Source organism: Melozone crissalis, unplaced genomic scaffold (genome assembly GCF_028551555.1).
Source record: "Melozone crissalis strain CALT ecotype California unplaced genomic scaffold, PUWL_Pcris_2 ptg000111l_1, whole genome shotgun sequence".
In the NCBI taxonomy this organism is placed as follows: domain Eukaryota; kingdom Metazoa; phylum Chordata; class Aves; order Passeriformes; family Passerellidae; genus Melozone; species Melozone crissalis.
Genome location: NW_026535888.1, coordinates 3,371,786 through 4,510,682, shown reverse-complemented (window position 1 = coordinate 4,510,682; position 1,138,897 = coordinate 3,371,786).

The following is a 1,138,897-nucleotide window of genomic DNA, read 5'->3' as shown; positions in this document are numbered from 1 at the left end:
TTTTCTGTGCTGGCACAGTTTCTCCTTGCCAGACAGAGTGGAAAAGCTTTTTGCTGAGACGTAGACGAGAAGAGAGGCCAAAGACGAAGGTACGGTGCTCTCCGGAGCTAAGCCCCGCTCCCGGGCGTCTTTCGGCAAAAGCCGCACATCTTAGAGCACTGTGAGCGGCAGAATCGTCTTTGCGCGAAGAAGCCGCTTCTTGGCCTCCGGGAGCCGGAGAGACCGGCAGCTTGGCAAAGGTGAAGAAGCAAGTTGTACAACACTGCGATTGTGTGTGCAGCTTGCCAAATGAGAGAAAACAGTACCTGACCACTCTCCTGCCTTTTCTATTCACATGAACATTCGATTGGAAGCTGTTTTGGACAACTTTCTTTCTCTTCTTGCAAAACACTCGGCAGACCTCCGTGCAAGCTCTAGAACACGATGGGAGATGTTTTCTGTGCTGGCACAGTTTCTCCTTGCCAGACAGAGTGGAAAAGCTTTTTGCTACGATTTAGTCGAGAAGGGAGTCTAAAGACGAAGGTACGGTGCTCTGCAGAGCTAAGCCCCGCTCCCGGGCGTCTTTCGGCAGAAGCCGCACACGTTAGAGCACTGTGAGCAGCAGAATCGTCTTTGCGCGAAGAAGCCGCTTCTTCGCCTCCGGGAGCCGGAGAGAGCGGCAATTTCGCAAAGGTGATGAAACAAGCTGTACAACACTGCGATTGTGTGCGCAGCTTGCCAAGGGAGAGAAAACAGTACCTGACCACTCTCCTGCCTTTTCTTTTCACATGAACATTCGATTGGAAGCTGTTTTGGACAACTTTCTTCCTCTTCTTGCAAAACACTCGGCAGACCTCCGTGCATCTTCTAGAACACGATGGGAGATGTTTTCTGTGCTGGCACAGTTTCTCCTTGCCAGAGAGAGTGGAAAAGCTTTTTCCTAAGATGTAGACGAGAAGAGACGCGACAGACGAAGGTACGGTGCTCTGCGGAGCTAAGCTCCGCTCCCGGGCGTCTTTCGGCAGAAGCGGCACACCGCAGAGCACTGTGAGCGGCAGAATCGTCTTTGCGCGAAGAAGCCTCTTCTTCGCCTCCGGGAGCCAGAGAGAGCGGCAGCTTGGCAAAGGTGAAGAAGCAAGCTGTACAACACTGCGATTGTGTGCGCAGCTTGCCAACTGAGAGAAAACAGTACCTGACCGCTCTCCTGCCTTTTCTTTTCACATGAACATTCGATTGCAAGCTGTTTTGGACAACTTTCTTCCTCTTCTTGCAAAACACTCTGCAGACCTCCGTGACACTTCTAGAACACGATGGGAGATGGTTTCTGTGCTGGCACAGTTTCTCCTTGCCAGACAGAGTGGAAAAGCTTTTTGCTAAGATGTAGACGAATAGAGACGCTAAAGAGTGGATGAAAGCAAATGACACCTATCTTCAAAGAAGGCAATTTGGTGTGCTCGCAAGAGTCCGAACCAGCCAGCCTGTTTTTTATCTCCAGGAATTTTATTGAGCAGCTATTCCTGGAAAGCCTTGCCCGGCACATGAAGTACGGCAAACTCAGGTCATCAGCATGGATTTTCCGGGGGAATTTTGTGCTGAACATCTTTTTAAACTCCTCTGATGAATCGACTGGTCGATGAACGGAATTTTGACTGCCTGGGCCTCAGGGAGGTTTTTGGCATTTCTCTGCATGGCAGCACACATACATACTGGAAGCAATAATGCTAAGGGGAGGGATCCAGTGTCTTTTCAGTGATGCTGAGTGAAAAGACAAGAGGCAGTGGGCACACTCTGAAATACCGGAGATTGCCTTTGAACATCACCAAAAGATTTTTTAATGTGAGGGTGACTGAACCATGGCACAGACTGCCCAGAAAGACTGTGGAGCCTGGATCTTTGAAGACATTAAAAGTACACCCAGATAGAATCCTGGGCAAGAGGCTCTAGGTATCCTGGTTTAGCAGAGGGGTTGGATCTGGTTAGCCCCACCAAGCCCTTCCACTCTCAGTCGTTCTGTGCTAGTGAATTCTCTTGGAGATGCACTTCAAGCACTGGCATGACCAAGTTCTGTGCAGACAGAGATCCAAATGGACATGGGATCTAAGTTCCTTAAGCAGTGTTCAAGAAGAATATAAAACTCTGGGACAAGTATCTCTTCCCTAACTGAATCCCTTTCAGGGGAAAATTCCCAGCTATAGAAAGATCTTCTGATACGCGTGCATTAGACTGACACTGGCTGAGCAAATTTCTCCCTATGTGTATCTAAGACCAGTTAGGATCTTCACCCAAAGTGTTGTCAACATAGTCACAGAATGTCTACTGTTAAGAAGTGACAACTGACATCAGAATGGCAAATATTGGTCCACAAAATGGATGAATGGAAGGGAATCATCTACTTGGGTTAAAAACAAAAATACAGAGTTGGTCTTTATTTCTCAATTTCATTGCAATATTGATAAGGGAAGAAAAAGACCTAAGTCCTTGACTTTCTTAACTGGAGGAAAGATTTTAAAAATTCCTTGTAAAAATGTATTATCACTATCAGACTATTGAAACCATTTGAGTTGGGAAAAAAGATCCAAATTTGTCTAGATAGTGGCAAAGAAGCCAAGAAAATAGGAAAGAAACAAAAAGAGAGCAAAAGAGTCAGCTTCAGCGGACAAGCTCGTTCTGGAAGTAGTCTGCGGGGAAAAGGAACCCCCAGTTGAATTTCCAGTGTATTCCTGCACTGGTTTCACTAACTGCTCAATGGAAAAACCAATCCTTTTGTACAACTTCTCCCAGCAAGAAAAACTCCAACAGGTTGACACCACCATCATGCCTGTTCCAGACATATTGAAAAGAGAAAGGATGATTTTCTTGAAAACCTACTTGCATAAAAGTCGCAAGACACTGGAGGGATTCCCACATTCTCCTTCCTCCATCTGGCTTGAAAGTATGTTTGATCAAATATGCAACAAAGCACATGATTTATAAGGTAGAGTCAAATGGATGGTTTGGGAATTGATCTCTTGTTGATAGTAAACTTCATATCCACTCTGTGGGACCTTTCTAAAACAAAATGTGGAGCGGAGGCATGAATCTGCCACAACAAGGGTTAAGCAAACCTACACACTCCCGTTCACATGCCCCCCCTTCCACACACACCTAGGCACACAAAGAGGTCAGCATAGCAGATCATGAACACCTTGGAAAAGACTGAAATGCTAAATGCCTCTCTTTATGGGCAAAGGAGCTGGTGCAATAGTTCAAATGCCTGGTACAAAAATTCTGTTGAACATTTAGCTCCTGTTTAAAAGACAGCTTTTCATTTCATTCCATTTACAAATCATTTTCATTTCATTTGTTTCTTTTCAATTACTTAGTTCTCATGTCTTGTATGTCTAGGAATATTTTCTTTGAAAAATAGAAAAAAATAGGTGAGATCTTTTCAGCACAAAACATTGCTTGATAGAATTTTAAACCATCGTGATATGGAAGAATTGTTCTGTCCCTCTCTAAGGTGGAAGAAGTATTTGGATCACAGATCATCTACAATGAAATACTTGACATGTTTAAGATGCTTTCAATCCATTTTGATCCTCAATTGCTTATGCGTCGTAAACAGTAATTTTTCAGTGAAGGGAAAGTGTGTGTGGTATATCTACATGATGTTCAAACCCAATTCCTACTGATGGCCAGGCTGAACTCCAGTCAGTAATGTCGCAAATGATATTTTGCCGCCTTCTTTGGCACTTCATGAAATCTTACCATGATGAGGTGCTGAAAGACAGAGATTTTCTCTTAGAGAGTGTCTCATGCTGTAACCCATCCCATGGATTTTATGCTGTAATTCTTATCTCTTTTAAAATTTGCTATCTTCTGTACAGTTTTCATGAAGCTTTCTGTTCCAGTAGTGAACATCACAGATAAATGTCATTTTGTACAACTTTGAATTGACCCCAAGAGCTGAGAGAAAACTTGCTCCTATCCTTCAAGCCCAGTTTCTTCTATAGTCCAACTTTGTTTCTCTACCATCAAGATTCTCCTTTGTTGCTGCTCCAAGCCCCGTCCAAGCTGACCTTGAGTACTTTCAGGGATGGGACAGCCACAACTTCTCTGGGCAACCTGTTCCAGTGTTCCAGCACTCCCACAGTAAAAAAGGCCTTCCTTTCATCTCATATGTGTAGGAAATCTTCAATCTAGGCATAGAAACTTGGAGTGCAAATTTGACATTCTTTTGATTTGAAGCACATTTTAGATGAATACTGACTTACAGATGACTAAAAGATGTTGATGGGCATTTGAGCTGACAAGTTTTGAAAAAGTGCATGGAATTTAAAATTGAAACCAGTAACATGAAAAACTTCCTGCCATTTTCTTTTTCCTCTCCTATTCAAAATTGCATCTGTCAGATATCAGTGCTTCATGCAAACCTCTCAGATGCTCTCAGAGAAAAAGCTTTTCTTTCAGACTTAGTTGCGTTTGACGTAGAGCACTGGTAGTAGTGGAAGTTTTTCTGGGCATCGGGGCAACACCTTCTCCTTGGATTTGTGTGCAGAGTGCATTTCATCCAAAGTGGAAAATTGATCCCGGCTCTGTTCTATTCATCATTCTTACTGCATCAGGCCTGAAGATTCTGTGAAAAGTAGCCTGTGGACCTTGAAGATAGCTGATGTGAAAGAGATGAGAGGTGCTGGAGAAGCTGAGGGAGAGAATAAAGAGCATATGGCCCAGTAAGGAAACCAGAAAGTATTTCTTCATGTGATCCATAGCCTGAAAAATTGTTTAGCACCCTTTCAAGGTGGTGTTTGACAAAGAGGGCTGAAGCAGATCTTCAAAAGATCCAGGAGATCAAAATCCATGGAAGCAAATTCTCGTGGCCAGTCACCTTGCTGCTGCTGCTAATTCACCCTCCATACCAGCTGATGTTTTCTGTGCTGGCACAGTTTCTCCTTGCCAGACAGAGTGGAAAAGCTTTTTGCTGAGACGTAGACGAGAAGAGAGGCCAAAGACGAAGGTACGGTGCTCTCCGGAGCTAAGCCCCGCTCCCGGGCGTCTTTCGGCAAAAGCCGCACATCTTAGAGCACTGTGAGCGGCAGAATCGTCTTTGCGCGAAGAAGCCGCTTCTTGGCCTCCGGGAGCCGGAGAGACCGGCAGCTTGGCAAAGGTGAAGAAGCAAGTTGTACAACACTGCGATTGTGTGTGCAGCTTGCCAAATGAGAGAAAACAGTACCTGACCACTCTCCTGCCTTTTCTATTCACATGAACATTCGATTGGAAGCTGTTTTGGACAACTTTCTTTCTCTTCTTGCAAAACACTCGGCAGACCTCCGTGCAAGCTCTAGAACACGATGGGAGATGTTTTCTGTGCTGGCACAGTTTCTCCTTGCCAGACAGAGTGGAAAAGCTTTTTGCTACGATTTAGTCGAGAAGGGAGTCTAAAGACGAAGGTACGGTGCTCTGCAGAGCTAAGCCCCGCTCCCGGGCGTCTTTCGGCAGAAGCCGCACACGTTAGAGCACTGTGAGCAGCAGAATCGTCTTTGCGCGAAGAAGCCGCTTCTTCGCCTCCGGGAGCCGGAGAGAGCGGCAATTTCGCAAAGGTGATGAAACAAGCTGTACAACATTGCGATTGTGTGCGCAGCTTGCCAAGGGAGAGAAAACAGTACCTGACCACTCTCCTGCCTTTTCTTTTCACATGAACATTCGATTGGAAGCTGTTTTGGACAACTTTCTTTCTCTTCTTGCAAAACACTCGGCAGACCTCCGTGCATCTTCTAGAACACGATGGGAGATGTTTTCTGTGCTGGCACAGTTTCTCCTTGCCAGAGAGAGTGGAAAAGCTTTTTCCTAAGATGTAGACGAGAAGAGACGCGACAGACGAAGGTACGGTGCTCTGCGGAGCTAAGCTCCGCTCCCGGGCGTCTTTCGGCAGAAGCGGCACACCGCAGAGCACTGTGAGCGGCAGAATCGTCTTTGCGCGAAGAAGCCTCTTCTTCGCCTCCGGGAGCCAGAGAGAGCGGCAGCTTGGCAAAGGTGAAGAAGCAAGCTGTACAACACTGCGATTGTGTGCGCAGCTTGCCAACTGAGAGAAAACAGTACCTGACCGCTCTCCTGCCTTTTCTTTTCACATGAACATTCGATTGCAAGCTGTTTTGGACAACTTTCTTCCTCTTCTTGCAAAACACTCTGCAGACCTCCGTGACACTTCTAGAACACGATGGGAGATGGTTTCTGTGCTGGCACAGTTTCTCCTTGCCAGACAGAGTGGAAAAGCTTTTTGCTACTATTTAGTCGAGAAGGGACGCTACAGACGAAGGTACGGTGCTCTCCGGAGCTAAGCTCTGCTCCCGGGCCTCTTTCGGCAGAAGCCGCACACCGCAGAGCACTGTGAGCGGCACAATAGTCTTTGCGCGAAGAAGCCGCTTCTTCGCCTCCCTGAGCCGGAGAGAGCGGCAACTTCGCAAAGGTGATGAAACAAGCTGTAGAACACGGGATTGTGTCCGCAGCTTGCCAACTGAGAGAAAACAGTACCTGACCACTCTCCTGCCTTTTTTATTCTCATGAACAATCGATCGCAAGCTGTTTTGGACAACTTTCTTTCTCTTCTTTCAAAACGCTCGGCAGACCTCTGTGACACTTCTAGAAAACGATGGGAGATGTTTTCTGTGCTGGCACAGTTTCTCCTTGCCAGACATAGTGGAAAAGCTTTTTGCTGAGATGTAGACGAGAAGACAGGCCAAAGACAAATGTACGGTGCTCTCCGGAGCTAAGCTCTGCTCCCGGGCCTCTTTCGGCAGAAGCCGCACACCGGAGAGCACAGTGAGCGGCACAATCGTCTTTGCGCGAAGAAGCCGCTTCTTCGCCTCCGGGAGCCGGAGAGAGCGGCAACTTCGCAAAGGTGATGAAACAAGCTGTCGAACACTGTGATTGTGTGCGCAGCTTGCCAACTGAGAGAAAACAGTACCTGACCACTCTCCTGCCTTTTCTATTCACATGAACATTCGATTGCAAGATGTTTTGGACAACTTTCTTTCTCTTCTTGCAAAACACTCGGCAGGCCTTTGCGCAACATCTAGAACACGGTGGGAGATGTTTTCTGTGCTGGCACAGTTTCTCCTTGCCAGACAGAGTGGAAAAGCTTTTTGCTACGATTTAGTCGAGAAGGGAGTCTAAAGACGAAGGTACGGTGCTCTGCAGAGCTAAGCCCCGCTCCCGGGCGTCTTTCGGCAGAAGCCGCACACCGCAGAGCACTGTGAGCGGCAGAATCGTCTTTGCGCGAAGAAGCCGATTTTTCGCCTCCGGGAGCCGGAGAGAGCGGCAACTTCGCAAAGGTGATGAAACAAGCTGTACAACACTGCGATTGTGTGCGCAGCTTGCCGACTGAGAGGAAACAGTACCTGACCACTCTCCTGCCTTTTCTATTCACATGAAGAATCGATTGCAAGCTGTTTTGGACAACTTTCTTTCTCTTCTTGCCAAACACTCGGCAGACATCCGTGGAGCCTCTAGAACACGATGGGAGATGTTTTCTGTGCTGGCACAGTTTCTCCTTGCCAGACAGATTGGAAAAGCTTTTTGCAACGATTTAGTCGAGAACGGAGTCTAAGACGAAGGTACGGTGCTCTGCAGAGCTAATCTCTGCTCTCGGGCGTCTTTCGGCAGAAGCCGAACTCCGCAGAGCACTGTGAGCGTCAGAATCATCTTTGCGCGAAGAAGCCGCTTCTTCGCCTCCGGGAGCCGGAGAGAGCGGCAACTTCGCAAAGGTGATGAAACAAGCTGTACAACACTGGATTGTGTGCGCAGCTTGCCAACTGAGAGGTAACAGTACCTGACCACTCTCCTGCCTTTACTAATCACATGAAATTTCGATTGCAAGCTGTTTTGGACAACTTTCTTTCTCTTCTTGCAAAACACTCGGCAGACCTCTGTGACACTTCTAGAAAACGATGGGAGATATTTTCTGTGCTGGCACAGTTTCTCCTTGCCAGACACAGTGGAAAAGCTTTTTGCTGAGATGTAGACGAGAAGAGAGGCCAAAGACGAAGGCACGGTGCTCTCCGGAGATAAGCTCTGCTCCCGGGCGTCTTTCGGCAGAAGCCGCACACCGCAGAGCACTGTGAGCGGCAGAATCATCTTTGCGCGAAAAAGCCGCTTCTTCGCCTCCGGGAGCCTGAGAGAGCGGCAACTTCGCAAAGGTGATGAAACAAGCTGTACAACACTGCGATTGTGTGCGCAGCTTGCCAACTGAGAGAAAACAGTACCTGACCACTCTCCTGCCTTTTCTATTCACATGAACATTCGATTGCAAGATGTTTTGGACAACTTTCTTTCTCTACTTGCAAAACACTCAGCAGACCTCTGTGCAACTTCTAGAACACGATGGGAGACGCTTTCACTGCTGGCACAGTATCTCCTTGCCAGACATAGTTGAAAGGCTTTTTGCTAAGATGTAGACGAGAAGAGAGGCGAAAGACGACGGTACGGTGCTCTGCGGAGCTGAGCACCGCTCCCGGGCCTCTTTCGGCAGAAGCCGCACACCGCAGAGCACTGTGAGTGGCAGAATCGTCTTTGCGCGAAAAAGCCGCTTCTTCGCCTCCGGGAGCCTGAGAGAGCGGCAACTTCGCAAAGGTGATGAAACAAGCTGTACAACACTGCGATTGTGTGCGCAGCTTGCCAACTGAGAGAAAACAGTACCTGACCACTCTCCTGCCTTTTCTATTCACATGAACATTCGATTGCAAGATGTTTTGGACAACTTTCTTTCTCTACTTGCAAAACACTCAGCAGACCTCTGTGCAACTTCTAAAACACGATGGGAGACGTTTTCACTGCTGGCACAGTATCTCCTTGCCAGACATAGTTGAAAGGCTTTTTGCTAAGATGTAGACGAGAAGAGAGGCGAAAGACGACGGTACGGTGCTCTGCGGAGCTGAGCACCGCTCCCGGGCCTCTTTCGGCAGAAGCCGCACACCGCAGAGCACTGTGAGCGGCAGAATCATCTTTGCGCGAAAAAGCCGCTTCTTCGCCTCCGGGAGCCTGAGAGTGCGGCAACTTCGCAAAGGTGATGAAACAAGCTGTACAACACTGGATTGTGTGCGCAGCTTGCCAACTGAGAGGTAACAGTACCTGACCACTCTCCTGCCTTTTCTAATCACATGAAATTTCGATTGCAAGGTGTTTTGGACAACTTTCTTTATGTTCTTGCAAAACACTCCGGCAGATCTCTGTGACACTTCTAGAAAACGATGGGAGATGGTTTCTGTGCTGGCACAGTTTCTCTTTGCCAGACAGAGTGGAAAAGCTTTTTGCTGAGATGTAGACGAGAAGAGAGGCCAAAGACGAAGGTACGGTGCTCTCCGGAGCTAAGCCCTGCTCCCGGGCGTCTTTCGGCAGAAGCCGCACACCTTAGAGCACTGTGAGCGGCAGAATCGTCTTTGCGCGAAGAAGCCGCTTCTTGGCCTCCGGGAGCCGGAGAGAGCGGCAACTTCACAAAGGTGATGAAACAAGCTGTACAACACTGGATTGTGTGCGCAGCTTGCCAACTGAGAGGTAACAGTACCTGACCACTCTCCTGCCTTTACTAATCACATGAAATTTCGATTGCAAGCTGTTTTGGACAACTTTCTTTCTCTTCTTGCAAAACACTCGGCAGACCTCTGTGACACTTCTAGAAAACGATGGGAGATGTTTTCTGTGCTGGCACAGTTTCTCCTTGCCAGACACAGTGGAAAAGCTTTTTGCTGAGATGTAGACGAGAAGAGAGGCCAAAGACGAAGGCACGGTGCTCTCCGGAGCTAAGCTCTGCTCCCGGGCGTCTTTCGGCAGAAGCCGCACACCGCAGAGCACTGTGAGCGGCAGAATCGTCTTTGCGCGAAAAAGCCGCTTCTTCGCCTCCGGGAGCCTGAGAGAGCGGCAACTTCGCAAAGGTGATGAAACAAGCTGTACAACACTGCGATTGTGTGCGCAGCTTGCCAACTGAGAGAAAACAGTACCTGACCACTCTCCTGCCTTTTCTATTCACATGAACATTCCATTGCGAGATGTTTTGGACAACTTTCTTTCTCTACTTGCAAAACACTCAGCAGACCTCTGTGCAACTTCTAGAACACGATGGGAGACGTTTTCTGTGCTGGCACAGTATCTCCTTGCCAGACATAGTTGAAAGGCTTTTTGCTAAGATGTAGACGAGAAGAGACGCTACAGACGAAGGTACCGTGCTCTCCGGAGCAAAGCTCTTCTCCCGGGCGTCTTTCGGCAGAAAACGAAATCCGCAGAGCACTGTGAGCGGCAGAATCGTCTTTGCGCGAAGAAGCCGCTTCTTGGCCTCCGGGAGCCGGAGAGAGCGGCAGCTTGGCAAAGGTGAAGAAGCAAGCTGTACAACACTGCGATTGTGTGCGCAGCTTGCCAACTGAGAGAAAACAGTACCTGACCACTCTCCTGCCTTTTCTAATCACATGAACATTCGATTGGAAGCTGTTTTGGACAACTTTCTTTCTCTTCTTGCAAAACACTCGGCAGACCTCCGTGAACCTTCTAGAACACGATGGGAGATGTTTTCTGTGCTGGCACAGTTTCTCCATGCCAGACAGAGTGGAAAATCTTTTTGCTGAGATGTAGACGAGAAGAGAGGCCAAAGACCAAGGTACGGTGCTCTGCGGAGCTAAGCTCTGCTCCCGGGCGTTTTTCGGCAGAAGCCGCACACCTTAGAGCACTGTGAACGTCTGAATCGTCTTTGCGCGAAGAAGCCGCTTCTTCGCCTCCCTGAGCCGGAGAGAGCGGCAACTTCGCAAAGGTGATGAAACAAGCTGTACAACACTGTGATTGTGTGCGCAGCTTGCCAACTGAGAGAAAACAGTACCTGACCACTCTCCTGCCTTTTCTATTCACATGAACATTCGATTGGAAGCTGTTTTGGACAACTTTCTTTCTCTTCTTGTAAAAAACTCGGCAGACCACCGTGCAACTTCTGGAACACGATGGGAGATGGTTTATGTGCTGACACAATTTCTCCTTTCCAGACAGAGTGGAAAAGCTTTTTCCTAAGATGTAGACGAGAAGAGACGCTACAGACGAAGGTACGGTGCTCTGCGGAGATTAGCTCTGCTCCCGGGCGTCTTTCGGCAGAAGCCGCACACCGCAGAGCACTGTGAGCGTCAGAATCGTCTTTGTGCGAAGAAGCCGCTTCTTCGCCTCCGGGAGCCGGAGAGAGCGGCAGCTTGGCAAAGGTGAAGAAGCAAGCTGTACAACACTGCAATTGTGTGCGCAGCTTGCCAACTGAGAGAAAACAGTACCTGACCACTCTCCTGCCTTTTCTATTCACATGAACATTCGATTGCAAGCTATGTTGGACAACTTTCTTTCTCTTCTTGCAAAATACTCGGCAGACTTAATGCAAGCTCTAGAACACGATGGGAGATGTTTTCTGTGCTGGCACAGTTTCTCCTTGCCAGACAGAGTGGAAAAGCTTTTTGCTGAGATGTAGACTAGAAGAGAGGCCAAAGACGAAGGTACGGTGCTCTCCGGAGCTAAGCTCTGCTACCGGGCGTCTTTCGGCAGAAGCCGCACACCTTAGAGCACTGTGCGCGTCAGAATCGTCTTTGCGCGAAGAAGCCGCTTCTTGGCCTCCGGGAGCCGGAGAGAGCGGCAACTTCGCAAAGGTGATGAAACAAGCTGTACAACACTGCGATTGCGTGCGCAGCTTGCCAACTGAGAGAAAACAGTACCGGACCACTCTCCTGCCTTTTCTATTCACATGAACATTCCATTGCAAGATGTTTTGGACAACTTTCTTTCTCTTCTTGCAAAACACTCGGCAGACCTCCGTGCAGCTTCTAGAACACGATTGGAGACGGTTTCTGTGCTGGCACAGTTTCTCCTTGCCAGACAGAGTGGAAAGGCTTTTTGCTAAGATGTAGACGAGAAGAGACGCTAAAGACGAAGGTACGGTGCTCTGCGGAGATAAGCTCTGCTCCCGGGCGTCTTTCGGCAGAAGCCGCACACCGCAGAGCACTGTGAGCGGCAGAATCGTCTTTGCGCGAAGAAGCCGCTTCTTCGCCTCCGGGAGCCGGAGAGAGCGGCAGCTTGGCAAAGGTGAAGAAGCAAGCTGTAAAACACTGCGATTGTGCGCGCAGCTTGCCAAATGAGAGAAAACAGTACCTGACAACTCTCCTGCCTTTTCTAATCACATGAACATTCGATTGCAAGCTGTGTTGGACAACTTTCTTTCTCTTCTTGCAAAACACTCCGTAGACCTCCGTGCAAGCTCTAGAACACGATGGGAGATGTTTTCTGTGCTGGCACAGTTTCTCCTTGCCAGACAGAGTGGAAAAGCTTTTTGCTGAGATGTAGACGAGAAGAGAGGCCAAAGACGAAGGTACGGTGCTCTCCGGAGCTAAGCTCTGCTCCCGGGCGTCTTTCGGCAGAAGCCGCACACCGCAGAGCAGTGTGAGCGGCACAATCGTCTTTGCGCGAAGAAGCCGCTTCTTCGCCTCCAGGAGCCGGAGAGAGCGGCAGCTTGGCAAAGGTGAAGAAGCAAGCTGTACAACACTGCGATTGTGTGCGCAGCTTGCCAACTGAGAGAAAACAGTACCTGACCACTCTCCTGCCTTTTCTATTCACATGAACATTCGATTGGAAGCTGTTTTGGACAACTTTCTTTGTCTTCTTGCAAAACACTCGGCAGACCTCCGTGAAGCTTCTAGAACACGTTGGAGATGTTTTCTGTGCTGGCACAGTTTCTCCTTGCCAGACAGAGTGGAAAAGCTTTTTCCTAAGATGTAGACGAGAAGAGACTCTACAGACGAAGGTACGGTGCTCTGCGGAGATAAGCTCTGCTCCCGGGCGTCTTTCGGCAGATGCCGCACACCTTAGCGCCCATTGAGCGGCAGAATCGTCTTTGCGCGAAGAAGCCGCTTCTTCGCCTCCGGGAGCCGGAGAGAGCGGCAACTTCGGAAAGGTGATGAAACAAGCTGTACAACACTGGATTGTGTGCGCAGCTTGCCAACTGAGAGAAAACAGTACCGGACCACTCTCCTGCCTTTTCTATTCACATGAACATTCGATTGCAAGATGTTTTAGACAACTTTCTTTCTCTACTTGAAAAACACTCGGCAGACCGCCGTGCAGCCTCTAGAACACGATGGGAGATGTTTTCTGTGCTGGCACAGTTTCTCCTTGCCAGACAGAGTGGAAAAGCTTTTTGCTAAGATGTAGACGAGAAGAGACGCTATAGACGAAGGTACGGTGCACTGCGGAGCTAAGCTCTGCTCCCGGGCGTCTTTCGGCAGAAGCCGCACACCGCAGAGCACTGTGAGCGGCAGAATCGTCTTTGCGCGAAGAAGCCGCTTCTTGGCCTCCGGGAGCCGGAGAGAGCGGCAGCTTGGCCAAGGTGAAGAAGCAAGCTGTACAACACTGCGATTGTGTGCGCAGCTTGCCAACTGAGAGAAAACAGTACCTGACCACTCTCCTGCCTTTTCTATTCACGTGAACATTCGATTGCAAGCTGTTTTGGGCAACTTTCTTTCTCTTCTTGCAAAACACTCGGCAGACCTCCGTGCAACTTCTAGAAAACGATGGGGACGTTTTCTGTGCTGGCACAGTTTCTCCTTGCCAGTCAGAGTGGAAAAGCTTTTTGCAACGATTTAGTCGAGAAGGGAGTCTAAAGACGAATGTACGGTGCTCTGCAGAGCTAAGCTCTGCTCCCGGGCGTCTTTCGGCAGAAGCCGAACTCCGCAGAGCACTGTGACCGTCAGAGTCATCTTTGCGCGAAGAAGCCGCTTCTTCGCCTCCGGGAGCCTGAGAGTGCGGCAACTTCGCAAAGGTGATGAAACAAGCTGTACAACACTGGATTGTGTGCGCAGCTTGCCAACTGAGAGGTAACAGTACCTGACCACTCTCCTGCCTTTTCTAATCACATGAAATTTCGATTGCAAGGTGTTTTGGACAACTTTCTTTATGTTCTTGCAAAACACTCCGGCAGATCTCTGTGACACTTCTAGAAAACGATGGGAGATGGTTTCTGTGCTGGCACAGTTTCTCTTTGCCAGACAGAGTGGAAAAGTTTTTTGCTGAGATGTAGACGAGAAGAGAGGCCAAAGACGAAGGTACGGTGCTCTCCGGAGCTAAGCCCTGCTCCCGGGCGTCTTTCGGCAGAAGCCGCACACCTTAGAGCACTGTGAGCGGCAGAATCGTCTTTGCGCGAAGAAGCCGCTTCTTGGCCTCCGGGAGCCGGAGAGAGCGGCAACTTCACAAAGGTGATGAAACAAGCTGTACAACACTGGATTGTGTGCGCAGCTTGCCAACTGAGAGGTAACAGTACCTGACCACTCTCCTGCCTTTACTAATCACATGAAATTTCGATTGCAAGCTGTTTTGGACAACTTTCTTTCTCTTCTTGCAAAACACTCGGCAGACCACTGTGACACTTCTAGAAAACGATGGGAGATGTTTTCTGTGCTGGCACAGTTTCTCCTTGCCAGACACAGTGGAAAAGCTTTTTGCTGAGATGTAGACGAGAAGAGAGGCCAAAGACGAAGGCACGGTGCTCTCCGGAGCTAAGCTCTGCTCCCGGGCGTCTTTCGGCAGAAGCCGCACACCGCAGAGCACTGTGAGCGGCAGAATCGTCTTTGCGCGAAAAAGCCGCTTCTTCGCCTCCGGGAGCCTGAGAGAGCGGCAACTTCGCAAAGGTGATGAAACAAGCTGTACAACACTGCGATTGTGTGCGCAGGTTGCCAACTGAGAGAAAACAGTACCTGACCACTCTCCTGCCTTTTCTATTCACATGAACATTCGATTGCGAGATGTTTTGGACAACTTTCTTTCTCTACTTGCAAAACACTCAGCAGACCTCTGTGCAACTTCTAGAACACGATGGGAGACGTTTTCTGTGCTGGCACAGTATCTCCTTGCCAGACATAGTTGAAAGGCTTTTTGCTAAGATGTAGACGAGAAGAGACGCTACAGACGAAGGTACCGTGCTCTCCGGAGCAAAGCTCTTCTCCCGGGCGTCTTTCGGCAGAAAACGAAATCCGCAGAGCACTGTGAGCGGCAGAATCGTCTTTGCGCGAAGAAGCCGCTTCTTGGCCTCCGGGAGCCGGAGAGAGCGGCAGCTTGGCAAAGGTGAAGAAGCAAGCTGTACAACACTGCGATTGTGTGCGCAGCTTGCCAACTGAGAGAAAACAGTACCTGACCACTCTCCTGCCTTTTCTAATCACATGAACATTCGATTGGAAGCTGTTTTGGACAACTTTCTTTCTCTTCTTGCAAAACACTCGGCAGACCTCCGTGAACCTTCTAGAACACGATGGGAGATGTTTTCTGTGCTGGCACAGTTTCTCCTTGCCAGACAGAGTGGAAAAGCTTTTTGCTGAGATGTAGACTAGAAGAGAGGCCAAAGACGAAGGTACGGTGCTCTCCGGAGCTAAGCTCTGCTACCGGGCGTCTTTCGGCAGAAGCCGCACACCTTAGAGCACTGTGCGCGTCAGAATCGTCTTTGCGCGAAGAAGCCGCTTCTTGGCCTCCGGGAGCCGGAGAGAGCGGCAACTTCGCAAAGGTGATGAAACAAGCTGTACAACACTGCGATTGTGTGCGCAGCTTGCCAACTGAGAGAAAACAGTACCGGACCACTCTCCTGCCTTTTCTATTCACATGAACATTCCATTGCAAGATGTTTTGGACAACTTTCTTTCTCTTCTTGCAAAACACTCGGCAGACCTCCGTGCAGCTTCTAGAACACGATTGGAGACGGTTTCTGTGCTGGCACAGTTTCTCCTTGCCAGACAGAGTGGAAAGGCTTTTTGCTAAGATGTAGACGAGAAGAGACGCTAAAGACGAAGGTACGGTGCTCTGCGGAGATAAGCTCTGCTCCCGGGCGTCTTTCGGCAGAAGCCGCACACCGCAGAGCACTGTGAGCGGCAGAATCGTCTTTGCGCGAAGAAGCCGCTTCTTCGCCTCCGGGAGCCGGAGAGAGCGGCAGCTTGGCAAAGGTGAAGAAGCAAGCTGTAAAACACTGCGATTGTGCGCGCAGCTTGCCAAATGAGAGAAAACAGTACCTGACAACTCTCCTGCCTTTTCTAATCACATGAACATTCGATTGCAAGCTGTGTTGGACAACTTTCTTTCTCTTCTTGCAAAACACTCCGTAGACCTCCGTGCAAGCTCTAGAACACGATGGGAGATGTTTTCTGTGCTGGCACAGTTTCTCCTTGCCAGACAGAGTGGAAAAGGTTTTGCTGAGATGTAGACGAGAAGAGAGGCCAAAGACGAAGGTACGGTGCTCTCCGGAGCTAAGCTCTGCTCCCGGGCGTCTTTCGGCAGAAGCCGCACACCGCAGAGCAGTGTGAGCGGCACAATCGTCTTTGCGCGAAGAAGCCGCTTCTTCGCCTCCAGGAGCCGGAGAGAGCGGCAGCTTGGCAAAGGTGAAGAAGCAAGCTGTACAACACTGCGATTGTGTGCGCAGCTTGCCAACTGAGAGAAAACAGTACCTGACCACTCTCCTGCCTTTTCTATTCACATGAACATTCGATTGGAAGCTGTTTTGGACAACTTTCTTTGTCTTCTTGCAAAACACTCGGCAGACCTCCGTGAAGCTTCTAGAACACGATGGGAGATGTTTTCTGTGCTGGCACAGTTTCTCCTTGCCAGACAGAGTGGAAAAGCTTTTTCCTAAGATGTAGACGAGAAGAGACTCTACAGACGAAGGTACGGTGCTCTGCGGAGATAAGCTCTGCTCCCGGGCGTCTTTCGGCAGATGCCGCACACCTTAGCGCCCATTGAGCGGCAGAATCGTCTTTGCGCGAAGAAGCCGCTTCTTCGCCTCCGGGAGCCGGAGAGAGCGGCAACTTCGGAAAGGTGATGAAACAAGCTGTACAACACTGGATTGTGTGCGCAGCTTGCCAACTGAGAGAAAACAGTACCGGACCACTCTCCTGCCTTTTCTATTCACATGAACATTCGATTGCAAGATGTTTTAGACAACTTTCTTTCTCTACTTGAAAAACACTCGGCAGACCGCCGTGCAGCCTCTAGAACACGATGGGAGATGTTTTCTGTGCTGGCACAGTTTCTCCTTGCCAGACATAGTGGAAAAGCTTTTTGCTAAGATGTAGACGAGAAGAGACGCTATAGACGAAGGTACGGTGCGCTGCGGAGATAAGCTCTGCTCCCGGGCGTCTTTCGGCAGAAGCCGCACACCGCAGAGCACTGTGAGCGGCAGAATCGTCTTTGCGCGAAGAAGCCGCTTCTTGGCCTCCGGGAGCCGGAGAGAGCGGCAGCTTGGCAAAGGTGAAGAAGCAAGCTGTACAACACTGCGATTGTGTGCGCAGCTTGCCAACTGAGAGAAAACAGTACCTGACCACTCTCCTGCCTTTTCTAATCACATGAACATTCGATTGGAAGCTGTTTTGGACAACTTTCTTTCTCTTCTTGCAAAACACTCGGCAGACCTCCGTGAACCTTCTAGAACACGATGGGAGATGTTTTCTGTGCTGGCACAGTTTCTCCATGCCAGACAGAGTGGAAATCTTTTTGCTGAGATGTAGACGAGAAGAGAGGACAAAGACGAAGGTACGGTGCTCTGCAGAGCTAAGCTCTGCTCCCGGGCGTCTTTCGGCAGAAGCCGCACACCTTAGAGCACTGTGAACGTCTGAATCGTCTTTGCGCGAAGAAGCCGCTTCTTCGCCTCAGGGAGCCGGAGAGAGCGGCAACTTCGCAAAGGTGATGAAACAAGCTGTACAACACTGGATTGTGTGCACAGCTTGCCAACTGAGAGAAAACAGTACCTGACCACTCTCCTGCCTTTTCTATTCACATGAACATTCGATTGGAAGCTGTTTTGGACAACTTTCTTTCTCTTCTTGTAAAAAACTCGGCAGACCAACGTGCAACTTCTGGAACACGATGGGAGATGGTTTATGTGCTGGCACAATTTCTCCTTTCCAGACAGAGTGGAAAAGCTTTTTCCTAAGATGTAGACGAGAAGAGACGCTACAGACGAAGGTACGGTGCTCTGCGGAGATAAGCTCTGCTCCCGGGCGTCTTTCGGCAGAAGCCGCACACCGCAGAGCACTGTGAGCGGCAGAATCGTCTTTGTGCGAAGAAGCCGCTTCTTCGCCTCCGGGAGCCGGAGAGAGCGGCAGCTTGGCAAAGGTGAAGAAGCAAGCTGTACAACACTGCAATTGTGTGCGCAGCTTGCCAACTGAGAGAAAACAGTACCTGACCACTCTCCTGCCTTTTCTATTCACATGAACATTCGATTGCAAGCTATGTTGGACAACTTTCTTTCTCTTCTTGCAAAACACTCGGCAGACTTAATGCAAGCTCTAGAACACGATGGGAGATGTTTTCTGTGCTGGCACAGTTTCTCCTTGCCAGACAGAGTGGAAAAGCTTTTTGCTGAGATGTAGACTAGAAGAGAGGCCAAAGACGAAGGTACGGTGCTCTCCGGAGCTAAGCTCTGCTCCCGGGCGTCTTTCGGCAGAAGCCGCACACCTTACAGCACTGTGCGCGTCAGAATCGTCTTTGCGCGAAGAAGCCGCTTCTTGGCCTCCGGGAGCCGGAGAGAGCGGCAACTTCGCAAAGGTGATGAAACAAGCTGTACAACACTGCGATTGTGTGCGCAGCTTGCCAACTGAGAGAAAACAGTACCGGACCACTCTCCTGCCTTTTCTATTCACATGAACATTCGATTCTAAGCTGTTTTGGACAACTTTCTTCCTCTTCTTGCAAAACACTCGGCAGACCTCCGTGCAGCCTCTAGAACACGATGGGAGACAGTTTCTGTGCTGGCACAGTTTCTCCTTGCCAGACAGAGTTGAAAGGCTTTTTGCTAAGATGTAGACGAGAAGAGACGCTAAAGACGAAGGTACGGTGCTCTGCGGAGATAAGCTCTGCTCCCGGGCGTCTTTCGGCTGAAGCCGCACACCGCAGAGCACTGTGAGCGGCAGAATCATCTTTGCGCGAAGAAGCCGCTTCTTCGCCTCCGGGAGCCGGAGAGAGCGGCAGCTTGGCAAAGGTGAAGAAGCAAGCTGTACAACACTGCGATTGTTTGCGCAGCTTGCCAACTGAGAGAAAACAGTACCTGACCACTCTCCTGCCTTTTCTAATCACATGAACATTCGATTGCAAGCTGTTTTGGACAACTTTCTTTCTCTTCTTGCCAAACACTCGGTAGACCTCCGTGCAAGCTCTAGAACACAATGGGAGATGTTTTCTGTGCTGGCACAGTTTCTCCTTGCCAGACAGAGTGGAAAAGCTTTTTGCTAAGATGTAGACAAGAAGAGACGCTACAGACGAAGGTACGGTGCTCTGCAGAGATAAGCTCTGCAAACGGGCGTCTTTCGGCAGAAGCCGCACACCGCAGAGCACTGTAAGCGGCAGAATCGTCTTTGCGCGAAGAAGCCGCTTCTTCGCCTCCGGGAGCCGGAGAGAGCGGCAGCTTGGCAAAGGTGAAGAAGCAAGCTATAGAACATTGCGTTTGTGTGCGCAGCTTGCCAACTGAGAGAAAACAGTACCTGACCACTCTCCTGCCTTTTCTAATCACATGAACATTCGATTGGAAACTCTTTTGGACAACTTTCTTTCTCTTCTTGCAAAAGACTCGGCAGACCTGATGCAAGCTCTAGAACAAGATGGGAGATGTTTTCTGTGCTGGCACAGTTTCTCCTTGCCAGACAGAGTGGAAAAGCTTTTTGCTAAGATGTAGACGAGAAGAGAGGCCAAAGACGAAGGTACGGTGCTCTCCGGAGCTAAGGTCTGCTCCCGGGCGTCTTTCGGCAGAAGCCGCACACCTTAGAGCACTGTGAGCGTCAGAATCGTCTTTGCGCGAAGAAGCCGCTTCTTCGCCTCCGGGAGCCGGAGAGAGAGGCAACTTCGCAAAGGTGATGAAACAAGCTGTACAACACTGGATTGTGCGCGCAGCTTGCCAACTGAGAGAAAACAGTACCTGACCACTCTCCTGCCTTTTCTATTCACATGAACATTCGATTGCAAGAAGTTTTAGACAGCTTTCTTTCTCTACTTGCAAAACACTCGGCAGACCGCCTTGCAGCCTCTAGAACACGATGGGAGATGTTTTCTGTGCTGGCACAATTTCTCCTTGCCAGACAGAGTGGAAAGGCTTTTTGCTAAGATGTAGACGAGAAGAGACGCTAAAGACGAAGGTACGGTGCTCTGCGGAGCTAAGCCCCGCTCCCGGGCGTCTTTCGGCAGAAGCCGCACACCGCAGAGCACTGTGAGCGGCAGAATCGTCTTTGCGCGAAGAAGCCGCTTCTTGGCCTCCGGGAGCCGGAGAGAGCGGCAACTTCGCAAAGGTGATGAAACAAGCTTTACAACACTGTGATTGTGTGTGCAGCTTGCCAACTGAGAGAAAACAGTACCTGACCACTCTCCTGCATTTTCTAATCACATGAACATTCGATTGCAAGCTGTTTTGGACAACTTTCTTTCTCTTCTTGCAAAACACTCGGCAGACCTCCGTGCGGCTTCTAGAACACGATGGGAGATGTTTTCTGTGCTGGCACAGTTTCTCCTTGCCGGACACTGTGGAAAAGCTTTTTGCTAAGATGTAGACGAGAAGAGACTCTAAAGACGAAGGTACGGTGCTCTCCGGAGATAAGATCTGCTCCCAGGCGTCTTTCGGCTGAAGCCGCACACCGCAGAGCACTGTGAGCGGCAGAATCGTCTTTGCGCGAAGAAGCCGCTTCTTCTCCTCCGGCAGCCTGAGAGAGTGGCAACTTCGCAAAGGTGATGAAACAAGCTGTACAACACTGTGATTGTGTGCGCTGCTTGCCAACTGAGAGAAAACAGTACCTGACCACTCTCCTGCCTTTTCTAATCACATGAACATTCGATTGCAAGCTGTTTTGGACAACTTTCTTTCTCTTCTTGCAAAACACTCGGCAGACCTCCGTGCAGCTTCTAGAACACGATGGGAGATGTTTTCTGTGCTGGCACAGTTTCTCCTTACCAGACACAGTGGAAAAGCTTTTTCTAAGATGTAGACGAGAAGAGACGCGACAGACGAAGGTACGGTGCTCTCCGGAGATAAGCTCTGCTCCCGGGCGTCTTTCGGCTGAAGCCGCACACCGCAGATCACTGTGAGAGGCAGAACCGTCTTTGCGCGAAGAAGCCGCTTCTTGGCCTCCGGGAGCCGGAGAGAGCGGCAGCTTGGCAAAGGTGAAGAAGCAAGCTGTACAACACTGCGATTGTGTGCGCAGCTTGCCAACTGAGAGAAAACAGTACCTGACCACTCTCCTGCCTTTTGTAATCACATGAACATTCGATTGCAAGCTGTTTTGGACAACTTTCTTTCTCTTCTTGCAAAACACTCGGCAGACCTCCGTGCAAGCTCTTCAAAACGATGGGAGATGTTTTCTGTGCTGGCACAGTTTCTCCTTGCCAGACACAGTGGAAAAGCTTTTTCCTAAGATGTAGACGAGAAGAGACGCTATAGAGGAAGGTACGGTGCACTGCGGAGATAAGCTCTGCTCCCGGGCGTCTTTCGGCAGAAGCCGCACACCGCAGAGCACTGTGAGCGGCAGAATCGTCTTTGCGCGAAGAAGCCGCTTCTTCGCCTCCGGGAGCCGGAGAGAGCGGCAGCTTGGCAAAGGTTAAGAAGCAAGCTGTACAACACTGCGATTGTGTGCGCAGCTTGCCAACTGAGAGAAAACAGTACCTGACCACTCTCCTGCCTTTTCTAATCACATGAACATTCGATTGGAAACTGTTTTGGACAACTTTCTTTCTCTTCTTGCAAAACACTCGGCAGACCTGATGCAAGCTCTAGAACACGATGGGAGATGTTTTCTGTGCTGGCACAGTTTCTCCTTGCCAGACACAGTGGAAATCTTTTTGCTGAGATGTAGACGAGAAGAGAGGCCAAAGACGAAGGTATGGTGCTCTCCCGAGCTAAGCTCTGCTCCCGGGCGTCTTTCGGCAGAAGCCGCACACCTTAGAGCACTGTGAGCGTCAGAATCGTCTTTGCGCGAAGAAGCCGCTTCTTCGCCTCCCTGAGCCGGAGTGAGCGGCAACTTCGGAAAGGTGATGAAACAAGCTATACAACACTGCATTGTGTGCGCAGCTTGCCAACTGAGAGAAAACAGTACCGGACCACTCTCCTGACTTTTCTATTCACATGAACATTCGATTGCAAGAAGTTTTAGACAACTTTCTTTCTCTACTTGCAAAACACTCGGCAGACCGCCGTGCAACTTCTGGAACACGATGGGAGATGTTTTCTGTGCTGGCACAGTTTCTCCTTGCCAGACAGAGTGGAAAAGATTTTTCCTAAGATGTAGACGAGAAGAGACGCTACAGACGAAGGGACGGTGCTCTGCGGAGATAAGCTCTGATCCCGGGTGTCTTTCGGCAGAAGCCGCGCACGTTAGAGCACTGTGAGCGGCAGAATCGTCTTTGCGCGAAGAAGCCGCTTCTTCGCCTCCGAGAACCTGAGAGAGCGGCAACTTCGCAAAGGTGATGAAACAAGCTCTACAACACTGCGATTGTGTGCGCAGCTTGCCAAATGAGAGAAAACATTACCTGACCACTCTCCTGCCTTTTCTAATCACATGAACATTCGATTGCAAGCTGTTTTGGACAACTTTCTTTCTCTTCTTGCCAAACACTCGGCAGACCGCCGTGCAAGCTCTAGAACACGATGGGAGATGTTTTCTGTGCTGGCACAGTTTCTCCTTGCCAGACAGAGTGGAAAAGCTTCTTCCTAAGATGTAGACGAGAAGAGACGCTACAGACGTAGGTACGGTGCACTGCGAAGATAAGCTCTGCTCCCGGGCGTGTTTCGGCAGAAGCCGCACACAGCAGAGCACTGTGAGCGGCAGAATCGTCTTTGCGCGAAGAAGCCGCTTCTTCGCCTCCGGGAGCCGGAGAGAGCGGCAGCTTGGCAAAGGTGAAGAAGCAAGCTGTACAACACTGCGATTGTGTGCGCAGCTTGCCAACTGAGAGAAAACAGTACCTGACCACTCTCCTGCCTTTTCTAATCACATGAACATTCGATTGGAAACTCTTTTGGACAACTTTCTTTCTCTTCTTGCAAAAGACTCGGCAGACCTGATGCAAGCTCTAGAACACGATGGGAGATGTTTTCTGTGCTGGCACAGTTTCTCCTTGCCAGACAGAGTGGACAAGCTTTTTGCTGAGATGTAGACGAGAAGAGAGGCCAAAGACGAAGGTACGGTGCTCTCCGGAGATAAGCTCTGCTACCGGGCGTCTTTCGGCAGAAGCCGCACACCGCAGAGCACTGTGAGCGGCAGAATCGTCTTTGGGCGAATAAGCCGCTTCTTCGCCTCCGGGAGCCGGAGAGAGCGGCAACTTCGCAAAGGTGATGAAACAAGCTGTACAACACTGCGATTGTGTGCGCAGCTTGCCAACTGAGAGAAAACAGTACCTGACCACTCTCCTGCCTTTTCTATTCACATGAACATTCGATTGCAAGCTGTTTTTGACAACTTTCTTTCTCTTCTTGCAAAACACTCGGCAGACCTGATGCAAGCTCTAGAACACGATGGGAGATGTTTTCTGTGCTGGCACAGTTTCTCCTTGCTAGACAGAGTGGAAATCTTTTTGCTCAGATGTAGACGAGAAGAGAGGCCAAAGACGAAGGTACGGTGCTCTCCGGAGCTAAGCTCTGCTCCCGGGCGTCTTTTGGCAGAAGCCGCTCACCTTAGGGCACTGTGAGCGTCAGAATCGTCTTTGCGCGAAGAAGCCGCTTCTCCGCCTCCGGGAGCCGGAGAGAGCGGCAACTTCGCAAAGGTGATGAAACAAGCTGTACAACACTGCGATTGTGTGCGCAGCTTGCCAACTGAGATAAAACAGTACCTGACCACTCTCCTGCCTTTTCTATTCACATGAACATTCGATTGCAAGATGTTTTAGACAACTTTCTTTCTCTTCTTGCAAAACACTCGGCAGACCTCCGTGCAGCCTCTAGAACACGATGGGAGATGTTTTCTGTGCTGGCACAGTTTCTCCTTGCCAGACACAGTGGAAAATCTTTTTGCTGAGATGTAGACGAGAAGAGAGGGCAAAGACCAAGGTACGGTTCTCTCCGGAGCTAAGCTCTGCTCCCGGGCGTCTTTCGGCAGAAGCCGCACACCGCAGAGCACTGTGAGCGTCAGAATCGTCTTTGCGCGAAGAAGCCGCTTCTTCGCCTCCCTGAGCCGGAGAGAGCGGCAACTTCGCAAAGGTGTTGAAACAAGCTGTACAACACAGCGATTGTGTGCGCAGCTTGCCAACTGAGAGAAAACAGTACCTGACCACTCTCCTGCCTTTTCTATTCACATGAACATTCGATTGCAAGATGTTTTAGACAACTTTCTTTCTCTTCTTGCAAAACACCCGGCAGACCTCCGTGCAGCCTCTAGAACACGATGGGAGATGTTTTCTGTGCTGGCACAGTTTCTCCTTGCCAGACACAGTGGAAAAGCTTTTTGCTAAGATGTAGACGAGAAGAGACGCTAAAGACGAAGGTACGGTGCTCTGCGGAGATAAGCTCTGCTCCCGGGCGTCTTTCGGCTTAAGCCGCACACCGCAGAGCACTGTGAGCGGCAGAATCGTCTTTGCGCGAAGAAGCCGCTTCTTCGCCTCCGGGAGCCGGAGAGAGCGGCAGCTTCGCAAAGGTGTTGAAACAAGCTGTACAACACTGCGATTGTGTGCGCAGCTTGCAAACTGAGAGAAAACAGTACCTGACCACTCTCCTGCCTTTTCTAATCACATGAACATTCGATTGCCAGCTGTTTTGGACAACTTTCTTTCTCTTCTTGTAAAACACTCGGCAGACCTCCGTGCAGCATCTAGAACACGATGGGAGATGTTTTCTGTGCTGGCACAGTTTCTCCTTGCCAGACAGAGTGGAAAAGCTTTTTGCTAAGAAGTAGACGAGAAGAGACTCTACAGACGAAGGTACGGTGCTCTGTGGAGCTAAGCCCCGCTCCCGGGCGTATTTCGGCAGAAGCCGCCCACCTTAGAGCACTGTGAGCGGCAGAATCGTCTTTGCGCGAAGAAGCCGCTTCTTGGCCTCCGGGAGCCGGAGAGAGCGGCAACTTCGCAAAGGTGATGAAACAAGCTGTACAACACTGCGATTGTGTGCGCAGCTTGCCAACTGAGAGAAAACAGTACCTGACCACTCTCCTGCCTTTTCTATTCACATGAACATTCGATTGGATGCTGTTTTGGACAACTTTCTTTCTCTTCTTGCAAAACACTCGCCAGACAACCGTGCAAGCTCTAGAACACGATGGGAGATGTTTTCTGTGCTGGCACAGTTTCTCCTTGCCCGACAGAGTGGAAAGGCTTTTTGCTAAGATGTAGACGAGAAGAGACGCTAAAGACGAAGGTACGGTGCTCTGCGGAGGTAAGCTCTGCTACCGGGCGTCTTTCGGCAGAAGCCGCACACCTTAGAGCACTGTGAGCGGCAGAATCGTCTTTGCGCGAAGAAGCCGCTTCTTGGCCTCCGGGAGCCGGAGAGAGCGGCAACTTCGCAAAGGTGATGAAACAAGCTGTACAACACTGCGATTGTGTGCGCAGCTTGCCAACTGAGAGAAAACAGTACCTGACCACTCTCCTGCCTTTTCTAATCACATGAACATTCGATTGCAAGCTGTTTTTGACAACTTTCTTTCTCTTCTTGAAAAACACTCGGCAGACCTCCGTGCAACTTCTAGAACACGATGGGAGATGTTTTCTGTGCTGGCACAGTTTCTCCTTGCCAGACAGAGTGGAAAAGCTTTTTCCTAAGATGTAGACGAGAAGACACGCTAAAGACGAAGGTGCGGTGCTCTGCGGAGCTAAGCTCTGCTCCCGGGCGTCTTTCAGCAGAAGCCGCACACCGCAGAGCACTGTGAGCGTCAGAATCGTCTTTGCGCGAAGAAGCCGCTTCTTCGCCTCCCTGAGCCGGAGAGAGCGGCGGCTTGGCATAGGTGAAGAAGCAAGCTGTACAACACTGCGATTGTGTGCGCAGCTTGCCAAGTGAGAGAAAACAGTACCTGACCACTCTCCTGCCTTTTCTAATCACATGAACATTCGATTGGAAACTGTTTTGGACAACTTTCTTTCTCTTCTTGCAAAACACTCGGCAGACCTCCGTGCAGCCTCTAGAACACGATGGGAGATGTTTTCTGTGCTGGCACAGTTTCTCCTTGCCAGACAGAGTGGAAAGGCTTTTTGCTAAGGTGTAGTCGAGAAGAGACGCTACAGACGAAGGTACGGTGCTCTGTGGAGCTAAGCCCCGCTCACGGGCGTATTTCGGCAGAAGCCACACACCTTAGAGCACTGTGAGCGTCAGAATCGTCTTTGCGAGAAGAAGCCGCTTCTTGGCCTCCGGGAGCCGGAGAGAGCGGCAACTTCGCAAAGGTGATGAAACAAGCTGTACAACACTGCGATTGTGTGCGCAGCTTGCCAACTGAGAGAAAACAGTACCTGACCACTCTCCTGCCTTTTCTATTCACATGAACATTCGATTGCAAGCTGTTTTGGACAACTTTCTTTCTCTTCTTGCAAAACACTCGGCAGACCTCCGTGCAGCTTCTAGAACACGATGGGAAATGTTTTCTGTTCTGGCACAGTTTCTCCTTGCCAGACAGAGTGGAAAAGCTTTTTGCTAAGATGTAGACGAGAAGAGACGCTAAAGACGAAGGTACGGTGCTCTGCGGTGATAATCTCTGCTCCCGGGCGTATTTCGGCTGAAGCCGCACACCGCAGAGCACTGTGAGCAGCAGAATCGTCTTTGCGCGAAGAAGCCGCTTATTCGCCTCCGGGAGCCGGAGAGAGCGGCAGCTTGGCAAAGGTGAAGAAGCAAGCTGTACAACACTGCGATTGTGTGCGCAGCTTGCCAACTGAGAGAAAACCGTACCTGACCACTCTCCTGCCTTTTCTATTCACATGAACATTCCATTGGAAGCTGTTTTGGACAACTTTCTTTCTCTTCTTGCCAAACACTCGGTAGACCTCCGTGCAAGCTCTAGAACACGATGGGAGATGTTTTCTGTGCTGGCACAGTTTCTCCTTGCCAGACAGATTGGAAAATCTTTTTGCTGAGATGTAGACGAGAAGAGAGGCCAAAGACGAAGGTACGGTGCTCTCCGGAGCTAAGCTCTGCTCCCGGGCGTCTTTCGGCAGAAGCCGCACACCGCAGAGCACTGTGAGCGTCAGAATCGTCTTTGCGTGAAGAAGTCGCTTCTTCGCCTCCCTGAGCCGGATAGAGCGGCAACTTCGCAAAGGTGATGAAACAAGCTGTACAACACTGCGATTGTGTGCGCAGCTTGCCAACTGAGAGAAAACCGTACCTGACCACTCTCCTGCCTTTTCTAATCACATGAACATTCGATTGCAAGCTGTGTTGGACAACTTTCTTTCTCTTATTGCCAAACACTCGGCAGACCTCCGTGCAGCCTCCAGAACACGATGGGAGATGGTTTCTGTGCTGGCACAGTTTCTCCTTGCCAGAAAGAGTGGAAATCTTTTTGCTAAGATGTAGTCGAGAAGAGACGCTACAGACGAAGTTACGGTGCTCTGTGGAGCTAAGCCCCGCTCCCGGGCGTATTTCGGCAGAAGCCGCACCCCTTCGAGCACTGTGAGCGGCAGAATCGTCTTTGCGCGAAGAAGCCGCTTCTTCGCCTCCGGGAGCCGGAGAGAGCGGCAACTTCGCAAAGGTGATGAAACAAGCTGTACAACACTGCGATTATGTGCGCAGCTTGCCAACTGAGAGAAAACAGTACCTGACCACTCTCCTGCCTTTTCTATTCACATGAACATTCGATTGCAAGCTGTTTTGGACAACTTTCTTTCTCTTCTTGCAAAACACCCGGCAGACCTCCGTGCAGCTTCTAGAACACGATGGGAGATGTTTTCTGTGCTGGCAGAGTTTCTCCTTGCCAGACAGATTGGAAAAGCTTTTTGCTAAGATGTATACGAGAAGAGACGCTAAAGACGAAGGTACGGTGCTCTGCCTAGATAAGCTCTGCTCCCGGGCGTCTTTCGGCTTAAGCCGCACACCGCAGAGCACTGTGAGCGGCAGAATCGTCTTTGCGCGAAGAAGCCGCTTCTTCGCCTCCGGGAGCCTGAGAGAGCGGCAGCTTGGCAAAGGTGAAGAAGCAAGCTGTACAACACTGCGATTGTGTGCGCAGCTTGCCAAATGAGAGAAAACAGTACCTGACCACTCTCCTGCCTTTTCTTTTCACATGAACATTCGATTGCAAGCTGTTTTTGACAACTTTCTTTCTCTTCTTGCAAAACACTCGGCAGACATCCGTGCAAGCTCTAGAACACCATGGGAGATGGTTTCTGTGCTGGCACAGTTTCTCCTTGCCAGACAGAATGGAAAAGCTTTTTGCTAAGATTTAGACGACAAGAGAGGCCAAAGACGAAGGTACTGTGCTATGCAGAGCTAAGCACCGCTTCCGCGCGTCCTTCGGCAGAAGCCGCACACCTTAGAGCACTGTGAGCGTCAGAATCGTCTTTGCGCGAAGAAGCCGCTTCTTCGCCACCCTGAGCCGGAGAGAGCGGCAACTTCGCAAAGGTGATGAAACAAGCTGTACAACATTGCGATTGTGTGCGCAGCTTGCCAACTGAGAGAAAACAGTACCGGACCACTCTCCTTCCTTTTCTATTCACATGAACATTCGATTGCAACATGTTTTGGACAACTTTCTTTCTCTACTGGCAATACACTCGGTAGACATCCGTGCAACTTCTAGAACATGATGGGAGATGTTTTCTGTGCTGGCACAGTTTCTCCTTGCCAGACGGAGTGGAAAAGGTTTTTGCTAAGATGTAGACGAGAAGAGACGCTACAGACGAAGGTACGGAGCTCTCCGGATCTAAGCTCTGCTCCCGGGCGTTTTTCGGCAGAAGCCGAACTCCGCAGAGCACTGTGAGCGGCAGAATCGTCTTTGCGCGAAGAAGCCGCTTCTTCGCCTCCGGGAGCCTGAGAGAGCGGCAACTTCGCAAAGGTGATGAAACAAGCTGTACAACACTGCGATTGTGTGCGCAGCTTGCCAACTGAGAGAAAACAGTACCTGACCACTCTCCTGCCTTTTCTAATCACATGAACTATCGATTGCAAGCTGTTTTGGACAACTTTCTTTCTCTTCTTGCAAAACACTCGGCAGACCTCCGTGCAGCCTCTAGAACACGATGGGAGATGTTTTCTGTGCTGGCACAGTTTCTCCTTGCTAGACAGAGTGGAAAAGCTTTTTCCTAAGATGTAGACGAGAAGAGACGCTAAAGACGAAGGTACGGTGCTCTGCGGAGATAAGCTCTGCTCCCGGGCGTCTTTCGGCAGAAGCCGCACACCGCAGAGCACTGTGAGCGGCAGAATCGTCTTTGCGCGAAGAAGCCGCTTCTTCGCCTCCGGGAGCCTGAGAGAGCGGCAACTTCGCAAAGGTGATGAAACAAGCTGTACAACACTGCGATTGTGTGCGCAGCTTGCCAACTGAGAGAAAACAGTACCTGACCACTCTCCTGCCTTTTCTTTTCACATGAACATTCGATTGCAAGCTGTTTTGGACAACTTTCTTTCTCTTCTTGCAAAACACTCGGCAGACATCCGTGCAAGCTCTAGAACACGATGGGAGATGGTTTCTGTGCTGGCACAGTTTCTCCTTGCCAGACAGAATGGAAAAGCTTTTTGCTAAGATATAGACGACAAGAGAGGCCAAAGACGAAGGTACAGTGCTATGCAGAGCTAAGCACCGCTCCCGGGCGTCCTTCGGCAGAAGCCGCACACCTTAGAGCACTGTGAGCGTCAGAATCGTCTTTGCGCGAAGAAGCCGATTCTTCGCCTCCGGGAGCCGGAGAGAGCGGCAACTTCGCAAAGGTGATGAAACAAGCTGTACAACATTGCGATTGTGTGCGCAGCTTGCCAACTGAGAGAAAACAGTACCGGACCACTCTCCTTCCTTTTCTATTCACATGAACATTCGATTGCAACATATTTTGGACAACTTTCTTTCTCTACTTGCAATACACTTGGTAGACATCCGTGCAACTTCTAGAACATGATGGGAGATGTTTTCTGTGCTGGCACAGTTTCTCCTTGCCGGACGGAGTGGAAAAGGTTTTTGCTAAGATGTAGACGAGAAGAGACGCTACAGACGAAGGTACGGAGCTCTCCGGATCTAAGCTCTGCTCCCGGGCGTTTTTCGGCAGAAGCCGAACTCCGCAGAGCACTGTGAGCGGCAGAATCGTCTTTGCGCGAAGAAGCCGCTTCTTCGCCTCCGGGAGCCGGAGAGAGCGGCAGCTTGGCAAAGGTGAAGAAGCAAGCTGTACAACACTGCGATTGTGTGCGCAGCTTGCCAACTGAGAGAAAACAGTACCTGACCACTCTCCTGCCTTTTCTAATCACATGAACATTCGATTGCAAGCTGTTTTGGACAACTTTCTTTCTCTTCTTGCAAAACACTCGGCAGACCTCCGTGCAAGCTCTAGAACACGATGGGAGATGTTTTCTGTGCTGGCACAGTTTCTCCTTGCCAGACAGAGTGGAAAAGCTTTTTCCTAAGATGTAGACGAGAAGAGACGCTAAAGACGAAGGTACGGTGCTCTCCGGAGGTAAGCTCTGGTCCCGGGCGTCTTTCGGCAGAAGCCACACACCGCAGAGCACTGTGAGTGGCAGAATCGTCTTTGCGTGAAGAAGCCGCTTCTTCGCCTCCGGGAGCCTGAGAGAGCGGCAACTTCGCAAAGGTGATGAAACAAGCTGTACAACACTGCGATTGTGTGCGCAGCTTGCCAAATGAGAGAAAACAGTACCTGACCTCTCTCCTGCCTTTTCTTTTCACATGAACATTCGATTGCAAGCTGTTTTTGACAACTTTCTTTCTCTTCTTGCAAAACACTCGGCAGACATCCGTGCAAGCTCTAGAACACGATGGGAGATGGTTTCTGTGCTGGCACAGTTTCTCCTTGCCAGACAGAATGGAAAAGCTTTTTGCTAAGATGTAGACGACAAGAGAGGCCAAAGACGAAGGTACTGTGCTATGCAGAGCTAAGCACCGCTCCCGGGCGCCCTTCGGCAGAAGCCGCACACCTTAGAGCACTGTGAGCGGCAGAATCGTCTTTGCGAGAAGAAGCCGCTTCTTCGCCTCCCTGAGCCGGAGAGAGCGGCAACTTCGCAAAGGTGATGAAACAAGCTGTACAACATTGCGATTGTGTGCGCAGCTTGCCAACTGAGAGAAAACAGTACCGGACCACTCTCCTTCCTTTTCTATTCACATGAACATTCGATTGCAACATGTTTTGGACAACTTTCTTTCTCTACTTGCAATACACTCGGTAGACATCCGTGCAACTTCTAGAACATGATGGGAGATGTTTTCTGTGCTGGCACAGTTTCTCCTTGCCAGACGGAGTGGAAAAGCTTTTTGCTAATATGTAGACGAGAAGAGACGCTACAGACGAAGGTACGGAGCTCTCCGGATCTAAGCTCTGCTCCCGGGCGTTTTTCGGCAGAAGCCGAACTCCGCAGAGCACTGTGAGCGGCAGAATCGTCTTTGCGCGAAGAAGCCGCTTCTTCGCCTCCGGGAGCCGGAGAGAGCGGCAACTTCGCAAAGGTGATGAAACAAGCTGTACAACACTGCGATTGTGTGCGCAGCTTGCCAACTGAGAGAAAACAGTACCTGACCACTCTCCTGCCTTTTCTAATCACATGAACTATCGATTGCAAGCTGTTTTGGACAACTTTCTTTCTCTTCTTGCAAAACACTCGGCAGACCTCCGTGCAGCCTCTAGAACACGATGGGAGATGTTTTCTGTGCTGGCACAGTTTCTCCTTGCTAGACAGAGTGGAAAAGCTTTTTCCTAAGATGTAGACGAGAAGAGACGCTAAAGACGAAGGTACGGTGCTCTGCGGAGATAAGCTCTGCTCCCGGGCGTCTTTCGGCAGAAGCCGCCCACCTTAGAGCACTGTGAGCGGCAGAATCGTCTTTGCGCGAAGAAGCCGCTTCTTCGCCTCCGGGAGCCTGAGAGAGCGGCAACTTCGCAAAGGTGATGAAACAAGCTGTACAACACTGCGATTGTGTGCGCAGCTTGCCAACTGAGAGAAAACAGTACCTGACCACTCTCCTGCCTTTTCTTTTCACATGAACATTCGATTGCAAGCTGTTTTGGACAACTTTCTTTCTCTTCTTGCAAAACACTCGGCAGACATCCGTGCAAGCTCTAGAACACGATGGGAGATGGTTTCTGTGCTGGCACAGTTTCTCCTTGCCAGACAGAATGGAAAAGCTTTTTGCTAAGATATAGACGACAAGAGAGGCCAAAGACGAAGGTACAGTGCTATGCAGAGCTAAGCACCGCTCCCGGGCGTCCTTCGGCAGAAGCCGCACACCTTAGAGCACTGTGAGCGTCAGAATCGTCTTTGCGCGAAGAAGCCGATTCTTCGCCTCCGGGAGCCGGAGAGAGCGGCAACTTCGCAAAGGTGATGAAACAAGCTGTACAACATTGCGATTGTGTGCGCAGCTTGCCAACTGAGAGAAAACAGTACCGGACCACTCTCCTTCCTTTTCTATTCACATGAACATTCGATTGCAACATATTTTGGACAACTTTCTTTCTCTACTTGCAATACACTCGGTAGACATCCGTGCAACTTCTAGAACATGATGGGAGATGTTTTCTGTGCTGGCACAGTTTCTCCTTGCCGGACGGAGTGGAAAAGGTTTTTGCTAAGATGTAGACGAGAAGAGACGCTACAGACGAAGGTACGGAGCTCTCCGGATCTAAGCTCTGCTCCCGGGCGTTTTTCGGCAGAAGCCGAACTCCGCAGAGCACTGTGAGCGGCAGAATCGTCTTTGCGCGAAGAAGCCGCTTCTTCGCCTCCGGGAGCCGGAGAGAGCGGCAGCTTGGCAAAGGTGAAGAAGCAAGCTGTACAACACTGCGATTGTGTGCGCAGCTTGCCAACTGAGAGAAAACAGTACCTGACCACTCTCCTGCCTTTTCTAATCACATGAACATTCGATTGCAATCTGTTTTGGACAACTTTCTTTCTCTTCTTGCAAAACACTCGGCAGACCTCCGTGCAAGCTCTAGAACACGATGGGAGATGTTTTCTGTGCTGGCACAGTTTCTCCTTGCCAGACAGAGTGGAAAAGCTTTTTCCTAAGATGTAGACGAGAAGAGACGCTAAAGACGAAGGTACGGTGCTCTCCGGAGGTAAGCTCTGGTCCCGGGCGTCTTTCGGCAGAAGCCACACACCGCAGAGCACTGTGAGCGGCAGAATCGTCTTTGCGTGAAGAAGCCGCTTCTTCGCCTCCGGGAGCCTGAGAGAGCGGCAACTTCGCAAAGGTGATGAAACAAGCTGTACAACACTGCGATTGTGTGCGCAGCTTGCCAAATGAGAGAAAACAGTACCTGACCTCTCTCCTGCCTTTTCTTTTCACATGAACATTCGATTGCAAGCTGTTTTTGACAACTTTCTTTCTCTTCTTGCCAAACACTCGGCAGACATCCGTGCAAGCTCTAGAACACGATGGGAGATGGTTTCTGTGCTGGCACAGTTTCTCCTTGCCAGACAGAATGGAAAAGCTTTTTGCTAAGATGTAGACGACAAGAGAGGCCAAAGACGAAGGTACTGTGCTATGCAGAGCTAAGCACCGCTCCCGGGCGCCCTTCGGCAGAAGCCGCACACCTTAGAGCACTGTGAGCGGCAGAATCGTCTTTGCGCGAAGAAGCCGCTTCTTCGCCTCCCTGAGCCGGAGAGAGCGGCAACTTCGCAAAGGTGATGAAACAAGCTGTACAACATTGCGATTGTGTGCGCAGCTTGCCAACTGAGAGAAAACAGTACCGGACCACTCTCCTTCCTTTTCTATTCACATGAACATTCGATTGCAACATGTTTTGGACAACTTTCTTTCTCTACTTGCAATACACTCGGTAGACATCCGTGCAACTTCTAGAACATGATGGGAGATGTTTTCTGTGCTGGCACAGTTTCTCCTTGCCAGACGGAGTGGAAAAGCTTTTTGCTAATATGTAGACGAGAAGAGACGCTACAGACGAAGGTACGGAGCTCTCCGGATCTAAGCTCTGCTCCCGGGCGTTTTTCGGCAGAAGCCGAACTCCGCAGAGCACTGTGAGCGGCAGAATCGTCTTTGCGCGAAGAAGCCGCTTCTTCGCCTCCGGGAGCCTGAGAGAGCGGCAACTTCGCAAAGGTGATGAACCATGCTGTACAACACTGCGATTGTGTGCGCAGCTTGCCAACTGAGAGAAAACAGTACCTAAACACTCTCCTGCCTTTTCTAATCACATGAACTATCGATTGCAAGCTGTTTTGGACAACTTTCTTTCTCTTCTTGCAAAACACTCGGCAGACCTCCGTGCAGCCTCTAGAACACGATGGGAGATGTTTTCTGTGCTGGCACAGTTTCTCCTTGCCAGACAGAGTGGAAAGGTTTTTTGCTAAAATGTAGACGAGAAGAGACTCTACAGACGAACGTACGGTGCTCTGTGGAGCGAAGCCCCGCTCCCGGGCGTCTTTCGGCAGAAGCCGCACACCTTAGAGCACTGTGAGCGGCAGAATCGTCTTTGCGCGAAGAAGCCGCTTCTTCGCCTCCGGGAGCCAGAGAGAGCGGCAACTTCGAAAAGGTGATGAAACAAGCTGTACAAGACTGCGATTTTGTGCGCAGCTTGCCAACTGAGAGAAAACAGTACCTGACCACTCTCCTGCCTTTTCTATTCACATGAACATTCGATTGCAAGCTGTTTTGGACAACTTTCTTTCTCTTCTTGCCAAACACTCGGCAGACCTCCGTGCAAGCTCTGGAACACGATGGGAGACTTTTTCTGTGCTGGCACAGTTTCTCCTTGCCAGACGGAGTGGAAAAGCTTTTTGCTGAGATGTAGACGAGAAGAGAGGCCAAAGACGAAGGTACGGTGCTCACCGGAGCTAAGCTCTGGTCCCGGGCGTCTCTCGGCAGAAGCCCCACACCTTAGAGCACTGTGAGCGGCAGAATCGTCTTTGCGCGAAGAAGCCGCTTCTTCGCCTCCGGGAGCCGGAGAGAGCGGCAGCTTGGCAAAGGTGAAGAAGCAAGCTGTACAACACTGCGATTGTGTTCGCAGCTTGCCAACTGAGAGAAAACAGTACCGGACCACTCTCCTGCCTTTTCTATTCACATGAACATTCGATTGCAAGATGTTTTGGGCAACTTTCTTTCTCTACTAGCAAAACACTCGGCAGACCTCTGTGCAACTTCTAGAACACGATGGGAGATGTTTTCTGTGCTGGCACAGTTTCTCCTTGCCAGACGGATTGGAAAAGATTTTTACTCAAATGTAAACGAGAACAGACGCTACAGACGATTATACGGTGCTCTCCGGAGCTAAGCTCTGCTCCCGGGCCTCTTTCGGCAGAAGCCGAACTCCGCAGAGCACTGTGAGCGTCAGAATCATCTTTGCGCGAAGAAGCCGCTTCCTCTCCTCAGGGACCCTGAGAGAGCGGCAGCTTGGCAAAGGTGATGAAACAAGCTGTACAACACTGCGATTGTGTGCGCAGCTTGCCAACTGAGAGAAAACAGTACCTGACCACTCTCCTGCCTTTTCTATTCACATGAACATACGATTGCAAGCAGTTTTGGACAACTTTCTTTCTCTTCTTGCCAAACACTCGGCAGACATCCGTGCAAGCTCTAGAACACGATGGGAGATGTTTTCTGTGCTGGCACAGTTTCTCCTTGCCAGACAGAGTGGAAAAGCTTTTTGGTACGATTTAGTCGAGAAGGGACTCAACAGACGAAGGTACGGTGCTCTCCGGAGCTAAGCACTATCCCGGGCGTCTTTCGGCAGAAGCCCCACACCTTAGAGAAACGTGAGCGTCAGAATCGTCTTTGCGCGAAGAAGCCGCTTCTTGGCCTCCGGGAGCCGGAGAGCGCGTCAGCTTGGCAAAGGTGAAGAAGCAAGCTGTACAACACTGCGATTGTGTGCGCAGCTTGCCAACTGAGAGAAAACAGTACCTGACCACTCTCCTGCCTTTTCTAATCACATGAACATTCGATTGCAAGCTGTTTTGGACAACTTTCTTTCTCTTCTTGCCAAACACTCGGTAGACCTCCGTGCAACCTCTAGAACACGATGGGAGATGTTTTCTGTGCTGGCACAGTTTCTCCTTGCCAGACAGAGTGGAAAGGCTTTTTGCTAAGATGTAGACGAGAAGAGAGGCTAAAGATGAAGGTACGGTGCTCTGCGGAGCTAAGCCCCGCACCCGGGCGTCTTTCGGCAGAAGCCGCACACCGCAGAGCACTGTGAGCAGCAAAATCGTCTTTGCGCGAAGAAGCCGATTCTTCGCCTCCGGGAGCCGGAGAGAGGGGCAACTTCGCAAATGTGATGAAACAAGCTGTACAACACTGCGATTGTGTGCGCAGTTTGCCAACTGAGAGAAAACAGTACCTGACCACTCACCTGCCTTTTCTTTTCACATGAACATTCGATTGCAAGCTGTTTTGGACAACTTTCTTTCTCTTCTTGCAAAACACTCGGCAGACCTCCGTGCAAGCTCTAGAACACGATGGGAGATGTTTTCTGTGCTGGCAGAGTTTCACCTTGCCAGACACAGTGGAAAAGCTTTTTGCTAAGATGTAGACGAGAAGAGAGGCCCAAGACGAAGGTACGGTCCTCTCCGGAGCTAAGCTCTGCTCCCGGGCGTCTTTCGGCAGAAGCCGCACACCGCAGAGCACTGTGAGCGTCAGAATCGTCTTTGCGCGAAGAAGCCGCTTCTTCGCCTCCGGGAGCCGGAGAGAGCGGCAGCTTGGCCAAGGTGAAGAAGCAAGCTGTACAACACTGCGATTGTGTGCGCAGCTTGCCAACTGAGAGAAAACAGTACCTGACCACTCTCCTGCCTTTTCTATTCACGTGAACATTCGATTGCAAGCTGTTTTGGGCAACTTTCTTTCTCTTCTTGCAAAACACTCGGCAGACCTCCGTGCAACTTCTAGAACACGATGGGAGATGTTTTCTGTGCTGGCACAGTTTCTCCTTGCCAGACAGAGTGGACAAGCTTTTTACTGAGATGCAGACGAGAAGAGAGGCCAAAGACGAAGGTACGGTGCTCTCGGGAGCTAAGCTCTGCTCCCGGGCGTCTTTCGGCAGAAGCCGCACACCGCAGAGCACTGTGAGCGTCAGAATCGTCTTTGCGCGAAGAAGCCGCTTCTTTGCCTCCGGGAGCCGGAGAGAGCGGCAGCTTGGCAAAGGTGAAGAAGCAAGCTGTACAACACTGCGATTGTGTGCGCAGCTTGCCAACTGAGAGAAAACAGTACCTGACCACTCTCCTGCCTTTTGTATTCACATGAACATTCGATTGCAAGATGTTTTGGACAACTTTCTTTCTCTACTTGCAAAACACTCGGCAGACTTCCGTGCAACTTCTAGAACACGATGGGAGATGTTTTCTGTGCTGGCACATTTTCTCCTTGCCAGACGGATTGGTAAAGATATTTGCTAAGATGTAGACGACAACAGACGCTACAGAGGAAGGTACGGTGCTCTCCGGAGCTAAGGTCTGCTCCCGGGCCTCTTTCGGCAGACGCCGCACACCGCAGAGCACGGTGAGCGGCACAATTGTCTTTGCACGAAGAAGCCGCTTCTTCGCCTCCGGGAGCCGGAGAGAGCGGCAAATTCGCAAAGGTGATGAAACAAGCTGTATAACACTGCGATTGTGTGCGCAGCTTGCCAACTGAGAGAAAACAGTACCTGACCACTCTCCTGCCTTTTCTATTCACATGAACATTCGATTGCAAGCTGTTTTGGACAACTTTCTTTCTCTTCTTGCCAAACACTCGGCAGACATCCGTGCAAGCTCTAGAACCCGATGGGAGATGATTTCTGTGCTGGCACAGTTTCTCCTTGCCAGACAGAATGGAAAAGTTTTTTGCTAAAATGTAGACGAGAAGAGAGGCCAACGACGAAGGTACTGTGCTATGCAGAGCTAAGCACCGCTCCCGGGCGTCTTTCGGCAGAAGCCGCACACCGCAGAGCACTGTGAGCGGCAGAATCGTCTGTGCGCGAAGCCCCTTCTTCGCACCCGGGAGCCGGAGAGAGCGGCAACTTTGCAAAGGTGATGAAACAAGCTGTACAACACTGCGATTGTGTGCGCAGCTTGCCAACTGAGAGAAAACAGTACCTGACCACTCTCCTGCCTTTTCTAATCACATGAACATTCGATTGGAAGCTGTTTTGGACAACTTTCTTTCTCTTCTTGCAAAACACTCAACAGACCTCTGTGCTGCTTCTAGAACACGATGGCATTTGTTTTCTGTGCTGGCAGAATTTCTCCTTGCCAGACACAGTGGAAAAGATTTTTGCTACGATTTAGTCGAGAAGGGACACTACAGAAGAAGGTACGGTGCTCTCGGGAGCTAAGCTCTGCTCCCGGGCGTCTTTCGGCAGAAGCCGCACACCTTAGAGCACTGTGAGCGGCAGAATCGTCTTTGCGCGAAGAAGCCGCTTCTTCGCCTCCGGGAGCCGTAGAGAGCGGCAGCTTGGCAAAGGTGAAGAAGCAAGCTGTACAACACTGCGATTGTGTGCGCAGCTTGCAAACTGAGAGAAAACCGTACCTGACCACTCTCCTGCCTTTTCTATTCACATGAACATTCGATTGGAAGCTGATTTGGACAACATTCTTTCTCTTCTTGCAAAACACTCAGCAGACATCCGTGCAAGCTCTAGAACACGATGGGAGATGGTTTCTGTGCTGGCACAGTTTCTCCTTGCCAGACAGAAGTGAAAAGTTTTTTCCTAAGATGTAGACGAGAAGAGAGGCCAAAGACGAAGGTACTGTGCTATGCAGAGCTAAGAACCGCTCCCGGGCGTCTTTCGGCAGAAGCCGCACACCTTAGAGCACTGTGAGCGGCAGAATCGTCTGTGCTCGAAGCCCCTTCTTCGCCTCCGGGAGCCGGAGAGTACGGCAACTTCGCAAAGGTGATGAAACAAGCTGTACAACACTGCGATTGTGTGCGCAGCTTGCCAACTGAGAGAAAACAGTACCTGACCACTCTCCTGTCTTTTCTAATCCCATGAACATTCGATTGCATGCTGTTTTGGACAACATTCTTTCTCTTCTTGCAAAACACTCGGCAGACCTCCGTGCAAGCTCTAGAACACGATGGGAGATGTTTTCTGTGCTGTCACAGTTTCTCCTTGCCAGACATAGTGGAAAAGCTTTTTGCGAAAATGTAGACGAGAACAGACGCTAAAGACGAAGGTACGGTGCTCTGTGAAGCTCAGCCACGCTCCCGGGCGTCCTTCGGCAGAAACCGCACACCGCAGAGCACTGTGAGCGGCAGAATCGTCTTTGCGCGAAGAAGCCGCTTCTTCGCCTCCGGGAGCCGGAGAGAGCGGCAGCTTGGCAAAGGTGAAGAAGCAAGCTGTACAACACTGCGATTGTGTGCGCAGCTTGCCAAATGAGAGAAAACAGTACCTGACCACTCTCCTGCCTTTTCTTTTCACATGAACATTCGATTGCAAGCTGTTTTGGAAAACTTCCTTTCTCTTCTTGCTAAACACTCGGCAGACCTCCGTGCAAGCTCTAGAACACGATGGGAGATGTTTTCTGTGCTGGCACAGTTTCTCCTTGCCAGACAGAGTGGAAAAGATTTTTGCTACGATTTGGTCGAGAAGGGACTCTACAGACGAAGGCTCGGTGTTCTGCGGAGCTAAGCTCTGTTCCCGGGTGTCTTTCGGCAGAAGCCGCACACCTTACAGCACTGTGAGCGGCAGAATAGTCTTTGCGCGAAGAAGCCGCTTCTTCGCCTCCGAGAGCCAGAGAGAGCGGCAACTACGTAAAGGTGATGAAACAAGCTGTACAACACTGCGATTGTGTGCGCAGCTTGCCAACTGAGAGAAAACAGTACCTGACCACTCTCCTGCCTTTTCTATTCACATGAACATTCGATTGGAAGCTGTTTTGGACAACTTTCTTTCTTTTCTTGCCAAACATTCGGCAGACCTCCGTGCAGCTTCTAGAACACGATGGGAGATGTTTTCTGTGCTGGCACAGTTTCTCCTTGCCAGACAGAGTGGAAAAGCTTTTTGCTACGATTTAGTCGAGAAGGGACGCTACAGACGAAGGTACGGTGCTCTCCGGAGCTAAGCTATGTCCCAAGCGTCTTTCGGCAGAAGCCCCACACCTTAGAGCACTGTGAGCGGCAGAATCGTCTTTGCGCGAAGAAGCCGCTCCTTCGCCTCCGGGAGCCGGAGAGAGCGGCAGCTTGGCAAAGGTGAAGAAGCAAGCCGTACAACATTGCGATTGTGTGCGCAGCTTGCCAAGTGAGAGAAAACAGTACCTGACCACTCTCCTGGCTTTTCTATTCACATGAACATTCGACTGCAAGCTGTTTTGGACAACTTTCTTTCTCTTCTTGCCAAACACTCGGTAGACCTCTGTGCAAGCTCTAGAACACGATGGGAGATGTTTTCTGTGCTGGCACAGTTTCTCCTTGCCAGACAGAGTGGAAAGACTTTTTGCTAAGATGTAGACGAGAAGAGACGCTAAAGACGAAGGTACGGTGCTCTGCGGAGCTAAGCCCCGCTCCCGGGCGTCTTTCGGCAGAAGCCGCACACCGCAGAGCACTGTGAGCGGCAGAATCGTCTTTGCGCGAAGAAGCCGCTTCTTCGCCTCCGGGAGCCGGAGAGAGCGGCAACTTCGCAAAGGTGATGAAACAAGCTGTACAACACTGCGATTGTGTGCGCAGATTGCCAACTGAGAGAAAACAGTACCTGACCACTCTCCTGCCTTTTCTAATCACATGAACATTCGATAGCAAGCTGTTTTGGACAACTTTCTTTCTCTTCTTGCCAAACACTCGGCAGACCTCCGTGCCACTTCTAGAACACGATGGGAGATATTTTGTGTGCTGGCACAGTTTCTCCTTGCCAGACAGAGTGGAAAAGCTTTTTGCTAAGTTGTAGACGAGAAGAGAGGCCAAAGACGAAGGTACTGTGCTAGGCAGAGCTAAGCACCGCTCCCGGGCGTCTTTCGGCAGAAGCCGCACACCTTAGAGCACTGTGAGCGGCAGAATCGTCTTTGCGCGAAGAAGCCGCTTCTTCGCCTCCGGGAGCCGGAGAGAGCGGCAACTTCGCAAAGGTGATGAAACAAGCTGTAGAACACTGCGATTGTGTGCGCAGCTTGCCAACTGAGAGAAAACAGTACCTGACCACTCTCCTGCCTTTTCTATTCACATGAACATTCGATTGGAAGCTGTTTAGGACGACTTTCTTTCTTTTCTTGCCAAACACTCGGCAGACCTCCGTGCAGCTTCTAGAACACGATGGGAGATGTTTTCTGTGCTGGCACAGTTTCTCCTTGCCAGACAGAGTGGAAAAGCTTTTTGCTACGATTTAGTCGAGAAGGGACGCTACAGACGAAGGTACGGTGCTCTCCGGAGCTAAGCTATGTCCCAAGCGTCTTTCGGCAGAAGCCCCAAACCTTAGAGCACTGTGAGCAGCAGAATCGTCTTTGCGCGAAGAAGCCGCTCCTTCGCCTCCAGGAGCCGGAGAGAGCGGCAACTTCGCAAAGGTGATGAAACAAGCTGTAGAACACTGCGATTGTGTGCGCAGCTTGCCAACTGAGAGAAAACAGTACCTGACCACTCTCTTGAGTTTTCTATTCACATGAACATTCGATTGCAAGCTGTTTTGGACAACTTCCTTTCTCTTCTTGCTAAACACTCGGCACACCTCCGTGGAAGCTCTAGAACACGATGGGAGATGTTTTGTGTGCTGGCACAGTTTCTCCTTGCCAGACAGAGTGGAAAAGATTTTTGCTACGATTTAGTCGAGAAGGGACTCTACAGACGAAGGCACGGTGTTCTGCGGAGCTAAGCTCTGCTCCCGGGCGTCTTTCGGCAGAAGCCGCACACCTTACAGCACTGTGAGCGGCAGAATCGTCTTTGCGCGAAGAAGCCGCTTCATCGCCTCCGGGAGCCGGAGTGAGCGGCAACTTCGCAAAGGTGATGAAACAAGCTGTACAACACTGCGATTGTGTGCGCAGCTTGCCAACTGAGAGAAAACAGTATCTGACCACTCTCCTGCCTTTTCTTTTCACATGAACATTCGATTGCAAGCTGTTTTGGACAACTTTCTTTCTCTTCTTGCAAAACACTCGGCAGACCTCCGTGCAAGCTCTAGAACACGATGGGAGATGTTTTCTGTGCTGGCACAGTTTCTCCTTGCCAGACAGAGTGGAAAAGCTTTTTGCTAATATGTAGACGAGAACAGACGCTAAAGACGAAGGTACGGTGCTCTGTGAAGCTCAGCCAAGATCCCGGGCGTCCTTCGGCATTAGCCGCACACCGCAGAGCACTGTGAGCGGCAGAATCGTCTTTGCGCGAAGAAGCCGCTTCTTCGCCTCCGGGAGCCGGAGAGAACGGCAGCTTGGCAAAGGTGAAGAAGCAAGCTGTACAACACTGCGATTGTGTGCGCAGCTTGCCAACTGAGAGAAAACAGTACCTGACCACTCTCCTGCCTTTTCTTTTCACATGAACATTCGATTGCAAGCTGTTTTGGACAACTTTCTTTCTCTTCTAGAAAAACACTCGGCAGACCTCTGTGACACTTCTAGAACACGAAAGGAGATGTTTTCAGTGCTGGCACAGTTTCTCCTTGCCAGACAGAGTGGAAAAGCTTTTTGCTAAGATGTAGACGAGAACAGACGCTAAAGACGAAGGTACGGTGCTCTGCGGAGCTAAGCTCTGGTCCCGGGCGTGTTTCGGCAGAAGCCGCACACCGCAGAGCACTGTGAGCGGCAGAATCGTCTTTGCGCGAAGAAGCCGCTTCTTAGCCTCCGGGAGCCAGAGAGAGCGGCAACTTCGCAAAGGTGATGAAGCAAGCTGTACAACACTGCGATTGTGTGCGCAGCTTGCCAACTGAGAGAAAACAGTACCTGACCACTCTCCTGCCTTTTCTATTCACATGAACATTCGATTGCAAGCTGTTTTGGACAACTTTCTTTCTCTTCTTGCAAAACACTCGGCAGACCTCCGTGCAAGCTCTAGAACACGATGGGAGATGTTTTTTGTGCTGGCACAGTTTCTCCTTGCCAGACAGAGTGGAAAAGCATTTTGCTAAGTTGTAGACGAGAAGAGACGCTAAAGACGAAGGTACGGTGCTCTGTGGAGCCTAGACCCGCTCCGATCGTCTTTCGGCAGAAGCCGCACAAGGCAGAGCACTGTCAGCGGCAGAATCGTCTTTGCGCGAAGAAGCAGCTTCTTCGCCTGCGGGAGCCGGAGAGAGCGGCAACTTCGCAAAGGTGATGAAACAAGCTGTACAACACAGCGATTGTGTGCGCAGCTTGCCAACTGAGAGAAAACAGTACCTGACCACTCTCCTGCCTTTTCTAATCACATGAACATTCGATTGCAAGCTGTGTTGGACAACTTTCTTTCTCTTCTTGCAAAACACTCGGCAGACCTCCGTGCAAGCTCTAGAACACGATGGGAGATGTTTTTTGTGCTGGCACAGTTTCTCCTTGCCAGACAGATTGGAAAAGCTTTTTGCTGAGATGTAGACGAGAAGAGACGCTAAAGACGAAGTTACGGTGCTCTGCGGAGCTAAGCTCTGCTCCCGGGCGTCTTTCGGCAGAAGCCGCAAACCTTAGAGCACTGTGAGCGTCAGAATCGTCTTTGCACGAAGAAGCCGCTTCTTCGCCTCCGGGAGCCGGAGAGAGCGGCAACTTCGCAAAGGTGATGAAACAAGCTGTACAACACTGCGATTGTGTGCGCAACTTGCCAACTGAGAGAAAACAGTACCTGACCACTCTCCTGCCTTTTCTATACACATGAACATTCGATTGGAAGCTGTTTTTGACAACTTTCTTTCTGTTCTTGCAAAACACTCTGCAGACCTCCGTGCAAGCTCTAGAACAGGATGGGAGATGTTTTCTGTGCTGGCACAGTTTCTCCTTGCCAGACACAGTGGAGAAGCTTTTTGCTGAGATGTAGACGAGAAGAGACGCTAAAGACGAAGGTACGGTGCTCTGCGGAGCTAAGCTCTGCTCCCGGGCCTCTTTCGGCAGAAGCTGCAAACCTTAGAGCACTGTGAGCGGCAGAATCTTCTTTGCGCGAAGTAGCCGCTTCTTCTCCTTGGGGAGCCGGAGAGAGCGGCAGTTTGGCAAAGGTGAAGAAGCAGCTGTACAACACTGCGATTGTGTGCGCAGCTTGCCATCTGAGAGAAAACAGTACCTGACCACTCTCCTGCCTTTTCTAATCACATGAACATTCGATTGGAAGCTGTTTTGGACAACTTTCTTTCTCTTCTTGCAAAACAGTCGGCAGTCCTCCGTGCAAGCTCTAGAACACGATGGGAGATGTTTTCTGTGCTGGCACAGTTTCTCCTTGCCAGACAAAGTGGAAAAGCTTTTTGCTACGATTTAGTCGAGAAGGGAGTCTAAAGACGAAGGTACGGTGCTCCGCGGAGCTAAGCTCTGGTCCCGGGCGTCTTTCGGCAGAAGCCGCACACCGCAACCCTGTGAGCGGCAGAATCGTCTTTGCGCGAAGAAGCCGCTTGTTCGCCTCCGGGAGCCGGAGAGAGCGGCAACTTCGCAAAGGTGATGAAACAAGCTGTACAACACTGCGATTGTGTGCGCAGCTTGCCAAGTGAGAGAAAACAGTACCTGACCACTCTCCTGCCTTTTCTAATCACATGAAAACTCGATTACAAGCTGTTTTGGACAACTTTCTTTCTCTTCTTGCCAAACACTCGGCAGACCTCCGTGCAGCTTCTAGAACACAATGGGAGATGTTTTCTGTGCTGGCACAGTTTCTCCTTGCCAGACGGATTGGAAAAGCTTTTTGCTATGATGTAGACGACAAGAGACGCTACAGACGAAGGTACGTTGCTCTCCGGAGCTAAGCTCTGCTCCCGGGCGTCTTTCGGCAGAAGCCGCACACCGCAGAACACTGTGAGCGGCAGAATCGTCTTTGCGCGAAGGATCCGCTTCTTCGCCTCCGGGAGCCGGAGAGAGCGGCAACTTCGCAAAGGTGATGAAACAAGCTGTACAACACTGCGATTGTGTGCGCAGCTTGCCAACTGAGAGAAAACAGTACCTGACCACTCTCCTGCCTTTTCTAATCACATGAACATTCGATTGCAAGCTGTTTTGGACAACTTTCTTTCTCTTCTTGCAAAACAATCGGCTGACCTCCGTGTAGCTTCTAGAACACGATGGGATATGTTTTCTGTGCTGGCACAGTTTCTCCTTGCCAGACAGAGTGGAAAAGCTTTTTCCTAAGATGTAGACGAGAAGAGACGCGACAGAAGAAGGTTCGGTGCTCTGCGGAGCTAAGCTCTTCTCCCGGGCATCTTTCGGCTGAAGCCGCACACCGCAGAGCACTGGAAGCGTCAGAATCGTCTTTGCGCGAAGTAGCCGCTTCTTCGCCTCCGGGAGCCGGAGAGAGCGGCAACTTCGCAAAGGTGATGAAACAAGCTGTACAACACTGCGATTGTGTGCGCAGCTTGCCAACTGAGAGACAACAGTACCTGACCACTCTCCTGCCTTTTCTATTCACATGAACATTCGATTGCAAGCTGTTTTGGACAACTTTCTTTCTCTTCTTGCAAAACACTCGGCAGACCTCCGTGCAGATTCTAGAACACGATGGGAGATGTTTTCTGTGCTGGCACAGTTTCTCCTTGCCAGACAGAGTGGAAAAGCTTTTTGCTACGATTTAGTCGAGAAGGGACGCTACAGACGAAGGTACGGTGCTCTGCGGAGCTAAGCTCTGCTCCGGGGCGTGTTTCGGCAGAAGCCGCACAACGCAGAGCACTGTGAGCAGCAGAATCGTCTTTGCGCGAAGAAGCAGCTTCTTCGCCTCCGGGAGCCGGAGAGAGCGGCAACTTCACAAAGGTGATGAAACAAGCTGTACAACACTGCGATTGTGTGCGCAGCTTGCCAAGTGAGAGAAAACAGTACCTGACCACTCTCCTGCCTTTTCTTTTCACATGAACATTCGATTGGAAGCTGTTTTGGACAACTTTCTTTCTCTTCTTGCAAAACACTCGGCAGTCCTCCGTGCAAGCTCTAGAACACGATGGGAGATGTTTTCTGTGCTGGCACAGTTTCTCCTTGCCAGACAGAGTGGAAAAGCTTTTTCCTAAGATGTAGACGAGAAGAGACTCTACAGACGAAGGTACCGTGCTCTGCGGAGATAATCTCTGCTCCCGGGCGTCTTTTGGAATAAGCCGCACACCGCAGAGCACTGTGAGCGGCAGAATCCTCTTTGCGCGAAGTAGCCGCTTCTTCGCCTCCGGGAGCCGGAGAGAGCAGCAGCTTGGCAAAGGTGAAGAAGCAAGCTGTACAACACTGCGATTGTGTGCGCAGCTTGCCAACTGAGAGAAAACAGTACCTGACCACTCTCCTGCCTTTTGTATTCACATGAACATTCGATTGCAAGCTGTTTTGGACAACTTTCTTTCTCTTCTTGCAAAACACTCGGCAGACATCCGTGCAGCTTCTAGAACACGATGGGATATGTTTTCTGTGCTGGCACAGTTTCTCCTTGCCAGACAGAGTGGAAAAGCTTTTTCCTAAGATGTAGACGAGAAGAGACGCGACAGAAGAAGGTACGGTGCTCTGCGGAGCTAAGCTCTTCTCCCGGGCATCTTTCGGCTGAAGCCGCACACCGCAGAGCACTGGAAGCGTCAGAATCGTCTTTGCGCGAAGTAGCCGCTTCTTCGCCTCCGGGAGCCGGAGAGAGCGGCAACTTCGCAAAGGTGATGAAACAAGCTGTACAACACTGCGATTGTGTGCGCAGCTTGCCAACTGAGAGAAAACAGTACCTGACCACTCTCCTGCCTTTTCTATTCACATGAACATTCGATTGCAAGCTGTTTTGGACAACTTTCTTTCTCTTCTTGCAAAACACTCGGCAGACCTCCGTGCAGCTTCTAGAACACGATGGGAGATGTTTTCTGTGCTGGCACAGTTTCTCCTTGCCAGACAGAGTGGAAAAGCTTTTTGCTACGATTTAGTCGAGAAGGGACGCTACAGACGAAGGTACGGTGCTCTGCGGAGCTAAGCTCTGCTCCGGGGCGTGTTTCGGCAGAAGCCGCACAACGCAGAGCACTGTGAGCGGCAGAATCCTCTTTGCGCGAAGTAGCCGTTTCTTCGCCTCCGGGAGCCGGAGAGAGCGGCAGCTTGGCAAAGGTGAAGAAGGAAGCTGTACAACACTGCGATTGTGTGCGCAGCTTGCCAACTGAGAGAAAACAGTACCTGACCACTCTCCTGCCTTTTCTTTTCACATGAACATTCGATTGCAAGCTGTTTTGGACAACTTTCTTTCTCTTCTTGCAAAACACTCGGCAGACCTCCGTGCATCTTCTAGAACACGATGGGAGATGTTTCCTGTGCTGGCACAGTTTCTCCTTGCCAGACACAGTGGAAAGGCTTCTTGCTAAGATGTAGACGAGAAGAGACGCTTAAGACTAAGGTACTGTGCTCTGTGGAACTAAGCCCCGCACCCGGGCCTCTTTCGGCAGAAGGCGCACACCGCAGAGCACTGTGAGCGGCAGAATCGTCTTTGCGCGAAGAAGCCGCTTCTTGGCCTCCGGGAGCCGGAGAGAGCGGCAACTTCGCAAAGGTGATGAAACAAGCTGTACAATACTGCGATTGTGTGCGCAGCTTGCCAACTGAGAGAAAAGAGTACCTGACTACTCTCCTGCCTTTTCTATTCACATGAACATTCGATTGCAAGCTGTTTTTGTAAACTTTCATTCTCTTCTTTCAAAACACTCGGCAGACCTCCGTGCAGCTTCTAGAACACGATGGGAGATGTGTTCTGTGTTGGCACAGTTTCTCCTTGCCAGACACAGTGGAAAAGCTTTTTGCTAAGATGTAGACGAGAAGAGACGCTAAAAACGAAGGTACGGTGCTCTGCGGAGCTAAGATCTGGTCCCGGGCGATTTTCGACAGAAGCCGCACAACTTAGAGCACTGTGAGCGGCAGAATCGTCTTTGCGTGAAGCCGCTTCTTCGCCTCCGGGAGCCAGAGAGAGCGGCAAATTCGCAAAAGTGATTAAAAATGCTGTACAACACTGCGATTGTGTGCGCAGCTTGCCAACTGTGAGAAAACAGTACCTGACCACTCTCCTGCCTTTTCTATTCACATGAACATTCGATTGGAAGCTGTTTTGGACAACTTTCTTTCTCTTCTTGCAAAACACTCGGCAGACATCCGTGCAAGCTCTAGAACACGATGGGAGATGTGTTCTGTGCTGGCACAGTTTCTCCTTGCCAGACACAGTGGAAAAGCTTTTTGCTACGATTTAGTCGAGTAGGGAGTCTAAAGACGAAGGTACGGTGCTCTGCAGAGCTAAGCACCGCTCCCGGGCCTCTTTCGGCAGAAGGCGCACACCGAAGAGCACTGTGAGCGGCAGAATCGTCTTTGCGCGAAGAAGCCGCTTCTTCGCCTCCGGGAGCCAGAGAGAGCGGCAGCTTGGCAAAGGTGAAGAAGCAAGCTGTACAACACTGCGATTGTGTGCGCAGCTTGCCAACTGAGAGAAAACAGTACCTGACCACTCTCCTGCCTTTTCTAATCACATGAACATTCGATTGCAAGCTGTTTTGGACAACTTTCTTTCTCTTCTTGCAAAACACTCGGCTGACCTCCGTGCAGCCTCTAGAACACGATGGGATATGTTTTCTGTGCTGGCACAATTTCTCCTTGCCAGACACAGTGGAAAAGCTTTTTCCTAAGATGTAGACGAGAAGAGACGCGACAGAAGAAGGTACGGTGCTCTGCGGAGCTAAGCTCTTCTCCCGGGCCTCTTTCGGCAGAAGCCCCACATCTTAGAGCACTGTGATTGGCAGAACCGTCTTTGCGCGAAGAAGCCGCTTCTTCGCCTCCGGGAGCCGGAGAGAGCGGCAACTTCGCAAAGGTGATGAAACAAGCTGTACAACACTGGATGATATGAGCAGCTTGCAAACTGAGAGAAAACAGTACCTGACCACTCTCCTGCCTTTTCTATTCACATGAACATTCGATTGGAAGCTGTTTTGGACAACTTTCTTTTTCTCCTTGCCAAACACTCGGCAGACCTCCGTGCAAGCTCTAGAACACGATGGGAGATGTTTTCTGTACTGGCACTGTTTCTCCTTGCCAGACGGAGTGGAAAAGATTTTTGCTGAGATGTAGACGAGAAGAGAGGCCATAGACGAAGGTACGGTGCTCTCCGGAGCAAAGCTCTGCTCCCGGGCCTCTTTCGGCAGAAGCCGCACACCGCAGACCACTGTGAGCGGCACAATCGTCTTTGCGCGAAGAAGCCACTTCTTCGCCCCCGGGAGCCGGAGAGAGCGGCAGCTTGGCAAAGGTGAAGAAGCAAGCTGTACAACACTGCGATTGTGTGCGCAGCTTGCCAACTGAGAGAGAACAGTACCTGACCACTCTCCTGCCATTTCTAATCACATGGACATTCGATTGCAAGCTGTTTTGGACAACTTTCTTTCTCTTCTTGCAAAACATTCGGCAGACATCCGTGCAAGGTCTAGAACACGATGGGAGATGTTTTCTGTGCTGGCACAGTTTCTCCTTGCCAGACAGAGTGGAAAAGATTTTTGCTACGATTTAGTCGAGAAGGGAGTCTAAAGACGAAGGTACGGTGCTCTGCAGAGCTAAGCAGCGCTCCCGGGCCTCTTTCGGCAGAAGGCGCACACCGCAGAGCACTGTGAGCGTCAGAATCGTCTTTACGCGAAGAAGCCGCTTCTTCGCCTCCCTGAACCGGAGAGAGCGGCAACTTCGCTATGGTGATGAAACAAGCTGTACAACACTGCGATTGTGTGCGCAGCCTGCCAACTGGGAGAAAACAGTACCTGACCACTCTCCTGCCTTTTCTATTCACATGAATATTCGATTGCAAGCTGTTTTGGACAACTTTCTTTCTCTTCATGCAAAACACTCGGCAGACCTCCGTGCAAGCTCTAGAACACGATGGCATTTGTTATCTCTGCTGGCACAGTTTCTCCTTGCCAGACAAAGTGGAAATGATTTTTGCTAGGATTTAGTGCAGAAGGGAGTCTTAATACGAAGGTACGGTGATCTACAGAGCTAAGCACCGCTCCCGGGTGTCTTTCGGCAGAAGCCGCACACCGCAGAGCACTGTGAGCGGCAGAATCGTCTTTGCACGAAGAAGCCGTTTTTCGCCTCCGGGAGCCTGAGAGAGCGGCAACTTCGCAAAGGTGATGAAACAAGCTGTACAACACTGCGATTGTGTGCGCAGCTTGCCAACTGAGAGAAAACAGTACCTGACCACTCTCCTGCCTTTTCTATTCACATGAACATTCGATTGCAAGCTGTTTTGGACAACTTTCTTTCTCTTCTTGCAAAACACTCGGCAGACATCAGTGCAGATTGTAGAACACGATGGCATTTGTTTTCTGTGCTGGCACAGTTTCTCTTTGCCAGACAGAGTGGAAAATGTTTTTGCTAAGATGTAGACGAGAAGAGACGCTACAGACGAAGGTACGGTGCTCTCCGGAGCTAAGCTCTGCTCCCGGGCTTCTTTCGGCTGAAGCCGCACACCTTAGAGCACTGTGAGCGTCAGAATGGTCTTTGCACGAAGAAGCCGCTTTTTCGCCTCCGGGAGCCGGAGAGAGCGGCAGCTTGGCAAAGGTGATGAAACAAGCTGTACAACACTGCGATTGTGTGCGCAGCTTGCCAACTGAGAGAAAACAGTACCTGATCACTCTCCTGCCTTTTCTAATCACATGAACATTCGATTGCAAGCTGTTTTTGTCAACGTTCTTTCTCTTCTAGCAAAACACTCGGCAGACCTCCGTGCAAGCTCTAGAACACGATGGGAGATGTCTTCTGTGCTGGCACAGTTTCTCCTTGCCAGACACAGTGGAAAAGCTTTTTGCTACGATTTAGTCGAGAAGGGACGCTGCAGACGAAGGTACGGTGCTCTCCGGAGCTAAGCTCCGCTCCCGGGCGTCTTTCGGCAGAAGCCGCACACCGCAGAGCACTGTGAGCGGCAGAATCGTCTTTGCGCGAAGAAGCCGCTTCTTCGCCTCCGGGTGCCGGAGAGAGCGGCAACTTCGCAAAGGTGATGAAACAAGCTGTACAACACTGCGATTGTGTGCGCAGCTTGCCAACTGAGAGAAAACAGTACCTGACCACTCTCCTGCCTTTTCTAATCACATGAACATTCGATTGGAAGCTGTTTTGGACAACTTTCTTTCTCTTCTTGCAAAACACTCGGCTGACCTCGGTGCAGCTTCTAGAACACGATGGGAGATGTTTTCTGTGCTGGCACAGTTTCTCCTTGCCAGACAGAGTGGAAAAACTTTTTCCTAAGATGTAGACGAGAACAGACGCTAAAGAGGAAGGTACGGTGCTCTGCGGAGCTAAGCTCTGCTCCCGGGCCTCTTTCGGAAGAAGCCGCACACCTTAGAGCACTGTGAGCGGCAGAATCGTCTTTGCGCGAAGAAGCCGCTTCTTCGCCTCCGGGAGCCGGAGAGAGCGGCAGCTTGGCAAAGCTGAAGAAGCAAGCTGTACAACACTGCCATTGTGGGCGCAGCTTGCCAACTGAGAGAAAACAGTACCTGACCTCTCTCCTGCCTTTTCTAATCACATGAACATTCTATTGCAAGCTGTTTTGGACAACTTTCTTTCTCTTCTTGCAAAACACTCGGCAGACCTCCGTGCATCTTCTTGAACACGATGGGAGATGTTTTCTGTGCTGGCACAGTTTCTCCTTGCCAGACACAGTGGAAAGGCTTCTTGCTAAGATGTAGACGAGAAGAGACGCTTAAGACTAAGGTACTGTGCTCTGTGGAGCAAAGCCCCGCACCCGGGCCTCTTTCGGCAGAAGCCGCACACCTTAGAGCACTGTGAGCGGCAGAATCGTCTTTGCGCGAAGAAGACGCTTCTTGGCCTCCGGGAGCCGGAGAGAGCGGCAACTTCGCAAAGGTGATGAAACAAGCTGTACAATACTGCGATTGTGTGCGCAGCTTGCCAACTGAGAGAAAACAGTACCTGACTACTCTCCTGACTTTTCTATTCACATGAACATTCGATTGCAAGCTGTTTTTATAAACTTTCATTCTCTTCTTTCAAAACACTCGGCAGACCTCCGTGCAGCTTCTAGAACACGATGGGAGATGTTTTCTGTGTTGCCACAGTTTCTCCTTGCCAGACACAGTGGAAAAGCTTTTTGCTAAGATGTAGACGAGAAGAGACGCTAAAAACGAAGGTACGGTGCTCTGCGGAGCTAAGATCTGGTCCCGGGCGTTTTTCGGCAGAAGCCGCACAACTTAGAGCACTGTGAGCGGCAGAATCGTCTTTGCGTGAAGCCGATTCTTCGCCTCCAGGTGCCAGAGAGAGCGGCAAATTCGCAAAGGTGATTAAACATGCTGTACAACACTGCGATTGTGTGCGCAGCTTGCCAACTGAGAGAAAACAGTACCTGACCACTCTCCTGCCTTTTCTATTCACATGAACATTCGATTGGAAGCTGTTTTGGACAACTTTCTTTCTCTCCTTGCCAAACACTCGGCAGACCTCTGTGCAAGCTCTAGAACACGATGGGAGATGTTTTCTGTACTGGCACTGTTTCTCCTTGCCAGACAGAGTGGAAAAGATTTTTGCTGAGATGTAGACGAGAAGAGAGGCCATAGACGAAGGTACGGTTCTCTCCGGAGCAAAGCTCTGCTCCCGGGCCTCTTTCGGCAGAAGCCGCACACCGCAGAGCACTGTGAGCGGCAGAATCGTCTTTACGCGAAGAAGCCGCTTCTTCGCCTCCCTGAACCGGAGAGAGCGGCAACTTCGCTAAGGTGATGAAACAAGCTGTACAACACTGCGATTGTGTGCGCAGCCTGCCAACTGAGAGAAAACAGTACCTGACCACTCTCCTGCCTTTTCTATTCACATGAATATTCGATTGCAAGCTGTTTTGGACAACATTCTTTCTCTTCTTGCAAAACACTCGGCAGACCTCCGTGCATGCTCTAGAACACGATGGCATTTGTTTTCTGTGCTGGCACAGTTTCTCCTTGCCAGACAAAGTGGAAATGTTTTTGCTAGGATTTAGTCCAGAAGGGAGTCTAAATACGAATGTACGGTGATCTGTAGAGCTAAGCACCGCTCCCGGGCGTCTTTCGGCAGAAGCCGCACACCGCAGAGCACTGAGAGCGGCAGAATCGTCTTTGCACGAAGAAGCTGCTTTTTCGTCTCCGGGAGCCTGAGAGAGCGGCAACTTCGCAAAGGTGATGAAACAAGCTGTACAACACTGCGAATGTGTGCGCAGCTTGCCAACTGAGAGAAAACAGTACCTGACCACTCTCCTGCCTTTTCTAATCACATGAACATTCGATTGGAAGCTGTTTTGGACAACTTTCTTTCTCTTCTTGCAAAACACTCGGCAGACCTCCGTGCAAGCTCTAGAACACGATGGGAGATGTGTTCCGTGCTGGCACAGTTTCTCCTTGCCAGACAGAGTGGAAAAGCTTTTTGCTACGATTTAGTCGAGAAGGGACGCTACAGACGAAGGTACGGTGCTCTCCGGAGCTAAGCTCTGCTCCCGAACGTCTTTCGGCAGAAGCCGCACACCGAAGAGCACTGTGAGCGGCAGAATCATCTTTGCGCGAAAAAGCCGCTTCTTCGCCTCCGGGAGCCGGAGAGAGCGGCAGCTTGGCAAAGGTGAAGAAGCAAGCTGTACCACACTGCGATTGTGTGCGCAGCTTGCCAACTGAGAGAAAACAGTACCTGACCACTCTCCTGCCTTTTCTAATCGCATGAACATTCGATTGCAAGCTGTTTTGGACAACTTTTTTCTCTTCTTGCAAAACACTCGGCTGACCTCCTTGCAGCTTCTAGAACACGATGGGATATGTTTTCTGTGCTGGCACAGTTACTCCTTGCCAGACGGAGTGGAAAAGATTTTTGCTGAGATGTAGACGAGAAGAGAGGCCATAGACGAAGGTAAGGTGCTCTGCGGAGCTAAGCTCTGCTCCGGGCCTCTTTCGGCAGAAGCCGCACACCGCAGAGCACTGTGAGCGGCAGAATCGTCTTTGCACGAAGAAGCCACTTCTTCGCCTCCGGGAGCCGGAGAGAGCGGCAGCTTGGCAAAGGTGAAGAAGCAAGCTGTACAACACTGCGATTGTGTGCGCAGCTTGCCAACTGAGAGAAAACAGTACCTGACCAAACTCCTGCCATTTCTAATCACATGAACATTCGATTGCAAGCTGTTTTGGACAACTTTCTTTCTCTACTTGCAAAACACTAGGCAGACCTCTGTGCAACTTCTAGAACACGATGGGAGTTGTTTTCTGTGCTGGCACAGTTTCTCCTTGCCAGACAGAGTGGAAAAGCTTTTTGCTAAGATGTAGACGAGAAGAGAGGCCGAAGACGAAGGTAGGGGGCTCTGCAGAGCTAAGCACCGCTCACGGGCCTCTTTCGGCAGAAGCCGCACACCTTAGAGCACTGTGAGCTTCGGAATCCTCTTTGCGCGAAGAAGCCGCTTCTTCGCCTCCGGGAGCCGGACGGAGCGGCAGCTTCGCAAAGGTGATGAAACAAGCTGTACAACACTGCGATTGTGTGCGCAGCTTGCCAACTGAGAGAAAACAGTACCTGACCACTCTCCTGCTTTTTCTATTCACATGACCATTCGATTGCAAGCTGTTTTGGACAACTTTCTTTCTCTTCTTGCAAAACACTCGGCAGACATCCGTGCAAGCTCTAGAACACGATGGGAGATGTGTTCTGTGCTGGCACAGTTTCTCCTTGCCAGACAGAGTGGAAAAGCTTTTTGCTACGATTTAGTCGAGAAGGGAGTCTAAAGACGAAGGTACGGTGCTCTGCAGAGCTAAGCACCGCTGCCGGGCCTCTTTCGGCAGAAGCCGCACACCGCAGAGCACTGTGAGCGTCAGAATCGTCTTTACGCGAAGAAGCCGCTTTTTCGCCTCCGGGAGCCTGAGAGAGCGGCAACTTCGCAAAGGTGATGAAACAAGCTGTACAACACTGCGATTGTGTGCGCAGCTTGCCAACTGAGAGAAAACAGTACCTGACCACTCTCCTGCCTTTTCTAATCACATGAACATTCGATTGCAAGCTGTTTTTGACAACTTTCTTTCTCTTCTAGCAAAACACTCGGCAGACCTCCGTGCAACCTCTAGAACACGATGGGAGATGTTTTCTGGGCTGGCACACTTTCTCCTTGCCAGACACAGTGGAAAAGCTTTTTGCTAAGATGTAGACGTGAAAAGAGGCCAAATACGAAGGTACTGTGCTCTCCGGAGCTAAGCTCTTCTCCCGGGCGTCTTTCGGCAGAAGCCGCACTCCGCAGAGCACTGTGAGCGGCAGAATCGTCTTTGCGCGAAGAAGCCGCTTCTTCGCCTCCGGGAGCCGGAGAGAGCGGCAGCTTGGCAAAGGTGAAGAAGCAAGCTGTACAACACTGCCATTGTGGGCGCAGCTTGCCAACTGAGAGAAAACAGTACCTGACCTCTCTCCTGCCTTTTCTAATCACATGAACATTCGATTGCAAGCTGTTTTGGACAACTTTCTTTCTCTACTTGCAAAACACTCGGCAGACCTCCGTGCAACTTCTAGAACACGATGGGAGATGTTTTTTGTGCTGGCACAGTTTCTCCTTGCCAGACACAGTGGAAAAGCTTTTTGCTACGATTTAGTCTAGAAGGGAGTCTAAAGACGAAGGTATGGTGCTCTGCAGAGCTAAGAACCGCTCCCGGGCCTCTTTCTGCAGAAGCCGCACACCGCAGAACCCTGTGAGCGGCAGAATCGTCTTTGCGCGAAGAAGCCGCTTCTTCGCCTCCGGGAGCCGGAGAGAGCGGCAACTTCGCAAAGGTGAAGAAGCAAGCTGTACAACACTGCGATTGTGTGCGCAGCTTGCCACCTGAGAGAAAACAGTACCTGACCACTCTCCTGCCTTTTCTTTTCACATGAACATTCGATTGCAAGCTGTTTTGGACAACTTTCTTTCTCTTCTTGCATAACACTCGCCAGACCTCCGTGCACGCTCTAGAACACGATGGGAGATGTTTTCTGTGCTGGCACAGTTTCTCCTTGCCAGACAGAGTGGAAAAGCTTTTTGCTACGATTTAGTCAAGAAGGGACGCTACAGACGAAGGTACGGTGCTCTCCGGAGCTAAGCTCTGCTCCTGGATGTTTCGGCAGAAGCCGCACACCGCAGAGCACTGTGAGCGGCAGAATCGTCTTTGCGCGAAGAAGCCGCTTCTTCGCCTACGGGAGCCGGAGAGAGCGGCAACTTCGCTAAGGTGATGAAACAAGCTGTACAACACTGCGATTGTGTGCGCAACTTGCCAACTGAGAGAAAACAGTACCTGACCACTCTCCTGCCTTTTCTAATCACATGAACATTCGATTGGAAGCTGTTTTGGACAACTTTCTTTCTCTTCTTGCAAAACACTAGGCAGACCTCCGTGCAGCTTCCAGAACACGATGGGAGATGTTTTCTGTGCTGTCACAGTTTCTCCTTGCCAGACAGAGTGGAAAAGCTTTTTGCTAAGATGTAGACGAGAAAAGAGGCTAAAGACGAAGGTAGGGTGCTCTGCAAGCTAAGCGCCGCTCCCGGGCGTCTTTCGGCAGAAGCCGCACACCGCAGAGCACTGTGAGCGGCAGAATCGTCTTTGCACGAAGAAGCCGCTTGTTCGCCTCCGGGAGCCTGACAGAGCGGCAACTTCGCAAAGGTGATGAAACAAGCTGTACAACACTGCGATTGTGTGCGCAGCTTGCCAACTGAGAGAAAACAGTACCTGACCACGCTCCTGCCTTTTCTTTTCACATGAACATTCGATTGGAAGCTGTTTTGGTCAACTTTGTTTCTCTTCTTGCAAAACACTCGACAGACATCCGTGCAAGCTCTAGAACACGAAGGGAGATGGTTTCTGTGCTGGCACAGTTTCTCCTTGCCAGACGGAGTGGAAAAGCTTTTTGCTAGATGTAGACGAGAAGAGAGGCCAAAGACGAAGGTACGGTGCTCTCCGGAGCTAAGCTCTGCTCCCGGGCGTCTTTCGGCAGAAGCCCCACACCTTAGAGCACTGTGATCGGCAGAACCGTCTTTGCGCGAAGAAGCCGCTTCTTCGCCTCCGGGAGCCGGAGAGAGCGGCAACTTCGCAAAGGTGGTGAAACAAGCTGTACAACACTGCGATTGTGTGCGCAGCTTCCCAACTGAGAGAAAACAGTACCTGACCACTCTCCTGCATTTTCTAATCACATGAACATTCGATTGCAAGCTGTTTTGGACAACTTTCTTTCTCTTCTTGCAAAACACTCGGCAGACCTCCGTGCAAGCTCTAGAACACGATGGGAGATGTGTTCTGTGCTGGCACAGTTTCTCCTTGCCAGACAGAGTGGAAAAGATTTTTGCTACGATTTAGTCGAGAAGGGACGCTACAGACGAAGGTACGGTGCTCTCCGGATCTAAGCTCTGCTCCCGGGCGTCTTTCGGCAAAAGCCGCACACCGCAGAGCACTGTGAGCGGCAGAATCGGCTTTGCGCGAAGAAGCCGCTTCTTCGCCTCCGGGAGCCGGAGAGAGCGGCAACTTCGCAAAGGTGATGAAACAAGCTGTACAACACTGGATGGTGTGCGCAGCTTGCAAACTGAGAGAAAACAGTACCTGACCACTCTCCTGCCTTTTCTATTCACATGAACATTCGATTGCAAGCTGTTTTGGACAACTTTCTTTCTCTCCTTGCCAAACACTCGGCAGACCTCCGTGCAAGCTCTAGAACACGATGGGAGATGTTTTCTGTGCTGGCACAGTTTCTCCTTGCCAGACGGAGTGGAAAAGATTTTTGCTGAGATGTAGACGAGAAGAGAGGCCATAGACGACGGTACGGTGCTCTGCGGAGCTAAGCTCTGCTCCAGGGCCTCTTTCGGCAGAAGCCACAAACCTTAGAGCACTGTGAGCGGCAGAATCGTCTTTGCGCGAAGAAGCCGCTTCTTCGCCTCCGGGAGCCGGAGAGAGCGGCAGCTTGGCAAAGGTGAAGAAGCAAGCTGTACAACACTGCGATTGTGGGCGCAGCTTGCCAACTGAGAGAAAACAGTACCTGACCTCTCTCCTGCCTTTTCTTTTCACATGAACATTCGATTGCAAGCTGTTTTGAACAACTTTCTTTCTCTTCTTGCAAAATACTCGGCAGACCTCCGTGCAGTCTCTAGAACACGATGGGAGATGTTTTTTGTGCTGGCACAGTTTCTCCTTGCCAGACAGAGTGGAAAAGCTTTTTGCTAAGATGTAGACGACAAGAGAGGCTAAAGACGAAGGTACGGTGCTCTGCAGAGCTAAGCTCTGCTCCCGGGCCTCTTTCGGCAGAAGCCGCACACCGCAGAGCACTGTGACCGGCAGAATCGCCTTTGCGCGAAGAAGCCGCTTCTTCGCCTCCGGGAGCCGGAGAGAGCGGCAACTTCGCAAAGGTGATGAAACAAGCTGTACAACACTGCGATTGTGTGCGCAGCTTGCCAAGTGAGAGAAAACAGTACCTGACCAGTCTCCTGCCTTTTCTTTTCACATGAACATTCGATTGCAAGCTGTTTTGGACAACTTTCTTTCTCTTCTTGCAAAACACTCAGCAGACCTCCGTGCAAGCTCTAGAACACGATGGGAGATGTGTTCTGTGCTGGCACAGTTTCTCCTTGCCAGACACAGTGGAAAAGCTTTTTGCTACGATTTAGTCGAGAAGGGACGCTACAGACGAAGGTACGGTGCTCTCCGGAGCTAAGATCTGCTCACGGGCGTCTTTCGGCAAAAGCCGCACACCGCAGAGCAATGTGAGCGGCAGAATCGTCTTTGCGCGAAGAAGCCACTTCTTCGCCTCCGGGAGCCGGAGAGAGCGGCAACTTCGCAAAGGTGATGAAACAAGCTGTACAACACTGCGATTGTGTGCGCAGCTTGCCACCTGAGAGAAAACAGTACCTGACCACTCTCCAGCCTTTTCTTTTCACATGAACATTCGATTGCAAGCTGTTTTGGACAACTTTCTTTCTCTTCTTGCATAACACTCGCCAGACATCCGTGCACGCTCTAGAACACGATGGGAGATGTTTTCTGTGTTGCCACAGTTTCTCCTTGCAAGACAGAGTGGAAAAGCTTTTTGCTACGACTTAGTCAAGAAGGGACGCTACAGACGATGGTACGGTGCTCTCCGGAGCTAAGCTCTGCTCCTGGATGTTTCGGCAGAAGCCGCACACCGCAGAGCACTGTGAGCGGCAGAATCGTCTTTGCGCGAAGAAGCCGCTTCTTCGCCTACGGGAGCCGGAGAGAGCGGCAACTTCGCAAAGGTGATGAAACAAGCTGTACAACACTGCGATTGTGTGCGCAGCTTGCCAACTGAGAGAAAACAGTACCTGACCACTCTCCTGCCTTTTCTAATCACATGAACATTCGATTGGAAGCTGTTTTGGACAACTTTTTTCTCTTCTTGCAAAACACTCGGCAGACCTCCGTGCAGCTTCTAGAACACGATGGGAGATGTTTTCTGTGCTGGCACAGTTTTTCCTTGCCAGACAGAAGGGAAAAGCTTTTTTCTAAGATGTAGACGAGAAGAGAGGCCAAAGACGAAGGTACGGTGCTCTGCAGAGCTAAGACCCGATCCCGGACCTCTTTCGGCAGAAGCCGCACACCGCAGAGCACTGTGAGCGGCAGAATCGTCTTTGCACGAAGAAGCCGCTTGTTCGCCTCCGGGAGCCTGACAGAGCGGCAACTTCGCAAAGGTGATGAAACAAGCTGTACAACACTGCGATTGTGTGCGCAGCTTGCCAACTGAGAGAAAACAGTACCTGACAACGCTCCTGCCTTTTCTTTTCACATGAACATTCGATTGGAAGCTGTTTTGGACAACTTTGTTTCTCTTCTTGCAAAACACTCGACAGACATCCGTGCAAGCTCTAGAACACGAAGGGAGATGGTTTCTGTGCTGGCACAGTTTCTCCTTGCCAGACGGAGTGGAAAAGCTTTTTGCTGAGATGTAGACGAGAAGAGAGGCCAAAGACGAAGGTACGGTGCTCTCCGGAGCTAAGCTCTGCTCCCGGGCGTCTTTCGGCAGAAGCCCCACACCTTAGAGCACTGTGATCGGCAGAACCGTCTTTGCGCGAAGAAGCCGCTTCTTCGCCTCCGGGAGCCGGAGAGAGCGGCAACTTCGCAAAGGTGATGAAACAAGCTGTACAACACTGGATGGTGTGCGCAGCTTTCAAACTGAGAGAAAACAGTACCTGACCACTCTCCTGCCTTTTCTATTCACATGAACATTCGATTGCAAGCTGTTTTGGACAACTTTCTTTCTCTCCTTGCCAAACACTCGGCAGACCTCCGTGCAGCCTCTAGAACACGATGGGAGATGTTTTCTGTGCTGGCACAGTTTCTCCTTGCCAGACGGAGTGGAAAAGATTTTTGCTGAGATGTAGACGAGAAGAGAGGCCATAGACGACGGTACGGTGCTCTGCGAAGCTAAGCTCTGCTCCAGGGCCTCTTTCGGCAGAAGCCGCAAACCTTAGAGAACTGTGAGCGGCAGAATCGTCTTTGCGCGAAGAAGCCGCTTCTTCGCCTCCGGGAGCCGGAGAGAGCGGCAGCTTGGCAAAGGTGAAGAAGGAAGCTGTACAACACTGCGATTGTGGGCGCAGCTTGCCAACTGAGAGAAAACAGTACCTGACCTCTCTCCTGCCTTTTCTAATCACATGAACATTCGATTGCAAGCTGTTTTGGACAACTTTCTTTCTCTACTTGCAAAACACTCGGCAGACCTCCGTGCAACTTCTAGAACACGATGGGAGATGTTTTCTGTGTTGGCACAGTTTCTCCTTGCCAGAAAAAGTGGAAATGCTTTTTGCTAGGATTTAGTCCAGAAGGGAGTCTAAATACGAAGGTACGGTGCTCTGCGGAGATAATCTCTGCTCCCAGGCGTCTTTCGGCAGAAGCCGCACACCGCAGAGCACTGTGAGCGGCAGAATCGTCTTTGCACGAAGAAGCCTCTTTTTCGCCTCCGGGAGCCTGAGAGAGCGGCAACTTCGCAAAGGTGATGAAACAAGCTGTACAACACTGCGATTGTGTGCGCAGCTTGCCAACTGAGAGAAAACAGTACCTGACCACTCTCCTGCCTTTTCTAATCACATGAACATTCGATTGGATTCTGTTTTGGACAACTTTCTTTCTCTTCTTGCAAAACACTCGGCAGACATCAGTGCAGATTCTAGAACACGATGGCATTTGTTTCCTGTGCTGGCACAGTTTCTCCTTGCCAGACAGAGTGGAAAAGCTTTTTGCTAAGATGTAGACGAGAAGGGACGCTACAGACGAAGGTACGGTGCTCTCCGGAGCTAAGCTCTGCTCCCGGGCGTCTTTCGGCAGAAGCCGCACACCGCAGAGCACTGTGAGCGTCAGAATCGTCTTTGCACGAAGAAGCCGCTTTTTCGCCTCCGGGAGCCGGAGCGAGCGGCAGCTTGGCAAAGGTGATGAAACAAGCTGTACAACACTGCGATTGTGTGCGCAGCTTGCCAACTGAGAGAAAACAGTACCTGACCACTCTCCTGCCTTTTCTAATCACATGAACATTCGATTGCAAGCTGTTTTGGACAACTTTCTTTCTCTTCTTGCAAAACACTCGGCAGACCTCCGTGCAAGCTCTAGAACACGATGGGAGATGTTTTCTGTGCTGGCACAGTTTCTCCTTGCCAGACAGAGTGGAAAAGCTTTTTGCTACGATTTAGTCGAGAAGGGACGCTACAGACGAAGGTACGGTGCTCTCCGGAGCTAAGCTCTGCTCCCGGGCGTCTTTCGGCAGAAGCCGCACACCGCAGAGCAATGTGAGCGGCAGAATCGTCTTTGCGCGAAGAAGCCGCTTCTTCGCCTCCGGGAGCCGGAGAGAGCGGCAACTTCGCAAAGGTGATGAAACAAGCTGTACAACACTGCGATTGTGTGCGCAGCTTGCCAACTGAGAGAAAACAGTACCTGACCATACTCCTGCCTTTTCTAATCACATGAACATTCGATTGCAAGCTGTTTTGGACAACTTTCTTTCTCTTCTTGCAAAACACTCGGCTGACCTCCGTGCAGCTTCTAGAACACGATGGGATATGTTTTCCGTGCTGGAACAGTTTCTCCTTGCCAGACAGAGTGGAAAAGCTTTTTGCTAAGATGTAGACGAGAAGAGACGCGACAGAAGAAGGTACGGTGCTCTGCGGAGCTAAGCTCTTCTCCCGGGCCTCTTTCGGCAGAAGCCGCACACCGCAGACCACTGGAAGCGTCAGAATCGTCTTTGCGCGAAGTAGCCCCTTCTTCGCCTCCGGGAGCCGGAGAGAGCGGCAACTTGGCAAAGGTGATGAAACAAGCTGTACAACACTGCGATTGTGTGCGCAGCTTGCCAACTGAGAGACAACAGTACCGGACCACTCTCCTGCCTTTTCTATTCACATGAACCTTCGATTGCAAGCTGTTTTGGACAACTTTCTTTCTCTTCTTGCAAAACACTCGGCAGACCTCCGTGCAACTTCTAGAACACGATGGGAGATGTTTTCTGTGCTGGCACAGTTTCTCCTTGCCAGACAGAGTGGAAAAGCTTTTTGCTACGATTTAGTCGAGAAGGGACGCTACAGACGAAGGTAAGGTGCTCTACGGAGCTAAGCTCTGCTCCCGGGCCTCTTTCGGCAGAAGGCGCACACCGCAGAGCACTGTGAGCAGCAGAATCGTCTTTGCGCGAAGAAGCCGCTTGTTCACCTCCGGGAGCCGGAGAGAGCGGCAACTTCGCAAAGGTGATGAAACAAGCTGTACAACACTGCGATTGTGTGCGCAGCTTGCCAAGTGAGAGAAAACAGTACCTGACCACTCTCCTGCCTTTTCTAATAACATGAAAACTCGATTATAAGCTGTTTTGGACAACTTTCTTTCTCTTCTTGCAAAACACTCGGCAGACCTCCGTGCAGCCTCTAGAACACGATGGGAGATGATTTCTGTGCTGGCACAGTTTCTCCTAGCCAGACAGAGTGGAAAAGCTTTTTGCTAAGATGTAGACGACAAGAGAGGCTAAAGACGTAGGTACGGTGCTTTGCAGAGCTAAGCGCCGCCCCCGGGTCTCTTTCGGCAGAAGCCGCACCCCTTTGAGCACTGTGAGGGGCAGAATCGTCTTTCCGCGAAGAAGGCGCTCCTTCGCCTCCGGGAGCCGGAGAGAGCGGCAACTTCGCAAAGGTGATGAAACAAGCTGTACAACACTGCGATTGTGTGCGCAACTTGCCAACAGAGAGAAAACAGTACCTGACCACTCTCCTGCCTTTTCTAATCACATGAACATTCGATTGGAAGCTGTTTTGGACAACTTTCTTTCTCTTCTTGCAAAACAGTCGGCAGACCTCCGTGCAGCTTCCAGAACACGATGGGAGATGTTTTCTGTGCTGGCACAGTTTCTCCTTGCTAGACGGAGTGGAAAAGCTTTTTGCTAAGATGTAGACGAGAAGAGAGGCTAAAGACGAAGGTACGGTGCTCTGCAAGCTAAGCTCCGCTCCCGGGCCTCTTTCGGCAGAAGCCGCACACCGCAGAGCACTGTGAGCGGCAGAATCGTCTTTGCGTGAACCGCTTCTTCGCCTCCGGGAGCCGCAGAGAGCGGCAACTTCGCAAAGGTGATGAAACAAGCTGTACAACACTGCGATTGTGTCCGCAGCTTGCCAACTGAGAGAAAACAGTACCTGACCACTCTCCTGCCTTTTCTATTCACATGAATATTCGATTGCAAGCTGTTTTGGACAACTTTCTTTCTCTTCTTGCAAAACACTCGGCAGACCTCCGTGCAAGCTCTAGAACACGATGGCATTTGTTTTCTGTGCTGGCACAGTTTCTCCTTGCCAGACAAAGTGGAAATGCTTTTTGCTACGATTTAGTCCAGAAGGGAGTCTAAATACGAAGGTACGGTGATCTGCAGAGCTAAGCACCGCTCCCGGGCGTCTTTCGGCAGAAGCCGCACACCGCAGAGCACTGTGAGCGGCAGAATCGTCTTTGCACGAAGAAGCCGCTTTTTCGCCTCCGGGAGCCGGAGAGAGCGGCAACTTCGCAAAGGTGATGAAGCAAGCTGTACAACACTGCGATTGTGTGCGCAGCTTGCCAACTGAGAGAAAACAGTACCTGACCTCTCTCCTGCCTTTTCTTATTACATGAACTTTCGATTGCAATCTGTTTTGGACAACTTTCTTTCTCTTCTTGCAAAACACTCGGCAGACCTCCGTGCAAGCTCTAGAACACGATGGCATTTGTTTTCTGTGCTGGCACAGTTTCTCCTTGCCAGACAAAGTGGAAATGCTTTTTGCTAGGATTTAGTCCAGAAGGGAGTCTAAAGACGAAGGTACGGTGCTCTCCGGAGCTAAGCTCTGCTCCCGGGCGTCTTTCGGCAGAAGCCGCACACCGCAGAAACCTGTGAGCGGCAGAATCGTCTTTGCACGAAGAAGCCGCTTCTTCGCCTCCGGGAGCCGGAGAGAGCGGCAACTTCGCAAAGGTGATGAAACAAGCTGTACAACACTGCGATTGTGTGCGCAGCTTGCCAACTGAGAGAAAACAGTACCTGACCACTCTCCTGCCTTTTCTATTCACATGAACATTCGATTGGAAGCTGTTTTTGTAAACTTTTTTCTCTTCTTGCATAACACTCGGCAGACCTCCGTGCAGCTTCTAGAACACGATGGGAGATGTTTTCTGTGTTGGCACAGTTTCTCCTTGCCAGAAAAAGTGGAAATGCTTTTTGCTAGGATTTAGTCCAGAAGGGAGTCTAAATACGAAGGTACGGTGCTCTGCGGAGATAATCTCTGCTCCCAGGCGTCTTTCGGCAGAAGCCGCACACCGCAGAGCACTGTGAGCGGCAGAATCGTCTTTGCACGAAGAAGCCTCTTTTTCGCCTCCGGGAGCCTGAGAGAGCGGCAACTTCGCAAAGGTGATGAAACAAGCTGTACAACACTGCGATTGTGTGCGCAGCTTGCCAACTGAGAGAAAACAGTACCTGACCACTCTCCTGCCTTTTCTAATCACATGAACATTCGATTGGATTCTGTTTTGGACAACTTTCTTTCTCTTCTTGCAAAACACTCGGCAGACATCAGTGCAGATTCTAGAACACGATGGCATTTGTTTCCTGTGCTGGCACAGTTTCTCCTTGCCAGACAGAGTGGAAAAGATTTTTGCTAAGATGTAGACGAGAAGGGACGCTACAGACGAAGGTACGGTGCTCTGCGGAGCTAAGCTCTGCTCCCGGGCGTCTTTCGGCAGAAGCCGCACACCGCAGAGCACTGTGAGCGTCAGAATCGTCTTTGCACGAAGAAGCCGCTTCTTCGCCTCCGGGAGCCGGAGAGAGCGGCAGCTTGGCAAAGGTGATGAAACAAGCTGTACAACACTGCGATTGTGTGCGCAGCTTGCCAACTGAGAGAAAACAGTACCTGACCACTCTCCTGCCTTTTCTAATCACATGAACATTCGATTGCAAGCTGTTTTGGACAACTTTCTTTCTCTTCTTGCAAAACACTCGGCAGACCTCCGTGCAAGCTCTAGAACACGAAAGGAGGTGTGATCTGTGCTGGCTAAGTTTCTCCTTGCCAGACAGAGTGGAAAAGCTTTTTGCTACGATGTAGTCGAGAAGGGATGCTACAGACGAAGGTACTGTGCTCTCCGGAGCTAAGCTCTGCTCCCGGGCGTGTTTCGGCAGAAGCCGCACACCGCAGAGCACTGTGAGCGGCAGAATCGTCTTTGCGCGAAGAAGCCGCTTCTTCGCCTCCGGGAGCCGGAGAGATCGGCAACTTCGCAAAGGTGATGAAACAAGCTGTACAACACTGCGATTGTGTGTGCAGCTTGCCAACTGAGAGAAAACAGTACCTGACCACTCTCCTGCCTTTTCTTTTCACATGAACATTCGATTGCAAGCAGTTTTGGACAACTTTCTTTCTCTTCTTGCAAAACACTCGGCTGACCTCCGTGCAGATTCTAGAACACGATGGGAGATGTTTTCTGTGCTGGCACAGTTTCTCCTGGCCAGACAGAGTGGAAAAGCTTTTTCCTAAGATGTAGATGAGAAGAGACGCGACAGAAGAAGGTACGGTGCTCTGCGGAGCTAAGCTCTTCTCCCGGGCCTCTTTCGGCTGAATCCGCACACCGCAGAGCACTGGAAGCGTCAGAATCGTCTTTGCGCGAAGTAGCCTCTTCTTCGCCTCCGGGAGCAGGAGAGAGCGGCAGCTTGGCAAAGGTGATTAAACAAGCTGTACAACACTGCGATTGTGTGCGCAGCTTGCCAACTGAGAGAAAACAGTACCTGACCACTCTCCTGCCTTTTCTAATCACATGAACATTCGATTGGAAGCTGTTTTGGACAACTTTCTTTCTCTTCTTGCAAAACACTCGGCAGACCTCATGCAAGCTCTAGAACACGATGGGAGATGTTTTCTGTGCTGGCACAGTTTCTCCTTGCCAGACACAGTGGAAAATGTTTTTGCTAAGATGTTGACGAGAAGAGACGCTATAGACGAAGGTACGTTGCTCTGCGGAGCTAAGCTCTGCTCCCGGGCCTCTTTCGGCTGAAGCCGCACACATTAGAACCCTGTGAGCGGCAGAATCGTCTTTGCGCGAAGAAGCCGCTTCTTCGCCTCCGGGAGCCGGAGAGAGCGGCAGCTTGGCAAAGGTGAAGAAGCAAGCTCTACAACACTGCGATTGTGGGCGCAGCTTGCCAACTGATAGAAAACAGTACCTGACCACTCTCCTGCCTTTTCTAATCACATGAACATTCGATTGCAAGCTGTTTTGGACAACGTTCTTTCTCTTCTTGCAAAACACTCGGCAGACCTCCGTGCAAGCTCTAGAACACGAAAGGAGATGTGTTCTGTGCTGGCACAGTTTCTCCTTGCCAGACACAGTGGAAAAGCTTTTTGCTACGATTTAGTCTAGAAGGGAGTCTAAAGACGAAGGTATGGTGCTCTGCAGAGCTAAGAACCGCTCCCGGGCCTCTTTCTGCAGAAGCCGCACACCGCAGAACCCTGTGAGCGGCATAATCGTCTTTGCGCGAAGAAGCCGCTTGTTCGCCTCCGGGAGCCTGACATAGCGGCAAGTTCGCAAAGGTGATGAAACAAGCTGTATAACACTGCGATTGTGTGCGCAGCTTGCCAACTGAGAGAAAACAGTACCTGACAACTCTCCTGCCTTTTCTTTTCACATGAACATTCGATTGCAAGCTGTTTTTGTCAACTTTCTTTCTCTTCTTGCACAAAACTTGGCAGACCACCGTGCAGCTCCTAGAACAGGATGGGAGATGTTTTCTGTGCTGGCACAGTTTCTCCTTGCCAGACACAATGGAAAAGCTTTTTGCTATGATGTAGACGAGAAGAGACGCTACAGACGAAGCTACGGTGCTCTCCGGAGCTAAGCTCTGCTCCCGGGCGTCTTTCGGCAGAAGCCCCACACCTTAGAGCACTGTGATCGGCAGAACCGTCTTTGCGCGAAGATGCCGCTTCTTCGCCTCCGGGAGCCGGAGAGAGCGGCAAATTCGCAAAGGTGATGAAACAAGCTGTACAACACTGCGATTGTGTGCGCAGCTTGCCAACTGAGAGAAAACAGTACCTGACCACTCTCCTGCCTTTTCTAATCACATGAACATTCGATTGCAAGCTGTTTTGGACAACTTTCTTTCTCTTCTTGCAAAACACTCGGCAGACATCAGTGCAGATTCTAGAACACGATGGGAGATGTTTTCTGTGCTGGCACAGTTTCTCCTTGCCAGACACAGTGGAAAAGATTTTTGCTAAGATGTAGACGAGAAGAGACGCTACAGACGAAGCTACGGTGCTCTCCGGAGCTAAGCTCTGCTCCCGGGCGTCTTTCGGCAGAAGCCGCACACCGCAGAGCACTGTGAGCGTCAGAATCGTCTTTGCACGAAGAAGATGCTTTTTCGCCTCCGGGAGCCGGAGAGAGCGGCAGCTTGGCAAAGGTGATGAAACAAGCTGTACAACACTGCGATTGTGTGCGCAGCTTGCCAACTGAGAGAAAACAGTACCTGACCACTCTCCTGCCTTTTCTAATCACATGAACATTCGATTGCAAGCTGTTTTGGACAACTTTCTTTCTCTTCTAGCATAACACTCGGCAGACCTCCGTGCAGCTTCTAGAACATGATTGGCGATGTTTTCTGTGCTGGCACAGTTTCTCCTTGCCAGACACAGTGGAAAAGCTTTTTGCTAAGATGTAGACGTCAAAAGAGGCCAAATATGAAGGTACGGTGCTCTCCGTAGCTAAGCACCGCTCACGGGCTTCTTTCGGCAGAAGCCGCACACCGCACAGCACTGTGAGTGGCATAATCTCCTTGCCAGACAGAGTGGAAAAGCTTTTTGCTAAAATGTAGACAAAAACAGACGCTAAAGACGAAGGTACGGTGCTCTCCGGAGCTAAGCTCTGCTCCCGGCCGTCTTTCGGCAGAAGCCGGAAACTGCAGAGCACTGTGAGCGGCAGAATCGTCTTTGCGCGAAGAAGCCGCTTCTTCGCCTCCCGGAGCCAGAGAGAGCGGCAACTTCGCAAAGGTGATGAAACAAGCTGTACAACACTGCGATTGTGTGCGCAGCTTGCCAAGGGAGAGAAAACAGTACCTGACCACTCTCCTGCCTTTTCTATTCAAAAGAACATTCGATTGCAAGCTGTTTTGGACAACTTTTTTGTCTTCTTGCAAAACACTCGGCAGACCTCCGTGCAGCTTCTAGAACACGATGGGAGATGTTTTCTGTGCTGGCAAAGTTTCTCCTTGCCAGACACAGTGGAAAAGCTTTTTGCTAAGATGTAGACGTGAAAAGAGGCCAAATACGAAGGTACGGTGCTCTCCGGAGCTAAGCTCTTCTCGCGGGCGTCTTTCGGCAGAAGCCGCACTCCGCAGAGCACTGTGAGCGTCAGAATCATCTTTGCGCGAAGAAGCCGCTTCTTCGCCTCCGGGAGCCGGAGAGAGCGGCAGCTTGGCAAAGGTGAAGAAGCAAGCTGTACAACACTGCGATTGTGGGCGCAGCTTGCCAACTGAGAGAAAACAGTACCTGACAACTCTCCTGCCTTTTCTATTCACATGAACATTCGATTGCAAGCTGTTTTGGACAACTTTCTTTCTCTTCTTGCAAAACACTCGGCAGACCTCCGTGCAGCCTCTAGAACACGATGGGAGATGTTTTCTGTGCTGGCACAGTTTCTCCTTGCCAGACAGAGTGGAAAAGCTTTTTTCTAAGATGTAGCCGAGAAGAGAGGCTAAAGACGAAGGTACGGTGCTCTGCAGAGCTAAGCACCGCTCCCGGGCCTCTTTCGGCAGAAGACACACACCGTAGAGCACTGTGAGCGGCAGAATCGTCTTTGCGCGAAGAAGCAGCTTCTTCGTCTCCCGGAGCCGGAGAGAGCGGCAACTACGCAAAGGTGATGAAACAAGCTGTACAACACTGCGATTGTGTGCGCAGCTTGCCAACTGAGAGAAAACAGTACCTGACCACTCTCCTGCCTTTTCTAATCGCATGAACATTCGATTGCAAGCTTTTTTGGACAACTTTCTTTCTCTTCTTGCAAAACACTCGGCAGACATCCGTGCAACCTCTAGAACACGATGGGAGATGTTTTTTGTGCTGCCACATTTTCCCCCTTGCCAGACAGAGTGGAAAAGTTTTTGCTACGATTTAGTCGAGAAGGGACGCTACAGACGAAGGTACGGTGCTCTCTGGAGGTAAGCTCTTCTCCCGGGCCTCCTTCGGCTGAAGCCGCACACCTTAGAGCCCTGTGAGCGTCAGAATCGTCTTTGCGCGAAGAAGCCGCTTCTTCTCCTCCGGGAGCCGGAGAGAGCGGCAGCTTGGCAAAGGTGAAGAAGCAAGCTGTACAACACTGCGATTGTGTGCGCAGCTTGCCAACTGAGAGAAAACAGTACCTGACCACTCTCCTGCTTTTTCTATTCACATGAACATTCGATTGGAAGCTGTTCTGCACAACTTTCTTTCTCTTCTTGCAAAACACTCGGCAGACCTCATGCAAGCTCTAGAACACGATGGGAGATGTTTTCTGTGCTGGCACAGTTTCTCCTTGCCAGACAGAGTGGAAAAGCTTTTTGCTAAGATGTAGACGAGAAGAGACGCAAAAGACGAAGGTACGGTGCTCTGCGGAGCTAAGGTCTGCTCCCGGACCTCTTTCGGCAGAAGCCGCACACCTTAGAGCACTGTGAGCGGCACAATCGTCTTTGCGCGAACCCGCTTCTTCGCCTACTGGAGCCAGAGAGAGCGGCAACTTCGCAAAGGTGATGAAACAAGCTGTACAACACTGCGATTGTGTGCGCAGCTTGCCAACTGAGAGAAAACAGTACCTGACCACTCTCCTGCCTTTTCTATTCACATGAACATTCGATTGGAAGCTCTTTTGGACAACTTTATTTCTGTTCTTGCAAAACACTCTGCAGACCTCTGTGACACTTCTAGAACACGATGGGAGATGTTTTTTGTGCTGGCACAGTTTCTCCTTGCCAGACATAGTGGAAAAGCTTTTTGCAAAGATGTAGACTAGAAGAGACACGAAAGACGAAGGTACGGTGCTCTGTGGAGCAAAGACCCGCTCCCGGGCGTCCTTCGGCAGAAGCCGCACACCGCAGAGCACTGTGAGCGGCACAATTGTCTTTGTGCGAAGAAGCCGCTTCTTCGCCTCCGGGAGCCGGAGAAGGCGGCAGCTTGGCAAAGGTGAAGAAGCAAGCCGTACAACACTGCGATTGTGTGCGCAGCTTGCCAACTGAGAGAAAACAGTACCTGACCACTCTCCTGCCTTTTCTATTCACATGAACATTCGATTGGAAGCTGTTTTGGACAACTTTCTTTCTCTTCTTGCAAAACACTCGGCAGACCTCCGTGCAAGCTCTAGAACACGATGGGAGATGGTTTCTGTGCTGGCACAGTTTCTCCTTGCCAGACAGAGTGGAAAAGCTTTTTGCTGAGATGTAGACGAGAAGAGACGCTAAAGACGAAGGTACGGTGCTCTGCGGAGCTAAGCTCTGCTCCCGGGCCTCTTTCGGCAGAAGCCGCAAACCTTAGAGCACTGTGAGCGGCAGAATCGTCTGTGCGCGAAGAAGCCGCTTCTTCGCCTCCGGGAGCCGGAGAGAGCGGCAGCTTGGCAAAGGTGAAGAAGCAAGCTGTACAACACTGCGATTGTGTGCGCAGCTTGCCAACTGAGAGAAAACAGTACCTGACCTCTCTCCTGCCTTTTCTATTCACATGAACATTCGATTGCAAGCTGTTTTGGACAACTTTCTTTCTCTTCTTGCAAAACACTCGGCAGACCTCCGTGCAAGCTCCAGAACACGATGGGAGATGTTTTTTGTGCTGGCACAGTTTCTCCTTGCCAGACAAAGTGGAAAAGCTTTTTGCTACGATTTAGTCGAGAAGGGAGTCTAAAGACGAAGGTACGGTGCTCTGCGGAGCTAAGCTCTGCTCCCGGGCGTCTTTCGGCAGAAGCCGCACACCGCAGAACCCTGTGAGCGGCAGAATCGTCTTTGCGCGAAGAAGCCGCTTCTTCGCCTCCGGGAGCCGGAGAGAGCGGCAAGTTCGCAAAGGTGATGAAACAAGCGGTACAATACTGCGATTGTGTGCTCAGCTTGCCAAGTGAGAGAAAACAGTACCTGACCACTCTCCTGCCTTTTCTATTCACATGAACATTCGATTGCAAGCTGTTTTTGTAAACTTTCATTCTCTTCTTGCAAAACACTCGGCAGACCTCCGTGCAGCTTCTAGAACACGATGGGAGATGTTTTCTGTGTTGGCACAGTTTCTCCTTGCCAGACACAGTGGAAAAGCTTTTTGCTAAGATGTAGACGAGAAGAGACGCTAAAAACGATGGTACGGTGCTCTGCGGAGCTAAGCTCTGCTACCGGGCGTCTTTCGGCAGAAGCCGCACAACTTAGAGCACTGTGAGCGGCAGTATAGTCTTTGCGTGAAGCCGCTTCTTCGCCTCCGGGAGCCAGAGAGAGCGGCAACTTCGCAAAGGTGATGAAACAAGCTGTACAACACTGCGATTGTATGCGCAGCTTGCCAACTGAGAGAAAACAGTACCTGACCACTCTCCTGCCTTTTCTATTCACATGAATATTCGATTGGAAGCTGTTTTGGACAACTTTCTTTCTCTTCTTGCAAAACACTCGGCAGACCACCGTGCGAGCTCTAGAACACGATGGCATTTTTTTTCTGTGCTGGCACAGTTTCTCCTTGCCAGACAGAGTGGAAAAGCTTTTTGCTAAGATGTAGATGAGTAGAGAGGCTAAAGACGAAGGTACGGTGCTCTGCGGAGCTAAGCTCTGCTCCCGGGCCTCTTTCGGCAGAAGCCGCACACCTTACAGCACTGTGAGCGGCAGAATCGTCTTTGCGCGAAGAAGCCGCTACTTCGCCTCCCTGAGCCGGAGAGAGCGGCAGCTTGGCAAAGGTGAAGAAGCAAGCTGTACAACACTGCGATTGTGGGCGCAGCTTGCCAACTGAGAGAAAACAGTACCTGACCACTCTCCTGCCTTTTCTATTCACATGACCATTAGATTGGAAGCTGTTTTGGACAACTTTCTTTCTCTTCTTGCAAAACATTAGGCAGACCTCTGTGCAACTTATAGGACACGATGGGAGATGTTTTCTGTGCTGGCACAGTTTCTCCTTGCCAGACAGAGTGGAAAAGCTTTTTGCTAAGATGTAGACGAGAAGAGAGGCCAAAGACGAAGGTACGGTGCTCTGTGGAGCTAAGCACCGCTCCCGGGCGTCTTTCGGCAGAAGCCGCACACCGCAGAGCACTGTGAGCGTCGGAATCGTCTCTGCGCGAAGTAGCCGCTTCTTCGCCTCCGGGAGCCGGAGAGAGCGGCAGCTTTGCAAAGGTGAAGAAGCAAGCTTTACAACACAGCGATTGTGTGCGCAGCTTGCCAACTGAGAGAAAACAGTACCTGACCACTCTCCTGCCTTTTCTAATCACATGAACATTCGATTGCAAGCTGTGTTGGACAACTTTCTTTCTCTTCTTGCAAAACACTCGGCAGACCTCATGCCAGCTCTAGAACACGATGGGAGATGTTTTCTGTGCTGGCACAGTTTCTCCTTGCCAGACAGAGTGGAAAAGCTTTTTGCTAAGATGTAGACGAGAAGAGACGCTAAAGACGAAGGTACGGTGCTCTCCGGAGGTAAGCTCTACTCCCGGGCCTCTTTCGGCTGAAGCCGCACACATTAGAACCCTGTGAGCGTCAGAATCGTCTTTGCGCGAAGAAGCCGCTTCTTCGCCTCCGGGAGCCGGAGAGAGCGGCAGCTTGGCAAAGGTGAAGAAGCAAGCTGTACAACACTGCGATTGTGTGCGCAGCTTGCCAACTGAGAGAAAACAGTACCTGACCACGCTCCTGCCTTTTCTATTCACATGAACATTCGATTGCAAGCTGTTTTGGACAACTTTCTTTCTCTTCTTGCAAAACACTTGGCAGACCTCATGCAAGCTCTAGAACACGATGGGAGATGTTTTCTGTGCTGGCACAGTTTCTCCTTGCCAGACAGAGTGGAAAAGCTTTTTGCTAAGATGTAGACGAGAACAGACGCTAAAGACGAAGGTACGGTGCTCTCCGGAGGTAAGCTCTGCTCCCGGGCCTCCTTCGGCTGAAACCGCACACCTTAGAGCCCTGTGAGCGTCAGAATCGTCTTTGCGCGAAGAAGCCGCTTCTTCGCCTCCGGGAGCCGGAGAGAGCGGCAACTTCGCAAAGGTGATGAAGCAAGCTGTACAACACTGCGATTGTGTGCGCAGCTTGCCAACTGAGAGAAAACAGTACCTGACCACTCTCCTGCCTTTTCTAATCGCATGAATATTCGATTGCAAGCTGCTTTTGACAACTTTCTTTCTCTTCTTGCAAAACACTCGGCAGACCTCTGTGCAGCTTCTAGAACACGATGGGAGATGTTTTCTGTGCTGGCACAGTTTCTCCTTGCCAGACAGAGTGGAAAAGTTTTTGCTAAGATGTAGACGAGAAGAGACGCAAAAGACGAAGGTACGGTGCTCTGCGGAGCTAAGCACCGCTCACGGGCCTCTTTCGGCAGAAGCCGCGCACCTCAGATCACTGTGAGCAGCAGAATCGTCTTTGCACGAAGAAGCCGCATCTTGGTCTCCGGGAGTCGGAGAGAGCGGCAACTTCGCAAAAGAGGTGAAACAAGGTGTACAACACTGCGATTGTGTGCGCAGCTTGCCAACTGAGAGAAAACAGTACCTGACCACTCTCCTGCCTTTTCTATTCACATGAACATTCGATTGCAAGCTGTTTGGGACAATTTTCTTTCTCTTCTTGCAAAACACTCGGCAGACATCCGTGCAGCTTCTAGAACAGGATGGGAGATGTTTTCTGTGCTGGCACAGTTTCTCCTTGCCAGACAGAGTGGAAAAGCTTTTTGCTAAGATGTAGACGAGAAGAGAGGCCAAAGACGAAGGTACGGTGTTCTGCAGAGATAAGCTCTGCTCCCGGGCGTCTTTTGGCAGAAGACGCACACCGTAGAGCACTGTGAGCGGCAGAATCGTTTTTGCGCGAAAAAGCAGCTTCTTCGTCTCCGGGAGCCGGAGAGAGCGGCAGCTTTGCCAAGGTGAAGACGCAAGCTGTGCAACACTGCGATTGTGTGCGCAGCTTGCCAACTGAGAGAAAACCGTACCTGACCACTCTCCTGCCTTTTCTATTCTCATGAACATTCGATTGCAAGCTGTTTTGGACAACTTTCTTTCTCTTCTTGCAAAACACTCGGCAGACCTCCGTGCAGCTTCTAGAACACGATTGGCGATGTTTTCTATGCTGGCACAGTTTCTCCTTGCAGACAGAGTGGAAAAGATTTTTGCTAAGATGTAGACGAGAACAGACGCTAAAGACGAAGGTACGGTGCTCTGCAGAGCTAAGCACCGCTCACGGGCTTCTTTCGGCAGAAGGCGCACACCGCAGAGCACTGTGAGCGGCAGAATCGTCTTTGCGCGAAGAATCAGCTTCTTCGCCTCCGGGAGCCGGAGAGAGCGGCAGCTTGGCAAAGGTGAAGAAGCAAGCTGTACAACACTGCGATTGTGTGCGCAGCTTGCCAACTGAGAGAAAACAGTACCTGACCTCTCTCCTGCCTTTTCTAATCGCATGAACATTCGATTGCAAGCTGTTTTGGACAACTTTCTTTCTCTTCTGGCAAAACACTCGGCAGACCTCCGTGCAAGCTCCAGAACACGATGGGAGATGTTTTTTGTGCTGGCACAGTTTCTCCTTGCCAGACAAAGTGGAAAAGCTTTTTGCTACGATTTAGTCGAGAAGGGAGTCTAAAGACGAAGGTACGGTGCTCTGCGGAGCTAAGCTCTGCTCCCGGGCGTCTTTCGGCAGAAGCCGCACACCGCAGAACCCTGTGAGCGGCAGAATCGTCTTTGCGCGAAGAAGCCGCTTCTTCGCCTCCGGGAGCCGGAGAGAGCGGCAAGTTCGCAAAGGTGATGAAACAAGCGGTACAATACTGCGATTGTGTGCTCAGCTTGCCAAGTGAGAGAAAACAGTACCTGACCACTCTCCTGCCTTTTCTATTCACATGAATATTCGATTGCAAGCTGTTTTTGTAAACTTTCATTCTCTTCTTGCAAAACACTCGGCAGACCTCCGTGCAGCTTCTAGAACACGATGGGAGATGTTTTCTGTGTTGGCACAGTTTCTCCTTGCCAGACACAGTGGAAAAGCTTTTTGCTAAGATGTAGACGAGAAGAGACGCTAAAAACGATGGTACGGTGCTCTGCGGAGCTAAGCTCTGCTACCGGGCGTCTTTCGGCAGAAGCCGCACAACTTAGAGCACTGTGAGCGGCAGTATAGTCTTTGCGTGAAGCCGCTTCTTCGCCTCCGGGAGCCAGAGAGAGCGGCAACTTCGCAAAGGTGATGAAACAAGCTGTACAACACTGCGATTGTATGCGCAGCTTGCCAACTGAGAGAAAACAGTACCTGACCACTCTCCTGCCTTTTCAATTCACATGAATATTCGATTGGAAGCTGTTTTGGACAACTTTCTTTCTATTCTTGCAAAACACTCGGCAGACCACCGTGCGAGCTCTAGAACACGATGGCATTTTTTTTCTGTGCTGGCACAGTTTCTCCTTGCCAGACAGAGTGGAAAAGCTTTTTGCTAAGATGTAGATGAGTAGAGAGGCTAAAGACGAAGGTACGGTGCTCTGCGGAGCTAAGCTCTGCTCCCGGGCCTCTTTCGGCAGAAGCCGCACACCTTACAGCACTGTGAGCGGCAGAATCGTCTTTGCGCGAAGAAGCCGCTACTTCGCCTCCCTGAGCCGGAGAGAGCGGCAGCTTGGCAAAGGTGAAGAAGCAAGCTGTACAACACTGCGATTGTGGGCGCAGCTTGCCAACTGAGAGAAAACAGTACCTGACCACTCTCCTGCCTTTTCTATTCACATGACCATTAGATTGGAAGCTGTTTTGGACAACTTTCTTTCTCTTCTTGCAAAACATTAGGCAGACCTCTGTGCAACTTATAGGACACGATGGGAGATGTTTTCTGTGCTGGCACAGTTTCTCCTTGCCAGACAGAGTGGAAAAGCTTTTTGCTAAGATGTAGACGAGAAGAGAGGCCAAAGACGAAGGTACGGTGCTCTGTGGAGCTAAGCACCGCTCCCGGGCGTCTTTCGGCAGAAGCCGCACACCGCAGAGCACTGTGAGCGTCGGAATCGTCTCTGCGCGAAGTAGCCGCTTCTTCGCCTCCGGGAGCCGGAGAGAGCGGCAGCTTTGCAAAGGTGAAGAAGCAAGCTTTACAACACAGCGATTGTGTGCGCAGCTTGCCAACTGAGAGAAAACAGTACCTGACCACTCTCCTGCCTTTTCTAATCACATGAACATTCGATTGCAAGCTGTGTTGGACAACTTTCTTTCTCTTCTTGCAAAACACTCGGCAGACCTCATGCCAGCTCTAGAACACGATGGGAGATGTTTTCTGTGCTGGCACAGTTTCTCCTTGCCAGACAGAGTGGAAAAGCTTTTTGCTAAGATATAGACGAGAAGAGACGCTAAAGACGAAGGTACGGTGCTCTCCGGAGGTAAGCTCTACTCCCGGGCCTCTTTCGGCTGAAGCCGCACACATTAGAACCCTGTGAGCGTCAGAATCGTCTTTGCGCGAAGAAGCCGCTTCTTCGCCTCCGGGAGCCGGAGAGAGCGGCAGCTTGGCAAAGGTGAAGAAGCAAGCTGTACAACACTGCGATTGTGTGCGCAGCTTGCCAACTGAGAGAAAACAGTACCTGACCACGCTCCTGCCTTTTCTATTCACATGAACATTCGATTGCAAGCTGTTTTGGACAACTTTCTTTCTCTTCTTGCAAAACACTCGGCAGACCTCATGCAAGCTCTAGAACACGATGGGAGATGTTTTCTGTGCTGGCACAGTTTCTCCTTGCCAGACAGAGTGGAAAAGCTTTTTGCTAAGATGTAGACGAGAACAGACGCTAAAGACGAAGGTACGGTGCTCTCCGGAGGTAAGCTCTGCTCCCGGGCCTCCTTCGGCTGAAACCGCACACCTTAGAGCCCTGTGAGCGTCAGAATCGTCTTTGCGCGAAGAAGCCGCTTCTTCGCCTCCGGGAGCCGGAGAGAGCGGCAACTTCGCAAAGGTGATGAAGCAAGCTGTACAACACTGCGATTGTGTGCGCAGCTTGCCAACTGAGAGAAAACAGTACCTGACCATACTCCTGCCTTTTCCAATCGCATGAACATTCGATTGCAAGCTGCTTTTGACAACTTTCTTTCTCTTCTTGCAAAACACTCGGCAGACCTCTGTGCAGCTTCTAGAACACGATGGGAGATGTTTTCTGTGCTGGCACAGTTTCTCCTTGCCAGACAGAGTGGAAAAGCTTTTTGCTAAGATGTAGACGAGAAGAGACGCAAAAGACGAAGGTACGGTGCTCTGCGGAGCTAAGCACCGCTCACGGGCCTCTTTCGGCAGAAGCCGCGCACCTCAGATCACTGTGAGCAGCAGAATCGTCTTTGCACGAAGAAGCCGCATCTTGGTCTCCGGGAGTCGGAGAGAGCGGCAACTTCGCAAAAGAGGTGAAACAAGGTGTACAACACTGCGATTGTGTGCGCAGCTTGCCAACTGAGAGAAAACAGTACCTGACCACTCTCCTGCCTTTTCTATTCACATGAACATTCGATTGCAAGCTGTTTGGGACAATTTTCTTTCTCTTCTTGCAAAACACTCGGCAGACATCCGTGCAGCTTCTAGAACAGGATGGGAGATGTTTTCTGTGCTGGCACAGTTTCTCCTTGCCAGACAGAGTGGAAAAGCTTTTTGCTAAGATGTAGACGAGAAGAGAGGCCAAAGACGAAGGTACGGTGTTCTGCAGAGATAAGCTCTGCTCCCGGGCGTCTTTTGGCAGAAGACGCACACCGTAGAGCACTGTGAGCGGCAGAATCTTTTTTGCGCGAAGAAGCAGCTTCTTCGTCTCCGGGAGCCGGAGAGAGCGGCAGCTTTGCCAAGGTGAAGACGCAAGCTGTGCAACACTGCGATTGTGTGCGCAGCTTGCCAACTGAGAGAAAACCGTACCTGACCACTCTCCTGCCTTTTCTATTCTCATGAACATTCGATTGCAAGCTGTTTTGGACAACTTTCTTTCTCTTCTTGCAAAACACTCGGCAGACCTCCGTGCAGCTTCTAGAACACGATTGGCGATGTTTTCTATGCTGGCACAGTTTCTCCTTGCAGACAGAGTGGAAAAGATTTTTGCTAAGATGTAGACGAGAACAGACGCTAAAGACGAAGGTACGGTGCTCTGCAGAGCTAAGCACCGCTCACGGGCTTCTTTCGGCAGAAGGCGCACACCGCAGAGCACTGTGAGCGGCAGAATCGTCTTTGCGCGAAGAATCAGCTTCTTCGCCTCCGGGAGCCGGAGAGAGCGGCAGCTTGGCAAAGGTGAAGAAGCAAGCTGTACAACACTGCGATTGTGTGCGCAGCTTGCCAAGTGAAAGAAAACAGTACCTGACCACTCTCCTGCCTTTTCTAATCGCATGAATATTCGATTGCAAGCTGTTTTGGACAACTTTCTTTCTCTTCTGGCAAAACACTCGGCAGACCTCCGTGCAGCTTCTAGAACATGATTGGTGATGTTTTCTGTGCTGGCACAGTTTCTCCTTGCCAGACAGAGTGGAAAAGCTTTTTGCTAAGTTGTAGACGTCAAAAGAGGCCAAATATGAAGGTACGGTGCTCTCCGTAGCTAAGCACCGCTCACGGGCTTCTTTCGGCAGAAGCCGCACATCGCAGAGCACTGTGAGTGGCAGAATCTCCTTGCCAGACAGAGTGGAAAAGCTTTTTGCTAAGATGTAGACGAGAAGAGAGGCTAAAGACGAAGGTACGGTGCTCTGAGGGGCTAAGCTCTGCTCCCGGGCGTCTTTTGGCAGAAGCCGCACACCGCAGAGCACTGTGAGCGGCAGAATCGTCTTTGCGCGAAGAAGCAGCTTTTTCGCCTCCGGGAGCCGGAGAGAGCGGCAGCTTTGCCAAGTTGAAGACGCAAGCTGTACAACACTGCGATTGTGTGCGCAGCTTGCCAAGTGAGAGAAAACAGTACCTGACCACTCTCCTGCCTTTTCTATTCACATGAACATTCGATTGCAAGCTGTTTTGGACAACTTTCTTTCTCTTCTTGCAAAACACTCGGCAGACCTCTGTGCAGCTTCTAGAACACGATGGGAGATGTTTTCTGTGCTGGCACAGTTTCTCCTTGCCAGAAACAGTGGAAAATCTTTTTGCTAAGATGTAGACGAGAAGAGAGGCTAAAGACGAAGGTACGGTGCTCTGCAGAGCTAAGCACCGCTCACGGGCCTCTTTCGGCAGAAGCCGCACACCTCAGATCACTGTGAGCAGCAGAATCGTCTTTGCGCGAAGAATCCGCTTCTTCGCCTCCGTGAGCCCGAGAGAACGGCAACTTGGCAAAGGTGATGAAACAAGCTGTACAACACTCCGATTGTGTGCGCAGCTTCCAACTGAGAGAAAACAGTACCTGACCACTCTCCTGACTTTTCTTTTCAAATGAACATTCGATTGCAAGCTGTTTTGGACAATTTTCTTTCTCTTCTTGCAAAACACTCGGCAGACCTCCGTGCAGCTTCTAGAACACGATGGGAGATGTTTTCTGTGCTGGCACAGTTTCTCCTTGCCAGACAGAAGGGAAAAGCTTTTTTCTAAGATGTAGACGAGAAGAGAGGCTAAAGACGAAGGTACGGTGCTCTGCAGAGCTAAGACCCGATCCCGGACCTCTTTCGGCAGAAGCCGCACACCGCAGAGCACTGTGAGCGGCAGAATCGTCTTTGCGCGAAGCCGCTTCTTCGCCTACGGGAGCCGGAGAGAGCGGCAACTTCGCAAAGGTGATGAAACAAGCTGTACAACACTGCGATTGTGTGCGCAGCTTGCCAACTGAGAGAAAACAGTACCTGACCACTCTCCTGCCTTTTCTATTCACATGAACATTCGATTGGAAGCTGTTTTGGACAACTTTCTTTCTCTTCTTGCAAAACACTCTGCAGACCTCTGTGACACTTCTAGAACACGATGGGAGATGTTTTTTGTGCTGGCACAGTTTCTCCTTGCCAGACACAGTGGAAAAGCTTTTTGCTAAGATGTAGACGAGAAGAGACGCGAAAGACGAAGGTACGGTGCTCTGTGGAGCAAAGACCCGCTCCCGGGCAACCTTCGGCAGGAGCCGCACACCGCAGAGCACTGTGAGCGGCACAATTGTCTTTGTGCGAAGAAGCCGCTTCTTCACCTCCGGGAGCCGGAGAAGGCGGCAGCTTGGCAAAGGTGAAGAAGCAAGCCGTACAACACTGCGATTGTGTGCGCAGCTTGCCAACTGAGAGAAAACAGTACCTGACCACTCTCCTGCCTTTTCTATTCACATGAACATTCGATTGCAAGCTGTTTTGGACAACTTTCTTTCTCTTCTTGCAAAACACTCAGCAGACCTCCGTGCAGCCTCTAGAACACGATGGTAGATGTTTTCTGTGCTGGCACAGTTTCTCCTTGCCAGACAGAGTGGAAAAGCTTTTTTCTAAGATGTAGCCGAGAAGAGAGGCTAAAGACGAAGGTACGGTGCTCTGCAGAGCTAAGCACCGCTCCCGGGCCTCTTTCGGCAGAAGACACACACCGCAGAGCACTGTGAGCGGCAGAATCGTCTTTGCGCGAAGAAGCAGCTTCTTCGTCTCTGGGAGCCGGAGAGAGCGGCAACTACGCAAAGGTGATGAAACAAGCTGTACAACACTGCGATTGTGTGCGCAGCTTGCCAACTGAGAGAAAACAGTACCTGACCACTCTCCTGCCTTTTCTAATCACATGAACATTCGATTGCAAGCTGTTTTGGACAACTTTCTTTCTCTTCTTGCAAAACACTCGGCAGACCTCCGTGCAGCCTCTAGAACACGATGTGAGATGTTTTTTGTGCTGGCACGGTTTCTCCATGCCAGACGTAGTGGAAAACCTTTTTGCTAAGATGTAGACGAGAAGAGACGCTAAAGACGAAGGTACGGTGCTCTCCGGAGGTAAGCTCTGCTCCCGGGCCCCCTTCGGCTGAAGCCGCACACCTTAGAGCCCTGTGAGCGTCAGAATCGTCTTTGCGCGAAGAAGCCGCTTCTTCGCCTCCGGGAGCCGGAGAGAACGGCTGCTTGGCAAAGGTGAAGAAGCAAGCTGTACAACACTGCGATTGTGTGCGCAGCTTGCCAACTGAGAGAAAACAGTACCTGACCACTCTCCTGCTTTTTCTATTCACATGAACATTCGATTGGAAGCTGTTCTGGACAACTTTCTTTCTCTTCTTGCAAAACACTCGGCAGACCTCCGTGCAAGCTCTAGAACACGATGGGAGATGTTTTCTGTGCTGGCACAGTTTCTCATTGCCAGACACAGTGGAAAAGCTTTTTTGCTAAAATGTAGACAAGAAGAGAGGTCAAAGACGAAGGTACGGTGCTCTGCAGATCTAAGCACCGCTCCCGGGCGTCTTTTGGCAGAAGCCGCACACCTTTGAGCACTGTGAGGGGCAGAATCGTCTTTGCGCGCAGTAGCCGCTTCTTCGCCTCCGGGAGCCGGAGAGAGCGGCAGCTTTGCAAAGGTGAAGAAGCAAGCTGTACAACACTGCGATTGTGTGAGCAGCTTGCCAACTGAGAGAAAACAGTACCTGACCACGCTCCTGCCTTTTCTATTCACATGAACATTCGATTGGAAGCTGTTTTGGACAACTTTCTTTCTCTTCTTGCAAAACACTCGGCAGACCTCATGCAAGCTCTAGAACACGATGGGAGATGTTTTCTGTGCTGGCACAGTTTCTCCTTGCCAGACAGATTGGAAAAGTTTTTTGCTAAGATGTAGACGAGAACAGACGCTAAAGATGAAGGTACGGTGCTCTCCGGAGGTAAGCTCTGCTCCCGGGCCTCCTTCGGCTGAAGCCGCACACCTTAGAGCCCTGTGAGCGTAAGAATCGTCTTTGCGCGAAGAAGCCGCTTCTTCGCCTCCGGGAGCCGGAGAGAGCGGCAGCTTGGCAAAGGTGAAGAAGCAAGCTGTACAACACTGCGATTGTGTGCGCAGCTTGCCAACTGAGAGAAAACAGTACCTGACCACTCTCCTGCTTTTTCTATTCACATGAACATTCGATTGGAAGCTGTTTTGGACAACTTTATTTCTCTTCTTGCAAAACACTCGGCAGACCTCCGTGCAAGCTCTAGAACACGATGGGAGATGTTTTCTGTGCTGGCACAGTTTCTCCTTGCCAGACAGAGTGGAAAAGCTTTTTGCTAAGATGTAGACGAGAACAGACGCTAAAGACGAAGGTACGGTGCACTGCGGAGCTAAGGTATGCTCCCGGGCCTCTTTCGGCAGAAGCCGCACACCGCAGAGCACTGTGAGCGGCACAATCGTCTTTGCGCGAAGCCGCTTCTTCGCCTACGGGAGCCGGAGAGAGCGGCAACTTCGCAAAGGTGATGAAACAAGCTGTACAACACTGCGATTGTGTGCGCAGCTTGCCAACTGAGAGAAAACAGTACCTGACCACTCTCCTGCCTTTTCTATTCACATGAACATTCGATTGGAAGCTGTTTTGGACAACTTTCTTTCTCTTCTTGCAAAACACTCTGCAGACCTCTGTGACACTTCTAGAACACGATGGGAGATGTTTTTTGTGCTGGCACAGTTTCTCCTTGCCAGACACAGTGGAAAAGCTTTTTGCTAAGATGTAGACGAGAAGAGACGCGAAAGACGAAGGTACGGTGCTCTGTGGAGCAAAGACCCGCTCCCGGGCAACCTTCGGCAGGAGCCGCACACCGCAGAGCACTGTGAGCGGCACAATTGTCTTTGTGCGAAGAAGCCGCTTCTTCACCTCCGGGAGCCGGAGAAGGCGGCAGCTTGGCAAAGGTGAAGAAGCAAACCGTACAACACTGCGATTGTGTGCGCAGCTTGCCAACTGAGAGAAAACAGTACCTGACCACTCTCCTGCCTTTTCTATTCACATGAAAATTCGATTGGAAGCTGTATTGGACAACTTTCTTTCTCTTCTTGCAAAACACTCGGCAGACCTCCGTGCAAACTCTAGAACACGATGGGAGATGTTTTTTGTGCTGGCACAGTTTCTCCTTGCCAGACACAGTGGAAAAGATTTTGCTGAGATGTAGACGAGAAGAGACGCTAAAGACGAAGGTACGGTGCTCTGCGGCGCTAAGCTCCGCTCCCGGGCCTCTTTCGGCAGAAGCCGCAAAACTTAGAGCCCTGTGAGCGTCAGAATCGTCTTTGCGCGAAGAAGCCGCTTCTTCGCCTCCGGGAGCCGGAGAGAGCGGCAGCTTGGCAAATGTGAAGAAGCAAGCTGTACAACACTGCGATTGTGTGCGCAGCTTGCCAACTGAGAGAAAACAGTACCTGACCACTCTCCTGCTTTTTCTATTCACATGAACATTCGATTGGAAGCTGTTCTGGACAACTTTCTTTCTCTTCTTGCAAAACACTCGGCAGACCTCATGCAAGCTCTAGAACACGATGGGAGATGTTTTCTGTGCTGGCACAGTTTCTCCTTGCCAGACAGAGTGGGAAAGCTTTTTACTAAGATGTAGACGAGAACAGACGCTAAAGACGAAGGTACGGTGCTCTGCGGAGCTAAGGTCTACTCCCGGACCCCTTTCGGCAGAAGCCGCACACATTAGAGCACTGTGAGCGGCACAATCTTCTTTGCGCGAAGCCGCTTCTTCGCCTACGGGAGCCGGAGAGAGCGGCAACTTCGCAAAGGTGATGAAACAAGCTGTACAACACTGCGATTGTGTGCGCAGCTTGCCAACTGAGAGAAAACAGTACCTGACCACTCTCCTGCCTTTTCTATTCAAAAGAACATTCGATTGCAAGCTGTTTTGGACAACTTTCTTTCTCTTCTTGCAAAACACTCGGCAGACCCCCGTGCAGCTTCTAGAACACGATGGGAGATGTTTTCTGTGCTGGCACAGTTTCTCCTTGCCAGACAGAGTGGAAAAGCTTTTTGCTAAGATGTAGACGAGAAGAGAGGCTAAAGACGAAGGTACGGTGCTCTGCGGGGCTAAGCCCTGCTCCCGGGCCTCTTTTGGCAGAAGCCGCACACCTTTGAGCACTGTGAGGGGCAGAATCGTCTTTGCGCGCAGTAGCCGCTTCTTCGCCTCCGGGAGCCGGAGAGAGCGGCAGCTTTGCAAAGGTGAAGAAGCAAGCTGTACAACACTGCGATTGTGTGAGCAGCTTGCCAACTGAGAGAAAACAGTACCTGACCACGCTCCTGCCTTTTCTATTCACATGAACATTCGATTGGAAGCTGTTTTGGACAACTTTCTTTCTCTTCTTGCAAAACACTCGGCAGACCTCATGCAAGCTCTAGAACACGATGGGAGATGTTTTCTGTGCTGGCACAGTTTCTCCTTGCCAGACAGATTGGAAAAGTTTTTTGCTAAGATGTAGACGAGAACAGACGCTAAAGATGAAGGTACGGTGCTCTCCGGAGGTAAGCTCTGCTCCCGGGCCTCCTTCGGCTGAAGCCGCACACCTTAGAGCCCTGTGAGCGTAAGAATCGTCTTTGCGCGAAGAAGCCGCTTCTTCGCCTCCGGGAGCCGGAGAGAGCGGCAGCTTGGCAAAGGTGAAGAAGCAAGCTGTACAACACTGCGATTGTGTGCGCAGCTTGCCAACTGAGAGAAAACAGTACCTGACCACTCTCCTGCTTTTTCTATTCACATGAACATTCGATTGGAAGCTGTTTTGGACAACTTTATTTCTCTTCTTGCAAAACACTCGGCAGACCTCCGTGCAAGCTCTAGAACACGATGGGAGATGTTTTCTGTGCTGGCACAGTTTCTCCTTGCCAGACAGAGTGGAAAAGCTTTTTGCTAAGATGTAGACGAGAACAGACGCTAAAGACGAAGGTACGGTGCACTGCGGAGCTAAGGTATGCTCCCGGGCCTCTTTCGGCAGAAGCCGCACACCGCAGAGCACTGTGAGCGGCACAATCGTCTTTGCGCGAAGCCGCTTCTTCGCCTACGGGAGCCGGAGAGAGCGGCAACTTCGCAAAGGTGATGAAACAAGCTGTACAACACTGCGATTGTGTGCGCAGCTTGCCAACTGAGAGAAAACAGTACCTGACCACTCTCCTGCCTTTTCTATTCACATGAACATTCGATTGGAAGCTGTTTTGGACAACTTTCTTTCTCTTCTTGCAAAACACTCTGCAGACCTCTGTGACACTTCTAGAACACGATGGGAGATGTTTTTTGTGCTGGCACAGTTTCTCCTTGCCAGACACAGTGGAAAAGCTTTTTGCTAAGATGTAGACGAGAAGAGACGCGAAAGACGAAGGTACGGTGCTCTGTGGAGCAAAGACCCGCTCCCGGGCAACCTTCGGCAGGAGCCGCACACCGCAGAGCACTGTGAGCGGCACAATTGTCTTTGTGCGAAGAAGCCGCTTCTTCACCTCCGGGAGCCGGAGAAGGCGGCAGCTTGGCAAAGGTGAAGAAGCAAACCGTACAACACTGCGATTGTGTGCGCAGCTTGCCAACTGAGAGAAAACAGTACCTGACCACTCTCCTGCCTTTTCTATTCACATGAAAATTCGATTGGAAGCTGTATTGGACAACTTTCTTTCTCTTCTTGCAAAACACTCGGCAGACCTCCGTGCAAACTCTAGAACACGATGGGAGATGTTTTTTGTGCTGGCACAGTTTCTCCTTGCCAGACACAGTGGAAAAGATTTTGCTGAGATGTAGACGAGAAGAGACGCTAAAGACGAAGGTACGGTGCTCTGCGGCGCTAAGCTCCGCTCCCGGGCCTCTTTCGGCAGAAGCCGCAAAACTTAGAGCCCTGTGAGCGTCAGAATCGTCTTTGCGCGAAGAAGCCGCTTCTTCGCCTCCGGGAGCCGGAGAGAGCGGCAGCTTGGCAAATGTGAAGAAGCAAGCTGTACAACACTGCGATTGTGTGCGCAGCTTGCCAACTGAGAGAAAACAGTACCTGACCACTCTCCTGCTTTTTCTATTCACATGAACATTCGATTGCAAGCTGTTCTGGACAACTTTCTTTCTCTTCTTGCAAAACACTCGGCAGACCTCATGCAAGCTCTAGAACACGATGGGAGATGTTTTCTGTGCTGGCACAGTTTCTCCTTGCCAGACAGAGTGGGAAAGCTTTTTACTAAGATGTAGACGAGAACAGACGCTAAAGACGAAGGTACGGTGCTCTGCGGAGCTAAGGTCTACTCCCGGACCCCTTTCGGCAGAAGCCGCACACATTAGAGCACTGTGAGCGGCACAATCTTCTTTGCGCGAAGCCGCTTCTTCGCCTACGGGAGCCGGAGAGAGCGGCAACTTCGCAAAGGTGATGAAACAAGCTGTACAACACTGCGATTGTGTGCGCAGCTTGCCAACTGAGAGAAAACAGTACCTGACCACTCTCCTGCCTTTTCTATTCAAAAGAACATTCGATTGCAAGCTGTTTTGGACAACTTTCTTTCTCTTCTTGCAAAACACTCGGCAGACCCCCGTGCAGCTTCTAGAACACGATGGGAGATGTTTTCTGTGCTGGCACAGTTTCTCCTTGCCAGACAGAGTGGAAAAGCTTTTTGCTAAGATGTAGACGAGAAGAGAGGCTAAAGACGAAGGTACGGTGCTCTGCGGGGCTAAGCCCTGCTCCCGGGCCTCTTTTGGCAGAAGCCGCACACCGCAGAGCACTGTGAGCGGCAGAATCGTCTTTGCGCGAAGAAGCAGCTTTTTCGCCTCCGGGAGCCGGAGAGAGCGGCAGCTTTGCCAAGTTGAAGACGCAAGCTGTACAACACTGCGATTGTGTGCGCAGCTTGCCAAGTGAGAGAAAACAGTACCTGACCACTCTCCTGCCTTTTCTATTCACATGAACATTCGATTGCAAGCTGTTTTGGACAACTTTCTTTCTCTTCTTGCAAAACACTCGGCAGACCTCTGTGCAGCTTCTAGAACACGATGGGAGATGTTTTCTGTGCTGGCACAGTTTCTCCTTGCCAGAAACTGTGGAAAAGCTTTTTGCTAAGATGTAGACGAGAAGAGACGCTAAAGACGAAGGTACGGTGCTCTGCAGAGCTAAGCACCGCTCACGGGCCTCTTTCGGCAGAAGCCGCACACCTTAGATCACTGTGAGCAGCAGAATCGTCTTTGCGCGAAGAATCCGCTTCTTCGCCTCCGTGAGCCTGAGAGAACGGCAACTTGGCAAAGGTGATGAAACAAGCTGTACAACACTCCGATTGTGTGCGCAGCTTCCAACTGAGAGAAAACAGTACCTGACCACTCTCCTGACTTTTCTTTTCAAATGAACATTCGATTGGAAGCTGTTTTGGACAATTTTCTTTCTCTTCTTGCAAAACACTCGGCAGACCTCCGTGCAGCTTCTAGAACACGATGGGAGATGTTTTCTGTGCTGGCACAGTTTTTCCTTGCCAGACAGAAGGGAAAAGCTTTTTTCTAAGATGTAGACGAGAAGAGAGGCCAAAGACGAAGGTACGGTGCTCTGCAGAGCTAAGACCCGATCCCGGACCTCTTTCGGCAGAAGCCGCACACCGCAGAGCACTGTGAGCGGCAGAATCGTCTTTGCGCGAAGAAGCAGCTTCTTCGTCTCCGGGAGTCGGAGAGAGCGGCAACTTCGCAAAGGTGATGAAACAAGACGTACAACACTGCGATTGTGTGCGCAGCTTGCCAACTGAGAGGAAACAGTACCTGACCACTCTCCTGCCTTTTCTAATCACATGAACATTCGATTGGAAGCTGTTTTGGACAATTTTCTGTCTCTTCTTGCAAAACACTCGGCAGGCCTCCGTGCAACCTCTAGAACACGATGGGAGATGTTTTCCGGGCTGGCACAGTTTCTCCTTGCCAGACACAGTGGAAAAGCTTTTTGCTAAGATGTAGACGTGAAAAGAGGCCAAATACGAAGGTACTGTGCTCTCCGGAGCTAAGCTCTTCTCCCGGGCGTCTTTCGGCAGAAGCCGCACTCCGCAGAGCACTGTGAGCGGCAGAATCGTCTTTGCGCGAAGAAGCCGCTTCTTCGCCTCCGGGAGCTGGAGAGAGCGGCAGCTTGGCAAAGGTGAAGAAGCAAGCTGTACAACACTGCGATTGTGTGCGCAGCTTGCCAACTGAGAGAAAACAGTACCTGACCACTCTCCTGCCTTTTCTATTCACATGAACATTCGATTGCAAGCTGTTTTGGACAACTTTCTTTCTCTTCTTGCAAAACACTCGGCAGACCTCCGTGCAGCCTCTAGAACACGATGGTAGATGTTTTCTGTGCTGGCACAGTTTCTCCTTGCCAGACAGAGTGGAAAAGCTTTTTTCTAAGATGTAGCCGAGAAGAGAGGCTAAAGACGAAGGTACGGTGCTCTGCAGAGCTAAGCACCGCTCCCGGGCCTCTTTCGGCAGAAGACACACACCGCAGAGCACTGTGAGCGGCAGAATCGTCTTTGCGCGAAGAAGCAGCTTCTTCGTCTCCGGGAGCCGGAGAGAGCGGCAACTACGCAAAGGTGATGAAACAAGCTGTACAACACTGCGATTGTGTGCGCAGCTTGCCAACTGAGAGAAAACTGTACCTGACCACTCTCCTGCCTTTTCTAATCACATGAACATTCGATTGCAAGCTGTTTTGGACAACTTTCTTTCTCTTCTTGCAAAACACTCGGCAGACCTCCGTGCAGCCTCTAGAACACGATGTGAGATGTTTTTTGTGCTGGCACGGTTTCTCCATGCCAGACGTAGTGGAAAACCTTTTTGCTAAGATGTAGACGAGAAGAGACGCTAAAGACGAAGGTACGGTGCTCTCCGGAGGTAAGCTCTGCTCCCGGGCCCCCTTCGGCTGAAGCCGCACACCTTAGAGCCCTGTGAGCGTCAGAATCGTCTTTGCGCGAAGAAGCCGCTTCTTCGCCTCTGGGAGCCGGAGAGAACGGCAGCTTGGCAAAGGTGAAGAAGCAAGCTGTACAACACTGCGATTGTGTGCGCAGCTTGCCAACTGAGAGAAAACAGTACCTGACCACTCTCCTGCTTTTTCTATTCACATGAACATTCGATTGGAAGCTGTTCTGGACAACTTTCTTTCTCTTCTTGCAAAACACTCGGCAGACCTCCGTGCAAGCTCTAGAACACGATGGGAGATGTTTTCTGTGCTGGCACAGTTTCTCATTGCCAGACACAGTGGAAAAGCTTTTTGCTAAAATGTAGACGAGTAGAGAGGCTAAAGACGAAGGTACGGTGCTCTGCGGAGCTAAGCTCTGCTCCCGGGCCTCTTTCGGCAGAAGCCGCACACCTTAGAGCACTGTGAGCGGCAGAATCCTCTTTGCGCGAAGAAGCCGCTACTTCGCCTCCCTGAGCCGGAGAGAGCGGCAGCTTGGCAGAGGTGAAGAAGCAAGCTGTACAACACTGCGATTGTGGGCGCAGCTTGCCAACTGAGAGAAAACAGTACCTGACCACTCTCCCGCTTTTTCTATTCACATGAACATTCGATTGGATGCTGTGTTGGACAACTTTCTTTCTCTTCTTGCAAAACATTAGGCAGACCTCTGTGCAACTTCTATAACACGATGGGAGATGTTTTCTGTGCTGGCACAGTTTCTCCTTGCCAGACAGAGTGGAAAAGCTTTTTGCTGAGATGTAGACAAGAAGAGAGGTCAAAGACGAAGGTACGGTGCTCTGCAGATCTAAGCACGGCTCCCGGGCGTCTTTTGGCAGAAGCCGCACACCTTTGAGCACTGTGAGGGGCAGAATCGTCTTTGCGCGAAGTAGCCGCTTCTTCGCCTCCGGGAGCCGGAGAGAGCAGCAGCTTTGCAAAGGTGAAGAAGCAAGCTGTACAACACTGCGATTGTGTGAGCAGCTTGCCAACTGAGAGAAAACAGTACCTGACCACGCTCCTGCCTTTTCTATTCACATGAACATTCGATTGGAAGCTGTTTTGGACAACTTTCTTTCTCTTCTTGCAAAACACTCGGCAGACCTCATGCAAGCTCTAGAACACGATGGGAGATGTTTTCTGTGCTGGCACAGTTTCTCCTTGCCAGACAGATTGGAAAAGTTTTTTGCTAAGATGTAGACGAGAAGAGACGCTAAAGACGAAGGTACGGTGCTCTCCGGAGGTAAGCTCTGCTCCCGGGCCTCCTTCGGCTGAAGCCGCACACCTTAGAGCCCTGTGAGCGTAAGAATCGTCTTTGCGCGAAGAAGCCGCTTCTTCGCCTCCGGGAGCCGGAGAGAGCGGCAGCTTGGCAAAGGTGAAGAAGCAAGCTGTACAACACTGCGATTGTGTGCGCAGCTTGCCAACTGAGAGAAAACAGTACCTGACCACTCTCCTGCTTTTTCTATTCACATGAACATTCGATTGGAAGCTGTTTTGGACAACTTTATTTCTCTTCTTGCAAAACACTCGGCAGACCTCCGTGCAAGCTCTAGAACACGATGGGAGATGTTTTCTGTGCTGGCACAGTTTCTCCTTGCCAGACAGAGTGGAAAAGCTTTTTGCTAAGATGTAGACGAGAACAGACGCTAAAGACGAAGGTACGGTGCACTGCGGAGCTAAGGTATGCTCCCGGGCCTCTTTCGGCAGAAGCCGCACACCGCAGAGCACTGTGAGCGGCACAATCGTCTTTGCGCGAAGCCGCTTCTTCGCCTACGGGAGCCGGAGAGAGCGGCAACTTCGCAAAGGTGATGAAACAAGCTGTACAACACTGCGATTGTGTGCGCAGCTTGCCAACTGAGAGAAAACAGTACCTGACCACTCTCCTGCCTTTTCTATTCACATGAACATTCGATTGGAAGCTGTTTTGGACAACTTTCTTTCTCTTCTTGCAAAACACTCTGCAGACCTCTGTGACACTTCTAGAACACGATGGGAGATGTTTTTTGTGCTGGCACAGTTTCTCCTTGCCAGACACAGTGGAAAAGCTTTTTGCTAAGATGTAGACGAGAAGAGACGCGAAAGACGAAGGTACGGTGCTCTGTGGAGCAAAGACCCGCTCCCGGGCAACCTTCGGCAGGAGCCGCACACCGCAGAGCACTGTGAGCGGCACAATTGTCTTTGTGCGAAGAAGCCGCTTCTTCACCTCCGGGAGCCGGAGAATGCGGCAGCTTGGCAAAGGTGAAGAAGCAAGCCGTACAACACTGCGATTGTGTGCGCAGCTTGCCAACTGAGAGAAAACAGTACCTGACCACTCTCCTGCCTTTTCTATTCACATGAAAATTCGATTGGAAGCTGTTTTGGACAACTTTCTTTCTCTTCTTGCAAAACACTCGGCAGACCTCCGTGCAAACTCTAGAACACGATGGGAGATGTTTTTTGTGCTGGCACAGTTTCTCCTTGCCAGACACAGTGGAAAAGATTTTGCTGAGATGTAGACGAGAAGAGACGCTAAAGACGAAGGTACGGTGCTCTGCGGCGCTAAGCTCCGCTCCCGGGCCTCTTTCTGCAGAAGCCGCAAAACTTAGAGCCCTGTGAGCGTCAGAATCGTCTTTGCGCGAAGAAGCCGCTTCTTCGCCTCCGGGAGCCGGAGAGAGCGGCAGCTTGGCAAATGTGAAGAAGCAAGCTGTACAACACTGCGATTGTGTGCGCAGCTTGCCAACTGAGAGAAAACAGTACCTGACCACTCTCCTGCTTTTTCTATTCACATGAATATTCGATTGGAAGCTGTTCTGGACAACTTTCTTTCTCTTCTTGCAAAACACTCGGCAGACCTCATGCAAGCTCTAGAACACGATGGGAGATGTTTTCTGTGCTGGCACAGTTTCTCCTTGCCAGACAGAGTGGGAAAGCTTTTTACTAAGATGTAGACGAGAAGAGAGGCTAAAGACGAAGGTACGGTGCTCTGCGGAGCTAAGGTCTACTCCCGGACCCCATTCGGCAGAAGCCGCACACATTAGAGCACTGTGAGCGGCACAATCGTCTTTGCGCGAAGCCGCTTCTTCGCCTACGGGAGCCGGAGAGAGCGGCAACTTCGCAAAGGTGATGAAACAAGCTGTACAACACTGCGATTGTGTGCGCAGCTTGCCAACTGAGAGAAAACAGTACCTGACCACTCTCCTGCCTTTTCTATTCACATGAACATTCGATTGGAAGCTGTTTTGGACAACTTTCATTCTCTACTTGCAAAACACTCTGCAGACCTCTGTGACACTTCTAGAACACGATGGGAGATGTTTTTTGTGCTGGCACAGTTTCTCCTTGCCAGACATAGTGGAAAAGCTTTTTGCTAAGATGTGGACGAGAAGAGACGCGAAAGACGAAGTTACGGTGCTCTGTGGAGCAAAGACCCGCTCCCGGGCGTCCTTCGGCAGAAGCCGCACACCGCAGAGCACTGTGAGCGGCACAATTGTCTTTGTGGGAAGAAGCCGCTTCTTCGCCTCCGCGAGCCGGAGAAGGCGGCAGCTTGGCACAGGTGAAGAAGCAAGCCGTACAACACTGCGATTGTGTGCGCAGCTTGCCAAGTGGGAGAAAACAGTACCTGACCACTCTCCTGCCTTTTCTATTCACATGAACATTCGATTGGAAGCTGTTTTGGACAACTTTCTTTCTCTTCTTGCAAAACACTCGGCAGACCTCCGTGCAAGCTCTAGAACACGATGGGAGATGTTTTTTGTGCTGGCACAGTTTCTCCTTGCCAGACACAGTGGAAAAGCTTTTTGCTGAGATGTAGACGAGAAGAGACGCTAAAGCCGAAGGTACGGTGCTCTGCAGAGCTAAGCTCTGCTCCCGGGCCTCTTTCGGCAGAAACCGCAAACCTTAGAGCACTGTGAGCGGCAGAATCGTCTGTGCGCGAAGAAGCCGCTTCTTCGCCTCCGGGAGCCGGAGAGAGCGGCAGCTTGGCAAAGGTGAAGAAGCAAGCTGTACAACACTGCGATTGTGTGCGCAGCTTGCCAACTGAGAGAAAACAGTACCTGACCTCTCTCCTGCTTTTTCTATTCACATGAACATTCGATTCCAAGCTGTTTTGGACAACTTTCTTTCTCTTCTTGCAAAACACTCGGCAGACCTCCGTGCAAGCTCCAGAACACGATGGGAGATGTTTTTTGTGCTGGCACAGTTTCTCCTTGCCAGACAAAGTGGAAAAGCTTTTTGCTACGATTTAGTCGAGAAGGGAGTCTAAAGACGAAGGTACGGTGCTCTGCGGAGCTAAGCTCTGCTCCCGGGCGTCTTTCGGCAGAAGCCGCACACCGCAGAACCCTGTGAGCGGCAGAATCGTCTTTGCGCGAAGAAGCCGCTTCTTCGCCTCCGGGAGCCGGAGAGAGCGGCAACTTCGCAAAGGTGATGAAACAAGCGGTACAATACTGCGATTGTGTGCGCAGCTTGCCAAGAGAGAGAAAACAGTACCTGACCACTCTCCTGCCTTTTCTATTCACATGAACATTCGATTGCAAGCTGTTTTTGTAAACTTTCATTCTCTTCTTGCAAAACACTCGGCAGACCTCCGTGCAGCTTCTAGAACACGATGGGAGATGTTTTCTGTGTTGGCACAGTTTCTCCTTGTCAGACAGAGTGGAAAAGATTTTTGCTGAGATGTAGACGAGAAGAGAGGCCAAAGACGAAGGTACGGTGCTCTGCAGAGCTAAGCACCGCTCCCGGGCGTCTTTCGGCAGAAGCCGCACACCGCAGAGCACTGTGAGTGGTAGAATCGTCTTTGCGCGAAGTAGCCGCTTCTTCGCCTCCGGGAGCTGGAGAGAGCGGCAGCTTTGCAAAGGTGAAGAAGCAAGCTGTACAACACAGCGATTGTGTGCGCCACTTGCCAACTGAGAGAAAACAGTACCTGACCACTCTCCTGCCTTTTCTAATCACATGAACAATCGATTGCAAGCTGTGTTGGACAACTTTCTTTCTCTTCTTGCAAAACACTCGGCAGACCTCATGCCAGCTCTAGAACACGATGGGAGATGTTTTCTGTGCTGGCACAGTTTCTCCTTGCCAGACAGAGTGGAAAAGCATTTTGCTAAGATGTAGACGAGAAGAGACGCTAAAGACGAAGGTACGGTGCTCTGTGTAGCTTGGACCCGCTCCAATCGTCTTTCGGCAGAAGCCGCACAAGGCAGAGCACTGTGAGCGGCAGAATCGTCTTTGCATGAAGAAGCAGCTTCTTCGGCTCCGGGAGCCGGAGAGAGCGGCAACTTCGCAAAGGTGATGAAACAAGCTGTACAACACTGCGATTGTGTGCGCAGCTTGCCAACTGAGAGAAAACAGTACCTGACCACTCTCCTGCCTTTTCTATTCACATGAACATTCGATTCCAAGCTGTTTTGGACAACTTTATTTCTCTTCTTGCAAAACACTGGGCAGACTTCCGTGCAAGCTCTAGAACACGATGGGAGATGTTTTCTGTGCTGGCACAGTTTCTCCTTGCCAGACAGAGTGGAAAAGCTTTTTGCTAAGATGTAGACGAGAAGAGACTCTACAGACGAAGGTACGGTGCTCTGCGGAGATAATCTCTGCTCCAGGGCGTCTTTCGGCAGAAGCCGCACACCTTTGAGCACTGTGAGCGGCAGAATCGTCTTTGCGCGAAGTAGCCGCTTCTTCGCCTCCGGGAGCCGGAGAGAGCGGCAGCTTTGCAAAGGTGAAGAAGCAAGCTGTACAACACTGCGATTGTGTGCGCAGCTTGCCAAGTGAGAGAAAACAGTACCTGACCACTCTCCTGCCTTTTCTATTCACATGAACATTCGATTGGAAGCTGTTTTGGACAACTTTCTTTCTCTTCTTGCAAAACACTCGGCAGACCTCCGTTCAAGCTCTAGAACACGATGGGAGATGTTTTCTGTGCTGGCACAGTTTCTCCTTGCCAGACAGAGGGGAAAAGCTTTTTGCTGAGATGTAGACGAGAAGAGACGCTAAAGACGAAGGTACGGTGCTCTCCGGAGCTAAGCTCTGCTCCCGGGCGTCTTTCGGCAGAAGCCGCACACCTTTGAGCACTGTGAGCGTCAGAATCGTCTTTGCGCGAAGAAGCCGCTTCTTCGCCTCCGGGAGCCGGAGAGAGCGGCAACTTCGCAAAGGTGATGAAACAAGCTGTACAACACTGCGATTGTGTGCGCAGCTTGCCAACTGAGAGAAAACAGTACCTGACCACTCTACTGGCTTTTCCTTTCACATGAACATTCGATTGCAAGCTGTTTTTGTAAACTTTCTTTCTCTACTTGCAAAACACTCGGCAGACCTCCGTGCAAGCTCTAGAACACGAAGGGAGATGTTTTCTTTGCTGGCAGAGTTTCTCCTTGCCAGACACAGTGGAAAAGCTTTTTGCTAAGATGTAGACGAGAAGAGACGCTAAAAACGAAGGTACGGTGCTCTCCAGAGGTAAGCTCTGCTCCCGGGCCTCTTTCGGCTGAAGCCGCACATCTTACAGCACTGTGAGAGACAGAATCGTCTTTGCGCGAAGAAGGCGCTCCTTCACCTCCTGGAGCCGGAGAGAGCGGCAGTTTGGCAAAGGTGAAGAAGCATGCTGTACAACACTGCGATTGTGTGCGCAGCTTGCCAACTGGGAGAAAACAGTACGTGACCACTCTCCTGCCTTTTCTATTCACATGAACATTCAATTGCAAGCTGTTTTGGACAACTTTGTTTCTCTTCTTGCAAAACACTCGGCAGACCTCATGCGAGCTCTAGAACACGATGGGAGATGTGTTCTGTGCTGGCACAGTTTCTCCTTGCCAGACAGAGTGGAAAAGCTTTTTGCTAAGATGTAGACGAGAACAGACGCTACAGACGAAGGTACGGTGCACTGCGGAGCTAAGCTCTGCTCCCGGGCGTCTTTCGGCAGAAGCCGCACATCGCAGAGCCCTGTGAGCGGCAGAATCGTCTTTGCGTGAAGCCGCTTCTTCGCCTCCGGGAGCCGGAGAGAGCGGCAACTTTGCAAAGGTGATGAAGCAAGATGTACAACCCTGCGATTGTGTGCGCAGCTTGCCAACTGAGAGAAAACAGTACCTGACCACTCTCCTGCCTTTTCTATTCACATGAACATTCGATTGGAAGCTGTTTTGGACAACTTTCTTTCTCTTCTTGCAAAACACTCGGCAGACCTCAGTGCAGCCTCTAGAACACGATGGGAGATGTTTTCTGTGCTGGCACAGTTTCTCCTTTCCAGACAGAGTGGAAAAGATTTTTGCTAAGATGTAGACGAGAACAGACGCTACAGACGAAGGTACGGTGCTCTCCGGAGGTAAGCTCTGCTCCCGGGGGTCTTTCGGCTGAAGCCGCACACCTTACAGCACTGTGAGCCTCAGAATCGTCTTTGCGCGAAGAAGGCGCTCCTTCGTCTCCGGGAGCCGGAGAGAGCGGCAGCTTGGCAAAGGTGAAGAAGCAAGCTGTACAACACTGCGATTGTGTGCGCAGCTTGCCAACTGAGAGAAAACAGTACCTGACCAATCTCCTGCCTTTTCTAATCACATGAACATTCGATTGCAAGCTGTTTTGGACAACTTTCTTTCTCTTCTTGCAAAACACTCGTCAGACCTCCGTGCAAGCTCTAGAACACGATGGGAGATGTTTTCTGTGCTGGCACAGTTTCTCCTTGCCAGACAGAGTGGAAAAGCTTTTTGCTAAGATGTAGACGAGAAGAGAGGCTAAAGACGAAGGTACGGTGCTCTGCGGAGCTAAGCTCTGCTCCTGGGCCTCTTTCGGCAGAAGCCGCACACCTTAGAGCACTGTGAGCGGCACAATCGTTTTTGTGCGAAGCCGCTTCTTCGTCTCCGGGAGCCGGAGAGAGCGGCAACTTCGCAAAGGTTATGAAACAAGCTGTACAACACTGCGATTGTGTGCGCAGCTTGCCAACTGAGAGAAAACAGTACCTGACCATACTCCTGCCTTTTCCAATCGCATGAACATTCGATTGCAAGCTGTTTTGGACAACTTTCTTTCTCTTCTTGCAAAACACTCGGCAGACCTCTGTGACACTTCTAGAACACGATGGGAGATGTTTTCTGTGCTGGCACAGTTTCTCCTTGCCAGACAGAGTGGACAAGCTTTTTGCTGAGATGTAGACGAGAAGAGAGGCCAAAGACGAAGGTACGGTGCTCTCCGGAGCTAAGCGCCGCTCCCGGGCGTCTTTCGGCAGAAGCCGCACACCGCAGACCACTGTGAGGGGCACAATCGTCTTTGCGCGAAGAAGCCGCTTCTTCGCCTCCGGGAGCCGGAGAGAGCGGCAGCTTGGCAAAGGTGAAGAAGCAAGCTGTACAACACTGCGATTGTGTGCGCAGCATGCCAACTGAGAGAAAACAGTACCTGACCATACTCCTGCCTTTTCTAATCACATGAACATTCGATTGCAAGCTGTTTTGGACAACTTTCTTTCTCTACTTGCAAAACACTAGGCAGACCTCTGTGCAGCTTCTAGAACACGATGGGAGATGTTTTCTGTGCTGGCACAGTTTCTCATTGCCAGACAGAGTGGAAAAGTTTTTGCTTAGATGTAGACGAGAAGAGACGCTAAAGACGATGGTACGGTGCTTTGCAGAGATAAGCACCGCTCCCGGGCCTCTTTCGGCAGAAGCCGCACACCGGAGAGCACTGTGAGCGGCTGAATCGTCTTTGCGCGAAGAGGCCGCTTCTTCGCCTCCGGGAGCCGGAGAGTGCGGCAACTTCGCAAAGGTGATGAAACAAGCTGTACAACACTGCGATTGTGTGCGCAACTTGCCAACTGAGAGAAAACAGTACCTGACCACTCTCCTGCCTTTTCTAATAACATGACGACTCGATTGCAAGCTGTTTTGGACAACTTTCTTTCTCTTCTTGCAAAACACTCGGCAGACCTCCGTGCAACTTCTAGAAAACGATGGGAGATGTTTTCGCTGCTGGCGCAGTTTCTGCTTGCCAGACAGAGTGGAAAAGATTTTTGCTAAGATGTAGACGAGAAGAGACGCTAAAGACGAAGGTACGGTGCTATGCAGAGCTAAGCTCTGCTCCGGGGCGTCTTTCGGCAGAAGCCGCACACCTTTGAGCACTGTGAGCGTCAGAATCGTCTTTGCGCGAAGAAGCCGCTTCTTCGCCTCCGGGAGCCGGAGAGAGCGGCAACTTCGCAAAGGTGATGAAACAAGCTGTACAACACTGCGATTGTGCGCGCAGCTTGCCAACTGAGAGAAAACAGTACCTGACCACTCTCCTGCCTTTTCTAATCACATGAACAATCGATTGCAAGCTCTTTTGGAAAACTTTCTTTCTCTTTCTTGCGAAACACTAGGATGACACCCGTGCAAGCTCTAGAACACGATGGGAGATGTTTTCTGTGCTGGCACAGTTTCTCCTTGCCTGACAGAGGGGAAAAGCTTTTTGCTAAGATGTAGACGAGAAGAGACGCTAAAGACGAAGGTACGGTGCTCTGCAGAGCTAAGCTCTGCTCCCGGGGGTCTTTGGGCAGAAGCCGCACACCGCACAGCACTTTGAGCGGCAGAATCGTCTTTGCGCGAAGAAGCAGCTTCTTGGTCTCCGGGAGCCCGAGAGAGCGGCAGCTTTGCCAAGGTGAAGACGCAAGCTGTGCAACACTGCGATTGTGTGCGCAACTTGCCAACTGAGAGAAAACAGTACCTGACCACTCTCCTGCCTTTTCTTTTCACATGAACATTCGATTGGAAGCTGTTTTGGACAACTTTCTTTCTCTTCTTGCAAAACACTCGGCAGACCTCCGTGCACCTTCTAGAACACGATTGGCGATGTTTTCTGTGCTGGCACATTTTCTCCTTGCAGACAGAGTGGAAAAGCTTTTTGCTAAGATGTAGACGTCAAAAGAGGCCAAATATGAAGGTACGGTGCTCTCCGTAGCTATGCACCGCTCACGGGCTTCTTTCGGCTGAAGCCGCACACCGCAGAGCACTGTGAGTGGCAGAATCTCCTTGCCAGACAGAGTGGAAAAGCTTTTTTCTAAGATGTAGACAAAAACAGACGCTAAAGACGAGGGTACGGTGCTCTCCGGCGCTAAGCTCTGCTCCCGGCCGTCTTTCGGCAGATGCCGCACACAGCAGAGCACTGTGAGCGGCAGAATCGTCTTTGCGCGAAGAAGCCGCTTCTTCGCCTCCCGGAGCCAGAGAGAGCGGCAACTTCGCAAAGGTAATGAAACAAGCTGTACAACACTGCGATTGTGTGCGCAGCTTGCCAAGGGAGAGAAAACAGTACCTGACCACTCTCCTGCATTTTCTATTCAAAAGAACATTCGATTGCAAGCTGTTTTGGACAACTTTCTTTCTTTTCTTGCAAATCACTCGGCAGACCTCCGTGCAGCTTCTAGAACACGATGGGAGATGTTTTCTGTGCTGGCAGAGTTTCTCCTTGCCAGACACAGTGGAAAAGCTTTTTGCTAAGATGTAGACGAGAAGACACGCTAAAGACGAAGGTACAGTGCTCTCCGGAGCTAAGCTCTGCTCCCGGGCGTCTTTTGGCAGAAGCCGCACACCGCAGAGCACTGTGAGCGGCAGAATCGTCTTTGCGCGAAGAAGCAGCTTTTTCGCCTCCGGGAGCCGGAGAGAGCGGCAGCTTTGCCAAGTTGAAGACGCAAGCTGTACAACACTGCGATTGTGTGCGCAGCTTGCCAAGTGAGAGAAAACAGTACCTGACCACTCTCCTGCCTTTTCTATTCACATGAACATTCGATTGCAAGCTGTTTTGGACAACTTTCTTTCTCTTCTTGCAAAACACTCGGCAGACCTCTGTGCAGCTTCTAGAACACGATGGGAGATGTTTTCTGTGCTGGCACAGTTTCTCCTTGCCAGAAACAGTGGAAAAGCTTTTTGCTAAGATGTAGACGAGAAGAGACGCTAAAGACGAAGGTACGGTGCTCTGCAGAGCTAAGCACTGCTCACGGGCCTCTTTCGGCAGAAGCCGCACACCTCAGATCACTGTGAGCAGCAGAATCGTATTTGCGCAAAGAAGCCGCTTCTTCGCCTCCGTGAGCCTGAGAGAGCGGCAACTTGGCAAAGGTGATGAAACAAGCTGTAAAACACTCCGATTGTGTGCGCAGCTTGCCAAGTGAGAGAAAACAGTACCTGACCACTCTCCTGCCTTTTCTTTTCAAATGAACATTCAATTGGAAGCTGTTTTGGACAATTTGCTTTCTCTTCTTGCAAAACACTCGGCAGACCTCCGTGCAGCTTCTAGAACACGATGGGAGATGTTTTCTGTGCTGGCACAGTTTCTCCTTGCCAGACAGAGTGGAAAAGCTTTTTTCTAAGATGTAGACGAGAAGAGAGGCCAAAGACGAAGGTACGGTGCTCTGCAGAGCTAAGCCCCGATCCCGGACCTCTTCCGGCAGAAGCCGCACACCGCACAGAACTGTGAGCGGCAGAATCGTCTTTGCGCGAAGAAGCAGCTTCTTGGTCTCCGGGAGTCGGAGAGAGCGGCAACTTCGCAAAGGTGATGAAACAAGCCGTACAACACTGCGATTGTGTGCGCAGCTTGCCAACTGAGAGAAAACAGTACCTGACCACTCTCCTGCCTTTTCTAATCACATGAACATTCGATTGCAAGCTCTTTTGGACAATTTTCTGTCTCTTCTTGCAAAACACTCGGCAGACCTCCGTGCAGCTTCTAGAACACGATGGGAGATGTTTTCTGTGCTGGCACAGTTTCTCCTTGCCAGACAGAGTGGAAAAGCTTTTTGCTAAGATGTAGACGTGAAAAGAGGCCAAATACGAAGGTACTGTGCTCTCGGAGCTAAGCTCTTCTCCCGGGCGTCTTTCGGCATAAGCCGCACACCTTTGAGCACTGTGAGCGGCAGAATCGTCTTTGCGCGAAGAAGCCGCTTCTTCGCCTCCGGGAGCCGGAGAGAGCGGCAGCTTGGCAAAGGTGAAGAAGCAAGCTGTACAACACTGCGATTGTGTGCGCAGCTTGCCAACTGAGAGAAAACAGTACCTGACCACTCTCCTGCCTTTTCTATTCACATGAACATTCGATTGCAAGCTGTTTTGGACAACTTTCTTTCTCTTCTTGCAAAACACTCGGCAGACCTCCGTGCAGCCTCTAGAACACGATGGGAGATGTTTTCTGTGCTGGCACAGTTTCTCCTTTCCAGACAGAGTGGAAAAGCTTTTTGCTAAGATGTAGACGAGAAGAGAGGCTAAAGACGAAGGTACGGTGCTCTGCAGAGCTAAGCACCGCTCCCGGGCCTCTTTCGGCAGAAGACACACACCGCAGAGCACTGTGAGCGGCAGAATCGTCTTTGCGCGAAGAAGCAGCTTCTTCGTCTCCCGGAGCCGGAGAGAGCGGCAACTTCGCAAAGGGGATGAAACAAGCTGTACAAGACTGCGATTGTGTGCGCAGCTTGCCAACTGAGAGAAAACAGTACCTGACCACTCTCCTGCCTTTTCTAATCACATGAACATTCGATTGCAAGCTGTTTTGGACAACTTTCTTTCTCTTCTTGCAAAACACTCGGCAGACCTCCGTGCAGCCTCTAGAACACGATGGGAGATGTTTTCTGTGCTGGCACAGTTTGTCCTTGCCAGACAAGGTGGAAAAGCTTTTTGCTAAGATGTAGCCGAGAAGAGAGGCTAAAGACGAAGGTACGGTGCTCTGCAGAGCTAAGCACCGCTCCCGGGCCTCTTTCGGCAGAAGACACACACCGCAGAGCACTGTGAGCGGCAGAATCGTCTTTGCGCGAAGAAGCAGCTTCTTCGTCTCCCGGAGCCGGAGAGAGCGGCAACTTCGCAAAGGGGATGAAACAAGCTGTACAAGACTGCGATTGTGTGCGCAGCTTGCCAACTGAGAGAAAACAGTACCTGACCACTCTCCTGCCTTTTCTAATCACATGAACATTCGATTGCAAGCTGTTTTGGACAACTTTCTTTCTCTTCTTGCAAAACACTCGGCAGACCTCCGTGCAGCCTCTAGAACACGATGGGAGATGTTTTCTGTGCTGGCACAGTTTGTCCTTGCCAGACAAGGTGGAAAAGCTTTTTGCTAAGATGTAGCCGAGAAGAGAGGCTAAAGACGAAGGTACGGTGCTCTTCAGAGCTAAGCACCGCTCCCGGGCCTCTTTCGGCAGAAGCCGCACAAGGCAGAGCACTGTGAGCGGCAGAATCGTCTTTGCGCGAAGAAGCAGCTTCTTGGTCTCCTGGAGCCGGAGAGAGCGGCAACTTCGCAAAGGTGATGAAACAAGCTGTATAACACTGCGATTGTGTGCGCAGCTTGCCAAGTGAGAGAAAACAGTACCTGACCACTCTCCTGCCTTTTCTATTCACATGAACGTTCGATTGCAAGCTGTTTTGGACAAATTTCTTTTTCTTCTTGCAAAACACTCGGCAGACCTCCGTGCAGCCTCTAGAACACGATGGGAGATGTTTTCTGTGCTGGCACAGTTTCTCCTTGCCAGAGAGAGTGGAAAAGCTTTTTGCTAAGATGTAGACGAGAAGAGAGGCCAGAGACGAAGGTACGGTGCTGTGCAGAGCTAAGCACCGCTCCCGGGCCTCTTTCGGCAGAAGGCGCACACCGCAGAGCACTGTGAGCGGCAGAATCGTCTTTGCGCGAAGAAGCCGCTTCTTGGTCTCCGGGAGCCGGAGAGAGCGGCAACTTGGTAAAGGTGATGAAACAAGCTGTACAACACTGCGATTGTGTGCGCAGCTTGCCACCTGAGAGAAAACCGTACCTGACCACTCTCCTGCCTTTTCTATTCACATGAACATTCGATTGCAAGCTGTTTTGGACAACTTTCTTTCTCTTCTAGCAAAACACTCGGCAGACCTCCGTGCAGCTTCTAGAACATGATGGGAGATGTTTTCTGTGCTGGCACAGTTTCTCCTTGCCAGAGAGGGTGGAAAAGCTTTTTGCTAAGATGTAGACGTGAAAAGAGGCCAAATACGAAGGTACTGTGCTCTCCGGAGCTAAGCTCTGCTCCCGGGCGTCTTTCGGCAGAAGCCGCACTCCGCAGAGCACTGTGAGCGGCAGAATCTCCTTGCCAGACAGAGTGGAAAAGCTTTTTGCTAAGATGTAGACGAGTGGAGACGCTAAAGACTGGATGAAAGCAAATGTCACCTATCTTCAAAGAAGGCTATTAGGTGTGCTCGCAAGACTCCGAACCAGCCAGCCTGTTTTTTATCTCCAGGAAGTTTATGGAGCAGCTATTCCTGGAAAGCCTTGCCCGGCACATGAAGTACGGCAAACTCAGGTCGTCAGCATGGATTTTCCGGGGGAATTTTGTGCTGAACATCTTTTTAAACTCCTCTGATGAATCGACTGGTCGATGAATGGAATTTTGACTGCCTGGGCCTCAGGGAGGTTTTTGGCATTTCTCTGCATGGCAGCACACATACATACTGGAAGCAATAATGCTAAGGGGAGGGAACCAGTGTCTTTTCAGTGATGCTGAGTGAAAAGACAAGAGGCAGTGGGCACACTCTGAAATACCGGAGATTGCCTTTGAACATCACCAAAAGATTTTTTAATGTGAGGGTGACTGAACCATGGCACAGACTGCCCAGAAAGACTGTGGAGCCTGGATCTTTGAAGACATTAAAAGTACACCCAGATAGAATCCTGGGCAAGAGGCTCTAGGTATCCTGGTTTAGCAGGGGGGTTGGATCTGGTTAGCCCCACCAACCCCTTCCACTCTCAGTCGTTCTGTGCTAGTGAATTCTCTTGGAGATGCACTTCAAGCACTGGCATGACAAAGTTCTGTGCAGACACAGATCCAAATGGACATGGGATCTAACTTCCTTAAGCAGTGTTCAAGAAGAATATAAAACTCTGGGACAAGTATCTCTTCCCTAACTGAATCCCTTTCAGGGGAAAATTCCCAGCTATAGAAAGATCTTCTGATACGCGTGCATTAGACTGACACTGGCTGAGCAAATTTCTCCCTGTGTGTATCTAAGACCAGTTAGGATCTTCACCCAAAGTGTTGTCAACATAGTCACAGAATGTCTACTGTTAAGAAGTGACAACTGACATCAGAATGGCAAATATTGGTCCACAAAATGGATGAATGGAAGGGAATCATCTACTTGGGTTAAAAACAAAAATACAGAGTTGGTCTTTATTTCTCAATTTCATTGCAATATTGATAAGGGAAGAAAAAGACCTAAGTCCTTGACTTTCTTAACTGGAGGAAAGATTTTAAAAATTCCTTGTAAAAATGTATTATCACTATCAGACTATTGAAACCATTTGAGTTGGGAAAAAAGATCCAAATTTGTCTAGATAGTGGCAAAGAAGCCAAGAAAATAGGAAAGAAACAAAAAGAGAGCAAAAGAGTCAGCTTCAGCGGACAAGCTCGTTCTGGAAGTAGTCTGCGGGGAAAAGGAACCCCCAGTTGAATTTCCAGTGTATTCCTGCGCTGGTTTCACTAACTGCTCAATGGAAAAACCAATCCTTTTGTACAACTTCTCCCAGCAAGAAAAACTCCAACAGGTTGACACCACCATCATGCCTGTTCCAGACATATTGAAAAGAGAAAGGATGATTTTCTTGAAAACCTACTTGCATAAAAGTCGCAAGACACTGGAGGGATTCCCACATTCTCCTTCCTCCATCTGGCTTGAAAGTATGTTTGATCAAATATGCAACAAAGCACATGATTGATAAGGTAGAGTCAAATGGATGGTTTGGGAATTGATCTCTTGTTGATAGTAAACTTCATATCCACTCTGTGTGACCTTTCTAAAACAAAATGTGGAGCGGAGGCATGAATCTGCCACAACAAGAGTTAAGCAAACCTACACACTCCCGTTCACATGCCCCCCCTTCCACACACACCTAGGCACACACAGAGATCAGCATAGCAGATCATGAACACCTTGGAAAAGACTGAAATGCTAAATGCCTCTCTTTATGGGCAAAGGAGCTGGTGCAATAGTTCAAATGCCTGGTACAAAAATTCTGTTGAACATTTAGCTCCTATTTAAAAGACAGCTTTTCATTTCATTCCATTTACAAATCATTTTCATTTCATTTGTTTCTTTTCAATTACTTAGTTCTCATGTCTTGTATGTCTAGGAATATTTTCTTTGAAAAATAGAAAAAAATAGGTGAGATCTTTTCAGCACAAAACATTGCTTGATAGAATTTTAAACCATCGTGATATGGAAGAATTGTTCTGTCCCTCTCTAAGGTGGAAGAAGTATTTGGATCACAGATCATCTACAATGAAATACTTGACATGTTTAAGATGCTTTCAATCCATTTTGATCCTCAATTGCTTATGCGTCGTAAACAGTAATTTTTCAGTGAAGGGAAAGTGTGTGTGGTATATCTACCTGATGTTCAAACCCAATTCCTACTGATGGCCAGGCTGAACTCCAGTCAGTAATGTCGCAAATGATATTTTGCCGCCTTCTTTGGCACTTCATGAAATCTTACCATGATGAGGTGCTGAAAGACCGAGATTTTCTCTTAGAGAGTGTCTCATGCTGTAACCCATCCCATGGATTTTATGCTGTAATTCTTATCTCTTTTAAAATTTTCTATCTTCTGTACAGTTTTCATGAAGCTTTCTGTTCCAGTAGTGAACATCACAGATAAATGTCATTTTGTACAACTTTGAATTGACCCCAAGAGCTGAGAGAAAACTTGCTCCTATCCTTCAAGCCCAGTTTCTTCTATAGTCCAACTTTGTTTCTCTACCATCAAGATTCTCCTTTGTTGCTGCTCCAAGCCCCGTCCAAGCTGACCTTGAGTACTTTCAGGCATGGGACAGCCACAACTTCTCTGGGCAACCTGTTCCAGTGTTCCAGCACTCCCACAGTAAAAAAGGCCTTCCTTTCATCTCATATGTGTAGGAAATCATCAATCTAGGCATAGAAACTTGGAGTGCAAATTTGACATTCTTTTGATTTGAAGCACATTTTAGATGAATACTGACTTACAGATGACTAAAAGATGTTGATGGGCATTTGAGCTGACAAGTTTTGAAAAAGTGCATGGAATTTAAAATTGAAACCAGTAACATGAAAAACTTCCTGCCATTTTCTTTTTCCTCTCCTATTCAAAATTGCATCTGTCAGATATCAGTGCTTCATGCAAACCTCTCAGATGCTCTCAGAGAAAAAGCTTTTCTTTCAGACTTAGTTACGGTTGACGTAGAGCACTGGTAGTAGTGGAAGTTTTTCTGGGCATCGGGGCAACACCTTCTCCTTGGATTTGTGTGCAGAGTGCACTTCATCCAAAGTGGAAAATTGATCCCGGCTCTGTTTTATTCATCATTCTTACTGCATCAGGCCTGAAGATTCTGTGAAAAGTGGCCTGTGGACCTTGAAGATAGCTGATGTGAAAGAGATGAGAGGTGCTGGAGAAGCTGAGGGAGAGAATAAAGAGCATATGGCCCAGTAGGGACACCAGAAAGTATTTCTTCATGTGATCCATAGCCTGAACAATTGTTTAGCACCCTTTCAAGGTGGTGTTTGACAAAGAGGGCTGAAGCAGATTTACAAAAGATCCAGGAGATCAAAATCCATTGAAGCAAATTCTCCTGGCCACTCACCTTGCTGCTGCTGTTAATTCACCCTCCATACCAGCTGATGTTTTCTGAGCTGGCACAGTTTCTCCTTGCCAGACAGAGTGGAAAAGCTTTTTGCTAAGATGTAGACGAGAACAGACGCTAAAGACGAAGGTACGGTGCTCTCCGGAGCTAAGCCCCGCTCCCGGGCGTCTTTCGGCAGAAGCCGCACACCGCACAGCACTGTGAGCGGCAGAATCGTCTTTGCGCGAAGAAGCCGCTTCTTCGCCTCAGGGAGCCGGAGAGAGCGGCAACTTCGCAAAGGTGATGAAACAAGCTGTACAACACTGCGATTGTGTGCGCAGCTTGCCAAATGAGAGAAAACAGTACCTGACCACTCTCCTGCCTTTTCTATTCACATGAACATTCGATTGCAAGCTGTTTTGGACAATTTTTTTTTCTTCTTGCAAAACACTCGGCAGACCTCCGTGCAGCCTCTAGAACACGATGGGAGATGTTTTCTGTGCTGGCACAGTTTCTCCATGCCAGACACAGTGGAAAAGCTTTTTGCTAAGATGTAGACCAGAAGAGAGGCTAAAGACGAAGGTACGGTGCTCTGCAGAGCTAAGCACCGATCCCGGGCCTCTTTCGGCAGAAGGCGCACACCGCAGAGCACTGTGAGCGGCAGAATTGTCTTTGCGTGAAGTAGCCGCTTCTTCGCCTCAGGGAGCCGGAGAGAGCGGCAGCTTGGCAAAGGAGAAGAAGCAAGCTGTACAACACTGCGATTGTGGGCGCAGCTTGCCAACTGAGAGAAAACAGTACCTGACCACTCTCCTGCCTTTTCTCTTCACATGAATATTCGATTGGAAGCTGTTTTGGACAACTTTTTTCTCTAATTGCAAAACACTCGGCAGACCTCCGTGCAACTTCTAGAACACGATGGGAGATGTTTTTTGTGCTGGCACAGTTTCTCCTTGCCAGACGCAGTGGAAAAGCTTTTTGCTAATATGTAGACGAGAAGAGAGGCTAAAGACGAAGGTACGGTGCTCTGCAAGCTAAGCGCCGCTCCCGGGCGTCTTTCGGCAGAAGCCGCACACCTTAGAGCACTGTGAGCGTCAGAATCGTCTTTGCACGAAGAAGCCGCTTCTTCGCCTCCGGGAGCCGGAGAGAGCGGCAACTTCGCAAAGGTGATGAAACAAGCTGTACAACACTGCGATTGTGTGCGCAGCTTGCCAACTGAGAGAAAACAGTACCTGACCACTCTCCTGCCTTTTCTAATCGCATGAACATTCGATTGCAAGCTGTTTTTGTCAACTTTCTTTCTCTTCTTGCAAAACACTCGGCAGACCACCGTGCAGCCTCTAGAACACGATGGGAGATGTTTTCTGTGCTGGCACAGTTTCTCCTTGCCAGACACAGTAGAAAAGCTTTTTGCTATGATGTAGACGAGAAGAGACGCTAAAGACGAAGGTACGGTGCTCTGCGGAGCTAAGCTCTGCTCCCGGGCCTCTTTCGGCAGAAGCCGCACACCGCAGAGCACTGTGAGCGGCAGAATCGTCTTTGCGTGAAGCCGCTTTTTCGCCTCCGGGAGCCGGAGAGAGCGGCAACTTCGCTAAGGTGATGAAGCAAGCTGTACAACACTGCGATTGTGTGCGCAGCTTGCCAACTGAGAGAAAACAGTACCTGACCACTCTCCAGCCTTTTCTTTTCACATGAACATTCGATTGGAAGCTGTTTTGGACAACTTTCTTTCTCTTCTTGCAAAACACTCGGCAGACCTCCGTGCAACATCTAGAACACGATGGGAGATGTTTTCTGTGCTGGCACAGTTTCTCCTTGCCAGACAGAGTGGAAAAGCTTTTTGCTAAGATGTAGATGACAAGAGAGGCTAAAGACGAAGGTACGGTGCTTTGCAGAGCTAAGCGCCGCCCCCGGGCCTCTTTCGGCAGAAGGCGCACACCGCAGAGCACTGGGAGCGGCAGAATCGTCTTTGCGCGAAGAAGCCGCTTCTTGGCCTCCGGGAGCCGGAGAGAGCGGCAACTTCGCAAAGGTGATGAAACAAGCTGTACAACACTGTGAATGTGTGCGCAGCTTGCCAACTGAGAGAAAACAGTACCTGACCACTCTGCTGTCTTTTCTAATCGCATGAACATTCGATTGCAAGCTGTTTTGGACAACTTTCTTTCTCTTCTTGCAAAACACTCGGCAGACCACCGTGCAGCTTCTTGAACAGGATGGGAGATGTTTTCTGTGCTGGCACAGTTTCTCCTAGCCAGACAGAGTGGAAAAGCTTTTTGCTATGATGTAGACGAGAAGAGACGCTAAAGACGAAGGTACGGTGCTCTCCGGAGCTAAGCTCTGCTCCCGGGCCTCTTTCGGCAGAAGGCGCACAACTTTGAGCACTGTGAGCGGCAGAATCATCTTTGCGTGAAGCCGCTTTTTCGCCTCCGGGAGCCGGAGAGAGCGGTAACTTCGCAAAGGTGATGAAGCAAGCTGTACAACACTGCGATTGTGTGCGCAGCTTGCCAACTGAGAGAAAACACTACCTGACCACTCTCCTGCATTTTCTTTTCACATGAACATTCGATTGGAAGCTGTTTTGGACAACTTTCTTTCTCTTCTTGCAATACACTCGGCAGACCTCCGTGCAAGCTCTAGAACACGAAGGGAGATGGTTTCTGTGCTGGCACAGTTTCTCCTTGCCAGACACAGTGGAAAAGCTTTTTGCTGAGATGTAGACGAGAAGAGAGGCCAAAGACGAAGGTACGGTGCTCTCCGGAGCTAAGCTCAGCTCCCGGGCGTCTTTCGGCAGAAGCCGCACACCTTAGAGCACTGTGATCGGCAGAATCGTCTTTAAGCGAAGAAGCCGCTTCTTCGTCTCGGGGAGCCGGAGAGAGCGGCAACTTCGCAAAGGTGATGAAGCAAGTTGTACAACACTGCGATTGTGTGCGCAGCTTGCCAACTGAGAGAAAACAGTACCTGACCATACTCCTGCCTTTTCCAATCGCATGAACATTCGATTGCAAGCTGTTTTTGTCAACTTTCTTTCTTTTCTTGCAAAACACTCGGCAGACCACGGTGCAGCTTCTAGAACAGGATGGGAGATGTTTTCTGTGCTGGCACAGTTTCTCCTTGCCAGACACAGTGGAAAAGCTTTTTGCTAAGATGTAGACTAGAAGAGACGCTAAAAACTAAGGAACGGTGCTCTGCGGAGCTAAGCTCTGCTCCCGGGCCTCTTTCTGCAGAAGCCGCACACCGCAGAGCACTGTGAACGGCAGAATCGTCTTTGCACGAAGAAGCCGCTTTTTCGCCTCCGGGAGCCAGAGAGAGCAGCAACTTGGCAAAGGTGATGAAACAAGCTGTACAACATTGCGATTGTGTGCGCAGCTTGCCAACTGAGAGAAAACAGTACCTGACCACTCTCCTGCCTTTTCTATTCACATGAACATTCGATTGCAAGCTGTTTTGGACAACTTTCTTTCTCTTCTTGCAAAACACTCGGCAGACCTCATGCAAGCTCTAGAACACGATGGGAGATGTTTTCTGTGCTGGCACAGTTTCTCCTTTCCAGACAGAGTGGAAAAGCTTTTTGCTAAGATGTAGACGAGAACAGACGCTAAAGACGAAGGTACGGTGCTCTCCGGAGCTAAGCTCTGCTCCCGAGCCTCTTTCGGCAGAAGCCGCACACCTTAGAGCACTGTGAGCGGCACAATCGTCTTTGCGCGAAGCCGCTTCATCGCCTCCGGGAGCCGGAGAGAGCGGCAGCTTGGCAAAGGTGATGAAACAAGCTGTACAACACTGCGATTGTGTGCGCAGCTTGCCAACTGAGAGAAAACAGTACCTGACCACTCTCCTGCCTTTTCTATTCACATGAACATTCGATTGGAAGCTGTTTTGGACAACTTTCTTTCTGTTCTTTCAAAACACTCTGCAGACCTCTGTGACACTTCTAGAACACGATGGGAGATGTTTTCTGTGCTGGCAGAGATTCTCCTTCCCAGACATAGTGGAAAAGCTTTTTGCTAAGATGTAGACGAGAAGAGAGGCTAAAGACAAAGGTACGGTGCTCTGTGGACCAAAGACCCGCTCCCGAGCGTCCTTCGGCAGAAGCCGCACACCTTAGAGCACTGTGAGCGTCAGAATCGTCTTTGCGCGAAGAAGCCGCTTCTTTGCCTCCGGGAGCCGGAGAGAGCGCCAACTTCGCAAAGGTGATGAAACAAGCTGTACAACACTGCGATTGTGTGCGCAGCTTGCCAACTGAGAGAAAACAGTACCTGACCACTCTCCTGCCTTTTCAAATCGCATGAACATTCGATTGCAAGCTGTTTTTGTCAACTTTCTTCCTCTTCTTGCAAAACACTCGGCAGACCACCGTGCAGCTTCTAGAACAGGATGCGAGATGTTTTCTGTGCTGGCACAGTTTCTCCTTGCCAGAAACAGTGGAAAAGCTTTTTGCTAAGATGTAGACGAGAAGAGACGCTAAAAACGAAGGTACGGTGCTCTGCGGAGCTAAGCCCCGCTCCCGGGCCTCTTTCTGCAGAAGCCGCACACATTAGAGCACTGTGAGCGTCAGAATCGTCTTTGCACGAAGAAGCCGATTTTTCGCCTCCGGGAGCCGGAGAGAGCGGCAACTTCGCAAAGGTGATGAAACAAGCTGTACAACACTGCGATTGTGTGCGCAGCTTGCCAACTGAGAGAAAACAGTACCTGACCACTCTCCTGCCTTTTCTATTCACATGAACTTTCGATTGGAAGCTGTTTTGGGCAACTTTCTTTCTGTTCTTGCAAAACACTCGGCAGACCTCCGTGCAGCTTCTAGAACACGATGGGAGATGTTTTCTGTGCTGGCACAGTTTCTCCTTGCCAGACACAGTGGAAAAGCTTTTTGCTAAGATGTAGACAAGAAGAGACGCTAAAAACGAAGGTACGGTGCTCTGCGGAGCGAAGCTCTGGTCCCGGGCGTTTTTCGGTAGAAGCCGCACAACTTAGAGCACTGTGAGCGGCAGAATCGTCTTTCCGTGAAGCCGCTTCTTCGCCTCCGGGAGCCAGAGAGAGCGGCAACTTCGCAAAGGTGATGAAGCAAGCTGTACAACATTGCGATTGTGTGCGCAGCTTGCCAACTGAGAGAAAACAGTACCTGACCACTCTCCTGCCTTTTCTATTCACATGAACATTCGATTGCAAGCTGTTTTTGTAAACTTTCATTCTCTTCTTTCAAAACACTCGGCAGACCTCCGTGCAGCTTCTAGAACACGATGGGAGATGTTTTCTGTGTTGGCAAAGTTTCTCCTTGCCAGACAGAGTGGAAAAGCTTTTTGCTAAGATGTAGACGAGTAGAGAGGCTAAAGACGAAGGTACGGTGCTCTGCGGAGCTAAGCTCTGCTCCCGGGCCTCTTTCGGCAGAAGCCGCACATGGCAGAGCACTGTGAGCGGCAGAATCGTCTTTGCGCGAAGAAGCCGCTTCTTCGCCTCAGGGAGCCGGAGAGAGCGGCAGCTTGGCAAAGGTGAAGAAGCAAGCTGTACAACACTGCGATTGTGGGCGCAGCTTGCCAAGTGAGAGAAAACAGTACCTGACCTCTCTCCTGCCTTTTCTCTTCACATGAACATTCGATTGCAAGCTGTTTTGGACAACTTTCTTTCTCTACTTGCAAAACACTCGGCAGACCTCCGTGCAACTTCTAGAACACGATGGGAGATGTTTTTTCTGCTGACACAGTTTCTCCTTGCCAGAGGCATTGGAAAAGCTTTTTGCCAAGATGTAGACGAGAAGAGACGCTAAAGACGAAGGTACGGTGCTCTGCAAGCTAAGCGCCGCTCCCGGGCGCCTTTCGGCAGAAGCCGCACACCTTAGAGCACTGTGAGCGTCAGAATCGTCTTTGCACCAAGAAGCCGCTTGTTCGCCTCCGGGAGCCGGAGAGAGCGGCAACTTCGCAAAGGTGATGAAGCAAGCTGTACAACACTGCGATTGTGTGCGCAGCTTGCCAACTGAGAGAAAACAGTACCTGACCACTCTCCTGCCCTTTCTAATCGCATGAACATTCGATTGCAAGCTGTTTTTGTCAACTTTCTTTCTCTTCTTGCAAAACACACGGCAGACCACCGTGCAGCCTCTAGAACACGATGGGAGATGTTTTCTGTGCTGGCACAGTTTCTCCTTGCCAGACACAGTGGAAAAGTTTTTTGCTGAGATGTAGACGAGAAGAGACGCTAAAGACGAAGGTACGGTGCTCTGCGGAGCTAAGCTCTGCTCCCGGGCCACTTTCGGCAGAAGCCGCACACCGCAGAGCACTGTGAACGGCAGAATCGTCTTTGCACGAAGAAGCCGCTTTTTCGCCTCCGCGAGCCGGAGAGAGCAGCAACTTGGCAAAGGTGATGAAACAAGCTGTACAACACTGCGATTGTTTGCGCAGCTTGCCAACTGAGAGAAAACAGTACCTGACCACTCTCCTGCCTTTTCTATTCACATGAAAATTCGATTGCAAGCTGTATTGGTCAACTTTCTTTCTCTTCTTGCAAAACACTCGGCAGACCTCCGTGCAGCTTCTAGAACAGGATGGGAGATGTTTTCTGTGTTGGCACAGTTTCTCCTTGCCAGACACAGTTGAAAAGCTTTTTGCTAAGATGTAGACGAGAAGAGACGCTAAAGACGAAGGTACGGTGCTCTGCGGAGATAATCTCTGCTCCCGGGCCTCTTTCGGCAGAAGCCGCACACCGCAGAGCACTGTGAGCGGCAGAATCGTCTTTGCACGAAGAAGCCGCTTCTTCGCCTCCGGGAGCCGGAGAGAGCGGCAACTTCGCAAAGGTGATGAAACAAGCTGTACAACACTGCGATTGTGTGCGCAGCTTGCCAACTGAGAGAAAACAGTACCTGACCACTCTCCTGTCTTTTCTATTCACATGAACTTTCGATTGGAAGCTGTTTTGGACAACTTTCTTTCTGTTCTTGCAAAACACTCGGCAGACCTCCGTGCAGCTTCTAGAACACGATGGGAGATGTTTTCTGTGTTGGCACAGTTTCTCCTTGCCAGACACTGTGGAAAAGGTTTTTGCTAAGATGTAGACGAGTAGAGAGGCTAAAGACGAAGGTACGGTGCTCTGTGGAGCTTAGACCCGCTCCGATCGTCTTTCGGCAGAAGCCGCACAAGCCACAGCACTGTGAGCGGCAGAATCGTCTGTGCGCGAAGAAGCAGCTTCTTCGCCTCCGGGAGCCGGAGAGAGCGGCAACTTCGCAAAGGTGATGAAACAAGCTGTACAACACTGCGATTGTGTGCGCGGCTTGCCAACTGAGAGAAAACAGTACCTGACCACTCTCCTGCCTTTTCTAATCACATGAACATTCGATTGCAAGCTGTTTTGGACAACTTTCTTTCTCTTCTTGCAAAACACTCGGCAGTCCTCCGTGCAAGCTCTAGAACACGATGGGAGATGTTTTCTGTGCTGGCACAGTTTCTCCTTGCCAGACAAAGTGGAAAAGCTTTTTGCTACGATTTAGTCGAGAAGGGAGTCTAAAGACGAAGGTACGGTGCTCTGCAGAGCTAAGCTCTGCTCCCGGGCGTCTTTCGGCAGAAGCCGCACACCGCAACCCTGTGAGCGGCAGAATCGTCTTTGCGCGATGAAGCCGCTTGTTCGCCTCCGGGAGCCGGAGAGAGCGGCAACTTCGCAAAGGTGATGAAACAAGCTGTACAACACTGCGATTGTGTGAGCAGCTTGCCAACTGAGAGAAAACAGTACCTGACCACTCTCCTGCCTTTTCTAATCACATGAACATTCGATTGCAAGCTGTTTTGGACAACTTTCTTTCTCTTCTTGCAAAACACTCGGCTGACCTCCGTGCAGCTTCTAGAACACGATGGGATATGTTTTCTGTGCTGGCACAGTTTCTCCTTGCCATACAGAGTGGAAAAGCTTTTTCCTAAGATGTAGACGAGAAGAGACGCGAGAGAAGAATGTACGGTTGTCTCCGGAGCTAAGCTCCGCTCCCGGGCGTCTTTCGGCAGAAGCCGCACACCGGAGAGGACTGGGAGCGGCAGAATCGTCTTTGCGCGAAGAAGCCGCTTCTTCGCCTCCGGGAGCCTGAGAGAGCGGCAGCTTTGCAAAGGTGAAGAAGCAAGCTGTACAACACTGCGATTGTGTGCGCAGCTTGCCAACTGAGAGAAAACAGTACCTGACCACTCTCCTGTCTTTTCTAATCGCATGAACATTCGATTGCAAGCTGTTTTTGTCAACTTTCTTTCTCTTCTTGCAAAACACTCGGCAGACCTCCGTGCAAGCTCTAGAACACGATGGGAGATGTTTTCTGTGCTGGCACAGTTTCTCCTTGCCAGACAGAGTGGAAAAGCTTTTTCTAAGATGTAGACGAGAACAGACGCTAAAGACGAAGGTACGGTGCTCTCCGAAGCTAAGCTCTGGTCCCGGGCGTTTTTCGGCAGAAGCCGCACACCTTAGAGCACTGTGCGCGGCACAATCGTCTTTGCGCGAAGCCGCTTCTTCGCCTACGGGAGCCGGAGAGAGCGGCAACTTCACAAAGGTGATGAAACAAGCTGTACAACACTGCGATTGTGTGCGCAGCTTGCCAACTGAGAGAAAACAGTACCTGACCACTCTCCTTCCTTTTCTATTCACATGAATATTCGATTGGAAGCTCTTTTGGACAACTTTCTTTCTGTTCTTGCAAAACACTCGGCAGACCTCTGTGACACTTCTAGAACACGAAAGAAGATGTTTTCTGTGCTGGCAATGTTTCTCCTTGCCAGACATAGAGGAAAAGCTTTTTGTTAAGATGTAGACGAGAACAGACGCTAAAGACGAAGGTACGGTGCTCTGTGGAGCTAAGACCCGCTCCCGGGCGTCCTTCGGCAGAAGCCTCACACCGCAGAGCACTGTGAGCGGTACAATTGTCTTTGCGCGAAGAAGCCGCTTCTTCGCCTCCGGGAGCCGGAGAAGGCGGCAGCTTGGAAAAGGTGAAGAAGCAAGCTGCACAACACTGCGATTGTGTGCGCAGCTTGCCAACTGAGAGAAAACAGTACCTGACCACTCTCCTGCCTTTTCTATTCACATGAACATTCGATTGGAAGCTGTTTTGGACAACTTTCTTTCTCTTCTTGCCAAACACTCGGCAGACCTCCGTGCAAGCTCTAGAACACGATGGGAGATGTTTTTGGTGCTGGCACAGTTTCTCCTTGCCAGACAGAGTGGAAAAGCTTTTTGCTAAGATGTAGACGAGAAGAGAGGCTAAAGACGAAGGTACGGTGCTCTGCGGAGGTAAGCTCTGCTCCCGGGCCTCTTTCGGCAGAAGCCGCACACCGCAGAGCACTGTGAGCGGCACAATCGTCTTTGCGCGAAGAAGCCGCTTCTTCGCCTCCGGGAGCCGGAGAGAGCGGCAACTTCGCTAAGGTGATGAAGCAAGCTGTACAACACTGCGATTGTGTGCGCAGCTTGCCAACTGAGAGAAAACAGTACCTGACCACTCTCCTGCCTTTTCTTTTCACATGAACATTCGATTGGAAGCTGTTTTTGACAACCTTCTTTCTCTTCTTGCAAAACACTCGACAGACATCCATGCAAGCTCTAGAACACGAAGGGAGATGGTTTCTGTGCTGGCACAGTTTCTCCTTGCCAGACGGAGTGGAAAAGCTTTTTGCTGAGATGTAGACGAGAAGAGAGGCCAAAGACGAAGGTACGGTGCTCTCCGGAGCTAAGCTCTGCTCCCGGGCGTCTTTCGGCAGAAGCCCCACACCGTAGAGCACTGTTATCGGCAGAATCGTCTTTGCGCGAAGAAGCCGCTTCTTCGCCTCCGGGAGCCGGAGAGAGCGGCAACTTCGCAAAGGTGATGAAACAAGCTGTAAAACACTGGATGGTGTGCGCAGTTTGCAAACTGAGAGAAAACAGTACCTGACCACTCTCCTGCCTTTTCTATTCACATGAACATTCGATTGGAAGCTGTTTTGGACAACTTTCTTTCTCTTCTTGCAAAACACACGGCAGACCTCCGTGCAAGCTCTAGAACACGATGGGAGATGGTTTCTGTGCTGGCACAGTTTCTCCTTGCCAGAGAGATTATAAGGCTTTTTGCTAAGATGTAGACGAGAAGAGACGCTATAGACGAAGGTACGGTGCTCTGCAAGGCTAAGTCCCGCTCCCGGGCTTCTTTCGGCCGAAGCCGCACACCGCAGAGCACTGTGAGCGGCAGAATCTTCTTTGCGCGAAGAAGCAGCTTCTTCGCCTCCGGGAGCCAGAGAGCGGCAACTTCGCAAAGGTGATGAAACAAGCTGTTGAACACTGCGATTGTGTGCGCAGCTTGCCACCTGAGAGAAAACAGTACCTGACCACTCTCCTGCCTTTTCTATTCACATGAACATTCGATTGCAAGCTGTTTTGGACAACTTTCTTTCTCTTCTTGCAAAACACTCGGCAGACCTCATGCAAGCTCTAGAACACGATGGGAGATGTTTTCTGTGCTGGCACAGTTTCTCCTTTCCAGACAGAGTGGAAAAGCTTTTTGCTAAGATGTAGACGAGAACAGACGCTAAAGACGAAGGTACGGTGCTCTCCGGAGCTAAGCTCTGCTCCCGAGCCTCTTTCGGCAGAAGCCGCACACCTTAGAGCACTGTGAGCGGCACAATCGTCTTTGCGCGAAGCCGCTTCATCGCCTCCGGGAGCCGGAGAGAGCGGCAGCTTGGCAAAGGTGATGAAACAAGCTGTACAACACTGCGATTGTGTGCGCAGCTTGCCAACTGAGAGAAAACAGTACCTGACCACTCTCCTGCCTTTTCTATTCACATGAACATTCGATTGGAAGCTGTTTTGGACAACTTTCTTTCTGTTCTTTCAAAACACTCTGCAGACCTCTGTGACACTTCTAGAACACGATGGGAGATGTTTTCTGTGCTGGCAGAGATTCTCCTTCCCAGACATAGTGGAAAAGCTTTTTGCTAAGATGTAGACGAGAAGAGAGGCTAAAGACAAAGGTACGGTGCTCTGTGGACCAAAGACCCGCTCCCGAGCGTCCTTCGGCAGAAGCCGCACACCTTAGAGCACTGTGAGCGTCAGAATCGTCTTTGCGCGAAGAAGCCGCTTCTTTGCCTCCGGGAGCCGGAGAGAGCGCCAACTTCGCAAAGGTGATGAAACAAGCTGTACAACACTGCGATTGTGTGCGCAGCTTGCCAACTGAGAGAAAACAGTACCTGACCACTCTCCTGCCTTTTCAAATCGCATGAACATTCGATTGCAAGCTGTTTTTGTCAACTTTCTTCCTCTTCTTGCAAAACACTCGGCAGACCACCGTGCAGCTTCTAGAACAGGATGCGAGATGTTTTCTGTGCTGGCACAGTTTCTCCTTGCCAGAAACAGTGGAAAAGCTTTTTGCTAAGATGTAGACGAGAAGAGACGCTAAAAACGAAGGTACGGTGCTCTGCGGAGCTAAGCCCCGCTCCCGGGCCTCTTTCTGCAGAAGCCGCACACATTAGAGCACTGTGAGCGTCAGAATCGTCTTTGCACGAAGAAGCCGATTTTTCGCCTCCGGGAGCCGGAGAGAGCGGCAACTTCGCAAAGGTGATGAAACAAGCTGTACAACACTGCGATTGTGTGCGCAGCTTGCCAACTGAGAGAAAACAGTACCTGACCACTCTCCTGCCTTTTCTATTCACATGAACTTTCGATTGGAAGCTGTTTTGGGCAACTTTCTTTCTGTTCTTGCAAAACACTCGGCAGACCTCCGTGCAGCTTCTAGAACACGATGGGAGATGTTTTCTGTGCTGGCACAGTTTCTCCTTGCCAGACACAGTGGAAAAGCTTTTTGCTAAGATGTAGACAAGAAGAGACGCTAAAAACGAAGGTACGGTGCTCTGCGGAGCGAAGCTCTGGTCCCGGGCGTTTTTCGGTAGAAGCCGCACAACTTAGAGCACTGTGAGCGGCAGAATCGTCTTTCCGTGAAGCCGCTTCTTCGCCTCCGGGAGCCAGAGAGAGCGGCAACTTCGCAAAGGTGATGAAGCAAGCTGTACAACATTGCGATTGTGTGCGCAGCTTGCCAACTGAGAGAAAACAGTACCTGACCACTCTCCTGCCTTTTCTATTCACATGAACATTCGATTGCAAGCTGTTTTTGTAAACTTTCATTCTCTTCTTTCAAAACACTCGGCAGACCTCCGTGCAGCTTCTAGAACACGATGGGAGATGTTTTCTGTGTTGGCAAAGTTTCTCCTTGCCAGACAGAGTGGAAAAGCTTTTTGCTAAGATGTAGACGAGTAGAGAGGCTAAAGACGAAGGTACGGTGCTCTGCGGAGCTAAGCTCTGCTCCCGGGCCTCTTTCGGCAGAAGCCGCACATGGCAGAGCACTGTGAGCGGCAGAATCGTCTTTGCGCGAAGAAGCCGCTTCTTCGCCTCAGGGAGCCGGAGAGAGCGGCAGCTTGGCAAAGGTGAAGAAGCAAGCTGTACAACACTGCGATTGTGGGCGCAGCTTGCCAAGTGAGAGAAAACAGTACCTGACCTCTCTCCTGCCTTTTCTCTTCACATGAACATTCGATTGCAAGCTGTTTTGGACAACTTTCTTTCTCTACTTGCAAAACACTCGGCAGACCTCCGTGCAACTTCTAGAACACGATGGGAGATGTTTTTTCTGCTGACACAGTTTCTCCTTGCCAGAGGCATTGGAAAAGCTTTTTGCCAAGATGTAGACGAGAAGAGACGCTAAAGACGAAGGTACGGTGCTCTGCAAGCTAAGCGCCGCTCCCGGGCGCCTTTCGGCAGAAGCCGCACACCTTAGAGCACTGTGAGCGTCAGAATCGTCTTTGCACCAAGAAGCCGCTTGTTCGCCTCCGGGAGCCGGAGAGAGCGGCAACTTCGCAAAGGTGATGAAGCAAGCTGTACAACACTGCGATTGTGTGCGCAGCTTGCCAACTGAGAGAAAACAGTACCTGACCACTCTCCTGCCCTTTCTAATCGCATGAACATTCGATTGCAAGCTGTTTTTGTCAACTTTCTTTCTCTTCTTGCAAAACACACGGCAGACCACCGTGCAGCCTCTAGAACACGATGGGAGATGTTTTCTGTGCTGGCACAGTTTCTCCTTGCCAGACACAGTGGAAAAGTTTTTTGCTGAGATGTAGACGAGAAGAGACGCTAAAGACGAAGGTACGGTGCTCTGCGGAGCTAAGCTCTGCTCCCGGGCCACTTTCGGCAGAAGCCGCACACCGCAGAGCACTGTGAACGGCAGAATCGTCTTTGCACGAAGAAGCCGCTTTTTCGCCTCCGCGAGCCGGAGAGAGCAGCAACTTGGCAAAGGTGATGAAACAAGCTGTACAACACTGCGATTGTTTGCGCAGCTTGCCAACTGAGAGAAAACAGTACCTGACCACTCTCCTGCCTTTTCTATTCACATGAAAATTCGATTGCAAGCTGTATTGGTCAACTTTCTTTCTCTTCTTGCAAAACACTCGGCAGACCTCCGTGCAGCTTCTAGAACAGGATGGGAGATGTTTTCTGTGTTGGCACAGTTTCTCCTTGCCAGACACAGTTGAAAAGCTTTTTGCTAAGATGTAGACGAGAAGAGACGCTAAAGACGAAGGTACGGTGCTCTGCGGAGATAATCTCTGCTCCCGGGCCTCTTTCGGCAGAAGCCGCACACCGCAGAGCACTGTGAGCGGCAGAATCGTCTTTGCACGAAGAAGCCGCTTCTTCGCCTCCGGGAGCCGGAGAGAGCGGCAACTTCGCAAAGGTGATGAAACAAGCTGTACAACACTGCGATTGTGTGCGCAGCTTGCCAACTGAGAGAAAACAGTACCTGACCACTCTCCTGTCTTTTCTATTCACATGAACTTTCGATTGGAAGCTGTTTTGGACAACTTTCTTTCTGTTCTTGCAAAACACTCGGCAGACCTCCGTGCAGCTTCTAGAACACGATGGGAGATGTTTTCTGTGTTGGCACAGTTTCTCCTTGCCAGACACTGTGGAAAAGGTTTTTGCTAAGATGTAGACGAGTAGAGAGGCTAAAGACGAAGGTACGGTGCTCTGTGGAGCTTAGACCCGCTCCGATCGTCTTTCGGCAGAAGCCGCACAAGCCAGAGCACTGTGAGCGGCAGAATCGTCTGTGCGCGAAGAAGCAGCTTCTTCGCCTCCGGGAGCCGGAGAGAGCGGCAACTTCGCAAAGGTGATGAAACAAGCTGTACAACACTGCGATTGTGTGCGCGGCTTGCCAACTGAGAGAAAACAGTACCTGACCACTCTCCTGCCTTTTCTAATCACATGAACATTCGATTGCAAGCTGTTTTGGACAACTTTCTTTCTCTTCTTGCAAAACACTCGGCAGTCCTCCGTGCAAGCTCTAGAACACGATGGGAGATGTTTTCTGTGCTGGCACAGTTTCTCCTTGCCAGACAAAGTGGAAAAGCTTTTTGCTACGATTTAGTCGAGAAGGGAGTCTAAAGACGAAGGTACGGTGCTCTGCAGAGCTAAGCTCTGCTCCCGGGCGTCTTTCGGCAGAAGCCGCACACCGCAACCCTGTGAGCGGCAGAATCGTCTTTGCGCGATGAAGCCGCTTGTTCGCCTCCGGGAGCCGGAGAGAGCGGCAACTTCGCAAAGGTGATGAAACAAGCTGTACAACACTGCGATTGTGTGAGCAGCTTGCCAACTGAGAGAAAACAGTACCTGACCACTCTCCTGCCTTTTCTAATCACATGAACATTCGATTGCAAGCTGTTTTGGACAACTTTCTTTCTCTTCTTGCAAAACACTCGGCTGACCTCCGTGCAGCTTCTAGAACACGATGGGATATGTTTTCTGTGCTGGCACAGTTTCTCCTTGCCATACAGAGTGGAAAAGCTTTTTCCTAAGATGTAGACGAGAAGAGACGCGAGAGAAGAATGTACGGTTGTCTCCGGAGCTAAGCTCCGCTCCCGGGCGTCTTTCGGCAGAAGCCGCACACCGGAGAGGACTGGGAGCGGCAGAATCGTCTTTGCGCGAAGAAGCCGCTTCTTCGCCTCCGGGAGCCTGAGAGAGCGGCAGCTTTGCAAAGGTGAAGAAGCAAGCTGTACAACACTGCGATTGTGTGCGCAGCTTGCCAACTGAGAGAAAACAGTACCTGACCACTCTCCTGTCTTTTCTAATCGCATGAACATTCGATTGCAAGCTGTTTTTGTCAACTTTCTTTCTCTTCTTGCAAAACACTCGGCAGACCTCCGTGCAAGCTCTAGAACACGATGGGAGATGTTTTCTGTGCTGGCACAGTTTCTCCTTGCCAGACAGAGTGGAAAAGCTTTTTCTAAGATGTAGACGAGAACAGACGCTAAAGACGAAGGTACGGTGCTCTCCGAAGCTAAGCTCTGGTCCCGGGCGTTTTTCGGCAGAAGCCGCACACCTTAGAGCACTGTGCGCGGCACAATCGTCTTTGCGCGAAGCCGCTTCTTCGCCTACGGGAGCCGGAGAGAGCGGCAACTTCACAAAGGTGATGAAACAAGCTGTACAACACTGCGATTGTGTGCGCAGCTTGCCAACTGAGAGAAAACAGTACCTGACCACTCTCCTTCCTTTTCTATTCACATGAATATTCGATTGGAAGCTCTTTTGGACAACTTTCTTTCTGTTCTTGCAAAACACTCGGCAGACCTCTGTGACACTTCTAGAACACGAAAGAAGATGTTTTCTGTGCTGGCAATGTTTCTCCTTGCCAGACATAGAGGAAAAGCTTTTTGTTAAGATGTAGACGAGAACAGACGCTAAAGACGAAGGTACGGTGCTCTGTGGAGCTAAGACCCGCTCCCGGGCGTCCTTCGGCAGAAGCCTCACACCGCAGAGCACTGTGAGCGGCACAATTGTCTTTGCGCGAAGAAGCCGCTTCTTCGCCTCCGGGAGCCGGAGAAGGCGGCAGCTTGGAAAAGGTGAAGAAGCAAGCTGCACAACACTGCGATTGTGTGCGCAGCTTGCCAACTGAGAGAAAACAGTACCTGACCACTCTCCTGCCTTTTCTATTCACATGAACATTCGATTGGAAGCTGTTTTGGACAACTTTCTTTCTCTTCTTGCCAAACACTCGGCAGACCTCCGTGCAAGCTCTAGAACACGATGGGATATTTTTTTGGTGCTGGCACAGTTTCTCCTTGCCAGACAGAGTGGAAAAGCTTTTTGCTAAGATGTAGACGAGAAGAGAGGCTAAAGACGAAGGTACGGTGCTCTGCGGAGGTAAGCTCTGCTCCCGGGCCTCTTTCGGCAGAAGCCGCACACCGCAGAGCACTGTGAGCGGCACAATCGTCTTTGCGCGAAGAAGCCGCTTCTTCGCCTCCGGGAGCCGGAGAGAGCGGCAACTTCGCTAAGGTGATGAAGCAAGCTGTACAACACTGCGATTGTGTGCGCAGCTTGCCAACTGAGAGAAAACAGTACCTGACCACTCTCCTGCCTTTTCTTTTCACATGAACATTCGATTGGAAGCTGTTTTTGACAACCTTCTTTCTCTTCTTGCAAAACACTCGACAGACATCCATGCAAGCTCTAGAACACGAAGGGAGATGGTTTCTGTGCTGGCACAGTTTCTCCTTGCCAGACGGAGTGGAAAAGCTTTTTGCTGAGATGTAGACGAGAAGAGAGGCCAAAGACGAAGGTACGGTGCTCTCCGGAGCTAAGCTCTGCTCCCGGGCGTCTTTCGGCAGAAGCCCCACACCGTAGAGCACTGTTATCGGCAGAATCGTCTTTGCGCGAAGAAGCCGCTTCTTCGCCTCCGGGAGCCGGAGAGAGCGGCAACTTCGCAAAGGTGATGAAACAAGCTGTAAAACACTGGATGGTGTGCGCAGTTTGCAAACTGAGAGAAAACAGTACCTGACCACTCTCCTGCCTTTTCTATTCACATGAACATTCGATTGGAAGCTGTTTTGGACAACTTTCTTTCTCTTCTTGCAAAACACACGGCAGACCTCCGTGCAAGCTCTAGAACACGATGGGAGATGGTTTCTGTGCTGGCACAGTTTCTCCTTGCCAGAGAGATTATAAGGCTTTTTGCTAAGATGTAGACGAGAAGAGACGCTATAGACGAAGGTACGGTGCTCTGCAAGGCTAAGTCCCGCTCCCGGGCTTCTTTCGGCCGAAGCCGCACACCGCAGAGCACTGTGAGCGGCAGAATCTTCTTTGCGCGAAGAAGCAGCTTCTTCGCCTCCGGGAGCCAGAGAGCGGCAACTTCGCAAAGGTGATGAAACAAGCTGTTGAACACTGCGATTGTGTGCGCAGCTTGCCACCTGAGAGAAAACAGTACCTGACCACTCTCCTGCCTTTTCTATTCACATGAACATTCGATTGCAAGCTGTTTTGGACAACTTTCTTTCTCTTCTTGCAAAACACTCGGCAGACCTCATGCAAGCTCTAGAACACGATGGGAGATGTTTTCTGTGCTGGCACAGTTTCTCCTTTCCAGACAGAGTGGAAAAGCTTTTTGCTAAGATGTAGACGAGAACAGACGCTAAAGACGAAGGTACGGTGCTCTCCGGAGCTAAGCTCTGCTCCCGAGCCTCTTTCGGCAGAAGCCGCACACCTTAGAGCACTGTGAGCGGCACAATCGTCTTTGCGCGAAGCCGCTTCATCGCCTCCGGGAGCCGGAGAGAGCGGCAGCTTGGCAAAGGTGATGAAACAAGCTGTACAACACTGCGATTGTGTGCGCAGCTTGCCAACTGAGAGAAAACAGTACCTGACCACTCTCCTGCCTTTTCTATTCACATGAACATTCGATTGGAAGCTGTTTTGGACAACTTTCTTTCTGTTCTTTCAAAACACTCTGCAGACCTCTGTGACACTTCTAGAACACGATGGGAGATGTTTTCTGTGCTGGCAGAGATTCTCCTTCCCAGACATAGTGGAAAAGCTTTTTGCTAAGATGTAGACGAGAAGAGAGGCTAAAGACAAAGGTACGGTGCTCTGTGGACCAAAGACCCGCTCCCGAGCGTCCTTCGGCAGAAGCCGCACACCTTAGAGCACTGTGAGCGTCAGAATCGTCTTTGCGCGAAGAAGCCGCTTCTTTGCCTCCGGGAGCCGGAGAGAGCGCCAACTTCGCAAAGGTGATGAAACAAGCTGTACAACACTGCGATTGTGTGCGCAGCTTGCCAACTGAGAGAAAACAGTACCTGACCACTCTCCTGCCTTTTCAAATCGCATGAACATTCGATTGCAAGCTGTTTTTGTCAACTTTCTTCCTCTTCTTGCAAAACACTCGGCAGACCACCGTGCAGCTTCTAGAACAGGATGCGAGATGTTTTCTGTGCTGGCACAGTTTCTCCTTGCCAGAAACAGTGGAAAAGCTTTTTGCTAAGATGTAGACGAGAAGAGACGCTAAAAACGAAGGTACGGTGCTCTGCGGAGCTAAGCCCCGCTCCCGGGCCTCTTTCTGCAGAAGCCGCACACCTTAGAGCACTGTGAGCGTCAGAATCGTCTTTGCACGAAGAAGCCGATTTTTCGCCTCCGGGAGCCGGAGAGAGCGGCAACTTCGCAAAGGTGATGAAACAAGCTGTACAACACTGCGATTGTGTGCGCAGCTTGCCAACTGAGAGAAAACAGTACCTGACCACTCTCCTGCCTTTTCTATTCACATGAACTTTCGATTGGAAGCTGTTTTGGGCAACTTTCTTTCTGTTCTTGCAAAACACTCGGCAGACCTCCGTGCAGCTTCTAGAACACGATGGGAGATGTTTTCTGTGCTGGCACAGTTTCTCCTTGCCAGACACAGTGGAAAAGCTTTTTGCTAAGATGTAGACAAGAAGAGACGCTAAAAACGAAGGTACGGTGCTCTGCGGAGCGAAGCTCTGGTCCCGGGCGTTTTTCGGTAGAAGCCGCACAACTTAGAGCACTGTGAGCGGCAGAATCGTCTTTCCGTGAAGCCGCTTCTTCGCCTCCGGGAGCCAGAGAGAGCGGCAACTTCGCAAAGGTGATGAAGCAAGCTGTACAACATTGCGATTGTGTGCGCAGCTTGCCAACTGAGAGAAAACAGTACCTGACCACTCTCCTGCCTTTTCTATTCACATGAACATTCGATTGCAAGCTGTTTTTGTAAACTTTCATTCTCTTCTTTCAAAACACTCGGCAGACCTCCGTGCAGCTTCTAGAACACGATGGGAGATGTTTTCTGTGTTGGCAAAGTTTCTCCTTGCCAGACAGAGTGGAAAAGCTTTTTGCTAAGATGTAGACGAGTAGAGAGGCTAAAGACGAAGGTACGGTGCTCTGCGGAGCTAAGCTCTGCTCCCGGGCCTCTTTCGGCAGAAGCCGCACATGGCAGAGCACTGTGAGCGGCAGAATCGTCTTTGCGCGAAGAAGCCGCTTCTTCGCCTCAGGGAGCCGGAGAGAGCGGCAGCTTGGCAAAGGTGAAGAAGCAAGGTGTACAACACTGCGATTGTGGGCGCAGCTTGCCAAGTGAGAGAAAACAGTACCTGACCTCTCTCCTGCCTTTTCTCTTCACATGAACATTCGATTGCAAGCTGTTTTGGACAACTTTCTTTCTCTACTTGCAAAACACTCGGCAGACCTCCGTGCAACTTCTAGAACACGATGGGAGATGTTTTTTCTGCTGACACAGTTTCTCCTTGCCAGAGGCATTGGAAAAGCTTTTTGCCAAGATGTAGACGAGAAGAGACGCTAAAGACGAAGGTACGGTGCTCTGCAAGCTAAGCGCCGCTCCCGGGCGCCTTTCGGCAGAAGCCGCACACCTTAGAGCACTGTGAGCGTCAGAATCGTCTTTGCACCAAGAAGCCGCTTGTTCGCCTCCGGGAGCCGGAGAGAGCGGCAACTTCGCAAAGGTGATGAAGCAAGCTGTACAACACTGCGATTGTGTGCGCAGCTTGCCAACTGAGAGAAAACAGTACCTGACCACTCTCCTGCCCTTTCTAATCGCATGAACATTCGATTGCAAGCTGTTTTTGTCAACTTTCTTTCTCTTCTTGCAAAACACACGGCAGACCACCGTGCAGCCTCTAGAACACGATGGGAGATGTTTTCTGTGCTGGCACAGTTTCTCCTTGCCAGACACAGTGGAAAAGTTTTTTGCTGAGATGTAGACGAGAAGAGACGCTAAAGACGAAGGTACGGTGCTCTGCGGAGCTAAGCTCTGCTCCCGGGCCACTTTCGGCAGAAGCCGCACACCGCAGAGCACTGTGAACGGCAGAATCGTCTTTGCACGAAGAAGCCGCTTTTTCGCCTCCGCGAGCCGGAGAGAGCAGCAACTTGGCAAAGGTGATGAAACAAGCTGTACAACACTGCGATTGTTTGCGCAGCTTGCCAACTGAGAGAAAACAGTACCTGACCACTCTCCTGCCTTTTCTATTCACATGAAAATTCGATTGCAAGCTGTATTGGTCAACTTTCTTTCTCTTCTTGCAAAACACTCGGCAGACCTCCGTGCAGCTTCTAGAACAGGATGGGAGATGTTTTCTGTGTTGGCACAGTTTCTCCTTGCCAGACACAGTTGAAAAGCTTTTTGCTAAGATGTAGACGAGAAGAGACGCTAAAGACGAAGGTACGGTGCTCTGCGGAGATAATCTCTGCTCCCGGGCCTCTTTCGGCAGAAGCCGCACACCGCAGAGCACTGTGAGCGGCAGAATCGTCTTTGCACGAAGAAGCCGCTTCTTCGCCTCCGGGAGCCGGAGAGAGCGGCAACTTCGCAAAGGTGATGAAACAAGCTGTACAACACTGCGATTGTGTGCGCAGCTTGCCAACTGAGAGAAAACAGTACCTGACCACTCTCCTGTCTTTTCTATTCACATGAACTTTCGATTGGAAGCTGTTTTGGACAACTTTCTTTCTGTTCTTGCAAAACACTCGGCAGACCTCCGTGCAGCTTCTAGAACACGATGGGAGATGTTTTCTGTGTTGGCACAGTTTCTCCTTGCCAGACACTGTGGAAAAGGTTTTTGCTAAGATGTAGACGAGTAGAGAGGCTAAAGACGAAGGTACGGTGCTCTGTGGAGCTTAGACCCGCTCCGATCGTCTTTCGGCAGAAGCCGCACAAGCCAGAGCACTGTGAGCGGCACAATCGTCTGTGCGCGAAGAAGCAGCTTCTTCGCCTCCGGGAGCCGGAGAGAGCGGCAACTTCGCAAAGGTGATGAAACAAGCTGTACAACACTGCGATTGTGTGCGCGGCTTGCCAACTGAGAGAAAACAGTACCTGACCACTCTCCTGCCTTTTCTAATCACATGAACATTCGATTGCAAGCTGTTTTGGACAACTTTCTTTCTCTTCTTGCAAAACACTCGGCAGTCCTCCGTGCAAGCTCTAGAACACGATGGGAGATGTTTTCTGTGCTGGCACAGTTTCTCCTTGCCAGACAAAGTGGAAAAGCTTTTTGCTACGATTTAGTCGAGAAGGGAGTCTAAAGACGAAGGTACGGTGCTCTGCAGAGCTAAGCTCTGCTCCCGGGCGTCTTTCGGCAGAAGCCGCACACCGCAACCCTGTGAGCGGCAGAATCGTCTTTGCGCGATGAAGCCGCTTGTTCGCCTCCGGGAGCCGGAGAGAGCGGCAACTTCGCAAAGGTGATGAAACAAGCTGTACAACACTGCGATTGTGTGAGCAGCTTGCCAACTGAGAGAAAACAGTACCTGACCACTCTCCTGCCTTTTCTAATCACATGAACATTCGATTGCAAGCTGTTTTGGACAACTTTCTTTCTCTTCTTGCAAAACACTCGGCTGACCTCTGTGACACTTCTAGAACACGAAAGAAGATGTTTTCTGTGCTGGCAATGTTTCTCCTTGCCAGACATAGAGGAAAAGCTTTTTGTTAAGATGTAGACGAGAACAGACGCTAAAGACGAAGGTACGGTGCTCTGTGGAGCTAAGACCCGCTCCCGGGCGTCCTTCGGCAGAAGCCTCACACCGCAGAGCACTGTGAGCGGCACAATTGTCTTTGCGCGAAGAAGCCGCTTCTTCGCCTCCGGGAGCCGGAGAAGGCGGCAGCTTGGAAAAGGTGAAGAAGCAAGCTGCACAACACTGCGATTGTGTGCGCAGCTTGCCAACTGAGAGAAAACAGTACCTGACCACTCTCCTGCCTTTTCTATTCACATGAACATTCGATTGGAAGCTGTTTTGGACAACTTTCTTTCTCTTCTTGCCAAACACTCGGCAGACCTCCGTGCAAGCTCTAGAACACGATGGGAGATGTTTTTGGTGCTGGCACAGTTTCTCCTTGCCAGACAGAGTGGAAAAGCTTTTTGCTAAGATGTAGACGAGAAGAGAGGCTAAAGACGAAGGTACGGTGCTCTGCGGAGGTAAGCTCTGCTCCCGGGCCTCTTTCGGCAGAAGCCGCACACCGCAGAGCACTGTGAGCGGCACAATCGTCTTTGCGCGAAGAAGCCGCTTCTTCGCCTCCGGGAGCCGGAGAGAGCGGCAACTTCGCTAAGGTGATGAAGCAAGCTGTACAACACTGCGATTGTGTGCGCAGCTTGCCAACTGAGAGAAAACAGTACCTGACCACTCTCCTGCCTTTTCTTTTCACATGAACATTCGATTGGAAGCTGTTTTTGACAACCTTCTTTCTCTTCTTGCAAAACACTCGACAGACATCCATGCAAGCTCTAGAACACGAAGGGAGATGGTTTCTGTGCTGGCACAGTTTCTCCTTGCCAGACGGAGTGGAAAAGCTTTTTGCTGAGATGTAGACGAGAAGAGAGGCCAAAGACGAAGGTACGGTGCTCTCCGGAGCTAAGCTCTGCTCCCGGGCGTCTTTCGGCAGAAGCCCCACACCGTAGAGCACTGTTATCGGCAGAATCGTCTTTGCGCGAAGAAGCCGCTTCTTCGCCTCCGGGAGCCGGAGAGAGCGGCAACTTCGCAAAGGTGATGAAACAAGCTGTAAAACACTGGATGGTGTGCGCAGTTTGCAAACTGAGAGAAAACAGTACCTGACCACTCTCCTGCCTTTTCTATTCACATGAACATTCGATTGGAAGCTGTTTTGGACAACTTTCTTTCTCTTCTTGCAAAACACACGGCAGACCTCCGTGCAAGCTCTAGAACACGATGGGAGATGGTTTCTGTGCTGGCACAGTTTCTCCTTGCCAGAGAGATTATAAGGCTTTTTGCTAAGATGTAGACGAGAAGAGACGCTATAGACGAAGGTACGGTGCTCTGCAAGGCTAAGTCCCGCTCCCGGGCTTCTTTCGGCCGAAGCCGCACACCGCAGAGCACTGTGAGCGGCAGAATCTTCTTTGCGCGAAGAAGCAGCTTCTTCGCCTCCGGGAGCCAGAGAGCGGCAACTTCGCAAAGGTGATGAAACAAGCTGTTGAACACTGCGATTGTGTGCGCAGCTTGCCACCTGAGAGAAAACAGTACCTGACCACTCTCCTGCCTTTTCTATTCATATGAACATTCGATTGGAAGCTGTTTTGGACAACTTTCTTTCTCTACTTGCCAAACACTCGGCAGACCTCCGTGCAAGCTCTAGAACACGATGGAAGGTGTTTTCTGTGCTGGCACAGTTTCTCCTTGCCAGGCGGAGTGGAAAAGATTTTTGCTGAGATATAGACGAGAAGAGAGGCCATAGACGAAGGTACGGTGCTCTCCGGAGCTAAGCTCTGCTCCCGGGCGTCTTTCGGCAGAAGCCGCACACCGCAGAGCCCTCTGAGCGGCAGAATCGTCTTTGCGCGAAGAAGCCGCTTCTTCGCCTCCGGGAGCAGGATAGAGCGGCAGCTTGGCAAAGGTGAAGAAGCAAGCTGTACAACACTGCGATTGTGTGCGCAGCTTGCCAACTGAGAGAAAACAGTACCTGACCACTCTCCTGCCTTTTCTATTCACATGAACATTCGATTGCAAGCTGTTTTGGACAACTTTGTTTCTCTACTTGCAAAACACTCGGCAGACCTCCGTGCAGCTTCTAGAACACGATGGGAGATGTTTTCTGTGCTGGCACAGTTTCTCCTTGCCAGACAGAGTGGAAAAGCTTTTTGCTACGATTTAGTCGGGAAGGGACGCTACAGACGAAGGTACGGTGCTCTGCAGAGCTAAGCTCTGCTCCCGGGCCTCTTTCGGCAGAAGCCGCACACCTTAGATCACTGTGAGCGTCAGAATCGTCTTTGCGCGAAGAAGCCGCTTCTTCGCCTCCGGGAGCCGGAGAGAGCGGCAACTTCGCAAAGGTGATGAAACAAGCTGTACAACACTGCGATTGTGTGCGCAGCTTGCCAACTGAGAGAAAACAGTACCTGACCACTCTCCTGCCTTTTCTTTTCACATGAACATTCGATTGGAACCAGTTTTGGACAACTTTCTTTCTCTTCTTGCAAAACACTCGACAGACATCCGTGCAAGCTCTAGAACACGAAGGGAGATGTTTTCTGTGCTGGCACAGTTTCTCCTTGCCAGACGGAGTGGAAAAGATTTTTGCTGGGATGTAGACGAGAAGAGAGGCCATAGACGAAGGTACGGTGCTCTCCGGAGCTAAGCTCTGCTCCCGGGCGTCTTTCGGCAGAAGCCGCACACCGCAGATCCCTCTGAGCGGCAGAATCGTCTTTGCGCGAAGAAGCCGCTTCTTCGCCTCCGGGAGCAGGATAGAGCGGCAGCTTGGCAAAGGTGAAGAAGCAAGCTGTACAACACTGCGATTGTGTGCGCAGCTTGCCAACTGAGAGAAAACAGTACCTGACAACTCTCCTGCCTTTTCTATTCACATGAACATTCGATTGCAAGCTGTGTTGGACAACTTTCTTTCTCTACTTGCAAAACACTCGGCAGACCTCCGTGCAACTTCTAGAACACGATGGGAGATGTTTTCTGTGCTGGCACAGTTTCTCCTTGCCAGACAGAGTGGAAAAGCTTTTTGCTACGATTTAGTCGAGAAGGGACGCTACAGACGAAGGTACGGTCCTCTGCAGAGCTAAGCTCTGCTCCCGGGCCACTTTCGGCAGAAGCCGCACACCTTAGATCACTGTGAGCGTCAGAATCGTCTTTGCGCGAAGAAGCCGCTTCTTCGCCTCCGGGAGCCGGAGAGAGCGGCAACTTCGCAAAGGTGATGAAACAAGCTGTACAACACTGCGATTGTGTGCGCAGCTTTCCAACTGAGAGAAAACAGTACCTGACCACTCTCCTGCCTTTTCTATTCACATGAACATTCGATTGGAAGCTGTTTTGGACAACTTTTTTTCTCTTCTTGCAAAACACTCGGCAGACCTCCGTGCATCTTCTAGAACACGATGGGAGATGTTTTCTGTGCTGGCAGAGTTTCTCCTTGCCAGACCGAGTGGAAAGGCTTCTTGCTAAGATGTAGACAAGAGGAGACGCTTAAGACTAAGGTACGGTGCTCTGTTGAGCTTAGCCCCGCCCCCGGGCCTCTTTCAGCAGAAGCCGCACACCGGAGAGGACTGGGAGCGGCAGAATCGTCTTTGCGCGAAGAAGCCGCTTCTTCGCCTCCGGGAGCCGGAGAGAGCGGCAGCTTTGCAAAGGTGAAGAAGCAAGCTGTACAACACTGCGATTGTGTGCGCAGCTTGCCAACTGAGAGAAAACAGTACCTGACCACTCTCCTGCCTTTTCTATTCACATGAACATTCGATTGGAAGCTGTTTTGGACAACTTTCTTTCTCTTCTTGCAAAACACTCGGCAGACCTCCGTGCAGCCTCTAGAACACGATGCGAGATGTTTTCTGTGCTGGCACAGTTTCTCCTTGCCAGACAGAGTGGAAAAGCTTTTTTCTAAGATGTAGACGAGAAGAGACGCTAACAACGAACGTACGGTGCTCTCCGGAGCTAAGCTCTGATCCGGGGTGTCTTTCGGCAGAAGCCGCACGCCTTAGAGCACTGTGAGCGTCAGAATCGTCTTTGCGCGAAGAAGCCGCTTCTTCGCCTCCGGGAGCCGGAGAGAGCGGCAACTTCGCAAAGGTGATGAAACAAGCTGTACAACACTGCGATTGTGTGCGCAGCTTGCCAACTGAGAGACAACAGTACCTGACCACTCTCCTGTCTTTTCTAATCGCATGAACATTCGATTGCAAGCTGTTTTTGTCAACTTTCTTTCTCTTCTTGCAAAACACTCGGCAGACCACCGTGCAGCTTCTAGAACAGGATGGGAGATGTTTTCTGTGCTGGCACAGTTTCTCCTTGCCAGACACAGTGGAAAAGCTTTTTGCTAAGATGTAGACGAGAAGAGACGCTAAAGACGAAGGTACGGTGCTCTCCGGAGGTAAGCTCTGCTCCCGGGCCTCTTTCGGCAGAAGCCGCACACCTTACAGCACTGTGAGCGGCAGAATCGTCTTTGCGTGAAGCCGCTTTTTCGCCTCCGGGAGCCGGAGAGAGCGGCAACTTCGCAAAGGTGATGAAACAAGCTGTACAACACTGCGATTGTGTGCGCAGCTTGCCAACTGAGAGAAAACAGTACCTGACCACTCTCCTGCCTTTTCTTTTCACATGAACATTCGATTGGAAGCTGTTTTGGACAACTTTCTTTCTCTTCTTGCAAAACACTCGACAGACATCCGTGCAAGCTCTAGAACACGAAGGGAGATGGTTTCTGTGCTGGCACAGTTTCTCCTTGCCAGACGGAGTGGAAAAGCTTTTTGCTGAGATGTAGACGAGAAGAGAGGCCATATACGAAGGTACGGTTCTCTCCGGAGGTAAGCTCTGCTCCCGGGCGTCTTTCGGCAGAAGCCGCACACCTTAGAGCCCTGTGAGCGTCAGAATCGTCTTTGCGCGAAGAAGCCGCTTGTTCGCCTCCGGGAGCCGGAGAGAGCGGCAGCTTGGCAAAGGTGAAGAAGCAAGCTGTACAAGACTGCGATTGTGTGCGCAGCTTGCCAACTGAGAGAAAACAGTACCTGACCACTCTCCTGCCTTTTCTATTCACATGAACATTCGATTGCAAGCTGTTTTGGACAACTTTCTTTCTCTACTTGCAAAACACTCGGCAGACCTCCGTGCAAGCTCTAGAACACGATGGGAGATGTTTTCTGTGCTGGCACAGTTTCTCCTTTCCAGACAGAGTGGAAAAGCTTTTTGCTAAGATGTAAACGAGAACAGACGCTAAAGACGAAGGTACGGTGATCTGCGGAGCAGAGCTCTGCTCCCGGGCCTCTTTCGGCAGAAGCTGCACACCTTAGAGCACTGTGAGCGGCACAATCGTCTTTGCGCGAAGCCGCTTCTTCGCCTCCGGGAGCCGGAGAGAGCGGCAACTTGGCAAAGGTGATGAAACAAGCTGTACAACACTGCGATTGTGTGCGCAGCTTGCCAACTGAGAGAAAACAGTACCTGACCACTCTCCTGCCTTTTCTATTCACATGAAAATTCGATTGCAAGCTGTTTTGGACAACTTTCTTTCTCTACTTGCAAAACACTCGGCAGACCTCCGTGCAAGCTCTAGAACACGATGGGAGATGTTTTCTGTGCTGGCACAGTTTCTCCTTTCCAGACATAGAGGAAAAGCTTTTTGCTAAGATGTAGACGAGAACAGACGCTAAAGACGAAGGTACGGTACTCTGTGGAGCAAAGACCCGCTCCCGGGCGTCCTTCGGCAGAAGCCGCACACCGCAGAGCATTGTGAGCGGCACAATCATCTTTGCGCGAAGAAGCCGCTTCTTCGCCTCCGGGAGCCGGAGAAGGCGGCACCTTGGGAATGGTGAAGAAGCAAGCTGTCCAACACTGCGATTGTGTGCGCAGCTTGCCAACTGAGAGAAAACAGTACCTGACCACTCTCCTGCCTTTTCTATTCACATGAAAATTCGATTAGAATCAGTTTTCGACATCTTTCTTTCTCTTCTTGCCAAACACTCGGCAGACCTCCATGCAAGCTCTAGAACACGATGGGAGATGTTTTCTGTGCTGGCACAGTTTCTCCTTGCCAGACACAGTGGAAAAGCTTTTTGCTAAGATGTAGACGAGAAGAGACGCTAAAGACGAAGGTACGGTGCTCTGCGGAGGTAAGCTCTGCTCCCGGGCCTCTTTCGGCAGAAGCCGCACACCTTACAGCACTGTGAGCGGCAGAATCGTCTTTGCGTGAAGCCGCTTTTTCGCCTCCGGGAGCCGGAGAGAGCGGCAACTTCGCAAAGGTGATGAAACAAGCTGTACAACACTGCGATTGTGTGCGCAGCTTGCCAACTGAGAGAAAACAGTACCTGACCACTCTCCTGCCTTTTCTTTTCACATGAACATTCGATTGGAAGCTGTTTTGGACAACTTTCTTTCTCTTCTTGCAAAACACTCGACAGACATCCGTGCAAGCTCTAGAACACGAAGGGAGATGGTTTCTGTGCTGGCACAGTTTCTCCTTGCCAGACGGAGTGGAAAAGCTTTTTGCTGAGATGTAGACGAGAAGAGAGGCCATATACGAAGGTACGGTTCTCTCCGGAGGTAAGCTCTGCTCCCGGGCGTCTTTCGGCAGAAGCCGCACACCTTAGAGCCCTGTGAGCGTCAGAATCGTCTTTGCGCGAAGAAGCCGCTTGTTCGCCTTCGGGAGCCGGAGAGAGCGGCAGCTTGGCAAAGGTGAAGAAGCAAGCTGTACAAGACTGCGATTGTGTGCGCAGCTTGCCAACTGAGAGAAAACAGTACCTGACCACTCTCCTGCCTTTTCTATTCACATGAACATTCGATTGCAAGCTGTTTTGGACAACTTTCTTTCTCTACTTGCAAAACACTCGGCAGACCTCCGTGCAAGCTCTAGAACACGATGGGAGATGTTTTCTGTGCTGGCACAGTTTCTCCTTTCCAGACAGAGTGGAAAAGCTTTTTGCTAAGATGTAAACGAGAACAGACGCTAAAGACGAAGGTACGGTGATCTGCGGAGCAGAGCTCTGCTCCCGGGCCTCTTTCGGCAGAAGCTGCACACCTTAGAGCACTGTGAGCGGCACAATCGTCTTTGCGCGAAGCCGCTTCTTCGCCTCCGGGAGCCGGAGAGAGCGGCAACTTGGCAAAGGTGATGAAACAAGCTGTACAACACTGCGATTGTGTGCGCAGCTTGCCAACTGAGAGAAAACAGTACCTGACCACTCTCCTGCCTTTTCTATTCACATGAAAATTCGATTGCAAGCTGTTTTGGACAACTTTCTTTCTCTACTTGCAAAACACTCGGCAGACCTCCGTGCAAGCTCTAGAACACGATGGGAGATGTTTTCTGTGCTGGCACAGTTTCTCCTTTCCAGACATAGAGGAAAAGCTTTTTGCTAAGATGTAGACGAGAACAGACGCTAAAGACGAAGGTACGGTACTCTGTGGAGCAAAGACCCGCTCCCGGGCGTCCTTCGGCAGAAGCCGCACACCGCAGAGCATTGTGGGCGGCACAATCATCTTTGCGCGAAGAAGCCGCTTCTTCGCCTCCGGGAGCCGGAGAAGGCGGCACCTTGGGAATGGTGAAGAAGCAAGCTGTCCAACACTGCGATTGTGTGCGCAGCTTGCCAACTGAGAGAAAACAGTACCTGACCACTCTCCTGCCTTTTCTATTCACATGAAAATTCGATTAGAATCTGTTTTCGACATCTTTCTTTCTCTTCTTGCCAAACACTCGGCAGACCTCCATGCAAGCTCTAGAACACGATGGGAGATGTTTTTTGTGCTGGCACAGTTTCTCCTTGCCAGACACAGTGGAAAAGCTTTTTGCTGAGATGTAGACGAGAAGAGAGGCTAAAGACAAAGGTACGGTGCTCTGCGGAGCTAAGCTCTGGTCCCGGGCGTTTTTCGGCAGAAGCCGCACAACTTAGAACACTGTGAGCGGCAGAATCGTCTTTGCGCGAAGAAGCCGTTTCTTCGCCTCCGAGAGCCGGAGAGAGCGGCAGCTTGGCAAAGGTGAAGAAGCAAGCTGTACAACACTGCGATTGTGTGCGCAGCTTGCCAACTGAGAGAAAACAGTACCTGACCACTCTCCTGCCTTTTCTATTCACATGAACATTCGATTGCAAGCTGTTTTTGTAAACTTTCATTCTCTTCTTGCAAAACACTCGGCAGACCTCCGTGCAGCTTCTAGAACACGATGGGAGATGTTTTCTGTGTTGGCACAGTTTCTCCTTGCCAGACAGAGTGGAAAAGATTTTTGCTAAGATGTAGACGAGAAGAGACGCAAAAGACGAAGGTACGGTGCTCTCCGGAGCTAAGCTCTGCTCCCGGGCGTCTTTCGGCTGAAGCCGCACACCTTAGAGCCCTGTGAGCGTCAGAATCGTCTTTGCGCGAAAATGCCGCTTCTTCGCCTCCGGGAGCCGGAGAGAGCGGCAGCTTGGCAAAGGTGAAGAAGCAAGCTCTACAACACAGCGATTGTGTGCGCAGCTTGCCAACTGAGAGAAAACAGTACCTGACCACTCTCCTGCCTTTTCTATTCACATGAACATTCGATTGGAAGCTGTTTTTGTCAACTTTCTTTCTCTTCTTGCAAAACACTCGGCAGACCTCCGTGCAAGCTCTAGAACACGATGGGAGATGTTTTCTGTGCTGGCACAGTTTCTCCTTGCCAGACACAGTGGAAAAGCTTTTTCCTGAGATGCAGACGAGAAGAGAGGCCAAAGACCAAGGTACGGTGCTCTCCGGAGCTAAGCTCTGCTCCGGGGCGTCTTTCGGCAGAAGCGGCACACCTTAGAGCACTGTGAGCCTCAGAATGGTCTTTGCGCGAAGAAGCCGCTTCTTCGCCTCCGGGAGCCGGAGAGAGCGGCAACTTCGCAAAGGTGATGAAACAAGCTGTACAACACTGCGATTGTGTGCGCAGCTTGTCAACTGAGAGAAAACAGTACCTGACCACTCTCCTGCCTTTTCTAATCGCATGAACATTCGATTGCAAGCTGTTTTTGTCAACTTTCTTTCTCTTCTTGCAAAACACTCGGCAGACCACCGTGCAGCTTCTAGAACAGGATGGGAGATGTTTTCTGTGCTGGAAGTTTCTCCTTGCCAGACACAGTGGAAAAGTTTTTGCTAAGATGTAGACGAGAAGAGACGCTAAAAACGAAGGTACGGTGCTCTGCGGAGCTAAGCTCTGCTCCCGGGCCTCTTTCGGCAGAAGCCGCACAACTTAGAGCACTGTGAGCGGCAGAATCGTCTTTGCGTGAAGCCGGTTCTTAGCCTCCGGGAGCCAGAGAGAGCGGCAACTTCGCAAAGGTGATGAAACAAGCTGTACAACACTGCGATTGTGTGCGCAGCTTGCCAACTGAGAGAAAACAGTACCTGACCACACTCCTGCCTTTTCTATTCACATGAACATTCGATTGGAAGCTGTTTAGGACAACTTTCTTTCTCTTCTTGCAAAACACTCGGCAGACATCCGTGCAAGCTCTAGAACACGATGGGAGATGTTTTTTGTGCTGGCACAGTTTCTCCTTGCCAGACAGAGTGGAAAAGCATTTTGCTAAGATGTAGACGAGAAGAGACGCTAAAGACGAAGGTACGGTGCTCTGTGGAGCTTAGACCCGCTCCGATCGTCTTTCGGAAGAAGCCGCACAAGGCAGAGCACTGTGAGCGGCAGAATCTTCTTTGCGCGAAGAAGCAGCTTCTTCGCCTCCGGGAGCTGGAGAGAGCGGCAACTTCGCAAAGGTGATGAAACAAGCTGTACAACACTGCGATTGTGTGCGCAGCTTGTCAACTGAGAGAAAACAGTACCTGACCACTCTCCTGCCTTTTCTATTCACATGAACATTCGATTGCAAGCTGTTTTGGGCAACTTTCTTTCTCTTCTTGCAAAACACTCGGCAGACCTCCGTGCAAGCTCTAGAACACGATGGGAGATGTTTTCTGTGCTGGCACAGTTTCTCCTTGCCAGACAGAGTGGAAAAGCTTTTTGCTAAGATGTAGACGAGAAGAGACTCTTCAGACGAAGGTACGGTGCTCTGCGGAGATAATCTCTGCTCCCGGGCGTCTTTCGGCAGAAGCCGCACACCGCAGAGCACTGTGAGCGGCAGAATAGTCTTTGCGTGAAGTAGCCGCTTATTCGCCTCCGCGAGCCGGAGAGAGCGGCAGCTTGGCAAAGGTGAAGAAGCAAGCTGTACAACACAGCGATTGTGTGCGCAGCTTGCCAACTGTGAGAAAACAGTACCTGACCACTCTCCTGCCTTTTCTAATCACATGAACATTCGATTGCAAGCTGTGTTGGACAACTTTCTTTCTCTTCTTGCGAAACACACGGCAGACTTCCGTGCAAGCTCTAGAACACGATGGGAGATGTTTTTTGTGCTGGCACAGTTTCTCCTTGCCGGACAGAGTGGAAAAGCTTTTTGCTAAAATGTAGACGAGAAGAGACGCTAAAGACGAAGGTACGGTGCTCTGGGGAGCTAAGCTCTGCTCCCGGGCCTCTTTCGGCAGAAGCCGCAAACCTTAGAGCACTGTGAGCGTCAGAATCGTCATTGCGCGAAGAAGCCGCTTCTTCGCCTCCGGGAGCCGGAGAGAGCGGCAGCTTTGCAAAGGTGATGAAACAAGCTGTACAACACTGCGATTGTGTGCGCGGCTTGCCAACTGAGAGAAAACAGTACCTGACCACTCTCCTGCCTTTTCTAATCGCATGAACATTCGATTGCAAGCTGTTTTGGACAACTTTCTTTCTCTTCTTGCAAAACACTCGGCAGACCACCGTGCAGATTCTAGAACAGGATGGGAGATGTTTTCTGTGCTGGCACAGTTTCTCCTTGCCAGACACAGTGGAAAAGCTTTTTGCTAAGATGTAGACGAGAAGAGACGCCAAAAACGAAGGTACGGTGCTCTGCGGAGCTAAGCTCTGCTCCCGGGCCTCTTTCTGCAGAAGCCGCACACCTTACAGCACTGTGAGCGGCAGAATCGTCTTTGCACGAAGAAGCCGCTTTTTCGCCTCCGGGAGCCGGAGAGAGCGGCAACTTCGCAAAGGTGATGAAACAAGATGTACAACACTGCGATTGTGTGCGCAGCTTGCCAACTGAGAGAAAACAGTACCTGACCACTCTCCTGCCTTTTCTATTCACATGAAAATTCGATTGCAAGCTGTTTTTGACAACTTTCTTTCTGTTCTTGCAAAACACTCTGCAGACCACCGTGCAAGCTCTAGAACAGGATGGGAGATGTTTTTTGTGCTGGCACAGTTTCTCCTTGCCAGACACAGTGGAAAAGTTTTTGCTGAGATGTAGACGAGAAGAGACGCTAAAGACGATGGTACGGTGCTCTGCGGAGCTAAGCTCTGCTCCCGGGCCTCTTTCGGCAGAAGCCGCAAACCTTAGAGCACTGTGAGCGGCAGAATCGTCTTTGCGCGAAGTAGCCGCTTCTTCTCCTCCGGGAGCCGGAGAGAGCGGCAGTTTGGCAAAGGTGATGATGCAAGCTGTACAACACTGCGATTGTGTGCGCAGCTTGCCAACTGAGAGAAAACAGTACCTGACCACTCTCCTGCCTTTTCTATTCACATGAACATTCGATTGCAAGCTGTTTTGGACAACTTTCTTTCTCTTCTTGCAAAACACTCGGCAGTCCTCCGTGCAAGCTCTAGAACACGATGGGAGATGTTTTTGTGCTGGCACAGTTTCTCCTTGCCAGACAAAGTGGAAAAGCTTTTTGCTACGATTTAGTCGAGAAGGGAGTCTAAAGACGAAGGTACGGTGCTCTGCGGAGCTAAGCTCTGCTCCCGGGCCTCTTTCGGCAGAAGCCGCACACCGCAACCCTGTGAGCGGCAGAATCGTCTTTGCGCGAAGAACCCGCTTGTTCGCCTCCGGGAGCCAGAGAGAGCGGCAACTTCGCAAAGGTGATGAAACAAGCTGTACAACACTGCGATTGTGTGCGCAGCTTGCCAACTGAGAGAAAACATTACCTGACCACTCTCCTGCCTTTTCTAATAACATGAAGACTCGATTACAAGCTGTTTTGGACAACTTTCTTTCTCTTCTTGCAAAACACTCGGCAGACATCCGTGCAGCTTCTAGAACACGATGGGAGATGTTTTCTGTGCTGGCACAGTTTCTCCTTGCCAGACGGAGTGGAAAAGCTTTTTGCTATGATGTAGATGAGAAGAGACGCTACAGACGAAGCTACGGTGCTCTCCGGAGCTAAGCTCTGCTCCCGGGCGTCTTTCGGCAGAAGCCGCACACCGCAGAGCACTGTGAGCGGCAGAATCGTCGTTGCGTGAAGAAGCCGCTTCTTCGCCCCCGGGAGCCGGAGAGAGCGGCAACTTCGCAAAGGTGATGAAACAAGCTGTACAACACTGCGATTGTGTGCGCAGCTTGCCAACTGAGAGAAAACAGTACCTGACCACTCTCCTGCCTTTTCTATTCACATGAACATTCGATTGCAAGCTGTTTTGGACAACTTTCTTTCTCTTCTTGCAAAACACTCGGCAGACCTCCGTGCAGCTTCTAGAACACGATGGGATATGTTTTCTGTGCTGGCACAGTTTCTCCTTGCCAGACAGAGTGGAAAAGCTTTTTCCTAAGATGTAGACGAGAAGAGACGCGACAGAAGAAGGTACGGTGCTCTGCGGAGCTAAGCTCTTCTCCCGGGCATCTTTCGGCTGAAGCCGCACACCGCAGAGCACTGGAAGCGTCAGAATCGTCTTTGCGCGAAGTAGCCGCTTCTTCGCCTCCGGGAGGCGGAGAGAGCGGCAACTTCGCAAAGGTGATGAAACAAGCTGTACAACACTGCGATTGTGTGCGCAGCTTGCCAACTGAGAGACAACAGTACCTGACCACTCTCCTGCCTTTTCTTTTCACATGAACATTCGATTGCAAGCTGTTTTGGACAACTTTCTTTCTCTTCTTGCAAAACACTCGGGAGACCTCCGTCCAAGCTCTAGAACACGATGGGAGATGTGTTCTGTGCTGGCACAGTTTCTCCTTGCCAGACAGAGTGGAAAAGCTTTTTGCTAAGATGTAGACGAGAAGAGACTCTACAGACGAAGGTATGGTGCTCTGCGGAGATAATCTCTGCTCCCGGGCGTCTTTCGGCAGAAGCCGCACACCGCAGAGCACTGTGAGCGGCAGAATCGTCTTTGCGCGAAGTAGCCGCTTCTTCGCCTCCGCTAGCCGGAGAGAGCGGCAGCTTGGCAAAGGTGAAGAAGCAAGCTGTACAACACTGCGATTGTGTGCGCAGCTTGCCAACTGAGAGAAAACAGTACCTGATCATACTCCTGCCTTTTCTATTCATATGAATATTCGATTGCAAGCTGTTTTTGTAAACTTGCATTCTCTTCTTTCAAAACACTCGGCAGACCTCCGTGCAGCTTCTAGAACACGATGGGAGATGTTTTCTGTGTTGGCACAGTTTCTCCTTGCCAGACACAGTGGAAAAGCTTTTTGCTAAGATGTAGACGAGAAGAGACGCTAAAAACGAAGGTACGGTGCTCTGCGGAGCTAAGCTCTGGTCCCGGGCGTTTTTCGGCAGAAGCCGCACAAGGCAGAGCACTGTGAGGGGCAGAATCGTCTTTCCGCGAAGAAGCCGCTTCTTCGCCTCCGGGAGCCGGAGAGAGCGGCAACTTCGCAAAGGTGATGAAACAAGCTGTACAACACTGCGATTGTGTGCGCAACTTGCCAACAGAGAGAAAACAGTACCTGACCACTCTCCTGCCTTTTCTAATCACATGAACATTCGATTGGAAGCTGTTTTGGACAACTTTCTTTCTCTTCTTGCAAAACAGTCGGCAGACCTCCGTGCAGCTTCTAGAACACGATGGGAGATGTTTTCTGTGCTGGCACAGTTTCTCCTTGCTAGACGGAGTGGAAAAGCTTTTTGCTAAGATGTAGACGAGAAGAGACGCTAAAGACGAAGGTACGGTGCTCTGCAAGCTAAGCGCCGCTCCCGGGCCTCTTTCGGCAGAAGCCGCACACCGCAGAGCACTGTGAGCGGCAGAATCGTCTTTGCGTGAACCGCTTCTTCGCCTCCGGGAGCCGCAGAGAGCGGCAACTTCGCAAAGGTGATGAAACAAGCTGTACAACACTGCGATTGTGTCCGCAGCTTGCCAACTGAGAGAAAACAGTACCTGACCACTCTCCTGCCTTTTGTATTCACATGAACATTCGATTCCAAGCTGTTTTGGACAACTTTCTTTCTCTTCTTGCAAAACACTCGGCAGACATCCGTGCAAGCTCTAGAACACGATGGGAGATGTGTTCTGTGCTGGCACAGTTTCTCCTTGCCAGACACAGTGGAAAAGCTTTTTGCTACGATTTAGTCGAGAAGGGAGTCTAAAGACGAAGGTACGGTGCTCTGCAGAGCTAAGCACCGCTCCCGGGCCTCTTTCGGCAGAAGGCGCACACCGCAGAGCACTGTGAGCGTCAGAATCGTCTTTACGCGAAGAAGCCGCTTCTTTGCCTCCCTGAACCGGAGAGAGCGGCAACTTCGCTAAGGTGATGAAACAAGCTGTACAACACTGCGATTGTGTGCGCAGCCTGCCAACTGGGAGAAAACAGTACCTGACCACTCTCCTGCCTTTTCTATTCACATGAATATTCGATTGCAAGCTGTTTTGGACAACTTTCTTTCTCTTCTTGCAAAACACTCGGCAGACATCCGTGCATGCTCTTGAACACGATGGCATTTGTTTTCTGTGCTGGCACAGTTTCTCCTTGCCAGACAAAGTGGAAATGCTTTTTGCTAGGATTTAGTCCAGAAGGGAGTCTAAATACGAAGGTACGGTGATCTGCAGAGCTAAGCACCGCTCCCGGGCCTCTTTCGGCAGAAGCCGCACACCGCAGAGCACTGTGAGCGGCAGAATCGTCTTTGCACGAAGAAGCCGCTTCTTCGCCTCCGGGAGCCGGAGAGAGCGGCAACTTCGCAAAGGTGATGAAACAAGCTGTACAACACTGCGATTGTGTGCGCAGCTTGCCAACTGAGAGAAAACAGTACCTGACCACTCTCCTGCCTTTTCTAATCACATGAACATTCGATTGCAATCTGTTTTGGACAACTTTCTTTCTCTTCTTGCAAAACACTCGGCAGACATCAGTGCAGATTCTAGAACACGACGGCATTTGTTTTCTGTGCTGGCACAGTTTCTCCTTGCCAGACACAGTGGAAAAGATTTTTGCAAAGATGTAGACGAGAAGAGACGCGACAGACGAAGGTACGGTGCTCTCCGGAGCTAAGCTCTGCTCCCGAACGTCTTTCGGCAGAAGCCGCACACCGAAGAGCACTGTGAGCGGCAGAATCATCTTTGCGCGAACAAGCCGCTTCTTCGCCTCCGGGAGCCGGAGAGAGCGGCAGCTTGGCAAAGGTGAAGAAGCAAGCTGTACAACACTGCGATTGTGTGCGCAGCTTGCCAACTGAGAGAAAACAGTACCTGACCACTCTCCTGCCTTTTCTAATCACATGAACATTCGATTGCAAGCTGTTTTGGACAACTTTCATTCTCTTCTTGCAAAACACTCGGGAGACCTCCGTGCAGCCTCTAGAACACGATGGGATATGTTTTCTGTGCTGGCAGAGTTTCTCCTTGCCAGACAGAGTGGACAAGCTTTTTCCTAAGATGTAGTCGAGAAGAGACGCGACAGAAGAAGGTACGGTGCTCTGCGGAGCTAAGCTCTTCTCCCGGGCCTCTTTCGGCAGAAGCCCCACACCTTAGAGCACTGTGATCGGCAGAACCGTCCTTGCGCGAAGAAGCCGCTTCTTCGCCTCCGGGAGCCGGAGAGAGCGGCAACTTCGCAAAAGTGATGAAACAAGCTGTACAACACTGGATGATGTGCGCAGCTTGCCAACTGAGAGAAAACAGTACCTGACCACTCTCCTGCCTTTTCTATGCACATGAACATTCGATTGCAAGCTGTTTTGGACAACTTTCTTTCTCTCCTTGCCAAACACTCGGCAGACCTCCGTGCAAGCTCTAGAACACGATGGGAGATGTTTTCTGTGCTGGCACTGTTTCTCCTTGCCAGACGGAGTGGAAAAGATTTTTGCTGAGATGTAGACGAGAAGAGAGGCCATAGACGAAGGTACGGTGCTCTCCGGAGCTAAGCTCTGCTCCCGGGCCTCTTTCGGCAGAAGCCACACACCGCAGACCACTGTGAGCGGCACAATCGTCTTTGCGCGAAGAAGCCACGTCTTCGCCTCCGGGAGCCGGAGAGAGCGGCAGCTTGGCAAAGGTGAAGAAGCAAGCTGTACAACACTGCGATTGTGTGCGCAGCTTGCCAACTGAGAGAAAACAGTACCTGACCACTCTCCTGCCTTTTCTATTCACATGAACATTCGATTGGAAGCTGTTTTGGACAACTTTCTTTCTCTTCTTGCAAAACACTCGGCAGACATCCGTGCAAGCTCTAGAACACGATGGGAGATGTTTTTTGTGCTGGCACAGTTTCTCCTTGCCAGACAGAGTGGAAAAGCATTTTGCTAAGATGTAGACGAGAAGAGACGCTAATGACGAAGGTACGGTGCTCTCTGGAGCTTAGACCCGCTCCGATCGTGTTTCGGCAGAAGCCTCACAAGGCAGAGCACTGTGAGCGGCAGAATCGTCTTTGCGCGAAGAAGCAGCTTCTTCGCCTCCGGGAGCCGGAGAGAGCGGCAACTTCGCAAAGGTGATGAAACAAGCTGTACAACACTGCGATTGTGTGCGCAGCTTGCCAACTGAGAGAAAACAGTACCTGACCACTCTCCTGCCTTTTCTATTCACATGAACATTCGATTGCAAGCTGTTTTGGGCAACTTTCTTTCTCTTCTTGCAAAACACTCGGCAGACTTCCGTGCATGCTCTAGAACACGATGGGAGATGTTTTCTGTGCTGGCACAGTTTCTCCTTGCAAGACAGAGTGGAAAAGCTTTTTGCTAAGATGTAGACGAGAAGAGACTCTTCAGACGAAGGTACGGTGCTCTGCGGAGATAATCTCTGCTCCCGGGCGTCTTTCGGCAGAAGCCGCACACCGCAGAGCACTGTGAGGGGCAGAATAGTCTTTGCGCGAAGTAGCCGCTTCTTCGCCTCCGGGAGCCGGAGAGAGCGGCAGCTTGGCAAAGGTGAAGAAGCAAGCTGTACAACACAGCGATTGTGTGCGCAGCTTGCCAACTGAGAGAAAACAGTACCTGACCACTCTCCTGCCTTTTCTAATCACATGAACATTCGATTGCAAGCTGTGTTGGACAACTTTTTTTCTCTTCTTGCGAAACACTCGGCAGACCTCCGTGCAAGCTCTAGAACACGATGGGAGATGTTTTTTGTGCTGGCACAGTTTCTCCTTGCCAGACAGAGTGGAAAAGCTTTTTGCTGAGATGTAGACGAGAAGAGACGCTAAAGACGAAGGTACCGTGCTCTGCGGAGCTAAGCTCTGCTCCCGGGCCTCTTTCGGCAGAAGCCGCAAACCTTAGAGCACTGTGAGCGTCAGAATCGTCGTTGCGCGAAGAAGCCGCTTCTTCGCCTCCGGGAGCCGGAGAGAGCGGCAACTTTGCAAAGGTGATGAAACAAGCTGTACAACACTGCGATTGTGTGCGCGGCTTGCCAACTGAGAGAAAACAGTACCTGACCACTCTCCTGCCTTTTCTAATCGCATGAACATTCGATTGCAAGCTGTTTTGGACAACTTTCTTTCTCTTCTTGCAAAACACTCGGCAGACCACCGTGCAGATTCTAGAACAGGATGGGAGATGTTTTCTGTGCTGGCACAGTTTCTCCTTGCCAGACAGAGTGGAAAAGCTTTTTCCTGAGATGTAGACGAGAAGAGAGGCCAAAGACCAAGGTACGGTGCTCTCCGGAGCTAAGCTCTGCTCCGGGGCGTCTTTCGGCAGAAGCGGCACACCTTAGAGCACTGTGAGCGTCAGAATCGTCTTTGCGCGAAGAAGCCGCTTCTTCGCCTCCGGGAGCCGGAGAGAGCGGCAACTTCGCAAAGGTGATGAAACAAGCTGTACAACACTGCGATTGTGTGCGCAGCTTGTCAACTGAGAGAAAACAGTACCTGACCACTCTCCTGCCTTTTCTAATCGCATGAACATTCGATTGCAAGCTGTTTTTGTCAACTTTCTTTCTCTTCTTGCAAAACACTCGGCAGACCACCGTGCAGCTTCTAGAACAGGATGGGAGATGTTTTCTGTACTGGATGTTTCTCCTTGCCAGACACAGTGGAAAAGTTTTTGCTAAGATGTAGACGAGAAGAGACGCTAAAAACGAAGGTACGGTGCTCTGCGGAGCTAAGCTCTGCTCCCGGGCCTCTTTCGGCAGAAGCCGCACACCTTAGAGCACTGTGAGCGGCAGAATCGTCTTTGCGTGAAGCCGCTTCTTAGCCTCCGGGAGCCAGAGAGAGCGGCAACTTCGCAAAGGTGATTAAACAAGCTGTACAACACTGCGATTGTGTGCGCAGCTTGCCAACTGAGAGAAAACAGTACCTGACCACTCTCCTGCCTTTTCTAATCACATGAACATTCGATTGCAAGCTGTGTTGGACAACTTTCTTTCTCTTCTTGCGAAACACTCGGCAGACTTCCGTGCAAGCTCTAGAACACGATGGGAGATGTTTTTTGTGCTGGCACAGTTTCTCCTTGCCAGACAGAGTGGAAAAGCATTTTGCTAAGATGTAGACGAGAAGAGACGCTAAAGACGAAGGTACGGTGCTCTGTGGAGCTTAGACCCGCTCCGATCGTCTTTCGGAAGAAGCCGCACAAGGCAGAGCACTGTGAGCGGCAGAATCGTCTTTGCACGAAGAAGCAGCTTCTTCGCCTCCGGGAGCCGGAGAGAGCGGCAACTTCGCAAAGGTGATGAAACAAGCTGTACAACACTGCGATTGTGTGCGCAGCTTGCCAACTGAGAGAAAACAGTACCTGACCACTCTCCTGCCTTTTCTAATCACATGAACATTCGATTGCAAGCTGTGTTGGACAACTTTCTTTCTCTTCTTGCGAAACACTCGGCAGACTTCCGTGCAAGCTCTAGAACACGATGGGAGATGTTTTTTGTGCTGGCACAGTTTCTCCTTGCCAGACAGAGTGGAAAAGCTTTTTGCTAAAATGTAGACGAGAAGAGACGCTAAAGACGAAGGTACGGTGCTCTGCGGAGCTAAGCTCTGCTCCCGGGCCTCTTTCGGCAGAAGCCGCAAACCTTAGAACACTGTGAGCGTCAGAATCGTCGTTGCGCGAAGAAGCCGCTTCTTCGCCTCCGGGAGCCGGAGAGAGCGGCAGCTTTGCAAAGGTGATGAAACAAGCTGTACAACACTGCGATTGTGTGCGCGGCTTGCCAACTGAGAGAAAACAGTACCTGACCACTCTCCTGCCTTTTCTAATCACATGAACATTCGATTGCAAGCTGTTTTGGACAACTTTCTTTCTCTTCTTGCAAAACACTCGGCAGACCACCGTGCAGATTCTAGAACAGGATGGGAGATGTTTTCTGTGCTGGCACAGTTTCTCCTTGCCAGACAGAGTGGAAAAGCTTTTTGCTAAGATGTAGACGAGAAGAGACGCCAAAAACGAAGGTACGGTGCTCTGCGGAGCTAAGCTCTGCTCCCGGGCCTCTTTCTGCAGAAGCCGCACACCTTACAGCACTGTGAGCGGCAGAATCGTCTTTGCACGAAGAAGCCGCTTTTTCGCCTCCGGGAGCCGGAGAGAGCGGCAACTTCGCAAAGGTGATGAAACAAGCTGTACAACACTGCGATTGTGTGCGCAGCTTGCCAACTGAGAGAAAACAGTACCTGACCACTCTCCTGCCTTTTCTATTCACATGAAAATTCGATTGGAAGCTGTTTTTGACAACTTTCTTTCTGTTCTTGCAAAACACTCTGCAGACCACCGTGCAAGCTCTAGAACAGGATGGGAGATGTTTTTTGTGCTGGCACAGTTTCTCCTTGCCAGACACAGTGGAAAAGTTTTTGCTGAGATGTAGACGAGAAGAGACGCTAAAGACGATGGTACGGTGCTCTGCGGAGCTAAGCCCTGCTCCCGGGCCTCTTTCGGCAGAAGCCGCAAACCTTAGAGCACTGTGAGCGGCAGAATCGTCTTTGCGCGAAGTAGCCGCTTCTTCTCCTCCGGGAGCCGGAGAGAGCGGCAGTTTGGCAATGGTGATGATGCAAGCTGTACAACACTGCGATTGTGTGCGCAGCTTGCCAACTGAGAGAAAACAGTACCTGACCACTCTCCTGCCTTTTCTATTCACATGAACATTCGATTGCAAGCTGTTTTGGACAACTTTCTTTCTCTTCTTGCAAAACACTCGGCAGTCCTCCGTGCAAGCTCTAGAACACGATGGGAGATGTTTTTGTGCTGGCACAGTTTCTCCTTGCCAGACAAAGTGGAAAAGCTTTTTGCTACGATTTAGTCGAGAAGGGAGTCTAAAGACGAAGGTACGGTGCTCTGCGGAGCTAAGCTCTGCTCCCGGGCCTCTTTCGGCAGAAGCCGCACACCGCAACCCTGTGAGCGGCAGAATCGTCTTTGCGCGAAGAAGCCGCTTGTTCGCCTCCGGGAGCCGGAGAGAGCGGCAACTTCGCAAAGGTGATGAAACAAGCTGTACAACACTGCGATTGTGTGCGCAGCTTGCCAACTGAGAGAAAACAGTACCTGACCACTCTCCTGCCTTTTCTATTCACATGAACATTCGATTGCAAGCTCTTTTGGACAACTTTCTTTCTCTTCTTGCAAAACACTTGGCAGACCTCCGTGCAGCTTCTAGAACACGATGGGATATGTTTTCTGTGCTGGCACAGTTTCTCCTTGCCAGACAGAGTGGAAAAGCTTTTTCCTAAGATGTAGACGAGAAGAGACGCGACAGAAGAAGGTACGGTGCTCTGCGGAGCTAAGCTCTTCTCCCGGGCATCTTTCGGCTGAAGCCGCACACCGAAGAGCACTGGAAGCGTCAGAATCGTCTTTGCGCGAAGTAGCCGCTTCTTCGCCTCCGGGAGCCGGAGAGAGCGGCAACTTCGCAAAGGTGATGAAACAAGCTGTACAACACTGCGATTGTGTGCGCAGCTTGCCAACTGAGAGACAACAGTACCTGACCACTCTCCTGCCTTTTCTATTCACATGAACATTCGATTGCAAGCTGTTTTGGACAACTTTCTTTCTCTTCTTGCAAAACACTCGGCAGACCTCCGTGCAGCTTCTAGAACACGATGGGAGATGTTTTCTGTGCTGGCACAGTTTCTCCTTGCCAGACAGGGTGGAAAAGCTTTTTGCTACGATTTAGTCGAGAAGGGACGCTACAGACGAAGGTACGTTGCTCTGCGGAGCTAAGCTCTGCTCCGGGGCGTTCTTCGGCAGAAGCCGCACAACGCAGAGCACTGTGAGCAGCAGAATCGTCTTTGCGCGAAGAAGTCGCTTCTTCGCCTCGGGGAGCCGGAGAGAGTGGTAACTTCGCAAAGGTGATGAAACAAGCTGTACAACACTGCGATTGTGTGCGCAGCTTGCCAACTGAGAGAAAACAGTACCTGACCACTCTCCTGCCTTTTCTTTTCACATGAACATTCGATTGCAAGCTGTTTTGGACAACTTTCTTTCTCTTCTTGCAAAACACTCGGCAGACCTCCGTGCAAGCTCTAGAACACGATGGGAGATGTGTTCTGTGCTGGCACAGTTTCTCCTTGCCAGACAGAGTGGAAAAGCTTTTTGCTAAGATGTAGACGAGAAGAGACTCTACAGACGAAGGTATGGTGCTCTGCGGAGCTAAGCTCTGGTCCCGGGCGTTTTTCGGCAGAAGCCGCACAACTTAGAGCACTGTGAGCGGCAGAATCGTCTTTGCGCGAAGAAGCCGTTTCTTCGCCTCCGGGAGCCGGAGAGAGCGGCAGCTTGGCAAAGGTGAAGAAGCAAGCTGTACAACACTGCGATTGTGTGCGCAGCTTGCCAACTGAGAGAAAACAGTACCTGATCATACTCCTGCCTTTTCTATTCACATGAATATTCGATTGCAAGCTGTTTTTGTAAACTTGCATTCTCTTCTTTCAAAACACTCGGCAGACTTCCGTGCAGCTTCTAGAACACGATGGGAGATGTTTTCTGTGTTGGCACAGTTTCTCCTTGCCAGACACAGTGGAAAAGCTTTTTGCTAAGATGTAGACGAGAAGAGACGCTAAAAACGATGGTACGGTGCTCTGCGGAGCTAAGCTCTGGTCCCGGGCGTTTTTCGGCAGAAGCCGCACAAGGCAGAGCACTGTGAGCGGCAGAATCGTCTTTGCGTGAAGCCGCTTCTTCGCCTCCGGGAGCCAGAGAGAGCAGCAAATTCGCAAAGGTGATTAAACATGCTGTACAACACTGCGATTGTGTGCGCAGCTTGCCAACTGAGAGAAAACAGTACCTGACCACTCTCCTGCCTTTTCTATTCACATGAACATTCGATTACAAGCTGTTTTGGACAACTTTCTTTCTCTTCTTGCAAAACACTCGGCAGACATCCGTGCAAGCTCTAGAACACGATGGGAGATGTGTTCTGTGCTGGCACAGTTTCTCCTTGCCAGACACAGTGGAAAAGCTTTTTGCTACGATTTAGTCGAGAAGGGAGTCTAAAGACGAAGGTACGGTGCTCTGCAGAGCTAAGCACCACTCCCGGGCCTCTTTCGGCAGAAGCCGCACACCGCAGAGCACTGTGAGCGTCAGAATCGTCTTTACGCGAAGAAGCCGCTTCTTTGCCTTCCTGAACCGGAGAGAGCGGCAACTTCGGTAAGGTGATGAAACAAGCTGTACAACACTGCGATTGTGTGCGCAGCCTGCCAACTGGGAGAAAACAGTACCTGACCACTCTCCTGCCTTTTCTATTCACATGAATATTCGATTGCAAGCTGTTTTGGACAACTTTCTTTCTCTTCTTGCAAAACACTCGGCAGACATCCGTGCATTCTCTGGAACACGATGGCATTTGTTTTCTGTGCTGGCACAGTTTCTCCTTGCCAGACAAAGTGGAAATGCTTTTTGCTAGGATTTAGTCCAGAAGGGAGTCTAAATACGAAGGTACGGTGATCTGCAGAGCTAAGCACCGCTCCCGGGCCTCTTTCGGCAGAAGCCACACACCGCAGAGCACTGTGAGCGGCAGAATCGTCTTTGCACGAAGAAGCCGCTTCTTCGCCTCCGGGAGCCTGAGAGAGCGGCAACTTCGCAAAGGTGATGAAACAAGCTGTACAACACTGCGATTGTGTGCGCAGCTTGCCAACTGAGAGAAAACAGTACCTGACCACTCTCCTGCCTTTTCTATTCACATGAACATTCGATTGCAAGCTGTTTTGGACAACTTTCTTTCTCTCCTTGCCAAACACTCGGCAGACCTCCGTGCAAGCTCTAGAACACCATGGGAGATGTTTTCTGTGCTGGCACTGTTTCTCCTTGCCAGACGGAGTGGAAAAGATTTTTGCTGAGATGTAGACGAGAAGAGAGGCCATAGACGAAGGTACGGTGCTCTGCGGAGCTAAGCTCTGCTCCCGGGCCTCTTTCGGCAGAAGCCGCAAACCTTAGAGCACTGTGAGCGTCAGAATCGTCGTTGCGCGAAGAAGCCGCTTCTTCGCCTCCGGGAGCCGGAGAGAGCGGCAACTTTGCAAAGGTGATGAAACAAGCTGTACAACACTGCGATTGTGTGCGCAGCTTGCCAACTGAGAGAAAACAGTACCTTACCACTCTCCTGCCTTTTCTAATCACATGAACTTTCGATTGCAATCTGTTTTGGACAACTTTCTTTCTCTTCTTGCAAAACACTCGGCAGACATCAGTGCAGATTCTAGAACACGATGGCATTTGTTTTCTGTGCTGGCACAGTTTCTCCTTGCCAGACACAGTGGAAAAGATTTTTGCAAAGATGTAGACGAGAAGAGACGCTACAGACGAAGGTACGGTGCTCTCCGGAGCTAAGCTCTGCTCCCGAACGTCTTTCGGCAGAAGCCGCACACCGAAGAGCACTGTGAGCGGCAGAATCATCTTTGCGCGAACAAGCCGCTTCTTCGCCTCCGGGAGCCGGAGAGAGCGGCAACTTCGCAAAAGTGATGAAACAAGCTGTACAACACTGGATGATGTGCGCAGCTTGCCAACTGAGAGAAAACAGTACCTGACCACTCTCCTGCCTTTTCTATGCACATGAACATTCGATTGCAAGCTGTTTTGGACAACTTTCTTTCTCTTCTTGCAAAACACTCTGCAGACCTCCGTGCAAGCTCTAGAACACGATGGGAGATGTGTTTTGTGCTGGCACAGTTTCTCCTTGCCAGACACAGTGGAAAAGATTTGCTGAGATGTAGACGAGAAGAGACGCTAAAGACGATGGTACGGTGCTCTGCAGAGCTAAGCTCTGCTCCCGGGCCTCTTTCGGCAGAAGCCGCAAACCTTAGAGCACTGTGAGCGGCAGAATCGTCTTTGCGCGAAGTAGCCGCTTGTTCGCCTCCGGGAGCCGGAGAGAGCGGCAACTTCGCAAAGGTGATGAAACAAGCTGTACAACACTGCGATTGTGTGCGCAGCTTGCCAACTGAGAGAAAACATTACCTGACCACTCTCCTGCCTTTTCTAATAACATGAAGACTCGATTACAAGCTGTTTTGGACAAGTTTCTTTCTCTTCTTGCAAAACACTCGGCAGACCTCCGTGCAGCTTCTAGAACATGATGGGAGATGTTTTCTGTGCTGGCACAGTTTCTCCTTGCCAGACGGAGTGGAAAAGCTTTTTGCTATGATGTAGACGAGAAGAGACGCTACAGACGAAGCTACGGTGCTCTCCTTAGCAAAGCTCTGCTCCCGGGCGTCTTTCGGCAGAAGCCGCACACCGCAGAGCACTGTGAGCGGCAGAATCGTCTTTGCGCGAAGAAGCCGCTTCTTCGCCTCCGGGAGCCGGAGAGAGCGGCAGCTTGGCAAAGGTGATGAAACAAGCTGTACAACACTGCGATTGTGTGCGCAGCTTGCCAACTGAGAGAAAACAGTACCTGACCACTCTCCTGCCTTTTCTATTAACATGAACATTCGATTGTAAGCTGTTTTGGACAACTTTCTTTCTCTTCTTGCAAAACACTCGGCAGACCTCCGTGCAGCTTCTAGAACACGATGGGATATGTTTTCTGTGCTGGCACAATTTCTCCTTGCCAGACAGAGTGGAAAAGCTTTTTCCTAAGATGTAGATGAGAAGAGACGCGACAGAAGAAGGTACGGTGCTCTGCGGAGCTAAGCTCTTCTCCCGGGCATCTTTCGGCTGAAGCCGCACACCGCAGAGCACTGGAAGCGTCAGAATCGTCTTTGCGCGAAGTAGCCGCTTCTTCGCCTCCGGGAGGCTGAGAGAGCGGCAACTTCGCAAAGGTGATGAAACAAGCTGTACAACACTGCGATTGTGTGCGCAGCTTGCCAACTGAGAGACAACAGTACCTGACCACTCTCCTGCCTTTTCTAATCACATGAACATTCGATTGGAAGCTGTTTTGGACAACTTTCTTTCTCTTCTTGCAAAACACTCGGCAGACCTCCGTGCAGCTTCTAGAACACGATGGGAGATGTTTTCTGTGCTGGCACAGTTTCTCCTTGCCAGACAGTGTGGAAAAGCTTTTTGCTACGATTTAATCGAGAAGGGACGCTGCAGACGAAGGTACGGTGCTCTGCGGAGCTAAGCTCTGCTCCGGGGCGTTCTTCGGCAGAAGCCGCACAACGCAGAGCACTGTGAGCAGCAGAATCGTCTTTGCGCGAAGAAGCCGCTTCTTCGCCTCCGGGAGCCGGAGAGAGCGGCAACTTCGCAAAGGTGATGAAACAAGCTGTACAACACTGCGATTGTGTGCGCAGCTTGCCAACTGAGAGAAAACAGTACCTGATCACTCTCCTGCCTTTTCTTTTCACATGAACATTCGATTGCAAGCTGTTTTGGACAACTTTCTTTCTCTTCTTGCAAAACACTCGGCAGACCTCCGTGCAAGCTCTAGAACACGATGGGAGATGTTTTCTGTGCTGGCACAGTTTCTCCTTGCCAGACAGAGTGGAAAAGCTTTTTGCTAAGATGTAGACGAGAAGAGACACTACAGACGAAGGTACGGTGCTCTGCGGAGATAATCTCTGCTCCCGGGCGTCTTTCGGCAGAAGCCGCACACCGCAGAGCACTGTGAGCGGCAGAATCGTCTTTGCGCGAAGTAGCCGCTTCTTCGCCTCCGCTAGCCGGAGAGAGCGGCAGCTTGGCAAAGGTGAAGAAGCAAGCTGTACAACACTGCGATTGTGTGCGCAGCTTGCCAACTGAGAGAAAAGAGTACCTGATCATACTCCTGCCTTTTCTATTCACATGAATATTCGATTGCAACTGTTTTTGTAAACTTTCATTCTCTTCTTTCAAAGCACTCGGCAGACCTCCGTGCAGCTTCTAGAACACGATGGGAGATGTTTTCTGTGTTGGCACAGTTTCTCCTTGCCAGACACAGTGGAAAAGCTTTTTGCTATGATGTAGACGAGAAGAGACGCTAAAAACGAAGGTACGGTGCTCTGCGGAGCTAAGCTCTGGTCCCGGGCGTTTTTCGGCAGAAGCCGCAAAAGGCAGAGCACTGTGAGCGGCAGAATCGTCTTTGCGTGAAGCCGCTTCTTCGCCTCCGGGAGCCAGAGAGAGCAGCAAATTCGCAAAGGTGATTAAACATGCTGTACAACACTGCGATTGTGTGCGCAGCTTGCCAACTGAGAGAAAACAGTACCTGACCACTCTCCTGCCTTTTCTATTCACATGAATATTCGATTGCAAGCTGTTTTGGACAACTTTCTTTCTCTTCTTGCAAAACACTCGGCAGACATCCGTGCAAGCTCTAGAACACGATGGGAGATGTGTTCTGTGCTGGCACAGTTTCTCCTTGCCAGACACATTGGAAAAGCTTTTTGCTACGATTTAGTCGAGAAGGGAGTCTAAAGACGAAGGTACGGTGCTCTGCAGAGCTAAGCACCGCTCCCGGGCCTCTTTCGGCAGAAGCCGCACACCGCAGAGCACTGTGAGCGTCAGAATCGTCTTTACGCGAAGAAGCCGCTTCTTTGCCTTCCTGAACCGGTGAGAGCGGCAACTTCGCTAAGGTGATGAAACAAGCTGTACAACACTGCGATTGTGTGCGCAGCCTGCCAACTGGGAGAAAACAGTACCTGACCACTCTCCTGCCTTTTCTATTCACATGAATATTCGATTGCAAGCTGTTTTGGACAACTTTCTTTCTCTTCTTGCAAAACACTCGGCAGACCTCCGTGCAAGCTCTAGAACACGATGGCATTTGTTTTCTGTGCTGGCACAGTTTCTCCTTGCCAGACAAAGTGGAAATGCTTTTTGCTAGGATTTAGTCCAGAAGGGAGTCTAAATACGAAGGTACGGTGATCTGCAGAGCTAAGCACCGCTCCCGGGCGTCTTTCGGCAGAAGCCGCACACCTTAGAGCACTGTGAGCGTCAGAATGGTCTTTGCACGAAGAAGCCGCTTTTTCGCCTCCGGGAGCCGGAGAGAGCGGCAGCTTGGCAAAGGTGATGAAACAAGCTGTATAACACTGCGATTGTGTGCGCAGCTTGCCAACTGAGAGAAAACAGTACCTGATCACTCTCCTGCCTTTTCTAATCACATGAACATTCGATTGCAAGCTGTTTTTGTCAACTTTCTTTCTCTTCTAGCAAAACACTCGGCAGACATCCGTGCAAGCTCTAGAACACGATGGGAGATGTGTTCTGTGCTGGCACAGTTTCTCCTTGCCAGACAGAGTGGAAAAGCTTTCTGCTACGATTTAGTCTAGAAGGGAGTCTAAAGACGAAGGTATGGTGCTCTGCAGAGCTAAGAACCGCTCCCGGGCCTCTTTCTGCAGAAGCCGCACACCGCAGAACCCTGTGAGCGGCAGAATCGTCTTTGCACGAAGAAGCCGCTTCTTCGCCTCCGGGAGCCGCAGAGAGCGGCAACTTCGCAAAGGTGATGAAACAAGCTGTACAACACTGCGATTGTGTGCGCAGCTTGCCAACTGAGAGAGAACAGTACCTGACCACTCTCCTGCCTTTTCTAATCACATGAACATTCGATTGGAAGCTGTTTTGGACAACTTTCTTTCTCTTCTTGCAAAACACTCGGCAGACATCAATGCAGATTCTAGAACAAGATGGCATTTGTTTTCTGTGCTGGCACAGTTTCTCCTTGCCAGACACAGTGGAAAAGGTTTTTGCTAAGATGTAGACGAGAAGAGACGCTACAGACGAAGGTACGGTGCTCTCCGGAGCTAAGCTCTGCTCCTGGATGTTTCGGCAGAAGCCGCACACCGCAGAGCACTGTGAGCGGCAGAATCGTCTTTGCGCGAAGAAGCCGCTTCTTCGCCTCCGGGAGCCGGAGAGAGCGGCAACTTCGCAAAGGTGATGAAACAAGCTGTACAACACTGCGATTGTGTGCGCAACTTGCCAACTGAGAGAAAACAGTACCTGACCACTCTCCTGCCTTTTCTATTCACATGAACATTCGATTGCAAGCTCTTTTGGACAACTTTCTTTCTCTCCTTGCCAAACACTCGGCAGACCTCCGTGCAAGCTCTAGAACACGATGGGAGATGTTTTCTGTGCTGGCACAGTTTCTCCTTGCCAGACAGAGTGGAAAAGCTTTTTGCTAAGATGTAGACGAGAACAGACGCTAAAGAGGAAGGTACGGAGCTCTGCGGAGCTAAGCTCTGTTCCCGGGCCTCTTTCGGCAGAAGCCGCAAACCTTAGAGCACTGTGAGCGGCAGAATCGTCTTTGCGCGAAGAAGCCGCTTCTTCGCCTCCGGGAGCCGGAGAGAGCGGCAGCTTGGCAAAGGTGAAGAAGCAAGCTGTACAACACAGCCATTGTGGGCGCAGCTTGCCAACTGAGAGAAAACAGTACCTGACCTCTCTCCTGCCTTTTCTAATCACATGAACATTCGATTGCAAGCTGTTTTGGACAACTTTCTTTCTCTACTTGCAAAACACTCGGTAGACATCCGTGCAACTTCTAGAACACGATGGGAGATGTTTTTTGTGCTGGCACAGTTTCTCCTTGCCAGACACAGTTGAAAAGCTTTTTGCTACGATTTAGTCTAGAAGGGAGTCTAAAGAGGAAGGTATGGTGCTCTGCAGAGCTAAGAAACGCTCCCGGGCCTCTTTCTGCAGAAGCCGCACACCGCAGAACCCTGTGAGCGTCAGAATCGTCTTTGCACGAAGAAGCCGCTTCTTCGCCTCCGGGAGCCGGAGAGAGCGGCAACTTCGCAAAGGTGAAGAAGCAAGCTGTACAACACTGCGATTGTGTGCGCAGCTTGCCAACTGAGAGAAAACAGTACCTGACCACTCTCCTGCCTTTTCTTTTCACATGAACATTCGATTGCAAGCTGTTTTGGACAACTTTCTTTCTCTTCTTGCATAACACTCGCCAGACCTCCGTGCACGCTCTAGAACACGATGGGAGATGTTTTCTGTGCTGGCACAGTTTCTCCTTGCCAGACAGAGTGGAAAAGGTTTTTGCTACGATTTAGTCAAGAAGGGACGCTACAGACGAAGGTACGGTGCTCTCCGGAGCTAAGCTCTGCTCCTGGATGTTTCGGCAGAAGCCGCACACCGCAGAGCACTGTGAGCGGCAGAATCCTCTTTGCACGAAGAAGCCGCTTGTTCGCCTCCGGGAGCCTGAGAGAGCGGCAACTTCGCAAAGGTGATGAAACAAGCTGTACAACACTGCGATTGTGTGCGCAACTTGCCAACTGAGAGAAAACAGTACCTGACCACTCTCCTGCCTTTTCTATTCACATGAAAATTCGATTGGAAGCTGTTTTTGACAACTTTCTTTCTCTCCTTGCCAAAACACTCGGTAGACATCCGTGCAAGCTCTAGAACACGATGGGAGATGTTTTTTGTGCTGGCACAGTTTCTCCTTGCCAGACAAAGTGGAAAAGCTTTTTGCTACGATTATTCGAGAAGGGAGTCTAAAGACGAAGGTACGGTGCTCTGCGGAGCTAAGCTCTGCTCCCGGGCCTCTTTCGGCAGAAGCCGCAAACCTTAGAGCACTGTGAGCGGCAGAATCGTCTTTGCGCGAAGAAGCCGCTTCTTCGCCTCCGGGAGCCGGAGAGAGCGGCAGCTTGGCAAAGGTGAAGAAGCAAGCTGTACAACACTGCGATTGTGGGCGCAGCTTGCCAACTGAGAGAAAACAGTACCTGACCACTCTCCTGCCTTTTCTAATCACATGAACATTCGATTGCAAGCTGTTTTGGACAACTTTCTTTCTCTTCTTGAAAAACACTCGGCAGTCCTCCGTGCAAGCTCTAGAACACGATGGGAGTTGTTTTTTGTGCTGGCACAGTTTCTCCTTGCCAGACAAAGTGGAAAAGCTTTTTGCTACGATTTAGTCGAGAAGGGAGTCTAAAGACGAAGGTACGGTGCTCTGCGGAGCTAAGCTCTGCTCCCGGGCCTCTTTCGGCAGAAGCCGCACACCGCAACCCTGTGAGCGGCAGAATCGTCTTTGCGCGAAGAAGCCGCTTCTTCGCCTCCGGGAGCCGGAGAGAGCGGCAGCTTGGCAAAGGTGATGAAACAAGCTGTACAACACTGCGATTGTGTGCGCAGCTTGCCAACTGAGAGAAAACAGTACCTGACCACTCTCCTGCCTTTTCTATTCACATGAACATTCGATTGCAAGCTGTTTTGGACAACTTTCTTTCTCTTCTTGCAAAACACTCGGCAGACCTCCGTGCAGCTTCTAGAACACGATGGGATATGTTTTCTGTGCTGGCACAGTTTCTCCTTGCCAGACAGAGTGGAAAAGCTTTTTCCTAAGATGTAGACGAGAAGAGACGCGACAGAAGAAGATACGGTGCTCTGCGGAGCTAAGCTCTTCTCCCGGGCATCTTTCGGCTGAAGCCGCACACCGCAGAGCACTGGAAGCGTCAGGATCGTCTTTGCGCGAAGTAGCCGCTTCTTCGCCTCCGGGAGGCGGAGAGAGCGGCAACTTCGCAAAGGTGATGAAACAAGCTGTACAACACTGCGATTGTGTGCGCAGCTTGCCAACTGAGAGACAACAGTACCTGACCACTCTCCTGCCTTTTCTAATCACATGAACATTCGATTGGAAGCTGTTTTGGACAACTTTCTTTCTCTTCTTGCAAAACACTCGGCAGACCTCCGTGCAGCTTCTAGAACACGATGGGAGATGTTTTCTGTGCTGGCACAGTTTCTCCTTGCCAGACAGGGTGGAAAAGCTTTTTGCTACGATTTAGTCGAGAACGGACGCTACAGACGAAGGTACGGTGCTCTGCGGAGCTAAGCTCTGCTCCGGGGCGTTCTTCGGCAGAAGCCGCACAACGCAGAGCACTGTGAGCAGCAGAATCGTCTTTGCCCGAAGAAGCTTCTTCTTCGCCTCCGGGAGCCGGAGAGAGCGGCAACTTCGCAAAGGTGATGAAACAAGCTGTACAACACTGCGATTGTGTGCGCAGCTTGCCAACTGAGAGAAAACAGTACCTGACCACTCTCCTGCCTTTTCTTTTCACATGAACATTCGATTGCAAGCTGTTTTGGACAACTTTCTTTCTCTTCTTGCAAAACACTCGGCAGACCTCCGTGCAAGCTCTAGAACACGATGGGAGATGTTTTCTGTGCTGGCACAGTTTCTCCTTGCCAGACACAGTGGAAAAGCTTTTTGCTAAGATGTAGACGAGAAGAGACTCTACAAACGAAGGTACGGTGCTCTGCGGAGATAATCTCTGCTCCCGGGCGTCTTTCGGCAGAAGCCGCACACCGCAGAGCACTGGGAGCGGCAGAATCGTCTTTGCGCGAAGTAGCCGCTTCTTCGCCTCCGCTAGCCGGAGAGAGCGGCAGCTTGGCAAAGGTGAAGAAGCAAGCTGTACAACACTGCGATTGTGTGCGCAGCTTGCCAACTGAGAGAAAAGAGTACCTGATCATACTCCTGCCTTTTCTATTCACATGAATATTCGATTGCAAGCTGTTTTTTTAAACTTTCATTCTCTTCTTTCAAAACACTCGGCAGACCTCCGTGCAGCTTCTAGAACACGATGGGAGATGTTTTCTGTGTTGGCACAGTTTCTCCTTGCCAGACACAGTGGAAAAGCTTTTTGCTATGATGTAGACGAGAAGAGACGCTAAAAACGAAGGTACGGTGCTCTGCGGAGCTAAGCTCTGGTCCCGGGCGTTTTTCGGCAGAAGCCGCACAAGGCAGAGCACTGTGAGCGGCAGAATCGTCTTTGCGTGAAGCCGCTTCTTCGCCTCCGGGAGCCAGAGAGAGCAGCAAATTCGCAAAGGTGATTAAACATGCTGTACAACACTGCGATTGTGTGCGCAGCTTGCCAACTGAGAGAAAACAGTACCTGACCACTCTCCTGCCTTTTCTATTCACATGAACATTCGATTGCAAGCTGTTTTGGACAACTTTCTTTCTCTTCTTGCAAAACACTCGGCAGACATCCGTGCAAGCTCTAGAACACGATGGGAGATGTGTTCTGTGCTGGCACAGTTTCTCCTTGCCAGACACAGTGGAAAAGGTTTTTGCTACGATTTAGTCGAGAAGGGAGTCTAAAGACGAAGGTACGGTGCTCTGCAGAGCTAAGCACCGCTCCCGGGCCTCTTTCGGCAGAAGCCGCACACCGCAGAGCACTGTGAGCGTCAGAATCGTCTTTACGCGAAGAAGCCGCTTCTTTGCCTTCCTGAACCGGAGAGAGCGGCAACTTCGCTAAGGTGATGAAACAAGCTGTACAACACTGCGATTGTGTGCGCAGCCTGCCAACTGGGAGAAAACAGTACCTGACCACTCTCCTGCCTTTTCTATTCACATGAATATTCGATTGCAAGCTGTTTTGGACAACTTTCTTTCTCTTCTTGCAAAACACTCGGCAGACATCCGTGCATGCTCTGGAACACGATGGCATTTGTTTTCTGTGCTGGCACAGTTTCTCCTTGCCAGACAAAGTGGAAATGCTTTTTGCTAGGATTTAGTCCAGAAGGGAGTCTAAATACGAAGGTACGGTGATCTGCAGAGCTAAGCACCGCTCCCGGGCGTCTTTCGGCAGAAGCCGCACAACGCAGAGCACTGTGAGCGGCAGAATCGTCTTTGCACGAAGAAGCCGCTTTTTCGCCTCCGGGAGCCTGAGAGAGCGGCAACTTCGCAAAGGTGATGAAACAAGCTGTACAACACTGCGATTGTGTGCGCAGCTTGGCAACTGAGAGAAAACAGTACCTGACCACTCTCCTGCCTTTTCTAATCACATGAACATTCGATTGCAAGCTGTTTTGGACAACTTTCTTTATCTTTATGCAAAACACTCGGCAGACATCAGTGCAGATTCTAGAACACGATGGGAGATGTTTTCTGTGCTGGCACAGTTTCTCCTTGCCAGACACAGTGGAAAAGATTTTTGCAAAGATGTAGACGAGAAGAGACGCTACAGACGAAGGTACGGTGCTCTCCGGAGCTAAGCTCTGCTCCCGAACGTCTTTCGGCAGAAGCCGCACACCGAAGAGCACTGTGAGCGGCAGAATCATCTTTGCGCGAACAAGCCGCTTCTTCGCCTCCGGGAGCCGGAGAGAGCGGCAGCTTGGCAAAGGTGAAGAAGCAAGCTGTACAACACAGCGATTGTGTGCGCAGCTTACCAACTGAGAGAAAACAGTACCTGACCACTCTCCTGCCTTTTCTAATCACATGAACATTCGATTGCAAGCTGTTTTGGACAACTTTCTTTCTCTTCTTGCAAAACACTCTGCAGAACTCCGTGCAGCCTCTAGAACACGATGGGATATGTTTTCTGTGCTGGCAGAGTTTCTCCTTGCCAGACAGAGTGGAAAAGCTTTTTCCTAAGATGTAGACGAGAAGAGACGCGACAGAAGAAGGTACGGTGCTCTGCGGAGCTAAGCTCTTCTCCCGGGCCTCTTTCGGCAGAAGCCCCACACCTTAGAGCACTGTGATCGGCAGAACCGTCTTTGCGCGAAGAAGCCGCTTCTTCGCCTCCGGGAGCCGGAGAGAGCGGCAACTTCGCAAAGGTGATGAAACAAGCTGTACAAAACTGGATGATGTGCGCAGCTTGCAAACTGAGAGAAAACAGTACCTGACCACTCTCCTGCCTTTTCTATTCACATGAACATTCGATTGCAAGCTGTTTTGGACAACTTTCTTTCTCTCCTTGCCAAACACTCGGCAGACCTCCGTGCAAGCTCTAGAACACCATGGGAGATGTTTTCTGTGCTGGCACTGTTTCTCCTTGCCAGACGGAGTGGAAAAGATTTTTGCTGAGATGTAGACGAGAAGAGAGGCCATAGACGAAGGTACGGTGCTCTCCGGAGCTAAGCTCTGCTCCCGGGTGTCTTTCGGCAGAAGCCGCACACCGCAGACCACTGTGAGCGGCACAATCGTCTTTGCGCGAAGAAGCCACGTCTTCGCCTCCGGGGACCGGAGAGAGCGGCAGCTTGGCAAAGGTGATGAAGCAAGCTGTACAACACTGCGATTGTGTGCGCAGCTTGCCAACTGAGAGAAAACAGTACCTGACCACTCTCCTGCCTTTTCTTTTCACATGAATATTCGATTGCAAGCTGTTTTGGACAATTTTCTTTCTCTACTTGCAAAACACTCGGCAGACCTCTGTGCAACTTCTAGAACACGATGGGAGATGTTTTCTGTGCTGGCACAGTTTCTCCTTGCCAGACAGAGTGGAAAAGCTTTTTGCTAAGATGTAGACGAGAAGAGACGCTAATGACGAAGGTACGGTGCTCTGCAGAGCTAAGCAGCACTCCCGGGCCTCTTTCGGCAGAAGCCGCACACCGCAGAGCACTGTGAGCGTCAGAATCGTCTTTACGCGAAGAAGCCGCTTCTTCGCCTCCCTGAACCGGAGAGAGCGGCAACTTCGCAAAGGTGATGAAACAAGCTGTACAACACTGCGATTGTGTGCGCAGCTTGCCAACTGAGAGAAAACAGTACCTGACCACTCTCCTGCCATTTCTAATCACATGAACACTCGATTGCAAGCTGTTTTGGACAACTTTCTTTCTCTTCTTGCAAAACACTCGGCAGACATCAGTGCAGATTCTAGAACACGATGGCATTTGTTTTCTGTGCTGGCACAGTTTCTCTTAACCAGACAGAGTGGAAAAGGTTTTTGCTAAGATGTAGACGAGAAGAGACGCTACAGACGAAGGTACGGTGCTCTCCGGAGCTAAGCTCTGCTCCCGGGCGTCTTTCGGCAGAAGCCGCACACCGCAGAGCACTGTGAGCGTCAGAATGGTCTTTGCACGAAGAAGCCGCTTTTTCGCCTCCGGGAGCCGGAGAGGACGGCAGCTTGGCAAAGGTGATGAAACAAGCTCTATAACACTGCGATCGTGAGCGCAGCTTGCCAACTGAGAGAAAACAGTACCTGATCACTCTCCTGCCTTTTCTAATCACATGAACATTCGATTGCAAGCTGTTTTTGTCAACTTTCTTTCTCTTCTAGCAAAACACTCGGCAGACATCCGTGCAAGCTCTAGAACACGATGGGAGATGTGTTCTGTGCTGGCACAGTTTCTCCTTGCCAGACAGAGTGGAAAAGCTTTCTGCTACGATTTAGTCTAGAAGGGAGTCTAAAGACGAAGTTATGGTGCTCTGCAGAGCTAAGAACCGCTCCCGGGCCTCTTTCTGCAGAAGCCGCACACAGCAGAACCCTGTGAGCGGCAGAATCGTCTTTGCACGAAGAAGCCGCTTCTTCGCCTCCGGGAGCCGCAGAGAGCGGCAACTTCGCAAAGGTGATGAAACAAGCTGTACAACACTGCGATTGTGTGCGCAACTTGCCAACTGAAAGAGAACAGTACCTGACCACTCTCCTGCCTTTTCTAATCACATGAACATTCGATTGCAAGCTGTTTTGGACAACTTTCTTTCTCTTCTTGCAAAACAGTCGGCAGACCGCCGTGCAGCTTCTAGAACACGATGGGAGATGTGTTCTGTGCTGGCACAGTTTCTCCTTGCCAGACACAGTGGAAAAACTTTTTGCTACGATTTAGTCGAGAAGGGAGTCTAAAGACGAAGGTACGGTGCTCTGCGGAGCTAAGCTCTTCTCCCGGGCCTCTTTCGGCAGAAGCCGCACACCGCAGAACACTGTGAGCAGCAGAATCGTCTTTGCGCGAAGAAGCCGCTTCTTCGCCTCCGGGAGCCGGAGAGAGCAGCAACTTCGCAAAGGTGATGAAACAAGCTGTACAATACTGCGATTGTGTGCGCAGCTTGCCAACTGAGAGAAAGCAGTACCTGACCACTCTCCTGCCTTTTCTATTCACATGAACATTCGATTGCAAGCTGTTTTTGACAACTTTCTTTCTCTTCTTGCTAAACACTCGGCAGACATCCGTGCAAGCTCTAGAACACGATGGGAGATGTGTTCTGTGCTGGCACAGTTTCTCCTTGCCAGACAGAGTGGAAAAGCTTTTTGCTACGATTTAGTCGAGAAGGGAGTCTAAAGACGAAGGTACGGTGCTCTGCAGAGCTAAGCACCGCTCCCGGGCCTCTTTCGGCAGAAGCCGCACACCGCAGAGCACTGTGAGCGGCAGAATCGTCTTTGCACGAAGAAGCCGCTTTTTCGCCTCCGGGAGCCAGAGAGAGCGGCAACTTCGCAAAGGTGATGAAACAAGCTGTACAACACTGCGAATGTGTGCGCAGCTTGCCAACTGAGAGAAAACAGTACCTGACCACTCTCCTGCCTTTTCTAATCACATGAACATTCGATTGCAAGCTGTTTTGGACAACTTTCTTTCTCTTCTTGCAAAACACTAGGCAGACATCAGTGCAGATTCTAGAACACGATGGCATTTGTTTTCTGTGCTAGCACAGTTTCTCCTTGCCAGACACAGTGGAAAAGATTTTTGCTACGATTTAGTCGAGAAGAGACGCTACAGACGAAGGTACGGTGCTCTCCGGAGCTAAGCTCTGCTCCCGAACGTCTTTCGGCAGAAGCCGCACACCGAAGAGCACTGTGAGCGGCAGAATCATCTTTGCGCGAACAAGCCGCTTCTTCGCCTCCGGGAGCCGTAGAGAGCGGCAGCTTGGCAAAGGTGAAGAAGCAAGCTGTACAACACTGCGATTGTGTGCGCAGCTTGCCAACTGAGAGAAAACAGTACCTGACCACTCTCCTGCCTTTTCTAATCACATGAACATTCGATTGCAAGCTGTTTTGGACAACTTTCTTTCTCTTCTTGCAAAACACTCGGCAGACATCCGTGCAGCTTCTAAAACACGATGGGATATGTTTTCTGTGCTGGCACAGTTTCTCCTTGCCAGACAGAGTGGAAAAGCTTTTTCATGATATGTAGACGAGAAGAGACGCGACAGAAGAAGGTACGGTGCTCTGCGGAGCTAAGCTCTTCTCCCGGGCCTCTTTCGGTAGAAGCCCCACACCTTAGAGCACTGTGTTCGGCAGAACCGTCTTTACGCGAAGAAGCCGCTTCTTCGCCTCCGGGAGCCGGAGAGAGCGGCAACTTCGCAAAGGTGATGAAACAAGCTGTACAACACTGGATGATGTGCGCAGCTTGCAAACTGAGAGAAAACAGTACCTGACCACTCTCCTGCCTTTTCTATTCACATGAACATTCGATTGCAAGCTGTTTTGGACAACTTTCTTTCTCTCCTTGCCAAACACTCGGCAGACATCCGTGCAAGCTCTAGAACAAGATGGGAGATGTTTTCTGTGCTGGCACTGTTTCTCCTTGCCAGACGGAGTGGAAAAGATTTTTGTGAGATGTAGACGAGAAGAGAGGCCATAGACGAAGGTAAGGTGCTCTCCGGAGCTAAGCTCTGCTCCCGGGCCTCTTTCGGCAGAAGCCGCACACCGCAGACCACTGTGAGCGGCACAATCGTCTTTGCGCGAAGAAGCCACTTCTTCACCTCCGGGAGCCGGAGAGAGCCGCAGCTTGGCAAAGGTGAAGAAGCAAGCTGTACAACAATGCGAGTGTGTGCGCAGCTTGCCAACTGAGAGAAAACAGTACCTGACCATACTCCTGCCATTTCTAATCACATGAACATTCGATTGCAAGCTGTTTTGGACAACTTTCTTTCTCTACTTGCAAAATACTCGGCAGACCTCTGTGCAACTTGTAGAACACGATGGGAGATGTTTTCTGTGCTGGCACAGTTTCTCCTTGCCAGACAAAGTGGAAATGCTTTTTGCTAGGATTTAGTCCAGAAGGGAGTCTAAATACGAAGGTACGGTGATCTGCAGAGCTAAGCACCGCTCCCGGGCGTCTTTCGGCAGAAGCCGCACACCGCAGAGCACTGTGAGCGGCAGAATCGTCTTTGCACGAAGAAGCCGCTTTTTCGCCTCCGGGAGCCTGAGAGAGCGGCAACTTCGCAAAGGTGATGAAACAAGCTGTACAACACTGCGATTGTGTGCGCAGCTTGCCAACTGAGAGAAAACAGTACCTGACCACTCTCCTGCCTTTTCTAATTACATGAACATTCGATTGCAAGCTGTTTTGGACAACTTTCTTTCTCTTCTTGCAAAACACTCGGCAGACATCAATGCAGATTCTAGAACAAGATGGCATTTGTTTTCTGTGCTGGCACAGTTTCTCCTTGCCAGACACAGTGGAAAAGGTTTTTGCTAAGATGTAGACGAGAAGAGACGCTACAGACGAAGGTACGGTGCTCTCCGGAGCTAAGCTCTGCTCCCGGGCGTCTTTCGGCAGAAGCCGCACACCGCAGAGCACTGTGAGCGGCAGAATGGTCTTTGCACGAAGAAGCCGCTTTTTCGCCTCCGGGAGCCGGAGAGAGCGGCAGCTTGGCAAAGGTGATGAAACAAGCTGTACAACACTGCGATTGTGTGCGCAGCTTGCCAACTGAGAGAAAACAGTACCTGATCACTCTCCTGCCTTTTCTAATCACATGAACATTCGATTGCAAGCTGTTTTTGTCAACTTTCTTTCTCTTCTAGCAAAACACTCGGCAGACCTCCGTGCAGCTTCTAGAACACGATGGGAGATGTTTTCTGTGCTGGCATAGTTTCTCCTTGCCAGAGAGTGTGGAAAAGCTTTTTGCTAAGATGTAGACGAGAACAGACGCTAAAGAGGAAGGTACGGAGCTCTGCGGAGCTAAGCTCTGCTCCCGGGCCTCTTTCGGCAGAAGCCGCAAACCTTAGAGCACTGTGAGCGGCTGAATCGTCTTTGCACGAAGAATCCGCTTCTTCGCCTCCGGGAGCCGGAGAGAGCGGCAACTTCGCAAAGGTGAAGAAGCAAGCTGTACAACACTGCGATTGTGTGCGCAGCTTGCCAACTGAGAGAAAACAGTACCTGACCACTCTCCTGCCTTTTCTTTTCACATGAACATTCGATTGCAAGCTGTTTTGGACAACTTTCTTTCTCTTCTTGCATAACACTCGCCAGACCTCCGTGCACGCTCTAGAACACGATGGGAGATGTTTTCTGTGCTGGCACAGTTTCTCCTTGCCAGACAGAGTGGAAAAGGATTTTGCTACGATTTAGTCAAGAAGGGACGCTACAGACGAAGGTACGGTGCTCTCCGGAGCTAAGCTCTGCTCCTGGATGTTTCGGCAGAAGCCGCACACCGCAGAGCACTGTGAGCGGCAGAATCCTCTTTGCACGAAGAAGCCGCTTGTTCGCCTCCGGGAGCCTGAGAGAGCGGCAACTTCGCAAAGGTGATGAAACAAGCTGTACAACACTGCGATTGTGTGCGCAACTTGCCAACTGAGAGAAAACAGTACCTGACCACTCTCCTGCCTTTTCTATTCACATGAAAATTCGATTGGAAGCTGTTTTGGACAACTTTCTTTCTCTCCTTGCCAAAACACTCGGTAGACCTCTGTGCAAGCTCTAGAACACGATGGGAGATGTTTTTTGTGCTGGCACAGTTTCTCCTTGCCAGACGGTGTGGAAAAGATTTTTGCTGAGATGTAGACGAGAAGAGAGGCCATAGACGACGGTACGGTGCTCTGCGGAGCTAAGCTCTGCTCCCGGGCCTCTTTCGGCAGAAGCCGCAAACCTTAGAGCACTGTGAGCGGCAGAATCGTCTTTGCACGAAGAAGCCGCTTTTTCGCCCTCCGGGAGCCTGAGAGAGCGGCAACTTTGCAAAGGTGATGAAACAAGCTGTACAACACTGCGATTGTGTGCGCAGCTTGCCAACTGAGAGAACACAGTACCTGACCACTCTCCTGCCTTTTCTATTCACATGAACATTCGATTGGAAGCTTTTTTGGACAACTTTCTTTCTCTCCTTGCCAAACACTCGGTAGACATCCGTGAAAGCTCTAGAACACGATGGGAGATGTTTTTTGTGCTGGCACAGTTTCTCCTTGCCAGACAAAGTGGAAAAGCTTTTTGCTACGATTATTCGAGAAGGGAGTCTAAAGACGAAGGTACGGTGCTCTGCGGAGCTAAGCTCTGCTCCCGGGCCTCTTTCGGCAGAAGCCGCAAACCTTAGAGCACTGTGAGCGGCAGAATCGTCTTTGCGCGAAGAAGCCGCTTCTTCGCCTCCGGGAGCCGGAGAGAGCGGCAGCTTGGCAAAGGTGAAGAAGCAAGCTGTACAACACTGCGATTGTGTGCGCAGCTTGCCAACTGAGAGAAAACAGTACCTGACCTCTCTCCTGCCTTTTCTTTTCACATGAACATTCGATTGAAAGCTGTTTTGGACAACTTTCTTTCTCTTCTAGCAAAACACTCGGCAGACCTCCGTGCAAGTTCTAGAACACGATGGGAGATGTTTTCTGTGCTGGCACAGTTTCTCCTTGCCAGACACAGTGGAAAAGATTTTTGCTAAGATGTAGACGAGAAGAGACGCTACAGACGAATGTACGGTGCTGTCCGGAGCTAAGCTCTGCTCCCGGGCGTCTTTCGGCAGAAGCCGCACACCGCAGAGCACTGTGAGCGTCAGAATCGTCTTTGCACGAAGAAGCCGCTTTTTCGCCTCCGGGAGCAGGAGAGAGCGGCAGCTGGCAAAGGTGATGAAACAAGCTGTACAACACTGCGATTGTGTGCGCAGCTTGCCAACTGAGAGAAAACAGTACCTGACCACTCTCCTGCCTTTTCTATTCACATGAACATTCGATTGCAAGCTGTTTTGGACAACTTTCTTTCTCTTCTAGCAAAACACTCGGCAGACCTCCGTGCAAGCTCTAGAACACGAAAGGAGATGTTTTCTGTGCTGGCACAGTTTCTCCTTGCCAGAAACCGTGGAAAAGCTTTTTGCTACGATGTACTCGAGAAGGGACGCTACAGACGAAGGTACGGTGCTCTCCGGAGCTATGCTCTGCTCCCGGGCGTCTTTCGGCAGAAGCCGCACACCGCAGAGCACTGTGAGCGGCAGAATCGTCTTTGCGCGAAGAAGCCGCTTCTTCGCCTCCGGGAGCCGGAGAGAGCGGCAACTTCGCAAAGGTGATGAAACAAGCTGTACAACACTGCGATTGTGTGCGCAGCTTGCCAACTGAGAGAAAACAGTACCTGACCACTCTCCTGCCTTTTCTTTTCACATGAACATTCGATTGCAAGCTGTTTTGGACAACTTTCTTTCTCTTCTTGCAAAACACTCGGCTGACCTCCGTGCAGATTCTAGAACACGATGGGAGATGTTTTCTGTGCTGGCACAGTTTCTCCTTGCCAGACAGAGTGGAAAAGCTTTTTCCTAAGATGTAGATGAGAAGAGACGCGACAGAAGAGGGTACGGTGCTCTGCGGAGCTAAGCTCTTCTCCCGGGCCTCTTTCGGCTGAAGCCGCACACCGCAGAGCACTGGAAGCGTAAGAATCGTCTTTGCGCGAAGTAGCCGCTTTTTCGCCTCCGGGAGCAGGAGAGAGCGGCAGCTTTGCAAAGGTGAAGAAGCAAGCTGTACAACACTGCGATTGTGTGCGCAGCTTGCCAACTGAGAGAAAACAGTACCTGACCACTCTCCTGCCTTTTCTTTTCACATGAACATGCGATTGGAAGCTGTTTTGGACAACTTTCTTTCTCTTCTTGCAAAACACTCGGCAGACCTCATGCAAGCTCTAGAACACGATGGGAGATGTTTTCTGTGCTGGCACAGTTTCTCCTTGCCAGACAGAGTGGAAAAGCTTTTTGCTAAGATGTAGACGAGAAGAGACGCTACAGACGAAGGTACGGTGCTCTCCGGAGCTAAGCTCTGCTCCCGGGCGTCTTTCGGCAGAAGACGCACACCGCAGAGCACTGTGAGCGTCAGAATCGTCTTTGCACGAAGAAGCCGCTTCTTCGCCTCCGGGAGCCGGAGAGAGCGGCAACTTCGCAAAGGTGATGAAACAAGCTGTACAACACTGCGATTGTGTGCGCAGCTTGCCAACTGAGAGAAAACAGTACCTGAACACTCTCCTGCCTTTTCTATTCACAATAACATTCGATTGGAAGCTGTTTTGGACAACTTTCTTTCTCTCCTTGCCAAACACTCGGCAGACCTCCGTGCAAGCTCTAGAACACGATGGAAGATGTTTTCTGTGCTGGCACTGTTTCTCCTTGCCAGACGGAGTGGAAAAGATTTTTGCTAAGATGTAGACGAGAAGAGACGCTAAAGACGAAGGTACGGTGCTCTGCAAGCTAAGCGCCGCTCCCGGGCGTCTTTCGGCAGAAGCCGCACACCGCAGAGCACTGTGAGCGGCAGAATCGTCTTTGCGCGAAGAAGCCGCTTTTTCGCCTCCGGGAGCCGGAGAGAGCGCCAACTTCGCAAAGGTGATGAAACAAGCTGTACAACACTGCGATTGTGTGCGCAGCTTGCCAACTGAGAGAAAACAGTACCTAACCACTCTGCTGTCTTTTCTAATCGCATGAACATTCGATTGCAAGCTGTTTTTGTCAACTTTCTTTCTCTTCTTGCAAAACACTTGGCAGACCACCGTGCAGCTTCTAGAACAGGATTGGAGATGTTTTCTGTGCTGGCACAGTTTCTCCTTGCCAGACACAGTGGAAAAGCTTTTTGCTATGATGTAGACGAGAAGAGACGCTAAAGACGAAGGTACGGTGCTCTGCGGAGCTAAGCTCTGCTCCCGGGCCTCTTTCGGCAGAAGCCGCACACCTTAGAGCACTGTGAGCGGCAGAATCGTCTTTGCGTGAAGCCGCTTTTTCGCCTCCAGGAGCCGGAGAGAGCGGCAACTTCGCAAAGGTGATGAAGAAAGCTCTACAACACTGGATGGTGTGCGCAGCTTGCAAACTGAGAGAAAACAGTACCTGACCACTCTCCTGCCTTTTCTATTCACATGAACATTCGATTGGAAGCTGTTTTGGACAACTTTCTTTCTCTCCTTGCCAAACACTCGGCAGACATCCGTGCAAGCTCTAGAACACGATGGAAGACGTTTTCTGTGCTGGCACTGTTTCTCCTTGCCAGACGGAGTGGAAAAGTTTTTTGCTGAGATGTACACGAGAAGAGAGGCTAATGACGAAGGTACGGTGCTCTGCGGAGCTAAGCTCTGCTCCCGGGCCTCTTTCGTCAGAAGCCGCACACCGCAGAGCCTTGTGAGCGGCAGAATCGCTATTGCGCGAAGAAGCCGCTTCTTCGCCTCCGGGAGCAGGAGAGAGCGGCAGCTTGGCAAAGGTGAAGAAGCAAGCTGTACAACACTGCGATTGTGTGCGCAGCTTGCCAAGGGAGAGAAAACAGTACCTGACCACTCTCCTGCCTTTTCTATTCACATGAACATTCGATTGCAAGCTGTGTTGGAAAACTTTCTTTCTCTACTTGCAAAACACTCGGCAGACCTCCGTGCAGCTTCTAGAACACGATGGGAGATGTTTTCTGTGATGGCACAGTTTCTCCTTGCCAGACAGAGTGGAAAAGCTTTTTGCTAAGATGTAGACGAGAAGAGAGGCTAAAGACGAAGGTACGGTGCTCTGCAGAGCTAAGCTCTGCTCCCGGGCCTCTTTCGGCAGAAGCCGCACAAGGCAGAGCACTGTGAGCGGCAGAATCGTCTTTGCGCGAAGAAGCCGCTTCTTCGCCTCCGGGAGCCGGAGAGAGCGGCAACTTCGCAAAGGTGATGAAACAAGCTGTACAACACTGCGATTGTGTGCGCAGCCAGCCAACTGGGAGAAAACAGTACCTGACCACTCTCCTGCCTTTTCTATTCACATGAATATTCGATTGCAAGCTGTTTTGGACAACTTTCTTTCTCTTCTTGCAAAACACTCGGCGGACCTGCGTGCAAGCTCTAGAACACGATGGGAGATGTGTTCTGTGCTGGCACAGTTTCTCCTTGCCAGACACAGTGGAAAAGCTTTTTGCTACGATTTAGACGAGAAGGGACGCTACAGACGAAGTTACGGTGCTCTCCGGAGCTAAGCTCTGCTCCCGGGCGTCTTTCGGCAGAAGCCGCACACCGCAGAGCACTGTGAGCGGCAGAATCGTCTTTGCGCGAAGAAGCTGCTTCTTCGCCTCCGGGAGCCAGAGAGAGCGGCAACTTCGCAAAGGTGATGAATCAAGCTGTACAACACTGCGATTGTGTGCGCAGCTTGCCAACTGAGAGAAAACAGTACCTGACCACTCTCCTGCCTTTTCTATTCACATGAACATTCGATTGCAAGCTGTTTTGGACAACATTCTTTCTCTTCTTGCAAAACACTCGGCAGACCTCCGTGCAAGCTCTAGAACACGATGGGAGATGTTTTCTGTGCTGGCACAGTTTCTCCTTGCCAGACACAGTGGAAAAGATTTTTGCTAAGATGTAGACGAGAAGAGACGCTAAAGACGAAGGTACGGTGCTCTGTGGAGCTTAGACCCGCTCCGATCGTCTTTCGGCAGAAGCCGCACAAGGCAGAGCACTGTGAGCGGCAGAATCGTCTTTGCGCGAAGAAGCAGCTTCTTCACCTCCGGGAGGCTGAGAGAGCGGCAACTTCGCAAAGGTGATGAAACAATCTGTACAACACTGCGATTGTGTGCGCAGCTTGCCAACTGAGAGAAAACAGTACCTGACCACTCTCCTGCCTTTTCTTTTCACATGAACATTCGATTGGAAGCTGTTTTGGACAACTTTCTTTCTCTTCTTGCAAAACACTCGGCAGACCTCCGTGCAAGCTCTAGAACACGATGGGAGATGTGTTCTGTGCTGGCACAGTTTCTCCTTGCCAGACAGAGTGGAAAAGCTTTTTGCTACGATTTAGTCGAGAAGGGAGTCTAAAGACGAAGGTACGGTGCTCTGCAGAGCTAAGCACCGCTCCCGGGCCTCTTTCGGCAGAAGCCGCACACCGCAGAGCACTGTGAGCGGCAGAATCGTCTTTACGCGAAGAAGCCGCTTCTTCGCCTCCCTTAACCGGAGAGAGCGGCAACTTCGCTAAGGTGATGAAACAAGCTGTACAACACTGCGATTGTGTGCGCAGCCTGCCAACTGGGAGAAAACAGTACCTGACCACTCTCCTGCCTTTTCTATTCACATGAATATTCGATTGCAAGCTGTTTTGGACAACTTTCTTTCTCTTCTTGCAAAACACTCGGCGGACCTGCGTGCAAGCTCTAGAACACGATGGCATTTGTTTTCTGTGCTGGCACAGTTTCTCCTTGCCAGACAAAGTGGAAATGCTTTTTGCTAGGATTTAGTCCAGAAGGGAGTCTAAATACGAAGGTACGGTGATCTGCAGAGCTAAGCACCGCTCCCGGGCGTCTTTCGGCAGAAGCCGCACACCGCAGAGCACTGTGAGCGGCAGAATCGTCTTTGCACGAAGAAGCCGCTTTTTCGCCTCCGGGAGCCTGAGAGAGCGGCAACTTCGCAAAGGTGATGAAACAAGCTGTACAACACTGCGATTGTGTGCGCAGCTTGCCAACTGAGAGAAAACAGTACCTGACCACTCTCCTGCCTTTTCTATTCACATGAACATTCGATTGGAAGCTGTTTTGGACAACTTTCTTTCTCTCCTTGCCAAACGCTCGGTAGATATCCGTGCAAGCTCTAGAACACGATGGGAGATGGTTTTTGTGCTGGCACAGTTTCTCCTTGCCAGACAAAGTGGAAAAGCTTTTTGCTACGATTAAGTCGAGAAGGGAGTCTAAAGACGAAGGTACGGTGCTCTGTGGAGCTTAGACCCGCTCCGATCGTCTTTCGGCAGAACCCGCACAAGGCAGAGCACTGTGAGCGGCAGAATCGTCTTTGCGCGAAGAAGCAGCTTCTTCGCCTCCGGGAGCCGGAGAGAGCGGCAACTTCGCAAAGGTGATGAAACAAGCTGTACAACACTGCGATTGTGTGCGCAGCTTGCCAAATGAGAGAAAACAGTACCTGACCACTCTCCTGCCTTTTCTTTTCACATGAACATTCGATTGGAAGCTGTTTTGGACAACTTTCATTCTCTTCTTGCAAAACACTCGGCAGACCTCCGTGCAAGCTCTAGAACACGATGGGAGATGTGTTCTGTGCTGGCACAGTTTCTCCTTGCCAGACACAGTGGAAAAGCTTTTTGCTACGATTTAGTCGAGAAGGGAGTCTAAAGACGAAGGTACGGTGCTCTGCAGAGCTAAGCACCGCTCCCGGGCCTCTTTCGGCTGAAGCCGCACACCGCAGAGCACTGTGAGCGTCAGAATCGTCTTTACGCGAACAAGCCGCTTCTTCGCCTCCCTTAACCGGAGAGAGCGGCAACTTCGCTAAGGTGATGAAACAAGCTGTACAACACTGCGATTGTGTGCGCAGCCTGCCAACTGGGAGAAAACAGTACCTGACCACTCTCCTGCCTTTTCTATTCACATGAACATTCGATTGCAAGCTGTGTTGAAAAACTTTCTTTCTCTACTTGCAAAACACTCGGCAGACCTCCGTGCAGCTTCTAGAAAACAATGGGAGATGTTTTCTGTGATGGCACAGTTTCTCCTTGCAGACAGAGTGGAAAAGCTTTTCGCGAAGATGTAGACGAGAAGAGAGGCTAAAGACGAAGGTACGGTGCTCTGCAGAGCTAAGCTCTGCTCCCGGGCCTCTTTCAGCAGAAGCCGCACAAGGCAGAGCACTGTGAGCGGCAGAATCGTCTTTGCGCGAAGAAGCCGCTTCTTCGCCTCCGGGAGCCGCAGAGAGCGGCAACTTCGCAAAGGTGATGAAACAAGCTGTACAACACTGCGATTGTGTGCGCAGCCTGCCAACTGGGAGAAAACAGTACCTGACCACTCTCCTGCCTTTTCTATTCACATGAATATTCGATTGCAAGCTGTTTTGGACAACTTTCTTTCTCTTCTTGCAAAACACTCGGCGGACATCCGTGCAAGCTCTAGAACACGATGGGAGATGTGTTCTGTGCTGGCACAGTTTCTCCTTGCCAGACACAGTGGAAAAGCTTTTTGCTACGATTATTCGAGAAGGGACGCTACAGACGAAGTTACGGTGCTCTCCGGAGCTAAGCTCTGCTCCCGGGCGTCTTTCGGCAGAAGCCGCACACCGCAGAGCACTGTGAGCGGCAGAATCGTCTTTGCGCGAAGTAGCTGCTTCTTCGCCTCCGGGAGCCAGAGAGGGCGGCAACTTCGCAAAGGTGATGAATCAAGATGTACAACACTGCGATTGTGTGCGCAGCTTGCCAACTGAGAGAAAACAGTACCTGACCACTCTCCTGCCTTTTCTATTCACATGAACATTCGATTGCAAGCTGTTTTGGACAACATTCTTTCTCTTCTTGCAAAACACTCGGCAGACCTCCGTGCAAGCTCTAGAACACGATGGGAGATGTTTTTTGTGCTGGCACAGTTTCTCCTTGCCAGACAGAGTGGAAAAGCTTTTTGCTAAGATGTAGACGAGAAGAGACGCTAAAGACGAAGGTACGGTGCTCTGTGGAGCTTAGACCCGCTCCGATCGTCTTTCGGCAGAAGCCGCACAAGGCAAAGCACTGTGAGCGGCAATTCGTCTTTGCGCGAAGAAGCCGCTTCTTTGCCTCCGGGAGCCGGAGAGAGCGGCAACTTCGCAAAGGTGATGAAACAAGCTGTACAACACTGCGATTGTGTGCGCAGCTTGCCAACTGAGAGAAAACAGTACCTGACCACTCTCCTGCCTTTTCTAATCGCATGAACATTCGATTGCAAGCTGTTTTTGTCAATTTTCTTTCTCTTCTTTCAAAACACTCGGCAGACCTCCGTGCAGCTTCTAGAACAGGATGGGAGATGTTTTCTGTGCTGGCACAGTTTCTCCTTGCCAGACACAGTGGAAAAGCTTTTTGCTAAGATGTAGACTAAAAGAGACGCTATAAACGAAGGTACGGTGCTCTGCGGAGCTAAGCTCTGCTCCCGGGCCTCTTTCTGCAGAAGCCGCACACCGCAGAGCACTGTGAACGGCAGAATCGTCTTTGCACGAAGAAGCCGCTTTTTCGCCTCCGGGAGCCGGAGAGAGCAGCAACTTGGCAAAGGTGATGAAACAAGCTGTACAACACTGCGATTGGTGCGCAGATTGCCAACTGAGAGAAAACAGTACCTGACCACTCTCCTGCCTTTTCTAATCGCATGAACATTCGATTGCAAGCTGTTTTGGTCAATTTTCTTTCTCTTCTTGCAAAACACTCGGCAGACCTCCGTGCAGCTTCTAGAACACGATGGGAGATGTTTTTTGTGCTGGCACAGTTTCTCCTTGCCAGACAGAGTGGAAAAGCTTTTTGCTACGATTTAGTCGAGAAGGGAGTCTAAAGACGAAGGTACGGTGCTCTGCAGAGCTAAGCACCGCTCCCGGGCCTCTTTCGGCAGAAGCCGCACACCGCAGAGCACTGTGAGCGGCAGAATCGTCTTTACGCGAAGAAGCCGCTTCTTCGCCTCCCTGAACCGGAGAGAGCGGCAACTTCGCTAAGGTGATGAAACAAGCTGTACAACACTGCGATTGTGTGCGCAGCCTGCCAACTGGGAGAAAACAGTACCTGACCACTCTCCTGCCTTTTCTATTCACATGAATATTCGATTGCAAGCTGTTTTGGACAACTTTCTTTCTCTTCTTGCAAAACACTCGGCGGACCTGCGTGCAACCTCTAGAACACGATGGCATTTGTTTTCTGTGCTGGCACAGTTTCTCCTTGCCAGACAAAGTGGAAATGCTTTTTGCTAGGATTTAGTCCAGAATGGAGTCTAAATACGAAGGTACGGTGATCTGCAGAGCTAAGCACCGCTCCCGGGCGTCTTTCGGCAGAAGCCGCACACCGCAGATCACTGTGAGCGGCAGAATCATCTTTGCACGAAGAAGCCTCTTTTTCGCCTCCGGGAGCCGCAGAGAGCGGCAACTTCGCAAAGGTGATGAAACAAGCTGTACAACACTGCGATTGTGTGCGCAGCTTGCCAACTGAGAGAAAACAGTACCTGATCACTCTCCTGCCTTTTCTATTCACATGAACATTCGATTGCAAGCTGTTTTGGACAACTTTCTTTCTCTTCTTGCAAAACACTCGGCAGACATCCGTGCAAGCTCTAGAACACGATGGGAGATGTGTTCTGTGCTGGCACAGTTTCTCCTTGCCAGACACAGTGGAAAAGCTTTTTGCTACGATTTAGTCGAGAAGGGAGTCTAAAGACGAAGGTACGGTGCTCTGCAGAGCTAAGCACCGCTCCCGGGCCTCTTTCGGCAAAAGCCGCACACCGCAGAGCACTGTGAGCGGCAGAATCGTCTTTACGCGAAGAAGCCGCTTCTTCGCCTCCGGGAGCCGGACAGAGCGGCAGCTTCGCAAAGGTGATGAAACAAGCTGTACAACACTGCGATTGTGTGCGCAGCTTACCAACTGAGAGAAAACAGTACCTGACCACTCTCCTGCCTTTTCTATTCACATGAACATTCGATTGCAAGCTGTTTTGGACAACTTTCTTTCTCTTCTTGCAAAACACTCGGCAGACATCCGTGCAAGCTCTAGAACACGATGGGAGATGTGTTCTGTGCTGGCACAGTTTCTCCTTGCCAGACAGAGTGGAAAAGCTTTTTGCTACGATTTAGTCGAGAAGGGAGTCTAAAGACGAAGGTACGGTGCTCTGCAGAGCTAAGCACCTCTCCCGGGCCTCTTTAGGCAGAAGCCGCACACCGCAGAGCACTGTGAGTGTCAGAATCGTCTTTACGCGAAGAAGCCGCTTCTTCGCCTCCCTGAACCGGAGAGAGCGGCAACTTCGCAAAGGTGATGAAACAAGCTGTACAACACTGCGATTGTGTGCGCAGCCTGCCAACTGGGAGAAAACAGTACCTGACCACTCTCCTGCCTTTTCTATTCACATGAATATTCGATTGCAAGCTGTTTTGGACAACTTTCTTTCTCTTCTTGCAAAACACTCGGCAGACCTCTGTGCAAGCTCTAGAACACGATGGCATTTGTTTTCTCTGCTGGCACAGTTTCTCCTTGCCAGACAAAATGGAAATGCTTTTTGCTAGGATTTAGTCGAGAAGGGAGTCTAAATACGAAGGTACGGTGATCTGCAGAGCTAAGCAGCGCTCCCGGGCGTCTTTCGGCAGAAGCCGCACACTGCAGAGCACTGTGAGCGGCAGAATCGTCTTTGCACGAAGAAGCCTCTTTTTCGCCTCCGGGCGCCGCAGAGAGCGGCAACTTCGCAAAGGTGATGAAACAAGCTGTACAACACTGCGATTGTGTGCGCAGCTTGTCAACTGAGAGAAAACAGTACCTGATCACTCTCCTGCCTATTCTATTCACATGAACATTCGATTGCAATCTGTTTTGGACAACTTTCTTTCTCTTCTTGCAAAACACTCGGCAGACATCCGTGCAAGCTCTAGAACACGATGGGAGATGTGTTCTGTGCTGGCACAGTTTCTCCTTGCCAGACACAGTGGAAAAGCTTTTTGCTACGATTTAGTCGAGAAGGGAGTCTAAAGACGAAGGTACGGTGATCTGCAGAGCTAAGCACCGCTCCCGGGCCTCTTTCGGCAAAAGCCGCACACTGCAGAGCACTGTGAGTGGCAGAATCGTCTTTACGCGAAGAAGCCGCTTCTTCGCCTCCGGGAACCGGAGAGAGCGGCAACTTCGCTAAGGTGATGAAACAAGCTGTACAACACTGCGATTGTGTGCGCAGCCTGCCAACTGGGAGAAAACAGTACCTGACCACTCTCCTGCCTTTTCTATTCACATGAAAATTCGATTGCAAGCTGTTTTGGACAACTTTCTTTCTCTTCTTGCAAAACACTCGGCAGACCTCCTTGCAAGCTCTAGAACACGATGGCATTTGTTTTCTCAGCTGGCACAGTTTCTCCTTGCCAGACAAAGTGGAAATGCTTTTTGCTAGGATTTAGTCCAGAAGGGAGTCTAAATACGAAGGTACGGTGCTCTGCGGAGATAATCTCTGCTCCCGGGCGTCTTTCGGCAGAAGCCGCACACCGCAGAGCACTGTGAGCGGCAGAATCGTCTTTGCACGAAGAAGCCGCTTTTTCGCCTCCGGGAGCCTGAGAGAGCGGCAACTACGCAAAGGTGATGAAACAAGCTGTACAACACTGCGATTGTGTGCGCAGCTTGCCAACTGAGAGAAAACAGTACCTGACCACTCTCCTGCCTTTTCTATTCACATGAAAATTCGATTGGAAGCTGTTTTGGACAACTTTCTTTCTCACCTTCCCAAACACACGGTAGACATCCGTGCAAGCTCTAGAACACGATGGGAGATGTTTTTTGTGCTGGCACAGTTTCTCCTTGCCAGACAGAGTGGAAAAGCTTTTTGCTAAGATGTAGACGAGAAGAGAGGCCAAAGACGAAGGTACGGTGCTCTGCAGAGCTAAGCACCGCTCCCGGGCCTCTTTCGGCAGAAGCCGCACACCGCAGAGCACTGTGAGCGTCGGAATCCTCTTTGCGCGAAGTAGCCGCTTCTTCGCCTCCGGGAGCCGGACAGAGCGGCAGCTTCGCAAAGGTGATGAAACAAGCTGTACAACACTGCGATTGTGTGCGCAGCTTGCCAACTGAGAGAAAACAGTACCTGACCACTCTCCTGCCTTTTCTATTCACATGAACATTCGATTGGAAGCTGTTTTTGACAACTTTCTTTCTCTTCTTGCAAAACACTCGGCAGACCTCCGTGCAGCTTCTAGAACACGATGGGAGATGTTTTCTGTGCTGGCACAGTTTCTCCTTGCCAGACGGAGTGGAAAAGCTTTTTGCTAAGATGTAGACGACAAGAGAGGCTAAAGACGAAGGTACGGTGCTCTGCAAGCTAAGCGCCGCTCCCGGGCATCTTTCGGCAGAAGCCGCACACCGCAGAGCACTGTGAGCGGCAGAATCGTCTTTGCACGAAGAAGCCGCTTGTTCGCCTCCGGGATCCGGAGAGAGCGGCAACTTCGCAAAGGTGATGAAACAAGCTGTACAACACTGCGATTGTGTGCGCAGCTTGCCAACTGAGAGAAAACAGTACCTGACCACTCTCCTGCCTTTTCTATTCACATGAAAATTCGATTGGAAGCTGTTTTGGACAACTTTCTTTCTCTCCTTGCCAAACACTCGGTAGACATCCGTGCAAGCTCTAGAACACGATGGGAGATGTTTTTTGTGCTGGCACAGTTTCTCCTTGCCAGACAAAGTGGAAAAGCTTTTTGCTACGATTATTCAAGAAGGGAGTCTAAAGACGAAGGTACGGTGCTCTGCGGAGCTAAGCTCTGCTCCCGGGCCTCTTTCGGCAGAAGCCGCACACCTTAGAGCACTGTGAGCGGCAGAATCGTCTTTGCGCGAAGAAGCAGCTTCTTCGCCTCCGGGAGCCGGAGAGAGCGGCAGCTTGGCAAAGGTGAAGAAGCAAGCTGTACAACACTGCGATTGTGTGCGCAGCTTGTCAACTGAGAGAAAAGAGTACCTGACCATACTGCTGCCATTTCTAATCACATGAACATTCGATTGCAAGCTGTTTTGGACAACTTTCTTTCTCTACTTGCAAAACACTAGGCAGACCTCTGTGCAACTTCTAGAACACGATGGGAGATGTTTTCTGTGCTGGCACAGTTTGTCCTTTCCAGACAGAGTGGAAAAGCTTTTTGCTAAGATGTAGACGAGAAGAGAGGCCAAAGACGAAGGTACGGTGTTCTGCAGAGCTAAGCACCGCTCCCGGGCCTCTTTTGGCAGAAGCCGCACACCGCAGAGCACTGTGAGCGTCGGAATCCTCTTTGCGCGAAGTAGCCGCTTCTTCGCCTCCGGGAGCCGGACAGAGCGGCTGCTTCGCAAAAGTGATGAAACAAGCTGTACAACACTGCGATTGTGTGCGCAGCTTGCCAACTGAGAGAAAACAGTACCTGACCACTCTCCTGCCTTTTCTAATCACATGAACATTCGATTGCAAGCTGTTTTTGACAACTTTCTTTATCTTCTTGCAAAACACTCGGCAGACATCAGTGCAGACTCTAGAACAAGATGGCATTTGTTTTCTGTGCTGGCACAGTTTCTCCTTGCCAGACAGAGTGGAAAAGTTTTTTGCTAAGATGTAGACGAGAAGAGACGCTACAGACGAAGGTACGGTGCTCTCCGGAGCTAAGCTCTGCTCCCGGGCGTCTTTCGGCAGAAGCCGCACACCTTAGAGCACTGTGAGCGTCAGAATGGTCTTTGCACGAAGAAGCCTCTTTTTCGCCTCCGGGAGCCGGAGAGAGCGGCAGCTTGGCAAAGGTGATGAAACAAGCTGTACAACACTGCGATTGTGTGCGCAGCTTGCCAACTGAGAGAAAACAGTACCTGACCACTCTCCTGCCTTTTCTATTCACATGAATATTCGATTGCAAGCTGTTTTGGACAACTTTTTTTCTCTTCTTGCAAAACACTCGGCTGACCTCGGTGCAGCTTCTAGAACACGATGGGAGATGTGTTCTGTGCTGGCACAGTTTCTCCTTCCCAGACAGAGTGGAAAAGCTTTTTGCTACGATTTAGTCGAGAAGGGACGCTACAGACGAAGGTACGGTGGTCTCCAGAGCTAAGCTCCGCTCCCGGGCCTCTTTCGGCAGAAGCCGCACACCGCAGAGCACTGTGAGCGGCAGAATCGTCTTTGCGCGAAGAAGCCGCTTCTTCGCCTCCGGGAGCCGGAGAGAGCAGCAACTTCGCAAAGGTGATGAAACAAGCTGTACAACACTGCGATTGTGTGCGCAGCTTGCCAACTGAGAGAAAACAGTACCTGACCACTCTCCTGCCTTTTCTTTTCACATGAACATTCGATTGCAAGCTGTTTTGGACAACTTTCTTTCTCTTCTTGCAAAACACTCGGCTGACCTCGGTGCAGCTTCTAGAACACGATGGGAGATGTTTTTTGTGCTGGCACAGTTTCTCCTTGCCAGACACAGTGGAAAAGCTTTTTGCTACGATTTAGTCTAGAAGGGAGTCTAAAGACGAAGGTATGGTGCTCTGCAAAGCTAAGAACCGCTCCCGGGCATCTTTCTGCAGAAGCCGCACACCGCAGAACCCTGTGAGCGGCAGAATCGTCTTTGCACGAAGAAGCCGCTTCTTCGCCTCCGGGAGCCGGAGAGAGCGGCAACTTCGCAAAGGTGATGAAACAAGCTGTACAACACTGCGATTGTGTGCGCAGCTTGCCAACTGAGAGAAAACAGTACCTGACCACTCTCCTGCCTTTTCTTTTCACATGAACATTCGATTGCAAGCTGTTTTGGACAACTTTGTTTCTCTTCTTGCATAACACTCGGCAGACCTCCGTGCACGCTCTAGAACACGATGGGAGATGTTTTCTGTGCTGGCACAGTTTCTCCTTGCCAGACAGTGTGGAAAAGCTTTTTGCTACGATTTAGTCGAGAAGGGACGCTACAGACGAAGGTACGGTGCTCTCCGGAGCTTAGTTCTGCTCCTGGATGTTTCGGCAGAAGCCGCACACCGCAGAGCACTGTGAGCGGCAGAATCGTCTTTGCACGAAGAAGCCGCTTCTTCGCCTCCGGGAGCCGGAGAGAGCGGCAACTTGGCAAAGGTGATGAAACAAGCTGTACAACACTGCGATTGTGTGCGCAACTTGCCAACTGGGAGAAAACAGTACCTGACCACTCTCCTGCCATTTCTAATCACATGAACATTCGATTGGAAGCTGTTTTGGACAACTTTCTTTCTCTTCTTGCAAAACACTCGGCAGACCTCCGTGCAGCTTCTAGAACACGATGGGAGATGTTTTCTGTGCTGGCACAGTTTCTCCTTGCCAGACGGAGTGGAAAAGCTTTTTGCTAAGATGTAGACTACAAGAGAGGCTAAAGACGAAGGTACGGTGCTCTGCAAGCTAAGCGCCGCTCCCGGGCGTCTTTCGGCAGAAGCCGCACACCGCAGAGCACTGTGAGCGGCAGAATCGTCTTTGCACGAAGAAGCCGCTTGTTCGCCTCCGGGAGCCGGAGAGAGCGGCAACTTCGCAGAGGTGATGAAACAAGCTGTACAACACTGCGAATGTGTGCGCAGCCTGCCAACTGAGAGAAAACAGTACCTGACCACTCTCCTGCCTTTTCTATTCACATGAATATTCGATTGCAAGCTGTTTTGGACAACTTTGTTTCTATTCTTGCAAAACACTCGGCAGACCTCCGTGCAAGCTCTAGAACACGATGGCATTTGTTTTCTGTGCTGGCACAGTTTCTCCTTCCCAGACAAAGTGGAAAAGCTTTTTGCTAGGATTTAGTCCAGAAGGGAGTCTAAATACGAAGGTACGGTGATCTGCAGAGCTAAGCACCGCTCCCGGGCGTCTTTCGGCAGAAGCCGCACACCGCAGAGCCTGTGAGCGGCAGAATCGTCTTTGCACGAAGAAGCCGCTTTTTCGCCTCCGGGAGCCTGAGAGAGCGGCAACTTCGCAAAGGTGATGAAAAAAGCTGTACAACACTGCGATTGTGTGCGCAGCTTGTCAACTGAGAGAAAACAGTACCTGAGCTCTCTCCTGCCTTTTCTATTCACATGAACATTCGATTGCAAGCTGTTTTGGACAACTTTCTTTCTCTACTTGCAAAACACTCGGCAGACATCCGTGCAAGCTCTAGAACACGATGGGAGATGTGTTCTGTGCTGGCACAGTTTCTCCTTGCCAGACAAAGTGGAAATCCTTTTTGCTAGGATTTAGTCCAGAAGGGAGTCTAAATACGAAGGTACGGTGCTCTGCGGAGATAATCTCTGCTCCCGGGCGTCTTTCGGCAGAAGCCGCACACCGCAGAGCACTGTGAGCGGCAGAATCGTCTTTGCACGAAGAAGCCGCTTTTTCGCCTCCGGGAGCCTGAGAGAGCGGCAACTTCGCAAAAGTGATGAAACAAGCTGTACAACACTGCGATTGTGTGCGCAGCTTGCCAACTGAGAGAAAACAGTACCTGACCACTCTCCTGCCTTTTCTATTCACATGAAAATTCGATTGGAAGCTGTTTTGGACAACTTTCTTTCTCTCCTTGCCAAACACTCGGTAGACATCCGTGCAAGCTCTAGAACACGATGGGAGATGTTTTTTGTGCTGGCACAGTTTCTCATTGCTTGACGGAGTGGAAAAGCTTTTTGCTACGATTATTCGAGAAGGGAGTCTAAAGACGAAGGTACGGTGCTCTGCGGAGCTAAGCTCTGCTCCCGGGCCTCTTTCGGCAGAAGCCGCAAACCTTAGAGCACTGTGAGCGGCAGAATCGTCTTTGCGCGAAGAAGCAGCTTCTTCGCCTCCGGGAGCCGGAGAGAGCGGCAACTTCGCAAAGGTGAAGAAGCAAGCTGTACAACACTGCGATTGTGTGCGCAGCTTGCAAACTGAGAGAAAACAGTACCTGACCACTCTCCTGCCTTTTCTATTCACATGAACATTCGATTGGAAGCTGTTTTGGACAACTTTCTTTCTCTCCTTGCCAAACACTCTTCAGACCTCCGTGCAAGCTATAGAACACGATGGGAGATGTTTTCTGTGCTGGCACAGTTTCTCCTTGCCAGACGGATTGGAAAAGATTTTTGCTGAGATGTAGACGAGAAGAGAGGCCATAGACGAAGGTAAGGTGCTCTCCGGAGCTAAGCTCTGCTCCCGGGCCTCTTTCGGCCGAAGCCGCACACCGCAGACCACTGTGAGCGGCACAATTGTCTTTGCGCGAAGAAGCCACTTCTTCGCCTCCGGGAGCCGGAGAGAGCGGCAGCTTGGCAAAGGTGAAGAAGCAAGCTGTACAACACTGCGATTGTGTGCGCAGCTTGCCAACTGAGAGAAAACAGTACCTGACCATACTCCTGCCATTTCTAATCACATGAATATTCGATTGCAAGCTGTTTTGGACAACTTTCTTTCTCTACTTGCAAAACACTAGGCAGACCTCTGTGCAACTTCTAGAACACGATGGGAGATGTTTTCTGTGCTGGCACAGTTTCTCCTTGCCAGACACAGTGGAAAAGCTTTTTGCTAAGATGTAGATGAGAAGAGAGGCCAAAGACGAAGGTACGGTGCTCTGCAGAGCTAAGCACCGCTCCCGGGCCTCTTTCGGCAGAAGCCGCACACCGCAGAGCACTGTGAGCGTCGGAATCCTCTTTGCGCGAAGTAGCCGCTTCTTCGCCTCCGGGAGCCGGACAGAGCGGCAGCTTCGCAAAGGTGATGAAACAAGCTGTACAACACTGCGATTGTGTGCGCAGCTTGCCAACTGAGAGAAAACAGTACCTGACCACTCTCCTGCCTTTTCTATTCACATGAACATTCGATTGGAAGCTGTTTTGGACAACTTTCTTTCTCTTCTTGCAAAACACTCGGCAGACATCCGTGCAAGCTCTAGAACACGATGGGAGATGTGTTCTGTGCTGGCACAATTTCTCCTTGCCAGACAGAGTGGAAAAGCTTTTTGCTACGATTTAGTCGAGAAGGGAGTCTAAAGACGAAGGTACGGTGCTCTGCAGAGCTAAGCAGCGCTCCCGGGCGTCTTTCGGCAGAAGCCGCACACCTTAGAGCACTGTGAGCGTCAGAATCGTCTTTACGCGAAGAAGCCGCTTCTTCGCCTCCCTGAACCGGAGAGAGCGGCAACTTCGCTAAGGTGATGAAACAAGCTGTACAACACTGCGATTGTGTGCGCAGCCTGCCAACTGGGAGAAAACAGTACCTGACCACTCTCCTGCCTTTTCTATTCACATGAATATTCGATTGCAAGCTGTTTTGGACAACTTTCTTTCTCTTCTTGCAAAACACTCGGCAGACCTCCGTGCAAGCTCTAGAACACGATGGCATTTGTTTTCTCTGCTGGCACAGTTTCTCCTTGCCAGACAAAGTGGAAATGCTTTTTGCTAGGATTTAGTCCAGAAGGGAGTCTAAATACGAAGGTACGGTGATCTGCAGAGCTAGAGCACCGCTGCCGGGCGTCTTTCGGCAGAAGCCGCACACCGCAGAGCACTGTGAGCGTCAGAATCGTCTTTGCACGAAGAAGCCGCTTTTTCGCCTCCGGGAGCCTGAGAGAGCGGCAACTTCGCAAAGGTGATGAAACAAGCTGTACAACACTGCGATTGTGTGCGCAGCTTGCCAACTGAGAGAAAACAGTACCTGACCACTCTCCTGCCTTTTCTAATCACATGAACATTCGATTGCAAGCTGTTTTGGACAACTTTCTTTCTCTTCTTGCAAAACACTCGGCAGACCTCCGTGCAGCTTCTAGAACACGATGGGAGATGTTTTCTGTGCTGGCAAAGTTTCTCCTTGCCAGACGGAGTGGAAAAGATTTTTGCTAAGATGTAGACGACAAGAGAGGCTAAAGACGAAGGTACGGTGCTCTGCAAGATAAGCGCCGCTCCCGGGCGTCTTTCGGCAGAAGCCGCATACCGCAGAGCACTGTGAGCGGCAGAATCGTCTTTGCACGAAGAAGCCGCTTTTTCGCCTCCGGGATCCGGAGAGAGCGGCAACTTCGCAAAGGTGATGAAACAAGCTGTACAACACTGCGAATGTGTGCGCAGCCTGCCAACTGGGAGAAAACAGTACCTGACCACTCTCCTGCCTTTTCTATTCACATGAACATTCGATTGCAAGCTGTTTTGGACAACTTTCTTTCTGTTCTTGCAAAACACTCGGCAGACATCCGTTCAAGCTCTAGAACACTATGGGAGATGTGTTCTGTGCTGGCACAGTTTCTCCTTGCCAGACACAGTGGAAAAGCTTTTTGCTACGATTTAGTCGAGAAGGGAGTCTAAAGACGAAGGTACGGTGCTCTGCAGAGCTAAGCACCGCTCCCGGGCCTCTTTCGGCAGAAGCCGCACACCGCAGATCACTGTGAGCGTCAGAATCGTCTTTCCGCGAAGAAGCCGCTACTTCGCCTCCCTGAACCGGAGAGAGCGGCAACTTCGCTAAGGTGATGAAACAAGCTGTACAACACTGCGATTGTGTTCGCAGCCTGCCAACTGGGAGAAAACAGTACCTGACCACTCACCTGCCTTTTCTTTTCACATGAATATTCGATTGCAAGCTGTTTTGGACAACTTTCTTTCTCTTCTTGCAAAACACTCGGCAGACCTCCGTGCACGCTCTAGAACACGATTGCATTTGTTTTCTCTGCTGGCACAGTTTCTCCTTGCCAGACAAAGTGGAAGTGCTTTCTGCTAGTATTTAGTCCAGAAGGGAGTCTAAATACGAAGGTACGGTGCTCTGCGGAGATAATCTCTGCTCCCGGGCGTCTTTCGGCAGAAGCCGCACACCGCAGAGCACTGTGAGCGGCAGAATCGTCTTTGCACGAAGAAGCCGCTTTTTCGCCTCCGGGAGCCTGAGAGAGCGGCAACTTCGCAAAGGTGATGAAACAAGCTGTACAACACTGCGATTGTGTGCGCAGCTTGCCAACTGAGAGAAAACAGTACCTGACCACTCTCCTGCCTTTTCTATTCACATGAAAATTCGATTGGAAGCTGTTTTGGACAACTTTCTTTCTCTCCTTGCCAAACACTCGGTAGACATCCGTGCAAGTTCTAGAACACAATGGGAGATGTTTTCTGTGCTGCCACAGTTTCTCCTTGCCAGACAGTGTGGAAAAGCTTTTCGCTAAGATGTAGACGAGAAGAGACGCTAAAGACGAAGGTACGGTGGTGTCCGGAGCTAAGCGCCGCTCCCGGGCCTCTTTCGGCAGAAGACGCACACCGCAGAGCAATGTGAGCGGCAGAATCGTCTTTGCGCGAAGAAGCAGCTTCTTCGCCTCCGGGAGCCGGAGAGAGCGGCAGCTTGGCAAAGGTGAAGAAGCAAGCTGTACAACACTGCGATTGTGTGCGCAGCTTATCAACTGAGAGAAAACAGTACCTGACCATACTGCTGCCATTTCTAATCACATGAACATTCGATTGCAAGCTGTTTTGGACAACTTTTTTTCTCTTCTTGCAAAACACTCGGCTGACCTCGGTGCAGCTTCTAGAACACGATGGGAGATGTGTTCTGTGCTGGCACAGTTTCTCCTTCCCAGACAGAATGGAAAAGCTTTTTGCTACGATTTAGTCGAGAAGGGACGCTACAGACGAAGGTACGGTGGTCTCCGGAGCTAAGCTCCGCTCCCGGGCGTCTTTCGGCAGAAGCCGCACACCGCAGAGCACTGTGAGCGGCAGAATCGTCTTTGCGCGAAGAAGCCGCTTCTTCGCCTCCGGGAGCCGGAGAGAGCGGCAACTTCGCAAAGGTGATGAAACAAGCTGTACAACACTGCGATTGTGTGCGCAGCTTGCCAACTGAGAGAAAACAGTACCTGACCACTCTCCTGCCTTTTCTTTTCACATGAACATTCGATTGCAAGCTGTTTTGGACAACTTTCTTTCTCTTCTTGCAAAACCCTCGGCTGACCTCGGTGCAGCTTCTAGAACACGATGGGAGATGTTTTTTGTGCTGGCACAGTTTCTCCTTGCCAGACACAGTGGAAAAGCTTTTTGCTACGATTTAGTCTAGAAGGGAGTCTAAAGACGAAGGTATGGTGCTCTGCAAATCTTAGAACCGATCCCGGGCGTCTTTCTGCAGAAGCCGCACACCGCAGAACCCTGTGAGCGGCAGAATCGTCTTTGCAAGAAGAAGCCGCTTCTTCGCCTCCGGGAGCCGGAGAGAGCGGCAACTTCGCAAAGGTGATGAAACAAGCTGTACAACACTGCGATTGTGTGCGCAGCTTGCCAACTGAGAGAAAACAGTACCTGACAACTCTCCTGCCTTTTCTTTTCACATGAACATTCGATTGCAAGCTGTTTTGGACAACTTTCTTTCTCTTCTTGCATAACACTCGCCAGACCTCCGTGCACGCTCTAGAACACGATGGGAGATGTTTTCTGTGTTGGCACAGTTTCTCCTTGCCAGACAGTGTGGAAAAGCTTTTTGCTACGATTTAGTCGAGAAGGGACGCTACAGACGAAGGTACGGTGCTCTCCGGAGCTTAGCTCTGCTCCTGGATGTTTCGGCAGAAGCCGCACACCGCAGAGCACTGTGAGCGGCAGAATCGTCTTTGCACGAAGAAGCCGCTTCTTCGCCTCCGGGAGCCGGATAGAGCGGCAACTTCGCAAAGGTGATGAAACAAGCTGTACAACACTGCGATTGTGTGCGCAACTTGCCAACTGAGAGAAAACAGTACCTGACCACTCTCCTGCCTTTTCTAATCACATGAACATTCGATTGGAAGCTGTTTTGGACAACTTTCTTTCTCTTCTTGCAAAACACTCGGCAGACCTCCGTGCAGCTTCTAGAACACGATGGGAGATGTTTTCTGTGCTGGCACAGTTTCTCCTTGCCAGACAAAGTGGAAAAGCTTTTTGCTAGGATTTAGTCCAGAAGGGAGTCTAAATACGAAGGTACGGTGATCTGCAGAGCTAAGCACCGCTCCCGGGCGTCTTTCGGCAGAAGCCGCACACCGCAGAGCACTGTGAGCGGCAGAATCGTCTTTGCACGAAGAAGCCGCTTTTTCGCCTCCGGGAGCCTGAGTGAGCGGCAACTTCGCAAAGGTGATGAAACAAGCTGTACAACACTGCGATTGTGTGCGCAGCTTGTCAACTGAGAGAAAACAGTACCTGATCACTCTCCTGCCTTTTCTATGCACATGAACATTCGATTGCAAGCTGTTTTGGACAACTTTCTTTCTCTTCTTGCAAAACACTCGGCAGACATCCGTGCAAGCTCTAGAACACGATGGGAGATGTGTTCTGTGCTGGCACAGTTTCTCCTTGCCAGACACAGTGGAAAAGGTTTTTGCTACGATTTAGTCGAGAAGGGAGTCTAAAGACGAAGGTACGGTGCTCTGCAGAGCTAAGCACCGCTCCCGGGCCTCTTTCGGCAGAAGCCGCACACCGCAGAGCACTGTGAGCGTCAGAATAGTCTTTACGCAAAGAAGCCGCTACTTCGCCTCCCTGAACCGGAGAGAGCGGCAACTTCGCTAAGGTGATGAAACAAGCTGTACAACACTGCGATTGTGTGCGCAGCCTGCCAACTGGGAGAAAACAGTACCTGACCACTCTCCTGCCTTTTCTATTCACATGAACATTCGATTGCAAGCTGTTTTGGACAACTTTCTTTCTCTTCTTGCAAAACACTCGGCAGACCTCCGTGCAAGCTCTAGAACACGATGGCATTTGTTTTCTGTGCTGGCACAGTTTCTCCTTGCCAGACAAAGTGGAAATCCTTTTTGCTAGGATTTAGTCCAGAAGGGAGTCTAAATACGAAGGTACGGTGCTCTGCGGATATAATCTCTGCTCCCGGGCGTCTTTCGGCAGAAGCCGCACACCGCAGAGCACTGTGAGCGGCAGAATCGTCTTTGCACGAAGAAGCCGCTTTTTCGCCTCCGGGAGCCTGAGATAGCGGCAACTTCGCAAAAGTGATGAAACAAGCTGTACAACACTGCGATTGTGTGCGCAGCTTGCCAACTGAGAGAAAACAGTACCTGACCACTCTCCTGCCTTTTCTATTCACATGAAAATTCGATTGGAAGCTGTTTTGGACAACTTTCTTTCTCTCCTTGCCAAACACTCGGTAGACATCCGTGCAAGCTCTAGAACACGATGGGAGATGTTTTTTGTGCTGGCACAGATTCTCCTTGCTTGACGGAGTGGAAAAGCTTTTTGCTACGATTATTCGAGAAGGGAGTCTAAAGACGAAGGTACGGTGCTCTGCGGAGCTAAGCTCTGCTCCCGGGCCTCTTTCGGCAGAAGCCGCAAACCTTAGAGCACTGTGAGCGGCAGAATCGTCTTTGCGCGAAGAAGCCGCTTCTTCGCCTCCGGGAGCCGGAGAGAGCGGCAACTTCGCAAAGGTGAAGAAGCAAGCTGTACAGCACTGCGATTGTGTGCGCAGCTTGCAAACTGAGAGAAAACAGTACCTGACCACTCTCCTGCCTTTTCTATTCACATGAACATTCGATTGGAAGCTGTTTTGGACAACTTTCTTTCTCTCCTTGCCAAACACTCGGCAGACCTCCGTGCAAGCTCTAGAACACGATGGGAGATGTTTTCTGGGCTGGCACAGTTTCTCCTTGCCAGACGGAGTAGAAAAGTTTTTTGCTGAGATGTAGACGAGAAGAGAGGCCATAGACGAAGGTAAGGTGCTCTCCGGAGCTAAGCTCTGCTCCCGGGCCTCTTTCGGCCGAAGCCGCACACCTCAGACCACTGTGAGCGGCACAATTGTCTTTGCGCGAAGAAGCCACTTCTTCGCCTCCGGGAGCCGGAGAGAGCGGCAGCTTGGCAAAGGTGAAGAAGCAAGCTGTACAACACTGCGATTGTGTGCGCAGCTTGCCAACTGAGAGAAAACAGTACCTGACCATACTCCTGCCATTTCTAATCACATGAACATTCGATTGCAAGCTGTTTTGGACAACTTTCTTTCTCTACTTGCAAAACACTAGGCAGACCTCTGTGCAACTTCTAGAACACGATGGGAGATGTTTTCTGTGCTGGCACAGTTTCTCCTTGCCAGACAGAGTGGAAAAGCTTTTTGCTAAGATGTAGACGAGAAGAGAGGCCAAAGACGAAGGTACGGTGCTCTGCAGAGCTAAGCACCGCTCCCGGGCCTCTTTCGGCAGAAGCCGCACACCGCAGAGCACTGTGAGCGTCGGAATCCTCTTTGCGCGAAGTAGCCGCTTCTTCGCCTCCGGGAGCCGGACAGAGCGGCAGCTTCGCAAAGGTGATGAAACAAGCTGTACAACACTGCAATTGTGTGCGCAGCCTGCCAACTGGGAGAAAACAGTACCTGACCACTCTCCTGCCTTTTCTATTCACATGAATATTCGATTGCAAGCTGTTTTGGACAACTTTCTTTCTCTTCTTGCAAAACACTCGGCAGACATCAGTGCAGATTCTAGAACAAGATGGCATTTGTTTTCTGTGCTGGCACAGTTTCTCCTTGCCAGACAGAGTGGAAAAGGTTTTTGCTAAGATGTAGACGAGAAGAGACGCTACAGACGAAGGTATGGTGCTCTCCGGAGCTAAGCTCTGCTCCCGGGCGTCTTTCGGCAGAAGCCGCACACCTTAGAGCACTGTGAGCGTCAGAATAGTCTTTGCACGAAGAAGCCGCTTTTTCGCCTCCGGGAGCCGGAGAGAGCGGCAGCTTGGCAAAGGTGATGAAACAAGCTGTACAACACTACGATTGTGTGCGCAGCTTGCCAACTGAGAGAAAACAGTACCTGATCACTCTCCTGCCTTTTCTAATCACATGAACATTCGATTGCAAGCTGTTTTTGTCAACTTTCTTTCTCTTCTAGCAAAACACTCGGCTGACCTCGGTGCAGCTTCTAGAACACGAAAGGAGATGTTTTCTGTGCTGGCACAGTTTCTCCTTGCCAGACAGAGTGGAAAAGCTTTTTGCTAAGATGTAGACGAGAACAGACGCTAAAGAGGAAGGTACGGTGCTCTGCGGAGCTAAGCTCTGCTCCCGGGCCTCTTTCGGCAGAAGCCGCACACCGCAGAACCCTGTGAGCGGCAGAATCGTCTTTGCGCGAAGAAGCCTCTTCTTCGCCTCCGGGAGCCGGAGAGAGCGGCAACTTCGCAAAGGTGATGAAACAAGCTGTACAACACTGCGATTGTGTGCGCAGCTTGCCAACTGAGAGAAAACAGTACCTGACCACTCTCCTGCCTTTTCTTTTCACATGAACATTCGATTGCAAGCTGTTTTGGACAACTTTCTTTCTCTTCTTGCATAACACTCGCCAGACCTCCGTGCACGCTCTAGAACACGATGGGAGATGTTTTCTGTGCTGGCACAGTTTCTCCTTGCCAGACAGAGTGGAAAAGCTTTTTGCTACGATTTAGTCGAGAAGGGACGCTACAGACGAAGGTACGGTGCTCTCCGGAGCTAAGCTCTGCTCCTGGATGTTTCGGCAGAAGCCGCACACCGCAGAGCACTGTGAGAGGCAGAATCGTCTTTGCGCAAAGAAGCCGCTTGTTCGCCTCCGGGATCCGGAGAGAGCGGCAACTTCGCAAAGGTGATGAAACAAGCTGTACAACACTGCGATTGTGTGCGCAACTTGCCAACTGAGAGAAAACAGTACCTGACCACTCTCCTGCCTTTTCTAATCACATGAACATTCGATTGCAATCTGTTTTGGACAACTTTCTTTCTCTTCTTGCAAAACACTCGGCAGACCTCCGTGCAGCTTCTAGAACACGATGGGAGATGTGTTCTGTGCTGGCACAGTTTCTCCTTGCCAGACACAGTGGAAAAGCTTTTTGCTACGATTTAGTCGAGAAGGGAGTCTAAAGACGAAGGTACGGTGCTCTGCAGAGCTAAGCACCGCTCCCGGGCCTCTTTCGGCAGAAGCCGCACACCGCAGAGCACTGTGAGCGTCAGAATCGTCTTTACGCGAAGAAGCCGCTACTTCGCCTCCCTGAACCGGAGAGAGCGGCAACTTCGCTAAGGTGATGAAACAAGCTGTACAACACTGCGATTGTGTGCGCAGCCTGCCAACTGGGAGAAAACAGTACCTGACCACTCTCCTGCCTTTTCTATTCACATGAACATTCGATTGCAAGCTGTTTTGGACAACTTTCTTTCTCTTCTTGCAAAACACTCGGCAGACCTCCGTGCAAGCTCTAGAACACGATGGCATTTGTTTTCTGTGCTGGCACAGTTTCTCCTTGCCAGACAAAGTGGAAATGCTTTTTGCTAGGATTTAGTCCAGAAGGGAGTCTAAATACGAAGGTACGGTGCTCTGCGGAGATAATCTCTGCTCCCGGGGGTCTTTCGGCAGAAGCCGCACACCGCAGAGCACTGTGAGCGGCAGAATAGTCTTTGCACGAAGAAGCCGCTTTTTCGCCTCCGGGAGCCTGAGAGAGCGGCAACTTCGCAAAGGTGATGAAACAAGTTGTACAACACTGCGATTGTGTGCGCAGCTTGCCAACTGAGAGAAAACAGTACCTGACCACTCTCCTGCCTTTTCTAATCACATGAACATTCGATTGCAAGCTGTTTTGGACAACTTTCTTTCTCTTCTTGCAAAACACTCGGCAGACATCAGTGCAGATTCTAGAACAAGATGGCATTTGTTTTCTGTGCTGGCACAGTTTCTCCTTGCCAGACAGAGTGGAAAAGCTTTTTGCTAAGATGTAGACGAGAAGAGACGCTACAGACGAAGGTATGGTGCTCTCCGGAGCTAAGCTCTGCTCCCGGGCGTCTTTCGGCAGAAGACGCACACCTTAGAGCACTGTGAGCGTCAGAATGGTCTTTGCACGAAGAAGCCGCTTTTTCGCCTCCGGGAGCCGGAGAGAGCGGCAGCTTGGCAAAGGTGATGAAACAAGCTGTACAACACTGCGATTGTGTGCGCAGCTTGCCAACTGAGAGAAAACAGTACCTGATCACTCTCCTGCCTTTTCTAATCACATGAACATTCGATTACAAGCTGTTTTTGTCAACTTTCTTTCTCTTCTAGCAAAACACTCGGCAGACCTCCGTGCAAGCTCTAGAACACGATGGGAGATGTGTTCTGTGCTGGCACAGTTTCTCCTTGCCAGACACAGTGGAAAAGGTTTTTGCTACGATTTAGTCGAGAAGGGACGCTACAGACGAAGGTACGGTGGTCTCCGGAGCTAAGCTCCGCTCCCGGGCGTCTTTCGGCAGAAGCCGCACACCGCAGAGCACTGTGAGCGGCAGAATCGTCTTTCCGCGAAGAAGCCGCTTCTTCGCCTCCGGGAGCCGGAGAGAGCGGCAACTTCGCAAAGGTGATGAAACAAGCTGTACAACACTGCGATTGTGTGCGCAGCTTGCCAACTGAGAGAAAACAGTACCTGACCATTCTCCTGCCTTTTCTTTTAACATGAACATTCGATTGCAAGCTGTTTTGGACAACTTTCTTTCTCTTCTTGCAAAACACTCGGCTGACCTCGGTGCAGCTTCTAGAACACGAAAGGAGATGTTTTCTGTGCTGGCACAGTTTCTCCTTGCCAGACACAGTGGAAAAGCTTTTTGCTAAGATGTAGACGAGAACAGACGCTAAAGAGGAAGGTACGGTGCTCTGCGGAGCTAAGCTCTGCTCCCGGGCCTCTTTCGGCAGAAGCCGCACACCTTAGAGCACTGTGAGCGGCAGAATCGTCTTTGCGCGAAGAAGCCGCTTCTTCGCCTCCGGGAGCCGGAGAGAGCGGCAACTTCGCAAAGGTGATGAAACAAGCTGTACAACACTGCGATTGTGTGCGCAGCTTGCCAACTGAGAGAAAACAGTACCTGACCACTCTCCTGCCTTTTCTTTTCACATGAACATTCGATTGCAAGCTGTTTTGGACAACTTTCTTTCTCTTCTTGCATAACACTCGCCAGACCTCCGTGCACGCTCTAGAACACGATGGGAGATGTGTTCTGTGCTGGCACAGTTTCTCCTTGCCAGACAGAGTGGAAAAGCTTTTTGCTACGATTTAGTCGAGAAGGGACGCTGCAGACGAAGGTACGGTGCTCTCCGGAGCTAAGCTCTGCTCCCGGGCCTCTTTCGGCAGAAGCCGCACACCGCAGAGCACTGTGAGCGGCAGAATCGTCTTTGCGCGAAGAAGCCGCTTCTTCGCCTCCGGGAGCCGGAGAGAGCGGCAACTTCGCAAAGGTGATGAAACAAGCTGTACAACACTGGATGGTGTGCGCAGCTTGCAAACTGAGAGAAAACAGTACCAGACCACTCTCCTGCCTTTTCTATTCACATGAACATTCGATTGCAAGCTGTTTTGGACAACTTTCTTTCTCTCCTTGCCAAACACTCGGCAGACCTCCGTGCAAGCTCTAGAACACGATGGGAGATGTTTTCTGTGCTGGCACAGTTTCTCCTTGCCAGACAAAGTGGAAAAGCTTTTTGCTAAGGTGTAGACGACAAGAGAGGCTAAAGACGAAGGTACGGTGCTCTGCAGAGCTAAGCTCTGCTCCCGGGCCTCTTTCGGTAGAAGCCGCACACCGCAGAGCACTGTGAGCGTCAGAATGGTCTTTGCGCGAAGAAGCCACTTCTTCGCCTCCGGGAGCCGGAGAGAGCGGCAACTTCGCAAAGGTGATGAAACAAGCTGTACAACACTGCGATTGTGTGCGCAGCTTGCCAAGTGAGAGAAAACAGTACCTGACCACTCTCCTGCCTTTTCTCATCACATGAACATTCGATTGCAAGCTGTTTTGGACAACTTTCTTTCTCTTCTTGCAAAACACTCGGCTGACCTCCGTGCAGCTTCTAGAACACGATGGGATATGTTTTCTGTGCTGGAACAGTTTCTCCTTGCCAGACAGAGTGGAAAAGCTTTTTCCTAAGATGTAGACGAGAAGAGACGCGAGAGAAGAAGGTACTGTGCTCTGCGGAGCTAAGCTCTTCTCCCGGGCCTCTTTCGGCTGAAGCCGCACACCGCAGAGCACTGGAAGCGTCAGAATAGTCTTTGCGCGAAGAAGCAGCTTCTTCGTCTCCGGGAGCCGGAGAGAGCGGCAACTTGGCAAAGGTGATGAAACAAGCTGTACAACACTGCGATTGTGTGCGCAGATTGCCAACTGAGAGACAACAGTACCTGACCACTCTCCTGCCTTTTCTATTCACATGAACATTCGATTGCAAGCTGTTTTGGACAACTTTCTTTCTCTTCTTGCAAAACACTCGGCAGACCTCCATGCAAGCTCTAGAACACAATGGGAGATGTTTTCTGTGCTGGCACAGTTTCTCCTTGCCAGACAGATTGGAAAAGCTTTTTGCTAAGATGTAGACGAGAAGAGAGGCTAAAGACGAAGGTACGGTGCATTGCAGAGATAAGCGCCGCCCCCGGGCCTCTTTCGGCAGAAGCCGCACACCTTTGAGCACTGTGAGCGGCAGAATCGTCTTTCCGCGAAGAAGCCGCTTCTTCGTCTCTGGGAGCCGGAGAGAGCGGCAACTTGGCAAAGGTGATGAAACAAGCTGTACAACACTGCGATTGTGTGCGCAACTTGCCAACTGAGAGAAAACAGTACCTGACCACTCTCCTGCCTTTTCTAATCACATGAACATTCGATTGCAAGCTGTTTTGGACAACTTTCTTTCTCTTCTTGCAAAACAGTCGGCAGACCTCCGTGCAGCTTCTAGAACACGATGGGAGATATTTTCTGTGCTGGCACAGTTTTTCCTTGCTAGACGGAGTGGAAAAGCTTTTTGCGAAAATGTAGACGAGAAGAGACGCTAAAGACGAAGGTACGGTGCTCTGCAAGCTAAGCGCCGCTCCCGGGCCTCTTTCGGCAGAAACCGCACACCGCAGAGCACTGTGAGCGGCAGAATCGTCTTTGCGTGAAGCCGCTTGTTCGCCTCCCTGAACCGGAGAGAGCGGAACTTCGCAAAGGTGATGAAACAAGCTGTACAACACTGCGATTGTGTGCGCAGCTTGCCAACTGAGAGAAAACAGTACCTGACCACTCTCCTGCCTTTTGTACTCACATGAACATTCGATTGCAAGCTGTTTTGGACAACTTTCTTTCTCTTCTTGCAAAACACTCGGCAGACCTCCGTGCAAGCTCTAGAACACGATGGGAGATGTGTTCTGTGCTGGCACAGTTTCTCATTGCCAGACACAGTGGAAAAGCTTTTTGCTACGATTTAGTCGAGAAGGGAGTCTAAAGACGAAGGTACGGTGCTCTGCAGAGCTAAGCACCGCTCCCGGGCCTCTTTCGGCAGAAGCCGCACACCGCAGAGCACTGTGAGCGTCAGAATCGTCTTTACGCGAAGAAGCCGCTTCTTCGCCTCCCTGAACCGGAGAGAGCGGCAACTTCGCAAAGGTGATGAAACAAGCTGTACAACACTGCGATTGTGTGCGCAGCCTGCCAACTGGGAGAAAACAGTACCTGACCACTCTCCTGCCTTTTCTATTCACAAGAATATTCGATTGCAAGCTGTTTTGGACAACTTTCTTTCTCTTCTTGCAAAACACTCGGCAGACCTCCGTGCAAGCTCTAGAACACGATGGGAGATGTGTTTTGTGCTGGCACAGTTTCTCCTTGCCAGACACAGTGGAAAAGCTTTTTGCTACGATTTAGTCGAGAAGGAAGTCTAAGGACGAAGGTACGGTGCTCTGCAGAGCTAAGCACCGCTCCCGGGCCTCTTTCGGCAGAAGCCGCACACCGCAGAGCACTGTGAGCGTCAGAATCGTCTTTACGCGAAGAAGCCGCTACTTCGCCTCCCTGAACCGGAGAGAGCGGCAACTTCGCTAAGGTGATGAAACAAGCTGTACAACACTGCGATTGTGTGCGCAGCTTGCCAACTGGGAGAAAACAGTACCTGACCACTCTCCTGCCTTTTCTATTCACATGAAAATTCGATTGGAAGCTGTTTTGGACAACTTTCTTTCTCTCCTTGCCAAACACTCGGTAGACATCCGTGCAAGCTCTAGAACACGATGGGAGATGTTTTTTGAGCTGGCACAGTTTCTCCTTGCCAGACAAAGTGGAAAAGCTTTTTGCTACGATTATTCGAGAAGGGAGTCTAAAGACGAAGGTACGGTGCTCTGCGGAGCTAAGCTCTGCTCCCGGGCCTCTTTCGGCAGAAGCCGCAAACCTTAGAGCACTGTGAGCGGCAGAATCGTCTTCGCACGAAGAAGCCGCTTCTTCGCCTCCGGGAGCCGGAGAGAGCGGCAGCTTGGCAAAGGTGAAGAAGCAAGCTGTACAACACTGTGATTGTGTGCGCAGCTTACCAACTGGGAGAAAACAGTACCTGACCTCTCTCCTGCCTTTTCTAATCACATGAACATTCGATTGCAAGCTGTTTTGGACAACTTTCTTTCTCTTCTTGCAAAACACTCGGCAGACATCCGTGCAAGCTCTAGAACACGATGGGAGATGTGTTCTGTGCTGGCACAGTTTCTCCTTGCCAGACTGAGTGGAAAAGCTTTTTGCTACGATTTACTCGAGAAGGGACGCTACAGACGAAGGTACGGTGCTCTCCGGAGCTAAGCTCTGCTCCCGGGCGTCTTTCGGCAGAAGCCGCACACCGCAGAGCACTGTGAGCGGCAGAATCGTCTTTGCGCGAAGAAGCCGCTTCTTCGCCTCCGGGAGCCGGAGAGAGCGGCAACTTCGCAAAGGTGATGAAACAAGCTGTACAACACTGCGATTGTGTGCGCAGCTTGTCAACTGAGAGAAAACAGTACCTGACCACTCTCCTGCCTTTTGTATTCACATGAACATTCGATTGCAAGCTGTTTTGGACAACTTTCTTTCTCTTCTTGCAAAACACTCGGCTGACTTCCGTGCAGCTTCTAGAACACGATGGGATATGTTTTCTGTGCTGGAACAGTTTCTCCTTGCCAGACAGAGCGGAAAAGCTTTTTCCTAAGATGTAGACGAGAAGAGACGCGACAGAAGAAGGTACGGTGCTCTGCGGAGCTAAGCTCTTCTCCCGGGCCTCTTTCGGCTGAAGCCGCACACCGCAGAGCACTGGAAGCGTCACAATCGTCTTTGCGCGAAGAAGCAGCTTCTTCGTCTCCAGGACCGGAGAGAGCGGCAACTTGGCAAAGGTGATGAAACAAGCTGTACAACACTGCGATTGTGTGCGCAGCTTGCCAACTGAGAGACAACAGTACCTGACCACTCTCCTGCCTTTTCTATTCACATGAACATTCGATTGCAAGCTGTTTTGGACAACTTTCTTTCTCTTCTTGCAAAACACTCGGCAGACCTCCGTGCAAGCTCTAGAACACGATGGGAGATGTTTTCTTTGCTGGCACAGTTTCTCCCTGCCAGACAGAGTGGAAAAGCTTTTTGCTACGATTTAGTCGAGAAGGGACGCTACAGACGAAGGTACGGTGCTCTACGTAGCTAAGCTCTGCTCCCGGGCGTCTTTCGGCAGAAGCCGCACACCGGAGAGCACTGGGAGCGGCAGAATCGTCTTTGCGCGAAGAAGCCGCTTTTTCGCCTCCGGGAGCCGGAGAGAGCGGCAACTTCGCAAAGGTGATGAAACAAGCTGTACAACACTGCGATTGTGTGCGCAGCTTGCCAAGTGAGAGAAAACAGTACCTGACCACTCTCCTGCCTTTTCAAATAACACGGATACTCGATTACAAGCTGTTTTGGACAACTTTCTTTCTCTTCTTGCAAAACACTCGGCAGACCTCCGTGCAGCCTCTAGAACACGATGGGAGATGTTTTCTGTGCTGGCACAGTTTCTCCTTGCCAGACAAAGTGGAAATGCTTTTTGCTAGGATTTAGTCCAGAAGGGAGTCTAAATACGAAGGTACGGTAATCTGCAGAGCTAAGCACCGCTCCCGGGCGTCTTTCGGCAGAAGCCGCACACCGCAGAGCACTGTGAGCGGCAGAATCGTCTTTGCACGAAGAAGCCGCTTTTTCGCCTCCGGGAGCCTGAGAGAGCGGCAACTTCGCAAAGGTGATGAAACAAGCTGTACAACACTGCGATTGTGTGCGCAGCTTGTCAACTGAGAGAAAACAGTACCTGATCACTCTCCTGCCTTTTCTATTCACATGAACATTCGATTGCAAGCTGTTTTGGACAACTTTCTTTCTCTTCTTGCAAAACACTCGGCAGACATCCGTGCAAGCTCTAGAACACGATGGGAGATGTGTTCTGTGCTGGCACAGTTTCTCCTTGCCAGACACAGTGGAAAGGCTTTTTGCTACGATTTAGTCGAGAAGGGAGTCTAAAGACGAAGGTACGGTGCTCTGCAGAGCTAAGCTCTACTCCCGGGCGTCTTTCGGCAGAATCCGCACACCGCAGAGCACTGTGAGCTGCACAATCGTCTTTGCGCGAAGAAGCCACTTCTTCGCCTCCGGGAGCCGGAGAGAGCCGCAGCTTGGCAAAGGTGAAGAAGCAAGCTGTACAACACTGCGATTGTGTGCGCAGCTTGCCAACTGAGAGAAAACAGTACCTGACCATACTGCTGCCATTTCTAATCACATGAACATTCGATTGCAAGCTGTTTTGGACAACTTTCTTTCTCTACTTGCAAAACACTAGGCAGACCTCTGTGCAACTTCTAGAACACGATGGGAGATGTTTTTTGTGCTGGCACAGTTTCTCCTTGCCAGACAGAGTGGAAAAGGTTTTTGCTAAGATGTAGACGAGAAGAGAGGCCAAAGACGAATGTACGGTGCTCTGCAGAGCTAAGCACCGCTCCCGGGCCTCTTTCGGCAGAAGCCGCACACCTTAGAGCACTGTGAGCATCGGAATCGTCTTTGCGCGAAGTAGTCGCTTCTTCGCCTCCGGGAGCCGGACAGAGCGGCAGCTTCGCAAAGGTGATGAAACAAGCTGTACAACACTGCGATTGTGTGCGCAGCTTGTCAACAGATAGAAAACAGTACCTGACCACTCTCCTGCCTTTTCTATTCACATGAAAATTCGATTGCAAGCTGTTTTGGACAACTTTCTTTCTCTTCTTGCAAAACACTCGGCAGACCTCCGTGCAAGCTCTAGAACACGATGGCATTTGTTTTCTGTGCTGGCACAGTTTCTCCTTGCCAAACAAAGTGGAAAAGCTTTTTGCTAGGATTTAGTCCAGAAGGGAGTCTAAATACGAAGGTACGGTGATCTGCAGAGCTAAGCACCGCTCCCGGGCGTCTTTCGGCAGAAGCCGCACACCGCAGAGCACTGTGAGCGGCAGAATCGTCTTTGCACGAAGAATCCGCTTTTTCGCCGCCGGGAGCCTGAGAGAGCGGCAACTTCGCAAAGGTGATGAAACAAGCTGTACAACACTGCGAGTGTGTGCGCAGCTTGTCAACTGAGAGAAAACAGTACCTGATCACTCTCCTGCCTTTTCTATGTACATGAACATTCGATTGCAAGCTGTTTTGGACAACTTTCTTTCTCTACTTGCAAAACACTCGGCAGACCTCCGTGCAAGCTCTAGATCACGATGGCATTTGTTTTCTCTGCTGGCACAGTTTCTCCTTGCCAGACAAAGTGGAAATGCTTTTTGCTAGGATTTACCAGAAGGGAGTCTAAATACGAAGGTACGGTGCTCTGCGGAGATAATCTCTGCTCCCGGGCGTCTTTCGGCAGAAGCCGCACACCGCAGAGCACTGTGAGCGGCAGAATCGTCTTTGCACGAAGAAGCCGCTTTTTCGCCTCCGGGAGCCTGAGAGAGCGGCAACTTCGCAAAGGTGATGAAACAAGCTGTACAACACTGCGATTGTGTGCGCAGCTTGCCAACTGAGAGAAAACAGTACCTGACCACTCTCCTGCCTTTTCTATTCACATGAATATTCGATTGCAAGCTGTTTTGGATAACTTTCTTTCTCTCCTTGCCAAACACTCGGTAGACATCCGTGCAAGCTCTAGAACACGATGGGAGATGTTTTTTGTGCTGGCACAGTTTCTCCTTGCCAGACAAAGTGGAAAAGCTTTTTGCTACCTTTATTCGAGAAGGGAGTCTAAAGACGAAGGTACGGTGCTCTGCGGAGCTAAGCTCTGCTCCCGGGCCTCTTTCGGCAGAAGCCGCAAACCTTAGAGCACTGTGAGCGGCAGAATCGTCTTTGCGCGAAGAAGCCGCTTCTTCGCCTCCGGGAGCCGGAGAGAGCGGCAGCTTGGCAAAGGTGAAGAAGCAAGCTGTACAACACTGCGATTGTGTGCGCAGCTTGCCAACTGAGAGAAAACAGTACCTGACCTCTCTCCTGCCTTTTCTTTTCACATGAACATTCGATTGCAAGCTGTTTTGGACAACTTTCTTTCTCTTCTTGCAAAACACTCGGCAGACCTCCGTGCAAGCTCTAGAACACGATGGGAGATGTTTTTTGTGCTGGCACAGTTTCTCCTTGCCAGACAAAGTGGAAAAGCTTTTTGCTACGATTAAGTAGAGAAGGGAGTCTAAAGACGAAGGTACGGTGCTCTGCAGAGCTAAGCTCTGCTCCCGGGCGTCTTTCGGCAGAAGCCGCACACCGCAGAACCCTGTGAGCGGCAGAATCGTCCTTGCGCGAAGAAGCCGCTTCTTCGCCTCCGGGAGCCGGAGAGAGCGGCAACTTCGCAAAGGTGATGAAACAAGCTGTACAACACTGCGATTGTGTGCGCAGCTTGCCAACTGGGAGAAAACAGTACCTGACCACTCTCCTGCCTTTTCTATTCACATGAACATTCGATTGCAAGCTGTTTTTGTAAACTTTCTTTCTCTTCTTGCAAAACACTCGGCAGACCTCCGTGCAGCTTCTAGAACACGATGGGAGATGTTTTCTGTGTTGGCACAGTTTCTCCTTGCCAGACAAAGTGGAAATGCTTTTTGCTAGGATTTAGTCCAGAAGGGAGTCTAAATACGAAGGTACGGTGCTCTGCGGAGATAATCTCTGCTCCAAGGCGTCTTTCGGCAGAAGCCGCACACCGCAGAGCACTGTGAGCGGCAGAATCGTCTTTGCACGAAGAAGCCGCTTCTTCGCCTCCGGGAGCCTGAGAGAGCAGCAACTTCGCAAAGGTGATCAAACAAGCTGTACAACACTGCGATTGTGTGCGCAGCTTGCCAACTGAGAGAAAACAGTACCTGACCACTCTCCTGCCTTTTCTAATCGCATGAACATTCGATTGAAAGCTGTTTTGGACAACTTTATTTCTCTTCTTGCAAAACACTCGGCAGACATCAGTGCAGATTCTAGAACACGATGGCATTTGTTTTCTGTGCTGGCACAGTTTCTCCTTGCCAGACACAGTGGAAAAGATTTTTGCTAATATGTAGACGAGAAGAGACGCTACAGACGAAGGTACGGTGCTCTCCGGAGCTAAGCTAAGCTCCCGGGCGTCTTTCGGCAGAAGCCGCACACCGCAGAGCACTGTGAGCGTCAGAATCGTCTTTGCACGAAGAAGCCGCTTTTTCGCCTCCGGGAGCCGGAGAGAGCGGCAGCTTGGCAAAGGTGATGAAACAAGCAGTACAACACTGCGATTGTGTGCGCAGCTTGCCAACTGAGAGAAAACAGTACCTGATCACTCTCCTGCCTTTTCTGATCACATGAACATTCGATTGCAAGCTGTTTTTGTCACCTTTCTTTCTCTTCTTGCAAAACACTCGGCAGACCTCCGTGCAAGCTCTAGAACACGATGGGAGATGTGTTCTGTGCTGGCACAGTTTCTCCTTGCCAGACACTGTGGAAAAGCTTTTTGCTATGATTTAGTCGAGAAGGGACGCTACAGACGAAGGTACGGTGGTCTCCGGAGCTAAGCTCCGCTCCCGGGCCTCTTTCGGCAGAAGCCGCACACCGCAGAGCACTGTGAGCGGCAGAATCGTCTTTGCGCGAAGAAGCCGCTTCTTCGCCTCCGGGAGCCGGAGAGAGCGGCAACTTCGCAAAGGTGATGAAACAAGCTGTACAACACTGCGATTGTGTGCGCAGCTTGCCAACTGAGAGAAAACAGTACCTGACCACTCTCCTGACTTTTCTTTTCACATGAACATTCGATTGCAAGCTGTGTTGGAGAACTTTCTTTCTCTTCTTGCAAAACACTCGGCTGACCTCGGTGCAGCTTCTAGAACACGATGGGAGATGTTTTCTGTGCTGGCACAGTTTCTCCTTGCCAGACAGAGTGGAAAAGCTTTTTGTAAGATGTAGACCAGAACAGACGCTAAAGAGGAAGGTACGGTGCTCTGCGGAGCTAAGCTCTGCTCCCGGGCCTCTTTCGGCAGAAGCCGCACACCTTAGAGCACTGTGAGCGGCAGAATCGTCTTTGCGCGAAGAAGCCGCTTCTTCGCCTCCGGGAGCCGGAGAGAGCGGCAGCATGGCAAAGGTTAAGAAGCAAGCTGTACAACACTGCCATTGTGGGCGCAGCTTGCCAACTGAGAGAAAACAGTACCTGACCATACTCCTGCCATTTCTAATCACATGAACATTCGATTGCAAGCTGTTTTGGACAACTTTCTTTCTCTACTTGCAAAACACTAGGCAGACCTCTGTGCAAATTCTAGAACACGATGGGAGATGTTTTCTGTGCTGGCACAGTTTCTCCTTGCCAGACACAGTGGAAAAGCTTTTTGCTAAGATGTAGACAAGAAGAGAGGCCAAAGACGAAGGTACGGTGCTCTGCAGAGCTAAGCACCGCTCCCGGGCCTCTTTCGGCAGAAGCCGCACATCTTAGAGCACTGTGAGCGTCGGAATCGTCTTTGCGCGAAGTAGTCGCTTCTTCGCCTCCGGGAGCCGGACAGAGCGGCAGCTTCGCTAAGGTGATGAAACAAGCTGTACAACACTGCGATTGTGTGCGCAGCTTGTCAACTGAGAGAAAACAGTACCTGACCACTCTCCTGCCTTTTCTATTCACATGAACATTCGATTGCAATCTGTTTTGGACAACTTTGTTTCTCTTCTTGCAAAACACTCGGCAGACATCCGTGCAAGCTCTAGAAAACGATGGGAGATGTGTTCTGTGCTGGCACAGTTTCTCCTTGCCAGACACAGTGGAAAAGCTTTTTGCTACGATTTAGTCGAGAAGGGAGTCTAAAGACGAAGGTACGGTGCTCTGCAGAGCTAAGCACCGCTCCCGGGCCTCTTTCGGCAGAAGCCGCACACCGCAGAGCACTGTGAGCGGCAGAATCGTCTTTACGCGAAGAAGCCGCTTCTTCGCCTCCCTGAACCGGAGAGAGCGCAACTTCGCTAAGGTGATGAAACAAGCTGTACAACACTGCGATTGTGTGCGCAGCCTGCCAACTGGGAGAAAACAGTACCTGACCACTCTCCTGCCTTTTCTATTCACATGAAAATTCGATTGCAAGCTGTTTTGGACAACTTTCTTTCCCTTCTTGCAAAACACTCGGCAGACCTCCGTGCAAGCTCTAGAACACGATGGCATTTGTTTTCTGTGCTGGCACAGTTTCTCCTTGCCAGACGGATTGGAAAAGCTTTTTGCTATGATGTAGACGAGAAGAGACGCTAAAGACGAAGGTACGGTGCTCTGCGGAGCTAAGCCCTGCTCCCGGACATCTTTCGGCAGAAGCTGCACAATTTAGAGCACTGTGAGCGGCAGAATCGTCTTTGCGTGAAGCCGCTTTTTCGCCTCCGGGAGCCGGAGAGAGCGGCAACTTCGCAAAGGTGATGAAGCAAGCTGTACAACACTGCGATTGTGTGCGCAGCTTGCCAACTGAGAGAAAACAGTACCTGACCACGCTCCTGCCTTTTCTTTTCACATGAACATTCGATTGCAAGCTGTTTTGGACAACTTTCTTTCTCTTCTTGCAAAACACTCGACAGACATCCGTGCAAGCTCTCGAATACGAAGGGAGATGGTTTCTGTGCTGGCACAGTTTCTCCTTGCCAGACACAGTGGAAAAGCTTTTTGCTGAGATGTAGACGAGAAGAGAGGCCAGAGACAAAGGTACGGTGCTCTCCGGAGCTAAGCTCTGCTCCCGGGCGTCTTTCGGCAGAAGCCCCACACCTTAGAGCACTGTGATCGGCAGAACCGTCTTTGCGCGAAAAAGCCGCTTCTTCGCCTCCGGGAGCCGGAGAGAGCGGCAACTTCGCAAAGGTGATGAAACAAGCTGTACAACACTGCGATTGTGTGCGCAACTTGCCAACTGAGAGAAAACAGTACCTGACCACTCTCCTGCCTTTTCTAATCACATGAACATTCGATTGCAAGCTGTTTTTGTAAACTTTCTTTCTCTTCTTGCAAAACACTCGGCAGACCTCCGTGCAAGCTCTAGAACACGATGGGAGATGTTTTCTGTGCTGGCACAGTTTCTCCTTGCCAGACAGAGTGGAAAAGCTTTTTGCTACGATTTAGTCGAGAAGGGACGCTACAGACGAAGGTACGGTGCTCTCCGGAGCTAAGCTCTCCTCCCGGGCGTCTTTCGGCAGAAGCCGCACACCGCAGAGCACTGTGAGCGGCAGAATCGTCTTTGCGCGAAGAAGCCGCTTCTTCGCCTCCGGGAGCCGGAGAGAGCGGCAACTTCGCAAAGGTGATGAAACAAGCTGTACAACACTGGATGGTGTGCGCAGCTTGCAAACTGAGAGAAAACAGTACCTGACCACTCTCCTGCCTTTTCTATTCACATGAACATTCGATTGCAAGCTGTTTTGGACAACTTTCTTTCTCTCCTTGCCAAACACTCGGCAGACCTCCGTGCAAGCTCTAGAACACGATGGGAAATGTTTTCTGTGCTGGCACAGTTTCTCCTTGCCAGACAAAGTGGAAAAGCTTTTTGCTAAGTTGTAGACGACAAGAGAGGCTAAAGACGAAGGTACGGTGCTCTGCAGAGCTAAGCTCTGCTCCCGGGCCTCTTTCGGCAGAAGCCGCACACCGCAGAGCACTGTGAGCGTCAGAATCGTCTTTGCGCGAAGAAGCCGCTTCTTCGCATCCGGGAGCCGGAGAGAGCGGCAACTTCGCAAAGGTGATGAAACAAGCTGTACAACACTGCGATTGTGTGCGCAGCTTGCCAACTGAGAGACAACAGTACCTGACCACTCTCCTGCCTTTTCTATTCACATGAACATTCGATTGCAAGCTGTTTTGGACAACTTTCTTTCTCTTCTTGCAAAACACTCGGCAGACCTCCGTGCAAGCTCTAGAACACGATGGGAGATGTTTTCTGTGCTGGCACAGTTTCTCCTTGCCAGACAGAGTGGAAATGCTTTTTGCTACGATTTAGTCGAGAAGGGACGCTACAGACGAAGGTACGGTGCTCTACGTAGCTAAGCTCTGCTCCCGGGCCTCTTTCGGCAGAAGCCGCACACCGGAGAGCACTGGGAGCGGCAGAATCGTCTTTGCGCGAAGAAGCCGCTTTTTCGCCTCCGGGAGCCGGAGAGAGCGGCAACTTCGCAAAGGTGATGAAACAAGCTGTACAACACTGCGATTGTGTGCGCAGCTTGCCAAGTGAGAGAAAACAGTACCTGACCACTCTCCTGCCTTTTCAAATAACATGGATACTCGATTACAAGCTGTTTTGGACAACTTTCTTTCTCTTCTTGCAAAACACTCGGCAGACCTCCGTGCAGCCTCTAGAACACGATGGGAGATGTTTTCTGTGCTGGCAGAGTTTCTCCTTGCCAGACAGAGTGGAAAAGCTTTTTGCTAAGATGTAGACGACAAGAGAGGCTAAAGACGAAGGTACGGTGCATTGCAGAGCTAAGCGCCGCCCCCGGGCCTCTTTCGGCAGAAGCCGCACACCTTTGAGCACTGTGAGCGGCAGAACCGTCTTTCCGCGAAGAAGCCGCTTCTTCGCCTCCGGGAGCCGGAGAGAGCGGCAACTTCGCAAAGGTGATGAAACAAGCTGTACAACACTGCGATTGTGTGCGCAACTTGCCAACTGAGAGAAAACAGTACCTGACCACTCTCCTGCCTTTTCTAATCACATGAACATTCGATTGCAAGCTGTTTTTGTAAACTTTCTTTCTCTTCTGGCAAAACACTCGGCAGACCTCCGTGCAAGCTCTAGAACACGATGGGAGATGTGTTCTGTGCTGGCACAGTTTCTCCTTGCCAGACAGAGTGGAAAAGCTTTTTGCTACGATTTAGTCGAGAAGGGACGCTACAGATGAAGGTACGGTGCTCTCCGGAGCTAAGCTCTCCTCCCGGGCGTCTTTCGGCAGAAGCCGCACACCGCAGAGCACTGTGAGCGTCAGAATCGTCTTTGCGCGAAGAAGCCGCTTCTTCGCCTCCGGGAGCCGGAGAGAGCGGCAACTTCGCAAAGGTGATGAAAAAAGCTGTACAACACTGGATGGTGTGCGCAGCTTTCAAACTGAGAGAAAACAGTACCTGACCACTCTCCTGCCTTTTCTATTCACATGAACATTCGATTGCAAGCTGTTTTGGACAACTTTCTTTCTCTCCTTGCCAAACACTCGGCAGACCTCCGTGCAAGCTCTAGAACACGATGGGAAATGTTTTCTCTGCTGGCACAGTTTCTCCTTGCCAGACAAAGTGGAAAAGCTTTTTGCTAAGATGTAGACGACAAGAGAGGCTAAAGACGAAGGTACGGTGCTCTGCAGAGCTAAGCTCTGCTCCCGGGCCTCTTTCGGCAGAAGCCGCACACCGCAGAGCACTGTGAGCGACAGAATCGTCTTTGCGCAAAGAAGCCGCTTCTTCGCCTCCGGGAGCCGGAGAGAGCGGCAACTTCGCAAAGGTGATGAAACAAGCTGTACAACACTGCGATTGTGTGCGCAGCTTGCCAACTGAGAGAAAACAGTACCTGACCACTCTCCTGCCTTTTCTATTCACATGAACATTCGATTGCAAGCTGTTTTGGACAACTTTCTTTCTCTTCTTGCAAAACACTCGGCAGACCTCCGTGCAAGCTCTAGAACACGATGGGAGATGTGTTCTGTGCTGGCACAGTTTCTCCTTGCCAGACAGAGTGGAAAAGCTTTTTACTATGATTTAGTCGAGAAGGGACGCTACAGACGAAGGTACGGTGCTCTCCGGAGCTAAGCTCTCCTCCCGGGCCTCTTTCGACAGAAGCCGCACACCGCAGAGCACTGGAAGCTTCAGAATCGTCTTTGCGCGAAGAAGCAGCTTCTTCGTCTCCGGGAGCCGGAGAGAGCGGCAACTTGGCAAAGGTGATGAAACAAGCTGTACAACACTGCGATTGTGTGCGCAGCTTGCCAACTGAGAGACAACAGTACCTGACAACTCTCCTGCATTTTCTATTCACATGAACTTTCGATTGCAAGCTGTTTTGGACAACTTTCTTTCTCTTCTTGCAAAACACTCGGCAGACCTCCGTGCAAACTCTAGAACACGATGGGAGATGTTTTCTGTGCTGGCACAGTTTCTCCTTGCCAGACAGAGTGGAAATGCTTTTTGCTACGATTTAGTCGAGAAGGGACGCTACAGACGAAGGTGCGGTGCTCTACGTAGCTAAGCTCTGCTCCCGGGCCTCTTTCGGCAGAAGCCGCACACCGGAGAGCACTGGGAGCGGCAGAATCGTCTTTGCGCGAAGAAGCCGCTTTTTCGCCTCCGGGAGCTGGAGAGAGCGGCAACTTCGCAAAGGTGATGAAACAAGCTGTACAACACTGCGATTGTGTGCGCAGCTTGCCAAGTGAGAGAAAACAGTACCTGACCACTCTCCTGCCTTTTCAAATCACATGGATACTCGATTACAAGCTGTTTTGGACAACTTTCTTTCTCTTCTTGCAAAACACTCGGCAGACCTCCGTGCAGCCTCTAGAACACGATTGGAGATGTTTTCTGTGCTGGCACAGTTTCTCCTTGCCAGACAGAGTGGAAAAGCTTTTTGCTAAGATGTAGACGACAAGAGAGGCTAAAGACGAAGGTACGGTGCATTGCAGAGTTATGCGCCGCCCCCGGGCCTCTTTCGGCAGAAGCCGCACACCTTTGAGCACTGTGAGCGGCAGAATCGTCTTTCCGCGAAGAAGCCGCTTCTTCGCCTCCGGGAGCCGGAGAGAGCGGCAACTTCGCAAAGGTGATGAAACAAGCTGTACAACACTGCGATTGTGTGCGCAGCTTGCCAACTGAGAGAAAACAGTACCTGACCACTCTCCTGCCTTTTCTATTCACATGAACATTCGATTGCAATCTGTTTTGGACAACTTTCTTTCTCTTCTTGCAAAACACTCGGCAGACATCCGTGCAAGCTCTAGAACACGATGGGAGATGTGTTCTGTGCTGGCACAGTTTCTCCTTGCCAGACACAGTGGAAAAGCTTTTTGCTACGATTTAGTCGAGAAGGGAGTCTAAAGACGAAGGTACGGTGCTCTGCAGAGCTAAGCACCGCTCCCGGGCCTCTTTCGGCAGAAGCCGCACACCGCAGAGCACTGTGAGCGGCAGAATGGTCTTTGCACGAAGAAGCCGCTTCTTCGCCTCCGGGAGCCGGAGAGAGCGGCAACTTCGCAAAGGTGATGAAACAAGCTGTACAACACTGCGATTGTGTGCGCAGCCTGCCAACTGGGAGAAAACAGTACCTGACCACTCTCCTGCCTTTTCTATTCACATGAATATTCGATTGCAAGCTGTTTTGGACAACTTTCTTTCTCTTCTTGCAAAACACTCGGCAGACCTCCGTGCAAGCTCTAGAACACGATGGGAGATGTGTTCTGTGCTGGCACAGTTTCTCCTTGCCAGACACAGTGGAAAAGGTTTTTTCTACGATTTAGTCGAGAAGGGATGCTACAGACGAAGGTACGGTGGTGTTATGGTTTAGGCCTGGCAAAGCCAAGGCCCCCATAAATATACCTTTTACCTGATATCTGCTGTGAGATGTGGCCAGGAAATAAGCAAAGCAGGCTCCAACTTAAACATAAAGAGAAGTTTATTAACTAAACTACACACACAATTACTAAACTACACACACAATTACTAACCTACACACACACAGGGAAAAAAACAAGGAGAATGAGAACTACACAGAAACACTTCCTTATCCTCCTCCCACCAAATTCCCAAACACATTTACATTTCCCAAAAAATTATCCACACTCGGTCTGGCACCACCCTTTGAAAAAAAAAAATCAAATCTTCAGCTCATAAGGGATAGACGGAGTCCTTCCTTGTGCCACGGACTTCTTGTCACAATCAGCAATCCGCCCGGTATCTTGCTACCTCGTGACATCTCCTTTCCATGCCGAGGTGCTCTCACCACCAGGCATGGGATGGGGCAGGGGCCTGCCTTCAGGGCCTTTTAAGAATGCCTCGTCTCGTTCCAAGCAGAGTACAGTCACAATCCTGGGACCTCTGTCCCCCCCATGTCTTCTATACCCCCTGGGGCCGAGGGGTCTCAAAACCAAACTCTCTTGACGCCGAGCCTCCGCTTCCCCCTGCAATACAGCCTCTGCCTCACCAGGAAACAGTCCATGGAAATACAACAAAAAAGAGTCCAGCAAAAACTGCCACTCCATCTTCCTCCATTCCTTCAACATCTCTCTTCTCCCTTTGCCAGACCCTCCTTACTGGCCTAATTTTCTTCCTTCATCTTCCACTCCTGTCCCTTTCCCAGGAAAGGCAATGTTCTGCGAAGCCTTCATTCCCCAAAGGGTTAAAGCTCTGCCAGGCGGCCGGACTGCCCGCTGCCCCCCCCCCTTTCTCCTCCCAGCCGTGCTGCCTGCCGGCACATGATATCAAGTTTCAAGATATACAGTTCGAGCACGGGCTGCATTCTCTGGGGGGGGGGAATAAACTAGTCGCTCAAGGGTCTGCCACCCTTCCTCCGAACCCGGGCCTACCGTAGATGGCCCACGTGGCTTTCCCCTCCCCCAGCCCAGCCAGAAACTGGGCCGGGGGAGAGACTTCTTCACGCCGGAAATCCCAAGAGGGCTCCGAAGGCCAAGAGCCCTGCTTTTAACCCCTTGAGTTCGTAGTCTCAAGAGGCGGATCCAAATGTCCCACTGGTCAAACTAAGTGCCCATCTTAAATTCCAATTACCCATTGGTAATCACAGCAAAACAAAATATCCCAGATGTCCCATTTCCGGTCAAACCACGACAGGTGGTCTCCGGAGCTAAGCTCCGCTCCCGGGCGTCTTTCGGCAGAAGCCGCACACCGCAGAGCACTGTGAGCGGCAGAATCGTCTTTGCGCGAAGAAGCCGCTTCTTCGCCTCCGGGAGCCGGAGAGAGCGGCAACTTCGCAAAGGTGATGAAACAAGCTGTACAACACTGCGATTGTGTGCGCAGCTTGCCAACTGAGAGAAAACAGTACCTGACCACTCTCCTGCCTTTTCTTTTCACATGAACATTCGATTGTAAGCTGTTTTGGACAACTTTCTTTCTCTTCTTGCAAAACACTCGGCTGACCTCGGTGCAGCTTCTAGAACACGAAAGGAGATGTTTTCTGTGCTGGCAATGTTTCTCCTTTCCAGAGAGAATGGAAAAGCTTTTTCCTAAGATGTAGACGAGAACAGACGCTAAAGAGGAAGGTACGGTGCTCTGCGGAGATAAGCTCTTCTCCCGGGCCTCTTTCGGCAGAAGCCGCACACCTTAGAGCACTGTGAGCGGCAGAATCGTCTTTACGCGAAGAAGCCGCTTCTTTGCCTTCCTGAACCGGAGAGAGCGGCAACTTCGCAAAGGTGAAGAAGCAAGCTGTACAACACTGCGATTGTGGGCGCAGCTTGCCAACTGAGAGAAAACAGTACCTGAACTCTCTCCTGCCTTTTCTATTCACATGAACATTCGATTCGAAGTTGTTTTGGACAACTTTCTTTCTCTTCTTGCAAAACACTCGGCAGACCTCCGTGCCGCTTCTAGAACACGATGGGGGATGTTTTCTGTGCTGGCACAGTTTCTCCTTGCCAGACAGAGTGGAAAAGCTTTTTGCTACAATTTAGTCGAGAAGGGACGCTACAGACGAAGGTACGGTGCTCTACGTAGCTAAGCTCTGCTCCCGGGCCTCTTTCGGCAGAAGCCGCACACCGGAGAGCACTGGGAGCGGCAGAAACGTCTTTGCGCGAAGAAGCCGCTTTTTCGCCTCCGGGAGCCGGAGAGAGCGGCAACTTCGCAAAGGTGATGAAACAAGCTGTACAACACTGCGATTGTGTGCGCAGCTTGCCAAGTGAGAGAAAACAGTACCTGACCACTCTCCTGCCTTTTCAAATAACATGGATACTCGATTACAAGCTGTTTTGGACAACTTTCTTTCTCTTCTTGCAAAACACTCGGCAGACCTCCGTGCAGCCTCTAGAACACGATGGGAGATGTTTTCTGTGCTGGCACAGTTTCTCCTTGCCAGACAGAGTGGAAAAGCTTTTTGCTAAGATGTAGACGACAAGAGAGGCTAAAGACGAAGGTACGGTGCATTGCAGAGCTAAGCGCCGCCCCCGGGCCTCTTTCGGCAGAAGCCGCACACCTTTGAGCACTGTGAGCGGCAGAATCGTCTTTCCGCGAAGAAGCCGCTTCTTCGCCTCCGGGAGCCGGAGAGAGCGGCAACTTCGCAAAGGTGATGAAACAAGCTGTACAACACTGCGATTGTGTGCGCAACTTGCCAACTGAGAGAAAAGAGTACCTGACCACTCTCCTGCCTTTTCTAATCACATGAACATTCGATTGTAAGCTGTTTTGGACAACTTTCTTTCTCTTCTTGCAAAAGAGTCGGCAGACCTCCGTGCAGCTTCTAGAACACGATGGGAGATGTTTTCTGTGCTGGCACAGTTTTTCCTTGCTAGACGGAGTGGAAAAGCTTTTTGCTAAGATGTAGACGAGAAGAGACACTAAAGACGAAGGTACGGTGCTCTGCAAGCTAAGCGCCGCTCCCGGGCCTCTTTCGGCAGAAGCCGCACACCTTTGAGCACTGTGAGCGGCAGAATCGTCTTTGCGTGAAGCCGCTTCTTCGCCTCCGGGAGCCGGAGAGAGCGGCAACTTCGCTAAGGTGATGAAACAAGCTGTACAACACTGCGATTGTGTGCGCAGCTTGCCAACTGAGAGAAAACAGTACCTGACCACTCTCCTGCCTTTCGTATCCACATGAACATTCGATTCCAAGCTGTTTTGGACAACTTTCTTTCTCTTCTTGCAAAACACTCGGCAGAACTCCGTGCAAGCTCTAGAACACGATGGGAGATGTGTTCTGTGCTGGCACAGTTTCTCCTTGCCAGACACAGTGGAAAAGCTTTTTGCTACGATTTAGTCGAGAAGGGAGTCTAAAGACGAAGGTACGGTGCTCTGCAGAGCTAAGCACCGCTCCCGGGCCTCTTTCGGCAGAAGGCGCACACCGCAGAGCACTGTGAGCGGCAGAATCGTCTTTACGCGAAGAAGCCGCTTCTTCTCCTCCCTGAACCGGAGAGAGCGGCAGCTTGGCAAAGGTGATGAAACAAGCTGTACAACACTGCGATTGTGTGCGCAGCCTGCCAACTGGGAGAAAACAGTACCTGACCACTCTCCTGCCTTTTCTATTCACATGAATATTCGATTGCAAGCTGTTTTGGACAACTTTCTTTCTCTTCTTGCAAAACACTCGGCAGACCTCCGTGCAAGCTCTAGAACACGATGGCATTTGTTTTCTCTGCTGGCACAGTTTCTCCTTGCCAGACAAATTGGAAATGCTTTTTGCTAGGATTTAGTCTAGAAGGGAGTCTAAATACGAAGGTACGGTGATCTGCAGAGCTAAGCACCGCTCCCGGGCGTCTTTCGGCAGAAGCCGCACACCGCAGAGCACTGTGAGCGGCAGAATCGTCTTTGCACGAAGAAGCCGCTTTTTCGCCTCCGGGAGCCTGAGAGAGCGGCAACTTCGCAAAGGTGATGAAACAAGCTGTACAACACTGCGATTGTGTGCGCAGCTTGCCAACTGAGAGAAAACAGTACCTGACCACTCTCCTGCCTTTTCTATTCACATGAAAATTCGATTGCAAGCTGTTTTGGACAACTTTTTTCTCTCCTTGCCAAACACTCGGTAGACATCCGTGCAAGCTCTAGAACACGATGGGAGATGTTTTTTGTGCTGGCACAGTTTCTCCTTGCCAGACAAAGTGGAAAAGCTTTTTGCTACGATTATTCGAGAAAGGAGTCTAAAGACGAAGGTACGGTGCTCTGCGGAGCTAAGCTCTGCTCCGGGGCCTCTTTCGGCAGAAGCCGCAAACCTTAGAACACTGTGAGCGGCAGAAACGTCTTTGCGCGAAGAAGCCGCTTCTTCGCCTCCGGGAGCCGGAGAGAGCGGCAGCTTGGCAAAGGTGAAGAAGCAAGCTGTACAACACTGCGATTGTGTGCGCAGCTTGCCAACTGAGAGAAAACAGTACCTGACCTCTCTCCTGCCTTTTCTTTTCACATGAACATTCGATTGCAAGCTGTTTTGGACAACTTTCTTTCTCTTCTTGCAAAACACTCGGCAGACCTCCGTGCAAGCTCTAGAACACGATGGGAGATGTTTTTTGTGCTGGCACAGTTTCTCCTTGCCAGACAAACTGGAAAAGCTTTTTGCTACGATTAAGTAGAGAAGGGAGTCTAAATACGAAGGTACGGTGCTCTGCAGAGCTAAGCTCTGCTCCCGGGCGTCTTTCGGCAGAAGCCGCACACCGCAGAACCCTGTGAGCGGCAGAATCGTCCTTGCGCGAAGAAGCCGCTTCTTCGCCTCCGGGAGCCGGAGAGAGCGGCAACTTCGCAAAGGTGATGAAACAAGCTGTACAACACTGCGATTGTGTGCGCAGCTTGCCAACTGAGAGAAAAGAGTACCTGACCACTCTCCTGCCTTTTCTATTCACATGAACATTCGATTGCAAGCTGTTTTTGTAAACTTTCTTTCTCTTCTTGCAAAACACTCGGCAGACCTCCGTGCAGCTTCTAGAACACGATGGGAGATATTTTCTGTGCTGGCACAGTTTCTCCTTGCCAGACAAAGTGGAAATGATTTTTGCTAGGATTTATTCCAGAAGGGAGTCTAAATACGAAGGTACGGTGCTCTGCGGAGATAATCTCTGCTCCCAGGCGTCTTTCGGCAGAAGCCGCACACCGGAGAGCACTGGGAGCGGCAGAATCGTCTTTGCGCGAAGAAGCCGCTTTTTCGCCTCTGGGAGCCGGAGAGAGCGGCAACTTCGCAAAGGTGATGAAACAAGCTGTACAACACTGCGATTGTGTGCGCAGCTTGCCAAGTGAGAGAAAACAGTACCTGACCACTCTCCTGCCTTTTCAAATAACATGGATACTCGATTACAAGCTGTTTTGGACAACTTTCTTTCTCTTCTTACAAAACACTCGGCAGACCTCCGTGCAGCCTCTAGAACACGATGGGAGATGTTTTCTGTGCTGGCAGAGTTTCTCCTTGCCAGACAGAGTGGAAAAGATTTTTGCTAAGATGTAGACGACAAGAGAGGCTAAAGACGAAGGTACGGTGCATTGCAGAGCTAAGCGCCGCCCCCGGGCCTCTTTCGGCAGAAGCCGCACACCTTTGAGCACTGTGAGCGGCAGAACCGTCTTTCCGCGAAGAAGCCGCTTCTTCGCCTCCGGGAGCCGGAGAGAGCGGCAACTTCGCAAAGGTGATGAAACAAGCTGTACAACACTGCGATTGTGTGCGCAACTTGCCAACTGAGAGAAAACAGTACCTGACCACTCTCCTGCCTTTTCTAATCACATGAACATTCGATTGCAAGCTGTTTTTGTAAACTTTCTTTCTCTTCTTGCAAAACACTCGGCAGACCTCCGTGCAAGCTCTAGAACACGATGGGAGATGTGTTCTGTGCTGGCACAGTTTCTCCTTGCCAGACACAGTGGAAAAGCTTTTTGCTACGATTTAGTCGAGAAGGGACGCTACAGACGAAGGTACGGTGCTCTCCGGAGCTAAGCTCTCCTCCCGGGCGTCTTTCGGCAGAAGCCGCACACCGCAGAGCACTGTGAGCGTCAGAATCGTCTTTGCGCGAAGAAGCCGCTTCTTCGCCTCCGGGAGCCAGAGAGAGCGGCAACTTCGCAAAGGTGATGAAAAAAGCTGTACAACACTGGATGGTGTGCGCAGCTTTCAAACTGAGAGAAAACAGTACCTGACCACTCTCCTGCCTTTTCTATTCACATGAACATTCGATTGCAAGCTGTTTTGGACAACTTTCTTTCTCTCCTTGCCAAACACTCGGCAGACCTCCGTGCAAGCTCTAGAACACGATGGGAAATGTTTTCTCTGCTGGCACAGTTTCTCCTTGCCAGACAAAGTGGAAAAGCTTTTTGCTAAGATGTAGACGACAAGAGAGGCTAAAGACGAAGGTACGGTGCTCTGCAGAGCTAAGCTCTGCTCCCGGGCCTCTTTCGGCAGAAGCCGCACACCGCAGAGCACTGTGAGCGACAGAATCGTCTTTGCGCAAAGAAGCCGCTTCTTCGCCTCCGGGAGCCGGAGAGAGCGGCAACTTCGCAAAGGTGATGAAACAAGCTGTACAACACTGCGATTGTGTGCGCAGCTTGCCAACTGAGAGAAAACAGTACCTGACCACTCTCCTGCCTTTTCTATTCACATGAACATTCGATTGCAAGCTGTTTTGGACAACTTTCTTTCTCTTCTTGCAAAACACTCGGCAGACCTCCGTGCAAGCTCTAGAACACGATGGGAGATGTGTTCTGTGCTGGCACAGTTTCTCCTTGCCAGACAGAGTGGAAAAGCTTTTTACTATGATTTAGTCGAGAAGGGACGCTACAGACGAAGGTACGGTGCTCTCCGGAGCTAAGCTCTGCTCCCGGGCCTCTTTCGACAGAAGCCGCACACCGCAGAGCACAGGAAACTTCAGAATCGTCTTTGCGCGAAGAAGCAGCTTCTTCGTCTCCGGGAGCCGGAGAGAGCGGCAACTTGGCAAAGGTGATGAAACAAGCTGTACAACACTGCGATTGTGTGCGCAGCTTGCCAACTGAGAGACAACAGTACCTGACAACTCTCCTGCATTTTCTATTCACATGAACTTTCGATTGCAAGCTGTTTTGGACAACTTTCTTTCTCTTCTTGCAAAACACTCGGCAGACCTCCGTGCAAACTCTAGAACACGATGGGAGATGTTTTCTGTGCTGGCACAGTTTCTCCTTGCCAGACAGAATGGAAATGCTTTTTGCTACGATTTAGTCGAGAAGGGACGCTACAGACGAAGGTGCGGTGCTCTACGTAGCTAAGCTCTGCTCCCGGGCCTCTTTCGGCAGAAGCCGCACACCGGAGAGCACTGGGAGCGGCAGAATCGTCTTTGCGCGAAGAAGCCGCTTTTTCGCCTCCGGGAGCTGGAGAGAGCGGCAACTTCGCAAAGGTGATGAAACAAGCTGTACAACACTGCGATTGTGTGCGCAGCTTGCCAAGTGAGAGAAAACAGTACCTGACCACTCTCCTGCCTTTTCAAATCACATGGATACTCGATTACAAGCTGTTTTGGACAACTTTCTTTCTCTTCTTGCAAAACACTCGGCAGACCTCCGTGCAGCCTCTAGAACACGATTGGAGATGTTTTCTGTGCTGGCACAGTTTCTCCTTGCCAGACAGAGTGGAAAAGCTTTTTGCTAAGATGTAGACGACAAGAGAGGCTAAAGACGAAGGTACGGTGCATTGCAGAGTTATGCGCCGCCCCCGGGCCTCTTTCGGCAGAAGCCGCACACCTTTGAGCACTGTGAGCGGCAGAATCGTCTTTCCGCGAAGAAGCCGCTTCTTCGCCTCCGGGAGCCGGAGAGAGCGGCAACTTCGCAAAGGTGATGAAACAAGCTGTACAACACTGCGATTGTGTGCGCAGCTTGTCAACTGAGAGAAAACAGTACCTGACCACTCTCCTGCCTTTTCTATTCACATGAACATTCGATTGCAAGCTGTTTTGGACAACTTTCTTTCTCTTCTTGCAAAACAATCGGCAGACATCCGTGCAAGCTCTAGAACACGATGGGAGATGTGTTCTGTGCTGGCACAGTTTCTCCTTGCCAGACACAGTGGAAAAGCTTTTTGCTACGATTTAGTCGAGAAGGGAGTCTAAAGACGAAGATACGGTGCTCTGCAGAGCTAAGCACCGCTCCCGGGCCTCTTTCGGCAGAAGCCGCACACCGCAGAGCACTGTGAGCGGCAGAATGGTCTTTGCACGAAGAAGCCGCTTCTTCGCCTCCGGGAGCCGGAGAGAGCGGCAACTTCGCAAAGGTGATGAAACAAGCTGTACAACACTGCGATTGTGTGCGCAGCCTGCCAACTGGGAGAAAACAGTACCTGACCACTCTCCTGCCTTTTCTATTCACATGAATATTCGATTGCAAGCTGTTTTGGACAACTTTCTTTCTCTTCTTGCAAAACACTCGGCAGACCTCCGTGCAAGCTCTAGAACACGATGGCATTTGTTTTCTCTGCTGGCACAGTTTCTCCTTGCCAGACAAAGTGGAAATGCTTTTTGCTACGATTTAGTCCAGAAGGGAGTCTAAATCTGAAGGTACGGTGATCTGCAGAGCTAAGCACCGCTCCCGGGCGTCTTTCGGCAGAAGCCGCACACCGCAGAGCACTGTGAGCGTCAGAATCGTCTTTGCACGAAGAAGCCGCTTTTTCGCCTCCGGGAGCCTGAGAGAGCGGCAACTTCACAAAGGTGATGAAACAAGCTGTACAACACTGCGATTGTGTGCGCAGCTTGCCAACTGAGAGAAAACAGTACCTGACCACTCTCCTGCCTTTTCTAATCACATGAACATTCGATTGCAAGCTGTTTTGGACAACATTATTTCTCTTCTTGCAAAACACTCGGCAGACATCAGTGCAGATTCTAGAAAAAGATGGCATTTGTTTTCTGTGCTGGCACAGTTTCTCCTTGCCAGACAGAGTTGAAAAGGTTTTGCTAAGATGTAGACGAGAAGAGACGCTACAGACGAAGGTATGGTGCTCTCAGGAGCTAAGCTTTGCTCCCGGGCGTCTTTCGGCAGAAGCCGCACACCTTAGAGCACTGTGAGCGTCAGAATGGTCTTTGTACGAAGAAGCCGCTTTTTCGCCTCCGGGAGCCGGAGAGAGCGGCAGCTTGGCAAAGGTGATGAAACAAGCTGTACAACACTGCGATTGTGTGCGCAGCTTGCCAACTGAGAGAAAACAGTACCTGATCACTCTCCTGCCTTTTCTAATCACATGAACATTCGATTGCAAGCTGTTTTGGACAACTTCCTTTCTCTTCTTGCTAAACACTCGGCAGACCTCCGTGCAAGCTCTAGAACACGATGGGAGATGTGTTCTGTGCTGGCACAGTTTCTCCTTGCCAGACACAGTGGAAAAGCTTTTTGCTACGATTTAGTCGAGAAGGGATGCTACAGACGAAGGTACGGTGGTCTCCGGAGCTAAGCTCCGCTCCCGGGCGTCTTTCGGCAGAAGCCGCACACCGCAGAGCACTGTGAGCGGCAGAATCGTCTTTGCGCGAAGAAGCCGCTTCTTCGCCTCCGGGAGCCGGAGAGAGCGGCAACTTCGCAAAGGTGATGAAACAAGCTGTACAACACTGCGATTGTGTGCGCAGCTTGCCAACTGAGAGAAAACAGTACCTGACCACTCTCCTGCCTTTTCTTTTCACATGAACATTCGATTGTAAGCTGTTTTGGACAACTTTCTTTCTCTTCTTGCAAAACACTCGGCTGACCTCGGTGCAGCTTCTAGAACACGAAAGGAGATGTTTTCTGTGCTGGCACAGTTTCTCCTTTCCAGAGAGAATGGAAAAGCTTTTTCCTAAGATGTAGACGAGAACAGACGCTAAAGAGGAAGGTACGGTGCTCTGCGGAGATAAGCTCTTCTCCCGGGCCTCTTTCGGCAGAAGCCGCACACCTTAGAGCACTGTGAGCGGCAGAATCGTCTTTACGCGAAGAAGCCGCTTCTTTGCCTTCCTGAACCGGAGAGAGCGGCAACTTCGCAAAGGTGAAGAAGCAAGCTGTACAACACTGCGATTGTGGGCGCAGCTTGCCAACTGAGAGAAAACAGTACCTGAACTCTCTCCTGCCTTTTCTATTCACATGAACATTCGATTCGAAGTTGTTTTGGACAACTTTCTTTCTCTTCTTGCAAAACACTCGGCAGACCTCCGTGCCGCTTCTAGAACACGATGGGGGATGTTTTCTGTGCTGGCACAGTTTCTCCTTGCCAGACAAACTGGAAAAGCTTTTTGCTACAATTTAGTCGAGAAGGGACGCTACAGACGAAGGTACGGTGCTCTACGTAGCTAAGCACTGCTCCCGGGCCTCTTTCGGCAGAAGCCGCACACCGGAGAGCACTGGGAGCGGCAGAAACGTCTTTGCGCGAAGAAGCCGCTTTTTCGCCTCCGGGAGCCGGAGAGAGCGGCAACTTCGCAAAGGTGATGAAACAAGCTGTACAACACTGCGATTGTGTGCGCAGCTTGCCAACTGAGAGAAAACAGTACCTGACCACTCTCCTGCCTTTTCAAATAACATGGATACTCGATTACAAGCTGTTTTGGACAACTTTTTTCTCTTCTTGCAAAACACTCGGCAGACCTCCGTGCAGCCTCTAGAACACGATGGGAGATGTTTTCTGTGCTGGCACAGTTTCTCCTTGCCAGACAGAGTGGAAAAGCTTTTTGCTAAGATGTAGACGACAAGAGAGGCTAAAGACGAAGGTACGGTGCATTGCAGAGCTAAGCGCCGCCCCCGGGCCTCTTTCGGCAGAAGCCGCACACCTTTGAGCACTGTGAGCGGCAGAATCGTCTTTCCGCGAAGAAGCCGCTTCTTCGCCTCCGGGAGCCGGAGAGAGCGGCAACTTCGCAAAGGTGATGAAACAAGCTGTACAACACTGCGATTGTGTGCGCAACTTGCCAACTGAGAGAAAAGAGTACCTGACCACTCTCCTGCCTTTTCTAATCACATGAACATTCGATTGTAAGCTGTTTTGGACAACTTTCTTTCTCTTCTTGCAAAAGAGTCGGCAGACCTCCGTGCAGCTTCTAGAACACGATGGGAGATGTTTTCTGTGCTGGCACAGTTTTTCCTTGCTAGACGGAGTGGAAAAGCTTTTTGCTAAGATGTAGACGAGAAGAGACACTAAAGACGAAGGTACGGTGCTCTGCAAGCTAAGCGCCGCTCCCGGGCCTCTTTCGGCAGAAGCCGCACACCTTTGAGCACTGTGAGCGGCAGAATCGTCTTTGCGTGAAGCCGCTTCTTCGCCTCCGGGAGCCGGAGAGAGCGGCAACTTCGCTAAGGTGATGAAACAAGCTGTACAACACTGCGATTGTGTGCGCAGCTTGCCAACTGAGAGAAAACAGTACCTGACCACTCTCCTGCCTTTCGTATCCACATGAACATTCGATTCCAAGCTGTTTTGGACAACTTTCTTTCTCTTCTTGCAAAACACTCGGCAGAACTCCGTGCAAGCTCTAGAACACGATGGGAGATGTGTTCTGTGCTGGCACAGTTTCTCCTTGCCAGACACAGTGGAAAAGCTTTTTGCTACGATTTAGTCGAGAAGGGAGTCTAAAGACGAAGGTACGGTGCTCTGCAGAGCTAAGCACCGCTCCCGGGCCTCTTTCGGCAGAAGGCGCACACCGCAGAGCACTGTGAGCGGCAGAATCGTCTTTACGCGAAGAAGCCGCTTCTTCTCCTCCCTGAACCGGAGAGAGCGGCAGCTTGGCAAAGGTGATGAAACAAGCTGTACAACACTGCGATTGTGTGCGCAGCCTGCCAACTGGGAGAAAACAGTACCTGACCACTCTCCTGCCTTTTCTATTCACATGAATATTCGATTGCAAGCTGTTTTGGACAACTTTCTTTCTCTTCTTGCAAAACACTCGGCAGACCTCCGTGCAAGCTCTAGAACACGATGGCATTTGTTTTCTCTGCTGGCACAGTTTCTCCTTGCCAGACAAATTGGAAATGCTTTTTGCTAGGATTTAGTCTAGAAGGGAGTCTAAATACGAAGGTACGGTGATCTGCAGAGCTAAGCACCGCTCCCGGGCGTCTTTCGGCAGAAGCCGCACACCGCAGAGCACTGTGAGCGGCAGAATCGTCTTTGCACGAAGAAGCCGCTTTTTCGCCTCCGGGAGCCTGAGAGAGCTGCAACTTCGCAAAGGTGATGAAACAAGCTGTACAACACTGCGATTGTGTGCGCAGCTTGCCAACTGAGAGAAAACAGTACCTGACCACTCTCCTGCCTTTTCTATTCACATGAAAATTCGATTGCAAGCTGTTTTGGACAACTTTTTTCTCTCCTTGCCAAACACTCGGTAGACATCCGTGCAAGCTCTAGAACACGATGGGAGATGTTTTTTGTGCTGGCACAGTTTCTCCTTGCCAGACAAAGTGGAAAGGCTTTTTGCTACGATTATTCGAGAAAGGAGTCTAAAGACGAAGGTACGGTGCTCTGCGGAGCTAAGCTCTGCTCCGGGGCCTCTTTCGGCAGAAGCCGCAAACCTTAGAACACTGTGAGCGGCAGAAAAGTCTTTGCGCGAAGAAGCCGCTTCTTCGCCTCCGGGAGCCGGAGAGAGCGGCAGCTTGGCAAAGGTGAAGAAGCAAGCTGTACAACACTGCGATTGTGTGCGCAGCTTGCCAACTGAGAGAAAACAGTACCTGACCTCTCTCCTGCCTTTTCTTTTCACATGAACATTCGATTGCAAGCTGTTTTGGACAACTTTCTTTCTCTTCTTGCAAAACACTCGGCAGACCTCCGTGCAAGCTCTAGAACACGATGGGAGATGTTTTTTGTGCTGGCACAGTTTCTCCTTGCCAGACAAACTGGAAAAGCTTTTTGCTACGATTAAGTAGAGAAGGGAGTCTAAATACGAAGGTACGGTGCTCTGCAGAGCTAAGCTCTGCTCCCGGGCGTCTTTCGGCAGAAGCCGCACACCGCAGAACCCTGTGAGCGGCAGAATCGTCCTTGCGCGAAGAAGCCGCTTCTTCGCCTCCGGGAGCCGGAGAGAGCGGCAACTTCGCAAAGGTGATGAAACAAGCTGTACAACACTGCGATTGTGTGCGCAGCTTGCCAACTGAGAGAAAAGAGTACCTGACCACTCTCCTGCCTTTTCTATTCACATGAACATTCGATTGCAAGCTGTTTTTGTAAACTTTCTTTCTCTTCTTGCAAAACACTCGGCAGACCTCCGTGCAGCTTCTAGAACACGATGGGAGATATTTTCTGTGCTGGCACAGTTTCTCCTTGCCAGACAAAGTGGAAATGATTTTTGCTAGGATTTATTCCAGAAGGGAGTCTAAATACGAAGGTACGGTGCTCTGCGGAGATAATCTCTGCTCCCAGGCGTCTTTCGGCAGAAGCCGCACACCGCAGAGCACTGTGAGTGGCAGAATCGTCTTTGCACGAAGAAGCCGCTTTTTCGCCTCCGGGAGCCGGAGAGAGCGGCAACTTCGCAAAGGTGATGAAACAAGCTGTACAACACTGCGATTGTGTGCGCAGCCTGCCAACTGGGAGAAAACAGTACCTGACCACTCTCCTGCCTTTTCTAATCACATGAACATTCGATTGCAAGCTGTTTTGGACAACTTTCTTTCTCTTCTTGCAAAACACTCGGCAGACATCAGTGCAGATTCTAGAACACGATGGCATTTGTTTTCTGTGCTGGCACAGTTTCTCCTTGCCAGACACAGTGGAAAAGATTTTTGCTAAGATGTAGACGAGAAGAGACGCTACAGACGAAGGTACGGTGCTCTCCGGAGCTAAGCTCTGCTCCCGGGCGTCTTTCGGCAGAAGCCGCACACCGCAGAGCACTGTGAGCGTCAGAATGGTCTTTGCACGAAGAAGCCGCTTTTTCGCCTCCGGGAGCCGGAGAGAGCGGCAGCTTGGCAAAGGTGATGAAACAAGCTGTACAACACTGCGATTGTGTGCGCAGCTTGCCAACTGAGAGAAAACAGTACCTGATCACTCTCCTGCCTTTTCTAATCACAAGAACATTCGATTGCAAGCTGTTTTTGTCAACTTTCTTTCTCTTCTTGCAAAACACTCGGCAGACCTCCGTGCAAGCTCTAGAACACGATGGGAGATGTGTTCTGTGCTGGCACAGTTTCTCCTTGCCAGACACAGTGGAAAAGCTTTTTGCTACGATTTAGTCGAGAAGGGACGCTACAGACGAAGGTACGGTGGTCTCCGGAGCTAAGCTCCGCTCCCGGGCGTCTTTCGGCAGAAGCCGCACACCGCAGAGCACTGTGAGCGGCAGAATCGTCTTTCCGCGAAGAAGCCGCTTCTTCGCCTCCGGGAGCCGGAGAGAGCGGCAACTTCGCAAAGGTGATGAAACAAGCTGTACAACACTGCGATTGTGTGCGCAGCCTGCCAACTGGGAGAAAACAGTACCTGACCACTCTCCTGCCTTTTCTATTCACATGAAAATTCGATTGCAAGCTGTTTTGGACAACTTTCTTTCTGTTCTTGCAAAACACTCGGCAGACCTCCGTGCAAGCTCTAGAACACGATGGCATTTGTATTTTGTGCTGGCACAGTTTCTCCTTGCCAGACAAAGTGGAAAAGCTTTTTGCTAGGATTTAGTCCACAAGGGAGTCTAAATACGAAGGTACGGTCATCTGCAGAGCTAAGCACCGCTCCCGGGCGTCTTTCGGCAGAAGCCGCACACCGCAGAGCACTGTGAGCGGCAGAATCGTCTTTGCACGAAGAAGCCGCTTTTTCGCCTCCGGGAGCCTGAGAGAGCGGCAACTTCGCAAAGGTGATGAAACAAGCTGTACAACACTGCGATTGTGTGCGCAGCTTGTCAACTGAGAGAAAACAGCACCTGATCACTCTCCTGCCTTTTCTATTCACATGAACATTCGATTGCAAGCTGTTTTGGACAACTTTCTTTCTCTTCTTGCAAAACACTCGGCAGACCTCCGTGCAAGCTCTAGAACACGATGGCATTTGTTTTCTGTGCTGGCACAGTTTCTCCTTGCCAGACAAACTGGAAATGCTTTTTGCTAGGATTTACCAGAAGGGAGTCTAAATACGAAGGTACGGTGCTCTGCGGAGATAATCTCTGCTCCCGGGCGTCTTTCGGCAGAAGCCGCACACCGCAGAGCACTGTGAGCGGCAGAATCGTCTTTGCACGAGGAAGCCGCTTTTTCGCCTCCGGGAGCCTGAGAGAGCGGCAACTTCGCAAAGGTGATGAAACAAGCTGTACAACACTGCGATTGTGTGCGCAGCTTGCCAACTGAGAGAAAACAGTACCTGACCACTCTCCTGCCTTTTCTATTCACATGAAAATTCGATTGGAAGATGTTTTGGACAACTTTGTTTCTCTCCTTGCCAAACACTCGGTAGACATCCGTGCAAGCTCTAGAACACGATGGGAGATGTGTTCTGTGCTGGCACAATTTCTCCTTGCCAGACACAGTGGAAAAGCTTTTTGCTACGATTTACTCGAGAAGGGACGCTACAGACGAAGGTACGGTGGTCTCCGGAGCTAAGCTCCGCTCCCGGGCGTCTTTCGGCAGAAGCCGCACACCGCAGAGCACTGTGAGCGGCAGAATCGTCTTTACGCAAAGTAGCCGCTTCTTCGCCTCCGGGAGCCGGAGAGAGCGGCAACTTCGCAAAGGTGATGAAACAAGCTGTACAACACTGCGATTGTGTGCGCAGCTTGCCAACTGAGAGAAAAAAGTACCTGACCACTCTCCTGCCTTTTCTTTTCACATGAATATTCGATTGCAAGCTGTTTTGGACAACTTTCTTTCTCTTCTTGCAAAACACTCGGCTGACCTCGGCGCAGCTTCTAGAACACGATGGGAGATGTTTTCTGTGCTGGCACAGTTTTTCCTTGCTAGATGGATTGGAAAAGCTTTTTGCTAAGATGTAGACGAGAAGAGACGCTAAAGACGAAGGTACGGTGCTCTGCAAGCTAAGCGCCGCTCCCGGGCCTCTTTCGGCAGAAGCCGCACACCGCAGAGCACTGTGAGCGGCAGAATCGTCTTTGCGTGAAGCCGCTTCTTCGCCTCCGGGAGCCGGAGAGAGCGGCAACTTCTCAAAGGTGATGAAACAAGCTGTACAACACTGCGATTGTGTGCGCAGCTTGCCAACTGGGAGAAAACAGTACCTGACCACTCTCCTGCCTTTTGTATTCACATGAACATTCGATTCCAAACTGTTTTGGACAACTTTCTTTCTCTTCTTGCAAAACACTCGGCAGACATCCGTGCAAGCTCTAGAACACGATGGGAGATGTGTTCTGTGCTGGCAGAGTTTCTCCTTGCCAGACAAAGTGGAAAAGCTTTTTGCTGCGATTTAGTCGAGATGGGAGTCTAAAGACGAAGGTACGGTGCTCTGCAGAGCTAAGCACCGCTCCCGGGCCTATTTCGGCAGAAGCCGCACACCGCAGAGCACTGTGAGCGTCAGAATCGTCTTTACGCGAAGAAGCCGCTTCTTCGCCTCCCTGAACCGGAGAGAGCGGCAACTTCGCAAAGGTGATGAAACAAGCTGTACAACACTGCGATTGTGTGCGCAGCCTGCCAACTGGGAGAAAACAGTACCTGACCACTCTCCTGCCTTTTCTATTCACAAGAACATTCGATTGCAAGCTGTTTTGGACAACTTTCTTTCTCTTCTTGCAAAACACTCGGCAGACCTCCGTGCAAGCTCTAGAACACGATGGCATTTGTTTTCTGTGCTGGCACAGTTTCTCCTTGCCAGACAAAGTGGACATGCTTTTTGCTAGGATTTAGTCGAGAAGGGAGTCTAAATACGAAGGTACGGTGCTCTGCAGAGCTAAGCACCGCTCCCGGGCCTCTTTCGGCAGAAGCCGCACACCTTAGAGCACTGTGAGCGTCGGAATCGTCTTTGCGCGAAGTAGTCGCTTCTTCGCCTCCGGGAGCCGGACAGAGCGGCAGCTTCGCAAAGGTGATGAAACAAGCTGTACAACACTGCGATTGTGTGCTCAGCTTGTCAACTGAGAGAAAACAGTACCTGACCACTCTCCTGCCTTTTCTATTCACATGAACATTCGATTGCAAGCTGTTTTGGACAACTTTCTTTCTCTTCTTGCAAAACACTCGGCAGACCTCCGTGCAAGCTCTAGAACACGATGGGAGATGTGTTCTGTGCTGGCACAGTTTCTCCTTGCCAGACACAGTGGAAAAGCTTTTTGCTACGATTTAGTCGAGAAGGGAGTCTAAAGACGAAGGTACGGTGCTCTGCAGAGCTAAGCACCGCTCCCGGGCGTCTTTCGGCAGAAGCCGCACACCGCAGAGCACTGTGAGCGTCAGAATCGTCTTTGCACGAAGAAGCCGCTTGTTCGCCTCCGGGAGCCGGAGAGAGCGGCCACTTCGCTAAGGTGATGAAACAAGCTGTACAACACTGCGATTGTGTGCGCAGCCTGCCAACTGGGAGAAAACAGTACCTGACCACTCTCCTGCCTTTTCTATTCACATGAAAATTCGATTGCAAGCTGTTTTGGACAACTTTCTTTCTCTTCTTGTAACACACTCGGCAGACCTCCGTGCAAGCTCTAGAACACGATGGCATTTGTTTTCTGTGCTGGCACAGTTTCTCCTTGCCAGACAAAGTGGAAATGCTTTTTGCTAGGATTTAGTCCAGAAGGGAGTCTAAATACGAAGGTACGGTGATCTGCAGAGCTAAGCACCGCTCCCGGGCGTCTTTCGGCAGAAGCCGCACACCGCAGAGCACTGTGAGCGGCAGAATCGTCTTTGCACGAAGAAGCCTCTTGTTCGCCTCCGGGAGCCTGAGAGAGCGGCAACTTCGCAAAGGTGATGAAACAAGCTGTACAACACTGCGATTGTGTGCGCAGCTTGTCAACTGAGAGAAAACAGTACCTGATCACTCTCCTGCCTTTTCTATTCACATGAACATTCGATTGCAAGCTGTTTTGGACAACTTTCTTTCTCTTCTTGCAAAACACTCGGCAGACCTCCGTGCAAGCTCTAGAACACGATGGCATTTGTTTTCTGTGCTGGCACAGTTTCTCCTTGCCAGACAAAGTGGAAATGCTTTTTGCTAGGATTTACCAGAAGGGAGTCTAAATACGAAGGTACGGTGCTCAGCGGAGATAATCTCTGCTCCCGGGCGTCTTTCGGCAGAAGCCGCACACCGCAGAGCACTGTGAGCGGCAGAATCGTCTTTGCACGAAGAAGCCGCTTTTTCGCCTCCGGGAGCCTGAGAGAGCGGCAACTTCGCAAAGGTGATGAAACAAGCTGTACAACACTGCGATTGTGTGCGCAGCTTGCCAACTGAGAGAAAACAGTACCTGACCACTCTCCTGCCTTTTCTATCCACATGAAAATTCGATTGGAAGCTGTTTTGTACAACTTTCTTTCTCTCCTTGCCAAACACTCGGTAGACATCCGTGCAGGCTCTAGAACACGATGGGAGATGTTTTTTGTGCTGGCACAGTTTCTCCTTGCCAGACAAAGTGGAAAAGATTTTTGCTACGATTATTCGAGAAGGGAGTCTAAAGACGAAGGTACGGTGCTCTGCGGAGCTAAGCACCGCTCCCGGGCCTCTTTCGGCAGAAGCCGCAAACCTTAGAGCACTGTGAGCGGCAGAATCGTCTTTGCGCGAAGAAGCCGCTTCTTCGCCTCCGGGAGCCGGAGAGAGCGGCAGCTTGGCAAAGGTGAAGAAGCAAGCTGTACAACACTGCGATTGTGTGCGCAGCTAGGCAACTGAGAGAAAACAGTACCTGACCTCTCTCCTGCCTTTTGTTTTCACATGAACATTCGATTGCAAGCTGTTTTGGACAACTTTCTTTCTCTTCTTGCAAAACACTCGGCAGACCTCCGTGCAAGCTCTAGAACACGATGGGAGATGTTTTTTGTGCTGGCACAGTTTCTCCTTGCCAGACAAAGTGGAAAAGATTTTTGCTACGCTTAAGTAGAGAAGGGACGCTACAGACGAAGGTACGGTGGTCTCCGGAGCTAAGCTCCGCTCCCGGGCGTCTTTCGGCAGAAGCCGCACACCGCAGAGCACTGTGAGCGTCACAATCGTCTTTGCGCGAAGAAGCCGCTTCTTCGCCTCCCTGAACCGGAGAGAGCGGCAACTTCGCAAAGGTGATGAAACAAGCTGTACAACACTGCGATTGTGTGCGCAGCTTGCCAACTGAGAGAAAACAGTACCTGACCACTCTCCTGCCTTTTCTTTTCACATGAACATTCGATTGCAAGCTGTTTTGGACAACTTTCTTTCTCTTCTTGCAAAACACTCGGCTGACCTCGGTGCGGCTTCTAGAACACGATGGGAGGTGTTTTCTGTGCTGGCACAGTTTTTCCTTGCTAGACGGATTGGAAAAGCTTTTTGCTAAGATGTAGACGAGAAGAGACGCTAAAGACGAAGGTACGGTGCTCTGCAAGCTAAGCGCCGCTCCCGGGCCTCTTTCGGCAGAAGCCGCACACCGCAGAGCACTGTGAGCGGCAGAATCGTCTTTGCGTGAAGCCGCTTGTTCGCCTCCGGGAGCCGGAGAGAGCGGCAACTTCGCTAAGGTGATGAAACAAGCTGTACAACACTGCGATTGTGTGCGCAGCTTGCCAACTGAGAGAAAACAGTACCTGACCACTCTCCTGCCTTTTCTATTCACATGAACATTCGATTGCAAGCTGTTTTGGACAACTTTCTTTCTCTTCTTGCAAAACACTCGGCAGACCTCCGTGCAAGCTCTAGAACACGATGGCATTTGTTTTCTGTGCTGGCACAGTTTCTCCTTGCCAGACAAAGTGGAAATGCTTTTTGCTAGGATTTAGTCCAGAATGGAGTCTAAATACGAAGGTACGGTGCTCTGCAGAGCTAAGCACCGCTCCCGGGCCTCTTTCGGCAGAAGGCGCACACCGCAGAGCACTGTGAGCGTCAGAATCGTCTTTACGCGAAGAACCCGCTCCTTCGCCTCCCTGAATCGGAGAGAGCGGCAACTTCGCAAAGGTGATGAAACAAGCTGTACAACACTGCGATTGTGTGCGCAGCTTGTCAACTGGGAGAAAACAGTACCTGACCACTCTCCTGCCTTTTCTATTCTCATGAACATTCGATTGCAAGCTGTTTTGGACAACTTTCTTTCTCTTCTTGCAAAACACTCGGCAGACCTCCGTGCAAGCTCTAGAACACGATGGCATTTGTTTTCTGTGCTGGCACAGTTTCTCCTTGCCAGACAAAGTGGAAATGCTTTTTGCTAGGATTTAGTCCAGAATGGATTCTAAATACGAAGGTACGGTGCTCTGCAGAGCTAAGCACCGCTCCCGGGCCTCTTTCGGCAGAAGCCGCACACCTTAGAGCACTGTGAGCGTCGGAATCGTCTTTGCGCGAAGTAGTCGCTTCTTCGCCTCCGGGAGCCGGACAGAGCGGCAGCTTCGCAAAGGTGATGAAACAAGCTGTACAATACTGCGATTGTGTGCGCAGCTTGTCAACTGAGAGAAAACAGTACCTGACCACTCTCCTGCCTTTTCTATTCACATGAAAATTCGATTGGAAGCTGTTTTGGACAACTTTCTTTCTCTCCTTGCCAAACACTCGGTAGACATCCGTGCAAGCTCTAGAACACGATGGGAGATGTTTTTTGTGCTGGCACAGTTTCTCCTTGCCAGACAAAGTGGAAAAGCTTTTTGCTACGATTATTCGAGAAGGGAGTCTAAAGACGAAGGTACGGTGCTCTGCGGAGCTAAGCTCTGCTCCCGGGCCTCTTTCGGCAGAAGCCGCACACCGCAGAGCACTGTGAGCGGCAGAATCGTCTTTGCGCGAAGAAGCCGCTTCTTCGCCTCCGGGAGCCGGAGAGAGCGGCAGCTTGGCAAAGGTGAAGAAGCAAGCTGTACAACACTGCGATTGTGTGCGCAGCTTGCCAACTGAGAGAAAACAGTACCTGACCTCTCTCCTGCCTTTTCTTTTCACATGAACATTCGATTGCAAGCTGTTTTGGACAACTTTCTTTCTCTTCTTGCAAAACACTCGGCAGACCTCCGTGCAAGCTCTAGAACACGATGGGAGATGATTTTTGTGCTGGCACAGTTTCTCCTTGCCAGACAAACTGGAAAAGCTTTTTGCTACGATTAAGTAGAGAAGGGAGTCTAAATACGAAGGTACGGTGCTCTGCAGAGCTAAGCTCTGCTCCCGGGCGTCTTTCGGCAGAAGCCGCACACCGCAGAACCCTGTGAGCGGCAGAATCGTCCTTGCGCGAAGAAGCCGCTTCTTCGCCTCCGGGAGCCGGAGAGAGCGGCAACTTCGCAAAGGTGATGAAACAAGCTGTACAACACTGCGATTGTGTGCGCAGCTTGCCAACTGAGAGAAAAGAGTACCTGACCACTCTCCTGCCTTTTCTATTCACATGAACATTCGATTGCAAGCTGTTTTTGTAAACTTTCTTTCTCTTCTTGCAAAACACTCGGCAGACCTCCGTGCAGCTTCTAGAACACGATGGGAGATATTTTCTGTGCTGGCACAGTTTCTCCTTGCCAGACAAAGTGGAAATGATTTTTGCTAGGATTTATTCCAGAAGGGAGTCTAAATACGAAGGTACGGTGCTCTGCGGAGATAATCTCTGCTCCCAGGCGTCTTTCGGCAGAAGCCGCACACCGCAGAGCACTGTGAGCGGCAGAATCGTCTTTGCACGAAGAAGCCGCTTTTTCGCCTCCGGGAGCCGGAGAGAGCGGCAACTTCGCAAAGGTGATGAAACAAGCTGTACAACACTGCGATTGTGTGCGCAGCCTGCCAACTGGGAGAAAACAGTACCTGACCACTCTCCTGCCTTTTCTAATCACATGAACATTCGATTGCAAGCTGTTTTGGACAACTTTCTTTCTCTTCTTGCAAAACACTCGGCAGACATCAGTGCAGATTCTAGAACACGATGGCATTTGTTTTCTGTGCTGGCACAGTTTCTCCTTGCCAGACACAGTGGAAAAGATTTTTGCTAAGATGTAGACGAGAAGAGACGCTACAGACGAAGGTACGGTGCTCTCCGGAGCTAAGCTCTGCTCCCGGGCGTCTTTCGGCAGAAGCCGCACACCGCAGAGCACTGTGAGCGTCAGAATGGTCTTTGCACGAAGAAGCCGCTTTTTCGCCTCCGGGAGCCGGAGAGAGCGGCAGCTTGGCAAAGGTGATGAAACAAGCTGTACAACACTGCGATTGTGTGCGCAGCTTGCCAACTGAGAGAAAACAGTACCTGATCACTCTCCTGCCTTTTCTAATCACAAGAACATTCGATTGCAAGCTGTTTTTGTCAACTTTCTTTCTCTTCTTGCAAAACACTCGGCAGACCTCCGTGCAAGCTCTAGAACACGATGGGAGATGTGTTCTGTGCTGGCACAGTTTCTCCTTGCCAGACACAGTGGAAAAGCTTTTTGCTACGATTTAGTCGAGAAGGGACGCTACAGACGAAGGTACGGTGGTCTCCGGAGCTAAGCTCCGCTCCCGGGCGTCTTTCGGCAGAAGCCGCACACCGCAGAGCACTGTGAGCGGCAGAATCGTCTTTCCGCGAAGAAGCCGCTTCTTCGCCTCCGGGAGCCGGAGAGAGCGGCAACTTCGCAAAGGTGATGAAACAAGCTGTACAACACTGCGATTGTGTGCGCAGCCTGCCAACTGGGAGAAAACAGTACCTGACCACTCTCCTGCCTTTTCTATTCACATGAAAATTCGATTGCAAGCTGTTTTGGACAACTTTCTTTCTGTTCTTGCAAAACACTCGGCAGACCTCCGTGCAAGCTCTAGAACACGATGGCATTTGTTTTTTGTGCTGGCACAGTTTCTCCTTGCCAGACAAAGTGGAAAAGCTTTTTGCTAGGATTTAGTCCACAAGGGAGTCTAAATACGAAGGTACGGTCATCTGCAGAGCTAAGCACCGCTCCCGGGCGTCTTTCGGCAGAAGCCGCACACCGCAGAGCACTGTGAGCGGCAGAATCGTCTTTGCACGAAGAAGCCGCTTTTTCGCCTCCGGGAGCCTGAGAGAGCGGCAACTTCGCAAAGGTGATGAAACAAGCTGTACAACACTGCGATTGTGTGCGCAGCTTGTCAACTGAGAGAAAACAGCACCTGATCACTCTCCTGCCTTTTCTATTCACATGAACATTCGATTGCAAGCTGTTTTGGACAACTTTCTTTCTCTTCTTGCAAAACACTCGGCAGACCTCCGTGCAAGCTCTAGAACACGATGGCATTTGTTTTCTGTGCTGGCACAGTTTCTCCTTGCCAGACAAACTGGAAATGCTTTTTGCTAGGATTTACCAGAAGGGAGTCTAAATACGAAGGTACGGTGCTCTGCGGAGATAATCTCTGCTCCCGGGCGTCTTTCGGCAGAAGCCGCACACCGCAGAGCACTGTGAGCGGCAGAATCGTCTTTGCACGAGGAAGCCGCTTTTTCGCCTCCGGGAGCCTGAGAGAGCGGCAACTTCGCAAAGGTGATGAAACAAGCTGTACAACACTGCGATTGTGTGCGCAGCTTGCCAACTGAGAGAAAACAGTACCTGACCACTCTCCTGCCTTTTCTATTCACATGAAAATTCGATTGGAAGATGTTTTGGACAACTTTGTTTCTCTCCTTGCCAAACACTCGGTAGACATCCGTGCAAGCTCTAGAACACGATGGGAGATGTGTTCTGTGCTGGCACAATTTCTCCTTGCCAGACACAGTGGAAAAGCTTTTTGCTACGATTTACTCGAGAAGGGACGCTACAGACGAAGGTACGGTGGTCTCCGGAGCTAAGCTCCGCTCCCGGGCGTCTTTCGGCAGAAGCCGCACACCGCAGAGCACTGTGAGCGGCAGAATCGTCTTTACGCAAAGTAGCCGCTTCTTCGCCTCCGGGAGCCGGAGAGAGCGGCAACTTCGCAAAGGTGATGAAACAAGCTGTACAACACTGCGATTGTGTGCGCAGCTTGCCAACTGAGAGAAAAAAGTACCTGACCACTCTCCTGCCTTTTCTTTTCACATGAACATTCGATTGCAAGCTGTTTTGGACAACTTTCTTTCTCTTCTTGCAAAACACTCGGCTGACCTCGGCGCAGCTTCTAGAACACGATGGGAGATGTTTTCTGTGCTGGCACAGTTTTTCCTTGCTAGATGGATTGGAAAAGCTTTTTGCTAAGATGTAGACGAGAAGAGACGCTAAAGACGAAGGTACGGTGCTCTGCAAGCTAAGCGCCGCTCCCGGGCCTCTTTCGGCAGAAGCCGCACACCGCAGAGCACTGTGAGCGGCAGAATCGTCTTTGCGTGAAGCCGCTTCTTCGCCTCCGGGAGCCGGAGAGAGCGGCAACTTCTCAAAGGTGATGAAACAAGCTGTACAACACTGCGATTGTGTGCGCAGCTTGCCAACTGGGAGAAAACAGTACCTGACCACTCTCCTGCCTTTTGTATTCACATGAACATTCGATTCCAAACTGTTTTGGACAACTTTCTTTCTCTTCTTGCAAAACACTCGGCAGACATCCGTGCAAGCTCTAGAACACGATGGGAGATGTGTTCTGTGCTGGCAGAGTTTCTCCTTGCCAGACAAAGTGGAAAAGCTTTTTGCTGCGATTTAGTCGAGATGGGAGTCTAAAGACGAAGGTACGGTGCTCTGCAGAGCTAAGCACCGCTCCCGGGCCTATTTCGGCAGAAGCCGCACACCGCAGAGCACTGTGAGCGTCAGAATCGTCTTTACGCGAAGAAGCCGCTTCTTCGCCTCCCTGAACCGGAGAGAGCGGCAACTTCGCAAAGGTGATGAAACAAGCTGTACAACACTGCGATTGTGTGCGCAGCCTGCCAACTGGGAGAAAACAGTACCTGACCACTCTCCTGCCTTTTCTATTCACAAGAACATTCGATTGCAAGCTGTTTTGGACAACTTTCTTTCTCTTCTTGCAAAACACTCGGCAGACCTCCGTGCAAGCTCTAGAACACGATGGCATTTGTTTTCTGTGCTGGCACAGTTTCTCCTTGCCAGACAAAGTGGACATGCTTTTTGCTAGGATTTAGTCCAGAAGGGAGTCTAAATACGAAGGTACGGTGCTCTGCAGAGCTAAGCACCGCTCCCGGGCCTCTTTCGGCAGAAGCCGCACACCTTAGAGCACTGTGAGCGTCGGAATCGTCTTTGCGCGAAGTAGTCGCTTCTTCGCCTCCGGGAGCCGGACAGAGCGGCAGCTTCGCAAAGGTGATGAAACAAGCTGTACAACACTGCGATTGTGTGCTCAGCTTGTCAACTGAGAGAAAACAGTACCTGACCACTCTCCTGCCTTTTCTATTCACATGAACATTCGATTGCAAGCTGTTTTGGACAACTTTCTTTCTCTTCTTGCAAAACACTCGGCAGACCTCCGTGCAAGCTCTAGAACACGATGGGAGATGTGTTCTGTGCTGGCACAGTTTCTCCTTGCCAGACACAGTGGAAAAGCTTTTTGCTACGATTTAGTCGAGAAGGGAGTCTAAAGACGAAGGTACGGTGCTCTGCAGAGCTAAGCACCGCTCCCGGGCGTCTTTCGGCAGAAGCCGCACACCGCAGAGCACTGTGAGCGTCAGAATCGTCTTTGCACGAAGAAGCCGCTTGTTCGCCTCCGGGAGCCGGAGAGAGCGGCCACTTCGCTAAGGTGATGAAACAAGCTGTACAACACTGCGATTGTGTGCGCAGCCTGCCAACTGGGAGAAAACAGTACCTGACCACTCTCCTGCCTTTTCTATTCACATGAAAATTCGATTGCAAGCTGTTTTGGACAACTTTCTTTCTCTTCTTGTAACACACTCGGCAGACCTCCGTGCAAGCTCTAGAACACGATGGCATTTGTTTTCTGTGCTGGCACAGTTTCTCCTTGCCAGACAAAGTGGAAATGCTTTTTGCTAGGATTTAGTCCAGAAGGGAGTCTAAATACGAAGGTACGGTGATCTGCAGAGCTAAGCACCGCTCCCGGGCGTCTTTCGGCAGAAGCCGCACACCGCAGATCACTGTGAGCGGCAGAATCGTCTTTGCACGAAGAAGCCTCTTGTTCGCCTCCGGGAGCCTGAGAGAGCGGCAACTTCGCAAAGGTGATGAAACAAGCTGTACAACACTGCGATTGTGTGCGCAGCTTGTCAACTGAGAGAAAACAGTACCTGATCACTCTCCTGCCTTTTCTATTCACATGAACATTCGATTGCAAGCTGTTTTGGACAACTTTCTTTCTCTTCTTGCAAAACACTCGGCAGACCTCCGTGCAAGCTCTAGAACACGATGGCATTTGTTTTCTGTGCTGGCACAGTTTCTCCTTGCCAGACAAAGTGGAAATGCTTTTTGCTAGGATTTACCAGAAGGGAGTCTAAATACGAAGGTACGGTGCTCAGCGGAGATAATCTCTGCTCCCGGGCGTCTTTCGGCAGAAGCCGCACACCGCAGAGCACTGTGAGCGGCAGAATCGTCTTTGCACGAAGAAGCCGCTTTTTCGCCTCCGGGAGCCTGAGAGAGCGGCAACTTCGCAAAGGTGATGAAACAAGCTGTACAACACTGCGATTGTGTGCGCAGCTTGCCAACTGAGAGAAAACAGTACCTGACCACTCTCCTGCCTTTTCTATCCACATGAAAATTCGATTGGAAGCTGTTTTGTACAACTTTCTTTCTCTCCATGCCAAACACTCGGTAGACATCCGTGCAGGCTCTAGAACACGATGGGAGATGTTTTTTGTGCTGGCACAGTTTCTCCTTGCCAGACAAAGTGGAAAAGATTTTTGCTACGATTATTCGAGAAGGGAGTCTAAAGACGAAGGTACGGTGCTCTGCGGAGCTAAGCACCGCTCCCGGGCCTCTTTCGGCAGAAGCCGCAAACCTTAGAGCACTGTGAGCGGCAGAATCGTCTTTGCGCGAAGAAGCCGCTTCTTCGCCTCCGGGAGCCGGAGAGAGCGGCAGCTTGGCAAAGGTGAAGAAGCAAGCTGTACAACACTGCGATTGTGTGCGCAGCTAGGCAACTGAGAGAAAACAGTACCTGACCTCTCTCCTGCCTTTTGTTTTCACATGAACATTCGATTGCAAGCTGTTTTGGACAACTTTCTTTCTCTTCTTGCAAAACACTCGGCAGACCTCCGTGCAAGCTCTAGAACACGATGGGAGATGTTTTTTGTGCTGGCACAGTTTCTCCTTGCCAGACAAAGTGGAAAAGATTTTTGCTACGCTTAAGTAGAGAAGGGACGCTACAGACGAAGGTACGGTGGTCTCCGGAGCTAAGCTCCGCTCCCGGGCGTCTTTCGGCAGAAGCCGCACACCGCAGAGCACTGTGAGCGTCACAATCGTCTTTGCGCGAAGAAGCCGCTTCTTCGCCTCCCTGAACCGGAGAGAGCGGCAACTTCGCAAAGGTGATGAAACAAGCTGTACAACACTGCGATTGTGTGCGCAGCTTGCCAACTGAGAGAAAACAGTACCTGACCACTCTCCTGCCTTTTCTTTTCACATGAACATTTGATTGCAAGCTGTTTTGGACAACTTTCTTTCTCTTCTTGCAAAACACTCGGCTGACCTCGGTGCGGCTTCTAGAACACGATGGGAGGTGTTTTCTGTGCTGGCACAGTTTTTCCTTGCTAGACGGATTGGAAAAGCTTTTTGCTAAGATGTAGACGAGAAGAGACGCTAAAGACGAAGGTACGGTGCTCTGCAAGCTAAGCGCCGCTCCCGGGCCTCTTTCGGCAGAAGCCGCACACCGCAGAGCACTGTGAGCGGCAGAATCGTCTTTGCGTGAAGCCGCTTGTTCGCCTCCGGGAGCCGGAGAGAGCGGCAACTTCGCAAAGGTGATGAAACAAGCTGTACAACACTGCGATTGTGTGCGCAGCTTGCCAACTGAGAGAAAACAGTACCTGACCACTCTCCTGCCTTTTCTATTCACATGAACATTCGATTGCAAGCTGTTTTGGACAACTTTCTTTCTCTTCTTGCAAAACACTCGGCAGACCTCCGTGCAAGCTCTAGAACACGATGGCATTTGTTTTCTGTGCTGGCACAGTTTCTCCTTGCCAGACAAAGTGGAAATGCTTTTTGCTAGGATTTAGTCCAGAATGGAGTCTAAATACGAAGGTACGGTGCTCTGCAGAGCTAAGCACCGCTCCCGGGCCTCTTTCGGCAGAAGGCGCACACCGCAGAGCACTGTGAGCGTCAGAATGGTCTTTACGCGAAGAAGCCGCTCCTTCGCCTCCCTGAATCGGAGAGAGCGGCAACTTCGCAAAGGTGATGAAACAAGCTGTACAACACTGCGATTGTGTGCGCAGCTTGTCAACTGGGAGAAAACAGTACCTGACCACTCTCCTGCCTTTTCTATTCTCATGAACATTCGATTGCAAGCTGTTTTGGACAACTTTCTTTCTCTTCTTGCAAAACACTCGGCAGACCTCCGTGCAAGCTCTAGAACACGATGGCATTTGTTTTCTGTGCTGGCACAGTTTCTCCTTGCCAGACAAAGTGGAAATGCTTTTTGCTAGGATTTAGTCCAGAAGGGAGTCTAAAGACGAAGGTACGGTGCTCTGCAGAGCTAAGCACCGCTCCCGGGCCTCTTTCGGCAGAAGCCGCACACCTTAGAGCACTGTGAGCGTCGGAATCGTCTTTGCGCGAAGTAGTCGCTTCTTCGCCTCCGGGAGCCGGACAGAGCGGCAGCTTCGCAAAGGTGATGAAACAAGCTGTACAATACTGCGATTGTGTGCGCAGCTTGTCAACTGAGAGAAAACAGTACCTGACCACTCTCCTGCCTTTTCTATTCACATGAAAATTCGATTGGAAGCTGTTTTGGACAACTTTCTTTCTCTCCTTGCCAAACACTCGGTAGACATCCGTGCAAGCTCTAGAACACGATGGGAGATGTTTTTTGTGCTGGCACAGTTTCTCCTTGCCAGACAAAGTGGAAAAGCTTTTTGCTACGATTATTCGAGAAGGGAGTCTAAAGACGAAGGTACGGTGCTCTGCGGAGCTAAGCTCTGCTCCCGGGCCTCTTTCGGCAGAAGCCGCACACCGCAGAGCACTGTGAGCGGCAGAATCGTCTTTGCACGAAGAAGCCGCTTTTTCGCCTCCGGGAGCCGGACAGAGCGGCAGCTTGGCAAAGTGATGAAACAAGCTGTACAACACTGCGATTGTGTGCGCAGCTTGCCAACTGAGAGAAAACAGTACCTGATCACTCTCCTGCCTTTTCTAATCACATGAACATTCGATTGCAAGCTGTTTTTGTCAACTTTCTTTCTCTTCTAGCAAAACACTCGGCAGGCCTCCGTGCATGCTCTAGAACACGATGGGAGATGGGTTCTGTGCTGGCACAGTTTCTCCTTGCCAGACACAGTGGAAAAGCTTTTTGCTACGATTTAGTCGAGAAGGGACGCTACAGACGAAGGTACGGTGGTCTCCGGAGCTAAGCTCCGCTCCCGGGCGTCTTTCGGCAGAAGGCGCGCACCGCAGAGCACTGTGAGCGGCAGAATCGTCTTTACGCAAAGTAGCCGCTTCTTCGCCTCCGGGAGCCGGAGAGAGCGGCAACTTCGCAAAGGTGATGAAACAAGCTGTACAACACTGCGATTGTGTGCGCAGCTTGCCAACTGAGAGAAAACAGTACCTGACCACTCTCCTGCCTTTTCTTTTCACATGAACATTCGATTGCAAGCTGTTTTGGACAACTTTCTTTCTCTTCTTGCAAAACACTCGGCTGACCTCGGCGCAGCTTCTAGAACACGATGGGAGATGTGTTCTGTGCTGGCACAGTTTCTCCTTGCCAGACACAGTGGAAAAGCTTTTTGCTACGATTTAGTCGAGAAGGGAGTCTAAAGACGAAGGTACGGTGCTCTGCATAGCTAAGCACCGCTCCCGGGCCTCTTTCGGCAGAAGCCGCACACCGCAGAGCACTGTGAGCGTCAGAATCGTCTTCACGCGAAGAAGCCGCTTCTTCGCCTCCCTGAACCGGAGAGAGCGGCAACTTCGCAAAGGTGATGAAACAAGCTGTACAACACTGCGATTGTGTGCGCAGCCTGCCAACTGGGAGAAAACAGTACCTGACCACTCTCCTGCCTTTTCTATTCACATGAAAATTCGATTGCAAGCTGTTTTGGACAACTTTCTTTCTCTTCTTGCAAAACACTCGGCAGACCTCCGTGCAAGCTCTGGAACACGATGGGAGATGTTTTTTGTGCTGGCACAGTTTCTCCTTGCCAGACAAAGTGGAAAAGATTTTTGCTACGATTAAGTAGAGAAGGGAGTCTAAAGACGAAGGTACGGTGCTCTGCAGAGCTAAGCTCTGCTCCCGGGCGTCTTTCGGCAGAAGGCGCACACCGCAGAACCCTGTGAGCGGCAGAATCGTCCTTGCGCGAAGAAGCCGCTTCTTCGCCTCCGGGAGCAGAAGAGAGCGGCAACTTCGCAAAGGTGATGAAACAAGCTGTACAACACTGCGATTGTGTGCGCAGCTTGCCAACTGAGAGAAAACAGTACCTGACCACTCTCCTGCCTTTTCTATTCACATGAACATTCGATTGCAAGCTGTTTTTGTAAACTTTCTTTCTCTTCTTGCAAAACACTCGGCAGACCTCCGTGCAGCTTCTAGAACAGGATGGGAGATGTTTTCTGTGTTGGCACAGTTTCTCTTTGCCAGACAAAGTGGAAATGCTTTTTGCTAGGATTTAGTCCAGAAGGGAGTCTAAATACGAAGGTACGGTGCTCTGCGGAGATAATCTCTGCTCCCAGGCGTCTTTCGGCAGAAGCCGCACACCGCAGAGCACTGTGAGCGGCAGAATCGTCTTTGCACGAAGAAGCCGCTTTTTCGCATCCGGGAGCCTGAGAGAGCGGCAACTTCGCAAAGGTGATGAAACAAGCTGTACAACACTGCGATTGTGTGCGCAGCTTGCCAACTGAGAGAAAACAGTACCTGACCACTCTCCTGCCTTTTCTTTTCACATGAACATTCGATTGCAAGCTGTTTTGGACAACTTTCTTTCTCTTCTTGCAAAACACTCGGCAGACATCAGTGCAGATTCTAGAACACGATGGCATATGTTTTCTGTGCTGGCACAGTTTCTCCTTGCCAGACACAGTGGAAAAGCTTTTTGCTAAGATGTAGACGAGAAGAGACGCTACAGACGAAGGTACGGTGCTCTCCGGAGCTAAGCTAAGCTCCCGGGCGTCTTTCGGCAGAAGCCGCACACCGCAGAGCACTGTGAGCGTCAGAATCGTCTTTGCACGAAGAAGCCGCTTTTTCGCCTCCGGGAGCCGTAGAGAGCGGCAGCTTGGCAAAGGTGATGAAACAAGCTGTACAACACTGCGATTGTGTGCGCAGCTTGTCAACTGAGAGAAAACAGTACCTGACCACTCTCCTGCCTTTTCTATTCACATGAACATTCGATTGCAAGCTGTTTTGGACAACATTCTTTCTCTACTTGCAAAACACTCGGCAGACCTCCGTGCAAGCTCTAGAACACGATGGCATTTGTTTTCTGTGCTGGCACAGTTTCTCCTTGCCAGACAAAGTGGAAATGCTTTTTGCTAGGATTTAGTCCAGAAGGGAGTCTAAATAGGAAGGTACGGTGCTCTGCGGAGATAATCTCTGCTCCCGGGCGTCTTTCGGCAGAAGCCGCACACCGCAGAGCACTGTGAGCGGCAGAATCGTCTTTGCACGAAGAAGCCGCTTTTTCGCCTCCGGGAGCCTGAGAGAGCGGCAACTTCGCAAAGGTGATGAAACAAGCTGTACAACACTGCGATTGTGTGCGCAGCTTGTCAACTGAGAGAAAACAGTACCTGACCACTCTCCTGCCTTTTCAATTCACATGAAAATTCGATTGGAAGCTGTTTTGGACAACTTTCTTTCTCTCCTTGCCAAACACTCGGTAGACATCCGTGCAAGCTCTAGAACACGATGGGAGATGTTTTTTGTGCTGGCACAGTTTCTCCTTGCCCGACTAAGTGGAAAAGCTTTTTGCTACGATTATTCGAGAAGGGAGTCTAAAGACGAAGGTACGGTGCTCTGCGGAGCTAAGCTCTGCTCCCGGGCCTCTTTCGGCAGAAGCCGCAAACCTTAGAGCACTGTGAGCGGCAGAATGGTCTTTGCGCGAAGAAGCCGCTTCTTCGCCTCCGGGAGCCGGAGAGAGCGGCAGCTTGGCAAAGGGTAAGAAGCAAGCTGTACAACACTGCGATTGTGTGCGCAGCTTGCCAACTGAGAGAAAACAGTACCTGACCTCTCTCCTGCCTTTTCTTTTCACATGAACATTCGATTGCAAGCTGTTTTGGACAACTTTCTTTCTCTTCTTGCAAAACACTCGGCAGACATCCGTGCAAGCTCTAGAACACGATGGGAGATGTTTTCTGTGCTGGCACAGTTTCTCCTTGCCAGACAAAGTGGAAATGCTTTTTGCTAGGATTTAGTCCAGAAGGGAGTCTAAAGACGAAGGTACGGTGCTCTGCAGAGCTAAGCTCTGCTCCCGGGCGTCTTTCGGCAGAAGCCGCACACCGCAGAGCACTGTGAGCGGCACAATAGTCTTTGCGCGAAGAAGCCACTTCTTCGCCTCCGGGAGCCGGAGAGAGCGGCAGCTTGGCAAAGGTGAAGAAGCAAGCTGTACAACACTGCGATTGTGTGCGCAGCTTGCCAACTGAGAGAAAACAGTACCTGACCATACTCCTGCCATTTCTAATCACATGAACATTCGATTGCAAGCTGTTTTGGACAACTTTCTTTGTCTTCTAGCAAAACACTCGGCAGACCTCCGTGCAAGCTCTAGAACACGATGGGAGATGTGTTCTCTGCTGGCACAGTTTCTCCTTGCCAGACACAGTGGAAAAGCTTTTTGCTACGATTTATTCGAGAAGGGACGCTACAGACGAAGGTACGGTGGTCTCCGGAGCTAAGCTCCGCTCCCGGGCGTCTTTCGGCAGAAGCCGCACACCGCAGAGCGCTGTGAGCGGCAGAATCGTCTTTGCGCGAAGAAGCCGCTTCTTCGCCTCCGGGAGCCGGAGAGAGCGGCAACTTCGCAAAGGTGATGAAACAAGCTGTACAACACTGCGATTGCGTGCGCAGCTTGCCAACTGAGAGAAAACAGTACCTGACCACTCTCCTGCCTTTTCTTTTCACATGAACATTCGATTGCAAGCTGTTTTGGACAACTTTCTTTCTCTTCTTGCAAAACACTCGGCTGACCTCGGTGCAGCTTCTAGAACACGATGGGAGATGTTTTCTGTGCTGGCACAGTTTTTCCTTGCTAGACGGATTGGAAAAGCTTTTTGCTAAGATGTAGACGAGAAGAGACGCTAAAGACGAAGGTACGGTGCTCTGCAAGCTAAGCGCCGCTCCCGGGCCTCTTTCGGCAGAAGCCGCACACCGCAGAGCACTGTGAGCGGCAGAATCGTCTTTGCACGAAGAAGCCGCTTCTTCGCCTCCGGGAGCCGGAGAGAGCGGCAACTTCGCTAAGGTGATGAAACAAGCTGTACAACACTGCGATTGTGTGCGCAGCTTGCCAACTGAGAGAAAACAGTACCTGACCACTCTCCTGCCTTTTGTATTCACATGAACATTCGATTCCAAGCTGTTTTGGACAACTTTCTTTCTCTTCATGCAAAACACTCGGCAGACATCCGTGCAAGCTCTAGAACACGATGGGAGATGTGTTCTGTGCTGGCACAGTTTCTCCTTGCCAGACACAGTGGAAAAGCTTTTTGCTACGATTTAGTCGAGAAGGGAGTCTAAAGACGAAGGTACGGTGCTCTGCAGAGCTAAGCACCGCTCCCGGGCCTCTTTCGGCAGAAGCCGCACACCGCAGAGCACTGTGAGCGTCAGAATCGTCTTTGCACGAAGAAGCCGCTTCTTCGCCTCCCTGAACCGGAGAGAGCGGCAACTTCGCAAAGGTGATGAAACAAGCTGTACAACACTGCGATTGTGTGCGCAGCCTGCCAACTGGGAGAAAACAGTACCTGACCACTCTCCTGCCTTTTCTATTCACATGAAAATTCGATTGCAAGCTGTTTTGGACAACTTTCTTTCTCTTCTTGCAAAACACTCGGCAGACCTCCGTGCAAGCTCTAGAACACGATGGCATTTGTTTTCTGTGCTGGCACAGTTTCTCCTTGCCAGACAAAGTGGAAATGCTTTCTGCTAGGATTTAGTCCAGAAGGGAGTCTAAAGACGAAGGTACGGTGCTCTGCGGAGATAATCTCTGCTCCCGGGCGTCTTTCGGCAGAAGCCGCACACCGCAGAGCACTGTGAGCGGCAGAATCGTCTTTGCACGAAGAAGCCGCTTTTTCGCCTCCGGGAGCCGGAGAGAGCGGCAACTTCGCAAAGGTGATGAAACAAGCTCTACAACACTGCGATTGTGTGCGCAGCCTGCCAACTGGGAGAAAACAGTACCTGACCACTCTCCTGCCTTTTCTATTCACATGAACATTCGATTGCAAGCTGTTTTTGTAAACTTTCTTTCTCTTCTTGCAAAACACTCGGCAGACCTCCGTGCAAGCTCTAGAACACGATGGCATTTGTTTTCTGTGCTGGCACAGTTTCTCCTTGCCAGACAAAGTGGAAATGCTTTTTGCTAGGATTTACCAGAAGGGAGTCTAAAGACGAAGGTACGGTGCTCTGCGGAGCTAAGCTCTGCTCCCGGGCCTCTTTCGGCAGAAGCCGCAAACCTTAGAGCACTGTGAGCGGCAGAATCGTCTTTGCGCGAAGAAGCCGCTTCTTCGCCTCCGGGAGCCGGAGAGAGCGGCAACTTCGCAAAGGTGAAGAAGCAAGCTGTACAACACTGCGATTGTGTGCGCAGCTTGCCAACTGAGAGAAAACAGTACCTGACCTCTCTCCTGCCTTTTCTTTTCACATGAACATTCGATTGCAAGCTGTTTTGGACAACTTTCTTTCTCTTCTTGCAAAACACTCGGCAGACCTCCGTGCAAGCTCTAGAACACGATGGGAGATGTTTTTTGTGCTGGCACAGTTTCTCCTTGCCAGACAAATTGGAAAAGCTTTTTGCTACGATTAAGTAGAGAAGGGAGTCTAAAGACGATGGTACGGTGCTCTGCAGAGCTAAGATCTGCTCCCGGGCGTCTTTCGGCAGAAGCCGCACACCGTAGAACCCTGTGAGCGGCAGAATCGTCCTTGCGCGAAGAAGCCGCTTCTTCGCCTCCGGGAGCCGGAGAGAGCGGCAACTTCGCAAAGGTGATGAAACAAGCTGTACAACACTGCGATTGTGTGCGCAGCTTGCCAAGTGAGAGAAAACAGTACCTGACCACTCTCCTGCCTTTTCTATTCACATGAACATTCGATTGCAAGCTGTTTTTGTAAACTTTCTTTCTCTTCTTGCAAAACACTCGGCAGACCTCCGTGCAGCCTCTAGAACACGATGGGAGATGTTTTCTGTGTTGGCACAGTTTCTCCTTGCCAGACAAATTGGAAATGCTTTTTGCTAGTATTTAGTCCAGAAGGGAGTCTAAATACGAAGGTACGGTGCTCTGCGGAGATAATCTCTGCTCCCAGGCGTCTTTCGGCAGAAGCCGCACACCGCAGAGCACTGTGAGCGGCAGAATCGTCTTTGCACGAAGAAGCCGCTTTTTCGCCTCCGGGAGCCTGAGAGAGCGGCAACTTGGCAAAGGTGATGAAACAAGCTGTACAACACTGCGATTGTGTGCGCAGCTTGCCAACTGAGAGAAAACAGTACCTGACCACTCTCCTGCCTTTTCTTTTCACATGAACATTCGATTGGAAGCTGTTTTGGACAACTTTCTTTCTCTTCTTGCAAAACACTCGGCAGACATCAGTGCAGATTCTAGAACACGATGGCATTTGTTTTCTGTGCTGGCACAGTTTCTCCTTGCCAGACACAGTGGAAAAGCTTTTTGCTACGATTTAGTCGAGAAGGGAGTCTAAAGACGAAGGTACGGTGCTCTGCAGAGCTAAGCACCGCTCCCGGGCCTCTTTCGGCAGAAGCCGCACACCGCAGAGCACTGTGAGCGTCAGAATTGTCTTTACGCGAAGAAGCCGCTTCTTCGCCTCCGGGAGCCGGAGAGAGCGGCAACTTCGCAAAGGTGATGAAACAAGCTGTACAACACTGCGATTGTGTGCGCAGCCTGCCAACTGGGAGAAAACAGTACCTGACCACTCTCCTGCCTTTTCTATTCACATGAAAATTCGATTGCAAGCTGTTTTGGACAACTTTCTTTCTGTTCTTGCAAAACACTCGGCAGACCTCTGTGCAAGCTCTAGAACACGATGGCATTTGTTTTCTGTGCTGGCACAGTTTCTCCTTGCCAGACAAAGTGGAAATGCTTTTTGCTAGGATTTAGTCCAGAAGGGAGTCTAAATACGAAGGTACGGTGCTCTGCGGAGATAATCTCTGCTCCCGGGCGTCTTTCGGCAGAAGCCGCACACCGCAGAGCACTGTGAGCGGCAGAATCGTCTTTGCAAGAAGAAGCCGCTTTTTCGCCTCCGGGAGCCTGAGAGAGCGGCAACTTCGCAAAGGTGATGAAACAAGCTGTACAACACTGCGATTGTGTGCGCAGCTTGTCAACTGAGAGAAAACAGTACCTGACCACTCTCCTGCCTATTCTATTCACATGAAAATTCGATTGGAAGCTGTTTTGGACAACTTTCTTTCTCTACTTGCAAAACACTAGGAAGACCTCCGTGCAGCTTCTAGAACACGATGGGAGATGTTTTCTGTGCTGGCACAGTTTCTCCTTGCCAGACAGAGTGGAAAAGCTTTTTGCTAAGATGTAGACGAGAAGAGAGGCCAAAGACGAAGGTACGGTGCTCTGCAGAGCTAAGCACCGCTCCCGGGCCTCTTTCGGCAGAAGCCGCACACCTTAGAGCACTGTGAGCGTCGGAATCGTCTTTGCGCGAAGTAGCCGCTTCTTCGCCTCCGGGAGCCGGACAGAGCGGCAGCTTGGCAAAGGTGATGAAACAAGCTGTACAACACTGCGATTGTGTGCGCAGCTTGTCAACTGAGAGAAAACAGTACCTGACCACTCTCCTGCCTTTTCTATTCACAAGAACATTCGATTGCAAGCTGTTTTGGACAACTTTCTTTCTCTTCTTGCAAAACACTCGGCAGACATCCGTGCAAGCTCTAGAACACGATGGGAGATGTGTTCTGTGCTGGCACAGTTTCTCCTTGCCAGACACAGTGGAAAAGCTTTTTGCTACGATTTAGTCGAGAAGGGAGTCTAAAGACGATGGTACGGTGCTCTGCAGAGCTAAGCACCGCTCCCGGGCCTCTTTCGGCAGAAGCCGCACACCGCAGAGCACTGTGAGCGTCAGAATCGTCTTTACGCGAAGAAGCCGCTTCTTCGCCTCCCTGAACCGGAGAGAGCGGCAACTTCGCAAAGGTGATGAAACAAGCTGTACAACACTGCGATTGTGTGCGCAGCCTGCCAACTGGGAGAAAACAGTACCTGACCACTCTCCTGCCTTTTCTATTCACATGAATATTCGATTGCAAGCTGTTTTGGAACACTTTCTTTCTCTACTTGCAAAACACTCGGCTGACCTCCGTGCAAGCTCTAGAACACGATGGCATTTGTTTTCTCTGCTGGCACAGTTTCTCCTTGCCAGACAAAGTGGAAATGCTTTTTGCTAGGATTTAGTCCAGAAGGGAGTCTAAATACGAAGGTACGGTGATCTGCAGAGCTAAGCTCTGCTCCCGGGCGTCTTTCGGCAGAAGCCGCACACCGCAGAGCACTGTGAGCGGCAGAATCGTCTTTGCACGAAGAAGCCGCTTTTTCGCCTCCGGGAGCCGGAGAGAGCGGCAACTTCGCAAAGGTGATGAAACAAGCTGTACAACACTGCGATTGTGTGCGCAGCTTGTCAACTGAGAGAAAACAGTACCTGATCACTCTCCTGCCTTTTCTATTCACATGAAAATTCGATTGCAAGCTGTTTTGGACAACTTTCTTTCTCTTCTTGCAAAACACTCGGCAGACATCCGTGCAAGCTCTAGAACACGATGGGAGATGTGTTCTGTGCTGGCACAGTTTCTCCTTGCCAGACACAGTGGAAAAGCTTTTTGCTACGATTAAGTCGAGAAGGGAGTCTAAAGACGAAGGTACGGTGCTCTGCAGAGCTAAGCACCGCTCCCGGGCCTCTTTCGGCAGAAGCCGCACACCGCAGAGCACTGTGAGCGGCAGAATCGTCTTTGCGCGAAGAAGCCGCTTCTTCGCCTCCGGGAGCCGGACAGAGCGGCAGCTTGGCAAAGGTGAAGAAGCAAGCTGTACAACACTGCCATTGTGGGCGCAGCTTGCCAACTGAGAGAAAACAGTACCTGACCTCTCTCCTGCCTTTTCTTTTCACATGAAAATTCGATAGCAAGCTGTTTTGGACAACTTTCTTTCTCTACTTGCAAAACACTAGGCAGACCTCTTTGCAAATTCTAGAACACGATGGGAGATGTTTTCTGTGCTGGCACAGTTTCTCCTTGCCAGACAGAGTGGAAAATCTTTTTGCTAAGATGTAGACGAGAAGAGAGGCCAAAGACGAAGGTACGGTGCTCTGCAGAGCTAAGCACCGCTCCCGGGCCTCTTTCGGCAGAAGCCGCACACCTTAGAGCACTGTGAGCGTCGGAATCGTCTTTGCGCGAAGTAGCCGCTTCTTCGCCTCCGGGAGCCGGACAGAGCGGCAGTTTCGCAAAGCTGATGAAACAAGCTGTACAACACTGCGATTGTGTGCGCAGCCTGCCAACTGAGAGAAAACAGTACCTGACCACTCTCCTGCCTTTTCTATTCACATGAAAATTCGATTGCAAGCTGTTTTGGACAACTTTCTTTCTCTTCTTGCAAAACACTCGGCAGACATCCGTGCAAGCTCTAGAACACGATGGGAGATGTGTTCTGTGCTGGCACAGTTTCTCCTTGCCAGACACAGTGGAAAAGCTTTTTGCTACGATTTAGTCGAGAAGGGAGTCTAAAGACGAAGGTACGGTGCTCTGCAGAGCTAAGCACCGCTCCCGGGCGTCTTTCGGCTGAAGCCGCACACCGCAGAGCACTGTGAGCGTCGGAATCGTCTTTACGCGAAGAAGCCGCTTCTTCGCCTCCCTGAACCGGAGAGAGCGGCAACTTCGCAAAGGTGATGAAACAAGCTGTACAACACTGCGATTGTGTGCGCAGCCTGCCAACTGAGAGAAAACAGTACCTGACCACTCTCCTGCCTTTTCTATTCACATGAAAATTCGATTGCAAGCTGTTTTGGACAACTTTCTTTCTGTTCTTGCAAAACACTCGGCAGACCTCCGTGCAAGCTCTAGAACACGATGGCATTTGTTTTCTGTGCTGGCACAGTTTCTCCTTGCCAGACAGAGTGGAAATGCTTTTTGCTAGGATTTAGTCCAGAAGGGAGTCTAAATACGAAGGTACGGTGCTCTGCGGAGATAATCTCTGCTCCCGGGCGTCTTTCGGCAGAAGCCGCACAACGCAGAGCGCTGTGAGCGGCAGAATCGTCTTTGCACGAAGAAGCCGCTTTTTCGCCTCCGGGAGCCTGAGAGAGCGGCAACTTCGTAAAGGTGATGAAACAAGCTGTACAACACTGCGATTGTGTGCGCAGCTTGCCAACTGAGAGAAAACAGTACCTGACCACTCTCCTGCCTTTTCTATTCACATGAAAATTCGATTGGAAGCTGTTTTGAACAACTTTCTTTCTCTCCTTGCCAAACACTCGGTAGACATCCGTGCAAGCTCTAGAACACGATGGGAGATGTTTTTTGTGCTGGCACAGTTTCTCCTTGCCAGACAAAGTGGAAAAGCTTTTTGCTACGATTATTCGAGAAGGGAGTCTAAAGACGAAGGTACGGTGCTCGGCGGAGCTAAGCTTTGCTCCCGGGCCTCTTTCGGCAGAAGTCGCAAACCTTAGACCACTGTGAGCGGCAGAATCGTCTTTGAGCGAAGAAGCCGCTTCTTCGCCTCCGGGAGCCGGAGAGAGCGGCAGCTTGGCAAATGTGAAGAAGCAAGCTGTACAACACTGCGATTGTGTGCGCAGCTTGCCAACTGAGAGAAAACAGTACCTGACCTCTCTCCTGCCTTTTCTTATTACATGAACATTCGATTGCAAGCTGTTTTGGACAACTTTCTTTCTCTTCTTGCAAAACACTCGGCAGGCCTCCGTGCAAGCTCTAGAACACGATGGGAGATGTTTTTTGTGCTGGCACAGTTTCTCCTTTCCAGACAGAGTGGAAAAGCTTTTTGCTACGATTAAGTCGAGAAGGGAGGCTAAAGACGAAGGTACGGTGCTCTGCAGAGCTAAGCTCTGCTCCCGGGCGTCTTTCGGCAGAAGCCGCACACCGCAGAACCCTGTGAGCGGCAGAATCGTCCTTGCGCGAAGAAGCCGCTTTTTCGCCTCCGGGAGCCGGAGAGAGCGGCAACTTCGCAAAGGTGATGAAACAAGCTGTACAACACTGCGATTGTGTGCGCAGCTTGCCAACTGAGAGAAAACAGTACCTGACCACGCTCCTGCCTTTTCTATTCACATGAACATTCGATTGCAAGCTGTTTTTGTAAACTTTCTTTCTCTTCTTGCAAAACACTCGGCAGACCTCCGTGCAGCTTCTAGAACACGATGGGAGATGTTTTCTGTGTTGGCACAGTTTCTCCTTGCCAGACAAATTGGAAATGCTTTTTGCTAGGATTTAGTCCAGAAGGGAGTCTAAATACGAAGGTACGGTGCTCTGCGGAGATAATCTCTGCTCCCAGGCGTCTTTCGGCAGAAGCCGCACACCGCAGAGCACTGTGAGCGGCAGAATCGTCTTTGCACGAAGAAGCCGCTTTTTCGCCTCCGGGAGCCGGAGAGAGCGGCAACTTCGCAAAGGTGATGAAACAAGCTGTACAACACTGCGATTGTGTGCGCAGCTTGCCAACTGAGAGAAAACAGTACCTGACCACTCTCCTGCCTTTTCTATTCACATGAACATTCGATTGCAAGCTGTTTTGGACAACTTTCTTTCTCTTCTAGCAAAACACTCGGCAGACCTCCGTGCAAGCTCTAGAACACGAAAGGAGATGTTTTCTGTGCTGGCACAGTTTCTCCTTGCCAGACACAGTGGAAAAGCTTTTTGCTACGATTTAGTCGAGAAGGGAGTCTAAAGACGAAGGTACGGTGCTCTGCAGAGCTAAGCACCGCTCCCGGGTCTCTTTCGGCAGAAGCCGCACACCGCAGAGCACTGTGAGCGTCAGAATCGTCTTTGCACGAAGAAGCCGCTTCTTCGCCTCCCTGAATCGGAGAGAGCGGCAACTTCGCTAAGGTGATGAAACAAGCTGTACAACACTGCGATTGTGTGCGCAGCCTCCCAACTGGGAGAAAACAGTACCTGACCACTCTCCTGCCTTTTCTATTCACATGAAAATTCGATTGCAAGCTGTTTTGGACAACTTTCTTTCTCTTCTTGCAAAACACTCGGCAGACATCCGTGCAAGCTCTAGAACACGATGGGAGATGTGTTCTGTGCTGGCACAGTTTCTCCTTGCCAGACACAGTGGAAAAGCTTTTTGCTACGATTTAGTCGAGAAGGGAGTCTAAAGACGATGATACGGTGCTCTGCAGAGCTAAGCACCGCTCCCGGGCGTCTTTCGGCAGAAGCCGCACACCGCAGAGCACTGTGAGCGTCAGAATCGTCTTTACGCGAAGAAGCCGCTTCTTCGCCTCCCTGAACCGGAGAGAGCGGCAACTTCGCAAAGGTGATGAAACAAGCTGTACAACACTGCGATTGTGTGCGCAGCCTGCCAACTGGGAGAAAACAGTACCTGACCACTCTCCTGCCTTTTCTATTCACATGAAAATTCGATTGCAAGCTGTTTTGGACAACTTTCTTTCTCTTCTTGCAAAACACTCGGCAGACCTCCGTGCAAGCTCTAGAACACGATGGGAGATGTGTTCTGTGCTGGCACAGTTTCTCCTTGCCAGACACAGTGGAAAAGCTTTTTCTTAGGATTTAGTCCAGAAGGGAGTCTAAATACGAAGGTACGGTGATCTGCAGAGCTAAGCACCGCTCCCGGGCGTCTATCGGCAGAAGCGGCACACCGCAGAGCACTGTGAGCGGCAGAATCGTCTTTGCACGAAGAAGCCGCTTTTTCGCCTCCGGGAGCCGGAGAGAGCGGCAACTTCGCAAAGGTGATGAAACAAGCTGTACAACACTGCGATTGTGTGCGCAGCTTGTCAACTGAGAGAAAACAGTACCTGATCACTCTCCTGCCTTTTCTATTCACATGAACATTCGATTGCAAGCTGTTTTGGACAACTTTCTTTCTGTTCTTGCAAAACACTCGGCAGACCTCCGTGCAAGCTCTAGAACACGATGGCATTTGTTTTCTGTGCTGGCACAGTTTCTCCTTGCCAGACAAAGTGGAAATGCTTTTTGCTAGGATTTAGTCCAGAAGGGAGTCTAAATACGAAGGTACGGTGCTCTGCGGAGATAATCTCTGCTCCCGGGCGTCTTTCGGCAGAAGCCGCACACTGCAGAGCACTGTGAGCGGCAGAATCGTCTTTGCGCGAAGTAGCCGCTTCTTCGCCTCCGGGAGCCGGACAGAGCGGCAGTTTCGCAAAGCTGATGAAACCAGCTGTACAACACTGCGATTGTGTGCGCAGCTTGTCAACTGAGAGAAAACAGTACCTGACCACTCTCCTGCCTTTTCTATTCACAAGAACATTCGATTGCAAGCTGTTTTGGACAACTTTCTTTCTCTTCTTGCAAAACACTCGGCAGACATCCGTGCAAGCTCTAGAACAGGATGGGAGATGTGTTCTGTGCTGGCACAGTTTCTCCTTGCCAGACACAGTGGAAAAGCTTTTTGCTACGATTTAGTCGAGAAGGGAGTCTAAAGACGAAGGTACGGTGCTCTGCAGAGCTAAGCACCGCTCCCGGGCCTCTTTCGGCAGAAGCCGCACACCGCAGAGCACTGTGAGCGTCAGAATCGTCTTTACGCGAAGAAGCCGCTTCTTCGCCTCCCTGAACCGGAGAGAGCGGCAACTTCGCAAAGGTGATGAAACAAGCTGTACAACACTGCGATTGTGTGCGCAGCCTGCCAACTGAGAGAAAACAGTACCTGACCACTCTCCTGCCTTTTCTATTCACATGAAAATTCGATTGCAAGCTGTTTTGGACAACTTTCTTTCTCTTCTTGCAAAACACTCGGCAGACCTCCGTGCAAGCTCTAGAACACGATGGCATTTGTTTTCTGTGCTGGCACAGTTTCTCCTTGCCATACAAATTGGAAAAGCTTTTTGCTAGGATTTAGTCCAGAAGGGAGTCTAAATACGAAGGTACGGTGATCTGCAGAGCTAAGCACCGCTCCCGGGCGTCTTTCGGCAGAAGGCGCACACCGCAGAGCACTGTGAGCGGCAGAATCGTCTTTGCACGAAGAAGCCGCTTTTTCGCCTCCGGGAGCCGGAGAGAGCGGCAACTTCGCAAAGGTGATGAAACAAGCTGTACAACACTGCGATTGTGTGCGCAGCTTGTCAACTGAGAGAAAACAGTACCTGATCACTCTCCTGCCTTTTCTATTCACATGAACATTCGATTGCAAGCTGTTTTGGACAACTTTCTTTCTGTTCTTGCAAAACACTCGGCAGACCTCCGTGCAAGCTCTAGAACACGATGGCATTTGTTTTCTGTGCTGGCACAGTTTCTCCTCGCCAGACAAAGTGGAAATGCTTTTTGCTAGGATTTAGTCCAGAAGGGAGTCTAAATACGAAGGTACGGTGCTCTGCGGAGATAATCTCTGCTCCCGGGCGTCTTTCGGCAGAAGCCGCACACTGCAGAGCACTGTGAGCGGCAGAATCGTCTTTGCACGAAGAAGCCGCTTTTTCGCCTCCGGGAGCCCTGAGAGAGCGGCAACTTCGCAAAGGTGATGAAACAAGCTGTACAACACTGCGATTGTGTGCGCAGCTTGCCAACTGAGAGAAAACAGTACCTGACCACTCTCCTGCCTTTTCTATTCACATGAATATTCGATTGGAAGCTGTTTTGGACAACTTTCTTTCTCTCCTTGCCAAACACTCGGTAGACATCCGTGCAAGCTCTAGAACACGATGGGAGATGTTTTTTGTGCTGGCACAGTTTCTCCTTGCCAGACAAAGTGGAAAAGCTTTTCGCTACGATTATTCGAGAAGGGAGTCTAAAGACGAAGGTACGGTGCTCTGCGGAGCTAAGCACCGCTCCCGGGCCTCTTTCGGCAGAAGCCGCACACCTTAGAGCACTGTGAGCGTCGGAATCGTCTTTGCGCGAAGTAGCCGCTTCTTCGCCTCCGGGAGCCGGAAAGAGCGGCAGCTTCGCAAAGGTGATGAAACAAACTGTACAACACTGCGATTGTGTGCGCAGCTTGCCAACTGAGAGAAAACAGTACCTGACCACTCTCCTGCCTTTTCTATTCACATGAAAATTCGATTGGAAGCTGTTTTGGACAACTTTCTTTCTCTCCTTGCCAAACACTCGGTAGACATCCGTGCATGCTCTAGAACACGATGGGAGATGTTTTTTGTGCTGGCACAGTTTCTCCTTGCCAGACAAAGTGGAAAAGCTTTTTGCTACGATTTAGTCGAGAAGGGAGTCTAAAGACGAAGGTACGGTGCTCTGCAGAGCTAAGCTCTGCTCCCGGGCGTCTTTCGGCAGAAGCCGCACACCGCAGAACCCTGTGAGCGTCAGAATCGTCTTTGCGCGAAGAAGCCTCTTCTTCGCCTCCGGGAGCCGGAGAGAGCGGCAGCTTGGCAAAGGTGAAGAAGCAAGCTGTACAACACTGCGATTGTGTGAGCAGCTTGCCAACTGAGAGAAAACAGTACCTGACCATACTCCTGCCATTTCTAATCACATGAACATTCGATTGCAAGCTGTTTTGGACAACTTTCTTTCTCTACTTGCAAAACACTAGGCAGACCTCTTTGCAAATTCTAGAACACGATGGGAGATGTTTTTTGTGCTGGCACAGTTTCTCCTTGCCAGACAGAGTGGAAAATCTTTTTGCTAAGATGTAGAGGAGAAGAGAGGCCAAAGACGAAGGTACGGTGCTCTGCAGAGCTAAGCACCGCTCCCGGACCTCTTTCGGCAGAAGCCGCACACCTTAGAGCACTGTGAGCGTCGGAATCGTCTTTGCGCGAAGTAGCCGCTTCTTCGCCTCCGGGAGCCGGACAGAGCGGCAGTTTCGCAAAGCTGATGAAACAAGCTGTACAACACTGCGATTGTGTGCGCAGCTTGTCAACTGAGAGAAAACAGTACCTGACCACTCTCCTGCCTTGTCTATTCACAAGAACATTCGATTGCAAGCTGTTTTGGACAACTTTCTTTCTCTTCTTGCAAAACACTCGGCAGACATCCGTGCAAGCTCTAGAACACGATGGGAGATGTGTTCTGTGCTGGCACAGTTTCTCCTTGCCAGACAAAGTGGAAAAGCTTTTTGCTACGATTTAGTCGAGAAGGGAGTCTAAAGACGAAGGTACGGTGCTCTGCAGAGCTAAGCACCGCTCCCGGGCCTCTTTCGGCAGAAGCCGCACACCGCAGAGCACTGTGAGCGTCAGAATCGTCTTTACGCGAAGAAGCCGCTTCTTCGCCTCCCTGAACCGGAGAGAGCGGCAACTTCGCAAAGGTGATGAAACAAGCTGTACAACACTGCGATTGTGTGCGCAGCCTGCCAACTGAGAGAAAACAGTACCTGACCACTCTCCTGCCTTTTCTATTCACATGAAAATTCGATTGCAAGCTGTTTTGGACAACTTTCTTTCTGTTCTTGCAAAACACTCGGCAGACCTCCGTGCAAGCTCTAGAACACGATGGCATTTGTTTTCTGTGCTGGCACAGTTTCTCCTCGCCAGACAAAGTGGAAATGCTTTTTGCTAGGATTTAGTCCAGAAGGGAGTCTAAATACGAAGGTACGGTGCTCTGCGGAGATAATCTCTGCTCCCGGGCGTCTTTCGGCAGAAGCCGCACACTGCAGAGCACTGTGAGCGGCAGAATCGTCTTTGCACGAAGAAGCCGCTTTTTCGCCTCCGGGAGCCTGAGAGAGCGGCAACTTCGCAAAGGTGATGAAACAAGCTGTACAACACTGCGATTGTGTGCGCAGCTTGCCAACTGAGAGAAAACAGTACCTGACCACTCTCCTGCCTTTTCTATTCACATGAAAATTCGATTGGAAGCTGTTTTGGACAACTTTCTATCTCTCCTTGCCAAACACTCGGTAGACATCCGTGCAAGCTCTAGAACACGATGGGAGATGTTTTTTGTGCTGGCACAGTTTCTCCTTGCCAGACAAAGTGGAAAAGCTTTTCGCTACGATTATTCGAGAAGGGAGTCTAAAGACGAAGGTACGGTGCTCTGCGGAGCTAAGCACCGCTCCCGGGCCTCTTTCGGCAGAAGCCGCACACCGCAGAGCACTGTGAGCGTCAGAATCTTCTTTGCACGAAGAAGCCGCTTCTTCGCCTCCCTGAATCGGAGAGAGCGGCAACTTCGCTAAGGTGATGAAACAAGCTGTACAACACTGCGATTGTGTGCGCAGCTTCCCAACTGAGAGAAAACAGAACCTGACCACTCTCCTGCCTTTTCTATTCACATGAAAATTCGATTGCAAGCTGTTTTGGACAACTTTCTTTCTCTTCTTGCAAAACACTCGGCAGACATCCGTGCAAGCTCTAGAACACAATGGGAGATGTGTTCTGTGCTGGCACAGTTTCTCCTTGCCAGACACAGTGGAAAAGCTTTTTGCTACGATTTAGTCGAGAAGGGAGTCTAAAGACGATGGTACGGTGCTCTGCAGAGCTAAGCACCGCTCCCGAGCCTCTTTCGGCAGAAGCCGCACACCGCAGAGCACTGTGAGCGTCAGAATCGTCTTTACGTGAAGAAGCCGCTTCTTCGCCTCCCTGAACCGGAGAGAGCGGCAACTTCGCAAAGGTGATGAAACAAGCTGTACAACACTGCGATTGTGTGCGCAGCCTGCCAACTGGGAGAAAACAGTACCTGACCACTCTCCTGCCTTTTCTATTCACATGAAAATTCGATTGCAAGCTGTTTTGGACAACTTTCTTTCTCTTCTTGCAAAACACTCGGCAGACCTCCATGCAAGCTCTAGAACACGATGGGAGATGTGTTCTGTGCTGGCACATTTTCTCCTTGCCAGACAAAGTGGAAAAGCTTTTTCTTAGGATTTAGTCCAGAAGGGAGTCTAAATACGAAGGTACGGTGATCTGCAGAGCTAAGCACCGCTCCCGGGCGTCTTTCGGCAGAAGCCGCACACCGCAGAGCACTGTGAGCGGCAGAATCGTCTTTGCACGAAGAAGCCGCTTTTTCGCCTCCGGGAGCCGGAGAGAGCGGCAACTTCGCAAAGGTGATGAAACAAGCTGTACAACACTGCGATTGTGTGCGCAGCTTGTCAAGTGAGAGAAAACAGTACCTGATCACTCTCCTGCCTTTTCTATTCACATGAACATTCGATTGCAAGCTGTTTTGGACAACTTTCTTTCTCTTCTTGCAAAACACTCGGCAGACCTCCGTGCAAGCTCTAGAACACGATGGCATTTGTTTTCTGTGCTGGCACAGTTTCTCCTCGCCAGACAAAGTGGAAATGCTTTTTGCTAGGATTTAGTCCAGAAGGGAGTCTAAATACGAAGGTACGGTGCTCTGCGGAGATAATCTCTGCTCCCGGGCGTCTTTCGGCAGAAGCCGCACACCGCAGAGCACTGTGAGCGGCAGAATCGTCTTTGCACGAAGAAGCCGCTTTTTCTCCTCCGGGAGCCTGAGAGAGCGGCAACTTCGCAAAGGTGATGAAACAAACTGTACAACACTGCGATTGTGTGCGCAGCTTGCCAACTGAGAGAAAACAGTACCTGACCACTCTCCTGCCTTTTCTATTCACATGAAAATTCGATTGGAAGCTGTTTTGGACAACTTTCTTTCTCTCCTTGCCAAACACTCGGTAGACATCCGTGCAAGCTCTAGAACACGATGGCATTTGTTTTCTGTGCTGGCACAGTTTCTCCTCGCCAGACAAAGTGGAAATGCTTTTTGCTAGGATTTAGTCCAGAAGGGAGTCTAAATACGAAGGTACGGTGCTCTGCGGAGATAATCTCTGCTCCCGGGCGTCTTTCGGCAGAAGCCGCACACTGCAGAGCACTGTGAGCGGCAGAATCGTCTTTGCACGAAGAAGCCGCTTTTTCGCCTCCGGGAGCCTGAGAGAGCGGCAACTTCGCAAAGGTGATGAAACAAGCTGTACAACACTGCGATTGTGTGCGCAGCTTGCCAACTGAGAGAAAACAGTACCTGACCACTCTCCTGCCTTTTCTATTCACATGAAAATTCGATTGGAAGCTGTTTTGGACAACTTTCTATCTCTCCTTGCCAAACACTCGGTAGACATCCGTGCAAGCTCTAGAACACGATGGGAGATGTTTTTTGTGCTGGCACAGTTTCTCCTTGCCAGACAAAGTGGAAAAGCTTTTCGCTACGATTATTCGAGAAGGGAGTCTAAAGACGAAGGTACGGTGCTCTGCGGAGCTAAGCACCGCTCCCGGGCCTCTTTCGGCAGAAGCCGCACACCGCAGAGCACTGTGAGCGTCAGAATCTTCTTTGCACGAAGAAGCCGCTTCTTCGCCTCCCTGAATCGGAGAGAGCGGCAACTTCGCTAAGGTGATGAAACAAGCTGTACAACACTGCGATTGTGTGCGCAGCTTCCCAACTGAGAGAAAACAGAACCTGACCACTCTCCTGCCTTTTCTATTCACATGAAAATTCGATTGCAAGCTGTTTTGGACAACTTTCTTTCTCTTCTTGCAAAACACTCGGCAGACATCCGTGCAAGCTCTAGAACACAATGGGAGATGTGTTCTGTGCTGGCACAGTTTCTCCTTGCCAGACACAGTGGAAAAGCTTTTTGCTACGATTTAGTCGAGAAGGGAGTCTAAAGACGATGGTACGGTGCTCTGCAGAGCTAAGCACCGCTCCCGAGCCTCTTTCGGCAGAAGCCGCACACCGCAGAGCACTGTGAGCGTCAGAATCGTCTTTACGTGAAGAAGCCGCTTCTTCGCCTCCCTGAACCGGAGAGAGCGGCAACTTCGCAAAGGTGATGAAACAAGCTGTACAACACTGCGATTGTGTGCGCAGCCTGCCAACTGGGAGAAAACAGTACCTGACCACTCTCCTGCCTTTTCTATTCACATGAAAATTCGATTGCAAGCTGTTTTGGACAACTTTCTTTCTCTTCTTGCAAAACACTCGGCAGACCTCCATGCAAGCTCTAGAACACGATGGGAGATGTGTTCTGTGCTGGCACATTTTCTCCTTGCCAGACAAAGTGGAAAAGCTTTTTCTTAGGATTTAGTCCAGAAGGGAGTCTAAATACGAAGGTACGGTGATCTGCAGAGCTAAGCACCGCTCCCGGGCGTCTTTCGGCAGAAGCCGCACACCGCAGAGCACTGTGAGCGGCAGAATCGTCTTTGCACGAAGAAGCCGCTTTTTCGCCTCCGGGAGCCGGAGAGAGCGGCAACTTCGCAAAGGTGATGAAACAAGCTGTACAACACTGCGATTGTGTGCGCAGCTTGTCAAGTGAGAGAAAACAGTACCTGATCACTCTCCTGCCTTTTCTATTCACATGAACATTCGATTGCAAGCTGTTTTGGACAACTTTCTTTCTCTTCTTGCAAAACACTCGGCAGACCTCCGTGCAAGCTCTAGAACACGATGGCATTTGTTTTCTGTGCTGGCACAGTTTCTCCTCGCCAGACAAAGTGGAAATGCTTTTTGCTAGGATTTAGTCCAGAAGGGAGTCTAAATACGAAGGTACGGTGCTCTGCGGAGATAATCTCTGCTCCCGGGCGTCTTTCGGCAGAAGCCGCACACCGCAGAGCACTGTGAGCGGCAGAATCGTCTTTGCACGAAGAAGCCGCTTTTTCTCCTCCGGGAGCCTGAGAGAGCGGCAACTTCGCAAAGGTGATGAAACAAACTGTACAACACTGCGATTGTGTGCGCAGCTTGCCAACTGAGAGAAAACAGTACCTGACCACTCTCCTGCCTTTTCTATTCACATGAAAATTCGATTGGAAGCTGTTTTGGACAACTTTCTTTCTCTCCTTGCCAAACACTCGGTAGACATCCGTGCAAGCTCTAGAACACGATGGGAGATGTTTTCTGTGCTGGCACAGTTTCTCCTTGCCAGACAAAGTGGAAAAGCTTTTTGCTACGATTTAGTCGAGAAGGGAGTCTAAAGACGAAGGTACGGTGCTCTGCAGAGCTAAGCTCTGCTCCCGGGCGTCTTTCGGAAGAAGCCGCACACCGCAGAACCCTGTGAGCGGCAGAATCGTCTTTGCGCGAAGAAGCCTCTTCTTCGCCTCCGGGAGCCGGAGAGAGCGGCAGCTTGGCAAAGGTGAAGAAGCAAGCTGTACAACACTGCGATTGTGTGCGCAGCTTGCCAACTGAGAGAAAACAGTACCTGACCATACTCCTGCCATTTCTAATCACATGAACATTCGATTGCAAGCTGTTTTGGACAACTTTCTTTCTCTTCTTGCAAAACACTCGGCAGACCTCTTTGCAAATTCGAGAACACGATGGGAGATGTTTTCTGTGCTGGCACAGTTTCTCCTTGCCAGACAGAGTGGAAAAGCTTTTTGCTAAGATGTAGACGAGAAGAGAGGCCAAAGACGAAGGTACGGTGCTCTGCAGAGCTAAGCACCGCTCCCGGGCGTCTTTCGGCAGAAGCCGCACACCGCAGAGCACTGTGAGCGTCGGAATCGTCTTTGCGCGAAGTAGCCGCTTCTTCGCCTCCGGGAGCCGGACAGAGCGGCAGTTGCACAAAGCTGATGAAACAAGCTGTACAACACTGCGATTGTGTGCGCAGCCTGCCAACTGAGAGAAAACAGTACCTGACCACTCTCCTGCCTTTTCTATTCACATGAAAATTCGATTGCAAGCTGTTTTGGACAACTTTCTTTCTCTTCTTGCAAAACACTCGGCAGACCTCCGTGCAAGCTCTAGAACACGATGGCATTTGTTTTCTCTGCTGGCACAGTTTCTCCTTGCCATACAAATTGGAAAAGCTTTTTGCTAGGATTTAGTCCACAAGGGAGTCTAAAGACGAAGGTACGGTGCTCTGCAGAGCTAAGCACCGCTCCCGGGCCTATTTCGGCAGAAGCCGCACACCGCAGAGCACTGTGAGCGTCAGAATCACCTTTACGCGAAGAAGCTGCTTCTTCGCCTCCCTGAACCGGAGAGAGCGGCAACTTCGCTAAGGTGATGAAACAAGCTGTACAACACTGCGATTGTGTGCGCAGCCTGCCAACTGGGAGAAAACAGTACCTGACCACTCTCCTGCCTTTTCTATTTACATGAACATTGGATTGCAAGCTGTTTTGGACAACTTTCTTTCTATTCTTGCAAAACACTCGGCAGACCTCCGTGCAAGCTCTAGAACACGATGGCATTTGTTTTCTGTGCTGGCACAGTTTCTCCTTGCCAGACAGAGTGGAAATGCTTTTTGCTAGGATTTAGTCCAGAAGGGAGTCTAAATACGAAGGTACGGTGCTCTGCGGAGATAATCTCTGCTCCCGGGCGTCTTTCGGCAGAAGCCGCACAACGCAGAGCACTGTGAGCGGCAGAATCGTCTTTGCACGAAGAAGCCGCTTTTTCGCCTCCGGGAGCCTGAGAGAGCGGCAACTTCGCAAAGGTGATGAAACAAGCTGTACAACACTGCGATTGTGTGCGCAGCTTGCCAACTGAGAGAAAACAGTACCTGACCACTCTCCTGCCTTTTCTATTCACATGAAAATTTGATTGGAAGCTGTTTTGGACAACTTTCTTTCTCTCCTTGCCAAACACTCGGTAGACATCCGTGCAAGCTCTAGAACACGATGGGAGATGTTTTTTGTGCCGGCACAGTTTCTCCTTGCCAGACAAAGTGGAAAAGCTTTTTGCTACGATTATTCGAGAAGGGAGTCTAAAGACGAAGGTACGGTGCTCTGCGGAGCTAAGCTTTGCTCCCGGGCCTCTTTCGGCAGAAGTCGCAAACCTTAGAGCACTGTGAGCGGCAGAATCGTCTTTGCGCGAAGAAGCCGCTTCTTCGCCTCCGGGAGCCGGAGAGAGCGGCAGCTTGGCAAAGGTGAAGAAGCAAGCTGTACAACACTGCGATTGTGTGCGCAGCTTGCCAACTGAGAGAAAACAGTACCTGACCTCTCTCCTGCCTTTTCTTATTACATGAACCTTCGATTGCAAGCTGTTTAGGACAACTTTCTTTCTCTTCTTGCAAAACACTCGGCAGGCCTCCGTGCAAGCTCTAGAACACGATGGGAGATGTTTTTTGTGCTGGCACAGTTTCTCCTTGCCAGACAAAGTGGAAAAGCTTTTTGCTACGATTAAGTCGAGAAGGGAGGCTAAAGACGAAGGTACGGTGCTCTGCAGGGCTAAGCTCTGCTCCCGGGCGTCTTTCGGCAGAAGGCGCACACCGCAGAACCCTGTGAGCGGCAGAATCGTCCTTGCGCGAAGAAGCCGCTTTTTCGCCTCCGGGAGCCGGAGAGAGCGGCAACTTCGCAAAGGTGATGAAACAAGCTGTACAACACTGCGATTGTGTGCGCAGCTTGCCAACTGAGAGAAAACAGTACCTGACCACGCTCCTGCCTTTTGTATTCACATGAACATTCGATTGCAAGCTGTTTTTGTAAACTTTCTTTCTCTTCTTGCAAAACACTCGGCAGACCTCCGTGCAGCTTCTAGAACACGATGGGAGATGTTTTCTGTGTTGGCACAGTTTCTCCTTGCCAGACAAAGTGGAAATGCTTTTTGCTAGGATTTAGTCCAGAAGGGAGTCTAAATACGAAGGTACGGTGCTCTGCGGAGATAATCTCTGCTCCCAGGCGTCTTTCGGCAGAAGCCGCACACCGCAGAGCACTGTGAGCGGCAGAATCGTCTTTGCACGAAGAAGCCACTTTTTCGCCTCCGGGAGCCGGAGAGAGCGGCAACTTCGCAAAGGTGATGAAACAAGCTGTACAACACTGCGATTGTGTGCGCAGCTTGCCAACTGAGAGAAAACAGTACCTGACCACTCTCCTGCCTTTTGTAATCACATGAACATTCGATTGCAAGCTGTTTTGGACAACTTTCTTTCTCTTCTAGCAAAACACTCGGCAGACCTCCGTGCAAGCTCTAGAACACGAAAGGAGATGTTTTCTGTGCTGGCACAGTTTCTCCTTGCCAGACACAGTGGAAAAACTTTTTGCTACGATTTAGTCGAGAAGGGAGTCTAAAGACGAAGGTACGGTGCTCTGCAGAGCTAAGCACCGCTCCCGGGCCTCTTTCGGCAGAAGGCGCACACCGCAGAGCACTGTGAGCGTCAGAATCGTCTTTACGCGAAGAAGCCGCTTCTTCGCCTCCCTGAACCGGAGAGAGCGGCAACTTCGCAAAGGTGATGAAACAAGCTGTACAACACTGCGATTGTGTGCGCAGCCTGCCAACTGGGAGAAAACAGTACCTGACCACTCTCCTGCCTTTTCTATTCACATGAAAATTCGATTGCAAGCTGTTTTGGACAACTTTCTTTCTCTTCTTGCAAAACACTCGGCAGACCTCCGTGCAAGCTCTAGAACACGATGGCATTTGTTTTCTGTGCTGGCACAGTTTCTCCTTGCCAGACAAAGTGGAAAAGCTTTTTGCTAGGATTTAGTCCAGAAGGGAGTCTAAATACGAAGGTACGGTGCTCTGCAGAGCTAAGCACCGCTCCCGGGCGTCTTTCGGCAGAAGCCGCACACCGCAGAGCACTGTGAGCGGCAGAATCGTCTTTGCACGAAGAAGCCGCTTTTTCGCCTCCGGGAGCCTGAGAGAGCGGCAACTTCGCAAAGGTGATGAAACAAGCTGTACAACACTGCGATTGTGTGCGCAGCTTGTCAACTGAGAGAAAAAAGTACCTGATAACTCTCCTGCCTTTTCTATTCACATGAACATTCGATTGCAAGCTGTTTTGGACAACTTTCTTTCTCTTCTTGCAAAACACTCGGCAGACCTCCGTGCAAGCTCTAGAACACGATGGCATTTGTTTTCTCTGCTGGCACAGTTTCTCCATGCCAGACAAAATGGAAATGCTTTTTGCTAGGATTTAGTCCAGAAGGGAGTCTAAATACGAAGGTACGGTGCTCTGCGGAGATAATCTCTGCTCCCGGGCGTCTTTCGGCAGAAGCCGCACACCGCAGAGCACTGTGAGCGTCAGAATCGTCTTTACGCGAAGAAGCCGCTTCTTCGCCTCCCTGAACCGGAGAGAGCGGCAACTTCGCAAAGGTGATGAAACAAGCTGTACAACACTGCGATTGTGTGCGCAGCCTGCCAACTGAGAGAAAACAGTACCTGACCACTCTCCTGCCTTTTCTATTCACATGAAAATTCGATTGCAAGCTGTTTTGGACAACTTTCTTTCTCTTCTTGCAAAACACTCGGCAGACCTCCGTGCAAGCTCTAGAACACGATGGCATTTGTTTTCTGTGCTGGCACAGTTTCTCCTTGCCATACAAATTGGAAAAGCTTTTTGCTAGGATTTAGTCCACAAGGGAGTCTAAAGACGAAGGTACGGTGCTCTGCAGAGCTAAGCACCGCTCCCGGGCCTATTTCGGCAGAAGCCGCACACCGCAGAGCACTGTGAGCGTCAGAATCACCTTTACGCGAAGAAGCTGCTTCTTCGCCTCCCTGAACCGGAGAGAGCGGCAACTTCGCTAAGGTGATGAAACAAGCTGTACAACACTGCGATTGTGTGCGCAGCCTGCCAACTGGGAGAAAACAGTACCTGACCACTCTCCTGCCTTTTCTATTCACATGAACATTGGATTGCAAGCTGTTTTGGACAACTTTCTTTCTATTCTTGCAAAACACTCGGCAGACCTCCGTGCAAGCTCTAGAACACGATGGCATTTGTTTTCTGTGCTGGCACAGTTTCTCCTTGCCAGACAAAGTGGAAATGCTTTTTGCTAGGATTTAGTCCAGAAGGGAGTCTAAATACGAAGGTACGGTGCTCTGCGGAGATAATCTCTGCTGCCGGGCGTCTTTCGGCAGAAGCCGCACACCGCAGAGCACTGTGAGCAGCAGAATCGTCTTTGCACGAAGAAGCCGCTTTTTCGCCTCCGGGAGCCTGAGAGAGCGGCAACTTCGCAAAGGTGATGAAACAAGCTGTACAACACTGCGATTGTGTGCGCAGCTTGCCAACTGAGAGAAAACAGTACCTGACCACTCTCCTGCCTTTTCTATTCACATGAACATTCGATTGCAAGCTGTTTTGGACAACTTTCTTTCTCTTCTAGCAAAACACTCGGCAGACCTCCGTGCAAGCTCTAGAACACGAAAGGAGATGTTTTCTGTGCTGGCACAGTTTCTCCTTGCCAGACACAGTGGAAAAGCTTTTTGCTACGATTTAGTCGAGAAGGGAGTCTAAAGACGAAGGTACGGTGCTCTGCAGAGCTAAGCACCGCTCCCGGGCCTCTTTCGGCAGAAGGCGCACACCGCAGAGCACTGTGAGCGTCAGAATCGTCTTTACGCGAAGAAGCCGCTTCTTCGCCTCCCTGAACCGGAGAGAGCGGCAACTTCGCAAAGGTGATGAAACAAGCTGTACAACACTGCGATTGTGTGCGCAGCCTGCCAACTGGGAGAAAACAGTACCTGACCACTCTCCTGCCTTTTCTATTCACATGAAAATTCGATTGCAAGCTGTTTTGGACAACTTTCTTTCTCTTCTTGCAAAACACTCGGCAGACCTCCGTGCAAGCTCTAGAACACGATGGCATTTGTTTTCTGTGCTGGCACAGTTTCTCCTTGCCAGACAAAGTGGAAAAGTTTTTGCTAGGATTTAGTCCAGAAGGGAGTCTAAATACGAAGGTACGGTGCTCTGCAGAGCTAAGCACCGCTCCCGGGCGTCTTTCGGCAGAAGCCGCACACCGCAGAGCACTGTGAGCGGCAGAATCGTCTTTGCACGAAGAAGCCGCTTTTTCGCCTCCGGGAGCCTGAGAGAGCGGCAACTTCGCAAAGGTGATGAAACAAGCTGTACAACACTGCGATTGTGTGCGCAGCTTGTCAACTGAGAGAAAAAAGTACCTGATAACTCTCCTGCCTTTTCTATTCACATGAACATTCGATTGCAAGCTGTTTTGGACAACTTTCTTTCTCTTCTTGCAAAACACTCGGCAGACCTCCGTGCAAGCTCTAGAACACGATGGCATTTGTTTTCTCTGCTGGCACAGTTTCTCCATGCCAGACAAAATGGAAATGCTTTTTGCTAGGATTTAGTCCAGAAGGGAGTCTAAATACGAAGGTACTGTGCTCTGCGGAGATAATCTCTGCTCCCGGGCGTCTTTCGGCAGAAGCCGCACACCGCAGAGCACTGTGAGCGGCAGAATCGTCTTTGCACGAAGAAGCCGCTTTTTCGCCTCCGGGAGCCTGAGAGAGCGGCAACTTCGCAAAGGTGATGAAACAAGCTGTACAACACTGCGATTGTGTGCGCAGCTTGCCAACTGAGAGAAAACAGTACCTGACCACTCTCCCGCCTTTTCTATTCACATGAAAATTCGATTGGAAGCTGTTTTGGACAACTTTCTTTCTCTCCTTGCCAAACACTCGGTTGACATCCGTGCAAGCTCTAGAACACAATGGGAGATGTTTTTTGTGCTGGCACAGTTCCTCCTTGCCAGACAAAGTGGAAAAGCTTTTTGCTACGATTATTCTAGAAGGGAGTCTGAAGACGAAGGTACGGTGCTCTGCGGAGATAAGGTCTGCTCCCGGGCCTCTTTCGGCAGAAGCCGCAAACCTTAGAGCACTGTGAGCGGCAGAATCGTCTTTGCCGAAGAAGCCGCTTCTTCGCCTCCGGGAGCCGGAGAGAGCGGCAGCTTGGCAAAGGTGAAGAAGCAAGCTGTACAACACTGCGATTGTGTGCGCAGCTTGGCAACTGAGAGAAAACAGTACCTGACCTCTCTCCTGCCTTTTCTTTTCACATGAACATTCGATTGCAAGCTGTTTTGGACAACTTTCTTTCTCTTCTTGCAAAACACTCGGCAGACCTCCGTGCAAGCTCTAGAACACGATGGGAGATGTTTTTTGTGCTGGCACAGTTTCTCCTTGCCAGACAAAGTGGAAAAGCTTTTTGCTACGATTAAGTCGAGAAGGGAGTCTAAAGACGAAGGTACGGTGCTCTGCAGAGCTAAGCTCTGCTCCCGGGCGTCTTTCGGCAGAAGCCGCACACCGCAGAATCCTGTGAGCGGCAGAATCGTCCTTGCGCGAAGAAGCCGCTTCTTCGCCTCCGGGAGCCGGAGAGAGCGGCAACTTCGCAAAGGTGATGAAACAAGCTGTACAACATTGCGATTGTGTGCGCAGCTTGCCAACTGAGAGAAAACAGTACCTGACCACTCTCCTGCCTTTTCTATTCACATGAACATTCGATTGCAAGCTGTTTTTGTAAACTTTCTTTCTCTTCTTGCAAAACACTCGGCAGACCTCCGTGCAGCTTCTAGAACACGATGGGAGATGTTTTCTGTGTTGGCACAGTTTCTCCTTGCCAGACAAAGTGGAAATGCTTTTTGCTAGGATTTAGTCCAGAAGGGAGTCTAAATACGAAGGTACGGTGCTCTGCGGAGATAATCTCTGCTCCCAGGCGTCTTTCGGCAGAAGCCGCACACCGCAGAGCACTGTGAGCAGCAGAATCGTCTTTGCACGAAGAAGCCGCTTTTTCGCCTCCGGGAGCCTGAGAGAGCGGCAACTTCGCAAAGGTGATGAAACAAGCTGTACAACACTGCGATTGTGTGCGCAGCTTGCCAACTGAGAGAAAACAGTACCTGACCACTCTCCTGCCTTTTCTAATCACATGAACATTCGATTGCAAGCTGTTTTGGACAACTTTCTTTCTCGTCTTGCAAAACACTCGGCAGACATCAGTGCAGATTCTAGAACACGATGGCATTTGTTTTCTGTGCTGGCACAGTTTCTCCTTGCCAGACAGAGTGGAAAAGATTTTTGCTAAGATGTAGACGAGAAGAGACGCTACAGACGAAGGTACGGTGCTCTCCGGAGCTAAGCTCTGCTCCCGGGCGTCTTTCGGCAGAAGCCGCACACCGCAGAGCCCTGTGAGCGGCAGAATCGTCTTTGCGCGAAGAAGCCGCTTCTTCGCCTCCGGGAGCCGGAGAGAGCGGCAGCTTCGCAAAGGTGATGAAACAAGCTGTACAACACTGCGATTGTGTGCGCAGCTTGCCAACTGAGAGAAAACAGTACCTGACCACTCTCCTGCCTTTTCTTTTCACATGAACATTCGATTGCAAGCTGTTTTGGACAACTTTCTTTCTCTTCTTGCAATACACTCGGCTGACATCCGTGCAGATTCTAGAACACGATGGGAGATGTTTTCTGTGCTGGCACAGTTTCTCCTTGCCAGACAGAGTGGAAAAGCTTTTTCCTAAGATGTAGATGAGAAGAGACGCGACAGAAGAAGGTACGGTGCTCTGCGGAGCTAAGCTCTTCTCCCGGGCCTCTTTCGGCTGAAGCCGCACACCGCAGAGCACTGTGAGCGTCAGAATCGTCTTTACGCGAAGAAGCCGCTTCTTCGCCTCCCTGAACCGGAGAGAGCGGCAACTTCGCAAAGGTGATGAAACAAGCTGTACAACACTGCGATTGTGTGCGCAGCCTGCCAACTGGGAGAAAACAGTACCTGACCACTCTCCTGCCTTTTCTATTCACATGAAAATTCGATTGCAAGCTGTTTTGGACAACTTTCTTTCTCTTCTTGCAAAACACTCGGCAGACCTCCGTGCAAGCTCTAGAACACGATGGGAGATGTGTTCTGTGCTGGCACAGTTTCTCCTTGCCAGACACAGTGGAAAAGCTTTTTCTTAGGATTTAGTCCAGAAGGGAGTCTAAATACGAAGGTACGGTGATCTGCAGAGCTAAGCACCGCTCCCGGGCGTCTATCGGCAGAAGCGGCACACCGCAGAGCACTGTGAGCGGCAGAATCGTCTTTGCACGAAGAAGCCGCTTTTTCGCCTCCGGGAGCCGGAGAGAGCGGCAACTTCGCAAAGGTGATGAAACAAGCTGTACAACACTGCGATTGTGTGCGCAGCTTGTCAACTGAGAGAAAACAGTACCTGATCACTCTCCTGCCTTTTCTATTCACATGAACATTCGATTGCAAGCTGTTTTGGACAACTTTCTTTCTGTTCTTGCAAAACACTCGGCAGACCTCCGTGCAAGCTCTAGAACACGATGGCATTTGTTTTCTGTGCTGGCACAGTTTCTCCTTGCCAGACAAAGTGGAAATGCTTTTTGCTAGGATTTAGTCCAGAAGGGAGTCTAAATACGAAGGTACGGTGCTCTGCGGAGATAATCTCTGCTCCCGGGCGTCTTTCGGCAGAAGCCGCACACTGCAGAGCACTGTGAGCGGCAGAATCGTCTTTGCGCGAAGTAGCCGCTTCTTCGCCTCCGGGAGCCGGACAGAGCGGCAGTTTCGCAAAGCTGATGAAACCAGCTGTACAACACTGCGATTGTGTGCGCAGCTTGTCAACTGAGAGAAAACAGTACCTGACCACTCTCCTGCCTTTTCTATTCACAAGAACATTCGATTGCAAGCTGTTTTGGACAACTTTCTTTCTCTTCTTGCAAAACACTCGGCAGACATCCGTGCAAGCTCTAGAACAGGATGGGAGATGTGTTCTGTGCTGGCACAGTTTCTCCTTGCCAGACACAGTGGAAAAGCTTTTTGCTACGATTTAGTCGAGAAGGGAGTCTAAAGACGAAGGTACGGTGCTCTGCAGAGCTAAGCACCGCTCCCGGGCCTCTTTCGGCAGAAGCCGCACACCGCAGAGCACTGTGAGCGTCAGAATCGTCTTTACGCGAAGAAGCCGCTTCTTCGCCTCCCTGAACCGGAGAGAGCGGCAACTTCGCAAAGGTGATGAAACAAGCTGTACAACACTGCGATTGTGTGCGCAGCCTGCCAACTGAGAGAAAACAGTACCTGACCACTCTCCTGCCTTTTCTATTCACATGAAAATTCGATTGCAAGCTGTTTTGGACAACTTTCTTTCTCTTCTTGCAAAACACTCGGCAGACCTCCGTGCAAGCTCTAGAACACGATGGCATTTGTTTTCTGTGCTGGCACAGTTTCTCCTTGCCATACAAATTGGAAAAGCTTTTTGCTAGGATTTAGTCCAGAAGGGAGTCTAAATACGAAGGTACGGTGATCTGCAGAGCTAAGCACCGCTCCCGGGCGTCTTTCGGCAGAAGGCGCACACCGCAGAGCACTGTGAGCGGCAGAATCGTCTTTGCACGAAGAAGCCGCTTTTTCGCCTCCGGGAGCCGGAGAGAGCGGCAACTTCGCAAAGGTGATGAAACAAGCTGTACAACACTGCGATTGTGTGCGCAGCTTGTCAACTGAGAGAAAACAGTACCTGATCACTCTCCTGCCTTTTCTATTCACATGAACATTCGATTGCAAGCTGTTTTGGACAACTTTCTTTCTGTTCTTGCAAAACACTCGGCAGACCTCCGTGCAAGCTCTAGAACACGATGGCATTTGTTTTCTGTGCTGGCACAGTTTCTCCTCGCCAGACAAAGTGGAAATGCTTTTTGCTAGGATTTAGTCCAGAAGGGAGTCTAAATACGAAGGTACGGTGCTCTGCGGAGATAATCTCTGCTCCCGGGCGTCTTTCGGCAGAAGCCGCACACTGCAGAGCACTGTGAGCGGCAGAATCGTCTTTGCACGAAGAAGCCGCTTTTTCGCCTCCGGGAGCCCTGAGAGAGCGGCAACTTCGCAAAGGTGATGAAACAAGCTGTACAACACTGCGATTGTGTGCGCAGCTTGCCAACTGAGAGAAAACAGTACCTGACCACTCTCCTGCCTTTTCTATTCACATGAATATTCGATTGGAAGCTGTTTTGGACAACTTTCTTTCTCTCCTTGCCAAACACTCGGTAGACATCCGTGCAAGCTCTAGAACACGATGGGAGATGTTTTTTGTGCTGGCACAGTTTCTCCTTGCCAGACAAAGTGGAAAAGCTTTTCGCTACGATTATTCGAGAAGGGAGTCTAAAGACGAAGGTACGGTGCTCTGCGGAGCTAAGCACCGCTCCCGGGCCTCTTTCGGCAGAAGCCGCACACCTTAGAGCACTGTGAGCGTCGGAATCGTCTTTGCGCGAAGTAGCCGCTTCTTCGCCTCCGGGAGCCGGAAAGAGCGGCAGCTTCGCAAAGGTGATGAAACAAACTGTACAACACTGCGATTGTGTGCGCAGCTTGCCAACTGAGAGAAAACAGTACCTGACCACTCTCCTGCCTTTTCTATTCACATGAAAATTCGATTGGAAGCTGTTTTGGACAACTTTCTTTCTCTCCTTGCCAAACACTCGGTAGACATCCGTGCATGCTCTAGAACACGATGGGAGATGTTTTTTGTGCTGGCACAGTTTCTCCTTGCCAGACAAAGTGGAAAAGCTTTTTGCTACGATTTAGTCGAGAAGGGAGTCTAAAGACGAAGGTACGGTGCTCTGCAGAGCTAAGCTCTGCTCCCGGGCGTCTTTCGGCAGAAGCCGCACACCGCAGAACCCTGTGAGCGGCAGAATCGTCTTTGCGCGAAGAAGCCTCTTCTTCGCCTCCGGGAGCCGGAGAGAGCGGCAGCTTGGCAAAGGTGAAGAAGCAAGCTGTACAACACTGCGATTGTGTGAGCAGCTTGCCAACTGAGAGAAAACAGTACCTGACCATACTCCTGCCATTTCTAATCACATGAACATTCGATTGCAAGCTGTTTTGGACAACTTTCTTTCTCTACTTGCAAAACACTAGGCAGACCTCTTTGCAAATTCTAGAACACGATGGGAGATGTTTTTTGTGCTGGCACAGTTTCTCCTTGCCAGACAGAGTGGAAAATCTTTTTGCTAAGATGTAGAGGAGAAGAGAGGCCAAAGACGAAGGTACGGTGCTCTGCAGAGCTAAGCACCGCTCCCGGACCTCTTTCGGCAGAAGCCGCACACCTTAGAGCACTGTGAGCGTCGGAATCGTCTTTGCGCGAAGTAGCCGCTTCTTCGCCTCCGGGAGCCGGACAGAGCGGCAGTTTCGCAAAGCTGATGAAACAAGCTGTACAACACTGCGATTGTGTGCGCAGCTTGTCAACTGAGAGAAAACAGTACCTGACCACTCTCCTGCCTTGTCTATTCACAAGAACATTCGATTGCAAGCTGTTTTGGACAACTTTCTTTCTCTTCTTGCAAAACACTCGGCAGACATCCGTGCAAGCTCTAGAACACGATGGGAGATGTGTTCTGTGCTGGCACAGTTTCTCCTTGCCAGACAAAGTGGAAAAGCTTTTTGCTACGATTTAGTCGAGAAGGGAGTCTAAAGACGAAGGTACGGTGCTCTGCAGAGCTAAGCACCGCTCCCGGGCCTCTTTCGGCAGAAGCCGCACACCGCAGAGCACTGTGAGCGTCAGAATCGTCTTTACGCGAAGAAGCCGCTTCTTCGCCTCCCTGAACCGGAGAGAGCGGCAACTTCGCAAAGGTGATGAAACAAGCTGTACAACACTGCGATTGTGTGCGCAGCCTGCCAACTGAGAGAAAACAGTACCTGACCACTCTCCTGCCTTTTCTATTCACATGAAAATTCGATTGCAAGCTGTTTTGGACAACTTTCTTTCTGTTCTTGCAAAACACTCGGCAGACCTCCGTGCAAGCTCTAGAACACGATGGCATTTGTTTTCTGTGCTGGCACAGTTTCTCCTCGCCAGACAAAGTGGAAATGCTTTTTGCTAGGATTTAGTCCAGAAGGGAGTCTAAATACGAAGGTACGGTGCTCTGCGGAGATAATCTCTGCTCCCGGGCGTCTTTCGGCAGAAGCCGCACACTGCAGAGCACTGTGAGCGGCAGAATCGTCTTTGCACGAAGAAGCCGCTTTTTCGCCTCCGGGAGCCTGAGAGAGCGGCAACTTCGCAAAGGTGATGAAACAAGCTGTACAACACTGCGATTGTGTGCGCAGCTTGCCAACTGAGAGAAAACAGTACCTGACCACTCTCCTGCCTTTTCTATTCACATGAAAATTCGATTGGAAGCTGTTTTGGACAACTTTCTATCTCTCCTTGCCAAACACTCGGTAGACATCCGTGCAAGCTCTAGAACACGATGGGAGATGTTTTTTGTGCTGGCACAGTTTCTCCTTGCCAGACAAAGTGGAAAAGCTTTTCGCTACGATTATTCGAGAAGGGAGTCTAAAGACGAAGGTACGGTGCTCTGCGGAGCTAAGCACCGCTCCCGGGCCTCTTTCGGCAGAAGCCGCACACCGCAGAGCACTGTGAGCGTCAGAATCTTCTTTGCACGAAGAAGCCGCTTCTTCGCCTCCCTGAATCGGAGAGAGCGGCAACTTCGCTAAGGTGATGAAACAAGCTGTACAACACTGCGATTGTGTGCGCAGCTTCCCAACTGAGAGAAAACAGAACCTGACCACTCTCCTGCCTTTTCTATTCACATGAAAATTCGATTGCAAGCTGTTTTGGACAACTTTCTTTCTCTTCTTGCAAAACACTCGGCAGACATCCGTGCAAGCTCTAGAACACAATGGGAGATGTGTTCTGTGCTGGCACAGTTTCTCCTTGCCAGACACAGTGGAAAAGCTTTTTGCTACGATTTAGTCGAGAAGGGAGTCTAAAGACGATGGTACGGTGCTCTGCAGAGCTAAGCACCGCTCCCGAGCCTCTTTCGGCAGAAGCCGCACACCGCAGAGCACTGTGAGCGTCAGAATCGTCTTTACGTGAAGAAGCCGCTTCTTCGCCTCCCTGAACCGGAGAGAGCGGCAACTTCGCAAAGGTGATGAAACAAGCTGTACAACACTGCGATTGTGTGCGCAGCCTGCCAACTGGGAGAAAACAGTACCTGACCACTCTCCTGCCTTTTCTATTCACATGAAAATTCGATTGCAAGCTGTTTTGGACAACTTTCTTTCTCTTCTTGCAAAACACTCGGCAGACCTCCATGCAAGCTCTAGAACACGATGGGAGATGTGTTCTGTGCTGGCACATTTTCTCCTTGCCAGACAAAGTGGAAAAGCTTTTTCTTAGGATTTAGTCCAGAAGGGAGTCTAAATACGAAGGTACGGTGATCTGCAGAGCTAAGCACCGCTCCCGGGCGTCTTTCGGCAGAAGCCGCACACCGCAGAGCACTGTGAGCGGCAGAATCGTCTTTGCACGAAGAAGCCGCTTTTTCGCCTCCGGGAGCCGGAGAGAGCGGCAACTTCGCAAAGGTGATGAAACAAGCTGTACAACACTGCGATTGTGTGCGCAGCTTGTCAAGTGAGAGAAAACAGTACCTGATCACTCTCCTGCCTTTTCTATTCACATGAACATTCGATTGCAAGCTGTTTTGGACAACTTTCTTTCTCTTCTTGCAAAACACTCGGCAGACCTCCGTGCAAGCTCTAGAACACGATGGCATTTGTTTTCTGTGCTGGCACAGTTTCTCCTCGCCAGACAAAGTGGAAATGCTTTTTGCTAGGATTTAGTCCAGAAGGGAGTCTAAATACGAAGGTACGGTGCTCTGCGGAGATAATCTCTGCTCCCGGGCGTCTTTCGGCAGAAGCCGCACACCGCAGAGCACTGTGAGCGGCAGAATCGTCTTTGCACGAAGAAGCCGCTTTTTCTCCTCCGGGAGCCTGAGAGAGCGGCAACTTCGCAAAGGTGATGAAACAAACTGTACAACACTGCGATTGTGTGCGCAGCTTGCCAACTGAGAGAAAACAGTACCTGACCACTCTCCTGCCTTTTCTATTCACATGAAAATTCGATTGGAAGCTGTTTTGGACAACTTTCTTTCTCTCCTTGCCAAACACTCGGTAGACATCCGTGCAAGCTCTAGAACACGATGGCATTTGTTTTCTGTGCTGGCACAGTTTCTCCTCGCCAGACAAAGTGGAAATGCTTTTTGCTAGGATTTAGTCCAGAAGGGAGTCTAAATACGAAGGTACGGTGCTCTGCGGAGATAATCTCTGCTCCCGGGCGTCTTTCGGCAGAAGCCGCACACTGCAGAGCACTGTGAGCGGCAGAATCGTCTTTGCACGAAGAAGCCGCTTTTTCGCCTCCGGGAGCCTGAGAGAGCGGCAACTTCGCAAAGGTGATGAAACAAGCTGTACAACACTGCGATTGTGTGCGCAGCTTGCCAACTGAGAGAAAACAGTACCTGACCACTCTCCTGCCTTTTCTATTCACATGAAAATTCGATTGGAAGCTGTTTTGGACAACTTTCTATCTCTCCTTGCCAAACACTCGGTAGACATCCGTGCAAGCTCTAGAACACGATGGGAGATGTTTTTTGTGCTGGCACAGTTTCTCCTTGCCAGACAAAGTGGAAAAGCTTTTCGCTACGATTATTCGAGAAGGGAGTCTAAAGACGAAGGTACGGTGCTCTGCGGAGCTAAGCACCGCTCCCGGGCCTCTTTCGGCAGAAGCCGCACACCGCAGAGCACTGTGAGCGTCAGAATCTTCTTTGCACGAAGAAGCCGCTTCTTCGCCTCCCTGAATCGGAGAGAGCGGCAACTTCGCTAAGGTGATGAAACAAGCTGTACAACACTGCGATTGTGTGCGCAGCTTCCCAACTGAGAGAAAACAGAACCTGACCACTCTCCTGCCTTTTCTATTCACATGAAAATTCGATTGCAAGCTGTTTTGGACAACTTTCTTTCTCTTCTTGCAAAACACTCGGCAGACATCCGTGCAAGCTCTAGAACACAATGGGAGATGTGTTCTGTGCTGGCACAGTTTCTCCTTGCCAGACACAGTGGAAAAGCTTTTTGCTACGATTTAGTCGAGAAGGGAGTCTAAAGACGATGGTACGGTGCTCTGCAGAGCTAAGCACCGCTCCCGAGCCTCTTTCGGCAGAAGCCGCACACCGCAGAGCACTGTGAGCGTCAGAATCGTCTTTACGTGAAGAAGCCGCTTCTTCGCCTCCCTGAACCGGAGAGAGCGGCAACTTCGCAAAGGTGATGAAACAAGCTGTACAACACTGCGATTGTGTGCGCAGCCTGCCAACTGGGAGAAAACAGTACCTGACCACTCTCCTGCCTTTTCTATTCACATGAAAATTCGATTGCAAGCTGTTTTGGACAACTTTCTTTCTCTTCTTGCAAAACACTCGGCAGACCTCCATGCAAGCTCTAGAACACGATGGGAGATGTGTTCTGTGCTGGCACATTTTCTCCTTGCCAGACAAAGTGGAAAAGCTTTTTCTTAGGATTTAGTCCAGAAGGGAGTCTAAATACGAAGGTACGGTGATCTGCAGAGCTAAGCACCGCTCCCGGGCGTCTTTCGGCAGAAGCCGCACACCGCAGAGCACTGTGAGCGGCAGAATCGTCTTTGCACGAAGAAGCCGCTTTTTCGCCTCCGGGAGCCGGAGAGAGCGGCAACTTCGCAAAGGTGATGAAACAAGCTGTACAACACTGCGATTGTGTGCGCAGCTTGTCAAGTGAGAGAAAACAGTACCTGATCACTCTCCTGCCTTTTCTATTCACATGAACATTCGATTGCAAGCTGTTTTGGACAACTTTCTTTCTCTTCTTGCAAAACACTCGGCAGACCTCCGTGCAAGCTCTAGAACACGATGGCATTTGTTTTCTGTGCTGGCACAGTTTCTCCTCGCCAGACAAAGTGGAAATGCTTTTTGCTAGGATTTAGTCCAGAAGGGAGTCTAAATACGAAGGTACGGTGCTCTGCGGAGATAATCTCTGCTCCCGGGCGTCTTTCGGCAGAAGCCGCACACCGCAGAGCACTGTGAGCGGCAGAATCGTCTTTGCACGAAGAAGCCGCTTTTTCTCCTCCGGGAGCCTGAGAGAGCGGCAACTTCGCAAAGGTGATGAAACAAACTGTACAACACTGCGATTGTGTGCGCAGCTTGCCAACTGAGAGAAAACAGTACCTGACCACTCTCCTGCCTTTTCTATTCACATGAAAATTCGATTGGAAGCTGTTTTGGACAACTTTCTTTCTCTCCTTGCCAAACACTCGGTAGACATCCGTGCAAGCTCTAGAACACGATGGGAGATGTTTTCTGTGCTGGCACAGTTTCTCCTTGCCAGACAAAGTGGAAAAGCTTTTTGCTACGATTTAGTCGAGAAGGGAGTCTAAAGACGAAGGTACGGTGCTCTGCAGAGCTAAGCTCTGCTCCCGGGCGTCTTTCGGAAGAAGCCGCACACCGCAGAACCCTGTGAGCGGCAGAATCGTCTTTGCGCGAAGAAGCCTCTTCTTCGCCTCCGGGAGCCGGAGAGAGCGGCAGCTTGGCAAAGGTGAAGAAGCAAGCTGTACAACACTGCGATTGTGTGCGCAGCTTGCCAACTGAGAGAAAACAGTACCTGACCATACTCCTGCCATTTCTAATCACATGAACATTCGATTGCAAGCTGTTTTGGACAACTTTCTTTCTCTTCTTGCAAAACACTCGGCAGACCTCTTTGCAAATTCGAGAACACGATGGGAGATGTTTTCTGTGCTGGCACAGTTTCTCCTTGCCAGACAGAGTGGAAAAGCTTTTTGCTAAGATGTAGACGAGAAGAGAGGCCAAAGACGAAGGTACGGTGCTCTGCAGAGCTAAGCACCGCTCCCGGGCGTCTTTCGGCAGAAGCCGCACACCGCAGAGCACTGTGAGCGTCGGAATCGTCTTTGCGCGAAGTAGCCGCTTCTTCGCCTCCGGGAGCCGGACAGAGCGGCAGTTGCACAAAGCTGATGAAACAAGCTGTACAACACTGCGATTGTGTGCGCAGCCTGCCAACTGAGAGAAAACAGTACCTGACCACTCTCCTGCCTTTTCTATTCACATGAAAATTCGATTGCAAGCTGTTTTGGACAACTTTCTTTCTCTTCTTGCAAAACACTCGGCAGACCTCCGTGCAAGCTCTAGAACACGATGGCATTTGTTTTCTCTGCTGGCACAGTTTCTCCTTGCCATACAAATTGGAAAAGCTTTTTGCTAGGATTTAGTCCACAAGGGAGTCTAAAGACGAAGGTACGGTGCTCTGCAGAGCTAAGCACCGCTCCCGGGCCTATTTCGGCAGAAGCCGCACACCGCAGAGCACTGTGAGCGTCAGAATCACCTTTACGCGAAGAAGCTGCTTCTTCGCCTCCCTGAACCGGAGAGAGCGGCAACTTCGCTAAGGTGATGAAACAAGCTGTACAACACTGCGATTGTGTGCGCAGCCTGCCAACTGGGAGAAAACAGTACCTGACCACTCTCCTGCCTTTTCTATTTACATGAACATTGGATTGCAAGCTGTTTTGGACAACTTTCTTTCTATTCTTGCAAAACACTCGGCAGACCTCCGTGCAAGCTCTAGAACACGATGGCATTTGTTTTCTGTGCTGGCACAGTTTCTCCTTGCCAGACAGAGTGGAAATGCTTTTTGCTAGGATTTAGTCCAGAAGGGAGTCTAAATACGAAGGTACGGTGCTCTGCGGAGATAATCTCTGCTCCCGGGCGTCTTTCGGCAGAAGCCGCACAACGCAGAGCACTGTGAGCGGCAGAATCGTCTTTGCACGAAGAAGCCGCTTTTTCGCCTCCGGGAGCCTGAGAGAGCGGCAACTTCGCAAAGGTGATGAAACAAGCTGTACAACACTGCGATTGTGTGCGCAGCTTGCCAACTGAGAGAAAACAGTACCTGACCACTCTCCTGCCTTTTCTATTCACATGAAAATTTGATTGGAAGCTGTTTTGGACAACTTTCTTTCTCTCCTTGCCAAACACTCGGTAGACATCCGTGCAAGCTCTAGAACACGATGGGAGATGTTTTTTGTGCCGGCACAGTTTCTCCTTGCCAGACAAAGTGGAAAAGCTTTTTGCTACGATTATTCGAGAAGGGAGTCTAAAGACGAAGGTACGGTGCTCTGCGGAGCTAAGCTTTGCTCCCGGGCCTCTTTCGGCAGAAGTCGCAAACCTTAGAGCACTGTGAGCGGCAGAATCGTCTTTGCGCGAAGAAGCCGCTTCTTCGCCTCCGGGAGCCGGAGAGAGCGGCAGCTTGGCAAAGGTGAAGAAGCAAGCTGTACAACACTGCGATTGTGTGCGCAGCTTGCCAACTGAGAGAAAACAGTACCTGACCTCTCTCCTGCCTTTTCTTATTACATGAACCTTCGATTGCAAGCTGTTTAGGACAACTTTCTTTCTCTTCTTGCAAAACACTCGGCAGGCCTCCGTGCAAGCTCTAGAACACGATGGGAGATGTTTTTTGTGCTGGCACAGTTTCTCCTTGCCAGACAAAGTGGAAAAGCTTTTTGCTACGATTAAGTCGAGAAGGGAGGCTAAAGACGAAGGTACGGTGCTCTGCAGGGCTAAGCTCTGCTCCCGGGCGTCTTTCGGCAGAAGGCGCACACCGCAGAACCCTGTGAGCGGCAGAATCGTCCTTGCGCGAAGAAGCCGCTTTTTCGCCTCCGGGAGCCGGAGAGAGCGGCAACTTCGCAAAGGTGATGAAACAAGCTGTACAACACTGCGATTGTGTGCGCAGCTTGCCAACTGAGAGAAAACAGTACCTGACCACGCTCCTGCCTTTTGTATTCACATGAACATTCGATTGCAAGCTGTTTTTGTAAACTTTCTTTCTCTTCTTGCAAAACACTCGGCAGACCTCCGTGCAGCTTCTAGAACACGATGGGAGATGTTTTCTGTGTTGGCACAGTTTCTCCTTGCCAGACAAAGTGGAAATGCTTTTTGCTAGGATTTAGTCCAGAAGGGAGTCTAAATACGAAGGTACGGTGCTCTGCGGAGATAATCTCTGCTCCCAGGCGTCTTTCGGCAGAAGCCGCACACCGCAGAGCACTGTGAGCGGCAGAATCGTCTTTGCACGAAGAAGCCACTTTTTCGCCTCCGGGAGCCGGAGAGAGCGGCAACTTCGCAAAGGTGATGAAACAAGCTGTACAACACTGCGATTGTGTGCGCAGCTTGCCAACTGAGAGAAAACAGTACCTGACCACTCTCCTGCCTTTTGTAATCACATGAACATTCGATTGCAAGCTGTTTTGGACAACTTTCTTTCTCTTCTAGCAAAACACTCGGCAGACCTCCGTGCAAGCTCTAGAACACGAAAGGAGATGTTTTCTGTGCTGGCACAGTTTCTCCTTGCCAGACACAGTGGAAAAACTTTTTGCTACGATTTAGTCGAGAAGGGAGTCTAAAGACGAAGGTACGGTGCTCTGCAGAGCTAAGCACCGCTCCCGGGCCTCTTTCGGCAGAAGGCGCACACCGCAGAGCACTGTGAGCGTCAGAATCGTCTTTACGCGAAGAAGCCGCTTCTTCGCCTCCCTGAACCGGAGAGAGCGGCAACTTCGCAAAGGTGATGAAACAAGCTGTACAACACTGCGATTGTGTGCGCAGCCTGCCAACTGGGAGAAAACAGTACCTGACCACTCTCCTGCCTTTTCTATTCACATGAAAATTCGATTGCAAGCTGTTTTGGACAACTTTCTTTCTCTTCTTGCAAAACACTCGGCAGACCTCCGTGCAAGCTCTAGAACACGATGGCATTTGTTTTCTGTGCTGGCACAGTTTCTCCTTGCCAGACAAAGTGGAAAAGCTTTTTGCTAGGATTTAGTCCAGAAGGGAGTCTAAATACGAAGGTACGGTGCTCTGCAGAGCTAAGCACCGCTCCCGGGCGTCTTTCGGCAGAAGCCGCACACCGCAGAGCACTGTGAGCGGCAGAATCGTCTTTGCACGAAGAAGCCGCTTTTTCGCCTCCGGGAGCCTGAGAGAGCGGCAACTTCGCAAAGGTGATGAAACAAGCTGTACAACACTGCGATTGTGTGCGCAGCTTGTCAACTGAGAGAAAAAAGTACCTGATAACTCTCCTGCCTTTTCTATTCACATGAACATTCGATTGCAAGCTGTTTTGGACAACTTTCTTTCTCTTCTTGCAAAACACTCGGCAGACCTCCGTGCAAGCTCTAGAACACGATGGCATTTGTTTTCTCTGCTGGCACAGTTTCTCCATGCCAGACAAAATGGAAATGCTTTTTGCTAGGATTTAGTCCAGAAGGGAGTCTAAATACGAAGGTACGGTGCTCTGCGGAGATAATCTCTGCTCCCGGGCGTCTTTCGGCAGAAGCCGCACACCGCAGAGCACTGTGAGCGTCAGAATCGTCTTTACGCGAAGAAGCCGCTTCTTCGCCTCCCTGAACCGGAGAGAGCGGCAACTTCGCAAAGGTGATGAAACAAGCTGTACAACACTGCGATTGTGTGCGCAGCCTGCCAACTGAGAGAAAACAGTACCTGACCACTCTCCTGCCTTTTCTATTCACATGAAAATTCGATTGCAAGCTGTTTTGGACAACTTTCTTTCTCTTCTTGCAAAACACTCGGCAGACCTCCGTGCAAGCTCTAGAACACGATGGCATTTGTTTTCTGTGCTGGCACAGTTTCTCCTTGCCATACAAATTGGAAAAGCTTTTTGCTAGGATTTAGTCCACAAGGGAGTCTAAAGACGAAGGTACGGTGCTCTGCAGAGCTAAGCACCGCTCCCGGGCCTATTTCGGCAGAAGCCGCACACCGCAGAGCACTGTGAGCGTCAGAATCACCTTTACGCGAAGAAGCTGCTTCTTCGCCTCCCTGAACCGGAGAGAGCGGCAACTTCGCTAAGGTGATGAAACAAGCTGTACAACACTGCGATTGTTGTGCGCAGCCTGCCAACTGGAGGAAACAGTACCTGACCACTCTCCTGCCTTTTCTATTCACATGAACATTGGATTGCAAGCTGTTTTGGACAACTTTCTTTCTATTCTTGCAAAACACTCGGCAGACCTCCGTGCAAGCTCTAGAACACGATGGCATTTGTTTTCTGTGCTGGCACAGTTTCTCCTTGCCAGACAAAGTGGAAATGCTTTTTGCTAGGATTTAGTCCAGAAGGGAGTCTAAATACGAAGGTACGGTGCTCTGCGGAGATAATCTCTGCTGCCGGGCGTCTTTCGGCAGAAGCCGCACACCGCAGAGCACTGTGAGCAGCAGAATCGTCTTTGCACGAAGAAGCCGCTTTTTCGCCTCCGGGAGCCTGAGAGAGCGGCAACTTCGCAAAGGTGATGAAACAAGCTGTACAACACTGCGATTGTGTGCGCAGCTTGCCAACTGAGAGAAAACAGTACCTGACCACTCTCCTGCCTTTTCTATTCACATGAACATTCGATTGCAAGCTGTTTTGGACAACTTTCTTTCTCTTCTAGCAAAACACTCGGCAGACCTCCGTGCAAGCTCTAGAACACGAAAGGAGATGTTTTCTGTGCTGGCACAGTTTCTCCTTGCCAGACACAGTGGAAAAGCTTTTTGCTACGATTTAGTCGAGAAGGGAGTCTAAAGACGAAGGTACGGTGCTCTGCAGAGCTAAGCACCGCTCCCGGGCCTCTTTCGGCAGAAGGCGCACACCGCAGAGCACTGTGAGCGTCAGAATCGTCTTTACGCGAAGAAGCCGCTTCTTCGCCTCCCTGAACCGGAGAGAGCGGCAACTTCGCAAAGGTGATGAAACAAGCTGTACAACACTGCGATTGTGTGCGCAGCCTGCCAACTGGGAGAAAACAGTACCTGACCACTCTCCTGCCTTTTCTATTCACATGAAAATTCGATTGCAAGCTGTTTTGGACAACTTTCTTTCTCTTCTTGCAAAACACTCGGCAGACCTCCGTGCAAGCTCTAGAACACGATGGCATTTGTTTTCTGTGCTGGCACAGTTTCTCCTTGCCAGACAAAGTGGAAAAGTTTTTGCTAGGATTTAGTCCAGAAGGGAGTCTAAATACGAAGGTACGGTGCTCTGCAGAGCTAAGCACCGCTCCCGGGCGTCTTTCGGCAGAAGCCGCACACCGCAGAGCACTGTGAGCGGCAGAATCGTCTTTGCACGAAGAAGCCGCTTTTTCGCCTCCGGGAGCCTGAGAGAGCGGCAACTTCGCAAAGGTGATGAAACAAGCTGTACAACACTGCGATTGTGTGCGCAGCTTGTCAACTGAGAGAAAAAAGTACCTGATAACTCTCCTGCCTTTTCTATTCACATGAACATTCGATTGCAAGCTGTTTTGGACAACTTTCTTTCTCTTCTTGCAAAACACTCGGCAGACCTCCGTGCAAGCTCTAGAACACGATGGCATTTGTTTTCTCTGCTGGCACAGTTTCTCCATGCCAGACAAAATGGAAATGCTTTTTGCTAGGATTTAGTCCAGAAGGGAGTCTAAATACGAAGGTACTGTGCTCTGCGGAGATAATCTCTGCTCCCGGGCGTCTTTCGGCAGAAGCCGCACACCGCAGAGCACTGTGAGCGGCAGAATCGTCTTTGCACGAAGAAGCCGCTTTTTCGCCTCCGGGAGCCTGAGAGAGCGGCAACTTCGCAAAGGTGATGAAACAAGCTGTACAACACTGCGATTGTGTGCGCAGCTTGCCAACTGAGAGAAAACAGTACCTGACCACTCTCCCGCCTTTTCTATTCACATGAAAATTCGATTGGAAGCTGTTTTGGACAACTTTCTTTCTCTCCTTGCCAAACACTCGGTTGACATCCGTGCAAGCTCTAGAACACAATGGGAGATGTTTTTTGTGCTGGCACAGTTCCTCCTTGCCAGACAAAGTGGAAAAGCTTTTTGCTACGATTATTCTAGAAGGGAGTCTGAAGACGAAGGTACGGTGCTCTGCGGAGATAAGGTCTGCTCCCGGGCCTCTTTCGGCAGAAGCCGCAAACCTTAGAGCACTGTGAGCGGCAGAATCGTCTTTGCCGAAGAAGCCGCTTCTTCGCCTCCGGGAGCCGGAGAGAGCGGCAGCTTGGCAAAGGTGAAGAAGCAAGCTGTACAACACTGCGATTGTGTGCGCAGCTTGGCAACTGAGAGAAAACAGTACCTGACCTCTCTCCTGCCTTTTCTTTTCACATGAACATTCGATTGCAAGCTGTTTTGGACAACTTTCTTTCTCTTCTTGCAAAACACTCGGCAGACCTCCGTGCAAGCTCTAGAACACGATGGGAGATGTTTTTTGTGCTGGCACAGTTTCTCCTTGCCAGACAAAGTGGAAAAGCTTTTTGCTACGATTAAGTCGAGAAGGGAGTCTAAAGACGAAGGTACGGTGCTCTGCAGAGCTAAGCTCTGCTCCCGGGCGTCTTTCGGCAGAAGCCGCACACCGCAGAATCCTGTGAGCGGCAGAATCGTCCTTGCGCGAAGAAGCCGCTTCTTCGCCTCCGGGAGCCGGAGAGAGCGGCAACTTCGCAAAGGTGATGAAACAAGCTGTACAACATTGCGATTGTGTGCGCAGCTTGCCAACTGAGAGAAAACAGTACCTGACCACTCTCCTGCCTTTTCTATTCACATGAACATTCGATTGCAAGCTGTTTTTGTAAACTTTCTTTCTCTTCTTGCAAAACACTCGGCAGACCTCCGTGCAGCTTCTAGAACACGATGGGAGATGTTTTCTGTGTTGGCACAGTTTCTCCTTGCCAGACAAAGTGGAAATGCTTTTTGCTAGGATTTAGTCCAGAAGGGAGTCTAAATACGAAGGTACGGTGCTCTGCGGAGATAATCTCTGCTCCCAGGCGTCTTTCGGCAGAAGCCGCACACCGCAGAGCACTGTGAGCAGCAGAATCGTCTTTGCACGAAGAAGCCGCTTTTTCGCCTCCGGGAGCCTGAGAGAGCGGCAACTTCGCAAAGGTGATGAAACAAGCTGTACAACACTGCGATTGTGTGCGCAGCTTGCCAACTGAGAGAAAACAGTACCTGACCACTCTCCTGCCTTTTCTAATCACATGAACATTCGATTGCAAGCTGTTTTGGACAACTTTCTTTCTCGTCTTGCAAAACACTCGGCAGACATCAGTGCAGATTCTAGAACACGATGGCATTTGTTTTCTGTGCTGGCACAGTTTCTCCTTGCCAGACAGAGTGGAAAAGATTTTTGCTAAGATGTAGACGAGAAGAGACGCTACAGACGAAGGTACGGTGCTCTCCGGAGCTAAGCTCTGCTCCCGGGCGTCTTTCGGCAGAAGCCGCACACCGCAGAGCCCTGTGAGCGGCAGAATCGTCTTTGCGCGAAGAAGCCGCTTCTTCGCCTCCGGGAGCCGGAGAGAGCGGCAGCTTCGCAAAGGTGATGAAACAAGCTGTACAACACTGCGATTGTGTGCGCAGCTTGCCAACTGAGAGAAAACAGTACCTGACCACTCTCCTGCCTTTTCTTTTCACATGAACATTCGATTGCAAGCTGTTTTGGACAACTTTCTTTCTCTTCTTGCAATACACTCGGCTGACATCCGTGCAGATTCTAGAACACGATGGGAGATGTTTTCTGTGCTGGCACAGTTTCTCCTTGCCAGACAGAGTGGAAAAGCTTTTTCCTAAGATGTAGATGAGAAGAGACGCGACAGAAGAAGGTACGGTGCTCTGCGGAGCTAAGCTCTTCTCCCGGGCCTCTTTCGGCTGAAGCCGCACACCGCAGAGCACTGTGAGCGGCAGAATCGTCTTTGCGCGAAGTAGCCGCTTTTTCGCCTCCAGGAGCCGGAGAGAGCGGCAACTTCGCAAAGGTGATGAAGCAAGCTCTACAACACTGCGATTGTGTGCGCAGCTTGCCAACTGAGACAAAACAGTACCTGACTACTCTCCTGCCTTTTCTTTTCACATGAACATTCGATTGGAAGCTGTTTTGGACAACTTTCTTTCTCTTCTTGCAATACACTCGACAGACATCCGTGCAAGCTCTAGAACACGATGGGAGATGTTTTTTGTGCTGGCACAGTTTCTCCTTGCCAGACAAAGTGGAAAAGCTTTTTGCTACGATTATTCGAGAAGGGACTCTAAAGACGAAGGTACGGTGCTCTCCGGAGCTAAGCTCTGATCCTGGATGTTTTGGCAGAAGCCGCACACCGCAGAGCACTGTGAGCGGCAGAATCGTCTTTGCACGAAGAAGCCGCTTCTTCGCCTCAGGGAGCCGGAGAGAGCGGCAGCTTGGCAAAGTTGAAGAAGCAAGCTGTACAACACTGCGATTGTGTGCGCAGCTTGCCAACTGAGAGAAAACAGTACCTAACCACTCTGCTGTCTTTTCTAATCGCATGAACATTCGATTGCAAGCTGTTTTTGTCAACTTTCTTTCTGTTCTTTCACAACACTTGGCAGACCACCGTGCAGCTTCTAGAACAGGATGGGAGATGTTTTCTGTGCTGGCACAGTTTCTCCTTGCCAGACAGAGTGGAAAAGCATTTTGCTATGATGTAGACGAGAAGAGACGCTAAAGACGAAGGTACGGTGCTCTGCGGAGCTAAGCTCTGCTCCCGGACCTCTTTCGGCAGAAGCTGCACAACTTAGAGCACTGTGAGCGGCAGAATCGGCTTTGCGTGAAGCCGCTTCTTCGCCTCCGGAAGCCGGAGAGAGCGGCAACTTCGCAAAGGTTATGAAGCAAGCTGTACAACACTGCGATTGTGTGCGCAGCTTGCCAACTGAGAGAAAACAGTACCTGACCACGCTCCTGCCTTTTCTTTTCACATGAACATTCGATTGGAAGCTGTTTTGGACAACTTTCTTTCTCTTCTTGCAAAACACTCGGCAGACATCCGTGCAAGCTCTCGAACACGAAGGGAGATGGTTTCTGTGCTGGCACAGTTTCTCCTTGCCAGACACAGTGGAAAAGCTTATTCCTGAGATGTAGACGAGAAGAGAGGCCAGAGACAAAGGTACGGTGCTCTCCGGAGCTAAGCTCTTCTCCCGGGCGTCTTTCGGCAGAAGCCCCACACCTTAGAGCACTGTGAGCGGCAGAACCGTCTTTGCGCGAAGAAGCCGCTTCTTCGCCTCCGGGAGCCGGAGAGAGCGGCAACTTCGCAAAGGTGATGAAACAAGCTGTACAACACTGCAATTGTGTGCGCAACTTGCCAACTGAGAGAAAACAGTACCTGACCACTCTCCTGCCTTTTCTAATCACATGAAAATTCGATTGCAAGCTGTTTTGGACAACTTTATTTCTCTCCTTGCCAAACACTCGGCAGACCTCCGTGCAAGCTCTAGAACACGATGGGAGATGTTTTCTGTGCTGGCACAGTTTCTCCTTGCCAGACGGAGTGGAAAAGATTTTTGCTGAGATGTAGACGAGAAGAGAGGCCACAGACGACGGTACGGTGCTCTGCGGAGCTAAGCTCTGCTCCCGGGCCTCTTTCGGCAGAAGCCGCACACCGCAGAGCACTGTGAGCGGCAGAATCGTCTTTGCGCGAAGAAGCAGCTTCTTCGCCTCCGGGAGCCGGAGAGAGCGGCAACTTCGCAAAGGTGATGAAACAAGCTGTACAACACTGCGATTGTGTGCGCAGCTTGTCAACTGAGAGAAAACAGTACCTGACCACTCTCCTGCCTTTTGTATTCACATGAACATTCGATTGCAAGCTGTTTTGGACAACTTTCTTTCTCTTCTTGCAAAACACTCGGCAGACCTCCGTGCAAGCTCTAGAACACGATGGGAGATGTTTTCTGTGCTGGCACAGTTTCTCCTTGCCAGACACAGTAGAAAAGCTTTTTGCTACGATTTAGTCGAGAAGGGACGCTACAGACGAAGGTACGGTGCTCTCCGGAGCTAAGCTCTGCTCCCGGGCGTCTTTCGGCAGAAGCCGCACACCGCAGAGCACTGTGAGCGGCAGAATCGTCTTTGCGCGAAGAAGCCGCTTCTTCGCCTCTGGGAGCCGGAGAGAGCGGCAACTTCGCAAAGGTGATGAAACAAGCTGTACAACACTGCGATTGTGTGCGCAACTTGCCAACTGAGAGAAAACAGTACCTGACCACTCTCCTGCCTTTTGTAATCACATGAACATTCGATTGCAAGCTGTTTTGGACAACTTTCTTTCTCTTCTTGCAAAACACTCGGCTGACCTCCGTGCAGCTTCTAGAACACGATGGGATATGTTTTCCGTGCTGGAACAGTTTCTCCTTGCCAGACAGAGTGGAAAAGCTTTTTCCTAAGATGTAGACGAGAAGAGACGCGACAGAAGAAGGTACGGTGCTCTGCGGAGCTAAGCTCTTCTCCCGGGCCTCTTTCGGCAGAAGCCGCACACCGCAGAGCACTGTGAGCGGCAGAATCGTCTTTGCGCGAAGAAGCAGCTTCTTCGTCTCCGGGAGCCGGAGAGAGCGGCAACTTGGCAAAGGTGATGAAACAAGCTGTACAACACTGCGATTGTGTGCGCAGCTTGCCAACTGAGAGACAACAGTACCTGACCACTCTCCTGCCTTTTCAAATAACATGGATACTCGATTACAAGCTGTTTCGGACAACTTTTTTTCTCTTCTTGCAAAACACTCGGCAGACCTCCGTGCAGCCTCGAGAACACGATGGGAGATGTTTTCTGTGCTGGCACAGTTTCTCCTTGCCAGACACAGTGGAAAAGCTTTTTGCTATCATGTAGACGACAAGAGACGCTAAAGACGAAGGTACGGTGCTCTGCGGAGCTAAGCTCTGCTCCCGGTCCTCTTTCGGCAGAAGCCGCACACCGCAGAGCACTGTGAGCGGCAGAATCGTCTTTGCGTGAAGCCGCTTTTTCGCCTCCAGGAGCCGGAGAGATCGGCAAATTCGCAAAGGTGATGAAGCAAGCTCTACAACACTGCGATTGTGTGCGCAGCTTGCCAACTGAGACAAAACAGTACCTGACCACTCTCCTGCCTTTTCTTTTCACATGAACATTCGATTGGAAGCTGTTTTGGACAACTTTCTTTCTCTTCTTGCAATACACTCGACAGACATCCGTGCAAGCTCTAGAACACGATGGGAGATGTTTTTTGTGCTGGCACAGTTTCTCCTTGCCAGACAAAGTGGAAATGCTTTTTGCTAGGATTTAGTCCAGAAGGGAGTCTAAATACGAAGGTACGGTGATCTGCAGAGCTAAGCACCGCTCCCGGGCGTCTTTCGGCAGAAGCCGCACACCGCAGAGCACTGGGAGCGGCAGAATCGTCTTTGCATGAAGAAGCCGCTTTTTCGCCTCCGGGAGCCTGAGAGAGCGGCAACTTCGCAAAGGTGATGAAACAAGCTGTACAACACTGCGATTGTGTGCGCAGCTTGCCAACTGAGAGAAAACAGTACCTGACAACTCTCCTGCCTTTTATATCCACATGAAAATTCGATTGGAAGCTGTTTTGGACAACTTTCTTTCTCTTCTTGCAAAACACTCGGCAGACCGCCGTGCAAGCTCTAGAACACGATGGGATATGTTTTTAGTGCTGGCACAGTTTCTCCTTACCAGACAATGTGGAAAAGATTTTGCTACGATTAAGTCGAGAAGGGAGTCTAAAGACGAAGGTACGGTGCTCTGCAGAGCTAAGCTCTGCTCCCGGGCGTCTTTCGGCAGAAGGCGCACACCGCAGAGCACTGTGAGCGGCAGAATCGTCTTTGCGCGAAGAAGCCACTTCTTCGCCTCCGGGAGCCGGAGAGAGCGGCAGCTTGGCAAAGGTGAAGAAGCAAGCTGTACAAAACTGCGATTGTGTGCGCAGCTTGCCAACTGAGAGAAAACAGTACCTGACCATACTCCTGCCATTTCTAATCACATGAACATTCGATTGCAAGCTGTTTTGCACAACTTTCTTTCTCTACTTGCAAAACACTAGGCAGACCTCCGTGCAAGCTCTAGAACACGATGGGAGATGTTTTCTGTGCTGGCACAGTTTCTCCTTGCCAGACAGAGTGGAAAAGCTTTTTGCTAAGATGTAGACGAGAAGAGAGGCCAAAGACGAAGGTACGGTGCTCTGCAGAGCTAAGCACCGCTCCCGGGCGTCTTTCGGCAGAAGCCGCACACCGCAGAGCACTGTGAGCGGCAGAATCGTCTTTGCACGAAGAAGCCGCTTTTTCGCCTCCGGGAGCCTGAGAGAGCGGCAACTTCGCAAAGGTGATGAAACAAGCTGTACAACACTGCGATTGTGTGCGCAGCTTGTCAACTGGGAGAAAACAGTACCTGATCACTGTCCTGCCTTTTGTATTCACATGAATATTCGATTGCAAGCTGTTTTGGACCACTTTCTTTCTCTTCTTGCAAAACACTCGGCAGACCTCCGTGCAAGCTCTAGAACACGATGGGAGATGTGTTCTGTGCTGGCACAGTTTCTCCTTGCCAGACACAGTGGAAAAGCTTTTTGCTACGATTTAGTCGAGAAGGGAGTCTAAAGACGAAGGTACGGTGCTCTGCAGAGCTAAGCACCGCTCCCGGGCCTCTTTCGGCAGAAGCCGCACACCGCAGAGCACTGTGAGCGTCAGAATCGTCTTTACGCGAAGAAGCCGCTACTTCGCCTCCCTGAACCGGAGAGAGCGGCAACTTCGCTAAGGTGATGAAACAAGCTGTACAACACTGCGATTGTGTTCGCAGCCTGCCAACTGGGAGAAAACAGTACCTGACCACTCTCCTGCCTTTTCTATTCACATGAAAATTCGATTGCAAGCTGTTTTGGACAACTTTCTTTCTCTTCTTGCAAAACACTCGGCGGACCTCCGTGCAAGCTCTAGAACACGATGGAAGATGTTTTCTGTGCTGGCACAGTTTCTCCTTGCCAGACAAAGTGGAAATGCTTTTTGCTAGGATTTAGTCCAGAAGGGAGTCTAAAGACGAAGGTACGGTGCTCTGCGGAGCTAAGCTCTGCTCCCGGGCCTCTTTCGGCAGAAGCCGCACACCGCAGAGCACTGTGAGCGGCAGAATCGTCTTTGCGCGAAGAAGCCGCTTCTTCGCCTCCGGGAGCCGGAGAGAGCGGCAGCTTGGCAAAGGTGAAGAAGCAAGCTGTACAACACTGCGTTTGTGTGCGCAGCTTGCCAACTGAGAGAAAACAGTACCTGATCACTCTCCTGCCTTTTCTTTTCACATGAACATTCGATTGCAAGCTGTTTTGGACAACTTTCTTTCTCTTCTTGCAAAACACTCGGCAGACCTCCGTGCAAGCTCTAGAACACGATGGGAGATGTTTTCTGTGCTGGCACAGTTTCTCCTTGCCAAACGGAGTGGAAAAGATTTTTGCTGAGATGTAGTCGAGAAGAGAGGCCATAGACGAAGGTACGGTGCTCTCCGGAGCTAAGCTCTGCTCCCGGGCCTCTTTCGGCAGAAGCCGCACACCGCAGACCACTGTGAGCGGCAGAATCGTCTTTGCGCGAAGAAGCCACTTCTTCGTCTCCGGGAGCCGGACAGAGCGGCAGCTTCGCAAAGGTGATGAAACAAGCTGTACAACACTGCGATTGTGTGCGCAGCTTGCCAACTGAGAGAAAACAGTACCTGACCACTCTCCTGCCTTTTCTTTTCACATGAACATTCGATTGCAAGCTCTTTTGGACAACTTTTTTTCTCTTCTTGCAAAACACTCGGCAGACATCCGTGCAAGCTCTAGAACACGATGGGAGATGTGTTCTGTGCTGGCACAGTTTCTCCTTGCCAGACAGAGTGGAAATCTTTTTGCTACGATTTAGTCTAGAAGGGAGTCTAAAGACGAAGGTACGGTGCTCTGCAGAGCTAAGCACCGCTCTCGGGCCTCTTTCGGCAGAAGCCGCACACCGCAGAGCACTGTGAGCGTCAGAATCGTCTTTACGCGAAGAAGCCGCTTCTTCTCCTCCCTGAACCGGAGAGAGCGGCAACTTCGCTAATGAGATGAAACAAGCTGTACAACACTGCGATTGTGTGCGCAGCTTGCCAACTGGGAGAAAACAGTACCTGACCACTCTCCTGCCTTTTCTATTCACATGAATATTTGATTGCAATCTGTTTTGGACAACTTTCTTTCTCTTCTTGCAAAACACTCGGCAGACCTCCGTGCAAGCTCTAGAACACGATGGCATTTGTTTTCTCTGCTGGCACAGTTTCTCCTTGCCAGACAAAGTGGAAATGCTTTTTGCTAGGATTTAGTCGAGAAGGGAGTCTAAAGACGAAGGTACGGTGCTCTGCAGAACTAAGCACCGCTCCCGGGCGTCTTTCGGCAGAAGCCGCACACCGCAGAGCACTGTGAGCGGCAGAATCGTCTTTGCACGAAGAAGCCGCTTTTTCGCCTCCGGGAGCCTGAGAGAGCGGCAACTTCGCAAAGGTGATGAAACAAGCTGTACAACACTGCGATTGTGTGCGCAGCTTGCCAACTGAGAGAAAACAGTACCTGACCACTCTCCTGCCTTTTCTAATCACATGAAAATTCGATTGCAAGCTGTTTTGGACAACTTTCTTTCTCTTCTTGCAAAACACTCGGCAGACATCAGTGCAGATTCTAGAACAAGATGGCATTTGTTTTCTGTGCTGGCACAGTTTCTCCTTGCCAGACAGAGTGGAAAGGCTTTTTGCTAAGATGTAGACGAGAAGAGACGCTACAGACGAAGGTACGGTGCTCTCCGGAGCTAAGCTCTGCTACCGGGCGTCTTTCGGCAAAAGCCGCACACCGCAGAGCACTGTGAGCGGCAGAATCGGCTTTGCGCGAAGAAGCCGCTTCTTCGCCTCCGGGAGCCGGAGAGAGCGGCAGCTTTGCAAAGGTGAAGAAGCAAGCTGTACAACACTGCGATTGTGTGCGCAGCTTGCCAACTGAGAGAAAACAGTACCTGATCACTCTCCTGCCTTTTCTAATCACATGAACTTTCGATTGCAAGCTGTTTTTGTCAACTTTTTTCTCTTCTAGCAAAACACTCGGCAGACCTCCGTGCAAGCTCTAGAACACGATGGGAGATGTGTTCTGTGCTGGCACAGTTTCTCTTTGCCAGACAAAGTGGAAAAGCTTTTTGCTACGATTTAGTCGAGAAGGGACGCTACAGACGAAGGTACGGTGGTCTCCGGAGCTAAGCTCCGCTCCCGGGCGTCTTTCGGCAGAAGCCGCACACCGCAGAGCACTGTGAGCGGCAGAATCGTCTTTGCGCGAAGAAGCCGCTTCTTCGCCTCCGGGAGCCGGAGAGAGCGGCAACTTCGCAAAGGTGATGAAACAAGCTGTACAACACTGCGATTGTGTGCGCAGCTTGCCAACTGAGAGAAAACAGTACCTGACCACTCTCCTGCCTTTTCTTTTCACATGAACATTCGATTGCAAGCTGTTTTGGACAACTTTCTTTCTCTTCTTGCAAAACACTCGGCTGACCTCGGTGCAGCTTCTAGAACACGATGGGAGATGTTTTCTGTGCTGGCACAGTTTCTCCTTGCCAGACAGAGTGGAAAAGCTTTTTGCTAAGATGTAGACGAGAACAGACGCTAAAGAGGAAGGTACGGTGCTTTGCGGAGCTAAGCTCTGCTCCCCGGCCTCTTTCGGCAGAACCGCACACCTTAGAGCACTGTGAGCGGCAGAATCGTCTTTGCGCGAAGAAGCCGCTTCTTCGCCTCCGGGAGCCGGAGAGAGCGTCAACTTCGGAAAGGTGATGAAACAAGCTGTACAACACTGCGATTGTGTGCGCAGCTTGCCATCTGAGAGAAAACAGTACCTGACCACTCTCCTGCCTTTTCTTTTCACATGAACATTTGATTGCAAGCTTTTTTGGACAACTTTCTTTCTCTTCTTGCATAACACTCGCCAGACCTTCGTGCACGCTCTAGAACACGATGGGAGATGTTTTCTGTGCTGGCACAGTTTCTCCTTGCCAGACAGAGTGGAAAAGCTTTTTGCTACGATTTAGTCGAGAAGGGACGCTACAGACGAAGGTACGGTGCTCTCCGGAGCTAAGCTCTGATCCTGGATGTTTCGGCAGAAGCCGCACACCGCAGAGAACTGTGAGCGGCAGAATCGTCTTTGCACGAAGAAGCCGCTTCTTCGCCTCCGGGAGCCGGAGAGAGCGGCAGCTTGGCAAAGGTGAAGAAGCAAGCTGTACAACACTGCGATTGTGTGCGCAGCTTGCCAACTGAGAGAAAACAGTACCTGACCACTCTCCTGCCTTTTCTAATCACATGAACATTCGATTGCAAGCTGTTTTGGACAACTTTCTTTCTCTTCTTGCAAAACACTCGGCAGTCCTCCGTGCAAGCTCTAGAACACGATGGGAGATGTGTTCTGTGCTGGCACAGTTTCTCCTTGCCAGACAAAGTGGAAAAGCTTTTTGCTACGATTTAGTCGAGAAGGGAGTCTAAAGACGAAGGTACGGTGCTCTGCAGAGCTAAGCACCGCTCCCTGGCCTCTTTCGGCAGAAGCCGCACACCGCAGAGCACTGTGAGCGTCAGAATCGTCTTTACGCGAAGAAGCCGCTACTTTGCCTCCCTGAACCGGAGAGAGCGGCAACTTCGCTAAGGTGATGAAACAAGCTGTACAACACTGCGATTGTGTGCGCAGCCTGCCAACTGGGAGATAACAGTACCTGACCACTCTCCTGCCTTTTCTATTCACATGAAAATTCGATTGCAAGCTCTATTGGACAACTTTCTTTCTCTTCTTGCAAAACACTCGGCAGACCTCCGTGCAAGCTCTAGAACACGATGGCATTTGTTTTCTGTGCTGGCACAGTTTCTCCTTGCCAGACAAATTGGAAATGCTTTTTGCTAGGATTTAGTCCAGAAGGGAGTCTAAATACGAAGGTACGGTGCTCTGCGGAGATAAACTCTTCTCCCGGGCGTCTTTCGGCAGAAGCCGCACACCGCAGAGCACTGTGAGCGGCAGAATCGTCTTTGCACGAAGAAGCCGCTTTTTCGCCTCCGGGAGCCTGAGAGAGCGGCAACTTCGCAAAGGTGATGAAACAAGCTGTACAACACTGCGAATGTGTGCGCAGCTTGCCAACTGAGAGAAAACAGTACCTAACCACTCTGCTGTCTTTTCTAATCGCATGAACATTCGATTGCAAGCTGTTTTTGTCAACTTTCTTTCTGTTCTTTCACAACACTTGGCAGACCACCGTGCAGCTTCTAGAACAGCATGGGAGATGTTTTCTGTGCTGGCACAGTTTCTCCTTGCCAGACACAGTGGAAAAGCTTTTTGCTATGATGTAGACGAGAAGAGAGGCTAAAGACGAAGGTACGGTGCTCTGTGGAGCTAAGCTCTGCTCCCGGGCCTCTTGCGGCAGAAGCTGCACAATTTAGAGCACTCTGAGCGGCAGAATCGTCTTTGCGTGAAGCCGCTTTTTCGCCTCCGGGAGCCGGAGAGAGCGGCAGCTTCGCAAAGGTGATGAAACAAGCTGTACAACACTGCGATTGTGTGCGCAGCTTGCCAACTGAGAGAAAACAGTACCTGACCACGCTCCTGCCTTTTCTTTTCACATGAACATTCGATTGGAAGCTGTTTTGGACAACTTTCTTTCTCTTCTTGCAAAACACTCGGCAGACATCCGTGCAAGCTCTCGAACACGAAGGGAGATGGTTTCTCTGCTGGCACAGTTTCTCCTTGCCAGACACAGTGGAAAAGCTTTTTGCTGAGATGTAGACGAGAAGAGAGGCCAGAGACAAAGGTACGGTGCTCTCCGGAGCTAAGCTCTGCTCCCGGGCCTCTTTCGGCAGAAGCCCCACACCTTAGAGCACTGTGATCGGCAGAACCGTCTTTGCGCGAAGAAGCCGCTTCTTCGCCTCCGGGAACCGGAGAGAGCGGCAACTTCGCAAAAATGATGAAACAAGCTGTACAACACTGCGATTGTGTGCGCAACTTGCCAACTGAGAGAAAACAGTACCTGACCACTCTCCTGCCTTTTCTAATCACATGAACATTCGATTGGAAGCTGTTTTGGACAACTTTCTTTCTCTTCTTGCAAAACACTCGGCAGACCTCCGTGCAAGCTCTAGAACACGATGGGAGATGTTTTCTGTGCTGGCACAGTTTCTCCTTGCCAGACGGAGTGGAAAAGATTTTTGCTGAGATGTAGACGAGAAGAGAGGCCATAGACGACGGTACGGTGCTCTGCGGAGCTAAGCTCTGCTCTCGGTCCTCTTTCGGCAGAAGCCGCAAACCTTAGAGCACTGTTAGCGGCAGAATCGTCTTTGAGCGAAGAAGCCGCTTCTTCGCCTCCGGGAGCCGGAGAGAGCGGCAGCTTGGCAAAGGTGAAGAAGCAAGCTGTACAACACTGCGATTGTGGGCGCAGCTTGCCAACTGAGAGAAAACAGTACCTGACCTCTCTCCTGCCTTTTCTAATCACATGAACATTCGATTGCAAGCTGTTTTGGTCAACTTTCTTTCTCTACTTGCAAAACACTCGGCAGACCTCCGTGCAACTTCTGGAACACGATGGGAGATGTTTTTTGTGCTGGCACAGTTTCTCCTTGCCAGACAAAGTGGAAAAGTTTTTGCTAAGATGTAGACGACAAGAGAGTCTAAAGACGAAGGTACGGTGCTCTGCAGAGCTAAGCTCTGCTCCCGGGCCTCTTTCGGCAGAAGCCGCACACCGCAGAGCACTGTGAGCGGCAGAATCGTCTTTGCGAGAAGAAGCCGCTTCTTCGCCTCCGGGAGCCGGAGAGAGCGGCAACTTCGCAAAGGTGAAGAAGCAAGCTGTACAACACTGCGATTGTGTGCGCAGCTTGCCAACTGAGAGAAAACAGTACCTGACCACTCTCCTGCCTTTTCTATTCACATGAACATTCGATTGCAAGCTGTTTTGGACAACTTTCTTTCTCTTCTTGCAAAACACTCGGCAGACCTCCGTGCAAGCTCTAGAACACGATGGGAGATGTGTTCTGTGCTGGCACAGTTTCTCCTTGCCAGACAGAGTGGAAAAGCTTTTTGCTACGATTTAGTCGAGAAGGGACGCTACAGACGAAGGTACGGTGCTCTCCGGAGCTAAGCTCTGCTCCCGGGCGTCTTTCGGCAGAAGCCGCATACCGCAGAGCACTGTGAGCGGGAGAATCGTCTTTGCGCGAAGAAGCCGCTTCTTCGCCTCTGGGAGCCGGAGAGAGCGGCAACTTCGCAAAGGTGATGAAACAAGCTGTACAACACTGCGATTGTGTGCGCAGCTTGCCAACTGAGAGAAAACAGTACCTGACCACTCTCCTGCCTTTTCAAATAACATGGATACTCGACTACAAGCTGTTTTGGACAACTTTCTTTCTCTTCTTGCAAAACACTCGGCAGACCTCCGTGCAGCCTCTAGAACACGATGGGAGATGTTTTCTGTGCTGGCACAGTTTTTCCTTGCTAGACGGAGTGGAAAAGCTTTTTGCTAAGATGTAGACGAGAAGAGACGCTAAAGACGAAGGTACGGTGCTCTGCAAGCTAAGCGCCGCTCCCGGGCGTCTTTCGGCAGAAGCCGCACACCGCAGAGCACTGTGAGCGGCAGAATCGTCTTTGCGTAAAGCCGCTTCTTCGCCTCCCTGAACCGGAGAGAGCGGCAACTTCGCTAAGGTGATGAAACAAGCTGTACAACACTGCGATTGTGTGCGCAGCCTGCCAACTGGGAGAAAACAGTACCTGACCACTCTCCTGCCTTTTCTATTCACATGAATATTCGATTGCAAGCTGTTTTGGACAACTTTCTTTCTCTTCTTGCAAAACACTCGGCAGACTTCCGTGCAAGCTCTAGAACACGATGGGAGATGTGTTCTGTGCTGGCACAGTTTCTCCTTGCCAGACAAAGTGGAAATGCTTTTTGCTAGGATTTAGGCCAGAAGGGAGTCTAAAGACGAAGGTACGGTGATCTGCAGAGCTAAGCACCGCTCCCGGGCGTCTTTCGGCAGAAGCCGCACACCTTTGAGCACTGTGAGCGTCAGAATCGTCTTTGCACGAAGAAGCCGCTTTTTCGCCTCCGGGAGCCGGAGAGAGCGGCAGGTTGGCAAAGGTGAAGAAGCAAGCTGTACAACACTGCGATTGTGTGCGCAGCTTGCCAACTGAGAGAAAACAGTACCTGACCACTCTCCTGCCTTTTCTAATCACATGAACATTCGATTGGAAGCTGTTTTGGACAACTTTCTTTCTCTTCTTGCAAAACACTCGGCAGACCTCCGTGCAGCTTCTAGAACACGATGGGAGATGTTTTCTGTGCTGGCACAGTTTCTCCTTGCCAGACGGAGTGGAAAAGTTTTTGCTAAGATGTAGACGACAAGAGAGGCTAAAGACGAAGGTACGGTGCTCTGCAAGCTAAGCGCCGCTCCCGGGCGTCTTTCAACAGAAGCCGCACACCGCAGAGCACTGTGAGCGGCAGAATCGTCTTTGCACGAAGAAGCCGCTTCTTCGCCTCCGGGAGCCGGAGAGAGCGGCAACTTCGCAAAGGTGATGAAACAAGCTGTACAACACTGCGAATGTGTGCGCAGCTTGCCAACTGAGAGAAAACAGTACCTAACCACTCTGCTGTCTTTTCTAATCGCATGAACATTCGATTGCAAGCTGTTTTTGTCAACTTTCTTTCTCTTCTTTCACAGCACTTGGCCGACCACCGTGCAGCTTCTAGAACAGTATGGGTGATGTTTTTTGTGCTGGCACAGTTTCTCCTTGCCAGACACAGTAGAAAAGCTTTTTGCTATGATGTAGACGAGAAGAGACGCTAAAGACGAAGGTACGGTGCTCTGCGGAGCTAAGCTCTGCTCCCGGGCCTCTTTCGGCAGAAGCTGCACAACTTAGAGCACTGTGAGCGGCAGAATCGTCTTTGCGTGAAGCCGCTTTTTCGCCTCCGGGAGCCGGAGAGAGCGGCAACTTCGCAAAGGTGATGAAGCAAGCTGTACAACACTGCGATTGTGTGCGCAGCTTGACAACTGAGAGAAAACAGTACCTGACCACGCTCCTGCCTTTTCTTTTCACATGAACATTCGATTGGAAGCTGTTTTGGACCACTTTCTTTCTCTTCTTGCAAAACACTCGACAGACATCCGTGCAAGCTCTAGAACACGAAGGGAGATGGTTTCTGTGCTGGCACAGTTTCTCCTTCCCAGACACAGTGGAAAAGCTTATTGCTGAGATGTATACGAGAAGAGAGGCCAGAGACAAAGGTACGGTGCTCTCCGGAGCTAAGCTCTGCTCCAGGGCGTCTTTCGGCAGAAGCACCACAACTTAGAGCACTGTGATCGGCAGAACCGTCTTTGCGCGAAGAAGCCGCTTCTTCGCCTCCGGGAGGCGGAGAGAGCGGCAACTTCGCAAAGGTGATGAAACAAGCTGTACAACACTGCGATTGTGTGCGCAGCCTGCCAACTGGGAGAAAACAGTACCTGACCACTCTCCTGCCTTTTGTAATCACATGAACATTCGATTGGAAGCTGTTTTGGACAACTTTCTTTCTCTTCTTGCAAAACACTCGGCAGACCTCCGTGCAAGCTCTAGAACACGATGGCATTTGTTTTCTCTGCTGGCACAGTTTCTCCTTGCCAGACAAAGTGGAAATGCTTTTTGCTAGGATTTAGTCCAGAAGGGAGTCTAAATACGAAGGTACGGTGATCTGCAGAGCTAAGCACCGCTCCCGGGCGTCTTTCGGCAGAAGCCGCACACCGCAGAGCACTGGGAGCGGCAGAATCTTCTTTGCATGAAGAAGCCGCTTTTTCGCCTCCGGGAGCCTGAGAGAGCGGCAACTTCGCAAAGGTGATGAAACAAGCTGTACAACACTGCGATTGTGTGCGCAGCTTGCCAACTGAGAGAAAACAGTACCTGACAACTCTCCTGCCTTTTATATCCACATGAAAATTCGATTGGAAGCTGTTTTGGACAACTTTCTTTCTCTCCTTGCCAAACACTCGGTAGACATCCGTGCAAGCTCTAGAACACGATGGGAGATGTTTTTTGTGCTGGCACAGTTTCTCCTTGCCAGACAGAGTGGAAAAGCTTTTTGCTACGATTATTCGAGAAGGGAGTCTAAAGACGAAGGTACGGTGCTCTGCGGAGCTAAGCTCTGCTCCCGGGCGTCTTTCGGCAGAAGCCGCAAACCTTAGAGCACTGTGAGCGGCAGAATCGTCTTTGCGCGAAGAAGCCGCTTCTTCGCCTCCGGGAGCCGGAGAGAGCGGCAGCTTGGCAAAGGTGACGAAGCAAGCTGTACAACACTGCGATTGTGTGCGCAGCTTGCCAACTGAGAGAAAACAGTACCTGACCTCTCTCCTGCCTTTTCTTTTAACTAGAACATTCGATTGCAAGCTGTTTTGGACAACTTTCTTTCTCTTCTTGCAAAACACTCGGCAGACGTCCGTGCAAGCTCTAGAACACGATGGGAGATGTTTTTTGTGCTGGCACAGTTTCTCCTTGCCAGACAAAGTGGAAAAGCTTTTTGCTACGATTAAGTAGAGAAGGGAGTCTAAAGACGAAGGTACGGTGCTCTGCAGAGCTAAGCTCTGCTCCCGGGCGTCTTTCGGCAGAAGCCGCACACCGCAGAACCCTGTGAGCGGTAGAATCGTCCTTGCGCGAAGAAGCCGCTTCTTCGCCTCCGGGAGCCGGAGAGAGCAGCAACTTCGCAAAGGTGATGAAACAAGCTGTACAACACTGCGATTGTGTGCGCAGCTTGTCAACTGAGAGAAAACAGTACCTGATCACTCTCCTGCCTTTTCTATTCACATGAACATTCGATTGCAAGCTGTTTTGGACAACTTTCTTTCTCTTCTTGCAAAACACTCGGCAGACCTCCGTGCAAGCTCTAGAACACGATGGCATTTGTTTTCTGTGCTGGCACAGTTTCTCCTTGCCAGACAAAGTGGAAATTCTTTTTGCTAGGATTTACCAGAAGGGAGTCTAAATACGAAGGTACGGTGCTCTGCGGAGATAATCTCTGCTCCCGGGCGTCTTTCGGCAGAAGCCGCACACCGCAGAGCACTGTGAGCGGCAGAATCGTCTTTGCACGAAGAAGCCGCTTTTTCGCCTCCGGGAGCCTGAGAGAGCGGCAGCTTCGCAAAGGTGATGAAACAAGCTGTACAACACTGCGATTGTGTGCGCAGCTTGCCAACTGAGAGAAAACAGTACCTGACCACTCTCCTGCCTTTTCTATTCACATGAACATTCGATTGGAAGCTGTTTTGGACAACTTTCTTTCTCTCCTTGCCAAACACTCGGTAGACATCCGTGCAAGCTCTAGAACACGATGGGAGATGTTTTTTGTGCTGGCACAGTTTCTCCTTGCCAGACAAAGTGGAAAAGTTTTTGCTACGATTATTCGAGAAGGGAGTCTAAAGACGAAGGTACGGTGCTCTGCGGAGCTAAGCTCTGCTCCCGGGCCTCTTTCGGCAGATGCCGCAAACCTTAGAGCACTGTGAGCGGCAGAATCGTCTTTGCGCGAAGAAGCCGCTTGTTCGCCTCGGGGAGCCTGAGAGAACGGCAGCTTGGCAAAGGTGAAGAAGCAAGCTGTACAACACTGCGATTGTGTGCGCAGCTTGCCAACTGAGAGAAAACAGTACCTGACCACTCTCCTGCCTTTTCTTTTCACATGAAAATTCGATTGCAAGCTGTTTTGGACAACTTTCTTTCTCTTCTTGCAAAACACTCCGCAGACGTCCGTGCAAGCTCTAGAACACGATGGGAGATGTTTTTTGTGCTGGCACAGTTTCTCCTTGCCAGACAGAGTGGAAAAGCTTTTTGCTACGATTTAGTCGAGAAGGGACGCTACAGACGAAGGTACGGTGCTCTGCAGAGCTAAGCTCTGCTCCCGGGACGCTTTCGGCAGATGCCGCACACCGCAGAACCCTGTGAGCGGCAGAATCGTCCTTGCGCGAAGAAGCCGCTTCTTCGCCTCCGGGAGCCGGAGAGAGCGGCAACTTCGCTAAGGTGATGAAACAAGCTGTACAACACTGCGATTGTGTGCGCAGCTTGCCAACTGAGAGAAAACAGTACCTGACCACTCTCCTGCCTTTTCTATTCACATGAACATTCGATTGCAAGCTGTTTTTGTAAACTTTTTTCTCTTCTTGCAAAACACTCGGCAGACCTCCGTGCAAGCTTCTAGAACACGATGGGAGATGTTTTCTGTGTTGGCACAGTTTCTCCTTGCCAGACAGAGTGGAAATGATTTTTGCTAGTATTTAGTCCAGAAGGGAGTCTAAATACGAAGGTACGGTGCTCTGCGGAGATAATCTCTGCTCCCAGGCGTCTTTCGGCAGAAGCCGCACACCGCAGAGCACTGTGAGCGGCAGAATCGTCTTTGCACGAAGAAGCCGCTTTTTCGCCTCCGGGAACCTGAGAGAGCGGCAACTTCGCAAAGGTGATGAAACAAGCTGTACAACACTGCGATTGTGTGCGCAGCTTGCCAACTGAGAGAAAACAGTACCTGACCACTCTCCTGCCTTTTCTAATCACATGAACATTCGATTGGAAGCTGTTTTGGACAACTTTCTTTCTCTTCTTGCAAAACACTCGGCAGACATCAGTGCAGATTCTAGAACACGATGGCATTTTTTTTCTGTGCTGGCACAGTTTCTCCTTGCCAGACACAGTGGAAAAGATTTTTGCTAAGATGTAGACGAGAAGAGACGCTACAGACGAAGGTACGGTGCTCTCCGGAGCTAAGCTCTGCTCCCGGGCCTCTTTCGGCAGAAGCCGCACACCGCAGAGCACTGTGAGCGGCAGAATCGTCTTTGCGCGAGGAAGCAGCTTCTTCGCCTCCGGGAGCCGGAGAGAGCGGCAGCTTGGCAAAGGTGATGAAACAAGCTGTACAACACTGCGATTGTGTGCGCAGCTTGCCAACTGAGAGAAAACAGTACCTGATCACTCTCCTGCCTTTTCTAATCACATGAATATTCGATTGCAAGCTGTTTTTGTCAACTTTCTTTCTCTTCTAGCAAAACACTCGGCAGACCACCGTGCAGCTTCTAGAACAGGATGGGAGATGTTTTCTGTGCTGGCACAGTTTCTCCTTGCCAGACACAGTGGAAAAGCTTTTTGCTATGATGTAGACGAGAAGAGACGCTAAAGACGAAGGTACGGTGCTCTGTGGAGCTAAGCTCTGCTCCCGGGCGTCTTTCGGCAGAAGCCGCACACCGCAGAGCACTGTGAGCGGCAGAATCGTCTTTGCGCGAAGAAGCCGCTTCTTCGCCTCCGGGAGCCGGAGAGAGCGGCAACTTCGCAAAGGAGATGAAACAAGCTGTACAACACTGGATGGTGTGCGCAGCTTGCAAACTGAGAGAAAACAGTACCTGACCACTCTCCTGCCTTTTCTATTCACATGAACATTCGATTGCAAGCTGTTTTGGACAACTTTCTTTCTCTCCTTGCCAAACACTCGGCAGACATCCGTGCAAGCTCTAGAACACGATGGGAGATGTTTTCTGTGCTGGCACAGTTTCTCCTTTCCAGACGGAGTGGAAAAGGTTTTTGCTGAGATGTAGACGAGAAGAGAGGCCATAGACGACGGTACGGTGCTCTGGGGAGCTAAGTTCTGCTCCCGGTCCTGTTTCGGCAGAAGCCGCAAACCTTAGAGCACTGTGAGCGGCAGAATCGTCTTTGCGCGAAGAAGCCGCTTCTTCGCCTCCGGGAGCCGGAGAGAGCGGCAGCTTGGCAAAGGTGAAGAAGCAAGCTGTACAACACTGCGATTGTGGGCGCAGCTTGCCAACTGAGAGAAAACAGTACCTGACCTCTCTCCTGCCTTTTCTAATCACATGAACATTCGATTGCAAGCTGTTTTGGACAACTTTCTTTCTCTACTTGCAAAACACTCGGCAGACCTCCGTGCAACTTCTAGAACACGATGGGAGATGTTTTTTGTGCTGGCAAAGTTTCTCCTTGCCAGACAAAGTGGAAAAGCTTTTTGCTAAGATGTAGACGACAAGAGAGGCTAAAGACGAAGGTACGGTTCTCTGCAGAGCTAAGCTCTGATCCCGGGCCTCTTTCGGCAGAAGCCGCACACCGCAGAGCACTGTGAGCGTCAGAATCGTCTTTGCACGAAGAAGCCGCTTCTTCGCCTCCGGGAGCCGGAGAGAGCGGCAACTTCGCAAAGGTGATGAAACAAGCTGTACAACACTGCGATTGTGTGCGCAGCTTGCCAACTGAGAGAAAACAGTACCTGACCACTCTCCTGCCTTTTCTATTCACATGAACATTCGATTGCATGCTGTTTTGGACAACTTTCTTTCTCTTCTTGCAAAACACTCGGCAGACATCAGTGCAGATTCTAGAACACGATGGCATTTGTTTTCTGTGCTGGCACAGTTTCTCCTTGCCAGACAGAGTGGAAAAGCTTTTTGCTACGATTTAGTCGAGAAGGGACGCTACAGACGAAGGTACGGTGCTCTCCGGAGCTAAGCTCTGCTCCCGGGCGTCTTTCGGCAGAAGCCGCGCACCGCAGAGCACTGTGAGCGGCAGAATCGTCTTTGCGCGAAGAAGCCGCTTCTTCGCCTCCGGGAGCCGGAGAGAGCGGCAACTTCGCAAAGGTGATGAAACAAGCTGTACAACACTGCGATTGTGTGCGCAGCTTGCCAACTGAGAGAAAACAGTACCTGACCACTCTCCTGCCTTTTCTAATCACATGAACATTCGATTGCAAGCTGTTTTGGACAACTTTCTTTCTCTTCTTGCAAAACACTCGGCTGACCTCCGTGCAGCTTCTAGAACACGATGGGATATGTTTTCCGTGCTGGAACAGTTTCTCCTTGCCAGACAGAGTGGAAAAGCTTTTTGCTAAGATGTAGACGAGAAGAGATGCGACAGAAGAAGGTACGGTGCTCTGCGGAGCTAAGCTCTTCTCCCGGGCCTCTTTCGGCTGAAGCCGCACACTGCAGAGCACTGGAAGCGTCAGAATCGTCTTTGCGCGAAGAAGCAGCTTCTTCGTCTCCGGGAGCCGGAGAGAGCGGCACCTTCGCAAAGGTGATGAAACAAGCTGTACAACACTGCGATTGTGTGCGCAGCTTGCCAACTGAGAGAAAACAGTACCTGACCACTCTCCTGCCTTTTCTATTCACATGAACATTCGATTGCAAGCTGTTTTGGACAACTTTCTTTCTCTTCTTGCAAAACACTCGGCAGACCTCCGTGCAGCCTCTAGAACACGATGGGAGATGTTTTCTCTGCTAGCACAGTTTCTCCTTGCCAGACAGAGTGGAAAAGCTTTTTGCTACGATTTAGTCGAGAAGGGACGCTACAGACGAAGGTACGGCGCTCTACGTAGCTATGCTCTGCTCCCGGGCCTCTTTCGGCAGAAGCCACACACCGGAGAGCACTGGGAGCGGCAGAATCGTCTTTGCGCGAAGAAGCCGCTTTTTCGCCTCCGGGAGCCGGAGAGAGCGGCAACTTCGCAAAGGTGATGAAACAAGCTGTACAACACTGCGATTGTGTGCGCAGCTTGCCAAGTGAGAGAAAACAGTACCTGACCACTCTCCTGCCTTTTCAAATAACATGGATACTCGATTACAAGCTGTTTTGGACAACTTTATTTCTCTTCTTGCAAAACACTCGGCAGACCTCCGTGCAGCCTCTAGAAGACGATGGGAGATGTTTTCTGTGCTGGCACAGTTTCTCCTTGCCAGACAGAGTGGAAAAGCTTTTTGCTAAGATGTAGACGACAAGAGAGGCTAAAGACCAAGGTACGGTGCATTACAGAGCTAAGCGCCGCCCCCGGGCCTCTTTCGGCAGAAGCCGCACACCTTTGAGCACTGTGAGCGGCAGAATCGTCTTTTCGCGAAGAAGCCGCTTCTTCGCCTCCGGGAGCCGGAGAGAGCGTCAACTTCGCAAAGGTGATGAAACAAGCTGTACAACAGTGCGATTGTGTGCGCAACTTGCCAAATGAGAGAAAACAGTACCTGACCACTCTCCTGCCTTTTCTAATCACATGAACATTCGATTGGAAGCTGTTTTGGACAACTTTCTTTCTCTTCTTGCAAAACAGTCGGCAGACCTCCGTGCAGCTTCTAGAACACGATGGGAGATGTTTTCTGTGCTGGCACAGTTTTTCCTTGCTAGACGGAGTGGAAAAGCTTTTTGCTAAGATGTAGACGAGAAGAGACGCTAAAGACGAAGGTACGGTGCTCTGCAAGCTAAGCGCCGCTCCCGGGCGTCTTTCGGCAGAAGCCGCACACCGCAGAGCACTGTGAGCGGCAGAATCGTCTTTGCGTAAAGCCGCTTCTTCGCCTCCCTGAACCGGAGAGAGCGGCAACTTCGCTAAGGTGATGAAACAAGCTGTACAACACTGCGATTGTGTGCGCAGCCTGCCAACTGGGAGAAAACAGTACCTGACCACTCTCCTGCCTTTTCTATTCACATGAATATTCGATTGCAAGCTGTTTTGGACAACTTTCTTTCTCTTCTTGCAAAACACTCGGCAGACTTCCGTGCAAGCTCTAGAACACGATGGGAGATGTGTTCTGTGCTGGCACAGTTTCTCCTTGCCAGACAATGTGGAAATGCTTTTTGCTAGGATTTAGGCCAGAAGGGAGTCTAAAGACGAAGGTACGGTGATCTGCAGAGCTAAGCACCGCTCCCGGGCGTCTTTCGGCAGAAGCCGCACACCTTTGAGCACTGTGAGCGTCAGAATCGTCTTTGCACGAAGAAGCCGCTTTTTCGCCTCCGGGAGCCGGAGAGAGCGGCAGGTTGGCAAAGGTGAAGAAGCAAGCTGTACAACACTGCGATTGTGTGCGCAGCTTGCCAACTGAGAGAAAACAGTACCTGACCACTCTCCTGCCTTTTCTATTCACATGAAAATTCGATTGGAAGCTGTTTTGGACAACTTTCATTCTCTTCTTGCCAAACACTCGGCAGACCTCCGTGCAAGCTCTAGAACACGATGGGAGATGTTTTCTGTGCTGGCACAGTTTCTCCTTGCCAGACAAAGTGGAAAAGCTTTTTGCTACGATTAAGTCGAGAAGGGAGTCTAAAGACGAAGGTACGGTGATCTGCAGAGCTAAGCACCGCTGCCGGGCGTCTTGCGGCAGAAGCCGCAAACCTTAGAGCACTCTGAGCTGCACAATCGTCTTTGCGCGAAGAAGCCACTTCTTCGCCTCCGGGAGCCGGAGAGAGCGGCAGCTTGGCAAAGGTGAAGAAACAAGCTGTACAACACTGCGATTGTGTGCGCAGCTTGTCAACTGAGAGAAAACAGTACCTGACCATACTCCTGCCATTTCTAATCACATGAACATTCGATTGGAAGGTGTTTTGGACAACTTTGTTTCTCTACTTGCAAAACACTAGGCAGACCTCTGTGCAACTTCTAGAACACGATGGGAGATGTTTTCTGTGCTGGCACAGTTTCTCCTTGCCAGACGGAGTGGAAAAGCTTTTTGCTAAGATGTAGACGAGAAGAGAGGCCAAAGACGAAGGTACGGTGCTCTGCAGAGCTAAGCACCGCTCCCGGGCCTCTTTCGGCAGAAGCCGCACACCTTAGATCACTGTGAGCGTTGGAATCGTCTTTGCGCGAAGTAGTCGCTTCTTCGCCTCCGGGAGCCGGACAGAGCGGCAGCTTCGCAAAGGTGATGAAACAAGCTGTACAACACTGCGATTGTGTGCGCAGCTTGCCAACTGAGAGAAAACAGTACCTGACCACTCTCCTGCCTTTTCTATTCACATGAACATTCGATTGCATGCTGTTTTGGACAACTTTCTTTCTCTTCTTGCAAAACACTCGGCAGACATCAGTGCAGATTCTAGAACACGATGGCATTTGTTTTCTGTGCTGGCACAGTTTCTCCTTGCCAGACACAGTGGAAAAGCTTTTTGCTACGATTTAGTCGAGAAGGGACGCTACAGACGAAGGTACGGTGCTCTCCGGAGCTAAGCTCTACTCCTGGATGTTTTGGCAGAAGCCGCACACCGCAGAGCACTGTGAGCGGCAGAATCGTCTTTGCGCGAAGAAGCCGCTTCTTCGCCTCCGGGAGCCGGAGAGAGCGGCAACTTCGCAAAGGTGATGAAACAAGCTGTACAACACTGCGATTGTGTGCGCAGCTTGCCAACTGAGAGAAAACAGTACCTGACCACTCTCCTGCCTTTTCTAATCACATGAACATTCGATTGGAAGCTGTTTTGGACAACTTTCTTTCTCTTCTTGCAAAACACTCGGCAGACCTCCGTGCAGCTTCTAGAACACGATGGGAGATGTTTTCTGTGCTGGCACAGTTTCTCCTTGCCAGACGGAGTGGAAAAGCTTTTTGCTAAGATGTAGACGACAAGAGAGGCTAAAGACGAAGGTACGGTGCTCTGCAAGCTAAGCGCCGCTCCCGGGCGTCTTTCGGCAGAAGCCGCACACCGCAGAGCACTGTGAGCGGCAGAATCGTCTTTGCACGAAGAAGCCGCTTCTTCGCCTCCGGGAGCCGGAGAGAGCGGCAACTTCGCAAAGGTGATGAAACAAGCTGTACAACACTGCGAATGTGTGCGCAGCTTGCCAACTGAGAGAAAACAGTACCTAACCACTCTGCTGTCTTTTCTAATCGCATGAACATTCGATTGCAAGCTGTTTTTGTCAACTTTCTTTCTCTTCTTTCACAGCACTTGGCCGACCACCGTGCAGCTTCTAGAACAGTATGGGTGATGTTTTTTGTGCTGGCACAGTTTCTCCTTGCCAGACACAGTAGAAAAGCTTTTTGCTATGATGTAGACGAGAAGAGACGCTAAAGACGAAGGTACGGTGCTCTGCGGAGCTAAGCTCTGCTCCCGGGCCTCTTTCGGCAGAAGCTGCACAACTTAGAGCACTGTGAGCGGCAGAATCGTCTTTGCGTGAAGCCGCTTTTTCGCCTCCGGGAGCCGGAGAGAGCGGCAACTTCGCAAAGGTGATGAAGCAAGCTGTACAACACTGCGATTGTGTGCGCAGCTTGACAACTGAGAGAAAACAGTACCTGACCACGCTCCTGCCTTTTCTTTTCACATGAACATTCGATTGGAAGCTGTTTTGGACCACTTTCTTTCTCTTCTTGCAAAACACTCGACAGACATCCGTGCAAGCTCTAGAACACGAAGGGAGATGGTTTCTGTGCTGGCAAAGTTTCTCCTTGCCAGACACAGTGGAAAAGCTTATTGCTGAGATGTATACGAGAAGAGAGGCCAGAGACAAAGGTACGGTGCTCTCCGGAGCTAAGCTCTGCTCCAGGGCGTATTTCGGCAGAAGCCCCACAACTTAGAGCACTGTGATCGGCAGAACCGTCTTTGCGCGAAGAAGCCGCTTCTTCGCCTCCGGGAGGCGGAGAGAGCGGCAACTTCGCAAAGGTGATGAAACAAGCTGTACAACACTGCGATTGTGTGCGCAGCCTGCCAACTGGGAGAAAACAGTACCTGACCACTCTCCTGCCTTTTGTAATCACATGAACATTCGATTGGAAGCTGTTTTGGACAACTTTCTTTCTCTTCTTGCAAAACACTCGGCAGACCTCCGTGCAAGCTCTAGAACACGATGGCATTTGTTTTCTCTGCTGGCACAGTTTCTCCTTGCCAGACAAAGTGGAAATGCTTTTTGCTAGGATTTAGTCCAGAAGGGAGTCTAAATACGAAGGTACGGTGATCTGCAGAGCTAAGCACCGCTCCCGGGCGTCTTTCGGCAGAAGCCGCACACCGCAGAGCACTGGGAGCGGCAGAATCGTCTTTGCATGAAGAAGCCGCTTTTTCGCCTCCGGGAGCCTGAGAGAGCGGCAACTTCGCAAAGGTGATGAAACAAGCTGTACAACACTGCGATTGTGTGCGCAGCTTGCCAACTGAGAGAAAACAGTACCTGACCACTCTCCTGCCTTTTATATCCACATGAAAATTCGATTGGAAGCTGTTTTGGACAACTTTCTTTCTCTCCTTGCCAAACACTCGGTAGACATCCGTGCAAGCTCTAGAACACGATGGGAGATGTTTTTTGTGCTGGCACAGTTTCTCCTTGCCAGACAAAGTGGAAAAGCTTTTTGCTACGATTATTCGAGAAGGGAGTCTAAAGACGAAGGTACGGTGCTCAGCAGAGCTAAGCTCTGCTCCCGGGCGTCTTTCGGCAGAAGCCGCAATCCTTAGAGCACTGTGAGCGGCAGAATCGTCTTTGCGCGAAGAAGCCGCTTCTTCGCCTCCGGGAGCCGGAGAGAGCGGCAGCTTGGCAAAGGTGACGAAGCAAGCTGTACAACACTGCGATTGTGTGCGCAGCTTGCCAACTGAGAGAAAACAGTACCTGACCTCTCTCCTGCCTTTTCTTTTAACTAGAACATTCGATTGCAAGCTGTTTTGGACAACTTTCTTTCTCTTCTTGCAAAACACTCGGCAGACGTCCGTGCAAGCTCTAGAACACGATGGGAGATGTTTTTTGTGCTGGCACAGTTTCTCCTTGCCAGACAAAGTGGAAAAGCTTTTTGCTACGATTAAGTAGAGAAGGGAGTCTAAAGACGAAGGTACGGTGCTCTGCAGAGCTAAGCTCTGCTCCCGGGCGTCTTTCGGCAGAAGCCGCACACCGCAGAACCCTGTGAGCGGTAGAATCGTCCTTGCGCGAAGAAGCCGCTTCTTCGCCTCCGGGAGCCGGAGAGAGCAGCAACTTCGCAAAGGTGATGAAACAAGCTGTACAACACTGCGATTGTGTGCGCAGCTTGTCAACTGAGAGAAAACAGTACCTGATCACTCTCCTGCCTTTTCTATTCACATGAACATTCGATTGCAAGCTGTTTTGGACAACTTTCTTTCTCTTCTTGCAAAACACTCGGCAGACCTCCGTGCAAGCTCTAGAACACGATGGCATTTGTTTTCTGTGCTGGCACAGTTTCTCCTTGCCAGACAAAGTGGAAATGCTTTTTGCTAGGATTTACCAGAAGGGAGTCTAAATACGAAGGTACGGTGCTCTGCGGAGATAATCTCTGCTCCCGGGCGTCTTTCGGCAGAAGCCGCACACCGCAGAGCACTGTGAGCGGCAGAATCGTCTTTGCACGAAGAAGCCGCTTTTTCGCCTCCGGGAGCCTGAGAGAGCGGCAGCTTCGCAAAGGTGATGAAACAAGCTGTACAACACTGCGATTGTGTGCGCAGCTTGCCAACTGAGAGAAAACAGTACCTGACCACTCTCCTGCCTTTTCTATTCACATGAACATTCGATTGGAAGCTGTTTTGGACAACTTTCTTTCTCTCCTTGCCAAACACTCGGTAGACATCCGTGCAAGCTCTAGAACACGATGGGAGATGTTTTTTGTGCTGGCACAGTTTCTCCTTGCCAGACAAAGTGGAAAAGTTTTTGCTACGATTATTCGAGAAGGGAGTCTAAAGACGAAGGTACGGTGCTCTGCGGAGCTAAGCTCTGCTCCCGGGCCTCTTTCGGCAGATGCCGCAAACCTTAGAGCACTGTGAGCGGCAGAATCGTCTTTGCGCGAAGAAGCCGCTTGTTCGCCTCGGGGAGCCTGAGAGAACGGCAGCTTGGCAAAGGTGAAGAAGCAAGCTGTACAACACTGCGATTGTGTGCGCAGCTTGCCAACTGAGAGAAAACAGTACCTGACCACTCTCCTGCCTTTTCTTTTCACATGAAAATTCGATTGCAAGCTGTTTTGGACAACTTTCTTTCTCTTCTTGCAAAACACTCGGCAGACCTCCGTGCAAGCTCTAGAACACGATGGGAGATGTTTTTTGTGCTGGCACAGTTTCTCCTTGCCAGACAGAGTGGAAAAGCTTTTTGCTACGATTTAGTCGAGAAGGGAGTCTAAAGACGAAGGTACGGTTCTCTGCAGAGCTAAGCTCTGCTCCCGGGACTCTTTCGGCAGATGCCGCACACCGCAGAACCCTGTGAGCGGCAGAATCGTCCTTGCGCGAAGAAGCCGCTTCTTCGCCTCCGGGAGCCGGAGAGAGTGGCAACTTCGCAAAGGTGATGAAACAAGCTGTACAACACTGCGATTGTGTGCGCAGCTTGCCAACTGAGAGAAAACAGTACCTGACCACTCTCCTGCCTTTTCTATTCACATGAACATTCGATTGCAAGCTGTTTTTGTAAACTTTTTTCTCTTCTTGCAAAACACTCGGCAGACCTCCGTGCAAGCTTCTAGAACACGATGGGAGATGTTTTCTGTGTTGGCACAGTTTCTCCTTGCCAGACAGAGTGGAAAAGATTTTTGCTAGTATTTAGTCCAGAAGGGAGTCTAAATACGAAGGTACGGTGCTCTGCGGAGATAATCTCTGCTCCCAGGCGTCTTTCGGCAGAAGCCGCACACCGCAGAGCACTGTGAGCGGCAGAATCGTCTTTGCACGAAGAAGCCGCTTTTTCGCCTCCGGGAACCTGAGAGAGCGGCAACTTCGCAAAGGTGATGAAACAAGCTGTACAACACTGCGATTGTGTGCGCAGCTTGCCAACTGAGAGAAAACAGTACCTGACCACTCTCCTGCCTTTTCTAATCACATGAACATTCGATTGGAAGCTGTTTTGGACAACTTTCTTTCTCTTCTTGCAAAACACTCGGCAGACATCAGTGCAGATTCTAGAACACGATGGCATTTTTTTTCTGTGCTGGCACAGTTTCTCCTTGCCAGACACAGTGGAAAAGATTTTTGCTAAGATGTAGACGAGAAGAGACGCTACAGACGAAGGTACGGTGCTCTCCGGAGGTAAGCTCTGCTCCCGGGCCTCTTTCGGCAGAAGCCGCACACCGCAGAGCACTGTGAGCGGCAGAATCGTCTTTGCGCGAGGAAGCAGCTTCTTCGCCTCCGGGAGCCGGAGAGAGCGGCAGCTTGGCAAAGGTGATGAAACAAGCTGTACAACACTGCGATTGTGTGCGCAGCTTGCCAACTGAGAGAAAACAGTACCTGATCACTCTCCTGCCTTTTCTAATCACATGAATATTCGATTGCAAGCTGTTTTTGTCAACTTTCTTTCTCTTCTAGCAAAACACTCGGCAGACCACCGTGCAGCTTCTAGAACAGGATGGGAGATGTTTTCTGTGCTGGCACAGTTTCTCCTTGCCAGACACAGTGGAAAAGCTTTTTGCTATGATGTAGACGAGAAGAGACGCTAAAGACGAAGGTACGGTGCTCTGTGGAGCTAAGCTCTGCTCCCGGGCGTCTTTCGGCAGAAGCCGCACACCGCAGAGCACTGTGAGCGGCAGAATCGTCTTTGCGCGAAGAAGCCGCTTCTTCGCCTCCGGGAGCCGGAGAGAGCTGCAACTTCGCAAAGGAGATGAAACAAGCTGTACAACACTGGATGGTGTGCGCTGCTTGCAAACTGAGAGAAAACAGTACCTGACCACTCTCCTGCCTTTTCTATTCACATGAACATTCGATTGCAAGCTGTTTTGGACAACTTTCTTTCTCTCCTTGCCAAACACTCGGCAGACATCCGTGCAAGCTCTAGAACACGATGGGAGATGTTTTCTGTGCTGGCACAGTTTCTCCTTGCCAGACGGAGTGGAAAAGGTTTTTGCTGAGATGTAGACGAGAAGAGAGGCCATAGACGACGGTACGGTGCTCTGGGGAGCTAAGTTCTGCTCCCGGTCCTGTTTCGGCAGAAGCCGCAAACCTTAGAGCACTGTGAGCGGCAGAATCGTCTTTGCGCGAAGAAGCCGCTTCTTCGCCTCCGGGAGCCGGAGAGAGCGGCAGCTTGGCAAAGGTGAAGAAGCAAGCTGTACAACACTGCGATTGTGGGCGCAGCTTGCCAACTGAGAGAAAACAGTACCTGACCTCTCTCCTGCCTTTTCTAATCACATGAACATTCGATTGCAAGCTGTTTTGGACAACTTTCTTTCTCTACTTGCAAAACACTCGGCAGACCTCCGTGCAACTTCTAGAACACGATGGGAGATGTTTTTTGTGCTGGCACAGTTTCTCCTTGCCAGACAAAGTGGAAAAGCTTTTTGCTAAGATGTAGACGACAAGAGAGGCTAAAGACGAAGGTACGGTTCTCTGCAGAGCTAAGCTCTGATCCCGGGCCTCTTTCGGCAGAAGCCGCACACCGCAGAGCACTGTGAGCGTCAGAATCGTCTTTGCGCGAAGAAGCCGCTTCTTCGCCTCCGGGAGCCGGAGAGAGCGGCAACTTCGCAAAGGTGATGAAACAAGCTGTACAACACTGCGATTGTGTGCGCAGCTTGCCAACTGAGAGAAAACAGTACCTGATCACTCTCCTGCCTTTTCTATTCACATGAACATTCGATTGGAAGCTGTTTTGGACAACTTTCTTTCTCTTCTTGCAAAACACTCGGCAGACCTCCGTGCAAGCTCTAGAACACGATGGGAGATGTGTTCTGTGCTGGCACAGTTTCTCCTTGCGAGACAGAGTGGAAAAGGTTTTTGCTACGATTTAGTCGAGAAGGGACGCTACAGACGAAGGTACGGTGCTCTCCGGAGCTAAGCTCTGCTCCCGGGCGTCTTTCGGCAGAAGCCGCGCACCGCAGAGCACTGTGAGGGGCAGAATCGTCTTTGCGCGAAGAAGCCGCTTCTTCGCCTCCGGGAGCCGGAGAGAGCGGCAACTTCGCAAAGGTGATGAAACAAGCTGTACAACACTGCGATTGTGTGCGCAGCTTGCCAACTGAGAGAAAACAGTACCTGACCACTCTCCTGCCTTTTCTAATCACATGAACATTCGATTGCAAGCTGTTTTGGACAACGTTCTTTCTCTTCTTGCAAAACACTCGGCTGACTTCCGTGCAGCTTCTAGAACACGATGGGATATGTTTTCCGTGCTGGAACAGTTTCTCCTTGCCAGACAGAGTGGAAAAGCTTTTTGCTAAGATGTAGACGAGAAGAGATGCGACAGAAGAAGGTACGGTGCTCTGCGGAGCTAAGCTCTTCTCCCGGGCCTCTTTCGGCTGAAGCCGCACACTGCAGAGCACTGGAAGCGTCAGAATCCTCTTTGCGCGAAGAAGCAGCTTCTTCGTCTCCGGGAGCCGGAGAGAGCGGCACCTTCGCAAAGGTGATGAAACAAGCTGTACAACACTGCGATTGTGTGCGCAGCTTGCCAACTGAGAGAAAACAGTACCTGACCAGTCTCCTGCCTTTTCTATTCACATGAACATTCGATTGCAAGCTGTTTTGGACAACTTTCTTTCTCTTCTTGCAAAACACTCGGCAGACCTCCGTGCAGCCTCTAGAACACGATGGGAGATGTTTTCTCTGCTAGCACAGTTTCTCCTTGCCAGACAGAGTGGAAAAGCTTTTTGCTACGATTTAGTCGAGAAGGGACGCTACAGACGAAGGTACGGCGCTCTACGTAGCTATGCTCTGCTCCCGGGCCTCTTTCGGCAGAAGCCACACACCGCAGAGCACTGTGAGCGGCAGAATCGTCTTTGCACGAAGAAGCCGCTTTTTCGCCTCCGGGAGCCTGAGAGAGCGGCAACTTCGCAAAGGTGATGAAACAAGCTGTACAACACTGCGATTGTGTGCGCAGCTTGTCAACTGAGATAAAACAGTACCTGACCACTCTCCTGCCTTTTCTAATCACATGAACATTCGATTGCAAGCTGTTTTGGACAACTTTCTTTCTCTTCTTGCAAAACAGTCGGCAGACCTCCGTGCAACTTCTAGAACACGATGGGAGATATTTTCTGTGGTGGCACAGTTTTTCATTGCTAGACGGAGTGGAAAAGCTTTTTGCTAAGATGTAGACGAGAAGAGACGCTAAAGACGAAGCTACGGTGCTCTGCAAGCTAAGCGCCGCTCCCGGGCCTCTTTCGGCAGAAGCCGCACACCGCAGAGCACTGTGAGCGGCAGAATCTTCTTTGCGTGAAGCCGCTTGTTCGCCTCCGGGAGCCGGAGAGAGCGGCAACTTCGCAAACGTGATGAAACAAGCTGTACAACACTGCGATTGTGTGCGCAGCTTGCCAACTGAGAGAAAACAGTACCTGACCACTCTCCTGCCTTTTCTTTTCACATGAACATTCGATTCCAAGCTGTTTTGGACAACTTTCTTTCTCTTCTTGCAAAACACTCGGCAGACATCCGTGCAAGCTCTAGAACACGATGGGAGATGTGTTCTGTGCTGGCACAGTTTCTCCTTGCCAGACACAGTGGAAAAGATTTTGCTACGATTTAGTCGAGAAGGGAGTCTAAAGACGAAGGTACGGTGCTCTGCAGAGCTAAGCACCGCTCCCGGGCCTCTTTCAGCAGAAGGCGCACACCGCAGAGCACTGTGAGCGTCAGAATCGTCTTTACGCGAAGAAGCCCCTTCTTCGCCTCCCTGAACCGGAGAGAGCGGCAACTTCGCTAAGGTGATGAAACAAGCTGTACAACACTGCGATTGTGTTCGCAGCCTGCCAACTGGGAGAAAACAGTACCTGACCACTCTCCTGCCTTATCTATTCACATGAATATTCGATTGGAAGCTGTTTTGGACAACTTTCTTTCTCTTCTTGCAAAACACTCGGCAGACCTCCACACAAGCTCTAGAACACGATGGCATTTGTTTTCTCTGCTGGCACAGTTTCTCCTTGCCAGACAAAATGGAAATGCTTTTTGCTAGGATTTAGTCGAGAAGGGAGTCTAAATACGAAGGTACGGTGATCTGCAGAGCTAAGCACCGCTCCCGGGCGTCTTTCGGCAGAAGCCGCACACCGCAGAGCACTGTGAGCGGCAGAATCGTCTTTGCACAAAGAAGCCGCTTTTTCGCCTCCGGGAGCCTGAGAGAGCGGCAACTTCGCAAAGGTGATGAAACAAGCTGTACAACACTGCGATTGTGTGCGCAGCTTGTCAACTGAGAGAAAACAGTACCTGATCACTCTCCTGCTTTTTCTATTCACATGAATATTCGATTGCAAGCTGTTTTGGAAAACTTTCTTTCTCTTCTTGCAAAACACTCGGCAGACATCCGTGCAAGCTCTAGAACACGATGGGAGATGTGTTCTGTGCTGGCAGAGTTTCTCCTTGCCAGACAAAGTGGAAAAGCTTTTTGCTACGATTTAGTCGAGAAGGGAGTCTAAAGACGAAGGTACGGTGCTCTGCAGAACTAAGCACCGCTCCCGGGCCTCTTTCGGCAGAAGCCGCACACCGCAGAGCACTGTGAGCGTCAGAATCGTCTTTACGCGAAGAAGCCGCTTCTTCGCCTCCCTGAACCGGAGAGAGCGGCAACTTCGCTAAGGTGATGAAACAAGCTGTACAACACTGCGATTGTGTGCGCAGCTTGCCAACTGGGAGAAAACAGTACCTGACCACTCTCCTGCCTTTTGTAATCACATGAAAATTCGATTGGAAGCTGTTTTGGACAACTTTCTTTCTCTTCTTGCAAAACACTCGGCAGACCTCCGTGCAAGCTCTAGAACACGATGGCATTTGTTTTCTCTGCTGGCACAGTTTCTCCTTGCCAGACAAAGTGGAAATGCTTTTTGCTATGATTTAGTCCAGAAGGGACTCTAAATACGAAGGTACGGTGATCTGCAGAGCTAAGCACCGCTCCCGGGCGTCTTTCGGCAGAAGCCGCACACCGCAGAGCACTGTGAGCGGCAGAATCGTCTTTGCACGAAGAAGCAGCTTCTTCGCCTCCGGGAGCCGGAGAGAGCGGCACCTTCGCAAAGGTGATGAAACAAGCTGTACAACACTGCGATTGTGTGCGCAGCTTGCCAACTGAGAGAAAACAGTACCTGACCACTCTCCTGCCTTTTCTATTCACATGAACATTCGATTGCAAGCTGTTTTGGACAACTTTCTTTCTCTTCTTGCAAAACACTCGGCAGACCTCCGTGCAGCCTCTAGAACACGATGGGAGATGTTTTCTCTGCTAGCACAGTTTCTCCTTGCCAGACAGAGTGGAAAAGCTTTTTGCTACGATTTAGTCGAGAAGGGACGCTACAGACGAAGGTACGGTGCTCTACGTAGCTATGCTCTGCTCCCGGGCCTCTTTCGGCAGAAGCCGCAAACCGCAGAGCACTGTGAGCGGCAGAATCGTCTTTGCGCGAAGAAGCCGCTTCTTCGCCTCCGGGAGCCGGAGAGAGCGGCAGCTTGGCAAAGGTGACGAAGCAAGCTGTACAACACTGCGATTGTGTGCGCAGCTTGCCAACTGAGAGAAAACAGTACCTGACCACTCTCCTGCCTTTTCTATTCACATGAACATTCGATTGGAAGCTGTTTTGGACAACTTTCTTTGTTTTCTTGCAAAGCACTCGGCAGACCTCCGTGCAAGCTCTAGAACACGATGGCATTTGTTTTCTCTGCTGGCACAGTTTCTCCTCGCCAGACAAAGTGGAAATGCTTTTTGCTAGGATTTAGGCCAGAAGGGAGTCTAAATACGAAGGTACGGTGCTCTGCGGAGATAATCTCTGCTCCCGGGCGTCTTTCGGCAGAAGCCGAACACCGCAGAGCACTGTGAGCGGCAGAATCGTCTTTGCACAAAGAAGCCGCTTTTTCGCCTCCGAGAGCCTGAGAGAGCGGCAACTTCGCAAAGGTGTTGAAACAAGCTGTACAACACTGCGATTGTGTGCGCAGCTTGTCAACTGAGAGAAAACAGTACCTGATCACTCTCCTGCCTTTTCTATTCACATGAACATTCGATTGCAAGCTGTTTTGGACAACTTTCTTTCTCTACTTGCAAAACACTCGGCAGACCTCCGTGCAACTTCTGGAACACGATGGGAGATGTTTTTTGTGCTGGCACCGTTTCTCCTTGCCAGACAAATTGGAAAAGCTTTTTGCTAAGATGTAGACGACAAGAGAGTCTAAAGACGAAGGTACGGTGCTCTGCAGAGCTAAGCTCTGCTCCCGGGCCTCTTTCGGCAGAAGCCGCACACCGCAGAGCACTGTGAGCGTCAGAATCGTCTTTCCGAGAAGAAGCCGCTTCTTCGCCTCCGGGAGCCGGAGAGAGCGGCAACTTCGCAAAGGTGATGAAACAAGCTGTACAACACTGCGATTGTGTGCGCAGCTTGTCAACTGAGAGAAAACAGTACCTGACCACTCTCCTGCCTTTTGTATTCACATGAACATTCGAATGCAAGCTGTTTTGGACAACTTTCTTTCTCTTCTTGCAAAACACTCGGCAGACCTCCGTGCAAGCTCTAGAACACGATGGGAGATGTGTTCTGTGCTGGCACAGTTTCTCCTTGCCAGACAGAGTGGAAAAGCTTTTTGCTACGATTTAGTCGAGAAGGGACGCTACAGACGAAGGTACGGTGCTCTCCGGAGCTAAGCTCTGCTCCCGGGCGTCTTTCGGCAGAAGCCGCACACCGCAGAGCACTGTGAGCGGCAGAATCGTCTTTGCGCGAAGAAGCCGCTTCTTCGCCTCTGGGAGCCGGAGAGAGCGGCAACTTCGCAAAGGTGATGAAACAAGCTGTACAACACTGCGATTGTGTGCGCAGCTTGCCAACTGAGAGAAAACAGTACCTGACCACTCTCCTGCCTTTTCAAATAACATGGATACTCGATTACAAGCTGTTTTGGACAACTTTCTTTCTCTTCTTGCAAAACACTCGGCAGACCTCCGTGCAGCCTCTAGAACACGATGGGAGATGTTTTCTGTGCTGGCACAGTTTCTCCTTGCCAGACAGAGTGGAAAAGCTTTTTGCTAAGATGTAGACGACAAGAGAGGCTAAAGACGAAGGTACGGTGCATTACAGAGCTAAGCGCCGCCCCCGGGCCTCTTTCGGCAGAAGCCGCACACCTTTGAGCACTGTGAGCGGCAGAATCGTCTTTTCGCGAAGAAGCCGCTTCTTCGCCTCCGGGAGCCGGAGAGAGCGTCAACTTCGCAAAGGTGATGAAACAAGCTGTACAACACTGCGATTGTGTGCGCAACTTGCCAAATGAGAGAAAACAGTACCTGACCACTCTCCTGCCTTTTCTAATCACATGAAAATTCGATTGGAAGCTGTTTTGGACAACTTTCTTTCTCTTCTTGCAAAACAGTCGGCAGACCTCCGTGCAGCTTCTAGAACACGATGGGAGATGTTTTCTGTGCTGGCACAGTTTTTCCTTGCTAGACGGAGTGGAAAAGCTTTTTGCTAAGATGTAGACGAGAAGAGACGCTAAAGACGAAGGTACGGTGCTCTGCAAGCTAAGCGTCGCTCCCGGGCGTCTTTCGGCAGAAGCCGCACACCGCAGAGCACTGTGAGCGGCAGAATCGTCTTTGCGTAAAGCCGCTTCTTCGCCTCCCTGAACCGGAGAGAGCGGCAACTTCGCTAAGGTGATGAAACAAGCTGTACAACACTGCGATTGTGTGCGCAGCCTGCCAACTGGGAGAAAACAGTACCTGACCACTCTCCTGCCTTTTCTATTCACATGAATATTCGATTGCAAGCTGTTTTGGACAACTTTCTTTCTCTTCTTGCAAAACACTCGGCAGACCTCCGTGCAAGCTCTAGAACACGATGGGAGATGTTTTCTGTGCTGGCACAGTTTCTCCTTGCCAGACAAAGTGGAAAAGCTTTTTGCTACGATTAAGTCGAGAAGGGAGTCTAAAGACGAAGGTACGGTGATCTGCAGAGCTAAGCACCGCTGCCGGGCGTCTTGCGGCAGAAGCCGCAAACCTTAGAGCACTCTGTGCTGCACAATCGTCTTTGCGCGAAGAAGCCACTTCTTCGCCTCCGGGAGCCGGAGAGAGCGGCAGCTTGGCAAAGGTGAAGAAACAAGCTGTACAACACTGCGATTGTGTGCGCAGCTTGTCAACTGAGAGAAAACAGTACCTGACCATACTCCTGCCATTTCTAATCACATGAACATTCGATTGGAAGGTGTTTTGGACAACTTTGTTTCTCTACTTGCAAAACACTAGGCAGACCTCTGTGCAACTTCTAGAACACGATGGGAGATGTTTTCTGTGCTGGCACAGTTTCTCCTTGCCAGACGGAGTGGAAAAGCTTTTTGCTAAGATGTAGACGAGAAGAGAGGCCAAAGACGAAGGTACGGTGCTCTGCAGAGCTAAGCACCGCTCCCGGGCCTCTTTCGGCAGAAGCCGCACACCTTAGATCACTGTGAGCGTTGGAATCGTCTTTGCGCGAAGTAGTCGCTTCTTCGCCTCCGGGAGCCGGACAGAGCGGCAGCTTCGCAAAGGTGATGAAACAAGCTGTACAACACTGCGATTGTGTGCGCAGCTTGCCAACTGAGAGAAAACAGTACCTGACCACTCTCCTGCCTTTTCTATTCACATGAACATTCGATTGCAAGCTGTTTTGGACAACTTTCTTTCTCTTCTTGCAAAACACTCGGCAGACATCAGTGCAGATTCTAGAACACGATGGCATTTGTTTTCTGTGCTGGCACAGTTTCTCCTTGCCAGACACAGTGGAAAAGCTTTTTGCTACGATTTAGTCGAGAAGGGACGCTACAGACGAAGGTACGGTGCTCTCCGGAGCTAAGCTCTACTCCTGGATGTTTCGGCAGAAGCCGCACACCGCAGAGCACTGTGAGCGGCAGAATCGTCTTTGCGCGAAGAAGCCGCTTCTTCGCCTCCGGGAGCCGGAGAGAGCGGCAACTTCGCAAAGGTGATGAAACAAGCTGTACAACACTGCGATTGTGTGCGCAGCTTGCCAACTGAGAGAAAAAAGCACCTGACCACTCTCCTGCCTTTTCTAATCACATGAACATTCGATTGGAAGCTGTTTTGGACAACTTTCTTTCTCTTCTTGCAAAACACTCGGCAGACCTCCGTGCAGCTTCTAGAACACGATGGGAGATGTTTTCTGTGCTGGCACAGTTTCTCCTTGCCAGACGGAGTGGAAAAGCTTTTTGCTAAGATGTAGACGACAAGAGAGGCTAAAGACGAAGGTACGGTGCTCTGCAAGCTAAGCGCCGTTCCCGGGCGTCTTTCGGCAGAAGCTGCACAACTTAGAGCACTGTGAGCGGCAGAATCGTCTTTGCGTGAAGCCGCTTTTTCGCCTCCGGGAGCCGGAGAGAGCGGCAACTTCGCAAAGGTGATGAAGCAAGCTGTACAACACTGCGATTGTGTGCGCAGCTTGACAACTGAGAGAAAACAGTACCTGACCACGCTCCTGCCTTTTCTTTTCACATGAACATTCGATTGGAAGCTGTTTTGGACCACTTTCTTTCTCTTCTTGCAAAACACTCGACAGACATCCGTGCAAGCTCTAGAACACGAAGGGAGATGGTTTCTGTGCTGGCAAAGTTTCTCCTTGCCAGACACAGTGGAAAAGCTTATTGCTGAGATGTATACGAGAAGAGAGGCCAGAGACAAAGGTACGGTGCTCTCCGGAGCTAAGCTCTGCTCCAGGGCGTCTTTCGGCAGAAGCCCCACAACTTAGAGCACTGTGATCGGCAGAACCGTCTTTGCGCGAAGAAGCCGCTTCTTCGCCTCCGGGAGGCGGAGAGAGCGGCAACTTCGCAAAGGTGATGAAACAAGCTGTACAACACTGCGATTGTGTGCGCAGCCTGCCAACTGGGAGAAAACAGTACCTGACCACTCTCCTGCCTTTTGTAATCACATGAACATTCGATTGGAAGCTGTTTTGGACAACTTTCTTTCTCTTCTTGCAAAACACTCGGCAGACCTCCGTGCAAGCTCTAGAACACGATGGCATTTGTTTTCTCTGCTGGCACAGTTTCTCCTTGCCAGACAAAGTGGAAATGCTTTTTGCTAGGATTTAGTCCAGAAGGGAGTCTAAATACGAAGGTACGGTGATCTGCAGAGCTAAGCACCGCTCCCGGGCGTCTTTCGGCAGAAGCCGCACACCGCAGAGCACTGGGAGCGGCAGAATCGTCTTTGCATGAAGAAGCCGCTTTTTCGCCTCCGGGAGCCTGAGAGAGCGGCAACTTCGCAAAGGTGATGAAACAAGCTGTACAACACTGCGATTGTGTGCGCAGCTTGCCAACTGAGAGAAAACAGTACCTGACAACTCTCCTGCCTTTTATATCCACATGAAAATTCGATTGGAAGCTGTTTTGGACAACTTTCTTTCTCTCCTTGCCAAACACTCGGTAGACATCCGTGCAAGCTCTAGAACACGATGGGAGATGTTTTTTGTGCTGGCACAGTTTCTCCTTGCCAGACAAAGTGGAAAAGCTTTTTGCTACGATTATTCGAGAAGGGAGTCTAAAGACGAAGGTACGGTGCTCTGCGGAGCTAAGCTCTGCTCCCGGGCGTCTTTCGGCAGAAGCCGCAAACCTTAGAGCACTGTGAGCGGCAGAATAGTCTTTGCGCGAAGAAGCCGCTTCTTCGCCTCCGGGAGCCGGAGAGAGCGGCAGCTTGGCAAAGGTGACGAAGCAAGCTGTACAACACTGCGATTGTGTGCGCAGCTTGCCAACTGAGAGAAAACAGTACCTGACCTCTCTCCTGCCTTTTCTTTTAACTCGAACATTCGATTGCAAGCTGTTTTGGACAACTTTCTTTCTCTTCTTGCAAAACACTCGGCAGACGTCCGTGCAAGCTCTAGAACACGATGGGAGATGTTTTTTGTGCTGGCACAGTTTCTCCTTGCCAGACAAAGTGGAAAAGCTTTTTGCTACGATTAAGTAGAGAAGGGAGTCTAAAGACGAAGGTACGGTGCTCTGCAGAGCTAAGCTCTGCTCCCGGGCGTCTTTCGGCAGAAGCCGCACACCGCAGAACCCTGTGAGCGGTAGAATCATCCTTGCGCGAAGAAGCCGCTTCTTCGCCTCCGGGAGCCGGAGAGAGCAGCAACTTCGCAAAGGTGATGAAACAAGCTGTACAACACTGCGATTGTGTGCGCAGCTTGTCAACTGAGAGAAAACAGTACCTGATCACTCTCCTGCCTTTTCTATTCACATGAACATTCGATTGCAAGCTGTTTTGGACAACTTTCTTTCTCTTCTTGCAAAACACTCGGCAGACCTCCGTGCAAGCTCTAGAACACGATGGCATTTGTTTTCTGTGCTGGCACAGTTTCTCCTTGCCAGACAAAGTGGAAATGCTTTTTGCTAGGATTTACCAGAAGGGAGTCTAAATACGAAGGTACGGTGCTCTGCGGAGATAATCTCTGCTCCCGGGCGTCTTTCGGCAGAAGCCGCACACCGCAGAGCACTGTGAGCGGCAGAATCGTCTTTGCACGAAGAAGCCGCTTTTTCGCCTCCGGGAGCCTGAGAGAGCGGCAGCTTCGCAAAGGTGATGAAACAAGCTGTACAACACTGCGATTGTGTGCGCAGCTTGCCAACTGGGAGAAAACAGTACCTGACCACTCTCCTGCCTTTTCTATTCACATGAACATTCGATTGGAAGCTGTTTTGGACAACTTTCTTTCTCTCCTTGCCAAACACTCGGTAGACATCCGTGCAAGCTCTAGAACACGATGGGAGATGTTTTTTGTGCTGGCACAGTTTCTCCTTGCCAGACAAAGTGGAAAAGTTTTTGCTACGATTATTCGAGAAGGGAGTCTAAAGACGAAGGTACGGTGCTCTGCGGAGCTAAGCTCTGCTCCCGGGCCTCTTTCGGCAGATGCCGCAAACCTTAGAGCACTGTGAGCGGCAGAATCGTCTTTGCGCGAAGAAGCCGCTTGTTCGCCTCGGGGAGCCTGAGAGAACGGCAGCTTGGCAAAGGTGAAGAAGCAAGCTGTACAACACTGCGATTGTGTGCGCAGCTTGCCAACTGAGAGAAAACAGTACCTGACCACTCTCCTGCCTTTTCTTTTCACATGAAAATTCGATTGCAAGCTGTTTTGGACAACTTTCTTTCTCTTCTTGCAAAACACTCGACAGACCTCCGTGCAAGCTCTAGAACACGATGGGAGATGTTTTTTGTGCTGGCACAGTTTCTCCTTGCCAGACAGAGTCGAAAAGCTTTTTGCTACGATTTAGTCGAGAAGGGAGTCTAAAGACGAAGGTACGGTTCTCTGCAGAGCTAAGCTCTGCTCCCGGGACTCTTTCGGCAGATGCCGCACACCGCAGAACCCTGTGAGCGGCAGAATCGTCCTTGCGCGAAGAAGCCGCTTCTTCGCCTCCGGGAGCCGGAGAGAGCGGCAACTTCGCAAAGGTGATGAAACAAGCTGTACAACACTGCGATTGTGTGCGCAGCTTGCCAACTGAGAGAAAACAGTACCTGACCACTCTCCTGCCTTTTCTATTCACATGAACATTCGATTGCAAGCTGTTTTTGTAAACATTTTTCTCTTCTTGCAAAACACTCGGCAGACCTCCGTGCAAGCTTCTAGAACACGATGGGAGATGTTTTCTGTGTTGGCACAGTTTCTCCTTGCCAGACAGAGTGGAAATGATTTTTGCTAGTATTTAGTCCAGAAGGGAGTCTAAATACGAAGGTACGGTGCTCTGCGGAGATAATCTCTGCTCCCAGGCGTCTTTCGGCAGAAGCCGCACACCGCAGAGCACTGTGAGCGGCAGAATCGTCTTTGCATGAAGAAGCCGCTTTTTCGCCTCCGGGAACCTGAGAGAGCGGCAACTTCGCAAAGGTGATGAAACAAGCTGTACAACACTGCGATTGTGTGCGCAGCTTGCCAACTGAGAGAAAACAGTACCTGACCACTCTCCTGCCTTTTCTAATCACATCAACATTCGATTGGAAGCTGTTTTGGACAACTTTCTTTCTCTTCTTGCAAAACACTCGGCAGACATCAGTGCAGATTGTAGAACACGATGGCATTTTTTTTCTGTGCTGGCACAGTTTCTCCTTGCCAGACACAGTGGAAAAGATTTTTGCTAAGATGTAGACGAGAAGAGACGCTACAGACGAAGGTACGGTGCTCTCCGGAGCTAAGCTCTGCTCCCGGGCCTCTTTCGGCAGAAGCCGCACACCGCAGAGCACTGTGAGCGGCAGAATCGTCTTTGCGCGAGGAAGCAGCTTCTTCGCCTCCGGGAGCCGGAGAGAGCGGCAAATTCGCAAAGGTGATGAAACAAGCTGTACAACACTGCGATTGTGTGCGCAGCTTGCCAACTGAGAGAAAACAGTACCTGATCACTCTCCTGCCTTTTCTAATCACATGAATATTCGATTGCAAGCTGTTTTTGTCAACTTTCTTTCTCTTCTAGCAAAACACTCGGCAGACCACCGTGCAGCTTCTAGAACAGGATGGGAGATGTTTTCTGTGCTGGCACAGTTTCTCCTTGCCAGACACAGTGGAAAAGCTTTTTGCTATGATGTAGACGAGAAGAGACGCTAAAGACGAAGGTACGGTGCTCTGTGGAGCTAAGCTCTGCTCCCGGGCGTCTTTCGGCAGAAGCCGCACACCGAAGAGCACTGTGAGCGGCAGAATCGTCTTTGCGCGAAGAAGCCGCTTCTTCGCCTCCGGGAGCCGGAGAGAGCGGCAACTTCGCAAAGGAGATGAAACAAGCTGTACAACACTGGATGGTGTGCGCAGCTTGCAAACTGAGAGAAAACAGTACCTGACCACTCTCCTGCCTTTTCTATTCACATGAACATTCGATTGCAAGCTGTTTTGGACAACTTTCTTTCTCTCCTTGCCAAACACTCGGCAGACATCCGTGCAAGCTCTAGAACACGATGGGAGATGTTTTCTGTGCTGGCACAGTTTCTCCTTGCCAGACGGAGTGGAAAAGGTTTTTGCTGAGATGTAGACGAGAAGAGAGGCCATAGACGACGGTACGGTGCTCTGCGGAGCTAAGTTCTGCTCCCGGTCCTGTTTCGGCAGAAGCCGCAAACCTTAGAGCACTGTGAGCGGCAGAATCGTCTTTGCGCGAAGAAGCCGCTTCTTCGCCTCCGGGAGCCGGAGAGAGCGGCAGCTTGGCAAAGGTGAAGAAGCAAGCTGTACAACACTGCGATTGTGGGCGCAGCTTGCCAACTGAGAGAAAACAGTACCTGACCTCTCTCCTGCCTTTTCTAATCACATGAACATTCGATTGCAAGCTCTTTTGGACAACTTTCTTTCTCTACTTGCAAAACACTCGGCAGACCTCCGTGCAACTTCTAGAACACGATGGGAGATGTTTTTTGTGCTGGCACAATTTCTCCTTGCCAGACAAAGTGGAAAAGCTTTTTGCTAAGGTGTAGACGACAAGAGAGGCTAAAGACGAAGGTACGGTTCTCTGCAGAGCTAAGCTCTGATCCCGGGCCTCTTTCGGCAGAAGCCGCACACCGCAGAGCACTGTGAGCGTCAGAATCGTCTTTGCGCGAAGAAGCCGCTTCTTCGCCTCCGGGAGCCGGAGAGAGCGGCAACTTCGCAAAGGTGATGAAACAAGCTGTACAACACTGCGATTGTGTGCGCAGCTTGCCAACTGAGAGAAAACAGTACCTGATCACTCTCCTGCCTTTTCTATTCACATGAACATTCGATTGGAAGCTGTTTTGGACAACTTTCTTTCTCTTCTTGCAAAACACTCGGCAGACCTCCGTGCAAGCTCTAGAACACGATGGGAGATGTGTTCTGTGCTGGCACAGTTTCTCCTTGCCAGACAGAGTGGAAAAGCTTTTTGCTACGATTTAGTCGAGAAGGGACGCTACAGACGAAGGTACGGTGCTCTCCGGAGCTAAGCTCTGCTCCCGGGCGTCTTTCGGCAGAAGCCGCGCACCGCAGAGCACTGTGAGCGGCAGAATCGTCTTTGCGCGAAGAAGCCGCTTCTTCGCCTCCGGGAGCCGGAGAGAGCGGCAACTTCGCAAAGGTGATGAAACAAGCTGTACAACACTGCGATTGTGTGCGCAGCTTGCCAACTGAGAGAAAACAGTACCTGACCACTCTCCTGCCTTTTCTAATCACATGAACATTCGATTGCAAGCTGTTTTGGACAACTTTCTTTCTCTTCTTGCAAAACACTCGGCTGACTTCCGTGCAGCTTCTAGAACACGATGGGATATGTTTTCCGTGCTGGAACAGTTTCTCCTTGCCAGACAGAGTGGAAAAGCTTTTTGCTAAGATGTAGACGAGAAGAGATGCGACAGAAGAAGGTACGGTGCTCTGCGGAGCTAAGCTCTTCTCCCGGGCCTCTTTCGGCTGAAGCCGCACACTGCAGAGCACTGGAAGCGTCAGAATCGTCTTTGCGCGAAGAAGCAGCTTCTTCGTCTCCGGGAGCCGGAGAGAGCGGCACCTTCGCAAAGGTGATGAAACAAGCTGTACAACACTGCGATTGTGTGCGCAGCTTGCCAACTGAGAGAAAACAGTACCTGACCACTCTCCTGCCTTTTCTATTCACATGAACATTCGATTGCAAGCTGTTTTGGACAACTTTCTTTCTCTTCTTGCAAAACACTCGGCAGACCTCCGTGCAGCCTCTAGAACACGATGGGAGATGTTTTCTCTGCTAGCACAGTTTCTCCTTGCCAGACAGAGTGGAAAAGCTTTTTGCTACGATTTAGTCGAGAAGGGACGCTACAGACGAAGGTACGGCGCTCTACGTAGCTATGCTCTGCTCCCGGGCCTCTTTCGGCAGAAGCCACACACCGGAGAGCACTGGGAGCGGCAGAATCGTCTTTGCGCGAAGAAGCCGCTTTTTCGCCTCCGGGAGCCGGAGAGAGCGGCAACTTCGCAAAGGTGATGAAACAAGCTGTACAACACTGCGATTGTGTGCGCAGCTTGCCAAGTGAGAGAAAACAGTACCTGACCACTCTCCTGCCTTTTCAAATAACATGGATACTCGATTACAAGCTGTTTTGGACAAATTTATTTCTCTTCTTGCAAAACACTCGGCAGACCTCCGTGCAGCCTCTAGAAGACGATGGGAGATGTTTTCTGTGCTGGCACAGTTTCTCCTTGCCAGACAGAGTGGAAAAGCTTTTTGCTAAGATGTAGACGACAAGAGAGGCTAAAGACGAAGGTACGGTGCATTGCAGAGCTAAGCGCCGCCCCCGGGCCTCTTTCGGCAGAAGACACACACCGCAGAGCACTGTGAGCGGCAGAATCGTCTTTCCGCGAAGAAGCCGCTTTTTCGCCTCCGGGAGCCTGAGAGAGCGGCAACTTCGCAAAGGTGATGAAACAAGCTGTACAACACTGCGATTGTGTGCGCAGCTTGTCAACTGAGAGAAAACAGTACCTGACCACTCTCCTGCCTTTTCTAATCACATGAACATTCGATTGCAAGCTGTTTTGGACAACTTTCTTTCTCTTCTTGCAAAACAGTCGGCAGGCCTCCGTGCAGCTTCTAGAACACGATGGGAGATATTTTCTGTGGTGGCACAGTTTTTCCTTGCTAGACGGAGTGGTAAAGCTTTTTGCTAAGATGTAGACGAGAAGAGACGCTAAAGTGGAAGCTACGGTGCTCTGCAAGCTAAGCGCCGCTCCCGGGCCTCTTTCGGCAGAAGCCGCACACCGCAGAGCACTGTGAGCGGCAGAATCTTCTTTGCGTGAAGCCGCTTGTTCGCCTCCGGGAGCCGGAGAGAGCGGCAACTTCGCAAAGGTGATGAAACAAGCTGTACAACACTGCGATTGTGTGCGCAGCTTGCCAACTGAGAGAAAACAGTACCTGACCACTCTCCTGCCTTTTCTTTTCACATGAACATTCGATTCCAAGCTGTTTTGGACAACTTTCTTTCTCTTCTTGCAAAACACTCGGCAGACATCCGTGCAAGCTCTAGAACACGATGGGAGATGTGTTCTGTGCTGGCACAGTTTCTCCTTGCCAGACACAGTGGAAAAGATTTTGCTACGATTTAGTCGAGAAGGGAGTCTAAAGACGAAGGTACGGTGCTCTGCAGAGCTAAGAACCGCTCCCGGGCCTCTTTCGGCAGAAGGCGCACACCGCAGAGCACTGTGAGCGTCAGAATCGTCTTTACGCGAAGAAGCCGCTTCTTCGCCTCCCTGAACCGGAGAGAGCGGCAACTTCGCTAAGGTGATGAAACAAGCTGTACAACACTGCGATTGTGTGCGCAGCCTGCCAACTGGGAGAAAACAGTACCTGACCACTCTCCTGCCTTTTCTATTCACATGAATATTCGATTGCAAGCTGTTTTGGACAACTTTCTTTCTCTTCTTGCAAAACACTCGGCAGACCTCCGTGCAAGCTCTAGAACACGATGGCATTTGTTTTCTCTGCTGGCACAGTTTCTCCTTGCCAGACAAAATGGAAATGCTTTTTGCTAGGATTTAGTCGAGAAGGGAGTCTAAATACGAAGGTACGGTGATCTGCAGAGCTAAGCACCGCTCCCGGGCGTCTTTCGGCAGAAGCCGAACACCGCAGAGCACTGTGAGCGGCAGAATCGTCTTTGCACAAAGAAGCCGCTTTTTCGCCTCCGGGAGCCTGAGAGAGCGGCAACTTCGCAAAGGTGATGAAACAAGCTGTACAACACTGCGATTGTGTGCGCAGCTTGTCAACTGAGAGAAAACAGTACCTGATCACTCTCCTGCTTTTTCTATTCACATGAATATTCGATTGCAAGCTGTTTTGGACAACTTTCTTTCTCTTCTTGCAAAACAGTCGGCAGACATCCGTGCAAGCTCTAGAACACGATGGGAGATGTGTTCTGTGCTGGCAGAGTTTCTCCTTGCCAGACAAAGTGGAAAAGCTTTTTGCTACGATTTAGTCGAGAAGGGAGTCTAAAGACGAAGGTACGGTGCTCTGCAGAACTAAGCACCGCTCCCGGGCCTCTTTGGGCAGAAGCCGCACACCGCAGAGCACTGTGAGCGTCAGAATCGTCTTTACGCGAAGAAGCCGCTTCTTCGCCTCCCTGAACCGGAGAGAGCGGCAACTTCGCTAAGGTGATGAAACAAGCTGTACAACACTGCGATTGTGTGCGCAGCTTGCCAACTGGGAGAAAACAGTACCTGACCACTCTCCTGCCTTTTGTAATCACATGAAAATTCGATTGGAAGCTGTTTTGGACAACTTTCTTTCTCTTCTTGCAAAACACTCGGCAGACCTCCGTGCAAGCTCTAGAACATGATGGCATTTGTTTTCTCTGCTGGCACAGTTTCTCCTTGCCAGACAAAGTGGAAATGCTTTTTGCTATGATTTAGTCCAGAAGGGAGTCTAAATACGAAGGTACGGTGATCTGCAGAGCTAAGCACCGCTCCCGGGCGTCTTTCGGCAGAAGCCGCACACCGCAGAGCACTGTGAGCGGCAGAATCGTCTTTGCGCGAAGAAGCCGCTTCTTCGCCTCGGGGAGCCGGAGAGAGCGGCAGCTTGGCAAAGGTGAAGAAGCAAGCTGTACAACACTGCGATTGTGTGCGCAGCTTGCCAAGTGAGAGAAAACAGTACCTGACCACTCTCCTGCCTTTTCTATTCACATGAACATTCGATTGCAAGCTGTTTTGGACAACTTTCTTTCTCTTCTTGCAAAACACTCGGCAGACCTCCGTGCAAGCTCTAGAACACGATGGGAGATGTTTTTTGTGCTGGCACAGTTTCTCCTTGCCAGACAGAGTGGAAAAGCTTTTTGCTACGATTTAGTCGAGAAGGGAGTCTAAAGACGAAGGTACGGTGCTCTGCAGAGCTAAGCTCTGCTCCCGGGCGTCTTTCGGCAGAAGCCGCACACCGCAGAACCCTGTGAGCGGCAGAATCGTCCTTGCGCGAAGAAGCCGCTTCTTCGCCTCCGGGAGCCGGAGAGAGCGGCAACTTCGCAAAGGTGATGAAACAAGCTGTACAACACTGCGATTGTGTGCGCAGCTTGTCAACTGAGAGAAAACAGTACCTGACCACTCTCCTGCCTTTTCTATTCACATGAACATTCGATTGCAATCTGTTTTGGACAACTTTATTTCTCTTCTTGCAAAACACTCGGCAGACATCCGTGCAAGCTCTAGAACACGATGGGAGATGTGTTCTGTGCTGGCACAGTTTCTCCTTGCCAGACACAGTGGAAAAGATTTTTGCTACGATTTAGTCGAGAAGGGAGTCTAAAGACGAAGGTACGGTGCTCTGCAGAGCTAAGCACCGCTCCCGGGCCTCTTTCGGCAGAAGCTGCACACCGCAGAGCACTGTGAGCGTCAGAATCGTCTTTACGCGAAGAAGCCGCTTCTTCGCCTCCCTGAACCGGAGAGTGCGGCAACTTCGCTAAGGTGATGAAACAAGCTGTACAACACTGCGATTTTGTGCGCAGCCTGCCAACTGGGAGAAAAGAGTACCTGACCACTCTCCTGCCTTTTCTATTCACATGAAAATTCGATTGCAAGCTGTTTTGGACAACTTTCTTTCTCTTCTTGCAAAACACTCGGCAGACCTCCGTGCAAGCTCTAGAACACGATGGCATTTGTTTTCTGTGCTGGCCCAGTTTCTCCTCGCCAGACAAAGTGGAAATGCTTTTTGCTAGGATTTAGGCCAGAAGGGAGTCTAAATACGAAGGTACGGTGCTCTGCGGAGATAATCTCTGCTCCCGGGCGTCTTTCGGCAGAAGCCGCACACCGCAGAGCACTGTGAGCGGCAGAATCGTCTTTGCACGAAGAAGCCGCTTTTTCGCCTCCGGGAGCCTGAGAGAGCGGCAACTTCGCAAAGGTGATGAAACAAGCTGTACAACACTGCGATTGTGTGCGCAGCTTGTCAACTGAGAGAAAACAGTACCTGATCACTCTCCTGCCTTTTGTATTCACATGAACATTCGATTGCAAGCTGTTTTGGACCACTTTCTTTCTCTTCTTGCAAAACACTCGGCAGACCTCCGTGCAAGCTCTAGAACACGATGGGAGATGTGTTCTGTGCTGGCACAGTTTCTCCTTGCCAGACACAGTGGAAAAGCTTTTTGCTACGATTTAGTCGAGAAGGGAGTCTAAAGACGAAGGTACGGTGCTCTGCAGAGCTAAGCACCGCTCCCGGGCCTCTTTCGGCAGAAGCCGCACACCGCAGAGCACTGTGAGCGTCAGAATCGTCTTTACGCGAAGAAGCCGCTACTTCGCCTCCCTGAACCGGAGAGAGCGGCAACTTCGCTAAGGTGATGAAACAAGCTGTACAACACTGCGATTGTGTTCGCAGCCTGCCAACTGGGAGAAAACAGTACCTGACCACTCTCCTGCCTTTTCTATTCACATGAAAATTCGATTGCAAGCTGTTTTGGACAACTTTCTTTCTCTTCTTGCAAAACACTCGGCGGACCTCCGTGCAAGCTCTAGAACACGATGGAAGATGTTTTCTGTGCTGGCACAGTTTCTCCTTGCCAGACAAAGTGGAAATGCTTTTTGCTAGGATTTAGTCCAGAAGGGAGTCTAAAGACGAAGGTACGGTGCTCTGCGGAGCTAAGCTCTGCTCCCGGGCCTCTTTCGGCAGAAGCCGCACACCGCAGAGCACTGTGAGCGTCAGAATCGTCTTTGCGCGAAGAAGCCGCTTCTTCGCCTCCGGGAGCCGGAGAGAGCGGCAGCTTGGCAAAGGTGAAGAAGCAAGCTGTACAACACTGCGATTGTGTGCGCAGCTTGCCAACTGAGAGAAAACAGTACCTGATCACTCTCCTGCCTTTTCCTTTCACATGAACATTCGATTGCAAGCTGTTTTGGACAACTTTCTTTCTCTTCTTGCAAAACACTCGGCAGACCTCCGTGCAAGCTCTAGAACACGATGGGAGATGTTTTCTGTGCTGGCACAGTTTCTCCTTGCCAAACGGAGTGGAAAAGATTTTTGCTGAGATGTAGTCGAGAAGAGAGGCCATAGACGAAGGTACGGTGCTCTCCGGAGCTAACCTCTGCTCCCGGGCCTCTTTCGGCAGAAGCCGCACACCGCAGACCACTGTGAGCGGCAGAATCGTCTTTGCGCGAAGAAGCCACTTCTTCGTCTCCGGGAGCCGGACAGAGCGGCAGCTTCGCAAAGGTGATGAAACAAGCTGTACAACACTGCGATTGTGTGCGCAGCTTGCCAACTGAGAGAAAACAGTACCTGACCACTCTCCTGCCTTTTCTTTTCACATGAACATTCGATTGCAAGCTGTTTTGGACAACTTTCTTTCTCTTCTTGCAAAACACTCGGCAGACATCCGTGCAAGCTCTAGAACACGATGGGAGATGTGTTCTGTGCTGGCACAGTTTCTCCTTGCCAGACAGAGTGGAAATCTTTTTGCTACGATTTAGTCTAGAAGGGAGTCTAAAGACGAAGGTACGGTGCTCTGCAGAGCTAAGCACCGCTCCCGGGCCTCTTTCGGCAGAAGCCGCACACCGCAGAGCACTGTGAGCGTCAGAATCGTCTTTACGCGAAGAAGCCGCTTCTTCGCCTCCCTGAACCGGAGAGAGCGGCAACTTCGCTAATGAGATGAAACAAGCTGTACAACACTGCGATTGTGTGCGCAGCTTGCCAACTGGGAGAAAACAGTACCTGACCACTCTCCTGCCTTTTCTATTCACATGAATATTCGATTGCAAGCTGTTTTGGACAACTTTCTTTCTCTTCTTGCAAAACACTCGGCAGACCTCCGTGCAAGCTCTAGAACACGATGGCATTTGTTTTCTCTGCTGGCACAGTTTCTCCTTGCCAGACCAAGTGGAAATGCTTTTTGCTAGGATTTAGTCCAGAAGGGAGTCTAAATACGAAGGTACGGTGATCTGCAGAGCTAAGCACCGCTCCCGGGCGTCTTTCGGCAGAAGCCGCACACCGCAGAGCACTGTGAGCGGCAGAATCGTCTTTGCACGAAGAAGCCGCTTTTTCGCCTCCGGGAGCCGGAGAGAGCGGCAACTTCGCAAAGGTGATGAAACAAGCTGTACAACACTGCGATTGTGTGCGCAGCTTGCCAACTGAGAGAAAACAGTACCTGACCACTCTCCTGCCTTTTCTAATCACATGAAAATTCGATTGCAAGCTGTTTTTTACAACTTTCTTTCTCTTCTTGCAAAACACTCGGCAGACATCAGTGCAGATTCTAGAACAAGATGGCATTTGTTTTCTGTGCTGGCACAGTTTCTCCTTGCCAGACAGAGTGGAAAGGCTTTTTGCTAAGATGTAGACGAGAAGAGACGCTACAGACGAAGGTACGGTGCTCTCCGGAGCTAAGCTCTGCTACCGGGCGTCTTTCGGCAGAAGCCGCACACCTTAGAGCACTGTGAGCGTCAGAATGGTCTTTGCACGAAGAATCCGCTTTTTCGCCTCCGGGAGCCGGAGAGAGCGGCAGCTTTGCAAAGGTGAAGAAGCAAGCTGTACAACACTGCGTTTGTGTGCGCAGCTTGCCAACTGAGAGAAAACAGTACCTGATCACTCTCCTGCCTTTTCTAATCACATGAACATTCGATTGCAAGCTGTTTTTGTCAACTTTTTTCTCTTCTAGCAAAACACTCGGCAGACCTCCGTGCAAGCTCTAGAACACGATGGGAGATGTGTTCTGTGCTGGCACAGTTTCTCCTTGCCAGACAAAGTGGAAAAGCTTTTTGCTACGATTTAGTCGAGAAGGGACGCTACAGACGAAGGTACGGTGGTCTCCGGAGCTAAGCTCCGCTCCCGGGCGTCTTTCGGCAGAAGCCGCACACCGCAGAGCACTGTGAGCGGCAGAATCGTCTTTGCGCGAAGAAGCCGCTTCTTCGCCTCCGGGAGCCGGAGAGAGCGGCAACTTCGCAAAGGTGATGAAACAAGCTGTACAACACTGCGATTGTGTGCGCAGCTTGCCAACTGAGAGAAAACAGTACCTGACCACTCTCCTGCCTTTTCTTTTCACATGAACATTCGATTGCAAGCTGTTTTGGACAACTTTCTTTCTCTTCTTGCAAAACACTCGGCTGACCTCGGTGCAGCTTCTAGAACACGATGGGAGATGTTTTCTGTGCTGGCACAGTTTCTCCTTGCCAGACAGAGTGGAAAAGCTTTTTGCTAAGATGTAGACGAGAACAGACGCTAAAGAGGAAGGTACGGTGCTCTGCGGAGCTAAGCTCTGCTCCCGGGCCTCTTTCGGCAGAACCGCACACCTTAGAGCACTGTGAGCGGCAGAATCGTCTTTGCGCGAAGAAGCCGCTTCTTCGCCTCCGGGAGCCGGAGAGAGCGTCAACTTCGGAAAGGTGATGAAACAAGCTGTACAACACTGCGATTGTGTGCGCAGCTTGCCAACTGAGAGAAAACAGTACCTGACCACTCTCCTGCCTTTTCTTTTCACATGAACATTCGATTGCAAGCTGTTTTGGACAACTTTCTTTCTCTTCTTGCAAAACACTCGCCAGACCTCCGTGCACGCTCTAGAACACGATGGGAGATGTTTTCTGTGCTGGCACAGTTTCTCCTTGCCAGACAGAGTGGAAAAGCTTTTTGCTACGATTTAGTCGAGAAGGGACGCTACAGACGAAGGTACGGTGCTCTCCGGAGCTAAGCTCTAATCCTGGATGTGTCGGCAGAAGCCGCACACCGCAGAGAACTGTGAGCGGCAGAATCGTCTATGCACGAAGAAGCCGCTTCTTCGCCTCCGGGAGCCGGAGAGAGCGGCAGCTTGGCAAAGGTGAAGAAGCAAGCTGTACAACACTGCGATTGTGTGCGCAGCTTGCCAACTGAGAGAAAACAGTACCTGACCACTCTCCTGCCTTTTCTAATCACATGAACATTCGATTGCAAGCTGTTTTGGACAACTTTCTTTCTCTTCTTGCAAAACACTCGGCAGACATCCGTGCAAGCTCTAGAACACGATGGGAGATGTGTTCTGTGCTGGCACAGTTTCTCCTTGCCAGACAAAGTGGAAAAGCTTTTTGCTACGATTTAGTCGAGAAGGGAGTCTAAAGACGAAGGTACGGTGCTCTGCAGAGCTAAGCACCGCTCCCTGGCCTCTTTCGGCAGAAGCCGCACACCGCAGAGCACTGTGAGCGTCAGAATCGTCTTTACGCGAAGAAGCCGCTACTTTGCCTCCCTGAACCGGAGAGAGCGGCAACTTCGCTAAGGTGATGAAACAAGCTGTACAACACTGCGATTGTGTGCGCAGCCTGCCAACTGGGAGAAAACAGTACCTGACCACTCTCCTGCCTTTTCTATTCACATGAAAATTCGATTGCAAGCTGTATTGGACAACTTTCTTTCTCTTCTTGCAAAACACTCGGCAGACCTCCGTGCAAGCTCTAGAACACGATGGCATTTGTTTTCTGTGCTGGCACAGTTTCTCCTTGCCAGACAAATTGGAAATGCTTTTTGCTAGGATTTAGTCCAGAAGGGAGTCTAAATACGAAGGTACGGTGCTCTGCGGAGATAAACTCTTCTCCCGGGCGTCTTTCGGCAGAAGCCGCACACCGCAGAGCACTGTGAGCGGCAGAATCGTCTTTGCACGAAGAAGCCGCTTTTTCGCCTCCGGGAGCCTGAGAGAGAGGCAACTTCGCAAAGGTGATGAAACAAGCTGTACAACACTGCGAATGTGTGCGCAGCTTGCCAACTGAGAGAAAACAGTACCTAACCACTCTGCTGTCTTTTCTAATCGCATGAACATTCGATTGCAAGCTGTTTTTGTCAACTTTCTTTCTGTTCTTTCACAACACTTGGCAGACCTCCGTGCAGCTTCTAGAACAGCATGGGAGATGTTTTTTGTGCTGGCACAGTTTCTCCTTGCCAGACACAGTGGAAAAGCTTTTTGCTATGATGTAGACGAGAAGAGAGGCTAAAGACGAAGGTACGGTGCTCTGTGGAGCTAAGCTCTGCTCCCGGGCCTCTTTCGGCAGAAGCTGCACAATTTAGAGCACTCTGAGCGGCAGAATCGTCTTTGCGTGAAGCCGCTTTTTCGCCTCCGGGAGCCGGAGAGAGCGGCAGCTTCGCAAAGGTGATGAAACAAGCTGTACAACACTGCGATTGTGTGCGCAGCTTGCCAACTGAGAGAAAACAGTACCTGACCACGCTCCTGCCTTTTCTTTTCACATGAACATTCGATTGGAAGCTGTTTTGGACAACTTTCTTTCTCTTCTTGCAAAACACTCGGCAGACATCCGTGCAAGCTCTCGAACACGAAGGGAGATGGTTTCTCTGCTGGCACAGTTTCTCCTTGCCAGACGGAGTGGAAAAGCTTTTTGCTGAGATGTAGACGAGAAGAGAGGCCAGAGACAAAGGTACGGTGCTCTCCGGAGCTAAGCTCGACTCCCGGGCCTCTTTCGGCAGAAGCCCCACACCTTAGAGCACTGTGATCGGCAGAACCGTGTTTGCGCGAAGAAGCCGCTTCTTCGCCTCCGGGAGCCGGAGAGAGCGGCAACTTCGCAAAAATGATGAAACAAGCTGTACAACACTGCGATTGTGTGCGCAACTTGCCAACTGAGAGAAAACAGTACCTGACCACTCTCCTGCCTTTTCTAATCACATGAACATTCGATTGGAAGCTGTTTTGGACAACTTTCTTTCTCTTCTTGCAAAACACTCGGCAGACCTCCGTGCAAGCTCTAGAACACGATGGGAGATGTTTTCTGTGCTGGCACAGTTTCTCCTTGCCAGACAGAGTGGAAAAGCTTTTTGCTACGATTTAGTCGAGAAGGGACGCTACAGACGAAGGTAGGGTGCTCTCCGGAGCTAAGCTCTGCTCCCGGGCGTCTTTCGGCAGAAGCCGCACACCGCAGAGCACTGTGAGCGGCAGAATCGTCTTTACGCGAAGAAGCCGCTTCTTCGCCTCCGGGAGCCGGAGAGAGCGGCAACTTCGCAAAGGTGATGAAACAAGCTGTACAACACTGGATGGTGTGCGCAGCTTGCAAACTGAGAGAAAACAGTACCTGACCACTCTCCTGCCTTTTCTATTCACATGAACATTCGATTGCAAGCTGTTTGGGACAACTTTCTTTCTCTCCTTGCCAAACACTCGGCAGACCTCCGTGCAAGCTCTAGAACACGATGGGAGATGTTTTCTGTGCTGGCACAGTTTCTCCTTGCCAGACGGAGTGGAAAAGATTTTTGCTGAGATGTAGACGAGAAGAGAGGCCATAGACGACGGTACGGTGCTCTGCGGAGCTAAGCTCTGCTCTCGGTCCTCTTTCGGCAGAAGCCGCAAACCTTAGAGCACTGTTAGCGGCAGAATCGTCTTTGAGCGAAGAAGCCGCTTCTTCGCCTCCGGGAGCCGGAGAGAGCGGCAGCTTGGCAAAGGTGAAGAAGCAAGCTGTACAACACTGCGATTGTGGGCGCAGCTTGCCAACTGAGAGAAAACAGTACCTGACCTCTCTCCTGCCTTTTCTAATCACATGAACATTCGATTGCAAGCTGTTTTGGACAACTTTCTTTCTCTACTTGCAAAACACTCGGCAGACCTCCGTGCAACTTCTGGAACACGATGGGAGATGTTTTTTGTGCTGGCACAGTTTCTCCTTGCCAGACAAAGTGGAAAAGCTTTTTGCTAAGATGTAGACGACAAGAGAGTCTAAAGACGAAGGTACGGTGCTCTGCAGAGCTAAGCTCTGCTCCCGGGCCTCTTTCGGCAGAAGCCGCACACCGCAGAGCACTGTGAGCGGCAGAATCGTCTTTGCGAGAAGAAGCCGCTTCTTCGCCTCCGGGAGCCGGAGAGAGCGGCAACTTCGCAAAGGTGATGAAACAAGCTGTACAACACTGCGATTGTGTGCGCAGCTTGTCAACTGAGAGAAAACAGTACCTGACCACTCTCCTGCCTTTTGTATTCACATGAACATTCGAATGCAAGCTGTTTTGGACAACTTTCTTTCTCTTCTTGCAAAACACTCGGCAGACCTCCGTGCAAGCTCTAGCACACGATGGGAGATGTGTTCTGTGCTGGCACAGTTTCTCCTTGCCAGACAGAGTGGAAAAGCTTTTTGCTACGATTTAGTCGAGAAGGGACGCTACAGACGAAGGTACGGTGCTCTCCGGAGCTAAGCTCTGCTCCCGGGCGTCTTTCGGCAGAAGCCGCACACCGCAGATCACTGTGAGCGGCAGAATCGTCTTTGCGCGAAGAAGCCGCTTCTTCGCCTCTGGGAACCGGAGAGAGCGGCAACTTCGCAAAGGTGATGAAACATGCTGTACAACACTGCGATTGTGTGCGCAGCTTGCCACCTGAGAGAAAACAGTACCTGACCACTCTCCTGCCTTTTCAAATAACATGGATACTCGATTACAAGCTGTTTTGGACAACTTTCTTTCTCTTCTTGCAAAACACTCGGCAGACCTCCGTGCAGCATCTAGAACACGATGGGAGATGTTTTCTGTGCTGGCACAGTTTCTCCTTGCCAGACAGAGTGGAAAAGCTTTTTGCTAAGATGTAGACGACAAGAGAGGCTAAAGACGAAGGTACGGTGCATTACAGAGCTAAGTGCCGCCCCCGGGCCTCTTTCGGCAGAAGCAGCACACCTTTGAGCACTGTGAGCGGCAGAATCGTCTTTTCGCGAAGAAGCCGCTTCTTCGCCTCCGGGAGCCGGAGAGAGCGTCAACTTCGCAAAGGTGATGAAACAAGCTGTACAACACTGCGATTGTGTGCGCAACTTGCCAAATGAGAGAAAACAGTACCTGACCACTCTCCTGCCTTTTCTAATCACATGAACATTCGATTGGAAGCTGTTTTGGACAACTTTCTTTCTCTTCTTGCAAAACAGTCGGCAGACCTCCGTGCAGCTTCTAGAACACGATGGGAGATGTTTTCTGTGCTGGCACAGTTTTTCCTTGCAAGACGGAGTGGAAAAGTATTTTGCTAAGATGTAGACGACAAGAGACGCTAAAGACGAAGGTACGGTGCTCTGCAAGCTAAGCGCCGCTCCCGGGCGTCTTTCGGCAGAAGCCGCACACCGCAGAGCACTGTGAGCGGCAGAATCGTCTTTGCGTAACGCCGCTTCTTCGCCTCCCTGAACCGGAGAGAGCGGCAACTTCGCTAAGGTGATGAAACAAGCTGTACAACACTGCGATTGTGTGCGCAGCCTGCCAACTGGGAGAAAACAGTACCTGACCACTCTCCTGCCTTTTCTATTCACATGAATATTCGATTGCAAGCTGTTTTGGACAACTTTCTTTCTCTTCTTGCAAAACACTCGGCAGACTTCCGTGCAAGCTCTAGAACACGATGGGAGATGTGTTCTGTGCTGGCACAGTTTCTCCTTGCCAGACAAAGTGGAAATGCTTTTTGCTAGGATTTAGGCCAGAAGGGAGTCCAAAGACGAAGGTACGGTGATCTGCAGAGCTAAGCACCGCTCCCGGGCGTCTTTCGGCAGAAGCCGCACACCTTTGAGCACTGTGAGCGTCAGAATCGTCTTTGCACGAAGAAGCCGCTTTTTCGCCTCCGGGAGCCGGAGAGAGCGGCAGGTTGGCAAAGGTGAAGAAGCAAGCTGTACAACACTGCGATTGTGTGCGCAGCTTGCCAACTGAGAGAAAACAGTACCTGACCACTCTCCTGCCTTTTCTATTCACATGAAAATTCGATTGGAAGCTGTTTTGGACAACTTTCTTTCTCTTCTTGCCAAACACTCGGCAGACCTCCGTGCAAGCTCTAGAACACGATGGGAGATGTTTTCTGTGCTGGCACAGTTTCTCCTTGCCAGACAAAGTGGAAAAGATTTTTGCTACGATTAAGTCGAGAAGGGAGTCTAAAGACGAAGGTACGGTGATCTGCAGAGCTAAGCACCGCTGCCGGGCGTCTTGCGGCAGAAGCCGCAAACCTTAGAGCACTCTGAGCTGCACAATCGTCTTTGCGCGAAGAAGCCACTTCTTCGCCTCCGGGAGCCGGAGAGAGCGGCAGCTTGGCAAAGGTGAAGAAACAAGCTGTACAACACTGCGATTGTGTGCGCAGCTTGTCAACTGAGAGAAAACAGTACCTGACCATACTCCTGCCATTTCTAATCACATGAACATTCGATTGGAAGGTGTTTTGGACAACTTTGTTTCTCTACTTGCAAAACACTAGGCAGACCTCTGTGCAACTTCTAGAACACGATGGGAGATGTTTTCTGTGCTGGCACAGTTTCTCCTTGCCAGACGGAGTGGAAAAGCTTTTTGCTAAGATGTAGACGAGAAGAGAGGCCAAAGACGAAGGTACGGTGCTCTGCAGAGCTAAGCACCGCTCCCGGGCCTCTTTCGGCAGAAGCCGCACACCTTAGATCACTGTGAGCGTTGGAATCGTCTTTGCGCGAAGTAGTCGCTTCTTCGCCTCCGGGAGCCGGACAGAGCGGCAGCTTCGCAAAGGTGATGAAACAAGCTGTACAACACTGCGATTGTGTGCGCAGCTTGCCAACTGAGAGAAAACAGTACCTGACCACTCTCCTGCCTTTTCTATTCACATGAACATTCGATTGCAAGCTGTTTTGGACAACTTTCTTTCTCTTCTTGCAAAACACTCGGCAGACATCAGTGCAGATTCTAGAAAACGATGGCATTTGTTTTCTGTGCTGGCACAGTTTCTCCTTGCCAGACACAGTGGAAAAGCTTTTTGCTACGATTTAGTCGAGAAGGGACGCTACAGACGAAGGTACGGTGCTCTCCGGAGCTAAGCTCTACTCCTGGATGTTTCGGCAGAAGCCGCACACCGCAGAGCACTGTGAGCGGCAGAATCGTCTTTGCGCGAAGAAGCCGCTTCTTCGCCTCCGGGAGCCGGAGAGAGCGGCAACTTCGCAAAGGTGATGAAACAAGCTGTACAACACTGCGAATGTGTGCGCAGCTTGCCAACTGAGAGAAAACAGTACCTAACCACTCTGCTGTCTTTTCTAATCGCATGAACATTCGATTGCAAGCTGTTTTTGTCAACTTTCTTTCTCTTCTTTCACAGCACTTGGCCGACCACCGTGCAGCTTCTAGAACAGTATGGGAGATGTTTTTTGTGCTGGCACAGTTTCTCCTTGCCAGACACAGTAGAAAAGCTTTTTGCTATGATGTAGACGAGAAGAGACGCTAAAGACGAAGGTACGGTGCTCTGCGGAGCTAAGCTCTGCTCCCGGGCCTCTTTCGGCAGAAGCTGCACAACTTAGAGCACTGTGAGCGGCAGAATCGTCTTTGCGTGAAGCCGCTTTTTCGCCTCCGGGAGCCGGAGAGAGCGGCAACTTCGCAAAGGTGATGAAGCAAGCTGTACAACACTGCGATTGTGTGCGCAGCTTGACAACTGAGAGAAAACAGTACCTGACCACGCTCCTGCCTTTTCTTTTCACATGAACATTCGATTGGAAGCTGTTTTTGGACAACTTTCTTTCTCTTCTTGCAAAACACTCGACAGACATCCGTGCAAGCTCTAGAACACGAAGGGAGATGGTTTCTGTGCTGGCAAAGTTTCTCCTTGCCAGACACAGTGGAAAAGCTTATTGCTGAGATGTATACGAGAAGAGAGGCCAGAGACAAAGGTACGGTGCTCTCCGGAGCTAAGCTCTGCTCCAGGGCGTCTTTCGGCAGAAGCCCCACAACTTAGAGCACTGTGATCGGCAGAACCGTCTTTGCGCGAAGAAGCCGCTTCTTCGCCTCCGGGAGGCGGAGAGAGCGGCAACTTCGCAAAGGTGATGAAACAAGCTGTACAACACTGCGATTGTGTGCGCAGCTTGCCAACTGAGAGAAAACAGTACCTGACAACTCTCCTGCCTTTTATATCCACATGAAAATTCGATTGGAAGCTGTTTTGGACAACTTTCTTTCTCTCCTTGCCAAACACTCGGTAGACATCCGTGCAAGCTCTAGAACACGATGGGAGATGTTTTTTGTGCTGGCACAGTTTCTCCTTGCCAGACAAAGTGGAAATGCTTTTTGCTAGGATTTACCAGAAGGGAGTCTAAATACGAAGGTACGGTGCTCTGCGGAGATAATCTCTGCTCCCGGGCGTCTTTCGGCAGAAGCCGCACACCGCAGAGCACTGTGAGCGGCAGAATCGTCTTTGCACGAAGAAGCCGCTTTTTCGCCTCCGGGAGCCTGAGAGAGCGGCAGCTTCGCAAAGGTGATGAAACAAGCTGTACAACACTGCGATTGTGTGCGCAGCTTGCCAACTGAGAGAAAACAGTACCTGACCACTCTCCTGCCTTTTCTATTCACATGAACATTCGATTGGAAGCTGTTTTGGACAACTTTCTTTCTCTCCTTGCCAAACACTCGGTAGACATCCGTGCAAGCTCTAGAACACGATGGGAGATGTTTTTTGTGCTGGCACAGTTTCTCCTTGCCAGACAAAGTGGAAAAGTTTTTGCTACGATTATTCGAGAAGGGAGTCTAAAGACGAAGGTACGGTGCTCTGCGGAGGTAAGCTCTGCTCCCGGGCCTCTTTCGGCAGATGCCGCAAACCTTAGAGCACTGTGAGCGGCAGAATCGTCTTTGCGCGAAGAAGCCGCTTGTTCGCCTCGGGGGGCCTGAGAGAACGGCAGCTTGGCAAAGGTGAAGAAGCAAGCTGTACAACACTGCGATTGTGTGCGCAGCTTGCCAACTGAGAGAAAACAGTACCTGACCACTCTCCTGCCTTTTCTAATCACATGAACATTCGATTGGAAGCTGTTTTGGACAACTTTCTTTCTCTTCTTGCAAAACACTCGGCAGACCTCCGTGCAAGCTCTAGAACACGATGGGAGATGTTTTTTGTGCTGGCACAGTTTCTCCTTGCCAGACAGAGTGGAAAAGCTTTTTGCTACGATTTAGTCGAGAAGGGAGTCTAAAGACGAAGGTACGGTTCTCTGCAGAGCTAAGCTCTGCTCCCGGGACTCTTTCGGCAGATGCCGCACACCGCAGAACCCTGTGAGCGGCAGAATCGTCCTTGCGCGAAGAAGCCGCTTCTTCGCCTCCGGGAGCCGGAGAGAGCGGCAACTTCGCAAAGGTGATGAAACAAGCTGTACAACACTGCGATTGTGTGCGCAGCTTGCCAACTGAGAGAAAACAGTACCTGACCACTCTCCTGCCTTTTCTATTCACATGAACATTCGATTGCAAGCTGTTTTTGTAAACTTTTTTCTCTTCTTGCAAAACACTCGGCAGACCTCCGTGCAAGCTTCTAGAACACGATGGGAGATGTTTTCTGTGTTGGCACAGTTTCTCCTTGCCAGACAGAGTGGAAATGATTTTTGCTAGTATTTAGTCCAGAAGGGAGTCTAAATACGAAGGTACGGTGCTCTGCGGAGATAATCTCTGCTCCCAGGCGTCTTTCAGCAGAAGCCGCACACCGCAGAGCACTGTGAGCGGCAGAATCGTCTTTGCACGAAGATGCCGCTTTTTCGCCTCCGGGAACCTGAGAGAGCGGCAACTTCGCAAAGGTGATGAAACAAGCTGTACAACACTGCGATTGTGTGCGCAGCTTGCCAACTGAGAGAAAACAGTACCTGACCACTCTCCTGCCTTTTCTAATCACATGAACATTCGATTGGAAGCTGTTTTGGACAACTTTCTTTCTCTTCTTGCAAAACACTCGGCAGACATCAGTGCAGATTCTAGAACACGATGGCATTTTTTTTCTGTGCTGGCACAGTTTCTCCTTGCCAGACACAGTGGAAAAGATTTTTGCTAAGATGTAGACGAGAAGAGACGCTACAGACGAAGGTACGGTGCTCTCCGGAGCTAAGCTCTGCTCCCGGGCCTCTTTCGGCAGAAGCCGCACACCGCAGAGCACTGTGAGCGGCAGAATCGTCTTTGCGCGAGGAAGCAGCTTCTTCGCCTCCGGGAGCCGGAGAGAGCGGCAGCTTGGCAAAGGTGATGAAACAAGCTGTACAACACTGCGATTGTGTGCGCAGCTTGCCAACTGAGAGAAAACAGTACCTGATCACTCTCCTGCCTTTTCTAATCACATGAATATTCGATTGCAAGCTGTTTTTGTCAACTTTCTTTCTCTTCTAGCAAAACACTCGGCAGACCACCGTGCAGCTTCTAGAACACGATGGGAGATGTTTTTTGTGCTGGCACAGTTTCTCCTTGCCAGACACAGTGGAAAAGCTTTTTGCTATGATGTAGACGAGAAGAGACGCTAAAGACGAAGGTACGGTGCTCTGTGGAGCTAAGCTCTTCTCCCGGGCGTCTTTCGGCAGAAGCCGCACACCGCAGAGCACTGTGAGCGGCAGAATCGTCTTTGCGCGAAGAAGCCGCTTCTTCGCCTCCGGGAGCCGGAGAGAGCGGCAACTTCGCAAAGGAGATGAAACAAGCTGTACAACACTGGATGGTGTGCGCAGCTTGCCAACTGAGAGAAAACAGTACCTGACCACTCTCCTGCCTTTTCTATTCACATGAACATTCGATTGCAAGCTGTTTTGGACAACTTTCTTTCTCTCCTTGCCAAACACTCGGCAGACATCCGTGCAAGCTCTAGAACACGATGGGAGATGTTTTCTGTGCTGGCACAGTTTCTCCTTGCCAGACGGAGTGGAAAAGGTTTTTGCTAAGATGTAGACGAGAAGAGAGGCCATAGACGACGGTACGGTGCTCTGCGGAGCTAAGTTCTGCTCCCGGTCCTGTTTCGGCAGAAGCCGCAAACCTTAGAGCACTGTGAGCGGCAGAATCGTCTTTGCGCGAAGAAGCCGCTTCTTCGCCTCCGGGAGCCGGAGAGAGCGGCAGCTTGGCAAATGTGAAGAAGCAAGCTGTACAACACTGCGATTGTGGGCGCAGCTTGCCAACTGAGAGAAAACAGTACCTGACCTCTCTCCTGCCTTTTCTAATCACATGAACATTCGATTGCAAGCTGTTTTGGACAACTTTCTTTCTCTACTTGCAAAACACTCGGCAGACCTCCGTGCAACTTCTAGAACACGATGGGAGATGTTTTTTGTGCTGGCACAGTTTCTCCTTGCCAGACAAAGTGGAAAAGCTTTTTGCTAAGATGTAGACGACAAGAGAGGCTAAAGACGAAGGTACGGTTCTCTGCAGAGCTAAGCTCTGATCCCGGGCCTCTTTCGGCAGAAGCCGCACACCGCAGAGCACTGTGAGCGTCAGAATCGTCTTTGCGCGAAGAAGCCGCTTCTTCGCCTCCGGGAGCCGGAGAGAGCGGCAACTTCGCAAAGGTGATGAAACAAGCTGTACAACACTGCGATTGTGTGCGCAGCTTGCCAACTGAGAGAAAACAGTACCTGATCACTCTCCTGCCTTTTCTATTCACATGAACATTCGATTGGAAGCTGTTTTGGACAACTTTCTTTCTCTTCTTGCAAAGCACTCGGCAGACCTCCGTGCAGCTTCTAGAACACGATGGGAGATGTGTTCTGTGCTGGCACAGTTTCTCCTTGCCAGACAGAGTGGAAAAGCTTTTTGCTACGATTTAGTCGAGAAGGGACGCTACAGACGAAGGTACGGTGCTCTCCGGAGCTAAGCTCTGCTCCCGGGCGTCTTTCGGCAGAAGCCGCGCACCGCAGAGCACTGTGAGCGGCAGAATCGTCTTTGCGCGAAGAAGCCGCTTCTTCGCCTCCGGGAGCCGGAGAGAGCGGCAACTTCGCAAAGGTGATGAAACAAGCTGTACAACACTGCGATTGTGTGCGCAGCTTGCCAACTGAGAGAAAACAGTACCTGACCACTCTCCTGACTTTTCTAATCACATGAACATTCGATTGCAAGCTGTTTTGGACAACTTTCTTTCTCTTCTTGCAAAACACTCGGCTGACCTCCGTGCAGCTTCTAGAACACGATGGGATATGTTTTCCGTGCTGGAACAGTTTCTCCTTGCCAGACAGAGTGGAAAAGCTTTTTGCTAAGATGTAGACGAGAAGAGATGCGACAGAAGAAGGTACGGTGCTCTGCGGAGCTAAGCTCTTCTCCCGGGCCTCTTTCGGCTGAAGCCGCACACTGCAGAGCACTGGAAGCGTCAGAATCGTCTTTGCGCGAAGAAGCAGCTTCTTCGTCTCCGGGAGCCGGAGAGAGCGGCACCTTCGCAAAGGTGATGAAACAAGCTGTACAACACTGCGATTGTGTGCGCAGCTTGCCAACTGAGAGAAAACAGTACCTGACCACTCTCCTGCCTTTTCTATTCACATGAACATTCGATTGCAAGCTGTTTTGGACAACTTTCTTTCTCTTCTTGCAAAACACTCGGCAGACCTCCGTGCAGCCTCTAGAACACGATGGGAGATGTTTTCTCTGCTAACACAGTTTCTCCTTGCCAGACAGAGTGGAAAAGCTTTTTGCTACGATTTAGTCGAGAAGGGACGCTACAGACGAAGGTACGGTGCTCTACGTAGCTATGCTCTGCTCCCGGGCCTCTTTCGGCAGAAGCCACACACCGGAGAGCACTGGGAGCGGCAGAATCGTCTTTGCGCGAAGAAGCCGCTTTTTCGCCTCCGGGAGCCGGAGAGAGCGGCAACTTCGCAAAGGTGATGAAACAAGCTGTACAACACTGCGATTGTGTGCGCAGCTTGCCAAGTGAGAGAAAACAGTACCTGACCACTCTCCTGCCTTTTCAAATAACATGGATACTCGATTACAAGCTGTTTTGGACAACTTTATTTCTCTTCTTGCAAAACACTCGGCAGACCTCCGTGCAGCCTCTAGAAGACGATGGGAGATGTTTTCTGTGCTGGCACAGTTTCTCCTTGCCAGACACAGTGGAAAAGCTTTTTGCTAAGATGTAGACGACAAGAGAGGCTAAAGACGAAGGTACGGTGCATTGCAGAGCTAAGCGCCGCCCCCGGGCCTCTTTCGGCAGAAGACACACACCGCAGAGCACTGTGAGCGGCAGAATCGTCTTTCCGCGAAGAAGCCGCTTCTTCGCCTCCGGGAGCCGGAGAGAGCGGCAACTTCGCAAAGGTGATGAAACAAGCTGTACAACACTGCGATTGTGTGCGCAGCTTGCCAACTGAGACAAAACAGTACCTGACCACTCTCCTGCCTTTTCTAATCACATGAACATTCGATTGGAAGCTGTTTTGGACAACTTTCTTTCTCTTCTTGCAAAACACTCGGCAGACATCCGTGCAGCTTCTAGAACACGATGGGAGATATTTTCTGTGGTGGCACAGTTTTTCCTTGCTAGACGGAGTGGAAAAGCTTTTTGCTAAGATGTAGACGAGAAGAGACGCTAAAGACGAAGCTACGGTGCTCTGCAAGCTAAGCGCCGCTCCCGGGCCTCTTTCGGCAGAAGCCGCACACCGCAGAGCACTGTGAGCGGCAGAATCTTCTTTGCGTGAAGCCGCTTGTTCGCCTCCGGGAGCCGGAGAGAGCGGCAACTTCGCAAAGGTGATGAAACAAGCTGTACAACACTGCGATTGTGTGCGCAGCTTGCCAACTGAGAGAAAACAGTACCTGACCACTCTCCTGCCTTTTCTTTTCACATGAACATTCGATTCCAAGCTGTTTTGGACAACTTTCTTTCTCTTCTTGCAAAACACTCGGCAGACATCCGTGCAAGCTCTAGAACACGATGGGAGATGTGTTCTGTGCTGGCACAGTTTCTCCTTGCCAGACAGGGTGGAAAAGCTTTTTGCTACGATTTAGTCGAGAAGGGAGTCTAAAGACGAAGGTACGGTGCTCTGCAGAGCTAAGCACCGCTCCCGGGCCTCTTTCGGCAGAAGGCGCACACCGCAGAGCACTGTGAGCGTCAGAATCGTCTTTACGCGAAGAAGCCGCTTCTTCGCCTCCCTGAACCGGAGAGAGCGGCAACTTCGCTAAGGTGATGAAACAAGCTGTACAACACTGCGATTGTGTGCGCAGCCTGCCAACTGGGAGAAAACAGTACCTGACCACTCTCCTGCCTTTTCTATTCACATGAATATTCGATTGCAAGCTGTTTTGGACAACTTTCTTTCTCTTCTTGCAAAACACTCGGCAGACCTCCGTGCAAGCTCTAGAACACGATGGCATTTGTTTTCTCTGCTGGCACAGTTTCTCCTTGCCAGACAAAATGGAAATGCTTTTTGCTAGGATTTAGTCGAGAAGGGAGTCTAAATACGAAGGTACGGTGATCTGCAGAGCTAAGCACCGCTCCCGGGCGTCTTTCGGCAGAAGCCGAACACCGCAGAGCACTGTGAGCGGCAGAATCGTCTTTGCACAAAGAAGCCGCTTTTTCGCCTCCTGGAGCCTGAGAGAGCGGCAACTTCGCAAAGGTGATGAAACAAGCTGTACAACACTGCGATTGTGTGCGCAGCTTGTCAACTGAGAGAAAACAGTACCTGATCACTCTCCTGCTTTTTCTATTCACATGAACATTCGATTGCAAGCTGTTTTGGACAACTTTCTTTCTCTTCTTGCAAAACACTCGGCAGACATCCGTGCAAGCTCTAGAACACGATGGGAGATGTGTTCTGTGCTGGCAGAGGTTCTCCTTGCCAGACAAAGTGGAAAAGCTTTTTGCTACGATTTAGTCGAGAAGGGAGTCTAAAGACGAAGGTACGGTGCTCTGCAGAACTAAGCACCGCTCCCGGGCCTCTTTCGGCAGAAGCCGCACACCGCAGAGCACTGTGAGCGTCAGAATCGTCTTTACGCGAAGAAGCCGCTTCTTCGCCTCCCTGAACCGGAGAGAGCGGCAACTTCGCTAAGGTGATGAAACAAGCTGTACAACACTGCGATTGTGTGCGCAGCTTGCCAACTGGGAGAAAACAGTACCTGACCACTCTCCTGCCTTTTGTAATCACATGAAAATTCGATTGGAAGCTGTTTTGGACAACTTTCTTTCTCTTCTTGCAAAACACTCGGCAGACCTCCGTGCAAGCTCTAGAACACGATGGCATTTGTTTTCTCTGCTGGCACAGTTTCTCCTTGCCAGACAAAGTGGAAATGCTTTTTGCTATGATTTAGTCCAGAAGGGAGTCTAAATACGAAGGTACGGTGATCTGCAGAGCTAAGCACCGCTCCCGGGCGTCTTTCGGCAGAAGCCGCACACCGCAGAGCACTGTGAGCGGCAGAATCGTCTTTGCACGAAGAAGCAGCTTCTTCGCCTCCGGGAGCCGGAGAGAGCGGCACCTTCGCAAAGGTGATGAAACAAGCTGTACAACACTGCGATTGTGTGCGCAGCTTGCCAACTGAGAGAAAACAGTACCTGACCACTCTCCTGCCTTTTCTATTCACATGAACATTCGATTGCAAGCTGTTTTGGACAACTTTCTTTCTCTTCTTGCAAAACACTCGGCAGACCTCCGTGCAGCCTCTAGAACACGATGGGAGATGTTTTCTCTGCTAGCACAGTTTCTCCTTGCCAGACAGAGTGGAAAAGCTTTTTGCTACGATTTAGTCGAGAAGGGACGCTACAGACGAAGGTACGGTGCTCTACGTAGCTATGCTCTGCTCCCGAGCCTCTTTCGGCAGAAGCCGCAAACCGCAGAGCACTGTGAGCGGCAGAATCGTCTTTGCGCGAAGAAGCCGCTTCTTCGCCTCCGGGAGCCGGAGAGAGCGGCAGCTTGGCAAAGGTGACGAAGCAAGCTGTACAACACTGCGATTGTGTGCGCAGCTTGCCAACTGAGAGAAAACAGTACCTGACCACTCTCCTGCCTTTTCTTTTAACTAGAACATTCGATTGCAAGCTGTTTTGGACAACTTTCTTTCTCTTCTTGCAAAACACTCGGCAGACCTCCGTGCAAGCTCTAGAACACGATGGCATTTGTTTTCTCTGCTGGCACAGTTTCTCCTCGCCAGACAAAGTGGAAATGCTTTTTGCTAGGATTTAGGCCAGAAGGGAGTCTAAATACGAAGGTACGGTGATCTGCAGAGCTAAGCACCGCTCCCGGGCGTCTTTCGGCAGAAGCCGCACACCGCAGAGCACTGTGAGCGGCAGAATCGTCTTTGCACGAAGAAGCAGCTTCTTCGCCTCCGGGAGCCGGAGAGAGCGGCACCTTCGCAAAGGTGATGAAACAAGCTGTACAACACTGCGATTGTGTGCGCAGCTTGCCAACTGAGAGAAAACAGTACCTGACCACTCTCCTGCCTTTTCTATTCACATGAACATTCGATTGGAAGCTGTTTTGGACAACTTTCTTTCTCTCCTTGCCAAACACTCGGTAGACATCCGTGCAAGCTCTAGAACACGATGGGAGATGTTTTTTGTGCTGGCACAGTTTCTCCTTGCCAGACAAAGTGGAAAAGTTTTTGCTACGATTATTCGAGAAGGGAGTCTAAAGACGAAGGTACGGTGCTCTGCGGAGGTAAGCTCTGCTCCCGGGCCTCTTTCGGCAGATGCCGCAAACCTTAGAGCACTGTGAGCGGCAGAATCGTCTTTGCGCGAAGAAGCCGCTTGTTCGCCTCGGGGGGCCTGAGAGAACGGCAGCTTGGCAAAGGTGAAGAAGCAAGCTGTACAACACTGCGATTGTGTGCGCAGCTTGCCAACTGAGAGAAAACAGTACCTGACCACTCTCCTGCCTTTTCTAATCACATGAACATTCGATTGGAAGCTGTTTTGGACAACTTTCTTTCTCTTCTTGCAAAACACTCGGCAGACCTCCGTGCAAGCTCTAGAACACGATGGGAGATGTTTTTTGTGCTGGCACAGTTTCTCCTTGCCAGACAGAGTGGAAAAGCTTTTTGCTACGATTTAGTCGAGAAGGGAGTCTAAAGACGAAGGTACGGTTCTCTGCAGAGCTAAGCTCTGCTCCCGGGACTCTTTCGGCAGATGCCGCACACCGCAGAACCCTGTGAGCGGCAGAATCGTCCTTGCGCGAAGAAGCCGCTTCTTCGCCTCCGGGAGCCGGAGAGAGCGGCAACTTCGCAAAGGTGATGAAACAAGCTGTACAACACTGCGATTGTGTGCGCAGCTTGCCAACTGAGAGAAAACAGTACCTGACCACTCTCCTGCCTTTTCTATTCACATGAACATTCGATTGCAAGCTGTTTTTGTAAACTTTTTTCTCTTCTTGCAAAACACTCGGCAGACCTCCGTGCAAGCTTCTAGAACACGATGGGAGATGTTTTCTGTGTTGGCACAGTTTCTCCTTGCCAGACAGAGTGGAAATGATTTTTGCTAGTATTTAGTCCAGAAGGGAGTCTAAATACGAAGGTACGGTGCTCTGCGGAGATAATCTCTGCTCCCAGGCGTCTTTCAGCAGAAGCCGCACACCGCAGAGCACTGTGAGCGGCAGAATCGTCTTTGCACGAAGATGCCGCTTTTTCGCCTCCGGGAACCTGAGAGAGCGGCAACTTCGCAAAGGTGATGAAACAAGCTGTACAACACTGCGATTGTGTGCGCAGCTTGCCAACTGAGAGAAAACAGTACCTGACCACTCTCCTGCCTTTTCTAATCACATGAACATTCGATTGGAAGCTGTTTTGGACAACTTTCTTTCTCTTCTTGCAAAACACTCGGCAGACATCAGTGCAGATTCTAGAACACGATGGCATTTTTTTTCTGTGCTGGCACAGTTTCTCCTTGCCAGACACAGTGGAAAAGATTTTTGCTAAGATGTAGACGAGAAGAGACGCTACAGACGAAGGTACGGTGCTCTCCGGAGCTAAGCTCTGCTCCCGGGCCTCTTTCGGCAGAAGCCGCACACCGCAGAGCACTGTGAGCGGCAGAATCGTCTTTGCGCGAGGAAGCAGCTTCTTCGCCTCCGGGAGCCGGAGAGAGCGGCAGCTTGGCAAAGGTGATGAAACAAGCTGTACAACACTGCGATTGTGTGCGCAGCTTGCCAACTGAGAGAAAACAGTACCTGATCACTCTCCTGCCTTTTCTAATCACATGAATATTCGATTGCAAGCTGTTTTTGTCAACTTTCTTTCTCTTCTAGCAAAACACTCGGCAGACCACCGTGCAGCTTCTAGAACACGATGGGAGATGTTTTCTGTGCTGGCACAGTTTCTCCTTGCCAGACACAGTGGAAAAGCTTTTTGCTATGATGTAGACGAGAAGAGACGCTAAAGACGAAGGTACGGTGCTCTGTGGAGCTAAGCTCTTCTCCCGGGCGTCTTTCGGCAGAAGCCGCACACCGCAGAGCACTGTGAGCGGCAGAATCGTCTTTGCGCGAAGAAGCCGCTTCTTCGCCTCCGGGAGCCGGAGAGAGCGGCAACTTCGCAAAGGAGATGAAACAAGCTGTACAACACTGGATGGTGTGCGCAGCTTGCAAACTGAGAGAAAACAGTACCTGACCACTCTCCTGCCTTTTCTATTCACATGAACATTCGATTGCAAGCTGTTTTGGACAACTTTCTTTCTCTCCTTGCCAAACACTCGGCAGACATCCGTGCAAGCTCTAGAACACGATGGGAGATGTTTTCTGTGCTGGCACAGTTTCTCCTTGCCAGACGGAGTGGAAAAGGTTTTTGCTAAGATGTAGACGAGAAGAGAGGCCATAGACGACGGTACGGTGCTCTGCGGAGCTAAGTTCTGCTCCCGGTCCTGTTTCGGCAGAAGCCGCAAACCTTAGAGCACTGTGAGCGGCAGAATCGTCTTTGCGCGAAGAAGCCGCTTCTTCGCCTCCGGGAGCCGGAGAGAGCGGCAGCTTGGCAAATGTGAAGAAGCAAGCTGTACAACACTGCGATTGTGGGCGCAGCTTGCCAACTGAGAGAAAACAGTACCTGACCTCTCTCCTGCCTTTTCTAATCACATGAACATTCGATTGCAAGCTGTTTTGGACAACTTTCTTTCTCTACTTGCAAAACACTCGGCAGACCTCCGTGCAACTTCTAGAACACGATGGGAGATGTTTTTTGTGCTGGCACAGTTTCTCCTTGCCAGACAAAGTGGAAAAGCTTTTTGCTAAGATGTAGACGACAAGAGAGGCTAAAGACGAAGGTACGGTTCTCTGCAGAGCTAAGCTCTGATCCCGGGCCTCTTTCGGCAGAAGCCGCACACCGCAGAGCACTGTGAGCGTCAGAATCGTCTTTGCGCGAAGAAGCCGCTTCTTCGCCTCCGGGAGCCGGAGAGAGCGGCAACTTCGCAAAGGTGATGAAACAAGCTGTACAACACTGCGATTGTGTGCGCAGCTTGCCAACTGAGAGAAAACAGTACCTGATCACTCTCCTGCCTTTTCTATTCACATGAACATTCGATTGGAAGCTGTTTTGGACAACTTTCTTTCTCTTCTTGCAAAGCACTCGGCAGACCTCCGTGCAGCTTCTAGAACACGATGGGAGATGTGTTCTGTGCTGGCACAGTTTCTCCTTGCCAGACAGAGTGGAAAAGCTTTTTGCTACGATTTAGTCGAGAAGGGACGCTACAGACGAAGGTACGGTGCTCTCCGGAGCTAAGCTCTGCTCCCGGGCGTCTTTCGGCAGAAGCCGCGCACCGCAGAGCACTGTGAGCGGCAGAATCGTCTTTGCGCGAAGAAGCCGCTTCTTCGCCTCCGGGAGCCGGAGAGAGCGGCAACTTCGCAAAGGTGATGAAACAAGCTGTACAACACTGCGATTGTGTGCGCAGCTTGCCAACTGAGAGAAAACAGTACCTGACCACTCTCCTGCCTTTTCTATTCACATGAACATTCGATTGCAAGCTGTTTTGGACAACTTTCTTTCTCTTCTTGCAAAACACTCGGCAGACCTCCGTGCAGCCTCTAGAACACGATGGGAGATGTTTTCTCTGCTAACACAGTTTCTCCTTGCCAGACAGAGTGGAAAAGCTTTTTGCTACGATTTAGTCGAGAAGGGACGCTACAGACGAAGGTACGGTGCTCTACGTAGCTATGCTCTGCTCCCGGGCCTCTTTCGGCAGAAGCCACACACCGGAGAGCACTGGGAGCGGCAGAATCGTCTTTGCGCGAAGAAGCCGCTTTTTCGCCTCCGGGAGCCGGAGAGAGCGGCAACTTCGCAAAGGTGATGAAACAAGCTGTACAACACTGCGATTGTGTGCGCAGCTTGCCAAGTGAGAGAAAACAGTACCTGACCACTCTCCTGCCTTTTCAAATAACATGGATACTCGATTACAAGCTGTTTTGGACAACTTTATTTCTCTTCTTGCAAAACACTCGGCAGACCTCCGTGCAGCCTCTAGAAGACGATGGGAGATGTTTTCTGTGCTGGCACAGTTTCTCCTTGCCAGACACAGTGGAAAAGCTTTTTGCTAAGATGTAGACGACAAGAGAGGCTAAAGACGAAGGTACGGTGCATTGCAGAGCTAAGCGCCGCCCCCGGGCCTCTTTCGGCAGAAGACACACACCGCAGAGCACTGTGAGCGGCAGAATCGTCTTTCCGCGAAGAAGCCGCTTCTTCGCCTCCGGGAGCCGGAGAGAGCGGCAACTTCGCAAAGGTGATGAAACAAGCTGTACAACACTGCGATTGTGTGCGCAGCTTGCCAACTGAGACAAAACAGTACCTGACCACTCTCCTGCCTTTTCTAATCACATGAACATTCGATTGGAAGCTGTTTTGGACAACTTTCTTTCTCTTCTTGCAAAACACTCGGCAGACATCCGTGCAGCTTCTAGAACACGATGGGAGATATTTTCTGTGGTGGCACAGTTTTTCCTTGCTAGACGGAGTGGAAAAGCTTTTTGCTAAGATGTAGACGAGAAGAGACGCTAAAGACGAAGCTACGGTGCTCTGCAAGCTAAGCGCCGCTCCCGGGCCTCTTTCGGCAGAAGCCGCACACCGCAGAGCACTGTGAGCGGCAGAATCTTCTTTGCGTGAAGCCGCTTGTTCGCCTCCGGGAGCCGGAGAGAGCGGCAACTTCGCAAACGTGATGAAACAAGCTGTACAACACTGCGATTGTGTGCGCAGCTTGCCAACTGAGAGAAAACAGTACCTGACCACTCTCCTGCCTTTTCTTTTCACATGAACATTCGATTCCAAGCTGTTTTGGACAACTTTCTTTCTCTTCTTGCAAAACACTCGGCAGACATCCGTGCAAGCTCTAGAACACGATGGGAGATGTGTTCTGTGCTGGCACAGTTTCTCCTTGCCAGACAGGGTGGAAAAGCTTTTTGCTACGATTTAGTCGAGAAGGGAGTCTAAAGACGAAGGTACGGTGCTCTGCAGAGCTAAGCACCGCTCCCGGGCCTCTTTCGGCAGAAGGCGCACACCGCAGAGCACTGTGAGCGTCAGAATCGTCTTTACGCGAAGAAGCCGCTTCTTCGCCTCCCTGAACCGGAGAGAGCGGCAACTTCGCTAAGGTGATGAAACAAGCTGTACAACACTGCGATTGTGTGCGCAGCCTGCCAACTGGGAGAAAACAGTACCTGACCACTCTCCTGCCTTTTCTATTCACATGAATATTCGATTGCAAGCTGTTTTGGACAACTTTCTTTCTCTTCTTGCAAAACACTCGGCAGACCTCCGTGCAAGCTCTAGAACACGATGGCATTTGTTTTCTCTGCTGGCACAGTTTCTCCTTGCCAGACAAAATGGAAATGCTTTTTGCTAGGATTTAGTCGAGAAGGGAGTCTAAATACGAAGGTACGGTGATCTGCAGAGCTAAGCACCGCTCCCGGGCGTCTTTCGGCAGAAGCCGAACACCGCAGAGCACTGTGAGCGGCAGAATCGTCTTTGCACAAAGAAGCCGCTTTTTCGCCTCCTGGAGCCTGAGAGAGCGGCAACTTCGCAAAGGTGATGAAACAAGCTGTACAACACTGCGATTGTGTGCGCAGCTTGTCAACTGAGAGAAAACAGTACCTGATCACTCTCCTGCTTTTTCTATTCACATGAACATTCGATTGCAAGCTGTTTTGGACAACTTTCTTTCTCTTCTTGCAAAACACTCGGCAGACATCCGTGCAAGCTCTAGAACACGATGGGAGATGTGTTCTGTGCTGGCAGAGGTTCTCCTTGCCAGACAAAGTGGAAAAGCTTTTTGCTACGATTTAGTCGAGAAGGGAGTCTAAAGACGAAGGTACGGTGCTCTGCAGAACTAAGCACCGCTCCCGGGCCTCTTTCGGCAGAAGCCGCACACCGCAGAGCACTGTGAGCGTCAGAATCGTCTTTACGCGAAGAAGCCGCTTCTTCGCCTCCCTGAACCGGAGAGAGCGGCAACTTCGCTAAGGTGATGAAACAAGCTGTACAACACTGCGATTGTGTGCGCAGCTTGCCAACTGGGAGAAAACAGTACCTGACCACTCTCCTGCCTTTTGTAATCACATGAAAATTCGATTGGAAGCTGTTTTGGACAACTTTCTTTCTCTTCTTGCAAAACACTCGGCAGACCTCCGTGCAAGCTCTAGAACACGATGGCATTTGTTTTCTCTGCTGGCACAGTTTCTCCTTGCCAGACAAAGTGGAAATGCTTTTTGCTATGATTTAGTCCAGAAGGGAGTCTAAATACGAAGGTACGGTGATCTGCAGAGCTAAGCACCGCTCCCGGGCGTCTTTCGGCAGAAGCCGCACACCGCAGAGCACTGTGAGCGGCAGAATCGTCTTTGCACGAAGAAGCAGCTTCTTCGCCTCCGGGAGCCGGAGAGAGCGGCACCTTCGCAAAGGTGATGAAACAAGCTGTACAACACTGCGATTGTGTGCGCAGCTTGCCAACTGAGAGAAAACAGTACCTGACCACTCTCCTGCCTTTTCTATTCACATGAACATTCGATTGCAAGCTGTTTTGGACAACTTTCTTTCTCTTCTTGCAAAACACTCGGCAGACCTCCGTGCAGCCTCTAGAACACGATGGGAGATGTTTTCTCTGCTAGCACAGTTTCTCCTTGCCAGACAGAGTGGAAAAGCTTTTTGCTACGATTTAGTCGAGAAGGGACGCTACAGACGAAGGTACGGTGCTCTACGTAGCTATGCTCTGCTCCCGAGCCTCTTTCGGCAGAAGCCGCAAACCGCAGAGCACTGTGAGCGGCAGAATCGTCTTTGCGCGAAGAAGCCGCTTCTTCGCCTCCGGGAGCCGGAGAGAGCGGCAGCTTGGCAAAGGTGACGAAGCAAGCTGTACAACACTGCGATTGTGTGCGCAGCTTGCCAACTGAGAGAAAACAGTACCTGACCACTCTCCTGCCTTTTCTTTTAACTAGAACATTCGATTGCAAGCTGTTTTGGACAACTTTCTTTCTCTTCTTGCAAAACACTCGGCAGACCTCCGTGCAAGCTCTAGAACACGATGGCATTTGTTTTCTCTGCTGGCACAGTTTCTCCTCGCCAGACAAAGTGGAAATGCTTTTTGCTAGGATTTAGGCCAGAAGGGAGTCTAAATACGAAGGTACGGTGCTCTGCGGAGATAATCTCTGCTCCCGGGCGTCTTTCGGCAGAAGCCGCACACCGCAGAGCACTGTGAGCGGCATAAACGTCTTTGCACAAAGAAGCCGCTTTTTCGCCTCCGGGAGCCTGAGAGAGCGGTAACTTCGCAAAGGTGTTGAAACAAGCTGTACAACACTGCGATTGTGTGCGCAGCTTGTCAACTGAGAGAAAACAGTACCTGATCACTCTCCTGCCTTTTCTATTCACATGAAAATTCGATTGCAAGCTGTTTTGGACAACTTTCTTTCTCTTCTTGCAAAACACTCGGCAGACATCCGTGCAAGCTCTAGAACACGATGGGAGATGTGTTCTGTGCTGGCACAGTTTCTCCTTGCCAGACACAGTGGAAAAGCTTTTTGCTACGATTTAGTCGAGAAGGGAGTCTAAAGACGAAGGTACGGTGCTCTGCAGAGCTAAGCACCGCTCCCGGGCCTCTTTCGGCAGAAGCCGCACACCGCAGAGCACTGTGAGCGTCAGAATCGTCTTTACGCGAAGAAGCCGCTTCTTCGCCTCCCTGAACCGGAGAGAGCGGCAACTTCGCTAAGGTGATGAAACAAGCTGTACAACACTGCGATTGTGTGCGCAGCTTGCCAACTGGGAGAAAACAGTACCTGACCACTCTCCTGCCTTTTCTATTCACATGAACATGGGATTGCAAGCTGTTTTGGACAACTTTCTTTCTCTTCTTGCAAAACACTCGGCAGACCTCCGTGCAAGCTCTGGAACACGATGGGAGATGTTTTTTGTGCTGGCACAGTTTCTCCTTGCCAGACAGAGTGGAAAAGCTTTTTGCTACGATTTAGTCGAGAAGGGAGTCTAAAGACGAAGGTACGGTGCTCTGCAGAGCTAAGCTCTGCTCCCGGGCGTCTTTCGGCAGAAGCCGCACACCGCAGAACCCTGTGAGCGGCAGAATCGTCCTTGCGCGAAGAAGCCGCTTCTTCGCCTCCGGGAGCCGGAGAGAGCGGCAACTTCGCAAAGGTGATGAAACAAGCTGTACAACACTGCGATTGTGTGCGCAGCTTGCCAACTGAGAGAAAACAGTACCTGACCACTCTCCTGCCTTTTCTATTCACATGAACATTCGATTGCAAGCTGTTTTGGACAACTTTCTTTCTCTTCTTGCAAAACACTCGGCAGACATCAGTGCAGATTCTAGAACACGATGGCATTTGTTTTCTGTGCTGGCACAGTTTCTCCTTGCCAGACACAGCGGAAAAGATTTTTGCTAAGATGTAGACGAGAAGAGACGCTACAGAGGAAGGTACGGTGCTCTCCGGAGCTAAGATCTGCTCCCGGGCGTCTTTCGGCAGAAGCCGCACACCGCAGAGCACTGTGAGCGTCAGAATCGTCTTTGCACGAAGAAGCCGCTTTTTCGCCTCCGGGAGCCGGAGAGAGCGGCAGCTAGGCAATGGTGATGAAACAAGCTGTACAACACTGCGATTGTGTGCGCAGCTTGCCAGCTGAGAGAAAACAGTACCTGATAACTCTCCTGCCTTTTCTAATCACATGAACATTCGATTGCAAGCTGTTTTTGTCAACTTTCTTTCTCTTCTAGCAAAACACTCGGCAGACCTCGGTGCAAGCTCTAGAACACGATGGGAGATGTGTTCTGTGCTGGCACAGTTTCTCCTTGCCAGACACAATGGAAAAGCTTTTTGCTACGATTTAGTCGAGATGGGACGCTACAGACGAAGGTACGGTGGTCTCCGGAGCTAAGCTCCGCTCCCGGGCGTCTTTCGGCAGAAGCCGCACACCGCAGAGCACTGTGAGCGGCAGAATCGTCTTTGCGCGAAGAAGCCGCTTGTTCGCCTCCGGGAGCCGGAGAGAGCGGCAACTTCGCAAAGGTGATGAAACAAGCTGTACAACACTGCGATTGTGTGCGCAGCTTGCCAACTGAGAGAAAACAGTACCTGACCACTCTCCTGCCTTTTCTTTTCACATGAACATTCGATTCCAAGCTGTTTTGGACAACTTTCTTTCTCTTCTTGCAAAACACTCGGCAGACCTCCGTGCAAGCTCTAGAACACGATGGGAGATGTTTTTTGTGCTGGCACAGTTTCTCCTTGCCAGACAAAGTGGAAATGCTTTTTGCTAGGGTTTAGTCCAGAAGGGAGTGTAAATACGAAGGTACGGTGCTCTGCGGAGATAATCTCTGCTCCCAGGCGTCTTTCGGCAGAAGCCGCACACCGCAGAGCACTGTGAGCGGCAGAATCGTCTTTGCACGAAGAAGCCGCTTTTTCGCCTCCGGGAGCCGGAGAGAGCGGCAACTTCGCAAAGGTGATGAAACAAGCTGTACAACACTGCGATTGTGTGCGCAACTTGCCAACTGAGAGAAAACAGTACCTGACCACTCTCCTGCCTTTTCTAATCACATGAACATTCGATTGCAAGCTGTTTTTGACAACTTTCTTTCTCTTCTTGCAAAACACTCGGCAGACCTCCGTGCAAGCTCTAGAACACGATGAGAGATGTGTTCTGTGCTGGCACAGTTTCTCCTTGCCAGACACAGTGGAAAAGCTTTTTGCTACGATTTAGTCGAGAAGGGACGCAACAGACGAAGGTACGGTGCTCTGCAGAGCTAAGCTCTGCTCCCGGTCCTCTTTCGGCAGAAGCCGCAAACCTTAGAGCACTGTGAGCGGCAGAATCGTCTTTGCGCGAAGAAGCCGCTTCTTCGCCTCCGGGAGCCGGAGAGAGCGGCAGCTTGGCAAAGGTGAAGAAGCAAGCTGTACAACACTGCGATTGTGGGCGCAGCTTGCCAACTGAGAGAAAACAGTACCTGACCTCTCTCCTGCCTTTTCTAATCACATGAACATTCGATTGCAAGCTGTTTTGGACAACTTTCTTTCTCTACTTGCAAAACACTCGGCAGACCTCCGTGCAACTTCTAGAACACGATGGGAGATGTTTTTTGTGCTGGCAGAGTTTCTCCTTGCCAGACAAATTGGAAAAGCTTTTTGCTAAGATGTAGACGACAAGAGAGGCTAAAGACGAAGGTACGGTTCTCTGCAGAGCTAAGCTCTGCTCCCGGGCCTCTTTCGGCAGAAGCCGCACACCGCAGAGCACTGTGAGCGTCAGAATCGTCTTTGCGCGAAGAAGCCGCTTCTTCGCCTCCGGGAGCCGGAGAGAGCGGCAACTTCGCAAAGGTGATGAAACAAGCTGTACAACACTGCGATTGTGTGCGCAGCTTGCCAACTGAGAGAAAACAGTACCTGACCACTCTCCTGCCTTTTCTATTCACATGAACATTCGATTGCAAGCTGTTTTGGACAACTTTCTTTCTCTTCTTGCAAAACACTCGGCAGACCTCCGTGCAAGCTCTAGAACACGATGGGAGATGTGTTCTGTACTGGCACAGTTTCTCCTTGCCAGACAGATTGGAAAAGCTTTTTGCTACGATTTACTCGAGAAGGGACGCTACAGACGAAGGTACGGTGCTCTCCGGAGCTAAGCTCTGCTCCCGGGCGTCTTTCGGCAGAAGCCGCACACCGCAGAGCACTGTGAGCGGCAGAATCGTCTTTGCGCGAAGAAGCCGCTTCTTCGCCTCCGGGAGCCGGAGAGAGCGGCAACTTCGCAAAGGTGATGAAACAAGCTGTACAACACTGCGATTGTGTGCGCAGCTTGCCAACTGAGAGAAAACAGTACCTGACCACTCTCCTGCCTTTTCTAATCACATGAACATTCGATTGCAAGCTGTTTTGGACAACTTTCTTTCTCTTCTTGCAAAACACTCGGCTGACCTCCGTGCAGCTTCTAGAACACGATGGGATATGTTTTCCGTGCTGGAACAGTTTCTCCTTGCCAGACAGAGTGGAAAAGCTTTTTCCTAAGATGTAGACGAGAAGAGACGCGACAGAAGAAGGTACGGTGCTCTGCGGAGCTAAGATCTTCTCCCGGGCCTCTTTCGGCTGAAGCCGCACACCGCAGAGCACTGGAAGCGTCAGAATCGTCTTTGCGCGAAGAAGCAGCTTCTTCGCCTCCGGGAGCCGGAGAGAGCGGCAACTTGGCAAAGGTGATGAAACAAGCTGTACAACACTGCGATTGTGTGCGCAGCTTGCCAACTGAGAGACAACAGTACCTGATCACTCTCCTGCCTTTTCTATTCACATGAACATTCGATTGCAAGCTGTTTTGGACAACTTTCTTTCTCTTCTTGCAAAACACTCGGCAGACCTCCGTGCAAGCTCTAGAACACGATGGGAGATGTTTTCAGTGCTGGCACAGTTTCTCCTTGCCAGACAGAGTGGAAAAGCTTTTTGCTACGATTTAGTCGAGAAGGGATGCTACAGACGAAGGTACGGTGCTCTACGTAGCTAAGCTCTGCTCCCGGGCCTCTTTCGGCAGAAGCCGCACACCGAAGAACCCTGTGAGCGGCAGAATCGTCCTTGCGCGAAGAAGCCGCTTCTTCGCCTCCGGGAGCCGGAGAGAGCGGCAACTTCGCAAAGGTGATGAAACAAGCTGTACAACACTGCGATTGTGTGCGCAGCTTGCCAAGTGAGAGAAAACAGTACCTGACCACTCTCCTGCCTTTTCAAATAACATGCATACTCGATTACAAGCTGTTTTGGACAACTTTCTTTCTCTTCTTGCAAAACACTCGGCAGACCTCCGTGTAGCCTCTAGAACACGATGGGAGATGTTTTCTGTGCTGGCACAGTTTCTCCTTGCCAGACAGAGTGGAAAAGGTTTTTGCTAAGATGTAGACGACAAGAGAGGCTAATGACGAAGGTACGGTGCATTGCAGAGCTAAGCGCCGCCCCCGGGCCTCTTTCGGCAGAAGCCGCACACCTTTGGGCATTGTGAGCGGCAGAATCATCTTTGCGCGAAGAAGCCGCTTCTTCGCCTCCGGGAGCCGGAGAGAGCGGCAACTTCGCAAAGGTGATGAAACAAGCTGTACAACACTGCGATTGTGTGCGCAACTTGCCAACTGAGAGAAAACAGTACCTGACCACTCTCCTGCCTTTTCTAATCACATGAACATTCGATTGGAAGCTGTTTTGGACAACTTTCTTTCTCTTCTTGCAAAACACTAGGCAGACCTCCGTGCAGCCTCTAGAACACGATGGGAGATGTTTTCTGTGCTGGCACAGTTTTTCCTTGCTTGACGGAGTGGAAAAGCTTTTTGCTAAGATGTAGACGAGAAGAGACGCTAAAGACGAAGGTACGGTGCTCTGCAAGCTAAGCGCCGCTCCCGGGCCTCTTTCGGCAGAAGCCGCACACCGCAGAGCACTGTGAGCGGCAGAATCGTCTTTGCGTGAAGCCGCTTGTTCGCCTCCGGGAGCCGGAGAGAGCGTCAGCTTGGCAAAGGTGAAGAAGCAAGCTGTACAACACTGCGATTGTGTGCGCAGCTTGCCAACTGAGAGAAAACAGTACCTGACCTCTCTCCTGCCTTTTCTTTTCACATGAACATTCGATTGGAAGCTGTTTTGGACAACTTTCTTTCTCTTCTTGCAAAACACTCGGCAGACCTCCGTGCAAGCTCTAGAACACGATGGGAGATGTTTTCTGTGCTGGCACAGTTTCTCCTTGCCAGACAAAGTGGAAAAGCTTTATGCTACGATTAAGTCGAGAAGGGAGTCTAAAGACGAAGGTACGGTGCTCTGCAGAGCTAAGCTCTGCTCCCGGGCGTCTTTCGGCAGAAGCCGCACACCGCAGAGCACTGTGAGCTACACAATTGTCTTTGCGCGAAGAAGCCACTTCTTCGCCTCCGGGAGCCGGAGAGGGCGGCAGCTTGGCAAAGGTGAAGAAGCAAGCTGTACAACACTGCGATTGTGTGCGCAGCTTGCCAACTAAGAGAAAACAGTACCTGACCATACTCCTGCCATTTCTAATCACATGAACATTCGATTGCAATCTGTTTTGGACAACTTTCTTTCTCTACTTGCAAAACACTAGGCAGACCTCTGTGCAACTTCTAGAACACGATGGGAGATATTTTCTGTGCTGGCACAGTTTCTCCTTGCCAGACAGAGTGGAAAAGCTTTTTCCTAAGATGTAGATGAGAAGAGAGGCCAAAGACGAAGGTACGGTGCTCTGCAGAGCTAAGCACCGCTCCCGGGCCTCTTTCGGCAGAAGCCGCACACCTTAGAGCACTGTGAGCGTCGGAATCGTCTTTGCGCGAAGTAGTCGCTTCTTCGCCTGCGTGAGCCGGACAGAGCGGCAGCTTCGCAAAGGTGATGAAACAAGCTGTACAACACTGCGATTGTGTGCGCAGCTTGTCAACTGAGAGAAAACAGTACCTGACCACTCTCCTGCCTTTTCTATTCACATGAACATTCGATTGCAAGCTGTTTTGGACAACTTTCTTTCTCTTCTTGCAAAACACTCGGCAGACATCCGTGCAAGCTCTGGAACACGATGGGAGATGTGTTCTGTGCTGGCACAGTTTCTCCTTGCCAGACACAGTGGAAAAGCTTTTTGCTACGATTTAGTCCAGAAGGGAGTCTAAAGACGAAGGTACGGTGTTCTGCAGAGCTAAGCACCGCTCCCGGGCCTCTTTCGGCAGAAGGCGCACACCGTAGAGCACTGTGAGCGTCAGAATCGTCTTTACGCGAAGAAGCCGCTTCTTCGCCTCCCTGAACCGGAGAGAGCGGCAACTTCGCTAAGGTGATGAGACAAGCTGTACAACACTGCGATTGTGTGGGCAGCTTGTCAACCGAGAGAAAACAGTACCTGATCACTCTCCTGCCTTTTCTATTCACATGAACATTCGATTGCAAGCTGTTTTGGACAACTTTCTTTCTCTTCTTGCAAAACACTCGGCAGACATCCGTGCAAGCTCTAGAACACGATGGGAGATGTGTTCTGTGCTGGCACAGTTTCTCCTTGCCAGACACAGTGGAAAAGCTTTTTGCTACGATTTAGTCGAGAAGGGAGTCTAAAGACGAAGGTACGGTGCTCTGCAGAGCTAAGCACCGCTCCCGGGCGTCTCTCGGCAGAAGCCGCACACCGCAGAGCACTGTGAGCGTCAGAATCGTCTTTACGCGAAGAAGCCGCTTCTTCGCCTCCCTGAACCGGAGAGAGCGGCAACTTCGCTAAGGTGATGAAACAAGCTGTACAACACTGCGATTGTGTGCGCAGCCTGCCAACTGGGAGAAAACAGTACCTGACCACTCTCCTGCCTTTTCTATTCACATGAAAATTCGATTGCAAGCTGTTTTTGACAACTTTCTTTCTCTTCTTGCAAAACACTCCGCAGACCTCCGTGCAAGCTCTAGAACACGATGGGAGATGTTTTCTCTGCTGGCACAGTTTCTCCTTGCCAGACAAAATGGAAATGCTTTTTGCTAGGATTTAGTCGAGAAGGGAGTCTAAAGACGAAGGTACGGTGCTCTGCAGAGCTAAGCACCGCTCCCGGGCGTCTCTCGGCAGAAGCCGCACACCGCAGAGCACTGTGAGCGTCAGAATCGTCTTTACGCGAAGAAGCCGCTTCTTCGCCTCCCTGAACCGGAGAGAGCGGCAACTTCGCTAAGGTGATGAAACAAGCTGTACAACACTGCGATTGTGTGCGCAGCCTGCCAACTGGGAGAAAACAGTACCTGACCACTCTCCTGCCTTTTCTATTCACATGAAAATTCGATTGCAAGCTGTTTTTGACAACTTTCTTTCTCTTCTTGCAAAACACTCCGCAGACCTCCGTGCAAGCTCTAGAACACGATGGGAGATGTTTTCTCTGCTGGCACAGTTTCTCCTTGCCAGACAAAATGGAAATGCTTTTTGCTAGGATTTAGTCGAGAAGGGAGTCTAAATACGAAGGTACGGTGATCTGCAGAGCTAAGCACCGCTCCCGGGCGTCTCTCGGCAGAAGCCGCACACCGCAGAGCACTGTGAGCGGCAGAATCGTCTTTACGCGAAGAAGCCGCTTCTTCGCCTCCGGGAGCCTGAGAGAGCGGCAACTTCGCAAAGGTGATGAAACAAGCTGTACAACACTGCGATTGTGTGCGTAGCTTGTCAACTGAGAGAAAACAGTACCTGATCACTCTCCTGCCTTTTCTTTTCACATGAACATTCGATTGCAAGCTGTTTTGGACAACTTTCTTTCTCTTCTTGCAAAACACTCGGCAGACCTCCGTGCAAGCTCTAGAACACGATGGCATTTGTTTCCTGTGCTGGCACAGTTTCTCCTTGCCAGACAAAGTGGAAATGCTTTTTGCTAGGATTTACCAGAAGGGAGTCTAAATACGAAGGTACGGTGCTCTGCGGAGATAATCTCTGCTCCCGGGCGTCTTTCGGCAGAAGCCGCACACCGCAGAGCACTGTGAGCGGCAGAATCGTCTTTGCACGAAGAAGCCGCTTTTTCGCCTCCGGGAGCCTGAGAGAGCGGCAACTTCGCAAAGGTGATGAAACAAGCTGTACAACACTGCGATTGTGTGCGCAGCTTGCCAACTGAGAGAAAACAGTACCTGACCACTCTCCTGCCTTTTCTATTCACATGAAAATTCGATTGGAAGCTGTTTTGGACAACTTTCTTTCTCTCCTTGCCAAACACTCGGTAGACATCCGTGCAAGCTCTAGAACACGATGGGAGATGTTTTTTGTGCTGGCACAGTTTCTCCTTGCCAGACAAAGTGGAAAAGCTTTTTGCTACGATTATTCGAGAAGGGAGTCTAAAGACGAAGGTACGGTGCTCTGCAGAGCAAAGCTCTGCTCCCGGGCCTCTTTCGCCAGAAGCCGCAAACCTTAGAGCACTGTGAGCGGTAGAATCGTCTTTGCACGAAGAAGCCGCTTCTTCGCCTCCGGTAGCCGGAGAGAGCGGCAGCTTGGCAAAGGTGAAGAAGCAAGCTGTACAACACTGCGATTGTGTGCGCAGCTTGCCAACTGAGAGAAAACAGTACCTGACCTCTCTCCTGCCTTTTCTTTTCACATGAACATTCGATTGCAAGCTGTTTTGGACAACTTTCTTTCTCTTCTTGCAAAACACTCGGCAGACCTCCGTGCAAGCTCTAGAACACAATGGGAGATGTTTTTTGTGCTGGCACAGTTTCTCCTTGCCAGACAAAGTGGAAAAGCTTTTTGCTACGATTAAGTAGAGAAGGGAGTCTAAATACGAAGGTACGGTGCTCTGCAGAGCTAAGCTCTGCTCCCGGGCGTCTTTCGGCAGAAGCCGCACACCGCAGAACCCTGTGAGCGGCAGAATCGTCCTTGCACGAAGAAGCCGCTTCTTCGCCTCCGGGAGCCGGAGAGAGCGGCAACTTTGCAAAGGTGATGAAACAAGCTGTACAACACTGCGATTGTGTGCGCAGCTTGCCAACTGAGAGAAAACAGTACCTGACCACTCTCCTGCCTTTTCTATTCACATGAACATTCGATTGCAAGCTGTTTTTGCAAACTTTTTTCTCTACTTGCAAAACACTCGGCAGACCTCCGTGCAGCTTCTAGAACACGATGGGAGATGTTTTCTGTGTTGGCACAGTTTCTCCTTGCCAGACAAAGTGGAAATGCTTTTTGCTAGGATTTAGTCCAGAAGGGAGTCTAAATACGAAGGTACGGTGCTCTGCGGAGATAATCTCTGCTCCCAGGCGTCTTTCGGCAGAAGCCGCACACCGCAGAGCACTCTGAGCGGCAGAATCGTCTTTGCACGAAGAAGCCGCTTTTTCGCCTCCGGGAGCCGGAGAGAGCGGCAACTTCGCAAAGGTGATGAAACAAGCTGTACAACACTGCGATTGTGTGCGCAGCTTGCCAACTGAGAGAAAACAGTACCTGACCACTCTCCTGCCTTTTCTAATCACATGAACATTCGATTGCAAGCTGTTTTGGACAACTTTCTTTCTCTTCTTGCAAAGCACTCGGCAGACATCAGTGCAGATTCTAGAACACGATGGCATTTGTTTTCTGTGCTGGCACAGTTTCTCCTTGCCAGACACAGTGGAAAAGATTTTTGCTAAGATGTAGACGAGAAGAGACGCTGCAGAGGAAGGTACGGTGCTCTCCGGAGCTAAGCTCTGCTCCCGGGCGTCTTTCGGCAGAAGCCGCACACCGCAGAGCACTGTGAGCGTCAGAATCGTCTTTGCACGAAGAAGCCGCTTTTTCGCCTCCGGGAGCCGGAGAGAACGGCAGCTTGGCAAAGGTGATGAAACAAGCTGTACAACACTGCGATTGTGTGCGCAGCTTGCCAACTGAGAGAAAACAGTACCTGACCACTCTCCTGCCTTTTCTAATCACATGAACATTCGATTGCAAGCTGTTTTGGACAACTTTCTTTCTCTTCTAGCAAAACACTCGGCAGACCTTCGTGCAAGCTCTAGAACACGAAAGGAGATGTGTTCTGTGCTGGCACAGTTTCTCCTTGCCAGACACAGTGGAAAAGCTTTTTGCCACGATTTAGTCGAGAAGGGACGCTACAGACGAAGGTACGGTGCTCTCCGGAGCTAAGCTCTGCTCCCGGGCCTCTTTCGGCAGAAGCCGCACACCGCAGAGCACTGGGAGCGGCAGAATCGTCTTTGCGCGAAGAAGCCGCTTCTTCGCCTCCGGGTGCAGGAGAGAGCGGCAGCTTGGCAAAGGTGAAGAAGCAAGCTGTACAACACTGCGATTGTGTGCGCAGCTTGCCAACTGAGAGAAAACAGTACCTGACCACTCTCCTGCCTTTTCTAATCACATGAACATTCGATTGGAAGCTGTTTTGGACAACTTTAATTCTCTTCTTGCAAAACACTCGGCAGACCTCATGCAAGCTCTAGAACACGATGGGAGATGTTTTCTGTGCTGGCACAGTTTCTCCTTGCCAGACACAGTGGAAAAGGTTTTTGCTAAGATGTTGACCAGAAGAGACGCTACAGACGAAGGTACGGTGCTCTCCGGAGCTAAGCTCTGCTACCGGGCCTCTTTCGGCAGAAGCCGCACACCTTAGAGCACTGTGAGCGTCAGAATCGTCTTTGCGCGAAGAAGCCGCTTCTTCGCCTCCGGGAGCCGGAGAGAGCGGCAAATTCGCAAAGGTGATGAAACAAGCTGTACAACACTGCGATTGTGTGCGCAGCTTGCCAACTGAGAGAAAACAGTACCTGACCACTCTCCTGCCTTTTCTAATCACATGAACATTCGATTGGAAGCTGTTTTGGACAACTTTCTTTCTCTCCATGCCAAACACTCGGCAGACCTCCGTGCAAGCTCTAGAACACGATGGAAGATGTTTTCTGTACTGGCACTGTTTCTCCTTGCCAGACGGAGTGGAAAAGATTTTTGCTGAGATGTAGACGAGAAGAGAGGCTAAAGACGAAGGTACGGTGCTCTGCAAGCTAAGCGCCACTCCCGGGCGTCTTTCGGCAGAAGCCGCACACCACAGAGCACTGTGAGCGGCAGAATCGTCTTTGCGCGAAGAAGCCGCTTTTTCGCCTCCGGGAGCCGGAGAGAGCGGCAACTTCGCAAAGGTGATGAAACAAGCTCTACAACACTGCCATTGTGGGCGCAGCTTGCCAACTGAGAGAAAACAGTACCTAACCACTCTGCTGCCTTTCTAATCGCATGAACATTCGATTGCAAGCTGTTTTTGTCAACTTTCTTTCTCTTCTTGCAAAACACTTGGCAGACCACCGTGCAGCTTCTAGAACAGGATGGGAGATGTTTTCTGTGCTGCACAGTTTCTCCTTGCCAGACACTGTGGAAAAGCTTTTTGCTATGATGTAGACGAGACGAGACGCTAAAGACGAAGGTACGGTGCTCTGCGGAGCTAAGCTCTGCTCCCGGGCCTCTTTCGGCAGAAGCCGCACACCTTAGAGCACTGTGAGCGGCAGAATCGTCTTTGCGTGAAGCCGCTTTTTCGCCTGCAGGAGCCGGAGAGAGCGGCAACTTCGCAAAGGTGATGAAGCAAGCTGTACAACACTGCGATTGTGTGCGCAGCTTGCCAACTGAGAGAAAACAGTACCTGACCACTCTCCTGCCTTTTCTATTCACATGAACATTCGATTGCAAGCTGTTTTGGACAACTTTCTTTCTCTTCTTGCAAAACACTCGACAGACATCCGTGCAAGCTCTAGAACACGAAGGGAGATGGTTTCTGTGCTGGCACAGTTTCTCCTTGCCAGACGGAGTGGAAAAGATTTTTGCTGAGATGTAGACGAGAAGAGAGGGCAAAGACGAAGGTACGGTGCTCTCCGGAGCTAAGCTCAGCTCCCGGACGTCTTTCGGCAGAAGCCCCTCACATAGAGCACTGTGATCGGCAGAATCGTCTTTGCGCGAAGAAGCCGCTTCTTCGCCTCCGGGAGCCGGAGAGAGCGGCAACTTCGCAAAGGTGATGAAACAAGCTGTACAACACTGGATGGTGTGCGCAGCTTGCAAACTGAGAGAAAACAGTACCTGACCACTCTCCTGCCTTTTCTATTCACATGAACATTCGATTGGAAGCTGTTTTGGACGACTTTCTTTCTCTCCTTGCCAAACACTCGGTAGACCTCCGTGCAAGCTCTAGAACACGATGGAAGATGTTTTCTGTGCTGGCACAGTTTCTCCTTGCCAGACGGAGTAGAAAAGTTTTTTGATGAGATGTACACGAGAAGAGTGGCCATCGACGAAGGTACGGTGCCCTGCGGAGCTAAGCTCTGCTCCCGGACCTCTTTCGGCAGAAGCCCCAAACCGCAGAGCCCTGTGAGCGGCAGAATCGTTATTGCGCGAAGAAGCCGCTTCTTCGCCTCCAGGAGCAGGAGAGAGCGGCAGCTTGGCAAAGGTGAAGAAGCAAGCTGTACAACACTGCGATTGTGTGCGCAGCTTGCCAACTGAGAGAAAACAGTACCTGACCTCTCTCCTGCCTTTTCTATTCACATGAACATTCGATTGCAAGCTGTGTTGGACAACTTTCTTTCTCTACTTGCAAAACACTCGGCAGACATCCGTGCAAGCTCTAGAACACGATGGGAGATGTGTTCTGTGCTGGCACAGTTTCTCCTTGCCAGACACAGTGGAAAAGCTTTTTGCTACGATTTAGTCGAGAAGAGAGGCTAAAGACGAAGGTACGGTGCTCTGCAGAGCTAAGCTCTGCTCCCGGGCCTCTTTCGGCAGAAGCCGCACAAGGCAGAGCACTGTGAGCTGCAGAATCGTCTTTGCGCGAAGAAGCAGCTTCTTCGCCTCCGGGAGCCGGAGAGAGCGGCAGCTTGGCAAAGGTGAAGAAGCAAGCTGTACAACACTGCGATTGTGTGCGCAGCTTGCCAACTGAGAGAAAACAGTACCTGACCATACTCCTGCCATTTCTAATCACATGAACATTCGATTGCAAGATGTTTTGGACAACTTTCTTTCTCTGCTTGCAAAACACCAGGCAGACCTCTGTGCAACTTCTAGAACACGATGGGAGATGTTTTTTGAGCTGCCCAGTTTCTCCTTGCCAGACACAGTGGAAAAGCTTTTTGCTAAGATGTAGACGAGAAGAGAGGCCAAAGACGAAGGTACGGTGCTCTGCAGAGCTAAGCACCGCTCCCGGGCCTCTTTCGGCAGAAGCCGCACACCTTAGAGCACTGTGAGCGTCGGAATCGTCTTTGCGCGAAGTAGCCGCTTCTTCGCCTCCGGGAGCCGGACAGAGCGGCAGCTTCGCAAAGGTGATGAAACAAGCTGTACAACACTGCGATTGTGTGCGCAGCTTGTCAACTGAGAGAAAACAGTACCTGATCACTCTCCTGCCTTTTCTATTCACATGAACATTCGATTGCAAGCTGTTTTGGACAACTTTCTTTCTCTTCTTGCAAAACACTCGGCAGACCTCCGTGCAAGCTCTAGAACACGATGGGAGATGTGTTCTGTGCTGGCACAGTTTCTCCTTGCCAGACACAGTGGAAAAGCTTTTTGCTACGATTTAGTCGAGAAGGGAGTCTAAAGACGAAGGTACGGTGCTCTGCAAAGCTAAGCACTGCTCCCGGGCCTCTTACGGCAGAAGCCGCACACCGCAGAGCACTGTGAGCGTCAGAATCGTCTTTGCTCGAAGAAGCCGCTACTTCGCCTCCCTGAACCGGAGAGAGCGGCAACTTCGCTAAGGTGATGAAACAAGCTGTACAACACTGCGATTGTGTGCGCAGCCTGCCAACTGGGAGAAAACAGTACCTGACCACTCTCCTGCCTTTTCTATTCACAGGAAAATTCGATTGGAAGCTGTTTTGGACAACTTTCTTTCTCTTCTTGCAAAACACTCGGCAGACCTGCGTGCAAGCTCTAGAAAACGATGGCATTTGTTTTCTGTGCTGGCACAGTTTCTCCTTGCCAGACCAAGTGGAAATGATTTTTGCTAGGATTTAGTCCAGAAGGGAGTCTAAATAGGAAGGTACGGTGCTCTGCGGAGATAATCTCTGCTCCCGGGCGTCTTTCGGCAGAAGCCGCACACCGCAGAGCACTGTGAGCGGCAGAATCGTCTTTGCACGAAGAAGCCGCTTTTTCGCCTCCGGGAGCCTGAGAGAGCGGCAACTTCGCAAAGGTGATGAAACAAGCTGTACAACACTGCGATTGTGTGCGCAGCTTGCCAACTGAGAGAAAACAGTACCTGACCACTCTCCTGCCTTTTCTATTCACATGAAAATTCGATTGGAAGCTGTTTTGGACAACTTTCTTTCTCTCCTTGCCAAACACTCGGTAGACATCCGTGCAAGCTCTAGAACACGATGGAAGATGTTTTTTGTGCTGGCACAGTTTCTCCTTGCCAGACAAAGTGGAAAAGCTTTTTGCTACGATTATTCGAGAAGGGAGTCTAAAGACGAAGGTACGGTGCTCTGCGGAGCTAAGCTCTGCTCCCGGGCCTCTTTCGGCAGAAGCCGCAAACCTTAGAGCACTGTGAGCGGCAGAATCGTCTTTGCGCGAAGAAGCAGCTTCTTCGCCTCCGGGAGCCGGAGAGAGCGGCAGCTTGGCAAAGGTGAAGAAGCAAGCTGTACAACACTGCGATTGTGTGCGCAGCTGGCCAACTGAGAGAAAACAGTACCTGACCTCTCTCCTGCCTTTTCTTTTCACATGAACATTCGATTGCAAGCTGTTTTGGACAACTTTCTTTCTCTTCTTGCAAAACACTCGGCAGACCACCGTGCAAGCTCTAGAACACGATGGGAGATGTTTTTTGTGCTGGCACAGTTTCTCCTTGCCAGACAAAGTGGAAAAGCTTTTTGCTACGATTAAGTCGAGAAGGGAGTCTAAAGACGAAGGTACGGTGCTCTGCAGAGCTAAGCTCTGCTCCCGGGCGTCTTTCGGCAGAAGCCGCACACCGCAGAGCACTGTGAGCGGCACAATCGTCTTTGCGCGAAGAAGCCACTTCTTCGCCTCCGGGAGCCTGAGAGAGCGGCAGCTTGGCAAAGGTGAAGAAGCAAGCTGTACAACACTGCGATTGTGTGCGCAGCTTGCCAACTGAGAGAAAACAGTACCTGACCACTCTCCTGCCATTTCTAATCACATGAACATTCGATTGCAAGCTGTTTTGGACAACTTTCTTTCTCTACTTGCAAAACACTAGGCAGACCTCTGTGCAACTTCTAGAACACGATGGGAGATGTTTTTTGTGCTGGCACAGTTTCTCCTTGCAAGACACAGTGGAAAAGCTTTTTGCTAAGATGTAGACGAGAAGAGAGGCCAAAGACGAAGTTACGGTGCTCTGCAGAGCTAAGCACCGCTCCCGGGCCTCTTTCGGCAGAAGCCGCACACCTTAGAGCACTGTGAGCGTCGGAATCGTCTTTGCACGAAGTAGCCGCTTCTTCGCCTCCGGGAGCCGGACAGAGCGGCAGCTTCGCAAAGGTGATGAAACAAGCTGTACAACACTGCGATTGTGTGCGCAGCTTGTCAACAGAGAGTAAACAGTACCTGACCACTCTCCTGCCTTTTCTATTCACATGAACATTCGATTGCAAGCTGTTTTGGACAACTTTCTTTCTCTTCTTGCAAAACACTCGGCAGACATCCGTGCAAGCTCTAGAACACGATGGGAGATGTGTTCTGTGCTGGCACAGTTTCTCCTTGCCAGACACAGTGGAAAAGCTTTTCGCTAGGATTTAGTCCAGAAGGGAGTCTAAATAAGAAGGTACGGTGATCTGCAGAGCTAAGCACCGCTCCCGGGCGTCTTTCGGCAGAAGCCGCACACCGCAGAGCACTGTGAGCGGCAGAATCGTCTTTGCGCGAAGAAGCAGCTTCTTCGCCTCCGGGAGCCGGAGAGAGCGGCAGCTTGGCAAAGGTGAAGAAGCAAGCTGTACAACACTGCGATTGTGTGCGCAGCTTGCCAACTGAGAGAAAACAGTACCTGACCTCTCTCCTGCCTTTTCTTTTCACATGAACATTCGATTGCAAGCTGTTTTGGACAACTTTCTTTCTCTTCTTGCAAAACACTCGGCAGACCTCCGTGCAAGCTCTAGAACACGATGGGAGATGTTTTTTGTGCTGGCACAGCTTCTCCTTGCCAGACAAAGTGGAAAAGCTTTTTGCTAAGATGTAGACGACAAGAGAGGCTAAAGACGAAGGTACGGTTCTCTGCAGAGCTAAGCTCTGCTCCCGGTCGTCTTTCGGTAGAAGCCGCACACCGCAGAACCCTGTGATCGGCAGAATCGTCCTTGCGCGAAGAAGCCGCTTCTTCGCCTCCGGGAGCCGGAGAGAGCGGCAACTTCGCAAAGGTGATGAAACAAGCTGTACAACACTGCGATTGTGTGCGCAGCTTGCCAACTGAGAGAAAACAGTACCTGACCATTCTCCTGCCTTTTCTATTCACATGAACATTCGATTGCAAGCTGTTTTGGACAACTTTCTTTCTCTTCTTGCAAAACACTCGGCAGACCTCCGTGCAAGCTCTAGAACACGATGGGAGATGTGTTCTGTGCTGGCACAGTTTCTCCTTGCCAGACACAGTGGAAAAGCTTTTTGCTAAGATGTAGACGAGAAGAGAGGCTAAAGACGAAGGTACGGTGCTCTGCAGAGCTAAGCACCGCTCCCGAGCCTCTTTCGGCAGGAGGCGCACACCGCAGAGCACTGTGAGCGTCAGAATCGTCTTTACGCGAAGAAGCCGCTTCTTCGCCTCCCTGAACCGGAGAGAGCGGCAGCTTGGCAAATGTGAAGAAGCAAACTGTAAAACACTGCGATTGTGTGCGCAGCTTGCCAACTGAGAGAAAACAGTACCTCACCTCTCTCCTGCCTTTTCTTTTCACATGAACATTCGATTGCAAGCTGTTTTGGACAACTTTCTTTCTCTTCTTGCAAAACACTCGGCAGAACTTTGTGCAACTTCTAAAACACGATGGGAGATGTTTTCTGTGCTGGCACAGTTTCTCCTTGCCAGACAGAGTGGAAAAGCTTTTTGCTAAGATGTAGACGAGAAGAGAGGCCAAAGACGAAGGTACGGTGCTCTGCAGAGGTAAGCACCGCTCCCGGGCCTCTTTCGGCAGAAGCTGCACACCTTAGAGCACTGTGAGCTTCGGAATCGTCTTTGCGCGAAGTAGCCGCTTCTTCGCCTCCGGGAGCCGGACAGAGCGGCAGCTTCGCAAAGGTGATGAAACAAGCTGTACAACACTGCGATTGTGTGCGCAGCCTGCCAACTGGGAGAAAACAGTACCTGACCACTCTCCTGCCTTTTCTATTCACATGAACATTCGATTGCAAGCTGTTTTGGACAACTTTCTTTCTCTTCTTGCAAAACACTCGGCAGACCTCCGTGCAAGCTCTAGAACACGATGGCATTTGTTTTCTGTGCTGGCACAGTTTCTCCTTGCCAGACAAAGTGGAAAAGCTTCTTGCCAGGATTTAGTCCAGAAGGGAGTCTAAATACGAAGGTGCGGTGATCTGCAGAGCTAAGCACCGCTCCCGGGCGTCTTTCGTCAGAAGTCGCACACCGCAGAGCACTGTGAGCGGCAGAATCGTCTTTGCACGAAGAAGCCGCTTTTTCGCCTCCGGGAGCCGGAGAGAGCGGCAACTTCGCAAAGGTGATGAAACAAGCTGTACAACACTGCGATTGTGTGCGCAGCTTGTCAACTGAGAGAAAACAGTACCTGCTCACTCTCCTGCCTTTTCTATTCACATGAAAATTCGATTGCAAGCTGTTTTGGACAACTTTCTTTCTGTTCTTGCAAAACACTCGGCAGACCTCCGTGCAAGCTCTAGAAAACGATGGCATTTGTTTTCTGTGCTGGCACAGTTTCTCCTTGCCAGACAAAGTGGAAATGCTTTTTGCTAGGATTTAGTCCAGTAGGGAGTCTAAATACGAAGGTACGGTGCTCTGCGGAGATAATCTCTGCTCCCGGGCGTCTTTCGGCAGAAGCCGCACACCGCAGAGCACTGTGAGCGGCAGAATCGTCTTTGCACGAAGAAGCCACTTTTTCGCCTCCGGGAGCCTGAGAGAGCGGCAACTTCGCAAAGGTGATGAAACAAGCTGTACAACACTGCGATTGTGTGCGCAGCTTGCCAACTGAGAGAAAACAGTACCTGACCACTCTCCTGCCTTTTCTATTCACATGAAAATTCGATTGGAAGCTGTTTTGGACAACTTTCTTTCTCTCCTTGCCAAACACTCGGTAGACATCCGTGCAAGCTCTAGAACACGATGGGAGATGTTTTTTGTGCTGGCACAGTTTCTCCTTGCCAGACAAAGTGGAAAAGCTTTTTGCTACGATTATTCGAGAAGGGAGTCTAAAGACGAAGGTACGGTGCTCTGCGGAGCTAAGCTCTGCTCCCGGGCCTCTTTCGGCAGAAGCCGCAAACCTTAGAGCACTGTGAGCGGCGGAATCGTCTTTGCGCGAAGAAGCCGCTTCTTCGCCTCCGGGAGCCGGAGAGAGCGGCAACTTCGCAAAGGTGATGAAACAAGCTGTACAACACTGCGATTGTGTGCGCAGCTTGCCAACTGAGAGAAAACAGTACCTGACCACTCTCCTGCCTTTTCTAATCACATGAACATTCGATTGGAAGCTGTCTTGGACAACTTTCTTTCTCTTCTTGCAAAACACTCGGCAGACCTCCGTGCAGCTTCTAGAACACGATGGGAGATGTTTTCTGTGCTGGCACAGTTTTTCCTTGCTAGACGGAGTGGAAAAGCTTTTTGCTAAGTTGTAGACGAGAAGAGACGCAAAAGACGAAGGTACGGTGCTCTGCAAACTAAGCGCCGCTCCCGGGCCTCTTTCGGCAGAAGCCGCACACCGCAGAGCACTGTGAGCGGCAGAATCGTCTTTACGCGAAGAAGCCGCTTCTTCGCCTCCCTGAACCTGAGAGAGCGGCAACTTCGCTAAGGTGATGAAACAAGCTGTACAACACTGCGATTGTGTGCGCAGCCTGCCAACTGGGAGAAAACAGTACCTGACCACTCTCCTGCCTTTTCTATTCACATGAATATTCGATTGGAAGCTGTTTTGGACAACTTTCTTTCTCTTTTTGCAAAACACTCGGCTGACCTCCGTGCAAGCTCTAGAACACGATGGGATTTGTTTTCTGTGCTGGCACAGTTTCTCCTTGCCAGACAAAGTGGAAAAGCTTTTTGCTAAGATGTAGATGAGAAGAGAGGCCAAAGACGAAGGTACGGTGCTCTGCAGAGCTAAGCACCGCTCCCGGACCTCTTTCGGCAGAAGCCGCACACCTTACAGCACTGTGAGCGTCGGAATCGTCTTTGCGCGAAGTAGCCGCTTCTTCGCCTCCGGGAGCCGGAGAGAGCGGCAGCTTGGCAAAGGTGATGAAACAAGCTGTACAACACTGCGATTGTGTGCGCAGCTTGTCAACTGAGAGAAAACAGTACCTGACCACTCTCCTGCCTTTTCTAATCACATGAAAATTCGATTGCAAGCTGTTTTGGACAACTTTCTTTCTCTTCTTGCAAAACACTCGGCAGACCTCCGTGCAAGCTCTAGAACACGATGGCAGATGTGTTCTGTGCTGGCACAGTTTCTCCTTGCCAGACACAGTGGAAAAGCTTTTTGCTACGATTTAGTCGAGAAGGGAGTCTAAAGACGAAGGTACGGTGCTCTGCAGAGCTAAGCACCGCTCCCGGGCCTCTTTCGGCAGAAGCCGCACACCGCAGAGCACTGTGAGCGGCACAATCGTCTTTGCGCGAAGAAGCCACTTCTTCGCCTCCGGGAGCCGGAGAGAGCGGCAGCTTGGCAAAGGTGAAGAAGCAAGCTGTACAACACTGCGATTGTGTGCGCAGCCTACCAACTGGGAGAAAACAGTACCTGACCACTCTCCTGCCTTTTCTATTCACATGAAAATTCGATTGCAAGCTGTTTTGGACAACTTTCTTTCTCTTCTTGCAAAACACTCGGCAGACCTCCGTGCAAGCTCTAGAAAACGATGGCATTTGTTTTCTGTGCTGGCCCAGTTTCTCCTTGCCAGACAAAGTGGAAAAGCTTTTTGCTAGGATTTAGTCCAGAAGGGAGTCTAAATACGAAGGTACGGTGCTCTGCAGAGCTAAGCACCGCTCCCGGGCGTCTTTCGGCAGAAGCCGCACACCGCAGAGCACTGTGAGCGGCAGAATCGTCTTTGCACGAAGAAGCCGCTTTTTCGCCTCCGGGAGCCGGAGAGAGCGGCAACTTCGCAAAGGTGATGACACAAGCTGTACAACACTGCGATTGTGTGCGCAGCTTGTCAACTGAGAGAAAACAGTACCTGATCACTCTCCTGCCTTTTCTATTCACATGAACATTCGATTGCAAGCTGTTTTGGACAACTTTCTTTCTCTTCTTGCAAAACACTCGGCAGACCTCCGCGCAAGCTCTAGAACACGATGGGAGATGTGTTCTGTGCTGGCACAGTTTCTCCTTGCCAGACACAGTGGAAAAGATTTTTGCTACGATTTAGTCGAGAAGGGAGTCTTAAGACGAAGGTACGGTGCTCTGCAGAGCTAAGCACCGCTCCCGGGCCTCTTTCGGCAGAAGCCGCACACCGCAGAGCACTGTGAGCGTCAGAATCGTCTTTACGCGAAGAAGCCGCTACTTCGCCTCCCTGACCGGAGAGAGCGGCAACTTCGCTAAGGTGATGAAACAAGCTGTACAACACTGCGATTGTGTTCGCAGCCTGCCAACTGGGAGAAAACAGTACCTGACCACTCTCCTGCCTTTTCTATTCACATGAAAATTCGATTGCAAGCTGTTTTGGACATCTTTCTTTCTCTTCTTGCAAAACACTCGGCAGACCTCCGTGCAAGCTCTAGAACACGATGGCATTTGTTTTCTCTGCTGGCACAGTTTCTCCTTGCCAGACAAAGTGGAAATGCTTTTTGCTATGATTTAGTCCAGAAGGGAGTCTAAATACGAAGGTACGGTGATCTGCAGAGCTAAGCACCGCTCCCGGGCGTCTTTCGGCAGAAGCCGCACACCGCAGAGCACTGTGAGCGGCAGAATCGTCTTTGCACGAAGAAGCCGCTTTTTCGCCTCCGGGAGCCTGAGAGAGCGGCAACTTCGCAAAGGTGATGAAACAAGCTGTACAACACTGCGATTGTGTGCGCAGCTTGGCAACTGAGAGAAAACAGTACCTGACCACTCTCCTGCCTTTTCTAATCACATGAACATTCGATTGCAAGCTGTTTTGGACAACTTTCTTTCTCTTCTTGCAAAAAACTCGGCAGACATCAGTGCAGATTCTAGAACAAGATGGCATTTGTTTTCTGTGCTGGCACAGTTTCTCCTTGCCAGACAGAGTGGAAAAGCTTTTTGCTAAGATGTAGACGAGAAGAGACGCTACAGAAGAAGGTACGGTGCTCTCCGGAGCTAAGCTCTGCTCCCGGGCGTCTTTCGGCAGAAGCCGAAACCTTAGAGCACTGTGAGCGTCAGAATGGTCTTTGCACGAAGAAGCCGCTTTTTCGCCTCCGGGAGCCGGAGAGAGCGGCAGCTTGGCAAAGGTGATGAAACAAGCTGTACAACACTGCGATTGTGTGCGCAGCTTGCCAACAGAGAGAAAACAGTACCTGATCACTCTCCTGCCTTTTCTAATCACATGAACATTCGATTGCAAGCTGTTTTTGTCAACTTTCTTTCTCTTCTAGCAAAACACTCGGCAGACCTCCGTGCAAGCTCTAGAACTAGATGGGAGATGTGTTCTGTGCTGGCACAGTTTCTCCTTGCCAGACAGAGTGGAAAAGCTTTTTGCTACGATTTAGTCGAGAAGGGACGCTACAGACGAAGGTACGGTGGTCTCCGGAGCTAAGCTCCGCTCCCGGGCGTCTTTCGGCAGAAGCCGCACACCGCAGAGCACTGTGAGCGGCAGAATCGTCTTTGCGCGAAGAAGCCGCTTCTTCGCCTCCGGGAGCCGGAGAGAGCGGCAACTTCGCAAAGGTGATGAAACAAGCTGTACAACACTGCGATTGTGTGCGCAGCTTGCCAACTGAGAGAAAACAGTACCTGACCACTCTCCTGCCTTTTCTTTTCACATGAACATTCGATTGCAAGCTGTTTTGGACAACTTTCTTTCTCTACTTGCAAAACACTCGGCAGACCTCCGTGCAGCTTCTAGAACACGATGGGAGATGTTTTCTGTGTTGGCACAGTTTCTCCTTGCCAGACAAAGTGGAAATTCTTTTTGCTAGGATTTAGTCCAGAAGGGGGTCTAAATACGAAGGTACGGTGCTCTGCGGAGATAATCTCTGCTCCCAGGCATCTTTCGGCAGAAGCCGCACACCTTAGAGCACTGTGAGCGGCAGAATCGTCTTTGCACGAAGAAGCCGCTTTTTCGCCTCCGGGAGCCTGAGAGAGCGGCAAATTCGCAAAGGTGATGAAACAAGCTGTACAACACTGCGATTGTGTGCGCAGCTTGCAAACTGAGAGAAAACAGTACCTGACCACTCTCCTGCCTTTTCTATTCACATGAACATTCGATTGCAAGCTGTTTTGGACAACTTTCTTTCTCTTCTTGCAAAACACTCGGCAGACATCAGTGCAGATTCTAAAACACGATGGCATTTGTTTTCTGTGCTGGCACAGTTTCTCCTTGCCAGACAGAGTGGAAAAGCTTTTTGCTAAGATGTAGACGAGAAGAGAGGCCAAAGACGAAGGTACGGTGCTCTGCAGAGCGAAGCACCGCTCCCGGGCGTCTTTCGGCAGAAGCCGCACACCGCAGAGCACTGTGAGCGGCAGAATCGTCTTTGGACGAAGAAGCCGCTTTTTCGCCTCCGGGAGCCGGAGAGAGCGGCAACTTCGCAAAGGAGATGAAACAAGCTGTACAACACTGCGATTGTGTGCGCAGCTTGTCAACACAGAGAAAACAGTACCTGATCACTCTCCTGCCTTTTCTATTCACATGAACATTCGATTGCAAGCTGTTTTGGACAACTTTTTTCTCTTCTTGCAAAACACTCGGCAGACCTCCGTGCAAGCTCTAGAACACGATGGGAGATGTGTTCTGTGCTGGCACAGTTTCTCCTTGCCAGACACAGTGGAAAAGATTTTTGCTACGATTTAGTCGAGAAGGGAGTCTAAAGACGAAGGTACGGTGCTCTGCAGAGCTAAGCACCGCTCCCGGGCCTCTTTCGGCAGAAGCCGCACACCGCAGAGCACTGTGAGCGGCAGAATCGTCTTTACGCGAAGAAGCCGCTTCTTCGCCTCCCTGGACCGGAGAGAGCGGCAACTTCGCTAAGGTGATGAAACAAGCTGTACAACACTGCGATTGTGTGCGCAGCCTGCCAACTGGGAGAAAACAGTACCTGACCACTCTCCTGCCTTTTCTAATCACATGAACATTCGATTGCAAGCTGTTTTGGACAACTTTATTTCTCTTCTTGCAAAACTCTCGGCAGACCTCCCTGCAAGCTCTAGAACACGATGGCATTTGTTTTCTGTGCTGGCACAGTTTCTCCTTGCCAGACAAAGTGGAAAAGCTTTTTGCTAGGATTTAGTCCAGAAGGGAGTCTAAATACGAAGGTACGGTGCTCTGCAGAGCTAAGCACCGCTCCCGGGGGTCTTTCGGCAGAAGCCGCACTCCGCAGAACACTGTGAGCGGCAGAATCGTCTTTGCACGAAGAAGCCGCTTCTTCGCCTCCGGGAGCCTGAGAGAGCGGCAACTTCGCAAAGGTGATGAAACAAGCTGTACAACACTGCGATTGTGTGCGCAGCTTGTCAACTGAGAGAAAACAGTACCTGATCACTCTCCTGCCTTTTCTATTCACATGAACATTCGATTGCAAGCTGTTTTGGACAACTTTCTTTCTCTTCTTGCAAAACACTCGGCAGACCTCCGTGCAAGCTCTAGAACACGATGGCATTTGTTTTCTCTGCTGGCACAGTTTCTCCTTGCCAGACAAAGTGGAAATGCTTTTTGCTAGGATTTAGTCCAGAAGGGAGTCTAAATACGAAGGTACGGTGCTCTGCGGAGATAATCTCTGCTCCCGGGCGTCTTTCGGCAGAAGCCGCACACCGCAGAGCACTGTGAGCGGCAGAATCGTCTTTGCACGAAGAAGCCGCTTTTTCGCCTCCGGGAGCCTGAGAGAGCGGCAACATCGCAAAGGTGATGAAACAAGCTGTACAACACTGCGATTGTGTGCGCAGCTTGCCAACTGAGAGAAAACAGTACCTGACCACTCTCCTGCCTTTTCTATTCACATGAAAATTCGATTGGAAGCTGTTTTGGACAACCTTCTTTCTCTCCTTGCCAAACACTCGGTAGACATCCGTGCAAGCTCTAGAACACGATGGGAGATGTTTTTTGTGCTGGCACAGTTTCTCCTTGCCAGACAAAGTGGAAATGCTTTTTGCTATGATTATTCGAGAAGGTAGTCTAAAGACGAATGTACGGTGCTCTGCGGAGCTAAGCTCTGGTCCCGGGCCTCTTTCGGCAGAAGCCGCAAACCTTAGAGCACTGTGAGCGGCAGAATCGTCTTTGCGTGAAGAAGCCGCTTCTTCGCCTCCGGGAGCCGGAGAGACCGGCAACTTAGCAAAGGTGATGAAACAAGCTGTACAACACTGCGATTGTGTGCGCAGCTTGCCAACTGAGAGAAAACAGTACCTGACCACTCTCCTGCCTTTTCTATTCACATGAACATTCGATTGCAAGCTGCCTTGGACAACTTTCTTTCTCTTCTTGCAAAACACTCGGCAGACCTCCGTGCAGCTTCTAGAACACGATGGGAGATATTTTCTGTGTTGGCACAGTTTCTCCTTGCCAGACAAAGTGGAAATGCTTTTTGCTAGGATTTAGTCCAGAAGGGAGTCTAAATACGAAGGTACGGTGCTCTGCGGAGATAAACTCTGCTCCCAGGCGTCTTTCGGCAGAAGCCGCACACCGCAGAGCACTGTGAGCGGCAGAATCGTCTTTGCACGAAGAAGCCGCTTTTTCGCCTCCGGGAGCCGGAGAGAGCGGCAGCTTGGCAAAGGTGATGAAACAAGCTGTACAACACTGCGATTGTGTGCGCAGCTTGCAAACTGAGAGAAAACAGTACCTGACCACTCTCCTGCCTTTTCTAATCACATGAACATTCGATTGCAAGCTGTTTTGGACAACTTTCTTTCTCTTCTAGCAAAACACTCGGCAGACATCCGTGCAAGCTCTAGAACACGAAAGGAGATGTTTTCTGTGCTGGCACAGTTTCTCCTTGCCAGACACAGTGGAAAAGCTTTTTGCTACGATTTAGTCGAGAAGGGAGTCTAAAGACGAAGGTACGGTGCTCTGCAGAGCTAAGCACCGCTCCCGGGCCTCTTTCGGCAGAAGCCGCACACCGCAGAGCACTGTGAGCGGCAGAATCGTCTTTACGCGAAGAAGCCGCTTCTTCGCCTCCCTGAACCGGAGAGAGCGGCAACTTCGCTAAGGTGATGAAACAAGCTGTACAACACTGCGATTGTGTGCGCAGCCTGCCAACTGGGAGAAAACAGTACCTGACCACTCTCCTGCCTTTTCTATTCACATGAACATTCGATTGCAAGCTGTTTTGGACAACTTTATTTCTCTTCTTGCAAAACACTCGGCAGACCTCCCTGCAAGCTGTAGAACACGATGGAATTTGTTTTCTGTGCTGGCACAGTTTCTCCTTGCCAGACAAAGTGGAAAAGCTTTTTGCTAGGATTTAGTCCAGAAGGGAGTCTAAATACGAAGGTACGGTGCTCTGCAGAGCTAAGCACCGCTCCCGGGCGTCTTTCGGCAGAAGCCGCACACCGCAGAACACTGTGAGCGTCAGAATCGTCTTTGCACGAAGAAGCCGCTTCTTCGCCTCCGGGAGCCTGAGAGAGCGGCAACTTCGCAAAGGTGATGAAACAAGCTGTACAACACTGCGATTGTGTGCGCAGCTTGTCAACTGAGAGAAAACAGTACCTGATCACTCTCCTGCCTTTTTTATTCACATGAACATTCGATTGCAAGCTGTTTTGGACAACTTTCTTTCTCTTCTTGCAAAACACTCGGCAGACCTCCGTGCAAGCTCTAGAACACGATGGCATTTGTTTTCTCTGCTGGCACAGTTTCTCCTTGCCAGACAAAGTGGAAATGCTTTTTGCTAGGATTTAGTCCAGAAGGGAGTCTAAATACGAAGGTACGGTGCTCTGCGGAGATAATCTCTGCTCCCGGGCGTCTTTCGGCAGAAGCCGCACACCGCAGAGCACTGTGAGCGGCAGAATCGTCTTTGCACGAAGAAGCCGCTTTTTCGCCTCCGGGAGCCTGAGAGAGCGGCAACTTCGCAAAGGTGATGAAACAAGCTGTACAACACTGCGATTGTGTGCGCAGCTTGCCAACTGAGAGAAAAGAGTACCTGACCACTCTCCTGCCTTTTCTATTCACATGAAAATTCGATTGGAAGCTGTTTTGGACAACTTTCTTTCTCTCCTTGCCAAACACTCGGTAGACATCCGTGCAAGCTCTAGAACACGATGGGAGATGTTTTTTGTGCTGGCACAGTTTCTCCTTGCCAGACAAAGTGGAAAAGCTTTTTGCTACGAGTATTCGAGAAGGTAGTCTAAAGACGAATGTACGGTGCTCTGCGGAGCTAAGCTCTGGTCCCGGGCCTCTTTCGGCAGAAGCCGCAAACCTTAGAGCACTGTGAGCGGCAGAATCGTCTTTCCGTGAAGAAGCCGCTTCTTCGCCTCCGGGAACCTGAGAGAGCGGCAGCTTGGCAAAGGTGAAGAAGCAAGCTGTACAACACTGCGATTGTGTGCGCAGCTTGCCAACTGAGAGAAAACAGTACCTGACCTCTCTCCTGCCTTTTCTTTTCACATGATCATTCGATTGCAAGCTGTTTTGGACAACTTTCTTTCTCTTCTTGCAAAACACTCGGCAGACCTCCGTGCAAGCTCTAGAACACGATGGGAGATGTTTTATGTGCTGGCACAGTTTCTCCTTGCCAGACAAAGTGGAAAAGCTTTTTGCTACGATTAAGTCGAGAAGGGAGTCTAAAGACGAAGGTACGGTGTACTGCAGAGCTAAGCTCTGCTCCCGGGCGTCTTTCGGCAGAAGCCGCACACCGCAGAATCCTGTGAGCGGCAGAATCGTCCTTGCGCGAAGAAGCCGCTTCTTCGCCACCGGGAGCCGGAGAGAGCGGCAACTTCGCAAAGGTGATGAAACAAGCTGTACAACACTGCGATTGTGTGCGCAGCTTGCCAACTGAGAGAAAACAGTACCTGACCACTCTCCTGCCTTTTCTAATCACATGAACATTCGATTGCACGCTGTTTTGGACAACTTTCTTTCTCTTCTTGCAAAACACTCGGCAGACATCAGTGCAGATTCTAGAACACGATGGCATTTGTTTTCAGTGCTGGCACAGTTTCTCCTTGCCAGACAGAGTGGAAAAGCTTTTTGCTAAGATGTAGATGAGAAGAGAGGCCAAAGACGAAGGTACGGTGCTCTGCAGAGCTAAGCACCGCTCCCGGACCTCTTTCGGCAGAAGCCGCACACCTTACAGCACTGTGAGCGTCGGAATCGTCTTTGCGCGAAGTAGCCGCTTCTTCGCCTCCGGGAGCCGGAGAGAGCGGCAGCTTGGCAAAGGTGATGAAACAAGCTGTACAACACTGCGATTGTGTGCGCAGCTTGTCAACTGAGAGAAAACAGTACCTGACCACTCTCCTGCCTTTTCTAATCACATGAAAATTCGATTGCAAGCTGTTTTGGACAACTTTCTTTCTCTTCTTGCAAAACACTCGGCAGACATCCGTGCAAGCTCTAGAACACGATGGGAGATGTGTTCTGTGCTGGCACAGTTTCTCCTTGCCAGACACAGTGGAAAAGCTTTTTGCTACGATTTAGTCGAGAAGGGAGTCTAAAGACGAAGGTACGGTGCTCTGCAGAGCTAAGCACCGCTCCCGGGCCTCTTTCGGCAGAAGCCGCACACCGCAGAGCACTGTGAGCGGCACAATCGTCTTTGCGCGAAGAAGCCACTTCTTCGCCTCCGGGAGCCGGAGAGAGCGGCAGCTTGGCAAAGGTGAAGAAGCAAGCTGTACAACACTGCGATTGTGTGCGCAGCCTACCAACTGGGAGAAAACAGTACCTGACCACTCTCCTGCCTTTTCTATTCACATGAAAATTCGATTGCAAGCTGTTTTGGACAACTTTCTTTCTCTTCTTGCAAAACACTCGGCAGACCTCCGTGCAAGCTCTAGAACACGATGGCATTTGTTTTCTGTGCTGGCCCAGTTTCTCCTTGCCAGACAAAGTGGAAAAGCTTTTTGCTAGGATTTAGTCCAGAAGGGAGTCTAAATACGAAGGTACGGTGCTCTGCAGAGCTAAGCACCGCTCCCGGGCGTCTTTCGGCAGAAGCCGCACACCGCAGAGCACTGTGAGCGGCAGAATCGTCTTTGCACGAAGAAGCCGCTTTTTCGCCTCCGGGAGCCGGAGAGAGCGGCAACTTCGCAAAGGTGATGACACAAGCTGTACAACACTGCGATTGTGTGCGCAGCTTGTCAACTGAGAGAAAACAGTACCTGATCACTCTCCTGCCTTTTCTATTCACATGAACATTCGATTGCAAGCTGTTTTGGACAACTTTCTTTCTCTTCTTGCAAAACACTCGGCAGACCTCCGCGCAAGCTCTAGAACACGATGGGAGATGTTTTCTGTGCTGGCACAGTTTCTCCTTGCCAGACACAGTGGAAAAGATTTTTGCTACGATTTAGTCGAGAAGGGAGTCTTAAGACGAAGGTACGGTGCTCTGCAGAGCTAAGCACCGCTCCCGGGCCTCTTTCGGCAGAAGCCGCACACCGCAGAGCACTGTGAGCGTCAGAATCGTCTTTACGCGAAGAAGCCGCTACTTCGCCTCCCTGACCGGAGAGAGCGGCAACTTCGCTAAGGTGATGAAACAAGCTGTACAACACTGCGATTGTGTTCGCAGCCTGCCAACTGGGAGAAAACAGTACCTGACCACTCTCCTGCCTTTTCTATTCACATGAAAATTCGATTGCAAGCTGTTTTGGACATCTTTCTTTCTCTTCTTGCAAAACACTCGGCAGACCTCCGTGCAAGCTCTAGAACACGATGGCATTTGTTTTCTCTGCTGGCACAGTTTCTCCTTGCCAGACAAAGTGGAAATGCTTTTTGCTATGATTTAGTCCAGAAGGGAGTCTAAATACGAAGGTACGGTGATCTGCAGAGCTAAGCACCGCTCCCGGGCGTCTTTCGGCAGAAGCCGCACACCGCAGAGCACTGTGAGCGGCAGAATCGTCTTTGCACGAAGAAGCCGCTTTTTCGCCTCCGGGAGCCTGAGAGAGCGGCAACTTCGCAAAGGTGATGAAACAAGCTGTACAACACTGCGATTGTGTGCGCAGCTTGCCAACTGAGAGAAAACAGTACCTGACCACTCTCCTGCCTTTTCTAATCACATGAACATTCGATTGCAAGCTGTTTTGGACAACTTTCTTTCTCTTCTTGCAAAAAACTCGGCAGACATCAGTGCAGATTCTAGAACAAGATGGCATTTGTTTTCTGTGCTGGCACAGTTTCTCCTTGCCAGACAGAGTGGAAAAGCTTTTTGCTAAGATGTAGACGAGAAGAGACGCTACAGAGGAAGGTACGGTGCTCTACGGAGCTAAGCTCTGCTCCCGGGCGTCTTTCGGCAGAAGCCGAAACCTTAGAGCACTGTGAGCGTCAGAATGGTCTTTGCACGAAGAAGCCGCTTTTTCGCCTCCGGGAGCCGGAGAGAGCGGCAGCTTGGCAAAGGTGATGAAACAAGCTGTACAACACTGCGATTGTGTGCGCAGCTTGCCAACAGAGAGAAAACAGTACCTGATCACTCTCCTGCCTTTTCTAATCACATGAACATTCGATTGCAAGCTGTTTTTGTCAACTTTCTTTCTCTTCTAGCAAAACACTCGGCAGACATCCGTGCAAGCTCTAGAACACGAAAGGAGATGTTTTCTGTTCTGGCACAGTTTCTCCTTGCCAGACACAGTGGAAAAGCTTTTTGCTACGATTTAGTCGAGAAGGGACGCTACAGACGAAGGTACGGTGGTCTCCGGAGCTAAGCTCCGCTCCCGGGCGTCTTTCGGCAGAAGCCGCACACCGCAGAGCACTGTGAGCGGCAGAATCGTCTTTGCGCGAAGAAGCCGCTTCTTCGCCTCCGGGAGCCGGAGAGAGCGGCAACTTCGCAAAGGTGATGAAACAAGCTGTACAACACTGCGATTGTGTGCGCAGCTTGCCAACTGAGAGAAAACAGTACCTGACCACTCTCCTGCCTTTTCTTTTCACATGAACATTCGATTGCAAGCTGTTTTGGACAACTTTCTTTCTCTACTTGCAAAACACTCGGCAGACCTCCGTGCAGCTTCTAGAACACGATGGGAGATGTTTTCTGTGTTGGCACAGTTTCTCCTTGCCAGACAAAGTGGAAATTCTTTTTGCTAGGATTTAGTCCAGAAGGGGGTCTAAATACGAAGGTACGGTGCTCTGCGGAGATAATCTCTGCTCCCAGGCATCTTTCGGCAGAAGCCGCACACCTTAGAGCACTGTGAGCGGCAGAATCGTCTTTGCACGAAGAAGCCGCTTTTTCGCCTCCGGGAGCCTGAGAGAGCGGCAAATTCGCAAAGGTGATGAAACAAGCTGTACAACACTGCGATTGTGTGCGCAGCTTGCAAACTGAGAGAAAACAGTACCTGACCACTCTCCTGCCTTTTCTATTCACATGAACATTCGATTGCAAGCTGTTTTGGACAACTTTCTTTCTCTTCTTGCAAAACACTCGGCAGACATCAGTGCAGATTCTAAAACACGATGGCATTTGTTTTCTGTGCTGGCACAGTTTCTCCTTGCCAGACAGAGTGGAAAAGCTTTTTGCTAAGATGTAGACGAGAAGAGAGGCCAAAGACGAAGGTACGGTGCTCTGCAGAGCTAAGCACCGCTCCCGGGCGTCTTTCGGCAGAAGCCGCACACCGCAGAGCACTGTGAGCGGCAGAATCGTCTTTGGACGAAGAAGCCGCTTTTTCGCCTCCGGGAGCCGGAGAGAGCGGCAACTTCGCAAAGGAGATGAAACAAGCTGTACAACACTGCGATTGTGTGCGCAGCTTGTCAACACAGAGAAAACAGTACCTGATCACTCTCCTGCCTTTTCTATTCACATGAACATTCGATTGCAAGCTGTTTTGGACAACTTTTTTCTCTTCTTGCAAAACACTCGGCAGACCTCCGTGCAAGCTCTAGAACACGATGGGAGATGTGTTCTGTGCTGGCACAGTTTCTCCTTGCCAGACACAGTGGAAAAGATTTTTGCTACGATTTAGTCGAGAAGGGAGTCTAAAGACGAAGGTACGGTGCTCTGCAGAGCTAAGCACCGCTCCCGGGCCTCTTTCGGCAGAAGCCGCACACCGCAGAGCACTGTGAGCGGCAGAATCGTCTTTACGCGAAGAAGCCGCTACTTCGCCTCCCTGACCGGAGAGAGCGGCAAATTCGCTAAGGTGATGAAACAAGCTGTACAACACTGCGATTGTGTTCGCAGCCTGCCAACTGGGAGAAAACAGTACCTGACCACTCTCCTGCCTTTTCTATTCACATGAAAATTCGATTGCAAGCTGTTTTGGACATCTTTCTTTCTCTTCTTGCAAAACACTCGGCAGACCTCCGTGCAAGCTCTAGAACACGATGGCATTTGTTTTCTCTGCTGGCACAGTTTCTCCTTGCCAGACAAAGTGGAAATGCTTTTTGCTATGATTTAGTCCAGAAGGGAGTCTAAATACGAAGGTACGGTGATCTGCAGAGCTAAGCACCGCTCCCGGGCGTCTTTCGGCAGAAGCCGCACACCGCAGAGCACTGTGAGCGGCAGAATCGTCTTTGCGTGAAGAAGCCGCTTCTTCGCCTCCGGGAGCCGGAGAGACCGGCAACTTCGCAAAGGTGATGACACAAGCTGTACAACACTGCGATTGTGTGCGCAGCTTGTCAACTGAGAGAAAACAGTACCTGATCACTCTCCTGCCTTTTCTATTCACATGAACATTCGATTGCAAGCTGTTTTGGACAACTTTCTTTCTCTTCTTGCAAAACACTCGGCAGACCTCCGCGCAAGCTCTAGAACACGATGGGAGATGTGTTCTGTGCTGGCACAGTTTCTCCTTGCCAGACACAGTGGAAAAGATTTTTGCTACGATTTAGTCGAGAAGGGAGTCTTAAGACGAAGGTACGGTGCTCTGCAGAGCTAAGCACCGCTCCCGGGCCTCTTTCGGCAGAAGCCGCACACCGCAGAGCACTGTGAGCGTCAGAATCGTCTTTACGCGAAGAAGCCGCTACTTCGCCTCCCTGACCGGAGAGAGCGGCAACTTCGCTAAGGTGATGAAACAAGCTGTACAACACTGCGATTGTGTTCGCAGCCTGCCAACTGAGAGAAAACAGTACCTGACCACTCTCCTGCCTTTTCTATTCACATGAAAATTCGATTGCAAGCTGTTTTGGACATCTTTCTTTCTCTTCTTGCAAAACACTCGGCAGACCTCCGTGCAAGCTCTAGAACACGATGGCATTTGTTTTCTCTGCTGGCACAGTTTCTCCTTGCCAGACAAAGTGGAAATGCTTTTTGCTATGATTTAGTCCAGAAGGGAGTCTAAATACGAAGGTACGGTGATCTGCAGAGCTAAGCACCGCTCCCGGGCGTCTTTCGGCAGAAGCCGCACACCGCAGAGCACTGTGAGCGGCAGAATCGTCTTTGCACGAAGAAGCCGCTTTTTCGCCTCCGGGAGCCTGAGAGAGCGGCAACTTCGCAAAGGTGATGAAACAAGCTGTACAACACTGCGATTGTGTGCGCAGCTTGCCAACTGAGAGAAAACAGTACCTGACCACTCTCCTGCCTTTTCTAATCACATGAACATTCGATTGCAAGCTGTTTTGGACAACTTTCTTTCTCTTCTTGCAAAAAACTCGGCAGACATCAGTGCAGATTCTAGAACAAGATGGCATTTGTTTTCTGTGCTGGCACAGTTTCTCCTTGCCAGACAGAGTGGAAAAGCTTTTTGCTAAGATGTAGACGAGAAGAGACGCTACAGAGGAAGGTACGGTGCTCTCCGGAGCTAAGCTCTGCTCCCGGGCGTCTTTCGGCAGAAGCCGAAACCTTAGAGCACTGTGAGCGTCAGAATGGTCTTTGCACGAAGAAGCCGCTTTTTCGCCTCCGGGAGCCGGAGAGAGCGGCAGCTTGGCAAAGGTGATGAAACAAGCTGTACAACACTGCGATTGTGTGCGCAGCTTGCCAACAGAGAGAAAACAGTACCTGATCACTCTCCTGCCTTTTCTAATCACATGAACATTCGATTGCAAGCTGTTTTTGTCAACTTTCTTTCTCTTCTAGCAAAACACTCGGCAGACCTCCGTGCAAGCTCTAGAACTAGATGGGAGATGTGTTCTGTGCTGGCACAGTTTCTCCTTGCCAGACACAGTGGAAAAGCTTTTTGCTACGATTTAGTCGAGAAGGGACGCTACAGACGAAGGTACGGTGGTCTCCGGAGCTAAGCTCCGCTCCCGGGCGTCTTTCGGCAGAAGCCGCACACCGCAGAGCACTGTGAGCGGCAGAATCGTCTTTGCGCGAAGAAGCCGCTTCTTCGCCTCCGGGAGCCGGAGAGAGCGGCAACTTGGCAAAGGTGATGAAACAAGCTGTACAACACTGCGATTGTGTGCGCAGCTTGCCAACTGAGAGAAAACAGTACCTGACCACTCTCCTGCCTTTTCTTTTCACATGAACATTCGATTGCAAGCTGTTTTGGACAACTTTCTTTCTCTACTTGCAAAACACTCGGCAGACCTCCGTGCAGCTTCTAGAACACGATGGGAGATGTTTTCTGTGTTGGCACAGTTTCTCCTTGCCAGACAAAGTGGAAATTCTTTTTGCTAGGATTTAGTCCAGAAGGGGGTCTAAATACGAAGGTACGGTGCTCTGCGGAGATAATCTCTGCTCCCAGGCATCTTTCGGCAGAAGCCGCACACCTTAGAGCACTGTGAGCGGCAGAATCGTCTTTGCACGAAGAAGCCGCTTTTTCGCCTCCGGGAGCCTGAGAGAGCGGCAAATTCGCAAAGGTGATGAAACAAGCTGTACAACACTGCGATTGTGTGCGCAGCTTGCAAACTGAGAGAAAACAGTACCTGACCACTCTCCTGCCTTTTCTATTCACATGAACATTCGATTGCAAGCTGTTTTGGACAACTTTCTTTCTCTTCTTGCAAAACACTCGGCAGACATCAGTGCAGATTCTAAAACACGATGGCATTTGTTTTCTGTGCTGGCACACTTTCTTCTTGCCAGACAGAGTGGAAAAGCTTTTTGCTAAGATGTAGACGAGAAGAGAGGCCAAAGACGAAGGTACGGTGCTCTGCAGAGCTAAGAACCGCTCCCGGGCGTCTTTCGGCAGAAGCCGCACACCGCAGAGCACTGTGAGCGGCAGAATCGTCTTTGGACGAAGAAGCCGCTTTTTCGCCTCCGGGAGCCGGAGAGAGCGGCAACTTCGCAAAGGAGATGAAACAAGCTGTACAACACTGCGATTGTGTGCGCAGCTTGTCAACACAGAGAAAACAGTACCTGATCACTCTCCTGCCTTTTCTATTCACATGAACATTCGATTGCAAGCTGTTTTGGACAACTTTTTTCTCTTCTTGCAAAACACTCGGCAGACCTCCGTGCAAGCTCTAGAACACGATGGGAGATGTGTTCTGTGCTGGCACAGTTTCTCCTTGCCAGACACAGTGGAAAAGATTTTTGCTACGATTTAGTCGAGAAGGGAGTCTAAAGACGAAGGTACGGTGCTCTGCAGAGCTAAGCACCGCTCCCGGGCCTCTTTCGGCAGAAGCCGCACACCGCAGAGCACTGTGAGCGGCAGAATCGTCTTTACGCGAAGAAGCCGCTACTTCGCCTCCCTGACCGGAGAGAGCGGCAAATTCGCTAAGGTGATGAAACAAGCTGTACAACACTGCGATTGTGTTCGCAGCCTGCCAACTGGGAGAAAACAGTACCTGACCACTCTCCTGCCTTTTCTATTCACATGAAAATTCGATTGCAAGCTGTTTTGGACATCTTTCTTTCTCTTCTTGCAAAACACTCGGCAGACCTCCGTGCAAGCTCTAGAACACGATGGCATTTGTTTTCTCTGCTGGCACAGTTTCTCCTTGCCAGACAATGTGGAAATGCTTTTTGCTATGATTTAGTCCAGAAGGGAGTCTAAATACGAAGGTACGGTGATCTGCAGAGCTAAGCACCGCTCCCGGGCGTCTTTCGGCAGAAGCCGCACACCGCAGAGCACTGTGAGCGGCAGAATCGTCTTTGCGTGAAGAAGCCGCTTCTTCGCCTCCGGGAGCCGGAGAGACCGGCAACTTCGCAAAGGTGATGAAACAAGCTGTACAACACTGCGATTGTGTGCGCAGCTTGCCAACTGAGAGAAAACAGTACCTGACCACTCTCCTGCCTTTTCTAATCACATGAACATTCGATTGCAAGCTGTTTTGGACAACTTTCTTTCTCTTCTTGCAAAACACTCGGCAGACATCAGTGCAGATTCTAGAACACGATGGCATTTGTTTTCTGTGCTGGCACAGTTTCTCCTTGCCAGACAGAGTGGAAAAGCTTTTTGCTAAGATGTAGACGAGAAGAGAGGCCAAAGACGAAGGTACGGTGCTCTGCAGAGCTAAGCACCGCTCCCGGGCCTCTTTCGGCAGAAGCCGCACACCTTAGAGCACTGTGAGCGTCGGAATCGTCTTTGCGCGAAGTAGCCGCTTCTTCGCCTCCGGGAGCCGGAGAGAGCGGCAGCTTGGCAAAGGTGATGAAACAAGCTGTACAACACTGCGATTGTGTGCGCAGCTTGTCAACTGAAAGAAAACAGTACCTGACCACTCTCCTGCCTTTTCTATTCACATGAACATTGGATTGCAAGCTGTTTTGGACAACTTTCTTTCTCTTCTTGCAAAACACTCGGCAGACATCCGTGCAAGCTCTAGAACACGATGGGAGATGTGTTCTGTGCTGGCACAGTTTCTCCTTGCCAGACACAGTGGAAAAGATTTTGCTACGATTTAGTCGAGAAGGGAGTCTAAAGACGAAGGTACGGTGCTCTGCAGAGCTAAGCTCTGCTCCCGGGCCTCTTTCGGCAGAAGGCGCACACCGCAGAGCACTGTGAGCGGCACAATCGTCTTTGCGCGAAGAAGCCACTTCTTCGCCTCCGGGAGCCGGAGAGAGCGGCAGCTTGGCAAAGGTGAAGAAGCAAGCTGTACAACACTGCGATTGTGTGCGCAGCCTGCCAACTGGGAGAAAACAGTACCTGACCACTCTCCTGCCTTTTCTATTCACATGAAAATTCGATTGCAAGCTGTTTTGGACAACTTTCTTTCTCTTCTTGCAAAACACTCGGCAGACCTCCGTGCAAGCTCTAGAACACGATGGCATTTGTTTTCTCTGCTGGCACAGTTTCTCCTCGCCAGACAAAGTGGAAAAGCTTTTTGCTAGGATTTAGTCCAGAAGGGAGTCTAAATACGAAGGTACGGTGCTCTGCAGAGCTAAGCACCGCTCCCGGGCGTCTTTCGGCAGAAGCCGCACACCGCAGAGCACTGTGAGCGGCAGAATCGTCTTTGCACGAAGAAGCCGCTTTTTCGCCTCCGGGAGCCGGAGAGAGCGGCAACTTCGCAAAGGAGATGAAACAAGCTGTACAACACTGCGATTGTGTGCGCAGCTTGTCAACTGGGAGAAAACAGTACCTGATCACTCTCCTGCCTTTTCTATTCACATGAACATTCGATTGCAAGCTGTTTTGGACAACTTTCTTTCTCTTCTTGCAAAACACTCGGCAGACCTCCGTGCAAGCTCTAGAACACGATGGGAGATGTGTTCTGTGCTGGCACAGTTTATCCTTGCCAGACACAGTGGAAAAGATTTTTGCTACGATTTAGTCGAGAAGGGAGTCTAAAGACGAAGGTACGGTGCTCTGCAGAGCTAAGCACCGCTCCCGGGCCTCTTTCGGCAGAAGCCGCACACCGCAGAGCACTGTGAGCGTCAGAATCGTCTTTACGCGAAGAAGCCGCTACTTCGCCTCCCTGACCGGAGAGAGCGGCAGCTTGGCAAAGGTGATGAAACAAGCTGTACAACACTGCGATTGTGTGCTCAGCCTGCCAACTGGGAGAAAACAGTACCTGACCACTCTCCTGCCTTTTCTATTCACATGAAAATTCGATTGCAAGCTGTTTTGGACAACTTTCTTTCTCTTCTTGCAAAACACTCGGCAGACCTCCGTGCAAGCTCTAGAACACGATGGCATTTGATTTCTGTGCTGGCACAGTTTCTCCTTGCCAGACAAAGTGGAAATGCTTTTTGCTAGGATTTAGTCCAGCAGGGAGTCTAAATACGAAGGTACGGTGATCTGCAGAGCTAAGCACCGCTCCCGGGCGTCTTTCGGCAGAAGCCGCACACCGCAGAGCACTGTGAGCGTCAGAATCGTCTTTGCACGAAGAAGCCGCTTTTTCGCCTCCGGGAGCCTGAGAGAGCGGCAACTTCGCAAAGGTGATGAAACAAGCTGTACAACACTGCGATTGTGTGCGCAGCTTGCCAACTGAGATAAAACAGTACCTGACCTCTCTCCTGCCATTTCTAATCACATGAACATTCGATTGCAAGCTGTTTTGGACAACTTTCTTTCTCTTCTTGCAAAACACTCGGCAGACATCAGTGCAGATTCTAGAACAAGATGGCATTTGTTTTCTGTGCTGGCACAGTTTCTCCTTGCCAGACAGAGTGGAAAAGGTTTTTGCTAAGATGTAGACGAGAAGAGACGCTACAGAGTAAGGTACGGTGCTCTCCGGAGCAAAGCTCTGCTCCCGGGCGTCTTTCGGCAGAAGCCGAAACCTTAGAGCACTGTGAGCGTCAGAATGGTCTTTGTACGAAGAAGCCGCTTTTTCGCCTCCGGGAGCCAGAGAGAGCGGCAGCTTGGCAAAGGTGATGAAACAAGCTGTACAACACTGCGATTGTGTGTGCAGCTTGCCAACGCAGAGAAAACAGTACCTGATCACTCTCCTGCCTTTTCTAATCACATGAACATTCGATTGCAAGCTGTTTTTGTCAACTTTCTTTCTCTTCTAGCAAAACACTCGGCAGACCTCCGTGCAAGCTCTAGAACACGATGGGAGATGTGTTCTGTGCTGGCACAGTTTCTCCTTGCCAGACAGAATGGAAAAGCTTTTTGCTACGATTTAGTCGAGAAGGGACGCTACAGACGAAGGTACGGTGGTCTCCGGAGCTAAGCTCCGCTCCCGGGCGTCTTTCGGCAGAAGCCGCACACCGCAGAGCTCTGTGAGCGGCAGAATCGTCTTTGCGCGAAGAAGCCGCTTCTTCGCCTCCGGGAGCCGGAGAGAGCGGCAACTTCGCAAAGGTGATGAAACAAGCTGTACAACACTGCGATTGTGTGCGCAGCTTGCCAACTGAGAGAAAACAGTACCTGACCACTCTCCTGCCTTTTCTTTTCACATGAACATTCGATTGCAAGCTGTTTTGGACAACTTTCTTTCTCTTCTTGCAAAACACTCGGCTGACCTCGGTGCAGCTTCTAGAACACGATGGGAGATGTTTTCTGTGCTGGCACAGTTTCTCCTTGCCAGACAGAGTGGAAAAGCTTTTTGCTAAGATGTAGACGAGAACAGACGCTAAAGAGGAAGGTACGGTGCTCTGCGGAGCTAAGCTCTGCTCCCGGGCCTCTTTCGGCAGAAGCCGCACACCTTAGAGCACTGTGAGCGGCAGAATCGTCTTTGCGCGAAGAAGCCGCTTCTTCGCCTCCGGGAGCCGGAGAGAGCGGCAGCTTGGCAAAGGTGAAGAAGCAAGCTGTACAACACTGCCATTGTGGGCGCAGCTTGCCAACTGAGAGAAAACAGTACCTGACCACTCTCCTGCCTTTTCTAATCACATGAACATTCGATTGCAAGCTGTTTTGGACAACTTTCTTTCTCTACTTGCAAAACACTCGGCAGACCTCCGTGCAACTTCTAGAACACGATGGGAGATGTTTTTTGTTCTGGCACAGTTTCTCCTTGCCAGACACAGTGGAAAAGCTTTTTGCTACGATTTAGTCTAGAAGGGAGTCTAAAGACGAAGGTATGGTGCTCTGCAGAGCTAAGAACTGCTCCCGGGCCTCTTTATGCAGAAGCCGCACACCGCAGAACCCCGTGAGCGGCAGAATCGTCTTTGCGCGAAGAAGCCGCTTCTTCGCCTCCGGGAGCCGGAGAGAGCGGCAACTTGGGAAAGGTGATGAAACAAGCTGTACAACACTGCGATTGTGTGCGCAGCTTGCCAACTGAGAGAAAACAGTACCTGACCACTCTCCTGCCTTTTCTTTTCACATGAATATTCGATTGCAAGCTGTTTTGGACAACTTTCTTTCTCTTCTTGCATAACACTCGCCAGACCTCCGTGCACGCTCTAGAACACGATGGGAGATGTTTTCAGTGCTGGCACAGTTTCTCCTTGCCAGACAGAGTGGAAAAGCTTTTTGCTACGATTTAGTCGAGAAGGGACGCTACAGACGAAGGTACGGTGCTCTCCGGAGCTAAGCTCTGATCCTGGATGTTTCGGCAGAAGCCGCACACCGCAGAGCACTGTGAGCGGCAGAATCGTCTTTGCACGATGAAGCCGCTTCTTCGCCTCCGGGAGCCGGAGAGAGCGGCAGCTTGGCAAAGGTGAAGAAGCAAGCTGTACAACACTGCGATTGTGTGCGAAGCTTGCCAACTGAGAGAAAACAGTACCTGACCACGCCCCTGCCTTTTCTATTCACATGAACATTCGATTGGAAGCTGTTTTGGACAAGTTTCTTTCTCTTCTTGCAAAACACTCGGCAGACCTCCGTGCAGCTTCTAGAACACGATGGGAGATGTTTTCTGTGCTGGCACAGTTTCTCCTTGCCAGACGGAGTGGAAAAGCTTTTTGCTAAGATGTAGACGACAAGAGACGTTAAAGACGAAGGTACGGTGCTCTGCAAGCTAAGCGCCGCTCCCGGGCGTCTTTCGGCAGAAGCCGCACACCGCAGAGCACTGTGAGCGGCAGAATCGTCTTTGCACGAAGAAGCCGCTTCTTCGCGTCCGGGAGCCGGAGAGAGCGGCAACTTCGCAAAGGTGATGAAACAAGCTGTACAACACTGCGAATGTGTGCGCAGCCTGCCAACTGGGAGAAAACAGTACCTGACCACTCTCCTGCCTTTTCTATTCACATGAAAATTCGATTGCAAGCTGTTTTGGACAACTTTGTTTCTCTACTTGCAAAACACTCGGCAGACCTCCGTGCAAGCTCTAGAACACGATGGCATTTGTTTTCTGTGCTGGCACAGTTTCTCCTTGCCAGACAAAGTGGAAAAGCTTTTTGCTAGGATTTAGTCCAGAAGGGAGTCTAAATACGAAGGTACGGTGATCTGCAGAGCTAAGCACCGCTCCCGGGCGTCTTTCGGCAGAAGCCGCACACCGCAGAGCACTGTGAGCGGCAGAATCGTCTTTGCACGAAGAAGCCGCTTTTTCGCCTCCGGGAGCCGGAGAGAGCGGCAGCTTCGCAAAGGTGATGAAACAAGATGTACAACACTGCGATTGTGTGCGCAGCTTGTCAACTGAGAGAAAACAGTACCTGATCACTCTCCTGCCTTTTCTATTCACATGAACATTCGATTGCAAGCTGTTTTGGACAACTTTCTTTCTCTTCTTGCAAAACACTCGGCAGACATCTGTGCAAGCTCTAGAACACGATGGGAGATGTGTTCTGTGCTGGCACAGTTTCTCCTTGCCAGACAGAGTGGAAAAGCATTTGCTACGATTTAGTCGAGAAGGGAGTCTAAAGACGAAGGTACGGTGCTCTGCAGAGCTAAGCACCGCTCCCGGACCTCTTTCGGCAGAAGCCGCACACCGCAGAGCACTGTGAGCGTCAGAATCGTCTTTACGCGAAGAGGCCGCTACTTCGCCTCCCTGAACCGGAGAGAGCGGCAACTTCGCAAAGGTGATGAAACAAGCTGTACAACACTGCGATTGTGTGCGCAGCCTGCCAACTGGGAGAAAACAGTACCTGACCACTCTCCTGCCTTTTCTATTCACATGAAAATTCGATTGCAAGCTGTTTTGGACAACTTTCTTTCTCTTCTTGCAAAACAGTCGGCAGAACTCCGTGCAAGCTCTAGAACACGATCGCATTTGTTTTCTGTGCTGGCACAGTTTCTCCTTGCCAGACAAAGTGGAAATGCTTTTGGCTAGGATTTAGTCCAGAAGGGAGTCTAAATACGAAGGTACGGTGCTCTGCGGAGATAATCTCTGCTCCCGGGCGTCTTTCGGCAGAAGCCGCACACCGCAGAGCACTGTGAGCGGCAGAATCGTCTTTGCACGAAGAAGCCGCTTGTTCGCCTCCGGGAGCCGGAGAGAGCGGCAACTTCGCAAAGGTGATGAAACAAGCTGTACAACACTGCGATTGTGTGCGCAGCTTGCCAACTGAGAGAAAACAGTACCTAATCACTCTGCTGTCTTCTCTAATCGCATGAACATTCGATTGCAAGCTGTTTTTGTCAACTTTCTTTCTGTTCTTTCACAACACTTGGCACACCACCGTGCAGCTTCTAGAACAGGATGGGAGATGTTTTCTGTGCTGGCACAGTTTCTCCTTGCCAGACACAGTGGAAAAGCTTTTTGCTATGATGTAGACGAGAAGAGACGCTAAAGAGGAAGGTACGGTGCTCTGCGGAGCTAAGCTCTGCTCCCGGGCCTCTTTCGGCAGAATCTGCACAACTTAGAGCACTGTGAGCGGCAGAATCGTCTTTGCGTGAAGCCGCTTTTTCGCCTCCGGGAGCCGGAGAGAGCGGCAACTTCGCAAAGGTGATGAAGCACGCTGTACAACATTGCGATTGTGTGCGCAGCTTGCCAACTGAGAGAAAACAGTACCTGACCACGCTCCTCCCTTTTCTTTTCACATGAACATTCGATTGCAAGCTGTTTTGGACAACTTTCTTTCTCTTCTTGCAAAACACTCGGCAGACATCCGTGCAAGCTCTCGAACACTAAGGGAGATGGTTTCTGTGCTGGCACAGTTTCTCCTTGCCAGACACAGTGGAAAAGCTTTTTGCTGAGATGTAGACGAGAAGAGAGGCCAGAGACAAAGGTACGGTGCTCTCCGGAGCTAAGCTCTGCTCCCGGGCGTCTTTCGGCAGAAGCCGCACACCGCAGAGCACAGTGAGCGGCAGAATCGTCTTTGCGCGAAGAAGCCGCTTCTTCGCCTCCGGGAGCCGGAGAGAGCGGCAACTTCGCAAAGGTGATGAAACAAGCTGTACAACACTGGATGGTGTGCGCAGCTTGCCAACTGAGAGAAAACAGTACCTGACCACTCTCCTGCCTTTTCTATTCACATGAACATTGGATTGCAAGCTGTTTTGGACAACTTTCCTTCTCTCCTTGCCAAACATTCTGCAGACCTCCGTGCAAGCTCTAGAACACGATGGGAGATGTTTTCTGTGCTGGCACAGTTTCTCCTTGCCAGACGGAGTGGAAAAGATTTTTGCTGAGATGTAGACGAGAAGAGAGGCCATAGACGACGGTACGGTGCTCTGCGGAGCTAAGCTCTGCTATCGGTCCTCTTTCGGCAGAAGCCGCAAACCTTAGAGCACTGTGAGCGGCAGAATCGTCTTTGAGCGAAGAAGCCGCTTCTTCGCCTCCGGGAGCCGGAGAGAGCGGCAGCTTGGCAAAGGTGAAGAAGAAAGCTGTACAACACTGCGATTGTGTGCGCAGCTTGCCAACTGAGAGAAAACAGTACCTGACCTCTCTCCTGCCTTTTCTAATCACATGAACATTCGATTGCAAGCTGTTTTGGACAACTTTCTTTCTCTACTTGCAAAACACTCGGCAGACCTCCGTGCAACTTCTAGAACACGATGGGAGATGTTTTTTGTGCTGGCACAGTTTCTCCTTGCCAGACATATTGGAAAAGCTTTTTGCTAAGATGTAGACGAGAAGAGAGGCTAAAGACGAAGGTACGGTGCTCTGCAGAGCTAAGCTCTGCTCCCGGGCGTCTTTCGGCAGAAGCCGCACACCGCAGAGCACTGTGAGCGTCAGAATCGTCTTTGCGCGAAGAAGCCGCTTCTTCGCATCCGGGAGCCGGAGAGAGCGGCAACTTCGCAAAGGTGATGAAACAAGCTGTACAACACTGCGATTGTGTGCGCAGCTTGTCAACTGAGAGAAAACAGTACCTGACCACTCTCCTGCCTTTTGTATTCACATGAACATTCGATTGCAAGCTGTTTTGGACAACTTTCTTTCTCTTCTTGCAAAACACTCGGCAGACCTCCGTGCAAGCTCTAGAACACGATGGGAGATGTGTTCTGTGCTGGCACAGTTTCTCCTTGCCAGACAGAGTGGAAAAGCTTTTTGCTACGATTTAGTCGAGAAGGGAGTCTAAAGACGAAGGTACGGTGCTCTGCAGAGCTAAGCACCGCTCCCGGGCCTCTTTCGGCAGAAGGCGCACACCGCAGAGCACTGTGAGCGTCAGAATCGTCTTTACGCGAAGAAGCCGCTTCTTCGCCTCCCTGAACCGGAGAGAGCGGCAACTTCGCTAAGGTGATGAAACAAGCTGTACAACACTGCGATTGTGTGCGCAGCCTGCCAACTGGGAGAAAACAGTACCTGACCACTCTCCTGCCTTTTCTATTCACATGAATATTCGATTGCAAGCTGTTTTGGACAACTTTCTTTCTCTTCTTGCAAAACACTCGGCAGACCTCCGTGCAAGCTCTAGAACACGATGGCAGTTGTTTTCTCTGCTGGCACAGTTTCTCCTTGCCAGACAAAGTGGAAATGCTTTTTGCTAGGATTTAGTCCAGAAGGGAGTCTAAATACGAAGGTACGGTGATCTGCAGAGCTAAGCTCTGCTCCCGGGCCTCTTTCGGAAGAAGCCACACACCGCAGAGCACTGTGAGCTGCACAATCGTCTTTGCGCGAAGAAGCCACTTCTTCGCCTCCGGGAGCCGGAGAGAGCGGCAGCTTGGCAAAGGTGAAGAAGCAAGCTGTACAACACTGCGATTGTGTGCGCAGCTTGCCAACTGAGAGAAAACAGTACCTGACCACTCTCCTGCCATTTCTAATCACATGAACATTCGATTGCAAGCTGTTTTGGACAACTTTCTTTCTCTACTTGCAAAACACTCGGCAGACCTCCGTGCAGCTTCTAGAACACGGTGGGAGATGTTTTCTGTGTTGGCACAGTTTCTCCTTGCCAGACAAAGTGGAAATGCTTTTTGCTAGGATTTAGTCCAGAAGGGAGTCTAAATACGAAGGTACGGTGCTCAGCGGAGATAATCTCTGCTCCCAGGCGTCTTTCGGCAGAAGCCGCACACCGCAGAGCACTGTGAGCGGCAGAATCGTCTTTGCACGAAGAAGCCGCTTTTTCGCCTCCGGGAGCCTGAGAGAGCGGCAACTTCGCAAAGGTGATGAAACAAGCTGTACAACACTGCGATTGTGTGCGCAGCTTGCCAACTGAGAGAAAACAGTACCTGACCACTCTCCTGACTTTTCAAATAACATGGATACTCGATTACAAGCTGTTTTGGACAACTTTCTTTCTCTTCTTGCAAAACACTCGGCAGAACTCCGTGCAGCCTCTAGAACACGATGGGAGATGTTTTCTGTGCTGGCACAGTTTCTCCTTGCCAGACAGAGTGGAAAAGCTTTTTGCTAAGATGTAGACGACAAGAGAGGCTAAAGACGAAGGTACGGTGATCTGCAGAGCTAAGCACCGCTCCCGGGCGTCTTTCGGCAGAAGCCGCACACCGCAGAGCACTGTGAGCGTCAGAATCGTCTTTCCGCGAAGAAGCCGCTTTTTCGCCTCCGGGAGCCGGAGAGAGCGGCAACTTCGCAAAGGTGATGAAACAAGCTGTACAACACTGCGATTGTGTGCGCAGCTTGCCAACTGAGAGAAAACAGTACCTGACCACTCTCCTGCCTTTTCTATTCACATGAACATTCGATTGCAAGCTGTTTTGGACAACTTTCTTTCTCTTCTTGCCAAACACTCGGTAGACATCCGTGCAAGCTCTAGAACACGATGGGAGATGTTTTTTGTGCTGGCACAGTTTCTCCTTGCCAGACAAAGTGGAAAAGCTTTTTGCTACGATTTAGTCGAGAAGGGAGTCAAAAGACGAAGGTACGGTGCTCTGCGGAGCTAAGATCTGCTCCCGGGCGTCTTTCGGCAGAAGCCGCACACCGCAGAACCCTGTGAGCGGCAGAATCGTCCTTGCGCGAAGAAGCCGCTTCTACGCCTCGGGGAGCCGGAGAGAGCGGCAACTTCGCAAAGGTGAAGAAGCAAGCTGTACAACACTGCGATTGTGTGCGCAGCTTGTCAACTGAGAGAAAACAGTACCTGATCTCTCTCCTGCCTTTTCTATTCACATGAACATTTGATTGCAAGCTGTTTTGGACAACTTTCTTTCTCTTCTTGCAAAACACTCGGCAGACCTCCGTGCAAGCTCTAGAACACGATGGCATTTGTTTTCTCTGCTGGCACAGTTTCTCCTTGCCAGACAAAGTGGAAATGCTTTTTGCTAGGATTTACCAGAAGGGAGTCTAAATACGATGGTACGGTGCTCTGCGGAGCTAATCTCTGCTCCCGGGCGTCTTTCGGCAGAAGCCGCACACCGCAGAGCACTGTGAGCGGCAGAATCGTCTTTGCACGAAGAAGCCGCTTTTTCGCCTCCGGGAGCCGGAGAGAGCGGCAACTTCGCAAAGGTGATGAAACAAGCTGTACAACACTGCGATTGTGTGCGCAGCTTGCCAACTGAGAGAAAACAGTACCTGACCACTCTCCTGCCTTTTCTATTCACATGAAAATTCGATTGCAAGCTGTTTTGGACAACTTTCTTTCTCTCCTTGCCAAACACTCGGTAGACATCCGTGCAAGCTCTAGAACACGATGGGAGATGTTTTTTGTGCTGGCACAGTTTTTCCTTGCCAGACAAAGTGGAAAAGGTTTTTGCTACGATTATTCGAGAAGGGAGTCTAAAGACGAAGGTACGGTGCTCTGCGGAGCTAAGCTCTGCTCCCGGGCCTCTTTCGGCAGATGCCGCACACCTTTGAGCACTGTGAGCGGCAGAATCGTCTTTGCACGAAGAAGCCGCTTCTTCGCCTCGGGGAGCCGGAGAGAGCGGCAGCTTGGCAAAGGTGAAGAAGCAAGCTGTACAACACTGCGATTGTGTGCGCAGCTTGCCAAGTGAGAGAAAACAGTACCTGACCACTCTCCTGCCTTTTCTTTTCACATGAACATTCGATTGCAAGCTGTTTTGGACAACTTTCTTTCTCTTCTAGCAAAACACTCGGCAGACCTCCTTGCAAGCTCTAGAACACGATGGGAGATGTTTTTTCTGCTGGCACAGTTTCTCCTTGCCAGACAGAGTGGAAAAGCTTTTTGCCACGATTTAGTCGAGAAGCGAGTCTAAAGACGAAGGTACGGTGCTCTGCAGAGCTAAGCTCTGCTCCCGGGCGTCTTTCGGCAGAAGCCGCACACCGCAGAACCCTGTGAGCGGCAGAATCGTCCTTGCACGAAGAAGCCGCTTCTTCGCCTCCGGGAGCCTGAGAGAGCGGCAACTTCGCAAAGGTGATGAAACAAGCTGTACAACACTGCGATTGTGTGCGCAGCTTGCCAACTGAGAGAAAACAGTACCTGACCACTCTCCTGCCTTTTCTATTCACATGAACATTCGATTGCAAGCTGTTTTGGACAACTTTCTTTCTCTTCTTGCAAAACACTCGGCAGACCTCCGTGCAGCTTCTAGAACACGGTGGGAGATGTTTTCTGTGTTGGCACAGTTTCTCCTTGCCAGACAAAGTGGAAATGCTTTTTGCTAGGATTTAGTCCAGAAGGGAGTCTAAATACGAAGGTACGGTGCTCAGCGGAGATAATCTCTGCTCCCAGGCGTCTTTCGGCAGAAGCCGCACACCGCAGAGCACTGTGAGCGGCAGAATCGTCTTTGCACGAAGAAGCCGCTTTTTCGCCTCCGGGAGCCTGAGAGAGCGGCAACTTCGCAAAGGTGATGAAACAAGCTGTACAACACTGCGATTGTGTGCGCAGCCTGCCAACTGAGAGAAAACAGTACCTGACCACTCTCCTGCCTTTTCTAATCACATGAACATTCGATTGCAAGCTGTTTTGGACAACTTTCTTTCTCTTCTTGCAAAACACTCGGCAGACATCAGTGCAGATTCTAGAACACGATGGCATTTGTTTTCTGTGCTGGCACAGTTTCTCCTTGCCAGACAGAGTGGAAAAGATTTTTGCTAAGATGTAGACGAGAAGAGACGCTACAGACGAATGTACGGTGCTCTCCGGAGCTAAGCTCTGCTCCCGGGCGTCTTTCGGCAGAAGCCGCACACCGCAGAGCACTGTGAGCGTCAGAATCGTCTTTGCGCGAAGTAGTCGCTTCTTCGCCTCCGGGAGCCGGACAGAGCGGCAGCTTAGCAAAGGTGATGAAACAAGCTGTACAACACTGCGATTGTGTGCGCAGCTTGCCAACTGAGAGAAAACAGTACCTGACCACTCTCCTGACTTTTCAAATAACATGGATACTCGATTACAAGCTGTTTTGGACAACTTTCTTTCTCTTCTTGCAAAACACTCGGCAGAACTCCGTGCAGCCTCTAGAACACGATGGGAGATGTTTTCTGTGCTGGCACAGTTTCTCCTTGCCAGAATTTGTGGAAAAGCTTTTTGCTAAGATGTAGACGACAAGAGAGGCTAAAGACGAAGGTACGGTGATCTGCAGAGCTAAGCACCGCTCCCGGGCGTCTTTCGGCAGAAGCCGCACACCGCAGAGCACTGTGAGCGTCAGAATCGTCTTTCCGCGAAGAAGCCGCTTTTTCGCCTCCGGGAGCCGGAGAGAGCGGCAACTTCGCAAAGGTGATGAAACAAGCTGTACAACACTGCGATTGTGTGCGCAGCTTGCCAACTGAGAGAAAACAGTACCTGACCACTCTCCTGCCTTTTCTATTCACATGAACATTCGATTGGAAGCTGTTTTGGACAACTTTCTTTCTCTCCTTGCCAAACACTCGGTAGACATCCGTGCAGCCTCTAGAACACGATGGGAGATGTTTTCTCTGCTGGCACAGTTTCTCCTTGCCAGACAAAGTGGAAATGCTTTTTGCTAGGATTTACCAGAAGGGAGTCTAAATACGATGGTACGGTGCTCTGCGGAGCTAATCTCTGCTCCCGGGCGTCTTTCGGCAGAAGCCGCACACCGCAGAGCACTGTGAGCGGCAGAATCGTCTTTGCACGAAGAAGCCGCTTTTTCGCCTCCGGGAGCCGGAGAGAGCGGCAACTTCGCAAAGGTGATGAAACAAGCTGTACAACACTGCGATTGTGTGCGCAGCTTGCCAACTGAGAGAAAACAGTACCTGACCACTCTCCTGCCTTTTCTATTCACATGAAAATTCGATTGGAACCTGTTTTGGACAACTTTCTTTCTCTCCTTGCCAAACACTCGGTAGATATCCGTGCAAGCTCTAGAACACGATGGGAGATGTTTTTTGTGCTGGCACAGTTTTTCCTTGCCAGACAAAGTGGAAAAGGTTTTTGCTACGATTATTCGAGAAGGGAGTCTAAAGACGAAGGTACGGTGCTCTGCGGAGCTAAGCTCTGCTCCCGGGCCTCTTTCGGCAGATGCCGCACACCTTTGAGCACTGTGAGCGGCAGAATCGTCTTTGCACGAAGAAGCCGCTTCTTCTCCTCGGGGAGCCGGAGAGAGCGGCAGCTTGGCAAAGGTGAAGAAGCAAGCTGTACAACACTGCGATTGTGTGCGCAGCTTGCCAAGTGAGAGAAAACAGTACCTGACCACTCTCCTGCCTTTTCTTTCCACATGAACATTCGATTGCAAGCTGTTTTGGACAACTTTCTTTCTCTTCTAGCAAAACACTCGGCAGACCTCCTTGCAAGCTCTAGAACACGATGGGAGATGTTTTTTCTGCTGGCACAGTTTCTCCTTGCCAGACAGAATGGAAAAGCTTTTTGCCACGATTTAGTCGAGAAGCGAGTCTAAAGACGAAGGTACGGTGCTCTGCAGAGCTAAGCTCTGCTCCCGGGCGTCTTTCGGCAGAAGCCGCACACCGCAGAACCCTGTGAGCGGCAGAATCGTCCTTGCACGAAGAAGCCGCTTCTTCGCCTCCGGGAGCCTGAGAGAGCGGCAACTTCGCAAAGGTGATGAAACAAGCTGTACAACACTGCGATTGTGTGCGCAGCTTGCCAACTGAGAGAAAACAGTACCTGACCACTCTCCTGCCTTTTCTATTCACATGAACATTCGATTGCAAGCTGTTTTTGTAAACTTTCTTTCTCTTCTTGCAAAACACTCGGCAGACCTCCGTGCAGCTTCTAGAACACGGTGGGAGATGTTTTCTGTGTTGGCACAGTTTCTCCTTGCCAGACAAAGTGGAAATGCTTTTTGCTAGGATTTAGTCCAGAAGGGAGTCTAAATACGAAGGTACGGTGCTCAGCGGAGATAATCTCTGCTCCCAGGCGTCTTTCGGCAGAAGCCGCACACCGCAGAGCACTGTGAGCGGCAGAATCGTCTTTGCACGAAGAAGCCGCTTTTTCGCCTCCGGGAGCCTGAGAGAGCGGCAACTTCGCAAAGGTGATGAAACAAGCTGTACAACACTGCGATTGTGTGCGCAGCTTGCCAACTGAGAGAAAACAGTACCTGACCACTCTCCTGCCTTTTCTAATCACATGAACATTCGATTGCAAGCTGTTTTGGACAACTTTCTTTCTCTTCTTGCAAAACACTCGGCAGACATCAGTGCAGATTCTAGAACACGATGGCATTTGTTTTCTGTGCTGGCACAGTTTCTCCTTGCCAGACAGAGTGGAAAAGATTTTTGCTAAGATGTAGACGAGAAGAGACGCTACAGACGAATGTACGGTGCTCTCCGGAGCTAAGCTCTGCTCCCGGGCGTCTTTCGGCAGAAGCCGCACACCGCAGAGCACTGTGAGCGTCAGAATCGTCTTTGCGCGAAGTAGTCGCTTCTTCGCCTCCGGGAGCCGGACAGAGCGGCAGCTTAGCAAAGGTGATGAAACAAGCTGTACAACACTGCGATTGTGTGCGCAGCTTGCCAAGTGAGAGAAAACAGTACCTGACCACTCTCCTGACTTTTCAAATAACATGGATACTCGATTACAAGCTGTTTTGGACAACTTTATTTCTCTTCTTGCAAAACACTCGGCAGAAATCCGTGCAGCCTCTAGAACACGATGGGAGATGTTTTCTGTGCTGGCACAGTTTCTCCTTGCCAGACAGAGTGGAAAAGCTTTTTGCTAAGATGTAGACGACAAGAGAGGCTAAAGACGAAGGTACGGTGATCTGCAGAGCTAAGCACCGCTCCCGGGCGTCTTTCGGCAGAAGCCGCACACCGCAGAGCACTGTGAGCGGCAGAATCGTCTTTCCGCGAAGAAGCCGCTTTTTCGCCTCCGGGAGCCGGAGAGAGCGGCAACTTCGCAAAGGTGATGAAACAAGCTGTACAACACTGCGATTGTGTGCGCAGCTTGCCAACTGAGAGAAAACAGTACCTGACCACTCTCCTGCCTTTTCTATTCACATGAACATTCGATTGGAAGCTGTTTTGGACAACTTTCTTTCTCTTCTTGCCAAACACTCGGTAGACATCCGTGCAAGCTCTAGAACACGATGGGAGATGTTTTTTGTGCTGGCACAGTTTCTCCTGGCCAGACAAAGTGGAAAAGCTTTTTGCTACGATTTAGTCGAGAAGGGAGTCTAAAGACGAAGGTACGGTGCTCTGCGGAGCTAAGCTCTGCTCCCGGGCCTCTTTCGGCAGAAGCCGCAAACCTTAGAGCACTGTGAGCAGCAGAATGGTCTTTGCGCGAAGAAGCCGCTTCTTCGCCTCCGGGAGCCGGAGAGAGCGGCAGCTTGGCAAAGGTGAAGAAGCAAGCTGTACAACACTGCGATTGTGTGCGCAGCTTGCCAACTGAGAGAAAACAGTACCTGACCTCTCTCCTGCCTTTTCTTTTCACATGAACATTCGATTGCAAGCTGTTTTGGACAACTTTCTTTCTCTTCTTGCAAAACACTCGGCAGACCTCCGTGCAAGCTCTAGAACACGATGGGAGATGTTTTTTTGCTGGCACAGTTTCTCCTTGCCAGACAAAGTGGAAAAGCTTTTTGCTACGATTAAGTAGAGAAGGGAGTCTAAAGATGAAGGTACGGTGCTCTGCAGAGCTAAGCTCTGCTCCCGGGCGTCTTTCGGCAGAAGCCGCACACCGCAGAACCCTGTGAGCGGCAGAATCGTCCTTGCGCGAAGAAGCCGCTTCTTCGCCTCCGGGAGCCGGAGAGAGTGGCAACCTCACAAAGGTGATGAAACAAGCTGTACAACACTGCGATTGTGTGCGCAGCTTGCCAACTGAGAGAAAACAGTACCTGATCACTCTCCTGCCTTTTCTATTCACATGAACATTCGATTGCAAGCTGTTTTGGACAACTTTCTTTCTCTTCTTGCAAAACACTCGGCAGACCTCCTTGCAAGCTCTAGAACACGATGGCATTTGTTTTCTCTGCTGGCACAGTTTCTCCTTGGCAGACAAAGTGGAAATGCTTTTTGCTAGGATTTACAAGAAGGGAGTCTAAATACGAAGGTACGGTGCTCTGCGGAGATAATCTCTGCTCCCGGCCGTCTTTCGGCAGAAGCCGCACACCGCAGAGCACTGTGAGCGGCAGAATCGTCTTTGCACCAAGAAGCCGCTTTTTCGCCTCCGGGAGCCGGAGAGAGCGGCAACTTCGCAAAGGTGATGAAACAAGCTGTACAAAACTGCGATTGTGTGCGCAGCTTGCCAACTGAGAGAAAACAGTACCTGACCACTCTCCTGCCTTTTCTAATCACATGAAAATTCGATTGGAATCTGTTTTGGACAACTTTCTTTCTCTCCTTGCCAAACACTCGGTAGACATCCGTGCAAGCTCTAGAAAACGATGGGAGATGTTTTTTGTGCTGGCACAGTTTCTCCTTGCCAGACAAAGTGGAAAAGCTTTTTGCTACGATTATTCGAGAAGGGAGTCTAAAGACGAAGGTACGGTGCTCTGCGGAGCTAAGCTCTGCTCCCGGGCCTCTTTCGGCAGATGCCGCAAACCTTAGAGCACTGTGAGCGGCAGAATCGTCTTTGCGCGAAGAATCAGCTTCTTCGCCTCGGGGAGCCGGAGAGAGCGGCAGCTTGGCAAAGGTGAAGAAGCAAGCTGTACAACACTGCGATTGTGTGCGCAGCTTGCCAACTGAGTGAAAACAGTACCTGACCACTCTCCTGCCTTTTCTATTCACATGAACATTCGATTGCAAGCTGTTTTGGACAACTTTCTTTCTCTTCTTGCAAAACACTCGGCAGACCTCCGTGCAAGCTCTAGAACACGATGGGAGATGTTTTTTGTGCTGGCACAGTTTCTCCTTGCCAGACAGAGTGGAAAAGCTTTTTGCTACGATTTAGTCGAGAAGTGAGTCTAAAGACGAAGGTACGGTGCTCTGCAGAGCTAAGCTCTGCTCCTGGGCGTCTTTCGGCAGAAGCCGCACACCGCAGAACCCTGTGAGCGGCCGAATCGTCCTTGCGCGAAGAAGCCGCTTCTTCGCCTCCGGGAGCCGGAGAGAGCGGCAACTTCGCAAAGGTGATGAAACAAGCTGTAAAACACTGCGATTGTGTGCGCAGCTTACCAACTGAGAGAAAACAGTACCTGACCACTCTCCTGCCTTTTCTATTCACATGAACATTCGATTGCAAGCTGTTTTTGTAAACTTTCTTTCTCTTCTTGCAAAACACTCGGCAGACCTCCGTGCAGCTTCTAGAACACGATGGGAGATGTTTTCTGTGTTGGCACAGTTTCTCCTTGCCAGACAAAGTGGAAATGCTTTTTGCTAGGATTTAGTCCAGAAGGGAGTCTAAATACGAAGGTACGGTGCTCTGCGGAGATAATCTCTGCTCCCAGGCGTCTTTCGGCAGAAGCCGCACACCGCAGAGCACTGTGAGCGGCAGAATCGTCTTTGCAAGAAGAAGCCGCTTTTTCGCCTCCGGGAGCCTGAGAGAGCGGCAACTTCGCAAAGGTGATGAAACAAGCTGTACAACACTGCGATTGTGTGCGCAGCTTGCCAACCGAGAGAAAACAGTACCTGACCACTCTCCTGCCTTTTCTAATCACATGAACATTCGATTGCAAGCTGTTTTGGACAACTTACTTTCTCTTCTTGCAAAACACTCGGCAGACATCAGTGCAGATTCTGGAACACGATGGCATGTTTTTTCTGTGCTGGCACAGTTTTTCCTTGCCAGACACAGTGGAAAAGATTTTTGCTAATATGCAGACGAGAAGAGACGCTACAGACGAAGGTACGGTGCTCTCCGGAGCTAAGCTCTGCTCCCGGGCGTCTTTCGGCTGAAGCCGCACACCGCAGAGCACTGTGAGCGTCAGAATCGTCTTTGCACGAAGAAGCCGCTTTTTCGCCTCCGGGAGCTGGAGAGAGCGGCAGCTTGGCAAAGGTGATGAAACAAGCTGTACAACACAGCGATTGTGTGCGCAGCTTGCCAACTGAGAGAAAACAGTACCTGATCACTCTCCTGCCTTTTCTAATCACATGAACATTCGATTGCAAGCTGTTTTTGTCAACTTTCTTTCTCTTCTAGCAAAACACTCGGCAGACCTCCGTGCAAGCTCTAGAACACGATGGGAGATGTGTTCTGTGCTGGCACAGTTTCTCCTTGCCAGACACAGTGGAAAAGCTTTTTGCTACGATTTAGTCGAGAAGGGACGCTAGAGACCAAGGTACGGTGGTCTCCGGAGCTAAGCTCCGCTCCCGGGCGTCTTTCGGCAGAAGCCGAACACCGCAGAGCACTGTGAGCGGCAGAATCGTCTTTGCACGAAGAAGCAGCTTCTTCGCCTCCAGGAGCCGCAGAGAGCGGCAACTTCGCAAAGGTGATGAAACAAGCTGTACAACACTGCGATTGTGTGCGCAGCTTGCCAACTGAGAGAAAACAGTACCTGACCACTCTCCTGCCTTTTGTATTCACATGCACATTCGATTGCAAGCTGTTTTGGACAACTTTCTTTCTCTTCTTGCAAAACACTCGGCTGACCTCGGTGCAGCTTCTAGAACACGATGGGAGATGTTTTCTGTGCTGGCACAGTTTCTCCTTGCCAGACAGAGTGGAAAAGCTTTTTGCTAAGATGTAGACGAGAACAGACGCGAAAGAGGAAGGTACGGTGCTCTGCGGAGCTAAGCTCTGCTACCGGCCCTCTTTCGGCAGAAGCCGCACACCTTAGAGCACAGTGAGCGGCAGAATAGTCTTTGCGCGAAGAAGCAGCTTCTTCGCCTCCGGGAGCCGGAGAGAGCGGCAGCTTGGCAAAGGTGAAGAAGCAAGCTGTACAACACTGCCATTGTGTGCGCAGCTTGCCAACTGAGAGAAAACAGTACCTGACCTCTCTCCTGCCTTTTCTAATCACATGAACATTCTATTGCAAGCTGTTTTGGACAACTTTCTTTCTCTACTTGCAAAACACTCGGCAGACCTCCGTGCAACTTCTAGAACACGATGGGAGATGTTTTTTGTGCTGGCATGGTTTCTCCTTGCCAGACACAGTGGAAAAGCTTTTTGCTACGATTTAGTCTAGAAGGGAGTCTAAAGACGAAGGTATGGTACTCTGCAGAGCTAAGAACCGCTCCCGGGCCTCTTTCTGCAGAAGCCGCACACCGCAGAACCCTGTGAGCGGCAGAATCGTCTTTGCGCGAAGAAGCCGCTTTTTCGCCTCCGGGAGCCTGAGAGAGCGGCAACTTCGCAAAGGTGATGAAACAAGCTGTACAACACTGCGATTGTGTGCGCAGCTTGCCAACTGAGAGAAAACAGAACCTGACCACTCTCCTGCCTTTTCTTTTCACATGAACATTCGATTGCAAGCTGTTTTGGACAACTTTCTTTCTCTTCTTGCAAAACACTCGGCAGACCTCCGTGCAGCTTCTAGAACACAATGGGAGATGTTTTCTGTGCTGGCAAAGTTTCTCCTTGCCAGACGGAGTGGAAAAGCTTTTTGCTAAGATGTAGACGACAAGAGAGGCTAAAGACGAATGTACGGTGCTCTGCAAGCTAAGCGCCGCTCCCGGGCGTCTTTCGGGAGAAGCCGCACACCGCAGAGCATCGTGAGCGGCAGAATCGTCTTTGCACGAAGAAGCCGCTTCTTCGCCTCCGGGAGCCGGAGAGAGCGGCAACTTCGCAAAGGTGATGAAACAAGCTGTACAACACTGCGAATGTGTGCGCAGCTTGCCAACTGAGAGAAAACAGTACCTGACCACTCTGCTGTCTTTTCTAATCGCATGAACATTCGATTGCAAGCTGTTTTTGTCAACTTTCTTTCTCTTCTTTCACAACACTTGGCAGACCACCGTGCAGCTTCTAGAACAGGATGGGAGATGTTTTCTGTGCTGGCACAGTTTCTCCTAGCCAGACAGAGTGGAAAAGCTTTTTGCTATGATGTAGACGAGAAGAGACGCTAAAGACGAAGGTACGGTGCTCTGCGGAGCTAAGCTCTGCTCCCGGGCCTCTTTCGGCAGAAGCTGCAAAACTTAGAGCACTGTGAGCGGCAGAATCGTCTTTGCGCGAAGAATCAGCTTCTTCGCCTCGGGGAGCCGGAGAGAGCGGCAGCTTGGCAAAGGTGAAGAAGCAAGCTGTACAACACTGCGATTGTGTGCGCAGCTTGCCAACTGAGAGAAAACAGTACCTGACCACTCTCCTGCCTTTTCTATTCACATGAACATTCGATTGCAAGCTGTTTTGGACAACTTTCTTTCTCTTCTTGCAAAACACTCGGCAGACCTCCGTGCAAGCTCTAGAACACGATGGGAGATGTTTTTTGTGCTGGCACAGTTTCTCCTTGCCAGACAGAGTGGAAAAGCTTTTTGCTACGATTTAGTCGAGAAGTGAGTCTAAAGACGAAGGTACGGTGCTCTGCAGAGCTAAGCTCTGCTCCCGGGCGTCTTTCGGCAGAAGCCGCACACCGCAGAACCCTGTGAGCGGCCGAATCGTCCTTGCGCGAAGAAGCCGCTTCTTCGCCTCCGGGAGCCGGAGAGAGCGGCAACTTCGCAAAGGTGATGAAACAAGCTGTAAAACACTGCGATTGTGTGCGCAGCTTACCAACTGAGAGAAAACAGTACCTGACCACTCTCCTGCCTTTTCTATTCACATGAACATTCGATTGCAAGCTGTTTTTGTAAACTTTCTTTCTCTTCTTGCAAAACACTCGGCAGACCTCCGTGCAGCTTCTAGAACACGATGGGAGATGTTTTCTGTGTTGGCACAGTTTCTCCTTGCCAGACAAAGTGGAAATGCTTTTTGCTAGGATTTAGTCCAGAAGGGAGTCTAAATACGAAGGTACGGTGCTCTGCGGAGATAATCTCTGCTCCCAGGCGTCTTTCGGCAGAAGCCGCACACCGCAGAGCACTGTGAGCGGCAGAATCGTCTTTGCAAGAAGAAGCCGCTTTTTCGCCTCCGGGAGCCTGAGAGAGCGGCAACTTCGCAAAGGTGATGAAACAAGCTGTACAACACTGCGATTGTGTGCGCAGCTTGCCAACCGAGAGAAAACAGTACCTGACCACTCTCCTGCCTTTTCTAATCACATGAACATTCGATTGCAAGCTGTTTTGGACAACTTACTTTCTCTTCTTGCAAAACACTCGGCAGACATCAGTGCAGATTCTGGAACACGATGGCATGTTTTTTCTGTGCTGGCACAGTTTTTCCTTGCCAGACACAGTGGAAAAGATTTTTGCTAATATGCAGACGAGAAGAGACGCTACAGACGAAGGTACGGTGCTCTCCGGAGCTAAGCTCTGCTCCCGGGCGTCTTTCGGCAGAAGCCGCACACCGCAGAGCACTGTGAGCGTCAGAATCGTCTTTGCACGAAGAAGCCGCTTTTTCGCCTCCGGGAGCTGGAGAGAGCGGCAGCTTGGCAAAGGTGATGAAACAAGCTGTACAACACAGCGATTGTGTGCGCAGCTTGCCAACTGAGAGAAAACAGTACCTGATCACTCTCCTGCCTTTTCTAATCACATGAACATTCGATTGCAAGCTGTTTTTGTCAACTTTCTTTCTCTTCTAGCAAAACACTCGGCAGACCTCCGTGCAAGCTCTAGAACACGATGGGAGATGTGTTCTGTGCTGGCACAGTTTCTCCTTGCCAGACACAGTGGAAAAGCTTTTTGCTACGATTTAGTCGAGAAGGGACGCTAGAGACCAAGGTACGGTGGTCTCCGGAGCTAAGCTCCGCTCCCGGGCGTCTTTCGGCAGAAGCCGAACACCGCAGAGCACTGTGAGCGGCAGAATCGTCTTTGCACGAAGAAGCAGCTTCTTCGCCTCCGGGAGCCGGAGAGAGCGGCAACTTCGCAAAGGTGATGAAACAAGCTGTACAACACTGCGATTGTGTGCGCAGCTTGCCAACTGAGAGAAAACAGTACCTGACCACTCTCCTGCCTTTTGTATTCACATGCACATTCGATTGCAAGCTGTTTTGGACAACTTTCTTTCTCTTCTTGCAAAACACTCGGCTGACCTCGGTGCAGCTTCTAGAACACGATGGGAGATGTTTTCTGTGCTGGCACAGTTTCTCCTTGCCAGACAGAGTGGAAAAGCTTTTTGCTAAGATGTAGACGAGAACAGACGCGAAAGAGGAAGGTACGGTGGTCTGCGGAGCTAAGCTCTGCTACCGGCCCTCTTTCGGCAGAAGCCGCACACCTTAGAGCACAGTGAGCGGCAGAATCGTCTTTGCGCGAAGAAGCCGCTTCTTCGCCTCCGGGAGCCGGAGAGAGCGGCAGCTTGGCAAAGGTGAAGAAGCAAGCTGTACAACACTGCCATTGTGTGCGCAGCTTGCCAACTGAGAGAAAACAGTACCTGACCTCTCTCCTGCCTTTTCTAATCACATGAACATTCTATTGCAAGCTGTTTTGGACAACTTTCTTTCTCTACTTGCAAAACACTCGGCAGACCTCCGTGCAACTTCTAGAACACGATGGGAGATGTTTTTTGTGCTGGCATGGTTTCTCCTTGCCAGACACAGTGGAAAAGCTTTTTGCTACGATTTAGTCTAGAAGGGAGTCTAAAGACGAAGGTATGGTGCTCTGCAGAGCTAAGAACCGCTCCCGGGCCTCTTTCTGCAGAAGCCGCACACCGCAGAACCCTGTGAGCGGCAGAATCGTCTTTGCGAGAAGAAGCCGCTTTTTCGCCTCCGGGAGCCTGAGAGAGCGGCAACTTCGCAAAGGTGATGAAACAAGCTGTACAACACTGCGATTGTGTGCGCAGCTTGCCAACTGAGAGAAAACAGAACCTGACCACTCTCCTGCCTTTTCTTTTCACATGAACATTCGATTGCAAGCTGTTTTGGACAACTTTCTTTCTCTTCTTGCAAAACACTCGGCAGACCTCCGTGCAGCTTCTAGAACACAATGGGAGATGTTTTCTGTGCTGGCAAAGTTTCTCCTTGCCAGACGGAGTGGAAAAGCTTTTTGCTAAGATGTAGACGACAAGAGAGGCTAAAGACGAATGTACGGTGCTCTGCAAGCTAAGCGCCGCTCCCGGGCGTCTTTCGGGAGAAGCCGCACACCGCAGAGCATCGTGAGCGGCAGAATCGTCTTTGCACGAAGAAGCCGCTTCTTCGCCTCCGGGAGCCGGAGAGAGCGGCAACTTCGCAAAGGTGATGAAACAAGCTGTACAACACTGCGAATGTGTGCGCAGCTTGCCAACTGAGAGAAAACAGTACCTGACCACTCTGCTGTCTTTTCTAATCGCATGAACATTCGATTGCAAGCTGTTTTTGTCAACTTTCTTTCTCTTCTTTCACAACACTTGGCAGACCACCGTGCAGCTTCTAGAACAGGATGGGAGATGTTTTCTGTGCTGGCACAGTTTCTCCTAGCCAGACAGAGTGGAAAAGCTTTTTGCTATGATGTAGACGAGAAGAGACGCTAAAGACGAAGGTACGGTGCTCTGCGGAGCTAAGCTCTGCTCCCGGGCCTCTTTCGGCAGAAGCTGCAAAACTTAGAGCACTGTGAGCGGCAGAATGGTCTTTGCGTGAAGCCGCTTTTTCGCCTCCGGGAGCCGGAGAGAGCGGCAACTTCGCAAAGGTGATGAAACAAGCTGTACAACACTGCGATTGTGTGCGCAGCTTGCCAACTGAGAGAAAACAGTACCTGACCACTCTCCTGCCATTTCTAATCACATGAACATTCGATTGGAAGCTGTTTTGGACAACTTTCTTTCTCTACTTGCCAAACACTCGGCAGACCTCCGTGCAACTTCTAGAACACGATGGGAGATGTTTTTTGTGCTGGCACAGTTTCTCCTTGCCAGACAGATTGGAAAAGCTTTTTGCTACGATTTAGTCGAGAAGGGACGCTACAGACGAAGGTACGGTGCTCTACGTAGCTAAGCTCTGCTCCCGGGCCTCTTTCGGCAGAAGCCGCACACCGGAGAGCACTGGGAGCGGCAGAATTGTCTTTGCGCTAAGAAGCCGCTTTTTCGCCTCCGGGAGCCGGAGTGAGCGGCAACTTCGCAAAGGTGATGAAACAAGCTGTACAAGACTGCGATTGTGTGCGCAGCTTGCCAACTGAGAGAAAACAGTACCTGACAACTCTCCTGCCTTTTTTATTCACATGAACATTCGATTGGAAGCTGTTTTGGACAACTTTCTTTGTTTTCTTGCAAAACACTCCGCAGACCTCCGTGCAGCCTCTAGAACACGATGGGAGATGTTTTCTGTGCTGGCACAGTTTCTCCTTGCCAGACAGAGTGGAAAAGCTTTTTGCTAAGATGTAGACGAGAAGAGAGGCTAAAGACGAAGGTACGGTGCTCTGCAGAGCTAAGCACCGCTCCCTGGGCTCTATCGGCAGAAGGCGCACACCGCAGAGCACTGTGAGCGGCAGAATCGTCTTTGCGCGAAGAAGCAGCTTCTTCGTCTCCGGGAGCCGGAGAGAGCGGCAACTTCGCAAAGGTGATGAAACAAGCTGTACAACACTGCGATTGTGTGCGCAGCTTGTCAACTGAGAGAAAACAGTACCTGACCACTCTCCTGCCTTTTCTATTCACATGAACATTCGATTGGAAGCTGTTTTGGACAACTTTCTTTGTTTTCTTGCAAAACACTCCGCAGACCTCCGTGCAGCCTGTAGAACACGATGGGAGATGTTTTCTGTGCTGGCACAGTTTCTCCTTGCCAGACAGAGTGGAAAAGCTTTTTGCTAAGATGTAGACGAGAAGAGAGGCTAAAGACGAAGGTACGGTGCTCTGCAGAGCTAAGCACCGCTCCCTGGGCTCTATCGGCAGAACGCGCACACCGCAGAGCACTGTGAGCGGCAGAATCGTCTTTGCGCGAAGAAGCAGCTTCTTCGTCTCCGGGAGCCGGAGAGAGCGGCAACTTCGCTAAGGTGATGAAACTAGCTGTACAACACTGCGATTGTGTGCGCAGCTTGTCAACTGAGAGAAAACAGTACCTGACCACTCTCCTGCCTTTTCTATTCACATGAACATTCGATTGCAAGCTGTTTTGGACAACTTTCTTTCTCTTCTTGCAAAACACTCGGCAGACCTCCGTGCAGCCTCTAGAACACGATGGGAGATGTTTTCTGTGCTGGCACAGTTTCTCCTTGCCAGACAGAGTGGAAAAGCTTTTTGCTAAGATGTAGACGAGAAGAGAGGCTAAAGACGAAGGTACGGTGCTCTGCAGAGCTAAGCACCGCTCCCGGACCTCTTTCGGCAGAAGGCGCACACCGCAGAGCACTGTGAGCGGCAGAATCGTCTTTGCGCGAAGAAGGAGCTTCTTCGCCTCCGGGAGCCGGAGAGAGCGGCAACTTCGCAAAGGTGATGAAACAAGCTGTACAAGACTGCGATTGTGTGCGCAGCTTGCCAACTGAGAGAAAACAGAACCTGACCACTCTCCTGCCTTTTCTATTCACATGAACATTCGATTGCAAGCTGTTTTGGACAACTTTCTTTCTCTTCTTGCAAAACACTCGGCAGACCTCCGTGCAGCCTCTAGAACACGATGGGAGATGTTTTCTGTGCTGGCACAGTTTCTCCTTGCCAGACAGAGTGGAAAAGCTTTTTGCTAAGATGTAGACGAGAAGAGAGGCTAAAGACGAAGTTACGGTGCTCTGCAGAGCTATGCACCGCTCCCTGGTGTCTTTCGGCAGAAGACACACAGTGCAGAGCACTATGAGCGGCAGAATCGTCTTTGCGCGAAGAAGCAGCTTCTTCGTCTCCAGGAGCCGGAGAGAGCGGCAGCTTCGCAAAGGTGATGAAACAAGCTGTACAACACTGCGATTGTGTGCGCAGCTTGCCAAGTGAGAGAAAACAGTACCTGACCACTCTCCTGCCTTTTCTATTCACATGAACATTCGATTGCAAGCTGTTTTGGACAACTTTCTTTCTCTTATGCAAAACACTCGGCAGACCTCCGTGCAGCCTCTAGAACACGATGGGAGATGTTTTCTGTGCTGGCACAATTTCTCCTTGCCAGACAGAGTGGAAAAGCTTTTTGCTAAGATGTAGACGAGAAGAGAGGCTAAAGACGAAGGTACGGTGTTCTGCAGAGCTAAGCACCGCTCCCGGACCTCTTTCGGCAGAAGGCGCACACCGCAGAGCACTGTGAGCGGCAGAATCGTCTTTGCGCGAAGAAGCAGCTTCTTCGTCTCCGGGAGCCGGAGAGAGCGGCAACTTCGCAAAGGTGATGAAACAAGCTGTACAAGAGTGCGATCGTGTGCGCAGCTTGCCAACTGAGAGAAAACAGTACCTGACCATTCTCCTGCCTTTTCTATTCACATGAACATTCGATTGCAAGCTGTTTTGGACAACTTTCTTTCTCTTCTAGCAAAACACTCGGCAGACCTCCGTGCAGCCTCTAGAACACGATGGGAGATGTTTTCTGTGCTGGCAAAGTTTCTCCTTGCCAGACAGAGTGGAAAAGCTTTTTGCTAAGATGTAGACGAGAAGAGAGGCTAAAGACGAAGGTAAGGTGCTCTGCAGAGCTAAGCACCGCTCCCGGACCTCTTTCGGCAGAAGGCGCACACCGCAGAGCACTGTGAGCAGCAGAATCGTCTTTGCGCGAAGAAGCAGCTTCTTCGTCTCCGGGAGCCGGAGAGAGCTGCAGCTTCGCAAAGGTGATGAAACAAGCTGTACAAGACTGCGATTGTGTGCGCAGCTTGCCAACTGAGAGAAAACAGTACCTGACCACTCTCCTGCCTTTTCTATTCACATGAACATTCGATTGGAAGCTGTTTTGGACAACTTTCTTTGTTTTCTTGCAAAACACTCCGCAGACCTCCGTGCAGCCTCTAGAACACGATGGGAGATGTTTTCTGTGCTGGCACAGTTTCTCCTTGCCAGACAGAGTGGAAAAGCTTTTTGCTAAGATGTAGACGAGAAGAGAGGCTAAAGACGAAGGTACGGTGCTCTGCAGAGCTAAGCACCGCTCCCTGGGCTCTATCGGCAGAAGGCGCACACCGCAGAGCACTGTGAGCGGCAGAATCGTCTTTGCGCGAAGAAGCAGCTTCTTCGTCTCCGGGAGCTGGAGAGAGCGGCAACTTGGCAAAGGTGATGAAACAAGCTGTACAACACTGCGATTGTGTGCGCAGCTTGCCACCTGAGAGAAAACAGTACCTGATCACTCTCCTGCCTTTTCTAATCACATGAACATTCGATTGCAAGCTGTTTTGGACAACTTTCTTTCTCTTCTTGCAAAACACTCGGCAGACCTCCGTGCAGCCTCTAGAACACGATGGGAGATGTTTTCTGTGCTGGCAAAGTTTCTCCTTGCCAGACAGAGTGGAAAAGCTTTTTGCTAAGATGTAGACGAGAAGAGAGGCTAAAGACGAACGTACGGTGCTCTGCAGAGCTAAGCACCGCTCCCTGGTCTCTTTCGGCAGAAGACACACACCGCAGAGCACTGTGAGCAGCAGAATCGTCTTTGCGCGAAGAAGCAGCTTCTTCGCCTCCGGGAGCCGGAGAGAGCGGCAACTTCGCAAAGGTGATGAAACAAGCTGTACAAGACTGCGATTGTGTGCGCAGCTTGCCAACTGAGAGAAAACAGTACCTGACCACTCTCCTGCCTTTTCTATTCACATGAACATTCGATTGCAAGCTGTTTTGGTCAACTTTCTTTCTCTTCTTGCAAAACACTCGGCAGACCTCCGTGCAGCCTCTAGAACACGATGGGAGATGTTTTCTGTGCTGGAACAGTTTCTCCTTGCCAGACAGAGTGGAAAAGCTTTTTGCTAAGATGTAGACGAGAAGAGAGGCTAAAGACGAAGGTACGGTGCTCTGCAGAGCTAAGCACCGCTCCCGGACCTCTTTCGGCAGAAGGCGCACACCGCAGAGCACTGTGAGCGGCAGAATCGTCTTTGCGCGAAGAAGCAGCTTCTTCGTCTCCGGGAGCCGGAGAGAGCGGCAGCTTCGCAAAGGTGATGAAACAAGCTGTACAACACTGCGATTGTGTGCGCAGTTTCCCAACTGAGAGAAAAGAGTACCTGACCACTCTCCTGCCTTTTCTATTCACATGAACATTCGATTGCAAGCTGTTTTGGACAACTTTCTTTCTCTTCTTGCAAAACACTCGGCAGACCTCCGTGCAGCCTCTAGAACACGATGGGAGATGTTTTCTGTGCTGGCACAGTTTCTCCTTGCCAGACAGAGTGGAAAAGCTTTTTGCTAAGATGTAGACGAGAAGAGAGGCTAAAGACGAAGGTACGGTGCTCTGCAGAGCTAAGCACCGCTCCCGGACCTCTTTCGGCAGAAGACGCACACCGCAGAGCACTGTGAGCGGCAGAATCGTCTTTGCGCGAAGAAGGAGCTTCTTCGCCTCCGGGAGCCGGAGAGAGCGGCAACTTCGCAAAGGTGATGAAACAAGCTGTACAAGACTGCGATTGTGTGCGCAGCTTGCCAACTGAGAGAAAACAGAACCTGACCACTCTCCTGCCTTTTCTATTCACATGAACATTCGATTGCAAGCTGTTTTGGACAACTTTCTTTCTCTTCTTGCAAAACACTCGGCAGACCTCCGTGCAGCCTCTAGAACACGATGGGAGATGTTTTCTGTGCTGGCACAGTTTCTCCTTGCCAGACAGAGTGGAAAAGCTTTTTGCTAAGATGTAGACGAGAAGAGAGGCTAAAGACGAAGGTACGGTGCTCTGCAGAGCTAAGCACCGCTCCCTGGGCTCTATCGGCAGAAGGCGCACACCGCAGAGCACTGTGAGCGGCAGAATCGTCTTTGCGCGAAGAAGCAGCTTCTTCGTCTCCGGGAGCCGGAGAGAGCGGCAACTTCGCAAAGGTGATGAAACAAGCTGTACAACACTGCGATTGTGTGCGCAGCTTGCCACCTGAGAGAAAACAGTACCTGACCACTCTCCTGACTTTTCTAATCACATGAACATTCGATTGCAAGCTGTTTTGGACAACTTTCTTTCTCTTCTTGCAAAACACTCGGCAGACCTCCGTGCAGCCTCTAGAACACGATGGGAGATGTTTTCTGGGCTGGCAAAGTTTCTCCATGCCAGACAGAGTGGAAAAGCTTTTTGCTAAGATGTAGACGAGAAGAGAGGCTAAAGACGAACGTACGGTGCTCTGCAGAGCTAAGCACCGCTCCCTGGTCTCTTTCGGCAGAAGACACACACCGCAGAGCACTGTGAGCAGCAGAATCGTCTTTGGGCGAAGAAGCAGCTTCTTCGTCTCCGGGAGCCGGAGAGAGCGGCAACTTGGCAAAGGTGATGAAACAAGCTGTACAACACTGCGATTGTGTGCGCAGCTTGCCACCTGAGAGAAAACAGTACCTGACCACTCTCCTGCCTTTTCTAATCACATGAATATTCGATTGCAAGCTGTTTTGGACAACTTTCTTTCTCTTCTTGCAAAACACTCGGCAGTCCTCCGTGCAGCCTCTAGAACACGATGGGAGATATTTTCTGTGCTGGCACAGTTTCTCATTGCCAGACAGAGTGGAAAAGCTTTTTGCTAAGATGTAGACGAGAAGAGAGGCTAAAGACGAAGGTAAGGTGCTCTGCAGAGCTAAGCACCGCTCCCGGACCTCTTTCGGCAGAAGGCGCACACCGCAGAGCACTATGAGCGGCAGAATCGTCTTTGCGCGAAGAAGCAGCTTCTTCGTCTCCGGGAGCCGGAGAGAGCGGCAACTTGGCAAAGGTGATGAAACAAGCTGTACAACACTGCGATTGTGTGCGCAGCTTGCCACCTGAGAGAAAACAGTACCTGACCACTCTCCTGCCTTTTCTAATCACATGAACATTCGATTGCAAGCTGTTTTGGACAACTTTCTTTCTCTTCTTGCAAAACACTCGGCAGACCTCCGTGCAGCCTCTAGAACACGATGGGAGATGTTTTCTGTGCTGGCACAGTTTCTCCTTGCCAGACAGAGTGGAAAAGCTTTTTGCTAAGATGTAGACGAGAAGAGAGGCTAAAGACGAAGGTAAGGTGCTCTGCAGAGCTAAGCACCGCTCCCGGACCTCTTTCGGCAGAAGGCGCACACCGCAGAGCACTATGAGCGGCAGAATCGTCTTTGCGCGAAGAAGCAGCTTCTTCGTCTCCCGGAGCCGGAGAGAGCGGCAACTTCGCAAAGGTGATGAAACAAGCTGTACAACACTGCGATTGTGTGCGCAGCTTGCCAACTGAGAGAAAACAGTACCTGACCACTCTCCTGCCTTTTCTATTCACATGAACATTCGATTGCAAGCTGTTTTGGACAACTTTCTTTCTCTTCTTGCAAAACACTCGGCAGACCTCCGTGCAGCCTCTAGAACACGATGGGAGATGTTTTCTGTGCTGGCAAAGTTTCTCATTGCCAGACAGAGTGGAAAAGCTTTTTGCTAAGATGTAGACGAGAAGAGAGGCTAAAGACGAACGTACGGTGCTCTGCAGAGCTAAGCACCGCTCCCTGGTCTCTTTCGGCAGAAGACACACACCGCAGAGCACTGTGAGCAGCAGAATCGTCTTTGCGCGAAGAAGCAGCTTCTTCGTCTCCGGGAGCCGGAGAGAGCGGCAGCTTCGCAAAGGTGATGAAACAAGCTGTACAAGACTGCGATTGTGTGCGCAGCTTGCCAACTGAGAGAAAACAGTACCTGACCACTCTCCTGCCTTTTCTATTCACATGAACATTCGATTGGAAGCTGTTTTGGACAACTTTCTTTGTTTTCTTGCAAAACACTCGGCAGACCTCCGTGCAGCCTCTAGAACACGATGGGAGATGTTTTCTGTGCTGGCACAGTTTCTCCTTGCCAGACAGAGTGGAAAAGCTTTTTGCTAAGATGTAGACGAGAAGAGAGGCTAAAGACGAAGGTACGGTGCTCTGCAGAGCTAAGCACCGCTCCCTGGGCTCTATCGTCAGAAGGCGCACACCGCAGAGCACTGTGAGCGGCAGAATCGTCTTTGCGCGAAGAAGCAGCTTCTTCGTCTCCAGGAGCCGGAGAGAGCGGCAACTTGGCAAAGGTGATGAAACAAGCTGTACAACACTGCGATTGTGTGCGCAGCTTGCCACCTGAGAGAAAACAGTACCTGACCACTCTCCTGCCTTTTCTAATCACATGAACATTCGATTGCAAGCTGTTTTGGACAACTTTCTTTCTCTTCTTGCAAAACACTCGGCAGACCTCCGTGCAGCCTCTAGAACACGATGGGAGATGTTTTCTGTGCTGGCAAAGTTTCTCCATGCCAGACAGAGTGGAAAAGCTTTTTGCTAAGATGTAGACGAGAAGAGAGGCTAAAGACGAACGTACGGTGCTCTGCAGAGCTAAGCACCGCTCCCTGGTCTCTTTCGGCAGAAGACACACACCGCAGAGCACTGTGAGCAGCAGAATCGTCTTTGCGCGAAGAAGCAGCTTCTTCGTCTCCGGGAGCCGGAGAGAGCGGCAGCTTCGCAAAGGTGATGAAACAAGCTGTACAAGACTGCGATTGTGTGCGCAGCTTGCCAACTGAGAGAAAACAGTACCTGACCATTCTCCTGCCTTTTCTATTCACATGAACATTCGATTGCAAGCTGTTTTGGACAACTTTCTTTCTCTTCTTGCAAAACACTCGGCAGACCTCCGTGCAGCCTCTAGAACACGATGGGAGATGTTTTCTGTGCTGGCACAGTTTCTCCTTGCCAGACAGAGTGGAAAAGCTTTTTGCTAAGATGTAGACGAGAAGAGAGGCTAAAGACGACGGTACGGTGCTCCGCAGAGCTAAGCACCGCTCCCGGGCCTCTTTCGGCAGAAGGCGCACACCGCAGAGCACTGTGAGCGGCAGAATGGTCTTTGCGCGAAGAAGCAGCTTCTTCGTCTCCGGGAGCCGAGGAGAGCGGCAGCTTCGCAAAGGTGATGAAACAAGCTGTACAACACTGCGATTGTGTGCGCAGCTTCCCAACTGAGAGAAAACAGAACCTGACCACTCTCCTGCCTTTTCTATTCACATGAACATTCGATTGCAAGCTGTTTTGGACAACTTTCTTTCTCTTCTTGCAAAACACTCGGCAGACCTCCGTGCAGCCTCTAGAACACGATGGGAGATGTTTTCTGTGCTGGCAAAGTTTCTCCTTGCCAGACAGAGTGGAAAAGCTTTTTGCTAAGATGTAGACGAGAAGAGAGGCTAAAGACGAAGGTACGGTGCTCTGCAGAGCTAAGCACCGCTCCCGGACCTCTTTCGGCAGAAGACGCACACCGCAGAGCACTGTGAGCGGCAGAATCGTCTTTGCGCGAAGAAGGAGCTTCTTCGCCTCCGGGAGCCGGAGAGAGCGGCAACTTCGCAAAGGTGATGAAACAAGCTGTACAAGACTTCGATTGTGTGCGCAGCTTGCCAACTGAGAGAAAACAGAACCTGACCACTCTCCTGCCTTTTCTATTCACATGAACATTCGATTGCAAGCTGCTTTGGACAACTTTCTTTCTCTTCTTGCAAAACACTCGGCAGACCTCCGTGCAGCCTCTAGAACACGATGGGAGATGTTTTCTGTGCTGGCACAGTTTCTCCTTGCCAGACAGAGTGGAAAAGCTTTTTGCTAAGATGTAGACGAGAAGAGAGGCTAAAGACGAAGGTACGGTGCTCTGCAGAGCTATGCACCGCTCCCTGGTGTCTTTCGGCAGAAGACACACAGTGCAGAGCACTATGAGCGGCAGAATCGTCTTTGCGCGAAGAAGCAGCTTCTTCTTCTCCCGGAGCCGGAGAGAGCGGCAGCTTCGCAAAGGTGATGAAACAAGCTGTACAACACTGCGATTGTGTGCGCAGCTTGCCAACTGAGAGAAAACAGTACCTGACCACTCTCCTGCCTTTTCTAATCACATGAACATTCGATTGCAAGCTGTTTTGGACAACTTTCTTTCTCTTCTTGCAAAACACTCGGCAGACCTCCGTGCAGCCTCTAGAACACGATGGGAGATGTTTTCTGTGCTGGCAAAGTTTCTCCTTGCCAGACAGAGTGGAAAAGCTTTTTGCTAAGATGTAGACGAGAAGAGAGGCTAAAGACGAACGTACGGTGCTCTGCAGAGCTAAGCACCGCTCCCGGACCTCTTTCGGCACAAGGCGCACACCGCAGAGCACTGTGAGCGGCAGAATCGTCTTTGCGCGAAGAAGCAGCTTCTTCGTCTCCGGGAGCCGGAGAGAGCGGCAGCTTAGCAAAGATTATGAAACAAGCTGTACAACACTGCGATTGTGTGCGCAGCTTGCCAACTGAGAGAAAACAGTACCTGACCACTCTCCTGCCTTTTCTAATCACATGAACATTCGATTGCAAGCTGTTTTGGACAACTTTCTTTCTCTTCTTGCAAAACACTCGGCAGACCTCCGTGCAGCCTCTAGAACACGATGGGAGATGTTTTCTGTGCTGGCACAGTTTCTCCTTGCCAGACAGAGTGGAAAAGCTTTTTGCTAAGATGTAGACGAGAAGAGAGGCTAAAGACGAAGGTAAGGTGCTCTGCAGAGCTAAGCACCGCTCCCGGACCTCTTTCGGCAGAAGGCGCACACCGCAGAGCACTATGAGCGGCAGAATCGTCTTTGCGCGAAGAAGCAGCTTCTTCTTCTCCCGGAGCCGGAGAGAGCGGCAACTTCGCAAAGGTGATGAAACAAGCTGTACAACACTGCGATTGTGTGCGCAGCTTGCCAACTGAGAGAAAACAGTACCTGACCACTCTCCTGCCTTTTCTAATCACATGAACATTCGATTGCAAGCTGTTTTGGACAACTTTCTTTCTCTTCTTGCAAAACACTCGGCAGACCTCCGTGCAGCCTCTAGAACACGATGGGAGATGTTTTCTGTGCTGGCAAAGTTTCTCCTTGCCAGACAGAGTGGAAAAGCTTTTTGCTAAGATGTAGACGAGAAGAGAGGCTAAAGACGAAGGTACGGTGCTCTGCAGAGCTAAGCACCGCTCCCGGACCTCTTCGGCAGAAGGCGCACACCGCAGAGCACTGTGAGCGGCAGAATCGTCTTTGCGCGAAGAAGCAGCTTCTTCGTCTCCGGGAGCCGGAGAGAGCGGCAGCTTCGCAAAGGTGATGAAACAAGCTGTACAACACTGCGATTGTGTGCGCAGTTTCCCAACTGAGAGAAAACAGAACCTGACCACTCTCCTGCCTTTTCTATTCACATGAACATTCGATTGCAAGCTGTTTTGGACAACTTTCTTTCTCTTCTTGCAAAACACTCGGCAGACCTCCGTGCAGCCTCTAGAACACGATGGGAGATGTTTTCTGTGCTGGCACAGTTTCTCCTTGCCAGACAGAGTGGAAAAGCTTTTTGCTAAGATGTAGACGAGAAGAGAGGCTAAAGACGAAGGTACGGTGCTCTGCAGAGCTAAGCACCGCTCCCGGACCTCTTTCGGCAGAAGACGCACACCGCAGAGCACTGTGAGCGGCAGAATCGTCTTTGCGCGAAGAAGGTGCTTCTTCGTCTCCGGGAGCCGGAGAGAGCGGCAACTTCGCAAAGGTGATGAAACAAGCTGTACAAGACTGCGATTGTGTGCGCAGCTTGCCAACTGAGAGAAAACAGAACCTGACCACTCTCCTGCCTTTTCTATTCACATGAACATTCGATTGCAAGCTGTTTTGGACAACTTTCTTTCTCTTCTTGCAAAACACTCGGCAGACCTCCGTGCAGCCTCTAGAACACGATGGGAGATGTTTTCTGTGCTGGCACAGTTTCTCCTTGCCAGACAGAGTGGAAAAGCTTTTTGCTAAGATGTAGACGAGAAGAGAGGCTAAAGACGAAGGTACGGTGCTCTGCAGAGCTATGCACCGCTCCCTGGTGTCTTTCGGCAGAAGACACACAGTGCAGAGCACTATGAGCGGCAGAATCGTCTTTGCGCGAAGAAGCAGCTTCTTCGTCTCCGGGAGCCGGAGAGAGCGGCAGCTTCGCAAAGGTGATGAAACAAGCTGTACAACACTGCGATTGTGTGCGCAGCTTGCCAAGTGAGAGAAAACAGTACCTGACCACTCTCCTGCCTTTTCTATTCACATGAACATTCGATTGCAAGCTGTTTTGGACAACTTTCTTTCTCATGCAAAACACTCGGCAGACCTCCGTGCAGCCTCTAGAACACGATGGGAGATGTTTTCTGTGCTGGCAAAGTTTCTCCTTGCCAGACAGAGTGGAAAAGCTTTTTGCTAAGATGTAGACGAGAAGAGAGGCTAAAGACGAAGGTAAGGTGCTCTGCAGAGCTAAGCACCGCTCCCTGGTCTCTTTCGGCAGAAGGCGCACACCGCAGAGCACTATGAGCGGCAGAATCGTCTTTGCGCGAAGAAGCAGCTTCTTCTTCTCCCGGAGCCGGAGAGAGCGGCAGCTTCGCAAAGGTGATGAAACAAGCTGTACAACACTGCGATTGTGTGCGCAGCTTGCCAACTGAGAGAAAACAGTACCTGACCACTCTCCTGCCTTTTCTATTCACATGAACATTCGATTGCAAGCTGTTTTGGACAACTTTCTTTCTCTTCTTGCAAAACACTCGGCAGACCTCCGTGCAGCCTCTAGAACACGATGGGAGATGTTTTCTGTGCTGGCAAAGTTTCTCCTTGCCAGACAGAGTGGAAAAGCTTTTTGCTAAGATGTAGACGAGAAGAGAGGCTAAAGACGAAGGTACGGTGCTCTGCAGAGCTAAGCACCGCTCCGTGGTCTCTTTCGGCAGAAGACACAAACCGCAGAGCACTGTGAGCAGCAGAATCGTCTTTGCGCGAAGAAGCAGCTTCTTCGTCTCCGGGAGCCGGAGAGAGCGGCAGCTTCGCAAAGGTGATGAAACAAGCTGTACAAGACTGCGATTGTGTGCGCAGCTTGCCAACTGAGAGAAAACAGTACCTGACCACTCTCCTGCCTTTTCTATTCACATGAACATTCGATTGGAAGCTGTTTTGGACAACTTTCTTTGTTTTCTTGCAAAACACTCCGCAGACCTCCGTGCAGCCTCTAGAACACGATGGGAGATGTTTTCTGTGCTGGCACAGTTTCTCCTTGCCAGACAGAGTGGAAAAGCTTTTTGCTAAGATGTAGACGAGATGAGAGGCTAAAGACGAAGGTACGGTGCTCTGCAGAGCTAAGCACCGCTCCCTGGGCTCTATCGGCAGAAGCCGCACACCGCAGAGCACTGTGAGCGGCAGAATCGTCTTTGCGCGAAGAAGCAGCTTCTTCGTCTCCGGGAGCCGGAGAGAGCGGCAACTTGGCAAAGGTGATGAAACAAGCTGTACAACACTGCGATTGTGTGCGCAGCTTGCCACCTGAGAGAAAACAGTACCTGACCACTCTCCTGCCTTTTCTATTCACATGAACATTCGATTGCAAGCTGTTTTGGACAACTTTCTTTCTCTTCTTGCAAAACACTCGGCAGACCTCCGTGCAGCCTCTAGAACACGATGGGAGATGTTTTCTGTGCTGGCAAAGTTTCTCCTTGCCAGACAGAGTGGAAAAGCTTTTTGCTAAGATGTAGACGAGAAGAGAGGCTAAAGACGAACGTACGGTGCTCTGCAGAGCTAAGCACCGCTCCCTGGTCTCTTTCGGCAGAAGACACACACCGCAGAGCACTGTGAGCAGCAGAATCGTCTTTGCGCGAAGAAGCAGCTTCTTCGCCTCCGGGAGCCGGAGAGAGCGGCAGCTTCGCAAAGGTGATGAAACAAGCTGTACAAGACTGCGATTGTGTGCGCAGCTTTCCAACTGAGAGAAAACAGTACCTGACCACTCTCCTGCCTTTTCTATTCACATGAACATTCGATTGGAAGCTGTTTTGGACAACTTTCTTTGTTTTCTTGCAAAACACTCCGCAGACCTCCGTGCAGCCTCTAGAACACGATGGGAGATGTTTTCTGTGCTGGCACAGTTTCTCCTTGCCAGACAGAGTGGAAAAGCTTTTTGCTAAGATGTAGACGAGAAGAGAGGCTAAAGACGAAGGTACGGTGCTCTGCAGAGCTAAGCACCGCTCCCTGGGCTCTATCGGCAGAAGGCGCACACCGCAGAGCACTGTGAGCGGCAGAATCGTCTTTGCGCGAAGAAGCAGCTTCTTCGTCTCCGGGAGCCGGAAAGAGCGGCAATTTGGCAAAGGTGATGAAACAAGCTGTACAACACTGCGATTGTGTGCGCAGCTTGCCACCTGAGAGAAAACAGTACCTGACCACTCTCCTGCCTTTTCTAATCACATGAACATTCGATTGCAAGCTGTTTTGGACAACTTTCTTTCTCTTCTTGCAAAACACTCGGCAGACCTCCGTGCAGCCTCTAGAACACGATGGGAGATGTTTTCTGTGCTGGAACAGTTTCTCCTTGCCAGACAGAGTGGAAAAGCTTTTTGCTAAGATGTAGACGAGAAGAGAGGCTAAAGACGAAGGTACGGTGCTCTGCAGAGCTAAGCACCGCTCCCGGACCTCTTCGGCAGAAGGCGCACACCGCAGAGCACTGTGAGCGGCAGAATCGTCTTTGCGCGAAGAAGCAGCTTCTTCGTCTCCGGGAGCCGGAGAGAGCGGCAGCTTCGCAAAGGTGATGAAACAAGCTGTACAACACTGCGATTGTGTGCGCAGTTTCCCAACTGAGAGAAAACAGAACCTGACCACTCTCCTGCCTTTTCTATTCACATGAACATTCGATTGCAAGCTGTTTTGGACAACTTTCTTTCTCTTCTTGCAAAACACTCGGCAGACCTCCGTGCAGCCTCTAGAACACGATGGGAGATGTTTTCTGTGCTGGCACAGTTTCTCCTTGCCAGACAGAGTGGAAAAGCTTTTTGCTAAGATGGAGACGAGAAGAGAGGCTAAAGACGAAGGTACGGTGCTCTGCAGAGCTAAGCACCGCTCCCGGACCTCTTTCGGCAGAAGACGCACACCGCAGAGCACTGTGAGCGGCAGAATCGTCTTTGCGCGAAGAAGCCGCTTCTTCGCCTCCGGGAGCCGGAGAGAGCGGCAACTTCGCAAAGGTGATGAAACAAGCTGTACAAGACTGCGATTGTGTGCGCAGCTTGCCAACTGAGAGAAAACAGAACCTGACCACTCTCCTGCCTTTTCTATTCACATGAACATTCGATTGCAAGCTGTTTTGGACAACTTTCTTTCTCTTCTTGCAAAACACTCGGCAGACCTCCGTGCAGCCTCTAGAACACGATGGGAGATGTTTTCTGTGCTGGCACAGTTTCTCCTTGCCAGACAGAGTGGAAAAGCTTTTTGCTAAGATGTAGACGAGAAGAGAGGCTAAAGACGAAGGTACGGTGCTCTGCAGAGCTATGCACCGCTCCCTGGTGTCTTTCGGCAGAAGACACACAGTGCAGAGCACTATGAGCGGCAGAATCGTCTTTGCGCGAAGAAGCAGCTTCTTCGTCTCCCGGAGCCGGAGAGAGCGGCAGCTTCGCAAAGGTGATGAAACAAGCTGTACAACACTGCGATTGTGTGCGCAGCTTGCCAAGTGAGACAAAACAGTACCTGACCACTCTCCTGCCTTTTCTATTCACATGAACATTCGATTGCAAGCTTTTTTGGACAACTTCCTTTCTCTTATGCAAAACACTCGGCAGACCTCCGTGCAGCCTCTAGAACACGATGGGAGATGTTTTCTGTGCTGGCACAGTTTCTCCTTGCCAGACAGAGTGGAAAAGCTTTTTGCTAAGATGTAGACGAGAAGAGAGGCTAAAGACGAAGGTAAGGTGCTCTGCAGAGCTAAGCACCGCTCCCGGACCTCTTTCGGCAGAAGGCGCACACCGCAGGGCACTATGAGCGGCAGAATCGTCTTTGCGCGAAGAAGCAGCTTCTTCTTCTCCCGGAGCCGGAGAGAGCGGCAACTTCGCAAAGGTGATGAAACAAGCTGTACAACACTGCGATTGTGTGCGCAGCTTGCCAACTGAGAGAAAACAGTACCTGACCACTCTCCTGCCTTTTCTAATCACATGAACATTCGATTGCAAGCTGTTTTGGACAACTTTCTTTCTCTTCTTGCAAAACACTCGGCAGACCTCCGTGCAGCCTCTAGAACACGATGGGAGATGTTTTCTGTGCTGGCAAAGTTTCTCCTTGCCAGACAGAGTGGAAAAGCTTTTTGCTAAGATGTAGACGAGAAGAGAGGCTAAAGACGAAGGTACGGTGCTCTGCAGAGCTAAGCACCGCTCCGTGGTCTCTTTCGGCACAAGACACACACCGCAGAGCACTGTGAGCAGCAGAATAGTCTTTGCGCGAAGAAGCAGCTTCTTCGTCTCCGGGAGCGGAGGAGAGCGGCAGCTTCGCAAAGGTGATGAAACAAGCTGTACAACACTGCGATTGTGTGCGCAGCTTCCCAACTGAGAGAAAACAGAACCTGACCACTCTCCTGCCTTTTCTATTCACATGAACATTCGATTGCAAGCTGTTTTGGACAACTTTCTTTCTCTTCTTGCAAAACACTCGGCAGACCTCCGTGCAGCCTCTAGAACACGATGGGAGATGTTTTCTGTGCTGGCACAGTTTCTCCTTGCCAGACAGAGTGGAAAAGCTTTTTGCTAAGATGTAGACGAGAAGAGAGGCTAAAGACGAAGGTAAGGTGCTCTGCAGAGCTAAGCACCGCTCCCGGACCTCTTTCGGCAGAAGGCGCACACCGCAGAGCACTATGAGCGGCAGAATCGTCTTTGCGCGAATAAGCAGCTTCTTCTTCTCCCGGAGCCGGAGAGAGCGGCAACTTCGCAAAGGTGATGAAACAAGCTGTACAACACTGCGATTGTGTGCGCAGCTTGCCAACTGAGAGAAAACAGTACCTGACCACTCTCCTGCCTTTTCTAATCACATGAACATTCGATTGCAAGCTGTTTTGGACAACTTTCTTTCTCTTCTTGCAAAACACTCGGCAGACCTCCGTGCAGCCTCTAGAACACGATGGGAGATGTTTTCTGTGCTGGCAAAGTTTCTCCTTGCCAGACAGAGTGGAAAAGCTTTTTGCTAAGATGTAGACGAGAAGAGAGGCTAAAGACGAACGTACGGTGCTCTGCAGAGCTAAGCACCGCTCCCTGGTCTCTTTCGGCAGAAGACACACAGTGCAGAGCACTATGAGCGGCAGAATCGTCTTTGCGCGAAGAAGGAGCTTCTTCACCTCCGGGAGCCGGAGAGAGCGGCAACTTCGCAAAGGTGATGAAACAAGCTGTACAAGACTGCGATTGTGTGCGCAGCTTGCCAACTGAGAGAAAACAGTACCTGACCACTCTCCTGCCTTTTCTATTCACATGAACATTCGATTGCAAGCTGTTTTGGACAACTTTCTTTCTCTTCTTGCAAAACACTCGGCAGACCTCCGTGCAGCCTCTAGAACACGATGGGAGATGTTTTCTGTGCTGGAACAGTTTCTCCTGGCCAGACAGAGTGGAAAAGCTTTTTGCTAAGATGTAGACGAGAAGAGAGGCTAAAGACGAAGGTACGGTGCTCTGCAGAGCTAAGCACCGCTCCCGGACCTCTTTCGGCAGAAGGCGCACACCGCAGAGCACTGTGAGCGGCAGAATCGTCTTTGCGCGAAGAAGCAGCTTCTTCGTCTCCGGGAGCCGGAGAGAGCGGCAGCTTCGCAAAGGTGATGAAACAAGCTGTACAACACTGCGATTGTGTGCGCAGTTTCCCAACTGAGAGAAAACAGAACCTGACCACTCTCCTGCCTTTTCTATTCACATGAACATTCGATTGCAAGCTGTTTTGGACAACTTTCTTTCTCTTCTTGCAAAACACTCGGCAGACCTCCGTGCAGCCTCTAGAACACGATGGGAGATGTTTTCTGTGCTGGCACAGTTTCTCCTTGCCAGACAGAGTGGAAAAGCTTTTTGCTAAGATGTAGACGAGAAGAGAGGCTAAAGACGAAGGTACGGTGCTCTGCAGAGCTAAGCACCGCTCCCGGACCTCTTTCGGCAGAAGGCGCACACCGCAGAGCACTGTGAGCGGCAGAATCGTCTTTGCGCGAAGAAGGAGCTTCTTCGCCTCCGGGAGCCGAGGAGAGCGGCAACTTCGCAAAGGTGATGAAACAAGCTGTACAAGACTGCGATTGTGTGCGCAGCTTCCCAACTGAGAGAAAACAGTACCTGACCACTCTCCTGCCTTTTCTATTCACATGAACATTCGATTGCAAGCTGTTTTGGACAACTTTCTTTCTCTTCTTGCAAAACACTCGGCAGACCTCCGTGCAGCCTCTAGAACACGATGGGAGATGTTTTCTGTGCTGGCACAGTTTCTCCTTGCCAGACAGAGTGGAAAAGCTTTTTGCTAAGATGTAGACGAGAAGAGAGGCTAAAGACGAAGGTACGGTGCTCTGCAGAGCTAAGCACCGCTCCCGGACCTCTTTCGGCAGAAGGCGCACACCGCAGAGCACTGTGAGCGGCAGAATCGTCTTTGCGCGAAGAAGGAGCTTCTTCGCCTCCGGGAGCCGGAGAGAGCGGCAACTTCGCAAAGGTGATGAAACAAGCTGTACAAGACTGCGATTGTGTGCGCAGCTTGCCAACTGAGAGAAAACAGAACCTGACCACTCTCCTGCCTTTTCTATTCACATGAACATTCGATTGCAAGCTGTTTTGGACAACTTTCTTTCTCTTCTTGCAAAACACTCGGCAGACCTCCGTGCAGCCTCTAGAACACGATGGGAGATGTTTTCTGTGCTGGCACAGTTTCTCCTTGCCAGACAGAGTGGAAAAGCTTTTTGCTAAGATGTAGACGAGAAGAGAGGCTAAAGACGAAGGTACGGTGCTCTGCAGAGCTAAGCACCGCTCCCGGACCTCTTTCGGCAGAAGGCGCACACCGCAGAGCACTGTGAGCGGCAGAATCGTCTTTGCGCGAAGAAGGAGCTTCTTCGCCTCCGGGAGCCGGAGAGAGCGGCAACTTCGCAAAGGTGATGAAACAAGCTGTACAAGACTGCGATTGTGTGCGCAGCTTGCCAACTGAGAGAAAACAGAACCTGACCACTCTCCTGCCTTTTCTATTCACATGAACATTCGATTGCAAGCTGTTTTGGACAACTTTCTTTCTCTTCTTGCAAAACACTCGGCAGACCTCCGTGCAGCCTCTAGAACACGATGGGAGATGTTTTCTGTGCTGGCACAGTTTCTCCTTGCCAGACAGAGTGGAAAAGCTTTTTGCTAAGATGTAGACGAGAAGAGAGGCTAAAGACGAAGGTAAGGTGCTCTGCAGAGCTAAGCACCGCTCCCGGACCTCTTTCGGCAGAAGGAGCACACCGCAGAGCACTATGAGCGGCAGAATCGTCTTTGCGCGAAGAAGCAGCTTCTTCTTCTCCCGGAGCCGGAGAGAGCGGCAACTTCGCAAAGGTGATGAAACAAGCTGTACAACACTGCGATTGTGTGCGCAGCTTGCCAACTGAGAGAAAACAGAACCTGACCACTCTCCTGCCTTTTCTATTCACATGAACATTCGATTGCAAGCTGTTTTGGACAACTTTCTTTCTCTTCTTGCAAAACACTCGGCAGACCTCCGTGCAGCCTCTAGAACACGATGGGAGATGTTTTCTGTGCTGGCAGAGTTTCTCCTTGCCAGACAGAGTGGAAAAGCTTTTTGCTAAGATGTAGACGAGAAGAGAGGCTAAAGACGAAGGTACGGTGCTCTGCAGAGCTAAGCACCGCTCCCGGACCTCTTTCGGCAGAAGACGCACACCGCAGAGCACTGTGAGCGGCAGAATCGTCTTTGCGCGAAGAAGGAGCTTCTTCGCCTCCGGGAGCCGGAGAGAGCGGCAACTTCGCAAAGGTGATGAAACAAGCTGTACAACACTGCGATTGTGTGCGCAGCTTGCCAACTGAGAGAAAACAGAACCTGACCACTCTCCTGCCTTTTCTATTCACATGAACATTCGATTGCAAGCTGTTTTGGACAACTTTCTTTCTCTTCTTGCAAAACACTCGGCAGAGCTCCGTGCAGCCTCTAGAACACGATGGGAGATGTTTTCTGTGCTGGCACAGTTTCTCCTTGCCAGACAGAGTGGAAAAGCTTTTTGCTAAGATGTAGACGAGAAGAGAGGCTAAAGACGAAGGTACGGTGCTCTGCAGAGCTATGCACCGCTCCCTGGTGTCTTTCGGCAAAAGACACACAGTGCAGAGCACTATGAGCGGCAGAATCGTCTTTGCGCGAAGAAGCAGCTTCTTCGTCTCCAGGAGCCGGAGAGAGCGGCAGCTTCGCAAAGGTGATGAAACAAGCTGTACAACACTGCGATTGTGTGCGCAGCTTGCCAAGTGAGAGAAAACAGTACCTGACCACTCTCCTGCCTTTTCTATTCACATGAACATTCGATTGCAAGCTGTTTTAGACAACTTTCTTTCTCTTATGCAAAACACTCGGCAGACCTCCGTGCAGCCTCTAGAACACGATGGGAGATGTTTTCTGTGCTGGCACAGTTTCTCCTTGCCAGACAGAGTGGAAAAGCTTTTTGCTAAGATGTAGACGAGAAGAGAGGCTAAAGACGAAGGTAAGGTGCTCTGCAGAGCTAAGCACCGCTCCCGGGCGTCTTTCGGCAGAAGCCGCACACCGCAGAGCACTGTGAGCAGCAGAATCGTCTTTGCGCGAAGAAGCAGCTTCTTCGTCTCCGGGAGCCGGAGAGAGCGGCAGCTTCGCAAAGGTGATGAAACAAGCTGTACAAGACTGCGATTGTGTGCGCAGCTTGCCAACTGAGAGAAAACAGTACCTGACCACTCTCCTGCCTTTTCTATTCACATGAACATTCGATTGCAAGCTGTTTTGGACAACTTTCTTTCTCTTCTTGCAAAACACTCCGCAGACCTCCGTGCAGCCTCTAGAACACGAAGGGAGATGTTTTCTGTGCTGGCACAGTTTCTCCTTGCCAGACAGAGTGGAAAAGCTTTTTGCTAAGATGTAGACGAGAAGAGAGGCTAAAGACGAAGGTACGGTGCTCTGCAGAGCTAAGCACCACTCCCTGGGCTCTATCGGCAGAAGGCGCAAACCGCAGGGCACTGTGAGCGGCAGAATCGTCTTTGCGCGAAGAAGCAGCTTCTTCGTCTCCGGGAGCCGGAGAGAGCGGCAACTTCGCAAAGGTGATGAAACAAGCTGTACAACACTGCGATTGTGTGCGCAGCTTGCCACCTGAGAGAAAACAGTACCTGACCACTCTCCTGCCTTTTCTAATCACATGAACATTCGATTGCAAGCTGTTTTGGACAACTTTCTTTCTCTTCTTGCAAAACACTCGGCAGACCTCCGTGCAGCCTCTAGAACACGATGGGAGATGTTTTCTGTGCTGGCAAAGTTTCTCCATGCCAGACAGAGTGGAAAAGCTTTTTGCTAAGATGTAGACGAGAAGAGAGGCTAAAGACGAACGTACGGTGCTCTGCAGAGCTAAGCACCGCTCCCTGGTCTCTTTCGGCAGAAGACACACACCGCAGAGCACTGTGAGCAGCAGAATCGTCTTTGCGCGAAGAAGCAGCTTCTTCGTCTCCGGGAGCCGGAGAGAGCGGCAGCTTCGCAAAGGTGATGAAACAAGCTGTACAACACTGCGATTGTGTGCGCAGCTTGCCAACTGAGAGAAAAAAGTACCTGACCACTCTCCTGCCTTTTCTATTCACATGAACATTCGATTGCAAGCTGTTTTGGACAACTTTCTTTGTTTTCTTGCAAAACACTCCGCAGATATCCGTGCAGCCTCTAGAACACGATGGGAGATGTTTTCTGTGCTGGCACAGTTTGCCTTGCCAGACAGAGTGGAAAAGCTTTTTGCTAAGATGTAGACGAGAAGAGAGGCTAAAGACGAAGGTACGGTGTTCTGCAGAGCTAAGCACCGCTCCCGGACCTCTTTCGGCAGAAGGCGCACACCGCAGAGCACTGTGAGCGGCAGAATCGTCTTTGCGCGAAGAAGCAGCTTCTTCGTCTCCGGGAGCCGGAGAGAGCGGCAACTTGGCAAAGGTGATGAAACAAGCTGTACAACACTGCGATTGTGTGCGCAGCTTGCCAACTGAGAGAAAACAGAACCTGACCACTCTCCTGCCTTTTCTATTCACATGAACATTCGATTGCAAGCTGTTTTGGACAACTTTCTTTCTCTTCTTGCAAAACACTCGGCAGACCTCCGTGCAGCCTCTAGAACACGATGGGAGATGTTTTCTGTGCTGGCACAGTTTCTCCTTGCCAGACAGAGTGGAAAAGCTTTTTGCTAAGATGTAGACGAGAAGAGAGGCTAAAGACGAAGGTAAGGTGCTCTGCAGAGCTAAGCACCGCTCCCGGACCTCTTTCGGCAGAAGGAGCACACCGCAGAGCACTATGAGCGGCAGAATCGTCTTTGCGCGAAGAAGCAGCTTCTTCTTCTCCCGGAGCCGGAGAGAGCGGCAACTTCGCAAAGGTGATGAAACAAGCTGTACAAGACTGCGATTGTGTGCGCAGCTTGCCAACTGAGAGAAAACAGAACCTGACCACTCTCCTGCCTTTTCTATTCACATGAACATTCGATTGCAAGCTGTTTTGGACAACTTTCTTTCTCTTCTTGCAAAACACTCGGCAGACCTCCGTGCAGCCTCTAGAACACGATGGGAGATGTTTTCTGTGCTGGCAGAGTTTCTCCTTGCCAGACAGAGTGGAAAAGCTTTTTGCTAAGATGTAGACGAGAAGAGAGGCTAAAGACGAAGGTACGGTGCTCTGCAGAGCTAAGCACCGCTCCCGGACCTCTTTCGGCAGAAGACGCACACCGCAGAGCACTGTGAGCGGCAGAATCGTCTTTGCGCGAACAAGCAGCTTCTTCGCCTCCGGGAGCCGGAGAGAGCGGCAACTTCGCAAAGGTGATGAAACAAGCTGTACAACACTGCGATTGTGTGCGCAGCTTGCCAACTGAGAGAAAACAGAACCTGACCACTCTCCTGCCTTTTCTATTCACATGAACATTCGATTGCAAGCTGTTTTGGACAACTTTCTTTCTCTTCTTGCAAAACACTCGGCAGAGCTCCGTGCAGCCTCTAGAACACGATGGGAGATGTTTTCTGTGCTGGCACAGTTTCTCCTTGCCAGACAGAGTGGAAAAGCTTTTTGCTAAGATGTAGACGAGAAGAGAGGCTAAAGACGAAGGTACGGTGCTCTGCAGAGCTATGCACCGCTCCCTGGTGTCTTTCGGCAAAAGACACACAGTGCAGAGCACTATGAGCGGCAGAATCGTCTTTGCGCGAAGAAGCAGCTTCTTCGTCTCCAGGAGCCGGAGAGAGCGGCAGCTTCGCAAAGGTGATGAAACAAGCTGTACAACACTGCGATTGTGTGCGCAGCTTGCCAAGTGAGAGAAAACAGTACCTGACCACTCTCCTGCCTTTTCTATTCACATGAACATTCGATTGCAAGCTGTTTTGGACAACTTTCTTTCTCTTATGCAAAACACTCGGCAGACCTCCGTGCAGCCTCTAGAACACGATGGGAGATGTTTTCTGTGCTGGCACAGTTTCTCCTTGCCAGAGAGAGTGGAAAAGCTTTTTGCTAAGATGTAGACGAGAAGAGAGGCTAAAGACGAAGGTAAGGTGCTCTGCAGAGCTAAGCACCGCTCCCGGACCTCTTTCGGCAGAAGGCGCACACCGCAGAGCACTGTGAGCAGCAGAATCGTCTTTGCGCGAAGAAGCAGCTTCTTCGTCTCCGGGAGCCGGAGAGAGCGGCAGCTTCGCAAAGGTGATGAAACAAGCTGTACAAGACTGCGATTGTGTGCGCAGCTTGCCAACTGAGAGAAAACAGTACCTGACCACTCTCCTGCCTTTTCTATTCACATGAACATTCGATTGGAAGCTGTTTTGGACAACTTTCTTTCTCTTCTTGCAAAACACTCCGCAGACCTCCGTGCAGCCTCTAGAACACGATGGGAGATGTTTTCTGTGCTGGCACAGTTTCTCCTTGCCAGACAGAGTGGAAAAGCTTTTTGCTAAGATGTAGACGAGAAGAGAGGCTAAAGACGAAGGTACGGTGCTCTGCAGAGCTAAGCACCACTCCCTGGGCTCTATCGGCAGAAGGCGCAATCCGCAGGGCACTGTGAGCGGCAGAATCGTCTTTGCGCGAAGAAGCAGCTTCTTCGTCTCCGGGAGCCGGAGAGAGCGGCAACTTCGCAAAGGTGATGAAACAAGCTGTACAACACTGCGATTGTGTGCGCAGCTTGCCACCTGAGAGAAAACAGTACCTGACCACTCTCCTGCCTTTTCTAATCACATGAACATTCGATTGCAAGCTGTTTTGGACAACTTTCTTTCTCTTCTTGCAAAACACTCGGCAGACCTCCGTGCAGCCTCTAGAACACGATGGGAGATGTTTTCTGTGCTGGCAAAGTTTCTCCATGCCAGACAGAGTGGAAAAGCTTTTTGCTAAGATGTAGACGAGAAGAGAGGCTAAAGACGAACGTACGGTGCTCTGCAGAGCTAAGCACCGCTCCCTGGTCTCTTTCGGCAGAAGACACACACCGCAGAGCACTGTGAGCAGCAGAATCGTCTTTGCGCGAAGAAGCAGCTTCTTCGTCTCCGGGAGCCGGAGAGAGCGGCAGCTTCGCAAAGGTGATGAAACAAGCTGTACAAGACTGCGATTGTGTGCGCAGCTTGCCAACTGAGAGAAAAAAGTACCTGACCACTCTCCTGCCTTTTCTATTCACATGAACATTCGATTGCAAGCTGTTTTGGACAACTTTCTTTGTTTTCTTGCAAAACACTCCGCAGATATCCGTGCAGCCTCTAGAACACGATGGGAGATGTTTTCTGTGCTGGCACAGTTTCTCCTTGCCAGACAGAGTGGAAAAGCTTTTTGCTAAGATGTAGACGAGAAGAGAGGCTAAAGACGAAGGTACGGTGTTCTGCAGAGCTAAGCACCGCTCCCGGACCTCTTTCGGCAGAAGGCGCACACCGCAGAGCACTGTGAGCGGCAGAATCGTCTTTGCGCGAAGAAGCAGCTTCTTCGTCTCCGGGAGCCGGAGAGAGCGGCAACTTGGCAAAGGTGATGAAACAAGCTGTACAACACTGCGATTGTGTGCGCAGCTTGCCACCTGAGAGAAAACAGTACCTGACCACTCTCCTGCCTTTTCTATTCACATGAACATTCGATTGCAAGCTGTTTTGGACAACTTTCTTTCTCTTCTTGCAAAACACTCGGCAGACCTCCGTGCAGCCTCTAGAACACGATGGGAGATGTTTTCTGTGCTGGCAAAGTTTCTCCTTGCCAGACAGAGTGGAAAAGCTTTTTGCTAAGATGTAGACGAGAAGAGAGGCTAAAGACGAACGTACGGTGCTCTGCAGAGCTAAGCACCGCTCCCTGGGCTCTATCGGCAGAAGGCGCACACCGCAGAGCACTGTGAGCAGCAGAATCGTCTTTGCGCGAAGAAGCATCTTCTTCGTCTCCGGGAGCCGGAGAGAGCGGCAACTTGGCAAAGGTGATGAAACAAGCTGTACAACACTGCGATTGTGTGCGCAGCTTGCCAACTGAGAGAAAACAGTACCTGACCACTCTCCTGCCTTTTCTATTCACATGAACATTCGATTGGAAGCTGTTTTGGACAACTTTCTTTGTTTTCTTGCAAAACACTCGGCAGACCTCCGTGCAGCCTCTAGAACACGATGGGAGATGTTTTCTGTGCTGGCAAAGTTTCTCCATGCCAGACAGAGTGGAAAAGCTTTTTGCTAAGATGTAGACGAGAAGAGAGGCTAAAGACGAACGTACTGTGCTCTGCAGAGCTAAGCACCGCTCCCTGGTCTCTTTCGGCAGAAGACACACACCGCAGAGCACTGTGAGCAGCAGAATCGTCTTTGCGCGAAGAAGCAGCTTCTTCGTCTCCGGGAGCCGGAGAGAGCGGCAGCTTCGCAAAGGTGATGAAACAAGCTGTACAAGACTGCGATTGTGTGCGCAGCTTGCCAACTGAGAGAAAACAGTACCTGACCACTCTCCTGCCTTTTCTATTCACATGAACATTCGATTGGAAGCTGTTTTGGACAACTTTCTTTGTTTTCTTGCAAAACACTCCGCAGACATCCGTGCAGCCTCTAGAACACGATGGGAGATGTTTTCTGTGCTGGCACAGTTTCTCCTTGCCAGACAGAGTGGAAAAGCTTTTTGCTAAGATGTAGACGAGAAGAGAGGCTAAAGACGAAGGTACGGTGCTCTGCAGAGCTAAGCACCGCTCCCGGACCTCTTTCGGCAGAAGGCGCACACCGCAGAGCACTGTGAGCGGCAGAATCGTCTTTGCGCGAAGAAGCAGCTTCTTCGTCTCCGGGAGCCTGAGAGAGCGGCAACTTCGCAAAGGTGATGAAACAAGCTGTACAACACTGCGATTGTGTGCGCAGCTTGCCACCTGAGAGAAAACAGTACCTGACCACTCTCCTGCCTTTTCTATTCACATGAACATTCGATTGCAAGCTGTTTTGGACAACTTTCTTTCTCTTCTTGCAAAACACTCGGCAGACCTCCGTGCAGCCTCTAGAACACGATGGGAGATGTTTTCTGTGCTGGCAAAGTTTCTCCTTGCCAGACAGAGTGGAAAAGCTTTTTGCTAAGATGTAGACGAGAAGAGAGGCTAAAGACGAAGGGAAGGTGCTCTGCAGAGCTATGCACCGGTCCCTGGTGTCTTTCGGCAGAAGACACACACCGCAGAGCACTGTGAGCAGCAGAATCGTCTTTGCGCGAAGAAGCAGCTTCTTCGCCTCCGGGAGCCGGAGAGAGCGGCAGCTTCGCAAAGGTGATTAAACAAGCTGTACAAGACTGCGATTGTGTGCGCAGCTTGCCAACTGAGAGAAAACAGTACCTGACCACTCTCCTGCCTTTTCTATTCACATGAACATTCGATTGCAAGCTGTTTTGGACAACTTTCTTTGTTTTCTTGCAAAACACTCGGCAGACCTCCGTGCAGCCTCTAGAACACGATGGGAGATGTTTTCTGTGCTGGCACAGTTTCTCCTTGCCAGACAGAGTGGAAAAGCTTTTTGCTAAGATGTAGACGAGAAGAGAGGCTAAAGACGAAGGTACGGTGCTCTGCAGAGCTAAGCACCGCTCCCGGACCTCTTTCGGCAGAAGGCGCACACCGCAGAGCACTGTGAGCGGCAGAATCGTCTTTGCGCGAAGAAGCAGCTTCTTCGTCTCCGGGAGCCGGAGAGAGCGGCAACTTCGCAAAGGTGATGAAAAAAGCTGTACAAGACTGCGATTGTGTGCGCAGCTTGCCAACTGAGAGAAAACAGTACCTGACCACTCTCCTGCCTTTTCTATTCACGTGAATATTCGATTGCAAGCTGTTTTGGACAACTTTCTTTCTCTTCTTGCAAAACACTCGGCAGACCTCCGTGCAGCCTCTAGAACACGATGGGAGATGTTTTCTGTGCTGGCACAGTTTCTCCTTGCCAGACAGAGTGGAAAAGCTTTTTGCTAAGATGTAGACGAGAAGAGAGTCTAAAGACGAACGTACGGTGCTCTGCAGAGCTAAGCACCACTCCCTGGTCTCTTTCGGCAGAAGACACTCAACGCAGAGCACTGTGAGCGGCAGAATCGTCTTTGCGCAAAGAAGCAGCTTCTTCGTCTCCGGGAGCCGGAGAGAGCGGCAACTTCGCAAAGGTGATGAAACAAGCTGTACAAGACTGCGATTGTGTGCGCAGCTTGCCAACTGAGAGAAAACAGTACCAGACCACTCTCCTGCCTTTTCTATTCACATGAACATTCGATTGCAAGCTGTTTTGGACAACTTTCTTTCTCTTCTTGCAAAACACTCGGCAGACCTCCGTGCAGCCTCTAGAACACGATGGAAGATGTTTTCTGTGCTGGCAAAGTTTCTCCTTGCCAGACAGAGTGGAAAAGCTTTTTGCTAAGATGTAGACGAGAAGAGAGGCTAAAGACGAAGGTACGGTGCAGTGCAGAGCTAAGCACCGCTCCCGGATCTCTTTCGGCAGAAGGCGCACACCGCAGAGCACTGTGAGCGGCAGAATCGTCTTTGCGCGAAGAAGCAGCTTCCTTGTCTCCGGGAGCCGGAGAGAGCGGCAACTTGGCAAAGGTGATGAAACAAGCTGTACAACACTGCGATTGTGTGCGCAGCTTGCCAACTGAGAGAAAACAGTACCTGACCACTCTCCTGCCTTTTCTATTCACATGAACATTCGATTGCAAGCTGTTTTGGACAACTTTCTTTCTCTTCTTGCAAAACAATCGGCAGACCTCCGTGCAGCCTCTAGAACACGATGGGAGATGTTTTCTGTGCTGGCACAGTTTCTCCTTGCCAGACAGAGTGGAAAAGCTTTTTGCTAAGATGTAGACGAGAAGAGAGGCTAAAGACGAACGTACGGTGCTCTGCAGAGCTAAGCACCGCTCCCGGACCTCTTTCGGCTGAAGGCGCACACCGCAGAGCACTGTGAGCGGCAGAATCGTCTTTGCGCGAAGATGCAGCTTCTTTGTCTCCGGGAGCCGGAGAGAGCGGCAGCTTCGCAAAGGTGATGAAAGAAGCTGTACAACACTGCGATTGTGTGCGCAGCTTGCCAAGTGAGAGAAAACAGTACCTGACCACTCTCCTGCCTTTTCTATTCACATGAATATTCGATTGCAAGCTGTTTTGGACAACTTTCTTTCTCTTCTTGCAAAACACTCGGCAGACCTCCGTGCAGCCTCTAGAACACGATGGGAGAGGTTTTTTTGTGCTGGCACAGTTTCTCCTTGCCAGACAGAGTGGAAAAGCTTTTTGCTAAGATGTAGACGAGAAGAGAGGCTAAAGACGAACGTACGGTGCTCTGCAGAGCTAAGCACCGCTCCCGGACCTCTTTCGGCAGAAGGCGCACACCGCAGAGCACTGTGAGCGGCAGAATCGTCTTTGCGCGAAGAAGCAGCTTCTTCGTCTCCGGGAGCCGGAGAGAGCGGCAACTTCGCAAAGGTGATGAAACAAGCTGTACAACACTGCGATTGTGTGCGCAGCTTGCCAACTGAGAGAAAACAGTACCTGACCACTCTCCTGCCTTTTCTATTCACATGAACATTCGATTGCAAGCTGTTTTGGACAACTTTCTTTCTCTTCTTGCAAAACACTCGGCAGACCTCCGTGCAGCCTCTAGAACACGATGGGAGATGTTTTCTGTGCTGGCAAAGTTTCTCCTTGCCAGACAGAGTGGAAAAGCTTTTTGCTAAGATGTAGACGAGAAGAGAGGCTAAAGACGAAGGTACGGTGCTCTGCAGAGCTAAGCACCGCTCCCGGACCTCTTTCGGCAGAAGGCGCACACCGCAGAGCACTGTGAGCGGCAGAATCGTCTTTGCGCGAAGAAGCAGCTTCTTCGTCTCCGGGAGCCGGAGAGAGCGGCAACTTGGCAAAGGTGATGAAACAAGCTGTACAACACTGCGATTGTGTGCGCAGCTTGCCAACTGAGAGAAAACAGTACCTGACCACTCTCCTGACTTTTCTAATCACATGAACATTCGATTGCAAGCTGTTTTGGACAACTTTCTTTCTCTTCTTGCAAAACACTCGGCAGACCTCCGTGCAGCCTCTAGAACACGATGGGAGATGTTTTCTGTGCTGGCACAGTTTCTCCTTGCCAGACAGAGTGGAAAAGCTTTTTGCTAAGATGTAGACGAGAAGAGAGGCTAAAGACGAAGGTACGGTGCTCTGCAGAGCTAAGCACCGCTCCCGGGCCTTTTTCGGCAGAAGACACACAGTGCAGAACACTAGGAGCGGCAGAATCGTCTTTGCGCGAAGAAGCATCTTCTTCGTCTCCGTGAGCCGGAGAGAGCGGCAGCTTCGCAAAGGTGATGAAACAAGCTGTACAACACTGCGATTGTGTGCGCAGCTTGCCACCTGAGAGAAAACAGTACCTGACCACTCTCCTGCCTTTTCTATTCACATGAACATTCGATTGCAAGCTGTTTTGGACAACTTTCTTTCTCTTCTTGCAAAACACTCGGCAGACCTCCGTGCAGCCTCTAGAACACGATGGGAGATGTTTTCTGTGCTGGCACAGTTTCTCCTTGCCAGACAGAGTGGAAAAGCTTTTTGCTAAGATGTAGACGAGAAGAGAGGCTAAAGACGAAGGTACGGTGCAGTGCAGAGCTAAGCACCGCTCCCTGGCCTCTTTCGGCAGAAGGCGCACACCGCAGAGCACTGTGAGCGGCAGAATCGTCTTTGCGCGAAGAAGCAGCTTCTTCGTCTCCGGGAGCCGGAGAGAGCGGCAACTTCGCAAAGGTGATGAAACAAGCTGTACAAGACTGCGATTGTGTGCGCAGCTTGCCAACTGAGAGAAAACAGTACCTGACCCCTCTCCTGCCTTTTCTATTCACATGAACATTCGATTGCAAGCTGTTTTGGACAACTTTCTTTCTCTTCTTGCAAAACACTCGGCAGACCTCCGTGCAGCCTCTAGAACACGATGGGAGATGTTTTCTGTGCTGGCACAGTTTCTCCTTGCCAGACAGAGTGGAAAAGCTTTTTGCTAAGATGTAGACGAGAAGAGAGGCTAAAGACGAAGGTACGGTGCTCTGCAGAGCTAAGCACCGCTCCCGGATCTCTTTCGGCAGAAGCCGCACACCGCAGAGCACTGTGAGCGGCAGAATCGTCTTTGCGCGAAGAAGCAGCTTCTTCGTCTCCGGGAGCCGGAGAGAGCGGCAACTTCGCAAAGGTGATGAAACAAGCTGTATAACACTGCGATTGTGTGCGCAGCTTGCCACCTGAGAGAAAACAGTACCTGACCCCTCTCCTGCCTTTTCTATTCACATGAACATTCGATTGCAAGCTGTTTTGGACAACTTTCTTTCTCTTCTTGCAAAACACTCGGCAGACCTCCGTGCAGTCTCTAGAACACGATGGGAGATTTTTTCTGTGCTGGAACAGTTTCTCCTTGCCAGACAGAGTGGAAAAGCTTTTTGCTAAGATGTAGACGAGAAGAGAGGCTAAAGACGAAGGTACGGTGCTCTGCAGAGCTAAGCACCGCTCCCGGATCTCTTTCGGCAGAAGGCGCACACCGCAGAGCACTGTGAGCGGCAGAATCGTCTTTGCGCGAAGAAGCAGCTTCTTCGTCTCCGGGAGCCGGAGAGAGCGGCAACTTCGCAAAGGTGATGAAACAAGCTGTACAAGACTGCGATTGTGTGCGCAGCTTGCCACCTGAGAGAAAACAGTACCTGACCACTCTCCTGCCTTTTCTATTCACATGAACATTCGATTGCAAGCTGTTTTGGACAACTTTCTTTCTCTTCTTGCAAAACACTCGGCAGACCTCCGTGCAGCCTCTAGAACACGATGGGAGATGTTTTCTGTGCTGGCACAGTTTCTCCTTGCCAGACAGAGTGGAAAAGCTTTTTGCTAAGATGTAGACGAGAAGAGAGGCTAAAGACGAAGGTAAGGTGCTCTGCAGAGCAATGCACCGCTCCCTGCTGTCTTTCGGCAGAAGACACACAGTGCAGAACACTGTGAGCCGCAGAATCGTCTTTGCGCGAAGAAGCAGCTTCTTGGTCTCCAGGAGCCGGAGAGAGCGGCAACTTGGCAAAGGTGATGAAACAAGCTGTACAACACTGCGATTGTGTGCGCAGCTTGCCACCTGAGAGAAAACAGTACCTGACCACTCTCCTGCCTTTTCTATTCACATGAACATTCGATTGCAAGCTGTTTTGGACAACTTTCTTTCTCTTCTTGCAAAACACTCGGCAGACCTCTGTGCAGCCTCTAGAACACGATGGGAGATGTTTTCTGTGCTGGAACAGTTTCTCCTTGCCAGACAGAGTGGAAAAGCTTTTTGCTAAGATGTAGACGAGAAGAGAGGCTAAAGACGAACGTACGGTGCTCTGCAGAGCTAAGCACCGCTCCCGGACCTCTTTCGGCAGAAGGCGCACACCGCAGAGCACTGTGAGCGGCAGAATCGTCTTTGCGCGAAGAAGCCGCTTCTTCGTCTCCGGGAGCCGGAGAGAGCGGCAACTTCGCAAAGGTGATGAAACAAGCTGTACAACACTGCGATTGTGTGCGCAGCTTGCCAAGTGAGAGAAAACAGTACCTGACCACTCTCCTGCCTTTTCTAATCACATGAACATTCGATTGCAAGCTGTTTTGGACAACTTTCTTTCTCTTCTTGCAAAACACTCGGCAGACCTCCGTGCAGCCTCTAGAAAACGATGGGAGATGTTTTATGTGCTGGCACAGTTTCTCCTTGCCAGACAGAGTGGAAAAGCTTTTTGCTAAAATGTAGACGAGAAGAGAGGCTAAAGACGAAGGTAAGGTGCTCTGCAGAGCTAAGCACCGCTGCCGGACCTCTTTCGGCAGAAGACACACAGTGCAGAGCACTATGAGCGGCAGAATCGTCTTTGCGCGAAGAAGCAGCTTCTTCGTCTCCGGGAGCCGGAGAGAGCGGCAGCTTCGCAAAGGTGATGAAACAAGCTGTACAACACTGCGATTGTGTGCGCAGCTTGCCAACTGAGAGAAAACAGTACCTGACCACTCTCCTGCCTTTTCTATTCACATGAACATTCGATTGCAAGCTGTTTTGGACAACTTTCTTTCTCTTCTTGCAAAACACTCGGCAGACCTCCGTGCAGCCTCTAGAACACGATGGGAGATGTTTTCTGTGCTGGCACAGTTTCTCCTTGCCAGACAGAGTGGAAAAGCTTTTTGCTAAGATGGAGACGAGAAGAGAGGCTAAAGACGAAGGTACGGTGCTCTGCAGAGCTAAGCACCGCTCCCGGACCTCTTTCGGCAGAAGGCGCACACCGCAGAGCACTGTGAGCGGCAGAATCGTCTTTGCGCGAAGAAGGAGCTTCTTCGTCTCCGGGAGCCGGAGAGAGCGGCAACTTCGCAAAGGTGATGAAACAAGCTGTACAACACTGCGATTGTGTGCGCAGCTTGCCAACTGAGAGAAAACAGTACCTGACCACTCTCCTGCCTTTTCTATTCACATGAACATTCGATTGCAAGCTGTTTTGGACAACTTTCTTTCTCTTCTTGCAAAACACTCGGCAGACCTCCGTGCAGCCTCTAGAACACGATGGGAGATGTTTTCTGTGCTGGCACAGTTTCTCCTTGCCAGACAGAGTGGAAAAGCTTTTTGCTAAGATGGAGACGAGAAGAGAGGCTAAAGACGAAGGTACGGTGCTCTGCAGAGCTAAGCACCGCTCCCGGACCTCTTTCGGCAGAAGGCGCACACCGCAGAGCACTGTGAGCGGCAGAATCGTCTTTGCGCGAAGAAGCAGCTTCTTCGTCTCCGGGAGCCGGAGAGAGCGGCAACTTCGCAAAGGTGATGAAACAAGCTGTACAACACTGCGATTGTGTGCGCAGCTTGCCAACTGAGAGAAAACAGTACCTGACCACTCTCCTGCCTTTTCTATTCACATGAACATTCGATTGCAAGCTGTTTTGGACAACTTTCTTTCTCTTCTTGCAAAACACTCGGCAGACCTCCGTGCAGCCTCTAGAACACGATGGGAGATGTTTTCTGTGCTGGCACAGTTTCTCCTTGCCAGACAGAGTGGAAAAGCTTTTTGCTAAGATGTAGACGAGAAGAGAGGCTAAAGACGAAGGTACGGTGCAGTGCAGAGATAAGCACCGCTCCCGGACCTCTTTCGGCAGAAGGCGCACACCGCAGAGCACTGTGAGCGGCAGAATCGTCTTTGCGCGAAGAAGCAGCTTCCTTGTCTCCGGGAGCCGGAGAGAGCGGCAACTTGGCAAAGGTGATGAAACAAGCTGTACAACACTGCGATTGTGTGCGCAGCTTGCCAACTGAGAGAAAACAGTACCTGACCACTCTCCTGCCTTTTCTATTCACATGAACATTCGATTGCAAGCTGTTTTGGACAACTTTCTTTCTCTTCTTGCAAAACACTCGGCAGACCTCCGTGCAGCCCCTAGAACACGATGGGAGATGTTTTCTGTGCTGGCACAGTTTCTCCTTGCCAGACAGAGTGGAAAAGCTTTTTGCTAAGATGTAGACGAGAAGAGAGGCTAAAGACGAACGTACGGTGCTCTGCAGAGCTAAGCACCGCTGCCGGACCTCTTTCGGCAGAAGGCGCACACCGCAGAGCACTGTGAGCGGCAGAATCGTCTTTGCGCGAAGATGCAGCTTCTTTGTCTCCGGGAGCCGGAGAGAGCGGCAGCTTCGCAAAGGTGATGAAAGAAGCTGTACAACACTGCGATTGTGTGCGCAGCTTGCCAAGTGAGAGAAAACAGTACCTGACCACTCTCCTGCCTTTTCTATTCACATGAATATTCGATTGCAATCTGTTTTGGACAACTTTCTTTCTCTTCTTGCAAAACACTCGGCAGACCTCCGTGCAGCCTCTAGAACACGATGGGAGATGTTTTTTTGTGCTGGCACAGTTTCTCCTTGCCAGACAGAGTGGAAAAGCTTTTTGCTAAGATGTAGACGAGAAGAGAGGCTAAAGACGAACGTACGGTGCTCTGCAGAGCTAAGCACCGCTCCCGGGCGTCTTTCGGCAGAAGGCGCACACCGCAGAGCACTGTGAGCGGCAGAATCGTCTTTGCGCGAAGAAGCAGCTTCTTGGTCTGCAGGAGCCGGAGAGAGCGGCAACTTCGCAAAGGTGATGAAACAAGCTGTACAACACTGCGATTGTGTGCGCAGCTTGCCACCTGAGAGAAAACAGTACCTGACCACTCTCCTGCCTTTTCTATTCACATGAACATTCGATTGCAAGCTGTTTTGGACAACTTTCTTTCTCTTCTTGCAAAACACTCGGCAGACCTCCGTGCAGCCTCTAGAACACGATGGGAGATGTTTTCTGTGCTGGAACAGTTTCTCCTTGCCAGACAGAGTGGAAAAGCTTTTTGCTAAGATGTAGACGAGAAGAGAGGCTAAAGACGAAGGTACGGTGCTCTGCAGAGCTAAGCACCGCTCCCGGACCTCTTTCGGCAGAAGGCGCACACCGCAGAGCACTGTGAGCGGCAGAATCGTCTTTGCGCGAAGAAGCAGCTTCTTCGTCTCCGGGAGCCGGAGAGAGCGGCAAATTCGCAAAGGTGAAGAAACAAGCTGTACAACACTGCGATTGTGTGCGCAGCTTGCCAACTGAGAGAAAACAGTACCTGACCACTCTCCTGCCTTTTCTAATCACATGAACATTCGATTGCAAGCTGTTTTGGACAACTTTCTTTCTCTTCTTGCAAAACACTCGGCAGACCTCCGTGCAGCCTCTAGAACACGATGGGAGATGTTTTCTGTGCTGGCACAGTTTCTCCTTGCCAGACAGAGTGGAAAAGCTTTTTGCTAAGATGTAGACGAGAAGAGAGGCTAAAGACGAACGTACGGTGCTCTGCAGAGCTAAGCACCGCTCCCGGGCCTATTTCGGCAGAAGACACACAGTGCAGAACACTACGAGCGGCAGAATCGTCTTTGCGCGAAGAAGCAGCTTCTTCGTCTCCGGGAGCCGGAGAGAGCGGCAGCTTCGCAAAGGTGATGAAACAAGCTGTACAACACTGCGATTGTGTGTGCAGCTTGCCAACTGAGAGAAAACAGTACCTCACCACTCTCCTGCCTTTTCTATTCACATGAACATTCGATTGCAAGCTGTTTTGGACAACTTTCTTTCTCTTCTTGCAAAACACTCGGCAGACATCCGTGCAGCCTCTAGAACACGATGGGAGATGTTTTCTGTGCTGGCACAGTTTCTCCTTGCCAGACAGAGTGGAAAAGCTTTTTGCTAAGATGTAGACGAGAAGAGAGGCTAAAGACGAAGGTACGGTGCAGTGCAGAGCTAAGCACCGCTCCCTGGCCTCTTTCGGCAGAAGGCGCACACCGCAGAGCACTGTGAGCGGCAGAATCGTCTTTGCGCGAAGAAGCAGCTTCTTCGTCTCCGGGAGCCGGAGAGAGCGGCAACTTCGCAAAGGTGATGAAACAAGCTGTACAAGACTGCGATTGTGTGCGCAGCTTGCCAACTGAGAGAAAACAGTACCTGACCCCTCTCCTGCCTTTTCTATTCTCATGAACATTCGATTGCAAGCTGTTTTGGACAACTTTCTTTCTCTTCTTGCAAAACACTCGGCAGACCTCCGTGCAGCCTCTAGAACACGATGGGAGATGTTTTTTGTGCTGGCACAGTTTCTCCTTGCCAGACATAGTGGAAAAGCTTTTTGCTAAGATGTAGACGAGAAGAGAGGCTAAAGACGAAGGTACGGTGCTCTGCAGAGCTAAGCACCGCTCCCGGATCTCTTTCGGCAGAAGCCGCACACCGCAGAGCACTGTGAGCGGCAGAATCGTCTTTGCGCGAAGAAGCAGCTTCTTCGTCTCCTGGAGCCGGAGAGAGCGGCAACTTCGCAAAGGTGATGAAACAAGCTGTATAACACTGCGATTGTGTGCGCAGCTTGCCACCTGAGAGAAAACAGTACCTGACAACTCTCCTGCCTTTTCTATTCACATGAACATTCGATTGCAAGCTGTTTTGGACAACTTTCTTTCTCTTCTTGCAAAACACTCGGCAGACCTCCGTGCAGTCTCTAGAACACGATGGGAGATGTTTTCTGTGCTGGCACAGTTTCTCCTTGCCAGACAGAGTGGAAAAGCTTTTTGCTAAGATGGAGACGAGAAGAGAGGCTAAAGACGAAGGTACGGTGCTCCGCAGAGCTAAGCACCGCTCCCGGATCTCTTTCGGCAGAAGGCGCACACCGCAGAGAACTGTGAGCGGCAGAATCGTCTTTGCGCGAAGAAGCAGCTTCTTCGTCTCCGGGAGCCGGAGAGAGCGGCAACTTCGCAAAGGTGATGAAACAAGCTGTACAAGACTGCGATTGTGTGCGCAGCTTGCCAACTGAGAGAAAACAGTACCTGACCACTCTCCTGCCTTTTCTATTCACATGAACATTCGATTGCAAGCTGTTTTGGACAACTTTCTTTCTCTTCTTGCAAAACACTCGGCAGACCTCCGTGCAGCCTCTAGAACACGATGGGAGATGTTTTCTGTGCTGGCACAGTTTCTCCTTGCCAGACAGAGTGGAAAAGCTTTTTGCTAAGATGTAGACGAGAAGAGACGCTAAAGACGAAGGTAAGGTGCTCTGCAGAGCAATGCACCGCTCCCTGGTGTCTTTCGGCAGAAGACACACAGTGCAGAACACTGTGAGCGGCAGAATCGTCTTTGCGCGAAGAAGCAGCTTCTTGGTCTCCAGGAGCCGGAGAGAGCGGCAACTTGGCAAAGGTGATGAAACAAGCTGTACAACACTGCGATTGTGTGCGCAGCTTGCCACCTGAGAGAAAACAGTACCTGACCACTCTCCTGCCTTTTCTATTCACATGAACATTCGATTGCAAGCTGTTTTGGACAACTTTCTTTCTCTTCTTGCAAAACACTCGGCAGACCTCCGTGCAGCCTCTAGAACACGATGGGAGATGTTTTCTGTGCTGGAACAATTTCTCCTTGCCAGACAGAGTGGAAAAGCTTTTTGCTAAAATGTAGACGAGAAGAGAGGCTAAAGACGAAGGTACGGTGCTCTGCAGAGCTAAGCACCGCTCCCGGACCTCTTTCGGCAGAAGGCGCACACCGCAGAGCACTGTGAGCGGCAGAATCGTCTTTGCGCGAAGAAGCAGCTTCTTCGTCTCCGGGAGCCGGAGAGAGCGGCAACTTCGCAAAGGTGATGAAACAAGCTGTACAACACTGCGATTGTGTGCGCAGCTTGCCAAGTGAGAGAAAACAGTACCTGACGACTCTCCTGCCTTTTCTAATCACATGAACATTCGATTGCTAGCTGTTTTGGACAACTTTCTTTCTCTTCTTGCAAAACACTCGGCAGACCTCCGTGCAGCCTCTAGAACACGATGGGAGATGTTTTATGTGCTGGCACAGTTTCTCCTTGCCAGACAGAGTGGAAAAGCTTTTTGCTAAAATGTAGACGAGAAGAGAGGCTAAAGACGAAGGTAAGGTGCTCTGCAGAGCTAAGCACCGCTGCCGGACCTCTTTCGGCAGAAGACACACAGTGCAGAGCACTATGAGCGGCAGAATCGTCTTTGCGCGAAGAAGCAGCTTCTTCGTCTCCGGGAGCCGGAGAGAGCGGCAGCTTCGCAAAGGTGATGAAACAAGCTGTACAACACTGCGATTGTGTGCGCAGCTTGCCAAGTGAGAGAAAACAGTACCTGACCACTCTCCTGCCTTTTCTATTCACATGAACATTCGATTGCAAGCTGTTTTGGACAACTTTCTTTCTCTTCTTGCAAAACACTCGGCAGACCTCCGTGCAGCCTCTAGAACACGATGGGAGATGTTTTATGTGCTGGCACAGTTTCTCCTTGCCAGACAGAGTGGAAAAGCTTTTTGCTAAAATGTAGACGAGAAGAGAGGCTAAAGACGAAGGTAAGGTGCTCTGCAGAGCTAAGCACCGCTGCCGGACCTCTTTCGGCAGAAGACACACAGTGCAGAGCACTATGAGCGGCAGAATCGTCTTTGCGCGAAGAAGCAGCTTCTTCGTCTCCGGGAGCCGGAGAGAGCGGCAGCTTCGCAAAGGTGATGAAACAAGCTGTACAACACTGCGATTGTGTGCGCAGCTTGCCAACTGAGAGAAAACAGTACCTGACCACTCTCCTGCCTTTTCTATTCACATGAACATTCGATTGCAAGCTGTTTTGGACAACTTTCTTTCTCTTCTTGCAAAACACTCGGCAGACCTCCGTGCAGCCTCTAGAACACGATGGGAGATGTTTTCTGTGCTGGCACAGTTTCTCCTTGCCAGACAGAGTGGAAAAGCTTTTTGCTAAGATGTAGACGAGAAGAGAGGCTAAAGACGAAGGTACGGTGCAGTGCAGAGCTAAGCACCGCTCCCGGACCTCTTTCGGCAGAAGGCGCACACCGCAGAGCACTGTGAGCGGCAGAATCGTCTTTGCGCGAAGAAGCAGCTTCTTCGTCTCCGGGAGCCGGAGAGAGCGGCAACTTCGCAAAGGTGATGAAACAAGCTGTACAACACTGCGATTGTGTGCGCAGCTTGCCAACTGAGAGAAAACAGTACCTGACCACTCTCCTGCCTTTTCTATTGACATGAACATTCGATTGCAAGCTGTTTTGGACAACTTTCTTTCTCTTCTTGCAAAACACTCGGCAGACCTCCGTGCAGCCTCTAGAACACGATGGGAGATGTTTTCTGTGCTGGCACAGTTTCTCCTTGCCAGACAGAGTGGAAAAGCTTTTTGCTAAGATGTAGACGAGAAGAGAGGCTAAAGAGGAAGGTACGGTGCTCTGCAGAGCTAAGCACCGCTCCCGGACCTCTTTCGGCAGAAGGCGCACACCGCAGAGCACTGTGAGCGGCAGAATCGTCTTTGCGCGAAGAAGCAGCTTCTTCGTCTCCGGGAGCCGGAGAGAGCGGCAACTTCGCAAAGGTGATGAAACAAGCTGTACAACACTGCGATTGTGTGCGCAGCTTGCCAACTGAGAGAAAACAGTACCTGACCCCTCTCCTGCCTTTTCTATTCACATGAACATTCGATTGCAAGCTGTTTTGGACAACTTTCTTTCTCTTCTTGCAAAACACTCGGCAGACCTCCGTGCAGCCTCTAGAACACGATGGGAGATGTTTTTTGTGCTGGCACAGTTTCTCCTTGCCAGACAGAGTGGAAAAGCTTTTTGCTAAGATGTAGACGAGAAGAGAGGCTAAAGACGAAGGTACGGTGCTCTGCAGAGCTAAGCACCGCTCCCGGATCTCTTTCGGCAGAAGCCGCACACCGCAGAGCACTGTGAGCGGCAGAATCGTCTTTGCGCGAAGAAGCAGCTTCTTCGTCTCCTGGAGCCGGAGAGAGCGGCAACTTCGCAAAGGTGATGAAACAAGCTGTATAACATTGCGATTGTGAGCGCAGCTTGCCACCTGAGAGAAAACAGTACCTGACCACTCTCCTGCCTTTTCTATTCACATGAACATTCGATTGCAAGCTGTTTTGGACAACTTTCTTTCTCTTCTTGCAAAACACTCGGCAGACCTCCGTGCAGTCTCTAGAACACGATGGGAGATGTTTTCTGTGCTGGAACAGTTTCTCCTTGCCAGACAGAGTGGAAAAGCTTTTTGCTAAGATGTAGACGAGAAGAGAGGCTAAAGACGAAGGTACGGTGCTCCGCAGAGCTAAGCACCGCTCCCGGATCTCTTTCGGCAGAAGGCGCACACCGCAGAGAACTGTGAGCGGCAGAATCGTCTTTGCGCGAAGAAGCAGCTTCTTCGTCTCCGGGAGCCGGAGAGAGCGGCAGCTTCGCAAAGGTGATGAAACAAGCTGTACAACACTGCGATTGTGTGCGCAGCTTGCCAACTGAGAGAAAACAGTACCTGACCACTCTCCTGCCTTTTCTATTCACATGAACATTCGATTGCAAGCTGTTTTGGACAACTTTCTTTCTCTTCTTGCAAAACACTCGGCAGACCTCCGTGCAGCCTCTAGAACACGATGGGAGATGTTTTCTGTGCTGGCACAGTTTCTCCTTGCCAGACAGAGTGGAAAAGCTTTTTGCTAAGATGTAGACGAGAAGAGAGGCTAAAGACGAAGGTACGGTGCAGTGCAGAGCTAAGCACCGCTCCCGGACCTCTTTCGGCAGAAGGCGCACACCGCAGAGCACTGTGAGCGGCAGAATCGTCTTTGCGCGAAGAAGCAGCTTCTTCGTCTCCGGGAGCCGGAGAGAGCGGCAACTTCGCAAAGGTGATGAAACAAGCTGTACAACACTGCGATTGTGTGCGCAGCTTGCCAACTGAGAGAAAACAGTACCTGACCACTCTCCTGCCTTTTCTATTGACATGAACATTCGATTGCAAGCTGTTTTGGACAACTTTCTTTCTCTTCTTGCAAAACACTCGGCAGACCTCCGTGCAGCCTCTAGAACACGATGGGAGATGTTTTCTGTGCTGGCACAGTTTCTCCTTGCCAGACAGAGTGGAAAAGCTTTTTGCTAAGATGTAGACGAGAAGAGAGGCTAAAGACGAAGGTACGGTGCTCTGCAGAGCTAAGCACCGCTCCCGGACCTCTTTCGGCAGAAGGCGCACACCGCAGAGCACTGTGAGCGGCAGAATCGTCTTTGCGCGAAGAAGCAGCTTCTTCGTCTCCGGGAGCCGGAGAGAGCGGCAACTTCGCAAAGGTGATGAAACAAGCTGTACAACACTGCGATTGTGTGCGCAGCTTGCCAACTGAGAGAAAACAGTACCTGACCCCTCTCCTGCCTTTTCTATTCACATGAACATTCGATTGCAAGCTGTTTTGGACAACTTTCTTTCTCTTCTTGCAAAACACTCGGCAGACCTCCGTGCAGCCTCTAGAACACGATGGGAGATGTTTTTTGTGCTGGCACAGTTTCTCCTTGCCAGACAGAGTGGAAAAGCTTTTTGCTAAGATGTAGACGAGAAGAGAGGCTAAAGACGAAGGTACGGTGCTCTGCAGAGCTAAGCACCGCTCCCGGATCTCTTTCGGCAGAAGCCGCACACCGCAGAGCACTGTGAGCGGCAGAATCGTCTTTGCGCGAAGAAGCAGCTTCTTCGTCTCCTGGAGCCGGAGAGAGCGGCAACTTCGCAAAGGTGATGAAACAAGCTGTATAACATTGCGATTGTGAGCGCAGCTTGCCACCTGAGAGAAAACAGTACCTGACCACTCTCCTGCCTTTTCTATTCACATGAACATTCGATTGCAAGCTGTTTTGGACAACTTTCTTTCTCTTCTTGCAAAACACTCGGCAGACCTCCGTGCAGTCTCTAGAACACGATGGGAGATGTTTTCTGTGCTGGAACAGTTTCTCCTTGCCAGACAGAGTGGAAAAGCTTTTTGCTAAGATGTAGACGAGAAGAGAGGCTAAAGACGAAGGTACGGTGCTCCGCAGAGCTAAGCACCGCTCCCGGATCTCTTTCGGCAGAAGGCGCACACCGCAGAGAACTGTGAGCGGCAGAATCGTCTTTGCGCGAAGAAGCAGCTTCTTCGTCTCCGGGAGCCGGAGAGAGCGGCAACTTGGCAAAGGTGATGAAACAAGCTGTACAACACTGCGATTGTGTGCGCAGCTTGCCACCTGAGAGAAAACAGTACCTGACCACTCTCCTGCCTTTTCTATTCACATGAACATTCGATTGCAAGCTGTTTTGGACAACTTTCTTTCTCTTCTTGCAAAACACTCGGCAGACCTCCGTGCAGCCTCTAGAACACGATGGGAGATGTTTTCTGTGCTGGAACAGTTTCTCCTTGCCAGACAGAGTGGAAAAGCTTTTTGCTAAGATGTAGACGAGAAGAGAGGCTAAAGACGAAGGTACGGTGCTCTGCAGAGCTAAGCACCGCTCCCGGACCTCTTTCGGCAGAAGGCGCACACCGCAGAGCACTGTGAGCGGCAGAATCGTCTTTGCGCGAAGAAGCAGCTTCTTCGTCTCCGGGAGCCGGAGAGAGCGGCAACTTCGCAAAGGTGATGAAACAAGCTGTACAACACTGCGATTGTGTGCGCAGCTTGCCAAGTGAGAGAAAACAGTACCTGACGACTCTCCTGCCTTTTCTAATCACATGAACATTCGATTGCAAGCTGTTTTGGACAACTTTCTTTCTCTTCTTGCAAAACACTCGGCAGACCTCCGTGCAGCCTCTAGAACACGATGGGAGATGTTTTATGTGCTGGCACAGTTTCTCCTTGCCAGACAGAGTGGAAAAGCTTTTTGCTAAAATGTAGACGAGAAGAGAGGCTAAAGACGAAGGTAAGGTGCTCTGCAGAGCTAAGCACCGCTGCCGGACCTCTTTCGGCAGAAGACACACAGTGCAGAGCACTATGAGCGGCAGAATCGTCTTTGCGCGAAGAAGCAGCTTCTTCGTCTCCGGGAGCCGGAGAGAGCGGCAGCTTCGCAAAGGTGATGAAACAAGCTGTACAACACTGCGATTGTGTGCGCAGCTTGCCAACTGAGAGAAAACAGTACCTGACCACTCTCCTGCCTTTTCTATTCACATGAACTTTCGATTGCAAGCTGTTTTGGACAACTTTCTTTCTCTTCTTGCAAAACACTCGGCAGACCTCCGTGCAGCCTCTAGAACACGATGGGAGATGTTTTCTGTGCTGGCACAGTTTCTCCTTGCCAGACAGAGTGGAAAAGCTTTTTGCTAAGATGTAGACGAGAAGAGAGGCTAAAGACGAAGGTACGGTGCTCTGCAGAGCTAAGCACCGCTCCCGGACCTCTTTCGGCAGAAGGCGCACACCGCAGAGCACTGTGAGCGGCAGAATCGTCTTTGCGCGAAGAAGCAGCTTCTTCGTCTCCGGGAGCCGGAGAGAGCGGCAACTTCGCAAAGGTGATGAAACAAGCTGTACAACACTGCGATTGTGTGCGCAGCTTGCCAACTGAGAGAAAACAGTACCTGACCACTCTCCTGCCTTTTCTATTCACATGAACATTCGATTGCAAGCTGTTTTGGACAACTTTCTTTCTCTTCTTGCAAAACACTCGGCAGACCTCCGTGCAGCCTCTAGAACACGATGGGAGATGTTTTCTGTGCTGGCACAGTTTCTCCTTGCCAGACAGAGTGGAAAAGCTTTTTGCTAAGATGGAGACGAGAAGAGAGGCTAAAGACGAAGGTACGGTGCTCTGCAGAGCTAAGCACCGCTCCCGGACCTCTTTCGGCAGAAGGCGCACACCGCAGAGCACTGTGAGCGGCAGAATCGTCTTTGCGCGAAGAAGCAGCTTCTTCGTCTCCGGGAGCCGGAGAGAGCGGCAACTTCGCAAAGGTGATGAAACAAGCTGTACAACACTGCGATTGTGTGCGCAGCTTGCCAACTGAGAGAAAACAGTACCTGACCACTCTCCTTCCTTTTCTATTCACATGAACATTCGATTGCAAGCTGTTTTGGACAACTTTCTTTCTCTTCTTGCAAAACACTCGGCAGACCTCCGTGCAGCCTCTAGAACACGATGGGAGATGTTTTCTGTGCTGGCAAAGTTTCTCCTTGCCAGACAGAGTGGAAAAGCTTTTTGCTAAGATGTAGACGAGAAGAGAGGCTAATGACGAAGGTACGGTGCTCTGCAGAGCTTAGCACCGCTCCCGGGCCTCTTTCGGCAGAAGAGACATACCGCAGAGCACTGTGAGCGGCAGAAACGTCTTTGCGCGAAGAAGCAGCTTCTTCGTCTCCGGGAGCCGGAGAGAGCGGCAACTTCGCAAAGGTGATGAAACAAGCTGTACAACACTGCGATTGTGTGCGCAGCTTGCCACCTGAGAGAAAACAGTACCTGACCACTCTCCTGCCTTTTCTATTCACATGAACATTCGATTGCAAGCTGTTTTGGACAACTTTCTTTCTCTTCTTGCAAAACACTCGGCAGACCTCCGTGCAGCCTCTAGAACACGATGGGAGATGTTTTCTGTGCTGGCAAAGTTTCTCCTTGCCAGACAGAGTGGAAAAGCTTTTTGCTAAGATGTAGACGAGAAGAGAGGCTAAAGACGAAGGTACGGTGCTCCGCAGAGCTAAGCACCGCTCCCGGACTTCTTTCGGCAGAAGGCGCACACCGCAGAGCACTGTGAGCGGCAGAATCGTCTTTGCGCGAAGAAGCAGCTTCCTTGTCTCCAGGAGCCGGAGAGAGCGGCAACTTGGCAAAGGTGATGAAACAAGCAGTACAACACTGCGATTGTGTGCGCAGCTTGCCAACTGAGAGAAAACAGTACCTGACCACTCTCCTGCCTTTTCTATTCACATGAACATTCGATTGCAAGCTGTTTTGGACAACTTTCTTTCTCTTCTTGCAAAACACTCGGCAGACCTCCGTGCAGCCTCTAGAACACGATGGGAGATGTTTTCTGTGCTGGCAAAGTTTCTCCTTGCCAGACAGAGTGGAAAAGCTTTTGGCTAAGATGTAGACGAGAAGAGAGGCTAAAGACGAAGGTACGGTGCTCTGCAGAGCTAAGCACCGCTGCCGGACCTCTTTCGGCAGAAGGCGCACACCGAAGAGCACTATGAGCGGCAGAATCGTCTTTGCGCGAAGAAGCAGCTTCTTTGTCTCCGGGAGCCGGAGAGAGCGGCAGCTTCGCAAAGGTGATGAAACAAGCTGTACAACACTGCGATTGTGTGCGCAGCTTGCCAACTGAGAGAAAACAGTACCTGACCACTCTCCTGCCTTTTCTATTCACGTGAACATTCGATTGCAAGCTGTTTTGGACAACTTTCTTTCTCTTCTTGCAAAACACTCGGCAGACCTCCGTGCAGCCTCTAGAACACGATGGGAGATGTCTTCTGTGCTGGCACAGTTTCTCCTTGCCAGAGAGAGTGGAAAAGCTTTTTGCTAAGATGGAGACGAGAAGAGAGGCTAAAGACGAAGGTACGGTGCTCAGCAGAGCTAAGCACCGCTCCCGGACCTCTTTCGGCAGAAGAGACATACCGCAGAGCACTGTGAGCGGCAGAATCGTCTTTGCGCGAAGAAGCAGCTTCTTCGTCTCCGGGAGCCGGAGAGAGCGGCAGCTTCGCAAAGGTGATGAAAGAAGCTGTACAACACTGCGATTGTGTGCGCAGCTTGCCAACTGAGAGAAAACAGTACCTGACCACTCTCCTGCCTTTTCTATTCACATGAATATTCGATTGCAAGCTGTTTTGGACAACTTTCTTTCTCTTCTTGCAAAACACTCGGCAGACCTCCGTGCAGCCTCTAGAACACGATGGGAGATGTTTTTTTGTGCTGGCACAGATTCTCCTTGCCAGACAGAGTGGAAAAGCTTTTTGCTAAGATGTAGACGAGAAGAGAGGCTAAAGACGAAGGTACGGTGCTCTGCAGAGCTAAGCACCGCTCCCGGACCTCTTTCGGCAGAAGGCGCACACCGCAGAGCACTGTGAGCGGCAGAATCGTCTTTGCGCGAAGAAGCAGCTTCTTAGTCTGCAGGAGCCGGAGAGAGCGGCAACTTCGCAAAGGTGATGAAACAAGCTGTACAACACTGCGATTGTGTGCGCAGCTTGCCACCTGAGAGAAAACAGTACCTGAGCACTCTCCTGCCTTTTCTATTCACATGAACATTCGATTGCAAGCTGTTTTGGACAACTTTCTTTCTCTTCTTGCAAAACACTCGGCAGACCTCCGTGCAGCCTCTAGAACACGATGGGAGATGTTTTCTGTGCTGGCACAGTTTCTCCTTGCCAGACAGAGTGGAAAAGCTTTTTGCTAAGATGTAGACGAGAAGAGAGGCTAAAGACGAAGGTACGGTGCTCTGCAGAGCTAAGCACCGCTCCCGGACCTCTTTCGGCAGAAGGCGCATACCGCAGAGCACTGTGAGCGGCAGAATCGTCTTTGCGCGAAGAAGCAGCTTCTTCGTCTCCGGGAGCCGGAGAGAGCAGCAACTTGGCAAAGGTGATGAAACAAGCTGTACAACACTGCGATTGTGTGCGCAGCTTGCCAACTGAGAGAAAACAGTACCTGACCACTCTCCTGCCTTTTCTATTCACATGAACATTCGATTGCAAGCTGTTTTGGACAACTTTCTTTCTCTTCTTGCAAAACACTCGGCAGACCTCCGTGCAGCCTCTAGAACACGATGGGAGATGTTTTCTGTGCTGGAACAGTTTCTCCTTGCCAGACAGAGTGGAAAAGCTTTTTGCTAAGATGTAGACGAGAAGAGAGGCTAAAGACGAAGGTACGGTGCTCTGCAGAGCTAAGCACCGCTCCCGGACCTCTTTCGGCAGAAGGCGCACACCGCAGAGCACTGTGAGCGGCAGAATCGTCTTTGCGCGAAGAAGCCGCTTCTTCGTCTCCGGGAGCCGGAGAGAGCGGCAACTTCGCAAAGGTGATGAAACAAGCTGTACAACACTGCGATTGTGTGCGCAGCTTGCCAAGTGAGAGAAAACAGTACCTGACCACTTTCCTGCCTTTTCTAATCACATGAACATTCGATTGCAAGCTGTTTTGGACAACTTTCTTTCTCTTCTTGCAAAACACTCGGCAGACCTCCGTGCAGCCTCTAGAACACGATGGGAGATGTTTTATGTGCTGGCACAGTTTCTCCTTGCCAGACAGAGTGGAAAAGCTTTTTGCTAAGATGTAGACGAGAAGAGAGGCTAAAGACGAAGGTAAGGTGCTCTGCAGAGCTAAGCACCACAGCCGGACCTCTTTCGGCAGAAGACACACAGTGCAGAGCACTGTGAGCGGCAGAATCGTCTTTGCGCGAAGAAGCAGCTTCTTCGTCTCCGGGAGCCGGAGAGAGCGGCAGCTTCGCAAAGGTGATGAAACAAGCTGTACAACACTGCGATTGTGTGCGCAGCTTGCCAACTGAGAGAAAACAGTACCTGACCACTCTCCTGCCTTTTCTACTCACATGAACATTCGATTGCAAGCTGTTTTGGACAACTTTCTTTCTCTTCTTGCAAAACACTCGGCAGACCTCCGTGCAGCCTCTAGAACACGATGGGAGATGTTTTCTGTGCTGGAACAGTTTCTCCTTGCCAGACAGAGTGGAAAAGCTTTTTGCTAAGATGTAGACGAGAAGAGAGGCTAAAGACGAAGGTACGGTGCAGTGCAGAGCTAAGCACCGCTCCCTGGCCTCTTTCGGCAGAAGGCGCACACCGCAGAGCACTGTGAGCGGCAGAATCGTCTTTGCGCGAAGAAGCAGCTTCTTCGTCTCCGGGAGCCGGAGAGAGCGGCAACTTGGCAAAGGTGATGAAACAAGCTGTACAACACTGCGATTGTGTGCGCAGCTTGCCAACTGAGAGAAAACAGTACCTGACCACTCTCCTGCCTTTTCTATTCACATGAACATTCGATTGCAAGCTGTTTTGGACAACTTTCTTTCTCTTCTTGCAAAACACTCGGCAGACCACCGTGCAGCCTCTAGAACACGATGGGAGATGTTTTCTGTGCTGGCACAGTTTCTCCTTGCCAGACAGAGTGGAAAAGCTTTTTGCTAAGATGTAGATGAGAAGAGAGGCTAAAGACGAAGGTACGGTGCTCTGCAGGGCTAAGCACCTCTCCCGGGCCTCTTTCTGCAGAAGACACATACCGCAGAGCACTGTGAGCGGCAGAATCGTCTTTGCGCGAAGAAGCAGCTTCTTCGTCTCCGGGAGCCGGAGAGAGCGGCAAATTCGCAAAGGTGATGAAACAAGCTGTACAACACTGCGATTGTGTGCGCAGCTTGCCAACTGAGAGAAAACAGTGCCTGACCACTCTCCTGCCTTTTCTATTCACATGAACATTCGATTGCAAGCTGTTTTGGACAACTTTCTTTCTCTTCTTGCAAAACACTCGGCAGACCTCCGTGCAGCCTCTAGAACACGATGGGAGATGTTTTCTGTGCTGGCACAGTTTCTCCTTGCCAGACAGAGTGGAAAAGCTTTTTGCTAAGATGTAGACGAGAAGAGAGGCTAAAGACGAAGGTAAGGTGCTCTGCAGAGCAATGCACCGCTCCCTGGTGTCTTTCGGCAGAAGACACACAGTGCAGAACACTGTGAGCGGCAGAATCGTCTTTGCGCGAAGAAGCAGCTTCTTCGCCTCCGGGAGCCGGAGAGAGCGGCAACTTGGCAAAGGTGATGAAACAAGCTGTACAACACTGCGATTGTGTGCGCAGCTTGCCACCTGAGAGAAAACAGTACCTGACCACTCTCCTGCCTTTTCTATTCACATGAACATTCGATTGCAAGCTGTTTTGGACAACTTTCTTTCTCTTCTTGCAAAACACTCGGCAGACCTCCGTGCAGCCTCTAGAACACGATGGGAGATGTTTTCTGTGCTGGAACAGTTTCTCCTTGCCAGACAGAGTGGAAAAGCTTTTTGCTAAGATGTAGACGAGAAGAGAGGCTAAAGACGAAGGTACGGTGCTCTGCAGAGCTAAGCACCGCTCCCGGACCTCTTTCGGCAGAAGGCGCACACCGCAGAGCACTGTGAGCGGCAGAATCGTCTTTGCGCGAAGAAGCCGCTTCTTCGTCTCCGGGAGCCGGAGAGAGCGGCAACTTCGCAAAGGTGATGAAACAAGCTGTACAACACTGCGATTGTGTGCGCAGCTTGCCAAGTGAGAGAAAACAGTACCTGACCACTCTCCTGCCTTTTCTAATCACATGAACATTCGATTGCAAGCTGTTTTGGACAACTTTCTTTCTCTTCTTGCAAAACACTCGGCAGACCTCCGTGCAGCCTCTAGAACACGATGGGAGATGTTTTATGTGCTGGCACAGTTTCTCCTTGCCAGACAGAGTGGAAAAGCTTTTTGCTAAGATGTAGACGAGAAGAGAGGCTAAAGACGAAGGTAAGGTGCTCTGCAGAGCTAAGCACCACAGCCGGACCTCTTTCGGCAGAAGACACACAGTGCAGAGCACTATGAGCGGCAGAATCGTCTTTGCGCGAAGAAGCAGCTTCTTCGTCTCCGGGAGCCGGAGAGAGCGGCAGCTTCGCAAAGGTGATGAAACAAGCTGTACAACACTGCGATTGTGTGCGCAGCTTGCCAACTGAGAGAAAACAGTACCTGACCACTCTCCTGCCTTTTCTACTCACATGAACATTCGATTGCAAGCTGTTTTGGACAACTTTCTTTCTCTTCTTGCAAAACACTCGGCAGACCTCCGTGCAGCCTCTAGAACACGATGGGAGATGTTTTCTGTGCTGGCACAGTTTCTCCTTGCCAGACAGAGTGGAAAAGCTTTTTGCTAAGATGGAGACGAGAAGAGAGGCTAAAGACGAAGGTACGGTGCTCTGCAGAGCTAAGCACCGCTCCCGGACCTCTTTCGGCAGAAGGCGCACACCGCAGAGCACTGTGAGCGGCAGAATCGTCTTTGCGCGAAGAAGCAGCTTCTTGGTCACCAGGAGCCGGAGAGAGCGGCAACTTCGCAAAGGTGATGAAACAAGCTGTACAACACTGCGATTGTGTGCGCAGCTTGCCAACTGAGAGAAAACAGTACCTGACCACTCTCCTGCCTTTTCTATTCACATGAACATTCGATTGCAAGCTGTTTTGGACAACTTTCTTTCTCTTCTTGCAAAACACTCGGCAGACCTCCGTGCAGCCTCTAGAACACGATGGGAGATGTTTTCTGTGCTGGCACAGTTTCTCCTTGCCAGACAGAGTGGAAAAGCTTTTTGCTAAGATGGAGACGAGAAGAGAGGCTAAAGACGAAGGTACGGTGCTCTGCAGAGCTAAGCACCGCTCCCGGACCTCTTTCGGCAGAAGGCGAACACCGCAGAGCACTGTGAGCGGCAGAATCGTCTTTGCGCGAAGAAGCAGCTTCTTCGTCTCCGGGAGCCGGAGAGAGCGGCAACTTCGCAAAGGTGATGAAACAAGCTGTACAACACTGCGATTGTGTGCGCAGCTTGCCAACTGAGAGAAAACAGTACCTGACCACTCTCCTGCCTTTTCTATTCACATGAACATTCGATTGCAAGCTGTTTTGGACAACTTTCTTTCTCTTCTTGCAAAACACTCGGCAGACCTCTGTGCAGCCTCTAGAACACGATGGGAGATGTTTTCTGTGCTGGCAAAGTTTCTCCTTGCCAGACAGAGTGGAAAAGCTTTTTGCTAAGATGTAGACGAGAAGAGAGGCTAATGACGAAGGTAGGGTGCTCTGCAGAGCTAAGCACCGCTCCCGGCCCTCTTTCGGCAGAAGAGACATACCGCAGAGCACTGTGAGCGGCAGAATCGTCTTTGCGCGAAGAAGCAGCTTCTTCGTCTCCGGGAGCCGGAGAGAGCGGCAACTTCGCAAAGGTGATGAAACAAGCTGTACAAGACTGCGATTGTGTGCGCAGCTTGCCACCTGAGAGAAAACAGTACCTGAGCACTCTCCTGCCTTTTCTATTCACATGAACATTCGATTGCAAGCTGTTTTGGACAACTTTCTTTCTCTTCTTGCAAAACACTCGGCAGACCTCCGTGCAGCCTCTAGAACACGATGGGAGATGTTTTCTGTGCTGGCACAGTTTCTCCTTGCCAGACAGAGTGGAAAAGCTTTTTGCTAAGATGGAGACGAGAAGAGAGGCTAAAGACGAAGGTACGGTGCTCTGCTGAGCTAAGCACCGCTCCCGGACCTCTTTCGGCAGAAGGCGCACACCGCAGAGCACTGTGAGCGGCAGAATCGTCTTTGCGCGAAGAAGCAGCTTCCTTGTCTCCGGGAGCCGGAGAGAGCGGCAACTTGGCAAAGGTGATGAAACAAGCTGTACAACACTGCGATTGTGTGCGCAGCTTGCCAACTGAGAGAAAACAGTACCTGACCACTCTCCTGCCTTTTCTATTCACATGAACATTCGATTGCAAGCTGTTTTGGACAACTTTCTTTCTCTTCTTGCAAAACACTCGGCAGACCTCCGTGCAGCCTCTAGAACACGATGGGAGATGTTTTCTGTGCTGGCAAAGTTTCTCCTTGCCAGACAGAGTGGAAAAGCTTTTGGCTAAGATGTAGACGAGAAGAGAGGCTAAAGACGAACGTACGGTGCTCTGCAGAGCTAAGCACCGCTGCCGGACCTCTTTAGGCAGAAGGCGCACACCGAAGACCACTGTGAGCGGCAGAATCGTCTTTGCGCGAAGAAGCAGCTTCTTTGTCTCCGGGAGCCGGAGAGAGCGGCAGCTTCGCAAAGGTGATGAAACAAGCTGTACAACACTGCGATTGTGTGCGCAGCTTGCCAACGGAGAGAAAACAGTACCTGAGCACTCTCCTGCCTTTTCTATTCACATGAACATTCGATTGCAAGCTGTTTTGGACAACTTTCTTTCTCTTCTTGCAAAACACTCGGCAGACCTCCGTGCAGCCTCTAGAACACGATGGGAGATGTTTTTTGTGCTGGCACAGTTTCTCCTTGCCAGACATAGTGGAAAAGCTTTTTGCTAAGATGTAGACGAGAAGAGAGGCTAAAGACGAAGGTACGGTGCTCTGCAGAGCTAAGCACCGCTCCCGGATCTCTTTCGGCAGAAGCCGCACACCGCAGAGCACTGTGAGCGGCAGAATCGTCTTTGCGCGAAGAAGCAGCTTCTTCGTCTCCGGGAGCCGGAGAGAGCGGCAACTTCGCAAAGGTGATGAAACAAGCTGTACAAGACTGCGATTGTGTGCGCAGCTTGCCAACTGAGAGAAAACAGTACCCGACCACTCTCCTGCCTTTTCTATTCACATGAACATTCGATTGCAAGCTGTTTTGGACAACTTTCTTTCTCTTCTTGCAAAACACTCGGCAGACCTCCGTGCAGCCTCTAGAACACGATGGGAGATGTTTTCTCTCCTGGCAAAGTTTCTCCTTGCCAGACAGAGTGGAAAAGCTTTTTGCTAAGATGTAGACGAGAAGAGACGCTGAAAACGAAGGTACGGTGCTCTGCAGAGCTAAGCACCTCTCCCGGGCCTCTTTCTGCAGAAGACACATACCGCAGAGCAGTGTGAGCGGCAGAATCGTCTTTGCGCGAAGAAGCAGCTTCTTCGTCTCCGGGAGCCGGAGAGAGCGGCAACTTGGCAAAGGTGATGAAACAAGCTGTACAACACTGCGATTGTGTGCGCAGCTTGCCAACTGAGAGAAAACAGTGCCTGACCACTCTCCTGCCTTTTCTATTCACATGAACATTCGATTGCAAGCTGTTTTGGACAACTTTCTTTCTCTTCTTGCAAAACACTCGGCAGACCTCCGTGCAGCCTCTAGAACACGATGGGAGATGTTTTCTGTGCTGGCACAGTTTCTCCTTGCCAGACAGAGTGGAAAAGCTTTTTGCTAAGATGTAGACGAGAAGAGAGGCTAAAGACGAAGGTAAGGTGCTCTGCAGAGCAATGCACCGCTCCCTGGTGTCTTTCGGCAGAAGACACAGAGTGCAGAACACTGTGAGCGGCAGAATCGTCTTTGCGCGAAGAAGCAGCTTCTTGGTCTCCAGGAGCCGGAGAGAGCGGCAACTTGGCAAAGGTGATGAAACAAGCTGTACAACACTGCGATTGTGTGCGCAGCTTGCCACCTGAGAGAAAACAGTACCTGACCACTCTCCTGCCTTTTCTATTCACATGAACATTCGATTGCAAGCTGTTTTGGACAACTTTCTTTCTCTTCTTGCAAAACACTCGGCAGACCTCCGTGCAGCCTCTAGAACACGATGGGAGATGTTTTCTGTGCTGGAACAGTTTCTCCTTGCCAGACAGAGTGGAAAAGCTTTTTGCTAAGATGGAGACGAGAAGAGAGGCTAAAGACGAAGGTACGGTGCTCTGCAGAGCTAAGCACCGCTCCCGGACCTCTTTCGGCAGAAGGCGCACACCGCAGAGCACTGTGAGCGTCAGAATCGTCTTTGCGCGAAGAAGCCGCTTCTTCGTCTCCGGGAGCCGGAGAGAGCGGCAACTTCGCAAAGGTGATGAAACAAGCTGTACAACACTGCGATTGTGTGCGCAGCTTGCCAAGTGAGAGAAAACAGTACCTGACCACTCTCCTGCCTTTTCTAATCACATGAACATTCGATTGCAAGCTGTTTTGGACAACTTTCTTTCTCTTCTTGCAAAACACTCGGCAGACCTCCGTGCAGTCTCTAGAACACGATGGGAGATGTTTTATGTGCTGGCACAGTTTCTCCTTGCCAGACAGAGTGGAAAAGCTTTTTGCTAAGATGTAGACGAGAAGAGAGGCTAAAGACGAAGGTAAGGTGCTCTGCAGAGCTAAGCACCACAGCCGGATCTCTTTCGGCAGAAGACACACAGTGCAGAGCACTATGAGCGGCAGAATCGTCTTTGCGCGAAGAAGCAGCTTCTTCGTCTCCGGGAGCCGGAGAGAGCGGCAGCTTCGCAAAGGTGATGAAACAAGCTGTACAACACTGCGATTGTGTGCGCAGCTTGCCAACTGAGAGAAAACAGTACCTGACCACTCTCCTGCCTTTTCTACTCACATGAACATTCGATTGCAAGCTGTTTTGGACAACTTTCTTTCTCTTCTTGCAAAACACTCGGCAGACCTCCGTGCAGCCTCTAGAACACGATGGGAGATGTTTTCTGTGCTGGCACAGTTTCTCCTTGCCAGACAGAGTGGAAAAGCTTTTTGCTAAGATGGAGACGAGAAGAGAGGCTAAAGACGAAGGTACGGTGCTCTGCAGAGCTAAGCACCGCTCCCGGACCTCTTTCGGCAGAAGGCGCACACCGCAGAGCACTGTGAGCGGCAGAATCGTCTTTGCGCGAAGAAGCAGCTTCTTGGTCTCCAGGAGCCGGAGAGAGCGGCAACTTCGCAAAGGTGATGAAACAAGCTGTACAACACTGCGATTGTGTGCGCAGCTTGCCAACTGAGAGAAAACAGTACCTGACCACTCTCCTGCCTTTTCTATTCACATGAACATTCGATTGCAAGCTGTTTTGGACAACTTTCTTTCTCTTCTTGCAAAACACTCGGCAGACCTCCGTGCAGCCTCTAGAACACGATGGGAGATGTTTTCTGTGCTGGCACAGTTTCTCCTTGCCAGACAGAGTGGAAAAGCTTTTTGCTAAGATGGAGACGAGAAGAGAGGCTAAAGACGAAGGTACGGTGCTCTGCAGAGCTAAGCACCGCTCCCGGACCTCTTTCGGCAGAAGGCGCACACCGCAGAGCACTGTGAGCGGCAGAATCGTCTTTGCGCGAAGAAGCAGCTTCTTCGTCTCCGGGAGCCGGAGAGAGCGGCAACTTCGCAAAGGTGATGAAACAAGCTGTACAACACTGCGATTGTGTGCGCAGCTTGCCAACTGAGAGAAAACAGTACCTGACAACTCTCCTGCCTTTTCTATTCACATGAACATTCGATTGCAAGCTGTTTTGGACAACTTTCTTTCTCTTCTTGCACAACACTCGGCAGACCTCTGTGCAGCCTCTAGAACACGATGGGAGATGTTTTCTGTGCTGGCAAAGTTTCTCCTTGCCAGACAGAGTGGAAAAGCTTTTTGCTAAGATGTAGACGAGAAGAGAGGCTAATGACGAAGGTAGGGTGCTCTGCAGAGCTAAGCACCGCTCCCGGGCGTCTTTCGGCAGAAGAGACATACCGCAGAGCACTGTGAGCGGCAGAATCGTCTTTGCGCGAAGAAGCAGCTTCTTCGTCTCCGGGAGCCGGAGAGAGCGGCAACTTCGCAAAGGTGATGAAACAAGCTGTACAAGACTGCGATTGTGTGCGCAGCTTGCCACCTGAGAGAAAACAGTACCTGAGCACTCTCCTGCCTTTTCTATTCACATGAATATTCGATTGCAAGCTGTTTTGGACAACTTTCTTTCTCTTCTTGCAAAACACTCGGCAGACCTCTGTGCAGCCTCTAGAACACGATGGGAGATGTTTTCTGTGCTGGCAAAGTTTCTCCTTGCCAGACAGAGTGGAAAAGCTTTTTGCTAAGATGTAGACGAGAAGAGAGGCTAATGACGAAGGTAGGGTGCTCTGCAGAGCTAAGCACCGCTCCCGGGCCTCTTTCGGCAGAAGAGACATACCGCAGAGCACTGTGAGCGGCAGAATCGTCTTTGCGCGAAGAAGCAGCTTCTTCGTCTCCGGGAGCCGGAGAGAGCGGCAACTTCGCAAAGGTGATGAAACAAGCTGTACAAGACTGCGATTGTGTGCGCAGCTTGCCACCTGAGAGAAAACAGTACCTGAGCACTCTCCTGCCTTTTCTATTCACATGAACATTCGATTGCAAGCTGTTTTGGACAACTTTCTTTCTCTTCTTGCAAAACACTCGGCAGACCTCCGTGCAGCCTCTAGAACACGATGGGAGATGTTTTCTGTGCTGGCAAAGTTTCTCCTTGCCAGACAGAGTGGAAAAGCTTTTTGCTAAGATGTAGACGAGAAGAGAGGCTAAAGACGAAGGTACGGTGCTCCGCAGAGCTAAGCACCGCTCCCGGACCTCTTTCGGCAGAAGGCGCACACCGCAGAGCACTGTGAGCGGCAGAATCGTCTTTGCGCGAAGAAGCAGCTTCCTTATCTCCGGGAGCCGGAGAGAGCGGCAACTTGGCAAAGGTGATGAAACAAGCTGTACAACACTGCGATTGTGTGCGCAGCTTGCCAACTGAGAGAAAACAGTACCTGACCAGTCTCCTGCCTTTTCTATTCACATGAACATTCGATTGCAAGCTGTTTTGGACAACTTTCTTTCTCTTCTTGCAAAACACTCGGCAGACCTCCGTGCAGCCTCTAGAACACGATGGGAGATGTTTTCTGTGCTGGCAAAGTTTCTCCTTGCCAGACAGAGTGGAAAAGCTTTTGGCTAAGATGTAGACGAGAAGAGAGGCTAAAGACGAACGTACGGTGCTCTGCAGAGCTAAGCACCGCTCCCGGACCTCTTTCGGCAGAAGGCGCACACCGAAGAGCACTGTGAGCGGCAGAATCGTCTTTGCGCGAAGAAGCAGCTTCTTTGTCTCCGGGAGCCGGAGAGAGCGGCAGCTTCGCAAAGGTGATGAAACAAGCTGTACAACACTGCGATTGTGTGCGCAGCTTGCCAAGTGAGAGAAAACAGTACCTGACCACTCTCCTGCCTTTTCTATTCACATGAACATTCAGTTGCAAGCTGTTTTGGACAACTTTCTTTCTCTTCTTGCAAAACACTCGGCAGACCTCCGTGGAAGTTCTAGAACACGATGGGAGATGTTTTCTGTGCTGGCACAGTTTCTCCTTGCCAGACAGAGTGGAAAAGCTTTTTGCCAAGATGGAGACGAGAAGAGAGGCTAAAGACGAAGGTACGGTGCTCTGCAGAGCTAAGCACCGCTGCCGGACCTCTTTCGGCAGAAGGCGCACACCGAAGAGCACTGTGAGCGGCAGAATCGTCTTTGCGCGAAGAAGCAGCTTCTTCGTCTCCGGGAGCCGGAGAGAGCGGCAACTTCGCAAAGGTGATGAAACAAGCTGTACAACACTGCGATTGTGTGCGCAGCTTGCCAACTGAGAGAAAACAGTACCTGACCACTCTCCTGCCTTTTCTATTCACATGAACATTCGATTGCAAGCTGTTTTGGACAACTTTCTTTCTCTTCTTGCAAAACACTCGGCAGACCTCCGTGCAGCCTCTAGAACACGATGGGAGATGTTTTCTGTGCTGGCAAAGTTTCTCCTTGCCAGACAGAGTGGAAAAGCTTTTTGCTAAGATGTAGACGAGAAGAGAGGCTAATGACGAAGGTACGGTGCTCTGCAGAGCTAAGCACCGCTCCCGGGCCTCTTTCGGCAGAAGAGACATACCGCAGAGCACTGTGAGCGGCAGAATCGTCTTTGCGCGAAGAAGCAGCTTCTTCGTCTCCGGGAGCCGGAGAGAGCGGCAACTTCGCAAAGGTGATGAAACAAGCTGTACAACACTGCGATTGTGTGCGCAGCTTGCCACCTGAGAGAAAACAGTACCTGACCACTCTCCTGCCTTTTCTATTCACATGAACATTCGATTGCAAGCTGTTTTGGACAACTTTCTTTCTCTTATTGCAAAACACTCGGCAGACCTCCGTGCAGCCTCTAGAACACGATGGGAGATGTTTTCTGTGCTGGCACAGTTTCTCCTTGCCAGACAGAGTGGAAAAGTTTTTGCTAAGATGTAGACGAGAAGAGAGGCTAAAGACGAAGGTACGGTGCTCCGCAGAGCTAAGCACCGCTCCCGGACCTCTTTCGGCAGAAGGCGCACACCGCAGAGCACTGTGAGCGGCAGAATCGTCTTTGCGCGAAGAAGCAGCTTCCTTGTCTCCGGGAGCCGGAGAGAGCGGCAACTTGGCAAAGGTGATGAAACAAGCTGTACAACACTGCGATTGTGTGCGCAGCTTGCCAACTGAGAGAAAACAGTACCTGACCACTCTCCTGCCTTTTCTATTCACATGAACATTCGATTGCAAGCTGTTTTGGACAACTTTCTTTCTCTTCTTGCAAAACACTCGGCAGACCTCCGTGCAGCCTCTAGAACACGATGGGAGATGTTTTCTGTGCTGGCAAAGTTTCTCCTTGCCAGACAGAGTGGAAAAGCTTTTGGCTAAGATGTAGACGAGAAGAGAGGCTAAAGACGAACGTACGGTGCTCTGCAGAGCTAAGCACCGCTGCCGGACCTCTTTCGGCAGAAGGCGCACACCGAAGAGCACTGTGAGCGGCAGAATCGTCTTTGCGCGAAGAAGCAGCTTCTTTGTCTCCGGGAGCCGGAGAGAGCGGCAGCTTCGCAAAGGTGATGAAACAAGCTGTACAACACTGCGATTGTGTGCGCAGCTTGCCAAGTGAGAGAAAACAGTACCTGACCACTCTCCTGCCTTTTCTATTCACATGAACATTCGATTGCAAGCTGTTTTGGACAACTTTCTTTCTCTTCTTGCAAAACACTCGGCAGACCTCCGTGCAGCCTCTAGAACACGATGGGAGATGTTTTTTTGTGCTGGCACAGTTTCTCCTTGCCAGACAGAGTGGAAAAGCTTTTTGCTAAGATGTAGACGAGAAGAGAGGCTAAAGACGAACGTACGGTGCTCTGCAGAGCTAAGCATCGCTCCCGGACCTCTTTCGGCAGAAGGCGCACACCGCAGAGCACTGTGAGCGGCAGAATCGTCTTTGCGCGAAGAAGCAGCTTCTTGGTCTCCAGGAGCCGGAGAGAGCGGCAACTTGGCAAAGGTGATGAAACAAGCTGTACAACACTGCGATTGTGTGCGCAGCTTGCCACCTGAGAGAAAACAGTACCTGACCACTCTCCTGCCTTTTCTATTCACATGAACATTCGATTGCAAGCTGTTTTGGACAACTTTCTTTCTCTTCTTGCAAAACACTCGGCAGACCTCCGTGCAGCCTCTAGAACACGATGGGAGATGTTTTCTGTGCTGGCAAAGTTTCTCCTTGCCAGACAGAGTGGAAAAACTTTTTGCTAAGATGTAGACGAGAAGAGAGGCTAAAGACGAAGGTACGGTGCTCTGCAGAGCTAAGCACCGCTCCCGGACCTCTTTCGGCAGAAGGCGCACACCGCAGAGCACTGTGAGCGGCAGAATCGTCTTTGCGCCAAGAAGCAGCTTCTTCGTCTCCGGGAGCCGGAGAGAGCGGCAACTTGGCAAAGGTGATGAAAAAAGCTGTACAACACTGCGATTGTGTGCGCAGTTTGTCAACTGAGAGAAAACAGTACCTGACCACTCTCCTGCCTTTTCTATTCACATGAACATTCGATTGCAAGCTGTTTTGGACAACTTTCTTTCTCTTCTTGCAAAACAATCGGCAGACCTCCGTGCAGCCTCTAGAACACGATGGGAGATGTTTTCTGTTCTGGCACAGTTTCTCCTTGCCAGACAGAGTGGAAAAGGTTTTTGCTGAGATGTAGACGAGAAGAGAGGCTAAAGACGAAGGTACGGTGCTCTGCAGAGCTAAGCACCGCTCCCGGGCCTCTTTCGGCAGAAGACACACAGCGCAGAGCACTATGAGCGGCAGAATCGTCTTTGCGCGAAGAAGCAGCTTCTTCGTCTCCGGGAGCCGGAGAGAGCGGCAGCTTCGCAAAGGTGATGAAACAAGCTGCACAACACTGCGATTGTGTGCGCAGCTTGCCAAGTGAGAGAAAACAGTACCTGACAACTCTCCTGCCTTTTCTATTCACGTGAACATTCGATTGCAAGCTGTTTTGGACAACTTTCTTTCTCTTCTTGCAAAACACTCGGCAGACCTCCGTGCAGCCTCTAGAACACGATGGGAGATGTTTTCTGTGCTGGCACAGTTTCTCCTTGCCAGACAGAGTGGAAAAGCTTTTTGCTAAGATGTAGACGAGAAGAGAGGCTAAAGACGAAGGTAAGGTGCTCTGCAGAGCTAAGCACCGCTCCCGGGCCTCTTTCGGCAGAAGACACACAGCGCAGAGCACTATGAGCGGCAGAATCGTCTTTGCGCGAAGAAGCAGCTTCTTCGTCTCCGGGAGCCGGAGAGAGCGGCAGCTTCGCAAAGGTGATGAAACAAGCTGTACAACACTGCGATTGTGTGCGCAGCTTGCCAAGTGAGAGAAAACAGTACCTGACCACTCTCCTGCCTTTTCTATTCACATGAACATTCGATTGCAAGCTGTTTTGGACAACTTTCTTTCTCTTCTTGCAAAACACTCGGCAGACCTCCGTGCAGCCTCTAGAACACGATGGGAGATGTTTTCTGTGCTGGCAAAGTTTCTCCTTGCCAGACAGAGTGGAAAAGCTTTTTGCTAAGATGTAGACGAGAAGAGAGGCTAAAGACGAAGGTAAGGTGCTCTGCAGAGCTATGCACCGCTCCCTGGTGTCTTTCGGCAGAAGACACACAGTGCAGAGCACTGTGAGCGGCAGAATCTTCTTTGCGCGAAGAAGCAGCTTCTTGGTCTCCAGGAGCCGGAGAGAGCGGCAACTTCGCAGGGTGATGAAACAAGCTGTACAAGACTGCGATTGTGTGCGCAGCTTGCCAACTGAGAGAAAACAGTACCTGACCACTTTCCTGCCTTTTCTATTCACATGAACATTCGATTGCAAGCTGTTTTGGACAACTTTCTTTCTCTTCTTGCAAAACACTCGGCAGGCCTCCGTGCAGCCTCTAGAAGACGATGGGAGATGTTTTCTGTGCTGGCACAGTTTCTCCTTGCCAGACAGAGTGGAAAAGCTTTTTGCTAAGATGTAGACGAGAAGAGAGTCTAAAGACGAAGGTACGGTGCTCTGCAGAGCTATGCACCGCTCCCTGGTGTCTTTCGGCAGAAGACACACAGTGCAGAGCACTGTGAGCGGCAGAATCGTCTTTGCGCGAAGAAGCAGCTTCTTCGTCTGCGGGAGCCGGAGAGAGCGGCAGCTTCGCAGAGGTGATGAAACAAGCTGTACAACACTGCGATTGTGTGCGCAGCTTGCCAAGTGAGAGAAAACAGTACCTGACCACTCTCCTGCCTTTTCTATTCACATGAACATTCGATTGCAAGTTGTTTTGGACAACTTTCTTTCTCTTCTTGCAAAACACTCGGCAGACCTCCGTGCAGCCTCTAGAACACGATGGGAGATGTTTTCTGTGCTGGCACAGTTTCTCCTTGCCAGACAGAGTGGAAAAGCTTTTTGCTAAGATGTAGACGAGAAGAGAGGCTAAAGACGAAGGTACGGTGCTCTGCAGAGCTAAGCACCGCTCCCGGACCTCTTTCGGCAGAAGGCGCACACCGCAGAGCACTGTGAGCGGCAGAATCGTCTTTGCGCGAAGAAGCCGCTTCTTCGTCTCCGGGAGCCGGAGAGAGCGGCAACTTCGCAAAGTTGATGAAACAAGCTGTACAACACTGCGATTGTGTGCGCAGCTTGCCAAGTGAGAGAAAACAGTACCTGACCACTCTCCTGCCTTTTCTAATCACATGAATATTCGATTGCAAGCTGTTTTGGACAACTTTCTTTCTCTTCTTGCAAAACACTCGGCAGACCTCCGTGCAGCCTCTAGAACACGATGGGAGATGTTTTCTGTGCTGGCAAAGTTTCTCCTTGCCAGACAGAGTGGAAAAGCTTTTTGCTAAGATGTAGACGAGAAGAGAGGCTAATGACGAAGGTACGGTGCTCTGCAGAGCTAAGCACCGCTCCCGGGCCTCTTTCGGCAGAAGAGACATACCGCAGAGCACTGTGAGCGGCAGAATCGTCTTTGCGCGAAGAAGCAGCTTCTTCGTCTCCGGGAGCCGGAGAGAGCGGCAACTTCGCAAAGGTGATGAAACAAGCTGTACAACACTGCGATTGTGTGCGCAGCTTGCCAACTGAGAGAAAACAGTACCTGACCACTCTCCTGCCTTTTCTATTCACATGAACATTCGATTGCAAGCTGTTTTGGACAACTTTCTTTCTCTTCTTGCAAAACACTCGGCAGACCTCCGTGCAGCCTCTAGAACACGATGGGAGATGTTTTCTGTGCTGGCAAAGTTTCTCCTTGCCAGACAGAGTGGAAAAGCTTTTTGCTAAGATGTAGACGAGAAGAGAGGCTAATGACGAAGGTACGGTGCTCTGCAGAGCTAAGCACCGCTCCCGGGCCTCTTTCGGCAGAAGAGACATACCGCAGAGCACTGTGAGCGGCAGAATCGTCTTTGCGCGAAGAAGCAGCTTCTTCGTCTCCGGGAGCCGGAGAGAGCGGCAACTTCGCAAAGGTGATGAAACAAGCTGTACAAGACTGCGATTGTGTGCGCAGCTTGCCACCTGAGAGAAAACAGTACCTGACCACTCTCCTGCCTTTTCTATTCACATGAACATTCGATTGCAAGCTGTTTTGGACAACTTTCTTTCTCTTATTGCAAAACACTCGGCAGACCTCCGTGCAGCCTCTAGAACACGATGGGAGATGTTTTCTGTGCTGGCACAGTTTCTCCTTGCCAGACAGAGTGGAAAAGCTTTTTGCTAAGATGTAGACGAGAAGAGAGGCTAAAGACGAAGGTACGGTGCTCCGCAGAGCTAAGCACCGCTCCCGGACCTCTTTCGGCAGAAGGCGCACACCGCAGAGCACTGTGAGCGGCAGAATCGTCTTTGCGCGAAGAAGCAGCTTCCTTGTCTCCGGGAGCCGGAGAGAGCGGCAACTTGGCAAAGGTGATGAAACAAGCTGTACAACACTGCGATTGTGTGCGCAGCTTGCCAACTGAGAGAAAACAGTACCTGACCACTCTCCTGCCTTTTCTATTCACATGAACATTCGATTGCAAGCTGTTTTGGACAACTTTCTTTCTCTTCTTGCAAAACACTCGGCAGACCTCCGTGCAGCCTCTAGAACACGATGGGAGATGTTTTCTGTGCTGGCAAAGTTTCTCCTTGCCAGACAGAGTGGAAAAGCTTTTGGCTAAGATGTAGACGAGAAGAGAGGCTAAAGACGAACGTACGGTGCTCTGCAGAGCTAAGCACCGCTCCCGGACCTCTTTCGGCAGAAGGCGCACACCGAAGAGCACTGTGAGCGGCAGAATCGTCTTTGCGCGAAGAAGCCGCTTCTTTGTCTCCGGGAGCCGGAGAGAGCGGCAGCTTCGCAAAGGTGATGAAACAAGCTGTACAACACTGCGATTGTGTGCGCAGCTTGCCAAGTGAGAGAAAACAGTACCTGACCACTCTCCTGCCTTTTCTATTCACATGAACATTCGATTGCAAGCTGTTTTGGACAACTTTCTTTCTCTTCTTGCAAAACACTCGGCAGACCTCCGTGCAGCCTCTAGAACACGATGGGAGATGTTTTTTTGTGCTGGCACAGTTTCTCCTTCCCAGACAGAGTGGAAAAGCTTTTTGCTAAGATGTAGACGAGAAGAGAGGCTAAAGACGAACGTACGGTGCTCTGCAGAGCTAAGCATCGCTCCCGGACCTCTTTCGGCAGAACGCGCACACCGCAGAGCACTGTGAGCGGCAGAATCGTCTTTGCGCGAAGAAGCAGCTTCTTGGTCTCCAGGAGCCGGAGAGAGCGGCAACTTGGCAAAGGTGATGAAACAAGCTGTACAACACTGCGATTGTGTGCGCAGCTTGCCACCTGAGAGAAAACAGTACCTGACCACTCTCCTGCCTTTTCAATTCACATGAACATTCGATTGCAAGCTGTTTTGGACAACTTTCTTTCTCTTCTTGCAAAACACTCGGCAGACCTCCGTGCAGCCTCTAGAACACGATGGGAGATGTTTTCTGTGCTGGCAAAGTTTCTCCTTGCCAGACAGAGTGGAAAAACTTTTTGCTAAGATGTAGACGAGAAGAGAGGCTAAAGACGAAGGTACGGTGCTCTGCAGAGCTAAGCACCGCTCCCGGACCTCTTTCGGCAGAAGGCGCACACCGCAGAGCACTGTGAGCGGCAGAATCGTCTTTGCGCCAAGAAGCAGCTTCTTCGTCTCCGGGAGCCGGAGAGAGCGGCAACTTCGCAAAGGTGATGAAAAAAGCTGTACAACACTGCGATTGTGTGCGCAGTTTGTCAACTGAGAGAAAACAGTACCTGACCACTCTCCTGCCTTTTCTATTCACATGAACATTCGATTGCAAGCTGTTTTGGACAACTTTCTTTCTCTTCTTGCAAAACACTCGGCAGACCTCCGTGCAGCCTCTAGAACACGATGGGAGATGTTTTCTGTGCTGGCACAGTTTCTCCTTGCCAGACAGAGTGGAAAAGGTTTTTGCTGAGATGTAGACGAGAAGAGAGGCTAAAGACGAAGGTAAGGTGCTCTGCAGAGCTAAGCACCGCTCCCGGGCCTCTTTCGGCAGAAGACACACAGCGCAGAGCACTATGAGCGGCAGAATCGTCTTTGCGCGAAGAAGCAGCTTCTTCGTCTCCGGGAGCCGGAGAGAGCGGCAGCTTCGCAAAGGTGATGAAACAAGCTGTACAACACTGCGATTGTGTGCGCAGCTTGCCAAGTGAGAGAAAACAGTACCTGACCACTCTCCTGCCTTTTCTATTCACATGAACATTCGATTGCAAGCTGTTTGGACAACTTTCTTTCTCTTCTTGCAAAACACTCGGCAGACCTCCGTGCAGCTTCTAGAACACGATGGGAGATGATTTCTGTGCTGGCAAAGTTTCTCCTTGCCAGACAGAGTGGAAAAGCTTTTTGCTAAGATGTAGACGAGAAGAGAGGCTAAAGACGAAGGTACGGTGCTCTGCAGAGCTAAGCACCGCTCCCGGACCTCTTTCGGCAGAAGACGCACACCGCAGAGCACTGTGAGCGGCAGAATCGTCTTTGCGCGAAGAAGCAGCTTCTTCGTCTCCGGGAGCCGGAGAGAGCGGCAACTTCGCAAAAGTGATGAAACAAGCTGTACAACTCTGCGATTGTGTGCGCAGTTTGTCAACTGAGAGAAAACAGTACCCGACCACTCTCCTGCCTTTTCTATTCACATGAACATTCGATTGCAAGCTGTTTTGGACAACTTTCTTTCTCTTCTTGCAAAACACTCGGCAGACCTCCGTGCAGCCTCTAGAACACGATGGGAGATGTTTTCTGTGCTGGCAAAGTTTCTCCTTGCCAGACAGAGTGGAAAAGCTTTTTGCTAAGATGTAGACGAGAAGAGAGGCTAAAGACGAAGGTAAGGTGCTCTGCAGAGCTATGCACCGCTCCCTGGTGTCTTTCGGCAGAAGACACACAGTGCAGAGCACTGTGAGCGGCAGAATCTTCTTTGCGCGAAGAAGCAGCTTCTTGGTCTCCAGGAGCCGGAGAGAGCGGCAACTTCGCAGGGTGATGAAACAAGCTGTACAAGACTGCGATTGTGTGCGCAGCTTGCCAACTGAGAGAAAACAGTACCTGACCACTTTCCTGCCTTTTCTATTCACATGAACATTCGATTGCAAGCTGTTTTGGACAACTTTCTTTCTCTTCTTGCAAAACACTCGGCAGGCCTCCGTGCAGCCTCTAGAAGACGATGGGAGATGTTTTCTGTGCTGGCACAGTTTCTCCTTGCCAGACAGAGTGGAAAAGCTTTTTGCTAAGATGTAGACGAGAAGAGAGGCTAAAGACGAAGGTACGGTGCTCTGCAGAGCTATGCACCGCTCCCTGGTGTCTTTCGGCAGAAGACACACAGTGCAGAGCACTGTGAGCGGCAGAATCGTCTTTGCGCGAAGAAGCAGCTTCTTCGTCTGCGGGAGCCGGAGAGAGCGGCAGCTTCGCAGAGGTGATGAAACAAGCTGTACAACACTGCGATTGTGTGCGCAGCTTGCCAAGTGAGAGAAAACAGTACCTGACCACTCTCCTGCCTTTTCTATTCACATGAACATTCGATTGCAAGTTGTTTTGGACAACTTTCTTTCTCTTCTTGCAAAACACTCGGCAGACCTCCGTGCAGCCTCTAGAACACGATGGGAGATGTTTTCTGTGCTGGCACAGTTTCTCCTTGCCAGACAGAGTGGAAAAGCTTTTTGCTAAGATGTAGACGAGAAGAGAGGCTAAAGACGAAGGTACGGTGCTCTGCAGAGCTAAGCACCGCTCCCGGACCTCTTTCGGCAGAAGGCGCACACCGCAGAGCACTGTGAGCGGCAGAATCGTCTTTGCGCGAAGAAGCCGCTTCTTCGTCTCCGGGAGCCGGAGAGAGCGGCAACTTCGCAAAGTTGATGAAACAAGCTGTACAACACTGCGATTGTGTGCGCAGCTTGCCAAGTGAGAGAAAACAGTACCTGACCACTCTCCTGCCTTTTCTAATCACATGAATATTCGATTGCAAGCTGTTTTGGACAACTTTCTTTCTCTTCTTGCAAAACACTCGGCAGACCTCCGTGCAGCCTCTAGAACACGATGGGAGATGTTTTATGTGCTGGCACAGTTTCTCCTTGCCAGACAGAGTGGAAAAGCTTTTTGCTAAGATGTAGACGAGAAGAGAGGCTAAAGACGAAGGTAAGGTGCTCTGCAGAGCTAAGCACCGCTGCCGGACCTCTTTCGGCAGAAGACACACAGTGCAGAGCACTATGAGCGGCAGAATCGTCTTTGCGCGAAGAAGCAGCTTCTTCGTCTCCGGGAGCCGGAGAGAGCGGCAACTTCGCAAAGGTGATGAAACAAGCTGTACAACACTGCGATTGTGTGCGCAGCTTGCCAACTGAGAGAAAACAGTACCTGACCACTCTCCTGCCTTTTCTATTCACATGAACATTCGATTGCAAGCTGTTTTGGACAACTTTCTTTCTCTTCTTGCAAAACACTCGGCAGACCTCCGTGCAGCCTCTAGAACACGATGGGAGATGTTTTCTGTGCTGGCACAGTTTCTCCTTGCCAGACAGAGTGGAAAAGCTTTTTGCTAAGATGGAGACGAGAAGAGAGGCTAAAGACGAAGGTACGGTGCTCTGCAGAGCTAAGCACCGCTCCCGGACCTCTTTCGGCAGAAGGCGCACACCGCAGAGCACTGTGAGCGGCAGAATCGTCTTTGCGCGAAGAAGCAGCTTCTTCGTCTCCGGGAGCCGGAAAGAGCGGCAGCTTCGCAAAGGTGATGAAACAAGCTGTACAACACTGCGATTGTGTGCGCAGCTTGCCAACTGAGAGAAAACAGTACCTGACCACTCTCCTGCCTTTTCTATTCACATGAACATTCGATTGCAAGCTGTTTTGGACAACTTTCTTTCTCTTCTTGCAAAACACTCGGCAGACCTCCGTGCAGCCTCTAGAACACGATGGGAGATGTTTTCTGTGCTGGCACAGTTTCTCCTTGCCAGACAGAGTGGAAAAGCTTTTTGCTAAGATGTAGACGAGAAGAGAGGCTAAAGACGAAGGTACGGTGCTCTGCAGAGCTAAGCACCGCTCCCGGCCCTCTTTCGGCAGAAGGCGCACACCGCAGGGCACTCTGAGCGGCAGAATCGTCTTTACGCGAAGAAGCAGCTTCTTCGTCTCCGGGAGCCGGAGAGAGCGGCAGCTTCGCAGAGGTGATGAAACAAGCTGTACAACACTGCGATTGTGTGCGCAGCTTGCCAACTGAGAGAAAACAGTACCTGACCACTCTCCTGCCTTTTCTATTCACATGAACATTCGATTGCAAGTTGTTTTGGACAACTTTCTTTCTCTTCTTGCAAAACACTCGGCAGACCTCCGTGCAGCCTCTAGAACACGATGGGAGATGTTTTCTGTGCTGGCAAAGTTTCTCCTTGCCAGACAGAGTGGAAAAGCTTTTTGCTAAGATGTAGACAAGAAGAGAGGCTAAAGACGAAGGTACGGTGCTCTGCAGAGCTAAGCACCGCTCCCGGACCTCTTTCGGCAGAAGGCGCACACCGCAGAGCACTGTGAGCGGCAGAATCGTCTTTGCGCGAAGAAGCAGCTTCTTCGTCTCCGGGAGCCGGAGAGAGCGGCAGCTTCGCAAAGGTGATGAAACAAGCTGTAAAACACTGCGATTGTGTGCGCAGCTTGCCAACTGAGAGAAAACAGTACCTGACCACTCTCCTGCCTTTTCTATTCACATGAACATTCGATTGCAAGCTGTTTTGGACAACTTTCTTTCTCTTCTTGCAAAACACTCGGCAGACCTCCGTGCAGCCTCTAGAACACGATGGGAGATGTTTTCTGTGCTGGCACAGTTTCTCCTTGCCAGACAGAGTGGAAAAGCTTTTTGCTAAGATGTAGACAAGAAGAGAGGCTAAAGACGAAGGTACGGTGCTCTGCAGAGCTAAGCACCGCTCCCGGGCCTCTTTCGGCAGAAGACACACAGCGCAGAGCACTATGAGCGGCAGAATCGTCTTTGCGCGAAGAAGCAGCTTCTTCGTCTCCGGGAGCCGGAGAGAGCGGCAGCTTCGCAAAGGTGATTAAACAAGCTGTACAACACTGCGATTGTGTGCGCAGCTTGCCAAGTGAGAGAAAACAGTACCTGACCACTCTCCTGCCTTTTCTAATCACATGAACATTCGATTGCAAGCTGTTTGGACAACTTTCTTTCTCTTCTTGCAAAACACTCGGCAGACCTCCGTGCAGCCTCTAGAACACGATGGGAGATGTTTTCTGTGCTGGCAAAGTTTCTACTTGCCAGACAGAGTGGAAAAGCTTTTTGCTAAGATGTAGACGAGAAGAGAGGCTAAAGACGAAGGTACGGTGCTCTGCAGAGCTAAGCACCGCTCCCGGACCTCTTTCGGCAGAAGACGCACACCGCAGAGCACTATGAGCGGCAGAATCGTCTTTGCGCGAAGAAGCAGCTTCTTCGTCTCCGGGAGCCGGAGAGAGCGTCAACTTCGCAAAGGTGATGAAACAAGCTGTACAAGACTGCGATTGTGTGCGCAGCTTGCCAACTGAGAGAAAACAGTACCTGACCACTTTCCTGCCTTTTCTATTCACATGAACATTCGATTGCAAGCTGTTTTGGACAACTTTCTTTCTCTTCTTGCAAAACACTCGGCAGACCTCCGTGCAGCCTCTAGAACACGATGGGAGATGTTTTCTGTGCTGGCACAGTTTCTCCTTGCCAGACAGAGTGGAAAAGCTTTTTGCTAAGATGGAGACGAGAAGAGAGGCTAAAGACGAAGGTACGGTGCTCTGCAGAGCTAAGCACCGCTCCCGGCCCTCTTTCGGCAGAAGGCGCACACCGCAGAGCACTGTGAGCGGCAGAATCGTCTTTGCGTGAAGAAGCAGCTTCTTCGTCTCCGGGAGCCGGAGAGAGCGGCAGCTTCGCAGAGGTGATGAAACAAGCTGTACAACACTGGGATTGTGTGCGCAGCTTGCCACCTGAGAGAAAACAGTACCTGACCACTCTCCTGCCTTTTCTAATCACATGAACATTCGATTGCAAGCTGTTTTGGACAACTTTCTTTCTCTTCTTGCAAAACACTCGGCAGACCTCCGTGCAGCCTCTAGAACACGATGGGAGATGTTTTCTGTGCTGGCACAGTTTCTCCTTGCCAGACAGATTGGAAAAGCTTTTTGCTAAGATGGAGACGAGAAGAGAGGCTAAAGACGAAGGTACGGTGCTCTGCTGAGCTAAGCACCGCTCCCGGACCTCTTTCGGCAGAAGGCGCACACCGCAGAGCACTGTGAGCGGCAGAATCGTCTTTGCGCGAAGAAGCAGCTTCTTCGTCTCCGGGAGCCGGAGAGCGGCAGCTTCGCAGAGGTGATGAAACAAGCTGTACAACACTGCGATTGTGTGCGCAGCTTGCCAACTGAGAGAAAACAGTACCTGACCACTCTCCTGCCTTTTCTATTCACATGAATATTCGATTGCAAGTTGTTATGGACAACTTTCTTTCTCTTCTTGCAAAACACTCGGCAGACCTCCGTGCAGCCTCTAGAACACGATGGGAGATGTTTTCTGTGCTGGAACAGTTTCTCCTTGCCAGACAGAGTGGAAAAGCTTTTTGCTAAGATGTAGACGAGAAGAGAGGCTAAAGACGAAGGTACGGTGCACTGCAGAGCTAAGCACCGCTCCCGGACCTCTTTCGGCAGAAGGCGCACACCGCAGAGCACTGTGAGCGGCAGAATCGTCTTTGCGCGAAGAAGCCGCTTCTTCGTCTCCGGGAGCCGGAGAGAGCGGCAACTTCGCAAAGGTGATGAAACAAGCTGTACAACACTGCGATTGTGTGCGCAGCTTGCCAAGTGAGAGAAAACAGTACCTGACCACTCTCCTGCCTTTTCTAATCACATGAACATTCGATTGCAAGCTGTTTTGGACAACTTCCTTTCTCTTCTTGCAAAACACTCGGCAGACCTCCGTGCAGCCTCTAGAACACGATGGGAGATGTTTTATGTGCTGGCACAGTTTCTCCTTGCCAGACAGAGTGGAAAAGCTTTTTGCTAAGATGTAGACGAGAAGAGAGACTAAAGATGAAGGTAAGGTGCTCTGCAGAGCTAAGCACCGCTGCCGGACCTCTTTCGGCAGAAGACACACAGTGCAGAGCACTATGAGCGGCAGAATCGTCTTTGCGCGAAGAAGCAGCTTCTTCGTCTCCGGGAGCCGGAGAGAGCGGCAACTTCGCAAAGGTGATGAAACAAGCTGTACAACACTGCGATTGTGTGCGCAGCTTGCCAACTGAGAGAAAACAGTACCTGACCACTCTCCTGCCTTTTCTATTCACATGAACATTCGATTGCAAGCTGTTTTGGACAACTTTCTTTCTCTTCTTGCAAAACACTCGGCAGACCTCCGTGCAGCCTCTAGAACACGATGGGAGATGTTTTCTGTGCTGGCACAGTTTCTCCTTGCCAGACAGAGTGGAAAAGCTTTTTGCTAAGATGTAGACGAGAAGAGAGGCTAAAGACGAAGGTACGGTGCTCTGCAGAGCTAAGCACCGCTCCCGGACCTTTTTCGGCAGAAGACGCACACCGCAGAGCACTGTGAGCGGCAGAATCGTCTTTGCGCGAAGAAGCAGCTTCTTCGTCTCCGGGAGCCGGAGAGTGCGGCAACTTCGCAAAGGTGATGAAACAAGCTGTACAACACTGCGATTGTGTGCGCAGTTTGTCAACTTAGAGAAAACAGTACCCGACCACTCTCCTGCCTTTTCTATTCACATGAACATTCGATTGCAAGCTGTTTTGGACAACTTTCTTTCTCTTCTTGCAAAACACTCGGCAGACCTCCGTGCAGCCTCTAGAACACGATGGGAGATGTTTTTTGTGCTGGCACAGTTTCTCCTTGCCAGACAGAGTGGAAAAGCTTTTTGCTAAGATGTAGACGAGAAGAGAGGCTAAAGACGAACGTACGGTGCTCTGCAGAGCTAAGCACCGCTCCCGGACCTCTTTCGGCAGAAGGCGCACACCGCAGAGCACTGTGAGCGGCAGAATCGTCTTTGCGCGAAGAAGCAGCTTCTTGGTCTCCAGGAGCCGGAGAGAGCGGCAACTTGGCAAAGGTGATGAAACAAGCTGTACAACACTGCGATTGTGTGCGCAGCTTGCCAAGTGAGAGAAAACAGTACCTGACCACTCTCCTGCCTTTTCTATTCACATGAACATTCGATTGCAAGCTGTTTTGGACAACTTTCTTTCTCTTCTTGCAAAACACTCGGCAGACCTCCGTGCAGCCTCTAGAACACGATGGGAGATGTTTTCTGTGCTGGCACAGTTTCTCCTTGCCAGACAGAGTGGAAAAGCTTTTTGCTAAGATGTAGACGAGAAGAGAGGCTAAAGACGAAGGTACGGTGCTCTGCAGAGCTAAGCACCGCTCCCGGACCTCTTTCGGCAGAAGGCGCACACCGCAGAGCACTGTGAGCGGCAGAATCGTCTTTGCGCGAAGAAGCAGCTTCTTCGTCTCCGGGAGCCGGAGAGAGCGGCAGCTTCGCAGAGGTGATGAAACAAGCTGTACAACACTGCGATTGTGTGCGCAGCTTGCCAACTGAGAGAAAACAGTACCTGACCACTCTCCTGCCTTTTCTATTCACATGAATATTCGATTGCAAGTTGTTTTGGACAACTTTCTTTCTCTTCTTGCAAAACACTCGGCAGACCTCCGTGCAGCCTCTAGAACACGATGGGAGATGTTTTCTGTGCTGGAACAGTTTCTCCTTGCCAGACAGAGTGGAAAAGCTTTTTGCTAAGATGTAGACAAGAAGAGAGGCTAAAGACGAAGGTACGGTGCTCTGCAGAGCTAAGCACCGCTCCCGGACCTCTTTCGGCAGAAGGCGCACACCGCAGAGCACTGTGAGCGGCAGAATCGTCTTTGCGCGAAGAAGCCGCTTCTTCGTCTCCGGGAGCCGGAGAGAGCGGCAACTTCGCAAAGGTGATGAAACAAGCTGTACAACACTGCGATTGTGTGCGCAGCTTGCCAAGTGAGAGAAAACAGTACCTGACCACTCTCCTGCCTTTTCTAATCACATGAACATTCGATTGCAAGCTGTTTTGGACAACTTCCTTTCTCTTCTTGCAAAACACTCGGCAGACCTCCGTGCAGCCTCTAGAACACGATGGGAGATGTTTTATGTGCTGGCACAGTTTCTCCTTGCCAGACAGAGTGGAAAAGCTTTTTGCTAAGATGTAGACGAGAAGAGAGACTAAAGATGAAGGTAAGGTGCTCTGCAGAGCTAAGCACCGCTGCCGGACCTCTTTCGGCAGAAGACACACAGTGCAGAGCACTATGAGCGGCAGAATCGTCTTTGCGCGAAGAAGCAGCTTCTTCGTCTCCGGGAGCCGGAGAGAGCGGCAACTTCGCAAAGGTGATGAAACAAGCTGTACAACACTGGGATTGTGTGCGCAGCTTGCCAACTGAGAGAAAACAGTACCTGACCACTCTCCTGCCTTTTCTATTCACATGAACATTCGATTGCAAGCTGTTTTGGACAACTTTCTTTCTCTTCTTGCAAAACACTCGGCAGACCTCCGTGCAGCCTCTAGAACACGATGGGAGATGTTTTCTGTGCTGGCACAGTTTCTCCTTGCCAGACAGAGTGGAAAAGCTTTTTGCTAAGATGTAGACGAGAAGAGAGGCTAAAGACGAAGGTACGGTGCTCTGCAGAGCTAAGCACCGCTCCCGGGCCTCTTTCGGCAGAAGACACACAGCGCAGAGCACTATGAGCGGCAGAATCGTCTTTGCGCGAAGAAGCAGCTTCTTCGTCTCCGGGAGCCGGAGAGAGCGGCAGCTTCGCAAAGGTGATGAAACAAGCTCTACAACACTGCGATTGTGTGCGCAGCTTGCCAAGTGAGAGAAAACAGTACCTGACCACTCTCCTGCCTTTTCTATTCACATGAACATTCGATTGAAAGCTGTTTGGACAACTTTCTTTCTCTTCTTGCAAAACACTCGGCAGACCTCCGTGCAGCCTCTAGAACACGATGGGAGATGTTTTCTGTGCTGGCAAAGTTTCTCCTTGCCAGACAGAGTGGAAAAGCTTTTTGCTAAGATGTAGACGAGAAGAGAGGCTAAAGACGAAGGTACGGTGCTCTGCAGAGCTAAGCACCGCTCCCGGACCTCTTTCGGCAGAAGGCGCACACCGCAGAGCACTGTGAGCGGCAGAATCGTCTTTGCGCGAAGAAGCCGCTTCTTCGTCTCCGGGAGCCGGAGAGAGCGGCAACTTCGCAAAGGTGATGAAACAAGCTGTACAACACTGCGATTGTGTGCGCAGCTTGCCAAGTGAGAGAAAACAGTACCTGACCACTCTCCTGCCTTTTCTAATCACATGAACATTCGATTGCAAGCTGTTTTGGACAACTTTCTTTCTCTTCTTGCAAAACACTCGGCAGACCTCCGTGCAACCTCTAGAACACGATGGGAGATGTTTTATGTGCTGGCACAGTTTCTCCTTGCCAGACAGAGTGGAAAAGCTTTTTGCTAAGATGTAGACGAGAAGAGAGGCTAAAGACGAAGTTAAGGTGCTCTGCAGAGCTAAGCACCGCTGCCGGACCTCTTTCGGCAGAAGACACACAGCGCAGAGCACTATGAGCGGCAGAATCGTCTTTGCGCGAAGAAGCAGCTTCTTCGTCTCCGGGAGCCGGAGAGAGCGGCAACTTGGCAAAGGTGATGAAACAAGCTGTACAACACTGCGATTGTGTGCGCAGCTTGCCAACTGAGAGAAAACAGTACCTGACCACTCTCCTGCCTTTTCTATTCACATGAACATTCAATTGCAAGCTGTTTTGGACAACTTTCTTTCTCTTCTTGCAAAACACTCGGCAGACCTCCGTGCAGCCTCTAGAACACGATGGGAGATGTTTTCTGTGCTGGCACAGTTTCTCCTTGCCAGACAGAGTGGAAAAGCTTTTTGCTAAGATGTAGACGAGAAGAGAGGCTAAAGACGAAGGTACGGTGCTCTGCAGAGCTAAGCACCGCTCCCGGACCTCTTTCGGCAGAAGGCGCACACCGCAGAGCACTGTGAGCGGCAGAATCGTCTTTGCGCGAAGAAGCAGCTTCTTCGTCTCCGGGAGCCGGAAAGAGCGGCAACTTCGCAAAGGTGATGAAACAAGCTGTACAACACTGCGATTGTGTGCGCAGCTTGTCAACTGAGAGAAAACAGTACCTGACCACTCTCCTGCCTTTTCTATTCACATGAACATTCGATTGCAAGCTGTTTTGGACAACTTTCTTTCTCTTCTTGCAAAACACTCGGCAGACCTCCGTGCAGCCTCTAGAACACGATGGGAGATGTTTTCTGTGCTGGCACAGTTTCTCCTTGCCAGACAGAGTGGAAAAGCTTTTTGCTAAGATGTAGACGAGAAGAGAGGCTAAAGACGAAGGTACGGTGCTCTGCAGAGCTAAGCACCGCTCCCGGACCTCTTTCGGCAGAAGACGCACACCGCAGAGCACTGTGAGCGGCAGAATCGTCTTTGCGCGAAGAAGCAGCTTCTTCGCCTCCGGGAGCCGGAGAGAGCGGCAACTTCGCAAAGGTGATGAAACAAGCTGTACAACACTGCGATTGTGTGCACAGTTTGTCAACTGAGAGAAAACAGTACCCGACAACTCTCCTGCCTTTTCTATTCACATGAACATTCGATTGCAAGCTGTTTTGGACAACTTTCTTTCTCTTCTTGCAAAACACTCGGCAGACCTCCGTGCAGCCTCTAGAACACGATGGGAGATGTTTTCTGTGCTGGCAAAGTTTCTCCTTGCCAGACAGAGTGGAAAAGGTTTTTGCTAAGATGTAGACGAGAAGAGAGGCTAAAGACGAAGGTAAGGTGCTCTGCAGAGCTATGCACCGCTCCCTGGTGTTTTTCGGCAGAAGACACACAGTGCAGAGCACTATGAGCGGCAGAATCGTCTTTGCGCGAAGAAACAGCTTCTTCGTCTCCGGGAGCCGGAGAGAGCGGCAGCTTCGCAAAGGTGATGAAACAAGATGTACAAGACTGCGATTGTGTGCGCAGCTTGCCAACTGAGAGAAAACAGTACCTGACCACTCTCCTGCCTTTTCTATTCACATGAACATTCGATTGCAAGATGTTTTGGACAACTTTCTTTCTCTTCTTGCAAAACAATCGGCAGACCTCCGTGCAGCCTCTAGAACACGATGGGAGATATTTTCTGTGCTGGCAAAGTTTCTCCTTGCCAGACAGAGTGGAAAAGCTTTTTGCTAAGATGGAGACGAGAAGAGAGGCTAAAGACGAAGGTACGGTGCTCTGCAGAGCTAAGCACCGCTCCCGGACCTCTTTCGGCAGAAGGCGCACACCGCAGAGCACTGTGAGCGGCAGAATCGTCTTTGCGCGAAGAAGCAGCTTCTTAGTCTCCGGGAGCCGGAGATAGCGGCAACTTCGCAAAGGTGATGAAACAAGCTGTACAACACTGCGATTGTGTGCGCAGCTTGCCAACTGAGAGAAAACAGTACCTGACCACTCTCCTGCCTTTTCTATTCACATGAACATTCGATTGCAAGCTGTTTTGGACAACTTTCTTTCTCTTCTTGCAAAACACTCGGCAGACCTCCGTGCAGTCTCTAGAACACGATGGGAGATGTTTTCTGTGGTGGAACAGTTTCTCCTTGCCAGACAGAGTGGAAAAGCTTTTTGCTAAGATGTAGACGAGAAGAGAGGCTAAAGACGAAGGTACGGTGCTCTGCAGAGCTAAGCACCGCTCCCGGGCCTCTTTCGGCTGAAGACACACAGCGCAGAGCACTATGAGCGGCAGAATCGTCTTTGCGCGAAGAAGCAGCTTCTTCGTCTCCGGGAGCCGGAGAGAGCGGCAGCTTCGCAAAGGTGATGAAACAAGGTGTACAACACTGCGATTGTGTGCGCAGCTTGCCAAGTGAGAGAAAACAGTACCTGACAACTCTCCTGCCTTTTCTATTCACATGAATATTCGATTGCAAGCTGTTTGGACAACTTTCTTTCTCTTCTTGCAAAACACTCGGCAGACCTCCGTGCAGCCTCTAGAACACGATGGGAGATGTTTTCTGTGCTGGCAAAGTTTCTACTTGCCAGACAGAGTGGAAAAGCTTTTTGCTAAGATGTAGACGAGAAGAGAGGCTAAAGACGAAGGTACGGTGCTCTGCAGAGCTAAGCACCGCTTCCGGACCTCTTTCGGCAGAAGACGCACACCGCAGAGCACTGTGAGCGGCAGAATCGTCTTTGCGCGAAGAAGCAGCTTCTTCGTCTCCGGGAGCCGGAGAGAGCGGCAACTTCGCAAAGGTGATGAAGCAAGCTGTACAAGACTGCGATTGCGTGCACAGCTTGCCAACTGAGAGAAAACAGTACCTGACCACTTTCCTGCCTTTTCTATTCACATGAACATTCGATTGCAAGCTGTTTTGGACAACTTTCTTTCTCTTCTTGCAAAACACTCGGCAGGCCTCGGTGCAGCCTCTAGAAGACGATGGGAGATGTTTTCTGTGCTGGCACAGTTTCTCCTTGCCAGACAGAGTGGAAAAGCTTTTTGCTAAGATGTAGACGAGAAGAGAGGCTAAAGACGAAGGTACGGTGCTCTGCAGAGCTAAGCACCGCTCCCGGCCCTCTTTCGGCAGAAGGCGCACACCGCAGAGCACTGTGAGCGGCAGAATCGTCTTTGCGCGAAGAAGCAGCTTCTTCGTCTCCGGGAGCCGGAGAGAGCGGCAGCTTCGCAAAGGTGATGAAACAAGCTGTACAACACTGGGATTGTGTGCGCAGCTTGCCACCTGAGAGAAAACAGTACCTGACCACTCTCCTGCCTTTTCTAATCACATGAACATTCGATTGCAAGCTGTTTTGGACAACTTTCTTTCTCTTCTTGCAAAACACTCGGCAGACCTCCGTGCAGCCTCTAGAACACGATGGGAGATGTTTTCTGTGCTGGCACAGTTTCTCCTTGCCAGACAGAGTGGAAAAGCTTTTTGCTAAGATGGAGACGAGAAGAGAGGCTAAAGACGAAGATACGGTGCTCTGCTGAGCTAAGCACCGCTCCCGGACCTCTTTCGGCAGAAGGCGCACACCGCAGAGCACTGTGAGCGGCAGAATCGTCTTTGCGCGAAGAAGCAGCTTCTTGGCCTCCGGGAGCCGGAGAGAGCGGCAGCTTCGCAGAGGTGATGAAACAAGCTGTACAACACTGCGATTGTGTGCGCAGCTTGCCAACTGAGAGAAAACAGTACCTGACCACTCTCCTGCCTTTTCTATTCACATGAACATTCGATTGCAAGTTGTTTTGGACAACTTTCTTTCTCTTCTTGCAAAACACTCGGCAGACCTCCGTGCAGCCTCTAGAACACGATGGGAGATGTTTTCTGTGCTGGAACAGTTTCTCCTTGCCAGACAGAGTGGAAAAGCTTTTTGCTAAGATGTAGACGAGAAGAGTGACTAAAGATGATGGTAAGGTGCTCTGCAGAGCTAAGCACCGCTGCCGGACCTCTTTCGGCAGAAGACACACAGTGCAGAGCACTATGAGCGGCAGAATCGTCTTTGCGCGAAGAAGCAGCTTCTTCGTCTCCGGGAGCCGGAGAGAGCGGCAACTTCGCAAAGGTGATGAAACAAGCTGTACAACACTGCGATTGTGTGCGCAGCTTGCCAACTGAGAGAAAACAGTACCTGACCACTCTCCTGCCTTTTCTATTCACATGAACATTCGATTGCAAGCTGTTTTGGACAACTTTCTTTCTCTTCTTGCAAAACACTCGGCAGACCTCCGTGCAGCCTCTAGAACACGATGGGAGATGTTTTCTGTGCTGGCACAGTTTCTCCTTGCCAGACAGAGTGGAAAAGCTTTTTGCTAAGATGTAGACGAGAAGAGAGGCTAAAGACGAAGGTACGGTGCTCTGCAGAGCTAAGCACTGCTCCCGGACCTCTTTCGGCAGAAGGCGCACACCGCAGAGCACTGTGAGCGGCAGAATCGTCTTTGCGCGAAGAAGCAGCTTCTTCGTCTCCGGGAGCCGGAGAGAGCGGCAACTTCGCAAAGGTGATGAAAAAAGCTGTACAACACTGCGATTGTGTGCGCAGCTTGCCAACTGAGAGAAAACAGTACCTGACCACTCTCCTGCCTTTTCTATTCACGTGAACATTCGATTGCAAGCTGTTTTGGACAACTTTCTTTCTCTTCTTGCAAAACACTCGGCAGACCTCCGTGCAGCCTCTAGAACACGATGGGAGATATTTTCTGTGCTGGCAAAGTTTCTCCTTGCCAGACAGAGTGGAAAAGCTTTTTGCTAAGATGTAGACGAGAAGAGAGGCTAAAGACGAAGGTACGGTGCTCTGCAGAGCTAAGCACCGCTCCCGGCCCTCTTTCGGCAGAAGGCGCACACCGCAGAGCACTGTGACCGGCAGAATCGTCTTTGCGCGAAGAAGCAGCTTCTTGGTCTCCAGGAGCCGGAGAGAGCGGCAACTTGGCAAAGGTGATGAAACAAGCTGTACAACACTGCGATTGTGTGCGCAGCTTGCCACCTGAGAGAAAACAGTACCCGACCACTCTCCTGCCTTTTCTATTCACATGAACATTCGATTGCAAGCTGTTTTGGACAACTTTCTTTCTCTTCTTGCAAAACACTCGGCAGACCTCCGTGCAGCCTCTAGAACACGATGGGAGATGTTTTCTGTGCTGGAACAGTTTCTCCTTGCCAGACAGAGTGGAAAAGCTTTTTGCTAAGATGTAGACGAGAAGAGAGGCTAAAGACGAAGGTACGGTGCTCTGCAGAGCTAAGCACCGCTCCCGGACCTCTTTCGGCAGAAGGCGCACACCGCAGAGCACTGTGAGCGGCAGAATCGTCTTTGCGCGAAGAAGCCGCTTCTTCGTCTCCGGGAGCCGGAGAGAGCGGCAACTTCGCAAAGGTGATGAAACAAGCTGTACAACACTGCGATTGTGTGCGCAGCTTGCCAAGTGAGAGAAAACAGTACCTGACCACTCTCCTGCCTTTTCTAATCACATGAACATTCGATTGCAAGCTGTTTTGGACAACTTTCTTTCTCTTCTTGCAAAACACTCGGCAGACCTCCGTGCAACCTCTAGAACACCATGGGAGATGTTTTATGTGCTGGCACAGTTTCTCCTTGCCAGACAGAGTGGAAAAGCTTTTTGCTAAGATGTAGACGAGAAGAGAGGCTAAAGACGAAGGTAAGGTGCTCTGCAGAGCTAAGCACCGCTGCCGGACCTCTTTCGGCAGAAGACACACAGTGCAGAGCACTATGAGCGGCAGAATCGTCTTTGCGCGAAGAAGCAGCTTCTTCGTCTCCGGGAGCCGGAGAGAGCGGCAACTTCGCAAAGGTGATGAAACAAGCTGTACAACACTGCGATTGTGTGCGCAGCTTGCCAACTGAGAGAAAACAGTACCTGACCCCTCTCCTGCCTTTTCTATTCACATGAACATTCAATTGCAAGCTGTTTTGGACAACTTTCTTTCTCTTCTTGCAAAACACTCGGCAGACCTCCGTGCAGCCTCTAGAACACGATGGGAGATGTTTTCTGTGCTGGCACAGTTTCTCCTTGCCAGACAGAGTGGAAAAGCTTTTTGCTAAGATGGAGACGAGAAGAGAGGCTAAAGACGAAGGTACGGTGCTCTGCAGAGCTAAGCACCGCTCCCGGACCTCTTTCGGCAGAAGGCGCACACCGCAGAGCACTGTGAGCGGCAGAATCGTCTTTGCGCGAAGAAGCAGCTTCTTCGTCTCCGGGAGCCGGAAAGAGCGGCAACTTCGCAAAGGTGATGAAACAAGCTGTACAACACTGCGATTGTGTGCGCAGCTTGCCAACTGAGAGAAAACAGTACCTGACCACTCTCCTGCCTTTTCTATTCACATGAACATTCGATTGCAAGCTGTTTTGGACAACTTTCTTTCTCTTCTTGCAAAACACTCGGCAGACCTCCGTGCAGCCTCTAGAACACGATGGGAGATGTTTTCTGTGCTGGCACAGTTTCTCCTTGCCAGACACAGTGGAAAAGCTTTTTGCTAAGATGTAGACGAGAAGAGAGGCTAAAGACGAAGGTACGGTGCTCTGCAGAGCTAAGCACCGCTCCCGGACCTCTTTCGGCAGAAGACGCACACCGCAGATCACTGTGAGCGGCAGAATCGTCTTTGCGCGAAGAAGCAGCTTCTTCGCCTCCGGGAGCCGGAGAGAGCGGCAACTTCGCAAAGGTGATGAAACAAGCTGTACAACACTGTGATTGTGTGCACAGTTTGTCAACTGAGAGAAAACAGTACCCGACCACTCTCCTGCCTTTTCTATTCACATGAACATTCGATTGCAAGCTGTTTTGGACAACTTTCTTTCTCTTCTTGCAAAACACTCGGCAGACCTCCGTGCAGCCTCTAGAACACGATGGGAGATGTTTTCTGTGCTGGCAAAGTTTCTCCTTGCCAGACAGATTGGAAAAGGTTTTTGCTAAGATGTAGACGAGAAGAGAGGCTAAAGACGAAGGTAAGGTGCTCTGCAGAGCTATGCACCGCTCCCTGGTGTTTTTCGGCAGAAGACACACAGTGCAGAGCACTATGAGCGGCAGAATCGTCTTTGCACGAAGAAGCAGCTTCTTCGTCTCCGGGAGCCGGAGAGAGCGGCAGCTTCGCAAAGGTGATGAAACAAGCTGTACAAGACTGCGATTGTGTGCGCAGCTTGCCAACTGAGAGAAAACAGTACCTGACCACTCTCCTGCCTTTTCTATTCACATGAACATTCGATTGCAAGCTGTTTTGGACAACTTTCTTTCTCTTCTTGCAAAACACTCGGCAGACCTCCGTGCAGTCTCTAGAACACGATGGGAGATGTTTTCTGTGGTGGAACAGTTTCTCCTTGCCAGACAGAGTGGAAAAGCTTTTTGCTAAGATGTAGACGAGAAGAGAGGCTAAAGACGAAGGTACGGTGCTCTGCAGAGCTAAGCACCGCTCCCGGGCCTCTTTCGGCAGAAGACACACAGCGCAGAGCACTATGAGCGGCAGAATCGTCTTTGCGCGAAGAAGCAGCTTCTTCGTCTCCGGGAGCCGGAGAGAGCGGCAGCTTCGCAAAGGTGATGAAACAAGCTGTACAACACTGCGATTGTGTGCGCAGCTTGCCAAGTGAGAGAAAACAGTACCTGACCACTCTCCTGCCTTTTCTATTCACATGAACATTCGATTGCAAGCTGTTTTGGACAACTTTCTTTCTCTTCTTGCAAAACACTCGGCAGACCTCCGTGCAGCCTCTAGAACACGATGGGAGATGTTTTCTGTGCTGGCAAAGTTTCTACTTGCCAGACAGAGTGGAAAAGCTTTTTGCTATGATGGAGAAGAGAAGAGAGGCTAAAGACGAAGGTACGGTGCTCTGCAGAGCTAAGCACCGCTCCCGGACCTCTTTCGGCAGAAGACGCACACCGCAGAGCACTGTGAGCGGCAGAATCGTCTTTGCGCTAAGAAGCAGCTTCTTCGTCTCCGGGAGCCGGAGAGAGCGGCAACTTCGCAAAGGTGATGAAGCAAGCTGTACAAGACTGCGATTGTGTGCGCAGCTTGCCAACTGAGAGAAAACAGTACCTGACCACTTTCCTGCCTTTTCTATTCACATGAACATTCGATTGCAAGCTGTTTTGGACAACTTTCTTTCTCTTCTTGCAAAACACTCGGCAGGCCTAGGTGCAGCCTCTAGAAGACGATGGGAGATGTTTTCTGTGCTGGCACAGTTTCTCCTTGCCAGACAGAGTGGAAAAGCTTTTTGCTAAGATGTAGACGAGAAGAGAGGCTAAAGACGAAGGTACGGTGCTCTGCAGAGCTAAGCACCGCTCCCGGCCCTCTTTCGGCAGAAGGCGCACACCGCAGAGCACTGTGAGCGGCAGAATCGTCTTTGCGCGAAGAAGCAGCTTCTTCGTCTCCGGGAGCCGGAGAGAGCGGCAGCTTCGCAGAGGTAATGAAACAAGCTGTACAACACTGGGATTGTGTGCGCAGCTTGCCACCTGAGAGAAAACAGTACCTGACCACTCTCCTGCCTTTTCTAATCACATGAACATTCGATTGCAAGCTGTTTTGGACAACTTTCTTTCTCTTCTTGCAAAACACTCGGCAGACCTCCGTGCAGCCTCTAGAACACGATGGGAGATGTTTTCTGTGCTGGCAAAGTTTCTCCTTGCCAGACAGATTGGAAAAGGTTTTTGCTAAGATGTAGACGAGAAGAGAGGCTAAAGACGAAGGTAAGGTGCTCTGCAGAGCTATGCACCGCTCCCTGGTGTTTTTCGGCAGAAGACACACAGTGCAGAGCACTATGAGCGGCAGAATCGTCTTTGCACGAAGAAGCAGCTTCTTCGTCTCCGGGAGCCGGAGAGAGCGGCAGCTTCGCAAAGGTGATGAAACAAGCTGTACAAGACTGCGATTGTGTGCGCAGCTTGCCAACTGAGAGAAAACAGTACCTGACCACTCTCCTGCCTTTTCTATTCACATGAACATTCGATTGCAAGCTGTTTTGGACAACTTTCTTTCTCTTCTTGCAAAACACTCGGCAGACCTCCGTGCAGTCTCTAGAACACGATGGGAGATGTTTTCTGTGGTGGAACAGTTTCTCCTTGCCAGACAGAGTGGAAAAGCTTTTTGCTAAGATGTAGACGAGAAGAGAGGCTAAAGACGAAGGTACGGTGCTCTGCAGAGCTAAGCACCGCTCCCGGGCCTCTTTCGGCAGAAGACACACAGCGCAGAGCACTATGAGCGGCAGAATCGTCTTTGCGCGAAGAAGCAGCTTCTTCGTCTCCGGGAGCCGGAGAGAGCGGCAGCTTCGCAAAGGTGATGAAACAAGCTGTACAACACTGCGATTGTGTGCGCAGCTTGCCAAGTGAGAGAAAACAGTACCTGACCACTCTCCTGCCTTTTCTATTCACATGAACATTCGATTGCAAGCTGTTTTGGACAACTTTCTTTCTCTTCTTGCAAAACACTCGGCAGACCTCCGTGCAGCCTCTAGAACACGATGGGAGATGTTTTCTGTGCTGGCAAAGTTTCTACTTGCCAGACAGAGTGGAAAAGCTTTTTGCTATGATGGAGACGAGAAGAGAGGCTAAAGACGAAGGTACGGTGCTCTGCAGAGCTAAGCACCGCTCCCGGACCTCTTTCGGCAGAAGACGCACACCGCAGAGCACTGTGAGCGGCAGAATCGTCTTTGCGCTAAGAAGCAGCTTCTTCGTCTCCGGGAGCCGGAGAGAGCGGCAACTTCGCAAAGGTGATGAAGCAAGCTGTACAAGACTGCGATTGTGTGCGCAGCTTGCCAACTGAGAGAAAACAGTACCTGACCACTTTCCTGCCTTTTCTATTCACATGAACATTCGATTGCAAGCTGTTTTGGACAACTTTCTTTCTCTTCTTGCAAAACACTCGGCAGGCCTAGGTGCAGCCTCTAGAAGACGATGGGAGATGTTTTCTGTGCTGGCACAGTTTCTCCTTGCCAGACAGAGTGGAAAAGCTTTTTGCTAAGATGTAGACGAGAAGAGAGGCTAAAGACGAAGGTACGGTGCTCTGCAGAGCTAAGCACCGCTCCCGGCCCTCTTTCGGCAGAAGGCGCACACCGCAGAGCACTGTGAGCGGCAGAATCGTCTTTGCGCGAAGAAGCAGCTTCTTCGTCTCCGGGAGCCGGAGAGAGCGGCAGCTTCGCAGAGGTAATGAAACAAGCTGTACAACACTGGGATTGTGTGCGCAGCTTGCCACCTGAGAGAAAACAGTACCTGACCACTCTCCTGCCTTTTCTAATCACATGAACATTCGATTGCAAGCTGTTTTGGACAACTTTCTTTCTCTTCTTGCAAAACACTCGGCAGACCTCCGTGCAGCCTCTAGAACACGATGGGAGATATTTTCTGTGCTGGCAAAGTTTCTCCTTGCCAGACAGAGTGGAAAAGCTTTTTGCTAAGATGTAGACGAGAAGAGAGGCTAAAGACGAAGGTACGGTGCTCTGCAGAGCTAAGCACCGCTCCCGGCCCTCTTTCGGCAGAAGGCGCACACCGCAGAGCACTGTGAGCGGCAGAATCGTCTTTGCGCGAAGAAGCAGCTTCTTGGTCTCCAGGAGCCGGAGAGAGCGGCAACTTGGCAAAGGTGATGAAACAAGCTGTACAACACTGCGATTGTGTGCGCAGCTTGCCACCTGAGAGAAAACAGTACCTGACCACTCTCCTGCCTTTTCTATTCACATGAACATTCGATTGCAAGCTGTTTTGGACAACTTTCTTTCTCTTCTTGCAAAACACTCGGCAGACCTCCGTGCAGCCTCTAGAACACGATGGGAGATGTTTTCTGTGCTGGAACAGTTTCTCCTTGCCAGACAGAGTGGAAAAGCTTTTTGCTAAGATGTAGACGAGAAGAGAGGCTAAAGACGAAGGTACGGTGCTCTGCAGAGCTAAGCACCGCTCCCGGACCTCTTTCGGCAGAAGGCGCACACCGCAGAGCACTGTGAGCGGCAGAATCGTCTTTGCGCGAAGAAGCCGCTTCTTCGTCTCCGGGAGCCGGAGAGAGCGGCAACTTCGCAAAGGTGATGAAACAAGCTGTACAACACTGCGATTGTGTGCGCAGCTTGCCAAGTGAGAGAAAACAGTACCTGACCACTCTCCTGCCTTTTCTAATCACATGAACATTCGATTGCAAGCTGTTTTGGACAACTTTCTTTCTCTTCTTGCAAAACACTCGGCAGACCTCCGTGCAACCTCTAGAACACGATGGGAGATGTTTTATGTGCTGGCACAGTTTCTCCTTGCCAGACAGAGTGGAAAAGCTTTTTGCTAAGATGTAGACGAGAAGAGAGGCTAAAGACGAAGGTAAGGTGCTCTGCAGAGCTAAGCACCGCTGCCGGACCTCTTTCGGCAGAAGACACACAGTGCAGAGCACTATGAGCGGCAGAATCGTCTTTGCGCGAAGAAGCAGCTTCTTCGTCTCCGGGAGCCGGAGAGAGCGGCAACTTGGCAAAGGTGATGAAACAAGCTGTACAACACTGCGATTGTGTGCGCAGCTTGCCAACTGAGAGAAAACAGTACCTGACCACTCTCCTGCCTTTTCTATTCACATGAACATTCAATTGCAAGCTGTTTTGGACAACTTTCTTTCTCTTCTTGCAAAACACTCGGCAGACCTCCGTGCAGCCTCTAGAACACGATGGGAGATGTTTTCTGTGCTGGCACAGTTTCTCCTTGCCAGACAGAGTGGAAAAGCTTTTTGCTAAGATGGAGACGAGAAGAGAGGCTAAAGACGAAGGTACGGTGCTCTGCAGAGCTAAGCACCGCTCCCGGACCTCTTTCGGCAGAAGGCGCACACCGCAGAGCACTGTGAGCGGCAGAATCGTCTTTGCGCGAAGAAGCAGCTTCTTCGTCTCCGGGAGCCGGAAAGAGCGGCAACTTCGCAAAGGTGATGAAACAAGCTGTACAACACTGCGATTGTGTGCGCAGCTTGCCAACTGAGAGAAAACAGTACCTGACCACTCTCCTGCCTTTTCTATTCACATGAACATTCGATTGCAAGCTGTTTTGGACAACTTTCTTTCTCTTCTTGCAAAACACTCGGCAGACCTCCGTGCAGCCTCTAGAACACGATGGGAGATGTTTTCTGTGCTGGCACAGTTTCTCCTTGCCAGACAGAGTGGAAAAGCTTTTTGCTAAGATGTAGACGAGAAGAGAGGCTAAAGACGAAGGTACGGTGCTCTGCAGAGCTAAGCACCGCTCCCGGACCTCTTTCGGCAGAAGACGCACACCGCAGATCACTGTGAGCGGCAGAATCGTCTTTGCGCGAAGAAGCAGCTTCTTCGCCTCCGGGAGCCGGAGAGAGCGGCAACTTCGCAAAGGTGATGAAACAAGCTGTACAACACTGTGATTGTGTGCACAGTTTGTCAACTGAGAGAAAACAGTACCGACCACTCTCCTGCCTTTTCTATTCACATGAACATTCGATTGCAAGCTGTTTTGGACAACTTTCTTTCTCTTCTTGCAAAACACTCGGCAGACCTCCGTGCAGCCTCTAGAACACGATGGGAGATGTTTTCTGTGCTGGCAAAGTTTCTCCTTGCCAGACAGATTGGAAAAGGTTTTTGCTAAGATGTAGACGAGAAGAGAGGCTAAAGACGAAGGTAAGGTGCTCTGCAGAGCTATGCACCGCTCCCTGGTGTTTTTCGGCAGAAGACACACAGTGCAGAGCACTGTGAGCGGCAGAATCGTCTTTGCGCGAAGAAGCAGCTTCTTCGTCTCCGGGAGCCGGAGAGAGCGGCAGCTTCGCAAAGGTGATGAAACAAGCTGTACAAGACTGCGATTGTGTGCGCAGCTTGCCAACTGAGAGAAAACAGTACCTGACCACTCTCCTGCCTTTTCTATTCACATGAACATTCGATTGCAAGCTGTTTTGGACAACTTTCTTTCTCTTCTTGCAAAACACTCGGCAGACCTCCGTGCAGCCTCTAGAAAACGACTGGAGATGTTTTCTGTGCTGGCACAGTTTCTCCTTGCCAGACAGAGTGGAAAAGCTTTTTGCTAAGATGTAGACGAGAAGAGAGGCTAAAGACGAAGGTACGGTGCTCTGCAGAGCTAAGCACCGCTCCCGGACCTCTTTCGGCAGAAGGCGCACACCGCAGAGCACTGTGAGCGGCAGAATCGTCTTTGCGCGAAGAAGCAGCTTCTTAGTCTCCGGGAGCCGGAGATAGCGGCAACTTCGCAAAGGTGTTGAAACAAGCTGTACAACACTGCGATTGTGTGCGCAGCTTGCTAACTGAGAGAAAACAGTACCTGACCACTCTCCTGCCTTTTCTATTCACATGAACATTCGATTGCAAGCTGTTTTGGACAACTTTCTTTCTCTTCTTGCAAAACACTCGGCAGACCTCCGTGCAGTCTCTAGAACACGATGGGAGATGTTTTCTGTGGTGGAACAGTTTCTCCTTGCCAGACAGAGTGGAAAAGCTTTTTGCTAAGATGTAGACGAGAAGAGAGGCTAAAGACGAAGGTACGGTGCTCTGCAGAGCTAAGCACCGCTCCCGGGCCTCTTTCGGCAGAAGACACACAGCGCAGAGCACTATGAGCGGCAGAATCGTCTTTGCGCGAAGAAGCAGCTTCTTCGTCTCCGGGAGCCGGAGAGAGCGGCAGCTTCGCAAAGGTGATGAAACAAGCTGTACAACACTGCGATTGTGTGCGCAGCTTGCCAAGTGAGACAAAACAGTACCTGACCACTCTCCTGCCTTTTCTATTCACATGAACATTCGATTGCAAGCTGTTTGGACAACTTTCTTTCTCTTCTTGCAAAACACTCGGCAGACCTCCGTGCAGCCTCTAGAACACGATGGGAGATGTTTTCTGTGCTGGCAAAGTTTCTACTTGCCAGACAGAGTGGAAAAGCTTTTTGCTAAGATGTAGACGAGAAGAGAGGCTAAAGACAAAGGTACGGTGCTCTGCAGAGCTAAGCACCGCTCCCGGACCTCTTTCGGCAGAAGCCGCACACCGCAGAGCACTGTGAGCGGCAGAATCGTCTTTGCGCTAAGAAGCAGCTTCTTCGTCTCCGGGAGCCGGAGAGAGCGGCAACTTCGCAAAGGTGATGAAGCAAGCTGTACAAGACTGCGATTGTGTGCGCAGCTTGCCAACTGAGAGAAAACAGTACCTGACCACTTTCCTGCCTTTTCTATTCACATGAACATTCGATTGCAAGCTGTTTTGGACAACTTTCTTTCTCTTCTTGCAAAACACTCGGCAGGCCTAGGTGCAGCCTCTAGAAGACGATGGGAGATGTTTTCTGTGCTGGCACAGTTTCTCCTTGCCAGACAGAGTGGAAAAGCTTTTTGCTAAGATGTAGACGAGAAGAGAGGCTAAAGACGAAGGTACGGTGCTCTGCAGAGCTAAGCACCGCTCCCGGCCCTCTTTCGGCAGAAGGCGCACACCGCAGAGCACTGTGAGCGGCAGAATCGTCTTTGCGCGAAGAAGCAGCTTCTTCGTCTCCGGGAGCCGGAGAGAGCGGCAGCTTCGCAGAGGTGATGAAACAAGCTGTACAACACTGGGATTGTGTGCGCAGCTTGCCACCTGAGAGAAAACAGTACCTGACCACTCTCCTGCCTTTTCTAATCACATGAACATTCGATTGCAAGCTGTTTTGGACAACTTTCTTTCTCTTCTTGCAAAACACTCGGCAGACCTCCGTGCAGCCTCTAGAACACGATGGGAGATGTTTTCTGTGCTGGCACAGTTTCTCCTTGCCAGACAGAGTGGAAAAGCTTTTTGCTAAGATGGAGACGAGAAGAGAGGCTAAAGACGAAGGTACGGTGCTCTGCTGAGCTAAGCACCGCTCCCGGACCTCTTTCGGCAGAAGGCGCACACCGCAGAGCACTGTGAGCGGCAGAATCGTCTTTGCGCGAAGAAGCAGCTTCTTCGTCTCCGGGAGCCGGAGAGAGCGGCAGCTTCGCAGAGGTGATGAAACAAGCTGTACAACACTGCGATTGTGTGCGCAGCTTGCCAACTGAGAGAAAACAGTACCTGACCACTCTCCTGCCTTTTCTATTCACATGAACATTCGATTGCAAGTTGTTTTGGACAACTTTCTTTCTCTTCTTGCAAAACACTCGGCAGACCTCCGTGCAGCCTCTAGAACACGATGGGAGATGTTTTCTGTGCTGGAACAGTTTCTCCTTGCCAGACAGATTGGAAAAGCTTTTTGCTAAGATGTAGACGAGAAGAGAGGCTAAAGACGAAGGTACGGTGCACTGCAGAGCTAAGCACCGCTCCCGGAACTCTTTCGGCAGAAGGCGCACACCGCAGAGCACTGTGAGCGGCAGAATCGTCTTTGCGCGAAGAAGATGCTTTTTCGTCTCCGGGAGCCGGAGAGAGCGGCAGCTTCGCAAAGGTGATGAAACAAGCTGTACAACACTGCGATTGTGTGCGCAGCTTGCCAAGTGAGAGAAAACAGTACCTGACCACTCTCCTGCCTTTTCTATTCACATGAACATTCGATTGCAAGCTGTTTGGACAACTTTCTTTCTCTTCTTGCAAAACACTCGGCAGACCTCCGTGCAGCCTCTAGAACACGATGGGAGATGTTTTCTGTGCTGGCAAAGTTTCTCCTTGCCAGACAGAGTGGAAAAGCTTTTTGCTAAGATGTAGACGAGAAGAGACGCTAAAGACGAAGGTACGGTGCTCTGCAGAGCTAAGCACCGCTCCCGGACCTCTTTCGGCAGAAGACGCACACCGCAGAGCACTGTGAGCGGCAGAATCGTCTTTGCGCGAAGAAGCATCTTCTTCGTCTCCGGGAGCCGGAGAGAGCGGCAACTTCGCAAAGGTGATGAAACAAGCTGTACAACACTGCGATTGTGTGCGCAGTGTGTCAACTTAGAGAAAACAGTACCCGACCACTCTCCTGCCTTTTCTATTCACATGAACATTCGATTGCAAGCTGTTTTGGACAACTTTCTTTCTCTTCTTGCAAAACACTCGGCAGACCTCCGTGCAGCCTCTAGAACACGATGGGAGATGTTTTCTGTGCTGGCAAAATTTCTCCTTGCCAGACAGAGTGGAAAAGCTTTTGGCTAAGATGTAGACGAGAAGAGAGGCTAAAGACGAACGTACGGTGCTCTGCAGAGCTAAGCACCGCTGCCGGACCTCTTTCGGCAGAAGGCGCACACCGAAGAGCACTGTGAGCGGCAGAATCGTCTTTGCGCGTAGATGCAGCTTCTTTGTCTCCGGGAGCCGGAGAGAGCGGCAGCTTCGCAAAGGTGATGAAAGAAGCTGTACAACACTGCGATTGTGTGCGCAGCTTGCCACCTGAGAGAAAACAGTACCTGACCACTCTCCTGCCTTTTCTAATCACATGAACATTCGATTGCAAGCTGTTTTGGACAACTTTCTTTCTCTTCTTGCAAAACACTCGGCAGACCTCCGTGCAGCCTCTAGAACACGATGGGAGATGTTTTCTGTGCTGGCACAGTTTCTCCTTGCCAGACAGAGTGGAAAAGCTTTTTGCTAAGATGTAGACGAGAAGAGAGGCTAAAGACGAACGTACGGTGCTCTGCAGAGCTAAGCACCGCTCCCGGACCTCTTTCGGCAGAAGGCGCACACCGCAGAGCACTGTGAGCGGCAGAATCGTCTTTGCGCGAAGAAGCAGCTTCTTCGTCTCCAGGAGCCGGAGAGAGCGGCAACTTGGCAAAGGTGATGAAACAAGCTGTACAACACTGCGATTGTGTGCGCAGCTTGCCAAGTGAGAGAAAACAGTACCTGACCACTCTCCTGCCTTTTCTATTCACATGAACATTCGATTGCAAGCTGTTTTGGACAACTTTCTTTCTCTTCTTGCAAAACACTCGGCAGACCTCCGTGCAGCCTCTAGAACACGATGGGAGATGTTTTCTGTGCTGGCACAGTTTCTCCTTGCCAGACAGAGTGGAAAAGCTTTTTGCTAAGATGTAGACGAGAAGAGAGGCTAAAGACGAAGGTACGGTGCTCTGCAGAGCTAAGCACCGCTCCCGGACCTCTTTCGGCAGAAGGCGCACACCGCAGAGCACTGTGAGCGGCAGAATCGTCTTTGCGCGAAGAAGCAGCTTCTTCGTCTCCGGGAGCCGGAGAGAGCGGCAACTTCGCAAAGGTGATGAAAAAAGCTGTACAACACTGCGATTGTGTGCGCAGCTTGCCAAGTGAGAGAAAACAGTACCTGACCACTCTCCTGCATTTTCTATTCACGTGAACATTCGATTGCAAGCTGTTTTGGACAACTTTCTTTCTCTTCTTGCAAAACACTCGGCAGACCTCCGTGCAGCCTCTAGAACACGATGGGAGATATTTTCTGTGCTGGCAAAGTTTCTCCTTGCCAGACAGAGTGGAAAAGCTTTTTGCTAAGATGTAGACGAGAAGAGAGGCTAAAGACGAAGGTAAGGTGCTCTGCAGAGCTATGCACCGCTCCCTGGTGTCTTTCGGCAGAAGACACACAGTGCAGAGCACTGTGAGCGGCAGAATCGTCTTTGCGCGAAGAAGCAGCTTCTTGGTCTCCAGGAGCCGGAGAGAGCGGCAACTTGGCAAAGGTGATGAAACAAGCTGTACAACACTGCGATTGTGTGCGCAGCTTGCCACCTGAGAGAAAACAGTACCTGACCACTCTCCTGCCTTTTCTATTCACATGAACATTTGTTTGCAAGCTGTTTTGGACAACTTTCTTTCTCTTCTTGCAAAACACTCGGCAGACCTCCGTGCAGCCTCTAGAACACGATGGGAGATGTTTTCTGTGCTGGCACAGTTTCTCCTTGCCAGACAGAGTGGAAAAGCTTTTTGCTAAGATGTAGACGAGAAGAGAGGCTAAAGACGAAGGTACGGTGCTCTGCAGAGCTAAGCACCGCTCCCGGACCTCTTTCGGCAGAAGGCGCACACCGCAGAGCACTGTGAGCGGCAGAATCGTCTTTGCGCGAAGAAGCCGCTTCTTCGTCTCCGGGAGCCGGAGAGAGCGGCAACTTCGCAAAGGTGATGAAACAAGCTGTACAACACTGCGATTGTGTGCGCAGCTTGCCAACTGAGAGAAAACAGTACCTGACCACTCTCCTGCCTTTTCTAATCACATGAACATTCGATTGCAAGCTGTTTTGGACAACTTTCTTTCTCTTCTTGCAAAACACTCGGCAGACCTCCGTGCAACCTCTAGAACACGATGGGAGATGTTTTATGTGCTGGCACAGTTTCTCCTTGCCAGACAGAGTGGAAAAGCTTTTTGCTAAGATGTAGACGAGAAGAGAGGCTAAAGACGAAGGTAAGGTGCTCTGCAGAGCTAAGCACCGCTGCCGGACCTCTTTCGGCAGAAGACACACAGTGCAGAGCACTATGAGCGGCAGAATCGTCTTTGCGCGAAGAAGCAGCTTCTTCGTCTCCGGGAGCCGGAGAGAGCGGCAACTTGGCAAAGGTGATGAAACAAGCTCTACAACACTGCGATTGTGTGCGCAGCTTGCCAACTGAGAGAAAACAGTACCTGACCACTCTCCTGCCTTTTCTATTCACATGAACATTCGATTGCAAGCTGTTTTGGACAACTTTCTTTCTCTTCTTGCAAAACACTCGGCAGACCTCCGTGCAGCCTCTAGAACACGATGGGAGATGTTTTCTGTGCTGGCACAGTTTCTCCTTGCCAGACAGAGTGGAAAAGCTTTTTGCTAAGATGTAGACGAGAAGAGAGGCTAAAGACGAAGGTACGGTGCTCTGCAGAGCTAAGCACCGCTCCCGGACCTCTTTCGGCAGAAGGCGCACACCGCAGAGCACTGTGAGCGGCAGAATCGTCTTTGCGCGAAGAAGCAGCTTCTTCGCCTCCGGGAGCCGGAGAGAGCGGCAACTTCGCAAAGGTGATGAAACAAGCTGTACAACACTGCGATTGTGTGCACAGTTTGTCAACTGAGAGAAAACAGTACCCGACCACTCTCCTGCCTTTTCTATTCACATGAACATTCGATTGCAAGCTGTTTTGGACAACTTTCTTTCTCTTCTTGCAAAACACTCGGCAGACCTCCGTGCAGCCTCTAGAACACGATGGGAGATGTTTTCTGTGCTGGAACAGTTTCTCCTTGCCAGACAGAGTGGAAAAGGTTTTTGCTAAGATGTAGACGAGAAGAGAGGCTAAAGACGAAGGTAAGGTGCTCTGCAGAGCTATGCACCGCTCCGTGGTGTTTTTCGGCAGAAGACACACAGTGCAGAGCACTATGAGCGGCAGAATCGTCTTTGCGCGAAGAAGCAGCTTCTTCGTCTCCGGGAGCCGGAGAGAGCGGCAGCTTCGCAAAGGTGATGAAACAAGATGTACAAGACTGCGATTGTGTGCGCAGCTTGCCAACTGAGAGAAAACAGTACCTGACCACTCTCCTGCCTTTTCTATTCACATGAACATTCGATTGCAAGCTGTTTTGGACAACTTTCTTTCTCTTCTTGCAAAACACTCGGCAGACCTCCGTGCAGCCTCTAGAACACGATGGGAGATGTTTTCTGTGCTGGCACAGTTTCTCCTTGCCAGACAGAGTGGAAAAGCTTTTTGCTAAGATGGAGACGAGAAGAGAGGCTAAAGACGAAGGTACGGTGCTCTGCAGAGCTAAGCACCGCTCCCGGACCTCTTTCGGCAGAAGGCGCACACCGCAGAGCACTGTGAGCGGCAGAATCGTCTTTGCGCGAAGAAGCAGCTTCTTAGTCTCCGGGAGCCGGAGATAGCGGCAACTTCGCAAAGGTGATGAAACAAGCTGTACAACACTGCGATTGTGTGCGCAGCTTGCCAACTGAGAGAAAACAGTACCTGACCACTCTCCTGCCTTTTCTATTCACATGAACATTCGATTGCAAGCTGTTTTGGACAACTTTCTTTCTCTTCTTGCAAAACACTCGGCAGACCTCCGTGCAGCCTCTGGAACACGATGGGAGATGTTTTCTGTGCTGGCACAGTTTCTCCTTGCCAGACAGAGTGGAAAAGGTTTTTGCTAAGATGGAGACGAGAAGAGAGGCTAAAGACGAAGGTAAGGTGCTCTGCAGAGCTAAGCACCGCTCCCGGGCCTCTTTCGGCAGAAGGCACACAGCGCAGAGCACTATGAGCGGCAGAATCGTCTTTGCGCGAAGAAGCAGCTTCTTCGTCTCCGGGAGCCGGAGAGAGCGGCAGCTTCGCAAAGGTGATGAAACAAGCTGTAAAACACTGCGATTGTGTGCGCAGCTTGCCAAGTGAGAGAAAACAGTACCTGACCACTCTCCTGCCTTTTCTATTCACATGAACATTCGATTGCAAGCTGTTTGGACAACTTTCTTTCTCTTCTTGCAAAACACTCTGCAGACCTCCGTGCAGCCTCTAGAACACGCTGGGAGATGTTTTCTGTGCTGGCACAGTTTCTCCTTGCCAGACAGAGTGGAAAAGCTTTTTGCTAAGATGTAGACGAGAAGAGAGGCTAAAGACGAAGGTACGGTGCTCTGCAGAGCTAAGCACCGCTCCCAGACCTCTTTCGGCAGAAGGCGCACACCGCAGAGCACTGTGAGCGGCAGAATCGTCTTTGCGCGAAGAAGCAGCTTCTTCGTCTCCGGGAGCCGGAGAGAGCGGCAACTTCGCAAAGGTGATGAAACAAGCTGTACAACACTGCGATTGTGTGCGCAGCTTGCCAAGTGAGAGAAAACAGAACCTGACCACTCTCCTGCCTTTTCTATTCACATGAACATTCGATTGCAAGCTGTTTTGGACAACTTTCTTTCTCTTCTTGCAAAACACTCGGCAGACCTCCGTGCAGCCTCTAGAACACGATTGGAGATGTTTTCTGTGCTGGCACAGTTTCTCCTTGCCAGACAGAGTGGAAAAGTTTTTGCTAAGATGTAGACGAGAAGAGAGGCTAAAGACGAAGGTACGGTGCTCTGCAGAGCTAAGCACCGCTCCCGGACCTCTTTCGGCAGAAGGCGCACACCGCAGAGCACTGTGAGCGGCAGAATCGTCTTTGCGCGAAGAAGCCGCTTTTTCGTCTCCGGGAGCCGGAGAGAGCGGCAACTTCGCAAAGGTGATGAAACAAGCTGTACAAGACTGCGATTGTGTGCGCAGTTTGCCAACTGAGAGAAAACAGTACCTGACCACTCTCCTGCCTTTTCTAATCACATGAACATTCCATTGCAAGCTGTTTTGGACAACTTTCTTTCTCTTCTTGCAAAACACTCGGCAGACCTCCGTGCAACCTCTAGAACACGATGGGAGATGTTTTATGTGCTGGCACAGTTTCTCCTTGCCAGACAGAGTGGAAAAGCTTTTTGCTAAGATGTAGACGAGAAGAGAGGCTAAAGACGAAGGTAAGGTGCTCTGCAGAGCTAAGCACCGCTGCCGGACCTCTTTCGGCAGAAGACACACAGTGCAGAGCACTATGAGCGGCAGAATCGTCTTTGCGCGAAGAAGCAGCTTCTTCGTCTCCGGGAGCCGGAGAGAGCGGCAGCTTCGCAAAGGTGATGAAACAAGCTGTACAACACTGCGATTGTGTGCGCAGCTTGCCAACTGAGAGAAAACAGTACCTGACCACTCTCCTGCCTTTTCTATTCACATGAACATTCGATTGCAAGCTGTTTTGCACAACTTTCTTTCTCTTCTTGCAAAACACTCGGCAGACCTCCGTGCAGCCTCTAGAACATGATGGGATATGTTTTCTGTGCTGGCACAGTTTCTCCTTGCCAGACAGAGTGGAAAAGCTTTTTGCTAAGATGTAGACGAGAAGAGAGGCTAAAGACGAAGGTACGGTGCTCTGCAGAGCTAAGCACCGCTCCCGGACCTCTTTCGGCAGAAGGCGCACACCGCAGAGCACTGTGAGCGAGCACTGTGAGCGGCAGACTCGTCTTTGCGCGAAGAAGCAGCTTCTTCGTCTCCGGGAGCCGGAGAGAGCGGCAACTTCGCAAAGGTGATGAAACAAGCTGTACAACACTGCGATTGTGTGCGCAGCTTGCCACCTGAGAGAAAACAGTACCTGACCACTCTCCTGCCTTTTCTATTCACATGAACATTCGATTGCAAGCTGTTTTGGACAACTTTCTTTCTCTTCTTGCAAAACACTCGGCAGACCTCCGTGCAGCCTCTAGAACACGATGGGAGATGTTTTCTGTGCTGGCACAGTTTCTCCTTGCCAGACAGAGTGGAAAAGGTTTTTGCTAAGATGTAGACGAGAAGAGAGGCTAAAGACGAAGGTAAGGTGCTCTGCAGAGCTATACACCGTTTCCTGGTGTCTTTCGGCAGAAGGCGCACACCGCAGAGCACTGTGAGCGGCAGAATCGTCTTTGCGCGAAGAAGCAGCTTCCTTGTCTCCGGGAGCCGGAGAGAGCGGCAACTTGGCAAAGGTGATGAAACAAGCTGTACAACACTGCGATTGTGTGCGCAGCTTGCCAACTGAGAGAAAACAGTACCTGACCACTCTCCTGCCTTTTCTATTCACATGAACATTCGATTGCAAGCTGTTTTGGACAACTTTCTTTCTCTTCTTGCAAAACACTCGGCAGACATCCGTGCAGCCTCTAGAACACTATGGGAGATGATTTCTGTGCTGGCACAGTTTCTCCTTGCCAGACAGAGTGGAAAAGCTTTTTGCTAAGATGTAGACGAGAAGAGAGGCTAAAGACGAACGTACGGTGCTCTGCAGAGCTAAGCACCGCTGCCGGACCTCTTTCGGCAGAAGGCGCACACCGCAGAGCACTGTGAGCGGCAGAATCGTCTTTGTGCGAAGATGCAGCTTCTTTGTCTCCGGGAGCCGGAGAGAGCGGCAGCTTCGCAAAAGTGATGAAAGAAGCTGTACAACACTGCGATTGTGTGCGCAGTTTGCCAAGTGAGGGAAAAAAGTACCTGACCACTCTCCTGCCTTTACTATTCACATGAATATTCGATTGCAAGCTGTTTTGGACAACTTTCTTTCTCTTCTTGCAAAACACTCGGCAGACCTCCGTGCAGCCTCTAGAACACGATGGGAGATGTTTTTTTTTGCTGGCATAGTTTCTCCTTGCCAGACAGAGTGGAAATTTTTTGCTAAGATGTGGACGAGAAGAGAGGCTAAAGACGAACGTACGGTGCTCTGCAGAGCTAAGCACCGCTGCCGGACCTCTTTCGGCAGAAGGCGCACACCGCAGAGCACTGTGAGCGGCAGAATCGTCTTTGCGCGAAGAAGCAGCTTCTTCGTCTCCAGGAGCCGGAGAGAGCGGCAACTTGGCAAAGGTGATGAAACAAGCTGTACAACACTGCGATTGTGTGCGCAGCTTGCCACCTGAGAGAAAACAGTACCTGACCACTCTCCTGCCTTTTCTATTCACATGAACATTCGATTGCAAGCTGTTTTGGACAACTTTCTTTCTCTTCTTGCAAAACACTCGGCAGACTTCCGTGCAGCCTCTAGAACACGATGGGAGATGTTTTCTGTGCTGGCACAGTTTCTCCTTGCCAGACAGAGTGGAAAAGCTTTTTGCTAAGATGTAGACGAGAAGAGAGGCTAAAGACGAAGGTACGGTGCAGTGCAGAGCTAAGCACCGCTCCCTGGCCTCTTTCGGCAGAAGGCGCACACCGCAGAGCACTGTGAGCGGCAGAATCGTCTTTGCGCGAAGAAGCCGCTTCTTGGTCTCCGGGAGCCGGAGAGAGCGGCAACTTCGCAAAGGTGATGAAACAAGCTGTACAACACTGCGATTGTGTGCGCAGTTTGCCAAGTGAGGGAAAAAAGTACCTGACCACTCTCCTGCCTTTACTATTCACATGAATATTCGATTGCAAGCTGTTTTGGACAACTTTCTTTCTCTTCTTGCAAAACACTCGGCAGACCTCCGTGCAGCCTCTAGAACACGATGGGAGATGTTTTTTTTTGCTGGCATAGTTTCTCCTTGCCAGACAGAGTGGAAATTTTTTGCTAAGATGTGGACGAGAAGAGAGGCTAAAGACGAACGTACGGTGCTCTGCAGAGCTAAGCACCGCTGCCGGACCTCTTTCGGCAGAAGGCGCACACCGCAGAGCACTGTGAGCGGCAGAATCGTCTTTGCGCGAAGAAGCATCTTCTTGGTCTCCAGGAGCCGGAGAGAGCGGCAACTTGGCAAAGGTGATGAAACAAGCTGTACAACACTGCGATTGTGTGCGCAGCTTGCCACCTGAGAGAAAACAGTACCTGACCACTCTCCTGCCTTTTCTATTCACATGAACATTCGATTGCAAGCTGTTTTGGACAACTTTCTTTCTCTTCTTGCAAAACACTCGGCAGACTTCCGTGCAGCCTCTAGAACACGATGGGAGATGTTTTCTGTGCTGGCACAGTTTCTCCTTGCCAGACAGAGTGGAAAAGCTTTTTGCTAAGATGTAGACGAGAAGAGAGGCTAAAGACGAAGGTACGGTGCAGTGCAGAGCTAAGCACCGCTCCCTGGCCTCTTTCGGCAGAAGGCGCACACCGCAGAGCACTGTGAGCGGCAGAATCGTCTTTGCGCGAAGAAGCCGCTTCTTGGTCTCCGGGAGCCGGAGAGAGCGGCAACTTCGCAAAGGTGATGAAACAAGCTGTACAACACTGCGATTGTGTGCGCAGCTTGCCAACTGAGAGAAAACAGTACCTGACCACTCTCCTGCCTTTTCTATTCACATGAAAATTCGATTGCAAGCTGTTTTGGACAACTTTCTTTCTCTTCTTGCAAAACACTCGGCAGACCTCCGTGCAGCCTCTAGAACACGATGGGAGATGTTTTTTGTGCTGGCACAGTTTATCCTTGCCAGACAGAGTGGAAAAGATTTTTGCTAAGATGTAGACGAGAAGAGAGGCTAAAGACGAAGGTACGGTGCTCTGCAGAGCTTAGCACCGCTCCCGGATCTCTTTCGGCAGAAGGCGCACACCGCAGAGCACTGTGAGCGGCAGAATCGTCTTTGCGCGAAGAAGCAGCTTCTTGGTCTCCGGGAGCCGGAGAGAGCGGCAACTTCGCAAAGGTGATGAAACAAGCTGTATAACACTGCGATTGTGTGCGCAGCTTGCCACCTGAGAGAAAACAGTACCTGACCTCTCTCCTGCCTTTTCCATTCACATGAACATTCGATTGGAAGCTGTTTTGGACAACTTTCTTTCTCTTCTTGCAAAACACTCGGCTGACCTCCGTGCAGTCTCTAGAACACGATGGGAGATGTTTTCTGTGCTGGAACAGTTTCTCCTTGCCAGACAGAGTGGAAAAGCTTTTTGCTAAGATGTAGACGAGAAGAGAGGCTAAAGACGAAGGTACGGTGCTCTGCAGAGCTAAGCACCGCTCCCGGATCTCTTTCGGCAGAAGCCGCACACCGCAGAGCACTGTGAGCGGCAGAATCGTCTTTGCGCGAAGAGGCAGCTTCTTCGTCTCCGGGAGCCGGAGAGAGCGGCAACTTCGCAATGGTGATGAAACAAGCTGTACAACACTGCGATTGTGTGCGCAGCTTGCCAACTGAGAGAAAACAGTACCTGACCACTCTCCTGCCTTTTCTATTCACATGAACATTCGAATGCAAGCTGTTTTGGACAACTTTCTTTCTCTTCTTGCAAAACACTCGGCAGACCTCCGTGCAGCCTCTAGAACACGATGGGAGATGTTTTCTGTGCTGGCACAGTTTCTCCTTGCCAGACAGAGTGGAAAAGCTTTTTGCTAAGATGGAGACGAGAAGAGAGGGTAAAGACGAAGGTACGGTGCTCAGCAGAGCTAAGCACCGCTCCCGGACCTCTTTCGGCAGAAGGCGCACACCGCAGAGCACTGTGAGTGGCAGAATCGTCTTTGCGCGAAGAAGCAGCTTCTTCGTCTCCGGGAGCCGGAGAGAGCGGCAACTTCGCAAAGGTGATGAAACAAGCTGTACAACACTGCGATTGTGTGCGCAGCTTGCCAACTGAGAGAAAACAGAACCTGACCACTCTCCTGCCTTTTCTATTCTCATGAACATTCGATTGCAAGCTGTTTTGGACAACTTTCTTTCTCTTCTTGCAAAACACTCGGCAGACCTCCGTGCAGCCTCTAGAACACGATGGGAGATGTTTTCTGTGCTGGCAAAGTTTCTCCTTGCCAGACAGAGTGGAAAAGCTTTTTGCTAAGATGTAGACGAGAAGAGAGGCTAAAGACGAAGGTACGGTGCTCTGCAGAGCTAAGCACCGCTCCCGGACCTCTTTCGGCAGAAGGCGCACACCGCAGAGCACTGTGAGCGGCAGAATCGTCTTTGCGCGAAGAAGCAGCTTCTTCGCCTCCGGGAGCCGGAGAGAGCGGCAACTTCGCAAAGGTGATGAAACAAGCTGTACAACACTGCGATTGTGTGCACAGTTTGTCAACTGAGAGAAAACAGTACCCGACCACTCTCCTGCCTTTTCTATTCACATGAACATTCGATTGCAAGCTGTTTTGGACAACTTTCTTTCTCTTCTTGCAAAACACTCGGCAGACCTCCGTGCAGCCTCTAGAACACGATGGGAGATGTTTTCTGTGCTGGCACAGTTTCTCCTTGCCAGACAGAGTGGAAAAGCTTTTTGCTAAGATGTAGACGAGAAGAGAGGCTAAAGACGAAGGTAAGGTGCTCTGCAGAGCTATACACCGCTTCCTGGTGTCTTTCGGCAGAAGGCGCACACCGCAGAGCACTGTGAGCGGCAGAATCGTCTTTGCGCGAAGAAGCAGCTTCCTTGTCTCCGGGAGCCGGAGAGAGCGGCAACTTGGCAAAGGTGATGAAACAAGCTGTACAACACTGCGATTGTGTGCGCAGCTTGCCAAGTGAGAGAAAACAGTACCTGACCACTCTCCTGCCTTTTCTATTCACATGAACATTCGATTGCAAGCTGTTTTGGACAACTTTCTTTCTCTTCTTGCAAAACACTCGGCAGACATCCGTGCAGCCTCTAGAACACTATGGGAGATGATTTCTGTGCTGGCACAGTTTCTCCTTGCCAGACAGAGTGGAAAAGCTTTTTGCTAAGATGTAGACGAGAAGAGAGGCTAAAGACTAACGTACGGTGCTCTGCAGAGCTAAGCACCGCTGCCGGACCTCTTTCGGCAGAAGGCGCACACCGCAGAGCACTGTGAGCGGCAGAATCGTCTTTGTGCGAAGATGCAGCTTCTTTGTCTCCGGGAGCCGGAGAGAGCGGCAGCTTCGCAAAGGTGATGAAAGAAGCTGTACAACACTGCGATTGTGTGCGCAGTTTGCCAAGTGAGGGAAAACAGTACCTGACCACTCTCCTGACTTTACTATTCACATGAACATTCGATTGCAAGCTGTTTTGGACAACTTTCTTTCTCTTCTTGCAAAACACTCGGCAGACCTCCGTGCAGCCTCTAGAACACGATGGGAGATGTTTTTTTTTGCTGGCACAGTTTCTCCTTGCCAGACAGAGTGGAAAAGCTTTTTGCTAAGATGTGGACGAGAAGAGAGGCTAAAGACGAACGTACGGTGCTCTGCAGAGCTATGCACCGCTGCCGGACCTCTTTCGGCAGAAGGCGCACACCGCAGAGCACTGTGAGCGGCAGAATCGTCTTTGCGCGAAGAAGCAGCTTCTTCGTCTCCAGGAGCCGGAGAGAGCGGCAACTTGGCAAAGGTGATGAAACAAGCTGTACAAGACTGCGATTGTGTGCGCAGCTTGCCACCTGAGAGAAAACAGTACCTGACCACTCTCCTGCCTTTTCTATTCACATGAACATTCGATTGCAAGCTGTTTTGGACAACTTTCTTTCTCTTCTTGCAAAACACTCGGCAGACCTCCGTGCAGCCTCTAGAACACGATGGGAGATGTTTTCTGTGCTGGCAAAGTTTCTCCTTGCCAGACAGAGTGGAAAAGCTTTTTGCTAAGATGTAGACGAGAAGAGAGGCTAAAGACGAAGGTACGGTGCTCTGCAGAGCTAAGCACCGCTCCCGGACCTCTTTCGGCACAAGGCGCACACCGCAGAGCACTGTGAGCGGCAGAATCGTCTTTGCGCGAAGAAGCCGCTTCTTGGTCTCCGGGAGCCGGAGAGAGCGGCAACTTCGCAAAGGTGATGAAACAAGCTGTACAACACTGCGATTGTGTGCGCAGCTTGCCAACTGAGAGAAAACAGTACCTGACCACTCTCCTGCCTTTTCTATTCACATGAAAATTCGATTGCAAGCTGTTTTGGACAACTTTCTTTCTCTTCTTGCAAAACACTCGGCAGACCTCCGTGCAGCCTCTAGAACACGATGGGAGATGTTTTTTGTGCTGGCACAGTTTCTCCTTGCCAGACAGAGTGGAAAAGATTTTTGCTAAGATGTAGACGAGAAGAGAGGCTAAAGACGAAGGTACGGTGCTCTGCAGAGCTAAGCACCGCTCCCGGATCTCTTTCGGCAGAAGGCGCACACCGCAGAGCACTGTGAGCGGCAGAATCGTCTTTGCGCGAAGAAGCAGCTTCTTCGTCTCCGGGAGCCGGAGAGAGCGGCAACTTCGCAAAGGTGATGAAACAAGCTGTATAACACTGCGATTGTGTGCGCAGCTTGCCACCTGAGAGAAAACAGTACCTGACCACTCTCCTGCCTTTTCTATTCACATGAACATTCGAATGCAAGCTGTTTTGGACAACTTTGTTTCTCTTCTTGCAAAACACTCGGCAGACCTCCGTGCAGCCTCTAGAACACGATGGGAGATGTTTTCTGTGCTGGCACAGTTTCTCCTTGCCAGACAGAGTTGGTAAGGTTTTTGCTAAGATGTAGACGAGAAGAGAGGCTAAAGACGAAGGTACGGTGCTCTGCAGAGCTAAGCACCGCTCCCGGGCCTCTTTCTGCAGAAGACACATACCGCAGAGCACTGTGAGCAGCAGAATCGTCTTTGCGCGAAGAAGCAGCTTCTTCGTCTCCGGGAGCCGGAGAGAGCGGCAACTTCGCAAAGGTGATGAAACAAGCTGTACAACACTGCGATTGTGTGCGCAGCTTGGCAACTGAGAGAAAACAGTGCCTGACCACTCTCCTGCCTTTTCTAATCACATGAACATTCAATTGCAAGCTGTTTTGGACAACTTTCTTTCTCTTCTTGCAAAACACTCGGCAGACCTCCGTGCAGCCTCTAGAACACGATGGGAGATGTTTTCTGTGCTGGCACAGTTTCTCCTTGCCAGACAGAGTGGAAAAGCTTTTTGCTAAGATGTAGACGAGAAGAGAGGCTAAAGACGAAGGTACGGTGCAGTGCAGAGCTAAGCACCGCTCCCTGGCCTCTTTCGGCAGAAGGCGCACACCGCAGAGCACTGTGAGCGGCAGAATCGTCTTTGCGCGAAGAAGCAGCTTCTTCGTCTCCAGGAGCCGGAGAGAGCGGCAACTTGGCAAAGGTGATGAAACAAGCTGTACAACACTGCGATTGTGTGCGCAGCTTGCCACCTGAGAGAAAACAGTACCTGACCACTCTCCTGCCTTTTCTAATCACATGAACATTCGATTGCAAGCTATTATGGACAACTTTCTTTCTCTTCTTGCAAAACACTCGGCAGACCTCCGTGCAGCCTCTAGAACACGATGGGAGATGTTTTCTGTGCTGGCAAAGTTTCTCCTTGCCAGACAGAGTGGAAAAGCTTTTTGCTAAGATGTAGACGAGAAGAGAGGCTAAAGACGAAGGTACGGTGCTCTGCCGAGCTAAACACCGCTCCCGGACCTCTTTCGGCAGAAGGCGCACACCGCAGAGCACTGTGAGCGTCAGAATCGTCTTTGCGCGAAGAAGCAGCTTCTTCGTCTCCGGGAGCCGGAGAGAGCGGCAAATTCGCAAAGGTGATGAAACAAGCTGTACAACACTGCGATTGTGTGCGCAGCTTGCCAACTGAGAGAATACAGTACCTGACCACTCTCCTGCCTTTTCTAATCACATGATCATTCGATTGCAAGCTGTTTTGGACAACTTTCTTTCTCTTCTTGCAAAACACTCGGCAGACCTCCGTGCAGCCTCTAGAACACGATGGGAGATGTTTTCTGTGCTGGCACAGTTTCTCCTTGCCAGACAGAGTGGAAAAGCTTTTTGCTAAGATGTAGACGAGAAGAGAGGCTAAAGACGACGGTACGGTGCTCTGCAGAGCTAAGCACCGCTCCCGGGCCTCTTTCGGCAGAAGACACACAGTGCAGAGCACTATGAGCGGCAGAATCGTCTTTGCGCGAAGAAGCAGCTTCTTCGTCTCCGGGAGCCGGAGAGAGCGGCAGCTTCGCAAAGGTGATGAAACAAGCTGTACAACACTGCGATTGTGTGCGCAGCTTGCCAACTGAGAGAAAACAGTACCTGACCACTCTCCTGCCTTTTCTATTCACATGAACATTCGATTGCAAGCTGTTTTGGACAACTTTCTTTCTCTTCTTGCAAAACACTCCGCAGACCTCCGTGCAGCCTCTAGAACACGATGGGAGATGTTTTCTGTGCTGGCACAGTTTCTCCTTGCCAGACAGAGTGGAAAAGCTTTTTGCTAAGATGTAGACGAGAAGAGAGGCTAAAGACGAACGTACGGTGCTCTGCAGAGCTAAGCACCGCTCCCTGGCCTCTTTCGGCAGAAGGCGCACACCGCAGAGCACTGTGAGCGGCAGAATCGTCTTTGCGCGAAGAAGCAGCTTCTTCGTCTCCGGGAGCCGGAGAGAGCGGCAACTTCGCAAAGGTGATGAAACAAGCTGTACAACACTGCGATTGTGTGCGCAGCTTGCCAAGTGAGAGAAAACAGTACCTGACCACTCTCCTGCCTTTTCTATTCACATGAACATTCGATTGCAAGCTGTTTTGGACAACTTTCTTTCTCTTCTTGCAAAACACTCGGTAGACCTCCGTGCAGCCTCTAGAACACGATGGGAGATGTTTTCTGTGCTGGCACAGTTTCTCCTTGCCAGACACAGTGGAAAAGCTTTTTGCTAAGATGTAGACGAGAAGAGAGGCTAAAGACGAAGGTACGGTGCTCTGCAGAGCTAAGCACCGCTCCCGGATCTCTTTCGGCAGAAGGCGCACACCGCTGAGCACTGTGAGCGGCAGAATCGTCTTTGCGCGAAGAAGCAGCTTCTTCGTCTCCGGGAGCCGGAGAGAGCGGCAACTTCGCAAAGGTGATGAAACAAGCTGTACAACACTGCGATTGTGTGCGCAGCTTGCCAACTGAGAGAAAACAGTACCTGACCACTCTCCTGCCTTTTCTATTCACATGAACATTCGATTGCAAGCTGTTTTGGACAACTTTCTTTCTCTTCTTGCAAAACACTCGGCAGACCTCCGTGCAGCCTCTAGAACACGATGGGAGATGTTTTCTGTGCTGGCAAAGTTTCTCCTTGCCAGACAGAGTGGAAAAGCTTTTTGCTAAGATGTAGACGAGAAGAGAGGCTAAAGACGAAGGTAAGGTGCTCTGCAGAGCTAAGCACCGCTCCCGGACCTCTTTCGGCAGAAGACACACACCGCAGAGCACTGTGAGCAGCAGAATCGTCTTTGCGCGAAGAAGCAGCTTCTTCGTCTCCGGGAGCCGGAGAGAGCGGCAGCTTCGCAAAGGTGATGAAACAAGCTGTACTACACTGCGATTGTGTGCGCAGCTTGCCACCTGAGAGAAAACAGTACCTGACAACTCTCCTGCCTTTTCTATTCACATGAACATTCGATTGCAAGCTGTTTTGGACAACTTTCTTTCTCTTCTTGCAAAACACTCGGCAGACCTCCGTGCAGTCTCTAGAACACGATGGGAGATGTTTTCTGTGCTGGAACAGTTTCTCCTAGCCAGACAGAGTGGAAAAGCTTTTTGCTAAGATGTAGACGAGAAGAGAGGCTAAAGACGAAGGTACGGTGCTCTGCAGAGCTAAGCACCACTCCCGGATCTCTTTCGGCAGAAGGCGCACACCGCAGAGCACTGTGAGCGGCAGAATCGTCTTTGCGCGAAGAAGCAGCTTCTTCGTCTCCGGGAGCCGGAGAGAGCGGCAACTTCGCAAAGGTGATGAAACAAGCTGTAAAACACTGCGATTGTGTGCGCAGCTTGCCAACTGAGAGAAAACAGTACCTGACCATTCTCCTGCCTTTTCTATTCACATGAACATTCGATTGCAAGCTGTTTTGGACAACTTTCTTTCTCTTCTTGCAAAACACTCGGCAGACCTCCGTGCAGCCTCTAGAACACGATGGGAGATGTTTTCTGTGCTGGCAAAGTTTGTCCTTGCCAGACAGAGTGGAAAAGCTTTTTGCTAAGATGTAGACGAGAAGAGAGGCTAAAGACGAAGGTACGGTGCTCTGTAGAGCTAAGCACCGCTCCCTGGTCTCTTTCGGCAGAAGACACACACCGCAGAGCACTGTGAGCAGCAGAATCGTCTTTGCGCGAAGAAGCAGCTTCTTTGTCTCCGGGAGCCGGAGAGAGCGGCAGCTTCGCAAAGGTGATGAAACAAGCTGTACAACACTGCGATTGTGTGCGCAGCTTGCCAACTGAGAGAAAACAGTACCTGACCACTCTCCTGCCTTTTCTATTCACATGAACATTCGATTGCAAGCTGTTTTGGACAACTTTCTTTCTCTTCTTGCAAAACACTCGGCAGACCTCCGTGCAGCCTTAAGAACACGAAGGGAGATGTTTTCTGTGCTGGCACAGTTTCTCCTTGCCAGACAGAGTGGAAAAGCTTTTTGCTAAGATGTAGACGAGAAGAGAGGCTAAAGACGAAGGTACGGTGCTCTGCAGAGCTAAGCACCGCTCCCGGGCCTCTTTCGGCAGAAGACACATACCGCAGAGCACTGTGAGCGGCAGAATCGTCTTTGCGCGAAGAAGCAGCTTCTTCGTCTCCGGGAGCCGGAGAGAGCGGCAACTTCGCAAAGGTGATGAAACAAGCTGCACAAGACTGCGATTGTGTGCGCAGCTTACCAACCGAGAGAAAACAGTACCTGACCCCTCTCCTGCCTTTTCTATTCACATGAACATTCGATTGCAAGCTGTTTTGGACAACTTTCTTTCTCTTCTTGCAAAACACTCGGCAGACCTCCGTGCAGCCTCTAGAACACGATGGGAGATGTTTTCTGTGCTGGCAAAGTTTCTCCTTGCCAGACAGAGTGGAAAAGCTTTTTGCTAAGATGCAGACGAGAAGAGAGGCTAAAGACGAAGGTACAGTGCTCTGCAGAGCAAAGCACAGCTCCCGGGCGTCTTTCGGCAGAAGGCGCACACCGCAGAGCACTGTGAGCGGCAGAATCGTCTTTGCGCGAAGAAGCAGCTTCTTCGTCTCCGGGAGCCGGAGAGAGCGGCAGCTTCACAAAGGTGATGAAACAAGCTGTACAACACTGCGATTGTGTGCGCAGCTTGCCAACTGAGAGAAAACAGTACCTGACCACTCTCCTGCCTTTTCTATTCACATGAACATTTGATTGCAAGCTGTTTCGGACAACTTTCTTACTCTTCATGAAAAACACTCGGCAGACGTCCGTGCAGCCTCTAGAACACGATGGGAGATGTTTTTTGTGCTGGCAGAGTTTCTCCTTGCCAGACAGAGTGGAAAAGCTTTTTGCTAAGATGTAGACGAGAAGAGAGGCTAAAGACGAAGGTACGGTGCTCAGCAGAGCTAAGCACAGATCCCGGGCCTCTTTCGGCAGAAGACACACACTGCAGAGTACTGTGAGCGGCAGAATCGTCTTTGCGCGAAGAAGCAGCTTCTTCGTCTCCGGGAGCCGGAGAGAGCGGCAACTTCGCAAAGGTGATGAAACAAGCTGTACAACACTGCGATTGTGTGCGCAGCTTGCCAACTGAGAGAAAACAGTACCTGACCACTCTCCTTCCTTTTCTATTCACATGAACATTCGATTGCAAGCTGTTTTGGACAACTTTCTTTCTCTTCTTGCAAAACACTCGGCAGACCTCCGTGCAGTCTCTAGAACACGATGGGAGATGTTTTCTGTGCTGGAACAGTTTCTCCTTGCCAGACAGAGTGGAAAAGCTTTTTGCTAAGATGTAGACGAGAAGAGAGGCTAAAGACGAAGGTACGGTGCTCTGCAGAGCTAAGCACCGCTCCCGGATCTCTTTCGGCAGAAGGCGCACACCGCAGAGCACTGTGAGCGGCAGAATCGTCTTTGCACGAAGAAGCAGCTTCTTCGTCTCCGGGAGCCGGAGAGAGCGGCAGCTTCGCAAAGGTGATGAAACAAGCTGTACAACACTGCGATTGTGTGCGCAGCTTGCCAAGTGAGAGAAAACAGTACCTGACCACTCTCCTGCCTTTTCTATTCACATGAACATTCGATTGCAAGCTGTTTTGGACAACTTTCTTTCTCTTCTTGCAAAACACTCGGCAGACCTCCGTGCAGCCTCTAGAACACGATGGGAGATGTTTTCTGTGCTGGCACAGTTTCTCCTTGCCAGACAGAGTGGAAAAGCTATTTGCTAAGATGCAGACGAGAAGAGAGGCTAAAGACGAACGTACGGTGCTCTGCAGAGCTAAGCACCGCTCTCGGACCTCTTTAGGCAGAAGGCGCACACCGCAGAGCACTGTGAGCGGCAGAATCGTCTTTGCGCGAAGAAGCCGCTTCTTCGTCTCCGGGAGCCGGCGAGAGCGGCAACTTCGCAAAGGTGATGAAACAAGCTGTACAACACTGCGATTGTGTGCGCAGCTTGCCACCTGAGAGAAAACAGTACCTGACCACTCTCCTTCCTTTTCTATTCACATGAACATTCGATTGCAATCTGTTTTGGACAACTTTCTTTCTCTTCTTGCAAAACACTCGGCAGACCTCCGTGCAGCCTCTAGAACACGATGGGAGATGTTTTATGTTCTGGCAAATTTTCTCCTTGCCAGACAGAGTGGAAAAGGTTTTTGCTAAGATGTAGACGAGAAGAGAGGCTAAAGACGAAGGTACGGTGCTCTGCAGAGCTAAGCACCGCTCCCGGATCTCTTTCGGCAGAAGGCGCACACCGCAGAGCACTGTGAGCGGCAGAATCGTCTTTGCGCGAACAAGCAGCTTCTTCGTCTCCGGGAGCCGGAGAGAGCGGCAACTTCGCAAAGGTGATGAAACAAGCTGTACAACACTGCGATTGTGTGCGCAGCTTGCCAACTGAGAGAAAACAGTACCTGACCACTCTCCTGCCTTTTCTATTCACATGAACGTTCGATTGCAAGCTGTTTTGGACAATTTTCTTTCTCTTCTTGCAAAACACTCGGCAGACCTCCGTGCGGCCTCTAGAACACGATGGGAGATGTTTTCTGTGCTGGCAAAGTTTCTCCTTGCCAGACAGAGTGGAAAAGCTTTTTGCTAAGATGTAGACGAGAAGAGAGGCTAAAGACGACGGTACGGTGCTCCGCAGAGCAAAGCACCGCTCCCGGGCGTCTTTCGGCAGAAGGCGCACACCGCAGAGCACTGTGAGCGGCAGAATCGTCTTTGCACGAAGAAGCAGCTTCTTCGTCTCCGGGAGCCGGAGAGAGCGGCAACTTCCCAAAGGTGATGAAAAAAGCTGTACAACACTGCGATTGTGTGCGCAGCTTGCCAACTGAGAGAAAACAGTACCTGAGCACTCTCCTGCCTTTTCTATTCACATGAACATTCGATTGCAAGCTGTTTTGGACAACTTTCTTTCTCTTCTTGCAAAACACTCGGTAGACCTCCGTGCAGTCTCTAGAACACGATGGGAGATGTTTTCTGTGCTGGCACAGTTTCTCCTTGTCAGACAGAGTGGAAAAGCTTTTTGCTAAGATGTAGACGAGAAGAGAGGCTAAAGACGAAGGTACGGTGCTCTGCAGAGCTAAGCACCGCTCCCGGATCTCTTTCGGCAGAAGGCGCACACCGCAGAGCACTGTGAGCGGCAGAATCGTCTTTGCGCGAACAAGCAGCTTCTTCGTCTCCGGGAGCCGGAGAGAGCGGCAACTTCGCAAAGGTGATGAAACAAGCTGTACAACACTGCGATTGTGTGCGCAGCTTGCCAACTGAGAGAAAACAGTACCTGACCACTCTCCTGCCTTTTCTATTCACATGAACATTCGATTGCAAGCTGTTTTGGACAACTTTCTTTCTCTTCTTGCAAAACACTCGGCAGACCTCCGTGCAGCCTCTAGAACACGATGGGAGATGTTTTCTGTGCTGGCAAAGTTTCTCCTTGCCAGACAGAGTGGAAAAGCTTTTTGCTAAGATGTAGACGAGAAGAGAGGCTAAAGACGAAGGTACGGTGCTCTGCAGAGCAAAGCACAGCTCCCGGGCCTCTTTCGGCAGAAGGCGCACACCGCAGAGCACTGTGAGCGGCAGAATCGTCTTTGCGCGAAGAAGCAGCTTCTTCGTCTCCGGGAGCCAGAGAGAGCGGCAACTTCGCAAAGGTGATGAAAAAAGCTGTACAACACTGCGATTGTGTGCGCAGCTTGCCAACTGAGAGAAAACAGTACCTGACCACTCTCCTGCCTTTTCTATTCACATGAACATTCGATTGCAAGCTGTTTTGGACAACTTTCTTTCTCTTCTTGCAAAACACTCGGCAGACCTCCGTGCAGTCTCTAGAACACGATGGGAGATGTTTTCTGTGCTGGCACAGTTTCTCCTTGCCAGACAGAGTGGAAAAGCTTTTTGCTAAGATGTAGACGAGAAGAGAGGCTAAAGACGAACGTACGGTGCTCTGCAGAGCTAAGCACCGCTCCCGGATCTCTTTCGGCAGAAGGCGCACACCGCAGAGCACTGTGAGCGGCAGAATCGTCTTTGCGCGAACAAGCAGCTTCTTCGTCTCCGGGAGCCGGAGAGAGCGGCAACTTCGCAAAGGTGATGAAACAAGCTGTACAACACTGCGATTGTGTGCGCAGCTTGCCAACTGAGAGAAAACAGTACCTGACCACTCTCCTGCCTTTTCTATTCACATGAACATTCGATTGCAAGCTGTTTTGGACAACTTTCTTTCTCTTCTTGCAAAACACTCGGCAGACCTCCGTGCAGCCTCTAGAACACGCTGGGAGATGTTTTCTGTGCTGGCAAAGTTTCTCCTTGCCAGACAGAGTGGATAAGGTTTTTGCTAAGATGTAGACGAGAAGAGAGGCTAAAGACGAAGGTACGGTGCTCTGCAGAGCTAAGCACCGCTCCCGGGCCTCTTTCGGCAGAAGACACATACCGCAGAGCACTGTGAGCGGCAGAATCGTCTTTGCGCGAAGAAGCAGCTTCTTCGTCTCCGGGAGCCGGAGAGAGCGGCAACTTCGCAAAGGTGATGAAACAAGCTGTACAAGACTGCGATTGTGTGCGCAGCTTGCCAACTGAGAGAAAACAGTACCTGACCACTCTCCTGCCTTTTCTATTCACATGAACATTCGATTGCAAGCTGTTTTGGACAACTTTCTTTCTCTTCTTGCAAAACACTCGGCAGACCTCGGTGCAGCCTCTAGAACACGATGGGAGATGTTTTCTGTGCTGGCAAAATTTCTCCTTGCCAGACAGAGTGGAAAAGCTTTTTGCTAAGATGGAGACGAGAAGAGAGGCTAAAGACGACGGTACGGTGCTCCGCAGAGCTAAGCACCGCTCCCGGACCTCTTTCGGCAGAAGGCGCACACCGCAGAGCACTGTGAGCGGCAGAATCGTCTTTGCGCGAAGAAGCAGCTTCTTCGTCTCCGGGAGCCGGAGAGAGCGGCAACTTCGCAAAGGTGATGAAACAAGCTGTACAACACTGCGATTGTGTGCGCAGCTTGCCAACTGAGAGAAAACAGTACCTGACCACTCTCCTGCCTTTTCTATTCACATGAACATTCGATTGCAAGCTGTTTTGGACAACTTTCTTTCTCTTCTTGCAAAACACTCGGCAGACCTCCGTGCAGTCTCTAGAACACGATGGGAGATGTTTTCTGTGGTGGAACAATTTCTCCTTGCCAGACAGAGTGGAAAAGCTTTTTGCTAAGATGTAGACGAGAAGAGAGGCTAAAGACGAAGGTACGGTGCTCTGCAGAGCTAAGCACCGCTCCCGGATCTCTTTCGGCAGAAGGCGCACACCGCAGAGCACTGTGAGCGGCAGAATCGTCTTTGCGCGAAGAAGCAGCTTCTTCGTCTCCGGGAGCCGGAGAGAGCGGCAGCTTCGCAAAGGTGATGAAAAAAGCTGTACAACACTGCGATTGTGTGCGCAGCTTGCCAACTGAGAGAAAACAGTACCTGACCACTCTCCTGCCTTTTCTATTCACATGAACATTCGATTGCAAGCTGTTTTGGACAACTTTCTTTCTCTTCTTGCAAAACACTCGGCAGACCTCCGTGCAGCCTCTAGAACACGATGGGAGATGTTTTCTGTGCTGGCACAGTTTCTCCTTGCCAGACAGAGTGGAAAAGCTTTTTGCTAAGATGCAGACGAGAAGAGAGGCTAAAGACGAACGTACGGTGCTCTGCAGAGCTAAGCACCGCTCTCGGACCTCTTTAGGCAGAAGGCGCACACCGCAGAGCACTGTGAGCGGCAGAATCGTCTTTGCGCGAAGAAGCAGCTTCTTCGTCTCCGGGAGCCGGCGAGAGCGGCAACTTCGCAAAGGTGATGAAACAAGCTGTACAAGACTGCGATTGTGTGCGCAGCTTGCCACCTGAGAGAAAACAGTACCTGACCACTCTCCTTCCTTTTCTATTCACATGAACATTCGATTGCAAGCTGTTTTGGACAACTTTCTTTCTCTTCTTGCAAAACACTCGGCAGACCTCCGTGCAGCCTCTAGAACACGATGGGAGATGTTTTATGTGCTGGCAAAGTTTCTCCTTGCCAGACAGAGTGGAAAAGCTTTTTGCTAAGATGTAGACGAGAAGAGAGGCTGAAGACGAAGGTACGGTGCTCTGCAGAGCTAAGCACCGCTCCCGGATCTCTTTCGGCAGAAGGCGCACACCGCAGAGCACTGTGAGCGGCAGAATCGTCTTTGCGCGAAGAAGCAGCTTCTTCGTCTCCGGGAGCCGGAGAGAGCGGCAACTTCGCAAAGGTGATGAAACAAGCTGTACAACACTGCGATTGTGTGCGCAGCTTGCCAACTGAGAGAAAACAGTACCTGACCACTCTCCTGCCTTTTCTATTCACATGAACGTTCGATTACAAGCTGTTTTGGACAATTTTCTTTCTCTTCTTGCAAAACACTCGGCAGACCTCCGTGCGGCCTCTAGAACACGATGGGAGATGTTTTCTGTGCTGGCAAAGTTTCTCCTTGCCAGACAGAGTGGAAAGGCTTTTTGCTAAGATGTAGACGAGAAGAGAGGCTAAAGACGAAGGTACGGTGCTCTGCAGAGCTAAGCACCGCTCCCGGACCTCTTTCGGCAGAAGGCGCACACCGCAGAGCACTGTGAGCGGCAGAATCGTCTTTGCGCGAAGAAGCAGCTTCTTCGTCTCCGGGAGCCGGAGAGAGCGGCAACTTCGCAAAGGTGATGAAACAAGCTGTACAAGACTGCGATTGTGTGCGCAGCTTGCCACCTGAGAGAAAACAGTACCTGACCACTCTCCTGCCTTTTCTATTCACATGAAAATTCGATTGCAAGCTGTTTTGGACAACTTTCTTTCTCTTCTTGCAAAACACTCGGCAGACCTCCGTGCAGCCTCTAGAACACGATGGGAGATGTTTTCTGTGCTGGCAAAGTTTGTCCTTGCCAGACAGAGTGGAAAAGCTTTTTGCTAAGATGTAGATGAGAAGAGAGGCAAAAGACGAAGGTACGGTGCTCTGTAGATCTAAGCACCGCTCCCTGGTCTCTTTCGGCAGAAGACACACACCGCAGAGCACTGTGAGCAGCAGAATCGTCTTTGCGCGAAGAAGCAGCTTCTTGGCCTCCAGGAGCCGGAGAGAGCGGCAACTTCGCAAAGGTGATGAAACAAGCTGTACAACACTGCGATTGTGTGCGCAGCTTGCCAACTGAGAGAAAACAGTACCTGACCACTCTCCTGCCTTTTCTATTCACATGAACATTCGATTGCAAGCTGTTTTGGACAACTTTCTTTCTCTTCTTGCAAAACACTCGGCAGACCTCCGTGCAGGCTCTAGAACCCGAAGGGAGATGTTTTCTGTGCTGGCACAGTTTCTCCTTGCCAGACAGAGTGGAAAAGCTTTTTGCTAAGATGTAGACGAGAAGAGAGGCTAAAGACGACGGTACGGTGCAGTGCAGAGCTAAGCACCCCTCCCTGGCCTCTTTCGGCAGAAGGCGCACACCGCAGAGCACTGTGAGCGGCAGAATCGTCTTTGTGCGAAGAAGCAGCTTCTTCGTCTCCAGGAGCCGGAGAGAGCGGCAGCTTCGCAAAGGTGATGAAACAAGCTGTATAACACTGCGATTGTGTGCGCAGCTTGCCAACTGAGAGAAAACAGTACCTGACCACTCTCCTGCCTTTTCTATTCACATGAACATTCGATTGCAAGCTGTTTTGGACAACTTTCTTTCTCTTCTTGCAAAACACTCGGCAGACCTCCGTGCAGCCTCTAGAACACGATGGGAGATGTCTTCTGTGCTGGCAAAGTTTCTCCTTGCCAGACAGAGTGGAAAAGCTTTTTGCTAAGATGTAGACGAGAAGAGACCTAAAGACGAAGGTACGGTGCTCTGCAGAGCTAAGCACCGTTCCCTGGCCTCTTTGGCAGAAGGCGCACAAAGCAGAGCACAGTGAGCGGCAGAATCGTCTTTGCGCGAAGAAGCAGCTTCTTCGTCTCCGGGAGCCGGAGAGAGCGGCAACTTCGCAAAGGTGATGAAACAAGCTGTACAACACTGCGATTGTGTGCGCAGCTTGCCAACTGAGAGAAAACAGTACCCGACCACTCTCCTGCCTTTTCTAATCACATGAACATTCGATTGCAAGCTGTTTTGGACAACTTTCTTTCTCTTCTTGCAAAACACTCGGCAGACCTCCGTGCAGCCTCTAGAACACGATGGGAGATGTTTTCTGTGCTGGCAAAGTTTCTCCTTGCCAGACAGAGTGGAAAAGTTTTTTGCTAAGATGTAGATGAGAAGAGAGGCTAAAGACGAAGGTACGGTGCTCTGCAGAGCTAAGCACCGCTCCCGGGCCTCTTTCGACAGAAGGCGCACACCGCAGAGCACTGTGAGCGGCAGAATCGTCTTTGCGCGAAGAAGCAGCTTCTTCGTCTCCGGGAGCCGGAGAGAGCGGCAACTTGGCAAAGGTGATGTAACAAGCTGTACAACACTGCGATTGTGTGCGCAGCTTGCCAACTGAGAGAAAACAGTACCTGACCACTCTCCTGCCTTTTCTATTCACATGAACATTCGATTGCAAGCTGTTTGGACAACTTTCTTTCTCTTCTTGCAAAACACTGGGCAGACCTCCGTGCAGCCTCTAGAACACGATGGGAGATGTTTTCTGTGCTGGCAAAGTTTCTCCTTGCCAGACAGAGTGGAAAAGCTTTTTGCTAAGATGTAGACGAGAAGAGAGGCTAAAGACGAAGGTACGGTGCTCTGTAGAGCTAAGCACCGCTCCCTGGTCTCTTTCGGCAGAAGACACACACCGCAGAGCACTGTGAGCAGCAGAATCGTCTTTGCGCGAACAAGCAGCTTCTTCGTCTCCGGGAGCCGGAAAGAGCGGCAACTTGGCAAAGGTGATGAAACAAGCTGTACAACACTGCGATTGTGTGCGCAGCTTGCCAACTGAGAGAAAACAGTACCTGACCACTCTCCTGCCTTTTCTATTCACATGAACATTCGATTGCAAGCTGTTTTGGACAACTTTCTTTCTCTTCTTGCAAAACACTCGGCAGACCTCGGTGCAGCCTTTAGAACACGATGGGAGATGTTTTCTGTGCTGGCAAAGTTTCTCATTGCCAGACAGAGTGGAAAAGCTTTTTGCTAAGATGTAGACGAGAAGAGAGGCTAAAGACGAAGGGAAGGTGCTCTGCAGAGCTAAGCACCGCTCCCTGGTGTCTTTCGGCAGAAGACACACAGTGCAGAGCACTATGAGCGGCAGAATCGTCTTTGCGCGAAGAAGCCGCTTCTTCGTCTCCGGGAGCCGGAGAGAGCGGCAGCTTCGCAAAGGTGATGAAACAAGCTGTACAACACTGCGATTGTGTGCGCAGCTTGCCAACTGAGAGAAAACAGTACCTGACCACTCTCCTGCCTTTTCTATTCACATGAACATTTGATACAAGCTGTTTTGGACAACTTTCTTTCTCTTCTTGCAAAACACTCGGCAGACCTCCGTGCAGCCTCTAGAACACGATGGGAGATGTTTTCTGTGCTGGCACAGTTTCTCCTTGCCAGACAGAGTGGAAAAGCTTTTTGCTAAGATGTAGACGAGAAGAGAGGCTAAAGACGAAGGTACGGTGCTCTGCAGAGCTAAGCACCGCTCCCGGACCTCTTTCGGCAGAAGTCGCACACCGCAGAGCACTGTGATCGGCAGAATCGTCTTTGCGCGAAGAAGCAGCTTCTTCGTCTCCGGGAGCCGGAGAGAGCGGCAACTTCGCAAAGGTGATGAAACAAGCTGTACAAGACTGCGATTGTGTGCGCAGCTTGCCAACTGAGAGAAAACAGTACCTGACCACTCTCCTGCCTTTTCTATTCACATGAACATTCGATTGCAAGCTGTTTTGGACAACTTTCTTTCTCTTCTTGCAAAACACTCGGCAGACCTCCGTGCAGCCTCTAGAACACGATGGGAGATGTTTTCTGTGCTGGCAAAGTTTCTCCTTGCCAGACAGAGTGGAAAAGCTTTTTGCTAAGATGTAGACGAGAAGAGAGGCTAAAGACGACGGTACGGTGCTCTGCAGAGCTAAGCACCGCTCCCGGGCCTCTTTCGGCAGAAGGCGCACACCGCAGAGCACTGTGAGCGGCAGAATCGTCTTTGCGCGAAGAAGCAGCTTCTTCGTCTCCGGGAGCCGGAGAGAGCGGCAGCTTCGCAAAGGTGATGAAACAAGCTGTAAAACACTGCGATTGTGTGCGCAGCTTGCCAACTGAGAGAAAACAGTACCTGACCTCTCTCCTGCCTTTTCTATTCACATGAACATTCGATTGCAAGCTGTTTTGGACAACTTTCTTTCTCTTCTTGCATAACACTCGGCAGACCTCCGTGCAGTCTCTAGAACACGATGGGAGATGTTTTCTGTGCTGGCACAGTTTCTCCTTGCCAGACAGAGTGGAAAAGCTTTTTGCTAAGATGTAGACGAGAAGAGAGGCTAAAGACGAAGGTACGGTGCTCTGCAGAGCTAAGCACCGCTCCCGGACCTCTTTCGGCAGAAGGCGCACACCGCAGAGCACTGTGAGCGGCAGAATCGTCTTTGCGCGAAGAAGCAGCTTCCTTGTCTCCGGGAGCCGGAGAGAGCGGCAACTTCGCAAAGGTGATGAAACAAGCTGTACAACACTGCGATTGTGTGCGCAGCTTGCCACCTGAGAGAAAACAGTACCTGACCACTCTCCTGCCTTTTCTATTCACATGAACATTCGATTGCAAGCTATTTTGGACAACTTTTTTCTCTTCTTGCAAAACACTCGGCAGACCTCCGTGCAGCCTCTAGAACACGATGGGAGATGTTTTCTGTGCTGGCAAAGTTTCTCCTTGCCAGACAGAGTGGAAAAGCTTTTTGCTAAGATGTAGACGAGAAGAGAGGCTAAAGACGAAGGTACGGTGCTCTGCAGAGCTAAGCACCGCTCCCGGATCTCTTTCGGCAGAAGGCGCACACCGCAGAGCACTGTGAGCGGCAGAATCGTCTTTGCGCGAAGAAGCAGCTTCTTCGTCTCCCGGAGCCGGAGAGAGCGGCAACTTCGCAAAGGTGATGAAACAAGCTGTACAACACTGCGATTGTGTGCGCAGCTTGCCAACTGAGAGAAAACAGTACCCGACCACTCTCCTGCCTTTTCTAATCACATGAACATTCGATTGCAAGCTGTTTTGGACAACTTTCTTTCTCTTCTTGCAAAACACTCGGCAGACCTCCGTGCAGCCTCTAGAACACCATGGGAGATGTTTTCTGTGCTGGCAAAGTTTCTCCTTGCCAGACAGAGTGGAAAAGTTTTTTGCTAAGATGTAGATGAGAAGAGAGGCTAAAGACGAAGGTACGGTGCTCTGCAGAGCTAAGCACCGCTCCCGGGCCTCTTTCGACAGAAGGCGCACACCGCAGAGCACTGTGAGCGGCAGAATCGTCTTTGCGCGAAGAAGCAGCTTCTTCGTCTCCGGGAGCCGGAGAGAGCGGCAACTTGGCAAAGGTGATGAAACAAGCTGTACAACACTGCGATTGTGTGCGCAGCTTGCCAACTGAGAGAAAACAGTACCTGACCACTCTCCTGCCTTTTCTATTCACATGAACATTCGATTGCAAGCTGTTTTGGACAACTTTCTTTCTCTTCTTGCAAAACACTCGGCAGACCTCCGTGCAGCCTCTAGAACACGATGGGAGATGTTTTCTGTGCTGGCAAAGTTTCTCCTTGCCAGACAGAGTGGAAAAGCTTTTTGCTAAGATGTAGACGAGAAGAGAGGCTAAAGACGAAGGTACGGTGCTCTGTAGAGCTAAGCACCGCTCCCTGGTCTCTTTCGGCAGAAGACACACACCGCAGAGCACTGTGAGCAGCAGAATCGTCTTTGCGCGAACAAGCAGCTTCTTCGTCTCCGGGAGCCGGAAAGAGCGGCAGCTTCGCAAAGGTGATGAAACAAGCTGTACAACACTGCGATTGTGTGCGCAGCTTGCCACCTGAGAGAAAACAGTACCTGACCACTCTCCTGCCTTTTCTATTCACATGAACATTCGATTGCAAGCTGTTTTGGACAACTTTCTTTCTCTTCTTGCAAAACACTCCGCAGACCTCCGTGCAGCCTTTAGAACACGATGGGAGATGTTTTCTGTGCTGGCAAAGTTTCTCCTTGCCAGACAGAGTGGAAAAGCTTTTTGCTAAGATGTAGACGAGAAGAGAGGCTAAAGACGAAGGGAAGGTGCTCTGCAGAGCTAAGCACCGCTCCCTGGTGTCTTTCGGCAGAAGACACACAGTGCAGAGCACTATGAGCGGCAGAATCGTCTTTGCGCGAAGAAGCCGCTTCTTCGTCTCCGGGAGCCGGAGAGAGCGGCAGCTTCGCAAAGGTGATGAAACAAGCTGTACAAGACTGCGATTGTGTGCGCAGCTTGCCAACTGAGAGAAAACAGTACCTGACCACTCTCCTGCCTTTTCTATTCACATGAACATTTGATACAAGCTGTTTTGGACAACTTTCTTTCTCTTCTTGCAAAACACTCGGCAGACCTCCGTGCAGCCTCTAGAACACGATGGGAGATGTTTTCTGTGCTGGCAAAGTTTCTCCTTGCCAGACAGAGTGGAAAAGCTTTTTGCTAAGATGTAGACGAGAAGAGAGGCTAAAGACGAAGGTACGGTGCTCTGCAGAGCTAAGCACCGCTCCCGGACCTCTTTCGGCAGAAGGCGCACACCGCAGAGCACTGTGAGCGGCAGAATCGTCTTTGCGCGAAGAAGCAGCTTCTTCGTCTCCGGGAGCCGGAGAGAGCGGCAACTTCGCAAAGGTGATGAAACAAGCTGTACAAGACTGCGATTGTGTGCGCAGCTTGCCAACTGAGAGAAAACAGTACCTGACCACTCTCCTGCCTTTTCTATTCACATGAACATTCGATTGCAAGCTGTTTTGGACAACTTTCTTTCTCTTCTTGCAAAACACTCGGCAGACCTCCGTGCAGCCTCTAGAACACGATGGGAGATGTTTTCTGTGCTGGCAAAGTTTCTCCTTGCCAGACAGAGTGGAAAAGCTTTTTGCTAAGATGTAGACGAGAAGAGAGGCTAAAGACGAAGGTAAGGTGCTCTGCAGAGCTATGCACCGCTCCCTGGTGTCTTTCGGCAGAAGACACACAGTGCAGAGCACTGTGAGCGGCAGAATCGTCTTTGCGCGAAGAAGCAGCTTCTTCGTCTCCAGGAGCCGGAGAGAGCGGCAACTTCGCAAAGGTGATGAAACAAGCTGTACAACACTGCGATTGTGTGCGCAGCTTGCCAACTGAGAGAAAACAGTACCTGACCACTCTCCTGCCTTGACTAATCACATGAACATTCGATTGCAAGCTATTTTGGACAACTTTCTTTCTCTTCTTGCAAAACACTCGGCAGACCTCCGTGCAGCCTCTAGAACACGATGGGAGATGTTTTCTGTGCTGGCAAAGTTTCTCCTTGCCAGACAGAGTGGAAAAGCTTTTTGCTAAGATGTAGACGAGAAGAGAGGCTAAAGACGAAGGTACGGTGCTCTGCAGAGCTAAGCACCGCTCCCGGATCTCTTTCGGCAGAAGGCGCACACCGCAGAGCACTGTGAGCGGCAGAATCGTCTTTGCGCGAAGAAGCAGCTTCTTCGTCTCCCGGAGCCGGAGAGAGCGGCAACTTCGCAAAGGTGATGAAACAAGCTGTACAACACTGCGATTGTGTGCGCAGCTTGCCAACTGAGAGAAAACAGTACCCGACCACTCTCCTGCCTTTTCTATTCACATGAACATTCGATTGCAAGCTGTTTTGGACAACTTTCTTTCTCTTCTTCCAAAACATTCGGCAGACCTCCGTGCAGCCTCTAGAACACGATGGGAGATGTTTTCTGTGCTGGCAAAGTTTCTCCTTGCCAGACAGAGTGGAAAAGCTTTTTGCTAAGATGTAGACGAGAAGAGAGGCTAAAGACGAAGGTACGGTGCTCTGCAGAGCTAAGCACCGCTCCCGGACCTCTTTCGTCAGAAGGCGCACACCGCAGAGCACTGTGAGCGGCAGAATCGTCTTTGCGCGAAGAAGCAGCTTCTTCGCCTCCGGGAGCCGGAGAGAGCGGCAACTTGGCAAAGGTGATGAAACAAGCTGTACAACACTGCGATTGTGTGCGCAGCTTGCCAACTGAGAGAAAACAGTACCTGACCACTCTCCTGCCTTTTCTATTCACATGAACATTCGATTGCAAGCTGTTTTAGACAACTTCCTTTCTCTTCTTGCAAAACACTCGGCAGACCTCCGTGCAGCCTCTAGAACACGATGGGAGATGTTTTCTGTGCTGGCACAGTTTCTCCTTGCCAGACAGAGTGGAAAAGCTTTTTGCTAAGATGTAGACGAGAAGAGAGGCTAAAGACAAAGGTACGGTGCTCTGCAGAGCTAAGCACCGCTCCCTGGCCACTTTCGGCAGAAAGCGCACACCGCAGAGCACTGTGAGCGGCAGAATCGTCTTTGCGCGAAGAAGCAGCTTCTTCGTCTCCGTGAGCCGGAGAGAGCGGTAACTTGGGAAAGGTGATGAAACAAGCTGTACAAGACTGCGATTGTGTGCGCAGCTTGCCACCTGAGAGAAAACAGTACCTGACCACTCTCCTGCTTTTTCTATTCACATGAAAATTCGATTGCAAGCTGTTTTGGACAACTTTCTTTCTCTTCTTGCAAAACACTCGGCAGACCTCCGTGCAGCCTCTAGAACACGATGGGAGATGTTTTCTGTGCTGGCAAAGTTTGTCCTTGCCAGACAGAGTGGAAAAGCTTTTTGCTAAGATGTAGATGAGAAGAGAGGCTAAAGACGAAGGTACGGTGCTCTGTAGATCTAAGCACCGCTCCCTGGTCTCTTTCGGCAGAAGACACACACCGCAGAGCACTGTGAGCAGCAGAATCGTCTTTGCGCGAAGAAGCAGCTTCTTGGCCTCCAGGAGCCGGAGAGAGCGGCAACTTCGCAAAGGTGATGAAACAAGCTGTACAACACTGCGATTGTGTGCGCAGCTTGCCAACTGAGAGAAAACAGTACCTGACCACTCTCCTGCCTTTTCTATTCACATGAACATTCGATTGCAAGCTTTTTTGGACAACTTTCTTTCTCTTCTTGCAAAACACGCGGCAGACCTCCGTGCAGCCTCTAGAACCCGAAGGGAGATGTTTTCTGTGCTGGCACAGTTTCTCCTTGCCAGACAGAGTGGAAAAGGTTTTTGCTAAGATGTAGACGAGAAGAGAGGCTAAAGACGACGGTACGGTGCAGTGCAGAGCTAAGCACCCCTCCCTGGCCTCTTTCGGCAGAAGGCGCACACCGCAGAGCACTGTGAGCGGCAGAATCGTCTTTGTGCGAAGAAGCAGCTTCTTCGTCTCCAGGAGCCGGAGAGAGCGGCAGCTTCGCAAAGGTGATGAAACAAGCTGTATAACACTGCGATTGTGTGCGCAGCTTGCCAACTGAGAGAAAACAGTACCTGACCACTCTCCTGCCTTTTCTATTCACATGAACATTCGATTGCAAGCTGTTTTGGACAACTTTCTTTCTCTTCTTGCAAAACACTCGGCAGACCTCCGTGCAGCCTCTAGAACACGATGGGAGATGTTTTCTGTGCTGGCAAAGTTTCTCCTTGCCAGACAGAGTGGAAAAGGTTTTTGCTAAGATGTAGACGAGAAGAGACCTAAAGACGAAGGTACGGTGCTCTGCAGAGCTAAGCACCGTTCCCTGGCCTCTTTGGCAGAAGGCGCACAAAGCAGAGCACAGTGAGCGGCAGAATCGTCTTTGCGCGAAGAAGCAGCTTCTTCGTCTCCGGGAGCCGGAGAGAGCGGCAACTTCGCAAAGGTGATGAAACAAGCTGTACAACACTGAGATTGTGTGCGCAGCTTGCCAAGTGAGAGAAAACAGTACCTAACAACTCTCCTGCCTTTTCTATTCACATGAACATTCGATTGCAAGCTGTTTTGGACAACTTTCTTTCTCTTCTTGCAAAACACTCGGCAGACCTCCGTGCAGCCTCTAGAACACGATGGGAGATGTTTTCTGTGCTGGCAAAGTTTCTCCTTGCCAGACAGAGTGGAAAAGCTTTTTGCTAAGATGTAGACGAGAAGAGAGGCTAAAGACGAAGGTACGGTGCTCTGTAGAGCTAAGCACCGCTCCCTGGTCTCTTTCGGCAGAAGACACACACCGCAGAGCACTGTGAGCAGCAGAATCGTCTTTGCGCGAACAAGCAGCTTCTTCGTCTCCGGGAGCCGGAAAGAGCGGCAGCTTCGCAAAGGTGATGAAACAAGCTGTACAACACTGCGATTGTGTGCGCAGCTTGCCACCTGAGAGAAAACAGTACCTGACCACTCTCCTGCCTTTTCTATTCACATGAACATTCGATTGCAAGCTGTTTTGGACAACTTTCTTTCTCTTCTTGCAAAACACTCGGCAGACCTCGGTGCAGCCTTTAGAACACGATGGGAGATGTTTTCTGTGCTGGCAAAGTTTCTCATTGCCAGACAGAGTGGAAAAGCTTTTTGCTAAGATGTAGACGAGAAGAGAGGCTAAAGACGAAGGGAAGGTGCTCTGCAGAGCTAAGCACCGCTCCCTGGTGTCTTTCGGCAGAAGACACACAGTGCAGAGCACTATGAGCGGCAGAATCGTCTTTGCGCGAAGAAGCCGCTTCTTCGTCTCCGGGAGCCGGAGAGAGCGGCAGCTTCGCAAAGGTGATGAAACAAGCTGTACAACACTGCGATTGTGTGCGCAGCTTGCCAACTGAGAGAAAACAGTACCTGACCACTCTCCTGCCTTTTCTATTCACATGAACATTTGATACAAGCTGTTTTGGACAACTTTCTTTCTCTTCTTGCAAAACACTCGGCAGACCTCCGTGCAGCCTCTAGAACACGATGGGAGATGTTTTCTGTGCTGGCACAGTTTCTCCTTGCCAGACAGAGTGGAAAAGCTTTTTGCTAAGATGTAGACGAGAAGAGAGGCTAAAGACGAAGGTACGGTGCTCTGCAGAGCTAAGCACCGCTCCCGGACCTCTTTCGGCAGAAGGCGCACACCGCAGAGCACTGTGAGCGGCAGAATCGTCTTTGCGCGAAGAAGCAGCTTCTTCGTCTCCGGGAGCCGGAGAGAGCGGCAACTTCGCAAAGGTGATGAAACAAGCTGTACAAGACTGCGATTGTGTGCGCAGCTTGCCAACTGAGAGAAAACAGTACCTGACCACTCTCCTGCCTTTTCTATTCACATGAACATTCGATTGCAAGCTGTTTTGGACAACTTTCTTTCTCTTCTTGCAAAACACTCGGCAGACCTCCGTGCAGCCTCTAGAACACGATGGGAGATGTTTTCTGTGCTGGCAAAGTTTCTCCTTGCCAGACAGAGTGGAAAAGCTTTTTGCTAAGATGTAGACGAGAAGAGAGGCTAAAGACGACGGTACGGTGCTCTGCAGAGCTAAGCACCGCTCCCGGGCCTCTTTCGGCAGAAGGCGCACACCGCAGAGCACTGTGAGCGGCAGAATCGTCTTTGCGCGAAGAAGCAGCTTCTTCGTCTCCGGGAGCCGGAGAGAGCGGCAGCTTCGCAAAGGTGATGAAACAAGCTGTAAAACACTGCGATTGTGTGCGCAGCTTGCCAACTGAGAGAAAACAGTACCTGACCTCTCTCCTGCCTTTTCTATTCACATGAACATTCGATTGCAAGCTGTTTTGGACAACTTTCTTTCTCTTCTTGCATAACACTCGGCAGACCTCCGTGCAGTCTCTAGAACACGATGGGAGATGTTTTCTGTGCTGGCACAGTTTCTCCTTGCCAGACAGAGTGGAAAAGCTTTTTGCTAAGATGTAGACGAGAAGAGAGGCTAAAGACGAAGGTACGGTGCTCTGCAGAGCTAAGCACCGCTCCCGGACCTCTTTCGGCAGAAGGCGCACACCGCAGAGCACTGTGAGCGGCAGAATCGTCTTTGCGCGAAGAAGCAGCTTCCTTGTCTCCGGGAGCCGGAGAGAGCGGCAACTTCGCAAAGGTGATGAAACAAGCTGTACAACACTGCGATTGTGTGCGCAGCTTGCCACCTGAGAGAAAACAGTACCTGACCACTCTCCTGCCTTTTCTATTCACATGAACATTCGATTGCAAGCTATTTTGGACAACTTTCTTTCTCTTCTTGCAAAACACTCGGCAGACCTCCGTGCAGCCTCTAGAACACGATGGGAGATGTTTTCTGTGCTGGCAAAGTTTCTCCTTGCCAGACAGAGTGGAAAAGCTTTTTGCTAAGATGTAGACGAGAAGAGAGGCTAAAGACGAAGGTACGGTGCTCTGCAGAGCTAAGCACCGCTCCCGGATCTCTTTCGGCAGAAGGCGCACACCGCAGAGCACTGTGAGCGGCAGAATCGTCTTTGCGCGAAGAAGCAGCTTCTTCGTCTCCCGGAGCCGGAGAGAGCGGCAACTTCGCAAAGGTGATGAAACAAGCTGTACAACACTGCGATTGTGTGCGCAGCTTGCCAACTGAGAGAAAACAGTACCCGACCACTCTCCTGACTTTTCTAATCACATGAACATTCGATTGCAAGCTGTTTTGGACAACTTTCTTTCTCTTCTTGCAAAACACTCGGCAGACCTCCGTGCAGCCTCTAGAACACGATGGGAGATGTTTTCTGTGCTGGCAAAGTTTCTCCTTGCCAGACAGAGTGGAAAAGTTTTTTGCTAAGATGTAGATGAGAAGAGAGTCTAAAGACGAAGGTACGGTGCTCTGCAGAGCTAAGCACCGCTCCCGGGCCTCTTTCGACAGAAGGCGCACACCGCAGAGCACTGTGAGCGGCAGAATCGTCTTTGCGCGAAGAAGCAGCTTCTTCGTCTCCGGGAGCCGGAGAGAGCGGCAACTTGGCAAAGGTGATGAAACAAGCTGTACAACACTGCGATTGTGTGCGCAGCTTGCCAACTGAGAGAAAACAGTACCTGACCACTCTCCTGCCTTTTCTATTCACATGAACATTCGATTGCAAGCTGTTTTGGACAACTTTCTTTCTCTTCTTGCAAAACACTGGGCAGACCGCCGTGCAGCCTCTAGAACACGATGGGAGATGTTTTCTGTGCTGGCAAAGTTTCTCCTTGCCAGACAGAGTGGAAAAGCTTTTTGCTAAGATGTAGACGAGAAGAGAGGCTAAAGACGAAGGTACGGTGCTCTGTAGAGCTAAGCACCGCTCCCTGGTCTCTTTCGGCAGAAGACACACACCGAAGAGCACTGTGAGCAGCAGAATCGTCTTTGCGCGAACAAGCAGCTTCTTCGTCTCCGGGAGCCGGAAAGAGCGGCAGCTTCGCAAAGGTGATGAAACAAGCTGTACAACACTGCGATTGTGTGCGCAGCTTGCCACCTGAGAGAAAACAGTACCTGACCACTCTCCTGCCTTTTCTATTCACATGAACATTCGATTGCAAGCTGTTTTGGACAACTTTCTTTCTCTTCTTGCAAAACACTCGGCAGACCTCGGTGCAGCCTTTAGAACACGATGGGAGATGTTTTCTGTGCTGGCAAAGTTTCTCCTTGCCAGACAGAGTGGAAAAGCTTTTTGCTAAGATGTAGACGAGAAGAGAGGCTAAAGACGAAGGGAAGGTGCTCTGCAGAGCTAAGCACCGCTCCCTGGTGTCTTTCGGCAGAAGACACACAGTGCAGAGCACTATGAGCGGCAGAATCGTCTTTGCGCGAAGAAGCCGCTTCTTCGTCTCCGGTAGCCGGAGAGAGCGGCAGCTTCGCAAAGGTGATGAAACAAGCTGTACAACACTGCGATTGTGTGCGCAGCTTGCCAACTGAGAGAAAACAGTACCTGACCACTCTCCTGCCTTTTCTATTCACATGAATATTTGATACAAGCTGTTTTGGACAACTTTCTTTCTCTTCTTGCAAAACACTCGGCAGACCTCCGTGCAGCCTCTAGAACACGATGGGAGATGTTTTCTGTGCTGGCAAAGTTTCTCCTTGCCAGACAGAGTGGAAAAGCTTTTTGCTAAGATGTAGACGAGAAGAGAGGCTAAAGACGAAGGTACGGTGCTCTGCAGAGCTAAGCACCGCTCCCGGATCTCTTTCGGCAGAAGGCGCACACCGCAGAGCACTGTGAGCGGCAGAATCGTCTTTGCGCGAAGAAGCAGCTTCTTCGTCTCCCGGAGCCGGAGAGAGCGGCAACTTCGCAAAGGTGATGAAACAAGCTGTACAACACTGCGATTGTGTGCGCAGCTTGCCAACTGAGAGAAAACAGTACCCGACCACTCTCCTGCCTTTTCTATTCACATGAACATTCGATTGCAAGCTGTTTTGGACAACTTTCTTTCTCTTCTTGCAAAACACTCGGCAGACCTCCGTGCAGCCTCTAGAACACGATGGGAGATGTTTTCTGTGCTGGCAAAGTTTCTCCTTGCCAGACAGAGTGGAAAAGCTTTTTGCTAAGATGTAGACGAGAAGAGAGGCTAAAGACGAAGGTACGGTGCTCTGCAGAGCTAAGCACCGCTCCCGGACCTCTTTCGGCAGAAGGCGCACACCGCAGAGCACTGTGAGCGGCAGAATCGTCTTTGCGCGAAGAAGCAGCTTCTTCGCCTCCGGGAGCCGGAGAGAGCGGCAACTTGGCAAAGGTGATGAAACAAGCTGTACAACACTGCGATTGTGTGCGCAGCTTGCCAACTGAGAGAAAACAGTACCTGACCACTCTCCTGCCTTTTCTATTCACATGAACATTCGATTGCAAGCTGTTTTGGACAACTTTCTTTCTCTTCTTGCAAAACACTCGGCAGACATCCGTGCAGCCTCTAGAACACGATGGGAGATGTTTTCTGTGCTGGCACAGTTTCTCCTTGCCAGACAGAGTGGAAAAGCTTTTTGCTAAGATGTAGACGAGAAGAGAGGCTAAAGACGAAGGTACGGTGCTCTGCAGAGCTAAGCACCGCTCCGTGGTCTCTTTCGGCAGAAGACACACACCGCAGAGCACTGTGAGCAGCAGAATCGTCTTTGCGCGAAGGAGCAGCTTCTTCGTCTCCGGGAGCCGGAGAGAGCGGCAGCTTCGCAAAGGTGATGAAACCAGCTGTACAACACTGCGATTGTGTGCGCAGCTTGCCAACTGAGAGAAAACAGTACCTGACCACTCTCCTGCCTTTTCTATTCACATGAACATTCGATTGCAAGCTGTTTTAGACAACTTCCTTTCTCTTCTTGCAAAACACTCGGCAGACCTCCGTGCAGCCTCTAGAACACGATGGGAGATGTTTTCTGTGCTGGCACAGTTTCTCCTTGCCAGACAGAGTGGAAAAGCTTTTTGCTATGATGTAGACGAGAAGAGAGGCTAAAGACAAAGGTACGGTGCTCTGCAGAGCTAAGCACCGCTCCCTGGCCACTTTCGGCAGAAAGCGCACACCGCAGAGCACTGTGAGCGGCAGAATCGTCTTTGCGCGAAGAAGCAGCTTCTTCGTCTCCGGGAGCCGGAGAGAGCGGCAACTTCGCAAAGGTGATGAAACAAGCTGTACAACACTGCGATTGTGTGCGCAGCTTGCCAACTGAGAGAAAACAGTACCTGACCATTCTCCTGCCTTTTCTATTCACTTGAACATTCGATTGCAAGCTGTTTTGGACAACTTTCTTTCTCTTCTTGCAAAACACTCGGCAGACCTCCGTGCAGCCTCTAGAACACGATGGGAGATGTTTTCTGTGCTGGCAAAGTTTCTCCTTGCCAGACAGAGTGGAAAAGCTTTTTGCTAAGATGTAGACGAGAAGAGAGGCTAAAGACGACGGTACGGTGCTCCGCAGAGCTAAGCACCGCTCCCGGGCCTCTTTCGGCAGAAGACACATACCGCAGAGCACTGTGAGCGGCAGAATCGTCTTTGCGCGAAGAAGCAGCTTCTTCGTCTCCGGGAGCCGAGGAGAGCGGCAGCTTCGCAAAGGTGATTAAACAAGCTGTCCAACACTGCGATTGTGTGCGCAGCTTCCCAACTGAGAGAAAACAGAACCTGACCACTCTCCTGCCTTTTCTATTCACATGAACATTCAATTGCAAGCTGTTTTGGACAACTTTCTTTCTCTTCTTGCAAAACGCTTGGCAGACCTCCGTGCAGCCTCTAGAACACGATGGGAGATGTTTTCTGTGCTGGCACAGTTTCTCCTTGCCAGACAGAGTGGAAAAGCGTTTTGCTAAAATGGAGACGAGAAGAGAGGCTAAAGACGAAGGTACGGTGCTCTGCAGAGCTAAGCACCGCTCCCGGACCTCTTTCGGCAGAAGGCGCACACCGCAGAGCACTGTGAGCGGCAGAATCGTCTTTGCGCGAAGAAGCAGCTTCTTCGTCTCCGGGAGCCGGAGAGAGCGGCAACTTCGCAAAGGTGATGAAACAAGCTGTACAACACTGCGATTGTGTGCGCAGCTTCCCAACTGAGAGAAAACAGAACCTGACCACTCTCCTGCCTTTTGTATTCACATGAACATTCGATTGCAAGCTGTTTTGGACAACTTTCTTTCTCTTCTTGCAAAACACTCGGCAGACCTCCGTGCAGCCTCTAGAACACGATGGGAGATGTTTTCTGTGCTGGCAAAGTTTCTCCTTGCCAGACAGAGTGGAAAAGGTTTTTGCTAAGATGTAGACGAGAAGAGAGGCTAAAGACGAAGGTAAGGTGCTCTGCAGAGCTATGCAAGGCTCCCTGGTGTCTTTCGGCAGAAGACACACAGTGCAGAGCACTGTGAGCGGCAGAATAGTCTTTGCGCGAAGAAGCAGCTTCTTCGTCTCCAGGAGCCGGAGAGAGCGGCAACTTCGCAAAGGTGATGAAACAAGCTGTACAACACTGCGATTGTGTGCGCAGCTTGCCACCTGAGAGAAAACAGTACCTGACCACTCTCCTGCCTTTTCTAATCACATGAATATTCGATTGCAAGCTATTTTGGACAACTTTCTTTCTCTTCTTGCAAAACACTCGGCAGACCTCCGTGCAGCCTCTAGAACACGATGGGAGATGTTTTCTGTGCTGGCAAAGTTTCTCCTTGCCAGACAGAGTGGAAAAGCTTTTTGCTAAGATGTAGACGAGAAGAGAGGCTAAAGACGAAGGTACGGTGCTCTGCAGAGCTAAGCACCGCTCCCGGACCTCTTTCGGCAGAAGGCGCACACCGCAGAGCACTGTGAGCGTCAGAATCGTCTTTGCGCGAAGAAGCAGCTTCTTCGTCTCCGGGAGCCGGAGAGAGCGGCAGCTTCGCCAAGGTGATGAAACAAGCTGTACAACACTGCGATTGTGTGCGCAGCTTGCCAACTGAGAGAAAACAGTACCTGACCACTCTCCTTCCTTTTCTATTCACATGAACATTTGATACAAGCTGTTTTGGACAACTTTCTTTCTCTTCTTGCAAAACACTCGGCAGACCTCCGTGCAGCCTCTAGAACACGATGGGAGATGTTTTCTGTGCTGGCAAAGTTTCTCCTTGCCAGACAGAGTGGAAAAGCTTTTTGCTAAGATGTAGAAGAGAAGAGAGGCTAAAGACGAAGGTACGGTGCTCTGCAGAGCTAAGCACCGCTCCCGGACCTCTTTCGGCAGAAGGCGCACAACGCAGAGCACTGTGAGCGGCAGAATCGTCTTTGCGCGAAGAAGCAGCTTCTTCGTCTCCGGGAGCCGGAGAGAGCGGCAACTTCGCAAAGGTGATGAAACAAGCTGTACAAGACTGCGATTGTGTGCGCAGCTTGCCAACTGAGAGAAAACAATACCTGACCACTCTCCTGCCTTTTCTATTCACATTAACATTCGATTGCAAGCTGTTTTGGACAACTTTCTTTCTCTTCTTGCAAAACACTCGGCAGACCTCCGTGCAGCCTCTAGAACACGATGGGAGATGTTTTCTGTGCTGGCAAAATTTGTCCTTGCCAGACAGAGTGGAAAAGTTTTTGCTAAGATGTAGACGAGAAGAGAGGCTAAAGATGAAGGTACGGTGCTCTGAAGAGCTAAGCACCGCTCCCGGATCTCTTTCGGCAGAAGACACATACCGCAGAGCACTGTGAGCGGCAGAATCGTCTTTGCGCGAAGAAGCAGCTTCTTCGTCTCCGGGAGCCGGAGAGAGCGGCAACTTCGCAAAGGTGATGAAACAAGCTGTACAACACTGCGATTGTGTGCGCAGCTTGCCAACTGAGAGAAAACAGTACCTGACCATTCTCCTGCCTTTTCTATTCACTTGAACATTCGATTGCAAGCTGTTTTGGACAACTTTCTTTCTCTTCTTGCAAAACACTCGGCAGACCTCCGTGCAGCCTCTAGAACACGATGGGAGATGTTTTCTGTGCTGGCAAAGTTTCTCCTTGCCAGACAGAGTGGAAAAGCTTTTTGCTAAGATGTAGACGAGAAGAGAGGCTAAAGACGACGGTACGGTGCTCCGCAGAGCTAAGCACCGCTCCCGGGCCTCTTTCGGCAGAAGACACATACCGCAGAGCACTGTGAGCGGCAGAATCGTCTTTGCGCGAAGAAGCAGCTTCTTCGTCTCCGGGAGCCGAGGAGAGCGGCAGCTTCGCAAAGGTGATTAAACAAGCTGTCCAACACTGCGATTGTGTGCGCAGCTTCCCAACTGAGAGAAAACAGAACCTGACCACTCTCCTGCCTTTTCTATTCACATGAACATTCAATTGCAAGCTGTTTTGGACAACTTTCTTTCTCTTCTTGCAAAACGCTTGGCAGACCTCCGTGCAGCCTCTAGAACACGATGGGAGATGTTTTCTGTGCTGGCACAGTTTCTCCTTGCCAGACAGAGTGGAAAAGCGTTTTGCTAAAATGGAGACGAGAAGAGAGGCTAAAGACGAAGGTACGGTGCTCTGCAGAGCTAAGCACCGCTCCCGGACCTCTTTCGGCAGAAGGCGCACACCGCAGAGCACTGTGAGCGGCAGAATCGTCTTTGCGCGAAGAAGCAGCTTCTTCGTCTCCGGGAGCCGGAGAGAGCGGCAACTTCGCAAAGGTGATGAAACAAGCTGTACAACACTGCGATTGTGTGCGCAGCTTCCCAACTGAGAGAAAACAGAACCTGACCACTCTCCTGCCTTTTGTATTCACATGAACATTCGATTGCAAGCTGTTTTGGACAACTTTCTTTCTCTTCTTGCAAAACACTCGGCAGACCTCCGTGCAGCCTCTAGAACACGATGGGAGATGTTTTCTGTGCTGGCAAAGTTTCTCCTTGCCAGACAGAGTGGAAAAGGTTTTTGCTAAGATGTAGACGAGAAGAGAGGCTAAAGACGAAGGTAAGGTGCTCTGCAGAGCTATGCAAGGCTCCCTGGTGTCTTTCGGCAGAAGACACACAGTGCAGAGCACTGTGAGCGGCAGAATAGTCTTTGCGCGAAGAAGCAGCTTCTTCGTCTCCAGGAGCCGGAGAGAGCGGCAACTTCGCAAAGGTGATGAAACAAGCTGTACAACACTGCGATTGTGTGCGCAGCTTGCCACCTGAGAGAAAACAGTACCTGACCACTCTCCTGCCTTTTCTAATCACATGAACATTCGATTGCAAGCTATTTTGGACAACTTTCTTTCTCTTCTTGCAAAACACTCGGCAGACCTCCGTGCAGCCTCTAGAACACGATGGGAGATGTTTTCTGTGCTGGCAAAGTTTCTCCTTGCCAGACAGAGTGGAAAAGCTTTTTGCTAAGATGTAGACGAGAAGAGAGGCTAAAGACGAAGGTACGGTGCTCTGCAGAGCTAAGCACCGCTCCCGGACCTCTTTCGGCAGAAGGCGCACACCGCAGAGCACTGTGAGCGTCAGAATCGTCTTTGCGCGAAGAAGCAGCTTCTTCGTCTCCGGGAGCCGGAGAGAGCGGCAAATTCGCAAAGGTGATGAAACAAGCTGTACAACACTGCGATTGTGTGCGCAGCTTGCCAACTGAGAGAAAACAGTACCTGACCACTCTCCTGCCTTTTCTAATCACATGAACATTCGATTGCAAGCTGTTTTGGACAACTTTCTTTCTCTTCTTGCAAAACACTCGGCAGACCTCCGTGCAGCCTCTAGAACACGATGGGAGATGTTTTCTGTGCTGGCACAGTTTCTCCTTGCCAGACAGAGTGGAAAAGCTTTTTGCTAAGATGTAGACGAGAAGAGAGGCTAAAGACGAAGGTACGGTGCTCTGCAGAGCTAAGCACCGCTCCCTGGCCTCTTTCGGCAGAAGGCGCACACCGCAGAGCACTGTGAGCGGCAGAATCATCTTTGCGCGAAGAAGCAGCTTCTTCGTCTCCGGGAGCCGGAGAGAGCGGCAACTTCGCAAAGGTGATGAAACAAGCTGTACAACACTGCGATTGTGTGCGCAGCTTGCCAACTGAGAGAAAACAGTACCTGACCACTCTCCTGCCTTTTCTATTCACATGAACATTCGATTGCAAGCTGTTTTGGACAACTTTCTTTCTCTTCTTGCAAAACACTCGGCAGACCTCCGTGCAGCCTCTAGAACACGATGGGAGATGTTTTCTGTGCTGGCACAGTTTCTCCTTGCCAGACAGAGTGGAAAAGCTTTTTGCTAAGATGTAGACGAGAAGAGAGGCTAAAGACGAAGGTACGGTGCTCTGCAGAGCTAAGCACCGCTCCCGGATCTCTTTCGGCAGAAGGCGAACACCGCTGAGCACTGTGAGCGGCAGAATCGTCTTTGCGCGAAGAAGCAGCTTCTTCGTCTCCGGGAGCCGGAGAGAGCGGCAACTTCGCAAAGGTGATGAAACAAGCTGTACAAGACTGCGATTGTGTGCGCAGCTTGCCAACTGAGAGAAAACAGTACCTGACCACTCTCCTGCCTTTTCTATTCACATGAACATTCGATTGCAAGCTGTTTTGGACAACTTTCTTTCTCTTCTTGCAAAACACTCGGCAGACCTCCGTGCAGCCTCTAGAACACGATGGGAGATGTTTTCTGTGCTGGCAAAGTTTCTCCTTGCCAGACAGAGTGGAAAAGCTTTTTGCTAAGATGTAGACGAGAAGAGAGGCTAAAGACGACGGTACGGTGCTCTGCAGAGCTAAGCACCGCTCCTGGGCCTCTTTCGGCAGAAGGCGCACACCGCAGAGCACTGTGAGCGGCAGAATCGTCTTTGCGCGAAGAAGCAGCTTCTTCGTCTCCGGGAGCCGGAGAGAGCGGCAGCTTCGCAAAGGTGATGAAACAAGCTGTAAAACACTGCGATTGTGTGCGTAGCTTGCCACCTGAGAGAAAACAGTACCTGACCTCTCTCCTGCCTTTTCTATTCACATGAACATTCGATTGCAAGCTGTTTTGGACAACTTTCTTTCTCTTCTTGCATAACACTCGGCAGACCTCCGTGCAGTCTCTAGAACACGATGGGAGATGTTTTCTGTGCTGGCACAGTTTCTCCTTGCCAGACAGAGTGGAAAAGCTTTTTGCTAAGATGTAGACGAGAAGAGAGGCTAAAGACGAAGGTACGGTGCTCTGCAGAGCTAAGCACCGCTCCCGGACCTCTTTCGGCAGAAGGCGCACACCGCAGAGCACTGTGAGCGGCAGAATCGTCTTTGCGCGAAGAAGCAGCTTCCTTGTCTCCGGGAGCCGGAGAGAGCGGCAACTTCGCAAAGGTGATGAAACAAGCTGTACAACACTGCGATTGTGTGCGCAGCTTGCCACCTGAGAGAAAACAGTACCTGACCACTCTCCTGCCTTTTCTATTCACATGAACATTCGATTGCAAGCTGTTTTGGACAACTTTCTTTCTCTTCTTGCAAAACACTCGGCAGACCTCCGTGCAGCCTCTAGAACACGATGGGAGATGTTTTCTGTGCTGGCAAAGTTTCTCCTTGCCAGACAGAGTGGAAAAGCTTTTTGCTAAGATGTAGACGAGAAGAGAGGCTAAAGACGAAGGTACGGTGCTCTGCAGAGCTAAGCACCGCTCCCGGATCTCTTTCGGCAGAAGGCGCACACCGCAGAGCACTGTGAGCGGCAGAATCGTCTTTGCGCGAAGAAGCAGCTTCTTCGTCTCCCGGAGCCGGAGAGAGCGGCAACTTCGCAAAGGTGATGAAACAAGCTGTACAACACTGCGATTGTGTGCGCAGCTTGCCAACTGAGAGAAAACAGTACCCGACCACTCTCCTGCCTTTTCTAATCACATGAACATTCGATTGCAAGCTGTTTTGGACAACTTTCTTTCTCTTCTTGCAAAACACTCGGCAGACCTCCGTGCAGCCTCTAGAACACGATGGGAGATGTTTTCTGTGCTGGCAAAGTTTCTCCTTGCCAGACAGAGTGGAAAAGCTTTTTGCTAAGATGTAGACGAGAAGAGAGGCTAAAGACGAAGGGAAGGTGCTCTGCAGAGCTAAGCACCGCTCCCTGGTGTCTTTCGGCAGAAGACACACAGTGCAGAGCACTATGAGCGGCAGAATCGTCTTTGCGCGAAGAAGCCGCTTCTTCGTCTCCGGGAGCCGGAGAGAGCGGCAGCTTCGCAAAGGTGATGAAACAAGCTGTACAACACTGCGATTGTGTGCGCAGCTTGCCAACTGAGAGAAAACAGTACCTGACCACTCTCCTGCCTTTTCTATTCACATGAACATTTGATACAAGCTGTTTTGGACAACTTTCTTTCTCTTCTTGCAAAACACTCGGCAGACCTCCGTGCAGCCTCTAGAACACGATGGGAGATGTTTTCTGTGCTGGCAAAGTTTCTCCTTGCCAGACAGAGTGGAAAAGCTTTTTGCTAAGATGTAGACGAGAAGAGAGGCTAAAGACGAAGGTACGGTGCTCTGCAGAGCTAAGCACCGCTCCCGGACCTCTTTCGGCAGAAGGCGCACACCGCAGAGCACTGTGAGCGGCAGAATCGTCTTTGCGCGAAGAAGCAGCTTCTTCGTCTCCGGGAGCCGGAGAGAGCGGCAACTTCGCAAAGGTGATGAAACAAGCTGTACAAGACTGCGATTGTGTGCGCAGCTTGCCAACTGAGAGAAAACAGTACCTGACCACTCTCCTGCCTTTTCTATTCACATGAACATTCGATTGCAAGCTGTTTTGGACAACTTTCTTTCTCTTCTTGCAAAACACTCGGCAGACCTCCGTGCAGCCTCTAGAACATGATGGGAGATGTTTTCTGTGCTGGCAAAGTTTCTCCTTGCCAGACAGAGTGGAAAAGCTTTTTGCTAAGATGTAGACGAGAAGAGAGGCTAAAGACGAAGGTAAGGTGCTCTGCAGAGCTATGCACCGCTCCCTGGTGTCTTTCGGCAGAAGACACACAGTGCAGAGCACTGTGAGCGGCAGAATCGTCTTTGCGCGAAGAAGCAGCTTCTTCGTCTCCAGGAGCCGGAGAGAGCGGCAACTTCGCAAAGGTGATGAAACAAGCTGTACAACACTGCGATTGTGTGCGCAGCTTGCCACCTGAGAGAAAACAGTACCTGACCACTCTCCTGCCTTGACTAATCACATGAACATTCGATTGCAAGCTATTTTGGACAACTTTCTTTCTCTTCTTGCAAAACACTCGGCAGACCTCCGTGCAGCCTCTAGAACACGATGGGAGATGTTTTCTGTGCTGGCACAGTTTCTCCTTGCCAGACAGAGTGGAAAAGCTTTTTGCTAAGATGTAGACGAGAAGAGAGGCTAAAGACGAAGGTACGGTGCTCTGCAGAGCTAAGCACCGCTCCCGGATCTCTTTCGGCAGAAGGCGCACACCGCAGAGCACTGTGAGCGGCAGAATCGTCTTTGCGCGAAGAAGCAGCTTCTTCGTCTCCCGGAGCCGGAGAGAGCGGCAACTTCGCAAAGGTGATGAAACAAGCTGTACAACACTGCGATTGTGTGCGCAGCTTGCCAACTGAGAGAAAACAGTACCCGACCACTCTCCTGCCTTTTCTATTCACATGAACATTCGATTGCAAGCTGTTTTGGACAACTTTCTTTCTCTTCTTGCAAAACACTCGGCAGACCTCCGTGCAGCCTCTAGAACACGATGGGAGATGTTTTCTGTGCTGGCAAAGTTTCTCCTTGCCAGACAGAGTGGAAAAGCTTTTTGCTAAGATGTAGACGAGAAGAGAGGCTAAAGACGAAGGTACGGTGCTCTGCAGAGCTAAGCACCGCTCCCGGACCTCTTTCGGCAGAAGGCGCACACCGCAGAGCACTGTGAGCGGCAGAATCGTCTTTGCGCGAAGAAGCAGCTTCTTCGCCTCCGGGAGCCGGAGAGAGCGGCAACTTGGCAAAGGTGATGAAACAAGCTGTACAACACTGCGATTGTGTGCGCAGCTTGCCAACTGAGAGAAAACAGTACCTGACCACTCTCCTGCCTTTTCTATTCACATGAACATTCGATTGCAAGCTGTTTTGGACAACTTTCTTTCTCTTCTTGCAAAACACTCGGCAGACATCCGTGCAGCCTCTAGAACACGATGGGAGATGTTTTCTGTGCTGGCACAGTTTCTCCTTGCCAGACAGAGTGGAAAAGCTTTTTGCTAAGATGTAGACGAGAAGAGAGGCTAAAGACGAAGGTACGGTGCTCTGCAGAGCTAAGCACCGCTCCGTGGTCTCTTTCGGCAGAAGACACACACCGCAGAGCACTGTGAGCAGCAGAATCGTCTTTGCGCGAAGGAGCAGCTTCTTCGTCTCCGGGAGCCGGAGAGAGCGGCAGCTTCGCAAAGGTGATGAAACAAGCTGTACAACACTGCGATTGTGTGCGCAGCTTGCCAACTGAGAGAAAACAGTACCTGACCACTCTCCTGCCTTTTCTATTCACATGAACATTCGATTACAAGCTGTTTTAGACAACTTCCTTTCTCTTCTTGCAAAACACTCGGCAGACCTCCGTGCAGCCTCTAGAACACGATGGGAGATGTTTTCTGTGCTGGCACAGTTTCTCCTTGACAGACAGAGTGGAAAAGGTTTTTGCTAAGATGTAGACGAGAAGAGAGGCTAAAGACAAAGGTACGGTGCTCTGCAGAGCTAAGCACCGCTCCCTGGCCACTTTCGGCAGAAAGCGCACACCGCAGAGCACTGTGAGCGGCAGAATCGTCTTTGCGCGAAGAAGCAGCTTCTTCGTCTCCCGGAGCCGGAGAGAGCGGCAACTTCGCAAAGGTGATGAAACAAGCTGTACAAGACTGCGATTGTGTGCGCAGCTTGCCAACTGAGAGAAAACAGAACCTGACCACTCTCCTGCCTTTTCTATTCACATGAACATTCGATTGCAAGCTGTTTTGGACAACTTTCTTTCTCTTCTTGCAAAACACTCGGCAGACCTCGGTGCAGCCTCTAGAACACGATGGGAGATGTTTTCTGTGCTGGCAAAGTTTCTCCTTGCCAGACAGAGTGGAAAAGCTTTTTGCTAAGATGTAGACGAGAAGAGAGGCTAAAGACGAAGGTACGGTGCTCTGCAGAGCTAAGCACCGCTCCCGGACCTCTTTCGGCAGAAGGCGCACACCGCAGAGCACTGTGAGCGGCAGAATCGTCTTTGCGCGAAGAAGCAGCTTCTTCGTCTCCGGGAGCCGGAGAGAGCGGCAACTTCGCAAAGGTGATGAAACAAGCTGTACAAGACTGCGATTGTGTGCGCAGCTTGCCAACTGAGAGAAAACAATACCTGACCACTCTCCTGCCTTTTCTATTCACATTAACATTCGATTGCAAGCTGTTTTGGACAACTTTCTTTCTCTTCTTGCAAAACACTCGGCAGACCTCCGTGCAGCCTCTAGAACACGATGGGAGATGTTTTCTGTGCTGGCAAAGTTTGTCCTTGCCAGACAGAGTGGAAAAGTTTTTGCTAAGATGTAGACGAGAAGAGAGGCTAAAGATGAAGGTACGGTGCTCTGAAGAGCTAAGCACCGCTCCCGGATCTCTTTCGGCAGAAGACACATACCGCAGAGCACTGTGAGCGGCAGAATCGTCTTTGCGCGAAGAAGCAGCTTCTTCGTCTCCGGGAGCCGGAGAGAGCGGCAACTTCGCAAAGGTGATGAAACAAGCTGTACAACACTGCGATTGTGTGCGCAGCTTGCCAACTGAGAGAAAACAGTACCTGACCATTCTCCTGCCTTTTCTATTCACTTGAACATTCGATTGCAAGCTGTTTTGGACAACTTTCTTTCTCTTCTTGCAAAACACTCGGCAGACCTCCGTGCAGCCTCTAGAACACGATGGGAGATGTTTTCTGTGCTGGCAAAGTTTCTCCTTGCCAGACAGAGTGGAAAAGCTTTTTGCTAAGATGTAGACGAGAAGAGAGGCTAAAGACGACGGTACGGTGCTCCGCAGAGCTAAGCACCGCTCCCGGGCCTCTTTCGGCAGAAGACACATACCGCAGAGCACTGTGAGCGGCAGAATCGTCTTTGCGCGAAGAAGCAGCTTCTTCGTCTCCGGGAGCCGAGGAGAGCGGCAGCTTCGCAAAGGTGATTAAACAAGCTGTCCAACACTGCGATTGTGTGCGCAGCTTCCCAACTGAGAGAAAACAGAACCTGACCACTCTCCTGCCTTTTCTATTCACATGAACATTCGATTGCAAGCTGTTTTGGACAACTTTCTTTCTCTTCTTGCAAAACGCTTGGCAGACCTCCGTGCAGCCTCTAGAACACGATGGGAGATGTTTTCTGTGCTGGCACAGTTTCTCCTTGCCAGACAGAGTGGAAAAGCGTTTTGCTAAAATGGAGACGAGAAGAGAGGCTAAAGACGAAGGTACGGTGCTCTGCAGAGCTAAGCACCGCTCCCGGACCTCTTTCGGCAGAAGCCGCACACCGCAGAGCACTGTGAGCGGCAGAATCGTCTTTGCGCGAAGAAGCAGCTTCTTGGTCTCCGGGAGCCGGAGAGAGCGGCAACTTCGCAAAGGTGATGAAACAAGCTGTACAACACTGCGATTGTGTGCGCAGCTTCCCAACTGAGAGAAAACAGAACCTGACCACTCTCCTGCCTTTTGTATTCACATGAACATTCGATTGCAAGCTGTTTTGGACAACTTTCTTTCTCTTCTTGCAAAACACTCGGCAGACCTCCGTGCAGCCTCTAGAACACGATGGGAGATGTTTTCTGTGCTGGCAAAGTTTCTCCTTGCCAGACAGAGTGGAAAAGCTTTTTGCTAAGATGTAGACGAGAAGAGAGGCTAAAGACGAAGGTAAGGTGCTCTGCAGAGCTATGCAAGGCTCCCTGGTGTCTTTCGGCAGAAGACACACAGTGCAGAGCACTGTGAGCGGCAGAATAGTCTTTGCGCGAAGAAGCAGCTTCTTCGTCTCCGGGAGCCGGAGAGAGCGGCAACTTCGCAAAGGTGATGAAACAAGCTGTACAACACTGCGATTGTGTGCGCAGCTTGCCACCTGAGAGAAAACAGTACCTGACCACTCTCCTGCCTTTTCTAATCACATGAACATTCGATTGCAAGCTATTTTGGACAACTTTCTTTCTCTTCTTGCAAAACACTCGGCAGACCTCCGTGCAGCCTCTAGAACACGATGGGAGATGTTTTCTGTGCTGGCAAAGTTTCTCCTTGCCAGACAGAGTGGAAAAGCTTTTTGCTAAGATGTAGACGAGAAGAGAGGCTAAAGACGAAGGTACGGTGCTCTGCCGAGCTAAGCACCGCTCCCGGACCTCTTTCGGCAGAAGGCGCACACCGCAGAGCACTGTGAGCGTCAGAATCGTCTTTGCGCGAAGAAGCAGCTTCTTCGTCTCCGGGAGCCGGAGAGAGCGGCAAATTCGCAAAGGTGATGAAACAAGCTGTACAACACTGCGATTGTGTGCGCAGCTTGCCAACTGAGAGAAAACAGTACCTGACCACTCTCCTGCCTTTTCTAATCACATGAACATTCGATTGCAAGCTGTTTTGGACAACTTTCTTTCTCTTCTTGCAAAACGCTTGGCAGACCTCCGTGCAGCCTCTAGAACACGATGGGAGATGTTTTCTGTGCTGGCACAGTTTCTCCTTGCCAGACAGAGTGGAAAAGCGTTTTGCTAAAATGTAGACGAGAAGAGAGGCTAAAGACGAAGGTACGGTGCTCTGCAGAGCTAAGCACCGCTCCCGGACCTCTTTCGGCAGAAGGCGCACACCGCAGAGCACTGTGAGCGGCAGAATCGTCTTTGCGCGAAGAAGCAGCTTCTTGGTCTCCGGGAGCCGGAGAGAGCGGCAACTTCGCAAAGGTGATGAAACAAGCTGTACAACACTGCGATTGTGTGCGCAGCTTCCCAACTGAGAGAAAACAGAACCTGACCACTCTCCTGCCTTTTGTATTCACATGAACATTCGATTGCAAGCTGTTTTGGACAACTTTCTTTCTCTTCTTGCAAAACACTCGGCAGACCTCCGTGCAGCCTCTAGAACACGATGGGAGATGTTTTCTGTGCTGGCAAAGTTTCTCCTTGCCAGACAGAGTGGAAAAGCTTTTTGCTAAGATGTAGACGAGAAGAGAGGCTAAAGACGAAGGTAAGGTGCTCTGCAGAGCTATGCAAGGCTCCCTGGTGTCTTTCGGCAGAAGACACACAGTGCAGAGCACTGTGAGCGGCAGAATAGTCTTTGCGCGAAGAAGCAGCTTCTTCGTCTCCGGGAGCCGGAGAGAGCGGCAACTTCGCAAAGGTGATGAAACAAGCTGTACAACACTGCGATTGTGTGCGCAGCTTGCCACCTGAGAGAAAACAGTACCTGACCACTCTCCTGCCTTTTCTAATCACATGAACATTCGATTGCAAGCTATTTTGGACAACTTTCTTTCTCTTCTTGCAAAACACTCGGCAGACCTCCGTGCAGCCTCTAGAACACGATGGGAGATGTTTTCTGTGCTGGCAAAGTTTCTCCTTGCCAGACAGAGTGGAAAAGCTTTTTGCTAAGATGTAGACGAGAAGAGAGGCTAAAGACGAAGTTACGGTGCTCTGCCGAGCTAAGCACCGCTCCCGGACCTCTTTCGGCAGAAGGCGCACACCGCAGAGCACTGTGAGCGTCAGAATCGTCTTTGCGCGAAGAAGCAGCTTCTTCGTCTCCGGGAGCCGGAGAGAGCGGCAAATTCGCAAAGGTGATGAAACAAGCTGTACAACACTGCGATTGTGTGCGCAGCTTGCCAACTGAGAGAAAACAGTACCTGACCTCTCTCCTGCCTTTTCTAATCACATGAACATTCGATTGCAAGCTGTTTTGGACAACTTTCTTTCTCTTCTTGCAAAACACTCGGCAGACCTCCGTGCAGCCTCTAGAACACGATGGGAGATGTTTTCTGTGCTGGCACAGTTTCTCCTTGCCAGACAGAGTGGAAAAGCTTTTTGCTAAGATGTAGACGAGAAGAGAGGCTAAAGACAAACGTACGGTGCTCTGCAGAGCTAAGCACCGCTCCCTGGCCTCTTTCGGCAGAAGGCGCACACCGCAGAGCACTGTGAGCGGCAGAATCATCTTTGCGCGAAGAAGCAGCTTCTTCGTCTCCGGGAGCCGGAGAGAGCGGCAACTTCGCAAAGGTGATGAAACAAGCTGTACAACACTGCGATTGTGTGCGCAGCTTGCCAACTGAGAGAAAACAGTACCTGACCACTCTCCTGCCTTTTCTATTCACATGAACATTCGATTGCAAGCTGTTTTGGACAACTTTCTTTCTCTTCTTGCAAAACACTCGGCAGACCTCCGTGCAGCCTCTAGAACACGATGGGAGATGTTTTCTGTGCTGGCACAGTTTCTCCTTGCCAGACAGAGTGGAAAAGCTTTTTGCTAAGATGTAGACGAGAAGAGAGGCTAAAGACGAAGGTACGGTGCTCTGCAGAGCTAAGCACCGCTCCCGGATCTCTTTCGGCAGAAGGCGCACACCGCTGAGCACTGTGAGCGGCAGAATCGTCTTTGCGCGAAGAAGCAGCTTCTTCGTCTCCGGGAGCCGGAGAGAGCGGCAACTTCGCAAAGGTGATGAAACAAGCTGTACAACACTGCGATTGTGTGCGCAGCTTGTCAACTGAGAGAAAACAGTACCTGACCACTCTCCTGCCTTTTCTATTCACATGAACATTCGATTGCAAGCTGTTTTGGACAACTTTCTTTCTCTTCTTGCAAAACACTCGGCAGACCTCCGTGCAGCCTCTAGAACACGATGGGAGATGTTTTCTGTGCTGGCAAAGTTTGTCCTTGCCAGACAGAGTGGAAAAGCTTTTTGCTAAGATGTAGACGAGAAGAGAGGCTAAAGACGAAGGTACGGTGCTCTGTAGAGCTAAGCACCGCTCCCTGGTCTCTTTCGGCAGAAGACACACACCGCAGAGCACTGTGAGCAGCAGAATCGTCTTTGCGCGAAGAAGCAGCTTCTTCGTCTCCGGGAGCCGGAGAGAGCGGCAGCTTCGCAAAGGTGATGAAACAAGCTGTACAACACTGCGATTGTGTGCGCAGCTTGCCAACTGAGAGAAAATAGTACCTGACCACTCTCCTGCCTTTTCTATTCACATGAACATTCGATTGCAAGCTGTTTTGGACAACTTTCTTTCTCTTCTTGCAAAACACTCGGCAGACCTCCGTGCAGCTTAAGAACACGAAGGGAGATGTTTTCTGTGCTGGCACAGTTTCTCCTTGCCAGACAGAGTGGAAAAGCTTTTTGCTAAGATGTAGACGAGAAGAGAGGCTAAAGACGAAGGTACGGTGCTCTGCAGAGCTAATCACCACTCCCGGATCTCTTTCGGCATAAGGCGCACACCGCAGAGCACTGTGAGCGGCAGAATCGTCTTTGCGCGAAGAAGCAGCTTCCTTGTCTCCGGGAGCCGGAGAGAGCGGCAACTTCGCAAAGGTGATGAAACAAGCTGTACAACACTGCGATTGTGTGCGCAGCTTGCCACCTGAGAGAAAACAGTACCTGACCACTCTCCTGCCTTTTCTATTCACATGAACATTCGATTGCAAGCTATTTTGGACAACTTTCTTTCTCTTCTTGCAAAACACTCGGCAGACCTCCGTGCAGCCTCTAGAACACGATGGGAGATGTTTTCTGTGCTGGCAAAGTTTCTCCTTGCCAGACAGAGTGGAAAAGCTTTTTGCTAAGATGTAGACGAGAAGAGAGGCTAAAGACGAAGGTACGGTGCTCTGCAGAGCTAAGCACCGCTCCCGGATCTCTTTCGGCAGAAGGCGCACACCGCAGAGCACTGTGAGCGGCAGAATCGTCTTTGCGCGAAGAAGCAGCTTCTTCGTCTCCCGGAGCCGGAGAGAGCGGCAACTTCGCAAAGGTGATGAAACAAGCTGTACAACACTGCGATTGTGTGCGCAGCTTGCCAACTGAGAGAAAACAGTACCCGACCACTCTCCTGCCTTTTCTAATCACATGAACATTCGATTGCAAGCTGTTTTGGACAACTTTCTTTCTCTTCTTGCAAAACACTCGGCAGACCTCCGTGCAGCCTCTAGAACACGATGGGAGATGTTTTCTGTGCTGGCAAAGTTTCTCCTTGCCAGACAGAGTGGAAAAGTTTTTTGCTAAGATTTAGATGAGAAGAGAGGCTAAAGACGAAGGTACGGTGCTCTGCAGAGCTAAGCACCGCTCCCGGGCCTCTTTCGACAGAAGGCGCACACCGCAGAGCACTGTGAGCGGCAGAATCGTCTTTGCGCGAAGAAGCAGCTTCTTCGTCTCCGGGAGCCGGAGAGAGCGGCAACTTGGCAAAGGTGATGAAACAAGCTGTACAACACTGCGATTGTGTGCGCAGCTTGCCAACTGAGAGAAAACAGTACCTGACCACTCTCCTGCCTTTTCTATTCACATGAACATTCGATTGCAAGCTGTTTTGGACAACTTTCTTTCTCTTCTTGCAAAACACTGGGCAGACCTCCGTGCAGCCTCTAGAACACGATGGGAGATGTTTTCTGTGCTGGCAAAGTTTCTCCTTGCCAGACAGAGTGGAAAAGCTTTTTGCTAAGATGTAGACGAGAAGAGAGGCTAAAGACGAAGGTACGGTGCTCTGTAGAGCTAAGCACCGCTCCCTGGTCTCTTTCGGCAGAAGACACACACCGCAGAGCACTGTGAGCAGCAGAATCGTCTTTGCGCGAACAAGCAGCTTCTTCGTCTCCGGGAGCCGGAAAGAGCGGCAGCTTCGCAAAGGTGATGAAACAAGCTGTACAACACTGCGATTGTGTGCGCAGCTTGCCACCTGAGAGAAAACAGTACCTGACCACTCTCCTGCCTTTTCTATTCACATGAACATTCGATTGCAAGCTGTTTTGGACAACTTTCTTTCTCTTCTTGCAAAACACTCGGCAGACCTCGGTGCAGCCTTTAGAACACGATGGGAGATGTTTTCTGTGCTGGCAAAGTTTCTCCTTGCCAGACAGAGTGGAAAAGCTTTTTGCTAAGATGTAGACGAGAAGAGAGGCTAAAGACGAAGGGAAGGTGCTCTGCAGAGCTAAGCACCGCTCCCTGGTGTCTTTCGGCAGAAGACACACAGTGCAGAGCACTATGAGCGGCAGAATCGTCTTTGCGCGAAGAAGCCGCTTCTTCGTCTCCGGGAGCCGGAGAGAGCGGCAGCTTCGCAAAGGTGATGAAACAAGCTGTACAACACTGCGATTGTGTGCGCAGCTTGCCAACTGAGAGAAAACAGTACCTGACCACTCTCCTGCCTTTTCTATTCACATGAACATTTGATACAAGCTGTTTTGGACAACTTTCTTTCTCTTCTTGCAAAACACTCGGCAGACCTCCGTGCAGCCTCTAGAACACGATGGGAGATGTTTTCTGTGCTGGCAAAGTTTCTCCTTGCCAGACAGAGTGGAAAAGCTTTTTGCTAAGATGTAGACGAGAAGAGAGGCTAAAGACGAAGGTACGGTGCTCTGCAGAGCTAAGCACCGCTCCCGGACCTCTTTCGGCAGAAGGCGCACACCGCAGAGCACTGTGAGCGGCAGAATCGTCTTTGCGCGAAGAAGCAGCTTCTTCGTCTCCGGGAGCCGGAGAGAGCGGCAACTTCGCAAAGGTGATGAAACAAGCTGTACAAGACTGCGATTGTGTGCGCAGCTTGCCAACTGAGAGAAAACAGTACCTGACCACTCTCCTGCCTTTTCTATTCACATGAACATTCGATTGCAAGCTGTTTTGGACAACTTTCTTTCTCTTCTTGCAAAACACTCGGCAGACCTCCGTGCAGCCTCTATAACACGATGGGAGATGTTTTCTGTGCTGGCAAAGTTTCTCCTTGCCAGACAGAGTGGAAAAGCTTTTTGCTAAGATGTAGACGAGAAGAGAGGCTAAAGACGAAGGTAAGGTGCTCTGCAGAGCTATGCACCGCTCCCTGGTGTCTTTCGGCAGAAGACACACAGTGCAGAGCACTGTGAGCGGCAGAATCGTCTTTGCGCGAAGAAGCAGCTTCTTCGTCTCCAAGAGCCGGAGAGAGCGGCAACTTCGCAAAGGTGATGAAACAAGCTGTACAACACTGCGATTGTGTGCGCAGCTTGCCACCTGAGAGAAAACAGTACCTGACCACTCTCCTGCCTTGACTAATCACATGAACATTCGATTGCAAGCTATTTTGGACAACTTTCTTTCTCTTCTTGCAAAACACTCGGCAGACCTCCGTGCAGCCTCTAGAACACGATGGGAGATGTTTTCTGTGCTGGCAAAGTTTCTCCTTGCCAGACAGAGTGGAAAAGCTTTTTGCTAAGATGTAGACGAGAAGAGAGGCTAAAGACGAAGGTACGGTGCTCTGCAGAGCTAAGCACCGCTCCCGGATCTCTTTCGGCAGAAGGCGCACACCGCAGAGCACTGTGAGCGGCAGAATCGTCTTTGCGCGAAGAAGCAGCTTCTTCGTCTCCCGGAGCCGGAGAGAGCGGCAACTTCGTAAAGGTGATGAAACAAGCTGTACAACACTGCGATTGTGTGCGCAGCTTGCCAACTGAGAGAAAACAGTACCCGACCACTCTCCTGCCTTTTCTATTCACATGAACATTCGATTGCAAGCTATTTTGGACAACTTTCTTTCTCTTCTTGCAAAACACTCGGCAGACCTCCGTGCAGCCTCTAGAACACGATGGGAGATGTTTTCTGTGCTGGCAAAGTTTCTCCTTGCCAGACAGAGTGGAAAAGCTTTTTGCTAAGATGTAGACGAGAAGAGAGGCTAAAGACGAAGGTACGGTGCTCTGCAGAGCTAAGCACCGCTCCCGGACCTCTTTCGGCAGAAGGCGCACACCGCAGAGCACTGTGAGCGGCAGAATCGTCTTTGCGCGAAGAAGCAGCTTCTTCGCCTCCGGGAGCCGGAGAGAGCGGCAACTTCGCAAAGGTGATGAAACAAGCTGTACAACACTGCGATTGTGTGCGCAGCTTGCCAACTGAGAGAAAACAGTACCTGACCACTCTCCTGCCTTTTCTATTCACATGAACATTCGATTGCAAGCTGTTTTGGACAACTTTCTTTCTCTTCTTGCAAAACACTCGGCAGACCTCCGTGCAGCCTCTAGAACACGATGGGAGATGTTTTCTGTGCTGGCACAGTTTCTCCTTGCCAGACAGAGTGGTAAAGCTTTTTGCTAAGATGTAGACGAGAAGAGAGGCTAAAGACGAAGGTACGGTGCTCTGCAGAGCTAAGCACCGCTCCGTGGTCTCTTTCGGCAGAAGACACACACCGCAGAGCACTGTGAGCAGCAGAATCGTCTTTGCGCGAAGGAGCAGCTTCTTCGTCTCCGGGAGCCGGAGAGAGCGGCAGCTTCGCAAAGGTGATGAAACAAGCTGTACAACACTGCGATTGTGTGCGCAGCTTGCCACCTGAGAGAAAACAGTACCTGACCACTCTCCTGCCTTTTCTAATCACATGAACATTCGATTGCAAGCTATTTTGGACAACTTTCTTTCTCTTCTTGCAAAACACTCGGCAGACCTCCGTGCAGCCTCTAGAACACGATGGGAGATGTTTTCTGTGCTGGCAAAGTTTCTCCTTGCCAGACAGAGTGGAAAAGCTTTTTGCTAAGATGTAGACGAGAAGAGAGGCTAAAGACGAAGGTACGGTGCTCTGCAGAGCTAAGCACCGCTCCCGGACCTCTTTCGGCAGAAGGCGCACACCGCAGAGCACTGTGAGCGTCAGAATCGTCTTTGCGCGAAGAAGCAGCTTCTTCGTCTCCGGGAGCCGGAGAGAGCGGCAAATTCGCAAAGGTGATGAAACAAGCTGTACAACACTGCGATTGTGTGCGCAGCTTGCCAACTGAGAGAAAACAGTACCTGACCACTCTCCTGCCTTTTCTAATCACATGAACATTCGATTGCAAGCTGTTTTGGACAACTTTCTTTCTCTTCTTGCAAAACACTCGGCAGACCTCCGTGCAGCCTCTAGAACACGATGGGAGATGTTTTCTGTGCTGGCACAGTTTCTCCTTGCCAGACAGAGTGGAAAAGCTTTTTGCTAAGATGTAGACGAGAAGAGAGGCTAAAGACGAAGGTACGGTGCTCTGCAGAGCTAAGCACCGCTCCCTGGCCTCTTTCGGCAGAAGGCGCACACCGCAGAGCACTGTGAGCGGCAGAATCATCTTTGCGCGAAGAAGCAGCTTCTTCGTCTCCGGGAGCCGGAGAGAGCGGCAACTTCGCAAAGGTGATGAAACAAGCTGTACAACACTGCGATTGTGTGCGCAGCTTGCCAACTGAGAGAAAAGAGTACCTGACCACTCTCCTGCCTTTTCTATTCACATGAACATTCGATTGCAAGCTGTTTTGGACAACTTTCTTTCTCTTCTTGCAAAACACTCGGCAGACCTCCGTGCAGCCTCTAGAACACGATGGGAGATGTTTTCTGTGCTGGCACAGTTTCTCCTTGCCAGACAGAGTGGAAAAGCTTTTTGCTAAGATGTAGACGAGAAGAGAGGCTAAAGACGAAGGTACGGTGCTCTGCAGAGCTAAGCACCGCTCCCGGATCTCTTTCGGCAGAAGGCGAACACCGCTGAGCACTGTGAGCGGCAGAATCGTCTTTGCGCGAAGAAGCAGCTTCTTCGTCTCCGGGAGCCGGAGAGAGCGGCAACTTCGCAAAGGTGATGAAACAAGCTGTACAACACTGCGATTGTGTGCGCAGCTTGCCAACTGAGAGAAAACAGTACCTGACCACTCTCCTGCCTTTTCTATTCACATGAACATTCGATTGCAAGCTGTTTTGGACAACTTTCTTTCTCTTCTTGCAAAACACTCGGCAGACCTCCGTGCAGCCTCTAGAACACGATGGGAGATGTTTTCTGTGCTGGCAAAGTTTCTCCTTGCCAGACAGAGTGGAAAAGCTTTTTGCTAAGATGTAGACGAGAAGAGAGGCTAAAGACGACGGTACGGTGCTCCGCAGAGCTAAGCACCGCTCCCGGGCCTCTTTCGGCAGAAGGCGCACACCGCAGAGCACTGTGAGCGGCAGAATCGTCTTTGCGCGAAGAAGCAGCTTCTTCGTCTCCGGGAGCCGGAGAGAGCGGCAGCTTCGCAAAGGTGATGAAACAAGCTGTAAAACACTGCGATTGTGTGCGTAGCTTGCCACCTGAGAGAAAACAGTACCTGACCTCTCTCCTGCCTTTTCTATTCACATGAACATTCGATTGCAAGCTGTTTTGGACAACTTTCTTTCTCTTCTTGCATAACACTCGGCAGACCTCCGTGCAGTCTCTAGAACACGATGGGAGATGTTTTCTGTGCTGGCACAGTTTCTCCTTGCCAGACAGAGTGGAAAAGCTTTTTGCTAAGATGTAGACGAGAAGAGAGGCTAAAGACGAAGGTACGGTGCTCTGCAGAGCTAAGCACCGCTCCCGGACCTCTTTCGGCAGAAGGCGCACACCGCAGAGCACTGTGAGCGGCAGAATCGTCTTTGCGCGAAGAAGCAGCTTCCTTGTCTCCGGGAGCCGGAGAGAGCGGCAACTTCGCAAAGGTGATGAAACAAGCTGTACAACACTGCGATTGTGTGCGCAGCTTGCCACCTGAGAGAAAACAGTACCTGACCACTCTCCTGCCTTTTCTATTCACATGAACATTCGATTGCAAGCTGTTTTGGACAACTTTCTTTCTCTTCTTGCAAAACACTCGGCAGACCTCCGTGCAGCCTCTAGAACACGATGGGAGATGTTTTCTGTGCTGGCAAAGTTTCTCCTTGCCAGACAGAGTGGAAAAGCTTTTTGCTAAGATGTAGACGAGAAGAGAGGCTAAAGACGAAGGTACGGTGCTCTGCAGAGCTAAGCACCGCTCCCGGATCTCTTTCGGCAGAAGGCGCACACCGCAGAGCACTGTGAGCGGCAGAATCGTCTTTGCGCGAAGAAGCAGCTTCTTCGTCTCCCGGAGCCGGAGAGAGCGGCAACTTCGCAAAGGTGATGAAACAAGCTGTACAACACTGCGATTGTGTGCGCAGCTTGCCAACTGAGAGAAAACAGTACCCGACCACTCTCCTGCCTTTTCTAATCTCATGAACATTCGATTGCAAGCTGTTTTGGACAACTTTCTTTCTCTTCTTGCAAAACACTCGGCAGACCTCCGTGCAGCCTCTAGAACACGATGGGAGATGTTTTCTGTGCTGGCAAAGTTTCTCCTTGCCAGACAGAGTGGAAAAGTTTTTTGCTAAGATGTAGATGAGAAGAGAGGCTAAAGACGAAGGTACGGTGCTCTGCAGAGCTAAGCACCGCTCCCGGGCCTCTTTCGACAGAAGGCGCACACCGCAGAGCACTGTGAGCGGCAGAATCGTCTTTGCGCGAAGAAGCAGCTTCTTCGTCTCCGGGAGCCGGAGAGAGCGGCAACTTGGCAAAGGTGATGAAACAAGCTGTACAACACTGCGATTGTGTGCGCAGCTTGCCAACTGAGAGAAAACAGTACCTGACCACTCTCCTGCCTTTTCTATTCACATGAACATTCGATTGCAAGCTGTTTTGGACAACTTTCTTTCTCTTCTTGCAAAACACTGGGCAGACCTCCGTGCAGCCTCTAGAACACGATGGGAGATGTTTTCTGTGCTGGCAAAGTTTCTCCTTGCCAGACAGAGTGGAAAAGCTTTTTGCTAAGATGTAGACGAGAAGAGAGGCTAAAGACGAAGGGAAGGTGCTCTGTAGAGCTAAGCACCGCTCCCTGGTCTCTTTCGGCAGAAGACACACACCGCAGAGCACTGTGAGCAGCAGAATCGTCTTTGCGCGAACAAGCAGCTTCTTCGTCTCCGGGAGCCGGAAAGAGCGGCAGCTTCGCAAAGGTGATGAAACAAGCTGTACAACACTGCGATTGTGTGCGCAGCTTGCCACCTGAGAGAAAACAGTACCTGACCACTCTCCTGCCTTTTCTATTCACATGAACATTCGATTGCAAGCTGTTTTGGACAACTTTCTTTCTCTTCTTGCAAAACACTCGGCAGACCACGGTGCAGCCTTTAGAACACGATGGGAGATGTTTTCTGTGCTGGCAAAGTTTCTCCTTGCCAGACAGAGTGGAAAAGCTTTTTGCTAAGATGTAGACGAGAAGAGAGGCTAAAGACGAAGGTACGGTGCTCTGCAGAGCTAAGCACCGCTCCCGGACCTCTTTCGGCAGAAGGCGCACACCGCAGAGCACTGTGAGCGGCAGAATCGTCTTTGCGCGAAGAAGCAGCTTCTTCGTCTCCGGGAGCCGGAGAGAGCGGCAACTTCGCAAAGGTGATGAAACAAGCTGTACAAGACTGCGATTGTGTGCGCAGCTTGCCAACTGAGAGAAAACAGTACCTGACCACTCTCCTGCCTTTTCTATTCACATGAACATTCGATTGCAAGCTGTTTTGGACAACTTTCTTTCTCTTCTTGCAAAACACTCGGCAGACCTCCGTGCAGCCTCTAGAACATGATGGGAGATGTTTTCTGTGCTGGCAAAGTTTCTCCTTGCCAGACAGAGTGGAAAAGCTTTTTGCTAAGATGTAGACGAGAAGAGAGGCTAAAGACGAAGGTAAGGTGCTCTGCAGAGCTATGCACCGCTCCCTGGTGTCTTTCGGCAGAAGACACACAGTGCAGAGCACTGTGAGCGGCAGAATCGTCTTTGCGCGAAGAAGCAGCTTCTTCGTCTCCAGGAGCCGGAGAGAGCGGCAACTTCGCAAAGGTGATGAAACAAGCTGTACAACACTGCGATTGTGTGCGCAGCTTGCCACCTGAGAGAAAACAGTACCTGACCACTCTCCTGCCTTGACTAATCACATGAACATTCGATTGCAAGCTATTTTGGACAACTTTCTTTCTCTTCTTGCAAAACACTCGGCAGACCTCCGTGCAGCCTCTAGAACACGATGGGAGATGTTTTCTGTGCTGGCACAGTTTCTCCTTGCCAGACAGAGTGGAAAAGCTTTTTGCTAAGATGTAGACGAGAAGAGAGGCTAAAGACGAAGGTACGGTGCTCTGCAGAGCTAAGCACCGCTCCCGGATCTCTTTCGGCAGAAGGCGCACACCGCAGAGCACTGTGAGCGGCAGAATCGTCTTTGCGCGAAGAAGCAGCTTCTTCGTCTCCCGGAGCCGGAGAGAGCGGCAACTTCGCAAAGGTGATGAAACAAGCTGTACAACACTGCGATTGTGTGCGCAGCTTGCCAACTGAGAGAAAACAGTACCCGACCACTCTCCTGCCTTTTCTATTCACATGAACATTCGATTGCAAGCTGTTTTGGACAACTTTCTTTCTCTTCTTGCAAAACACTCGGCAGACCTCCGTGCAGCCTCTAGAACACGATGGGAGATGTTTTCTGTGCTGGCAAAGTTTCTCCTTGCCAGACAGAGTGGAAAAGCTTTTTGCTAAGATGTAGACGAGAAGAGAGGCTAAAGACGAAGGTACGGTGCTCTGCAGAGCTAAGCACCGCTCCCGGACCTCTTTCGGCAGAAGGCGCACACCGCAGAGCACTGTGAGCAGCAGAATCGTCTTTGCGCGAAGGAGCAGCTTCTTCGTCTCCGGGAGCCGGAGAGAGCGGCAGCTTCGCAAAGGTGATGAAACAAGCTGTACAACACTGCGATTGTGTGCGCAGCTTGCCAACTGAGAGAAAACAGTACCTGACCACTCTCCTGCCTTTTCTATTCACATGAACATTCGATTGCAAGCTGTTTTAGACAACTTCCTTTCTCTTCTTGCAAAACACTCGGCAGACCTCCGTGCAGCCTCTAGAACACGATGGGAGATGTTTTCTGTGCTGGCACAGTTTCTCCTTGACAGAGAGAGTGGAAAAGGTTTTTGCTAAGATGTAGACGAGAAGAGAGGCTAAAGACAAAGGTACGGTGCTCTGCAGAGCTAAGCACCGCTCCCTGGCCACTTTCGGCAGAAAGCGCACACCGCAGAGCACTGTGAGCGGCAGAATCGTCTTTGCGCGAAGAAGCAGCTTCTTCGTCTCCCGGAGCCGGAGAGAGCGGCAACTTCGCAAAGGTGATGAAACAAGCTGTACAAGACTGCGATTGTGTGCGCAGCTTGCCAACTGAGAGAAAACAGAACCTGACCACTCTCCTGCCTTTTCTATTCACATGAACATTCGATTGCAAGCTGTTTTGGACAACTTTCTTTCTCTTCTTGCAAAACACTCGGCAGACCTCGGTGCAGCCTCTAGAACACGATGGGAGATGTTTTCTGTGCTGGCAAAGTTTCTCCTTGCCAGACAGAGTGGAAAAGCTTTTTGCTAAGATGTAGACGAGAAGAGAGGCTAAAGACGAAGGTAAGGTGCTCTGCAGAGCTATGCAAGGCTCCCTGGTGTCTTTCGGCAGAAGACACACAGTGCAGAGCACTGTGAGCGGCAGAATAGTCTTTGCGCGAAGAAGCAGCTTCTTCGTCTCCGGGAGCCGGAGAGAGCGGCAACTTCGCAAAGGTGATGAAACAAGCTGTACAACACTGCGATTGTGTGCGCAGCTTGCCACCTGAGAGAAAACAGTACCTGACCACTCTCCTGCCTTTTCTAATCACATGAACATTCGATTGCAAGCTATTTTGGACAACTTTCTTTCTCTTCTTGCAAAACACTCGGCAGACCTCCGTGCAGCCTCTAGAACACGATGGGAGATGTTTTCTGTGCTGGCAAAGTTTCTCCTTGCCAGACAGAGTGGAAAAGCTTTTTGCTAAGATGTAGACGAGAAGAGAGGCTAAAGACGAAGGTACGGTGCTCTGCCGAGCTAAGCACCGCTCCCGGACCTCTTTCGGCAGAAGGCGCACACCGCAGAGCACTGTGAGCGTCAGAATCGTCTTTGCGCGAAGAAGCAGCTTCTTCGTCTCCGGGAGCCGGAGAGAGCGGCAAATTCGCAAAGGTGATGAAACAAGCTGTACAACACTGCGATTGTGTGCGCAGCTTGCCAACTGAGAGAAAACAGTACCTGACCACTCTCCTGCCTTTTCTAATCACATGAACATTCGATTGCAAGCTGTTTTGGACAACTTTCTTTCTCTTCTTGCAAAACGCTTGGCAGACCTCCGTGCAGCCTCTAGAACACGATGGGAGATGTTTTCTGTGCTGGCACAGTTTCTCCTTGCCAGACAGAGTGGAAAAGCGTTTTGCTAAAATGTAGACGAGAAGAGAGGCTAAAGACGAAGGTACGGTGCTCTGCAGAGCTAAGCACCGCTCCCGGACCTCTTTCGGCAGAAGGCGCACACCGCAGAGCACTGTGAGCGGCAGAATCGTCTTTGCGCGAAGAAGCAGCTTCTTGGTCTCCGGGAGCCGGAGAGAGCGGCAACTTCGCAAAGGTGATGAAACAAGCTGTACAACACTGCGATTGTGTGCGCAGCTTCCCAACTGAGAGAAAACAGAACCTGACCACTCTCCTGCCTTTTGTATTCACATGAACATTCGATTGCAAGCTGTTTTGGACAACTTTCTTTCTCTTCTTGCAAAACACTCGGCAGACCTCCGTGCAGCCTCTAGAACACGATGGGAGATGTTTTCTGTGCTGGCAAAGTTTCTCCTTGCCAGACAGAGTGGAAAAGCTTTTTGCTAAGATGTAGACGAGAAGAGAGGCTAAAGACGAAGGTAAGGTGCTCTGCAGAGCTATGCAAGGCTCCCTGGTGTCTTTCGGCAGAAGACACACAGTGCAGAGCACTGTGAGCGGCAGAATAGTCTTTGCGCGAAGAAGCAGCTTCTTCGTCTCCGGGAGCCGGAGAGAGCGGCAACTTCGCAAAGGTGATGAAACAAGCTGTACAACACTGCGATTGTGTGCGCAGCTTGCCACCTGAGAGAAAACAGTACCTGACCACTCTCCTGCCTTTTCTAATCACATGAACATTCGATTGCAAGCTATTTTGGACAACTTTCTTTCTCTTCTTGCAAAACACTCGGCAGACCTCCGTGCAGCCTCTAGAACACGATGGGAGATGTTTTCTGTGCTGGCAAAGTTTCTCCTTGCCAGACAGAGTGGAAAAGCTTTTTGCTAAGATGTAGACGAGAAGAGAGGCTAAAGACGAAGTTACGGTGCTCTGCCGAGCTAAGCACCGCTCCCGGACCTCTTTCGGCGGAAGGCGCACACCGCAGAGCACTGTGAGCGTCAGAATCGTCTTTGCGCGAAGAAGCAGCTTCTTCGTCTCCGGGAGCCGGAGAGAGCGGCAAATTCGCAAAGGTGATGAAACAAGCTGTACAACACTGCGATTGTGTGCGCAGCTTGCCAACTGAGAGAAAACAGTACCTGACCTCTCTCCTGCCTTTTCTAATCACATGAACATTCGATTGCAAGCTGTTTTGGACAACTTTCTTTCTCTTCTTGCAAAACACTCGGCAGACCTCCGTGCAGCCTCTAGAACACGATGGGAGATGTTTTCTGTGCTGGCACAGTTTCTCCTTGCCAGACAGAGTGGAAAAGCTTTTTGCTAAGATGTAGACGAGAAGAGAGGCTAAAGACAAACGTACGGTGCTCTGCAGAGCTAAGCACCGCTCCCTGGCCTCTTTCGGCAGAAGGCGCACACCGCAGAGCACTGTGAGCGGCAGAATCATCTTTGCGCGAAGAAGCAGCTTCTTCGTCTCCGGGAGCCGGAGAGAGCGGCAACTTCGCAAAGGTGATGAAACAAGCTGTACAACACTGCGATTGTGTGCGCAGCTTGCCAACTGAGAGAAAACAGTACCTGACCACTCTCCTGCCTTTTCTATTCACATGAACATTCGATTGCAAGCTGTTTTGGACAACTTTCTTTCTCTTCTTGCAAAACACTCGGCAGACCTCCGTGCAGCCTCTAGAACACGATGGGAGATGTTTTCTGTGCTGGCACAGTTTCTCCTTGCCAGACAGAGTGGAAAAGCTTTTTGCTAAGATGTAGACGAGAAGAGAGGCTAAAGACGAAGGTACGGTGCTCTGCAGAGCTAAGCACCGCTCCCGGATCTCTTTCGGCAGAAGGCGCACACCGCTGAGCACTGTGAGCGGCAGAATCGTCTTTGCGCGAAGAAGCAGCTTCTTCGTCTCCGGGAGCCGGAGAGAGCGGCAACTTCGCAAAGGTGATGAAACAAGCTGTACAACACTGCGATTGTGTGCGCAGCTTGTCAACTGAGAGAAAACAGTACCTGACCACTCTCCTGCCTTTTCTATTCACATGAACATTCGATTGCAAGCTGTTTTGGACAACTTTCTTTCTCTTCTTGCAAAACACTCGGCAGACCTCCGTGCAGCCTCTAGAACACGATGGGAGATGTTTTCTGTGCTGGCAAAGTTTGTCCTTGCCAGACAGAGTGGAAAAGCTTTTTGCTAAGATGTAGACGAGAAGAGAGGCTAAAGACGAAGGTACGGTGCTCTGTAGAGCTAAGCACCGCTCCCTAGTCTCTTTCGGCAGAAGACACACACCGCAGAGCACTGTGAGCAGCAGAATCGTCTTTGCGCGAAGAAGCAGCTTCTTCGTCTCCCGGAGCCGGAGAGAGCGGCAGCTTCGCAAAGGTGATGAAACAAGCTGTACAACACTGCGATTGTGTGCGCAGCTTGCCAACTGAGAGAAAATAGTACCTGACCACTCTCCTGCCTTTTCTATTCACATGAACATTCGATTGCAAGCTGTTTTGGACAACTTTCTTTCTCTTCTTGCAAAACACTCGGCAGACCTCCGTGCAGCTTAAGAACACGAAGGGAGATGTTTTCTGTGCTGGCACAGTTTCTCCTTGCCAGACAGAGTGGAAAAGCTTTTTGCTAAGATGTAGACGAGAAGAGAGGCTAAAGACGAAGGTACGGTGCTCTGCAGAGCTAATCACCACTCCCGGATCTCTTTCGGCATAAGGCGCACACCGCAGAGCACTGTGAGCGGCAGAATCGTCTTTGCGCGAAGAAGCAGCTTCCTTGTCTCCGGGAGCCGGAGAGAGCGGCAACTTCGCAAAGGTGATGAAACAAGCTGTACAACACTGCGATTGTGTGCGCAGCTTGCCACCTGAGAGAAAACAGTACCTGACCACTCTCCTGCCTTTTCTATTCACATGAACATTCGATTGCAAGCTATTTTGGACAACTTTCTTTCTCTTCTTGCAAAACACTCGGCAGACCTCCGTGCAGCCTCTAGAACACGATGGGAGATGTTTTCTGTGCTGGCAAAGTTTCTCCCTGCCAGACAGAGTGGAAAAGCTTTTTGCTAAGATGTAGACGAGAAGAGAGGCTAAAGACGAAGGTACGGTGCTCTGCAGAGCTAAGCACCGCTCCCGGATCTCTTTCGGCAGAAGGCGCACACCGCAGAGCACTGTGAGCGGCAGAATCGTCTTTGCGCGAAGAAGCAGCTTCTTCGTCTCCCGGAGCCGGAGAGAGCGGCAACTTCGCAAAGGTGATGAAACAAGCTGTACAACACTGCGATTGTGTGCGCAGCTTGCCAACTGAGAGAAAACAGTACCCGACCACTCTCCTGCCTTTTCTAATCACATGAACATTCGATTGCAAGCTGTTTTGGACAACTTTCTTTCTCTTCTTGCAAAACACTCGGCAGACCTCCGTGCAGCCTCTAGAACACGATGGGAGATGTTTTCTGTGCTGGCAAAGTTTCTCCTTGCCAGACAGAGTGGAAAAGTTTTTTGCTAAGATTTAGATGAGAAGAGAGGCTAAAGACGAAGGTACGGTGCTCTGCAGAGCTAAGCACCGCTCCCGGGCCTCTTTCGACAGAAGGCGCACACCGCAGAGCACTGTGAGCGGCAGAATCGTCTTTGCGCGAAGAAGCAGCTTCTTCGTCTCCGGGAGCCGGAGAGAGCGGCAACTTGGCAAAGGTGATGAAACAAGCTGTACAACACTGCGATTGTGTGCGCAGCTTGCCAACTGAGAGAAAACAGTACCTGACCACTCTCCTGCCTTTTCTATTCACATGAACATTCGATTGCAAGCTGTTTTGGACAACTTTCTTTCTCTTCTTGCAAAACACTGGGCAGACCTCCGTGCAGCCTCTAGAACACGATGGGAGATGTTTTCTGTGCTGGCAAAGTTTCTCCTTGCCAGACAGAGTGGAAAAGCTTTTTGCTAAGATGTAGACGAGAAGAGAGGCTAAAGACGAAGGTACGGTGCTCTGTAGAGCTAAGCACCGCTCCCTGGTCTCTTTCGGCAGAAGACACACACCGCAGAGCACTGTGAGCAGCAGAATCGTCTTTGCGCGAACAAGCAGCTTCTTCGTCTCCGGGAGCCGGAAAGAGCGGCAGCTTCGCAAAGGTGATGAAACAAGCTGTACAACACTGCGATTGTGTGCGCAGCTTGCCACCTGAGAGAAAACAGTACCTGACCACTCTCCTGCCTTTTCTATTCACATGAACATTCGATTGCAAGCTGTTTTGGACAACTTTCTTTCTCTTCTTGCAAAACACTCGGCAGACCTCGGTGCAGCCTTTAGAACACGATGGGAGATGTTTTCTGTGCTGGCAAAGTTTCTCCTTGCCAGACAGAGTGGAAAAGCTTTTTGCTAAGATGTAGACGAGAAGAGAGGCTAAAGACGAAGGGAAGGTGCTCTGCAGAGCTAAGCACCGCTCCCTGGTGTCTTTCGGCAGAAGACACACAGTGCAGAGCACTATGAGCGGCAGAATCGTCTTTGCGCGAAGAAGCCGCTTCTTCGTCTCCGGGAGCCGGAGAGAGCGGCAGCTTCGCAAAGGTGATGAAACAAGCTGTACAACACTGCGATTGTGTGCGCAGCTTGCCAACTGAGAGAAAACAGTACCTGACCACTCTCCTGCCTTTTCTATTCACATGAACATTTGATACAAGCTGTTTTGGACAACTTTGTTTCTCTTCTTGCAAAACACTCGGCAGACCTCCGTGCAGCCTCTAGAACACGATGGGAGATGTTTTCTGTGCTGGCAAAGTTTCTCCTTGCCAGACAGAGTGGAAAAGCTTTTTGCTAAGATGTAGACGAGAAGAGAGGCTAAAGACGAAGGTACGGTGCTCTGCAGAGCTAAGCACCGCTCCCGGACCTCTTTCGGCAGAAGGCGCACACCGCAGAGCACTGTGAGCGGCAGAATCGTCTTTGCGCGAAGAAGCAGCTTCTTCGTCTCCGGGAGCCGGAGAGAGCGGCAACTTCGCAAAGGTGATGAAACAAGCTGTACAAGACTGCGATTGTGTGCGCAGCTTGCCAACTGAGAGAAAACAGTACCTGACCACTCTCCTGCCTTTTCTATTCACATGAACATTCGATTGCAAGCTGTTTTGGACAACTTTCTTTCTCTTATTGCAAAACACTCGGCAGACCTCCGTGCAGCCTCTATAACACGATGGGAGATGTTTTCGGTGCTGGCAAAGTTTCTCCTTGCCAGACAGAGTGGAAAAGCTTTTTGCTAAGATGTAGACGAGAAGAGAGGCTAAAGACGAAGGTAAGGTGCTCTGCAGAGCTATGCACCGCTCCCTGGTGTCTTTCGGCAGAAGACACACAGTGCAGAGCACTGTGAGCGGCAGAATCGTCTTTGCGCGAAGAAGCAGCTTCTTCGTCTCCAAGAGCCGGAGAGAGCGGCAACTTCGCAAAGGTGATGAAACAAGCTGTACAACACTGCGATTGTGTGCGCAGCTTGCCACCTGAGAGAAAACAGTACCTGACCACTCTCCTGCCTTGACTAATCACATGAACATTCGATTGCAAGCTATTTTGGACAACTTTCTTTCTCTTCTTGCAAAACACTCGGCAGACCTCCGTGCAGCCTCTAGAACACGATGGGAGATGTTTTCTGTGCTGGCAAAGTTTCTCCTTGCCAGACAGAGTGGAAAAGCTTTTTGCTAAGATGTAGACGAGAAGAGAGGCTAAAGACGAAGGTACGGTGCTCTGCAGAGCTAAGCACCGCTCCCGGATCTCTTTCGGCAGAAGGCGCACACCGCAGAGCACTGTGAGCGGCAGAATCGTCTTTGCGCGAAGAAGCAGCTTCTTCGTCTCCCGGAGCCGGAGAGAGCGGCAACTTCGTAAAGGTGATGAAACAAGCTGTACAACACTGCGATTGTGTGCGCAGCTTGCCAACTGAGAGAAAACAGTACCCGACCACTCTCCTGCCTTTTCTATTCACATGAACATTCGATTGCAAGCTGTTTTGGACAACTTTCTTTCTCTTCTTGCAAAACACTCGGCAGACCTCCGTGCAGCCTCTAGAACACGATGGGAGATGTTTTCTGTGCTGGCAAAGTTTCTCCTTGCCAGACAGAGTGGAAAAGCTTTTTGCTAAGATGTAGACGAGAAGAGAGGCTAAAGACGAAGGTACGGTGCTCTGCAGAGCTAAGCACCGCTCCCGGACCTCTTTCGGCAGAAGGCGCACACCGCAGAGCACTGTGAGCGGCAGAATCGTCTTTGCGCGAAGAAGCAGCTTCTTCGCCTCCGGGAGCCGGAGAGAGCGGCAACTTGGCAAAGGTGATGAAACAAGCTGTACAACACTGCGATTGTGTGCGCAGCTTGCCAACTGAGAGAAAACAGTACCTGACCACTCTCCTGCCTTTTCTATTCACATGAACATTCGATTGCAAGCTGTTTTGGACAACTTTCTTTCTCTTCTTGCAAAACACTCGGCAGACCTCCGTGCAGCCTCTAGAACACGATGGGAGATGTTTTCTGTGCTGGCACAGTTTCTCCTTGCCAGACAGAGTGGAAAAGCTTTTTGCTAAGATGTAGACGAGAAGAGAGGCTAAAGACGAAGGTACGGTGCTCTGCAGAGCTAAGCACCGCTCCGTGGTCTCTTTCGGCAGAAGACACACACCGCAGAGCACTGTGAGCAGCAGAATCGTCTTTGCGCGAAGGAGCAGCTTCTTCGTCTCCGGGAGCCGGAGAGAGCGGCAGCTTCGCAAAGGTGATGAAACAAGCTGTACAACACTGCGATTGTGTGCGCAGCTTGCCAACTGAGAGAAAACAGTACCTGACCACTCTCCTGCCTTTTCTATTCACATGAACATTCGATTGCAAGCTGTTTTAGACAACTTCCTTTCTCTTCTTGCAAAACACTCGGCAGACCTCCGTGCAGCCTCTAGAACACGATGGGAGATGTTTTCTGTGCTGGCACAGTTTCTCCTTGCCAGACAGAGTGGAAAAGGTTTTTGCTAAGATGTAGACGAGAAGAGAGGCTAAAGACAAAGGTACGGTGCTCTGCAGAGCTAAGCACCGCTCCCTGGCCACTTTCGGCAGAAAGCGCACACCGCAGAGCACTGTGAGCGGCAGAATCGTCTTTGCGCGAAGAAGCAGCTTCTTCGTCTCCCGGAGCCGGAGAGAGCGGCAACTTCGCAAAGGTGATGAAACAAGCTGTACAAGACTGCGATTGTGTGCGCAGCTTGCCAACTGAGAGAAAACAGAACCTGACCACTCTCCTGCCTTTTCTATTCACATGAACATTCGATTGCAAGCTGTTTTGGACAACTTTCTTTCTCTTCTTGCAAAACACTCGGCAGACCTCGGTGCAGCCTCTAGAACACGATGGGAGATGTTTTCTGTGCTGGCAAAGTTTCTCCTTGCCAGACAGAGTGGAAAAGCTTTTTGCTAAGATGTAGACGAGAAGAGAGGCTAAAGACGAAGGGAAGGTGCTCTGCAAAGCTAAGCACCGCTCCCTGGTGTCTTTCGGCAGAAGACACACAGTGCAGAGCACTATGAGCGGCAGAATCGTCTTTGCGCGAAGAAGCAGCTTCTTCGTCTCCGGGAGCCGGAGAGAGCGGCAGCTTGGCCAAGGTGATGAAACAAGCTGTACAACACTGCGATTGTGTGCGCAGCTTGCCAACTGAGAGAAAACAGTACCTGACCACTCTCCTTCCTTTTCTATTCACATGAACATTTGATACAAGCTGTTTTGGACAACTTTCTTTCTCTTCTTGCAAAACACTCGGCAGACCTCCGTGCAGCCTCTAGAACACGATGGGAGATGTTTTCTGTGCTGGCAAATTTTCTCCTTGCCAGACAGAGTGGAAAAGCTTTTTGCTAAGATGTAGACGAGAAGAGAGGCTAAAGACGAAGGTACGGTGCTCTGCAGAGCTAAGCACCGCTCCCGGACCTCTTTCGGCAGAAGGCGCACACCGCAGAGCACTGTGAGCGGCAGAATCGTCTTTGCGCGAAGAAGCAGCTTCTTCGTCTCCGGGAGCCGGAGAGAGCGGCAACTTCGCAAAGGTGATGAAACAAGCTGTACAAGACTGCGATTGTGTGCGCAGCTTGCCAACTGAGAGAAAACAATACCTGACCACTCTCCTGCCTTTTCTATTCACATGAACATTCGATTGCAAGCTGTTTTGGACAACTTTCTTTCTCTTCTTGCAAAACACTCGGCAGACCTCCGTGCAGACTCTAGAACACGATGGGAGATGTTTTCTGTGCTGGCAAAGTTTGTCCTTGCCAGACAGAGTGGAAAAGTTTTTGATAAGATGTAGACGAGAAGAGAGGCTAAAGATGAAGGTACGGTGCTCTGAAGAGCTAAGCACCGCTCCCGGATCTCTTTCGGCAGAAGACACATACCGCAGAGCACTGTGAGCGGCAGAATCGTCTTTGCGCGAAGAAGCAGCTTCTTCGTCTCCGGGAGCCGGAGAGAGCGGCAACTTCGCAAAGGTGATGAAACAAGCTGTACAACACTGCGATTGTGTGCGCAGCTTGCCAACTGAGAGAAAACAGTACCTGACCATTCTCCTGCCTTTTCTATTCACTTGAACATTCGATTGCAAGCTGTTTTGGACAACTTTCTTTCTCTTCTTGCAAAACACTCGGCAGACCTCCGTGCAGCCTCTAGAACACGATGGGAGATGTTTTCTGTGCTGGCAAAGTTTCTCCTTGCCAGACAGAGTGGAAAAGCTTTTTGCTAAGATGTAGACGAGAAGAGAGGCTAAAGACGACGGTACGGTGCTCCGCAGAGCTAAGCACCGCTCCCGGGCCTCTTTCGGCAGAAGACACATACCGCAGAGCACTGTGAGCGGCAGAATCGTCTTTGCGCGAAGAAGCAGCTTCTTCGTCTCCGGGAGCCGAGGAGAGCGGCAGCTTCGCAAAGGTGATTAAACAAGCTGTCCAACACTGCGATTGTGTGCGCAGCTTCCCAACTGAGAGAAAACAGAACCTGACCACTCTCCTGCCTTTTCTATTCACATGAACATTCGATTGCAAGCTGTTTTGGACAACTTTCTTTCTCTTCTTGCAAAACGCTTGGCAGACCTCCGTGCAGCCTCTAGAACACGATGGGAGATGTTTTCTGTGCTGGCACAGTTTCTCCTTGCCAGACAGAGTGGAAAAGCGTTTTGCTAAAATGGAGACGAGAAGAGAGGCTAAAGACGAAGGTACGGTGCTCTGCAGAGCTAAGCACCGCTCCCGGACCTCTTTCGGCAGAAGGCGCACACCGCAGAGCACTGTGAGCGGCAGAATCGTCTTTGCGCGAAGAAGCAGCTTCTTCGTCTCCGGGAGCCGGAGAGAGCGGCAACTTCGCAAAGGTGATGAAACAAGCTGTACAACACTGCGATTGTGTGCGCAGCTTCCCAACTGAGAGAAAACAGAACCTGACCACTCTCCTGCATTTTGTATTCACATGAACATTCGATTGCAAGCTGTTTTGGACAACTTTCTTTCTCTTCATGCAAAACACTCGGCAGACCTCCGTGCAGCCTCTAGAACACGATGGGAGATGTTTTCTGTGCTGGCAAAGTTTCTCCTTGCCAGACAGAGTGGAAAAGCTTTTTGCTAAGATGTAGACGAGAAGAGAGGCTAAAGACGAAGGTAAGGTGCTCTGCAGAGCTATGCAAGGCTCCCTGGTGTCTTTCGGCAGAAGACACACAGTGCAGAGCACTGTGAGCGGCAGAATAGTCTTTGCGCGAAGAAGCAGCTTCTTCGTCTACAGGAGCCGGAGAGAGCGGCAACTTCGCAAAGGTGATGAAACAAGCTGTACAACACTGCGATTGTGTGCGCAGCTTGCCACCTGAGAGAAAACAGTACCTGACCACTCTCCTGCCTTTTCTAATCACATGAATATTCGATTGCAAGCTATTTTGGACAACTTTCTTTCTCTTCTTGCAAAACACTCGGCAGACCTCCGTGCAGCCTCTAGAACACGATGGGAGATGTTTTCTGTGCTGGCAAAGTTTCTCCTTGCCAGACAGAGTGGAAAAGCTTTTTGCTAAGATGTAGACGAGAAGAGAGGCTAAAGACGAAGGTACGGTGCTCTGCCGAGCTAAGCACCGCTCCCGGACCTCTTTCGGCAGAAGGCGCACACCGCAGAGCACTGTGAGCGTCAGAATCGTCTTTGCGCGAAGAAGCAGCTTCTTCGTCTCCGGGAGCCGGAGAGAGCGGCAAATTCGCAAAGGTGATGAAACAAGCTGTACAACACTGCGATTGTGTGCGCAGCTTGCCAACTGAGAGAAAACAGTACCTGACCTCTCTCCTGCCTTTTCTAATCACATGAACATTCGATTGCAAGCTGTTTTGGACAACTTTCTTTCTCTTCTTGCAAAACACTCGGCAGACCTCCGTGCAGCCTCTAGAACACGATGGGAGATGTTTTCTGTGCTGGCACAGTTTCTCCTTGCCAGACAGAGTGGAAAAGGTTATTGCTAAGATGTAGACGAGAAGAGAGGCTAAAGACGAAGGTACGGTGCTCTGCAGAGCTAAGCACCGCTCCCGGGCCTCTTTCGGCAGAAGACACACAGTGCAGAGCACTATGAGCGGCAGAATCGTCTTTGCGCGAAGAAGCAGCTTCTTCGTCTCCGGGAGCCGGAGAAAGCGGCAGCTTCGCAAAGGTGATGAAACTAGCTGTACAACACTGCGATTGTGTGCGCAGCTTGCCAACTGAGAGAAAACAGTACCTGACCACTCTCCTGCCTTTTCTATTCACATGAACATTCGATTGCAAGCTGTTTTGGACAACTTTCTTTCTCTTCTTGCAAAACACTCGGCAGACCTCCGTGCAGCCTCTAGAACACGATGGGTGATGTTTTCTGTGCTGGCACAGTTTCTCCTTGCCAGACAGAGTGGAAAAGCTTTTTGCTAAGATGTAGACGAGAAGAGAGGCTAAAGACAAACGTACGGTGCTCTGCAGAGCTAAGCACCGCTCCCTGGCCTCTTTCGGCAGAAGGCGCACACCGCAGAGCACTGTGAGCGGCAGAATCATCTTTGCGCGAAGAAGCAGCTTCTTCGTCTCCGGGAGCCGGAGAGAGCGGCAACTTCGCAAAGGTGATGAAACAAGCTGTACAACACTGCGATTGTGTGCGCAGCTTGCCAACTGAGAGAAAACAGTACCTGACCACTCTCCTGCCTTTTCTATTCACATGAACATTCGATTGCAAGCTGTTTTGGACAACTTTCTTTCTCTTCTTGCAAAACACTCGGCAGACCTCCGTGCAGCCTCTAGAACACGATGGGAGATGTTTTCTGTGCTGGCACAGTTTCTCCTTGCCAGACAGAGTGGAAAAGCTTTTTGCTAAGATGTAGACGAGAAGAGAGGCTAAAGACGAAGGTACGGTGCTCTGCAGAGCTAAGCACCGCTCCCGGATCTCTTTCGGCAGAAGGCGCACACCGCTGAGCACTGTGAGCGGCAGAATCGTCTTTGCGCGAAGAAGCAGCTTCTTCGTCTCCGGGAGCCGGAGAGAGCGGCAACTTCGCAAAGGTGATGAAACAAGCTGTACAACACTGCGATTGTGTGCGCAGCTTGCCAACTGAGAGAAAACAGTACCTGACCACTCTCCTGCCTTTTCTATTCACATGAACATTCGATTGCAAGCTGTTTTGGACAACTTTCTTTCTCTTCTTGCAAAACACTCGGCAGACCTCCGTGCAGCCTCTAGAACACGATGGGAGATGTTTTCTGTGCTGGCAAAGTTTGTCCTTGCCAGACAGAGTGGAAAAGCTTTTTGCTAAGATGTAGACGAGAAGAGAGGCTAAAGACGAAGGTACGGTGCTCTGTAGAGCTAAGCACCGCTCCCTGGTCTCTTTCGGCAGAAGACACACACCGCAGAGCACTGTGAGCAGCAGAATCGTCTTTGCGCGAAGAAGCAGCTTCTTCGTCTCCGGGAGCCGGAGAGAGCGGCAGCTTCGCAAAGGTGATGAAACAAGCTGTACAACACTGCGATTGTGTGCGCAGCTTGCCAACTGAGAGAAAATAGTACCTGACCACTCTCCTGCCTTTTCTATTCACATGAACATTCGATTGCAAGCTGTTTTGGACAACTTTCTTTCTCTTCTTGCAAAACACTCGGCAGACCTCCGTGCAGCTTAAGAACACGAAGGGAGATGTTTTCTGTGCTGGCACAGTTTCTCCTTGCCAGACAGAGTGGAAAAGCTTTTTGCTAAGATGTAGACGAGAAGAGAGGCTAAAGACGAAGGTACGGTGCTCTGCAGAGCTAAGCACCACTCCCGGATCTCTTTCGGCATAAGGCGCACACCGCAGAGCACTGTGAGCGGCAGAATCGTCTTTGCGCGAAGAAGCAGCTTCTTCGTCTCCGGGAGCCGGAGAGAGCGGCAACTTCGCAAAGGTGATGAAACAAGCTGTAAAACACTGCGATTGTGTGCGCAGCTTGCCAACTGAGAGAAAACAGTACCTGACCACTCTCCTGCCTTTTCTATTCACATGAACATTCGATTGCAAGCTGTTTTGGACAACTTTCTTTCTCTTCTTGCAAAACACTCGGCAGACCTCCGTGCAGCCTCTAGAACACGATGGGAGATGTTTTCTGTGCTGGCAAAGTTTCTCCTTGCCAGACAGAGTGGATAAGGTTTTTGCTAAGATGTAGACGAGAAGAGAGGCTAAAGACGAAGGTACGGTGCTCTGCAGAGCTAAGCACCGCTCCCGGGCCTCTTTCGGCAGAAGACACATACCGCAGAGCACTGTGAGCGGCAGAATCGTCTTTGCGCGAAGAAGCAGCTTCTTCGTCTCCGGGAGCCGGAGAGAGCGGCAGCTTCGCAAATGTGATGAAACAAGCTGTACAAGACTGCGATTGTGTGCGCAGCTTGCCCACTGAGAGAAAACAGTACCTGACCCCTCTCCTGCCTTTTCTATTCACATGAAAATTCGATTGCAAGCTGTTTTGGACAACTTTCTTTCTCTTCTTGCAAAACACTCGGCAGACCTCCGTGCAGCCTCTAGAACACGATGGGAGATGTTTTCTGTGCTGGCAAAGTTTCTCCTTGCCAGACAGAGTGGAAAAGCTTTTTGCTAAGATGCAGACGAGAAGAGAGGCTAAAGACGACGGTACGGTGCTCCGCAGAGCTAAGCACCGCTCCCGGGCGTCTTTCGACAGAAGGCGCACACCGCAGAGCACTGTGAGCGGCAGAATCGTCTTTGTGCGAAGAAGCAGCTTCTTCGTCTCCGGGAGCCGGAGAGAGCGGCAACTTCGCAAAGGTGATGAAACAAGCTGTACAACACTGCGATTGTGTGCGCAGCTTGCCAACTGAGAGAAAACAGTACCTGACCACTCTCCTGCCTTTTCTATTCACATGAACATTCGATTGCAAGCTGTTTTGGACAACTTTCTTTCTCTTCTTGCAAAACACTCGGTAGACCTCCGTGCAGTCTCTAGAACACGATGGGAGATGTTTTCTGTGCTGGCACAGTTTCTCCTTGCCAGACAGAGTGGAAAAGCTTTTTGCTAAGATGTAGACGAGAAGAGAGGCTAAAGACGAAGGTACGGTGCTCTGCAGAGCTAAGCACCGCTCCCTGGCCTCTTTGGCAGAAGGCGCACAAAGCAGAGCACTGTGAGCGGCAGAATCGTCTTTGCGCGAAGAAGCAGCTTCTTCGTCTCCGGGAGCCGGAGAGAGCGGCAACTTGGCAAAGGTGATGAAACAAGCTGTACAACACTGCGATTGTGTGCGCAGCTTGCCAACTGAGAGAAAACAGTACCTGACCACTCTCCTTCCTTTTCTATTCACATGAACATTCGATTGCAAGCTGTTTTGGACAACTTTCTTTCTCTTCTTGCAAAACACTCGGCAGACCTCCGTGCAGCCTCTAGAACACGATGGGAGATGTTTTATGTGCTGGCAAAGTTTGTCCTTGCCAGACAGAGTGGAAAAGCTTTTTGCTAAGATGTAGACGAGAAGAGAGGCTAAAGACGAAGGTACGGTGCTCTGCAGAGCTAAGCACCGCTCCCGGATCTCTTTCGGCAGAAGGCGCACACCGCAGAGCACTGTGAGCGGCAGAATCGTCTTTGCGCGAAGAAGCAGCTTCTTCGTCTCCCGGAGCCGGAGAGAGCGGCAACTTCGCAAAGGTGATGAAACAAGCTGTACAACACTGCGATTGTGTGCGCAGCTTGCCAACTGAGAGAAAACAGTACCCGACCACTCTCCTGCCTTTTCTAATCACATGAACATTCGATTGCAAGCTGTTTTGGACAACTTTCTTTCTCTTCTTGCAAAACACTCGGCAGACCTCCGTGCAGCCTCTAGAACACGATGGGAGATGTTTTCTGTGCTGGCAAAGTTTCTCCTTGCCAGACAGAGTGGAAAAGCTTTTTGCTAAGATGTAGACGGGAAGAGAGGCTAAAGACGAAGGTACGGTGCTCTGCAGAGCTAAGCACCGCTCCCGGGCCTCTTTCGACAGAAGGCGCACACCGCAGAGCACTGTGAGCGGCAGAATCGTCTTTGCGCGAAGAAGCAGCTTCTTCGTCTCCGGGAGCCGGAGAGAGCGGCAACTTCGCAAAGGTGATGAAACAAGCTGTACAACACTGCGATTGTGTGCGCAGCTTGCCAAGTGAGAGAAAAGAGTACCTGACCACTCTCCTTCCTTTTCTATTCACATGAACATTCGATTGCAATCTGTTTTGGACAACTTTATTTCTCTTCTTGCAAAACACTCGGCAGACCTCCGTGCAGCCTCTAGAACACGATGGGAGATGTTTTTTGTGCTGGCAAAGTTTCTCCTTGCCAGACAGAGTGGAAAAGCTTTTTGCTAAGATGTAGACGAGAAGAGAGGCTAAACACGAAGGTACGGTGCTCTGCAGAGCTAAGCACCGCTCCCGGATCTCTTTCGGCAGAAGGCGCACACCGCAGAGCACTGTGAGCGGCAGAATCGTCTTTGCGCGAAGAAGCAGCTTCTTCGTCTCCCGGAGCCGGAGAGAGCGGCAACTTCGCAAAGGTGATGAAACAAGCTGTACAACACTGCGATTGTGTGCGCAGCTTGCCAACTGAGAGAAAACAGTACCCGACCACTCTCCTGCCTTTTCTATTCACATGAACATTCGATTGCAAGCTGTTTTGGACAACTTTCTTTCTCTTCTTGCAAAACACTCGGCAGACCTCCGTGCAGCCTCTAGAACACGATGGGAGATGTTTTCTGTGCTGGCAAAGTTTCTCCTTGCCAGACAGAGTGGAAAAGCTTTTTGCTAAGATGTAGACGAGAAGAGAGGCTAAAGACGAAGGTACGGTGCTCTGCAGAGCTAAGCACCGCTCCCGGACCTCTTTCGGCAGAAGGCGCACACCGCAGAGCACTGTGAGCGGCAGAATCGTCTTTGCGCGAAGAAGCACCTTCTTCGCCTCCGGGAGCCGGAGAGAGCTGCAACTTGGCAAAGGTGATGAAACAAGCTGTACAACACTGCGATTGTGTGCGCAGCTTGCCACCTGAGAGAAAACAGTACCTGACCACTCTCCTGCCTTTTCTAATCACATGAACATTCGATTGCAAGCTGTTTTGGACAACTTTCTTTCTCTTCTTGCAAAACACTCGGCAGACCTCCGTGCAGTCTCCAGAACACGATGGGAGATGTTTTCTGTGCTGGAACAGTTTCTCCTTGCCAGACAGAGTGGAAAAGCTTTTTGCTAAGATGTAGACGAGAAGAGAGGCTAAAGACGAAGGTACGGTGCTCTGCAGAGCTAAGCACCGCTCCCGGGCCTCTTTCGGCAGAAGACACATACCGCAGAGCAATGTGAGCAGCAGAATCGTCTTTGCGCGAAGAAGCAGCTTCTTCGTCTCCGGGAGCCGGAGAGAGCGGCAACTTCGCAAAGGTGATGAAACAAGCTGTACAAGAGTGCGATTGTGTGTGCAGCTTGCCAACTGAGAGAAAACAGTACCTGACCATTCTCCTGCCTTTTCTATTCACATGAACATTCGATTGCAATCTGTTTTGGACAACTTTCTTTCTCTTCTTGCAAAACACTCGGCAGACCTCCGTGCAGCCTCTAGAACACGATGGGAGATGTTTTCTGTGCTGGCAAAGTTTCTCCTTGCCAGACAGAGTGGAAAAGCTTTTTGCTAAGATGTAGACGAGAAGAGAGGCTAAAGACGACGGTACGGTGCTCCGCAGAGCTAAGCACCGCTCCCGGGCCTCTTTCGGCAGAAGGCGCACACCGCAGAGCACTGTGAGCGGCAGAATCGTCTTTGCGCGAAGAAGCAGCTTCTTCGTCTCCGGGAGCCGAGGAGAGCGGCAGCTTCGCAAAGGTGATGAAACAAGCTGTACAACACTGCGATTGTGTGCGCAGATTCCCAACTGAGAGAAAACAGAACCTGACCACTCTCCTGCCTTTTCTATTCACATGAACATTCGATTGCAAGCTGTTTTGGACAACTTTCTTTCTCTTCTTGCAAAACACTCGGCAGACCTCCGTGCAGCCTCTAGAACACGATGGGAGATGTTTTTTTGTGCTGGCACATTTTCTCCTTGCCAGACAGAATGGAAAAGCTTTTTGCTAAGATGTAGACGAGAAGAGGCTAAAGACGAAGGTACGGTGCTCTGCAGAGCTAAGCACCGCTCCCGGACCTCATTCGGCAGAAGGCGCACACCGCAGAGCACTGTGAGCGGCAGAATCGTCTTTGCGCGAAGAAGCAGCTTCTTCGTCTCCGGGAGCCGGAGAGAGCGGCAACTTCGCAAAGGTGATTAAACAAGCTGTACAACACTACCATTGTGTGCGCAGCTTGCCAACTGAGAGAAAACAGTACCTGACCACTCTCCTGCCTTTTCTATTCACATGAACATTCGATTGCAAGCTGTTTTGGACAACTTTCTTTCTCTTCTTGCAAAACACTCGGCAGACCTCCGTGCAGCCTCTAGAACACGATGGGAGATGTTTTTTGTGCTGGAACAGTTTCTCCTAGCCAGACAGAGTGGAAAAGCTTTTTGCTAAGATGTAGACGAGAAGAGAGGCTAAAGACGAAGGTACGGTGCTCTGCAGAGCTATGCACCGCTCCCTGGTTTCTTTCGACAGAAGACACACAGTGCAGAGCACTATGAGCGGCAGAATCGTCTTTGCGCGAAGAAGCAGCTTCTTCGTCTCCGGGAGCCGGAGAGAGCGGCAGCTTGGCCAAGGTGATGAAACAAGCTGTACAACACTGCGATTGTGTGCGCAGCTTGCCAACTGAGAGAAAACAGTACCTGACCACTCTCCTTCCTTTTCTATTCACATGAACATTTGATACAAGCTGTTTTGGACAACTTTCTTTCTCTTCTTGCAAAACACTCGGCAGACCTCCGTGCAGCCTCTAGAACACGATGGGAGATGTTTTCTGTGCTGGCAAAGTTTCTCCTTGCCAGACAGAGTGGAAAAGCTTTTTGCTAAGATGTAGACGAGAAGAGAGGCTAAAGACGAAGGTACGGTGCTCTGCAGAGCTAAGCACCGCTCCCGGACCTCTTTCGGCAGAAGGCGCACACCGCAGAGCACTGTGAGCGGCAGAATCGTCTTTGCGCGAAGAAGCAGCTTCTTCGTCTCCGGGAGCCGGAGAGAGCGGCAACTTCGCAAAGGTGATGAAACAAGCTGTACAAGACTGCGATTGTGTGCGCAGCTTGCCAACTGAGAGAAAACAATACCTGACCACTCTCCTGCCTTTTCTATTCACATGAACATTCGATTGCAAGCTGTTTTGGACAACTTTCTTTCTCTTCTTGCAAAACACTCGGCAGACCTCCGTGCAGACTCTAGAACACGATGGGAGATGTTTTCTGTGCTGGCAAAGTTTGTCCTTGCCAGACAGAGTGGAAAAGTTTTTGCTAAGATGTAGACGAGAAGAGAGGCTAAAGATGAAGGTACGGTGCTCTGAAGAGCTAAGCACCGCTCCCGGATCTCTTTCGGCAGAAGACACATACCGCAGAGCACTGTGAGCGGCAGAATCGTCTTTGCGCGAAGAAGCAGCTTCTTCGTCTCCGGGAGCCGGAGAGAGCGGCAACTTCGCAAAGGTGATGAAACAAGCTGTACAACACTGCGATTGTGTGCGCAGCTTGCCAACTGAGAGAAAACAGTACCTGACCATTCTCCTGCCTTTTCTATTCACTTGAACATTCGATTGCAAGCTGTTTTGGACAACTTTCTTTCTCTTCTTGCAAAACACTCGGCAGACCTCCGTGCAGCCTCTAGAACACGATGGGAGATGTTTTCTGTGCTGGCAAAGTTTCTCCTTGCCAGACAGAGTGGAAAAGCTTTTTGCTAAGATGTAGACGAGAAGAGAGGCTAAAGACGACGGTACGGTGCTCCGCAGAGCTATGCACCGCTCCCGGGCCTCTTTCGGCAGAAGACACATACCGCAGAGCACTGTGAGCGGCAGAATCGTCTTTGCGCGAAGAAGCAGCTTCTTCGTCTCCGGGAGCCGGAGAGAGCGGCAGCTTCGCAAAGGTGATTAAACAAGCTGTCCAACACTGCGATTGTGTGCGCAGCTTCCCAACTGAGAGAAAACAGAACCTGACCACTCTCCTGCCTTTTCTATTCACATGAACATTCGATTGCAAGCTGTTTTGGACAACTTTCTTTCTCTTCTTGCAAAACGCTTGGCAGACCTCCGTGCAGCCTCTAGAACACGATGGGAGATGTTTTCTGTGCTGGCACAGTTTCTCCTTGCCAGACAGAGTGGAAAAGCGTTTTGCTAAAATGGAGACGAGAAGAGAGGCTAAAGACGAAGGTACGGTGCTCTGCAGAGCTAAGCACCGCTCCCGGACCTCTTTCGGCAGAAGGCGCACACCGCAGAGCACTGTGAGCGGCAGAATCGTCTTTGCGCGAAGAAGCAGCTTCTTCGTCTCCGGGAGCCGGAGAGAGCGGCAACTTCGCAAAGGTGATGAAACAAGCTGTACAACACTGCGATTGTGTGCGCAGCTTCCCAACTGAGAGAAAACAGAACCTGACCACTCTCCTGCATTTTGTATTCACATGAACATTCGATTGCAAGCTGTTTTGGACAACTTTCTTTCTCTTCATGCAAAACACTCGGCAGACCTCCGTGCAGCCTCTAGAACACGATGGGAGATGTTTTCTGTGCTGGCAAAGTTTCTCCTTGCCAGACAGAGTGGAAAAGCTTTTTGCTAAGATGTAGACGAGAAGAGAGGCTAAAGACGAAGGTAAGGTGCTCTGCAGAGCTATGCAAGGCTCCCTGGTGTCTTTCGGCAGAAGACACACAGTGCAGAGCACTGTGAGCGGCAGAATAGTCTTTGCGCGAAGAAGCAGCTTCTTCGTCTACAGGAGCCGGAGAGAGCGGCAACTTCGCAAAGGTGATGAAACAAGCTGTACAACACTGCGATTGTGTGCGCAGCTTGCCACCTGAGAGAAAACAGTACCTGACCACTCTCCTGCCTTTTCTAATCACATGAATATTCGATTGCAAGCTATTTTGGACAACTTTCTTTCTCTTCTTGCAAAACACTCGGCAGACCTCCGTGCAGCCTCTAGAACACGATGGGAGATGTTTTCTGTGCTGGCAAAGTTTCTCCTTGCCAGACAGAGTGGAAAAGCTTTTTGCTAAGATGTAGACGAGAAGAGAGGCTAAAGACGAAGGTACGGTGCTCTGCCGAGCTAAGCACCGCTCCCGGACCTCTTTCGGCAGAAGGCGCACACCGCAGAGCACTGTGAGCGTCAGAATCGTCTTTGCGCGAAGAAGCAGCTTCTTCGTCTCCGGGAGCCGGAGAGAGCGGCAAATTCGCAAAGGTGATGAAACAAGCTGTACAACACTGCGATTGTGTGCGCAGCTTGCCAACTGAGAGAAAACAGTACCTGACCTCTCTCCTGCCTTTTCTAATCACATGAACATTCGATTGCAAGCTGTTTTGGACAACTTTCTTTCTCTTCTTGCAAAACACTCGGCAGACCTCCGTGCAGCCTCTAGAACACGATGGGAGATGTTTTCTGTGCTGGCACAGTTTCTCCTTGCCAGACAGAGTGGAAAAGGTTATTGCTAAGATGTAGACGAGAAGAGAGGCTAAAGACGAAGGTACGGTGCTCTGCAGAGCTAAGCACCGCTCCCGGGCCTCTTTCGGCAGAAGACACACAGTGCAGAGCACTATGAGCGGCAGAATCGTCTTTGCGCGAAGAAGCAGCTTCTTCGTCTCCGGGAGCCGGAGAAAGCGGCAGCTTCGCAAAGGTGATGAAACTAGCTGTACAACACTGCGATTGTGTGCGCAGCTTGCCAACTGAGAGAAAACAGTACCTGACCACTCTCCTGCCTTTTCTATTCACATGAACATTCGATTGCAAGCTGTTTTGGACAACTTTCTTTCTCTTCTTGCAAAACACTCGACAGACCTCCGTGCAGCCTCTAGAACACGATGGGTGATGTTTTCTGTGCTGGCACAGTTTCTCCTTGCCAGACAGAGTGGAAAAGCTTTTTGCTAAGATGTAGACGAGAAGAGAGGCTAAAGACAAACGTACGGTGCTCTGCAGAGCTAAGCACCGCTCCCTGGCCTCTTTCGGCAGAAGGCGCACACCGCAGAGCACTGTGAGCGGCAGAATCATCTTTGCGCGAAGAAGCAGCTTCTTCGTCTCCGGGAGCCGGAGAGAGCGGCAACTTCGCAAAGGTGATGAAACAAGCTGTACAACACTGCGATTGTGTGCGCAGCTTGCCAACTGAGAGAAAACAGTACCTGACCACTCTCCTGCCTTTTCTATTCACATGAACATTCGATTGCAAGCTGTTTTGGACAACTTTCTTTCTCTTCTTGCAAAACACTCGGCAGACCTCCGTGCAGCCTCTAGAACACGATGGGAGATGTTTTCTGTGCTGGCACAGTTTCTCCTTGCCAGACAGAGTGGAAAAGCTTTTTGCTAAGATGTAGACGAGAAGAGAGGCTAAAGACGAAGGTACGGTGCTCTGCAGAGCTAAGCACCGCTCCCGGATCTCTTTCGGCAGAAGGCGCACACCGCTGAGCACTGTGAGCGGCAGAATCGTCTTTGCGCGAAGAAGCAGCTTCTTCGTCTCCGGGAGCCGGAGAGAGCGGCAACTTCGCAAAGGTGATGAAACAAGCTGTACAACACTGCGATTGTGTGCGCAGCTTGCCAACTGAGAGAAAACAGTACCTGACCACTCTCCTGCCTTTTCTATTCACATGAACATTCGATTGCAAGCTGTTTTGGACAACTTTCTTTCTCTTCTTGCAAAACACTCGGCAGACCTCCGTGCAGCCTCTAGAACACGATGGGAGATGTTTTCTGTGCTGGCAAAGTTTGTCCTTGCCAGACAGAGTGGAAAAGCTTTTTGCTAAGATGTAGACGAGAAGAGAGGCTAAAGACGAAGGTACGGTGCTCTGTAGAGCTAAGCACCGCTCCCTGGTCTCTTTCGGCAGAAGACACACACCGCAGAGCACTGTGAGCAGCAGAATCGTCTTTGCGCGAAGAAGCAGCTTCTTCGTCTCCGGGAGCCGGAGAGAGCGGCAGCTTCGCAAAGGTGATGAAACAAGCTGTACAACACTGCGATTGTGTGCGCAGCTTGCCAACTGAGAGAAAATAGTACCTGACCACTCTCCTGCCTTTTCTATTCACATGAACATTCGATTGCAAGCTGTTTTGGACAACTTTCTTTCTCTTCTTGCAAAACACTCGGCAGACCTCCGTGCAGCTTAAGAACACGAAGGGAGATGTTTTCTGTGCTGGCACAGTTTCTCCTTGCCAGACAGAGTGGAAAAGCTTTTTGCTAAGATGTAGACGAGAAGAGAGGCTAAAGACGAAGGTACGGTGCTCTGCAGAGCTAAGCACCACTCCCGGATCTCTTTCGGCATAAGGCGCACACCGCAGAGCACTGTGAGCGGCAGAATCGTCTTTGCGCGAAGAAGCAGCTTCTTCGTCTCCGGGAGCCGGAGAGAGCGGCAACTTCGCAAAGGTGATGAAACAAGCTGTACAAGACTGCGATTGTGTGCGCAGCTTGCCAACTGAGAGAAAACAGTACCTGACCACTCTCCTGCCTTTTCTATTCACATGAAAATTCGATTGCAAGCTGTTTTGGACAACTTTCTTTCTCTTCTTGCAAAACACTCGGCAGACCTCCGTGCAGCCTCTAGAACACGATGGGAGATGTTTTCTGTGCTGGCAAAGTTTCTCCTTGCCAGACAGAGTGGATAAGGTTTTTGCTAAGATGTAGACGAGAAGAGAGGCTAAAGACGAAGGTACGGTGCTCTGCAGAGCTAAGCACCGCTCCCGGGCCTCTTTCGGCAGAAGACACATACCGCAGAGCACTGTGAGCGGCAGAATCGTCTTTGCGCGAAGAAGCAGCTTCTTCGTCTCCGGGAGCCGGAGAGAGCGGCAGCTTCGCAAATGTGATGAAACAAGCTGTACAAGACTGCGATTGTGTGCGCAGCTTGCCCACTGAGAGAAAACAGTACCTGACCACTCTCCTGCCTTTTCTATTCACATGAAAATTCGATTGCAAGCTGTTTTGGACAACTTTCTTTCTCTTCTTGCAAAACACTCGGCAGACCTCCGTGCAGCCTCTAGAACACGATGGGAGATGTTTTCTGTGCTGGCAAAGTTTCTCCTTGCCAGACAGAGTGGAAAAGCTTTTTGCTAAGATGCAGACGAGAAGAGAGGCTAAAGACGACGGTACGGTGCTCCGCAGAGCTAAGCACCGCTCCCGGGCGTCTTTCGACAGAAGGCGCACACCGCAGAGCACTGTGAGCGGCAGAATCGTCTTTGTGCGAAGAAGCAGCTTCTTCGTCTCCGGGAGCCGGAGAGAGCGGCAACTTCGCAAAGGTGATGAAACAAGCTGTACAACACTGCGATTGTGTGCGCAGCTTGCCAACTGAGAGAAAACAGTACCTGACCACTCTCCTGCCTTTTCTATTCACATGAACATTCGATTGCAAGCTGTTTTGGACAACTTTCTTTCTCTTCTTGCAAAACACTCGGTAGACCTCCGTGCAGTCTCTAGAACACGATGGGAGATGTTTTCTGTGCTGGCACAGTTTCTCCTTGCCAGACAGAGTGGAAAAGCTTTTTGCTAAGATGTAGACGAGAAGAGAGGCTAAAGACGAAGGTACGGTGCTCTGCAGAGCTAAGCACCGCTCCCTGGCCTCTTTGGCAGAAGGCGCACAAAGCAGAGCACTGTGAGCGGCAGAATCGTCTTTGCGCGAAGAAGCAGCTTCTTCGTCTCCGGGAGCCGGAGAGAGCGGCAACTTGGCAAAGGTGATGAAACAAGCTGTACAACACTGCGATTGTGTGCGCAGCTTGCCAACTGAGAGAAAACAGTACCTGACCACTCTCCTTCCTTTTCTATTCACATGAACATTCGATTGCAAGCTGTTTTGGACAACTTTCTTTCTCTTCTTGCAAAACACTCGGCAGACCTCCGTGCAGCCTCTAGAACACGATGGGAGATGTTTTATGTGCTGGCAAAGTTTGTCCTTGCCAGACAGAGTGGAAAAGCTTTTTGCTAAGATGTAGACGAGAAGAGAGGCTAAAGACGAAGGTACGGTGCTCTGCAGAGCTAAGCACCGCTCCCGGATCTCTTTCGGCAGAAGGCGCACACCGCAGAGCACTGTGAGCGGCAGAATCGTCTTTGCGCGAAGAAGCAGCTTCTTCGTCTCCCGGAGCCGGAGAGAGCGGCAACTTCGCAAAGGTGATGAAACAAGCTGTACAACACTGCGATTGTGTGCGCAGCTTGCCAACTGAGAGAAAACAGTACCCGACCACTCTCCTGCCTTTTCTAATCACATGAACATTCGATTGCAAGCTGTTTTGGACAACTTTCTTTCTCTTCTTGCAAAACACTCGGCAGACCTCCGTGCAGCCTCTAGAACACGATGGGAGATGTTTTCTGTGCTGGCAAAGTTTCTCCTTGCCAGACAGAGTGGAAAAGCTTTTTGCTAAGATGTAGACGGGAAGAGAGGCTAAAGACGAAGGTACGGTGCTCTGCAGAGCTAAGCACCGCTCCCGGGCCTCTTTCGACAGAAGGCGCACACCGCAGAGCACTGTGAGCGGCAGAATCGTCTTTGCGCGAAGAAGCAGCTTCTTCGTCTCCGGGAGCCGGAGAGAGCGGCAACTTCGCAAAGGTGATGAAACAAGCTGTACAACACTGCGATTGTGTGCGCAGCTTGCCAAGTGAGAGAAAAGAGTACCTGACCACTCTCCTTCCTTTTCTATTCACATGAACATTCGATTGCAATCTGTTTTGGACAACTTTATTTCTCTTCTTGCAAAACACTCGGCAGACCTCCGTGCAGCCTCTAGAACACGATGGGAGATGTTTTTTGTGCTGGCAAAGTTTCTCCTTGCCAGACAGAGTGGAAAAGCTTTTTGCTAAGATGTAGACGAGAAGAGAGGCTAAACACGAAGGTACGGTGCTCTGCAGAGCTAAGCACCGCTCCCGGATCTCTTTCGGCAGAAGGCGCACACCGCAGAGCACAGTGAGCGGCAGAATCGTCTTTGCGCGAAGAAGCAGCTTCTTCGTCTCCCGGAGCCGGAGAGAGCGGCAACTTCGCAAAGGTGATGAAACAAGCTGTACAACACTGCGATTGTGTGCGCAGCTTGCCAACTGAGAGAAAACAGTACCCGACCACTCTCCTGCCTTTTCTATTCACATGAACATTCGATTGCAAGCTGTTTTGGACAACTTTCTTTCTCTTCTTGCAAAACACTCGGCAGACCTCCGTGCAGCCTCTAGAACACGATGGGAGATGTTTTCTGTGCTGGCAAAGTTTCTCCTTGCCAGACAGAGTGGAAAAGCTTTTTGCTAAGATGTAGACGAGAAGAGAGGCTAAAGACGAAGGTACGGTGCTCTGCAGAGCTAAGCACCGCTCCCGGACCTCTTTCGGCAGAAGGCGCACACCGCAGAGCACTGTGAGCGGCAGAATCGTCTTTGCGCGAAGAAGCACCTTCTTCGCCTCCGGGAGCCGGAGAGAGCGGCAACTTGGCAAAGGTGATGAAACAAGCTGTACAACACTGCGATTGTGTGCGCAGCTTGCCACCTGAGAGAAAACAGTACCTGACCACTCTCCTGCCTTTTCTAATCACATGAACATTCGATTGCAAGCTGTTTTGGACAACTTTCTTTCTCTTCTTGCAAAACACTCGGCAGACCTCCGTGCAGTCTCCAGAACACGATGGGAGATGTTTTCTGTGCTGGAACAGTTTCTCCTTGCCAGACAGAGTGGAAAAGCTTTTTGCTAAGATGTAGACGAGAAGAGAGGCTAAAGACGAAGGTACGGTGCTCTGCAGAGCTAAGCACCGCTCCCGGGCCTCTTTCGGCAGAAGACACATACCGCAGAGCAATGTGAGCAGCAGAATCGTCTTTGCGCGAAGAAGCAGCTTCTTCGTCTCCGGGAGCCGGAGAGAGCGGCAACTTCGCAAAGGTGATGAAACAAGCTGTACAAGAGTGCGATTGTGTGTGCAGCTTGCCAACTGAGAGAAAACAGTACCTGACCATTCTCCTGCCTTTTCTATTCACATGAACATTCGATTGCAATCTGTTTTGGACAACTTTCTTTCTCTTCTTGCAAAACACTCGGCAGACCTCCGTGCAGCCTCTAGAACACGATGGGAGATGTTTTCTGTGCTGGCAAAGTTTCTCCTTGCCAGACAGAGTGGAAAAGCTTTTTGCTAAGATGTAGACGAGAAGAGAGGCTAAAGACGACGGTACGGTGCTCCGCAGAGCTAAGCACCGCTCCCGGGCCTCTTTCGGCAGAAGGCGCACACCGCAGAGCACTGTGAGCGGCAGAATCGTCTTTGCGCGAAGAAGCAGCTTCTTCGTCTCCGGGAGCCGAGGAGAGCGGCAGCTTCGCAAAGGTGATGAAACAAGCTGTACAACACTGCGATTGTGTGCGCAGATTCCCAACTGAGAGAAAACAGAACCTGACCACTCTCCTGCCTTTTCTATTCACATGAACATTCGATTGCAAGCTGTTTTGGACAACTTTCTTTCTCTTCTTGCAAAACACTCGGCAGACCTCCGTGCAGCCTCTAGAACACGATGGGAGATGTTTTTTTGTGCTGGCACATTTTCTCCTTGCCAGACAGAATGGAAAAGCTTTTTGCTAAGATGTAGACGAGAAGAGGCTAAAGACGAAGGTACGGTGCTCTGCAGAGCTAAGCACCGCTCCCGGACCTCATTCGGCAGAAGGCGCACACCGCAGAGCACTGTGAGCGGCAGAATCGTCTTTGCGCGAAGAAGCAGCTTCTTCGTCTCCGGGAGCCGGAGAGAGCGGCAACTTCGCAAAGGTGATTAAACAAGCTGTACAACACTACCATTGTGTGCGCAGCTTGCCAACTGAGAGAAAACAGTACCTGACCACTCTCCTGCCTTTTCTATTCACATGAACATTCGATTGCAAGCTGTTTTGGACAACTTTCTTTCTCTTCTTGCAAAACACTCGGCAGACCTCCGTGCAGCCTCTAGAACACGATGGGAGATGTTTTTTGTGCTGGAACAGTTTCTCCTAGCCAGACAGAGTGGAAAAGCTTTTTGCTAAGATGTAGACGAGAAGAGAGGCTAAAGACGAAGGTACGGTGCTCTGCAGAGCTATGCACCGCTCCCTGGTTTCTTTCGACAGAAGACACACAGTGCAGAGCACTATGAGCGGCAGAATCGTCTTTGCGCGAAGAAGCAGCTTCTTCGTCTCCGGGAGCCGGAGAGAGCGGCAGCTTCGCAAAGATTATGAAACAAGCTGTACAACACTGCGATTGTGTGCGCAGCTTGCCACCTGAGAGAAAACAGTACCTGACCACTCTCCTGCCTTTTCTATTCACATGAACATTCGATTGCAAGCTGTTTTGGACAACTTTCTTTCTCTTCTTGCAAAACACTCGGCAGACCTCCGTGCAGTCTCTAGAACACGACGGGAGATGTTTTCTGTGCTGGCACAGTTTCTCCTTGCCAGAGAGAGTGGAAAAGCTTTTTGCTAAGATGTAGACGAGAAGAGAGGCTAAAGACGAAGGTACGGTGCTCTGCAGAGCTAAGCACCGCTCCCGGACCTCTTTCGGCAGAAGGCGCACACCGCAGAGCACTGTGAGCGGCAGAATCGTCTTTGCGCGAAGAAGCAGCTTCTTCGCCTCCGGGATCCGGAGAGAGCGGCAACTTCGCAAAGGTGATGAAACAAGCTTTACAAGACTGCGATTGTGTGCGCAGCTTGCCACCTGAGAGAAAACAGTACCTGACCACTCTCCTGCCTTTTCTATTCACATGAACATTCGATTGCAAGCTGTTTTGGACAACTTTCTTTCTCTTCTTGCAAAACACTCGGCAGACCTCCGTGCAGCCTCTAGAACACGATGGGAGATGTTTTCTGTGCTGGCAAAGTTTCTCCTTGCCAGACAGAGTGGAAAAGCTTTTTGCTAAGATGTAGACGAGAAGAGAGGCTAAAGACGAAGGTAAGGTGCTCTGCAGAGCTATGCACCGCTCCCTGGCCTCTTTCGGCAGAAGACACACAGTGCAGAGCACTGTGAGCGTCAGAATCGTCTTTGCGCGAAGAAGCAGCTTCTTCGTCTCCGGGAGCCGGAGAGAGCGGCAGCTTCGCAAAGGTGATGAAACAAGCTGTACAACACTGCGATTGTGTGCGCAGCTTGCCAACTGAGAGAAAACAGTACCTGACCACTCTCCTGCCTTTTCTATTCACATGAACATTCGATTGCAAGCTGTTTTGGACAACTTTCTTTCTCTTCTTGCAAAACACTCGGCAGACCTCCGTGCAGCCTCTAGAACACGATGGGAGATGTTTTCTGTGCTGGCACAGTTTCTCCTTGCCAGACAGAGTGGAAAAGGTTTTTGCTAAGATGTAGACGAGAAGAGAGGCTAAAGACGAAGGTACGGTGCTCTGCAGAGCTAAGCACCGCTCCCTGGCCTCTTTGGCAGAAGGCGCACAAAGCAGAGCACAGTGAGCGGCAGAATCGTCTTTGCGCGAAGAAGCAGCTTCTTCGTCTCCGGGAGCCGGAGAGAGCGGCAACTTCGCAAAGGTGATGAAACAAGCTGTACAACACTGCGATTGTGTGCGCAGCTTGCCAAGTGAGAGAAAAGAGTACCTGACCACTCTCCTTCCTTTTCTATTCACATGAACATTCGATTGCAATCTGTTTTGGACAACTTTCTTTCTCTTCTTGCAAAACACTCGGCAGACCTCCGTGCAGCCTCTAGAACACGATGGGAGATGTTTTCTGTGCTGGCAAAGTTTCTCCTTGCCAGACAGAGTGGAAAAGCTTTTTGCTAAGATGTAGACGAGAAGAGAGTCTAAACACGAAGGTACGGTGCTCTGCAGAGCTAAGCACCGCTCCCGGATCTCTTTCGGCAGAAGGCGCACACCGCAGAGCACTGTGAGCGGCAGAATCGTCTTTGCGCGAAGAAGCAGCTTCTTCGTCTCCGGGAGCCGGAGAGAGCGGCAACTTCGCAAAGGTGATGAAACAAGCTGTACAACACTGCGATTGTGTGCGCAGCTTGCCAACTGCGAGAAAACAGTACCCGAACACTCTCCTGCCTTTTCTATTCACATGAACATTCGATTGCAAGCTGTTTTGGACAACTTTCTTTCTCTTCTTGCAAAACACTCGGCAGACCTCCGTGCAGTCTCCAGAACACGATGGGAGATGTTTTCTGTGCTGGCAAAATTTCTCCTTGCCAGACAGAGTGGAAAAGCTTTTTGCTAAGATGTAGACGAGAAGAGAGGCTAAAGACGAAGGTACGGTGCTCTGCAGAGCTAAGCACCGCTCCCAGATCTCTTTCGGCAGAAGGCGCACACCGCAGAGCAGAGTGAGCGGCAGAATCGTCTTTGCGCGAAGAAGCAGCTTCTTCGTCTCCGGGAGCCAGAGAGAGCGGCAACTTGGCAATGGTGATGAAACAAGCTGTACAAGACTGCGATTGTTTGCGCAGCTTGCCAACTGAGAGAAAACAGTACCTGACCACTCTCCTGCCTTTTCTATTCACATGAACATTCGATTGCAAGCTGTTTTGGACAACTTTCTTTCTCTTCTTGCAAAACACTCGGCAGACCTCGGTGCAGCCTCTAGAACACGATGGGAGATGTTTTCTGTGCTGGCAAAGTTTCTCCTTGCCAGACAGAGTGGAAAAGCTTTTTGCTAAGATGTAGACGAGAAGAGAGGCTAAAGACGAAGGTACGGTGCTCTGCAGAGCTAAGCACCGCTCCCGGGCCTCTTTCGGCAGAAGACACATACCGCAGAGCAATGTGAGCAGCAGAATCGTCTTTGCGCGAAGAAGCAGCTTCTTCGTCTCCGGGAGCCGGAGAGAGCGGCAACTTCGCAAAGGTGATGAAACAAGCTGTACAAGAGTGCGATTGTGTGTGCAGCTTGCCAACTGAGAGAAAACAGTACCTGACCATTCTCCTGCCTTTTCTATTCACATGAACATTCGATTGCAAGCTGTTTTGGACAACTTTCTTTCTCTTCTTGCAAAACACTCGGCAGACCTCCGTGCAGCCTCTAGAACACGATGGGAGATGTTTTCTGTGCTGGCAAAGTTTGTCCTTGCCAGACAGAGTGGAAAAGCTTTTTGCTAAGATGTAGACGAGAAGAGAGGCTAAAGACGACGGTACGGTGCTCCGCAGAGCTAAGCACCGCTCCCGGGCCTCTTTCGGCAGAAGGCGCACACCGCAGAGCACTGTGAGCGGCAGAATCGTCTTTGCGCGAAGAAGCAGCTTCTTCGTCTCCGGGAGCCGAGGAGAGCGGCAGCTTCGCAAAGGTGATGAAACAAGCTGTACAACACTGCGATTGTGTGCGCAGCTTGCCAACTGAGAGAAAACAGTACCTGACCACTCTCCTGCCTTTTCTATTCACATGAACATTCGATTGCAATCTGTTTTGGACAACTTTCTTTCTCTTCTTGCAAAACACTCGGCAGACCTCCGTGCAGCCTCTAGAACACGATGGGAGATGTTTTTTTGTGCTGGCACATTTTCTCCTTGCCAGACAGAGTGGAAAAGCTTTTTGCTAAGATGTAGACGAGAAGAGGCTAAAGACGAAGGTACGGTGCTCTGCAGAGCTAAGCACCGCTCCCGGACCTCATTCGGCAGAAGGCGCACACCGCAGAGCACTGTGAGCGGCAGAATCGTCTTTGCGCGAAGAAGCAGCTTCTTCGTCTCCGGGAGCCGGAGAGAGCGGCAACTTCGCAAAGGTGATTAAACAAGCTGTACAACACTGCGATTGTGTGCGCAGCTTGCCAACTGAGAGAAAACAGTACCTGACCTCTCTCCTGCCTTTTCTATTCACATGAACATTCGATTGCAAGCTGTTTTGGACAACTTTCTTTCTCTTCTTGCATAACACTCGGCAGACCTCCGTGCAGTCTCTAGAACACGATGGGAGATGTTTTCTGTGCTGGCACAGTTTCTCCTTGCCAGAGAGAGTGGAAAAGCTTTTTGCTAAGATGTAGACGAGAAGAGAGGCTAAAGACGAAGGTACGGTGCTCTGCAGAGCTAAGCACCGCTCCCGGACCTCTTTCGGCAGAAGGCGCACACCGCAGAGCACTGTGAGCGGCAGAATCGTCTTTGCGCGAAGAAGCAGCTTCTTCGCCTCCGGGAGCCGGAGAGAGCGGCAACTTCGCAAAGGTGATGAAACAAGCTGTACAACACTGCGATTGTGTGCGCAGCTTGCCACCTGAGAGAAAACAGTACCTGACCACTCTCCTGCCTTTTCTATTCACATGAACATTCGATTGCAAGCTGTTTTGGACAACTTTCTTTCTCTTCTTGCAAAACACTCGGCAGACCTCCGTGCAGCCTCTAGAACACGATGGGAGATGTTTTCAGTGCTGGCAAAGTTTCTCCTTGCCAGACAGAGTGGAAAAGCTTTTTGCTAAGATGTAGACGAGAAGAGAGGCTAAAGACGAAGGTAAGGTGCTCTGCAGAGCTATGCACCGCTCCCTGGCCTCTTTCGGCAGAAGACACACAGTGCAGAGCACTGTGAGCGTCAGAATCGTCTTTGCGCGAAGAAGCAGCTTCTTCGTCTCCGGGAGCCGGAGAGAGCGGCAGTTTCGCAAAGGTGATGAAACAAGCTGTACAACACTGCCATTGTGTGCACAGCTTGCCAACTGAGAGAAAACAGTACCTGACCATTCTCCTGCCTTTTCTATTCACATGAACATTCGATTGCAAGCTGTTTTGGACAACTTTCTTTCTCTTCTTGCAAAACACTCGGCAGACCTCCGTGCAGCCTCTAGAACACGATGGGAGATGTTTTCTGTGCTGGCAAAGTTTGTCCTTGCCAGACAGAGTGGAAAAGCTTTTTGCTAAGATGTAGACGAGAAGAGAGGCTAAAGACGACGGTACGGTGCTCCGCAGAGCTAAGCACCGCTCCCGGGCATCTTTCGGCAGAAGGCGCACACCGCAGAGCACTGTGAGCGGCAGAATCGTCTTTGCGCGAAGAAGCAGCTTCTTCGTCTCCGGGAGCCGAGGAGAGCGGCAGCTTCGCAAAGGTGATGAAACAAGCTGTACAACACTGCGATTGTGTGCGCAGATTCCCAACTGAGAGAAAACAGAACCTGACCACTCTCCTGCCTTTTCTATTCACATGAACATTCGATTGCAAGCTGTTTTGGACAACTTTCTTTCTCTTCTTGCAAAACACTCGGCAGACCTCCGTGCAGCCTCTAGAACACGATGGGAGATGTTTTTTTGTGCTGGCACATTTTCTCCTTGCCAGACAGAGTGGAAAAGCTTTTTGCTAAGATGTAGACGAGAAGAGAGGCTAAAGACGAAGGTACGGTGCTCTGCAGAGCTAAGCACCGCTCCCGGACCTCTTTCGGCAGAAGGCGCACACCGCAGAGCACTGTGAGCGGCAGAATCGTCTTTGCGCGAAGAAGCAGCTTCTTCGTCTCCGGGAGCCGGAGAGAGCGGCAACTTCGCAAAGGTGATTAAACAAGCTGTACAACACTACCATTGTGTGCGCAGCTTGCCAACTGAGAGAAAACAGTACCTGACCACTCTCCTGCCTTTTCTATTCACATGAACATTCGATTGCAAGCTGTTTTGGACAACTTTCTTTCTCTTCTTGCAAAACACTCGGCAGACCTCCGTGCAGCCTCTAGAACACGATGGGAGATGTTTTTTGTGCTGACACAGTTTCTCCTAGCCAGACAGAGTGGAAAAGCTTTTTGCTAAGATGTAGACGAGAAGAGAGGCTAAAGACGAAGGTACGGTGCTCTGCAGAGCTAAGCACCGCTCCCGGACCTCTTTCGGCAGAAGGCGCACACCGCAGAGCACTGTGAGCGGCAGAATCGTCTTTGCGCGAAGAAGCAGCTTCTTCGTCTCCGGGAGCCGGAGAGAGCGGCAGCTTCGCAAAGGTGATGAAACAAGCTGTAAAACACTGCGATTGTGTGCGCAGCTTGCCAACTGAGAGAAAACAGTACCTGACCTCTCTCCTGCCTTTTCTATTCACATGAACATTCGATTGCAAGCTGTTTTGGACAACTTTCTTTCTCTTCTTGCATAACACTCGGCAGACCTCCGTGCAGTCTCTAGAACACGATGGGAGATGTTTTCTGTGCTGGCACAGTTTCTCCTTGCCAGACAGAGTGGAAAAGTTTTTGCTAAGATGTAGACGAGAAGAGAGGCTAAAGACGAAGGTACGGTGCTCTGCAGAGCTAAGCACCGCTCCCGGACCTCTTTCGGCAGAAGGCGCACACCGCAGAGCACTGTGAGCGGCAGAATCGTCTTTGCGCGAAGAAGCAGCTTCTTCGCCTCCGGGAGCCGGAGAGAGCGGCAACTTCGCAAAGGTGATGAAACAAGCTGTACAACACTGCGATTGTGTGCGCAGCTTGCCACCTGAGAGAAAACAGTACCTGACCACTCTCCTGCCTTTTCTATTCACATGAACATTCGATTGCAAGCTGTTTTGGACAACTTTCTTTCTCTTCTTGCAAAACACTCGGCAGACCTCGGTGCAGCCTCTAGAACACGATGGGAGATGTTTTCTGTGCTGGCAAATTTTCTCCTTGCCAGACAGAGTGGAAAAGCTTTTTGCTAAGATGTAGACGAGAAGAGAGGCTAAAGACGAAGGTACTGTGCTCTGCAGAGCTAAGCACCGCTCCCGGGCCTCTTTCGGCAGAAGACACATACCGCAGAGCACTGTGAGCGGCAGAATCGTCTTTGCGCGAAGAAGCAGCTTCTTCGTCTCCGGGAGCCGGAGAGAGCGGCAACTTCGCAAAGGTGATGAAACAAGCTGTACAAGAGTGCGATTGTGTGTGCAGCTTGCCAACTGAGAGAAAACAGTACCTGACCACTCTCCTGCCTTTCTATTCACATGAACATTCGATTGCAAGCTGTTTTGGACAACTTTCTTTCTCTTCTTGCAAAACACTCGGCAGACCTCCGTGCAGCCTCTAGAACACGATGGGAGATGTTTTTTGTGCTGGCACAGTTTCTCCTTGCCAGACAGAGTGGAAAAGGTTTTTGCTAAGATGTAGACGAGAAGAGAGGCTAAAGACGAAGGTACGGTGCTCTGCAGAGCTAAGCATCGCTCCGTGGTCTCTTTCGGCAGAAGACACACACCGCAGAGCACTGTGAGCAGCAGAATCGTCTTTGCGCGAAGGAGCAGCTTCTTCGTCTCCGGGAGCCGGAGAGAGCGGCAGCTTCGCAAAGGTGATGAAACAAGCTGTACAACACTGCGATTGTGTGCCCAGCTTGCCAACTGAGAGAAAACAGTACCTGACCACTCTCCTGCCTTTTCTATTCACATGAACATTCGATTGCAAGCTGTTTTGGACAACTTTCTTTCTCTTCTTGCAAAACACTCGGCAGACCTCCGTGCAGCCTCTAGAACACGATGGGAGATGTTTTATGTGCTGGCAAAGTTTCTCCTTGCCAGACAGAGTGGAAAAGCTTTTTGCTAAGATGTAGACGAGAAGAGAGGCTAAAGACGAAGGTACGGTACTCTGCAGAGCTAAGCACCGCTCCCGGATCTCTTTCGGCAGAAGGCGCACACCGCAGAGCACTGTGAGCGGCAGAATAGTCTTTGCGCGAAGAAGCAGCTTCTTCGTCTCCGGGAGCCGGAGAGAGCGGCAACTTCGCAAAGGTGATGAAACAAACTGTATAACACTGCGATTGTGTGCGCAGCTTGCCACCTGAGAGAAAACAGTACCTGACCACTCTCCTGCCTTTTCTATTCACATGAACATTCGATTGCAAGCTGTTTTGGACAACTTTCTTTCTCTTCTTGCAAAACACTCGGCAGACCTCCGTGCAGACTCTAGAACACGATGGGAGATGTTTTCTGTGCTGGCAAAGTTTCTCCTTGCCAGACAAAGTGGAAAAGCTTTTTGTTAAGATGTAGATGAGAAGAGAGGCTAAAGACGAAGGTACGGTGCTCTGCAGAGCTAAGCACCGCTCCCGGGCCTCTTTCGGCAGAAGACACATACCGCAGAGCACTGTGAGCGGCAGAATCGTCTTTGCGCGAAGAAGCAGCTTCTTCGTCTCCGGGAGCCGGAGAGAGCGGCAACTTCGCAAAGGTGATGAAACAAGCTGTACAACACTGCGATTGTGTGCGCAGCTTGCCAACTGAGAGAAAACAGTACCTGACCATTCTCCTGCCTTTTCTATTCACATGAACATTCGATTGCAAGCTGTTTTGGACAACTTTCTTTCTCTTCTTGCAAAACACTCGGCAGACCTCCGTGCAGCCTCTAGAACACGATGGGAGATGTTTTCTGTGCTGGCAAAGTTTGTCCTTGCCAGACAGAGTGGAAAAGCTTTTTGCTAAGATGTAGACGAGAAGAGAGGCTAAAGACGACGGTACGGTGCTCCGCAGAGCTAAGCACCGCTCCCGGGCCTCTTTCGGCAGAAGGCGCACACCGCAGAGCACTGTGAGCGGCAGAATCGTCTTTGCGCGAAGAAGCAGCTTCTTCGTCTCCGGGAGCCGAGGAGAGCGGCAGCTTCGCAAAGGTGATGAAACAAGCTGTACAACACTGCGATTGTGTGCGCAGATTCCCAACTGAGAGAAAACAGTACCTGACAACTCTCCTGCCTTTTCTATTCACATGAATATTCGATTGCAAGCTGTTTTGGACAACTTTCTTTCTCTTCTTGCAAAACACTCGGCAGACCTCCGTGCAGCCTCTAGAACACGATGGGAGATGTTTTTTTGTGCTGGCACAGTTTCTCCTTGCCAGACAGAGTGGAAAAGCTTTTTGCTAAGATGTAGACGAGAAGAGAGGCTAAAGAAGAAGGTACGGTGCTCTGCAGAGCTAAGCACCGCTCCCGGACCTCTTTCGGCAGAAGGCGCACACTGCAGAGCACTGTGAGCGGCAGAATCGTCTTTGCGCGAAGAAGCAGCTTCTTCGTCTCCGGGAGCCGGAGAGAGCGGCAACTTCGCAAAGGTGATTAAACAAGCTGTACAACACTACCATTGTGTGCGCAGCTTGCCACCTGAGAGAAAACAGTACCTGACCACTCTCCTGCCTTTTCTATTCACATGAACATTCGATTGCAAGCTGTTTTGGACAACTTTCTTTCTCTTCTTGCAAAACACTCGGCAGACCTCCGTGCAGCCTCTAGAACACGATGGGAGATGTTTTTTGTGCTGGCACAGTTTCTCCTTGCCAGACAGAGTGGAAAAGCTTTTTGCTAAGATGTAGACGAGAAGAGAGGCTAAAGACGAAGGTACGGTGCTCTGCAGAGCTAAGCACCTCTCCGTGGTCTCTTTCGGCAGAAAACACACACCGCAGAGCACTGTGAGCAGCAGAATCGTCTTTGCGCGAAGGAGCAGCTTCTTCGTCTCCGGGAGCCGGAGAGAGCGGCAGCTTCGCAAAGGTGATGAAACAAGCTGTACAACACTGCGATTGTGTGCGCAGCTTTCCAACTGAGAGAAAACAGTACCTGACCACTCTCCTGCCTTTTCTATTCACATGAACATTCGATTGCAAGCTGTTTTAGACAACTTTCTTTCTCTTCTTGCAAAACACTCGGCAGACCTCCGTGCAGCCTCTAGAACACGATGGGAGATGTTTTATGTGCTGGCAAAGTTTCTCCTTGCCAGACAGAGTGGAAAAGCTTTTTGCTAAGATGTAGACGAGAAGAGAGGCTAAAGACGAAGGTACGGTGCTCTGCAGAGCTAAGCACCGCTCCCGGATCTCTTTCGGCAGAAGCCGCACACCGCAGAGCACTGTGAGCGGCAGAATCGTCTTTGCGCGAAGAAGCAGCTTCTTCGTCTCCGGGAGCCGGAGAGAGCGGCAACTTCGCAAAGGTGATGAAACAAGCTGTATAACACTGCGATTGTGTGCGCAGCTTGCCACCTGAGAGAAAACAGTACCTGACCACTCTCCTGCCTTTTCTAATCACATGAACATTCGATTGCAAGCTGTTTTGGACAACTTTCTTTCTCTTCTTGCAAAACACTCGGCAGACCTCCGTGCAGTCTCTAGAACACGATGGGAGATGTTTTCTGTGCTGGAACAGTTTCTCCTTGCCAGACAGAGTGGAAAAGCTTTTTGCTAAGATGTAGACGAGAAGAGAGGCTAAAGACGAAGGTACGGTGCTCTGCAGAGCTAAGCACCGCTCCCGGATCTCTTTCGGCAGAAGGCGCACACCGCAGAGCACTGTGAGCGGCAGAATCGTCTTTGCGCGAAGAAGCAGCTTCTTCGTCTCCGGGAGCCGGAGAGAGCGGCAACTTGGCAATGGTGATGAAACAAGCTGTACAAGACTGCGATTGTTTGCGCAGCTTGCCAACTGAGAGAAAACAGTACCTGACCACTCTCCTGCCTTTTCTATTCACATGAACATTCGATTGCAAGCTGTTTTGGACAACTTTCTTTCTCTTCTTGCAAAACACTCGGCAGACCTCCGTGCAGCCTCTAGAACACGATGGGAGATGTTTTCTGTGCTGGCAAAGTTTGTCCTTGCCAGACAGAGTGGAAAAGCTTTTTGCTAAGATGTAGACGAGAAGAGAGGCTAAAGACGACGGTACGGTGCTCCGCAGAGCTAAGCACCGCTCCCGGGCCTCTTTCGGCAGAAGGCGCACACCGCAGAGCACTGTGAGCGGCAGAATCGTCTTTGCGCGAAGAAGCAGCTTCTTCGTCTCCGGGAGCCGAGGAGAGCGGCAGCTTCGCAAAGGTGATGAAACAAGCTGTACAACACTGCGATTGTGTGCGCAGATTCCCAACTGAGAGAAAACAGTACCTGACCACTCTCCTGCCTTTTCTATTCACATGAACATTCGATTGCAAGCTGTTTTGGACAACTTTCTTTCTCTTCTTGCAAAACACTCGGCAGACCTCCGTGCAGCCTCTAGAACACGATGGGAGATGTTTTTTTGTGCTGGCACAGTTTCTCCTTGCCAGACAGAGTGGAAAAGCTTTTTGCTAAGATGTAGACGAGAAGAGAGGCTAAATACGAAGGTACGGTGCTCTGCAGAGCTAAGCACCGCTCCCGGACCTCTTTCGGCAGAAGGCGCACACCGCAGAGCACTGTGAGCGGCAGAATCGTCTTTGCGCGAAGAAGCAGCTTCTTCGTCTCCGGGAGCCGGAGAGAGCGGCAACTTCGCAAAGGTGATTAAACAAGCTGTACAACACTACCATTGTGTGCGCAGCTTGCCACCTGAGAGAAAACAGTACCTGACCACTCTCCTGCCTTTTCTATTCACATGAACATTCGATTGCAAGCTGTTTTGGACAACTTTCTTTCTCTTCTTGCAAAACACTCGGCAGACCTGCGTGCAGCCTCTAGAACACGATGGGAGATGTTTTTTGTGCTGGCACAGTTTCTCCTTGCCAGACAGATTGGAAAAGCTTTTTGCTAAGATGTAGACGAGAAGAGAGGCTAAAGACGAAGGTACGGTGCTCTGCAGAGCTAAGCACCTCTCCGTGGTCTCTTTCGGCAGAAGACACACACCGCAGAGCACTGTGAGCAGCAGAATCGTCTTTGCGCGAAGGAGCAGCTTCTTCGTCTCCGGGAGCCGGAGAGAGCGGCAGCTTCGCAAAGGTGATGAAACAAGCTGTACAACACTGCGATTGTGTGCGCAGCTTGCCAACTGAGAGAAAACAGTACCTGACCACTCTCCTGCCTTTTCTATTCACATGAACATTCGATTGCAAGCTGTTTTAGACAACTTTCTTTCTCTTCTTGCAAAACACTCGGCTGACCTCCGTGCAGCCTCTAGAACACGATGGGAGATGTTTTATGTGCTGGCAAAGTTTCTCCTTGCCAGACAGAGTGGAAAAGCTTTTTGCTAAGATGTAGACGAGAAGAGAGGCTAAAGACGAAGGTACGGTGCTCTGCAGAGCTAAGCACCGCTCCCGGATCTCTTTCGGCAGAAGCCGCACACCGCAGAGCACTGTGAGCGGCAGAATCGTCTTTGCGCGAAGAAGCAGCTTCTTCGTCTCCGGGAGCCGGAGAGAGCGGCAACTTCGCAAAGGTGATGAAACAAGCTGTATAACACTGCGATTGTGTGCGCAGCTTGCCACCTGATAGAAAACAGTACCTGACCACTCTCCTGCCTTTTCTAATCACATGAACATTCGATTGCAAGCTCTTTTGGACAACTTTATTTCTCTTCTTGCAAAACACTCGGCAGACCTCCGTGCAGTCTCTAGAACACGATGGGAGATGTTTTCTGTGCTGGAACAGTTTCTCCTTGCCAGACAGAGTGGAAAAGCTTTTTGCTAAGATGTAGACGAGAAGAGAGGCTAAAGACGAAGGTACGGTGCTCTGCAGAGCTAAGCACCGCTCCCGGATCTCTTTCGGCAGAAGGCGCACACCGCAGAGTACTGTGAGCGGCAGAATCGTCTTTGCGCGAAGAAGCAGCTTCTTCGTCTCCGGGAGCCGGAGAGAGCGGCAACTTGGCAATGGTGATGAAACAAGCTGTACAAGACTGCGATTGTTTGCGCAGCTTGCCAACTGAGAGAAAACAGTACCTGACCACTCTCCTGCCTTTTCTATTCACATGAACATTCGATTGCAAGCTGTTTTGGACAACTTTCTTTCTCTTCTTGCAAAACACTCGGCAGACCTCGGTGCAGCCTCTAGAACACGATGGGAGATGTTTTCTGTGCTGGCAAAGTTTCTCCTTGCCAGACAGAGTGGAAAAGCTTTTTGCTAAGATGTAGACGAGAAGAGAGGCTAAAGACGAAGGTACGGTGCTCTGCAGAGCTAAGCACCGCTCCCGGGCCTCTTTCGGCAGAAGACACATACCGCAGAGCACTGTGAGCGGCAGAATCGTCTTTGCGCGAAGAAGCAGATTCTTCGTCTCCGGGAGCCGGAGAGAGCGGCAACTTCGCAAAGGTGATGAAACAAGCTGTACAAGAGTGCGATTGTGTGTGCAGCTTGCCAACTGAGAGAAAACAGTACCTGACCATTCTCCTGCCTTTTCTATTCACATGAACATTCGATTGCAAGCTGTTTTGGACAACTTTCTTTCTCTTCTTGCAAAACACTGGGCAGACCTCCGTGCAGCCTCTAGAACACGATGGGAGATGTTTTCTGTGCTGGCAAAGTTTGTCCTTGCCAGACAGAGTGGAAAAGCTTTTTGCTAAGATGTAGACGAGAAGAGAGGCTAAAGACGACGGTACGGTGCTCCGCAGAGCTAAGCACCGCTCCCGGGCCTCTTTCGGCAGAAGGCGCACACCGCAGAGCACTGTGAGCGGCAGAATCGTCTTTGCGCGAAGAAGCAGCTTCTTCGTCTCCGGGAGCCGAGGAAAGCGGCAGCTTCGCAAAGGTGATGAAACAAGCTGTACAACACTGCGATTGTGTGCGCAGATTCCCAACTGAGAGAAAACAGAACCTGACCACTCTCCTGCCTTTTCTATTCACATGAACATTCGATTGCAAGCTGTTTTGGACAACTTTCTTTCTCTTCTTGCAAAACACTCGGCAGACCTCCGTGCAGCCTCTAGAACACGATGGGAGATGTTTTTTTGTGCTGGCACATTTTCTCCTTGCCAGACAGAGTGGAAAAGCTTTTTGCTAAGATGTAGACGAGAAGAGAGGCTAAAGACGAAGGTACGGTGCTCTGCAGAGCTAAGCACCGCTCCCGGAACTCTTTCGGCAGAAGGCGCACACCGCAGAGCACTGTGAGCGTCAGAATCGTCTTTGCGCGAAGAAGCAGCTTCTTCGTCTCCGGGAGCCGGAGAGAGCGGCAGTTTCGCAAAGGTGATGAAACAAGCTGTACAACACTGCGATTGTGTGCGCAGCTTGCCAACTGAGAGAAAACAGTACCTGACCATTCTCCTGCCTTTTCTATTCACATGAACATTCGATTGCAAGCTGTTTTGGACAACTTTCTTTCTCTTCTTGCAAAACACTCGGCAGACCTCCGTGCAGCCTCTAGAACACGATGGGAGATGTTTTCTGTGCTGGCAAAGTTTCTCCTTGCCAGACAGAGTGGAAAAGCTTTTTGCTAAGATGTAGACGAGAAGAGAGGCTAAAGACGACGGTACGGTGCTCCGCAGAGCTAAGCACCGCTCCCGGGCATCTTTCGGCAGAAGGCGCACACCGCAGAGCACTGTGAGCGGCAGAATCGTCTTTGCGCGAAGAAGCAGCTTCTTCGTCTCCGGGAGCCGAGGAGAGCGGCAGCTTCGCAAAGGTGATGAAACAAGCTGTACAACACTGCGATTGTGTGCGCAGATTCCCAACTGAGAGAAAACAGAACCTGACCACTCTCCTGCCTTTTCTATTCACATGAACATTCGATTGCAAGCTGTTTTGGACAACTTTCTTTCTCTTCTTGCAAAACACTCGGCAGACCTCCGTGCAGCCTCTAGAACACGATGGGAGATGTTTTTTTGTGCTGGCACATTTTCTCCTTGCCAGACAGAGTGGAAAAGCTTTTTGCTAAGATGTAGACGAGAAGAGAGGCTAAAGACGAAGGTACGGTGCTCTGCAGAGCTAAGCACCGCTCCCGGACCTCTTTCGGCAGAAGGCGCACACCGCAGAGCACTGTGAGCGGCAGAATCGTCTTTGCGCGAAGAAGCAGCTTCTTCGTCTCCGGGAGCCGGAGAGAGCGGCAACTTCGCAAAGGTGATGAAACAAGCTGTACAACACTACCATTGTGTGCGCAGCTTGCCAACTGAGAGAAAACAGTACCTGACCACTCTCCTGCCTTTTCTATTCACATGAACATTCGATTGCAAGCTGTTTTGGACAACTTTCTTTCTCTTCTTGCAAAACACTCGGCAGACCTCCGTGCAGCCTCTAGAACACGATGGGAGATGTTTTTTGTGCTGACACAGTTTCTCCTAGCCAGACAGAGTGGAAAAGCTTTTTGCTAAGATGTAGACGAGAAGAGAGGCTAAAGACGAAGGTACGGTGCTCTGCAGAGCTAAGCACCGCTCCCGGACCTCTTTCGGCAGAAGGCGCACACCGCAGAGCACTGTGAGCGGCAGAATCGTCTTTGCGCGAAGAAGCAGCTTCTTCGTCTCCGGGAGCCGGAGAGAGCGGCAGCTTCGCAAAGGTGATGAAACAAGCTGTAAAACACTGCGATTGTGTGCGCAGCTTGCCAACTGAGAGAAAACAGTACCTGACCTCTCTCCTGCCTTTTCTATTCACATGAACATTCGATTGCAAGCTGTTTTGGACAACTTTCTTTCTCTTCTTGCATAACACTCGGCAGACCTCCGTGCAGTCTCTAGAACACGATGGGAGATGTTTTCTGTGCTGGCACAGTTTCTCCTTGCCAGACAGAGTGGAAAAGTTTTTGCTAAGATGTAGACGAGAAGAGAGGCTAAAGACGAAGGTACGGTGCTCTGCAGAGCTAAGCACCGCTCCCGGACCTCTTTCGGCAGAAGGCGCACACCGCAGAGCACTGTGAGCGGCAGAATCGTCTTTGCGCGAAGAAGCAGCTTCTTCGCCTCCGGGAGCCGGAGAGAGCGGCAACTTCGCAAAGGTGATGAAACAAGCTGTACAACACTGCGATTGTGTGCGCAGCTTGCCACCTGAGAGAAAACAGTACCTGACCACTCTCCTGCCTTTTCTATTCACATGAACATTCGATTGCAAGCTGTTTTGGACAACTTTCTTTCTCTTCTTGCAAAACACTCGGCAGACCTCCGTGCAGCCTCTAGAACACGATGGGAGATGTTTTCTGTGCTGGCAAAGTTTCTCCTTGCCAGACAGAGTGGAAAAGCTTTTTGCTAAGATGTAGACGAGAAGAGAGGCTAAAGACGAAGGTACGGTGCTCTGCAGAGCTAAGCACCGCTCCCGGGCCTCTTTCGGCAGAAGACACATACCGCAGAGCACTGTGAGCGGCAGAATCGTCTTTGCGCGAAGAAGCAGCTTCTTCGTCTCCGGGAGCCGGAGAGAGCGGCAACTTCGCAAAGGTGATGAAACAAGCTGTACAAGAGTGCGATTGTGTGTGCAGCTTGCCAACTGAGAGAAAACAGTACCTGACCACTCTCCTGCCTTTCTATTCACATGAAAATTCGATTGCAAGCTGTTTTGGACAACTTTCTTTCTCTTCTTGCAAAACACTCGGCAGACCTCCGTGCAGCCTCTAGAACACGATGGGAGATGTTTTTTGTGCTGGCACAGTTTCTCCTTGCCAGACAGAGTGGAAAAGGTTTTTGCTAAGATGTAGACGAGAAGAGAGGCTAAAGACGAAGGTACGGTGCTCTGCAGAGCTAAGCATCGCTCCGTGGTCTCTTTCGGCAGAAGACACACACCGCAGAGCACTGTGAGCAGCAGAATCGTCTTTGCGCGAAGGAGCAGCTTCTTCGTCTCCGGGAGCCGGAGAGAGCGGCAGCTTCGCAAAGGTGATGAAACAAGCTGTACAACACTGCGATTGTGTGCCCAGCTTGCCAACTGAGAGAAAACAGTACCTGACCACTCTCCTGCCTTTTCTATTCACATGAACATTCGATTGCAAGCTGTTTTAGACAACTTTCTTTCTCTTCTTGCAAAACACTCGGCAGACCTCCGTGCAGCCTCTAGAACACGATGGGAGATGTTTTATGTGCTGGCAAAGTTTCTCCTTGCCAGACAGAGTGGAAAAGCTTTTTGCTAAGATGTAGACGAGAAGAGAGGCTAAAGACGAAGGTACGGTGCTCTGCAGAGCTAAGCACCGCTCCCTGACCTCTTTCGGCAGAAGACGCACACCGCAGAGCACTGTGAGCGGCAGAATCGTCTTTGCGCGAAGAAGCAGCTTCTTCGTCTCCGGGAGCCGGAGAGAGCGGCAACTTCGCAAAGGTGATGAAACAAGCTGTATAACACTGCGATTGTGTGCGCAGCTTGCCACCTGAGAGAAAACAGTACCTGACCACTCTCCTGCCTTTTCTATTCACATGAATATTCGATTGCAAGCTGTTTTGGACAACTTTCTTTCTCTTCTTGCAAAACACTCGGCAGACCTCGGTGCAGCCTCTAGAACACGATGGGAGATGTTTTCTGTGCTGGCAAAGTTTCTCCTTGCCAGACAGAGTGGAAAAGCTTTTTGCTAAGATGTAGACGAGAAGAGAGGCTAAAGACGAAGGTACGGTGCTCTGCAGAGCTAAGCACCGCTCCCGGGCCTCTTTCGGCAGAAGACACATACCGCAGAGCACTGTGAGCGGCAGAATCGTCTTTGCGCGAAGAAGCAGCTTCTTCGTCTCCGGGAGCCGGAGAGAGCGGCAACTTCGCAAAGGTGATGAAACAAGCTGTACAAGAGTGCGATTGTGTGTGCAGCTTGCCAACTGAGAGAAAACAGTACCTGACCATTCTCCTGCCTTTTCTATTCACATGAACATTCGATTGCAAGCTGTTTTGGACAACTTTCTTTCTCTTCTTGCAAAACACTCGGCAGACCTCCGTGCAGCCTCTAGAACACGATGGGAGATGTTTTCTGTGCTGGCAAAGTTTGTCCTTGCCAGACAGAGTGGAAAAGCTTTTTGCTAAGATGTAGACGAGAAGAGAGGCTAAAGACGACGGTACGGTGCTCCGCAGAGCTAAGCACCGCTCCCGGGCCTCTTTCGGCAGAAGGCGCACACCGCAGAGCACTGTGAGCGGCAGAATCGTCTTTGCGCGAAGAAGCAGCTTCTTCGTCTCCGGGAGCCAAGGAGAGCGGCAGCTTCGCAAAGATGATGAAACAAGCTGTACAACACTGCGATTGTGTGCGCAGATTCCCAACTGAGAGAAAACAGTACCTGACCACTCTCCTGCCTTTTCTATTCACATGAACATTCGATTGCAAGCTGTTTTGGACAACTTTCTTTCTCTTCTTGCAAAACACTCGGCAGACCTCCGTGCAGCCTCTAGAACACGATGGGAGATGTTTTTTTGTGCTGGCACATTTTCTCCTTGCCAGACAGAGTGGAAAAGCTTTTTGCTAAGATGTAGACGAGAAGAGAGGCTAAATACGAAGGTACGGTGCTCTGCAGAGCTAAGCACCGCTCCCGGACCTCTTTCGGCAGAAGGCGCACACCGCAGAGCACTGTGAGCGGCAGAATCGTCTTTGCGCGAAGAAGCAGCTTCTTCGTCTCCGGGAGCCGGAGAGAGCGGCAACTTCGCAAAGGTGATTAAACAAGCTGTACAACACTACCATTGTGTGCGCAGCTTGCCACCTGAGAGAAAACAGTACCTGACCACTCTCCTGCCTTTTCTATTCACATGAACATTCGATTGCAAGCTGTTTTGGACAACTTTCTTTCTCTTCTTGCAAAACACTCGGCAGACCTGCGTGCAGCCTCTAGAACACGATGGGAGATGTTTTTTGTGCTGGCAAAGTTTCTCCTTGCAAGACAGAGTGGAAAAGCTTTTTGCTAAGATGTAGACGAGAAGAGAGGCTAAAGACGAAGGTACGGTGCTCTGCAGAGCTAAGCACCTCTCCGTGGTCTCTTTCGGCAGAAGACACACACCGCAGAGCACTGTGAGCAGCAGAATCGTCTTTGCGCGAAGGAGCAGCTTCTTCGTCTCCGGGAGCCGGAGAGAGCGGCAGCTTCGCAAAGGTGATGAAACAAGCTGTACAACACTGCGATTGTGTGCGCAGCTTGCCAACTGAGAGAAAACAGTACCTGACCACTCTCCTTCCTTTTCTATTCACATGAATATTCGATTGCAAGCTGTTTTGGACAACTTTCTTTCTCTTCTGGCAAAACACTCGGCAGACCTCCGTGCAGCCTCTAGAATACGATGGGAGATGTTTTCTGTGCTGGCAAAGTTTCTCCTTGCCAGACAGAGTGGAAAAGCTTTTTGCTAAGATGTAGACGAGAAGAGAGGCTAAAGACGAAGGTACGGTGCTCTGCAGAGCTAAGCACCGCTCCCGGATCTCTTTCGGCAGAAGGCGCACACCGCAGAGCACTGTGAGCGGCAGAATCGTCTTTGCGCGAAGAAGCAGCTTCTTCGTCTCCCGGAGCCGGAGAGAGCGGCAACTTCGCAAAGGTGATGAAACAAGCTGTACAACACTGCGATTGTGTGCGCAGCTTGCCAACTGAGAGAAAACAGTACCCGACCACTCTCCTGCCTTTTCTATTCACATGAACATTCGATTGCAAGCTGTTTTTTGACAACTTTCTTTCTCTTTTTGCAAAACAGTCGGCAGACCTCCGTGCAGCCTCTAGCACACGATGGGAGATGTTTTCTGTGCTGGCAAAGTTTTTCCTTGCCAGACAGAGTGGAAAAGCTTTTTGCTAAGATGTAGACGAGAAGAGAGGCTAAAGACGAAGGTACGGTGCTCTGCAGAGCTAAGCACCGCTCCCGGACCTCTTTCGGCAGAAGGCGCACACCGCAGAGCACTGTGAGCGGCAGAATCGTCTTTGCGCGAAGAAGCAGCTTCTTCGCCTCCGGGAGCCGGAGAGAGCGGCAACTTGGCAAAGGTGATGAAACAAGCTGTACAACACTGCGATTGTGTGCGCAGCTTGCCAACTGAGAGAAAACAGTACCTGACCACTCTCCTGCCTTTTCTATTCACATGAACATTCGATTGCAAGCTGTTTTGGACAACTTTCTTTCTCTTCTTGCAAAACACTCGGCAGACCTCCGTGCAGCCTCTAGAACACGATGGGAGATGTTTTTTGTGCTGGCACAGTTTCTCCTAGCCAGACAGAGTGGAAAAGCTTTTTGCTAAGATGTAGACGAGAAGAGAGGCTAAAGACGAAGGTACGGTGCTCTGCAGAGCTAAGCACCGCTCCCGGACCTCTTTCGGCAGAAGACACACACCGCAGAGCACTGTGAGCAGCAGAATCGTCTTTGCGCGAAGGAGCAGCTTCTTCGTCTCCGGGAGCCGGAGAGAGCGGCAGCTTCGCAAAGGTGATGAAACAAGCTGTACAAGACTGCGATTGTGTGCGCAGCTTGCCAACTGAGAGAAAACAGATCCTGACCACTCTCCTGCCTTTTCTATTCACATGAACATTCGATTGCAAGCTGTTTTGGACAACTTTCTTTCTGTTCTTGCAAAACACTCGGCAGACCTCGGTGCAGCCTCTAGAACACGATGGGAGATGTTTTCTGTGCTGGCAAAGTTTCTCCTTGCCAGACAGAGTGGAAAAGCTTTTTGCTAAGATGTAGACGAGAAGAGAGGCAAAAGACGAAGGGAAGGTGCTCTGCAGAGCTATGCACCGCTCCCTGGCGTCTTTCTGCAGAAGACACACAGTGCAGAGCACTATGAGCGGCAGAATCGTCTTTGCGCGAAGAAGCCGCTTCTTCGTCTCCGGGAGCCGGAGAGAGCGGCAGCTTCGCAAAGGTGATGAAACAAGCTGTACAACACTGCGATTGTGTGCGCAGCTTGCCAACTGAGAGAAAACATTACCTGACCACTCTCCTTCATTTTCTATTCACATGAACATTCGATTGCAAGCTGTTTTGGACAACTTTCTTTCTCTTCCTGCAAAACACTCGGCAGACCTCCATGCAGCCTCTAGAACACGATGGGAGATGTTTTCTGTGCTGGCAAAGTTTCTCCTTGCCAGACAGAGTGGAAAAGCTTTTTGCTAAGATGTAGACGAGAAGAGAGGCTAAAGACGAAGGTACGGTGCTCTGCAGAGCTAAGCACCGCTCCCGGACCTCTTTCGGCAGAAGGCGCACACCGCAGAGCACTGTGAGCGGCAGAATCGTCTTTGCGCGAAGAAGCAGCTTCTTCGTCTCCGGGAGCCGGAGAGAGCGGCAACTTCGCAAAGGTGATGAAACAAGCTGTACAACAATGCGATTGTGTGCGCAGCTTGCCAACTGAGAGAAAACAGTACCTGACCACTCTCCTGCCGTTTCTATTCACATGAACATTTGATTGCAAGCTGTTTTGGACAACTTTCTTTCTCTTCTTGCAAAACACTCGGCAGACTTCGGTGCAGCCTCTAGAACACGATGGGAGATGTTTTCTGTGCTGGCAAAGTTTCTCCTTGCCAGACAGAGTGGAAAAGCTTTTTGCTAAGATGTAGACGAGAAGAGAGGCTAAAGACGAAGGTACGGTGCTCTGCAGAGCTAAGCACCGCTCCCGGGCCTCTTTCGGCAGAAGACACATACCGCAGAGCACTGTGAGCGGGAGAATCGTCTTTGCGCGAAGAAGCAGCTTCTTCGTCTCCGGGAACCGGAGAGAGCGGCAACTTCGCAAAGGTGATGAAACAAGCTGTACAACACTGCGATTTTGTGCGCAGCTTTCCAAGTGAGAGAAAACAGTACCTGACCATTCTCCTGCCTTTTCTATTCACTTGAACATTCGATTGCAAGCTGTTTTGGACAACTTTCTTTCTCTTCTTGCAAAACACTCGGCAGACCTCCGTGCAGCCTCTAGAACACGATGGGAGATGTTTTCTGTGCTGGCACAGTTTCTCCTTGCCAGACAGAGTGGAAAAGCTTTTTGCTAAGATGTAGACGAGAAGAGAGGCTAAAGACGACGGTACGGTGCTCCGCAGAGCTAAGCACCGCTCCCGGGCCTCTTTCGGCAGAAGGCGCACACCGCAGAGCACTGTGAGCGGCAGAATCGTCTTTGCGCGAAGAAGCAGCTTCTTCGTCTCCGGGAGCCGAGGAGAGCGGCAGCTTCGCAAAGGTGATGAAACAAGCTGTCCAACACTGCGATTGTGTGCGCAGCTTCCCAACTGAGAGAAAACAGAACCTGACCACTCTCCTGCCTTTTCTATTCACATGAACATTCGATTGCAAGCTGTTTTGGACAACTTTCTTTCTCTTCTTGCAAAACACTCGGCAGACCTCCGTGCAGCCTCTAGAACACGATGGGAGATGTTTTTTTGTGCTGGCACATTTTCTCCTTGCCAGACAGAGTGGAAAAGCTTTTTGCTAAGATGTAGACGAGAAGAGAGGCTAAAGACGAAGGTACGGTACTCTGCAGAGCTAAGCACCGCTCCCGGACCTCTTTCGGCAGAAGGCGCACACCGCAGAGCACTGTGAGCGGCAGAATCGTCTTTGCGCGAAGAAGCAGCTTCTTCGTCTCCGGGAGCCGGAGAGAGCGGCAACTTCGCAAAGGTGATTAAACAAGCTGTACAACACTACCATTGTGTGCGCAGCTTGCCAACTGAGAGAAAACAGTACCTGACCACTCTCCTGCCTTTTCTATTCACATGAACATTCGATTGCAAGCTGTTTTGGACAACTTTCTTTCTCTTCTTGCAAAACACTCGGCAGACCTCCGTGCAGCCTCTAGAACACGATGGGAGATGTTTTCTGTGCTGGCACAGTTTCTCCTTGCCAGACAGAGTGGAAAAGCTTTTTGCTAAGATGTAGACGAGAAGAGAGGCTAAAGACGAAGGTACGGTGCTCTGCAGAGCTAAGCACCGCTCCCTGACCTCTTTCGGCAGAAGACGCACACCGCAGAGCACTGTGAGCGGCAGAATCGTCTTTGCGCGAAGAAGCAGCTTCTTCGTCTCCGGGAGCCGAGGAGAGCGGCAACTTCGCAAAGGTGATGAAACAAGCTGTACAAGACTGCGATTGTGTGCGCAGCTTGCCAACTGAGAGAAAACAGTACCTGACCACTCTCCTGCCTTTTCTATTCACATGAACATTCGATTGCAAGCTGTTTTGGACAACTTTCTTTCTCTTCTTGCAAAACACTCGGCAGACCTCCGTGCAGCCTCTAGAACACGATGGGAGATGTTTTCTGTGCTGGCACAGTTTCTCCTTGCCAGACAGAGTGGAAAAGCTTTTTGCTAAGATGTAGACGAGAAGAGAGGCTAAAGACGAAGGTACGGTGCTCTGCAGAGCTATGCACCGCTCCCTGGTTTCTTTCGACAGAAGACACACAGTGCAGAGCACTATGAGCGGCAGAATCGTCTTTGCGCGAAGAAGCAGCTTCTTCGTCTCCGGGAGCCAGAGAGAGCGGCAGCTTCGCAAAGGTGATGAAACAAGCTGTACAACACTGCGATTGTGTGCGCAGCTTGCCAACTGAGAGAAAACAGTACCTGACCACTCTCCTGCCTTTTCTATTCACATGAACATTCGATTGCAAGCTGTTTTGGACAACTTTCTTTCTCTTATGCAAAACACTCGGCAGACCTCCGTGCAGCCTCTAGAACACGATGGGAGATGTTTTCTGTGCTGGCAAAGTTTCTCCTTGCCAGACAGAGTGGAAAAGCTTTTTGCTAAGATGTAGACGAGAAGAGAGGCTAAAGACGAACGTACGGTGCTCTGCAGAGCTAAGCACCGCTCCCGGACCTCTTTCGGCAGAAGGCGCACACCGCAGAGCACTGTGAGCGGCAGAATCGTCTTTGCGCGAACAAGCAGCTTCTTGGTCTCCGGGAGCCGGAGAGAGCGGCAGCTTCGCAAAGATTATGAAACAAGCTGTACAAGACTGCGATTGTGTGCGCAGCTTGCCAACTGAGAGAAAACAGTACCTGACCACTCTCCTGCCTTTTCTATTCACATGAACATTCGATTGCAAGCTGTTTTGGACAACTTTATTTGTTTTCTTGCAAAACACTCGGCAGACCTCCGTGCAGCCTCTAGAACACGATGGGAGATGTTTTCTGTGCTGGCACAGTTTCTCCTTGCCAGACATAGTGGAAAAGCTTTTTGCAAAGATGTAGACGAGAAGAGAGGCTAAAGACGAAGGTACGGTGCTCTGCAGAGCTAAGCACCGCTCCCGGGCCTCTTTCGGCAGAAGCCGCACACCGCAGAGCACTGTGAGCGGCAGAATCGTCTTTGCGCGAAGAAGCAGCTTCTTGGTCTCCCGGAGCCGGAGAGAGCGGCAACTTCGCAAAGGTGATGAAACAAGCTGTATAACACTGCGATTGTGTGCGCAGTTTGTCAACTGAGAGAAAACAGTACCTGACCACTCTCCTGCCTTTTCTATTCACATGAACATTCGATTGCAAGCTGTTTTGAACAACTTTCTTTCTCTTCTTGCAAAACACTCGGCAGACCTCCGTGCAGCCTCCAGAAGACGATGGGAGATGTTTTTTGTGCTGGCACAGTTTCTCCTAGCCAGACAGAGTGGAAAAGCTTTTTGCTAAGATGTAGACGAGAAGAGAGGCTAAAGACGAAAGTACGGTGCTCTGCAGAGATAAGCACCGCTCCCGGAACTCTTTGGCAGAAGGCGCCCACCGCAGAGCACTGTGAGCGGCAGAATCGTCTCTGCGCGAAGAAGCAGCTTCTTCGTCTCCGGGAGCCGGAGAGAGCGGCAACTTGGCAAAGGTGATGAAACAAGCTGTACAACACTGCGATTGTGTGCGCAGCTTGCCAACTGAGAGAAAACAGTACCTGACCACTCTCCTTCCTTTTCTATTCACATGAACATTCGATTGCAAGCTGTTTTGGACAACTTTCTTTCTCTTCTTGCAATACACTCGGCAGACCTCCGTGCAGCGTCTAGAACACGATGGGAGATGTTTTCTGTGCTGGCACATTTTCTCCGTGCCAGACACAGTGGAAAAGCTTTTTGCTAAGATGTAGACGAGAAGAGAGGCTAAAGACGAAGGTACGGTGCTCTGCAGAGCTAAGCACCGCTCCCGGATCTCTTTCGGCAGAAGGCGCACACCGCAGAGCACTGTGAGCGGCAGAATCGTCTTTGCGCGAAGAAGCAGCTTCTTCGTCTCCCGGAGCCGGAGAGAGCGGCAACTTGGGAAAGGTGATGAAACAAGCTGTACAACACTGCGATTGTGTGCGCAGCTTGCCAACTGAGAGAAAACAGTACCCGACCACTCTCCTGCCTTTTCTAATCACATGAACATTCGATTGCAAGCTCTATTGGAGAACTTTCTTTCTCTTCTTGCAAAACACTCGGCAGACCTCCGTGCAGCCTCTAGAACACGATGGGAGATGTTTTCTGTGCTGGCACAGTTTCTCCTTGCCAGACAGAGTGGAAAAGCTTTTTGCTAAGATGTAGACGAGAAGAGAGGCTAAAGACGAAGGTACGGTGCTCTGCAGAGCTAAGCACCGCTCCCGGGCCTCTTTCGGCAGAAGGCGCACACCGCAGAGCACTGTGAGCGGCAGAATCGTCTTTGCGCGAAGAAGTAGCTTCTTCGTCTCCGGGAGCCGGAGAGAGCGGCAACTTCGCAAAGGTGATGAAACAAGCTGTATAACACTGCGATTGTGTGCGCAGTATGTCAACTGAGAGAAAACAGTACCTGACTACACTCCTGCCTTTTCTATTCACATGAACATTCGATTGCAAGCTGTTTTGAACAACTTTCTTTCTCTTCTTGCAAAACACTCGGCAGACCTCCGTGCAGCCTCTAGAACACGATGGGAGATGTTTTTTGTGCTGGCACAGTTTCTCCTAGCCAGACAGAGTGGAAAAGCTTTTTGCTAAGATGTAGACGAGAAGAGAGGCTAAAGACGAAGGTACGGTGCTCTGCAGAGCTAAGCACCGCTCCCGGACCTCTTTCGGCAGAAGACACACAGTGCAGAGCACTATGAGCGGCAGAATCGTCTTTGCGCGAAGAAGCAGCTTCTTCGTCTCCGGGAGCCGGAGAGAGCGGCAACTTGGCAAAGGTGATGAAACAAGCTGTACAACACTGCGATTGTGTGCGCAGCTTGCAAACTGAGAGAAAACAGAACCTGACCACTCTCTTGCCTTTTCTATTCACATGAACATTCGATTGCAAGCTGTTTTGGACAACTTTCTTTCTCTTCTTGCAAAACACTCGGCAGACCTCCGTGCAGCCTCTAGAACACGATGGGAGATGTTTTCTGTGCTGGCACAGTTTCTCCTTGCCAGACAGAGTGGAAAAGCTTTTTGCTAAGATGTAGACGAGAAGAGAGGCTAAAGACAAAGGTACGGTGCTCTGCAGAGCTAAGCACCGCTCCCGGACCTCTTTCGGCAGAAGGGGCACACCGCAGAGCACTGTGAGCGGCAGAATCGTCTTTGCGCGAAGAAGCAGCTTCTTCGTCTCCGGGAGCCGGAGAGAGCGGCAACTTCGCAAAGGTGATGAAACAAGCTGTACAAGACTGCGATTGTGTGCGCAGCTTGCCAACTGAGAGAAAACAGTACCTGACCACTCTCCTGCCTTTTCTATTCACATGAACATTCGATTGCAAGCTGTTTTGGACAACTTTCTTTCACTTCTTGCAAAACACTCGGCAGACCTCTGTGCAGTCTCTAGAACACGATGGGAGATGTTTTCTGTGCTGGCACAGTTTCTCCTTGCCAGACAGAGTGGAAAAGCTTTTTGCTAAGATGTAGACGAGAAGAGAGGCTAAAGACGAAGGTACGGTGCTCTGCAGAGCTAAGCACCGCTCCCTGGGCTCTATCGGCAGAAGGCGCACACCGCAGAGCACTGTGAGCGGCAGAATCGTCTTTGCGCGAAGAAGCAGCTTCTTCGTCTCCGGGAGCCGGAGAGAGCGGCAACTTGGCAAAGGTGATGAAACAAGCTGTACAACACTGCGATTGTGTGCGCAGCTTGCCAACTGAGAGAAAACAGAACCTGACCACTCTCCTGCCTTTTCTAATCACATGAACATTCGATTGCAAGCTGTTTTGGACAACTTTCTTTCTCTTCTTGCAAAACACTCGGCAGACCTCCGTGCAGCCTCTAGAACACGATGGGAGATGTTTTCTGTGCTGGCACAGTTTCTCCTTGCCAGACAGAGTGGCAAAGTTTTTTCCTAAGATGGAGACGAGAAGAGAGGATAAAGACGAAGGTACGGTGCTCTGCAGAGCTAAGCACCGCTCCCTGGCCTCTATCGGCAGAAGGCGCACACCGCAGAGCACTGTGAGCGGCAGAATCGTCTTTGCGCGAAGAAGCAGCTTCTTCGTCTCCGGGAGCCGGAGAGAACGGCAACTTGGCAAAGGTGATGAAACAAGCTGTACAACACTGCGATTGTGTGCGCAGCTTGCCAACTGAGAGAAAACAGTACCTGACCACTCTCCTGCCTTTTCTATTCACATGAACATTCGATTGCAAGCTGTTTTGGACTACTTTCTTTCTCTTCTTGCAAAACACTCGGCAGACCTCCGTGCAGTCTCTAGAACACGATGGGAGATGTTTTCTGTGCTGGCACAGTTTCTCCTTGCCAGACAGAGTGGAAAAGCTTTTTGCTAAGATGTAGACGAGAAGAGAGGCTAAAGACGAAGGTACGGTGCTCTGCAGAGCTAAGCACCGCTCCCGGGCCTCTTTCGGCAGAAGGCGCACACCGCAGAGCACTGTGAGCGTCAGAATCGTCTTTGCGCGAAGAAGCAGCTTCTTCGTCTCCGGGAGCCGGAGAGAGCGGCAACTTCGCAAAGGTGATGAAACAAGCTGTACAACACTGCGATTGTGTGCGCAGCTTGCCAACTGAGAGAAAACAGTACCTGACCACTCTCCTGCCTTTTCTATTCACATGAACATTCGATTGCAAGCTGTTTTGGACAACTTTCTTTCTCTTCTTGCAAAACACTCGGCAGACCTCCGTGCAGCGTCTAGAAAACTATGGGAGATATTTTCTGTGCTGGCACATTTTCTCCTTGCCAGACACAGTGGAAAAGCTTTTTGCTAAGATGTAGACGAGAAGAGAGGCTAAAGACGAAGGTACGGTGCTCTGCAGAGCTAAGCACCGCTCCCGGATCTCTTTCGGCAGAAGGCGCACACCGCAGAGCACTGTGAGCGGCAGAATCGTCTTTGCGCGAAGAAGCAGCTTCTTCGTCTCCCGGAGCCGGAGAGAGCGGCAACTTGGGAAAGGTGATGAAACAAGCTGTACAACACTGCGATTGTGTGCGCAGCTTGCCAACTGAGAGAAAACAGTACCCGACCACTCTCCTGCCTTTTCTAATCACATGAACATTCGATTGCAAGCTCTTTTGGACAACTTTCTTTCTCTTCTTGCAAAACACTCGGCAGACCTCCGTGCAGCCTCTAGAACACGATGGGAGATGTTTTCTGTGCTGGCACAGTTTCTCCTTGCCAGACAGAGTGGAAAAGCTTTTTGCTAAGATGTAGACGAGAAGAGAGGCTAAAGACGAAGGTACGGTGCTCTTCAGAGCTAAGCACCGCTCCCGGGCCTCTTTCGGCAGAAGGCGCACACCGCAGAGCACTGTGAGCGGCAGAATCGTCTTTGCGCGAAGAAGCAGCTTCTTCGTCTCCGGGAGCCGGAGAGAGCGGCAACTTCGCAAATGTGATGAAACAAGCTGTACAAGACTGCGATTTTGTGCGCAGCTTGCCAACTGAGATAAAACAGTACCTGACCACTCTCCTGCCTTTTCTATTCACATGAACATTCGATTGCAAGCTGTTTTGGACAACTTTCTTTCTCTTCTTGCAAAACACTCGGCAGACCTCCGTGCAGCCTCTAGAACACGATGGGAGATGTTTTCTGTGCTGGCACAGTTTCTCCTTGCCAGACAGAGTGGAAAAGCTTTTTGCTAAGATGTAGACGAGAAGAGAGGCTAAAGACGAAGGTACGGTGCAGTGCAGAGCTAAGCACCGCTCCCTGGCCTCTTTCGGCAGAAGGCGCACACCGCAGAGCACTGTGAGCGGCAGAATCGTCTTTGCGCGAAGAAGCAGCTTCTTCGTCTCCGGGAGCCGGAGAGAGCGGCAACTTCGCAAAGGTGATGAAACAAGCTGTACAAGACTGCGAGTGTGTGCGAAGCTTGCCAACTGAGAGAAAACAGTACCTGACCACTCTCATGCCTTTTCTATTCACATGAACATTCGATTGCAAGCTGTTTTGGACAACTTTCTTTCTCTTCTTGCAAAACACTCGGCAGACCTCCGTGCAGCCTCTAGAACACGATGGGAGATGTTTTTTGTGCTAGCACAGTTTCTCCTTGCCAGACATAGTGGAAAAGCTTTTTGCTAAGATGTAGACGAGAAGAGAGGCTAAAGACGAAGGTACGGTGCTCTGCAGAGCGAAGCACCGCTCCCGGATCTCTTTCGGCAGAAGCCGCACACCGCAGAGCACTGTGAGCGGCAGAATCGTCTTTGCGCGAAGAAGTAGCTTCTTCGTCTCCGGGAGCCGGAGAGAGCGGCAACTTCGCAAAGGTGATGAAACAAGCTGTATAACACTGCGATTGTGTGCGCAGTATGTCAACTGAGAGAAAACAGTACCTGACCACACTCCTGCCTTTTCTATTCACATGAACATTCGATTGCAAGCTGTTTTGAACAACTTTCTTTCTCTTCTTGCAAAACACTCGGCAGACCTCCGTGCAGCCTCTAGAACACGATGGGAGATGTTTTTTGTGCTGGCACAGTTTCTCCTAGCCAGACAGAGTGGAAAAGCTTTTTGCTAAGATGTAGACGAGAAGAGAGGCTAAAGACGAAGGTACGGTGCTCTGCAGAGCTAAGCACCGCTCCCGGACCTCTTTCGGCAGAAGACACACAGTGCAGAGCACTATGAGCGGCAGAATCGTCTTTGCGCGAAGAAGCAGCTTCTTCGTCTCCGGGAGCCGGAGAGAGCGGCAGCTTCGCAAAGGTAATGAAACAAGCTGTACAACACTGCGATTTTGTGCGCAGCTTGCCAACTGAGAGAAAACAGAACCTGACCACTCTCCTGCCTTTTCTATTCACATGAACATTCGGTTGCAAGCTGTTTTGGACAACTTTCTTTCTCTTCTTGCAAAACACTCGGCAGAGCTCCGTGCAGCCTCTAGAACACGATGGGAGATGTTTTCTGTGCTGGCACAGTTTCTCCTTGCCAGACAGAGTGGAAAAGCTTTTTGCTAAGATGTAGACGAGAAGAGAGGCTAAAGACGAAGGTATGGTGCTCTGCAGAGCTAAGCACCGCTCCCTGGCCTCTTTCGGCAGAAGGCGCACACCGCAGAGCACTGTGAGCGGCAGAATCGTCTTTGCGCGAAGAAGCAGCTTCTTCGTCTCCGGGAGCCGGAGAGAGCGGCAACTTCGCAAAGGTGATGAAACAAGCTGTACAACACTGCGATTGTGTGCGCAGCTTGCAAACTGAGAGAAAACAGAACCTGACCACTCTCTTGCCTTTTCTATTCACATGAACATTCGATTGCAAGCTGTTTTGGACAACTTTCTTTCTCTTCTTGCAAAACACTCGGCAGACCTCCGTGCAGCCTCTAGAACACGATGGGAGATGTTTTCTGTGCTGGCACAGTTTCTCCTTGCCAGACAGAGTGGAAAAGCTTTTTGCTAAGATGTAGACGAGAAGAGAGGCTAAAGACAAAGGTACGGTGCTCTGCAGAGCTAAGCACCGCTCCCGGACCTCTTTCGGCAGAAGGCGCACACCGCAGAGCACTGTGAGCGGCAGAATCGTCTTTGCGCGAAGAAGCAGCTTCTTCGTCTCCGGGAGCCGGAGAGAGCGGCAACTTCGCAAAGGTGATGAAACAAGCTGTACAAGACTGCGATTGTGTGCGCAGCTTGCCAAGTGAGAGAAAACAGTACCTGACCACTCTGCTGCCTTTTCTATTCACATGAACATTCGATTGCAAGCTGTTTTGGACAACTTTCTTTCACTTCTTGCAAAACACTCGGCAGACTTCCGTGCAGTCTCTAGAACACGATGGGAGATGTTTTCTGTGCTGGCACAGTTTCTCCTTGCCAGACAGAGTGGAAAAGCTTTTTGCTAAGATGTAGACGAGAAGAGAGGCTAAAGACGAAGGTACGGTGCTCTGCAGAGCTAAGCACCGCTCCCGGACCTCTTTCGGCAGAAGGCGCACACCGCAGAGCACTGTGAGCGGCAGAATCGTCTTTGCGCGAAGATGCAGCTTCTTCTTCTCCCGGAGCCGGAGAGAGCGGCAACTTCGCAAAGGTGATGAAACAAGCTGTACAACACTGCGATTGTGTGCGCAGCTTGCCAACTGAGAGAAAACAGTACCTGACCACTCTCCTGCCTTTTCTAATCACATGAACATTCGATTGCAAGCTGTTTTGGACAACTTTCTTTCTCTTCTTGCAAAACACTCGGCAGACCTCCGTGCAGCCTCTAGAACACGATGGGAGATGTTTTCTGTGCTGGCACAGTTTCTCCTTGCCAGACAGAGTGGAAAAGCTTTTTGCTAAGATGTAGACGAGAAGAGAGGCTAAAGACGAACGTACGGTGCTCTGCAGAGCTAAGCACCGCTCCCTGGTCTCTTTCGGCAGAAGACACACACCGCAGAGCACTGTGAGCAGCAGAATCGTCTTTGCGCGAAGAAGCAGCTTCTTCGTCTCCGGGAGCCGGAGAGAGCGGCAGCTTCGCAAAGGTGATGAAACAAGCTGTATAACACTGCGATTGTGTGCGCAGCTTGCCAACTGAGAGAAAACAGTACCTGACCACTCTCCTGCCTTTTCTATTCACATGAACATTCGATTGCAAGCTGTTTTGGACAACTTTCTTTGTTTTCTTGCAAAACACTCGGCAGACCTCCGTGCAGCCTCTAGAACACGATGGGAGATGTTTTCTGTGCTGGCACAGTTTCTCCTTGCCAGACAGAGTGGAAAAGCTTTTTGCTAAGATGTAGACGAGAAGAGAGGCTAAAGACGAAGGTACGGTGCTCTGCAGAGCTAAGCACCGCTCCCGGGCGTCTTTCGGCAGAAGGCGCACACCGCAGAGCACTGTGAGCGGCAGAATCGTCTTTGCGCGAAGAAGCAGCTTCTTCGTCTCCGGGAGCCGGAGAGAGCGGCAACTTGGCAAAGGTGATGAAACAAGCTGTACAAAACTGCGATTGTGTGCGCAGCTTGCCACCTGAGAGAAAACAGTACCTGACCACTCTCCTGCCTTTTCTATTCACATGAACATTCGATTGCAAGCTGTTTTGGACAACTTTCTTTCTCTTCTTGCAAAACACTCGGCAGACCTCCGTGCAGCCTCTAGAACACGATGGGAGATGTTTTCTGTGCTGGCAAAGTTTCTCCTTGCCAGACCGAGTGGCAAAGCTTTTTGCTAAGATGTAGACGAGAAGAGAGGCTAAAGACGAAGGTACGGTGCTCTGCAGAGCTAAGCACCGCTCCCTGGCCTCTATCGGCAGAAGGCGCACACCGCAGAGCACTGTGAGCGGCAGAATCGTCTTTGCGCGAAGAAGCAGCTTCTTCGTCTCCGGGAGCCGGAGAGAGCGGCAACTTGGCAAAGGTGATGAAACAAGCTGTACAACACTGCGATTGTGTGCGCAGCTTGCCAACTGAGAGAAAACAGTACCTGACCACTCTCCTGCCTTTTCTATTCACATGAACATTCGATTGCAAGCTGTTCTGGACAACTTTCTTTCTCTTCTTGCAAAACACTCGGCAGACCTCCGTGCAGGCTCTAGAACACGATGGGAGATGTTTTCTGTGCTGGCACAGTTTCTCCTTGCCAGACAGAGTGGAAAAGCTTTTTGCTAAGATGTAGACGAGAAGAGAGGCTAAAGACGAAGGTACGGTGCTCTGCAGAGCTAAGCACCGCTCACGGACCTCTTTCGGCAGAAGGCGCACACCGCAGAGCACTGTGAGCGGCAGAATCGTCTTTGCGCGAAGAAGCAGCTTCTTGGTCTCCAGGAGACGGAGAGAGCGGCAACTTGGCAAAGGTGATGAAACAAGCTGTACAACACTGCGATTGTGTGCGCAGCTTGCCACCTGAGAGAAAACAGTACCTGACCACTCTCCTGCCTTTTCTATTCACATGAACATTCGATTGGAAGCTGTTTTGGACAACTTTCTTTCTCTTCTTGCAAAACACTCGGCAGACCTCCGTGCAGCCTCTAGAACACGATGGGAGATGTTTTCTGTGCTGGCAAAGTTTCTCCTTGCCGGACAGAGTGGAAAAGCTTTTTGCTAAGATGTAGACGAGAAGAGAGGCTAAAGACGAAGGTACGGTGCTCTGCAGAGCTAAGCACCGTTCCCGGACCTCTTTCAGCAGAAGGCGCACACCGCAGAGCACTGTGAGCGGCAGAATCGTCTTTGCGCGAAGAAGCAGCTTCTTCTTCTCCCGGAGCCGGAGAGAGCGGCAACTTCGCAAAGGTGATGAAACAAGCTGTACAACACTGCGATTGTGTGCGCAGCTTGCCAACTGAGAGAAAACAGTACCTGACCACTCTCCTGCCTTTTCTAATCACATGAACATTCGATTGCAAGCTGTTTTGGACAACTTTCTTTCTCTTCTTGCAAAACACTCGGCAGACCTCCGTGCAGCCTCTAGAACACGATGGGAGATGTTTTCTGTGCTGGAACAGTTTCTCCTTGCCAGACAGAGTGGAAAAGCTTTTTGCTAAGATGTAGACGAGAAGAGAGGCTAAAGACGAAGGTACGGTGCTTTGCAGAGCGAAGCACCGCTCCCGGGCCTCTTTCGGCAGAAGGCGCACACCGCAGAGCACTGTGAGCGGCAGAATCGTCTTTGCGCGAAGAAGCAGCTTCCTTGTCTCCGGGAGCCGGAGAGAGCGGCAGCTTCGCAAAGGTGATGAAACAAGCTGTACAACACTGCGATTGTGTGCGCAGCTTGCCAACTGAGAGAAAACAGTACCTGACCACTCTCCTGCCTTTTCTATTCACATGAACATTCGATTGCAAGCTGTTTTGGACAACTTTCTTTCTCTTCTTGCAAAACACTCGGCAGACCTCCGTGCAGCCTCTAGAACACGATGGGAGATGTTTTCTGTGCTGGCAAAGTTTCTCCTTGCCAGACAGAGTGGAAAAGCTTTTTGCTAAGATGTAGACGAGAAGAGAGGCTAAAGACGAAGGTACGGTGCTCTGCAGAGCTAAGCACCGCTCCCGGATCTCTTTCGGCAGAAGGCGCACACCGCAGAGCACTGTGAGCGGCAGAATCGTCTTTGCGCGAAGAAGCAGCTTCTTCGTCTCCGGGAGCCGGAGAGAGCGGCAACTTCGCAAAGGTGATGAAACAAGCTGTACAACACTGCGATTGTGTGCGCAGCTTGCCAACTGAGAGAAAACAGTACCTCACCACTCTCCTGCCTTTTCTATTCACATGAACATTCGATTGCAAGCTGTTTTGGACAACTTTCTTTCTCTTCTTGCAAAACACTCGGCAGACCTCCGTGCAGCCTCTAGAACACGATGGGAGATGTTTTCTGTGCTGGCAAAGTTTGTCCTTGCCAGACAGAGTGGAAAAGCTTTTTGCTAAGATGTAGACGCGAAGAGAGGCTAAAGACGAAGGTACGGTGCTCTGCAGATCTAAGCACCGCTCCCGGGCCTCTTTCGGCAGAAGACACAAACCGCAGAGCACTGTGAGCAGCAGAATCGTCTTTTCGCGAAGAAGCAGCTTCTTCGTCTCCGGGAGCCGGAGAGAGCGGCAGCTTCGCAAAGGTGATGAAACAAGCTGTACAACACTGCGATTGTGTGCGCAGCTTGCCAAGTGAGAGAAAACAGTACCTGACCACTCTCCTGCCTTTTCTATTCACATGAACATTCGATTGCAAGCTGTTTTGGACAACTTTCTTTCTCTTCTTGCAAAACACTCGGCAGACCTCCGTGCAGCCTCTAGAACACGATGGGAGATGTTTTCTGTGCTGGCACAGTTTCTCCTTGCCAGACAGAGTGGAAAAGCTTTTTGCTAAGATGTAGACGAGAAGAGAGGCTAAAGACGAAGGTACGGTGCTCTGCAGAGCTAAGCACCGCTCCCGGGCGTCTTTCGGCAGAAGGCGCACACCGCAGAGCACTGTGAGCGGCAGAATCGTCTTTGCGCGAAGAAGCAGCTTCTTCGTCTCCGGGAGCCGGAGAGAGCAGCAACTTGGGAAAGGTGATGAAACAAGCTGTACAACACTGCGATTGTGTGCGCAGCTTGCCAACTGAGAGAAAACAGTACCTGACCCCTCTCCTGCCTTTTCTATTCACATGAAAATTCGATTGCAAGCTGTTTTGGACAACTTTCTTTCTCTTCTTGCAAAACACTCGGCAGACCTCCGTGCAGCCTCTAGAACACGATGGGAGATGTTTTTTGTGCTGGCACAGTTTCTCCTTGCCAGACATAGTGGAAAAGCTTTTTGCTAAGATGTAGACGAGAAGAGAGGCTAAAGACGAAGGTACGGTGCTCTGCAGAGCTAAGCACCGCTCCCGGATCTCTTTCGGCAGAAGCCGCACACCGCAGAGCACAGTGAGCGGCAGAATCGTCTTTGCGCGAAGAAGCAGCTTCTTCGTCTCCTGGAGCCGGAGAGAGCGGCAACTTCGCAAAGGTGATGAAACAAGCTGTATAACACTGCGATTGTGTGCGCAGCTTGCCACCTGAGAGAAAACAGTACCTGACCACTCTCCTGCCTTTTCTATTCACATGAACATTCGATTGCAAGCTGTTTTGGACTACTTTCTTTCTCTTCTTTCAAAACACTCGGCAGACCACCGTGCAGCCTCTAGAACACGATGGGAGATGTTTTCTGTGCTGGCACAGTTTCTCCTTGCCAGACAGAGTGGAAAAGCTTTTTGCTAAGATGGAGACGAGAAGAGAGGCTAAAGACGAAGGTACGGTGCTCTGCAGAGCTAAGCACCGCTCCCGGACCTCTTTCGGCAGAAGGCGCACACCGCAGAGCACTGTGAGCGGCAGAATCGTCTTTGCGCGAAGAAGCAGCTTCTTCGTCTCCGGGAGCCGGAGAGAGCGGCAACTTCGCAAAGGTGATGAAACAAGCTGTACAACACTGCGATTGTGTGCGCAGCTTGCCAACTGAGAGAAAACAGTACCTGACCACTCTCCTGACTTTTCTATTCACATGAACATTCGATTGCAAGCTGTTTTGGACAACTTTCTTTCTCTTCTTGCAAAACACTCGGCAGACCTCCGTGCAGCCTCTAGAACACGATGGGAGATGTTTTCTGTGCTGGCAAAGTTTCTCCTTGCCAGACAGAGTGGAAAAGCTTTTTGCTAAGATGTAGACGAGAAGAGAGGCTAAAGACGAAGGTAAGGTGCTCTGCAGAGCTATGCACCGCTCCCTGGTGTCTTTCGGCAGAAGACACACAGTGCAGAGCACTATGAGCGGCAGAATCGTCTATGCGCGAAGAAGCAGCTTCTTGGTCTCCAGGAGCCGGAGAGAGCGGCAACTTCGCAAAGGTGATGAAACAAGCTGTACAACACTGCGATTGTGTGCGCAGCTTGCCACCTGAGAGAAAACAGTACCTGACCACTCTCCTGCCTTTTCTATTCACATGAACATTCGATTGCAAGCTGTTTTGGACAACTTTCTTTCTCTTCTTGCAAAACACTCGGCAGACCTCCGTGCAGCCTCTAGAACACGATGGGAGATGTTTTCTGTGCTGGCAAAGTTTGTCCTTGCCAGACAGAGTGGAAAAGCTTTTTGCTAAATGTAGACGAGAAGAGAGGCTAAAGACGAAGGTACGGTGCTCTGCAGAGCTAAGCACCGCTCCCGGACCTCTTTCGGCAGAAGGCGCACACCGCAGAGCACTATGAGCGGCAGAATCGTCTTTGCGCGAAGAAGCAGCTTCCTTGTCTCCGGGAGCCGGAGAGAGCGGCAGCTTCGCAAAGGTGATGAAACAAGCTGTACAACACTGCGATTGTGTGCGCAGCTTGCAAACTGAGAGAAAACAGAACCTGACCACTCTCTTGCCTTTTCTATTCACATGAACATTCGATTGCAAGCTGTTTTGGACAACTTTCTTTCTCTTCTTGCAAAACACTCGGCAGACCTCCGTGCAGCCTCTAGAACACGATGGGAGATGTTTTCTGTGCTGGCACAGTTTCTCCTTGCCAGACAGAGTGGAAAAGCTTTTTGCTAAGATGTAGACGAGAAGAGAGGCTAAAGACGACGGTACGGTGCTCTGCAGAGCTAAGCACCGCTCCCGGACCTCTTTCGGCAGAAGGCGCACACCGCAGAGCACTGTGAGCGGCAGAATCGTCTTTGCGCGAAGAAGCAGCTTCTTCGTCTCCGGGAGCCGGAGAGAGCGGCAACTTCGCAAAGGTGATGAAACAAGCTGTACAAGACTGCGATTGTGTGCGCAGCTTGCCAAGTGAGAGAAAACAGTACCTGACCACTCTCCTGCCTTTTCTATTCACATGAACATTCGATTGCAAGCTGTTTTGTACAACTTTCTTTCACTTCTTGCAAAACACTCGGCAGACTTCCGTGCAGTCTCTAGAACACGATGGGAGATGTTTTCTGTGCTGGCACAGTTTCTCCTTGCCAGACAGAGTGGAAAAGCTTTTTGCTAAGATGTAGACGAGAAGAGAGGCTAAAGACGAAGGTACGGTGCTCTGCAGAGCTAAGCACCGCTCCCGGACCTCTTTCGGCAGAAGGCGCACACCGCAGAGCACTGTGAGCGGCAGAATCGTCTTTGCGCGAAGATGCAGCTTCTTCTTCTCCCGGAGCCGGAGAGAGCGGCAACTTCGCAAAGGTGATGAAACAAGCTGTACAACACTGCGATTGTGTGCGCAGCTTGCCAACTGAGAGAAAACAGTACCTGACCACTCTCCTGCCTTTTCTAATCACATGAACATTCGATTGCAAGCTGTTTTGGACAACTTTCTTTCTCTTCTTGCAAAACACTCGGCAGACCTCCGTGCAGCCTCTAGAACACGATGGGAGATGTTTTCTGTGCTGGCACAGTTTCTCCTTGCCAGACAGAGTGGAAAAGCTTTTTGCTAAGATGTAGACGAGAAGAGAGGCTAAAGACGAACGTACGGTGCTCTGCAGAGCTAAGCACCGCTCCCTGGTCTCTTTCGGCAGAAGACACACACCGCAGACCACTGTGAGCAGCAGAATCGTCTTTGCGCGAAGAAGCAGCTTCTTCGTCTCCGGGAGCCGGAGAGAGCGGCAGCTTCGCAAAGGTGATGAAACAAGCTGTATAACACTGCGATTGTGTGCGCAGCTTGCCAACTGAGAGAAAACAGTACCTGACCACTCTCCTGCCTTTTCTATTCACATGAACATTCGATTGCAAGCTGTTTTGGACAACTTTCTTTGTTTTCTTGCAAAACACTCGGCAGACCTCCGTGCAGCCTCTAGAACACGATGGGAGATGTTTTCTGTGCTGGCACAGTTTCTCCTTGCCAGACAGAGTGGAAAAGCTTTTTGCTAAGATGTAGACGAGAAGAGAGGCTAAAGACGAAGGTACGGTGCTCTGCAGAGCTAAGCACCGCTCCCTGGGCTCTATCGGCAGAAGGCGCACACCGCAGAGCACTGTGAGCGGCAGAATCGTCTTTGCGCGAAGAAGCAGCTTCTTCGTCTCCGGGAGCCGGAGAGAGCGGCAACTTGGCAAAGGTGATGAAACAAGCTGTACAAAACTGCGATTGTGTGCGCAGCTTGCCACCTGAGAGAAAACAGTACCTGACCACTCTCCTGCCTTTTCTATTCACATGAACATTCGATTGCAAGCTGTTTTGGACAACTTTCTTTCTCTTCTTGCAAAACACTCGGCAGACCTCCGTGCAGCCTCTAGAACACGATGGGAGATGTTTTCTGTGCTGGCAAAGTTTCTCCTTGCCAGACCGAGTGGCAAAGCTTTTTGCTAAGATGTAGACGAGAAGAGAGGCTAAAGACGAAGGTACGGTGCTCTGCAGAGCTAAGCACCGCTCCCTGGCCTCTATCGGCAGAAGGCGCACACCGCAGAGCACTGTGAGCGGCAGAATCGTCTTTGCGCAAAGAAGCAGCTTCTTCGTCTCCGGGAGCCGGAGAGAGCGGCAACTTGGCAAAGGTGATGAAACAAGCTGTACAACACTGCGATTGTGTGCGCAGCTTGCCAACTGAGAGAAAACAGTACCTGACCACTCTCCTGCCTTTTCTATTCACATGAACATTCGATTGCAAGCTGTTTTGGACAACTTTCTTTCTCTTCTTGCAAAACACTCGGCAGACCTCCGTGCAGGCTCTAGAACACGATGGGAGATGTTTTCTGTGCTGGCACAGTTTCTCCTTGCCAGACAGAGTGGAAAAGCTTTTTGCTAAGATGTAGACGAGAAGAGAGGCTAAAGACGAAGGTACGGTGCTCTGCAGAGCTAAGCACCGCTCCCGGACCTCTTTCGGCAGAAGGCGCACACCGCAGAGCACTGTGAGCGGCAGAATCGTCTTTGCGCGAAGATGCAGCTTCTTCTTCTCCCGGAGCCGGAGAGAGCGGCAACTTCGCAAAGGTGATGAAACAAGCTGTACAACACTGCGATTGTGTGCGCAGCTTGCCAACTGAGAGAAAACAGTACCTGACCACTCTCCTGCCTTTTCTAATCACATGAACATTCGATTGCAAGCTGTTTTGGACAACTTTCTTTCTCTTCTTGCAAAACACTCGGCAGACCTCCGTGCAGCCTCTAGAACACGATGGGAGATGTTTTCTGTGCTGGCACAGTTTCTCCTTGCCAGACAGAGTGGAAAAGCTTTTTGCTAAGATGTAGACGAGAAGAGAGGCTAAAGACGAACGTACGGTGCTCTGCAGAGCTAAGCACCGCTCCCTGGTCTCTTTCGGCAGAAGACACACACCGCAGACCACTGTGAGCAGCAGAATCGTCTTTGCGCGAAGAAGCAGCTTCTTCGTCTCCGGGAGCCGGAGAGAGCGGCAGCTTCGCAAAGGTGATGAAACAAGCTGTATAACACTGCGATTGTGTGCGCAGCTTGCCAACTGAGAGAAAACAGTACCTGACCACTCTCCTGCCTTTTCTATTCACATGAACATTCGATTGCAAGCTGTTTTGGACAACTTTCTTTGTTTTCTTGCAAAACACTCGGCAGACCTCCGTGCAGCCTCTAGAACACGATGGGAGATGTTTTCTGTGCTGGCACAGTTTCTCCTTGCCAGACAGAGTGGAAAAGCTTTTTGCTAAGATGTAGACGAGAAGAGAGGCTAAAGACGAAGGTACGGTGCTCTGCAGAGCTAAGCACCGCTCCCTGGGCTCTATCGGCAGAAGGCGCACACCGCAGAGCACTGTGAGCGGCAGAATCGTCTTTGCGCGAAGAAGCAGCTTCTTCGTCTCCGGGAGCCGGAGAGAGCGGCAACTTGGCAAAGGTGATGAAACAAGCTGTACAAAACTGCGATTGTGTGCGCAGCTTGCCACCTGAGAGAAAACAGTACCTGACCACTCTCCTGCCTTTTCTATTCACATGAACATTCGATTGCAAGCTGTTTTGGACAACTTTCTTTCTCTTCTTGCAAAACACTCGGCAGACCTCCGTGCAGCCTCTAGAACACGATGGGAGATGTTTTCTGTGCTGGCAAAGTTTCTCCTTGCCAGACCGAGTGGCAAAGCTTTTTGCTAAGATGTAGACGAGAAGAGAGGCTAAAGACGAAGGTACGGTGCTCTGCAGAGCTAAGCACCGCTCCCTGGCCTCTATCGGCAGAAGGCGCACACCGCAGAGCACTGTGAGCGGCAGAATCGTCTTTGCGCAAAGAAGCAGCTTCTTCGTCTCCGGGAGCCGGAGAGAGCGGCAACTTGGCAAAGGTGATGAAACAAGCTGTACAACACTGCGATTGTGTGCGCAGCTTGCCAACTGAGAGAAAACAGTACCTGACCACTCTCCTGCCTTTTCTATTCACATGAACATTCGATTGCAAGCTGTTTTGGACAACTTTCTTTCTCTTCTTGCAAAACACTCGGCAGACCTCCGTGCAGGCTCTAGAACACGATGGGAGATGTTTTCTGTGCTGGCACAGTTTCTCCTTGCCAGACAGAGTGGAAAAGCTTTTTGCTAAGATGTAGACGAGAAGAGAGGCTAAAGACGAAGGTACGGTGCTCTGCAGAGCTAAGCACCGCTCACGGACCTCTTTCGGCAGAAGGCGCACACCGCAGAGCACTGTGAGCGGCAGAATCGTCTTTGCGCGAAGAAGCAGCTTCTTGGTCTCCAGGAGACGGAGAGAGCGGCAACTTGGCAAAGGTGATGAAACAAGCTGTACAACACTGCGATTGTGTGCGCAGCTTGCCACCTGAGAGAAAACAGTACCTGACCACTCTCCTGCCTTTTCTATTCACATGAACATTCGATTGGAAGCTGTTTTGGACAACTTTCTTTCTCTTCTTGCAAAACACTCGGCAGACCTCCGTGCAGCCTCTAGAACACGATGGGAGATGTTTTCTGTGCTGGCAAAGTTTCTCCTTGCCGGACAGAGTGGAAAAGCTTTTTGCTAAGATGTAGACGAGAAGAGAGGCTAAAGACGAAGGTACGGTGCTCTGCAGAGCTAAGCACCGTTCCCGGACCTCTTTCAGCAGAAGGCGCACACCGCAGAGCACTGTGAGCGGCAGAATCGTCTTTGCGCGAAGAAGCAGCTTCTTCTTCTCCCGGAGCCGGAGAGAGCGGCAACTTCGCAAAGGTGATGAAACAAGCTGTACAACACTGCGATTGTGTGCGCAGCTTGCCAACTGAGAGAAAACAGTACCTGACCACTCTCCTGCCTTTTCTAATCACATGAACATTCGATTGCAAGCTGTTTTGGACAACTTTCTTTCTCTTCTTGCAAAACACTCGGCAGACCTCCGTGCAGCCTCTAGAACACGATGGGAGATGTTTTCTGTGCTGGAACAGTTTCTCCTTGCCAGACAGAGTGGAAAAGCTTTTTGCTAAGATGTAGACGAGAAGAGAGGCTAAAGACGAAGGTACGGTGCTTTGCAGAGCGAAGCACCGCTCCCTGGCCTCTTTCGGCAGAAGGCGCACACCGCAGAGCACTGTGAGCGGCAGAATCGTCTTTGCGCGAAGAAGCAGCTTCCTTGTCTCCGGGAGCCGGAGAGAGCGGCAGCTTCGCAAAGGTGATGAAACAAGCTGTACAACACTGCGATTGTGTGCGCAGCTTGCCAACTGAGAGAAAACAGTACCTGACCACTCTCCTGCCTTTTCTATTCACATGAACATTCGATTGCAAGCTGTTTTGGACAACTTTCTTTCTCTTCTTGCAAAACACTCGGCAGACCTCCGTGCAGCCTCTAGAACACGATGGGAGATGTTTTCTGTGCTGGCAAAGTTTCTCCTTGCCAGACAGAGTGGAAAAGCTTTTTGCTAAGATGTAGACGAGAAGAGAGGCTAAAGACGAAGGTACGGTGCTCTGCAGAGCTAAGCACCGCTCCCGGATCTCTTTCGGCAGAAGGCGCACACCGCAGAGCACTGTGAGCGGCAGAATCGTCTTTGCGCGAAGAAGCAGCTTCTTCGTCTCCGGGAGCCGGAGAGAGCGGCAACTTCGCAAAGGTGATGAAACAAGCTGTACAACACTGCGATTGTGTGCGCAGCTTGCCAACTGAGAGAAAACACTACCTGACAACTCTCCTGACTTTTCTATTCACATGAACATTCGATTGCAAGCTGTTTTGGACAACTTTCTTTCTCTTCTTGCAAAACACTCGGCAGACCTCCGTGCAGCCTCTAGAACACGATGGGAGATGTTTTCTGTGCTGGCAAAGTTTGTCCTTGCCAGACAGAGTGGAAAAGCTTTTTGCTAAGATGTAGACGCGAAGAGAGGCTAAAGACGAAGGTACGGTGCTCTGCAGATCTAAGCACCGCTCCCGGGCCTCTTTCGGCAGAAGACACACACCGCAGAGCACTGTGAGCAGCAGAATCGTCTTTTCGCGAAGAAGCAGCTTCTTCGTCTCCGGGAGCCGGAGAGAGCGGCAGCTTCGCAAAGGTGATGAAACAAGCTGTACAACACTGCGATTGTGTGCGCAGCTTGCCAAGTGAGAGAAAACAGTACCTGACCACTCTCCTGCCTTTTCTATTCACATGAACATTCGATTGCAAGCTGTTTTGGACAACTTTCTTTCTCTTCTTGCAAAACACTCGGCAGACCTCCGTGCAGCCTCTAGAACACGATGGGAGATGTTTTCTGTGCTGGCACAGTTTCTCCTTGCCAGACAGAGTGGAAAAGCTTTTTGCTAAGATGTAGACGAGAAGAGAGGCTAAAGACGAAGGTACGGTGCTCTGCAGAGCTAAGCACCGCTCCCGGGCGTCTTTCGGCAGAAGGCGCACACCGCAGAGCACTGTGAGCGGCAGAATCGTCTTTGCGCGAAGAAGCAGCTTCTTCGTCTCCGGGAGCCGGAGAGAGCAGCAACTTGGGAAAGGTGATGAAACAAGCTGTACAACACTGCGATTGTGTGCGCAGCTTGCCAACTGAGAGAAAACAGTACCTGACCCCTCTCCTGCCTTTTCTATTCACATGAAAATTCGATTGCAAGCTGTTTTGGACAACTTTCTTTCTCTTCTTGCAAAACACTCGGCAGACCTCCGTGCAGCCTCTAGAACACGATGGGAGATGTTTTTTGTGCTGGCACAGTTTCTCCTTGCCAGACATAGTGGAAAAGCTTTTTGCTAAGATGTAGACGAGAAGAGAGGCTAAAGACGAAGGTACGGTGCTCTGCAGAGCTAAGCACCGCTCCCGGATCTCTTTCGGCAGAAGCCGCACACCGCAGAGCACAGTGAGCGGCAGAATCGTCTTTGCGCGAAGAAGCAGCTTCTTCGTCTCCTGGAGCCGGAGAGAGCGGCAACTTCGCAAAGGTGATGAAACAAGCTGTATAACACTGCGATTGTGTGCGCAGCTTGCCACCTGAGAGAAAACAGTACCTGACCACTCTCCTGCCTTTTCTATTCACATGAACATTCGATTGCAAGCTGTTTTGGACTACTTTCTTTCTCTTCTTGCAAAACACCCGGCAGACCACCGTGCAGCCTCTAGAACACGATGGGAGATGTTTTCTGTGCTGGCACAGTTTCTCCTTGCCAGACAGAGTGGAAAAGCTTTTTGCTAAGATGGAGACGAGAAGAGAGGCTAAAGACGAAGGTACGGTGCTCTGCAGAGCTAAGCACCGCTCCCGGACCTCTTTCGGCAGAAGGCGCACACCGCAGAGCACTGTGAGCGGCAGAATCGTCTTTGCGCGAAGAAGCAGCTTCTTCGTCTCCGGGAGCCGGAGAGAGCGGCAACTTCGCAAAGGTGATGAAACAAGCTGTACAACACTGCGATTGTGTGCGCAGCTTGCCAACTGAGAGAAAACAGTACCTGACCACTCTCCTGACTTTTCTATTCACATGAACATTCGATTGCAAGCTGTTTTGGACAACTTTCTTTCTCTTCTTGCAAAACACTCGGCAGACCTCCGTGCAGCCTCTAGAACACGATGGGAGATGTTTTCTGTGCTGGCAAAGTTTCTCCTTGCCAGACAGAGTGGAAAAGCTTTTTGCTAAGATGTAGACGAGAAGAGAGGCTAAAGACGAAGGTAAGGTGCTCTGCAGAGCTATGCACCGCTCCCTGGTGTCTTTCGGCAGAAGACACACAGTGCAGAGCACTATGAGCGGCAGAATCGTCTATGCGCGAAGAAGCAGCTTCTTGGTCTCCAGGAGCCGGAGAGAGCGGCAACTTCGCAAAGGTGATGAAACAAGCTGTACAACACTGCGATTGTGTGCGCAGCTTGCCACCTGAGAGAAAACAGTACCTGACCACTCTCCTGCCTTTTCTATTCACATGAACATTCGATTGCAAGCTGTTTTGGACAACTTTCTTTCTCTTCTTGCAAAACACTCGGCAGACCTCCGTGCAGCCTCTAGAACACGATGGGAGATGTTTTCTGTGCTGGCAAAGTTTGTCCTTGCCAGACAGAGTGGAAAAGCTTTTTGCTAAATGTAGACGAGAAGAGAGGCTAAAGACGAAGGTACGGTGCTCTGCAGAGCTAAGCACCGCTCCCGGACCTCTTTCGGCAGAAGGCGCACACCGCAGAGCACTATGAGCGGCAGAATCGTCTTTGCGCGAAGAAGCAGCTTCCTTGTCTCCGGGAGCCGGAGAGAGCGGCAGCTTCGCAAAGGTGATGAAACAAGCTGTACAACACTGCGATTGTGTGCGCAGCTTGCCAACTGAGAGAAAACAGTACCTGACCACTCTCCTGCCTTTTCTATTCACATGAACATTCGATTGCAAGCTGTTTTGGACAACTTTCTTTCTCTTCTTGCAAAACACTCGGCAGACCTCCGTGCAGCCTCTAGAACACGATTGTAGATGTTTTCTGTGCTGGCAAAGTTTCTCCTTGCCAGACAGAGTGGAAAAGCTTTTTGCTAAGATGTAGACAAGAAGAGAGGCTAAAGACGAAGGTACGGTGCTCTACAGAGCTAAGCACCGCTCCCGGATCTCTTTCGGCAGAAGGCGCACACCGCAGAGCACTGTGAGCGGCAGAATCGTCTTTGCGCGAAGAAGCAGCTTCTTCGTCTCCGGGAGCCGGAGAGAGCGGCAACTTCGCAAAGGTGATGAAACAAGCTGTACAACACTGCGATTGTGTGCGCAGCTTGCCAACTGAGAGAAAACAGAACCTGACCACTCTCCTGCCTTTTCTATTCACATGAACATTCGATTGCAAGCTGTTTTGGACAACTTTCTTTCTCTTCTTGCAAAACACTCGGCAGACCTCCGTGCAGCCTCTAGAACACGATGGGAGATGTTTTCTGTGCTGGCACAGTTTCTCCTTGCCAGACAGAGTGGAAAAGCTTTTTGCTAAGATGTAGACGAGAAGAGAGGCTAAAGACGAAGGTACGGTGCTCCGCAGAGCAAAGCACCGCTCCCGGGCCTCTTTCGGCAGAAGGCGCACACCGCAGAGCACTGTGAGCGGCAGAATCATCTTTGCGCGAAGAAGCAGCTTCTTCGTCTCCGGGAGCCGGAGAGAGCGGCAACTTCGCAAAGGTGATGAAACAAGCTGTACAACACTGCGATTGTGTGCGCAGCTTGCCAACTGAGAGAAAACAGTACCTGACCACTCTCCTGCCTTTTCTATTCACTTGAACATTCGATTGCAAGCTGTTTTGGACAACTTTCTTTCTCTTCTTGCAAAACACTCGGCAGACCTCCGTGCAGCCTCTAGAACACGATGGGAGATGTTTTCTGTGCTGGCACAGTTTCTCCTTGCCAGACAGAGTGGAAAAGCTTTTTGCTAAGATGGAGACGAGAAGAGAGGCTAAAGACGAAGGTACGGTGCTCCGCAGAGCTAAGCACCGCTCCCGGGCCTCTTTCGGCAGAAGGCGCACACCGCAGAGCACTGTGAGCGGCAGAATCGTCTTTGCGCGAAGAAGCAGCTTCTTCGTCTCCGGGAGCCGAGGAGAGCGGCAGCTTCGCAAAGGTGATGAAACAAGCTGTACAACACTGCGATTGTGTGCGCAGCTTCCCAACTGAGAGAAAACAGTACCTGACCACGCTCCTGCCTTTTCTATTCACATGAACATTCGATTGCAAGCTGTTTTGGACAACTTTCTTTCTCTTCTTGCAAAACACTCGGCAGACCTCCGTGCAGCCTCTAGAACACGATGGGAGATGTTTTTTTGTGCTGGCACATTTTCTCCTTGCCAGACAGAGTGGAAAATATTTTTGCTAAGATGTAGACGAGAAGAGAGGCTAAAGACGAAGGTAAGGTGCTCTGCAGAGCTAAGCACCGCTCCCGGGCCTCTTTCGGCAGAAGACACACAGTGCAGAGCACTATGAGCGGCAGAATCGTCTTTGCGCGAAGAAGCAGCTTCTTCGTCTCCGGAGCCGGAGAGAGCGGCAACTTCGCAAAGGTGATGAAACAAGCTGTACAACACTGCGATTGTGTGCGCAGCTTGCCAAGTGAGAGAAAACAGTACCTGACCACTCTCCTTCCTTTTCCTTTCACATGAACATTCGATTGCAAGCTGTTTTGGACAACTTTCTTTCTCTTCTTGCAAAACACTCGGCAGACCTCCGTGCAGCCTCTAGAACACGAAGGGAGATGTTTTCTGTGCTGGCAAAGTTTCTCCTTGCCAGACAGAGTGGAAAAGCTTTTTGCTAAGATGTAGACGAGAAGAGAGGCTAAAGACGAAGGTACGGTCCTCTGCAGAGCTAAGCACCGCTCCCGGACCTCTTTCGGCAGAAGGCGCACACCGCAGAGCACTGTGAGCGGCAGAATCGTCTTTGCGCGAAGAAGCAGCTTCTTCGTCTCCGGGAGCTGGAGAGAGCGGCAACTTCGCAAAGGTGATGAAACAAGCTGTACAAGAGTGCGATTGTGTGCGCAGCTTGCCAACTGAGAGAAAACAGTACCTGACCACTCTCCTGCCTTTTCTAATCACATGAACATTCGATTGCAAGCTGTTTTGGACAACTTTCTTTCTCTTCTTGCAAAACACTCGGCAGACCTCCGTGCAGCCTCTAGAACACGATGGGAGATGTTTTTTGTGCTGGCACAGTTTCTCCTTTCCAGACATAGTGGAAAAGCTTTTTGCTAAGATGTAGACGAGAAGAGAGGCTAAAGACGAAGGTACGGTTCTCTGCAGTGCTAAGCACCGCTCCCGAATCTCTTTCGGCAGAAGCCGCACACCGCAGAGCACTGTGAGCGGCAGAATCGTCTTTGCGCGAAGAAGCAGCTTCTTCGTCTCCGGGAGCCGGAGAGAGCGGCAACTTCGCAAAGGTGATGAAACAAGCTGTATAACACTGCGATTGTGTGCGCAGTTTGTCAACTGAGAGAAAACAGTACCTGACCACTCTCCTTCCTTTTCTATTCACATGAACATTCGATTGCAAGCTGTTTTGAACAACTTTCTTTCTCTTCTTGCAAAACACTCGGCAGACCACCGTGCAGCCTCCAGAACACGATGGGAGATGTTTTCTGTGCTGGCAAAGTTTCTCCTTGCCAGACAGAGTGGATAAGGTTTTTGCTAAGATGTAGACGAGAAGAGAGGCTAAAGACGAAGGTACGGTGCTCTGCAGAGCTAAGCACCGCTCCCGGGCCTCTTTCGGCAGAAGACACATACCGCAGAGCACTGTGAGCGGCAGAATCGTCTTTGCGCGAAGAAGCAGCTTCTTCGTCTCCGGGAGCCGGAGAGAGCGGCAACTTCGCAAAGGTGATGAAACAAGCTGTACAAGACTGCGATTGTGTGCGCAGCTTGCCAACTGAGAGAAAACAGTACCTGACCACTCTCCTGCCTTTTCTATTCACATGAACATTCGATTGCAAGCTGTTTTGGACAACTTTCTTTCTCTTCTTGCAAAACACTCGGCAGACCTCCGTGCAGCCTCTAGAACACGATGGGAGATGTTTTCTGTGCTGGCACAGTTTCTCCTTGCCAGACAGAGTGGAAAAGCTTTTTGCTAAGATGTAGACGAGAAGAGAGGCTAAAGACGAAGGTACGGTGCTCCGCAGAGCTAAGCACCGCTCCCGGGCCTCTTTCGGCAGAAGGCGCACACCGCAGAGCACTGTGAGCGGCAGAATCGTCTTTGCGCGAAGAAGCAGCTTCTTCGCCTCCGGGAGCCGGAGAGAGCGGCAACTTCGCAAAGGTGATGAAACAAGCTGTACAACACTGCGATTGTGTGCGCAGCTTGCCAACTGAGAGAAAACAGAACCTGACCACTCTCCTGCCTTTTCTATTCACATGAACATTCGATTGCAAGCTGTTTTGGACAACTTTCTTTCTCTTCTTGCAAAACACTCGGCAGACCTCCGTGCAGCCTCTAGAACACGATGGGAGATGTTTTCTGTGCTGGCACAGTTTCTCCTTGCCAGACAGAGTGGAAAAGCTTTTTGCTAAGATGGAGACGAGAAGAGAGGCTAAAGACGAAGGTACGGTGCTCTGCAGAGCTAAGCACCGCTCCCGGGCCTCTTTCGGCAGAAGGCGCACACCGCAGAGCACTGTGAGCCGCAGAATCGTCTTTGCGCGAAGAAGCAGCTTCTTCGTCTCCGGGAGCCGAGGAGAGCGGCAGCTTCGCAAAGGTGATGAAACAAGCTGTACAACACTGCGATTGTGTGCGCAGCTTCCCAACTGAGAGAAAACAGTACCTGACCACGCTCCTGCCTTTTCTATTCACATGAACATTCGATTGCAAGCTGTTTTGGACAACTTTCTTTCTCTTCTTGCAAAACACTCGGCAGACCTCCGTGCAGCCTCTAGAACACGATGGGAGATGTTTTTTTGTGCTGGCACATTTTCTCCTTGCCAGACAGAGTGGAAAAGCTTTTTGCTAAGATGTAGACGAGAAGAGAGGCTAAAGACGAAGGTACGGTCCTCTGCAGAGCTAAGCACCGCTCCCGGACCTCTTTCGGCAGAAGGCGCACACCGCAGAGCACTGTGAGCGGCAGAATCGTCTTTGCGCGAAGAAGCAGCTTCTTCGTCTCCGGGAGCCGGAGAGAGCGGCAGCTTCGCAAAGGTGATGAAACAAGCTGTACAACACTGCGATTGCGTGCGCAGCTTGCCAACTGAGAGAAAACAGTACCTGACCATTCTCCTGCCTTTTCTATTCACATGAACATTCGATTGCAAGCTGTTTTGGACAACTTTCTTTCTCTTCTTGCAAAACACTCGGCAGACCTCCGTGCAGCCTCTAGAACACGATGGGAGATGTTTTCTGTGCTGGCAAAGTTTCTCCTTGCCAGACAGAGTGGAAAAGCTTTTTGCTAAGATGTAGACGAGAAGAGAGGCCAAAGACGACGGTACGGTGCTCCGCAGAGCTAAGCACCGCTCCCGGGCCTCTTTCGGCAGAAGGCGCACACCGCAGAGCACTGTGAGCGGCAGAATCGTCTTTGCGCGAAGAAGCAGCTTCTTCGTCTCCGGGAGCCGAGGAGAGGGGCAGCTTCGCAAAGGTGATGAAACAAGCTGTACAACACTGCGATTGTGTGCGCAGCTTCCCAACTGAGAGAAAACAGAACCTGACCACTCTCCTGCCTTTTCTATTCACATGAACATTCGATTGCAAGCTGTTTTGGACAACTTTCTTTCTCTTCCTGCAAAACACTCGGCAGACCTCCGTGCAGCCTCTAGAACACGATGGGAGATGTTTTCTGTGCTGGCACAGTTTCTCCTTGCCAGACAGAGTGGAAAAGCTTTTTGCTAAGATGTAGACGAGAAGAGAGGCTAAAGACGAACGTACGGTGCTCAGCAGAGCTAAGCACCGCTCCCGGACCTCTTTCGGCAGAAGGCGCACACCGCAGAGCACTGTGAGCGGCAGAATCGTCTTTGCGCGAAGAAGCAGCTTCTTCGTCTCCGGGAGCCGGAGAGAGCGGCAGCTTCGCAAAGGTGATGAAACAAGCTGTACAACACTGCGATTGTGTGCGCAGCTTGCCAACTGAGAGAAAACAGTACCTGACCACTCTCCTGCCTTTTCTATTCACATGAACATTCGATTGCAAGCTGTTTTGGACAACTTTCTTTCTCTTCTTGCAAAACACTCGGCAGACCTCCGTGCAGCCTCTAGCACACGATGGGAGATGTTTTCTGTGCTGGCAAAGTTTTTCCTTTCCAGACAGAGTGGAAAAGCTTTTTGCTAAGATGTAGACGAGAAGAGAGGCTAAAGACGGAGGTACGGTGCTCTGCAGAGCTAAGCACCGCTCCCGGACCTCTTCCGGCAGAAGGCGCACACCGCAGAGCACTGTGAGCGGCAGAATCGTCTTTGCGCGAAGAAGCAGCTTCTTCGTCTCCGTGAGCCGGAGAGAGCGGCAACTTCGCAAAGGTGATGAAACAAGCTGTACAAGACTGCGATTTTGTGCGCAGCTTGCCAACTGAGAGAAAACACTACCTGACCACTCTCCTTCCTTTTCTATTCACATGAACATTCGATTGCAAGCTGTTTTGGACAACTTTCTTTCTCTTCTTGCAAAACACTCGGCAGACCTCCGTGCAGCCTCTAGAACACGATGGGAGATGTTTTCTGTGCTGGCACAGTTTCTCCTTGCCAGACAGAGTGGAAAAGCTTTTTGCTAAGATGTAGACGAGAAGAGAGGCTAAAGACGAAGGTACGGTGCAGTGCAGAGCTAAGCACCGCTCCCGGATCTCTTTCGGCAGAAGGCGCACACCGCAGAGCAGAGTGAGCGGCAGAATCGTCTTTGCGCGAAGAAGCAGCTTCTTCGTCTCCCAGAGCCGGAGAGAGCGGCAACTTCGCAAAGGTGATGAAACAAGCTGTACAACACTGCGATTGTGTGCGCAGCTTGCCAACTGAGAGAAAACAGTACCTGACCACTCTCCTGCCTTTTCTAATCACATGAACATTCGATTGCAAGCTGTTTTGGACAACTTTCTTTCTCTTCTTGCAAAACACTCGGCAGACCTCCGTGCAGCCTCTAGAACACGATGGGAGATGTTTTCTGTGCTGGCAAAGTTTCTCCTTGCCAGACAGAGTGGAAAAGCTTTTTGCTAAGATGTAGACGAGAAGAGAGGCTAAAGACGAAGGTACGGTGCTCTGCAGAGCTAAGCACCGCTCCCGGGCCTCTTTCGGCAGAAGGCGCACACCGCAGAGCACTGTGAGCGGCAGAATCGTCTTTGCGCGAAGAAGCAGCTTCTTCGTCTCCGGGAGCCGGAGAGAGCGGCAGCTTCGCAAAGGTGATGAAACAAGCTGTACAACACTGCGATTGTGTGCGCAGCTTGCCAACTGAGAGAAAACAGTACCTGACCACTCTCCTGCCTTTTCTATTCACATGAACATTCGATTGCAAGCTGTTTTGGACAACTTTCTTTCTCTTCTTGCAAAACACTCGGCAGACCTCCGTGCAGCCTGTAGAACACGATGGGAGATGTTTTCTGTGCTGGCAAAGTTTCTCCTTGCCAGACAGAGTGGATAAGGTTTTTGCTAAGATGTAGACGAGAAGAGAGGCTAAAGACGAAGGTACGGTGCTCTGCAGAGCTAAGCACCGCTCCCGGACCTCTTTCGGCAGAAGGCGCACACCGCAGAGCACTGTGAGCGGCAGAATCGTCTTTGCGCGAAGAAGCAGCTTCTTCGTCTCCCGGAGCCGGAGAGAGCGGCAACTTCGCAAAGGTGATGAAACAAGCTGTACAACACTGCGATTGTGTGCGCAGCTTGCCAACTGAGAGAAAACACTACCCGACCACTCTCCTGCCTTTTCTAATCACATGAACATTCGATTGCAAGCTGTTTTGGACAACTTTCTTTCTCTTCTTGCAAAACACTCGGCAGACCCCCGTGCAGCCTCTAGAACACGATGGGAGATGTTTTCTGTGCTGGCACAGTTTCTCCTCGCCAGACAGAGTGGAAAAGCTTTTTGCTAAGATGTAGACGAGAAGAGAGGCTAAAGACGAAGGTACGGTGCTCTGCAGAGCTAAGCACCGCTCCCGGGCCTCTTTCGGCAGAAGGCGCACACCGCAGAGCACTGTGAGCGGCAGAATCGTCTTTGCGCGAAGAAGCAGCTTCTTCCTCTCCGGGAGCCGGAGAGAGCGGCAACTTCGCAAAGGTGATGAAACAAGCTGTACAACACTGCGATTGTGTGCGCAGCTTGCCAACTGAGAGAAAACAGTACCTGACCACTCTCCTTCCTTTTCTATTCACATGAACATTCGATTGCAAGCTGTTTTGGACAACTTTCTTTCTCTTCTTGCAAAACACTCGGCAGACCTCCGTGCAGCCTCTAGAACACGATGGGAGATGTTTTCTGTGCTGGCAAAGTTTCTCCTTGCCAGACAGAGTGGAAAAGCTTTTTGCTAAGATGTAGACGAGAAGAGAGGCTAAAGACGAAGGTACGGTGCTCTGTAGAGCTAAGCACCGCTCCCTGGTCTCTTTCGGCAGAAGACACACACCGCAGAGCACTGTGAGCAGCAGAATCGTCTTTGCGCGAAGAAGCAGCTTCTTCGTCTCCGGGAGCCGGAGAGAGCGGCAGCTTCGCAAAGGTGATGAAACAAGCTGTACAACACTGCGATTGTGTGCGCAGCTTGCCAACTGAGAGAAAACAGTACCTGACCACTCTCCTGCCTTTTCTATTCACATGAACATTCGATTGCAAGCTGTTTTGGACAACTTTCTTTCTCTTCTTGCAAAACACTCGGCAGACCTCCGTGCAGCCTCTAGAACACGATGGGAGATGTTTTCTGTGCTGGCACAGTTTCTCCTTGCCAGACAGAGTGGAAAAGCTTTTTGCTAAGATGTAGACGAGAAGAGAGGCTAAAGACGAAGGTACGGTGCTCTGCAGAGCTAAGCACCGCTCCCTGGCCTCTTTGGCAGAAGGCGCACAAAGCAGAGCACTGTGAGCGGCAGAATCGTCTTTGCGCGAAGAAGCAGCTTCTTCGTCTCCGGGAGCCGGAGAGAGCGGCAACTTCGCAAAGGTGATGAAACAAGCTGTACAAGACTGCGATTGTGTGCGCAGCTTGCCAACTGAGAGAAAACAGTACCTGACCACTCTCCTGCCTTTTCTATTCACATGAACATTCGATTGCAATCTGTTTTGGACAACTTTCTTTCTCTTCTTGCAAAACACTCGGCAGACCTCCGTGCAGCCTCTAGAACACGATGGGAGATGTTTTCTGTGCTGGCACAGTTTCTCCTTGCCAGACAGAGTGGAAAAGGTTTTTGCGAAGATGTAGACGAGAAGAGAGGCTAAAGACGAAGGTACGGTGCTCTGCAGAGCTAAGCACCGCTCCCGGATCTCTTTCGGCAGAAGGCGCACACCGCAGAGCACTGTGAGCGGCAGAATCGTCTTTGCGCGAAGAAGTAGCTTCTTCTTCTCCCGGAGCCGGAGAGAGCGGCAACTTCGCAAAGGTGATGAAACAAGCTGTACAACACTGCGATTGTGTGCGCAGCTTGCCAACTGAGAGAAAACAGTACCCGACCACTCTCCTGCCTTTTCTAATCACATGAACATTCGATTGCAAGCTGTTTTGGACAACTTTCTTTCTCTTCTTGCAAAACACTCGGCAGACCTCCGTGCAGCCTCTAGAACACGATGGGAGATGTTTTCTGTGCTGGCAAAGTTTCTCCTTGCCAGACAGAGTGGAAAAGGTTTTGCTAAGATGTAGACGAGAAGAGAGGCTAAAGACGAAGGTACGGTGCTCTGCAGAGCTAAGCACCGCTCCCGGGCCTCTTTCGGCAGAAGGCGCACACCGCAGAGCACTGTGAGCGTCAGAATCGTCTTTGCGCGAAGAAGCAGCTTCTTCGTCTCCGGGAGCCGGAGAGAGCGGCAACTTCGCAAAGGTGATGAAACAAGCTGTACAACACTGCGATTGTGTGCGCAGCTTGCCAACTGAGAGAAAACAGTACCTGACCACTCTCCTGCCTTTTCTATTCACATGAACATTCGATTGGAAGCTGTTTTGGACAACTTTCTTTCTCTTCTTGCAAAACACTCGGCAGACCTCCGTGCAGCCTCTAGAACACGATGGGAGATGTTTTCTGTGCTGGCACAGTTTCTCCTTGCCAGACAGAGTGGAAAAGGTTTTTGCTAAGATGTAGACGAGAAGAGAGGCTAAAGACGAAGGTACGGTGCTCTGCAGAGCTAAGCACCGCTCCCGGGCCTCTTTCGGCAGAAGGCGCACACCGCAGAGCAGAGTGAGCGGCAGAATCGTCTTTGCGCGAAGAAGCAGCTTCTTCGTCTCCGGGAGCCGGAGAGAGCGGCAACTTCGCAAAGGTGATGAAACAAGCTGTACAACACTGCGATTGTGTGCGCAGCTTGCCAACTGAGAGAAAACAGTACCTGACCACTCTCCTGCCTTTTCTATTCACATGAACATTCGATTGCAAGCTGTTTTGGACAACTTTCTTTCTCTTCTTGCAAAACACTCGGCAGACCTGTGTGCAGCCTCTAGAACACGATGGGAGATGTTTTCTGTGCTGGCACAGTTTCTCCTTGCCAGACAGAGTGGAAAAGCTTTTTGCTAAGATGTAGACGAGAAGAGAGGCTAAAGACGAAGGTACGGTGCTCTGTAGAGCTAAGCACCGCTCCCTGGTCTCATTCGGCAGAAGACACACACCGCAGAGCACTGTGAGCAGCAGAATCGTCTTTGCGCGAAGAAGCAGCTTCTTCGTCTCCCGGAGCCGGAGAGAGCGGCAACTTCGCAAAGGTGATGAAACAAGCTGTACAACACTGCGATTGTGTGCGCAGCTTGCCAACTGAGAGAAAACAGAACCTGACCACTCTCCTTCCTTTTCTATTCACATGAACATTCGATTGCAAGCTGTTTTGGACAACTTTCTTTCTCTTCTTGCAAAACACTCGGCAGACCTCCGTGCAGCCTCTAGAACACGATGGGAGATGTTTTCTGTGCTGGCAAATTTTGTCCTTGCCAGACAGAGTGGAAAAGCTTTTTGCTAAGATGTAGACGAGAAGAGAGGCTAAAGACGAAGGTACGGTGCTCTGCAGAGCTAAGCACCGCTCCCGGACCTCTTTCGGCAGAAGGCGCACACCGCAGAGCACTGTGAGCGGCAGAATCGTCTTTGCGCGAAGAAGCAGCTTCTTCGTCTCCGGGAGCCGGAGAGAGCGGCAACTTCGCAAAGGTGATTAAACAAGCTGTACAACACTGCGATTGTGTGCGCAGCTTGCCAAGTGAGAGAAAACAGTACCTGACCACTCTCCTGCCTTTTCTATTCACATGAACATTCGATTGCAAGCTGTTTTGGACAACTTTCTTTCTCTTCTTGCAAAACACTCGGCAGACCTCCGTGCAGCCTCTAGAACACGATGGGAGATGTTTTCTGTGCTGGCACAGTTTCTCCTTGCCAGACAGAGTGGAAAAGCTTTTTGCTAAGATGTAGACGAGAAGAGAGGCTAAAGACGAAGGTACGGTGCTCTGCAGAGCTAAGCACCGCTCCCGGACCTCTTTCGGCAGAAGGCGCACACCGCAGAGCACTGTGAGCGGCAGAATCGTCTTTGCGCGAAGAAGCAGCTTCTTCGTCTCCGGGAGCCGGAGAGAGCGGCAGCTTCGCAAAGGTGATGAAACAAGCTGTACAACACTGCGATTGTGTGCGCAGCTTGCCAACTGAGAGAAAACAGTACCTGACCACTCTCCTGCCTTTTCTATTCACATGAACATTCGATTGCAAGCTGTTTTGGACAACTTTCTTTCTCTTCTTGCAAAACACTCGGCAGACCTCCGTGCAGCCTCTAGCACACGATGGGAGATGTTTTCTGTGCTGGCAAAGTTTTTCCTTGCCAGACAGAGTGGAAAAGCTTTTTGCTAAGATGTAGACGAGAAGAGAGGCTAAAGACGAAGGTACGGTGCTCTGCAGAGCTAAGCACCGCTCCCGGACCACTTTCGGCAGAAGGCGCACACCGCAGAGCACTGTGAGCGGCAGAATCGTCTTTGCGCAAAGAAGCAGCTTCTTCGTCTCCGGGAGCCGGAGAGAGCGGCAACTTGGGAAAGGTGATGAAACAAGCTGTACAACACTGCGATTGTGTGCGCAGCTTGCCAACTGAGAGAAAACAGTACCTGACCACTCTCCTGCCTTTTCTATTCACATGAATATTCGATTGCAAGCTGTTTTGGACAACTTTCTTTCTCTTCTTGCAAAACACTCGGCAGACCTCCGTGCAGCCTCTAGAACACGATGGGAGATGTTTTCTGTGCTGGCACAGTTTCTCCTTGCCAGACAGAGTGGAAAAGCTTTTTGCTAAGATGTAGACGAGAAGAGAGGCTAAAGACGAAGGTACGGTGCTCTGCAGAGGTAAGCACCGCTCCCGGACCTCTTTCGGCAGAAGACACACAATGCAGAGCACTATGAGCGGCAGAATCGTCTTTGCGCGAAGAAGCAGCTTCTTCGTCTCCGGGAGCCGGAGAGAGCGGCAGCTTCGCAAAGGTGATGAAACAAGCTGTACAACACTGCGATTGTGTGCGCAGCTTGCCAACTGAGAGAAAACAGTACCTGACCACTCTCCTGCCTTTTCTATTCACATGAACATTCGATTGCAAGCTGTTTTGGACAACTTTCTTTGTTTTCTGGCAAAACACTCGGCAGACCTCCGTGCAGCTTCTAGAACACGATGGGGGATGTTTTCTGTGCTGGCACAGTTTCTCCTTGCCAGACAGAGTGGAAAAGCTTTTTGCTAAGATGTAGACGAGAAGAGAGGCTAAAGACGAAGGTACGGTGCTCTGCAGAGCTAAGCACCGCTCCCTGGCCTCTTTCGGCAGAAGGCGCACACCGCAGAGCACTGTGAGCGGCAGAATCGTCTTTGCGCGAAGAAGCAGCTTCTTCGTCTCCCGGAGCCGGAGAGAGCGGCAACTTCGCAAAGGTGATGAAACAAGCTGTACAAGACTGCGATTGTGTGCGCAGCTTGCCAACTGAGAGAAAACAGAACCTGACCACTCTCCTGCCTTTTCTATTCACGTGAACATTCGATTGCAAGCTGTTTTGGACAACTTTCTTTCTCTTCTTGCAAAACACTCGGCAGACCTCCGTGCAGCCTCTAGAACACGATGGGAGATGTTTTCTGTGCTGGCACAGTTTCTCCTTGCCAGACAGAGTGGAAAAGCTTTTTGCTAAGATGTAGACGAGAAGAGAGGCTAAAGACAAAGGTACGGTGCTCTGCAGAGCTAAGCACCGCTCCCGGACCTCTTTCGGCAGAAGGCGCACACCGCAGAGCACTGTGAGCGGCAGAATCGTCTTTGCGCGAAGAAGCAGCTTCTTCTTCTCCCGGAGCCGGAGAGAGCGGCAACTTCGCAAAGGTGATGAAACAAGCTGTACAACACTGCGATTGTGTGCGCAGCTTGCCAACTGAGAGAAAACAGTACCTGACCACTCTCCTGCCTTTTCTATTCACATGAACATTCGATTGCAAGCTGTTTTGGACAACTTTCTTTCTCTTCTTGCAAAACACTCGGCAGACCTCCGTGCAGCCTCTAGAACACGATGGGAGATGTTTTCTGTGCTGGCACAGTTTCTCCTTGCCAGACAGAGTGGAAAAGCTTTTTGCTAAGATGTAGACGAGAAGAGAGGCTAAAGACGAAGGTACGGTGCTCTGCAGAGCTATGCACCGCTCCCTGTCCACTTTGGCAGAAGGCGCACACCGCAGAGCACTGTGAGCGGCAGAATCGTCTTTGCGCGAAGAAGCAGCTTCTTCGTCTCCGGGAGCCGGAAAGAGCGGCAGCTTCGCAAAGGTGATGAAACAAGCTGTACAACACTGCGATTGTGTGCGCAGCTTGCCAACTGAGAGAAAACAGTACCTGACCACTCTCCTGCCTTTTCTATTCACATGAATATTCGATTGCAAGCTGTTTTGGACAACTTTCTTTCTCTTCTTGCAAAACACTCGGCAGACCTCCGTGCAGCCTCTAGAACACGATGGGAGATGTTTTCTGTGCTGGCACAGTTTCTCCTTGCCAGACAGAGTGGAAAAGCTTTTTGCTAAGATGTAGACGAGAAGAGAGGCTAAAGACGAAGGTACGGTGCTCTGCAGAGCTAAGCACCGCTCCCTGGTCTCTTTCGGCAGAAGACACACACCGCAGAGCACTGTGAGCAGCAGAATCGTCTTTGCGCGAAGAAGCATCTTCTTCGTCTCCGGGAGCCGGAGAGAGCGGCAGCTTCGCAAAGGTGATGAAACAAGCTGTACAACACTGCGATTGTGTGCGCAGCTTGCCAACTGAGAGAAAACAGTACCTGACCACTCTCCTGCCTTTTCTATTCACATGAACATTCGATTGCAAGCTGTTTTGGACAACTTTCTTTCTCTTCTTGCAAAACACTCGGCAGACCTGCGTGCAGCCTCTAGAACACGATGGGAGATGTTTTCTGTGCTGGCACAGTTTCTCCTTGCCAGACAGAGTGGAAAAGCTTTTTGCTAAGATGTAGACGAGAAGAGAGGCTAAAGACGAAGGTACGGTGCTCTGCAGAGCTATGCACCGCTCCCTGGCCTCTTTGGCAGAAGGCGCACAAAGCAGAGCACTGTGAGCGGCAGAATCGTCTTTGCGCGAAGAAGCAGCTTCTTCGTCTCCGGGAGCCGGAGAGAGCGGCAGCTTCGCAAAGGTGATGAAACAAGCTGTACAGGACTGCGATTGTGTGCGCAGCTTGCCAACTGAGAGAAAACAGTACCCGACCACTCTCCTGCCTTTTCTAATCACATGAACATTCGATTGCAAGCTGTTTTGGACAACTTTCTTTCTCTTCTTGCAAAACACTCGGCAGACCTCCGTGCAGCCTCTAGAACACGATGGGAGATGTTTTCTGTGCTGGCACAGTTTCTCCTTGCCAGACAGAGTGGAAAAGCTTTTTGCTAAGATGGAGACGAGAAGAGAGGCTAAAGACGAAGGTACGGTGCTCTGCAGAGCTAAGCACCGCTCCCGGGCCTCTTTCGGCAGAAGGCGCACACCGCAGAGCACTGTGAGCGGCAGAATCGTCTTTGCGCGAAGAAGCAGCTTCTTCGTCTCCGGGAGCCGGAGAGAGTGGCAACTTCGCAAAGGTGATGAAACAAGCTGTACAACACTGCGATTGTGTGCGCAGCTTGCCAACTGAGAGAAAACAGTACCTGACCACTCTCCTGCCTTTTCTATTCACATGAACATTCGATTGCAAGCTGTTTTGGACAACTTTCTTTCTCTTCTTGCAAAACACTCGGCAGACCTCCGTGCAGCCTCTAGAACACGATGGGAGATGTTTTCTGTGCTGGCAAAGTTTGTCCTTGCCAGACAGAGTGGAAAAGATTTTTGCTAAGATGTAGACGAGAAGAGAGGCTAAAGACGAAGGTACGGTGCTCTGTAGAGCTAAGCACCGCTCCCTGGTCTCTTTCGGCAGAAGACACACACCGCAGAGCACTGTGAGCAGCAGAATCGTCTTTGCGCGAAGAAGCAGCTTCTTCGTCTCTGGGAGCCGGAGAGAGCGGCAGCTTCGCAAAGGTGATGAAACAAGCTGTACAACACTGCGATTGTGTGCGCAGCTTGCCAACTGAGAGAAAACAGTACCTGACCACTCTCCTGCCTTTTCTATTCACATGAACATTCGATTGCAAGCTGTTTTGGACAACTTTCTTTCTCTTCTTGCAAAACACTCGGCAGACCTCCGTGCAGCCTCTAGAACACGATGGGAGATGTTTTCTGTGCTGGCACAGTTTCTCCTTGCCAGACAGAGTGGAAAAGCTTTTTGCTAAGATGTAGACGAGAAGAGAGGCTAAAGACGAAGGTACGGTGCTCTGCAGAGCTAAGCACCGCTCCCGGATCTCTTTCGGCAGAAGGCGCACACCGCAGAGCACTGTGAGCGGCAGAATCGTCTTTGCGCGAAGAAGCAGCTTCTTCGTCTCCGGTAGCCGGAGAGAGCGGCAGCTTCGCAAAGGTGATGAAACAAGCTGTACAACACTGCGATTGTGTGCGCAGCTTGCCAACTGAGAGAAAACAGTACCTGACCACTCTCCTGCCTTTTCTATTCACATGAACATTCGATTGCAAGCTGTTTTGGACAACTTTCTTTCTCTTCTTGCAAAACACTCGGCAGACCTCCGTGCAGCCTCTAGCACACGATGGGAGATGTTTTCTGTGCTGGCAAAGTTTTTCCTTGCCAGACAGAGTGGAAAAGCTTTTTGCTAAGATGTAGACGAGAAGAGAGGCTAAAGACGAAGGTACGGTGCTCTGCAGAGCTAAGCACCGCTCCCGGACCTCTTTCGGCAGAAGGCGCACACCGCAGAGCACTGTGAGCGGCAGAATCGTCTTTGCGCGAAGAAGCAGCTTCTTCGTCTCCGGGAGCCGGAGAGAGCGGCAACTTGGGAAAGGTGATGAAACAAGCTGTACAACACTGCGATTGTGTGCGCAGCTTCCCAACTGAGAGAAAACAGTACCTGACCACTCTCCTTCCTTTTCTATTCACATGAACATTCGATTGCAAGCTGTTTTGGACAACTTTCTTTCTCTTCTTGCAACACACTCGGCAGACCTCCGCGCAGCCTCTAGAACACGATGGGAGATGTTTTCTGTGCTGGCACAGTTTCTCCTTGCCAGACAGAGTGGAAAAGCTTTTTGCTAAGATGTAGACGAGAAGAGAGGCTAAAGACGAAGGTAAGGTGCTCTGCAGAGCTATGCACCGCTCCCTGGTGTCTTTCGGCAGAAGACACACAGTGCAGAGCACTATGAGCGGCAGAATCGTCTTTGCGCGAAGAAGCCGCTTCTTCGTCTCCGGGAGCCGGAGAGAGCGGCAGCTTCGCAAAGGTGATGAAACTAGCTGTACAACACTGCGATTGTGTGCGCAGCTTGCCAACTGAGAGAAAACAGTACCTGACCACTCTCCTGCCTTTTCTATTCACATGAACATTCGATTGCAAGCTGTTTTGGACAACTTTCTTTGTTTTCTTGCAAAACACTCGGCAGACCTCCGTGCAGCCTCTAGAACACGATGGGAGATGTTTTCTGTGCTGGCACAGTTTCTCCTTGCCAGACAGAGTGGAAAAGCTTTTTGCTAAGATGTAGACGAGAAGAGAGGCTAAAGACGAAGGTACGGTGCTCTGCAGAGCTATGCACCGCTCCCTGGCCTCTTTGGCAGAAGGCGCACAAAGCAGAGCACTGTGAGCGGCAGAATCGTCTTTGCGCGAAGAAGCAGCTTCTTCGTCTCCGGGAGCCGGAGAGAGCGGCAGCTTCGCAAAGGTGATGAAACAAGCTGTACAAGACTGCGATTGTGTGCGCAGCTTGCCAACTGAGAGAAAACAGTACCCGACCACTCTCCTGCCTATTCTAATCACATGAACATTCGATTGCAAGCTGTTTTGGACAACTTTCTTTCTCTTCTTGCAAAACACTCGGCAGACCTCCGTGCAGCCTCTAGAACACGATGGGAGATGTTTTCTGTGCTGGCACAGTTTCTCCTTGCCAGACAGAGTGGAAAAGCTTTTTGCTAAGATGTAGACGAGAAGAGAGGCTAAAGACGAAGGTACGGTGCTCTGCAGAGCTAAGCACCGCTCCCTTGCCTCTTTCGGCAGAAGGCGCACACCGCAGATCACTGTGAGCGGCAGAATCGTCTTTGCGCGAAGAAGCAGCTTCTTCGTCTCCGGGAGCCGGAGAGAGCGGCAACTTCGCAAAGGTGATGAAACAAGCTGTACAACACTGCGAGTGTGTGCGCAGCTTGCCAACTGAGAGAAAACAGTACCTGACCACTCTCCTGCCTTTTCTATTCACATGAACATTCGATTGCAAGCTGTTTTGGACAACTTTCTTTCTCTTCTTGCAAAACACTCGGCAGACCTCCGTGCAGCCTCTAGAACACGATGGGAGATGTTTTTTGTGCTGGCACAGTTTCTCCTTGCCAGACATAGTGGAAAGGTTTTTGCTAAGATGTAGACGAGAAGAGAGGCTAAAGACGAAGGTACGGTGCTCTGCAGAGCTAAGCACCGCTCCCTGGCCTCTTTCGGCAGAAGGCGCACACCGCAGAGCACTGTGAGCGGCAGAATCGTCTTTGCGCGAAGAAGCAGCTTCTTCGTCTCCGGGAGCCGGAGAGAGCGGCAACTTCGCAAAGGTGATGAAACAAGCTGTACAAGACTGCGATTGTGTGCGCAGCTTGCCAACTGAGAGAAAACAGTACCTGACCACTCTCCTGCCTTTTCTATTCACATGAACATTCGATTGCAAGCTGTTTTGGACAACTTTCTTTCTCTTCTTGCAAAACACTCGGCAGACCTCCGTGCAGCTTCTAGAACACGATGGGAGATGTTTTCTGTGCTGGCAAAGTTTCTCCTTGCCAGACAGAGTGGAAAAGCTTTTTGCTAAGATTTAGACGAGAAGAGAGGCTAAAGACGAAGGTACGGTGCTCTGCAGAGCTAAGCACCGCTCCCGGACCTCTTTCGGCAGAAGGCGCACACCGCAGAGCACTGTGAGCGGCAGAATCGTCTTTGCGCGAAGAAGCAGCTTCTTCGTCTCCGGGAGCCGGAGAGAGCGGCAGCTTCGCAAAGGTGATGAAACAAGCTCTACAAGACTGCGATTGTGTGCGCAGCTTGCCAACTGAGAGAAAACAGTACCTGACCACTCTCCTGCCTTTTCTATTCACATGAACATTCGATTGCAAGCTGTTTTGGACAACTTTCTTTCTCTTCTTGCAAAACACTCGGCAGACCTCCGTGCAGCCTCTAGCACACGATGGGAGATGTTTTCTGTGCTGGCAAAGTTTCTCCTTGCCAGACAGAGTGGAAAAGCTTTTTGCTAAGATGTAGACGAGAAGAGAGGCTAAAGACGAAGGTACGGTGCTCTGCAGAGCTAAGCACCGCTCCCGGACCTCTTTCGGCAGAAGGCGCACTCCGCAGAGCACTGTGAGCGGCAGAATCGTCTTTGCGCGAAGAAGCAGCTTCTTCGTCTCCGGGAGCCGGATAGAGCGGCAACTTGGGAAAGGTGATGAAACAAGCTGTACAACACTGCGAGTGTGTGCGCAGCTTGCCAACTGAGAGAAAACAGTACCTGACCACTCTCCTTCCTTTTCTATTCACATGAACATTCGATTGCAAGCTGTTTTGGACAACTTTCTTTCTCTTCTTGCAAAACACTCGGCAGACCTCCGTGCAGCCTCTAGAACACGATGGGAGATGTTTTCTGTGCTGGCACAGTTTCTCCTTGCCAGACAGAGTGGAAAAGCTTTTTGCTAAGATGTAGACGAGAAGAGAGGCTAAAGACGAAGGTACGGTGCTCTGCAGAGCTAAGCACCGCTCCCGGACCTCTTTCGGCAGAAGACGCACACCGCAGAGCACTGTGAGCGGCAGAATCGTCTTTGCGCGAAGAAGCAGCTTCTTCGTCTCCGGGAGCCGGAGAGAGCGGCAACTTCGCAAAGGTGATGAAACAAGCTGTACAAGACTGCGATTGTGTGCGCAGCTTGCCAACTGAGAGAAAACAGTACCTGACCACTCTCCTGCCTTTTCTATTCACATGAACATTCGATTGCAAGCTGTTTTGGACAACTTTCTTTCTCTTCTTGCAAAACACTCGGCAGACCTCCGTGCAGCCTCTAGCACACGATGGGAGATGTTTTCTGTGCTGGCAAAGTTTCTCCTTGCCAGACAGAGTGGAAAAGGTTTTTGCTAAGATGTAGACGAGAAGAGAGGCTAAAGACGAAGGTACGGTGCTCTGCAGAGCTAAGCACCGCTCCCGGACCTCTTTCGGCAGAAGGCGCACTCCGCAGAGCACTGTGAGCGGCAGAATCGTCTTTGCGCGAAGAAGCAGCTTCTTCGTCTCCGGGAGCCGGATAGAGCGGCAACTTGGGAAAGGTGATGAAACAAGCTGTACAACACTGCGAGTGTGTGCGCAGCTTGCCAACTGAGAGAAAACAGTACCTGACCACTCTCCTTCCTTTTCTATTCACATGAACATTCGATTGCAAGCTGTTTTGGACAACTTTCTTTCTCTTCTTGCAAAACACTCGGCAGACCTCCGTGCAGCCTCTAGAACACGATGGGAGATGTTTTCTGTGCTGGCACAGTTTCTCCTTGCCAGACAGAGTGGAAAAGCTTTTTGCTAAGATGTAGACGAGAAGAGAGGCTAAAGACGAAGGTACGGTGCTCTGCAGAGCTAAGCACCGCTCCCGGACCTCTTTCGGCAGAAGACGCACACCGCAGAGCACTGTGAGCGGCAGAATCGTCTTTGCGCGAAGAAGCAGCTTCTTCGTCTCCGGGAGCCGGAGAGAGCGGCAACTTCGCAAAGGTGATGAAACAAGCTGTACAAGACTGCGAGTGTGTGCGCAGCTTGCCAACTGAGAGAAAACAGTACCTGACCACTCTCCTGCCTTTTCTATTCACATGAACATTCGATTGCAAGCTGTTTTGGACAACTTTCTTTCTCTTCTTGCAAAACACTCGGCAGACCTCCGTGCAGCCTCTAGAACACGATGGGAGATGTTTTCTGTGCTGGCACAGTTTCTCCTTGCCAGACAGAGTGGAAAAGCTTTTTGCTAAGATGTAGACGAGAAGAGAGGCTAAAGACGAAGGTAAGGTGCTCTGCAGAGCTATGCACCGCTCCCTGGTGTCTTTCGGCAGAAGACACACAGTGCAGAGCACTATGAGCGGCAGAGTCGTCTTTGCGCGAAGAAGCCGCTTCTTCGTCTCCGGGAGCCGGAGAGAGCGGCAGCTTCGCAAAGGTGATGAAACAAGCTGTACAACACTGCGATTGTGTGCGCAGCTTGCCAACTGAGAGAAAACAGTACCTGACCACTCTCCTTCCTTTTCTATTCACATGAACATTTGATTGCAAGCTGTTTTGGACAACTTTCTTTCTCTTCTTGCAAAACACTCGGCAGACCTCCGTGCAGCCTCTAGAACACGATGGGAGATGTTTTCTGTGCTGGCAAAGTTTCTCCTTGCCAGACAGAGTGGAAAAGCTTTTTGCTAAGATGTAGACGAGAAGAGAGGCTAAAGACGAAGGTACGGTGCTCTGCAGAGCTAAGCACCGCTCCCGGACCTCTTTCGGCACAAGGCGCACACCGCAGAGCACTGTGAGCGGCAGAATCGTCTTTGCGCGAAGAAGCAGCTTCTTCTTCTCCCGGAGCCGGAGAGAGCGGCAACTTCGCAAAGGTGATGAAACAAGCTGTACAACACTGCGATTGTGTGCGCAGCTTGCCAACTGAGAGAAAACAGTACCTGCCCACTCTCCTGCCTTTTCTAATCACATGAACATTCGATTGCAAGCTGTTTTGAACAACTTTCTTTCTCTTCTTGCAAAACACTCGGCAGACCTCCGTGCAGTCTCTAGAATACGATGGGAGATGTTTTCTGTGCTGGCAAAGTTTCTCCTTGCCAGACAGAGTGGAAAAGCTTTTTGCTAAGATGTAGACGAGAAGAGAGGCTAAAGACGAAGGTACGGTGCTCTGCAGAGCTAAGCACCGCTCCCGGACCTCTTTCGGCAGAAGGCGCACACCGCAGAGCACTGTGAGCGGCAGAATCGTCTTTGCGCGAAGAAGCAGCTTCTTCGTCTCCGGGAGCCGGAGAGAGCGGCAACTTCGCAAAGGTGATGAAACAAGCTGTGCAAGACTGCGATTGTGTGCGCAGCTTGCCAACTGAGAGAAAACAGTACCTGACCACTCTCCTGCCTTTTCTATTCACATGAACATTCGATTGCAAGCTGTTTTGGACAACTTTCTTTCTCTTCTTGCAAAACACTCGGCAGACCTCGGTGCAGCCTCTAGAACACGATGGGAGATGTTTTCTGTGGTGGCAAAGTTTCTCCTTGCCAGACAGAGTGGAAAAGCTTTTTGCTAAGATGTAGACGAGAAGAGAGGCTAAAGACGAAGGTACGGTGCTCTGCAGAGCTAAGCACCGCTCCCGGGCGTCTTTCGGCAGAAGACACATACCGCAGAGCACTGTGAGCGGCAGAATCGTCTTTGCGCGAAGAAGCAGCTTCTTCGTCTCCGCGAGCCGGAGAGAGCGGCAACTTCGCAAAGGTGATGAAACAAGCTGTACAAGACTGCGAGTGTGTGCGCAGCTTGCCAACTGAGAGAAAACAGTACCTGACCATTCTCCTGCCTTTTCTATTCACATGAACATTCGATTGCAAGCTGTTTTGGACAACTTTCTTTCTCTTCTTGCAAAACACTCGGCAGACCTCCGTGCAGCCTCTAGAACACGATGGGAGATGTTTTCTGTGCTGGCAAAGTTTCTCCTTGCCAGACAGAGTGGAAAAGTTTTTGCTAAGATGTAGACGAGAAGAGAGGCCAAAGACGACGGTACGGTGCTCCGCAGAGCTAAGCACCGCTCCCGGACCTCTTTCGGCAGAAGGCGCACACCGCAGAGCACTGTGAGCGGCAGAATCGTCTTTGCGCGAAGAAGCAGCTTCTTCGTCTCCCGGAGCCGGAAAGAGCGGCAACTTCGCAAAGGTGATGAAACAAGCTGTACAACACTACCATTGTGTGCGCAGCTTGCCAACTGAGAGAAAACAGTACCTGACCACTCTCCTGCCTTTTCTATTCACATGAACATTCGATTGCAAGCTGTTTTGGACAACTTTCTTTCTCTTCTTGCAAAACACTCGGCAGACCTCCGTGCAGCTTCTAGAACACGATGGGAGATGTTTTCTGTGCTGGCACAGTTTCTCCTTGCCAGACAGAGTGGAAAAGGTTTTTGCTAAGATGTAGACGAGAAGAGAGGCTAAAGACGAAGGTACGGTGCTCTGCAGAGCTAAGCACCGCTCCCGGACCTCTTTCGGCAGAAGACACACAGTGCAGAGCACTATGAGCGGCAGAATCTTCTTTGCGCGAAGAAGCAGCTTCTTCGTCTCCGGGAGCCGGAAAGAGCGGCAGCTTCGCAAAGGTGATGAAACAAGCTGTACAACACTGCGATTGTGTGCGCAGCTTGCCAACTGAGAGAAAACAGTACCTGACCACTCTCCTGCCTTTTCTATTCTCATGAACATTCGATTGCAAGCTGTTTTGGACAACTTTCTTTCTCTTCTTGCAAAACACTCGGCAGACCTCCGTGCAGCCTCTAGAACACGATGGGAGATGTTTTTTGTGCTGGCACAGTTTCTCCTTGCCAGACAGAGTGGAAAAGCTTTTTGCTAAGATGTAGACGAGAAGAGAGGCTAAAGACGAAGGTACGGTGCTCTGCAGAGCTAAGCACCGCTCCCGGACCTCTTTCGGCAGAAGGCGCACACCGCAGAGCACTGTGAGCGGCAGAATCGTCTTTGCGCGAAGAAGCAGCTTCTTCGTCTCCGGGAGCCGGAGAGAGCGGCAGCTTCGCAAAGGTGATGAAACAAGCTGTACAACACTGCGATTGTGTGCGCAGCTTGCCAACTGAGAGAAAACAGTACCTGACCACTCTCCTGCCTTTTCTATTCACATGAACATTCGATTGCAAGCTGTTTTGGACAACTTTCTTTCTCTTCTTGCAAAACACTCGGCAGACCTCCGTGCAGCCTCTAGCACACGATGGGAGATGTTTTCTGTGCTGGCAAAGTTTTTCCTTGCCAGACAGAGTGGAAAAGCTTTTTGCTAAGATGTAGACGAGAAGAGAGGCTAAAGACGAAGGTACGGTGCTCTGCAGAGCTAAGCACCGCTCCCGGACCTCTTTCGGCAGAAGGCGCACACCGCAGAGCACTGTGAGCGGCAGAATCGTCTTTGCGCGAAGAAGCAGCTTCTTCGTCTCCGGGAGCCGGAGAGAGCGGCAACTTGGGAAAGGTGATGAAACAAGCTGTACAACACTGCGATTGTGTGCGCAGCTTGCCAACTGAGAGAAAACACTACCTGACCACTCTCCTTCCTTTTCTATTCACATGAACATTCGATTGCAAGCTGTTTTGGACAACTTTCTTTCTCTTCTTGCAAAACACTCGGCAGACCTCCGTGCAGCCTCTAGAACACGATGGGAGATGTTTTCTGTGCTGGCACAGTTTCTCCTTGCCAGACAGAGTGGAAAAGCTTTTTGCTAAGATGTAGACGAGAAGAGAGGCTAAAGACGAAGGTACGGTGCTCTGCAGAGCTAAGCACCGCTCCCGGACCTCTTTCGGCAGAAGACACACAGTGCAGAGCACTATGAGCGGCAGAATCGTCTTTGCGCGAAGAAGCAGCTTCTTCGTCTCCGGGAGCCGGAGAGAGCGGCAGCTTCGCAAAGGTGATGAAACAAGCTGTACAACACTGCGATTGTGTGCGCAGCTTGCCAACTGAGAGAAAACAGTACCTCACCACTCTCCTGCCTTTTCTATTCACATGAACATTCGATTGCAAGCTGTTTTGGACAACTTTCTTTCTCTTCTTGCAAAACACTCGGCAGACCTCCGTGCAGCTTCTAGAACACGATGGGAGATGTTTTCTGTGCTGGCACAGTTTCTCCTTGCCAGACAGAGTTGAAAAGCTTTTTGCTAGGATGTAGACGAGAAGAGAGGCTAAAAACGAAGGTACGGTGCTCTGCAGAGCTAAGCACCGCTCCCGGACCTCTTTCGGCAGAAGACACAAAGTGCAGAGCACAATGAGCGGCAGAATCGTCTTTGCGCGAAGAAGCAGCTTCTTCGTCTCCGGGAGCCGGAGAGAGCGGCAGCTTCGCAAAGGTGATGAAACAAGCTGTACAACACTGCGATTGTGTGCGCAGCTTGCCAACTGAGAGAAAACAGTACCTGACCACTCTCCTGCCTTTTCTATTCTCATGAACATTCGATTGCAAGCTGTTTTGGACAACTTTCTTTCTCTTCTTGCAAAACACTCGGCAGACCTCCGTGCAGCCTCTAGAACATGATGGGAGATGTTTTCTGTGCTGGCACAGTTTGTCCTTTCCAGACAGAGTGGAAAAGCTTTTTGCTAAGATGTAGACGAGAAGAGAGGCTAAAGACGAAGGTACGGTGCTCTGCAGAGCTGAGCACCGCTCCCGGACCTCTTTCGGCAGAAGGCGCACACCACAGAGCACTGTGAGCGGCAGAATCGTCTTTGCGCGAAGAAGCAGCTTCTTCGTCTCCGGGAGCCGGAGAGAGCGGCAGCTTCGCAAAGGTGATGAAACAAGCTGTACAACACTGCGATTGTGTGCGCAGCTTGCCAACTGAGAGAAAACAGTACCTGACCACTCTCCTGCCTTTTCTATTCACATGAACATTCGATTGCAAGCTGTTTTGGACAACTTTCTTTCTCTTCTTGCAAAACACTCGGCAGACCTCCGTGCAGCCTCTAGAACACGATGGGAGATGTTTTCTGTGCTGGCACAGTTTCTCCTTGCCAGACAGAGTGGAAAAGCTTTTTGCTAAGATGTAGACGAGAAGAGAGGCTAAAGACGAAGGTACGGTGCTCTGCAGAGCTATGCACCGCTCCCTGGCCACTTTGGCAGAAGGCGCACACCGCAGAACACTGTGAGCGGCAGAATCGTCTTTGCGCGAAGAAGCAGCTTCTTCGTCTCCGGGAGCCGGAGAGAGCGGCAACTTCGCAAAGGTGATGAAACAAGCTGTACAACACTGCGATTGTGTGCGCAGCTTGCCAACTGAGAGAAAACAGTACCTGACCACTCTCCTGCCTTTTCTATTCACATGAACATTCGATTGCAAGCTGTTTTGGACAACTTTCTTTCTCTTCTTGCAAAACACTCGGCAGACCTCCGTGCAGCCTCTAGAACACGATGGGAGATGTTTTCTGTGCTGGCAAAGTTTCTCCTTGCCAGACAGAGTGGAAAAGCTTTTTGCTAAGATGTAGACGAGAAGAGAGGCTAAAGACGAAGGTACGGTGCTCTGCAGAGCTAAGCACCACTCCCGGATCTCTTTCGGCAGAAGGCGCACACCGCAGAGCACTGTGAGCGGCAGAATCGTCTTTGCGCGAAGAAGCAGCTACTTCGTCTCCCGGAGCCGGAGAGAGCGGCAACTTCGCAAAGGTGATGAAACTAGCTGTACAACACTGCGATTGTGTGCGCAGCTTGCCAACTGAGAGAAAACAGTACCCGACCACTCTCCTGCCTTTTCTAATCACATGAACATTCGATTGCAAGCTGTTTTGGACAACTTTCTTTCTCTTCTTGCAAAACACTCGGCAGACCTCCGTGCAGCCTCTAGAACACGATGGGAGATGTTTTCTGTGCTGGCACAGTTTCTCCTTGCCAGACAGAGTGGAAAAGCTTTTTGCTAAGATGTAGACGAGAAGAGAGGCTAAAGACGAAGGTACGGTGCTCTGCAGAGCTAAGCACCGCTCCCGGACCTCTTTCGGCAGAAGGCGCACACCGCAGAGCACTGTGAGCGGCAGAATCGTCTTTGCGCGAAGAAGCAGCTTCTTCGTCTCCGGGAGCCGGAGAGAGCGGCAACTTCGCAAAGGTGATGAAACACGCTGTACAACACTGCGATTGTGTGCGCAGCTTGCCAACTGAGAGAAAACAGTACCTGACCACTCTCCTGCCTTTTCTATTCACATGAACATTCGATTGCAAGCTGTTTTGGACAACTTTCTTTCTCTTCTTGCAAAACACTCGGCAGACCTCCGTGCAGCCTCTAGAACACGATGGGAGATGTTTTCTGTGCTGGCAAAGTTTGTCCTTGCCAGACAGAGTGGAAAAGCTTTTTGCTAAGATGTAGACGAGAAGAGAGGCTAAAGACGAAGGTACGGTGCTCTGCAGAGCTAAGCACCGCTCCCGGACCTCTTTCGGCAGAAGGCGCACACCGCAGAGCACTGTGAGCGGCAGAATCGTCTTTGCGCGAAGAAGCAGCTTCTTCGTCTCCGGGAGCCGGAGAGAGCGGCAACTTCGCAAAGGTGATGAAACAAGCTGTGCAAGACTGCGATTGTGTGCGCAGCTTGGCAACTGAGAGAAAACAGTACCTGACCACTCTCCTGCCTTTTCTATTCACATGAACATTCGATTGCAAGCTGTTTTGGACAACTTTCTTTCTCTTCTTGCAAAACACTCGGCAGACCTCGGTGCAGCCTCTAGAACACGATGGGAGATGTTTTCTGTGGTGGCAAAGTTTCTCCTTGCCAGACAGAGTGGAAAAGCTTTTTGCTAAGATGTAGACGAGAAGAGAGGCTAAAGACGAAGGTACGGTGCTCTGCAGAGCTAAGCACCGCTCCCGGGCGTCTTTCGGCAGAAGACACATACCGCAGAGCACTGTGAGCGGCAGAATCGTCTTTGCGCGAAGAAGCAGCTTCTTCGTCTCCGCGAGCCGGAGAGAGCGGCAACTTCGCAAAGGTGATGAAACAAGCTGTACAAGACTGCGAGTGTGTGCGCAGCTTGCCAACTGAGAGAAAACAGTACCTGACCATTCTCCTGCCTTTTCTATTCACATGAACATTCGATTGCAAGCTGTTTTGGACAACTTTCTTTCTCTTCTTGCAAAACACTCGGCAGACCTCCGTGCAGCCTCTAGAACACGATGGGAGATGTTTTCTGTGCTGGCAAAGTTTCTCCTTGCCAGACAGAGTGGAAAAGTTTTTGCTAAGATGTAGACGAGAAGAGAGGCCAAAGACGACGGTACGGTGCTCCGCAGAGCTAAGCACCGCTCCCGGACCTCTTTCGGCAGAAGGCGCACACCGCAGAGCACTGTGAGCGGCAGAATCGTCTTTGCGCGAAGAAGCAGCTTCTTCGTCTCCCGGAGCCGGAGAGAGCGGCAACTTCGCAAAGGTGATGAAACAAGCTGTACAACACTACCATTGTGTGCGCAGCTTGCCAACTGAGAGAAAACAGTACCTTACCACTCTCCTGCCTTTTCTATTCACATGAACATTCGATTGCAAGCTGTTTTGGACAACTTTCTTTCTCTTCTTGCAAAACACTCGGCAGACCTCCGTGCAGCTTCTAGAACACGATGGGAGATGTTTTCTGTGCTGGCACAGTTTCTCCTTGCCAGACAGAGTGGAAAAGGTTTTTGCTAAGATGTAGACGAGAAGAGAGGCTAAAGACGAAGGTACGGTGCTCTGCAGAGCTAAGCACCGCTCCCGGACCTCTTTCGGCAGAAGACACACAGTGCAGAGCACTGTGAGCGGCAGAATCGTCTTTGCGCGAAGAAGCAGCTTCTTCGTCTCCGGGAGCCGGAAAGAGCGGCAGCTTCGCAAAGGTGATGAAACAAGCTGTACAACACTGCGATTGTGTGCGCAGCTTGCCAACTGAGAGAAAACAGTACCTGACCACTCTCCTGCCTTTTCTATTCTCATGAACATTCGATTGCAAGCTGTTTTGGACAACTTTCTTTCTCTTCTTGCAAAACACTCGTCAGACCTCCGTGCAGCCTCTAGAACACGATGGGAGATGTTTTTTGTGCTGGCACAGTTTCTCCTTGCCAGACAGAGTGGAAAAGCTTTTTGCTAAGATGTAGACGAGAAGAGAGGCTAAAGACGAAGGTACGGTGCTCTGCAGAGCTAAGCACCGCTCCCGGACCTCTTTCGGCAGAAGGCGCACACCGCAGAGCACTGTGAGCGGCAGAATCGTCTTTGCGCGAAGAAGCAGCTTCTTCGTCTCCGGGAGCCGGAGAGAGCGGCAGCTTCGCAAAGGTGATGAAACAAGCTGTACAACACTGCGATTGTGTGCGCAGCTTGCCAACTGAGAGAAAACAGTACCTGACCACTCTCCTGCCTTTTCTATTCACATGAACATTCGATTGCAAGCTGTTTTTGACAACTTTCTTTCTCTTCTTGCAAAACACTCGGCAGACCTCCGTGCAGCCTCTAGCACACGATGGGAGATGTTTTCTGTGCTGGCAAAGTTTTTCCTTGCCAGACAGAGTGGAAAAGCTTTTTGCTAAGATGTAGACGAGAAGAGAGGCTAAAGACGAAGGTACGGTGCTCTGCAGAGCTAAGCACCGCTCCCGGACCTCTTTCGGCAGAAGGCGCACACCGCAGAGCACTGTGAGCGGCAGAATCGTCTTTGCGCGAAGAAGCAGCTTCTTCGTCTCCGGGAGCCGGAGAGAGCGGCAACTTGGGAAAGGTGATGAAACAAGCTGTACAACACTGCGATTGTGTGCGCAGCTTGCCAACTGAGAGAAAACACTACCTGACCACTCTCCTTCCTTTTCTATTCACATGAACATTCGATTGCAAGCTGTTTTGGACAACTTTCTTTCTCTTCTTGCAAAACACTCGGCAGACCTCCGTGCAGCCTCTAGAACACGATGGGAGATGTTTTCTGTGCTGGCACAGTTTCTCCTTGCCAGACAGAGTGGAAAAGCTTTTTGCTAAGATGTAGACGAGAAGAGAGGCTAAAGACGAAGGTACGGTGCTCTGCAGAGCTAAGCACCGCTCCCGGACCTCTTTCGGCAGAAGACACACAGTGCAGAGCACTATGAGCGGCAGAATCGTCTTTGCGCGAAGAAGCAGCTTCTTCGTCTCCGGGAGCCGGAGAGAGCGGCAGCTTCGCAAAGGTGATGAAACAAGCTGTACAACACTGCGATTGTGTGCGCAGCTTGCCAACTGAGAGAAAACAGTACCTCACCACTCTCCTGCCTTTTCTATTCACATGAACATTCGATTGCAAGCTGTTTTGGACAACTTTCTTTCTCTTCTTGCAAAACACTCGGCAGACCTCCGTGCAGCTTCTAGAACACGATGGGAGATGTTTTCTGTGCTGGCACAGTTTCTCCTTGCCAGACAGAGTTGAAAAGCTTTTTGCTAGGATGTAGACGAGAAGAGAGGCTAAAAACGAAGGTACGGTGCTCTGCAGAGCTAAGCACCGCTCCCGGACCTCTTTCGGCAGAAGACACAAAGTGCAGAGCACAATGAGCGGCAGAATCGTCTTTGCGCGAAGAAGCAGCTTCTTCGTCTCCGGGAGCCGGAAAGAGCGGCAGCTTCGCAAAGGTGATGAAACAAGCTGTACAACACTGCGATTGTGTGCGCAGCTTGCCAACTGAGAGAAAACAGTACCTGACCACTCTCCTGCCTTTTCTATTCTCATGAACATTCGATTGCAAGCTGTTTTGGACAACTTTCTTTCTCTTCTTGCAAAACACTCGGCAGACCTCCGTGCAGCCTCTAGAACACGATGGGAGATGTTTTCTGTGCTGGCACAGTTTCTCCTTGCCAGACAGAGTGGAAAAGCTTTTTGCTAAGATGTAGACGAGAAGAGACGCTAAAGACGAAGGTACGGTGCTCTGCAGAGCTGAGCACCGCTCCCGGACCTCTTTCGGCAGAAGGCGCACACCACAGAGCACTGTGAGCGGCAGAATCGTCTTTGCGCCAAGAAGCAGCTTCTTCGTCTCCGGGAGCCGGAGAGAGCGGCAGCTTCGCAAAGGTGATGAAACAAGCTGTACAACACTGCGATTGTGTGCGCAGCTTGCCAACTGAGAGAAAACAGTACCTGACCACTCTCCTGCCTTTTCTATTCACATGAACATTCGATTGCAAGCTGTTTTGGACAACTTTCTTTCTCTTCTTGCAAAACACTCGGCAGACCTCCGTGCAGCCTCTAGAACACGATGGGAGATGTTTTCTGTGCTGGCACAGTTTCTCCTTGCCAGACAGAGTGGAAAAGCTTTTTGCTAAGATGTAGACGAGAAGAGAGGCTAAAGACGAAGGTACGGTGCTCTGCAGAGCTATGCACCGCTCCCTGGCCACTTTGGCAGAAGGCGCACACCGCAGAGCACTGTGAGCGGCAGAATCGTCTTTGCGCGAAGAAGCAGCTTCTTCGTCTCCGGGAGCCGGAGAGAGCGGCAACTTGGCAAAGGTGATGAAACAAGCTGTACAACACTGCGATTGTGTGCGCAGCTTGCCAACTGAGAGAAAACAGTACCCGACCACTCTCCTGCCTTTTCTAATCACATGAACATTCGATTGCAAGCTGTTTTGGACAACTTTCTTTCTCTTCTTGCAAAACACTCGGCAGACCTCCGTGCAGCCTCTAGAACACGATGGGAGATGTTTTCTGTGCTGGCACAGTTTCTCCTTGCCAGACAGAGTGGAAAAGCTTTTTGCTAAGATGTAGACGAGAAGAGAGGCTAAAGACGAAGGTACGGTGCTCTGCAGAGCTAAGCACCGCTCCCGGACCTCTTTCGGCAGAAGGCGCACACCGCAGAGCACTGTGAGCGGCAGAATCGTCTTTGCGCGAAGAAGCAGCTTCTTCGTCTCCGGGAGCCGGAGAGAGCGGCAACTTCGCAAAGGTGATGAAACACGCTGTACAACACTGCGATTGTGTGCGCAGCTTGCCAACTGAGAGAAAACAGTACCTGACCACTCTCCTTCCTTTTCTATTCACATGAACATTCGATTGCAAGCTGTTTTGGACAACTTTCTTTCTCTTCTTGCAAAACACTCGGCAGACCTCCGTGCAGCCTCTAGAACACGATGGGAGATGTTTTCTGTGCTGGCAAAGTTTGTCCTTGCCAGACAGAGTGGAAAAGCTTTTTGCTAAGATGTAGACGAGAAGAGAGGCTAAAGACGAAGGTACGGTGCTCTGCAGAGCTAAGCACCGCTCCCGGACCTCTTTCGGCAGAAGGCGCACACCGCAGAGCACTGTGAGCGGCAGAATCGTCTTTGCGCGAAGAAGCAGCTTCTTCTTCTCCCGGAGCCGGAGAGAGCGGCAACTTCGCAAAGGTGATGAAACAAGCTGTACAACACTGCGATTGTGTGCGCAGCTTGCCAACTGAGAGAAAACAGTACCTGACCACTCTCCTGCCTTTTCTAATCACATGAACATTCGATTGCAAGCTGTTTTGAACAACTTTCTTTCTCTTCTTGCAAAACACTCGGCAGACCTCCGTGCAGCCTCTAGAACACGATGGGAGATGTTTTCTGTGCTGGCAAAGTTTCTCCTCGCCAGACAGAGTGGAAAAGGTTTTTGCTAAGATGACGACGAGAAGAGAGGCTAAAGACGACGGTACGGTCCTCCGCAGAGCTAAGCACCGCTCCCGGGCCTCTTTCGGCAGAAGGCGCACACCGCAGAGCACTATGAGCGGCAGAATCGTCTTTGCGCGAAGAAGCAGCTTCTTCGTCTCCAGGAGCCGGAGAGAGCGGCAGCTTCGCAAAGGTGATGAAACAAGCTGTACAACACTGCGATTGTGTGCGCAGCTTGCCAACTGAGAGAAAACAGTACCTGACCACTCTCCTGCCTTTTCTATTCACATGAACATTCGATTGCAAGCTGTTTTGGACAACTTTCTTTCTCTTATGCAAAACACTCGGCAGACCTCCGTGCAGCCTCTAGAACACGATGGGAGATGTTTTCTGTGCTGGCACAGTTTCTCCTTGCCAGACAGAGTGGAAAAGGTTTTTGCTAAGATGTAGACGAGAAGAGAGGCTAAAGACGAGCGTACGGTGCTCTGCAGAGCTAAGCACCGCTCCCGGACCTCTTTCGGCAGAAGGCGCACACCGCAGAGCACTGGGAGCGGCAGAATCGGCTTTGCGCGAAGAAGCAGCTTCTTCGTCTCCGTGAGCCGGAGAGAGCGGCAGCTTCGCAAAGGTGATGAAACAAGCTGTACAAGACTGCGATTGTGTGCGCAGCTTGCCAAGTGAGAGAAAACAGTACCTGACCACTCTCCTGCCTTTTCTAATCACATGAACATTCGATTGGAAGCTGTTTTGGACAACTTTCTTTGTTTTCTTGCAAAACACTCGGCAGACCTCCGTGCAGCCTCTAGAACACGATGGGAGATGTTTTCTGTGCTGGCACAGTTTCTCCTTGCCAGACAGAGTGGAAAAGCTTTTTGCTAAGATGTAGACGAGAAGAGAGGCTAAAGACGAACGTACGGTGCTCTGCAGAGCTATGCACCGCTCCCTGGCCTCTTTCGGCAGAAGGCGCACACCGCAGAGCACTGGGAGCGGCAGAATCGGCTTTGCGCGAAGAAGCCGCTTCTTCGTCTCCGTGAGCCGGAGAGAGCGGCAGCTTCGCAAAGGTGATGAAACAAGCTGTACAACACTGCGATTGTGTGCGCAGCTTGCCAACTGAGAGAAAACAGTACCTGACCACTCTCCTGCCTTTTCTATTCACATGAACATTCGATTGGAAGCTGTTTTGGACAACTTTCTTTGTTTTCTTGCAAAACACTCGGCAGACCTCCGTGCAGCCTCTAGAACATGATGGGAGATGTTTTCTGTGCTGGCACAGTTTCTCCTTGCCAGACAGAGTGGAAAAGCTTTTTGCTAAGATGTAGACGAGAAGAGAGGCTAAAGACGAAGGTACGGTGCTCTGCAGAGCTAAGCACCGCTCCCGGACCTCTTTCGGCAGAAGGCGCACACCGCAGAGCACTGTGAGCGGCAGAATCGTCTTTGCGCGAAGAAGCAGCTTCTTCGTCTCCGGGAGCCGGAGAGAGCGGCAACTTCGCAAAGGTGATGAAACAAGCTGTACAACACTGCGATTGTGTGCGCAGCTTGCCAACTGAGAGAAAGCAGTACCTGACCACTCTCCTTCCTTTTCTATTCACATGAACATTCGATTGCAAGCTGTTTTGGACAACTTTCTTTCTCTTCTTGCAAAACACTCGGCAGACCTCCGTGCAGCCTCTAGAACACGATGGGAGATGTTTTCTGTGCTGGCAAAGTTTCTCCTTGCCAGACAGAGTGGAAAAGCTTTTTGCTAAGATGTAGACGAGAAGAGAGGCTAAAGACGAAGGTACGGTGCTCTGCAGAGCTAAGCACCGCTCCCGGATCTCTTTCGGCAGAAGGCGCACACCGCAGAGCACTGTGAGCGGCAGAATCGTCTTTGCGCGAAGAAGCAGCTTCTTCGTCTCCCGGAGCCGGAGAGAGCGGCAACTTCGCAAAGGTGATGAAACAAGCTGTACAAGACTGCGATTGTGTGCGCAGCTTGCCAACTGAGAGAAAACAGTACCCGACCACTCTCCTGCCTATTCTAATCACATGAACATTCGATTGCAAGCTGTTTTGGACAACTTTCTTTCTCTTCTTGCAAAACACTCGGCAGACCTCCGTGCAGCCTCTAGAACACGATGGGAGATGTTTTCTGTGCTGGCAAAGTTTCTCCTTGCCAGACAGAGTGGAAAAGCTTTTTGCTAAGATGTAGACGAGAAGAGAGGCTAAAGACGAAGGTACGGTGCTCTGCAGAGCTAAGCACCGCTCCCGGGCCTCTTTCGGCAGAAGGCGCACACCGCAGAGCACTGTGAGCGTCAGAATCGTCTTTGCGCGAAGAAGCAGCTTCTTCGTCTCCGGGAGCCGGAGAGAGCGGCAACTTGGCAAAGGTGATGAAACAAGCTGTACAACACTGCGATTGTGTGCGCAGCTTGCCAACTGAGAGAAAACAGTACCTGACCACTCTCCTGCCTTTTCTATTCACATGAACATTCGATTGCAAGCTGTTTTGGACAACTTTCTTTCTCTTCTTGCAAAACACTCGGCAGACCTCCGTGCAGCCTCTAGAACACGATGGGAGATGTTTTCTGTGCTGGCAAAGTTTCTCCTTGCCAGACAGAGTGGAAAAGCTTTTTGCTAAGATGTAGACGAGAAGAGAGGCTAAAGACGAAGGTACGGTGCTCTGCAGAGCTAAGCACCGCTCCCTGGTCTCTTTCGGCAGAAGACACACACCGCAGAGCACTGTGAGCGGCAGAATCGTCTTTGCGCGAAGAAGCAGCTTCTTCGTCTCCGGGAGCCGGAGAGAGCGGCAGCTTCGCAAAGGTGATGAAACAAGCTGTACAACACTGCGATTGTGTGCGCAGCTTGCCAACTGAGAGAAAACAGTACCTGACCACTCTCCTGCCTTTTCTATTCACATGAACATTCGATTGCAAGCTGTTTTGGACAACTTTCTTTCTCTTCTTGCAAAACACTCGGCAGACCTCCGTGCAGCCTCTAGCACACGATGGGAGATGTTTTCTCTGCTGGCAAAGTTTTTCCTTTCCAGAAAGAGTGGAAAAGCTTTTTGCTAAGATGTAGACGAGAAGAGAGGCTAAAGACGGAGGTACGGTGCTCTGCAGAGCTAAGCACCGCTCCCGTACCTCTTTCGGCAGAAGGCGCACACCGCAGAGCACTGTGAGCGGCAGAATCGTCTTTGCGCGAAGAAGCAGCTTCTTCGTCTCCGGGAGCCGGAGAGAGCGGCAACTTCGCAAAGGTGATGAAACAAGCTGTACAACACTGCGATTGTGTGCGCAGATTCCCAACTGAGAGAAAACAGTACCTGACCACTCCCCTTCCTTTTCTATTCACATGAACATTCGATTGCAAGCTGTTTTGGACAACTTTCTTTCTCTTCTTGCAAAACACTCGGCAGACCTCCGTGCAGCCTCTCGAACACGATGGGAGATGTTTTCTGTGCTGGCACAGTTTCTCCTTGCCAGACAGAGTGGAAAAGATTTTTCCTAAGATGTAGACGAGAAGAGACGCTAAAGACGAAGGTACGGTGCAGTGCAGAGCTATGCACCGCTCCCTGGCCTCTTTCGGCAGAAGGCGCACACCGCAGAGCAGAGTGAGCGGCAGAATCGTCTTTGCGCGATGAAGCAGCTTCTTCGTCTCCCGGAGCCGGAGAGAGCGGCAACTTCGCAAAGGTAATGAAACAAGCTGTACAACACTGCGATTGTGTGCGCAGCTTGCCAACTGAGAGAAAACAGTACCTGACCACTCTCCTGCCTTTTCTATTCACATGAACATTCGATTGCAAGCTGTTTTGGACAACTTTCTTTCTCTTCTTGCAAAACACTCGGCAGACCTCCGTGCAGCCTCTAGAACACGATGGGAGATGTTTTCTGTGCTGGCACAGTTTCTCCTTGCCAGACAGAGTGGAAAAGCTTTTTGCTAAGATGTAGACGAGAAGAGAGGCTAAAGACGAAGGTACGGTGCTCTGCAGAGCTAAGCACCGCTCCCGGACCTCTTTCGGCAGAAGGCGCACACCGCAGAGCACTGTGAGCGGCAGAATCGTCTTTGCGCGAAGAAGCAGCTTCTTCTTCTCCCGGAGCCGGAGAGAGCGGCAACTTCGCAAAGGTGATGAAACAAGCTGTACAAGACTGCGATTGTGTGCGCAGCTTGCCAACTGAGAGAAAACAGTACCTGACCACTCTCCTGCCTTTTCTAATCACATGAACATTCGATTGCAAGCTGTTTTGGACAACTTTCTTTCTCTTCTTGCAAAACACTCGGCAGACCTCCGTGCAGTCTCTAGAACACGATGGGACATGTTTTCTGTGCTGGCACAGTTTCTCCTTGCCAGACAGAGTGGAAAAGCTTTTTGCTAAGATGTAGACGAGAAGAGAGGCTAAAGACGAAGGTACGGTGCTCTGCAGAGCTAAGCACCGCTCCCGGACCTCTTTCGGCAGAAGGCGCACACCGCAGAGCAGAGTGAGCGGCAGAATCGTCTTTGCGCGAAGAAGCAGCTTCTTCGTCTCCCGGAGCCGGAGAGAGCGGCAACTTCGCAAAGGTGATGAAACAAGCTGTACAACACTGCGATTGTGTGCGCAGCTTGCCAACTGAGAGAAAACAGAACCTGACCACTCTCCTGCCTTTTCTATTCACATGAACATTCGATTGCAAGCTGTTTTGGACAACTTTCTTTCTCTTCTTGCAAAACACTCGGCAGACCTCCGTGCAGCCTCTAGAACACGATGGGAGATGTTTTCTGTGCTGGCACAGTTTCTCCTTGCCAGACAGAGTGGAAAAGCTTTTTGCTAAGATGTAGACGAGAAGAGAGGCTAAAGACGAAGGTACGGTGCTCTGCAGAGCTATGCACCGCTCCCTGGCCACTTTGGCAGAAGGCGCACACCGCAGAGCACTGTGAGCGGCAGAATCGTCTTTGCGCGAAGAAGCAGCTTCTTCCTCTCCGGGAGCCGGAGAGAGCGGCAACTTCGCAAAGGTGATGAAACAAGCTGTACAAGACTGCGATTGTGTGCGCAGCTTGCCAACTGAGAGAAAACAGTACCTGACCACTCTCCTGCCTTTTCTATTCACATGAACATTCGATTGCAAGCTGTTTTGGACAACTTTCTTTCTCTTCTTGCAAAACACTCGGCAGACCTCCGTGCAGCCTCTAGAACACGATGGGAGATGTTTTCTGTGCTGGCAAAGTTTCTCCGTGCCAGTCAGAGTGGAAAAGCTTTTTGCTAAGATGTAGACGAGAAGAGAGGCTAAAGACGAAGGTACGGTGCTCTGCAGAGCTAAGCACCACTCCCGGATCTCTTTCGGCAGAAGGCGCACACCGCAGAGCACTGTGAGCGGCAGAATCGTCTTTGCGCGAAGAAGCAGCTTCTTCGTCTCCCGGAGCCGGAGAGAGCGGCAACTTCGCAAAGGTGATGAAACAAGCTGTACAACACAGCGATTGTGTGCGCAGCTTGCCAACTGAGAGAAAACAGTACCCGACCACTCTCCTGCCTTTTCTAATCACATGAACATTCGATTGCAAGCTGTTTTGGACAACTTTCTTTCTCTTCTTGCAAAACACTCGGCAGACCTCCGTGCAGCCTCTAGAACACGATGGGAGATGTTTTCTGTGCTGGCACAGTTTCTCCTTGCCAGACAGAGTGGAAAAGCTTTTTGCTAAGATGTAGACGAGAAGAGAGGCTAAAGACGAAGGTACCGTGCTCTGCAGAGCTAAGCACCGCTCCCTGGTCTCTTTCGGCAGAAGACACACACCGCAGAGCACTGTGAGCAGCAGAATCGTCTTTGCGCGAAGAAGCAGCTTCTTCGTCTCCGGGAGCCGGAGAGAGCGGCAGCTTCGCAAAGGTGATGAAACAAGCTGTACAACACTGCGATTGTGTGCGCAGCTTGCCAACTGAGAGAAAACAGTACCTGACCACTCTCCTGCCTTTTCTATTCACATGAACATTCGATTGCAAGCTGTTTTGGACAACTTTCTTTGTTTTCTTGCAAAACACTCGGCAGACCTCCGTGCAGCCTCTAGAACACGATGGGAGATGTTTTCTGTGCTGGCACAGTTTCTCCTTGCCAGACAGAGTGGAAAAGCTTTTTGCTAAGATGTAGACGAGAAGAGAGGCTAAAGACGAACGTACGGTGCTCTGCAGAGCTATGCACCGCTCCCTGGCCTCTTTCGGCAGAAGGCGCACACCGCAGAGCACTGGGAGCGGCAGAATCGGCTTTGCGCGAAGAAGCCGCTTCTTCGTCTCCGTGAGCCGGAGAGAGCGGCAGCTTCGCAAAGGTGATGAAACAAGCTGTACAACACTGCGATTGTGTGCGCAGCTTGCCAACTGAGAGAAAACAGTACCTGACCACTCTCCTGCCTTTTCTATTCACATGAACATTCGATTGGAAGCTGTTTTGGACAACTTTCTTTGTTTTCTTGCAAAACACTCGGCAGACCTCCGTGCAGCCTCTAGAACACGATGGGAGATGTTTTCTGTGCTGGCACAGTTTCTCCTTGCCAGACAGAGTGGAAAAGCTTTTTGCTAAGATGTAGACGAGAAGAGAGGCTAAAGACGAAGGTACGGTGCTCTGCAGAGCTAAGCACCGCTCCCGGACCTCTTTCGGCAGAAGGCGCACACCGCAGAGCACTGTGAGCAGCAGAATCGTCTTTGCGCGAAGAAGCAGCTTCTTCGTCTCCGGGAGCCGGAGAGAGCGGCAACTTCGCAAAGGTGATGAAACAAGCTGTACAACACTGCGATTGTGTGCGCAGCTTGCCAACTGAGAGAAAGCAGTACCTGACCACTCTCCTTCCTTTTCTATTCACATGAACATTCGATTGCAAGCTGTTTTGGACAACTTTCTTTCTCTTCTTGCAAAACACTCGGCAGACCTCCGTGCAGCCTCTAGAACACGATGGGAGATGTTTTCTGTGCTGGCAAAATTTCTCCTTGCCAGACAGAGTGGAAAAGCTTTTTGCTAAGATGTAGACGAGAAGAGAGGCTAAAGACGAAGGTACGGTGCTCTGCAGAGCTAAGCACCGCTCCCGGGCCTCTTTCGGCAGAAGGCGCACACCGCAGAGCACTGTGAGCGGCAGAATCGTCTTTGCGCGAAGAAGCAGCTTCTTCGTCTCCGGGAGCCGGAGAGAGCGGCAACTTCGCAAAGGTGATGAAACAAGCTGTACAACACTGCGATTGTGTGCGCAGCTTGCCAACTGAGAGAAAACAGTACCTGACCACTCTCCTGCCTTTTCTATTCACATGAACATTCGATTGCAAGCTGTTTTGGACAACTTTCTTTCTCTTCTTGCAAAACACTCGGCAGACTTCCGTGCAGCCTCTAGAACACGATGGGAGATGTTTTCTGTGCTGGCAAAGTTTCTCCTTGCCAGACAGAGTGGAAAAGCTTTTTGCTAAGATGTAGACGAGAAGAGAGGCTAAAGACGAAGGTACGGTGCTCTGTAGAGCTAAGCACCGCTCCCTGGTCTCTTTCGGCAGAAGACACACACCGCAGAGCACTGTGAGCAGCAGAATCGTCTTTGCGCGAAGAAGCAGCTTCTTCGTCTCCGGGAGCCGGAGAGAGCGGCAGCTTCGCAAAGGTGATGAAACTAGCTGTACAACACTGCGATTGTGTGCGCAGCTTGCCAACTGAGAGAAAACAGTACCTGACCACTCTCCTGCCTTTTCTATTCACATGAACATTCGATTGCAAGCTGTTTTGGACAACTTTCTTTCTCTTCTTGCAAAACACTCGGCAGACATCCGTGCAGCCTCTAGCACACGATGGGAGATGTTTTCTGTGCTGGCAAAGTTTTTCCTTTCCAGACAGAGTGGAAAAGCTTTTTGCTAAGATGTAGACGAGAAGAGAGGCTAAAGACGGAGGTACGGTGTTCTGCAGAGCTAAGCACCGCTCCCGTACTTCATTCGGCAGAAGGCGCACACCGCAGAGCACTGTGAGCGGCAGAATCGTCTTTGCGCGAAGAAGCAGATTCTTCGTCTCCCGGAGCCGGAGAGAGCGGCAACTTCGCAAAGGTGATGAAACAAGCTGTACAACACTGCGATTGTGTGCGCAGCTTGCCAACTGAGAGAAAACAGAACCTGACCACTCTCCTGCCTTTTCTATTCACATGAACATTCGATTGCAAGCTGTTTTGGACAACTTTCTTTCTCTTCTTGCAAAACACTCGGCAGACCTCCGTGCAGCCTCTAGAACACGATGGGAGATGTTTTCTGTGCTGGCACAGTTTCTCCTTGCCAGACAGAGTGGAAAAGCTTTTTGCTAAGATGTAGACGAGAAGAGAGGCTAAAGACGAAGGTACGGTGCTCTGCAGAGCTAAGCACCGCTCCCGGACCTCTTTCGGCAGAAGGCGCACACCGCAGAGCACTGTGAGCGGCAGAATCGTCTTTGCGCCAAGAAGCAGCTTCTTCTTCTCCCGGAGCCGGAGAGAGCGGCAACTTCGCAAAGGTGATGAAACAAGCTGTACAAGACTGCGATTGTGTGCGCAGCTTGCCAAGTGAGAGAAAACAGTACCTGACCACTCTCCTGCCTTTTCTAATCACATGAACATTCGATTGCAAGCTGTTTTGGACAACTTTCTTTCTCTTCTTGCAAAACACTCGGCAGACCTCCGTGCAGTCTCTAGAACACGATGGGAGATGTTTTCTGTGCTGGCACAGTTTCTCCTTGCCAGACAGAGTGGAAAAGCTTTTTGCTAAGATGTAGACGAGAAGAGAGGCTAAAGACGAGCGTACGGTGCTCTGCAGAGCTAAGCACCGCTCCCGGACCTCTTTCGGCAGAAGGCGCACACCGCAGAGCACTGTGAGCGGCAGAATCGTCTTTGCGCGAAGAAGCAGCTTCTTCGTCTCCGGGAGCCGGAGAGAGCGGCAGCTTCGCAAAGGTGATGAAACAAGCTGTACAACACTGCGATTGTGTGCGCAGCTTGCCAACTGAGAGAAAACAGTACCTGACCACTCTCCTGCCTTTTCTATTCACATGAACATTCGATTGCAAGCTGTTTTGGACAACTTTCTTTCTCTTCTTGCAAAACACTCGGCAGACCTCCGTGCAGCCTCTAGAACACGATGGGAGATGTTTTCTGTGCTGGCACAGTTTCTCCTTGCCAGACAGAGTGGAAAAGCTTTTTGCTAAGATGTAGACGAGAAGAGAGGCTAAAGACGAAGGTACGGTGCTCTGCAGAGCGAAGCACCGCTCCCTGGTCTCTTTCGGCAGAAGGCGCACACCGCAGAGCACTGTGAGCGGCAGAATCGTCTTTGCGCGAAGAAGCAGCTTCTTCGTCTCCCGGAGCCGGAGAGAGCGGCAGCTTCACAAAGGTGATGAAACAAGCTGTACAACACTGCGATTGTGTGCGCAGCTTGCCAACTGAGAGAAAACAGTACCCGACCACTCTCCTGCCTTTTCTAATCACATGAACATTCGATTGCAAGCTGTTTTGGACAACCTTCTTTCTCTTCTTTCAAAACACTCGGCAGACCTCCGTGCAGCCTCTAGAACACGATGGGAGATGTTTTCTGTGCTGGCAAAGTTTCTCCTTGCCAGACAGAGTGGAAAAGCTTTTTGCTAAGATGTAGACGAGAAGAGAGGCTAAAGACGAAGGTACGGTGCTCTGCAGAGCTAAGCACCACTCCCGGATCTATTTCGGCAGAAGGCGCACACCGCAGAGCACTGTGAGCGGCAGAATCGTCTTTGCGCGAAGAAGCAGCTTCTTCGTCTCCGGGAGCCGGAGAGAGCGGCAACTTCGCAAAGGTGATGAAACAAGCTGTACAAGACTGCGATTGTGTGCGCAGCTTGCCAACTGAGAGAAAACAGTACCCGACCACTCTCCTGCCTTTTCTAATCACATGAACATTCGATTGCAAGCTGTTTTGGACAACTTTCTTTCTCTTCTTGCAAAACACTCGGCAGACCTCCGTGCAGCCTCTAGAACACGATGGGAGATGTTTTCTGTGCTGGCACAGTTTCTCCTTGCCAGACAGAGTGGAAAAGCTTTTTGCTAAGATGTAGACGAGAAGAGAGGCTAAAGACGAAGGTACGGTGCTCTGCAGAGCTAAGCACCGCTCCCGGACCTCTTTCGGCAGAAGGCGCACACCGCAGAGCACTGTGAGTGGCAGAATCGTCTTTGCGCGAAGAAGCAGCTTCTTCGTCTCCGGGAGCCAGAGAGAGCGGCAACTTCGCAAAGGTGATGAAACACGCTGTACAACACTGCGATTGTGTGCGCAGCTTGCCAACTGAGAGAAAACAGTACCTGACCACTCTCCTGCCTTTTCTATTCACATGAACATTCGATTGCAAGCTGTTTTGGACAACTTTCTTTCTCTTCTTGCAAAACACTCGGCAGACTTCCGTGCAGCCTCTAGCACACGATGGGAGATGTTTTCTGTGCTGGCACAGTTTCTCCTTGCCAGACAGAGTGGAAAAGCTTTTTGCTAAGATGTAGACGAGAAGAGAGGCTAAAGACGAAGGTACGGTGCTCTGCAGAGCTAAGCACCGCTCCCGGACCTCTTTCGGCAGAAGGCGCACACCGCAGAGCACTGTGAGCGGCAGAATCGTCTTTGCGCGAAGAAACAGCTTCTTCGTCTCCCGGAGCCGGAGAGAGCGGCAACTTCGCAAAGGTGATGAAACAAGCTGTACAAGACTGCGATTTTGTGCGCAGCTTGCCAACTGAGAGAAAACACTACCTGACAACTCTCCTTCCTTTTCTATTCACATGAACATTCGATTGCAAGCTGTTTTGGACAACATTCTTTCTCTTCTTGCAAAACACTCGGCAGACATCCGCACAGCCTCTAGAACACGATGGGAGATGTTTTCTGTGCTGGCACAGTTTCTCCTTGCCAGACAGAGTGGAAAAGCTTTTTGCTAAGATGTAGACGAGAAGAGAGGCTAAAGACGAAGGTACGGTGCTCTGCAGAGGTAAGCACCGCTCCCGGACCTCTTTCGGCAGAAGACACACAGTGCAGAGCACTATGAGCGGCAGAATCGTCTTTGCGCGAAGAAGCAGCTTCTTCGTCTCCGGGAGCCGGAGAGAGCGGCAGCTTCGCAAAGGTGATGAAACAAGCTGTACAACACTGCGATTGTGTGCGCAGCTTGGCAACTGAGAGAAAACAGTACCTGACCACTCTCCTGCCTTTTCTATTCACATGAACATTCGATTGCAAGCTGTTTTGGACAACTTTCTTTGTTTTCTGGCAAAACACTCGGCAGACCTCCGTGCAGCCTGTAGAACACGATGGGAGATGTTTTCTGTGCTGGCACAGTTTCTCCTTGCCAGACAGAGTGGAAAAGCTTTTTGCTAAGATGTAGACGAGAAGAGAGGCTAAAGACGAAGGTACGGTGCAGTGCAGAGCTAAGCACCGCTCCCTGGCCTCTTTCGGCAGAAGGCGCACACCGCAGAGCACTGTGAGCGGCAGAATCGTCTTTGCGCGAAGAAGCAGCTTCTTCGTCTCCCGGAGCCGGAGAGAGCGGCAACTTCGCAAAGGTGATGAAACAAGCTGTACAACACTACCATTGTGTGCGCAGCTTGCCAACTGAGAGAAAACAGTACCTTACCACTCTCCTGCCTTTTCTATTCACATGAACATTCGATTGCAAGCTGTTTTGGACAACTTTCTTTCTCTTCTTGCAAAACACTCGGCAGACCTCCGTGCAGCTTCTAGAACACGATGGGAGATGTTTTCTGTGCTGGCACAGTTTCTCCTTGCCAGACAGAGTGGAAAAGATTTTTGATAGGATGTAGACGAGAAGAGAGGCTAAAAACGAAGGTACGGTGCTCTGCAGAGCTAAGCACCGCTCCCGGACCTCTTTCGGCAGAAGACACACAGTGCAGAGCACTATGAGCGGCAGAATCGTCTTTGCGCGAAGAAGCAGCTTCTTCGTCTCCGGGAGCCGGAAAGAGCGGCAGCTTCGCAAAGGTGATGAAACAAGCTGTACAACACTGCGATTGTGTGCGCAGCTTGCCAAGTGAGAGAAAACAGTACCTGACCACTCTCCTGCCTTTTCTATTCACATGAACATTCGATTGCAAGCTGTTTTGGACAACTTTCTTTCTCTTCTTGCAAAACACTCGGCAGACCTCCGTGCAGCCTCTAGAACACGATGGGAGATGTTTTCTGTGCTGGCACAGTTTCTCCTTGCCAGACAGAGTGGAAAAGCTTTTTGCTAAGATGTAGACGAGAAGAGAGGCTAAAGACGAAGGTACGGTGCTCTGCAGAGCTAAGCACCGCTCCCTGGCCTCTTTCGGCAGAAGGCGCACACCGCAGAGCACTGTGAGCGGCAGAATCGTCTTTGCGCGAAGAAGCAGCTTCTTCGTCTCCCGGAGCCGGAGAGAGCGGCAACTTCGCAAAGGTGATGAAACAAGCTGTACAACACTGCGATTGTGTGCGCAGCTTGCCAACTGAGAGAAAACAGAACCTGACCACTCTCCTGCCTTTTCTATTCACATGAACATTCGATTGCAAGCTGTTTTGGACAACTTTCTTTCTCTTCTTGCAAAACACTCGGCAGACCTCCGTGCAGCCTCTAGAACACGATGGGAGATGTTTTCTGTGCTGGCACAGTTTCTCCTTGCCAGACAGAGTGGAAAAGCTTTTTGCTAAGATGTAGACGAGAAGAGAGGCTAAAGACGAAGGTACGGTGCTCTGCAGAGCTAAGCACCGCTCCCGGACCTCTTTCGGCAGAAGGCGCACACCGCAGAGCACTGTGAGCGGCAGAATCGTCTTTGCGCCAAGAAGCAGCTTCTTCTTCTCCCGGAGCCGGAGAGAGCGGCAACTTCGCAAAGGTGATGAAACAAGCTGTACAAGACTGCGATTGTGTGCGCAGCTTGCCAAGTGAGAGAAAACAGTACCTGACCACTCTCCTGCCTTTTCTAATCACATGAACATTCGATTGCAAGCTGTTTTGGACAACTTTCTTTCTCTTCTTGCAAAACACTCGGCAGACCTCCGTGCAGTCTCTAGAACACGATGGGAGATGTTTTCTGTGCTGGCACAGTTTCTCCTTGCCAGACAGAGTGGAAAAGCTTTTTGCTAAGATGTAGACGAGAAGAGAGGCTAAAGACGAGCGTACGGTGCTCTGCAGAGCTAAGCACCGCTCCCGGACCTCTTTCGGCAGAAGGCGCACACCGCAGAGCACTGTGAGCGGCAGAATCGTCTTTGCGCGAAGAAGCAGCTTCTTCGTCTCCGGGAGCCGGAGAGAGCGGCAGCTTCGCAAAGGTGATGAAACAAGCTGTACAACACTGCGATTGTGTGCGCAGCTTGCCAACTGAGAGAAAACAGTACCTGACCACTCTCCTGCCTTTTCTATTCACATGAACATTCGATTGCAAGCTGTTTTGGACAACTTTCTTTCTCTTCTTGCAAAACACTCGGCAGACCTCCGTGCAGCCTCTAGAACACGATGGGAGATGTTTTCTGTGCTGGCACAGTTTCTCCTTGCCAGACAGAGTGGAAAAGCTTTTTGCTAAGATGTAGACGAGAAGAGAGGCTAAAGACGAAGGTACGGTGCTCTGCAGAGCTAAGCACCGCTCCCTGGTCTCTTTCGGCAGAAGGCGCACACCGCAGAGCACTGTGAGCGGCAGAATCGTCTTTGCGCGAAGAAGCAGCTTCTTCGTCTCCCGGAGCCGGAGAGAGCGGCAGCTTCACAAAGGTGATGAAACAAGCTGTACAACACTGCGATTGTGTGCGCAGCTTGCCAACTGAGAGAAAACAGTACCCGACCACTCTCCTGCCTTTTCTAATCACATGAACATTCGATTGCAAGCTGTTTTGGACAACCTTCTTTCTCTTCTTGCAAAACACTCGGCAGACCTCCGTGCAGCCTCTAGAACACGATGGGAGATGTTTTCTGTGCTGGCAAAGTTTCTCCTTGCCAGACAGAGTGGAAAAGCTTTTTGCTAAGATGTAGACGAGAAGAGAGGCTAAAGACGAAGGTACGGTGCTCTGCAGAGCTAAGCACCGCTCCCGGGCCTCTTTCGGCAGAAGGCGCACACCGCAGAGCACTGTGAGCGGCAGAATCGTCTTTGCGCGAAGAAGCAGCTTCTTCGTCTCCGGGAGCCGGAGAGAGCGGCAACTTGGGAAAGGTGATGAAACAAGCTGTACAACACTGCGATTGTGTGCGCAGCTTGCCAACTGAGAGAAAACAGTACCTGACCACTCTCCTGCCTTTTCTATTCACATGAACATTCGATTGCAAGCTGTTTTGGACAACTTTCTTTCTCTTCTTGCAAAACACTCGGCAGACCTCCGTGCAGCCTCTAGAACACGATGGGAGATGTTTTCTGTGCTGGCACAGTTTCTCCTTGCCAGACAGAGTGGAAAAGCTTTTTGCTAAGATGTAGACGAGAAGAGAGGCTAAAGACGAAGGTACGGTGCTCTGCAGAGCTATGCACCGCTCCCTGGCCACTTTGGCAGAAGGCGCACACCGCAGAGCACTGTGAGCGGCAGAATCGTCTTTGCGCGAAGAAGCAGCTTCTTCGTCTCCGGGAGCCGGAGAGAGCGGCAACTTCGCAAAGGTGATGAAACAAGCTGTACAACACTGCGATTGTGTGCGCAGCTTGCCAACTGAGAGAAAACAGTACCTGACCACTCTCCTGCCTTTTCTATTCACATGAACATTCGATTGCAAGCTGTTTTGGACAACTTTCTTTCTCTTCTTGCAAAACACTCGGCAGACCTCCGTGCAGCCTCTAGAACACGATGGGAGATGTTTTCTGTGCTGGCAAAGTTTCTCCTTGCCAGACAGAGTGGAAAAGCTTTTTGCTAAGATGTAGACGAGAAGAGAGGCTAAAGACGAAGGTACGGTGCTCTGCAGAGCTAAGCACCACTCCCGGATCTATTTCGGCAGAAGGCGCACACCGCAGAGCACTGTGAGCGGCAGAATCGTCTTTGCGCGAAGAAGCAGCTTCTTCGTCTCCGGGAGCCGGAGAGAGCGGCAACTTCGCAAAGGTGATGAAACAAGCTGTACAACACAGCGATTGTGTGCGCAGCTTGCCAACTGAGAGAAAACAGTACCCGACCACTCTCCTGCCTTTTCTAATCACATGAACATTCGATTGCAAGCTGTTTTGGACAACTTTCTTTCTCTTCTTGCAAAACACTCGGCAGACCTCCGTGCAGCCTCTAGAACACGATGGGAGATGTTTTCTGTGCTGGCACAGTTTCTCCTTGCCAGACAGAGTGGAAAAGCTTTTTGCTAAGATGTAGACGAGAAGAGAGGCTAAAGACGAAGGTACGGTGCTCTGCAGAGCTAAGCACCGCTCCCGGACCTCTTTCGGCAGAAGGCGCACACCGCAGAGCACTGTGAGCGGCAGAATCGTCTTTGCGCGAAGAAGCAGCTTCTTCGTCTCCGGGAGCCGGAGAGAGCGGCAACTTCGCAAAGGTGATGAAACACGCTGTACAACACTGCGATTGTGTGCGCAGCTTGCCAACTGAGAGAAAACAGTACCTGACCACTCTCCTGCCTTTTCTATTCACATGAACATTCGATTGCAAGCTGTTTTGGACAACTTTCTTTCTCTTCTTGCAAAACACTCGGCAGACTTCCGTGCAGCCTCTAGCACACGATGGGAGATGTTTTCTGTGCTGGCACAGTTTCTCCTTGCCAGACAGAGTGGAAAAGCTTTTTGCTAAGATGTAGACGAGAAGAGAGGCTAAAGACGAAGGTACGGTGCTCTGCAGAGCTAAGCACCGCTCCCGGACCTCTTTCGGCAGAAGGCGCACACCGCAGAGCACTGTGAGCGGCAGAATCGTCTTTGCGCGAAGAAACAGCTTCTTCTTCTCCCGGAGCCGGAGAGAGCGGAAACTTGGGAAAGGTGATGAAACAAGCTGTACAACACTGCGATTGTGTGCGCAGCTTGCCAACTGAGAGAAAACAGTACCTGACCACTCTCCTGCCTTTTCTACTCACATGAACATTCGATTGCAAGCTGTTTTGGACAACTTTCTTTCTCTTGTTGCAAAACACTCGGCAGACCTCCGTGCAGCCTCTAGAACACGATGGGAGATGTTTTCTGTGCTGGCACAGTTTCTCCTTGCCAGACAGAGTGGAAAAGCTTTTTGCTAAGATGTAGACGAGAAGAGAGGCTAAAGACGAAGGTACGGTGCTCTGCAGAGCTATGCACCGCTCCCTGGCCACTTTGGCAGAAGGCGCACACCGCAGAGCACTGTGAGCGGCAGAATCGTCTTTGCGCGAAGAAGCAGCTTCTTCGTCTCCGGGAGCCGGAGAGAGCGGCAACTTCGCAAAGGTGATGAAACAAGCTGTACAACACTGCGATTGTGTGCGCAGCTTGCCAACTGAGAGAAAACAGTACCTGACCACTCTCCTGCCTTTTCTATTCACATGAACATTCGATTGCAAGCTGTTTTGGACAACTTTCTTTCTCTTCTTGCAAAACACTCGGCAGACCTCCGTGCAGCCTCTAGAACACGATGGGAGATGTTTTCTGTGCTGGCAAAGTTTCTCCTTGCCAGACAGAGTGGAAAAGCTTTTTGCTAAGATGTAGACGAGAAGAGAGGCTAAAGACGAAGGTACGGTGCTCTGCAGAGCTAAGCACCACTCCCGGATCTATTTCGGCAGAAGGCGCACACCGCAGAGCACTGTGAGCGGCAGAATCGTCTTTGCGCGAAGAAGCAGCTTCTTCGTCTCCGGGAGCCGGAGAGAGCGGCAACTTCGCAAAGGTGATGAAACAAGCTGTACAAGACTGCGATTGTGTGCGCAGCTTGCCAACTGAGAGAAAAGAGTACCCGACCACTCTCCTGCCTTTTCTAATCACATGAACATTCGATTGCAAGCTGTTTTGGACAACTTTCTTTCTCTTCTTGCAAAACACTCGGCAGACCTCCGTGCAGCCTCTAGAACACGATGGGAGATGTTTTCTGTGCTGGCACAGTTTCTCCTTGCCAGACAGAGTGGAAAAGCTTTTTGCTAAGATGTAGACGAGAAGAGAGGCTAAAGACGAAGGTACGGTGCTCTGCAGAGCTAAGCACCGCTCCCGGACCTCTTTCGGCAGAAGGCGCACACCGCAGAGCACTGTGAGTGGCAGAATCGTCTTTGCGCGAAGAAGCAGCTTCTTCGTCTCCGGGAGCCGGAGAGAGCGGCAACTTCGCAAAGGTGATGAAACACGCTGTACAACACTGCGATTGTGTGCGCAGCTTGCCAACTGAGAGAAAACAGTACCTGACCACTCTCCTGCCTTTTCTATTCACATGAACATTCGATTGCAAGCTGTTTTGGACAACTTTCTTTCTCTTCTTGCAAAACACTCGGCAGACTTCCGTGCAGCCTCTAGCACACGATGGGAGATGTTTTCTGTGCTGGCACAGTTTCTCCTTGCCAGACAGAGTGGAAAAGCTTTTTGCTAAGATGTAGACGAGAAGAGAGGCTAAAGACGAAGGTACGGTGCTCTGCAGAGCTAAGCACCGCTCCCGGACCTCTTTCGGCAGAAGGCGCACACCGCAGAGCACTGTGAGCGGCAGAATCGTCTTTGCGCGAAGAAACAGCTTCTTCGTCTCCCGGAGCCGGAGAGAGCGGCAACTTCGCAAAGGTGATGAAACAAGCTGTACAAGACTGCGATTTTGTGCGCAGCTTGCCAACTGAGAGAAAACACTACCTGACAACTCTCCTTCCTTTTCTATTCACATGAACATTCGATTGCAAGCTGTTTTGGACAACATTCTTTCTCTTCTTGCAAAACACTCGGCAGACATCCGCACAGCCTCTAGAACACGATGGGAGATGTTTTCTGTGCTGGCACAGTTTCTCCTTGCCAGACAGAGTGGAAAAGCTTTTTGCTAAGATGTAGACGAGAAGAGAGGCTAAAGACGAAGGTACGGTGCTCTGCAGAGGTAAGCACCGCTCCCGGACCTCTTTCGGCAGAAGACACACAGTGCAGAGCACTATGAGCGGCAGAATCGTCTTTGCGCGAAGAAGCAGCTTCTTCGTCTCCGGGAGCCGGAGAGAGCGGCAGCTTCGCAAAGGTGATGAAACAAGCTGTACAACACTGCGATTGTGTGCGCAGCTTGGCAACTGAGAGAAAACAGTACCTGACCACTCTCCTGCCTTTTCTATTCACATGAACATTCGATTGCAAGCTGTTTTGGACAACTTTCTTTGTTTTCTGGCAAAACACTCGGCAGACCTCCGTGCAGCCTGTAGAACACGATGGGAGATGTTTTCTGTGCTGGCACAGTTTCTCCTTGCCAGACAGAGTGGAAAAGCTTTTTGCTAAGATGTAGACGAGAAGAGAGGCTAAAGACGAAGGTACGGTGCAGTGCAGAGCTAAGCACCGCTCCCTGGCCTCTTTCGGCAGAAGGCGCACACCGCAGAGCACTGTGAGCGGCAGAATCGTCTTTGCGCGAAGAAGGAGCTTCTTCGTCTCCCGGAGCCGGAGAGAGCGGCAACTTCGCAAAGGTGATGAAACAAGCTGTACAACACTACCATTGTGTGCGCAGCTTGCCAACTGAGAGAAAACAGTACCTTACCACTCTCCTGCCTTTTCTATTCACATGAACATTCGATTGCAAGCTGTTTTGGACAACTTTCTTTCTCTTCTTGCAAAACACTCGGCAGACCTCCGTGCAGCTTCTAGAACACGATGGGAGATGTTTTCTGTGCTGGCACAGTTTCTCCTTGCCAGACAGAGTGGAAAAGGTTTTTGATAGGATGTAGACGAGAAGAGAGGCTAAAAACGAAGGTACGGTGCTCTGCAGAGCTAAGCACCGCTCCCGGACCTCTTTCGGCAGAAGACACACAGTGCAGAGCACTATGAGCGGCAGAATCGTCTTTGCGCGAAGAAGCAGCTTCTTCGTCTCCGGGAGCCGGAAAGAGCGGCAGCTTCGCAAAGGTGATGAAACAAGCTGTACAACACTGCGATTGTGTGCGCAGCTTGCCAAGTGAGAGAAAACAGTACCTGACCACTCTCCTGCCTTTTCTATTCACATGAACATTCGATTGCAAGCTGTTTTGGACAACTTTCTTTCTCTTCTTGCAAAACACTCGGCAGACCTCCGTGCAGCCTCTAGAACACGATGGGAGATGTTTTCTGTGCTGGCACAGTTTCTCCTTGCCAGACAGAGTGGAAAAGCTTTTTGCTAAGATGTAGACGAGAAGAGAGGCTAAAGACGAAGGTACGGTGCTCTGCAGAGCTAAGCACCGCTCCCTGGCCTCTTTCGGCAGAAGGCGCACACCGCAGAGCACTGTGAGCGGCAGAATCGTCTTTGCGCGAAGAAGCAGCTTCTTCGTCTCCCGGAGCCGGAGAGAGCGGCAACTTCGCAAAGGTGATGAAACAAGCTGTACAACACTGCGATTGTGTGCGCAGCTTGCCAACTGAGAGAAAACAGTACCTGACCACTCTCCTGCCTTTTCTATTCACATGAACATTCGATTGCAAGCTGTTTTGGACAACTTTCTTTCTCTTCTTGCAAAACACTCGGCAGACCTCCGTGCAGCCTCTAGAACACGATGGGAGATGTTTTCTGTGCTGGCACAGTTTCTCCTTGCCAGACAGAGTGGAAAAGCTTTTTGCTAAGATGTAGACGAGAAGAGAGGCTAAAGACAAAGGTACGGTGCTCTTCAGAGCTAAGCACCGCTCCCGGACCTCTTTCGGCAGAAGGCGCACACCGCAGAGCACTGTGAGCGGCAGAATCGTCTTTGCGCCAAGAAGCAGCTTCTTCTTCTCCCGGAGCCGGAGAGAGCGGCAACTTCGCAAAGGTGATGAAACAAGCTGTACAACACTGCGATTGTGTGCGCAGCTTGCCAACTGAGAGAAAACAGTACCTGACCACTCTCCTGCCTTTTCTATTCACATGAACATTCGATTGCAAGCTGTTTTGGACAACTTTCTTTCTCTTCTTGCAAAACACTCGGCAGACCTCCGTGCAGCCTCTAGAACACGATGGGAGATGTTTTCTGTGCTGGCACAGTTTCTCATTGCCAGACAGAGTGGAAAAGCTTTTTGCTAAGATGTAGACGAGAAGAGAGGCTAAAGACGAAGGTACGGTGCTCTGCAGAGCTAAGCACCGCTCCCGGATCTCTTTCGGCAGAAGGCGCACACCGCAGAGCACTGTGAGCGGCAGAATCGTCTTTGCGCGAAGAAGCAGCTTCTTCGTCTCCCGGAGCCGGAGAGAGCGGCAACTTCGCAAAGGTGATGAAACAAGCTGTACAACACTGCGATTGTGTGCGCAGCTTGCCAACTGAGAGAAAACAGAACCTGACCACTCTCCTGCCTTTTCTATTCACATGAACATTCGATTGCAAGCTGTTTTGGACAACTTTCTTTCTCTTCTTGCAAAACACTCGGCAGAACTCCGTGCAGCCTCTAGAACACGATGGGACATGTTTTCTGTGCTGGCACAGTTTCTCCTTGCCAGACAGAGTGGAAAAGCTTTTTGCTAAGATGTAGACGAGAAGAGAGGCTAAAGACGAAGGTACGGTGCAGTGCAGAGCAAAGCACCGCTCCCTGGCCTCTTTCGGCAGAAGGCGCACACCGCAGAGCAGAGTGAGCGGCAGAATCGTCTTTGCGCGAAGAAGCAGCTTCTTCGTCTCCCGGAGCCGGAGAGAGCGGCAACTTCGCAAAGGTGATGAAACAAGCTGTACAACACTGCGATTGTGTGCGCAGCTTGCCAACTGAGAGAAAACAGAACCTGACCACTCTCCTGCCTTTTCTATTCACATGAACATTCGATTGCAAGCTGTTTTGGACAACTTTCTTTCTCTTCTTGCAAAACACTCGGCAGACCTCCGTGCAGCCTCTAGAACACGATGGGAGATGTTTTCTGTGCTGGCACAGTTTCTCATTGCCAGACAGAGTGGAAAAGGTTTTTGCTAAGATGTAGACGAGAAGAGAGGCTAAAGACGAAGGTACGGTGCTCTGCAGAGCTAAGCACCGCTCCCTGGTCTCTTTCGGCAGAAGGCGCACACCGCAGAGCACTGTGAGCGGCAGAATCGTCTTTGCGCCAAGAAGCAGCTTCTTCGTCTCCGGGAGCCGGAGAGAGCGGCAACTTCGCAAAGGTGATGAAACAAGCTGTACAACACTGCGATTGTGTGCGCAGCTTGCCAACTGAGAGAAAACAGTACCCGACCACTCTCCTGCCTTTTCTAATCACATGAACATTCGATTGCAAGCTGTTTTGGACAACCTTCTTTCTCTTCTTGCAAAACACTCGGCAGACCTCCGTGCAGCCTCTAGAACACGATGGGAGATGTTTTCTGTGCTGGCAAAGTTTCTCCTTGCCAGACAGAGTGGAAAAGGTTTTTGCTAAGATGTAGACGAGAAGAGAGGCTAAAGACGAACGTACGGTGCTCTGCAGAGCTAAGCACCGCTCCCGGGCCTCTTTCGGCAGAAGGCGCACACCGCAGAGCACTGTGAGCGGCAGAATCGTCTTTGCGCGAAGAAGCAGCTTCTTCGTCTCTGGGAGCCGGAGAGAGCGGCAACTTCGCAAAGGTGATGAAACAAGCTGTACAAGACTGCGATTGTGTGCGCAGCTTGGCAACTGAGAGAAAACAGTACCTGACCACTCTCCTGCCTTTTCTATTCACATGAACATTCGATTGCAAGCTGTTTTGGACAACTTTCTTTCTCTTCTTGCAAAACACTCGGCAGACCTCCGTGCAGCCTCTAGAACACGATGGGAGATGTTTTCTGTGCTGGCACAGTTTCTCCTTGCCAGACAGAGTGGAAAAGCTTTTTGCTAAGATGTAGACGAGAAGAGAGGCTAAAGACGAAGGTACGGTGCAGTGCAGAGCTAAGCACCGCTCCCTGGCCTCTTTCGGCAGAAGGCGCACACCGCAGAGCACTGTGAGCAGCAGAATCGTCTTTGCGCGAAGAAGCAGCTTCTTCGTCTCCCGGAGCCGGAGAGAGCGGCAACTTCGCAAAGGTGATGAAACAAGCTGTACAGCACTGCGATTGTGTGCGCAGCTTGCCAACTGAGAGAAAACAGAACCTGACCACTCTCCTGCCTTTTCTATTCACATGAACATTCGATTGCAAGCTGTTTTGGACAACTTTCTTTCTCTTCTTGCAAAACACTCGGCAGACCTCCGTGCAGCCTCTAGAACACGATGGGAGATGTTTTCTGTGCTGGCACAGTTTCTCCTTGCCAGACAGAGTGGAAAAGGTTTTTGCTAAGATGTAGACGAGAAGAGAGGCTAAAGACGAAGGTACGGTGCTCTGCAGAGCTAAGCACCGCTCCCTGGTCTCTTTCGGCAGAAGGCGCACACCGCAGAGCACTGTGAGCGGCAGAATCGTCTTTGCGCCAAGAAGCAGCTTCTTCGTCTCCGGGAGCCGGAGAGAGCGGCAACTTCGCAAAGGTGATGAAACAAGCTGTACAACACTGCGATTGTGTGCGCAGCTTGCCAACTGAGAGAAAACAGTACCCGACCACTCTCCTGCCTTTTCTAATCACATGAACATTCGATTGCAAGCTGTTTTGGACAACCTTCTTTCTCTTCTTGCAAAACACTCGGCAGACCTCCGTGCAGCCTCTAGAACACGATGGGAGATGTTTTCTGTGCTGGCAAAGTTTCTCCTTGCCAGACAGAGTGGAAAAGGTTTTTGCTAAGATGTAGACGAGAAGAGAGGCTAAAGACGAAGGTACGGTGCTCTGCAGAGCTAAGCACCGCTCCCGGGCCTCTTTCGGCAGAAGGCGCACACCGCAGAGCACTGTGAGCGGCAGAATCGTCTTTGCGCGAAGAAGCAGCTTCTTCGTCTCTGGGAGCCGGAGACAGCGGCAACTTCGCAAAGGTGATGAAACAAGCTGTACAAGACTGCGATTGTGTGCGCAGCTTGGCAACTGAGAGAAAACAGTACCCGACCACTCTCCTGCCTTTTCTATTCACATGAACATTCGATTGCAAGCTGTTTTGGACAACTTTCTTTCTCTTCTTGCAAAACACTCGGCAGACCTCCGTGCAGCCTCTAGAACACGATGGGAGATGTTTTCTGTGCTGGCACAGTTTCTCCTTGCCAGACAGAGTGGAAAAGCTTTTTGCTAAGATGTAGACGACAAGAGAGGCTAAAGACGAAGGTACGGGGCTCTGTAGAGCTAAGCACCGCTCCCTGGTCTCTTTCGGCAGAAGACACACACCGCAGAGCACTGTGAGCAGCAGAATCGTCTTTGCGCGAAGAAGCAGCTTCTTCGTCTCCGGGAGCCGGAGAGAGCAGCAGCTTCGCAAAGGTGATGAAACAAGCTGTACAACACTGCGATTGTGTGCGCAGCTTGCCAACTGAGAGAAAACAGTACCTGACCACTCTCCTGCCTTTTCTATTCACATGAACATTCGATTGCAAGCTGTTTTGGACAACTTTCTTTCTCTTCTTGCAAAACACTCGGCAGACCTCCGTGCAGCCTCTAGAACACGATGGGAGATGTTTTCTGTGCTGGCAAAGTTTCTCCTTGCCAGACAGAGTGGAAAAGCTTTTTGCTAAGATGTAGACGAGAAGAGAGGCTAAAGACGAAGGTACGGTGCTCTGCAGAGCTAAGCACCGCTCCCGGATCTCTTTCGGCAGAAGGCGCACACCGCAGAGCACTGTGAGCGGCAGAATTGTCTTTGCGCGAAGAAGCAGCTTCTTCGTCTCCCGGAGCCGGAGAGAGCGGCAACTTCGCAAAGGTGATGAAACAAGCTGTACAACACTGCGATTGTGTGCGCAGCTTGCCACCTGAGAGAAAACAGTACCCGACCACTCTCCTGCCTTTTCTAATCACATGAACATTCGATTGCAAGCTGTTTTGGACAACCTTCTTTCTCTTCTTGCAAAACACTCGGCAGACATCCGTGCAGCCTCTAGAACACGATGGGAGATGTTTTCTGTGCTGGCAAAGTTTCTCCTTGCCAGACAGAGTGGAAAAGCTTTTTGCTAAGATGTAGACGAGAAGAGAGGCTAAAGACGAAGGTACGGTGCTCTGCAGAGCTAAGCACCGCTCCCGGGCCTCTTTCGGCAGAAGGCGCACACCGCAGAGCACTGTGAGCGGCAGAATCGTCTTTGCGCGAAGAAGCAGCTTCTTCGTCTCCCGGAGCCGGAGAGAGCGGCAACTTCGCAAAGGTGATGAAACAAGCTGTACAAGACTGCGATTGTGTGCGCAGCTTGCCAACTGAGAGAAAACAGTACCTGACCACTCTCCTGCCTTTTCTATTCACATGAACATTCGATTGCAAGCTGTTTTGGACAACTTTCTTTCTCTTCTTGCAAAACACTCGGCAGACCTCCGTGCAGCCTCTAGAACACGATGGGAGATGTTTTGTGTGCTGGCACAGTTTGTCCTTGCCAGACAGAGTGGAAAAGCTTTTTGCTAAGATGTAGACGAGAAGAGAGGCTAAAGACGAAGGTACGGTGCAGTGCAGAGCTAAGCACCGCTCCCTGGCCTCTTTCGGCAGAAGGTGCACACCGCAGAGCAGAGTGAGCGGCAGAATCGTCTTTGCGCGAAGAAGCAGCTTCTTCGTCTCCCGGAGCCGGAGAGAGCGGCAACTTCGCAAAGGTGATGAAACAAGCTGTACAACACTGCGATTGTGTGCGCAGCTTGCCAACTGAGAGAAAATAGAACCTGACCACTCTCCTGCCTTTTCTATTCACATGAACATTCGATTGCAAGCTGTTTTGGACAACTTTCTTTCTCTTCTTGCAAAACACTCGGCAGACCTCCGTGCAGCCTCTAGAACACGATGGGAGATGTTTTCTGTGCTGGCACAGTTTCTCCTTGCCAGACAGAGTGGAAAAGCTTTTTGCTAAGATGTAGACGAGAAGAGAGGCTAAAGACGAAGGTACGGTGCTCTGCAGAGCTAAGCACCGCTCCCTGGTCTCTTTCGGCAGAAGGCGCACACCGCAGAGCACTGTGAGCGGCAGAATCGTCTTTGCGCCAAGAAGCAGCTTCTTCGTCTCCGGGAGCCGGAGAGAGCGGCAACTTCGCAAAGGTGATGAAACAAGCTGTACAACACTGCGATTGTGTGCGCAGCTTGCCAACTGAGAGAAAACAGTACCCGACCACTCTCCTGCCTTTTCTAATCACATGAACATTCGATTGCAAGCTGTTTTGGACAACCTTCTTTCTCTTCTTGCAAAACACTCGGCAGACCTCCGTGCAGCCTCTAGAACACGATGGGAGATGTTTTCTGTGCTGGCAAAGTTTCTCCTTGCCAGACAGAGTGGAAAAGGTTTTTGCTAAGATGTAGACGAGAAGAGAGGCTAAAGACGAAGGTACGGTGCTCTGCAGAGCTAAGCACCGCTCCCGGGCCTCTTTCGGCAGAAGGCGCACACCGCAGAGCACTGTGAGCGGCAGAATCGTCTTTGCGCGAAGAAGCAGCTTCTTCGTCTCTGGGAGCCGGAGAGAGCGGCAACTTCGCAAAGGTGATGAAACAAGCTGTACAAGACTGCGATTGTGTGCGCAGCTTGGCAACTGAGAGAAAACAGTACCTGACCACTCTCCTGCCTTTTCTATTCACATGAACATTCGATTGCAAGCTGTTTTGGACAACTTTCTTTCTCTTCTTGCAAAACACTCGGCAGACCTCCGTGCAGCCTCTAGAACATGATGGGAGATGTTTTCTGTGCTGGCACAGTTTCTCCTTGCCAGACAGAGTGGAAAAGCTTTTTGCTAAGATGTAGACGACAAGAGAGGCTAAAGACGAAGGTACGGTGCTCTGTAGAGCTAAGCACCGCTCCCTGGTCTCTTTCGGCAGAAGACACACACCGCAGAGCACTGTGAGCAGCAGAATCGTCTTTGCGCGAAGAAGCAGCTTCTTCGTCTCCGGGAGCCGGAGAGAGCGGCAGCTTCGCAAAGGTGATGAAACAAGCTGTACAACACTGCGATTGTGTGCGCAGCTTGCCAACTGAGAGAAAACAGTACCTGACCACTCTCCTGCCTTTTCTATTCACATGAACATTCGATTGCAAGCTGTTTTGGACAACTTTGTTTCTCTTCTTGCAAAACACTTGGCAGACCTCCGTGCAGCCTCTAGAACACGATGGGAGATGTTTTCTGTGCTGGCACAGTTTCTCCTTGCCAGACAGAGTGGAAAAGCTTTTTGCTAAGATGTAGACGAGAAGAGAGGCTAAAGACGAAGGTACGGTGCTCTGCAGAGCTAAGCACCGCTCCCGGATCTCTTTCGGCAGAAGGCGCACACCGCAGAGCACTGTGAGCGGCAGAATCGTCTTTGCGCGAAGAAGCAGCTTCTTCGTCTCCCGGAGCCGGAGAGAGCGGCAACTTCGCAAAGGTGATGAAACAAGCTGTACAACACTGCGATTGTGTGCGCAGCTTGCCAACTGAGAGAAAACAGTACCCGACCACTCTCCTGCCTTTTCTAATCACATGAACATTCGATTGCAAGCTGTTTTGGACAACTTTCTTTCTCTTCTTGCAAAACACTCGGCAGACCTCCGTGCAGCCTCTAGAACACGATGGGAGATGTTTTCTGTGCTGGCACAGTTTCTCCTTGCCAGACAGAGTGGAAAAGCTTTTTGCTAAGATGTAGACGAGAAGAGAGGCTAAAGACGAAGGTACGGTGCTCTGCAGAGCTAAGCACCGCTCCCGGGCCTCTTTCGGCAGAAGGCGCACACCGCAGAGCACTCTGAGCGGCAGAATCGTCTTTGCGCCAAGAAGTAGCTTCTTCGTCTCCGGGAGCCGGAGAGAGCGGCAACTTCGCAAAGGTGATGAAACAAGCTGTACAACACTGCGATTGTGTGCGCAGCTTGCCAACTGAGAGAAAACAGTACCCGACCACTCTCCTGCCTTTTCTAATAACATGAACATTCGATTGCAAGCTGTTTTGGACAACCTTCTTTCTCTTCTTGCAAAACACTCGGCAGACCTCCGTGCAGCCTCTAGAACACGATGGGAGATGTTTTCTGTGCTGGCAAAGTTTCTCCTTGCCAGACAGAGTGGAAAAGGTTTTTGCTAAGATGTAGACGAGAAGAGAGGCTAAAGACGAAGGTACAGTGCTCTGTAGAGCTAAGCACCGCTCCCTGGTCTCTTTCGGCAGAAGACGCACACCGCAGAGCACTGTGAGCAGCAGAATCGTCTTTGCGCGAAGAAGCAGCTTCTTCGTCTCCGGGAGCCGGAGAGAGCGGCAGCTTCGCAAAGGTGATGAAACAAGCTGTACAACACTGCGATTGTGTGCGCAGCTTGCCAACAGAGAGAAAACAGTACCTGACCACTCTCCTGCCTTTTCTATTCACATGAAGATTCGATTGCAAGCTGTTTTGGACAACTTTCTTTCTCTTCTTGCAAAACACTCGGCAGACCTCCGTGCAGCCTCTAGAACACGATGGGAGATGTTTTCTGTGCTGGCACAGTTTCTCCTTGCCAGACAGAGTGGAAAAGCTTTTTGCTAAGATGTAGACGAGAAGAGAGGCTAAAGACGAAGGTACGGTGCTCTGCAGAGCTAAGCACCGCTCCCTGGCCTCTTTCGGCAGAAGGCGCACACCGCAGAGCACTGTGAGCGGCAGAATCGTCTTTGCGCGAAGAAGCAGCTTCTTCGGCTCCGGGAGCCGGAGAGAGCGGCAACTTCGCAAAGGTGATGAAACAAGCTGTAGAACACTGCGATTGTGTGCGCAGTTTGTCAACTGAGAGAAAACAGTACCTGACCACTCTCCTGCCTTTTCTATTCCCATGAACATTCGATTGCAAGCTGTTTTGAACAACTTTCTTTCTCTTCTTGCAAAACACTCGGCAGACCTCCGTGCAGCCTCTAGAACACGATGGGAGATGTTTTCTGTGCTGGCACAGTTTCTCCTAGCCAGACAGATTGGAAAAGCTTTTTGCAAAGATGTAGACGAGAAGAGAGGCTAAAGACGAACGTACGGTGCTCTGCAGAGCTAAGCACCGCTCCCGGATCTCTTTCGGCAGAAGGCGCACACCGCAGAGCACTGTGAGCGGCAGAATCGTCTTTGCGCGAAGAAGCAGCTTCTTCGTCTCCGGGAGCCGGAGAGAGCGGCAGCTTTGCAAAGGTGATGAAACAAGCTCTACAACACTGCGATTGTGTGCGCAGCTTGCCAACTGAGAGAAAACAGTACCTGACCACTCTCCTGCCTTTTCTATTCACATGAACATTCGATTGCAAGCTGTTTTGGACAACTTTCTTTCTCTTCTTGCAAAACACTCAGCAGACCTCCGTGCAGACTCTAGAACACGATGGGAGATGTTTTCTGTGCTGGCAAAGTTTCTCCTTGCCAGACAGAGTGGAAAAGCTTTTTGCTAAGATGTAGACGAGAAGAGAGGCTAAAGACGAAGGTACGGTGCTCTGCAGAGCTAAGCACCGCTCCCGGACCTCTTTCGGCAGGAGACACACAGTGCAGAGCACTATGAGCGGCAGAATCGTCTTTGCGCGAAGAAGCAGCTTCTTCGTCTCCGGGAGCCGGAGAGAGCGGCAGCTTCGCAAAGGTGATGAAACAAGCTGTACAACACTGCGATTGTGTGCGCAGCTTGCCAACTGAGAGAAAACAGTACCTGACCACTCTCCTGCCTTTTCTATTCACATGAACATTCGATTGCAAGCTGTTTTGGACAACTTTCTTTGTTTTCTGGCAAAACACTCGGCAGAGCTCCGTGCAGCCTGTAGAACACGATGGGAGATGTTTTCTGTGCTGGCACAGTTTCTCCTTGCCAGACAGAGTGGAAAAGCTTTTTGCTAACATGTAGACGACAAGAGAGGCTAAAGACGAAGGTACGGTGCTCTGCAGAGCTAAGCACCGCTCCCTGGCCTCTTTCGGCAGAAGGCGCACACCGCAGAGCACTGTGAGCGTCAGAATCGTCTTTGCGCGAAGAAGCAGCTTCTTCGTCTCCGGGAGCCGGAGAGAGCGGCAACTTCGCAAAGGTGATGAAACAAGCTGTACAACACTGCGATTGTGTGCGCAGCTTGCCAACTGAGAGAAAACAGTACCTGACCACTCTCCTGCCTTTTCTATTCACATGAACATTCGATTGAAAGCTGTTTTGGACAACTTTCTTTCTCTTCTTGCAAAACACTCGGCAGACTTCCGTGCAGCCTCTAGAACACGATGGGAGATGTTTTCTGTGCTGGCACAGTTTCTCCTTGCCAGACAGAGTGGAAAAGCTTTTTGCTAAGATGTAGACGAGAAGAGAGGCTAAAGACAAAGGTACGGTGCTCTGCAGAGCTAAGCACCGCTCCCGGACCTCTTTCGGCAGAAGACGCACACCGCAGAGCACTGTGAGCGGCAGAATCGTCTTTGCGCGAAGAAGCAGCTTCTTCGTCTCCGGGAGCCGGAGAGAGCGGCAACTTCGCAAAGGTGATGAAACAAGCTGTACAAGACTGCGATTGTGTGCGCAGCTTGCCAACTGAGAGAAAACAGTACCTGACCACTCTCCTGCCTTTTCTAATCACATGAACATTCGATTGCAAGCTGTTTTGGACAACTTTCTTTCTCTTCTTGCAAAACACTCGGCAGACCTCCGTGCAGCCTCTAGAACACGATGGGAGATGTTTTCTGTGCTGGCACAGTTTCTCCTTGCCAGACAGAGTGGAAAAGGTTTTTGCTAAGATGTAGACGAGAAGAGAGGCTAAAGACGAAGGTAAGGTGCTCTGCAGAGCTATGCACCGCTCCCTGGTGTCTTTCGCCAGAAGACACACAGTGCCGAGCACTATGAGCGGCAGAATCGTCTTTGCGCGAAGAAGCCGCTTCTTCGTCTCCGGGAGCCGGAGAGAGCGACAGCTTCGCAAAGGTGATGAAACTAGCTGTACAACACTGCGATTGTGTGCGCAGCTTGCCAACTGAGAGAAAACAGTACCTGACCACTCTCCTTCCTTTTCTATTCACATGAACATTTGATTGCAAGCTGTTTTGGACAACTTTCTTTCTCTTCTTGCAAAACACTCGGCAGACCTCCGTGCAGCCTCTAGAACACGATGGGAGATGTTTTCTGTGCTGGCAAAGTTTCTCCTTGCCAGACAGAGTGGAAAAGCTTTTTGCTAAGATGTAGACGAGAAGAGAGGCTAAAGACGAAGGTACGGTGCTCTGCAGAGCTAAGCACCGCTCCCGGATCTCTTTCGGCAGAAGCCGCACACCGCAGAGCACTGTGAGCGGCAGAATCGTCTTTGCGCGAAGAAGCAGCTTCTTCCTCTCCGGGAGCCGGAGAGAGCGGCAACTTGGCAAAGGTGATGAAACAAGCTGTACAACACTGCGATTGTGTGCGCAGCTTGCCAACTGAGAGAAAACAGTACCTGACCACTCTCCTGCCTTTTCTAATCACATGAACATTCGATTGCAAGCTGTTTTGGACAACTTTCTTTCTCTTCTTGCAAAACACTCGGCAGACCTCCGTGCAGCCTCTAGAACACGATGGGAGATGTTTTCTGTGCTGGCACAGTTTCTCCTTGCCAGACAGAGTGGAAAAGCTTTTTGCTAAGATGTAGACGAGAAGAGAGGCTAAAGACGAAGGTACGGTGCTCTGCAGAGCTAAGCACCGCTCCCGGACCTCTTTCGGCAGAAGGCGCACACCGCAGAGCACTGTGAGCGGCAGAATCGTCTTTGCGCGAAGAAGCAGCTTCTTCGTCTCCCGGAGCCGGAGAGAGCGGCAACTTCGCAAAGGTGATGAAACAAGCTGTACAACACTGCGATTGTGTGCGCAGCTTGCCAACTGAGAGAAAACAGTACCCGACCACTCTCCTGCCTTTTCTATTCACATGAACATTCGATTGCTAGCTGTTTTGGACAACTTTCTTTCTCTTCTTGCAAAACACTCGGCAGACCTCCGTGCAGCCTCTAGAACCCGATGGGAGATGTTTTCTGTGCTGGCAAAGTTTGTCCTTGCCAGACAGAGTGGAAAAGGTTTTTGCTAAGATGTAGACGAGAAGAGAGGCTAAAGACGAAGGTAAGGTGCTCTGCAGAGCTAAGCACCGCTCGCGGGCCTCTTTCGGCAGAAGGCGCACAAAGCAGAGCACTGTGAGCGTCAGAATCGTCTTTGCGCGAAGAAGCAGCTTCTTCGTCTCCGGGAGCCGGAGAGAGCGGCAACTTCGCAAAGGTGATGAAACAAGCTGTACAACACTGCGATTGTGTGCGCAGCTTGCCAACTGAGAGAAAACAGTACCTGACCACTCTCCTGCCTTTTCTATTCACATGAACATTCGATTGCAAGCTGTTTTGGACAACTTTCTTTCTCTTCTTGCAAAACACTCGGCAGACCTCCGTGCAGCCTCTAGAACACGATGGGAGATGTTTTCTGTGCTGGCAAAGTTTGTCCTTGCCAGACAGAGTGGAAAAGCTTTTTGCTAAGATGTAGACGAGAAGAGAGGCTAAAGACGAAGGTACGGTGCTCTGCAGAGCTAAGCACCGCTCCCGGACCTCTTTCGGCAGAAGGCGCACACCGCAGAGCACTGTGAGCGGCAGAATCGTCTTTGCGCGAAGAAGCAGCTTCTTCGTCTCCGGGAGCCGGAGAGAGCGGCAACTTCGCAAAGGTGATTAAACAAGCTGTACAACACTGCGATTGTGTGCGCAGCTTGCCAAGTGAGAGAAAACAGTACCTGACAACTCTCCTGCCTTTTCTATTCACATGAACATTCGATTGCAAGCTGTTTTGAACAACTTTCTTTCTCTTCTTGCAAAACACTCGGCAGACCTCCGTGCAGCCTCTAGAACACGATGGGAGATGTTTTCTGTGCTGGCAAAGTTTGTCCTTGCCAGACAGAGTGGAAAAGCTTTTTGCTAAGATGTAGACGAGAAGAGAGGCTAAAGACGAAGGTACGGTGCTCTGCAGAGCTAAGCACCGCTCCCGGACCTCTTTCGGCAGAAGGCGCACACCGCAGAGCACTGTGAGCGGCAGAATCGTCTTTGCGCGAAGAAGCAGCTTCTTCGTCTCCGGGAGCCGGAGAGAGCGGCAGCTTCGCAAAGGTGATGAAACAAGCTGTACAACACTGCGATTGTGTGCGCAGCTTGCCAACTGAGAGAAAACAGTACCTGACCACTCTCCTGCCTTTTCTATTCACATGAACATTCGATTGCAAGCTGTTTTGGACAACTTTCTTTCTCTTCTTGCAAAACACTCGGCAGACCTCCGTGCAGCCTCTAGAACACGATGGGAGATGTTTTCTGTGCTGGCACAGTTTCTCCTTGCCAGACAGAGTGGAAAAGGTTTTTGCTAAGATGTAGACGAGAAGAGAGGCTAAAGACGAAGGTACGGTGCTCTGCAGAGCTAAGCACCGCTCCCGGATCTCTTTCGGCAGAAGGCGCACACCGCAGAGCACTGTGAGCGGCAGAATGGTCTTTGCGCGAAGAAGCAGCTTCTTCGTCTCCGGGAGCCGGAGAGAGCGGCAACTTCGCAAAGGTGATGAAACAAGCTGTACAACACTGCGATTGTGTGCGCAGCTTGCCAACTGAGAGAAAACAGTACCTGACCACTCTCCTGCCTTTTCTATTCACATGAACATTCGATTGCAAGCTGTTTTGGACAACTTTCTTTCTCTTCTTGCAAAACACTCGGCAGACCTCCGTGCAGCCTCTAGAACACGATGGGAGATGTTTTCTGTGCTGGCACAGTTTCTCCTTGCCAGACAGAGTGGAAAAGCTTTTTGCTAAGATGTAGACGACAAGAGAGGCTAAAGACGAAGGTACGGTGCTCTGCAGAGCTAAGCACCGCTCCCTGGCCTCTTTGGCAGAAGGCGGACAAAGCAGAGCACTGTGAGCGGCAGAATCGTCTTTGCGCGAAGAAGCAGCTTCTTCGTCTCCGGGAGCCGGAGAGAGCGGCAACTTCGCAAAGGTGATGAAACAAGCTGTACAAGACTGCGATTGTGTGCGCAGCTTGCCAACTGAGAGAAAACAGTACCTGACCACTCTCCTGCCTTTTCTATTCACATGAACATTCGATTGCTAGCTGTTTTGGACAACTTACTTTCTCTTCTTGCAAAACACTCGGCAGACCTCCGTGCAGCCTCTAGAACACGATGGGAGATGTTTTCTGTGCTGGCAAAGTTTCTCCTTGCCAGACAGAGTGGAAAAGCTTTTTGCTAAGATGTAGACGAGAAGAGAGGCTAAAGACGAAGGTACGGTGCTCTGCCGAGCTAAGCACCGCTCCCGGATCTCTTTCGGCAGAAGGCGCACACCGCAGAGCACTGTGAGCGGCAGAATCGTCTTTGCGCGAAGAAGCAGCTTCTTCGTCTCCCGGAGCCGGAGAGAGCGGCAACTTCGCAAAGGTGATGAAACAAGCTGTACAAGACTGCGATTGTGTGCGCAGCTTGCCAAGTGAGAGAAAACAGTACCCGACCACTCTCCTGCCTTTTCTAATCACATGAACATTCGATTGCAAGCTGTTTTGGACAACTTTTTTCTCTTCTTGCAAAACACTCGGCAGACCTCCGTGCAGCCTCTAGAACACGAAGGGAGATGTTTTCTGTGCTGGCAAAGTTTGTCCTTGCCAGACAGAGTGGAAAAGCTTTTTGCTAAGATGTAGACGAGAAGAGAGGCTAAAGACGAAGGTACGGTGCTCTGCAGAGCTAAGCACCGCTCCCGGACCTCTTTCGGCAGAAGGCGCACACCGCAGAGCACTGTGAGCGGCAGAATCGTCTTTGCGCGAAGAAGCAGCTTCTTCGTCTCCGGGAGCCGGAGAGAGCGGCAACTTCGCAAAGGTGATGAAACAAGCTGTACAACACTGCGATTGTGTGCGCAGCTTGCCAAGTGAGAGAAAACAGTACCTGACCACTCTCCTGCCTTTTCTATTCACATGAACATTCGATTGCAAGCTGTTTTGGACAACTTTCTTTCTCTTCTTGCAAAACACTCGGCAGACCTCCGTGCAGCTTCTAGAACACGATGGGAGATGTTTTCTGTGCTGGCACAGTTTCTCCTTGCCAGACAGAGTGGAAAAGCTTTTTGCTAAGATGTAGACGAGAAGAGAGGCTAAAGACGAAGGTACGGTGCTCTGCAGAGCTAAGCACCGCTCCCGGACCTCTTTCGGCAGAAGACACACGGTGCAGAGCACTATGAGCGGCAGAATCGTCTTTGCGCGAAGAAGCAGTTTCTTCGTCTCCAGGAGCCGGAAAGAGCGGCAGCTTCGCAAAGGTGATGAAACAAGCTGTACAAGACTGCGAGTGTGTGCGCAGCTTGCCAACTGAGAGAAAACAGTACCTGACCACTCTCCTGCCTTTTCTATTCACATGAACTTTCGATTGCAAGCTGTTTTGGACAACTTTCTTTCTCTTCTTGCAAAACACTCGGCAGACCTCCGTGCAGCCTCTAGCACACGATGGGAGATGTTTTCTGTGCTGGCAAAGTTTTTCCTTGCCAGACAGAGTGGAAAAGCTTTTTGCTAAGATGTAGACGAGAAGAGAGGCTAAAGACGAAGGTACGGTGCTCTGCAGAGCTAAGCACCGCTCCCGGACCTCTTTCGGCAGAAGGCGCACACCGCAGAGCACTGTGAGCGGCAGAATCGTCTTTGCGCGAAGAAGCAGCTTCTTCGTCTCCGGGAGCCGGAGAGAGCGGCAGCTTGGCAAAGGTGATGAAACAAGCTGTACAACACTGCGATTGTGTGCGCAGCTTGCCAACTGAGAGAAAACAGTACCTGACCACTCTCCTGCCTTTTCTATTCACATGAACATTCGATTGCAAGCTGTTTTGGACAACTTTCTTTCTCTTCTTGCAAAACACTCGGCAGACCTCCGTGCAGCCTCTAGAACACGATGGGAGATGTTTTCTGTGCTGGCACAGTTTCTCCTTGCCAGACAGAGTGGAAAAGCTTTTTGCTAAGATGTAGACGAGAAGAGAGGCTAAAGACGAAGGTACGGTGCTCTGCAGAGCTAAGCACCGCTCCCGGACCTCTTTCGGCAGAAGACACACAATGCAGAGCACTATGAGCGGCAGAATCGTCTTTGCGCGAAGAAGCAGCTTCTTCGTCTCCGGGAGCCGGAGAGAGCGGCAGCTTCGCAAAGGTGATGAAACAAGCTGTACAACACTGCGATTGTGTGCGCAGCTTGCCAACTGAGAGAAAACAGTACCTGACCACTCTCCTGCCTTTTCTATTCACATGAACATTCGATTGCAAGCTGTTTTGGACAACTTTCTTTGTTTTCTGGCAAAACACTCGACAGACCTCCGTGCAGCTTCTAGAACACGATGGGGGATGTTTTCTGTGCTGGCACAGTTTCTCCTTGCCAGACAGAGTGGAAAAGCTTTTTGCTAAGATGTAGACGAGAAGAGAGGCTAAAGACGAAGGTACGGTGCTCTGCAGAGCTAAGCACCGCTCCCTGGCCTCTTTCGGCAGAAGGCGCACACCGCAGAGCACTGTGAGCGGCAGAATCGTCTTTGCGCGAAGAAGCAGCTTCTTCGTCTCCCGGAGTCGGAGAGAGCAGCAACTTCGCAAAGGTGATGAAACAAGCTGTACAACACTGCGATTGTGTGCGCAGCTTGCCAACTGAGAGAAAACAGTACCTGACCACTCTCCTGCCTTTTCTATTCACATGAACATTCGATTGCAAGCTGTTTTGGACAACTTTCTTTCTCTTCTTGCAAAACACTCGGCAGACCTCCGTGCAGCCTCTAGAACACGATGGGAGATGTTTTCTGTGCTGGCACAGTTTCTCCTTGCCAGACAGAGTGGAAAAGCTTTTTGCTAAGATGTAGACGAGAAGAGAGGCTAAAGACAAAGGTACGGTGCTCTGTAGAGCTAAGCACCGCTCCCGGACCTCTTTCGGCAGAAGGCGCACACCGCAGAGCACTGTGAGCGGCAGAATCGTCTTTGCGCGAAGAAGCAGCTTCTTCGTCTCCGGGAGCCGGAGAGAGCGGCAGCTTGGCAAAGGTGTTGAAACAAGCTGTACAACACTTCGATTGTGTGCGCAGCTTGCCAACTGAGAGAAAACAGTACCTAACCACTCTCCTGCCTTTTCTATTCACATGAACATTCGATTGCAAGCTGTTTTGGACAACTTTCTTTCTCTTCTTGCAAAACACTCGGCAGACCTCCGTGCAGCCTCTAGCACACGATGGGAGATGTTTTCTGTGCTGGCAAAGTTTTTCCTTGCCAGACAGAGTGGAAAAGCTTTTTGCTAAGATGTAGACGAGAAGAGAGGCTAAAGACGAAGGTACGGTGCTCTGCAGAGCTAAGCACCGCTCCCGGACCTCTTTCGGCAGAAGGCGCACACCGCAGAGCACTGTGAGCGGCAGAATCGTCTTTGCGCGAAGAAGCAGCTTCTTCGTCTCCGGGAGCCGGAGAGAGCGGCAACTTGGGAAAGGTGATGAAACAAGCTGTACAACACTGCGATTGTGTGCGCAGCTTGCCAACTGAGAGAAAACAGTACCTGACCACTCTCCTGCCTTTTCTATTCACATGAACATTCGATTGCAAGCTGTTTTGGACAACTTTCTTTCTCTTCTTGCAAAACACTCGGCAGATCTCCGTGCAGCCTCTAGAACACGATGGGAGATGTTTTCTGTGCTGGCACAGTTTCTCCTTGCCAGACAGAGTGGAAAAGCTTTTTGCTAAGATGTAGACGAGAAGAGAGGCTAAAGACGAAGGTAAGGTGCTCTGCAGAGCTATGCACCGCTCCCTGGTGTCTTTCGGCAGAAGACACACAGTGCAGAGCACTATGAGCGGCAGAATCGTCTTTGCGCGAAGAAGCCGCTTCTTCGTCTCCGGGAGCCGGAGAGAGCGGCAGCTTCGCAAAGGTGATGAAACTAGCTGTACAACACTGCGATTGTGTGCGCAGCTTGCCAACTGAGAGAAAACAGTACCTGACCACTCTCCTGCCTTTTCTATTCACATGAACATTCGATTGCAAGCTGTTTTGGACAACTTTCTTTCTCTTCTTGCAAAACACTCGGCAGACCTCCGTGCAGCCTCTAGAACACGATGGGAGATGTTTTCTGTGCTGGCACAGTTTCTCCTTGCCAGACAGAGTGGAAAAGCTTTTTGCTAAGATGTAGACGAGAAGAGAGGCTAAAGACGAAGGTACGGTGCTCTGCAGAGCTAAGCACCGCTCCCGGACCTCTTTCGGCAGAAGGCGCACACCGCAGAGCACTGTGAGCGGCAGAATCGTCTTTGCGCGAAGAAGCAGCTTCTTCGTCTCCCGGAGCCGGAGAGAGCGGCAGCTTCGCAAAGGTGATGAAACAAGCTGTACAACACTGCGATTGTGTGCGCAGCTTGCCAACTGAGAGAAAACAGTACCTGACCACTCTCCTGCCTTTTCTATTCACATGAACATTCGATTGCAAGCTGTTTTGGACAACTTTCTTTGTTTTCTGGCAAAACACTCGACAGACCTCCGTGCAGTTTCTAGAACACGATGGGGGATGTTTTCTGTGCTGGCACAGTTTCTCCTTGCCAGACAGAGTGGAAAAGCTTTTTGCTAAGATGTAGACGAGAAGAGAGGCTAAAGACGAAGGTACGGTGCTCTGCAGAGCTAAGCACCGCTCCCTGGCCTCTTTCGGCAGAAGGCGCACACCGCAGAGCACTGTGAGCGGCAGAATCGTCTTTGCGCGAAGAAGCAGCTTCTTCGTCTCCCGGAGTCGGAGAGAGCAGCAACTTCGCAAAGGTGATGAAACAAGCTGTACAACACTGCGATTGTGTGCGCAGCTTGCCAACTGAGAGAAAACAGAACCTGACCACTCTCCTGCCTTTTCTATTCACATGAACATTCGATTGCAAGCTGTTTTGGACAACTTTCTTTCTCTTCTTGCAAAACACTCGGCAGACCTCCGTGCAGCCTCTAGAACACGATGGGAGATGTTTTCTGTGCTGGCCCAGTTTCTCCTTGCCAGACAGAGTGGAAAAGCTTTTTGCTAAGATGTAGACGAGAAGAGAGGCTAAAGACAAAGGTACGGTGCTCTGCAGAGCTAAGCACCGCTCCCGGACCTCTTTCGGCAGAAGGCGCACACCGCAGAGCACTGTGAGCGGCAGAATCGTCTTTGCGCGAAGAAGCAGCTTCTTCTTCTCCCGGAGCCGGAGAGAGCGGCAACTTCGCAAAGGTGATGAAACAAGCTGTACAACACTGCGATTGTGTGCGCAGCTTGCCAACTGAGAGAAAACAGTACCTGACCACTCTCCTGCCTTTTCTATTCACATGAACATTCGATTGCAAGCTGTTTTGGACAACTTTCTTTCTCTTCTTGCAAAACACTCGGCAGACCTCCATGCAGCCTCTAGAACACGATGGGAGATGTTTTCTGTGCTGGCACAGTTTCTCCTTTCCAGACAGAGTGGAAAAGCTTTTTGCTAAGATGTAGACGAGAAGAGAGGCTAAAGACAAAGGTACGGTGCTCTGTAGAGCTAAGCACCGCTCCCGGACCTCTTTCGGCAGAAGGCGCACACCGCAGAGCACTGTGAGCGGCAGAATCGTCTTTGCGCGAAGAAGCAGCTTCTTCGTCTCCGGGAGCCGGAGAGAGCGGCAGCTTGGCAAAGGTGTTGAAACAAGCTGTACAACACTTCGATTGTGTGCGCAGCTTGCCAACTGAGAGAAAACAGTACCTAACCACTCTCCTGCCTTTTCTATTCACATGAACATTCGATTGCAAGCTGTTTTGGACAACTTTCTTTCTCTTCTTGCAAAACACTCGGCAGACCTCCGTGCAGCCTCTAGCACACGATGGGAGATGTTTTCTGTGCTGGCAAAGTTTTTCCTTGCCAGACAGAGTGGAAAAGCTTTTTGCTAAGATGTAGACGAGAAGAGAGGCTAAAGACGAAGGTACGGTGCTCTGCAGAGCTAAGCACCGCTCCCGGACCTCTTTCGGCAGAAGGCGCACACCGCAGAGCACTGTGAGCGGCAGAATCGTCTTTGCGCGAAGAAGCAGCTTCTTCGTCTCCGGGAGCCGGAGAGAGCGGCAACTTGGGAAAGGTGATGAAACAAGCTGTACAACACTGCGATTGTGTGCGCAGCTTGCCAACTGAGAGAAAACAGAACCTGACCACTCTCCTGCCTTTTCTATTCACATGAACATTCGATTGCAAGCTGTTTTGGACAACTTTCTTTCTCTTCTTGCAAAACACTCGGCAGACCTCCGTGCAGCCTCTAGAACACGATGGGAGATGTTTTCTGTGCTGGCACAGTTTCTCCTTGCCAGACAGAGTGGAAAAGCTTTTTGCTAAGATGTAGACAAGAAGAGAGGCTAAAGACGAAGGTAAGGTGCTCTGCAGAGCTATGCACCGCTCCCTGCTGTCTTTCGGCAGAAGACACACAGTGCAGAGCACTATGAGCGGCAGAATCGTCTTTGCGCGAAGAAGCCGCTTCTTCGTCTCCGGGAGCCGGAGAGAGCGGCAGCTTCGCAAAGGTGATGAAACTAGCTGTACAACACTGCGATTGTGTGCGCAGCTTGCCAACTGAGAGAAAACAGTACCTGACCACTCTCCTGCCTTTTCTATTCACATGAACATTCGATTGCAAGCTGTTTTGGACAACTTTCTTTCTCTTCTTGCAAAACACTCGGCAGACCTCCGTGCAGCCTCTAGAACACGATGGGAGATGTTTTCTGTGCTGGCACAGTTTCTCCTTGCCAGACAGAGTGGAAAAGCTTTTTGCTAAGATGTAGACGAGAAGAGAGGCTAAAGACGAAGGTACGGTGCTCTGCAGAGCTAAGCACCGCTCCCGGACCTCTTTCGGCAGAAGGCGCACACCGCAGAGCACTGTGAGCGGCAGAATCGTCTTTGCGCGAAGAAGCAGCTTCTTCGTCTCCCGGAGCCGGAGAGAGCGGCAACTTCGCAAAGGTGATGAAACAAGCTGTACAACACTGCGATTGTGTGCGCAGCTTGCCAACTGAGAGAAAACAGTACCTGACCACTCTCCTGCCTTTTCTATTCACATGAACATTCGATTGCAAGCTGTTTTGGACAACTTTCTTTCTCTTCTTGCAAAACACTCGGCAGACCTCCGTGCAGCCTCTAGAACACGATGGGAGATGTTTTCTGTGCTGGCAAAGTTTCTCCTTGCCAGACAGAGTGGAAAAGCTTTTTGCTAAGATGTAGACGAGAAGAGAGGCTAAAGACGAAGGTACGGTGCTCTGCAGAGCTAAGCACCGCTCCCGGACCTCTTTCGGCAGAAGGCGCACACCGCAGAGCACTGTGAGCGGCAGAATCGTCTTTGCGCGAAGAAGCAGCTTCTTCGTCTCCGGGAGCCGGAGAGAGCGGCAACTTCGCAAAGGTGATTAAACAAGCTGTACAACACTGCGATTGTGTGCGCAGCTTGCCACCTGAGAGAAAACAGTACCTGACCACTCTCCTGCCTTTTCTATTCACATGAACATTCGATTGCAAGCTGTTTTGGACAACTTTCTTTCTCTTCTTGCAAAACACTCGGCAGACCTCCGTGCAGCCTCTAGAACACGATGGGAGATGTTTTCTGTGCTGGCAAAGTTTGTCCTTTCCAGACAGAGTGGAAAAGCTTTTTGCTAAGATGTAGACGAGAAGAGAGGCTAAAGACGAAGGTACGGTGCTCTGCAGAGCTAAGCACCGCTCCCGGACCTCTTTCGGCAGAAGGCGCACACCGCAGAGCACTGTGAGCGGCAGAATCGTCTTTGCGCGAAGAAGCAGCTTCTTCGTCTCCGGGAGCCGGAGAGAGCGGCAACTTCGCAAAGGTGATTAAACAAGCTGTACAACACTGCGATTGTGTGCGCAGCTTGCCAAGTGAGAGAAAACAGTACCTGACCACTCTCCTGCCTTTTCTATTCACATGAACATTCGATTGCAAGCTGTTTTGGACAACTTTCTTTCTCTTCTTGCAAAACACTCGGCAGACCTCCGTGCAGCCTCTAGAACACGATGGGAGATGTTTTCTGTGCTGGCAAAGTTTGTCCTTTCCAGACAGAGTGGAAAAGCTTTTTGCTAAGATGTAGACGAGAAGAGAGGCTAAAGACGAAGGTACGGTGCTCTGCAGAGCTAAGCACCGCTCCCGGACCTCTTTCGGCAGAAGGCGCACACCGCAGAGCACTGTGAGCGGCAGAATCGTCTTTGCGCGAAGAAGCAGCTTCTTCGTCTCCGGGAGCCGGAGAGAGCGGCAGCTTCGCAAAGGTGATGAAACAAGCTGTACAACACTGCGATTGTGTGCGCAGCTTGCCAACTGAGAGAAAACAGTACCTGACCACTCTCCTGCCTTTTCTATTCACATGAACATTCGATTGCAAGCTGTTTTGGACAACTTTCTTTCTCTTCTTGCAAAACACTCGGCAGACCTCCGTGCAGCCTCTAGAACACGATGGGAGATGTTTTCTGTGCTGGCACAGTTTCTCCTTGCCAGACAGAGTGGAAAAGGTTTTTGCTAAGATGTAGACGAGAAGAGAGGCTAAAGACGAAGGTACGGTGCTCTGCAGAGCTAAGCACCGCTCCCGGATCTCTTTCGGCAGAAGGCGCACACCGCAGAGCACTGTGAGCGGCAGAATGGTCTTTGCGCGAAGAAGCAGCTTCTTCGTCTCCGGGAGCCGGAGAGAGCGGCAACTTCGCAAAGGTGATGAAACAAGCTGTACAACACTGCGATTGTGTGCGCAGCTTGCCAACTGAGAGAAAACAGTACCTGACCACTCTCCTGCCTTTTCTATTCACATGAACATTCGATTGCAAGCTGTTTTGGACAACTTTCTTTCTCTTCTTGCAAAACACTCGGCAGACCTCCGTGCAGCCTCTAGAACACGATGGGAGATGTTTTCTGTGCTGGCACAGTTTCTCCTTGCCAGACAGAGTGGAAAAGCTTTTTGCTAAGATGTAGACGACAAGAGAGGCTAAAGACGAAGGTACGGTGCTCTGCAGAGCTAAGCACCGCTCCCTGGCCTCTTTGGCAGAAGGCGGACAAAGCAGAGCACTGTGAGCGGCAGAATCGTCTTTGCGCGAAGAAGCAGCTTCTTCGTCTCCGGGAGCCGGAGAGAGCGGCAACTTCGCAAAGGTGATGAAACAAGCTGTACAAGACTGCGATTGTGTGCGCAGCTTGCCAACTGAGAGAAAACAGTACCTGACCACTCTCCTGCCTTTTCTATTCACATGAACATTCGATTGCTAGCTGTTTTGGACAACTTTCTTTCTCTTCTTGCAAAACACTCGGCAGACCTCCGTGCAGCCTCTAGAACACGATGGGAGATGTTTTCTGTGCTGGCAAAGTTTCTCCTTGCCAGACAGAGTGGAAAAGCTTTTTGCTAAGATGTAGACGAGAAGAGAGGCTAAAGACGAAGGTACGGTGCTCTGCAGAGCTAAGCACCGCTCCCGGATCTCTTTCGGCAGAAGGCGCACACCGCAGAGCACTGTGAGCGGCAGAATCGTCTTTGCGCGAAGAAGCAGCTTCTTCGTCTCCCGGAGCCGGAGAGAGCGGCAACTTCGCAAAGGTGATGAAACAAGCTGTACAAGACTGCGATTGTGTGCGCAGCTTGCCAAGTGAGAGAAAACAGTACCCGACCACTCTCCTGCCTTTTCTAATCACATGAACATTCGATTGCAAGCTGTTTTGGACAACTTTCTTTCTCTTCTTGCAAAACACTCGGCAGACCTCCGTGCAGCCTCTAGAACACGAAGGGAGATGTTTTCTGTGCTGGCAAAGTTTGTCCTTGCCAGACAGAGTGGAAAAGCTTTTTGCTAAGATGTAGACGAGAAGAGAGGCTAAAGACGAAGGTACGGTGCTCTGCAGAGCTAAGCACCGCTCCCTGGCCTCTTTGGCAGAAGGCGCACAAAGCAGAGCACTGTGAGCGTCAGAATCGTCTTTGCGCGAAGAAGCAGCTTCTTCGTCTCCGGGAGGCGGAGAGAGCGGCAGCTTCGCAAAGGTGATGAAACAAGCTGTACAACACTGCGATTGTGTGCGCAGCTTGCCAACTGAGAGAAAACAGTACCTGACCACTCTCCTGCCTTTTCTATTCACATGAACATTCGATTGCAAGCTGTTTTGGACAACTTTCTTTCTCTTCTTGCAAAACACTCGGCAGACCTCCGTGCAGCCTCTAGAACACGATGGGAGATGTTTTCTGTGCTGGCACAGTTTCTCCCTGCCAGACAGAGTGGAAAAGCTTTTTGCTAAGATGTAGACGAGAAGAGAGGCTAAAGACGAAGGTACGGTGCTCTGCAGAGCTAAGCACCGCTCCCGGGCCTCTTTGGCAGAAGGCGCACAAAGCAGAGCACTGTGAGCGGCAGAATCGTCTTTGCGCGAAGAAGCAGCTTCTTCGTCTCCGGGAGCCGGAGAGAGCGGCAGCTTGGCAAAGGTGATGAAACAAGCTGTACAACACTGCGATTGTGTGCGCAGCTTGCCAACTGAGAGAAAACAGTACCTGACCACTCTCCTGCCTTTTCTATTCACATGAACATTCGATTGCAAGCTGTTTTGGACAACTTTCTTTCTCTTCTTGCAAAACACTCGGCAGACCTCCGTGCAGCCTCTAGAACACGATGGGAGATGTTTTCTGTGCTGGCACAGTTTCTCCTTGCCAGACAGAGTGGAAAAGCTTTTTGCTAAGATGTAGACGAGAAGAGAGGCTAAAGACGAAGGTACGGTGCTCTGCAGAGCTAAGCACCGCTCCCGGACCTCTTTCGGCAGAAGACACACAATGCAGAGCACTATGAGCGGCAGAATCGTCTTTGCGCGAAGAAGCAGCTTCTTCGTCTCCGGGAGCCGGAGAGAGCGGCAGCTTCGCAAAGGTGATGAAACAAGCTGTACAACACTGCGATTGTGTGCGCAGCTTGCCAACTGAGAGAAAACAGTACCTGACCACTCTCCTGCCTTTTCTATTCACATGAACATTCGATTGCAAGCTGTTTTGGACAACTTTCTTTGTTTTCTGGCAAAACACTCGACAGACCTCCGTGCAGCTTCTAGAACACGATGGGGGATGTTTTCTGTGCTGGCACAGTTTCTCCTTGCCAGACAGAGTGGAAAAGCTTTTTGCTAAGATGTAGACGAGAAGAGAGGCTAAAGACGAAGGTACGGTGCTCTGCAGAGCTAAGCACCGCTCCCGGACCTCTTTCGGCAGAAGGCGCACACCGCAGAGCACTGTGAGCGGCAGAATCGTCTTTGCGCGAAGAAGCAGCTTCTTCTTCTCCCGGAGCCGGAGAGAGCGGCAACTTCGCAAAGGTGATGAAACAAGCTGTACAACACTGCGAGTGTGTGCGCAGCTTGCCAACTGAGAGAAAACAGTACCTGACCACTCTCCTGCCTTTTCTATTCACATGAACATTCGATTGCAAGCTGTTTTGGACAACTTTCTTTCTCTTCTTGCAAAACACTCGGCAGACCTCCGTGCAGCCTCTAGAACACGATGGGAGATGTTTTCTGTGCTGGCAAAGTTTCTCCTTGCCAGACAGAGTGGAAAAGCTTTTTGCTAAGATGTAGACGAGAAGAGAGGCTAAAGACGAAGGTACGGTGCTCTGCAGAGCTAAGCACCGCTCCCGGGCGTCTTTCGGCAGAAGGCGCACACCGCAGAGCACTGTGAGCAGCAGAATCGTCTTTGCGCGAAGAAGCAGCTTCTTCGTCTCCCGGAGCCGGAGAGAGCGGCAACTTCGCAAAGGTGATGAAACAAGCTGTACAACACTGCGATTGTGTGCGCAGCTTGCCAACTGAGAGAAAACAGTACCCGACAACTCTCCTGACTTTTCTAATCACATGAACATTCGATTGCAAGCTGTTTTGGACAACTTTCTTTCTCTTCTTGCAAAACACTCGGCAGACATCCGTGCAGCCTCTAGAACACGATGGGAGATGTTTTCTGTGCTGGCAAAGTTTGTCCTTGCCAGACAGAGTGGAAAAGCTTTTTGCTAAGATGTAGACGAGAAGAGAGGCTAAAGACGAAGGTACGGTGCTCTGCAGAGCTAAGCACCGCTCCCTGGTCTCTTTCGGCAGAAGACGCACACCGCAGAGCACTGTGAGCAGCAGAATCGTCTTTGCGCGAAGAAGCAGCTTCTTCGTCTCCGGGAGCCGGAGAGAGCGGCAGCTTCGCAAAGGTGATGAAACAAGCTGTACAACACTGCGATTGTGTGCGCAGCTTGCCAAGTGAGAGAAAACAGTACCTGACCACTCTCCTGCCTTTTCTATTCACATGAACATTCGATTGCAAGCTGTTTTGGACAACTTTCTTTCTCTTCTTGCAAAACACTCGGCAGACGTTCGTGCAGCCTCTAGAACACGATGGGAGATGTTTTCTGTGCTGGCACAGTTTCTCCTTGCCAGACAGAGTGGAAAAGCTTTTTGCTAAGATGTAGACGAGAAGAGAGGCTAAAGACAAAGGTACGGTGCTCTGCAGAGCTAAGCACCGCTCCCGGACCTCTTTCGGCAGAAGGCGCACACCGCAGAGCACTGTGAGCGGCAGAATCGTCTTTGCGCGAAGAAGCAGCTTCTTCGTCTCCCGGAGCCGGAGAGAGCGGCAACTTCGCAAAGGTGATGAAACAAGCTGTACAACACTGCGATTGTGTGCGCAGCTTGCCAACTGAGAGAAAACAGTACCCGACCACTCTCCTGCCTTTTCTAATCACATGAACATTCGATTGCAAGCTGTTTTGGACAACTTTCTTTCTCTTCTTGCAAAACACTCGGCAGACCTCCGTGCAGCCTCTAGAACACGATGGGAGATGTTTTCTGTGCTGGCAAAGTTTCTCCTTGCCAGACACAGTGGAAAAGCTTTTTGCTAAGATGTAGACGAGAAGAGAGGCTAAAGACGAAGGTACGGTGCTCTGCAGAGCTAAGCACCGCTCCCGGACCTCTTTCGGCAGAAGGCGCACACCGCAGAGCACTGTGAGCGGCAGAATCGTCTTTGCGCGAAGAAGCAGCTTCTTCGTTTCCGGGAGCCGGAGAGAGCGGCAACTTCGCAAAGGTGATGAAACAAGCTGTACAACACTGCGATTGTGTGCGCAGCTTGCCAACTGAGAGAAAACAGTACCTGACCACTCTCCTGCCTTTTCTATTCACATGAACATTCGATTGCTAGCTGTTTTGGACAACTTTCTTTCTCTTCTTGCAAAACACTCGGCAGACCTCCGTGCAGCCTCTAGAACACGATGGGAGATGTTTTCTGTGCTGGCACAGTTTCTCCTTGCCAGACAGAGTGGAAAAGGTTTTTGCTAAGATGTAGACGAGAAGAGAGGCTAAAGACGAAGGTACGGTGCTCTGTAGAGCTAAGCACCGCTCCCTGGTCTCTTTCGGCAGAAGACACACACCGCAGAGCACTGTGAGCAGCAGAATCGTCTTTGCGCGAAGAAGCAGCTTCTTCGTCTCCGGGAGCCGGAGAGAGCGGCAGCTTCGCAAAGGTGTTGAAACAAGCTGTACAACACTGCGATTGTGTGCGCAGCTTGCCAACTGAGAGAAAACAGTACCTGACCACTCTCCTGCCTTTTCTATTCACATGAACATTCGATTGCAAGCTGTTTTGGACAACTTTCTTTCTCTTCTTGCAAAACACTCGGCAGACCTCCGTGCAGCCTCTAGAACACGATGGGAGATGTTTTCTGTGCTGGCACAGTTTCTCCTTGCCAGACAGAGTGGAAAAGCTTTTTGCTAAGATGTAGACGAGTAGAGAGGCTAAAGACGAAGGTACGGTGCTCTGTAGAGCTAAGCACCGCTCCCGGACCTATTTCGGCAGAAGACGCACACCGCAGAGCACTGTGAGCGTCAGAATCGTCTTTGCGCGAAGAAGCAGCTTCTTCGTCTCCGGGAGCCGGAGAGAGCGGCTGCTTCGCAAAGGTGATGAAACAAGCTGTACAACACTGCGATTGTGTGCGCAGCTTGCCAACTGAGAGAAAACAGTACCTGACCACTCTCCTGCCTTTTCTATTCACATGAACATTCGATTGCAAGCTGTTTTGGACAACTTTCTTTCTCTTCTTGCAAAACACTCGGCAGACCTCCGTGCAGCCTCTAGCACACGATGGGAGATGTTTTCTGTGCTGGCAAAGTTTTTCCTTGCCAGACAGAGTGGAAAAGCTTTTTGCTAAGATGTAGACGAGAAGAGAGGCTAAAGACGAAGGTACGGTGCTCTGCAGAGCTAAGCACCGCTCCCGGGCCTCTTTCGGCAGAAGGCGCACACCGCAGAGCACTGTGAGCGGCAGAATCGTCTTTGCGCGAAGAAGCAGCTTCTTCGTCTCCGGGAGCCGGAGAGAGCGGCAACTTCGCAAAGGTGATGAAACAAGCTGTACAACACTGCGATTGTGTGCGCAGCTTGCCAACTGAGAGAAAACAGTACCTGACCACTCTCCTTCCTTTTCTATTCACATGAACATTCGATTGCAAGCTGTTTTGGACAACTTTCTTTCTCTTCTTGCAAAACACTCGGCAGACCTCCGTGCAGCCTCTAGAACACGATGGGAGATGTTTTCTGTGCTGGCACAGTTTCTCCTTGCCAGACAGAGTGGAAAAGGTTTTTGCTAAGATGTAGACGAGAAGAGAGGCTAAAGACGAAGGTAAGGTGCTCTGCAGAGCTATGCGCCGCTCCCTGGTGTCTTTCGGCAGAAGACACACAGTGCAGAGCATTATGAGCGGCAGAATCGTCTTTGCGCGAAGAAGCCGCTTCTTCCTCTCCGGGAGCCGGAGAGAGCGGCAGCTTCGCAAAGGTGATGAAACTAGCTGTACAACACTGCGATTGTGTGCGCAGCTTGCCAACTGAGAGAAAACAGAACCTGACCACTCTCCTGCCTTTTCTATTCACATGAACATTCGATTGCAAGCTGTTTTGGACAACTTTCTTTCTCTTCTTGCAAAACACTCGGCAGACCTGCGTGCAGCCTCTAGAACACGATGGGAGATGTTTTCTGTGCTGGCACAGTTTCTCCTTGCCAGACAGAGTGGAAAAGCTTTTTGCTAAGATGTAGACGAGAAGAGAGGCTAAAGACGAAGGTACGGTGCTCTGCAGAGCTATGCACCGCTCCCTGGCCTCTTTGGCAGAAGGCGCACAAAGCAGAGCACTGTGAGCGGCAGAATCGTCTTTGCGCGAAGAAGCAGCTTCTTCGTCTCCGGGAGCCGGAGAGAGCGGCAGCTTCGCAAAGGTGATGAAACAAGCTGTACAACACTGCGATTGTGTGCGCAGCTTGCCAACTGAGAGAAAACAGTACCTGACCACTCTCCTGCCTTTTCTATTCACATGAACATTCGATTGCAAGCTGTTTTGGACAACTTTCTTTCTCTTCTTGCAAAACACTCGGCAGACCTCCGTGCAGCCTCTAGAACACGATGGGAGATGTTTTCTGTGCTGGCACAGTTTCTCCTTGCCAGACAGAGTGGAAAAGCTTTTTGCTAAGATGTAGACGAGAAGAGAGGCTAAAGACGAAGGTACGGTGCTCTGCAGAGCTAAGCACCGCTCCCGGGCCTCTTTGGCAGAAGGCGCACAAAGCAGAGCACTGTGAGCGGCAGAATCGTCTTTGCGCGAAGAAGCAGCTTCTTCGTCTCCGGGAGCCGGAGAGAGCGGCAACTTCGCAAAGGTGATGAAACAAGCTGTACAACACTGCGATTGTGTGCGCAGCTTGCCAACTGAGAGAAAACAGTACCTGACCACTCTCCTGCCTTTTCTATTCACATGAACATTCGATTGCAAGCTGTTTTGGACAACTTTCTTTCTCTTCTTGCAAAACACTCGGCAGACCTCCGTGCAGCCTCTAGAACACGATGGGAGATGTTTTCTGTGCTGGCAAAGTTTCTCCTTGCCAGACAGAGTGGAAAAGCTTTTTGCTAAGATGTAGACGAGAAGAGAGGCTAAAGACGAAGGTACGGTGCTCTGCAGAGCTAAGCACCGCTCCCGGATCTCTTTCGGCAGAAGGCGCACACCGCAGAGCACTGTGAGCGGCAGAATCGTCTTTGCGCGAAGAAGCAGCTTCTTCGTCTCCCGGAGCCGGAGAGAGCGGCAACTTCGCAAAGGTGATGAAACAAGCTGTACAACACTGCGATTGTGTGCGCAGCTTGCCAACTGAGAGAAAACAGTACCCGACCACTCTCCTGCCTTTTCTAATCACATGAACATTCGATTGCAAGCTGTTTTGGACAACTTTCTTTCTCTTCTTGCAAAACACTCGGCAGACCTCCGTGCAGCCTCTAGAACACGATGGGAGATGTTTTCTGTGCTGGCACAGTTTCTCCTTGCCAGACAGAGTGGAAAAGGTTTCTGCTAAGATGTAGACGAGAAGAGAGGCTAAAGACGAAGGTACGGTGCTCTGCAGAGCTAAGCACCGCTCCCGGGCCTCTTTCGGCAGAAGGCGCACACCGCAGAGCACTGTGAGCGGCAGAATCGTCTTTGCGCGAAGAAGCAGCTTCTTCGTCTCCGGGAGCCGGAGAGAGCGGCAACTTCGCAAAGGTGATGAAACAAGCTGTACAACACTGCGATTGTGTGCGCAGCTTGCCAACTGAGAGAAAACAGTACCTGACCACTCTCCTGCCTTTTCTATTCACATGAACATTCGATTGCTAGCTGTTTTGGACAACTTTCTTTCTCTTCTTGCAAAACACTCGGCAGACCTCCGTGCAGCCTCTAGAACACGATGGGAGATGTTTTCTGTGCTGGCAAAGTTTCTCCTTGCCAGACAGAGTGGAAAAGCTTTTTGCTAAGATGTAGACGAGAAGAGAGGCTAAAGACGAAGGTACGGTGCTCTGTAGAGCTAAGCACCGCTCCCTGGTCTCTTTCGGCAGAAGACGCACACCGCAGAGCACTGTGAGCAGCAGAATCGTCTTTGCGCGAAGAAGCAGCTTCTTCGTCTCCGGGAGCCGGAGAGAGCGGCAGCTTCGCAAAGGTGATGAAACAAGCTGTACAACACTGCGATTGTGTGCGCAGCTTGCCAACTGAGAGAAAACAGTACCTGACCACTCTCCTGCCTTTTCTATTCACATGAACATTCGATTGCAAGCTGTTTTGGACAACTTTCTTTCTCTTCTTGCAAAACACTGGGCAGACCTCCGTGCAGCCTCTAGAACACGATGGGAGATGTTTTCTGTGCTGGCACAGTTTCTCCTTGCCAGACAGAGTGGAAAAGCTTTTTGCTAAGATGTAGACGAGAAGAGAGGCTAAAGACGAAGGTACGGTGCTCTGCAGAGCTAAGCACCGCTCCCGGACCTCTTTCGGCAGAAGGCGCACACCGCAGAGCATTGTGAGCGGCAGAATCGTCTTTGCGCGAAGAAGCAGCTTCTTCGTCTCCGGGAGCCGGAGAGAGCGGCAACTTCGCAAAGGTGATGAAACAAGCTGTACAAGACTGCGAGTGTGTGCGCGGCTTGCCAACTGAGAGAAAACAGTACCTGACCACTCTCCTGCCTTTTCTATTCACATGAAGATTCGATTGCAAGCTGTTTTGGACAACTTTCTTTCTCTTCTTGCAAAACACTCGGCAGACCTCCGTGCAGCCTCTAGAACACGATGGGAGATGTTCTCTGTGCTGGCAAAGTTTTTCCTTTCCAGACAGAGTGGAAAAGCTTTTTGCTAAGATGTAGACGAGAAGAGAGGCTAAAGACGAAGGTACGGTGCTCTGCAGAGCTAAGCACCGCTCCCGGATCTCTTTCGGCAGAAGGCGCACACCGCAGAGCACTGTGAGCGGCAGAATCGTCTTTGCGCGAAGAAGCAGCTTCTTCGTCTCCCGGAGCCGGAGAGAGCGGCAACTTCGCAAAGGTGATGAAACAAGCTGTACAACACTGCGATTGTGTGCGCAGCTTGCCAACTGAGAGAAAACAGTACCCGACCACTCTCCTGCCTTTTCTAATCACATGAACATTCGATTGCAAGCTGTTTTGGACAACTTTCTTTCTATTCTTGCAAAACACTCGGCAGACCTCCGTGCAGCCTCTAGAACACGATGGGAGATGTTTTCTGTGCTGGCAAAGTTTCTCCTTGCCAGACAGAGTGGAAAAGCTTTTTGCTAAGATGTAGACGAGAAGAGAGGCTAAAGACGAAGGTACGGTGCTCTGCAGAGCTAAGCACCGCTCCCGGGCCTCTTTTGGCAGAAGGCGCACACCGCAGAGCACTGTGAGCGTCAGAATCGTCTTTGCGCGAAGAAGCAGCTTCTTCGTCTCCGGGAGCCGGAGAGAGCGGCAACTTCGCAAAGGTGATGAAACAAGCTGTACAACACTGCGATTGTGTGCGCAGCTTGCCAACTGAGAGAAAACAGTACCTGACCACTCTCCTGCCTTTTCTATTCACATGAACATTCGATTGCTAGCTGTTTTGGACAACTTTCTTTCTCTTCTTGCAAAACACTCGGCAGACCTCCGTGCAGCCTCTAGAACACGATGGGAGATGTTTTCTGTGCTGGCACAGTTTCTCCTTGCCAGACAGAGTGGAAAAGCTTTTTGCTAAGATGTAGACGAGAAGAGAGGCTAAAGACGAAGGTACGGTGCTCTGCAGAGCTAAGCACCGCTCCCTGGCCTCTTTCGGCAGAAGGCGCACACCGCAGAGCACTGTGAGCGGCAGAATCGTCTTTGCGCGAAGAAGCAGCTTCTTCGTCTCCGGGAGCCGGAGAGAGCGGCAACTTCGCAAAGGTGATGAAACAAGCTGTACAACACTGCGATTGTGTGCGCAGCTTGCCAACTGAGAGAAAACAGTACCTGACCACTCTCCTGCCTTTTCTATTCCCATGAACATTCGATTGCAAGCTGTTTTGAACAACTTTCTTTCTCTTCTTGCAAAACACTCGGCAGACCTCCGTGCAGCCTCTAGAACACGATGGGAGATGTTTTCTGTGCTGGCACAGTTTCTCCTAGCCAGACAGAGTGGAAAAGCTTTTTGCTAAGATGTAGACGAGAAGAGAGGCTAAAGACGAAGGTACGGTGCTCTGCAGAGCTATGCACCGCTCCCGGATCTCTTTCGGCAGAAGGCGCACACCGCAGAGCACTGTGAGCGGCAGAATCGTCTTTGCGCGAAGAAGCAGCTTCTTCGTCTCCGGGAGCCGGAGAGAGCGGCAACTTCGCAAAGGTGATGAAACACGCTCTACAACACTGCGATTGTGTGCGCAGCTTGCCAAGTGAGAGAAAACAGTACCTGACCACTCTCCTGCCTTTTCTATTCACATGAACATTCGATTGCAAGCTGTTTTGGACAACTTTCTTTCTCTTCTTGCAAAACACTCGGCAGACCTCAGTGCAGCCTCTAGCACACGATGGGAGATGTTTTCTGTGCTGGCAAAGTTTTTCCTTTCCAGACAGAGTGGGAAAGCTTTTTGCTAAGATGTAGACGAGAAGAGAGGCTAAAGACGAAGGTACGGTGCTCTGCAGAGCTAAGCACCGCTCCCGGGCCTCTTTCGGCAGAAGGCGCACACCGCAGAGCACTGTGAGCGGCAGAATCGTCTTTGCGCGAAGAAGCAGCTTCTTCGTCTCCGTGAGCCGGAGGGAGCGGCAACTTGGGAAAGGTGATGAAACAAGCTGTACAACACTGCGATTGTGTGCGCAGCTTGCCAACTGAGAGAAAACAGTACCTGACCACTCTCCTGCCTTTTCTATTCACATGAACATTCGATTGCAAGCTGTTTTGGACAACTTTCTTTCTCTTCTTGCAAAACACTCGGCAGACCTCCGTGCAGCCTCTAGAACACGATGGGAGATGTTTTCTGTGCTGGCAAAGTTTCTCCTTGCCAGACAGAGTAGAAAAGCTTTTTGCTAAGATGTAGACGAGAAGAGAGGCTAAAGACGAAGGTACGGTGCTCTGCAGAGCTAAGCACCGCTCCCGGACCTCTTTCGGCAGGAGACACACAGTGCAGAGCACTATGAGCGGCAGAATCGTCTTTGCGCGAAGAAGCAGCTTCTTCGTCTCCCGGAGCCGGAGAGAGCGGCAACTTCGCAAAGGTGATGAAACAAGCTGTACAACACTGCGATTGTGTGCGCAGCTTGCCAACTGAGAGAAAACAGTACCTGACCACTCTCCTGCCTTTTCTATTCACATGAACATTCGATTGCAAGCTGTTTTGGACAACTTTCTTTCTCTTCTTGCAAAACACTCGGCAGACCTCCGTGCAGCCTCTAGAACACGATGGGAGATGTTTTCTGTGCTGGCACAGTTTCTCCTTGCCAGACAGAGTGGAAAAGCTTTTTGCTAAGATGTAGACGAGAAGAGAGGCTAAAGACAAAGGTACGGTGCTCTGCAGAGCTAAGCACCACTCCCTGACCTCTTTCGGCAGAAGGCGCACACCGCAGAGCACTGTGAGCGGCAGAATCATCTTTGCGCGAAGAAGCAGCTTCTTCGTCTCCGGGAGCCGGAGAGAGCGGCAACTTCGCAAAGGTGATGAAACAAGCTGTACAAGACTGCGATTGTGTGCGCAGCTTGCCAACTGAGAGAAAACAGTACCTGACCACTCTCCTGCCTTTTCTATTCACATGAACATTCGATTGCAAGCTCTTTTGGACAACTTTCTTTCTCTTCTTGCAAAACACTCGGCAGACCTCCGTGCAGCCTCTAGAACACGATGGGAGATGTTTTCTGTGCTGGCAAAGTTTGTCCTTGCCAGACAGAGTGGAAAAGCTTTTTGCTAAGATGTAGACGAGAAGAGAGGCTAAAGACGAAGGTACGGTGCTCTGCAGAGCTAAGCACCGCTCCCGGGCCTCTTTCGGCAGAAGGCGCACACCGCAGAGCACTGTGAGCGGCAGAATCTTCTTTGCGCGAAGAAGCAGCTTCTTCGTCTCCGTGAGCCGGAGAGAGCGGCAACTTCGCAAAGGTGATTAAACAAGCTGTACAACAATGCGATTGTGTGCGCAGCTTGGCAAGTGAGAGAAAACAGTACCTGACCACTCTCCTGCCATTTCTAATCACATGAACATTCGATTGCAAGCTGTTTTGGACAACTTTCTTTCTCTTCTTGCAAAACACTCGGCAGACCTCCGTGCAGTCTCTAGAACACGATGGGAGATGTTTTCTGTGCTGGAACAGTTTCTCCTTGCCAGACAGAGTGGAAAAGCTTTTTGCTAAGATGTAGACGAGAAGAGAGGCTAAAGACGAAGGTACGGTGCTCTGCAGAGCTAAGCACCGCTCCCGGACCTCTTTCGGCAGAAGGCGCACACCGCAGAGCACTGTGAGCGGCAGAATCGTCTTTGCGCGAAGAAGCCGCTTCTTCGTCTCCGGGAGCCGGAGAGAGCGGCAGCTTCGCAAAGGTGATGAAACAAGCTGTACAACACTGCGATTGTGTGCGCAGCTTGCCAACTGAGAGAAAACAGTACCTGACCACTCTCCTGCCTTTTCTATTCACATGAACATTCGATTGCAAGCTGTTTTGGACAACTTTCTTTCTCTTCTTGCAAAACACTCGGCAGACCTCCGTGCAGCCTCTAGAACACGATGGGAGATGTTTTCTGTGCTGGCACAGTTTCTCCTTGCCAGACAGAGTGGAAAAGCTTTTTGCTAAGATGTAGACGAGAAGAGAGGCTAAAGACGAAGGTACGGTGCTCTGCAGAGCTAAGCACCGCTCCCTGGCCTCTTTCGGCAGAAGGCGCACACCGCAGAGCACTGTGAGCGGCAGAATCGTCTTTGCGCGAAGAAGCAGCTTCTTCGTCTCTGGGAGCCGGAGAGAGCGGCAACTTCGCAAAGGTGATGAAACAAGCTGTACAACACTGCGATTGTGTGCGCAGTTTGTCAACTGAGAGAAAACAGTACCTGACCACTCTCCTGCCTTTTCTATTCCCATGAACATTCGATTGCAAGCTGTTTTGAACAACTTTCTTTCTCTTCTTGCAAAACACTCGGCAGACCTCCGTGCAGCCTCTAGAACACGATGGGAGATGTTTTCTGTACTGGCACAGTTTCTCCTAGCCAGACAGAGTGGAAAAGCTTTTTGCTAAGATGTAGACGAGAAGAGAGGCTAAAGACGAAGGTACGGTGCTCTGCAGAGCTAAGCACCGCTCCCGGATCTCTTTCGGCAGAAGGCGCACACCGCAGAGCACTGTGAGCGGCAGAATCGTCTTTGCGCGAAGAAGCAGCTTCTTCGTCTCCGGGAGCCGGAGAGAGCGGCAGCTTCGCAAAGGTGATGAAACACGCTCTACAACACTGCGATTGTGTGCGCAGCTTGCCAAGTGAGAGAAAACAGTACCTGACCACTCTCCTGCCTTTTCTATTCACATGAACATTCGATTGCAAGCTGTTTTGGACAACTTTCTTTCTCTTCTTGCAAAACACTCGGCAGACCTCAGTGCAGCCTCTAGCACACGATGGGAGATGTTTTCTGTGCTGGCAAAGTTTTTCCTTTCCAGACAGAGTGGGAAAGCTTTTTGCTAAGATGTAGACGAGAAGAGAGGCTAAAGACGAAGGTACGGTGCTCTGCAGAGCTAAGCACCGCTCCCGGGCCTCTTTCGGCAGAAGGCGCACACCGCAGAGCACTGTGAGCGGCAGAATCGTCTTTGCGCGAAGAAGCAGCTTCTTCGTCTCCGTGAGCCGGAGAGAGCGGCAACTTGGGAAAGGTGATGAAACAAGCTGTACAACACTGCGATTGTGTGCGCAGCTTGCCAACTGAGAGAAAACAGTACCTGACCACTCTCCTTCCTTTTCTATTCACATGAACATTCGATTGCAAGCTGTTTTGGACAACTTTCTTTCTCTTCTTGCAAAACACTCGGCAGACCTCCGTGCAGCCTCTAGAACACGATGGGAGATGTTTTCTGTGCTGGCAAAGTTTCTCCTTGCCAGACAGAGTAGAAAAGCTTTTTGCTAAGATGTAGACGAGAAGAGAGGCTAAAGACGAAGGTACGGTGCTCTGCAGAGCTAAGCACCGCTCCCGGATCTCTTTCGGCAGGAGACACACAGTGCAGAGCACTATGAGCGGCAGAATCGTCTTTGCGCGAAGAAGCAGCTTCTTCGTCTCCGGGAGCCGGAGAGAGCGGCAACTTCGCAAAGGTGATGAAACAAGCTGTACAAGACTGCGATTGTGTGCGCAGCTTGCCAACTGAGAGAAAACAGAACCTGACCACTCTCCTGCCTTTTCTATTCACATGAACATTCGATTGCAAGCTGTTTTGGACAACTTTCTTTCTCTTCTTGCAAAACACTCGGCAGACCTCCGTGCAGCCTCTAGAACACGATGGGAGATGTTTTCTGTGCTGGCACAGTTTCTCCTTGCCAGACAGAGTGGAAAAGCTTTTTGCTAAGATGTAGACGAGAAGAGAGGCTAAAGACAAAGGTACGGTGCTCTGCAGAGCTAAGCACCGCTGCCGGACCTCTTTCGGCAGAAGGCGCACACCGCAGAGCACTGTGAGCGGCAGAATCGTCTTTGCGCGAAGAAGCAGCTTCTTCGTCTCCGGGAGCCAGAGAGAGCGGCAACTTCGCAAAGGTGATGAAACAAGCTGTACAAGACTGCGATTGTGTGCGCAGCTTGCCAACTGAGAGAAAACAGTACCTGACCACTCTCCTGCCTTTTCTATTCACATGAACATTCGATTGCAAGCTGTTTTGGACAACTTTCTTTCTCTTCTTGCAAAACACTCGGCAGACCTCCGTGCAGCCTCTAGAACACGATGGGAGATATTTTCTGTGCTGGCAAAGTTTCTCCTTGCCAGACAGAGTGGAAAAGCTTTTTGCTAAGATGTAGACGAGAAGAGAGGCTAAAGACGAAGGTACGGTGCTCTGCAGAGCTGAGCACCGCTCCCGGGCCTCTTTCGGCAGAAGGCGCACACCGCAGCGCACTGTGAGCGGCAGAATCGTCTTTGCGCGAAGAAGCAGCTTCTTCGTCTCCGGGAGCCGGAGAGAGCGGCAACTTCGCAAAGGTGATGAAACAAGCTGTACAACACTGCGATTGTGTGCGCAGCTTGCCAAGTGAGAGAAAACAGTACCTGACCACTCTCCTGCCTTTTCTAATCACATGAACATTCGATTGCAAGCTGTTTTGGACAACTTTCTTTCTCTTCTTGCAAAACACTCGGCAGACCTCCGTGCAGCCTCTAGAACACGATGGGAGATGTTTTCTGTGCTGGCACAGTTTCTCCTAGCCAGACAGAGTGGAAAAGCTTTTTGCTAAGATGTAGACGAGAAGAGAGGCTAAAGACGAAGGTACGGTGCTCTGCAGAGCTAAGCACCGCTCCCTGGCCTCTTTGGCAGAAGGCGGACAAAGCAGAGCACTGTGAGCGGCAGAATCGTCTTTGCGCGAAGAAGCAGCTTCTTCGTCTCCGGGAGCCGGAGAGAGCGGCAACTTCGCAAAGGTGATGAAACAAGCTGTACAACACTGCGATTGTGTGCGCAGCTTGCCAACTGAGAGAAAACAGTACCTGACCACTCTCCTGCCTTTTCTATTCACATGAACCTTCGATTGCAAGCTGTTTTGGACAACTTTCTTTCTCTTCTTGCAAAACACTCGGCAGACCTCCGTGCAGCCTCTAGAACACGATGGGAGATGTTTTCTGTGCTGGCAAAGTTTCTCCTTGCCAGACAGAGTGGAAAAGCTTTTTGCTAAGATGTAGACGAGAAGAGAGGCTAAAGACGAAGGTACGGTGCTCTGCAGAGCTAAGCACCGCTCCCGGATCTCTTTCGGCAGAAGGCGCACACCGCAGAGCACTGTGAGCGGCAGAATCGTCTTTGTGCGAAGAAGCAGCTTCTTCGTCTCCCGGAGCCGGAGAGAGCGGCAACTTCGCAAAGGTGATGAAACAAGCTGTACAAGACTGCGATTGTGTGCGCAGCTTGCCAACTGAGAGAAAACAGTACCCGACCACTCTCCTGCCTTTTCTAATCACATGAACATTCGATTGCTAGCTGTTTTGGACAACTTTCTTTCTCTTCTTGCAAAACACTCGGCAGACCTCCGTGCAGCCTCTAGAACACGATGGGAGATGTTTTCTGTGCTGGCAAAGTTTCTCCTTGCCAGACAGAGTGGAAAAGCTTTTTGCTAAGATGTAGACGAGAAGAGAGGCTAAAGACGAAGGTACGGTGCTCTGCAGAGCTAAGCACCGCTCCCGGGCCTCTTTCGGCAGAAGGCGCACACCGCAGAGCACTGTGAGCGTCAGAATCGTCTTTGCGCGAAGAAGCATCTTCTTCGTCTCCGGGAGCCGGAGAGAGCGGCAACTTCGCAAAGGTGATGAAACAAGCTGTACAACACTGCGATTGTGTGCGCAGCTTGCCAACTGAGAGAAAACAGTACCTGACCACTCTCCTGCCTTTTCTATTCACATGAACATTCGATTGCAAGCTGTTTTGGACAACTTTCTTTCTCTTCTTGCAAAACACTCGGCAGACCTCCGTGCAGCTTCTAGAACACGATGGGAGATGTTTTCTGTGCTGGCAGAGTTTCTCCTTGCCAGACAGAGTGGAAAAGGTTTTTGCTAAGATGTAGACGAGAAGAGAGGCTAAAGACGAAGGTACGGTGCTCTGCAGAGCTAAGCACCGCTCCCGGACCTCTTTCGGCAGAAGACACACAGTGCAGAGCACTATGAGCGGCAGAATCGTCTTTGCGCGAAGAAGCAGATTCTTCGTCTCCGGGAGCCGGAAAGAGCGGCAGCTTCGCAAAGGTGATGAAACAAGCTGTACAACACTGCGATTGTGTGCGCAGCTTGCCAACTGAGAGAAAACAGTACCTGACCACTCTCCTGCCTTTTCTATTCACATGAACATTCGATTGCAAGCTGTTTTGGACAACTTTCTTTCTCTTCTTGCAAAACACTCGGCAGACCTCCGTGCAGCCTCTAGAACACGATGGGAGATGTTTTCTGTGCTGGCACAGTTTCTCCTTGCCAGACAGAGTGGAAAAGCTTTTTGCTAAGATGTAGACGAGAAGAGAGGCTAAAGACGAAGGTACGGTGCTCTGCAGAGCTAAGCACCGCTCCCGGACCTCTTTCGGCAGAAGGCGCACACCGCAGAGCACTGTGAGCGGCAGAATCGTCTTTGCGCGAAGAAGCAGCTTCTTCGTCTCCGGGAGCCGGAGAGAGCGGCTGCTTCGCAAAGGTGATGAAACAAGCTGTACAACACTGCGATTGTGTGCGCAGCTTGCCAACTGAGAGAAAACAGTACCTGACCACTCTCCTGCCTTTTCTATTCACATGAACATTCGATTGCAAGCTGTTTTGGACAACTTTCTTTCTCTTCTTGCAAAACACTCGGCAGACCTCCGTGCAGCCTCTAGCACACGATGGGAGATGTTTTCTGTGCTGGCAAAGTTTCTCCTTGCCAGACAGAGTGGAAAAGCTTTTTGCTAAGATGTAGACGAGAAGAGAGGCTAAAGACGAAGGTACGGTGCTCTGCAGAGCTAAGCACCGCTCCCGGACCTCTTTCGGCAGAAGGCGCACACCGCAGAGCACTGTGAGCGGCAGAATCGTCTTTGCGCGAAGAAGCAGCTTCTTCGTCTCCGGGAGCCGGAGAGAGCGGCAGCTTCGCAAAGGTGATGAAACAAGCTGTACAACACTGCGATTGTGTGCGCAGCTTGCCAACTGAGAGAAAACAGTACCTGACCACTCTCCTGCCTTTTCTATTCACATGAACATTCGATTTCAAGCTGTTTTGGACAACTTTCTTTCTCTTCTTGCAAAACACTCGGCAGACCTCCGTGCAGCCTCTAGAACACGATGGGAGATGTTTTCTGTGCTGGAACAGTTTCTCCTTGCCAGACAGAGTGGAAAAGGTTTTGCTAATATGTAGACGAGAAGAGAGGCTAAAGACGAAGGTACGGTGCTCTGCAGAGCTAAGCACCGCTCCCTGGTCTCTTTCGGCAGAAGGCGCACACCGCAGAGCACTGTGAGAGGCAGAATCGTCTTTGCGCGAAGAAGCAGCTTCTTCGTCTCCCGGAGCCGGAGAGAGCGGCAACTTCGCAAAGGTGATGAAACAAGCTGTACAAGACTGCGAGTGTGTGCGCAGCTTGCAAACTGAGAGAAAACAGTACCCGACCACTCTCCTGCCTTTTCTAATCACATGAACATTCGATTGTAGCTGTTTTGGACAACCTTCTTTCTCTTCTTGCAAAACACTCGGCAGACCTCCGTGCAGCCTCTAGAACACGATGGGAGATGTTTTCTGTGCTGGCAAAGTTTCTCCTTGCCAGACAGAGTGGAAAAGGTTTTTGCTAAGATGTAGACGAGAAGAGAGGCTAAAGACGAAGGTACGGTGCTCTGCAGAGCTAAGCACCGCTCCCTGGTCTCTTTCGGCAGAAGGCGCACACCGCAGAGCACTGTGAGCGGCAGAATCGTCTTTGCGCGAAGAAGCAGCTTCTTCGTCTCCGGGAGCCGGAGAGAGCGGCAACTTCGCAAAGGTGATGAAACAAGCTGTACAAGACTGCGATTGTGTGCGCAGTTTGCCAACTGAGATAAAACAGTACCTGACCACTCTCCTGCCTTTTCTATTCACATGAACATTCGATTGCAAGCTGTTTTGGACAACTTTCTTTCTCTTCTTGCAAAACACTCGGCAGACCTCCGTGCAGCCTCTAGAACACGATGGGAGATGTTTTCTGTGCTGGCAAAGTTTCTCCTTGCCAGACAGAGTGGAAAAGGTTTTTGCTAATATGTAGACGAGAAGAGAGACTAAAGACGAAGGTACGGTGCTCTGCAGAGCTAAGCACCGCTCCCGGGCCTCTTTCGGCAGAAGGCGCACACCGCAGAGCACTGTGAGCGTCAGAATCGTCTTTGCGCGAAGAAGCAGCTTCTTCGTCTCCGGGAGCCGGAGAGAGCGGCAACTTCGCAAAGGTGATGAAACAAGCTGTACAACACTGCGATTGTGTGCGCAGCTTGCCAACTGAGAGAAAACAGTACCTGACCACTCTCCTGCCTTTTCTATTCACATGAACATTCGATTGCAAGCTGTTTTGGACAACTTTCTTTCTCTTCTTGCAAAACACTCGGCAGACCTCCGTGCAGCCTCTAGAACACGAAGGGAGATGTTTTCTGTGCTGGCAAAGTTTGTCCTTGCCAGACAGAGTGGAAAAGCTTTTTGCTAAGATGTAGACGAGAAGAGAGGCTAAAGACGAAGGTACGGTGCTCTGCAGAGCTAAGCACCGCTCCCGGACCTCTTTCGGCAGAAGGCGCACACCGCAGAGCACTGTGAGCGGCAGAATCGTCTTTGCGCCAAGAAGCAGCTTCTTCGTCTCCGGGAGCCGGAGAGAGCGGCAACTTCGCAAAGGTGATGAAACAAGCTGTACAACACTGCGATTGTGTGCGCAGCTTGCCAAGTGAGAGAAAACAGTACCTGACCACTCTCCTGCCTTTTCTATTCACATGAACATTCGATTGCAAGCTGTTTTGGACAACTTTCTTTCTCTTCTGGCAAAACACTCGGCAGACCTCCGTGCAGCTTCTAGAACACGATGGGAGATGTTTTCTGTGCTGGCACAGTTTCTCCTTGCCAGACAGAGTGGAAAAGGTTTTTGCTAAGATGTAGACGAGAAGAGAGGCTAAAGACGAAGGTACGGTGCTCTGCAGAGCTAAGCACCGCTCCCGGACCTCTTTCGGCAGAAGACACACAGTGCAGAGCACTATGAGCGGCAGAATCGTCTTTGCGCGAAGAAGCAGCTTCTTCGTCTCCGGGAGCCGGAAAGAGCGGCAGCTTCGCAAAGGTGATGAAACAAGCTGTACAACACTGCGATTGTGTGCGCAGCTTGCCAACTGAGAGAAAACAGTACCTGACCACTCTCCTGCCTTTTCTATTCACATGAACATTCGATTGCAAGCTGTTTTGGACAACTTTCTTTCTCTTCTTGCAAAACACTCGGCAGACCTCCGTGCAGCCTCTAGAACACGATGGGAGATGTTTTCTGTGCTGGCACAGTTTCTCCTTGCCAGACAGAGTGGAAAAGGTTTTTGCTAAGATGTAGACGAGAAGAGAGGCTAAAGACGAAGGTACGGTGCTCTGCAGAGCTAAGCACCGCTCCCGGACCTCTTTCGGCAGAAGACACACAGTGCAGAGCACTATGAGCGCAGAATCGTCTTTGCGCGAAGAAGCAGCTTCTTCGTCTCCGGGAGCCGGAAAGAGCGGCAGCTTCGCAAAGGTGATGAAACAAGCTGTACAACACTGCGATTGTGTGCGCAGCTTGCCAACTGAGAGAAAACAGTACCTGACCACTCTCCTGCCTTTTCTATTCACATGAACATTCGATTGCAAGCTGTTTTGGACAACTTTCTTTCTCTTCTTGCAAAACACTCGGCAGACCTCCGTGCAGCCTCTAGAACACGATGGGAGATGTTTTCTGTGCTGGCACAGTTTCTCCTTGCCAGACAGAGTGGAAAAGCTTTTTGCTAAGATGTAGACGAGAAGAGAGGCTAAAGACGAAGGTACGGTGCTCTGCAGAGCTAAGCACCGCTCCCGGACCTCTTTCGGCAGAAGGCGCACACCGCAGAGCACTGTGAGCGGCAGAATCGTCTTTGCGCGAAGAAGCAGCTTCTTCCTCACCGGGAGCCGGAGAGAGCGGCAGCTTCGCAAAGGTGATGAAACAAGCTGTACAACACTGCGATTGTGTGCGCAGCTTGCCAACTGAGAGAAAACAGTTCCTGACCACTCTCCTGCCTTTTCTATTCACATGAACATTCGATTGCAAGCTGTTTTGGACAACTTTCTTTCTCTTCTTGCAAAACACTCGGCAGACCTCCGTGCAGCCTCTAGCACACGATGGGAGATGTTTTCTGTGCTGGCAAAGTTTTTCCTTGCCAGACAGAGTGGAAAAGCTTTTTGCTAAGATGTAGACGAGAAGAGAGGCTAAAGACGAAGGTACGGTGCTCTGCAGAGCTAAGCACCGCTCCCGGACCTCTTTCGGCAGAAGGCGCACACCGCAGAGCACTGTGAGCGGCAGAATCGTCTTTGCGCGAAGAAGCAGCTTCTTCGTCTCCGGGAGCCGGAGAGAGCGGCAACTTGGGAAAGGTGATGAAACAAGCTGTACAACACTGCGATTGTGTGCGCAGCTTGCCAACTGAGAGAAAACAGTACCTGACCACTCTCCTGCCTTTTCTATTCACATGAACATTCGATTGCAAGCTGTTTTGGACAACTTTCTTTCTCTTCTTGCAAAACACTCGGCAGACCTCCGTGCAGCCTCTAGAACACGATGGGAGATGTTTTCTGTGCTGGCACAGTTTCTCCTTGCCAGACAGAGTGGAAAAGCTTTTTGCTAAGATGTAGACGAGAAGAGAGGCTAAAGACGAAGGTACGGTGCTCTGCAGAGCTAAGCACCGCTCCCGGACATCTTTCGGCAGAAGACACACAATGCAGAGCACTATGAGCGGCAGAATCGTCTTTGCGCGAAGAAGCAGCTTCTTCGTCTCCGGGAGCCGGAGAGAGCGGCAGCTTCGCAAAGGTGATGAAACAAGCTGTACAACACTGCGATTGTGTGCGCAGCTTGCCAACTGAGAGAAAACAGAACCTGACCACTCTCCTGCCTTTTCTATTCACATGAACATTCGATTGCAAGCTGTTTTGGACAACTTTCTTTCTCTTCTTGCAAAACACTCGGCAGACCTCCGTGCAGCCTCTAGAACACGATGGGAGATGTTTTCTGTGCTGGCACAGTTTCTCCTTGCCAGACAGAGTGGAAAAGCTTTTTGCTAAGATGTAGACGAGAAGAGAGGCTAAAGACAAAGGTACGGTGCTCTGCAGAGCTAAGCACCGCTCCCGGACCTCTTTCGGCAGAAGGCGCACACCGCAGAGCACTGTGAGCGGCAGAATCGTCTTTGCGCGAAGAAGCAGCTTCTTCGTCTCCGGGAGCCGGAGAGAGCGGCAACTTCGCAAAGGTGATGAAACAAGCTGTACAACACTGCGATTGTGTGCGCAGCTTGCCAACTGAGAGAAAACAGTACCTGACCACTCTCCTGACTTTTCTAATCACATGAACATTCGATTGCAAGCTGTTTTGGACAACTTTCTTTCTCTTCTTGCAAAACACTCGGCAGACCTCCGTGCAGCCTCTAGAACACGATGGGAGATGTTTTCTGTGCTGGCACAGTTTCTCCTTGCCAGACAGAGTGGAAAAGCTTTTTGCTAAGATGTAGACGAGAAGAGAGGCTAAAGACGAAGGTACGGTGCTCTGCAGAGCTAAGCACCGCTCCCGGACCTCTTTCGGCAGAAGGCGCACACCGCAGAGCACTGTGAGCGGCAGAATCGTCTTTGCGCGAAGAAGCAGCTTCTTCTTCTCCCGGAGCCGGAGAGAGCGGCAACTTCGCAAAGGTGATGAAACAAGCTGTACAAGACTGCGATTGTGTGCGCAGCTTGCCAACTGAGAGAAAACAGTACCTGACCACTCTCCTGCCTTTTCTATTCACATGAACATTCGATTGCAAGCTGTTTTGGACAACTTTCTTTCTCTTCTTGCAAAACACTCGGCAGACCTCCGTGCAGCCTCTAGAACACGATGGGAGATGTTTTCTGTGCTGGCACAGTTTCTCCTTGCCAGACAGAGTGGAAAAGCTTTTTGCTAAGATGTAGACGAGAAGAGAGGCTAAAGACGAAGGTACGGTGCTCTGCAGAGCTATGCACCGCTCCCTGTCCACTTTGGCAGAAGGCGCACACCGCAGAGCACTGTGAGCGGCAGAATCGTCTTTGCGCGAAGAAGCAGCTTCTTCGTCTCCGGGAGCCGGAGAGAGCGGCAACTTCGCAAAGGTGATGAAACAAGCTGTACAACACTGCGATTGTGTGCGCAGCTTGCCAACTGAGAGAAAACAGTACCTGACCACTCTCCTGCCTTTTCTATTCACATGAACATTCGATTGCAAGCTGTTTTGGACAACTTTCTTTCTCTTCTTGCAAAACACTCGGCATACCTCCGTGCAGCCTCTAGAACACGATGGGAGATGTTTTCTGTGCTGGCACAGTTTCTCCTTGCCAGACAGAGTGGAAAAGCTTTTTGCTAAGATGTAGACGAGAAGAGAGGCTAAAGACGAAGGTACGGTGCTCTGCAGAGCTAAGCACCGCTCCCGGATCTCTTTCGGCAGAAGGCGCACACCGCAGAGCACTGTGAGCGGCAGAATCGTCTTTGCGCGAAGAAGCAGCTTCTTCGTCTCCCGGAGCCGGAGAGAGCGGCAACTTCGCAAAGGTGATGAAACAAGCTGTACAACACTGCGATTGTGTGCGCAGCTTGCCAACTGAGAGAAAACAGTACCCGACCACTCTCCTGCCTTTTCTAATCACATGAACATTCGATTGCAAGCTGTTTTGGACAACTTTCTTTCTCTTCTTGCAAAACACTCGGCAGACCTCCGTGCAGCCTCTAGAACACGATGGGAGATGTTTTCTGTGCTGGCACAGTTTCTCCTTGCCAGACAGACTGGAAAAGCTTTTTGCTAAGATGTAGACGAGAAGAGAGGCTAAAGACGAAGGTACGGTGCTCTGCAGAGCTATGCACCGCTCCGTGTCCACTTTGGCAGAAGGCGCACACCGCAGAGCACTGTGAGCGGCAGAATCGTCTTTGCGCGAAGAAGCAGCTTCTTCGTCTCCGGGAGCCGGAGAGAGTGGCAACTTCGCAAAGGTGATGAAACAAGCTGTACAACACTGCGATTGTGTGCGCAGCTTGCCAACTGAGAGAAAACAGTACCTGACCACTCTCCTGCCTTTTCTATTCACATGAACATTCGATTGCAAGCTGTTTTGGACAACTTTCTTTCTCTTCTTGCAAAACACTCGGCAGACCTCCGTGCACCCTCTAGCACACGATGGGAGATGTTTTCTGTGCTGGCAAAGTTTTTCCTTGCCAGACAGAGTGGAAAAGCTTTTTGCTAAGATTTAGACGAGAATAGAGGCTAAAGACGAAGGTACGGTGCTCTGCAGAGCTAAGCACCGATCCCGGATCTCTTTCGGCAGAAGGCGCACACCGCAGAGCACTGTGAGCGGCAGAATCGTCTTTGCGCGAAGAAGCAGCTTCTTCGTCTCCGGGAGCCGGAGAGAGCGGCAACTTGGGAAAGGTGATGAAACAAGCTGTACAACACTGCGATTGTGTGCGCAGCTTGCCAACTGAGAGAAAACAGTACCTGACCACTCTCCTTCCTTTTCTATTCACATGAACATTCGATTGCAAGCTGTTTTGGACAACTTTCTTTCTCTTCTTGCAAAACACTCGGCAGACCTCCGTGCAGCCTCTAGAACACGATGGGAGATGTTTTCTGTGCTGGCACAGTTTCTCCTTGCCAGACAGAGTGGAAAAGGTTTTTGCTAAGATGTAGACGAGAAGAGAGGCTAAAGACGAAGGTAAGGTGCTCTGCAGAGCTAAGCACCGCTCCCGGACCTCTTTCGGCAGAAGGCGCACACCGCAGAGCACTGTGAGCGGCAGAATCGTCTTTGCGCGAAGAAGCAGCTTCTTCTTCTCCCGGAGCCGGAGAGAGCGGCAACTTCGCAAAGGTGATGAAACAAGCTGTACAACACTGCGATTGTGTGCGCAGCTTGCCAACTGAGAGAAAACAGTACCTGACCACTCTCCTGCCTTTTCTAATCACATGAACATTCGATTGCAAGCTGTTTTGGACAACTTTCTTTCTCTTCTTGCAAAACACTCGGCAGACCTCCGTGCAGCCTCTAGAACACGATGGGAGATGTTTTCTGTGCTGGCAAAGTTTCTCCTTGCCAGACAGAGTGGAAAAGCTTTTTGCTAAGATGTAGACGAGAAGAGAGGCTAAAGACGAAGGTACGGTGCTCTGCAGAGCTAAGCACCGCTCCCGGACCTCTTTCGGCAGAAGGCGCACACCGCAGAGCACTGTGAGCGGCAGAATCGTCTTTGCGCGAAGAAGCAGCTTCTTCTTCTCCCGGAGCCGGAGAGTGCGGCAACTTCGCAAAGGTGATGAAACAAGCTGTACAACACTGCGATTGTGTGCGCAGCTTGCCAACTGAGAGAAAACAGTACCTGACCACTCTCCTGCCTTTTCTATTCACATGAACATTCGATTGCAAGCTGTTTTGGACAACTTTCTTTCTCTTCTTGCAAAACACTCGGCAGACCTCCGTGCAGCCTCTAGAACACGATGGGAGATGTTTTCTGTGCTGGCACAGTTTCTCCTTGCCAGACAGAGTGGAAAAGCTTTTTGCTAAGATGTAGACGAGAAGAGAGGCTAAAGACGAAGGTACGGTGCTCTGCAGAGCTATGCACCGCTCCCTGTCCACTTTGGCAGAAGGCGCACACCGCAGAGCACTGTGAGCGGCAGAATCGTCTTTGCGCGAAGAAGCAGCTTCTTCGTCTCCGGGAGCCGGAGAGAGCGGCAACTTCGCAAAGGTGATGAAACAAGCTGTACAACACTGCGATTGTGTGCGCAGCTTGCCAACTGAGAGAAAACAGTACCTGACCACTCTCCTGCCTTTTCTATTCACATGAACATTCGATTGCTAGCTGTTTTGGACAACTTTCTTTCTCTTCTTGCAAAACACTCGGCAGACCTCCGTGCAGCCTCTAGAACACGATGGGAGATGTTTTCTGTGGTGGCAAAGTTTCTCCTTGCCAGACAGAGTGGAAAAGCTTTTTGCTAAGATGTAGACGAGAAGAGAGGCTAAAGACGAAGGTACGGTGCTCTGCAGAGCTAAGCACCGCTCCCGGACCTCTTTCGGCAGAAGGCGCACACCGCAGAGCACTGTGAGCGGCAGAATCGTCTTTGCGCGAAGAAGCAGCTTCTTCTTCTCCCGGAGCCGGAGAGTGCGGCAACTTCGCAAAGGTGATGAAACAAGCTGTACAACACTGCGATTGTGTGCGCAGCTTGCCAACTGAGAGAAAACAGTACCTGACCACTCTCCTGCCTTTTCTATTCACATGAACATTCGATTGCAAGCTGTTTTGGACAACTTTCTTTCTCTTCTTGCAAAACACTCGGCAGACCTCCGTGCAGCCTCTAGAACACGATGGGAGATGTTTTCTGTGCTGGCACAGTTTCTCCTTGCCAGACAGAGTGGAAAAGCTTTTTGCTAAGATGTAGACGAGAAGAGAGGCTAAAGACGAAGGTACGGTGCTCTGCAGAGCTATGCACCGCTCCCTGTCCACTTTGGCAGAAGGCGCACACCGCAGAGCACTGTGAGCGGCAGAATCGTCTTTGCGCGAAGAAGCAGCTTCTTCGTCTCCGGGAGCCGGAGAGAGCGGCAACTTCGCAAAGGTGATGAAACAAGCTGTACAACACTGCGATTGTGTGCGCAGCTTGCCAACTGAGAGAAAACAGTACCTGACCACTCTCCTGCCTTTTCTATTCACATGAACATTCGATTGCTAGCTGTTTTGGACAACTTTCTTTCTCTTCTTGCAAAACACTCGGCAGACCTCCGTGCAGCCTCTAGAACACGATGGGAGATGTTTTCTGTGGTGGCAAAGTTTCTCCTTGCCAGACAGAGTGGAAAAGCTTTTTGCTAAGATGTAGACGAGAAGAGAGGCTAAAGACGAAGGTACGGTGCTCTGCAGAGCTAAGCACCGCTCCCGGATCTCTTTCGGCAGAAGGCGCACACCGCAGAGCACTGTGAGCGGCAGAATCGTCTTTGCGCGAAGAAGCAGCTTCTTCGTCTCCCGGAGCCGGAGAGAGCGGCAACTTCGCAAAGGTGATGAAACAAGCTGTACAACACTGCGATTGTGTGCGCAGCTTGCCAACTGAGAGAAAACAGTACCCGACCACTCTCCTGCCTTTTCTAATCACATGAACATTCGATTGCAAGCTGTTTTGGACAACTTTCTTTCTCTTCTTGCAAAACACTCGGCAGACCTCCGTGCAGCCTCTAGAACACGATGGGAGATGTTTTCTGTGCTGGCACAGTTTCTCCTTGCCAGACAGAGTGGAAAAGCTTTTTGCTAAGATGTAGACGAGAAGAGAGGCTAAAGACGAAGGTACGGTGCTCTGCAGAGCTATGCACCGCTCCCTGTCCACTTTGGCAGAAGGCGCACACCGCAGAGCACTGTGAGCGGCAGAATCGTCTTTGCGCGAAGAAGCAGCTTCTTCGTCTCCGGGAGCCGGAGAGAGCGGCAACTTCGCAAAGGTGATGAAACAAGCTGTACAACACTGCGATTGTGTGCGCAGCTTGCCAACTGAGAGAAAACAGTACCTGACCACTCTCCTGCCTTTTCTATTCACATGAACATTCGATTGCAAGCTGTTTTGGACAACTTTCTTTCTCTTCTTGCAAAACACTCGGCATACCTCCGTGCAGCCTCTAGAACACGATGGGAGATGTTTTCTGTGCTGGCAAAGTTTCTCCTTGCCAGACAGAGTGGAAAAGCTTTTTGCTAAGATGTAGACAAGAAGAGAGGCTAAAGACGAAGGTACGGTGCTCTGCAGAGCTAAGCACCGCTCCCGGATCTCTTTCGGCAGAAGGCGCACACCGCAGAGCACTGTGAGCGGCAGAATCGTCTTTGCGCGAAGAAGCAGCTTCTTCGTCTCCGGGAGCCGGAGAGAGCGGCAACTTGGGAAAGGTGATGAAACAAGCTGTACAACACTGCGATTGTGTGCGCAGCTTGCCAACTGAGAGAAAACAGTACCTGACCACTCTCCTTCCTTTTCTATTCACATGAACATTCGATTGCAAGCTGTTTTGGACAACTTTCTTTCTCTTCTTGCAAAACACTCGGCAGACCTCCGTGCAGCCTCTAGAACACGATGGGAGATGTTTTCTTGCTGGTAAAGTTTCTCCTTGCCAGACAGAGTGGAAAAGCTTTTTGCTAAGATGTAGACGAGAAGAGAGGCTAAAGACGAAGGTAAGGTGCTCTGCAGAGCTATGCACCGATCCCTGGTGTCTTTCGGCAGAAGACACACAGTGCAGAGCACTATGAGCGGCAGAATCGTCTTTGCGCGAAGAGGCCGCTTCTTCGTCTCCGGGAGCCGGAGAGAGCGGCAGCTTCGCAAAGGTGATGAAACAAGCTGTACAACACTGCGATTGTGTGCGCAGCTTGCCAAGTGAGAGAAAACAGTACCTGACCACTCTCCTGCCTTTTCTATTCACATGAACATTCGATTGCAAGCTGTTTTGGACAACTTTCTTTCTCTTCTTGCAAAACACTCGGCAGACCTCCGTGCAGCCTCTAGAACACGATGGGAGATGTTTTCTGTGCTGGCACAGTTTCTCCTTGCCAGACAGAGTGGAAAAGCTTTTTGCTAAGATGTAGACGAGAAGAGAGGCTAAAGACGAAGGTACGGTGCTCTGCAGAGCTAAGCACCGCTCCCGGGCCTCTTTGGCAGAAGGCGCACAAAGCAGAGCACTGTGAGCGGCAGAATCGTCTTTGCGCGAAGAAGCAGCTTCTTCGTCTCCGGGAGCCGGAGAGAGCGGCAACTTCGCAAAGGTGATGAAACAAGCTGTACAACACTGCGATTGTGTGCGCAGCTTGCCAACTGAGAGAAAACAGTACCTGACCACTCTCCTGCCTTTTCTATTCACATGAAGATTCGATTGCAAGCTGTTTTGGACAACTTTCTTTCTCTTCTTGCAAAACACTCGGCAGACCTCCGTGCAGCCTCTAGAACACGATGGGAGATGTTTTCTGTGCTGGCAAATTTCTCCTTGCCAGACAGAGTGGAAAAGCTTTTTGCTAAGATGTAGACGAGAAGAGAGGCTAAAGACGAAGGTACGGTGCTCTGCAGAGCTAAGCACCGCTCCCGGATCTCTTTCGGCAGAAGGCGCACACCGCAGAGCACTGTGAGCGGCAGAATCGTCTTTGCGCGAAGAAGCAGCTTCTTCGTCTCCCGGAGCCGGAGAGAGCGGCAACTTCGCAAAGGTGATGAAACAAGCTGTACAACACTGCGATTGTGTGCGCAGCTTGCCAACTGAGAGAAAACAGTACCCGACCACTCTCCTGCCTTTTCTAATCACATGAACATTCGATTGCAAGCTGTTTTGGACAACTTTCTTTCTCTTCTTGCAAAACACTCGGCAGACCTCCGTGCAGCCTCTAGAACACGATGGGAGATGTTTTCTGTGCTGGCAAAGTTTCTCCTTGCCAGACAGACTGGAAAAGCTTTTTGCTAAGATGTAGACGAGAAGAGAGGCTAAAGACGAAGGTACGGTGCTCTGCAGAGCTATGCACCGCTCCCTGTCCACTTTGGCAGAAGGCGCACACCGCAGAGCACTGTGAGCGGCAGAATCGTCTTTGCGCGAAGAAGCAGCTTCTTCGTCTCCGGGAGCCGGAGAGAGCGGCAACTTCGCAAAGGTGATGAAACAAGCTGTACAACACTGCGATTGTGTGCGCAGCTTGCCAACTGAGAGAAAACAGTACCTGACCACTCTCCTGCCTTTTCTATTCACATGAAGATTCGATTGCAAGCTGTTTTGGACAACTTTCTTTCTCTTCTTGCAAAACACTCGGCATACCTCCGTGCAGCCTCTAGAACACGATGGGAGATGTTTTCTGTGGTGGCAAAGTTTCTCCTTGCCAGACAGAGTGGAAAAGCTTTTTGCTAAGATGTAGACGAGAAGAGAGGCTAAAGACGAAGGTACGGTGCTCTGCAGAGCTAAGCACCGCTCCCGGATCTCTTTCGGCAGAAGGCGCACACCGCAGAGCACTGTGAGCGGCAGAATCGTCTTTGCGCGAAGAAGCAGCTTCTTCGTCTCCCGGAGCCGGAGAGAGCGGCAACTTCGCAAAGGTGATGAAACAAGCTGTACAACACTGCGATTGTGTGCGCAGCTTGCCAACTGAGAGAAAACAGTACCTGACCACTCTCCTGCCTTTTCTAATCACATGAACATTCGATTGCAAGCTGTTTTGGACAACTTTCTTTCTCTTCTTGCAAAACACTCGGCAGACCTCCGTGCAGCCTCTAGAACACGATGGGAGATGTTTTCTGTGCTGGCACAGTTTCTCCTTGCCAGACAGAGTGGAAAAGCTTTTTGCTAAGATGTAGACGAGAAGAGAGGCTAAAGACGAAGGTACGGTGCTCTGTAGAGCTAAGCACCGCTCCCGGACCTCTTTCGGCAGAAGGCGCACACCGCTGAGCACTGTGAGCGGCAGAATCGTCTTTGCGCGAAGAAGCAGCTTCTTCGTCTCCGGGAGCCGGAGAGAGCGGCAGCTTCGCAAAGGTGATGAAACAAGCTGTACAACACTGCGATTGTGTGCGCAGCCTGCCAACTGAGAGAAAACAGTACCTGACCACTCTCCTGCCTTTTCTATTCACATGAACATTCGATTGCAAGCTGTTTTGGACAACTTTCTTTCTCTTCTTGCAAAACACTCGGCAGACCTCCGTGCAGCCTCTAGCACACGATGGGAGATGTTTTCTGTGCTGGCAAAGTTTCTCCTTGCCAGACAGAGTGGAAAAGCTTTTTGCTAAGATGTAGACGAGAAGAGAGGCTAAAGACGAAGGTACGGTTCTCTGCAGAGCTAAGCACCGCTCCCGGGCCTCTTAGGCAGAAGGCGCACAAAGCAGAGCACTGTGAGCGGCAGAATCGTCTTTGCGCGAAGAAGCAGCTTCTTCGTCTCCGGGAGCCGGAGAGAGCGGCAACTTCGCAAAGGTGATGAAACAAGCTGTACAACACTGCGATTGTGTGCGCAGCTTGCCAACTGAGAGAAAACAGTACCTGACCACTCTCCTGCCTTTTCTATTCACATGAACATTCGATTGCAAGCTGTTTTGGACAACTTTCTTTCTCTTCTTGCAAAACACTCGGCAGACCTCCGTGCAGCCTCTAGAACACGATGGGAGATGTTTTCTGTGCTGGCAAATTTCTCCTTGCCAGACAGAGTGGAAAAGCTTTTTGCTAAGATGTAGACGAGAAGAGAGGCTAAAGACGAAGGTACGGTGCTCTGCAGAGCTAAGCACCGCTCCCGGATCTCTTTCGGCAGAAGGCGCACACCGCAGAGCACTGTGAGCGGCAGAATCGTCTTTGCGCGAAGAAGCAGCTTCTTCGTCTCCCGGAGCCGGAGAGAGCGGCAACTTCGCAAAGGTGATGAAACAAGCTGTACAACACTGCGATTGTGTGCGCAGCTTGCCAACTGAGAGAAAACAGTACCCGACCACTCTCCTGCCTTTTCTATTCACATGAACATTCGATTGCAAGCTGTTTTGGACAACTTTCTTTCTCTTCTTGCAAAACACTCGGCAGACCTCCGTGCAGCCTCTAGAACACGATGGGAGATGTTTTCTGTGCTGGCACAGTTTCTCCTTGCCAGACAGAGTGGAAAAGCTTTTTGCTAAGATGTAGACGAGAAGAGAGGCTAAAGACGAAGGTACGGTGCTCTGCAGAGCTATGCACCGCTCCCTGTCCACTTTGGCAGAAGGCGCACACCGCAGAGCACTGTGAGCGGCAGAATTGTCTTTGCGCGAAGAAGCAGCTTCTTCGTCTCCGGGAGCCGGAGAGAGCGGCAACTTCGCAAAGGTGATGAAACAAGCTGTACAACACTGCGATTGTGTGCGCAGCTTGCCAACTGAGAGAAAACAGTACCTGACCACTCTCCTGCCTTTTCTATTCACATGAACATTCGATTGCAAGCTGTTTTGGACAACTTTCTTTCTCTTCTTGCAAAACACTCGGCATACCTCCGTGCAGCCTCTAGAACACGATGGGAGATGTTTTCTGTGGTGGCAAAGTTTCTCCTTGCCAGACAGAGTGGAAAAGCTTTTTGCTAAGATGTAGACGAGAAGAGAGGCCAAAGACGAAGGTACGGTGCTCTGCAGAGCTAAGCACCGCTCCCGGATCTCTTTCGGCAGAAGGCGCACACCGCAGAGCACTGTGAGCGGCAGAATCGTCTTTGCGCGAAGAAGCAGCTTCTTCGTCTCCCGGAGCCGGAGAGAGCGGCAACTTCGCAAAGGTGATGAAACAAGCTGTACAACACTGCGATTGTGTGCGCAGCTTGCCAACTGAGAGAAAACAGTACCCGACCACTCTCCTGCCTTTTCTATTCACATGAACATTCGATTGCAAGCTGTTTTGGACAACTTTCTTTCTCTTCTTGCAAAACACTCGGCAGACCTCCGTGCAGCCTCTAGAACACGATGGGAGATGTTTTCTGTGCTGGCACAGTTTCTCCTTGCCAGACAGAGTGGAAAAGCTTTTTGCTAAGATGTAGACGAGAAGAGAGGCTAAAGACGAAGGTACGGTGCTCTGCAGAGCTAAGCACCGCTCCCGGACCTCTTTCGGCAGAAGGCGCACACCGCAGAGCACTGTGAGCGGCAGAATCGTCTTTGCGCGAAGAAGCAGCTTCTTCGTCTCCGGGAGCCGGAGAGAGCGGCAACTTCGCAAAGGTGATGAAACAAGCTGTACAACACTGCGATTGTGTGCGCAGCTTGCCAACTGAGAGAAAACAGTACCTGACCACTCTCCTTCCTTTTCTATTCACATGAACATTCGATTGCAAGCTGTTTTGGACAACTTTCTTTCTCTTCTTGCAAAACACTCGGCAGACCTCCGTGCAGCCTCTAGAACACGATGGGAGATGTTTTCTTGCTGGTAAAGTTTCTCCTTGCCAGACAGAGTGGAAAAGCTTTTTGCTAAGATGTAGACGAGAAGAGAGGCTAAAGACGAAGGTAAGGTGCTCTGCAGAGCTATGCACCGCTCCCTGGTGTCTTTCGGCAGAAGACACACAGTGCAGAGCACTATGAGCGGCAGAATCGTCTTTGCGCGAAGAAGCCGCTTCTTCGTCTCCGGGAGCCGGAGAGAGCGGCAGCTTCGCAAAGGTGATGAAACAAGCTGTACAACACTGCGATTGTGTGCGCAGCTTGCCAACTGAGAGAAAACAGTACCTGACCACTCTCCTGCCTTTTCTATTCACATGAACATTCGATTGCAAGCTGTTTTGGACAACTTTCTTTCTCTTCTTGCAAAACACTCGGCAGACCTCCGTGCAGCCTCTAGAACACGATGGGAGATGTTTTCTGTGCTGGCACAGTTTCTCCTTGCCAGACAGAGTGGAAAAGCTTTTTGCTAAGATGTAGACGAGAAGAGAGGCTAAAGACGAAGGTACGGTGCTCTGCAGAGCTAAGCACCGCTCCCGGATCTCTTTCGGCAGAAGGCGCACACCGCAGATCACTGTGAGCGGCAGAATCGTCTTTGCGCGAAGAAGCAGCTTCTTCGTCTCCCGGAGCCGGAGAGAGCGGCAACTTCGCAAAGGTGATGAAACAAGCTGTACAACACTGCGATTGTGTGCGCAGCTTGCCAACTGAGAGAAAACAGTACCCGACCACTCTCCTGCCTTTTCTAATCACATGAACATTCGATTGCAAGCTGTTTTGGACAACTTTCTTTCTCTTCTTGCAAAACACTCGGCAGACCTCCGTGCAGCCTCTAGAACACGATGGGAGATGTTTTCTGTGCTGGCAAAGTTTCTCCTTGCCAGACAGTGTGGAAAAGCTTTTTGCTAAGATGTAGACGAGAAGAGAGGCTAAAGACGAAGGTACCGTGCTCTGCAGAGCTAAGCACCGCTCCCGGGCCTCTTTCGGCAGAAGGCGCACACCGCAGAGCACTGTGAGCGTCAGAATCGTCTTTGCGCGAAGAAGCAGCTTCTTCGTCTCCGGGAGCCGGAGAGAGCGGCAACTTCGCAAAGGTGATGAAACAAGCTGTACAAGACTGCGATTGTGTGCGCAGCTTGCCAACTGAGAGAAAACAGAACCTGACCACTCTCCTGCCTTTTCTATTCACATGAACATTCGATTGCAAGCTGTTTTGGACAACTTTCTTTCTCTTCTTGCAAAACACTCGGCAGACCTCTGTGCAGCCTCTAGAACACGATGGGAGATGTTTTCTGTGCTGGCACAGTTTCTCCTTGCCAGACAGAGTGGAAAAGCTTTTTGCTAAGATGTAGACGAGAAGAGAGGCTAAAGACGAAGGTACGGTGCTCTGCAGAGCTATGCACCGCTCCCTGTCCACTTTGGCAGAAGGCGCACACCGCAGAGCACTGTGAGCGGCAGAATCGTCTTTGCGCCAAGAAGCAGCTTCTTCGTCTCCGGGAGCCGGAGAGAGCGGCAACTTCGCAAAGGTGATGAAACAAGCTGTACAACACTGCGATTGTGTGCGCAGCTTGCCAACTGAGAGAAAACAGTACCTGACCACTCTCCTGCCTTTTCTATTCACATGAAGATTCGATTGCAAGCTGTTTTGGACAACTTTCTTTCTCTTCTTGCAAAACACTCGGCATACCTCCGTGCAGCCTCTAGAACACGATGGGAGATGTTTTCTGTGCTGGCACAGTTTCTCCTTGCCAGACAGAGTGGAAAAGCTTTTTGCTAAGATGTAGACGAGAAGAGAGGCTAAAGACGAAGGTACGGTGCTCTGCAGAGCTAAGCACCGCTCCCGGATCTCTTTCGGCAGAAGGCGCACACCGCAGAGCACTGTGAGCGGCAGAATCGTCTTTGCGCGAAGAAGCAGCTTCTTCGTCTCCCGGAGCCGGAGAGAGCGGCAACTTCGCAAAGGTGATGAAACAAGCTGTACAACACTGCGATTGTGTGCGCAGCTTGCCAACTGAGAGAAAACAGTACCCGACCACTCTCCTGCCTTTTCTAATCACATGAACATTCGATTGCAAGCTGTTTTGGACAACTTTCTTTCTCTTCTTGCAAAACACTCGGCAGACCTCCGTGCAGCCTCTAGAACACGATGGGAGATGTTTTCTGTGCTGGCACAGTTTCTCCTTGCCAGACAGAGTGGAAAAGCTTTTTGCTAAGATGTAGACGAGAAGAGAGGCTAAAGACGAAGGTACGGTGCTCTGTAGAGCTAAGCACCGCTCCCGGACCTCTTTCGGCAGAAGGCGCACACCGCAGAGCACTGTGAGCGGCAGAATCGTCTTTGCGCGAAGAAGCAGCTTCTTCGTCTCCGGGAGCCGGAGAGAGCGGCAGCTTCGCAAAGGTGATGAAACAAGCTGTACAACACTGCGATTGTGTGCGCAGCTTGCCAACTGAGAGAAAACAGTACCTGACCACTCTCCTGCCTTTTCTATTCACATGAACATTCGATTGCAAGCTGTTTTGGACAACTTTCTTTCTCTTCTTGCAAAACACTCGGCAGACCTCCGTGCAGCCTCTAGAACACGATGGGAGATGTTTTCTGTGCTGGCAAAGTTTCTCCTTGCCAGACAGAGTGGAAAAGCTTTTTGCTAAGATGTAGACGAGAAGAGAGGCTAAAGACGAAGGTACGGTTCTCTGCAGAGCTAAGCACCGCTCCCGGATCTCTTTCGGCAGAAGGCGCACAAAGCAGAGCACTGTGAGCGGCAGAATCGTCTTTGCGCGAAGAAGCAGCTTCTTCGTCTCCGGGAGCCGGAGAGAGCGGCAACTTCGCAAAGGTGATGAAACAAGCTGTACAACACTGCGATTGTGTGCGCAGCTTGCCAACTGAGAGAAAACAGTACCCGACCACTCTCCTGCCTTTTCTAATCACATGAACATTCGATTGCAAGCTGTTTTGGACAACTTTCTTTCTCTTCTTGCAAAACACTCGGCAGACCTCCGTGCAGCCTCTAGAACACGATGGGAGATGTTTTCTGTGCTGGCAAAGTTTCTCCTTGCCAGACAGAGTGGAAAAGCTTTTTGCTAAGATGTAGACGAGAAGAGAGGCTAAAGACGAAGGTACGGTGCTCTGCAGAGCTAAGCAACGCTCCCGGGCCTCTTTCGGCAGAAGGCGCACACCGCAGAGCACTGTGAGCGTCAGAATCGTCTTTGCGCGAAGAAGTCGCTTCTTCGTCTCCGGGAGCCGGAGAGAGCGGCAACTTCGCAAAGGTGCTGAAACAAGCTGTACAACACTGCGATTGTGTGCGCAGCTTGCCAACTGAGAGAAAACAGAACCTGACCACTCTCCTGCCTTTTCTATTCACATGAACATTCGATTGCAAGCTGTTTTGGACAACTTTCTTTCTCTTCTTGCAAAACACTCGGCAGACCTCCGTGCAGCCTCTAGAACACGATGGGAGATGTTTTCTGTGCTGGCACAGTTTCTCCTTGCCAGACAGAGTGGAAAAGCTTTTTGCTAAGATGTAGACGAGAAGAGAGGCTAAAGACGAAGGTACGGTGCTCTGCAGAGCTATGCACCGCTCCCTGTCCACTTTGGCAGAAGGCGCACACCGCAGAGCACTGTGAGCGGCAGAATCGTCTTTGCGCGAAGAAGCAGCTTCTTCGTCTCCGGGAGCCGGAGAGAGCGGCAACTTCGCAAAGGTGATGAAACAAGCTGTACAACACTGCGATTGTGTGCGCAGCTTGCCAACTGAGAGAAAACAGTACCTGACCACTCTCCTGCCTTTTCTATTCACATGAACATTCGATTGCAAGCTGTTTTGGACAACTTTCTTTCTCTTCTTGCAAAACACTCGGCATACCTCCGTGCAGCCTCTAGAACAAGATGGGAGATGTTTTCTGTGGTGGCAAAGTTTCTCCTTGCCAGACAGAGTGGAAAAGCTTTTTGCTAAGATGTAGACGAGAAGAGAGGCTAAAGACGAAGGTACGGTGCTCTGCAGAGCTAAGCACCGCTCCCGGATCTCTTTCGGCAGAAGGCGCACACCGCAGAGCACTGTGAGCGGCAGAATCGTCTTTGCGCGAAGAAGCAGCTTCTTCGTCTCCCGGAGCCGGAGAGAGCGGCAACTTCGCAAAGGTGATGAAACAAGCTGTACAACACTGCGATTGTGTGCGCAGCTTGCCAACTGAGAGAAAACAGTACCCGACCACTCTCCTGCCTTTTCTAATCACATGAACATTCGATTGCAAGCTGTTTTGGACAACTTTCTTTCTCTTCTTGCAAAACACTCGGCAGACCTCCGTGCAGCCTCTAGAACACGATGGGAGATGTTTTCTGTGCTGGCACAGTTTCTCCTTGCCAGACAGAGTGGAAAAGCTTTTTGCTAACATGTAGACGAGAAGAGAGGCTAAAGACGAAGGTACGGTGCTCTGTAGAGCTAAGCACCGCTCCCGGACCTCTTTCGGCAGAAGGCGCACACCGCAGAGCACTGTGAGCGGCAGAATCGTCTTTGCGCGAAGAAGCAGCTTCTTCGTCTCCGGGAGCCGGAGAGAGCGGCAGCTTCGCAAAGGTGATGAAACAAGCTGTACAACACTGCGATTGTGTGCGCAGCTTGCCAAGTGAGAGAAAACAGTACCTGACCACTCTCCTGCCTTTTCTATTCACATGAAAATTCGATTGCAAGCTGTTTTGGACAACTTTCTTTCTCTTCTTGCAAAACACTCGGCAGACCTCCGTGCAGCCTCTAGCACACGATGGGAGATGTTTTCTGTGCTAGCAAAGTTTTTCCTTGCCAGACAGAGTGGAAAAGCTTTTTGCTAAGATGTAGACGAGAAGAGAGGCTAAAGACGAAGGTACGGTTCTCTGCAGAGCTAAGCACCGCTCCCGGACCTCTTTCGGCAGAAGGCGCACACCGCAGAGCACTGTGAGCGGCAGAATCGTCTTTGCGCGAAGAAGCAGCTTCTTCTTCTCCCGGAGCCGGAGAGAGCGGCAACTTCGCAAAGGTGATGAAACAAGCTGTACAACACTGCGATTGTGTGCGCAGCTTGCCAACTGAGAGAAAACAGTACCTGACCACTCTCCTGCCTTTTCTAATCACATGAACATTCGATTGCAAGCTGTTTTGGACAACTTTCTTTCTCTTCTTGCAAAACACTCGGCAGACCTCCGTGCAGCCTCTAGAACACGATGGGAGATGTTTTCTGTGCTGGCAAAGTTTCTCCTTGCCAGACAGAGTGGAAAAGCTTTTTGCTAAGATGTAGACGAGAAGAGAGGCTAAAGACGAAGGTACGGTGCTCTGCAGAGCTAAGCACCGCTCCCGGACCTCTTTCGGCAGAAGGCGCACACCGCAGAGCACTGTGAGCGGCAGAATCGTCTTTGCGCGAAGAAGCAGCTTCTTCTTCTCCCGGAGACGGAGAGAGCGGCAACTTCGCAAAGGTGATGAAACAAGCTGTACAACACTGCGATTGTGTGCGCAGCTTGCCAACTGAGAGAAAACAGTACCTGACCACTCTCCTGCCTTTTCTATTCACATGAACATTCGATTGCAAGCTGTTTTGGACAACTTTCTTTCTCTTCTTGCAAAACACTCGGCAGACCTCCGTGCAGCCTCTAGAACACGATGGGAGATGTTTTCTGTGCTGGCACAGTTTCTCCTTGCCAGACAGAGTGGAAAAGCTTTTTGCTAAGATGTAGACGAGAAGAGAGGCTAAAGACGAAGGTACGGTGCTCTGCAGAGCTATGCACCGCTCCCTGTCCACTTTGGCAGAAGGCGCACACCGCAGAGCAGAGTGAGCGGCAGAATCGTCTTTGCGCGAAGAAGCAGCTTCTTTGTCTCCGGGAGCCGGAGAGAGCGGCAACTTCGCAAAGGTGATGAAACAAGCTGTACAACACTGCGATTGTGTGCGCAGCTTGCCAACTGAGAGAAAACAGTACCTGACCACTCTCCTGCCTTTTCTATTCACATGAACATTCGATTGCAAGCTGTTTTGGACAACTTTCTTTCTCTTCTTGCAAAACACTCGGCAGACCTCCGTGCAGCCTCTAGAACACGATGGGAGATGTTTTCTGTGCTGGCAAAGTTTCTCCTTGCCAGACAGAGTGGAAAAGCTTTTTGCTAAGATGTAGACAAGAAGAGAGGCTAAAGACGAAGGTACGGTGCTCTGCAGAGCTAAGCACCGCTCCCGGATCTCTTTCGGCAGAAGGCGCACACCGCAGAGCACTGTGAGCGGCAGAATCGTCTTTGCGCGAAGAAGCAGCTTCTTCGTCTCCCGGAGCCGGAGTGAGCGGCAACTTCGCAAAGGTGATGAAACAAGCTGTACAAGACTGCGATTGTGTGCGCAGCTTGCCAACTGAGAGAAAATAGTACCCGACCACTCTCCTGCCTTTTCTAATCACATGAACATTCGATTGCAAGCTGTTTTGGACAACTTTCTTTCTCTTCTTGCAAAACACTCGGCAGACCTCCGTGCAGCCTCTAGAACACGATGGGAGATGTTTTCTGTGCTGGCACAGTTTCTCCTTGCCAGACAGAGTGGAAAAGCTTTTTGCTAAGATGTAGACGAGAAGAGAGGCTAAAGACGAAGGTACGGTGCTCTTCAGAGCTATGCACCGCTCCCTGTCCACTTTGGCAGAAGGCGCACACCGCAGAGCACTGTGAGCGTCAGAATCGTCTTTGCGCGAAGAAGCAGCTTCTTCGTCTCCGGGAGCCGGAGAGAGCGGCAACTTCGCAAAGGTGATGAAACAAGCTGTACAACACTGCGATTGTGTGCGCAGCTTGCCAACTGAGAGAAAACAGTACCTGACCACTCTCCTGCCTTTTCTATTCACATGAACATTCGATTGCAAGCTGTTTTGGACAACTTTCTTTCTCTTCTTGCAAAACACTCGGCATACCTCCGTGCAGCCTCTAGAACACGATGGGAGATGTTTTCTGTGGTGGCAAAGTTTCTCCTTGCCAGACAGAGTGGAAAAGCTTTTTGCTAAGATGTAGACGAGAAGAGAGGCTAAAGACGAAGGTACGGTGCTCTGCAGAGCTAAGCACCGCTCCCGGATCTCTTTCGGCAGAAGGCGCACACCGCAGAGCACTGTGAGCGGCAGAATCGTCTTTGCGCGAAGAAGCAGCTTCTTCGTCTCCCGGAGCCGGAGAGAGCGGCAACTTCGCAAAGGTGATGAAACAAGCTGTACAAGACTGCGATTGTGTGCGCAGCTTGCCAACTGAGAGAAAACAGTACCCGACCACTCTCCTGCCTTTTCTAATCACATGAACATTCGATTGCAAGCTGTTTTGGACAACTTTCTTTCTCTTCTTGCAAAACACTCGGCAGACCTCCGTGCAGCCTCTAGAACACGATGGGAGATATTTTCTGTGCTGGCACAGTTTCTCCTTGCCAGACAGAGTGGAAAAGGTTTTTGCTAAGATGTAGACGAGAAGAGAGGCTAAAGACGAAGGTACGGTGCTCTGCAGAGCTAAGCACCGCTCCCGGACCTCTTTCGGCAGAAGGCGCACACCGCAGAGCACTGTGAGCGGCAGAATCGTCTTTGCGCGAAGAAGCAGCTTCTTCGTCTCCGGGAGCCGGAGACAGCGGCAGCTTCGCAAAGGTGATGAAACAAGCTGTACAAGACTGCGAGTGTGTGCGCAGCTTGCCAACTGAGAGAAAACAGTACCTGACCACTCTCCTTCCTTTTCTATTCACATGAACATTCGATTGCAATCTGTTTTGGACAACTTTCTTTCTCTTCTTGCAAAACACTCGGCAGACCTCCGTGCAGCCTCTAGCACACGATGGGAGATGTTTTCTGTGCTGGCAAAGTTTTTCCTTTCCAGACAGAGTGGAAAAGCTTTTTGCTAAGATGTAGACGAGAAGAGAGGCTAAAGACGAAGGTACGGTGCTCTGTAGAGCTAAGCACCGCTCCCGGACCTCTTTCGGCAGAAGGCGCACACCGCAGAGCACTGTGAGCGGCAGAATCGTCTTTGCGCGAAGAAGCAGCTTCTTCGTCTCCGGGAGCTGGAGAGAGCGGCAACTTGGGAAAGGTGATGAAACAAGCTGTACAACACTGCGATTGTGTGCGCAGCTTGCCAACTGAGAGAAAACAGTACCTGACCACTCTCCTGCCTTTTCTATTCACATGAACATTCGATTGCAAGCTGTTTTGGACAACTTTCTTTCTCTTCTTGCAAAACACTCGGCAGACCTCCGTGCAGCCTCTAGAACACGATGGGAGATGTTTTCTTGCTGCTAAAGTTTCTCCTTGCCAGACAGAGTGGAAAAGCTTTTTGCTAAGATGTAGACGAGAAGAGAGGCTAAAGACGAAGGTAAGGTGCTCTGCAGAGCTATGCACCGCTCCCTGATGTCTTTCGGCAGAAGACACACAGTGCAGAGCACTATGAGCGGCAGAATCGTCTTTGCGCGAAGAAGCAGCTTCTTCGTCTCCGGGAGCCGGAGAGAGCGGCAGCTTCGCAAAGGTGATGAAACAAGCTGTACAACACTGCGATTGTGTGCGCAGCTTGCCAACTGAGAGAAAACAGTACCTTACCACTCTCCTGCCTTTTCTATTCACATGAACATTCGATTGCAAGCTGTTTTGGACAACTTTCTTTCTCTTCTTGCAAAACACTCGGCAGACCTCCGTGCAGCCTCTAGAACACGATGGGAGATGTTTTCTGTGCTGGCACAGTTTCTCCTTGCCAGACAGAGTGGAAAAGCTTTTTGCTAAGATGTAGACGAGAAGAGAGGCTAAAGACGAAGGTACGGTGCTCTGCAGAGCTAAGCACCGCTCCCGGGCCTCTTTGGCAGAAGGCGCACAAAGCAGAGCACTGTGAGCGGCAGAATCGTCTTTGCGCGAAGAAGCAGCTTCTTCGTCTCCGGGAGCCGGAGAGAGCGGCAACTTCGCAAAGGTGATGAAACAAGCTGTACAACACTGCGATTGTGTGCGCAGCTTGCCAACTGAGAGAAAACAGTACCTGACCACTCTCCTGCCTTTTCTATTCACATGAACATTCGATTGGAAGCTGTTTTGGACAACTTTCTTTCTCTTCTTGCAAAACACTCGGCAGACCTCCGTGCAGCCTCTAGAACACGATGGGAGATGTTTTCTGTGCTGGCAAATTTCTCCTTGCCAGACAGAGTGGAAAAGCTTTTTGCTAAGATGTAGACGAGAAGAGAGGCTAAAGACGAAGGTACGGTGCTCTGCAGAGCTAAGCACCGCTCCCGGATCTCTTTCGGCAGAAGGCGCACACCGCAGAGCACTGTGAGCGGCAGAATCGTCTTTGCGCGAAGAAGCAGCTTCTTCGTCTCCCGGAGCCGGAGAGAGCGGCAACTTCGCAAAGGTGATGAAACAAGCTGTACAAGACTGCGATTGTGTGCGCAGCTTGCCAACTGAGAGAAAACAGTACCCGACCACTCTCCTGCCTTTTCTAATCACATGAACCTTCGATTGCAAGCTGTTTTGGACAACTTTCTTTCTCTTCTTGCAAAACACTCGGCAGACCTCCGTGCAGCCTCTAGAACACGATGGGAGATGTTTTCTGTGCTGGCAAAGTTTCTCCTTGCCAGACAGAGTGGAAAAGGTTTTTGCTATATGTAGACGAGAAGAGAGGCTAAAGACGAAGGTACGGTGCTCTGCAGAGCAAAGCACCGCTCCCGGGCCTCTTTCGGCAGAAGGCGCACACCGCAGAGCACTGTGAGCGTCAGAATCGTCTTTGCGCGAAGAAGCCGCTTCTTCGTCTCCGGGAGCCGGAGAGAGCGGCAACTTCGCAAAGGTGATGAAACAAGCTGTACAACACTGCGATTGTGTGCGCAGCTTGCCAACTGAGAGAAAACAGAACCTGACCACTCTCCTGCCTTTTCTATTCACATGAACATTCGATTGCAAGCTGTTTTGGACAACTTTCTTTCTCTTCTTGCAAAACACTCGGCAGACCTCCGTGCAGCCTCTAGAACACGATGGGAGATGTTTTCTGTGCTGGCACAGTTTCTCCTTGCCAGACAGAGTGGAAAAGCTTTTTGCTAAGATGTAGACGAGAAGAGAGGCTAAAGACGAAGGTACGGTGCTCTGCAGAGCTATGCACCGCTCCCTGTCCACTTTGGCAGAAGGCGCACACCGCAGAGAACTGTGAGCGGCAGAATCGTCTTTGCGCGAAGAAGCAGCTTCTTCGTCTCCGGGAGCCGGAGAGAGCGGCAACTTCGCAAAGGTGATGAAACAAGCTGTACAACACTGCGATTGTGTGCGCAGCTTGCCAACTGAGAGAAAACAGTACCTGACCACTCTCCTGCCTTTTCTATTCACATGAACATTCGATTGCAAGCTGTTTTGGACAACTTTCTTTCTCTTCTTGCAAAACACTCGGCATACCTCCGTGCAGCCTCTAGAACACGATGGGAGATGTTTTCTGTGGTGGCAAAGTTTCTCCTTGCCAGACAGAGTGGAAAAGCTTTTTGCTAAGATGTAGACGAGAAGAGAGGCTAAAGACGAAGGTACGGTGCTCTGCAGAGCTAAGCACCGCTCCCGGATCTGTTTAGGCAGAAGGCGCACACCGCAGAGCACTGTGAGCGGCAGAATCGTCTTTGCGCGAAGAAGCAGCTTCTTCGTCTCCCGGAGCCGGAGAGAGCGGCAACTTCGCAAAGGTGATGAAACAAGCTGTACAACACTGCGATTGTGTGCGCAGCTTGCCAACTGAGAGAAAACAGTACCCGACCACTCTCCTGCCTTTTCTAATCACATGAACATTCGATTGCAAGCTGTTTTGGACAACTTTCTTTCTCTTCTTGCAAAACACTCGGCAGACCTCCGTGCAGCCTCTCGAACACGATGGGAGATGTTTTCTGTGCTGGCACAGTTTCTCCTTGCCAGACAGAGTGGAAAAGCTTTTTGCTAAGATGTAGACGAGAAGAGAGGCTAAAGACGAAGGTACGGTGCTCTGCAGAGCTAAGCACCGCTCCCGGATCTCTTTCGGCAGAAGGCGCACACCGCAGAGCACTGTGAGCGGCAGAATCGTCTTTGCGCGAAGAATCAGCTTCTTCGTCTCCCGGAGCCGGAGAGAGCGGCAACTTCGCAAAGGTGATGAAACAAGCTGTACAAGACTGCGATTGTGTGCGCAGCTTGCCAACTGAGAGAAAACAGTACCCGACCACTCTCCTGCCTTTTCTAATCACATGAACATTCGATTGCAAGCTGTTTTGGACAACTTTCTTTCTCTTCTTGCAAAACACTCGGCAGACCTCCGTGCAGCCTCTAGAACACGATGGGAGATGTTTTCTGTGCTGGCAAAGTTTCTCCTTGCCAGACAGAGTGGAAAAGCTTTTTGCTAAGATGTAGACGAGAAGAGAGGCTAAAGACGAAGGTACGGTGCTCTGCAGAGCTAAGCACCGCTCCCGGGCCTCTTTCGGCAGAAGGCGCACACCGCAGAGCACTGTGAGCGGCAGAATCGTCTTTGCGCGAAGAAGCAGCTTCTTCTTCTCCCGGAGCCGGAGAGAGCGGCAACTTCGCAAAGGTGATGAAACAAGTTGTACAACACTGCGATTGTGTGCGCAGCTTGCCAACTGAGAGAAAACAGTACCTGACCACTCTCCTGCCTTTTCTAATCACATGAACATTCGATTGCAAGCTGTTTTGGACAACTTTCTTTCTCTTCTTGCAAAACACTCGGCAGACCTCCGTGCAGCCTCTAGAACACGATGGGAGATGTTTTCTGTGCTGGCAAAGTTTCTCCTTGCCAGACAGAGTGGAAAAGCTTTTTGCTAAGATGTAGACGAGAAGAGAGGCTAAAGACGAAGGTACGGTGCTCTGCAGAGCTAAGCACCGCTCCCGGACCTCTTTCGGCAGAAGGCGCACACCGCAGAGCACTGTGAGCGGCAGAATCGTCTTTGCGCGAAGAAGCAGCTTCTTCTTCTCCCGGAGCCGGAGTGAGCGGCAACTTCGCAAAGGTGATGAAACAAGCTGTACAACACTGCGATTGTGTGCGCAGCTTGCCAAGTGAGAGAAAACAGTACCTGACCACTCTCCTGCCTTTTCTATTCACATGAACATTCGATTGCAAGCTGTTTTGGACAACTTTCTTTCTCTTCTTGCAAAACACTCGGCAGACCTCCGTGCAGCCTCTAGAACTCGATGGGAGATGTTTTCTGTGGTGGCAAAGTTTCTCCTTGCCAGACAGAGTGGAAAAGCTTTTTGCTAAGATGTAGACGAGAAGAGAGGCTAAAGACGACGGTACGGTGCTCCGCAGAGCTAAGCACCGCTCCCGGGCGTCTTTCGGCAGAAGGCGCACACCGCAGAGCACTGTGAGCGGCAGAATCGTCTTTGCGCGAAGAAGCAGCTTCTTCGTCTCCGGGAGCCGGAGAGAGCGGCAACTTCGCAAAGGTGATGAAACAAGCTGTACAACACTGCGATTGTGTGCGCAGCTTGCCAACTGAGAGAAAACAGTACCTGACCACTCTCCTGCCTTTTCTATTCACATGAACATTCGATTGCAAGCTGTTTTGGACAACTTTCTTTCTCTTCTTGCAAAACACTCGGCAGACCTCCGTGCAGCCTCTAGAACACGATGGGAGATGTTTTCTGTGCTGGCACAGTTTCTCCTTGCCAGAAAGAGTGGAAAAGCTTTTTGCTAAGATGGAGACGAGAAGAGAGGCTAAAGACGAAGGTACGGTGCTCTGCAGAGCTAAGCACCGCTCCCGGACCTCTTTCGGCAGAAGGCGCACACCGCAGAGCACTGTGAGCGGCAGAATCGTCTTTGCGCGAAGAAGCAGCTTCTTCGTCTCCGGGAGCCGGAGAGAGCGGCAACTTCGCAAAGGTGATTAAACAAGCTGTACAACACTGCGATTGTGTGCGCAGCTTGCCAACTGAGAGAAAACAGTACCTGACCACTCTCCTGCCTTTTCTAATCACATGAACATTCGATTGCAAGCTGTTTTGGACAACTTTCTTTCTCTTCTTGCAAAACACTCGGCAGACCTCCGTGCAGTCTCTAGAACACGATGGGATATATTTTCTGTGCTGGAACAGTTTCTCCTTGCCAGACAGAGTGGAAAAGCTTTTTGCTAAGATGTAGACGAGAATAGAGGCTAAAGACGAAGGTACGGTGCTCTGCAGAGCTAAGCACCGCTCCCGGACCTCTTTCGGCAGAAGGCGCACACCGCAGAGCACTGTGAGCGGCAGAATCGTCTTTGCGCGAAGAAGCAGCTTCTTCGTCTCCGGGAGCCGGAGAGAGCGGCAGCTTCGCAAATGTGATGAAACAAGCTGTACAACACTGCGATTGTGTGCGCAGCTTGCCAACTGAGAGAAAACAGTACCTGACCACTCTCCTGCCTTTTCTATTCACATGAACATTCGATTGCAAGCTGTTTTGGACAACTTTCTTTCTCTTCTTGCAAAACACTCGGCAGACCTCCGTGCAGCCTCTAGAACACGATGGGAGATGTTTTCTGTGCTGGCACAGTTTCTCCTTGCCAGACAGAGTGGAAAAGCTTTTTGCTAAGATGTAGACGAGAAGAGAGGCTAAAGACGAAGGTACGGTGCAGTGCAGATCTAAGCACCGCTCCCGGGCCTCTTTCGGCAGAAGGCGCACACCACAGAGCACTGTGAGCGGCAGAATCGTCTTTGCGCGAAGAAGCAGCTTCTTCGTCTCCCGGAGCCGGAGAGAGCGGCAACTTCGCAAAGGTGATGAAACAAGCTGTACAACACTGCGATTGTGTGCGCAGCTTGCCAACTGAGAGAAAACAGTACCCGACCACTCTCCTGCCTTTTCTAATCACATGAACATTCGATTGCAAGCTGTTTTGGACAACCTTCTTTCTCTTCTTGCAAAACACTCGGCAGACCTCCGTGCAGCCTCTAGAACACGATGGGAGATGTTTTCTGTGCTGGCAAAGTTTGTCCTTGCCAGACAGAGTGGAAAAGGTTTTTGCTAAGATGTAGACGAGAAGAGAGGCTAAAGACGAAGGTACGGTGCTCTGCAGAGCTAAGCACCGCTCCCGGGCCTCTTTCGGCAGAAGGCGCACACCGCAGAGCACTGTGAGCGGCAGAATCGTCTTTGCGCGAAGAAGCAGCTTCTTCGTCTCCGGGAGCCGGAGAGAGCGGCAACTTCGCAAAGGTGATGAAACAAGCTGTACAACACTGCGATTGTGTGCGCAGCTTGCCAACTGAGAGAAAACAGTACCTGACCACTCTCCTGCCTTTTCTATTCACATGAACATTCGATTGCAAGCTGTTTTGGACAACTTTCTTTCTCTTCTTGCAAAACACTCGGCAGACCTCCGTGCAGCCTCTAGAACACGATGGGAGATGTTTTCTGTGCTGGCACAGTTTCTCCTTGCCAGACAGAGTGGAAAAGCTTTTTGCTAAGATGTAGACGACAAGAGAGGCTAAAGACGAAGGTACGGTGCTCTGTAGAGCTAAGCACCGCTCCCTGGTCTCTTTCGGCAGAAGACACACACCGCAGAGCACTGTGAGCAGCAGAATCGTCTTTGCGCGAAGAAGCAGCTTCTTCGTCTCCGGGAGCCGGAGAGAGCGGCAGCTTCGCAAAGGTGATGAAACAAGCTGTACAACACTGCGATTGTGTGCGCAGCTTGCCAACTGAGAGAAAACAGTACCTGACCACTCTCCTGCCTTTTCTATTCACATGAACATTCGATTGCAAGCTGTTTTGGACAACTTTCTTTCTCTTCTTGCAAAACACTCGGCAGACCTCCGTGCAGCCTCTAGAACACGATGGGAGATGTTTTCTGTGCTGGCACAGTTTCTCCTTGCCAGACAGAGTGGAAAAGCTTTTTGCTAAGATGTAGACGAGAAGAGAGGCTAAAGACGAAGGTACGGTGCAGTGCAGAGCTAAGCACCGCTCCCTGGCCTCTTTGGCAGAAGGCGGACAAAGCAGAGCACTGTGAGCGGCAGAATCGTCTTTGCGCGAAGAAGCAGCTTCTTCGTCTCCGGGAGCCGGAGAGAGCGGCAACTTCGCAAAGGTGATGAAACAAGCTGTACAAGACTGCGAGTGTGTGCGCAGCTTGCCAACTGAGAGAAAACAGTACCTGACCACTCTCCTGCCTTTTCTATTCACATGAACATTCGATTGCAAGCTGTTTTGGACAACTTTCTTTCTCTTCTTGCAAAACACTCGGCAGACCTCCGTGCAGCCTCTAGAACACGATGGGAGATGTTTTCTGTGCTGGCAAAGTTTCTCCTTGCCAGACAGAGTGGAAAAGCTTTTTGCTAAGATGTAGACGAGAAGAGAGGCTAAAGACGAAGGTACGGTGCTCTGCAGAGCTAAGCACCGCTCCCGGATCTCTTTCGGCAGAAGGCGCACACCGCAGAGCACTGTGAGCGGCAGAATCGTCTTTGCGCGAAGAAGCAGCTTCTTCGTCTCCCGGAGCCGGAGAGAGCGGCAACTTCGCAAAGGTGATGAAACAAGCTGTAAAAGGCTGCGATTGTGTGCGCAGCTTGCCAACTGAGAGAAAACAGTACCCGACCACTCTCCTGCCTTTTCTAATCACATGAACATTCGATTGCAAGCTGTTTTGGACAACTTTCTTTCTCTTCTTGCAAAACACTCGGCAGACCTCCGTGCAGCCTCTAGAACACGATGGGAGATGTTTTCTGTGCTGGCAAAGTTTGTCCTTGCCAGACAGAGTGGAAAAGCTTTTTGCTAAGATGTAGACGAGAAGAGAGGCTAAAGACGAAGGTACGGTGCTCTGCAGAGCTAAGCACCGCTCCCGGGCCTCTTTCGGCAGAAGGCGCACACCGCAGAGCACTGTGAGCGTCAGAATCGTCTTTGCGCGAAGAAGCAGCTTCTTCGTCTCCGGGAGCCGGAGAGAGCGGCAACTTCGCAAAGGTGATGAAACAAGCTGTACAACACTGCGATTGTGTGCGCAGCTTGCCAACTGAGAGAAAACAGTACCTGACCACTCTCCTGCCTTTTCTATTCACATGAACATTCGATTGCAAGCTGTTTTGGACAACTTTCTTTCTCTTCTTGCAAAACACTCGGCAGACCTCCGTGCAGCCTCTAGAACACGAAGGGAGATGTTTTCTGTGCTGGCAAAGTTTCTCCTTGCCAGACAGAGTGGAAAAGCTTTTAGCTAAGATGTAGACGAGAAGAGAGGCTAAAGACGAAGGTACGGTGCTCTGCAGAGCTAAGCACCGCTCCCGGACCTCTTTCGGCAGAAGGCGCACACCGCAGAGCACTGTGAGCGGCAGAATCGTCTTTGCGCGAAGAAGCAGCTTCTTCGTCTCCGGAAGCCGGAGAGAGCGGCAACTTCGCAAAGGTGATGAAACAAGCTGTACAAGACTGCGATTGTGTGCGCAGCTTGCCAACTGAGAGAAAACAGTACCTGACCACTCTCCTGCCTTTTCTATTCACATGAACATTCGATTGCAAGCTGTTTTGGACAACTTTCTTTCTCTTCTTGCAAAACACTCGGCAGACCTCCGTGCAGCCTCTAGAACACGATGGGAGATGGCTCCTGTGTTGGCTCAGTTTCTCCTTGCCAGACAGAGTGGAAAAGGTTTTTGCTAAGATGTAGACGAGAAGAGAGGCTAAAGACGAAGGTACGGTGCTCTGCAGAGCTAAGCACCGCTCCCGGACCTCTTTCGGCAGAAGACACACAGTGCAGAGCACTATGAGCGGCAGAATCGTCTTTGCGCGAAGAAGCATCTTCTTCGTCTCCGGGAGCCGGAAAGAGCGGCAGCTTCGCAAAGGTGATGAAACAAGCTGTACAAGACTGCGATTGTGTGCGCAGCTTGCCAACTGAGAGAAAACAGTACCTGACCACTCTCCTGCCTTTTCTATTCACATGAACATTCGATTGCAAGCTGTTTTGGACAACTTTCTTTCTCTTCTTGCAAAACACTCGGCAGACCTCCGTGCAGCCTCTAGAACACGATGGGAGATGTTTTCTGTGCTGGCACAGTTTCTCCTTGCCAGACAGAGTGGAAAAGCTTTTTGCTAAGATGTAGACGAGAAGAGAGGCTAAAGACGAAGGTACGGTGCTCTGCAGAGCTAAGCACCGCTCCCGGATCTCTTTCGGCAGAAGGCGCACACCGCAGAGCACTGTGAGCGGCAGAATCGTCTTTGCGCGAAGAAGCAGCTTCTTCGTCTCCGGGAGCCGGAGAGAGCGGCAGCTTCGCAAAGGTGATGAAACAAGCTGTACAACACTGCGATTGTGTGCGCAGCTTGCCAACTGAGAGAAAACAGTACCTGACCACTCTCCTGCCTTTTCTATTCACATGAACATTCGATTGCAAGCTGTTTTGGACAACTTTCTTTCTCTTCTTGCAAAACACTCGGCAGACCTCCGTGCAGCCTCTAGCACACGATGGGAGATGTTTTCTGTGCTGGCAAAATTTTTCCTTGCCAGACAGAGTGGAAAAGGTTTTTGCTAAGATGTAGACGAGAAGAGAGGCTAAAGACGAAGGTACGGTGCTCTGCAGAGCTAAGCACCGCTCCCTGGCCTCTTTCGGCAGAAGGCGCACACCGCAGAGCACTGTGAGCGGCAGAATCGTCTTTGCGCGAAGAAGCGTCTTCTTCGTCTCCCGGAGCCGGAGAGAGCGGCAACTTCGCAAAGGTGATGAAACAAGCTGTACAACACTGCGATTGTGTGCGCAGCTTGCCAACTGAGAGAAAACAGTACCTGACCACTCTCCTGCCTTTTCTATTCACATGAACATTCGATTGCAAGCTGTTTTGGACAACTTTCTTTCTCTTCTTGCAAAACACTCGGCAGACCTCCGTGCAGCCTCTAGAACACGATGGGAGATGTTTTCTGTGCTGGCACAGTTTCTCCTTGCCAGACAGAGTGGAAAAGCTTTTTGCTAAGATGTAGACGAGAAGAGAGGCTAAAGACAAAGGTACGGTGCTCTGCAGAGCTAAGCACCGCTCCCGGACCTCTTTCGGCAGAAGGCGCACACCGCAGAGCACTGTGAGCGGCAGAATCGTCTTTGCGCGAAGAAGCAGCTTCTTCTTCTCCCGGAGCCGGAGAGAGCGGCAACTTCGCAAAGGTGATGAAACAAGCTGTACAACACTGCGATTGTGTGCGCAGCTTGCCAACTGAGAGAAAACAGTACCTGACCACTCTCCTGCCTTTTCTATTCACATGAACATTCGATTGCAAGCTGTTTTGGACAACTTTCTTTCTCTTCTTGCAAAACACTCGGCAGACCTCCGTGCAGCCTCTAGAACACGATGGGAGATGTTTTCTGTGCTGGCACAGTTTCTCCTAGCCAGACAGAGTGGAAAAGCTTTTTGCAAAGATGTAGACGAGAAGAGAGGCTAAAGACGAAGGTACGGTGCTCTGCAGAGCTAAGCACCGCTCCCGGACCTCTTTCGGCAGAAGGCGCACACCGCAGAGCACTGTGAGCGGCAGAATCGTCTTTGCGCGAAGAAGCAGCTTCTTCTTCTCCCGGAGCCGGAGAGAGCGGCAACTTCGCAGAGGTGATGAAACAAGCTGTACAACACTGCGATTGTGTGCGCAGCTTGCCAACTGAGAGAAAACAGTACCTGACCACTCTCCTGCCTTTTCTATTCACATGAACATTCGATTGCAAGCTGTTTTGGACAACTTTCTTTCTCTTCTTGCAAAACACTCGGCAGACCTCCGTGCAGCCTCTAGAACACGATGGGAGATGTTTTCTGTGCTGGCACAGTTTCTCCTTGCCAGACAGAGTGGAAAAGCTTTTTGCTAAGATGTAGACGAGAAGAGAGGCTAAAGACGAAGGTACGGTGCTCTGCAGAGCTATGCACCGCTCCCTGTCCACTTTGGCAGAAGGCGCACACCGCAGAGCACTGTGAGCGGCAGAATCGTCTTTGCGCGAAGAAGCAGCTTCTTCGTCTCCGGGAGCCGGAGAGAGCGGCAACTTCGCAAAGGTGATGAAACAAGCTGTACAAGACTGCGATTGTGTGCGCAGCTTGCCAACTGAGAGAAAACAGTACCTGACCACTCTCCTGCCTTTTCTATTCACATGAACATTCGATTGCAAGCTGTTTTGGACAACTTTCTTTCTCTTCTTGCAAAACACTCGGCAGACCTCCGTGCAGCCTCTAGAACACGATGGGAGATGTTTTCTGTGCTGGCAAATTTTCTCCTTGCCAGACAGAGTGGAAAAGCTTTTTGCTAAGATGTAGACGAGAAGAGAGGCTAAAGACGAAGGTACGGTGCTCTGCAGAGCTAAGCACCGCTCCCGGGCCTCTTTCGGCAGAAGGCGCACACCGCAGAGCACTGTGAGCGTCAGAATCGTCTTTGCGCGAAGAAGCAGCTTCTTCGTCTCCGGGCGCCGGAGAGAGCGGCAACTTCGCACAGGTGATGAAACAAGCTGTACAACACTGCGATTGTGTGCGCAGCTTGCCAAGTGAGAGAAAACAGTACCTGACCACTCTCCTGCCTTTTCTATTCACATGAACATTCGATTGCAAGCTGTTTTGGACAACTTTCTTTCTCTTCTTGCAAAACACTCGGCAGACCTCCGTGCAGCCTCTAGAACACGATGGGAGATGTTTTCTGTGCTGGCACAGTTTCTCCTTTCCAGACAGAGTGGAAAAGCTTTTTGCTAAGATGTAGACGAGAAGAGAGGCTAAAGACGAAGGTACGGTGCTCTGCAGAGCTAAGCACCGCTCCCGGACCTCTTTCGGCAGAAGGCGCACACCGCAGAGCACTGTGAGCGGCAGAATCGTCTTTGCGCGAAGAAGCAGCTTCTTCGTCTCCCGGAGCCGGAGAGAGCGGCAACTTCGCAAAGGTGATGAAACAAGCTGTACAACACTGCGATTGTGTGCGCAGCTTGCCAACTGAGAGAAAACAGTACCCGACCACTCTCCTGCCTTTTCTAATCACATGAACATTCGATTGCAAGCTGTTTTGGACAACTTTCTTTCTCTTCTTGCAAAACACTCGGCAGACCTCCGTGCAGCCTCTAGAACACGATGGGAGATGTTTTCTGTGGTGGCAAAGTTTCTCCTTGCCAGACAGAGTGGAAAAGGTTTTTGCTAAGATGTAGACGAGAAGAGAGGCTAAAGACGAAGGTACGGTGCTCTGCAGAGGTAAGCACCGCTCCCGGACCTCTTTCGGCAGAAGACACACAATGCAGAGCACTATGAGCGGCAGAATCGTCTTTGCGCGAAGAAGCAGCTTCTTCGTCTCCGGGAGCCAGAGAGAGCGGCAACTTCGCAAAGGTGATGAAACAAGCTGTACAACACTGCGATTGTGTGCGCAGCTTGCCAACTGAGAGAAAACAGTACCTGACCACTCTCCTGCCTTTTCTATTCACATGAACATTCGATTGCAAGCTGTTTTGGACAACTTTCTTTGTTTTCTGGCAAAACACTCGGCAGACCTCCGTGCAGCTTCTAGAACACGATGGGGGATGTTTTCTGTGCTGGCAAAGTTTCTCCTTGCCAGACAGAGTGGAAAAGCTTTTTGCTAAAATGTAGACGAGAAGAGAGGCTAAAGACGAAGGTACGGTTCTCTGCAGAGCTAAGCACCGCTCCCTGGCCTCTTTCGGCAGAAGGCGCACACCGCAGAGCACTGTGAGCGGCAGAATCGTCTTTGCGCGAAGAAGCAGCTTCTTCGTCTCCGGGAGCCGGAGAGAGCGGCAACTTCGCAAAGGTGATGAAACAAGCTGTACAACACTGCGATTGTGTGCGCAGCTTGCCAACTGAGAGAAAACAGAACCTGACCACTCTCCTGCCTTTTCTATTCACATGAACATTCGATTGCAAGCTGTTTTGGACAACTTTCTTTCTCTTCTTGCAAAACACTCGGCAGACCTCCGTGCAGCCTCTAGAACACGATGGGAGATGTTTTCTGTGCTGGCACAGTTTCTCCTTGCCAGACAGAGTGGAAAAGCTTTTTGCTAAGATGTAGACGAGAAGAGAGGCTAAAGACAAAGGTACGGTGCTCTGCAGAGCTAAGCACCGCTCCCGGACCTCTTTCGGCAGAAGGCGCACACCGCAGAGCACTGTGAGCGGCAGAATCGTCTTTGCGCGAAGAAGCAGCTTCTTCTTCTCCCGGAGCCGGAGAGAGCGGCAACTTCGCAAAGGTGATGAAACAAGCTGTACAACACTGCGATTGTGTGCGCAGCTTGCCAACTGAGAGAAAACAGTACCTGACCACTCTCCTGCCTTTTCTATTCACATGAACATTCGATTGCAAGCTGTTTTGGACAACTTTCTTTCTCTTCTTGCAAAACACTCGGCAGACCTCCGTGCAGCCTCTAGAACACGATGGGAGATGTTTTCTGTGCTGGCACAGTTTCTCCTAGCCAGACAGAGTGGAAAAGCTTTTTGCTAAGATGTAGACGAGAAGAGAGGCTAAAGACGAAGGTACGGTGCTCTGCAGAGCTAAGCACCGCTCCCGGACCTCTTTCGGCAGAAGGCGCACACCGCAGAGCACTGTGAGCGGCAGAATCGTCTTTGCGCGAAGAAGCAGCTTCTTCTTCTCCCGGAGCCGGAGAGAGCGGCAACTTCGCAGAGGTGATGAAACAAGCTGTACAACACTGCGATTGTGTGCGCAGCTTGCCAACTGAGAGAAAACAGTACCTGACCACTCTCCTGCCTTTTCTATTCACATGAACATTCGATTGCAAGCTGTTTTGGACAACTTTCTTTCTCTTCTTGCAAAACACTCGGCAGACCTCCGTGCAGCCTCTAGAACACGATGGGAGATGTTTTCTGTGCTGGCACAGTTTCTCCTTGCCAGACAGAGTGGAAAAGCTTTTTGCTAAGATGTAGACGAGAAGAGAGGCTAAAGACGAAGGTACGGTGCTCTGCAGAGCTATGCACCGCTCCCTGTCCACTTTGGCAGAAGGCGCACACCGCAGAGCACTGTGAGCGGCAGAATCGTCTTTGCGCGAAGAAGCAGCTTCTTCGTCTCCGGGAGCCGGAGAGAGCGGCAACTTCGCAAAGGTGATGAAACAAGCTGTACAAGACTGCGATTGTGTGCGCAGCTTGCCAACTGAGAGAAAACAGTACCTGACCACTCTCCTGCCTTTTCTATTCACATGAACATTCGATTGCAAGCTGTTTTGGACAACTTTCTTTCTCTTCTTGCAAAACACTCGGCATACCTCCGTGCAGCCTCTAGAACACGATGGGAGATGTTTTCTGTGCTGGCACAGTTTCTCCTTGCCAGACAGAGTGGAAAAGCTTTTTGCTAAGATGTAGACGAGAAGAGAGGCTAAAGACGAAGGTACGGTGCTCTGCAGAGCTAAGCACCGCTCCCGGGCCTCTTTCGGCAGAAGGCGCACACCGCAGAGCACTGTGAGCGTCAGAATCGTCTTTGCGCGAAGAAGCAGCTTCTTCGTCTCCGGGAGCCGGAGAGAGCGGCAACTTCGCACAGGTGATGAAACAAGCTGTACAACACTGCGATTGTGTGCGCAGCTTGCCAACTGAGAGAAAACAGTACCTGACCACTCTCCTGCCTTTTCTATTCACATGAACATTCGATTGCAAGCTGTTTTGGACAACTTTCTTTCTCTTCTTGCAAAACACTCGGCAGACCTCCGTGCAGCCTCTAGAACACGATGGGAGATGTTTTCTGTGCTGGCACAGTTTCTCCTTTCCAGACAGAGTGGAAAAGCTTTTTGCTAAGATGTAGACGAGAAGAGAGGCTAAAGACGAAGGTACGGTGCTCTGCAGAGCTAAGCACCGCTCCCGGACCTCTTTCGGCAGAAGGCGCACACCGCAGAGCACTGTGAGCGGCAGAATCGTCTTTGCGCGAAGAAGCAGCTTCTTCGTCTCCCGGAGCCGGAGAGAGCGGCAACTTCGCAAAGGTGATGAAACAAGCTGTACAACACTGCGATTGTGTGCGCAGCTTGCCAACTGAGAGAAAACAGTACCCGACCACTCTCCTGCCTTTTCTAATCACATGAACATTCGATTGCAAGCTGTTTTGGACAACTTTCTTTCTCTTCTTGCAAAACACTCGGCAGACCTCCGTGCAGCCTCTAGAACACGATGGGAGATGTTTTCTGTGCTGGCAAAGTTTCTCCTTGCCAGACAGAGTGGAAAAGCTTTTTGCTAAGATGTAGACGAGAAGAGAGGCTAAAGACGAAGGTACGGTGCTCTGCAGAGCTAAGCACCGCTCCCGGGCCTCTTTCGGCAGAAGGCGCACACCGCAGAGCACTGTGAGCGTCAGAATCGTCTTTGCGCGAAGAAGCAGCTTCTTCGTCTCCGGGAGCCGGAGAGAGCGGCAGCTTCGCAAAGGTGATGAAACAAGTTGTACAACACTGCGATTGTGTGCGCAGCTTGCCAACTGAGAGAAAACAGTACCTGACCACTCTCCTGCCTTTTCTATTCACATGAACATTCGATTGCTAGCTGTTTTGGACAACTTTCTTTCTCTTCTTGCAAAACACTCTGCAGACCTCCGTGCAGCCTCTAGAACACGATGGGAGATGTTTTCTGTGCTGGCAAAGTTTGTCCTTGCCAGACAGAGTGGAAAAGCTTTTTGCTAAGATGTAGACGAGAAGAGAGGCTAAAGACGAAGGTACGGTGCTCTGTAGAGCTAAGCACCGCTCCCTGATCTCTTTCGGCAGAAGACGCACACCGCAGAGCACTGTGAGCAGCAGAATCGTCTTTGCGCGAAGAAGCAGCTTCTTCGTCTCCGGGAGCCGGAGAGAGCGGCAACTTCGCAAAGGTGATGAAACAAGCTGTAAAACACTGCGATTGTGTGCGCAGCTTGCCAACTGAGAGAAAACAGTACCTGACCACTCTCCTGCCTTTTCTATTCACATGAACATTCGATTGCAAGCTGTTTTGGACAACTTTCTTTCTCTTCTTGCAAAACACTCGGCAGACCTCCGTGCAGCCTCTAGAACACGATGGGAGATGTTTTCTGTGCTGGCACAGTTTCTCCTTGCCAGACAGAGTGGAAAAGGTTTTTGCTAAGATGTAGACGAGAAGAGAGGCTAAAGACGAAGGTACGGTGCTCTGCAGAGGTAAGCACCGCTCCCGGACCTCTTTCGGCAGAAGACACACAATGCAGAGCACTATGAGCGGCAGAATCGTCTTTGCGCGAAGAAGCAGCTTCTTCGTCTCCGGGAGCCGGAGAGAGCGGCAACTTCGCAAAGGTGATGAAACAAGCTGTACAACACTGCGATTGTGTGCGCAGCTTGCCAACTGAGAGAAAACAGTACCTGACCACTCTCCTGCCTTTTCTATTCACATGAACATTCGATTGCAAGCTGTTTTGGACAACTTTCTTTGTTTTCTGGCAAAACACTCGGCAGACCTCCGTGCAGCTTCTAGAACACGATGGGGGATGTTTTCTGTGCTGGCACAGTTTCTCCTTGCCAGACAGAGTGGAAAAGCTTTTTGCTAAGATGTAGACGAGAAGAGAGGCTAAAGACGAAGGTACGGTGCTCTGTAGAGCTAAGCACCGCTCCCTGATCTCTTTCGGCAGAAGACGCACACCGCAGAGCACTGTGAGCAGCAGAATCGTCTTTGCGCGAAGAAGCAGCTTCTTCGTCTCCGGGAGCCGGAGAGAGCGGCAACTTCGCAAAGGTGATGAAACAAGCTGTAAAACACTGCGATTGTGTGCGCAGCTTGCCAACTGAGAGAAAACAGTACCTGACCACTCTCCTGCCTTTTCTATTCACATGAACATTCGATTGCAAGCTGTTTTGGACAACTTTCTTTCTCTTCTTGCAAAACACTCGGCAGACCTCCGTGCAGCCTCTAGAACACGATGGGAGATGTTTTCTGTGCTGGCACAGTTTCTCCTTGCCAGACAGAGTGGAAAAGGTTTTTGCTAAGATGTAGACGATAAGAGAGGCTAAAGACGAAGGTACGGTGCTCTGCAGAGGTAAGCACCGCTCCCGGACCTCTTTCGGCAGAAGACACACAATGCAGAGCACTATGAGCGGCAGAATCGTCTTTGCGCGAAGAAGCAGCTTCTTCGTCTCCGGGAGCCGGAGAGAGCGGCAACTTCGCAAAGGTGATGAAACAAGCTGTACAACACTGCGATTGTGTGCGCAGCTTGCCAACTGAGAGAAAACAGTACCTGACCACTCTCCTGCCTTTTCTATTCACATGAACATTCGATTGCAAGCTGTTTTGGACAACTTTCTTTGTTTTCTGGCAAAACACTCGGCAGACCTCCGTGCAGCTTCTAGAACACGATGGGGGATGTTTTCTGTGCTGGCACAGTTTCTCCTTGCCAGACAGAGTGGAAAAGCTTTTTGCTAAGATGTAGACGAGAAGAGAGGCTAAAGACGAAGGTACGGTTCTCTGCAGAGCTAAGCACCGCTCCCTGGCCTCTTTCGGCAGAAGGCGCACACCGCAGAGCACTGTGAGCGGCAGAATCGTCTTTGCGCGAAGAAGCAGCTTCTTCGTCTCCGGGAGCCGGAGAGAGCGGCAACTTCGCAAAGGTGATGAAACAAGCTGTACAACACTGCGATTGTGTGCGCAGCTTGCCAAGTGAGAGAAAACAGAACCTGACCACTCTCCTGCCTTTTCTATTCACATGAACATTCGATTGCAAGCTGTTTTGGACAACTTTCTTTCTCTTCTTGCAAAACACTCGGCAGACCTCCGTGCAGCCTCTAGAACACGATGGGAGATGTTTTCTGTGCTGGCACAGTTTCTCCTTGCCAGACAGAGTGGAAAAGGTTTTTGCTAAGATGTAGACGAGAAGAGAGGCTAAAGACAAAGGTACGGTGCTCTGCAGAGCTAAGCACCGCTCCCGGACCTCTTTCGGCAGAAGGCGCACACCGCAGAGCACTGTGAGCGGCAGAATGGTCTTTGCGCGAAGAAGCAGCTTCTTCTTCTCCCGGAGCCGGAGAGAGCGGCAACTTCGCAAAGGTGATGAAACAAGCTGTACAACACTGCGATTGTGTGCGCAGCTTGCCAACTGAGAGAAAACAGTACCTGACCACTCTCCTGCCTTTTCTAATCACATGAACATTCGATTGCAAGCTGTTTTGCACAACTTTCTTTCCCTTCTTGCAAAACACTCGGCAGACCTCCGTGCAGCCTCTAGAACACGATGGGAGATGTTTTCTGTGCTGGCACAGTTTCTCCTTGCCAGACAGAGTGGAAAAGCTTTTTGCTAAGATGTAGACGAGAAGAGAGGCTAAAGACGAAGGTACGGTGCTCTGCAGAGCTAAGCACCGCTCCCGGACCTCTTTCGGCAGAAGGCGCACACCGCAGAGCACTGTGAGCGGCAGAATCGTCTTTGCGCGAAGAAGCAGCTTCTTCTTCTCCCGGAGCCGGAGGGAGCGGCAACTTCGCAAAGGTGATGAAACAAGCTGTACAACACTGCGATTGTGTGCGCAGCTTGCCAACTGAGAGAAAACAGTACCTGACCACTCTCCTGCCTTTTCTATTCACATGAACATTCGATTGCAAGCTGTTTTGGACAACTTTCTTTCTCTTCTTGCAAAACACTCGGCAGACCTCCGTGCAGCTTCTAGAACACGATGGGAGATGTTTTCTGTGCTGGCACAGTTTCTCCTTGCCAGACAGAGTGGAAAAGGTTTTTGCTAAGATGTAGACGAGAAGAGAGTCTAAAGACGAAGGTACGGTGCTCTGCAGAGCTATGCACAGCTCCCTGTCCACTTTGGCAGAAGGCGCACACCGCAGAGCACTGTGAGCAGCAGAATCGTTTTTGCGCGAAGAAGCAGCTTCTTCGTCTCCGGGAGCCGGAGAGAGCGGCAACTTCGCAAAGGTGATGAAACAAGCTGTACAACACTGCGATTGTGTGCGCAGCTTGCCAACTGAGAGAAAACAGTACCTGACCACTCTCCTGCCTTTTCTATTCACATGAACATTCGATTGCAAGCTGTTTTGGACAACTTTCTTTCTCTTCTTGCAAAACACTCGGCATACCTCCGTGCAGCCTCTAGAACACGATGGGAGATGTTTTCTGTGCTGGCAAAGTTTCTCCTTGCCAGACAGAGTGGAAAAGCTTTTTGCTAAGATGTAGACGAGAAGAGAGGCTAAAGACGAAGGTACGGTGCTCTGCAGAGCTAAGCACCGCTCCCGGATCTCTTTCGGCAGAAGGCGCACACCGCAGAGCACTGTGAGCGGCAGAATCGTCTTTGCGCGAAGAAGCAGCTTCTTCGTCTCCCGGAGCCGGAGAGAGCGGCAACTTCGCAAAGGTGATGAAACAAGCTGTACAACACTGCGATTGTGTGCGCAGCTTGCCAACTGAGAGAAAACAGTACCCGACCACTCTCCTGCCTTTTCTAATCACATGAACATTCGATTGCAAGCTGTTTTGGACAACTTTCTTTCTCTTCTTGCAAAACACTCGGCAGACCTCCGTGCAGCCTCTAGAACACGATGGGAGATGTTTTCTGTGCTGGCACAGTTTCTCCTTGCCAGACAGAGTGGAAAAGGTTTTTGCTAAGATGTAGACGAGAAGAGAGGCTAAAGACGAAGGTACGGTGCTCTGCAGAGCTAAGCACCGCTCCCGGGCCTCTTTCGGCAGAAGGCGCACACCGCAGAGCACTGTGAGCGGCAGAATCGTCTTTGCGCGAAGAAGCAGCTTCTTCGTCTCCGGGAGCCGGAGAGAGCGGCAACTTCGCAAAGGTGATGAAACAAGCTGTACAACACTGCGATTGTGTGCGCAGCTTGCCAACTGAGAGAAAACAGTACCTGACCACTCTCCTGCCTTTTCTATTCACATGAACATTCGATTGCAAGCTGTTTTGGAAAACTTTGTTTCTCTTCTTGCAAAACACTCGGCAGACCTCCGTGCAGCCTCTAGAACACGATGGGAGATGTTTTCTGTGCTGGCAAAGTTTGTCCTTGCCAGACAGAGTGGAAAAGCTTTTTGCTAAGATGTAGACGAGAAGAGAGGCTAAAGACGAAGGTACGGTGCTCTGTAGAGCTATGCACCGCTCCCTGGTCTCTTTCCGCAGAAGACACACACCGCAGAGCACTGTGAGCAGCAGAATCGTCTTTGCGCGAAGAAGCAGCTTCTTTGTCTCCGGGAGCCGGAGAGAGCGGCAGCTTCGCAAAGGTGATGAAACAAGCTGTACAACACTGCGATTGTGTGCGCAGCTTGCCAACTGAGAGAAAACAGTACCTGACCACTCTCCTGCCTTTTCTATTCACATGAACATTCGATTGCAAGCTGTTTTGGACAACTTTCTTTCTCTTCTTGCAAAACACTCGGCAGACCCCCGTGCAGCCTCTAGAACACGATGGGAGATGTTTTCTGTGCTGGCACAGTTTGTCCTTGCCAGACAGAGTGGAAAAGGTTTTTGCTAAGATGTAGACGAGAAGAGAGGCTAAAGACGAAGGTACGGTGCTCTGCAGAGCTAAGCACCGCTCCCGGACCTCTTTCGGCAGAAGGCGCACACCGCAGAGCACTGTGAGCGGCAGAATCGTCTTTGCGCGAAGAAGCAGCTTCTTCATCTCCGGGAGCCGGAGAGAGCGGCAGCTTCGCAAAGGTGATGAAACAAGCTGTACAACACTGCGATTGTGTGCGCAGCTTGCCAACTGAGAGAAAACAGTACCTGACCACTCTCCTGCCTTTTCTATTCACATGAACATTCGATTGCAAGCTGTTTTGGACAACTGTCTTTCTCTTCTTGCAAAACACTCGGCAGACCTCCGTGCATCCTCTAGCACACGATGGGAGATGTTTTCTGGGCTGGCAAAGTTTTTCATTGCCAGACAGATTGGAAAAGCTTTTTGCTAAGTTGTAGACGAGAAGAGAGGCTAAAGACGAAGGTACGGTGCTCTGCAGAGCTAAGCACCGCTCCCGGACCTCTTTCGGCAGAAGGCGCACACCGCAGAGCACTGTGAGCGGCAGAATCGTCTTTGCGCGAAGAAGCAGCTTCTTCGTCTCCGGGAGCCGGAGAGAGCGGCAACTTGGGAAAGGTGATGAAACAAGCTGTACAAGACTGCGATTGTGTGCGCAGCTTGCCAACTGAGAGAAAACAGTACCTGACCACTCTCCTGTCTTTTCTATTCACATGAACATTCGATTGCAAGCTGTTTTGGACAACTTTCTTTCTCTTCTTGCAAAACACTCGGCAGACCTCCGTGCAGCCTCTAGAACACGATGGGAGATGTTTTCTGTGCTGGCACAGTTTCTCCTTGCCAGACAGAGTGGAAAAGCTTTTTGCTAAGATGTAGACGAGAAGAGAGGCTAAAGACGAAGGTAAGGTGCTCTGCAGAGCTATGCACCGCTCCCTGGTGTCTTTCGGCAGAAGACACACAGTGCAGAGCACTATGAGCGGCAGAATCGTCTTTGCGCGAAGAAGCCGCTGCTTCGTCTCCGGGAGCCGGAGAGAGCGGCAGCTTCACAAAGGTGATGAAACAAGCTGTACAACACTGCGATTGTGTGCGCAGCTTGCCAAGTGAGAGAAAACAGTACCTGACCACTCTCCTGCCTTTTCTATTCACATGAACATTCGATTGCAAGCTGTTTTGGACAACTTTCTTTCTCTTCTTGCAAAACACTCGGCAGACCTCCGTGCAGCCTCTAGAACACGATGGGAGATGTTTTCTGTGGTGGCAAAGTTTCTCCTTGCCAGACAGAGTGGAAAAGCTTTTTGCTAAGATGTAGACGAGAAGAGAGGCTAAAGACGAAGGTACGGTGCTCTGCAGAGCTAAGCACCGCTCCCGGATCTCTTTCGGCAGAAGCCGCACACCGCAGAGCACTGTGAGCGTCAGAATCGTCTTTGCGCGAAGAAGCAGCTTCTTCGTCTCCGGGAGCCGGAGAGAGCGGCAACTTCGCAAAGGTGATGAAACAAGCTGTACAACACTGCGATTGTGTGCGCAGCTTGCCAACTGAGAGAAAACAGTACCTGACCACTCTCCTGCCTTTTCTATTCACATGAACATTCGATTGCAAGCTGTTTTGGACAACTTTCTTTCTCTTCTTGCAAAACACTCGGCAGACCTCCGTGCAGCCTCTAGAACACGATGGGAGATGTTTTCTGTGCTGGCAAAGTTTCTCCTTGCCAGACAGAGTGGAAAAGCTTTTTGCTAAGATGTAGACGAGAAGAGAGGCTAAAGACGAAGGTACGGTGCTCTCTAGAGCTAAGCACCGCTCCCTGGTCTCTTTCGGCAGAAGACGCACACCGCAGAGCACTGTGAGCGGCAGAATCGTCTTTGCGCGAAGAAGCAGCTTCTTCGTCTCCGGGAGCCGGAGAGAGCGGCAGCTTCGCAAAGGTGATGAAACAAGCTGTACAACACTGCGATTGTGTGCGCAGCTTGCCAACTGAGAGAAAACAGTACCTGACCACTCTCCTGCCTTTTCTATTCACATGAACATTCGATTGCAAGCTGTTTTGGACAACTTTCTTTCTCTTCTTGCAAAACACTCGGCAGACCTGCGTGCAGCCTCTAGAACACGATGGGAGATGTTTTCTGTGGTGGCAAAGTTTCTCGTTGCCAGACAGAGTGGAAAAGCTTTTTGCTAAGATGTAGACGAGAAGAGAGGCTAAAGACGACGGTACGGTGCTCCGCAGAGCTAAGCACCGCTCCCGGGCGTCTTTCGGCAGAAGGCGCACACCGCAGAGCACTGTGAGCGGCAGAATCGTCTTTGCGCGAAGAAGCAGCTTCTTCGTCTCCGGGAGCCGGAGAGAGCGGCAACTTCGCAAAGGTGATGAAACATGCTGTACAACACTACCATTGTGTGCGCAGCTTGCCAACTGAGAGAAAACAGTACCTGACCACTCTCCTGCCTTTTCTATTCACATGAACATTCGATTGCAAGCTGTTTTGGACAACTTTCTTTCTCTTCTTGCAAAACACTCGGCAGACCTCCGTGCAGCCTCTAGAACACGATGGGAGATGTTTTCTGTGCTGGCACAGTTTCTCCTTGCCAGACAGAGTGGAAAAGCTTTTTGCTAAGATGTAGACGAGAAGAGAGGCTAAAGACGAAGGTACGGTGCTCTGCAGAGCTAAGCACCGCTCCCGGATCTCTTTCGGCAGAAGGCGCACACCGCAGAGCACTGTGAGCGGCAGAATAGTCTTTGCGCGAAGAAGCAGCTTCTTCGTCTCCCGGAGCCGGAGAGAGCGGCAACTTCGCAAAGGTGATGAAACAAGCTGTACAACACTGCGATTGTGTGCGCAGCTTGCCAACTGAGAGAAAACAGTACCCGACCACTCTCCTGCCTTTTCTAATCACATGAACATTCGATTGCAAGCTGTTTTGGACAACTTTCTTTCTCTTCTTGCAAAACACTCGGCAGACCTCCGTGCAGCCTCTAGAACACGATGGGAGATGTTTTCTGTGCTGGCAAAATTTGTCCTTGCCAGACAGAGTGGAAAAGGTTTTTGCTAAGATGTAGACGAGAAGAGAGGCTAAAGACGAAGGTACGGTGCTCTGCAGAGCTAAGCACCGCACCCGGGCCTCTTTCGGCAGAAGGCGCACACCGCAGAGCACTGTGAGCGGCAGAATCGTCTTTGCGCGAAGAAGCAGCTTCTTCGTCTCCGGGAGCCGGAGAGAGCGGCAACTTCGCAAAGGTGATGAAACAAGCTGTACAACACTGCGATTGTGTGCGCAGCTTGCCAACTGAGAGAAAACAGTACCTGACCACTCTCCTTCCTTTTCTATTCACATGAACATTCGATTGCAAGCTGTTTTGGACAACTTTCTTTCTCTTCTTGCAAAACACTCGGCAGACTTCCGTGCAGCCTCTAGAACACGATGGGAGATATTTTCTGTGCTGGCAAAGTTTCTCCTTGCCAGACAGAGTGGAAAAGCTTTTTGCTAAGATGTAGACGAGAAGAGAGGCTAAAGACGAAGGTACGGTGCTCTGCAGAGCTAAGCACCGCTCCCGGACCTCTTTCGGCAGAAGGCGCACACCGCAGAGCACTGTGAGCGGCAGAATCGTCTTTGCGCGAAGAAGCAGCTTCTTCGTCTCCGGGAGCCGGAGAGAGCGGCAACTTGGGAAAGGTGATGAAACAAGCTGTACAACACTGCGATTGTGTGCGCAGCTTGCCAAGTGAGAGAAAACAGTACCTGACCACTCTCCTGCCTTTTCTATTCACATGAACATTCGATTGCAAGCTGTTTTGGACAACTTTCTTTCTCTTCTTGCAAAACACTCGGCAGACCTCCGTGCAGCTTCTAGAACACGATGGGAGATGTTTTCTGTGCTGGCACAGTTTCTCCTTGCCAGACAGAGTGGAAAAGGTTTTTGCTAAGATGTAGACGAGAAGAGAGGCTAAAGACGAAGGTACGGTGCTCTGCAGAGCTAAGCACCGCTCCCGGACCTCTTTCGGCAGAAGACACACAGTGCAGAGCACTATGAGAGGCAGAATCGTCTTTGCGCGAAGAAGCAGCTTCTTCGTCTCCGGGAGCCGGAAAGAGCGGCAGCTTCGCAAAGGTGATGAAATAAGCTGTACAACACTGCGATTGTGTGCGCAGCTTGCCAACAGAGAGAAAACAGTACCTGACCACTCTCCTGCCTTTTCTATTCACATGAACATTCGATTGCAAGCTGTTTTGGACAACTTTCTTTCTCTTCTTGCAAAACACTCGGCAGACCTCCGTGCAGCCTCTAGAACACGATGGGAGATGTTTTCTGTGCTGGCACAGTTTCTCCTTGCCAGACAGAGTGGAAAAGCTTTTTGCTAAGATGTAGACGAGAAGAGAGGCTAAAGACGAAGGTACGGTGCTCTGCAGAGCTAAGCACCGCTCCCGGACCTCTTTCGGCAGAAGGCGCACACCGCAGAGCACTGTGAGCGCCAGAATCTTCTTTGCGCGAAGAAGCCGCTTCTTCGTCTCCGGGAACCGGAGAGAGCGGCAGCTTGGCAAAGGTGATCAAACAAGCTGTACAACACTGCGATTGTGTGCGCAGCTTGCCAACTGAGAGAAAACAGTACCTGACCACTCTCCTGCCTTTTCTATTCACATGAACATTCGATTGCAAGCTGTTTTGGACAACTTTCTTTCTCTTCTTGCAAAACACTCGGCAGACCTCCGTGCAGCCTCTAGAACACGATGGGAGATGTTTTCTGTGCTGGCAAAGTTTTTCCTTGCCAGACAGAGTGGAAAAGCTTTTTGCTAAGATGTAGACGAGAAGAGAGGCTAAAGACGAAGGTACGGTGCTCTGCAGAGCTAAGCACCGCTCCCGGGCCTCTTTCGGCAGAAGGCGCACACCGCAGAGCACTGTGAGCGGCAGAATCGTCTTTGCGCGAAGAAGCAGCTTCTTCGTCTCCGGGAGCCGGAGAGAGCGGCAACTTGGGAAAGGTGATGAAACAAGCTGTACAACACTGCGATTGTGTGCGCAGCTTGCCAAGTGAGAGAAAACAGTACCTGACCACTCTCCTGCCTTTTCTATTCACATGAACATTCGATTGCAAGCTGTTTTGGACAACTTTCTTTCTCTTCTTGCAAAACACTCGGCAGACCTCCGTGCAGCCTCTAGAACACGATGGGAGATGTTTTCTGTGCTGGCACAGTTTCTCCTTGCCAGACAGAGTGGAAAAGGTTTTTGCTAAGATGTAGACGAGAAGAGAGGCTAAAGACGAAGGTACGGTGCTCTGCAGAGGTAAGCACCGCTCCCGGACCTCTTTCGGCAGAAGACACACAATGCAGAGCACTATGAGCGGCAGAATCGTCTTTGCGAGAAGAAGCCGCTTCTTCGTCTCCGGGAGCCGGAGAGAGCGGCAGCTTCGCAAAGGTGATGAAACTAGCTGTACAACACTGCGATTGTGTGCGCAGCTTGCCAACTGAGAGAAAACAGTACCCGACCACTCTCCTGCCTTTTCTAATCACATGAACATTCGATTGCAAGCTGTTTTGAACAACTTTCTTTCTCTTCTTGCAAAACACTCGGCAGACCTCCGTGCAGCCTCTAGAACACGATGGGAGATGTTTTCTGTGCTGGCACAGTTTCTCCTTGCCAGACAGAGTGGAAAAGGTTTTTGCTAAGATGTAGACGAGAAGAGAGGCTAAAGACGAAGGTACGGTGCTCTGTAGAGCTATGCACCGCTCCCTGGTCTCTTTCGGCAGAAGACACACACCGCAGATCACTGTGAGCAGCAGAATCGTCTTTGCGCGAAGAAGCAGCTTCTTCGTCTCCGGGAACCGGAGATAGCGGCAGCTTCGCAAAGGTGATGAAACAAGCTGTACAACACTGCGATTGTGTGCGCAGCTTGCCAACTGAGAGAAAACAGTACCTGACCACTCTCCTGCCTTTTCTATTCACATGAACATTCGATTGCAAGCTGTTTTGGACAACTTTCTTTCTCTTCTTGCAAAACACTCGGCAGACCTCCGTGCAGCCTCTAGAACACGATGGGAGATGTTTTCTGTGCTGGCACAGTTTGTCCTTGCCAGACAGAGTGGAAAAGGTTTTTGCTAAGATGTAGACGAGAAGAGAGGCTAAAGACGAAGGTACGGTGCTCTGCAGAGCTAAGCACCGCTCCCGGACCTCTTTCGGCAGAAGGCGCACACCGCAGAGCACTGTGACCGGCAGAATCGTCTTTGCGCGAAGAAGCAGCTTCTTCGTCTCCGGGAGCCGGAGAGAGCGGCAGCTTCGCAAAGGTGATGAAACAAGCTGTACAACACTGCGATTGTGTGCGCAGCTTGCCAACTGAGAGAAAACAGTACCTGACCACTCTCCTGCCTTTTCTATTCACATGAACATTCGATTGCAAGCTGTTTTGGACAACTGTCTTTCTCTTCTTGCAAAACACTCGGCAGACCTCCGTGCACCCTCTAGCACACGATGGGAGATGTTTTCTGTGCTGGCAAAGTTTTTCCTTGCCAGACAGAGTGGAAAAGCTTTTTGCTAAGTTGTAGACGAGAACAGAGGCTAAAGACGAAGGTACGGTGCTCTGCAGAGCTAAGCACCGCTCCCGGATCTCTTTCGGCAGAAGGCGCACACCGCAGAGCACTGTGAGCGGCAGAATCGTCTTTGCGCGAAGAAGCAGCTTCTTCGTCTCCGGGAGCCGGAGAGAGCGGCAACTTGGGAAAGGTGATGAAACAAGCTGTACAACACTGCGATTGTGTGCGCAGCTTGCCAACTGAGAGAAAACACTACCTGACCACTCTCCTGTCTTTTCTATTCACATGAACATTCGATTGCAAGCTGTTTTGGACAACTTTCTTTCTCTTCTTGCAAAACACTCGGCAGACCTCCGTGCAGACTCTAGAACACGATGGGAGATGTTTTCTGTGCTGGCACAGTTTCTCCTTGCCAGACAGAGTGGAAAAGCTTTTTGCTAAGATGTAGACGAGAAGAGAGGCTAAAGACGAAGGTACGGTGCTCTGCAGAGCTATGCACCGCTCCCTGGTGTCTTTCGGCAGAAGACACACAGTGCAGAGGACTATGAGCGGCAGAATCGTCTTTGCGAGAAGAAGCCGCTTCTTCGTCTCCGGGAGCCGGAGAGAGCGGCAGCTTCGCAAAGGTGATGAAACTAGCTGTACAACACTGCGATTGTGTGCGCAGCTTGCCAACTGAGAGAAAACAGTACCTGACCAATCTCCTGCCTTTTCTATTCACATGAAAATTCGATTGCTAGCTGTTTTGGACAACTTTCTTTCTCTTCTTGCAAAACACTCGGCAGACCTCCGTGCAGCCTCTAGAACACGATGGGAGATGTTTTCTGTGCTGGCACAGTTTCTCCTTGCCAGACAGAGTGGAAAAGGTTTTTGCTAAGATGTAGACGAGAAGAGAGGCTAAAGACGAAAGTACGGTGCTCTGTAGAGCTAAGCACCGCTCCCTGGTCTCTTTCGGCAGAAGACGCACACCGCAGAGCACTGTGAGCAGCAGAATCGTCTTTGCGCGAAGAAGCAGCTTCTTCGTCTCCGGGAGCCGGATAGAGCGGCAGCTTCGCAAAGGTGATGAAACAAGCTGTACAACACTGCGATTGTGTGCGCAGCTTGCCAAGTGAGAGAAAACAGTACCTGACCACTCTCCTGCCTTTTCTATTCACATGAACATTCGATTGCAAGCTGTTTTGGACAACTTTCTTTCTCTTCTTGCAAAACACTCGGCAGAACTCAGTGCAGCCTCTAGCACACGATGGGAGATGTTTTCTGTGCTGGCAAAGTTTTTCCTTTCCAGACTGAGTGGAAAAGCTTTTTGCTAAGATGTAGACGAGAAGAGAGGCTAAAGACGAAGGTACGGTGCTCTGCAGAGCTAAGCACCGCTCCCGGACCTCTTTCGGCAGAAGGCGCACACCGCAGAGCACTGTGAGCGGCAGAATCGTCTTTGCGCGAAGAAGCAGCTTCTTCGTCTCCCGGAGCCGGAGAGAGCGGCAACTTCGCAAAGGTGATGAAACAAGCTGTACAACACTGCGATTGTGTGCGCAGCTTGCCAACTGAGAGAAAACAGTACCTGACCACTCTCCTTCCTTTTCTATTCACATGAACATTCGATTGCAAGCTGTTTTGGACAACTTTCTTTCTCTTCTTGCAAAACACTCGGCAGACCTCCGTGCAGCCTCTAGAACACGATGGGAGATGTTTTCTGTGCTGGCACAGTTTCTCCTTGCCAGACAGAGTGGAAAAGCTTTTTGCTAAGATGTAGACGAGAAGAGAGGCTAAAGACGAAGGTACGGTGCTCTGCAGAGCTAAGCACCGCTCCCGGACCTCTTTCGGCAGAAGACACACAGTGCAGAGCACTATGAGCGGCAGAATCGTCTTTGCGCGAAGAAGCAGCTTCTTCGTCTCCCGGAGCCGGAGAGAGCGGCAACTTCGCAAAGGTGATGAAACAAGCTGTACAACACTGCGATTGTGTGCGCAGCTTGCCAACAGAGAGAAAACAGAACCTGACCACTCTCCTGCCTTTTCTATTCACATGAACATTTGATTGCAAGCTGTTTTGGACAACTTTCTTTCTCTTCTTGCAAAACACTCGGCAGACCTCCGTGCAGCCTCTAGAACACGAAGGGAGATGTTTTCTGTGCTGGCACAGTTTCTCCTTGCCAGACAGAGTGGAAAAGCTTTTTGCTAATATGTAGACGAGAAGAGAGGCTAAAGACAAAGGTACGGTGCTCTGCAGAGCTAAGCACCACTCCCGGACCTCTTTCGGCAGAAGACGCACACCGCAGAGCACTGTGAGCGGCAGAATCGTCTTTGCGCGAAGAAGCAGCTTCTTCGTCTCCGGGAGCCGGAGAGAGCGGCAACTTCGCAAAGGTGATGAAACAAGCTGTACAACACTGCGATTGTGTGCGCAGCTTGCCAACTGAGAGAAAACAGTACCTGACCACTCTCCTGCCTTTTCTAATCACATGAACATTCGATTGCAAGCTGTTTTGGACAACTTTCTTTCTCTTCTTGCAAAACACTCGGCAGACCTCCGTGCAGCCTCTAGAACACGATGGGAGATGTTTTTTTGTGCTGGCACATTTTCTCCTTGCCAGACAGAGTGGAAAAGGTTTTTGCTAAGATGTAGACGAGAAGAGAGGCTAAAGACGAAGGTAAGGTGCTCTGCAGAGCTATGCACCGCTCCCTGGTCTCTTTCGGCAGAAGGCGCACAGTGCAGAGCACTATGAGCGGCAGAATCGTCTTTGCGCGAAGAAGCCGCTTCTTCGTCTCCGGGAGCCGGAGAGAGCGGCAGCTTCGCAAAGGTGATGAAACTAGCTGTACAATACTGCGATTGTGTGCGCAGCTTGCCAACTGAGAGAAAACAGTACCTGACCACTCTCCTTCCTTTTCTATTCACATGAACATTTGATTGCAAGCTGTTTTGGACAACTTTCTTTCTCTTCTTGCAAAACACTCGGCAGACCTCCGTGCAGCCTCTAGAACACGATGGGAGATGTTTTCTGTGCTGGCAAAGTTTATCCTTGCCAGACAGAGTGGAAAAGCTTTTTGCTAAGATGTAGACGAGAAGAGAGGCTAAAGACGAAGGTACGGTGCTCTGCAGAGCTAAGAACCGCTCCCGGATCTCTTTCAGCAGAAGGCGCACAGCGCAGAGCACTGTGAGCGGCAGAATCGTCTTTGCGCGAAGAAGCAGCTTCTTCTTCTCCCGGAGCCGGAGAGAGCGGCAACTTCGCAAAGGTGATGAAACAAGCTGTACAACACTGCGATTGTGTGCGCAGCTTGCCAACTGAGAGAAAACAGTACCTGACCACTCTCCTGCCTTTTCTAATCACATGAACATTCGATTGCAAGCTGTTTTGGACAACTTTCTTTCTCTTCTTGCAAAACACTCGGCAGACCTCCGTGCAGCCTCTAGAACATGATGGGAGATGTTTTCTGTGCTGGCAAAGTTTCTCCTTGCCAGACAGAGTGGAAAAGCTTTTTGCTAAGATGTAGACGAGAAGAGAGGCTAAAGACGAAGGTAAGGTGCTCTGCAGAGCTAAGCACCGCTCCCGGACCTCTTTCAGCAGAAGGCGCACACCGCAGAGCACTGTGAGCGGCAGAATCGTCTTTGCGCGAAGAAGCAGCTTCTTCTTCTCCCGGAGCCGGAGAGAGCGGCAACTTCGCAAAGGTGATGAAACAAGCTGTACAACACTGCGATTGTGTGCGTAGCTTGCCAACTGAGAGAAAACAGTACCTGACCACTCTCCTGCCTTTTCTATTCACATGAACATTCGATTGCAAGCTGTTTTGGACAACTTTCTTTCTCTTCTTGCAAAACACTCGGCAGACCTCCGTGCAGCCTCTAGAACACGATGGGAGATGTTTTCTGTGCTGGCAAAGTTTCTCCTTGCCAGACAGATTGGAAAAGCTTTTTGCTAAGATGTAGACGAGAAGAGAGGCTAAAGACAAAGGTACGGTGCTCCGCAGAGCTAAGCACCGCTCCCGGATCTCTTTCGGCAGAAGGCGCACACCGCAGAGCACTGTGAGCGGCAGAATCGTCTTTGCGCGAAGAAGCAGCTTCTTCGTCTCCGGGAGCCGGAGAGAGCGGCAACTTCGCAAAGGTGATGAATCAAGCTGTACAACACTACCATTGTGTGCGCAGCTTGCCAACTGAGAGAAAACAGTACCTGACCACTCTCCTGCCTTTTCTATTCACATGAACATTCGATTGCAAGCTGTTTTGGACAACTTTTTTCTCTTCTTGCAAAACACTCGGCAGAACTCCGTGCAGCTTCTAGAACACGATGGGAGATGTTTTCTGTGCTGGCACAGTTTCTCCTTGCCAGACAGAGTGGAAAAGATTTTTGCTAAGATGTAGACGAGAAGAGAGGCTAAAGACGAAGGTACGGTGCTCTGCAGAGCTAAGCACCGCTCCCGGACCTCTTTCGGCAGAAGACACACAGTGCAGAGCACTATGAGCGGCAGAATCGTCTTTGCGCGAAGAAGCAGCTTCTTCGTCTCCGGGAGCCGGAAAGAGCGGCAGCTTCGCAAAGGTGATGAAACAAGCTGTACAACACTGCGATTGTGTGCGCAGCTTGCCAACTGAGAGAAAACAGTACCTGACCACTCTCCTGCCTTTTCTATTCACATGAACATTCGATTGCAAGCTGTTTTGGACAACTTTCTTTCTCTTCTTGCAAAACACTCGGCAGACCTCCGTGCAGCCTCTAGAACACGATGGGAGATGTTTTCTGTGCTGGCACAGTTTCTCCTTGCCAGACAGAGTGGAAAAGCTCTTTGCTAAGATGTAGACGAGAAGAGAGGCTAAAGACGAAGGTACGGTGCTCTGCAGAGCTAAGCACCGCTCCCGGACCTCTTTCGGCAGAAGGCGCACACCGCAGAGCACTGTGAGCGGCAGAATCGTCTTTGCGCGAAGAAGCAGCTTCTTCGTCTCCGGGAGCCGGAGAGAGCGGCAGCTTCGCAAAGGTGATGAAACAAGCTCTACAACACTGCGATTGTGTGCGCAGCTTGCCAAGTGAGAGAAAACAGTACCTGACCACTCTCCTGCCTTTTCTATTCACATGAACATTCGATTGCAAGCTGTTTTGGACAACTTTCTTTCTCTTCTTGCAAAACACTCGGCAGACCTCCGTGCAGCCTCTAGCACACGATGGGAGATGTTTTCTGTGCTGGCAAAGTTTCTCCTTGCCAGACAGAGTGGAAAAGGTTTTTGCTAAGATGTAGACGAGAAGAGAGGCTAACGACGAAGGTACGGTGCTCTGCAGAGCCAAGCACCGCTCCCTGGCCTCTTTCGGCAGAAGGCGCACACCGCAGAGCACTGTGAGCGGCAGAATCGTCTTTGCGCGAAGAAGCAGCTTCTTCGTCTCCGGGAGCCGGAGAGAGCGGCAACTTGGGAAAGGTGATGAAACAAGCTGTACAACACTGCGAGTGTGTGCGCAGCTTGCCAACTGAGAGAAAACAGTACCTGACCACTCTCCTGCCTTTTCTATTCACATGAACATTCGATTGCAAGCTGTTTTGGACAACTTTCTTTCTCTTCTTGCAAAACACTCGGCAGACCTCCGTGCAGCCTCTAGAACACGATGGGAGATGTTTTCTGTGCTGGCACAGTTTCTCCTTGCCAGACAGAGTGGAAAAGCTTTTTGCTAAGATGTAGACGAGAAGAGAGGCTAAAGACGAAGGTACGGTGCTCTGCAGAGCTAAGCACCGCTCCCGGACCTCTTTCGGCAGAAGGCGCACACCGCAGAGCACTGTGAGCGGCAGAATCGTCTTTGCGCGAAGAAGCAGCTTCTTCGTCTCCGGGAGCCGAGGAGAGCGGCAGCTTCGCAAAGGTGATGAAACAAGCTGTACAACAGTGCGATTGTGTGCGCAGCTTCCCAACTGAGAGAAAACAGAACCTGACCACTCTCCTGCCTTTTCTATTCACATGAACATTCGATTGCAAGCTGTTTTGGACAACTTTGTTTCTCTTCTTGCAAAACTCTCGGCAGACCTCCGTGCAGCCTCTAGAACACGATGGGAGATGTTTTTTTGTGCTGGCACAATTTCTCCTTGCCAGACAGAGTGGAAAAGCTTTTTGCTAAGATGTAGACGAGAAGAGAGGCTAAAGACGAAGGTACGGTGCTCTGCAGAGCTAAGCACCGCTCCCGGACCTCTTTCGGCAGAAGGCGCACACCGCAGAGCACTGTGAGCGGCAGAATCGTCGTTGCGCGAAGAAGCAGCTTCTTCGTCTCCCGGAGCCGGAGAGAGCGGCAACTTCGCAAAGGTGATGAAACAATCTGTACAACACTGCGATTGTGTGCGCAGCTTGCCAACTGAGAGAAAACAGTACCTGACCACTCTCCTGCCTTTTCTATTCACATGAACATTCGATTGCAAGCTGTTTTGGACAACTTTCTTTCTCTTCTTGCAAAACACTCGGCAGACCTCCGTGCAGCCTCTAGAACACGATGGGAGATGTTTTCTGTGCTGGCACAGTTTCTCCTTGCCAGACAGAGTGGAAAAGCTTTTTGCTAAGATGTAGACGAGAAGAGAGGCTAAAGACGAGGGTACGGTGCTCTGCAGAGCTAAGCACAGCTCCCGGGCGTCTTTCGGCAGAAGACACATACCGCAGAGCACTGTGAGCGGCAGAATCGTCTTTGCGCGAAGAAGCAGCTTCTTCGTCTCCGGGAGCCGGAGAGAGCGGCAACTTCGCAAAGGTGATGAAACAAGCTGTACAAGACTGCGAGTGTGTGCGCAGCTTGCCAACTGAGAGAAAACAGTACCTGACCATTCTCCTGCCTTTTCTATTCACATGAACATTCGATTGCAAGCTGTTTTGGACAACTTTCTTTCTCTTCTTGCAAAACACTCGGCAGACCTCCGTGCAACCTCTAGAACACGATGGGAGATGTTTTCTGTGCTGGCAAAGTTTCTCCTTGCCAGACAGAGTGGAAAAGCTTTTTGCTAAGATGTAGACGAGAAGAGAGGCCAAAGACGACGGTACGGTGCTCCGCAGAGCTAAGCACCGCTCCCGGGCCTCTTTCGGCAGAAGGCGCACACCGCAGAGCACTGTGAGCGGCAGAATCGTCTTTGCGCGAAGAAGCAGCTTCTTCGTCTCCGGGAGCCGAGGAGAGCGGCAGCTTCGCAAAGGTGATGAAACAAGCTGTACAACAGTGCGATTGTGTGCGCAGCTTCCCAACTGAGAGAAAACAGAACCTGACCACTCTCCTGCCTTTTCTATTCACATGAACATTCGATTGCAAGCTGTTTTGGACAACTTTGTTTCTCTTCTTGCAAAACTCTCGGCAGACCTCCGTGCAGCCTCTAGAACACGATGGGAGATGTTTTTTTGTGCTGGCACATTTTCTCCTTGCCAGACAGAGTGGAAAAGCTTTTTGCTAAGATGTAGACGAGAAGAGAGGCTAAAGACGAAGGTACGGTGCTCTGCAGAGCTAAGCACCGCTCCCGGACCTCTTTCGGCAGAAGGCGCACACCGCAGAGCACTGTGAGCGGCAGAATCGTCGTTGCGCGAAGAAGCAGCTTCTTCGTCTCCCGGAGCCGGAGAGAGCGGCAACTTCGCAAAGGTGATGAAACAATCTGTACAACACTGCGATTGTGTGCGCAGCTTGCCAACTGAGAGAAAACAGAACCTGACCACTCTCCTGCCTTTTCTATTCACATGAACATTCGATTGCAAGCTGTTTTGGACAACTTTCTTTCTCTTCTTGCAAAACACTCGGCAGACCTCCGTGCAGCTTCTAGAACACGATGGGAGATGTTTTCTGTGCTGGCACAGTTTCTCCTTGCCAGACAGAGTGGAAAAGCTTTTTGCTAGGATGTAGACGAGAAGAGAGGCTAAAGACGAAGGTACGGTGCTCTGCAGAGCTAAGCACCGCTCCCGGACCTCTTTCGGCAGAAGACACACAGTGCAGAGCACTATGAGCGGCAGAATCGTCTTTGCGCGAAGAAGCAGCTTCTTCGTCTCCGGGAGCCGGAAAGAGCGGCAGCTTCGCAAAGGTGATGAAACAAGCTGTACAACACTGCGATTGTGTGCGCAGCTTCCCAACTGAGAGAAAACAGAACCTGACCACTCTCCTGCCTTTTCTATTCACATGAACATTCGATTGCAAGCTGTTTTGGACAACTTTGTTTCTCTTCTTGCAAAACACTCGGCAGACCTCCGTGCAGCCTCTAGAACACGATGGGAGATGTTTTTTTGTGCTGGCACAGTTTCTCCTTGCCAGACAGAGTGGAAAAGGTTTTTGCTAGGATGTAGACGAGAAGAGAGGCTAAAGACGAAGGTACGGTGCTCTGCAGAGCTAAGCACCGCTCCCGGACCTCTTTCGGCAGAAGACACACAGTGCAGAGCACTATGAGCGGCAGAATCGTCTTTGCGCGAAGAAGCAGCTTCTTCGTCTCCGGGAGCCGGAAAGAGCGGCAGCTTCGCAAAGGTGATGAAACAAGCTGTACAACACTACCATTGTGTGCGCAGCTTGCCAACTGAGAGAAAACAGTACCTGACCACTCTCCTGCCTTTTCTATTCTCATGAACATTCGATTGCAAGCTGTTTTGGACAACTTTCTTTCTCTTCTTGCAAAACACTCGGCAGACCTCCGTGCAGCCTCTAGAACACGATGGGAGATGTTTTCTGTGCTGGCACAGTTTCTCCTTGCCAGACAGAGTGGAAAAGCTTTTTGCTAAGATGTAGACGAGAAGAGAGGCTAAAGACGAAGGTACGGTGCTCTGCAGAGCTAAGCACCGCTCCCGGACCTCTTTCGGCAGAAGGCGCACACCGCAGAGCACTGTGAGCGGCAGAATCGTCTTTGCGCGAAGAAGCAGCTTCTTCGTCTCCGGGAGCCGGAGAGAGCGGCAACTTGGGAAAGGTGATGAAACAAGCTGTACAACACTGCGATTGTGTGCGCAGCTTGCCAACTGAGAGAAAACACTACCTGACCACTCTCCTTCCTTTTCTATTCACATGAACATTCGATTGCAAGCTGTTTTGGACAACTTTCTTTCTCTTCTTGCAAAACACTCGGCAGACCTCCGTGCAGCCTCTAGAACACGATGGGAGATGTTTTTTTGTGCTGGCACATTTTCTCCTTGCCAGACAGAGTGGAAAAGGTTTTTGCTAAGATGTAGACGAGAAGAGAGGCTAAAGACGAAGGTAAGGTGCTCTGCAGATCTATGCACCGCTCCCTGTTGTCTTTCGGCAGAAGACACACAGTGCAGAGCACTATGAGCGGCAGAATCGTCTTTGCGCGAAGAAGCCGCTTCTTCGTCTCCGGGAGCCGGAGAGAGCGGCAGCTTCGCAAAGGTGATGAAACTAGCTGTACAACACTGCGATTGTGTGCGCAGCTTGCCAACTGAGAGAAAACAGTACCTGACCACTCTCCTTCCTTTTCTATTCACATGAACATTTGATTGCAAGCTGTTTTGGACAACTTTCTTTCTCTTCTTGCAAAACACTCGGCAGACCTCCGTGCAGCCTCTAGAACACGATGGGAGATGTTTTCTGTGCTGGCAAAGTTTCTCCTTGCCAGACAGAGTGGAAAAGCTTTTTGCTAAGATGTAGACGAGAAGAGAGGCTAAAGACGAAGGTACGGTGCTCTGCAGAGCTAAGCACCGCTCCCGGATCTCTTTCGGCAGAAGGCGCACACCGCAGAGCACTGTGAGCGGCAGAATCGTCTTTGCGCGGAGAAGCAGCTTCTTCGCCTCCCGGAGCCGGAGAGAGCGGCAACTTCGCAAAGGTGATGAAACAAGCTGTACAACACTGCGATTGTGTGCGCAGCTTGCCAACTGAGAGAAAAAAGTACCTGACCACTCTCCTGCCTTTTCTATTCACATGAACATTCGATTGCAAGCTGTTTTGGACAACTTTCTTTCTCTTCTTGCAAAACACTCGGCAGACCTCCGTGCAGCTTCTAGAACACGATGGGAGATGTTTTCTGTGCTGGCACAGTTTCTCCTTGCCAGACAGAGTGGAAAAGATTTTTGCTAAGATGTAGACGAGAAGAGAGGCTAAAGACGAAGGTACGGTGCTCTGCAGAGCTAAGCACCGCTCCCGGACCTCTTTCGGCAGAAGACACACAATGCAGAGCACTATGAGCGGCAGAATCGTCTTTGCGCGAAGAAGCAGCTTCTTCGTCTCCGGGAGCCGGAAAGAGCGGCAGCTTCGCAAAGGTGATGAAACAAGCTGTACAACACTGCGATTGTGTGCGCAGCTTGCCAACTGAGAGAAAACAGTACCTGACCACTCTCCTGCCTTTTCTATTCACATGAACATTCGATTGCAAGCTGTTTTGGACAACTTTCTTTCTCTTCTTGCAAAACACTCGGCAGACCTCCGTGCAGCCTCTAGAACACGATGGGAGATGTTTTCTGTGCTGGCACAGTTTCTCCTTGCCAGACAGAGTGGAAAAGCTTTTTGCTAAGATGTAGACGAGAAGAGAGGCTAAAGACGAAGGTACGGTGCTCTGCAGAGCTAAGCACCGCTCCCGGACCTCTTTCGGCAGAAGGCGCACACCGCAGAGCACTGTGAGCGGCAGAATCTTCTTTGCGCGAAGAAGCCGCTTCTTCGTCTCCGGGAGCCGGAGAGAGCGGCAGCTTCGCAAAGGTGATGAAACAAGCTGTACAACACTGCGATTGTGTGCGCAGCTTGCCAACTGAGAGAAAACAGTACCTGACCACTCTCCTGCCTTTTCTATTCACATGAACATTCGATTGCAAGCTGTTTTGGACAACTTTCTTTCTCTTCTTGCAAAACACTCGGCAGACCTCCGTGCAGCCTCTAGCACACGATGGGAGATGTTTTCTGTGCTGGCAAAGTTTTTCCTTGCCAGACAGAGTGGAAAAGCTTTTTGCTAAGATGTAGACGAGAAGAGAGGCTAAAGACGAAGGTACGGTGCTCTGCAGAGCTATGCACCGCTCCCTGTCCACTTTGGCAGAAGGCGCACACCGCAGAGCACTGTGAGCGGCAGAATCGTCTTTGCGCGAAGAAGCAGCTTCTTCGTCTCCGGGAGCCGGAGAGAGCGGCAACTTGGGAAAGGTGATGAAACAAGCTGTACAACACTGCGATTGTGTGCGCAGCTTGCCAACTGAGAGAAAACACTACCTGACCACTCTCCTTCCTTTTCTATTCACATGAACATTCGATTGCAAGCTGTTTTGGACAACTTTCTTTCTCTTCTTGCAAAACACTCGGCAGACCTCCGTGCAGCCTCTAGAACACGATGGGAGATGTTTTCTGTGCTGGCACAGTTTCTCCTTGCCAGACAGAGTGGAAAAGCTTTTTGCTAAGATGTAGACGAGAAGAGAGGCTAAAGACGAAGGTACGGTGCTCTGCAGAGGTAAGCACCGCTCCCGGACCTCTTTCGGCAGAAGACACACAATGCAGAGCACTATGAGCGGCAGAATCGTCTTTGCGCAAAGAAGCAGCTTCTTCGTCTCCGGGAGCCGGAGAGAGCGGCAGCTTCGCAAAGGTGATGAAACAAGCTGTACAACACTGCGATTGTGTGCGCAGCTTGCCAACTGAGAGAAAACAGTACCTGACCACTCTCCTGCCTTTTCTATTCACATGAACATTCGATTGCAAGCTGTTTTGGACAACTTTCTTTGTTTTCTGGCAAAACACTCGGCAGACCTCCGTGCAGCTTCTAAAACACGATGGGGGATGTTTTCAGTGCTGGCACAGTTTCTCCTTGCCAGACAGAGTGGAAAAGCTTTTTGCTAAGATGTAGACGAGAAGAGAGGCTAAAGACGAAGGTACGGTGCTCTGCAGAGCTAAGCACCGCTCCCTGGCCTCTTTCGGCAGAAGGCGCACACCGCAGAGCACTGTGAGCGGCAGAATCGTCTTTGCGCGAAGAAGCAGCTTCTTCGTCTCCGGGAGCCGGAGAGAGCGGCAACTTCGCAAAGGTGATGAAACAAGCTGTACAACATTGCGATTGTGTGCGCAGCTTGCCAACTGAGAGAAAACAGAACCTGACCACTCTCCTGCCTTTTCTATTCACATGAATATTCGATTGCAAGCTGTTTTGGACAACTTTCTTTCTCTTCTTGCAAAACACTCGGCAGACCTCCGTGCAGCCTCTAGAACACGATGGGAGATGTTTTCTGTGCTGGCACAGTTTCTCCTTGCCAGACAGAGTGGAAAAGCTTTTTGCTAAGATGTAGACGAGAAGAGAGGCTAAAGACAAAGGTACGGTGCTCTGCAGAGCTAAGCACCGCTCCCGGACCTCTTTCGGCAGAAGGCGCACACCGCAGAGCACTGTGAGCGGCAGAATCGTCTTTGCGCGAAGAAGCAGCTTCTTCTTCTCCCGGAGCCGGAGAGAGCGGCAACTTCGCAAAGGTGATGAAACAAGCTGTACAACACTGCGATTGTGTGCGCAGCTTGCCAACTGAGAGAAAACAGTACCTGACCACTCTCCTGCCTTTTCTAATCACATGGACATTCGATTGCAAGCTGTTTTGGACAACTTTCTTTCTCTTCTTGCAAAACACTCGGCAGACCTCCGTGCAGCCTCTAGAACACGATGGGAGATGTTTTCTGTGCTGGCAAAGTTTCTCCTTGCCAGACAGAGTGGAAAAGCTTTTTGCTAAGATGTAGACGAGAAGAGAGGCTAAAGACGAAGGTACGGTGCTCTGCAGAGCTAAGCACCGCTCCCGGACCTCTTTCGGCAGAAGGCGCACACCGCAGAGCACTGTGAGCGGCAGAATCGTCTTTGCGCGAAGAAGCAGCTTCTTCTTCTCCCGGAGCCGGAGAGAGCGGCAACTTCGCAAAGGTGATGAAACAAGCTGTACAACACTGCGATTGTGTGCGCAGCTTGCCAACTGAGAGAAAACAGTACCTGACCACTCTCCTGCCTTTTCTATTCACATGAACATTCGATTGCAAGCTGTTTTGGACAACTTTCTTTCTCTTCTTGCAAAACACTCGGCAGACCTTTGTGCAGCCTCTAGAACACGATGGGAGATGTTTTCTGTGCTGGCACAGTTTCTCCTTGCCAGACAGAGTGGAAAAGCTTTTTGCTAAGATGTAGACGAGAAGAGAGGCTAAAGACGAAGGTACGGTGCTCTGCAGAGCTAAGCACCGCTCCCTGTCCAATTCGGCAGAAGGCGCACACCGCAGAGCACTGTGAGCAGCAGAATCGTCTTTGCGCGAAGAAGCAGCTTCTTCGTCTCCGGGAGCCGGAGAGAGCGGCAACTTCGCAAAGGTGATGAAACAAGCTGTACAACACTGCGATTCTGTGCGCAGCTTGCCAACTGAGAGAAAACAGTACCTGACCACTCTCCTGCCTTTTCTATTCACATGAACATTCGATTGCAAGCTGTTTTGGACAACTTTCTTTCTCTTCTTGCAAAACACTCGGCATACCTCCGTGCAGCCTCTACAACACGATGGGAGATGTTTTCTGTGCTGGCAAAGTTTCTCCTTGCCAGACAGAGTGGAAAAGCTTTTTGCTAAGATGTAGACGAGAAGAGAGGCTAAAGACGAAGGTACGGTGCTCTGCAGAGCTAAGCACCGCTCCCGGATCTCTTTCGGCAGAAGGCGCACACCGCAGAGCACTGTGAGCGGCAGAATCGTCTTTGCGCGAAGAAGCAGCTTCTTCGTCTCCCGGAGCCGGAGAGAGCGGCAACTTCGCAAAGGTGATGAAACAAGCTGTACAACACTGCGATTGTGTGCGCAGCTTGCCAACTGAGAGAAAACAGTACCCGACCACTCTCCTGCCTTTTCTAATCACATGAACATTCGATTGCAAGCTGTTTTGGACAACTTTCTTTCTCTTCTTGCAAAACACTCGGCAGACCTCCGTGCAGCCTCTAGAACACGATGGGGGATGTTTTCTGTGCTGGCAAAGTTTCTCCTTGCCAGACAGAGTGGAAAAGCTTTTTGCTAAGATGTAGACGAGAAGAGAGGCTAAAGACGAAGGTACGGTGCTCTGCAGAGCTAAGCACCGCTCCCGGGCCTCTTTCGGCAGAAGGCGCACACCGCAGAGCACTGTGAGCGGCAGAGTCGTCTTTGTGCGAAGAAGCAGCTTCTTCGTCTCCGGGAGCCGGAAAGAGCGGCAGCTTCGCAAAGGTGATGAAACAAGCTGTACAACACTGCGATTGTGTGCGCAGCTTGCCAACTGAGAGAAAACAGTACCTGACCACTCTCCTGCCTTTTCTATTCACATGAACATTCGATTGCAAGCTGTTTTGGACAACTTTCTTTGTTTTCTGGCAAAACACTCGGCAGACCTCCGTGCAGCCTCTAGCACACGATGGGAGATGTTTTCTGTGCTGGCAAAGTTTCTCCTTGCCAGACAGAGTGGAAAAGCTTTTTGCTAAGATGTAGACGAGAAGAGAGGCTAAAGACGAAGGTACGGTGCTCTGCAGAGCTAAGCACCGCTCCCGGACCTCTTTCGGCAGAAGGCGCACACCGCAGAGCACTGTGAGCGGCAGAATCGTCTTTGCGCGAAGAAGCAGCTTCTTCGTCTCCGGGAGCCGGAGAGAGCGGCAACTTGGGAAAGGTGATGAAACAAGCTGTACAAGACTGCGAGTGTGTGCGCAGCTTGCCAACTGAGAGAAAACAGTACCTGACCACTCTCCTGCCTTTTCTATTCACATGAACATTCGATTGCAAGCTGTTTTGGACAACTTTCTTTCTCTTCTTGCAAAACACTCGGCAGACCTCCGTGCAGCCTCTAGAACACGATGGGAGATGTTTTCTGTGCTGGCACAGTTTCTCCTTGCCAGACAGAGTGGAAAAGCTTTTTGCTAAGATGTAGACGAGAAGAGAGGCTAAAGACGAAGGTACGGTGCTCTGCAGAGGTAAGCACAGCTCCCGGACCTCTTTCGGCAGAAGACACACAGTGCAGAGCACAATGAGCGGCAGAATCGTCTTTGCGCGAAGAAGCAGCTTCTTCGTCTCCGGGAGCCGGAGAGAGCGGCAACTTCGCAAAGGTGATGAAACAAGCTGTACAAGACTGCGATTGTGTGCGCAGCTTGCCAACTGAGAGAAAACAGTACCTGACCACTCTCCTGCCTTTTCTAATCACATGAACATTCGATTGCAAGCTGTTTTGGACAACTTTCTTTCTCTTCTTGCAAAACACTCGGCAGACCTCCGTGCAGCCTCTAGAACACGATGGGAGATGTTTTCTGTGCTGGCAAAGTTTCTCCTTGCCAGACAGAGTGGAAAAGCTTTTTGCTAAGATGTAGACGAGAAGAGAGGCTAAAGACGAAGGTACGGTGCTCTGCAGAGCTATGCACCGCTCCCTGTCCACTTTGGCAGAAGGCGCACACCGCAGAGCACTGTGAGCAGCAGAATCGTCTTTGCGCGAAGAAGCAGCTTCTTCGTCTCCGGGAGCCGGAGAGAGCGGCAACTTCGCAAAGGTGATGAAACAAGCTGTACAACACTGCGATTGTGTGCGCAGCTTGCCAACTTAGAGAAAACAGTACCTGACCACTCTCCTGCCTTTTCTATTCACATGAACATTCGATTGCAAGCTGTTTTGGACAACTTTCTTTCTCTTCTTGCAAAACACTCGGCAGACCTCCGTGCAGCTTCTAGAACACGATGGGAGATGTTTTCTGTGCTGGCACAGTTTCTCCTTGCCAGACAGAGTGGAAAAGGTTTTTGCTAAGATGTAGACGAGAAGAGAGGCTAAAGACGAAGGTACGGTGCTCTGCAGAGCTAAGCACCGCTCCCGGACCTCTTTCGGCAGAAGACACACAATGCAGAGCACTATGAGCGGCAGAATCGTCTTTGCGCGAAGAAGCAGCTTCTTCGTCTCCGGGAGCCGGAGAGAGCGGCAGCTTCGCAAAGGTGATGAAACAAGCTGTACAACACTGCGATTGTGTGCGCAGCTTGCCAACTGAGAGAAAACAGTACCTGACCACTCTCCTGCCTTTTCTATTCACATGAACATTCGATTGCAAGCTGTTTTGGACAACTTTCTTTCTCTTCTTGCAAAACACTCGGCAGACCTCCGTGCAGTCTCTAGAATACGATGGGAGATGTTTTCTGTGCTGGCACAGTTTCTCCTTGCCAGACAGAGTGGAAAAGCTTTTTGCTAAGATGTAGACGAGAAGAGAGGCTAAAGACGAAGGTACGGTGCTCTGCAGAGCTAAGCACCGCTCCCGGACCTCTTTCGGCAGAAGGCGCACACCGCAGAGCACTGTGAGCGGCAGAATCTTCTTTGCGCGAAGAAGCCGCTTCTTCGTCTCCGGGAGCCGGAGAGAGCGGCAGCTTCGCAAAGGTGATGAAACAAGCTGTACAACACTGCGATTGTGTGCGCAGCTTGCCAACTGAGAGAAAACACTACCTGACCACTCTCCTGCCTTTTCTATTCACATGAACATTCGATTGCAAGCTGTTTTGGACAACTTTCTTTCTCTTCTTGCAAAACACTCGGCAGACCTCCGTGCAGCCTCTAGCACACGATGGGAGATGTTTTCTGTGCTGGCAAAGTTTTTCCTTGCCAGACAGAGTGGAAAAGCTTTTTCCTAAGATGTAGACGAGAAGAGAGGCTAAAGACGAAGGTACGGTGCTCTGCAGAGCTATGCACCGCTCCCTGTCCACTTTGGCAGAAGGCGCACACCGCAGAGCACTGTGAGCAGCAGAATCTTCTTTGCGCGAAGAAGCAGCTTCTTCGTCTCCGGGAGCCGGAGAGAGCGGCAACTTGGGAAAGGTGATGAAACAAGCTGTACAACACTGCGATTGTGTGCGCAGCTTGCCAACTGAGAGAAAACACTACCTGACCACTCTCCTGCCTTTTCTATTCACATGAACATTCGATTGCAAGCTGTTTTGGACAACTTTCTTTCTCTTCTTGCAAAACACTCGGCAGACCTCCGTGCAGCCTCTAGAACACGATGGGAGATGTTTTCTGTGCTGGCACAGTTTCTCCTTGCCAGACAGAGTGGAAAAGCTTTTTGCTAAGATGTAGACGAGAAGAGAGGCTAAAGACGAAGGTACGGTGCTCTGCAGAGGTAAGCACCGCTCCCGGACCTCTTTCGGCAGAAGACACACAATGCAGAGCACTATGAGCGGCAGAATCGTCTTTGCGCGAAGAAGCAGCTTCTTCGTCTCCGGGAGCCGGAGAGAGCGGCAGCTTCGCAAAGGTGATGAAACAAGCTGTACAACACTGCGATTGTGTGCGCAGCTTGCCAAGTGAGAGAAAACAGTACCTGACCACTCTCCTGCCTTTTCTATTCACATGAACATTCGATTGCAAGCTGTTTTGGACAACTTTCTTTGTTTTCTGGCAAAACACTCGGCAGACCTCCGTGCAGCTTCTAGAACACGATGGGGGATGTTTTCTGTGCTGGCACAGTTTCTCCTTGCCAGACAGAGTGGAAAAGCTTTTTGCTAAGATGTAGACGAGAAGAGAGGCTAAAGACGAACGTACGGTGCTCTGCAGAGCTAAGCACCGCTCCCTGGCCTCTTTCGGCAGAAGGCGCACACCGCAGAGCACTGTGAGCGGCAGAATCGTCTTTGCGCGAAGAAGCAGCTTCTTCGTCTCCGGGAGCCGGAGAGAGCGGCAACTTCGCAAAGGTGATGAAACAAGCTGTACAACACTGCGATTGTGTGCGCAGCTTGCAAACTGAGAGAAAACAGAACCTGACCACTCTCCTGCCTTTTCTATTCACATGAATATTCGATTGCAAGCTGTTTTGGACAACTTTCTATCTCTTCTTGCAAAACACTCGGCAGACCTCCGTGCAGCCTCTAGAACACGATGGGAGATGTTTTCTGTGCTGGCACAGTTTCTCCTTGCCAGACAGAGTGGAAAAGCTTTTTGCTAAGATGTAGACGAGAAGAGAGGCTAAAGACAAAGGTACGGTGCTCTGCAGAGCTAAGCACCGCTCCCGGACCTCTTTCGGCAGAAGGCGCACACCGCAGAGCACTGTGAGCGGCAGAATCGTCTTTGCGCGAAGAAGCAGCTTCTTCTTCTCCCGGAGCCGGAGAGAGCGGCAACTTCGCAAAGGTGATGAAACAAGCTGTACAACACTGCGATTGTGTGCGCAGCTTGCCAACTGAGAGAAAACAGTACCTGACCACTCTCCTGCCTTTTCTAATCACATGAACATTCGATTGCAAGCTGTTTTGGACAACTTTCTTTCTCTTCTTGCAAAACACTCGGCAGACCTCCGTGCAGCCTCTAGAACACGATGGGAGATGTTTTCTGTGCTGGCAAAGTTTCTCCTTGCCAGACAGAGTGGAAAAGCTTTTTGCTAAGATGGAGACGAGAAGAGAGGCTAAAGACGAAGGTACGGTGCTCTGCAGAGCTAAGCACCGCTCCCGGACCTCTTTCGGCAGAAGGCGCACACCGCAGAGCACTGTGAGCGGCAGAATCGTCTTTGCGCGAAGAAGCAGCTTCTTCTTCTCCCGGAGCCGGAGAGAGCGGCAACTTCGCAAAGGTGATGAAACAAGCTGTACAAGACTGCGATTGTGTGCGCAGCTTGCCAACTGAGAGAAAACAGTACCTGACCACTCTCCTGCCTTTTCTATTCACATGAACATTCGATTGCAAGCTGTTTTGGACAACTTTCTTTCTCTTCTTGCAAAACACTCGGCAGACCTCCGTGCAGCCTCTAGAACACGATGGGAGATGTTTTCTGTGCTGGCACAGTTTCTCCTTGCCAGACAGAGTGGAAAAGCTTTTTGCTAAGATGTAGACGAGAAGAGAGGCTAAAGACGAAGGTACGGTGCTCTGCAGAGCTAAGCACCGCTCCCGGACCTCTTTCGGCAGAAGGCGCACACCGCAGAGCACTGTGAGCGGCAGAATCGTCTTTGCGCGAAGAAGCAGCTTCTTCTTCTCCCGGAGCCGGAGAGAGCGGCAACTTCGCAAAGGTGATGAAACAAGCTGTACAACACTGCGATTGTGTGCGCAGCTTGCCAACTGAGAGAAAACAGTACCTGACCACTCTCCTGCCTTTTCTATTCACATGAACATTCGATTGCAAGCTGTTTTGGACAACTTTCTTTCTCTTCTTGCAAAACACTCGGCAGACCTCCGTGCAGCCTCTAGAACACGATGGGAGATGTTTTCTGTGCTGGCACAGTTTCTCCTTGCCAGACAGAGTGGAAAAGCTTTTTGCTAAGATGTAGACGAGAAGAGAGGCTAAAGACGAAGGTACGGTGCTCTGCAGAGCTAAGCACCGCTCCCTGTCCACTTTGGCAGAAGGCGCACACCGCAGAGCACTGTGAGCAGCAGAATCGTCTTTGCGCGAAGAAGCAGCTTCTTCGTCTCCGGGAGCCGGAGAGAGCGGCAACTTCGCAAAGGTGATGAAACAAGCTGTACAACACTGCGATTGTGTGCGCAGCTTGCCAACTGAGAGAAAACAGTACCTGACCACTCTCCTGCCTTTTCTATTCACATGAACATTCGATTGCAAGCTGTTTTGGACAACTTTCTTTCTCTTCTTGCAAAACACTCGGCAGACCTCCGTGCAGCTTCTAGAACACGATGGGAGATGTTTTCTGTGCTGGCACAGTTTCTCCTTGCCAGACAGAGTGGAAAAGCTTTTTGCTAAGATGTAGACGAGAAAAGAGGCTAAAGACGAAGGTACGGTGCTCTGCAGAGCTAAGCACCGCTCCCGGACCTCTTTCGGCAGAAGACACACAATGCAGAGCACTATGAGCGGCAGAATCGTCTTTGCGCGAAGAAGCAGCTTCTTCGTCTCCGGGAGCCGGAGAGAGCGGCAGCTTCGCAAAGGTGATGAAACAAGCTGTACAACACTGCGATTGTGTGCGCAGCTTGCCAAGTGAGAGAAAACAGTACCTGACCACTCTCCTGCCTTTTCTATTCACATGAACATTCGATTGCAAGCTGTTTTGGACAACTTTCTTTGTTTTCTGGCAAAACACTCGGCAGACCTCCGTGCAGCTTCTAGAACACGATGGGGGATGTTTTCTGTGCTGGCACAGTTTCTCCTTGCCAGACAGAGTGGAAAAGCTTTTTGCTAAGATGTAGACGAGAAGAGAGGCTAAAGACGAACGTACGGTGCTCTGCAGAGCTAAGCACCGCTCCCTGGCCTCTTTCGGCAGAAGGCGCACACCGCAGAGCACTGTGAGCGGCAGAATCGTCTTTGCGCGAAGAAGCAGCTTCTTCGTCTCCGGGAGCCGGAGAGAGCGGCAACTTCGCAAAGGTGATGAAACAAGCTGTACAACACTGCGATTGTGTGCGCAGCTTGCAAACTGAGAGAAAACAGAACCTGACCACTCTCCTGCCTTTTCTATTCACATGAATATTCGATTGCAAGCTGTTTTGGACAACTTTCTATCTCTTCTTGCAAAACACTCGGCAGACCTCCGTGCAGCCTCTAGAACACGATGGGAGATGTTTTCTGTGCTGGCACAGTTTCTCCTTGCCAGACAGAGTGGAAAAGCTTTTTGCTAAGATGTAGACGAGAAGAGAGGCTAAAGACAAAGGTACGGTGCTCTGCAGAGCTAAGCACCGCTCCCGGACCTCTTTCGGCAGAAGGCGCACACCGCAGAGCACTGTGAGCGGCAGAATCGTCTTTGCGCGAAGAAGCAGCTTCTTCTTCTCCCGGAGCCGGAGAGAGCGGCAACTTCGCAAAGGTGATGAAACAAGCTGTACAACACTGCGATTGTGTGCGCAGCTTGCCAACTGAGAGAAAACAGTACCTGACCACTCTCCTGCCTTTTCTAATCACATGAACATTCGATTGCAAGCTGTTTTGGACAACTTTCTTTCTCTTCTTGCAAAACACTCGGCAGACCTCCGTGCAGCCTCTAGAACACGATGGGAGATGTTTTCTGTGCTGGCAAAGTTTCTCCTTGCCAGACAGAGTGGAAAAGCTTTTTGCTAAGATGGAGACGAGAAGAGAGGCTAAAGACGAAGGTACGGTGCTCTGCAGAGCTAAGCACCGCTCCCGGACCTCTTTCGGCAGAAGGCGCACACCGCAGAGCACTGTGAGCGGCAGAATCGTCTTTGCGCGAAGAAGCAGCTTCTTCTTCTCCCGGAGCCGGAGAGAGCGGCAACTTCGCAAAGGTGATGAAACAAGCTGTACAAGACTGCGATTGTGTGCGCAGCTTGCCAACTGAGAGAAAACAGTACCTGACCACTCTCCTGCCTTTTCTATTCACATGAACATTCGATTGCAAGCTGTTTTGGACAACTTTCTTTCTCTTCTTGCAAAACACTCGGCAGACCTCCGTGCAGCCTCTAGAACACGATGGGAGATGTTTTCTGTGCTGGCACAGTTTCTCCTTGCCAGACAGAGTGGAAAAGCTTTTTGCTAAGATGTAGACGAGAAGAGAGGCTAAAGACGAAGGTACGGTGCTCTGCAGAGCTAAGCACCGCTCCCGGACCTCTTTCGGCAGAAGGCGCACACCGCAGAGCACTGTGAGCGGCAGAATCGTCTTTGCGCGAAGAAGCAGCTTCTTCTTCTCCCGGAGCCGGAGAGAGCGGCAACTTCGCAAAGGTGATGAAACAAGCTGTACAACACTGCGATTGTGTGCGCAGCTTGCCAACTGAGAGAAAACAGTACCTGACCACTCTCCTGCCTTTTCTATTCACATGAACATTCGATTGCAAGCTGTTTTGGACAACTTTCTTTCTCTTCTTGCAAAACACTCGGCAGACCTCCGTGCAGCCTCTAGAACACGATGGGAGATGTTTTCTGTGCTGGCACAGTTTCTCCTTGCCAGACAGAGTGGAAAAGCTTTTTGCTAAGATGTAGACGAGAAGAGAGGCTAAAGACGAAGGTACGGTGCTCTGCAGAGCTAAGCACCGCTCCCTGTCCACTTTGGCAGAAGGCGCACACCGCAGAGCACTGTGAGCAGCAGAATCGTCTTTGCGCGAAGAAGCAGCTTCTTCGTCTCCGGGAGCCGGAGAGAGCGGCAACTTCGCAAAGGTGATGAAACAAGCTGTACAACACTGCGATTGTGTGCGCAGCTTGCCAACTGAGAGAAAACAGTACCTGACCACTCTCCTGCCTTTTCTATTCACATGAACATTCGATTGCAAGCTGTTTTGGACAACTTTCTTTCTCTTCTTGCAAAACACTCGGCAGACCTCCGTGCAGCTTCTAGAACACGATGGGAGATGTTTTCTGTGCTGGCACAGTTTCTCCTTGCCAGACAGAGTGGAAAAGCTTTTTGCTAAGATGTAGACGAGAAAAGAGGCTAAAGACGAAGGTACGGTGCTCTGCAGAGCTAAGCACCGCTCCCGGACCTCTTTCGGCAGAAGACACACAATGCAGAGCACTATGAGCGGCAGAATCGTCTTTGCGCGAAGAAGCAGCTTCTTCGTCTCCGGGAGCCGGAAAGAGCGGCAGCTTTGCAAAGGTGATGAAACAAGCTGTACAACACTGCGATTGTGTGCGCAGCTTGCCAACTGAGAGAAAACAGTACCTGACCACTCTCCTGCCTTTTCTATTCACATGAACATTCGATTGCAAGCTGTTTTGGACAACTTTCTTTCTCTTCTTGCAAAACACTCGGCAGACCTCCGTGCAGCCTCTAGAACACGATGGGAGATGTTTTCTGTGCTGGCACAGTTTCTCCTTGCCAGACAGAGTGGAAAAGCTTTTTGCTAAGATGTAGACGAGAAGAGAGGCTAAAGACGAAGGTACGGTGCTCTGCAGAGCTAAGCACCGCTCCCGGACCTCTTTCGGCAGAAGGTGCACACCGCAGAGCACTGTGAGCGGCAGAATCGTCTTTGCGCGAAGAAGCCGCTTCTTCGTCTCCGGGAGCCGGAGAGAGCGGCAGCTTCGCAAAGGTGATGAAACAAGCTGTACAACAGTGCGATTGTGTGCGCAGCTTCCCAACTGAGAGAAAACAGTACCTGACCACTCTCCTGCCTTTTCTATTCACATGAACATTCGATTGCAAGCTGTTTTGGACAACTTTGTTTCTCTTCTTGCAAAACTCTCGGCAGACCTCCGTGCAGCCTCTAGAACACGATGGGAGATGTTTTTTTGTGCTGGCACATTTTCTCCTTGCCAGACAGAGTGGAAAAGCTTTTTGCTAAGATGTAGACGAGAAGAGAGGCTAAAGACGAAGGTACGGTGCTCTGCAGAGCTAAGCACCGCTCCCGGACCTCTTTCGGCAGAAGGCGCACACCGCAGAGCACTGTGAGCGGCAGAATCGTCGTTGCGCGAAGAAGCAGCTTCTTCGTCTCCCGGAGCCGGAGAGAGCGGCAACTTCGCAAAGGTGATGAAACAATCTGTACAACACTGCGATTGTGTGCGCAGCTTGCCAACTGAGAGAAAACAGTACCTGACCACTCTCCTGCCTTTTCTATTCACATGAACATTCGATTGCAAGCTGTTTTGGACAACTTTCTTTCTCTTCTTGCAAAACACTCGGCAGACCTCCGTGCAGCTTCTAGAACACGATGGGAGATGTTTTCTGTGCTGGCACAGTTTCTCCTTGCCAGACAGAGTGGAAAAGCTTTTTGCTAGGATGTAGACGAGAAGAGAGGCTAAAGACGAAGGTACGGTGCTCTGCAGAGCTAAGCACCGCTCCCGGACCTCTTTCGGCAGAAGACACACAGTGCAGAGCACTATGAGCGGCAGAATCGTCTTTGCGCGAAGAAGCAGCTTCTTCGTCTCCGGGAGCCGGAAAGAGCGGCAGCTTCGCAAAGGTGATGAAACAAGCTGTACAACACTGCGATTGTGTGCGCAGCTTCCCAACTGAGAGAAAACAGAACCTGACCACTCTCCTGCCTTTTCTATTCACATGAACATTCGATTGCAAGCTGTTTTGGACAACTTTGTTTCTCTAATTGCAAAACACTCGGCAGACCTCCGTGCAGCCTCTAGAACACGATGGGAGATGTTTTTTTGTGCTGGCACAGTTTCTCCTTGCCAGACAGAGTGGAAAAGCTTTTTGCTAGGATGTAGACGAGAAGAGAGGCTAAAGACGAAGGTACGGTGCTCTGCAGAGCTAAGCACCGCTCCCGGACCTCTTTCGGCAGAAGACACACAGTGCAGAGCACTATGAGCGGCAGAATCGTCTTTGCGCGAAGAAGCAGCTTCTTCGTCTCCGGGAGCCGGAAAGAGCGGCAGCTTCGCAAAGGTGATGAAACAAGCTGTACAACACTACCATTGTGTGCGCAGCTTGCCAGCTGAGAGAAAACAGTACCTGACCACTCTCCTGCCTTTTCTATTCTCATGAACATTCGATTGCAAGCTGTTTTGGACAACTTTCTTTCTCTTCTTGCAAAACACTCGGCAGACCTCCGTGCAGCCTCTAGAACACGATGGGAGATGTTTTCTGTGCTGGCACAGTTTCTCCTTGCCAGACAGAGTGGAAAAGCTTTTTGCTAAGATGTAGACGAGAAGAGAGGCTAAAGACGAAGGTACGGTGCTCTGCAGAGCTAAGCACCGCTCCCGGACCTCTTTCGGCAGAAGGCGCACACCGCAGAGCACTGTGAGCGGCAGAATCGTCTTTGCGCGAAGAAGCAGCTTCTTCGTCTCCGGGAGCCGGAGAGAGCGGCAACTTGGGAAAGGTGATGAAACAAGCTGTACAACACTGCGATTGTGTGCGCAGCTTGCCAACTGAGAGAAAACACTACCTGACCACTCTCCTTCCTTTTCTATTCACATGAACATTCGATTGCAAGCTGTTTTGGACAACTTTCTTTCTCTTCTTGCAAAACACTCGGCAGACCTTTGTGCAGCCTCTAGAACACGATGGGAGATGTTTTTTTGTGCTGGCACATTTTCTCCTTGCCAGACAGAGTGGAAAAGCTTTTTGCTAAGATGTAGACGAGAAGAGAGGCTAAAGACGAAGGTAAGGTGCTCTGCAGATCTATGCACCGCTCCCTGTTGTCTTTCGGCAGAAGACACACAGTGCAGAGCACTATGAGCGGCAGAATCGTCTTTGCGCGAAGAAGCCGCTTCTTCGTCTCCGGGAGCCGGAGAGAGCGGCAGCTTCGCAAAGGTGATGAAACTAGCTGTACAACACTGCGATTGTGTGCGCAGCTTGCCAACTGAGAGAAAACAGTACCTGACCACTCTCCTTCCTTTTCTATTCACATGAACATTTGATTGCAAGCTGTTTTGGACAACTTTCTTTCTCTTCTTGCAAAACACTCGGCAGACCTCCGTGCAGCCTCTAGAACACGATGGGAGATGTTTTCTGTGCTGGCAAAGTTTCTCCTTGCCAGACAGAGTGGAAAAGCTTTTTGCTAAGATGTAGACGAGAAGAGAGGCTAAAGACGAAGGTACGGTGCTCTGCAGAGCTAAGCACCGCTCCCGGATCTCTTTCGGCAGAAGGCGCACACCGCAGAGCACTGTGAGCGGCAGAATCGTCTTTGCGCGGAGAAGCAGCTTCTTCGCCTCCCGGAGCCGGAGAGAGCGGCAACTTCGCAAAGGTGATGAAACAAGCTGTACAACACTGCGATTGTGTGCGCAGCTTGCCAACTGAGAGAAAAAAGTACCTGACCACTCTCCTGCCTTTTCTATTCACATGAACATTCGATTGCAAGCTGTTTTGGACAACTTTCTTTCTCTTCTTGCAAAACACTCGGCAGACCTCCGTGCAGCTTCTAGAACACGATGGGAGATGTTTTCTGTGCTGGCACAGTTTCTCCTTGCCAGACAGAGTGGAAAAGCTTTTTGCTAAGATGTAGACGAGAAGAGAGGCTAAAGACGAAGGTACGGTGCTCTGCAGAGCTAAGCACCGCTCCCGGACCTCTTTCGGCAGAAGACACACAATGCAGAGCACTATGAGCGGCAGAATCGTCTTTGCGCGAAGAAGCAGCTTCTTCGTCTCCGGGAGCCGGAAAGAGCGGCAGCTTCGCAAAGGTGATGAAACAAGCTGTACAACACTGCGATTGTGTGCGCAGCTTGCCAACTGAGAGAAAACAGTACCTGACCACTCTCCTGCCTTTTCTATTCACATGAACATTCGATTGCAAGCTGTTTTGGACAACTTTCTTTCTCTTCTTGCAAAACACTCGGCAGACCTCCGTGCAGCCTCTAGAACACGATGGGAGATGTTTTCTGTGCTGGCACAGTTTCTCCTTGCCAGACAGAGTGGAAAAGCTTTTTGCTAAGATGTAGACGAGAAGAGAGGCTAAAGACGAAGGTACGGTGCTCTGCAGAGCTAAGCACCGCTCCCGGACCTCTTTCGGCAGAAGGCGCACACCGCAGAGCACTGTGAGCGGCAGAATCTTCTTTGCGCGAAGAAGCCGCTTCTTCGTCTCCGGGAGCCGGAGAGAGCGGCAGCTTCGCAAAGGTGATGAAACAAGCTGTACAACACTGCGATTGTGTGCGCAGCTTGCCAACTGAGAGAAAACAGTACCTGACCACTCTCCTGCCTTTTCTATTCACATGAACATTCGATTGCAAGCTGTTTTGGACAACTTTCTTTCTCTTCTTGCAAAACACTCGGCAGACCTCCGTGCAGCCTCTAGCACACGATGGGAGATGTTTTCTGTGCTGGCAAAGTTTTTCCTTGCCAGACAGAGTGGAAAAGCTTTTTGCTAAGATGTAGACGAGAAGAGAGGCTAAAGACGAAGGTACGGTGCTCTGCAGAGCTATGCACCGCTCCCTGTCCACTTTGGCAGAAGGCGCACACCGCAGAGCACTGTGAGCGGCAGAATCGTCTTTGCGCGAAGAAGCAGCTTCTTCGTCTCCGGGAGCCGGAGAGAGCGGCAACTTGGGAAAGGTGATGAAACAAGCTGTACAACACTGCGATTGTGTGCGCAGCTTGCCAACTGAGAGAAAACACTACCTGACCATTCTCCTTCCTTTTCTATTCACATGAACATTCGATTGCAAGCTGTTTTGGACAACTTTCTTTCTCTTCTTGCAAAACACTCGGCAGACCTCCGTGCAGCCTCTAGAACACGATGGGAGATGTTTTCTGTGCTGGCACAGTTTCTCCTTGCCAGACAGAGTGGAAAAGCTTTTTGCTAAGATGTAGACGAGAAGAGAGGCTAAAGACGAAGGTACGGTGCTCTGCAGAGGTAAGCACCGCTCCCGGACCTCTTTCGGCAGAAGACACACAATGCAGAGCACTATGAGCGGCAGAATCGTCTTTGCGCAAAGAAGCAGCTTCTTCGTCTCCGGGAGCCGGAGAGAGCGGCAGCTTCGCAAAGGTGATGAAACAAGCTGTACAACACTGCGATTGTGTGCGCAGCTTGCCAAGTGAGAGAAAACAGTACCTGACCACTCTCCTGCCTTTTCTATTCACATGAACATTCGATTGCAAGCTGTTTTGGACAACTTTCTTTGTTTTCTGGCAAAACACTCGGCAGACCTCCGTGCAGCTTCTAAAACACGATGGGGGATGTTTTCAGTGCTGGCACAGTTTCTCCTTGCCAGACAGAGTGGAAAAGCTTTTTGCTAAGATGTAGACGAGAAGAGAGGCTAAAGACGAAGGTACGGTGCTCTGCAGAGCTAAGCACCGCTCCCTGGCCTCTTTCGGCAGAAGGCGCACACCGCAGAGCACTGTGAGCGGCAGAATCATCTTTGCGCGAAGAAGCAGCTTCTTCGTCTCCGGGAGCCGGAGAGAGCGGCAACTTCGCAAAGGTGATGAAACAAGCTGTACAACACTGCGATTGTGTGCGCAGCTTGCCAACTGAGAGAAAACAGAACCTGACCACTCTCCTGCCTTTTCTATTCACATGAATATTCGATTGCAAGCTGTTTTGGACAACTTTCTTTCTCTTCTTGCAAAACACTCGGCAGACCTCCGTGCAGCCTCTAGAACACGATGGGAGATGTTTTCTGTGCTGGCACAGTTTCTCCTTGCCAGACAGAGTGGAAAAGCTTTTTGCTAAGATGTAGACGAGAAGAGAGGCTAAAGACAAAGGTACGGTGCTCTGCAGAGCTAAGCACCGCTCCCGGACCTCTTTCGGCAGAAGGCGCACACCGCAGAGCACTGTGAGCGGCAGAATCGTCTTTGCGCGAAGAAGCAGCTTCTTCTTCTCCCGGAGCCGGAGAGAGCGGCAACTTCGCAAAGGTGATGAAACAAGCTGTACAACACTGCGATTGTGTGCGCAGCTTGCCAACTGAGAGAAAACAGTACCTGACCACTCTCCTGCCTTTTCTAATCACATGGACATTCGATTGCAAGCTGTTTTGGACAACTTTCTTTCTCTTCTTGCAAAACACTCGGCAGACCTCCGTGCAGCCTCTAGAACACGATGGGAGATGTTTTCTGTGCTGGCAAAGTTTCTCCTTGCCAGACAGAGTGGAAAAGCTTTTTGCTAAGATGTAGACGAGAAGAGAGGCTAAAGACGAAGGTACGGTGCTCTGCAGAGCTAAGCACCGCTCCCGGACCTCTTTCGGCAGAAGGCGCACACCGCAGAGCACTGTGAGCGGCAGAATCGTCTTTGCGCGAAGAAGCAGCTTCTTCTTCTCCCGGAGCCGGAGAGAGCGGCAACTTCGCAAAGGTGATGAAACAAGCTGTACAACACTGCGATTGTGTGCGCAGCTTGCCAACTGAGAGAAAACAGTACCTGACCACTCTCCTGCCTTTTCTATTCACATGAACATTCGATTGCAAGCTGTTTTGGACAACTTTCTTTCTCTTCTTGCAAAACACTCGGCAGACCTTTGTGCAGCCTCTAGAACACGATCGGAGATGTTTTCTGTGCTGGCACAGTTTCTCCTTGCCAGACAGAGTGGAAAAGCTTTTTGCTAAGATGTAGACGAGAAGAGAGGCTAAAGACGAAGGTACGGTGCTCTGCAGAGCTAAGCACCGCTCCCTGTCCAATTCGGCAGAAGGCGCACACCGCAGAGCACTGTGAGCAGCAGAATCGTCTTTGCGCGAAGAAGCAGCTTCTTCGTCTCCGGGAGCCGGAGAGAGCGGCAACTTCGCAAAGGTGATGAAACAAGCTGTACAACACTGCGATTCTGTGCGCAGCTTGCCAACTGAGAGAAAACAGTACCTGACCACTCTCCTGCCTTTTCTATTCACATGAACATTCGATTGCAAGCTGTTTTGGACAACTTTCTTTCTCTTCTTGCAAAACACTCGGCATACCTCCGTGCAGCCTCTACAACACGATGGGAGATGTTTTCTGTGCTGGCAAAGTTTCTCCTTGCCAGACAGAGTGGAAAAGCTTTTTGCTAAGATGTAGACGAGAAGAGAGGCTAAAGACGAAGGTACGGTGCTCTGCAGAGCTAAGCACCGCTCCCGGATCTCTTTCGGCAGAAGGCGCACACCGCAGAGCACTGTGAGCGGCAGAATCGTCTTTGCGCGAAGAAGCAGCTTCTTCGTCTCCCGGAGCCGGAGAGAGCGGCAACTTCGCAAAGGTGATGAAACAAGCTGTACAACACTGCGATTGTGTGCGCAGCTTGCCAACTGAGAGAAAACAGTACCCGACCACTCTCCTGCCTTTTCTAATCACATGAACATTCGATTGCAAGCTGTTTTGGACAACTTTCTTTCTCTTCTTGCAAAACACTCGGCAGACCTCCGTGCAGCCTCTAGAACACGATGGGGGATGTTTTCTGTGCTGGCAAAGTTTCTCCTTGCCAGACAGAGTGGAAAAGCTTTTTGCTAAGATGTAGACGAGAAGAGAGGCTAAAGACGAAGGTACGGTGCTCTGCAGAGCTAAGCACCGCTCCCGGGCCTCTTTCGGCAGAAGGCGCACACCGCAGAGCACTGTGAGCGGCAGAGTCGTCTTTGTGCGAAGAAGCAGCTTCTTCGTCTCCGGGAGCCGGAAAGAGCGGCAGCTTCGCAAAGGTGATGAAACAAGCTGTACAACACTGCGATTGTGTGCGCAGCTTGCCAACTGAGAGAAAACAGTACCTGACCACTCTCCTGCCTTTTCTATTCACATGAACATTCGATTGCAAGCTGTTTTGGACAACTTTCTTTCTCTTCTTGCAAAACACTCGGCAGACCTCCGTGCAGCCTCTAGCACACGATGGGAGATGTTTTCTGTGCTGGCAAAGTTTCTCCTTGCCAGACAGAGTGGAAAAGCTTTTTGCTAAGATGTAGACGAGAAGAGAGGCTAAAGACGAAGGTACGGTGCTCTGCAGAGCTAAGCACCGCTCCCGGACCTCTTTCGGCAGAAGGCGCACACCGCAGAGCACTGTGAGCGGCAGAATCGTCTTTGCGCGAAGAAGCAGCTTCTTCGTCTCCGGGAGCCGGAGAGAGCGGCAACTTGGGAAAGGTGATGAAACAAGCTGTACAAGACTGCGAGTGTGTGCGCAGCTTGCCAACTGAGAGAAAACAGTACCTGACCACTCTCCTGCCTTTTCTATTCACATGAACATTCGATTGCAAGCTGTTTTGGACAACTTTCTTTCTCTTCTTGCAAAACACTCGGCAGACCTCCGTGCAGCCTCTAGAACACGATGGGAGATGTTTTCTGTGCTGGCACAGTTTCTCCTTGCCAGACAGAGTGGAAAAGCTTTTTGCTAAGATGTAGACGAGAAGAGAGGCTAAAGACGAAGGTACGGTGCTCTGCAGAGGTAAGCACAGCTCCCGGACCTCTTTCGGCAGAAGACACACAGTGCAGAGCACAATGAGCGGCAGAATCGTCTTTGCGCGAAGAAGCAGCTTCTTCGTCTCCGGGAGCCGGAGAGAGCGGCAACTTCGCAAAGGTGATGAAACAAGCTGTACAACACTGCGATTGTGTGCGCAGCTTGCCAACTTAGAGAAAACAGTACCTGACCACTCTCCTGCCTTTTCTATTCACATGAACATTCGATTGCAAGCTGTTTTGGACAACTTTCTTTCTCTTCTTGCAAAACACTCGGCAGACCTCCGTGCAGCTTCTAGAACACGATGGGAGATGTTTTCTGTGCTGGCACAGTTTCTCCTTGCCAGACAGAGTGGAAAAGGTTTTTGCTAAGATGTAGACGAGAAGAGAGGCTAAAGACGAAGGTACGGTGCTCTGCAGAGCTAAGCACCGCTCCCGGACCTCTTTCGGCAGAAGACACACAATGCAGAGCACTATGAGCGGCAGAATCGTCTTTGCGCGAAGAAGCAGCTTCTTCGTCTCCGGGAGCCGGAGAGAGCGGCAGCTTCGCAAAGGTGATGAAACAAGCTGTACAACACTGCGATTGTGTGCGCAGCTTGCCAACTGAGAGAAAACAGTACCTGACCACTCTCCTGCCTTTTCTATTCACATGAACATTCGATTGCAAGCTGTTTTGGACAACTTTCTTTCTCTTCTTGCAAAACACTCGGCAGACCTCCGTGCAGTCTCTAGAATACGATGGGAGATGTTTTCTGTGCTGGCACAGTTTCTCCTTGCCAGACAGAGTGGAAAAGCTTTTTGCTAAGATGTAGACGAGAAGAGAGGCTAAAGACGAAGGTACGGTGCTCTGCAGAGCTAAGCACCGCTCCCGGACCTCTTTCGGCAGAAGGCGCACACCGCAGAGCACTGTGAGCGGCAGAATCTTCTTTGCGCGAAGAAGCCGCTTCTTCGTCTCCGGGAGCCGGAGAGAGCGGCAGCTTCGCAAAGGTGATGAAACAAGCTGTACAACACTGCGATTGTGTGCGCAGCTTGCCAACTGAGAGAAAACAGTACCTGACCACTCTCCTGCCTTTTCTATTCACATGAACATTCGATTGCAAGCTGTTTTGGACAACTTTCTTTCTCTTCTTGCAAAACACTCGGCAGACCTCCGTGCAGCCTCTAGCACACGATGGGAGATGTTTTCTGTGCTGGCAAAGTTTTTCCTTGCCAGACAGAGTGGAAAAGCTTTTTCCTAAGATGTAGACGAGAAGAGAGGCTAAAGACGAAGGTACGGTGCTCTGCAGAGCTATGCACCGCTCCCTGTCCACTTTGGCAGAAGGCGCACACCGCAGAGCACTGTGAGCAGCAGAATCTTCTTTGCGCGAAGAAGCAGCTTCTTCGTCTCCGGGAGCCGGAGAGAGCGGCAACTTGGGAAAGGTGATGAAACAAGCTGTACAACACTGCGATTGTGTGCGCAGCTTGCCAACTGAGAGAAAACACTACCTGACCACTCTCCTGCCTTTTCTATTCACATGAACATTCGATTGCAAGCTGTTTTGGACAACTTTCTTTCTCTTCTTGCAAAACACTCGGCAGACCTCCGTGCAGCCTCTAGAACACGATGGGAGATGTTTTCTGTGCTGGCACAGTTTCTCCTTGCCAGACAGAGTGGAAAAGCTTTTTGCTAAGATGTAGACGAGAAGAGAGGCTAAAGACGAAGGTACGGTGCTCTGCAGAGGTAAGCACCGCTCCCGGACCTCTTTCGGCAGAAGACACACAATGCAGAGCACTATGAGCGGCAGAATCGTCTTTGCGCGAAGAAGCAGCTTCTTCGTCTCCGGGAGCCGGAGAGAGCGGCAGCTTCGCAAAGGTGATGAAACAAGCTGTACAACACTGCGATTGTGTGCGCAGCTTGCCAAGTGAGAGAAAACAGTACCTGACCACTCTCCTGCCTTTTCTATTCACATGAACATTCGATTGCAAGCTGTTTTGGACAACTTTCTTTGTTTTCTGGCAAAACACTCGGCAGACCTCCGTGCAGCTTCTAGAACACGATGGGGGATGTTTTCTGTGCTGGCACAGTTTCTCCTTGCCAGACAGAGTGGAAAAGCTTTTTGCTAAGATGTAGACGAGAAGAGAGGCTAAAGACGAACGTACGGTGCTCTGCAGAGCTAAGCACCGCTCCCTGGCCTCTTTCGGCAGAAGGCGCACACCGCAGAGCACTGTGAGCGGCAGAATCGTCTTTGCGCGAAGAAGCAGCTTCTTCGTCTCCGGGAGCCGGAGAGAGCGGCAACTTCGCAAAGGTGATGAAACAAGCTGTACAACACTGCGATTGTGTGCGCAGCTTGCAAACTGAGAGAAAACAGAACCTGACCACTCTCCTGCCTTTTCTATTCACATGAATATTCGATTGCAAGCTGTTTTGGACAACTTTCTATCTCTTCTTGCAAAACACTCGGCAGACCTCCGTGCAGCCTCTAGAACACGATGGGAGATGTTTTCTGTGCTGGCACAGTTTCTCCTTGCCAGACAGAGTGGAAAAGCTTTTTGCTAAGATGTAGACGAGAAGAGAGGCTAAAGACAAAGGTACGGTGCTCTGCAGAGCTAAGCACCGCTCCCGGACCTCTTTCGGCAGAAGGCGCACACCGCAGAGCACTGTGAGCGGCAGAATCGTCTTTGCGCGAAGAAGCAGCTTCTTCTCCTCCCGGAGCCGGAGAGAGCGGCAACTTCGCAAAGGTGATGAAACAAGCTGTACAACACTGCGATTGTGTGCGCAGCTTGCCAACTGAGAGAAAACAGTACCTGACCACTCTCCTGCCTTTTCTAATCACATGAACATTCGATTGCAAGCTGTTTTGGACAACTTTCTTTCTCTTCTTGCAAAACACTCGGCAGACCTCCGTGCAGCCTCTAGAACACGTTGGGAGATGTTTTCTGTGCTGGCAAAGTTTCTCCTTGCCAGACAGAATGGAAAAGCTTTTTGCTAAGATGTAGACGAGAAGAGAGGCTAAAGACGAAGGTACGGTGCTCTGCAGAGCTAAGCACCGCTCCCGGACCTCTTTCGGCAGAAGGCGCACACCGCAGAGCACTGTGAGCGGCAGAATCGTCTTTGCGCGAAGAAGCAGCTTCTTCTTCTCCCGGAGCCGGAGAGAGCGGCAACTTCGCAAAGGTGATGAAACAAGCTGTACAACACTGCGATTGTGTGCGCAGCTTGCCAACTGAGAGAAAACAGTACCTGACCACTCTCCTGCCTTTTCTATTCACATGAACATTCGATTGCAAGCTGTTTTGGACAACTTTCTTTCTCTTCTTGCAAAACACTCGGCAGACCTCCGTGCAGCCTCTAGAACACGATGGGAGATGTTTTCTGTGCTGGCACAGTTTCTCCTTGCCAGACAGAGTGGAAAAGCTTTTTGCTAAGATGTAGACGAGAAGAGAGGCTAAAGACGAAGGTACGGTGCTCTGCAGAGCTAAGCACCGCTCCCGGACCTCTTTCGGCAGAAGGCGCACACCGCAGAGCACTGTGAGCGGCAGAATCGTCTTTGCGCGAAGAAGCAGCTTCTTCTTCTCCCGGAGCCGGAGAGAGCGGCAACTTCGCAAAGGTGATGAAACAAGCTGTACAACACTGCGATTGTGTGCGCAGCTTGCCAACTGAGAGAAAACAGTACCTGACCACTCTCCTGCCTTTTCTATTCACATGAACATTCGATTGCAAGCTGTTTTGGACAACTTTCTTTCTCTTCTTGCAAAACACTCGGCAGACCTCCGTGCAGCCTCTAGAACACGATGGGAGATGTTTTCTGTGCTGGCACAGTTTCTCCTTGCCAGACAGAGTGGAAAAGCTTTTTGCTAAGATGTAGACGAGAAGAGAGGCTAAAGACGAAGGTACGGTGCTCTGCAGAGCTAAGCACCGCTCCCTGTCCACTTTGGCAGAAGGCGCACACCGCAGAGCACTGTGAGCAGCAGAATCGTCTTTGCGCGAAGAAGCAGCTTCTTCGTCTCCGGGAGCCGGAGAGAGCGGCAACTTCGCAAAGGTGATGAAACAAGCTGTACAACACTGCGATTGTGTGCGCAGCTTGCCAACTGAGAGAAAACAGTACCTGACCACTCTCCTGCCTTTTCTATTCACATGAACATTCGATTGCAAGCTGTTTTGGACAACTTTCTTTCTCTTCTTGCAAAACACTCGGCAGACCTCCGTGCAGCTTCTAGAACACGATGGGAGATGTTTTCTGTGCTGGCACAGTTTCTCCTTGCCAGACAGAGTGGAAAAGGTTTTTGCTAAGATGTAGACGAGAAAAGAGGCTAAAGACGAAGGTACGGTGCTCTGCAGAGCTAAGCACCGCTCCCGGACCTCTTTCGGCAGAAGACACACAATGCAGAGCACTATGAGCGGCAGAATCGTCTTTGCGCGAAGAAGCAGCTTCTTCGTCTCCGGGAGCCGGAAAGAGCGGCAGCTTTGCAAAGGTGATGAAACAAGCTGTACAACACTGCGATTGTGTGCGCAGCTTGCCAACTGAGAGAAAACAGTACCTGACCACTCTCCTGCCTTTTCTATTCACATGAACATTCGATTGCAAGCTGTTTTGGACAACTTTCTTTCTCTTCTTGCAAAACACTCGGCAGACCTCCGTGCAGCCTCTAGAACACGATGGGAGATGTTTTCTGTGCTGGCACAGTTTCTCCTTGCCAGACAGAGTGGAAAAGCTTTTTGCTAAGATGTAGACGAGAAGAGAGGCTAAAGACGAAGGTACGGTGCTCTGCAGAGCTAAGCACCGCTCCCGGACCTCTTTCGGCAGAAGGTGCACACCGCAGAGCACTGTGAGCGGCAGAATCGTCTTTGCGCGAAGAAGCCGCTTCTTCGTCTCCGGGAGCCGGAGAGAGCGGCAGCTTCGCAAAGGTGATGAAACAAGCTGTACAACAGTGCGATTGTGTGCGCAGCTTCCCAACTGAGAGAAAACAGAACCTGACCACTCTCCTGCCTTTTCTATTCACATGAACATTCGATTGCAAGCTGTTTTGGACAACTTTGTTTCTCTTCTTGCAAAACTCTCGGCAGACCTCCGTGCAGCCTCTAGAACACGATGGGAGATGTTTTTTTGTGCTGGCACATTTTCTCCTTGCCAGACAGAGTGGAAAAGCTTTTTGCTAAGATGTAGACGAGAAGAGAGGCTAAAGACGAAGGTACGGTGCTCTGCAGAGCTAAGCACCGCTCCCGGACCTCTTTCGGCAGAAGGCGCACACCGCAGAGCACTGTGAGCGGCAGAATCGTCGTTGCGCGAAGAAGCAGCTTCTTCGTCTCCCGGAGCCGGAGAGAGCGGCAACTTCGCAAAGGTGATGAAACAATCTGTACAACACTGCGATTGTGTGCGCAGCTTGCCAACTGAGAGAAAACAGAACCTGACCACTCTCCTGCCTTTTCTATTCACATGAACATTCGATTGCAAGCTGTTTTGGACAACTTTCTTTCTCTTCTTGCAAAACACTCGGCAGACCTCCGTGCAGCTTCTAGAACACGATGGGAGATGTTTTCTGTGCTGGCACAGTTTCTCCTTGCCAGACAGAGTGGAAAAGCTTTTTGCTAGGATGTAGACGAGAAGAGAGGCTAAAGACGAAGGTACGGTGCTCTGCAGAGCTAAGCACCGCTCCCGGACCTCTTTCGGCAGAAGACACACAGTGCAGAGCACTATGAGCGGCAGAATCGTCTTTGCGCGAAGAAGCAGCTTCTTCGTCTCCGGGAGCCGGAAAGAGCGGCAGCTTCGCAAAGGTGATGAAACAAGCTGTACAACACTGCGATTGTGTGCGCAGCTTCCCAACTGAGAGAAAACAGAACCTGACCACTCTCCTGCCTTTTCTATTCACATGAACATTCGATTGCAAGCTGTTTTGGACAACTTTGTTTCTCTTCTTGCAAAACACTCGGCAGACCTCCGTGCAGCCTCTAGAACACGATGGGAGATGTTTTTTTGTGCTGGCACAGTTTCTCCTTGCCAGACAGAGTGGAAAAGGTTTTTGCTAGGATGTAGACGAGAAGAGAGGCTAAAGACGAAGGTACGGTGCTCTGCAGAGCTAAGCACCGCTCCCGGACCTCTTTCGGCAGAAGACACACAGTGCAGAGCACTATGAGCGGCAGAATCGTCTTTGCGCGAAGAAGCAGCTTCTTCGTCTCCGGGAGCCGGAAAGAGCGGCAGCTTCGCAAAGGTGATGAAACAAGCTGTACAACACTACCATTGTGTGCGCAGCTTGCCAGCTGAGAGAAAACAGTACCTGACCACTCTCCTGCCTTTTCTATTCTCATGAACATTCGATTGCAAGCTGTTTTGGACAACTTTCTTTCTCTTCTTGCAAAACACTCGGCAGACCTCCGTGCAGCCTCTAGAACACGATGGGAGATGTTTTCTGTGCTGGCACAGTTTCTCCTTGCCAGACAGAGTGGAAAAGCTTTTTGCTAAGATGTAGACGAGAAGAGAGGCTAAAGACGAAGGTACGGTGCTCTGCAGAGCTAAGCACCGCTCCCGGACCTCTTTCGGCAGAAGGCGCACACCGCAGAGCACTGTGAGCGGCAGAATCGTCTTTGCGCGAAGAAGCAGCTTCTTCGTCTCCGGGAGCCGGAGAGAGCGGCAACTTGGGAAAGGTGATGAAACAAGCTGTACAACACTGCGATTGTGTGCGCAGCTTGCCAACTGAGAGAAAACACTACCTGACCACTCTCCTTCCTTTTCTATTCACATGAACATTCGATTGCAAGCTGTTTTGGACAACTTTCTTTCTCTTCTTGCAAAACACTCGGCAGACCTCCGTGCAGCCTCTAGAACACGATGGGAGATGTTTTTTTGTGCTGGCACATTTTCTCCTTGCCAGACAGAGTGGAAAAGGTTTTTGCTAAGATGTAGACGAGAAGAGAGGCTAAAGACGAAGGTAAGGTGCTCTGCAGATCTATGCACCGCTCCCTGTTGTCTTTCGGCAGAAGACACACAGTGCAGAGCACTATGAGCGGCAGAATCGTCTTTGCGCGAAGAAGCCGCTTCTTCGTCTCCGGGAGCCGGAGAGAGCGGCAGCTTCGCAAAGGTGATGAAACTAGCTGTACAACACTGCGATTGTGTGCGCAGCTTGCCAACTGAGAGAAAACAGTACCTGACCACTCTCCTTCCTTTTCTATTCACATGAACATTTGATTGCAAGCTGTTTTGGACAACTTTCTTTCTCTTCTTGCAAAACACTCGGCAGACCTCCGTGCAGCCTCTAGAACACGATGGGAGATGTTTTCTGTGCTGGCAAAGTTTCTCCTTGCCAGACAGAGTGGAAAAGCTTTTTGCTAAGATGTAGACGAGAAGAGAGGCTAAAGACGAAGGTACGGTGCTCTGCAGAGCTAAGCACCGCTCCCGGATCTCTTTCGGCAGAAGGCGCACACCGCAGAGCACTGTGAGCGGCAGAATCGTCTTTGCGCGGAGAAGCAGCTTCTTCGCCTCCCGGAGCCGGAGAGAGCGGCAACTTCGCAAAGGTGATGAAACAAGCTGTACAACACTGCGATTGTGTGCGCAGCTTGCCAACTGAGAGAAAAAAGTACCTGACCACTCTCCTGCCTTTTCTATTCACATGAACATTCGATTGCAAGCTGTTTTGGACAACTTTCTTTCTCTTCTTGCAAAACACTCGGCAGACCTCCGTGCAGCTTCTAGAACACGATGGGAGATGTTTTCTGTGCTGGCACAGTTTCTCCTTGCCAGACAGAGTGGAAAAGCTTTTTGCTAAGATGTAGACGAGAAGAGAGGCTAAAGACGAAGGTACGGTGCTCTGCAGAGCTAAGCACCGCTCCCGGACCTCTTTCGGCAGAAGACACACAATGCAGAGCACTATGAGCGGCAGAATCGTCTTTGCACGAAGAAGCAGCTTCTTCGTCTCCGGGAGCCGGAAAGAGCGGCAGCTTCGCAAAGGTGATGAAACAAGCTGTACAACACTGCGATTGTGTGCGCAGCTTGCCAACTGAGAGAAAACAGTACCTGACCACTCTCCTGCCTTTTCTATTCACATGAACATTCGATTGCAAGCTGTTTTGGACAACTTTCTTTCTCTTCTTGCAAAACACTCGGCAGACCTCCGTGCAGCCTCTAGAACACGATGGGAGATGTTTTCTGTGCTGGCACAGTTTCTCCTTGCCAGACAGAGTGGAAAAGCTTTTTGCTAAGATGTAGACGAGAAGAGAGGCTAAAGACGAAGGTACGGTGCTCTGCAGAGCTAAGCACCGCTCCCGGACCTCTTTCGGCAGAAGGCGCACACCGCAGAGCACTGTGAGCGGCAGAATCTTCTTTGCGCGAAGAAGCCGCTTCTTCGTCTCCGGGAGCCGGAGAGAGCGGCAGCTTCGCAAAGGTGATGAAACAAGCTGTACAACACTGCGATTGTGTGCGCAGCTTGCCAACTGAGAGAAAACAGTACCTGACCACTCTCCTGCCTTTTCTATTCACATGAACATTCGATTGCAAGCTGTTTTGGACAACTTTCTTTCTCTTCTTGCAAAACACTCGGCAGACCTCCGTGCAGCCTCTAGCACACGATGGGAGATGTTTTCTGTGCTGGCAAAGTTTTTCCTTGCCAGACAGAGTGGAAAAGCTTTTTGCTAAGATGTAGACGAGAAGAGAGGCTAAAGACGAAGGTACGGTGCTCTGCAGAGCTATGCACCGCTCCCTGTCCACTTTGGCAGAAGGCGCACACCGCAGAGCACTGTGAGCGGCAGAATCGTCTTTGCGCGAAGAAGCAGCTTCTTCGTCTCCGGGAGCCGGAGAGAGCGGCAACTTGGGAAAGGTGATGAAACAAGCTGTACAACACTGCGATTGTGTGCGCAGCTTGCCAACTGAGAGAAAACACTACCTGACCATTCTCCTTCCTTTTCTATTCACATGAACATTCGATTGCAAGCTGTTTTGGACAACTTTCTTTCTCTTCTTGCAAAACACTCGGCAGACCTCCGTGCAGCCTCTAGAACACGATGGGAGATGTTTTCTGTGCTGGCACAGTTTCTCCTTGCCAGACAGAGTGGAAAAGCTTTTTGCTAAGATGTAGACGAGAAGAGAGGCTAAAGACGAAGGTACGGTGCTCTGCAGAGGTAAGCACCGCTCCCGGACCTCTTTCGGCAGAAGACACACAATGCAGAGCACTATGAGCGGCAGAATCGTCTTTGCGCAAAGAAGCAGCTTCTTCGTCTCCGGGAGCCGGAGAGAGCGGCAGCTTGGCAAAGGTGATGAAACAAGCTGTACAACACTGCGATTGTGTGCGCAGCTTGCCAAGTGAGAGAAAACAGTACCTGACCACTCTCCTGCCTTTTCTATTCACATGAACATTCGATTGCAAGCTGTTTTGGACAACTTTCTTTGTTTTCTGGCAAAACACTCGGCAGACCTCCGTGCAGCTTCTAAAACACGATGGGGGATGTTTTCAGTGCTGGCACAGTTTCTCCTTGCCAGACAGAGTGGAAAAGCTTTTTGCTAAGATGTAGACGAGAAGAGAGGCTAAAGACGAAGGTACGGTGCTCTGCAGAGCTAAGCACCGCTCCCTGGCCTCTTTCGGCAGAAGGCGCACACCGCAGAGCACTGTGAGCGGCAGAATCATCTTTGCGCGAAGAAGCAGCTTCTTCGTCTCCGGGAGCCGGAGAGAGCGGCAACTTCGCAAAGGTGATGAAACAAGCTGTACAACACTGCGATTGTGTGCGCAGCTTGCCAACTGAGAGAAAACAGAACCTGACCACTCTCCTGCCTTTTCTATTCACATGAATATTCGATTGCAAGCTGTTTTGGACAACTTTCTTTCTCTTCTTGCAAAACACTCGGCAGACCTCCGTGCAGCCTCTAGAACACGATGGGAGATGTTTTCTGTGCTGGCACAGTTTCTCCTTGCCAGACAGAGTGGAAAAGCTTTTTGCTAAGATGTAGACGAGAAGAGAGGCTAAAGACAAAGGTACGGTGCTCTGCAGAGCTAAGCACCGCTCCCGGACCTCTTTCGGCAGAAGGCGCACACCGCAGAGCACTGTGAGCGGCAGAATCGTCTTTGCGCGAAGAAGCAGCTTCTTCTTCTCCCGGAGCCGGAGAGGGCGGCAACTTCGCAAAGGTGATGAAACAAGCTGTACAACACTGCGATTGTGTGCGCAGCTTGCCAACTGAGAGAAAACAGTACCTGACCACTCTCCTGCCTTTTCTAATCACATGGACATTCGATTGCAAGCTGTTTTGGACAACTTTCTTTCTCTTCTTGCAAAACACTCGGCAGACCTCCGTGCAGCCTCTAGAACACGATGGGAGATGTTTTCTGTGCTGGCAAAGTTTCTCCTTGCCAGACAGAGTGGAAAAGCTTTTTGCTAAGATGTAGACGAGAAGAGAGGCTAAAGACGAAGGTACGGTGCTCTGCAGAGCTAAGCACCGCTCCCGGACCTCTTTCGGCAGAAGGCGCACACCGCAGAGCACTGTGAGCGGCAGAATCGTCTTTGCGCGAAGAAGCAGCTTCTTCTTCTCCCGGAGCCGGAGAGAGCGGCAACTTCGCAAAGGTGATGAAACAAGCTGTACAACACTGCGATTGTGTGCGCAGCTTGCCAACTGAGAGAAAACAGTACCTGACCACTCTCCTGCCTTTTCTATTCACATGAACATTCGATTGCAAGCTGTTTTGGACAACTTTCTTTCTCTTCTTGCAAAACACTCGGCAGACCTTTGTGCAGCCTCTAGAACACGATCGGAGATGTTTTCTGTGCTGGCACAGTTTCTCCTTGCCAGACAGAGTGGAAAAGCTTTTTGCTAAGATGTAGACGAGAAGAGAGGCTAAAGACGAAGGTACGGTGCTCTGCAGAGCTAAGCACCGCTCCCTGTCCAATTCGGCAGAAGGCGCACACCGCAGAGCACTGTGAGCAGCAGAATCGTCTTTGCGCGAAGAAGCAGCTTCTTCGTCTCCGGGAGCCGGAGAGAGCGGCAACTTCGCAAAGGTGATGAAACAAGCTGTACAACACTGCGATTCTGTGCGCAGCTTGCCAACTGAGAGAAAACAGTACCTGACCACTCTCCTGCCTTTTCTATTCACATGAACATTCGATTGCAAGCTGTTTTGGACAACTTTCTTTCTCTTCTTGCAAAACACTCGGCATACCTCCGTGCAGCCTCTACAACACGATGGGAGATGTTTTCTGTGCTGGCAAAGTTTCTCCTTGCCAGACAGAGTGGAAAAGCTTTTTGCTAAGATGTAGACGAGAAGAGAGGCTAAAGACGAAGGTACGGTGCTCTGCAGAGCTAAGCACCGCTCCCGGATCTCTTTCGGCAGAAGGTGCACACCGCAGAGCACTGTGAGCGGCAGAATCGTCTTTGCGCGAAGAAGCAGCTTCTTCGTCTCCCGGAGCCGGAGAGAGCGGCAACTTCGCAAAGGTGATGAAACAAGCTGTACAACACTGCGATTGTGTGCGCAGCTTGCCAACTGAGAGAAAACAGTACCCGACCACTCTCCTGCCTTTTCTAATCACATGAACATTCGATTGCAAGCTGTTTTGGACAACTTTCTTTCTCTTCTTGCAAAACACTCGGCAGACCTCCGTGCAGCCTCTAGAACACGATGGGGGATGTTTTCTGTGCTGGCAAAGTTTCTCCTTGCCAGACAGAGTGGAAAAGCTTTTTGCTAAGATGTAGACGAGAAGAGAGGCTAAAGACGAAGGTACGGTGCTCTGCAGAGGTAAGCACAGCTCCCGGACCTCTTTCGGCAGAAGACACACAGTGCAGAGCACAATGAGCGGCAGAATCGTCTTTGCGCGAAGAAGCAGCTTCTTCGTCTCCGGGAGCCGGAGAGAGCGGCAACTTCGCAAAGGTGATGAAACAAGCTGTACAAGACTGCGATTGTGTGCGCAGCTTGCCAACTGAGAGAAAACAGTACCTGACCACTCTCCTGCCTTTTCTAATCACATGAACATTCGATTGCAAGCTGTTTTGGACAACTTTCTTTCTCTTCTTGCAAAACACTCGGCAGACCTCCGTGCAGCCTCTAGAACACGATGGGAGATGTTTTCTGTGCTGGCAAAGTTTCTCCTTGCCAGACAGAGTGGAAAAGCTTTTTGCTAAGATGTAGACGAGAAGAGAGGCTAAAGACGAAGGTACGGTGCTCTGCAGAGCTATGCACCGCTCCCTGTCCACTTTGGCAGAAGGCGCACACCGCAGAGCACTGTGAGCAGCAGAATCGTCTTTGCGCGAAGAAGCAGCTTCTTCGTCTCCGGGAGCCGGAGAGAGCGGCAACTTCGCAAAGGTGATGAAACAAGCTGTACAACACTGCGATTGTGTGCGCAGCTTGCCAACTTAGAGAAAACAGTACCTGACCACTCTCCTGCCTTTTCTATTCACATGAATATTCGATTGCAAGCTGTTTTGGACAACTTTCTTTCTCTTCTTGCAAAACACTCGGCAGACCTCCGTGCAGCTTCTAGAACACGATGGGAGATGTTTTCTGTGCTGGCACAGTTTCTCCTTGCCAGACAGAGTGGAAAAGGTTTTTGCTAAGATGTAGACGAGAAGAGAGGCTAAAGACGAAGGTACGGTGCTCTGCAGAGCTAAGCACCGCTCCCGGACCTCTTTCGGCAGAAGACACACAATGCAGAGCACTATGAGCGGCAGAATCGTCTTTGCGCGAAGAAGCAGCTTCTTCGTCTCCGGGAGCCGGAGAGAGCGGCAGCTTCGCAAAGGTGATGAAACAAGCTGTACAAGACTGCGATTGTGTGCGCAGCTTGCCAAGTGAGAGAAAACAGTACCTGACCACTCTCCTGCCTTTTCTATTCACATGAACATTCGATTGCAAGCTGTTTTGGACAACTTTCTTTCTCTTCTTGCAAAACACTCGGCAGACCTCCGTGCAGTCTCTAGAATACGATGGGAGATGTTTTCTGTGCTGGCACAGTTTCTCCTTGCCAGACAGAGTGGAAAAGCTTTTTGCTAAGATGTAGACGAGAAGAGAGGCTAAAGACGAAGGTACGGTGCTCTGCAGAGCTAAGCACCGCTCCCGGACCTCTTTCGGCAGAAGGCGCACACCGCAGAGCACTGTGAGCGGCAGAATCTTCTTTGCGCGAAGAAGCCGCTTCTTCGTCTCCGGGAGCCGGAGAGAGCGGCAGCTTCGCAAAGGTGATGAAACAAGCTGTACAACACTGCGATTGTGTGCGCAGCTTGCCAACTGAGAGAAAACAGTACCTGACCACTCTCCTGCCTTTTCTATTCACATGAACATTCGATTGCAAGCTGTTTTGGACAACTTTCTTTCTCTTCTTGCAAAACACTCGGCAGACCTCCGTGCAGCCTCTAGCACACGATGGGAGATGTTTTCTGTGCTGGCAAAGTTTTTCCTTGCCAGACAGAGTGGAAAAGCTTTTTCCTAAGATGTAGACGAGAAGAGAGGCTAAAGACGAAGGTACGGTGCTCTGCAGAGCTATGCACCGCTCCCTGTCCACTTTGGCAGAAGGCGCACACCGCAGAGCACTGTGAGCGGCAGAATCGTCTTTGCGCGAAGAAGCAGCTTCTTCGTCTCCGGGAGCCGGAGAGAGCGGCAACTTGGGAAAGGTGATGAAACAAGCTGTACAACACTGCGATTGTGTGCGCAGCTTGCCAACTGAGAGAAAACACTACCTGACCACTCTCCTTCCTTTTCTATTCACATGAACATTCGATTGCAAGCTGTTTTGGACAACTTTCTTTCTCTTCTTGCAAAACACTCGGCAGACCTCCGTGCAGCCTCTAGAACACGATGGGAGATGTTTTCTGTGCTGGCACAGTTTCTCCTTGCCAGACAGAGTGGAAAAGCTTTTTGCTAAGATGTAGACGAGAAGAGAGGCTAAAGACGAAGGTACGGTGCTCTGCAGAGGTAAGCACCGCTCCCGGACCTCTTTCGGCAGAAGACACACAATGCAGAGCACTATGAGCGGCAGAATCGTCTTTGCGCGAAGAAGCAGCTTCTTCGTCTCCGGGAGCCGGAGAGAGCGGCAGCTTCGCAAAGGTGATGAAACAAGCTGTACAACACTGCGATTGTGTGCGCAGCTTGCCAAGTGAGAGAAAACAGTACCTGACCACTCTCCTGCCTTTTCTATTCACATGAACATTCGATTGCAAGCTGTTTTGGACAACTTTCTTTGTTTTCTGGCAAAACACTCGGCAGACCTCCGTGCAGCTTCTAGAACACGATGGGGGATGTTTTCTGTGCTGGCACAGTTTCTCCTTGCCAGACAGAGTGGAAAAGCTTTTTGCTAAGATGTAGACGAGAAGAGAGGCTAAAGACGAAGGTACGGTGCTCTGCAGAGCTAAGCACCGCTCCCTGGCCTCTTTCGGCAGAAGGCGCACACCGCAGAGCACTGTGAGCGGCAGAATCGTCTTTGCGCGAAGAAGCAGCTTCTTCGTCTCCGGGAGCCGGAGAGAGCGGCAACTTCGCAAAGGTGATGAAACAAGCTGTACAACACTGCGATTGTGTGCGCAGCTTGCAAACTGAGAGAAAACAGAACCTGACCACTCTCCTGCCTTTTCTATTCACATGAATATTCGATTGCAAGCTGTTTTGGACAACTTTCTTTCTCTTCTTGCAAAACACTCGGCAGACCTCCGTGCAGCCTCTAGAACACGATGGGAGATGTTTTCTGTGCTGGCACAGTTTCTCCTTGCCAGACAGAGTGGAAAAGCTTTTTGCTAAGATGTAGACGAGAAGAGAGGCTAAAGACAAAGGTACGGTGCTCTGCAGAGCTAAGCACCGCTCCCGGACCTCTTTCGGCAGAAGGCGCACACCGCAGAGCACTGTGAGCGGCAGAATCGTCTTTGCGCGAAGAAGCAGCTTCTTCTTCTCCCGGAGCCGGAGAGAGCGGCAACTTCGCAAAGGTGATGAAACAAGCTGTACAACACTGCGATTGTGTGCGCAGCTTGCCAACTGAGAGAAAACAGTACCTGACCACTCTCCTGCCTTTTCTAATCACATGAACATTCGATTGCAAGCTGTTTTGGACAACTTTCTTTCTCTTCTTGCAAAACACTCGGCAGACCTCCGTGCAGCCTCTAGAACACGATGGGAGATGTTTTCTGTGCTGGCAAAGTTTCTCCTTGCCAGACAGAGTGGAAAAGCTTTTTGCTAAGATGGAGACGAGAAGAGAGGCTAAAGACGAAGGTACGGTGCTCTGCAGAGCTAAGCACCGCTCCCGGACCTCTTTCGGCAGAAGGCGCACACCGCAGAGCACTGTGAGCGGCAGAATCGTCTTTGCGCGAAGAAGCAGCTTCTTCTTCTCCCGGAGCCGGAGAGAGCGGCAACTTCGCAAAGGTGATGAAACAAGCTGTACAACACTGCGATTGTGTGCGCAGCTTGCCAACTGAGAGAAAACAGTACCTGACCACTCTCCTGCCTTTTCTATTCACATGAACATTCGATTGCAAGCTGTTTTGGACAACTTTCTTTCTCTTCTTGCAAAACACTCGGCAGACCTCCGTGCAGCCTCTAGAACACGATGGGAGATGTTTTCTGTGCTGGCACAGTTTCTCCTTGCCAGACAGAGTGGAAAAGCTTTTTGCTAAGATGTAGACGAGAAGAGAGGCTAAAGACGAAGGTACGGTGCTCTGCAGAGCTAAGCACCGCTCCCGGACCTCTTTCGGCAGAAGGCGCACACCGCAGAGCACTGTGAGCGGCAGAATCGTCTTTGCGCGAAGAAGCAGCTTCTTCTTCTCCCGGAGCCGGAGAGAGCGGCAACTTCGCAAAGGTGATGAAACAAGCTGTACAACACTGCGATTGTGTGCGCAGCTTGCCAACTGAGAGAAAACAGTACCTGACCACTCTCCTGCCTTTTCTATTCACATGAACATTCGATTGCAAGCTGTTTTGGACAACTTTCTTTCTCTTCTTGCAAAACACTCGGCAGACCTCCGTGCAGCCTCTAGAACACGATGGGAGATGTTTTCTGTGCTGGCACAGTTTCTCCTTGCCAGACAGAGTGGAAAAGCTTTTTGCTAAGATGTAGACGAGAAGAGAGGCTAAAGACGAAGGTACGGTGCTCTGCAGAGCTAAGCACCGCTCCCTGTCCACTTTGGCAGAAGGCGCACACCGCAGAGCACTGTGAGCAGCAGAATCGTCTTTGCGCGAAGAAGCAGCTTCTTCGTCTCCGGGAGCCGGAGAGAGCGGCAACTTCGCAAAGGTGATGAAACAAGCTGTACAACACTGCGATTGTGTGCGCAGCTTGCCAACTGAGAGAAAACAGTACCTGACCACTCTCCTGCCTTTTCTATTCACATGAACATTCGATTGCAAGCTGTTTTGGACAACTTTCTTTCTCTTCTTGCAAAACACTCGGCAGACCTCCGTGCAGCTTCTAGAACACGATGGGAGATGTTTTCTGTGCTGGCACAGTTTCTCCTTGCCAGACAGAGTGGAAAAGCTTTTTGCTAAGATGTAGACGAGAAAAGAGGCTAAAGACGAAGGTACGGTGCTCTGCAGAGCTAAGCACCGCTCCCGGACCTCTTTCGGCAGAAGACACACAATGCAGAGCACTATGAGCGGCAGAATCGTCTTTGCGCGAAGAAGCAGCTTCTTCGTCTCCGGGAGCCGGAAAGAGCGGCAGCTTTGCAAAGGTGATGAAACAAGCTGTACAACACTGCGATTGTGTGCGCAGCTTGCCAACTGAGAGAAAACAGTACCTGACCACTCTCCTGCCTTTTCTATTCACATGAACATTCGATTGCAAGCTGTTTTGGACAACTTTCTTTCTCTTCTTGCAAAACACTCGGCAGACCTCCGTGCAGCCTCTAGAACACGATGGGAGATGTTTTCTGTGCTGGCACAGTTTCTCCTTGCCAGACAGAGTGGAAAAGCTTTTTGCTAAGATGTAGACGAGAAGAGAGGCTAAAGACGAAGGTACGGTGCTCTGCAGAGCTAAGCACCGCTCCCGGACCTCTTTCGGCAGAAGGCGCACACCGCAGAGCACTGTGAGCGGCAGAATCGTCTTTGCGCGAAGAAGCCGCTTCTTCGTCTCCGGGAGCCGGAGAGAGCGGCAGCTTCGCAAAGGTGATGAAACAAGCTGTACAACACTGCGATTGTGTGCGCAGCTTGCCAACTGAGAGAAAACAGTACCTGACCACTCTCCTGCCTTTTCTATTCACATGAACATTCGATTGCAAGCTGTTTTGGACAACTTTCTTTTTCTTCTTGCAAAACACTCGGCAGACCTCCGTGCAGCCTCTAGCACACGATGGGAGATGTTTTCTGTGCTGGCAAAGTTTTTCCTTGCCAGACAGAGTGGAAAAGCTTTTTGCTAAGATGTAGACGAGAAGAGAGGCTAAAGACGAAGGTACGGTGCTCTGCAGAGCTATGCACCGCTCCCTGTCCACTTTGGCAGAAGGCGCACACCGCAGAGCACTGTGAGCGGCAGAATCGTCTTTGCGCGAAGAAGCAGCTTCTTCGTCTCCGGGAGCCGGAGAGAGCGGCAACTTGGGAAAGGTGATGAAACAAGCTGTACAACACTGCGATTGTGTGCGCAGCTTGCCAACTGAGAGAAAACACTACCTGACCACTCTCCTGCCTTTTCTATTCACATGAACATTCGATTGCAAGCTGTTTTGGACAACTTTCTTTCTCTTCTTGCAAAACACTCGGCAGACCTCCGTGCAGCCTCTAGAACACGATGGGAGATGTTTTCTGTGCTGGCACAGTTTCTCCTTGCCAGACAGAGTGGAAAAGCTTTTTGCTAAGATGTAGACGAGAAGAGAGGCTAAAGACGAAGGTACGGTGCTCTGCAGAGGTAAGCACCGCTCCCGGACCTCTTTCGGCAGAAGACACTCAATACAGAGCACTATGAGCGGCAGAATCGTCTTTGCGCGAAGAAGCAGCTTCTTCGTCTCCGGGAGCCGGAGAGAGCGGCAGCTTCGCAAAGGTGATGAAACAAGCTGTACAACACTGCGATTGTGTGCGCAGCTTGCCAAGTGAGAGAAAACAGTACCTGACCACTCTCCTGCCTTTTCTATTCACATGAACATTCGATTGCAAGCTGTTTTGGACAACTTTCTTTGTTTTCTGGCAAAACACTCGGCAGACCTCCGTGCAGCCTCTAGAACACGATGGGAGATGTTTTCTGTGCTGGCACAGTTTCTCCTTGCCAGACAGAGTGGAAAAGCTTTTTGCTAAGATGTAGACGAGAAGAGAGGCTAAAGACAAAGGTACGGTGCTCTGCAGAGCTAAGCACCGCTCCCGGACCTCTTTCGGCAGAAGGCGCACACCGCAGAGCACTGTGAGCGGCAGAATCGTCTTTGCGCGAAGAAGCAGCTTCTTCTTCTCCCGGAGCCGGAGAGAGCGGCAACTTCGCAAAGGTGATGAAACAAGCTGTACAACACTGCGATTGTGTGCGCAGCTTGCCAACTGAGAGAAAACAGTACCTGACCACTCTCCTGCCTTTTCTAATCACATGAACATTCGATTGCAAGCTGTTTTGGACAACTTTCTTTCTCTTCTTGCAAAACACTCGGCAGACCCCCGTGCAGCCTCTAGAACACGATGGGAGATGTTTTCTGTGCTGGCAAAGTTTCTCCTTGCCAGACAGAGTGGAAAAGCTTTTTGCTAAGATGTAGACGAGAAGAGAGGCTAAAGACGAAGGTACGGTGCTCTGCAGAGCTAAGCACCGCTCCCGGACCTCTTTCGGCAGAAGGCGCACACCGCAGAGCACTGTGAGCGGCAGAATCGTCTTTGCGCGAAGAAGCAGCTTCTTCTTCTCCCGGAGCCGGAGAGAGCGGCAACTTCGCAAAGGTGATGAAACAAGCTGTACAACACTGCGATTGTGTGCGCAGCTTGCCAACTGAGAGAAAACAGTACCTGACCACTCTCCTGCCTTTTCTATTCACATGAACATTCGATTGCAAGCTGTTTTGGACAACTTTCTTTCTCTTCTTGCAAAACACTCGGCAGACCTCCGTGCAGCCTCTAGAACACGATGGGAGATGTTTTCTGTGCTGGCACAGTTTCTCCTTGCCAGACAGAGTGGAAAAGCTTTTTGCTAAGATGTAGACGAGAAGAGAGGCTAAAGACGAAGGTACGGTGCTCTGCAGAGCTAAGCACCGCTCCCTGTCCACTTTGGCAGAAGGCGCACACCGCAGAGCACTGTGAGCAGCAGAATCGTCTTTGCGCGAAGAAGCAGCTTCTTCGTCTCCGGGAGCCGGAGAGAGCGGCAACTTGGCAAAGGTGATGAAACAAGCTGTACAACACTGCGATTGTGTGCGCAGCTTGCCAACTGAGAGAAAACAGTACCTGACCACTCTCCTGCCTTTTCTATTCACATGAACATTCGATTGCAAGCTGTTTTGGACAACTTTCTTTCTCTTCTTGCAAAACACTCGGCAGACCTCCGTGCAGCCTCTAGAACACGATGGGAGATGTTTTCTGTGCTGGCAAAGTTTCTCCTTGCCAGACAGAGTGGAAAAGATTTTTGCTAAGATGTAGACGAGAAGAGAGGCTAAAGACGAAGGTACGGTGCTCTGCAGAGCTAAGCACCGCTCCCGGATCTCTTTCGGCAGAAGGCGCACACCGCAGAGCACTGTGAGCGGCAGAATCGTCTTTGCGCGAAGAAGCAGCTTCTTCGTCTCCCGGAGCCGGAGAGAGCGGCAACTTCGCAAAGGTGATGAAACAAGCTGTACAACACTGCGATTGTGTGCGCAGCTTGCCAACTGAGAGAAAACAGTACCCGACCACTCTCCTGCCTTTTCTAATCACATGAACATTCGATTGCAAGCTGTTTTGGACAACTTTCTTTCTCTTCTTGCAAAACACTCGGCAGACCTCCGTGCAGCCTCTAGAACACGATGGGGGATGTTTTCTGTGCTGGCACAGTTTCTCCTTGCCAGACAGAGTGGAAAAGCTTTTTGCTAAGATGTAGACGAGAAGAGAGGCTAAAGACGAAGGTACGGTGCTCTGCAGAGCTAAGCACCGCTCCCGGGCCTCTTTCGGCAGAAGGCGCACACCGCAGAGCACTGTGAGCGGCAGAGTCGTCTTTGCGCGAAGAAGCAGCTTCTTCGTCTCCGGGAGCCGGAAAGAGCGGCAGCTTCGCAAAGGTGATGAAACAAGCTGTACAACACTGCGATTGTGTGCGCAGCTTGCCAAATGAGAGAAAACAGTACCTGACCACTCTCCTGCCTTTTCTATTCACATGAACATTCGATTGCAAGCTCTTTTGGACAACTTTCTTTCTCTTCTTGCAAAACACTCGGCAGACCTCCGTGCAGCCTCTAGCACACGATGGGAGATGTTTTCTGTGCTGGCAAAGTTTCTCCTTGCCAGACAGAGTAGAAAAGCTTTTTGCTAAGATGTAGACGAGAAGAGAGGCTAAAGACGAAGGTACGGTGCTCTGCAGAGCTAAGCACCGCTCCCGGACCTCTTTCGGCAGAAGGCGCACACCGCAGAGCACTGTGAGCGGCAGAATCGTCTTTGCGCGAAGAAGCAGCTTCTTCGTCTCCGGGAGCCGGAGAGAGCGGCAACTTGGGAAAGGTGATGAAACAAGCTGTACAAGACTGCGAGTGTGTGCGCAGCTTGCCAACTGAGAGAAAACAGTACCTGACCACTCTCCTTCCTTTTCTATTCACATGAACATTCGATTGCAAGCTGTTTTGGACAACTTTCTTTCTCTTCTTGCAAAACACTCGGCAGACCTCCGTGCAGCCTCTAGAACACGATGGGAGATGTTTTCTGTGCTGGCAAAGTTTCTCCTTGCCAGACAGAGTGGAAAAGCTTTTTGCTAAGATGTAGACGAGAAGAGAGGCTAAAGACGAAGGTACGGTGCTCTGCAGAGCTAAGCACCGCTCCCGGACCTCTTTCGGCAGAAGGCGCACACCGCAGAGCACTGTGAGCGGCAGAATCGTCTTTGCGCGAAGAAGCAGCTTCTTCTTCTCCCGGAGCCGGAGAGAGCGGCAACTTCGCAAAGGTGATGAAACAAGCTGTACAACACTGCGATTGTGTGCGCAGCTTGCCAACTGAGAGAAAACAGTACCTGACCACTCTCCTGCCTTTTCTATTCACATGAACATTCGATTGCAAGCTGTTTTGAACAACTTTCTTTCTCTTCTTGCAAAACTCTCGGCAGACCTCCGTGCAGTCTCTAGAATACGATGGGAGATGTTTTCTGTGCTGGCAAAGTTTCTCCTTGCCAGACAGAGTGGAAAAGCTTTTTGCTAAGATGTAGACGAGAAGAGAGGCTAAAGACGAAGGTACGGTGCTCTGCAGAGCTAAGCACCGCTCCCGGACCTCTTTCGGCAGAAGGCGCACACCGCAGAGCACTGTGAGCGGCAGAATCGTCTTTGCGCGAAGAAGCAGCTTCTTCGTCTCCGGGAGCCGGAGAGAGCGGCAACTTCGCAAAGGTGATGAAACAAGCTGTACAAGACTGCGATTGTGTGCGCAGCTTGCCAACTGAGAGAAAACAGTACCTGACCACTCTCCTGCCTTTTCTATTCACATGAACATTCGATTGCAAGCTGTTTTGGACAACTTTGTTTCTCTTCTTGCAAAACACTCGGCAGAACTCCGTGCAGCCTCTAGAACACGATGGGAGATGTTTTCTGTGCTGGCACAGTTTCTCCTTGCCAGACAGAGTGGAAAAGCTTTTTGCTAAGATGTAGACGAGAAGAGAGGCTAAAGACGAAGGTACGGTGCTCTGCAGAGCTAAGCACCGCTCCCGGACCTCTTTCGGCAGAAGGCGCACACCGCAGAGCACTGTGAGCGGCAGAATCGTCTTTGCGCGAAGAAGCAGCTTCTTCGTCTCCGGGAGCCGGAGAGAGCGGCAACTTCGCAAAGGTGATGAAACAAGCTGTACAACACTGCGATTGTGTGCGCAGCTTGCCAACTGAGAGAAAACAGTACCTGACCACTCTCCTGCCTTTTCTATTCACATGAACATTCGATTGCAAGCTGTTTTGGACAACTTTCTTTCTCTTCTTGCAAAACACTCGGCAGACCTCCGTGCAGCCTCTAGAACACGATGGGAGATGTTTTCTGTGCTGGCAAAGTTTGTCCTTGCCAGACAGAGTGGAAAAGCTTTTTGCTAAGATGTAGACGAGAAGAGAGGCTAAAGACGAAGTTACGGTGCTCTGTAGAGCTAAGCACCGCTCCCGGATCTCTTTCGGCAGAAGACGCACACCGCAGAGCACTGTGAGCAGCAGAATCGTCTTTGCGCGAAGAAGCAGCTTCTTCGTCTCCGGGAGCCGGAGAGAGCGGCAGCTTCGCAAAGGTGATGAAACAAGCTGTACAACACTGCGATTGTGTGCGCAGCTTGCCAACTTAGAGAAAACAGTACCTGACCACTCTCCTGCCTTTTCTATTCACATGAACATTCGATTGCAAGCTGTTTTGGACAACTTTCTTTCTCTTCTTGCAAAACACTCGGCAGACCTCCGTGCAGCCTCTAGAACACGATGGGAGATGTTTTCTGTGCTGGCACAGTTTCTCCTTGCCAGACAGAGTGGAAAAGCTTTTTGCTAAGATGTAGACGAGAAGAGAGGCTAAAGACGAAGGTACGGTGCTCTGCAGAGCTAAGCACCGCTCCCGGACCTCTTTCGGCAGAAGGCGCACACCGCAGAGCACTGTGAGCGGCAGAATCGTCTTTGCGCGAAGAAGCAGCTTCTTCGTCTCCGTGAGCCGGAGAGAGCGGCAACTTGGGAAAGGTGATGAAACAAGCTGTACAACACTGCGATTGTGTGCGCAGCTTGCCAACTGAGAGAAAACAGTACCTGACCACTCTCCTGTCTTTTCTATTCACATGAACATTCGATTGCAAGCTGTTTTGGACAACTTTCTTTCTCTTCTTGCAAAACACTCGGCAGACCTCCGTGCAGCCTCTAGAACACGATGGGAGATGATTTCTGTGCTGGCAAAGTTTCTCCTTGCCAGACAGAGTGGAAAAGCTTTTTTGCTAAGATGTAGACGAGAAGAGAGGCTAAAGACGAAGGTAAGGTGCTCTGCAGAGCTATGCACCGCTCCCTGGTGTCTTTCGGCAGAAGACACACAGTGCTGAGCACTATGAGCGGCAGAATCGTCTTTGCGCGAAGAAGCAGCTTCTTCGTCTCCGGGAGCCGGAGAGAGCGGCAGCTTCGCAAAGGTGATGAAACAAGCTGTACAACACTGCGATTGTGTGCGCAGCTTGCCAAGTGAGAGAAAACAGTACCTGACCACTCTCCTGCCTTTTCTATTCACATGAACATTCGATTGCAAGCTGTTTTGGACAACTTTCTTTCTCTTCTTGCAAAACACTCGGCAGACCTCCGTGCAGCCTCTAGAACACGATGGGAGATGTTTTCTGTGCTGGCACAGTTTCTCCTTGCCAGACAGAGTGGAAAAGCTTTTTGCTAAGATGTAGACGAGAAGAGAGGCTAAAGACGAAGGTACGGTGCTCTGCAGAGCTAAGCACCGCTCCCGGACCTCTTTCGGCAGAAGACACACAGTGCAGAGCACTGTGAGCGGCAGAATCGTCTTTGCGCGAAGAAGCAGCTTCTTCGTCTCCGGGAGCCGGAAAGAGGGGCAGCTTCGCAAAGGTGATGAAACAAGCTGTACAACACTGCGATTGTGTGCGCAGCTTGCCAACTGAGAGAAAACAGTACCTGACCACTCTCCTGCCTTTTCTATTCACATGAACATTCGATTGCAAGCTGTTTTGGACAACTTTCTTTCTCTTCTTGCAAAACACTCGGCAGACCTCCGTGCAGCCTCTAGCACACGATGGGAGATGTTTTCTGTGCTGGCAAAGTTTTTCCTTGCCAGACAGAGTGGAAAAGCTTTTTGCTAAGATGTAGACGAGAAGAGAGGCTAAAGACGAAGGTACGGTGCTCTGCAGAGCTATGCACCGCTCCCTGTCCACTTTGGCAGAAGGCGCACACCGCAGAGCACTGTGAGCGGCAGAATCGTCTTTGCGCGAAGAAGCAGCTTCTTCGTCTCCGGGAGCCGGAGAGAGCGGCAACTTCGCAAAGGTGATGAAACAAGCTGTACAACACTGCGATTGTGTGCGCAGCTTCCCAACTGAGAGAAAACACTACCTGACCACTCTCCTTCCTTTTCTATTCACATGAACATTCGATTGCAAGCTGTTTTGGACAACTTTCTTTCTCTTCTTGCAAAACACTCGGCAGACCTCCGTGCAGCCTCTAGAACACGATGGGAGATGTTTTCTGTGCTGGCACAGTTTCTCCTTGCCAGACAGAGTGGAAAAGCTTTTTGCTAAGATGTAGACGAGAAGAGAGGCTAAAGACGAAGGTACGGTGCTCTGCAGAGGTAAGCACCGCTCCCGGACCTCTTTCGGCAGAAGACACACAATGCAGAGCACTATGAGCGGCAGAATCGTCTTTGCGCGAAGAAGCAGCTTCTTCGTCTCCGGGAGCTGGAGAGAGCGGCAACTTCGCAAAGGTGATGAAACAAGCTGTACAACACTGCGATTGTGTGCGCAGCTTGCCAACTGAGAGAAAACAGTACCTGACCACTCTCCTGCCTTTTCTATTCACATGAACATTCGATTGCAAGCTGTTTTGGACAACTTTCTTTCTCTTCTTGCAAAACACTCGGCATACCTCCGTGCAGCCTCTAGAACACGATGGGAGATGTTTTCTGTGCTGGCAAAGTTTTTCCTTGCCAGACAGAGTGGAAAAGCTTTTTGCTAAGATGTAGACGAGAAGAGAGGCTAAAGACGAAGGTACGGTGCTCTGCAGAGCTAAGCACCGCTCCCGGATCTCTTTCGGCAGAAGGCGCACACCGCAGAGCACTGTGAGCGGCAGAATCGTCTTTGCGCGAAGAAGCAGCTTCTTCGTCTCCGGGAGCCGGAGAGAGCGGCAACTTCGCAAAGGTGATGAAACAAGCTGTACAACACTGCGATTGTGTGCGCAGCTTGCCAACTGAGAGAAAACAGTACCCGACCACTCTCCTGCCTTTTCTAATCACATGAACATTCGATTGCAAGCTGTTTTGGACAACTTTCTTTCTCTTCTTGCAAAACACTCGGCAGACCTCCGTGCAGCCTCTAGAACACGATGGGGGATGTTTTCTGTGCTGGCACAGTTTCTCCTTGCCAGACAGAGTGGAAAAGCTTTTTGCTAAGATGTAGACGAGAAGAGAGGCTAAAGACAAAGGTACGGTGCTCTGCAGAGCTAAGCACCGCTCCCGGGCCTCTTTCGGCAGAAGGCGCACACCGCAGAGCACTGTGAGCTGCAGAGTCGTCTTTGCGCGAAGAAGCAGCTTCTTCGTCTCCGGGAGCCGGAGAGAGCGGCAGCTTCGCAAAGGTGATGAAACAAGCTGTACAACACTGCGATTGTGTGCGCAGCTTGCCAACTGAGAGAAAACAGTACCTGACCACTCTCCTGCCTTTTCTATTCACATGAACATTCGATTGCAAGCTGTTTTGGACAACTTTCTTTCTCTTCTTGCAAAACACTCGGCAGACCTCCGTGCAGCCTCTAGCACACGATGGGAGATGTTTTCTGTGCTGGCAAAGTTTCTCCTTGCCAGACAGAGTGGAAAAGCTTTTTGCTAAGATGTAGACGAGAAGAGAGGCTAAAGACGAAGGTACGGTGCTCTGCAGAGCTAAGCACCGCTCCCGGACCTCTTTCGGCAGAAGGCGCACACCGCAGAGCACTGTGAGCGGCAGAATCGTCTTTGCGCGAAGAAGCAGCTTCTTCGTCTCCGGGAGCCGGAGAGAGCGGCAACTTGGGAAAGGTGATGAAACAAGCTGTACAAGACTGCGAGTGTGTGCGCAGCTTGCCAACTGAGAGAAAACAGTACCTGACCACTCTCCTGCCTTTTCTATTCACATGAACATTCGATTGCAAGCTGTTTTGGACAACTTTCTTTCTCTTCTTGCAAAACACCCGGCAGACCTCCGTGCAGCCTCTAGAACACGATGGGAGATGTTTTCTGTGCTGGCACAGTTTCTCCTTGCCAGACAGAGTGGAAAAGCTTTTTGCTAAGATGTAGACGAGAAGAGAGGCTAAAGACGAAGGTACGGTGCTCTGCAGAGGTAAGCACAGCTCCCGGACCTCTTTCGTCAGAGGACACACAGTGCAGAGCACAATGAGCGGCAGAATCGTCTTTGCGCGAAGAAGCAGCTTCTTCGTCTCCGGGAGCCGGAGAGAGCGGCAACTTCGCAAAGGTGATGAAACAAGCTGTACAACACTGCGATTGTGTGCGCAGCTTGCCAACTGAGAGAAAACAGTACCTGACCACTCTCCTGCCTTTTCTAATCACATGAACATTCGATTGCAAGCTGTTTTGGACAACTTTCTTTCTCTTCTTGCAAAACACTCGGCAGACCTCCGTGCAGCCTCTAGAACACGATGGGAGATGTTTTCTGTGCTGGCAAAGTTTCTCCTTGCCAGACAGAGTGGAAAAGCTTTTTGCTAAGATGTAGACGAGAAGAGAGGCTAAAGACGAAGGTACGGTGCTCTGCAGAGCTAAGCACCGCTCCCGGACCTCTTTCGGCAGAAGGCGCACACCGCAGAGCACTGTGAGCGGCAGAATCGTCTTTGCGCGAAGAAGCAGCTTCTTCTTCTCCCGGAGCCGGAGAGAGCGGCAACTTCGCAAAGGTGATGAAACAAGCTGTACAACACTGCGATTGTGTGCGCAGCTTGCCAACTGAGAGAAAACAGTACCTGACCACTCTCCTGCCTTTTCTATTCACATGAACATTCGATTGCAAGCTGTTTTGAACAACTTTCTTTCTCTTCTTGCAAAACACTCGGCAGACCTCCGTGCAGTCTCTAGAATACGATGGGAGATGTTTTCTGTGCTGGCAAAGTTTCTCCTTGCCAGACAGAGTGGAAAAGCTTTTTGCTAAGATGTAGACGAGAAGAGAGGCTAAAGACGAAGGTACGGTGCTCTGCAGAGCTAAGCACCGCTCCCGGGCGTCTTTCGGCAGAAGGCGCACACCGCAGAGCACTGTGAGCGGCAGAATCGTCTTTGCGCGAAGAAGCAGCTTCTTCGTCTCCGGGAGCCGGAGAGAGCGGCAACTTCGCAAAGGTGATGAAACAAGCTGTACAAGACTGCGATTGTGTGCGCAGCTTGCCAACTGAGAGAAAACAGTACCTGACCACTCTCCTGCCTTTTCTATTCACATGAACATTCGATTGCAAGCTGTTTTGGACAACTTTCTTTCTCTTCTTGCAAAACAATCGGCAGACATCCGTGCAGCCTCTAGAACACGATGGGAGATGTTTTCTGTGCTGGCACAGTTTCTCCTTGCCAGACAGAGTGGAAAAGCTTTTTGCTAAGATGTAGACGAGAAGAGAGGCTAAAGACGAAGGTACGGTGCTCTGCAGAGCTAAGCACCGCTCCCGGGCCTCTTTGGCAGAAGGCGCACAAAGCAGAGCACTGTGAGCGGCAGAATCGTCTTTGCGCGAAGAAGCAGCTTCTTCGTCTCCGGGAGCCGGAGAGAGCGGCAACTTGGCAAAGGTGATGAAACAAGCTGTACAAGACTGCGATTGTGTGCGCAGCTTGCCAAGTGAGAGAAAACAGTACCTGACCACTCTCCTGCCTTTTCTATTCACATGAACATTCGAATGCAAGCTGTTTTGGACAACTTTCTTTCTCTTCTTGCAAAACACTCGGCAGACCTCCGTGCAGCCTCTATAACACGATGGGAGATGTTTTCTGTGCTGGCAAAGTTTCTCCTTGCCAGACAGAGTGGAAAAGCTTTTTGCTAAGATGTAGACGAGAAGAGAGGCTAAAGACGAAGGTACGGTGCTCTGCAGAGCTAAGCACCGCTCCCGGGCCTCTTTCGGCAGAAGGCGCACACCGCAGAGCACTGTGAGCGTCAGAATCGTCTTTGCGCGAAGAAGCAGCTTCTTCGTCTCCGGGCGCCGGAGAGAGCGGCAACTTGGCAAAGGTGATGAAACAAGCTGTACAACACTGCGATTGTGTGCGCAGCTTGCCAACTGAGAGAAAACACTACCTGACCACTCTCCTGCCTTTTCTATTCACATGAACATTCGATTGCAAGCTGTTTTGGACAACTTTCTTTCTCTTCTTGCAAAACACTCGGCAGACCTCCGTGCAGCCTCTAGAACACGATGGGAGATGTTTTCTGTGCTGGCACAGTTTCTCCTTGCCAGACAGAGTGGAAAAGCTTTTTGCTAAGATGTAGACGAGAAGAGAGGCTAAAGACGAAGGTACGGTGCTCTGCAGAGCTAAGCACCGCTCCCGGACCTCTTTCGGCAGAAGGCGCACACCGCAGAGCACTGTGAGCGGCAGAATCGTCTTTGCGCGAAGAAGCAGCTTCTTCGTCTCCGGGAGCCGGAGAGAGCGGCAACTTGGGAAAGGTGATGAAACAAGCTGTACAACACTGCGATTGTGTGCGCAGCTTGCCAACTGAGAGAAAACAGTACCTGACCACTCTCCTGTCTTTTCTATTCACATGAACATTCGATTGCAAGCTGTTTTGGACAACTTTCTTTCTCTTCTTGCAAAACACTCGGCAGACCTCCGTGCAGCCTCTAGAACACGATGGGAGATGTTTTCTGTGCTGGCACAGTTTCTCCTTGCCAGACAGAGTGGAAAAGCTTTTTTGCTAAGATGTAGACGAGAAGAGAGGCTAAAGACGAAGGTAAGGTGCTCTGCAGAGCTATGCACCGCTCCCTGGAGTCTTTCGGCAGAAGACACACAGTGCAGAGCACTATGAGCGGCAGAATCGTCTTTGCGCGAAGAAGCAGCTTCTTCGTCTCCGGGAGCCGGAGAGAGCGGCAGCTTCGCAAAGGTGATGAAACAAGCTGTACAAGACTGCGATTGTGTGCGCAGCTTGCCAACTGAGAGAAAACAGTACCTGACCACTCTCCTGCCTTTTCTATTCACATGAACATTCGATTGCAAGCTGTTTTGGACAACTTTCTTTCTCTTCTTGCAAAACACTCGGCAGACCTCCGTGCAGCCTCTAGAACACGATGGGAGATGTTTTCTGTGCTGGCAAAGTTTGTCCTTGCCAGACAGAGTGGAAAAGCTTTTTGCTAAGATGTAGACGAGAAGAGAGGCTAAAGACGAAGGTACGGTGCTCTGTAGAGCTAAGCACCGCTCCCTGGTCTCTTTCGGCAGAAGACGCACACCGCAGAGCACTGTGAGCGGCAGAATCTTCTTTGCGCGAAGAAGCCGCTTCTTCGTCTCCGGGAGCCGGAGAGAGCGGCAGCTTCGCAAAGGTGATGAAACAAGCTGTACAACACTGCGATTGTGTGCGCAGCTTGCCAACTGAGAGAAAACAGTACCTGACCACTCTCCTGCCTTTTCTATTCACATGAACATTCGATTGCAAGCTGTTTTGGACAACTTTCTTTGTTTTCTGGCAAAACACTCGGCAGACCTCCGTGCAGCTTCTAGAACACGATGGGGGATGTTTTCTGTGCTGGCACAGTTTCTCCTTGCCAGACAGAGTGGAAAAGCTTTTTGCTAAGATGTAGACGAGAAGAGAGGCTAAAGACGAAGGTACGGTGCTCTGCAGAGCTAAGCACCGCTCCCTGGCCTCTTTCGGCAGAAGGCGCACACCGCAGAGCACTGTGAGCGGCAGAATCGTCTTTGCGCGAAGAAGCAGCTTCTTCGTCTCCGGGAGCCGGAGAGAGCGGCAACTTCGCAAAGGTGATGAAACAAGCTGTACAACACTGCGATTGTGTGCGCAGCTTGCCAACTGAGAGAAAACAGAACCTGACCACTCTCCTGCCTTTTCTATTCACATGAACATTCGATTGCAAGCTGTTTTGGACAACTTTCTTTCTCTTCTTGCAAAACAATCGGCAGACCTCCGTGCAGCCTCTAGAACACGATGGGAGATGTTTTCTGTGCTGGCACAGTTTCTCCTTGCCAGACAGAGTGGAAAAGCTTTTTGCTAAGATGTAGACGAGAAGAGAGGCTAAAGACAAAGGTACGGTGCTCTGCAGAGCTAAGCACCGCTCCCGGACCTCTTTCGGCAGAAGGCGCACACCGCAGAGCACTGTGAGCGGCAGAATCGTCTTTGCGCGAAGAAGCAGCTTCTTCTTCTCCCGGAGCCGGAGAGAGCGGCAACTTCGCAAAGGTGATGAAACAAGCTGTACAAGACTGCGATTGTGTGCGCAGCTTGCCAACTGAGAGAAAACAGTACCTGACCACTCTCCTGCCTTTTCTATTCACATGAACATTCGATTGCAAGCTGTTTTGGACAACTTTCTTTCTCTTCTTGCAAAACACTCGGCAGACCTCCGTGCAGCCTCTAGAACACGATGGGAGATGTTTTCTGTGCTGGCACAGTTTCTCCTTGCCAGACAGAGTGGAAAAGCTTTTTGCTAAGATGTAGACGAGAAGAGAGGCTAAAGACGAAGGTACGGTGCTCTGCAGAGCTAAGCACCGCTCCCGGACCTCTTTCGGCAGAAGGCGCACACCGCAGAGCACTGTGAGCGGCAGAATCGTCTTTGCGCGAAGAAGCAGCTTCTTCTTCTCCCGGAGCCGGAGAGAGCGGCAACTTCGCAAAGGTGATGAAACAAGCTGTACAACACTGCGATTGTGTGCGCAGCTTGCCAACTGAGAGAAAACAGTACCTGACCACTCTCCTGCCTTTTCTATTCACATGAACATTCGATTGCAAGCTGTTTTGGACAACTTTCTTTCTCTTCTTGCAAAACACTCGGCAGACCTCCGTGCAGCCTCTAGAACACGATGGGAGATGTTTTCTGTGCTGGCACAGTTTCTCCTTGCCAGACAGAGTGGAAAAGGTTTTTGCTAAGATGTAGACGAGAAGAGAGGCTAAAGACGAAGGTACGGTGCTCTGCAGAGCTAAGCACCGCTCCCTGTCCACTTTGGCAGAAGGCGCACACCGCAGAGCACTGTGAGCAGCAGAATCGTCTTTGCGCGAAGAAGCAGCTTCTTCGTCTCCGGGAGCCGGAGAGAGCGGCAACTTGGGAAAGGTGATGAAACAAGCTGTACAACACTGCGATTGTGTGCGCAGCTTGCCAACTGAGAGAAAACAGTACCTGACCACTCTCCTGCCTTTTCTATTCACATGAACATTCGATTGCAAGCTGTTTTGGACAACTTTCTTTCTCTTCTTGCAAAACACTCGGCATACCTCCGTGCAGCCTCTAGAACACGATGGGAGATGTTTTCTGTGCTGGCAAAGTTTCTCCTTGCCAGACAGAGTGGAAAAGCTTTTTGCTAAGATGTAGACGAGAAGAGAGGCTAAAGACGAAGGTACGGTGCTCTGCAGAGCTAAGCACCGCTCCCGGATCTCTTTCGGCAGAAGGCGCACACCGCAGAGCACTGTGAGCGGCAGAATCGTCTTTGCGCGAAGAAGCAGCTTCTTCGTCTCCCGGAGCCGGAGAGAGCGGCAACTTCGCAAAGGTGATGAAACAAGCTGTACAAGACTGCGATTGTGTGCGCAGCTTGCCAACTGAGAGAAAACAGTACCTGACCACTCTCCTGCCTTTTCTATTCACATGAACATTCGATTGCAAGCTGTTTTGGACAACTTTCTTTCTCTTCTTGCAAAACACTCGGCAGACCTCCGTGCAGCCTCTAGCACACGATGGGAGATGTTTTCTGTGCTGGCAAAGTTTCTCCTTGCCAGACAGAGTGGAAAAGCTTTTTGCTAAGATGTAGACGAGAAGAGAGGCTAAAGACGAAGGTACGGTGCTCTGCAGAGCTAAGCACCGCTCCCGGACCTCTTTCGGCAGAAGGCGCACACCGCAGAGCACTGTGAGCGGCAGAATCGTCTTTGCGCGAAGAAGCAGCTTCTTCGTCTCCGGGAGCCGGAGAGAGCGGCAACTTGGGAAAGGTGATGAAACAAGCTGTACAAGACTGCGAGTGTGTGCGCAGCTTGCCAACTGAGAGAAAACAGTACCTGACCACTCTCCTTCCTTTTCTATTCACATGAACATTCGATTGCAAGCTGTTTTGGACAACTTTCTTTCTCTTCTTGCAAAACAATCGGCAGACCTCCGTGCAGCCTCTAGAACACGATGGGAGATATTTTCTGTGCTGGCACAGTTTCTCCTTGCCAGACAGAGTGGAAAAGCTTTTTGCTAAGATGTAGACGAGAAGAGAGGCTAAAGACGAAGGTACGGTGCTCTGCAGAGGTAAGCACAGCTCCCGGACCTCTTTCGGCAGAAGACACACAGTGCAGATCACAATGAGCGGCAGAATCGTCTTTGCGCGAAGAAGCAGCTTCTTCGTCTCCGGGAGCCGGAGAGAGCGGCAACTTCGCAAAGGTGATGAAACAAGCTGTACAACACTGCGATTGTGTGCGCAGCTTGCCAACTGAGAGAAAACAGTACCTGACCACTCTCCTGCCTTTTCTATTCACATGAACATTCGATTGCAAGCTGTTTTGGACAACTTTCTTTCTCTTCTTGCAAAACACTCGGCAGAACTCCGTGCAGCCTCTAGAACACGATGGGAGATGTTTTCTGTGCTGGCAAAGTTTCTCCTTGCCAGACAGAGTGGAAAAGGTTTTTGCTAAGATGTAGACGAGAAGAGAGGCTAAAGACGAAGGTACGGTGCTCTGCAGAGCTAAGCACCGCTCCCGGACCTCTTTCGGCAGAAGGCGCACACCGCAGAGCACTGTGAGCGGCAGAATCGTCTTTGCGCGAAGAAGCAGCTTCTTCGTCTCCGGGAGCCGGAGAGAGCGGCAACTTCGCAAAGGTGATGAAACAAGCTGTACAACACTGCGATTGTGTGCGCAGCTTGCCAACTGAGAGAAAACAGTACCTGACCACTCTCCTGCCTTTTCTATTCACATGAACATTCGATTGCAAGCTGTTTTGGACAACTTTCTTTCTCTTCTTGCAAAACACTCGGCAGACCTCCGTGCAGCTTCTAGAACACGATGGGAGATGTTTTCTGTGCTGGCACAGTTTCTCCTTGCCAGACAGAGTGGAAAAGCTTTTTGCTAAGATGTAGACGAGAAGAGAGGCTAAAGACGAAGGTACGGTGCTCTGCAGAGCTAAGCACCGCTCCCGGGCCTCTTTGGCAGAAGGCGCACAAAGCAGAGCACTGTGAGCGGCAGAATCGTCTTTGCGCGAAGAAGCAGCTTCTTCGTCTCCGGGAGCCGGAGAGAGCGGCAACTTGGCAAAGGTGATGAAACAAGCTGTACAAGACTGCGATTGTGTGCGCAGCTTGCCAAGTGAGAGAAAACAGTACCTGACCACTCTCCTGCCTTTTCTATTCACATGAACATTCGATTGCAAGCTGTTTTGGACAACTTTCTTTCTCTTCTTGCAAAACACTCGGCAGACCTCCGTGCAGCCTCTAGAACACGATGGGAGATGTTTTCTGTGCTGGCAAAGTTTCTCCTTGCCAGACAGAGTGGAAAAGCTTTTTGCTAAGATGTAGACGAGAAGAGAGGCTAAAGACGAAGGTACGGTGCTCTGCAGAGCTAAGCACCGCTCCCGGGCCTCTTTCGGCAGAAGGCGCACACCGCAGAGCACTGTGAGCGTCAGAATCGTCTTTGCGCGAAGAAGCAGCTTCTTCGTCTCCGGGAGCCGGAGAGAGCGGCAACTTCGCAAAGGTGATGAAACAAGCTGTACAACACTGCGATTGTGTGCGCAGCTTGCCAACTGAGAGAAAACAGTACCTGACCACTCTCCTGCCTTTTCTATTCACATGAACATTCGATTGCAAGCTGTTTTGGACAACTTTCTTTCTCTTCTTGCAAAACACTCGGCAGACCTCCGTGCAGCCTCTAGAACACGATGGGAGATGTTTTCTGTGCTGGCACAGTTTCTCCTTGCCAGACAGAGTGGAAAAGCTTTTTGCTAAGATGTAGACGAGAAGAGAGGCTAAAGACGAAGGTACGGTGCTCTGTAGAGCTAAGCACCGCTCCCTGGTCTCTTTCGGCAGAAGACGCACACCGCAGAGCACTGTGAGCAGCAGAATCGTCTTTGCGCGAAGAAGCAGCTTCTTCGTCTCCGGGAGCCGGAGAGAGCGGCAGCTTCGCAAAGGTGATGAAACAAGCTGTACAACACTGCGATTGTGTGCGCAGCTTGCCAACTTAGAGAAAACAGTACCTGACCACTCTCCTGCCTTTTCTATTCACATGAACATTCGATTGCAAGCTGTTTTGGACAACTTTCTTTCTCTTCTTGCAAAACACTCGGCAGACCTCCGTGCAGCCTCTAGAACACGATGGGAGATGTTTTCTGTGCTGGCACAGTTTCTCCTTGCCAGACAGAGTGGAAAAGCTTTTTGCTAAGATGTAGACGAGAAGAGAGGCTAAAGACGAAGGTACGGTGCTCTGCAGAGCTAAGCACCGCTCCCGGACCTCTTTCGGCAGAAGGCGCACACCGCAGAGCACTGTGAGCGGCAGAATCGTCTTTGCGCGAAGAAGCAGCTTCTTCGTCTCCGGGAGCCGGAGAGAGCGGCAGCTTCGCAAAGGTGATGAAACAAGCTGTACAACACTGCGATTGTGTGCGCAGCTTGCCAACTGAGAGAAAACAGTACCTGACCACTCTCCTGCCTTTTCTATTCACATGAACATTCGATTGCAAGCTGTTTTGGACAACTGTTTTCTCTTCTTGCAAAACACTCGGCAGACCTCCGTGCAGCCTCTAGAACACGATGGGAGATGTTTTCTGTGCTGGCAAAGTTTTTCCTTGCCAGACAGAGTGGAAAAGCTTTTTGCTAAGTTGTAGACGAGAAGAGAGGCTAAAGACGAAGGTACGGTGCTCTGCAGAGCTATGCACCGCTCCCTGGTGTCTTTCGGCAGAAGACACACAGTGCAGAGCACTATGAGCGGCAGAATCGTCTTTGCGCGAAGAAGCAGCTTCTTCGTCTCCGGGAGCCGGAGAGAGCGGCAGCTTCGCAAAGGTGATGAAACTAGCTGTACAACACTGCGATTGTGTGCGCAGCTTGCCAACTGAGAGAAAACAGTACCTGACCACTCTCCTTCCTTTTCTATTCACATTAACATTTGATTGCAAGCTGTTTTGGACAACTTTCTTTCTCTTCTTGCAAAACACTCGGCAGACCTCCGTGCAGCCTCTAGAACACGATGGGAGATGTTTTCTGTGCTGGCACAGTTTATCCTTGCCAGACAGAGTGGAAAAGCTTTTTGCTAAGATGTAGACGAGAAGAGAGGCTAAAGACGAAGGTACGGTGCTCTGCAGAGCTATGCACCGCTCCCTGGCCTCTTTGGCAGAAGGCGCACAAAGCAGAGCACTGGGAGCGGCAGAATCGTCTTTGCGCGAAGAAGCAGCTTCTTCGTGTTCGGGAGCCGGAGAGAGCGGCAGCTTCGCAAAGGTGATGAAACAAGCTGTACAACACTGCGATTGTGTGCGCAGCTTCCCAACGGAGAGAAAACAGTACCTGACCACTCTCCTGCCTTTTCTATTCACATGAACATTCGATTGCAAGCTGTTTTGGACAACTTTCTTTGTTTTCTGGCAAAACACTCGGCAGACCTCCGTGCAGCCTGTAGAACACGATGGGAGATGTTTTCTGTGCTGGCACAGTTTCTCCTTGCCAGACAGAGTGGAAAAGCTTTTTGCTAAGATGTAGACGAGAAGAGAGGCTAAAGACGAAGGTACGGTGCTCTGCAGAGCTAAGCACCGCTCCCTGGCCTCTTTCGGCAGAAGTCGCACACCGCAGAGCACTGTGAGCGGCAGAATCGTCTTTGCGCGAAGAAGCAGCTTCTTCGTCTCCCGGAGCCGGAGAGAGCGGCAACTTCGCAAAGGTGATGAAACAAGCTGTACAACACTACGATTGTGTGCGCAGCTTGCCAACTGAGAGAAAACAGAACCTGACCACTCTCCTGCCTTTTCTATTCACATGAACATTCGATTGCAAGCTGTTTTGGACAACTTTCTTTCTCTTCTTGCAAAACATTCGGCAGACTTCCGTGCAACCTCTAGAACACGAAGGGAGATGTTTTCTGTGCTGGCACAGTTTCTCCTTGCCAGACAGAGTGGAAAAGCTTTTTGCTAAGATGTAGACGAGAAGAGAGGCTAAAGACAAAGGTACGGTGCTCTGCAGAGCTAAGCACCGCTCCCGGACCTCTTTCAGCAGAAGACGCACACCGCAGAGCACTGTGAGCGGCAGAATCGTCTTTGCGCGAAGAAGCAGCTTCTTCGTCTCCGGGAGCCGGAGAGAGCGGCAACTTCGCAAAGGTGATGAAACAAGCTGTACAACACTGCGATTGTGTGCGCAGCTTGCCAACTGAGAGAAAACAGTACCTGACCACGCTCCTGCCTTTTCTAATCACATGAACATTCGATTGCAAGCTGTTTTGGACAACTTTCTTTCTCTTCTTGCAAAACACTCGGCAGACCTCCGTGCAGCCTCTAGAACATGTTGGGAGATGTTTTCTGTGCTGGCAAAGTTTCTCCTTGCCAGACAGAGTGGAAAAGATTTTTGCTAAGATGTAGACGATAAGAGAGGCTAAAGACGAAGGTACGGTGCTCTGCAGAGCTAAGCACCGCTCCCGGGCCTCTTTCGGCAGAAGGCGCACACCGCAGAGCACTGTGAGCGTCAGAATCGTCTTTGCGCGAAGAAGCAGCTTCTTCGTCTCCGGGAGCCGGAGAGAGCGGCAGCTTCGCAAAGGTGATGAAACTAGCTGTACAACACTGCGATTGTGTGCGCAGCTTGCCAACTGAGAGAAAACAGTACCTGACCACTCTCCTGCCTTTTCTATTCACATGAACATTCGATTGCAAGCTGTTTTGGACAACTTTCTTTCTCTTCTTGCAAAACACTCGGCAGACCTCCGTGCAGCCTCTAGAACACGATGGGAGATGTTTTCTGTGCTGGCACAGTTTCTCCTTGCCAGACAGAGTGGAAAAGCTTTTTGCTAAGATGTAGACGAGAAGAGAGGCTAAAGACGAAGGTACGGTGCTCTGCAGAGCTCTGCACCGCTCCCTGGCCTCTTTGGCAGAAGGCGCACAAAGCAGAGCACTGTGAGCGGCAGAATCGTCTTTGCGCGAAGAAGCAGCTTCTTCGTCTCCGGGAGCCGGAGAGAGCGGCAACTTCGCAAAGGTGATGAAACAAGCTGTACAACACTACCATTGTGTGCGCAGCTTGCCAACTGAGAGAAAACAGTACCTGACCACTCTCCTGCCTTTTCTATTCACATGAACATTCGATTGCAAGCTGTTTTGGACAACTTTCTTTCTCTTCTTGCAAAACACTCGGCAGACCTCCGTGCAGCTTCTAGAACACGATGGGAGATGTTTTCTGTGCTGGCACAGTTTCTCCTTGCCAGACAGAGTGGAAAAGCTTTTTGCTAAGATGTAGACGAGAAGAGAGGCTAAAGACGAAGGTACGGTGCTCTGCAGAGCTAAGCACCGCTCCCGGACCTCTTTCGGCAGAAGACACACAGTGCAGAGCACTATGAGCGGCAGAATCGTCTTTGCGCGAAGAAGCAGCTTCTTCGTCTCCGGGAGCCGGAAAGAGCGGCAGCTTCGCAAAGGTGATGAAACAAGCTGTACAACACTGCGATTGTGTGCGCAGCTTGCCAACTGAGAGAAAACAGTACCTGACCACTCTCCTGCCTTTTCTATTCACATGAACATTCGATTGCAAGCTGTTTTGGACAACTTTCTTTCTCTTCTTGCAAAACACTCGGCAGACCTCCGTGCAGCCTCTAGAACACGATGGGGGATGTTTTCTGTGCTGGCACAGTTTCTCCTTGCCAGACAGAGTGGAAAAGCTTTTTGCTAAGATGTAGACGAGAAGAGAGGGTAAAGACGACGGTACAGTGCTCCGCAGAGCTAAGCACCGCTCCCGGGCGTCTTTCGGCAGAAGGCGCACACCGCAGAGCACTGTGAGCGGCAGAATCGTCTTTGCGCGAAGAAGCAGCTTCTTCGTCTCCGGGAGCCGGAGAGAGCGGCAACTTCGCAAAGGTGATGAAACAAGCTGTACAACACTACCATTGTGTGCGCAGCTTGCCAACTGAGAGAAAACAGTACCTGACCACTCTCCTGCCTTTTCTATTCACATGAACATTCGATTGCAAGCTGTTTTGGACAACTTTCTTTCTCTTCTTGCAAAACACTCGGCAGACCTCCGTGCAGCCTCTAGCACACGATGGGAGATGTTTTCTGTGCTGGCAAAGTTTCTCCTTGCCAGACAGAGTGGAAAAGCTTTTTGCTAAGATGTAGACGAGAAGAGAGGCTAAAGACGAAGGTACGGTGCTCTGCAGAGCTAAGCACCGCTCCCGGACCTCTTTCGGCAGAAGGCGCACACCGCAGAGCACTGTGAGCGGCAGAATCGTCTTTGCGCGAAGAAGCAGCTTCTTCGTCTCCGGGAGCCGGAGAGAGCGGCAACTTGGGAAAGGTGATGAAACAAGCTGTACAAGACTGCGAGTGTGTGCGCAGCTTGCCAACAGAGAGAAAACAGTACCTGACCACTCTCCTTCCTTTTCTATTCACATGAACATTCGATTGCAAGCTGTTTTGGACAACTTTCTTTCTCTTCTTGCAAAACACTCGGCAGACCTCCGTGCAGCCTCTAGAACACGATGGGAGATGTTTTCTGTGCTGGCACAGTTTCTCCTTGCCAGACAGAGTGGAAAAGCTTTTTGCTAAGATGTAGACGAGAAGAGAGGCTAAAGACGAAGGTACGGTGCTCTGCAGAGGTAAGCACAGCTCCCGGACCTCTTTCGGCAGAAGACACACAGTGCAGATCACAATGAGCGGCAGAATCGTCTTTGCGCGAAGAAGCAGCTTCTTCTTCTCCCGGAGCCGGAGAGAGCGGCAACTTCGCAAAGGTGATGAAACAAGCTGTACAACACTGCGATTGTGTGCGCAGCTTGCCAACTGAGAGAAAACAGTACCTGACCACTCTCCTGCCTTTTCTATTCACATGAACATTCGATTGCAAGCTGTTTTGAACAACTTTCTTTCTCTTCTTGCAAAACATTCGGCAGACCTCCGTGCAGTCTCTAGAATACGATGGGAGATGTTTTCTGTGCTGGCAAAGTTTCTCCTTGCCAGACAGAGTGGAAAAGCTTTTTGCTAAGATGTAGACGAGAAGAGAGGCTAAAGACGAAGGTACGGTGCTCTGCAGAGCTAAGCACCGCTCCCGGACCTCTTTCGGCAGAAGGCGCACACCGCAGAGCACTGTGAGCGGCAGAATCGTCTTTGCGCGAAGAAGCAGCTTCTTCGTCTCCGGGAGCCGGAGAGAGCGGCAACTTCGCAAAGGTGATGAAACAAGCTGTACAAGACTGCGATTGTGTGCGCAGCTTGCCAACTGAGAGAAAACAGTACCTGACCACTCTCCTGCCTTTTCTATTCACATGAACATTCGATTGCAAGCTGTTTTGGACAACTTTCTTTCTCTTCTTGCAAAACACTCGGCAGACCTCCGTGCAGCCTCTAGAACACGATGGGAGATGTTTTCTGTGCTGGCACAGTTTCTCCTTGCCAGACAGAGTGGAAAAGCTTTTTGCTAAGATGTAGACGAGAAGAGAGGCTAAAGACGAAGGTACGGTGCTCTGCAGAGCTAAGCACCGCTCCCGGGCCTCTTTGGCAGAAGGCGCACAAAGCAGAGCACTGTGAGCGGCAGAATCGTCTTTGCGCGAAGAAGCAGCTTCTTCGTCTCCGGGAGCCGGAGAGAGCGGCAACTTGGCAAAGGTGATGAAACAAGCTGTACAAGACTGTGATTGTGTGCGCAGCTTGCCAAGTGAGAGAAAACAGTACCTGACCACTCTCCTGCCTTTTCTATTCACATGAACATTCGATTGCAAGCTGTTTTGGACAACTTTCTTTCTCTTCTTGCAAAACACTCGGCAGACCTCCGTGCAGCCTGTAGAACACGATGGGAGATGTTTTCTGTGCTGGCAAAGTTTCTCCTTGCCAGACAGAGTGGAAAAGCTTTTTGCTAAGATGTAGACGAGAAGAGAGGCTAAAGACGAACGTACGGTGCTCTGCAGAGCTAAGCACCGCTCCCGGGCCTCTTTCGGCAGAAGGCGCACACCGCAGAGCACTGTGAGCGTCAGAATCGTCTTTGCGCGAAGAAGCAGCTTCTTCGTCTCCGGGAGCCGGAGAGAGCGGCAGCTTCGCAAAGGTGATGAAACTAGCTGTACAACACTGCGATTGTGTGCGCAGCTTGCCAACTGAGAGAAAACAGTACCTGACCACTCTCCTGCCTTTTCTATTCACATGAACATTGGATTGGAAGCTGTTTTGGACAACTTTCTTTCTCTTCTTGCAAAACACTCGGCAGACCTCCGTGCAGCCTCTAGAACACGATGGGAGATGTTTTCTGTGCTGGCACAGTTTCTCCTTGCCAGACAGAGTGGAAAAGCTTTTTGCTAAGATGTAGACGAGAAGAGAGGCTAAAGACGAAGGTACGGTGCTCTGCAGAGCTATGCACCGCTCCCTGGCCTCTTTGGCAGAAGGCGCACAAAGCAGAGCACTGTGAGCGGCAGAATCGTCTTTGCGCGAAGAAGCAGCTTCTTCGTGTCCGGGAGCCGGAGAGAGCGGCAGCTTCGCAAAGGTGATGAAACAAGCTGTACAACACTGCGATTGTGTGCGCAGCTTCCCAACGGAGAGAAAACAGTACCTGACCACTCTCCTGCCTTTTCTATTCACATGAACATTCGATTGCAAGCTGTTTTGGACAACTTTCTTTGTTTTCTGGCAAAACACTCGGCAGACCTCCGTGCAGCCTGTAGAACACGATGGGAGATGTTTTCTGTGCTGGCACAGTTTCTCCTTGCCAGACAGAGTGGAAAAGCTTTTTGCTAAGATGTAGACGAGAAGAGAGGCTAAAGACGAAGGTACGGTGCTCTGCAGAGCTAAGCACCGCTCCCTGGCCTCTTTCGGCAGAAGGCGCACACCGCAGAGCACTGTGAGCGGCAGAATCGTCTTTGCGCGAAGAAGCAGCTTCTTCGTCTCCCGGAGCCGGAGAGAGCGGCAACTTCGCAAAGGTGATGAAACAAGCTGTACAACACTGCGATTGTGTGCGCAGCTTGCCAACTGAGAGAAAACAGAACCTGACCACTCTCCTGCCTTTTCTATTCACATGAACATTCGATTGCAAGCTGTTTTGGACAACTTTCTTTCTCTTCTTGCAAAACACTCGGCAGACCTCCGTGCAACCTCTAGAACACGAAGGGAGATATTTTCTGTGCTGGCACAGTTTCTCCTTGCCAGACAGAGTGGAAAAGCTTTTTGCTAAGATGTAGACGAGAAGAGAGGCTAAAGACAAAGGTACGGTGCTCTGCAGAGCTAAGCACCGCTCCCGGACCTCTTTCGGCAGAAGACGCACACCGCAGAGCACTGTGAGCGGCAGAATCGTCTTTGCGCGAAGAAGCAGCTTCTTCGTCTCCGGGAGCCGGAGAGAGCGGCAGCTTCGCAAAGGTGATGAAACAAGCTGTACAACACTGCGATTGTGTGCGCAGCTTGCCAACTGAGAGAAAACAGTACCTGACCACTCTCCTGCCTTTTCTAATCACATGAACATTCGATTGCAAGCTGTTTTGGACAACTTTCTTTCTCTTCTTGCAAAACACTCGGCAGACCTCCGTGCAGCCTCTAGAACACGTTGGGAGATGTTTTTTTGTGCTGGCACATTTTCTCCTTGCCAGACAGAGTGGAAAAGGTTTTTGCTAAGATGTAGACGAGAAGAGAGGCTAAAGACGAAGGTAAGGTGCTCTGCAGAGCTATGCACCGCTCCCTGGTGTCTTTCGGCAGAAGACACACAGTGCAGAGCACTATGAGCGGCAGAATCGTATTTGCGCGAAGAAGCCTCTTCTTCGTCTCCGGGAGCCGGAGAGAGCGGCAGCTTCGCAAAGGTGATGAAACTAGCTGTACAACACTGCGATTGTGTGCGCAGCTTGCCAACTGAGAGAAAACAGTACCTGACCACTCTCCTTCCTTTTCTATTCACATGAACATTTGATTGCAAGCTGTTTTGGACAACTTTCTTTCTCTTCTTGCAAAACACTCGGCAGACCTCCGTGCAGCCTCTAGAACACGATGGGAGATGTTTTCTGTGCTGGCAAAGTTTCTCCTTGCCAGACAGAGTGGAAAAGCTTTTTGCTAAGATGTAGACGAGAAGAGAGGCTAAAGACGAAGGTAAGGTGCTCTGCAGAGCTAAGCACCGCTCCCGGATCTCTTTCGGCAGAAGGCGCACACCGCAGAGCACTGGGAGCGGCAGAATCGTCTTTGCGCGAAGAAGCAGCTTCTTCTTCTCCCGGAGCCGGAGAGAGCGGCAACGTCGCAAAGGTGATGAAACAAGCTGTACAACACTGCGATTGTGTGCGCAGCTTGCCAACTGAGAGAAAACAGTACCTGACCACTCTCCTGCCTTTTCTATTCACATGAGCATTCGATTGCAAGCTGTTTTGGACAACTTTCTTTCTCTTCTTGCAAAACACTCGGCAGACCTGCGTGCAGCCTCTAGAACACGATGGGAGATGTTTTCTGTGGTGGCAAAGTTTCTCCTTGCCAGACAGAGTGGAAAAGCTTTTTGCTAAGATGTAGACGAGAAGAGAGTGTAAAGACGACGGTACGGTGCTTCGCAGAGCTAAGCACCGCTCCCGGGCGTCTTTCGGCAGAAGGCGCACACCGCAGAGCACTGTGAGCGGCAGAATCGTCTTTGCGCGAAGAAGCAGCTTCTTCGTCTCCGGGAGCCGGAAAGAGCGGCAACTTGGGAAAGGTGATGAAACAAGCTGTACAAGACTGCGAGTGTGTGCGCAGCTTGCCAACTGAGAGAAAACAGTACCTGACCACTCTCCTTCCTTTTCTATTCACATGAACATTCGATTGCAAGCTGTTTTGGACAACTTTCTTTCTCTTCTTGCAAAACACTCGGCAGACCTCCGTGCAGCTTCTAGAACACGATGGGAGATGTTTTCTGTGCTGGCACAGTTTCTCCTTGCCAGACAGAGTGGAAAAGCTTTTTGCTAAGATGTAGACGAGAAGAGAGGCTAAAGACGAAGGTACGGTGCTCTGCAGAGCTAAGCACCGCTCCCGGACCTCTTTCGGCAGAAGACACACAGTGCAGAGCACTATGAGCGGCAGAATCGTCTTTGCGCGAAGAAGCAGCTTCTTCGTCTCCGGGAGCCGGAAAGAGCGGCAGCTTCGCAAAGGTGATGAAACAAGCTGTACAACACTGCGATTGTGTGCGCAGCTTGCCAACTGAGAGAAAACAGTACCTGACCACTCTCCTGCCTTTTCTATTCACATGAACATTCGATTGCAAGCTGTTTTGGAACTCTTTCTTTCTCTTCTTGCAAAACACTCGGCAGACCTCCGTGCAGCCTCTAGCACACGATGGGAGATGTTTTCTGTGCTGGCAAAGTTCCTCCTTGCCAGACAGAGTGGAAAAGCTTTTTGCTAAGATGTAGACGAGAAGAGAGGCTAAAGACGAAGGTACGGTGCTCTGCAGAGCTAAGCACCGCTCCCGGACCTCTTTCGGCAGAAGGCGCACACCGCAGAGCACTGTGAGCGGCAGAATCGTCTTTGCGCGAAGAAGCAGCTTCTTCGTCTCCGGGAGCCGGAGAGAGCGGCAACTTGGGAAAGGTGATGAAACAAGTTGTACAAGACTGCGAGTGTGTGCGCAGCTTGCCAACTGAGAGAAAACAGTACCTGACCACTCTCCTTCCTTTTCTATTCACATGAACATTCGATTGCAAGCTGTTTTGGACAACTTTCTTTCTCTTCTTGCAAAACACTCGGCAGACCTCCGTGCAGCCTCTAGAACACGATGGGAGATGTTTTCTGTGCTGGCACAGTTTCTCCTTGCCAGACAGAGTGGAAAAGCTTTTTGCTAAGATGTAGACGAGAAGAGAGGCTAAAGACGAAGGTACGGTGCTCTGCAGAGGTAAGCACAGCTCCCGGACCTCTTTCGGCAGAAGACACACAGTGCAGATCACAATGAGCGGCAGAATCGTCTTTGCGCGAAGAAGCAGCTTCTCCTTCTCCCGGAGCCGGAGAGAGCGGCAACTTCGCAAAGGTGATGAAACAAGCTGTACAACACTGCGATTGTGTGCGCAGCTTGCCAACTGAGAGAAAACAGTACCTGACCACTCTCCTGCCTTTTCTATTCACATGAACATTCGATTGCAAGCTGTTTTGAACAACTTTCTTTCTCTTCTTGCAAAACACTCGGCAGACCTCCGTGCAGTCTCTAGAATACGATGGGAGATGTTTTCTGTGCTGGCAAAGTTTCTCCTTGCCAGACAGAGTGGAAAAGCTTTTTGCTAAGATGTAGACGAGAAGAGAGGCTAAAGACGAAGGTACGGCGCTCTGCAGAGCTAAGCACCGCTCCCGGACCTCTTTCGGCAGAAGGCGCACACCGCAGAGCACTGTGAGCGGCAGAATCGTCTTTGCGCGAAGAAGCAGCTTCTTCGTCTCCGGGAGCCGGAGAGAGCGGCAACTTCGCAAAGGTGATGAAACAAGCTGTACAAGACTGCGATTGTGTGCGCAGCTTGCCAACTGAGAGAAAACAGTACCTGACCACTCTCCTGCCTTTTCTATTCACATGAACATTCGATTGCAAGCTGTTTTGGACAACTTTCTTTCTCTTCTTGCAAAACACTCGGCAGACCTCCGTGCAGCCTCTAGAACACGATGGGAGATGTTTTCTGTGCTGGCACAGTTTCTCCTTGCCAGACAGAGTGGAAAAGCTTTTTGCTAAGATGTAGACGAGAAGAGAGGCTAAAGACGAAGGTACGGTGCTCTGCAGAGCTAAGCACCGCTCCCGGGCCTCTTTGGCAGAAGGCGCACAAAGCAGAGCACTGTGAGCGGCAGAATCGTCTTTGCGCGAAGAAGCAGCTTCTTCGTCTCCGGGAGCCGGAGAGAGCGGCAGCTTCGCAAAGGTGATGAAACTAGCTGTACAACACTGCGATTGTGTGCGCAGCTTGCCAACTGAGAGAAAACAGTACCTGACCACTCTCCTGCCTTTTCTATTCACATGAACATTGGATTGGAAGCTGTTTTGGACAACTTTCTTTCTCTTCTTGCAAAACACTCGGCAGACCTCCGTGCAGCCTCTAGAACACGATGGGAGATGTTTTCTGTGCTGGCACAGTTTCTCCTTGCCAGACAGAGTGGAAAAGCTTTTTGCTAAGATGTAGACGAGAAGAGAGGCTAAAGACGAAGGTACGGTGCTCTGCAGAGCTATGCACCGCTCCCTGGCCTCTTTGGCAGAAGGCGCACAAAGCAGAGCACTGTGAGCGGCAGAATCGTCTTTGCGCGAAGAAGCAGCTTCTTCGTGTCCGGGAGACGGAGAGAGCGGCAGCTTCGCAAAGGTGATGAAACAAGCTGTACAACACTGCGATTGTGTGCGCAGCTTCCCAACGGAGAGAAAACAGTACCTGACCACTCTCCTGCCTTTTCTATTCACATGAACATTCGATTGCAAGCTGTTTTGGACAACTTTCTTTGTTTTCTGGCAAAACACTCGGCAGACCTCCGTGCAGCCTGTAGAACACGATGGGAGATGTTTTCTGTGCTGGCACAGTTTCTCCTTGCCAGACAGAGTGGAAAAGCTTTTTGCTAAGATGTAGACGAGAAGAGAGGCTAAAGACGAAGGTACGGTGCTCTGCAGAGCTAAGCACCGCTCCCTGGCCTCTTTCGGCAGAAGGCGCACACCGCAGAGCACTGTGAGCGGCAGAATCGTCTTTGCGCGAAGAAGCAGCTTCTTCGTCTCCCGGAGCCGGAGAGAGCGGCAACTTCGCAAAGGTGATGAAACAAGCTGTACAACACTGCGATTGTGTGCGCAGCTTGCCAACTGAGAGAAAACAGTACCTGACCACTCTCCTGCCTTTTCTATTCACATGAACATTCGATTGCAAGCTGTTTTGGACAACTTTCTTTCTCTTCTTGCAAAACACTCGGCAGACCTCCGTGCAACCTCTAGAACACGAAGGGAGATATTTTCTGTGCTGGCACAGTTTCTCCTTGCCAGACAGAGTGGAAAAGCTTTTTGCTAAGATGTAGACGAGAAGAGAGGCTAAAAACAAAGGTACGGTGCTCTGCAGAGATAAGCACCGCTCCCGGACCTCTTTCGGCAGAAGACGCACACCGCAGAGCACTGTGAGCGGCAGAATCGTCTTTGCGCGAAGAAGCAGCTTCTTCGTCTCCGGGAGCCGGAGAGAGCGGCAACTTCGCAAAGGTGATGAAACAAGCTGTACAACACTGCGATTGTGTGCGCAGCTTGCCAACTGAGAGAAAACAGTACCTGACCACTCTCCTGCCTTTTCTAATCACATGAACATTCGATTGCAAGCTGTTTTGGACAACTTTCTTTCTCTTCTTGCAAAACACTCGGCAGACCTCCGTGCAGCCTCTAGAACACGTTGGGAGATGTTTTTTTGTGCTGGCACATTTTCTCCTTGCCAGACAGAGTGGAAAAGCTTTTTGCTAAGATGTAGACGAGAAGAGAGGCTAAAGACGAAGGTAAGGTGCTCTGCAGAGCTATGCACCGCTCCCTGGTGTCTTTCGGCAGAAGACACACAGTGCAGAGCACTATGAGCGGCAGAATCGTATTTGCGCGAAGAAGCAGCTTCTTCGTCTCCGGGAGCCGGAGAGAGCGGCAACTTGGGAAAGGTGATGAAACAAGCTGTACAAGACTGCGAGTGTGTGCGCAGCTTGCCAACTGAGAGAAAACAGTACCTGACCACTCTCCTTCCTTTTCTATTCACATGAACATTCGATTGCAAGCTGTTTTGGACAACTTTCTTTCTCTTCTTGCAAAACACTCGGCAGACCTCCGTGCAGCTTCTAGAACACGATGGGAGATGTTTTCTGTGCTGGCACAGTTTCTCCTTGCCAGATAGAGTGGAAAAGCTTTTTGCTAAGATGTAGACGAGAAGAGAGGCTAAAGACGAAGGTACGGTGCTCTGCAGAGCTAAGCACCGCTCCCGGACCTCTTTCGGCAGAAGACACACAGTGCAGAGCACTATGAGCGGCAGAATCGTCTTTGCGCGAAGAAGCAGCTTCTTCGTCTCCGGGAGCCGGAAAGAGCGGCAGCTTCGCAAAGGTGATGAAACAAGCTGTACAACACTGCGATTGTGTGCGCAGCTTGCCAACTGAGAGAAAACAGTACCTGACCACTCTCCTGCCTTTTCTATTCACATGAACATTCGATTGCAAGCTGTTTTGGAACTCTTTCTTTCTCTTCTTGCAAAACACTCGGCAGACCTCCGTGCAGCCTCTAGCACACGATGGGAGATGTTTTCTGTGCTGGCAAAGTTCCTCCTTGCCAGACAGAGTGGAAAAGCTTTTTGCTAAGATGTAGACGAGAAGAGAGGCTAAAGACGAAGGTACGGTGCTCTGCAGAGCTAAGCACCGCTCCCGGACCTCTTTCGGCAGAAGGCGCACACCGCAGAGCACTGTGAGCGGCAGAATCGTCTTTGCGCGAAGAAGCAGCTTCTTCGTCTCCGGGAGCCGGAGAGAGCGGCAACTTGGGAAAGGTGATGAAACAAGTTGTACAAGACTGCGAGTGTGTGCGCAGCTTGCCAACTGAGAGAAAACAGTACCTGACCACTCTCCTTCCTTTTCTATTCACATGAACATTCGATTGCAAGCTGTTTTGGACAACTTTCTTTCTCTTCTTGCAAAACACTCGGCAGACCTCCGTGCAGCCTCTAGAACACGATGGGAGATGTTTTCTGTGCTGGCACAGTTTCTCCTTGCCAGACAGAGTGGAAAAGCTTTTTGCTAAGATGTAGACGAGAAGAGAGGCTAAAGACGAAGGTACGGTGCTCTGCAGAGGTAAGCACAGCTCCCGGACCTCTTTCGGCAGAAGACACACAGTGCAGAGCACAATGAGCGGCAGAATCGTCTTTGCGCGAAGAAGCAGCTTCTTCGTCTCCGGGAGCCGGAGAGAGCGGCAACTTCGCAAAGGTGATTAAACAAGCTGTACAACACTGCGATTGTGTGCGCAGCTTGCCAACTGAGAGAAAACAGTACCTGACCACTCTCCTGCCTTTTCTAATCACATGAACATTCGATTGCAAGCTGTTTTGGACAACTTTCTTTCTCTTCTTGCAAAACACTCGGCAGACCTCCGTGCAGTCTCTAGAATACGATGGGAGATGTTTTCTGTGCTGGCAAAGTTTCTCCTTGCCAGACAGAGTGGAAAAGCTTTTTGCTAAGATGTAGACGAGAAGAGAGGCTAAAGACGAAGGTACGGTGCTCTGCAGAGCTAAGCACCGCTCCCGGACCTCTTTCGGCAGAAGGCGCACACCGCAGAGCACTGTGAGCGGCAGAATCGTCTTTGCGCGAAGAAGCAGCTTCTTCTTCTCCCGGAGCCGGAGAGAGCGGCAACTTCGCAAAGGTGATGAAACAAGCTGTACAACACTGCGATTGTGTGCGCAGCTTGCCAACTGAGAGAAAACAGTACCTGACCACTCTCCTGCCTTTTCTATTCACATGAACATTCGATTGCAAGCTGTTTTGAACAACTTTCTTTCTCTTCTTGCAAAACACTCGGCAGACCTCCGTGCAGTCTCTAGAATACGATGGGAGATGTTTTCTGTGCTGGCAAAGTTTCTCCTTGCCAGACAGAGTGGAAAAGCTTTTTGCTAAGATGTAGACGAGAAGAGAGGCTAAAGACGAAGGTACGGTGCTCTGCAGAGCTAAGCACCGCTCCCGGACCTCTTTCGGCAGAAGGCGCACACCGCAGAGCACTGTGAGCGGCAGAATCGTCTTTGCGCGAAGAAGCAGCTTCTTCGTCTCCGGGAGCCGGAGAGAGCGGCAACTTGGGAAAGGTGATGAAACAAGCTGTACAACACTGCGATTGTGTGCGCAGCTTGCCAAATGAGAGAAAACAGTACCTGACCACTCTCCTGCCTTTTCTATTCACATGAACATTCGATTGCAAGCTGTTTTGGACAACTTTCTTTCTCTTCTTGCAAAACACTCGGCAGACCTCCGTGCAGCCTCTAGAACACGATGGGAGATGTTTTCTGTGCTGGCAAATTTTCTCCTTGCCAGACAGAGTGGAAAAGCTTTTTGCTAAGATGTAGACGAGAAGAGAGGCTAAAGACGAAGTTACGGTGCTCTGCAGAACTAAGCACCGCTCCCGGGCCTCTTTCGGAAGAAGGCGCACAAAGCAGAGCACTGTGAGCGGCAGAATCGTCTTTGCGCGAAGAAGCAGCTTCTTCGTCTCCGGGAGCCGGAGAGAGCGGCAACTTGGGAAAGGTGATGAAACAAGCTGTACAAGACTGCGATTGTGTGCGCAGCTTGCCAAGTGAGAGAAAACAGTACCTGACCACTCTCCTGCCTTTTCTATTCAAATGAACATTCGATTGCAAGCTGTTTTGGACAACTTTCTTTCTCTTCTTGCAAAACACTCGGCAGACCTCCGTGCAGCCTCTAGAACACGATGGGAGATGTTTTCTGTGCTGGCAAAGTTTCTCCTTGCCAGACAGAGTGGAAAAGCTTTTTGCTAAGATGTAGACGAGAAGAGAGGCTAAAGACGAAGGTACGGTGCTCTGTAGAGCTAAGCACCGCTCCCTGGTCTCTTTCGGCAGAAGACGCACACCGCAGAGCACTGTGAGCAGCAGAATCGTCTTTGCGCGAAGAAGCAGCTTCTTCGTCTCCGGGAGCCGGAGAGAGCGGCAGCTTCGCAAAGGTGATGAAACAAGCTGTACAACACTGCGATTGTGTGCGCAGCTTGCCAACTTAGAGAAAACAGTACCTGACCACTCTCCTGCCTTTTCTATTCACATGAACATTCGATTGCAAGCTGTTTTGGACAACTTTCTTTCTCTTCTTGCAAAACACTCGGCAGACCTCCGTGCAGCCTCTAGAACACGATGGGAGATGTTTTCTGTGCTGGCACAGTTTCTCCTTGCCAGACAGAGTGGAAAAGCTTTTTGCTAAGATGTAGACGAGAAGAGAGGCTAAAGACGAAGGTACGGTGCTCTGCAGAGCTAAGCACCGCTCCCGGATCTCTTTCGGCAGAAGGCGCACACCGCAGAGTACTGTGAGCGGCAGAATCGTCTTTGCGCGAAGAAGCAGGTTCTTCGTCTCCGGGAGCCGGAGAGAGCGGCAGCTTCGCAAAGGTGATGAAACAAGCTGTACAACACTGCGATTGTGTGCGCAGCTTGCCAACTGAGAGAAAACAGTACCTGACCACTCTCCTGCCTTTTCTATTCACATGAACATTCGATTGCAAGCTGTTTTGGACAACTTTCTTTCTCTTCTTGCAAAACACTCGGCAGAACTCAGTGCAGCCTCTAGCACACGATGGGAGATGTTTTCTGTGCTGGCAAAGTTTTTCCTTTCCAGATTGAGTGGAAAAGCTTTTTGCTAAGATGTAGACGAGAAGAGAGGCTAAAGACGAAGGTACGGTGCTCTGCAGAGCTAAGCACCGCTCCCGGACCTCTTTCGGCAGAAGACGCACACCGCAGAGCACTGTGAGCGGCAGAATCGTCTTTGCGCGAAGAAGCAGCTTCTTCGTCTCCCGGAGCCGGAGAGAGCGGCAACTTCGCAAAGGTGATGAAACAAGCTGTACAACACTGCGATTGTGTGCGCAGCTTGCCAACTGAGAGAAAACAGTACCTGACCACTCTCCTGCCTTTTCTAATCACATGAACATTCGATTGCAAGCTGTTTTGGACAACTTTCTTTCTCTTCTTGCAAAACACTCGGCAGACCTCCGTGCAGCCTCTAGAACACGATGGGAGATGTTTTCTGTGCTGGCACAGTTTCTCCTTGCCAGACAGAGTGGAAAAGGTTTTTGCTAAGATGTAGACGAGAAGAGAGGCTAAAGACGACGGTACGGTGCTCCGCAGAGCTAAGCACCGCTCCCGGGCGTCTTTCGGCAGAAGGCGCACACCGCAGAGCACTGTGAGCGGCAGAATCGTCTTTGCGCGAAGAAGCAGCTTCTTCGTCTCCGGGAGCCGGAGAGAGCGGCAACTTCGCAAAGGTGATGAAACAAGCTGTACAACACTACCATTGTGTGCGCAGCTTGCCAAGTGAGAGAAAACAGTACCTGACCACTCTCCTGCCTTTTCTATTCACATGAACATTCGATTGCAAGCTGTTTTGGACAACTTTCTTTCTCTTCTTGCAAAACACTCGGCAGACCTCCGTGCAGCTTCTAGAACACGATGGGAGATGTTTTCTGTGCTGGCACATTTTCTCCTTGCCAGACAGAGTGGAAAAGGTTTTTGCTAAGATGTAGACGAGAAGAGAGGCTAAAGACGAAGGTACCGTGCTCTGCAGAGCTAAGCACCGCTCCCGGACCTCTTTCGGCAGAAGACACACAGTGCAGAGCACTATGAGCGGCAGAATCGTCTTTGCGCGAAGAAGCAGCTTCTTCGTCTCCGGGAGCCGGAAAGAGCGGCAGCTTCGCAAAGGTGATGAAACAAGCTGTACAACACTGCGATTGTGTGCGCAGCTTGCCAACTGAGAGAAAACAGTACCTGACCACTCTCCTGCCTTTTCTATTCACATGAACATTCGATTGCAAGCTGTTTTGGACAACTTTCTTTCTCTTCTTGCAAAACACTCGGCAGACCTCCGTGCAGCCTCTAGAACACGATGGGAGATGTTTTCTGTGCTGGCACAGTTTCTCCTTGCCAGACAGAGTGGAAAAGCTTTTTGCTAAGATGTAGACGAGAAGAGAGGCTAAAGACGAAGGTACGGTGCTCTGCAGAGCTAAGCACCGCTCCCGGACCTCTTTCGGCAGAAGGCGCACACCGCAGAGCACTGTGAGCGGCAGAATCGTCTTTGCGCGAAGAAGCAGCTTCTTCGTCTCCGGGAGCCGGAGAGAGCGGCAGCTTCGCAAAGGTGATGAAACAAGCTGTAAAAGACTGCGAGTGTGTGCGCAGCTTGCCAACTTAGAGAAAACAGTACCTGACCATTCTCCTGCCTTTTCTATTCACATGAACATTCGATTGCAAGCTGTTTTGGACAACTTTCTTTCTCTTCTTGCAAAACACTCGGCAGACTTCCGTGCAACCTATAGAACACGATGGGAGATGTTTTCTGTGCTGGCAAAGTTTCTCCTTGCCAGACAGAGTGGAAAAGCTTTTTGCTAAGATGTAGACGAGAAGAGAGGCCAAAGACGACGGTACGGTGCTCCGCAGAGCTAAGCACCGCTCCCGGGCCTCGTTCGGCAGAAGGCGCACACCGCAGAGCACTGTGAGCGGCAGAATCGTCTTTGCGCGAAGAAGCAGCTTCTTCGTCTCCGGGAGCCGAGGAGAGCGGCAGCTTGGCAAAGGTGATGAAACAAGCTGTACAACACTGCGATTGTGTGCGCAGCTTCCCAACTGAGAGAAAACAGAACCTGACCACTCTCCTGCCTTTTCTATTCACATGAACATTCGATTGCAAGCTGTTTTGGACAACTTTGTTTCTCTTCTTGCAAAACACTCGGCAGACCTCCGTGCAGCCTCTAGAACACGATGGGAGATGTTTTTTTGTGCTGGCACATTTTCTCCTAGCCAGACAGAGTGGAAAAGCTTTTTGCTAAGATGTAGACGAGAAGAGAGGCTAAAGACGAAGGTACGGTGCTCTGCAGAGCTAAGCACCGCTCCCGGACCTCTTTCGGCAGAAGGCGCACACCGCAGAGCACTGTGAGCGGCAGAATCGTCTTTGCGCGAAGAAGCAGCTTCTTCGTCTCCCGGAGCCGGAGAGAGCGGCAACTTCGCAAAGGTGATGAAACAAGCTGTACAACACTACCATTGTGTGCGCAGCTTACCAACTGAGAGAAAACAGTACCTTACCACTCTCCTGCCTTTTCTATTCACATGAACATTCGATTGCAAGCTGTTTTGGACAACTTTCTTTCTCTTCTTGCAAAACACTCGGCAGACCTCCGTGCAGCTTCTAGAACACGATGGGAGATGTTTTCTGTGCTGGCACAGTTTCTCCTTGCCAGACAGAGTGGAAAAGCTTTTTGCTAGGATGTAGACGAGAAGAGAGGCTAAAGACGAAGGTACGGTGCTCTGCAGAGCTAAGCACCGCTCCCGGACCTCTTTCGGCAGAAGACACACAGTGCAGAGCACTATGAGCGGCAGAATCGTCTTTGCGCGAAGAAGCAGCTTCTTCGTCTCCGGGAGCCGGAAAGAGCGGCAGCTTCGCAAAGGTGATGAAACAAGCTGTACAACACTGCGATTGTGTGCGCAGCTTGCCAACTGAGAGAAAACAGTACCTGACCACTCTCCTTCCTTTTCTATTCACATGAACATTCGATTGCAAGATGTTTTGGACAACTTTCTTTCTCTTCTTGCAATACACTCGGCAGACCTCCGTGCAGCCTCTAGAACACGATGGGAGATGTTTTTTTGTGCTGGCACATTTTCTCCTTGCCAGACAGAGTGGAAAAGGTTTTTGCTAAGATGTAGACGAGAAGAGAGGCTAAAGACGAAGGTAAGGTGCTCTGCAGAGCTATGCACCGCTCCCTGGTGTCTTTCGGCAGAAGACACACAGTGCAGAGCACTATGAGCGGCAGAATCGTCTTTGCGCGAAGAAGCCGCTTCTTCTTCTCCGTGAGCCGGAGAGAGCGGCAGCTTCGCAAAGGTGATGAAACTAGCTGTACAACACTGCGATTGTGTGCGCAGCTTGCCAACTGAGAGAAAACAGTACCTGACCACTCTCCTTCCTTTTCTATTCACATGAACATTTGATTGCAAGCTGTTTTGGACAACTTTCTTTCTCTTCTTGCAAAACACTCGGCAGACCTCCGTGCAGCCTCTAGAACACGATGGGAGATGTTTTCTGTGCTGGCAAAGTTTCTCCTTGCCAGACAGAGTGGAAAAGCTTTTTGCTAAGATGTAGACGAGAAGAGAGGCTAAAGACGAAGGTACGGTGCTCTGCAGAGCTAAGCACCGCTCCCGGATCTCTTTCGGCAGAAGGCGCACACCGCAGAGCACTGTGAGCGGCAGAATCGTCTTTGCGCGGAGAAGCAGCTTCTTCTTCTCCCGGAGCCGGAGAGAGCGGCAACTTCGCAAAGGTGATGAAACAAGCTGTACAACACTGCGATTGTGTGCGCAGCTTGCCAACTGAGAGAAAACAGTACCTAACCACTCTCCTGCCTTTTCTATTCACATGAACATTCGATTGCAAGCTGTTTTGGACAACTTTCTTTCTCTTCTTGCAAAACACTCGGCAGACCTCCGTGCAGCCTCTAGAACACGATGGGAGATGTTTTCTGTGCTGGCACAGTTTCTCCTTGCCAGACAGAGTGGAAAAGCTTTTTGCTAAGATGTAGACGAGAAGAGAGGCTAAAGACGAAGGTACGGTGCTCTGCAGAGGTAAGCACCGCTCCCGGACCTCTTTCGGCAGAAGACACACAATGCAGAGCACTATGAGCGGCAGAATCGTCTTTGCGCGAAGAAGCAGCTTCTTCGTCTCCGGGAGCCGGAGAGAGCGGCAGCTTCGCAAAGGTGATGAAACAAGCTGTACAACACTGCGATTGTGTGCGCAGCTTGCCAAGTGAGAGAAAACAGTACCTGACCACTCTCCTGCCTTTTCTATTCACATGAACATTCGATTGCAAGCTGTTTTGGACAACTTTCTTTGTTTTCTGGCAAAACACTCGGCAGACCTCCGTGCAGCTTCTAGAACACGATGGGGGATGTTTTCTGTGCTGGCACAGTTTCTCCTTGCCAGACAGAGTGGAAAAGGTTTTTGCTAAGATGTAGACGAGAAGAGAGGCTAAAGACGAAGGTACGGTGCTCTGCAGAGCTAAGCACCGCTCCCTGGCCTCTTTCGGCAGAAGGCGCACACCGCAGAGCATTGTGAGCGGCAGAATCGTCTTTGCGCGAAGAAGCAGCTTCTTCGTCTCCGGGAGCCGGAGAGAGCGGCAACTTCGCAAAGGTGATGAAACAAGCTGTACAACACTGCGATTGTGTGCGCAGCTTGCCAACTGAGAGAAAACAGAACCTGACCACTCTCCTGCCTTTTCTATTCACATGAACATTCGATTGCAAGCTGTTTTGGACAACTTTCTTTCTCTTCTTGCAAAACACTCGGCAGACCTCCGTGCAGCCTCTAGAGCACGATGGGAGATGTTTTCTGTGCTGGCACAGTTTCTCCTTGCCAGACAGAGTGGAAAAGCTTTTTGCTAAGATGTAGACGAGAAGAGAGGCTAAAGACGAAGGTACGGTGCTCTGCAGAGCTAAGCACCGCTCCCGGACCTCTTTCGGCAGAAGGCGCACACCGCAGAGCACTGTGAGCGGCAGAATCGTCTTTGCGCGAAGAAGCAGCTTCTTCTTCTCCCGGAGCCGGAGAGAGCGGCAACTTCGCAAAGGTGATGAAACAAGCTGTACAACACTGCGATTGTGTGCGCAGCTTGCCAACTGAGAGAAAACAGTACCTGACCACTCTCCTGCCTTTTCTATTCACATGAACATTCGATTGCAAGCTGTTTTGGACAACTTTCTTTCTCTTCTTGCAAAACACTCGGCAGACCTCCGTGCAGCCTCTAGAACACGATGGGAGATGTTTTCTGTGCTGGCACAGTTTCTCCTTGCCAGACAGAGTGGAAAAGCTTTTTGCTAAGATGTAGACGAGAAGAGAGGCTAAAGACGAAGGTACGGTGCTCTGCAGAGCTAAGCACCGCTCCCTGTCCACTTTGGCAGAAGGCGCACACCGCAGAGCACTGTGAGAAGCAGAATCGTCTTTGCGCGAAGAAGCAGCTTCTTCGTCTCCGGGAGCCGGAGAGAGCGGCAACTTCGCAAAGGTGATGAAACAAGCTGTACAACACTGCGATTGTGTGCGCAGCTTGCCAACTGAGAGAAAACAGTACCTGACCACTCTCCTGCCTTTTCTATTCACATGAACATTCGATTGCAAGCTGTTTTGGACAACTTTCTTTCTCTTCTTGCAAAACACTCGGCAGACCTCCGTGCAGCCTCTAGAACACGATGGGAGATGTTTTCTGTGCTGGCAAAGTTTCTCCTTGCCAGACAGAGTGGAAAAGCTTTTTGCTAAGATGTAGACGAGAAGAGAGGCTAAAGACGAAGGTACGGTGCTCTGCAGAGCTAAGCACCGCTCCCGGATCTCTTTCGGCAGAAGGCGCACACCGCAGAGCACTGTGAGCGGCAGAATCGTCTTTGCGCGAAGAAGCAGCTTCTTCGTCTCCCGGAGCCGGAGAGAGCGGCAACTTCGCAAAGGTGATGAAACAAGCTGTACAACACTGCGATTGTGTGCGCAGCTTGCCAACTGAGAGAAAACAGTACCCGACCACTCTCCTGCCTTTTCTAATCACATGAACATTCGATTGCAAGCTGTTTTGGACAACTTTCTTTCTCTTCTTGCAAAACACTCGGCAGACCTCCGTGCAGCCTCTAGAACACGATGGGGGATGTTTTCTATGCTGGCACAGTTTCTCCTTGCCAGACAGAGTGGAAAAGCTTTTTGCTAAGATGTAGACGAGAAGAGAGGCTAAAGACGAAGGTACGGTGCTCTGCAGAGCTAAGCACCGCTCCCGGGCCTCTTTCGGCAGAAGGCGCACACCGCAGAGCACTGTGAGCGGCAGAATCGTCTTTGCGCGAAGAAGCAGCTTCTTCGTCTCCGGGAGCCGGAGAGAGCGGCAACTTCGCAAAGGTGATGAAACAAGCTGTACAACACTGCGATTGTGTGCGCAGCTTGCCAACTGAGAGAAAACAGAACCTGACCACTCTCCTGCCTTTTCTATTCACATGAACATTCGATTGCAAGCTGTTTTGGACAACTTTCTTTCTCTTCTTGCAAAACACTCGGCAGACCTCCGTGCAGCCTGTAGAACACGATGGGAGATGTTTTCTGTGCTGGCACAGTTTCTCCTTGCCAGACAGAGTGGAAAAGCTTTTTGCTAAGATGTAGACGAGAAGAGAGGCTAAAGACGAAGGTACGGTGCTCTGCAGAGCTAAGCACCGCTCCCGGACCTCTTTCGGCAGAAGGCGCACACCGCAGAGCACTGTGAGCGGCAGAATCGTCTTTGCGCGAAGAAGCAGCTTCTTCGTCTCCGGGAGCCGGAGAGAGCGGCAACTTGGGAAAGGTGATGAAACAAGCTGTACAACACTGCGATTGTGTGCGCAGCTTGCCAACTGAGAGAAAACAGTACCTGACCACTCTCCTGTCTTTTCTATTCACATGAATATTCGATTGCAAGCTGTTTTGGACATCTTTCTTTCTCTTCTTGCAAAACACTCGGCAGACCTCCGTGCAGCTTCTAGAACACGATGGGAGATGTTTTCTGTGCTGGCACAGTTTCTCCTTGCCAGACAGAGTGGAAAAGCTTTTTTGCTAAGATGTAGACGAGAAGAGAGGCTAAAGACGAAGGTAAGGTGCTCTGCAGAGCTATGCACCGCTCCCTGGTGTCTTTCGGCAGAAGACACACAGTGCAGAGCACTATGAGCGGCAGAATCGTCTTTGCGCGAAGAAGCAGCTTCTTCGTCTCCGGGAGCCGGAGAGAGCGGCAGCTTCGCAAAGGTGATGAAACAAGCTGTACAACACTGCGATTGTGTGCGCAGCTTGCCAACTGAGAGAAAACACTACCTGACCACTCTCCTGCCTTTTCTATTCACATGAACATTCGATTGCAAGCTGTTTTGGACAACTTTCTTTCTCTTCTTGCAAAACACTCGGCAGACCTCCGTGCAGCCTCTAGAACACGATGGGAGATGTTTTCTGTGCTGGCACAGTTTCTCCTTGCCAGACAGAGTGGAAAAGCTTTTTGCTAAGATGTAGACGAGAAGAGAGGCTAAAGACGAAGGTACGGTGCTCTGCAGAGCTAAGCACCGCTCCCTGGCCTCTTTGGCAGAAGGCGCACAAAGCAGAGCACTGTGAGCGGCAGAATCGTCTTTGCGCGAAGAAGCAGCTTCTTCGTCTCCGGGAGCCGGAGAGAGCGGCAGCTTCGCAAAGGTGATGAAACAAGCTGTACAACACTGCGATTGTGTGCGCAGCTTGCCAACGGAGAGAAAACAGTACCTGACCACTCTCCTGCCTTTTCTATTCACATGAACATTCGATTGCAAGCTGTTTTGGACAACTTTCTTTCTCTTCTTGCAAAACACTCGGCAGACCTCCGTGCAGCCTCTAGAACACGATGGGAGATGTTTTCTGTGGTGGCAAAGTTTCTCCTTGCCAGACAGAGTGGAAAAGCTTTTTGCTAAGATGTAGACGAGAAGAGAGGCTAAAGACGAAGGTACGGTGCTCTGCAGAGCTAAGCACCGCTCCCGGGCCTCTTTCGGCAGAAGGCGCACAAAGCAGAGCACTGTGAGCGGCAGAATCGTCTTTGCCCGAAGAAGCAGCTTCTTCGTCTCCGGGAGCCGGAGAGAGCGGCAACTTCGCAAAGGTGATGAAACAAGCTGTACAACACTGCGATTGTGTGCGCAGCTTGCCAACTGAGAGAAAACAGTACCTGACCACTCTCCTGCCTTTTCTATTCACATGAACATTCGATTGCAAGCTGTTTTGGACAACTTTCTTTCTCTTCTTGCAAAACACTCGGCAGACCTCCGTGCAGCCTCTAGAACACGATGGGAGATGTTTTCTGTGCTGGCAAAGTTTCTCCTTGCCAGACAGAGTGGAAAAGCTTTTTGCTAGGATGTAGACGAGAAGAGAGGCTAAAGACGAAGGTACGGTGCTCTGCAGAGCTAAGCACCGCTCCCGGATCTCTTTCGGCAGAAGGCGCACACCGCAGAGCACTGTGAGCGGCAGAATCGTCTTTGCGCGAAGAAGCAGCTTCTTCGTCTCCCGGAGCCGGAGAGAGCGGCAACTTCGCAAAGGTGATGAAACAAGCTGTACAACACTGCGATTGTGTGCGCAGCTTGCCAACTGAGAGAAAACAGTACCCGACCACTCTCCTGCCTTTTCTAATCACATGAACATTCGATTGCAAGCTGTTTTGGACAACTTTCTTTCTCTTCTTGCAAAACACTCGGCAGACCTCCGTGCAGCCTCTAGAACACGATGGGAGATGTTTTCTGTGCTGGCAAAGTTTCTCCTTGCCAGACAGAGTGGAAAAGCTTTTTGCTAAGATGTAGACGAGAAGAGAGGCTAAAGACGAAGGTACGGTGCTCTGCGGAGCTAAGCACCGCTCCCGGACCTCTTTCGGCAGAAGGCGCACACCGCAGAGCACTGTGAGCGTCAGAATCGTCTTTGCGCGAAGAAGCAGCTTCTTCGTCTCCGGGAGCCGGAGAGAGCGGCAACTTCGCAAAGGTGATGAAACAAGCTGTACAACACTGCGATTGTGTGCGCAGCTTGCCAACTGAGAGAAAACAGTACCTGACCACTCTCCTGCCTTTTCTATTCACATGAACATTCGATTGCTAGCTGTTTTGGACAACTTTCTTTCTCTTCTTGCAAAACACTCGGCAGACCTCCGTGCAGCCTCTAGAACACGATGGGAGATGTTTTCTGTGCTGGCACAGTTTCTCCTTGCCAGACAGAGTGGAAAAGCTTTTTGCTAAGATGTAGACGAGAAGAGAGGCTAAAGACGAAGGTACGGTGCTCTGCAGAGCTAAGCACCGCTCCCGGACCTCTTTCGGCAGAAGACACACAGTGCAGAGCACTATGAGCGGCAGAATCGTCTTTGCGCGAAGAAGCAGCTTCTTCGTCTCCGGGAGCCGGAGAGAGCGGCAGCTTCGCAAAGGTGATGAAACAAGCTGTACAACACTGCGATTGTGTGCGCAGCTTGCCAACTGAGAGAAAACAGTATCTGACCACTCTCCTGCCTTTTCTATTCACATGAACATTCGATTGCAAGCTGTTTTGGACAACTTTCTTTGTTTTCTGGCAAAACACTCGGCAGACCTCCGTGCAGCCTGTAGAACACGATGGGAGATGTTTTCTGTGCTGGCACAGTTTCTCCTTGCCAGACAGAGTGGAAAAGCTTTTTGCTAAGATGTAGACGAGAAGAGAGGCTAAAGACGAAGGTACGGTGCTCTGCAGAGCTAAGCACCGCTCCCTGGTGTCTTTCGGCAGAAGGCGCACACCGCAGAGCACTGTGAGCGGCAGAATCGTCTTTGCGCGAAGAAGCAGCTTCTTCGTCGCCCGGAGCCGGAGAGAGCGGCAACTTCGCAAAGGTGATGAAACAAGCTGTACAACACTGCGATTGTGTGCGCAGCTTGCCAACTGAGAGAAAACAGAACCTGACCACTCTCCTGCCTTTTCTATTCACATGAACATTCGATTGCAAGCTGTTTTGGACAACTTTCTTTCTCTTCTTGCAAAACACTCGGCAGACCTCCGTGCAACCTCTAGAACACGAAGGGAGATGTTTTCTGTGCTGGCACAGTTTCTCCTTGCCAGACAGAGTGGAAAAGCTTTTTGCTAAGATGTAGACGAGAAGAGAGGCTAAAGACAAAGGTACGGTGCTCTGCAGAGCTAAGCACCGCTCCCGGACCTCTTTCGGCAGAAGACGCACACCGCAGAGCACTGTGAGCGGCAGAATCGTCTTTGCGCGAAGAAGCAGCTTCTTCGTCTCCGGGAGCCGGAGAGAGCGGCAACTTCGCAAAGGTGATGAAACAAGCTGTACAAGACTGCGATTGTGTGCGCAGCTTGCCAACTGAGAGAAAACAGTACCTGACCACTCTCCTGCCTTTTCTAATCACATGAAAATTCGATTGCAAGCTGTTTTGGACAACTTTCTTTCTCTTCTTGCAAAACACTCGGCAGACCTCCGTGCAGCCTCTAGAACACGATCGGAGATGTTTTTTTGTGCTGGCACATTTTCTCCTTGCCAGACAGAGTGGAAAAGGTTTTTGCTAAGATGTAGACGAGAAGAGAGGCTAAAGACGAAGGTAAGGTGCTCTGCAGAGCTATGCACCGCTCCCTGGTGTCTTTCGGCAGAAGACACACAGTGCAGAGCACTATGAGCGGCAGAATCGTCTTTGCGCGAAAAACCGCTTCTTCGTCTCCGGGAGCCGGAGAGAGCGGCAGCTTCGCAAAGGTGATGAAACTAGCTGTACAACACTGCGATTGTGTGCGCATCTTGCCAACTGAGAGAAAACAGTACCTGACCACTCTCCTGCCTTTTCTATTCACATGAACATTTGATTGCAAGCTGTTTTGGACAACTTTCTTTCTCTTCTTGCAAAACACTCGGCAGACCTCCGTGCAGCCTCTAGAACACGATGGGAGATGTTTTCTGTGCTGGCAAAGTTTCTCCTTGCCAGACAGAGTGGAAAAGCTTTTTGCTAAGATGTAGACGAGAAGAGAGGCTAAAGACGAAGGTACGGTGCTCTGCAGAGCTAAGCACCGCTCCCGGATCTCTTTCGGCAGAAGGCGCACACCGCAGAGCACTGGGAGCGGCAGAATCGTCTTTGCGCGAAGAAGCAGCTTCTTCTTCTCCCGGAGCCGGAGAGAGTGGCAACTTCGCAAAGGTGATGAAACAAGCTGTACAACACTGCGATTGTGTGCGCAGCTTGCCAACTGAGAGAAAACAGTACCTGACCACTCTCCTGCCTTTTCTATTCACATGAGCATTCGATTGCAAGCTGTTTTGGACAACTTTCTTTCTCTTCTTGCAAAACACTCGGCAGACCTGCGTGCAGCCTCTAGAACACGATGGGAGATGTTTTCTGTGGTGGCAAAGTTTCTCCTTGCCAGACAGAGTGGAAAAGCTTTTTGCTAAGATGTAGACGAGAAGAGAGTGTAAAGACGACGGTACGGTGCTCCGCAGAGCTAAGCACCGCTCCCGGGCGTCTTTCGGCAGAAGGCGCACACCGCAGAGCACTGTGAGCGGCAGAATCGTCTTTGCGCGAAGAAGCAGCTTCTTCGTCTCCGGGAGCCGGAGAGAGCGGAAACTTCGCAAAGGTGATGAAACAAGCTGTACAACACTACCATTGTGTGCGCAGCTTGCCAACTGAGAGAAAACAGTACCTGACCACTCTCCTGCCTTTTCTATTCACATGAACATTCGATTGCAAGCTGTTTTGGACAACTTTCTTTCTCTTCTTGCAAAACACTCGGCAGACCTCCGTGCAGCTTCTAGAACACGATGGGAGATGTTTTCTGTGCTGGCACAGTTTCTCCTTGCCAGACAGAGTGAAAATGTTTTTGCTAAGATGTAGACGAGAAGAGAGGCTAAAGACGAAGGTACGGTGCTCTGCAGAGCTATGCACCGCTCCCGGACCTCTTTCGGCAGAAGACACACAGTGCAGAGCACTATGAGCGGCAGAATCGTCTTTGCGCGAAGAAGCAGCTTCTTCCTCTCCGGGAGCCGGAAAGAGCGGCAGCTTCGCAAAGGTGATGAAACAAGCTGTACAACACTGCGATTGTGTGCGCAGCTTGCCAACTGAGAGAAAACAGTACCTGACCACTCTCCTGCCTTTTCTATTCACATGAACATTCGATTGCAAGCTGTTTTGGACAACTTTCTTTCTCTTCTTGCAAAACACTCGGCAGACCTCCGTGCAGCCTCTAGCACACGATGGGAGATGTTTTCTGTGCTGGCAAAGTTTCTCCTTGCCAGACAGAGGGGAAAAGCTTTTTGCTAAAATGTAGACGAGAAGAGAGGCTAAAGACGAAGGTACGGTGCTCTGCAGAGCTAAGCACCGCTCCCGGACCTCTTTCGGCAGAAGGCGCACACCGCAGAGCACTGTGAGCGGCAGAATCGTCTTTGCGCGAAGAAGCAGCTTCTTCGTCTCCGGGAGCCGGAGAGAGCGGCAACTTGGGAAAGGTGATGAAACAAGCTGTACAACACTGCGAGTGTGTGCGCAGCTTGCCAACTGAGAGAAAACAGTACCTGACCACTCTCCTGCCTTTTCTATTCACATGAACCTTCGATTGCAAGCTGTTTTGGACAACTTTCTTTCTCTTCTTGCAAAACACTCGGCAGACCTCCGTGCAGCCTCTAGAACACGATGGGAGATGTTTTCTGTGCTGGCACAGTTTCTCCTTGCCAGACAGAGTGGAAAAGCTTTTTGCTAAGATGTAGACGAGAAGAGAGGCTAAAGACGAAGATACGGTGCTCTGCAGAGGTAAGCACAGCTCCCGGACCTCTTTCGGCAGAAGACACACAGTGCAGAGCACAATGAGCGGCAGAATCTTCTTTGCGCGAAGAAGCAGCTTCTTCGTCTCCGGGAGCCGGAGAGAGCGGCAACTTCGCAAAGGTGATGAAACAAGCTGTACAAGACTGCGATTGTGTGCGCAGCTTGCCAACTGAGAGAAAACAGTACCTGACCACTCTCCTGCCTTTTCTATTCACATGAACATTCGATTGCAAGCTGTTTTGGACAACTTTGTTTCTCTTCTTGCAAAACACTCGGCAGACCTCCGTGCAGCCTCTAGAACACGATGGGAGATGTTTTCTGTGCTGGCAAAGTTTCTCCTTGCCAGACAGAGTGGAAAAGCTTTTTGCTAAATGTAGATGAGAAGAGAGGCTAAAGACGAAGGTACGGTGCTCTGCAGAGCTAAGCACAGCTCCCGGGCGTCTTTCGGCAGAAGACACATACCGCAGAGCACTGTGAGCGGCAGAATCGTCTTTGCGCGAAGAAGCAGCTTCTTCGTCTCCGGGAGCCGGAGAGAGCGGCAGCTTCACAAAGGTGATGAAACAAGCTGTACAAGACTGCGAGTGTGTGCGCAGCTTGCCAACTGAGAGAAAACAGTACCTGACCATTCTCCTGCCTTTTCTATTCACATGAACATTCGATTGCAATCTGTTTTGGACAACTTTCTTTCTCTTCTTGCAAAACACTCGGCAGACCTCCGTGCAGCCTGTAGAACACGATGGGAGATGTTTTCTGTGCTGGCAAAGTTTCTCCTTGCCAGACAGAGTGGAAAAGCTTTTTGCTAAGATGTAGACGAGAAGAGAGGCCAAAGACGAAGGCACGATGCTCCGCAGAGCTAAGCACCGCTCCCGGGCCTCTTTCGGCAGAAGGCGCACACCGCAGAGCACTGTGAGCGGCAGAATCGTCTTTGCGCGAAGAAGCAGCTTCTTCGTCTCCGGGAGCCGAGGAGAGCGGCAGCTTCACAAAGGTGATGAAACAAGCTGTACAACACTGCGATTGTGTGCGCAGCTTCCCAACTGAGAGAAAACAGAACCTGACCACTCTCCTGCCTTTCTATTCACATGAACATTCGATTGCAAGCTGTTTTGGACAACTTTGTTTCTCTTCTTGCAAAACACTCGGCAGACCTCCGTGCAGCCTCTAGAACACGATGGGAGATGTTTTTTTGTGCTGGCACATTTTCTCCTTGCCAGACAGAGTGGAAAAGCTTTTTGCTAAGATGTAGACGAGAAGAGAGGCTAAAGACGAAGGTACGGTGCTCTGCAGAGCTAAGCACCGCTCCCGGACCTCTTTCGGCAGAAGGCGCACACCGCAGAGCACTGTGAGCGGCAGAATCGTCTTTGCGCGAAGAAGCAGCTTCTTCGTCTCCCGGAGCCGGAGAGAGCGGCAACTTGGCAAAGGTGATGAAACAAGCTGTACAACACTACCATTGTGTGCGCAGCTTGCCAACTGAGAGAAAACAGTACCTTACCACTCTCCTGCCTTTTCTATTCACATGAACATTCGATTGCAAGCTGTTTTGGACAACTTTCTTTCTCTTCTTGCAAAACACTCGGCAGACCTCCGTGCAGCTTCTAGAACACGATGGGAGATGTTTTCTGTGCTGGCACAGTTTCTCCTTGCCAGACAGAGTTGAAAAGGTTTTTGCTAAGATGTAGACGAGAAGAGAGGCTAAAGACGAAGGTACGGTGCTCTGCAGAGCTAAGCACCGCTCCCGGACCTCTTTCGGCAGAAGACACACAGTGCAGAGCACTATGAGCGGCAGAATCGTCTTTGCGCGAAGAAGCAGCTTCTTCGTCTCCGGGAGCCGGAAAGAGCGGCAGCTTCGCAAAGGTGATGAAACAAGCTGTACAACACTGCGATTGTGTGCGCAGCTTGCCAACTGAGAGAAAACAGTACCTGACCACTCTCCTGCCTTTTCTATTCACATGAACATTCGATTGCAAGCTGTTTTGGACAACTTTCTTTCTCTTCTTGCAAAACACTCGGCAGACCTCCGTGCAGCCTCTAGAACACGATGGGAGATGTTTTCTGTGCTGGCACAGTTTCTCCTTGCCAGACAGAGTGGAAAAGCTTTTTGCTAAGATGTAGACGAGAAGAGAGGCTAAAGACGAAGGTACGGTGCTCTGCAGAGCTAAGCACCGCTCCCGGACCTCTTTCGGCAGAAGGCGCACACCGCAGAGCACTGTGAGCGGCAGAATCGTCTTTGCGCGAAGAAGCAGCTTCTTCGTCTCCGGGAGCCGGAGAGAGCGGCAGCTTCGCAAAGGTGATGAAACAAGCTGTACAACACTGCGATTGTGTGCGCAGCTTGCCAACTGAGAGAAAACAGTACCTGACCACTCTCCTGCCTTTTCTATTCACATGAACATTCGATTGCAAGCTGTTTTGGACAACTTTCTTTCTCTTCTTGCAAAACACTCGGCAGACCTCCGTGCAGCCTCTAGAACACGATGGGAGATGTTTTCTGTGCTGGCAAAGTTTTTCCTTGCCAGACAGAGTGGAAAAGCTTTTTGCTAAGATGTAGACGAGAAGAGAGGCTAAAGACGAAGGTACGGTGCTGTGCAGAGCTAAGCACCGCTCCCGGACCTCTTTCGGCAGAAGGCGCACACCGCAGAGCACTGTGAGCGGCAGAATCGTCTTTGCGCGAAGAAGCAGCTTCTTCGTGTGCGCAGCTTGCCAACTGAGAGAAAACACTACCTGACCACTCTCCTTCCCTTTCTATTCACATGAACATTCGATTGCAAGCTGTTTTGGACAACTTTCTTTCTCTTCTTGCAAAACACTCGGCAGACCTCCGTGCAGCCTCTAGAACACGATGGGAGATGTTTTTTTGTGCTGGCATATTTTCTCCTTGCCAGACAGAGTGGAAAAGGTTTTTGCTAAGATGTAGACGAGAAGAGAGGCTAAAGACGAAGGTAAGGTGCTCTGCAGAGCTATGCACCGCTCCCTGGTGTCTTTCGGCAGAAGACACACCGTGCAGAGCACTATGAGCGGCAGAATCGTCTTTGTGCGAAGAAGCCGCATCTTCGTCTCCGGGAGCCGGAGAGAGCGGCAGCTTCGCAAAGGTGATGAAACTAGCTGTACAACACTGCGATTGTGTGCGCAGCTTGCCAACTGAGAGAAAACAGTACCTGACCACTCTCCTTCCTTTTCCATTCACATGAACATTTGATTGCAAGCTGTTTTGGACAACTTTCTTTCTCTTCTTGCAAAACACTTGGCAGACCTCCGTGCAGCCTCTAGAACACGATGGGAGATGTTTTCTGTGCTGGCAAAGTTTATCCTTGCCAGACAGAGTGGAAAAGATTTTTGCTAAGATGTAGACGAGAAGAGAGGCTAAAGACGAAGGTACGGTGCTCTGCAGAGCTAAGCACCGCTCCCGGATCTCTTTCGGCAGAAGGCGCACACCGCAGAGCACTGTGAGCGGCAGAATCGTCTTTGCGCGAAGAAGCAGCTTCTTCTTCTCCCGGAGCCGGAGAGAGCGGCAACTTCGCAAAGGTGATGAAACAAGCTGTACAACACTGCGATTGTGTGCGCAGCTTGCCAACTGAGAGAAAACAGTACCTGACCACTCTCCTGCCTTTTCTATTCACATGAACATTCGATTGCAAGCTGTTTTGGACAACTTTCTTTCTCTTCTTGCAAAACACTCGGCAGACCTCCGTGCAGCCTCTAGAACACGATGGGAGATGTTTTCTGTGCTGGCACAGTTTCTCCTTGCCAGACAGAGTGGAAAAGCTTTTTGCTAAGATGTAGACGAGAAGAGAGGCTAAAGACGAAGGTACCGTGCTCTGCAGAGCTAAGCACCGCTCCCGGACCTCTTTCGGCAGAAGACACACAGTGCAGAGCACTGTGAGCGGCAGAATCGTCTTTGCGCGAAGAAGCAGCTTCTTCGTCTCCGGGAGCCGGAAAGAGCGGCAGCTTCGCAAAGGTGATGAAACAAGCTGTACAACACTGCGATTGTGTGCGCAGCTTGCCAACTGAGAGAAAACACTACCTGACCACTCTCCTTCCTTTTCTATTCACATGAACATTCGATTGCAAGCTGTTTTGGACAACTTTCTTTCTCTTCTTGCAAAACACTCGGCAGACCTCCGTGCAGCCTCTAGAACACGATGGGAGATGTTTTTTTGTGCTGGCATATTTTCTCCTTGCCAGACAGAGTGGAAAAGGTTTTTGCTAAGATGTAGACGAGAAGAGAGGCTAAAGACGAAGGTAAGGTGCTCTGCAGAGCTATGCACCGCTCCCTGGTGTCTTTCGGCAGAAGACACACCGTGCAGAGCACTATGAGCGGCAGAATCGTCTTTGCGCGAAGAAGCCGCATCTTCGTCTCCGGGAGCCGGAGAGAGCGGCAGCTTCGCAAAGGTGATGAAACTAGCTGTACAACACTGCGATTGTGTGCGCAGCTTGCCAACTGAGAGAAAACAGTACCTGACCACTCTCCTTCCTTTTCTATTCACATGAACATTTGATTGCAAGCTGTTTTGGACAACTTTCTTTCTCTTCTTGCAAAACACTCGGCAGACCTGCGTGCAGCCTCTAGAACACGATGGGAGATGTTTTCTGTGGTGGCAAAGTTTCTCCTTGCCAGACAGAGTGGAAAAGCTTTTTGCTAAGATGTAGACGAGAAGAGAGGCTAAAGACGAAGGTACGGTGCTCTGCAGAGCTAAGCACCGCTCCCGGATCTCTTTCGGCAGAAGGCGCACACCGCAGAGCACTGTGAGCGGCAGAATCGTCTTTGCGCGAAGAAGCAGCTTCTTCTTCTCCCGGAGCCGGAGAGAGCGGCAACTTCGCAAAGGTGATGAAACAAGCTGTACAACACTGCGATTGTGTGCGCAGCTTGCCAACTGAGAGAAAACAGTCCCTGACCACTCTCCAGCCTTTTCTATTCACATGAACATTCGATTGCAAGCTGTTTTGGACAACTTTCTTTCTCTTCTTGCAAAACACTCGGCAGACCTCCGTGCAGCCTCTAGAACACGATGGGAGATGTTTTCTGTGCTGGCACAGTTTCTCCTTGCCAGACAGAGTGGAAAAGCTTTTTGCTAAGATGTAGACGAGAAGAGAGGCTAAAGACGAAGGTACCGTGCTCTGCAGAGCTAAGCACCGCTCCCGGACCTCTTTCGGCAGAAGACACACAGTGCAGAGCACTATGAGCGGCAGAATCGTCTTTGCGCGAAGAAGCAGCTTCTTCGTCTCCGGGAGCCGGAAAGAGCGGCAGCTTCGCAAAGGTGATGAAACAAGCTGTACAACACTGCGATTGTGTGCGCAGCTTGCCAACTGAGAGAAAACAGTACCTGACCACTCTCCTGCCTTTTCTATTCACATGAACATTCGATTGCAAGCTGTTTTGGACAACTTTCTTTCTCTTCTTGCAAAACACTCGGCAGACCTCCATGCAGACTCTAGAACACGATGGGAGATGTTTTCTGTGCTGGCACAGTTTCTCCTTGCCAGACAGAGTGGAAAAGCTTTTTGCTAAGATGTAGACGAGAAGAGAGGCTAAAGACGAAGGTACGGTGCTCTGCAGAGCTAAGCACCGCTCCCGGACCTCTTTCGGCAGAAGGCGCACACCGCAGAGCACTGTGAGCGGCAGAATCGTCTTTGCGCGAAGAAGCAGCTTCTTCGTCTCCGGGAGCCGGAGAGAGCGGCAGCTTCGCAAAGGTGATGAAACAAGCTGTACAACACTGCGATTGTGTGCGCAGCTTGCCAACTGAGAGAAAACACTACCTGACCACTCTCCTGCCTTTTCTATTCACATGAACATTCGATTGCAAGCTGTTTTGGACAACTTTCTTTCTCTTCTTGCAAAACACTCGGCAGACCTCCGTGCAGCCTCTAGAACACGATGGGAGATGTTTTTTTGTGCTGGCACATTTTCTCCTTGCCAGACAGAGTGGAAAAGGTTTTTGCTAAGATGTAGACGAGAAGAGAGGCTAAAGACGAAGGTAAGGTGCTCTGCAGAGCTATGCACCGCTCCCTGGTGTCTTTCGGCAGAAGACACACCGTGCAGAGCACTATGAGCGGCAGAATCGTCTTTGCGCGAAGAAGCAGCATCTTCGTCTCCGGGAGCCGGAGAGAGCGGCAGCTTCGCAAAGGTGATGAAACTAGCTGTACAACACTGCGATTGTGTGCGCAGCTTGCCAACTGAGAGAAAACAGTACCTGACCACTCTCCTTCCTTTTCTATTCACATGAACATTCGATTGCAAGCTGTTTTGGACAACTTTCTTTCTCTTCTTGCAAAACACTCGGCAGACCTCCGTGCAGCCTCTAGAACACGATGGGAGATGTTTTCTGTGCTGGCAAAGTTTATCCTTGCCAGACAGAGTGGAAAAGCTTTTTGCTAAGATGTAGACGAGAAGAGAGGCTAAAGACGAAGGTACGGTGCTCTGCAGAGCTAAGCACCGCTCCCGGATCTCTTTCGGCAGAAGGCGCACACCGCAGAGCACTGTGAGCGGCAGAATCGTCTTTGCGCGAAGAAGCAGCTTCTTCTTCTCCCGGAGCCGGAGAGAGCGGCAACTTCGCAAAGGTGATGAAACAAGCTGTACAACACTGCGATTGTGTGCGCAGCTTGCCAACTGAGAGAAAACACTACCTGACCACTCTCCTGCCTTTTCTATTCACATGAACATTCGATTGCAAGCTGTTTTGGACAACTTTCTTTCTCTTCTTGCAAAACACTCGGCAGACCTCCGTGCAGCCTCTAGAACACGATGGGAGATGTTTTTTTGTGCTGGCACATTTTCTCCTTGCCAGACAGAGTGGAAAAGGTTTTTGCTAAGATGTAGACGAGAAGAGAGGCTAAAGACGAAGGTAAGGTGCTCTGCAGAGCTATGCACCGCTCCCTGGTGTCTTTCGGCAGAAGACACACCGTGCAGAGCACTATGAGCGGCAGAATCGTCTTTGCGCGAAGAAGCCGCATCTTCGTCTCCGGGAGCCGGAGAGAGCGGCAGCTTCGCAAAGGTGATGAAACTAGCTGTACAACACTGCGATTGTGTGCGCAGCTTGCCAACTGAGAGAAAACAGTACCTGACCACTCTCCTTCCTTTTCTATTCACATGAACATTTGATTGCAAGCTGTTTTGGACAACTTTCTTTCTCTTCTTGCAAAACACTCGGCAGACCTCCGTGCAGCCTCTAGAACACGATGGGAGATGTTTTCTGTGCTGGCAAAGTTTATCCTTGCCAGACAGAGTGGAAAAGCTTTTTGCTAAGATGTAGACGAGAAGAGAGGCTAAAGACGAAGGTACGGTTCTCTGCAGAGCTAAGCACCGCTCCCGGATCTCTTTCGGCAGAAGGCGCACACCGCAGAGCACTGTGAGCGGCAGAATCGTCTTTGCGCGAAGAAGCAGCTTCTTCTTCTCCCGGAGCCGGAGAGAACGGCAACTTCGCAAAGGTGATGAAACAAGCTGTACAACACTGCGATTGTGTGCGCAGCTTGCCAACTGAGAGAAAACAGTACCTGACCACTCTCCTGCCTTTTCTATTCACATGAACATTCGATTGCAAGCTGTTTTGGACAACTTTCTTTCTCTTCTTGCAAAACACTCGGCAGACCTCCGTGCAGCCTCTAGAACACGATGGGAGATGTTTTCTGTGCTGGCACAGTTTCTCCTTGCCAGACAGAGTGGAAAAGCTTTTTGCTAAGATGTAGACGAGAAGAGAGGCTAAAGACGAAGGTACGGTGCTCTGCAGAGCTAAGCACCGCTCCCGGACCTCTTTCGGCAGAAGGCGCACACCGCAGAGCACTGTGAGCGGCAGAATCGTCTTTGCGCGAAGAAGCAGCTTCTTCGTCTCCGGGAGCCGGAGAGAGCGGCAGCTTCGCAAAGGTGATGAAACAAGCTGTACAACACTGCGATTGTGTGCGCAGCTTGCCAACTGAGAGAAAACAGAACCTGACCACTCTCCTGCCTTTTCTATTCACATGAACATTCGATTGCAAGTTGTTTTGGACAACTTTCTTTCTCTTCTTGCAAAACACTCGGCAGACCTCCGTGCAGCCTCTAGAACACGATGGGAGATGTTTTCTGTGCTGGCACAGTTTCTCCTTGCCAGACAGAGTGGAAAAGGTTTTTGCTAAGATGTAGACGAGAAGAGAGGCTAAAGACAAAGGTACGGTGCTCTGCAGAGCTAAGCACCGCTCCCGGACCTCTTTCGGCAGAAGGCGCACACCGCAGAGCACTGTGAGCGGCAGAATCGTCTTTGCGCGAAGAAGCAGCTTCTTCTTCTCCCGAAGCCGGAGAGAGCGGCAACTTCGCAAAGGTGATGAAACAAGCTGTACAACACTGCGATTGTGTGCGCAGCTTGCCAACTGAGAGAAAACAGTACCTGACCACTCTCCTGCCTTTTCTATTCACATGAACATTCGATTGCAAGCTGTTTTGGACAACTTTCTTTCTCTTCTTGCAAAACACTCGGCAGACCTCGGTGCAGCCTCTAGAACACGATGGGAGATGTTTTCTGTGCTGGCAAAGTTTCTCCTTGCCAGACAGAGTGGAAAAGCTTTTTGCTAAGATGTAGACGAGAAGAGAGGCTAAAGACGAAGGTACGGTGCTCTGCAGAGCTAAGCACAGCTCCCGGGCGTCTTTCGGCAGAAGACACATACCGCAGAGCACTGTGAGCGGCAGAATCGTCTTTGCGCGAAGAAGCAGCTTCTTCGTTTCCGGGAGCCGGAGAGAGCGGCAGCTTCGCAAAGGTGATGAAACAAGCTGTACAAGACTGCGAGTGTGTGCGCAGCTTGCCAACTGAGAGAAAACAGTACCTGACCATTCTCCTGCCTTTTCTATTCACATGAACATTCGATTGCAAGCTGTTTTGGACAACTTTCTTTCTCTTCTTGCAAAACACTCGGCAGACCTCCGTGCAGCCTCTAGAACACGATGGGAGATGTTTTCTGTGCTGGCAAAGTTTCTCCTTGCCAGACAGAGTGGAAAAGCTTTTTGCTAAGATGTAGACGAGAAGAGAGGCCAAAGACGACGGTACGGTGCTCCGCAGAGCTAAGCACCGCTCCCGGGCGTCTTTCGGCAGAAGGCGCACACCGCAGAGCACTGTGAGCGGCAGAATCGTCTTTGCGCGAAGAAGCAGCTTCTTCGTCTCCGGGAGCCGAGGAGAGCGGCAGCTTCGCAAAGGTGATGAAACAAGCTGTACAACACTGCGATTGTGTGCGCAGCTTGCCAACTGAGAGAAAACAGAACCTGACCACTCTCCTGCCTTTTCTATTCACATGAACATTCGATTGCAAGCTGTTTTGGACAACTTTCTTTCTCTTCTTGCAAAACACTCGGCAGACGTTCGTGCAGCCTCTAGAACACGATGGGAGATGTTTTCTGTGCTGGCACATTTTCTCCTTGCCAGACAGAGTGGAAAAGCTTTTGCTAAGATGTAGACGAGAAGAGAGGCTAAAGACGAAGGTACGGTGCTCTGCAGAGGTAAGCACCGCTCCCGGACCTCTTTCGGCAGAAGACACACAGTGCAGAGCACTATGAGCGGCAGAATCGTCTTTGCGCGAAGAAGCAGCTTCTTCGTCTCCGGGAGCCGGAGAGAGCGGCAGCTTCGCAAAGGTGATGAAACAAGCTGTACAACACTGCGATTGTGTGCGCAGCTTGCCAACTGAGAGAAAACAGTACCTGACCACTCTCCTGCCTTTTCTATTCACATGAACATTCGATTGCAAGCTGTTTTGGACAACTTTCTTTGTTTTCTGGCAAAACACTCGGCAGACCTCCGTGCAGCCTGTAGAACACCATGGGAGATGTTTTCTGTGCTGGCACAGTTTCTCCTTGCCAGACAGAGTGGAAAAGCTTTTTGCTAAGATGTAGACGAGAAGAGAGGCTAAAGACGAAGGTACGGTGCTCTGCAGAGCTAAGCACCGCTCCCTGGCCTCTTTCGGCAGAAGGCGCACACCGCAGAGCACTGTGAGCGGCAGAATCGTCTTTGCGCGAAGAAGCAGCTTCTTCGTCTCCGGGAGCCGGAGAGAGCGGCAACTTCGCAAAGGTGATGAAACAAGCTGTACAACACTGCGATTGTGTGCGCAGCTTGCCAACTGAGAGAAAACAGAACCTGACCACTCTCCTGCCTTTTCTATTCACATGAACATTCGATTGCAAGCTGTTTTGGACAACTTTCTTTCTCTTCTTGCAAAACACTCGGCAGACCTCCGTGCAGCCTCTAGAACACGATGGGAGATGTTTTCTGTGCTGGCACAGATTCTCCTTGCCAGACAGAGTGGAAAAGCTTTTTGCTAAGATGTAGACGAGAAGAGAGGCTAAAGACAAAGGTACGGTGCTCTTCAGAGCTAAGCACCGCTCCCGGACCTCTTTCGGCAGAAGGCGCACACCGCAGAGCACTGTGAGCGGCAGAATCGTCTTTGCGCGAAGAAGCCGCTTCTTCTTCTCCCGGAGCCGGAGAGAGCGGCAACTTCGCAAAGGTGATGAAACAAGCTGTACAAGACTGCGAGTGTGTGCGCAGCTTGCCAACTGAGAGAAAACAGTACCTGACCATTCTCCTGCCTTTTCTATTCACATGAACATTCGATTGCAAGCTGTTTTGGACAACTTTCTTTCTCTTCTTGCAAAACACTCGGCAGACCTCCGTGCAGCCTCTAGAACACGATGGGAGATGTTTTCTGTGCTGGCAAAGTATCTCCTTGCCAGACAGAGTGGAAAAGCTTTTTGCTAAGATGTAGACGAGAAGAGAGGCCAAAGACGACGGTACGGTGCTCCGCAGAGCTAAGCACCGCTCCAGGGCCTCTTTCGGCAGAAGGCGCACACCGCAGAGCACTGTGAGCGGCAGAATCGTCTTTGCGCGAAGAAGCAGCTTCTTCGTCTCCGGGAGCCGAGGAGAGCGGCAGCTTCGCAAAGGTGATGAAACAAGCTGTACAACACTGCGATTGTGTGCGCAGCTTCCCAACTGAGAGAAAACAGAACCTGACCACTCTCCTGCCTTTTCTAATCACATGAACATTCGATTGCAAGCTGTTTTGGACAACTTTGTTTCTCTTCTTGCAAAACACTCGGCAGACCTCCGTGCAGCCTCTAGAACACGATGGGAGAGGTTTTTTTGTGCTGGCACATTTTCTCCTTGCCAGACAGAGTGGAAAAGCTTTTTGCTAAGATGTAGACGAGAAGAGAGGCTAAATACGAAGGTACGGTGCTCTGCAGAGCTAAGCACCGCTCCCGGACCTCTTTCGGCAGAAGGCGCACACCGCAGAGCACTGTGAGCGGCAGAATCGTCTTTGCGCGAAGAAGCAGCTTCTTCGTCTCCCGGAGCCGGAGAGAGCGGCAACTTCGCAAAGGTGATGAAACAAGCTGTACAACACTACCATTGTGTGCGCAGCTTGCCAGCTGAGAGAAAACAGTACCTTACCACTCTCCTGCCTTTTCTATTCACATGAACATTCGATTGCAAGCTGTTTTGGACAACTTTCTTTCTCTTCTTGCAAAACACTCGGCAGACCTCCGTGCAGCTTCTAGAACACGATGGGAGATGTTTTCTGTGCTGGCACAGTTTCTCCTTGCCAGACAGAGTGGAAAAGCTTTTTGCTAGGATGTAGACGAGAAGAGAGGCTAAAGACGAAGGTACGGTGCTCTGCAGAGCTAAGCACCGCTCCCGGACCTCTTTCGGCAGAAGACACACAGTGCAGAGCACTATGAGCGGCAGAATCGTCTTTGCGCGAAGAAGCAGCTTCTTCGTCTCCGGGAGCCGGAAAGAGCGGCAGCTTCGCAAAGGTGATGAAACAAGCTGTACAACACTACCATTGTGTGCGCAGCTTGCCAACTGAGAGAAAACAGTACCTGACCACTCTCCTGCCTTTTCTAATCACATGAACATTCGATTGCAAGCTGTTTTGAACAACTTTCTTTCTCTTCTTGCAAAACACTCGGCAGACCTCCGTGCAGCCTCTAGAACACGATGGGAGATGTTTTCTGTGCTGGCAAAGTTTCTCCTTGCCAGACAGAGTGGAAAAGGTTTTTGCTAAGATGTAGACGAGAAGAGAGGCTAAAGACGAAGGTACGGTGCTCTGCAGAGCTAAGCACCGCTCCCGGACCTCTTTCGGCAGAAGGCGCACACCGCAGAGCACTGTGAGCGGCAGAATCGTCTTTGCGCGAAGAAGCAGGTTCTTCTTCTCCCGGAGCCGGAGAGAGCGGCAGCTTCGCAAAGGTGATGAAACAAACTGTACAAGACTGCGAGTGTGTGCGCAGCTTGCCAACTGAGAGAAAACAGTACCTGACCATTCTCCTGCCTTTTCTATTCACATGAACATTCGATTGCAAGCTGTTTTGGACAACTTTCTTTCTCTTCTTGCAAAACACTCGGCAGACCTCCGTGCAGCCTGTAGAACACGATGGGAGATGTTTTCTGTGCTGGCACAGTTTCTCCTTGCCAGACAGAGTGGAAAAGCTTTTTGCTAAGATGTAGACGAGAAGAGAGGCTAAAGACGAAGGTACGGTGCTCTGCAGAGCTAAGCACCGCTCCCTGGCCTCTTTCGGCAGAAGGCGCACACCGCAGAGCACTGTGAGCGGCAGAATCGTCTTTGCGCGAAGAAGCAGCTTCTTCGTCTCCGGGAGCCGGAGAGAGCGGCAGCTTCGCAAAGCTGATGAAACAAGCTGTACAAGACTGCGAGTGTGTGCGCAGCTTGCCAACTGAGAGAAAACAGTACCTGACCATTCTCCTGCCTTTTCTATTCACATGAACATTCGATTGCAAGCTGTTTTGGACAACTTTCTTTCTCTTCTTGCAAAACACTCGGCAGACCTCCGTGCAGCCTCTAGAACACGATGGGAGATGTTTTCTGTGCTGGCAAAGTTTCTCCTTGCCAGACAGAGTGGAAAAGCTTTTTGCTAAGATGTAGACGAGAAGAGAGGCCAAAGACGACGGTACGGTGCTCTGCAGAGCTAAGCACCGCTCCCGGGCGTCTTTCGGCAGAAGGCGCACACCACAGAGCACTGTGAGCGGCAGAATCGTCTTTGCGCGAAGAAGCAGCTTCTTCGTCTCCGGGAGCCGAGGAGAGCGGCAGCTTCGCAAAGGTGATGAAACAAGCTGTACAACACTGCGATTGTGTGCGCAGCTTGCCAACTGAGAGAAAACAGAACCTGACCACTCTCCTGCCTTTTCTATTCACATGAACATTCGATTGCAAGCTGTTTTGGACAACTTTGTTTCTCTTCTTGCAAAACACTCGGCAGACCTCCGTGCAGCCTCTAGAACACGATGGGAGATGTTTTTTTGTGCTGGCACATTTTCTCCTTGCCAGACAGAGTGGAAAAGCTTTTTGCTAAGATGTAGACGAGAAGAGAGGCTAAAGACGAAGGTACGGTGCTCTGCAGAGCTAAGCACCGCTCCCGGACCTCTTTCGGCAGAAGGCGCACACCGCAGAGCACTGTGAGCGGCAGAATCGTCTTTGCGCGAAGAAGCAGCTTCTTCGTCTCCCGGAGCCGGAGAGAGCGGCAACTTCGCAAAGGTGATGAAACAAGCTGTACAACACTACCATTGTGTGCGCAGCTTGCCAACTGAGAGAAAACACTACCTTACCACTCTCCTGCCTTGTCTATTCACATGAACATTCGATTGCAAGCTGTTTTGGACAACTTTCTTTCTCTTCTTGCAAAACACTCGGCAGACCTCCGTGCAGCTTCTAGAACACGATGGGAGATGTTTTCTGTGCTGGCACAGTTTCTCCTTGCCAGACAGAGTGGAAAAGGTTTTTGCTAGGATGTAGACGAGAAGAGAGGCTAAAGACGAAGGTACGGTGCTCTGCAGAGCTAAGCACCGCTCCCGGACCTCTTTCGGCAGAAGACACACAGTGCAGAGCACTATGAGCGGCAGAATCGTCTTTGCGCGAAGAAGCAGCTTCTTCGTCTCCGGGAGCCGGAGAGAGCGGCAGCTTCGCAAAGGTGATGAAACAAGCTGTACAACACTGCGATTGTGTGCGCAGCTTGCCAACTGAGAGAAAACAGTACCTGACCACTCTCCTGCCTTTTCTATTCACATGAACATTCGATTGCAAGCTGTTTTGGACAACTTTCTTTGTTTTCTGGCAAAACACTCGGCAGACCTCCGTGCAGCCTGTAGAACACCATGGGAGATGTTTTCTGTGCTGGCACAGTTTCTCCTTGCCAGACAGAGTGGAAAAGCTTTTTGCTAAGATGTAGACGAGAAGAGAGGCTAAAGACGAAGGTACGGTGCTCTGCAGAGCTAAGCACCGCTCCCTGGCCTCTTTCGGCAGAAGGCGCACACCGCAGAGCACTGTGAGCGGCAGAATCGTCTTTGCGCGAAGAAGCAGCTTCTTCGTCTCCGGGAGCCGGAGAGAGCGGCAACTTCGCAAAGGTGATGAAACAAGCTGTACAACACTGCGATTGTGTGCGCAGCTTGCCAACTGAGAGAAAACAGAACCTGACCACTCTCCTGCCTTTTCTATTCACATGAACATTCGATTGCAAGCTGTTTTGGACAACTTTCTTTCTCTTCTTGCAAAACACTCGGCAGACCTCCGTGCAGCCTCTAGAACACGATGGGAGATGTTTTCTGTGCTGGCACAGTTTCTCCTTGCCAGACAGAGTGGAAAAGCTTTTTGCTAAGATGTAGACGAGAAGAGAGGCTAAAGACAAAGGTACGGTGCTCTTCAGAGCTAAGCACCGCTCCCGGACCTCTTTCGGCAGAAGGCGCACACCGCAGAGCACTGTGAGCGGCAGAATCGTCTTTGCGCGAAGAAGCAGCTTCTTCTTCTCCCGGAGCCGGAGAGAGCGGCAACTTCGCAAAGGTGATGAAACAAGCTGTACAAGACTGCGAGTGTGTGCGCAGCTTGCCAACTGAGAGAAAACAGTACCTGACCATTCTCCTGCCTTTTCTATTCACATGAACATTCGATTGCAAGCTGTTTTGGACAACTTTCTTTCTCTTCTTGCAAAACACTCGGCAGACCTCCGTGCAGCCTCTAGAACACGATGGGAGATGTTTTCTGTGCTGGCAAAGTATCTCCTTGCCAGACAGAGTGGAAAAGCTTTTTGCTAAGATGTAGACGAGAAGAGAGGCCAAAGACGACGGTACGGTGCTCCGCAGAGCTAAGCACCGCTCCCGGACCTCTTTCGGCAGAAGACACACAGTGCAGAGCACTATGAGCGGCAGAATCGTCTTTGCGCGAAGAAGCAGCTTCTTCGTCTCCGGGAGCCGGAAAGAGCGGCAGCTTCGCAAAGGTGATGAAACAAGCTGTACAACACTACCATTGTGTGCGCAGCTTGCCAACTGAGAGAAAACAGTACCTGACCACTCTCCTGCCTTTTCTAATCACATGAACATTCGATTGCAAGCTGTTTTGAACAACTTTCTTTCTCTTCTTGCAAAACACTCGGCAGACCTCCGTGCAGCCTCTAGAACACGATGGGAGATGTTTTCTGTGCTGGCAAAGTTTCTCCTTGCCAGACAGAGTGGAAAAGCTTTTTGCTAAGATGTAGACGAGAAGAGAGGCTAAAGACGAAGGTACGGTGCTCTGCAGAGCTAAGCACCGCTCCCGGACCTCTTTCGGCAGAAGGCGCACACCGCAGAGCACTGTGAGCGGCAGAATCGTCTTTGCGCGAAGAAGCAGGTTCTTCTTCTCCCGGAGCCGGAGAGAGCGGCAGCTTCGCAAAGGTGATGAAACAAGCTGTACAAGACTGCGAGTGTGTGCGCAGCTTGCCAACTGAGAGAAAACAGTACCTGACCATTCTCCTGCCTTTTCTATTCACATGAACATTCGATTGCAAGCTGTTTTGGACAACTTTCTTTCTCTTCTTGCAAAACACTCGGCAGACCTCCGTGCAGCCTGTAGAACACGATGGGAGATGTTTTCTGTGCTGGCACAGTTTCTCCTTGCCAGACAGAGTGGAAAAGCTTTTTGCTAAGATGTAGACGAGAAGAGAGGCTAAAGACGAAGGTACGGTGCTCTGCAGAGCTAAGCACCGCTCCCTGGCCTCTTTCGGCAGAAGGCGCACACCGCAGAGCACTGTGAGCGGCAGAATCGTCTTTGCACGAAGAAGCAGCTTCTTCGTCTCCGGGAGCCGGAGAGAGCGGCAGCTTCGCAAAGCTGATGAAACAAGCTGTACAAGACTGCGAGTGTGTGCGCAGCTTGCCAACTGAGAGAAAACAGTACCTGACCATTCTCCTGCCTTTTCTATTCACATGAACATTCGATTGCAAACTGTTTTGGACAACTTTCTTTCTCTTCTTGCAAAACACTCGGCAGACCTCCGTGCAGCCTCTAGAACACGATGGGAGATGTTTTCTGTGCTGGCAAAGTTTCTCCTTGCCAGACAGAGTGGAAAAGCTTTTTGCTAAGATGTAGACGAGAAGAGAGGCCAAAGACGACGGTACGGTGCTCTGCAGAGCTAAGCACCGCTCCCGGGCGTCTTTCGGCAGAAGGCGCACACCACAGAGCACTGTGAGCGGCAGAATCGTCTTTGCGCGAAGAAGCAGCTTCTTCGTCTCCGGGAGCCGAGGAGAGCGGCAGCTTCGCAAAGGTGATGAAACAAGCTGTACAACACTGCGATTGTGTGCGCAGCTTCCCAACTGAGAGAAAACAGAACCTGACCACTCTCCTGCCTTTTCTATTCACATGAACATTCGATTGCAAGCTGTTTTGGACAACTTTGTTTCTCTTCTTGCAAAACACTCGGCAGACCTCCGTGCAGCCTCTAGAACACGATGGGAGATGTTTTTTTGTGCTGGCACATTTTCTCCTTGCCAGACAGAGTGGAAAAGCTTTTTGCTAAGATGTAGACGAGAAGAGAGGCTAAAGACGAAGGTACGGTGCTCTGCAGAGCTAAGCACCGCTCCCGGACCTCTTTCGGCAGAAGGCGCACACCGCAGAGCACTGTGAGCGGCAGAATCGTCTTTGCGCGAAGAAGCAGCTTCTTCGTCTCCCGGAGCCGGAGAGAGCGGCAACTTCGCAAAGGTGATGAAACAAGCTGTACAACACTGCGATTGTGTGCGCAGCTTGCCAACTGAGAGAAAACAGTACCTGACCACTCTCCTGCCTTTTCTATTCACATGAACATTCGATTGCAAGCTGTTTTGGACAACTTTCTTTCTCTTCTTGCAAAACACTCGGCAGACCTCCGTGCAGCCTCTAGAACACGATGGGAGATGTTTTCTGTGCTGGCACAGTTTCTCCTTGCCAGACAGAGTGGAAAAGCTTTTTGCTAAGATGTAGACGAGAAGAGAGGCTAAAGACAAAGGTACGGTGCTCTTCAGAGCTAAGCACCGCTCCCGGACCTCTTTCGGCAGAAGGCGCACACCGCAGAGCACTGTGAGCGGCAGAATCGTCTTTGCGCGAAGAAGCAGCTTCTTCGTCTCCGGGAGCCGGAGAGAGCGGCAGCAACGCAAAGCTGATGAAACAAGCTGTACAAGACTGCGAGTGTGTGCGCAGCTTGCCAACTGAGAGAAAACAGTACCTGACCATTCTCCTGCCTTTTCTATTCACATGAACATTCGATTGCAAGCTGTTTTGGACAACTTTCTTTCTCTTCTTGCAAAACACTCGGCAGACCTCCGTGCAGCCTCTAGAACACGATGGGAGATGTTTTCTGTGCTGGCAAAGTTTCTCCTTGCCAGACAGAGTGGAAAAGCTTTTTGCTAAGATGTAGACGAGAAGAGAGGCCAAAGACGACGGTACGGTGCTCTGCAGAGCTAAGCACCGCTCCCGGGCGTCTTTCGGCAGAAGGCGCACACCACAGAGCACTGTGAGCGGCAGAATCGTCTTTGCGCGAAGAAGCAGCTTCTTCGTCTCCGGGAGCCGAGGAGAGCGGCAGCTTCGCAAAGGTGATGAAACAAGCTGTACAACACTGCGATTGTGTGCGCAGCTTCCCAACTGAGAGAAAACAGAACCTGACCACTCTCCTGCCTTTTCTATTCACATGAACATTCGATTGCAAGCTGTTTTGGACAACTTTGTTTCTCTTCTTGCAAAACACTCGGCAGACCTCCGTGCAGCCTCTAGAACACGATGGGAGATGTTTTTTTGTGCTGGCACATTTTCTCCTTGCCAGACAGAGTGGAAAAGCTTTTTGCTAAGATGTAGACGAGAAGAGAGGCTAAAGACGAAGGTACGGTGCTCTGCAGAGCTAAGCACCGCTCCCGGACCTCTTTCGGCAGAAGGCGCACACCGCAGAGCACTGTGAGCGGCAGAATCGTCTTTGCGCGAAGAAGCAGCTTCTTCGTCTCCCGGAGCCGGAGAGAGCGGCAACTTCGCAAAGGTGATGAAACAAGCTGTACAACACTACCATTGTGTGCGCAGCTTGCCAACTGAGAGAAAACAGTACCTTACCACTCTCCTGCCTTTTCTATTCACATGAACATTCGATTGCAAGCTGTTTTGGACAACTTTCTTTCTCTTCTTGCAAAACACTCGGCAGACCTCCGTGCAGCTTCTAGAACACGATGGGAGATGTTTTCTGTGCTGGCACAGTTTCTCCTTGCCAGACAGAGTGGAAAAGGTTTTTGCTAGGATGTAGACGAGAAGAGAGGCTAAAGACGAAGGTACGGTGCTCTGCAGAGCTAAGCACCGCTCCCGGACCTCTTTCGGCAGAAGACACACAGTGCAGAGCACTATGAGCGGCAGAATCGTCTTTGCGCGAAGAAGCAGCTTCTTCGTCTCCGGGAGCCGGAGAGAGCGGCAGCTTCGCAAAGGTGATGAAACAAGCTGTACAACACTGCGATTGTGTGCGCAGCTTGTCAACTGAGAGAAAACAGTACCTGACCACTCTCCTGCCTTTTCTATTCACATGAACATTCGATTGCAAGCTGTTTTGGACAACTTTCTTTCTCTTCTTGCAAAACACTCGGCAGACCTCCGTGCAGCCTCTAGAACACGATGGGAGATGTTTTCTGTGCTGGCACAGTTTCTCCTTGCCAGACAGAGTGGAAAAGGTTTTTGCTAAGATGTAGACGAGAAGAGAGGCTAAAGACGAAGGTACGGTGCTCTTCAGAGGTAAGCACCGCTCCCGGACCTCTTTCGGCAGAAGGCGCACACCGCAGAGCACTGTGAGCGGCAGAATCGTCTTTGCGCGAAGAAGCAGCTTCTTCGTCTCCGGGAGCCGGAGAGAGCGGCAGCTTCGCAAAGCTGATGAAACAAGCTGTACAAGACTGCGAGTGTGTGCGCAGCTTGCCAACTGAGAGAAAACAGTACCTGACCATTCTCCTGCCTTTTCTATTCACATGAACATTCGATTGCAAGCTGTTTTGGACAACTTTCTTTCTCTTCTTGCAAAACACTCGGCAGACCTCCGTGCAGCCTCTAGAACACGATGGGAGATGTTTTCTGTGCTGGCAAAGTTTCTCCTTGCCAGACAGAGTGGAAAAGCTTTTTGCTAAGATGTAGACGAGAAGAGAGGCCAAAGACGACGGTACGGTGCTCTGCAGAGCTAAGCACCGCTCCCGGGCGTCTTTCGGCAGAAGGCGCACACCACAGAGCACTGTGAGCGGCAGAATCGTCTTTGCGCGAAGAAGCAGCTTCTTCGTCTCCGGGAGCCGAGGAGAGCGGCAGCTTCGCAAAGGTGATGAAACAAGCTGTACAACACTGCGATTGTGTGCGCAGCTTCCCAACTGAGAGAAAACAGAACCTGACCACTCTCCTGCCTTTTCTATTCACATGAACATTCGATTGCAAGCTGTTTTGGACAACTTTGTTTCTCTTCTTGCAAAACACTCGGCAGACCTCTGTGCAGCCTCTAGAACACGATGGGAGATGTTTTTTTGTGCTGGCACATTTTCTCCTTGCCAGACAGAGTGGAAAAGCTTTTTGCTAAGATGTAGACGAGAAGAGAGGCTAAAGACGAAGGTACGGTGCTCTGCAGAGCTAAGCACCGCTCCCGGACCTCTTTCGGCAGAAGGCGCACACCGCAGAGCACTGTGAGCGGCAGAATCGTCTTTGCGCGAAGAAGCAGCTTCTTCGTCTCCCGGAGACGGAGAGAGCGGCAACTTCGCAAAGGTGATGAAACAAGCTGTACAACACTACCATTGTGTGCGCAGCTTGCCAACTGAGAGAAAACACTACCTTACCACTCTCCTGCCTTGTCTATTCACATGAACATTCGATTGCAAGCTGTTTTGGACAACTTTCTTTCTCTTCTTGCAAAACACTCGGCAGACCTCCGTGCAGCTTCTAGAACACGATGGGAGATGTTTTCTGTGCTGGCACAGTTTCTCCTTGCCAGACAGAGTGGAAAAGGTTTTTGCTAGGATGTAGACGAGAAGAGAGGCTAAAGACGAAGGTACGGTGCTCTGCAGAGCTAAGCACCGCTCCCGGACCTCTTTCGGCAGAAGACACACAGTGCAGAGCACTATGAGCGGCAGAATCGTCTTTGCGCGAAGAAGCAGCTTCTTCGTCTCCGGGAGCCGGAGAGAGCGGCAGCTTCGCAAAGGTGATGAAACAAGCTGTACAACACTGCGATTGTGTGCGCAGCTTGCCAACTGAGAGAAAACAGTACCTGACCACTCTCCTGCCTTTTCTATTCACATGAACATTCGATTGCAAGCTGTTTTGGACAACTTTCTTTCTCTTCTTGCAAAACACTCGGCAGACCTCCGTGCAGCCTCTAGAACACGATGGGAGATGTTTTCTGTGCTGGCACAGTTTCTCCTTGCCAGACAGAGTGGAAAAGCTTTTTGCTAAGATGTAGACGAGAAGAGAGGCTAAAGACGAAGGTACGGTGCTCTGCAGAGCTAAGCACCGCTCCCGGACCTCTTTCGGCAGAAGGCGCACACCGCAGAGCACTGTGAGCGGCAGAATCGTCTTTGCGCCAAGAAGCAGCTTCTTCGTCTCCGGGAGCCGGAGAGAGCGGCAGCTTCGCAAAGGTGATGAAACAAGCTGTACAACACTGCGATTGTGTGCGCAGCTTGCCAACTGAGAGAAAACAGTACCTGACCACTCTCCTGCCTTTTCTATTCACATGAACATTCGATTGCAAGCTGTTTTGGACAACTTTCTTTCTCTTCTTGCAAAACACTCGGCAGACCTCCGTGCAGCCTCTAGCACACGATGGGAGATGTTTTCTGTGCTGGCAAAGTTTTTCCTTGCCAGACAGAGTGGAAAAGCTTTTTGCTAAGATGTAGACGAGAAGAGAGGCTAAAGACGAAGGTACGGTGCTCTGCAGAGCTAAGCACCGCTCCCGGACATCTTTCGGCAGAAGGCGCACACCGCAGAGCACTGTGAGCGGCAGAATCGTCTTTGCGCGAAGAAGCAGCTTCTTCGTCTCCGGGAGCCGGAGAGAGCGGCAACTTGGCAAAGGTGATGAAACAAGCTGTACAACACTGCGATTGTGTGCGCAGCTTGCCAACTGAGAGAAAACACTACCTGACCACTCTCCTGCCTTTTCTATTCACATGAACATTCGATTGCAAGCTGTTTTGGACAACTTTCTTTCTCTTCTTGCAAAACACTCGGCAGACCTCCGTGCAGCCTCTAGAACACAATGGGAGATGTTTTTTTGGGCTGGCACATTTTCTCCTTGCCAGACAGAGTGGAAAAGCTTTCTGCTAAGATGTAGACGAGAAGAGAGGCTAAAGACGAAGGTAAGGTGCTCTGCAGAGCTATGCACCGCTCCCTGGTGTCTTTCGGCAGAAGACACACATTGCAGAGCACTATGAGCGGCAGAATCGTCTTTGCGCGAAGAAGCCGCTTCTTCGTCTCCGGGAGCCGGAGAGAGCGGCAGCTTCGCAAAGGTGATGAAACTAGCTGTACAACACTGCGATTGTGTGCGCAGCTTGCCAACTGAGAGAAAACAGTACCTGACCACTCTCCTTCCTTTTCTATTCACATGAACATTTGATTGCAAGCTGTTTTGGACAACTTTCTTTCTCTTCTTGCAAAACACTCGTCAGACCTCCGTGCAGCCTCTAGAACACGATGGGAGATGTTTTCTGTGCTGGCAAAGTTTCTCCTTGCCAGACAGAGTGGAAAAGCTTTTTGCTAAGATGTAGACGAGAAGAGAGGCTAAAGACGAAGGTACGGTGCTCTGCAGAGCTAAGCACCGCTCCCGGATCTCTTTCGGCAGAAGGCGCACACCGCAGAGCACTGTGAGCGGCAGAATCGTCTTTGCGCGAAGAAGCAGCTTCTTCTTCTCCCGGAGCCGGAGAGAGCGGCAACTTCGCAAAGGTGATGAAACAAGCTGTACAAGACTGCGATTGTGTGCGCAGCTTGCCAACTGAGAGAAAACAGTACCTGACCACTCTCCTGCCTTTTCTATTCACAGGAACATTCGATTGCAAGCTGTTTTGGACAACTTTCTTTCTCTTCTTGCAAAACACTCGGCAGACCTGCGTGCAGCCTCTAGAACACGATGGGAGATGTTTTCTGTGGTGGCAAAGTTTCTCCTTGCCAGACAGAGTGGAAAAGCTTTTTGCTAAGATGTAGACGAGAAGAGAGGCTAAAGACGACGGTACGGTGCTCCGCAGAGCTAAGCACCGCTCCCGGGCGTCTTTCGGCAGAAGGCGCACACCGCAGAGCACTGTGAGCGGCAGAATCGTCTTTGCGCGAAGAAGCAGCTTCTTCGTCTCCCGGAGCCGGAGAGAGCGGCAACTTCGCAAAGGTGATGAAACAAGCTCTACAACACTGCGATTGCGTGCGCAGCTTGCCAACTGAGAGAAAACAGTACCTGACCACTCTCCTGCCTTTTCTAATCACATGAACATTCGATTGCAAGCTGTTTTGAACAACTTTCTTTCTCTTCTTGCAAAACACTCGGCAGACCTCCGTGCAGTCTCTAGAATACGATGGGAGATGTTTTCTGTGCTGGCAAAGTTTCTCCTTGCCAGACAGAGTGGAAAAGCTTTTTGCTAAGATGTAGACGAGAAGAGAGGCTAAAGACGAAGGTACGGTGCTCTGCAGAGCTAAGCACAGCTCCCGGGCGTCTTTCGGCAGAAGACATATACCGCAGAGCACTGTGAGCGGCAGAATAGTCTTTGCGCGAAGAAGCAGCTTCTTCGTCTCCGGGAGCCGGAGAGAGCGGCAGCTTCGCAAAGGTGATGAAACAAGCTGTACAAGACTGCGAGTGTGTGCGCAGCTTGCCAACTGAGAGAAAACAGTACCTGACCATTCTCCTGCCTTTTCTATTCACATGAACATTCGATTGCAAGCTGTTTTGGACAACTTTCTTTCTCTTCTTGCAAAACACTCGGCAGACCTCCGTGCAGCTTCTAGAACACGATGGGAGATGTTTTCTGTGCTGGCACAGTTTCTCCTTGCCAGACAGAGTGGAAAAGCTTTTTGCTAAGATGTAGACGAGAAGAGAGGCTAAAGACGAAGGTACGGTGCTCTGCAGAGCTAAGCACCGCTCCCGGACCTCTTTCGGCAGAAGACACACAGTGCAGAGCACTATGAGCGGCAGAATCGTCTTTGCGCGAAGAAGCAGCTTCTTCGTCTCCGGGAGCCGGAAAGAGCGGCAGCTTCGCAAAGGTGATGAAACAAGCTGTACAACACTGCGATTGTGTGCGCAGCTTGCCAACTGAGAGAAAACAGTACCTGACCACTCTCCTGCCTTTTCTAATCACATGAACATTCGATTGCAAGCTGTTTTGGACAACTTTCTTTCTCTTCTTGCAAAACACTCGGCAGACCTCCGTGCAGCCTCTAGAACACGATGGGAGATGTTTTCTGTGCTGGCACAGTTTCTCCTTGCCAGACAGAGTGGAAAAGCTTTTTGCTAAGATGTAGACGAGAAGAGAGGCTAAAGACGAAGGTACGGTGCTCTGCAGAGCTAAGCACCGCTCCCGGACCTCTTTCGGCAGAAGGCGCACACCGCAGAGCACTGTGAGCGGCAGAATCGTCTTTGCGCGAAGAAGCAGCTTCTTCGTCTCCGGGAGCCGGAGAGAGCGGCAGCTTCGCAAAGGTGATGAAACAAGCTGTACAACACTGCGATTGTGTGCGCAGCTTGCCAAGTGAGAGAAAACAGTACCTGACCACTCTCCTGCCTTTTCTATTCACATGAACATTCGATTGCAAGCTGTTTTGGACAACTTTCTTTCTCTTCTTGCAAAACACTCGGCAGACCTCCGTGCAGCCTCTAGCACACGATGGGAGATGTTTTCTGTGCTGGCAAAGTTTCTCCTTGCCAGACAGAGTGGAAAAGCTTTTTGCTAAGATGTAGACGAGAAGAGAGGCTAAAGACGAAGGTACGGTTCTCTGCAGAGCTAAGCACCGCTCCCGGACCTCTTTCGGCAGAAGGCGCACACCGCAGAGCACTGTGAGCGGCAGAATCGTCTTTGCGCGAAGAAGCAGCTTCTTCGTCTCTGGGAGCCGGAGAGAGCGGCAACTTGGGAAAGGTGATGAAACAAGCTGTACAACACTGCGAGTGTGTGCGCAGCTTGCCAACTGAGAGAAAACAGTACCTGACCACGCTCCTTCCTTTTCTATTCACATGAACATTCGATTGCAAGCTGTTTTGGACAACTTTCTTTCTCTTCTTGCAAAACACTCGGCAGACCTCCGTGCAGCCTCTAGAACACGATGGGAGATGTTTTCTGTGCTGGCACAGTTTCTCCTTGCCAGACAGAGTGGAAAAGCTTTTTGCTAAGATGTAGACGAGAAGAGAGGCTAAAGACGAAGGTACGGTGCTCTGCAGAGCTAAGCACCGCTCCCGGACCTCTTTCGGCAGAAGACACACAGTGCAGAGCACTATGAGCGGCAGAATCGTCTTTGCGCGAAGAAGCAGCTTCTTCGTCTCCGGGAGCCGGAGAGAGCGGCAACTTCGCAAAGGTGATGAAACAAGCTGTACAACACTGCGATTGTGTGCGCAGCTTGCCAACTGAGAGAAAACAGTATCTGACCACTCTCCTGCCTTTTCTAATCACATGAACATTCGATTGCAAGCTGTTTTGGACAACTTTCTTTCTCTTCTTGCAAAACACTCGGCAGACCTCCGTGCAGCCTCTAGAACACGATGGGAGATGTTTTCTGTGCTGGCAAAGTTTCTCCTTGCCAGACAGAGTGGAAAAGCTTTTTGCTAAGATGTAGACGAGAAGAGAGGCTAAAGACGAAGGTACGGTGCTCTGCAGAGCTAAGCACCGCTCCCGGACCTCTTTCGGCAGAAGGCGCACACCGCAGAGCACTGTGAGCGGCAGAATCGTCTTTGCGCCAAGAAGCAGCTTCTTCTTCTCCCGGAGCCGGAGAGAGCGGCAACTTCGCAAAGGTGATGAAACAAGCTGTACAACACTGCGATTGTGTGCGCAGCTTGCCAAGTGAGAGAAAACAGTACCTGACCACTCTCCTGCCTTTTCTAATCACATGAACATTCGATTGCAAGCTGTTTTGGACAACTTTCTTTCTCTTCTTGCAAAACACTCGGCAGACCTCCGTGCAGTCTCTAGAATACGATGGGAGATGTTTTCTGTGCTGGCAAAGTTTCTCCTTGCCAGACAGAGTGGAAAAGCTTTTTGCTAAGATGTAGACGAGAAGAGAGGCTAAAGACGAAGGTACGGTGCTCTGCAGAGCTAAGCACAGCTCCCGGGCGTCTTTCGGCAGAAGACACATACCGCAGAGCACTGTGAGCGGCAGAATCGTCTTTGCGCGAAGAAGCAGCTTCTTCGTCTCCGGGAGCCGGAGAGAGCGGCAGCTTCGCAAAGGTGATGAAACAAGCCGTACAAGACTGCGAGTGTGTGCGAAGCCTGCCAACTGAGAGAAAACAGTACCTGACCATTCTCCTGCCTTTTCTATTCACATGAACATTCGATTGCAAGCTGTTTTGGACAACTTTCTTTCTCTTCTTGCAAAACACTCGGCAGACCTCCGTGCAGCCTCTAGAACACGATGGGAGATGTTTTCTGTGCTGGCAAAGTTTCTCCTTGCCAGACAGAGTGGAAAAGCTTTTTGCTAAGATGTAGACGAGAAGAGAGGCCAAAGACGACGGTACGGTGCTCCGCAGAGCTAAGCACCGCTCCCGGACCTCTTTCGGCAGAAGGCGCACACCGCAGAGCACTGTGAGCGGCAGAATCGTCTTTGCGCGAAGAAGCAGCTTCTTCGTCTCCGGGAGCCGAGGAGAGCAACAGCTTCGCAAAGGTGATGAAACAAGCTGTACAACACTGCGATTGTGTGCGCAGCTTCCCAACTGAGAGAAAACAGAACCTGACCACTCTCCTGCCTTTTCTATTCACATGAACATTCGATTGCAAGCTGTTTTGGACAACTTTGTTTCTCTTCTTGCAAAACACTCGGCAGACCTCCGTGCAGCCTCTAGAACACGATGGGAGATGTTTTTTTGTGCTGGCACATTTTCTCCTTGCCAGACAGAGTGGAAAAGCTTTTTGCTAAGATGTAGACGAGAAGAGAGGCTAAAGACGAAGGTACGGTGCTCTGCAGAGCTAAGCACCGCTCCCGGACCTCTTTCGGCAGAAGGCGCACACCGCAGAGCACTGTGAGCGGCAGAATCGTCTTTGCGCGAAGAAGCAGCTTCTTCGTCTCCGGGAGCCGGAGAGAGCGGCAACTTCGCAAAGGTGATGAAACAAGCTGTACAAGACTGCGATTGTGTGCGCAGCTTGCCAACTGAGAGAAAACAGTACCTTACCACTCTCCTGCCTTTTCTATTCACATGAACATTCGATTGCAAGCTGTTTTGGACAACTTTCTTTCTCTTCTTGCAAAACACTCGGCAGACCTCCGTGCAGCTTCTAGAACACGATGGGAGATGTTTTCTGTGCTGGCACAGTTTCTCCTTGCCAGACAGAGTGGAAAAGGTTTTTGCTAGGATGTAGACGAGAAGAGAGGCTAAAGACGAAGGTACGGTGCTCTGCAGAGCTAAGCACCGCTCCCGGACCTCTTTCGGCAGAAGACACACAGTGCAGAGCACTATGAGCGGCAGAATCGTCTTTGCGCGAAGAAGCAGCTTCTTCGTCTCCGGGAGCCGGAAAGAGCGGCAGCTTCGCAAAGGTGATGAAACAAGCTGTACAACACTGCGATTGTGTGCGCAGCTTGCCAACTGAGAGAAAACAGAACCTGACCACTCTCCTGCCTTTTCTAATCACATGAACATTCGATTGCAAGCTGTTTTGGACAACTTTCTTTCTCTTCTTGCAAAACACTCGGCAGACTTCCGTGCAGTCTCTAGAATACGATGGGAGATGTTTTCTGTGCTGGCAAAGTTTCTCCTTGCCAGACAGAGTGGAAAAGCTTTTTGCTAAGATGTAGACGAGAAGAGAGGCTAAAGACGAAGGTACGGTGCTCTGCAGAGCTAAGCACCGCTCCCGGACCTCTTTCGGCAGAAGGCGCACACCGCAGAGCACTGTGAGCGGCAGAATCGTCTTTGCGCGAAGAAGCAGCTTCTTCGTCTCCGGGAGCCGGAGAGAGCGGCAACTTCGCAAAGGTGATGAAACAAGCTGTACAACACTGCGATTGTGTGCGCAGCTTGCCAACTGAGAGAAAACAGTACCTGACCACTCTCCTGACTTTTCTATTCACATGAACATTCGATTGCAAGCTGTTTTGGACAACTTTCTTTCTCTTCTTGCAAAACACTCGGCAGACGTTCGTGCAGCCTCTAGAACACGATGGGAGATGTTTTCTGTGCTGGCACAGTTTCTCCTTGCCAGACAGAGTGGAAAAGCGTTTGCTAAGATGTAGACGAGAAGAGAGGCTAAAGACGAAGGTACGGTGCTCTGCAGAGGTAAGCACCGCACCCGGACCTCTTTCGGCAGAAGACACACAGTGCAGAGCACTATGAGCGGCAGAATCGTCTTTGCGCGAAGAAGCAGCTTCTTCGTCTCCGGGAGCCGGAGAGAGCGGCAGCTTCGCAAAGGTGATGAAACAAGCTGTACAACACTGCGATTGTGTGCGCAGCTTGCCAAGTGAGAGAAAACAGAACCTGACCACTCTCCTGCCTTTTCTATTCACATGAACATTCGATTGCAAGCTGTTTTGGACAACTTTCTTTCTCTTCTTGCAAAACACTCGGCAGACCTCCGTGCAGCCTCTAGCACACGATGGGAGATATTTTCTGTGCTGGCAAAGTTTCTCCTTGCCAGACAGAGTGGAAAAGCTTTTTGCTAAGATGTAGACGAGAAGAGAGGCTAAAGACGAAGGTACGGTGCTCTGCAGAGCTAAGCACCGCTCCCTGGCCTCTTTCGGCAGAAGGCGCACACCGCAGAGCACTGTGAGCGGCAGAATCGTCTTTGCGCGAAGAAGCAGCTTCTTCGTCTCCGGGAGCCGGAGAGAGCGGCAACTTGGGAAAGGTGATGAAACAAGCTGTACAACACTGCGAGCGTGTGCGCAGCTTGCCAACTGAGAGAAAACAGTACCTGACCACGCTCCTTCCTTTTCTATTCACATGAACATTCGATTGCAAGCTGTTTTGGACAACTTTCTTTCTCTTCTTGCAAAACACTCGGCAGACCTCCGTGCAGCCTCTAGAACACGATGGGAGATGTTTTCTGTGCTGGCACAGTTTCTCCTTGCCAGACAGAGTGGAAAAGCTTTTTGCTAAGATGTAGACGAGAAGAGAGGCTAAAGACGAAGGTACGGTGCTCTGCAGAGCTAAGCACCGCTCCCGGACCTCTTTCGGCAGAAGGCGCACACCGCAGAGCACTGTGAGCGGCAGAATCGTCTTTGCGCGAAGAAGCAGCTTCTTCGTCTCCGGGAGCCGGAGAGAGCGGCAGCTTCGCAAAGGTGATGAAACAAGCTGTACAAGACTGCGAGTGTGTGCGCAGCTTGCCAACTGAGAGAAAACAGTACCTGACCACTCTCCTGCCTTTTCTATTCACATGAACATTCGATTGCAAGCTGTTTTGGACAACTTTCTTTCTCTTCTTGCAAAACACTCGGCAGACCTCCGTGCAGCCTCTAGAACACGATGGGAGATGTTTTCTGTGCTGGCAAAGTTTCTCCTTGCCAGACAGAGTGGAAAAGCTTTTTGCTAAGATGTAGACGAGAAGAGAGGCCAAAGACGACGGTACGGTGCTCCGCAGAGCTAAGCACCGCTCCCGGGCGTCTTTCGGCAGAAGGCGCACACCGCAGAGCACTGTGAGCGGCAGAATCGTCTTTGCGCGAAGAAGCAGCTTCTTCGTCTCCGGGAGCCGAGGAGAGCGGCAGCTTCGCAAAGGTGATGAAACAAGCTGTACAACACTGCGATTGTGTGCGCAGCTTCCCAACTGAGAGAAAACAGAACCTGACCACTCTCCTGCCTTTTCTATTCACATGAACATTCGATTGCAAGCTGTTTTGGACAACTTTGTTTCTCTTCTTGCAAAACACTCGGCAGACCTCCGTGCAGCCTCTAGAACACGATGGGAGATGTTTTTTTGTGCTGGCACAGTTTCTCCTTGCCAGACAGAGTGGAAAAGGTTTTTGCTAGGATGTAGACGAGAAGAGAGGCTAAAGACGAAGGTACGGTGCTCTGCAGAGCTAAGCACCGCTCCCGGACCTCTTTCGGCAGAAGACACACAGTGCAGAGCACTATGAGCGGCAGAATCGTCTTTGCGCGAAGAAGCAGCTTCTTCGTCTCCGGGAGCCGGAGAGAGCGGCAGCTTCGCAAAGGTGATGAAACAAGCTGTACAACACTGCGATTGTGTGCGCAGCTTGCCAACTGAGAGAAAACAGTACCTGACCACTCTCCTGCCTTTTCTATTCACATGAACATTCGATTGCAAGCTGTTTTGGACAACTTTCTTTCTCTTCTTGCAAAACACTCGGCAGACCTCCGTGCAGCCTCTAGAACACGATGGGAGATGTTTTCTGTGCTGGCACAGTTTCTCCTTGCCAGACAGAGTGGAAAAGCTTTTTGCTAAGATGTAGACGAGAAGAGAGGCTAAAGACGAAGGTACGGTGCTCTGCAGAGCTAAGCACCGCTCCCGGACCTCTTTCGGCAGAAGGCGCACACCGCAGAGCACTGTGAGCGGCAGAATCGTCTTTGCGCCAAGAAGCAGCTTCTTCGTCTCCGGGAGCCGGAGAGAGCGGCAGCTTCGCAAAGGTGATGAAACAAGCTGTACAACACTGCGATTGTGTGCGCAGCTTGCCAACTGAGAGAAAACAGTACCTGACCACTCTCCTGCCTTTTCTATTCACATGAACATTCGATTGCAAGCTGTTTTGGACAACTTTCTTTCTCTTCTTGCAAAACACTCGGCAGACCTCCGTGCAGCCTCTAGCACACGATGGGAGATGTTTTCTGTGCTGGCAAAGTTTTTCCTTGCCAGACAGAGTGGAAAAGCTTTTTGCTAAGATGTAGACGAGAAGAGAGGCTAAAGACGAAGGTACGGTGCTCTGCAGAGCTAAGCACCGCTCCCGGACCTCTTTCGGCAGAAGGCGCACACCGCAGAGCACTGTGAGCGGCAGAATCGTCTTTGCGCGAAGAAGCAGCTTCTTCGTCTCCGGGAGCCGGAGAGAGCGGCAACTTGGGAAAGGTGATGAAACAAGCTGTACAACACTGCGATTGTGTGCGCAGCTTGCCAACTGAGAGAAAACACTACCTGACCACTCTCCTTCCTTTTCTATTCACATGAACATTCGATTGCAAGCTGTTTTGGACAACTTTCTTTCTCTTCTTGCAAAACACTCGGCAGACCTCCGTGCAGCCTCTAGAACACGATGGGAGATGTTTTTTTGTGCTGGCACATTTTCTCCTTGCCAGACAGAGTGGAAAAGCTTTCTGCTAAGATGTAGACGAGAAGAGAGGCTAAAGACGAAGGTAAGGTGCTCTGCAGAGCTATGCACCGCTCCCTGGTGTCTTTCGGCAGAAGACACACAGTGCAGAGCACTATGAGCGGCAGAATCGTCTTTGCGCGAAGAAGCCGCTTCTTCGTCTCCGGGAGCCGGAGAGAGCGGCAGCTTCGCAAAGGTGATGAAACAAGCTCTACAACACTGCGATTGTGTGCGCAGCTTGCCAACTGAGAGAAAACAGTACCTGACCACTCTCCTTCCTTTTCTATTCACATGAACATTTGATTGCAAGCTGTTTTGGACAACTTTCTTTCTCTTCTTGCAAAACACTCGGCAGACCTCCGTGCAGCCTCTAGAACACGATGGGAGATGTTTTCTGTGCTGGCAAAGTTTATCCTTGCCAGACAGAGTGGAAAAGCTTTTTGCTAAGATGTAGACGAGAAGAGAGGCTAAAGACGAAGGTACGGTGCTCTGCAGAGCTAAGCACCGCTCCCGGATCTCTTTCGGCAGAAGGCGCACACCGCAGAGCACTGTGAGCGGCAGAATCGTCTTTGCGCGAAGAAGCAGCTTCTTCTTCTCCCGGAGCCGGAGAGAGCGGCAACTTCGCAAAGGTGATGAAACAAGCTGTACAAGACTGCGATTGTGTGCGCAGCTTGCCAACTGAGAGAAAACAGTACCTGACCACTCTCCTGCCTTTTCTATTCACATGAACATTCGATTGCAAGCTGTTTTGGACAACTTTCTTTCTCTTCTTGCAAAACACTCGGCAGACCTGCGTGCAGCCTCTAGAACACGATGGGAGATGTTTTCTGTGGTGGCAAAGTTTCTCCTTGCCAGACAGAGTGGAAAAGCTTTTTGCTAAGATGTAGACGAGAAGAGAGGCTAAAGACGACGGTACGGTGCTCCGCAGAGCTAAGCACCGCTCCCGGGCGTCTTTCGGCAGAAGGCGCACACCGCAGAGCACTGTGAGCGGCAGAATCGTCTTTGCGCGAAGAAGCAGCTTCTTCGTCTCCGGGAGCCGGAGAGAGCGGCAACTTCGCAAAGGTGATGAAACAAGCTGTACAACACTACCATTGTGTGCGCAGCTTGCCAACTGAGAGAAAACAGTACCTGACCACTCTCCTGCCTTTTCTATTCACATGAACATTCGATTGCAAGCTGTTTTGGACAACTTTCTTTCTCTTCTTGCAAAACACTCGGCAGACCTCCGTGCAGCTTCTAGAACACGATGGGAGATGTTTTCTGTGCTGGCACAGTTTCTCCTTGCCAGACAGAGTGGAAAAGGTTTTTGCTAAGATGTAGACGAGAAGAGAGGCTAAAGACGAAGGTACGGTGCTCTGCAGAGCTAAGCACCGCTCCCTGGTGTCTTTCGGCAGAAGACACACAGTGCAGAGCACTATGAGCGGCAGAATCGTCTTTGCGCGAAGAAGCCGCTTCTTCGTCTCCGGGAGCCGGAGAGAGCGGCAGCTTCGCAAAGGTGATGAAACAAGCTCTACAACACTGCGATTGTGTGCGCAGCTTGCCAACTGAGAGAAAACAGTACCTGACCACTCTCCTTTCTTTTCTATTCACATGAACATTTGATTGCAAGCTGTTTTGGACAACTTTCTTTCTCTTCTTGCAAAACACTCGGCAGACCTCCGTGCAGCCTCTAGAACACGATGGGAGATGTTTTCTGTGCTGGCAAAGTTTCTCCTTGCCAGACAGAGTGGAAAAGATTTTTGCTAAAATGTAGACGAGAAGAGAGGCTAAAGACGAAGGTACGGTGCTCTGCAGAGCTAAGCACCGCTCCCGGATCTCTTTCGGCAGAAGGCGCACACCGCAGAGCACTGTGAGCGGCAGAATCGTCTTTGCGCGAAGAAGCAGCTTCTTCGTCTCCGGGAGCCGGAGAGAGCGGCAACTTGGGAAAGGTGATGAAACAAGCTGTACAACACTGCGAGTGTGTGCGCAGCTTGCCAACTGAGAGAAAACAGAACCTGACCACTCTCCTTCCTTTTCTATTCACATGAACATTCGATTGCAAGCTGTTTTGGACAACTTTCTTTCTCTTCTTGCAAAACACTCGGCAGACCTCCGTGCAGCCTCTAGAACACGATGGGAGATGTTTTCTGTGCTGGCACAGTTTCTCCTTGCCAGACAGAGTGGAAAAGCTTTTTGCTAAGATGTAGACGAGAAGAGAGGCTAAAGACAAAGGTACGGTGCTCTGCAGAGCTAAGCACCGCTCCCGGACCTCTTTCGGCAGAAGGCGCACACCGCAGAGCACTGTGAGCGGCAGAATCGTCTTTGCGCGAAGAAGCAGCTTCTTCGTCTCCGGGAGCCGGAGAGAGCGGCAGCTTCGCAAAGGTGATGAAACAAGCTGTACAAGACTGCGAGTGTGTGCGCAGCTTGCCAACTGAGAGAAAACAGTACCTGACCATTCTCCTGCCTTTTCTATTCACATGAACATTCGATTGCAAGCTGTTTTGGACAACTTTCTTTCTCTTCTTGCAAAACACTCGGCAGACCTCCGTGCAGCCTCTAGAACACGATGGGAGATGTTTTCTGTGCTGGCAAAGTTTCTCCTTGCCAGACAGAGTGGAAAAGCTTTTTGCTAAGATGTAGACGAGAAGAGAGGCCAAAGACGACGGTACGGTGCTCCGCAGAGCTAAGCACCGCTCCCGGGCGTCTTTCGGCAGAAGGCGCACACCGCAGAGCACTGTGAGCGGCAGAATCGTCTTTGCGCGAAGAAGCAGCTTCTTCGTCTCCGGGAGCCGAGGAGAGCGGCAGCTTCGCAAAGGTGATGAAACAAGCTGTACAACACTGCGATTGTGTGCGCAGCTTCCCAACTGAGAGAAAACAGAACCTGACCACTCTCCTGCCTTTTCTATTCACATGAACATTCGATTGCAAGCTGTTTTGGACAACTTTGTTTCTCTTCTTGCAAAACACTCGGCAGACCTCCGTGCAGCCTCTAGAACACGATGGGAGATGTTTTTTTGTGCTGGCACAGTTTCTCCTTGCCAGACAGAGTGGAAAAGGTTTTTGCTAGGATGTAGACGAGAAGAGAGGCTAAAGACGAAGGTACGGTGCTCTGCAGAGCTAAGCACCGCTCCCGGACTTCTTTCGGCAGAAGACACACAGTGCAGAGCACTATGAGCGGCAGAATCGCCTTTGCGCGAAGAAGCAGCTTCTTCGTCTCCGGGAGCCGGAGAGAGCGGCAGCTTCGCAAAGGTGATGAAACAAGCTGTACAACACTGCGATTGTGTGCGCAGCTTGCCAACTGAGAGAAAACAGTACCTGACCACTCTCCTGCCTTTTCTATTCACATGAACATTCGATTGCAAGCTGTTTTGGACAACTTTCTTTCTCTTCTTGCAAAACACTCGGCAGACCTCCGTGCAGCCTCTAGAACACGATGGGAGATGTTTTCTGTGCTGGCACAGTTTCTCCTTGCCAGACAGAGTGGAAAAGCTTTTTGCTAAGATGTAGACGAGAAGAGAGGCTAAAGACGAAGGTACGGTGCTCTGCAGAGCTAAGCACCGCTCCCGGACCTCTTTCGGCAGAAGGCGCACACCGCAGAGCACTGTGAGCGGCAGAATCGTCTTTGCGCCAAGAAGCAGCTTCTTCGTCTCCGGGAGCCGGAGAGAGCGGCAGCTTCGCAAAGGTGATGAAACAAGCTGTACAACACTGCGATTGTGTGCGCAGCTTGCCAACTGAGAGAAAACAGTACCTGACCACTCTCCTGCCTTTTCTATTCACATGAACATTCGATTGCAAGCTGTTTTGGACAACTTTCTTTCTCTTCTTGCAAAACACTCGGCAGACCTCCGTGCAGCCTCTAGCACACGATGGGAGATGTTTTCTGTGCTGGCAAAGTTTTTCCTTGCCAGACAGAGTGGAAAAGCTTTTTGCTAAGATGTAGACGAGAAGAGAGGCTAAAGACGAAGGTACGGTGCTCTGCAGAGCTAAGCACCGCTCCCGGACCTCTTTCGGCAGAAGGCGCACACCGCAGAGCACTGTGAGCGGCAGAATCGTCTTTGCGCGAAGAAGCAGCTTCTTCTTCTCCCGGAGCCGGAGAGAGCGGCAACTTCGCAAAGGTGATGAAACAAGCTGTACAAGACTGCGATTGTGTGCGCAGCTTGCCAACTGAGAGAAAACAGTACCTGACCACTCTCCTGCCTTTTCTATTCACATGAACATTCGATTGCAAGCTGTTTTGGACAACTTTCTTTCTCTTCTTGCAAAACACTCGGCAGACCTGCGTGCAGCCTCTAGAACACGATGGGAGATGTTTTCTGTGGTGGCAAAGTTTTTCCTTGCCAGACAGAGTGGAAAAGCTTTTTGCTAAGATGTAGACGAGAAGAGAGGCTAAAGACGACGGTACGGTGCTCCGCAGAGCTAAGCACCGCTCCCGGGCGTCTTTCGGCAGAAGGCGCACACCGCAGAGCACTGTGAGCGGCAGAATCGTCTTTGCGCGAAGAAGCAGCTTCTTCGTCTCCGGGAGCCGGAGAGAGCGGCAACTTCGCAAAGGTGATGAAACAAGCTGTACAACACTACCATTGTGTGCGCAGCTTGCCAACTGAGAGAAAACAGTACCTGACCACTCTCCTGCCTTTTCTATTCACATGAACATTCGATTGAAAGCTGTTTTGGACAACTTTCTTTCTCTTCTTGCAAAAAACTCGGCAGACCTGCGTGCAGCCTCTAGAACACGATGGGAGATGTTTTCTGTGGTGGCAAAGTTTCTCCTTGCCAGACAGAGTGGAAAAGCTTTTTGCTAAGATGTAGACGAGAAGAGAGGCTAAAGACGACGGTACGGTGCTCCGCAGAGCTAAGCACCGCTCCCGGGCGTCTTTCGGCAGAAGGCGCACACCGCAGAGCACTGTGAGCGGCAGAATCGTCTTTGCGCGAAGAAGCAGCTTCTTCGTCTCCGGGAGCCGGAGAGAGCGGCAACTTCGCAAAGGTGATGAAACAAGCTGTACAACACTACCATTGTGTGCGCAGCTTGCCAACTGAGAGAAAACAGTACCTGACCACTCTCCTGCCTTTTCTATTCACATGAACATTCGATTGCAAGCTGTTTTGGACAACTTTCTTTCTCTTCTTGCAAAACACTCGGCAGACCTCCGTGCAGCTTCTAGAACACGATGGGAGATGTTTTCTGTGCTGGCACAGTTTCTCCTTGCCAGACAGAGTGGAAAAGCTTTTTGCTAAGATGTAGACGAGAAGAGAGGCTAAAGACGAAGGTACGGTGCTCTGCAGAGCTAAGCACCGCTCCCGGACCTCTTTCGGCAGAAGGCGCACACCGCAGAGCACTGTGAGCGGCAGAATCGTCTTTGCGCGAAGAAGCAGCTTCTTCGTCTCCGGGAGCCGGAGAGAGCGGCAACTTGGGAAAGGTGATGAAACAAGCTGTACAACACTGCGATTGTGTGCGCAGCTTGCCAACTGAGAGAAAACACTACCTGACCACTCTCCTTCCTTTTCTATTCACATGAACATTCGATTGCAAGCTGTTTTGGACAACTTTGTTTCTCTTCTTGCAAAACACTCGGCAGACGTTCGTGCAGCCTCTAGAACACGATGGGAGATGTTTTCTGTGCTGGCACAGTTTCTCCTTGCCAGACAGAGTGGAAAAGCTTTTGCTAAGATGTAGACGAGAAGAGAGGCTAAAGACGAAGGTACGGTGCTCTGCAGAGCTAAGCACCGCTCCCGGATCTCTTTCGGCAGAAGGCGCACACCGCAGAGCACTGTGAGCGGCAGAATCGTCTTTGCGCGAAGAAGCAGCTTCTTCTTCTCCCGGAGCCGGAGAGAGCGGCAACTTCGCAAAGGTGATGAAACAAGCTGTACAACACTGCGATTGTGTGCGCAGCTTGCCAACTGAGAGAAAACAGTACCTGACCACTCTCCTGCCTTTTCTATTCACATGAACATTCGATTGCAAGCTGTTTTGGACAACTTTCTTTCTCTTCTTGCAAAACACTCGGCAGACCTCCGTGCAGCCTCTAGAACACGATGGGAGATGTTTTCTGTGCTGGCACAGTTTCTCCTTGCCAGACAGAGTGGAAAAGCTTTTTGCTAAGATGTAGACGAGAAGAGAGGCTAAAGACGAAGGTACGGTGCTCTGCAGAGCTAAGCACCGCTCCCGGACCTCTTTCGGCAGAAGACACACAGTGCAGAGCACAATGAGCGGCAGAATCGTCTTTGCGCGAAGAAGCAGCTTCTTCGTCTCCGGGAGCCGGAAAGAGCGGCAGCTTCGCAAAGGTGATGAAACAAGCTGTACAACACTGCGATTGTGTGCGCAGCTTGCCAACTGAGAGAAAACAGTACCTGACCACTCTCCTTCCTTTTCTATTCACATGAACATTCGATTGCAAGCTGTTTTGGACAACTTTCTTTCTCTTCTTGCAAAACACTCGGCAGACCTCCGTGCAGCCTCTAGAACACGATGGGAGATGTTTTCTGTGCTGGCAAAGTTTTTCCTTGCCAGACAGAGTGGAAAAGCTTTTTGCTAAGATGTAGACGAGAAGAGAGGCTAAAGACGAAGGTACGGTGCTCTGCAGAGCTAAGCACCGCTCCCGGACCTCTTTCGGCAGAAGGCGCACACCGCAGAGCACTGTGAGCGGCAGAATCGTCTTTGCGCGAAGAAGCAGCTTCTTCGTCTCCGGGAGCCGGAGAGAGCGGCAACTTGGGAAAGGTGATGAAACAAGCTGTACAACACTGCGATTGTGTGCGCAGCTTGCCAACTGAGAGAAAACACTACCTGACCACTCTCCTTCCTTTTCTATTCACATGAACATTCGATTGCAAGCTGTTTTGGACAACTTTCTTTCTCTTCTTGCAAAACACTCGGCAGACCTCCGTGCAGCCTCTAGAGCACGATGGGAGATGTTTTTTTGTGCTGGCATATTTTCTCCTTGCCAGACAGAGTGGAAAAGGTTTTTGCTAAGATGTAGACGAGAAGAGAGGCTAAAGACGAAGGTAAGGTGCTCTGCAGAGCTATGCACCGCTCCCTGGTGTCTTTCGGCAGAAGACACACCGTGCAGAGCACTATGAGCGGCAGAATCGTCTTTGCGCGAAGAAGCCGCATCTTCGTCTCCGGGAGCCGGAGAGAGCGGCAGCTTCACAAAGGTGATGAAACTAGCTGTACAACACTGCGATTGTGTGCGCAGCTTGCCAACTGAGAGAAAACAGTACCTGACCACTCTCCTTCCTTTTCTATTCACATGAACATTTGATTGCAAGCTGTTTTGGACAACTTTCTTTCTCTTCTTGCAAAACACTCGGCAGACCTCCGTGCAGCCTCTAGAACACGATGGGAGATGTTTTCTGTGCTGGCAAAGTTTATCCTTGCCAGACAGAGTGGAAAAGCTTTTTGCTAAGATGTAGACGAGAAGAGAGGCTAAAGACGAAGGTACGGTGCTCTGCAGAGCTAAGCACCGCTCCCGGATCTCTTTCGGCAGAAGGCGCACACCGCAGAGCACTGTGAGCGGCAGAATCGTCTTTGCGCGAAGAAGCAGCTTCTTCTTCTCCCGGAGCCGGAGAGAGCGGCAACTTCGCAAAGGTGATGAAACAAGCTGTACAACACTGCGATTGTGTGCGCAGCTTGCCAACTGAGAGAAAACAGTACCTGACCACTCTCCTGCCTTTTCTATTCACATGAACATTCGATTGCAAGCTGTTTTGGACAACTTTCTTTCTCTTCTTGCAAAACACTCGGCAGACCTCCGTGCAGCCTCTAGAACACGATGGGAGATGTTTTCTGTGCTGGCACAGTTTCTCCTTGCCAGACAGAGTGGAAAAGCTTTTTGCTAAGATGTAGACGAGAAGAGAGGCTAAAGACGAAGGTAACGCGCTCTGCAGAGCTAAGCACCGCTCCCGGACCTCTTTCGGCAGAAGACACACAGTGCAGAGCACAATGAGCGGCAGAATCGTCTTTGCGCGAAGAAGCAGCTTCTTCGTCTCCGGGAGCCGGAAAGAGCGGCAGCTTCGCAAAGGTGATGAAACAAGCTGTACAACACTGCGATTGTGTGCGCAGCTTGCCAACTGAGAGAAAACAGTACCTGACCACTCTCCTGCCTTTTCTATTCACATGAACATTCGATTGCAAGCTGTTTTGGACAACTTTGTTTCTCTTCTTGCAAAACACTCGGCAGACCTCCGTGCAGACTCTAGAACACGATGGGAGATGTTTTCTGTGCTGGCACAGTTTCTCCTTGCCAGACAGAGTGGAAAAGGTTTTTGCTAAGATGTAGACGAGAAGAGAGGCTAAAGACGAAGGTACGGTGCTCTGCAGAGCTAAGCACCGCTCCCGGACCTCTTTCGGCAGAAGGCGCACACCGCAGAGCACTGTGAGCGGCAGAATCGTCTTTGCGCGAAGAAGCAGCTTCTTCGTCTCCGGGAGCCGGAGAGAGCGGCAGCTTCGCAAAGGTGATGAAACAAGCTGTACAACACTGCGATTGTGTGCGCAGCTTGCCAACTGAGAGAAAACAGTACCTGACCACTCTCCTGCCTTTTCTATTCACATGAACATTCGATTGCAAGCTGTTTTGGACAACTTTCTTTCTCTTCTTGCAAAACACTCGGCAGACCTCCGTGCAGCCTCTAGCACACGATGGGAGATGTTTTCTGTGCTGGCAAAGTTTCTCCTTGCCAGACAGAGTGGAAAAGCTTTTTGCTAAGATGTAGACGAGAAGAGAGGCTAAAGACGAAGGTACGGTGCTCTGCAGAGCTAAGCACCGCTCCCGGACCTCTTTCGGCAGAAGGCGCACACCGCAGAGCACTGTGAGCGGCAGAATCGTCTTTGCGCGAAGAAGCAGCTTCTTCGTCTCCGGGAGCCGGAGAGAGCGGCAACTTGGGAAAGGTGATTAAACAAGCTGTACAAGACTGCGAGTGTGTGCGCAGCTTGCCAACTGAGAGAAAACAGTACCTGACCACGCTCCTTCCTTTTCTATTCACATGAACTTTCGATTGCAAGCTGTTTTGGACAACTTTCTTTCTCTTCTTGCAAAACACTCGGCAGACCTCCGTGCAGCCTCTAGAACACGATGGGAGATGTTTTCTGTGCTGGCACAGTTTCTCCTTGCCAGACAGAGTGGAAAAGCTTTTTGCTAAGATGTAGACGAGAAGAGAGGCTAAAGACGAACGTACGGTGCTCTGCAGAGCTAAGCACCGCTGCCGGACCTCTTTCGGCAGAAGGCGCACACCGCAGAGCACTGTGAGCGGCAGAATCGTCTTTGTGCGAAGATGCAGCTTCTTTGTCTCCGGGAGCCGGAGAGAGCGGCAGCTTCGCAAAAGTGATGAAAGAAGCTGTACAACACTGCGATTGTGTGCGCAGTTTGCCAAGTGAGGGAAAAAAGTACCTGACCACTCTCCTGCCTTTACTATTCACATGAATATTCGATTGCAAGCTGTTTTGGACAACTTTCTTTCTCTTCTTGCAAAACACTCGGCAGACCTCCGTGCAGCCTCTAGAACACGATGGGAGATGTTTTTTTTTGCTGGCATAGTTTCTCCTTGCCAGACAGAGTGGAAATTTTTTGCTAAGATGTGGACGAGAAGAGAGGCTAAAGACGAACGTACGGTGCTCTGCAGAGCTAAGCACCGCTGCCGGACCTCTTTCGGCAGAAGGCGCACACCGCAGAGCACTGTGAGCGGCAGAATCGTCTTTGCGCGAAGAAGCATCTTCTTGGTCTCCAGGAGCCGGAGAGAGCGGCAACTTGGCAAAGGTGATGAAACAAGCTGTACAACACTGCGATTGTGTGCGCAGCTTGCCACCTGAGAGAAAACAGTACCTGACCACTCTCCTGCCTTTTCTATTCACATGAACATTCGATTGCAAGCTGTTTTGGACAACTTTCTTTCTCTTCTTGCAAAACACTCGGCAGACTTCCGTGCAGCCTCTAGAACACGATGGGAGATGTTTTCTGTGCTGGCACAGTTTCTCCTTGCCAGACAGAGTGGAAAAGCTTTTTGCTAAGATGTAGACGAGAAGAGAGGCTAAAGACGAAGGTACGGTGCAGTGCAGAGCTAAGCACCGCTCCCTGGCCTCTTTCGGCAGAAGGCGCACACCGCAGAGCACTGTGAGCGGCAGAATCGTCTTTGCGCGAAGAAGCCGCTTCTTGGTCTCCGGGAGCCGGAGAGAGCGGCAACTTCGCAAAGGTGATGAAACAAGCTGTACAACACTGCGATTGTGTGCGCAGCTTGCCAACTGAGAGAAAACAGTACCTGACCACTCTCCTGCCTTTTCTATTCACATGAAAATTCGATTGCAAGCTGTTTTGGACAACTTTCTTTCTCTTCTTGCAAAACACTCGGCAGACCTCCGTGCAGCCTCTAGAACACGATGGGAGATGTTTTTTGTGCTGGCACAGTTTATCCTTGCCAGACAGAGTGGAAAAGATTTTTGCTAAGATGTAGACGAGAAGAGAGGCTAAAGACGAAGGTACGGTGCTCTGCAGAGCTTAGCACCGCTCCCGGATCTCTTTCGGCAGAAGGCGCACACCGCAGAGCACTGTGAGCGGCAGAATCGTCTTTGCGCGAAGAAGCAGCTTCTTCGTCTCCGGGAGCCGGAGAGAGCGGCAACTTCGCAAAGGTGATGAAACAAGCTGTATAACACTGCGATTGTGTGCGCAGCTTGCCACCTGAGAGAAAACAGTACCTGACCTCTCTCCTGCCTTTTCTATTCACATGAACATTCGATTGGAAGCTGTTTTGGACAACTTTCTTTCTCTTCTTGCAAAACACTCGGCTGACCTCCGTGCAGTCTCTAGAACACGATGGGAGATGTTTTCTGTGCTGGAACAGTTTCTCCTTGCCAGACAGAGTGGAAAAGCTTTTTGCTAAGATGTAGACGAGAAGAGAGGCTAAAGACGAAGGTACGGTGCTCTGCAGAGCTAAGCACCGCTCCCGGATCTCTTTCGGCAGAAGCCGCACACCGCAGAGCACTGTGAGCGGCAGAATCGTCTTTGCGCGAAGAGGCAGCTTCTTCGTCTCCGGGAGCCGGAGAGAGCGGCAACTTCGCAATGGTGATGAAACAAGCTGTACAACACTGCGATTGTGTGCGCAGCTTGCCAACTGAGAGAAAACAGTACCTGACCACTCTCCTGCCTTTTCTATTCACATGAACATTCGAATGCAAGCTGTTTTGGACAACTTTCTTTCTCTTCTTGCAAAACACTCGGCAGACCTCCGTGCAGCCTCTAGAACACGATGGGAGATGTTTTCTGTGCTGGCACAGTTTCTCCTTGCCAGACAGAGTGGAAAAGCTTTTTGCTAAGATGGAGACGAGAAGAGAGGGTAAAGACGAAGGTACGGTGCTCAGCAGAGCTAAGCACCGCTCCCGGACCTCTTTCGGCAGAAGGCGCACACCGCAGAGCACTGTGAGCGGCAGAATCGTCTTTGCGCGAAGAAGCAGCTTCTTCGTCTCCGGGAGCCGGAGAGAGCGGCAACTTCGCAAAGGTGATGAAACAAGCTGTACAACACTGCGATTGTGTGCGCAGCTTGCCAACTGAGAGAAAACAGAACCTGACCACTCTCCTGCCTTTTCTATTCTCATGAACATTCGATTGCAAGCTGTTTTGGACAACTTTCTTTCTCTTCTTGCAAAACACTCGGCAGACCTCCGTGCAGCCTCTAGAACACGATGGGAGATGTTTTCTGTGCTGGCAAAGTTTCTCCTTGCCAGACAGAGTGGAAAAGCTTTTTGCTAAGATGTAGACGAGAAGAGAGGCTAAAGACGAAGGTACGGTGCTCTGCAGAGCTAAGCACCGCTCCCGGACCTCTTTCGGCAGAAGGCGCACACCGCAGAGCACTGTGAGCGGCAGAATCGTCTTTGCGCGAAGAAGCAGCTTCTTCGCCTCCGGGAGCCGGAGAGAGCGGCAACTTCGCAAAGGTGATGAAACAAGCTGTACAACACTGCGATTGTGTGCACAGTTTGTCAACTGAGAGAAAACAGTACCCGACCACTCTCCTGCCTTTTCTATTCACATGAACATTCGATTGCAAGCTGTTTTGGACAACTTTCTTTCTCTTCTTGCAAAACACTCGGCAGACCTCCGTGCAGCCTCTAGAACACGATGGGAGATGTTTTCTGTGCTGGCACAGTTTCTCCTTGCCAGACAGAGTGGAAAAGCTTTTTGCTAAGATGTAGACGAGAAGAGAGGCTAAAGACGAAGGTAAGGTGCTCTGCAGAGCTATACACCGCTTCCTGGTGTCTTTCGGCAGAAGGCGCACACCGCAGAGCACTGTGAGCGGCAGAATCGTCTTTGCGCGAAGAAGCAGCTTCCTTGTCTCCGGGAGCCGGAGAGAGCGGCAACTTGGCAAAGGTGATGAAACAAGCTGTACAACACTGCGATTGTGTGCGCAGCTTGCCAAGTGAGAGAAAACAGTACCTGACCACTCTCCTGCCTTTTCTATTCACATGAACATTCGATTGCAAGCTGTTTTGGACAACTTTCTTTCTCTTCTTGCAAAACACTCGGCAGACATCCGTGCAGCCTCTAGAACACTATGGGAGATGATTTCTGTGCTGGCACAGTTTCTCCTTGCCAGACAGAGTGGAAAAGCTTTTTGCTAAGATGTAGACGAGAAGAGAGGCTAAAGACTAACGTACGGTGCTCTGCAGAGCTAAGCACCGCTGCCGGACCTCTTTCGGCAGAAGGCGCACACCGCAGAGCACTGTGAGCGGCAGAATCGTCTTTGTGCGAAGATGCAGCTTCTTTGTCTCCGGGAGCCGGAGAGAGCGGCAACTTCGCAAAGGTGATGAAACAAGCTGTACAACACTGCGATTGTGTGCGCAGCTTGCCAACTGAGAGAAAACAGTACCTGACCACTCTCCTGCCTTTTCTATTCACATGAAAATTCGATTGCAAGCTGTTTTGGACAACTTTCTTTCTCTTCTTGCAAAACACTCGGCAGACCTCCGTGCAGCCTCTAGAACACGATGGGAGATGTTTTTTGTGCTGGCACAGTTTCTCCTTGCCAGACAGAGTGGAAAAGATTTTTGCTAAGATGTAGACGAGAAGAGAGGCTAAAGACGAAGGTACGGTGCTCTGCAGAGCTAAGCACCGCTCCCGGATCTCTTTCGGCAGAAGGCGCACACCGCAGAGCACTGTGAGCGGCAGAATCGTCTTTGCGCGAAGAAGCAGCTTCTTCGTCTCCGGGAGCCGGAGAGAGCGGCAACTTCGCAAAGGTGATGAAACAAGCTGTATAACACTGCGATTGTGTGCGCAGCTTGCCACCTGAGAGAAAACAGTACCTGACCACTCTCCTGCCTTTTCTATTCACATGAACATTCGAATGCAAGCTGTTTTGGACAACTTTGTTTCTCTTCTTGCAAAACACTCGGCAGACCTCCGTGCAGCCTCTAGAACACGATGGGAGATGTTTTCTGTGCTGGCACAGTTTCTCCTTGCCAGACAGAGTTGGTAAGGTTTTTGCTAAGATGTAGACGAGAAGAGAGGCTAAAGACGAAGGTACGGTGCTCTGCAGAGCTAAGCACCGCTCCCGGGCCTCTTTCTGCAGAAGACACATACCGCAGAGCACTGTGAGCAGCAGAATCGTCTTTGCGCGAAGAAGCAGCTTCTTCGTCTCCGGGAGCCGGAGAGAGCGGCAACTTCGCAAAGGTGATGAAACAAGCTGTACAACACTGCGATTGTGTGCGCAGCTTGGCAACTGAGAGAAAACAGTGCCTGACCACTCTCCTGCCTTTTCTAATCACATGAACATTCAATTGCAAGCTGTTTTGGACAACTTTCTTTCTCTTCTTGCAAAACACTCGGCAGACCTCCGTGCAGCCTCTAGAACACGATGGGAGATGTTTTCTGTGCTGGCACAGTTTCTCCTTGCCAGACAGAGTGGAAAAGCTTTTTGCTAAGATGTAGACGAGAAGAGAGGCTAAAGACGAAGGTACGGTGCAGTGCAGAGCTAAGCACCGCTCCCTGGCCTCTTTCGGCAGAAGGCGCACACCGCAGAGCACTGTGAGCGGCAGAATCGTCTTTGCGCGAAGAAGCAGCTTCTTCGTCTCCAGGAGCCGGAGAGAGCGGCAACTTGGCAAAGGTGATGAAACAAGCTGTACAACACTGCGATTGTGTGCGCAGCTTGCCACCTGAGAGAAAACAGTACCTGACCACTCTCCTGCCTTTTCTAATCACATGAACATTCGATTGCAAGCTATTATGGACAACTTTCTTTCTCTTCTTGCAAAACACTCGGCAGACCTCCGTGCAGCCTCTAGAACACGATGGGAGATGTTTTCTGTGCTGGCAAAGTTTCTCCTTGCCAGACAGAGTGGAAAAGCTTTTTGCTAAGATGTAGACGAGAAGAGAGGCTAAAGACGAAGGTACGGTGCTCTGCCGAGCTAAACACCGCTCCCGGACCTCTTTCGGCAGAAGGCGCACACCGCAGAGCACTGTGAGCGTCAGAATCGTCTTTGCGCGAAGAAGCAGCTTCTTCGTCTCCGGGAGCCGGAGAGAGCGGCAAATTCGCAAAGGTGATGAAACAAGCTGTACAACACTGCGATTGTGTGCGCAGCTTGCCAACTGAGAGAATACAGTACCTGACCACTCTCCTGCCTTTTCTAATCACATGATCATTCGATTGCAAGCTGTTTTGGACAACTTTCTTTCTCTTCTTGCAAAACACTCGGCAGACCTCCGTGCAGCCTCTAGAACACGATGGGAGATGTTTTCTGTGCTGGCACAGTTTCTCCTTGCCAGACAGAGTGGAAAAGCTTTTTGCTAAGATGTAGACGAGAAGAGAGGCTAAAGACGACGGTACGGTGCTCTGCAGAGCTAAGCACCGCTCCCGGGCCTCTTTCGGCAGAAGACACACAGTGCAGAGCACTATGAGCGGCAGAATCGTCTTTGCGCGAAGAAGCAGCTTCTTCGTCTCCGGGAGCCGGAGAGAGCGGCAGCTTCGCAAAGGTGATGAAACAAGCTGTACAACACTGCGATTGTGTGCGCAGCTTGCCAACTGAGAGAAAACAGTACCTGACCACTCTCCTGCCTTTTCTATTCACATGAACATTCGATTGCAAGCTGTTTTGGACAACTTTCTTTCTCTTCTTGCAAAACACTCCGCAGACCTCCGTGCAGCCTCTAGAACACGATGGGAGATGTTTTCTGTGCTGGCACAGTTTCTCCTTGCCAGACAGAGTGGAAAAGCTTTTTGCTAAGATGTAGACGAGAAGAGAGGCTAAAGACGAACGTACGGTGCTCTGCAGAGCTAAGCACCGCTCCCTGGCCTCTTTCGGCAGAAGGCGCACACCGCAGAGCACTGTGAGCGGCAGAATCGTCTTTGCGCGAAGAAGCAGCTTCTTCGTCTCCGGGAGCCGGAGAGAGCGGCAACTTCGCAAAGGTGATGAAACAAGCTGTACAACACTGCGATTGTGTGCGCAGCTTGCCAAGTGAGAGAAAACAGTACCTGACCACTCTCCTGCCTTTTCTATTCACATGAACATTCGATTGCAAGCTGTTTTGGACAACTTTCTTTCTCTTCTTGCAAAACACTCGGTAGACCTCCGTGCAGCCTCTAGAACACGATGGGAGACGTTTTCTGTGCTGGCACAGTTTCTCCTTGCCAGACACAGTGGAAAAGCTTTTTGCTAAGATGTAGACGAGAAGAGAGGCTAAAGACGAAGGTACGGTGCTCTGCAGAGCTAAGCACCGCTCCCGGATCTCTTTCGGCAGAAGGCGCACACCGCTGAGCACTGTGAGCGGCAGAATCGTCTTTGCGCGAAGAAGCAGCTTCTTCGTCTCCGGGAGCCGGAGAGAGCGGCAACTTCGCAAAGGTGATGAAACAAGCTGTACAACACTGCGATTGTGTGCGCAGCTTGCCAACTGAGAGAAAACAGTACCTGACCACTCTCCTGCCTTTTCTATTCACATGAACATTCGATTGCAAGCTGTTTTGGACAACTTTCTTTCTCTTCTTGCAAAACACTCGGCAGACCTCCGTGCAGCCTGTAGAACACGATGGGAGATGTTTTCTGTGCTGGCAAAGTTTCTCCTTGCCAGACAGAGTGGAAAAGCTTTTTGCTAAGATGTAGACGAGAAGAGAGGCTAAAGACGAAGGTAAGGTGCTCTGCAGAGCTAAGCACCGCTCCCGGACCTCTTTCGGCAGAAGACACACACCGCAGAGCACTGTGAGCAGCAGAATCGTCTTTGCGCGAAGAAGCAGCTTCTTCGTCTCCGGGAGCCGGAGAGAGCGGCAGCTTCGCAAAGGTGATGAAACAAGCTGTACTACACTGCGATTGTGTGCGCAGCTTGCCACCTGAGAGAAAACAGTACCTGACAACTCTCCTGCCTTTTCTATTCACATGAACATTCGATTGCAAGCTGTTTTGGACAACTTTCTTTCTCTTCTTGCAAAACACTCGGCAGACCTCCGTGCAGTCTCTAGAACACGATGGGAGATGTTTTCTGTGCTGGAACAGTTTCTCCTAGCCAGACAGAGTGGAAAAGCTTTTTGCTAAGATGTAGACGAGAAGAGAGGCTAAAGACGAAGGTACGGTGCTCTGCAGAGCTAAGCACCACTCCCGGATCTCTTTCGGCAGAAGGCGCACACCGCAGAGCACTGTGAGCGGCAGAATCGTCTTTGCGCGAAGAAGCAGCTTCTTCGTCTCCGGGAGCCGGAGAGAGCGGCAACTTCGCAAAGGTGATGAAACAAGCTGTAAAACACTGCGATTGTGTGCGCAGCTTGCCAACTGAGAGAAAACAGTACCTGACCATTCTCCTGCCTTTTCTATTCACATGAACATTCGATTGCAAGCTGTTTTGGACAACTTTCTTTCTCTTCTTGCAAAACACTCGGCAGACCTCCGTGCAGCCTCTAGAACACGATGGGAGATGTTTTCTGTGCTGGCACAGTTTCTCCTTGCCAGACAGAGTGGAAAAGCTTTTTGCTAAGATGTAGACGAGAAGAGAGGCTAAAGACGAACGTACGGTGCTCTGCAGAGCTAAGCACCGCTCCCTGGCCTCTTTCGTCAGAAGGCGCACACCGCAGAGCACTGTGAGCGGCAGAATCGTCTTTGCGCGAAGAAGCAGCTTCTTCGTCTCCGGGAGCCGGAGAGAGCGGCAACTTGGCAAAGGTGATGAAACAAGCTGTACAACAATGCGATTGTGTGCGCAGCTTGCCAACTGAGAGAAAACAGTACCTGACCACTCTCCTGCCTTTTCTATTCACATGAACATTCGATTGCAAGCTGTTTTGGACAACTTTCTTTCTCTTCTTGCAAAACACTCGGCAGACCTCCGTGCAGCCTCTAGAACACGATGGGAGATGTTTTCTGTGCTGGCAAAGTTTGTCCTTGCCAGACAGAGTGGAAAAGCTTTTTGCTAAGATGTAGACGAGAAGAGAGGCTAAAGACGAAGGTACGGTGCTCTGTAGAGCTAAGCACCGCTCCCTGGTCTCTTTCGGCAGAAGACACACACCGCAGAGCACTGTGAGCAGCAGAATCGTCTTTGCGCGAAGAAGCAGCTTCTTTGTCTCCGGGAGCCGGAGAGAGCGGCAGCTTCGCAAAGGTGATGAAACAAGCTGTACAACACTGCGATTGTGTGCGCAGCTTGCCAACTGAGAGAAAACAGTACCTGACCACTCTCCTGCCTTTTCTATTCACATGAACATTCGATTGCAAGCTGTTTTGGACAACTTTCTTTCTCTTCTTGCAAAACACTCGGCAGACCTCCGTGCAGCCTTAAGAACACGAAGGGAGATGTTTTCTGTGCTGGCACAGTTTCTCCTTGCCAGACAGAGTGGAAAAGCTTTTTGCTAAGATGTAGACGAGAAGAGAGGCTAAAGACGAAGGTACGGTGCTCTGCAGAGCTAAGCACCGCTCCCGGGCCTCTTTCGGCAGAAGACACATACCGCAGAGCACTGTGAGCGGCAGAATCGTCTTTGCGCGAAGAAGCAGCTTCTTCGTCTCCGGGAGCCGGAGAGAGCGGCAACTTCGCAAAGGTGATGAAACAAGCTGCACAAGACTGCGATTGTGTGCGCAGCTTGCCAACCGAGAGAAAACAGTACCTGACCCCTCTCCTGCCTTTTCTATTCACATGAACATTCGATTGCAAGCTGTTTTGGACAACTTTCTTTCTCTTCTTGCAAAACACTCGGCAGACCTCCGTGCAGCCTCTAGAACACGATGGGAGATGTTTTCTGTGCTGGCAAAGTTTCTCCTTGCCAGACAGAGTGGAAAAGCTTTTTGCTAAGATGCAGACGAGAAGAGAGGCTAAAGACGAAGGTACAGTGCTCTGCAGAGCAAAGCACAGCTCCCGGGCGTCTTTCGGCAGAAGGCGCACACCGCAGAGCACTGTGAGCGGCAGAATCGTCTTTGCGCGAAGAAGCAGCTTCTTCGTCTCCGGGAGCCGGAGAGAGCGGCAGCTTCACAAAGGTGATGAAACAAGCTGTACAACACTGCGATTGTGTGCGCAGCTTGCCAACTGAGAGAAAACAGTACCTGACCACTCTCCTGCCTTTTCTATTCACATGAACATTTGATTGCAAGCTGTTTCGGACAACTTTCTTACTCTTCATGAAAAACACTCGGCAGACGTCCGTGCAGCCTCTAGAACACGATGGGAGATGTTTTTTGTGCTGGCAGAGTTTCTCCTTGCCAGACAGAGTGGAAAAGCTTTTTGCTAAGATGTAGACGAGAAGAGAGGCTAAAGACGAAGGTACGGTGCTCAGCAGAGCTAAGCACAGATCCCGGGCCTCTTTCGGCAGAAGACACACACTGCAGAGTACTGTGAGCGGCAGAATCGTCTTTGCGCGAAGAAGCAGCTTCTTCGTCTCCGGGAGCCGGAGAGAGCGGCAACTTCGCAAAGGTGATGAAACAAGCTGTACAACACTGCGATTGTGTGCGCAGCTTGCCAACTGAGAGAAAACAGTACCTGACCACTCTCCTTCCTTTTCTATTCACATGAACATTCGATTGCAAGCTGTTTTGGACAACTTTCTTTCTCTTCTTGCAAAACACTCGGCAGACCTCCGTGCAGTCTCTAGAACACGATGGGAGATGTTTTCTGTGCTGGAACAGTTTCTCCTTGCCAGACAGAGTGGAAAAGCTTTTTGCTAAGATGTAGACGAGAAGAGAGGCTAAAGACGAAGGTACGGTGCTCTGCAGAGCTAAGCACCGCTCCCGGATCTCTTTCGGCAGAAGGCGCACACCGCAGAGCACTGTGAGCGGCAGAATCGTCTTTGCACGAAGAAGCAGCTTCTTCGTCTCCGGGAGCCGGAGAGAGCGGCAGCTTCGCAAAGGTGATGAAACAAGCTGTACAACACTGCGATTGTGTGCGCAGCTTGCCAACTGAGAGAAAACAGTACCTGACCACTCTCCTGCCTTTTCTATTCACATGAACATTCGATTGCAAGCTGTTTTGGACAACTTTCTTTCTCTTCTTGCAAAACACTCGGCAGACCTCCGTGCAGCCTCTAGAACACGATGGGAGATGTTTTCTGTGCTGGCACAGTTTCTCCTTGCCAGACAGAGTGGAAAAGCTATTTGCTAAGATGCAGACGAGAAGAGAGGCTAAAGACGAACGTACGGTGCTCTGCAGAGCTAAGCACCGCTCTCGGACCTCTTTAGGCAGAAGGCGCACACCGCAGAGCACTGTGAGCGGCAGAATCGTCTTTGCGCGAAGAAGCCGCTTCTTCGTCTCCGGGAGCCGGCGAGAGCGGCAACTTCGCAAAGGTGATGAAACAAGCTGTACAACACTGCGATTGTGTGCGCAGCTTGCCACCTGAGAGAAAACAGTACCTGACCACTCTCCTTCCTTTTCTATTCACATGAACATTCGATTGCAATCTGTTTTGGACAACTTTCTTTCTCTTCTTGCAAAACACTCGGCAGACCTCCGTGCAGCCTCTAGAACACGATGGGAGATGTTTTAGGTTCTGGCAAATTTTCTCCTTGCCAGACAGAGTGGAAAAGCTTTTTGCTAAGATGTAGACGAGAAGAGAGGCTAAAGACGAAGGTACGGTGCTCTGCAGAGCTAAGCACCGCTCCCGGATCTCTTTCGGCAGAAGGCGCACACCGCAGAGCACTGTGAGCGGCAGAATCGTCTTTGCGCGAACAAGCAGCTTCTTCGTCTCCGGGAGCCGGAGAGAGCGGCAACTTCGCAAAGGTGATGAAACAAGCTGTACAACACTGCGATTGTGTGCGCAGCTTGCCAACTGAGAGAAAACAGTACCTGACCACTCTCCTGCCTTTTCTATTCACATGAACGTTCGATTGCAAGCTGTTTTGGACAATTTTCTTTCTCTTCTTGCAAAACACTCGGCAGACCTCCGTGCGGCCTCTAGAACACGATGGGAGATGTTTTCTGTGCTGGCAAAGTTTCTCCTTGCCAGACAGAGTGGAAAAGCTTTTTGCTAAGATGTAGACGAGAAGAGAGGCTAAAGACGACGGTACGGTGCTCCGCAGAGCAAAGCACCGCTCCCGGGCGTCTTTCGGCAGAAGGCGCACACCGCAGAGCACTGTGAGCGGCAGAATCGTCTTTGCACGAAGAAGCAGCTTCTTCGTCTCCGGGAGCCGGAGAGAGCGGCAACTTCCCAAAGGTGATGAAAAAAGCTGTACAACACTGCGATTGTGTGCGCAGCTTGCCAACTGAGAGAAAACAGTACCTGAGCACTCTCCTGCCTTTTCTATTCACATGAACATTCGATTGCAAGCTGTTTTGGACAACTTTCTTTCTCTTCTTGCAAAACACTCGGTAGACCTCCGTGCAGTCTCTAGAACACGATGGGAGATGTTTTCTGTGCTGGCACAGTTTCTCCTTGTCAGACAGAGTGGAAAAGCTTTTTGCTAAGATGTAGACGAGAAGAGAGGCTAAAGACGAAGGTACGGTGCTCTGCAGAGCTAAGCACCGCTCCCGGATCTCTTTCGGCAGAAGGCGCACACCGCAGAGCACTGTGAGCGGCAGAATCGTCTTTGCGCGAACAAGCAGCTTCTTCGTCTCCGGGAGCCGGAGAGAGCGGCAACTTCGCAAAGGTGATGAAACAAGCTGTACAACACTGCGATTGTGTGCGCAGCTTGCCAACTGAGAGAAAACAGTACCTGACCACTCTCCTGCCTTTTCTATTCACATGAACATTCGATTGCAAGCTGTTTTGGACAACTTTCTTTCTCTTCTTGCAAAACACTCGGCAGACCTCCGTGCAGCCTCTAGAACACGATGGGAGATGTTTTCTGTGCTGGCAAAGTTTCTCCTTGCCAGACAGAGTGGAAAAGATTTTTGCTAAGATGTAGACGAGAAGAGAGGCTAAAGACGAAGGTACGGTGCTCTGCAGAGCAAAGCACAGCTCCCGGGCCTCTTTCGGCAGAAGGCGCACACCGCAGAGCACTGTGAGCGGCAGAATCGTCTTTGCGCGAAGAAGCAGCTTCTTCGTCTCCGGGAGCCAGAGAGAGCGGCAACTTCGCAAAGGTGATGAAAAAAGCTGTACAACACTGCGATTGTGTGCGCAGCTTGCCAACTGAGAGAAAACAGTACCTGACCACTCTCCTGCCTTTTCTATTCACATGAACATTCGATTGCAAGCTGTTTTGGACAACTTTCTTTCTCTTCTTGCAAAAAAATCGGCAGACCTCCGTGCAGTCTCTAGAACACGATGGGAGATGTTTTCTGTGCTGGCACAGTTTCTCCTTGCCAGACAGAGTGGAAAAGCTTTTTGCTAAGATGTAGACGAGAAGAGAGGCTAAAGACGAACGTACGGTGCTCTGCAGAGCTAAGCACCGCTCCCGGATCTCTTTCGGCAGAAGGCGCACACCGCAGAGCACTGTGAGCGGCAGAATCGTCTTTGCGCGAACAAGCAGCTTCTTCGTCTCCGGGAGCCGGAGAGAGCGGCAACTTCGCAAAGGTGATGAAACAAGCTGTACAACACTGCGATTGTGTGCGCAGCTTGCCAACTGAGAGAAAACAGTACCTGACCACTCTCCTGCCTTTTCTATTCACATGAACATTCGATTGCAAGCTGTTTTGGACAACTTTCTTTCTCTTCTTGCAAAACACTCGGCAGACCTCCGTGCAGCCTCTAGAACACGCTGGGAGATGTTTTCTGTGCTGGCAAAGTTTCTCCTTGCCAGACAGAGTGGATAAGGTTTTTGCTAAGATGTAGACGAGAAGAGAGGCTAAAGACGAAGGTACGGTGCTCTGCAGAGCTAAGCACCGCTCCCGGGCCTCTTTCGGCAGAAGACACATACCGCAGAGCACTGTGAGCGGCAGAATCGTCTTTGCGCGAAGAAGCAGCTTCTTCGTCTCCGGGAGCCGGAGAGAGCGGCAACTTCGCAAAGGTGATGAAACAAGCTGTACAAGACTGCGATTGTGTGCGCAGCTTGCCAACTGAGAGAAAACAGTACCTGACCACTCTCCTGCCTTTTCTATTCACATGAACATTCGATTGCAAGCTGTTTTGGACAACTTTCTTTCTCTTCTTGCAAAACACTCGGCAGACCTCGGTGCAGCCTCTAGAACACGATGGGAGATGTTTTCTGTGCTGGCAAAATTTCTCCTTGCCAGACAGAGTGGAAAAGCTTTTTGCTAAGATGGAGACGAGAAGAGAGGCTAAAGACGACGGTACGGTGCTCCGCAGAGCTAAGCACCGCTCCCGGACCTCTTTCGGCAGAAGGCGCACACCGCAGAGCACTGTGAGCGGCAGAATCGTCTTTGCGCGAAGAAGCAGCTTCTTCGTCTCCGGGAGCCGGAGAGAGCGGCAACTTCGCAAAGGTGATGAAACAAGCTGTACAACACTGCGATTGTGTGCGCAGCTTGCCAACTGAGAGAAAACAGTACCTGACCACTCTCCTGCCTTTTCTATTCACATGAACATTCGATTGCAAGCTGTTTTGGACAACTTTCTTTCTCTTCTTGCAAAACACTCGGCAGACCTCCGTGCAGTCTCTAGAACACGATGGGAGATGTTTTCTGTGGTGGAACAATTTCTCCTTGCCAGACAGAGTGGAAAAGCTTTTTGCTAAGATGTAGACGAGAAGAGAGGCTAAAGACGAAGGTACGGTGCTCTGCAGAGCTAAGCACCGCTCCCGGATCTCTTTCGGCAGAAGGCGCACACCGCAGAGCACTGTGAGCGGCAGAATCGTCTTTGCGCGAAGAAGCAGCTTCTTCGTCTCCGGGAGCCGGAGAGAGCGGCAGCTTCGCAAAGGTGATGAAACAAGCTGTACAACACTGCGATTGTGTGCGCAGCTTGCCAACTGAGAGAAAACAGTACCTGACCACTCTCCTGCCTTTTCTATTCACATGAACATTCGATTGCAAGCTGTTTTGGACAACTTTGTTTCTCTTCTTGCAAAACACTCGGCAGACCTCCGTGCAGCCTCTAGAACACGATGGGAGATGTTTTCTGTGCTGGCACAGTTTCTCCTTGCCAGACAGAGTGGAAAAGCTTTTTGCTAAGATGCAGACGAGAAGAGAGGCTAAAGACGAACGTACGGTGCTCTGCAGAGCTAAGCACCGCTCTCGGACCTCTTTAGGCAGAAGGCGCACACCGCAGAGCACTGTGAGCGGCAGAATCGTCTTTGCGCGAAGAAGCAGCTTCTTCGTCTCCGGGAGCCGGCGAGAGCGGCAACTTCGCAAAGGTGATGAAACAAGCTGTACAAGACTGCGATTGTGTGCGCAGCTTGCCACCTGAGAGAAAACAGTACCTGACCACTCTCCTTCCTTTTCTATTCACATGAACATTCGATTGCAAGCTGTTTTGGACAACTTTCTTTCTCTTCTTGCAAAACACTCGGCAGACCTCCGTGCAGCCTCTAGAACACGATGGGAGATGTTTTATGTGCTGGCAAAGTTTCTCCTTGCCAGACAGAGTGGAAAAGCTTTTTGCTAAGATGTAGACGAGAAGAGAGGCTGAAGACGAAGGTACGGTGCTCTGCAGAGCTAAGCACCGCTCCCGGATCTCTTTCGGCAGAAGGCGCACACCGCAGAGCACTGTGAGCGGCAGAATCGTCTTTGCGCGAAGAAGCAGCTTCTTCGTCTCCGGGAGCCGGAGAGAGCGGCAACTTCGCAAAGGTGATGAAACAAGCTGTACAACACTGCGATTGTGTGCGCAGCTTGCCAACTGAGAGAAAACAGTACCTGACCACTCTCCTGCCTTTTCTATTCACATGAACGTTCGATTACAAGCTGTTTTGGACAATTTTCTTTCTCTTCTTGCAAAACACTCGGCAGACCTCCGTGCGGCCTCTAGAACACGATGGGAGATGTTTTCTGTGCTGGCAAAGTTTCTCCTTGCCAGACAGAGTGGAAAGGCTTTTTGCTAAGATGTAGACGAGAAGAGAGGCTAAAGACGAAGGTACGGTGCTCTGCAGAGCTAAGCACCGCTCCCGGACCTCTTTCGGCAGAAGGCGCACACCGCAGAGCACTGTGAGCGGCAGAATCGTCTTTGCGCGAAGAAGCAGCTTCTTCGTCTCCGGGAGCCGGAGAGAGCGGCAACTTCGCAAAGGTGATGAAACAAGCTGTACAAGACTGCGATTGTGTGCGCAGCTTGCCACCTGAGAGAAAACAGTACCTGACCACTCTCCTGCCTTTTCTATTCACATGAAAATTCGATTGCAAGCTGTTTTGGACAACTTTCTTTCTCTTCTTGCAAAACACTCGGCAGACCTCCGTGCAGCCTCTAGAACACGATGGGAGATGTTTTCTGTGCTGGCAAAGTTTGTCCTTGCCAGACAGAGTGGAAAAGCTTTTTGCTAAGATGTAGATGAGAAGAGAGGCAAAAGACGAAGGTACGGTGCTCTGTAGATCTAAGCACCGCTCCCTGGTCTCTTTCGGCAGAAGACACACACCGCAGAGCACTGTGAGCAGCAGAATCGTCTTTGCGCGAAGAAGCAGCTTCTTGGCCTCCAGGAGCCGGAGAGAGCGGCAACTTCGCAAAGGTGATGAAACAAGCTGTACAACACTGCGATTGTGTGCGCAGCTTGCCAACTGAGAGAAAACAGTACCTGACCACTCTCCTGCCTTTTCTATTCACATGAACATTCGATTGCAAGCTGTTTTGGACAACTTTCTTTCTCTTCTTGCAAAACACTCGGCAGACCTCCGTGCAGGCTCTAGAACCCGAAGGGAGATGTTTTCTGTGCTGGCACAGTTTCTCCTTGCCAGACAGAGTGGAAAAGCTTTTTGCTAAGATGTAGACGAGAAGAGAGGCTAAAGACGACGGTACGGTGCAGTGCAGAGCTAAGCACCCCTCCCTGGCCTCTTTCGGCAGAAGGCGCACACCGCAGAGCACTGTGAGCGGCAGAATCGTCTTTGTGCGAAGAAGCAGCTTCTTCGTCTCCAGGAGCCGGAGAGAGCGGCAGCTTCGCAAAGGTGATGAAACAAGCTGTATAACACTGCGATTGTGTGCGCAGCTTGCCAACTGAGAGAAAACAGTACCTGACCACTCTCCTGCCTTTTCTATTCACATGAACATTCGATTGCAAGCTGTTTTGGACAACTTTCTTTCTCTTCTTGCAAAACACTCGGCAGACCTCCGTGCAGCCTCTAGAACACGATGGGAGATGTCTTCTGTGCTGGCAAAGTTTCTCCTTGCCAGACAGAGTGGAAAAGGTTTTTGCTAAGATGTAGACGAGAAGAGACCTAAAGACGAAGGTACGGTGCTCTGCAGAGCTAAGCACCGTTCCCTGGCCTCTTTGGCAGAAGGCGCACAAAGCAGAGCACAGTGAGCGGCAGAATCGTCTTTGCGCGAAGAAGCAGCTTCTTCGTCTCCGGGAGCCGGAGAGAGCGGCAACTTCGCAAAGGTGATGAAACAAGCTGTACAACACTGCGATTGTGTGCGCAGCTTGCCAACTGAGAGAAAACAGTACCCGACCACTCTCCTGCCTTTTCTAATCACATGAACATTCGATTGCAAGCTGTTTTGGACAACTTTCTTTCTCTTCTTGCAAAACACTCGGCAGACCTCCGTGCAGCCTCTAGAACACGATGGGAGATGTTTTCTGTGCTGGCAAAGTTTCTCCTTGCCAGACAGAGTGGAAAAGTTTTTTGCTAAGATGTAGATGAGAAGAGAGGCTAAAGACGAAGGTACGGTGCTCTGCAGAGCTAAGCACCGCTCCCGGGCCTCTTTCGACAGAAGGCGCACACCGCAGAGCACTGTGAGCGGCAGAATCGTCTTTGCGCGAAGAAGCAGCTTCTTCGTCTCCGGGAGCCGGAGAGAGCGGCAACTTGGCAAAGGTGATGTAACAAGCTGTACAACACTGCGATTGTGTGCGCAGCTTGCCAACTGAGAGAAAACAGTACCTGACCACTCTCCTGCCTTTTCTATTCACATGAACATTCGATTGCAAGCTGTTTGGACAACTTTCTTTCTCTTCTTGCAAAACACTGGGCAGACCTCCGTGCAGCCTCTAGAACACGATGGGAGATGTTTTCTGTGCTGGCAAAGTTTCTCCTTGCCAGACAGAGTGGAAAAGCTTTTTGCTAAGATGTAGACGAGAAGAGAGGCTAAAGACGAAGGTACGGTGCTCTGTAGAGCTAAGCACCGCTCCCTGGTCTCTTTCGGCAGAAGACACACACCGCAGAGCACTGTGAGCAGCAGAATCGTCTTTGCGCGAACAAGCAGCTTCTTCGTCTCCGGGAGCCGGAAAGAGCGGCAACTTGGCAAAGGTGATGAAACAAGCTGTACAACACTGCGATTGTGTGCGCAGCTTGCCAACTGAGAGAAAACAGTACCTGACCACTCTCCTGCCTTTTCTATTCACATGAACATTCGATTGCAAGCTGTTTTGGACAACTTTCTTTCTCTTCTTGCAAAACACTCGGCAGACCTCAGTGCAGCCTTTAGAACACGATGGGAGATGTTTTCTGTGCTGGCAAAGTTTCTCATTGCCAGACAGAGTGGAAAAGCTTTTTGCTAAGATGTAGACGAGAAGAGAGGCTAAAGACGAAGGGAAGGTGCTCTGCAGAGCGAAGCACCGCTCCCTGGTGTCTTTCGGCAGAAGACACACAGTGCAGAGCACTATGAGCGGCAGAATCGTATTTGCGCGAAGAAGCCGCTTCTTCGTCTCCGGGAGCCGGAGAGAGCGGCAGCTTCGCAAAGGTGATGAAACAAGCTGTACAACACTGCGATTGTGTGCGCAGCTTGCCAACTGAGAGAAAACAGTACCTGACCACTCTCCTGCCTTTTCTATTCACATGAACATTTGATACAAGCTGTTTTGGACAACTTTCTTTCTCTTCTTGCAAAACACTCGGCAGACCTCCGTGCAGCCTCTAGAACACGATGGGAGATGTTTTCTGTGCTGGCACAGTTTCTCCTTGCCAGACAGAGTGGAAAAGCTTTTTGCTAAGATGTAGACGAGAAGAGAGGCTAAAGACGAAGGTACGGTGCTCTGCAGAGCTAAGCACCGCTCCCGGACCTCTTTCGGCAGAAGTCGCACACCGCAGAGCACTGTGATCGGCAGAATCGTCTTTGCGCGAAGAAGCAGCTTCTTCGTCTCCGGGAGCCGGAGAGAGCGGCAACTTCGCAAAGGTGATGAAACAAGCTGTACAAGACTGCGATTGTGTGCGCAGCTTGCCAACTGAGAGAAAACAGTACCTGACCACTCTCCTGCCTTTTCTATTCACATGAACATTCGATTGCAAGCTGTTTTGGACAACTTTCTTTCTCTTCTTGCAAAACACTCGGCAGACCTCCGTGCAGCCTCTAGAACACGATGGGAGATGTTTTCTGTGCTGGCAAAGTTTCTCCTTGCCAGACAGAGTGGAAAAGCTTTTTGCTAAGATGTAGACGAGAAGAGAGGCTAAAGACGACGGTACGGTGCTCTGCAGAGCTAAGCACCGCTCCCGGGCCTCTTTCGGCAGAAGGCGCACACCGCAGAGCACTGTGAGCGGCAGAATCGTCTTTGCGCGAAGAAGCAGCTTCTTCGTCTCCGGGAGCCGGAGAGAGCGGCAGCTTCGCAAAGGTGATGAAACAAGCTGTAAAACACTGCGATTGTGTGCGCAGCTTGCCAACTGAGAGAAAACAGTACCTGACCTCTCTCCTGCCTTTTCTATTCACATGAACATTCGATTGCAAGCTGTTTTGGACAACTTTCTTTCTCTTCTTGCATAACACTCGGCAGACCTCCGTGCAGTCTCTAGAACACGATGGGAGATGTTTTCTGTGCTGGCACAGTTTCTCCTTGCCAGACAGAGTGGAAAAGCTTTTTGCTAAGATGTAGACGAGAAGAGAGGCTAAAGACGAAGGTACGGTGCTCTGCAGAGCTAAGCACCGCTCCCGGACCTCTTTCGGCAGAAGGCGCACACCGCAGAGCACTGTGAGCGGCAGAATCGTCTTTGCGCGAAGAAGCAGCTTCCTTGTCTCCGGGAGCCGGAGAGAGCGGCAACTTCGCAAAGGTGATGAAACAAGCTGTACAACACTGCGATTGTGTGCGCAGCTTGCCACCTGAGAGAAAACAGTACCTGACCACTCTCCTGCCTTTTCTATTCACATGAACATTCGATTGCAAGCTATTTTGGACAACTTTTTTCTCTTCTTGCAAAACACTCGGCAGACCTCCGTGCAGCCTCTAGAACACGATGGGAGATGTTTTCTGTGCTGGCAAAGTTTCTCCTTGCCAGACAGAGTGGAAAAGCTTTTTGCTAAGATGTAGACGAGAAGAGAGGCTAAAGACGAAGGTACGGTGCTCTGCAGAGCTAAGCACCGCTCCCGGATCTCTTTCGGCAGAAGGCGCACACCGCAGAGCACTGTGAGCGGCAGAATCGTCTTTGCGCGAAGAAGCAGCTTCTTCGTCTCCCGGAGCCGGAGAGAGCGGCAACTTCGCAAAGGTGATGAAACAAGCTGTACAACACTGCGATTGTGTGCGCAGCTTGCCAACTGAGAGAAAACAGTACCCGACCACTCTCCTGCCTTTTCTAATCACATGAACATTCGATTGCAAGCTGTTTTGGACAACTTTCTTTCTCTTCTTGCAAAACACTCGGCAGACCTCCGTGCAGCCTCTAGAACACCATGGGAGATGTTTTCTGTGCTGGCAAAGTTTCTCCTTGCCAGACAGAGTGGAAAAGTTTTTTGCTAAGATGTAGATGAGAAGAGAGGCTAAAGACGAAGGTACGGTGCTCTGCAGAGCTAAGAACCGCTCCCGGGCCTCTTTCGACAGAAGGCGCACACCGCAGAGCACTGTGAGCGGCAGAATCGTCTTTGCGCGAAGAAGCAGCTTCTTCGTCTCCGGGAGCCGGAGAGAGCGGCAACTTGGCAAAGGTGATGAAACAAGCTGTACAACACTGCGATTGTGTGCGCAGCTTGCCAACTGAGAGAAAACAGTACCTGACCACTCTCCTGCCTTTTCTATTCACATGAACATTCGATTGCAAGCTGTTTTGGACAACTTTCTTTCTCTTCTTGCAAAACACTCGGCAGACCTCCGTGCAGCCTCTAGAACACGATGGGAGATGTTTTCTGTGCTGGCAAAGTTTCTCCTTGCCAGACAGAGTGGAAAAGCTTTTTGCTAAGATGTAGACGAGAAGAGAGGCTAAAGACGAAGGTACGGTGCTCTGTAGAGCTAAGCACCGCTCCCTGGTCTCTTTCGGCAGAAGACACACACCGCAGAGCACTGTGAGCAGCAGAATCGTCTTTGCGCGAACAAGCAGCTTCTTCGTCTCCGGGAGCCGGAAAGAGCGGCAGCTTCGCAAAGGTGATGAAACAAGCTGTACAACACTGCGATTGTGTGCGCAGCTTGCCACCTGAGAGAAAACAGTACCTGACCACTCTCCTGCCTTTTCTATTCACATGAACATTCGATTGCAAGCTGTTTTGGACAACTTTCTTTCTCTTCTTGCAAAACACTCCGCAGACCTCCGTGCAGCCTTTAGAACACGATGGGAGATGTTTTCTGTGCTGGCAAAGTTTCTCCTTGCCAGACAGAGTGGAAAAGCTTTTTGCTAAGATGTAGACGAGAAGAGAGGCTAAAGACGAAGGGAAGGTGCTCTGCAGAGCTAAGCACCGCTCCCTGGTGTCTTTCGGCAGAAGACACACAGTGCAGAGCACTATGAGCGGCAGAATCGTCTTTGCGCGAAGAAGCCGCTTCTTCGTCTCCGGGAGCCGGAGAGAGCGGCAGCTTCGCAAAGGTGATGAAACAAGCTGTACAAGACTGCGATTGTGTGCGCAGCTTGCCAACTGAGAGAAAACAGTACCTGACCACTCTCCTGCCTTTTCTATTCACATGAACATTTGATACAAGCTGTTTTGGACAACTTTCTTTCTCTTCTTGCAAAACACTCGGCAGACCTCCGTGCAGCCTCTAGAACACGATGGGAGATGTTTTCTGTGCTGGCAAAGTTTCTCCTTGCCAGACAGAGTGGAAAAGCTTTTTGCTAAGATGTAGACGAGAAGAGAGGCTAAAGACGAAGGTACGGTGCTCTGCAGAGCTAAGCACCGCTCCCGGACCTCTTTCGGCAGAAGGCGCACACCGCAGAGCACTGTGAGCGGCAGAATCGTCTTTGCGCGAAGAAGCAGCTTCTTCGTCTCCGGGAGCCGGAGAGAGCGGCAACTTCGCAAAGGTGATGAAACAAGCTGTACAAGACTGCGATTGTGTGCGCAGCTTGCCAACTGAGAGAAAACAGTACCTGACCACTCTCCTGCCTTTTCTATTCACATGAACATTCGATTGCAAGCTGTTTTGGACAACTTTCTTTCTCTTCTTGCAAAACACTCGGCAGACCTCCGTGCAGCCTCTAGAACACGATGGGAGATGTTTTCTGTGCTGGCAAAGTTTCTCCTTGCCAGACAGAGTGGAAAAGCTTTTTGCTAAGATGTAGACGAGAAGAGAGGCTAAAGACGAAGGTAAGGTGCTCTGCAGAGCTATGCACCGCTCCCTGGTGTCTTTCGGCAGAAGACACACAGTGCAGAGCACTGTGAGCGGCAGAATCGTCTTTGCGCGAAGAAGCAGCTTCTTCGTCTCCAGGAGCCGGAGAGAGCGGCAACTTCGCAAAGGTGATGAAACAAGCTGTACAACACTGCGATTGTGTGCGCAGCTTGCCAACTGAGAGAAAACAGTACCTGACCACTCTCCTGCCTTGACTAATCACATGAACATTCGATTGCAAGCTATTTTGGACAACTTTCTTTCTCTTCTTGCAAAACACTCGGCAGACCTCCGTGCAGCCTCTAGAACACGATGGGAGATGTTTTCTGTGCTGGCAAAGTTTCTCCTTGCCAGACAGAGTGGAAAAGCTTTTTGCTAAGATGTAGACGAGAAGAGAGGCTAAAGACGAAGGTACGGTGCTCTGCAGAGCTAAGCACCGCTCCCGGATCTCTTTCGGCAGAAGGCGCACACCGCAGAGCACTGTGAGCGGCAGAATCGTCTTTGCGCGAAGAAGCAGCTTCTTCGTCTCCCGGAGCCGGAGAGAGCGGCAACTTCGCAAAGGTGATGAAACAAGCTGTACAACACTGCGATTGTGTGCGCAGCTTGCCAACTGAGAGAAAACAGTACCCGACCACTCTCCTGCCTTTTCTATTCACATGAACATTCGATTGCAAGCTGTTTTGGACAACTTTCTTTCTCTTCTTCCAAAACATTCGGCAGACCTCCGTGCAGCCTCTAGAACACGATGGGAGATGTTTTCTGTGCTGGCAAAGTTTCTCCTTGCCAGACAGAGTGGAAAAGCTTTTTGCTAAGATGTAGACGAGAAGAGAGGCTAAAGACGAAGGTACGGTGCTCTGCAGAGCTAAGCACCGCTCCCGGACCTCTTTCGTCAGAAGGCGCACACCGCAGAGCACTGTGAGCGGCAGAATCGTCTTTGCGCGAAGAAGCAGCTTCTTCGCCTACGGGAGCCGGAGAGAGCGGCAACTTGGCAAAGGTGATGAAACAAGCTGTACAACACTGCGATTGTGTGCGCAGCTTGCCAACTGAGAGAAAACAGTACCTGACCACTCTCCTGCCTTTTCTATTCACATGAACATTCGATTGCAAGCTGTTTTAGACAACTTCCTTTCTCTTCTTGCAAAACACTCGGCAGACCTCCGTGCAGCCTCTAGAACACGATGGGAGATGTTTTCTGTGCTGGCACAGTTTCTCCTTGCCAGACAGAGTGGAAAAGCTTTTTGCTAAGATGTAGACGAGAAGAGAGGCTAAAGACAAAGGTACGGTGCTCTGCAGAGCTAAGCACCGCTCCCTGGCCACTTTCGGCAGAAAGCGCACACCGCAGAGCACTGTGAGCGGCAGAATCGTCTTTGCGCGAAGAAGCAGCTTCTTCGTCTCCGTGAGCCGGAGAGAGCGGTAACTTGGGAAAGGTGATGAAACAAGCTGTACAAGACTGCGATTGTGTGCGCAGCTTGCCACCTGAGAGAAAACAGTACCTGACCACTCTCCTGCTTTTTCTATTCACATGAAAATTCGATTGCAAGCTGTTTTGGACAACTTTCTTTCTCTTCTTGCAAAACACTCGGCAGACCTCCGTGCAGCCTCTAGAACACGATGGGAGATGTTTTCTGTGCTGGCAAAGTTTGTCCTTGCCAGACAGAGTGGAAAAGCTTTTTGCTAAGATGTAGATGAGAAGAGAGGCTAAAGACGAAGGTACGGTGCTCTGTAGATCTAAGCACCGCTCCCTGGTCTCTTTCGGCAGAAGACACACACCGCAGAGCACTGTGAGCAGCAGAATCGTCTTTGCGCGAAGAAGCAGCTTCTTGGCCTCCAGGAGCCGGAGAGAGCGGCAACTTCGCAAAGGTGATGAAACAAGCTGTACAACACTGCGATTGTGTGCGCAGCTTGCCAACTGAGAGAAAACAGTACCTGACCACTCTCCTGCCTTTTCTATTCACATGAACATTCGATTGCAAGCTTTTTTGGACAACTTTCTTTCTCTTCTTGCAAAACACGCGGCAGACCTCCGTGCAGCCTCTAGAACCCGAAGGGAGATGTTTTCTGTGCTGGCACAGTTTCTCCTTGCCAGACAGAGTGGAAAAGGTTTTTGCTAAGATGTAGACGAGAAGAGAGGCTAAAGACGACGGTACGGTGCAGTGCAGAGCTAAGCACCCCTCCCTGGCCTCTTTCGGCAGAAGGCGCACACCGCAGAGCACTGTGAGCGGCAGAATCGTCTTTGTGCGAAGAAGCAGCTTCTTCGTCTCCAGGAGCCGGAGAGAGCGGCAGCTTCGCAAAGGTGATGAAACAAGCTGTATAACACTGCGATTGTGTGCGCAGCTTGCCAACTGAGAGAAAACAGTACCTGACCACTCTCCTGCCTTTTCTATTCACATGAACATTCGATTGCAAGCTGTTTTGGACAACTTTCTTTCTCTTCTTGCAAAACACTCGGCAGACCTCCGTGCAGCCTCTAGAACACGATGGGAGATGTTTTCTGTGCTGGCAAAGTTTCTCCTTGCCAGACAGAGTGGAAAAGGTTTTTGCTAAGATGTAGACGAGAAGAGACCTAAAGACGAAGGTACGGTGCTCTGCAGAGCTAAGCACCGTTCCCTGGCCTCTTTGGCAGAAGGCGCACAAAGCAGAGCACAGTGAGCGGCAGAATCGTCTTTGCGCGAAGAAGCAGCTTCTTCGTCTCCGGGAGCCGGAGAGAGCGGCAACTTCGCAAAGGTGATGAAACAAGCTGTACAACACTGCGATTGTGTGCGCAGCTTGCCAAGTGAGAGAAAACAGTACCTAACAACTCTCCTGCCTTTTCTATTCACATGAACATTCGATTGCAAGCTGTTTTGGACAACTTTCTTTCTCTTCTTGCAAAACACTCGGCAGACCTCCGTGCAGCCTCTAGAACACGATGGGAGATGTTTTCTGTGCTGGCAAAGTTTCTCCTTGCCAGACAGAGTGGAAAAGCTTTTTGCTAAGATGTAGACGAGAAGAGAGGCTAAAGACGAAGGTACGGTGCTCTGTAGAGCTAAGCACCGCTCCCTGGTCTCTTTCGGCAGAAGACACACACCGCAGAGCACTGTGAGCAGCAGAATCGTCTTTGCGCGAACAAGCAGCTTCTTCGTCTCCGGGAGCCGGAAAGAGCGGCAGCTTCGCAAAGGTGATGAAACAAGCTGTACAACACTGCGATTGTGTGCGCAGCTTGCCACCTGAGAGAAAACAGTACCTGACCACTCTCCTGACTTTTCTATTCACATGAACATTCGATTGCAAGCTGTTTTGGACAACTTTCTTTCTCTTCTTGCAAAACACTCGGCAGACCTCGGTGCAGCCTTTAGAACACGATGGGAGATGTTTTCTGTGCTGGCAAAGTTTCTCATTGCCAGACAGAGTGGAAAAGCTTTTTGCTAAGATGTAGACGAGAAGAGAGGCTAAAGACGAAGGGAAGGTGCTCTGCAGAGCTAAGCACCGCTCCCTGGTGTCTTTCGGCAGAAGACACACAGTGCAGAGCACTATGAGCGGCAGAATCGTCTTTGCGCGAAGAAGCCGCTTCTTCGTCTCCGGGAGCCGGAGAGAGCGGCAGCTTCGCAAAGGTGATGAAACAAGCTGTACAACACTGCGATTGTGTGCGCAGCTTGCCAACTGAGAGAAAACAGTACCTGACCACTCTCCTGCCTTTTCTATTCACATGAACATTTGATACAAGCTGTTTTGGACAACTTTCTTTCTCTTCTTGCAAAACACTCGGCAGACCTCCGTGCAGCCTCTAGAACACGATGGGAGATGTTTTCTGTGCTGGCACAGTTTCTCCTTGCCAGACAGAGTGGAAAAGCTTTTTGCTAAGATGTAGACGAGAAGAGAGGCTAAAGACGAAGGTACGGTGCTCTGCAGAGCTAAGCACCGCTCCCGGACCTCTTTCGGCAGAAGGCGCACACCGCAGAGCACTGTGAGCGGCAGAATCGTCTTTGCGCGAAGAAGCAGCTTCTTCGTCTCCGGGAGCCGGAGAGAGCGGCAACTTCGCAAAGGTGATGAAACAAGCTGTACAAGACTGCGATTGTGTGCGCAGCTTGCCAACTGAGAGAAAACAGTACCTGACCACTCTCCTGCCTTTTCTATTCACATGAACATTCGATTGCAAGCTGTTTTGGACAACTTTCTTTCTCTTCTTGCAAAACACTCGGCAGACCTCCGTGCAGCCTCTAGAACACGATGGGAGATGTTTTCTGTGCTGGCAAAGTTTCTCCTTGCCAGACAGAGTGGAAAAGCTTTTTGCTAAGATGTAGACGAGAAGAGAGGCTAAAGACGACGGTACGGTGCTCTGCAGAGCTAAGCACCGCTCCCGGGCCTCTTTCGGCAGAAGGCGCACACCGCAGAGCACTGTGAGCGGCAGAATCGTCTTTGCGCGAAGAAGCAGCTTCTTCGTCTCCGGGAGCCGGAGAGAGCGGCAGCTTCGCAAAGGTGATGAAACAAGCTGTAAAACACTGCGATTGTGTGCGCAGCTTGCCAACTGAGAGAAAACAGTACCTGACCTCTCTCCTGCCTTTTCTATTCACATGAACATTCGATTGCAAGCTGTTTTGGACAACTTTCTTTCTCTTCTTGCATAACACTCGGCAGACCTCCGTGCAGTCTCTAGAACACGATGGGAGATGTTTTCTGTGCTGGCACAGTTTCTCCTTGCCAGACAGAGTGGAAAAGCTTTTTGCTAAGATGTAGACGAGAAGAGAGGCTAAAGACGAAGGTACGGTGCTCTGCAGAGCTAAGCACCGCTCCCGGACCTCTTTCGGCAGAAGGCGCACACCGCAGAGCACTGTGAGCGGCAGAATCGTCTTTGCGCGAAGAAGCAGCTTCCTTGTCTCCGGGAGCCGGAGAGAGCGGCAACTTCGCAAAGGTGATGAAACAAGCTGTACAACACTGCGATTGTGTGCGCAGCTTGCCACCTGAGAGAAAACAGTACCTGACCACTCTCCTGCCTTTTCTATTCACATGAACATTCGATTGCAAGCTATTTTGGACAACTTTCTTTCTCTTCTTGCAAAACACTCGGCAGACCTCCGTGCAGCCTCTAGAACACGATGGGAGATGTTTTCTGTGCTGGCAAAGTTTCTCCTTGCCAGACAGAGTGGAAAAGCTTTTTGCTAAGATGTAGACGAGAAGAGAGGCTAAAGACGAAGGTACGGTGCTCTGCAGAGCTAAGCACCGCTCCCGGATCTCTTTCGGCAGAAGGCGCACACCGCAGAGCACTGTGAGCGGCAGAATCGTCTTTGCGCGAAGAAGCAGCTTCTTCGTCTCCCGGAGCCGGAGAGAGCGGCAACTTCGCAAAGGTGATGAAACAAGCTGTACAACACTGCGATTGTGTGCGCAGCTTGCCAACTGAGAGAAAACAGTACCCGACCACTCTCCTGCCTTTTCTAATCACATGAACATTCGATTGCAAGCTGTTTTGGACAACTTTCTTTCTCTTCTTGCAAAACACTCGGCAGACCTCCGTGCAGCCTCTAGAACACGATGGGAGATGTTTTCTGTGCTGGCAAAGTTTCTCCTTGCCAGACAGAGTGGAAAAGTTTTTTGCTAAGATGTAGATGAGAAGAGAGTCTAAAGACGAAGGTACGGTGCTCTGCAGAGCTAAGCACCGCTCCCGGGCCTCTTTCGACAGAAGGCGCACACCGCAGAGCACTGTGAGCGGCAGAATCGTCTTTGCGCGAAGAAGCAGCTTCTTCGTCTCCGGGAGCCGGAGAGAGCGGCAACTTGGCAAAGGTGATGAAACAAGCTGTACAACACTGCGATTGTGTGCGCAGCTTGCCAACTGAGAGAAAACAGTACCTGACCACTCTCCTGCCTTTTCTATTCACATGAACATTCGATTGCAAGCTGTTTTGGACAACTTTCTTTCTCTTCTTGCAAAACACTGGGCAGACCGCCGTGCAGCCTCTAGAACACGATGGGAGATGTTTTCTGTGCTGGCAAAGTTTCTCCTTGCCAGACAGAGTGGAAAAGCTTTTTGCTAAGATGTAGACGAGAAGAGAGGCTAAAGACGAAGGTACGGTGCTCTGTAGAGCTAAGCACCGCTCCCTGGTCTCTTTCGGCAGAAGACACACACCGCAGAGCACTGTGAGCAGCAGAATCGTCTTTGCGCGAACAAGCAGCTTCTTCGTCTCCGGGAGCCGGAAAGAGCGGCAGCTTCGCAAAGGTGATGAAACAAGCTGTACAACACTGCGATTGTGTGCGCAGCTTGCCACCTGAGAGAAAACAGTACCTGACCACTCTCCTGCCTTTTCTATTCACATGAACATTCGATTGCAAGCTGTTTTGGACAACTTTCTTTCTCTTCTTGCAAAACACTCGGCAGACCTCGGTGCAGCCTTTAGAACACGATGGGAGATGTTTTCTGTGCTGGCAAAGTTTCTCCTTGCCAGACAGAGTGGAAAAGATTTTGCTAAGATGTAGACGAGAAGAGAGGCTAAAGACGAAGGGAAGGTGCTCTGCAGAGCTAAGCACCGCTCCCTGGTGTCTTTCGGCAGAAGACACACAGTGCAGAGCACTATGAGCGGCAGAATCGTCTTTGCGCGAAGAAGCCGCTTCTTCGTCTCCGGTAGCCGGAGAGAGCGGCAGCTTCGCAAAGGTGATGAAACAAGCTGTACAACACTGCGATTGTGTGCGCAGCTTGCCAACTGAGAGAAAACAGTACCTGACCACTCTCCTGCCTTTTCTATTCACATGAATATTTGATACAAGCTGTTTTGGACAACTTTCTTTCTCTTCTTGCAAAACACTCGGCAGACCTCCGTGCAGCCTCTAGAACACGATGGGAGATGTTTTCTGTGCTGGCAAAGTTTCTCCTTGCCAGACAGAGTGGAAAAGCTTTTTGCTAAGATGTAGACGAGAAGAGAGGCTAAAGACGAAGGTACGGTGCTCTGCAGAGCTAAGCACCGCTCCCGGATCTCTTTCGGCAGAAGGCGCACACCGCAGAGCACTGTGAGCGGCAGAATCGTCTTTGCGCGAAGAAGCAGCTTCTTCGTCTCCCGGAGCCGGAGAGAGCGGCAACTTCGCAAAGGTGATGAAACAAGCTGTACAACACTGCGATTGTGTGCGCAGCTTGCCAACTGAGAGAAAACAGTACCCGACCACTCTCCTGCCTTTTCTATTCACATGAACATTCGATTGCAAGCTGTTTTGGACAACTTTCTTTCTCTTCTTGCAAAACACTCGGCAGACCTCCGTGCAGCCTCTAGAACACGATGGGAGATGTTTTCTGTGCTGGCAAAGTTTCTCCTTGCCAGACAGAGTGGAAAAGGTTTTTGCTAAGATGTAGACGAGAAGAGAGGCTAAAGACGAAGGTACGGTGCTCTGCAGAGCTAAGCACCGCTCCCGGACCTCTTTCGGCAGAAGGCGCACACCGCAGAGCACTGTGAGCGGCAGAATCGTCTTTGCGCGAAGAAGCAGCTTCTTCGCCTCCGGGAGCCGGAGAGAGCGGCAACTTGGCAAAGGTGATGAAACAAGCTGTACAACACTGCGATTGTGTGCGCAGCTTGCCAACTGAGAGAAAACAGTACCTGACCACTCTCCTGCCTTTTCTATTCACATGAACATTCGATTGCAAGCTGTTTTGGACAACTTTCTTTCTCTTCTTGCAAAACACTCGGCAGACATCCGTGCAGCCTCTAGAACACGATGGGAGATGTTTTCTGTGCTGGCACAGTTTCTCCTTGCCAGACAGAGTGGAAAAGCTTTTTGCTAAGATGTAGACGAGAAGAGAGGCTAAAGACGAAGGTACGGTGCTCTGCAGAGCTAAGCACCGCTCCGTGGTCTCTTTCGGCAGAAGACACACACCGCAGAGCACTGTGAGCAGCAGAATCGTCTTTGCGCGAAGGAGCAGCTTCTTCGTCTCCGGGAGCCGGAGAGAGCGGCAGCTTCGCAAAGGTGATGAAACCAGCTGTACAACACTGCGATTGTGTGCGCAGCTTGCCAACTGAGAGAAAACAGTACCTGACCACTCTCCTGCCTTTTCTATTCACATAAACATTCGATTGCAAGCTGTTTTAGACAACTTCCTTTCTCTTCTTGCAAAACACTCGGCAGACCTCCGTGCAGCCTCTAGAACACGATGGGAGATGTTTTCTGTGCTGGCAAAGTTTCTCCTTGCCAGACAGAGTGGAAAAGGTTTTTGCTAAGATGTAGACGAGAAGAGAGGCTAAAGACGAAGGTAAGGTGCTCTGCAGAGCTATGCAAGGCTCCCTGGTGTCTTTCGGCAGGAGACACACAGTGCAGAGCACTGTGAGCGGCAGAATAGTCTTTGCGCGAAGAAGCAGCTTCTTCGTCTCCAGGAGCCGGAGAGAGCGGCAACTTCGCAAAGGTGATGAAACAAGCTGTACAACACTGCGATTGTGTGCGCAGCTTGCCACCTGAGAGAAAACAGTACCTGACCACTCTCCTGCCTTTTCTAATCACATGAACATTCGATTGCAAGCTATTTTGGACAACTTTCTTTCTCTTCTTGCAAAACACTCGGCAGACCTCCGTGCAGCCTCTAGAACACGATGGGAGATGTTTTCTGTGCTGGCAAAGTTTCTCCTTGCCAGACAGAGTGGAAAAGCTTTTTGCTAAGATGTAGACGAGAAGAGAGGCTAAAGACGAAGGTACGGTGCTCTGCAGAGCTAAGCACCGCTCCCGGACCTCTTTCGGCAGAAGGCGCACACCGCAGAGCACTGTGAGCGTCAGAATCGTCTTTGCGCGAAGAAGCAGCTTCTTCGTCTCCGGGAGCCGGAGAGAGCGGCAGCTTCGCCAAGGTGATGAAACAAGCTGTACAACACTGCGATTGTGTGCGCAGCTTGCCAACTGAGAGAAAACAGTACCTGACCACTCTCCTTCCTTTTCTATTCACATGAACATTTGATACAAGCTGTTTTGGACAACTTTCTTTCTCTTCTTGCAAAACACTCGGCAGACCTCCGTGCAGCCTCTAGAACACGATGGGAGATGTTTTCTGTGCTGGCAAAGTTTCTCCTTGCCAGACAGAGTGGAAAAGCTTTTTGCTAAGATGTAGAAGAGAAGAGAGGCTAAAGACGAAGGTACGGTGCTCTGCAGAGCTAAGCACCGCTCCCGGACCTCTTTCGGCAGAAGGCGCACAACGCAGAGCACTGTGAGCGGCAGAATCGTCTTTGCGCGAAGAAGCAGCTTCTTCGTCTCCGGGAGCCGGAGAGAGCGGCAACTTCGCAAAGGTGATGAAACAAGCTGTACAAGACTGCGATTGTGTGCGCAGCTTGCCAACTGAGAGAAAACAATACCTGACCACTCTCCTGCCTTTTCTATTCACATTAACATTCGATTGCAAGCTGTTTTGGACAACTTTCTTTCTCTTCTTGCAAAACACTCGGCAGACCTCCGTGCAGCCTCTAGAACACGATGGGAGATGTTTTCTGTGCTGGCAAAATTTGTCCTTGCCAGACAGAGTGGAAAAGTTTTTGCTAAGATGTAGACGAGAAGAGAGGCTAAAGATGAAGGTACGGTGCTCTGAAGAGCTAAGCACCGCTCCCGGATCTCTTTCGGCAGAAGACACATACCGCAGAGCACTGTGAGCGGCAGAATCGTCTTTGCGCGAAGAAGCAGCTTCTTCGTCTCCGGGAGCCGGAGAGAGCGGCAACTTCGCAAAGGTGATGAAACAAGCTGTACAACACTGCGATTGTGTGCGCAGCTTGCCAACTGAGAGAAAACAGTACCTGACCATTCTCCTGCCTTTTCTATTCACTTGAACATTCGATTGCAAGCTGTTTTGGACAACTTTCTTTCTCTTCTTGCAAAACACTCGGCAGACCTCCGTGCAGCCTCTAGAACACGATGGGAGATGTTTTCTGTGCTGGCAAAGTTTCTCCTTGCCAGACAGAGTGGAAAAGCTTTTTGCTAAGATGTAGACGAGAAGAGAGGCTAAAGACGACGGTACGGTGCTCCGCAGAGCTAAGCACCGCTCCCGGGCCTCTTTCGGCAGAAGACACATACCGCAGAGCACTGTGAGCGGCAGAATCGTCTTTGCGCGAAGAAGCAGCTTCTTCGTCTCCGGGAGCCGAGGAGAGCGGCAGCTTCGCAAAGGTGATTAAACAAGCTGTCCAACACTGCGATTGTGTGCGCAGCTTCCCAACTGAGAGAAAACAGAACCTGACCACTCTCCTGCCTTTTCTATTCACATGAACATTCAATTGCAAGCTGTTTTGGACAACTTTCTTTCTCTTCTTGCAAAACGCTTGGCAGACCTCCGTGCAGCCTCTAGAACACGATGGGAGATGTTTTCTGTGCTGGCACAGTTTCTCCTTGCCAGACAGAGTGGAAAAGCGTTTTGCTAAAATGGAGACGAGAAGAGAGGCTAAAGACGAAGGTACGGTGCTCTGCAGAGCTAAGCACCGCTCCCGGACCTCTTTCGGCAGAAGGCGCACACCGCAGAGCACTGTGAGCGGCAGAATCGTCTTTGCGCGAAGAATCAGCTTCTTCGTCTCCGGGAGCCGGAGAGAGCGGCAACTTCGCAAAGGTGATGAAACAAGCTGTACAACACTGCGATTGTGTGCGCAGCTTCCCAACTGAGAGAAAACAGAACCTGACCACTCTCCTGCCTTTTGTATTCACATGAACATTCGATTGCAAGCTGTTTTGGACAACTTTCTTTCTCTTCTTGCAAAACACTCGGCAGACCTCCGTGCAGCCTCTAGAACACGATGGGAGATGTTTTCTGTGCTGGCAAAGTTTCTCCTTGCCAGACAGAGTGGAAAAGGTTTTTGCTAAGATGTAGACGAGAAGAGAGGCTAAAGACGAAGGTAAGGTGCTCTGCAGAGCTATGCAAGGCTCCCTGGTGTCTTTCGGCAGAAGACACACAGTGCAGAGCACTGTGAGCGGCAGAATAGTCTTTGCGCGAAGAAGCAGCTTCTTCGTCTCCAGGAGCCGGAGAGAGCGGCAACTTCGCAAAGGTGATGAAACAAGCTGTACAACACTGCGATTGTGTGCGCAGCTTGCCACCTGAGAGAAAACAGTACCTGACCACTCTCCTGCCTTTTCTAATCACATGAACATTCGATTGCAAGCTATTTTGGACAACTTTCTTTCTCTTCTTGCAAAACACTCGGCAGACCTCCGTGCAGCCTCTAGAACACGATGGGAGATGTTTTCTGTGCTGGCAAAGTTTCTCCTTGCCAGACAGAGTGGAAAAGCTTTTTGCTAAGATGTAGACGAGAAGAGAGGCTAAAGACGAAGGTACGGTGCTCTGCAGAGCTAAGCACCGCTCCCGGACCTCTTTCGGCAGAAGGCGCACACCGCAGAGCACTGTGAGCGTCAGAATCGTCTTTGCGCGAAGAAGCAGCTTCTTCGTCTCCGGGAGCCGGAGAGAGCGGCAAATTCGCAAAGGTGATGAAACAAGCTGTACAACACTGCGATTGTGTGCGCAGCTTGCCAACTGAGAGAAAACAGTACCTGACCACTCTCCTGCCTTTTCTAATCACATGAACATTCGATTGCAAGCTGTTTTGGACAACTTTCTTTCTCTTCTTGCAAAACACTCGGCAGACCTCCGTGCAGCCTCTAGAACACGATGGGAGATGTTTTCTGTGCTGGCACAGTTTCTCCTTGCCAGACAGAGTGGAAAAGCTTTTTGCTAAGATGTAGACGAGAAGAGAGGCTAAAGACGAAGGTACGGTGCTCTGCAGAGCTAAGCACCGCTCCCTGGCCTCTTTCGGCAGAAGGCGCACACCGCAGAGCACTGTGAGCGGCAGAATCATCTTTGCGCGAAGAAGCAGCTTCTTCGTCTCCGGGAGCCGGAGAGAGCGGCAACTTCGCAAAGGTGATGAAACAAGCTGTACAACACTGCGATTGTGTGCGCAGCTTGCCAACTGAGAGAAAACAGTACCTGACCACTCTCCTGCCTTTTCTATTCACATGAACATTCGATTGCAAGCTGTTTTGGACAACTTTCTTTCTCTTCTTGCAAAACACTCGGCAGACCTCCGTGCAGCCTCTAGAACACGATGGGAGATGTTTTCTGTGCTGGCACAGTTTCTCCTTGCCAGACAGAGTGGAAAAGCTTTTTGCTAAGATGTAGACGAGAAGAGAGGCTAAAGACGAAGGTACGGTGCTCTGCAGAGCTAAGCACCGCTCCCGGATCTCTTTCGGCAGAAGGCGAACACCGCTGAGCACTGTGAGCGGCAGAATCGTCTTTGCGCGAAGAAGCAGCTTCTTCGTCTCCGGGAGCCGGAGAGAGCGGCAACTTCGCAAAGGTGATGAAACAAGCTGTACAAGACTGCGATTGTGTGCGCAGCTTGCCAACTGAGAGAAAACAGTACCTGACCACTCTCCTGCCTTTTCTATTCACATGAACATTCGATTGCAAGCTGTTTTGGACAACTTTCTTTCTCTTCTTGCAAAACACTCGGCAGACCTCCGTGCAGCCTCTAGAACACGATGGGAGATGTTTTCTGTGCTGGCAAAGTTTCTCCTTGCCAGACAGAGTGGAAAAGCTTTTTGCTAAGATGTAGACGAGAAGAGAGGCTAAAGACGACGGTACGGTGCTCTGCAGAGCTAAGCACCGCTCCCGGGCCTCTTTCGGCAGAAGGCGCACACCGCAGAGCACTGTGAGCGGCAGAATCGTCTTTGCGCGAAGAAGCAGCTTCTTCGTCTCCGGGAGCCGGAGAGAGCGGCAGCTTCGCAAAGGTGATGAAACAAGCTGTAAAACACTGCGATTGTGTGCGTAGCTTGCCACCTGAGAGAAAACAGTACCTGACCTCTCTCCTGCCTTTTCTATTCACATGAACATTCGATTGCAAGCTGTTTTGGACAACTTTCTTTCTCTTCTTGCATAACACTCGGCAGACCTCCGTGCAGTCTCTAGAACACGATGGGAGATGTTTTCTGTGCTGGCACAGTTTCTCCTTGCCAGACAGAGTGGAAAAGCTTTTTGCTAAGATGTAGACGAGAAGAGAGGCTAAAGACGAAGGTACGGTGCTCTGCAGAGCTAAGCACCGCTCCCGGACCTCTTTCGGCAGAAGGCGCACACCGCAGAGCACTGTGAGCGGCAGAATCGTCTTTGCGCGAAGAAGCAGCTTCCTTGTCTCCGGGAGCCGGAGAGAGCGGCAACTTCGCAAAGGTGATGAAACAAGCTGTACAACACTGCGATTGTGTGCGCAGCTTGCCACCTGAGAGAAAACAGTACCTGACCACTCTCCTGCCTTTTCTATTCACATGAACATTCGATTGCAAGCTGTTTTGGACAACTTTCTTTCTCTTCTTGCAAAACACTCGGCAGACCTCCGTGCAGCCTCTAGAACACGATGGGAGATGTTTTCTGTGCTGGCAAAGTTTCTCCTTGCCAGACAGAGTGGAAAAGCTTTTTGCTAAGATGTAGACGAGAAGAGAGGCTAAAGACGAAGGTACGGTGCTCTGCAGAGCTAAGCACCGCTCCCGGATCTCTTTCGGCAGAAGGCGCACACCGCAGAGCACTGTGAGCGGCAGAATCGTCTTTGCGCGAAGAAGCAGCTTCTTCGTCTCCCGGAGCCGGAGAGAGCGGCAACTTCGCAAAGGTGATGAAACAAGCTGTACAACACTGCGATTGTGTGCGCAGCTTGCCAACTGAGAGAAAACAGTACCCGACCACTCTCCTGCCTTTTCTAATCACATGAACATTCGATTGCAAGCTGTTTTGGACAACTTTCTTTCTCTTCTTGCAAAACACTCGGCAGACCTCCGTGCAGCCTCTAGAACACGATGGGAGATGTTTTCTGTGCTGGCAAAGTTTCTCCTTGCCAGACAGAGTGGAAAAGTTTTTTGCTAAGATGTAGATGAGAAGAGAGGCTAAAGACGAAGGTACGGTGCTCTGCAGAGCTAAGCACCGCTCCCGGGCCTCTTTCGACAGAAGGCGCACACCGCAGAGCACTGTGAGCGGCAGAATCGTCTTTGCGCGAAGAAGCAGCTTCTTCGTCTCCGGGAGCCGGAGAGAGCGGCAACTTGGCAAAGGTGATGAAACAAGCTGTACAACACTGCGATTGTGTGCGCAGCTTGCCAACTGAGAGAAAACAGTACCTGACCACTCTCCTGCCTTTTCTATTCACATGAACATTCGATTGCAAGCTGTTTTGGACAACTTTCTTTCTCTTCTTGCAAAACACTGGGCAGACCTCCGTGCAGCCTCTAGAACACGATGGGAGATGTTTTCTGTGCTGGCAAAGTTTCTCCTTGCCAGACAGAGTGGAAAAGCTTTTTGCTAAGATGTAGACGAGAAGAGAGGCTAAAGACGAAGGGAAGGTGCTCTGTAGAGCTAAGCACCGCTCCCTGGTCTCTTTCGGCAGAAGACACACACCGCAGAGCACTGTGAGCAGCAGAATCGTCTTTGCGCGAACAAGCAGCTTCTTCGTCTCCGGGAGCCGGAAAGAGCGGCAGCTTCGCAAAGGTGATGAAACAAGCTGTACAACACTGCGATTGTGTGCGCAGCTTGCCACCTGAGAGAAAACAGTACCTGACCACTCTCCTGCCTTTTCTATTCACATGAACATTCGATTGCAAGCTGTTTTGGACAACTTTCTTTCTCTTCTTGCAAAACACTCGGCAGACCACGGTGCAGCCTTTAGAACACGATGGGAGATGTTTTCTGTGCTGGCAAAGTTTCTCCTTGCCAGACAGAGTGGAAAAGCTTTTTGCTAAGATGTAGACGAGAAGAGAGGCTAAAGACGAAGGGAAGGTGCTCTGCAGAGCTAAGCACCGCTCCCTGGTGTCTTTCGGCAGAAGACACACAGTGCAGAGCACTATGAGCGGCAGAATCGTCTTTGCGCGAAGAAGCCGCTTCTTCGTCTCCGGGAGCCGGAGAGAGCGGCAGCTTCGCAAAGGTGATGAAACAAGCTGTACAACACTGCGATTGTGTGCGCAGCTTGCCAACTGAGAGAAAACAGTACCTGACCACTCTCCTGCCTTTTCTATTCACATGAACATTTGATACAAGCTGTTTTGGACAACTTTCTTTCTCTTCTTGCAAAACACTCGGCAGACCTCCGTGCAGCCTCTAGAACACGATGGGAGATGTTTTCTGTGCTGGCAAAGTTTCTCCTTGCCAGACAGAGTGGAAAAGCTTTTTGCTAAGATGTAGACGAGAAGAGAGGCTAAAGACGAAGGTACGGTGCTCTGCAGAGCTAAGCACCGCTCCCGGACCTCTTTCGGCAGAAGGCGCACACCGCAGAGCACTGTGAGCGGCAGAATCGTCTTTGCGCGAAGAAGCAGCTTCTTCGTCTCCGGGAGCCGGAGAGAGCGGCAACTTCGCAAAGGTGATGAAACAAGCTGTACAAGACTGCGATTGTGTGCGCAGCTTGCCAACTGAGAGAAAACAGTACCTGACCACTCTCCTGCCTTTTCTATTCACATGAACATTCGATTGCAAGCTGTTTTGGACAACTTTCTTTCTCTTCTTGCAAAACACTCGGCAGACCTCCGTGCAGCCTCTAGAACATGATGGGAGATGTTTTCTGTGCTGGCAAAGTTTCTCCTTGCCAGACAGAGTGGAAAAGCTTTTTGCTAAGATGTAGACGAGAAGAGAGGCTAAAGACGAAGGTAAGGTGCTCTGCAGAGCTATGCACCGCTCCCTGGTGTCTTTCGGCAGAAGACACACAGTGCAGAGCACTGTGAGCGGCAGAATCGTCTTTGCGCGAAGAAGCAGCTTCTTCGTCTCCAGGAGCCGGAGAGAGCGGCAACTTCGCAAAGGTGATGAAACAAGCTGTACAACACTGCGATTGTGTGCGCAGCTTGCCACCTGAGAGAAAACAGTACCTGACCACTCTCCTGCCTTGACTAATCACATGAACATTCGATTGCAAGCTATTTTGGACAACTTTCTTTCTCTTCTTGCAAAACACTCGGCAGACCTCCGTGCAGCCTCTAGAACACGATGGGAGATGTTTTCTGTGCTGGCACAGTTTCTCCTTGCCAGACAGAGTGGAAAAGCTTTTTGCTAAGATGTAGACGAGAAGAGAGGCTAAAGACGAAGGTACGGTGCTCTGCAGAGCTAAGCACCGCTCCCGGATCTCTTTCGGCAGAAGGCGCACACCGCAGAGCACTGTGAGCGGCAGAATCGTCTTTGCGCGAAGAAGCAGCTTCTTCGTCTCCCGGAGCCGGAGAGAGCGGCAACTTCGCAAAGGTGATGAAACAAGCTGTACAACACTGCGATTGTGTGCGCAGCTTGCCAACTGAGAGAAAACAGTACCCGACCACTCTCCTGCCTTTTCTATTCACATGAACATTCGATTGCAAGCTGTTTTGGACAACTTTCTTTCTCTTCTTGCAAAACACTCGGCAGACCTCCGTGCAGCCTCTAGAACACGATGGGAGATGTTTTCTGTGCTGGCAAAGTTTCTCCTTGCCAGACAGAGTGGAAAAGCTTTTTGCTAAGATGTAGACGAGAAGAGAGGCTAAAGACGAAGGTACGGTGCTCTGCAGAGCTAAGCACCGCTCCCGGACCTCTTTCGGCAGAAGGCGCACACCGCAGAGCACTGTGAGCGGCAGAATCGTCTTTGCGCGAAGAAGCAGCTTCTTCGCCTCCGGGAGCCGGAGAGAGCGGCAACTTGGCAAAGGTGATGAAACAAGCTGTACAACACTGCGATTGTGTGCGCAGCTTGCCAACTGAGAGAAAACAGTACCTGACCACTCTCCTGCCTTTTCTATTCACATGAACATTCGATTGCAAGCTGTTTTGGACAACTTTCTTTCTCTTCTTGCAAAACACTCGGCAGACATCCGTGCAGCCTCTAGAACACGATGGGAGATGTTTTCTGTGCTGGCACAGTTTCTCCTTGCCAGACAGAGTGGAAAAGCTTTTTGCTAAGATGTAGACGAGAAGAGAGGCTAAAGACGAAGGTACGGTGCTCTGCAGAGCTAAGCACCGCTCCGTGGTCTCTTTCGGCAGAAGACACACACCGCAGAGCACTGTGAGCAGCAGAATCGTCTTTGCGCGAAGGAGCAGCTTCTTCGTCTCCGGGAGCCGGAGAGAGCGGCAGCTTCGCAAAGGTGATGAAACAAGCTGTACAACACTGCGATTGTGTGCGCAGCTTGCCAACTGAGAGAAAACAGTACCTGACCACTCTCCTGCCTTTTCTATTCACATGAACATTCGATTGCAAGCTGTTTTAGACAACTTCCTTTCTCTTCTTGCAAAACACTCGGCAGACCTCCGTGCAGCCTCTAGAACACGATGGGAGATGTTTTCTGTGCTGGCACAGTTTCTCCTTGACAGACAGAGTGGAAAAGGTTTTTGCTAAGATGTAGATGAGAAGAGAGGCTAAAGACAAAGGTACGGTGCTCTGCAGAGCTAAGCACCGCTCCCTGGCCACTTTCGGCAGAAAGCGCACACCGCAGAGCACTGTGAGCGGCAGAATCGTCTTTGCGCGAAGAAGCAGCTTCTTCGTCTCCCGGAGCCGGAGAGAGCGGCAACTTCGCAAAGGTGATGAAACAAGCTGTACAACACTGCGATTGTGTGCGCAGCTTGTCAACTGAGAGAAAACAGAACCTGACCACTCTCCTGCCTTTTCTATTCACATGAACATTCGATTGCAAGCTGTTTTGGACAACTTTCTTTCTCTTCTTGCAAAACACTCGGCAGACCTCGGTGCAGCCTCTAGAACACGATGGGAGATGTTTTCTGTGCTGGCAAAGTTTCTCCTTGCCAGACAGAGTGGAAAAGCTTTTTGCTAAGATGTAGACGAGAAGAGAGGCTAAAGACGAAGGTACGGTGCTCTGCAGAGCTAAGCACCGCTCCCGGACCTCTTTCGGCAGAAGGCGCACACCGCAGAGCACTGTGAGCGGCAGAATCGTCTTTGCGCGAAGAAGCAGCTTCTTCGTCTCCGGGAGCCGGAGAGAGCGGCAACTTCGCAAAGGTGATGAAACAAGCTGTACAAGACTGCGATTGTGTGCGCAGCTTGCCAACTGAGAGAAAACAATACCTGACCACTCTCCTGCCTTTTCTATTCACATTAACATTCGATTGCAAGCTGTTTTGGACAACTTTCTTTCTCTTCTTGCAAAACACTCGGCAGACCTCCGTGCAGCCTCTAGAACACGATGGGAGATGTTTTCTGTGCTGGCAAAGTTTGTCCTTGCCAGACAGAGTGGAAAAGTTTTTGCTAAGATGTAGACGAGAAGAGAGGCTAAAGATGAAGGTACGGTGCTCTGAAGAGCTAAGCACCGCTCCCGGATCTCTTTCGGCAGAAGACACATACCGCAGAGCACTGTGAGCGGCAGAATCGTCTTTGCGCGAAGAAGCAGCTTCTTCGTCTCCGGGAGCCGGAGAGAGCGGCAACTTCGCAAAGGTGATGAAACAAGCTGTACAACACTGCGATTGTGTGCGCAGCTTGCCAACTGAGAGAAAACAGTACCTGACCATTCTCCTGCCTTTTCTATTCACTTGAACATTCGATTGCAAGCTGTTTTGGACAACTTTCTTTCTCTTCTTGCAAAACACTCGGCAGACCTCCGTGCAGCCTCTAGAACACGATGGGAGATGTTTTCTGTGCTGGCAAAGTTTCTCCTTGCCAGACAGAGTGGAAAAGCTTTTTGCTAAGATGTAGACGAGAAGAGAGGCTAAAGACGACGGTACGGTGCTCCGCAGAGCTAAGCACCGCTCCCGGGCCTCTTTCGGCAGAAGACACATACCGCAGAGCACTGTGAGCGGCAGAATCGTCTTTGCGCGAAGAAGCAGCTTCTTCGTCTCCGGGAGCCGAGGAGAGCGGCAGCTTCGCAAAGGTGATTAAACAAGCTGTCCAACACTGCGATTGTGTGCGCAGCTTCCCAACTGAGAGAAAACAGAACCTGACCACTCTCCTGCCTTTTCTATTCACATGAACATTCGATTGCAAGCTGTTTTGGACAACTTTCTTTCTCTTCTTGCAAAACGCTTGGCAGACCTCCGTGCAGCCTCTAGAACACGATGGGAGATGTTTTCTGTGCTGGCACAGTTTCTCCTTGCCAGACAGAGTGGAAAAGCGTTTTGCTAAAATGGAGACGAGAAGAGAGGCTAAAGACGAAGGTACGGTGCTCTGCAGAGCTAAGCACCGCTCCCGGACCTCTTTCGGCAGAAGGCGCACACCGCAGAGCACTGTGAGCGGCAGAATCGTCTTTGCGCGAAGAAGCAGCTTCTTGGTCTCCGGGAGCCGGAGAGAGCGGCAACTTCGCAAAGGTGATGAAACAAGCTGTACAACACTGCGATTGTGTGCGCAGCTTCCCAACTGAGAGAAAACAGAACCTGACCACTCTCCTGCCTTTTGTATTCACATGAACATTCGATTGCAAGCTGTTTTGGACAACTTTCTTTCTCTTCTTGCAAAACACTCGGCAGACCTCCGTGCAGCCTCTAGAACACGATGGGAGATGTTTTCTGTGCTGGCAAAGTTTCTCCTTGCCAGACAGAGTGGAAAAGCTTTTTGCTAAGATGTAGACGAGAAGAGAGGCTAAAGACGAAGGTAAGGTGCTCTGCAGAGCTATGCAAGGCTCCCTGGTGTCTTTCGGCAGAAGACACACAGTGCAGAGCACTGTGAGCGGCAGAATAGTCTTTGCGCGAAGAAGCAGCTTCTTCGTCTCCGGGAGCCGGAGAGAGCGGCAACTTCGCAAAGGTGATGAAACAAGCTGTACAACACTGCGATTGTGTGCGCAGCTTGCCACCTGAGAGAAAACAGTACCTGACCACTCTCCTGCCTTTTCTAATCACATGAACATTCGATTGCAAGCTATTTTGGACAACTTTCTTTCTCTTCTTGCAAAACACTCGGCAGACCTCCGTGCAGCCTCTAGAACACGATGGGAGATGTTTTCTGTGCTGGCAAAGTTTCTCCTTGCCAGACAGAGTGGAAAAGCTTTTTGCTAAGATGTAGACGAGAAGAGAGGCTAAAGACGAAGGTACGGTGCTCTGCCGAGCTAAGCACCGCTCCCGGACCTCTTTCGGCAGAAGGCGCACACCGCAGAGCACTGTGAGCGGCAGAATCGTCTTTGCGCGAAGAAGCAGCTTCTTCGTCTCCGGGAGCCGGAGAGAGCGGCAAATTCGCAAAGGTGATGAAACAAGCTGTACAACACTGCGATTGTGTGCGCAGCTTGCCAACTGAGAGAAAACAGTACCTGACCACTCTCCTGCCTTTTCTAATCACATGAACATTCGATTGCAAGCTGTTTTGGACAACTTTCTTTCTCTTCTTGCAAAACGCTTGGCAGACCTCCGTGCAGCCTCTAGAACACGATGGGAGATGTTTTCTGTGCTGGCACAGTTTCTCCTTGCCAGACAGAGTGGAAAAGCGTTTTGCTAAAATGTAGACGAGAAGAGAGGCTAAAGACGAAGGTACGGTGCTCTGCAGAGCTAAGCACCGCTCCCGGACCTCTTTCGGCAGAAGGCGCACACCGCAGAGCACTGTGAGCGGCAGAATCGTCTTTGCGCGAAGAAGCAGCTTCTTGGTCTCCGGGAGCCGGAGAGAGCGGCAACTTCGCAAAGGTGATGAAACAAGCTGTACAACACTGCGATTGTGTGCGCAGCTTCCCAACTGAGAGAAAACAGAACCTGACCACTCTCCTGCCTTTTGTATTCACATGAACATTCGATTGCAAGCTGTTTTGGACAACTTTCTTTCTCTTCTTGCAAAACACTCGGCAGACCTCCGTGCAGCCTCTAGAACACGATGGGAGATGTTTTCTGTGCTGGCAAAGTTTCTCCTTGCCAGACAGAGTGGAAAAGCTTTTTGCTAAGATGTAGACGAGAAGAGAGGCTAAAGACGAAGGTAAGGTGCTCTGCAGAGCTATGCAAGGCTCCCTGGTGTCTTTCGGCAGAAGACACACAGTGCAGAGCACTGTGAGCGGCAGAATAGTCTTTGCGCGAAGAAGCAGCTTCTTCGTCTCCGGGAGCCGGAGAGAGCGGCAACTTCGCAAAGGTGATGAAACAAGCTGTACAACACTGCGATTGTGTGCGCAGCTTGCCACCTGAGAGAAAACAGTACCTGACCACTCTCCTGCCTTTTCTAATCACATGAACATTCGATTGCAAGCTATTTTGGACAACTTTCTTTCTCTTCTTGCAAAACACTCGGCAGACCTCCGTGCAGCCTCTAGAACACGATGGGAGATGTTTTCTGTGCTGGCAAAGTTTCTCCTTGCCAGACAGAGTGGAAAAGCTTTTTGCTAAGATGTAGACGAGAAGAGAGGCTAAAGACGAAGTTACGGTGCTCTGCCGAGCTAAGCACCGCTCCCGGACCTCTTTCGGCAGAAGGCGCACACCGCAGAGCACTGTGAGCGTCAGAATCGTCTTTGCGCGAAGAAGCAGCTTCTTCGTCTCCGGGAGCCGGAGAGAGCGGCAAATTCGCAAAGGTGATGAAACAAGCTGTACAACACTGCGATTGTGTGCGCAGCTTGCCAACTGAGAGAAAACAGTACCTGACCTCTCTCCTGCCTTTTCTAATCACATGAACATTCGATTGCAAGCTGTTTTGGACAACTTTCTTTCTCTTCTTGCAAAACACTCGGCAGACCTCCGTGCAGCCTCTAGAACACGATGGGAGATGTTTTCTGTGCTGGCAAAGTTTCTCCTTGCCAGACAGAGTGGAAAAGCTTTTTGCTAAGATGTAGACGAGAAGAGAGGCTAAAGACAAACGTACGGTGCTCTGCAGAGCTAAGCACCGCTCCCTGGCCTCTTTCGGCAGAAGGCGCACACCGCAGAGCACTGTGAGCGGCAGAATCATCTTTGCGCGAAGAAGCAGCTTCTTCGTCTCCGGGAGCCGGAGAGAGCGGCAACTTCGCAAAGGTGATGAAACAAGCTGTACAACACTGCGATTGTGTGCGCAGCTTGCCAACTGAGAGAAAACAGTACCTGACCACTCTCCTGCCTTTTCTATTCACATGAACATTCGATTGCAAGCTGTTTTGGACAACTTTCTTTCTCTTCTTGCAAAACACTCGGCAGACCTCCGTGCAGCCTCTAGAACACGATGGGAGATGTTTTCTGTGCTGGCACAGTTTCTCCTTGCCAGACAGAGTGGAAAAGCTTTTTGCTAAGATGTAGACGAGAAGAGAGGCTAAAGACGAAGGTACGGTGCTCTGCAGAGCTAAGCACCGCTCCCGGATCTCTTTCGGCAGAAGGCGCACACCGCTGAGCACTGTGAGCGGCAGAATCGTCTTTGCGCGAAGAAGCAGCTTCTTCGTCTCCGGGAGCCGGAGAGAGCGGCAACTTCGCAAAGGTGATGAAACAAGCTGTACAACACTGCGATTGTGTGCGCAGCTTGTCAACTGAGAGAAAACAGTACCTGACCACTCTCCTGCCTTTTCTATTCACATGAACATTCGATTGCAAGCTGTTTTGGACAACTTTCTTTCTCTTCTTGCAAAACACTCGGCAGACCTCCGTGCAGCCTCTAGAACACGATGGGAGATGTTTTCTGTGCTGGCAAAGTTTGTCCTTGCCAGACAGAGTGGAAAAGCTTTTTGCTAAGATGTAGACGAGAAGAGAGGCTAAAGACGAAGGTACGGTGCTCTGTAGAGCTAAGCACCGCTCCCTGGTCTCTTTCGGCAGAAGACACACACCGCAGAGCACTGTGAGCAGCAGAATCGTCTTTGCGCGAAGAAGCAGCTTCTTCGTCTCCGGGAGCCGGAGAGAGCGGCAGCTTCGCAAAGGTGATGAAACAAGCTGTACAACACTGCGATTGTGTGCGCAGCTTGCCAACTGAGAGAAAATAGTACCTGACCACTCTCCTGCCTTTTCTATTCACATGAACATTCGATTGCAAGCTGTTTTGGACAACTTTCTTTCTCTTCTTGCAAAACACTCGGCAGACCTCCGTGCAGCTTAAGAACACGAAGGGAGATGTTTTCTGTGCTGGCACAGTTTCTCCTTGCCAGACAGAGTGGAAAAGCTTTTTGCTAAGATGTAGACGAGAAGAGAGGCTAAAGACGAAGGTACGGTGCTCTGCAGAGCTAATCACCACTCCCGGATCTCTTTCGGCATAAGGCGCACACCGCAGAGCACTGTGAGCGGCAGAATCGTCTTTGCGCGAAGAAGCAGCTTCCTTGTCTCCGGGAGCCGGAGAGAGCGGCAACTTCGCAAAGGTGATGAAACAAGCTGTACAACACTGCGATTGTGTGCGCAGCTTGCCACCTGAGAGAAAACAGTACCTGACCACTCTCCTGCCTTTTCTATTCACATGAACATTCGATTGCAAGCTATTTTGGACAACTTTCTTTCTCTTCTTGCAAAACACTCGGCAGACCTCCGTGCAGCCTCTAGAACACGATGGGAGATGTTTTCTGTGCTGGCAAAGTTTCTCCTTGCCAGACAGAGTGGAAAAGCTTTTTGCTAAGATGTAGACGAGAAGAGAGGCTAAAGACGAAGGTACGGTGCTCTGCAGAGCTAAGCACCGCTCCCGGATCTCTTTCGGCAGAAGGCGCACACCGCAGAGCACTGTGAGCGGCAGAATCGTCTTTGCGCGAAGAAGCAGCTTCTTCGTCTCCCGGAGCCGGAGAGAGCGGCAACTTCGCAAAGGTGATGAAACAAGCTGTACAACACTGCGATTGTGTGCGCAGCTTGCCAACTGAGAGAAAACAGTACCCGACCACTCTCCTGCCTTTTCTAATCACATGAACATTCGATTGCAAGCTGTTTTGGACAACTTTCTTTCTCTTCTTGCAAAACACTCGGCAGACCTCCGTGCAGCCTCTAGAACACGATGGGAGATGTTTTCTGTGCTGGCAAAGTTTCTCCTTGCCAGACAGAGTGGAAAAGTTTTTTGCTAAGATTTAGATGAGAAGAGAGGCTAAAGACGAAGGTACGGTGCTCTGCAGAGCTAAGCACCGCTCCCGGGCCTCTTTCGACAGAAGGCGCACACCGCAGAGCACTGTGAGCGGCAGAATCGTCTTTGCGCGAACAAGCAGCTTCTTCGTCTCCGGGAGCCGGAAAGAGCGGCAGCTTCGCAAAGGTGATGAAACAAGCTGTACAACACTGCGATTGTGTGCGCAGCTTGCCACCTGAGAGAAAACAGTACCTGACCACTCTCCTGCCTTTTCTATTCACATGAACATTCGATTGCAAGCTGTTTTGGACAACTTTCTTTCTCTTCTTGCAAAACACTCGGCAGACCTCGGTGCAGCCTTTAGAACACGATGGGAGATGTTTTCTGTGCTGGCAAAGTTTCTCCTTGCCAGACAGAGTGGAAAAGCTTTTTGCTAAGATGTAGACGAGAAGAGAGGCTAAAGACGAAGGGAAGGTGCTCTGCAGAGCTAAGCACCGCTCCCTGGTGTCTTTCGGCAGAAGACACACAGTGCAGAGCACTATGAGCGGCAGAATCGTCTTTGCGCGAAGAAGCCGCTTCTTCGTCTCCGGGAGCCGGAGAGAGCGGCAGCTTCGCAAAGGTGATGAAACAAGCTGTACAACACTGCGATTGTGTGCGCAGCTTGCCAACTGAGAGAAAACAGTACCTGACCACTCTCCTGCCTTTTCTATTCACATGAACATTTGATACAAGCTGTTTTGGACAACTTTCTTTCTCTTCTTGCAAAACACTCGGCAGACCTCCGTGCAGCCTCTAGAACACGATGGGAGATGTTTTCTGTGCTGGCAAAGTTTCTCCTTGCCAGACAGAGTGGAAAAGCTTTTTGCTAAGATGTAGACGAGAAGAGAGGCTAAAGACGAAGGTACGGTGCTCTGCAGAGCTAAGCACCGCTCCCGGACCTCTTTCGGCAGAAGGCGCACACCGCAGAGCACTGTGAGCGGCAGAATCGTCTTTGCGCGAAGAAGCAGCTTCTTCGTCTCCGGGAGCCGGAGAGAGCGGCAACTTCGCAAAGGTGATGAAACAAGCTGTACAAGACTGCGATTGTGTGCGCAGCTTGCCAACTGAGAGAAAACAGTACCTGACCACTCTCCTGCCTTTTCTATTCACATGAACATTCGATTGCAAGCTGTTTTGGACAACTTTCTTTCTCTTATTGCAAAACACTCGGCAGACCTCCGTGCAGCCTCTATAACACGATGGGAGATGTTTTCTGTGCTGGCAAAGTTTCTCCTTGCCAGACAGAGTGGAAAAGCTTTTTGCTAAGATGTAGACGAGAAGAGAGGCTAAAGACGAAGGTAAGGTGCTCTGCAGAGCTATGCACCGCTCCCTGGTGTCTTTCGGCAGAAGACACACAGTGCAGAGCACTGTGAGCGGCAGAATCGTCTTTGCGCGAAGAAGCAGCTTCTTCGTCTCCAAGAGCCGGAGAGAGCGGCAACTTCGCAAAGGTGATGAAACAAGCTGTACAACACTGCGATTGTGTGCGCAGCTTGCCACCTGAGAGAAAACAGTACCTGACCACTCTCCTGCCTTGACTAATCACATGAACATTCGATTGCAAGCTATTTTGGACAACTTTCTTTCTCTTCTTGCAAAACACTCGGCAGACCTCCGTGCAGCCTCTAGAACACGATGGGAGATGTTTTCTGTGCTGGCAAAGTTTCTCCTTGCCAGACAGAGTGGAAAAGCTTTTTGCTAAGATGTAGACGAGAAGAGAGGCTAAAGACGAAGGTACGGTGCTCTGCAGAGCTAAGCACCGCTCCCGGATCTCTTTCGGCAGAAGGCGCACACCGCAGAGCACTGTGAGCGGCAGAATCGTCTTTGCGCGAAGAAGCAGCTTCTTCGTCTCCCGGAGCCGGAGAGAGCGGCAACTTCGTAAAGGTGATGAAACAAGCTGTACAACACTGCGATTGTGTGCGCAGCTTGCCAACTGAGAGAAAACAGTACCCGACCACTCTCCTGCCTTTTCTATTCACATGAACATTCGATTGCAAGCTGTTTTGGACAACTTTCTTTCTCTTCTTGCAAAACACTCGGCAGACCTCCGTGCAGCCTCTAGAACACGATGGGAGATGTTTTCTGTGCTGGCAAAGTTTCTCCTTGCCAGACAGAGTGGAAAAGCTTTTTGCTAAGATGTAGACGAGAAGAGAGGCTAAAGACGAAGGTACGGTGCTCTGCAGAGCTAAGCACCGCTCCCGGACCTCTTTCGGCAGAAGGCGCACACCGCAGAGCACTGTGAGCGGCAGAATCGTCTTTGCGCGAAGAAGCAGCTTCTTCGCCTCCGGGAGCCGGAGAGAGCGGCAACTTCGCAAAGGTGATGAAACAAGCTGTACAACACTGCGATTGTGTGCGCAGCTTGCCAACTGAGAGAAAACAGTACCTGACCACTCTCCTGCCTTTTCTATTCACATGAACATTCGATTGCAAGCTGTTTTGGACAACTTTCTTTCTCTTCTTGCAAAACACTCGGCAGACCTCCGTGCAGCCTCTAGAACACGATGGGAGATGTTTTCTGTGCTGGCACAGTTTCTCCTTGCCAGACAGAGTGGTAAAGCTTTTTGCTAAGATGTAGACGAGAAGAGAGGCTAAAGACGAAGGGAAGGTGCTCTGCAGAGCTAAGCACCGCTCCGTGGTCTCTTTCGGCAGAAGACACACACCGCAGAGCACTGTGAGCAGCAGAATCGTCTTTGCGCGAAGGAGCAGCTTCTTCGTCTCCGGGAGCCGGAGAGAGCGGCAGCTTCGCAAAGGTGATGAAACAAGCTGTACAACACTGCGATTGTGTGCGCAGCTTGCCACCTGAGAGAAAACAGTACCTGACCACTCTCCTGCCTTTTCTAATCACATGAACATTCGATTGCAAGCTATTTTGGACAACTTTCTTTCTCTTCTTGCAAAACACTCGGCAGACCTCCGTGCAGCCTCTAGAACACGATGGGAGATGTTTTCTGTGCTGGCAAAGTTTCTCCTTGCCAGACAGAGTGGAAAAGCTTTTTGCTAAGATGTAGACGAGAAGAGAGGCTAAAGACGAAGGTACGGTGCTCTGCAGAGCTAAGCACCGCTCCCGGACCTCTTTCGGCAGAAGGCGCACACCGCAGAGCACTGTGAGCGTCAGAATCGTCTTTGCGCGAAGAAGCAGCTTCTTCGTCTCCGGGAGCCGGAGAGAGCGGCAAATTCGCAAAGGTGATGAAACAAGCTGTACAACACTGCGATTGTGTGCGCAGCTTGCCAACTGAGAGAAAACAGTACCTGACCACTCTCCTGCCTTTTCTAATCACATGAACATTCGATTGCAAGCTGTTTTGGACAACTTTCTTTCTCTTCTTGCAAAACACTCGGCAGACCTCCGTGCAGCCTCTAGAACACGATGGGAGATGTTTTCTGTGCTGGCACAGTTTCTCCTTGCCAGACAGAGTGGAAAAGCTTTTTGCTAAGATGTAGACGAGAAGAGAGGCTAAAGACGAAGGTACGGTGCTCTGCAGAGCTAAGCACCGCTCCCTGGCCTCTTTCGGCAGAAGGCGCACACCGCAGAGCACTGTGAGCGGCAGAATCATCTTTGCGCGAAGAAGCAGCTTCTTCGTCTCCGGGAGCCGGAGAGAGCGGCAACTTCGCAAAGGTGATGAAACAAGCTGTACAACACTGCGATTGTGTGCGCAGCTTGCCAACTGAGAGAAAAGAGTACCTGACCACTCTCCTGCCTTTTCTATTCACATGAACATTCGATTGCAAGCTGTTTTGGACAACTTTCTTTCTCTTCTTGCAAAACACTCGGCAGACCTCCGTGCAGCCTCTAGAACACGATGGGAGATGTTTTCTGTGCTGGCACAGTTTCTCCTTGCCAGACAGAGTGGAAAAGCTTTTTGCTAAGATGTAGACGAGAAGAGAGGCTAAAGACGAAGGTACGGTGCTCTGCAGAGCTAAGCACCGCTCCCGGATCTCTTTCGGCAGAAGGCGAACACCGCTGAGCACTGTGAGCGGCAGAATCGTCTTTGCGCGAAGAAGCAGCTTCTTCGTCTCCGGGAGCCGGAGAGAGCGGCAACTTCGCAAAGGTGATGAAACAAGCTGTACAACACTGCGATTGTGTGCGCAGCTTGCCAACTGAGAGAAAACAGTACCTGACCACTCTCCTGCCTTTTCTATTCACATGAACATTCGATTGCAAGCTGTTTTGGACAACTTTCTTTCTCTTCTTGCAAAACACTCGGCAGACCTCCGTGCAGCCTCTAGAACACGATGGGAGATGTTTTCTGTGCTGGCAAAGTTTCTCCTTGCCAGACAGAGTGGAAAAGCTTTTTGCTAAGATGTAGACGAGAAGAGAGGCTAAAGACGACGGTACGGTGCTCTGCAGAGCTAAGCACCGCTCCCGGGCCTCTTTCGGCAGAAGGCGCACACCGCAGAGCACTGTGAGCGGCAGAATCGTCTTTGCGCGAAGAAGCAGCTTCTTCGTCTCCGGGAGCCGGAGAGAGCGGCAGCTTCGCAAAGGTGATGAAACAAGCTGTAAAACACTGCGATTGTGTGCGTAGCTTGCCACCTGAGAGAAAACAGTACCTGACCTCTCTCCTGCCTTTTCTATTCACATGAACATTCGATTGCAAGCTGTTTTGGACAACTTTCTTTCTCTTCTTGCATAACACTCGGCAGACCTCCGTGCAGTCTCTAGAACACGATGGGAGATGTTTTCTGTGCTGGCACAGTTTCTCCTTGCCAGACAGAGTGGAAAAGCTTTTTGCTAAGATGTAGACGAGAAGAGAGGCTAAAGACGAAGGTACGGTGCTCTGCAGAGCTAAGCACCGCTCCCGGACCTCTTTCGGCAGAAGGCGCACACCGCAGAGCACTGTGAGCGGCAGAATCGTCTTTGCGCGAAGAAGCAGCTTCCTTGTCTCCGGGAGCCGGAGAGAGCGGCAACTTCGCAAAGGTGATGAAACAAGCTGTACAACACTGCGATTGTGTGCGCAGCTTGCCACCTGAGAGAAAACACTACCTGACCACTCTCCTGCCTTTTCTATTCACATGAACATTCGATTGCAAGCTGTTTTGGACAACTTTCTTTCTCTTCTTGCAAAACACTCGGCAGACCTCCGTGCAGCCTCTAGAACACGATGGGAGATGTTTTCTGTGCTGGCAAAGTTTCTCCTTGCCAGACAGAGTGGAAAAGCTTTTTGCTAAGATGTAGACGAGAAGAGAGGCTAAAGACGAAGGTACGGTGCTCTGCAGAGCTAAGCACCGCTCCCGGATCTCTTTCGGCAGAAGGCGCACACCGCAGAGCACTGTGAGCGGCAGAATCGTCTTTGCGCGAAGAAGCAGCTTCTTCGTCTCCCGGAGCCGGAGAGAGCGGCAACTTCGCAAAGGTGATGAAACAAGCTGTACAACACTGCGATTGTGTGCGCAGCTTGCCAACTGAGAGAAAACAGTACCCGACCACTCTCCTGCCTTTTCTAATCACATGAACATTCGATTGCAAGCTGTTTTGGACAACTTTCTTTCTCTTCTTGCAAAACACTCGGCAGACCTCCGTGCAGCCTCTAGAACACGATGGGAGATGTTTTCTGTGCTGGCAAAGTTTCTCCTTGCCAGACAGAGTGGAAAAGTTTTTTGCTAAGATGTAGATGAGAAGAGAGGCTAAAGACGAAGGTACGGTGCTCTGCAGAGCTAAGCACCGCTCCCGGGCCTCTTTCGACAGAAGGCGCACACCGCAGAGCACTGTGAGCGGCAGAATCGTCTTTGCGCGAAGAAGCAGCTTCTTCGTCTCCGGGAGCCGGAGAGAGCGGCAACTTGGCAAAGGTGATGAAACAAGCTGTACAACACTGCGATTGTGTGCGCAGCTTGCCAACTGAGAGAAAACAGTACCTGACCACTCTCCTGCCTTTTCTATTCACATGAACATTCGATTGCAAGCTGTTTTGGACAACTTTCTTTCTCTTCTTGCAAAACACTCGGCAGACCTCCGTGCAGCCTCTAGAACACGATGGGATATGTTTTCTGTGCTGGCAAAGTTTCTCCTTGCCAGACAGAGTGGAAAAGCTTTTTGCTAAGATGTAGACGAGAAGAGAGGCTAAAGACGAAGGGAAGGTGCTCTGTAGAGCTAAGCACCGCTCCCTGGTCTCTTTCGGCAGAAGACACACACCGCAGAGCACTGTGAGCAGCAGAATCGTCTTTGCGCGAACAAGCAGCTTCTTCGTCTCCGGGAGCCGGAAAGAGCGGCAGCTTCGCAAAGGTGATGAAACAAGCTGTACAACACTGCGATTGTGTGCGCAGCTTGCCACCTGAGAGAAAACAGTACCTGACCACTCTCCTGCCTTTTCTATTCACATGAACATTCGATTGCAAGCTGTTTTGGACAACTTTCTTTCTCTTCTTGCAAAACACTCGGCAGACCACGGTGCAGCCTTTAGAACACGATGGGAGATGTTTTCTGTGCTGGCAAAGTTTCTCCTTGCCAGACAGAGTGGAAAAGCTTTTTGCTAAGATGTAGACGAGAAGAGAGGCTAAAGACGAAGGGAAGGTGCTCTGCAGAGCTAAGCACCGCTCCCTGGTGTCTTTCGGCAGAAGACACACAGTGCAGAGCACTATGAGCGGCAGAATCGTCTTTGCGCGAAGAAGCCGCTTCTTCGTCTCCGGGAGCCGGAGAGAGCGGCAGCTTCGCAAAGGTGATGAAACAAGCTGTACAACACTGCGATTGTGTGCGCAGCTTGCCAACTGAGAGAAAACAGTACCTGACCACTCTCCTGCCTTTTCTATTCACATGAACATTTGATACAAGCTGTTTTGGACAACTTTCTTTCTCTTCTTGCAAAACACTCGGCAGACCTCCGTGCAGCCTCTAGAACACGATGGGAGATGTTTTCTGTGGTGGCAAAGTTTCTCCTTGCCAGACAGAGTGGAAAAGCTTTTTGCTAAGATGTAGACGAGAAGAGAGGCTAAAGACGAAGGTACGGTGCTCTGCAGAGCTAAGCACCGCTCCCGGACCTCTTTCGGCAGAAGGCGCACACCGCAGAGCACTGTGAGCGGCAGAATCGTCTTTGCGCGAAGAAGCAGCTTCTTCGTCTCCGGGAGCCGGAGAGAGCGGCAACTTCGCAAAGGTGATGAAACAAGCTGTACAAGACTGCGATTGTGTGCGCAGCTTGCCAACTGAGAGAAAACAGTACCTGACCACTCTCCTGCCTTTTCTATTCACATGAACATTCGATTGCAAGCTGTTTTGGACAACTTTCTTTCTCTTCTTGCAAAACACTCGGCAGACCTCCGTGCAGCCTCTAGAACATGATGGGAGATGTTTTCTGTGCTGGCAAAGTTTCTCCTTGCCAGACAGAGTGGAAAAGCTTTTTGCTAAGATGTAGACGAGAAGAGAGGCTAAAGACGAAGGTAAGGTGCTCTGCAGAGCTATGCACCGCTCCCTGGTGTCTTTCGGCAGAAGACACACAGTGCAGAGCACTGTGAGCGGCAGAATCGTCTTTGCGCGAAGAAGCAGCTTCTTCGTCTCCAGGAGCTGGAGAGAGCGGCAACTTCGCAAAGGTGATGAAACAAGCTGTACAACACTGCGATTGTGTGCGCAGCTTGCCACCTGAGAGAAAACAGTACCTGACCACTCTCCTGCCTTGACTAATCACATGAACATTCGATTGCAAGCTATTTTGGACAACTTTCTTTCTCTTCTTGCAAAACACTCGGCAGACCTCCGTGCAGCCTCTAGAACACGATGGGAGATGTTTTCTGTGCTGGCACAGTTTCTCCTTGCCAGACAGAGTGGAAAAGCTTTTTGCTAAGATGTAGACGAGAAGAGAGGCTAAAGACGAAGGTACGGTGCTCTGCAGAGCTAAGCACCGCTCCCGGATCTCTTTCGGCAGAAGGCGCACACCGCAGAGCACTGTGAGCGGCAGAATCGTCTTTGCGCGAAGAAGCAGCTTCTTCGTCTCCCGGAGCCGGAGAGAGCGGCAACTTCGCAAAGGTGATGAAACAAGCTGTACAACACTGCGATTGTGTGCGCAGCTTGCCAACTGAGAGAAAACAGTACCCGACCACTCTCCTGCCTTTTCTATTCACATGAACATTCGATTGCAAGCTGTTTTGGACAACTTTCTTTCTCTTCTTGCAAAACACTCGGCAGACCTCCGTGCAGCCTCTAGAACACGATGGGAGATGTTTTCTGTGCTGGCAAAGTTTCTCCTTGCCAGACAGAGTGGAAAAGCTTTTTGCTAAGATGTAGACGAGAAGAGAGGCTAAAGACAAAGGTACGGTGCTCTGCAGAGCTAAGCACCGCTCCCTGGCCACTTTCGGCAGAAAGCGCACACCGCAGAGCACTGTGAGCGGCAGAATCGTCTTTGCGCGAAGAAGCAGCTTCTTCGTCTCCCGGAGCCGGAGAGAGCGGCAACTTCGCAAAGGTGATGAAACAAGCTGTACAAGACTGCGATTGTGTGCGCAGCTTGCCAACTGAGAGAAAACAGAACCTGACCACTCTCCTGCCTTTTCTATTCACATGAACATTCGATTGCAAGCTGTTTTGGACAACTTTCTTTCTCTTCTTGCAAAACACTCGGCAGACCTCGGTGCAGCCTCTAGAACACGATGGGAGATGTTTTCTGTGCTGGCAAAGTTTCTCCTTGCCAGACAGAGTGGAAAAGCTTTTTGCTAAGATGTAGACGAGAAGAGAGGCTAAAGACGAAGGTAAGGTGCTCTGCAGAGCTATGCAAGGCTCCCTGGTGTCTTTCGGCAGAAGACACACAGTGCAGAGCACTGTGAGCGGCAGAATAGTCTTTGCGCGAAGAAGCAGCTTCTTCGTCTCCGGGAGCCGGAGAGAGCGGCAACTTCGCAAAGGTGATGAAACAAGCTGTACAACACTGCGATTGTGTGCGCAGCTTGCCACCTGAGAGAAAACAGTACCTGACCACTCTCCTGCCTTTTCTAATCACATGAACATTCGATTGCAAGCTATTTTGGACAACTTTCTTTCTCTTCTTGCAAAACACTCGGCAGACCTCCGTGCAGCCTCTAGAACACGATGGGAGATGTTTTCTGTGCTGGCAAAGTTTCTCCTTGCCAGACAGAGTGGAAAAGCTTTTTGCTAAGATGTAGACGAGAAGAGAGGCTAAAGACGAAGGTACGGTGCTCTGCCGAGCTAAGCACCGCTCCCGGACCTCTTTCGGCAGAAGGCGCACACCGCAGAGCACTGTGAGCGTCAGAATCGTCTTTGCGCGAAGAAGCAGCTTCTTCGTCTCCGGGAGCCGGAGAGAGCGGCAAATTCGCAAAGGTGATGAAACAAGCTGTACAACACTGCGATTGTGTGCGCAGCTTGCCAACTGAGAGAAAACAGTACCTGACCACTCTCCTGCCTTTTCTAATCACATGAACATTCGATTGCAAGCTGTTTTGGACAACTTTCTTTCTCTTCTTGCAAAACGCTTGGCAGACCTCCGTGCAGCCTCTAGAACACGATGGGAGATGTTTTCTGTGCTGGCACAGTTTCTCCTTGCCAGACAGAGTGGAAAAGCGTTTTGCTAAAATGTAGACGAGAAGAGAGGCTAAAGACGAAGGTACGGTGCTCTGCAGAGCTAAGCACCGCTCCCGGACCTCTTTCGGCAGAAGGCGCACACCGCAGAGCACTGTGAGCGGCAGAATCGTCTTTGCGCGAAGAAGCAGCTTCTTGGTCTCCGGGAGCCGGAGAGAGCGGCAACTTCGCAAAGGTGATGAAACAAGCTGTACAACACTGCGATTGTGTGCGCAGCTTCCCAACTGAGAGAAAACAGAACCTGACCACTCTCCTGCCTTTTGTATTCACATGAACATTCGATTGCAAGCTGTTTTGGACAACTTTCTTTCTCTTCTTGCAAAACACTCGGCAGACCTCCGTGCAGCCTCTAGAACACGATGGGAGATGTTTTCTGTGCTGGCAAAGTTTCTCCTTGCCAGACAGAGTGGAAAAGCTTTTTGCTAAGATGTAGACGAGAAGAGAGGCTAAAGACGAAGGTAAGGTGCTCTGCAGAGCTATGCAAGGCTCCCTGGTGTCTTTCGGCAGAAGACACACAGTGCAGAGCACTGTGAGCGGCAGAATAGTCTTTGCGCGAAGAAGCAGCTTCTTCGTCTCCGGGAGCCGGAGAGAGCGGCAACTTCGCAAAGGTGATGAAACAAGCTGTACAACACTGCGATTGTGTGCGCAGCTTGCCACCTGAGAGAAAACAGTACCTGACCACTCTCCTGCCTTTTCTAATCACATGAACATTCGATTGCAAGCTATTTTGGACAACTTTCTTTCTCTTCTTGCAAAACACTCGGCAGACCTCCGTGCAGCCTCTAGAACACGATGGGAGATGTTTTCTGTGCTGGCAAAGTTTCTCCTTGCCAGACAGAGTGGAAAAGCTTTTTGCTAAGATGTAGACGAGAAGAGAGGCTAAAGACGAAGTTACGGTGCTCTGCCGAGCTAAGCACCGCTCCCGGACCTCTTTCGGCAGAAGGCGCACACCGCAGAGCACTGTGAGCGTCAGAATCGTCTTTGCGCGAAGAAGCAGCTTCTTCGTCTCCGGGAGCCGGAGAGAGCGGCAAATTCGCAAAGGTGATGAAACAAGCTGTACAACACTGCGATTGTGTGCGCAGCTTGCCAACTGAGAGAAAACAGTACCTGACCTCTCTCCTGCCTTTTCTAATCACATGAACATTCGATTGCAAGCTGTTTTGGACAACTTTCTTTCTCTTCTTGCAAAACGCTCGGCAGACCTCCGTGCAGCCTCTAGAACACGATGGGAGATGTTTTCTGTGCTGGCACAGTTTCTCCTTGCCAGACAGAGTGGAAAAGCTTTTTGCTAAGATGTAGACGAGAAGAGAGGCTAAAGACAAACGTACGGTGCTCTGCAGAGCTAAGCACCGCTCCCTGGCCTCTTTCGGCAGAAGGCGCACACCGCAGAGCACTGTGAGCGGCAGAATCATCTTTGCGCGAAGAAGCAGCTTCTTCGTCTCCGGGAGCCGGAGAGAGCGGCAACTTCGCAAAGGTGATGAAACAAGCTGTACAACACTGCGATTGTGTGCGCAGCTTGCCAACTGAGAGAAAACAGTACCTGACCACTCTCCTGCCTTTTCTATTCACATGAACATTCGATTGCAAGCTGTTTTGGACAACTTTCTTTCTCTTCTTGCAAAACACTCGGCAGACCTCCGTGCAGCCTCTAGAACACGATGGGAGATGTTTTCTGTGCTGGCACAGTTTCTCCTTGCCAGACAGAGTGGAAAAGCTTTTTGCTAAGATGTAGACGAGAAGAGAGGCTAAAGACGAAGGTACGGTGCTCTGCAGAGCTAAGCACCGCTCCCGGATCTCTTTCGGCAGAAGGCGCACACCGCTGAGCACTGTGAGCGGCAGAATCGTCTTTGCGCGAAGAAGCAGCTTCTTCGTCTCCGGGAGCCGGAGAGAGCGGCAACTTCGCAAAGGTGATGAAACAAGCTGTACAACACTGCGATTGTGTGCGCAGCTTGTCAACTGAGAGAAAACAGTACCTGACCACTCTCCTGCCTTTTCTATTCACATGAACATTCGATTGCAAGCTGTTTTGGACAACTTTCTTTCTCTTCTTGCAAAACACTCGGCAGACCTCCGTGCAGCCTCTAGAACACGATGGGAGATGTTTTCTGTGCTGGCAAAGTTTGTCCTTGCCAGACAGAGTGGAAAAGCTTTTTGCTAAGATGTAGACGAGAAGAGAGGCTAAAGACGAAGGTACGGTGCTCTGTAGAGCTAAGCACCGCTCCCTGGTCTCTTTCGGCAGAAGACACACACCGCAGAGCACTGTGAGCAGCAGAATCGTCTTTGCGCGAAGAAGCAGCTTCTTCGTCTCCGGGAGCCGGAGAGAGCGGCAGCTTCGCAAAGGTGATGAAACAAGCTGTACAACACTGCGATTGTGTGCGCAGCTTGCCAACTGAGAGAAAATAGTACCTGACCACTCTCCTGCCTTTTCTATTCACATGAACATTCGATTGCAAGCTGTTTTGGACAACTTTCTTTCTCTTCTTGCAAAACACTCGGCAGACCTCCGTGCAGCTTAAGAACACGAAGGGAGATGTTTTCTGTGCTGGCACAGTTTCTCCTTGCCAGACAGAGTGGAAAAGCTTTTTGCTAAGATGTAGACGAGAAGAGAGGCTAAAGACGAAGGTACGGTGCTCTGCAGAGCTAATCACCACTCCCGGATCTCTTTCGGCATAAGGCGCACACCGCAGAGCACTGTGAGCGGCAGAATCGTCTTTGCGCGAAGAAGCAGCTTCCTTGTCTCCGGGAGCCGGAGAGAGCGGCAACTTCGCAAAGGTGATGAAACAAGCTGTACAACACTGCGATTGTGTGCGCAGCTTGCCACCTGAGAGAAAACAGTACCTGACCACTCTCCTGCCTTTTCTATTCACATGAACATTCGATTGCAAGCTATTTTGGACAACTTTCTTTCTCTTCTTGCAAAACACTCGGCAGACCTCCGTGCAGCCTCTAGAACACGATGGGAGATGTTTTCTGTGCTGGCAAAGTTTCTCCCTGCCAGACAGAGTGGAAAAGCTTTTTGCTAAGATGTAGACGAGAAGAGAGGCTAAAGACGAAGGTACGGTGCTCTGCAGAGCTAAGCACCGCTCCCGGATCTCTTTCGGCAGAAGGCGCACACCGCAGAGCACTGTGAGCGGCAGAATCGTCTTTGCGCGAAGAAGCAGCTTCTTCGTCTCCCGGAGCCGGAGAGAGCGGCAACTTCGCAAAGGTGATGAAACAAGCTGTACAACACTGCGATTGTGTGCGCAGCTTGCCAACTGAGAGAAAACAGTACCCGACCACTCTCCTGCCTTTTCTAATCACATGAACATTCGATTGCAAGCTGTTTTGGACAACTTTCTTTCTCTTCTTGCAAAACACTCGGCAGACCTCCGTGCAGCCTCTAGAACACGATGGGAGATGTTTTCTGTGCTGGCAAAGTTTCTCCTTGCCAGACAGAGTGGAAAAGTTTTTTGCTAAGATTTAGATGAGAAGAGAGGCTAAAGACGAAGGTACGGTGCTCTGCAGAGCTAAGCACCGCTCCCGGGCCTCTTTCGACAGAAGGCGCACACCGCAGAGCACTGTGAGCGGCAGAATCGTCTTTGCGCGAAGAAGCAGCTTCTTCGTCTCCGGGAGCCGGAGAGAGCGGCAACTTGGCAAAGGTGATGAAACAAGCTGTACAACACTGCGATTGTGTGCGCAGCTTGCCAACTGAGAGAAAACAGTACCTGACCACTCTCCTGCCTTTTCTATTCACATGAACATTCGATTGCAAGCTGTTTTGGACAACTTTCTTTCTCTTCTTGCAAAACACTGGGCAGACCTCCGTGCAGCCTCTAGAACACTATGGGAGATGTTTTCTGTGCTGGCAAAGTTTGTCCTTGCCAGACAGAGTGGAAAAGCTTTTTGCTAAGATGTAGACGAGAAGAGAGGCTAAAGACGAAGGTACGGTGCTCTGTAGAGCTAAGCACCGCTCCCTGGTCTCTTTCGGCAGAAGACACACACCGCAGAGCACTGTGAGCAGCAGAATCGTCTTTGCGCGAACAAGCAGCTTCTTCGTCTCCGGGAGCCGGAAAGAGCGGCAGCTTCGCAAAGGTGATGAAACAAGCTGTACAACACTGCGATTGTGTGCGCAGCTTGCCACCTGAGAGAAAACAGTACCTGACCACTCTCCTGCCTTTTCTATTCACATGAACATTCGATTGCAAGCTGTTTTGGACAACTTTCTTTCTCTTCTTGCAAAACACTCGGCAGACCTCGGTGCAGCCTTTAGAACACGATGGGAGATGTTTTCTGTGCTGGCAAAGTTTCTCCTTGCCAGACAGAGTGGAAAAGCTTTTTGCTAAGATGTAGACGAGAAGAGAGGCTAAAGACGAAGGGAAGGTGCTCTGCAGAGCTAAGCACCGCTCCCTGGTGTCTTTCGGCAGAAGACACACAGTGCAGAGCACTATGAGCGGCAGAATCGTCTTTGCGCGAAGAAGCCGCTTCTTCGTCTCCGGGAGCCGGAGAGAGCGGCAGCTTCGCAAAGGTGATGAAACAAGCTGTACAACACTGCGATTGTGTGCGCAGCTTGCCAACTGAGAGAAAACAGTACCTGACCACTCTCCTGCCTTTTCTATTCACATGAACATTTGATACAAGCTGTTTTGGACAACTTTCTTTCTCTTCTTGCAAAACACTCGGCAGACCTCCGTGCAGCCTCTAGAACACGATGGGAGATGTTTTCTGTGCTGGCAAAGTTTCTCCTTGCCAGACAGAGTGGAAAAGCTTTTTGCTAAGATGTAGACGAGAAGAGAGGCTAAAGACGAAGGTACGGTGCTCTGCAGAGCTAAGCACCGCTCCCGGACCTCATTCGGCAGAAGGCGCACACCGCAGAGCACTGTGAGCGGCAGAATCGTCTTTGCGCGAAGAAGCAGCTTCTTCGTCTCCGGGAGCCGGAGAGAGCGGCAACTTCGCAAAGGTGATGAAACAAGCTGTACAAGACTGCGATTGTGTGCGCAGCTTGCCAACTGAGAGAAAACAGTACCTGACCACTCTCCTGCCTTTTCTATTCACATGAACATTCGATTGCAAGCTGTTTTGGACAACTTTCTTTCTCTTATTGCAAAACACTCGGCAGACCTCCGTGCAGCCTCTATAACACGATGGGAGATGTTTTCGGTGCTGGCAAAGTTTCTCCTTGCCAGACAGAGTGGAAAAGCTTTTTGCTAAGATGTAGACGAGAAGAGAGGCTAAAGACGAAGGTAAGGTGCTCTGCAGAGCTATGCACCGCTCCCTGGTGTCTTTCGGCAGAAGACACACAGTGCAGAGCACTGTGAGCGGCAGAATCGTCTTTGCGCGAAGAAGCAGCTTCTTCGTCTCCAAGAGCCGGAGAGAGCGGCAACTTCGCAAAGGTGATGAAACAAGCTGTACAACACTGCGATTGTGTGCGCAGCTTGCCACCTGAGAGAAAACAGTACCTGACCACTCTCCTGCCTTGACTAATCACATGAACATTCGATTGCAAGCTATTTTGGACAACTTTCTTTCTCTTCTTGCAAAACACTCGGCAGACCTCCGTGCAGCCTCTAGAACACGATGGGAGATGTTTTCTGTGCTGGCAAAGTTTCTCCTTGCCAGACAGAGTGGAAAAGCTTTTTGCTAAGATGTAGACGAGAAGAGAGGCTAAAGACGAAGGTACGGTGCTCTGCAGAGCTAAGCACCGCTCCCGGATCTCTTTCGGCAGAAGGCGCACACCGCAGAGCACTGTGAGCGGCAGAATCGTCTTTGCGCGAAGAAGCAGCTTCTTCGTCTCCCGGAGCCGGAGAGAGCGGCAACTTCGTAAAGGTGATGAAACAAGCTGTACAACACTGCGATTGTGTGCGCAGCTTGCCAACTGAGAGAAAACAGTACCCGACCACTCTCCTGCCTTTTCTATTCACATGAACATTCGATTGCAAGCTGTTTTGGACAACTTTCTTTCTCTTCTTGCAAAACACTCGGCAGACCTCCGTGCAGCCTCTAGAACACGATGGGAGATGTTTTCTGTGCTGGCAAAGTTTCTCCTTGCCAGACAGAGTGGAAAAGCTTTTTGCTAAGATGTAGACGAGAAGAGAGGCTAAAGACGAAGGTACGGTGCTCTGCAGAGCTAAGCACCGCTCCCGGACCTCTTTCGGCAGAAGGCGCACACCGCAGAGCACTGTGAGCGGCAGAATCGTCTTTGCGCGAAGAAGCAGCTTCTTCGCCTCCGGGAGCCGGAGAGAGCGGCAACTTGGCAAAGGTGATGAAACAAGCTGTACAACACTGCGATTGTGTGCGCAGCTTGCCAACTGAGAGAAAACAGTACCTGACCACTCTCCTGCCTTTTCTATTCACATGAACATTCGATTGCAAGCTGTTTTGGACAACTTTCTTTCTCTTCTTGCAAAACACTCGGCAGACCTCCGTGCAGCCTCTAGAACACGATGGGAGATGTTTTCTGTGCTGGCACAGTTTCTCCTTGCCAGACAGAGTGGAAAAGCTTTTTGCTAAGATGTAGACGAGAAGAGAGGCTAAAGACGAAGGTACGGTGCTCTGCAGAGCTAAGCACCGCTCCGTGGTCTCTTTCGGCAGAAGACACACACCGCAGAGCACTGTGAGCAGCAGAATCGTCTTTGCGCGAAGGAGCAGCTTCTTCGTCTCCGGGAGCCGGAGAGAGCGGCAGCTTCGCAAAGGTGATGAAACAAGCTGTACAACACTGCGATTGTGTGCGCAGCTTGCCAACTGAGAGAAAACAGTACCTGACCACTCTCCTGCCTTTTCTATTCACATGAACATTCGATTGCAAGCTGTTTTAGACAACTTCCTTTCTCTTCTTGCAAAACACTCGGCAGACCTCCGTGCAGCCTCTAGAACACGATGGGAGATGTTTTCTGTGCTGGCACAGTTTCTCCTTGCCAGACAGAGTGGAAAAGGTTTTTGCTAAGATGTAGACGAGAAGAGAGGCTAAAGACAAAGGTACGGTGCTCTGCAGAGCTAAGCACCGCTCCCTGGCCACTTTCGGCAGAAAGCGCACACCGCAGAGCACTGTGAGCGGCAGAATCGTCTTTGCGCGAAGAAGCAGCTTCTTCGTCTCCCGGAGCCGGAGAGAGCGGCAACTTCGCAAAGGTGATGAAACAAGCTGTACAAGACTGCGATTGTGTGCGCAGCTTGCCAACTGAGAGAAAACAGAACCTGACCACTCTCCTGCCTTTTCTATTCACATGAACATTCGATTGCAAGCTGTTTTGGACAACTTTCTTTCTCTTCTTGCAAAACACTCGGCAGACCTCGGTGCAGCCTCTAGAACACGATGGGAGATGTTTTCTGTGCTGGCAAAGTTTCTCCTTGCCAGACAGAGTGGAAAAGCTTTTTGCTAAGATGTAGACGAGAAGAGAGGCTAAAGACGAAGGGAAGGTGCTCTGCAAAGCTAAGCACCGCTCCCTGGTGTCTTTCGGCAGAAGACACACAGTGCAGAGCACTATGAGCGGCAGAATCGTCTTTGCGCGAAGAAGCAGCTTCTTCGTCTCCGGGAGCCGGAGAGAGCGGCAGCTTGGCCAAGGTGATGAAACAAGCTGTACAACACTGCGATTGTGTGCGCAGCTTGCCAACTGAGAGAAAACAGTACCTGACCACTCTCCTTCCTTTTCTATTCACATGAACATTTGATACAAGCTGTTTTGGACAACTTTCTTTCTCTTCTTGCAAAACACTCGGCAGACCTCCGTGCAGCCTCTAGAACACGATGGGAGATGTTTTCTGTGCTGGCAAAGTTTCTCCTTGCCAGACAGAGTGGAAAAGCTTTTTGCTAAGATGTAGACGAGAAGAGAGGCTAAAGACGAAGGTACGGTGCTCTGCAGAGCTAAGCACCGCTCCCGGACCTCTTTCGGCAGAAGGCGCACACCGCAGAGCACTGTGAGCGGCAGAATCGTCTTTGCGCGAAGAAGCAGCTTCTTCGTCTCCGGGAGCCGGAGAGAGCGGCAACTTCGCAAAGGTGATGAAACAAGCTCTACAAGACTGCGATTGTGTGCGCAGCTTGCCAACTGAGAGAAAACAATACCTGACCACTCTCCTGCCTTTTCTATTCACATGAACATTCGATTGCAAGCTGTTTTGGACAACTTTCTTTCTCTTCTTGCAAAACACTCGGCAGACCTCCGTGCAGACTCTAGAACACGATGGGAGATGTTTTCTGTGCTGGCAAAGTTTGTCCTTGCCAGACAGAGTGGAAAAGTTTTTGCTAAGATGTAGACGAGAAGAGAGGCTAAAGATGAAGGTACGGTGCTCTGAAGAGCTAAGCACCGCTCCCGGATCTCTTTCGGCAGAAGACACATACCGCAGAGCACTGTGAGCGGCAGAATCGTCTTTGCGCGAAGAAGCAGCTTCTTCGTCTCCGGGAGCCGGAGAGAGCGGCAACTTCGCAAAGGTGATGAAACAAGCTGTACAACACTGCGATTGTGTGCGCAGCTTGCCAACTGAGAGAAAACAGTACCTGACCATTCTCCTGCCTTTTCTATTCACTTGAACATTCGATTGCAAGCTGTTTTGGACAACTTTCTTTCTCTTCTTGCAAAACACTCGGCAGACCTCCGTGCAGCCTCTAGAACACGATGGGAGATGTTTTCTGTGCTGGCAAAGTTTCTCCTTGCCAGACAGAGTGGAAAAGCTTTTTGCTAAGATGTAGACGAGAAGAGAGGCTAAAGACGACGGTACGGTGCTCCGCAGAGCTAAGCACCGCTCCCGGGCCTCTTTCGGCAGAAGACACATACCGCAGAGCACTGTGAGCGGCAGAATCGTCTTTGCGCGAAGAAGCAGCTTCTTCGTCTCCGGGAGCCGAGGAGAGCGGCAGCTTCGCAAAGGTGATTAAACAAGCTGTCCAACACTGCGATTGTGTGCGCAGCTTCCCAACTGAGAGAAAACAGAACCTGACCACTCTCCTGCCTTTTCTATTCACATGAACATTCGATTGCAAGCTGTTTTGGACAACTTTCTTTCTCTTCTTGCAAAACGCTTGGCAGACCTCCGTGCAGCCTCTAGAACACGATGGGAGATGTTTTCTGTGCTGGCACAGTTTCTCCTTGCCAGACAGAGTGGAAAAGCGTTTTGCTAAGATGTAGACGAGAAGAGAGGCTAAAGACGAAGGTAAGGTGCTCTGCAGAGCTATGCAAGGCTCCCTGGTGTCTTTCGGCAGAAGACACACAGTGCAGAGCACTGTGAGCGGCAGAATAGTCTTTGCGCGAAGAAGCAGCTTCTTCGTCTACAGGAGCCGGAGAGAGCGGCAACTTGGCAAAGGTGATGAAACAAGCTGTACAACACTGCGATTGTGTGCGCAGCTTGCCACCTGAGAGAAAACAGTACCTGACCACTCTCCTGCCTTTTCTAATCACATGAATATTCGATTGCAAGCTATTTTGGACAACTTTCTTTCTCTTCTTGCAAAACACTCGGCAGACCTCCGTGCAGCCTCTAGAACACGATGGGAGATGTTTTCTGTGCTGGCAAAGTTTCTCCTTGCCAGACAGAGTGGAAAAGCTTTTTGCTAAGATGTAGACGAGAAGAGAGGCTAAAGACGAAGGTACGGTGCTCTGCCGAGCTAAGCACCGCTCCCGGACCTCTTTCGGCAGAAGGCGCACACCGCAGAGCACTGTGAGCGTCAGAATCGTCTTTGCGCGAAGAAGCAGCTTCTTCGTCTCCGGGAGCCGGAGAGAGCGGCAAATTCGCAAAGGTGATGAAACAAGCTGTACAACACTGCGATTGTGTGCGCAGCTTGCCAACTGAGAGAAAACAGTACCTGACCTCTCTCCTGCCTTTTCAAATCACATGAACATTCGATTGCAAGCTGTTTTGGACAACTTTCTTTCTCTTCTTGCAAAACACTCGGCAGACCTCCGTGCAGCCTCTAGAACACGATGGGAGATGTTTTCTGTGCTGGCACAGTTTCTCCTTGCCAGACAGAGTGGAAAAGGTTATTGCTAAGATGTAGACGAGAAGAGAGGCTAAAGACGAAGGTACGGTGCTCTGCAGAGCTAAGCACCGCTCCCGGGCCTCTTTCGGCAGAAGACACACAGTGCAGAGCACTATGAGCGGCAGAATCGTCTTTGCGCGAAGAAGCAGCTTCTTCGTCTCCGGGAGCCGGAGAAAGCGGCAGCTTCGCAAAGGTGATGAAACTAGCTGTACAACACTGCGATTGTGTGCGCAGCTTGCCAACTGAGAGAAAACAGTACCTGACCACTCTCCTGCCTTTTCTATTCACATGAACATTCGATTGCAAGCTGTTTTGGACAACTTTCTTTCTCTTCTTGCAAAACACTCGGCAGACCTCCGTGCAGCCTCTAGAACACGATGGGTGATGTTTTCTGTGCTGGCACAGTTTCTCCTTGCCAGACAGAGTGGAAAAGCTTTTTGCTAAGATGTAGACGAGAAGAGAGGCTAAAGACAAACGTACGGTGCTCTGCAGAGCTAAGCACCGCTCCCTGGCCTCTTTCGGCAGAAGGCGCACACCGCAGAGCACTGTGAGCGGCAGAATCATCTTTGCGCGAAGAAGCAGCTTCTTCGTCTCCGGGAGCCGGAGAGAGCGGCAACTTCGCAAAGGTGATGAAACAAGCTGTACAACACTGCGATTGTGTGCGCAGCTTGCCAACTGAGAGAAAACAGTACCTGACCACTCTCCTGCCTTTTCTATTCACATGAACATTCGATTGCAAGCTGTTTTGGACAACTTTCTTTCTCTTCTTGCAAAACACTCGGCAGACCTCCGTGCAGCCTCTAGAACACGATGGGAGATGTTTTCTGTGCTGGCACAGTTTCTCCTTGCCAGACAGAGTGGAAAAGCTTTTTGCTAAGATGTAGACGAGAAGAGAGGCTAAAGACGAAGGTACGGTGCTCTGCAGAGCTAAGCACCGCTCCCGGATCTCTTTCGGCAGAAGGCGCACACCGCTGAGCACTGTGAGCGGCAGAATCGTCTTTGCGCGAAGAAGCAGCTTCTTCGTCTCCGGGAGCCGGAGAGAGCGGCAACTTCGCAAAGGTGATGAAACAAGCTGTACAACACTGCGATTGTGTGCGCAGCTTGCCAACTGAGAGAAAACAGTACCTGACCACTCTCCTGCCTTTTCTATTCACATGAACATTCGATTGCAAGCTGTTTTGGACAACTTTCTTTCTCTTCTTGCAAAACACTCGGCAGACCTCCGTGCAGCCTCTAGAACACGATGGGAGATGTTTTCTGTGCTGGCAAAGTTTGTCCTTGCCAGACAGAGTGGAAAAGCTTTTTGCTAAGATGTAGACGAGAAGAGAGGCTAAAGACGAAGGTACGGTGCTCTGTAGAGCTAAGCACCGCTCCCTGGTCTCTTTCGGCAGAAGACACACACCGCAGAGCACTGTGAGCAGCAGAATCGTCTTTGCGCGAAGAAGCAGCTTCTTCGTCTCCGGGAGCCGGAGAGAGCGGCAGCTTCGCAAAGGTGATGAAACAAGCTGTACAACACTGCGATTGTGTGCGCAGCTTGCCAACTGAGAGAAAATAGTACCTGACCACTCTCCTGCCTTTTCTATTCACATGAACATTCGATTGCAAGCTGTTTTGGACAACTTTCTTTCTCTTCTTGCAAAACACTCGGCAGACCTCCGTGCAGCTTAAGAACACGAAGGGAGATGTTTTCTGTGCTGGCACAGTTTCTCCTTGCCAGACAGAGTGGAAAAGCTTTTTGCTAAGATGTAGACGAGAAGAGAGGCTAAAGACGAAGGTACGGTGCTCTGCAGAGCTAAGCACCACTCCCGGATCTCTTTCGGCATAAGGCGCACACCGCAGAGCACTGTGAGCGGCAGAATCGTCTTTGCGCGAAGAAGCAGCTTCTTCGTCTCCGGGAGCCGGAGAGAGCGGCAACTTCGCAAAGGTGATGAAACAAGCTGTAAAACACTGCGATTGTGTGCGCAGCTTGCCAACTGAGAGAAAACAGTACCTGACCACTCTCCTGCCTTTTCTATTCACATGAACATTCGATTGCAAGCTGTTTTGGACAACTTTCTTTCTCTTCTTGCAAAACACTCGGCAGACCTCCGTGCAGCCTCTAGAACACGATGGGAGATGTTTTCTGTGCTGGCAAAGTTTCTCCTTGCCAGACAGAGTGGATAAGGTTTTTGCTAAGATGTAGACGAGAAGAGAGGCTAAAGACGAAGGTACGGTGCTCTGCAGAGCTAAGCACCGCTCCCGGGCCTCTTTCGGCAGAAGACACATACCGCAGAGCACTGTGAGCGGCAGAATCGTCTTTGCGCGAAGAAGCAGCTTCTTCGTCTCCGGGAGCCGGAGAGAGCGGCAGCTTCGCAAATGTGATGAAACAAGCTGTACAAGACTGCGATTGTGTGCGCAGCTTGCCCACTGAGAGAAAACAGTACCTGACCCCTCTCCTGCCTTTTCTATTCACATGAAAATTCGATTGCAAGCTGTTTTGGACAACTTTCTTTCTCTTCTTGCAAAACACTCGGCAGACCTCCGTGCAGCCTCTAGAACACGATGGGAGATGTTTTCTGTGCTGGCAAAGTTTGTCCTTGCCAGACAGAGTGGAAAAGCTTTTTGCTAAGATGCAGACGAGAAGAGAGGCTAAAGACGACGGTACGGTGCTCCGCAGAGCTAAGCACCGCTCCCGGGCGTCTTTCGACAGAAGGCGCACACCGCAGAGCACTGTGAGCGGCAGAATCGTCTTTGTGCGAAGAAGCAGCTTCTTCGTCTCCGGGAGCCGGAGAGAGCGGCAACTTCGCAAAGGTGATGAAACAAGCTGTACAACACTGCGATTGTGTGCGCAGCTTGCCAACTGAGAGAAAACAGTACCTGACCACTCTCCTGCCTTTTCTATTCACATGAACATTCGATTGCAAGCTGTTTTGGACAACTTTCTTTCTCTTCTTGCAAAACACTCGGTAGACCTCCGTGCAGTCTCTAGAACACGATGGGAGATGTTTTCTGTGCTGGCACAGTTTCTCCTTGCCAGACAGAGTGGAAAAGCTTTTTGCTAAGATGTAGACGAGAAGAGAGGCTAAAGACGAAGGTACGGTGCTCTGCAGAGCTAAGCACCGCTCCCTGGCCTCTTTGGCAGAAGGCGCACAAAGCAGAGCACTGTGAGCGGCAGAATCGTCTTTGCGCGAAGAAGCAGCTTCTTCGTCTCCGGGAGCCGGAGAGAGCGGCAACTTGGCAAAGGTGATGAAACAAGCTGTACAACACTGCGATTGTGTGCGCAGCTTGCCAACTGAGAGAAAACAGTACCTGACCACTCTCCTTCCTTTTCTATTCACATGAACATTCGATTGCAAGCTGTTTTGGACAACTTTGTTTCTCTTCTTGCAAAACACTCGGCAGACCTCCGTGCAGCCTCTAGAACACGATGGGAGATGTTTTATGTGCTGGCAAAGTTTGTCCTTGCCAGACAGAGTGGAAAAGCTTTTTGCTAAGATGTAGACGAGAAGAGAGGCTAAAGACGAAGGTACGGTGCTCTGCAGAGCTAAGCACCGCTCCCGGATCTCTTTCGGCAGAAGGCGCACACCGCAGAGCACTGTGAGCGGCAGAATCGTCTTTGCGCGAAGAAGCAGCTTCTTCGTCTCCCGGAGCCGGAGAGAGCGGCAACTTCGCAAAGGTGATGAAACAAGCTGTACAACACTGCGATTGTGTGCGCAGCTTGCCAACTGAGAGAAAACAGTACCCGACCACTCTCCTGCCTTTTCTAATCACATGAACATTCGATTGCAAGCTGTTTTGGACAACTTTCTTTCTCTTCTTGCAAAACACTCGGCAGACCTCCGTGCAGCCTCTAGAACACGATGGGAGATGTTTTCTGTGCTGGCAAAGTTTCTCCTTGCCAGACAGAGTGGAAAAGCTTTTTGCTAAGATGTAGACGGGAAGAGAGGCTAAAGACGAAGGTACGGTGCTCTGCAGAGCTAAGCACCGCTCCCGGGCCTCTTTCGACAGAAGGCGCACACCGCAGAGCACTGTGAGCGGCAGAATCGTCTTTGCGCGAAGAAGCAGCTTCTTCGTCTCCGGGAGCCGGAGAGAGCGGCAACTTCGCAAAGGTGATGAAACAAGCTGTACAACACTGCGATTGTGTGCGCAGCTTGCCAAGTGAGAGAAAAGAGTACCTGACCACTCTCCTTCCTTTTCTATTCACATGAACATTCGATTGCAATCTGTTTTGGACAACTTTATTTCTCTTCTTGCAAAACACTCGGCAGACCTCCGTGCAGCCTCTAGAACACGATGGGAGATGTTTTTTGTGCTGGCAAAGTTTCTCCTTGCCAGACAGAGTGGAAAAGCTTTTTGCTAAGATGTAGACGAGAAGAGAGGCTAAACACGAAGGTACGGTGCTCTGCAGAGCTAAGCACCGCTCCCGGATCTCTTTCGGCAGAAGGCGCACACCGCAGAGCACTGTGAGCGGCAGAATCGTCTTTGCGCGAAGAAGCAGCTTCTTCGTCTCCCGGAGCCGGAGAGAGCGGCAACTTCGCAAAGGTGATGAAACAAGCTGTACAACACTGCGATTGTGTGCGCAGCTTGCCAACTGAGAGAAAACAGTACCCGACCACTCTCCTGCCTTTTCTATTCACATGAACATTCGATTGCAAGCTGTTTTGGACAACTTTCTTTCTCTTCTTGCAAAACACTCGGCAGACCTCCGTGCAGCCTCTAGAACACGATGGGAGATGTTTTCTGTGCTGGCAAAGTTTCTCCTTGCCAGACAGAGTGGAAAAGCTTTTTGCTAAGATGTAGACGAGAAGAGAGGCTAAAGACGAAGGTACGGTGCTCTGCAGAGCTAAGCACCGCTCCCGGACCTCTTTCGGCAGAAGGCGCACACCGCAGAGCACTGTGAGCGGCAGAATCGTCTTTGCGCGAAGAAGCACCTTCTTCGCCTCCGGGAGCCGGAGAGAGCGGCAACTTGGCAAAGGTGATGAAACAAGCTGTACAACACTGCGATTGTGTGCGCAGCTTGCCACCTGAGAGAAAACAGTACCTGACCACTCTCCTGCCTTTTCTAATCACATGAACATTCGATTGCAAGCTGTTTTGGACAACTTTCTTTCTCTTCTTGCAAAACACTCGGCAGACCTCCGTGCAGTCTCCAGAACACGATGGGAGATGTTTTCTGTGCTGGAACAGTTTCTCCTTGCCAGACAGAGTGGAAAAGCTTTTTGCTAAGATGTAGACGAGAAGAGAGGCTAAAGACGAAGGTACGGTGCTCTGCAGAGCTAAGCACCGCTCCCGGGCCTCTTTCGGCAGAAGACACATACCGCAGAGCAATGTGAGCAGCAGAATCGTCTTTGCGCGAAGAAGCAGCTTCTTCGTCTCCGGGAGCCGGAGAGAGCGGCAACTTCGCAAAGGTGATGAAACAAGCTGTACAAGAGTGCGATTGTGTGTGCAGCTTGCCAACTGAGAGAAAACAGTACCTGACCATTCTCCTGCCTTTTCTATTCACATGAACATTCGATTGCAATCTGTTTTGGACAACTTTCTTTCTCTTCTTGCAAAACACTCGGCAGACCTCCGTGCAGCCTCTAGAACACGATGGGAGATGTTTTCTGTGCTGGCAAAGTTTCTCCTTGCCAGACAGAGTGGAAAAGCTTTTTGCTAAGATGTAGACGAGAAGAGAGGCTAAAGACGACGGTACGGTGCTCCGCAGAGCTAAGCACCGCTCCCGGGCCTCTTTCGGCAGAAGGCGCACACCGCAGAGCACTGTGAGCGGCAGAATCGTCTTTGCGCGAAGAAGCAGCTTCTTCGTCTCCGGGAGCCGAGGAGAGCGGCAGCTTCGCAAAGGTGATGAAACAAGCTGTACAACACTGCGATTGTGTGCGCAGATTCCCAACTGAGAGAAAACAGAACCTGACCACTCTCCTGCCTTTTCTATTCACATGAACATTCGATTGCAAGCTGTTTTGGACAACTTTCTTTCTCTTCTTGCAAAACACTCGGCAGACCTCCGTGCAGCCTCTAGAACACGATGGGAGATGTTTTTTTGTGCTGGCACATTTTCTCCTTGCCAGACAGAATGGAAAAGCTTTTTGCTAAGATGTAGACGAGAAGAGGCTAAAGACGAAGGTACGGTGCTCTGCAGAGCTAAGCACCGCTCCCGGACCTCATTCGGCAGAAGGCGCACACCGCAGAGCACTGTGAGCGGCAGAATCGTCTTTGCGCGAAGAAGCAGCTTCTTCGTCTCCGGGAGCCGGAGAGAGCGGCAACTTCGCAAAGGTGATGAAACAAGCTGTACAACACTACCATTGTGTGCGCAGCTTGCCAACTGAGAGAAAACAGTACCTGACCACTCTCCTGCCTTTTCTATTCACATGAACATTCGATTGCAAGCTGTTTTGGACAACTTTCTTTCTCTTCTTGCAAAACACTCGGCAGACCTCCGTGCAGCCTCTAGAACACGATGGGAGATGTTTTTTGTGCTGGAACAGTTTCTCCTAGCCAGACAGAGTGGAAAAGCTTTTTGCTAAGATGTAGACGAGAAGAGAGGCTAAAGACGAAGGTACGGTGCTCTGCAGAGCTATGCACCGCTCCCTGGTTTCTTTCGACAGAAGACACACAGTGCAGAGCACTATGAGCGGCAGAATAGTCTTTGCGCGAAGAAGCAGCTTCTTCGTCTCCGGGAGCCGGAGAGAGCGGCAGCTTCGCAAAGATTATGAAACAAGCTGTACAACACTGCGATTGTGTGCGCAGCTTGCCAACTGAGAGAAAACAGTACCTGACCACTCTCCTGCCTTTTCTATTCACATGAACATTCGATTGCAAGCTGTTTTGGACAACTTTCTTTCTCTTCTTGCAAAACACTCGGCAGACCTCCGTGCAGTCTCTAGAACACGACGGGAGATGTTTTCTGTGCTGGCACAGTTTCTCCTTGCCAGAGAGAGTGGAAAAGCTTTTTGCTAAGATGTAGACGAGAAGAGAGGCTAAAGACGAAGGTACGGTGCTCTGCAGAGCTAAGCACCGCTCCCGGACCTCTTTCGGCAGAAGGCGCACACCGCAGAGCACTGTGAGCGGCAGAATCGTCTTTGCGCGAAGAAGCAGCTTCTTCGCCTCCGGGATCCGGAGAGAGCGGCAACTTCGCAAAGGTGATGAAACAAGCTTTACAAGACTGCGATTGTGTGCGCAGCTTGCCACCTGAGAGAAAACAGTACCTGACCACTCTCCTGCCTTTTCTATTCACATGAACATTCGATTGCAAGCTGTTTTGGACAACTTTCTTTCTCTTCTTGCAAAACACTCGGCAGACCTCCGTGCAGCCTCTAGAACACGATGGGAGATGTTTTCTGTGCTGGCAAAGTTTCTCCTTGCCAGACAGAGTGGAAAAGCTTTTTGCTAAGATGTAGACGAGAAGAGAGGCTAAAGACGAAGGTAAGGTGCTCTGCAGAGCTATGCACCGCTCCCTGGCCTCTTTCGGCAGAAGACACACAGTGCAGAGCACTGTGAGCGTCAGAATCGTCTTTGCGCGAAGAAGCAGCTTCTTCGTCTCCGGGAGCCGGAGAGAGCGGCAGCTTCGCAAAGGTGATGAAACAAGCTGTACAACACTGCGATTGTGTGCGCAGCTTGCCAACTGAGAGAAAACAGTACCTGACCACTCTCCTGCCTTTTCTATTCACATGAACATTCGATTGCAAGCTGTTTTGGACAACTTTCTTTCTCTTCTTGCAAAACACTCGGCAGACCTCCGTGCAGCCTCTAGAACACGATGGGAGATGTTTTCTGTGCTGGCACAGTTTCTCCTTGCCAGACAGAGTGGAAAAGGTTTTTGCTAAGATGTAGACGAGAAGAGAGGCTAAAGACGAAGGTACGGTGCTCTGCAGAGCTAAGCACCGCTCCCTGGCCTCTTTGGCAGAAGGCGCACAAAGCAGAGCACTGTGAGCAGCAGAATCGTCTTTGCGCGAAGAAGCAGCTTCTTCGTCTCCGGGAGCCGGAGAGAGCGGCAACTTCGCAAAGGTGATGAAACAAGCTGTACAACACTGCGATTGTGTGCGCAGCTTGCCAAGTGAGAGAAAAGAGTACCTGACCACTCTCCTTCCTTTTCTATTCACATGAACATTCGATTGCAATCTGTTTTGGACAACTTTCTTTCTCTTCTTGCAAAACACTCGGCAGACCTCCGTGCAGCCTCTAGAACACGATGGGAGATGTTTTCTGTGCTGGCAAAGTTTCTCCTTGCCAGACAGAGTGGAAAAGCTTTTTGCTAAGATGTAGACGAGAAGAGAGGCTAAACACGAAGGTACGGTGCTCTGCAGAGCTAAGCACCGCTCCCGGATCTCTTTCGGCAGAAGGCGCACACCGCAGAGCACTGTGAGCGGCAGAATCGTCTTTGCGCGAAGAAGCAGCTTCTTCGTCTCCGGGAGCCGGAGAGAGCGGCAACTTCGCAAAGGTGATGAAACAAGCTGTACAACACTGCGATTGTGTGCGCAGCTTGCCAACTGCGAGAAAACAGTACCCGAACACTCTCCTGCCTTTTCTATTCACATGAACATTCGATTGCAAGCTGTTTTGGACAACTTTCTTTCTCTTCTTGCAAAACACTCGGCAGACCTCCGTGCAGTCTCCAGAACACGATGGGAGATGTTTTCTGTGCTGGCAAAATTTCTCCTTGCCAGACAGAGTGGAAAAGCTTTTTGCTAAGATGTAGACGAGAAGAGAGGCTAAAGACGACGGTACGGTGCTCTGCAGAGCTAAGCACCGCTCCCAGATCTCTTTCGGCAGAAGGCGCACACCGCAGAGCACTGTGAGCGGCAGAATCGTCTTTGCGCGAAGAAGCAGCTTCTTCGTCTCCGGGAGCCAGAGAGAGCGGCAACTTGGCAATGGTGATGAAACAAGCTGTACAAGACTGCGATTGTTTGCGCAGCTTGCCAACTGAGAGAAAACAGTACCTGACCACTCTCCTGCCTTTTCTATTCACATGAACATTCGATTGCAAGCTGTTTTGGACAACTTTCTTTCTCTTCTTGCAAAACACTCGGCAGACCTCGGTGCAGCCTCTAGAACACGATGGGAGATGTTTTCTGTGCTGGCAAAGTTTCTCCTTGCCAGACAGAGTGGAAAAGCTTTTTGCTAAGATGTAGACGAGAAGAGAGGCTAAAGACGAAGGTACGGTGCTCTGCAGAGCTAAGCACCGCTCCCGGGCCTCTTTCGGCAGAAGACACATACCGCAGAGCAATGTGAGCAGCAGAATCGTCTTTGCGCGAAGAAGCAGCTTCTTCGTCTCCGGGAGCCGGAGAGAGCGGCAACTTCGCAAAGGTGATGAAACAAGCTGTACAAGAGTGCGATTGTGTGTGCAGCTTGCCAACTGAGAGAAAACAGTACCTGACCATTCTCCTGCCTTTTCTATTCACATGAACATTCGATTGCAAGCTGTTTTGGACAACTTTCTTTCTCTTCTTGCAAAACACTCGGCAGACCTCCGTGCAGCCTCTAGAACACGATGGGAGATGTTTTCTGTGCTGGCAAAGTTTGTCCTTGCCAGACAGAGTGGAAAAGGTTTTTGCTAAGATGTAGACGAGAAGAGAGGCTAAAGACGACGGTACGGTGCTCCGCAGAGCTAAGCACCGCTCCCGGGCCTCTTTCGGCAGAAGGCGCACACCGCAGAGCACTGTGAGCGGCAGAATCGTCTTTGCGCGAAGAAGCAGCTTCTTCGTCTCCGGGAGCCGAGGAGAGCGGCAGCTTCGCAAAGGTGATGAAACAAGCTGTACAACACTGCGATTGTGTGCGCAGCTTGCCAACTGAGAGAAAACAGTACCTGACCACTCTCCTGCCTTTTCTATTCACATGAACATTCGATTGCAAGCTGTTTTGGACAACTTTCTTTCTCTTCTTGCAAAACACTCGGCAGACCTCCGTGCAGCCTCTAGAACACGATGGGAGATGTTTTTTTGTGCTGGCACATTTTCTCCTTGCCAGACAGAGTGGAAAAGCTTTTTGCTAAGATGTAGACGAGAAGAGGCTAAAGACGAAGGTACGGTGCTCTGCAGAGCTAAGCACCGCTCCCGGACCTCATTCGGCAGAAGGCGCACACCGCAGAGCACTGTGAGCGGCAGAATCGTCTTTGCGCGAAGAAGCAGCTTCTTCGTCTCCGGGAGCCGGAGAGAGCGGCAACTTCGCAAAGGTGATTAAACAAGCTGTACAACACTGCGATTGTGTGCGCAGCTTGCCAACTGAGAGAAAACAGTACCTGACCTCTCTCCTGCCTTTTCTATTCACATGAACATTCGATTGCAAGCTGTTTTGGACAACTTTCTTTCTCTTCTTGCATAACACTCGGCAGACCTCCGTGCAGTCTCTAGAACACGATGGGAGATGTTTTCTGTGCTGGCACAGTTTCTCCTTGCCAGAGAGAGTGGAAAAGCTTTTTGCTAAGATGTAGACGAGAAGAGAGGCTAAAGACGAAGGTACGGTGCTCTGCAGAGCTAAGCACCGCTCCCGGACCTCTTTCGGCAGAAGGCGCACACCGCAGAGCACTGTGAGCGGCAGAATCGTCTTTGCGCGAAGAAGCAGCTTCTTCGCCTCCGGGAGCCGGAGAGAGCGGCAACTTCGCAAAGGTGATGAAACAAGCTGTACAACACTGCGATTGTGTGCGCAGCTTGCCACCTGAGAGAAAACAGTACCTGACCACTCTCCTGCCTTTTCTATTCACATGAACATTCGATTGCAAGCTGTTTTGGACAACTTTCTTTCTCTTCTTGCAAAACACTCGGCAGACCTCCGTGCAGCCTCTAGAACACGATGGGAGATGTTTTCAGTGCTGGCAAAGTTTCTCCTTGCCAGACAGAGTGGAAAAGCTTTTTGCTAAGATGTAGACGAGAAGAGAGGCTAAAGACGAAGGTAAGGTGCTCTGCAGAGCTATGCACCGCTCCCTGGCCTCTTTCGGCAGAAGACACACAGTGCAGAGCACTGTGAGCGTCAGAATCGTCTTTGCGCGAAGAAGCAGCTTCTTCGTCTCCGGGAGCCGGAGAGAGCGGCAGTTTCGCAAAGGTGATGAAACAAGCTGTACAACACTGCCATTGTGTGCGCAGCTTGCCAACTGAGAGAAAACAGTACCTGACCATTCTCCTGCCTTTTCTATTCACATGAACATTCGATTGCAAGCTGTTTTGGACAACTTTCTTTCTCTTCTTGCAAAACACTCGGCAGACCTCCGTGCAGCCTCTAGAACACGATGGGAGATGTTTTCTGTGCTGGCAAAGTTTGTCCTTGCCAGACAGAGTGGAAAAGCTTTTTGCTAAGATGTAGACGAGAAGAGAGGCTAAAGACGACGGTACGGTGCTCCGCAGAGCTAAGCACCGCTCCCGGGCATCTTTCGGCAGAAGGCGCACACCGCAGAGCACTGTGAGCGGCAGAATCGTCTTTGCGCGAAGAAGCAGCTTCTTCGTCTCCGGGAGCCGAGGAGAGCGGCAGCTTCGCAAAGGTGATGAAACAAGCTGTACAACACTGCGATTGTGTGCGCAGATTCCCAACTGAGAGAAAACAGAACCTGACCACTCTCCTGCCTTTTCTATTCACATGAACATTCGATTGCAAGCTGTTTTGGACAACTTTCTTTCTCTTCTTGCAAAACACTCGGCAGACCTCCGTGCAGCCTCTAGAACACGATGGGTGATGTTTTTTTGTGCTGGCACATTTTCTCCTTGCCAGACAGAGTGGAAAAGCTTTTTGCTAAGATGTAGACGAGAAGAGAGGCTAAAGACGAAGGTACGGTGCTCTGCAGAGCTAAGCACCGCTCCCGGACCTCTTTCGGCAGAAGGCGCACACCGCAGAGCACTGTGAGCGGCAGAATCGTCTTTGCGCGAAGAAGCAGCTTCTTCGTCTCCGGGAGCCGGAGAGAGCGGCAACTTCGCAAAGGTGATTAAACAAGCTGTACAACACTACCATTGTGTGCGCAGCTTGCCAACTGAGAGAAAACAGTACCTGACCACTCTCCTGCCTTTTCTATTCACATGAACATTCGATTGCAAGCTGTTTTGGACAACTTTCTTTCTCTTCTTGCAAAACACTCGGCAGACCTCCGTGCAGCCTCTAGAACACGATGGGAGATGTTTTTTGTGCTGACACAGTTTCTCCTAGCCAGACAGAGTGGAAAAGCTTTTTGCTAAGATGTAGACGAGAAGAGAGGCTAAAGACGAAGGTACGGTGCTCTGCAGAGCTAAGCACCGCTCCCGGACCTCTTTCGGCAGAAGGCGCACACCGCAGAGCACTGTGAGCGGCAGAATCGTCTTTGCGCGAAGAAGCAGCTTCTTCGTCTCCGGGAGCCGGAGAGAGCGGCAGCTTCGCAAAGGTGATGAAACAAGCTGTAAAACACTGCGATTGTGTGCGCAGCTTGCCAACTGAGAGAAAACAGTACCTGACCTCTCTCCTGCCTTTTCTATTCACATGAACATTCGATTGCAAGCTGTTTTGGACAACTTTCTTTCTCTTCTTGCATAACACTCGGCAGACCTCCGTGCAGTCTCTAGAACACGATGGGAGATGTTTTCTGTGCTGGCACAGTTTCTCCTTGCCAGACAGAGTGGAAAAGTTTTTGCTAAGATGTAGACGAGAAGAGAGGCTAAAGACGAAGGTACGGTGCTCTGCAGAGCTAAGCACCGCTCCCGGACCTCTTTCGGCAGAAGGCGCACACCGCAGAGCACTGTGAGCGGCAGAATCGTCTTTGCGCGAAGAAGCAGCTTCTTCGCCTCCGGGAGCCGGAGAGAGCGGCAACTTCGCAAAGGTGATGAAACAAGCTGTACAACACTGCGATTGTGTGCGCAGCTTGCCACCTGAGAGAAAACAGTACCTGACCACTCTCCTGCCTTTTCTATTCACATGAACATTCGATTGCAAGCTGTTTTGGACAACTTTCTTTCTCTTCTTGCAAAACACTCGGCAGACCTCGGTGCAGCCTCTAGAACACGATGGGAGATGTTTTCTGTGCTGGCAAAGTTTCTCCTTGCCAGACAGAGTGGAAAAGCTTTTTGCTAAGATGTAGACGAGAAGAGAGGCTAAAGACGAAGGTACGGTGCTCTGCAGAGCTAAGCACCGCTCCCGGGCCTCTTTCGGCAGAAGACACATACCGCAGAGCACTGTGAGCGGCAGAATCGTCTTTGCGCGAAGAAGCAGCTTCTTCGTCTCCGGGAGCCGGAGAGAGCGGCAACTTCGCAAAGGTGATGAAACAAGCTGTACAAGAGTGCGATTGTGTGTGCAGCTTGCCAACTGAGAGAAAACAGTACCTGACCACTCTCCTGCCTTTCTATTCACATGAACATTCGATTGCAAGCTGTTTTGGACAACTTTCTTTCTCTTCTTGCAAAACACTCGGCAGACCTCCGTGCAGCCTCTAGAACACGATGGGAGATGTTTTTTGTGCTGGCACAGTTTCTCCTTGCCAGACAGAGTGGAAAAGGTTTTTGCTAAGATGTAGACGAGAAGAGAGGCTAAAGACGAAGGTACGGTGCTCTGCAGAGCTAAGCATCGCTCCGTGGTCTCTTTCGGCAGAAGACACACACCGCAGAGCACTGTGAGCAGCAGAATCGTCTTTGCGCGAAGGAGCAGCTTCTTCGTCTCCGGGAGCCGGAGAGAGCGGCAGCTTCGCAAAGGTGATGAAACAAGCTGTACAACACTGCGATTGTGTGCCCAGCTTGCCAACTGAGAGAAAACAGTACCTGACCACTCTCCTGCCTTTTCTATTCACATGAACATTCGATTGCAAGCTGTTTTGGACAACTTTCTTTCTCTTCTTGCAAAACACTCGGCAGACCTCCGTGCAGCCTCTAGAACACGATGGGAGATGTTTTATGTGCTGGCAAAGTTTCTCCTTGCCAGACAGAGTGGAAAAGCTTTTTGCTAAGATGTAGACGAGAAGAGAGGCTAAAGACGAAGGTACGGTACTCTGCAGAGCTAAGCACCGCTCCCGGATCTCTTTCGGCAGAAGGCGCACACCGCAGAGCACTGTGAGCGGCAGAATAGTCTTTGCGCGAAGAAGCAGCTTCTTCGTCTCCGGGAGCCGGAGAGAGCGGCAACTTCGCAAAGGTGATGAAACAAACTGTATAACACTGCGATTGTGTGCGCAGCTTGCCACCTGAGAGAAAACAGTACCTGACCACTCTCCTGCCTTTTCTATTCACATGAACATTCGATTGCAAGCTGTTTTGGACAACTTTCTTTCTCTTCTTGCAAAACACTCGGCAGACCTCCGTGCAGACTCTAGAACACGATGGGAGATGTTTTCTGTGCTGGCAAAGTTTCTCCTTGCCAGACAAAGTGGAAAAGCTTTTTGTTAAGATGTAGATGAGAAGAGAGGCTAAAGACGAAGGTACGGTGCTCTGCAGAGCTAAGCACCGCTCCCGGGCCTCTTTCGGCAGAAGACACATACCGCAGAGCACTGTGAGCGGCAGAATCGTCTTTGCGCGAAGAAGCAGCTTCTTCGTCTCCGGGAGCCGGAGAGAGCGGCAACTTCGCAAAGGTGATGAAACAAGCTGTACAAGAGTGCGATTGTGTGAGCAGCTTGCCAACTGAGAGAAAACAGTACCTGACCATTCTCCTGCCTTTTCTATTCACATGAACATTCGATTGCAAGCTGTTTTGGACAACTTTCTTTCTCTTCTTGCAAAACACTCGGCAGACCTCCGTGCAGCCTCTAGAACACGATGGGGGATGTTTTCTGTGCTGGCAAAGTTTGTCCTTGCCAGACAGAGTGGAAAAGCTTTTTGCTAAGATGTAGACGAGAAGAGAGGCTAAAGACGACGGTACGGTGCTCCGCAGAGCTAAGCACCGCTCCCGGGCCTCTTTCGGCAGAAGGCGCACACCGCAGAGCACTGTGAGCGGCAGAATCGTCTTTGCGCGAAGAAGCAGCTTCTTCGTCTCCGGGAGCCGAGGAGAGCGGCAGCTTCGCAAAGGTGATGAAACAAGCTGTACAACACTGCGATTGTGTGCGCAGATTCCCAACTGAGAGAAAACAGTACCTGACAACTCTCCTGCCTTTTCTATTCACATGAATATTCGATTGCAAGCTGTTTTGGACAACTTTCTTTCTCTTCTTGCAAAACACTCGGCAGACCTCCGTGCAGCCTCTAGAACACGATGGGAGATGTTTTTTTGTGCTGGCACAGTTTCTCCTTGCCAGACAGAGTGGAAAAGCTTTTTGCTAAGATGTAGACGAGAAGAGAGGCTAAAGACGAAGGTACGGTGCTCTGCAGAGCTAAGCACCGCTCCCGGACCTCTTTCGGCAGAAGGCGCACACTGCAGAGCACTGTGAGCGGCAGAATCGTCTTTGCGCGAAGAAGCAGCTTCTTCGTCTCCGGGAGCCGGAGAGAGCGGCAACTTCGCAAAGGTGATTAAACAAGCTGTACAACACTACCATTGTGTGCGCAGCTTGCCACCTGAGAGAAAACAGTACCTGACCACTCTCCTGCCTTTTCTATTCACATGAACATTCGATTGCAAGCTGTTTTGGACAACTTTCTTTCTCTTCTTGCAAAACACTCGGCAGACCTCCGTGCAGCCTCTAGAACACGATGGGAGATGTTTTTTGTGCTGGCACAGTTTCTCCTTGCCAGACAGAGTGGAAAAGCTTTTTGCTAAGATGTAGACGAGAAGAGAGGCTAAAGACGAAGGTACGGTGCTCTGCAGAGCTAAGCACCTCTCCGTGGTCTCTTTCGGCAGAAGACACACACCGCAGAGCACTGTGAGCAGCAGAATCGTCTTTGCGCGAAGGAGCAGCTTCTTCGTCTCCGGGAGCCGGAGAGAGCGGCAGCTTCGCAAAGGTGATGAAACAAGCTGTACAACACTGCGATTGTGTGCGCAGCTTTCCAACTGAGAGAAAACAGTACCTGACCACTCTCCTGCCTTTTCTATTCACATGAACATTCGATTGCAAGCTGTTTTAGACAACTTTCTTTCTCTTCTTGCAAAACACTCGGCAGACCTCCGTGCAGCCTCTAGAACACGATGGGAGATGTTTTATGTGCTGGCAAAGTTTCTCCTTGCCAGACAGAGTGGAAAAGCTTTTTGCTAAGATGTAGACGAGAAGAGAGGCTAAAGACGAAGGTACGGTGCTCTGCAGAGCTAAGCACCGCTCCCGGATCTCTTTCGGCAGAAGCCGCACACCGCAGAGCACTGTGAGCGGCAGAATCGTCTTTGCGCGAAGAAGCAGCTTCTTCGTCTCCGGGAGCCGGAGAGAGCGGCAACTTCGCAAAGGTGATGAAACAAGCTGTATAACACTGCGATTGTGTGCGCAGCTTGCCACCTGAGAGAAAACAGTACCTGACCACTCTCCTGCCTTTTCTAATCACATGAACATTCGATTGCAAGCTGTTTTGGACAACTTTCTTTCTCTTCTTGCAAAACACTCGGCAGACCTGCGCGCAGCCTCTAGAACACGATGGGAGATGTTTTCTGTGCTGGAACAGTTTCTCCTTGCCAGACAGAGTGGAAAAGCTTTTTGCTAAGATGTAGACGAGAAGAGAGGCTAAAGACGAAGGTACGGTGCTCTGCAGAGCTAAGCACCGCTCCCGGATCTCTTTCGGCAGAAGGCGCACACCGCAGAGCACTGTGAGCGGCAGAATCGTCTTTGCGCGAAGAAGCAGCTTCTTCGTCTCCGGGAGCCGGAGAGAGCGGCAACTTGGCAATGGTGATGAAACAAGCTGTACAAGACTGCGATTGTTTGCGCAGCTTGCCAACTGAGAGAAAACAGTACCTGACCACTCTCCTGCCTTTTCTATTCACATGAACATTCGATTGCAAGCTGTTTTGGACAACTTTCTTTCTCTTCTTGCAAAACACTCGGCAGACCTCGGTGCAGCCTCTAGAACACGATGGGAGATGTTTTCTGTGCTGGCAAAGTTTGTCCTTGCCAGACAGAGTGGAAAAGCTTTTTGCTAAGATGTAGACGAGAAGAGAGGCTAAAGACGACGGTACGGTGCTCCGCAGAGCTAAGCACCGCTCCCGGGCCTCTTTCGGCAGAAGGCGCACACCGCAGAGCACTGTGAGCGGCAGAATCGTCTTTGCGCGAAGAAGCAGCTTCTTCGTCTCCGGGAGCCGAGGAGAGCGGCAGCTTCGCAAAGGTGATGAAACAAGCTGTACAACACTGCGATTGTGTGCGCAGATTCCCAACTGAGAGAAAACAGTACCTGACCACTCTCCTGCCTTTTCTATTCACATGAACATTCGATTGCAAGCTGTTTTGGACAACTTTCTTTCTCTTCTTGCAAAACACTCGGCAGACCTCCGTGCAGCCTCTAGAACACGATGGGAGATGTTTTTTTGTGCTGGCACAGTTTCTCCTTGCCAGACAGAGTGGAAAAGCTTTTTGCTAAGATGTAGACGAGAAGAGAGGCTAAATACGAAGGTACGGTGCTCTGCAGAGCTAAGCACCGCTCCCGGACCTCTTTCGGCAGAAGGCGCACACCGCAGAGCACTGTGAGCGGCAGAATCGTCTTTGCGCGAAGAAGCAGCTTCTTCGTCTCCGGGAGCCGGAGAGAGCGGCAACTTCGCAAAGGTGATTAAACAAGCTGTACAACACTACCATTGTGTGCGCAGCTTGCCACCTGAGAGAAAACAGTACCTGACCACTCTCCTGCCTTTTCTATTCACATGAACATTCGATTGCAAGCTGTTTTGGACAACTTTCTTTCTCTTCTTGCAAAACACTCGGCAGACCTGCGTGCAGCCTCTAGAACACGATGGGAGATGTTTTTTGTGCTGGCACAGTTTCTCCTTGCCAGACAGATTGGAAAAGCTTTTTGCTAAGATGTAGACGAGAAGAGAGGCTAAAGACGAAGGTACGGTGCTCTGCAGAGCTAAGCACCTCTCCGTGGTCTCTTTCGGCAGAAGACACACACCGCAGAGCACTGTGAGCAGCAGAATCGTCTTTGCGCGAAGGAGCAGCTTCTTCGTCTCCGGGAGCCGGAGAGAGCGGCAGCTTCGCAAAGGTGATGAAACAAGCTGTACAACACTGCGATTGTGTGCGCAGCTTGCCAACTGAGAGAAAACAGTACCTGACCACTCTCCTGCCTTTTCTATTCACATGAACATTCGATTGCAAGCTGTTTTAGACAACTTTCTTTCTCTTCTTGCAAAACACTCGGCTGACCTCCGTGCAGCCTCTAGAACACGATGGGAGATGTTTTATGTGCTGGCAAAGTTTCTCCTTGCCAGACAGAGTGGAAAAGCTTTTTGCTAAGATGTAGACGAGAAGAGAGGCTAAAGACGAAGGTACGGTGCTCTGCAGAGCTAAGCACCGCTCCCGGATCTCTTTCGGCAGAAGCCGCACACCGCAGAGCACTGTGAGCGGCAGAATCGTCTTTGCGCGAAGAAGCAGCTTCTTCGTCTCCGGGAGCCGGAGAGAGCGGCAACTTCGCAAAGGTGATGAAACAAGCTGTATAACACTGCGATTGTGTGCGCAGCTTGCCACCTGATAGAAAACAGTACCTGACCACTCTCCTGCCTTTTCTAATCACATGAACATTCGATTGCAAGCTCTTTTGGACAACTTTATTTCTCTTCTTGCAAAACACTCGGCAGACCTCCGTGCAGTCTCTAGAACACGATGGGAGATGTTTTCTGTGCTGGAACAGTTTCTCCTTGCCAGACAGAGTGGAAAAGCTTTTTGCTAAGATGTAGACGAGAAGAGAGGCTAAAGACGAAGGTACGGTGCTCTGCAGAGCTAAGCACCGCTCCCGGATCTCTTTCGGCAGAAGGCGCACACCGCAGAGCACTGTGAGCGGCAGAATCGTCTTTGCGCGAAGAAGCAGCTTCTTCGTCTCCGGGAGCCGGAGAGAGCGGCAACTTGGCAATGGTGATGAAACAAGCTGTACAAGACTGCGATTGTTTGCGCAGCTTGCCAACTGAGAGAAAACAGTACCTGACCACTCTCCTGCCTTTTCTATTCACATGAACATTCGATTGCAAGCTGTTTTGGACAACTTTCTTTCTCTTCTTGCAAAACACTCGGCAGACCTCGGTGCAGCCTCTAGAACACGATGGGAGATGTTTTCTGTGCTGGCAAAGTTTCTCCTTGCCAGAAAGAGTGGAAAAGCTTTTTGCTAAGATGTAGACGAGAAGAGAGGCTAAAGACGAAGGTACGGTGCTCTGCAGAGCTAAGCACCGCTCCCGGGCCTCTTTCGGCAGAAGACACATACCGCAGAGCACTGTGAGCGGCAGAATCGTCTTTGCGCGAAGAAGCAGATTCTTCGTCTCCGGGAGCCGGAGAGAGCGGCAACTTCGCAAAGGTGATGAAACAAGCTGTACAAGAGTGCGATTGTGTGTGCAGCTTGCCAACTGAGAGAAAACAGTACCTGACCATTCTCCTGCCTTTTCTATTCACATGAACATTCGATTGCAAGCTGTTTTGGACAACTTTCTTTCTCTTCTTGCAAAACACTGGGCAGACCTCCGTGCAGCCTCTAGAACACGATGGGAGATGTTTTCTGTGCTGGCAAAGTTTGTCCTTGCCAGACAGAGTGGAAAAGCTTTTTGCTAAGATGTAGACGAGAAGAGAGGCTAAAGACGACGGTACGGTGCTCCGCAGAGCTAAGCACCGCTCCCGGGCCTCTTTCGGCAGAAGGCGCACACCGCAGAGCACTGTGAGCGGCAGAATCGTCTTTGCGCGAAGAAGCAGCTTCTTCGTCTCCGGGAGCCGAGGAAAGCGGCAGCTTCGCAAAGGTGATGAAACAAGCTGTACAACACTGCGATTGTGTGCGCAGATTCCCAACTGAGAGAAAACAGAACCTGACCACTCTCCTGCCTTTTCTATTCACATGAACATTCGATTGCAAGCTGTTTTGGACAACTTTCTTTCTCTTCTTGCAAAACACTCGGCAGACCTCCGTGCAGCCTCTAGAACACGATGGGAGATGTTTTTTTGTGCTGGCACATTTTCTCCTTGCCAGACAGAGTGGAAAAGCTTTTTGCTAAGATGTAGACGAGAAGAGAGGCTAAAGACGAAGGTACGGTGCTCTGCAGAGCTAAGCACCGCTCCCGGAACTCTTTCGGCAGAAGGCGCACACCGCAGAGCACTGTGAGCGTCAGAATCGTCTTTGCGCGAAGAAGCAGCTTCTTCGTCTCCGGGAGCCGGAGAGAGCGGCAGTTTCGCAAAGGTGATGAAACAAGCTGTACAACACTGCGATTGTGTGCGCAGCTTGCCAACTGAGAGAAAACAGTACCTGACCATTCTCCTGCCTTTTCTATTCACATGAACATTCGATTGCAAGCTGTTTTGGACAACTTTCTTTCTCTTCTTGCAAAACACTCGGCAGACCTCCGTGCAGCCTCTAGAACACGATGGGAGATGTTTTCTGTGCTGGCAAAGTTTCTCCTTGCCAGACAGAGTGGAAAAGCTTTTTGCTAAGATGTAGACGAGAAGAGAGGCTAAAGACGACGGTACGGTGCTCCGCAGAGCTAAGCACCGCTCCCGGGCATCTTTCGGCAGAAGGCGCACACCGCAGAGCACTGTGAGCGGCAGAATCGTCTTTGCGCGAAGAAGCAGCTTCTTCGTCTCCGGGAGCCGAGGAGAGCGGCAGCTTCGCAAAGGTGATGAAACAAGCTGTACAACACTGCGATTGTGTGCGCAGATTCCCAACTGAGAGAAAACAGAACCTGACCACTCTCCTGCCTTTTCTATTCACATGAACATTCGATTGCAAGCTGTTTTGGACAACTTTCTTTCTCTTCTTGCAAAACACTCGGCAGACCTCCGTGCAGCCTCTAGAACACGATGGGAGATGTTTTTTTGTGCTGGCACATTTTCTCCTTGCCAGACAGAGTGGAAAAGCTTTTTGCTAAGATGTAGACGAGAAGAGAGGCTAAAGACGAAGGTACGGTGCTCTGCAGAGCTAAGCACCGCTCCCGGACCTCTTTCGGCAGAAGGCGCACACCGCAGAGCACTGTGAGCGGCAGAATCGTCTTTGCGCGAAGAAGCAGCTTCTTCGTCTCCGGGAGCCGGAGAGAGCGGCAACTTCGCAAAGGTGATGAAACAAGCTGTACAACACTACCATTGTGTGCGCAGCTTGCCAACTGAGAGAAAACAGTACCTGACCACTCTCCTGCCTTTTCTATTCACATGAACATTCGATTGCAAGCTGTTTTGGACAACTTTCTTTCTCTTCTTGCAAAACACTCGGCAGACCTCCGTGCAGCCTCTAGAACACGATGGGAGATGTTTTTTGTGCTGACACAGTTTCTCCTAGCCAGACAGAGTGGAAAAGCTTTTTGCTAAGATGTAGACGAGAAGAGAGGCTAAAGACGAAGGTACGGTGCTCTGCAGAGCTAAGCACCGCTCCCGGACCTCTTTCGGCAGAAGGCGCACACCGCAGAGCACTGTGAGCGGCAGAATCGTCTTTGCGCGAAGAAGCAGCTTCTTCGTCTCCGGGAGCCGGAGAGAGCGGCAGCTTCGCAAAGGTGATGAAACAAGCTGTAAAACACTGCGATTGTGTGCGCAGCTTGCCAACTGAGAGAAAACAGTACCTGACCTCTCTCCTGCCTTTTCTATTCACATGAACATTCGATTGCAAGCTGTTTTGGACAACTTTCTTTCTCTTCTTGCATAACACTCGGCAGACCTCCGTGCAGTCTCTAGAACACGATGGGAGATGTTTTCTGTGCTGGCACAGTTTCTCCTTGCCAGACAGAGTGGAAAAGTTTTTGCTAAGATGTAGACGAGAAGAGAGGCTAAAGACGAAGGTACGGTGCTCTGCAGAGCTAAGCACCGCTCCCGGACCTCTTTCGGCAGAAGGCGCACACCGCAGAGCACTGTGAGCGGCAGAATCGTCTTTGCGCGAAGAAGCAGCTTCTTCGCCTCCTGGAGCCGGAGAGAGCGGCAACTTCGCAAAGGTGATGAAACAAGCTGTACAACACTGCGATTGTGTGCGCAGCTTGCCACCTGAGAGAAAACAGTACCTGACCACTCTCCTGCCTTTTCTATTCACATGAACATTCGATTGCAAGCTGTTTTGGACAACTTTCTTTCTCTTCTTGCAAAACACTCGGCAGACCTCCGTGCAGCCTCTAGAACACGATGGGAGATGTTTTCTGTGCTGGCAAAGTTTCTCCTTGCCAGACAGAGTGGAAAAGCTTTTTGCTAAGATGTAGACGAGAAGAGAGGCTAAAGACGAAGGTACGGTGCTCTGCAGAGCTAAGCACCGCTCCCGGGCCTCTTTCGGCAGAAGACACATACCGCAGAGCACTGTGAGCGGCAGAATCGTCTTTGCGCGAAGAAGCAGCTTCTTCGTCTCCGGGAGCCGGAGAGAGCGGCAACTTCGCAAAGGTGATGAAACAAGCTGTACAAGAGTGCGATTGTGTGTGCAGCTTGCCAACTGAGAGAAAACAGTACCTGACCACTCTCCTGCCTTTCTATTCACATGAAAATTCGATTGCAAGCTGTTTTGGACAACTTTCTTTCTCTTCTTGCAAAACACTCGGCAGACCTCCGTGCAGCCTCTAGAACACGATGGGAGATGTTTTTTGTGCTGGCACAGTTTCTCCTTGCCAGACAGAGTGGAAAAGGTTTTTGCTAAGATGTAGACGAGAAGAGAGGCTAAAGACGAAGGTACGGTGCTCTGCAGAGCTAAGCATCGCTCCGTGGTCTCTTTCGGCAGAAGACACACACCGCAGAGCACTGTGAGCAGCAGAATCGTCTTTGCGCGAAGGAGCAGCTTCTTCGTCTCCGGGAGCCGGAGAGAGCGGCAGCTTCGCAAAGGTGATGAAACAAGCTGTACAACACTGCGATTGTGTGCCCAGCTTGCCAACTGAGAGAAAACAGTACCTGACCACTCTCCTGCCTTTTCTATTCACATGAACATTCGATTGCAAGCTGTTTTAGACAACTTTATTTCTCTTCTTGCAAAACACTCGGCAGACCTCCGTGCAGCCTCTAGAACACGATGGGAGATGTTTTATGTGCTGGCAAAGTTTCTCCTTGCCAGACAGAGTGGAAAAGCTTTTTGCTAAGATGTAGACGAGAAGAGAGGCTAAAGACGAAGGTACGGTGCTCTGCAGAGCTAAGCACCGCTCCCTGACCTCTTTCGGCAGAAGACGCACACCGCAGAGCACTGTGAGCGGCAGAATCGTCTTTGCGCGAAGAAGCAGCTTCTTCGTCTCCGGGAGCCGGAGAGAGCGGCAACTTCGCAAAGGTGATGAAACAAGCTGTATAACACTGCGATTGTGTGCGCAGCTTGCCACCTGAGAGAAAACAGTACCTGACCACTCTCCTGCCTTTTCTATTCACATGAATATTCGATTGCAAGCTGTTTTGGACAACTTTCTTTCTCTTCTTGCAAAACACTCGGCAGACCTCGGTGCAGCCTCTAGAACACGATGGGAGATGTTTTCTGTGCTGGCAAAGTTTCTCCTTGCCAGACAGAGTGGAAAAGCTTTTTGCTAAGATGTAGACGAGAAGAGAGGCTAAAGACGAAGGTACGGTGCTCTGCAGAGCTAAGCACCGCTCCCGGGCCTCTTTCGGCAGAAGACACATACCGCAGAGCACTGTGAGCGGCAGAATCGTCTTTGCGCGAAGAAGCAGCTTCTTCGTCTCCGGGAGCCGGAGAGAGCGGCAACTTCGCAAAGGTGATGAAACAAGCTGTACAAGAGTGCGATTGTGTGTGCAGCTTGCCAACTGAGAGAAAACAGTACCTGACCATTCTCCTGCCTTTTCTATTCACATGAACATTCGATTGCAAGCTGTTTTGGACAACTTTCTTTCTCTTCTTGCAAAACACTCGGCAGACCTCCGTGCAGCCTCTAGAACACGATGGGAGATGTTTTCTGTGCTGGCAAAGTTTGTCCTTGCCAGACAGAGTGGAAAAGCTTTTTGCTAAGATGTAGACGAGAAGAGAGGCTAAAGACGACGGTACGGTGCTCCGCAGAGCTAAGCACCGCTCCCGGGCCTCTTTCGGCAGAAGGCGCACACCGCAGAGCACTGTGAGCGGCAGAATCGTCTTTGCGCGAAGAAGCAGCTTCTTCGTCTCCGGGAGCCAAGGAGAGCGGCAGCTTCGCAAAGGTGATGAAACAAGCTGTACAACACTGCGATTGTGTGCGCAGATTCCCAACTGAGAGAAAACAGTACCTGACCACTCTCCTGCCTTTTCTATTCACATGAACATTCGATTGCAAGCTGTTTTGGACAACTTTCTTTCTCTTCTTGCAAAACACTCGGCAGACCTCCGTGCAGCCTCTAGAACACGATGGGAGATGTTTTTTTGTGCTGGCACAGTTTCTCCTTGCCAGACAGAGTGGAAAAGCTTTTTGCTAAGATGTAGACGAGAAGAGAGGCTAAATACGAAGGTACGGTGCTCTGCAGAGCTAAGCACCGCTCCCGGACCTCTTTCGGCAGAAGGCGCACACCGCAGAGCACTGTGAGCGGCAGAATCGTCTTTGCGCGAAGAAGCAGCTTCTTCGTCTCCGGGAGCCGGAGAGAGCGGCAACTTCGCAAAGGTGATTAAACAAGCTGTACAACACTACCATTGTGTGCGCAGCTTGCCACCTGAGAGAAAACAGTACCTGACCACTCTCCTGCCTTTTCTATTCACATGAACATTCGATTGCAAGCTGTTTTGGACAACTTTCTTTCTCTTCTTGCAAAACACTCGGCAGACCTGCGCGCAGCCTCTAGAACACGATGGGAGATGTTTTTTGTGCTGGCAAAGTTTCTCCTTGCAAGACAGAGTGGAAAAGCTTTTTGCTAAGATGTAGACGAGAAGAGAGGCTAAAGACGAAGGTACGGTGCTCTGCAGAGCTAAGCACCTCTCCGTGGTCTCTTTCGGCAGAAGACACACACCGCAGAGCACTGTGAGCAGCAGAATCGTCTTTGCGCGAAGGAGCAGCTTCTTCGTCTCCGGGAGCCGGAGAGAGCGGCAGCTTCGCAAAGGTGATGAAACAAGCTGTACAACACTGCGATTGTGTGCGCAGCTTGCCAACTGAGAGAAAACAGTACCTGACCACTCTCCTGCCTTTTCTATTCACATGAACATTCGATTGCAAGCTGTTTTGGACAACTTTCTTTCTCTTCTTGCAAAACACTCGGCAGACCTCGGTGCAGCCTCTAGAACACGATGGGAGATGTTTTCTGTGCTGGCAAAGTTTGTCCTTGCCAGACAGAGTGGAAAAGGTTTTTGCTAAGATGTAGACGAGAAGAGAGGCTAAAGACGAAGGTACGGTGCTCTGCAGAGCTAAGCACCGCTCCCTGGCCTCTTTGGCAGAAGGCGCACAAAGCAGAGCACTGTGAGCGGCAGAATCGTCTTTGCGCGAAGAAGCAGCTTCTTCGTCTCCGGGAGCCGGAGAGAGCGGCAACTTCGCAAAAGTGATGAAACAAGCTGTACAACACTGCGATTGTGTGCGCAGCTTGCCAACTGAGAGAAAACAGTACCTGACCACTCTCCTTCCTTTTCTATTCACATGAATATTCGATTGCAAGCTGTTTTGGACAACTTTCTTTCTCTTCTGGCAAAACACTCGGCAGACCTCCGTGCAGCCTCTAGAATACGATGGGAGATGTTTTCTGTGCTGGCAAAGTTTCTCCTTGCCAGACAGAGTGGAAAAGCTTTTTGCTAAGATGTAGACGAGAAGAGAGGCTAAAGACGAAGGTACGGTGCTCTGCAGAGCTAAGCACCGCTCCCGGATCTCTTTCGGCAGAAGGCGCACACCGCAGAGCACTGTGAGCGGCAGAATCGTCTTTGCGCGAAGAAGCAGCTTCTTCGTCTCCCGGAGCCGGAGAGAGCGGCAACTTCGCAAAGGTGATGAAACAAGCTGTACAACACTGCGATTGTGTGCGCAGCTTGCCAACTGAGAGAAAACAGTACCCGACCACTCTCCTGCCTTTTCTATTCACATGAACATTCGATTGCAAGCTGTTTTTTGACAACTTTCTTTCTCTTTTTGCAAAACAGTCGGCAGACCTCCGTGCAGCCTCTAGCACACGATGGGAGATGTTTTCTGTGCTGGCAAAGTTTTTCCTTGCCAGACAGAGTGGAAAAGCTTTTTGCTAAGATGTAGACGAGAAGAGAGGCTAAAGACGAAGGTACGGTGCTCTGCAGAGCTAAGCACCGCTCCCGGACCTCTTTCGGCAGAAGGCGCACACCGCAGAGCACTGTGAGCGGCAGAATCGTCTTTGCGCGAAGAAGCAGCTTCTTCGCCTCCGGGAGCCGGAGAGAGCGGCAACTTGGCAAAGGTGATGAAACAAGCTGTACAACACTGCGATTGTGTGCGCAGCTTGCCAACTGAGAGAAAACAGTACCTGACCACTCTCCTGCCTTTTCTATTCACATGAACATTCGATTGCAAGCTGTTTTGGACAACTTTCTTTCTCTTCTTGCAAAACACTCGGCAGACCTCCGTGCAGCCTCTAGAACACGATGGGAGATGTTTTTTGTGCTGGCACAGTTTCTCCTAGCCAGACAGAGTGGAAAAGCTTTTTGCTAAGATGTAGACGAGAAGAGAGGCTAAAGACGAAGGTACGGTGCTCTGCAGAGCTAAGCACCGCTCCCGGACCTCTTTCGGCAGAAGACACACACCGCAGAGCACTGTGAGCAGCAGAATCGTCTTTGCGCGAAGGAGCAGCTTCTTCGTCTCCGGGAGCCGGAGAGAGCGGCAGCTTCGCAAAGGTGATGAAACAAGCTGTACAAGACTGCGATTGTGTGCGCAGCTTGCCAACTGAGAGAAAACAGATCCTGACCACTCTCCTGCCTTTTCTATTCACATGAACATTCGATTGCAAGCTGTTTTGGACAACTTTCTTTCTGTTCTTGCAAAACACTCGGCAGACCTCGGTGCAGCCTCTAGAACACGATGGGAGATGTTTTCTGTGCTGGCAAAGTTTCTCCTTGCCAGACAGAGTGGAAAAGCTTTTTGCTAAGATGTAGACGAGAAGAGAGGCAAAAGACGAAGGGAAGGTGCTCTGCAGAGCTATGCACCGCTCCCTGGCGTCTTTCTGCAGAAGACACACAGTGCAGAGCACTATGAGCGGCAGAATCGTCTTTGCGCGAAGAAGCCGCTTCTTCGTCTCCGGGAGCCGGAGAGAGCGGCAGCTTCGCAAAGGTGATGAAACAAGCTGTACAACACTGCGATTGTGTGCGCAGCTTGCCAACTGAGAGAAAACATTACCTGACCACTCTCCTTCATTTTCTATTCACATGAACATTCGATTGCAAGCTGTTTTGGACAACTTTCTTTCTCTTCCTGCAAAACACTCGGCAGACCTCCATGCAGCCTCTAGAACACGATGGGAGATGTTTTCTGTGCTGGCAAAGTTTCTCCTTGCCAGACAGAGTGGAAAAGCTTTTTGCTAAGATGTAGACGAGAAGAGAGGCTAAAGACGAAGGTACGGTGCTCTGCAGAGCTAAGCACCGCTCCCGGACCTCTTTCGGCAGAAGGCGCACACCGCAGAGCACTGTGAGCGGCAGAATCGTCTTTGCGCGAAGAAGCAGCTTCTTCGTCTCCGGGAGCCGGAGAGAGCGGCAACTTCGCAAAGGTGATGAAACAAGCTGTACAACAATGCGATTGTGTGCGCAGCTTGCCAACTGAGAGAAAACAGTACCTGACCACTCTCCTGCCGTTTCTATTCACATGAACATTTGATTGCAAGCTGTTTTGGACAACTTTCTTTCTCTTCTTGCAAAACACTCGGCAGACTTCGGTGCAGCCTCTAGAACACGATGGGAGATGTTTTCTGTGCTGGCAAAGTTTCTCCTTGCCAGACAGAGTGGAAAAGCTTTTTGCTAAGATGTAGACGAGAAGAGAGGCTAAAGACGAAGGTACGGTGCTCTGCAGAGCTAAGCACCGCTCCCGGGCCTCTTTCGGCAGAAGACACATACCGCAGAGCACTGTGAGCGGGAGAATCGTCTTTGCGCGAAGAAGCAGCTTCTTCGTCTCCGGGAACCGGAGAGAGCGGCAACTTCGCAAAGGTGATGAAACAAGCTGTACAACACTGCGATTTTGTGCGCAGCTTTCCAAGTGAGAGAAAACAGTACCTGACCATTCTCCTGCCTTTTCTATTCACTTGAACATTCGATTGCAAGCTGTTTTGGACAACTTTCTTTCTCTTCTTGCAAAACACTCGGCAGACCTCCGTGCAGCCTCTAGAACACGATGGGAGATGTTTTCTGTGCTGGCACAGTTTCTCCTTGCCAGACAGAGTGGAAAAGCTTTTTGCTAAGATGTAGACGAGAAGAGAGGCTAAAGACGACGGTACGGTGCTCCGCAGAGCTAAGCACCGCTCCCGGGCCTCTTTCGGCAGAAGGCGCACACCGCAGAGCACTGTGAGCGGCAGAATCGTCTTTGCGCGAAGAAGCAGCTTCTTCGTCTCCGGGAGCCGAGGAGAGCGGCAGCTTCGCAAAGGTGATGAAACAAGCTGTCCAACACTGCGATTGTGTGCGCAGCTTCCCAACTGAGAGAAAACAGAACCTGACCACTCTCCTGCCTTTTCTATTCACATGAACATTCGATTGGAAGCTGTTTTGGACAACTTTCTTTCTCTTCTTGCAAAACACTCGGCAGACCTCCGTGCAGCCTCTAGAACACGATGGGAGATGTTTTTTTGTGCTGGCACATTTTCTCCTTGCCAGACAGAGTGGAAAAGCTTTTTGCTAAGATGTAGACGAGAAGAGAGGCTAAAGACGAAGGTACGGTACTCTGCAGAGCTAAGCACCGCTCCCGGACCTCTTTCGGCAGAAGGCGCACACCGCAGAGCACTGTGAGCGGCAGAATCGTCTTTGCGCGAAGAAGCAGCTTCTTCGTCTCCGGGAGCCGGAGAGAGCGGCAACTTCGCAAAGGTGATTAAACAAGCTGTACAACACTACCATTGTGTGCGCAGCTTGCCAACTGAGAGAAAACAGTACCTGACCACTCTCCTGCCTTTTCTATTCACATGAACATTCGATTGCAAGCTGTTTTGGACAACTTTCTTTCTCTTCTTGCAAAACACTCGGCAGACCTCCGTGCAGCCTCTAGAACACGATGGGAGATGTTTTCTGTGCTGGCACAGTTTCTCCTTGCCAGACAGAGTGGAAAAGCTTTTTGCTAAGATGTAGACGAGAAGAGAGGCTAAAGACGAAGGTACGGTGCTCTGCAGAGCTAAGCACCGCTCCCTGACCTCTTTCGGCAGAAGACGCACACCGCAGAGCACTGTGAGCGGCAGAATCGTCTTTGCGCGAAGAAGCAGCTTCTTCGTCTCCGGGAGCCGAGGAGAGCGGCAACTTCGCAAAGGTGATGAAACAAGCTGTACAAGACTGCGATTGTGTGCGCAGCTTGCCAACTGAGAGAAAACAGTACCTGACCACTCTCCTGCCTTTTCTATTCACATGAACATTCGATTGCAAGCTGTTTTGGACAACTTTCTTTCTCTTCTTGCAAAACACTCGGCAGACCTCCGTGCAGCCTCTAGAACACGATGGGAGATGTTTTCTGTGCTGGCACAGTTTCTCCTTGCCAGACAGAGTGGAAAAGCTTTTTGCTAAGATGTAGACGAGAAGAGAGGCTAAAGACGAAGGTACGGTGCTCTGCAGAGCTAAGCACCGCTCCCGGGCCTCTTTCGGCAGAAGCCGCACACCGCAGAGCACTGTGAGCGGCAGAATCGTCTTTGCGCGAAGAAGCAGCTTCTTGGTCTCCCGGAGCCGGAGAGAGCGGCAACTTCGCAAAGGTGATGAAACAAGCTGTATAACACTGCGATTGTGTGCGCAGTTTGTCAACTGAGAGAAAACAGTACCTGACCACTCTCCTGCCTTTTCTATTCACATGAACATTCGATTGCAAGCTGTTTTGAACAACTTTCTTTCTCTTCTTGCAAAACACTCGGCAGACCTCCGTGCAGCCTCCAGAAGACGATGGGAGATGTTTTTTGTGCTGGCACAGTTTCTCCTAGCCAGACAGAGTGGAAAAGCTTTTTGCTAAGATGTAGACGAGAAGAGAGGCTAAAGACGAAAGTACGGTGCTCTGCAGAGATAAGCACCGCTCCCGGAACTCTTTGGCAGAAGGCGCCCACCGCAGAGCACTGTGAGCGGCAGAATCGTCTCTGCGCGAAGAAGCAGCTTCTTCGTCTCCGGGAGCCGGAGAGAGCGGCAACTTGGCAAAGGTGATGAAACAAGCTGTACAACACTGCGATTGTGTGCGCAGCTTGCCAACTGAGAGAAAACAGTACCTGACCACTCTCCTTCCTTTTCTATTCACATGAACATTCGATTGCAAGCTGTTTTGGACAACTTTCTTTCTCTTCTTGCAATACACTCGGCAGACTTCCGTGCAGCGTCTAGAACACGATGGGAGATGTTTTCTGTGCTGGCACATTTTCTCCGTGCCAGACACAGTGGAAAAGCTTTTTGCTAAGATGTAGACGAGAAGAGAGGCTAAAGACGAAGGTACGGTGCTCTGCAGAGCTAAGCACCGCTCCCGGATCTCTTTCGGCAGAAGGCGCACACCGCAGAGCACTGTGAGCGGCAGAATCGTCTTTGCGCGAAGAAGCAGCTTCTTCGTCTCCCGGAGCCGGAGAGAGCGGCAACTTGGGAAAGGTGATGAAACAAGCTGTACAACACTGCGATTGTGTGCGCAGCTTGCCAACTGAGAGAAAACAGTACCTGACCACTCTCCTGCCTTTTCTAATCACATGAACATTCGATTGCAAGCTCTATTGGAGAACTTTCTTTCTCTTCTTGCAAAACACTCGGCAGACCTCCGTGCAGCCTCTAGAACACGATGGGAGATGTTTTCTGTGCTGGCACAGTTTCTCCTTGCCAGACAGAGTGGAAAAGCTTTTTGCTAAGATGTAGACGAGAAGAGAGGCTAAAGACGAAGGTACGGTGCTCTGCAGAGCTAAGCACCGCTCCCGGGCCTCTTTCGGCAGAAGGCGCACACCGCAGAGCACTGTGAGCGGCAGAATCGTCTTTGCGCGAAGAAGTAGCTTCTTCGTCTCCGGGAGCCGGAGAGAGCGGCAACTTCGCAAAGGTGATGAAACAAGCTGTATAACACTGCGATTGTGTGCGCAGTATGTCAACTGAGAGAAAACAGTACCTGACTACACTCCTGCCTTTTCTATTCACATGAACATTCGATTGCAAGCTGTTTTGAACAACTTTCTTTCTCTTCTTGCAAAACACTCGGCAGACCTCCGTGCAGCCTCTAGAACACGATGGGAGATGTTTTTTGTGCTGGCACAGTTTCTCCTAGCCAGACAGAGTGGAAAAGCTTTTTGCTAAGATGTAGACGAGAAGAGAGGCTAAAGACGAAGGTACGGTGCTCTGCAGAGCTAAGCACCGCTCCCGGACCTCTTTCGGCAGAAGACACACAGTGCAGAGCACTATGAGCGGCAGAATCGTCTTTGCGCGAAGAAGCAGCTTCTTCGTCTCCGGGAGCCGGAGAGAGCGGCAACTTGGCAAAGGTGATGAAACAAGCTGTACAACACTGCGATTGTGTGCGCAGCTTGCAAACTGAGAGAAAACAGAACCTGACCACTCTCTTGCCTTTTCTATTCACATGAACATTCGATTGCAAGCTGTTTTGGACAACTTTCTTTCTCTTCTTGCAAAACACTCGGCAGACCTCCGTGCAGCCTCTAGAACACGATGGGAGATGTTTTCTGTGCTGGCACAGTTTCTCCTTGCCAGACAGAGTGGAAAAGCTTTTTGCTAAGATGTAGACGAGAAGAGAGGCTAAAGACAAAGGTACGGTGCTCTGCAGAGCTAAGCACCGCTCCCGGACCTCTTTCGGCAGAAGGCGCACACCGCAGAGCACTGTGAGCGGCAGAATCGTCTTTGCGCGAAGAAGCAGCTTCTTCGTCTCCGGGAGCCGGAGAGAGCGGCAACTTCGCAAAGGTGATGAAACAAGCTGTACAAGACTGCGATTGTGTGCGCAGCTTGCCAACTGAGAGAAAACAGTACCTGACCACTCTCCTGCCTTTTCTATTCACATGAACATTCGATTGCAAGCTGTTTTGGACAACTTTCTTTCACTTCTTGCAAAACACTCGGCAGACCTCTGTGCAGTCTCTAGAACACGATGGGAGATGTTTTCTGTGCTGGCACAGTTTCTCCTTGCCAGACAGAGTGGAAAAGCTTTTTGCTAAGATGTAGACGAGAAGAGAGGCTAAAGACGAAGGTACGGTGCTCTGCAGAGCTAAGCACCGCTCCCTGGGCTCTATCGGCAGAAGGCGCACACCGCAGAGCACTGTGAGCGGCAGAATCGTCTTTGCGCGAAGAAGCAGCTTCTTCGTCTCCGGGAGCCGGAGAGAGCGGCAACTTGGCAAAGGTGATGAAACAAGCTGTACAACACTGCGATTGTGTGCGCAGCTTGCCAACTGAGAGAAAACAGTACCTGACCACTCTCCTGCCTTTTCTAATCACATGAACATTCGATTGCAAGCTGTTTTGGACAACTTTCTTTCTCTTCTTGCAAAACACTCGGCAGACCTCCGTGCAGCCTCTAGAACACGATGGGAGATGTTTTCTGTGCTGGCACAGTTTCTCCTTGCCAGACAGAGTGGCAAAGTTTTTTCCTAAGATGGAGACGAGAAGAGAGGATAAAGACGAAGGTACGGTGCTCTGCAGAGCTAAGCACCGCTCCCTGGCCTCTATCGGCAGAAGGCGCACACCGCAGAGCACTGTGAGCGGCAGAATCGTCTTTGCGCGAAGAAGCAGCTTCTTCGTCTCCGGGAGCCGGAGAGAACGGCAACTTGGCAAAGGTGATGAAACAAGCTGTACAACACTGCGATTGTGTGCGCAGCTTGCCAACTGAGAGAAAACAGTACCTGACCACTCTCCTGCCTTTTCTATTCACATGAACATTCGATTGCAAGCTGTTTTGGACTACTTTCTTTCTCTTCTTGCAAAACACTCGGCAGACCTCCGTGCAGTCTTTAGAACACGATGGGAGATGTTTTCTGTGCTGGCACAGTTTCTCCTTGCCAGACAGAGTGGAAAAGCTTTTTGCTAAGATGTAGACGAGAAGAGAGGCTAAAGACGAAGGTACGGTGCTCTGCAGAGCTAAGCACCGCTCCCGGGCCTCTTTCGGCAGAAGGCGCACACCGCAGAGCACTGTGAGCGTCAGAATCGTCTTTGCGCGAAGAAGCAGCTTCTTCGTCTCCGGGAGCCGGAGAGAGCGGCAACTTCGCAAAGGTGATGAAACAAGCTGTACAACACTGCGATTGTGTGCGCAGCTTGCCAACTGAGAGAAAACAGTACCTGACCACTCTCCTGCCTTTTCTATTCACATGAACATTCGATTGCAAGCTGTTTTGGACAACTTTCTTTCTCTTCTTGCAAAACACTCGGCAGACCTCCGTGCAGCGTCTAGAAAACTATGGGAGATATTTTCTGTGCTGGCACATTTTCTCCTTGCCAGACACAGTGGAAAAGCTTTTTGCTAAGATGTAGACGAGAAGAGAGGCTAAAGACGAAGGTACGGTGCTCTGCAGAGCTAAGCACCGCTCCCGGATCTCTATCGGCAGAAGGCGCACACCGCAGAGCACTGTGAGCGGCAGAATCGTCTTTGCGCGAAGAAGCAGCTTCTTCGTCTCCCGGAGCCGGAGAGAGCGGCAACTTGGGAAAGGTGATGAAACAAGCTGTACAACACTGCGATTGTGTGCGCAGCTTGCCAACTGAGAGAAAACAGTACCCGACCACTCTCCTGCCTTTTCTAATCACATGAACATTCGATTGCAAGCTCTTTTGGACAACTTTCTTTCTCTTCTTGCAAAACACTCGGCAGACCTCCGTGCAGCCTCTAGAACACGATGGGAGATGTTTTCTGTGCTGGCACAGTTTCTCCTTGCCAGACAGAGTGGAAAAGCTTTTTGCTAAGATGTAGACGAGAAGAGAGGCTAAAGACGAAGGTACGGTGCTCTTCAGAGCTAAGCACCGCTCCCGGGCCTCTTTCGGCAGAAGGCGCACACCGCAGAGCACTGTGAGCGGCAGAATCGTCTTTGCGCGAAGAAGCAGCTTCTTCGTCTCCGGGAGCCGGAGAGAGCGGCAACTTCGCAAATGTGATGAAACAAGCTGTACAAGACTGCGATTTTGTGCGCAGCTTGCCAACTGAGATAAAACAGTACCTGACCACTCTCCTGCCTTTTCTATTCACATGAACATTCGATTGCAAGCTGTTTTGGACAACTTTCTTTCTCTTCTTGCAAAACACTCGGCAGACCTCCGTGCAGCCTCTAGAACACGATGGGAGATGTTTTCTGTGCTGGCACAGTTTCTCCTTGCCAGACAGAGTGGAAAAGCTTTTTGCTAAGATGTAGACGAGAAGAGAGGCTAAAGACGAAGGTACGGTGCAGTGCAGAGCTAAGCACCGCTCCCTGGCCTCTTTCGGCAGAAGGCGCACACCGCAGAGCACTGTGAGCGGCAGAATCGTCTTTGCGCGAAGAAGCAGCTTCTTCGTCTCCGGGAGCCGGAGAGAGCGGCAACTTCGCAAAGGTGATGAAACAAGCTGTACAAGACTGCGAGTGTGTGCGAAGCTTGCCAACTGAGAGAAAACAGTACCTGACCACTCTCATGCCTTTTCTATTCACATGAACATTCGATTGCAAGCTGTTTTGGACAACTTTCTTTCTCTTCTTGCAAAACACTCGGCAGACCTCCGTGCAGCCTCTAGAACACGATGGGAGATGTTTTTTGTGCTAGCACAGTTTCTCCTTTCCAGACATAGTGGAAAAGCTTTTTGCTAAGATGTAGACGAGAAGAGAGGCTAAAGACGAAGGTACGGTGCTCTGCAGAGCGAAGCACCGCTCCCGGATCTCTTTCGGCAGAAGCCGCACACCGCAGAGCACTGTGAGCGGCAGAATCGTCTTTGCGCGAAGAAGTAGCTTCTTCGTCTCCGGGAGCCGGAGAGAGCGGCAACTTCGCAAAGGTGATGAAACAAGCTGTATAACACTGCGATTGTGTGCGCAGTATGTCAACTGAGAGAAAACAGTACCTGACCACACTCCTGCCTTTTCTATTCACATGAACATTCGATTGCAAGCTGTTTTGAACAACTTTCTTTCTCTTCTTGCAAAACACTCGGCAGACCTCCGTGCAGCCTCTAGAACACGATGGGAGATGTTTTTTGTGCTGGCACAGTTTCTCCTAGCCAGACAGAGTGGAAAAGGTTTTTGCTAAGATGTAGACGAGAAGAGAGGCTAAAGACGAAGGTACGGTGCTCTGCAGAGCTAAGCACCGCTCCCGGACCTCTTTCGGCAGAAGACACACAGTGCAGAGCACTATGAGCGGCAGAATCGTCTTTGCGCGAAGAAGCAGCTTCTTCGTCTCCGGGAGCCGGAGAGAGCGGCAGCTTCGCAAAGGTGATGAAACAAGCTGTACAACACTGCGATTTTGTGCGCAGCTTGCCAACTGAGAGAAAACAGAACCTGACCACTCTCCTGCCTTTTCTATTCACATGAATATTCGATTGCAAGCTGTTTTGGACAACTTTCTTTCTCTTCTTGCAAAACACTCGGCAGACCTCCGTGCAGCCTCTAGAACACGATGGGAGATGTTTTCTGTGCTGGCACAGTTTCTCCTTGCCAGACAGAGTGGAAAAGCTTTTTGCTAAGATGTAGACGAGAAGAGAGGCTAAAGACGAAGGTATGGTGCTCTGCAGAGCTAAGCACCGCTCCCTGGCCTCTTTCGGCAGAAGGCGCACACCGCAGAGCACTGTGAGCGGCAGAATCGTCTTTGCGCGAAGAAGCAGCTTCTTCGTCTCCGGGAGCCGGAGAGAGCGGCAACTTCGCAAAGGTGATGAAACAAGCTGTACAACACTGCGATTGTGTGCGCAGCTTGCAAACTGAGAGAAAACAGAACCTGACCACTCTCTTGCCTTTTCTATTCACATGAACATTCGATTGCAAGCTGTTTTGGACAACTTTCTTTCTCTTCTTGCAAAACACTCGGCAGACCTCCGTGCAGCCTCTAGAACACGATGGGAGATGTTTTCTGTGCTGGCACAGTTTCTCCTTGCCAGACAGAGTGGAAAAGCTTTTTGCTAAGATGTAGACGAGAAGAGAGGCTAAAGACAAAGGTACGGTGCTCTGCAGAGCTAAGCACCGCTCCCGGACCTCTTTCGGCAGAAGGCGCACACCGCAGAGCACTGTGAGCGGCAGAATCGTCTTTGCGCGAAGAAGCAGCTTCTTCGTCTCCGGGAGCCGGAGAGAGCGGCAACTTCGCAAAGGTGATGAAACAAGCTGTACAAGACTGCGATTGTGTGCGCAGCTTGCCAAGTGAGAGAAAACAGTACCTGACCACTCTGCTGCCTTTTCTATTCACATGAACATTCGATTGCAAGCTGTTTTGGACAACTTTCTTTCACTTCTTGCAAAACACTCGGCAGACTTCCGTGCAGTCTCTAGAACACGATGGGAGATGTTTTCTGTGCTGGCACAGTTTCTCCTTGCCAGACAGAGTGGAAAAGCTTTTTGCTAAGATGTAGACGAGAAGAGAGGCTAAAGACGAAGGTACGGTGCTCTGCAGAGCTAAGCACCGCTCCCGGACCTCTTTCGGCAGAAGGCGCACACCGCAGAGCACTGTGAGCGGCAGAATCGTCTTTGCGCGAAGATGCAGCTTCTTCTTCTCCCGGAGCCGGAGAGAGCGGCAACTTCGCAAAGGTGATGAAACAAGCTGTACAACACTGCGATTGTGTGCGCAGCTTGCCAACTGAGAGAAAACAGTACCTGACCACTCTCCTGCCTTTTCTAATCACATGAACATTCGATTGCAAGCTGTTTTGGACAACTTTCTTTCTCTTCTTGCAAAACACTCGGCAGACCTCCGTGCAGCCTCTAGAACACGATGGGAGATGTTTTCTGTGCTGGCACAGTTTCTCCTTGCCAGACAGAGTGGAAAAGCTTTTTGCTAAGATGTAGACGAGAAGAGAGGCTAAAGACGAACGTACGGTGCTCTGCAGAGCTAAGCACCGCTCCCTGGTCTCTTTCGGCAGAAGACACACACCGCAGAGCACTGTGAGCAGCAGAATCGTCTTTGCGCGAAGAAGCAGCTTCTTCGTCTCCGGGAGCCGGAGAGAGCGGCAGCTTCGCAAAGGTGATGAAACAAGCTGTATAACACTGCGATTGTGTGCGCAGCTTGCCAACTGAGAGAAAACAGTACCTGACCACTCTCCTGCCTTTTCTATTCACATGAACATTCGATTGCAAGCTGTTTTGGACAACTTTCTTTGTTTTCTTGCAAAACACTCGGCAGACCTCCGTGCAGCCTCTAGAACACGATGGGAGATGTTTTCTGTGCTGGCACAGTTTCTCCTTGCCAGACAGAGTGGAAAAGCTTTTTGCTAAGATGTAGACGAGAAGAGAGGCTAAAGACGAAGGTACGGTGCTCTGCAGAGCTAAGCACCGCTCCCGGGCGTCTTTCGGCAGAAGGCGCACACCGCAGAGCACTGTGAGCGGCAGAATCGTCTTTGCGCGAAGAAGCAGCTTCTTCGTCTCCGGGAGCCGGAGAGAGCGGCAACTTGGCAAAGGTGATGAAACAAGCTGTACAAAACTGCGATTGTGTGCGCAGCTTGCCACCTGAGAGAAAACAGTACCTGACCACTCTCCTGCCTTTTCTATTCACATGAACATTCGATTGCAAGCTGTTTTGGACAACTTTCTTTCTCTTCTTGCAAAACACTCGGCAGACCTCCGTGCAGCCTCTAGAACACGATGGGAGATGTTTTCTGTGCTGGCAAAGTTTCTCCTTGCCAGACCGAGTGGCAAAGCTTTTTGCTAAGATGTAGACGAGAAGAGAGGCTAAAGACGAAGGTACGGTGCTCTGCAGAGCTAAGCACCGCTCCCTGGCCTCTATCGGCAGAAGGCGCACACCGCAGAGCACTGTGAGCGGCAGAATCGTCTTTGCGCGAAGAAGCAGCTTCTTCGTCTCCGGGAGCCGGAGAGAGCGGCAACTTGGCAAAGGTGATGAAACAAGCTGTACAACACTGCGATTGTGTGCGCAGCTTGCCAACTGAGAGAAAACAGTACCTGACCACTCTCCTGCCTTTTCTATTCACATGAACATTCGATTGCAAGCTGTTCTGGACAACTTTCTTTCTCTTCTTGCAAAACACTCGGCAGACCTCCGTGCAGGCTCTAGAACACGATGGGAGATGTTTTCTGTGCTGGCACAGTTTCTCCTTGCCAGACAGAGTGGAAAAGCTTTTTGCTAAGATGTAGACGAGAAGAGAGGCTAAAGACGAAGGTACGGTGCTCTGCAGAGCTAAGCACCGCTCACGGACCTCTTTCGGCAGAAGGCGCACACCGCAGAGCACTGTGAGCGGCAGAATCGTCTTTGCGCGAAGAAGCAGCTTCTTGGTCTCCAGGAGACGGAGAGAGCGGCAACTTGGCAAAGGTGATGAAACAAGCTGTACAACACTGCGATTGTGTGCGCAGCTTGCCACCTGAGAGAAAACAGTACCTGACCACTCTCCTGCCTTTTCTATTCACATGAACATTCGATTGGAAGCTGTTTTGGACAACTTTCTTTCTCTTCTTGCAAAACACTCGGCAGACCTCCGTGCAGCCTCTAGAACACGATGGGAGATGTTTTCTGTGCTGGCAAAGTTTCTCCTTGCCGGACAGAGTGGAAAAGCTTTTTGCTAAGATGTAGACGAGAAGAGAGGCTAAAGACGAAGGTACGGTGCTCTGCAGAGCTAAGCACCGTTCCCGGACCTCTTTCAGCAGAAGGCGCACACCGCAGAGCACTGTGAGCGGCAGAATCGTCTTTGCGCGAAGAAGCAGCTTCTTCTTCTCCCGGAGCCGGAGAGAGCGGCAACTTCGCAAAGGTGATGAAACAAGCTGTACAACACTGCGATTGTGTGCGCAGCTTGCCAACTGAGAGAAAACAGTACCTGACCACTCTCCTGCCTTTTCTAATCACATGAACATTCGATTGCAAGCTGTTTTGGACAACTTTCTTTCTCTTCTTGCAAAACACTCGGCAGACCTCCGTGCAGCCTCTAGAACACGATGGGAGATGTTTTCTGTGCTGGAACAGTTTCTCCTTGCCAGACAGAGTGGAAAAGCTTTTTGCTAAGATGTAGACGAGAAGAGAGGCTAAAGACGAAGGTACGGTGCTTTGCAGAGCGAAGCACCGCTCCCGGGCCTCTTTCGGCAGAAGGCGCACACCGCAGAGCACTGTGAGCGGCAGAATCGTCTTTGCGCGAAGAAGCAGCTTCCTTGTCTCCGGGAGCCGGAGAGAGCGGCAGCTTCGCAAAGGTGATGAAACAAGCTGTACAACACTGCGATTGTGTGCGCAGCTTGCCAACTGAGAGAAAACAGTACCTGACCACTCTCCTGCCTTTTCTATTCACATGAACATTCGATTGCAAGCTGTTTTGGACAACTTTCTTTCTCTTCTTGCAAAACACTCGGCAGACCTCCGTGCAGCCTCTAGAACACGATGGGAGATGTTTTCTGTGCTGGCAAAGTTTCTCCTTGCCAGACAGAGTGGAAAAGCTTTTTGCTAAGATGTAGACGAGAAGAGAGGCTAAAGACGAAGGTACGGTGCTCTGCAGAGCTAAGCACCGCTCCCGGATCTCTTTCGGCAGAAGGCGCACACCGCAGAGCACTGTGAGCGGCAGAATCGTCTTTGCGCGAAGAAGCAGCTTCTTCGTCTCCGGGAGCCGGAGAGAGAGGCAACTTCGCAAAGGTGATGAAACAAGCTGTACAACACTGCGATTGTGTGCGCAGCTTGCCAACTGAGAGAAAACAGTACCTGACCACTCTCCTGCCTTTTCTATTCACATGAACATTCGATTGCAAGCTGTTTTGGACAACTTTCTTTCTCTTCTTGCAAAACACTCGGCAGACCTCCGTGCAGCCTCTAGAACACGATGGGAGATGTTTTCTGTGCTGGCAAAGTTTGTCCTTGCCAGACAGAGTGGAAAAGCTTTTTGCTAAGATGTAGACGCGAAGAGAGGCTAAAGACGAAGGTACGGTGCTCTGCAGATCTAAGCACCGCTCCCGGGCCTCTTTCGGCAGAAGACACACACCGCAGAGCACTGTGAGCAGCAGAATCGTCTTTTCGCGAAGAAGCAGCTTCTTCGTCTCCGGGAGCCGGAGAGAGCGGCAGCTTCGCAAAGGTGATGAAACAAGCTGTACAACACTGCGATTGTGTGCGCAGCTTGCCAAGTGAGAGAAAACAGTACCTGACCACTCTCCTGCCTTTTCTATTCACATGAACATTCGATTGCAAGCTGTTTTGGACAACTTTCTTTCTCTTCTTGCAAAACACTCGGCAGACCTCCGTGCAGCCTCTAGAACACGATGGGAGATGTTTTCTGTGCTGGCACAGTTTCTCCTTGCCAGACAGAGTGGAAAAGCTTTTTGCTAAGATGTAGACGAGAAGAGAGGCTAAAGACGAAGGTACGGTGCTCTGCAGAGCTAAGCACCGCTCCCGGGCGTCTTTCGGCAGAAGGCGCACACCGCAGAGCACTGTGAGCGGCAGAATCGTCTTTGCGCGAAGAAGCAGCTTCTTCGTCTCCGGGAGCCGGAGAGAGCAGCAACTTGGGAAAGGTGATGAAACAAGCTGTACAACACTGCGATTGTGTGCGCAGCTTGCCAACTGAGAGAAAACAGTACCTGACCCCTCTCCTGCCTTTTCTATTCACATGAAAATTCGATTGCAAGCTGTTTTGGACAACTTTCTTTCTCTTCTTGCAAAACACTCGGCAGACCTCCGTGCAGCCTCTAGAACACGATGGGAGATGTTTTTTGTGCTGGCACAGTTTCTCCTTGCCAGACATAGTGGAAAAGCTTTTTGCTAAGATGTAGACGAGAAGAGAGGCTAAAGACGAAGGTACGGTGCTCTGCAGAGCTAAGCACCGCTCCCGGATCTCTTTCGGCAGAAGCCGCACACCGCAGAGCACAGTGAGCGGCAGAATCGTCTTTGCGCGAAGAAGCAGCTTCTTCGTCTCCTGGAGCCGGAGAGAGCGGCAACTTCGCAAAGGTGATGAAACAAGCTGTATAACACTGCGATTGTGTGCGCAGCTTGCCACCTGAGAGAAAACAGTACCTGACCACTCTCCTGCCTTTTCTATTCACATGAACATTCGATTGCAAGCTGTTTTGGACTACTTTCTTTCTCTTCTTTCAAAACACTCGGCAGACCACCGTGCAGCCTCTAGAACACGATGGGAGATGTTTTCTGTGCTGGCACAGTTTCTCCTTGCCAGACAGAGTGGAAAAGCTTTTTGCTAAGATGGAGACGAGAAGAGAGGCTAAAGACGAAGGTACGGTGCTCTGCAGAGCTAAGCACCGCTCCCGGACCTCTTTCGGCAGAAGGCGCACACCGCAGAGCACTGTGAGCGGCAGAATCGTCTTTGCGCGAAGAAGCAGCTTCTTCGTCTCCGGGAGCCGGAGAGTGCGGCAACTTCGCAAAGGTGATGAAACAAGCTGTACAACACTGCGATTGTGTGCGCAGCTTGCCAACTGAGAGAAAACAGTACCTGACCACTCTCCTGACTTTTCTATTCACATGAACATTCGATTGCAAGCTGTTTTGGACAACTTTCTTTCTCTTCTTGCAAAACACTCGGCAGACCTCCGTGCAGCCTCTAGAACACGATGGGAGATGTTTTCTGTGCTGGCAAAGTATCTCCTTGCCAGACAGAGTGGAAAAGCTTTTTGCTAAGATGTAGACGAGAAGAGAGGCTAAAGACGAAGGTAAGGTGCTCTGCAGAGCTATGCACCGCTCCCTGGTGTCTTTCGGCAGAAGACACACAGTGCAGAGCACTATGAGCGGCAGAATCGTCTATGCGCGAAGAAGCAGCTTCTTGGTCTCCAGGAGCCGGAGAGAGCGGCAACTTCGCAAAGGTGATGAAACAAGCTGTACAACACTGCGATTGTGTGCGCAGCTTGCCACCTGAGAGAAAACAGTACCTGACCACTCTCCTGCCTTTTCTATTCACATGAACATTCGATTGCAAGCTGTTTTGGACAACTTTCTTTCTCTTCTTGCAAAACACTCGGCAGACCTCCGTGCAGCCTCTAGAACACGATGGGAGATGTTTTCTGTGCTGGCAAAGTTTGTCCTTGCCAGACAGAGTGGAAAAGCTTTTTGCTAAATGTAGACGAGAAGAGAGGCTAAAGACGAAGGTACGGTGCTCTGCAGAGCTAAGCACCGCTCCCGGACCTCTTTCGGCAGAAGGCGCACACCGCAGAGCACTATGAGCGGCAGAATCGTCTTTGCGCGAAGAAGCAGCTTCCTTGTCTCCGGGAGCCGGAGAGAGCGGCAGCTTCGCAAAGGTGATGAAACAAGCTGTACAACACTGCGATTGTGTGCGCAGCTTGCAAACTGAGAGAAAACAGAACCTGACCACTCTCTTGCCTTTTCTATTCACATGAACATTCGATTGCAAGCTGTTTTGGACAACTTTCTTTCTCTTCTTGCAAAACACTCGGCAGACCTCCGTGCAGCCTCTAGAACACGATGGGAGATGTTTTCTGTGCTGGCACAGTTTCTCCTTGCCAGACAGAGTGGAAAAGCTTTTTGCTAAGATGTAGACGAGAAGAGAGGCTAAATACAAAGGTACGGTGCTCTGCAGAGCTAAGCACCGCTCCCGGACCTCTTTCGGCAGAAGGCGCACACCGCAGAGCACTGTGAGCGGCAGAATCGTCTTTGCGCGAAGAAGCAGCTTCTTCGTCTCCGGGAGCCGGAGAGAGCGGCAACTTCGCAAAGGTGATGAAACAAGCTGTACAAGACTGCGATTGTGTGCGCAGCTTGCCAAGTGAGAGAAAACAGTACCTGACCACTCTCCTGCCTTTTCTATTCACATGAACATTCGATTGCAAGCTGTTTTGGACAACTTTCTTTCACTTCTTGCAAAACACTCGGCAGACTTCCGTGCAGTCTCTAGAACACGATGGGAGATGTTTTCTGTGCTGGCACAGTTTCTCCTTGCCAGACAGAGTGGAAAAGCTTTTTGCTAAGATGTAGACGAGAAGAGAGGCTAAAGACGAAGGTACGGTGCTCTGCAGAGCTAAGCACCGCTCCCGGACCTCTTTCGGCAGAAGGCGCACACCGCAGAGCACTGTGAGCGGCAGAATCGTCTTTGCGCGAAGATGCAGCTTCTTCTTCTCCCGGAGCCGGAGAGAGCGGCAACTTCGCAAAGGTGATGAAACAAGCTGTACAACACTGCGATTGTGTGCGCAGCTTGCCAACTGAGAGAAAACAGTACCTGACCACTCTCCTGCCTTTTCTAATCACATGAACATTCGATTGCAAGCTGTTTTGGACAACTTTCTTTCTCTTCTTGCAAAACACTCGGCAGACCTCCGTGCAGCCTCTAGAACACGATGGGAGATGTTTTCTGTGCTGGCACAGTTTCTCCTTGCCAGACAGAGTGGAAAAGCTTTTTGCTAAGATGTAGACGAGAAGAGAGGCTAAAGACGAACGTACGGTGCTCTGCAGAGCTAAGCACCGCTCCCTGGTCTCTTTCGGCAGAAGACACACACCGCAGACCACTGTGAGCAGCAGAATCGTCTTTGCGCGAAGAAGCAGCTTCTTCGTCTCCGGGAGCCGGAGAGAGCGGCAGCTTCGCAAAGGTGATGAAACAAGCTGTATAACACTGCGATTGTGTGCGCAGCTTGCCAACTGAGAGAAAACACTACCTGACCACTCTCCTGCCTTTTCTATTCACATGAACATTCGATTGCAAGCTGTTTTGGACAACTTTCTTTCTCTTCTTGCAAAACACTCGGCAGACCTCCGTGCAGCCTCTAGAACACGATGGGAGATGTTTTCTGTGCTGGCACAGTTTCTCCTTGCCAGACAGAGTGGAAAAGCTTTTTGCTAAGATGTAGACGAGAAGAGAGGCTAAAGACGAAGGTACGGTGCTCTGCAGAGCTAAGCACCGCTCCCTGGGCTCTATCGGCAGAAGGCGCACACCGCAGAGCACTGTGAGCGGCAGAATCGTCTTTGCGCGAAGAAGCAGCTTCTTCGTCTCCGGGAGCCGGAGAGAGCGGCAACTTGGCAAAGGTGATGAAACAAGCTGTACAAAACTGCGATTGTGTGCGCAGCTTGCCACCTGAGAGAAAACAGTACCTGACCACTCTCCTGCCTTTTCTATTCACATGAACATTCGATTGCAAGCTGTTTTGGACAACTTTCTTTCTCTTCTTGCAAAACACTCGGCAGACCTCCGTGCAGCCTCTAGAACACGATGGGAGATGTTTTCTGTGCTGGCAAAGTTTCTCCTTGCCAGACCGAGTGGCAAAGCTTTTTGCTAAGATGTAGACGAGAAGAGAGGCTAAAGACGAAGGTACGGTGCTCTGCAGAGCTAAGCACCGCTCCCTGGCCTCTATCGGCAGAAGGCGCACACCGCAGAGCACTGTGAGCGGCAGAATCGTCTTTGCGCAAAGAAGCAGCTTCTTCGTCTCCGGGAGCCGGAGAGAGCGGCAACTTGGCAAAGGTGATGAAACAAGCTGTACAACACTGCGATTGTGTGCGCAGCTTGCCAACTGAGAGAAAACAGTACCTGACCACTCTCCTGCCTTTTCTATTCACATGAACATTCGATTGCAAGCTGTTTTGGACAACTTTCTTTCTCTTCTTGCAAAACACTCGGCAGACCTCCGTGCAGGCTCTAGAACACGATGGGAGATGTTTTCTGTGCTGGCACAGTTTCTCCTTGCCAGACAGAGTGGAAAAGCTTTTTGCTAAGATGTAGACGAGAAGAGAGGCTAAAGACGAAGGTACGGTGCTCTGCAGAGCTAAGCACCGCTCCCGGACCTCTTTCGGCAGAAGGCGCACACCGCAGAGCACTGTGAGCGGCAGAATCGTCTTTGCGCGAAGATGCAGCTTCTTCTTCTCCCGGAGCCGGAGAGAGCGGCAACTTCGCAAAGGTGATGAAACAAGCTGTACAACACTGCGATTGTGTGCGCAGCTTGCCAACTGAGAGAAAACAGTACCTGACCACTCTCCTGCCTTTTCTAATCACATGAACATTCGATTGCAAGCTGTTTTGGACAACTTTCTTTCTCTTCTTGCAAAACACTCGGCAGACCTCCGTGCAGCCTCTAGAACACGATGGGAGATGTTTTCTGTGCTGGCACAGTTTCTCCTTGCCAGACAGAGTGGAAAAGCTTTTTGCTAAGATGTAGACGAGAAGAGAGGCTAAAGACGAACGTACGGTGCTCTGCAGAGCTAAGCACCGCTCCCTGGTCTCTTTCGGCAGAAGACACACACCGCAGAGCACTGTGAGCAGCAGAATCGTCTTTGCGCGAAGAAGCAGCTTCTTCGTCTCCGGGAGCCGGAGAGAGCGGCAGCTTCGCAAAGGTGATGAAACAAGCTGTATAACACTGCGATTGTGTGCGCAGCTTGCCAACTGAGAGAAAACAGTACCTGACCACTCTCCTGCCTTTTCTATTCACATGAACATTCGATTGCAAGCTGTTTTGGACAACTTTCTTTGTTTTCTTGCAAAACACTCGGCAGACCTCCGTGCAGCCTCTAGAACACGATGGGAGATGTTTTCTGTGCTGGCACAGTTTCTCCTTGCCAGACAGAGTGGAAAAGCTTTTTGCTAAGATGTAGACGAGAAGAGAGGCTAAAGACGAAGGTACGGTGCTCTGCAGAGCTAAGCACCGCTCCCTGGGCTCTATCGGCAGAAGGCGCACACCGCAGAGCACTGTGAGCGGCAGAATCGTCTTTGCGCGAAGAAGCAGCTTCTTCGTCTCCGGGAGCCGGAGAGAGCGGCAACTTGGCAAAGGTGATGAAACAAGCTGTACAAAACTGCGATTGTGTGCGCAGCTTGCCACCTGAGAGAAAACAGTACCTGACCACTCTCCTGCCTTTTCTATTCACATGAACATTCGATTGCAAGCTGTTTTGGACAACTTTCTTTCTCTTCTTGCAAAACACTCGGCAGACCTCCGTGCAGCCTCTAGAACACGATGGGAGATGTTTTCTGTGCTGGCAAAGTTTCTCCTTGCCAGACCGAGTGGCAAAGCTTTTTGCTAAGATGTAGACGAGAAGAGAGGCTAAAGACGAAGGTACGGTGCTCTGCAGAGCTAAGCACCGCTCCCTGGCCTCTATCGGCAGAAGGCGCACACCGCAGAGCACTGTGAGCGGCAGAATCGTCTTTGCGCAAAGAAGCAGCTTCTTCGTCTCCGGGAGCCGGAGAGAGCGGCAACTTGGCAAAGGTGATGAAACAAGCTGTACAACACTGCGATTGTGTGCGCAGCTTGCCAACTGAGAGAAAACAGTACCTGACCACTCTCCTGCCTTTTCTATTCACATGAACATTCGATTGCAAGCTGTTTTGGACAACTTTCTTTCTCTTCTTGCAAAACACTCGGCAGACCTCCGTGCAGGCTCTAGAACACGATGGGAGATGTTTTCTGTGCTGGCACAGTTTCTCCTTGCCAGACAGAGTGGAAAAGCTTTTTGCTAAGATGTAGACGAGAAGAGAGGCTAAAGACGAAGGTACGGTGCTCTGCAGAGCTAAGCACCGCTCACGGACCTCTTTCGGCAGAAGGCGCACACCGCAGAGCACTGTGAGCGGCAGAATCGTCTTTGCGCGAAGAAGCAGCTTCTTGGTCTCCAGGAGACGGAGAGAGCGGCAACTTGGCAAAGGTGATGAAACAAGCTGTACAACACTGCGATTGTGTGCGCAGCTTGCCACCTGAGAGAAAACAGTACCTGACCACTCTCCTGCCTTTTCTATTCACATGAACATTCGATTGGAAGCTGTTTTGGACAACTTTCTTTCTCTTCTTGCAAAACACTCGGCAGACCTCCGTGCAGCCTCTAGAACACGATGGGAGATGTTTTCTGTGCTGGCAAAGTTTCTCCTTGCCGGACAGAGTGGAAAAGCTTTTTGCTAAGATGTAGACGAGAAGAGAGGCTAAAGACGAAGGTACGGTGCTCTGCAGAGCTAAGCACCGTTCCCGGACCTCTTTCAGCAGAAGGCGCACACCGCAGAGCACTGTGAGCGGCAGAATCGTCTTTGCGCGAAGAAGCAGCTTCTTCTTCTCCCGGAGCCGGAGAGAGCGGCAACTTCGCAAAGGTGATGAAACAAGCTGTACAACACTGCGATTGTGTGCGCAGCTTGCCAACTGAGAGAAAACAGTACCTGACCACTCTCCTGCCTTTTCTAATCACATGAACATTCGATTGCAAGCTGTTTTGGACAACTTTCTTTCTCTTCTTGCAAAACACTCGGCAGACCTCCGTGCAGCCTCTAGAACACGATGGGAGATGTTTTCTGTGCTGGAACAGTTTCTCCTTGCCAGACAGAGTGGAAAAGCTTTTTGCTAAGATGTAGACGAGAAGAGAGGCTAAAGACGAAGGTACGGTGCTTTGCAGAGCGAAGCACCGCTCCCTGGCCTCTTTCGGCAGAAGGCGCACACCGCAGAGCACTGTGAGCGGCAGAATCGTCTTTGCGCGAAGAAGCAGCTTCCTTGTCTCCGGGAGCCGGAGAGAGCGGCAGCTTCGCAAAGGTGATGAAACAAGCTGTACAACACTGCGATTGTGTGCGCAGCTTGCCAACTGAGAGAAAACAGTACCTGACCACTCTCCTGCCTTTTCTATTCACATGAACATTCGATTGCAAGCTGTTTTGGACAACTTTCTTTCTCTTCTTGCAAAACACTCGGCAGACCTCCGTGCAGCCTCTAGAACACGATGGGAGATGTTTTCTGTGCTGGCAAAGTTTCTCCTTGCCAGACAGAGTGGAAAAGCTTTTTGCTAAGATGTAGACGAGAAGAGAGGCTAAAGACGAAGGTACGGTGCTCTGCAGAGCTAAGCACCGCTCCCGGATCTCTTTCGGCAGAAGGCGCACACCGCAGAGCACTGTGAGCGGCAGAATCGTCTTTGCGCGAAGAAGCAGCTTCTTCGTCTCCGGGAGCCGGAGAGAGCGGCAACTTCGCAAAGGTGATGAAACAAGCTGTACAACACTGCGATTGTGTGCGCAGCTTGCCAACTGAGAGAAAACACTACCTGACAACTCTCCTGCCTTTTCTATTCACATGAACATTCGATTGCAAGCTGTTTTGGACAACTTTCTTTCTCTTCTTGCAAAACACTCGGCAGACCTCCGTGCAGCCTCTAGAACACGATGGGAGATGTTTTCTGTGCTGGCAAAGTTTGTCCTTGCCAGACAGAGTGGAAAAGCTTTTTGCTAAGATGTAGACGCGAAGAGAGGCTAAAGACGAAGGTACGGTGCTCTGCAGATCTAAGCACCGCTCCCGGGCCTCTTTCGGCAGAAGACACACACCGCAGAGCACTGTGAGCAGCAGAATCGTCTTTTCGCGAAGAAGCAGCTTCTTCGTCTCCGGGAGCCGGAGAGAGCGGCAGCTTCGCAAAGGTGATGAAACAAGCTGTACAACACTGCGATTGTGTGCGCAGCTTGCCAAGTGAGAGAAAACAGTACCTGACCACTCTCCTGCCTTTTCTATTCACATGAACATTCGATTGCAAGCTGTTTTGGACAACTTTCTTTCTCTTCTTGCAAAACACTCGGCAGACCTCCGTGCAGCCTCTAGAACACGATGGGAGATGTTTTCTGTGCTGGCACAGTTTCTCCTTGCCAGACAGAGTGGAAAAGCTTTTTGCTAAGATGTAGACGAGAAGAGAGGCTAAAGACGAAGGTACGGTGCTCTGCAGAGCTAAGCACCGCTCCCGGGCGTCTTTCGGCAGAAGGCGCACACCGCAGAGCACTGTGAGCGGCAGAATCGTCTTTGCGCGAAGAAGCAGCTTCTTCGTCTCCGGGAGCCGGAGAGAGCAGCAACTTGGGAAAGGTGATGAAACAAGCTGTACAACACTGCGATTGTGTGCGCAGCTTGCCAACTGAGAGAAAACAGTACCTGACCCCTCTCCTGCCTTTTCTATTCACATGAAAATTCGATTGCAAGCTGTTTTGGACAACTTTCTTTCTCTTCTTGCAAAACACTCGGCAGACCTCCGTGCAGCCTCTAGAACACGATGGGAGATGTTTTTTGTGCTGGCACAGTTTCTCCTTGCCAGACATAGTGGAAAAGCTTTTTGCTAAGATGTAGACGAGAAGAGAGGCTAAAGACGAAGGTACGGTGCTCTGCAGAGCTAAGCACCGCTCCCGGATCTCTTTCGGCAGAAGCCGCACACCGCAGAGCACAGTGAGCGGCAGAATCGTCTTTGCGCGAAGAAGCAGCTTCTTCGTCTCCTGGAGCCGGAGAGAGCGGCAACTTCGCAAAGGTGATGAAACAAGCTGTATAACACTGCGATTGTGTGCGCAGCTTGCCACCTGAGAGAAAACAGTACCTGACCACTCTCCTGCCTTTTCTATTCACATGAACATTCGATTGCAAGCTGTTTTGGACTACTTTCTTTCTCTTCTTGCAAAACACCCGGCAGACCACCGTGCAGCCTCTAGAACACGATGGGAGATGTTTTCTGTGCTGGCACAGTTTCTCCTTGCCAGACAGAGTGGAAAAGCTTTTTGCTAAGATGGAGACGAGAAGAGAGGCTAAAGACGAAGGTACGGTGCTCTGCAGAGCTAAGCACCGCTCCCGGACCTCTTTCGGCAGAAGGCGCACACCGCAGAGCACTGTGAGCGGCAGAATCGTCTTTGCGCGAAGAAGCAGCTTCTTCGTCTCCGGGAGCCGGAGAGAGCGGCAACTTCGCAAAGGTGATGAAACAAGCTGTACAACACTGCGATTGTGTGCGCAGCTTGCCAACTGAGAGAAAACAGTACCTGACCACTCTCCTGACTTTTCTATTCACATGAACATTCGATTGCAAGCTGTTTTGGACAACTTTCTTTCTCTTCTTGCAAAACACTCGGCAGACCTCCGTGCAGCCTCTAGAACACGATGGGAGATGTTTTCTGTGCTGGCAAAGTTTCTCCTTGCCAGACAGAGTGGAAAAGCTTTTTGCTAAGATGTAGACGAGAAGAGAGGCTAAAGACGAAGGTAAGGTGCTCTGCAGAGCTATGCACCGCTCCCTGGTGTCTTTCGGCAGAAGACACACAGTGCAGAGCACTATGAGCGGCAGAATCGTCTATGCGCGAAGAAGCAGCTTCTTGGTCTCCAGGAGCCGGAGAGAGCGGCAACTTCGCAAAGGTGATGAAACAAGCTGTACAACACTGCGATTGTGTGCGCAGCTTGCCACCTGAGAGAAAACAGTACCTGACCACTCTCCTGCCTTTTCTATTCACATGAACATTCGATTGCAAGCTGTTTTGGACAACTTTCTTTCTCTTCTTGCAAAACACTCGGCAGACCTCCGTGCAGCCTCTAGAACACGATGGGAGATGTTTTCTGTGCTGGCAAAGTTTGTCCTTGCCAGACAGAGTGGAAAAGCTTTTTGCTAAATGTAGACGAGAAGAGAGGCTAAAGACGAAGGTACGGTGCTCTGCAGAGCTAAGCACCGCTCCCGGACCTCTTTCGGCAGAAGGCGCACACCGCAGAGCACTATGAGCGGCAGAATCGTCTTTGCGCGAAGAAGCAGCTTCCTTGTCTCCGGGAGCCGGAGAGAGCGGCAGCTTCGCAAAGGTGATGAAACAAGCTGTACAACACTGCGATTGTGTGCGCAGCTTGCCAACTGAGAGAAAACAGTACCTGACCACTCTCCTGCCTTTTCTATTCACATGAACATTCGATTGCAAGCTGTTTTGGACAACTTTCTTTCTCTTCTTGCAAAACACTCGGCAGACCTCCGTGCAGCCTCTAGAACACGATTGTAGATGTTTTCTGTGCTGGCAAAGTTTCTCCTTGCCAGACAGAGTGGAAAAGCTTTTTGCTAAGATGTAGACGAGAAGAGAGGCTAAAGACGAAGGTACGGTGCTCTACAGAGCTAAGCACCGCTCCCGGATCTCTTTCGGCAGAAGGCGCACACCGCAGAGCACTGTGAGCGGCAGAATCGTCTTTGCGCGAAGAAGCAGCTTCTTCGTCTCCGGGAGCCGGAGAGAGCGGCAACTTCGCAAAGGTGATGAAACAAGCTGTACAACACTGCGATTGTGTGCGCAGCTTGCCAACTGAGAGAAAACAGAACCTGACCACTCTCCTGCCTTTTCTATTCACATGAACATTCGATTGCAAGCTGTTTTGGACAACTTTCTTTCTCTTCTTGCAAAACACTCGGCAGACCTCCGTGCAGCCTCTAGAACACGATGGGAGATGTTTTCTGTGCTGGCACAGTTTCTCCTTGCCAGACAGAGTGGAAAAGCTTTTTGCTAAGATGTAGACGAGAAGAGAGGCTAAAGACGAAGGTACGGTGCTCCGCAGAGCAAAGCACCGCTCCCGGGCCTCTTTCGGCAGAAGGCGCACACCGCAGAGCACTGTGAGCGGCAGAATCATCTTTGCGCGAAGAAGCAGCTTCTTCGTCTCCGGGAGCCGGAGAGAGCGGCAACTTCGCAAAGGTGATGAAACAAGCTGTACAACACTGCGATTGTGTGCGCAGCTTGCCAACTGAGAGAAAACAGTACCTGACCACTCTCCTGCCTTTTCTATTCACTTGAACATTCGATTGCAAGCTGTTTTGGACAACTTTCTTTCTCTTCTTGCAAAACACTCGGCAGACCTCCGTGCAGCCTCTAGAACACGATGGGAGATGTTTTCTGTGCTGGCACAGTTTCTCCTTGCCAGACAGAGTGGAAAAGCTTTTTGCTAAGATGGAGACGAGAAGAGAGGCTAAAGACGAAGGTACGGTGCTCCGCAGAGCTAAGCACCGCTCCCGGGCCTCTTTCGGCAGAAGGCGCACACCGCAGAGCACTGTGAGCGGCAGAATCGTCTTTGCGCGAAGAAGCAGCTTCTTCGTCTCCGGGAGCCGAGGAGAGCGGCAGCTTCGCAAAGGTGATGAAACAAGCTGTACAACACTGCGATTGTGTGCGCAGCTTCCCAACTGAGAGAAAACAGTACCTGACCACGCTCCTGCCTTTTCTATTCACATGAACATTCGATTGCAAGCTGTTTTGGACAACTTTCTTTCTCTTCTTGCAAAACACTCGGCAGACCTCCGTGCAGCCTCTAGAACACGATGGGAGATGTTTTTTTGTGCTGGCACATTTTCTCCTTGCCAGACAGAGTGGAAAATATTTTTGCTAAGATGTAGACGAGAAGAGAGGCTAAAGACGAAGGTAAGGTGCTCTGCAGAGCTAAGCACCGCTCCCGGGCCTCTTTCGGCAGAAGACACACAGTGCAGAGCACTATGAGCGGCAGAATCGTCTTTGCGCGAAGAAGCAGCTTCTTCGTCTCCGGAGCCGGAGAGAGCGGCAACTTCGCAAAGGTGATGAAACAAGCTGTACAACACTGCGATTGTGTGCGCAGCTTGCCAAGTGAGAGAAAACAGTACCTGACCACTCTCCTTCCTTTTCCTTTCACATGAACATTCGATTGCAAGCTGTTTTGGACAACTTTCTTTCTCTTCTTGCAAAACACTCGGCAGACCTCCGTGCAGCCTCTAGAACACGAAGGGAGATGTTTTCTGTGCTGGCAAAGTTTCTCCTTGCCAGACAGAGTGGAAAAGCTTTTTGCTAAGATGTAGACGAGAAGAGAGGCTAAAGACGAAGGTACGGTCCTCTGCAGAGCTAAGCACCGCTCCCGGACCTCTTTCGGCAGAAGGCGCACACCGCAGAGCACTGTGAGCGGCAGAATCGTCTTTGCGCGAAGAAGCAGCTTCTTCGTCTCCGGGCGCTGGAGAGAGCGGCAACTTCGCAAAGGTGATGAAACAAGCTGTACAAGAGTGCGATTGTGTGCGCAGCTTGCCAACTGAGAGAAAACAGTACCTGACCACTCTCCTGCCTTTTCTAATCACATGAACATTCGATTGCAAGCTGTTTTGGACAACTTTCTTTCTCTTCTTGCAAAACACTCGGCAGACCTCCGTGCAGCCTCTAGAACACGATGGGAGATGTTTTTTGTGCTGGCACAGTTTCTCCTTTCCAGACATAGTGGAAAAGCTTTTTGCTAAGATGTAGACGAGAAGAGAGGCTAAAGACGAAGGTACGGTTCTCTGCAGTGCTAAGCACCGCTCCCGAATCTCTTTCGGCAGAAGCCGCACACCGCAGAGCACTGTGAGCGGCAGAATCGTCTTTGCGCGAAGAAGCAGCTTCTTCGTCTCCGGGAGCCGGAGAGAGCGGCAACTTCGCAAAGGTGATGAAACAAGCTGTATAACACTGCGATTGTGTGCGCAGTTTGTCAACTGAGAGAAAACAGTACCTGACCACTCTCCTTCCTTTTCTATTCACATGAACATTCGATTGCAAGCTGTTTTGAACAACTTTCTTTCTCTTCTTGCAAAACACTCGGCAGACCACCGTGCAGCCTCTAGAACACGATGGGAGATGTTTTCTGTGCTGGCAAAGTTTCTCCTTGCCAGACAGAGTGGAAAAGCTTTTTGCTAAGATGTAGACGAGAAGAGAGGCTAAAGACGAAGGTACGGTGCTCTGCAGAGCTAAGCACCGCTCCCGGGCCTCTTTCGGCAGAAGACACATACCGCAGAGCACTGTGAGCGGCAGAATCGTCTTTGCGCGAAGAAGCAGCTTCTTCGTCTCCGGGAGCCGGAGAGAGCGGCAACTTCGCAAAGGTGATGAAACAAGCTGTACAAGACTGCGATTGTGTGCGCAGCTTGCCAACTGAGAGAAAACAGTACCTGACCACTCTCCTGCCTTTTCTATTCACATGAACATTCGATTGCAAGCTGTTTTGGACAACTTTCTTTCTCTTCTTGCAAAACACTCGGCAGACCTCCGTGCAGCCTCTAGAACACGATGGGAGATGTTTTCTGTGCTGGCACAGTTTCTCCTTGCCAGACAGAGTGGAAAAGCTTTTTGCTAAGATGTAGACGAGAAGAGAGGCTAAAGACGAAGGTACGGTGCTCTGCAGAGCTAAGCACCGCTCCCGGGCCTCTTTCGGCAGAAGGCGCACACCGCAGAGCACTGTGAGCGGCAGAATCGTCTTTGCGCGAAGAAGCAGCTTCTTCGCCTCCGGGAGCCGGAGAGAGCGGCAACTTCGCAAAGGTGATGAAACAAGCTGTACAACACTGCGATTGTGTGCGCAGCTTGCCAACTGAGAGAAAACAGAACCTGACCACTCTCCTGCCTTTTCTATTCACATGAATATTCGATTGCAAGCTGTTTTGGACAACTTTCTTTCTCTTCTTGCAAAACACTCGGCAGACCTCCGTGCAGCCTCTAGAACACGATGGGAGATGTTTTCTGTGCTGGCACAGTTTCTCCTTGCCAGACAGAGTGGAAAAGCTTTTTGCTAAGATGGAGACGAGAAGAGAGGCTAAAGACGAAGGTACGGTGCTCTGCAGAGCTAAGCACCCCTCCCGGGCCTCTTTCGGCAGAAGGCGCACACCGCAGAGCACTGTGAGCCGCAGAATCGTCTTTGCGCGAAGAAGCAGCTTCTTCGTCTCCGGGAGCCGAGGAGAGCGGCAGCTTCGCAAAGGTGATGAAACAAGCTGTACAACACTGCGATTGTGTGCGCAGCTTCCCAACTGAGAGAAAACAGTACCTGACCACGCTCCTGCCTTTTCTATTCACATGAACATTCGATTGCAAGCTGTTTTGGACAACTTTCTTTCTCTTCTTGCAAAACACTCGGCAGACCTCCGTGCAGCCTCTAGAACACGATGGGAGATGTTTTTTTGTGCTGGCACATTTTCTCCTTGCCAGACAGAGTGGATAAGGTTTTTGCTAAGATGTAGACGAGAAGAGAGGCTAAAGACGAAGGTACGGTCCTCTGCAGAGCTAAGCACCGCTCCCGGACCTCTTTCGGCAGAAGGCGCACACCGCAGAGCACTGTGAGCGGCAGAATCGTCTTTGCGCGAAGAAGCAGCTTCTTCGTCTCCGGGAGCCGGAGAGAGCGGCAGCTTCGCAAAGGTGATGAAACAAGCTGTACAACACTGCGATTGCGTGCGCAGCTTGCCAACTGAGAGAAAACAGTACCTGACCATTCTCCTGCCTTTTCTATTCACATGAACATTCGATTGCAAGCTGTTTTGGACAACTTTCTTTCTCTTCTTGCAAAACACTCGGCAGACCTCCGTGCAGCCTCTAGAACACGATGGGAGATGTTTTCTGTGCTGGCAAAGTTTCTCCTTGCCAGACAGAGTGGAAAAGCTTTTTGCTAAGATGTAGACGAGAAGAGAGGCCAAAGACGACGGTACGGTGCTCCGCAGAGCTAAGCACCGCTCCCGGGCCTCTTTCGGCAGAAGGCGCACACCGCAGAGCACTGTGAGCGGCAGAATCGTCTTTGCGCGAAGAAGCAGCTTCTTCGTCTCCGGGAGCCGAGGAGAGGGGCAGCTTCGCAAAGGTGATGAAACAAGCTGTACAACACTGCGATTGTGTGCGCAGCTTCCCAACTGAGAGAAAACAGAACCTGACCACTCTCCTGCCTTTTCTATTCACATGAACATTCGATTGCAAGCTGTTTTGGACAACTTTCTTTCTCTTCCTGCAAAACACTCGGCAGACCTCCGTGCAGCCTCTAGAACACGATGGGAGATGTTTTCTGTGCTGGCACAGTTTCTCCTTGCCAGACAGAGTGGAAAAGCTTTTTGCTAAGATGTAGACGAGAAGAGAGGCTAAAGACGAACGTACGGTGCTCAGCAGAGCTAAGCACCGCTCCCGGACCTCTTTCGGCAGAAGGCGCACACCGCAGAGCACTGTGAGCGGCAGAATCGTCTTTGCGCGAAGAAGCAGCTTCTTCGTCTCCGGGAGCCGGAGAGAGCGGCAGCTTCGCAAAGGTGATGAAACAAGCTGTACAACACTGCGATTGTGTGCGCAGCTTGCCAACTGAGAGAAAACAGTACCTGACCACTCTCCTGCCTTTTCTATTCACATGAACATTCGATTGCAAGCTGTTTTGGACAACTTTCTTTCTCTTCTTGCAAAACACTCGGCAGACCTCCGTGCAGCCTCTAGCACACGATGGGAGATGTTTTCTGTGCTGGCAAAGTTTTTCCTTTCCAGACAGAGTGGAAAAGCTTTTTGCTAAGATGTAGACGAGAAGAGAGGCTAAAGACGGAGGTACGGTGCTCTGCAGAGCTAAGCACCGCTCCCGGACCTCTTCCGGCAGAAGGCGCACACCGCAGAGCACTGTGAGCGGCAGAATCGTCTTTGCGCGAAGAAGCAGCTTCTTCGTCTCCGTGAGCCGGAGAGAGCGGCAACTTCGCAAAGGTGATGAAACAAGCTGTACAAGACTGCGATTTTGTGCGCAGCTTGCCAACTGAGAGAAAACACTACCTGACCACTCTCCTTCCTTTTCTATTCACATGAACATTCGATTGCAAGCTGTTTTGGACAACTTTCTTTCTCTTCTTGCAAAACACTCGGCAGACCTCCGTGCAGCCTCTAGAACACGATGGGAGATGTTTTCTGTGCTGGCACAGTTTCTCCTTGCCAGACAGAGTGGAAAAGCTTTTTGCTAAGATGTAGACGAGAAGAGAGGCTAAAGACGAAGGTACGGTGCAGTGCAGAGCTAAGCACCGCTCCCGGATCTCTTTCGGCAGAAGGCGCACACCGCAGAGCAGAGTGAGCGGCAGAATCGTCTTTGCGCGAAGAAGCAGCTTCTTCGTCTCCCAGAGCCGGAGAGAGCGGCAACTTCGCAAAGGTGATGAAACAAGCTGTACAACACTGCGATTGTGTGCGCAGCTTGCCAACTGAGAGAAAACAGTACCTGACCACTCTCCTGCCTTTTCTAATCACATGAACATTCGATTGCAAGCTGTTTTGGACAACTTTCTTTCTCTTCTTGCAAAACACTCGGCAGACCTCCGTGCAGCCTCTAGAACACGATGGGAGATGTTTTCTGTGCTGGCAAAGTTTGTCCTTGCCAGACAGAGTGGAAAAGCTTTTTGCTAAGATGTAGACGAGAAGAGAGGCTAAAGACGAAGGTACGGTGCTCTGCAGAGCTAAGCACCGCTCCCGGGCCTCTTTCGGCAGAAGGCGCACACCGCAGAGCACTGTGAGCGGCAGAATCGTCTTTGCGCGAAGAAGCAGCTTCTTCGTCTCCGGGAGCCGGAGAGAGCGGCAGCTTCGCAAAGGTGATGAAACAAGCTGTACAACACTGCGATTGTGTGCGCAGCTTGCCAACTGAGAGAAAACAGTACCTGACCACTCTCCTGCCTTTTCTATTCACATGAACATTCGATTGCAAGCTGTTTTGGACAACTTTCTTTCTCTTCTTGCAAAACACTCGGCAGACCTCCGTGCAGCCTGTAGAACACGATGGGAGATGTTTTCTGTGCTGGCAAAGTTTCTCCTTGCCAGACAGAGTGGATAAGGTTTTTGCTAAGATGTAGACGAGAAGAGAGGCTAAAGACGAAGGTACGGTGCTCTGCAGAGCTAAGCACCGCTCCCGGACCTCTTTCGGCAGAAGGCGCACACCGCAGAGCACTGTGAGCGGCAGAATCGTCTTTGCGCGAAGAAGCAGCTTCTTCGTCTCCCGGAGCCGGAGAGAGCGGCAACTTCGCAAAGGTGATGAAACAAGCTGTACAACACTGCGATTGTGTGCGCAGCTTGCCAACTGAGAGAAAACACTACCCGACCACTCTCCTGCCTTTTCTAATCACATGAACATTCGATTGCAAGCTGTTTTGGACAACTTTCTTTCTCTTCTTGCAAAACACTCGGCAGACCTCCGTGCAGCCTCTAGAACACGATGGGAGATGTTTTCTGTGCTGGCACAGTTTCTCCTCGCCAGACAGAGTGGAAAAGCTTTTTGCTAAGATGTAGACGAGAAGAGAGGCTAAAGACGAAGGTACGGTGCTCTGCAGAGCTAAGCACCGCTCCCGGGCCTCTTTCGGCAGAAGGCGCACACCGCAGAGCACTGTGAGCGGCAGAATCGTCTTTGCGCGAAGAAGCAGCTTCTTCCTCTCCGGGAGCCGGAGAGAGCGGCAACTTCGCAAAGGTGATGAAACAAGCTGTACAACACTGCGATTGTGTGCGCAGCTTGCCAACTGAGAGAAAACAGTACCTGACCACTCTCCTTCCTTTTCTATTCACATGAACATTCGATTGCAAGCTGTTTTGGACAACTTTCTTTCTCTTCTTGCAAAACACTCGGCAGACCTCCGTGCAGCCTCTAGAACACGATGGGAGATGTTTTCTGTGCTGGCAAAGTTTCTCCTTGCCAGACAGAGTGGAAAAGCTTTTTGCTAAGATGTAGACGAGAAGAGAGGCTAAAGACGAAGGTACGGTGCTCTGTAGAGCTAAGCACCGCTCCCTGGTCTCTTTCGGCAGAAGACACACACCGCAGAGCACTGTGAGCAGCAGAATCGTCTTTGCGCGAAGAAGCAGCTTCTTCGTCTCCGGGAGCCGGAGAGAGCGGCAGCTTCGCAAAGGTGATGAAACAAGCTGTACAACACTGCGATTGTGTGCGCAGCTTGCCAACTGAGAGAAAACAGTACCTGACCACTCTCCTGCCTTTTCTATTCACATGAACATTCGATTGCAAGCTGTTTTGGACAACTTTCTTTCTCTTCTTGCAAAACACTCGGCAGACCTCCGTGCAGCCTCTAGAACACGATGGGAGATGTTTTCTGTGCTGGCACAGTTTCTCCTTGCCAGACAGAGTGGAAAAGCTTTTTGCTAAGATGTAGACGAGAAGAGAGGCTAAAGACGAAGGTACGGTGCTCTGCAGAGCTAAGCACCGCTCCCTGGCCTCTTTGGCAGAAGGCGCACAAAGCAGAGCACTGTGAGCGGCAGAATCGTCTTTGCGCGAAGAAGCAGCTTCTTCGTCTCCGGGAGCCGGAGAGAGCGGCAACTTCGCAAAGGTGATGAAACAAGCTGTACAAGACTGCGATTGTGTGCGCAGCTTGCCAACTGAGAGAAAACAGTACCTGACCACTCTCCTGCCTTTTCTATTCACATGAACATTCGATTGCAATCTGTTTTGGACAACTTTCTTTCTCTTCTTGCAAAACACTCGGCAGACCTCCGTGCAGCCTCTAGAACACGATGGGAGATGTTTTCTGTGCTGGCACAGTTTCTCCTTGCCAGACAGAGTGGAAAAGGTTTTTGCTAAGATGTAGACGAGAAGAGAGGCTAAAGACGAAGGTACGGTGCTCTGCAGAGCTAAGCACCGCTCCCGGATCTCTTTCGGCAGAAGGCGCACACCGCAGAGCACTGTGAGCGGCAGAATCGTCTTTGCGCGAAGAAGTAGCTTCTTCTTCTCCCGGAGCCGGAGAGAGCGGCAACTTCGCAAAGGTGATGAAACAAGCTGTACAACACTGCGATTGTGTGCGCAGCTTGCCAACTGAGAGAAAACAGTACCCGACCACTCTCCTGCCTTTTCTAATCACATGAACATTCGATTGCAAGCTGTTTTGGACAACTTTCTTTCTCTTCTTGCAAAACACTCGGCAGACCTCCGTGCAGCCTCTAGAACACGATGGGAGATGTTTTCTGTGCTGGCAAAGTTTCTCCTTGCCAGACAGAGTGGAAAAGCTTTTTGCTAAGATGTAGACGAGAAGAGAGGCTAAAGACGAAGGTACGGTGCTCTGCAGAGCTAAGCACCGCTCCCGGGCCTCTTTCGGCAGAAGGCGCACACCGCAGAGCACTGTGAGCGTCAGAATCGTCTTTGCGCGAAGAAGCAGCTTCTTCGTCTCCGGGAGCCGGAGAGAGCGGCAACTTCGCAAAGGTGATGAAACAAGCTGTACAACACTGCGATTGTGTGCGCAGCTTGCCAACTGAGAGAAAACAGTACCTGACCACTCTCCTGCCTTTTCTATTCACATGAACATTCGATTGGAAGCTGTTTTGGACAACTTTCTTTCTCTTCTTGCAAAACACTCGGCAGACCTCCGTGCAGCCTCTAGAACACGATGGGAGATGTTTTCTGTGCTGGCACAGTTTCTCCTTGCCAGACAGAGTGGAAAAGCTTTTTGCTAAGATGTAGACGAGAAGAGAGGCTAAAGACGAAGGTACGGTGCTCTGCAGAGCTAAGCACCGCTCCCGGGCCTCTTTCGGCAGAAGGCGCACACCGCAGAGCAGAGTGAGCGGCAGAATCGTCTTTGCGCGAAGAAGCAGCTTCTTCGTCTCCGGGAGCCGGAGAGAGCGGCAACTTCGCAAAGGTGATGAAACAAGCTGTACAACACTGCGATTGTGTGCGCAGCTTGCCAACTGAGAGAAAACAGTACCTGACCACTCTCCTGCCTTTTCTATTCACATGAACATTCGATTGCAAGCTGTTTTGGACAACTTTCTTTCTCTTCTTGCAAAACACTCGGCAGACCTGTGTGCAGCCTCTAGAACACGATGGGAGATGTTTTCTGTGCTGGCACAGTTTCTCCTTGCCAGACAGAGTGGAAAAGCTTTTTGCTAAGATGTAGACGAGAAGAGAGGCTAAAGACGAAGGTACGGTGCTCTGTAGAGCTAAGCACCGCTCCCTGGTCTCATTCGGCAGAAGACACACACCGCAGAGCACTGTGAGCAGCAGAATCGTCTTTGCGCGAAGAAGCAGCTTCTTCGTCTCCCGGAGCCGGAGAGAGCGGCAACTTCGCAAAGGTGATGAAACAAGCTGTACAACACTGCGATTGTGTGCGCAGCTTGCCAACTGAGAGAAAACAGAACCTGACCACTCTCCTTCCTTTTCTATTCACATGAACATTCGATTGCAAGCTGTTTTGGACAACTTTCTTTCTCTTCTTGCAAAACACTCGGCAGACCTCCGTGCAGCCTCTAGAACACGATGGGAGATGTTTTCTGTGCTGGCAAAGTTTGTCCTTGCCAGACAGAGTGGAAAAGCTTTTTGCTAAGATGTAGACGAGAAGAGAGGCTAAAGACGAAGGTACGGTGCTCTGCAGAGCTAAGCACCGCTCCCGGACCTCTTTCGGCAGAAGGCGCACACCGCAGAGCACTGTGAGCGGCAGAATCGTCTTTGCGCGAAGAAGCAGCTTCTTCGTCTCCGGGAGCCGGAGAGAGCGGCAACTTCGCAAAGGTGATTAAACAAGCTGTACAACACTGCGATTGTGTGCGCAGCTTGCCAAGTGAGAGAAAACAGTACCTGACCACTCTCCTGCCTTTTCTATTCACATGAACATTCGATTGCAAGCTGTTTTGGACAACTTTCTTTCTCTTCTTGCAAAACACTCGGCAGACCTCCGTGCAGCCTCTAGAACACGATGGGAGATGTTTTCTGTGCTGGCACAGTTTCTCCTTGCCAGACAGAGTGGAAAAGGTTTTTGCTAAGATGTAGACGAGAAGAGAGGCTAAAGACGAAGGTACGGTGCTCTGCAGAGCTAAGCACCGCTCCCGGACCTCTTTCGGCAGAAGGCGCACACCGCAGAGCACTGTGAGCGGCAGAATCGTCTTTGCGCGAAGAAGCAGCTTCTTCGTCTCCGGGAGCCGGAGAGAGCGGCAGCTTCGCAAAGGTGATGAAACAAGCTGTACAACACTGCGATTGTGTGCGCAGCTTGCCAACTGAGAGAAAACAGTACCTGACCACTCTCCTGCCTTTTCTATTCACATGAACATTCGATTGCAAGCTGTTTTGGACAACTTTCTTTCTCTTCTTGCAAAACACTCGGCAGACCTCCGTGCAGCCTCTAGCACACGATGGGAGATGTTTTCTGTGCTGGCAAAGTTTTTCCTTGCCAGACAGAGTGGAAAAGCTTTTTGCTAAGATGTAGACGAGAAGAGAGGCTAAAGACGAAGGTACGGTGCTCTGCAGAGCTAAGCACCGCTCCCGGACCACTTTCGGCAGAAGGCGCACACCGCAGAGCACTGTGAGCGGCAGAATCGTCTTTGCGCAAAGAAGCAGCTTCTTCGTCTCCGGGAGCCGGAGAGAGCGGCAACTTGGGAAAGGTGATGAAACAAGCTGTACAACACTGCGATTGTGTGCGCAGCTTGCCAACTGAGAGAAAACAGTACCTGACCACTCTCCTGCCTTTTCTATTCACATGAATATTCGATTGCAAGCTGTTTTGGACAACTTTCTTTCTCTTCTTGCAAAACACTCGGCAGACCTCCGTGCAGCCTCTAGAACACGATGGGAGATGTTTTCTGTGCTGGCACAGTTTCTCCTTGCCAGACAGAGTGGAAAAGCTTTTTGCTAAGATGTAGACGAGAAGAGAGGCTAAAGACGAAGGTACGGTGCTCTGCAGAGGTAAGCACCGCTCCCGGACCTCTTTCGGCAGAAGACACACAATGCAGAGCACTATGAGCGGCAGAATCGTCTTTGCGCGAAGAAGCAGCTTCTTCGTCTCCGGGAGCCGGAGAGAGCGGCAGCTTCGCAAAGGTGATGAAACAAGCTGTACAACACTGCGATTGTGTGCGCAGCTTGCCAACTGAGAGAAAACAGTACCTGACCACTCTCCTGCCTTTTCTATTCACATGAACATTCGATTGCAAGCTGTTTTGGACAACTTTCTTTGTTTTCTGGCAAAACACTCGGCAGACCTCCGTGCAGCTTCCAGAACACGATGGGGGATGTTTTCTGTGCTGGCACAGTTTCTCCTTGCCAGACAGAGTGGAAAAGCTTTTTGCTAAGATGTAGACGAGAAGAGAGGCTAAAGACGAAGGTACGGTGCTCTGCAGAGCTAAGCACCGCTCCCTGGCCTCTTTCGGCAGAAGGCGCACACCGCAGAGCACTGTGAGCGGCAGAATCGTCTTTGCGCGAAGAAGCAGCTTCTTCGTCTCCCGGAGCCGGAGAGAGCGGCAACTTCGCAAAGGTGATGAAACAAGCTGTACAAGACTGCGATTGTGTGCGCAGCTTGCCAACTGAGAGAAAACAGAACCTGACCACTCTCCTGCCTTTTCTATTCACGTGAACATTCGATTGCAAGCTGTTTTGGACAACTTTCTTTCTCTTCTTGCAAAACACTCGGCAGACCTCCGTGCAGCCTCTAGAACACGATGGGAGATGTTTTCTGTGCTGGCACAGTTTCTCCTTGCCAGACAGAGTGGAAAAGCTTTTTGCTAAGATGTAGACGAGAAGAGAGGCTAAAGACAAAGGTACGGTGCTCTGCAGAGCTAAGCACCGCTCCCGGACCTCTTTCGGCAGAAGGCGCACACCGCAGAGCACTGTGAGCGGCAGAATCGTCTTTGCGCGAAGAAGCAGCTTCTTCTTCTCCGGAGCCGGAGAGAGCGGCAACTTCGCAAAGGTGATGAAACAAGCTGTACAACACTGCGATTGTGTGCGCAGCTTGCCAACTGAGAGAAAACAGTACCTGACCACTCTCCTGCCTTTTCTAATCACATGAACATTCGATTGCAAGCTGTTTTGGACAACTTTCTTTCTCTTCTTGCAAAACACTCGGCAGACCTCCGTGCAGCCTCTAGAACACGATGGGAGATGTTTTCTGTGCTGGCACAGTTTCTCCTTGCCAGACAGAGTGGAAAAGCTTTTTGCTAAGATGTAGACGAGAAGAGAGGCTAAAGACGAAGGTACGGTGCTCTGCAGAGCTATGCACCGCTCCCTGTCCACTTTGGCAGAAGGCGCACACCGCAGAGCACTGTGAGCGGCAGAATCGTCTTTGCGCGAAGAAGCAGCTTCTTCGTCTCCGGGAGCCGGAAAGAGCGGCAGCTTCGCAAAGGTGATGAAACAAGCTGTACAACACTGCGATTGTGTGCGCAGCTTGCCAACTGAGAGAAAACAGTACCTGACCACTCTCCTGCTTTTCTATTCACATGAATATTCGATTGCAAGCTGTTTTGGACAACTTTCTTTCTCTTCTTGCAAAACACTCGGCAGACCTCGGTGCAGCCTCTAGAACACGATGGGAGATGTTTTCTGTGCTGGCACAGTTTCTCCTTGCCAGACAGAGTGGAAAAGCTTTTTGCTAAGATGTAGACGAGAAGAGAGGCTAAAGACGAAGGTACGGTGCTCTGTAGAGCTAAGCACCGCTCCCTGGTCTCTTTCGGCAGAAGACACACACCGCAGAGCACTGTGAGCAGCAGAATCGTCTTTGCGCGAAGAAGCATCTTCTTCGTCTCCGGGAGCCGGAGAGAGCGGCAGCTTCGCAAAGGTGATGAAACAAGCTGTACAACACTGCGATTGTGTGCGCAGCTTGCCAACTGAGAGAAAACAGTACCTGACCACTCTCCTGCCTTTTCTATTCACATGAACATTCGATTGCAAGCTGTTTTGGACAACTTTCTTTCTCTTCTTGCAAAACACTCGGCAGACCTGCGTGCAGCCTCTAGAACACGATGGGAGATGTTTTCTGTGCTGGCACAGTTTCTCCTTGCCAGACAGAGTGGAAAAGCTTTTTGCTAAGATGTAGACGAGAAGAGAGGCTAAAGACGAAGGTACGGTGCTCTGCAGAGCTATGCACCGCTCCCTGGCCTCTTTGGCAGAAGGCGCACAAAGCAGAGCACTGTGAGCGGCAGAATCGTCTTTGCGCGAAGAAGCAGCTTCTTCGTCTCCGGGAGCCGGAGAGAGCGGCAGCTTCGCAAAGGTGATGAAACAAGCTGTACAGGACTGCGATTGTGTGCGCAGCTTGCCAACTGAGAGAAAACAGTACCCGACCACTCTCCTGACTTTTCTAATCACATGAATATTCGATTGCAAGCTGTTTTGGACAACTTTCTTTCTCTTCTTGCAAAACACTCGGCAGACCTCCGTGCAGCCTCTAGAACACGATGGGAGATGTTTTCTGTGCTGGCACAGTTTCTCCTTGCCAGACAGAGTGGAAAAGCTTTTTGCTAAGATGGAGACGAGAAGAGAGGCTAAAGACGAAGGTACGGTGCTCTGCAGAGCTAAGCACCGCTCCCGGGCCTCTTTCGGCAGAAGGCGCACACCGCAGAGCACTGTGAGCGGCAGAATCGTCTTTGCGCGAAGAAGCAGCTTCTTCGTCTCCGGGAGCCGGAGAGAGTGGCAACTTCGCAAAGGTGATGAAACAAGCTGTACAACACTGCGATTGTGTGCGCAGCTTGCCAACTGAGAGAAAACAGTACCTGACCACTCTCCTGCCTTTTCTATTCACATGAACATTCGATTGCAAGCTGTTTTGGACAACTTTCTTTCTCTTCTTGCAAAACACTCGGCAGACCTCCGTGCAGCCTCTAGAACACGATGGGAGATGTTTTCTGTGCTGGCAAAGTTTGTCCTTGCCAGACAGAGTGGAAAAGATTTTTGCTAAGATGTAGACGAGAAGAGAGGCTAAAGACGAAGGTACGGTGCTCTGTAGAGCTAAGCACCGCTCCCTGGTCTCTTTCGGCAGAAGACACACACCGCAGAGCACTGTGAGCAGCAGAATCGTCTTTGCGCGAAGAAGCAGCTTCTTCGTCTCCGGGAGCCGGAGAGAGCGGCAGCTTCGCAAAGGTGATGAAACAAGCTGTACAACACTGCGATTGTGTGCGCAGCTTGCCAACTGAGAGAAAACAGTACCTGACCACTCTCCTGCCTTTTCTATTCACATGAACATTCGATTGCAAGCTGTTTTGGACAACTTTCTTTCTCTTCTTGCAAAACACTCGGCAGACCTCCGTGCAGCCTCTAGAACACGATGGGAGATGTTTTCTGTGCTGGCACAGTTTCTCCTTGCCAGACAGAGTGGAAAAGCTTTTTGCTAAGATGTAGACGAGAAGAGAGGCTAAAGACGAAGGTACGGTGCTCTGCAGAGCTAAGCACCGCTCCCGGACCTCTTTCGGCAGAAGGCGCACACCGCAGAGCACTGTGAGCGGCAGAATCGTCTTTGCGCGAAGAAGCAGCTTCTTCGTCTCCGGTAGCCGGAGAGAGCGGCAGCTTCGCAAAGGTGATGAAACAAGCTGTACAACACTGCGATTGTGTGCGCAGCTTGCCAACTGAGAGAAAACAGTACCTGACCACTCTCCTGCCTTTTCTATTCACATGAACATTCGATTGCAAGCTGTTTTGGACAACTTTCTTTCTCTTCTTGCAAAACACTCGGCAGACCTCCGTGCAGCCTCTAGAACACGATGGGAGATGTTTTCTGTGCTGGCAAAGTTTTTCCTTGCCAGACAGAGTGGAAAAGCTTTTTGCTAAGATGTAGACGAGAAGAGAGGCTAAAGACGAAGGTACGGTGCTCTGCAGAGCTAAGCACCGCTCCCGGACCTCTTTCGGCAGAAGGCGCACACCGCAGAGCACTGTGAGCGGCAGAATCGTCTTTGCGCGAAGAAGCAGCTTCTTCGTCTCCGGGAGCCGGAGAGAGCGGCAACTTGGGAAAGGTGATGAAACAAGCTGTACAACACTGCGATTGTGTGCGCAGCTTGCCAACTGAGAGAAAACAGTACCTGACCACTCTCCTGCCTTTTCTATTCACATGAACATTCGATTGCAAGCTGTTTTGGACAACTTTCTTTCTCTTCTTGCAAAACACTCGGCAGACCTGCGTGCAGCCTCTAGAACACGATGGGAGATGTTTTCTGTGCTGGCACAGTTTCTCCTTGCCAGACAGAGTGGAAAAGCTTTTTGCTAAGATGTAGACGAGAAGAGAGGCTAAAGACGAAGGTACGGTGCTCTGCAGAGCTATGCACCGCTCCCTGGCCTCTTTGGCAGAAGGCGCACAAAGCAGAGCACTGTGAGCGGCAGAATCGTCTTTGCGCGAAGAAGCAGCTTCTTCGTCTCCGGGAGCCGGAGAGAGCGGCAGCTTCGCAAAGGTGATGAAACAAGCTGTACAGGACTGCGATTGTGTGCGCAGCTTGCCAACTGAGAGAAAACAGTACCCGACCACTCTCCTGACTTTTCTAATCACATGAATATTCGATTGCAAGCTGTTTTGGACAACTTTCTTTCTCTTCTTGCAAAACACTCGGCAGACCTCCGTGCAGCCTCTAGAACACGATGGGAGATGTTTTCTGTGCTGGCACAGTTTCTCCTTGCCAGACAGAGTGGAAAAGCTTTTTGCTAAGATGGAGACGAGAAGAGAGGCTAAAGACGAAGGTACGGTGCTCTGCAGAGCTAAGCACCGCTCCCGGGCCTCTTTCGGCAGAAGGCGCACACCGCAGAGCACTGTGAGCGGCAGAATCGTCTTTGCGCGAAGAAGCAGCTTCTTCGTCTCCGGGAGCCGGAGAGAGTGGCAACTTCGCAAAGGTGATGAAACAAGCTGTACAACACTGCGATTGTGTGCGCAGCTTGCCAACTGAGAGAAAACAGTACCTGACCACTCTCCTGCCTTTTCTATTCACATGAACATTCGATTGCAAGCTGTTTTGGACAACTTTCTTTCTCTTCTTGCAAAACACTCGGCAGACCTCCGTGCAGCCTCTAGAACACGATGGGAGATGTTTTCTGTGCTGGCAAAGTTTGTCCTTGCCAGACAGAGTGGAAAAGATTTTTGCTAAGATGTAGACGAGAAGAGAGGCTAAAGACGAAGGTACGGTGCTCTGTAGAGCTAAGCACCGCTCCCTGGTCTCTTTCGGAAGAAGACACACACCGCAGAGCACTGTGAGCAGCAGAATCGTCTTTGCGCGAAGAAGCAGCTTCTTCGTCTCCGGGAGCCGGAGAGAGCGGCAGCTTCGCAAAGGTGATGAAACAAGCTGTACAACACTGCGATTGTGTGCGCAGCTTGCCAACTGAGAGAAAACAGTACCTGACCACTCTCCTGCCTTTTCTATTCACATGAACATTCGATTGCAAGCTGTTTTGGACAACTTTCTTTCTCTTCTTGCAAAACACTCGGCAGACCTCCGTGCAGCCTCTAGAACACGATGGGAGATGTTTTCTGTGCTGGCACAGTTTCTCCTTGCCAGACAGAGTGGAAAAGCTTTTTGCTAAGATGTAGACGAGAAGAGAGGCTAAAGACGAAGGTACGGTGCTCTGCAGAGCTAAGCACCGCTCCCGGACCTCTTTCGGCAGAAGGCGCACACCGCAGAGCACTGTGAGCGGCAGAATCGTCTTTGCGCGAAGAAGCAGCTTCTTCGTCTCCGGTAGCCGGAGAGAGCGGCAGCTTCGCAAAGGTGATGAAACAAGCTGTACAACACTGCGATTGTGTGCGCAGCTTGCCAACTGAGAGAAAACAGTACCTGACCACTCTCCTGCCTTTTCTATTCACATGAACATTCGATTGCAAGCTGTTTTGGACAACTTTCTTTCTCTTCTTGCAAAACACTCGGCAGACCTCCGTGCAGCCTCTAGAACACGATGGGAGATGTTTTCTGTGCTGGCAAAGTTTTTCCTTGCCAGACAGAGTGGAAAAGCTTTTTGCTAAGATGTAGACGAGAAGAGAGGCTAAAGACGAAGGTACGGTGCTCTGCAGAGCTAAGCACCGCTCCCGGACCTCTTTCGGCAGAAGGCGCACACCGCAGAGCACTGTGAGCGGCAGAATCGTCTTTGCGCGAAGAAGCAGCTTCTTCGTCTCCGGGAGCCGGAGAGAGCGGCAACTTGGGAAAGGTGATGAAACAAGCTGTACAACACTGCGATTGTGTGCGCAGCTTCCCAACTGAGAGAAAACAGTACCTGACCACTCTCCTTCCTTTTCTATTCACATGAACATTCGATTGCAAGCTGTTTTGGACAACTTTCTTTCTCTTCTTGCAACACACTCGGCAGACCTCCGCGCAGCCTCTAGAACACGATGGGAGATGTTTTCTGTGCTGGCACAGTTTCTCCTTGCCAGACAGAGTGGAAAAGCTTTTTGCTAAGATGTAGACGAGAAGAGAGGCTAAAGACGAAGGTAAGGTGCTCTGCAGAGCTATGCACCGCTCCCTGGTGTCTTTCGGCAGAAGACACACAGTGCAGAGCACTATGAGCGGCAGAATCGTCTTTGCGCGAAGAAGCCGCTTCTTCGTCTCCGGGAGCCGGAGAGAGCGGCAGCTTCGCAAAGGTGATGAAACTAGCTGTACAACACTGCGATTGTGTGCGCAGCTTGCCAACTGAGAGAAAACAGTACCTGACCACTCTCCTGCCTTTTCTATTCACATGAACATTCGATTGCAAGCTGTTTTGGACAACTTTCTTTGTTTTCTTGCAAAACACTCGGCAGACCTCCGTGCAGCCTCTAGAACACGATGGGAGATGTTTTCTGTGCTGGCACAGTTTCTCCTTGCCAGACAGAGTGGAAAAGCTTTTTGCTAAGATGTAGACGAGAAGAGAGGCTAAAGACGAAGGTACGGTGCTCTGCAGAGCTATGCACCGCTCCCTGGCCTCTTTGGCAGAAGGCGCACAAAGCAGAGCACTGTGAGCGGCAGAATCGTCTTTGCGCGAAGAAGCAGCTTCTTCGTCTCCGGGAGCCGGAGAGAGCGGCAGCTTCGCAAAGGTGATGAAACAAGCTGTACAAGACTGCGATTGTGTGCGCAGCTTGCCAACTGAGAGAAAACAGTACCCGACCACTCTCCTGCCTTTTCTAATCACATGAACATTCGATTGCAAGCTGTTTTGGACAACTTTCTTTCTCTTCTTGCAAAACACTCGGCAGACCTCCGTGCAGCCTCTAGAACACGATGGGAGATGTTTTCTGTGCTGGCACAGTTTCTCCTTGCCAGACAGAGTGGAAAAGCTTTTTGCTAAGATGTAGACGAGAAGAGAGGCTAAAGACGAAGGTACGGTGCTCTGCAGAGCTAAGCACCGCTCCCTTGCCTCTTTCGGCAGAAGGCGCACACCGCAGATCACTGTGAGCGGCAGAATCGTCTTTGCGCGAAGAAGCAGCTTCTTCGTCTCCGGGAGCCGGAGAGAGCGGCAACTTCGCAAAGGTGATGAAACAAGCTGTACAACACTGCGAGTGTGTGCGCAGCTTGCCAACTGAGAGAAAACAGTACCTGACCACTCTCCTGCCTTTTCTATTCACATGAACATTCGATTGCAAGCTGTTTTGGACAACTTTCTTTCTCTTCTTGCAAAACACTCGGCAGACCTCCGTGCAGCCTCTAGAACACGATGGGAGATGTTTTTTGTGCTGGCACAGTTTCTCCTTGCCAGACATAGTGGAAAGGTTTTTGCTAAGATGTAGACGAGAAGAGAGGCTAAAGACGAAGGTACGGTGCTCTGCAGAGCTAAGCACCGCTCCCTGGCCTCTTTCGGCAGAAGGCGCACACCGCAGAGCACTGTGAGCGGCAGAATCGTCTTTGCGCGAAGAAGCAGCTTCTTCGTCTCCGGGAGCCGGAGAGAGCGGCAACTTCGCAAAGGTGATGAAACAAGCTGTACAAGACTGCGATTGTGTGCGCAGCTTGCCAACTGAGAGAAAACAGTACCTGACCACTCTCCTGCCTTTTCTATTCACATGAACATTCGATTGCAAGCTGTTTTGGACAACTTTCTTTCTCTTCTTGCAAAACACTCGGCAGACCTCCGTGCAGCTTCTAGAACACGATGGGAGATGTTTTCTGTGCTGGCAAAGTTTCTCCTTGCCAGACAGAGTGGAAAAGCTTTTTGCTAAGATTTAGACGAGAAGAGAGGCTAAAGACGAAGGTACGGTGCTCTGCAGAGCTAAGCACCGCTCCCGGACCTCTTTCGGCAGAAGGCGCACACCGCAGAGCACTGTGAGCGGCAGAATCGTCTTTGCGCGAAGAAGCAGCTTCTTCGTCTCCGGGAGCCGGAGAGAGCGGCAGCTTCGCAAAGGTGATGAAACAAGCTCTACAAGACTGCGATTGTGTGCGCAGCTTGCCAACTGAGAGAAAACAGTACCTGACCACTCTCCTGCCTTTTCTATTCACATGAACATTCGATTGCAAGCTGTTTTGGACAACTTTCTTTCTCTTCTTGCAAAACACTCGGCAGACCTCCGTGCAGCCTCTAGCACACGATGGGAGATGTTTTCTGTGCTGGCAAAGTTTCTCCTTGCCAGACAGAGTGGAAAAGCTTTTTGCTAAGATGTAGACGAGAAGAGAGGCTAAAGACGAAGGTACGGTGCTCTGCAGAGCTAAGCACCGCTCCCGGACCTCTTTCGGCAGAAGGCGCACTCCGCAGAGCACTGTGAGCGGCAGAATCGTCTTTGCGCGAAGAAGCAGCTTCTTCGTCTCCGGGAGCCGGATAGAGCGGCAACTTGGGAAAGGTGATGAAACAAGCTGTACAACACTGCGAGTGTGTGCGCAGCTTGCCAACTGAGAGAAAACAGTACCTGACCACTCTCCTTCCTTTTCTATTCACATGAACATTCGATTGCAAGCTGTTTTGGACAACTTTCTTTCTCTTCTTGCAAAACACTCGGCAGACCTCCGTGCAGCCTCTAGAACACGATGGGAGATGTTTTCTGTGCTGGCACAGTTTCTCCTTGCCAGACAGAGTGGAAAAGCTTTTTGCTAAGATGTAGACGAGAAGAGAGGCTAAAGACGAAGGTACGGTGCTCTGCAGAGCTAAGCACCGCTCCCGGACCTCTTTCGGCAGAAGACGCACACCGCAGAGCACTGTGAGCGGCAGAATCGTCTTTGCGCGAAGAAGCAGCTTCTTCGTCTCTGGGAGCCGGAGAGAGCGGCAACTTCGCAAAGGTGATGAAACAAGCTGTACAAGACTGCGATTGTGTGCGCAGCTTGCCAACTGAGAGAAAACAGTACCTGACCACTCTCCTGCCTTTTCTATTCACATGAACATTCGATTGCAAGCTGTTTTGGACAACTTTCTTTCTCTTCTTGCAAAACACTCGGCAGACCTCCGTGCAGCCTCTAGAACACGATGGGAGATGTTTTCTGTGCTGGCACAGTTTCTCCTTGCCAGACAGAGTGGAAAAGCTTTTTGCTAAGATGTAGACGAGAAGAGAGGCTAAAGACGAAGGTAAGGTGCTCTGCAGAGCTATGCACCGCTCCCTGGTGTCTTTCGGCAGAAGACACACAGTGCAGAGCACTATGAGCGGCAGAGTCGTCTTTGCGCGAAGAAGCCGCTTCTTCGTCTCCGGGAGCCGGAGAGAGCGGCAGCTTCGCAAAGGTGATGAAACAAGCTGTACAACACTGCGATTGTGTGCGCAGCTTGCCAACTGAGAGAAAACAGTACCTGACCACTCTCCTTCCTTTTCTATTCACATGAACATTTGATTGCAAGCTGTTTTGGACAACTTTCTTTCTCTTCTTGCAAAACACTCGGCAGACCTCCGTGCAGCCTCTAGAACACGATGGGAGATGTTTTCTGTGCTGGCAAAGTTTCTCCTTGCCAGACAGAGTGGAAAAGCTTTTTGCTAAGATGTAGACGAGAAGAGAGGCTAAAGACGAAGGTACGGTGCTCTGCAGAGCTAAGCACCGCTCCCGGACCTCTTTCGGCACAAGGCGCACACCGCAGAGCACTGTGAGCGGCAGAATCGTCTTTGCGCGAAGAAGCAGCTTCTTCTTCTCCCGGAGCCGGAGAGAGCGGCAACTTCGCAAAGGTGATGAAACAAGCTGTACAACACTGCGATTGTGTGCGCAGCTTGCCAACTGAGAGAAAACAGTACCTGCCCACTCTCCTGCCTTTTCTAATCACATGAACATTCGATTGCAAGCTGTTTTGAACAACTTTCTTTCTCTTCTTGCAAAACACTCGGCAGACCTCCGTGCAGTCTCTAGAATACGATGGGAGATGTTTTCTGTGCTGGCAAAGTTTCTCCTTGCCAGACAGAGTGGAAAAGCTTTTTGCTAAGATGTAGACGAGAAGAGAGGCTAAAGACGAAGGTACGGTGCTCTGCAGAGCTAAGCACCGCTCCCGGACCTCTTTCGGCAGAAGGCGCACACCGCAGAGCACTGTGAGCGGCAGAATCGTCTTTGCGCGAAGAAGCAGCTTCTTCGTCTCCGGGAGCCGGAGAGAGCGGCAACTTCGCAAAGGTGATGAAACAAGCTGTGCAAGACTGCGATTGTGTGCGCAGCTTGCCAACTGAGAGAAAACAGTACCTGACCACTCTCCTGCCTTTTCTATTCACATGAACATTCGATTGCAAGCTGTTTTGGACAACTTTCTTTCTCTTCTTGCAAAACACTCGGCAGACCTCGGTGCAGCCTCTAGAACACGATGGGAGATGTTTTCTGTGGTGGCAAAGTTTCTCCTTGCCAGACAGAGTGGAAAAGCTTTTTGCTAAGATGTAGACGAGAAGAGAGGCTAAAGACGAAGGTACGGTGCTCTGCAGAGCTAAGCACCGCTCCCGGGCGTCTTTCGGCAGAAGACACCTACCGCAGAGCACTGTGAGCGGCAGAATCGTCTTTGCGCGAAGAAGCAGCTTCTTCGTCTCCGCGAGCCGGAGAGAGCGGCAACTTCGCAAAGGTGATGAAACAAGCTGTACAAGACTGCGAGTGTGTGCGCAGCTTGCCAACTGAGAGAAAACAGTACCTGACCATTCTCCTGCCTTTTCTATTCACATGAACATTCGATTGCAAGCTGTTTTGGACAACTTTCTTTCTCTTCTTGCAAAACACTCGGCAGACCTCCGTGCAGCCTCTAGAACACGATGGGAGATGTTTTCTGTGCTGGCAAAGTTTCTCCTTGCCAGACAGAGTGGAAAAGTTTTTGCTAAGATGTAGACGAGAAGAGAGGCCAAAGACGACGGTACGGTGCTCCGCAGAGCTAAGCACCGCTCCCGGACCTCTTTCGGCAGAAGGCGCACACCGCAGAGCACTGTGAGCGGCAGAATCGTCTTTGCGCGAAGAAGCAGCTTCTTCGTCTCCCGGAGCCGGAGAGAGCGGCAACTTCGCAAAGGTGATGAAACAAGCTGTACAACACTACCATTGTGTGCGCAGCTTGCCAACTGAGAGAAAACAGTACCTGACCACTCTCCTGCCTTTTCTATTCACATGAACATTCGATTGCAAGCTGTTTTGGACAACTTTCTTTCTCTTCTTGCAAAACACTCGGCAGACCTCCGTGCAGCTTCTAGAACACGATGGGAGATGTTTTCTGTGCTGGCACAGTTTCTCCTTGCCAGACAGAGTGGAAAAGGTTTTTGCTAAGATGTAGACGAGAAGAGAGGCTAAAGACGAAGGTACGGTGCTCTGCAGAGCTAAGCACCGCTCCCGGACCTCTTTCGGCAGAAGACACACAGTGCAGAGCACTATGAGCGGCAGAATCTTCTTTGCGCGAAGAAGCAGCTTCTTCGTCTCCGGGAGCCGGAAAGAGCGGCAGCTTCGCAAAGGTGATGAAACAAGCTGTACAACACTGCGATTGTGTGCGCAGCTTGCCAACTGAGAGAAAACAGTACCTGACCACTCTCCTGCCTTTTCTATTCTCATGAACATTCGATTGCAAGCTGTTTTGGACAACTTTCTTTCTCTTCTTGCAAAACACTCGGCAGACCTCCGTGCAGCCTCTAGAACACGATGGGAGATGTTTTTTGTGCTGGCACAGTTTCTCCTTGCCAGACAGAGTGGAAAAGCTTTTTGCTAAGATGTAGACGAGAAGAGAGGCTAAAGACGAAGGTACGGTGCTCTGCAGAGCTAAGCACCGCTCCCGGACCTCTTTCGGCAGAAGGCGCACACCGCAGAGCACTGTGAGCGGCAGAATCGTCTTTGCGCGAAGAAGCAGCTTCTTCGTCTCCGGGAGCCGGAGAGAGCGGCAGCTTCGCAAAGGTGATGAAACAAGCTGTACAACACTGCGATTGTGTGCGCAGCTTGCCAACTGAGAGAAAACAGTACCTGACCACTCTCCTGCCTTTTCTATTCACATGAACATTCGATTGCAAGCTGTTTTGGACAACTTTCTTTCTCTTCTTGCAAAACACTCGGCAGACCTCCGTGCAGCCTCTAGCACACGATGGGAGATGTTTTCTGTGCTGGCAAAGTTTTTCCTTGCCAGACAGAGTGGAAAAGCTTTTTGCTAAGATGTAGACGAGAAGAGAGGCTAAAGACGAAGGTACGGTGCTCTGCAGAGCTAAGCACCGCTCCCGGACCTCTTTCGGCAGAAGGCGCACACCGCAGAGCACTGTGAGCGGCAGAATCGTCTTTGCGCGAAGAAGCAGCTTCTTCGTCTCCGGGAGCCGGAGAGAGCGGCAACTTGGGAAAGGTGATGAAACAAGCTGTACAACACTGCGATTGTGTGCGCAGCTTGCCAACTGAGAGAAAACACTACCTGACCACTCTCCTTCCTTTTCTATTCACATGAACATTCGATTGCAAGCTGTTTTGGACAACTTTCTTTCTCTTCTTGCAAAACACTCGGCAGACCTCCGTGCAGCCTCTAGAACACGATGGGAGATGTTTTCTGTGCTGGCACAGTTTCTCCTTGCCAGACAGAGTGGAAAAGCTTTTTGCTAAGATGTAGACGAGAAGAGAGGCTAAAGACGAAGGTACGGTGCTCTGCAGAGCTAAGCACCGCTCCCGGACCTCTTTCGGCAGAAGACACACAGTGCAGAGCACTATGAGCGGCAGAATCGTCTTTGCGCGAAGAAGCAGCTTCTTCGTCTCCGGGAGCCGGAGAGAGCGGCAGCTTCGCAAAGGTGATGAAACAAGCTGTACAACACTGCGATTGTGTGCGCAGCTTGCCAACTGAGAGAAAACAGTACCTCACCACTCTCCTGCCTTTTCTATTCACATGAACATTCGATTGCAAGCTGTTTTGGACAACTTTCTTTCTCTTCTTGCAAAACACTCGGCAGACCTCCGTGCAGCTTCTAGAACACGATGGGAGATGTTTTCTGTGCTGGCACAGTTTCTCCTTGCCAGACAGAGTTGAAAAGCTTTTTGCTAGGATGTAGACGAGAAGAGAGGCTAAAAACGAAGGTACGGTGCTCTGCAGAGCTAAGCACCGCTCCCGGACCTCTTTCGGCAGAAGACACAAAGTGCAGAGCACAATGAGCGGCAGAATCGTCTTTGCGCGAAGAAGCAGCTTCTTCGTCTCCGGGAGCCGGAAAGAGCGGCAGCTTCGCAAAGGTGATGAAACAAGCTGTACAACACTGCGATTGTGTGCGCAGCTTGCCAACTGAGAGAAAACAGTACCTGACCACTCTCCTGCCTTTTCTATTCTCATGAACATTCGATTGCAAGCTGTTTTGGACAACTTTCTTTCTCTTCTTGCAAAACACTCGGCAGACCTCCGTGCAGCCTCTAGAACATGATGGGAGATGTTTTCTGTGCTGGCACAGTTTGTCCTTTCCAGACAGAGTGGAAAAGCTTTTTGCTAAGATGTAGACGAGAAGAGAGGCTAAAGACGAAGGTACGGTGCTCTGCAGAGCTGAGCACCGCTCCCGGACCTCTTTCGGCAGAAGGCGCACACCACAGAGCACTGTGAGCGGCAGAATCGTCTTTGCGCGAAGAAGCAGCTTCTTCGTCTCCGGGAGCCGGAGAGAGCGGCAGCTTCGCAAAGGTGATGAAACAAGCTGTACAACACTGCGATTGTGTGCGCAGCTTGCCAACTGAGAGAAAACAGTACCTGACCACTCTCCTGCCTTTTCTATTCACATGAACATTCGATTGCAAGCTGTTTTGGACAACTTTCTTTCTCTTCTTGCAAAACACTCGGCAGACCTCCGTGCAGCCTCTAGAACACGATGGGAGATGTTTTCTGTGCTGGCACAGTTTCTCCTTGCCAGACAGAGTGGAAAAGCTTTTTGCTAAGATGTAGACGAGAAGAGAGGCTAAAGACGAAGGTACGGTGCTCTGCAGAGCTATGCACCGCTCCCTGGCCACTTTGGCAGAAGGCGCACACCGCAGAGCACTGTGAGCGGCAGAATCGTCTTTGCGCGAAGAAGCAGCTTCTTCGTCTCCGGGAGCCGGAGAGAGCGGCAACTTCGCAAAGGTGATGAAACAAGCTGTACAACACTGCGATTGTGTGCGCAGCTTGCCAACTGAGAGAAAACAGTACCTGACCACTCTCCTGCCTTTTCTATTCACATGAACATTCGATTGCAAGCTGTTTTGGACAACTTTCTTTCTCTTCTTGCAAAACACTCGGCAGACCTCCGTGCAGCCTCTAGAACACGATGGGAGATGTTTTCTGTGCTGGCAAAGTTTCTCCTTGCCAGACAGAGTGGAAAAGCTTTTTGCTAAGATGTAGACGAGAAGAGAGGCTAAAGACGAAGGTACGGTGCTCTGCAGAGCTAAGCACCACTCCCGGATCTCTTTCGGCAGAAGGCGCACACCGCAGAGCACTGTGAGCGGCAGAATCGTCTTTGCGCGAAGAAGCAGCTACTTCGTCTCCCGGAGCCGGAGAGAGCGGCAACTTCGCAAAGGTGATGAAACTAGCTGTACAACACTGCGATTGTGTGCGCAGCTTGCCAACTGAGAGAAAACAGTACCCGACCACTCTCCTGCCTTTTCTAATCACATGAACATTCGATTGCAAGCTGTTTTGGACAACTTTCTTTCTCTTCTTGCAAAACACTCGGCAGACCTCCGTGCAGCCTCTAGAACACGATGGGAGATGTTTTCTGTGCTGGCACAGTTTCTCCTTGCCAGACAGAGTGGAAAAGCTTTTTGCTAAGATGTAGACGAGAAGAGAGGCTAAAGACGAAGGTACGGTGCTCTGCAGAGCTAAGCACCGCTCCCGGACCTCTTTCGGCAGAAGGCGCACACCGCAGAGCACTGTGAGCGGCAGAATCGTCTTTGCGCGAAGAAGCAGCTTCTTCGTCTCCGGGAGCCGGAGAGAGCGGCAACTTCGCAAAGGTGATGAAACACGCTGTACAACACTGCGATTGTGTGCGCAGCTTGCCAACTGAGAGAAAACAGTACCTGACCACTCTCCTTCCTTTTCTATTCACATGAACATTCGATTGCAAGCTGTTTTGGACAACTTTCTTTCTCTTCTTGCAAAACACTCGGCAGACCTCCGTGCAGCCTCTAGAACACGATGGGAGATGTTTTCTGTGGTGGCAAAGTTTCTCCTTGCCAGACAGAGTGGAAAAGCTTTTTGCTAAGATGTAGACGAGAAGAGAGGCTAAAGACGAAGGTACGGTGCTCTGCAGAGCTAAGCACCGCTCCCGGGCGTCTTTCGGCAGAAGACACATACCGCAGAGCACTGTGAGCGGCAGAATCGTCTTTGCGCGAAGAAGCAGCTTCTTCGTCTCCGCGAGCCGGAGAGAGCGGCAACTTCGCAAAGGTGATGAAACAAGCTGTACAAGACTGCGAGTGTGTGCGCAGCTTGCCAACTGAGAGAAAACAGTACCTGACCATTCTCCTGCCTTTTCTATTCACATGAACATTCGATTGCAAGCTGTTTTGGACAACTTTCTTTCTCTTCTTGCAAAACACTCGGCAGACCTCCGTGCAGCCTCTAGAACACGATGGGAGATGTTTTCTGTGCTGGCAAAGTTTCTCCTTGCCAGACAGAGTGGAAAAGTTTTTGCTAAGATGTAGACGAGAAGAGAGGCCAAAGACGACGGTACGGTGCTCCGCAGAGCTAAGCACCGCTCCCGGACCTCTTTCGGCAGAAGGCGCACACCGCAGAGCACTGTGAGCGGCAGAATCGTCTTTGCGCGAAGAAGCAGCTTCTTCGTCTCCCGGAGCCGGAGAGAGCGGCAACTTCGCAAAGGTGATGAAACAAGCTGTACAACACTACCATTGTGTGCGCAGCTTGCCAACTGAGAGAAAACAGTACCTTACCACTCTCCTGCCTTTTCTATTCACATGAACATTCGATTGCAAGCTGTTTTGGACAACTTTCTTTCTCTTCTTGCAAAACACTCGGCAGACCTCCGTGCAGCTTCTAGAACACGATGGGAGATGTTTTCTGTGCTGGCACAGTTTCTCCTTGCCAGACAGAGTGGAAAAGGTTTTTGCTAAGATGTAGACGAGAAGAGAGGCTAAAGACGAAGGTACGGTGCTCTGCAGAGCTAAGCACCGCTCCCGGACCTCTTTCGGCAGAAGACACACAGTGCAGAGCACTGTGAGCGGCAGAATCGTCTTTGCGCGAAGAAGCAGCTTCTTCGTCTCCGGGAGCCGGAAAGAGCGGCAGCTTCGCAAAGGTGATGAAACAAGCTGTACAACACTGCGATTGTGTGCGCAGCTTGCCAACTGAGAGAAAACAGTACCTGACCACTCTCCTGCCTTTTCTATTCTCATGAACATTCGATTGCAAGCTGTTTTGGACAACTTTCTTTCTCTTCTTGCAAAACACTCGTCAGACCTCCGTGCAGCCTCTAGAACACGATGGGAGATGTTTTTTGTGCTGGCACAGTTTCTCCTTGCCAGACAGAGTGGAAAAGCTTTTTGCTAAGATGTAGACGAGAAGAGAGGCTAAAGACGAAGGTACGGTGCTCTGCAGAGCTAAGCACCGCTCCCGGACCTCTTTCGGCAGAAGGCGCACACCGCAGAGCACTGTGAGCGGCAGAATCGTCTTTGCGCGAAGAAGCAGCTTCTTCGTCTCCGGGAGCCGGAGAGAGCGGCAGCTTCGCAAAGGTGATGAAACAAGCTGTACAACACTGCGATTGTGTGCGCAGCTTGCCAACTGAGAGAAAACAGTACCTGACCACTCTCCTGCCTTTTCTATTCACATGAACATTCGATTGCAAGCTGTTTTTGACAACTTTCTTTCTCTTCTTGCAAAACACTCGGCAGACCTCCGTGCAGCCTCTAGCACACGATGGGAGATGTTTTCTGTGCTGGCAAAGTTTTTCCTTGCCAGACAGAGTGGAAAAGCTTTTTGCTAAGATGTAGACGAGAAGAGAGGCTAAAGACGAAGGTACGGTGCTCTGCAGAGCTAAGCACCGCTCCCGGACCTCTTTCGGCAGAAGGCGCACACCGCAGAGCACTGTGAGCGGCAGAATCGTCTTTGCGCGAAGAAGCAGCTTCTTCGTCTCCGGGAGCCGGAGAGAGCGGCAACTTGGGAAAGGTGATGAAACAAGCTGTACAACACTGCGATTGTGTGCGCAGCTTGCCAACTGAGAGAAAACACTACCTGACCACTCTCCTTCCTTTTCTATTCACATGAACATTCGATTGCAAGCTGTTTTGGACAACTTTCTTTCTCTTCTTGCAAAACACTCGGCAGACCTCCGTGCAGCCTCTAGAACACGATGGGAGATGTTTTCTGTGCTGGCACAGTTTCTCCTTGCCAGACAGAGTGGAAAAGCTTTTTGCTAAGATGTAGACGAGAAGAGAGGCTAAAGACGAAGGTACGGTGCTCTGCAGAGCTAAGCACCGCTCCCGGACCTCTTTCGGCAGAAGACACACAGTGCAGAGCACTATGAGCGGCAGAATCGTCTTTGCGCGAAGAAGCAGCTTCTTCGTCTCCGGGAGCCGGAGAGAGCGGCAGCTTCGCAAAGGTGATGAAACAAGCTGTACAACACTGCGATTGTGTGCGCAGCTTGCCAACTGAGAGAAAACAGTACCTCACCACTCTCCTGCCTTTTCTATTCACATGAACATTCGATTGCAAGCTGTTTTGGACAACTTTCTTTCTCTTCTTGCAAAACACTCGGCAGACCTCCGTGCAGCTTCTAGAACACGATGGGAGATGTTTTCTGTGCTGGCACAGTTTCTCCTTGCCAGACAGAGTTGAAAAGCTTTTTGCTAGGATGTAGACGAGAAGAGAGGCTAAAAACGAAGGTACGGTGCTCTGCAGAGCTAAGCACCGCTCCCGGACCTCTTTCGGCAGAAGACACAAAGTGCAGAGCACAATGAGCGGCAGAATCGTCTTTGCGCGAAGAAGCAGCTTCTTCGTCTCCGGGAGCCGGAAAGAGCGGCAGCTTCGCAAAGGTGATGAAACAAGCTGTACAACACTGCGATTGTGTGCGCAGCTTGCCAACTGAGAGAAAACAGTACCTGACCACTCTCCTGCCTTTTCTATTCTCATGAACATTCGATTGCAAGCTGTTTTGGACAACTTTCTTTCTCTTCTTGCAAAACACTCGGCAGACCTCCGTGCAGCCTCTAGAACACGATGGGAGATGTTTTCTGTGCTGGCACAGTTTCTCCTTGCCAGACAGAGTGGAAAAGCTTTTTGCTAAGATGTAGACGAGAAGAGACGCTAAAGACGAAGGTACGGTGCTCTGCAGAGCTGAGCACCGCTCCCGGACCTCTTTCGGCAGAAGGCGCACACCACAGAGCACTGTGAGCGGCAGAATCGTCTTTGCGCCAAGAAGCAGCTTCTTCGTCTCCGGGAGCCGGAGAGAGCGGCAGCTTCGCAAAGGTGATGAAACAAGCTGTACAACACTGCGATTGTGTGCGCAGCTTGCCAACTGAGAGAAAACAGTACCTGACCACTCTCCTGCCTTTTCTATTCACATGAACATTCGATTGCAAGCTGTTTTGGACAACTTTCTTTCTCTTCTTGCAAAACACTCGGCAGACCTCCGTGCAGCCTCTAGAACACGATGGGAGATGTTTTCTGTGCTGGCACAGTTTCTCCTTGCCAGACAGAGTGGAAAAGCTTTTTGCTAAGATGTAGACGAGAAGAGAGGCTAAAGACGAAGGTACGGTGCTCTGCAGAGCTATGCACCGCTCCCTGGCCACTTTGGCAGAAGGCGCACACCGCAGAGCACTGTGAGCGGCAGAATCGTCTTTGCGCGAAGAAGCAGCTTCTTCGTCTCCGGGAGCCGGAGAGAGCGGCAACTTGGCAAAGGTGATGAAACAAGCTGTACAACACTGCGATTGTGTGCGCAGCTTGCCAACTGAGAGAAAACAGTACCCGACCACTCTCCTGCCTTTTCTAATCACATGAACATTCGATTGCAAGCTGTTTTGGACAACTTTCTTTCTCTTCTTGCAAAACACTCGGCAGACCTCCGTGCAGCCTCTAGAACACGATGGGAGATGTTTTCTGTGCTGGCACAGTTTCTCCTTGCCAGACAGAGTGGAAAAGCTTTTTGCTAAGATGTAGACGAGAAGAGAGGCTAAAGACGAAGGTACGGTGCTCTGCAGAGCTAAGCACCGCTCCCGGACCTCTTTCGGCAGAAGGCGCACACCGCAGAGCACTGTGAGCGGCAGAATCGTCTTTGCGCGAAGAAGCAGCTTCTTCGTCTCCGGGAGCCGGAGAGAGCGGCAACTTCGCAAAGGTGATGAAACACGCTGTACAACACTGCGATTGTGTGCGCAGCTTGCCAACTGAGAGAAAACAGTACCTGACCACTCTCCTTCCTTTTCTATTCACATGAACATTCGATTGCAAGCTGTTTTGGACAACTTTCTTTCTCTTCTTGCAAAACACTCGGCAGACCTCCGTGCAGCCTCTAGAACACGATGGGAGATGTTTTCTGTGCTGGCAAAGTTTGTCCTTGCCAGACAGAGTGGAAAAGCTTTTTGCTAAGATGTAGACGAGAAGAGAGGCTAAAGACGAAGGTACGGTGCTCTGCAGAGCTAAGCACCGCTCCCGGACCTCTTTCGGCAGAAGGCGCACACCGCAGAGCACTGTGAGCGGCAGAATCGTCTTTGCGCGAAGAAGCAGCTTCTTCTTCTCCCGGAGCCGGAGAGAGCGGCAACTTCGCAAAGGTGATGAAACAAGCTGTACAACACTGCGATTGTGTGCGCAGCTTGCCAACTGAGAGAAAACAGTACCTGACCACTCTCCTGCCTTTTCTAATCACATGAACATTCGATTGCAAGCTGTTTTGAACAACTTTCTTTCTCTTCTTGCAAAACACTCGGCAGACCTCCGTGCAGCCTCTAGAACACGATGGGAGATGTTTTCTGTGCTGGCAAAGTTTCTCCTTGCCAGACAGAGTGGAAAAGTTTTTTGCTAAGATGACGACGAGAAGAGAGGCTAAAGACGACGGTACGGTCCTCCGCAGAGCTAAGCACCGCTCCCGGGCCTCTTTCGGCAGAAGGCGCACACCGCAGAGCACTATGAGCGGCAGAATCGTCTTTGCGCGAAGAAGCAGCTTCTTCGTCTCCAGGAGCCGGAGAGAGCGGCAGCTTCGCAAAGGTGATGAAACAAGCTGTACAACACTGCGATTGTGTGCGCAGCTTGCCAACTGAGAGAAAACAGTACCTGACCACTCTCCTGCCTTTTCTATTCACATGAACATTCGATTGCAAGCTGTTTTGGACAACTTTCTTTCTCTTATGCAAAACACTCGGCAGACCTCCGTGCAGCCTCTAGAACACGATGGGAGATGTTTTCTGTGCTGGCACAGTTTCTCCTTGCCAGACAGAGTGGAAAAGGTTTTTGCTAAGATGTAGACGAGAAGAGAGGCTAAAGACGAGCGTACGGTGCTCTGCAGAGCTAAGCACCGCTCCCGGACCTCTTTCGGCAGAAGGCGCACACCGCAGAGCACTGGGAGCGGCAGAATCGGCTTTGCGCGAAGAAGCAGCTTCTTCGTCTCCGTGAGCCGGAGAGAGCGGCAGCTTCGCAAAGGTGATGAAACAAGCTGTACAAGACTGCGATTGTGTGCGCAGCTTGCCAAGTGAGAGAAAACAGTACCTGACCACTCTCCTGCCTTTTCTAATCACATGAACATTCGATTGGAAGCTGTTTTGGACAACTTTCTTTGTTTTCTTGCAAAACACTCGGCAGACCTCCGTGCAGCCTCTAGAACACGATGGGAGATGTTTTCTGTGCTGGCACAGTTTCTCCTTGCCAGACAGAGTGGAAAAGCTTTTTGCTAAGATGTAGACGAAAAGAGAGGCTAAAGACGAACGTACGGTGCTCTGCAGAGCTATGCACCGCTCCCTGGCCTCTTTCGGCAGAAGGCGCACACCGCAGAGCACTGGGAGCGGCAGAATCGGCTTTGCGCGAAGAAGCCGCTTCTTCGTCTCCGTGAGCCGGAGAGAGCGGCAGCTTCGCAAAGGTGATGAAACAAGCTGTACAACACTGCGATTGTGTGCGCAGCTTGCCAACTGAGAGAAAACAGTACCTGACCACTCTCCTGCCTTTTCTATTCACATGAACATTCGATTGGAAGCTGTTTTGGACAACTTTCTTTGTTTTCTTGCAAAACACTCGGCAGACCTCCGTGCAGCCTCTAGAACATGATGGGAGATGTTTTCTGTGCTGGCACAGTTTCTCCTTGCCAGACAGAGTGGAAAAGCTTTTTGCTAAGATGTAGACGAGAAGAGAGGCTAAAGACGAAGGTACGGTGCTCTGCAGAGCTAAGCACCGCTCCCGGACCTCTTTCGGCAGAAGGCGCACACCGCAGAGCACTGTGAGCGGCAGAATCGTCTTTGCGCGAAGAAGCAGCTTCTTCGTCTCCGGGAGCCGGAGAGAGCGGCAACTTCGCAAAGGTGATGAAACAAGCTGTACAACACTGCGATTGTGTGCGCAGCTTGCCAACTGAGAGAAAGCAGTACCTGACCACTCTCCTTCCTTTTCTATTCACATGAACATTCGATTGCAAGCTGTTTTGGACAACTTTCTTTCTCTTCTTGCAAAACACTCGGCAGACCTCCGTGCAGCCTCTAGAACACGATGGGAGATGTTTTCTGTGCTGGCAAAGTTTCTCCTTGCCAGACAGAGTGGAAAAGCTTTTTGCTAAGATGTAGACGAGAAGAGAGGCTAAAGACGAAGGTACGGTGCTCTGCAGAGCTAAGCACCGCTCCCGGATCTCTTTCGGCAGAAGGCGCACACCGCAGAGCACTGTGAGCGGCAGAATCGTCTTTGCGCGAAGAAGCAGCTTCTTCGTCTCCCGGAGCCGGAGAGAGCGGCAACTTCGCAAAGGTGATGAAACAAGCTGTACAAGACTGCGATTGTGTGCGCAGCTTGCCAACTGAGAGAAAACAGTACCCGACCACTCTCCTGCCTATTCTAATCACATGAACATTCGATTGCAAGCTGTTTTGGACAACTTTCTTTCTCTTCTTGCAAAACACTCGGCAGACCTCCGTGCAGCCTCTAGAACACGATGGGAGATGTTTTCTGTGCTGGCAAAGTTTCTCCTTGCCAGACAGAGTGGAAAAGCTTTTTGCTAAGATGTAGACGAGAAGAGAGGCTAAAGACGAAGGTACCGTGCTCTGCAGAGCTAAGCACCGCTCCCGGGCCTCTTTCGGCAGAAGGCGCACACCGCAGAGCACTGTGAGCGTCAGAATCGTCTTTGCGCGAAGAAGCAGCTTCTTCGTCTCCGGGAGCCGGAGAGAGCGGCAACTTGGCAAAGGTGATGAAACAAGCTGTACAACACTGCGATTGTGTGCGCAGCTTGCCAACTGAGAGAAAACAGTACCTGACCACTCTCCTGCCTTTTCTATTCACATGAACATTCGATTGCAAGCTGTTTTGGACAACTTTCTTTCTCTTCTTGCAAAACACTCGGCAGACCTCCGTGCAGCCTCTAGAACACGATGGGAGATGTTTTCTGTGCTGGCAAAGTTTCTCCTTGCCAGACAGAGTGGAAAAGCTTTTTGCTAAGATGTAGACGAGAAGAGAGGCTAAAGACGAAGGTACGGTGCTCTGTAGAGCTAAGCACCGCTCCCTGGTCTCTTTCGGCAGAAGACACACACCGCAGAGCACTGTGAGCGGCAGAATCGTCTTTGCGCGAAGAAGCAGCTTCTTCGTCTCCGGGAGCCGGAGAGAGCGGCAGCTTCGCAAAGGTGATGAAACAAGCTGTACAACACTGCGATTGTGTGCGCAGCTTGCCAACTGAGAGAAAACAGTACCTGACCACTCTCCTGCCTTTTCTATTCACATGAACATTCGATTGCAAGCTGTTTTGGACAACTTTCTTTCTCTTCTTGCAAAACACTCGGCAGACCTCCGTGCAGCCTCTAGCACACGATGGGAGATGTTTTCTCTGCTGGCAAAGTTTTTCCTTTCCAGAAAGAGTGGAAAAGCATTTTGCTAAGATGTAGACGAGAAGAGAGGCTAAAGACGGAGGTACGGTGCTCTGCAGAGCTAAGCACCGCTCCCGTACCTCTTTCGGCAGAAGGCGCACACCGCAGAGCACTGTGAGCGGCAGAATCGTCTTTGCGCGAAGAAGCAGCTTCTTCGTCTCCGGGAGCCGGAGAGAGCGGCAACTTCGCAAAGGTGATGAAACAAGCTGTACAACACTGCGATTGTGTGCGCAGCTTGCCAACTGAGAGAAAACAGTACCTGACCACTCCCCTTCCTTTTCTATTCACATGAACATTCGATTGCAAGCTGTTTTGGACAACTTTCTTTCTCTTCTTGCAAAACACTCGGCAGACCTCCGTGCAGCCTCTCGAACACGATGGGAGATGTTTTCTGTGCTGGCACAGTTTCTCCTTGCCAGACAGAGTGGAAAAGATTTTTCCTAAGATGTAGACGAGAAGAGACGCTAAACACGAAGGTACGGTGCAGTGCAGAGCTATGCACCGCTCCCTGGCCTCTTTCGGCAGAAGGCGCACACCGCAGAGCAGAGTGAGCGGCAGAATCGTCTTTGCGCGATGAAGCAGCTTCTTCGTCTCCCGGAGCCGGAGAGAGCGGCAACTTCGCAAAGGTAATGAAACAAGCTGTACAACACTGCGATTGTGTGCGCAGCTTGCCAACTGAGAGAAAACAGTACCTGACCACTCTCCTGCCTTTTCTATTCACATGAACATTCGATTGCAAGCTGTTTTGGACAACTTTCTTTCTCTTCTTGCAAAACACTCGGCAGACCTCCGTGCAGCCTCTAGAACACGATGGGAGATGTTTTCTGTGCTGGCACAGTTTCTCCTTGCCAGACAGAGTGGAAAAGCTTTTTGCTAAGATGTAGACGAGAAGAGAGGCTAAAGACGAAGGTACGGTGCTCTGCAGAGCTAAGCACCGCTCCCGGACCTCTTTCGGCAGAAGGCGCACACCGCAGAGCACTGTGAGCGGCAGAATCGTCTTTGCGCGAAGAAGCAGCTTCTTCTTCTCCCGGAGCCGGAGAGAGCGGCAACTTCGCAAAGGTGATGAAACAAGCTGTACAAGACTGCGATTGTGTGCGCAGCTTGCCAACTGAGAGAAAACAGTACCTGACCACTCTCCTGCCTTTTCTAATCACATGAACATTCGATTGCAAGCTGTTTTGGACAACTTTCTTTCTCTTCTTGCAAAACACTCGGCAGACCTCCGTGCAGTCTCTAGAACACGATGGGACATGTTTTCTGTGCTGGCACAGTTTCTCCTTGCCAGACAGAGTGGAAAAGCTTTTTGCTAAGATGTAGACGAGAAGAGAGGCTAAAGACGAAGGTACGGTGCTCTGCAGAGCTAAGCACCGCTCCCGGACCTCTTTCGGCAGAAGGCGCACACCGCAGAGCAGAGTGAGCGGCAGAATCGTCTTTGCGCGAAGAAGCAGCTTCTTCGTCTCCCGGAGCCGGAGAGAGCGGCAACTTCGCAAAGGTGATGAAACAAGCTGTACAACACTGCGATTGTGTGCGCAGCTTGCCAACTGAGAGAAAACAGAACCTGACCACTCTCCTGCCTTTTCTATTCACATGAACATTCGATTGCAAGCTGTTTTGGACAACTTTCTTTCTCTTCTTGCAAAACACTCGGCAGACCTCCGTGCAGCCTCTAGAACACGATGGGAGATGTTTTCTGTGCTGGCACAGTTTCTCCTTGCCAGACAGAGTGGAAAAGCTTTTTGCTAAGATGTAGACGAGAAGAGAGGCTAAAGACGAAGGTACGGTGCTCTGCAGAGCTATGCACCGCTCCCTGGCCACTTTGGCAGAAGGCGCACACCGCAGAGCACTGTGAGCGGCAGAATCGTCTTTGCGCGAAGAAGCAGCTTCTTCCTCTCCGGGAGCCGGAGAGAGCGGCAACTTCGCAAAGGTGATGAAACAAGCTGTACAAGACTGCGATTGTGTGCGCAGCTTGCCAACTGAGAGAAAACAGTACCTGACCACTCTCCTGCCTTTTCTATTCACATGAACATTCGATTGCAAGCTGTTTTGGACAACTTTCTTTCTCTTCTTGCAAAACACTCGGCAGACCTCCGTGCAGCCTCTAGAACACGATGGGAGATGTTTTCTGTGCTGGCAAAGTTTCTCCTTGCCAGTCAGAGTGGAAAAGCTTTTTGCTAAGATGTAGACGAGAAGAGAGGCTAAAGACGAAGGTACGGTGCTCTGCAGAGCTAAGCACCACTCCCGGATCTCTTTCGGCAGAAGGCGCACACCGCAGAGCACTGTGAGCGGCAGAATCGTCTTTGCGCGAAGAAGCAGCTTCTTCGTCTCCCGGAGCCGGAGAGAGCGGCAACTTCGCAAAGGTGATGAAACAAGCTGTACAACACAGCGATTGTGTGCGCAGCTTGCCAACTGAGAGAAAACAGTACCCGACCACTCTCCTGCCTTTTCTAATCACATGAACATTCGATTGCAAGCTGTTTTGGACAACTTTCTTTCTCTTCTTGCAAAACACTCGGCAGACCTCCGTGCAGCCTCTAGAACACGATGGGAGATGTTTTCTGTGCTGGCACAGTTTCTCCTTGCCAGACAGAGTGGAAAAGCTTTTTGCTAAGATGTAGACGAGAAGAGAGGCTAAAGACGAAGGTACCGTGCTCTGCAGAGCTAAGCACCGCTCCCTGGTCTCTTTCGGCAGAAGACACACACCGCAGAGCACTGTGAGCAGCAGAATCGTCTTTGCGCGAAGAAGCAGCTTCTTCGTCTCCGGGAGCCGGAGAGAGCGGCAGCTTCGCAAAGGTGATGAAACAAGCTGTACAACACTGCGATTGTGTGCGCAGCTTGCCAACTGAGAGAAAACAGTACCTGACCACTCTCCTGCCTTTTCTATTCACATGAACATTCGATTGCAAGCTGTTTTGGACAACTTTCTTTGTTTTCTTGCAAAACACTCGGCAGACCTCCGTGCAGCCTCTAGAACACGATGGGAGATGTTTTCTGTGCTGGCACAGTTTCTCCTTGCCAGACAGAGTGGAAAAGCTTTTTGCTAAGATGTAGACGAGAAGAGAGGCTAAAGACGAACGTACGGTGCTCTGCAGAGCTATGCACCGCTCCCTGGCCTCTTTCGGCAGAAGGCGCACACCGCAGAGCACTGGGAGCGGCAGAATCGGCTTTGCGCGAAGAAGCCGCTTCTTCGTCTCCGTGAGCCGGAGAGAGCGGCAGCTTCGCAAAGGTGATGAAACAAGCTGTACAACACTGCGATTGTGTGCGCAGCTTGCCAACTGAGAGAAAACAGTACCTGACCACTCTCCTGCCTTTTCTATTCACATGAACATTCGATTGGAAGCTGTTTTGGACAACTTTCTTTGTTTTCTTGCAAAACACTCGGCAGACCTCCGTGCAGCCTCTAGAACACGATGGGAGATGTTTTCTGTGCTGGCACAGTTTCTCCTTGCCAGACAGAGTGGAAAAGCTTTTTGCTAAGATGTAGACGAGAAGAGAGGCTAAAGACGAAGGTACGGTGCTCTGCAGAGCTAAGCACCGCTCCCGGACCTCTTTCGGCAGAAGGCGCACACCGCAGAGCACTGTGAGCAGCAGAATCGTCTTTGCGCGAAGAAGCAGCTTCTTCGTCTCCGGGAGCCGGAGAGAGCGGCAACTTCGCAAAGGTGATGAAACAAGCTGTACAACACTGCGATTGTGTGCGCAGCTTGCCAACTGAGAGAAAGCAGTACCTGACCACTCTCCTTCCTTTTCTATTCACATGAACATTCGATTGCAAGCTGTTTTGGACAACTTTCTTTCTCTTCTTGCAAAACACTCGGCAGACCTCCGTGCAGCCTCTAGAACACGATGGGAGATGTTTTCTGTGCTGGCAAAATTTCTCCTTGCCAGACAGAGTGGAAAAGCTTTTTGCTAAGATGTAGACGAGAAGAGAGGCTAAAGACGAAGGTACGGTGCTCTGCAGAGCTAAGCACCGCTCCCGGGCCTCTTTCGGCAGAAGGCGCACACCGCAGAGCACTGTGAGCGGCAGAATCGTCTTTGCGCGAAGAAGCAGCTTCTTCGTCTCCGGGAGCCGGAGAGAGCGGCAACTTCGCAAAGGTGATGAAACAAGCTGTACAACACTGCGATTGTGTGCGCAGCTTGCCAACTGAGAGAAAACAGTACCTGACCACTCTCCTGCCTTTTCTATTCACATGAACATTCGATTGCAAGCTGTTTTGGACAACTTTCTTTCTCTTCTTGCAAAACACTCGGCAGACTTCCGTGCAGCCTCTAGAACACGATGGGAGATGTTTTCTGTGCTGGCAAAGTTTCTCCTTGCCAGACAGAGTGGAAAAGCTTTTTGCTAAGATGTAGACGAGAAGAGAGGCTAAAGACGAAGGTACGGTGCTCTGTAGAGCTAAGCACCGCTCCCTGGTCTCTTTCGGCAGAAGACACACACCGCAGAGCACTGTGAGCAGCAGAATCGTCTTTGCGCGAAGAAGCAGCTTCTTCGTCTCCGGGAGCCGGAGAGAGCGGCAGCTTCGCAAAGGTGATGAAACTAGCTGTACAACACTGCGATTGTGTGCGCAGCTTGCCAACTGAGAGAAAACAGTACCTGACCACTCTCCTGCCTTTTCTATTCACATGAACATTCGATTGCAAGCTGTTTTGGACAACTTTCTTTCTCTTCTTGCAAAACACTCGGCAGACATCCGTGCAGCCTCTAGCACACGATGGGAGATGTTTTCTGTGCTGGCAAAGTTTTTCCTTTCCAGACAGAGTGGAAAAGCTTTTTGCTAAGATGTAGACGAGAAGAGAGGCTAAAGACGGAGGTACGGTGTTCTGCAGAGCTAAGCACCGCTCCCGTACTTCATTCGGCAGAAGGCGCACACCGCAGAGCACTGTGAGCGGCAGAATCGTCTTTGCGCGAAGAAGCAGCTTCTTCGTCTCCGGGAGCCGGAGAGAGCGGCAACTTCGCAAAGGTGATGAAACAAGCTGTACAAGACTGCGATTGTGTGCGCAGCTTGCCAACTGAGAGAAAACAGTACCTGACCACTCTCCTTCCTTTTCTATACACATGAACATTCGATTGCAAGCTGTTTTGGACAACTTTCTTTCTCTTCTTGCAAAACACTCGGCAGACCTCCGTGCAGCCTCTAGAACACGATGGGAGATGATTTCTGTGCTGGCACAGTTTCTCCTTGCCAGACAGAGTGGAAAAGCTTTTTGCTAAGATGTAGACGAGAAGAGACGCTAAAGACGAAGGTACGGTGCTCTGCAGAGCTATGCACCGCTCCCTGGCCTCTTTCGGCAGAAGGCGCACACCGCAGAGCAGAGTGAGCGGCAGAATCGTCTTTGCGCGAAGAAGCAGCTTCTTCGTCTCCCGGAGCCGGAGAGAGCGGCAACTTCGCAAAGGTGATGAAACAAGCTGTACAACACTGCGATTGTGTGCGCAGCTTGCCAACTGAGAGAAAACAGAACCTGACCACTCTCCTGCCTTTTCTATTCACATGAACATTCGATTGCAAGCTGTTTTGGACAACTTTCTTTCTCTTCTTGCAAAACACTCGGCAGACCTCCGTGCAGCCTCTAGAACACGATGGGAGATGTTTTCTGTGCTGGCACAGTTTCTCCTTGCCAGACAGAGTGGAAAAGCTTTTTGCTAAGATGTAGACGAGAAGAGAGGCTAAAGACGAAGGTACGGTGCTCTGCAGAGCTAAGCACCGCTCCCGGACCTCTTTCGGCAGAAGGCGCACACCGCAGAGCACTGTGAGCGGCAGAATCGTCTTTGCGCCAAGAAGCAGCTTCTTCTTCTCCCGGAGCCGGAGAGAGCGGCAACTTCGCAAAGGTGATGAAACAAGCTGTACAAGACTGCGATTGTGTGCGCAGCTTGCCAAGTGAGAGAAAACAGTACCTGACCACTCTCCTGCCTTTTCTAATCACATGAACATTCGATTGCAAGCTGTTTTGGACAACTTTCTTTCTCTTCTTGCAAAACACTCGGCAGACCTCCGTGCAGTCTCTAGAACACGATGGGAGATGTTTTCTGTGCTGGCACAGTTTCTCCTTGCCAGACAGAGTGGAAAAGCTTTTTGCTAAGATGTAGACGAGAAGAGAGGCTAAAGACGAGCGTACGGTGCTCTGCAGAGCTAAGCACCGCTCCCGGACCTCTTTCGGCAGAAGGCGCACACCGCAGAGCACTGTGAGCGGCAGAATCGTCTTTGCGCGAAGAAGCAGCTTCTTCGTCTCCGGGAGCCGGAGAGAGCGGCAGCTTCGCAAAGGTGATGAAACAAGCTGTACAACACTGCGATTGTGTGCGCAGCTTGCCAACTGAGAGAAAACAGTACCTGACCACTCTCCTGCCTTTTCTATTCACATGAACATTCGATTGCAAGCTGTTTTGGACAACTTTCTTTCTCTTCTTGCAAAACACTCGGCAGACCTCCGTGCAGCCTCTAGAACACGATGGGAGATGTTTTCTGTGCTGGCACAGTTTCTCCTTGCCAGACAGAGTGGAAAAGCTTTTTGCTAAGATGTAGACGAGAAGAGAGGCTAAAGACGAAGGTACGGTGCTCTGCAGAGCTAAGCACCGCTCCCTGATCTCTTTCGGCAGAAGGCGCACACCGCAGAGCACTGTGAGCGGCAGAATCGTCTTTGCGCGAAGAAGCAGCTTCTTCGTCTCCCGGAGCCGGAGAGAGCGGCAGCTTCACAAAGGTGATGAAACAAGCTGTACAACACTGCGATTGTGTGCGCAGCTTGCCAACTGAGAGAAAACAGTACCCGACCACTCTCCTGCCTTTTCTAATCACATGAACATTCGATTGCAAGCTGTTTTGGACAACCTTCTTTCTCTTCTTTCAAAACACTCGGCAGACCTCCGTGCAGCCTCTAGAACACGATGGGAGATGTTTTCTGTGCTGGCAAAGTTTCTCCTTGCCAGACAGAGTGGAAAAGCTTTTTGCTAAGATGTAGACGAGAAGAGAGGCTAAAGACGAAGGTACGGTGCTCTGCAGAGCTAAGCACCACTCCCGGATCTATTTCGGCAGAAGGCGCACACCGCAGAGCACTGTGAGCGGCAGAATCGTCTTTGCGCGAAGAAGCAGCTTCTTCGTCTCCGGGAGCCGGAGAGAGCGGCAACTTCGCAAAGGTGATGAAACAAGCTGTACAAGACTGCGATTGTGTGCGCAGCTTGCCAACTGAGAGAAAACAGTACCCGACCACTCTCCTGCCTTTTCTAATCACATGAACATTCGATTGCAAGCTGTTTTGGACAACTTTCTTTCTCTTCTTGCAAAACACTCGGCAGACCTCCGTGCAGCCTCTAGAACACGATGGGAGATGTTTTCTGTGCTGGCACAGTTTCTCCTTGCCAGACAGAGTGGAAAAGCTTTTTGCTAAGATGTAGACGAGAAGAGAGGCTAAAGACGAAGGTACGGTGCTCTGCAGAGCTAAGCACCGCTCCCGGACCTCTTTCGGCAGAAGGCGCACACCGCAGAGCACTGTGAGTGGCAGAATCGTCTTTGCGCGAAGAAGCAGCTTCTTCGTCTCCGGGAGCCGGAGAGAGCGGCAACTTCGCAAAGGTGATGAAACACGCTGTACAACACTGCGATTGTGTGCGCAGCTTGCCAACTGAGAGAAAACAGTACCTGACCACTCTCCTGCCTTTTCTATTCACATGAACATTCGATTGCAAGCTGTTTTGGACAACTTTCTTTCTCTTCTTGCAAAACACTCGGCAGACTTCCGTGCAGCCTCTAGCACACGATGGGAGATGTTTTCTGTGCTGGCACAGTTTCTCCTTGCCAGACAGAGTGGAAAAGCTTTTTGCTAAGATGTAGACGAGAAGAGAGGCTAAAGACGAAGGTACGGTGCTCTGCAGAGCTAAGCACCGCTCCCGGACCTCTTTCGGCAGAAGGCGCACACCGCAGAGCACTGTGAGCGGCAGAATCGTCTTTGCGCGAAGAAACAGCTTCTTCGTCTCCCGGAGCCGGAGAGAGCGGCAACTTCGCAAAGGTGATGAAACAAGCTGTACAAGACTGCGATTTTGTGCGCAGCTTGCCAACTGAGAGAAAACACTACCTGACAACTCTCCTTCCTTTTCTATTCACATGAACATTCGATTGCAAGCTGTTTTGGACAACATTCTTTCTCTTCTTGCAAAACACTCGGCAGACATCCGCACAGCCTCTAGAACACGATGGGAGATGTTTTCTGTGCTGGCACAGTTTCTCCTTGCCAGACAGAGTGGAAAAGCTTTTTGCTAAGATGTAGACGAGAAGAGAGGCTAAAGACGAAGGTACGGTGCTCTGCAGAGGTAAGCACCGCTCCCGGACCTCTTTCGGCAGAAGACACACAGTGCAGAGCACTATGAGCGGCAGAATCGTCTTTGCGCGAAGAAGCAGCTTCTTCGTCTCCGGGAGCCGGAGAGAGCGGCAGCTTCGCAAAGGTGATGAAACAAGCTGTACAACACTGCGATTGTGTGCGCAGCTTGGCAACTGAGAGAAAACAGTACCTGACCACTCTCCTGCCTTTTCTATTCACATGAACATTCGATTGCAAGCTGTTTTGGACAACTTTCTTTGTTTTCTGGCAAAACACTCGGCAGACCTCCGTGCAGCCTGTAGAACACGATGGGAGATGTTTTCTGTGCTGGCACAGTTTCTCCTTGCCAGACAGAGTGGAAAAGCTTTTTGCTAAGATGTAGACGAGAAGAGAGGCTAAAGACGAAGGTACGGTGCAGTGCAGAGCTAAGCACCGCTCCCTGGCCTCTTTCGGCAGAAGGCGCACACCGCAGAGCACTGTGAGCGGCAGAATCGTCTTTGCGCGAAGAAGCAGCTTCTTCGTCTCCCGGAGCCGGAGAGAGCGGCAACTTCGCAAAGGTGATGAAACAAGCTGTACAACACTACCATTGTGTGCGCAGCTTGCCAACTGAGAGAAAACAGTACCTTACCACTCTCCTGCCTTTTCTATTCACATGAACATTCGATTGCAAGCTGTTTTGGACAACTTTCTTTCTCTTCTTGCAAAACACTCGGCAGACCTCCGTGCAGCTTCTAGAACACGATGGGAGATGTTTTCTGTGCTGGCACAGTTTCTCCTTGCCAGACAGAGTGGAAAAGATTTTTGATAGGATGTAGACGAGAAGAGAGGCTAAAAACGAAGGTACGGTGCTCTGCAGAGCTAAGCACCGCTCCCGGACCTCTTTCGGCAGAAGACACACAGTGCAGAGCACTATGAGCGGCAGAATCGTCTTTGCGCGAAGAAGCAGCTTCTTCGTCTCCGGGAGCCGGAAAGAGCGGCAGCTTCGCAAAGGTGATGAAACAAGCTGTACAACACTGCGATTGTGTGCGCAGCTTGCCAAGTGAGAGAAAACAGTACCTGACCACTCTCCTGCCTTTTCTATTCACATGAACATTCGATTGCAAGCTGTTTTGGACAACTTTCTTTCTCTTCTTGCAAAACACTCGGCAGACCTCCGTGCAGCCTCTAGAACACGATGGGAGATGTTTTCTGTGCTGGCACAGTTTCTCCTTGCCAGACAGAGTGGAAAAGCTTTTTGCTAAGATGTAGACGAGAAGAGAGGCTAAAGACGAAGGTACGGTGCTCTGCAGAGCTAAGCACCGCTCCCTGGCCTCTTTCGGCAGAAGGCGCACACCGCAGAGCACTGTGAGCGGCAGAATCGTCTTTGCGCGAAGAAGCAGCTTCTTCGTCTCCCGGAGCCGGAGAGAGCGGCAACTTCGCAAAGGTGATGAAACAAGCTGTACAACACTGCGATTGTGTGCGCAGCTTGCCAACTGAGAGAAAACAGAACCTGACCACTCTCCTGCCTTTTCTATTCACATGAACATTCGATTGCAAGCTGTTTTGGACAACTTTCTTTCTCTTCTTGCAAAACACTCGGCAGACCTCCGTGCAGCCTCTAGAACACGATGGGAGATGTTTTCTGTGCTGGCACAGTTTCTCCTTGCCAGACAGAGTGGAAAAGCTTTTTGCTAAGATGTAGACGAGAAGAGAGGCTAAAGACGAGCGTACGGTGCTCTGCAGAGCTAAGCACCGCTCCCGGACCTCTTTCGGCAGAAGGCGCACACCGCAGAGCACTGTGAGCGGCAGAATCGTCTTTGCGCCAAGAAGCAGCTTCTTCTTCTCCCGGAGCCGGAGAGAGCGGCAACTTCGCAAAGGTGATGAAACAAGCTGTACAAGACTGCGATTGTGTGCGCAGCTTGCCAAGTGAGAGAAAACAGTACCTGACCACTCTCCTGCCTTTTCTAATCACATGAACATTCGATTGCAAGCTGTTTTGGACAACTTTCTTTCTCTTCTTGCAAAACACTCGGCAGACCTCCATGCAGTCTCTAGAACACGATGGGAGATGTTTTCTGTGCTGGCACAGTTTCTCCTTGCCAGACAGAGTGGAAAAGCTTTTTGCTAAGATGTAGACGAGAAGAGAGGCTAAAGACGAGCGTACGGTGCTCTGCAGAGCTAAGCACCGCTCCCGGACCTCTTTCGGCAGAAGGCGCACACCGCAGAGCACTGTGAGCGGCAGAATCGTCTTTGCGCGAAGAAGCAGCTTCTTCGTCTCCGGGAGCCGGAGAGAGCGGCAGCTTCGCAAAGGTGATGAAACAAGCTGTACAACACTGCGATTGTGTGCGCAGCTTGCCAACTGAGAGAAAACAGTACCTGACCACTCTCCTGCCTTTTCTATTCACATGAACATTCGATTGCAAGCTGTTTTGGACAACTTTCTTTCTCTTCTTGCAAAACACTCGGCAGACCTCCGTGCAGCCTCTAGAACACGATGGGAGATGTTTTCTGTGCTGGCACAGTTTCTCCTTGCCAGACAGAGTGGAAAAGCTTTTTGCTAAGATGTAGACGAGAAGAGAGGCTAAAGACGAAGGTACGGTGCTCTGCAGAGCTAAGCACCGCTCCCTGGTCTCTTTCGGCAGAAGGCGCACACCGCAGAGCACTGTGAGCGGCAGAATCGTCTTTGCGCGAAGAAGCAGCTTCTTCGTCTCCCGGAGCCGGAGAGAGCGGCAGCTTCACAAAGGTGATGAAACAAGCTGTACAACACTGCGATTGTGTGCGCAGCTTGCCAACTGAGAGAAAACAGTACCCGACCACTCTCCTGCCTTTTCTAATCACATGAACATTCGATTGCAAGCTGTTTTGGACAACCTTCTTTCTCTTCTTGCAAAACACTCGGCAGACCTCCGTGCAGCCTCTAGAACACGATGGGAGATGTTTTCTGTGCTGGCAAAGTTTCTCCTTGCCAGACAGAGTGGAAAAGCTTTTTGCTAAGATGTAGACGAGAAGAGAGGCTAAAGACGAAGGTACGGTGCTCTGCAGAGCTAAGCACCGCTCCCGGGCCTCTTTCGGCAGAAGGCGCACACCGCAGAGCACTGTGAGCGGCAGAATCGTCTTTGCGCGAAGAAGCAGCTTCTTCGTCTCCGGGAGCCGGAGAGAGCGGCAACTTGGGAAAGGTGATGAAACAAGCTGTACAACACTGCGATTGTGTGCGCAGCTTGCCAACTGAGAGAAAACAGTACCTGACCACTCTCCTGCCTTTTCTATTCACATGAACATTCGATTGCAAGCTGTTTTGGACAACTTTCTTTCTCTTCTTGCAAAACACTCGGCAGACCTCCGTGCAGCCTCTAGAACACGATGGGAGATGTTTTCTGTGCTGGCACAGTTTCTCCTTGCCAGACAGAGTGGAAAAGCTTTTTGCTAAGATGTAGACGAGAAGAGAGGCTAAAGACGAAGGTACGGTGCTCTGCAGAGCTATGCACCGCTCCCTGGCCACTTTGGCAGAAGGCGCACACCGCAGAGCACTGTGAGCGGCAGAATCGTCTTTGCGCGAAGAAGCAGCTTCTTCGTCTCCGGGAGCCGGAGAGAGCGGCAACTTCGCAAAGGTGATGAAACAAGCTGTACAACACTGCGATTGTGTGCGCAGCTTGCCAACTGAGAGAAAACAGTACCTGACCACTCTCCTGCCTTTTCTATTCACATGAACATTCGATTGCAAGCTGTTTTGGACAACTTTCTTTCTCTTCTTGCAAAACACTCGGCAGACCTCCGTGCAGCCTCTAGAACACGATGGGAGATGTTTTCTGTGCTGGCAAAGTTTCTCCTTGCCAGACAGAGTGGAAAAGCTTTTTGCTAAGATGTAGACGAGAAGAGAGGCTAAAGACGAAGGTACGGTGCTCTGCAGAGCTAAGCACCACTCCCGGATCTATTTCGGCAGAAGGCGCACACCGCAGAGCACTGTGAGCGGCAGAATCGTCTTTGCGCGAAGAAGCAGCTTCTTCGTCTCCGGGAGCCGGAGAGAGCGGCAACTTCGCAAAGGTGATGAAACAAGCTGTACAACACAGCGATTGTGTGCGCAGCTTGCCAACTGAGAGAAAACAGTACCCGACCACTCTCCTGCCTTTTCTAATCACATGAACATTCGATTGCAAGCTGTTTTGGACAACTTTCTTTCTCTTCTTGCAAAACACTCGGCAGACCTCCGTGCAGCCTCTAGAACACGATGGGAGATGTTTTCTGTGCTGGCACAGTTTCTCCTTGCCAGACAGAGTGGAAAAGCTTTTTGCTAAGATGTAGACGAGAAGAGAGGCTAAAGACGAAGGTACGGTGCTCTGCAGAGCTAAGCACCGCTCCCGGACCTCTTTCGGCAGAAGGCGCACACCGCAGAGCACTGTGAGCGGCAGAATCGTCTTTGCGCGAAGAAGCAGCTTCTTCGTCTCCGGGAGCCGGAGAGAGCGGCAACTTCGCAAAGGTGATGAAACACGCTGTACAACACTGCGATTGTGTGCGCAGCTTGCCAACTGAGAGAAAACAGTACCTGACCACTCTCCTGCCTTTTCTATTCACATGAACATTCGATTGCAAGCTGTTTTGGACAACTTTCTTTCTCTTCTTGCAAAACACTCGGCAGACTTCCGTGCAGCCTCTAGCACACGATGGGAGATGTTTTCTGTGCTGGCACAGTTTCTCCTTGCCAGACAGAGTGGAAAAGCTTTTTGCTAAGATGTAGACGAGAAGAGAGGCTAAAGACGAAGGTACGGTGCTCTGCAGAGCTAAGCACCGCTCCCGGACCTCTTTCGGCAGAAGGCGCACACCGCAGAGCACTGTGAGCGGCAGAATCGTCTTTGCGCGAAGAAACAGCTTCTTCTTCTCCCGGAGCCGGAGAGAGCGGAAACTTGGGAAAGGTGATGAAACAAGCTGTACAACACTGCGATTGTGTGCGCAGCTTGCCAACTGAGAGAAAACAGTACCTGACCACTCTCCTGCCTTTTCTATTCACATGAACATTCGATTGCAAGCTGTTTTGGACAACTTTCTTTCTCTTGTTGCAAAACACTCGGCAGACCTCCGTGCAGCCTCTAGAACACGATGGGAGATGTTTTCTGTGCTGGCACAGTTTCTCCTTGCCAGACACAGTGGAAAAGCTTTTTGCTAAGATGTAGACGAGAAGAGAGGCTAAAGACGAAGGTACGGTGCTCTGCAGAGCTATGCACCGCTCCCTGGCCACTTTGGCAGAAGGCGCACACCGCAGAGCACTGTGAGCGGCAGAATCGTCTTTGCGCGAAGAAGCAGCTTCTTCGTCTCCGGGAGCCGGAGAGAGCGGCAACTTCGCAAAGGTGATGAAACAAGCTGTACAACACTGCGATTGTGTGCGCAGCTTGCCAACTGAGAGAAAACAGTACCTGACCACTCTCCTGCCTTTTCTATTCACATGAACATTCGATTGCAAGCTGTTTTGGACAACTTTCTTTCTCTTCTTGCAAAACACTCGGCAGACCTCCGTGCAGCCTCTAGAACACGATGGGAGATGTTTTCTGTGCTGGCAAAGTTTCTCCTTGCCAGACAGAGTGGAAAAGCTTTTTGCTAAGATGTAGACGAGAAGAGAGGCTAAAGACGAAGGTACGGTGCTCTGCAGAGCTAAGCACCACTCCCGGATCTATTTCGGCAGAAGGCGCACACCGCAGAGCACTGTGAGCGGCAGAATCGTCTTTGCGCGAAGAAGCAGCTTCTTCGTCTCCGGGAGCCGGAGAGAGCGGCAACTTCGCAAAGGTGATGAAACAAGCTGTACAAGACTGCGATTGTGTGCGCAGCTTGCCAACTGAGAGAAAAGAGTACCCGACCACTCTCCTGCCTTTTCTAATCACATGAACATTCGATTGCAAGCTGTTTTGGACAACTTTCTTTCTCTTCTTGCAAAACACTCGGCAGACCTCCGTGCAGCCTCTAGAACACGATGGGAGATGTTTTCTGTGCTGGCACAGTTTCTCCTTGCCAGACAGAGTGGAAAAGCTTTTTGCTAAGATGTAGACGAGAAGAGAGGCTAAAGACGAAGGTACGGTGCTCTGCAGAGCTAAGCACCGCTCCCGGACCTCTTTCGGCAGAAGGCGCACACCGCAGAGCACTGTGAGTGGCAGAATCGTCTTTGCGCGAAGAAGCAGCTTCTTCGTCTCCGGGAGCCGGAGAGAGCGGCAACTTCGCAAAGGTGATGAAACACGCTGTACAACACTGCGATTGTGTGCGCAGCTTGCCAACTGAGAGAAAACAGTACCTGACCACTCTCCTGCCTTTTCTATTCACATGAACATTCGATTGCAAGCTGTTTTGGACAACTTTCTTTCTCTTCTTGCAAAACACTCGGCAGACTTCCGTGCAGCCTCTAGCACACGATGGGAGATGTTTTCTGTGCTGGCACAGTTTCTCCTTGCCAGACAGAGTGGAAAAGCTTTTTGCTAAGATGTAGACGAGAAGAGAGGCTAAAGACGAAGGTACGGTGCTCTGCAGAGCTAAGCACCGCTCCCGGACCTCTTTCGGCAGAAGGCGCACACCGCAGAGCACTGTGAGCGGCAGAATCGTCTTTGCGCGAAGAAACAGCTTCTTCGTCTCCCGGAGCCGGAGAGAGCGGCAACTTCGCAAAGGTGATGAAACAAGCTGTACAAGACTGCGATTTTGTGCGCAGCTTGCCAACTGAGAGAAAACACTACCTGACAACTCTCCTTCCTTTTCTATTCACATGAACATTCGATTGCAAGCTGTTTTGGACAACATTCTTTCTCTTCTTGCAAAACACTCGGCAGACATCCGCACAGCCTCTAGAACACGATGGGAGATGTTTTCTGTGCTGGCACAGTTTCTCCTTGCCAGACAGAGTGGAAAAGCTTTTTGCTAAGATGTAGACGAGAAGAGAGGCTAAAGACGAAGGTACGGTGCTCTGCAGAGGTAAGCACCGCTCCCGGACCTCTTTCGGCAGAAGACACACAGTGCAGAGCACTATGAGCGGCAGAATCGTCTTTGCGCGAAGAAGCAGCTTCTTCGTCTCCGGGAGCCGGAGAGAGCGGCAGCTTCGCAAAGGTGATGAAACAAGCTGTACAACACTGCGATTGTGTGCGCAGCTTGGCAACTGAGAGAAAACAGTACCTGACCACTCTCCTGCCTTTTCTATTCACATGAACATTCGATTGCAAGCTGTTTTGGACAACTTTCTTTGTTTTCTGGCAAAACACTCGGCAGACCTCCGTGCAGCCTGTAGAACACGATGGGAGATGTTTTCTGTGCTGGCACAGTTTCTCCTTGCCAGACAGAGTGGAAAAGCTTTTTGCTAAGATGTAGACGAGAAGAGAGGCTAAAGACGAAGGTACGGTGCAGTGCAGAGCTAAGCACCGCTCCCTGGCCTCTTTCGGCAGAAGGCGCACACCGCAGAGCACTGTGAGCGGCAGAATCGTCTTTGCGCGAAGAAGCAGCTTCTTCGTCTCCCGGAGCCGGAGAGAGCGGCAACTTCGCAAAGGTGATGAAACAAGCTGTACAACACTACCATTGTGTGCGCAGCTTGCCAACTGAGAGAAAACAGTACCTTACCACTCTCCTGCCTTTTCTATTCACATGAACATTCGATTGCAAGCTGTTTTGGACAACTTTCTTTCTCTTCTTGCAAAACACTCGGCAGACCTCCGTGCAGCTTCTAGAACACGATGGGAGATGTTTTCTGTGCTGGCACAGTTTCTCCTTGCCAGACAGAGTGGAAAAGGTTTTTGATAGGATGTAGACGAGAAGAGAGGCTAAAAACGAAGGTACGGTGCTCTGCAGAGCTAAGCACCGCTCCCGGACCTCTTTCGGCAGAAGACACACAGTGCAGAGCACTATGAGCGGCAGAATCGTCTTTGCGCGAAGAAGCAGCTTCTTCGTCTCCGGGAGCCGGAAAGAGCGGCAGCTTCGCAAAGGTGATGAAACAAGCTGTACAACACTGCGATTGTGTGCGCAGCTTGCCAAGTGAGAGAAAACAGTACCTGACCACTCTCCTGCCTTTTCTATTCACATGAACATTCGATTGCAAGCTGTTTTGGACAACTTTCTTTCTCTTCTTGCAAAACACTCGGCAGACCTCCGTGCAGCCTCTAGAACACGATGGGAGATGTTTTCTGTGCTGGCACAGTTTCTCCTTGCCAGACAGAGTGGAAAAGCTTTTTGCTAAGATGTAGACGAGAAGAGAGGCTAAAGACGAAGGTACGGTGCTCTGCAGAGCTAAGCACCACTCCCTGGCCTCTTTCGGCAGAAGGCGCACACCGCAGAGCACTGTGAGCGGCAGAATCGTCTTTGCGCGAAGAAGCAGCTTCTTCGTCTCCCGGAGCCGGAGAGAGCGGCAACTTCGCAAAGGTGATGAAACAAGCTGTACAACACTGCGATTGTGTGCGCAGCTTGCCAACTGAGAGAAAACAGTACCTGACCACTCTCCTGCCTTTTCTATTCACATGAACATTCGATTGCAAGCTGTTTTGGACAACTTTCTTTCTCTTCTTGCAAAACACTCGGCAGACCTCCGTGCAGCCTCTAGAACACGATGGGAGATGTTTTCTGTGCTGGCACAGTTTCTCCTTGCCAGACAGAGTGGAAAAGCTTTTTGCTAAGATGTAGACGAGAAGAGAGGCTAAAGACAAAGGTACGGTGCTCTTCAGAGCTAAGCACCGCTCCCGGACCTCTTTCGGCAGAAGGCGCACACCGCAGAGCACTGTGAGCGGCAGAATCGTCTTTGCGCCAAGAAGCAGCTTCTTCTTCTCCCGGAGCCGGAGAGAGCGGCAACTTCGCAAAGGTGATGAAACAAGCTGTACAACACTGCGATTGTGTGCGCAGCTTGCCAACTGAGAGAAAACAGTACCTGACCACTCTCCTGCCTTTTCTATTCACATGAACATTCGATTGCAAGCTGTTTTGGACAACTTTCTTTCTCTTCTTGCAAAACACTCGGCAGACCTCCGTGCAGCCTCTAGAACACGATGGGAGATGTTTTCTGTGCTGGCACAGTTTCTCCTTGCCAGACAGAGTGGAAAAGCTTTTTGCTAAGATGTAGACGAGAAGAGAGGCTAAAGACGAAGGTACGGTGCTCTGCAGAGCTAAGCACCGGTCCCGGACCTCTTTTGGCAGAAGGCGCACACCGCAGAGCACTGTGAGCGGCAGAATCGTCTTTGCGCGAAGAAGCAGCTTCTTCGTCTCCGGGAGCCGGAGAGAGCGGCAACTTGGGAAAGGTGATGAAACAAGCTCTACAACACTGCGATTGTGTGCGCAGCTTGCCAACTGAGAGAAAACAGTACCTGACCACTCTCCTTCCTTTTCTATTCACATGAACATTCGATTGCAAGCTGTTTTGGACAACTTTCTTTCTCTTCTTGCAAAACACTCGGCAGACCTCCGTGCAGCCTCTAGAACACGATGGGAGATGTTTTCTGTGCTGGCAAAGTTTCTCCTTGCCAGACAGAGTGGAAAAGCTTTTTGCTAAGATGACGACGAGAAGAGAGGCTAAAGACGACGGTACGGTGCTCCGCAGAGCTAAGCACCGCTCCCGGACCTCTTTCGGCAGAAGGCGCACTCCGCAGAGCACTGTGAGCGGCAGAATCGTCTTTGCGCGAAGAAGCAGCTTCTTCTTCTCCCGGAGCCGGAGAGAGCGGCAACTTCGCAAAGGTGATGAAACAAGCTGTACAACACTGCGATTGTGTGCGCAGCTTGCCAACTGAGAGAAAACAGTACCTGACCACTCTCCTGCCTTTTCTAATCACATGAACATTCGATTGCAAGCTGTTTTGGACAACTTTCTTTCTCTTCTTGCAAAACACTCGGCAGACCTCCGTGCAGCCTCTAGAACACGATGGGAGATGTTTTCTGTGCTGGCAAAGTTTCTCCTTGCCAGACAGAGTGGAAAAGCTTTTTGCTAAGATGACGACGAGAAGAGAGGCTAAAGACGACGGTACGGTGCTCCGCAGAGCTAAGCACCGCTCCCGGGCCTCTTTCGGCAGAAGGCGCACACCGCAGAGCACTGTGAGCGGCAGAATCGTATTTGCGCGAAGAAGCAGCTTCTTCGTCTCCGGGAGCCGGAAAGAGCGGCAGCTTCGCAAAGGTGATGAAACAAGCTGTACAACACTGCGATTGTGTGCGCAGCTTGCCAACTGAGAGAAAACAGTACCTGACCACTCTCCTGCCTTTTCTATTCACATGAACATTCGATTGCAAGCTGTTTTGGACAACTTTCTTTCTCTTCTTGCAAAACACTCGGCAGACCTCCGTGCAGCCTCTAGAACACGATGGGAGATGTTTTCTGTGCTGGCACTGTTTCTCCTTGCCAGACAGAGTGGAAAAGGTTTTTGCTAAGATGTAGACGAGAAGAGAGGCTAAAGACGAAGGTACGGTGCTCTGCAGAGCTAAGCACCGCTCCCGGACCTCTTTCGGCAGAAGGCGCACACCGCAGAGCACTGTGAGCGGCAGAATCGTCTTTGCGCGAAGAAGCAGCTTCTTCGTCTCCGGGAGCCGGAAAGAGCGGCAACTTGGGAAAGGTGATGAAACAAGCTGTACAAGACTGCGATTGTGTGCGCAGCTTGCCAACTGAGAGAAAACAGTACCTGACCACTCTCCTGCCTTTTCTATTCACATGAACATTCGATTGCAAGCTGTTTTGGACAACTTTCTTTCTCTTCTTGCAAAACACTCGGCAGACCTCCGTGCAGCCTCTAGAACACGATGGGAGATGTTTTTTTGTGCTGGCACATTTTCTCCTTGCCAGACAGAGTGGAAAAGCTTTTTGCTAAGATGTAGACGAGAAGAGAGGCTAAAGACGAAGGTACGGTGCTCTGCAGAGCTATGCACCGCTCCCTGGTGTCTTTCGGCAGAAGACACACAGTACAGAGCACTATGAGCGGCAGAATCGTCTTTGCGCGAATAAGCAGCTTCTTCATCTCCAGGAGCCGGAGAGAGCGGCAGCTTCGCAAAGGTGATGAAACAAGCTGTACAAGACTGCGATTGTGTGCGCAGCTTGCCAACTGAGAGAAAACAGTACCTGACCACTCTCCTGCCTTTTCTATTCACATGAACATTCGATTGCAAGCTGTTTTGGACAACTTTCTTTCTCTTATGCAAAACACTCGGCAGACCTCCGTGCAGCCTCTAGAACACGATGGGAGATGTTTTCTGTGCTGGCACAGTTTCTCCTTGCCAGACAGAGTGGAAAAGGTTTTTGCTAAGATGTAGACGAGAAGAGAGGCTAAAGACGAGCGTACGGTGCTCTGCAGAGCTAAGCACCGCTCCCGGACCTCTTTCGGCAGAAGACACACACCGCAGAGCACTGGGAGCGGCAGAATCGGCTTTGCGCGAAGAAGCAGCTTCTTCGTCTCCGTGAGCCGGAGAGAGCGGCAGCTTCGCAAAGGTGATGAAACAAGCTGTACAACACTGCGATTGTGTGCGCAGCTTGCCAACTGAGAGAAAACAGTACCTGACCACTCTCCTGCCTTTTCTAATCACATGAACATTCGATTGCAAGCTGTTTCGGACAACTTTCTTTGTTTTCTTGCAAAACACTCGGCAGACCTCCGTGCAGCCTCTAGAACACGATGGGAGATGTTTTCTGTGCTGGCACAGTTTCTCCTTGCCAGACAGAGTGGAAAAGCTTTTTGCTAAGATGTAGACGAGAAGAGAGGCTAAAGACGAAGGTACGGTGCTCTGCAGAGCTAAGCACCGCTCCCGGACCTCTTTCGGCAGAAGGCGCACACCGCAGAGCACTGTGAGCGGCAGAATCGTCTTTGCGCGAAGAAGCAGCTTCTTCGTCTCCGGGAGCCGGAGAGAGCGGCAACTTCGCAAAGGTGATGAAACAAGCTGTACAAGACTGCGATTGTGTGCGCAGCTTGCCAAGTGAGAGAAAACAGTACCTGACCACTCTCCTGCCTTTTCTATTCACATGAACATTCGATTGCAAGCTGTTTTGGACAACTTTCTTTCTCTTATGCAAAACACTCGGCAGACCTCCGTGCAGCCTCTAGAACACGATGGGAGATGTTTTCTGTGCTGGCACAGTTTGTCCTTTCCAGACAGAGTGGAAAAGCTTTTTGCTAAGATGTAGACGAGAAGAGAGGCTAAAGACGGAGGTACGGTGCTCTGCAGAGCTAAGCACCGCTCCCTGGCCTCTTTGGCAGAAGGCGCACAAAGCAGAGCACTGTGAGCGGCAGAATCGTCTTTGCGCGAAGAAGCAGCTTCTTCGTCTCCGGGAGCCGGAGAGAGCGGCAACTTTGCAAAGGTGATGAAACAAGCTGTACAAGACTGCGATTGTGTGCGCAGCTTGCCAAGTGAGAGAAAACAGTACCCGACCACTCTCCTGCCTTTTCTATTCACATGAACATTCGATTGCAAGCTGTTTTGGACAACTTTCTTTCTCTTCTTGCAAAACACTCGGCAGACCTCCGTGCAGCCTCTAGAACACGATGGGAGATGTTTTCTGTGCTGGCACAGTTTCTCATTGCCAGACAGAGTGGAAAAGCTTTTTGCTAAGATGTAGACGAGAAGAGAGGCTAAAGACGAAGGTACGGTGCTCTGCAGAGCTAAGCACCGCTCCCGGATCTCTTTCGGCAGAAGGCGCACACCGCAGAGCACTGTGAGCGGCAGAATCGTCTTTGCGCGAAGAAGCAGCTTCTTCGTCTCCCGGAGCCGGAGAGAGCGGCAACTTCGCAAAGGTGATGAAACAAGCTGTACAACACTGCGATTGTGTGCGCAGCTTGCCAACTGAGAGAAAACAGAACCTGACCACTCTCCTGCCTTTTCTATTCACATGAACATTCGATTGCAAGCTGTTTTGGACAACTTTCTTTCTCTTCTTGCAAAACACTCGGCAGACCTCCGTGCAGCCTCTAGAACACGATGGGACATGTTTTCTGTGCTGGCACAGTTTCTCCTTGCCAGACAGAGTGGAAAAGCTTTTTGCTAAGATGTAGACGAGAAGAGAGGCTAAAGACGAAGGTACGGTGCAGTGCAGAGCAAAGCACCGCTCCCTGGCCTCTTTCGGCAGAAGGCGCACACCGCAGAGCAGAGTGAGCGGCAGAATCGTCTTTGCGCGAAGAAGCAGCTTCTTCGTCTCCCGGAGCCGGAGAGAGCGGCAACTTCGCAAAGGTGATGAAACAAGCTGTACAACACTGCGATTGTGTGCGCAGCTTGCCAACTGAGAGAAAACAGAACCTGACCACTCTCCTGCCTTTTCTATTCACATGAACATTCGATTGCAAGCTGTTTTGGACAACTTTCTTTCTCTTCTTGCAAAACACTCGGCAGACCTCCGTGCAGCCTCTAGAACACGATGGGAGATGTTTTCTGTGCTGGCACAGTTTCTCATTGCCAGACAGAGTGGAAAAGGTTTTTGCTAAGATGTAGACGAGAAGAGAGGCTAAAGACGAAGGTACGGTGCTCTGCAGAGCTAAGCACCGCTCCCTGGTCTCTTTCGGCAGAAGGCGCACACCGCAGAGCACTGTGAGCGGCAGAATCGTCTTTGCGCCAAGAAGCAGCTTCTTCGTCTCCGGGAGCCGGAGAGAGCGGCAACTTCGCAAAGGTGATGAAACAAGCTGTACAACACTGCGATTGTGTGCGCAGCTTGCCAACTGAGAGAAAACAGTACCCGACCACTCTCCTGCCTTTTCTAATCACATGAACATTCGATTGCAAGCTGTTTTGGACAACCTTCTTTCTCTTCTTGCAAAACACTCGGCAGACCTCCGTGCAGCCTCTAGAACACGATGGGAGATGTTTTCTGTGCTGGCAAAGTTTCTCCTTGCCAGACAGAGTGGAAAAGGTTTTTGCTAAGATGTAGACGAGAAGAGAGGCTAAAGACGAACGTACGGTGCTCTGCAGAGCTAAGCACCGCTCCCGGGCCTCTTTCGGCAGAAGGCGCACACCGCAGAGCACTGTGAGCGGCAGAATCGTCTTTGCGCGAAGAAGCAGCTTCTTCGTCTCTGGGAGCCGGAGAGAGCGGCAACTTCGCAAAGGTGATGAAACAAGCTGTACAAGACTGCGATTGTGTGCGCAGCTTGGCAACTGAGAGAAAACAGTACCTGACCACTCTCCTGCCTTTTCTATTCACATGAACATTCGATTGCAAGCTGTTTTGGACAACTTTCTTTCTCTTCTTGCAAAACACTCGGCAGACCTCCGTGCAGCCTCTAGAACACGATGGGAGATGTTTTCTGTGCTGGCACAGTTTCTCCTTGCCAGACAGAGTGGAAAAGCTTTTTGCTAAGATGTAGACGAGAAGAGAGGCTAAAGACGAAGGTACGGTGCAGTGCAGAGCTAAGCACCGCTCCCTGGCCTCTTTCGGCAGAAGGCGCACACCGCAGAGCACTGTGAGCAGCAGAATCGTCTTTGCGCGAAGAAGCAGCTTCTTCGTCTCCCGGAGCCGGAGAGAGCGGCAACTTCGCAAAGGTGATGAAACAAGCTGTACAGCACTGCGATTGTGTGCGCAGCTTGCCAACTGAGAGAAAACAGAACCTGACCACTCTCCTGCCTTTTCTATTCACATGAACATTCGATTGCAAGCTGTTTTGGACAACTTTCTTTCTCTTCTTGCAAAACACTCGGCAGACCTCCGTGCAGCCTCTAGAACACGATGGGAGATGTTTTCTGTGCTGGCACAGTTTCTCCTTGCCAGACAGAGTGGAAAAGGTTTTTGCTAAGATGTAGACGAGAAGAGAGGCTAAAGACGAAGGTACGGTGCTCTGCAGAGCTAAGCACCGCTCCCTGGTCTCTTTCGGCAGAAGGCGCACACCGCAGAGCACTGTGAGCGGCAGAATCGTCTTTGCGCGAAGAAGCAGCTTCTTCGTCTCCGGGAGCCGGAGAGAGCGGCAACTTCGCAAAGGTGATGAAACAAGCTGTACAACACTGCGATTGTGTGCGCAGCTTGCCAACTGAGAGAAAACAGTACCTGACCACTCTCCTGCCTTTTCTATTCACATGAACATTCGATTGCAAGCTGTTTTGGACAACTTTCTTTCTCTTCTTGCAAAACACTCGGCAGACCTCCGTGCAGCCTCTAGAACACGATGGGAGATGTTTTCTGTGCTGGCAAAGTTTCTCCTTGCCAGACAGAGTGGAAAAGCTTTTTGCTAAGATGTAGACGAGAAGAGAGGCTAAAGACGAAGGTACGGTGCTCTGCAGAGCTAAGCACCACTCCCGGATCTATTTCGGCAGAAGGCGCACACCGCAGAGCACTGTGAGCGGCAGAATCGTCTTTGCGCGAAGAAGCAGCTTCTTCGTCTCCGGGAGCCGGAGAGAGCGGCAACTTCGCAAAGGTGATGAAACAAGCTGTACAACACAGCGATTGTGTGCGCAGCTTGCCAACTGAGAGAAAACAGTACCCGACCACTCTCCTGCCTTTTCTAATCACATGAACATTCGATTGCAAGCTGTTTTGGACAACTTTCTTTCTCTTCTTGCAAAACACTCGGCAGACCTCCGTGCAGCCTCTAGAACACGATGGGAGATGTTTTCTGTGCTGGCACAGTTTCTCCTTGCCAGACAGAGTGGAAAAGCTTTTTGCTAAGATGTAGACGAGAAGAGAGGCTAAAGACGAAGGTACGGTGCTCTGCAGAGCTAAGCACCGCTCCCGGACCTCTTTCGGCAGAAGGCGCACACCGCAGAGCACTGTGAGCGGCAGAATCGTCTTTGCGCGAAGAAGCAGCTTCTTCGTCTCCGGGAGCCGGAGAGAGCGGCAACTTCGCAAAGGTGATGAAACACGCTGTACAACACTGCGATTGTGTGCGCAGCTTGCCAACTGAGAGAAAACAGTACCTGACCACTCTCCTGCCTTTTCTATTCACATGAACATTCGATTGCAAGCTGTTTTGGACAACTTCCTTTCTCTTCTTGCAAAACACTCGGCAGACTTCCGTGCAGCCTCTAGCACACGATGGGAGATGTTTTCTGTGCTGGCACAGTTTCTCCTTGCCAGACAGAGTGGAAAAGCTTTTTGCTAAGATGTAGACGAGAAGAGAGGCTAAAGACGAAGGTACGGTGCTCTGCAGAGCTAAGCACCGCTCCCGGACCTCTTTCGGCAGAAGGCGCACACCGCAGAGCACTGTGAGCGGCAGAATCGTCTTTGCGCGAAGAAACAGCTTCTTCTTCTCCCGGAGCCGGAGAGAGCGGAAACTTGGGAAAGGTGATGAAACAAGCTGTACAACACTGCGATTGTGTGCGCAGCTTGCCAACTGAGAGAAAACAGTACCTGACCACTCTCCTGCCTTTTCTATTCACATGAACATTCGATTGCAAGCTGTTTTGGACAACTTTCTTTCTCTTGTTGCAAAACACTCGGCAGACCTCCGTGCAGCCTCTAGAACACGATGGGAGATGTTTTCTGTGCTGGCACAGTTTCTCCTTGCCAGACACAGTGGAAAAGCTTTTTGCTAAGATGTAGACGAGAAGAGAGGCTAAAGACGAAGGTACGGTGCTCTGCAGAGCTATGCACCGCTCCCTGGCCACTTTGGCAGAAGGCGCACACCGCAGAGCACTGTGAGCGGCAGAATCGTCTTTGCGCGAAGAAGCAGCTTCTTCGTCTCCGGGAGCCGGAGAGAGCGGCAACTTCGCAAAGGTGATGAAACAAGCTGTACAACACTGCGATTGTGTGCGCAGCTTGCCAACTGAGAGAAAACAGTACCTGACCACTCTCCTGCCTTTTCTATTCACATGAACATTCGATTGCAAGCTGTTTTGGACAACTTTCTTTCTCTTCTTGCAAAACACTCGGCAGACCTCCGTGCAGCCTCTAGAACACGATGGGAGATGTTTTCTGTGCTGGCAAAGTTTCTCCTTGCCAGACAGAGTGGAAAAGCTTTTTGCTAAGATGTAGACGAGAAGAGAGGCTAAAGACGAAGGTACGGTGCTCTGCAGAGCTAAGCACCACTCCCGGATCTATTTCGGCAGAAGGCGCACACCGCAGAGCACTGTGAGCGGCAGAATCGTCTTTGCGCGAAGAAGCAGCTTCTTCGTCTCCGGGAGCCGGAGAGAGCGGCAACTTCGCAAAGGTGATGAAACAAGCTGTACAAGACTGCGATTGTGTGCGCAGCTTGCCAACTGAGAGAAAAGAGTACCCGACCACTCTCCTGCCTTTTCTAATCACATGAACATTCGATTGCAAGCTGTTTTGGACAACTTTCTTTCTCTTCTTGCAAAACACTCGGCAGACCTCCGTGCAGCCTCTAGAACACGATGGGAGATGTTTTCTGTGCTGGCACAGTTTCTCCTTGCCAGACAGAGTGGAAAAGCTTTTTGCTAAGATGTAGACGAGAAGAGAGGCTAAAGACGAAGGTACGGTGCTCTGCAGAGCTAAGCACCGCTCCCGGACCTCTTTCGGCAGAAGGCGCACACCGCAGAGCACTGTGAGTGGCAGAATCGTCTTTGCGCGAAGAAGCAGCTTCTTCGTCTCCGGGAGCCGGAGAGAGCGGCAACTTCGCAAAGGTGATGAAACACGCTGTACAACACTGCGATTGTGTGCGCAGCTTGCCAACTGAGAGAAAACAGTACCTGACCACTCTCCTGCCTTTTCTATTCACATGAACATTCGATTGCAAGCTGTTTTGGACAACTTTCTTTCTCTTCTTGCAAAACACTCGGCAGACTTCCGTGCAGCCTCTAGCACACGATGGGAGATGTTTTCTGTGCTGGCACAGTTTCTCCTTGCCAGACAGAGTGGAAAAGCTTTTTGCTAAGATGTAGACGAGAAGAGAGGCTAAAGACGAAGGTACGGTGCTCTGCAGAGCTAAGCACCGCTCCCGGACCTCTTTCGGCAGAAGGCGCACACCGCAGAGCACTGTGAGCGGCAGAATCGTCTTTGCGCGAAGAAACAGCTTCTTCGTCTCCCGGAGCCGGAGAGAGCGGCAACTTCGCAAAGGTGATGAAACAAGCTGTACAAGACTGCGATTTTGTGCGCAGCTTGCCAACTGAGAGAAAACACTACCTGACAACTCTCCTTCCTTTTCTATTCACATGAACATTCGATTGCAAGCTGTTTTGGACAACATTCTTTCTCTTCTTGCAAAACACTCGGCAGACATCCGCACAGCCTCTAGAACACGATGGGAGATGTTTTCTGTGCTGGCACAGTTTCTCCTTGCCAGACAGAGTGGAAAAGCTTTTTGCTAAGATGTAGACGAGAAGAGAGGCTAAAGACGAAGGTACGGTGCTCTGCAGAGGTAAGCACCGCTCCCGGACCTCTTTCGGCAGAAGACACACAGTGCAGAGCACTATGAGCGGCAGAATCGTCTTTGCGCGAAGAAGCAGCTTCTTCGTCTCCGGGAGCCGGAGAGAGCGGCAGCTTCGCAAAGGTGATGAAACAAGCTGTACAACACTGCGATTGTGTGCGCAGCTTGGCAACTGAGAGAAAACAGTACCTGACCACTCTCCTGCCTTTTCTATTCACATGAACATTCGATTGCAAGCTGTTTTGGACAACTTTCTTTGTTTTCTGGCAAAACACTCGGCAGACCTCCGTGCAGCCTGTAGAACACGATGGGAGATGTTTTCTGTGCTGGCACAGTTTCTCCTTGCCAGACAGAGTGGAAAAGCTTTTTGCTAAGATGTAGACGAGAAGAGAGGCTAAAGACGAAGGTACGGTGCAGTGCAGAGCTAAGCACCGCTCCCTGGCCTCTTTCGGCAGAAGGCGCACACCGCAGAGCACTGTGAGCGGCAGAATCGTCTTTGCGCGAAGAAGCAGCTTCTTCGTCTCCCGGAGCCGGAGAGAGCGGCAACTTCGCAAAGGTGATGAAACAAGCTGTACAACACTACCATTGTGTGCGCAGCTTGCCAACTGAGAGAAAACAGTACCTTACCACTCTCCTGCCTTTTCTATTCACATGAACATTCGATTGCAAGCTGTTTTGGACAACTTTCTTTCTCTTCTTGCAAAACACTCGGCAGACCTCCGTGCAGCTTCTAGAACACGATGGGAGATGTTTTCTGTGCTGGCACAGTTTCTCCTTGCCAGACAGAGTGGAAAAGGTTTTTGATAGGATGTAGACGAGAAGAGAGGCTAAAAACGAAGGTACGGTGCTCTGCAGAGCTAAGCACCGCTCCCGGACCTCTTTCGGCAGAAGACACACAGTGCAGAGCACTATGAGCGGCAGAATCGTCTTTGCGCGAAGAAGCAGCTTCTTCGTCTCCGGGAGCCGGAAAGAGCGGCAGCTTCGCAAAGGTGATGAAACAAGCTGTACAACACTGCGATTGTGTGCGCAGCTTGCCAAGTGAGAGAAAACAGTACCTGACCACTCTCCTGCCTTTTCTATTCACATGAACATTCGATTGCAAGCTGTTTTGGACAACTTTCTTTCTCTTCTTGCAAAACACTCGGCAGACCTCCGTGCAGCCTCTAGAACACGATGGGAGATGTTTTCTGTGCTGGCACAGTTTCTCCTTGCCAGACAGAGTGGAAAAGCTTTTTGCTAAGATGTAGACGAGAAGAGAGGCTAAAGACGAAGGTACGGTGCTCTGCAGAGCTAAGCACCGCTCCCTGGCCTCTTTCGGCAGAAGGCGCACACCGCAGAGCACTGTGAGCGGCAGAATCGTCTTTGCGCGAAGAAGCAGCTTCTTCGTCTCCCGGAGCCGGAGAGAGCGGCAACTTCGCAAAGGTGATGAAACAAGCTGTACAACACTGCGATTGTGTGCGCAGCTTGCCAACTGAGAGAAAACAGTACCTGACCACTCTCCTGCCTTTTCTATTCACATGAACATTCGATTGCAAGCTGTTTTGGACAACTTTCTTTCTCTTCTTGCAAAACACTCGGCAGACCTCCGTGCAGCCTCTAGAACACGATGGGAGATGTTTTCTGTGCTGGCACAGTTTCTCCTTGCCAGACAGAGTGGAAAAGCTTTTTGCTAAGATGTAGACGAGAAGAGAGGCTAAAGACAAAGGTACGGTGCTCTTCAGAGCTAAGCACCGCTCCCGGACCTCTTTCGGCAGAAGGCGCACACCGCAGAGCACTGTGAGCGGCAGAATCGTCTTTGCGCCAAGAAGCAGCTTCTTCTTCTCCCGGAGCCGGAGAGAGCGGCAACTTCGCAAAGGTGATGAAACAAGCTGTACAACACTGCGATTGTGTGCGCAGCTTGCCAACTGAGAGAAAACAGTACCTGACCACTCTCCTGCCTTTTCTATTCACATGAACATTCGATTGCAAGCTGTTTTGGACAACTTTCTTTCTCTTCTTGCAAAACACTCGGCAGACCTCCGTGCAGCCTCTAGAACACGATGGGAGATGTTTTCTGTGCTGGCACAGTTTCTCCTTGCCAGACAGAGTGGAAAAGCTTTTTGCTAAGATGTAGACGAGAAGAGAGGCTAAAGACGAAGGTACGGTGCTCTGCAGAGCTAAGCACCGGTCCCGGACCTCTTTTGGCAGAAGGCGCACACCGCAGAGCACTGTGAGCGGCAGAATCGTCTTTGCGCGAAGAAGCAGCTTCTTCGTCTCCGGGAGCCGGAGAGAGCGGCAACTTGGGAAAGGTGATGAAACAAGCTCTACAACACTGCGATTGTGTGCGCAGCTTGCCAACTGAGAGAAAACAGTACCTGACCACTCTCCTTCCTTTTCTATTCACATGAACATTCGATTGCAAGCTGTTTTGGACAACTTTCTTTCTCTTCTTGCAAAACACTCGGCAGACCTCCGTGCAGCCTCTAGAACACGATGGGAGATGTTTTCTGTGCTGGCAAAGTTTCTCCTTGCCAGACAGAGTGGAAAAGCTTTTTGCTAAGATGACGACGAGAAGAGAGGCTAAAGACGACGGTACGGTGCTCCGCAGAGCTAAGCACCGCTCCCGGACCTCTTTCGGCAGAAGGCGCACTCCGCAGAGCACTGTGAGCGGCAGAATCGTCTTTGCGCGAAGAAGCAGCTTCTTCTTCTCCCGGAGCCGGAGAGAGCGGCAACTTCGCAAAGGTGATGAAACAAGCTGTACAACACTGCGATTGTGTGCGCAGCTTGCCAACTGAGAGAAAACAGTACCTGACCACTCTCCTGCCTTTTCTAATCACATGAACATTCGATTGCAAGCTGTTTTGGACAACTTTCTTTCTCTTCTTGCAAAACACTCGGCAGACCTCCGTGCAGCCTCTAGAACACGATGGGAGATGTTTTCTGTGCTGGCAAAGTTTCTCCTTGCCAGACAGAGTGGAAAAGCTTTTTGCTAAGATGACGACGAGAAGAGAGGCTAAAGACGACGGTACGGTGCTCCGCAGAGCTAAGCACCGCTCCCGGGCCTCTTTCGGCAGAAGGCGCACACCGCAGAGCACTGTGAGCGGCAGAATCGTATTTGCGCGAAGAAGCAGCTTCTTCGTCTCCGGGAGCCGGAAAGAGCGGCAGCTTCGCAAAGGTGATGAAACAAGCTGTACAACACTGCGATTGTGTGCGCAGCTTGCCAACTGAGAGAAAACAGTACCTGACCACTCTCCTGCCTTTTCTATTCACATGAACATTCGATTGCAAGCTGTTTTGGACAACTTTCTTTCTCTTCTTGCAAAACACTCGGCAGACCTCCGTGCAGCCTCTAGAACACGATGGGAGATGTTTTCTGTGCTGGCACTGTTTCTCCTTGCCAGACAGAGTGGAAAAGGTTTTTGCTAAGATGTAGACGAGAAGAGAGGCTAAAGACGAAGGTACGGTGCTCTGCAGAGCTAAGCACCGCTCCCGGACCTCTTTCGGCAGAAGGCGCACACCGCAGAGCACTGTGAGCGGCAGAATCGTCTTTGCGCGAAGAAGCAGCTTCTTCGTCTCCGGGAGCCGGAAAGAGCGGCAACTTGGGAAAGGTGATGAAACAAGCTGTACAAGACTGCGATTGTGTGCGCAGCTTGCCAACTGAGAGAAAACAGTACCTGACCACTCTCCTGCCTTTTCTATTCACATGAACATTCGATTGCAAGCTGTTTTGGACAACTTTCTTTCTCTTCTTGCAAAACACTCGGCAGACCTCCGTGCAGCCTCTAGAACACGATGGGAGATGTTTTTTTGTGCTGGCACATTTTCTCCTTGCCAGACAGAGTGGAAAAGCTTTTTGCTAAGATGTAGACGAGAAGAGAGGCTAAAGACGAAGGTACGGTGCTCTGCAGAGCTATGCACCGCTCCCTGGTGTCTTTCGGCAGAAGACACACAGTACAGAGCACTATGAGCGGCAGAATCGTCTTTGCGCGAATAAGCAGCTTCTTCATCTCCAGGAGCCGGAGAGAGCGGCAGCTTCGCAAAGGTGATGAAACAAGCTGTACAAGACTGCGATTGTGTGCGCAGCTTGCCAACTGAGAGAAAACAGTACCTGACCACTCTCCTGCCTTTTCTATTCACATGAACATTCGATTGCAAGCTGTTTTGGACAACTTTCTTTCTCTTATGCAAAACACTCGGCAGACCTCCGTGCAGCCTCTAGAACACGATGGGAGATGTTTTCTGTGCTGGCACAGTTTCTCCTTGCCAGACAGAGTGGAAAAGGTTTTTGCTAAGATGTAGACGAGAAGAGAGGCTAAAGACGAGCGTACGGTGCTCTGCAGAGCTAAGCACCGCTCCCGGACCTCTTTCGGCAGAAGACACACACCGCAGAGCACTGGGAGCGGCAGAATCGGCTTTGCGCGAAGAAGCAGCTTCTTCGTCTCCGTGAGCCGGAGAGAGCGGCAGCTTCGCAAAGGTGATGAAACAAGCTGTACAACACTGCGATTGTGTGCGCAGCTTGCCAACTGAGAGAAAACAGTACCTGACCACTCTCCTGCCTTTTCTAATCACATGAACATTCGATTGCAAGCTGTTTTGGACAACTTTCTTTGTTTTCTTGCAAAACACTCGGCAGACCTCCGTGCAGCCTCTAGAACACGATGGGAGATGTTTTCTGTGCTGGCACAGTTTCTCCTTGCCAGACAGAGTGGAAAAGCTTTTTGCTAAGATGTAGACGAGAAGAGAGGCTAAAGACGAAGGTACGGTGCTCTGCAGAGCTAAGCACCGCTCCCGGACCTCTTTCGGCAGAAGGCGCACACCGCAGAGCACTGTGAGCGGCAGAATCGTCTTTGCGCGAAGAAGCAGCTTCTTCGTCTCCGGGAGCCGGAGAGAGCGGCAACTTCGCAAAGGTGATGAAACAAGCTGTACAAGACTGCGATTGTGTGCGCAGCTTGCCAAGTGAGAGAAAACAGTACCTGACCACTCTCCTGCCTTTTCTATTCACATGAACATTCGATTGCAAGCTGTTTTGGACAACTTTCTTTCTCTTATGCAAAACACTCGGCAGACCTCCGTGCAGCCTCTAGAACACGATGGGAGATGTTTTCTGTGCTGGCACAGTTTGTCCTTTCCAGACAGAGTGGAAAAGCTTTTTGCTAAGATGTAGACGAGAAGAGAGGCTAAAGACGGAGGTACGGTGCTCTGCAGAGCTAAGCACCGCTCCCTGGCCTCTTTGGCAGAAGGCGCACAAAGCAGAGCACTGTGAGCGGCAGAATCGTCTTTGCGCGAAGAAGCAGCTTCTTCGTCTCCGGGAGCCGGAGAGAGCGGCAACTTTGCAAAGGTGATGAAACAAGCTGTACAAGACTGCGATTGTGTGCGCAGCTTGCCAAGTGAGAGAAAACAGTACCCGACCACTCTCCTGCCTTTTCTATTCACATGAACATTCGATTGCAAGCTGTTTTGGACAACTTTCTTTCTCTTCTTGCAAAACACTCGGCAGACCTCCGTGCAGCCTCTAGAACACGATGGGAGATGTTTTCTGTGCTGGCACAGTTTCTCATTGCCAGACAGAGTGGAAAAGCTTTTTGCTAAGATGTAGACGAGAAGAGAGGCTAAAGACGAAGGTACGGTGCTCTGCAGAGCTAAGCACCGCTCCCGGATCTCTTTCGGCAGAAGGCGCACACCGCAGAGCACTGTGAGCGGCAGAATCGTCTTTGCGCGAAGAAGCAGCTTCTTCGTCTCCCGGAGCCGGAGAGAGCGGCAACTTCGCAAAGGTGATGAAACAAGCTGTACAACACTGCGATTGTGTGCGCAGCTTGCCAACTGAGAGAAAACAGAACCTGACCACTCTCCTGCCTTTTCTATTCACATGAACATTCGATTGCAAGCTGTTTTGGACAACTTTCTTTCTCTTCTTGCAAAACACTCGGCAGACCTCCGTGCAGCCTCTAGAACACGATGGGACATGTTTTCTGTGCTGGCACAGTTTCTCCTTGCCAGACAGAGTGGAAAAGCTTTTTGCTAAGATGTAGACGAGAAGAGAGGCTAAAGACGAAGGTACGGTGCAGTGCAGAGCAAAGCACCGCTCCCTGGCCTCTTTCGGCAGAAGGCGCACACCGCAGAGCAGAGTGAGCGGCAGAATCGTCTTTGCGCGAAGAAGCAGCTTCTTCGTCTCCCGGAGCCGGAGAGAGCGGCAACTTCGCAAAGGTGATGAAACAAGCTGTACAACACTGCGATTGTGTGCGCAGCTTGCCAACTGAGAGAAAACAGAACCTGACCACTCTCCTGCCTTTTCTATTCACATGAACATTCGATTGCAAGCTGTTTTGGACAACTTTCTTTCTCTTCTTGCAAAACACTCGGCAGACCTCCGTGCAGCCTCTAGAACACGATGGGAGATGTTTTCTGTGCTGGCACAGTTTCTCATTGCCAGACAGAGTGGAAAAGGTTTTTGCTAAGATGTAGACGAGAAGAGAGGCTAAAGACGAAGGTACGGTGCTCTGCAGAGCTAAGCACCGCTCCCTGGTCTCTTTCGGCAGAAGGCGCACACCGCAGAGCACTGTGAGCGGCAGAATCGTCTTTGCGCCAAGAAGCAGCTTCTTCGTCTCCGGGAGCCGGAGAGAGCGGCAACTTCGCAAAGGTGATGAAACAAGCTGTACAACACTGCGATTGTGTGCGCAGCTTGCCAACTGAGAGAAAACAGTACCCGACCACTCTCCTGCCTTTTCTAATCACATGAACATTCGATTGCAAGCTGTTTTGGACAACCTTCTTTCTCTTCTTGCAAAACACTCGGCAGACCTCCGTGCAGCCTCTAGAACACGATGGGAGATGTTTTCTGTGCTGGCAAAGTTTCTCCTTGCCAGACAGAGTGGAAAAGGTTTTTGCTAAGATGTAGACGAGAAGAGAGGCTAAAGACGAACGTACGGTGCTCTGCAGAGCTAAGCACCGCTCCCGGGCCTCTTTCGGCAGAAGGCGCACACCGCAGAGCACTGTGAGCGGCAGAATCGTCTTTGCGCGAAGAAGCAGCTTCTTCGTCTCTGGGAGCCGGAGAGAGCGGCAACTTCGCAAAGGTGATGAAACAAGCTGTACAAGACTGCGATTGTGTGCGCAGCTTGGCAACTGAGAGAAAACAGTACCTGACCACTCTCCTGCCTTTTCTATTCACATGAACATTCGATTGCAAGCTGTTTTGGACAACTTTCTTTCTCTTCTTGCAAAACACTCGGCAGACCTCCGTGCAGCCTCTAGAACACGATGGGAGATGTTTTCTGTGCTGGCACAGTTTCTCCTTGCCAGACAGAGTGGAAAAGCTTTTTGCTAAGATGTAGACGAGAAGAGAGGCTAAAGACGAAGGTACGGTGCAGTGCAGAGCTAAGCACCGCTCCCTGGCCTCTTTCGGCAGAAGGCGCACACCGCAGAGCACTGTGAGCAGCAGAATCGTCTTTGCGCGAAGAAGCAGCTTCTTCGTCTCCCGGAGCCGGAGAGAGCGGCAACTTCGCAAAGGTGATGAAACAAGCTGTACAGCACTGCGATTGTGTGCGCAGCTTGCCAACTGAGAGAAAACAGAACCTGACCACTCTCCTGCCTTTTCTATTCACATGAACATTCGATTGCAAGCTGTTTTGGACAACTTTCTTTCTCTTCTTGCAAAACACTCGGCAGACCTCCGTGCAGCCTCTAGAACACGATGGGAGATGTTTTCTGTGCTGGCACAGTTTCTCCTTGCCAGACAGAGTGGAAAAGGTTTTTGCTAAGATGTAGACGAGAAGAGAGGCTAAAGACGAAGGTACGGTGCTCTGCAGAGCTAAGCACCGCTCCCTGGTCTCTTTCGGCAGAAGGCGCACACCGCAGAGCACTGTGAGCGGCAGAATCGTCTTTGCGCCAAGAAGCAGCTTCTTCGTCTCCGGGAGCCGGAGAGAGCGGCAACTTCGCAAAGGTGATGAAACAAGCTGTACAACACTGCGATTGTGTGCGCAGCTTGCCAACTGAGAGAAAACAGTACCCGACCACTCTCCTGCCTTTTCTAATCACATGAACATTCGATTGCAAGCTGTTTTGGACAACCTTCTTTCTCTTCTTGCAAAACACTCGGCAGACCTCCGTGCAGCCTCTAGAACACGATGGGAGATGTTTTCTGTGCTGGCAAAGTTTCTCCTTGCCAGACAGAGTGGAAAAGGTTTTTGCTAAGATGTAGACGAGAAGAGAGGCTAAAGACGAAGGTACGGTGCTCTGCAGAGCTAAGCACCGCTCCCGGGCCTCTTTCGGCAGAAGGCGCACACCGCAGAGCACTGTGAGCGGCAGAATCGTCTTTGCGCGAAGAAGCAGCTTCTTCGTCTCTGGGAGCCGGAGACAGCGGCAACTTCGCAAAGGTGATGAAACAAGCTGTACAAGACTGCGATTGTGTGCGCAGCTTGGCAACTGAGAGAAAACAGTACCCGACCACTCTCCTGCCTTTTCTATTCACATGAACATTCGATTGCAAGCTGTTTTGGACAACTTTCTTTCTCTTCTTGCAAAACACTCGGCAGACCTCCGTGCAGCCTCTAGAACACGATGGGAGATGTTTTCTGTGCTGGCACAGTTTCTCCTTGCCAGACAGAGTGGAAAAGCTTTTTGCTAAGATGTAGACGACAAGAGAGGCTAAAGACGAAGGTACGGGGCTCTGTAGAGCTAAGCACCGCTCCCTGGTCTCTTTCGGCAGAAGACACACACCGCAGAGCACTGTGAGCAGCAGAATCGTCTTTGCGCGAAGAAGCAGCTTCTTCGTCTCCGGGAGCCGGAGAGAGCAGCAGCTTCGCAAAGGTGATGAAACAAGCTGTACAACACTGCGATTGTGTGCGCAGCTTGCCAACTGAGAGAAAACAGTACCTGACCACTCTCCTGCCTTTTCTATTCACATGAACATTCGATTGCAAGCTGTTTTGGACAACTTTCTTTCTCTTCTTGCAAAACACTCGGCAGACCTCCGTGCAGCCTCTAGAACACGATGGGAGATGTTTTCTGTGCTGGCAAAGTTTCTCCTTGCCAGACAGAGTGGAAAAGCTTTTTGCTAAGATGTAGACGAGAAGAGAGGCTAAAGACGAAGGTACGGTGCTCTGCAGAGCTAAGCACCGCTCCCGGATCTCTTTCGGCAGAAGGCGCACACCGCAGAGCACTGTGAGCGGCAGAATTGTCTTTGCGCGAAGAAGCAGCTTCTTCGTCTCCCGGAGCCGGAGAGAGCGGCAACTTCGCAAAGGTGATGAAACAAGCTGTACAACACTGCGATTGTGTGCGCAGCTTGCCACCTGAGAGAAAACAGTACCCGACCACTCTCCTGCCTTTTCTAATCACATGAACATTCGATTGCAAGCTGTTTTGGACAACTTTCTTTCTCTTCTTGCAAAACACTCGGCAGACCTCCGTGCAGCCTCTAGAACACGATGGGAGATGTTTTCTGTGCTGGCACAGTTTCTCCTTGCCAGACAGAGTGGAAAAGCTTTTTGCTAAGATGTAGACGAGAAGAGAGGCTAAAGACGAAGGTACGGTGCTCTGCAGAGCTAAGCACCGCTCCCGGGCCTCTTTCGGCAGAAGGCGCACACCGCAGAGCACTCTGAGCGGCAGAATCGTCTTTGCGCCAAGAAGCAGCTTCTTCGTCTCCGGGAGCCGGAGAGAGCGGCAACTTCGCAAAGGTGATGAAACAAGCTGTACAAGACTGCGATTGTGTGCGCAGCTTGCCAACTGAGAGAAAACATTACCCGACCACTCTCCTGCCTTTTCTAATCACATGAACATTCGATTGCAAGCTGTTTTGGACAACCTTCTTTCTCTTCTTGCAAAACACTCGGCAGACCTCCGTGCAGCCTCTAGAACACGATGGGAGATGTTTTCTGTGCTGGCAAAGTTTCTCCTTGCCAGACAGAGTGGAAAAGCTTTTTGCTAAGATGTAGACGAGAAGAGAGGCTAAAGACGAAGGTACGGTGCTCTGCAGAGCTAAGCACCGCTCCCGGGCCTCTTTCGGCAGAAGGCGCACACCGCAGAGCACTGTGAGCGGCAGAATCGTCTTTGCGCGAAGAAGCAGCTTCTTCGTCTCCCGGAGCCGGAGAGAGCGGCAACTTCGCAAAGGTGATGAAACAAGCTGTACAAGACTGCGATTGTGTGCGCAGCTTGCCAACTGAGAGAAAACAGTACCTGACCACTCTCCTGCCTTTTCTATTCACATGAACATTCGATTGCAAGCTGTTTTGGACAACTTTCTTTCTCTTCTTGCAAAACACTCGGCAGACCTCCGTGCAGCCTCTAGAACACGATGGGAGATGTTTTGTGTGCTGGCACAGTTTGTCCTTGCCAGACAGAGTGGAAAAGCTTTTTGCTAAGATGTAGACGAGAAGAGAGGCTAAAGACGAAGGTACGGTGCAGTGCAGAGCTAAGCACCGCTCCCTGGCCTCTTTCGGCAGAAGGTGCACACCGCAGAGCAGAGTGAGCGGCAGAATCGTCTTTGCGCGAAGAAGCAGCTTCTTCGTCTCCCGGAGCCGGAGAGAGCGGCAACTTCGCAAAGGTGATGAAACAAGCTGTACAACACTGCGATTGTGTGCGCAGCTTGCCAACTGAGAGAAAATAGAACCTGACCACTCTCCTGCCTTTTCTATTCACATGAACATTCGATTGCAAGCTGTTTTGGACAACTTTCTTTCTCTTCTTGCAAAACACTCGGCAGACCTCCGTGCAGCCTCTAGAACACGATGGGAGATGTTTTCTGTGCTGGCACAGTTTCTCCTTGCCAGACAGAGTGGAAAAGCTTTTTGCTAAGATGTAGACGAGAAGAGAGGCTAAAGACGAAGGTACGGTGCTCTGCAGAGCTAAGCACCGCTCCCTGGTCTCTTTCGGCAGAAGGCGCACACCGCAGAGCACTGTGAGCGGCAGAATCGTCTTTGCGCCAAGAAGCAGCTTCTTCGTCTCCGGGAGCCGGAGAGAGCGGCAACTTCGCAAAGGTGATGAAACAAGCTGTACAACACTGCGATTGTGTGCGCAGCTTGCCAACTGAGAGAAAACAGTACCCGACCACTCTCCTGCCTTTTCTAATCACATGAACATTCGATTGCAAGCTGTTTTGGACAACCTTCTTTCTCTTCTTGCAAAACACTCGGCAGACCTCCGTGCAGCCTCTAGAACACGATGGGAGATGTTTTCTGTGCTGGCAAAGTTTCTCCTTGCCAGACAGAGTGGAAAAGGTTTTTGCTAAGATGTAGACGAGAAGAGAGGCTAAAGACGAAGGTACGGTGCTCTGCAGAGCTAAGCACCGCTCCCGGGCCTCTTTCGGCAGAAGGCGCACACCGCAGAGCACTGTGAGCGGCAGAATCGTCTTTGCGCGAAGAAGCAGCTTCTTCGTCTCTGGGAGCCGGAGAGAGCGGCAACTTCGCAAAGGTGATGAAACAAGCTGTACAAGACTGCGATTGTGTGCGCAGCTTGGCAACTGAGAGAAAACAGTACCTGACCACTCTCCTGCCTTTTCTATTCACATGAACATTCGATTGCAAGCTGTTTTGGACAACTTTCTTTCTCTTCTTGCAAAACACTCGGCAGACCTCCGTGCAGCCTCTAGAACACGATGGGAGATGTTTTCTGTGCTGGCACAGTTTCTCCTTGCCAGACAGAGTGGAAAAGCTTTTTGCTAAGATGTAGACGACAAGAGAGGCTAAAGACGAAGGTACGGTGCTCTGTAGAGCTAAGCACCGCTCCCTGGTCTCTTTCGGCAGAAGACACACACCGCAGAGCACTGTGAGCAGCAGAATCGTCTTTGCGCGAAGAAGCAGCTTCTTCGTCTCCGGGAGCCGGAGAGAGCGGCAGCTTCGCAAAGGTGATGAAACAAGCTGTACAACACTGCGATTGTGTGCGCAGCTTGCCAACTGAGAGAAAACAGTACCTGACCACTCTCCTGCCTTTTCTATTCACATGAAGATTCGATTGCAAGCTGTTTTGGACAACTTTGTTTCTCTTCTTGCAAAACACTCGGCAGACCTCCGTGCAGCCTCTAGAACACGATGGGAGATGTTTTCTGTGCTGGCACAGTTTCTCCTTGCCAGACAGAGTGGAAAAGCTTTTTGCTAAGATGTAGACGAGAAGAGAGGCTAAAGACGAAGGTACGGTGCTCTGCAGAGCTAAGCACCGCTCCCGGATCTCTTTCGGCAGAAGGCGCACACCGCAGAGCACTGTGAGCGGCAGAATCGTCTTTGCGCGAAGAAGCAGCTTCTTCGTCTCCCGGAGCCGGAGAGAGCGGCAACTTCGCAAAGGTGATGAAACAAGCTGTACAACACTGCGATTGTGTGCGCAGCTTGCCAACTGAGAGAAAACAGTACCCGACCACTCTCCTGCCTTTTCTAATCACATGAACATTCGATTGCAAGCTGTTTTGGACAACTTTCTTTCTCTTCTTGCAAAACACTCGGCAGACCTCCGTGCAGCCTCTAGAACACGATGGGAGATGTTTTCTGTGCTGGCACAGTTTCTCCTTGCCAGACAGAGTGGAAAAGCTTTTTGCTAAGATGTAGACGAGAAGAGAGGCTAAAGACGAAGGTACGGTGCTCTGCAGAGCTAAGCACCGCTCCCGGGCCTCTTTCGGCAGAAGGCGCACACCGCAGAGCACTCTGAGCGGCAGAATCGTCTTTGCGCCAAGAAGCAGCTTCTTCGTCTCCGGGAGCCGGAGAGAGCGGCAACTTCGCAAAGGTGATGAAACAAGCTGTACAACACTGCGATTGTGTGCGCAGCTTGCCAACTGAGAGAAAACAGTACCCGACCACTCTCCTGCCTTTTCTAATCACATGAACATTCGATTGCAAGCTGTTTTGGACAACCTTCTTTCTCTTCTTGCAAAACACTCGGCAGACCTCCGTGCAGCCTCTAGAACACGATGGGAGATGTTTTCTGTGCTGGCAAAGTTTCTCCTTGCCAGACAGAGTGGAAAAGGTTTTTGCTAAGATGTAGACGAGAAGAGAGGCTAAAGACGAAGGTACAGTGCTCTGTAGAGCTAAGCACCGCTCCCTGGTCTCTTTCGGCAGAAGACGCACACCGCAGAGCACTGTGAGCAGCAGAATCGTCTTTGCGCGAAGAAGCAGCTTCTTCGTCTCCGGGAGCCGGAGAGAGCGGCAGCTTCGCAAAGGTGATGAAACAAGCTGTACAACACTGCGATTGTGTGCGCAGCTTGCCAACAGAGAGAAAACAGTACCTGACCACTCTCCTGCCTTTTCTATTCACATGAAGATTCGATTGCAAGCTGTTTTGGACAACTTTCTTTCTCTTCTTGCAAAACACTCGGCAGACCTCCGTGCAGCCTCTAGAACACGATGGGACATGTTTTCTGTGCTGGCACAGTTTCTCCTTGCCAGACAGAGTGGAAAAGCTTTTTGCTAAGATGTAGACGAGAAGAGAGGCTAAAGACGAAGGTACGGTGCAGTGCAGAGCAAAGCACCGCTCCCTGGCCTCTTTCGGCAGAAGGCGCACACCGCAGAGCAGAGTGAGCGGCAGAATCGTCTTTGCGCGAAGAAGCAGCTTCTTCGTCTCCCGGAGCCGGAGAGAGCGGCAACTTCGCAAAGGTGATGAAACAAGCTGTACAACACTGCGATTGTGTGCGCAGCTTGCCAACTGAGAGAAAACAGAACCTGACCACTCTCCTGCCTTTTCTATTCACATGAACATTCGATTGCAAGCTGTTTTGGACAACTTTCTTTCTCTTCTTGCAAAACACTCGGCAGACCTCCGTGCAGCCTCTAGAACACGATGGGAGATGTTTTCTGTGCTGGCACAGTTTCTCATTGCCAGACAGAGTGGAAAAGGTTTTTGCTAAGATGTAGACGAGAAGAGAGGCTAAAGACGAAGGTACGGTGCTCTGCAGAGCTAAGCACCGCTCCCTGGTCTCTTTCGGCAGAAGGCGCACACCGCAGAGCACTGTGAGCGGCAGAATCGTCTTTGCGCCAAGAAGCAGCTTCTTCGTCTCCGGGAGCCGGAGAGAGCGGCAACTTCGCAAAGGTGATGAAACAAGCTGTACAACACTGCGATTGTGTGCGCAGCTTGCCAACTGAGAGAAAACAGTACCCGACCACTCTCCTGCCTTTTCTATTCACATGAACATTCGATTGCAAGCTGTTTTGGACAACCTTCTTTCTCTTCTTGCAAAACACTCGGCAGACCTCCGTGCAGCCTCTAGAACACGATGGGAGATGTTTTCTGTGCTGGCAAAGTTTCTCCTTGCCAGACAGAGTGGAAAAGGTTTTTGCTAAGATGTAGACGAGAAGAGAGGCTAAAGACGAACGTACGGTGCTCTGCAGAGCTAAGCACCGCTCCCGGGCCTCTTTCGGCAGAAGGCGCACACCGCAGAGCACTGTGAGCGGCAGAATCGTCTTTGCGCGAAGAAGCAGCTTCTTCGTCTCTGGGAGCCGGAGAGAGCGGCAACTTCGCAAAGGTGATGAAACAAGCTGTACAAGACTGCGATTGTGTGCGCAGCTTGGCAACTGAGAGAAAACAGTACCTGACCACTCTCCTGCCTTTTCTATTCACATGAACATTCGATTGCAAGCTGTTTTGGACAACTTTCTTTCTCTTCTTGCAAAACACTCGGCAGACCTCCGTGCAGCCTCTAGAACACGATGGGAGATGTTTTCTGTGCTGGCACAGTTTCTCCTTGCCAGACAGAGTGGAAAAGCTTTTTGCTAAGATGTAGACGAGAAGAGAGGCTAAAGACGAAGGTACGGTGCAGTGCAGAGCTAAGCACCGCTCCCTGGCCTCTTTCGGCAGAAGGCGCACACCGCAGAGCACTGTGAGCAGCAGAATCGTCTTTGCGCGAAGAAGCAGCTTCTTCGTCTCCCGGAGCCGGAGAGAGCGGCAACTTCGCAAAGGTGATGAAACAAGCTGTACAGCACTGCGATTGTGTGCGCAGCTTGCCAACTGAGAGAAAACAGAACCTGACCACTCTCCTGCCTTTTCTATTCACATGAACATTCGATTGCAAGCTGTTTTGGACAACTTTCTTTCTCTTCTTGCAAAACACTCGGCAGACCTCCGTGCAGCCTCTAGAACACGATGGGAGATGTTTTCTGTGCTGGCACAGTTTCTCCTTGCCAGACAGAGTGGAAAAGGTTTTTGCTAAGATGTAGACGAGAAGAGAGGCTAAAGACGAAGGTACGGTGCTCTGCAGAGCTAAGCACCGCTCCCTGGTCTCTTTCGGCAGAAGGCGCACACCGCAGAGCACTGTGAGCGGCAGAATCGTCTTTGCGCCAAGAAGCAGCTTCTTCGTCTCCGGGAGCCGGAGAGAGCGGCAACTTCGCAAAGGTGATGAAACAAGCTGTACAACACTGCGATTGTGTGCGCAGCTTGCCAACTGAGAGAAAACAGTACCCGACCACTCTCCTGCCTTTTCTAATCACATGAACATTCGATTGCAAGCTGTTTTGGACAACCTTCTTTCTCTTCTTGCAAAACACTCGGCAGACCTCCGTGCAGCCTCTAGAACACGATGGGAGATGTTTTCTGTGCTGGCAAAGTTTCTCCTTGCCAGACAGAGTGGAAAAGCTTTTTGCTAAGATGTAGACGAGAAGAGAGGCTAAAGACGAAGGTACGGTGCTCTGCAGAGCTAAGCACCGCTCCCGGGCCTCTTTCGGCAGAAGGCGCACACCGCAGAGCACTGTGAGCGGCAGAATCGTCTTTGCGCGAAGAAGCAGCTTCTTCGTCTCTGGGAGCCGGAGACAGCGGCAACTTCGCAAAGGTGATGAAACAAGCTGTACAAGACTGCGATTGTGTGCGCAGCTTGGCAACTGAGAGAAAACAGTACCCGACCACTCTCCTGCCTTTTCTATTCACATGAACATTCGATTGCAAGCTGTTTTGGACAACTTTCTTTCTCTTCTTGCAAAACACTCGGCAGACCTCCGTGCAGCCTCTAGAACACGATGGGAGATGTTTTCTGTGCTGGCACAGTTTCTCCTTGCCAGACAGAGTGGAAAAGCTTTTTGCTAAGATGTAGACGACAAGAGAGGCTAAAGACGAAGGTACGGTGCTCTGTAGAGCTAAGCACCGCTCCCTGGTCTCTTTCGGCAGAAGACACACACCGCAGAGCACTGTGAGCAGCAGAATCGTCTTTGCGCGAAGAAGCAGCTTCTTCGTCTCCGGGAGCCGGAGAGAGCAGCAGCTTCGCAAAGGTGATGAAACAAGCTGTACAACACTGCGATTGTGTGCGCAGCTTGCCAACTGAGAGAAAACAGTACCTGACCACTCTCCTGCCTTTTCTATTCACATGAACATTCGATTGCAAGCTGTTTTGGACAACTTTCTTTCTCTTCTTGCAAAACACTCGGCAGACCTCCGTGCAGCCTCTAGAACACGATGGGAGATGTTTTCTGTGCTGGCAAAGTTTCTCCTTGCCAGACAGAGTGGAAAAGCTTTTTGCTAAGATGTAGACGAGAAGAGAGGCTAAAGACGAAGGTACGGTGCTCTGCAGAGCTAAGCACCGCTCCCGGATCTCTTTCGGCAGAAGGCGCACACCGCAGAGCACTGTGAGCGGCAGAATTGTCTTTGCGCGAAGAAGCAGCTTCTTCGTCTCCCGGAGCCGGAGAGAGCGGCAACTTCGCAAAGGTGATGAAACAAGCTGTACAACACTGCGATTGTGTGCGCAGCTTGCCACCTGAGAGAAAACAGTACCCGACCACTCTCCTGCCTTTTCTAATCACATGAACATTCGATTGCAAGCTGTTTTGGACAACTTTCTTTCTCTTCTTGCAAAACACTCGGCAGACCTCCGTGCAGCCTCTAGAACACGATGGGAGATGTTTTCTGTGCTGGCACAGTTTCTCCTTGCCAGACAGAGTGGAAAAGCTTTTTGCTAAGATGTAGACGAGAAGAGAGGCTAAAGACGAAGGTACGGTGCTCTGCAGAGCTAAGCACCGCTCCCGGGCCTCTTTCGGCAGAAGGCGCACACCGCAGAGCACTCTGAGCGGCAGAATCGTCTTTGCGCCAAGAAGCAGCTTCTTCGTCTCCGGGAGCCGGAGAGAGCGGCAACTTCGCAAAGGTGATGAAACAAGCTGTACAAGACTGCGATTGTGTGCGCAGCTTGCCAACTGAGAGAAAACATTACCCGACCACTCTCCTGCCTTTTCTAATCACATGAACATTCGATTGCAAGCTGTTTTGGACAACCTTCTTTCTCTTCTTGAAAAACACTCGGCAGACCTCCGTGCAGCCTCTAGAACACGATGGGAGATGTTTTCTGTGCTGGCAAAGTTTCTCCTTGCCAGACAGAGTGGAAAAGCTTTTTGCTAAGATGTAGACGAGAAGAGAGGCTAAAGACGAAGGTACGGTGCTCTGCAGAGCTAAGCACCGCTCCCGGGCCTCTTTCGGCAGAAGGCGCACACCGCAGAGCACTGTGAGCGGCAGAATCGTCTTTGCGCGAAGAAGCAGCTTCTTCGTCTCCCGGAGCCGGAGAGAGCGGCAACTTCGCAAAGGTGATGAAACAAGCTGTACAAGACTGCGATTGTGTGCGCAGCTTGCCAACTGAGAGAAAACAGTACCTGACCACTCTCCTGCCTTTTCTATTCACATGAACATTCGATTGCAAGCTGTTTTGGACAACTTTCTTTCTCTTCTTGCAAAACACTCGGCAGACCTCCGTGCAGCCTCTAGAACACGATGGGAGATGTTTTCTGTGCTGGCACAGTTTCTCCTTGCCAGACAGAGTGGAAAAGCTTTTTGCTAAGATGTAGACGAGAAGAGAGGCTAAAGACGAAGGTACGGTGCAGTGCAGAGCTAAGCACCGCTCCCTGGCCTCTTTCGGCAGAAGGTGCACACCGCAGAGCAGAGTGAGCGGCAGAATCGTCTTTGCGCGAAGAAGCAGCTTCTTCGTCTCCCGGAGCCGGAGAGAGCGGCAACTTCGCAAAGGTGATGAAACAAGCTGTACAACACTGCGATTGTGTGCGCAGCTTGCCAACTGAGAGAAAATAGAACCTGACCACTCTCCTGCCTTTTCTATTCACATGAACATTCGATTGCAAGCTGTTTTGGACAACTTTCTTTCTCTTCTTGCAAAACACTCGGCAGACCTCCGTGCAGCCTCTAGAACACGATGGGAGATGTTTTCTGTGCTGGCACAGTTTCTCCTTGCCAGACAGAGTGGAAAAGCTTTTTGCTAAGATGTAGACGAGAAGAGAGGCTAAAGACGAAGGTACGGTGCTCTGCAGAGCTAAGCACCGCTCCCTGGTCTCTTTCGGCAGAAGGCGCACACCGCAGAGCACTGTGAGCGGCAGAATCGTCTTTGCGCCAAGAAGCAGCTTCTTCGTCTCCGGGAGCCGGAGAGAGCGGCAACTTCGCAAAGGTGATGAAACAAGCTGTACAACACTGCGATTGTGTGCGCAGCTTGCCAACTGAGAGAAAACAGTACCCGACCACTCTCCTGCCTTTTCTAATCACATGAACATTCGATTGCAAGCTGTTTTGGACAACCTTCTTTCTCTTCTTGCAAAACACTCGGCAGACCTCCGTGCAGCCTCTAGAACACGATGGGAGATGTTTTCTGTGCTGGCAAAGTTTCTCCTTGCCAGACAGAGTGGAAAAGGTTTTTGCTAAGATGTAGACGAGAAGAGAGGCTAAAGACGAAGGTACGGTGCTCTGCAGAGCTAAGCACCGCTCCCGGGCCTCTTTCGGCAGAAGGCGCACACCGCAGAGCACTGTGAGCGGCAGAATCGTCTTTGCGCGAAGAAGCAGCTTCTTCGTCTCTGGGAGCCGGAGAGAGCGGCAACTTCGCAAAGGTGATGAAACAAGCTGTACAAGACTGCGATTGTGTGCGCAGCTTGGCAACTGAGAGAAAACAGTACCTGACCACTCTCCTGCCTTTTCTATTCACATGAACATTCGATTGCAAGCTGTTTTGGACAACTTTCTTTCTCTTCTTGCAAAACACTCGGCAGACCTCCGTGCAGCCTCTAGAACACGATGGGAGATGTTTTCTGTGCTGGCACAGTTTCTCCTTGCCAGACAGAGTGGAAAAGCTTTTTGCTAAGATGTAGACGACAAGAGAGGCTAAAGACGAAGGTACGGTGCTCTGTAGAGCTAAGCACCGCTCCCTGGTCTCTTTCGGCAGAAGACACACACCGCAGAGCACTGTGAGCAGCAGAATCGTCTTTGCGCGAAGAAGCAGCTTCTTCGTCTCCGGGAGCCGGAGAGAGCGGCAGCTTCGCAAAGGTGATGAAACAAGCTGTACAACACTGCGATTGTGTGCGCAGCTTGCCAACTGAGAGAAAACAGTACCTGACCACTCTCCTGCCTTTTCTATTCACATGAAGATTCGATTGCAAGCTGTTTTGGACAACTTTGTTTCTCTTCTTGCAAAACACTCGGCAGACCTCCGTGCAGCCTCTAGAACACGATGGGAGATGTTTTCTGTGCTGGCACAGTTTCTCCTTGCCAGACAGAGTGGAAAAGCTTTTTGCTAAGATGTAGACGAGAAGAGAGGCTAAAGACGAAGGTACGGTGCTCTGCAGAGCTAAGCACCGCTCCCGGATCTCTTTCGGCAGAAGGCGCACACCGCAGAGCACTGTGAGCGGCAGAATCGTCTTTGCGCGAAGAAGCAGCTTCTTCGTCTCCCGGAGCCGGAGAGAGCGGCAACTTCGCAAAGGTGATGAAACAAGCTGTACAACACTGCGATTGTGTGCGCAGCTTGCCAACTGAGAGAAAACAGTACCCGACCACTCTCCTGCCTTTTCTAATCACATGAACATTCGATTGCAAGCTGTTTTGGACAACTTTCTTTCTCTTCTTGCAAAACACTCGGCAGACCTCCGTGCAGCCTCTAGAACACGATGGGAGATGTTTTCTGTGCTGGCACAGTTTCTCCTTGCCAGACAGAGTGGAAAAGCTTTTTGCTAAGATGTAGACGAGAAGAGAGGCTAAAGACGAAGGTACGGTGCTCTGCAGAGCTAAGCACCGCTCCCGGGCCTCTTTCGGCAGAAGGCGCACACCGCAGAGCACTCTGAGCGGCAGAATCGTCTTTGCGCCAAGAAGCAGCTTCTTCGTCTCCGGGAGCCGGAGAGAGCGGCAACTTCGCAAAGGTGATGAAACAAGCTGTACAACACTGCGATTGTGTGCGCAGCTTGCCAACTGAGAGAAAACAGTACCCGACCACTCTCCTGCCTTTTCTAATCACATGAACATTCGATTGCAAGCTGTTTTGGACAACCTTCTTTCTCTTCTTGCAAAACACTCGGCAGACCTCCGTGCAGCCTCTAGAACACGATGGGAGATGTTTTCTGTGCTGGCAAAGTTTCTCCTTGCCAGACAGAGTGGAAAAGGTTTTTGCTAAGATGTAGACGAGAAGAGAGGCTAAAGACGAAGGTACAGTGCTCTGTAGAGCTAAGCACCGCTCCCTGGTCTCTTTCGGCAGAAGACGCACACCGCAGAGCACTGTGAGCAGCAGAATCGTCTTTGCGCGAAGAAGCAGCTTCTTCGTCTCCGGGAGCCGGAGAGAGCGGCAGCTTCGCAAAGGTGATGAAACAAGCTGTACAACACTGCGATTGTGTGCGCAGCTTGCCAACAGAGAGAAAACAGTACCTGACCACTCTCCTGCCTTTTCTATTCACATGAACATTCGATTGCAAGCTGTTTTGGACAACTTTCTTTCTCTTCTTGCAAAACACTCGGCAGACCTCCGTGCAGCCTCTAGAACACGATGGGAGATGTTTTCTGTGCTGGCACAGTTTCTCCTTGCCAGACAGAGTGGAAAAGCTTTTTGCTAAGATGTAGACGAGAAGAGAGGCTAAAGACGAAGGTACGGTGCTCTGCAGAGCTAAGCACCGCTCCCTGGCCTCTTTCGGCAGAAGGCGCACACCGCAGAGCACTGTGAGCGGCAGAATCGTCTTTGCGCGAAGAAGCAGCTTCTTCGGCTCCGGGAGCCGGAGAGAGCGGCAACTTCGCAAAGGTGATGAAACAAGCTGTAGAACACTGCGATTGTGTGCGCAGTTTGTCAACTGAGAGAAAACAGTACCTGACCACTCTCCTGCCTTTTCTATTCCCATGAACATTCGATTGCAAGCTGTTTTGAACAACTTTCTTTCTCTTCTTGCAAAACACTCGGCAGACCTCCGTGCAGCCTCTAGAACACGATGGGAGATGTTTTCTGTGCTGGCACAGTTTCTCCTAGCCAGACAGAGTGGAAAAGCTTTTTGCAAAGATGTAGACGAGAAGCGAGGCTAAAGACGAACGTACGGTGCTCTGCAGAGCTAAGCACCGCTCCCGGATCTCTTTCGGCAGAAGGCGCACACCGCAGAGCACTGTGAGCGGCAGAATCGTCTTTGCGCGAAGAAGCAGCTTCTTCGTCTCCGGGAGCCGGAGAGAGCGGCAGCTTCGCAAAGGTGATGAAACAAGCTCTACAACACTGCGATTGTGTGCGCAGCTTGCCAACTGAGAGAAAACAGTACCTGACCACTCTCCTGCCTTTTCTATTCACATGAACATTCGATTGCAAGCTGTTTTGGACAACTTTCTTTCTCTTCTTGCAAAACACTCGGCAGACCTCCGTGCAGCCTCTAGCACACGATGGGAAATGTTTTCTGTGCTGGCAAAATTTTTCCTTTCCAGACAGAGTGGAAAAGCTTTTTGCTAAGATGTAGACGAGAAGAGAGGCTAAAGACGAACGTACGGTGCTCTGCAGAGCTAAGCACCGCTCCCGGACCTCTTTCGGCAGAAGGCGCACACCGCAGAGCACTGTGAGCGGCAGAATCGTCTTTGCGCGAAGAAGCAGCTTCTTCGTCTCCGTGAGCCGGAGAGAGCGGCAACTTGGGAAAGGTGATGAAACAAGCTGTACAACACTGCGATTGTGTGCGCAGCTTGCCAACTGAGAGAAAACAGTACCTGACCACTCTCCTTCCTTTTCTATTCACATGAACATTCGATTGCAAGCTGTTTTGGACAACTTTCTTTCTCTTCTTGCAAAACACTCAGCAGACCTCCGTGCAGACTCTAGAACACGATGGGAGATGTTTTCTGTGCTGGCAAAGTTTCTCCTTGCCAGACAGAGTGGAAAAGCTTTTTGCTAAGATGTAGACGAGAAGAGAGGCTAAAGACGAAGGTACGGTGCTCTGCAGAGCTAAGCACCGCTCCCGGACCTCTTTCGGCAGGAGACACACAGTGCAGAGCACTATGAGCGGCAGAATCGTCTTTGCGCGAAGAAGCAGCTTCTTCGTCTCCGGGAGCCGGAGAGAGCGGCAGCTTCGCAAAGGTGATGAAACAAGCTGTACAACACTGCGATTGTGTGCGCAGCTTGCCAACTGAGAGAAAACAGTACCTGACCACTCTCCTGCCTTTTCTATTCACATGAACATTCGATTGCAAGCTGTTTTGGACAACTTTCTTTGTTTTCTGGCAAAACACTCGGCAGAGCTCCGTGCAGCCTCTAGAACACGATGGGAGATGTTTTCTGTGCTGGCACAGTTTCTCCTTGCCAGACAGAGTGGAAAAGCTTTTTGCTAACATGTAGACGACAAGAGAGGCTAAAGACGAAGGTACGGTGCTCTGCAGAGCTAAGCACCGCTCCCTGGCCTCTTTCGGCAGAAGGCGCACACCGCAGAGCACTGTGAGCGGCAGAATCGTCTTTGCGCGAAGAAGCAGCTTCTTCGTCTCCGGGAGCCGGAGAGAGCGGCAACTTCGCAAAGGTGATGAAACAAGCTGTACAACACTGCGATTGTGTGCGCAGCTTGCCAACTGAGAGAAAACAGTACCTGACCACTCTCCTGCCTTTTCTATTCACATGAACATTCGATTGAAAGCTGTTTTGGACAACTTTCTTTCTCTTCTTGCAAAACACTCGGCAGACTTCCGTGCAGCCTCTAGAACACGATGGGAGATGTTTTCTGTGCTGGCACAGTTTCTCCTTGCCAGACAGAGTGGAAAAGCTTTTTGCTAAGATGTAGACGAGAAGAGAGGCTAAAGACAAAGGTACGGTGCTCTGCAGAGCTAAGCACCGCTCCCGGACCTCTTTCGGCAGAAGACGCACACCGCAGAGCACTGTGAGCGGCAGAATCGTCTTTGCGCGAAGAAGCAGCTTCTTCGTCTCCGGGAGCCGGAGAGAGCGGCAACTTCGCAAAGGTGATGAAACAAGCTGTACAAGACTGCGATTGTGTGCGCAGCTTGCCAACTGAGAGAAAACAGTACCTGACCACTCTCCTGCCTTTTCTAATCACATGAACATTCGATTGCAAGCTGTTTTGGACAACTTTCTTTCTCTTCTTGCAAAACACTCGGCAGACCTCCGTGCAGCCTCTAGAACACGATGGGAGATGTTTTCTGTGCTGGCACAGTTTCTCCTTGCCAGACAGAGTGGAAAAGGTTTTTGCTAAGATGTAGACGAGAAGAGAGGCTAAAGACGAAGGTAAGGTGCTCTGCAGAGCTATGCACCGCTCCCTGGTGTCTTTCGCCAGAAGACACACAGTGCCGAGCACTATGAGCGGCAGAATCGTCTTTGCGCGAAGAAGCCGCTTCTTCGTCTCCGGGAGCCGGAGAGAGCGACAGCTTCGCAAAGGTGATGAAACTAGCTGTACAACACTGCGATTGTGTGCGCAGCTTGCCAACTGAGAGAAAACAGTACCTGACCACTCTCCTTCCTTTTCTATTCACATGAACATTTGATTGCAAGCTGTTTTGGACAACTTTCTTTCTCTTCTTGCAAAACACTCGGCTGACCTCCGTGCAGCCTCTAGAACACGATGGGAGATGTTTTCTGTGCTGGCAAAGTTTGTCCTTGCCAGACAGAGTGGAAAAGGTTTTTGCTAAGATGTAGACGAGAAGAGAGGCTAAAGACGAAGGTACGGTGCTCTGCAGAGCTAAGCACCGCTCCCGGATCTCTTTCGGCAGAAGCCGCACACCGCAGAGCACTGTGAGCGGCAGAATCGTCTTTGCGCGAAGAAGCAGCTTCTTCCTCTCCGGGAGCCGGAGAGAGCGGCAACTTGGCAAAGGTGATGAAACAAGCTGTACAACACTGCGATTGTGTGCGCAGCTTGCCAACTGAGAGAAAACAGTACCTGACCACTCTCCTGCCTTTTCTAATCACATGAACATTCGATTGCAAGCTGTTTTGGACAACTTTCTTTCTCTTCTTGCAAAACACTCGGCAGACCTCCGTGCAGCCTCTAGAACACGATGGGAGATGTTTTCTGTGCTGGCACAGTTTCTCCTTGCCAGACAGAGTGGAAAAGCTTTTTGCTAAGATGTAGACGAGAAGAGAGGCTAAAGACGAAGGTACGGTGCTCTGCAGAGCTAAGCACCGCTCCCGGACCTCTTTCGGCAGAAGGCGCACACCGCAGAGCACTATGAGCGGCAGAATCGTCTTTGCGCGAAGAAGCAGCTTCTTCGTCTCCCGGAGCCGGAGAGAGCGGCAACTTCGCAAAGGTGATGAAACAAGCTGTACAACACTGCGATTGTGTGCGCAGCTTGCCAACTGAGAGAAAACAGTACCCGACCACTCTCCTGCCTTTTCTATTCACATGAACATTCGATTGCTAGCTGTTTTGGACAACTTTCTTTCTCTTCTTGCAAAACACTCGGCAGACCTCCGTGCAGCCTCTAGAACCCGATGGGAGATGTTTTCTGTGCTGGCAAAGTTTGTCCTTGCCAGACAGAGTGGAAAAGGTTTTTGCTAAGATGTAGACGAGAAGAGAGGCTAAAGACGAAGGTACGGTGCTCTGCAGAGCTAAGCACCGCTCGCGGGCCTCTTTCGGCAGAAGGCGCACAAAGCAGAGCACTGTGAGCGTCAGAATCGTCTTTGCGCGAAGAAGCAGCTTCTTCGTCTCCGGGAGCCGGAGAGAGCGGCAACTTCGCAAAGGTGATGAAACAAGCTGTACAACACTGCGATTGTGTGCGCAGCTTGCCAACTGAGAGAAAACAGTACCTGACCACTCTCCTGCCTTTTCTATTCACATGAACATTCGATTGCAAGCTGTTTTGGACAACTTTCTTTCTCTTCTTGCAAAACACTCGGCAGACCTCCGTGCAGCCTCTAGAACACGATGGGAGATGTTTTCTGTGCTGGCAAAGTTTGTCCTTGCCAGACAGAGTGGAAAAGCTTTTTGCTAAGATGTAGACGAGAAGAGAGGCTAAAGACGAAGGTACGGTGCTCTGCAGAGCTAAGCACCGCTCCCGGACCTCTTTCGGCAGAAGGCGCACACCGCAGAGCACTGTGAGCGGCAGAATCGTCTTTGCGCGAAGAAGCAGCTTCTTCGTCTCCGGGAGCCGGAGAGAGCGGCAACTTCGCAAAGGTGATTAAACAAGCTGTACAACACTGCGATTGTGTGCGCAGCTTGCCAAGTGAGAGAAAACAGTACCTGACCACTCTCCTGCCTTTTCTATTCACATGAACATTCGATTGCAAGCTGTTTTGAACAACTTTCTTTCTCTTCTTGCAAAACACTCGGCAGACCTCCGTGCAGCCTCTAGAACACGATGGGAGATGTTTTCTGTGCTGGCAAAGTTTGTCCTTGCCAGACAGAGTGGAAAAGCTTTTTGCTAAGATGTAGACGAGAAGAGAGGCTAAAGACGAAGGTACGGTGCTCTGCAGAGCTAAGCACCGCTCCCGGACCTCTTTCGGCAGAAGGCGCACACCGCAGAGCACTGTGAGCGGCAGAATCGTCTTTGCGCGAAGAAGCAGCTTCTTCGTCTCCGGGAGCCGGAGAGAGCGGCAGCTTCGCAAAGGTGATGAAACAAGCTGTACAACACTGCGATTGTGTGCGCAGCTTGCCAACTGAGAGAAAACAGTACCTGACCACTCTCCTGCCTTTTCTATTCACATGAACATTCGATTGCAAGCTGTTTTGGACAACTTTCTTTCTCTTCTTGCAAAACACTCGGCAGACCTCCGTGCAGCCTCTAGAACACGATGGGAGATGTTTTCTGTGCTGGCACAGTTTCTCCTTGCCAGACAGAGTGGAAAAGGTTTTTGCTAAGATGTAGACGAGAAGAGAGGCTAAAGACGAAGGTACGGTGCTCTGCAGAGCTAAGCACCGCTCCCGGATCTCTTTCGGCAGAAGGCGCACACCGCAGAGCACTGTGAGCGGCAGAATGGTCTTTGCGCGAAGAAGCAGCTTCTTCGTCTCCGGGAGCCGGAGAGAGCGGCAACTTCGCAAAGGTGATGAAACAAGCTGTACAACACTGCGATTGTGTGCGCAGCTTGCCAACTGAGAGAAAACAGTACCTGACCACTCTCCTGCCTTTTCTATTCACATGAACATTCGATTGCAAGCTGTTTTGGACAACTTTCTTTCTCTTCTTGCAAAACACTCGGCAGACCTCCGTGCAGCCTCTAGAACACGATGGGAGATGTTTTCTGTGCTGGCACAGTTTCTCCTTGCCAGACAGAGTGGAAAAGCTTTTTGCTAAGATGTAGACGACAAGAGAGGCTAAAGACGAAGGTACGGTGCTCTGCAGAGCTAAGCACCGCTCCCTGGCCTCTTTGGCAGAAGGCGGACAAAGCAGAGCACTGTGAGCGGCAGAATCGTCTTTGCGCGAAGAAGCAGCTTCTTCGTCTCCGGGAGCCGGAGAGAGCGGCAACTTCGCAAAGGTGATGAAACAAGCTGTACAAGACTGCGATTGTGTGCGCAGCTTGCCAACTGAGAGAAAACAGTACCTGACCACTCTCCTGCCTTTTCTATTCACATGAACATTCGATTGCTAGCTGTTTTGGACAACTTTCTTTCTCTTCTTGCAAAACACTCGGCAGACCTCCGTGCAGCCTCTAGAACACGATGGGAGATGTTTTCTGTGCTGGCAAAGTTTCTCCTTGCCAGACAGAGTGGAAAAGCTTTTTGCTAAGATGTAGACGAGAAGAGAGGCTAAAGACGAAGGTACGGTGCTCTGCCGAGCTAAGCACCGCTCCCGGATCTCTTTCGGCAGAAGGCGCACACCGCAGAGCACTGTGAGCGGCAGAATCGTCTTTGCGCGAAGAAGCAGCTTCTTCGTCTCCCGGAGCCGGAGAGAGCGGCAACTTCGCAAAGGTGATGAAACAAGCTGTACAAGACTGCGATTGTGTGCGCAGCTTGCCAAGTGAGAGAAAACAGTACCCGACCACTCTCCTGCCTTTTCTAATCACATGAACATTCGATTGCAAGCTGTTTTGGACAACTTTTTTCTCTTCTTGCAAAACACTCGGCAGACCTCCGTGCAGCCTCTAGCACACGAAGGGAGATGTTTTCTGTGCTGGCAAAGTTTGTCCTTGCCAGACAGAGTGGAAAAGCTTTTTGCTAAGGTGTAGACGAGAAGAGAGGCTAAAGACGAAGGTACGGTGCTCTGCAGAGCTAAGCACCGCTCCCGGACCTCTTTCGGCAGAAGGCGCACACCGCAGAGCACTGTGAGCGGCAGAATCGTCTTTGCGCGAAGAAGCAGCTTCTTCGTCTCCGGGAGCCGGAGAGAGCGGCAACTTCGCAAAGGTGATGAAACAAGCTGTACAACACTGCGATTGTGTGCGCAGCTTGCCAAGTGAGAGAAAACAGTACCTGACCACTCTCCTGCCTTTTCTATTCACATGAACATTCGATTGCAAGCTGTTTTGGACAACTTTCTTTCTCTTCTTGCAAAACACTCGGCAGACCTCCGTGCAGCTTCTAGAACACGATGGGAGATGTTTTCTGTGCTGGCACAGTTTCTCCTTGCCAGACAGAGTGGAAAAGCTTTTTGCTAAGATGTAGACGAGAAGAGAGGCTAAAGACGAAGGTACGGTGCTCTGCAGAGCTAAGCACCGCTCCCGGACCTCTTTCGGCAGAAGACACACGGTGCAGAGCACTATGAGCGGCAGAATCGTCTTTGCGCGAAGAAGCAGTTTCTTCGTCTCCAGGAGCCGGAAAGAGCGGCAGCTTCGCAAAGGTGATGAAACAAGCTGTACAAGACTGCGAGTGTGTGCGCAGCTTGCCAACTGAGAGAAAACAGTACCTGACCACTCTCCTGCCTTTTCTATTCACATGAACTTTCGATTGCAAGCTGTTTTGGACAACTTTCTTTCTCTTCTTGCAAAACACTCGGCAGACCTCCGTGCAGCCTCTAGCACACGATGGGAGATGTTTTCTGTGCTGGCAAAGTTTTTCCTTGCCAGACAGAGTGGAAAAGCTTTTTGCTAAGATGTAGACGAGAAGAGAGGCTAAAGACGAAGGTACGGTGCTCTGCAGAGCTAAGCACCGCTCCCGGACCTCTTTCGGCAGAAGGCGCACACCGCAGAGCACTGTGAGCGGCAGAATCGTCTTTGCGCGAAGAAGCAGCTTCTTCGTCTCCGGGAGCCGGAGAGAGCGGCAGCTTGGCAAAGGTGATGAAACAAGCTGTACAACACTGCGATTGTGTGCGCAGCTTGCCAACTGAGAGAAAACAGTACCTGACCACTCTCCTGCCTTTTCTATTCACATGAACATTCGATTGCAAGCTGTTTTGGACAACTTTCTTTCTCTTCTTGCAAAACACTCGGCAGACCTCCGTGCAGCCTCTAGAACACGATGGGAGATGTTTTCTGTGCTGGCACAGTTTCTCCTTGCCAGACAGAGTGGAAAAGCTTTTTGCTAAGATGTAGACGAGAAGAGAGGCTAAAGACGAAGGTACGGTGCTCTGCAGAGCTAAGCACCGCTCCCGGACCTCTTTCGGCAGAAGACACACAATGCAGAGCACTATGAGCGGCAGAATCGTCTTTGCGCGAAGAAGCAGCTTCTTCGTCTCCGGGAGCCGGAGAGAGCGGCAGCTTCGCAAAGGTGATGAAACAAGCTGTACAACACTGCGATTGTGTGCGCAGCTTGCCAACTGAGAGAAAACAGTACCTGACCACTCTCCTGCCTTTTCTATTCACATGAACATTCGATTGCAAGCTGTTTTGGACAACTTTCTTTGTTTTCTGGCAAAACACTCGACAGACCTCCGTGCAGCTTCTAGAACACGATGGGGGATGTTTTCTGTGCTGGCACAGTTTCTCCTTGCCAGACAGAGTGGAAAAGCTTTTTGCTAAGATGTAGACGAGAAGAGAGGCTAAAGACGAAGGTACGGTGCTCTGCAGAGCTAAGCACCGCTCCCTGGCCTCTTTCGGCAGAAGGCGCACACCGCAGAGCACTGTGAGCGGCAGAATCGTCTTTGCGCGAAGAAGCAGCTTCTTCGTCTCCCGGAGTCGGAGAGAGCAGCAACTTCGCAAAGGTGATGAAACAAGCTGTACAACACTGCGATTGTGTGCGCAGCTTGCCAACTGAGAGAAAACAGTACCTGACCACTCTCCTGCCTTTTCTATTCACATGAACATTCGATTGCAAGCTGTTTTGGACAACTTTCTTTCTCTTCTTGCAAAACACTCGGCAGACCTCCGTGCAGCCTCTAGAACACGATGGGAGATGTTTTCTGTGCTGGCACAGTTTCTCCTTGCCAGACAGAGTGGAAAAGCTTTTTGCTAAGATGTAGACGAGAAGAGAGGCTAAAGACAAAGGTACGGTGCTCTGTAGAGCTAAGCACCGCTCCCGGACCTCTTTCGGCAGAAGGCGCACACCGCAGAGCACTGTGAGCGGCAGAATCGTCTTTGCGCGAAGAAGCAGCTTCTTCGTCTCCGGGAGCCGGAGAGAGCGGCAGCTTGGCAAAGGTGTTGAAACAAGCTGTACAACACTTCGATTGTGTGCGCAGCTTGCCAACTGAGAGAAAACAGTACCTAACCACTCTCCTGCCTTTTCTATTCACATGAACATTCGATTGCAAGCTGTTTTGGACAACTTTCTTTCTCTTCTTGCAAAACACTCGGCAGACCTCCGTGCAGCCTCTAGCACACGATGGGAGATGTTTTCTGTGCTGGCAAAGTTTTTCCTTGCCAGACAGAGTGGAAAAGCTTTTTGCTAAGATGTAGACGAGAAGAGAGGCTAAAGACGAAGGTACGGTGCTCTGCAGAGCTAAGCACCGCTCCCGGACCTCTTTCGGCAGAAGGCGCACACCGCAGAGCACTGTGAGCGGCAGAATCGTCTTTGCGCGAAGAAGCAGCTTCTTCGTCTCCGGGAGCCGGAGAGAGCGGCAACTTGGGAAAGGTGATGAAACAAGCTGTACAACACTGCGATTGTGTGCGCAGCTTGCCAACTGAGAGAAAACAGTACCTGACCACTCTCCTGCCTTTTCTATTCACATGAACATTCGATTGCAAGCTGTTTTGGACAACTTTCTTTCTCTTCTTGCAAAACACTCGGCAGACCTCCGTGCAGCCTCTAGAACACGATGGGAGATGTTTTCTGTGCTGGCACAGTTTCTCCTTGCCAGACAGAGTGGAAAAGCTTTTTGCTAAGATGTAGACGAGAAGAGAGGCTAAAGACGAAGGTAAGGTGCTCTGCAGAGCTATGCACCGCTCCCTGGTGTCTTTCGGCAGAAGACACACAGTGCAGAGCACTATGAGCGGCAGAATCGTCTTTGCGCGAAGAAGCCGCTTCTTCGTCTCCGGGAGCCGGAGAGAGCGGCAGCTTCGCAAAGGTGATGAAACTAGCTGTACAACACTGCGATTGTGTGCGCAGCTTGCCAACAGAGAGAAAACAGTACCTGACCACTCTCCTGCCTTTTCTATTCACATGAACATTCGATTGCAAGCTGTTTTGGACAACTTTCTTTCTCTTCTTGCAAAACACTCGGCAGACCTCCGTGCAGCCTCTAGAACACGATGGGAGATGTTTTCTGTGCTGGCACAGTTTCTCCTTGCCAGACAGAGTGGAAAAGCTTTTTGCTAAGATGTAGACGAGAAGAGAGGCTAAAGACGAAGGTACGGTGCTCTGCAGAGCTAAGCACCGCTCCCGGACCTCTTTCGGCAGAAGGCGCACACCGCAGAGCACTGTGAGCGGCAGAATCGTCTTTGCGCGAAGAAGCAGCTTCTTCGTCTCCCGGAGCCGGAGAGAGCGGCAGCTTCGCAAAGGTGATGAAACAAGCTGTACAACACTGCGATTGTGTGCGCAGCTTGCCAACTGAGAGAAAACAGTACCTGACCACTCTCCTGCCTTTTCTATTCACATGAACATTCGATTGCAAGCTGTTTTGGACAACTTTCTTTGTTTTCTGGCAAAACACTCGACAGACCTCCGTGCAGTTTCTAGAACACGATGGGGGATGTTTTCTGTGCTGGCACAGTTTCTCCTTGCCAGACAGAGTGGAAAAGCTTTTTGCTAAGATGTAGACGAGAAGAGAGGCTAAAGACGAAGGTACGGTGCTCTGCAGAGCTAAGCACCGCTCCCTGGCCTCTTTCGGCAGAAGGCGCACACCGCAGAGCACTGTGAGCGGCAGAATCGTCTTTGCGCGAAGAAGCAGCTTCTTCGTCTCCCGGAGTCGGAGAGAGCAGCAACTTCGCAAAGGTGATGAAACAAGCTGTACAACACTGCGATTGTGTGCGCAGCTTGCCAACTGAGAGAAAACAGAACCTGACCACTCTCCTGCCTTTTCTATTCACATGAACATTCGATTGCAAGCTGTTTTGGACAACTTTCTTTCTCTTCTTGCAAAACACTCGGCAGACCTCCGTGCAGCCTCTAGAACACGATGGGAGATGTTTTCTGTGCTGGCCCAGTTTCTCCTTGCCAGACAGAGTGGAAAAGCTTTTTGCTAAGATGTAGACGAGAAGAGAGGCTAAAGACAAAGGTACGGTGCTCTGCAGAGCTAAGCACCGCTCCCGGACCTCTTTCGGCAGAAGGCGCACACCGCAGAGCACTGTGAGCGGCAGAATCGTCTTTGCGCGAAGAAGCAGCTTCTTCTTCTCCCGGAGCCGGAGAGAGCGGCAACTTCGCAAAGGTGATGAAACAAGCTGTACAACACTGCGATTGTGTGCGCAGCTTGCCAACTGAGAGAAAACAGTACCTGACCACTCTCCTGCCTTTTCTATTCACATGAACATTCGATTGCAAGCTGTTTTGGACAACTTTCTTTCTCTTCTTGCAAAACACTCGGCAGACCTCCATGCAGCCTCTAGAACACGATGGGAGATGTTTTCTGTGCTGGCACAGTTTCTCCTTTCCAGACAGAGTGGAAAAGCTTTTTGCTAAGATGTAGACGAGAAGAGAGGCTAAAGACGAAGGTACGGTGCTCTGCAGAGCTAAGCACCGCTCCCGGACCTCTTTCGGCAGAAGGCGCACACCGCAGAGCACTGTGAGCGGCAGAATCGTCTTTGCGCGAAGAAGCAGCTTCTTCGTCTCCGGGAGCCGGAGAGAGCGGCAACTTGGGAAAGGTGATGAAACAAGCTGTACAACACTGCGATTGTGTGCGCAGCTTGCCAACTGAGAGAAAACAGTACCTGACCACTCTCCTGCCTTTTCTATTCACATGAACATTCGATTGCAAGCTGTTTTGGACAACTTTCTTTCTCTTCTTGCAAAACACTCGGCAGACCTCCGTGCAGCCTCTAGAACACGATGGGAGATGTTTTCTGTGCTGGCACAGTTTCTCCTTGCCAGACAGAGTGGAAAAGCTTTTTGCTAAGATGTAGACGAGAAGAGAGGCTAAAGACGAAGGTAAGGTGCTCTGCAGAGCTATGCACCGCTCCCTGCTGTCTTTCGGCAGAAGACACACAGTGCAGAGCACTATGAGCGGCAGAATCGTCTTTGCGCGAAGAAGCCGCTTCTTCGTCTCCGGGAGCCGGAGAGAGCGGCAGCTTCGCAAAGGTGATGAAACTAGCTGTACAACACTGCGATTGTGTGCGCAGCTTGCCAACTGAGAGAAAACAGTACCTGACCACTCTCCTGCCTTTTCTATTCACATGAACATTCGATTGCAAGCTGTTTTGGACAACTTTCTTTCTCTTCTTGCAAAACACTCGGCAGACCTCCGTGCAGCCTCTAGAACACGATGGGAGATGTTTTCTGTGCTGGCACAGTTTCTCCTTGCCAGACAGAGTGGAAAAGCTTTTTGCTAAGATGTAGACGAGAAGAGAGGCTAAAGACGAAGGTACGGTGCTCTGCAGAGCTAAGCACCGCTCCCGGACCTCTTTCGGCAGAAGGCGCACACCGCAGAGCACTGTGAGCGGCAGAATCGTCTTTGCGCGAAGAAGCAGCTTCTTCGTCTCCCGGAGCCGGAGAGAGCGGCAACTTCGCAAAGGTGATGAAACAAGCTGTACAACACTGCGATTGTGTGCGCAGCTTGCCAACTGAGAGAAAACAGTACCTGACCACTCTCCTGCCTTTTCTATTCACATGAACATTCGATTGCAAGCTGTTTTGGACAACTTTCTTTCTCTTCTTGCAAAACACTCGGCAGACCTCCGTGCAGCCTCTAGAACACGATGGGAGATGTTTTCTGTGCTGGCAAAGTTTCTCCTTGCCAGACAGAGTGGAAAAGCTTTTTGCTAAGATGTAGACGAGAAGAGAGGCTAAAGACGAAGGTACGGTGCTCTGCAGAGCTAAGCACCGCTCCCGGACCTCTTTCGGCAGAAGGCGCACACCGCAGAGCACTGTGAGCGGCAGAATCGTCTTTGCGCGAAGAAGCAGCTTCTTCGTCTCCGGGAGCCGGAGAGAGCGGCAACTTCGCAAAGGTGATTAAACAAGCTGTACAACACTGCGATTGTGTGCGCAGCTTGCCAAGTGAGAGAAAACAGTACCTGACCACTCTCCTGCCTTTTCTATTCACATGAACATTCGATTGCAAGCTGTTTTGGACAACTTTCTTTCTCTTCTTGCAAAACACTCGGCAGACCTCCGTGCAGCCTCTATAACACGATGGGAGATGTTTTCTGTGCTGGCAAAGTTTGTCCTTTCCAGACAGAGTGGAAAAGCTTTTTGCTAAGATGTAGACGAGAAGAGAGGCTAAAGACGAAGGTACGGTGCTCTGCAGAGCTAAGCACCGCTCCCGGACCTCTTTCGGCAGAAGGCGCACACCGCAGAGCACTGTGAGCGGCAGAATCGTCTTTGCGCGAAGAAGCAGCTTCTTCGTCTCCGGGAGCCGGAGAGAGCGGCAACTTCGCAAAGGTGATTAAACAAGCTGTACAACACTGCGATTGTGTGCGCAGCTTGCCAAGTGAGAGAAAACAGTACCTGACCACTCTCCTGCCTTTTCTATTCACATGAACATTCGATTGCAAGCTGTTTTGGACAACTTTCTTTCTCTTCTTGCAAAACACTCGGCAGACCTCCGTGCAGCCTCTAGAACACGATGGGAGATGTTTTCTGTGCTGGCAAAGTTTGTCCTTGCCAGACAGAGTGGAAAAGCTTTTTGCTAAGATGTAGACGAGAAGAGAGGCTAAAGACGAAGGTACGGTGCTCTGCAGAGCTAAGCACCGCTCCCGGACCTCTTTCGGCAGAAGGCGCACACCGCAGAGCACTGTGAGCGGCAGAATCGTCTTTGCGCGAAGAAGCAGCTTCTTCGTCTCCGGGAGCCGGAGAGAGCGGCAGCTTCGCAAAGGTGATGAAACAAGCTGTACAACACTGCGATTGTGTGCGCAGCTTGCCAACTGAGAGAAAACAGTACCTGACCACTCTCCTGCCTTTTCTATTCACATGAACATTCGATTGCAAGCTGTTTTGGACAACTTTCTTTCTCTTCTTGCAAAACACTCGGCAGACCTCCGTGCAGCCTCTAGAACACGATGGGAGATGTTTTCTGTGCTGGCACAGTTTCTCCTTGCCAGACAGAGTGGAAAAGGTTTTTGCTAAGATGTAGACGAGAAGAGAGGCTAAAGACGAAGGTACGGTGCTCTGCAGAGCTAAGCACCGCTCCCGGATCTCTTTCGGCAGAAGGCGCACACCGCAGAGCACTGTGAGCGGCAGAATGGTCTTTGCGCGAAGAAGCAGCTTCTTCGTCTCCGGGAGCCGGAGAGAGCGGCAACTTCGCAAAGGTGATGAAACAAGCTGTACAACACTGCGATTGTGTGCGCAGCTTGCCAACTGAGAGAAAACAGTACCTGACCACTCTCCTGCCTTTTCTATTCACATGAACATTCGATTGCAAGCTGTTTTGGACAACTTTCTTTCTCTTCTTGCAAAACACTCGGCAGACCTCCGTGCAGCCTCTAGAACACGATGGGAGATGTTTTCTGTGCTGGCACAGTTTCTCCTTGCCAGACAGAGTGGAAAAGCTTTTTGCTAAGATGTAGACGACAAGAGAGGCTAAAGACGAAGGTACGGTGCTCTGCAGAGCTAAGCACCGCTCCCTGGCCTCTTTGGCAGAAGGCGGACAAAGCAGAGCACTGTGAGCGGCAGAATCGTCTTTGCGCGAAGAAGCAGCTTCTTCGTCTCCGGGAGCCGGAGAGAGCGGCAACTTCGCAAAGGTGATGAAACAAGCTGTACAAGACTGCGATTGTGTGCGCAGCTTGCCAACTGAGAGAAAACAGTACCTGACCACTCTCCTGCCTTTTCTATTCACATGAACATTCGATTGCTAGCTGTTTTGGACAACTTTCTTTCTCTTCTTGCAAAACACTCGGCAGACCTCCGTGCAGCCTCTAGAACACGATGGGAGATGTTTTCTGTGCTGGCAAAGTTTCTCCTTGCCAGACAGAGTGGAAAAGCTTTTTGCTAAGATGTAGACGAGAAGAGAGGCTAAAGACGAAGGTACGGTGCTCTGCAGAGCTAAGCACCGCTCCCGGATCTCTTTCGGCAGAAGGCGCACACCGCAGAGCACTGTGAGCGGCAGAATCGTCTTTGCGCGAAGAAGCAGCTTCTTCGTCTCCCGGAGCCGGAGAGAGCGGCAACTTCGCAAAGGTGATGAAACAAGCTGTACAACACTGCGATTGTGTGCGCAGCTTGCCAACTGAGAGAAAACAGTACCCGACCACTCTCCTGCCTTTTCTAATCACATGAACATTCGATTGCAAGCTGTTTTGGACAACTTTCTTTCTCTTCTTGCAAAACACTCGGCAGACCTCCGTGCAGCCTCTAGAACACGAAGGGAGATGTTTTCTGTGCTGGCAAAGTTTGTCCTTGCCAGACAGAGTGGAAAAGCTTTTTGCTAAGATGTAGACGAGAAGAGAGGCTAAAGACGAAGGTACGGTGCTCTGCAGAGCTAAGCACCGCTCCCTGGCCTCTTTGGCAGAAGGCGCACAAAGCAGAGCACTGTGAGCGTCAGAATCGTCTTTGCGCGAAGAAGCAGCTTCTTCGTCTCCGGGAGGCGGAGAGAGCGGCAGCTTCGCAAAGGTGATGAAACAAGCTGTACAACACTGCGATTGTGTGCGCAGCTTGCCAACTGAGAGAAAACAGTACCTGACCACTCTCCTGCCTTTTCTATTCACATGAACATTCGATTGCAAGCTGTTTTGGACAACTTTCTTTCTCTTCTTGCAAAACACTCGGCAGACCTCCGTGCAGCCTCTAGAACACGATGGGAGATGTTTTCTGTGCTGGCACAGTTTCTCCCTGCCAGACAGAGTGGAAAAGCTTTTTGCTAAGATGTAGACGAGAAGAGAGGCTAAAGACGAAGGTACGGTGCTCTGCAGAGCTAAGCACCGCTCCCGGGCCTCTTTGGCAGAAGGCGCACAAAGCAGAGCACTGTGAGCGGCAGAATCGTCTTTGCGCGAAGAAGCAGCTTCTTCGTCTCCGGGAGCCGGAGAGAGCGGCAGCTTGGCAAAGGTGATGAAACAAGCTGTACAACACTGCGATTGTGTGCGCAGCTTGCCAACTGAGAGAAAACAGTACCTGACCACTCTCCTGCCTTTTCTATTCACATGAACATTCGATTGCAAGCTGTTTTGGACAACTTTCTTTCTCTTCTTGCAAAACACTCGGCAGACCTCCGTGCAGCCTCTAGAACACGATGGGAGATGTTTTCTGTGCTGGCACAGTTTCTCCTTGCCAGACAGAGTGGAAAAGCTTTTTGCTAAGATGTAGACGAGAAGAGAGGCTAAAGACGAAGGTACGGTGCTCTGCAGAGCTAAGCACCGCTCCCGGACCTCTTTCGGCAGAAGACACACAATGCAGAGCACTATGAGCGGCAGAATCGTCTTTGCGCGAAGAAGCAGCTTCTTCGTCTCCGGGAGCCGGAGAGAGCGGCAGCTTCGCAAAGGTGATGAAACAAGCTGTACAACACTGCGATTGTGTGCGCAGCTTGCCAACTGAGAGAAAACAGTACCTGACCACTCTCCTGCCTTTTCTATTCACATGAACATTCGATTGCAAGCTGTTTTGGACAACTTTCTTTGTTTTCTGGCAAAACACTCGACAGACCTCCGTGCAGCTTCTAGAACACGATGGGGGATGTTTTCTGTGCTGGCACAGTTTCTCCTTGCCAGACAGAGTGGAAAAGCTTTTTGCTAAGATGTAGACGAGAAGAGAGGCTAAAGACGAAGGTACGGTGCTCTGCAGAGCTAAGCACCGCTCCCGGACCTCTTTCGGCAGAAGGCGCACACCGCAGAGCACTGTGAGCGGCAGAATCGTCTTTGCGCGAAGAAGCAGCTTCTTCTTCTCCCGGAGCCGGAGAGAGCGGCAACTTCGCAAAGGTGATGAAACAAGCTGTACAACACTGCGAGTGTGTGCGCAGCTTGCCAACTGAGAGAAAACAGTACCTGACCACTCTCCTGCCTTTTCTATTCACATGAACATTCGATTGCAAGCTGTTTTGGACAACTTTCTTTCTCTTCTTGCAAAACACTCGGCAGACCTCCGTGCAGCCTCTAGAACACGATGGGAGATGTTTTCTGTGCTGGCAAAGTTTCTCCTTGCCAGACAGAGTGGAAAAGCTTTTTGCTAAGATGTAGACGAGAAGAGAGGCTAAAGACGAAGGTACGGTGCTCTGCAGAGCTAAGCACCGCTCCCGGGCGTCTTTCGGCAGAAGGCGCACACCGCAGAGCACTGTGAGCAGCAGAATCGTCTTTGCGCGAAGAAGCAGCTTCTTCGTCTCCCGGAGCCGGAGAGAGCGGCAACTTCGCAAAGGTGATGAAACAAGCTGTACAACACTGCGATTGTGTGCGCAGCTTGCCAACTGAGAGAAAACAGTACCCGACAACTCTCCTGACTTTTCTAATCACATGAACATTCGATTGCAAGCTGTTTTGGACAACTTTCTTTCTCTTCTTGCAAAACACTCGGCAGACATCCGTGCAGCCTCTAGAACACGATGGGAGATGTTTTCTGTGCTGGCAAAGTTTGTCCTTGCCAGACAGAGTGGAAAAGCTTTTTGCTAAGATGTAGACGAGAAGAGAGGCTAAAGACGAAGGTACGGTGCTCTGCAGAGCTAAGCACCGCTCCCTGGTCTCTTTCGGCAGAAGACGCACACCGCAGAGCACTGTGAGCAGCAGAATCGTCTTTGCGCGAAGAAGCAGCTTCTTCGTCTCCGGGAGCCGGAGAGAGCGGCAGCTTCGCAAAGGTGATGAAACAAGCTGTACAACACTGCGATTGTGTGCGCAGCTTGCCAAGTGAGAGAAAACAGTACCTGACCACTCTCCTGCCTTTTCTATTCACATGAACATTCGATTGCAAGCTGTTTTGGACAACTTTCTTTCTCTTCTTGCAAAACACTCGGCAGACCTCCGTGCAGCCTCTAGAACACGATGGGAGATGTTTTCTGTGCTGGCACAGTTTCTCCTTGCCAGACAGAGTGGAAAAGCTTTTTGCTAAGATGTAGACGAGAAGAGAGGCTAAAGACAAAGGTACGGTGCTCTGCAGAGCTAAGCACCGCTCCCGGACCTCTTTCGGCAGAAGGCGCACACCGCAGAGCACTGTGAGCGGCAGAATCGTCTTTGCGCGAAGAAGCAGCTTCTTCGTCTCCCGGAGCCGGAGAGAGCGGCAACTTCGCAAAGGTGATGAAACAAGCTGTACAACACTGCGATTGTGTGCGCAGCTTGCCAACTGAGAGAAAACAGTACCCGACCACTCTCCTGCCTTTTCTAATCACATGAACATTCGATTGCAAGCTGTTTTGGACAACTTTCTTTCTCTTCTTGCAAAACACTCGGCAGACCTCCGTGCAGCCTCTAGAACACGATGGGAGATGTTTTCTGTGCTGGCAAAGTTTCTCCTTGCCAGACACAGTGGAAAAGCTTTTTGCTAAGATGTAGACGAGAAGAGAGGCTAAAGACGAAGGTACGGTGCTCTGCAGAGCTAAGCACCGCTCCCGGACCTCTTTCGGCAGAAGGCGCACACCGCAGAGCACTGTGAGCGGCAGAATCGTCTTTGCGCGAAGAAGCAGCTTCTTCGTTTCCGGGAGCCGGAGAGAGCGGCAACTTCGCAAAGGTGATGAAACAAGCTGTACAACACTGCGATTGTGTGCGCAGCTTGCCAACTGAGAGAAAACAGTACCTGACCACTCTCCTGCCTTTTCTATTCACATGAACATTCGATTGCTAGCTGTTTTGGACAACTTTCTTTCTCTTCTTGCAAAACACTCGGCAGACCTCCGTGCAGCCTCTAGAAAACGATGGGAGATGTTTTCTGTGCTGGCACAGTTTCTCCTTGCCAGACAGAGTGGAAAAGGTTTTTGCTAAGATGTAGACGAGAAGAGAGGCTAAAGACGAAGGTACGGTGCTCTGTAGAGCTAAGCACCGCTCCCTGGTCTCTTTCGGCAGAAGACACACACCGCAGAGCACTGTGAGCAGCAGAATCGTCTTTGCGCGAAGAAGCAGCTTCTTCGTCTCCGGGAGCCGGAGAGAGCGGCAGCTTCGCAAAGGTGTTGAAACAAGCTGTACAACACTGCGATTGTGTGCGCAGCTTGCCAACTGAGAGAAAACAGTACCTGACCACTCTCCTGCCTTTTCTATTCACATGAACATTCGATTGCAAGCTGTTTTGGACAACTTTCTTTCTCTTCTTGCAAAACACTCGGCAGACCTCCGTGCAGCCTCTAGAACACGATGGGAGATGTTTTCTGTGCTGGCACAGTTTCTCCTTGCCAGACAGAGTGGAAAAGCTTTTTGCTAAGATGTAGACGAGTAGAGAGGCTAAAGACGAAGGTACGGTGCTCTGTAGAGCTAAGCACCGCTCCCGGACCTATTTCGGCAGAAGACGCACACCGCAGAGCACTGTGAGCGTCAGAATCGTCTTTGCGCGAAGAAGCAGCTTCTTCGTCTCCGGGAGCCGGAGAGAGCGGCAGCTTCGCAAAGGTGATGAAACAAGCTGTACAACACTGCGATTGTGTGCGCAGCTTGCCAACTGAGAGAAAACAGTACCTGACCACTCTCCTGCCTTTTCTATTCACATGAACATTCGATTGCAAGCTGTTTTGGACAACTTTCTTTCTCTTCTTGCAAAACACTCGGCAGACCTCCGTGCAGCCTCTAGCACACGATGGGAGATGTTTTCTGTGCTGGCAAAGTTTTTCCTTGCCAGACAGAGTGGAAAAGCTTTTTGCTAAGATGTAGACGAGAAGAGAGGCTAAAGACGAAGGTACGGTGCTCTGCAGAGCTAAGCACCGCTCCCGGGCCTCTTTCGGCAGAAGGCGCACACCGCAGAGCACTGTGAGCGGCAGAATCGTCTTTGCGCGAAGAAGCAGCTTCTTCGTCTCCGGGAGCCGGAGAGAGCGGCAACTTCGCAAAGGTGATGAAACAAGCTGTACAACACTGCGATTGTGTGCGCAGCTTGCCAACTGAGAGAAAACAGTACCTGACCACTCTCCTTCCTTTTCTATTCACATGAACATTCGATTGCAAGCTGTTTTGGACAACTTTCTTTCTCTTCTTGCAAAACACTCGGCAGACCTCCGTGCAGCCTCTAGAACACGATGGGAGATGTTTTCTGTGCTGGCACAGTTTCTCCTTGCCAGACAGAGTGGAAAAGGTTTTTGCTAAGATGTAGACGAGAAGAGAGGCTAAAGACGAAGGTAAGGTGCTCTGCAGAGCTATGCGCCGCTCCCTGGTGTCTTTCGGCAGAAGACACACAGTGCAGAGCATTATGAGCGGCAGAATCGTCTTTGCGCGAAGAAGCCGCTTCTTCCTCTCCGGGAGCCGGAGAGAGCGGCAGCTTCGCAAAGGTGATGAAACTAGCTGTACAACACTGCGATTGTGTGCGCAGCTTGCCAACTGAGAGAAAACAGAACCTGACCACTCTCCTGCCTTTTCTATTCACATGAACATTCGATTGCAAGCTGTTTTGGACAACTTTCTTTCTCTTCTTGCAAAACACTCGGCAGACCTGTGTGCAGCCTCTAGAACACGATGGGAGATGTTTTCTGTGCTGGCACAGTTTCTCCTTGCCAGACAGAGTGGAAAAGCTTTTTGCTAAGATGTAGACGAGAAGAGAGGCTAAAGACGAAGGTACGGTGCTCTGCAGAGCTATGCACCGCTCCCTGGCCTCTTTGGCAGAAGGCGCACAAAGCAGAGCACTGTGAGCGGCAGAATCGTCTTTGCGCGAAGAAGCAGCTTCTTCGTCTCCGGGAGCCGGAGAGAGCGGCAGCTTCGCAAAGGTGATGAAACAAGCTGTACAACACTGCGATTGTGTGCGCAGCTTGCCAACTGAGAGAAAACAGTACCTGACCACTCTCCTGCCTTTTCTATTCACATGAACATTCGATTGCAAGCTGTTTTGGACAACTTTCTTTCTCTTCTTGCAAAACACTCGGCAGACCTCCGTGCAGCCTCTAGAACACGATGGGAGATGTTTTCTGTGCTGGCACAGTTTCTCCTTGCCAGACAGAGTGGAAAAGCTTTTTGCTAAGATGTAGACGAGAAGAGAGGCTAAAGACGAAGGTACGGTGCTCTGCAGAGCTAAGCACCGCTCCCGGGCCTCTTTGGCAGAAGGCGCACAAAGCAGAGCACTGTGAGCGGCAGAATCGTCTTTGCGCGAAGAAGCAGCTTCTTCGTCTCCGGGAGCCGGAGAGAGCGGCAACTTCGCAAAGGTGATGAAACAAGCTGTACAACACTGCGATTGTGTGCGCAGCTTGCCAACTGAGAGAAAACAGTACCTGACCACTCTCCTGCCTTTTCTATTCACATGAACATTCGATTGCAAGCTGTTTTGGACAACTTTCTTTCTCTTCTTGCAAAACACTCGGCAGACCTCCGTGCAGCCTCTAGAACACGATGGGAGATGTTTTCTGTGCTGGCAAAGTTTCTCCTTGCCAGACAGAGTGGAAAAGCTTTTTGCTAAGATGTAGACGAGAAGAGAGGCTAAAGACGAAGGTACGGTGCTCTGCAGAGCTAAGCACCGCTCCCGGATCTCTTTCGGCAGAAGGCGCACACCGCAGAGCACTGTGAGCGGCAGAATCGTCTTTGCGCGAAGAAGCAGCTTCTTCGTCTCCCGGAGCCGGAGAGAGCGGCAACTTCGCAAAGGTGATGAAACAAGCTGTACAACACTGCGATTGTGTGCGCAGCTTGCCAACTGAGAGAAAACAGTACCCGACCACTCTCCTGCCTTTTCTAATCACATGAACATTCGATTGCAAGCTGTTTTGGACAACTTTCTTTCTCTTCTTGCAAAACACTCGGCAGACCTCCGTGCAGCCTCTAGAACACGATGGGAGATGTTTTCTGTGCTGGCACAGTTTCTCCTTGCCAGACAGAGTGGAAAAGGTTTCTGCTAAGATGTAGACGAGAAGAGAGGCTAAAGACGAAGGTACGGTGCTCTGCAGAGCTAAGCACCGCTCCCGGGCCTCTTTCGGCAGAAGGCGCACACCGCAGAGCACTGTGAGCGGCAGAATCGTCTTTGCGCGAAGAAGCAGCTTCTTCGTCTCCGGGAGCCGGAGAGAGCGGCAACTTCGCAAAGGTGATGAAACAAGCTGTACAACACTGCGATTGTGTGCGCAGCTTGCCAACTGAGAGAAAACAGTACCTGACCACTCTCCTGCCTTTTCTATTCACATGAACATTCGATTGCTAGCTGTTTTGGACAACTTTCTTTCTCTTCTTGCAAAACACTCGGCAGACCTCCGTGCAGCCTCTAGAACACGATGGGAGATGTTTTCTGTGCTGGCAAAGTTTCTCCTTGCCAGACAGAGTGGAAAAGCTTTTTGCTAAGATGTAGACGAGAAGAGAGGCTAAAGACGAAGGTACGGTGCTCTGCAGAGCTAAGCACCGCTCCCGGACCTCTTTCGGCAGAAGGCGCACACCGCAGAGCATTGTGAGCGGCAGAATCGTCTTTGCGCGAAGAAGCAGCTTCTTCGTCTCCGGGAGCCGGAGAGAGCGGCAACTTCGCAAAGGTGATGAAACAAGCTGTACAAGACTGCGAGTGTGTGCGCGGCTTGCCAACTGAGAGAAAACAGTACCTGACCACTCTCCTGCCTTTTCTATTCACATGAAGATTCGATTGCAAGCTGTTTTGGACAACTTTCTTTCTCTTCTTGCAAAACACTCGGCAGACCTCCGTGCAGCCTCTAGAACACGATGGGAGATGTTCTCTGTGCTGGCAAAGTTTTTCCTTTCCAGACAGAGTGGAAAAGCTTTTTGCTAAGATGTAGACGAGAAGAGAGGCTAAAGACGAAGGTACGGTGCTCTGCAGAGCTAAGCACCGCTCCCGGATCTCTTTCGGCAGAAGGCGCACACCGCAGAGCACTGTGAGCGGCAGAATCGTCTTTGCGCGAAGAAGCAGCTTCTTCGTCTCCCGGAGCCGGAGAGAGCGGCAACTTCGCAAAGGTGATGAAACAAGCTGTACAACACTGCGATTGTGTGCGCAGCTTGCCAACTGAGAGAAAACAGTACCCGACCACTCTCCTGCCTTTTCTAATCACATGAACATTCGATTGCAAGCTGTTTTGGACAACTTTCTTTCTATTCTTGCAAAACACTCGGCAGACCTCCGTGCAGCCTCTAGAACACGATGGGAGATGTTTTCTGTGCTGGCAAAGTTTCTCCTTGCCAGACAGAGTGGAAAAGCTTTTTGCTAAGATGTAGACGAGAAGAGAGGCTAAAGACGAAGGTACGGTGCTCTGCAGAGCTAAGCACCGCTCCCGGGCCTCTTTTGGCAGAAGGCGCACACCGCAGAGCACTGTGAGCGTCAGAATCGTCTTTGCGCGAAGAAGCAGCTTCTTCGTCTCCGGGAGCCGGAGAGAGCGGCAACTTCGCAAAGGTGATGAAACAAGCTGTACAAGACTGCGATTGTGTGCGCAGCTTGCCAACTGAGAGAAAACAGTACCTGACCACTCTCCTGCCTTTTCTATTCACATGAACATTCGATTGCTAGCTGTTTTGGACAACTTTCTTTCTCTTCTTGCAAAACACTCGGCAGACCTCCGTGCAGCCTCTAGAACACGATGGGAGATGTTTTCTGTGCTGGCACAGTTTCTCCTTGCCAGACAGAGTGGAAAAGCTTTTTGCTAAGATGTAGACGAGAAGAGAGGCTAAAGACGAAGGTACGGTGCTCTGCAGAGCTAAGCACCGCTCCCGGGCCTCTTTCGGCAGAAGGCGCACACCGCAGAGCACTGTGAGCGGCAGAATCGTCTTTGCGCGAAGAAGCAGCTTCTTCGTCTCCGGGAGCCGGAGAGAGCGGCAACTTCGCAAAGGTGATGAAACAAGCTGTACAACACTGCGATTGTGTGCGCAGCTTGCCAACTGAGAGAAAACAGTACCTGACCACTCTCCTGCCTTTTCTATTCCCATGAACATTCGATTGCAAGCTGTTTTGAACAACTTTCTTTCTCTTCTTGCAAAACACTCGGCAGACCTCCGTGCAGCCTCTAGAACACGATGGGAGATGTTTTCTGTGCTGGCACAGTTTCTCCTAGCCAGACAGAGTGGAAAAGCTTTTTGCTAAGATGTAGACGAGAAGAGAGGCTAAAGACGAAGGTACGGTGCTCTGCAGAGCTATGCACCGCTCCCGGATCTCTTTCGGCAGAAGGCGCACACCGCAGAGCACTGTGAGCGGCAGAATCGTCTTTGCGCGAAGAAGCAGCTTCTTCGTCTCCGGGAGCCGGAGAGAGCGGCAACTTCGCAAAGGTGATGAAACACGCTCTACAACACTGCGATTGTGTGCGCAGCTTGCCAAGTGAGAGAAAACAGTACCTGACCACTCTCCTGCCTTTTCTATTCACATGAACATTCGATTGCAAGCTGTTTTGGACAACTTTCTTTCTCTTCTTGCAAAACACTCGGCAGACCTCAGTGCAGCCTCTAGCACACGATGGGAGATGTTTTCTGTGCTGGCAAAGTTTTTCCTTTCCAGACAGAGTGGGAAAGCTTTTTGCTAAGATGTAGACGAGAAGAGAGGCTAAAGACGAAGGTACGGTGCTCTGCAGAGCTAAGCACCGCTCCCGGGCCTCTTTCGGCAGAAGGCGCACACCGCAGAGCACTGTGAGCGGCAGAATCGTCTTTGCGCGAAGAAGCAGCTTCTTCGTCTCCGTGAGCCGGAGGGAGCGGCAACTTGGGAAAGGTGATGAAACAAGCTGTACAACACTGCGATTGTGTGCGCAGCTTGCCAACTGAGAGAAAACAGTACCTGACCACTCTCCTGCCTTTTCTATTCACATGAACATTCGATTGCAAGCTGTTTTGGACAACTTTCTTTCTCTTCTTGCAAAACACTCGGCAGACCTCCGTGCAGCCTCTAGAACACGATGGGAGATGTTTTCTGTGCTGGCAAAGTTTCTCCTTGCCAGACAGAGTAGAAAAGCTTTTTGCTAAGATGTAGACGAGAAGAGAGGCTAAAGACGAAGGTACGGTGCTCTGCAGAGCTAAGCACCGCTCCCGGACCTCTTTCGGCAGGAGACACACAGTGCAGAGCACTATGAGCGGCAGAATCGTCTTTGCGCGAAGAAGCAGCTTCTTCGTCTCCCGGAGCCGGAGAGAGCGGCAACTTCGCAAAGGTGATGAAACAAGCTGTACAACACTGCGATTGTGTGCGCAGCTTGCCAACTGAGAGAAAACAGAACCTGACCACTCTCCTGCCTTTTCTATTCACATGAACATTCGATTGCAAGCTGTTTTGGACAACTTTCTTTCTCTTCTTGCAAAACACTCGGCAGACCTCCGTGCAGCCTCTAGAACACGATGGGAGATGTTTTCTGTGCTGGCACAGTTTCTCCTTGCCAGACAGAGTGGAAAAGCTTTTTGCTAAGATGTAGACGAGAAGAGAGGCTAAAGACAAAGGTACGGTGCTCTGCAGAGCTAAGCACCACTCCCTGACCTCTTTCGGCAGAAGGCGCACACCGCAGAGCACTGTGAGCGGCAGAATCATCTTTGCGCGAAGAAGCAGCTTCTTCGTCTCCGGGAGCCGGAGAGAGCGGCAACTTCGCAAAGGTGATGAAACAAGCTGTACAAGACTGCGATTGTGTGCGCAGCTTGCCAACTGAGAGAAAACAGTACCTGACCACTCTCCTGCCTTTTCTATTCACATGAACATTCGATTGCAAGCTCTTTTGGACAACTTTCTTTCTCTTCTTGCAAAACACTCGGCAGACCTCCGTGCAGCCTCTAGAACACGATGGGAGATGTTTTCTGTGCTGGCAAAGTTTGTCCTTGCCAGACAGAGTGGAAAAGGTTTTTGCTAAGATGTAGACGAGAAGAGAGGCTAAAGACGAAGGTACGGTGCTCTGCAGAGCTAAGCACCGCTCCCGGGCCTCTTTCGGCAGAAGGCGCACACCGCAGAGCACTGTGAGCGGCAGAATCTTCTTTGCGCGAAGAAGCAGCTTCTTCGTCTCCGTGAGCCGGAGAGAGCGGCAACTTCGCAAAGGTGATTAAACAAGCTGTACAACAATGCGATTGTGTGCGCAGCTTGGCAAGTGAGAGAAAACAGTACCTGACCACTCTCCTGCCATTTCTAATCACATGAACATTCGATTGCAAGCTGTTTTGGACAACTTTCTTTCTCTTCTTGCAAAACACTCGGCAGACCTCCGTGCAGTCTCTAGAACACGATGGGAGATGTTTTCTGTGCTGGAACAGTTTCTCCTTGCCAGACAGAGTGGAAAAGCTTTTTGCTAAGATGTAGACGAGAAGAGAGGCTAAAGACGAAGGTACGGTGCTCTGCAGAGCTAAGCACCGCTCCCGGACCTCTTTCGGCAGAAGGCGCACACCGCAGAGCACTGTGAGCGGCAGAATCGTCTTTGCGCGAAGAAGCCGCTTCTTCGTCTCCGGGAGCCGGAGAGAGCGGCAGCTTCGCAAAGGTGATGAAACAAGCTGTACAACACTGCGATTGTGTGCGCAGCTTGCCAACTGAGAGAAAACAGTACCTGACCACTCTCCTGCCTTTTCTATTCACATGAACATTCGATTGCAAGCTGTTTTGGACAACTTTCTTTCTCTTCTTGCAAAACACTCGGCAGACCTCCGTGCAGCCTCTAGAACACGATGGGAGATGTTTTCTGTGCTGGCACAGTTTCTCCTTGCCAGACAGAGTGGAAAAGCTTTTTGCTAAGATGTAGACGAGAAGAGAGGCTAAAGACGAAGGTACGGTGCTCTGCAGAGCTAAGCACCGCTCCCTGGCCTCTTTCGGCAGAAGGCGCACACCGCAGAGCACTGTGAGCGGCAGAATCGTCTTTGCGCGAAGAAGCAGCTTCTTCGTCTCTGGGAGCCGGAGAGAGCGGCAACTTCGCAAAGGTGATGAAACAAGCTGTACAACACTGCGATTGTGTGCGCAGTTTGTCAACTGAGAGAAAACAGTACCTGACCACTCTCCTGCCTTTTCTATTCCCATGAACATTCGATTGCAAGCTGTTTTGAACAACTTTCTTTCTCTTCTTGCAAAACACTCGGCAGACCTCCGTGCAGCCTCTAGAACACGATGGGAGATGTTTTCTGTACTGGCACAGTTTCTCCTAGCCAGACAGAGTGGAAAAGCTTTTTGCTAAGATGTAGACGAGAAGAGAGGCTAAAGACGAAGGTACGGTGCTCTGCAGAGCTAAGCACCGCTCCCGGATCTCTTTCGGCAGAAGGCGCACACCGCAGAGCACTGTGAGCGGCAGAATCGTCTTTGCGCGAAGAAGCAGCTTCTTCGTCTCCGGGAGCCGGAGAGAGCGGCAGCTTCGCAAAGGTGATGAAACACGCTCTACAACACTGCGATTGTGTGCGCAGCTTGCCAAGTGAGAGAAAACAGTACCTGACCACTCTCCTGCCTTTTCTATTCACATGAACATTCGATTGCAAGCTGTTTTGGACAACTTTCTTTCTCTTCTTGCAAAACACTCGGCAGACCTCAGTGCAGCCTCTAGCACA